The sequence below is a fragment of the Schistocerca cancellata genome, chromosome 5, assembly GCF_023864275.1.
Source record: "Schistocerca cancellata isolate TAMUIC-IGC-003103 chromosome 5, iqSchCanc2.1, whole genome shotgun sequence".
Taxonomy (NCBI): domain Eukaryota; kingdom Metazoa; phylum Arthropoda; class Insecta; order Orthoptera; family Acrididae; genus Schistocerca; species Schistocerca cancellata.
In genome coordinates, this window is record NC_064630.1 from 675,062,281 (window position 1) to 676,215,713 (window position 1,153,433).

The 1,153,433-nt window shown below is 42.5% G+C and overlaps 1 protein-coding gene and 1 pseudogene across 1 annotated transcript; both read left to right on the plus strand.

The window, feature by feature from the left end:
• Nucleotides 1-73,027: 73,027 nt before the first annotated feature.
• Nucleotides 73,028-718,088, plus strand: LOC126188758 (nephrin-like). Its single transcript, XM_049930368.1, has 16 exons — nucleotides 73,028-73,055; nucleotides 113,637-113,766; nucleotides 142,801-143,040; nucleotides 215,162-215,370; nucleotides 287,908-288,018; nucleotides 319,153-319,365; nucleotides 432,446-432,597; nucleotides 526,436-526,580; nucleotides 546,247-546,377; nucleotides 555,005-555,164; nucleotides 651,893-652,186; nucleotides 664,820-665,116; nucleotides 694,077-694,191; nucleotides 694,255-694,379; nucleotides 704,499-704,704; nucleotides 717,717-718,088. Exons 1-16 carry the CDS (start codon nucleotides 73,028-73,030, stop codon nucleotides 718,047-718,049), a joined length of 2,889 nt encoding a protein of 962 aa, XP_049786325.1. The 3' UTR covers nucleotides 718,050-718,088.
• A 349,505-nt stretch (nucleotides 718,089-1,067,593) lies between these two features.
• Nucleotides 1,067,594-1,067,711, plus strand: LOC126189773 (5S ribosomal RNA; annotated as a pseudogene).
• The last annotated feature ends 85,722 nt before the right edge of the window (nucleotides 1,067,712-1,153,433 follow it).

Here is a 1,153,433-nt window from a genome sequence, read left to right on the forward strand (position 1 = left end):
CAATTTTGACTTAATATTTGTGACCGAGGGCTTATTTGTTACAATATAATTCTGACACGGTCACTGAACGTTAGCAGCTATGTTCCAAGTTTTACGCATCTAAGTAGGTCTGGTGTCAGTGCTGTGGGTGTGGTGCGTGTATGGGACATGGCTTACTCGAAAGACGTTCAGTTGGGTTCTTCGTGTATTAATCGTAACTATACTCCTGAAACATGCGGAAGGCCCCAAGTTATTAGATTTCAATGTATCTGACAGGTTGTGAAATTTATGATTTCTTGAGGATTTGAAAGTACATTGAGCTCCAGATCCAACTTATTTTTTTTGTAATTTTAAAATGTTTCACTTCTCTGTGCCCATTAAATTTTAAGCTCTGAGGTATGATAGTACTGTTTTAAAGACATGTTCTCCAGCACATGTTAACTAGTTTATGAAATAATAATTCATAAAAGTCTGAGCCTGGAGTATTGTATTAAGATACGAACTATTTTAATAATGTGGTTAGGAACAACTTTCTTGTCACACGTGTGAAGGCTTGTCCAAAACTTAATGCGATATATTTTACAGATTAGCAGAGCATCAATTATATTGTGCATTCTGTTTTGTGAGTTTTTACGAACGATCCTAAGCATTGGCTCTGTGTAACCACCGAGGGAACGTTCTTTGAAAGGAGTGAAATAAACCATTCATTGAAATTGTCTAATGCTTCATTGCAGCGGCAGACAGTTACTTGTTTTGATTTTTTGCCATTGTAATATATTAAATTATTAAATGCCAAGCAACATTCTGAAATTCATCCCACTACCGACCTGTGGTACAGTCTCGCCTGTAGGACTTGCCCATATCCTAAGCTGCTTCGCTATTCGAGGATGCCTACTTCCAAAGTATTCTTGTTGGCAGCTGTTCTTGTTTCGAAGTCTTGAATACTTGGTGCATTTTACGAGAGGCGTTCAATAAGTAATGCAATAGCTTTCCCCTTTGGCCAATTTCGGTTAAAAATGCGGAATTTCTTATGGGACATCGTGGAATATTCCCTCTTCAGCCCCTACGGTTTCATGAATTTCGTACGGTTGCCAGCACTATACATATACTTGAAAATGGCGTCTGTAACGGAGGTTCGTTGCAAGCAAAGAGCCGTCATTCAGTTTCTTTTCGCGCAAAACCAGAGCGTCGCAGCTATTCATGGGCGTTTGTAGAATGTATACGGAGATCTTGCAGTAAACAAGGACGTGGTGAGTCTCTTGCGCGAGGAGTCTGTCATCATCGCAACAATGTGGCGCAAACCTGCCAGACTTCCAGCGTGCCAGCCGGCCAAGCAACTGTCACACTGAGTAGCGTTTCGTGATGCAAACACCCGTAAGTAATGTGCGACGGACTATTAATAGGACGATAAATGGAAAGTACTTGCGCGACAGATAAATACTCTGTGAATTTGGGCATATCTGCCCGAACTCGATAACAAAGATATACAGACTGTATTAAGCTACATTGGAAGAGAGATGTTCTATGTCGGACTGAGAGGAGATTGTTGGAAGCCGCCATTAAGGCAGTAATCTATATTTTATGGTATCGAAGAATATAAATACACAGGGTGTTACAGGAAGGTACGGCCAAACTTTCAGGAAACATTCCTCACACACAAAGAAAGAAAATTGTTATGTGGACGTGTGTCCGGAAACGCTTACTTTCCATGTTAGGGCTCATTTTATTACTTCTCTTCAAATCACATTAATCATGGAATGGAAACACACAGCAACAGAACGTACCAGCGTGACTTCAAACACATTGTTACAGGAAATGTTCAAAATGTCCTCCGTTAGCGAGGATACATGTATCCACCTCCGTCGCATGGAATCCCTGATGCGCTGATGCAGCCATGGAGAATGGCGTATTGTATCACAGCCGTCCACAATACGAGCACGAAGAGTCTGTACATTTGGTACCGGGATTGCGAAGACAAGAGCTTTCAAATGCCCCCATAAATGAAAGTCAAGAGGGTTGAGGTCAGGAGAGCGTGGAGGCCATGGAATTGGTCCGCCTCTACCAATGCATCGGTCACCGAATCTGTTCTTGAGAAGCGTACGAACACTTCGACTGAAATGTGCAGGAGCTCCATCGTGCATGGACCACATGTTGTGTCGTACTTGTAAAGGCACATGTTCTAGCTGCACAGGTAGATTATCCCGTATGAAATCATGATAACGTGCTCCATTGAGCGTAGGTGGAAGACCATGGGGCCCAATCAAGACGTCACCAACAATGCCTGCCCAAACGTTCACAGAAAATCTGTGTTGATGACGTGATTGCACAATTGCGTGCGGATTCTCGTCAGCCCACACATGTTGATTGTGAAAATTTACAATTTGATCACGTTGGAGTACATACTGACGAAACTAAAATGAGCTCTAACATGGAAATTAAGCGTTTCCGGACACATGTCCACATAACATCCTTTCTTTATTTGTGTGTGAGGAATGTTTCCTGAAAGTTTGGCCGTACCTTTTTGTAACACCCTGTATATAAAAGCACAAAAGGAGTATTAGGTGTGTAGAGTTCATAACCCTTTATCATTTCAAAAGAAATAATCAGTGATTATAAAGACCCAAGTCGTTCGGAAGTGTTGTGTGGTTTGGTGGTGCGAAACTGCAGTCTTACATGATTTTGGATTTCGTTGAGAATATTTCTCCGAAGACCTAAATAATTTCACAAAATAAAGTTGAAGCCACATTCCATACACATAACACAGCATAGCACTTGGCTGTACCGATCGATTTCCGTATAGCGATATATTATCATTAGCGATTTCAGGTGGAGAAGTTCCAGCAAGGAGACTTAACGAGATCTGCTGCTGCGAAACGCATATGGTATTACCATATTCTTTAACTTACGGAGAACAGTAAGCAATATACACTTCATAACTAACGCAAACATAATTAAAACGACTCAACTTCAATAAAAGGAGCAAACAGTAAAAATGAATCGCTAAACCAAACCTTAAATAAAAATCAATTAATAATAATACGCCATCACATTAATAAAATGCTCAGTAAATAAATAAGAACTTTAAATCCTCCAAGGTTGTAAATGAGAAAAAGACTGCAGCGTGTTGGTCACAACAAGAAAGAAAACGAACTTCTCCTTCTCCACGACAACTCAGGCCCTCATATAAGTCTCCGCACACGAGAGGAGCTTCCAAAGGTTGACGGGACTGTTCTACCTCATCCACCCCACAGTCTGGATCTCGCATCTTCGGACTTCCATCAGGCCCAAAAAAGGGTGCTCTCGGCCGGACGCAGTACGTGGATGATGAGGACGTTATTGATGCAGCAAGACGTTGACTTCGACGTCGACCAGTGGAGGAGTACAATCAGGGCATACTGGTCCTGACAGCAAGGTAGCGTATGGCCGGCGCTATGAACGAAGATTATGTTTAATTATCAGATTTCGTAGCTTAATGGAGGGGGGAATAATACGGTGTATTGGAGCTCCCTAGTAACTCCAACCTTCTTTCAGAAAAAGTATTACATATTTATTGAACGTCCCTCGTATTTCGTGGAAAAATTTCGGAAAGCCGTGTCCAGTGACTTTGATTCATTGACGCTTGAGACGCCCTGCTAAACCCGCTGGACAGGACAGGTAGTTTAAGTTGTGGAAAGGGGCCAAAATAATCGGCTCTCCGTTACACTCGAACATACAACCGTTTATTTGATCAAGCATTTTCAAGAGCCAAGAAATTTCTTTTTTTAATAAACCACAGCTTTAGTTTTGGAACTTAATTAGCGGCTGAATGCAGCGTACAATCGCATACCTTGAGGGCAAGACCACTGGCTGAAAGCCAATAACTTAAAGCTCAGCCAAAATCAGAAATTTAAAAGGAAAAGCCTTATCTTAAAACAGTTCCTTAATTAGGCTGAAGGCCCAAAGAATCTGACACTTTAAGAACCAACAAATTAAATTCAAAATCGGCTGAAGGCCCAACACTTAAGGCTCAATAACATTGATTTTAAAAATGCCAAAGGCTTTACGAAAAGCAGTTCTCAAATTAGGCTGAAGGCCCAAACCATCTGATGGCTTAAGGGTAAAACAACCTTAATCTACAAATCGGCTAGAAGCCATACAAATACAAAAAACAAGAACAAACAACAAAAGGCAGTATACCCAAGTGCGCTCAGAAGTTCCGAGGGTCGGCCTGGAATTCAAACACTAACGCTAGCTTAGGTGAGACAAAAAAATAGTTCAAATGGCTCTGAGCACTATGGTACTTAACTTCTGAGGTCATCAGTCCCCTAGAACTTAGAACTACTTAAACCTAACCAACCTGAGGACATCACACACATCCATGCCAGAGGCAGGATTCGAACCTGCGACCTTAGCGGTAACCCAGCCCCAGACTGTAGCGCCTAGAACCGCTCGGCCACTCCAGCCGGCTTGGTGAGACAGGCAGTCGGCCTAACAATTGTCGATCCGATGGCAACCCAACCGACCGACAGTCAACCGACCCACTGACAAGATAACTTCCACTTCACCCAACCAGCACACAGCAGGGAGTTAAATGGAACAACGTAGAAGATATTGGCGCCCACAAACAAATATACATTGAGCTATCAAACTACACACCGTGCGGGACTGCGACAACATGATGAGGAAAATACAGTGTGATTCAAAAAGAATACCACAACTTTAGGAATTTAAAACTGTGCAACGACAAAAGGCAGAGCTAAGCACTATCTGTCGGCGAATTAAGGGAGCTATAAAGTTTCATTTAGTTGTACATTTGTTCGCTTGAGGCGCTGTTGACTAGGTGTCAGTGTCAGTTGATGCTAAGATGGCGACCGCTCAACAGAAAGCTTTTTGTGTTATTGAGTACGGCAGAAATGAATCGACGACAGTTGTGCAGCGTGCATTTCGAGCGAAGTATGGTGTTAAACCTCCTGATAGGTGGTGTATTAAACGTTGGTATAAACAGTTTACAGAGAATGGGTGTTTGTGCAAAGGAAAAAGTTCTAGACGGCCGAGAACGTGTGATGAAAATGTAGCACGCATCCAGCAAGCATTTGTTCGCAGCCCAGGAAAATCGACTCGCAGAGCTAGCAGAGAGCTGCAAATTCCACAATCAACTGTATGGAGAGTCCTACGAAAAAGGTTAGTTATGAAACCTGAACGTCAACTACCCGAGGCGATGGATCGGCCGCCAGGCAGCCCGTGACAGAGCACTTCATCACTGGCCTCCAAGAAGCCCTGATCTTACCCCCTGTGATTTTTTTCTTATGGGGGTATGTTAAGGATATGGTGTTTCGGCCACCTCTCCCTGCCACCATTGATGATTTGAAACGAGAAATAACAGCAGCTATCCAAACTGTTACGCCTGATATGCTACAGAGAGTGTGGAACGAGTTGGAGTATCGGGTTGATATTGCTCGAGTGTCTGGAGGGGGCCATATTGAACATCTCTGAACTTGTTTTTGAGTGAAAAAAAACCTTTTTAAATACTCTTTGTAATGATGTATAACAGAAGGTTATATTATGTTTCTTTCATTAAATACACATTTTTAAAGTTGTGGTATTCTTTTTGAATCACCCTGTACTTTGCCTGCATTTACGTCAACGACCAAGACAGGTAACCGGAACGTTAACGGCCACAAGGCAGAAGATTCCGTTGATGAACTTCAGTTTAAATAATCAAGTACAGTTAAACTCCACCGGAGGGTGGCTAAAATTTGCCAACTTCAAAACACACGTTGTTGCTCGCAGGAATATGCCAACAGCGAACTATAAACGGCACAATGTGAACAGTGGTGACTTGCTCGTAGATTAAGTCAAAACTCAACTTTCATGTCCAGGATCGGTGAGCCACGAGCCTCGTAGCAATGGGAACAGCACCTCACACTCTGACACTGCATAGAGGCTGCCAGCGGGCCCGGCCAAACCACAGGCCGCGGAGATTTCCTCGCTGCTCGACGCCAACCGACCAACTGCCCTCACACAGCCCAGTCGGAAACCATAAGCGCCAGGCCTAAGATAGTCCAAGGTGCGAATATCGATGCACACCGCTGCTGTCACCCGCGGAAAGAGAGGATAGCAGCATAATCGCGATAACCGCGGGAGACTAAACACAGAATAGCCACCAAGTATTAATCCAACGCATAGCATAAGCCATCCACGGCTCAACGCTGTCATCAGTACGAACAAATTTTGAGTGTTCAGTTTTTGAATACGGACGTACAGTGACACGTGCCACAACGAGTGGTCAAAGGAAAATACGGGCTCCACAATGGATTTGCCTGGTCCGATATTTTTCGCTGTGTGGGGAGCCTGGTGCAAAATCAGTATTATGATGGAAATGTACCGTCTAAAATCCTTGACGTTATCATGGTTTATCAGGAACGTGAGTATATTTAAACGCACAGCTACGAAATATAAGACTGGTCTAAAATAATAACTTGTTCTCCTCCGGAGACGGTAGCTGAATCTCGTAAGACCTGCAGTGTCACGTGCTGTGACGCGCCACAAGGCTGTATGTCTCGGTGCCCCGACACATCGTCATTATGAGACGGGTAAACGCTGACGTCCGGCGCCGGCAGGTTTAAAGCTGCCCAGCCACCAGCGCCTCTAGCGCGCACGGACGCTGGCGCCCCGCTGGGAGGAGACCCAGCTGACGTCACGGGGCTTCACGGCACTGCCCGGCCCGCATTCACTGTGCGCCTGCGTTGCTTCTTGACGTTAATTGCTGCCACCTCCTCCGCCCGCGCCGACGTGTTCTCTAATTGCTCCCGAACGGAGCGACTCCCCAGCGGCCTGGCCAGCTCACGTATTTTGTTAATTAACGCTCCTTTCCAGAAAGAGGGGGAGGTGTCGAACGCCGCCAGTCTCCTCATAAACACGGCTTCCTGGACTTTCTTATGGGAAATGCGCCATTTTGTACACGTACAGACCACTGAATCCACGGGTCTGTTTTACTCACTGTCCCATTAGGTACATTTATGCCCATCATTCTTCTACATCTATATATAGAGGCTTACTCTACAAGAAACCTTTTGAACTGCAGCGAATGGTACTTATAAAATAAATAAAATAAAAATATTATTATTTGAATATTAATTATTCTATCTGTATGATGGTGATTGTGATTGTAATAAATATTTGCTTATCTGGAACGTGGACGTTTAATTATTCGGTATCAGACGCTTGACAATGGCTTTCTCGTAAAGGCAATGTTACTCGTAGCTGACCGTGAAATAAAACTGAAATAATCGGACTTCGTAAATAAATCGTTTCCAAAGACTGCTGTGGTAGGTGCGGACTCATAATCTAAATCTCAACATTTCAATAATTTGCCAGCCATGCCAATACGTCGTACAGAGGTGATTGTCTACTAAAGATAAAAAAGTTACACAGTTAGTTAAATCAGATATATTCAATGAATAAGCCTACAGTTCATAATCCTACTTACTTTTATAAATATAAATTCTTTACAGAATCGAGTGCCTAGTCTGGTTGCAACTCGCAGTATTCTTCTATAACATGAAATATGGCGGTGTGCCAGACAATAGAATAAAATACGTGCTTCTCGCACCACTTCTACCAGAGCTCTCTCCTTTCTTAAACAAACATAAGAGTAACGTAATTGTGCTTTTGTTTTATCAGCGACACAGCGCTGCAGTTGTGTGCCATAGGCTTTATTTATTTGTCACTGATTATTTATTTAATTAATATTTCGCGTTTCCGAGGAAACTCACGCTCGGCATGCAAATGTGCCTTTATATACTCCTAGTACCGATTGAAGCTTACGACATTGTTATTGCCATTTTCGAGCCAGTAAGTTTAGCCGACGAAATATAAGGTGTGACAGGACTATCGCATATCACTAGGCGATGTTGTTTCATTTCCGACGCTACTTCATGGTTATTTTATAGAGAAAACTAGGCATATTTGCTTGGTAGGAGGTTTTCCGTCTTTCTCGCTGGGATGGCGGTTTTTGCGTGTTTCTCGATGGGAAGGTGAGCAGACGGGCTGGTCTCAAGTTCGTGCTTGTTGCCAGAAGGCAGTCAGTTAGACAAAATGGCAGGGAGGAGCGTCCCCAGTGAGTCAGGCAGTTTCACAGACGTGTAGCCAAAGACTGTTGTATGCTTTTGTTGGTTAGAGCAGAAAACTGTCCGTCACTGCTGTTCCAGAGAGTAATTGAACTTTTCTGTACAGGCATCGAAGGACAAACGGCCTTGGCGCCTGCCAGACCAGTGTGTGAATATCGCTTTCTGTCACTCCTAAATTTTTGGTGCATCCAATCGAATGACTTGCTCGTGCTACTGTGCTTGGTGCGGCAAGGCTGACCAACCCGTGGGATGCTGCTCCATGCCAACTTCTTGATCGTTAATGTGCGTTTTACATGCCCATAATGGCAATTTTCAGCTGTGTTCCCGTAGCTGTACGTGATATAAGCAACGTTTTCGTTTGTCGCATTGACAACAACAATGGGTCGCCACCCACTTTCATGTGGAGTTTTCCCAAAGTTAGGCAGTGGAAACTTTTGAACTAATGTTCGAGGAGTTCCGTCTTCCGGCCGCTATCTTGTACTGACTGGTGCACACTAATCTATTTTGAGAAAATGTATCGCAATTGTGGTAGCGTAATCGCATTGACAACAACAATGAGTCGCCACCCACTTTCATGTGGAGTTTTCCCAAAGTTAGGCAGTGGAAACTTCTGAACTAATGTTCGAGGAGTTCCGTCTTCCGGCCGCTATCTTGTACTGACTGGTGCACACTAATCTATTTTGAGAAAATGTATCGCAATTGTGGTAGCGTAATCCATGATCTCAGCAGCTCACAACTAACTTGCTCTGCTGCGCAACTTGTCTAATTAATTATAAACTTTTTTCTTTCTTTAAGCACGAATTTTCGAGATGTCTTTATTACGATACCTAGTTGTGTCTCATCCATATTATTTGGTTCCCCCTCTTCGCTTTCACAGTAACTTTATGTAATTTAAATAGACATTTGACATAAGTTTGCTCCCTATCAATTTTATGTGAATTATGTCCATTCCTTAAACGAAATAAAATTTTATTGCACTCTGTCGTGACTTACATTTTGTAATCTGTTACTTATCCCTGAGAATTCCCATGGGTAGGTTACCCACGAATGATAAACATAACGTACAACATATGTAAGTCGTTATTCTCATTGGCTGACCTGTGTGGCCGAGCGGTTCTAGGCGCTACAGTCTGGAACCGCGTGACCGCTACGGTCACAGGTTCGAATCCTGCCTCGGGCATGGATGTGTGTGATGTCCTTAGGTTAGTTAGGTTTAAGTAGTTCTAAGTTCTAGGGGACTGATGAGCTGAGAAGTTAAGTCACATAGTGCTCAGAGCCATTTGGACCATATTCTCGTTGTGACACCTAATGTATTGTTCACAGTGGCCAAACATAATGAGTTATTTAACCTTTACAGAAGGTAACGAGAATTGCAGTTCTCGTCGAGTATGGCAATAAATTTTTGAGGTATCTGTCGATCTCACCTCGGTCAGAATCTTAGTTCGGTGTTTTTGAGTGGATATGTGGGCAACAACTTGGCAGCTTTGGGAGAATCAGCATACTGAATGAGAACTTGTAGGTGCCTATGTGGTTCTGACATCAAGAAAAGGCTGCGGGAGTTGGTGTGGAGCATCCATTTCTGGCCCAGAGGTTGACACCACTGGGACAGTGGAAGAAGGCACTAACCCATCTGGGGGGCCATCTTAGGGCTGACGCACTGTGGGTTCGGTGTTGTTTGGGTATGGTATGGGTTTCTTTCTTCTTTTTCAGTTTTCTGGTTTGTTTTAGGTGGTCCGCAGTGAATCACTCTGCTGCACTAAGCTGTGCACCTAAGAGTGGAACTTCTACCCTATGGTCTCAATTATATGTCGGTTATAATCAAATTTCTGTCTTACCCTCCAGTTATACGCTCTACAGATCCCTCTAGTACCATAGAGGTCATTACCTAATGTAACACGAGTTCTGTCGTCCTGTGCCTTCTTCGTGTCAGTGTTTTCCACATGTTCCTTTCTTCTCCGAGTCTGTGGAGAACATCCTCATTCCTTATCTTTAGAGTCCAACTAATTTTCAACAATCTTCCTTAGCAAGCACCACATCTCAAACCCTTCGAATCTCCTCTGTTACCCACCGTCCACGATTCACTACGAGTGCTGCAAACGCACTTTCTCACAAGTTTCTACCTCAGGTTACGGCCTGTGTTTGATACCATTAAATTTCTGTCATTGACATTCATACACCTAAATATACTAATCTGGGCCTTGAACCTTATTTTTGTTTTCGTCATTGCTTCTTCAATGTATAAACTGAACAGTAGGGGCTAGAGATATGAGAATCTCTTCTCGGTCTTCCAGATATAATGTGCCCTTTTTTATCCCACATTGTCTATGTTACTCGTCTGTCCCTACATCTTACACCTATTTTTCTCAGATATTCTAAGGTCTTGCATCATTCTGTACTATCGAAAACTTTTTCTAGGTCTTGAGTTTTCTTCAGCTTTGCTTCCATTATCAAGCTCAACTTGAGAAGTGACTTCCTGGTGCGTTAAACGCCAAACCGATGCCTTATCGCAGTCTGTATATTATTAGTGAACTTCAAAGGCGTCTCGTTATGTCTCAGTACTTCAGTATCCTACTTTCTTAGTTAGATTAAGCAGTGTGTAACCATACGGAGCGATGATCTCAACAGTTTGGTCCCGTAGGAATTAACAACAAATTTACCACCACCTGCCTTCCTATTGCTAAAGAGGCCTGTTCCCGTTATACCGGTTTCTGTTAAGAAAACCTAATTTTCTTTACACTTCACTTCACTGAGACCCACTACATCTAGATTGAGACTTAGCATTTCCTTTTTCAGATTGTATAGCTTTCCTACTACGTTCAAACTTCGGACATACCACGTCCCGACTGTAGAATATTATCCCATCGTTGGTTATACCCCTCTACCCCCTGAAAGAGAACAATGGTCGTCTTGGAGAGAATAGTTGGTGTAGAGCTGGTATCAGACATGTATACGTACCTGTCACTTGTATGGCATCAGTGAACTAAGATGGCTCTACGTGAAGATGTGACAGAAAACCAGAAATATCCGACCTCCTAGGACGATCCTATGTCCGCAGCGTGAATGAAGTTGGTCGATTTGACGTACGTCAACGCTGACTGTACAGTCATGCAATTCCCAGCCGCGGAAAAAGACCCAAGAAGAGATTTGGCACAAACTCTACAGTGAACACGGTACAAAAGTAAAAATGCGAAATATTTTTTTACTATGTGAACTACGTTTTTTGATTAAAACTCGCGTTTTCAGCAAATTCAACAGTACCAACTCCCTTCTAGTTACGCAGCAGCTGTTTTAGAACCACTCTTATGCAACAGCTATGTAGTTATCCGTAGTGGCTATGTAAATGCTGTTTAGCACTGTACGATGATAAAGCATTATTGACCTCTGCTGTGACCTTTATAAAATATGAATTATACGTATATAATCTGATGTAAAAGTTCATTGATGATGCATTTATGTTACAAATCTAAATGGTAGGAGATGAATTCGAAATATTGCAAGAAATAATAAGTGTATAGGGTATATGAATTGCGTTGTGGGTTAGGGGTTGTGAACTACAACCGTTTGTTGCTAGATTCGAAAACTGGCAGCCTTCGAACTGCCAACTGGGCTGGATGAAAATCTGTAACAACTTTACAGACTGCGTTTATGGGTCTCCGTTGATAGCTAAGGGGATACAGCTTCGCACACGCGGTTGTCGTGGAAGAATGGCTGTGCTCACTACACCCGTGTTTTATGAGTACTAGTTATATAACGACAATGTTACAGATATTGCTACCAGCACATTACATTTTATTACGTGCAAGAGGAAATAAATTTCTGGGAATGCACGTTTGGTGCACAGCATTGCATGATTGTGAAACATGGACTCTGCGAAAACCTGAACACAAGATAATCGAAGTGTTTCAGATGTGATGCTACAGACGAATGTTGAAAAGTAGGTGGTCTGATAAAATAAGGTCTGAGGAACTTCTCCGTATAATGGGAGGGTAAAGGAATGTATGGAAAACATTGACAAGAGAGAGGGACAGGCTGGTAGGACAATATTTTAAGATTTAGGCAATAACATCCATGATTTTAGGAGGATCTGTGGAGGGTGAAATCTGTAAAGTAAGACAGGGGTTGGAATAAATCCAGCAAATAACTTAGGAAATTGGTGGCAAGTGCTACTCTGAGATGAATAGGGTAGCACAGGAGAGGAAATCGTGGAGGGGCCGCATCAAACCAATAAAGACAGTTGAGAAAAAAAAGGCATGCAAGCTATTGTCGTAAAGTGAAATTTACTAGGGAAAGAAGACTTTTTGTTTGCAAAGAGCTGCAACCTTACAAATTCCTGTATTGATTACGACAATCATCCATCACACTGGAATTGTGTGACGCATTCCACTGAAACATCCCAACTTCTTAAATCTAACTTTACATTTGACAGTTTACTGTCGTGGCATAATGGAAATTATTCTTGTAACTTTGAGAATATTTGTGAGAAGAAAGAAAAATTGTCATACGTAGGGTAACTTGTAGGTTAGTACGTTATTTCAAAGTTACCAAATGAGCACCAACTGAAAAACAACAGGAGAGAAACATCTTCATAACGGTAATATGAAGTACTTGCTGTAATGAACACGTGTAGGAAGTACAAGGTGTTTACTACAGGTTACGAAGAATACTTGAAACATAAATGAATCGATTTATTTACCCTTACACTTTATTTTCTCTGAAGTGGTCAATGATCTGTGCAGTTTTCGGAAAGAAATGTCACAGTTTTATAGCATGCGACTGGGTAATTACGTAAGAATCGATGCGTTCTTCTCTGCAACTATTACTCTGACGAGCAAAATGTACTCGAAACTACACAATAACGAGATCAACGAATTAGATTTTCTCTACCGTGCAGAGCTATGTGACACAGATTTGGTGGACGAATGGGCCACGTGTGTACTTAAAGAAATGGCAACGCAGTTAACAGTTGCAGGATTCATCGAGAATAAGTATTTCGAAAAATTACACTGTAACGTTAAGAAATAATTTTTGTGTAGACGTTGGACACTCCCTGTAACCGCTGCACCAGGTCTAAAAACCCCTTGCAGCTGGAACATTGTCCATCGGCGAGAATTCGCGAAACTTTCGTACTGGACCTGTAACAAAATAATATCGTATTAGTCATTTACGGTATATTGTCTTTAGGCATACATAATCGAGAAATTTTAAGTTCTGACAAAATATTTACGTGTTCAAACAAATGTCAGTTTGTACGCCCACAGAGTCAAAACAAAGGCGTGCATCGGAAACACTTTTGAAGATAACGTGAAACAGTAACGCATGCTGACAAAGAATTCAATTTAGAAAGCGGTTATCAGATTCCAGTCAAAATCGTGCGTACTGTTCTCAAGTAACGTTATCCACCAATTTGAAAAACACGATTTCGAGAAAAACGGATTTAATGTTTAGGGTTCAATTTTTTGTAGTTAAATTACATTTATCTCGAGTCAGCGATCTCTTGACCATATGGCAATCCTTCCAGTTCCAAACGTAAGCCCTACTGCATCTGCGTGGTCCTGTGGGCCTCTTTGGCAGCTTCTGTTATCTGCTGTTCTGCTCGCTCGATGCACTTCCTGTCCGCTTTTGTGCAGAAGTTGTGACAAGCTGCCCCGATCTCAAATTCTGAAGCGCCTAGAACCGCTCGGCCACACCGGCCGGCATGCATTTAGGGCTGCAATAGAAAGTACTGCCCACTATATAGCAAGGTACTGTCATACCGGGACCGAATCATGGAGAACGATCGGACACTGTACTCATTCTCACTTTTATTATCTTCTGAAGCAGTGAATACCTCGTGTGGTCAGTATCCACAACAATCAACCTCTTAACAGGAGCCATTTCTGCCTCCCACCGGTCACAACTTTGTAGTGAATTTCAAAAAACACAAGATATTCATTTCGTACATTTTGAAAAAAGCTGATGTTTTCTTAGTCAGTGAAACGCTATGTCCATTTTTATTTTTATGGTGCTTTCTTTTTTTAATTATGTTCCTCAATTTTTTATGATTATGTAGCCTTCCTTCCTGTCGTTTTAGGCAAGGCATATTATAAACAAATTTGCATCGTCGAGCAAATGAATTTGGAAAAAGAAATCTCAATATTGGCTAATACTGTTCAGAAGACCTTGAATTGATTTAGTTATGTTTTGTATATTATTTGTCTTTCCTCATACTTGGACAGCTGGATATTATTAACAATTTATTATAAACTATCGATACTCAAAGTAAGCTCTGCAGAGTATTGGGGCGACACAAGGTCTCTGTTACGGCTTCGTCAAAATAATATTAACCTAAACACATCAGGTGTTGTCGCACACTGAGGAGAAGTATCCTATCAATGTTGATTTCATAAAAGCATCTTTTTTTTCTCTCAGCGCGTAACAGACAAAACTGAGGCGACAAACATAATAATGATTCAACAATGCTAATGTCGGAAACGATCTTGTACGAGTAGGTACGTTTTGACTCGATACCGTCACTACATACACACACTCAGCGGACGAGCTGACGCTTTCTCTCTCTCTCTCTCTCTCTCTCACACACTGCACGTTGTCTCATCTACATACTGCGTGAGCCGGCCGCGGTGGTCTAGCGGTTCTAGGCGCTCAGTCCGGAGCCCGCGACTGCTACGGTCGCAGGTTCGAATCCTGCCTCGGGCATGGGTGTGTGTGATGTCCTTAGGTTAGTTAGGTTTAAGTAGTTCTAAGTTCTAGGGGACTGATGACCATAGATGTTAAGTCCCATAGTGGTCAGAGCCATTTGAACCATTTGAACCACTGCGTGAACATTCCACTAAGCTCTCTCAATTTCTATCTCATCTACAAACACCCCTGCCGCCTCACCGCTTCGCTATCTATTTTTAACCGCCATGGTCTGTATACATCATGCCTCACAGCACAGAATACAATTCCTATTCATGTGTGTGCGACTTCAGTGTACGGCCCAATTCGGCACGAAGAACCCACGCCCGGCTCTCGGAACACGGTACATTTGATTCATGTTGGTTATTGACTACTGCTGTAAAATTCAGCATCTTGTAGCGATGTTAATCTGTGTTTGTCATACTGTCAAATTAGTAAGCTGATAAAAAAAAATAAAAAAGAGAGAATGTGGCGCTGCCTTAAAGGTGGTGCAGGATAATCTTGCATCGAAAGTTCACCCAGATGATGTGGAATCAACCTCAAAGGCTTCTGATGAAGATTGTGAGATTCGAGATGATGATGTAGCGACTTCAGGCACAATGGATTCAAGCAGCAACGACCCATTAAAAGTGAAAACCAAAAGTATGATGAATCTTATATCAACTTCGGATTCATTTATTCTAACGGCTCTTGATTTTGTATGATGTGTAGCAAGCTACTTCGAACAACTACACGGTACATTATAAGATGCCTCGATATTGAGAAACTATACACCCTGAGGTCTAAGACAAGGATGAAAAACTTATTGGTGTAAGACTGACGAAGAACTATATGTTACGGATGACAACCATGACGCCAAATAACTACCCATGAAGCTACTAAACTGCTCGTCCTAAATGATGAAAACAGGCTATTAGGGTGTGAAATACAGACAGAATCTAATGCAGTTAATGGGTTAGAAATAGAAACTCTGCAAAAGAAGGCTGAGAAATTAGAGGATGAAAATAGGGAACTTAGTGTAGCGAACCCCATGACTTGCAAAAACAAATTAGAAAAAGCTTAAACGCAACTGGCCACAACACTATATATCAAATCGACAGTAAACCAAGACGCCAAAGCTGTATGATAGACTGTCACCAAGAATGTAAACCCCAGAAAGAGAATCTACATACTAAGTTAATGAGAACTACTCAGGCTGCAGTTGTACCATAAACGGCAACACTGGAGGATAATCGAAAAATAATAGAGAAAACGAAAGACCTACACACCATTGTCTGGAGGGGCCGTGAAAATGTGAGCAACTAGTCACAGTATATCATGTGCCCAATACACTTACTGACGAGGAATTTCTAGAAAGCCTTTATAAGCAGAACGTAAGTGGTGACAACACGAAAGGAGACCCCGACAGAGAAGTCAGTATTTAAAAAAGGACCAGAGGAGAGGGCTTTCGATCATCAGGTACTTGAGATAAATCGCCAACTGTACAGAGTCCTAACACAAAGACAGTGAGTCTACACAGACTTCCAGTCACAAACTGTGAAATACTATACAACAGTAAATCAGTGTTTTAAATATTGTGGCCTACTAAATACGACTAAAAGCCGCAGATAGGCCTACGTTATGTGTATGAATGTGGTAACCAAGTACACAAGCGCAATGAGTGCATGTTCACCGCGGTTTACGTCTGCATACCCTGCAAATACAGACGCCGTGTCCGCGACGACACGGAAGGAGGTGATTGTCAAACTTACAAACAACCGCACGACCAACTCCTGGACAGCATAGACTAAGAAACCTAAACTCAACACACACACACACACACACACACACACACACACACACACACACAACAAACATGAGCACCCAAAGCAAGTCATCCAAAATACATTAGTTTCAACAATGCAGAGAAGCAACCAAAGAAGAGTTTCCTGGAAAAAGCTAATGAGTCTTCTCCCAGAGGATTACGACAAAATGAACTCATCCCGCCCCTAACACACTCAACGACGTTATGGGATAGCTGTCCTAATACGATAGCATATATAGCAACATCACAGCCGGTGGCTCCATCCACTATGAGGTGGCAAAGCAAATGAAAAGAGAAATACACCGCTGGATAAACCTCCAAATAACATTACCGCGGAGGATAGACTTAGAAGATGAGGTTACATATAATGCATCCAAGAAAAACCTGCAAACAAAAGCGATACACACAAACGCAGCTTCACCCAACCGAAGTACATCACATCATACATACACAAGATTCACACAATCCGGAATCATCATCACATGGAATACCCTGAGACACACATAAATACAAACAATACATCACACCAATCACGTCTGCCTCGGCGGGCACCTTTCACCCAGACTTACATAGAGTCTGAATCAATATACGACGAGACAATCACACCACAAACCAATGCAAAACCCATAACTACCGAGGCAAGGCATGTGAAAGTAGACAAATTAGATGACGACAGATTTAAGGGACACATATGTGACATTTTCTGCGAAGTCGACGTGGATCAAAAACAACCAGACAGACAGAAAATGTAAACATTGCAGCGTAATACAAGAAACAGTACAAAATTGTTAAGGCTTTCGTGGCCACTTGTTGACGAACTGCCTATTAGCTTGTCAAAGCTTCACCCTCCGGCAATGGAGGGTGAAGCTTTGCTAATGCCAGCTACTCGTTCTGGCGAAACGTCAGTAAAAACATTAGATGAATGTCGACCGAAGAACCCGAGACAGAAGCCAATAGACAGTTTGTCAACAAGAAAAAGTAATATAATTGCTGCGGAAATTCCGAAAGGAGCACAAGGCCTGAAGGCTGACTTCATGTGCTTACAAGAACCTTGCAATAGGAATTGGCAACTAATACGCCTAATAAAACATGCTACCATAATAACAGGCAGCAACAACTGTAAGGCTGCTATAGTAATTTCAAACGGAAACTACACGTAATTAAGATAACACAGTTATGCGAACAACATTTCGTTACCATTGAGATAACGATGAGAACGTTATTTGGGTGTCCTTATCCACATACGGTCAATACAGCCATCAAATACAACCTTACACAGACCACATCATAGAACTAGAACTGCATACCAGAGGCAATATATTAGTGGTAAGTGCTGACTTCAATTCAAGATCCATGTTCTGCTACACAGACATAACAGATGACAGAAGACGCATAATTACTGATCTAATACAAGAATCACAATGACATGTAATGACCACCGAAGGATCTATAGCTACACAAGTAGGGGTCGATGGTAAGACAAGTAATATCGACTTAACGCTAGCAAATGATACAGCAATTCCATCCATACCTAAGTGGACCGTACACGACAATATGACCAATACTGACTACAATGTCGTACATATGGACTAACACACTCTCTTAACACAACCACCAGAACACACACCAGACACTTATTGGTCCACAAAGCAGATTGGAATAAATTAACGGAAACTATCCAACAACACGAGCTAGAAACCTTGAATGACGGTACCGATTACAGAGCACACAAACTAATACAGGTAATACAACATGCACAAAACACATCAATACCAAAGCCAAAGAACACAAAACGCTCATCAATACCATGAACCAAAGAACTCACGAAACTCAAATAAAATTATAGACGCGAACGAATATTTTGTCAAAAGCGATACAATACAGAGGCATACAGGCATCCTCGAGACTTATACAGACAAATTCTACGCAACAAGCGTAAATAACGTTGAGAATGATTTGTAGCAACCCAAACAGATCAAAATCTCTGAGGAGAACCATTCAAATTACTAACAGTGAAGATAATAACCACACTAATTCTGGGAACGATAAGGCATGAAGACAACACGATAACGAAAGGATGGAGAAATATAGAGGGGTTTCTGCTGCATAAACTGCTCCCTACCGACGTCATCGATAGAGACCCAACACTAAGAGAAGACCTACAAACGCCTTACAATACGGCCACTGTCACCTGTTTCTTTGCGCCAGAAGAAGTCGCGCTAGCAAGTTCAGAGCTAAAAATCAAAAAGCACCTGGACCAGATGGTATCCACTAGGAAACATTGAAAAACTCAGCACCACAAATCACCCCGATCCTAACAAAGTTACTGAAATGAATGGTAGAGAAGGTAACATACCGATCGCAGGCGCGGTACGGTACCTTTCTTAGCTGGACGCGGACCTTACCGTGTGAATTTTAACCGAATGTGATTGAGACAGACACTTGCATGTACATGCCAGGATAGTGAAGAGGATAGTGATGAGGAGGAAGATGAGATGTAACAGTAAATAAGAAGCTACAATTATGATCCTGAAACAACACGCCAAAATACACTGACAAATTGTATATACCTGTCAAATGATAGTTAAGGGTAGCGAATATCAGAGTAAAATGTAGTGTGAAGTGCTAGCGATCTAACCAGTAAAGCACCCAATGTCGTACGCGGACAGGTATCTGAAGTTCCATTGCAGTACTACTAGGTATAAACTATTTTGTTGTGACTGGTTGTCAACAGCTCGAAGAAACCGTTCCGAGGTATTCATCGACAGTCACAGTCGGTGACAACACTAAGAAATCTCTCTTCTATCCTATCACCTTTCTACATTCTTCTAAGAAACATCAAAATTTTTGTTTATATTTCAACCTCGAACTACTGTCACTTTTTTAGAAAAAAAGTATCATTTTTTGTAAAATGTTGCAAATATAAAGAGAACGAAAAACCATAGAAAGATGACCAACGAAACTAAGATGTACGACCTGTTTAGAAACGTAAGGTAACGGGTCTTTAAATTTACTATAAATAACTGATAGGTGTTGAATCTGCCTAGTCTTCGGTTCATTTGTAGAATTTTGGGAAGATGTGGTTCATCTATAAAGGAGACCGCTTATAAAACACTAATACGACCTATTCTTGAGTACTGCTCGAGCGTTTGGGATCCCTATCATGTCGGATTGAGGGAGGACATAGAATAAATTCAGAGACGGGCTGCTAGATTTGTTACTGGTAGGTTTGATCATCACGCGAGTGTTACGGAAATGCTTCAGGAGCTCAGGTGAGAGTCTCTAGAGGAAAGGAGGCGTTCTTTTCGTGAATCGCTACTGAGGAAATTTAGAGAACCAGCATTTGAGCCTGACTGCAGTACAATTTTACTGCCGCCAAGTTACATTTCGCGGAAAGACCACAAAGATAAGATAAGAGATATTAGGGCTCGTACAGAGGCATATATGCAGTCATTTTTCCCTCGTTCTGTTTGGGAGTGCAACAGGGAGAGAAGATGCTAGTTGTTGTACGAGGTACCCTCCGCTACGCACCGTATGGTGGATTGCGGAGTATGTATGTAGATGTAGATGTAGTCGTCGAATATGGGGTGTCTAGGAATCCTTATTTCACGGATCGTTGGACAACAATTCAAGCAAATCGTATTAATGAGTTTTATTAGGAAAAATTAATGACAGTACTTCAAGAACTACATAGATGTGTCGCAAGCAAAGCGCAACATCCGAAATAAACAAGCTTCTTCAGTATATTAACAATTCTAATACAAGTGAAGTAATACAGTTGGCACTTGTATTCAGGTCGCTAGTCTTGAGGCTTCTGTAGAACTGGGCCGCGGCCAGTCGGGCGCGGCGCTTATGTTCTCTTCGCGCAGAGGCTGCTGCTGTCGCGTTGTCGTCCTGGAGAGGGGTCGGTCAGCGAGCGATTGGCTGACGTCTTCTTCACAGCCCTCTCCGCTCTCTCGTTCCCGACTGTTGGCCGGCGCTTTACTTTACGCCTTAACAGTAGGAATGAACGATGTCTGGATAAAACAACAGACATGTTCAGAGCTTTAACCATAGAGAGAATACCACAGACAACAATGGAGTAACGACTTCATGGTCATGGTAGTTATTCAGCTGAAATGTCCTTCTCTCTGTCATGGCGACAAAACCTCCTACTCTCCCGCCACCCTGACCAGAGAGCGCCGCCGTCGCTCCGCCGGGGACCGGGATCAGGAAATGGAGCAGTGTCCAGAGATGCAAGACGCTGATGTTATGTCACTGGTTAGCACCAACACAGAGTCGATAGGAAGCCATGACTGCGACAACTAGTATAGTAGGACTGTAGTCAGCCATAGAGGAAGCTCTGAAGTCATGCGAATCGATGTTGTTAGGATCACCAACAGATCCACCTCATTCTAATGTTGCAGGCTTATCGCTTGAATACCGTAAAAGTCTTTGATATTAGCAACTAAATAAGATTACAAGTGGTTAGATAGATGTTGCAGACAACGGACGAGGACACTTTGTTCCTACAGGAGGCTGAGAGCTCTGTGGGATACGACATTTATAGTTCCGCTGGTGACGAAGCTGATGGCGGCACAGCCATTGCGTTAGGGCAGAGAGTAGCGGCGGAAGGTGTGACCTACTTACTATCCACCCTCAGTGTTGCACTTACTGCACGGGACGTCCGCTTGGTGAAGGTGCCTTCTGGGTCTATGAAGAGACGTGAGAGGGAAGCCTTTTATAAGACCGATGTAACAAATCTCTTTGGAGGACGTATGGGGCATTACGTTGTTGGTGGTGAATTCAGTCTTGGTTCTTCCGGTGCTACACGTACTGGTCCCGGACTTTGCTCTTCACACGTGAGAACTGGAACACGTACATCACGAGCCATTCGTCTAGTGGCTTAGAGAGAATCTATTTGATGCGTGGGCTACGTGCAGAAACGTTTGGAGCTGAGGTGTGACCAATGGCCATTACAGTCCACCGAGCTTACATGTGCACCACCCCTGCACTAAATTAGAGGACACGACGCAGCAGAGGCCCACGGGCATCAATGCCCACGACATCACACAGTATACGATTCGACACTTATGCTGTGGCTCCTGTGTGTTAAGCAAGCTAAACGACGGGCTTTCCTCAGATAAGGCCGCGAAAAGTTAGAATGTCACCGGACGACTGCCGAATTTTCGAATTTTACTTCACAGCTCTGCAGCAGCTGGAACGTGAGACAGCTGTTCACCGTATAAAGAATCAACTGCTGCGACTCAGGACTAACAAGCTAGTAGGAGTCAAGGTATTTGAGAGAATGATCGATGGGTTACTCAACGAACGACCATGTTAGACTACGTCGTCAGAAAAATGCGGAACTGTCGTCGAGTACTCGTTAGGGAAGCAAACGGACGAAACTATAAGGATCACTTCGCAGACAGACATTGCATGTGCTTTTACCGAACATAATCTGGTTGAATAGGATTGGGGAGAAGAGAAGTTTGTGGCACAACTTGACTAGAAGAAGGGATCGGTTGGTAGGACATGTCCTGAGGCATCAAGGGATCACAAATTTAGCATTTGAGGGCAGCGTGGAGGGTAAAAATGGTAGAGGGAGACCAAGAGATGAATACACTAAGCAGATTCAGAAGGATGTACGTTGCAGTAGGTACTGGGAGATGAAAGAGCTTGCACAGGATAGATTATCATGGAGAGCTGCATCAAACCAGTCTCAGGACTGAAGACTCACAACAACAACAATCATAGTTTCGGTGCGGAGGGCCTATTGATCAGAAAAGGAGGAGGCGCACGTATTCCGCAACATGCCAGCGCATGACCGCTCACTGAAGCGGATGATCTGTTGGTAGAAATTAAGCATGAATATTTGGAGCTGACCAGAAGTGCGGTGCTTCCAACAAGTCACTCGGACGAGATGGGTTCCCGATTGACTTCCACCGAGCCTCCTCCTCTCTAGGCACCGACGATATACAACGGACATACAACGAACTGCTGACGCCTACGTTCTATACCCTGTGTCCGACTTCACGGTGAGTATGTAATGTGATACATATGATGGACGCAACCACATAACGACCCTTGACTAGGTTTAACACCGATTACAAGAACTTACACGGATCCTTCGGTTCCGCGTCCACTCTGTAATACCGGACAAGATGAACAAGATGTATTTCGGTCAAACGTTCGCGGCGGAAGCAGCAACGTACACACAGTGCTGGGGGCCTATAAGAATGGCATAACACTGATGTTAGCCAGCAGATTGCGAGGCGCTATGGTGGCAATATATTTCTACCAAGCCTTCGACCGGATGGACCACGTTTTTCTTGTTGTCGTCAAGGAACGGATGGAAATCCCCAGTGCATTGAAGTACTTTCATGTTTTTGTTTTTGGTGCTACCCTTGAACAGATCCAATTCGGCGTTCGGTGAGGCAGAATTGCCCCCTGTCTCCAATTCTGTCTACAAGCACTCTCGAGCCATCACTAAATGGACACCGACGGCGCCTCATTTTGATGTCGTGCATACGCCGACAGCGTCGATCTCCTCGCCAAATTCGTAGACGAAATCCGCGAGCCGCTGGGATGGTTTCAACAGTAGAGGGCAGCGGCAGAAAGCCTTATTAACTTGCGGAAGACCCGTTATATGGATGTGGTTAGGGGGCTGCGACCAGGTTCCCCATCTTCAACGTTTGCGAGTGGTTTTTCATGGGAACACAAGAAATGTACAGTGGCAGAGAATTATCGGAAGTTGCTACGACAGATTCGTGCTTTATACAGCAACATGTTCTGCGTGCCACTGACATGCTACATACACTGCGGTACGTTAAAGTCTATTGACATCTTAAGTTGTTTTACTGGCACACTTATTTCGATGTTGATTGGTTGATTTGGGGGCTGGGGGGGGGGGGGGGAGCAAACATCGTGGTCATCGGTCCCATCAGACTAGAGAACGATGGAGAAGGATGTCGGACGTGCCTTCAAAGGATCAAAGGAATCATCTCGGGGTTTGCCTGAAGAGATTTAGGGAAATCACATAAAACCTAAATCAGTATTTGCAGACGCAGGTTTGAACCGTCGTCCTTCCGAATGCGAGCCCAGTGTTCTGACCACTGCACCACCTTGCTCTGTGTGTGTTGATGATACAATCAGACTTCGGACATTTAGTGGGGCCTAGCCTCCTGTTCAAAATCCGATGTTATGCATTGACGCTGCCACTTAGGGAAGGAGGCACCGCACTTGTCCACGTGAGGAACAGGGCGTGGGCGATACATCTTAGTACAATGCTTCGGTTTTTGCGTCACTTTAATTGGCATGGTGACAGACGAAGTCGCCCCTTATAGATTGGCCCACCGGTTAACGTCGGTCACATTACGCAGCCGCTCGCTTAAGTCAGGGCCTTCCTTGTTGACTATACGCACATATGGAAAGAGCTGCCAGTGAACAGGCAGCTCAGAACGAAGGATGTTCACCACTGCTTTCTACGACACCACTCAAGTAACGTGGTTGAACAGAAATACCAGGCGATGAGGCGGATGAACGTCTCTTCCTATGGCGGTTCAGACTCCGTGGTACATCGTGGTGAAGGGTAAATTCCCCAACCGTTAACGAATGCAGGCCATTCATCTGGTAGAAACGCGCTATGCCCCCACTCTGCGGCCACCGTCTTCGCCGAATATCGTTTGGTTTGTGTCACAGCGACTGAGTGTTGGCTTTTAACGAGAAAAGTCTTAGCCCTGTTGTTAGCCACTGCGCACACAGCAATTACTGCCACCGCCCTACTCTTCGTGGAAAAAAGCTATCTGCCCGCTACCAGTACATGCGCAGTGAATTGGATAAAAGGCACGGCAACCCGTTATATTTATCGAGAAGGTCATAAGGTTGCCTTATGATTTTGGTATATACTACAATAGAGACCTACGATCCTACAGCGACACGAACAATACAGAACAAGTTTCGGTAATCATTTAAAAACGTTACTCACAGGCCCTCCGGTTAGATGGAGTGTTCTAGGTTCAATAGGTTCAAATGGCTCTGAGCACTATGGGACTCAACATCTTAGGTCCCCTAGCACTTAGAACTTCTTAAACCTAACTAACCTAAGGACATCACACACACCCATGCCCGACGCAGGATTCGAACCTGCGACCGTAGCAGTCCCGCGGTTCCGGAGAGTGTTCTAGGTGGAGACGAGGAGTATGAAGATAATGTTCAGTCAGAAGACTACATTCACGCATGAGGGAATCAGGGGACGATGTAATTGTTTGTCAAGAAGACAATGTGGATTGATCCACGGGCTCGGTGCAGGGCCGTGTGCATTCCGACTTAAGAAAGCAAAGGATGCCTCGTTTCCTCACCGTTTTGATTCTTGGAATATATGTTTGTAACTATGTAATTTATTATATGTAAAAGAAACTTAGACAAAAATGTGTAGAATAGCATTCCGTAGTCTCAATTTAAAAAAAAAAAGCGGTGTGTAACCTAGAGGAGGAATCAAAAGGTCCTGCGTCTCGGGTTAGAACGTGAGCACTCTTAAATTTTGAATAAAATTCATCAGCTCTGGTGACCGAAGACTTCCGGCATAAGAAGTCACCCTTGTTCTGCATTGTATAAGAGGTCGTAGGAACAGGTTCAGGGCACTCTCCTGCCCTTGAGGTGGTGAACGGATCCTAAAAGGCGCAAAAATCGGTAATAATCAAAGGCTGGATAGCCCAGAAAGTAATGGAAACTACTGCATTAAGGACACGTCATATCTGCAGGACATGTGGTCCAGAGCTGAAAAAGCGCCATGACAGTCTTTCAATTGGCAAAAGATTCCAGATTTCCGGGACGGGGTTTCTACGAGGAAGGTCACCAAGAGAAAAGGATGAAATAATCAACCACGTGATACATTTTTGGGAGCCGGGGTGTGGAATGTCGAAATCTGAAAATAGTAGGGAATCTAGAAAAACTGAGAAGAGAAATGCGAAGGGTTAATCGAGATACGGGGTTTGCTATGATAGCGTATTCTACTAATGCTGTAGTAATAGTACCACAGAGTACAGGTGTTTTGTTTGAACCACGATCAGACATAGTAGTTTCAACAACTAATGCAAAACTTGTCCTCAAGTACAATCTGAGTAAAATCCAGCAACAGTTCAATTCTGTAAAGAAGCAAATTGACCTAATTTGTTCTCTTAAGGGTAATGATACAATTTTGGAAATGGGTACATTTTGGTATAATAACTGGATCACAGCCAAAATGTAGGTACAGTACATTTGCTAATTATGAACAAGAGATTTGCGCGGGGATAATCACTGAAGTGAAATGGAAGAAATATAAGGATTTCTGGCCGAACGATCATAGAGTAATGTCAACAGTTGCGCGAAATGGTGTAACGAGAGTAGGATTCGTTATGAATAGGAAAGTGTAGGTGCTGTGAACTGTTCAGTGATAGGGTTGTTCTCATCAGATTAGACAGCAAACCAAACCACACAACTGTCGTTGAGGTTTACGTACCAACGTCGCAAGCTGAAGATGACGAGATAGAGAAAGTATATGATAATACTGACTGCGTAATGCAGTATGTAAAGAGAGATGATCCAGTAGTCTTGGTGAATGGAACGTGGTTACAAAACATGAAGTAGGGTAGAGGGTTACAGGAAAATATGAGCTTGGTACTGGGAACAACAGAGGAGAGGAAATTTCACGTGCTAACAGCGAATACCCAGTTTAAGAATTGTAAGGGGTTGAGGTATACTTGGAAAAGTGTATGAAGACATGGGGAAATTCCAGATGAATTACATAGTGGTCAGACAGACATTCAGAAATCAGCTATTTATCTGTAAGAAACACCAGGAGCATATGTAAGCTCAGATCAAAATTTGTAATGGTGAGGAGTAGACTACTGTATAAGAGAATCGCCCAGAGGAATCAGTGCGTAAGGAAATGGGATGCTGAAGTACTGAGGAATGATGAGACGCGTTTAAAGTTCGCCAACAATCTGAACACTGCGTTAAGGAGTACCAGAGCAGGCAGTTGAAGGGTAATGGATATCTCCAAAAAGGACTATCACATATATTGGACAGGCAGACATAAGTAGAAGGAAGGTACCTGCAAGAAGACGTTAGAAGTAAATTGATCGACGCAACAAGGAAATACAGAAAGGTTCTCGGAAATATAGAAACGCAGCAAAATTAATTAGGATTGGATAAATAAGGGATTAAATAAACAAGAAGTATAGAACAGCTAAGTCGAAATGGCCGCAGGGAAAAGTCGAAAAAATCAAAACGTAAGTGATCGTCGGGAGTTCTGATTCATTAGACAGAAAAGTCTAAACAACTTTCGCTGAAATTAAAAGCAAGGGTGATAACTTTAAGAGTCGACTGGGAATATAGATGCAGAGGAAACGCGAATAGCTAGAAAGAGTACATTGCAGGTCTGTATGAGAAGGAGGACTTGTCTGAAGACGCGACAGGAGAAGAAACTGCAGTCACATAGACGACGTAGTGTATCTAGTATTTGCGATAATTTAAGAGGTCTCTGGAAGGCATGAAATCAGAAGGGACAGACTTCATTCCATCGGAATTCCTGAAATCATTTTGAGGAGTGGCACCATAACAACTATTGAAGTTGGTGGGTATAATCTATGAGAATGACAACGTACCATCATACTTTCGGAAAAAAACTCATTGAAAAAATTCCAAAGATAGCAATGGCAGATATTGCGAGAACAACGGCCCAATCAGCTGAACAGCATATGCATGCATGCTGCTGAGTAGGACGATATACAGAAAACTGAGGATTTGTGTGATGACAACCAGTTTGGTTTCGAGAAGGGTAAGCTAATAACAGAGGCAGACCTCGTGCTTGATAAGGGAATCAAGAGTGAAGAAAAATCGAGACACATTCATTGGATGTCTATCAAGAAAATGCATTCGACAATGTAAAATGATGCAAGATTTGAGAAGTTTTGAGAAAATACGAGTCAACTCTAGGGAGACGTGATATATATATCACGCACAAGAATCTAGAGAGAACAATAAGATAAGAAGACCAATAACGAAGTTCTTGGATTAAAGAGTGTAAGACAGATTACTGTTTTTCACCCCTACAGTTCAATCTGTACCTCGAAGGAGCGATGACGGAGATAAAAGAAAGGCTCAAGAATGGGAAAAAAATTGTGGTGATAGGATATAAATGATTCACTACTGACATTCCTTTCGACAGTGAAAGTGAACAATTACAGTGTGTGTTGAATGGAATGAACAGTCTAACTGAAAAAAGTGTAATATGATGAGAAGAAGCATAAATAAGAGTAGCGTGAAGCCTCATATGAAAAAATGATGGTCACAAAATTAATGAGTGCTGCTACTTTAGAGGCAAAATAACCGATGACAGTCGATACCAGAAGGGCATAATGAGCAGATTAACAAAGGCAAAGAGTGAATTCTAAACCAAGGGAAGCTGAAAATTGGTTGGAGTAGAGATTTAAAGGAATGAGCAAATTCTCCACAGAGCTGGCGAAGAAAACAACATATCGAAAACACAGACAAGAAGAAGGGACAGGATTAAGACATCAGGGAATAACTTTCATGGTACTAGAGCGAACTAGAGGGAATTGTAGAGGGTAAAATCTGTAGAGGAATATAGAGATTGGAATACATGTAACAAATGGCTGACGACGTAGAGTGTGGTGTAGAGTGAAACTTCAACGTTGAGATGAAAATATTAGCGCGGGAGCGGAAATCATGGCGGGCTGAATCAAACCTGTCAGAAAACTGATAAAAAAAGACGTCTACTGTCGGCCGATTAGGTGAATGTAAGTTACCTGTTTATACGGAGTACTAGAACTTTCTGCCTTGTTTCCTCTTTTGGAAAAACTTTCTTTCAAATTTGATTCATAAATATGTTGCAGGAAGAAAAATAAAGTGGTAACACATACATTTCTTACTTCGAAGCCAGATTAAAATATTACTTTTCTTAAATAAGTCCAACGTTATGTACAGATACATTTCAATTATCGAATCACGTTCAGGCTTTTCCCCGTGCTGTGACTGTGGTGTGACACACAACCTTATGATTATTCAATGTACTAAGTGACTGGTTTACTACGTGACTGCTTTGGTCCCACACTTCCCGGATGATACGGAACAAAATCAGCCGGCCAGTGTGGCCGTGCGGTTAAAGGCGCTTCAGTCTGGAACCGCGTGACCGCTACGGTCGCAGGTTCGAATCCTGCCTCGGGCATGGATGTGTGTGGCCTCCTTAGGTTAGTTAGGTTTAATTAGTTCTAAGTTCTAGGCGACTGATGACCTCAGAAGTTAAGTCGCATAGTGCTCAGAGCCATTTGAACAAAATGTCTTTTGTCGGTTCCAATAGTTAGAGAGGCTGGTTACTTGCACCATCATAATTTGTTATTCCTTAACAGCTGTATTTACACAATAGCCAATGGCCTTGCTGCAGTGGTAACACCGGTTCCCAACAGATCACCGAAGCTATTGGCAAGCAAGGTGCACTCAGCCTTTGTGAGGCAAACTGAGGAGCTACTTGACTGAGAAGTAGCGGCTCCGGTCTGGAAAACTGGCATCGGCCGGGAGAGAGGTGTGGTGACTACACACTTCTCCGTATCCGCATCTAGTGATGCCTGTAGGATAAGGGTGACACGGTGGTCGGCCAGTACCGTTAAGGTCTTTATTGGCCTCTTCAGGCGGAGTTTACTCAATGACAAAAAAATATATATACCTAATGTGGCAGCAGTTAAGAGTGGAGACACATTTTAAATTAGCGTCTGAATAATCTCATTAAGGGTTTCAGTGGTATGCTGAAACGTTTCAGATGAAATGAAAGATAAATACTACTTTAAGCACATCGCAAATTTCCTTCACCTGAATGTGTGGTATCGGTCACTCTCTCCGGTTGCTTCCATATTTATGTAATTTCACTTAGAAAGATAAAAAAAAGTATCGGTGAAACGATTACGCTCTATGTTTTCGTTCGGAAAACTTTACACAGTTCCCTAACGTCGCATTTCTTTTCGGTGAAATAATGTTACTGCAGGTCGTGTACACCTTTCAGCGAAGACCACAGAAGGGTATTTTGTAGGCAGTCGTCCGTGCGTGCCCTGGGTCGGCCTTCATATCGGAAATACAGTCCGGAAACCTCTCCACGTGAGGCCATCCTTCATCCGTCTGAATAAATGTAAATCCGATATCGCCGAAACCGGGCGGTATCGCGGAATGGTCACAGCGGTACGACAACTTTTTGAAAGCGCTACTGTTGCTGAAACTTATTGATGCTTTTTCAGAGACTTAATATGGAACACTCGGGTGTAGAAAGACCCTGTATTTTACGTACTTTACGTAACAATTTCAGATATTCAGCTTCGATTACTCTTCTCACACAGATACATACCATCGTTGAACTTCTGCATTTTATCTCGCAAAAGACGTTCCGCCGCATTAAAATATTAGATCTTGTTTCTGTCCGTCGACGTTATAGTTCACATGTCACTGTACGTAGATTCACTACTCTAAGAATAAAAATAAATGGCTCTGAGCACTATGGGACTTAACATCTATGGTCATCAGTCCCCTGGAACTTAGAACCGCTTAAATCTAACTAATCTATGGACATCACACAACACCCAGTCATCACGAGGCAGAGAAAATCCCTGACCCCGCCGGGAATCGAACCCGGGAACCCGGGCGTGGCAAGCGAGAACGCTACCGCACGACCACGATCTGCGGACACTCTAAGAATAATGGTGTTGAAGGACAGGTAGGGGTGATGAATGAAGTAAGAAGAAATACTGTGTAGATAATGATCATCAAGGAATCGCCTTTGTGAACGTAAGTCGCTGAGTAAAGCAGCGATTTAAATTGTGTTGTCACAGGCCATCGGACGTTCTCGTGTAGCCCTTTTTTTATTTAAAAAAGTCTATTATAATATATTTAGATGTTTACTTTCTCGTGATAACAAGAGACAACAGACTCAACAAAATTTACCTTAGCAACAATAGCTTCATAGCGAATATTTTTCTGACTTCGAAGCTATAATTGGTTTATATGAAAGACACTACTGGCCGTTAAAATTGATACACCAAGAAGAAATGCAGATGATAAACGGGTGTTCATTGGAGAAATATATCACACTAGAACTGACATGTGATTATATTTTCACGCAATTTGGGTCCATAGACCCCGAGAAATCAGTACCCAGAACAACCACCTCTGACCGCAATAATGGCCTTGATACGCCTAGGCATTGAGTCAAACAGAGCTTGGATGGCGTGAACAGGTACAGCTGCCCATGCAGCTTCAACACGACACCACAGTTCATCAAGAGTAGTGACTGGCGTATTGTGACGAGCCAGTTGCTCGGCCACCATGGACCAGACGTTTTCAATTGGTGATCGATCAGGAAAACGTGCTGATCGAGGCAGCAGTCGAACATTTTCTGTATCCACGAAGGCCCGTACAGTACCTGCAACATGTGGTCGTGCATTATCCTGCTGAAATGTTGGCTTTCGCAGGGATCGAATGAAGGGTATAGCCACGGGTCGTAACACATCTGAAATGTAACGTCCACTGTTCAAAGTGCCGTCAATGCGAACAAGAGCTGGCCGAGACGTGTAACCAGTGGCACCCCATAGCTTCATGCCCGGTGATACGCCAGAATGACGAATACACGCTTCCAATGTGCGTTCACCACGATGTCGCCAAACACGGATGCGACCATCGTCATGCTGTAAGTAGAACCTGGATTCATCCGAAAAAGTGTTTTGCCATACCTGCACCCAGGTTCGTCGTTGAGTACACCATCGCAGGCGCTCCTGTCTGTGATGCAGCGTCAAGGGTAACTGCAGCCATGGTCTTCGAGCAGATAGTCCATGCTGCTGCAAACGTCGTCGAAATGTTCGTGCAGATGGTTGTTGTCTTGCAAACGTCCCCATATACTGACAGGGATCGAGACTGCCTGCACGATCCGTTACAGCCATGCGGATAAGATGCCAGTCATCTCGACTGCAAGTGATACGAGGCCGTTGGTATCCAGCACGGCGTTCCGTATTACCCTTCTGAACCCACCGATTCCATATTCTACTATCAGTCATTGGATCTTGACCAACGCGAGCAGCAATGTGGCTATACGATAAACCGCAATCGCGATAGGTTACAATCCGACCTTTATCAAAGTCGGAAACGTGATGGTACGCATTTCTCCTCCTTAAACGAGGCATCACAACAACGTTTCACCAGGCAACGCCCGTCAGCTGCTGTTTGTGTATGAGAAATTGGTTGGAAACTTTCCTCTTGTCAGCACGTTGTAGGTGTCGCCACCAGCGCCAACCTTATGTGAATGCTCTGAAAAGCTAATCATTTGAATATCACAGCATCTTCTTCCTGTCGGTTAAATTTCGCGTCTGTAGCACGTCATCTTCGTGAGTGTACTAATTTTAAGGCCAGTAGAGTAATTGAATCAAAAAATTGTAGAACTGAACAAATATTGTAACTAATTTTACTAAGTACCTTTAGCATATTTCCAAACGTATGACATGTTACACCATGCTATTCCGTTTAAGCATTTTATACGAGGACTATTCACAAAGTAGGGGACGTTTTGGCATTAAAAAAAGGTAAGTACAAACATACATTTTATTTTATACATCTGAAAGAGCGAGTGTCATACTACTTTTCCACATAGTCACCAAACACATTGATGCACTTATCATATAGATGGACAGGCTTTGAAAGACTTTCGTCGTAAAATTCTACCACCTCAGACTTCAGCCAGTGAGTCACGCCCGCCTGGAGTTCCGCGTCGTCATCAAAGCGCTACGTTGGATGCCAGTGCTTCATCTTGGGAAACAAGTGGAAATCGTTTGGTGCAAGATCGGAGTTGTAGGGCTGATGAGGGAAAATTTCCCATTTGAACGAATTAAGAAGTGCAGTTTGCCGTGTAAGGCCGGGCATTGCGTTCAAAAATAAAATTTTGGACGTCAGCTTTCCTATGCGTTTGTTCTGAACTGCTTTTTTAAGGTTGCTCAAAGTTTGTCAGTACCGGACAAAATTCGTGGTTGCTCCACGTTCGAGATAACCAATAGGAAGCACACCTTGCTTATCCCAAAACACTGTCGCCACCAACTTCCTTGATGACAAGGTTTGCAAACATTTTCTTTGTTTTTGGGGGGAACTTGTACTTCCCCACTCCATGGACTGTAATTTTGTCTCGCAATTGACGTGTTTCACCCAAGTCTCGTCACCGGTTACAATTCGATCCAGTAATGAATCACCATGCTTGTGGCAGGCCTTCAGAAATGTCAACGTTTCCCACATTCGCTGTTCTTTATGGTGTTCTGTAAGCGTTTTGGGCACCTATCGTCCACACAATTTGTGGTGACCTAGCTTTTGAGTGACAATTTCAAACAACAAAGTTCGTGAAACTTGTGGGAAAGCAAACGAAAGCTCCTTTATTGTGAAGCGACGGTTTTCACGAATCGTTTCATCAACTTTAACGACAAGATCGTCAGTCACAATGCTCGGGCGTCCATTCTTCTCTTCATCAATAACGTTGGTTCAGCTATTTTTAAACCGAATGTACCATTTCCGGACGGAACAATCACTCATTACGTTGTTTCCGTACACTTATCACAGTTCATGATAAATTTCTATAGGTTTTAGCTTTTTTGCCAACAAAAACCGAACCACAGACTACACCTCACAACTGGCGGGATTTTCGATTGTAGCTCACATTTCAAATTCGAATGTCGAAGAAACCAGACGCGCAGAGACTTTCCCGCTGTCACGGATGAATGTTGACTGAGCTGCGAGCACGAACATACCAAAATATACGCGAACAGCGCGCACCTTGCGGCGTCAGACGGAATCGCTCCCTACTTTCTGAACAGACCTCGTATGTTATCATGTACGTTGTAAACATATATTCAGTTTAGCAAAAATGATCGTTGCGCCACACATTTGCCACTCAATTAGTGAGAGTGAAGGAAGGTAGTAACTGCAAGACGAATGTTAAAATGTTGGAACGGACAAACATCAGAAACAATGATTTTCATAGTTTCGAATGTCGAATATTTTTGATAAAATTTCCTCACTGACAAAACCTTGCAGCTGCAGTCAAGCTAATATTACCATGCTGACTCAGAAGAATGCCACACTTTACATTTCGATGTATGCAGTTCAACGGAAAAGTTATTGCTGAATTCCAGGATGATAACGCGTGAAGAGCTTCTCGATCACAATAACATCAACAATTATTACAACAAAATATTTATGAAATTTTCTCTTCTGAGAGATACTGGTTATTTACTATATACTGAGGTGAACTTCGTACTTTTAAGCTTTCCTTATTGAAAGATTTTGCCTCGTAAGTTCGAATTCGGGACATAAATTCCGACTCGGGCAAGGAGCGGGTGCTTTAAACGTGAGATGCATCATTCGCGGTTAATGAACGACAGAATCGATCGAATTCAACTACGTATAGAGTGTTTTTCTTTATTATATGCTAATATGACCTCTCTAGATCTCTTGATTGAAGTAAATGAATCGGTTATTTGAGAAACCACGTCTGTCCACTACCAACAGTTTTTGAAATTAATACATAAGAAAGCAAATGTTAAACCAACAACTATACGTCGAGGAAGTCGTTCAACGAAGTTAGTTTTACGGGTCATGTCGAAAATACTTTCTTGTGTTCTTCTCCAGATTGTCTTTCTGCCTCGGCTTTTCCTTTGCAATTTTCATACTGTAAGCCTTTAACTCGAGCTCTCTTTAATTTATCACGCTTATGCTGCACTTTCTACTGCCCTCTTTTCCATTTTCTTAACTTCAGCATCCAGAAAAACATGCTCTTCCTCGAAGAGCAATTACGATAACACCTAACCTTCAGTGGGAAAACATTGTGAACAGCGCAATGGTTCATATAGTTGTCATCAAAATTTTTAATCGAGCAGTGATACATGTCCTGGACGTATGTGATTTCGGAAAATTCACAGCAGTATCAAGAGTCGGACAATACTGTTTAAAACGAGGCAGAGAAGCATTATTTCTCTCAACATTTTAACTCATCGGGACCGTCCGACCGCCGTTTCATCCTCAGATGAGGATGCGGATAGGAGGGGCGTGTGGTCAGCACACCGCTTACCCTATCGAAATGTTAAGGTATATCTATTATTATCGAATATAAAATGAGGTAACGACGTTACCGCTCAACTAATCAATACGGTCCCTGCACCTATACATACATTAAACTGTGTCTGAACCTTAATACGGTTAGAACGTTGTAACCCTGAACTAAAAAAGTTGTTAAGAAGCCGAAATCAAAACCCAATGAAAAGATAGCCGGCTAATAAATGCTACTGCTCACAGTTAACTAAGGAATCATTATTTCTTTTAAAGAGGATGTGTCGCTTATGACAGTAACGCTGTTCATCCTAATATTCCATGCATTTCTACCCTAATGCAGCTGATTCGGAAATATGAAATGTTATCGTCGATAAGTGCCTCATGTCATTGGTTTTTGGTATGAAACCAGTCCAAAAACTTCATACACCAAATATATTTTTTTAAGTTTTAAGATATAAGTTGGCATATCATCCTTTTGCGGCCTTCACAACGAATTTTTCACAAATACTATTGTTAACATTCTTATGTGAGATTCGTACTCATCTTTTGGTAAAAAGAAGTTACTCCAGTTTCCTAAAAACTACATTTTATTGAGGGGGAAAGGCCATCTCGAGATAGCAAGTTTCGCCTCCATGTGGCTTTTGATTTTCTATTACATATCCTACGAAGTATACTAATTGACATAGATGTTACGGATTTTTTGTGACATTAGGCCCCATTTTATGAACAGTAGACCGCTGTGACGTGAAGAACGAAAAGAAAACCTTCCGGCTAATTAGCGGCATTGATTGCTCATAACTGACACAAAAGGTAATTCGAGTTAGTTGCCACACGAATTACAGAAACTTCCCTCGGTTCGTCTGAGGAAAGCGAACAGTAATAATTAGTATGACGAGCGTATGTACGAATGAAACTGACGGACGGATGTGCTTACTCTGGCGTTTCGTCGAAATAAATGTCGGGGTAGAACAATAGTGCCGTCTGTAATTTGTTCGTCCATTACAGAGTGTGGAATTTCTGTACGGTGATTATTTCAGCCACTTAGTCGCCATTAACGAATTTCGTCCCAGGCGGCAACTGGCGGAGAATTACTCCGCCATCGCTCATGTGTGTGTAAGAGAGAGTGCGTGTGAGTTTGTGCGTCTGGATTCGAAGCTGTTTCCGGTCGACATTCGACCCTAAAAGGCGCGGCGTAGCGGTCGTGGCCCACTGCTGGCGCAACAACCAGGTGTCAATAATTACCCAGAACGTGAAATACGGCACGCCGGCATAAACATGGGGGATATTAAATTACAATGTAATCTCCAGCGCCTGCACAGAACACCCCCACTGCGTAAACACAAGGGCTGCCGTAATGCACGTTCGCCTGGTCGAAAATATATGGCTGTGTGTGGGTAGTAATTCTTCCTCCTGGACGTGATCCGAGGCTGTATTCTCTTTTTATCGCATACGTACCGTTGCTGTCTATTTCAAGATATCCATTCGAGAAAACATAGGCACCTCTCATTGTTATTACGTGTCGGTGTGTACAGACACCTAATGTTGACAACTTCACAAGAGAAGACCGTTAAAAAAGCACCCATACTTAAATATAATTTAGAATATTGTTCCCTCATGTATGTTATACACACGTTATCCTACAAAATTATCAAAGGTACATATACAGGGTGTCCCAAAATAATGTGTACACTTTCTGAAACTGAACATCGCTTTAATTAAAGGAAACAGAAATGCCATTTTTGTGGATAATTATTAAGAACGAAACCAAAACTTTCCTTTGTTCCAGGATTGCAAACGTATTGTTATTGTTAGCTCAACAGAACTGAGTGCTAAAATGTTACTGGAAAACAGAGAATGTGAGTGAGGTACGATGATAGAGGGCTGAATTTGGAACACCATCACCACCAAGGTTAACAACTGCAAGAATCTGAGACGTTTGACATCAGAGAAACAGTACAAAGATTTGAAGAAGGGACATTGAGGAAGGAAGAGACGTTCAGCAGACAATGAAAGGGTTCATGCCGTGATCCAGGCATACACAAAATCCCGAATAAATCAGCAAGGTAGTGCTCTCGTGAGATTGGGACCTGCAAACGCAGTGTTCATAGAATTCAGTGGACTCAGAAATTGAAGCCTTAAATTCAAACACTTTTCATTGCTCTTAAAGAGTGAATTTTGTGAGTGATTCATTAACAGATGCGAAGAAGAGCAACATTTCCATGGTCAGATGAAGTGACCTTTAAACTTAATGAAACAATTAACTGCAATAAGTGCATGTACTGGGCTAGTGAGAATCCCTACATAACAGAGGAAAGACATGTTAATCTACCAGGAGTATGAGTCTAAATGGCTCAAATGGTTCAAATGGCTCTGAGCACTATGCGACTTAACTTCTAAGGTCATCAGTCGCCTAGAACTTAGAACTAATTAAACCTAACTAACCTAAGGACAGCGCACACATCCATGACCGAGGCAGGATTCGAACCTGCGACCGTAGCGGTCGCGCGGTTCCAGACTGTAGCGCCTTTAACCGCTTGGCCACCACGGCCGGCAGTATGAGTCTAGTGTTGTCTGTCTTCTGGGAAGTTAAGTGGGCTGTACTACTTTGAAGACATTGTCACAGGTGACTCTTACTTAGAAATGTTGAATATGATATCTCCTGGTCTTAATGACTGTTTTGAAAATGAACATTATTGCTTCGCAGTGTGGTGCACCACATTACTTTCACACTGATGTGGGGGTATTCCTTAGTTGTACATTCCCTGCAAAATAGATAGGACAAAGAGAGAGAGCAGACTTTCCAGCTTGAGCCCCTAATTTAATTCCTCTAGACTTCTGTTTGTGGGGTGCTCTCAAGAACACAGTTTACACTGCAAGACCAGAAATATTGGATGATCTTACAGAGCAAATTGAGAAGGCCTGTGATGCTATTCCATTAGGAACAATACAGTTGGCATGTCACTCTGTTCTAAGTCATTTTCAATGGTGAATTGCAGCTGAAGGAGGCCACTTTCAATATTTGGCACCTTTAGTTGGGCCTTAAAATACATCACAAATATTGTACTGCATTCCTATTTCATTTAATTAAAGAGATATTCACTTTCAAAAAATGTATACATTATTTTGGTGCACCCTGTATTCATGAAAATTTCTATATTTCTCAGGTTTGGATTGTACAATAGCGTGAACACAAATGGTCCGTAATAACGTATTGCCACTAATTTGCAATTATGTACTTGTGTTGTATACCATACACAACATGATAATCCAGACAACCGCCATAGCGCCACGTCTTGGAAGTACATGGTAGTCGTTGTATTCGTAACAGCTGTGACAGTTGTCAGTTGGTGGTGAACATAAACACTTGTAATCGGCGCTCATAGTTTCATTAATCTTTGTACATAACATTTTCACACTTCACATGCCAATGGATAGTGAGCTTTATGGTAATGGCAAGTGCATAAGCAATGTGAAGAGACTTGCAACACTGATGGGCAATATACTGTAACAATTTTAAAGCATAATGTAGGTAATATCATGGTAGTAAAATATTTTTCTATTAAGTTCTGTTCACTCTCTTGAGGATCCGATGATAACAGCACAACTGTTTAGAAACTGGTCGTCATACATAACGCTTTTTCAGCGCTCCTGGTTTCTGTTATCATATACTGCAGACACTCCCCTCCCTTCCCCCCCCCCCCCCCTGACAATGCCAGGAATATGTAGGGTGAGTCACCTAACGCTACCGCTAGATATATTTATAAACCACATCAAATACTGACGAATCGATTCCACAGACCGAACGTGAGGAGAGGGGCTAGTGTAATTGGTTAATACAAACCATAAAAAAATGCACGGAAGTATGTTTTTTAACACAAACCTACGTTTTTTCAAATGGAACCACGTTAGTTTTGTTAGCACATCTGAACATATAAACAAATACGTAATCAGTGCCGTTTGTTGCATTGCAAAATGTTAATTACATTCGGAGATATTGTAACCTAAAGTTGACGCTTGAAACCTCCGACGTTCAGTTGCGTGTTGTAACAAACACGGGCCACGGTCGGCGAGCACTATCTGCAGGGACATGTTTACGATGACGACCGTGTTTACGTGTGTGGCTGTAGTGCACTGTTGTGGTTTAGTCTAGCTGTCGCAGTGTCCGCATGTAGTGCTTGCTGCTACTGTTATTCTGTATTCGTCTCCGCACGAAGACCAACTGTAGTACACCGTGTTACCAGACGTCTGTGATAGTGTAGTGTTGTAGGAACTGTGACCATGGTGTATTCGAACTCTGAAAAGGCGGAGATGATACTCGTCTATGGTGAGTGTCGACGAAATGCAGCTGAAGCCTGCAGGGTATATTCAGAACGGTACCCGGACAGAGAGCATCCAACGTGCCGCACATTGCAAAACATCTACCGCCAACTATATGCAACAGGTATGGTCGTAGCACGCAAACGGATCCGTAACAGGACCGTCACAGGAGAAGCGGGTGCAGTTGGTGTGTTAGCTGCTGTTGCCATGAACCCACACATGAGTACACGGGACATTGCGAGAGCCGGTGGACTGAGTCAAAGTAGTGTCATGCGCATACTGCATCGTCACCGCTTTCACCCGTTTCATGTGTCGCTACATCAGCAATTACATGGTGATGACTTTAATCATCGAGTGCAATTCTGTCAATGGGCATTAACAGAGATTGCGTTGCAATTCTACCTGTTTACCGATGAAGCGGGTTTCACTCCGTGGACAATCCTCGCTGGCTCAGACAGGTAGAGCGACAGCGACCGTGGACTGTAAATGTATGGTGCGGAATCATTGGTGACCACCTCATTGGTCCTCACATCATTGCAGGGGCCCAAACAGCTGCAACATACATCGCGTTTCTACAGAATGATCTGCCAACGTTTCTCGAAAATGTCCCACTGAAAACGCGTCGACGTATGTGGTATCAGCAAGATGGTGCACCTGCACATTCCGCAATTAACACTAGGCTGACCCTCGACAGGATGTTCGACGGGTGTTTCATAGGACGTGGAGGACGCATAAATTGGCCAGCCCGTTCTCCTGATCTTACACCTCTGGACTTCTTCTGTGGGGTACGTTAAAGGAGAATGTGTACCGTGATGTGCCTACAACCCCAGAGGATATGAAACAGCGTATTGTGGCAACCTGCGGCGACATTACACCAGATGTACTCCGGCGTGTACGACATTCATTACGCCAGAGACTGCAATTGTGTGCAGCAAATGATGGCCACCACATTGAACATCTATTGGCCTGACATGTCGGGACACACTCTATTCCACTCCGTAATTGAAAACGGAAACCACGTGTGTACGTGTACCTCACCTCTCATGGTAATGTACATGTGCGTCAGTGAAAAAGACCATTAAAAAGACGTTAACATGTGAACGTAATGTGCTGTTCCAGTCTCTTCTGTACCTAAGGTTCATCACCGTTCCCTTTGGATCCCTATGTAATTCGGTGCTCTCCGATACACACGAACGAACAGCGGAGGAGTGGTACTCAAGCGTCAACTTTAGGTTACAATATCTCCGGATGTAATTAACATTTTACAATGCAACAAACGGCACTGATTACGTATTTGTTTATATGTTCAGATGTGCTAACAAAACTAACGTGGTTCCATTTAAAAAAACGTACGTTTGTGTTAAAAAACATACTTCCGTGCATTTTTTTATGATTTATATTAATCAATTACACTAGCCCCTCTCCTGACGGTCGGTCTGTGGAATCGATTCGTCAGTATTTGATGTGGTTCACGAAATATATCCAGTGGTAATGTTAGGTGACTCACCCTGTATATATAGATACGAATCGGTCGTCACAATTGTGTTTTGCCCCGAAGTCATTTACGTATTACTAAGTTCATTGTGAGATTTTGAAATTTTAGAGAAAACAGCAAGTCGTTTAACACGTTTAATATAGCTATAATTATAGAGCAATATGTATCAGTTTCTTACTGACGAGTTATTCAGTTACATGCGCATCGATCTACATTTTCCTGCAGCGAATTTTGTTGTAACCTTGTGTGTGGGAACATTTGTTGGTAACTGTAATGTGGCCTTCCGCTTATGCTTTCATCCGGATGCTTGTTAGAATAGTGGCCGACTGACGTCTGTTTCCTGCATCTACATCAACACATTTCTTTCCTCAAGCTAGTTGACGTTGTATGTGCAACACTGCCCCTCTGCCCCTTCTGCCCCCTCTCACTACCCCAACCTCTGACGGTATTGTGTTGTCGAATACAGCGGTTCACGTCAGATCATCAAAGTAGTGAAACGCCGGGCCTGGCTAGTATTTGGGCGGGTAACCACTCGGGAGTATCCACCACCACATAAACAGAAGGCCGCGACGCGCTCTCTTATATTACTGTAAACCGATACAGGAGGCTTGGTCAATAATTTCTTTTTTCATAAGACATACTATTTCAAGATTTTGTCACAGTACCTTTTGAAAGGTTATTTTATGCAAATTATACTTTGCTTTGGCAAAACAAGCAAACTTTAACCCGTCAACAAAAGAAATGTAGACGTCGCTCATAACTGCTGACGCTTCTTCAGAGAAGAAAAGGTTAACATCTTGGACAAAAATAAAACCCCAATTCTTTTGCAGTTGGGGCAGAATCGTACAACCCATCGTATTTTTAATAATGAGCAGCTGCGACTGAAACTTATCTAGGTATTTTCTTTCTGTTCTTCATCAGATAAATATAATTAATTCACAGCAAATAATGTACCATCTTGTCGTTCCTATAGGCTTTCAGAGTGAAGTGCTTAACGTCTTCAACATAATTATCTCTGATGTGTTGAAAGTTAAATTATAGGTATGTGTATATATAGAAAGAAACTGGTATGGCCATGCCTATTGAAATAAAGTGTTTGAAATACAGTGTTTAAAACAGGCAGAATGGCGTTGCAGTCGGCAACGCCTATGTAGGACAACAAGTGTCTGGCACAGTTGTTAGATCGGTTAGTGCTGCTACAACGGCAAATTCTCAACATTTAACTGAGTTTGAACGTGGTGTTATAAATGGTGCACGGTAGATCGGACACAGCATCTCTGAAACAGCGATAAAGTGGGGATTTTCGAGTACCTTAATTTCGCGAGTGTACCGTGGATATCAGAAATCTGGCAAAACATCAAATTTCCGACATCGCCGCGACCTGAAAAAGATCCTGCAACACAGGGCCAAAGAAGAGAGTAGCTCAACGCAACAGAAGTGCAACCCTTCCGCAAATTGCTGCAGATCTCAATGCTGGGTCATCAACAAGTGTCAGTGTCCGATCCATTCAACGAAACGCAACGATATGGGCTTTCGGAGCCGGAGACCCAACCGTGTACCCTTGATGACTCCATGACACAAAGTTTTACGCCTCTCCTGGTCCGTCTACACCGACAATGGACAGCTGATGACTGGTAACACGTTGCCTGGTCGGACGACTCTCGTTTCAAATTAGATCGAGCGGATGGACGTGTACGGGTATGGAGACAACCTCATGAATCGATGTACCCAGCATGTCAGCTGGGAGCTGTTCAAGCTGGTTGTAATTCTAACATTTCCTGTTTAAATTTCCTATTTTCTTCTTCACTCTTTCTAAATATTCCTCTCTTTCTGTGCCAGATATTCATCTCTCCCTTTATCACGTGTCACCATTTCAAGTCTAAATGCCTTATCTCTTTCGGCTTGACGTGAATCACGTTCTTACATACGGGACATAAAATTTAACAACACGTTCATATCAAAGATCTGCATGGAAGAAACATTCACCAACCCAGAAGTCTCTCTTTGATCATTAATTACTGTCACTTGAGCTTCCTCGACATCCGGAATTTTTTCTCTCTCATATTCGGAAGTCGCGAACACTTTCGGGTCATCCATTATTTCTCTTGGTTCATTATCTGTGGAAGAGAAAGAATGTTCTCTATAGTTTGACTCATTTCCTCTACCGATTCTTTTCTGATTTCAGGTTTGTCGTTATCGTGTTCTAATTTACTCTCTCTTGTCCTCTTTGACATTTTTAAGCGTTATACCAATTAACAATTTAATAAATCTCTCTGCACACTCAGTACGAAATTGTCTTTCTGGGTGTACACACAATGTTACACATGTACATGTACATCTACATCTACATCTACATACATACTCCGCAATCCACCATACGGTGCGTGGCGCAGGGTACTTCGTACCACAACTATCATCTTTTCTCCCTGTTCCACTCCCAAACAGATCGAGGGAAAAATGACTGCCTATATGCCTCTGTACGAGCCCTAATCTCTCTTATCTTTGTGGTCTTTCCACGAAATATAAGTTGGCGGCAGTAAAATAGTACTGCAGTCAGCCTCAAATGCTGGTGCTCTAAATATCCTCAGTAGAGATTCACGAAAAGAACGCCTCCTTTCCTCCAGAGACTCCCACCCGAGTTCCTGAAGCATTTCCGTAACACTCGCGTGATGATCAAACCTACCAGTAACAAATCTAGCAGCCCGCCTCTGAATTGCTTCTATGTCCTCTCTCAATCCGACCTGATAGGGATCCCAAACGTTCCAGCAATACTCAACAATAGGTCGTATTAGTGTTTTATAAGCAGTCTCCTTTACAGATGAACCACATCTTCCCAAAATTCTACCAATGAACCGAAGACGACTATCCGCCCTCCCCACAACTGCCATTACATGCTTGTCCCACTTCATATGGCTCTGCAATATTACGCCCAAATATTTAAATGACGTGACTATGTCAAGCGCTACACTACTAATGAAGTATTCAAACATTACGGGGTTCTTTTTCCTATTCATCTGCATTAATTTACATTTATCTATGTTTAGAGTTAGCTGCCATTCTTTACACCAATCACAAGTCCTGTCCAAGTGATCTTGTATCCTCCTGCAGTCACTCAACGACGGCACCTTCCCGTACACCACAGCATCATCAGCAAACAGCCGCACATTGCTATCCACGCTATCCAAGAGATCTTTTATGTAGAAAACAACAGCGGACCTACCACACTTCCCTGGGGCACTCTAGATGATACCCTCACCTCCGATGAACATTCACCATCGAGGACAACGTACTGGGTTCTATTACTTAAGAAGTCTTCGAGCCACTCACATATTTGGGAACCAATCCCATATGCTCGTAACTTATTTAAGAGTCTGCAATGGGGCACCGAGCCAAACGCTTTACGAAAGTCAAGGAATATGGCATCCGTCTGATACCCTTCATCCATGCTTCGCAAGATATCATGTGAAAAAAGGGCGAGTTGCGTTTCGCAGGAGCGATGCTTTCTAAAGCCGTGCTGATGTATGGACAGCAACTTCTGTCTCAAGGAAATTCTATATATTCGAACTGAGAATATATTCGAGAATCCTGCAACAAACCGATGTTAAGGATCTTGGTCTTTAATTTTGAGGATCCGTTCTTCTGCCCTTCTTATATACAGGCGTCACCAGCGCTTTTTTCCAGTCGCTCGGGACTGTACATTGGGCAAGAGATTCGCGGTAAATGCAAGCTAAGTAAGGAGCCAATGCAGTAGAGTACTCTCTGTAAAACCGAAGCTGGAGATTTATTTATTTTCAACCCATTCAGCTGCTTCACAAACCCAGGGATGTCTGTCACTATGTCCTCCATGCGGGAATCTGTTCGAGACTCAAACGACGGTATGTTTGTACGATCCTCCTGCGTGAAAGATTTCTCAAATGCTAAATTTAAAATTTCAGCTTTCCTTTTGCTGTCTTCCGTTGCTCAGGCCAGACTGAATAGGGAGTGACTGGATGTAAGCCTTCGACCCGCTTACCGATTTTACGTGGGACCAGAATTTCCTCGGGTTTCCAGCAAAATCTTTTGCTAAGGTATGACGGTGGTAGTGGCTGTATGATTCGCGCATCGCGCTTTTTACAGCAGCACGAATCTCTACTAACTTTCGCCTGTCCTCATTCTCCCGATCTTTCTTGTACCGCGAGTGCAACTGCCTTTGCTTGCTGAGCATTCTCCGAATTGCGCTGCTAAACCACGGCGGGTCTTATCCGTCCGTAATCCACTTTTTTACACAAATAATGGTACAAGTTTTTCGGTGCTGGACCACGATGAAGAAAATTTAACTAGAACTCACTAGCCAGAGTTGTACAGTTTATTACTTGCTAGTGTTTTGTTGAGCTGAGGCGGTGGATGTGCAGTCAGCTTTGGCAACAACAACGCCCCCAGTCCTCATGGCGTCGGAAGTCGTCGCTCGCAGCAGTCGGCGGCTTCCGCGTTGTCGAAGTCGCGAGTCGTCGTAGCTCTGTCTCCACTGCGTTCCCCGACATCGACCCAAAGCTCTGCGTAGTCGTGTGTGTGCGTGTGGTTCAAGGTGGCACCTAGTTGAAGTCCTAATGGAATCTGATCCCGCTATACGTTTTGTAACTTACGTCCTAAACGTGGTGTCCTAGTTTCTCAGTGGAATCTGGCCCCACGTTGGGCGACATTTTTTTGTAACTGCTCCTTCTATTGAATATGTTCGTTTATGAAGTTCGTCCTCCAAACAGCTAGCAGTAGGATGTTTGGATACTGTCTGATAAGGAACGTTACAAAAGAAGTCTGTCCTGCTGCACTACATTCACGCCGACTGCGTATTAATTGTACCAGTCAGCTCAAATAACCACACGCACAGCTACCCGTAGATGCATACAAACAGCTATTATTGATTTAATCATGGTTACAATCTATATACAGCAATAGTTTCTCCACTTACGTTTTTAGTGTACTTAACTTAAAATAGTCTGAACCAGTACGATAACATTTTTAGAGCGGCAAAGAATACATGTATATAGCGCTCTGTTATCAATCTGTATCGTTGCACTGATAAAATGTTTCGTAAGCATGTAATATTATTTGGTTTGAAATAAATGTCAAACACGGTAAATTCACGTTATGCTGGTTTCTTGTAGTCTAAGCACATCCTATCATTGTCTTAAACAAGTAACCTTTCACTAAGCTGGGTGGAATTGGTTACGTAAATTTCAGTCAAAGGGTTTGCAATATGAACCAAATTTCACCAGTTGCTTTAACTAAATCTATTTTCCCACAAATAGATACTAATATTCACTTCCTTTTTCGTTAAATTATAAAAACCGTATCATTTTGGGACAAAATTCAGTCTTCCATCGATACTGATCAATTTAAGACAAATTTCGGTTCTTTTCCTATATTGACTTTACCTAATGATATACTCAAAGTTGCTTATCTACCTATTTGAAGCTTAATGATTTCTAGCAGATCGCAAATCTCCATTATGTAAAAACAATTTCGTATCGCCTACGTACAAGAGTACACGTTAAGTTACGACACGATCAGGCAAGTGCTAGAAGCACTTTATCAGTCTATAACTTTCTCTTCTGGATTCCGCAGTGTCCTGAAAGAGTACTCGCAAAGAGTATTCTTTGAGGTCACATGTTCGACTCCGTGATCTATAAGTACACTACTTTGCGATCTACTTTTACTTTAATCTGATACAAAAGGGATTCTATTTCACTTTCTTTTCTGTTTCGTTTTACATTGTTCTCTTCAATATACTTGCTACTATTCGAGTGATGCAGCCACAGTGCCACTTTGTTTTCTTTTTTTATGAAATTTGGGTCTTGGGTTTGGGTCTTGTATGGGGTTTTGGTTGCTATTTTTAAATTTCCATCTTTGCGTCCAAAGGAAGCGGCGTTACATGTTGGAGGCACAATAATGGTGTGGGGCGTGTGCAGCTGGAGTGATACGGAACCTCCGATACGTCTAGATTTGACTCTGACAGTTGTCACGTACGCAAGCATCCTGTCTTATCACTTGCATCAATTCATGTCCATTGTGTATTCCGACGGACTTGGCAATTCCAACAAGACAATGCGATACCCCACACGTCCAGAATTCCTACAGAGTGGTTCCAGGAGCACTCTTTTGAGTTTCCGCTGGCCGCCAGGCTCCCCAGACATGAAAATTATTGAGCATATATGATCAGAAGAGATCTCCACCTCCTCGTACTCTTCCGAATTTATGGACAGCACTGTAGGACTCATGGCGTCAGTTCCCTCCAGCACTACTTCAAATATTAGGAGAGTGAATGCCTCGTCGTGTTGCGGCACGTCTGCCTGCTCGAGTGGGCCCTACACGATATTAGGCAGGTCTACCAGTTTCCACCCCACCAACTGCAAACATATGTTGTGCTTTGTCTCGTATATCGCTGATGATCAAAGTGACAGATGCTGAATATTTCAACAAAATGTCTTCTCAAGTCGTAGTTGGTACTCGCAGTAGTCCAGAAACTGATTCATTACTCGCTTCGAAACAGACAAGTGAATTAATTGACAACACAACAGAGAATTAGCTACATACTGTTTTGCGCAATATTATTATTGATGTTACTGTTAGTGGTTGTTGTCAGACACAAAGTATTAACAGTCTGAAATCATTCAACTTCTGCCAGTTCAGAAGTAGGGAGTGCAGCAATAATATTATTTACGAACAGTAACTATAGTGCACACATTTTTACTTGGTTGATTTTAAATGGGGTTGCAGCGTGTAGTTTAAGCAAGTGCAGCAACGGAGAGGAGTAATGCTGGGGAAGTACATTTTGTAACTAGTGTCTACCCTCTCTGTGGATAGCTGGCTTTCTTATGTGAGAAGGAGTTGTGGGGAACACTTGCGATGCGCCACGATTTCCTTCATTCAGGCACACACACCCACACACACACACACACACACACACACACACACACACAGTTAAGAACTGTTGATCGTTTGTTACACAGTGCGACAGCAGCACACCAGGTGACTAGTAAGATACACTGATGAATACTGTATCTATTGAGTGCAGATAGTACAGTTTATTTGATTTGTAACATATTTTGTACGAAAGGGAGCCTACACTGCTCGAAACTTTACAGCGATAACAAAGGGAAGACAAGACATTGATCATTTTTCAGCTTCCCTAAGGACCATGAGAGGTAGGAAGCACATTACAGGACAACTTGTTTACGATTCTCTTCTAACCAGTATTGAATCCTTATCCAGTAATAAGGAACGGAAAGAAAATTTCAGACAATATGACGTATTCCAGAAAGACGTCAAATGTCAATACAATACGTTAATGTTTTGTTCACTACACTTCGAGACAAATCAGATTATGAACGCGTAAAAAGAAAACCGGCATGGAATGCAGTACAAATATTATTTAAGGTATTAAATGAGTCACCATATTTATAAATGAAGAGAACGCTACGATACACGCGTGATAATAAAACGCCGAAAGCAATAATACCACTTCCTGACTCAGACAAAACCAGTTCTACAGTTGTTGCTATATCAGAGGCACAAACATCAGTATTATTCAACACGGTCGTCCTTTGAAAAAGAAGTAATTATATTAAAGAAATATTTTTCTACTGGAAAGTCGAGTCTAGTCGAAGAAAGTGAAAAATTTTGAATGCCAAAGAAAGTGCGTATCGCAATAAAAACTTTAAGCAAAAGAGGTAATTGCTCCTTATGCAGGAAACATGGTATTTATTTTCCTTGCCGTCAGTGGGGTAACACGCAATTATAAGATGTTTCGCCAACGTTTCTTATCTCTTTTCATCCATGAGTTTAACTTGTTTACATTTATTTCGTGATCATTTATCTATCTTGATATTTTACTAAAGCTTGGAACGAAAAAATATAATAAATAATCCGCAAATTAAGTATAATTGGAGCTGAAAACAAACATTAATCTTACGGCACGGGAATATGGGAACCAGGCAAGTAATGTCTGGGAGATTGTTCTCTCTGCTAAAACAGAGGAAAATGTAGATAGCATATACTTATTGGAGAAAATGATGATGTAAGCAACCGGTGATTATCAGACAACTATGTGAGGATTCATAGCTGTAAAATTATTATTACTTCAGAAAACTTGGTTGCACTTCAATACCTTATGTAATCAAGACAAGATGTACAGACTGTTATTTGTAGATACTGACACATTCGTTTTTAGATTACCATCTTAGTAAAAACTATGTCAGTTTGCTAGTTTGGCGAGTTGTCCGTCAACTAACATGTCATTATGTTTCCATCACAAAATTTCTCCATCACAAAAAGCCTAAATGTCAATTAACATAATATACAGGGTGATTATAATTAAAGTTTCAAATTGCTATAGAAATAACGCCACTGGTCAGAATGACGTCAAATTCCAAAGGAATACTATCGGAGAAGGGGGAAAACGTACGGCAGAAGAAAATATAGTGTGAACATTGATCAGTAGACGGCGCTGCATGTGTCAGGATACGTAAATGAAAACATCTGTCTTGCGCACGACCCATTCAAGTTGGTATAAACACGCCGCGTATACGGCTTTTCCTCCTTTTGCGTCTGCGACTTCGCCGTGACTGTCTCAATGCAGGATGGAGCTCTGCTTGTAAAGCTGTATTACAAGAATGATGACTGTGCACACGTCGCTCTGCAGAAGTTCCTGACCTGGCAGTGTTTGAGAAAAGGCGTTGGTCCGATGACTGCAGTGGATCTGGAGGAAATGATTCGGAAATTCGAAACGACAGGTTATTTTGGTGTGTAACCGGGTAGATGGAGGAAACGAATTGATTCGACGTCAGGGGAAGCAGTGGCCACAACAGTGCAAGATGAGTCGAGTGTTGATGTGCAAAAGGTGTAGCGCACGGAGTATTGCCAGAACATTGGACATACCAGTGAGAATGGTGCGTAAAATCCCACCAAAAATTCTTATTTTGCTATCCTTTCAAAATTATCTATTTGTACGTCTTTCGTCATGTTGACCTGCCACCTAGAGAAAAGTTTGCTTTAGAATTTCTTGCTCGCATTGAAGTGGACAGTGATTGGCCGTGGAAGACGCAGCCTACTCCCATATGAAAGGACATGCCAATTCACAGAAGTCTCGAATATGGGAAACGGAAAATCTGCACACAAATCAACCAGTGCCATTTCATACTGAAAAGTCCACGGTGTGGTGAGGGTTTACTGCATGATTTATTATATGGCCATATTTACTCGAAAAGAGAGGTGCTTCCATTCCTGTTACCTGTACCGTCACTGGTAAGCGCTATGGGTGTCTTTTATGCAAGCACGTCATTCCAACTCTCCAACAGCGTGAATGTGTGGATGGGATAATTTTTATGCAAGATGCGCGCACCTCCGCACATTGCAAATCCAGTTAAGCAGCTGCTGAAGCGCCATTTCGGAAATGCTAGAGCTATTAGCCGGCATTTCCCTTACAGTCTGGCCTTCCCGATCTCCTGATCTTAATCCGTGTGACTTCTGGCTGTCGGGTTATCTGAAATATGTTGTGTTCAGTGTTCTGACTGCTAACTTAGCTGCATTAAAGGCACGCATTGCGCAACACATTCTGAACGCTACCCCGGAAACACTTCCATCTTTTGTGGAACATGATGTTTCTCGGTTTCAACTTGTTGCAGAAAACGTTGGGCAGCATATTAAACATGTTTTGCGCCAGGCACACGGAAATTAATAATCCGATTTGATTTTTTAAATGCTTTTTAAGCTATTTTTGGCCTCAGGACCATTAAAAACCGATTTTCCCCATCGGATGTGATACGACCTACCCGTGGTGGATGGGCTTACGTAACTAACAGTATCACACCTGTACACCCATGCACAATAAGTACTTACAGTTTGTTTAACGCCAAACGTACACGGTAGGCAATGTTGTATGATTCATTTGTCATTTGTAATCGACCACCATTAAATTAAGATGCTTACAGAGCCAACTATTGCTACATTTAGTAACTACGTAGTTTTCTTCTGCCATACGTTTTCCCCCTTCTCTGCTAATATTACAGTCAAATTTGACGGCATTCTGAATAGTGGTGTTATTTCTACAGCGGCTTGAAAGTTTAACTTTAATTATAATTACCCTGTACATTTTAATATTGACGTGTAACATGATTAGTTTAATAAATGACGCACTCCTGGGCTGGAACTCCTACTGTTTGGTCACGCTATGTGGCGAGATGATCCGTGGGTGCCGCGAGGCGCCAGTGGAACCAGATGAATTATTACTCTCGCAGCTGTAGCCTGGGCGACTACATGGGCTGAAGTGGAATCTGAAGGGTGCTGGAGGTCGCTGTGTCAGCCGAAGCATCGGCTAGCGACTCGTGATCTGCCCATATGCAAATATGTAGGCGCTTCCGAGCCGATCACTGCAAAGAGGGCGTGATTGTGGTCCGTCTCTGGTCACTACCTGTGTTGTCCCTTGAGATGGACTGTTATTCAGATCCTGTGAAGTCTGATGTCAAGGTGTGTGCTGAGCCTGGCCCATTGCTTAGGCAGGCCCTCTGATCCATATGCAGCTGAAATATCAGAGCAGTTGTTGCCCTGAACTGGAACGGTGATTGTGGACACACAGAAGCCACATCACTAGTGGCTGCAGTCCTGGACTCTCGTGTCACTCATCTGCAGTTACGAAACTGCTGTCATTATACCAGGCTGTGAGAGTCTGACTGGCACAGTGAAACAATACTGGAAGTAGCTGACTCAAGACGTTACAATAGAATGAGAGAATGGTATGTGAACGACTTGGATAGCATTCACCCCTACTGAAGAACTGAATATAAGTCGGCTGCTCAGAGTATTTGTATTGATCTGAGGAGAGGCTTTCCTGTGAGACTTCGTTCATAACGACTGAAACGGAGCCGTTTATTACGAGTGACCGACATTCTCAGACCTGCTACATCTGCTTAACAGGTTTATTTCAGTAGCGTAATTGTTCTGTCAGGTCACTGATATGCGTTGTTAAGTCCAACCTGGTACACCATAATGTTACGAGGGCAACGAGGACAATTCGGTGTGCACTTGTGTCACATTTTTACCAGCAAGAAAATTTTTAGTCACTCATTCCTGACTATGTTGGTGGGTAACTGTAATGTCGAAGTTGGGTGCGACTGGTTATATGAAATTACCATCATTGCTGTCAAGATTGTAAAAGTATTTGATAGTTAACTTTTGGCTAAAATATGAAAGAAAATAATACATGAAAACAACGGAAGGAGTAGATTGAAGGCCAACTAGCACAGTCAACAAGGGCATACCTGGCGAAACCGTCCGTGTATTGACCGACCAAGTGCTACAGGCAATCAACTCCACCCCACAAACTGACATCAAGCACCAGTACAAAACAGTACAAAACAATGCATGTACTTTTACATGCTTGCATTCAAAATTCTGTCGGTTACACCGGTTATTGACAAACCAGTACTTCACATACTGCTTATATCGCGCTTGCATTAACCTGTGATCTCGCAACGTTAATCACTTACGTATGTTTTCTGGACAAATGTATTTCCGAAATTTCTCTAGTCTACATTAATTATTAATTGCTGTTGCAATTTTCCTTCAGTATATACATATAACCCATCTCCCGCGCAACATTATGAAACAAACAACTTTTACTACACAAGTAACGAAAACACCCACATTACTATTGAGCAGAAAAATAAGAATTTAATATGCTGGCACCACAGTATAGATTAACACCTTTCAGCCAGATGCACCAGTGCGAAGCTAGTTCATTTTTCTAAAATGGAGCGTAACGAAGTTTAACGTCTGATAGAAGACGAGACGCATGGACTGCGCGGCTGGTCCCGGCGGAGGTTCCAGTAAGGTTAAGTAGTGTGTAAGCTTAGGTTCAAAATGGCTCTGAGCACAATGGAACTTAACTTATGAGGTCATCAGTCGCCTAGAACTTAGAACTACTTAAACCTAACTAACCTAAGGTCATCACACTCATCCACGCCCGAGGCAGGATTCGAACCTGCGAACGGTCGCGCCGTTCCAGACTGTAGCACCTAGAACCGCTCGGCCACCCCAGCCGGCTGCAAGTTTAGGGACTGATGATCTTAGCAGTTAAGTCCCATAAGATTCCACGCACATTTGAACATTTGAGAAGACGATATGGAGAATTCGTTGGGATTATGGAAGGTACCATCTCACTATTTTCCTTAAATGGTTTTACAGACCCATGGAAATCCAAACTGAGATGGTAGAACGAAAATTTAAATACGAATTTATTGTCTTAATCGATGAAGTTGGTGTACTAAAGCGTGCCGCGCTGGGGACCTACAGATGGTTTGCAGACCGCACAGAAAAATAAGAACCGAGAATTATTTTAAGAATCATACCATTTTGAACCGACTGACACATGGAAATCGTGACTAATAGATGGATATCGTTATTGTGTGTAACACCTGACAGTTAACTCGTAGTAAGTAGTTGCTTTGATCAAGACCTTCTGCGTGAGGTACCAGCTGAATTTTTCTTGTTGTTTCTGCTGCCACATATTATAGCGAACGGCAAACGGGAGGATGTTTTTCCCGTTTTCAGCCATCGCCGTTGAGTGAGACATCAAACCATGGCCGTAACTACAGGAAGCAATTTCTGAGAATGTGCATCAGGAACACAGCACTGTATGGAAGCGAGTCACGGACCACGGAGAAATCGGAAAAGAAGAAAACCGCGGGATCGGAGACGTGGTGCTACGGAACGACGTGGAAAATTTTGTGGACTGTTAAGGAATGGGAGAATCGGCGCAGATTCGGAAACAGGAAAGAGAAAGATGGAAAACATTGACAGTAAGAAGGACAAGAATATAAGACCTATGTTGGTAAATCAGTGAATAACATTCATGTTACTGGAGAAGGCAACTGAGCGTAAGAACAAGGAGGAAAAAAAAACCTCCTACAGAGATCATTTCGATAAGTATTTTATGTTATTGTCATTAATCCCTTTGAAAGTATACGATTATGTCAAACTTATTTAAGTAACACTCACTTTTTTCCTTATGGAATGGTTTCGTTCACCAACTACAATTTCGAATTTGCCTACCAGTAACGTACTAGAGGCTTCCACGTGAAGCTATAATGAAATGATTCGGTTATAGCATATTCAGCACTCAGTGTCACAAACAAGCTCGTACAAATTGCCGATTTACACTCCAAATTGTTGTGTAGTACTACGCAAAACAATATTAAGAGCTGCGGGGTACTCGACTAAATCCAAAGTAGTCCTCTCACTCATTTCTCTTTTTTTTTTCGTGTTCACCTGCAAAGCCTCCAAACATAATTACTGGACAAAATTGAGATAATTCGCCTGGTTCGTGCGTGCGGAGGAATGTAATTTAAATCCATTTTCGATGGCAATTTACGGATAATACGTAACCGCGCAATCCGCTTGCCATATTAAGTTATTTGATTCTATTAGCCACTGAAAAGCGAAAGCGTTGTAGCGATACGGAGGCACCAAATGTACTCGGTGATGGGCAGCTAATTTTTCCTTCCCTCCGGCACCCCTTTTCTGCTCTTATTATATGCTGTGCAAATAAAACATCAGTGGCAAGTATCATTTATTGAAACAGATATAGAGTGAGAGTATTTGTCTTTCGCTTAAAAAAAGAAAAAAATCTATTTCTTCTGGATGGAATATGCGTTGGCAACCGGCTTCGGACTGAAAAATGAAAGTACAAGCGGCACTATAGCCTCAATAGTTAACATACGCACGCTCATAATACAAAAACATGACAATGTGTACTGGAAAAAATGGTTCAAATGGCTCTGAGCACTATGGGACTTAACATCTGTGGTCATCAGTCCCCTAGAACATAGAACTACTTAGACCTAACTAACCTAAGGACATCACACACATCCATGCCCGAGGCAGGATTCGAACCTGCGACCGTAGCAGTCGCGCGGTTCCGGACTGAGCGCCTAGAACCGCTAGACCACCGCGGCCGGCGATGTGTACTGGAACTGGCATAGGTATTATGCTTAGTTTTTCCTCTTCGTTAGGAACTGAAAACCCATAAAGGCAAGATCGCACATGAAATATTCGTTATTTGGATTGATTACTAGTTTCGGCTAACAGTCTAGCCATCTTTAGATGATAAGATATTCCTGATTAGTGTTGCTGCCATTATGGCTTGACACACGATTAAAATCCTTCTTAAATCGACAGCATACGTACATAATGAAAAAGAGGTCTTGATCGTTCATGGACAGTGTAATTAAACGGTGGTCCAAAAAAAAAAAAAAAAAAGCGCTATGCCGTTACAACTTAGTAACTGACACAATCAGTATTTACATAATTTCGTAATAGAGACTGCGTATCTCTTGGTTGACAGTGGCAACAAACTTGATGGTATGTTTACGTTGCAGCCTACTTGTAGCATGAAAGTAATTAATGAGGCCACCAAGAAATACAGTCTCCCTCCTTAGCTCGGTGCGTCTGATAGCCATAAGGACTTCCCAGTTAGATTACCGGTAATGTCAAGGATTTTTCCGTGCGTGGAATGGATTTAGCGTCCTGATATCTCCTAGGGAACTATAGTCTGCCGGTAAACCCACGAGCGATTAGCGCATCTATGGAGAATATTACCCCCCCCCCCTCCCCCCGCCACCCTACCGAACAGAACGATTAACCGATTTACCATCTAGTAGTGCAATCCAGGGTGCGGTGATTTGAGTAGATTTTCCTTATGCAAGTTTATTCCGTTAGTTCTATTAGATACTCGTATCAGTGTAGCGTTATCATATTCAGTGAAAAACACTCTCAGCGTCTGAAAGCTGCGTAACCACTCTTTACAAAAGGCTCTGCGGAAGGAATGTATCAGCGTTGTGAAACAGCCTGTAGCAGCTATCTGAGACGTAGTTGGGTAGAGAGAAAGGAACCAGCCTGCTCGCCCCTCATTTTATCGACAGACTATACAAAACACTCAATGAAGACCAAAACAGGTCTATTAGAGGAAAAAAGTAGTCGTGTAGCAGCAAATTTTTGTAGAGTGGTAGAAGGGAGTGTCACGAACAATATACCGAACTTCCTGACCGATGGGGTCTGAAAGGAGGGATGGGCGATTCATTTAAAGGTCAGTTCTTATTGTTTTTATCGCTTGAATATCTCGACAACCGTGACTTATAGAGAAAATGTTTTCTAGACAAAATTAAACTACGTTAAATTAATGGTTATTGCTAAATTAAGTGTGTTACGAACGAATATTAAATACCATATTGCAGTGCCTGTGTTATTCCGAATGGTGGTGCAATGCGCCTTTTGGCATTATGAAATACGTTAAACATATTCGCAATTGCGAATACGGGCAACGATCAGCTGTAGAATAGAATAGAATGACTGCAATGAAACTTGAAATCGGATATCCCGCTTATCGCAAGCGGCCCGGCACAAATATTCATTTCTGTCATTCTATTCCACAGATGATGGTTATATTTAGTGCATTTCACAAAAAAATCGTATTTATCTGTCGACACTGGGCAGGCGACTTTCAAGTAAAATGTCCCACCCGTACCGGAATATACGTAATGGATGTACGAGTACTGGTTCTAGAAAGAGGGCTGGCGACATATGGAAGTTTGGGTCTCCCAGTGAGTCCTGCCCGGATAACCGAATGACAAGCCGAATACTAGGGATAAGCAGGGAATCTGGGTTCGCGTCCCGGACTAGCACAAATTTTAACTGTTGTCATTCCATTCTATAGTTGATAGGTGTACTTTTTTGCAGTTGTGAATGCATTTAATGTCAACAAATTTAATGTAATAAGTGAGTCACATCTAAGTGTGTTACAATCGTAGTATGGGATAAATTGGGATCTATCGGTGTGATGGGCTGTAGTGGACGTGGATGGGGACTGGATAGTTGACGCGTGAGTGAAAGCACTAGCAGTGCACTTCCCTAATTCGTAGGTCTGCAAACTGAAGAACAAGCCGGCGATTCCTACCCTCTCTTCCCCACTACGTCACGAGAAGCGAATGCAAAGTGTCCAACAAAGATAATACGACTCTTCCACAGCTGCACGCGCGCTTTGTGAATCAGTGACGACGCAGCGCGTACAAACGCTCATGGGGTGTGTATATTCCACAAAATACGTTAACATTACATGGAATAGATATAAAAGTTACTGATTTTAGTAATGCAAGAAGTGTAAATGGACAGATTTAAAAAAATAACTGGACACAGTATTACAGTGCTAGAGTGGAAATCGATTATTGTTAGTTTTGATGAGATAGGCACTGGATTGGTAAATGTGGACCTTCTTTCTGTTTATTACGAGTTCCTCTCCTGTGCAAACTCCTTCATCTCAGAGTGGTTCTTGGAACCTTCGTCCTCAATTATTTGCTGGATGTACTCTTGTCTCCTCTGCAACCATGGAGTTATTCCTTGATGTCTTAACAGACATCCTGTCATTCTGTACCCTCTTCTTGTCAGTGTTTTCCGCATATTCCTTGTTTCTCCGATTCTGCACAGAACCTCCACGTTCCTTACCTTATCAGTCCACCTAAAGCTAAAAAGTCATTTCTAGTATCACATCTCAAATGCCTCGATTCTCTTCTTTTTCCCGGTTTTACCAAGCTCCGTATTTCACTATCAGACAATGCTTTGCTCAAAACGTACATTCTCAGAATGTCTTCCTCAAATTAAGGCCTATGATACTAATAGACTTCTCTTGGACCTTTGCTGCCTGGGTAGCAGAATTTTTTAACTTCATCTACTTATTCAGCATCAATCCTCATGTTAATTACCTCGTTGTTTTCATTTCTGCTACTTCTCACTACTTTCATCTTTCTTCGATTTACTCACAATCCACGTTCTATACACATTAGACAGTTCCATTCAGCAGATAATACCATTCTTTTTCACTTTCATTGAGGATAGCAATGTCATCAGCGAATCGTATAATAGATACCCTTTCACCCTGAATTTTAATTCCACTCCATAAAACTTTCTTTAATTCCCGTCATTGCTACTTCGATGTACAGATTGAAGAGTACAGATGAAAGACTCGGGCCTGCCTTACATCCTGTTCAAAACGAGCAGTTCGTTCTTGGCCATCCATTCTTATTATTCTCTCGCGGCTCTTGTACGCGTTGTATATGATCAATCTCTCCCTGTGTGTTACCCCTACTTCACTCAGAATTTCGAACATCTAGCACCATTTTACACAGTCGAACGCATTCTCCAGGTCGACAAATACAGATGAACGTGTCTTGATTTTTCTTTTGTCTTGCTTCCATTATCAACCGTAACGTTAGAATTGCCTCTCTGGTGCCTTTACTTTTCCTAAAGCCAAACTGATCATCATCTAACACATTATCATTTTTCTTTTTCTTTCTTCCGTACACTATTCTGGTCAACAATTTGGATACATGTGCTTTTAAGCTGATTGTGTGGTGATTCTCTCACTTGTCAGTTCTTGCAATATTGGGAATTGTGTGGATGTTTTTTTTCCGAAAGGCAGATGGTATATCGCAAGACTTATAGAATCTACACCCTGAAGTGAATAGTCACTTTGTTGTCACTTCCCTCTATGATTTGAAAGATTCTGATCGAATGTTATCTATCCATCTTAAGTCTTCCAAAGTTCATTTAAATTTTGGTCCTAATGGTGGTTACCCTCTCTCTTCTAAATCGATTCTTGTTTCTTCTTCTTTCGCGTCAGACAAGTCGTCCAACATGTAGAAGCCTTCAGTGTTCCCTTTCCACTTATATGCTCTCTCGTCTACATTAAACAGTAGAATTCGCTTTGCTCTCTTAATGTTGCCACTCTTGCTTTTAATTTCACAGAAGGTTGTTTTGACTTTACTATATGTTGAGTGGGTCCTTTGGTCAATCATTTCTTTTCCGATTTCTTCACATTTTTCATGCAGATATTTGGTCTTAGCTTACCTGTACTTCCTGTTTATTTCATTTCTAATTGAATTGTATTTCTATATTCATGAATTTTCGTCAACTTTTTTGTACTTCTTTTTTTCATCGATAAACTCATGCATTTCTTTTGTTACCCGTGGTTCCTTTACAGTAAACTTCTTTATACCTATATTTTTCTTTCCAATTTCTGTGATTGCCCTTTTTAGAGATGTCCATTCCTCTTCAACTGTACTGCCCACTGAACTATTCCTTGTTGCATTGTCTATAGCCTTAGAGAACTTAAAGCATATCTCTTCATCCCTGAGTATTTCCGTATCCCTCATCTTTGCCTAACGATCACTCCTGAGTAATGTCTTAAACTTCAGCCTAATCTTTATCACTACTATATTGTGCTATGAGTATGTATCTGTTCCTGGGTAACCTCACAATCCAGTATCTGATTTCGAAACTTCTGTCTGACCATGATGTGATCTGACTGAAATCTTCCCAAATCGGTGGGCCTTTTCCATGTACATCTTTTCCTCTTGTGATTGTGGAACAGATTATTCGCTATTAAAAGCTGAAATTTATTACAGAACTCAGTTAATCTTCCTCTTCTCTCATCTCTAGGACCAAGCCCAAATTCTCCTATAACACTTTCTGCTTCCCCAGCAACTGTATTCCAGTTACCCATAATTATAAGACTTTCATCTCTCTTTAGGAACTGCACTACCCTTTCTGCATCCTCATACAATTTCGCTCTCTCTCCAATTCCAGCTTGCGACATCGGCATGTACATCTGATCTATAATTGTCGGTGTTGTTTTGCTGTTAGTTCCGATGAGAACAATTCTGCCATTGAAGTGTTCTGAGCAGAACACTCTTCTCACTCATAACGAATCCTACTCCTATTATAACATTTTCTGCTGCTGTTGATATTACTCTATGATCATCCGACCAGAAATGCTTTCCTGCTTTCCATTTCACTTCAGTGATGCTCATTTTATCTAGACCGAGCCTTTGAATTTCCCTTTCCAAGTTTCTTTAGGTTCCTTATCAAGTTCAAGCTTCTGAACCATGCCAGGCTCGTAGAACGTTACCCTTTTGTTGATTATTCAATCTTCCTCTCGTGGTCATCTCCCCCTTGGCAACCCTTTCTTGGAGATTCGAATGGAAATGCACGTTCCGTGACTTAAATGCAGTGGTTTCTATTATCTTTTGCGTTCTCATGCCGTTGATCTTTGCTGATTCTTCCCCCATTAGAGAATTTTGCCATCTCAAGGGCAAAAGAGAAGCCTGAAAGATTGTTCGTTGCTGTTCCCTCTTTGACAAGGCCGCTGTCAGAATGAGGGTGACTTCTTATTACCTTCTTCTATCGTACAAAAATCTGTGACTACACGAAAATTTCCCCTAGTTTTTCTTCGTTGACTGGACTAATACGTGAATGAGATGTAACGTTTCAAAGATCTGGACAACCATCAATACTTGGGGGACAGCTTTTCTCTATACATGCCAATTCACACAGCATGAACGACGTTACAGGCAAGAATGATACGGCAAACGGCCAGCATGGTATTGTCGTCTGGGTCAGGTGACTTAGGTAATTTGTCTTTTCTAAGATTTTTTGAGAGTTTATCCGATGGTGTTAAGTGGCTCCATCTCTGCGGCATTAAGGACAATTACATTTTAGTTACATTTTTTTTCTAATTTCATAGTAATAATTACTTTAACTAAGATTTCCTGTATGAGAAAACTGAAAAACTTCTTAAATATTCAGTTACTAAACTTGTGAGTCATTTATGCGTAGTAAATCCAAATGTGTAACAACGTACCATATCTTGCACCTTACATATTTTGTAAGTTATTTGTAACTTAATTATATACGGAAGATAGGAAGAACTTCTGGAGGTCCATATCACGTAACTAGTAGACTCATGAGGTAAGGCAAGGTAGACTACTACCGTATGGAATCATGAGGTTCGTCACAGAATCGAGGAGAAAAGGAGTATAAGGAAAACACTCATAAGGAAAAGTGTCAGGAACATCTGTTAAGTTGCGTGACTCAAAGAAAAAATAAGTCGCGTAAGATGATTTGAGTTCTGGAGAACTGTAATAATCATCGAGGAAATACTGAACTTACTAAGTATAACACAGCGTCGTAGAAAAGCAAATCTACGTTTGTAGCATATGTGGATTTAGAGATTTCGTTTCCTTTTTTTCCTAACGTTGGTTACAATTCTGATAGAAGCAGAGAGGTAACATAATAACCGAAATTTTATTTACGACTTGTACGGAAACCTGACTACAGTTGACGAAGGATGTGTAAGGGAAGCAGCTAAAAGAAGGAAGTGGGGCAGTGTTGTAGCCTTTACCGTACTCTATTTAGTTTGTACGTCGTACGCGTTGAAGGAAACCTAGGAAAACTAGGGGAATCGAATTAAAGTTCATGGAGAATACATAAATTCTTTGATGTTGGCCGATGACATTGTGGTCGTAATTCTGTGGCATACGACAAAGGATTTGGATGAGCCACAAGTGAACCAAAAAAGGCTATAAGATGTAGAATGACATTAGTAATACAAGAGAAATGCAATGTGTACGATTTAAAGTACATGGTGCTGAGGGAATATGAGTACGAAATGGTATATTGAAGAGTAGCAGATGAGTTTGCTGTTCGGGCAACAAAGTAACTGATGACGGCCGAAGCAGAGAGGATATAAAATGTGAACAGGAAAAATAAGAAACGCATTTCCGAAAAAGAAGAATTTGTTAACATCGAATATAAACTGAAGTGTTAGGAAGTCTTTGATACAGGTGCAGATATCAAAAAAGTTTTTCATCATCTCAGTTCCGAGAGTTCCGAAACTGATACAGAAAATTGGAATAGAGCCCCAAATAAATATAATTTCCGTCCTTTTTCTTTGTTCACGAAAACCACACATTGCATGTTGTACCACCACACAGCGAGACCTTCAGAGGTGGTGGTGCAGACAGCTGTACACACCGGTTCCTCTAATACTCGGCAACACGTCCTCTTGCATTGATGAATGTATGTATTCGTCGTGGCATACTATCCACAAGTTCATCAAGGCACTGTTCGTCCAGATTGTCCCACTCCTCAACGGTCATTCGACGTAGATCCCTTAGAGTCACGTCGCCCGTAAACAGCACTTTTAAATCTATTCCATGTATGTCCGATACGGTTCATGTCTGGAGAACATGCTGCCCACTCTAGTGGAGAGATGTCGAAAAGAAGTCATTCTCAAGATGTGCACTATGCGGGCGCGAATTGTCGTCCATGAAGACGAATGCCTCGCCAATATGCTGCCGATATGGTTGCACTATCGGTCGGAGGATGGCATTCAAGTGTCATACAGCTGTAACGGCGTACGTCGGCCCCACATAATGCCACCGCAGAACAGCACTGAACCTCAATCTTGCTGCACTCGTTGGACAGTGTGTCGCAGGCGTTCAGCCTGACCTGGTTGCCTCCAAACACGTCACCGACGATTGTCTGATTGAATGCACATGAGACACTGATCGGTGAAGAGAACGTGATGCCAATCCTGAGCGGTCCATGCGGCATGTTGGTGGGCCCATATTTACCACGCTGCATGGTGTCGTGGCTGCAAAGATAGACCTCACCATTAACGTCGGGAGTGAAGATGCGCATCATGCAGCCTTTTGCGCACCGTTTGAGCCGTAACACGAAGTCCTGTGGCTCCACGAAAAGCATTATTCAACATGGTGGCGTTGCTCCGAGCCATCATCCTTAGTTACCGGTCATCCGTTGCAGTAGTAGCCCTCGGGTGGCCTGAGCGAGGCATGTCATTGACAGTTCCTGTCTTTCTGTATCTCCTCAATATCTGAACAACATCGCTTTCTTTCCCTCACGCCTGGATTCTTCCCTTGTTGAGAGCCCATCCTGGCTTAAAGTAACAATGCGGTCGCGATCGAACAGAGGTACTGACCGTCTAGGCATGGTTGAACTGCAGACAACACGAGCCGTGTACCTCCTTCCTTGTGGAATGCCTGGAACTGATTGGCTGTCGGACCCCATCCGTGTAATAGGTGCTCCTCATGCATGGTTGTTTACATCTTTGGAAGTGTTTAGTGACTTCTCTGAACAGTCAAAGGGACTGTGTTTGTGATACAATATCCATAGTTAACGTCTGTCTTCAGGAGTTCAAGGAACCGGGCTGTTGCAAAACTTTTATTGATGTTCGTATTCGTCTTTTGTGTTAAGTCACGCAAGAGGAATGCCCTCATCTTTACATGATTGAAAGGTTGTATCAGCGCTATTGTGGAGGCTATAAAATATTTGGAAGCAACAGGTTGTATGGTGAGTACCTTTTTTTTAAGTACGCTTTCCGGTTTATACATAATCATCAGATTAATCATGCTTTGCACAAGTTTCACGTTGTGTTGTGTGATAGCGAGAGGAACCTATACATATGGCGGCAGGTTCCCGGCACTGCCAAGGAGTTTTCATTGTTTGGAGTACAGGAACGAGATGTAGCTTCGTGACATCAACAGAGAAGTAACTTGAATTACAACTAGCGGCTCCACAGTCTGATACGTCGGAAAAAGTACAGAGAATTGACGGGGTTGTCATTCATACTCAGATGATTAACTCAAAAATTTTCCGATATTATTATGGCCACACGGGAGGAAATAAAAGGACCGCGGAATGGTAGTTGCAGGTAGACACATTGTAGATCTCAGGCAGTAAACCGTTGGGATATGCATTATTACGAGTTCCACAGTATCAAGAGTGTTCCGAGAATACTAAATTTCAGGCATTACCTCTCACCGCAGACAACCCGGTGGTCGACGAACTTCACATAAGAACGGAGGGCAGCGTCGTTACCGTAGAGTTGTCTGTGCTAACACACAAGCAACACTGGTTGAAATAACCACAGTGATCATTGTGAAAAGTACGACGAACGTATCCGTTAGGACAGTGCGGCAAAATTTGACGTTAACTGGCTATGGCAGCAGGTGATAGACGCTAGTGCGTTTACCAACAGCACTACATCACCTGTAACGCCTCTCCTGGGTTCGTGATTATATCGCTTTGACCCTGGACGACTGGAAAACCATGGCCGTGTCAGACTATTCCTGGAAAGATGTTTAGAATAGACATCAGTTCTGAATGGAATGAGAGTTTAATCATTTACTTCTTGGTATGTTACAAATGTCTAGAGAAAGTAGAGTAAGTATGGGTAGGCGCTCGGTATTGTAACCTTTTCCACTGCTGTACAGTATTTACCAAAACCGTACACGTTTAGAAATAGGTAGACATCCGCACGTCTTTTAAATTTGTCAGTCTGTGTTTTACTGTCTGAAAATCAAGTTTCGGGCAGTAACATGTGATTTATGAAAGGAGCTGATAAATTCTGAAGTGCAAGACGTCATCCTCCATAGCTGTGAGGTCAGCTTAGATGGCTACCATGCGGAGGACCCACGTTCGATTCCTGGTACTGTCGCAAATTTTTCCTTCTTTGGAGGACTAGTAAGAGATTCAGCCTCGTGACATTAACTGAGAAGCTACTTGAATTAGTACTAGTGGTTTCACATTCTGGTAAGTGGGAGAGTGGTGTGCTGACTGTATGCCCTCGATGCAGTATCCGCATGACTTCCAATGGCAGAGGATGACAAGGCGGTCGGTTGACATTCATCGGGCCTTCAGTGCTTTACGAGAAGCTCTTTCTAGAACCACTACTGATCGTCAATCATGTAAAACTCCCAGGACAATTGAATGAAATGATTGTTTTCCACATTGTAGCTATTATTAAATTTTTGAAGATACGATTTAATGTTCATCAGCGCATAGTGTGTTGATGGTATGGGACACTATACCAGTCTTCTTGTATGGCTACCAATGGTGCAGTGGCAGCAACAAACTTGCCAAGATAGAAAAAAAGTATGGGTTGTACGCACTTCCTTCTTCTAAGCTTTAATCATAAATAAGAGAGGATACATCTTAAATAACTTTTAGTTTTCTCTTTAACAGCATGTGTTTGTTAGGATAAGAATCCGTCTATAAGGTTTTACGTTTAATGCTCTGTAATGTTTAATGTGCAAATTATTTCATGATTGTATTTTTGAATCTGATCCTACGCGTTTTTTATTCTTTACTTGTTGGTGGCACTCAGTAGCGTTATAGGCTTCATACACCTTCAGATTCTTTGGAATCTTAATGTAGTGTGACTGTGTACAAAATTGGCTTTAATATGGGACAGTGAAACTGACAGTGGTCACTCTGTAACTGCGAAAATAGTGTTTTCTTCTCTTTCTAATAATGTAAACAAGGGGCTGGAAGCCTACTGTTATTAAATTCGTTTTTAAAAGACTTGAAGATACGTCACACTCCCCGGAATTTGTAATTTTGCTGAGACGATAGCGATCGACAGGAAGGAGAAGTGTATTGTCGTGTTTGATGTTACCAATACAGATTCATCAACTTTTCTCATTATGGCAGTACATTGCGGAAGAAAGTTGCTAGTTACCACAAATGTATGCTCTCAGTCAGGCTGTCAGAGAATTCTACACAACGTGCTGCCTGGACACAAAGAAACAAGCACAGGGCGCCTGGACGCCAGGGCCAAGTCCCCGGAGGCGGCAAGAAGGGGCCGGCGCCTCCTCCTTCTTCCGGCTGCCGGCTGCTCGTGCATTAATTAGCCGCCGTTTTTGCAGTGCAGGGCGGAGCGGCTTGGAGACCCGTGTGCGCCCTTCGCCGTGTCCCCGGGGCACGGCCAGCTGTCCTTTATGCCCGCGCCGCCCGCCTAATGGCGAAGCGTTGCTACCAGCCAAGCGCCGAAGAAAACAGCGACGGGCACGGAGGGGCATGGGGGCGGCATCGGAGGCGGCCGGGACGGGAGGCCGTCGCGGCGCTGCGCCGCTTCATCCATCACGCCGCCTCCAGCGCCGGCGGGCGCGCCTTTGTGCCCGCCACCCAGCAGGCAGCGCTGTAGCATGGGCGGCCTACACGCTGCATACTCGACGCACGCTTCCAGCGCCGCAGGCCCTTGCCGGCGATTACCGCCGCCAATTGCATTGACCGCCGCGCTTTAAATGGCTGAAAGGCTAACGGGAACGGCAGCGGTGAAGAGGCGAATGCGCCACCATCACAAATATTCTGGTTCCCTGTTTGTCTGCAAACAGGATGCAGCGCTTCCTGTATGTCGGAGTTGTAAACACTTTTCACCAAGCGCGAAAATGTTTTACATTATAGATATTTGCATTGGCAAATATGTGCCTCCACTGCTTGAGTTACACAGTGGTTTCTAGGCAAGACCCTTGTCAATGAATGCTGTGACTGTTTGTCACTCATACTGCATCTGTATGGTGCTGACACAAGCGTGCAATTGTCACTATAAGAATTCCTATGGTATGAATTCCATAAAATATTGTCGGACAGGATAGACAATTGAGTGAATGAGACTTCGTCAATATCCTGCATCTTTACTGCCGAGTGTGGTTACAGGACATATCAATCATTTGTTCCTAATTGCTTGAATGATGAATGTAAATATACAGGTAGTAAATTTTAAGTTAACAAACTAGAATAACTCGAAAAATAAGCTTCACACAAAAAAGTGTGTAGAATCCAACGTTGATTATTTTCGAGGGGGACAGCTGCTGGTGCTAAAATTAGCCCGCCACCAAAGCCCCCTGGGGGTGGGGCGGGGTCAACTTTAAAATTTCAAATGGCAACCCCCATTTTTATTGCAGAATCAGATTCTACATAAAAAGTACGCACATTTAGTCTTAAACATTTGTTTTGATTGTTGGTAGTTGGCGCTATAATTCAAGCAAATCCATGTTCTCATTTTTGTGTTTAAAATGGTTACGGATGAATAAAAAACACTTATTTATTAAATTTTGATTCGCTAAAACTAAAACTCTCCCTCTCTCACCATTAAAACATGTGCGGCCTCATGACTACGAAACAAACAAAACTTATCCGAATCTGCGGAAAAAATTAATATTTGTGTCAACATTTGTAAATTTCTAATTCTTCACTCTCAAACCCCACCCCATGGGAAAAAAAGGGAGAGTTTTATTTTTAGCGAATCAAATTTAAGAAATAAATTAGTAATTTTTATTTATCCGTAACCATTTTCCACGCGAAAATAAAAACATGGGTTTTCTTGAATTACAGCGCCAACTACCAAGATTCAAAACAAAGTTTTAAGACAAAATGTACAAAGTTTTTCATGTAGAATCTGATTCTGCAATAATAAATGGGGGTTCCTATTTGAAATTTTAAAGTTGCCTCCAGTCCCACCGCCATGGGGCTGGGGTGGTGGGATGATTTTAGCACCAGCAGATGTTAACCTCGAAAATAATCAACTGTGGATAATATACATTTTTTCGAGTTATTCTGGTTTGTCAACTTAAAATTTACATCCTATATACATTCGTGAGAATTTGGGAGACCCCATTATTGTTGCGCTTGTGTCATCTGATGGTCCAGGTAATTTGCCGGTGCTGAAGCAACAGGCGTACAAAAGTAAGAAGTAACTGTAGGCAAAAGTATCGTATCACGGTTTGAATTTGTGAACCTGGCCAGTGAGGGGAATAGGGCTGGGACACATCTCGCGTCCTCGTAGTTCAGGCGGACACCTTACAGTCACCTCCTTACTTGTTTTATTCGCCCATACGTGTTATGGACATAGTTTGTTCCGTAGGAGTGACATACTGCGTGTGTGACAACGGGCAATCGATAAACAAGTAATAAAGTTATGCCCTTCTAAGAAGTATGTACACTCCTGGAAATGGAAAAAAGAACACATTGACACCGGTGTGTCAGACCCACCATACTTGCTCCGGACACTGCGAGAGGGCTGTACAAGCAATGATCACACGCACGGCACAGCGGACACACCAGGAACCGCGGTGTTGGCCGTCGAATGGCACTAGCTGCGCAGCATTTGTGCACCGCCGCCGTCAGTGTCAGCCAGTTTGCCGTGGCATACGGAGCTCCATCGCAGTCTTTAACACTGGTAGCATGCCGCGACAGCGTGGACGTGAACCGTATGTGCAGTTGACGGACTTTGAGCGAGGGCGTATAGTGGGCATGCGGGAGGCCGGGTGGACGTACCGCCGAATTGCTCAACACGTGGGGCGTGAGGTCTCCACAGTACATCGATGTTGTCGCCAGTGGTCGGCGGAAGGTGCACGTGCCCGTCGACCTGGGACCGGACCGCAGCGACGCACGGATGCACGCCAAGACCGTAGGATCCTACGCAGTGCCGTAGGGGACCGCACCGCCACTTCCCAGCAAATTAGGGACACTGTTGCTCCTGGGGTATCGGCGAGGACCATTCGCAACCGTCTCCATGAAGCTGGGCTACGGTCCCGCACACCGTTAGGCCGTCTTCCGCTCACACCCCAACATCGTGCAGCCCGCCTCCAGTGGTGTCGCGACAGGCGTGAATGGAGGGACGAATGGAGACGTGTCGTCTTCAGTGATGAGAGTCGCTTCTGCCTTGGTGCCAATGATGGTCGTATGCGTGTTTGGCGCCGTGCAGGTGAGCGCCACAATCAGGACTGCATACGACCGAGGCACACAGGGCCAACACCCGGCATTATGGTGTGGGGAGCGATCTCCTACACTGGCCGTACACCACTGGTGATCGTCGAGGGGACACTGAATAGTGCACGGTACATCCAAACCGTCATCGAACCCATCGTTCTACCATTCCTAGACCGGCAAGGGAACTTGCTGTTCCAACAGGACAATGCACGTCCGCATGTATCCCGTGCCACCCAACGTGCTCTAGAAGGTGTAAGTCAACTACCCTGGCCAGCAAGATCTCCGGATCTGTCCCCCATTGAGCATGTTTGGGACTGGATGAAGCGTCGTCTCACGCGGTCTCTACGTCCAGCACGAACGCTGGTCCAACTGAGGCGTCAGGTGGAAATGGCATGGCAAGCCGTTCCACAGGACTACATCCAGCATCTCTACGATCGTCTCCATGGGAGAATAGCAGCCTGCATTGCTGCGAAAGGTGGATATACACTGTACTAGTGCCAACATTGTGCATGCTCTGTTGCCTGTGTCTATGTGCCTGTGGTTCTGTCAGTGTGATCATGTGATGTATCTGACCCCAGGAATGTGTCAATAAAGTTTCCCTTTCCTGGGACAATGAATTCACGGTGTCTTATTTCAATTTCCAGGAGTGTACTTCTAGCAACAGAAGATGCAAGATCACCATGATTACCGGCATAGTGGATGTAACTACTGGGCCAAACTTGGTGTGTGGGACAGTTTTGAACCTGGAGGACAGTTTACCTGAGAAGACATAGTGTATCCTGGACAGTGTTTCAATCTCATGACTAATTTTGGAGTCACATGAAGGAATGCTCAGTATAAACCACCATAAGCAGATTCCGGCATTTTCTAATGTTTCTGTTGTTGTGAGACATGAGGTTGTGTATTGTGCAGTATTTATAAATATTACGAGTTTTACATATGTAAGTGACATATATTAAATTTATTTGAAGGTTACTGTAAATTCTTGAGTGACAAAATTATGTGGTGCGTAAAATTATGTATATTTTTTAAAACCAGTTACTTAAACATGTGAAGGTCTAAGCTGTGTTTCGTCGGTCGTGCGCGGTCCTGTGCCTTGGAACGGAACAACGTCCTCTGCCGTCGAAAATGTGTTATTAGCAAATGAACTGAGTTTACTTAATGTCTAACAATTTTTCCTGTCTAGAAATGGGAAATTTATATTTGTTGCCAAGAAAATGAGCTTCAAAATATTTTTAACTTATAACTCGTTTTCGATAGTATTTTTTCTAAATTTTATCCAGTTGCTGAGTACTGGTGCGTAGTTAGGTAATAACGGAACATAGGGGCTAAAATACAGCCATGACAAGATTATCTTGGTTGCAATACATCCAAATTTGAATGGTATGATAACGGAGAAAGACTGCAGCGTACATAAAGTCAACTGGCACCATTTCAAATCGTAGTAAAGAAATGTGTTAATATTTCACCACAGAACTGGCTAGAGGCGAAAGTCTGAAAAGTTTTCCAACGTACAATACTTTCTCTTACGCTACTGTAAGGAACACAGTCTGACAATGTAATATTTTAGTGGAAGACTGCAGAAACATCACTTCTGATATGCGGAAGAAGGCTTCTGTGGCCCTTGTCAAGGGCAATAAATACATCATCTTAATCAAGGCCACACCTAATAGAAGCTGACATGTTGATCTGTACACGAATATGACGACGTGTTTACATACCCATGAAACTTCCACTGAAGACAAGTGTAATTGCTTGGAGACATCTGCACGTATACACTGAACAGAACCTGACAAGCATGTGCTTTATCAGTGCATCAGTGCGATATGCTAGTTCTTCTTCAGACGTAGTACGTATTGTATTCAATATTACAATGTGTGGCATTACCCTCTGAGAAACGTGCAGTTGTTTTCGAATCAGTTACTAATACCATGTGTCCTTAGTACACTCCCATCGAAGACTGAACAAGGAGGCAGATGAGTATATTGGCTGACAATTTCTTCATCACTGTACGCATATTCCACAGTTAACGCATAAGGTGTTCACAGGGAAATTACTAGCAACACAGTCTCTGAGTCAGTTACAGTTCAGAAATGTAATTCTGTCGCGTACTGTCATCATCCCAACACTTCACGTAGACTGTGTCGTCATCAAAAGTATCCTGTTGGTGTTAAAATTGTCTCAAAAGTTATTTTCTCATTGATTCTGTAATAAATAGTGCTACATATTATATCCAATTAACTTCAAGTGGTATTCAATGTCGTCAAAAAACTTAACCACTAGCAGGTCATGAGTATATTAACAAATGTAATCAGCGCTTCATTAACATTATTCCAAACTGTAACAATGATTATGTTCTAAGACCAGCGGATTTAATTCATTTGGAAGAAAAGTGAAAGAAATTTTGGGTTTAAAATCCCGTCGATGATGAGGTCTTTAGAGACAGACCAGCAGTTCTGCTTGTCTAAATATGATGAGGGGATTCAGCTGTGCCTTTCAAGGGAGTCATCCAGGCAGCTGCGTTCAACAATACACGGAGAAACTAAATTTAGAAGTCTGGGTTAGAATATGTACCTCCGTCTTCCCGAACACGACTTCATTGCTGCTTTATCTCGTTCGGTTATCTTTAAGGAACAAAATTATTAGGTGAACTGATAAGTATACGACAAGGCTCCCTTCAGAATCGGCGAACAAAGAACCATGTGAAAAATACTGCATGAAGAACAGACAGGATTATAGGACACTTGTTAAGACAACAGGGCGTCCATTGTACTTCACTAGCAGGTATGATCTTTACTGGAAGGAGGTGAGTGGAATATATGCAACATATAATTGACTGAGGATGTTGGCTACAAGTGATTCCTGCAAGTGATACTCTGAGATGAAGAGATTGACAAAGGAGAGGAATTCGTGGCGGGGCACTTCAAACTAGTTGCATGAGAGACGTAAAAGAAAGAAAACAAGTTTTAATTTGTGGACTCTCAGTTCCAATGTTCGGCCACGCCACAACAAACATATTTCGGCACTACTCACACAGAAAAATTCTTTGCTAATCTGACGGGAAGTATAGTGGGAGAGAGCGATATCGTTAAAATCTGCTTCTGAAAAACGCTGAGACGAGCTCAGATCACGCAAAACTGTCTTATCACTACCCTTGTTAGCACATGCTGTAAAGAACTGTCAACGCCGTTCGCAGAGCAGTAGGGTCACTTATGTTGTCTTAACTGTCATTCATTTCCTTGTTGGAGCCACTAGGGGTAGCCTTGCGGTCAGGGGCTCCTTGCACGGTTCGCGCTGCTCTCCCCGTCGGAGGATCGAATCCTCCTTCGGGCATGGGTATATGTGTTGTCCTTAGCGTAAATTAGTTCAAGTTAGATTAAGTAGTTTGTAAACCTAGGGGCCGATGACCTCAGAGGTTTGGTCCCATAGTCCTTACCACAAATTTCCATTCCTTGTTGGAGATTACATACCACGTATTCGACTCGACCAGCATATGTGGCGACTGCAGTCTTGAAAAAGGTGTACCATCGTAAACAGGAACTAGCCGATAACATTGATAAGCAATGAGAAATGGGTATCTCCTGTCACGGTGTTCGACAGACAGAAAGCTCCACTGTTTCAAGAGACAGAAACGTAATTTCTCCTACAAGAAAACGTGTGTCCAGGACACATGTGCCGGCTTGCCCGTAACGAAGAATTGCCACAAGACTGAAGTAAACATATACCACACTCCAGAGATAACACAACCGGCCCATACAGATCGTCATTCCCATCTACCTGGTTAAAGTTGTGTGTTGAGAAATGGAAGGTACCATCTGTGACTTACATCTCTCTGATTTGTACCTTCGCAAAACAAGTTCTCTGAAAATAATGTCATTATTTTTTAAGCCATTATGCACTGTTGTCATCGACAGTTTCTGCACATACAGTAATCACGCGCCGGTGACACTTCATTTTGGAATAACCTTTCAGTCGGCCATCCCGCGTTTTCCAGTATGCGTAACGCTCGTATGCAAAGCGATACACAGTGATTAAACCAAAATGAAACGAGGAAATGTTCAATCCGGCAACAGCGTGCCACAAGCTGAAAGCTAAAATGAGGGTACTCGTACGTATGAATTCACTGACGACATGCTACACAATAATAAACGAAACTGAATATTCTGTGATTTCTTGTGAATTATTGAACATAAACCAGTCGACAACGTAATAATGAAAGGCTCATACTGAGAGCCAATTAAACGAGGAAATGAAATATAGTCCACTAGAAGTTGAAATTTAGGGAAAAAGTTTTCGACAGTCCTTTGTAAATCGAGTGTGAGGTTTTTTAGGTTTAAGGTTAGCGTTTTCATTTTGTATGAAATATCTTTTAGCCAAAATAAATGACATTTCAGGTTAAAATTACCCTGTTCAAATTACCATATCATAAGGTTTCTCATCCTCCGCAGATCCCACACTTTGCTAAAAAAATAATTTATTCTAAAGTATACCCACATTCCGTGAAATATATCGGCTACCACTACCACATTGTCCTCTTAAGGTGGAATCAGTATTGTAATCAACATTAACCGCCAATTAATTCAGACTTTACCAATTGAATAATTACGCAGTTGTTTTCTTCGCTTCATCCTTACAGTAAGTGCCACAAATTCTGTCACTAGTGGAATAAAAGTAAAAGTTGTGTCTCAAGCCCTTGATGGACTTTCCCTTCAAAGATCATTATAAGGGTTTCGATATATTCTTTTGTCAAACTTTTGCAGCTTGCAGAAACTAACTAGCCAACGGCGCAAACCATCATGCTAAATAGGTCACTCTCAGTAATGAAATGGTAGAATAGGAACTATTTTCTCTTACCGAGCGAGACTGGCACAATGGTTGAGCCTCAGGGCAGGCGTCCAAAAGGAGTGGTATTCAAATCCCCGGCCGGTGATCAAGAGTTTGGTGAATGCCGGAATGGTTCCTCCTGCTATCGTTCTCCTATACTTTACTGGGTTCTTTCCACGTTGACTTAGTTGTCAATGATACATTAAACAAAGTTTTCCTTCCGTTGTCCCTTCCCACAATTAATTCCGCAGCACAAGAGATATTTTATGTAATAATTCCCTGTACGTTAGCATGGCAAAAGATTATATGAGGGAGTTCAGTAAGTTTTGCAACACATCTTTTTTACCTGAAAGCAGGTTGATTGTATTTACGAGATCAATATATTACCATATCTTTTGGCAACGTCTGAGGTCATCAGTCCCCTACAATTTAGAACTACTTAAGTCTAACTAACCTAAGGACATCACACACATCCATGCCCTAGGCAGGATTCGAACCAGCGACCGTAGCAGTCGCGCGGTTCCGCACTAAAGCGCCTAGAACCGCTCGGCCACCGCGATCTGCTACAGACGGACGGTTTGCAATCAACAGTATCACAATGCCTCGCTGCATGAGACTTGGCGAAGAGGTTTGGAATTTAATCCAAGTTAACGAAGAAAAGTCTGGTGATCAGGAACTTTATGCTGCCACTTCTCCTTCCCACCGAGACGGGTATTGCTGACGAAAAATTTCCTCCACACCTGCATTCGAACCAGTTAAATCCGAGACCAGCCTACGGAGGAGACTACATTACTGGTAATTTCCTAATTGAACAAATAAGACAGAACAGTTTTTCAGATCGAGTATCATCCTGTAACACCTTCTTCTACCAACGGTACTAACCGAGCTCACCCCACGGACCTATTCAAAGTCTTAAGCCGCAACCAGTTTTCCACATACTTGGGATCCGAATCGTGATCACAGATTTTCACAACTTAAAGGACAGCACATTTGTTCTATTACACAGTTACAGCGTAATTCTTAGTGCAGTTTTTGTAATCGGAAAAATCGTGTCATTAAACCAGAATAAAGATGGTATTCAGAAGGAACTTTTAGGCAAATAGATGGGCTCTGTGGAACCCACATTGCCACCAACGGCAAAACCACCCCATAGGATCTATTAGACCAATACCGCAGAAATACAAACTATCTAAAAGTAAGAAATAAAACAAAGAAACGTTTAACTCGCCATGGGATGGTGTTCGATATCATGTAAAGTGGCTGATATGCTCGTACGTTATATACGAAGACCATTGTGTGAAATTCCACAAGACCAATATCCTCTAGCTCTCTTTTAAATTCCAAGATATTAAGTTAAATAATGAACTTCAGATTATCAATCAACTTTAAATTATCTCGGTCATCATTCACAGGTGCGCCAGATATTTCCCTATATCCTTATCTCGATAAGGATATAACCTGAAATAATGTATTAAAATATGGGACTTGGCCAGGGCTTGTACCCGAGTCCCCTGTTTACTAGGCAGATGTGCTATCCACTAACAATGACTAACATTGCTGCTCGTAATACTTTAGTCGAATGCCCTCCCGAACACATACCTCCGTTCATGTCTCAGCCCATGTTAATTTCCTCCTTCTTAAATCTACAGTAGTGTCAAGGCTCTCCGATAGTGGAATAGCACCCAAGCTTCGTATGTAACGAGGAAATTCTACCTGTACCTCAAGCACAGGTGATATATTGATCTAACGTAATACGTTTTCCTGGAGAGATACTGAAGCTTACATCAGCTTTTAACCTTATCGAAGATGAAGTTGAGACTCGGTATGTCTCCAGAAAAATATAATTACGTACTTTATTTCCGACTGTTAAACAATCATTTCACAAAAAGTTTGACCTTTTTTCTCTCATATTTTTTATTTTCAGTTTTTTTTCAGAAAGCATATAATATATCTTAAATATCGATCGGTATTCTGTTATTATTTCCCCTCAAACCACGAATTAAATTTTTCCTAAAAACGTTGATTACTTTCAAGCAATTAAAACATTTTTGAAAACTGCCGTTCACGTTGGACAATTTGATATCCCACTTGTCCATTTGGCACTCTTTGTTCTGTTACGAAAATTTGAACAAAAGTCCATTGTAGAACATTTTCCAATCCATGGCGGTGTGACAGAGAAACTAGGACTGTATGAAAAAAAAAAAAAAACAGTCTTGGTTGCAAAACTGGATTTTTTATTTTGTTTATTCTCCAAATTCACAAAATTCCAGTATGGTAAGATTTTCGCCCCTCTCAAATATTTGAACAAATATTCGGAGTCTGTGAATCTTTGTTTCACACAGAAGTCGAAATGCCTTAAGGAATCGCTCCTGGATATCTGATGACGGCTAAGTTACGAAACGCGTCGTGTGAGCATTAAATTCATTCTTTGCCTGATGTAAGATTTCAACCATTGATGGCCAGTCAGCCTGAATGCAGAACTTCTGATTATTACAACTGTGGTCTCATGCCTCCCACGTGTCTTTATGTCACGTGTGCATTAGTTCACCAAAGACTGTGTGATGATAACTCAAGGAAGTACTTACATACTGTACCACATACTAATAACGGACGTAAGCGAATCATGAAAATATAGAAATTTCTTCTGTTTCCTTCTCGTTACTGTGGCAGGATACGCTTAGAAAAAGGGCTGCGGCCAGGTGCCCAGAACACGTTGCTCTTACTGTAACGCAAATATCTAAACTTCCCTTTGGTCAGATTTCTTTCTGGAATATGCCACACCAGAAATTGTGACCTGATTTTTGGTAAATACGAGGTTTTCCTTTTGCAGCATATGCTCTCATGTGCTAAATAGTGTTTCGTCGAACTCTTTGGCGTCTGTATAGTTTGTCGCGTGTCTGTCTAAAATACACGCTACCTTTCGGCACAAATGAACAGTTAACGAACACACCGCGTCTGTGAAGCGCGTCTGGAATGTGTTAACGAGCGTTGCTAAATTTGCATGGGTGACCTCGGCAAGAATTTTATTCCAGATAGTGCTGCATAGTGTGAAGGATGCATATCAGGTGTGTTCTGCCGGTAAACAACAAAGCACGAAAACGCAGCAGTGCGACGAAATACAAAGAGCGAATGGACAAAGCATGTGGCGAAAAGCGCCGTTATGGAAGTACACAGAAGAGCTCTCGCTAAATAGGGGATCCTGCACAGTGTGTCATGTTGACAAAACGTATTTCTCTGGAAAATGTCACGCAACTGCTGGTTTCCAGTTCAATTGCGAAATTTGTTATGGTAGCCCGGAATTGAGAAAAATGACTTTATCATAATAAGTAACCAGGTTTTTTTTACTGAGTACGTGTCAGACTGCTAACCAGGGAATCATCAGTTCCATGTCCTGTCGAACTTGAGGTTTATAGAGAGGGAACATTAATGAAACCGACAAATTCCACTGACTGGAAATGAAGGAAAAAAGGCGCTGTGAACTTGTGTCTGGAAATTCATCGTTGCCAAGGTAGATGGCGCTGATAAATGAAGGTTCTTCTGGTCGCTTGTCGTGTGTTCTTTGCAGCAGAATCGTCCTGCATTCATGTCGGGAACAAGCCGAGAGGGTTTTCACGAACGGCCCAGCAGATGGGAGCAGATAGGAGGCTGCACGGGTGCACCAAAAACATTACCCCCTCACACATCAACCACGTGACGCAACTTTCAACCCCCTTTTTGGCATCTATGTCTTCAGAACGTGGAGGAAGGTGGCGGGCTATGCGTACGCCAGAGTTGGAGGGCAGCATTCTACATGATATTGAGACGAACCCTAGCAGAAGTTCCAGGCAAGTAGCCCGCCGACATGGTGTAGGCCAAAGTAAGATTATGAGTAACCTGGGATGACAACCGCTATTACCCCCTACCTCCTGCAAAAAGTGCAAGGATTTTCAGCAGCGGAGCCGGCTGCGGTGGCCGAGCGGATCTAGGCGCTGCAGTCTGGAACCGCGAGACCGCTCCGGTCGCAGGTTCGAATCCTGCCTCGGGCATGGATGTGTGTGATGTCCTTAGGTTAGTTAGGTTTGAGTAGTTCTACGTTCTAGGGGACTGATGACCTCAGATGTTAAGTCCCATAGTGCTGAGAGCCATTTGAACCATTTTTCTTTCAGCAGCGGATTTCCCTCTACAGGAAGGATTTTGTCTCTGGTTTTCGCACCAGACCATCACAATTATGGCCCTTCTGTCGCCAGTCCTCTTTACCGACGAAGCAGCTTTTACTAGTACTGGCATTAGCTATCTACATAGTCGTCATCTGTAGCCAATAGACAACCATCGACGAATGGTTGAGGCACATCCTCACCATGGATTCAGCATCGATTTGTGGGCAGGGATTCCTCGTTCGACGGAGGAACGTACCTGGATTTACTGCGGAATACTCTGCCTGGGCTACTTTAGAATGCACCTTTATCATTACTACAGGTTATATGGTTTGTGCATGACGGAGCAGCACTCCACTTACGCATTACAGTTCGCCAGCACCTCAACAACACCTTTGACGGACGTTGGATAGGAGGCGGAAGTCCTGTAGCATAGCCTGCTTGATCACCGGATTTTTACCTCTGGGGGCATCTGAAAACCGTTGTGTTTGCTAAACCAGTTCGTGGTGCGCTTACTCTTCAACAGATTGCTCCCGATTCGTGTGTCGCTATTCGGAGAGTGGGCGGAAAGTTCGAAAGAGTGCGGGAACCCATGATACAACGTGTGAAAGCGTGCACTGCATCTGACGAAAGCCACTTTCAACATAAATAGCTACGTGGATGCGATGCAGCTATGTACTGTTTTCCACGATGTTTTGTTGTCCATTTCCAGGCACATGTTCATAGCCGGCCGCGGTGGTCTAGCGGTTCTAGGCGCTCAGTCCGGAACCGCGCGACTGCTACTGTCGCGGGTTCGAATCCTGCCTCGGGCATGGATGTGTGTGATGTCCTTAGGTTAGTTAGGTTTAAGTAGTTCTAAGTTCTAGGGGACTGATGACCACAGATGTTAAGTCCCATAGCGCTCAGAGCCATTTGAACCAATTTCATGTGACGTTCTTTCCTCTGTTTCCAATCAGGAATCGGTCTTTGCGGTTAGGCGGTTTTATTAATGTTGACCCTGTATTTTTTACTGACAGTTCCTTTCACGTTTGGAAATTATTGATAACGGCGAAAGTTGCAGGTTTCCCCATAAATGGAAGTCAGTTCTGAAATTTGTATAAGAGAAGACGTACATCCACATTCACAAATAATGCATTTGCATTACTTTTATGTGTTCGCATCAACTTTCCGTTTGAGGGCAACTCTGCGTACGCTGAAAGTGAGTTTCAGTAACAGTGAAATCAAAAATGTCCTCCTCGTCCGCTCGAGCCAAGACAGGAGATACTTACTTTCACATAGGCAGGAACAATTTTTTGAGTAAATTTTGAGTAACGGTAATGGAGACAAGTGAGATGCCAAGTGGAAGATACACACACATACATAAACACAATAACACGTATAGAAAATATCAGATACGAAGTAATTAGCCTTAATCCTCATGCAAACTTTATAAAGCTTCTGGAAGCAGGCAAAGAAGTCTGTTGAAACTTCTTTATTTAAATGTATGCATCTGTACTTGCTGAATGACTGAGAAGATGAAACTTCTACGTTATTTCATTCTGAAACAGCTGAGCAAAACTGAACGTACTGAACCTACTTTCTCATTACTTTTTCTTATCATGTCAACACTGACCCACAATGTTGTAGCGTAATGCAATGTGACAGCTGAAACATAATTAATAGAAATAATTAATACGAAAGAATGGCCATGAATAAGAAGAAATCCTGACAATAACCTATATATTTCATGAAGCACTTACCTCACAAAAATCTTCATTACGCGAACTACTGCAATACAGAGAGCGTCAATACTGCCAGCTAAATAAAAGATTCTAACTAGTAAAGCCAGTAACTACTAATAGGCATGTGGTTAGCAAAGGAAAGATTTTGTTGCAAACCAAATAATTTATTTTTTACCTCAATAATGTGACATCCAGTTCAAACAAGAATATAAATCCTCATTGACATCCAGTACAAAGATATATAGTCATGAGTAAATTTCACTCTCGAAGTCGTTAGCCTACGCTAACACTACAGACCTCTACCCTCCATCAGTGCTAACTTCTCACATCTAACATCCATCAATGCTGGCTGTTCACCTCCAACGTCCAACAGTACTTCCATCACTGCTGGCGACTAACTTCCAAGTGCCCAACACTACTGGCGATTAACTTCCAACAACGAGTTCGAGCGAGTCTCTTACGAAGAAAGCGCAGTCAGAGATCCAATGCAAAGCGCTATACAGCGCAGCCAACACAGAAGCAGTCTACTTACACTGTCATCTATTTGTCTAACGTCCACTAGTGTCGTTCATTTTCTGTGACCAAGATTTTCTTTGTAGTGATCCTGCATCTATTTGGAACATAGCTGTTGACTTAAATGTATCATCATCGACGTTGCGAGACGAGAGATGACAGTGTAGTGAGATGACTAGTTGTGCTGACATTTACAGTTATTTCGTGTAATTGGCCAATTAATCTTTGATACTCCAAAATAAGTAATTAATTATTTCACATGAACGAATTCGTTATGCGGCACCCATTCAATCTTCCAATTAGCAATAAGCTAATAGTTTCTATGTTTATATTATGTCTTTTTTAAGGGAGAAGGGCAGCTGCTTCCCTTTAGGAAACGAAATGCTACAGATGTATTCAAGTTTCATGAATTGAGGCATTGTGTGAAACTGAGAGTTAATTCCATTTGTGTTTTACATAGTTTTAAGTAGTACAGACAATGACCATAAGTATCTTCGTCAATTTTAAGAATAGAAATAATAACGGCAACAAAGAGGAGTGACCATATAAAACAAGTCGTAGACAAAGCGTGTTCCAAACTGAGATGTGAGGATCCAGAAGAACTACAGTTCACCATCGAAAGAAGTGGCTTGAGTATTTCCAGTCAATCAGGGATCCTTGCCAGGTACGGTTAATAAAGGACGTAGAAAAGATCCATAGGAGAGAAATGTCTTTCATCACGGATTCGTATAATAGGTTCAAGAATGTTTCGGAGATATTCATCAAACTGCAGTATCAGCGCAAAAAGAAGCAATGTGCATCGCAGAGAGGTTTACTTTCAGTCTGCTAGCTGTTTTGATGCGGTGAGCCACGAATTCCTCTCTCGCGCTGACCTCATTTCAGGATATAACAGTCAGTCAACAAGTGATTTTCAGGTGGTTTTCCACGCTCATTTAGGCAAACTGTTTGGTCTCTTCCTTTGCTCCGCCTCAGTATGTATAGGATACCCAAATCCTGGAAATACAATAACAGACGGTGTAAATGTTTCACAATCCACAGAATTATTTTGGTCATCAGTATTCTGATCGTTTGATGCGGCTCACCATGACTTCCTCTTCTGTACCCAGAGGAGCACTTGCACTCAACGATCTCAGTTATTTGTTGGATATAGCATACTTCAATCTCTATCTTCACCTACAATTTTACACTACACAGGTCTTTCAAATACCATGGAAGTTATTTCCTGATGTCTTAACACGTGTCCTATTATTCTCCAGTTTCTCTCAGGGTTGTCCAAATAACGCTTTACCCACCATTTCTTAACTTACAGTCCACATATTTTAACACCCAGTTGCACCACAGTTTTTCAGGTTTTCCCCAGATTCCATGGTGCATTATTTCAGGTACATTCTCATAAATTTCTTCCTCATATTATGGACTAGGTTTGCTAGTGACAGACTTCTTTTGTAGAGAAGATCCCATTCTGTCTGAGCTAGTCTGTTTCTCACGCCCTACTTTCTTCGCCAGCCATGAGTAATTTTTATTCCACAATAACACAATTCCTTCCCCTCTGCTACTTAGTGATCACTAACTGTGATGTAAAAGTTATTGATGTCCTCATGCCCGCTGTTCGTCATTACTTCTGCCTGTCTTCAGTTTACTCTCTGTCCATATTTTCTTATCGTTAATCTGTGAATTCCTTTCAATACGTTATGATACAAACGTCAAAAGCAAATCTTATTACTAATATCGCAGTGCGACAGTGAGAAAACTTTTTTCGCAAATGTGGTTGTTCATTATGTATTTATGCCTCCTAAACTATAAAGTAGTTTTGAAAACATCACATCACCCACAGTTTTGGCACCAATGCGGTATTTTGCCAATACTAATATCATATTTTGAAGTAGTACGCATATATAGCTCACGAACCATGCTGAAGTAGAATATAAGCAAAAAAAGAACAAACTAAGATATGTACACAATGAGCAGATGCCTGCAGATAATGTGATACAAAAAATGCAGTGTTCTTGTTCATTCCCTGCTTTCTTAGTTGTCATGGCGTGGCCACTGCTTTTCCTCTTACGGGGACTTTCCATGTGCTCACGGTGAAGTCTCCAGCAGTAGCCACCCATTATCCGAACGTCCCAAGTTCTTTTGTGTTGTCGTTCCACGTCCTTGATATCCTATGGAATCTTTCTCTGTTTCCCACTTACAGAACCAAGATTTTGAGGAGAAAAGTCAAGATACGAATTTAGAAAAGAAAGTATAACTTCAAACTCATTGAACATCCCAATATTTTGCATTTCGTCAGCATGTTCTCAACTGTGTCGATGCACTCTGTGCTACGACTGTTTTCAATTAATTTTTCAACTACATGATTATAGGCAGTCGAGACTTTTTTCTCCAGGGCGTTCATTACATTATCTAAGTCTCCATCTAGCATTAGTTTCCGAATAACGGGGCTAGTGAATACACCCTCTTTCAACTTAACATCTGATAAGTTGCGGAACTTCTAAAATACACTCCTGGAAATTGAAATAAGAACACCGTGAATTCATTGTCCCAGGAAGGGAAAACTTTATTGACACATTCCTGGGGTCAGATACATCACATGATCACACTGACAGAACCACAGGCACATAGACACAGGCAACAGAGCATGCACAATGTCGGCACTAGTACAGTGTATATCCACCTTTCGCAGCAATGCAGGCTGCTATTCTCCCATGGAGACGATCGTAGAGATGCTGGATGTAGTCCTGTGGAACGGCTTGCCATACCATTTCCACCTGGCGCCTCAGATGGACCAGCGTTCGTGCTGGACGTGCAGACCGCGTGAGACGACGCTTCATCCAGTCCCAAACATGCTCAATGGGGGACAGATCCGGAGATCTTGCTGGCCAGGGTAGTTGACTTACATCTTCTAGAGCACGTTGGGTGGCACGCGATACATGCGGACGTGCATTGTCCTGTTGGAACAGCAAGTTCCCTTGCCGGTCTAGGAATGGTAGAACGATGAATTCGATGACGGTTTGGATGTACCGTGCACTGTTCAGTGTCCCCTCGACGATCACCAGTGGTGTACGGCCAGTGTAGGAGATCGCTCCCCACACCATGATGCCGGGTGTTGGCCTTGTGTGCCTCGGTCGTATGCAGTCCTGATTGTGGCGCTCACCTGCACGGCGCCAAATACGCATACGACCATCATTGGCACCAAGGCAGAAGCGACTCTCATTGCTGAAGACGACACGTCTCCATTCGTCCCTCCATTCACGCCTGTCGCGACACCACTGGAGGCGGGCTGCACGATGTTGGGGCGTGAGCGGAAGACGGCCTAACGGTGTGCGGGACCGTAGCCTAGCTTCATGGAGGCGGTTGCGAATGGTCCTCGCCGATACCCCAGGAGCAACAGTGTCCCTAACTTGCTGGGAAGTGGCGGTGCTGTCCCCTACGGCACTGCGTAGGATCCTACGGTCTTGGCGTGCATCCGTGCGTCGCTGCGGTCCGGTCCCAGGTCGACGGGCACGTGCACCTTCCGCCGACCACTGGCGACAACATCGATGTACTGTGGAGACCTCACGCCCCACGTGTTGAGCAATTCGGCGGTACGTCCACCAGGCCTCCCGCATTCCCACTGTACGCCCTCGCTCAAAGTCCGTCAACTGCACATACGGTTCACGTCCACGCTGTCGCGGCATGCTACCAGTGTTAAAGACTGCGATGGAGCTCCGTATGCCACGGCAAACTGGCTGACACTGACGGCGGCGGTGCACAAATGCTGCGCAGCTAGCGCCATTCGACGGCCAACACCGCGGTTCCTGGTGTGTCCGCTGTGCCGTGCGTGTGATCATTGCTTGTACAGCCCTCTCGCAGTGTCCGGAGCAAGTATGGTGGGTCTGACACACCGGTGTCAATGTGTTCTTTTTTCCATTTCCAGGAGTGTATAAAGGACGTTCGGGCTGCTGACAAATTTCATTCATGCAGTCTCGACCATAGGAGCTAAGCCTTATCCCTTGTCAGTCCCAGATAACGGATTAAATCATTTAGATCTAGCTGCGTGGGCAAAAGAGGACCCTCATCTATGCCTACTTCGAAGTCAGTATCGTTCGTCTCCTGCACGGTATTATCTCTGTCATCATTGCCGCCCGTATCTAATGACTGTGGAGGCTGTGCTATCGATATATCCTGATCATGTGGAACAGGGCGAATCGCTGGGCGAATGTCGTTCGGACACTCGGTAATCTTTTATTTATTTATCTATTTTTGAAACCAGTAATCTTACCAGAGAAGAAGTAAGAGGAGTTGGTGTAGTTATGTTGCTCCTGACAGACCATAGGGATGTTAAATCGTAGAGATTTCTTCTTTCCCACCTCCCACAGTCGTAAATCTTACTAGACACACGACATGTGGAGCACATTTTCTCTCCAAAATTGACGTGGCAGACCTTTCTCACGAAATGGGGAATGTCTTTTGTCAACCTAAGTCCACGGTAAAATAACAAAAACTGGAGAATTTACACAGCCTCGGGTACACATTGCACGTTAACCCTAACTTGTTCTTCCTTCTACAAAAACAACATCGTGACTGACAGGGAACGCCATTTTCAATGTGACAGCACGCTGTGCGCTGCAAGGTGCAAGTATTGAACCTAGGAAGGTGTGACGTCGGTGCCAAGTGTTACGTTATATACAAAAAATTACATTTATTTTTATTTTTAATTTATCAGCATGAATTTTTATTTTGTTAGTGCATGATTCTTTCTCTCAGGGATATTGTCTTTTCTTATCACTTTAACTTACGTGCATAAGTAAATATGAAACGGGTTCTTGAAGGGTCGCTGTTATTCATTTACCAACTTTAGATTTTGAACGTGACGATTAAAATGTAGTTGCCGTTAACTGAACTGAATGTAATTTTGTTAATTTCTATTTATTGATTGCAAAGCAAAGCTCGAGAGAATTTCGATTGTTGCCGCGCAGCGGCCAAGATAAAAGTTACTGAACTCATGGAATCTGTATAATTTAAAAAAACAACTTTAAGGTAAGTTAACTATCTGTTGCAATTTTAAAAGGTTCTTACAACGAAATCTCTCGCATTTACATTTACTGTTAACACTTTGAAAAATAAATTAATACTTCGGCGCGTAATGGCCGACCAGAGGCTGCATCGGAAGATGAGCTTCTCGCACCGCAAATTACTGAAAAAATGCTTCTTAAAATTAATTAGCCTCTGCGAGCATTTGAGGTGACAATTATTACACGGAAATTCATTTTTTTAAAACAATAATAAGTTTATTATTTAATAATACAGAACAACTTACATAAAATATGTGTAGCCGCTCAATGGCTGCCTTCCGCATAGCGACACAAAGCACGTGTGTGTACCATAAAATACGTCCTTCCTCCTCGGCCGTACAATCGCGTATCTTTCGATGGTTTTTTTTTTATTTTCATGGACATTAAATAAAGATGCTACTCTTAAATTATCGCTGCATATCAGTTGTTACAAGAACATTAACTATATCTTTTACACTAATTATATTCATAAAATATTTTAACTGCGGTTCACAACCGATAAGAATGGCAATATTTATGTGACGTACCGTCACAAAGGTATGCGCCGCTTCTGAGCTTCATCTGGTATTTTCGTGTACATTACCTTTGCTGGAAATGTATGCGATTTGTGCAACAACCGTGCGTGATATATTTCGAGTATCATTTTCGAATTCAGGAAGTTCAAATACATAAAGAATGCCTACATTTTCGAATAGTTGGAATCTGGAAGTTTTAAACCCATGTCGTACCGTCTTTTAGCCGTGTTATGTTTTGACAGATAACGAATGTTGGGAAAAAAGATTCCAAGTTTTTCCGCTCTAATCATATGTCACCTGAAGATGTGGCTTTAAGAGCCAGGAAACCGGTAGTGGTACAGTAATAGAGGCCAAATACACTTGAAGCAGATATTAATGCCGAAGATGAATACTCATAGCTGTGGTTGGCCCACCAATAGGATCGTCTGCAGTTTTCCGAAACTGTTTTTGTGACCTTGCAGTTTGCTACTTCGTCTGTCAAGTCAATATGAATCTCAGTCGTATCAATATTTGTTTTATTTTTCATTACTTCCTCGATGTCCGTATTGAACAGTGGTTGAAATTGCATTCCAGTCTTTGTTGTTGTTGTGGTCTTCAGTCCTGAGACTGGTTTGATGCAGCTCTCCTTGCTACCCTATCCTGTGCAAGCTTCTTCATCTCCAGTACTTACTGCAACCCACATCCTCCTGAATCTGCTTAGTGTATTCATCTCTTGGTCTCCCTCTACGATTTTTACCCTCCACGCTGCCCTCCAATGCTAAATTTGTGATCCCTTGATGCCTCAGAACGTGTCCTACTAACCAGTCCCTTCTTTTTGTCAAGTTGTGCCACATACTCCTCTTCTCCCCAATTCTATTCAATACTTCATCATTAGTTATGTGATCTACCAATCTAATCTTCAGCATTCTTCTGTAGCACCACATGTCGAAAGCTTCTGTTCTCTTCTTGTCTAAACTATTTATCGTCCATGTTTCACTTCCATACATGGCTACACTCCATACAAATACTTTCAGAAACGACTTCCTGACACTTAAATCTATACTCGATGTTAACAAATTTCTCTTCTTCAGAAACGCTTTCCTTGCCATTGCCAGTCTACATTTTGTATCTTCTCTACTTCGACCATCATCAGTTATTTTGCTCCCCAAATAGCAAAATTCCTTTACTACTTTAAGTGTCTCATTTCCTAATCTAAGTCCCTCAGCATGACCCGACTTAATTCGACCACATTCCATTATCCTCGTTTTGCTTTTGTTGATGTTCATCTTATATCCTCCTTTCAAGACACTGTCCATTCCGTTCAACTGCTCTTCCAAGTCCTTTGAGAATTACAATGTCATCGGCGAACCTCAAAGTTTTTATTTCTTCTCCATGGATTTTAATACCTACTCCGAATTTTTCTTTTGTTCGCTTACCGCTTGCTCAATATACAGATTGAATAACATCGGGGAGAGGCTACAACCCTGTCTCACTCCCTTCCCAACCACTGCCTCCCTTTCATGCCCCTCGACTCTTATAACTGCCATCTGGTTTCTGTACAAATTGTAAATAGCCTTTCGCTCCCTGTATTTTACCCCTGCCACCTTTAGAACTTGAAAGAGAGTATTCCAGTCAACATTGTCAAAAGCTTTCTCTACGCCTACAGATGCTAGAAACGTAGGTTTGCCTTTCCTTAATCTTTCTTCTAAGATAAGTCGTAAGGTCAGTATTGCCTCACGTGTTCCAACATTTCTACGGAATCCAAACTGATCTTCCCCGAGGTCAGCTTCCACCAGTTTTTCCATTCGTCTGTAAAGAATTCGTGTTAGTATTTTGCAGCTGTGTCTTATTAAACTGATAGTTCGGTAATTTTCACATCTGGCAACACCTGCTTTCTTTGGGATTGGAATTATTATATTCTTCTTGAAGTCTGAGAGTATTTCGCCTGTTTCATACATCTTGCTCACCAGATGGTAGAGTTGTGTCAGGACTGGCTCTCCCAAGGCCTTCAGCGGTTCTAATGGAATGTTGTCTACTCCCGGGGCCTTGTTTCGACTCAGGTCTTTCAGAGCTCTGTCAAACTCTTCACGCAGTATCTTACAGTACCAATCTTACATCCTTTTTAATATGAGAACTTTCTTCTTCTTCTTACATTCTTATTGTTCCCGAAGACAGATGGCAGTTCCGGCTACAAAATTAAGATAAAAACATTCTTAATCATGAAAACGCCAGTCGCAGTGACGGAATAAATTGAGGGGAAGGCAGTCTACAGCAGCTCTCCGCTGAGCTACATACACAGCGCGGTGCTGGAGGAACAGCAAGCGGCGAGTTATCCCCTCGTTAGCTGGTGCACGATGCAAGTAAGACGGTGCTCGTCCCCACTCGCATGCTAATAGACGCGCCGGCTGTCCCATTGTGGCAGTGCGGCGCGCTGCCGCTGGGAGTGGCTCTCTCCGGGCCGCCGTAAATACCGAGGGGGCCTCCCGAGCTCGCGGGCTGCCCCGAATAACAAGTGGCGAACCCCACTCAGTGCGCGACACTCGGTGTTATTCACGCGTGGCCGCCCACCTCGCTGCCCGACTGCATCAGCAGCGCACTGATGCTTGTTTTCTCACTGCCGCAGCTCTTCCCCTCCTAATGGCGAGTTTATGCAAACAACGTCTAGCTGTTCCTTCTCTGCTTCCCAGGAGTGACAGGGTGAAGAAAATAGTGACACCTCTCTATTTCCCGTGATCCTGTGTGGTACGGCCTACTTAACAGCTGTTTTATCTTTAAATCGAAAGGGGGTGGAAGGGCTCACCAAATAGAGTGAACATTTCAATTCCAATGAGTTTATTAATTAACTAAAACAATCACACTTAAAATTTGACAAGCGCCACTCGGGCAAGATTATTTAAGAGACATTCATTTCGTAAATCATGAGCAAGTTAATAAATATCTTTAACAAACAACACTAGTTGCCGGCCAGGGTGGCCGAGTGGTTCTAGGCGCTACAGTCTGGAACCGCGCGACCGCTAGGGTCGCAGGTTCGAATCCTGCCTCGGGCATGGATGTGTGTGATGTCCTTAGGTTAGTTAGGTATAAGTAGTTCTAAGTTCTAGGTGACTGATGACCTCAGAAGTTAAGTCCCATAGCGCTCAGAGCCATTTGAACCAACTCTAGTTAAGACACAATATTTAAGACCCTTTCAATTAACATTAAATGTAGCCCGCGATTTCCCACCAACATTGACAGAAGCCACTGAGGCTGAATTTAACTATAGCTTTTACAGACAATACTAGTTAAACCAAGTTATTTAAGACCCTTTGAATTAAAACCTTGTATTACTTGTAAAATAATATTTGACACACAGCCTCAACTTTAACACGAATACTTAAAACATATTTATAACTTGGTCAATTTTACAGATCAACCCTGAAAGTATTCAAATGCCCATTGACTTGTAAGATAGGCTTTTAGGGCATAGAAACTTACAACTTTGCACAACGATAAGTGTGCAATAACAGAAGCGAAGTCCAGGCTTGTAAGGCCGAAGTTTAAACATGAACGTTGGAACCGAATGAGAGAAGTAACACTTAACTTCGAACTAAGATGTTTGCAACCCCACGTCGAGTAGGCCACCAAAATGTGAACCAAGCAAATGCTACGGAAGAGGAACTCACGAGCTCAGGCGAAGTCCACCGCTCGTAAGTCAGACTTGTAATCTAAAGGGAAGCCCTGCGCTTCGGTTTCCCGCAGCCTCAGCTCACTGAAACACAGACCGCACACGACAACAGAAGGCAGAAAAACCTTTCGTAACCTTGATGACAATGAAGTCCCATGCTCCTTGACAGAGCGTCGGGGAACGATGCCGGAGACTCGCACCGCCGTACTAGGCAAGGTCCGAGTGGAGGTGGTTTGCCATTGCATTCCTCCGACCGTTCTTAACCTTAAGATTTACCAGTCAACGAACTCTATAAACTCGAGGCTAGATAACAACCAATTGGACTAGGAAGTGCTTTCTGTAATTGAAACAGTACTTGATAAACAATCTCTACAAGTGGGAAATGAACTGGCTCACGAGAACCGGCACTCACTTTAACTCATTGACACACAATATTATGCTGAAGTAGAGCACACGCTTAGTAGGAGGCCTCAAATGAAATGGAACAAACATAATATCACACGTCGTGCAACGTCTTACTATACCAAGAGCGATCACAATCTCAGTTACCTAAGCGCTCTTAATAATTGGCGCACTTACTTGCTGGGGCGATTTTGCGAACATGCAAAACCGTAATAGCGTGACCCTCCAAGGAATCGGCCACATCCACAGCTCACGAGGTTGTCGGAAAATGCACAGCGCCGGTCAACTCCCGCCGACTCCGTTACACAACGTGACAACCCCCGCCAGGCCTCAGTCACGCCGTCTTCGCTTCTGTCCGCTCGCCAATCGCCGACTCGCGCGCCGCCGCGTTCCGTTCTCATAGCGTTGTACTCCACTCCGTACTTGCGGTCGTCTCTCCCTTGTATCCCGAGCCCGCCCAAGAGAAACCGCTGTACTAGGAAATCAATCGTTCTCATGTCAGAGATACTACTGGCGCCAGTCCCGCCACGGCTTACTGAGTACATATATGGCATCCCGGCAAGAACACTGACACAATTCAAAAATGCAGCATCTCAGAAGAGCCTGTAATTCTTGTATTGACAAAATACTCTGAAGGGCCAAATAAACTGGTATAGGCATGCTTATTCAAATGTAGAGTCACGTAAACAAGTAGAACACGGCGCTGCTGTTAGCCTATGTAACACAACAAGTGTTAGGCGCAGTTGTCAGATCGGTTACAGCTGCTAAAATGGCATTTTCTCAAGATTTAAATGACTTTGAATGTGGTGTTATAGGCGGCGCATTAGCGATGGGCCACAGCATCCTCGAGGTGGCGATGTAATCTCAATGCAGACAAGTGTAATGTGCTGCGAATTCACAGAAAGATAGATCCTTTATCATTTAGCTACAAAATAGCAGGTCAGCAACTGGAAGCAGTTAATACCATAAATTATCTGGGAGTACGCATTAGGAGTGATTTAAAATGGAATGATCATATAATGTTGATTGTCGGTAAAGCAGATGCCACATTGAGATTCATTGGAAGAATCCTAAGGAAATGCAATCCGAAAACAAAGGAAGTAGGTTACAGTACGCTTGTTCGCCCACTGCTTGAATACTGCTCAGCAGTGTGGGATCCGTACCAGATAGGGTTGATACAAGACATAGAGAAGATCCAACGGAGAGCAGCGCGCTTCGTTACAGGATCATTTAGTAATCGCGAAAGCGTTACGGAGATGATAGATAAACTCCAGTGGAAGACTCTGCAGGAGAGACGCTCAGTAGCTCGGTACGGGCTTTTGTCAAAGTTTCGAGAACATACCTTCACCGAAGAGTCAAGCAGTATATTGCTCCCTCCTACGTATATCTCGCGAAGAGACCATGAGGATAAAATCAGAGAGATTAGAGCCCACACAGAGGCATACTGACAATCCTTCTTTCCACGAACAATACGAGACTGGAATAGAAGGGAGAACCGATAGAGGTACTGAAGGTACCCTCCGCCACACACCGTCAGGTGGCTTGCGGAGTATGGATGTAGATGTAGATGTAGATGTAGATGTAATGCTGATTTTCCCGTACCACCATTTCACGAGTCTCGTTTGGAATTCTATCGAGCGGATGGATGTGTATGGGTATGGAGACGACCTCATTAATCCATGGACCATGTATGTTGTGGTGTCACCGCCAGACACCACACTTGCTAGGTGGTAGCCTTTAAATCGGCCGCGGTCCGCTAGTATACGTCGGACCCGCGTGTCGCCACTGTCAGTGATTGCAGACCGAGCGCCGCCACACGGCAGGTCTAGAGAGACGTCCTAGCACTCGCCCCAGTTGTACAGCCGACTTTGCTAGCGAAGCTACACTGACAAATACGCTCTCATTTGCCGAGACGATAGTTAGCATAGCCTTCAGCTACGTCAATTGCTACGACCTAGCAAGGCGCCATTACCAGTTAATATTGAGATTGTAAAACCTGTACCGTCAAGAGCGATGTACACCCATTATGGATAAAAGTTAAGTATTCCAGCAACTACGTTCTTTTCTTCCTAGACTCAACTACTTTACATTGTTCCAGACCTCACGCCAGTCTGCGTGAGCTTAAAAGCGTGCATTTCGGCCTCCTCTAGCAACACGGTGTTGGCTCTTCTGCCAACACAATATATGTCAACAGGGGACTGCTCGAGCTGGAGAGTCCACGCCACGCAGTGTGGCCGCTCTTCTGCGTGCTCGCGGGGGCCTAGACGATATTACGCAGGTGTACCAGTCTCTTTGGCTCCTCAGTGTGTATATTTTAACTTAAAGGAAAATGAAAAGCGAATCTGAAATTTTTATGTTAGAAACATACAAAATCCGAAATTGTAATTTATGTACATGAATATAATTTAATAAGGACCTTCGCTTAAATACTGTTTAAGTAACACAGTTTACGAAAACGCAGAATCGCCGAGTAAAAAGAGATTCGGTGTGAACTCCGTTTACAGCAGAAATCTCCATTTCTTTCCCTTGTACCTGTTTTTGCCCCTTGTACCCTGCACACACGAAATTGTAATAATCCAACGCAGCAGAACACACAGAGGTAGTATGCTATAAACGTCCTACTGGTAACACAATAAGATATAATAAATCGCCATTGGTATACATTTGGGGTATCCCCAGGTTTATTCACAATAATGAGTATGCATCTAAATTAAAATAAAATTTTCTTTTCTATGCCCTGTAAGAACTGCTTCAGAAGCTTCGTAGATAGGCTTCATTATTTGTGCAGATCTAAAAGAATAATCTAGACAGAACAGTATACAAGAATCACGTTTGGGTTTTACAGCCATACGTGTGGATAAACCAGTATTCAGGTATGTGCAACTACATGTAGGAGGTACATAATGACATTACAGTTATAGCCTGAGCGTTCCACATCTTGCTGGGTATCACGTGTTGTAACACGCCCTGGAGTACAAATCGGTGGGGTACCTTAAACTGGTTGTCGTTTCTGCTTTCCTTAACCGTGCACCCTGTCCACACCACGTACCTGATAATCCCGCGGCGGTCTTATTGTTATGCTCCACACTGCTGCTGGCTTACCTGAAATTATCTATCGAAATCTGCAAGCGGGTTTAGGGGAGCCACTCAACGTTAAAACACAACACTGTTCTACGTCTGGTATGAACAACTATATTCCGAGATGATAAAAGAAAATCACAGGTTGCACTGTTTACATTCAGAGTGTTTATCCCAATTAATGGATGATTACCAGTCCACAATATCACTCAGACGAGAGTACACATAACCGACACGACGCGGGTGATTGCTGATGATGCGGAAGCCGAATGATCCCACGAAAGTTCTTACGCTGTCACGCATACACAGATATCTGGTACCAGTCCTCCTTCACACTAGTAATAAATTTTAACACTGTTCACAAAGTTAAAATTATAGTTCACAGTTCTCAATTGCACGAGCGTGCGCGTAATCGTCACGGCGCAGTTGATTGTTGATGATGCAGCACGCGATGACCGAACGCACGTTCTCACGCTCGCTATAGGACACTGGCACTTACATGCTCTCTTTTGTGGTAAATAGTATTACTGATACACATTAGTTCATTCTGGGAGACCGAACACGACGCGAATGATTGATGAACGGTGCGACACGCAACGAGAGGATACACAAATACGGTATTGGCGGCACTGGCCACTTTTGATTACATCATTACGCGCTTTCCTCTGATTCACTTCCAAATGTCATCACTTTACTGTAATAGCACTTGTAGCAACACTCGAACTTCTATAATAACAATGCCTTTCAATTGCAGAACTACCCACAACACAACATAACAATTCCGTGTCCCATGCTCGACTCTAAACGCGCTGCCCGCATAGATACTCCACAACCAAGCCAGCAATATGACAATACGCTTACAGTGTGAATATAGTCAGATAATTGTAATTTAGTCTTTCCCTGGCGTTCTGAGTACCAAGAGCACTGGATTATCAGCACAGGGGCTTATATCGGGATATCGGCACTATTGACGAACTCGTGTAGAATTTTGTACATTGCTATATCTTTGGATGCTAAAAAGGTTTGCAGACTGCTAGGAGGCTATTGGTGTAAAACCCGAAGATTACTTGCAAGGAAGTTCAGCTGATATAGGTTCGATGATGCTGCAGGAATATATGGTTTGGATCCTCTTCCTCTTCGCAAACACACAGAGGGTTGACAGTTAGGTTGGTTGGTTGGTTTGGGGAAGGAGACCAGACAGCGTGGTCATCGGTCTCATCGGATTAGGGAAGGATTGGGAAGGAAGTCGGCCGTGCCCTTTCAGAGGAACCATCCCGGCATTTGCCTGGAGTGATTTAGGGGAATCACGGAAAACCTAAATCAGGATGGCCGGACGCGGGATTGAACCGTCGTCCTCCCGAATGCGAGTCCAGTGTCTAACCACTGCGCCACCCCGCTCGGTTTTGACAGTTAGGTCGAGACGATAATGTTGTGAAGCTCCGTGATGTTTGTATCTTACTATACGATGGTACTCATGGATCGTGGGATGCATTAATTCGAAGTGGCAACCTTTGAATCTAGATGTCCTCGACCATTCCTCTTGCCAGTCCGATGACAACCCCTTTCTGAGTGTGGGTATCATATCTATGAGAGGGAGTTTATCATATGTAACAGCTCCGTGTAACGAGGATTGCATTGCTAGGACATCTACTAGTTCATTTTCAGGCATCTCGGAATGGCTTTTCATCCATACCATTACGGTGTTGCGATAGTCCCTCTGCTCCCGAGACTCTCCAACCACTCTTGGGCTGGTACAACTAGTATGTTGGTTTTTAATCAGTTGTAGGACAGGCATGCGAACAGATGTGATGACTATTGTGTCTACTGTAGTCGTATGTGCGAATAGCATGGCTTCCGGAATGATAACCACCTCGGCTGCCGTAATAGTTGAGTGTGAATCCAGCTTGTATAGGTCTTGACCTTTGCTTCAGTGCACTCTACGGAAACCACCAGCGCCGTCACTAGACGTGGACCCATCTGTATACTCCACGTACGACAGGAATTCTATTACCTTTGCGTTAGTAGCTTCCTAGTTTTGAAATGTTAAACTGGTCCTGGCATCGTACAAACTGATGTATTGTGATAGTAGAGAACTTTTCCGCACCTTGTGTCTTAATACCTGTATCACAATATATTTATCCCCGCTGGGTGTTAGTTGATTATTTGTCCAATATCTTCCGCGCACACATTACGCTATTAATTCCCGAATTTTTTTCGTCGAAATAGAGCCGCCAGAGGAATTTCCTGCAGAGTAATATTCGTCGCAACTGTAATGGCGTTTCATTCGTTTTAACCTATAGTGCGTTGTTTGGGGTTGACATGAACGAGCCAATAACTATACGCAAGGTTTTGTATTGCATGTGTCTTGTTTTAGAAATGTGCTGTCTGATTCTGATCCGTAGCACATGTGTGTGTGTAGTGAAAGTGTGTCCTTAGTACGGACCGACGTAGACAGCAGACTTCGTTCGTAACTAAAGGTATAAGAAGAGGCTTATATGGAAACATAGCGGAAGCGTGGCATGCATGACCAGACTACGACATGGTTCGGGTTAATGTACTGGTTGTAATGTCCCTCCACGGTCTCGATCGTTGTTATGCTGGCGAATTCGGTCGCTTTGTTCCATTTACAACAGTTGCAGGAAGCGTATGATTACGGTTTAACGTGGCTTCGTGCATGAGACTGTTAGAGGTGTAGTTCAGCTTCAGTTTTGGGAAAGATGTAGGATATTGACTGAGTCCTTTCCAAAGCAATCATCCCCTCGTTTGTATTAAGCGACTAATGAAGCCACAGAAAACCTAAATCAGGACAATTTCAGGAAGAGTAAGATTATGGTTCAACGTGCCTTCAAGGATGAGATTATTAAAAGGTGTCGTGTAACATCAGTTTCGGGAAAGATGCGTAAAGACATTGAGTAAGTCCTTTTCAAAGGGTGGCGGGAGGTGAATTTTAAGAGCCGTCCTCTGGAATAGAGTCTATTATACAATTTTGGTAAACATTTTTGGAAACAGTGATCAATTAATTATTATATTTTGACTAAAGTTCAGTCTTGATCACTCATGTATGTTTTAATGATACAGGTAACCGGTTTCGGTTCTTTCTACAGAACCATCATCAGACCTGTGGATAAATTTTAAGAAATACTAGATACCAATCTTTAAATAAAATGAAAGTGTCTAATGATGTGAAAATTTAACAAGATAAGATAAAATTAATTATACCCATAGCTCCCTTAGCATGGTAGGCGGAGCTCTCCTCGCTGCTACGCAGTCAGCTGATGGTTTGAGTGCTAAGCACGAGCTTAAATATACAGAGGCTCCGCCTACTTCCTATCACATTACTTCACAACTGCCAATCAACGTTCATAATATGACGCCATCGTCAAAGTATAAAAGTAGGAAGTACACTAATAACATAAAATAGATTCATTTAAATGTCTGATTAAAAGATAGTTAATATATCTACAGCTTATTTATATTTTGGATAAAATGATGAGTGATCAAGACTGAACTTTAGTCAAAATATAGAGTTTATTATATTGTCACAGAACCACTCGCTCGGTGCGGCAACTTGGAGACGGTCTGCAGTCACGGTCGGATAATTGTTCAGTGGCAAGCTGCATGTGTTAAGAGACTTTAGACTATAATTTAATACAAACTTCTGTTAATACACTTCGACAAATACTCCTCTGAAAAATGAGCCTCAGTTTACATACGCCATGTGTCTGAACTCGTCATGCTATGCACCTAGCTTCAATATCTTTGACCACAGTCATCTCAAACAATCAAAAATGTTCAAATGTGTGTGAAATCCTATGGGACTTAACAGCTAAAGTCATCAGTCCCTAAGCTTACACACTACTTAACCTAAATTATCGTAAGGACAAACACACACACCCATGCCCGAGGGAGGACTCGAACCTCCGCCGGGACCAGCTGCACAGTCCAGGACTGCAGCGCCTAAGACCGCTCGGCTAATCCCGCGCGGCATCTCAAACAATCAAATAAACGAGGGGCGTTCAATAAATAATGCAAAACATTTCTGTTATGAAAGTTTTTATCAAATGGTTCAAATGGCTCTGAGTACATGGGACTTAGGATTCGAACCTGCGACCGTAGTGGTATATTTTATTCAGGCTTTCAATACTCCATATTATTGCCTCACTCTCTTGAGTGCAGATATTAAGCATAATATCCAACCATTGCGACGATCTCATGCAGCCTTACTGGAAGGGCCTGTATACCCGCATGGTACCACTCTACTGATCAAAATCGGATCCAACATCTTGCTGCCGTCATCCACGTATTGCTTCCCACAGAGTACATCCTTCATTGGTCCAAACAGATGGAAGTCGGAATGTAAGAGATCAGGGCTCTAGGGCGGATAAGGAAAAATAGTCCAATGACATCTTGTAAGCTCCTCTCGAGTGTGCAGACTTGTGGGACGCCCTGTGTTGTCATGGGGAACGAGAGGTTCGTCTGCATTTTTGTGGCGACGAATACGCTGAAGTTATTTCTTCAGTTAGCTGGGTCACGTGTGTGTACGGGCGCGCGGCACGCAGGAGATAGGACAGGTTCATGCGACATTGTTGCGATGATGATAGACGCCTCGCCCAACGACTCAGAGCGCTTTTGTTCACTGACAGGTCTTCGTAGACATTCTGCAAGCACCTATGAATATCTACGAGTATCTGGTTTTCCACCAAAAGAACCTCGATGGCAGCTCTCTGCCTGGAACGCGCCTCGGGTTACACTCGCTACATATAGCCTTTCGCCTGTCGGAACTTCATGAAACTACAGGCGCTAAAGCTGGAAAATTCCGCTATGTACAACAAAAATACTACATTTTTCAGCCGAAATTGGCCCACAGAAAATCACGCTTGTTTTCTATCTTAATAAAATGCGAACTGAGGGTAAGGGAAGTCAACATAAACAGGAGATAATACGCCTTGTTGCCTATCCCTAGGTCAACAACAAACTATACTCAAAGTGTAACGACTTCAAACTGAATGTGTAAACACAGGATACAATAGAAAAACAGATTATAATCTAAAGGTCCCGTGATACGTTGACAGATTTTTTACGGCTGAAAAACGCCACAGATGCTGTCTGTCAGTGCACCACAGTCGGAGGTGCAAGTACTCGACATTGCGTCCACCTCAGTGTTTGCAAAAGAATATCATGTAGCACGTCACGCTGTCGTGTCAGTGAATTGGTGAGTTTAAAAAACACTTTAGTTCGATCCTCTAAAAGTTAAGGGGGAGTGACAAAAACTATACATCTTTTGAAAAGTGAGATCACAAACCAACTTTTTCGAATACACGAATTTCACGCATGAAAACTTTTAGGTCTTCAGAACGTCGTCTTCAGAACATGGTTTCTATTGCAGTTTCTACAAACGGAGAATCTAAGTTGCCTCCGCAATAAATGAATAAGACTAGGGTGACGAGAACAATTACACTTACAAAAGGTAGGTATTCTACACTGAAGAGCCATAGAAATTGGTTTACTTGCCTCATAACGCGTAAGGCCCCCGAAAGCACGCCGAAGTGCCGCAACACGACGCAGCATAGACTCGACTGATGTTTGATGTAGTACTGGAGGAAAGTGACACCGTGAATCTTGCAGGCCTATCCATAAATCAGTAAAAGTACTAGGGGCAAGACATCCCAGATATGCTCAGTAATGTTCATGTTTGGGGAATTTGGTGGCCAGCGAAAGAGTTTAAACTCAGAAGAGCGTTCCTGGAGCCACTCTCAGAGTCGTATCTAGACGTATGAGGGTCCCATATCACTCCAACTGCACACGCCCGACACCATTACAGAGCCTCCAACAGCTAGAACAGTCCACTGCTGACATGCAGGGTACATCGATTCATGAGGCTGTCTCCATACCCATGCACGTCCATCCACTCGATAGAATTTGAATCGAGTCTCGTCCGACCAAGCAACATGTTTCCTGTGATCAACAGTGCAGTGGCTGTGTTTTCGGCCCCAGGAAAGGCTTAAAGCTTTGTGTCGTGCAGTCATCAAGGGCACACGAATTGTTCGCACGCTGACACTTTTTGATGGCCCGGCACTGAAATCTGCAGCAATCTGCCGAAGGATTTCACTTCTGACACTTTGAACGACTTTCTTCAGTCGTCGTTGGTCCCGTTCTTGCATGACCCTTTTCCGGCCGCAGCGATGTCGGAGATTTGATAATATACCGCGAAACGGTCATACGGGAAAATCCCCTCATCGCTATGTCGGAGACGCTGTATCCCATCGCTCGAGCGCCATTTATAACACGTCATTCAAACTCATTTAAATATTGACAACCTGTCATTGTAGAAGCAGTAACCGATCTAATAACTGCGCCAGACACTTGCTATCTGATACAAGGGTTGCTAATCGTAGTGCCGTATTCTACTTGTTTACACGTCTCTGTGTTTGAATACGAATGCCTATACAAGTTTCTTTGGCACTTCAGTGATTAATCAACATAGATGAAACAGCAGATGAAAAATTAAGAACTGTAAGTACTACAAAGTACACGCCTTAATAAACATTTTTACTAAAACGCTTCGTATAAAAGAGATGTCATATAATGCGATGAACCGAAAATTTACAAGAGTAATTCAGATAAAACAAAACAATTATGTGAGAGTAAAAATTAAAAAGATACTCTAAGTATGTTGTGATATTCCTGGCTGTAGCCACCAGTATTTTATCTTGGTAGAAGCTCTCCTTGATGTAGCTTGATAAACGTGAAGTACCTCATGGTACAAAAGTGGAGTGAGTTATAAGCAGCAGACGGTACAGTATGTTCCATTTCCCGTTGGCGAGTCCGCAAATTGTGCTGAGCTTGCTTCTGATTGCTCGGCACATTCGGGTGTTAGGCGCCAAAACGCCTAATTTCTCTAATTACTTATTTATATATTTTTCATTGTATATAGCCCAGTTTTCAGTATGACAGTCTCACATGGTTACCCTACGAGTCTACCCTTTTTGTTTATTACATTTCACTAATTTTGAGAAACATAAGAGTTATGATATTAGAACCGAAGTGCTTCGAACACTTTCGGGTTGCTTTGGCGTGTCTGAGAGATGAAGTACTTCGACTGCGCTAGTCGCTCTGTTTCGGGCGTTCTGAAGGTCCGGTCACGCAACATGTTACGGTTGTTCTTCAGAGCTGGACGCGCATCTCTTTTTCGGACGCACATGTCGTACTCTATATATGAAGTTGTCAGATAAGCTACTGTGCTCTTAAGAAAGCTATATCGAGTGTATTACAAGACAGTGTAGAAAGTGATATTTTAAAATATAAACAAACAGGATACATAAATGAGAGGTGGTGCTTACCATCATTGTCTGTACTAAAAATCTTGCCCTCTGTAATTACAGAATCTAGATGGCGCAAGTGGCATCCCACAAAAGAAAGCACAAACACAGGTTCGAGTTCGAGATGACAACATAGCAGACTCCACCGAAGACGATCCCACGACTTACGAACTTTCTTCTGCCTGGGGATACAATTTTAGAAGACGATAGGTTGGTGGAAAGAGTGGTTAGGCATTCTTATTCAATCTCTACTGATCCCTCCAGCTTCCAGATCTGACTTTCAAAACGACAACGTATAGTTTATACTGTATTTTCGTTACGAGACTCCCTAGCTGGCGTACCTTTTGCGAACTTGGACTCTGACAAGTCCATTAACGCCATGACACTTGTTGTGAAAATTCCAGACTTAAGTGGTTTCTACAATAATGGATTCAGTTGCTCCGAGACCCTGATAGTCTACGTTACGGTACATTTCACGATATGCGTTGCGATCTGTATGCTGGAAAACAGTAGCCCTTAGAGAAGATCAGTTTATTGCCGTACGTAGCGCTCCGGCGGAAAATTCGTGTAAATCACGGCGCGGCAAGTCTCGCTGCCCCACTGGCAAGTTAGACCCTAGCGCCGGCCCGGTCGCTTCCTGTAAGTGATGGGCTCCAGCCTACCTGCGAGCAGGGGAGAATGCTCCGTGGGAGGCGTGAGACGCCGCACCTGCTGATATACGAGCCGCAATTTGCATAACAAAAAATGGGGGTGCCAGGCAGCGCCACTAATAATGACATTAATAGCGAGCGCTGCCGCGCAGAACACGGCGGGGGGCGTATCGGTCGCGGCGGGCAGACAAGAACGCTCGTGCGGAGGTTCTGTGCAGCCCAGGGCTGTCTGGAGGAGCTCGCAAAACAAGCCACTGTGCGACGTGTACACAGCGCCGCGGGTGGCAGAATGCGGAATGAGCGCTGCCGGTGGTGGGGAACCCAGTTCTCCGTGTCGCTTGCTCCGGCGGCGCGAACACGACACAAGGTACGGGGCGTTTTACACAGGCGAGAGACCCTACGTATACAGCTCTGTTCTGCACACCACAAACCACTGTGCAGAGTGCGGTCCAGAGTTCTTCCCATTGTAGCACCAGTTAAGCTTTCTTCTCGTTCCACTGGCATAGGGTATGCGGGAAGAGTGATCTTTTAAGCGCCTCTGTGCGCACTGTAATTAGTCTGAACTTGCAGCTGCGATGCTTACGGGAGCGTAGCGTTACGTAGGGACCTACAGTATACTTCTAGACCTATCACGTGAAGATAATTTTCAAATCAGGGCAGCCACAGCTACACAGTTGTTTACATACAGATGTTAATTTTTTTTAATCAGGAAACTAAATAAAAAGTATAATAGTCCGCAACACCTGTATTTATTGAAGACGGTTAGAGAGACTCACACAATCCGTTTCACAACTTTAAGTTGCATCTTCTGGTGTATACCTGCCTAGAAAGTAGTGCACCGCATTTTTTTTTCTTCTCAGCCGAAAACAATGCTAAGAATGCGAAACGTTACGTACGTATTATCTGAAGTCTTCTGAGTGAGGGCGCCAAGTTTCCGACACTTCCGACAGATAGCGTAGCTGCAGGACAGTTTCAAAATGGCGTCTGTAGGTGATGTACGTTACAAGCAACGAGGCGTCATTGAATTTCTCTCTGCATAGAAAGAAACTGCGCGGAATATTAACAAACGCTCGTGCAAAGTCGATGGAGCATCTGCTGTCGACAGAAGTGTAATTAGTCGCTGGGCACGGAGGGTGAGGTCATCAGAAGACAGTTCGGCGAAACTCCTCCGTAAATGTCATCCACTAAAATGCTGGAGTTTTTAATCCTTAAAGAATAAAAAAGTAAATAAAGTTGATGACGAAAAAGAGTAAAATTAATCTGTAAAATACACAGAATAAAATTATTTTTAACACTTTTCGGGGGCCACCAGTGAACGAAAGGAAGAAGATTGTGCTGAATGTCAAACTTACCGGAAGCCGATACGCTTATGTGCGTGTGTCACAAACATACAGTAATCCTACAAGCCGAAAACACAAGCTACATAATGTCCCATGCGTTGCCGGAGAGTGGTTTCTTAGTCAATGATCAATTTCTGATTCCTTATTACATTCCTAACTTTTACAGACTGGACATTCATCACTGTTGATGGTTTTACAACTGAAGAATGCTGAGAACTTTGTCTTGCTACGCCAAATATATCACAGAATTCTAAGTAACCATCTTATGGTATTTCCTAATTGTATGCATAATCCTTTCTCCCTTATTTAAATGTATTCAATCATTATTGTGAGAATCACAGATATCTTCGTTTCCCGTTACCAAAATATTAACTTTCAAAAATATCGATACAGATACACACCAGAAGATGAGACTTAAAAGTTGCTAGATGGTTGTGTGTCATTAATTGACAGTCGTAAGCACGGCTGTTGCGGAATATAGGAATTTCATTCAGTTTTCTGTTATTAAAATTTGTATATCTGTATGTAAATACCTTTTGTACTGTGTGAATGGTCAATCAGCTTTATATACTTACTTAAAGCTGGTCCTTGAATCTTTGCAAATAGACTTTCACGGGGTAGTTTATCTTCGAGCCTCTGCTAGGCCAGTTCTCTCCCTAGTACCGAACAAGTAGGTGATCATATATGCTACCCTTCTTTGAATACATCCAATATCCCTTGTTAGTCCTATCTAGAATAGGTCAATATACTTTGGTGGTTAATGTTACTAATAACCACCACAGCTACATTTAACATACGTTTTTTACGTCACAACCAGTTTCGTTGCAATGAGCATCATTCGTGACACTGAAAATTCAACAATATTCTGCCTGCTTAATTCTCTCAGAATTGTGGCGAAGACAACACAGTCACATTTATTGTATTATGGATCCCATATGTGTACTGTAGGCATTCTGTTTCGTAGATTGTGAATGCAGTTCCCTAGTATCCTTCTAATGCATCGACGTTTGTCACATGACTTACACAAGAGTGAAACTATGTGATCGTTCAATTTCATATCCCCAAAAACTATTACGCCCACTGATTGAATATACGTGCAGCTTTATTCAGTCAATGGTGCATCATCTGCAAAACAATAAATATTGCCTATTAAATTAATATACAATATGAACAGTAAGTGTCTCAAAAAATACTTCTTTAAGCCACGCGTGAATTTTTTTTCCACTTCTGTTGATGATGCTCCACTCAGCAAAACATGCTTTCGCTTTCTGCGCCATACTCTCGTACTTCCGGTAATAAGCGTAGATGTCGAATGCATTTCGGAAGCATCTACTACATCAGATTCAACTGATTGACTACCTAGGGCCATTGGGTTCAAGGTGTCGTGTGACAAAAGCTGAGGTTGTGTTTCATATGAACAATATTTTCCGAATTCATGTTCGTTATTATGAAGAAGGATATTCAGTACGACGTATCTCATTACTTTTGCCTTCAAAACGTGTTTTAATATTCTACAACAGATTGACGTGGTGGACACAGGCCGGTAGTTCTATTCATCCATTCTAAGAACCTTCTTGTAGAGAGATGTGACCTGTTCATTCTTCCAACAACTATACACATTGCCGGCCAGAGTGGCCGTGCGGTTCTAGGCGCTACAGTCTGGAGCCGCGTGACCGCTACGGTCGCAGGTTCGAATCCTGCCTCGGGCACGGATGTATGTGATGTCCTTAGGTTAGTTAGGTTTAAGTAGTTCTAAGTTCTAGGGGACTGATGACCACAGCAGTTAAGTCCCATAGTGCTCAGAGCCATTTGAACCATTTACTATATACATTTTCTGTTCGATGTATCAGTAGTATATTATGGTTGGAAGAGGAATGGACCATCTAGTATACAAGGTGTCAGGGAGTGTTGTGTTGCCCATTGACAAGCAGTGACAGCGGAGAAGGCTATCTAGAGAGCTCAGTGACTTCGAAGGTGGACTAGTCGTTAGATGTTAACTTAGCAATGAATCGATCAGCCCTTCTAAGGGTCTCCAAGTCGACAATTGGGGCTATGAAAAGTAAAAAACGAAAGAACAACCGTAGCTAAACAAAGACCAGGTACACTTCATTATATGGTGTCCCAAACCTTTTGGATTATATTGAAACAGGTGATAGTGCGTTCACAACCGACTATATTGAGATACGGAACCAATAGTCAGAAACGCATATTTATTGTGTTATGGGCACACACAGCGTACATCACCTTACAGCAACGTATTTGATAGTAATTGTTCAGTGCATGCCTGGCAGCGGTGCATGAAGTTCTGCGGCACTCTCTCGAAAGACCTTGGTATTTGTTGTTCCAGGAGACAGGCATCTTGGACGCTTGCAAGTAGATCTCCATCTGTTCTACAAAGGTTTTACACACTAACGATGTAATCCCAGAGGTGTGACATACGGCGATCGTGAAGGCCATTGGAAAGTACCTCCCTTTTCCAGTCCAGAGATGAGGGTATCTGTCATTCAGGTGCTCGCGAACATTAACATGGAAGTAGGATTGTGCCCTGTTGTATTAAAACCACATACTTTTGCGGACAACAAGAGGCACAGTTTCCAAGAACTGTGGCATTATAATTGGCAGGAACGGAATATAACGTGCACCAGTCAAACAAGGAGGTCTTAGATCTTAGGTGACACTGGACAACGCCCGCCCATAAGTCGACAGAGAATCTTTGCCGATGGCAACCGACTTCGGTGGCGTGGTGATTGTCCTCGAAACAGACATGGCTGTCACGGCTAATATCATCACAAATGAATAAGGTCTCATCAGTGAACAGTACAAATTTTACAAGGTTCGATACTACTGTACTGCAGTGGATAATACATTGACGTGAATGCGGAGCTCAAAATCCGTTGCTTCTAGTGCTTGCACTAATTCTTTTATGATAGGGGTATAATACCTGTTCCACCGGTGCTCTCCACCCCGTATCCTCCGAGTTGTATGTTTTACGGGCGAGTTGACGGGTGCTTATTGCTCTCTGTGATCGGCCACACGATCCAAAACCATCTCTTCAGAATCCATGTCCGGAGATACGAGGGGCGACAATAAAGTATTGAGACTGATGTGAAAAAAAATGTTGCTTACTGCTTTAGTCAATTTTAGTGTTGTCTCCTTCAAAGTAGTTCCCGTTTGATTGCACACACTTTTTCCAGCCCTTCTGCCATTGATGGTAACGTATATGGAACTCATCTTCTGTAATATCCTCCAAGACCCTCGTCACAGCTTTTTGGACATCTTGTGTTGTTTGAAAATGGTGTCCCTTGACCACCGTTTTAACTCTTGGAAACAGAAAAAAGTCGCATTGAGCGACATCTGGTCAATAAGGTAGCTGTGGTAGTACTGAAATTTGGTTTGAGGTTGAAAATTGCTGTACTGACAGAGCAGTATGGGATTTCGCATTATCGTGATGCAGAACCCAATTATCAGCAATGTTGGCGCGGACACGAAGAACTCTTTTACGAAGTCTTTCTAAAATTTCTTTGTAGTAATATTGGCTAACTGTTTGTCCAGGAGGCACCCACTGTTTATGAACAGTTCCCTTGGAATCAAAGAAGCGCACAAGCATGCATTTCACATTTTACTTTGAAATGCGAGCATTTTTGGTCAGGGTGATCCCTTTGAGCACCATTGCGAACTTTGGAGTTTTGTCTCTGGGTCTTAATGGAAAAAACCAACTTTCAACACCAGTGATAACACGGCTGAACCAGTCTGGATTGATTTCCGTTTGCTCTAACAGATCAGCTGCCACACATTTCCGTGTTTCTCGCTGTTGTGGTGTGAGATTTTTGGGGACCATTTTTGCACAAATCTTTCTCATACCAAGATCTTCAGTTCATATTAGACGAACCGTTTCTCGATTGATGTTCATTTCTTCTGCAATCATTTTCACGGATAATCTTCGGTCAAATCGTACGAGTTCATGTACCCTGGCCAAGTTGACATCCGTCCGTGAGGTTGATGGTCGTTCACTGCGGTCTTCATCTTCAACATTCATTCTGCCTTCACTAAACATTTTATGCCAACGAAAAACTTGGGCTCTTGACATAACCTCCTCTCCAAAAGCCTTCTGAAGCTTACCGTAAGTTGTCGTCACGTTTTCACCCAATTTAACGCAAAAAGAAATGACATACCGTTGCACAATATTATGCGGTTCCATTTCCGTGACGAGAGATACAAACACATGTTAACTTATTACAGCACAACTCACGACTGAGCAGTTGCATCGATGTTCTGCTTGGACTAGAATCAGCTTCTAAACCAAGGTCAAAGATGTTGTTCCTAGGCAAGCCTGCAGGGTTTCCACATCTTGCAAAGAAAAACAGTCTCATTACTTTATTGTCGCACCTCATATCTTCTTCAAGTTAGTATGATACCTGGTGGGAAAGCGTTTTCTGTTCATTCCTGCTGCACTGGCCTTACACATGCAGCACCGTATATTAAATGTATGTCTACCAAATCTCGTGATGAGTACGTTCCATGTTTGAGTATGCATCATTCACTGTAGGTAGTAACACACCTCACCACTGACACATCGCAAGCTGTCTGATGCAATGGGAAACTGGAACAAGAGATAGTGGTACAAGTGCTATGAGCTAAATTGTGTACAGTATGTCTGTTTGCTGCTCAGGGTGTATGCTGGTTATCTCCAGCTGCCAGTTCCAGGGTACAACACACATCCAGGATCTTCGCTAGAGTGCATCAGAACTGCCTTCGCCGATTCAATACTTGCATTGGGACTGGCGGTCGTCGCTGTGAACCATCACTATGAGCTACATTGTTGTTATGCGACGTACGCTTTGTATGCCCGTAACAAAAAATATCCATTTAACAGCATTGGTTCCCTACCACAATGTAATTGGTTGTGTACCGATTATCACCTCTTCCGATTTGACCGAAAAGAATCGAGACTCCATGAATAGTTCCGAATGGAACAGTGACCAACACAATTTGCTTTTGTTTTTTATTTTGCCTAATGGCTGTTTGTTTCAGTGCCCCAGAACCGTTCTCAGGACATCATATGATCAAAAACTCACAGTTCATAGTTAGACAGATAATGTAATAACGTAAGATACACCTTAAAGTTATCTCCTCTCTCTAATAGGAAACGTATGCGGCCGATCGGAGTCTTAAAACATATAGTTGGTGCCTTACAGTCCTCACGCTCTTTTCCCAAACAGATGTGTCAGAAACTAAAAGCAAAGGTTCAGATGGCTCTGAGCACTATGGGACTTAACTTCTGAAATCAGCAGTCCCCTAGAACTTAGAACTACTTAGACCTAACTAACCTAAGGACATCACACACATCCATGCCCGAGGCAGGATTCGAACCTGCGACCGTAGCGGTCGCGCGGTTGCAGAATGTAGCGCCTAGAACCGCTCCGCCACCCCGGCCGGCTAAAGAAAAGGTCAATGCTAAGCTTTAAATAAAAGCAAACTGCGGCCAGCAGTGACAATATTGCCCCCTATGTAAAGAGTAGCTTTTTCTTCTTAAGAAACGAGTTTCAGCTTCTGTACTGACGGACCGGTACCATCGAGCACTGCTGGAAGGGTGACGGTGTCCAAAGAGCTACCAAAAGTCCAACTACACAGAAGCGCAAAAGAAACTGGTCCAGCCATGCGTATTCAAATACAGAGATATCTAAACAGGCAGAATATGGCGCTGAGGTCGGCAACGCCTATATAAGACGAGTGCCCGGTGCAGTTGTTAGACCAGTTATTGCTGCTACAATGGCAGAATATCAAGATTTAAGTGAGTCTGAACGAGATGTTATTTACGGCGCAGGAGCGATAGGACACAGCATCTCCGGGATAGCGATGACGTGGATATTTTCCAATTAGACCGTTTGACGAGTGTACTATGAATATCAGGAATCTGGTGAAACATCAGTCTCGGAAATAGCTGCGCCCGGCAAAAAGATCCTGCAAGAATGGGACCAACGACCGCTGAAGAGAATCGTTCAGCGAGACGTAAGTCCATCCCTTCCTGAAACTGCTGCAGATTTCAATGTAAACCATCATCAATAAGTGTGGCCGTGTGAACCATTCAAAGGAACATCATCAATAAGGGCTTTCGCAGCCGGAGGCCCACTCGTGTACCCTTGATGACTGGATGACACAAAGCTTTAAACCTCGCCTGGGCCCATCAACACTGACATTAGACTGCTGCTGACTGGAAACATGTTGCCTGTCAGACGAGTCTCGTTTCAACTTGTATCGAGCGGCTGGACGTTTATGGGTATGGAGACAACCTCATGAATCCATATACCCTTCACTTCAGCAGGAACCTATCAAACTGGTGGAGGCTCTCTAATGGTGTCGGCGTATGCCGTTGGAGTGACACGGGACTCATGTTACGTCTAGATACAACTCTGACGCGTGACACGTACGGATGAATCCTGTCACTTCATTCACGTCCACTGAGTATTCCGGCAGACTTGAGCAATTTCAGCAGAACAATGCGACACCCCATACGTTCAGAATTGCTACATAGTGGCTCCAGGAACACCCTTAACACCCTTCTGAGTTTAAACAATTCCGGTGGCCACCAAGGTCCCCAGACATGAACATTATCGACCATATCTGGGATTCCTTGCAACATGCTGTTGAGAAGTGGTCTCCACTCCCTCGTACTCTTACGGATTTACGGACAGCCCTCCACGATTCATGGTGTCAACTCCCTCCAGTACTACTTGAGGCACTTGTCGAGTCCACGCCACGTCTTGGTGCTCTCGGGGACCCTACACATATTAGGCAGGTGTACCAGTTTCTTTTGTTCTCCATTGTAGTACAGTGACTGTGCTTAGGGAGTTGTAAGGAATGGGGAGCAATAGTTGAGTATCTCACATTTCTGCAGTCAGTGCAGAGGTAAGCTTCAAGTAGTGTAAAGTTCGACTGCATTGAAAAGTGAATTAATGAAACGAGTGCTGCTGGTTGATGAATCACGCTAAATCCTGATGTTTTGGTGAATTCCTGGAGTGCCAACAATGAAGCACGCAGGAGATTGTGTTACGCTATTGGAGCTATTTCTCGTAGTTAGTCCGTGGTCTGTTTTGCGTGCTGAAGAAAATGTTGAACGTGGAAGGATATAAATTGGTTTTACAGCTTTTTATGCTGCGTACAATAGAGGATCAGTTATAAAACGTTGATTATAACAGAATGACAGTGCACCCTGTCATAAAGCAACATCTGCGAGGCAGTGGTTTGTGGACAATTACATTCCTTGTCTGGCCTGCTAGAGTCCCAAAGTAAACCTTTGCGATGAGTTGCAAGGCCGACTTCACCTCAGCGTCCAATGTTGCAGCCTTCCTTGGTATCAGATCGGCTAGGAATAGGCTGTTATCCATCCAGAGACATTCAGACACCTCACCGAAACTATTCTCAGCGATGTTGAAGCCGTCATATAGGCTGAAGTTGGACACACCCAGATATCCACATAGTGTAGTCAGTGACCGGGATTTTATGGATCTCTTGAGCTTTGACCAGTTTTAAAGACTGTTTCTCAACGCCACAGGCACTAGTATCTGCATCACTCATCTCTGCAGTGGTGAGAGAATTATTCCAGGAAAATACTCCAGTAACTTCCTGCGTAAAAATAGATTCCAAAAAAGGACTTCAGCATTTCTCATTGCTAAGGTCTAATTTCGTCTCGTATGCTGCATACTTTTAATTTGCCGCCACTTTTATCAATGTTTAATTGAACTGATTAAATTACACACTGCTCTAAGAAGACGTACAATATATTGACTAGGTATACTGCCTAAAGATAAAACGTAGATCTTCTTGTGAAAAAAATGACCTATTCAGTTTTTCAGCCTAGGGTCACACAATTAGTGTCATGAAGATTCGACTTCGGTGTAGCTTGAGTGAGATTTTTCTTTTAATTTTTGATTATCCATTGGAAACCATGAGACTTTAGAAACAACGATTTTTTTTGTTTAGAGATATAATTCTCCTATCAAGCGCGTTTTTCACGTATTATTCATGGTGTTAGCGATATGAGAACTGCTCCAGTATTCTGGTTGATCACTTTTGCAGAAAATCCCACACACTGTGCACCACGTACGCTGTAGACAGTCCACAGTACATGTTAAAAGCAGTGCGCTGTAGACTGACTCCTGTATATCTCGTGTAAATACGCACCAGTTTGTCCATTGGAGGACAGGATGAAATCCTAAATGCATCAGAATAATGAATGAATCCACTCTTCGAGAGCATAACACCTGGAATATATCAATACACGAAAAATGCACTTGTCAGTGGAATTATCTCCAGAGGCGAGTCATGCGGAAGTAATGGCAAATCGTGAGTAGCAGCGGAACACTGACATCTGATCATGGCTTCAGGGTGCTTCACATTTTTTAAGCAGTGTACATATATTTTCCACACTACACATCAACTTTTACTTTTTATTTCATTAATTCGATCACATGTGCTTCGCCAATTTAACAAGGCATCGTCAGTGGCTGTTCTGGAATGTTTTATAATACAATGAAAAGGTTGTTAGAGAAAAAAATTTAATTCATTACTTGAATATAATTCACTTCTGCCTCATGTGGAAGATCAGTTCACAGTTTCCGTCTCCATATATTAGCTACAATTTCGTGATGAAGGGTTAATATTTCAAGTGTTTTCAATCTGAAATCGAATATATTAAAGAAAACATGATATATTCCACGACACACACTGAAGCTACCTTGTTAAAAAGGCGAAATGGGTCTGGCCGTACTCATAAAAAACAATAGAAACAGATATACGTATCTATGTATGTCCCATATCTCCTACTGAAGCACTGGACCGACTTTAACCAAACGTGGTAGACGTATTATTTACTGACTGGAATGAATCACTGGAAGAGTAACAACCACCCATCTGTCAGGAGGTTGGGGTGGTGATGAAAAAGCTGTGTAGCCCAAGACGTCAGAATACCCACACTTCAGTTACCTGGTATTTGAGATTGAGAGCACTTAAAAGACTTGCAACAAACTTTGCACATAATATCAAATCTTTACGAAATTCTTTGTCGCTGACGAACTCCACAAAATGGTCGAAGAAAAAGAGTTTGTCGCACACTACATTTTTGCTCTTCGTGTAGTAGCGTGACGGTTTAGTGTATTACTCCTTTACTGCTAACTGCATTCGTGACACATCATATAGACAGTATTCAGATACACCACTGAATATAGCAGAAAAGTTACATGACAGTACGAGTCTTAGCTCAGGAGATACATCATAAACACTGAATTCGTGGAACATTACCGCATCATGCAAGATGTTTATATTCATTACTTTGTTGCTACTAACTCTGTTCGTAGCAATTTTCGCAAACAGTATCCACATTTGCCGCTGAATGTACCTACAAACACATAACATTGTACAACATATAGTCCGTGAGATATGACGTCATGTACTGAAATGAGAGAAAAAACTGCCGAATGATGGATGACGTACTTGCTTCTATGCAACTAGCTCTATTCGCAATACGTTTAGTAGAAAGTATACACGTATGACGCTGAACGTAACTACAAGAATCTATCATTGTACGACACATAGTTCAGGAAATATGACGTCAGATACTGAGATGCGCAAAATTTCCACATCAGGCACGAAGTTATACTTATTACTTCTGTGTTAGTAACTCTATTAGCAACACATTTCGGAGACAGAATCAAAATACTTCCGATTAATGTATCTACAAAAATGTATCATTTTACGACTCATAGCTCAGGACATATGGCGTCATAAGCACTTAGCAGCGAGACAAACTGCTGCATCATGCGTGATGTTTTAATTTATTTCTTCTTCACTATTAAATCTATTCACAACACATTTAGCCATGTATACCACTGCACGTGCCTGCAAAATTGTATAATTGTACAGCACATATCTCAGGAAACATAACACAGTAAACATTAAGTTCCGTAAAATTTTCAACTCGCTGTTTGAGTTGAAACTCGGTAGACGAACAGCTAAATTATGCTAAATAGTTGTTAAATGTGTTTGACATGTGGTTTGGCGTGCATGATAGATTGGTGTAGTACAGTTTTGGGCAGGACTACAATAAAACCAGTTGCTAATTATTAGCGTAACATGAGGTTCTATTTAATCATTGCTTCTCCCGCCTAAGGACTGTTATTTTGTTAAAGAAATCTCCACCTGGGAACGTGTAGCAGAGTTGTCTGTCAAACAGTGTAAATGGTACTAAGTTCATGCGCAAAAGTGTTGTTATACAAGCTAAATGAATGTTGTGTAATCTCGACTATACAAGAGTAAGGTTTTTTTTCAATCTTCAATGTTGATGCATAATAGTGTCATTACTGGTTGCAGATCGTCTATCCAGTTTACCGATACTCTTATTCTGGGTGGCACCACTTTTCTTTAAGCAAAATGAACAGTTTTGACACACAATACTACACCCTCACAACACTAATGTATTGTTTCCTGTTAAACAAATTTCATAAATGTTTGCCGCGCGGGGTAGCCGCACGGTCTCTGGCGCCTTGTCACGACCGTGCGGCTTCCCCCGTCGGAGGTTCGAGTCCTCCCTCAGTCATGGGTATGTGTGTTGCCCTTAGCGTAAGTTAGTTTAAGTTAGATTAAGTAGTGTGTAAGCTTAGGGACGGATGACCTCAGCAGTTTGGTCCCATAAGACCTTACCACAAATTTCCAAATTTCCATAAAAGTTGTTATGAAATAACCAGGCTTCATACATCAGCAGAGATGCTAATTTGGTAAGATGCTGTTTGCGATATAATTAAAGACTGTTCACAATCTAAATGGAATTTATAACCTCTGAGTGGGTTCTGGGCCACCAATACACAGTTATTATTGCAATAATCACCACTTACATTTATATCTTTTTAAAAATTCAATTTAAAACTGCCGCTGCACTATTTCACCAAGATGGCGGCTAACGTAAGACAATCACTTACCGAATCTCCTTCAGACACTGTTTTACCACTATCACATAATATATTCATAATCTTTTCTGCACCTTTACAATATGCATTAACATTCAAAAGTAAATCTCAGTGTTAATCACTTATTATTCAGCATTTACCAATAAACCGCACCGTAGATCAATAGCGCTTATAGCTGCGAGATTCATAAGGAAATAAAGGTTCAAACAAAAGGGTTGATTTCAACGACAGAGAAACTCAATTTTTCAAATATTACTTAACAAAAATGGTTCAAATGGCTCTGAGCACTATGGGACTCAACATCTGAGGTCATCAGTCCCCTAGAACTTAGACCTACTTAAACCTAACTAACCTAAGGACATCACACACATCCATGCCCGAGGCAGGATTCTAACCGGCGGCCGTAGCAGTCACGCGGTTCCGGACTGAAGTGCCTAGAACCGCACGGCCACCGCGGCCGGCTATTACTTAACAGCATCATACAGTTTTCACAGACCTCTGTGATATGAGACATCAATCACATCCGATCAGTACAATAGTTCGAACAAGAAGAGGGATTATTCTAGAAGAATTCTACACAACAAAAGATTATCTTTTTCTATAGATATTGTTTGAGATACAGGTTTGTTACACAATATTTAATTATGTCATTGACAACAAATATTTATTATTTTAGTAACGATGAAGTCCTTTTTATTAATATCACGAGAATGTTCACTGAGATTCCACACACAATGATGTCGTAAATATGTTTCTGATAAAATATGTGCTTGGATATTAAAGTGGATATGAGAGCAAAAGATGCGTAAAATCTCATCCTGAACCCCTGAAACGATTTCAATCAGATTTGGTTTAGTTATAATCTGGAAAAACAATAGTGGTAAGAAGCACCTGCTTCCTCAGGGAGAGACGGTGATAACATGGAGAGACAAGGGAGGAGGAGGAGACAGCGAGAGGGAGACAGACAGAGGTAGGAGAGGGAATAAGGACAGAGTGATGGGAGAGTAGGAGATGGACCAAGAAACGAAAGAGGAGGTGACAGATAAAAGGAAAAGAGCAGATTGGCAGAGGCAGAAGGGAGGAGCATATGAACAAAGACGGGTTGGGATGAGGAGATAGACAGAAAGTGGGAAGTATTTGATAGAGTGAGGGAGGGGTGGAGGTGGTGGACAGGGGCCTTTGAGGTGATTAGAGAGAGGAGGAAGGAGAGCAGATAATGTCACAGGGAATAGGTAGAGAAATAGAGTATGAGGAGGTGGAGAAAGAGAGGACAGGAGGAAATGGATAGAAAGATTTGGCAAGAGGAGATCGACAGAAAGAGTAGGAGATGGCCTAATACATGACTGGAAGAAACACATACCTAGCAACGCCAGCTTTCTCAGCTAATAAATAAGATAAAAAATTCATTTGCAGCATGCATAAGCGCGTTACTTGTAAACTGATGCAATTTTTTGTTCTAGTGCATGTATGACTTCCAAAAAGGACGAGGAAAACATCCTGTTGTAATCAGTCTGCGGCTGCCTGAACTGCGTACGCTGGGTTCTGACGGCGCGTGGTTTGTGCGCGTGTTGCAGGCCCGCTGGTGGAGGTGCAGGCGATCGTGCGAGGCACGGCGCTGCTGCCCTGCGACATCGAGCCCCCCGCGCCCAACGACAGCGTCATCCTCGCCATCTGGTTCAAGAACGAGATGACGCCCTTCTACAGGTGAGGACGCCACACGCGACACGAGCCACAATGCCACGCACCCGTGTAAAAATTGTGAAATCGTGAGGAAACCGTCCGAAAGTACCACAAGGAGCGACACAAAGCAACGATAAAATCCACTAAGCAATATCAGTATCTCTTCTGTAATCTGGGGCAAATAAATGCTTTTACTGTTACTGTATTTACTGGATATCAAAAATCGTTAAATATAAATAGACGGATAGTTGTCTGGGAAAAAAGAGCGTGAGAAAATAATGACCCATGAATCGCTGGAGGGGTGTCTTGTGTGCCTCAACGATACATACCCGTACCTTAGGCGAAAATACAACGGTATGGTGGTGGAGAGGGCGGAGGAAACATGTGGTTCTTGCAGAGGGCAGCAGCCTTTTCAGCACTTGCAGTGCCAGCAGTCTGCACAAAAGATCAAGTTACACCAGCCAAAATGCCCATGCTATCATGGTATTGCAAACGCCGCAATTAAAGGGGAAATTATAGCCGGTATTTTTCACGAGAATATGCAGCTTTATTGTATGGTTAAATGGCGTTGCGATCCTCTACGGTAAAATATTCCGGAAGTGAAATAGCCCCCCCACTCGGATCTCCAGGTTGGGAGTACACAGGAGGATATAGTCAACAACAAAAATAAAACTGGCATTCTGTGGGTCAGTGTGTGTAATGTTAGAACCCTTAGTCATGTAGGTAGGTTTGAGATTTTAAAAAGATGAATAGATAGGCTGAAGTGAGAAGTAGGGACTTAGTGAAGTAAGATGGTAGGATCAAAAGGGCTTCTGGTCATGTGAGTACATGATTGTAAATACAAAATCAGATATAGATAACGCAGGAGTAGGTTAATAAAGAATAAGAACATAGGAATACATATAAGGTACTACGAGTGTCATAGTGTATGCATTATCGTAGCCAAATTAGACAGAAAGCCACCACTCTCCGATATAGTGCGAGTTTATATGCGAAACAGCGCCGCAAACGATGAAGAGATAGAAAGAATGTATGATGCAGTTCAATAAATTATTCACATAAATAACGGAGAGACAAATTTAATTGTGCTGAGTGACTAGAATTCGGTAGTAGGAAGAGGAATAGGAGGAAAAATAATAGCACGTATGGATTGGGGGCAACGAATGAAACAGATAGACGCCTGGAAGAATTTTGCAGAGAGCATAATTTAATCGTCGCTAACAATTGGTTTCAGAATTACGAAAGAAAGTTGTATTCGTCAACTGAAGGTTTCAGACTGATTCAGTAACGCTAAGACACCGACTTCGGAAACCGATTTAAAACTGTAAGACATTTCAAGTATTTAATCGGGCGTTAACTATAAGTTATTGGTTATGAACTGTAGATTAACACTGGATAAATTGCAAAAAGTTAGTGAATTAAGAATATGGGACTTGGATAAAGTGAAACAACCAGATGATATTGAGAATTTCAAAGTTAGCGTGAGGCAACGATTGAATGTACAGAGTAAAGAAATACAGTGGAAGATCAATGGGTGCCTTTGAGAAGTGAAATACAGAAGGTAGCAGATGATCAAATACCTAATAAGAGAGGTCCTATTAAAAATCCTTGGATATCACGGAAGATATTGAGTTTATTGGTGAAGCGAAAAGATTTCAAACTGTAGCAAGTGAAGCAATAGAAATGGAATATAAACCTCTAAAAATGAGACTGACAGAAAGTGCAAAATGGCTTAGCGGGAATGACTAGATGACAAATATGTATAGCAGTGTGTATAGATCGGGGAATACGACATAGGGAAAATTGAATAGGCCTTTGGAGAAAACGAATCTCGCCCATCTGAATATCAAGAGGACTAAGCAAACAAGGGAAAGCTGAAAAAAAATATTCAAAAGGCTGTGAGCATTATCGGACTTAACATCTGAGGTCATCAGTCCCCTAGAACTACTTAAACCTAACTAACCTAAGGATATCACACACATCCATACCAGAGGCAGGATTCGAACCTGCGACCGTAGCGGTCTCGCGGTTCCAGACTGAAGCGTCTAGAACTGCTCGGCCACGCAGGCCGGCGAAAGCTGAAAAGCAGAAGAAATATGTGGAGTGGCTATTCAAGAGAAACGAAAATAATATCATAAAAAGAGATGAGGAAATAAAAGGAGATGCGGAAATAGACGAAGATGAGATGGGAAATGTGATTAAGAAAAAATTGTGAAGGAAAACTGTAGGCAGGGCCAAATGAATGTGGCTTGCTGTACATATTTTGAGGTAAAGAGGCTTGCACAGAATAAGGTAGCTCGAAGAGATGCATCAGACAAAAACTACAACAAAAACAACAAGGAAATACCTGAATCAGAATGGAGGGTTGCATGGAATTCCAGAAATTGAGCCTCTGTAAAAGCGTGCACTCATTGACACTTGGTAATAACGTTTCCACATGACCGAGACCAAGTACCACAGATATCCTTATAAAATGCTGAGGATTTCTTACATGACGATCATTTTGGCTTTCGGAAAGTAAGGGGCGCCACAGAGGCTGTCAGACATTGCGAAGGATAAGGGGAAACGAGACATTTTAAAAAAACGAGACACTTTAGTAGGATTTATAGATCGAAAAGCGTCCAACAATTCAAAATGGTAGAACAAGTTCGAAATTCTGAGCAAATTTGGAGTAAACTATGGAGAGAAATGGGTAACGTGCAGTATGTACAACAGCTAAAGGGAAGATCAATGGCGAAGTGCTCGGATTAAAAAGGGTGTAAAAGCAAGAATGTAGTCTTTTACCACAGTGTTCAATATATGCATCTAGGAAATAATGAACAGACCAAAGGAACAAGAATGGGGTCAAAATTCAGAGTGAAACGATGTCAGTGATGAGATTCCATAACAATATTGTTATCCTCAATCAAAGTGAAGAAGAATTATAAGAGGTCTAATGAAAACAAATGTGAGTTGAAAGTAAACCGAAGAAGGTCGAAAATAATAAGGAGCAGTATGACTTCAGTGAACAACTTATCGGGCGGGTGTCGTGCCCATTTGTTCTAGATTACGTTAGCGTATGATTGTTGTAGATGTTGTTTTGTAATCTATGCCCTGAATAGGGGCAGTCTTGTATCAATCTCCTAATTGTAAGAGTAACACTTTATGCAATGAAATGAAAACGAGACAGATCGAAAAAAGCAGGTAAACTGTTTATTATTTCAAAGGCAATCGCCTAAACTGTTAATACGTATATGACACTGTGAGATAAGATGGCCGGTGCCCTCATGGAAAAACGTTTTTGGTTGCTTACGGAACCTCATTACACCCAGGTGTTCACCTCTTCGTCCGAAGCAAATAAACGCTTTTTTTTTTTTTTGAGTCATCAGTTTTCTGACTGGTTTGATGCTGCCCGCCACGGATTTCTCTCCTGTGTCAACCTCTTCACGCCAGAGAAACACTTGCAACGTACTTCATCAATTATTTTCTGGATTTATTCCAATATCTGTCTTTCTCTAAAGTTTTTACCCTCCACGGCTCCCTCTGGTACCATGGAATTTATTCCATGATACCTTAACAGATGTCCTATCATCCTGTCCCTTCTCCTTGACAGTGTTTTTCACATATTCCTTTCCTCTCCGATTCTGCGCAGAACCTTCTCATTCCTCACCTTATCAATCCACGTAATTTTCAACATTCGTCTGTAGCACCACATCTCAAATTCTTCGATTCTCTTCTGTTCCGGTTTCCCGCAGTCCACGTTTCACTACCATGCAGTGCTGTGCTCCAAACGTACATTCTCAGAACTTTCTTCCTCAAATTAAGGCCTATGTTTGATAATAGCACACTTCTCTTGGCCAGGAATGCCCTTTTTACGAATGCTCATCTGCTTTTGATGTTCTCCTTGCTCCGTCCGTCACTGCTTATTTTGCTGCCTAGATAGTAGAATTCCTTAACTTCATTTACAACGTGACCATCAATCCGAATGTTAAGTTTCTCGCTGTTCTCATTTCTGCTACTTCTCATTACTTTCGCCTTTCTTCGATTTTCTCTCATTCCACATTTTGTGCTCATTACACTGTTCATTTATTTCAGCATATCATGTAATTCTTCCTGACTTTAACTCAGGATACCAATCTCATCAACGAATCGTATCATTGATACCCTTTACCTTGATACTTAATCCCATTCTTAAACCTTTCTCTTAATTCCGTCATTGCTTCTTCAAAAATGGTTCAAATGGCTCTGAGCACTATGAGACTTAACATCTAAGGTCATCTGTCTCCTAGAACATAGAACTACTTAAACGTAACTAACCTAAGGAGATCATACACATCCATGTCCGAGGCAGGATTCGAACCTGCGATCGTAGCGGTCGCGCTGTTGCAGACCGAAGCGCCTAGAACCGCTCGGCCACACCGGCAGGCCATTGCTTGTTCGATGTACAGATTAAACAGTAAGAGCGAACGTCTGCACCCCTGTCTTACACCCTTTTCAATCCGAGCACTTCGTTATTGGTCGTCCACTCTTATTATTCCTTCGTGACGTACATATGATTCTGCAGGGTTCCAATGATATCTAAATCGTATGGGATGGACGTGAACTGTATAAGGGATATGCAGGTCTTCAAAGAAAACCTTCTGCATCGGATTCGAAAGAAACTTGGCAACGTGTTGGTGGATATTTTGTTGGTAGGGTGTTTCCACTACGCTGCAGAAATCTCGCTGGAAAGCTCTTAGTCATCATCCACACAGTTCCGGTCTCCTCCCATGTGATTTCCAAGATTTTGGATCCTTGAAGAAAGATATTCGTGGCCAGCAATTTACGTCGGACGAACAGGTGCGTCCTTTGGTGTAATCGTGGCTATGTAGGTAATCAAAAACTTTTTTTAGATTACGCACTGATTGTCTTGACTCACAGTGAGATAAATATATTTATAGTTTTGTCAATTACTTTTGAAATAATAAACGGTTAACTTGCTTTTTTCCGTCTCTCTCGTCATTATTTGACTGCCTCTTACAAGATATGCGGTGCTTTCAGTGTAACAAAGACAATCATCTTTAGAACATGTAGTTTCTGTATGTCAGAAGAGCCGCCACAGTACGCCCCAGATACGTCGTAAGCGACTTAATGGGAACTCTGAAACTTAAATCTTACTGGGAGACGATGCTGTGTTTATCCCAAGTACTTGTTAAGTGCTTTAAAACTTGATCCACCTAGTGTGGTATTCGTACTCAAAGTAGAGAGTTTTCCTAAAGATAGCGCACTACGCATCATGTATGAAAAGATCGTTTCATCAAACGTTCAGCTATAGGAACTCTTAAAAATACAAGGTGGATAAACTAAAACTGACCCATACAATATTTATGTACCCTAAAGTAGGCAATCCAGTATACATCAGCAACATGATCAGATGATGTAAGTTCAGTTGCCTATCTTAAATTCCATTTTTAAGGGTTGGTTTCATTCTCCCCACCCAGTATAAATCTGTCCCGTGCAGAGTCATGAAGCAGCACATGACTGGCTTATTGAACGAATCCTACGTAAACCACTCTCGGAACAGGTCGCTTACGAGAAATCCACGTTCTAATTATTCTTGTGTATTGGTCATGTGCCTGATATCAGTTGGAGAGAGGAAAGATACAATGAAAGGCTGGAGCATTCATCTCGCAATGATTGAGGAATTGAGAAAGTGTGAGAGAGCTTAAAAGAAACGCAAAATCGAACTGTACTGGGAGACACCACGGGAAAGACTCAGCGAACAACGGAAACCCTTATAAAATTCCAATAACCCAATTTTGAAACTGAGTCAATAAACATACCACTGCCTCCAGTAGATGTATTTCGCTGTGACCCAAACTTTAAGTGAAATTTGGGCTCGTATAGAAGGGTGACAATAATCTCTCATCCCCCATTCCATTCGTAAACAGAATAGAAAGGTGCAGGAGGGGCTGTGATGGGAGACCATTCCGTCACACGCCCTTCAATCTCTTTTGGAATACAGATGTTTAAATTTTTCCATGTGTCATGTTTCTCTTTTCTGATCATTGTTGAGCAGTGCAGCTAAATGTTACATCAGTAGTGTATTCAGCCTTTCTTCACCTCATTTCTATTATATGTCTGTCGCAGAACAGAATTCGAAATAGTAAGAGTTATAGACCTACATTCTCTCAACTTTTGTGAAAACCGTACGATTAATCTATATTAACTTCCAGTTTCTTAAATTTGGTATCGCTTTTAATGTATCTTCTATCCGTGTACGTTAAATGTATCGAATAGGGGTTCAGTGTCTGGACAACGTCCAACCTCGCTTAACTAAATAGCGTTCATCGAAAACATCTCACTTTCCTTGATGTAAATTTAGTAAAGAGAGACAGTTCACTTATTCGTAACAAATGCAAATGCTTCGTTTCATATCCTTCTAGGTTTGATTTTATTTTCGTATGGATCCATAGTTGCAGTAAATGTTTTGAGATTCACAACGCCATATTTTCCTTCCTGAAACCTGTAAAATTAATTTTACTTGTTTCATCATTAGCTTCTGCGTTATCTGCTGATTCCGGCGTGTAGTTCGCACCAAGTAACCAACATAAAGACAAATAAAAATAATTAGTTAGTGACAGAAGAATTTAGCACAAAATACCATTTCTGCGTCGTCAAACATTAAAAAAGATTCTATGCTACTATTACTTACTGCCGATAAAGTATTTTCTTGTGTACCCACACCGAAATATTCTTTAAACATTTGAAGATGCAGTTTTGATTAATTTGTATTAGTTTCCTTTTGTCACTACTACGGGTACGTTACTCCCGCTGGTGTTAGACATTTTAAGAAGTGTAAAATGTATATTCACTAATCTTCCTCCTAAATCACTATATCTATTGATTAGAGCAGTTTTAACGTCCCGCCAGCAATTTCTGGTATTTGCATTCACGTACGTACAGGAAAACACGTCGAGAGACTTTGTAAACTTGCTGCATTAATTTGTTCTGAAAGCGGTGCTGATATTCAAGACAATAAAAGCGGATTAAAAGCTGGGAGCTATCTGGGGAAGTTAACCTTGCATTACTGAGCAACTGTTTCACCAGGTATCCAGTCTAGCTTACCAAATTCCCAACCAGACTATCATTAATTATAATCTTTTAGTACTCATCTTACGATAACCGGTCATATACACATATGACAATTTAAATAAAAATAAGTAAATCAGTTTATATTTGGACATTTATTTTAAAACTGATCATTGTTCCGTTAAAATTTCAGCATATTAAACTTAATTCATAACTAAACTGGTGCCTTATTTAGGATTGTGAAAATGTGAGTTTGTAATCTTACGGAACACATCAAATATGGAGCCAAGTTTGGGAGACTGCATACAGTACTGCATTCATAAAATAACACACGAAGAACGTTGAAACATATGCAAGAGGAAATTAACCACAATCAACCGATTCAATTTTCACCCAAAGAAGTTATGTTCGTAGCGCAATCCTGTCCATGATGAAATTACCACACACCGGTATACTAAATTCATACTATCTGTGAAATCTTCCCGAAAAGAATACCTGAGGGCTTCTTTGATGATTACACTACATGCTTCACGTGGTCAACTTGGTTTACACAAGAGTGTAACTCCACAATAATTTTGATAATTAAAATAAATTACATCGAAACACAAATTACAAAATAAAAACCTCGAACTGGTTACTATCGTCTTACTATTAACCTGATGGGTCAAACAATTGTATAAGCACGTGGTACTGGTCTCACAAAGTACACCCCACGTGGGCTGAACATAAAGAAAAGTTGCTATATTGAAAAATATTGTTAAGACGAGACGTTATAATCTCACACACATTCGCATTTAAGGTTGATGATCTTAGTTAGAGTTACGGATCATCAACACGTAGTTCCACTTTACTCACAAAGTATTGACAAAGCAACTACTGGAAGATATTCTGAACTTCACACTCGAATTACACTGCGTTGCAATTTAAGATAACATAAGATATTTTAGATCTAAACGTGAAATTAAGGTGACTGAATTTTCAGTTAGGCTGAACTTAAGAAATCCATTGTCCTACGGACTTAGCAGAGAGGCGCTTAGCCGGAGATCTTACCACTTCAGACGCTCGCTGCAGACAGACTGCCTGGGTCCCTACCGAGGGTGCTTAACAAATACAAACGGAAGTGACCAGAGAGGCAACTTCCTATACCAACATGACAAGGGACGGACAGGAACATACTAAGAATAGAAACCTCTCTGCTTTTAGAAAGCGTAGCTACCTGTTCCGACGTTGGTCCTACCGTTCTCTAGCAGACAGGCTTGTCTGCTACCATCAAGCATGCAACTAGAAATACATTTGCCCATTCATCCTCTCACACAGACGGGAAAGGGGATGACAGTATCTTATCATATGCAGTACATAAAAGAAAGCGGATGTAGGTTCCGTATGAGACTGTGTGACATGAATTACATATAAACTGTGTTTTAATGTGTAGTAGTGTGACAGATCGTTCCTGTTCATGTGTAAAAGTAACACGTTCCACTGCTCAATCTCCTCCCAGGTAGTCAGAAACACCACAGTAAATTTAGAAGAGGAATTTATGCCATAAATGACAACAGATTTAAGAAAGTAACATGAAAGGAATCCAACAGAGACCTTTCAACTTTAATTTATAGTATCTACAGAGGAATGGTACTGCAGTTACACTAGACGGTTCGGAATCTCTTGTCTAATTATCGTCCTGCGGATTAGCTTTCCAGCCTCAGAAACGTTAAACTACATTACACTCAACTATGACGATTCGACTGGAATTGCCGCTCTTGAATGGTTTGTGTTAGCTCTCGTAGACAATTATTGTCCTACCAAACGCTGCCGTACCTAGCGGAGAATAGGTATTGGGGTCGTCGCCGTGTTTATTCTACTATCATCGAACGTGAAACCCTCTCTGGCAAGGAAAACGTATAGCCTGCCAGTTCATCCATTAGGGAGAAGGGAAAGAGAACTGACAGTCATCGCGCTGCACAAGTGGAAACGATGTTTACTTAGGATCCCCTTGCCTGCCTTTACGACCGGTAACGCTGTCCGACCGTCTCCCTTATGACAGGCCTCCATTGTCCTTGATAAACCATTGTTCCTAATGACACGTGTTTTTCTTTCTTATTTTGATCTTAATGTGCACGATTAATTATTTGAATTCGCACATATCTGGTAAATGCATCCTGATATCACATATTCTGTTATATTCTCTCGGTTCCCAATAAGTGGACTTCAAGTCATACAGCAATTTAATTTCATCTGTCGTCCATTAACTGTCTGAAACGCAAGTTTTCGTACTAAACTTGCAAGAAATATTCGTTCATAATAGGTCTTATTCTTTCACGCTTTTTTTTAGTGAAAATCACCCACTTTCATTTTTAAATATTTCAAAAAGTACTTATGATGTCTCACGTTTGCCTTCACTGTTAGCGTTAGAAAAGAATCGACTTATTTGTTCTGCCTGTCCTCTTTTTATAGGTTTATTAGTCAAAACGTATACGTCGTGTTGGATGTTCCGATGTCATTTCAGTTGTTAAGTGTACTGAATGCTGTCTTAGAAAAGTTTTCGGAACAAATGGTTAAAAAAAGTTAATGTACTGTATTCCGAGGGAATTAAAACCATTCCAGTATTCGGAGCACAACATCACCCATCGCGAATTAAGATGGACATAATACATCTTTCATTTTGGCATGAGCATTCTTAAAGAGAAATTTACTGGCAGATTAAAACTGTGTGCTGGACCGAGACTCGAACTCGGGACTTTGGCCTTTCGCGGGCAAGTGCTCCACCGATATTTTTTTTGTTTTTTTTTTCTTTTTTTTTTTTTTTTTTGGTACTCTCACTTTGTTCGTTGCATTTGATCGGGGTGGACGTCCCACGAAGCTTGTTCTAGTTCATTGTTGATCCATTCACTCAGTTTTTTTATTACGGAGGGCAGCTATCCCTCTGAAGGAAGACGCTGAGCAACGTGCCAGCTCTGATTTAGCTATCCAAGCACGACTCACACCCCTTCTTATCAGATAAGACTGAAGCAGTACATCGAAAAAGTTCAAAGTTCACGAAATATGGGAGAGTGTCTCACAGAAATGATACTGGATTTGGGCTGGAAATGTTTAAAAGAAAGGCGTTTTTCGTTGCGACGGAATCTTCTCACGAAATTCCAATCACCTACTTGCTCCTCAGAATGCGAAAATATTTTTTTGACACCGACCTACATAGGGAGAAACGATCAGCACCATAAAATGAGGGAAATCAGTGCTCTTACGGAAAGATATAGGTGTTCATTATTTCCTCGCGCTATACGAGATTGGAATAATAGGGAATTGTGAAGGTGCTTCGATGAACCCTCTGCCAGGCAGTTGAATGTGATTTTCAGAGTATCCACGTAGATGTAGATGTAGCATCAATTCCGCCAGTACCTTGTCCCCTACATTCCAAAATCTGGAATTGAAGCTGTGAGGAAGGGTCGTGAGTCGTACTTGAGTATCTGAGTCAGTAGAGCACTTGTCTGCGAAAGGCAAAGTTCCCGAGTTCGAGTCCCGGTCTGGCACATAGTTTTCATCTGCCAGGAAGTTCCATATCACTCCTCTGCAGAATAAATATTTCATTCTTAAAGAAGTTTCTACTGATTAGTTTCGTCATCGCTTCTCTGCATCATATTATTTGTATTATGACACAATTTGTTCTCCAATCTTGAGGTCGAAATAATGATACGGTGATGTTTACTTTTTTATTCGAGTGTGTCTGGATTCGCTACATTTCTGCAGCGTATATTGAGTTATCACCTTCATTTTACGCCGAAGTCCGTGAAGGTAGTTAACAAAAAGACAATGCCTGTGTTAAAGTTTAATCACTGCTCTTTAGAGACTGGCCGTTAAGGAGCTATGTTGACGGAAGAGCAGTATTATGTAGTTACGAGGGCCGTATTTTCTTGAAGCCCTGATCGGTTGCGAAATGTGAAGCAAAGAAGAAAATTATAAAAAATGTTTTATTTTGCAGCATTTATGTACACCTTTCACATTCTTATCCAGATAGTCACCGATCTGAGTTAGACATTTGTCGTAGTGTCGCAGCAACTTTCAGTTCCCTCGGTATAGAAGGCAGCCTCGTAGGCTTCCGACCGATTCTCTAAGCTGGTGTTCAAATCGTTGCCTGTCCCAAAATGCTTGCTTCATAACCTAAGGTTCATATGAACGAGAGTTGATAATCCGAGGGAACCCTGTCTGGTACGTATGGTGGGTGATCGAACACTCGTCTTCGACAAAGCTGCAGCTGAATTTTCGTTGAAGCTGGAGTGTGTTCCTATAACATGCGGAAATCATAAGCGAATGACAGCTCGTACTTCACATTTGGAGGCAGGCTCTGTTCCACAGGAAGCTTTATTTGGTCACCGTGTCATCAGGACTGAAAAGCTCGACGTGGTTCAATCGATGGGCATACTAGATGCTACGCTACACATTTGTGGCAATTCTCATCGGATTTTCACTGTTGTTTAAATTTCGTGACCGATCGGAGCTTACCGCGCGAGATTAGCCGAGCTGTCTTGGCGCTGCAGTCATGGACTGTGCGCCTGGTTCCGGCGGAGGTTCGAGTCCTCCCTCGGGCATGGGTGTGTGTGTTTGTCCTTTGGATAATTTAGATTAAGTAGTGTGTATGCTTAGGGACTGATGACCTTAGCAGTTAAGTCCCATACGATTTCACACACATTTGAACATTTTTTGATCGGAGCTTGAAAAAAAAATAGCCCTCATAATAAAGGAAATGACGATTGAGCGCTGAACGGATATGAGTGGAAATGTTGCCAGGTTTTGAAAGAATGGCAAGAAATAGTGCAGACCATATAAAATTGAGCAGTAGGTTTCGAGAATACCAACTGAATATGGTTGTAGCGCTACTTTAATCTCAAGCAAACAGCAAATAGCAAGACATTTTTAAAAGTACCCAACGAACTACGTTTACCATGAGCTTACAAAAAGTTATCTTAGCACGAACGGAAATCTGTCGAAACGGTGTAATGATGTATTTTTACGCTTCACACGTTAATTTTAGATGGTAGCTCAATTTGTGACACGCAGTCAACAACTGCATAAAGCAGTTACGAATTTATTGCCAATTATAACTGCAACAGAGCAATAATTTGGGAGGATGGTGTTTATGATTTATTCTGTATAACATGTTAGCCACTCATTCAATTCAGTGAGGAACTGGCAGGGCAGATAGCCAAAAGTCCAGAACCACAAATGCGCTACTCTACAGTTGTCTCTCTCTGTACCCCCCCCCCCTCTCTCTCTCTCACACACACACACACACACACACACACACACACACACACACACACAGACACACACACACACACAGTCACGACCACGTTCTTACTCTTGCTGACCCTCCGACTGTAATGCGATCTGATCCTGTACATTAGAAATTTTTACTTATTTTAGTTAACAGTGCCGATGTATTTGGGCTGCGTTGACGTATAGCAAGGTGCTGACGGATTTGTTTCCCATTCGCTGAATTATGGGTTCTGGTACATTAGTAACACATGCTTCCAGTTCATGTGTAGTTCAAAATGATTACAAGGAAGGAAGATTATTTATTAACATTCCTCAATAGATTATGGTGATGATGATTACAGAAAACTTACATTGCAACTTATTTTGCTACTTCATCTATTTTTATATGTGGTCACTGTGGAGACTAAAATATTTGTTGCAGCGCTCCACAAGTTTCAATACATGCTTTGCATACTCAGCTGCTGCCAAGTTTTTGCACGAGTCACTAACGACCTCTTTCAGTTCATTCAGTTCATTCTCTTTTCCATAGAGCTTTCCACCCTCGTCTTTCAGAAAAGAGATGGTAATGAGTCATGGCCAAGTACTGGCTTCCCATTTATACTGACGAATGAAGTACGTCGTTATCACAGCACACTTCAATCGAGAATCAGTGCGAAGAGTCACATTGTCACTGTAAAAGAATAAACACTTGGTTATGAACGAGGCAGCGAAGTCAGAGAACGGTCTGATATTAGGTCGTTTCATGTATAGTCTCTCCTCTAGGCATAAAGTTGATGAGTAGGACGCACTTTCCGTTCCGAAATACGGTTCCATTAACATTTTGGCTGCCTTTTCTTTCTTTTGTTGCAGATGCCATTCCGTTAACTGGCCGCTTGTTTGTAGACTTTTATGCGAAACCCAGGTCTCGTCGCCAACAACAGTGTGCCACAAAAGCTCCTCGTCATCGTCGTCGAGGGGGACAAGTTACGGTAGCTCCCATTAATTGTTGCTTGTTTTCATCCTTCGAAACTCGAAGAACCTACCAGAGACACACATTTTTATGTCCGGATCACCACTAACAGTTTGCTAAAGACTGATAGTGGAACTTCAGAACAGCACAAGCACGGACCTTCGATAGTTAAACTTCTATCCTGTTGAATTTTGTCCTTAATCCTAGAACTATTCAGTCATGATCATAGATCGGCCGGATCTTTCTTCATCTTGCACATTGTTTCGTCCGCCATTAATACTATGGAATACAGTGTACAATTTTCTAGCTGAAGCTTCATTCGGCCCCTCCCGCCGGAGGTTCGAGTCCTCCCTCGTGCGTGGGTATGTGTGTGTTCGTAGCATAAGTTACTTTAAGTAGTGTGTAAGTCTAGGGACCTATGACCTAAGCAGTTTGGTTCCTCAGAAATTCAAACACTTTTGAAGCTTCATTCACGACTTAGGTTACACTACAGTTTACAATTTTGGTGTTTTTTGTACTCAGAAACAGTATCACACTTCGAGAGATCTTTAATGTTGTCACACATTTGAAATGGCACAAATACACAGTAAACGACCGTTCCAGCTCGCTGTAAAGGTTTCACTAGCGCGAACGATTAGGAAGCCCTATGACACTGTGGTGGTGGTGGAAAGAAAATTACTTTGTCTGTTTCGCTGCTCGACAGATTAAAAAGTTCTTTATTTTTAGAATGACTCTAAGTAGCAAGATAACGGTCAGAGAGCCACATTTCCGCCGCAAACAAACACGTAAATCATATATGGTTCGTGTGTTTATCTGCGGGCTTGAGGTCCACCAGTCTGTACCCAGTTGTTGTACTAATAAGATAATTTGCTCGTGAAGATAATCAGAGTTTTACAGTGTATACGTCAGTTGTAAAAGTGGATAAGGTTTGCGTCTATGGTGAATGTTATAACGCTCTTAGAGCATGAGAAGGGCTCACGATGTGATTTTTCAGTCATTATAAAAATACTTACAAAAAGGGGAAGTGTGAATAACATTAACAGTAATGAGTCAAATACTAATGATGACATGCTTTCTAGCGTTTTCAAGAAGGGTCGCTGGTAAGATGCACGTAATGATGGATCTATGTCGTTGACGTTAATCTGTTATAGCATTATGGAACATGTTTTTATGTTAAAAAATTATGACTTTTTGGAAAACTGAAAACTCCTCTATAAAAATCAACACTGATTCCGCAAACAGAACTCAGCTAGCTCTGTTCCTCCATGAGATCCATAGCGCTGTGCACAACAAAGCTCAGTTCGATGCCGTGTTCTTTGACTTCAGGAAGGCATTTTACACCTCCTGCGTTACCGTTTAGTTGAAAAGAAAACTACGCGCTCTCAGAGTATCGAACGGTATCTACTACTGTATTGAAGTCTTCTTTGCAGAAATTACTCAACACATCGCAACAAAATCGAGAGATGTGAAAGTAATTTACGGAGCACCCCTAGGACCGTTGCTGTACATAAATGATATAAAGGGTCGAAGCTCTTTAAGACTGTTCGCAGACGATGAGGTTGTCTATAAGCATATCGCAAGGCCAGAAGATAATACTGATTTTCACAAAGACATAGAGAAGATGGATGAATGGCGCAGGACCTGACAATTGACCCTGAACATAAATAAATGTAACATATTGCGGATACAAAGGAAAAAAATAACATTGCTAGTATACAGTTACACTATTGATGACACACCGCTGGAGTTTCTGCCGTAAAATATCAAGGAGTAACTATCACAGCGACCTTAAGAGGAATGACAGCATAAATCATATAGTAGGAAAATCAGCTGTAAGACTGAGATTCATAGAAAGAATCTTAAGAAAATATAACTGACCCGCGAAGGAAGTGGTTTATGAGGCGCTTTTTCGACCGATTCTTTAGTACTGTTCATCAGTATGAGATCCTTACCAGATGGGACTGGTGGAACAGATACAGAGGATCCAATGAAGAGTGGCGCGTTTCGCCACGGGATCGTTTTGTCGTGAGAGAATTACAGGGATTGTCAACAAACCCCAGTGGCATGATGTGCTACAAGAGAGGCGTTGTGCATCGCGGAGAGGAGTACCACTGAAATTTCGAGAGAACACTTTCCGGGAAGAGTTGGAGAATATATTTCTCCCCCCCCCCCCCACCCTTCAACCGCACTCCGCCACGACCGCCCACAAACATACATCTCGTGAAACAACTTCGACGAGAAAATTCGAGAAATTAGGGCTAATACAGAGGCTTACCGACAATCATTCTGCAGACGCCATTCACAAGTGGAGCAAGGTAGGGAGGTACCAGAAGGACCCTACGCCACAAATCGTTAGGTGGCTCGCGGGGTATAATGCAGTTTGAAGTGCAGTATTTTACGCCACTGGAATTCAATACAGCGTTGACGCAGTATTGCATGTATTCGACAATTTCTCAACATGTTTCAGGAAGTAAGTAGCACCTGACGTCTACCCACAGGTTTCTCATTTCCCCTAAATTATTCTTCTGTGCTGTCTCAACGAAGAGTTGACGTCAGCCGCTTCTCAGATGTATTCAATCATGTTCAGGTGAGAGAAATTTGGGTGACGACATTAACATGGATTCACTATAATGCTCCTCAAACCATTGTACCACTAATATAGCCGAGTGGTTCAAACAGTTACCCTGATGAAAGACGCCATCGCCATATGCACTCCGTCTTCAGGCCACAAGTGGCCCATCGCGACCATCCGACCGCCGTGTCATCCCGCCATCGCCATAGGGGTAGACAACATCTACATCTACATTTAATTCCGTAAAGCACCCAACGGTGTGTGGCGGAGGGCACTTTACGTGCCACTGTCATTACCTCCCTTTCCTGTTCCAGTCGCGTATTGTTCGCGGGAAGAACGACTGCCGGAAAGCCTCCGCGAGCGCTCGAATGTCTCTAATTTTACATTCGTGATCTTCTCGGGAGGTATAAGTAGGGGGAAGCAATATATTCGATACCTCATCCAGAAACGGACCCTCTCGAAACGTGGACAGGAAGTTACACCGCGATGCAGAGCGCCTCTCTTGCAGTCTGCCACTTGAGTTTGCTAAACACCTCCGTAACGCTATCACGCTCACCAAATAACCCTGTCACGAAACTCGCCGCTCTTCTTTGGATCTTCTCTATCTCCTCTGTCAGCCCGACCTGGTACGGATCCCACAGTGATGAGCAATATTCAAGTGTAGGTCGAACGAGTGTTTTGTAAGCCACCTGCTTTGTTGATGGACTACATTTTCTCTCCCAATGAATCTCAACCTGGCACCCGCCTTACCAACAATTAATTTCATATGATCATTCCACTGCAAATATTTCCGCACGCATACTACCAGATATTTTACAGAAGTAACTGCTACCAGTGTTTGACAAAAACCAAAACAGGTGAGCGTGCTCCGCAATAACGTTCACGCCGTCCAGAACTTTCGTAGTGGATTCGATTCTAACCACATGTCACATTTAAGCCCAGATGTACAACTGGCGTTCAATAAAAAATGCAACTTTTCTTTTATAGGCCAGTTTTAGTTGAAAAATGGGGAATTTGTTGCAGGACATCGAGGAATATTTCCACTGCAGCCGCCATTGTTTCATGAAGTTCCTATAGGCGTCGGCGCTATACACAGCCCTCAAAATGGTGTGTCTATCGGAGATGCGTTCCAAGCAGAGAGAGCTGTCATTGAGTTTCCTTCGTCAGAGAACCAGAGCGTCGCAGATGTAGTAATGGGAACTTGCAGGTAGTCTGCGGAGACTTGGCAGTGAACAAAAGCTAGGCGAATCGTTGGGCCGTACATAGTTGTGTCACGTGCAGCTTTGTAACGTGTGAATACTCATTCGAGGTGTCCGACGGATCACAATCAAACATCTCACTGCTGAGCTGGACGTCTCTGCTGGCAGTGCTGACACGTTTGTCCACCGGTTGTATCACTGAAAGGTGTTTGCTCGCTGGGTTCCTCGACGCGTAAGAGAAGACCATTGTAAAAAAGAGGAACGAGTCTGCGCGCCACAATAAGTTGGCGTAACGCCGCGGCATTGAACAGAGTGTATATTGGAAACTGGGGTTTTGTAGCCAAAAGAGTGGGACAAATTTGTTGTATTGGAAGCCTGAATAAAACCAACCTGCTTTCAGAAAAAAAATTTGTGTTGTTTATCGAACACCCTTCGTATGATGCCCACAGCAGAATACTGCTCCCAATGTGCTGCGTCCGTGGCGTAGTGTATGTTTCGAGCAGCCTTTCTCCCGGCTGTTGTCTTATCTGGACACGACCATCGTCGTAGAATGATAAGGAACGTGGTTCATTCAACCATTAGACAGGTTTTCATTGTTCCAAGGCCTAATTTTGAAGATTCATTGCCCACTGCAATCGTATTGACGATGCTGTCCAGTCAACATGGTGTCGTCTGTCCCATGTCCAACAAGTGCACGGGACGGTTAGCTCAACACACATGTGCCGGCACCACAAGTGTACTGTGCCGTGAAAACTACCAGACATCGACGCCTATCCGGGTTTCTAAAGCGGCCTAGTATCCGAATTACACGTTCCGTGATAAGGCAGGAACCTCCAACACTCTTTGTCACGTACTGTTAATTTTATCTCAAACAACTTGCCATAAATGTTTCCGGCTGTAACACGTGATCAGCGAAGAGCTTCGCTGTTCTCGAAATGCACTCTTCCAGGTGCCGGCCACAATGCTCTGCTCTTTGTCAAAGTCGAGTATGTCAGTGGATTCCCTCATTCGCAGCACTACTGTCGTTAGAATGATGTCGTCTGCGATCCATTTATCTACTCTCCTTACCGCATAACGAGTATGCAGTGCCATGAAGATGCATTCAATCTTGTTATGAGAAGCAGCCATAAAGTTTTGCTTAATCAGTATATGTAGATGAATGTGTAGGTGTAGATGCAGATGTGAGTAGTGTCACAAATAATTTGTTTGCGATAACATAAATCCACAAGACGCTACTTGGCAGACTGAATGCTAGTGGGGTCAGCGTAGTACTGTTAAACTTATACAACATTCCACTCATTTCATTGTTTTCTACATTTCGTGGTATTAGTAGTTTCATCTCATTGATCTCCCAAATTTATAGTGCAGTTTAGCTGTGGAATATCAGTTACAAACCATGGGCAAATTAATTTTTTGGAATATGCGCTATTGCTCAGCTGAAAATCAACTCTGGCTGAAAGAAGTATATTAATAGTGACTTTGGTCTGTTAACGATTAGCGAGGGTTCAAAAGTAGCATTACCTGTCCCCGTTCTTTTTTTTTGGGGGGGGGGGGGTGAGAGACACTAAATAGTCAAAAGTACATCAGCTTCCTAACAGATAAGCTGCCGCAATTATTAGAGGACATCTCACAGGAAATATGACATTACATTTAGTACAAACTTGATGACGAATCTGATGCACACTCACGCAGATAAAACCGGAACTTAAGGCGATTGTTGAATGCGTCATTCGGAGTAAACAAAAACGCCTAAACGCTCACCAGCCTCACTTCCAGACCATTGTCTGCGTGAAAAGTAAGAAGAAGGCGTCCACAACTATTGGTGAATAAATAAAAATAATATAACAGCATATCTGCACATACGCTCTCTCTCTCTCTGACACACACACACACACACACACACACACACACACACACACATACACAGAAATCCACACACAAACACACCCACACCCACACATACAGGTAGAGAGAGAGAGATAATCTACTCAAACGTTTTCGACGAACTGAAAGGTATTTCCATGCATAATGATTTTTCAGAGACTGAAGCGTTTCTGAGTGGCCATCTTGAAACACAAGTGTGGACACGAGGAACATCTGAGGCGACAACACCATGGCATATTACAAAATCAGATTAACTGATAATAGCAACAGGGAGCCTTCACATGTATAGAAGAGTCGTACCCAAGAGTTTTTCAGTCTTGCTTTCTTAAGTCACGTCATCTGAAAACTGGAGTGAGAAACGATACAGAGCGCAAATCAGCTCAAAAAAATGGCTCTGAGCACTATGGGACTCAACTGCTGTGGTCATAAGTCCCCTAGAACTTAGAACTACTTAAACCTAACTAACCTAAGGACAGCACACAACACCCAGCCATCACGCGGCAGAGAAAATCCCTGACCCCGCCGGGAATCGAACCCGGGAACGGGAAGCGAGAACGCTACCGCACGACCACGAGATGCGGGCAAATCAGCTCAGCGCGAGCTGGTGTTTAACCAGTTAAGCTATCCGAGTACATTTCCGAAGACGTTCACAAAATATATTTCATATTGTGATTGCTATTGGCATGCATTGACATTAATTTTCTATTAGCGTGATAGATTTAACAACATTGCGAAAGGTAAGTTATTAAACAGATTTCTTTAATTCACTGTGGCAATTAATGAATTAATAAATGAATGTTATTCAGACTTGAAGATATAGACTCTACCTATATTTATTTCAACACAAAAGTAGCCACATACTTTTGTGAAAGTGTAATATGTCCTTTTCTGCGTTAGTTCAAGCCGGTGGTTCGAGTCCTCCTTCAGGCATGGGTGTGTGCGTGTGTGAGTTCTTCTTAGCATAAGTTAGTGTAAGTTAGTTTAAGTAGTGTGTAAGTCTAGCGACCGATGACCTCAGCAGTTTGGTCCCTTAGGAAATCACCCACTCACACATGATTAACTTATTAACTTCAGTAACCATAGTCGCTTCGGTGACATCACGGGCACTAATCCCTGTCTCTGTATTCACGCTGTCGATAAAACAGCCTTGTTTGAAGCTACAACATCTAAAATATTTCCATTACGTGAGGGCTATCTAACTAGCTCCTCGAGACAATTAGTTGTATGCACCTCCTGCAATGAATCCAAGGACGTCAAAGTCTATAATCGGTTGGTTAAAGTCACATCCAACTAATATTGCGTGATCTGGGTTTTTCCACGCTGTTGACCGTAGACGTTATCTCAACGACTCCAAAAGTGTCACAGCGGGATCGGGTGTCCCGTAAAAACATCCAATAATTAACTTGATTTCAGCTAGATCTGTAATACGCCACCGTATAAGTTGACTCACACTCATATTTGAACTCAATAGAGACCATATTTCTGTCTGCCACCCAAGGCGTCTAATCTGTATTCTCCATAACCACCATGACTCGCTAAACGACTCAGTCTTCTACTTCGTGTTTCAGTCGGCTCTCAGCACGGAGAATAATTTGAGCGGGAGAAATTTACTGAAGAGGAGTAAATTTGGGGAATTTCTTACGTGTACTTCGACAAATTATTGATAATGTTGAGCCGGCCGGAGTAGCCGAGCGGTTCTACGCGCTACAGTCTGGAACCGCGCGACCACTACGGTCGCAGGTTCGAATCCTGCCACGGGCATGGATGTGTGTGATGTCCTTAGGTTAGTTAGGTTTAAGTATTTCTAAGTTCTAGGGGACTGATGACCACAGCAGTTAAGTCCCATAGTGTTCAGAGCCATTTGAACCATTTTTTGATAATGTTGACGGTTGAAGAGTCAGTCTTCCTAATTTAGGTCTGGTTTCGCTGTCTACCTGTCGTCTAGTGACCATTTGTCAGAGTATATCAGTCTACCGAATAACCTAATGCCCCCTACGTGCACTCCACAAGTACTCTGCTACCCGAGTTTTCTTTGTCTTGTGCAACCCTGACCTACCAATGGGGGATCCACATCCCTTCCGATGATGGAGGTCCTGAAAACTGCAGCCCAGACAGTCACCAAGCATACAAAGTCTTTGGTTGGAATACGAAATGGTCCCTTTCAACTATGGAGATAATTCTGCAAAATACTAGTTCTTCTTGCACCCAACATGCGATACCAGCAGTTTACACCCCTTCCGCCAACTGCCCTTACGAACTGAAGGAAGCTTAGAATCCAAGCCATAGGCGATTTACTAGGTGTCAAAGAGAGGCAGAATTAGCAGATGTATGCATCCCGCATGCACGACAGCCGCACTGGAAAGGCCTCCTCTACGTCTCGGATGAGGCTCCCGGGCCGAAATACCGAGTGCACCCTAGCTCTCGTTCCACCTCTGCACGTTGTATCTCTAAATGGCACCGAAAAGTGCTAAGGTTGGAGCTCCAGATAATTACCCATGTATGACTGCTGAAGGAACCGCCACCTGCCCACTGATAGGGCGAATAGGCAATGCCAGACGGCCAGTCGACACATTGGTTCTCTGCCTCGAGCGACGCGAACGTATTACAAACCGCCGCTGACTGTGCTGTGAGGGCACATCTCCCGCATTACGCATATCAGGAGCTGCAACAGCAGCAGAGCCCGTGGGCGAAACAAGCGACACCTGAGGTACCACGTGCGATGCGCCAGATGGTCCGCCACCACCACTACCCGAGGCAGCAGCCTGAAGATGACTGACCATCGGCAAAACACATTCCGCTCTTCGCAAACTGCGGCCAGCTCCTTCTGCGTCCACCCACAGTAAGCACACATTCCAGTATTACTAACTTAAGAATTGACTGTAACAGCACAAACTGGAACCCAGATATGGAACTTGCTATTCTCCTGACATGTCCTGACATGCTACCAAAAGGTTAATACCTTATGAGCTGTGTATTAGCCGTTCAGAAGCTGCTTGACTGTACACATTTACAGTCAAAAGACGCGAGACTCCACCAGTTCAGTAGAACAACGCGCACGGAATGTAATTAGTATACTACCAGCAAAACAGAGGAAAAGCTAAGAATGTAAAATTTGTGGATGTCCATCCTACTGCATGGACGAGGGCTTCAGCTGATGATATATATCAGAAAAAGTTCTACCACCGCTTTAACTTTACAATGTCATCATTGTCTCACACGACTAATTTCGGCGGGACATTACCGCTATCCTCAGGCCCCACCACTGCCAAAAGAGTATTACATTTCCTTGGTACATTTATTATGGCGTCCTTATTACTAGTACACGTTGGCTAGCTTTCCTCGACATGGTGTCGAGTAGAGACTCCTGATGAAAGCTAGCCCAAGGAAATCTAATACTCTTTTGTTAATGGTGGGGCCTCATGGAAGCGGTAATGAGCCACCGAAGCTACTCGTATGACACAATAAAGATATTCTCAAGCTACAGGTGTGATGGTACTTTTTGTCGTATCTAACTATGTAACATGCCACTCTGCAAGTGTGCCCCAGGCGACAGTTTTGGTCCTGTACGACAACAGCTCGTGTAGTACATTTCTAGCATTCTTGAAAATTATTGAAATACGTAAATGAATGCCTGGACTGGGAATGCATACCAAACTGGAGTTATCGTGTAGGCTGTTGTAACTGCAAATGGTGTTACTGTTATTGTTAGCAAATCTTTATACGAACTGATTGGGCAATGCAACTCCCAATACCAATACAGAAATACAGTGACTGCAAAACACATTCAGGCCCTTAGGTACTGAATCCTCTATCCCTGATCATAACTGATAACTTTGGTTCCCGTGCACGTAACAAATAAATAAAGTAGTCTTACCTCTAAAGCAGCAAAGATGGATCGCGATGTATTCTGCTCTCTCATGAAGAAGAATAAAATATGCTAGCTACCGACACAGCATTGTGCAATGCTGGTGGTAATACTTTGAAATACACATGAAATTCTTTTGACTGATGAATTAAAACATTTAAGAAAAATTGAATGTCTTTAAAAAACAAATGACCCAGCCAGCGGGGTGGTAGTTATTTGGTTGAGTTACTAACACTAACTTTTTCCACTATGAATTTGTATTCAATAATTGAAATTACATTACTCAGGAAACTTACATCCTATTGACTAAATGAAACCTTTTCTTTGTTGACGCAGTCACAAACAATGAGATTTGTACAGCAAGTGTTTCCTAACATCACTAAAGAGCGTAAAGACAAATCTTCAAATTACGCATACCTGTGTTAATAAATCTTAGAAACATTGCAAAAGGGAAATACCAGACAAGCCTATACATCAAATCCGTTTACGTACGTTCTGGGGTTACTCAACACGGAACTCGCTCTTACCAGTTGTCGGCCAACTCAATTACACTAGCACGCTGGCAAAGGGAAACTAATAAAAAATTAAGTTCTTTACCTTAACAGCGAGAAGACTTCTCCGCTTAAATTTCTTGTTGTTTTTGCTGTGGTCTTCAGTCCTGAGACTGGTTTGATGCAGCTCTCCATGCTATTCTATCCCGCGCAAGCTTCTTCATCTCCCAGTACTTACCGCAACCTACATCCTTCTGAATCTGCTTAGTGTATTCATCTCTTGGTCTCCCTCTACGAATTTTACCCTCCACGCTGCCCTCCAATACTAAATTGGTGATCCCTTGATGCCTCAGAACATGTCCTACCAACCGACCCCTTCTTCTAGTCAAGTTGTGCCACAAACTTCTCTTCTCCGCAATGCTATTCAGTACCTCCTCGTTAGTTATATGATGTACCCATCTAATCTTCAGCATTCTTCTGTAGCACCACATTTCAAAAGCTTCTATTCTCTTCTTATCCAAACTGTTTACCGTCCATGTTTCACTTTCATACGGGGCTACACTCCATTCAAATACTTAAATCCATACTCTATGTTAACAAATTTCTCTTCTTCAGAAACGCTTTCCTTACCATTGCCAGTCTACATTTTATATCCTCTCTACTTCGACCATCATCAGTTATTTTGCTCCCAAAATAGCAAAAATCCTTTACTACTTTAAGTGTTTTAGTTCCTAATCTAATACCCTCAGCATCACTCGACTGAATTCGACTACATTCCCTTATCCTCGTTTTGCTTTTGTTGATGTTCATCTTATATCCTCCTTTCACGACACTATCCATTCCGTTCAACTGCTCTTCCAAGTCCTTTGCTGTCTCTGACAGAATTACAATGTCATCGGAGAACCTCAAAGTTTTTATTTCTTCTCCATGGATTTTAATGCGTACTCCGAATTTTTCTTTTATATCCTTCACTGCTTGCTCAACATACAGATTGAATAACTCGGGGAGATACTACAACCCTGTCTCACTCCCTTCCCAACCACTGCTTTCCTATCATGTCCCTCGACTCTTATAACTGCCATCTGGTTTCTGTACAAATTGTAAATAGCCTTTCGCTCCCTGTATTTTACCCCTGCCACCTTCAGAATTTGAAAGAGAGTATTCCAGTCAACATTGTCAAAAGCTTTCTCTAAGTCTACAAATTCTAGAAACGTAGGTTTGCCCTTCCTTAATCTAGCTTCTAAGGTAAGTCGTAGGGTCAGTATTGCCTCACGTGTTCCAACGTTTCTACGGAATCCAAACTCATCTATCCCGAGGTCGGCTTCTACTAGTTCTTCCATTCGTCTGTAAGGAATTCGCGTTATTATTTTGCAGCCGTGACTTATTAAACTGATATTTCGGTAATTTTCACATCTCTCAACACCTGCTTTCTTGGGGCTTGGAAGTCTGAGGGGATTTCGCCTGTTTCACACATCTTGCTCACCAGACGGTAGAGTTTTGTCAGGATTGACTCTCCAATGGCCGACAGTAGCTCCAGTGGATTGTTGTCTATTCCGGGGGCATTGTTTCGACTCAGGTCTTTCAGTGCTCTGTCAAACTCTTCTCGCAGTATCGTATCTCCCATTTCATCTTCATCTACATTCTCTTCCGTTTCCATAATATTGACCTCAAGTACATCGCTCTTGTCCGCTTACATTTATATTTCCAATAATAAATGTATTCTTAAACTTCGTTTGTAATATCAATCCGGTAATCCTTTCTACTCACAATTAAATTTACATTACGTCATTTCACTTTGAATTCCATTATAAAATCACTAATCTTTTTAACGTGCGGTGTAACGCAAAATATTGGTACGAGAAAACGCCTTTATAGAGAACATAACAAAAACTGCCTACTGCGTCCTCTGTCGTGCAAAGTTGGGTTGGCTTGTTTGGGGGAGGAGACCAGACAGCGAGGTCATCGGTCTCATCGGATTAGGGAAGGACGGGGAAGTGCGTCGGCCGTGCCCTTTCAAATAACCATCCCGGCATTTGCCTGGAGCGATTTAGGGAAATCACGGGGAACCTAAATCAGGATTGCCAGGCGCGGGATTGAACCGTCATCCTCCCGAATGCGAGTCTAATGTGGTAGCCACTGTTCCACGTCGCTCTGTCGTGCAAAGTCAGCGAACCATATTACAGAGCCCATCACAGATATCGTTTACAATATAGTAGCTTCACTTTAGTTTACGTAAATATCATTACAACATTCGGGTGCCACATGTAAGTGTACCCCAGTAGATTCCTTTCACGTTGCTGCTTTACGTAATCCATTTCCGAATAATGAATTAGACGCCTTAGCTGGGTGATTTTTTTACACTCCATAACATAACAATCATTTCTATCTGTACTAAACACGTTGTCTCCGATAGGCTCCTGTCGATTAAAAAGCAGCCATCATCGCACGTTAGTCATTCACAATGAAAAATTTGTCCGCCAGTTCAGAGCCTCGCAGCACTTCGGATCGTGGAACGATTACCACGACATGCGAGGCGAACACGTTAATGAATTCCTGTCAGCGCGTCCGTGTCCCTCAACGAGGCGGAACCAATTCATATGAGCTCATTCTGCAGGATAATGTGGGAGTATTCTCATTTCAGGCAGAGTGGAACTGGTAATTACAGACGTAATTAGGAAGCAATATTGGGACGTTCTCGACTATACACAGACATAGCCTCTTTCGTTTTAGTCATACTCACTATTTTCCATCAGAGACAGAACTAATTTACCAACGCATTTTTAATCAAATGCCTGTATCTGTTTTCAAATATAAATCATGTACCTTATTTTACTAGTTATGTACAGAGTGATTATCCGCTGTTTAGTAGCGGTTTTCGCAGTACCTACCTTTTGTAGCTGTATTTGCCATCGGATTACTTATAGAAACTAGCGGGTGGTCAAAAAGTCAGTATAAATTTGAAACCTGAATAAATCACAGAATAATAAAGATAGAGAGGTAAAAATTGACACACATGCTTGGAATGACATGGGGTTTTATTAGAACAAAAAAAAAGACAAAAGTTCAAAAATCGTCCGACAGAGGGCGCTTCATCTGATCGGAATATCAATAATTAGCATAACAAAGTAAGACAAAGCAAAGATGATGTTCTTTACAGGAAATGCTCAATATGTCCACCATCATTCCTCAAAACTAGCTGTACTCGAGGATTAACGTTGTTAACAGCACTGTAAAGCATGTCCGGAGTTATGGTAAGGCATTGGCGTCGGATGTTGTCTTTCAGCATCCCTAGAGATGTCGGTCGATCACGATGCACTTGCGACTTCAGGTAACCCCACAACAATCGCACGGACTGAGGTCTGAGAACGTGGGAGGCCAAGCATGACAAAAGTGGCGGCTGAGCACACGATCATCACCAAACGACGCGCGCGAGAGATCTTTCACGCTTCTAGCCATATGGGGTATTTTTGTTTGTTCTAATAAAACCCCATGTCATTCCAAGCATGTGTGTCAATTTTTAACTCTCTATCTACATTATTCTGTGGTTTATTAAGATTTCAAATTTATACTGACTTTTTGATCACCCGGTATAATGCGTGAGAGTTCAGGTATTTCTATCAATTACTGATCACAGTGTAATGAGCAACATTATATAAATATTTTGGTCATTTGCAGTAGCTATTACATGACACTGCTTTTAGGTTAGGTAGTACCTTCAAGTACCTGTGGCAAGAACATGCCATTAATGGTTATTTTCCCCTGAGAAGCAAGTCAGATGTTGGATGCGTGGGTAGTGTATACTGTCAAGGCTTCGTCCACTTAGCGATCACTTACGACCATGCAAGAAACATCATGTCGTGAAGTTTTTAACATTATCGTGGGGAGAGAGTTCGATACAGAAAAAACAATCATTAAACTCTATTAAGGCATCATATATAAGAAAATTATTGCACTTATACTCGTTAGATCCTGTGAATTTAAATGTTTGGTTGAGGTTGCTGCAGGTTTCTCCGGTTGTGCATTACATACCAGATTCACCCGATTTATCAACAGAAAATACGGAAAATTTCAATATAATTTACAGTACTGGCCATTTAAATTGCTACACCAAGAAGAAATGCAGATGATAAACGGGTATTCATTGGACAAATATATTATACTAGATCTGACATGTGATAACATTTTCACGCAGTTTGGGTGCATACATCCTGAGAAATCAGTACCCAGAACAGCCACCTCTGGCCGTAAGAACAGCCTTGATACGCCTGGGCATTGAGTCAAACAGAGCTTGGCTGGCGTGTACAGGTACAGCTGCCCATGCAGCTTCAACACAATACCACAGTTCATCAAGAGTAGTGACTGGCGTATTGTGACCAGCCAGTTGCTCGGCCACCATTGACCAGATGTTTTCAATTGTTGAGAGATCTGGATAATGTGCTGGCTAGGGCAGCAATCCAACAGTTTCTATATCCAGAAAGGCCCGTACAGGACCTGCAACATGCGGTCGTGTATTATACTGCTGAAGTGCAGGGTTTCGCAGAAATCGAATGGAGGATAGAGCCACGGGTCGTAACACATCTGAAATGTAACGTCCACTGTTCAAAGTGCCGTCAATGCGAACAAGAGTAGACCGAGACGTGTAACCAGTGGCACCCCATACCATCACGCCGGGTGATACGCCAGTATGGCGATGACGAATACACGCTTCCAATGTGCGTTCACCGCGATGTCACCAAACACTGATGCGACCATCATGACGCTGTAAACAGAACCTTAATTCGTACGAAAAAATGACGTTTTGCCATTCGTGCACCGAAGTTCGTCGTTGAGTAGACCTTCGCAGGCGCTCATGTCTGTGATGCAGCGTCAAGGGTAACCGCAGCCATGGTCTCCGAGCTGATAGTCCATGCTGCTGCTAACGTCGTCGAACTGTTCGTGCAAATAGTTGCTGTCTTGCAAACGTCCCCATCTGTTGACTCAGGGATCGAGACGTGGCTGCACGATCCGTTACAGCCATGCGGATAAGAAGCCTGTCATCTCGACTGGTAGTGATACGAGGCCGTTGGGATCCAGCGCAGCGTTCCGTGTTACCCTCCTGAACCCACCGATTCCATATTCTGCTATCAGCCATTGGATCTCGACCATCGCGAGCAGCAATGACGCGATACGATAAACCGCAATCGCGATAGGCTACAATCCGACCTTTATCAAAGTCGGAAACGTGATGGTACGCATTTCTCCTCCTTACACGAGGCATCAGAACTACGTTTTAGCAGGCAACGCCGGTCGAGTGCTGTTTGTGCATGAGATATCGGTCTGAACCATTCCTCATGTCAGCACGTTTTAGATGTCGCCACCGGTGCCAACCTTGTGTGAATGCTCAGAAAAGCTAATCATTTGCATATCACAGCATTTTCTTCCTGTCGGTTAAATTTCGCGTCTGTAGCACGTCATCTTCGTGGTGTAGCAATTTTAATGTACTGTAGTGTATAAAAGGAACGATTTAGTATATGATAGACTGAAGTAAGGCAAACCTACGTCTACAGCATTAATAGGCTTCGAGAAAACTTTTGATTGGAGCACCCTCTTTCACTTTCTGAAGGTAGCAGGGACACAGCACAGGGACCTGTAAGTCACATACAGCTGGTACAGAAACAAGATGCAGTTATCAGAGTCGAACGGCGTGAAAGAGAAGCAGTTGTGCCGCTTCAAACGGCACGGCTGTGCTCCACGGCGCTGCCGATCTTGTTCTTGACTGCATGGTACTGGTCCCTCCAGAGGGTGGCCGCTACGAGAAATGCGACGGACGGACGCGCCGGCGTGGCCGCGCTGGGGAGAGGTGGAGGCGGTGCGGGCAGTCAGGTGGACTCAAGTGGAATGGACGCATCTCGCGGAAGCGGGCGTCGGCGGGTCTGGTGGCGCGCCGTCGACGTTTACGGAGGGGTGCGGGTGGATGTGGCGGCGCTCGAGGATGGAGGCTCGGCTCGTGCTTGGACATTCATTGCTGGACAGACTCCAAAGTAAGCAGTTCCGCGGATAGCCGAGACCTTTTCCGAGGTATCGCTCACATCGACAGCGGACGGTCACGGTCAGCATAGGTGGCGCTGGCTTGTGGAGAAAAATATTTTGGGGTTGGTGTTCCCCATTATCAGAACGACTGAATATTTTATGTTAAATTGAAAATTGGAAAATCTTGCGGCCAAGCAGCTTGGAAGCTCTTACCTTCAAGAAGAAAGTCTTTGCAATTTGGCGAGGAAATCGTAATTCTATTATAGATGATAAAGGATTTGGAAGAGCAATTGAATGGAATGCATAGTGTGCTGATAAGAGGTTATTAGATGCAAAAATCAACAAAAGTCAAGGAACATAATGATATGTAGTTTTCTTTAATCAGTCAACGACGAGTATACTGATAGTGGGAGTGTATGCACCTATTGAAGACTTGTCATTGAAGGTAAAAGAAGATTTAGAACAGATGCTGACACAGACAGTAGAAGCAGTTCCAACTGTCCATAAACTTATACTGACATAAATATTTTAATAACAGAGTAGCGAAAGAAAGGAATGCGCACGGCAAAAATTTTATGGATGTATTACACTAGTGTGAATTATGAGTAGAAAGTACAGTCCTTGAATACCAGGACAAACAAAATTTCACGTGGTAAAACAGTACAAACGGTTGAAATCAATTATTGACTGTCTAAACCTGAGAAAAAAGGCATTTTTAAAAATACAGGGTGGAGACTGCGGAAGTGACCATCATCTGGTTAATATAAAATTTATATATCCCATACAAGATCTTAAGATGTAACTTGGAAGATGCTAGGTACTTATACCAACAGCTACTGGCAAAGATATTGGAAAGTACAGAAAGACCAGTAGATACCTGAGGATATAAAGGAGGCCACAGATCAGTCTACGAACGAAGCCCTTGCAGAATGTGAAGAGCAGACAAAACCGGTTTGAGGGGATGTAGAAATAGCAGTGATCATGAGAAGGAGAAAAGGTACTTATTAGACGTTTTTGAATCAGAATGACTGTCAAAATAGAGATGGGGGAAGGTGACTAAATAGGAAAGTAAAAAGAGAAGTGTTGAAAGCCAGAGGTTAATCAGCGAAAGAAGCCCTTCGATGATATGTAGAGCAGATAACACGAGTTTGGCGTGATGTACAAATGGCAAAGATCATGAGAAAGAAAAAAAGTGATTATTTGATGGTTCTGAACCTGAATGACTGTCAAAATAGGGATAGAGATAGGTGACTAAATAGCACAATAAAAGGAGAAGTGTTGAAAGCAAAATCGAGCCGTGGGAAGAAAGATGTGAACATGTGGAGAATATGATTGATGGGGAACGTAGGGCTGAGCCCCGATGATCAGCTAAGGTTTTCTACTGCTTGTCTTCATGCTTGCCAAACCTTGCCTTTGCTGTAGAGGTCGCTGGATCTCTCTCCAACTGAGAACTTACGGAGCATTGTGGGCAAGGTCCTCAAGCAGCTCGGGACTCTGAAGACCTAAAGCACTAATTGGACACATTTTGGCTCTATGTGCCTCACGACATCTAACCACTCTATGCTCAATGTCAACCAAATAACCGCTTGCATAAGGGTCATATGTGGACCAACGTATTAGGGAGTTGCTCAATCTGTGAAGCACTTTCTCTGGAATAAATCATCCAGTTGTTCTGAAACTGAAACTTTTTAAGCTGCGCACGTAGATCACATCTACCGCATCTCGGTCCCATTCGGATAATTCCTTCGTGGCACACCGTTCTTTCTGTTAGAGTGAATTTCGTTATATTTCACATGATCATCCTATGTTACAGTTTGTCCATAACTTAATCACTGTTAGCTCTATGGTGTATGAATGTGTGGTTAATTGGGGGAAATGTGTGTTGAAAATAAGCAATGATTTGTAGAAATGTGTGTTGTGCAATCAGTATGGGTTTCTCAGTTGTCGTTGTAGAAGCGTTGTTTAGTTGTTAAATGTGGCTTGTTACGTGACAAAACCGGAATCATCAGTTTGTCCCAATCTTTTTAAAAGTTCGCCTTCGTCTCGATAAATTAAACGAATGCGCAATCTGTAGAATTTTCCAGCGAACTTTTGCTCGAATCTTTGAGTAATGGGCGATGGCATACATTTTAGTGAATGAAGCGCTTGGCGCCGTGAGGTCGTTTCTCATAAGTTCTAGCAAAATTTTATCGACAATCACTCGTGGTCGGATGTTGGTGATCCTCATGATGGTGACTAAAACGTCCTCCTTTCGAGTGCACTTAGAATGAAATTTTTTGGGTGGGACTCCAGTTTGTTGATTCGTTTCGTAGTGTGAGTAACCCGTGCAATAATGAAATTCGGTTCAGGTATATACCTAAATATTGCTTGTTTAAATTTCATCTGTTTTCAACTTAGCTTTCGAAGCGCAGCCTAATTTCATTATCTACGCCTGTAGCGCTGTATATATTTCCTTCCAGTCAGCTTTGAAGGCATCTGCTAGCGTTCCGTAGGAATTATTAGTGGACTTGTCTTTCAGTGCCTTCCTTTCTGTGATGTGATGAATGCTCGAGTTTTAATGAATTCCAAAGAGTAACCGTGTCCTACCTCTTCGTTGGCACACTGCCTCTTTGCTGACAGAATAATAACTATGGATTAGTTAAGAAACCAACCTCCACAAGAAACCGTAATACTAATATGATTTTTGATTTGTTAAGTTATTACTTAAATACGAGGAGAGTACTTAGTGTTAATAAATGTCGTTTTTTCGTGCAGTGTACTTCGCTAGGCTTTTTGCAGTCGTGCATTCCACCGATACCACACCATTCCTTGACATGAATGACAATAGCTTTCTTGCATGAGAAATGTCTTTTAAAATTATCAGCAAAATTCATTCCCTGATAAGTCGTGTTATAGTCGCTTAGCGAGATTATGTTGAGCGTTCTCGATAAATTATAATTTCAAATGTCACTATCTTCCCTAACCTACTTAAGGCGACATTCCACTCACTAGAAGTTACTGACAGAGGCATTATGTCTCCTGATAGAACGAACAGTGTCTTCCCAAAGTTAATTGCATATGGCATCAGACAAATCCCATATTTTCAGTAGTGAAGAAGTTCAGAATTGAACAGAATGACACTGTCAATAGGATCAATACGTAAGGATAAATGTAATTTAAAAAAACAAAGGGGATTTTTTCATTTGAAGGCTAGATAATCAACTTAAACGTTCGTTTTTCTGAATTATTTTAACCCACAAACTTCGCAAAATAAACCATCATCGCAGTTCTACGTCATCATAAGTGTGTCAAAATGAGTAGCGATTCCGAAACTGCGACTGTGATACGTCATTGTTTCGATTACTTTTGGATCTTACCTCCGTCCCACGCTGACTGCCTCTCCTGGGGGTCTTAGATGCTCAGTATTTTGTCGTTGTTAGAAAGCCATTCCCTGCAATGCTCCTACTACCATCCTTAGGAGTACTTGGAGTGTTACAGTACCACAGTTTTTTATTTTGAGATAAGACTTGTATGTGTACTAATCTCCAGAGGTAACCCTCTCGTGTTATCCGTTAATAATAGAAGAATCATTTTAATTCGCTGAATGTTATTAGAGCCGTCACTGATAATTACTGGATAAACTCTGAAATCAATGGTTCGATGCTAATATTTGCCGTTTTTATCATTATTATTCCTCGAGGAAGCAGGTGTTAGTCTCATAAAAAATGTTTGGAGGGAGACATAGCGCGTTTCGTTGAAATACCTTGCGGCGGGCCAGATATACCCCCCCCCCCCCCACACACACATATATCACGTCGTATGCTATGCATTATCTCCTGCGCCAATCTCTTCATCTCAGAGTGTCACTGGAACGCTTCTCAGTCATTTGTTTGATACATTCTAATCTCTGACATTCGCCTGCAGTTTTTATCCTCTACAACTCCCTCTGCTAAACTGGAAGTATTCCATGATGTCTTTTGCATGTCCTATCATCCCATTCAATCTTGTTGCCACTGTTTTCCATATGTTTCTTTCCGTCCCTAATCTGCGGAGCATCTCCTCATTTCTGATCCTCATAGTCCAGCTTATTTTCACTGTCATTCTACTGCACCACATTCCAAACTCTTCGATTCTCCTCTTTTCCGATTTTTCACAGTCCAATGGTGCGCTGGAAACATATATTCTCAGAAATTACTCCCTCAAATTATAACTTATTTTTTATACTTGTAAGGACTTATTCTCCCCAGGAATGCCTTCTTTTCGTGTGATAGTCTGCTTTTTAGGTCCTTCTTGCTTCATTCATCATGAATTATTTTGCTTCCAAGGTACCAGAATTTCTTAACATCGTCTACTTCTTCGTCCAATACCATCATTTTAATTTTGACGCTAATCTCATTTCTGCCGCTCTTTATTACTTTCATCTTACTTCAGTTTACCATCATTACATTGTGGGTGCTCATTACACTATTCTTTTCGTTCAAGGTGTCCTACAATTCTTACCCACTTTCACGGTGATTAGCAACATCACAGGGAATACTATCATTGATAAACATTTGCTCTGAATGTCTGCCCTACTTTTCAATGTCTGCTTCTTGCCGTTACTGTTTCTTCGATGTATGGATCAAAATTAGCGGCAAAAGTCTTATAGTTCCCTCTTGGCTCTTATTCATATTGTATATTACCCATCTTTACCTACAGTTTACTCCTACTTTTTCTAATAATTACTAAGATCTTACACCATTGTCTATTCTCAAACTCTATTCTCAGGTCGACAAATCCTACGTACAGGTACCTGTCACCATTTTTCTTAATTAATGCTTCCAATACTAAGTGAAGTGCCAGAACAACCTTTCTGGTGCCTTTAACTTATCACCATCCAAGAGTTCGTCAACTGACTTTTCGATCCTTCTGTATATCATTCCTGTCAGTAGCATGGTTGGATGAGATGTTAAGCTGATTTTGCGGTGTTTCTCCCACATATCTGCCCTTACCATCTTCAGAACAGTGTGGATGGTATTTCTTCTAGAGGCTGACGAGATGCCTCCAGACTCTTAGATTCTGCATGCCGACTTGAATAGTCGTTTGGCTGCTAGTTTCTCCAACGATTTTAGAATTTCCAAAGGAATGTTATCTATCCCTTTTTCCTCTTTTGACATCAGTACTTATTAAGAACAGTTGAACTCAGACTCTAATACTGGATCGCTTACGTGTTCTATGTTGGCATCCCTTACTTCTTCAATTACGTCATCAGGCAAATCCAGTAGGACAAGTCCGAATTTGACATCCATCCACAGAAGAACTTCATTCTCCCTTCGTTCTTAAGCTGCATTGCTCGTGGGTTCTCACAACTGTATTATTAGCTTTCTGATGAAATACAATACAGATCATGTTAATGTTTACGTGTTATTTCACAACTGGACTGATGGGCTAATTTGTATGTCACATCCGTTGCGACATGTTGCTTAGAGATATTCTGTATGCTGTACAGTCGTAATTGGCCAGTAGCAAATAAACGGAAATACTTTCCAGCCTTTATCCGACAATGTTTTCTAATGAAAAATATGTCGAGGCTGTGGACCCCGTAACAAAAAATAAAATAAAATAAATAAAAAATAAAAAAAATATAAATCAATATTGGTATAATTACAGACTTTCTAAGAATCTCTCGATGGATGAAAGTAAACTAACAACGTTGTCAGTAAACCCTTAAACAAATAATGATCATGCCTAAATGATGTATTATCCTTTAAAACCATTAGTTAACCGCTTTAGGAATGATTGCAGCAAGAAAAGATACAAAGTAATGTATTTCTGTGAAACTATTAAAGATAACTTGGTGTCTGCAACTACTAAAAGAGAGAAAAAGGAAATCACTTGTGCTACATATTGAAAGACTTCAGAATAGTCGACTGCAATATTTTTGTATTCGCTTCACATCGGTTGCGGCTGATTCACTCTGGCAGCGGCTCTCGCGCATTATCTTCCTTGCCATTTATACGGCGGCGTTTTCCCTTTCTCTACGGTCCCCCTACATCCAATTCCGGCGTAATGGTCTGCTATCACGCCACTCGCTACATTGTCTGATGTGCACTATAAGCTCTGCGCCCAAGCCATTTTCACAGTTTTTTCCCTTGGACAGTAGATCCGCTTCAAGTCGAAAGTAATTCACCGTAAATGTGCTTGTAAATTCTTTCTGTATAGTAACTGAACTGCCCTTCAGTGGAATTGACGGTGACAGCTGGCTTCAGACCACGTCACATGGTTCAAGCCATAAGCGAGCGACGTGCCTGGAGAAATAATTTGTCGCATTACTATTTAACAAGTTGAGACAGTGTGTCGCTCAACTGATAAACTCCTTTAGGGTATAATTAATTGTATAAGCAATCTGAAAGAATTTATTCTGTTTCTACACGCGATGGATTTTAAGAAGATTTGTCACCGACGCTTCAATGAGAAGAAACACTAAAAAGTAGTGTACTTCGAGCTCCGATGGCTGCATGGCGCGATAGGTAACAATGCTAGAGAATGCTGTCTCTTTTGCACAGGACTTTGACAATTCTTTCTCCACCATAGTTTACTAATGTACCTCTCGGAGGGCTCTGAGCACTATGGGACGTAACATCTATGGTCATCAGTCCCCTAGAACTTAGAACTACTTAAACCTAACTAACCTAAGGACATCACACAACACCCAGCCATCACGAGGCAGAGAAAATCCCTGACCCCGCCGGGAATCGAACCCGGGAACCCGGGCGTGGGAAGCGAGAACGCTACGGCACGACCACGAGATGCGGGCTACCTCTCGGAGACAACTATGGTAGGTATCAGTAAGTGTAAATTATCGTACGACATTCTAGGATGTAAGCCTCTCGTTCTTCTTGCCAATGTAGGTGTAGATCATATCTTAAACATTAGACAACTTACTCTATCATCATTGTCAAACGGTGTAGAATCATTGAGTTCCTGACGATCACGTAAGCGGAGGTCGTCGAGAGCTTCATACATCAAGTAACCCAATATTTTAGGACACGGGAGAGCCAGTTAAGCAATGTGTCCAAGTATTGCCGAAATGCAAGTTTTTAGCCCAAAATATGCCTAAATGATGCATTTTCTTTTCAAAATATTAGTTCATATCTTTCGGAATGATCGCTGCTTGGAAAGTTCAACAGTCACATACAGGAAATCGGAGATTCTGTGCATTGCACACACACACACACACACACACACACACACACACACACACACACACACACACACGCAAGGCGACCCTCCCAAAAGCCGTCAGACGTATTACCTCTGGTGCGTTGGCAAATTTCGTTTCCACGATGTGGGGCTACACCCTTTAATGCGATGCGCAGTATCGACGGAAAGTATCGTTTTATTTTCCGTTAGGAAAAATTAGAATTTTAAAGTTGTATTTTTACGTGCGCATTAGATAGAGCAGCCCCAGATTAGTGCGATATTACTTTTATAGATATGTAAATACAATACTCTAGCAGCGACTGAGCACCAGTGCTCTTGGCGGGAGAAATCATCGCGAGATGTGAGATGATGTCGCTGCTGGATTTTCTTTGTGTTTTAATGTTCCTTTTCTACATATCAATAACACAAATGCAGTACTAGACTAATTTAGGACCGTTAAAATTCACTACAAAAGTTTTTATGATTGTAACGGGAAACATACCGACGCTCTAACTCAACACCCGGCAGCGCATTCATGAGGTGGTTAGCATCATTTGTTTTGGTAACTCCAGCTACACAGGACGAAAAAAACACTCTTAACTTCTGTCGAAACAGCAGAGAAAGTGTGAACTATGTCTCTTAGGAGGCACTCCTGGTAAATACATACAAGAATTTTTCTATAACTGTAAATAACATGATATCGCAAACATTTGAAAAATAGTTCCACTTCCCCAGTTACGTTCAATACTTTCGTGTGGTTTACCTTAGTAATTGAGGCCAATGCTGGAACCGCAGTTCCCCTCCTACATGTTCCCGATTTGGAACCGCTTGGCTTAAGCGAACGAAGTTCTGTACCAGACCTCCATATTGTAATGAATAGGAAATAACAGGTAAGGAAAAAAAACATAGTGCATTACGTAAAGGGGTATCGCTGCCATCAACCCAAATGTTGCCTTGAACATCACTGCTCTTCTCACTGTTGGAGTTGATAGGCCTTGCCTTCCTTCCATCTGTGATCTGACTTTCTTGCATAATAATAGAGGGACTTCGTGTGTAGAGTAGACTCCAAACGACGGTCTAGATTTGTATTTTTGACATACGTTAATTATTATCATTCTTAAATGAAACTTTGGAAATTTGTGGCAAGTTCCAATGGAACCAAACTGCTGTGGTCATCGGTTCCTAACCTTATACACTACTTAATCTAACTTAAACTAACTTACGCTAAGGACAACACACACATCCATGCCCGAGAGAGGACTCGAACTTCCGACGGGGAGCCGCGTGAACCGTGGCAAGGCGCCTTACAACGCGCAGCTACACCGGTGGCCTTGAATGAAATACACTCCTGGAAATGGAAAAAAGAACACATTGACACCGGTGTGTCAGACCCACCATACTTGCTCCGGACACTGCGAGAGGGCTGTACAAGCAATGATCACACGCACGGCACAGCGGACACACCAGGAACCGCGGTGTTGGCCGTCGAATGGCGCTAGCTGCGCAGCATTTGTGCACCGCCGCCGTCAGTGTCAGCCAGTTTGCCGTGGCATGCGGAGCTCCATCGCAGTCTTTAACACTGGTAGCATGCCGCGACAGCGTGGACGTGAACCGTATGTGCAGCTGACGGACTTTGAGCGAGGGCGTATAGTGGGCATGCGGGAGGCCGGGTGGACGTACCGCCGAATTGCTCAACACATGGGGCGTGAGGTCTCCACAGTACATCGATGTTGTCGCCAGTGGTCGGCGGAAGGTGCACGTGCCCGTCGACCTGGGACCGGACCCCCAGCGACGCACGGATGCACGCCAAGACCGTAGGATCCTACGCAGTGCCGTAGGGGACCGCACCGCCACTTCCCAGCAAATTAGGGACACTGTTGCTCCTGGGATATCGGCGAGGACCATTCGCAACCGTCTCCATGAAGCTGGGCTACGGTCCCGCACACCGTTAGGCCGTCTTCCGCTCACGCCCCAACATCGTGCAGCCCGCCTCCAGTGGTGTCGCGACAGGCGTGAATGGAGGGACGAATGGAGACGTGTCGTCTTCAGCGATGAGAGTCGCTTCTGCCTTGGTGCCAATGATGGTCGTATGCGTGTTTGGCGCCGTGCAGGTGAGCGCCACAATCAGGACTGCATACGACCGAGGCACACAGGGCCAACACCCGGCATCATGGTGTGGGGAGCGATCTCCTACACTGGCCGTACACCACTGGTGATCGTCGAGGGGACACTGAATAGTGCACGGTACATCCAAACCGTCATCGAACCCATCGTTCTACCATTCCTAGACCGGCAAGGGAACTTGCTGTTCCAACAGGACAATGCACGTCCGCATGTATCCCGTGCCACCCAACGTGCTCTAGAAGGTGTAAGTCAACTACCCTGGCCAGCAAGATCTCCGGATCTGTCCCCCATTGAGCGTGTTTGGGACTGGATGAAGCGTCGTCTCACGCGGTCTGCACGTCCAGCACGAACGCTGATCCAGCTGAGGCGCCAGGTGGAAATGGCATGGCAAGCCGTTCCACAGGACTACATCCAGCATCTCTACGATCGTCTCCATGGGAGAATAGCAGCCTGCATTGCTGCGAAAGGTGGATATACACTGTACTAGTGCCGACATTGTGCATGCTGTGTTGCCTGTGTCTATGTGCTTGTGGTTCTGTCAGTGTGATCATGTGATGTATCTGACCCCAGGAATGTGTCAATAAAGTTTCCCCTTCCTGGGACAATGAATTCACGGTGTTCTTATTTCAATTTCCAGGAGTGTAGTATGTGGCAGAAAAGTAAATTCAACTAATGATTGCGTTATAGTCTCACGCTTACATATTTGTCCACCGACCCATACTCACATGGTGTATGTTTCATTTTTTTATTTCTGGCCTTTCTCTCATCCCATGAATTTTTTTCTAAATTAGCAATATAATGGCTATGATATACCATGTTAACCATATATAGAATGAAACCTTCTATGCGTAGTACCAATAGTGTTCTAATCCGATTGCATTTATGCCACACGAACTACACTCTTGTCAGTAAAGTCCATAAACGAATCGTTGTGAGCTTTGTAAAATATATCGTTATTTATAAAACAGGAAGTATTTTTAAACTAGCAATGACCGTGATAATGATGCTAATGTTTCAGCTTATGACAAAGGCATAGTGCTGGAAGAAGTCATGTAGTTTTATGAATGACCGAATGCTGGTGCGACAATTTATGCTATAGGTAGTAAGAAGATCGTCTCACATCATTAAAGCCGCAATGAAGTAATTTCCTTTTACACTAGTTAGATAATAATGGAAGTTTTGAAACAACTGAACGATTCAGGCAGTGTTAAAGGACTATCTTAGAATGATGTATCAGATGGAAAATAATCGATACAACATCGTGTGTTAGAAAGGACTGTACAGTTTTGAAAATTGATTTAAGTTAATTCATAGTACCCACAGAGGTGATTGTAGCGTCAATTTATAGGGAAAAACATCAACTAGCGTACTTTGCTAGTGCCGAGTAGCACCGTAAGGAGTGCTGGCTGCAGTTGCGTTAAAGGATGAGTGCTTTCACTGGACCCGAGCGTGCTAGCAGTGTGTTCTCGTTTGAAGAATCGAAGTGAGCGGCAACAGGTCAGCGTAATTTCCGTACCAAGTACGCTAAATATCCTCCAAGTAGGTCTAAAATTTATTAGTGGCGTATGTTTTGTAGGAACAAGGTGCTCGGTAAGACATGTGAAATCATCAGGTAGTCGAAGCACATCCGACGACGTCGTTGAGTGAGTGAAACGTTTTCTCAACAGCCCTACGAAATCGACCAGGTGTCAATTACGCGAACTGCAAATCCCACATATATTATGTGATCAAAAGTATCCGGACACTTGTCTGAAAATTATTTACATGTTCATGGTGCCCTCCATCGGTAACGCTAGTATTCAATATGGTGTTGGCCAACCCTTAGCCTCGATGACAGCATCCACTCTAGGAGGCAAACATTCATTCAGGTGCTGGAAGGTTTCTTGGGGAATGGCAGCACTTTCTTCAGGGAGTGCTGCTCTGAGGAGAGGCATCGATGTCGGGCGATGAGGCCTGGTACGAAGTCGGCGTTCCGAAACATACCAAAGGTGTTCTATAGGATTCAGGTCAGGACTCGGTGCAGGTCAGTCCATTACAGGTCGCAGTTCGTAGTAAAGGACGGCAAATCATCGAGTAAAACTGAAGTGGTATCAGGTGTTCCCCAGGGAAGCATCCTGGGACCTCTGCTGTATTGATCTATATAAATGACCTGGGTGACAATCTGAGCAGTTCTCTTTGGTTGTTCGCAGATGATGCTGTAATTTACCGTCTAGTAAGGTCATCCGAAGACCAGTATCAGTTGCAAAGAGATTTAGAGAAGATTGCTATATGGTGTGGCAGGTGGCAGTTGACGCTAAATAACGAAAAGTGTGAGGTGATCTACATGAGTTCCAAAAGAAATCCGTTGGAATTCGATTACTCGATAAATAGTACAATTCTCAAGGCTGTCAATTCAACTAAGTACCTGGGTGTTAAAATCACGAACAACTTGAGTTGGAAAGACCACATAGATAATATTGTGGGGAAGGCGAGCCAAAGGTTCCGTTTTATTGGAGGGACACTTAGAAGATGCAACAAGTCCACTAAAGAGACTGCTTACACTACACTCGTTCGTCCTCTGTTAAAATATTGCTGCGCAGTGTGGGATCCTTACCAGGTAGGATTGACGGAGGACATCGAAAGGGTGCAAAAAAGGGCAGCTCGTTTTGTATTATCACGTAATAGGGGAGTGATTGTGGCAGATATGATACGCGAGTTGGGATGAAAGTCATTAAAGCAAAGACGTTTTTCGTCGCGGCGAGATCTTTACGAAATTTCAGTCACCAGCTTTCTCTTCCGAATGCGAAAATATTTTGTTGAGCCCATCCTACATAGGTAGGAATGATCACCAAAGTAAAATAAGAGAAATCAGAGCTCGAACAGAAAGGTTTAGGTGTTCGTTTTTCCCGCGCGCTGTTCGAGAGTGGAATGGTAGAGAGATAGTATGATTGTGGTTCGATGAACCCTCTGCCAGGCACTTAAATGTGAATTGCAGAGTAGTCATGTAGAAGTAGATGTAGATGTAGATGTTACTGTCGTGTAAGCACTCCATCACAGGCCGTGGAACAGGTGCTTGATCGTGTTGAAAGATGCAATCACCATCCCCGAAATGCTCTTCAACATTGGGAAGCAAGTAGGTGCTTAAAACATCAATGTAGGCCTCTCCTGTGATTGTGCCACTCAAACCAACAACGGGTGCAAGCCCTCTCCATGAAAAATACGACCACACCATAACGCCGAAATTTACTGTTAGCACTACAAACGCTGGCAGATGAAGTTCACCGGGCATTCGCCATACCCACACCCTGTCATTGCATCACCACATTGTGAACCGTGATTCGTTACTCCACACAACGTTCTTCCACTGTTCAATCGAGCAATGATTACGCTCCTTACACCAAGCGAGGCGTCGTTTGGCATATACCGGCGTGATGTGTGGCTTCTGAGCAGCCACTCGACCATGAAATCCAAGTTCTCTCACCTCCCGCCTAACTGTCATAGGAGTTGCAGTGGATAGTGTTGCAGTTTTGGATTCGTTTGTGATGGTCTGCATGGATGTCTGCTTTACACATTACGACCCTCTTCAACTGCCGACGGTCTCTGTCAACAAATGATGTTGGCCTGTACGCTTTCGTGCTATAAGTGTCCTTTCAAGTTTTTACTTCAGTATCACATCGGAAACAGAGGACCTAGGGATGTTTAGGAGTGTGGAAATCTAGTGTACAGACGTATGACGCAAGTGACACCGAATCACCTGACCATTTTGAAGTCCGTGAGTTCCGCGGAGCACCCCATTTTGCTGTCTCACGGTGTATAATGAGTACTTTGATCGCTAATATGGATTACCTGGTATTAGGTGGCATCACAATGCACCTAATACGAAAAACGTAAGTTTTTGGAGGTGTCCGGATACCTTTGATCACATAGTGTACGACTTTTGGCGTGTGTTAAGAAACCATTTGTATTTGAAACCGTGCAACTTGACGATCGTACCAGCAATAAAAGACACTGGTAAAACGGCTCGCAAGAACTTCTGGCCGGATATGTTAAATCGATTACATGAGGACGAACATTTCTTGGAATAAATAATCCTTCCTGACGATTCGACTTGTCATTTAAGTGGCAAGGTTAACATACGTAACTGTAGGATTTGGGGCAGTGAAAATAAGTATCAAACATTGCAACATGTTCATGATATCCCTAAACTGAACTTTTTTTTTGCAATAAGCAAGAATGAAGTGCACCGACAGTTTTTATCCGTGAGAGAACCAGCAAAGCCGACAACGTTCATATGTTACAACAGTTTTTGACATCACAGATCGATGAGTATGACCAAGAACGAAATGTTTACTTCATGCAAGATGATGTACCACCCCACTACCTGGCTGACATCAGGGATTTTCTCAGTGCCGCTTTCCAGGTCAATGGATTGGCCGTGATGGGCCAATTACATGCCCCCACGTTCCGCAGACCTGACATCACTTGATTTTTTGCATGGGGACTCATGATATCATGTTTGTATCTCCTGTGCCAGCTTCTCCACCTGAACTTAGAGCAAGAATTTACGACGCCACTGAGCAAGTTACACCTGACATGCTACAGTGAGTTTGGGACGAAATTGACTTCTTATGTGATGTGTGCAGGTTAAACGACGGAAGCCACATACAACATTTACAGTTTAAGGTAATAAAGAAAAACTTTATGTGTTTCCCTACAAATTAACACTAACCCCTGCTCTGTATCTTCTTTCAGTAATTGTATATGGATTTTTAAAGTTGTAAGGTCCTTTTGAAACGCCCTGTATACTATCTTTTGTTAACTCTCTCTCTGTGTCCATATCTACAGGAAGCATTGATCGGAAGCTGCAAAATTTTTATCAACAAATGACTACCCTTGGACATTTTCTACATAGAGAAATGAATGGAGATGTGTGGGTAAAATTTTTGCGCTTATTGCAGTTTACCAAAACCGTTCAGAAGAAGCTCCAGATGAGCTGAGCAGTCTAGGTCAGTACAGTCTTCGTAGGCTAACAGAAATTCGACCTTGGAATATTCCAAGAATGACTAATACGCACCACAAGTATTAATACCATAAATAAACCGTAAATGGGAACAGAAACCAACACCATAGTCAAGTTCTGATAAAGTGATGTAGTGTGAAGGTACGCATGAGACATTCACTAGTTCAAGCTGCAGTACCGGCTTATTTATTTACAGATCATAGCCACACGCGACGGGTAATTTGCTAGTAGTGGCATACAATGTCGCACTGGAGGCACTCTAGGCAGCGTGCGAGTAGCTTCGCACTGACGGTGATACCACAAGAAGGATATGAGGTGATGCAGTAAGTAAGGTGGGGATTTGGATGAGGAGTAACTCATAACAACCCTCCAACTGGAGTCGCGAGTGGCTGCTTTTGTGACGCATGTGATATGCAGGCTTTGACACTACAACGTCGCAACATTATTTTATGCACGCTTCGATATCACTTCTACTAAGAACCGGAAGTAAAAGAAAGAGCAGATCTCCAACATCAGCTCTTTCTATGGACAGAAGCAGCAATGAGATATAGTTATTTCCTTTGTGTTGCAGTAATGAGCGAGGTGTCGTACTGGTTAGCTCACTTGACTCGCAGTCGGAAGGATTACGGTAGCCATGCGCGTCCTGCCTTATAGAATTAGGTTTTCCGTGATTTATCTTAACAAGTCCAGAGAAGTACCAAGATGGTTCCTTTGATTGGCCACGTCAGACATTTTTTCCCATCCTTGAAACAATCAGAGTTTGTACTTCGTCTCAAATTACCTTAATGTCGCAAAAGACACATTATTCATCCCTCGCAGGACAAAAGGAATGGTTGGCATTGGTTACAAGTCATCTGATGGTGCTCAGTGAAAGAAGGACTAATCTTCACTTGGCACTTTTTGTGGCTATGTTAATATATTTCAACGGTATACAACGGTCTTGATCACTTGTTTTTCATCACTCAGATAATGCACAAGATGAATGACGCGCGTCCGTATGGACTGAAGTGCTCAGAAGGCCGATGGTCTCCTAGAACGCAGCGAACGCTCACATGAAAGTAACTTTCATTGAAACTGCAAAATCATCTTGAGGCGCATGCTCCAAGCGTAGTCTTCCTGCAGACCGCACAAGTACTTCGACCGACCTTCAATGGATTACTATCTGAATTGAAAAGGAAAATAAGTTGCAGATCTTAGTTTTAATTTACAGCGGACATAGACCCATGTTTAATCACAATACAGAACATTTCTGTATATCTGAGTAATTCGATATGCATGTAGCGAACAGTATCCTATTAACGCGCTGCTGTGGTAATCGACGAACTAACTTCGGCATCAGATTCGTGGGTCCATTGCGTCATAAGCGATAGGACAAATATCCTGTAGATAATTAAAGTCTGCCGGCCGGAGTGGCCGTGCGGTTCTGGGCGCTACAGTCTAGAACCGAGCGACCTCTACGGTCGCAGGTTAGAATCCTGCCTCGGGCATGGATGTGTCTGATGTCCTTACGTTAGTTAGGTTTAATTAGTTCTAGGCGACTGATGACCTCAGAAGTTAAGTCGCATAGTGCTCAGAGCCAATTAAAGTCTCAGTAGCGTCTTAGTGCTTAGATACTAACTAAACAATCTGATCAGGCACACAAAACGTCAATGTAGGTCAAACATTCGTTTGCTCATATGTTTTCACACTTGACACAGAGCCACAGCAAGCGATAATCTATCACGATAACGTTTATCTCTGCAAAATAAACAATGAATATGCATGCTAAGTTGATGTAATTATGATACGCATCACGATGAAACCAACGAGACATTGTAAGCGAAACACGCGATCCATCACACATCATGTTATCATGCATCACGAAATAAAAAATAACGATTATATGAAGGATAAGTGCAGAGTAATGACGTTAACTTGCGAAGTTCAGAGGAGCAAAATTTCAGTGGCATTATTATACGGTTTTACGCTGCTGTAGGATGGATAGTGCCCGTGAATTTACTGACCAGCATTGTGAGGCAGCACGTTTTTATTTTACAGGCTGACACTTATAGAACTATATGAAAATCGTAATAACTTCTGAACGGTTTGCGTTAGGACGTTCAAACTGCAGGCTGGCCGCGGGGCTTCATGGGAATTAGTATGCGCATGCGCATTTGGGTTAGCGACAAAGCCCAGTTCCATTTGGATGTGTCCGTCAATAAACAAAATTGGCGCATTTAAGGGACTGAGTATCCGCATTTCGCGATCGAGAAGTCTCTTCACTCTCAGGTGGTGACTGTAGTATGTGCAATGTTCAGTCACAGAATAATCAGTGCGTTATTCTTTGATGGCTTGGTGACTACCGAACGGTGCTTGAAGGTTTTCGAAGATGATTTCGTCATCCAGAGTAACCCTGATTTCGACAGGATGCGCTTCACGCAAGACGGAGCTTGTCCTCATGAAGCAGGAGAGATTTTGACGTCCTGGAGGAGCACTTTCGGTACCTTATTCTGCCTCTGGTGGTACCCAGAGGGCACTGGCATGGGCCTCGATTGGTCGCCATATTCTCCGAATCTGAACACATGCGGCTAATTGGTTCAAATGGTTCAAATGGCTCTGAGCACTATGGGACTCAACTGCTGTGGTCATAAGTCCCCTAGAACTTAGAACTACTTAAACCTAACTAACCTAAGGACAGCACACACATCCATGCCCGAGGCAGGATTCGAACCTGCGACCGTAGCGGTCGTGCGGTTCCAGACTGTAGCGCCTAGAACCGCTCGGCCACACCGGCCACCTTGCGATTAATTTTTGTGTGACTATATGTCAAGACAAGGTGTACAGTAATAGCCCCAAAAGCATTTCTGAGGTGAAAACATCCATTCAGGAGGTCACCGACAGCATCGAGGTTGCAACACTTCAGCGGGTCATGCAGAATTTCGCTATTCGTCTGCGCCATATCATCGCCAATGGAGGCTGGCATATCGAAAATGACATAGCTTATACTGAAATATCTGTAGTGAGGTTTACACGTTGAATAAAGTGCGTGCACACCGTAGTTTGTGGCTGATTTACGTTTTTTTCATATAGTTTAATAATTGTCAACCTGTACATACATGAACAGAAAATACATCGTTCCTCGCCGTGAAGGAAAAACGTATCCTCATTTGGATATTAGCTCACAAGCTTCAGCGCTCGTGCTACATACTCGAAGTCGCCTATCTACTTATCCAAGGTGGTTAACCGATGTCCCTTCTTCAACCCTTCACCAAAAATTAGGTATCAAGCTACTTTTAGATAAGTAAGGGTGAATTTCATTAAAGCAATTCAAATTTGGTCTCCTGTATTTCGTAACAAACTCAAGTGAAAGTGCTTCAGCACATCGGGCCATCAGGTACCAAGAGAAACAGTACAAAAGCGTACATTCCCATTACAAGATTTAACATTCGTCACCTACTTAAATACCGAATTTCTTTCACAAATTATTTATCGAAATCCCTTTGTTAAACTCATTGAGAGATGGACATTTGACAGTATTCCAGCCTGTTGACCCACACGGATTTCTTCGCCATATTCTGTCCACACCATATGAAGTGGCCACATTTATTTGTACATGGAAAAGTCAGCAGCAAATTTTCACAAAGGAAAGGCGAAAATCTGCTTGTAGATAACCTTTACAATTAAGCGCCTCAGCAGAGTATTTGCACAATTAAGGTTTCAACGGAGGTGTTTACTTCAGTTGAAACTTGCGCCCTGATTGTCTGGGAGGTATGGGATTGTCTGGGAGGAACTCTTCACTGACGTTTAGTCTCCTACTACGAAAGACGTCTTCAGAGATTAATTGGCAACAGATCCGAAAAGCTTGAGGGCGCCCCGAAGTTAAAGACCACATCGCGTGCTGCTATATGCTGAAGCGCTTCTGGCTGGTAACATCAATGTCGATTAAAAGCGATCGATCGTTGCTGTCTGGGCGCAATGTCAGCATGCATATTTTATTTTATTTAACCTGTTTTTACGACGGTCAGACCACGAGAAGTAGTATTAACACTCGCTTAGTCGAACGACAAAGAAACTATCGATTTGGATGCACAGGTGGGTTGGCCGTAGAGGAACATACTTTTCAAATTGGAGACCATGAAATAAAATTTAGTGACACTAGTGTTTTAACCTAGACAACCTTTTATTATTAGCACTTGCACAGAGAAGCAATATAAATTTATGAACATCATGATTATTTTAAAAGAAAAAAAGTGAAATAAAATGCCGTTTTCGACTTTGCTACGGGGTAATAACGAACGATAGCTTCTAATCAACAAATCGACAGTATGATTCGTAGTGCCTTCCACACACCTCAGAATGCACCTATAAATTCGGGTGCACTTAAGTTTTCGATGCACTTGCCGATTTATCGCTGAAGATGTCTGCCACAGATGGGGACGAAACTTGGGTGAGTGATACTATAAATCAGAAAAGCCTCCCAGTTCGAAGTTTTAAGTGAAGTGTTCTTCGACGTTTGCAGCCCATTACGCCCTACGCTTTTCCCTTACCTACTAACGGGACCAGCTTTAGAGAAATTCCAGAAAACTGCTATCGTAGTAGTATCTAACTCACGAAAGAGAGGCGGATAGAACTGCATTATCGTCTTATGTACAATGATTATTAGTTGAGAGTAGCGGAATTTGCATAACTGAAAGTTTTCACTAGCAATTTCCGTTGCAACTAGCTACCCGTTGGATAACGAAAATTTTCAAAATATTCCCCACTTCCATAATGCAGTGATGTTCCCATTTTTTGCGGTGACTAGTGTTCTAACTGGCTTTATGCGGTTCGCCTCGATTTCCTGTTGTCTGCCAACCTCTTTACTCCACAGCAGCTCTTGCACCGAACTTTCTCTATTTTCTTGCTGAGCATATTCCAGTCTTCATCTTCCCCTGCAGATTTTACCCTCTACATCTCCCTCTAGTACCAAGAAACCTGTTCCCTGTGAAACGTCCCCTTAGAAAAATTATACATGACTGTGCTTCCAATCTGACTTTCAATAATCCCTACAAAAGAATGGTCCAGACTAACATTAACACATACCTCTAACAAATCACTTACCTCACAAAAATCTTCGTTACTCAAGCTACTGCAATACAGCGAGCGCCACTACTGCCAGCTAAATAAAAGATTCAAACTACTGAAGGCACTAACTACTGACAGGCATAGTTAGCAAATGAAAGATTTTGATAGAGAACAAACAATGTGTTTACCTTAATAGTGTTCAAAAGTCATTTTCATGATATCCAGTCTTACAAACTTACTGTCTGTGTCCAGATCATCCGCTATCCAAACTCCGCCATCTCACTCCCCACATTCACCACTGCTGGCGGCTCACCTCCAACTGCGCAACGCTACGCGCTGTTAACAGCCATCTGCCCAACACTACAATAGCCAAGAACAATGCAAACCAGCCACAGACTGCACACAGCACAGCCAGTGATTTTCATACAGAGCGCTACGTGGCGTTACCAATATAAAAACCTAAACAGCCTACTGATGTCTTAACACGTGTAGGACTTTTATTATCCTGTCTCTCTTAATGTCAGTGTTCTCCAAATGTTGCTTTCATCTTCGGTTCTCTGGAGAAACAGCTCATTCTTCACCCATCCGTCTATTTTTCAAAGACCTTCTATAGCACCACATTCCAAATACATCGATTCCCTTATTTTATGTTTTTCCAACAAGCCGTAATTAACTACCACAAAAATCTGTGCTCCTAAAGTACAGTTTCTGATTTCTTCCTCAAATTAAGCCTAATATTTAATAGTAGGAGGCCGCTTTTGGCCATGAATGCTTTCTTCGCCTGTGCTACTCGCCTTTTTACGTCATCTTTGTTTGATGTTACCCAGAAATATTAATATATCAAGCAAAATTGTAAAACAGATCTGTGTGTTAAAATCGTCTAAGGAAATATAGCTAGTTTTTTTCTTTTCATTTGCTTAAACCACTGTGGAAGACGGAATGCTCATTCTGCTCTCCATGGATATTACTTGGACTAACTGAGAAAATTAGATATTCTCACCATTTTACGTTTAATGTACGTGTGTCATTCAAAGAGACCTGAACAACGTAGCCAACAATACCGAGCTAGAAATTCACTTCTATAATTTCAAGGAACAATTTTGAGTACTAAATGTCGTGACGTTCGGTTTTCTACAACATGAAATATAAGTGGTACAGAGATCACATCATCATTGTTTTCAGTGATTTATTGTTGTGTATTTTTGCAATGTGTCTCAAACACACGGAGCCTAAGTTTTACAAGCTCCGTACGATGGTAAACAAGGTACTTTAAAATAATGATAGAAAAACTTTTCATGAGCTTTCGAGATTGAAGCCTGATGATGCCGATTTCATATAGTGGCATTCCGGCTGATGAACTCTCATCCACCTTCACTTTAGCTTGACAACAGCAAATTGCATCTCTAATACAAAAACTGGCTCGGTGGCGCATGGGCATAGAACTTGACTGCCTGAACGCCCTCTTTCCTGTTTAGCGCCCGCTATTTGGTGTTACTCCATCTGTGGCACGCAGGTCCATGCTTAAAGGTGTTATTTCAAGCACGGAGATCGCGACTAGTTGAATGTGCCATTAAAAAGTAAAATGTTTCCTTGTTCAACAGAAATCACAGGATCCCAAGGATTATTCAGATGAAAGTCATCATCTGTCAACATATTTCTTTAAAATTCATGTGATTAGCAGGCCTTTCGTGTCGCAGTTATCCATGCAACGTCCAGTGGAGATGCAGAACTCAGTTATGACCGAATATCTGGCCGCGACATGTGAGTACGGCGATCAAGTTCCACACAGTTTTCATAGATTGTGCGTGTGGTGTGGTCAATGTAGGCTTTGCCACAGTGGCGTGGTACTCTGTAGACCGGAACCATCAGCTAACCCATATTATTTCTTACCGAGCCGAGAACAGCACAGGATGTGAACAGCTTCTTACCGTGTTTATCATCTGACTGGATGTTTATATTCCTCAATGAAGCTGTATAAAGCATCCGTGAGAACTGTCCATTTTCTTGATCATAGACAGCAGGTGTTCCAACGTTTTTTCATGGCTTTCCCTATCAGTATGTCAACTATAGTTGAACATTCTGCTTCCACAGGACAATCCATGTATTACTCTGTCACGTATTGCTTAGTCCTCGACGAGATCATCGTGGGAAATAACTACGTATGGATATACCTTTCGCAGCTGCTCTTACTTATAGTAATGATGATTCTCAACTGTTCGTTGTACTGGTCATTCTTCTACACAACGACAAAATTGTACGCTTGTGCCATATTTAAAAACATTTAATTTTGCCAGTATCTAAGTATCCTAGAAATCCACAATGAGACCAGAAAAAAATTCTTCGAAAACTACGCTTGAAACGCAGCTCAGATGATGTGAAGACCGTGGAAGATGAGAGGGATTCATCGAATGGGCAGTGATGGTATCCTACAACAAATCCACAAGGAAGAAATTCAGAATGACTGGAAGTGATAGAGTAGTTGGTCACATCTTACAACACAAGTGTCTGTTAAAAGCTGTAGGCGAAGGGGTGTGGAAGGAATGTTGTAACGGTAACATGCCTAGAAACGAATAGGATAATTTACATCGTTGACTGTGTGGGATTCTGTTGATATGTAGTTGACACTTTGGTGTGAGAACATGTCAGCGGTGACTTGAGCGCCTGTTGTAAATATTTCTGCGACACACACACACACACATACACACAAGAAGAAAACGATAATTTTGTAATCTTATATATTACGCTAAATAATTACTGTATACTAATGTTTCCCTCGTTTCTCTGATGTCATAGTTAACGTTATTATGAGGTTGGCTTTCATGTTACTGAAAATCCACCAGTAATGTAAATTTCACCTACTTGTTAGCAACAGTCCTTGACAAAAATCCTATAGTTTCCTTTACAATGCCAGAAAATACTAGATAATTTATTCCAGATTTATATATCAAACAAAAGGCTAACTAGGAGGGGGCAACGAATCAGTACGATTCTTCTTAATTTTATAGAATGATATATCACCTTAAGTTGTGTAAACAAACAATTTTAAGAAAATTCCACAGGTCAAAACAGAGAGTCAAAGATCTTCGGCGAATTGCAGTCCATAGTAGCTCTCACATACCGCGTAAATGAGTTCATGAGCATTAGGAGGATTACACTCTTGACAGACAGTGTAAGACGTTAAGTCTAGGTGTGCATCCTAGAAAATTAACACTGACTGGACTACATTCAGCAGTTGAGAACAAAGTAGTGAAATTAAGGTGTACTTGGCTTTTTGGCTGTGGATTATTAAAGAAAATTATAGACAATTGAGAAATTCTTTTAATAGAAAATAATTCGTAAACATTTTTTTGCCATTTGGACTAATAATTTTTGTCGAAACTTTTTTTATCCAGTTCGTAATTGGCGATATAAAAATTTCCGAAACATCTACCTTGGTACAAATAATCAATTTTTGTTTTCGGAAATTGTCCGTCTTATTGGACCTGTCCAATTGAGTTTTTCAGTTGTGATATTGTATTCGTTGGAAGAAACGTCAGAACACCACTACGCCGGTTTATGGGTATACTGGATTTTTCCCACTGTGTGGCGACTTGTCATTAAGTGTCAGCTACGTAAATATGCGGGAGGGGTCAATTGAGCACTGAGAGACTGCGGAGACAGCTGCCGATAAACTGTTCGGACGAGCAAGTGCAGGCTGCGAGGCAAATTACGCGTTGTCAAAGCTTTCGCATGGACGAGTATGGTAACAGTTGACGTCATTACTGGAACGACAGGTTGTTTACTGACCCAGGGGGTTGTGGTATTACTTCACTAAGGACAGAGATCTCTCAGTAGCGTCGTGGTAGATGACATTTGCAAGCTAATTAAATCATCAATTACGGCGACAACATCGTATATTTGATATTGAATGATCGGATTCCGAGAAGTGTGGTCGTATAGGAATATGAACCATGCTCCTACAACTTTCCAATTGCTATTAGATGTCTTACTACAGTTACCGGCGCCCCGAACCTCAGCGACAGGAATGAGAACCCCATTTGTGCTAAGAGGCTGCAGCTTTAGAAGAAAGAAGCGAGAAAGAATTCCATGAAATTCAATCGGAAACCACACTGACAGATGATACCCGAAATTACTGAGCTACTAATTTTAATCTGCTGAATCATCATCTACACTGTCACTTGAATGTGACTACCTGTCAGAAGGGTGGACATGACCCTCGAGAATAGCTGCAACATTCTGTTGATTCATTGTGCCTTCCAGAACGAAGACGTCACCCAGGGAATTCCACAAAAGAATTCCCCGTAAAATAACGCTCTCTTATCCGTCCTGGACCCTTCCGACGATTGTCACAGGATGTCTGCTTTCAGACGTTTCACTCCGTACATGGAACAGTCTTCCGTCCGATGGAGCGTGAAACATGAATCTGAACAGACCACCTGCCGCCAGTCAGTGGATCTCCTGTTCGGTACTGGCGTAAACGGTCGTTGAGGAGGGACTATTGGTAGCTCCTTGGTTCATCTATTCAGTTACTCAACCGCTGCATGTCGCCCGAGCGCATCTCAATAACAGTCATTCACCTGTCATCTACGGCCCGTGGTGCAACGAAGTTGCTTTACCACCGGTTTTGGCTAGCGTCGTTTTGCCATGCGTGATATTTGGTTGATTTTATATAGAAATGAAGGATATGGGTGAAGTCTCTATGGAGAGGAGTGCGACAGTGAGAACATATTTTGTAACAAGTGTCTACCCTCAGCGCACACAGTTTGCTTTCATTTCTGAAGATTAGGATCAATTCATAAAGAAAATTTATTAGAGATAATCAGTACCAGTTTTCTCATTACTAATTAATTTGTGGTTTCATAAAACGCCTACAAAGCTAAGCATTATGTATCATCTGTGCTTTCGAAAATAAAGTTGTTCATACCTGCCTGCACTAAAGGGTAATGCCCTCAGAAAGGTTCACTACGTGGACGAAACAATATATTGATCGATTCTGCCAGGAACTTACGCTCTCTCAGTTTTTACAGTAAACCGCACCGTGATGCACAGTGTCTTGCCAGTAGCTTCTGGCGCTGGATCTCGCTGAGCACCTCCGTGACATTTTCGCTCTTCATAATGAACCTGTAAGGAAACCTGCTCCTCTTCGTTGGCTCATCTCTATTTCTTCTATCAATCCTACCCTGTTCCGAGTGACAAGTAATTAAGTACCGGTCGCAGGTTTGCGTGGTACCTCTTTTTCAGACAGACTACACCTCCTGTAGTTTCTTCTAGTGAATCTCAGTCTGGCATATGGCTTGCGGGTGACCAGTTTTAGCTGGTCGTTGCAGTTTAAGTCCCTCAGAAGGCATACTCCCGGATATTTAATGGATGTGGCTGCTTCCAGTGATTCTTATGCAGTGGCGTAATCATAGTGTAAAGGTTTTCCTACCTCTTTATGTTCGATACGCCACATTTGCTTGTGTTCAGGATCAACTCCAATCTCTCAATCCATGCTCCAGGCGTACATCCCCTGCAGTCTTCCTGCATTTCGCTGCAGTTTTCAAGCGTTGCAAAGTCTCTGTAGAAAACTGCATCACTTATAAATTTTCGCTGTTAACCGCTAGATCAGTTATGTGCATCGTGTAAAGTAATAATCTATAATACTACCTTGCCGGAAGTTACTTTTACGTCTGAGTGTACTCTCCGTTGAGAATGATGCGATGTGTCCTGTTTGATAATACCTCTTCGGTCCAGTCACACAGTCGATATGACATTCTGGACACACGTATTTTGTGCGGAACTGTGTCAAACCCATTTCAGATGCCAAGGATCACGGCGTCAACATGAATGGCTGTATCTATTGCTGTCTGGATCTCGTTGACGAACATAACAAGCTTGGTTTCACATGATCGTTGTTTTTTGATTCCATGTCGATTCCTACAAAAGAAATATGTCGTAAACTGCGAGTAGAACACATTTGCCTAATTTCAAAGCAGATCGACCTCAGAGATATAAGGCTATAGTTTACTATAGTTTACTGCGTCTGTTCGACGGTAATTTCCTCAAGCATTAGTAACAGTTTGCTCCTCCAACTATCTATGAAACACTTTTGTTGGAAGAACAGCAAGTTCTTTCGTATACTCTATGTACAATCCTACTTGTATCCCAACATGTGCTATAGCTTTCACCTGATTCATTTGAATTTCTGTTCCGTTGTCACCTTCATTTTAATTTCGTGCACAGGTTTATACAAGGAAACCCTGTACGATCTTCCTGATCAAAACAGTTTTGGAAAAATGAGAATCTCGGCTTTCTCTTTGCCATTCTCTATTTCGATGCCATTATGATCACAGTCTCAGAGCAGATGGAAGATGGCTTCAGTTCAGTAGAAGACTATAAAATTTTCTATTAGAACGATAGACAGAATTTTACTTTCGAGTTCCTTGAATCCTCCATGATTGTCTCCCCTCACCTTAATACAGACTTCGTTCACTTTTTGTTTGTATGTGAGGATCTGGCTACGCCTAAATTTGCTGTGAATTTCACCTACCTTTCGAAGCAGCTTTCTGACACAACAATCTAATTGCTGTGGACCTTTCTTGTACCTCACAAATGTTTTTCACATTATTAATATTTCATGTTGACCGCTGGGAAGAAATCTGTTTTAAGAGATCTACTTCGCGAAATTTTGACTGTGAATTAATATAAACATGTAAGCTGTAAAAATAATGTATTCTGTATCAGAATTTCGAAAGCAAACCTCGTAAACAGTAGCAGAACAGTGTGTAATGAATGTTCCTCAATTAAAACTATGACAACCAAGTAAATTCACACTTTATGATATGCTGTTATATCAAAATCTAATGAATGTAAACATAATCAGCGTTCCCAAAATGACATTTTCACTCGGCAGCAGGGTGTGCGAGGATATGAAACTTCCTGGCAGTTTCAAACTGTCTGCCGGACCGAGTCTCGAACTCGGGACTTTCACCTGTCACCGGTAAATGCTCTACCAATCACACAGTTTAATCTGCCAGGAAGTTTCATAATCTGCGTTATAAAGTCTTCTTTGGCTCTGAGTCACATCAGGTGGTTAAAACCCCACGAGCTTTTGACCGAACTCTTCACAGCCATCGTGAAGTGGTAAACGGCTGCCGTGTCGCCGTGGATCGCAGTTGCGTAGCCGCGCTACTGGCTTTGACGTCACTGATGCTCTCTTTTTCGCCAAGTGTGGTGATGTTTTCGTCCTGCGTCCGTCGCTCCCGCTTCAACCTAGCAATAGTCGGCCGCAGGAGTGGCTGCGAGTTAGAGGCGCCATGTCACGGACTGCTCGGCCCCTCCCGCTGGAGGTTCGAGTCCTCCCTCAGGCATGGGTGTGTGGGTCTGTGAGTTCTTCTTAGCATAAGTTAGTATAAGTTAGTTTAAGTAGTGTGTAAGTCTAGAGACAGATAACGTTAACAGTTTGGTCCCTTAGGAATTCACCCACATACACATGATTAACTTATTAACTTCAGTAACCATAGACGCCACGATGACGTCAAGGGCAGTAATCCCTGTCTCTATATTCACGCCGTCGATAAGCCAGCCCTGTTTGTAGCTACAACATCTAAAATATTTCCATTTCGTATGGGCTATCTAACTAGATGATCGAGACAGTTTGTTGTATGCATCCCCCCAAGCAATGAATCCAAAGACGTTAAAGTCGATAATCGGTTGGTTAAAGTCACATCCAACTAATATTACGTGACCTGGGTTTTTCCACGCTGCTGACCGTAGACTTTTTTTGAACGACTCCAAAAGTGTCACAGCAGAATCAGGTGTCCCGTGAAATCATCCAACAATGAATTTGATTTCACCTAGATCTGTAATAAGCGACCGTATAACTTGAATTTCACACTCAAATTTGAACTCAATATAGGCCATATTTTTGCCTGCGACCCAAGTCGTCTAACCTGTCTTATCCATCACCACTAAACTATTCAGAGTCTTCCACTTCGTGTTTCAGCCGGCTCTAAGCTTGGGGACTAATTTGAGTTCGAGAAATTTCCTGAAGAGCAGTAAATTCGGGGAATTTCTTACGTGTACTTCGACAAATTATTGATAACGTTGACCGTCCAAGAGTCATCGTTCTGAACGCAGGTCTGGTCTCGCTGTCTACCTGTCGTCTGGTGACTACTCGTCAGAGTATATCAGACTACCGAATAACCTAATGCCTCCTATGTGCACTCCACAAGTACTCTGCTACCCGAGTTTCCTTTGTCTAGTGCAACCCTGACTTACCAATGTGCGATCCACATTCCTACCCGATAATGGAGGTCCAGAAAACTGCGGCCACGATAGTCACCGAGCCGACGAAGTCTTTGGTTGGAATACGAAATGGTCCCTTTCAACTATGGAGAAAATTCTGCAAATTACTAGATCTTCTTGCACCCAACATGCGAGACCAGCAGTCTATACCCCTTCCGCCAACTGCCCTTACGAACTGAAGAAAGCTTAGAATCCAAGCCATAGGCGATTTACTAGGTGTCAAAGAGAGGCACAATTAGCAGACGAACGCACCCGACATGCACGATAGCCGCAGGAAAGGCCTCCTCTACGTCTCGGATGAGGCTCCCAGGCCGAAATACCGAGTGCACCCTGGCTTTCTTTCCGTCTCTGCACGATGTATCCCCAAGGGCACCGAAAAGTGCTAAGGTTGGAGCTGGAGCTCCAGATAACTACCCACGTATGACTGCTGAAGGAACCGCCACCTGTCCACTCACAGGGCGAAGAGGCAATGCCAGACGGCCAGTGAACACATTGGTCCTCTACCTCGAGCGACGCGAACATGTTATGACCCGCCGCTCACTGTGCTATAAAGGCACAACCCCCACTTAGCAGCAGAGCCCGTGGGCTAAACAAGCGACTCCTGTGGTAGCACATGTGACACGCCAGATATTCTGCCACCACCACAACCCAAGGCAGCAACCTGAAGATGACTGACCACCGCGAGTCCTCCCTCGTGCGCGCACGCGCGCGCGTGTGTGTGTGTGTGTGTGTGTGTGTGTGTGTGTGTGTTGCGTAAGTTAGGTTAAGTTAGTTTAAGTCGTGTGTAAGTCTAGTACCGATGTCCAGCAGTTTCGTCCTATAGAAATCTACACACATTTAAACATTCGCAATGGTCGGGTCATAGGCTGTGCTGAGTCGTCTCGTCCTTGTTGGTGGTGTTTTTAAATATTTCTATTTCTATAGCTGCTTTTATAACGCTATCCCTAAATCTCTTTATCCTCGTAACGACAGATGTTTCGTCCAACACAGTCCGGTGTCGATTCTCTAAAGCGCGTTCTGCCACAGCTGATTTTTCAGTACAGCATGGGCATCAGCACTTCATGTAGCTCCACAGTGCGTTCTGTTTGGCCAACTTAGTAGCAACAACACTGACATTGTATCGTGTATACTCTAGGCGCTCTGAGCACTAGATAACTTCTCGTATTCCTCATAAGTTGAATTATACACTCATGGAAATTGAAATACGAACACCATGAATTCATTGTCCCAGGAAGGGGAAACTTTATTGACACATTCCTGGGGTCAGATACATCACATAATCACACTGACAGAACCACAGGCACATAGACACAGGCAACAGAGCATACACACTACCTCTGATGTAAACCACGAAAGATATTTGTACAGAGCGAAAAAAGGCGGAAGAAATGAAAGAGGAGATAAAAACATCACTCATAATTAGCAATGCCCTCCACACCGAACAGGTGAAGTAGTTTTCGGATAAGGCGCTTGGAATAATTTCTCACGAGTCCCTGTTCCTGCTACCGTTCCTACACACTTGAATCTGCCAGTGTATAGCTGGTAGATTGAAACCGCTTGCTAATGCTATAACACTACCACTAATTTAACTTAAAATCTTCTCCCAGTTTTCCCTCGAAAGTTACGCCTCTACGGCTTCTGCGACAATGAGTCAACAGAAATATCCGAGTACGATGTTTGACCCACGTTCATCACTTCTGTTCACCAAATATTACACTCCTGGAAATGGAAAAAAGAACACATTGACACCGGTGTGTCAGACCCACAATACTTGCTCCGGACACTGCGAGAGGGCTGTACAAGCAATGATCACACGCACGGCACAGCGGACACACCAGGAACCGCGGTGTTGGCCGTCGAATGGCGCTAGCTGCGCAGCATTTGTGCACCGCCGCCGTCAGTGTCAGCCAGTTTGCCGTGGCATACGGAGCTCCATCGCAGTCTTTAACACTGGTAGCATTCCGCGACAGCGTGGACGTGAACCGTATGTGCAGTTGACGGACTTTGAGCGAGGGCGTATAGTGGGCATGCGGGAGGCCGGGTGGACGTACCGCCGAATTGCTCAAAACGTGAGGCGTGAGGTCTCCACAGTACATGTTGTCGCCAGTGGTCGGCGGAAGGTGCACGTGCCCGTCGACCTGGGACCGGACCGCAGCGACGCACGGATGCACGCCAAGACCGTAGGATCCTACGCAGTGCCGTAGGGGACCGCACCGCCACTTCCCAGCAAATTAGGGACACTGTTGCTCCTGGGGTATCGGCGAGGATCATTCGCAACCGTCTCCATGAATCTGGGCTACGGTCCCGCACACCGTTAGGCCGTCTTCCGCTCACGCCCCAACATCGTGCAGCCCGCCTCCAGTGGTGTCGCGACAGGCGTGAATGGAGGGACGAATGGAGACGTGTCGTCTTCAGCGATGAGAGTCGCTTCTGCCTTGGTGCCAATGATGGTCGTATGCGTGTTTGGCGCCGTGCAGGTGAGCGCCACAATCAGGACTGCATACGACCGAGGCACACAGGGCCAACACCCGGCATCATGGTGTGGGGAGCGATCTCCTACACTGGCCGTACATCACTGGTGATCGTCGAGGGGACACTGAATAGTGCACGGTACATCCAAACCGTCATCGAACCCATCGTTCTACCATTCCTAGACTGGCAAGGGAACTTGCTGTTCCAACAGGACAATGCACGTCCGCATGTATCCCGTGCCACCCAACGTGCTCTAGAAGGTGTAAGTCAACTACCCTGGCCAGCAAGATCTCCGGATCTGTCCCCCATTGAGCATGTTTGGGACTGGATGAAGCGTCGTCTCACGCGGTCTGCACGTCCAGCACGAACGCTGGTCCAACTGAGGCGCCAGGTGGAAATGGCATGGCAAGCCGTTCCACAGGACTACATCCAGCATCTCTACGATCGTCTCCATGGGAGAATAGCAGCCTGCATTGCTGCGAAAGGTGGATATACACTGTACTAGTGCCGACATTGTGCATGCTCTGTTGCCTGTGTCTATGTGCCTGTGGTTCTGTCAGTGTGATCATGTGATGTATCTGACCCCAGGAATGTGTCAATAAAGTTTCCCCTTCCTGGGACAATGAATTCACGGTGTTCTTATTTCAATTTCCAGGAGTGTAGGATTCAAACAAGAGCATCAGGATGCATTACCGTTGCAGCCGTGTCTTCCAAGGTGCATCTCCACGTAGTCGTCAAAATATAAAAAACTTTAAAATGGTTTCGCCTATGGTGTTCAAGATCTAACCACATGGCTCTCTCCTCTATCGTCGTAAACCGCCGGTGCGTCGTCGATATCACACACCACGTAGCCAAACATGACACAGGAGAGAGCCATGTGGTTAGATGCTGAACACCATAGGTGACACCATTTTAGAGTTTTTTATATTTTGATGACTATGTGGAGATGCACCTTGAAAGACACGGCTGCAACAATGAAAGTAGACACTATGTTTTAATTTTATTATCAGTTTTATTGTGCCTGGTGCATGTTCCATTTTACCGAGTTTTAACAGGTTCTTTTACTTTTTATTATTCTGATGATGGAAGCTTGACTTCCGAAACGCGTCAATCTTAGTGTTTTACACTATAAACAAGTGGTTGAGCCGATATATTTCTTAACTTTGACATTCACAACCACGGCCTCTGATCCAGTACGGATATAATCAAAGCTATACTACCGCCGGCATAACTCTCGACTTCACGCAAACCCTCCCGCCCGTCACTGAAGGTGCCTGCTATAAGGCGGTGTCCCCTGGGAAGGTTTAACAGTACAGTGGTTTACCAATAATTACGTAATCAGGTATGGTAAGATCTTGCTTTTGTAACACAGTCACTTGCAGGAAGATCTACAGTTTGGAAAGGACTACAGTCCCTGAGAGTTGTGGAGATTATGACAAGTACACTGGTGTCCAAAATTAAAGTAACAAACGGCTGTTCCCCATCCTGTGTCTAATTCACGATATAATCATACTAACTGTCAACCAACGTCTGTACGGTAATGTCCTGTGCGGAGGACGGATATTTCGCTCAACGGTTGCCCATGCCAACGATTACGTCTTTATTTCCAAATCTTATTAATTATACAATCTAGCCCACTGCCTTATGTGATTAGTGGGCCGAAGATCTTATACATTTTTACAATTGCAGCTTTTCTAAGTGTAAGTTAGTAACTAGTTAGTAGCAAAGCAGCAACGTACATGGATACTACAATGGGCAAATTAGTACGTTAATTGAGAACTAAGTGGTAACATAACTAACTAACTATAAACTAATCACTAAAGCCTGCAGCGTTACAAATGTGTCAGCTGATAGTATAAACCTACTATTAAGCCTTGCTCATTGAGCTAACCCCAATGAGCGTGCCCCTGACACTGGGCAGGCCATGGAGTTGGTCGCTGCAGGTTCCTAAGAAAAGTATCTATAAACTAGGTCCCACAACTAAACTTATCCTAAGGTCACAATTGCGTGCGTTGTCTAGATCGGTGAGGTTACACCCCACTCCCCCTAATCCAGAGGCACGGCGGATTCTAGACTGAAGAGTCGACCTTTCCGCGCCTGGGCGGTTTGGGAATAGGGTGCTGGCTTTATCAGTATTTCAGTAGGTCTCTGATCATGTGCTAATTTGGTTCTCTCAGGTAGTCCCTTAAGACTTTCTGTGATACCGCGTTAGCTAGTTTGTTAATGGTCTGAAAGGTGTCATGATGTCTTAGCAGTCTATGTGTGTCATTATGAGGTAGTTGTTCACATAACTCTGAGGCCACATCATTGAAAAAGGTGAACTCGTAGACCACATGGTCAAGAGTACCTTCCGGAACACCACAGTCACACGTAGGTGTCGCCTTTTTCCCAAATCGACATAGGTATGTCGGATAGGGTCCATGTCCAGTGAGAAAGTGGATAAGTCCCCTGGTTGGTTCGAAATATGTCATTCCCATTCTTTCCCTGACATAGTTTGTCAAGTAGCCCCACATTGACAATTACTGTGTACACGTTCACAGACGGTGCAGTATCTACAGAGAAGATGGCTACCAGACTCTCTGCGGTGGAGATCCATAGCAAGAAAGGAAGCAGGACAGTCGCAAACAGATTTCACCCGATGGCTTAATGTGAATCGTTCTGTTGTTTCCCGGAAGTGGCGACAGTTTATATAGACCGGAACTATATCCCAAAGACCAGACTTCAGAAGAAAGGATCGTTATTTAACTGTAAGGGCACCACATTACCACCTTAGTACTGCATGGTAATTGGCCTATGATCTCGCAGCATCCACTGGACGTGCTGTATCTAGGAAACCGATGTGCAGAAGGTTTCGGCAGAGTCGCCTTTATTGTCAAAGACGTGCTGCATGTCAACCTCTGAAGCGTTTTCACAGTTCTGGAGAACCCAATATTTTAGTTGTGTGTTTTCACCACTAATCTTTGTTACCAGTCGTATGTGGCTAAGATTGGATAAAAAGAGCGTATCCATGCACGTTTCATTACATTTTCATGGAGATCTCTTGATTTTGACTAAATAAGTGCCACACTTGAACCCATGGCCTGAGTCAGTTAGCATTAAGGTTTTTATGCATATGGAACCAGCGCATGTTATAGAATAACAGTGAACGACGCTTCGCTCACGGTTGTTGTGGCCTTCTTCTGAGACTATCGTTGTACTGTGTTGACGGGGGTCCAATTACACTTCGTAATGATGACATAATTTTAAAAATTAAGATTTTTGCTCCTAGGGTAGAAGTAGCGGAAAACTTCTTTAGATTGGCTTCGTATTAACTAAACGAATGACGTTTTTAGCTTGTTTCACAAATAGTTGTTTAGTAGCATAAAGGTCAATAAGGAGTTACGTTAGTCGATTAATTTAATTTCCTGGATATCAAATTACAGATAGAAAATGGCTACCATAAACTTGAAATTTACCGGAAAGACTCTCCTAAAGATATAGTCATCCAAGGTTCCCCAAACCGACAACCTGAAAAGTTCCGCCTTCTATACCGAAGCGCCTATGAAGTTGGTATAGGCAAACGTATTTAATTACAGTGACGTGTAAACAGGCAGAATACGGCGCTCCGATCAGCAACGCCTACTAAAGACAGCAAGTGTCTGGCGCAGTTGTTACTATGGTTAATGCTGATACAATGGCAGGTTATCAAGATTTAAGTGATTTTGAACGTGGTGCTATAATCGGCGCCCGAGCAATGGGACGCAGCATCTCCGAGATAGCGATGAAGTGAGGATGTTCCCATACGACCATTTAACGATTGTAGCGTGAGTATCAGGAATCCGGTAAAACATCAAATCTCCTACTTCGCTGCGGCCGGAGAAAGATCCTGAAGGAACAGGACCAACGACGATACGTTCAAAGTGACAGAAGTGCGACACTTACGCAAACTGCTGCAGATTTCAGTGCTGGGTCATCAACAAGTGTCAACGTGCTAACCATTCAACGAAGCATCATCGGTATGGTCTTCCGGAGCCGAAGGCCCACTCGTGTGATGACTGCACGATACAAAACTTTACGCCTCGCCTGCACCCATCAACACCGGCATTGGACTGTCAATGACTGGAAACATGTTGCCTCATCGGACAAGTCTCGTTTCAAATTGTATCGAGAGGATGGACATGTACTGGTATGGAGGCAACTTCATGAATCCATGGCCCCTCATGTCAGAAGGGGTCTGTTCAAGCTGGTGGAGCTCCTGTAACGGTGTGGGGCGTGTGCGGTTGGAGTAATATGTGACCCCTGATACGTGTGGATATGAAAGTGACATGTGCCTAAGCATCCTGCCTGATCACCTTCATCCATTCATGTCCATTGTGTATTCCGACAGACTTGGACAATTCCAGCAGAACAATGCGACACCCCACACCTCCATTGCTAAAGTGTGGCTGCAGGAGATCCCTTGTGAGTTTCAGCACTTCCACTGGCCACCAAACTCCCCAGATATAGTAATCTCCTCCTTTTTCCTTCTTCCATCTATTGTCCACGGCCGGCCAGAGTGGCCGTGCGGTTCTAGGCGCTACCGTCAGGAACCGCGTGACCGCTACGGCCGCAGGTTCGAATCCTGCCTCGGGCATGAATGTGTGTGATGTCCTTAGGTTAGTTAGGTTTAAGTAGTTCTAAGTTCTAGGGGACTGATGACCACAGCAGTTAAGTCCCATAGTGCTCAGAGCCATTTTAACCATTTTTTTAATTGTCCACGTTAAACAACACCTAGTACAAGTAATTAATCAATAAAGTCTTTTATGAAAATTCGAGAGAAGCGAAGATTACAATAAACTTTAAAGTTTACTTAGCTTTTCATATTGAGGTGGCTCAAGTTCTTGTTGTCTACCGGTCTCATTCTTGAAGCTGAAAATGTAACATCAGGTCCTCACGGTTAGTTTGAACTAAATAAAATGGAAGATTGTTGTTGCAGAACTTTCTTACGTAAATATATTTAGCACCGATTCTCTCACGTTTTAATAAATCTCACAGTATGCCGTGCGGTATAACGCACTGCTTTCCGGGTGGAAAGGCGTGCCGGTCCCCGGCACGAATCCGTCCAGCGGATTAGTGTCGAGGTCCGGTGTGCCGGTCAGTCTGTGGATGGTTTTTAAGGCGGTTTTCCATCTACCTCGGCGAATGGAGCTGATTCCTCTTATTTTACCTCAGTCACACTATGTCGGCGATTGCTGCACAAACACTGTCATCACGTACACACATACCATCATTAATTTAACACGCAAATATTTGGGCTTACAATAGTCTGGTGAGAGACGTTACAGATGGTGTCCACTTGGGGCCGAACCGCGCAATAACCGGTTTGGGGCTTCGGTGGGGTAGTGGACTGTTGTACCCTGTTGTGGCTTTGTGAACCAATGGGAGCTTCGGCGGGGACGAAGCCTCCTCGCCGTTTCTAGGTCTACAGTTCAATACAATACAATACAAAATCTTACAGTATTTTGATCTTTCACATTACAAAGCCGAAATTACACTGTTCGCAGCTATTATACAAAAAGACGTCTGATCACATCAGAGGCAAGCGTACGAATCTGTAGCTCTGCGGAAATAACAATATTCCACATGATTTACAATTTTATGAACAAATGAATTCCTACTCGTTTTCGTTACATTATTCATTTCGATTATTATTTCATAAATGAATCCGGAAATAAACGTAGTATACCATACAGGATTGCGTAATTAATAATAGAAATTTTAAGTTTGCAAATAATTCGTAATTTCAAATGTTTCTAAAAAAATAATTTTATCTGTACATTCAGAACCGGTGCTTATGGATTATAACATCTAACCTATTTTATAAAGTAATTCCTATTCATAAATTTTAGCTTGAAGTATAACATACTCTACATAAAATGAAACGATAGTTTTTAGAAAAGCAACTGAGATAATACTGACGTGTCCAAACATCGAAAAATGATATTAGTATAGACAAATACTGTTAAGGAAAATTAATGCTAGAGGAGGATGTCCCGTTACAATATGAATATTATTGAGCACATTGTGGATGCCTTGCAACGTGCTGTTGAGAAGAGATCCCCAACCCGTCGTACTCTTACCGATCTATGGACAGCCCAGCAGGATTCATGGGGTCAGTTCCGTCCAGCAGCCCTTCAGACATTACTCGAGTCCAACTCACGTCGTGATGCGGCACTTCTGCATGTTCGCGGAGGTCCTCCACTATATTAGGCAGGTGTATCAGTTTCTTTGACTCTTCAGTGTATTACACGACGCACCGTGTCGTAGGTATTCCCGTATCTCAAGAGCTCTATGACCAAGACCCCTATACACTAAAATTAGTACCCACAAATAAAGAATTTGACTCCAACATTAGTGATAAAAAATTCCCAATGAGAAACTTAAGAAATAAGCCAGGACGCTACTATGCTCAGTTTACAACGTAGATGGTGTAGCTTACTTTTTACAGGTGAAATGTCAAATAGGTATCAAAATTTGAAAGATGTCTCACAGAGGTCAGGTAGATGTTCATTCAGTTCAAAAGAGAAGCAACCAGCCAACCAGCAATACTAAAAGTGGATTTTATAAGATCATCAGTCAGGAGTGTCAGTCCTGCTGGTATATTGGTCAGACTGAGAAGTCAATGTGTACTAGGCTCAGAGAACACCAAAGAAGCTGGAGATTAAAGACGCTTGATTCATCCTTTGTCACCGGCCACGGTAAATGAAAACCAAAAGTACACAATAGACAAAGATGCCTAATACATAAAAAAGGGTGCAAAACACGCTCAGAAGTATTTGAGTTTAAAAACCCGAACATTATATCCCTTCATTTACTGTTGCATGAGCAGTATCAGTTCAATTATTCAACCGTTTCAGGCAGTATTACAATCTCTAGAAATGAGAAGAAAGTTGGTGCTTTCATTCACAAGCAGATAATTGTACAAATTCTCCGGTTATTTGGAAATTTGTGGTAAGCTCTGTGTTACCAAACTACTGTGGTCATCGGTCTCTATGCTTACACACTATTTAATCTAACGTAAAGCAATTTACGCTAAGGACAACGCGTACACCCATGCCCAAGAGAGGACTCGAACCTCCGACTGGCGGAGCAGCGCGAACAGTGGCAAGGCGCCCTAGACCGCACGGCTACCCCGCACGGCAAATGCTTCAGTTGATCGTTGAAAGAAGGAAGCACAAAATGTTCAGGCAAACGCGGAAATACAGAAAAAAAAACTCTCTTCGGAACTAAATAAATGTGAGGTTCAGGGATACTAAGGTGAAATTGTTGCATGAAAAACATGAAGAAATCAAAACAGAAATGACTGTCAGAAATCGTGCCTCAGAATACAAATAAGCCAAAGCAACCGTCAGTGAAATTAAAAGCAAGAGTGTAATGGAATTCCTGCCTTAAATGCAGAGGAGAGAACATGCAGGTGGAAAAAGTACACTGTAGGCCTTTCTGAGGAGAAGACTTCTCTGATGACGTGATACAAGAAAAAACAGGAGTCGATGTAGAAAAGATGGGGGATCTAGTATTAGAATAAGAATTTAGAAGAACTTCGGAAGACTTAAAATCAAATAAGATAGAAGGGACAGATAACATTCCATCAGAATTTCTAAAATCGTTGGGGGAAGTGGCAACAAAACGAGTATTCACGTTGGTGTTGAGAATGTGTGAGTCTAGCGATACATCATTCCGAGAACTTCTGAGAAAAATAGGAGTAAGCTATAAGGAAACTTGGCTAATATACAATATGCACAAGAACGAAGGAGGAACAATAATAGTGGAAGACTAAGTTCGAAGTCCGAAGTACGGATTAAAAAGGGTGGAGGGAAGGGATGCAATCTTTCGCCCGTACTGTTCAGTCTATGCATCGAAAAAATAATGACGGTAATAAAAGAAAGGTTCACTAGTTGAATTAAAGTTCAAGGTGAAATATATCAATTACACTATTTGTTCATGACATTACTATCCACAGTAAAAATGAAAAAGAATTACAGAAGCTGCTAAATGGAATGAAGCGCCGAACGAGAGCAGTAGGTGGATTAAGGGTTAATCGAAGAAATACCAAAGTAATGAAAGTAGTAGAAATGAGAAATGCGAGAAATTTAACATCATGATTGATAGTCAAGACGTAGATGGAGTTTTGAATGACCATCGGAGCAATACATCAAAAGCAGACTAGCAGAGACAAAAATGGCATTCCTGGCCAAAAGAAATGTACTAGGACCAAACATAGGCTTCATCGTGAAGGAGAAATTTATGAGAATTTACGTTTGAATCACAGCATTGTACGGAGAAACATGGTGGCAATTCCATTCGGAGACGTGCCTTTAGATGGGACACTAGTACAAGATATTTGCACGCCGAATGCGACCACTATCCAGTGTAGAAATATTCAGTCATTCACGTTACTTGTGGTTGTAACACGTGAACTTGAAAAGTTGCAGACAATGTTCCTGACCCAACGATGTAATCCAAAATAGATACACAGACCAATGATGACCAATAAAAAAAAAAAGGCCGAAGGACAGGTAGGACATAAATTGTAGGACACAGATACTACAGCAATCAACAGTGTGCTACCTTTTGTGAAGGTCGTGAGTGATCTAAAATGAAAATATCTTCGCCGGTATGTTGTCCAGAATGTCTTCTAGAGTATACGTGAGATCTTGGACGTTAGCTTTCTCTAACGATGAGACAGATGTTCTGCATATTGCGACAATGGACAAGATAGACAGTGAGTGTGAGACAGCCAGTAGCGTAACACCTCTGTGACAACGAGCGCCACATATTAAGGTTATTACACACGAAATAAATTTAACATTAAAAACAGAAACTAATAAGAAGAATTAAATTGTAACAATAATATAGAACGTTGTTGTTGTTGTTGTGGTCTTCAGTCCTGAGACTGGTTTGATGCAGCTCTCCATGCTACTCTATCCTGTGCAAGCTTCTTCATCTCCCAGTACCTACTGCAACCTACATCCTTCTGAATCTGCTTAGTGTATTCGTCTCTTGGTCTCCCCCTACGATTTTTACCCTCCACGCTGCCCTCCAATACTAAATTGGTGATCCCTTGATGCCTCAGAACATGTCCTACCAAACGATCCCTTCTTCTGGTCAAGTTGTGCCACAAACTCCTCTTCTCCCCAATCCTATTCAGTACCTCCTCATTAGTTATGCGATCTACCCATCTAATCTTCAGCATTCTTCTGTAGCACCACATTTCGAAAGCTTCTATTCTATTCTTGTCCAAACTATTTATCGTCCATGTTTCACTTCCATACATGGCTACACTCCATACAAATACCTTTCAGAAATGACTTCCTGACACTTAAATCTATACTCGATGTTAACAAATTTCTCTTCTTCAGAAACGCTTTCCTTGCCATTGCCAGTCTACATTTTATATCCTCTCTACTTCGACCATCAACAGTTATTTTGCTCTCCAAATAGCAAAACTCCTTTACTACTTTAAGTGTCTCATTTCCTAATCTAATACCCTTTACATCACCCGACTTAATTCGACTACATTCCATTATCCTCGTTTTGCTTTTGTTGATGTTCATCTTATATCCTCCCTTCAAGACACCATCCATTCCGTTCAACTGTTCTTCCAAGTCCTTTGCTGTCTCTGACAGAATTACAATGTCATCGGCGAACCTCAAAGTTTTTATTTCTTCTCCATGGATTTTAATACCTACTCCGAATTTTTCTTTTGTTTCCTTTGCTGCTTGCTCAATATACAGATTGAATAACATCGGGGAGAGGCTACAACCCTGTCTTACTCCCTTCCCAACCACTGCTTCCCTTTCATGTCCCTTGACTCTTATAACTGCCATCTGCTTTCTGTACAAATTGTAAATAGCCTTTCGCTCCCTGTATTTTACCCCTGCCACCTTTAGAATTTGAAAGAGAGTATTCCAGTCAACATTGTCAAAAGCTTTCTCTAAGTCTACAAATTCTAGAAACGTGGGTTTGCCTTTCCTTAATCTTTCTTCTAAGATAAGTCGTAAGGTCAGTATTGCCTCACGTGTTCCAGTGTTTCTACGGAATCCAAACTGATCTTCCCCGAGGTTGGCTTCTACTAGTTTTTCCATTCGTCTGTAATGAATTCGTGTTAGTATTTTGCAGCTGTGGCTTATTAAGCTGATTGTTCGGTAATTCTCACATCTGTCAACACCTGCTTTCTTTGGGATTGGAATTGTTATATTCTTCTTGAAGTCTGAGGGTATTTCGCCTGTTTCATACATCTTGCTCACCAGATGGTAGAGTTTTGTCAGGACTGGCTCTCCCAAGGCCGTCAGTAGTTCCAATGGAATGTTGTCAACTCCGGGGGCCTTGTTTCGACTCAGGTCTTTCAGTGCTCTGTCAAACTCTTCACGCAGTATCGTATCTCCCATTTCATCTTCATCTACATCCTCTTCCATTTCCATAATATTGTCCTCAAGAACATCACCCTTGTATAGACCCTCTATATACTCCTTCCACCTTTCTGCCTTCCCTTCTTTGCTTAGAACTGGGTTTCCATCTGAGCTCTTGATGTTCATACAAGTGGTTCTCTTATCTCCCAAGGTCTCTTTAATTTTCCTGTAGGCAGTATCTATCTTACCCCTAGTGAGATAAGCCTCTACATCCTTACATTTGTCCTCTATCCATTCCTGCTTAGCCATTATGCACTTCCTGTCGATCTCATTTTTGAGACGTTTGTATTGATTTTTGCATGCTTCATTTACTGCATTTTTATATTTTCTCCTTTCATCAATTAAATTCAATATTTCTTCTGTTACCCAAGGATTTCTACTAGCCCTCGTCTTTTTACCTACTTGATCCTCTGCTGCCTTCACTACTTCATCCCTCAAAGCTACCCACTCTACTTCTACTGTATTTCTTTCCCCCATTCCTGTCAATTGTTCCCTTATGCTCTCCCTGAAACTCTGTAAAACCTCTGGTTCTTTCAGTTTATCCAGGTCCCATCTCCTTAAATTCTCACCTTTTTGCAGTTTCTTCCGTTTTAATCTACAGGTTATAACCAATAGATTGTGGTCAGAGTCCACATCTGCCCCTGGAAATGTCTTACAATTTAAAACCTGGTTCCTAAATCTCTGTCTTACCATTATATAATCTATCTGATACCTTTTAGTATCTCCAGGGTTCTTCCATGTATACAACCTTTTATCATGATTCTTAAACCAAGTGTTAGCTATGATTAAGTTGTGCTCTGTGCAAAATTCTACCAGGCGGCTTCCTCTTTCATTTCTTAGTCCAAATCCATATTCACCTACTACGTTTCCTTCTCTCCCTTTTCCTACACTCGAATTCCAGTCACCCATGACTATCAAATTTTCGTCTCCCTTCACTATCTGAATAATTTCTTTTATTTCATCATACATTTCTTCAATTTCTTCGTCATCTGCAGAGCTAGTTGGCATATAAACTTGTACTACTGTAGTAGTGTGGGCTTCGTATCTATCTTGGCCACAATAATGCGTTCACTACGCTGTTTATAGTAGCTTACCCGCGTTCCTATTTTCCTATTCATTATTAAACTTACTCCTGCATTACCCTTATTTGACTTTGTGTTTATAACCCTGTAGTCACCTGACCAGAAGTCTTGTTCCTCCTGCCACCGAACTTCACTAATTCCCATTATATCTAACTTTAACCTATCCATTTCCCTTTTCAAATTTTCTAACCTACCTGCCCGATTAAGGGATCCGACATTCCACGCTCCGATCCGTAGAACGCCAGTTTTCTTTCTCCTGATAATGACATCCTCTTGAGTAGTCCCCGCCCGGAGGTCCGAATGGGGGACTATTTTACCTCCGGAATATTTTACCCAAGAGGACGCCATCATCATTTAATCATACAGTAAAGCTGCATGCCCTCGGGAATAATTACGGCCGTAGTTTCCCCTTGCTTTCAGCCGTTCGCAGTACCAGCACGGCAAGGCCGTTTTGGTTATTGTTACAAGGCCAGATCAGTCAATCATCCAGACTGTTGTCCTCGCAACTACTGAAAAGGCTGCTGCCCCTCTTCTGGAACCACGCGTTTGTCTGGCCTCTCAACAGATACCCCTCCGTTGTGGTTGTACCTACGGTACGGCTATCTGTATCGCTGACGCACGCAAGCCTCCCCACCAACGGCAAGGTCTATGGTTCATGGGGGGATAGAACGTTAATGAAGAAAAACTATTACGCCGGCAACTTAAGGAATTAGATATGAGCATGATATCGTGCTCTTAATTTATTGCATGTATGTTACACACAAACAAGTTATTGGCGTTTATTATGCCTGTGAACTTTATTTTGATATGTGAAGAGGGAAACTTTAAGGTATCGTAACAATAGCTGTTAATACGTGTTTCAGACGAATTAGCTTCAGAAACACAATTCCGGACATGTTTTAGCACTACTAGATAAGAAATGGTAACAAGAATTTGGCATGAAATATACGGCAGCGTGATTCACATAGATTGTGAAATGCTAGCACTCCCCAGTTTTGGTGTCGTCCGCCTCTGTAACTCAATGGAATTTGGTATTCGCGCACCTGGGCAGCTGGTTGTTCTAGTTCCGTCTCTAACCGTTAGCGCCGCGTGTCTTACTTGTTTACGTTCCGTGACGTGTTAGTTCTCGTGCGCCTCGTATCGCTGTTTGCAATCTAGTCTCTAGTGTTTGCGCAGCCTTTCCTGATGCGGCGTTTTCTCCCGCCGTGATGGCCTTCATGGTTCCCACTTGTATTCCACGTAGAGTTTTCGTCAGCTTCAGTTTCGATAAATCCACGAGGCATGTGCAGTCCGGCTGTTTAGAGACAGACTACTGGTTGGTGGCCAAGATCAAAATTAAAGCAGATCAAATGCATCCTGAGTATTATGATTCGGAATGATGGGCATTTTGTGTGAAACTTCTTGACCCACTTCAAAAAACGGCTCTGAGCACTATGGGACTTGACATCTGAGGTCATCAGTCCCCTAGAACATACTAGAACATAGAACTACTTAAACCTAACTAACCTAAGGACATCACACACATCAATGCCCGAGGCAGGATTTGAACTTGCAACTGTAGCGGTAGCGCGGTTCCAGACTGAAGCGCCTAGAACCGCTCGGCCACAACGGCCGGCGACCCACTTCAAGTTAACAGGATATTATCACCTCACGGTACTCAGCAGATCTAAACACGTCATGACGGTTCCACTATTTGGCGAATGCAGTAGTGTTATACTCATATGTTGGGATTTTTAAACTTCCGCCCGAGGTAGATGAGACTTTTTGAGATCCAACGTGCTCTCTTGTGGGGATGTACAACACATTCGAAGGGGATGCTATCAGCTCAGCACCGCTTACAGGCATGTACTGGTGTTCAGTCGGTAGAAGAGCTGATTAAAAATAGAAGCGCTGATTAAAAAAATATTCCCTCTTACTAGCACGTATGTGGTTAACGGTTTCATACTACTCATACCTACCGGAAAGGAACCTGCTTTTTTGTAATCACACACGCCACCTCCGTACCAACTCTCCACGACGTTTGGTTGTATTCAAACCTGCTTACGAACAGAAAAATTTTTTTTTTGCAGATATCCTCCCACAGGTTTATGAAGCGCAACACGGAAGCCCTACCACCTCGGCTGTATGGATTACCCAAGATCCATAAGAACAAAGTTCCACTGAGACCGATCGTTTGCGCTCCTGGCTCACCGACATGTAAACTGGCAAAACATTTGGCCTCTCTCCTCCAGCCACACGTGGGGAAGACCGACACATACATTAAGGACTCAGGACATTTCACTGAGAAGCTGAAAAATCTGAAACTTGTGAAAGGGTCCTGTAGCCACCTTTCATTGCCAACTCTCGTAGTGGTCAAGTCGGCAAAGAGGTTTCCGCTACTTGGGAGAAATCCACCTGCGTTAGGTTGGTGGCGGAAATGGCATCCTGGGGTTTTCCGGTCCACGCGGAGCGTGGAAGAGGCTGGAGAAGCGGGAGGCAGTCGGCCGCCGGTACGGGAAGCGTACACAGCTGTGCTCCAGTTGAAGAAGGGTGAGTTGGACTGACCGCGTGGCGCGTTGTCACATAGAGAGGGGAGCTTTTAGCTTCTGGTCACGAATTTCGTCTTATAAAGATTTACTTGCTGGGTTGCAGCAGGGAATGCAAGGCTTTTGTAGACTTTCAGTTTGATTCCCAATGCAGTCTTGACTTTGATCCGTGAGAGGAACGCAGCACAAGGGAGTTGCATATGTTGAAGTGCCCTCGGTTCAGTGTGAATGTTTATGTGCCTACAACTGTGTGTGTATGCTTCTAATCTTTTCCAGATCTTGGTAATTTTTGTGTATTTGTGAATTTTCTTCGTCTCATGTGATTAAAATTTGGCCACGGTCCATAGAAATTGTCTCCGCGGACCGAGTGGACACGCGAGTCTGTTATGAAACGTGTAGTATTTCACAAGCAATTGTACACAGTTAGCATGCAACAGCAGTCTATAGATGCACTACATCAATGTTTTAAGGAATAAATAATTTTGCATTCAATCTTATCTTGTGTACCGATGTTACGTCGCCGTTACCTTCGCCATTTACCTCGTAGTTTTCCTTGTTGGCCCACCTATAGCGTTTCCATGTGCACAGGTGTAGTGATTAGTGTCCCTTTTTTTATCTGAAACAAATGCTCTGGAATAGATCGTGTTTTCACGAATCTTGCTGCAGGCTGCACTTACGCATGGTGTTCACGCCCTTTTTACTTTACTCAATATTTGATTCACGGGAAGAATGCCTGGATCATATTAATAACTACATCCCATTCTTTATCAATGACTTTACAATGAATGTTCTTTTGTGAGTTTTTCTTATTAATAAATTAAGTAATTTTCCGACTCAGTGCTACTTCTTCTTTGTCGTGTGGCTAGAGTTGGTGGCGACCCTATCTTTTATATTGATTTCAGTGTCAAGTAGCATTTTCTTATTCAAAGTGCGCGTGGCTCTTTTAGCTATCAGGATACATTCAAAGGGCGCTTCATGCTTCTTGCACATAGCGTCCTTATATTCACGCTACTTATATTCACGCCACTTACACTTGTACCAAACGACATCCTGGTCAGCTTTGATGTTGTTTCGTTATTTACGAAAGTGCCACTCAGTGAAGCTCTTGAGCACATCGCTTCCATTTTCCCGCAAGACATCAGAAATCTCCTCCATGCGTGTCTCACCAGGAGCTATTTCACGTGGAATGGCGATTTCTACGAACACCTGGAAGGCGTCGCTATGGGTAGTCCTCTCAGTCCAGTGGTGGCCAACTTCTTCATGGAACAATTCGAAGCACAGGCACTGGACTCGGTGACTTGCAAACCTAAGGTGTGGTACAGGTACGTCGATGATACTTTCGTGGTGTGGAGCCATGGTGAAGAACAGCTCGGTGACTTTCTAAGACACTTGAACAGCCTCCATGCCAACATAACATTTACCATGGAAGTAGAAAAGGACAAGAAACTGCCATTTCTAGATGTGCTGGTCACAAGGGACGGCGAAAACCTGTGACACAGCGTGTACCGAAAACCGACACACACAGACCGATACCTGCACAAACTGTCAAACCACTACCCGAGCCAGAAAAGAGGCATGATTAGTACGCTCGTAACGAGAGCAGGACGAATATGTGAGCCGCAACAACTCAAACGAGAAATGCAACACCTCAAACGAGAAATGCAACACCTGGAATCTGTCCTGAGGACCAATGAGTACTCCACAAATTATATTAGAAGTGTAACAGAGCCAAACAATCGGCGAAGTAAGGAACCAGAAAAAGAAATGTCGGGTACGGCCTTTCTGCCATACATTCCCAGAGTGACGGACAGAGTCGGCCGTATATTGCGCAAACATGGCGTAAAGACGATTTTCAAACCGACAAGGAAGATCAAAGAGTGTGTTAGATAGGCGCAGGAGAAAAGAAACCCACTTGCAATGTCAGGAATATACCGTATACCATGCACATACGGAAAAGTTTATGTCGGAATGACTGGACGATCCATTAATACCAGGATCAAAGAGCATAAGCGACATTGCAGGATGGGGCAGGTGGAGAAATCGGCCGTGGCAGAGCACGCACTGAATGAGACCGACCACGTAATAAAATTCGCCGACACGGAAGTTCTGGTTTTTTTTTTTTTTTTTGTTTTTGGTTTTAGGGCGCAAAAACTTCTATGGTCATTAGCGCCCACGGGGGAAGTTCTGGTTGTAGAGAAGCACTATCACACGCGCTCGTTCAGAGAAGCTGTAGAAATACAAAAACACGCGAACAGTTTGAACAAGAAAGAGGAAAGCCTTAAGGTAAACGGATCATGGCTTCCCGTACTGCAGCGAACGACCGTCGCAGGTAGCAAGAGGAGAACCGCACCGGAAATGACCGCGGAGAAGCCCTCGGACGTTGGCGCGTCAGGTACATATAGTCTGCGGCCGCGAGCTCGGCTCCAGTTCACCACCGGCAATGGAGGGTGAAGCTTTGACAATACCAGCCACTCGTGCTGGCGAAACGTCAGAAAAATCTTTAGATGAACGTCGGCCGAAGACCCCGAGACAGAAGCCAATAGGCAGTTTGTTATGAAGCTGAGCCAGCACCGGTTATTGGGGATCAAAGTGGATATTTGAGAGATATTATTCGTGATTTCTCCTCGCTGCCCACGCGTGAGGACATTAACGCCGTCATTCCAGAGGTGCCAGCTACGGTTTCTCCAAACAACCGTCATAGAGCAATGGACTATCATGCAGTTAAGGAGCCTTTTCCTTTGGCTCGCTCTTCGGATACCACTCCATCGAAGTTCCCTCTTCTCTGAGCTGAGTTTGTGGACGAGGAGCCCATGAATGTTTCTGCACCAGATCAGGTCGTTACCGATAAGTCTACTGACGATTCTCCCATCATCCAGGCCGCCCTGTCGGCGCCGCCTCTTAAGGAATCGGTTTCAGGACCCCACCTGTCTCCCTTGACTCCATCGGGTACCTCTGCAATGGACTCAGCTTTCCAAAGTACTTCTTCACCTTCTGGAGCGGACTGAACGTCAGAACTTCTTGATGAGCATAACTTGATTGATTCTGAAGGGCAGGAAGACCCTGTCTTTAGTAAGCAAATGTCCATGTCTGTCAGCGAGTGCCGTATGGAGGTCTTTCCCTCTCAATCTGACACAGATTTTCTGCTTAATCCACCTACACAACCTCATGAGGTAGCGACAATTCTCAGGAGCCGCAGTAAACAACGTATGCAGCCTGGAAGAGACGCATCACGGAAGAAGAAAAAACAGTTAGAAGATGGGGGAGATGTTCTCCCTCCGTTTAGTATACTGGAGACAGCTCGGTTCGAAGATACTGTTATAAATTTGTATTTTTTGTTACAGTTCAACCGTCTATCCAGGCATATACTTTCCTCACCTTGAATACCAACAGTCTTGGTCTGAACTCCTGCTCGCCGCTTTGTGACGTTTATATATGACTCTGGTTCAGACGTAATTTTTTTACAGGAAGTATTATTCGACCAGTTTTCAATTCCTGGTTTGTCGACCTTTTATAATGTGGGTTCCGAATTTTCTACGGACACTGCCTTGTTTTATAGGGAAGGAATTCCCTTACGAAATTTCTAAATTCTCGACGATGGTAGGGGTATAGCATTCACCTTTTGCGGTTTCACTTTACTTCCGCTTCTGGCCATGGAAAGTTCGCGCTTCTACAAAGAGGAAATCATTTACCACTTCGTAAATCCTTTTCAAAGATTCTTTTGGGTGTTGACTGTAATTTTGTTCTCGAACCATTCGATCAGTCTCCTAATTTTAGTTTTAGTAAAGAACTCGATAAAATGGTACGCTCGTGGCACGAAAGTCACCCATAGGTTTATCGGTATCCTACATTTGTCCGTTGTACCTATTTCACTGTCACTTCTAGCACTCGATATTTTACATTTTGATACCTTGTTCGGGCAGCTTTCGGACATTGTCCTGTTAACCGTCGGTTTTACTGATCATTGCGCCATAACCGTCACATTTAATTACCTGCAGCCGACGGTAAAATTGTATCGTCGTCCCTGGATGCTCAGTATAGGCTCTCAACAAGACCATTCCTTTGGTGTTGTCATTCAGGAAGTTCGTTGCTCGCGTGCTGCAGGACTGTACTTGGCTACTGCGGACTGGTAGACATTGCATACCAAGCCAAAAAATCGCGAAGATCTCATGCGTTTTGGTGCCGGCCGCGGTGGTCTAGCGGTTCTGGCGCTGCAGTCCGGAACCGCGGGACTGCTGCGGTCGCAGGTTCGAATCCTGCCTCGGGCATGGGTGTGTGTGATGTCCTTAGGTTAGGTTAGGTTTATGTAGTTCTACGTTCCAGTGGACTTATGACCTAAGATGTTGAGTCCCATAGTGCTCAGAGCCATTTGAACCATTTTTTGCGTTTTGGTGCCCTAAGGGCGGCGGACGTCCGGAAGTCACAAGAATTTTATTACTCCGTATTATGTCAACTTTACGACAGCGCTAGACAAGCTCCTTTGCAGATTAGGGATGCACTGAGAATTAAAGCCAAGCTACTACAGTTAAAACAATTTCAGATGGAAGGATTTCTGACAAAATCTCAACCACGTTCTATTTTACAAGGTGAATTGACTTCAGTATGGGTCTTGTCCGTATGCTTGCGCACCGGAAACGCGTTTGCATTGCATCCCTCGCTAACGCTGATGGTCTAGTGTAAATGTCTCGCGGTGACCTTTCCAGTTAAACTTTTAGCTACTTTACTGAACCGTACGATGCCCTCGTTGCAGCTGAAAATTATCCTGTCGACTTTTCACCTTTGCTGGACTGTGTCATCAACCCTAAACTGAATGACTTTTTTTTTAGTGACGATACATTGTTGTTATCCATTCTTAATCACGCAAGTCACCAGGAATGGATAGTATTCCTAAATAATTGTATGATCATTTTTGGCCTCTTATAGATGAAAACACAGTAACGTTGGTCGCCAATAAAGTGATACGGTGGGTCTCGCTGCTGGCTCCTTTCAAAAGAGGTAAAACGGTCCTCAGTCTGAAAACGAATTGTCGACCTGACCTTGACTCGCTTCTTCCGGTTCCTCTAAGTTCTCCGACAAAATTGTACCGTTCACCAGAGTTGTTTGCCTGGACGCACAATACTGACTTCTGTTATCGAACGCCCGCATCTCGTGGTCGTGCGGTAGCGTTCTCGCTTCCCACGCCCGGGTTCCCGGGTTCGATTCCCGGCGGGGTCAGGGATTTTCTCTGCCTCGTGATGGCTGGGTGTTGTGTGATGTCCTTAGGTTAGTTAGGTTTAATTAGTTCTAAGTTCTAGGGGACTGATGGCCATAGATGTTAAGTCCCATAGTGCTCAGAGCCATTTGAACCATTTTGAATCTGTTATCGAAAGTTGTGACATTGTTTCGGTGGCCGCGGCCCTAGTGGCCTTCCTTTCCTTAACTTCCGCCGGCCGCGGTGGTCTAGCGGTTCTAGGCGCTCAGTCCGGAACCGCGTGACTGCTACGGTCGCAGGTTCGAATCCTGCCTCGGGCATGGATGTGTGTGATGTCCTTAGGTTAGTTAGGTTTAAGTAGTTCTAAGTTCTAGGGGACTGATGACCACAGCAGTTAAGTCCCATACTGCTTAGAGCCATTTTTTATCAAAGGTATATCCACGATTGTACTGTTTCGAAAGTATTTCTATCTTTACGTCTCAGACTGACTCTTAATTATTATGATAAATAATTTTTTTTATTTTGGAGTCGTCTTGTTGTGTTTTTATTTGGAGTTACTTCAAGCAGAGCAACTCACCTTTCCCTGCACTGTACTCGCGCCAGAAACAAATTTGCAGCTTCTCGATGAATTGTAATAAACTCTCAAGCACTGGAATACATTCTTAAGCCATGAGCCGTAGGACTGAAGTTCAATTCGTGTCAACGGCACTGCCGCTCTGCCTATAGCGTGTTTCCCACGGCCCTCCAGGGCTTTCCGCATAATGAAGCAGAACAGCTCCCTAGCGCCAGTCGTGCGGGTTAATATAGCGTAATGTCAACAACATTCCCATTCATACCTAATTACGAACGTATTGTGTTTCTGTACCACGTAATCTATTATTAAAGTATTCACGGTTAATCAGTTCATTAGTGGAAGCGTGGAGAATAATGAAGTGGCGCTCAACTCGTTGGCCGATGCCGTGGTTGGACGTTGAATAAAGGTTCTTAAACATGTACAGCCGACCTTTGCTCTTTACACATTGTAATTAGATGGTCTAATTTGGAAGGGAATTTTTTCTCATTACAGGCATGTAGTAAGTGTAGCTTGGGACTAGGTAATGGTCGCTGTAGTGTGACTAGGGCCTCCCTTCGGGTAGACCGTTCGCCGGGTGCAAGTCTTCCGAGTTGACGCCACTTCGGCGACTTGAGCGTCTATGGGGATGAAATGATAATGATTAGGACAACACAACACCCAGTACCTGAGCGGAGAAAATCTCCGACCCAGCCGAGAATCGAAGCCGGGCCCTTTGGATTGACATTCTGTCCCGCTGACCTCTCAGCATCCGGGAATGGACTAGGTAATGGTAAGCCACACCCTTAGCAATTCTGAAATTTGTACGCTGTACAAGAAGGCGTCTTGCTGAGGAAACAGGGCAAGTTGTGCGGGTGAAAAAGAAAATGCGTTGTGGAACCGATACACAAGCTGATTGTTTTGAGAGTGCTTCCTCGAGCTTTGGTAATGTGAAGATGTATATTATCAGCAAAATCCGTGTAATGCACCAACGGAGTTAAATTATATGTCATGCCACGTTACATTATATGAGTAGGCAACTTATCAAGACTGTAGTATTCTTGAATAATATTGATATTTAATGGAACCTAGAACTATGAGACACTTTCTAAGATTATTATCTGGAGCCGTTAACCGTAAAAGACTGTTGTCCTTCGATGGATATTACTGAGTGCCTAACTCTAAGATTTATAGTGGCTTCCCATTATATAGGTGTTAAATTCCTGTATTGCTCACTGTAGTTTCATAAGTTCATATTACTGGTCATTTCGGCACTTTTTTCTTCCGTAAGGAGGAAGACTTGACTAAGATCACAGCAAAAAGGAATACAGCGGCGGTTGGGCATCCCATTAACTTCCCAGAAACTACAGTGTTTTTGACCTCGTTTTCTGAATCAAATTTTCTGAAGCACACTCTTCACGAAAGCGTCCGTAAAATTAATGCCGTCCTCCAAAGACAGCATGGACTAAGACCTTAAAACCAAAATTCGAAAGCCTATTCCTGTACAATATAGGAAATTGTGGAATATCATATGCCTGCTTCCCTGCATATACGTGCGGTGTATCACGCATATTATGTATCGCATACTGAATACTAAGCCACAGAGCAGATTGATGGACCTGAACTATTTGAAGGCAGTATCTTACATTACACAGAAACCTACGAGAATTGTGATCAGTGAAACAAAATGTTGGTATCCAAACTTCAGCGATAATAAGTCTCAAATTTATACGTAGTCTTTGTAGTTAATATTGTTTAACACAACATCCAGTAGTTAACCATGTTAGGTCCACGTGACAAACATATTTTAATGTATGCAGTACCTTGTAAAAGAATATACTTACCTGTTAAGTTCATTAACTGATTTTGAACGGTTCTGAAACTTCATATGTCTCTCCTGTAAAATTTACGGACTGTGACGTACCATTATCTAGCCCCAAGCGCCTTATATGCATAGTCTTACAAACTTATAACAACAGATTTCAGTGGGTTGTAGACGGCGTCACGGGGAAATAACTGAGGACGGGAATGAGCGTGCAGAAACGTCATCCAACGGCGCTACACTATGTCGAATTTATAAGCACTGGTGCCTGCCGCTAGCCCATTCCTTAGGCAGCAAACGTGACTTGTACGCTGGCGGACCGTAGGCGGAAGTCCTCTGAGTGCTGTCTGTTATTCAATGATAACGACTGATTGATATGATCGCCAGTGGAGAAGATGGAGCTAGCTGCTGCGTAGAGCCCTTTTCGTTTATGAATGCGATGCTTGTCGCCTTGGTGGATGATGGTTTCGGACATGAATTTCCATCCGCAGTTTTTATCGCTTTACACCCAAAAACATTGGAGACTTTAGGTTACATGGCAAAAGTGAACTGCAGATGGAAACGATAGGAGGCTGTCTACGCAGCGGGCTAGCTCCTCCACTGAGACAGCAGCAATCAGTCGCGGTCACTGTGTAACAAACAAATCTGTGTTCAGGTTTATAATTTATAAAAAACAGCTACCAGCCACATGTCTGGTTTAAAAAGGTTTATTATCTTCAGACCATGACCGGTTTCGGATTTTTCTTTACAAATCCATCTTCAGATGGCAGTTACAAGCATTCTAAGTTGGACCTAGTTTTGTTTTTGTTATTCGTTTGCTGCACTGGGAAAGAAAAGAAATATTTTTGTTGTCATTTCGGTAATGGTATTTTTACAAAAGATTTACTTCTTTACAAAACCTAATTGCTCATGAGATAGTTTTCTGTTTTAAACTTAGTAAACGTGCAGGTTATTGTACTTACGAGCTATGTAGTTCTGCCTGACGAAATATTCGTGCGTTTATGTTTTCGAGCGCAAGCTTAATACACTTTTCAATATGCACTATGTGAGTGCTATTCCTGTCAATGGACTTCACTTTCAACCTCATCATCTTAATTACACACGCAGCACACACGAATAACGTTTACAAAACGTGGCCCAGCTTATATTACAAACGAGAACAATATTTGCAAAGAGCTTACAGTCACAACGATGTTAACTTACAGTTGCTGTATAGTCGATATGGGTACAGTAAAATATCTCTTTGCTATTGTATGAGATTAATCTAAAACGGAGTAAATAAAATTACATGCAAATAAGATTACAAACATTATATGTAGTACAGAAATACTGTGTTACTAATTAGTTGTTACAATTTCAGGAGATAAATTCTAATAAATGACATGATAAGCAATGCACATGTTTTCATTATGCAATGTTTCAATGACATATAAGCAGTTTTTGGGGGCCTGTATACTAAATGTTTTTAATGGAATATTAGGCTTCAGTTATTTTAAAAAAGTGAAAGCTTCTTCAAAGTTATTTAGGAAGGGGGTGTTAACTGACTCTGTCGGTTCATTCAGAATGAGATCAGGGAACCTGTTTTTATGTGTATGAATCTCAATCTCCTCTAAGAGATCCAATGTGAAACCCTTGTCTTTGAGGTGTAATATCTGCAGGTAGTTTTCTATATTGTCAGCTGTATGATTTTTTTCTGCAAGATGGGTGGCAAAAGCAGATTTGCTTAGGTTTTTCAGACGTAGTGCATCAAGGTGTTCCTTGAATCTTGTTTCAAAAGCTCTACCTGTTTGGCCAATGTAGAATTTAGGACAGTTGTTACACTTAAGTTTATAAATTCCAGATCTTTTATGGGGTATGCTATTGTGTGGAAGTGAGTGTATGACTCTTTGTTGGAGTTTATTATTGGTAGAGAAACTGATTTTGACATTCTTCTTCTTGATTAGGTTGGAAATTTTGTATGAAAGTGGGCCTATATATGGTAGGGCTACATATTTTACTGATTTTTTGTCTTTCATAGTTATTGTGGCTGTTGCTTGTTGCAAAGACTTATTGCTAGCTATTTTTTCTTTTATTTTTTGAGAGAGTGTGTCTATGAATGAAGCTTAATAGCCATTATTTTGGGCAATTGATTTGATTATGTTGATTTCTTTGTGCTGTTCAGTGGGGGTGAGGGGGACTTTATGCATACGATGTAGCATTGACCGGAAATTAGCCATCTTATGTTGGTTCGGGTGGCAGGATGTGTTATTGATCGTAACATCTGTGGTTGTTGGTTTTCGAAAGATATCAAAATGGTGTTTGTTACACCTACGCTCAGCCAGTGTACTAAATTTGCTGCCGAAGGAGCGGCGTAGTGGTAGGCGTCGGCGACTTTAACTTCGACCTTCATGAGCATCTTTGGACGATGTTTCCGGACACGAGTTCCTATCCTCAACTTGTTCCAGAAGGCACCTTTTTCTACCCCTCGTACTTTGGAGATTTACAGTACAGGGTAAACATTTATCAAACAGACAAATTGCAAGGACGGAGTCCTGAATGGAAATGAAAGAAGAAAGATCATTTGAAAATGTGTTCGGTATTGGATGGCGTGCGTGCAACGACAACAAATCCTCCCGGAACACAGTTCAGATCTGCATCGCATCCACGTCACAACTGATGTTCAAAGTGGCTTCCTTGGAATTGCAGGTGATAGGGCTAGCAGCGACTGTCAGGCAGTCGTACGATCTAGGCTTGTTCCCGACATGAATACCAGACCATTCTGCTGCTTACAATACGCTGCGTCAATTACAAAGCGTGCAACACACAAGGAACACACGGCACTTGATCATGGGAACTGTCATTCTTCAGCGCCATCTACCACTGCAGCGATGCATTTCCCGACACACTGCGCATACACCACATTTTGAGAACCAGGTTCTACAGGATATTAAGAGGAACCCTAGTACAAGCTCCAAGCAAGCGGTGCGCCAACATGGTGTAAGCGAAAGCAGGATTATGCGTATTTTGCACAACAACCGCTACTACTCCTATCACCTACAAGGAGTGCAAGGATTATCATCAGCGGATTTTTCTCTAGGGGAAGGATTTTGTCGATGTATTTGCACCAGACTGTCGCAACTATGGGATTCCTATCATCAGTGTTCTTTACCGACGAAACAGCGTTTACCAGAATTGGCATCCTCAAGCAGCATAATCGTAATCTGTGACTACAGATATTCCTCAGGGAATGGTTTAGGCGTCCCATCGGTATCGGTTCGGAATCAATGTGTGGAGAGGGATTATCGAACACATACGTGGACTGCTTCCCCATGGAGTAACGTACCTGGACTTCCTGCACAATACTCTGCCTGGGCTGCTTCAGAATGTGCCTGAAATCTGGTTTCGCAGGACAGAGCGGATCTGGTTATGGTTGTGGTGAGGGGCTGTAATTAGTTACTCTTAGTTCAATAAAACAGACCACTTACTTAATTACACATTGCCTTAAAAGGATCAAATTAAAACAATACGGCTGAAGGCCTAGTTAAGAAAACTTTCGATGCCTCCTGGGCTGAAGGCCCAAAACCACACCAAAAACGAGAACAGCTGAAGACCTGAACACAAGTTATAAAAATTGGTTTAAAGAATCACACGCCTGAAGGCCTTACCTCAAAATTAAAAAAAAATAATAATAAAAAAAGATATTTCACGCAAATACTCAGCTGGACGCCACACACTGGACATTAAACAACTCAGGACTTAATGTCTGGATAACAAGAATTTCAGATATAACAAAGTTTTAAAATTGTAGTTATTAAACGAATCAATCTTCAAACTGTAATTTAAGTCAGCTGAAGGCCTTATCTTAAAATGGTTCACATGGCTCTTAGCACTATGGGACTTAACTTCTGAGGTCATCAATCCCCTAGAACTTAGAACTACTTAAACCTAACTAACCTAAGGAGATCACACACATCCATGCCCGAGGCAGGATTCGAACCTACGACCGTTACAGTCGCGCAGTTCCAGACTGTAGCGCCTAGAACCGCTCGGCCACACCGGCCGGCCCTTATCTTAAAATTAGAACAAACTAAATTATTAGGCAGCTGAAGGCCTCGCACAGTACAGCAGATTAAAATGAAAATCACAATCTAAAACCAACAATGGTGCTCAGAAGTGTTCCAAGGGTCGGCCTGAGGAGTTAGCTCTAACGTAAGGTGAGGTGAGACGGGCAGCCAAGAGTAAGGTTTAATAATCGGAAGGCAACCCAGCGCAGGGACGGCTGAGGGACCGACCAACAACCTAATCAATTCCCTTCCTCCTGACCAACGGTATGACAACTGAAAATATCAGCGGAGCACGAAGATACCAGCCACAATACATCTACAAAATTGGCGTTTAAAAACAGCCAAGGCATAATAACCGCTCTAAAACAGGTAGGAACAAACAACTAAAAGGCTGTCAGACTCTATGCCGCGCCGGACAGCATCATCATGGCGAGGAAAAACACACTGCTGGAAGACTATGCTAACGACCAGGGCAAGTAACAGGGGCGTTAACGGCCACAAGGTTGAAAATACTGCTGATGCACTTCACTGATGAGGATCACCCAATTTAATAGTTGAAGACCATACAGGAAAATGGCTCCAAAATTTCGATGACTCCAGCACACCATATGTTGCTGCTAGCGGAAACGGCCCAGGAAGCAACCACCGGCAATAAATGAAGAGGTCACAGCAGTTGAGGTTTCATAACAGGTTAGCTGATCCCCTAACTTCAGTGTCCAGGTTCGGTGGGCATCGAATTTTGCAGCTCTTACAGCTAGCGCCTTACAATCCGACTGCACGCGCACACTGCCAGCTGTCCCGGCCAGACCCCGCGCCATGGAAACTTCCTTGCTGCTCTGTCCCAACTGACCGACTCAATTTAGCAACACAGAAGCACTAAAATACCTACTCAGTCAAAGCACACAAGCTACACACGAAAACACTTCCACAAACAACTTGAACAGCACCAGAACCAGTGACTGCGGAACAACAAGGACAAATCACAAGATGACACAGAAGGAGAAACCATAAGTGGTCGGCGATCAAATACACGTCGTCCGATGAGACGACCGACCGAACGACCAACCAAGGTCGTCCCCATTCAAGTGATGTGTGTCGGCAACGGTCGGGCGAATCATGGCTGTCCAGGCCTCACTGCTGCCCCGTCCCGACTCATCTCACGGCAAACGAAGACCCGGAAATACACTCCTGGAAATGGAAAAAAGAACACATTGACACGGGTGTGTCAGACCCACCATACTTGCTCCGGACACTGCGAGAGGGCTGTACAAGCAATGATCACACGCACGGCACAGCGGACACACCAGGAACCGCCGTGTTGGCCGTCGAATGGCGCTAGCTGCGCAGCATTTGTGCACCGCCGCCGTCAGTGTCAGCCAGTTTGCCGTGGCATACGGAGCTCCATCGCAGTCTTTAACACTAGTAGCATGCCGCGACAGCGTGGACGTGAACCGTATGTGCAGTTGACGGACTTTGAGCGAGGGCGTATAGTGGGCATGCGGGAGGAATTGCTCAACACGTGGGGCGTGAGGTCTCCACAGTACATCGATGTTGTCGCCAGTGGTCGGCGGAAGGTGCACGTGCCCGTCGACCTGGGACCGGACCGCAGCGACGCACGGATGCACGCCAAGACCGTAGGATCCTACGCAGTGCCGTAGGGGACCGCACCGCCACTTCCCAGCCAATTAGGGACACTGTTGCTCCTGGGGTATCGGCGAGGACCATTCGCAACCGTCTCCATGAAGCTGGGCTACGGTCCCGCACACCATTAGGCCGTCTTCCGCACACGCCCCAACATCGTGCAGCCCGCCTCCAGTGGTGTCGCGACAGGCGTGAATGGAGGGACGAATGAAGACGTGTCGTCTTCAGCGATGAGAGTCGCTTCTGCCTTGGTGCCAATGATGGTCGTATGCGTGTTTGGCGCCGTGCAGGTGTGCGCCACAATCAGGACTGCATACGACCGAGGCACACAGGGCCAACACCTGGCATCATGGTGTGGGGAGCGATCTCCTACACTGGCCATACACCACTGGTGATCGTCGAGGGGACACTGAATAGTGCACGGTACATCCAAACCGTCATCGAACCCATCGTTCTACCATTCCTAGACCGGCAAGGGAACTTGCTGTTCCAACAGGACAATGCACGTCCGCATGTATCCCGTGCCACCCAACGTGCTCTAGAAGGTGTAAGTGAACTACCTTGGCCAGCAAGATCTCCGGATCTGTTCCCCATTGAGCATGTTTGGGACTGGATGAAGCGTCGTCTCACGCGGTCTGCACGTCCAGCACGAACGCTGGTGCAACTGAGGCGCCAGGTGGAAATGGCATGGCAAGCCGTTCCACAGGACTACATCCAGCATCTCTACGATCGTCTCCATGGGAGAATAGCAGCCTGCATTGCTGCGAAAGGTGGATATACACTGTACTAGTTCCGACATTGTACATGCCCTGTTGCCTGTGTCTATGTGCCTGTGGTTCTGTCAGTGTGATCATGTGATGTATCTGACCCCAGGAATGTGTCAATAAAGTTTCCCCTTCCTGGGACAATGAGTTCACGGTGTTCTTATTTCAATTTCCAGGAGTGTACTAGCGGTCGCCCCAAATATAGCATGACAGTGCTCTGATCGATAAACGTTGCTGTTGCCACTCACGGGCAGGCAAGCCAGCAACTTAGTCACGCCAGTAAATCGAATAAGAAACGGGACGGCAGTACCGCAAAGACAAGATGTCATTCAATAAACGGCAGGAATACAAGCCGCGCACGGCTCAGTGCTTTTGGCAATAAGACAAGTTATGTGGGTCCGTATGACGCAGATCAACTCACTTCCGCATTACAATTCGTTTTACCTCTGTGGACGTCTGAAGAGCGGTTACCGTGCTGAACCAGTTCCTGACGTGCACATCCTTCAGCATAATGATTACGACGTCTGTGGTGTTCTTCAGAGAAAGGTCGGAACATGTGAAAGAGTGTGGCAGTCCATGATGCGACACGTGAAGGCGTGCACTGTATGCTACGGAGGGCATTTTAACATTTGTTCTGACGTTGCTGTGATGCTGCTCTGTACTGACTTATGGGCCGATTTGTTGTCGTTGCACGGACACCGTCCATGTCCGGACACATGCTCGTAGGACCTTTTATCCTCCTCTTCCAGTCAGAATTCCGTCCCTTTAGTTTGTCGATCTTATTAATGTTCACCCTTTCTATCTATACAGGATGTAAGAAAAATGAACCGCACACGCTCCAGGACAAATTACTCACACGTAGACGAAAAAATCATGTAATATACAAGGGTCTGGACATGCCACTATTTCTCACATGAGGTGCTCAACAAGCCCTCCGTGGGCAATAATACGTGCATCAGCCCTCACATTGAATCTCGAATGCGCTGATGTATCCCTGAAGTATTGTGTATAGTTTCGTAGGCTTCCATAATACGGGCACGGAAACTCTGAACATCTTGTACTGGGGTTCCATGCGCTAGAGCTTTCAAATGCTCCCACCAATAAAAGCCGAGTGCGTTTAGGGCCTGGGAACTTGGACGCCAGGTAATTGTTCCATCTGTACCTATCCAAACGATGAGCGCTAGCGCCACTGCCGTCAGCTAATCCATACATCAGCTGGGGATCTGCATTTGTGTACACTGCCACTGCACGAGCCGGGTCTGTGATTAACTCTACGTAGTAACCTGTGTGTTTGCAACGGTCTCACTGATCACTGGAACAGTTGATGTTACCTATAAACAAACAGTGACGTACGTAGCATGGCAACAAGGACATGTACAACAAAACACTGGCGGTGCACAATGTAACCAGACGTTACCAAGAGTGTATGTTCCCCATGATTTTAATGCTCTGTCCTTGTGCGTTTCCCATAATCAGTGAGTTGGGGAAAATGAGCTGTAATCTGGAAACAAAGTGTTTCCATACCCATGTTCATATAACATTATTTCTTCCCCTACGTGTGAAGAATATGTCTCGCAATGCGTGCCGTACACTTTCGTTACGCCCTGTACACAGTCTGTAGACTAATTCAAGCATGTTACGGAAAAGGAGGGTAGATCTTTCAATCCACAACCAGAAACGAATGGTTAAGAAGCAGTCAGTAGTGAATACCTATTTTTATTGTCTATTACATTAAATTTTACTGCTCGGAATATAACGTTTTTTCCATCATTTCCTCATTATTTGTATGAAGCCTCAAATCCACAAATTAGTTTTTACTTAATTTATGCCACTGTAAAGAGCCCTCAAATGGACAGCTTTTGCAAGTTACAAGTCAGACAATCTAAAACAATAATTACTTTCGTCCAGTTTGTTTCCAAACATAAAAATTTCTAACAACAAAGATATTATTGTAAAGGAACTAGAAACTACAGACATACATGGAAATATTATTGAGCAAAACCACTGTAGATGAATTCATTTAAAAAAGCCTTGACAAGTAATATGTGTAACTGTATAAAAAGCATGCCCGCAAAAGCTGGGAACGACAGACAGTTGCTCGTTCTGGCTATGCTTTGTGCATTCGACAGTGTTATAACATTCGATGACAAACGCTTCTGCAGAAAGTTTCACAGACACCACCAAAAGGTTTTCAACTTTAACCATGCAAACTGGAAAACCTCGATATCTTCATACAGTTTCTCGTCCCACAAACAACAGTAACTGAGCATCATAGCCGTGAATGTAAACATTTATCTGAATACAATAAACGGCAACATTTTTTGGATATGTACCGATAATTCCTATAAAGTCCTTTTGAGTATTAGGCAGTGTCACAATGAAACACTAAAAACTAATTTAATACCGACGTTTCTATAGTACTGCCATCGTTCCATTTCAGGTCAACTGAACTTTTATTTTTGAGACTTGTCGACCCAAACCGTATTTCCTCATGACATAGTCTAATACACGAAATGTTTTTATACGTGTTGACGCTGGCTGTGGAAGCCTATGAAAGTTAATGAATAAAGAACCACAGACTCGACATCCGCCATAGTCACTAATTTACAGCAACATTCATCACAAAAGTCGGACATGAGAGGGATTAATTTGTCTCTGTACTTTATTTCCAGAGTGCACTTTAGAATTACGATACTGCACTTCTATGCCACATCTACAATAATTCCTGGTGCCTCTGTGACTGGAGATTATTAAGACTTTCGGTGATGCTGTCGCGGAGATTAAATATACCTGCAGGTGCTTACATACCTTCTACTTCATTATTAAAATCTTCCTTCAAGGTGATAACAATCATGCAGACCGTATAGATAAACTAACTTCACGTCCTTCATAAGCAACCAAGTAAAACGACGTTCATCAAGTTGATAAATTGTGTCAGTTACTAAGATTTAAGAGCATAATGCCTGAGTTTTTTACCTCGATTCTAGATTGGTTATGAACGACGTAAAGTTATTTTACCTTTACGTTCTGTGTGGATGTTATTAGTTTTAAGAAAGGTTTTAACGATACGTGAGCCATCATGGCAGCTACATTGACCAAGAAGGCTTTTATGTTCTAAAGATGGGTCGTGCGTAGCTGAAACTAGTAATGAAAATAAAAATACTTGGAGTATTTTCAGCCCTTAACATATAAATTTGAGGAAGAAATTCCTGAGAATGCGCGCTTGCAGGACAGAACTGTGTGGTAATAGATCATAGACTGGGGGAAAACCGAAGAAGACGGGTTTGTAATGGGTTGCAGAAGGATGCCTTTGGTGAATCGTAGAACGCCATGCCGCAGTGATGGTGCAGTGGTCAACACACCGACGTCACGTTCGAGAGGACGATGGATCTAATCCCATGATATCAATAATAGGGAAAATAACTGGATTTCCTTCTTGTCTTACCTTATTGTTGACGAGATTTTAAGCCATACTATAGTACCTCTCATTATATAGCTTTCAGTCTTATCTTACATGTTTATTATTGCCTGCCTATCGGAACTTTTGGTGTAGATAGTGCTGTATTTCAGTTCTGTAGATATTTCTTTAACTCCAAAATATGCAGGATCATCCCATAGCGATTTCATGACTCTATAGATTTCCGTTTCTCATCTAGGCGCTAATTCTGTGTCACTTTGTACGTTATAGTTACCGCATTTCTAAACGTCACCATTTTCTATCCCTGCAATCTCTGCTGCGTTATTTCTCTCCTGTCACCATTTACGTGTTTAGTGTGTTATTCAAGTCCTTAACCCAGGTCTTGTCCGTATTATATAATTAATTAATTATGACTGGATTTCACCAGAGGTCCTGCACACGTTTTCCAATTTAAAATCTAGTTTAGAAATCTCTTTGTTGCCATGGTATAACTTTTTTTATTTTTATTTCTTTTAATTGTTTCAGTTTCAACAGTAATCTTCACAAGAGAAAAACAGTGCACATCAATGGATCAAAAATATGTTTCCATCATATATGACCCAACTCTTATGAGAGCTATGAATGTTCTACACTTTGCTGGATCATATTTGACGAAAATGATGTTATGATTCATTTATGTGCACTGAATTTCTCTTGTGAATACGGCTGTTAAAACTGAAACTGGTAGAGAATTAACATACAGTAGTACAGCTGGTGGGACAAATATGCCTTCTTTCAAAATATTTAACAGTCACAGCAGACAGTCACTTACGAAAAATTTTATTGGTATTATAGGTCTGAGACAAATAGGTCAGGACCACATAAATGTGCTCCACTTACTAGTCTCAAACCTAATGCTTGCAATTATTATATTGTGAAACTTCCTGGCAGATTAAAACTGTGTGCCCGACCGAGACTCGCACTCGGGACCTTTGCCTTTTAATCTGCCAGGAAGTTTCATATCAGCGCACACTCCGCTGCAGAGTGAAAATCTCATTCTGGAAACATCCCCCAGGCTGTGGCTAAGCCATGTCTCCGCTATATCCTTTCTTTCAGGAGTGCTAGTTCTGCATGGTTCGCAGGAGAGCTTCTGTAAAGTTTGGAAGGTAGGAGACGAGATACTGGCAGAAGTAAGGCTGTGCGTACCGGGCGTGAGTCGTGCTTCGGTAGCTCAGATGGTAGAGCCCTTGCCCGCGAAAGGCAAAGGTCCCGAGTTCGAGTCTCGGTCGGGCACACAGTTTTAATCTGCCAGGAAGTTTCATATCAGCGCACACTCCGCTGCAGAGTGAAAATCTCATTCTGGTATTATATTGTGGTCTGTGCAAACTTCAAGCAGATGATGTCGTTCAGTTCTTCCCTCGCATGTCCACTTATTTTTCCCAATATTGACTTCCTAATTTACGACTACACTATTGAAGTTACTATAATAGAGGATGGAGCACTAATCTGTCTACATTCCAAAGCGCACAAAGGATGTGTTTTCTTAGCACTGTTAAGTAAGGAGCACAACTCACGAAGGAGCACGTTTTAGATAAAATAAATATAAAAATGAAAATTGCTGAAGTCAGTGGATCAAGCTAGTGATAGAGATATAGTTCTAATGTAGGTAGAATATCGCCTTCCTTCACCGCGGCACTGGAGGGGGCGGGTAGCGAGCGCAGTACCCCAGACGCGTTACCTCATCAAGAAAAATTCCTAGTACTCATATAACAACAGGCTGAATGGGTCTGTGCAGTCCTGGAGTGACGGAACCTAGGCAAAATCACCGACCCTATCCGGAACTGAACCCTTTACGTCCCAGGCTGGAGTCCAGCGCTCCGACTGACAGATCAGCATGGCCATATTTCAGATATCTATTTTGTCAGTATAGTTTGCCAATAATCTAGTAAAAAAGCAAGAAATCGGTCAAAAAAAATCACGCTGTTGATTCTGAAAGAATTCGTCCCTGAATCCGTATCTAATTTCAGAATCTATGTGTCAGTCTTAGTTTCCATGTGATACTGTACTGGTTTCTGTAAAAGCCTACGTCAGTTTGTGTATCATAGCATTATATGTCTAGTACAAAAGGAGGAAAGAAATCTGTGTCAGTACACAAATTAATAAATGAAATGAGCAACTTCAGATCAAAGAAAAGTAAATAAAGAGACCAAAATAAAAATTCTTCCCGATTTTTTCCGATACTTTTCCTCAGGAATGTCTCTTCGTAAGATCCAACAGTAGTCGGAAAACATTGCAGTAATCCAATTGCCTTCATAATGCTTTTCCAATGTTCAGGTGGAAACGTTCTCCACGTTCGTCACTAACCGCACCGAGGTTTTCTGGGAAGAAGTCCAAATGGTCGTTAAAGAACTGTGTTTTAAGTGACATATTAAGTTCACATCTACTATGGCGTTTTTGGTGTCACTAATTTTTGTACAATATAGCGATATTTTTCTGCCTTATGATTGCCTTAAAGTTCTTACTAACACTAATGAAAGGCAGCCATCCCATTTTTTCAAAATCGTTCAACAAATCAAGGAAATGTTCATCATCCATTAATTCCCTTATTTGTGGTCCTACAAATATTCCCTCCGTAATTTTTGCTTCACTCGTCCTTGGGAACGTATCTCGCAAATACTCGTACATGAATCCATGTCAAGTTTTGCCTAAGGCTTTCATAAAGCTTTTGGTAAGACTGAATATGCGGCAGATACATATTTTTTTGGGTCAACGAGAGGAGTCTCCACCACATTATTCTCTTCAGGCAGCAGTTGTTTCCGAGTCGTCATCTTTCTCCCAGAATAGTGATTTCTTCCTGTCTCTCCTGTACGACTCGCATATAAAGCAGCGGTTCTAAGAGTACTCTAGCTTAATGTTAACTGCATGAGAAATTGGAACAGACAAAATTTTTCTGCCGTACAGAATGGATACTAAGTTTGCTAGAATCTATTAACAAACGCCAACAACATACACTGAAATCATTCTGAAGAGATGCAGGACTACATTGGTCTTGCAGTATGATTTGTAAGGATACAGTCTACTATGAGTTCGCGCTCTGACAGTGATCACTTAAATCTGGTCCATTTTATTAGAATCTAAATAAGCTCGAATGCTGAAATAAATTAATGTAATGGTAGCTCCGTCACTATTGTAGTCAATTATTGATGCGTGATTAATATATAAACATGAAAATAATCTTTTATAAACGATAATGCAAAAGTTTATTTGTCATAAAATAGGACAAACAACACAAGTTAAGCGAGATGACAAATAAACCATGAACTGTTGACAACACAAATAGACGCAACAAACAGTTAACGTTCCACTGGGTGGCGATTCGTTGGCAAAGACTAATACTAGTTTGATTACTCTGGCTCAAAACATGGATAACGCAATCTGAAATTATCTAACGCTGAATAGACTGTGATCGATTTATTTCACGCAGAAGAATTAATTAAGTAACATTAGAGTAACCAATAAGCAACAAGTTCGAGTTATTTTAGAGACAGAGGGTACCATATCACGAAAACTGCTCACGATGAGCAAAAAGGGATTTCATTCCCGAATTCAGTAACTACAACTTAACTAAGAACACCATTCATATTCTTTGTGACAAAAAGTCTGTTGATCAGTGTAATTTTACTAACTGAGCATCACAGACGTTAATAATGTAGGTAATGGAAGTGGTGAACCACAGCCATAGTTTCGAAGTATTTATCATTCGTACGAGTAGTTTCAATGCTATGTTTGCGTTATCTTTAGGTTCTGCTATTAACCAAGTATGTACATCCTGTCATTGGCTCATGAGTCATAGGACCCATAAAATAACTAGGTGCTGCGGATCTCTATTCATCAGATGTTTATATACCTAACGTGTAGTCACCACTGTGACATCATGGACATAATGTGACATAGCAGATGCTAGTACACAACGAGAAAAACGCTTGTGCTAAAATGGAACGAAAAACCGACGCAATACAGCAGGAAATTTCAGAAGAGTAAAAGCTACAGTCGGGGTGCGGTGGAAGTTTACATCGTGAAATACGGATATTGACACTCAATGCACACAGTGGTTGCTAAGACGAAACGCACCAAACAACAAGGCGTTTTACGATTTCTATCAGTCATTTTTCTTTTGTAGTGTGACGACTGTACATGGGGAGTAGTGTTCGCAACAGTAATATTGCGATAATACTCTATGGGAGACGCGCGCTCTCTATGGTTGACTCTTCAATGGAATATTCGTTGTCGTGTATTAACGCAAATGTGTCCACTTCTGTGTTTTGTGGGAGAAACACCAGAAATTCAAATGAAATGTAAATTAATTAATTTTTAATCGAATGTGTAGCATTATGTGTGGCAGTTTCAATGGAATATTTAAATGGGATGAAGTTTGCAGCTGCAGGAATGGAATAGTGATACTCCCTAATTGTTTTTTTGTTTACTTAAAGCAACAAGATTTTATATTCGTTGCCCATATCAAGAAACCTCTATTTCGACACGTTCTGTTTTTTAAATATCTCTCGATTTACGATTTTTTTATTATAATTTTTGTATATCATAAAATTATTGGCCATTCAGTTTACAATTACAGTGTCGATTTTTATAGGTATCGAATCAAGACCAATTCGGAAATGTTGCTCTCCCGACTTCTGTTCAAGTATGCAAGTATACGGTCGGCAGTAATTTGCTTAAGTTTCTTTTTAGTCATCGTCCATCACCATCGGCACTGTTTGAAAGTCATATGCACAGCCTCACAAACAAATGTAGTTTTAGATAAACTGACGAAGTCTGGTGTAATTGTACAGGATCGTCTCAGACAAAGTTTATCTCTGCCTTGAAGAATCAATGTGGCGCTCTCTCTCAACCGGCAGAGGATCGCAATACGCAAAAGTACAACCTCATAGCAGTATGGCACTAGGGTTCTGTCTATATTAGCCAAAAGCCATGCACTTCCAATAAAACCATCAGACTGACACAAAAATATAATCAGTCTCTTCTGTGCTACGATACTCACCTAGAGAAACCTATGGTTGTCTGTTATGTGATACTGGAATATTCAAATTTGAAAGCGTTCAGTACATACTTTATATAATATACTCTATTCAGGATTAACTCTACTCATAAAAATTAGGCAAAATACTTGCAAGTAAGCCCGTTGATATCGATTAAATTTGTGGGAACCGCGAATATTCAACTCTAAAAAAACTGTAGGAATGTTAAGAATGCCTACCGTACAAAATACCTCCTGACTTATCTATTCTTGCAGTCATATTTGATATTTACTCTCTGTAGTTTCACGTTACCTTTACATCTTACATATGAATGTGTGAAGACGTTCAAATGTGGGAAAATTATTAGACTATAGCAAACATTTTAGTAACTGCTATTTTCCTTCACTCCCGATCTAAATAAGATATTAAACAGATTTTCCAAAGAAAAATTTTTATCACATATTTCAGCTTTACAGCTTTAATGAATTTATTATCTCTGTATTGAAACAGGATCGGTAACACTGCTTTAACGATTGTTTATCATGTAACCTCTGGCTGATTTAAACAACTTCTCGAGTAAGTTCTGTTAACAAAAATGTTATCTGGATACGTTGTAAGAGTGACGTGCGGTTAGTCAACAATTAAAAATGTTGATGTCTTTATATTGTACAGATATTATAATTCTATGGACTATTTTGGATTGATTTACAGTTTTGAAGTTATTGCAGATAAAGTGTCGTTTCGTTTTTAAATGTGCTATCAGGAGGGTCCTACTGTAAGAAAACAGTTTACACAATAAAATACATAAATTAATATAAACTGTACAATAATCCGTAATCTGAATAATTCAAGAATTAAATACTGGTTTCGACAAGGAAAATGCGTACGACAGTGTACGTAGAATCAAAGAAATTAAAGCAAACCTAGCCAAGTCGCTAAAGCCAAAATAGGTTTTACCAGTCAACGTAAAGAAGCCCTTGGGAGAGGATCAATTATAAATTTGTTCTTCCAGAAAGAAAAGAGTTTCCTCGAGATCCTCTACGACTCCAGGCATGAAAGAAACCCGAATTAACTTCTGCAGTGGCTCAAAAGAGAAGCTGTAACACCCATACACCCATATCGGTTAAAACGGAAGGACCGTATGATGGTAAGTGTGACAGTACGGAAACAAAGATATCGGTTCAGAAGCACAACAGAAATGACTTAGAAAACTGTACATAAGCTTCCTAAAATGACAGTCCTCTCTTCTACTCAATTTCATACAATTTTGATGAATGCACTGGAAATATGAGCTAGTGTTAATCGGCCAAGTTGTCACTAATCACCAAAGTAGAAACAGAAAAATATTAAAGAACCATATTGGCGACTATGAACAGTTTCACTGCATAGCTACTCCTAGTTATCACAACACTGACTGTCGTAATTTGTACATACACGACACTAAACTAAATGCGCCCTTTTCGATTCATAATTTAAGCAGAGACGCTTTGTACCAAATTTTGAAGAAAGGTTAATACCAAAATCTTTGCTGGAATTACTGTTACTCAAATAACAACTAGACAACACTGGAACTGGGTAGCACGCACTACCGCTCACTGATACTGACTTTCACTGACTGTTTTGACAAATTATTTCAAGCTAATTTTGCAAATAACACAGTTACAGTGTCTAAACTGATCACATACATTTTCTGAATGACACATAAAATATAATGCACTTCATATGACAAGCCACAACAAGGTAAATTCAGTAAAAGCCCTGACACATTAATCAGTTTAAAAGTATGACAGAATTTTTGCCAGATTAATTCCCAGGAGAGTAATTTATTCTACTGACGCATATTATAAGTTTAAGACCTAACAAATGTTGGGGCTCATTTATATAACATTTATACATATACATGCAAGTTATTTCATTATCCCAGTGAAACCAGTTTTAAAAGATGAATGGGTGTCGAATGTTATCCCAGGTAGTAATGGCAAGTGAACAGTGGCAGAAATTACCTACTAAATGTTAACTGGAACAACATCGATATGCTGTTATTGTTTGAATAGAAAAAACATAGACTGCCTTTTACTTGTTAACCAATATTTATCGCCGCCATGATCGTTTTAGGATCGGACAATCCACAGGTATTGTGTACACATCCGCCAAGCTCGTATCCAGGAAGTTTTTCCAGATACAACCTGGCTAGCTGCAGCTCACATAGATGGTTGTAATTTATTTCCTTTTTTTCATTTCGATCCTGTATGCCCTTACAGTTTTTACTTATTACTCCTCGCTCTCGTATCTGATGTCTTGTACATACCCAGTCAACCTGTCCCATTTTCTCGCCAGTGCTCTCCATACGGTTCCTTCCTCGCTGATTCTGAGAAGAAACTCCTCATTCCCTATCAGTCCACCTAATTTTCAACATCCTTCGGTAACACATCATCTCAGATGCTTCGATTTCTGTCTTTGTTCTCTCGGTTATCCCATACTCCATGATTCGCGTTTGTAAAATGCTGTGTCACAAATATACAATTCAGCTTCGTCTGTCATGTGCTATTTTGTTCCCAAAGCAGCAGAATTCCTACAGAAATTGCGGTTTACGTCAGGATCGGCAGTTGATATTAAGTGTGTAATTTCCTTTCTGCCGTTCTGCTTTTCTTTCATCTTGCTTCGATTTATATTCAGTCCATATTCTCTACTTATGAGACTGTTTATTCCATTCAAGAAAACGTGTAATTCCTCTTCATTTTCACTGAAGACAGCAATGTCACCTTCGAATCTTATCAGTGATGCCGTTTCACTTAGAATTTTTATCCTAGTGGTGAGTTCTCCGATTGTTACCGTCATTACTTCATCGACGTACAGATTCAACAGTGGAGGAAAAATACTACATCTCTCTATTACACCCGAGCTTCGTGCTTTGTCTTATGTTCTTGTTATTCCCTTTTAGTTCTTGTGCCTTTTCTATATTACCAGTATTTCTCAACAGGTTACTCCCACTTCTCTGAAAATTTCGGACATATTGTGCCAATTTATACTGTAGAACGCTTTTCTTGGTTGACAAATCATATGAAGTTGTTTTGTTTTTCTCGAGTCGTTCTTCTTTAGTAAGGGCAAGATGCCTTATTACGCGACAACTGCCCCACTCACAAGTGTTACAGCGTGGCTTTCGTCAAGTACTGAGCGCTTTGTGTGTCCAGACAACTTCTCATAAGAGAAGGGCGTCAGAGCGGGTACTGAGTAGCTCTTTATATCTGTTTACAAGGAACTCTGGAAGACCACTTACTTCTAACAGTTACCATTTACAGTTCTGTCCCCCAATGATTTACACAATATTGACAAATAAATTTTAACTGTTGGCAGTACTGTATGATTTGATTTAAGGATCAGTTTTACAACGATCTCGTAGAACCTTTTGCACATATAGCAGAGATTTTACATTATTAAAACATTCACTTGTGTTTCCATGAGCGACGATTCGTTACAGCAAGACTTGACCAGTGATACTATAAATCTATTTGGAAATGACTGGAGCATGGCCCATGAACTTAGTTTACAGCTTCTTAACACGCTCTAAATTAATGTTAAACAAATAAGTGGTTTCTTTAAAACAACCAACTAAAGAAGGTGCAACTTCCGGCATATGTTCAAACAGTCGTCGAAACTCTGAAATGTTTATGTTTCTTTACCAGTCAGTCTTTTTATTCTTACTGTTTGGCATTGTAGATGAATCCATTTCCTCCATATATGAAGAAAGCAGCCAATATTTCAAAGCAGCTTAGAATGAATTCTGTATATTAACTGTGGCTCAGACTGTGAAGCAAGTCGTGTGGGGCTTCATTTGCTTGCACAGCACGTGTAATGTCTCCACTGTTGAATGAAGTTTATATGTATCGTCTGAAAAATAAAAAAAATGATCCGGACATAAGATTTTCCACCACGGTTGAAGGAGGGGTTTCAAGGCGGTGGGTCTCTTCTCAAGAGCTATAATCAGTCTACAGATGAACGTAGTACAGTATTTATGAGACACTGTAATGCAAATTTTTAATAAAACCACACTTAGAGGGCTGGTACAACACATCAAGGAACTTACAGACATATGGACTTCTGCTGAAGAATGCAAAAATGTCAACCCAGTTGTAATAGCAAGCATGTCAATTAAACTGAATCGAAAATAAGTCATGGAAAGAAAACACCATTGTGTTACGCGTTTATTCAACAGTTAAATGTTACGTAATTTTTCAAGAAATAACGATGTAATACAAAGTTTTTTTTTTTTTTTTTTTTTTTTTTTGCAAAACATAAACGTTGGTATGTTATATTGTGAAGTCTGTTGAAGATTCTGGAAGGTGTCTCCTCCACATGGAGCTGAACAATACATGCGTTGGAGGCATGTACAAGAATTTCTGTAAATTTTATAGTTTCTGTAGCTCTTTTCCTAGATCAGTGTGCTTGAGTCGAGATTTGTGGGTTCTGTATAACACTGCTTTCCTGAGATTGATGGTAAGCATACAAGAGTTTGGTATAGTTGTGTCTGTATCAGGATGTTTCCTGTTAACATAGACTCACACCTGCTGGTATGTTTCGGTATCTTGAAGTCAAGAAACGGACGTGTTGTTGAACTCGACCAGGGCGAGAGATTTCTTCCTGAGTACAACAACAAAATAATCACAGCTACAGATACCATTGTATGTCGAATGTCGAATTCTGGTCATCCCTCCTCTCCCCCTCTGCGCCCCCCCCCTCCCCCGCGTCCACAAGTACTCCCTACATCCCCCAACTACAACTCCATCAGTGGAATAGTGGTTTTAGTATTTTTGTCTTAATATGGATTAGTTAAGACATTTTATCATTTGTAATACATTTTTCTAGACAGAGTGATTTCATCTACCTATGGGTCTTATGCAATCTGCAGTATCTTCAAATATCATGTGCAAAATTTTCGTAATTTCTCGCTCACTACCCAAAAACTGTGAATCCTACATAAAAAATGAGAACCTTATTGTATGAAATTTATTGTAGTTAAATTCAGTACTGTGTTACGTTTTCGCTAGAGGCCGCAGCTTGGAATCAACAAAATCGTACAAAACTCACTTTAAAATATATTTTTCTTGAAAAACCTGAAAACTATGGTCTCCAACGAAATCGTATTCTGGTACAAAATAAACTACATAAACTTTCTACACAAAAGTCGTGTCCATATTTTTTTGTAGGGCCGATAGTTCGCACTTAACAAGAGGAAGAATGTGAAAATTTCGTGTGTGATTTTTGACGGCGTTACGGGTTGCATAAAACTTACAGGTAGGGGCAGCCGAATCACCGTCTATTTATGCTCTCCTGAAGATGGTCAGAATAGAATCGAAACGCGCAGTGTCATTTTGAGTCCAAATAACTATAAGTGTGACTGGTAGTAAATAATTATAAATTAGCCTAATTAGAAGTATTCAGGTGTCCATTTCTCCCCAAAAGCAACTTTAAAATACCTCCTGCCCTCTTGCTTTGGATTTGATATCTGGAATGTGCATAACAACCCGATGCGAGTGCCGTAGTGGTATCTGTAGACAGACGCCGGTGCTGTTGGCAGCTACGACGCGCGTGGCCGCGCCTCGGAGTCGGCCTCGCACTGGCGCGACAAGGCGATCCTGGGCGAGCGCGGCTACTTCCGCACCGTCACCACGCCGGCCACGCTGTCGCTCAGCGAGATCTCGGAGCGCGACGAGGGCGTCTACCGCTGCCGCGTCGACTTCCGCCAGTCGCCGTCCCGCAACACCCGCCTCAACCTCACCGTCGTAGGTGCGTACACAGCACAGCCGGCTAGTTGCCTGCCTGCCTCTGCGCCACGCAATGCCCTGATTCACCACCTGCTTCTAAAACCCTCTCCGCTGCTGCAAGTTATTCCTAAGATCCCGATCCGTCAGTCAAATCCGTGCTGATTTAGGTCACCCAATCAACTACTAAAACATGAAATTGTTTAAAAAACAGTCTTGATCATAGCCGATGTTAACTTTGTGACGGGTTTTGGCCTTTTAATTGCGGGCCATCATCAGAGTTTGCACCACCTTGATAACAGCGATGGCACCTGACCCGCTGTGGAGTCCTCAGTCACTGTAATTGATCATTGAGTGACTGAGGACTCCATAGCGGGTCAGGCACCATCCCCACCATCGGTTGTCGGTTGTCGGTTGTCAACCGACTCTGCAAGATCCATGTACTAATTTATATTTACGTGACAAACCCTATTTTCAGGGCTATATTTTAATTCTGACAAATGGATCTATGCCGACATTTGTAAAAATGGCGATGGTACATTAGTCCTTACTAATGTAAAATTGCCACTTTCTGAAGAAGACAAATTTACATTTGTTGAAACCTAGGTAAAGAAGTCTTTATCCATTGCAAGTGGTCGGCTGTTTATAATTTTATTACGTGGAACCGTTGCTGTATTGCAGCTATGTTTAAAATACTTTATTTTTAATTTATTTTTCTGATTGATTATCAAAACAGTGACTACACTTGAGTGTTCAAATAATTATCAAATCATCAAGAGAAACGGATGATCAAGAAACGTAAAGCAGCCCAATCTCACAGATTCACTGGCAAAACCTACATCATATTCATGTGACATAGTTTCAAATATGCATGCATTTATTCCTTTCTCCACAGAAATCAAGAGAAAGTAAGTTGTGTCCAGACAGAACTACTTTCTTCTGGCCACAACCATGTGTTCTTTCATTGCTCTGGGAGAAGGTTCATCAAATTGGACCACATGAAATATTCGATAAGAATAGAAGCTGAAGTAATGAATTAATATCTACGCCACAGCTGGGATGTGAACCCAGCTCTCCTGATTACAAGGCAGATGTGTTATCCACTACTGAAGCTATGAACTGAAGTTTGTGTTAGGAAAGGCAATGGACTGGGGCAGTCTGTGGAGAGTGGGCACTCACAGTGGTCCAGCCGTGAGGAGGATTGCACCTTTGCTTAATAACCGGAGGACCAGGGTTCAAGTCCCAGGTGCTGCACGAATTTTATTTGAATTCTTCAGCTTATAATTTTATTCAAGATTAAGTTGAGACCCATATGTCTCCAGGAAAATGTAATTCCATTGGAACCCAGCTCGTCCTTTCCTCACATAGTTCACTTTATTACATAAATTAATAAAAGATTTACTCAACTTTTACACACTCCTTTGCCAGAAGGGCACTGGATACTGTACATCATGTCCTAGCAAAGCAACACTGGATGCACTAATTAACCGTCTCTCCTCTTGAGGGACAACGGACGACATTTAAGACAGTAGAGGTTCATCTGAAACTTCAACAACTCATTTGTCCCAGAAGATGATGCCGACTCCTGTAGCTGAGATCACGAACTGGGGCTGAGATTTTGCATGCTCGACACTATACTGACCTCAGTGCGATGGTGCTGCTGTTACTGAGAGGGACGTGTGGTCTTCTGGAGTGCCTCTCACACGTTGTTGCCGATTGCAGTGAAGCCTTGCTAATGTCTGTGGAGTCGATTCTTGTTGCCGACTTTGGTGTGGCACCGCGATCTCTGGACAGCACCACAACATAAACAAATATTTAATTCATGAGTAACACTTACTTCTGGTGTTGTCCATTTTTCTAATAATAGATCCTTTTCTTGACATGTAAAAATTTTGTAAGCCATCTAATAATCACCTCATTTGTACACGTCATTCGAAATTCCAATGCACGAGTATTTTTGTAAATAAAATTATTTCTGCTTCAAAAGTGAATGTGTTCAAGATATCTGACGTTTGTGGCCGGGATGTAGCAACAATTGTAGAACGGCTTGCTTCTGTGTTAGGAAGCACTTTTATTGCTTTTGATGTTTCATTAACGCGTCTGTCTGATTTTGCCTTCACCTAGCAACGGCTTATTTGATTCGCTGGGCAATGTAGGTACTGCATTCCACGCAAGTTACCTACGTTCCGCATTTACTGATCTGAAAGGCAGTGTAGTGAAAAGAATTTCACACTGCTGAGCAGACATACCTTTATCTCCAAAAGGCCAGGTCCTCTGCTGTTAAATAACAACTTTTTGTTCCAAAAATAAAATGAGATTACGAAATATTTCATTAAATGCTGATAGTTACGATAGAGTCGTAAACAAAATTGTTTGTAGTGAGATACTTCAGTGCCTGTATAGTTAAGGAGAACGATGCAATGTTCCTTCGGATACCGTTCTGCTCAACAACACAGACACTGCAACATTGTATTTATCGACCGACACCAGGCAGCGACTTTCCACTTAAAACGTTCTCCCCTGCGTGCACGACTACAGGTGGCGACGCAGGAAGGACGAGATACGGAATTTTGGGCCTGGCCATGAGTAGTTAACGAAGAGACAATCCAGTTAAAGTGACCACTCACGTAAAGCGAGATATCCGGGTTCGAGTCCCAGTATAAAGCAATTTTTTTCTGTCGTCATTCCCTTGTACATTTCATGGTCTACAGCGCACCGTTTAATTCCTCCCTGGGCCCGTAGGATACGAAAGAAAAACAAATGTGGTGTAATTATTTAGTTGCTGCCAATTTAAATGGCACTATCTACCTGTCCGCGGCTCGTGGTCGTGCGGTAGCGTTCTCGCTTCCCACGCCCGGGTTCCCGGGTTCGATTCCCGGCGGGTTCAGGGATTTTCTCTGCTTCGTGATGACTGGGTGTTGTGTGATGTCCTTAGGTTAGTTAGGTTTAAGTAGTTCTACGTTCTAGGGGACTCATGACCATAGATGTTAAGTCCCATAGTGCTCAGAGCCATTTGAACCATTTGGCACTATCTACCCTCCATACTGTAAAAATTGTGTTACAAATAAACGATACCTTTTGCTGCCATCCGAAGTGTAGCTTTCTGTATGCTTGTAGTCGTCTTGTCGCATTGTATAACAGAAATGAGCAGGAATGTCATGCCCGTATGTAACAGACCTTGGTGATACTACAACAGCGCTATTGGAGTCAATCGAAATTTGTTCCAGCATTGACGATTTCGTGGTAGGAAGTACAAAACATGTTATCTTTGATGGAGAGACATCGACATACATAGAGTTTTTCACGATTCCTATTACCTGCTTGTCGTGGCTGTAAATGTGCCTTAGTAGATAAAGTTTAGATAAAAAAGCTAAGTCCAACACTGAAACATTTCTGAGCAAAATAAGTTTTGATGTTCGTGTAACATTCAGATCTCCTGTTTTCGTGCAAGGCAGTCAATCCTCCTACTTGCGAAAATTAGAAAGGGACTGGCAATGGAGCTTTATCTCAGTTTGTCTGCACACTATGAAGCGGAAGATTTTAAACTGATCTGAACATTATATTTCTGGAGTTGGGTTCCTTATTAAAACATTCTCTACTGACTCCTATTGCAACACCTAGAAGCCTTTAATAGGAGATGTGAAACACCCAATAAAGACGCCACTGCAGGAGCGCCTCACGGAAGTGTACAGGGACGTTAGGAGTTAGTACTAATTACGTAGAGTATGAAAATCAAATGGAATGGCCTTATGCAGGACGTCAAAACAAAGGAGGGAACAAAATTATTGACACAAGAAAAAAGGTGTAACTATAATTATTTGCATTATATCCATGTAATGCATAAAATATAAACTAAAATATCTCAAGGCGATTTTGACTCGGCGTAGGCACAACTCAGTAATTTGGCACTTGTGGAGTAATTAATAATTTAATATCACCATAAGACCGAATTGCAGTGCGTATCGGTCTTCAGAAGAGCTGGCATTGTCTCAAGTGGCTGTTGTTTGACAACTAGTGGCTTTCTATCATTATGTCTCCATTTCCTAGCAAGTTTACAGGCGATATTCAGAGCAGCTTACCTACAGCCTGTCCACTGCTTTGTTCTTAATCGCTCGCCATCAGCAAGCCGCTGGTCAGTGCGTCGAAACATTCCAGCCGCATTGGCTGTTCACTGTCTCCCAGTGCTCATGAGGCGTCTTTCGTCTGCTGTAGGAAAACTGCAGTATTGTTCAAGGCATCGAGATGTAGGCCTGGTAGTGGCTGTAGCCACTGGGGCAAAAGGAAAACCATTCGACACGGAATGGATTTTGAGGATGTAACAAAATGACAGTAGACACTGGGATGAATACAGGAATCAGATTCAAAATCTGAAAACTAACAAAAACAGCCAGCTATGGGTTTCCTTTGCGAAGCACCGTGCAAATCGAAATAACGTCAATTGAATCGAATCCACTGAATCAACCTTCTCGTCGAAATCCCAGAATGCTCCTGCACTCCCCCAACTCTTGTCCTTCAGAGCATTGAATTTCCTGTTCGGTTGTCTTGTGACTAGTGGATTCAATTTGCAATGTCTACCAAATGAACGATCGATGTTGAGTAACTCCATTCTCCAAGATTTTGTTGCAAGATGCGAACTTTTTGCTATCGTTTCAAAAAGCCTATGGACGGCAGCTGGTGTAAACTCAGCTAGCATGCGCACAGCAGTCTCATGGCTCCTCGAGTCACATCGTCAGTCGCTGTCAGTGGGAACTTCCTCTGGGGTTTTTCTTGAGAAACGTCTTGCACTAGGTTCAGATGTCAGTTCTTAGCATTTATGATCTGTCAAGAAGACTGGATCCTAGCAGCAGGTATGTAATAGACTGGATCCTAGCAGCTGGTATGTAATATATAACCTCTTAAGTCCCTTTAAATATCTCAGTTACTCAGGAACTTGGTGGTGTTCCTCAGTGTCAGTAAATCTGTAAACCACTTTCAGAGTGGAGCCAAGACTCTGAACTGCAGTGCGTGCTTTCTGTGCCCCCATATCGGAAAAATCATGCTATAAGAAGACACAGCTTAAATGGAGCCCGGTTTTTAGGGCGTCGAGCTGGAGCGTCGAGTTGGAGCAGATGATAGTTATCTACAATGAAGTACAGTCTGAAAAAAAGCTGCAGAAATATCCAGCCAGATCTTGGAAAGCTACCAAGATTGGCAGTGTCTTTACAAGTAAGACGAATCAGAGATTTTTATTCTGTGAATACATACAAAAACCTGCGAATACATACAAAAACCTGAGTGTGCCAATTTGAGTGGATGTAAAACGGAATAGTCATGTAACCTCAGTTACAGATGAATTGGGAGTAGTGGAGCAGAATGGATTTTAGCCTAGGCAGCGGAAGAACAGGCAACATGCGCTATACAATATATGACCCTCATGTAAGCAAATGCACCAGTTACCTCTTTACTCCCACATATCCCTCTTACCTTTCCCACTACAATACTTGGGTGTTATTTTGTTTTTATTGTGGACCTAATTTATGGCACTAGGTGTTATCCCAGGCGTTGGAGGGTAGACGTCAGTATTTATATAATTTACATAATTTATGACACTGAATGTAGGGCAGATAAGTATTTAGTTAAGTTTTAATTTATTACCTAATAAATTATCTTCGTCGCTACCAAGATGGCTGCCTGTGTACTTAAGACATCTTCATGTCAAGGACAATAAATTACGATGCAATATTGAGACTGACTCATAAATCAAATGCTTTACTCCAACATATCATTGTATGATTTCTGGTGGAGGGTACAACCGTCATTTAAGCACCCCATCCTTACTTCATTCGTCAATGGAGTATGGAATGGATGATTGTCGGCAAGCCTTGGTGTTGGCTCTAAATCGCACTGCGTTCATTTCAGAAGACGTATACTGGAAGAAGTAATATGTTGCCCAGAACGTACTCTCTTGGATTTACAATGCATTCATTGTATAATCTGTTACAGGCGTTTGTCAAGCATCTCTTACGTTCTGGCGCAGAGTAAACAAGCGCGCGTATGCCACATTTCATCAGGTCTTGTTAGTCGCTAGGATTAGTGTGACCTGATACGGCCACAAGCTGACGAGAAATACTAAAAAAATTTCAAAAATCGGTCGAACAAGTGTTTTGTTAGGCACTTCTTTCATGGATGAGATTACAGATAGCCTTTCAGTGAATCTGATATCTGAGCTGGTGCACGCTTCTTATTTGCTTTATATAGGTCAATAGGATGTTTATATAACAGTCATAATTTTCTTTCACTATTCCTGCTGTTAATTGATTAATTACCATGCCTCTGGCTTCATCACCTTGTACATCTACTTGGCTACTCTGTAAATCATACTTAAGTGCCTGGCTGAGGGTTCGTCGAACCACCTACACATTAATTTTCTGTTATTCCACTCTTGAACAACGCGCTGAGAGATAGAACATCGATGTCTTTCCGTGTGAGCTCCGATGTCCATTATTTTATAGTGGCAATCGTTTCTCTCGATGTAAGTCCGCATCGACAAAATGTTTTCGCATTCAGAGGAGAAAGTCAACGATAAACGCCTTTGTTTGAATTATTTCCACCTCAAATAGAGTATCATGTGAGTGACACTCTCTACTCTGTATCTCGATAACACAAAACGTGCTGGCCTTCTTTGAAGATCCTTGATGTACTCCATTAATCATATCTCACAGCGCAGTAGCACTCCCAAAGAGGACGGAAAAGCACAGTATAGGCAGTCTGTTTAGCAGATCTGTTGCATCTTCGAAGTGTTTTGCCAATGAAACACACGCAGTCTATGGTTCTCCTACCCCACAGCATTTTCTAGGTGGTCCTCCCAATTTAAGTTGTTCGTAAATCTAATTCTTAGGTATTTAGTTGAATTTACGGCCTTCAGATTTGATTGATTTATTGAGTAACCGATGTTTAACAGATTCCTTCTAGCACGTATATGGATGACCTCACACTTGTCATCATTAAAGGTCAACTGCCCATTTTCACACCATACATATATCTTATCTAGATCGTTTTGCGGTTGGTTTTGATTTTCTGATGACTTTACTGGACGATGAACGACAGAATCATCTGAAAACAATCTTAGATGGCTTCTCAGATATTCTCCTAAATCGTTTATAAATGTAAGCAACAGCAGAGGGCTTATAACACCATCTTGGGGAACACCAGAAATCATTTCCCTTTTACTCGATGACTTCCAGGTAATTACTACGAACTGTGACATACCTGACAGGAAATCACGAATCCCGTAGCATAACTAAAATGATATTCCATAAGCACGCGATGTGATTTTAAGCCAGCTGTGAGTTATGGTGTCAAAAGCTTTAAAGAAATCTAGGACTAAGGAATCAATCTGAAATAACTTGTCATTATCACTCAACAAGTAGTGTGAGTAAAGAGCTACTTGTGCTTCACAAGACAATGTTTTCTAAATCCGTGTTGACTGTGTGCAAGTGCACCGTTCTTTTCGAGGTAATTCATAATGTTCGAACAGAATATATGTTCCAAAATCCTGCTGCATTTCGACGTTAATATACAGGTCTGCAGTTTAGCGGAGTACTCCTATTGCTTTTCATGAATATTGGTTTGCCCTGTGCAGCTTTCGAGCCTTTGGGTACAAATCTTGGGTTGATAAAGCGGTTGTATATCATTGCTAATTATGGAGCTATTGCGTCAGCATGCCCTGAAAGCAACGTAACTGGTTTACAATCTGGACGGGAAGACTTGCTGTTATTATTGAGTGACTTACGCAGCTTCACTACTCCGAGACTATCGCCAGTCTTGAGGTTTCGGCATGCTTTCTTCGTTGTTTCTGCAGCGGTGTTCGGACCTGCTTTGTACACCAAGGGAGATCAGCTCCGTCGTTTGTAATTCATTTGGTACCAATCTCTCAATTGCTGTCGATACTTTTTATTTGAATTCAAGACATATCTGCTCCACACTTACGTTATTAATATGGAAGGAGTGGAGGTGCTCTCTGACACAGCTTAAGAAAGTTTTAAGAAATTTACTGCAGCTTGGGAAGAGCTATGTCATTAACAATATCTTCCCATTGTAATGAAGGTACGTGTACGTTGCCTGTACTCTTCCCACACTAAATATAAATTTGAATTCCCAGAGTACACTACACTGCACAAACATACAGCAGCTCAGCACAGAATGTATACAGCACAACACTAGGATGACTAAATATTTCTTGAGCTATCACAGAGCCGTCCGCTGTGGACGAGCGATTCTAGGTGCTTCAATTCGGAACCGCGCTGCTGCTATGGTCGCAGGTTCGAATCCTGCCTCGGGCATGGATGTGTGTGATGTCCTTAGGTTGGTTAGGCTTAAGTAGTTCTAAGGGACTGATGATCTCAGTTGTTAAGTCCCATAGTGCTCAGAGCCAGTTTAACCATTTTGAGCTGTCATACCCCCGTCTGCCAAAATCAATTAAGTGCATAAAGCTTCCAACCTGTGTACATCTGCCAGTACCTGGAAGCTTGCTTTTCTCCTTATACCTGCCTGTACTGATCCTTGCGACACATTGACACTGCCACGGTCACACATACAATCATTGCATGCATTTATATATACAGGGTGAGTCACCTAACATTACCGCTGCGGTAACGTTAGGTGACTCACCCTGTATGGAACTAGATATGACTATGCTTCTCCCGTAAGTGCTGCTGCAGTGGTGATAATTTATAAGTTCAAATGGCTCTGAGCACCATGGGACTCAACTGCTGAGGTCATTAGTCCCCTAGAACTTAGAACTAGTTAAACCTAACTAACCTAAGGACATCACACTCATCCATGCCCGAGGCAGGATTCGAACCTGCGACCGTAGCGGTCTCGCGGTTCCAGACTGCAGCGCCAGAACCGCGCGGCCACTTCGGCCGGCTAATTTATAAGTAACTGTTAGCTACCTATGTCCATATGTGGAATGTTAATGGAAATACGCTTTAGGAAAATGTTGTTCAGAGTATAAGGGAACAGAATGTTTGTATTTCTGACGTGTGTTAGCAGATTCATGTCGTAAGAATCCAGACCATTGATCGGTCACTGAACTTGTGCAATTTGCTAAGCGTTTGTAGAAATACACAGATGAACATCTTTAATGAGATTAGTACTGATTTAATTGCTATTTGGTTTGAAAGGATGTAGCAACATAAACCGTAACAGGAATTAAATGATTCGTAAAACAGACAAACACATGTATAAAATGAAGAATAAACATCTACAGTACTCAGTTTAATTTGAAACTGCTGACAGCTGAGCGCAATGGTATGTTATGTTCCACCAACAACTGTGTTTTAAACCCAGGAATTCCGGTAAATTGGTTTCATTAACTATCACCTCAACGAGTATATCTACTGTTTTACTGTATAGTACTCTTTAGCCTGATGTTAGGCAAATAGATTTAGGTTTGTATGACTCAGCAACAGAAATGGCTGCGGATTGTAGGTAACTGAATTCAGAAATGTCACCTCAGGTACCTTCTACCTCGTGATGACTGCCGCGTAGTCTCTGGAATCGACCATAAGCTGTTGCGGGAATATCTCCGAGCTGCTACTACAATGCAAAGGAGGTTCCATCGACTTCCAAAATCTTCATCAAAGCTGAATATAATAATATTGCGATGGCTCTGAAGCGACACGCTATGAATCAAGCACTGTAAACAAATTCTTAGATGATTTCTGAGTAGGTGGATTCTGCAGATGTCGGTTTAAGATCACGAACACAGAGATCCACTTCTACCATTGGTCGACTTAACGGCACTTTTGTATGGAAGATCGTCTGTTTAATACACAGTTCAGATTGACACTCGGAAGCTGGGCCCTTAGACATTTGCTATACAATTTAAAACAAAACCCACAGCTCAAGTCACAGAAGCTATCATTCTACTTCTACTTGAAGAGTGGTATAACAATGAAATTCGTGCCGTCCTTTTGGACACAGCGACCACGTAAATCGCTGGGATTTGCTGCTGGAGGGTCCTGTATCTCGCAACCTGATGGCTATCGGTTCCGGAAGATGTGACGTCTCGTTGTCGTTCTTCCAGCTTGGATGATGAATCTACTTTGTATTTCTTCTCAATTCCCCTGTTGCCTTCTATTCCTGAGCGTCTTTTTCTACGATGGATTAGGGTCCAGTTCTTCCTCTCGGAGTATCACAAATACTAGAAACCAGAAGAAAACCTTCGAATCCTACCACTCATCACTTGTCTCCCCTTTCCGCTCGATAAGAGTTTTTACACAGATTACACCTTACCGGGTTGAGTGTCTAGAAGTACGAAGAGTAGATACAAAAATTACCTTGTGATGATGTTGCAATGCAGAAAACGATACCAATTTACGTAACAACTTTTCGTTACATTTTCATACATGGGATCAAATAATGACTCGATACAGCTCAAAGAAAAGAATTAATAAGGATATATTTAATTTTATATTGCTTCCTATGACATACTGAAGTAGTGAAAACTTTCACCAGGATGTAAAATGGTCGTCATTTTAAGTTACTTCCAGGTATTTTGCGGTAGTTGCTGTTTTAGTAATTTATGAATGACAGTGTGATCATACAGTACTTGATTTCTTGGTCTATTAACATTTACTTCAATCTAGATCAGCTTATGAGTCACTGTCCCTCTGAATTCGCTATGCGTTTACAGAAATAAAATATATGTACATTTTAACGTAATTAGGTACTGGTCCAGAACGCGAAATAATGTGGGTGCAGATAAGTGGTGGTCATTGCGTGCTGCTACAGCTCCCCTACCTCAGCAGCAGGACTGGCGAAACAATAGAGGGGAAACTCGGAGAATATTTCTCATAAATTTACTGGTCATGTTGTGGTTTTAGGTGGAAAGCTCAACCTACCAACTACGGACTGGAACACTCAAGTGAATTTGACGGACAGCAGGAACAGGAAATTCTTCTAAGTGTCTGACATGAAAATTGCCTTGAGCATTTAATCAGAGAACCGAAGCGCCAAGGTAATATCTTACCCCAGCTGGTGACGAACGTGTCCGAAAAATTTGCCTCAGTTGGCGTGCAACAAGGAATCACTGTTCATAAAGTGGTCACAGCATCAGTGAATACAGCTATAAACAAGAATGCAAAGAAATGTAGGAATATCTTTCTGTACAGCAAGAGCGACATGAAACAAGTTTCAGTTACCGGACGGGTCAATACGAAATTTGATCTTCAGCATTCAGAACGCTGAGCGTCAACGGACAAAGTTCAAGAGCGCTGTACAACACGCTTTTGACTGGTATGAACCTCACAAAGTTGTGAGTGATGGAGAAAGTCCGCCATAGTACAACAATAGTGTTATACAGCTGCTAAGGAAGGAAAGGGAGCTTCACTGCATCATTAACTGTAACTACACAGATAAACAAAATTTAAACGAAGCCAAAATTAGTGTAAATGGGCCATGCGTAAGCGTTCAACGAGTTCTAAAGTAAAATTCTGTTTATCATCTTGCCAGAAAATCGTCTTATGTCGAATCCGTGAACTGATAGATGCCATCGACTCAGCCACCCCACGAGAGTAATGACATGTAAACGAAAGATGGAAAGGTCGCAATACTAAAAATACTTACCCAAAACGGTTTCATGGAGGAATATCTCACCTTCGTACCTATTTTAAATCGCCACACGAACTAGGAAATGGCCATTGTCGAAATGTGACATTCGGACAGAAAAGCTACTGAAAACACTCCAAGATAGGAAAGCGACTGCACCAGATAGGGTACCAATAATATTCCACGTAGAGTAAGCGGAAGAACTTGCCATCACCTAGCAGCAGTGTATCGCAGGTCCCTGGAGAACCGAAGTGTTCCTAATGATTAGGAAAATGCACAAATTTCCTTTTTCAAAAGGAATCCTTGAAAAGACGCACAGCTATAAGCCTTTATCTCTGACGTCGTTCTGTTGTAGCATTTGGAACAGGTTTTATCCTCGCGTATAATCCTGGCGACAGAATATCTACTGTGTAGGAATCAATATGGGTTCTGAAAACAGGTCATTCTGTTAGTTAACGAAGCCCAGAAAGCGGTAGGAACAGAGGCCTAGGTTGATGTCCTTTTCCTTGACTTCCAGAAGACATTCGATATATATCAGCATTGTCGCCTAAGGAACAAAACACGAACTTCCGGACTATCACATCAGTTGCGTGACCGGACTGAAGAGTTTCTAGCAAACACAACACAGCAAGTCATCAGGCATTATAGTAGCTTCGAGTGTGCCGGAAGGGAGCGTCATAGGACAACTTACTTTTCACAGAATATGTAAATGAGATAGTAGGTAACGTCGGAAGTCCCATGAGGCGTTTCGCGGATGATGCTGTTGTATATAGAGAAGTCGCGACGCTAGAAAATTGTCGTGACATGCAGAAAGGCTTGCAGAGGATCGTTGCTCGGTGCAGAGAGTTGCAGTTGAGCCTCAGCATAAAGAAATGTAACGTATTACACATAAATAGACAGGAAGACCAATTATTGTATGATTACACAATTGCAGGTTAACGTCTATAGAATATCCAGAAGTATGCGCGCGGACGATCTGACGTGGAATGGTCACATAAAATGAAGCAGGTGAAAAGCAGATGGCAGACACATTCATTGGAAGAAGCATCAGAAATGTAGTTCGTCAACGAAGGAGGTAGCTTACAAAACCCTCGTTCCACCAAAAATTGAATACTGCTCGTCAAATGGTTTAAATGGCTCTAGGCACTATGGGACTTAACATCTGGGGTCATCAGTCCCCTAGACTTAGAACTACTTAAATATAACTAACCTAAGGACATCACACACATCCATGTCCGAGGCAGGATTCGAACCAACGACCGTAGCAGCAGCGCAGTTCCGGACTGAAGCGCCTAGAGCCGCTCGGCCACAGCGGCCAGCACTGCTCGTCAGTACAGAATATTTACCGGATAGGAAAGATAGAAGAAAAAAGAGATTCAACGAAGATCAGCGCGCTTCGGCACAGTTTCATTTAGTAAGCACGAAAGCGTCACGGAGATGATGAGTCCATGAGTGGCAGACGCTGCAAGAGAGGCTTTCTCCATCACAGAGTTCTAGAGGAGTCAGAGACATTGCTTTCTCCTACGTATATCTCGGGAAAGCACAGCGCACATAAAATTTGTGATATTCGTGCCAACTTTAGAGAAAGAGGAAAACCGAACGGTTAAAATCGATATTGGTATTTTTGTCTACTCAGACTAAAATACCTGTACCGGGTTTAACCGTTCGGCTTTTCCCTAACTGAACCGTTATTTTCGTTATTGGTCTGGTATCTGTTTTAACAGGCTTTTCTTAATTTTTTTATTAATAACGTGACAAAAAAAAAAAACAAAATAGAAATTAGCCGTAGCAGCAGCGATAAAATTCTTCGTTTTAAAATTAACCTTTTTAAAAAGCGAGTAATATTTATTCGCAAAATTTCCATTCCTTTGAAATACTGCGTTACTGTAGAAAATGAGAAAAGCAACCAGTACTATTATGATAGCAATGCCGCCAAAAACGATTAACAAACACATGGCACAAGAATTAGTACAGAATTCCTGAGTCAATAATGAACCTGTTACCACGTGGGTGGGGACTATTGAATGGTACGCGGGTACTTGCAATGTGTGAGACTTGCTTCATCTTGTCGACATGGAAGTTTCACTCATTGTCGTCGAGGGACATTGGTAGTATTACGAAATGACACCATCCCTTGTCTGGAAGATTTAACGAAGTGCAGCACCAGTGAAGTACAGGGCCACATTTTTTAAAAGATTAAGAACAGGAGGGTCCACAACAAACTTCCAAAATCAAGTAAGGAGAAAACATAAAACTTAAATGTTCGTTCGTGGGTTACAATAAAAACTGAAAGTAGTTGATCTCTTTGCTGTGTCTATGAAATACGCCTTTATCTGCTCGTAGCCCTCAAAAACGGGCTAATTAACACGAAAACTGTAGTACGTCAGTTTACACCCTTTGGCACTGAAATTCAAATGATCGTATGGCATTGATGGCCGGGTATCCCAGACCGGGGAATTTCGGCAGCCAAGTAGCACTCTTTTCAGAGGATGCCACACTGAGCGACTGGCGTGTCGGTGATGATTGAATGATGAGGACAACACAACATCAAATCCCCCAGATGAGAAAATCTCACATCCGGCCGGGAATCGAACGAGGTCCTGCTGCATGGCAGTCAGACGTCCTGATACCTCAGCTAAGGGGACGACCACCTTTTAACACTGACTATTACTAAACGCGAAATAAGGGTATGATCCTGAATTGCAACATGATATTTGAGCAGAGTTACAGAAAATTAGAATCATTGACTACTGGTATTTTTTTTATTAAAGGCTTCAATTTTAGTTTTAACTATTTATGTGAATTCTCTAGCAGATATTGTCGGAAGAAAAAGCAGCCAACTGAAGACTGAGTAAGTTTTCTTTTGTTTGTCTATTTAATTTAGTATTTTGATTCTGTGTATCTTGAAACTGAGGAAGTCAAATTTTTTCAATTTTTAATCGATTTTTACATTTATTACAGGCAAGAATAGGGATTAAAAACCTAAAATCGGTTGTTTCAATGAACATTTGTTTTGAGAGGTTTTAAACTGACGTTAAAGAAATCCGATGTGCGCAAAAAATTGCTGTTTCAGCGGTAATCGCTATTCCCTAGCCCACGTGGAATCTTTCCGGCAATTCTTTTCTCCGTAAACCATTCGCGAATGGAACAGGAGAAATGTGACAGTGGTACACAGTATACACTACTGTACACTCAGGAAGGTGTCTTGCGAAGTATTCGTGAAGATGGAAGTGTCAGATATCACATGACCAGTATTCTTGTACAAGAGAGCAACGTTTGAGTGAAACGACTGTTACAATTACTACTCTTCCTCACCTTCACCTTGCTTACATGGTACGTTTCGTACGTTGTTCAGAAAACATCCTCACCAACGACTGAACAACTGAACAACGTTGTGCTCTGTTCTACTTGTCTTACTCAGTCTTCAGCCTGTTGGATAGGCGCCCTACATTCGCACCGTTCCATCCTCCTGGGAACCCCTGTTGGCGTGTGCGCACCTATGCGGAGTCCATGTTGCGGTGAGCGCCCGCCAGGTGCTGGGCATAGTCTGCTCCACCCCTCTTCCCCCGTCACCCGCCACGTCCCCGCCGTCACGACCGACCTCAACTATAAGAGGCGGGGGGGGGGGGGAGGGGGCGGAGGAAGGTCTACCCTCGTGGGAAGGCCCTGCAGCTGCCTTGTTAATTGCTGCCCAAACAGTGTTCCTTTTTTTCCCCACTAGTTGGCACCTGAGCTGCTGACGTAAGGGTGCTATCACAAGCCTTCCCATTTACACGTCTGCTGTCAGCGTGGCTCGCTTGTCACAGTGATCGATTCCTCGGCCATTGCGGCAACACAAGACTGCGGGCAGCTTTTAGGTGCGTGTCTCGGGTTACTTCAAGCGCATTCCTGCTTTCCTTGTTTCCCTTCACTCAGCTTCTAATGGACAGCGCATGCGTTAGTTTTGTGCTTTTTACATTTTCAGAAAACATATTCATCAGAAAATATATGCCGAAGAAAAAAAAAACAAAAACAGGCAGCACCAAGAAGGAGTTGTGCAATCTAAGCGAAAGCTGGTAGGCGTGCTTCCACATCTGGAAGATGATGCCAATTTAGTTTTCGGGACAGTCGCGTAAAAGTTTACTTTAAATTCCCATTTTAACGGTCGTTAGCGTTAGTTACCCTTGTCACTGGACGTGCTGGATGTATTTTAGCCGAGAATGCCTTTAACGCGACAAAGAAGTCATTATCATCATCTTATTCAGTTTGAACGAGTTCGTGTGATAGAGCTACGAGAAGCTAAAGGTTCTTTCTGCGTTACAGCTCCAAGACAGGAATATAACCACTGTACACGACTGCTGACAGGGATGCTGACGAGAATTTACTGTCGCAAGGAGACTGGCCCGCTGGTGGCCAACGCCGTTCGGCGTATGGCTCTGATGCATCGTACTTCATTTGCAGCAGCAGTATGGGCAGTAGCTGGTACCACAGTGACACGACGAGCTGTTACAAATCGTTTACTTCAGGGACAGCTCCGAGACAGACCACATGGAATGCATTCAACTGACCCCAAACCACCGCCATTTGAGACTTCAGTGGTGTCAAACGAGAGCTCATTGGAGGGCAGGCTTGATTCTGTTGCGTTTTCACAGAAAAGCTGGCTCTGCCTCTCAACCAGTGATGTCTGTGTGTTGGAGAGGAGCAGGTGTTTGAGGACTTGCAACCAGCCTGTCGGTGTGTAGACAGAATGGATCTACATCTGGAATAATGGACTGGGGAGCTATTTCATATGACTGCAGAAGCGCTCTCGTGTTTATCCCACTCGCTCTGACTGCAAATTTGTACGTCACTCTGGTGATTCGGCCTGTTGTGCTGCCATGAACAGCATTCCAGGAGTTGTTTCCCAACAGGGTAACTCTCGCCCACATACCGTTGTTGGCCTCCTCGATTAGCAAAGACCGTGCCTGTATTGACCGAACAAGTACAACAGGCATGAAGCTCCAACCCACAAACCGATATCCGGCACCTGAATAACATAATGCATACTTGCTTTCAACATTCTGGCAGTAACGATGGTTATTAATGTACCAGTACCTCACATTTCCAATAGCTTATGTCGCGCTTACATTAAAGTGTGATCTTGTAATGTTAATACTTACCTATGTTACTTAGACATATCTGTTCTCGAACTTTCATTAGTCTATGTAAATTATTATCTGATGTTGCGATTTTCTTCTGTCATGTATATCAATATTAGAATACAGACTTCTCTGCTTTTAGAGCGAGATTTTAGCTCTGCAGCGAAATGTGCGATGATACTAAGCTTTTTGGCAGATTAAAACTTATTTACTGTTCTGAGTTCGAGTGTCGGTCGAGCACGTTGTTTTAAACTGTTAGAAACTTTCATATCACGCAATTCTCAGCATGAGAGTGAAAATTTCATTCTGGAAACATCCCTTAGACTGTAGATAAGCCATTTCTCCTCAATTTCCTTTGTTCCGGGAGTACTAGTCTTGTAAGTTCCCAAGGTGAACTGCTGTGCTGCACAGATGACAGAAGACGTCTTATTGGTTGAACTAAAGCTGTGACAACGAAGTATGACTAGTGCTTTGGTAGCTCAAGTAGTACAGCACTTGCTCGCGAAAAGCAGAGGTATCGAGTTCGAGTCTCGGACTGGCCCACAGTTTAACGTCCCAGGAAACTTCTCTGCCTTTGTTTATTTGTTTATTTATATTTTATCAGCAATGCGGTGGGTATTCCACAAAAAGCTGTAGTCTTGCTTTTGTTCAAAAGTGTTGGTGTTTCTGTGACAACTGCAAAGTGATGTAGGTGCTACAAAGACTTTCATTATGTAGTTGCCGTCTTGATATACACAGTACATAACACTTTATAGTTCCAATGATAGCGTCTGACGACCGAAAACTGTTTCGCAAAGGTGATTGCGAGTAAACAGCAGCCATAACTCGTAAGTTACTTTATTTCTTATAGATATTATGTCTGGCTTTACAAGCTTTTCCAGAACGTTATGATGCTGATGTTGGTTCAGATGTACTTACGGCTTGCTTAAGATGGATCTGACGTTTTTTTGGGTCATCTGATTTGTACAACATCCTCTTCCGTGACAGCCTCCTCACATCATAGTGGCAGTTATTTGTCGCATGTATCTGAATAACTGTCTTAATCAACAACTTTTTCTCTCCCGCCGGTATGGAAGTTATTCCCCGATGTCTTAACAGGTACATTTCCATTTTGTGCATCTTTCAGTCAGTGTTTTAAACGTACCCCTTTCCTCGTGGATGCTGGAAGCAACCTATTTCTAATGAATACAGCTAATTTATAACATCCTTCTATGGTACTAAATTTCAAACACTTAGACTCCTCCATTTACTTTTTCCAAACACCCCACGAGTATCTTCCATACAATGTTGTGCCCTAATGTTATATTTTCAGAAATTTCTTCCAAAAAATTAAGGCACATCTCTGATATTAGTGGACATCTTCCGGCCTAGAATGTCCTGTTAGATTGTTCTAGTTTTCATGTTAGATCCTCCTTGCTTTGTTTTCCCTATTTGGCTTCCAGGCACCTGATACACATGATAACTCAAAGACCATTATGACGACTGTATGACCGAATATTTCTCTAGCAAATAAATGCAACAAGATGTCCTTTTTGAAATATATACAAGCTCCAGAGAAGAAAAAACTCAATATTTACTTTTAATACCTCGGTTTTTCCTTTGAGAAACAGGTGGAGCAATAGAGGAGACATTCTGTCCTTGGCATATGTCCGTTTTGTTCCCAGACATCTCGCTGTCTCTCATACTTATTCTTCTGTTTCTTGTTCATCCTGCATTTTACCTGTCTTTCCCTATAACTTAGACTTTTTTCTGAGAACCTCGAACAATATTTTACGCTTTCTCTAGGGAAACAGATTTACTGAAAGTGAGTTTATTTTCACAAGCCACACTTTCGTTACCAAGTGCTGTGTCTTAACACCTCCATAAACATTTGTTGAGAAATCTACACGAGCAGTTACGCAGGTTCATTCAGTTAAAATTAAGATATTACTCTCTGCATAGCCACCTCTTTCGCGAATGATAGTCATTTCGCGCCTGACACTGTCGTGTTAATCTGCGAGAGATTTCCTTTTGAGCTTTATCAACTCGTAGATATTTACGCCAGTGCCAGGAAATGGAACCGGTGTACGCGTCGCTGTCCCTGTAACGACGCGGGGAATGTCACACGCGCCTGCATTACGCGGAGTCGTGCTCGTTATCATTCACGTTAATTAGCGGTAATTGAAGCAATAATCCGTAATAGACGCCCCGACAAGGCGCAGGAGGACCCACGCATTGCGGAGAACGCCGGGGAAAATCTGGTCGGTGACAGGTGGCGCCGTCGGCAACTACGGTAAATGGCGTGTCCTTTCAGGATGAGCGTCGGCTCAGAAAACCTTGCCCCGGCCCGGTAATGAAGACTGACGCCGCCAGGCGGCTACGAAATTAATGGTAAGTTTAGGTAATTAAATTATGTTAATGTTAAAGTTAACAGCGGCGATTACAGCGCGATTTACATAATAACTCTGTTTCGGCCGGGAATTAATTTTCCGTCACTGTCAGTGTCCGTAGAGGCTCCCAGCATTTGAATGAAACTCGCCGCGTAACTTTAGCGGTCCGCCGACGAGGTGAAAGCGTCGTTGCGTTTATTAATTATCTCCGTGAAGGACTACAATTAATTTAACAATCAAAGGGATTCTCTTTTTATTGTGCCTGTTCGCTTTGTTGTCGTATGGTGTCCATTCAGTCCGCTCAGTGACGTAATTTTGCAACTGATTGCTGTACTGTGAAAGGGCTTCTCCCTGCATTCCTCTGTACTGCTGAGGAACAGCATCAACTCGGAATGAGTGAGATGCAGGTGGAACGCGTGCAACGACAACATTCGGAAGCCTCTGTAATCGTAGCATTGTATAGTTATTTCACAGGAAACTTAACTGGAAGAAGGTGTGCGTAAACTCGCTTAGAGCAAAATGGATCTTCGTGGCAATGATCAAAACGCCTTCTCAAATTCTTACGATTGACGTCCAACAAGTAATGAAAAACTTTTTTTCTTGGCCAATTTCGGTTGAAAAAAAAAATGCGGAATTTGTTGTGGGACGTCGTGGAATATTCCCGATTGAATCCCTATAGTTTGTTGAAGTTCCGACAGGTGGCAGCGCTATATGTAGTCTTCATAATGGCGTCTGTAGCGGGGTTGCAATCCAAGCAGAGAGCTGTCATTGAGTTTCTCTTGGCGGAAGACCAGAGTATCTCAGATATTCAGAGGCACCTGCAGAATCTCTACGGAGACCTGGCAGTGAAGAAAGGCACGGTGAGCCGTTGGACGATTCTTCTGCCACCACTGCAACAAAGTCGCGCAGACCTGTCCGGTCTCCCGCCTGACTGCCGACCGCATGCAGATGCGACTCATGCAGCGTTGGAAAGTGCGGAAACTATTATTCGAACTTGTCTACGGATCCCAATCCATCACCTCGCTGTTCAACTGGACGTCTCTTTAGGTAGCTCTGACACACTCGTCCACCAGTTGCACTACTCAAAGTTGTGTCTGCACTGGGTTCCTCTCCTCCTAACAGAAGACGATACGAGGCCGACGCATTATTCGCAGATTACATTAGAAAACAGGGGTTTTTTTTTTTTTTTAGCCATAAGAGTAGTAAGTAAGATAGTGTATTGGAATATTGAGTAAAACCAAACTTAATTCTGAAAAAAAGTATTGCATTACTTATTCAACGCTCGTCGTATACAAACAAAGTTGGAAACGTAAGTACTGGTATGATCTCCACTTACTCCAGCCGAAAACATGTATATTTTTCGAGTTATCCCAAAGACTCTTTTATTAAACATAGCTAATAAGCGACAAAATTTTTGTTATTTATAATGCGATGAAGCGATGCTCCTGTAGTATGTCTCTGTCATATGATATGAAGTACTGGATAACGATATTTCGAAAATTTTATGAGTGAGAAAAAAAAATAAATGCTGTGTTGGGATTACTTTCATAGTAAAACAGTGACTAATTTTCCTCATCTGGGATTAACAGTGATACAAAACATTTTCAGAAGACTCAGAGTCGCTCTTCTACAAGAAATTCACTTTAGCATTTTCGGTCACTTAGCATTTTTCAAGGCAAAGTTGGAGCTTCAGCATGCGTCAAATTTTTAACAGCATCATACATATACAGGGTGTTATTTTTTGAAAGGTGATAGTATTGTCCCAAAAAAGGAAAAGGTTCAATAAACATTGGACCTGAAATGCATACCTTAAGGCGTAAGTGCTGTGACCAGTTGCTCATATTTGCTAATTCAAAAGACATCTCTTCTCCTGTAAGATCTCGGTATTATTAACGACCCACAGAATGCAGTAAATAAATGAATAAACAAATGAAAGCACATTTTTCTGTCACTGTGAAGCAGAAGAACTTCTAATGTAATCCTCTTGTTATTACATATGACCTGCAATCGTGAAAACTCGCTAAAAGAGGTCTTCGATATGGTGTCCGTCCTTAGTAAGGCATGGCATAACAGGCTTCTATTAGGCTTGTAGGTGCAAAGAAAAAACTGCAGTGTAAATACCTTTCTCAAACTTATCAAAACACAAACTGGTTCCATCAGAATTGATGTGTGTAATGCAATTATCCGGAACTTCGAATAGCGTTTACAGTAACGATACTAAATAATAGTATTGGATGCTGTGTCCGTAGAAAATAGCAGAGGAACGTGTTCTCATTTGTTTACTGCATTCTTTTGATCGTTCGTAATAGTAAAGTGCTTGCAGTAGAAAACATGTCTTTCAGATTAGTGAGGATGAAAAAGTGCTCGTAGTTCCTAACGTATGCGTTTTTACATCCCACGTCTACTGGACACTTTATCTTCGTTCACTGTTTTTCAGGAATGCAAAACATTAAATCCCAGCACTAATTTAAAGTAAAAGTACTTTATTACGTACCAAGTCTGTTTCTTCTTCTGTGTCTCAAAACTGGCTAAGACAGTCATGTTACCTCATCACTGTAGGGCTGTTGTGTTGATTATAACCATCAATTAAACAGTTTTGATTCCTTTCATCGTCTGCATTTACGATTGAAATATCGGAGTAGCAGCATTAACGATAGTGGTTAAGTAACATCTTTGACTTACCGAAAGCTGCTCTGTTGCAAGGCTATATTTGAACTATTCGCTGGGGCCAGTCTCGAAAACGGACTTGCACTCTGTGCCTTTGGAACCATTCGGCGAGCGAATTTGAACAAGCAGTGGCGGACTTCTACTTTGGCAAGCATCTGTCTGAATGATAACGTATTCAGTTACCTAAGTCCGATGGTTTTTCATACTAGCATAGCGCCAGTTATTTCGCTCGTGTAGACTGTATAGTCTTCACAGACTTTTGGTTTTTGTTCAATCGAATTCTTATGTTGTTCACAAATTACAATATCTTCTGAATCTTTTACTCTATCAAGTGAAGAGCACATCAATCAGTCGTTCTTTCAGGTTTTATTAGGCAAATCTAGATTTCGGCTAGTGCGTATCCGAAGCCTATATTTACCTAATCAAACCGGAAAGAAAAGGACGACTAATTACTGTTCTCTATCGCTTGAAGGTTATATAACAGTCGTTGAGTGAACCCACATTCCCAATGAATTGTAACTTTATGAAGCTTTCTACACTAGTTAAGGACATAGGACAATGGTCTTGTCCTAATGTACTTCTGACCAAAAAGACTTTCTAGTAGCTTTTGATAATCCTCCTTTTTGAGTTCCTGGGGTGATATTTCCATAAAAACTTTCATCCCCTACCACATGTTCCTTTAGATGTCAAATACCAATTTTCATAGACTTTGCTTTATATAAGTTTTAATATAACGAACTAATTTCATAGAATATCATCCTTTATTTGACTCCCTTAGCGGCTGAATATCCAAAAACGATGAGGCATGTATTTTTTTTTATTTTCGACCGAGATAAAAATATAGAAACTTTCGTAGATTTATTTGAAAACTGCCTTAGCAGTAAAATGCTTTCAAATATATTTCATCCTGTACTTTAGTCGCTTTGGGATGGAATGTCGAGATATCCCGTACTAAACGATACATACAGACTAAGATCAACACTCTCTTCAATTTTCACGTTTGTGTCATAGGTTTGGACTGGGTGATGATGAGTCAGTGAATCAGTAAGGCCCTATTTCATCCCATTAGGGTTTGAACATACAAATAATGAAACACGTAAGCTTTCCTTTCCAACTGAGAATCCAAGTTCAAATGTTCGTAACTTTAGTTTTAAAAATGATTTCATAATGAAATATTTTGATATAACATTTCATCCCCATTTCACCCCCGTAGGGTTTGAATTTCCAAAAATGCTGAGAAAAGTGTTCATTTATTTCTGACCGATAATTAAGTACTAGTTTTCGTAGTTCCAGCTTCAAAATTGCCTTAATAGCAACTTATTATCGAAATACCTTTCATCCCGCACTATTTCGAAAAATCTCTTCTTAAACAACGCCTACAGTATAAGATCAACACCATCTCCAGATTTCATGATTGTTTCCTTTGCGGTTTGGGCTGTGCCTTGATGTGTCAGTCAGTCAGGACATTTTGTTTTGTGTGTAGAAATTAATTCAGATTCTTGAACATGTACGAGTATTTACGTGAGATAGCTGATTGCTATCTGCTCGCATGTGATACGATTCCTTTGTGATATGGCAGCGAAGCATAAAGGTATAGGTCCGTGGTCTAGTGGCTAGAGTTGTTGCCTCTGGATCACGGGGTCCCGGGTTCGATTCCCAGCCGGGTTGGGGATTTTCTCTTCCCGGGGATTGGTCTTTGTGCCGTTCTCATCGTTTCATTATCATCGTCATTATTGTCAGTGGCTAGATTGGACTGCGAAAAAATTGGACTGCGTAGAAATTGGGAATTTATACGGGTGCTGATGACCGCCCCCCTAATCAAACACCATCATCATCACAAAGGTATGGGATACCAGGCTTTCTCTCGGTGTATACAACAACTTATGGAATTGCCACGAGGTGTCGTGTTCGACAGTTACCGCTGTTTCGACAGGTGCACGCCCTGTGATTTTCAAGCTACAAATGCAGTGAGATAGCGGTTTGCAAGAGTATTTAATGCCTCTGTACATGTGTAAGTAGGCTGTTTGCGTTTTCTTATTGGCAACGTTACGTAGCGCTCTGTATGAAAATCACTGGCTGTGCTGTGTAAAGTCTGTGGTTAGTTTGCATTGTTGTCTGCCATTGTAGTGTTGGGCAGCTGGATGTTAACAGCGCATAGCGTTGCGCAGTTGGAGGTGAGCCGCCAGCAGTAGTGGATGTGGGGAGAGAGATGGCGGAGTTTTGAAATTTGTTATACTGGATATTATGAACTGCTATGTATATTATGGTTTTTCAACACTATTAAGGTAAATACATTGTTTGTTCTCTATTAAAATCTTTCATTTGCTAACTATGCCTATCAGTAGTTAGTGCCTTCAGTAGTTTGAATCTTTTATTTAGCTGGCAGTAGTGGCGCTCGCTGTATTGTTGTAGTTCGAGTAACGAAGATTTTTGGTGAGGTAAGTGATTTGTGAAAGTTATAGGTCAATGTTAGTCAGGGCCATTCTTTTGTAGGGATTTCTGAAAGTCAGATTGCGTTGCGCTAAAAAATATTGTGTGTCAGTTTAAGCACAGTCTTGTATGAATGTTCAAAAGGGGACGTTTCACATGGAGCGTGTGTAGAAACACAATACACACACCGTAAACAAGCATCGTCATCATACGACCAAAGGCCACCGTCATAAGTTAGTGATAGTGAACATTGTCCGCCGGCTTAGTTGAATGGTAACGTGTTTGCCTTCCATGTAGCGGGCCCGGTTTCGAGTGTCGGCCGGGATGGAGATTCTCTCCGCTCGTGAACTGGGTGCTGTGTTGTCATCATCATCATCATCTGAATACCACCGACGCCCAAATAGCCCAATGTGGAGTCACCTGAAATAAGACTTGCATCCAGTAACCGAACTTCCGCGGATGGGGCCTCCCGTCCATCAGTGCCGTACGATTATTTCATTTTTTCATAATGAACACTAATTGCCAAAGGATAAGCAAGTAGTAGTAACACATTTACACTGTTGTTTGACCAGGAAGAAGCAGGATTCAAAGCTAATTTAAAGCAAACATCTCCGTCTCTACTTGTAAGCCCACTTGCTAATTTAATCTGAACTGCTTCCTTGATAACACTATTCAAATAACCGAAAGGGCAAGTCAGAGCTTCTGTCCTCCAGAGGAAGGTCGGCACCCCGACAAGCGTCTGCAATAGCAGATTTTCCATAGATACGTTAGAACTTTCAGGCCTTTTTTGTGAAATTTTACGAATATTTTGCAGTTTCCAGTAAGTAATCTAACATTTTCGTGATTTTATTCCAATGTTCTGTTGTTGAACATATTCTGTACTGTGTTCTATAAATTTTGATGCGTTTTAGTATACATAAGCACTATCCAACAATAAATAACGAATATAGAAGTCAGTGTCAAGGGAAAGCAGAAGACTTCACGAATAAATGAAAGGGTACAATGCTCTGTTGTATAAGTTTCTGTTTTCGAATGCACAGAAGATGGTACCATGCTATGTTACGTTAATTTCAAGTGAAAGCCAAAGCGAATATATCGGCCAGAATTAGAAAAGAGTGGCGAAATTCGTAAAGAATGATTTATATCACAATTGACAAAGAACACTCCAGTAAACATCAATTTCCTCTGTTTCCACACTAAAAGAAATATGTATTTGGTGAAGGGCTCCTACTGCTTATAACAATAATAATAATAATAATAATGAAAGAGCAGAGAGTGTGGCAATGAGGGACAGTTCTTAGTTCAGCATTTATTATCAACAGACCAAATGTACACATTACACGTACCTATTAGAGGGACTTCACCCTGGCTAATCACAAGAGTTTGATCTGTAAGTACAGTTTAGCACATTTACATAGAACAGAGAATGTCCACAGCTTCAAGTCGAAACATAGTTAATGAGTTAATGAGATTTAATTGCAAGAGAACGAATATTTGGTCTTACAGATAGAAGAAAAATATGTCTGCCTCTAATGTCAGATGTACATTATATGGCTAACATAACGAAACTGCTCTTCAGACGCGTTAATTCACCAAATGTGATGAAAAACTGAAAGCAAATGATTAAAATGAAAACAAAGACTACCATGTTAAATATTTAAATCTACAGTTACTGCAACTTCGCAACTATTGATATCTTCCGCTTGTGAATAGTGAAAGACGTTTAGAAGTAATCATCAAATTCTAACTCACGTACATCAGTTACATTACCCTTAGCGCAAATGTTGGATTACAATTTACAGAATCCAACGATAGCAACCTTATTATCAAGAGACCAAATGTACATTGTGAAAATGTGTATTGGAGCCACAGCTCCAAAACACAAGCTGGGTGCTTCACATATGTGCAACCAGCTAATATAAGACTTCAGCGCTACCAGAACAATAAATATTTAATCTTACTGGAATGGCTGGGAACTTCGCAATAAAAGGTGACTGGCCTTTGCACCAAGTAACAGACACTGATACAGATAGCGATACAAAAACGACAAGCAAAACCAAACACAAAACTCAACCGACAGGAGCAACCAGAACATAACACCGAATGAACCACAATGGACGACAAAACCACTTCGCTAACATACATGGTCGACCTATTATAGCCTCATTTGAACCCTTTGGTGTTCTGATGGTGTTACTTTTGCATCCACACCAAAAGAGTCGTGACAGGCGTAACATGTAACCGGGCGCCGAACTCAACACATAGGAGAGATAAAGTGGTAAGTCGACCCCTTACACTCGTTGGAGGTGTATCAAATGGTTCAAATGGCTCTGAGCACTATGGAACTTAACTTCTGAGGTCATCAGTCCCCTATAACTTAGAACTACTTAAACCTAACTAACCTAAGGACATCACACACATCCATGCCCGAGGCAGGATTCGAACCTACGACCGTAGCGGTCGCGCTGTTCCAGACTGTAGCGCCTAGAACCGCTCGGCCACTTTGGCCGGCGGAGGTGTATCCTCGGCGTCCACACCAGCGTCGTATTCGGTTCATGGCACCGAAGTAATGACAGGCAGACTGCCTGCATTCATTGCTGGTTACGACATAACGCTAATATTGGCGCCTCGAAGCGGCAAACAAACGAATTGCCAGCACTCGGCAGGGCGACACGGGGCTTCTCTCAACGCTCATGGTCGCGACCACAGCTCCAATACACAAGCTGGGTGCTACCCAAGGCACACCAGCGCACCATGTCTTCGTTTCCTGTTTCCTATTCGTAGGCAGACTCTAGACCGAGAGACAGCACCAGCCTATGCTGCTTTATTTCCGCCTCTACCACAGGTAACAAGTCCCACGGTGCACTCCCGGTAAGGCTCTTTGATATCGATACCCAGAGACCTAATGGCAGGACTCAAATAATAACAGTAATAAGAATAGTAATGAAGCAGTTATTCGAAAACCTGACAGTGTGGTGCAAAAATTCAGTAGCTTCATTAAAAATGCATTCACCCGAAGATCTCTCTCTCTCTCTCTCTCTCTCTCTCTCTCTCTCGCCCTCTCGATCGGAAAGTATAAACGTAGCCACGAACGCAGCTAATTTCAGGTGTTTGAAAATGATGCTTCTCTCTCTCTCTCTCTCTCTCTCTCTCTCTCTCTCCCTCTCGATCGGAAAGTATAAACGTAGCCACGAACGCAGCTAATTTCAGGTGTTTGAAAATGATGTTACATTTCACATAATCTTAGATCACGGTCTCCACATTTCCGGAGAAACATAATGTACGACAGTTCTCTGTTTCCGAATCATATTTCCACACGCTCCTTGCGCCGTCTTCAGGATTTTTACATGATGCTAAGTTTAGAATGCTCTAACAGGTATGCGATGCTGATTCAAAGGTTTTGAGGCACATGTTGTACAGATGCTAGATGAACATTTGCAAAGTGGTACCTGTAGAACATTGATTCCGTCCACTATAAGTCTACGCGGTTTTTTCATGCTTTCTTTAAGCTGTAGTCAGTCCTTCTTGCTTCTACCTGTGTATCTCACAAGCAGTGTGTGAACTCAGTCTTTCGTCTGCCCCCTCCCTCTGTCCGTCTTTCTCCACCCTTCCTCTCTCTCTATTGTCACTTACACACACACATACATGAGGATGAGAGAGAGAGAGAGAGAGAGAGAGAGAGAAAGGAGAGTGATACACGCGTATTAACGCGACACAAAAAAACAGATTTAATGTTTTTCATATTATGCTCCTATCCTTCCATACATATTACCGGCAAATTACTATCTGATCAGCCTCTAAAGTGCCTATACATCGTAATATAACGGTAAATTAATTGTAGCACACAGTAGATCAAAGTACATACTCGTTTTATACTGTTCTCTGAATTTAAAGACGACATTTATTACGTTACTCACAGTGTTTATTGATAGATAATAAGGAGGTCTAAACGCCAATACCAAAAAGATATACTGCTCATGACAGAAACAATTAGCGAGAAATACTCAAAGAACTACTACAAAATATTTTTCAGATGGCTACTAAGACATGGCCCTCTAACTTTAATGTTAGAAGATAAAAATAATAGGATGGCCCATAGCAACAGAGGAATACCGAAATTTTAGCAGAAACATTTGACAGATTTCTAGATTGTGATGATCCCCCAGCAATATTTCAAATAAAAGCAGATACCCCTATTAAAACGCCAGCAGAAAATATAAACCTACCCGCAACTCATTAAGACTAAAAAGCTTTGAAAGAGCTCAAAAACTAGAAAGAGAGTGGAGAGATCAAACATTTGCGGAACTTTGGAAATATACACCAAAAGCAGTGAAGATATCTGGAGTACTATTATGAGGGAATGGCACAGCACTAATCCTAATGAAACAATAATTAGAACCAAGATAGATCATTTAAATTGCTTGGAATTCACAGAAGCCAGAAATCAAATAGCAAGGCTAAAAATACGGAATGAAAAAATATCACTCCAGATATCATTCGCAAAGACTGAAATAATGATAGCAGATCCACTGATAATCACTCGCTTAACAGTAAATAACAAGAAAATAAAAACATCAAAAAAGGTTAAATGCGTAGCAGAAATTGTAACATTCAACTTGGACAGGAACATTCATGGCAAGAGGTGACTAATAAAAATTGTCAAAAGCTAAAAAATTATAAAAGATAAAAAATCGTCACGACTACGTTCAATAAGAAAGTCTGTCAATCAAAATCTAACTTAAAACGTTAGAAGACGGTGTTTCAACCGGAGGTGACATACGGAAGTGAAGCTCTATTCAAGGTCATCCAGAAAAACAGAATCGACAAAATCCTAAAAACAGAGATGAGAATGGCTAGAACACGCATTAATAAGAAATATGAAAAACTTGGACAATGGCGGATAGTCTAAAATGATGTGGTGCACAGTGAATTGCAGCTCGTTACAGAAACTGTACGGAAGAAAAGGATATCTTTTCTCGGTCACATTGTGTATAAACAATAAACAGTATTATAAAGAGAAGTTTATCGAGAAATTTTGGAACGTGAAACAATTAGGATGGGTAAAGAAAAATCATGGTGATTTTGAAGCAGCTAGAATAAACGCTGGACGATTTGCGAAACATAATAGGAAATGTAAAGAAACCGAAAAACATTGAAATAACATTTGAACCAAAGATAGACAACGACATAGTATAAAGAAGGTGTTTACAGATGAGGAACGACAAAAGAGATCAGAACAAATGAAAAGGTAGTGGACAATTCGGAAGATGACCAGAAAATAACTGACTGAAGTGTTCCAATGAGGCGGTGAAAGCAAGCGAAGAAGCAGAAAGTAAAAATAACAATCCCCGATGGCAGCAAACATAAAACTGAAATTAGGGTACTGATTTCGAGAGCTGACATATGTTGCTGTAATGAATATGAATAATATAAGTCTCTCGTCTACTGAATTTTTCTCGCGACGAGATCTACAGTTTAGCAATACGCAGAAACTATACAAGCAATGTTGTAGATTTACTTATGAAATAATCCTACGGTCTCTAAAAACTAAAGAGGTCTGTGGTAGACAAGTAAAAAAAATTCAGATGAAATGTATTTCGAAAAACAAAACCAAATTCATGTAAAAAGTACTTTATGACCACATAGAGTCGCCAAGAGAACTTGACAATTTTATGACCAAGGCACCGATTTACCCCGAAGTATGCCATCATTATCTCTAAAATACGGTGAGAGATTGCAGCTGTCTGCGGCATCAACTGCTGCGCGTTGTCGTTAAGTGAAGTAAATACTAAACCGTCCTTCTGCTAGACGAAGGGCTGGCCTAATTTGTCAACAAAACCACAACTCCAGTAAAAGATCTGTGTTGTAGACTGTGATTTGTTAATAAATGAAAGATGATTAAATGTACGCCAATTTGAGATGTCACTAAACGCCGATTGTGCCACTGTTTCTAAGGGAAAATTTCTTATGTGGTACATCATGTGAATTGGGAAAATTTCAACAGGTACAGACAGTGCAGGACTGAAATTAACATCACTATTACAATGTCTTCTTGGTTATAGAGCTCCATTTCGTTCGTTGATCTACTGGGAGCATAACGCTCTTCCTCTGAAATCAGCAGTGGCGACCTGTCACAAACGCCTCTGGCTCTTCTCCCGCTATTTACAGCTGGATCGCCTCGGTACAGTCGCTAAATAATCCACGACACGCCGAGCAGTAGCGTCATCCCGAGATACCGACTGCACCTCTCGTCTTTTGCAGCCTGAATAAAATATAGCCAGCTGAGTTCAGTTCTTAAAGCGGGAAGCTAACTTCACGTCGAGGACGATGAAAGTTTCAGCGCGCCAGGGAAAAGAAGTTAGCGGAAATGCTGTCAGGAAGGTGCCGTGTCGAAGATGGAAGTTTTATGCCTATAAAAGACGACCCGGGGGCCTTGCAGGGGGATCGGCGCGCAGCCTCACCAGAGCCGGCTCCGAGTGAGATGTCTGACGCTCCAGCCCTACATACGACCACTAGGGAAAACGGGCCGACGTACACATGACAGTCTATGCGTGTTCAGTTTACGTTTTGTGACATTAACGACCATAGGTATGAGACGTTTACCGTAATTCAGCACCACACTTGTCTCGACTGACGCTGTATACCGCACCACTTGCGCTTTATGTACGAGAAAAAGGAAAACATGGATAGGCTACTATATCTAGCGTCATATGTAAATTAATTACTTGTTACTGCTTAATGAATAAACATTGTGAACCTGAACAAGTCCGACAAAATTTCGAAGGTTGTTCGGGGATTTGGGGGATATTTTCTAACAATTTTTAAATGGGACTAGTAGCATCCTGCACCTCATTACAGAGTAATAGTGTAAGACATATTTCTTTTATTTACTGTCCCAGTTCTTTTTGTTTCTGAGGAAATACTTTCACAAACAGTATAAAAGATACTAAAACGTGCAGTGACGAAAATATACAACAAATAACACCGATTAATGCAACAACTAGCAGACGAACCCCATTGGTTCAGTCTGTTCAATCAGTTTCAATGATATAAGCATTGGCATGTGGGATTTAAAATGCCGTTGTTGTCGTGCTCTTCAATCCGCTGAAGCCAGCGGACCGACATATGCTTTGTGTGCTGAAGCATAATACATCGTTACTTACACCTTGACCTCTGTGCCCGTCACGCAGCAGAAGCACCCAACACATCGGGTGCATATGAAACAGCATCAGCAGAAATTAATTAGAATAAAAAGGCCGCCCCTCAGTTCTTTTCATTTATTTATGTACTTCTTCAGGGATTTCTGTATTTACTTATTTATTTATTTATTAACCTATCATAGACCACTTTCATCATTCATTTCCTTCGTTTCCCCAGTGGACTTACATAAAGAATATGCGTTAGTGAATTCACATGACAAAATACTTATTTCTTGCCACTTTTTTTTGCTCTGAACATGAATTAAATTTACTTTGTCTGTAATGTTGTATTACCCGGATGTCAAATACCATCAGTAATGTCCAAGAAATTGCCAGATATACATGTGTAATACCGCATTGTATTTAGTACAAAACTGAAACAGAAATAGTGATGGAAGCTGAAGAAATTAATTAAAATTTGTACCATGGCCTGCAATTGAACTCGTGTCTTCTTGCTTACTATGCAGAAATTCTAACCTTTTTCTTTTTTTTTGCGTTTTGTTCGTTACGTCACATGATATCCGTTGTATTTCGTTTTCGACCCCTTCACTCACTTTCCAAGTCGAGTGCTCTCCCCAACACAAACTTGAGTTCATATCTTCAGCTTCTTTTCCCCCTAAATTGTCACCATTGCCAGGGCTGTCCGGCATTGGAATAGCACCCCTGCGTTGGACGTACTGGGGAAGACTTGTACCACGCGTAATCTGCGGTGGTGTAACGGCCAGCATTTCTATCTAGTGAGCAAAAAGACGCGGGTTCGAGTCCCTGCTGTGGCATGAATTCTGATTTATTTCTTCAGCTTCCATCTTTGTCGTAGATAAAGATGAGGCTTAAATGTCTCGGGGAAGATTTAATTAAAAGATGAAGTAGAAGTTATCCCTTGTTTCTGTATCAAGCATCCCAAAAATACATGTACAGATTTTATGTGGTACGTGATATTTTGTACCTTCTATTTCTCATCAGTTTTTTTCATGTGACATTCGAAGACTTTTTTCTTCATTGATTTTAGTGATTGTACCATACACAAAAGCATGAAGCAGGAAAAAAGGAATACAAACGTCTCAAAAATTAGATCGACAGGAAGTGCAAAATGGCTAAGCAGGGATGGCTAGAGGACAAATGTAAGGATGTAGAGGCTTATCTCACTAGGGGTAAGATAGATACTGCCTACGGGAAAATTAAAGAGACCTTTGGAGATAACAGAACCACTTGTATGAACTTCAAGAGCTCAGATGGAAACTCAGTTCTAAGCAAAGAAGGGAAAGCAGAACGGTGGAAGGAGTATATAGAGGGTCTATACAAGGGCGATGTACTTGAGGACAATATTATGGAAATGGAAGAGGATGTAGATGAAGATGAAATGGGGGATATGATACTGCGTGAAGAGTTTGACAGAGCACTGAAAGACCCGAGTCGAAACAAGGCCCCCGGAGTAGACAACATTCCATTGGAACTACTGACAGCCTTGGGAGAGCCAGACTTGACAAAACTCTACCATCTGGAGAGCAAGATGAAACAGGCGAACTACCCTCAGACTTCAAGAAGAATATATAGATTTCCAAAGAAAGCAGGTGTTGACAGATGTGAAAATTACCGAACAATCAGTTTAATTAGCCACAGTTGCAAAATACTAACACGTATTCTTTACAGACGAATGGAAAAACTAGTAGAAGCCGACCTCGGGGAAGATCTTTTTGGATTCCGTAGAAATACTGGAACACGTGAGGCAATACTGATCTTACGACTTATCTTAGAAGAAAGATTAAGGAAAGGCAAACCTCCTTTTCTAGCATTTGTAGACTTAGAGAAAGCTTTTGACAATGTTGACTGGAATACTCTCTTTCAGATTCTAAAGGTAGCAGGGGTAAAATATAGGGAGCGAAAGGCTATTTACAATTTGTACAGAAACCAGATGGCAGTTATAAGAGGCGAGGGACATGAAAGGGAAGCAGTGGTTGGGAAGGGAGTAAGACAGGGTTGTAGCCTCTCCCCGATGTTATTCAATCTGTATATTGAGCAAGCAGTAAAGGAAACAAAAGAAAAGTTCGGAGTAGGTATTAAAATCCATGGAGAAGAAATAAAAACTTTGAGGTTCGCCGGTGACATTGTAATTCTGGCAGAGACAGCAAAGGACTTGGAAGAGCAGTTGAACGGAATGGATGGTGTCTTGAAGGGAGGATATAAGATGAACATCAACAAAAGCAAAACGAGAACAATGGAATGTAGTCGAATTAAGTCGGGTGATGTTGAGGGTATTAGATTAGGAAATGAGACACTTAAAGTAGTAAAGGAGTTTTGCTATTTGGGGAGCAAAATAACTGATGATGGTCGAAGTAGAGAGGATATAAAATGTAGACTGGCAATGGCAAGGAAAGCGTTTCTGAAGAAGAGAAATTTGTTAACATCGAGTATAGATTTAAGAGTCGGGAAGTAATTTCTGCAAGTATTTGTATGGAGTGTAGCCATGTATGGAAGTGAAACATGGACGGTAAATAGTTTGGACAAGAAGAGAATAGAAGCTTTCGAAATGTGGTGCTACAGAAGAATGCTGAAGATTAGATGGGTAGATCACATAACTAATGAGGAAGTATTGAACAGGATTGGGGAGAAGAGAGGTTTGTGGCACAACTTGACCAGAAGAAGGGATCGGTTAGTAGGATATGTTCCGAGGCATCAAGGGATCACCAATTTAGTATTGGAGGGCAGCGTGGAGGGTAAAAATCGTAGAGGGAGACCAAGAGATGAATACACTAAGCAGATTCAGAAGGATGTAGGTTTGCAGTAGGTACTGGGAGATGAAGAAGCTTGCACAGGATAGAGTAGCATGGAGAGCTGCATCAAACCAGTCTCAGGACTGAAGACCACAACAACAACAACCATACACAAGAAAAAAACAATTTTAGTTTCATACAAAACTGGGGTATTTCACTCTTTAAGTAATTACGAGTATGTGATCCTCAGAGATTTACTTCAGATTTATACTCAATATAAATAGGTTCCACATGTATATGTAGTACTTTCTAGGACATAGATGCTGATACTAAACTGACGTTACTGATGTTATTTTCTATTCTGGTGCAAAGTAGATGTGAAATTGCGAATATGTTGTATCCAAAAATTTTGCGTTATACATTAGATATTTTAATAATGAACGATTGTAAATCATGTTCACTACTCTGATCTTAATATCTTTGACAGATAGCCTCATTGGTGTGGGGCCACATATTTTCTGTGGATCTACTAGTATCCTTCACGCTCAGACTCTGTATCTAACTTGAATCAGTCACGATAATTCACCGATAACTGTTGACGGCTATCATAACGTGCCCTGGGATATGGTATTCGTCTGTAGGATGATATATGAAATATATAAGTTGTATTGTTTTTTGCTTTGAAAGTAATTCTTTCTGTTATCTTTATACAATATGTTCAGTTCTTCACTACTGTGAGATGTGTATTTTTCGTCAGTAACATGTATTCGTTATTTCTGACTATTTAGTATAGTCCGTGAGTAGTGGTTGAAAACCGAAACCGGTTGAAATAAAAGTGTAAAATTCAATACTAAAAAATTAAAATGCATTTTCTAACATAAAATCGCGCTGCAAACTGTCGCCAAAAAATGTGTAATGAATGAGGCTGCAGTACAAAAAGGACCGGCGCCTTGTATGGAATCACGATTATCACGGAACTTACCGCATCACTCCACAGTGGTAGCTTTCGGCAGACGTGCTGCCCCATACAGTCATCATTTTCCGATTGATTCCTACTGGTGGTAGTTCGACAGCCATGAAGAGAATAAAAGCACTTGGTAATAACATCGTCATTCAGAATGAAATTTTCACTCTGCAGCGGAGTGTGCCTGATATGAAACTTCCTGGCAGATTAAAACTGTGTGCCGGACCGAGACTCGAACTCGGGATCTTTGCCTTTCGCGGGCAAGTAGAGCAGGCAAGTAGAGCACCTGAGCTCGAAAGGGAAAGATCCCGAGTTCGAGTCTCGGTACGGCACACAGTTTTAATCTGCCAGGTGGTTTTATCATGGTCATTGTTCACGCTTCCACATTTATCCCGCCTCACGCACGTTGAATGACACATTAATCCCTTGTGTCAATATTGGTGCTTATATACATTCGTCGTAGTCAGGCTGCGTTGCATAGACGCTGCAGCAAAGGCCTCAAACGGAAACTTTTTGTTCTCCCGCATATATAAAACTTCTTCCAAAAGTTCTACAGATACTTATACCTATAGAGTGCAACCGAACGTTTTGTTTAATATTGTATTTTCTTGGTTAGTAAAACAAAGACTCAGACTTATGCTTTCATATATATGTTGACGAAATGACGTAGAAACGCGACAACACCACAAAACAAGTGAATATAATGTCGATTAATTGCCGTCTTAAAGCTCTCGAAGTGACGTACCTTACCAGAGACCCCAAAAAAATTACTAATGCAAAATATTGTTTTCTGTGACCACCTGCTACGAGCAGAAGTGGTTTCCCCATTTAAAAACTGAACTGGAGTAGATCCAAAAATTTTTAGTACTTCCACACAGTACAATAATCCATCTTTCAGGTACCTCTAATCTGTGCAGCTTCTACGAGTAGTTCATCATTAGGTATTCGTATCCATGCAAACGTTCTGGTATTAGTATTTTAGTTTTGTTTCTCTATATGTGCTTCTACATTCTTTGACAAACCATATGCTCTATCCACTTTATTGACTCTTAGATACACTGCAACTTTTTTCTACTGCAAACTGTTGTGTATCTTCCCCAAAGATATTTAAAGTTAATTACTCGCTTTATTTTACCTATTCGCGTTTCTATGAAATACGAATCCTCTTTTTATATTTGTCATAAACTTTTTTCAGCTTAAATTTTGAGACCAGGTCAATTCGATTCTTTTTTTTTGTTTGAATAAATGTTTCCGTTAGGTCTTCTGAAAGTACTGTAAAATCGTCTGCAAAAACTTGGCAGTTACCTTAATTTCATTCCTTTTCCTTTCCAAATTATTGGTTAAATTTTTTGATATTTTAGTTCCCAATTCCAGATCCTTACAATTTTTTACGGAAGTCAGTGAAACAGTAAAGGTGATCAATCATCCTTTTGTATAACAGAAGTTTTTCTCCAAGTGACTAAGTTATATCTCCCAAAAATTTTAGATTTCGTGTTTGTTACGGTTCTATGAATTATATTTGTTAATTTTACTTCACAATAAATTTTGTAATAATTTATCTATAGTTCCTTAGTCTACTGAAACAAGTTGGCTGGTTGGTTTGTGGGATTAAAGTGAACAGACTGACTGGAACAAGTGCTTCCTTGATAGCAATAAATCATACTATTGTAGGTTTGCTGGTTAAAATTCTATGGCGAAATAGAAGTCAAAACCTGTTATATGAAGGCGCTTCCCTTTTGAAAACCACCGTGAAATTCCATAACTGTGTCCAAGAGAATTTTGGATAGTACTTTGTATGCTGCTGGCCAAAGTAACATTTCCCAGCATTTTTGACACTTTCCTGTAACTTTTCACACATAGATTGTCTCTCAGTTTCTTTTTGAATCAGGTGCATTAATATTATATTTAACGCTCTTTTCAGTTTTGTAAATGTTCTCATAAAGCAGTTACAGATCATTTATAACCTTTTGTTCTGATCCTTTTAATAATTCTGCTTTAATGGAGCAATCTTCCCTTACTTTTTTGTCGATGAGTGTTTTGATGGATTCATGAATTTCTAGTTTTCTTCCTCGAGATTTTGTGGTGTAGCTGGAATTTCCAATTTAAGTGTTGCAACCATACAGTTTAAGAGCTTGTCAAAACATTTTGCTAATAATGCACAATTCTCCTTGTTGTGTAATCCAGTTTTTCCATTTTCGTCTCTCAAACAAATGGTGTTCTGATTTTCTGGACTATTTCCGTTGTTTCTTTTGCTTGTTGTAATTTATGCCAGGAGATCACACCAACCTTCTTTTTCTGCTCTTACAATTCTGTCTTTAATTCTTTATATATTTTTTATTGTAATATTAGCTATAGTGGAGTTACGTCTCATTATGTTCTCCGTTTTCTTTTTTGTTTTAGCTGGGAGGAATCGTATTTTAATCATAGAGGGACAATGATCTGGACACAGTTTCCCATTTATAATTACTGTAACATCCATAATTTCCATGATATTCCTGTTACACAGCTAAAACAAAATTGCGTCACCTCGGTTCCGATAGTTCCGATAGTTACGGAACCTGTACAGAAAATTGGATTACAGATCAACATTCATTTCCGCTCTTTTTATTGCTTGTGAAAACCACACATTGCATTTGTACCACCATACAGCGAGACCTTCAGATGTGGTGGTCCAGATTGCTGTACACACCGGAATCTCTAATACCCTGTAGCACGTCCTCCTGCATTGATGCATGCGTGTATTCGTCGTAACATACTATTCACAAGTTCATCAAATCACTGTTGGACCAGAATGTCCCACACCTCAACGGCGATTCGGCGTAGATCCAAGTGGTTGGTGGGTCATTCGTCCATAAACAGATTTTTCAGTCAATCCAGGCATGTAGGGTAGAGTTCATGTTTGGAGAACATGATGGCCGCTTTAGTCGAGCGATGTCGTTATCCTGAACGAAGTCATTCATAAGGACCGAGCGAGGTGGCGCAGTGGTTAACACACTGGACTCGCATTCGGGAGGACAACGGTTCAATCCCGTCTCCAGCCATCCTGTTTTAGGTTTTCCGTGATTTCCCTAAATCGCATCAGGCAAATGCCGGGATGGTTCCTTTGAAAGGGCACGGCCGATTTCCTTCCCCATCCTTCCCTAACCCGAGCTTGTGCTCCGTCTCTAATGACCTCGTTGTCGACGGGACGTTAAACAACACTCACCACCAACATTCATAATGTGTGCACGATGAGGGCGCAAATTGTCATCCAGGAAGACAAATGCCTCACCAGTATGCCACCGATATGGTTGCACTATCGATCGCAGGACGGCATTCATGTATCGTACAGCCGTTACGTCGGCCCCACATAATGCCACACCAAAACAGCAGGGAACATCCACCTTGCTGCACTCGCTGAACAGTGTGTCTAAGGCGTTCAGCCTAACCGGGTTGCCTCCAAAGACGTCTCCGACGATTCCCTAGTTGAAGGCATAGGCGACACTCTTCGGTGAAGAAAACCGGATGCCAAACCTGAGCAGTCCATTCGGCATGTTCTTGGGTCCATCTGTACTGCACTGTTTGGTGCTTGCAAAAAATGACATCGCCGTGGACGTCGGGAGTGAAGTTGCGCGTCATGGAACCTATTTTGCACAGGTTTGAGTCGTAACACGACGTCCTGTGGCTGTACGAAAAGCAATATTCAACTTGGTGGCGTTGCTGTCAGGGTTCCTGCGAGTCATAACCAGTAGTTAGCGGTCTTCCACTGCAATAATAGCCCTTGGGCGGCCTGAACGAGGCATTTCATTGACAGTTCCTGTCTCTCTATATCTCCTCCATGGCCGAACAACATCGCTTTGGTTCATACCGAGACACCTGGACACTTCCCATGTTGAGAACCCTTCCTGGCAGAAAGTAACACAATGCGGACGCCATTGTCAGACAAAGTCCACAGTCAACGCCTGTCTTCTGGAGTTCTGTTAACTAGGGTGATGCAAACCTTTTTTTTATGTGTGTAGATATCGATACTGTATCCAGCTGAAGTTCTCGTAGTTTTGGATATCGAAATATCAAATTTTCGGATTTTTCTTAGTATTTGTGAAAATGTGGGGACACCGGTTTGGCCACGTAGTCATCTATCTCAATTTGTAATCTCATTTAAATGGAACCTGGATACTGTTGTGGGTTGGGTAGCTGACAAGTAGCCCATCACCTCAATGTGACTGCGTCACTGTAATGTCAGAAACAACGACATGAGGAGCCCAAATTATGACACACTTATTCGAACACTCGAACTCGTAAGAATCTAATATAAAGAAAGTTACAAGCAGACTTCCGGGCAGATGACCAGAAACCTCGGTGTAGACTTTTATTGAACTCTGGCTACAGGTTCGCTGAAGACTGCTGCATAGCCGCTTCAGGGCTGGTTGTAATATCACGGAGATTGGCTGGCACCGGTCGTGATGACGAGCTGCTTGCTAGTTGGCGAGATGTCGTTCAGTGTTTAATTGGCCTCTGAGGAGGGAGGGGAAAAGTAGATTATCCAGGCTGTAGTGCCATATCTCTGCCTTCTTGAATGGCTACGCCTGCGGAGTAGGCCGCACGTGGCATCGTACTGTGCAGAGGGTTGTCGTCCGCGGAGTCACCGCGAATGTAACATGTTCAAAACGACATGGCGACTGTTTCAGGAAAACATCTTGCTATTTTCTTCTGATATGTTTCGTCTACACGCAAGCATTATTTTAAAGTCATTTGCTTCTGTCACTTGCATGAGGATTCGTATTCGGTCAAGGCCTGTTTTAAAAAGCTCTGTTTCTTTGTTGTGTAGCGTGCTATGAATTCTCGTTCACGTTATGCAAACATATCTGTTTACTTTGTATTTTGAATATGTGTCCTCTGTTATTTTATGAGATGGTAATTTCTGAAAGCTTATAGCTTTATTTTCTTCATGTTTAGCTGTGAAGCTGATTGCTGAATGTTGTTTGTTGAATGTAGCTGTTAGGCACCCCATATCCCAATTCCCTCCTTTAAGAAGTATGACCGCAGGGACAGCTAGTCTAGCGGCAAAGTGCTTGTCTGGAAGCCGAACGGTCATGGGACCGTATCACAGCTGGATCACAGGTTTCAGTTCTGCGTTTCAATCTTTCATTCATCTTTTCATGATGTAGATGTTCGTCAGAAACAACCGTTGATTAGGATTCCACGTTAAACAGGAGATCTGCTTTCCCTGGTTGGATAAATGGGTTAGAACAGTGACACGCAAGGCGCTGAAGTGACGTCTAATTGAAAATATTGCAACACGCCGTTAAATCGCACGAAAACATTACCGATGTATCTTTTATGCTTGCGACATGCGCTTAATAACCGAAAAAAGTAATAGGTTAGGAAATTAATTACAAGATTCCCTTTGTGATGCTGTCGCCCTTACTCTTATACCTTCATGGTGTGTATGCTGTGATTTCTCCTGCCTTTCAGTGTGACGGCAGCCTTGTTAAGAAGGCTGCACGAGTAATTTCATGGTACAACTAAAATTGAGACACCTTATCGCACCTCCATTGGCCCACTACTTCTCTTGATCTTAATCCTGTAGAAAATCTCTAAGACTATTTGCAGCAGCAGCTGAAACGGATGTCATAATCCTCTCAGTCATCAATGGATGTTGTCGAAGCGCCCTTGAGGGCATAAAGCCGATTTTTCACTGTACTTCTCTTTTCTGTAAGTGTTAGGAAAAGTAATTGTGAATCCTTGTGTACGGTTATTACTAACACTATAGTTACTCAAAAATTCATGGAGCTCTAATGTCGATAACAGTATTATTACTGCCTCCAAGATTTCACCTGTAAACCTGTAGACCTTCCATGAATCGTGATTTGAAGAGACCAGGGGTGTATACTACATCACCAATAACTCCTGTCTTGATTAAAGGGAGCGATGTTTCGTCACTCCAAAGTGCATTACCATCGAAGACTTTTTTGTGGATTGTGCCTGGAGCTGGGCATATTGGGCTTGCAAAAGGGCTATATCTGTGGACAGTTAACACACCTGTGATTTTATGTGACTTAATGGAACCATGAGAGCTAACGATCGCAAATTTGCCACATATGTATATCCGAGGTGTACGCTGCCTACGTTAGCCAACACGCTATTTATACAAGTTGAGGACCTGCATACCTTCCAGTAAACCTCGTGTCAGGCGTGTTTCAACCCAAATAGTTCAGCAAGATAGCTGAGGTCACAAAGGAGAGACTAAAGAGAATTTTAATTGAGAAATCAACATTTCTAAACATTCGTACAACATGGACTTCACGCTTGTTAAACGTTGAAGATCAACATGGCGATAAAGAGTTTCTCAGCATCAAATGGACCGGATTAAAGAGAATACAGTTTTTACCGCCAATTGTCTTTTTATTGAGATGAGAGTCTTTCCCATCCAAATATCGTTCAAAGCAGACGATAGAAGCCAGTTACGCTGCACCAAAATGTTTTAATCAGTTTCATCTACTTGAAAGGTTATACACATTTCTCTATAAAGGAAAAATGACTATTTTTTACTAACTTCCAAACTGTAAAACAATAAATCGCAAATACTTCATCAGCCTTCTGGAAGAACTCAATGAAAAAACACTGGAGACGAGAGCTGCCAAATAAAATAAAAAATAAAATAAAAGTTGTTTGATCGCATAGTCCATATAGATGTACGCAGTGGGAACAGTCATAAACTAAGCTGAGAAGAGGATTTTTTGAGTGAAAACAGTATATCTCTGCTAGAAGTAGCACTCATCCTATTCGTGCTTTGTGGCAAAGCTGCACAAAATACTATCACTAGAATAATACAGATAATAGACAGGTGTAAACAACACTTCATAGTGCAGCTCTTCAATAATCCTCTATAGTCTGCAGATAACTCCAACATTTTCGTACAGAGTGCACTACGGTGTTTATACAGTTTTAAATCCTCGCAAATTCCGATCTGATTTCTATTTTTAATTGGTGTTCCTGCGTTAGAGTTTCACAAATGTTATATAAAAACAGAAATGCGAATATGTACAAAGTAATCTCTACATCAGTATGGAAACAAAAACACATAAAAGAAAATACTATAACTTCTTTTCATCCTCGATGAATGTTGTAGAGTCACGACTATTCTTAATAGTAGCTTCACATATAAATCCCTCAAGATATGTCGATCACAGATTGTTATTCTGCACCACTGCTCTGGTTTCACGTAACTGATATGAATGATAAGCGATTTCGCTCGATAAGGAGTCACAGTTACCGTACAGAATTTTACGATTTATTTATTTCGCTTGAAGTTCAGATTGTTAGTAGCCTGTGAATTCACGACAGAAACCTCAGCTAGGTTGTGCAGCCATGGACGTTTACATCCGTACGAGTTCAGGTCGGAAGCACGTGACCAGCCGGGCCATCCCAGTGCCTTTAGACACAATGCGCGCCCCGGAAGACAAGAGGAACCACTCTCAACTGAAGTTAAAACTCGCTTTCCTAGATTACTGATAGGAAAAACCGTAGCGGAAGGACTTTCAAACTTATACACCTGACGCCTCTTGAGAGAGCAGGTTGAACTCAAAGCATAGAATTTTCCTCTTTCAGCCACGCGTAAAGGAAACATATATCAGGGGATTGACTTGCAACCTTCCCACTTGTTAAGAGCAAGAAAACTGTCGAATACAGGGCGATGGAGATAGAGGGAGGCGGAAAATAGTTGTAATTGAGAGGACTGGTGGTGGAAACTAAATGTTAGAACTTGAAATGAACCCCACCAATGTCTGTAGACAGCGAAGTGGTTGTCTAGAGCACGTTTCTGCCCCCTGAAAAAATAATGGCTAACCAAATGGTTCAAATGGCTCTGAGCACAATGGGACTTAATTGCTAAGGTCATCAGTCCCCTAGAACTTAGAACTACTTAAACCTAACTAACCTAAGGACATCACACACATCCATGCCCAAGGCAGGATTCGAACCTGCGACCGTAGCGGTCACGTGGTTCCAGACTGTAATGCCTAGAACCACTCGGCCACTCCGGCCGGCAGTGGCTAACCACAGTAAACTACTGTATATTACAGGAGGGAGAAGTTTATGAATGTAATAACAGCTGTGATTCGCTAAAGTCCATCGCAACTAAACTGAGAGGCAACTCGCCCCACATAAGCTGAACTCAAAAGATAAATCTCATAACTTCAGAAATGACTCTTTTTGGTGCCGTCGAGTAAGACTGTCCTCGCCGACCTCGTCCGAGGAGCGGAGCTTCCCGGCATCTGCCGTAGCTGTCTGCCAACATAATCCAGTGCAGTCCTCGCGAGATTGTAAATTCACAACAGATGGCCTTTCAGCCACATCACTCTTCTGCCTCTCAGTAGATAACTTTGTCAGACCGAACAAGCAGCAGACACGGTGTAGGGAATTTTATTGGACCAGAGACGCTCAATAAGCTTCACTTATTCCTCTTTAGAATCCAGATTGAGGCTTGAATTTGCTAATAGCTTGACTTAAGCTACAGTTTGTTTGATAGTTTTTTGTCTGTGAGTTGTGCATTGGATTGAATAAGTTGCTTCCCACTGTTTTCACAATCAATCACAGGTGCCAATTTAACATTACAGTGACATGGTGTTTTTAAGCATTTCCTTTACTTTGAAGTCAAATTGCACTTCGGGGATCTTACTCCCTTCAATGTTACATTGCATATCAGAAGCTATTAATTCTAATTTAAGGTCAGACTGCGTATTAGATGCCCTGACCCTTACTCCAAGCACATCTGAATACTTCGGTAGTAAGATTTTATGCAGTAAGATTCTCGAGTGTGATTAATGAATAAATTATATTACATATGAATTTAAATCCATTCTCCCTATTCATTTACTTACAGATCCCCCAAAAATTTATAAACACATAAATAGGAGTCCCATCACCAGTTATCACTACAAACCAAATATCTCACTTAAGAATGGCCGTATTTGACTATTAAAAGTTTAATCCAGAAAAGATGAAGAAAACAAAAATAGTAATTTGAACGGAATGTTTGATAAAACTTTTTAAATACAATTCGTAACTCATCATGACATTCGCGAGTCTCACAAAAGCTCTTGAGAATGTACTTCACGAAAGAGCACAATGAATATTGACGGAAACAACGCTAAAGTATATTTCGTATTTTAGAGAAAACCTTACATATTTCCCTCCAGACTTAAATCCGTATATCAGTGAGATAATTCTGACGGAGAAGGGAAGCTCTACAGCGTACGAGGAATAGGACGTGAAATTACAAAAATTTTAAGTTTTAAAGTTATCATTGATGTTCTGACTGAATACACAGATCACTAATAAAAGCAACTTCCACGACACGGAAAAAATAATGTGTGCTTCGGATACTTTCAATCACCTAGTGTAGGTCATTAACGGACCAGGATTTCACATTTGCAGTGGATTGTCTCTCGCTTTCATTAACCTGTGATCTCGCAGTGTTTGTCACTTACATGTGTTACCTATACAAGTGTATTCGAGAAATTTCATTACCCTGCATTCATTATTTTCTGATCTTGGAATTCTTTTTCTGTTATTGCATATTTGACGGAGACTCTTTAGCCTTCGACAAAGAACCATCCTGATCAGCAATTAATATATTAAAACAAAGCAACGGAACCGTGAAAGACCATGGTTCGCACCGTATACCTAACTATCACAGAGGAATTCTAAAAAAGGTGGACGCCATAAACATTGCTCAACGATGTCTTCAGCTGAGGAGAGGCAATGGCGCCCGACAGTAAAGGCCTCTGGAAACGACCGCAGCGTTCCGCAAAGTGGACGTCACTCAAGGCGGCCTTCGCGAACGCAATGGCGCTCCAGCACGAACTGTCGCGTGGACAGCCTGGAATGTTCCCACGGCCCACGCCTGGGCTAAAGTAGCAGGCGCCATAGCCGAAGATAAGCAGTCACTGTTCGCAAAAGACTGCGTGGTCGCTCTAAGCACAGTGCTAAAGCTAGGCATCTGAGATAATGTGTCGCCAGATTACCGAATTGCATTACTTTTTTTTCGATTCTCCGCTCACATCATGCACAATATAAAAACAAGCGTGAGCCGAAGTATGTAATAAGAATGAAATCAGAAAGGCTAATTATATTTTTGATTGTCAAACGACGAAGTAACTCGTCATCTCTGTGCTTGTCCCGTCTTTCGGTCCATCACGATCGGACTGTCAGGGCACGATATCTGCATGAATTTGTGCTGAATGCTGCTAAGCGAAGTACGCCTACACGGAAAGCTGACATGTCTCCGACAATCATTGGAAGACGCACTGAACTGAGAGTTAAGACGATAATTGTGCATTATGTATTACTTTTGACAAAAAGTCTCCAAGGAGATCAGCGACCATATTGGCACTTAATGATATAATACCTCCGTCGTCTAAATAATTTTATTCGTTATCGCATTGTACGGTTAGGAAAAGCCCTGTCGTAATATCTGTTGCACGGAATATGAGATATTACAGTAGATATTTAAAAGACTAAATAGCAAGAACGTAATAAGAGCTGACAGCACATAGTGTGTTCTTTTGATATGTGGTGCTATAGACGCATGCTCAAAATAAAATGTATCGACAAGGTCACAAACGAAGTGGTTCTGGAAAGAGCAAGTGAGAAGAGAAGCTTCTGGAGTTTAATTGTTAAAAGAAGAGTGCCATTTACAGGCCATCTATTAAGACATAAAGGACTCCTGAACACAATCATAGAGGGATATATCGAGGGAAAAAGACAAAGAGGGAGGCCACGGCTGAGGTACATGTGTCAAATCGTGAAAGATGTGGGATGTAACACCTATAAAGAAATGAAGAGAAAAGCTGAAAGAAGCACAGAATGGAAACAACCTGCCGTTGTAGCTGTTGCAAATCAATCCTTGGATTGACCACTACAGAAAAAAAGAGTGTATATAACGGGCAGTATGTTGAAAGCAAGTATGCAAACGTGCATGAACTGTGTTATGTGTTGTAGAGGAGCTCTATGTCAGTTTGTGGGTGACGTTCCATTCCTGTCGCACTACGTCGCTCAAAGAAGGGACAGTTAATGATGGTAGTGAATGCCGCTGCAGTTTTTGTCCAGCGATGTCCCTTATGTACTCGACTGGAGACACATTTGGTGACTGAGCATACCAAGGAAACGCGTCAACTCTCTGTAGAGCGTCTTGGGGTATTACAGCGGTATGTGGGCGACCGTTATCCTGTTGGAAAACACACTCTTGAATGTTGTTCATTAATGGGAGCACAACAGGCCAAATCACCAGCTCGACGTACAGATTTTCAATCATGGTGCAAGGGACAACCACGAGAGAGCACCTGTTGCCATATGAAATCACACCAGAGACCATAGATCAAGTGAGTCTAGCAAGCCCACGGGGTGGTAGCAGGCCCCCAGCTGACCTTCTTCTAACCAACATACGGCCATCGCTGGCTCAGAGGCAGAACCAACTTTCATTAGAAAACACAACAGACCTCCACCCTGCCTTTCAATGTGCTCTGGCTTGACACCACTGGACTCGCAAATGGCGGTGGTTTGGTGTCAGTGGAATGCACGCTACAGGCTATCTGTATAGGAGCGAAGTAACCGACCTGAAACAGGTCACTGTGTCACTGTGGTGTCAAGTGGTGCTCAGATTGTTGCTGCGGATGCAGTAAAGTAGCGCCAGAGCCATACGCCGAACACGATGGTCTTCCCTCTCGGTGGCGCCACGTCCCCTTCCGGAGCCCGTCTTCTTCCGATCGTTCCTCCTCATGACAACCGCTCCCAGCAGTCATGTGCAGTGACTACATTCCTGACCATTCTTTCTGCAGTATCGCAGAAGGAATCCAGCTTCTAGTATCCCCATTACACGAATTCTCTCAAACTCGGTGAAGTGTTGACAGTGTCTTCTCTGTCGCTTTAGAGGCATCAACATTTACTCATCACGTTCAGTCTCAAAGGCATCTAACGCTCACGACCTTTATATCGCGTATTTAAAGCAAACCTAAACTGCGTCCTAACTGTGGCGTTAGTACAAAATGGTTCAAATGGCTCTGAGCACTATGCGACTTAACTTCTGAGGTCATGAGTCGCCTAGAACTTAGAACTAATTGAACCTAACTAATCTAAGGGCATCAGACACATCCATGCCCGAGGCAGGATTCGAACCTGCGACCGTAGCGGTGGCTCAGTTCCAGACTGTAGCGCCTAGAACCGCACGGCCATGGGTTAGTAATGCCACCATGATGCGACTAGTGAAAATTAGAATAAACATTACTTTTCTGATGTAGAAAGACGCCTACCAACTTCCGTTACTTTTGTTGCTGTTGTGAATTTTTTGATTCGTCAGTGTACTTGTCAAAAGATGTAAATTGCTTCTTCCGCATACTGTATAAATTCTGGAGACAATAAATTAGAATAAAAAAACCAAAACAGAGTAGGTATAGAAATCAGATCTCTCGATGGGTTTTAGTTCCAAGAGATAGAAGTGTAATAGTGTATGAAAATCGAGGTCGTCTGTTGGTGTATGGAAAATGTATCAAAGATGAAGGTTCCCCAAATGAAAACATTGAGAAACCATGTATTTCTGGAAAATACAGCTTTATTATTGATAAGATATACTCCGCATTCCTCAGAATAAATTCCTACCAAGATGCACTACTGAAATTAGATAGAGCTTTTGTAATATTTTAACATAGTCCAATGTAGCAGATGTAAGTTAATCATTATACTGCCAAAGACATACTGATGTAACCTGCATGTACGTGAAAAAAAGAGTTGTAACGTGTCACACACTAATACAAGTTTTGTAAAGTAGTGGAAGTAATTTAATTGAAAGCTTAGTGACACCAATAATAGTGCGGAGCATGTGGAATGCATGGTGGTGGAAATTTGTGTTAAGTTCATATGGGATCAAACCGCTGAGGTCGTCGGTCCCTAGGCTTACGCACTACTTAGTCTTACTTAAAGTAACTTACGTTAAGAACAACACACACCCATGCCCGAAGGAGGACTCAAACCTCCGACGGGAGGAGCCGTGCGACCCGTGGCAAGGCGCCTCAGAACGCGCGGCTACCCCGCGGGACTGCAGCGCATGTATAAAGTGTTCCGATTCTGCTGTAGCATCTTATTCCCCAGGAGTGTCAATTCTTAAATATAATTCCACTTCAGATTACAGTCAGATTCGAACTGATTAATATGGATCACAAAAAGAGGAGTAAAGCAATCACTGGCGCGGCAAAACGAAAACAATAATTGAGTTATGTACTTCATTAAATTGTTGTACTTGTGACCGCAATAACCATATGGTGACTTCATTTGAAGTGTTTCCAGTGGTAAGCCACTGGATTTGTGTTAAGGTGGGAGACGTTTGAAGTCTCTGTCAAACCATCCACTTTGCCGGCCGAAGTGGCCGCGCGGTTCTGGCGCTGCAGTCTGGAACCGCGAGACCGCTACGGTCGCAGGTTCGAATCCTGCCTCGGGCATGGATGTGTGTGATGTCCTTAGGTTAGTTAGGTTTAACTAGTTCTAAGTTCTAGGGGACTAATGACCTCAGCAGTTGAGTCACATAGTGCTCAGAGCCATTCGAACCATTTTTGAAACCATCCACTTTTGTTAATCACGGTTTCCATGAGTACCGAGATGTCTCCTTTAAAGGGTATGGCCAGTTTCCTTCCACATCCTTCCCCAATTCAAAATTGTGCTCTATTTCTAATGATCTAGTCGTAGACGGGCGGAAACTCTAATCTTACTGATATAGTTACGCTGTTAATCTAATTGTCTGTCAAAGGAAACTGCTAGTTAATGAGATACCTAATGATGAATGCTGTTATTTGGTGACTAATGAAAATATGGTCGTTAGACAGATTATAAGCCAACTGAATTACTTTGTACTTTTAAAGAGGAGTGAAAACGGTAACAGAACGGAAACCGCCTTTGAGACACGTTCCTTACTAGAATGTAGCATTCCCTAACTTACCTAAGGGCATCACACACATCCATGCCCGAGGGAGGATTAGAACCTGCGACCGTAGCGGTCGCGCAATTCCAGACTGTAGAACCTAGAACCCCATGGTCACCCCGGCCGGCGACCCATCTGTCATGTGTGACATCTCAGGATTTTATGTCAGAGCAATGGCTGACAGAGAACAGAGGTATTTGAAAATGGAGAAGTGTATTCGTGTGAAGCTTAAAACTACACTTAATGACAAAAGATGCGATGCTCCCAGGAGACGTTGTCGAATGTCACTGTAACTTCGTTCGCTTACACATCAGCATATATGTAAATTTTTGGAATTGCATTTCTCCGTAACCGATAAACAGCCAGTGCTTTAGTGCCATTGCATATTTATCCTCGTTACCAGACGTGGTAGGTTGTGTAAGTGGCTTGAACAGCGTAAGACGCTGAGTGATCGCTGTGATAGACATGGGGGTTCCGTGTAAGCTAGTGACACAGCGTTATCAGAATTTGACAGTTTGAAAGCGGCATCATTGTGGTGTCCACTTGGCCGATTGATGGCATTGTTCAATATCCATATTAATAGGGCATTCAGGTGAGAAAGTAATCTGACGTTGGGCGTCATGGAAACACATGAGCAGGTTCACACGTCCAGTCGACCACGCGTGACCACTAGAAGGTTCAAATGGCTCTGAGTACTACGGGACGTAACTTCTGACGTCATCAGTCCCCTAGAACTTAGTACTACTTAAACCTAACTAACCTAAGGACATCACACACGTCCATGCCCGAGGCAGGATTCGAACCTGCGACCGGAGCGGTCGCTCGGCTCCAGACTGTAGCGCCTAGAACCTCACGACCGCACCGGCCGGCTACGAAATGTCGGCTCCCTAACATGTTGTACAGACACTATTGTGAATGAATTCTGAAACAGTGGTTCATGAAGTTTATTAAGTGAGGAACTGAGCGAAAGTAAGGTCAATAGCTTATGAAAAAGCACATCCTTGGTACAAAATAAACGTATAATGTCTTCAGTTGTGTTGTTCTCAAAGTTATAACATTTCTCGTTTCACCAGCTATCGGTGGCCCTTAAAAATTAAATTCTTTCATTAAAAAAGTCTGTAGTTAGTGAAATAACATTGTAGTCAGTGAAGTTTTGCTTAATAGACATATCGCAAATTACTTTTCCCTTTGTGTGCTATGATTTGCCAAAAACTCTTTTCGATATCTCAAACTCTTTATGAATTATGAGTAATGTTGTGAGTTTTCACTCTGGTTTTATCACTGGCGCGGTGCGATCGCAAGTGAGTGTGCTACATCACATCAATTTTCTCGATATTGGGGACAGATTAAGACCTGCACTCAAGTCTAAAGAAAATATCGATAAATTAAATAAATTTCATATGCAGCAACATATTATGTAAAATGCACCAAACACAAAACATAGCGACCCCTATTTTACATTGCTAACATTTTCGAATTCCTCGGAATACCTTAGTTCCATGTAAATATCGCAATAAATGGTTCAAATGGCTCTGAGCACTATGCGACTTAACTTCTGTGGTCATCAGTCGCCTAGAACTTAGAACTAATTAAACCTAACTAACCTAAGGACATCACACACATCCATGCCCGAGGCAGGATTCGAACCTGCGACCGTAGCGGTCCCGCGGTTCCAGACTGTAGCGCCTAGAACCGCTCGGCCACTTCGGCCGGCAAATATCGCAATAACTTTGACCATTAACAAAATGATGGTTATATCTTCATGAACCTGACAAACAAACTATAAGCAACGCAAGGATGAAGTTTATGTACCGAAAAGTTTTTGAAATTTCTTTTGAAAAAGTTAGCAAGGCGTATGCCTCGATTCCGCCATCGCCGACCGCCCGGAAGGCGGCAAACGCTGTCGATCTCCCTTACTGAACAAACAAATGAACTCGACCAGTACTCTGGACGAAACCTGATCACTGTCCATCGGCCATTGTATCCTGCGCAGACTCTACTTACTGGTTGAGCGTTATTAGGTGGAAAAGTTGTGGGAACACAGACTCTAATGCGTAGAATTACAGATATTTTTAATAGGGACTGAGAACCATTTGCTGAGAACATTACTTCTTTTGAGGTTAATACTTATAGCTGCTTGGAGTAGTATGTTTTCAGCTTGGTTATTACCTGGAACCAAATGTGGCAGGAGCAAGCCAGTAACGCTTATTTTCGCCTGGGCAGCAGATCGTGTGTTAAAATGTAGACACATGGTCGCAAAACAGTCAGCCTATAGTGACAGGTGTCGTCCACGTAGTTATACAGTTACCATCATGCAGAAAACAGAGGTGACGTGTTTCTCCGACGACTTAGTCTCAAAGAAATGTGTACATTTTAAGGTACCACATATAAAAATATCTACACTTACATCCGCTATAGCCTGTACAAACCACTACGGTCGCAAGTTCGAATCCTGCCTCGGGCATGGATGTGTGTGATGTCCTCAGGTTAGTTAGGTTTAAGTAGTTCTACGTTCTAGGGGACTGATGACCTGAGATGTTAAGTCCCATAGTGATAAGAGCCATTTTGCCCTGTATAAACCGATCGACATGCCTTTTAACCAGAGAAGGTATTAATAACTAGAGCCATATGTAAATTCTGCCACTCACTTTTTAACTGTCGGGAACTGTCTCCTTTAAATCTCTCGCTATAAATGTGTACATTTTAAGGTACCACATATAAAAATATCTGCACTTACATCCGCTATAGCCTGTACAAACCACTACGGTCGCAAGTTCGAATCCTGCCTCGGGCATGGATGTGTGTGATGTCCTTAGGTTAGTTAGGTTTAAGTAGTTCTACGTTCTAGGGGACTGATGACCTGAGATGTTAAGTCCCATAGTCTTAAGAGCCATTTTGCCCTGTATAAACCGATCGACATGCCTTTTAACCAGAGTAGGTATTAATAACTAGAGCCACATGTAAATTCTGCCACTCACTTTTTAACTGTCGGGAATTGTCTCCTTTAAATCTCTCGCTATCTTTCCATGAGCTTCAATGAAAACTCACAAGAGAAAAAGAGACTTAAGTCTACACGTTGTTACAGTACACACAACACTACTTTAAACCATTATAAGGTAAACTATTCCACCGAACATATTATGTCTTATACAGAGAGACGAGAGGAGAAACCTAAGCGGAAGTCAGCATGGTGAAGTGTCAACGACGCTTGTAAAACACTGTCAGATTTCAGTTATTTGTTCACGATGTTTACAAGCCGTCGTTCTTCCGCACCAGCCTCGGGTGTTCCTCGTCCAGATGGGTCTGGATTCTAGCTGATGTCCATCGAGAGAGCTCAGCGTTTGCAAGCCCAGGAGAAGAAGTCACCGACACTGGCGTCGCGGCGAAGTGCCGGCGAGCCGGAGAGACTATTTCGAGCTGGCTGCTGTAGTGTACTCGGTCACACCCTCAATTCTACAACGACTCATCGTTACCCATTCCAGATGTACCTGGTGTTGGTATTGGTGTGGTCAGTTGATCTCCTCCCTACCCGCGGTAGGTGTCAGCATCCGAAGTCAGCTGACTGCTGAAAAGGAAACTTGGACCCTAGGGGATCTTTTACTGGCTTCCATGTTGATGTCCGGTATTGGCAGCACTCTGTGATGTGGTGTTGTCAGCCGGCCGCAGTGGCCGTGCGGTTAAAGGCGCTGCAGTCTGGAACCGCAAGTCCGCTACGGTCGCAGGTTCGAATCCTGCCTCGAGCATGGATGTTTGTGCTGTCCTTAGGTTAGTTAGGCTTAACTAGTTCTAAGTTCTAGGGGACTAATGACCTCAGCAGTTGAGTCCCATAGTGCTCAGAGCCATTTGAACCATTTTGTGGTGTTTTCAACGGAAAATGGCAGGTGGCAAACAGTTCTTCGGACGAAACCGACCATATTGAATACATTTCCGGCTAGTTCGTAGATTGTGCTGGAGTACCTAGGACATAGATTCAATATAGCATCATATTCGTGGAATCGGTGCTATTGTGCTATTACTGTGAATGTCATCATTGCGATATCTAGATGGTTCAAATGGCTCTGAGCAGTATGGGACTTAACATCTGCGGTCATCAGTCGCCTAGAACTTAGAACTACTTAAACCTAACTAACCTAAAGACATCGCACACATCCATGCCCGAGGCCGGGTTCGAACCTGCAACCGTAGCAGTCGCACGGTTCCGGACTGAAGCGCCTAGAACCGCTCGACCACCGTGGCCGGCACGATAGCTACAGAGCTGGTGTATGCGAAGAGAACTAGCGTGAAACTATGACGCAGAGGTCTGTTCAGAATGACCGAATGTGTCCTCCTTTCCCTTATGAGAGAGATAGTCTCTCTCGCTACATGTCTCACGCGTTAAGGAATATACTTGTGTCACTTCCTTTGGTTTTCTGCCGCAGTCTATTATATGCCGAATGTATGTCCTTACTCGGCAGCCAGTGTCGTCGACCTGACCCACATGTGACTAAGGATCGCTTCCTGCTTTCCGCCTCTGTCTGTGGCATGACTCGAATTTGTTTAGGACGGACCGATTAGACTACGTTACTGCAATGTAACGAACTGCAATGTAACTGAAGTCAATGTTGTTTCTGTTGTCAGTTGGAGATCTGTTCATGAAACTGTTGTAATGTCTGGGTAGCTGAATGCCAAAAAAAAAAAAAAAACCAAGTTGATTTATTTATAAATTTTCCTCGGAACAACAGTAAGCTACGCCAGTGTACAGTATCTGTGCAAAGCTTTTTAAGACAGTTCACACTAAAAGCACTGCCCTCTAATCATCAAGTTCGTTATTAATATTGTCAGCGTCTCTTCTTCTGATGCGTCTTCAGCGCTAGTATTTTTCTTTTGCAATTTGATTTTATTTGTACCTATTGGTTTTAGGGGTCTTCAGTGGTCATTATTAACGGTGGAGCTCCTCCAGCCCACACCAACGTGGTGACCATCTCTAAAGATCTGCAGCCACCTCCGTATTTGTTAGTTGCTAAGCGAGGACATTACGGGATGTGGAGCCGTGATATGTCTGTGCTTCTGGGTACGATTACCCACTAACACAGTCGCATAAAGGTTATAGAAGTGAACGAAAAATGAAAGAAGGGTAGCAGTTTTAAGGGCAGAGCGAAAGAAATGACGAGGTAAGTGTCAAGGGAAAAAGGTCTCTTCGGTAGTGTGGACGGGGTAATAAGAGCAGTAGCGGGTTACTTGGTTGGTAGGTTGGTTGTTTGGGGGAAGAGACCAAACTGCGAGGTCATCGGTCTCATCAGATTACGGAAGGACGGGGAAGAAAGTCAGCCGTGCCCTTTCAAAGAGATCCATCCCGGCATTTGCCTAGAGCGATTTAGGGAAATCACGGATAACCTAAATCAGGATGGCCGGACAGTCGTCCTCCCGAATGCGAGTCCAGTGTGCTAACCACTGCGCCACATCGCTGGGTGGGTTACTTGCTGCCTTCTACAGTTCATGCAAGTGTAGGTTATGTTTGTGTCATGCATCGATACTGTGTCAGAACTGAAGGTCGTAAAAGCAATCCAGTACGACAGTGCATTGCACTACTATGAGCCATTTTCTGTGCCTTGTCTGTGGTTCAAAAACGGCTCTAGTCACTATGGGACTTAACATTTGAGGTCATCAGTCCCCTGGACTTAGAACTACTTAAACCTAACTAACCTAAGGACATCACACACATCCATGCCCGAGGCAGGATTCGAACCTGCGAACGTAGCAACAGCGTGGTTCCGGACTGAAGAGCCTAGAACCACTCGGCCACAGTGGATGGCCTTGTCTGTGATGATTTGGCGCAGCATTAGGCTGTTGTTGGCCGGCGGCAGAGCGCTGATGTTGGGCGACTTCCGTTTACTGCTTGGCGCACTTCTGCTGCAGTTGTTGCTTGAGCAGGGCCGCCTGTTTGACGGTATCTACGAGGGTGTTTAAGCCGGGCATAAGCGCAGCCTTCCTATCTTCAGCCTTGGCGCTGGCTATCCGTGTAGTTTTCGGTGTCGCCGCCGTTGCTGCGGAGACGACAGACGTATTCTTGGCGTTGTTCTCCCGCGGCGCTGCTGGGGCGGTCGCAGGAGCAAGCATCCTGGGAATGTTCTGCTTGTCGGCTACGCTGTTATGGGTGGTACAAAAGCGGTCGTCAGGAGTGGCTCCCCGGTTGCTGAGGGTAGGGCTTGGGAGAACACTGTTCGCAGCGGCCTCAAACCTCCTCTTTTTCTGTAGCCAGGACGTCTGCGAAGGCTGCCGTCTCAGCCTCCATGACAGCGTTGAGGGCCGCTGTGGCTTCCTCCACGCCGGTGCGGAAGTAGACGCCGCTGTTCTTCTCAGGGGCTCGAGATACACCTTGGCGGTCCGCCTCTGTGCGGTCGTCGCAGCGGTTGGCGAATGGAGCTGCTGCTGCGCTGTCCCTCAACTGTGCCGCGCTGGTCTGCGCCCGACGTCGTCGCTGTTTTCGTCTTCTTCTCCGCTGCGACGGTGCGGCCGGCTATGGCTTGAAAAAGCTGGGCTGCCGCGCTAGATGGCGACGTGCGGTCCGTGCCACAGGGGACAAGTCAGCAGAACTCCTCTGACGCGGTCGCAGGCGTGGCTGTCGTATTCGCCAGAGCACTTGACGCACTGCGCCGCGTTGCGGCATTACATGGCGAAATAGCCCACGCCCTGGCACTTGAACCACTGAGGCTCATGGTCCTTGCCAGACCGGAAAGCATCTGCCATGCCCAGCAGCTTTCGCAACGCACAGATGTCGCCCACGCCGTCTTTCGTTTGCACGGTCACGGCATAGAGCGGCTGCCTCCTCTAATTCGTCCGTTTATGCAACCCTGCGGCCGCGATACTGAAACCGGCACACAGCAGCTCTTCTCGGACCGCCGCTTCATCACAGCACGAAGGCAGCCCCCTTAGGAATGCATTGGTCGTGCTCATTCTTCCGGGGAAATGTGTCTCCTCAGGCTAAAAAAATGGTTCAAATGGCTCTGAGCACTATGGGACTAAACTGCTTTGGTCATCAGTCCCCTAGAACTTCGAACTACTTAAACCTAAGTAACCTAAGGACATCACACACATCCATGCCCGAGGCCGGATTCGAACCTGCGACCGTAGCGGTCGCGCGGTTCCAGACTGTAGCGCCTATAACTGCTCGGCCACTACGGCCGGCTCACCTCAGGCGGCCACGCTCATATGACGCTTCGACTATATGGGCGGAAACAATGGTTTGATCACCATGTGGACCCCCATGTTCACTGCCAGAACGCAGATCAGCGAGTCTGAATCGTCAGACTCGTAGACCACCTTGTTTATGGCACGGCTCGTCATTAAGTCGAACAGCGCTGCCAACCCTTCTCTGCACTTGTACAAAGGGGGGACAGGCTGCGACTCGCCTTCGCGATTATTCTTTCCCTGGTCTGCAGCTCAGTGAGCCGCATGACCGTTGGTCACCCCTGGCAGCAGGTTTCTTCTGAGCAATCTTCTTTCCTTTGCTGTGGCGCGGAGAACACAAGCCGGCCGGTGTGGCCGTGCGGTTCTAGGCGCATCAGTCTGGAGCCGCGTGACCGCTATAGTCGCAGGTTTGAATCCTGCCTCGGGCATGGTTGTGGGTGATGTCCTTAGGTTAGTTAGGTTTAAGTACTTCTAAGTTCTAGGGGACTGATGACCACAAGTTTTAAGTCCCATAGTGCTCAGAGCCATTTGAACCATTTTTTGGGGAACACAATCTGCTTGCGTTGAGAGAACAACGAAGGACAATTTGTTCCTCGCCGCGGCCACAGCACAGAACTTCTCCCCAAGTTCTCTTCGGCCCGCAGCACGCAGAGCTTCTTCAGTGCTCACCATATCAAATCATTTTTATAATCGTCATTTGTTTAATTATATAAATTATTTGGCTTGAATCACTTGAATTTTGACTCTTGAAGTTAAGAAGTTGAATTGAGAGGATTATTATATATATTAACCAAAAGCAAAGTAGTGTATATAAGTAAAAGTAACTTCTGTAGCTTTTTTGTTTTAAAAATGATCATTTACCTTCCCGTCCACACTTTTAGACTCATACCAGATTGCACGTAAGTGTGCACTGAAGTGAATTTCACGGTACCACTGCAATCGTATTGCATTTCTGCCTGCCGTTACGTCCAGTGGATATTCTAGGAGGAGGAGATGTGTGTGTGTGTGTGTGTAATTTTTATTTATTTATGTTTTTTATCCATTACATTTCTTGATTTATATAGGCATTGATATGCTGCTATAGCTTTTTTTTTTAATACTCGGAAATGCGTCACTGAGAATATCGTTGTCTTATTTGTGACGTTTATTTAACATATTTTCGTTTCTCCTTCTTGAACACTGTACGAAATTCTCTTCCTTGATAGCGAGCGTGCACTTTGTTGCACTATTTTTGCATAAGACTGGTCGGAAAAATATTCGCTTGAGAAAAAAACGAAAACTTATTACGAAATATTAACTGTCAGATAAGAAATGTCAGCCTGATATTTTACACATATTAATGTATATATACAATGCTAAATAACTAAGTCTTTCTGGAAAAGTGGTCACTGTCTGATGATTTGAAGGGGACCAATATTACTCTCTGTGTGTATGCTACTGCCTGGGAGGCCCGATGGATGGGAGCTGGTGGCGGTGACAGGGATAGCAAAATCCGCGAGGCCCTAGCCCATTAAGAGTTCCGGTGTCCCAGGGTGCCCAGTTGGCAAATATGAAATTGCCATTGTAAAATAACTATTGTTTCATATAAAAAATGAACTACATTACTACTGTACCAGCATAATCAATCTAGCTCTTGCTTTCCACTTCATTCCTTCACTTTCATTATTCTTATAGGCCGGTTGCATACAGCTGTATTTCATGTTTAATCTTAAATATTTTCTTTCGACATCACACACTAATACTACCTTTTGATGGAGTCGAAAACGCGATTTCCTCATCTTTTGTGGGGAATCTTACCAAAAAATGTCCCAACAATTGTACACAACATAAATTGTGAAAAGATTTTACAATTTGGTTGGTTTTTGCAACAACATTCAAAGATGTACACTACTTATTCCACCACAAAGTTTTTTTACACGAAATATACAGAAAATATTTTACACACTCGGAAATAAAGAGAAAATGTTCTTCCTTTGTCGTCCATAGAACAACCGACTTACATGGGAAGTCTGGCATTACTTAATGTGAGATTTGTAGACTGTAATCGGAAAACTGGAATACGTACTGCATATTTAATTCGATCAACTATTGTAAAACCTCCAGTTTCTGTCAGGCAATGCTGCGGACATAGTTACGATATTGAGAATATCTTATAAAGGACCTCAGACACAATTATCTTTTTCATGGAAAGCTCTTCAAAATTTTTCTCTGTGTGTCTGTCATACCCTCATGTGAAGTACACGGAGTAAGAGCTGTCACGAAACAGACACTTTTTTGGGAGTGATTCCAATTTAATAAAACCTGTTCAGTTTCAGTCAGTAATGATGGACTGTTATGAAACAGCGTGTTGAAGCTTCCATGGATGACGTCTATTGGGGTACTCGGGTTGAAGCTGTAAGTCGAAGTACAACGGTCTCGAATAAGGCAGCAATAGCTGTTGAAACTCTCAGTAAGTTAAATTTATCAGCTAAAAGGAGTTTCGTGGTATGGCGTGTTCTGGATTACATGACGTCTTTCAAATGTTTGATCATGGCATCAGTTTGGCTAAAGATGTCGTTACAGATTGTCTAATAAAGCAGATTACTGCACTGATGTTGAGGTAAGACTTTGAGAGATTATTAATAATCTTCACAAAAACTGAGACTCAATTCATCCTGAATCTAAATGTGTTTCCAGTGCAATGAATATACATCGTGTATTTCCTGAGGCGCGAACTAGGAACAGGAGATCAGCTAATAGGGCAACTGGTTAATTAAGTGAGAAATGTGAATTCGGAAAATTTAGTCAGGGTAAGTATTTTTGCCTCATTACTGAAATCTAGTGTCAAATTTGAAAACCCGGTTTGAAGCAGTGAATATTTTGCTAGTGATATTTGGGTTATTATGCAAATGCTCAAAGATCAATGATAATCAGATCGCTGAGGAATGCAGATTTTCACTGAATACAATTATGATATCAACCAATTTAGAAGAAGAAATTAAATATTTGAAATCAATTCACACTTCAAACTTCGAATAAATTATTTCTTAATCATTAGACCTTTTGCATAAAATGCATGTGTAGCTACGTGCCTATTTTCAGTCTTCCAGTGGTTCTAGCTGAAGCAGAAAGACGAGAAATTGAGGTCCCCAAGCCATCGCTTTCCGACAGTCCGTTGAACCTGGACGGCTGCCATAGATATTCCAAGTTTACCGTGGACCGGACGCTATCGAAGTAGCCGTCAAGTGGTTTCATCCCTTTGCCTGCCGAGTTTTAGGGAAGCCCTAGGCCTTCGAGACAGATTCAGAGTAACATTTCACCAGCAGTGATCTTAACTGGGGAGGCTGTGGTGAGGTCTAGCTGTATCCACAGTTTAGACCTCAGTCATCTCGGATAACTCGCTTTGCAGATGACAATCTTATTCGCGTCAGGTCTGCCGCCTTGACATTTGATCTCGTTGTGCACTCTGCCTTATGAGTCAAATTGGTCCATGGTATGACCGGCGAACATGAGTGTCACCCGCTAGAATCTGCTGAGATTTCAAGGCTTCATTGGAGAGTAATGGCCATCTGTCTAACAGACGCGACTTTGCGTATTTTGTGCCAACGATAGTGTCTGCAGACACTTGAACAGTGATCGTCACCTTAGACAGCGCTACAAATGGAGAAAGGTCTGTATTGCTGCTCCAGATTGTTAGGGGAAACAGAATCACAGTCCCGCCACTTGTTCTCAGCTGCACCAACGTAATATGACTTCTGTGTTGAATAAATCCATAAAAGTCTGTTCGGCGTTAGATAATTTCAGATTTCGTTATCCATGTATTGAGCCACAGTAAACAGTTTAATAAGACATACCTTAGTCTTTGCCAAGCAGTCACCACCCAGTGGACTGTTTACTACTTGTTGCTTCTAGTTGTGTTGCTAACATATCATGATTTTATTTGTCATCACGCTTAACTTCTATATTTTTTCCTATTTTATGATGAATGAAACTGTGCCATAATTTTTATGAAAGCTCAATCCCATGATGATGTAATAATCACCCATCAACAATTGAGTACAATACTGACAGAACCAGCATTTCATTAAGTTATTTCGTCATTCAAGTTCATCTAGATTCTGATAAAAGTGACAACCTCTAATGCAGACTTACAACAACAACCACAGTCACAGGGCAAAATCAATTTAACAGTCACTAGGGCCAGGTAGTCAAGTGGAAGGCTTACTAGTTAAACTGACTGCTCTCAGGCCGTAAACTCATATCACCTATAGCCTTTCAAATCCTACTCCACGTACAGTGAAGTCTTGCAGTGTATCGAGTCATAGTAAGTTGATCTCGGTCCAACTACCTAATTATGTTAGCAACCATTTCTGCAGTTGGTGAAACTCATAACTATGTGACTGTTGTTCCAATACAGTTTGCAATGCATGAAGGAATCTTTTCAGAAAATAAAATTACAAATAACAGTTCTTCCAGTCCTAAAACTCAATGCACCATAACTACATTTTGATAACACATATGTAGGAATATTTTCAATTTGGATTATTCTGTCAATGGATACATAAGTGAGGGAAAGAAATGTATACCACCATTTGTCGATATGAAATAGAATATAAAAATACTGCTAGAAAAAGCTGTAGAATACATTTTGCTGTCTCATCATAAATCGGGTTAGTAAAAATCTTAAACCCAGATTGCTGACCATTTGGTATGCAGGAGCTAATTTCTTGAGTTCAGTTTTTAGTTAGTTGCTGCTTTTTGTTGGGATACTCGCTGATATCGGATCTTGTTAAGAGTAATCTTCTCAGGATGGTTGGGTATTACTGATCTAAACGAATATTCCGCTCTGCTAGAAAAAGCTGTAGAATACATTTTGCTGTCTCATCATAAATCGGGTTAGTAAAAATCTTAAACCCAGATTGCTGACCATTTGGTATGCAGGAGCTAATTTCTTCAGTTCAGTTTTTAGTTAGTTGCTGCTTTTTGTTGGGATACTCGCTGATATCGGATCTTGTTAAGAGTAATCGTCTCAGGATGGTTGGGTATTACTGATCTAAACGAATATTCCGCTGGTGAGAACTAGGGCAGGTTCGGGGGCAGGATGTGTGATTGTGCTCCAAGTGCAAATACAACAATTTAATTTTATTGTTACATTGAAAAAAAATCGCATGATTTAAACATAACATAATTTGGAGCAGAGGATCACAAAAAAATACTCATTGGGATGTAATACACAATAAACATAATTTCTTATTAAACACTATGTTCACAGCTGTAAGTTACAGTAGGCCACTATACGTTGCACAGAAAGTTACTGTCTGTATTCAAGTAAACTAAAATATATTCTAAGCCTCTTACACCTTTACTGTCATATGCTACAGATGATGTGAAACTACCATAATTTGCATTTCTCTGTATAAAGTGCTTTGTAATGTTAAATTGTCTTGGTTTATTTTTTACATTTTATTACATTTTTTTTACATTTCTTCACGTTACGCAGTTTTAGCATTTTTCATACAACTGAAGTGGTTTTTCTTACACCTGTCGTTCTACCTCCCCCCCCCCCCCAGCAATCATCCCCTTTTCCAATACCAAAAGCAAGAGATAATTACCTCCACTTCAGGGCAGATTTACGCAGTCAGTACTACACCGAAATAAGGCAAACAATTACCTGAAAGTATCTCTTTGTACTCCACCGGAAGCGTGTGGAACGACCGCACTGAGGAAGGGAACACCGACTTGGAATGAGACGTCCCACTTCCAGCCACCTGCTCCTGAATGCTGAATCTGCGGGAATGTGTTCGTGTCTGTGTGTGTGTGTGTGTGTGTGTTTGGCTGATGGGAGGGAGGGGGGGGTCGCTGTGAGTCGACGGTGTGGAGAGAGTTGTCGCGTGTCCCGGATCGACTCTCCCGGCGGCCATTGAAATGTCCCAGCGGCGCGCAACATGGCGCCGAAATGACGTCATTAAGGTGCGCGAACACGTGCGCGCGGTCCCAAATGTGTCCCGAGCGGGACCGGCACACGCACGGCCCTAAGCGATGGACTGGCCGTTATGTGATTGCAATTTAACTGGGTATTCAGCACCGGTGCGCGTTTACTCCCCGACAAAAGAACAGTTGCTCCGCTGAAAAAGGAATAAAAAAAAAGGAAAAAAGATAAATCGCCTACCCCTCTTTTTTCCTCGTCTTTCTTTCGGCTGACGCGACCATCGAAATCCGCAGCCGGCGTCAGTGGCAGCTGCGTGGCAGGGCGGAGGGAGAAAGGGAGGCGTACAGCTGACGCACGTTGTCAGAGGCAGTATTCGTCTGAAACGCACAGCCTGCCGGAAAGAGAGGACGGGACAGAGACGCCACCTGTCCATTTGAAAGAGAGGTCCAGGCGATCGGAGGCTTTTCGTCAGGTATTACGCAGCAGGATAATTAAAACTGCCTCCACGAAACGAGAACAGTGGGTCCGTGCAGAACGGAAAGTAATTGCAGAGTAATGAAAGCAGTCGTATAGACACGAGTCTCACTTGGGTCTCACGTGCCCTTGGGCGGTTGTACACAAACAGCAAACACTTGTCATTTACCAACGTGAAAGAACTGTGCCACCGAAAAGCCTACCTGTGTGATTAGGAGTAATCGAACCTTTTGAAAACTGCGTAGGGAGAGGACTTACCTGAACTGCGAGCTATATCGCAATCAGTCAGCAACTGAATTTTCTCATCTAGTTACCCCTCTGAAGAAGCATTCTCTGCGGATTCACACAAGCGAAAGCATGTGCAGCAATTCCAAGCCAGCATGCAGTTTATCACATACAGCCCAGGCCCATGCTATCTGTTTACAAAGGAAAGAGTGACAATGTTTGGGCTCTGCTACAATTTAGATGTTTTGCGTTTCTCCTGCCACTGCAGCTGCTCTTATTGGTCAATTCTAATCCTGTTTTTGTTGCATTAAATATATATCCCTTTAAATCTATTCCATATTCCCTAAATGTCTCCCCTCCTCCTCTGGGAACACCTTTCATGACTGTTATCAGCTATTTTACAATCTAATGGTAATCTGGGAAGTCTAGTGTTGTCAACTTTCATTATCTGTGTAAGTCAGTAGCAAGTTGCTGCTTTCACGCCGTTCCGCTTTCACTTTTCGCTGTCTTGTCTGGTTTCATATTTATTCTACTATCAAGTCATTTACGGCTACATTCAGAAAAACGTTGTTGTACTTCGTATTTTGTATAACACATACAGGATCCAGTGTAAAAAGTACGGAAGAAATGCATACTCTCGCATCAGAAACTTGTTGTATATTGTCATATGTACGTTGGGAAGGCATTCATACCAACCATGGAGATTTTGCTGTCAAAGTTTACACCTATGTAGCCAGAAATCTAGACGGCCGCGGTAGCCGAGTGTTTCTAGGCGCTTCAGTCAGGAACCGCGTGACTGCTACGATCGCAGGTTCGAATCCTGCCTCGGGCATGGATGTGTGTGGTGTTCTAAGGTTAGTTAGGTTTAAGTAGATCTAAGTTCTAGTGGACTGATGACCTCAGCAGTTAAGTCCCATAGTACTCAGAGCCATTTGAACCATTTTAGCAAAAAATCTCACACATCTAGATATATTAGACAACAGGAGCTAAGCAAGTTCTGACACAGTTTGCATTGTTCAGAGATTTCTGACGACGTAATCTAAGATACCATTGTGAACTGATGCTAGATTCCTACTCCTATCCCCCCCCCCCCCCCCCCCCCCCGGGCTCTGAAGTCACAGTGGTGCAACGCAAATAGCCCTAGGTATAAAATGGCATGATATTAAAAACTATTAGGCAATTGAAACTAGCCCAACTGTGCAACAAAGATTTCTCTATCACTATAACACCAATGACTGTTATGCTAAGTATGAAATGATGGGAAATTCAAAACTACAGGATGGGTGTTGCCTTATTAGCGAAAATACAAAACCGCGGACTTGGGGATACTAGCACTGATTGCATGGTTGCGAAATTTCCTGGGTTGTTCTCAGCTCTATTACAACAGGATTGAAAACGGTGTACCTGAGAGTACTGGCACAACTAAAAAGGTTGCTAACACTGCTTGGTTTATCCTAGGACTATAATGTCAGAATAAAAGACAATGCGTCAGGGAATACTGGTGCAGTGTGCGTGTTTGTCAGATCAGCTGTGCTAAGTTTAGAATCCAAAATGATCGATCTGTAGATACCGGTGCTGTTTGCATAATTCTTAGGTTTCTCAGAGAACTGATTCCGCCTGCATGGTTATCAGGTCACTTCATCTAATAAGAGAAAATACCCATCGCACTCCCCCTCAGATTTAGTAGTAAACTGTGCTGTGGATACTCCGCCAAAAAGCTGAACACAAATGAAACATGAAAACAGGAAGAACGTGTACTGAATTGTGAAGAAATAAGCAAAATAGAAACACTGGACTGTCCAAGCTCAAACTTTCCACGTGCCACCTTTCTTTCACAAAATTATGAACTTGCCGTCTGGTCAGTGACATATGTGTTTTCCTTCTGTAGTCTTGGCAGTTCTCATACTTACAATGTTTACAGATGGTGAGTCACGTGGTAAGAATATATTACCGTCGCAAGTGAATGTGATGAATAGTGAGAGCAGGCGAGATGCCGCATAGACCACTCACAGAAGTGAAAACAACAAATGAACGGGTATGAACTATTTTAAATCAAAGAAATTCAAGAGCCAAAACTTTCAAAACGGAATGGAAGAGTCATACCATGTGGTACTTGTGTAGAAGATACAGGATTTATGTACATCTGGAAGTCCCCTTACTACACCTCGCTGTTGCAAACGGACGTTACATCACTACACACACACAAATTTGAATACGGTGAACAGGCATGTCATTGGCCAGACGGACAGTTCACAATTTTGTGAAAAAAATGTTGCACTAGGGAGGTTTCAAAAAAGATCTCCCACTTCGCAGTCCAGCACAGTGACAACGTAATTCGCTCGTTGTGATAAACCTAAAACTTGGGCCGTTCAATGCTTCTTTTTTCACAGTTCAGTACATCTTGTTCCTGTTTTCTTGCATGATCGGTGTTGGTGTTCAGTTTTTGACGGACTACTCCCTGGGCCCTATTACCACTAAATCTTGGGGTGGGAGGATGGGGGTCGGAACGCGGGAGGGGGGGGGGTTTCGACGAGAATGGGTGCGATGGGGAGTTTCCCCTGTAAGTATGAAATGACAGGAATTTAAATATTCCACCTTGCCCTAACTTTAAAACTCACAAATCTTTAATGTTAAAGTGAGTTTCCGTAGGTACAACACTGTATAAGTGTATTGTGTGTAGTTTTCGCTCCATTTTAACAAAAGCTAAGTTTTCATACACTTCAGTGTTTATCACAATGTATGTTCCGTACTATGTGCTGCACAACGATAGAATACAATTATGCAGGTGTATTGTCCACCTGCTTAGCTGGGTGGTAACGTGTTTGCGTCCCATGCTGCGGGCACATATTCGATTCCTGGCTGGTTTGCAGATTTTCTCCGCTCGCTGACTGGGTGTTATGTTGTCCTTCTCATTACTGACGCGCAAGGCACCCACTGTAGCGTCCCCTGAAATGAGAGTTACAACCCTGCTTCCCTAGTTCCCCTGATGGGGCCTCCGAGCCCACAATGCCACACGACCATGCTTTTCTTTTCTTTTTTTTAGGTTCATTCAGTTGGTATTGGCTGTTGTGTTCAACATGTTATGCGGATAGTAATAAACAAGTAAAAAGTTAAAACTTCATGCTTGATGGTGAAGTCACTGCATCAACAGTGTCAAATATTTTCCTATCATTATTTTGTTGGGGTCATCAGCGAGAAAAAACTTAGAGAAAAGTTGTTAAATTAAACTACATGTCAAGAAAAGTTCCAGAAGACACGATCAGTTGTCAATGAAATTTAGTGCACCTACACAACATCGGCTGAGGTTTGAAAGATGGATGTTGCCATTTTCCAAGATAGAGTATTCATGGTCTGTATTTTTGTCATGTCTTGACGCGCGAGCTGTCACTGTGATATACAAGGGGTGTCACGTACTCGTCTGCGACAGCCGCGTGAAAGAGTTTGAAAGGAGCCTTTTTGTGGGCTTCCATTGACTGGCTGGTCGAATCGGGGAATGTACAGGATAAGAAAAAGACGCGATATTGTACTGTATGGGAACCTCGGGGCAGACATACTAAATAGTCATCTAGGTTTATGTCGACCATATCTGACCACCAATAACAAAGCTTGTAACTTATTTATATCCCTATCTGCCATACGAAGGTTGCCGTTGCCACCAGGACACGAACGGCAGCGTTTGTAGTTGTGCTGTGGCTGGGAAGCATTCGCTACTGATGAATGATGTTGCATTGTGTTCAACGATGAATCGAGGTTCTGCGTTATCCGAGTGCCGTCTTTGACGACTATGTTGACGACTTGAGGAGAGGTCCTACTCTTATAATGTTTCGAAATCGCACAGAGGTGATACACCTGACGTCGTGGAGTGATTAACAGTACAATGGCACGTCATGAAGAACTTGTGTCCTCATGTTTTTACCTGTCATGGGATATTGTTGTTGTGCCATTTCTCAACACGACAATAATCCTACATAGGACGGTTCTCTACCAACTGTGTTCGTGATGCCATGGTACTGCCGTGGCCAGAAAGTTCCCCAGATCTGTCTCCGATTGAACACATATTGGACCAGTCCGACGTCATCTCTGTCCCGGTAGTAGTATCCTGGATATCAAGGAATAGTTACAACAGTTGTGGGCTTATTTGTCCCATGACAAACACACAAATTCACAATATACATAAATGACCTTGTCGATAACATCGGAAGTTCACTGAGGCTTTTTGAGGATGATGCTGTGGTATATGGAGAGGTTGTAACAATGGAAAATTGTACTGAAATGCAGGAACATCTGCAACGAATTGAAGAATGGTGCAGGGAATGGATATTGAATCTCAATGTAGACAAGTGTAATGTGCTGCGAAAACACAGAAAGAATTATCGTTTTTCATTTAGTTACAGTATAGCAGGTCAGCAACTGGAAGCAGTTAATTCCATAATTTATCTGGGAGTAGGCATTAGGAGTGATTTAAAATGGAATGATCATATAAAATTGATCGTCGGTAAAGCAGATGCCACACTGAGAATCACTGGAAGAATCCTAAGGAAATGCTATCCGAAATCAAAGGAAGTAGGTTACAGTACACTTGTTCGCCCACTGCTTGAATATTGCTCACCAGTGTGGGATCCGTACCAGATAGGGTTGATAGAAGAGATAGAAAAGATCCAACGGAGAGCAGCGCGCTTCGTTACAGGATCATTGAGTAATCGCGAAATGATAGATAAACTGAAGTGGAAAACTTTGCAGGAGAGACGCTCAGTAGCTCGGTACGGGCTTTTGTTTTTCGAGAACATACCTGCACCGAGGAGTCAAGCAGTATATTGCTCCCTCCTACGAATATATCGCGAAGAGACCACGAGGATGAAATCAGAGAGATTATAGCCCACACAGAGGCATACCGGCAACCTTTCTTTCCACGAACAATACGAGACTGGAATAGAAGGGAGAACCGATAGAGGTACTCAAAGTACCCTCCGCCAAACGCGTCAGGTGGCTTGCGGCGTATGGATGTAGATGTAGATTTAGATGAGTGAGTTCAATTAGTTTATGACCCCTTTCGCCAGTGAATAAGTACACGCATCCAGGACAGACGTGGAGCAACATTATATGGGAAAGTGATCTCATACGCCATATTCACTGAAACAGCGAAACATATGTTCTGAATCCGTAAACTTTCATTTCGTTGGTTTTTTTTCGTCTACATGTGCATGCTTCACATTTTTGTCAGAAAGCGTAATTGTGTAATTCGTTGGAAGTCAACAATTGCTCCCCTTCTCAAATACTGGCTGAATGTAGCCTGGATAATTTGCATGCTGTAAGTTACACTACTTCAAAGTATATACAGAGACTTATCTTTTACAGTTGACATATTGTGCTAAACCTTCAACTCAACATTCTAAACTCTTAATGAGTAGGCAGTTACAGAATTTTAAATTTTTTAATGTCGTTGATAGTCATGTGAAACACTGAATGTCAACTTTTCATTTTGCTGGAAGCCGCTAGATAGACTGCTTTCCACAGAGACTCGGTGAACAGGTGACCATTTTGAACGGTTCAGATTCTTAGATAAGCAAATCCGCCAGAGATGAGTGCACATAGGCTCGGTAACATCTATTAATTTACTAAACTATTAGTCTTCCTTATTCCCTGTTTTTATACATTTCAGAATATATTTGTTCCGTAATTTTTTTCTAGACCGAAAAACTTTGAAAATTGATTATAACAGTCTTGACCTGAATGAAATATTTATTTTACATCAGTTACGTCAAGATGATAGGTAGTGGCTGTGATCGGGTTAGGGCATAAATGGTACAAAGGTTGCCAAACCGATAATCACTGTAAATAAATATTTTAATGCAGGCCACTGTTGTTCTGCACGATAAATGTTCCCGAAAATTACAGAGAACTTTGTGATGTATTTTAACTTGATAAGCAGTACGTGTGCACCCTACTCCCTCTACTCTCAGTGCAAAATGTTACTTTACTTGGGTTAAAGTAAATTTAAGATGTATATTACAATTAAGTTATCGAATGGAATTTTGGCTCTGCCGTTTTCTCCGACTCATCCGATGAGTAATTAGTGTGAGAAATGGGCTGCCTGATTCGCACCTGTATGTGGGATCGACTATGATTCTTCCAAGCCACATTGGCGGGTAGGGTAATGTTGCTCAAATGGTTTCTCTTAAGGTTCAAAAATGTCTCTGAGCACTATGGGACTTAACTTCTAAGGTCATCACACCCCTAGAACTTAGAACCACTTAAACGTAACTAAGCTAACGACATCACACACATCCATGCACGAGGCAGGATTCGAACCTGCGACCGTAGCGTTCGTGGGGTTCCAGACTGTAGCGCCTAGAACCGCTCTGCCACCCCGGCCGGCACCTCTAAAGGGAGAACTGTTGTACGTGTTAGGGTAATTTAAATAACACAGTTTTGTAAGTGCACGCCGAATCTTTATTTTTCAAGATTTCAACCAGCTTCCACAAAACTATAAAAATTTTTTCTCAAAATGAATTTTCAGTCTTTTTCAAATTCGTACTCCCAACGCCCTAAGGTCATACTTAGGATAAGAAGTCAGCGACGACATATTAAATCCATGGAATAATCTAGCAAAACGTCACAATAACAAATTACAAACCATAAAAGTAATGTTACTTCCATAGTTACACGTAACGAAATTACACATAGGAAACAAAATATAAATTCTAAACAAATCAAATAGCTTAAGTTGGCATATCGATCAATGGGTTTTGACGCAGTTATCACAGAAATATTCCTAATGTTACTTTCCAGCCAGCGCATAGATCATGTACCCAAACTTAATATAACGCACTAGACATAACCAAGTCACTCTATCCTTAACTTCATATTCTTAAAGTTTTCATCTGTCTGTCTCTCTTTTATAGGTCTGTGCTCAGGTTTCTTCTTTTTATTTGTCTTTTTTTTGGCTTCTGTTTCCTCTCTGTAAGGACTTGATCTTAATTTCATTGTTAGTTAGGTTATTTCGTATTATCTTAACAACTATTGTTCTTCACGAGTTAAGAGGTGGAGACTTTATTTGTTGACTGTTAATTTCGGCAGCTGTTGCAGATATTGTTTTCGAGTTCACGTTCTTGAGACATTGTAGAAGATCAAGACTGTTCACCAGCTCATCCTTTGTGTGACTGATGAACCATATATGCAGTAGTAGCTGCAAAGTCCTCTTCTCTAGTGACATTTCTATCACATGGCCACACTCCTCTTGCCTTAAAACCATTTAGAGCCAGCCAGTTAATCTAGGGTACGTATTACCCAAGAGTTCTACAATGTTAGCTTGTTTTACGACACTGCCAAGACTTGAACGTAACCGAGAAGATCCAGCTTCATCGCAGCTGCTTTTATGTGCTTTAAAGAACTGTCTGTCCAATAGCTGTAGATGACGAGTCGTGATAGTAGGAAACGATAGCGTGCTTACGCCATAACCACGAGTCAGCCGAAATACCTCTAAATTGTTGGGGAGTCTTCTATAACGACCAGTAAAGGCAAAATTTGTTTGTGGTCCCTTTTTTTTCTTTTGTGCATTTTATGCACTGCCCTAACCATCGGAAAAACGGTTCTGATGTTATCCATCCGTTTGTCCAGCATCCAAATCCTGTGTTTGTTGGAGCTCTCTCTTTTAGGCTCCGCTTAAATATTTATGTCGGAGGTATGACTTTGCCTGTTGCATTCATTGCACATACACATGTCGTGTTAAGGCTCCTTCCTCCGCTTGTGATTGCGCCCACTTGGTTTTGCCTTTTCGGGCAATTACTTTAAGCGGTTTGTGAACTGTGGATATTGCGATGTCGTCCACGTTATGTTCTTGGTCTCCAGTAAACTAATGTTCATACAGTACTTTCTCATATTTATCGAAAAACTCATTAACTTGCTCTTTGTTAAACCCATTTCTTTGTGGCACCGATATTGTTTCTGGAACTCGCAAGGACAAAGTTGGATAATCTTTGGTGAACCTGTTATACCATTTTTACTGGCTAACACTATTTCTTTATTGAAGCACGGTGCTAGATGCTATTTCTCAACAAGTTGGTAGGCTAGTTTCCTTAAGTCAGCAATAGCTACTCCGAAGAATCTAGACCCTAGGTTAATTACATGCTGTGGTAATTCACCTTCCATCACTGTTGTTGTATCATTAGGTCTTTCAAATTTTGTTAATGTAGTTATTCAGATCCTAAGGCTTTGGTTTGTTACATCTCCTACATGTTTCATTAAGTCCAATTGCACCATTCCGATGTTTCAGTAAAGCTTCGTCCTCATCCCCCTCCTTCCACTTATAGTACGCTCTTTTCGTCAGATTGGTTAGCTGCAACAGTTTTTAATTAGTATGTATTTTCGATCAACGTCTAAGTCGTACCCGTACGATTGATGAATTCTCCACATGTATAACTCAAGCAGTGAGATCTCTACCGTTTAAAACTAAAACTAGGACATAACCGTTACGTTCTCTGCTATTTGATTATGCTTAAATGAATGGCAGATTATCACGAAAATAGCCATGATACAGAACAGTTACTTTATCATCATCTGAAATTGCTTACAAATGAGCGAGAGACTCTCAGAAAGACAGTCAAACAAACTTACTTGCTAATCATTTTTCTGTTACGACAGTCAGCGGACCGATTACTTGTTTTTGCTTACTCACACGACTATTTACTTCAATTTTACAACATATGCTGTCGCATTTTGTGAAGATAGGACCAGATATTACTAAAATACGATTTGGGCTGTGGTATGTCTGTATTCCCTTCTTTGGGGTCTGCGTGTAACGGGAACATTGGGTGCGTCAGGTGTAATGAAACAATTTGCTGGGATGGCAGCTGTTTCAGTCTATAAGACAAGTACCCTTTAAGCGAACTACAATTCAGGATGACAGTCGACACGTGAATCTCCAAAATGACACGCATACACTCTATAATTGTCTTCGAACAAGACTTAAGAAACATATTTAGTATATGAAGTAATAAGGCCTGGACGTCACTTCGAGAAATGAGATTGAATCTGAACTGAAGAAGAGATTGCGGACGGGAAATGCGTGCTACTTCTCACTGAATAGATGAATTTCATCATGGATACTGTCTAGGAATTTAAAGATTAGAATATACAAAACTATTATTCTACCAGTTATGCTGTATGGGTGTGAGACGTGGTCTCTCACTGAGCAAAATTAAAAGCCGTTTCGAACAATTGAAAACAAAATTTTGAGGAAAATTTTCGGAGCAAAAAGGGATGGCATTAGCGGAGAGTGGCGAAAACTGCGTAACGAAGAGTTCCACGAACTCTATTCAAGCCCTGACATAATCAGTATTATAAAATCACGTAGGCTACGTTAGGCGGGTCACGTAGCTCAAATGGATGAGGACAGGGCAGCGCGCAGAGTACCGGTAGGGCACTTAAAGAGAAAACGTCGTGTGGGGAGACCGAGGCGTAGATGGGAGGACAATGTGAAGGCTGATTTGAGGAGCCTAGGTATTGAAGGTGAATGGAAGGAAATAGCCCAAGACAGGGACAGATGGCGATAATACGTGCTGCGGTAATGGACTCTCGAGTCCGGTATGACCAGTGAGTGAGTAAGAGTGAGTATGTGATGTAATAAAACTGTTCCCCCAGAGTGTGCAATGGTGTATGACCGACTAATTATGATGAAGTCCATAGGACAATAGATGCTACACATGAACAGAACTCTATTCACATGGGTTATTTGGGGTAGCGTGCCTTCCTTACACCTGCTGCATTTTTGACATGGTTTTCTCTTGTTACAGTTCCTCCACAGCGGCCGACCATCTTTGACGAACTCGGCCGTGAGCTGGTGGACCGCGCAGGACCGTACGAGGAGGGGGGCCAGATGCGGCTCACTTGCATCGTCACTGGAGGTACTTGTTTATCAGTGGTAATTTCTTAGCAAAATTGTGTACGCATTGTGACTGGAGACACGTGTCAATCACTGACGTTCCTTTCTGATACTGTGTACACTTCGTTAGTTGAGGTATGTGACAATCACAACAATTTCCTCAACGGATATTCTATTATATTTGTTCCTAGGTTAAGTTATCTTCTCTGAGATCATCTTTTTATTCTATAGATGCACTGTTGGACATTAAAAATAAACGAAGCTGAGGTATATCAGATATATTCCCACTAACACAGGGCGAGTCAAGAGTCCTTGAACACCTTCATAAGGTGGAAAATTAAAGGGAAAATTGAAGTGTGATGATGGGAACATAGATTTGATGTGCGGCTGCAATGTCATTCATGACCGCCATCTTGAAGTCCGACATTTTCGATTCAAGTCATTTTTTTTAAATGGGAAGGCGGGGTGTATGACACATCAAATAACACACGCTTGAGCTCTAGAATTTAGTGGTGTAATTTCTTTTTGTCTATCTTGTATAGTTTAGCGGTTATTAATGTTCAAAGTTGGGAAATTACCTTCATACCGACTGCTACAACACATGTTCTACGTGTTGCCCATCCCGAGACATGAGTCGGTATCAAGGTAACTTTGAACATCAATAACTTCTAAATTGTACAAGATAGACAAAAACAAATTACACCACTCAATTCCAGAGCTCAAGCGAGTGTCATTTCATGTGTCATATTCTCCCCTTCCCATAAAAAAAAGATTTGAATCCAAAATGGCGGATTTCAAGATGGCGGCGAGTAATGACATTAACTCCAAAAGTTGCGACCCCACGTCAAACCTATGTTAACATCATCACATTTCAATTTTCCCTTTAATCCAAGGACTTTTGACCCTGTGTTATATACGCGAAAGGCTGAACCGATTTTGAAAAAAATTGGTGTGGAGCTAGCTTCAACACTGAGGAAGACCATAGTCTACCTTAGAAGGTATGTAGTACAACATGTTTATTGTTCTGAAGAATATAACGTGAAATATGGAACAATAATTACTCTTTGAAAAAACTACTCTTCAACTTATGGACTTCATCATATTTGAGCAAATGCTTCAATTGTTTAATAGGTTCTACATAATACGATTCAACGTAATGGAATGCAACTTTTATACAATCCTCTAAATGTTTAACAATACTTCCAGTCCAATCAGTTACAAACCCGTCACATTTTAGCATCTGAGTGTCTTGAGTCTCTGATAACTTCTTTGCTGCGTTTAGACTTGAGTAAACAGCTCGTGGTCATACGGGCTGCCGTTTCACGATTATGCGTTCCCGGCTTCTATTCCTGCTCAGGTTGGTTTTTTTCTGCTCGCTTATGGATATCTATTTTGTCTTCATAAGCTTTTTATCATGATTGGCGTGCAAGTCACCGATATGGCGTCAAATAAAAAGATTTGCACCAAGCTTCAGAGCATTCCAACTGGCGTCCAGCGGCCAATGAAGCCATACGCACACTTTATTTCATTTCACTGATACCCAAGCGCAAGCGTGTGTAACATCTAGACTACAATGCTTATCCAGTCCTCAACGTGTTTAATCCATGCCAATGTGTAGTGAAATTTCAGTAATGAAATTATAAATGCTAAAATTACTCTGTCTGATACGTTTTCATGACTAAACAACAGAACCCATACCATGAAACTTGTGATGATGTTTGGTTTGTGGGCCGCTCAACTGCGCGGCCATCAGCGCCCGTACGAAGTCCCAATTATTACACAGTCCAGTGTTTTCACACAGTCCAGTCTAGTCACTGTCACAATTGATGATGATTAAATGATAAGGACAACACAAACACCCAGTCCCCAGGCAGAGAAAATCTCCAACCCGACCGGGAATTCAACCCAGGACCCGGCGATCCAGAGGCAGCAACGCTAGCCACTAGACCACGAGCTGCGGACTCCATGAAACTTGGCGTGAGATAACTCGGACCCTGATGAAGAAGGTAGGCCACTCTGCAAAGTATATAGTACAAGATATTTATTTATGTGAAGAATATTACGCAAATTAAGGAAATATATTTACTCTTTGAAGAAGCTATTTACTCTCACTTTTGAAATTTATCGTACTTATGAGATTTTTTCCTACCTACTATGAGTCAAGATAATCAATACAATGTTTATTCTATTCTCAACGTGTTCAATCAATACTAATACAAAAGTTATTAATTGCGAAAGCAGCTTACTCTGTTACATTTTCACGACTCTACCGCTGAACCCATTACTTTGGTGTTTGGTATGGAGAGAACTTCAGTGCTGTCGACAGGATACCTTAGAAAGTTGTATCTTTTTGAGTAGTATTAACATTTCTAAATATGGTACACGTGAGAGGCATGCAGACGACGCTGGCGTGATGGTTGGAGACTCTTTGTGTCTGTAGATTATTCCATGACAGTGCAAATCCAAAGTTATTGCGGGCGTGGTTTGTGATATCGTGCTACTACATCACCTGGCATAGCTAGAGAGTTTTGATGGAGATACAACAATAAAATCGGAAGGTAAGACAGAGAACCATGCTTGAAACTATTGCTATAAGGCTCGCAAACCTTAAGTCTGAATTAACATTTTGTTCTAAGAGGACTTAAGCTGGGGAAGTCACTCGAATTCAACAAACCTCCGTGTCAAGTACGGTGGGAGTTGGATGCAGAACGTCAGGCGCTCCTAAGAGTTACAGAGACTGTAGAACCGTCACAATCCTGTCACACTTTAAGCACTGAGCGTCTTTTACAGCTTCCGAAACGACTGAAGACTCACAGCGACGGCTGTACGACAAGCATATCGAGTTGTACCTTTCTCTACATGTGTGACGTAGGAGTGTCTTATGTGGAACGTAGCAGTGTCTTAGTGAGGCTGTATTTGAATATGACTGTCAACTATCCGTGTCAATCATAAATTTTTCATCACGGGGGTGGGGGGAGGGGCGAAGAATGAAAAATGTAAACACTACAATACATTAGAATGGAAGGGAGAAACGGTTGATAAGAGTCACCCTAGTAGCAAAATCTCACATCCAGTACTAGGTCAGTCAAAGGAACCCCTAAAAGCTCAACTTCTCCACGAATGTAATAACTGAAGCATTTTTAAATATAATTACAAATTATAATGCGTGTTCGCAGATTCGATATACATCAAAATAATAGAAACACATTCATCATATACCTACATACCGGCAAAAATGGTTCAAATGGCTCTGAGCACTATGAGACTCAACTGCTGTGGTCATAAGTCCCCTAGAACTAAGATCTACTTAAACCTAACTAACCTAAGGTCATCACACACATCGATGCCCGAGGCAGGATTCGAACCTGCGACCGTAGCGGTCGTGCGGTACATACCGGCACTGCATAAATTTTGTACATACGTCTTTAAATTATAAACACAGTAAACCTCGAAAAATTTCTGGCTTACTTACCGGCCATCACTCATCGTACCAATACTATTGACATGCGTGCGACGCTGTGTTATTATTTTTTTTTTTTTTGGTCATCAGTCTTCTGACTGGTTTGATGCGGCCCGCCACGAATTCCTCTCCTGTGCCAACCTCTTCATCTCAGAGTAGCACTTGCAACCTACGTCCTCAATTATTTGCTGGATGTATTCCAATCTCTGTCTTCCTCTACTGTTTTAGCCCTCTACAGCCCCCTCTAGTACCGTGGAAGTATTCCCTCACGTCTTAACAGATGTCCTATCATCCTGTCCCTTCTCCCTGTCAGTGGTTTCCACATGTTCCTTTCCTATCCGATTCTGCGCAGAACCTCCTCATTCCTTACCTTATCAGTCCACCTAATGATCAACATTTGTCTATAGCACCACATCTCAAATGCTTCGATTCTCTTTTGTTCCAGTTTTCCCACAGTCCATGTTTCACTACCATACAATGCTGTACTCCAGACGTACATCCTCACAAATTTCTTCCTCAAATTAAGGCCGATATTTGATATTACTAGACTTCTCTTGGCCAGAAATGCCTTTTTTGCCATAGCGAGTCTGCTTTCGATGTCCTCCTTGCTCCGTCCGTCATTGGTTATTTTACTGCCTAGGTAGCAGAATTCCTTAACTTCATTGACTTCGTGACCATCAATCCTGATGTTAAGTTTCTTGCTGTTATCATTTCTACTATTCCTCATTACCTTCGTCTTTCTCCGATTTACTCTCAAATCATACTGTGTACTCATTAGACTGTTCATTCCGTTCAGCAGATCATTTAATTCTTCTTCACTTTCACTCAGGATAGCAATGTCATCAGCGAATCGTATCATTGATATCCTTTCACCTTGTATTTTAATTCCACTCCTGAACCTTTCTTTTATTTCCATCATTGCTTCCTCGATGTACAGATTGAACAGTAGGGGCGAAAGGTTACATCCTTGTCTTACACCCTTTTTAATATGAGCACTTCGTTCTTGGTCGTCCACTCTCATTATTCCCTCTTGGCTGTTGTACATATTGTCTATCGCCAGTCACTCCCTGTAGCTTACCCCCACTATTTTCAGAATTTCGAACATCTTCCGCCATTTTACATTGTGGAACGCTTTTTCAAGATCGACAAATCCTATGGACGTGTCTTTATTTTTCTTTAGTCTTGCTTCCATTATTAACCGTAACGTCAAAATTGCCTCTCTCGAGCCTTTACCTTTCCTAAATTCAAACTGATCAGCTGTGGGTAACAGCCAGTAAATACACAAATCCGCTGCGCGGGATTAGCCGATCGGTTTCAGGCGCTGCAGTCATGGACTGTGCGGCTGATCCCGGCGGAGGTTCGAGTCCTTCCTCGGGCATGGGTGTGTGTGTTTGTCCTTAGGATAATTTAGGTTAAGTAGTGTGTAAGCGTAGGGACTGATGACCTTAGCAGTTAAGTCCCATAAGATTTCACACACATTTGAACATTTGGAACTACACAAATCCCTCGGAACCGCTACTCTGCAATGCTGCTATGAGTTGATAAAAGACCCTTTGGATATCTCGATATTGAACAGTCATACTTTAGTGTTTATCCCTCTTGCCCTTTATTAAGGAAAACTATTTAGTGATTTGATTCTCTGCGTCATAGACAGGGAGACATTTCTGTAGTGACTCTGTAGAACTATCAATCGCTTTAAAGAATTATTCAATAAATTTATGGGTGTTGGATATCTGTGTTCTGCAATGAAAGTAATAGGTTTGATTCAGTAGTGTTAAGACTTCAAGTAACTTCCATAATATGAATTTGACCCTCACTACCCCAACAGAAATAATGTCCATCATAAAATCTTCAAAATCAAAAACATCTAGTGGGTATGATGAAATATCAACAAAGTTAATTAAAGAATGTGATTCTGAGCTAAGTAACATATTAAGCTATCTGTGTAACCAGTCGTTTATCAGTGGAATATTTCCTGAATGGCTGAAATATGCTGAAGTTAAGCCACTGTTTAAGAAGGAAGATAAAGAAATAGCATCAAATTTCCGTCCAATTTCACTGTTGCCAGCATTCTCAAAAATTTTCGAAAAAGTAATGTACAGTCGTCTTTATAACCATCTTATCTCAAATAACATACTGTCAAAGTCACAGTTTGGATTTCTAAAAGGTTCTGATATTGAGAAGGCTATCTTCACTTACAGTGAAAATGTGCTTAATTCATTAGACAAAAAATTGGAGGCAACTGGTATTTTTGTGATCTGTCAAAGGCATTTGACTGCGTAAATCACAATATCCTTTTAAGTAAACTAGAATATTATAGTGTAACAGGAAATGCTGCAAAATGGTTCAAATCTTATATCTCTGGCGGGAAACAAAGGGTGTTATTAGGAAAGAGACATGTATTAAGCTATCAGGCATCATCCAACTGGGAACTAATTACATGTGGGGTCCCACAAGGTTCCATTTTGGGGCCCTTACTTTTCCTTGTGTATATCAATGACCTTTCATCAGTAACATTACCAGATGCCAAGTTTGTTTTGTTTGCCGATGATACAAACATTGCAATAAATAGCAAATCAAGTGTAGTCTTAGAAAGATCAGCCAATAAAATATTCGTGGACATTAATCACTGGTTCCTAGCCAATTCTTTGTCACTAAACTTTGAAAAAACACACTACATGCAGTTCAGAACTTGTAAGGGGTGTCCCAAGAGTATATGTCTAACATACGATGACAAGAAGATAGAAGAAGTGGACAGTGTTAAATTCTTGGGATTACAGCTTGATAATAAATTCAACTGGGAGGAGCACACCACAGAACTGCTGAAGCGTCTTAACAAATCTCTGTTTGCAATGCGAAATTTGTCAGACATAGGGGATATAAAAATGAAAAAGCTGGCATACTATGCTTACTTTCATTCCATAATGTCATATGGGATTATTTTTTGGGGTAATTCATCAAGCCAAGCTAAAGTTTTCCGGGCACAAAAACGTGCAGTAAGAATTGTATGTGGTGTGAACTCAAGAACATCCCGCAGAAGCCTGTTTAGGGAACTAGGGATACTAACTATGGCTTCCCAATATATTTATTCCTTAATGAAATTTGTCATTAAAAATATATCACTTTTTCAAACCAACAGCTCAATTCATAGAATCAATACTAGAAATAAGAATAATCTTCACAAGGATTTAAAGTCACTTAGTCTTGTACAAAAAGGTGTGCATTATTCAGGAACACACATTTTCAATAACTTGCCAGCAGCCATAAAAAGCTTAACAACCAATGAAATTCAGTTTATGAGAAGCCTAAAGGATTTATTGGTGGCCAACTCCTTCTACTCCATTGATGAATTTCTTAGTAAAACCAACTGATTTGTATATAAGTACAACATAACTTCTGCACAATTTCAGTGCAGTAATGTGTTCACTGAAAATTTGTGTGTGTGTGTGTGTGTGTGTGTGTGTGCGTGTGTGTGTGTGTGTGTGTGTGTGTGTGTGTGTATAAGTATAATCTAACTTCTGCACCATTTCAGTGCAGTAATGTGTTCAATGTAAATAAGTATTACAGTAGTTGTATTACATGTTTATTACCTTATAAATAAGTAAAAAACTTTTTTATTTTAAATTCAGTGCATTAGTATTTGTAAAATGACTCTTAGTGTTCATTAAAAAATGACGATCATTCCACTTGGGACCTGTGGAATGGTACATTAGCTTATTTGTTGTAAATATTTGTCATGTATTGTGGTTTTTCTGACATGTTCCACATCCTGGAGGACCTCCTCACTACGGATCAATTGGAATGAAAGTAAATCTAATCTAATCTAAAAAAGAACAACTGTTGCTAAAGTTGCGAAGTGCGTTTTGTAATTTGACTTTTATGTGAATTACGACTTCTCACATTCTGCAGGATTTATGACTAGTTTATGAGTTCACAGGGATTTGTGAAGGAAAAGCTACACAATGGGGCTGAGTCTTTAAATGTAAATGATGATGAGAAGCAGACTCCTTATTCAGACTGCTGAAATCGTTCAACAAGTGGACTATAATCTGCAATCGAATAGACGATTGACGTTTTGTGCTCTCCCAGCATAAAGTTTCAATTGTACAGCTGTAATTTTCAGTAGCGTATGCGATTGTCCTTGTAACTGAGGCAGAAGAAGGATCGATTCATTGAACAGGGCACTCTGGGAAGTGTTTGAGAACAAAACAGGACACTCTGAGATGTGTTTGAGGACAAAACAGGAATGTGGGATTTTGAGGATAAACTGGGGAGTTGGAGATGGTGGGCCCAAAAGGATGAAGTGAATGGAACGTTAAAGTGGTTTTGCAGAGTGGCTTCCAACTTACGATTTCCATCCCCGTTAGTGCGGAGGTAGTCTTGCGGGTATTTGTATGGGGTTAAATGTATTTCTTCCGCCGGGTGTGATACGAGTGATAATGAATTATTCTGGGGAATGTACAGCCATGCGACCAGTGATGCAATGATGCAACTGCTCCAGCTTGGGAGTGGCTAAGGAGACAGAGGGCTGCAGCATTAATGTATATGCAGACTGTCTGCTTAGTAGTAATGGAATTTCAAAAGTAGACGGGGGGGACAGTTAAATGTTGGCAAGGATTACGTTTAGATTCTGAAGGTAAATGGTAAGGATGAGAAGCACAACAGAACGATTGTATAGAGGACAGTTTTATCGTGTGGTTAAGTGGAGAATAAAGGCGTTAGCACTCTGTTGGGTAAGGGCTGAGGGTGAAAAAATGGTTAGAGCTAAGGGGAACACATACAACGGGATGTTGCCTTCCTGTGGTGCCATGACGAATGATGGCGTGAGGTTAGTGAAGCTAGTTAAATAAGGCATGAGTAGGCGATGTGGACGCTGATGTGAAAGGCATGTCAGGAAACTGGGGTGGGAGGATAAAAGAACTTTAAAAAAGATATACTGAGGTGACGAATGTCATTAGATAGTGATACGCACTCACAAAGATGGCGGTAGTATAGTGTAAACTAGATATACATAAGCAGTGCGTTGGCGGAGCTCTCATTTGTACTGAGGTGAATCACGTGAAAAGATTTCCGACGTTATTATGCCACAGGACGGGAGTAAACAGACTTTGAACATGGAATGGAAGCTGGATCTAGAGGTGTGGGACATTCCATTTCGGAAATCGTTAGGGAATTCAGTATTCCGCGATCCACAGATTCAAGAGTGGGCCAAGAATACAACATTTCACGCAGTACGTCTCACCACGGACAATGCAGAGCCGTGCGGGATTAGCCGAGCGGTCTGAGGCGCTGCAGTCATGGACTGTACGGCTGGTCCCGGCGGAGGTTAGAGTCCTCCCTCGGGCATGGGTGTGTGTGTTTGTCCTTAGGATAATTTAGGTTAAGTAGTGTGTAAGCTTCGGGATTCATGACCTTAGCAGTTATGTCCCATAAGATTTCACACACATTTGAACATTTTTGGACAATGCAGTGGTCGATGGCTTTCACTGAACGACCGAGAGCAGCGGTGCTTGTGCATTGTTTTCAGTGCTAAAAGACAAGCAACACTGTGTCAAATAACTGCAGAAATCAGTGTGGAACGTATCCATTAGGACAGTGCGGAGAAATATGCTGTAAATGGGCTTTGTTTGCAGATGACCGACGCAAGCACTTTTTCTAACAGCATGATATGGCGTGCAGAGCATTTCCTGGCCTCGTGACCATGTCGGTTGGACCCTATACGACTGGAAAACCGCGACCTGGTCAAATGAGTCCCGATTTCAGTTGGTAAGAACTGACGGTAGGGTTCGAGTATGGTGCAGACCACCGAAGCCATGGACTGAAGTAGGATGTGAACAAGTAGCTATGCAAGCCGGTGGTGCCTTCATAATGGGGTGGGCTGTGTTGGACTGGATGGGATCCTCTGGATGTTCGGTTACTTGGAGACCACTTGTAGCCATTGCTGTACTTCATGTTCCCAAACAACTATGGAATTCTTATGGATGACAGTGCGCCATCTCACCTGGCCACAATTATTCACGATTTTAATTCCATCGAACATTTGTGGGACATAATGCGGACGTGAGTTCGTGCATCAAAATCCTGCACCAGCAACACTTCCCTATTTATGGACGGCTGTAGCGGCACCATGGTTCAATATTTCTGCAGAATGCTTCCATAGACCAACGCCACGTCAAGTTGCAGCACTACGCCGTAAAGAAAGAGGCCCGACACGATACTAGCAGATATCCCATGACTTTTGTCACCTCAGTGTACATCTTGCTGGGTACAGTAGTAGACTAATGGACGTGTTGGGGTGGGGTGAAAGGATTCCTTGGGAAAAGGGTGTGTGTGGATACAGACTGACGTTCCCGGCCCAGTTGGTAGTGTGTGTGGTTTGTATTGATGGGAATATGAGGAATAGGACCTGTTATAAGTTCCTGCCGAAGGTGGGCGTTGTAGGCTGCCCTCTGATCATAGTCATACGGTGCTTTATTAGTAACTGAAGCAGAATGGTGGTGCGGTTTGGGTGTAGGTGCATTATCAGGAGTGGCAACGCCAAGTTGCTGTCTGGTATCCTGCCTTCCGCATCATCGTCAAGTCGAGTTACGTTTCACTGCCAGGGCATTTTCTTATAATGCTATAGGTTATAGCCTCACCACCGGCTTACTGACATAGACGGCCTTTCAAATCCAGAAATACTGTAATTTATAATACATTATTACCAAAAGTGGAAGTTAAATACGTCGCTTGTTTACGAGCTCAGATATTATATCTGAATTAGTTAGCTTGGGTAACGTAACCACACAAACACTGAATCATGTTTCATTCCATTTGAAAACAACGCATTAATACTGAATCACTTACGGTGTAGTATGAAATCGGCAAAAATCTTTACATTGTTTTTTAGTTATTGTTGCCTCCATGCACTGATAAAAATGGAATCTTTTCTTAGAGACAATTTCTTCGCTGATGCTTCCAGCCGACGCTAGAGTCATTTATGATTGGTGGTGCCTCAGACAGGCGGAGGGGCAATGATTGCTCTGCGGCGTCCGTGTGCAACATGTGCTGCCTATCATCCAGTCATCTGCTGCGAATCATAGGCGGTAGGCCGCGCTGAATATAAGTTCCTCACCCCATTTTAAATTATCTTTTCGCGCTCTGAGGTACCCATTCTTACGGTTTTCTAGTTGAAAATCACTTTATCAGTTTACTGGGGTAGGCAGCATGCTGCACATCTGGTTAGTCGGCATAGCTCGGTCGGGTAATTTGCTATCATCTCACTACTGTTAGTGCTAAAAGGAATCCGTTAAACTTCGCTTACACGATAAATCAGTGAAATATAAAGGCCATAAAATCAACTAAATACTTAGGAATTACAACTATGAAAAACTTAAATTGGAAGGAACGCATAGAAAATGTTGTGGGGTAGCCTAACCAAAGACTGCGTTTTATTGGCTGGACACTTAGAAAATGTGACAGATCTAGTAAAGAGACTGCTTCCACTACGCATAGCCGTCCTCTTTTAGAATACTGCTGCTCGGTGTGGGATCTCTACCTGATAGCATTAACGGAGTACATCGAAAAAGTTCAAATAAGGACAACTCGTTTTGTGTTATCGCGAAACAGTGGAGAGAGTGTCACTGAAATGATACAGGATTTGGGATGGACATAAAATGGAAATGTCGTGTGGCTAGGGCCTCCGCGGGTAGACCGTTCACCTGGTGCAGGTCTTTCGATTTGACGCCACTTCGGCGACCTGCGCGTCGATGGGGATGAAATGATGATGATTAGGACAACACAACACCCAGTCCCTGAGCGGAGAAAATCTCCGACCCAGCCGGGAATCGAATCCGGGCCCTTAGGATTGACAGTCTGTCACGCTGACCACTCAGCTACCGGGGCGGACGGGATGGACATAATGAAGAGAAACGCCTTTTTCGATGCGGAGGACTCTTCTCACGAAATTCCAATCACCAACTTGCTCCTCCGAATGGGAAAATATTTTGTTGACGCCGACCTATATAGGGCGAAACGATCACCATGGTAAAATAAGGGAAATCAGAGCCCGCACGGAAAGGTATAGGTGTTCGTTCTTCTCGCACGCTATACGAGATTGGAATAACAGAGAATTCTCAAGGTGATTCGACGAATCCTCTGCCAGACACTGAAGTATGTATATGTTAGAAATCAGTCGTTCTGAAGTTCAGCAATTAAAATGAGTTGTACAGATTTCTCTCTATGGCAGAAATTAGAGCTAATAATAAAATGAAAATTCATGGGGCTTTAGACTTTTGGCACTTAGGTCCGAATAAATAACGTCAATCCTGTTTTTATAAACAGTGACCGCAGCTACCCAAAGTGCTTGTTATAAAGCGAAGTGGCCCGCTGGGAGAAAAAGCACAATAGCGAGATATCAGCATCAGCAAACGCTCCCTCGCGAGAATTTGGCGGGCAATTCTTACAGGACTCAGTTACAGCTTTCTGCAAATACAACTTTTAAACTTTCGCGCGCACCGCTTGTTCGCCACTCAGCCCACCCCACTGGAGCCGCCTATTGTCCGACTGCCAAGCTCTGTACGATGGAATGAGTAAGAGGTTAAAGAAGTAGCGCAGCAGACTTTAACACTAACATCGCCGTTCAACGCTATTTTCTTTGGATTTTACACCCTGTCCTATTAAAGAGATGTACAGGAGATATGCCATTCATCAGTGTCATTGGCGTGATTAAATTGTAAATCGAAAAATCATTAATTTCATTTCATGATTATTCTTCAGGTGCTTACATTTATTAATTTTGATTTGAGGCTTGCATATGGCTGCAGAATGTTAGTACCGGAATATCTTTAAATTAATATTGCTTGTATATTTGTGCGAAGTTGACCTGTTACAGACTTATATCAGCTAAATTTAAATCTGTCCGAACAGGCCCCGGAAGGCCCAACAGTAGCTTCCAACCACTGTTTCATCCTCAGGCGAGGGATGTTACTGGATATAAATATGGAGGGGCATGTGGTCAGAACACTGCTCTCCCGGCTGCTGTCAGTTTTTGTGTCCGGAGGTGCAACTTGCCAGTCAAGTAGCTCCTCAATTGGCCTCTAAGGGAGTGAATGCACGCCGCTTGTATAGAGCGCTTAGCAGACTAGGACAGTCACCCATCCAAGTGCTGGCGAACTCAAGCAGTGCTTAACTTAGTTAGATGTATTACTTACTATTTTTAACGTAAAATAAACTCACTGATCTCGAAAAAGTTTTCATAATACGTTTGGCAGCCTTCAGTATCCCGCGAATAGGAGGGCTCGGATTGTCACTCTGCTGCACAGTGCTTCATACGGGGCCTTTGCCTGCTGAGAGGACCGAGCGAGGTGGCGCTGTGGTTAGCACACTGGACTCGCATTCGGGAGGACGACGGTTCGATCTCGCGTCCGGCCATCCTGATTTAGGTTTCCCGTGATTTCCCTAAATCGCTCCAGGCAAATGCCGGGATGGCTCCTTTGAAAGGGCACGGCCGACTTCCTTCACTGTCCTTCCCCTTATCCGATGAGACCGATGACCTCGCTCTTTGGTCTCTTCCCCCAAACAACCCAACCCTGCTGAGTGGGACGGAAAGAGCGACAATCAACCGGTGCCCGTGAGGTTTAAAAGCTTAACTTTCAGAAATTCATGATTGCCTACTACCTGAATTATGGCCCAAATTTTCGAGCGGGATCGGTTACTGGGTCTGATGTCTTAGATGTGATCTCTCGCTTCCGTAAAATATGATGATTTGGTGCTGTTTCCTTGTGCGATGAAGAGATTGGCACAGGAGACGAATTCGTTGCAGACCACATCGAACGTCAGGAGACGGATAAGAAGAAAAATAAATCCGTTGACCAACGAAAAGCCAACAGTATACGAGATATCCAAGACTTTATATCATTTGCACGAAGGAAAGGAGAATCCTTAGCGTTTCCAAGAAAGACAGCTACAGCTATCAGAGTCAGAGGTCACGACTCCGCCCTGCGATATGGCGCCTCGCCTAATAGCGAGGGAAGATAGGGGAGGTGGGGCGGCTGCTGCCCCCAGGGTCTTATCAGTCCATGCAAATCCAGAGCCGCCTGCACGTCCCTACCACTGCTTCCCTCCACCTCTTCGTCTGTCTTGTCTGTCTCTCTCTCCCCCGCTCTCCCTCCCTCCATCCCTCTCTCATTTCTCCTTCCGTCCTTACGTTTCCGTGCCTGCGGCGAGGCCGCCACTTCCTTCCAGATAAAATATTGACATTCTGCGGCCAGCGCTATGTCGCAACCGGTCGCGACACCCTTGGCCACTGCGCATGGCGTGGGGAGGGAAATCCATTCACGTCCCACCCGTTACCTGACGTGTTGTCTCTGAACATTCTGAGTCACATACTCGAATACATACGATCACCCCACCACAAAAAGAAAATATCGAAGTTTCTGTGGATACCAAGATCAGCAGCAGCAGGTGATCTCCTTCAGACACCGTGGTCTAGGGGTAGAGTATTTCACTAAAGTTTCTGTCCCAGACTCTGTCCTAGGCACAATGATGGCCAAAGACGTCTGAGATAAGATGTGACCAACATTCTGATAACGATCTTGTCAAAGCGGACGAAGATCGTAAAGAGGGTCAATACATCAACTTGCCAGTTAGGGTGCGGAACTGCCCCTAAAAATCGGATGAAACAGCAATGATCAATGGTATGAAGATGCAGTATGCCATGGAAACTACTGCATGAAATGCACTTAACGTGAAGCCACAGAACGTAGTGCCTGTAATTCAAAAAGTGTACTGAAGTTCGCTCCATTTACGAAAGATTCTCGATTAGTACCCTATTCAGATACCTAGGAGGTGTAACATCACAGATTAAGGGTCGACCTGCGACAGCAATCGCACAACTTGCGTACGGGTCGCTAGACGCCGCCGCGAGCGCTAAGAGTGCGTTGCGGTCGCAGGCGCGCGTGTTAGGTACGGGCCGCCATGTGCCGCCACGTGCGCAACCGTATATAAGTACCGAAGGAGTTCGGCCAGCTCTCACTTTATTTGGCATCTCATTTTTGCCTGTTCTCTTATTTGCTTAGTTGCTTAGCTCTTATTCGTTTGTGGCTCATGTTATTGTGCTTTCTTTCAGCCATTATTGTTTTGATTTACTCCCAATGGAGAAGTGCTCATTTTGGCATTTCACTTTTGCATATTTCTCATTTTGCTAATAATATGCTCCTTAGCTTTTTACAGTTGAATTTATTAACATAGTCTCATGTTCTGTTTGTTCATTTGAGCCTGTTCATATTTTGATGTTCTTTAAATACTGTAAGAATTATCGGAAGCATTTCTTCCCTTAAACTTGTGCAAAGTATTCTCGATGTAGGATTTGTTCTGTGACACAGGTGTAAGGTTTTGAATATAAATCATATACAAAACTGTGCTTTAAAAGGATTTATTTTTGAAGTTTATATTACATCAGACGACAATATTGTGATATGAGGGAGAAATTTGAGGGGCAGGGGCGAACCCATGGAAATAGTGTTAAGTGATCCCCTTTAAAAATAAAAATTTGTGTGACACTGAAAGACGTGACACTGTAGGCACCGAAAATTTATATATATAAAATTATACGTCCCAGATGGTATTGTCAAGAGTGGGTGACAACCTGAATAAAATTTCAGTAATCAATAAAGGCCTACCATTCTACGAGGCAGAGCATGCAATGTCGTATTTAAACATCGTAGGGAGAGATGAAAATCTGAAATGCAAGGCTCGATTCAGATATAGTGTAATGAATACAGAAGGTAGGTATAGTGAAGTGGATTAAAAAGAAAACAATTGTCTGATCACTGTACAGTAAAACCTACAGAAGAGGGATAAGATGTAACTGGAACACAGTTCTGTACAAACAAGAAGACAGGACAGAGAGGTAGTTACTTCGCAACATTCAGTGCCTAGATCATTCTCATCAGAATCGACGGCAAACTAACACTAAGAATAAGAGCACAAGTATATACTGTATGCCAACGTCAAAAGCAGGTGATCAAAAGAATGTCGCAAATATTGCTGGACGTGATCTGATCTTTAGTGATAAATATGAATTTTTGCAGCCAATTTCCTCTATTAGCCGTTTCGATAGGTGCAACTGTCATCTTCGGATCTTCTGGATATATATGCAGAAGACCCGATATAGGCCCCTAGGCTTGTTGAAACCGGTCACTGAGGAAATAAAAATATTTCAGCATGGGATTTTGACAGCAAACATTCGTAGTTATAGCTAGAGAAAGTATATTAGGATGCTGGAAGGGAAACTCATTAGGTAAAAGTAGACGAAATTACAGTTATCATGGGTGATTTGAAAACGTGGTAGTATGGGAAGGAACAGAAGACAGGATTGAGAGAGAATTGAGATAGGTTGTAGGAATGAGAGAGGATGAAGGCTAATAGAACTCTGCATTAAACTTCTTCTATTAGAAACCAGTGCACTGTTCAGAAATCACAATAAGAGGAGGTGTGGAGTTATTCTTGGTAACGGCCTAGAGACACGGGAAGAATCCAGCTGGATTACATTATGGCCCGAGCTAGATTACAAAGTCAGATTTTCAGTTCTAATTGTAAGACGTACTTAGTAACAGGTATAGATTCAAGCCACAAAATAATAGTGACAAAGAACAGGCTGAAGTTTAAGAGAATCGTCAGCAACGATGAGGAATGATGATGCACGTTTGAATTTCTCTAAGGCAATAGGTACTGAGATTATGAATACCACTGCAGGCTGTTCAGCTGAAATGGAATGATCGGTTTTACGAAGGGCATTCACAGAAGTGTGATAGCCAAATATAGGTGCAAGGAAGATAACTGCGAGGAAACCTTGATAGGAGAAATACTTCAATTTATCGACAAAAGTAGGAAGCTGAAAAATTTTCAGGAAAATCCTACACATGTACGTACGTGAACATCAGAACATAATTTGGCGTTTATTTTGTTTAACATGTCCTGTCGGGATTTAAAAATCACAAATATCCCTCATACTTTACCCAGCTTTGCTAAATATTGCACACTGTAACACTAACAAGGCACCATATACACGCTGAACATGCAGTCTTGTTCATCCATATTCAGTACAGTATCCCACACGAATACTAATCAATCAATACTGCACCTATGTTTAAACCACGACACAGTCAAGCCCTGCAGTAATTAATTATTATGATGTAATGTGACATGACCCTCATGTTTTATGGACTCTAAAACCGCGCAGAGCAAGGGAAATGCATTCACACCGGAATCTGCACTATGTGGGCAATAAAGAGAAGCAATCTTCTCTGGAGAGGAGCGCCTTTTTCCGACGAGTAACCTGATGGAGGGAAGCGTGTGGTGCTGTGGGACAAGCAAGACGAATATGGAGTCGAGAGGGAGGGCTCTTGCGAAATAAACCAGCGCCGTGAATGGAGACCCCAGCTGACACCTGCCATATAACATGCGAGCGCTTCAAGTGCGGCGTAGAGTCTCAGGCAAGAATGCCGGGACAGCCACGCATAAGTTGCGTCTGTGCGCGTAAAACACTGTACTGGCAAGTATAAGAAATAAACTATAGAAAGGCTTCTGCTTCCCTAAGCAGAACACACAACTAAAAGGAAATTAAAGATGCACTACACAGTACAGCACAAAAGGTTGTTTGTGATTGCAGTGTTCTTTATTTTCAGCAGCATGAGATAATTTATCAGATGTAAAAGTGTGTGAAAACTACACATAGATACGACAATTTCAAATTCAGTTTTAGAGAATATACGAAATTATTAAATAGCTCTGACGAAAAAATATAATCGTAATTCTTCACATTTCTCTATATCTTGTTCAGATGATGTTTGTTAGTTACGGCTGTCAAAATGACAGCTGCTATCGTAGAGGTCTTCCGCTATGTATCTAATTACAGAAGTTCTGATATACAGAGAGGGAAAAATAAAAATGGCCTGGAAAATATTTTGTGCACCTTAAGATAGCAACCCAACCTGTATCTTCCACATTTTGGGTGGATGATATTAGTAGGTTCCAAGCCAGTAATACTTCGTCCGCTAAGTACCTCAAAATAAACTGATGAATTGTTAATATTAGTATTATGTTTGTGGCACGGTACACCAACGATAATAAATAAAGATTCAGATAAATAAGTCCATATACAAAAATAAACATCAATCCCCAAGAGCTGTTGTTAAAATATAGGATAACGTAAAAAAGGGCAAATTGTACTCCGAAGCCATCAAGTTTTACTAACTTTGAAATATCTTCCAAACAATAAAGTTTATTTGCTTAAAACCAGATACATAGAGATACGAATTGTCGCCCACTAGCCCATACGAATAAGCCATAGATAACTAAACATTTACTTCATATGTGTCACTCAGGTAAAGTCATGGTCTAGTATAAGGGTGTCCAACGTCTTAGATTACTTGGGGCACACTAGTAGAAGACGAGTATTATTGTACCACACATAATATACTTTAAAAAAATGGGTCGGGGTGTACCAATGAGAGTAGCATCGTTTGGCGAGAGTTTCGTATTCAATACCTTCAATATATCATAAGTTCATATTAAAGAAATTTCACGAATTTTTTTTTATTTTTTTAAAATCGGTCGTGTGATACACGCTCTCACTCAACCTTTTTATATTTTATCGCCTAATTCATGTATTAATGTTTGAATGAGTTTTCCGCCATTTAACAGTACAAGCGTTTTTATATTATGTTACCATTATGGTTTCGGCCTTAAGCCATTATCAGTTATAACGATGTTGGGTATAAAGAGATCCTGTTGAGTGAAGTCATCGCCAAGATCTATTTAGCTGGGCGTCCCAGTGTGTAGATAAGTACAGGGCTATTACAAATGATTGAAGCGATTTCATAAATTCACTGTAGCTCCATTCATTGACATATGGTCACGACACACTACAGATACGTAGAAAAACTCATAGAGTTTTGTTCGGCTGAAGCCGCACTTCAGGTTTCTGCCGCCAGAGCGCAGTGAGACAAAATGGCGACAGGAGCCGAGAAAGCGTATGTCGTGCTTGAAATGCACTCACATCAGTCAGTCATAACAGTGCAACGACACTTCAGGACGAAGTTCAACAAAGATCCATCAACTGCTAACTCCATTCGGCGATCATATGCGCAGTTTAAAGCTTCTGGATGCCTCTGTAAGGGTAAATCAACGGGTCGGCCTGCAGTGAGTGAAGAAACGGTTGAACGCATGCGGGCAAGTTTCACGCGTAGCCCGCGGAAGTCGACGAATAAAGCAAGCAGGGAGCTAAACGTACCACAGCTGACGTTTTGGAAAACCTTACGGAAAAGGCTACAGCAGAAGCCTTACCGTTTTCAATTGCTACAAGCCCTGACACCCGATGACAAAGTCAATCGCTTTGAATTTTCGGCGCGGTTGCAACAGCTCATGGAAGAAGATGCGTTCAGTGCGAAACTTGTTTTCAGTGATGAAGCAACATTTTTTCTTAATGGTGAAGTGAACAGACACAATGTGCGAATCTGGGCGGTAGAGAATCCTCACGCATTCGTGCAGCAAATTCGCAGTTCACCAAAAGTTAGCGTGTTTTGTGCAATCTCCCTGTTTAAAGTTTATGGCCCCTTTTTCTTCTGCGAAGAAAACGATACAGGACACGTGTATCTGGACATGCTGGAAAATTGGCTCATGCCACAACTGGAGACCTACAGCGCCGACTTCATCTTTCAACAGGATGGTGCTCCACCGCACTTCCATCATGATGTTCGGCATTTCTTAAACAGGAGATTGGAAAACCGATGGATTGGTCGTGGTGGAGATAATTATCAGCAATTCATGTCATGGCCTCGATGCTCTCCCGACTTAACCCCATGCGATTTCTTTCTGTGGGGTTATGTGAAAGATTCAGTGTTTAAATCTCCTCTACCAAGAAACGCGCCAGAACTGCGAGCTCGCATCAACGATGCTTTCGAACTCATTGATGGGGACATGCTGCGCCGAGTGTGGGAGGAACTTGATTATCGGCTTGATATCTGCCGAATCACTAAAGGGGCACATATCGAACATTTGTGAATGCCTAAAGAAACTTTTTGAGTTTTTGTAAGTGTGTGCAAAGCATTGTGAAAATATCTCAAATAATAAAGTTATTGTAGAGCTGTGAAATCGCTTCAATCATTTGTAATAACCCTGTACACACCGAAGTGGAGATACCAAACATGATTTCCAGCCATAAACCATTGAGCCACTTTGTAGCTCAATCGATTTTTGACTAGAAAACATGTTTGGTACCATTCTGGAAGTTACGGGTCAATCAGTAACTTTCGCAGTAAATTTTCAGACCATATTTTCTGCACATGTAGCTGTTGTATTGATGTTCATTCTGTAGTTCGATTATTTTATGGCTGGAAAACATGTTTGCTGCCTGTCTGTCATACATTTCGGTGGTTTCGTACTTATCTACACGCTGGACACCCAGTTCAATAAATCATCGTGATGGCTTCACTTAACGGAGCCTAATTACACCCAACATGGTTGTACTTGATAATGGCTTAAGGCCGAAATCTGACAGTAATGTAAAATAAAATTGTTTGTACAGTCAAATGGTGTAAATGCCATTCACATAATAGGTGCTCATTTGTTGGGCCGATCTGATACTTGCTTGGGGGTAGAATACCTCTGATATAGTAGTTAGCATCGCTTCCTCTGTATTACGGGGTCACACGTTCGATTCCTGGCTGGGTTACAAGTTTCCTTTACTCTGGGACTGCGTGTTTGTGTTGTTATGATCATTTATTCTCATCTTAATTACAAAGACATGAAACTCGGCGACGTGACGTAGAAAAGAATCATTAGCTCTAGGCCAGCGAATAGCTCCACATGGAGTCTTCTGGTTAGTAATTCGATCTTTTCCATTTCACGAACAGCGTATATAATACACGGAAAGTCCCGTGCTAAATTGCGGACAGTTATCTCATTAGCAAGCTCAGGCTTATTCCAAACTATGGAATACAGACAATGCTATGGCCAACAACGTCAACTGACTGATACTTTGACCAAAGCAGGAATCCATACACTACGCAGAAATACCCTACTCGGAGGCTAGTGAGCAGGGCCATTTCGTCTTATATCAGGAATCAAATGCGCCTCAGCTGAGTAGCAGATTGTATGAACTGTATCTGGCCGTCACTTCTAAGTAATTCTCGTTACGTTTAAGGAACCGCATCATTTTAGCATAAGAACCTGTTGTAGCTGATAAGATACAGACATAGACTTGAGCGGAGCGCAGCGAACTAGTGGTATAATGAGAGCTAAAAAGGAACTTTAACAAATTGTTGACACTCAGTAACCCTACAAACAAAACAGTATTGGTTGAACAGTCACAACATGCTCTGTCACGATAACTCATAATCATAATTTAGAAAATAAAGCTATTTCAACTACGTGATTTCTGAATACTTTTGAAAATTAATTGAACTGTACATTACAAAAAGCCTCTTCTGCCTGGTCTCAACGTGAAATTAGCAGTACATCAACTCACTGTATCTCAAAGTGTCATTAAACTGAAAGGTGTGGAAATGAAAGCACTTATTTCTTGAACATATTTTTCCCGAAAGCTTTCTGTCAACGGTGTTTTCAGTACCCCATCACGCTTCTAAAAGAATCACTTTCGTAACACAGTCCTACCGTTCTCTTTAACATGACCACTTCCTTAGGCGCGATCAGCAGTTCGAATAGCTGCAAACCTAAAACTTCCAGAAGTTCCACATACCGTACATCAGTCCACTATAGCCGACAACCACTTCCCATCTTTTCATTCACGGCGGCGGCACTAAATCCATTTTCCTTCCTTGACACACTATTTCCCTACTGTCGACACCCACACATAGTCCAAACATTGTTTTGACCACCTCGTCTGCATGTCTCTTCTCTCATTGGGCGCGCAGCGGTACTCACCTTCGATGACCAGAGGCCACACTTCAACCAATGTCGACTGTTGTCTCTTTGATTTCGAATCTTAACAAAGCAATAATATCGCGCGTAGAACAGTAACTTTCCTTTCAAACACACACAAGGGACTCGAGTATAACAAAAATTAATTGACCTTATCTATAACACGGTTCAGTACTGTATTTTTATTCACAGGAATAGACCGGCCGTTGTGGCCGTGCGGCTAAAGGCGCTTCAGTCTGGAACCGCGTGACCGCTACGGTCGCAGGTTCGAATCCTGCCTCGGGCATGGATGTTTGTGGTGTCCTTAGGTTAGTTAGGTTTAATTAGTTCTAAGTTCTAGGCGACTGATGACCTCAGAAGTTAAGTCGCATAGTGCTCAGAGCCATTTGAAGCCAGGAATAGGTTTTGGCTAAAAGGCCATCTTCGTCTCGGATTAGATTTACTTCAAGTAAAAGAAAGATTCTTTGGTGTCGAATGATAAACTGTCTTTTGTTGCAACATCTCTCACGTATACGTCGGCCGGTGTGACCGTGAGGTTCTAGGCGCTTCAGTCTGGAACCGCGTGACCGCTACGGTCGCAGGTTCGAATCCTGCCTCGGGCATGGTTGTGTGTGATGTCCTTAGGTTAGTTAGGTTTAAGTAGTTCTAAGTTCTAGGGGACTGATGACCACAGATGTTAAGTCCCATAGTGCTCAGAGCCATTTGAACCATCTCACGTATACACTGTGCAAATAGCAACGCACTCACGCCAAGGAACATTCCTTCACTTCAACTAATGTTAATCAGTGACTTGAAAATGGCCGTTTGTCCGCAACTGCTTGTCTGTAAACAAATATACATTGCAGCAGCTTTTGGTGGTTCCATGTTTCCATTCTTGAAGGTGCACTGCACTATTTGCAGAAAATATCCGTGTGCAGTGACGTTATCACATATAGGATGGCTTCATATTTTGCAGCAGTAGGCAGTGTGTGGGCATTACTTTATGTCACGTATGCACTTTCGCTGCACAAAATTCTTACATGATCTGCAATGCCATGGTGGTCAGGAGATATTCAGCACTTTGGCTAGTTGAGAGTTCCTGGAACTGCTTCTGTGTGGTATACGTACACACACACACACACACACACTCACACACACACACACACACACACACACACACACACACACACACACACCTCTTGCTATCGGGAAAATTTAAAAACATTACATGCAGCAAACTACTCCTTTGATGTCAGTTTGAAACATAACAGCAGAGTACTGGACCGAACTGTTTCATAAGATGAGAGATATTAAATCACCATTTGCTATAAAAGAGTAAAATATAAGAGATAATCAGAGAAATTACACCTGTAATTCGGTGTAAAGGATGATTAGCCTTTCTTCTCTGAGTTTAATTTTTTTTAAATAGTACTTTACGTAATTTCCCATCTGCCGCTATTACCAATTCCTTAAATTAGTCGTAGTCTCTGTCCGGCCCTGATCATGTGTAGCCGGCCGGTATGGCCGAGAGGCTCTAGGCGCTTCAGTCTGGAATCGCGCGACCGCTACAGTCGCAGGTTCGAATCCTGCCTCGGGCATGGATGTGTGTGATGTCCTTAGGTTAGTTAGGTTTAAGTAGTTCTAAGTTCTAGGGGACTGATGACCTCAGATGTTGTGTCATATAGTGCTAAGAGCCATTTGAACCATTTCTTTGATCATGTGTAGTGAGATGGATATTTCTTATGTCCTCTGGTTTCAGACTGATTTTTCTTCGATATTCTTCTTTCTTCTTTTCCTGGTGTCTTGTCCCGCGGTTTCGCAGGGTCAGCAAGGTTAGAGTGGATCTGGCAAGGTTAATTTTGAAGGGGTGGCCAGATGCCCTTCCCCCTGGGATGGAATTTGTGTATTCCAGCTGTCTGCGGCTAGTGTAATCCATGGAACAGTGCTAACGTGTTCAGATGTCTGCGAGTCGTGTAACTGAAGCAGAACGTGGGTACCAGCTTGGTATTCACCTATCAGGATGTGGAAAACCGCCTAAAAGCCACATCCAGGCTGACCAGCACACCGACGGATTCGATCCAGGGCCGGTGCGCAAACCTCAGTCTAGCAAGCAGTGCATTAGCGCTTTTGGCCAGCCTGGCGGGTCTGATTTTACGTCGATATATCTCTTTAAATAATGTTTCTCCATCTTTTCCAATAATTCAAAAGTGTAATTTTTATAACCAAACGTAGGTTTCCTTGTGATTGCCTGCACGTAGTACGCTACAATGTTTCATGACTCTCATGGTATTTTAGTTCCCACAGTGTTTTGTTCTTAGCGTAGATTGGTTAGGTACTGATCTAAAATCATTCCCGTCAATTTCTGTTGTAATTCGTCAGTCTTTGTCAAGATTTATTTGCAGCTGACGCAAGTGGTGCTAGGTAGAGTTTTAATTTCTGCGTGGCTTTTAAAAATGTGGTTTACTGTGCTCAATTTTTGATGAGATTTGTTTCGATATTGCTGTAATATCAGTGCTGACTTTTCGATACCAGAGCTGACACGATTCATCTGGCACTTCTTTGTTAGTTCACCCAAGTGGAGACATTCTTGTAAGTTGGTAGTAAATCCTATACTATTATCGCACTCCCATTTCTCTTGCGTGTTGTCCTTATCCTCGTAGTACAACAAAACCAGTCATTTCTCCACAAATACCTTTCACTATTCGGCATGCATCGATCATTTTAGTATCCGATTCCTCCTGTCGCCACAGGGGTTATGCTTGAGTTATTATAAAGGTATGTTCCCTCGTGTTCAGTGGTGAGCGGGGCTGGGGGGGGGGGGGAGGGGCGTAAGATTTAAGAACTATGATCCGTTGAATAAGATAAGTGTGTAAGTTATTGATACGAATAAATTTTAACATGATTTCACTTCCATTCTTTTAATCAAAGGTTATTTTTAACGCTCCCCTTCCATAGGTAATCCTAGTGAATTAACTGAATGTCCGCGAGGGCCGACCCACTATTCTTGTACGTCAGGGACCATAATCAAAATAAGTTTCCTGTGTAGCTTCATTCAGTTGTAACGATCGAGCGGATATTCTCTTGGGCTCTTGCACAAAATGGAGTCCAGTTCAAACATTTTCACACGCCTCTTACAGGATGCAGCTTGCCTTTGTTTTTGAGGAGTAGTAAATCGACTGCTCACAAATGAGGAGCAGTGTACCACCTTCCTCACTATGAACGTTACGCTATTGATGTCAGTGGCAAAGACAGTGAGATTCACAGCACTTCTTTGGGACATTTCTTTCTTCTGTACGAGCCAGTCCCCTAGAATTTCACCTGCCTACCGTTGAGAAAGGAAGAACTCTGCTGGTGGGGCTTCTGAAAGTATTATACCCATGAAATGTCATTTTAAGATTTCACCTTAACGAAAAAGGCGCCTTTTTTTGTGCCGCTACTTCCAGCAAGATAAAGTTAGAAAAACAAATTAATAATATGCCTTGAAGTCGCGCTACTATCTGTTAAATGCAGTCAGGATTCAAAATGCCACACAAAAATTGACCATTTACTCAATGATCTTTTTTATGCGGCCCGCTAGGGAAATGCTGTAATATGTTTGGTCAAGTACGGTATTTCCTTAGCTTCAGATGAGAGATGGCCATAGCCTGCTGCTATGAGTGGTTTCCTGATCCAGTTGAAATATGAGGGAAAGATTTCTCTTGCTGCCTTTGTGAGGCGTTGCAGTATGAAGTAATTCACCTTACAATCACCAGGTAAAATTTAGGATGAGGAGATAAAGCCTAATGCAGATCCCATGTTAAGAAGAGCCCCTTGGAGAGTTCCATATTGTTGAATCAAAAGTCCAAATTGTCATTCTCAGCGATGGCTTCGCACTGCTAGAAAGACGGATTCTAAGTGGCGATGGCTCCAATTCCAATAATAATGATAATAATAATAATAATAATAATAATAGTTTGAGATGTGTGTGGCAGTGATATTTTTGATGTCTGGTGCAAAGTGAGATCAAAAGTGAGCGAGAGTTTTTTTTGGTCATGTGTTGTTTTTTATCTTCGCCGTAAGACTATAGGATCTCCTAGTTTTTGCTACTTCTCTGTTGTTTTTAGTTTCTTCTCATTGTGAGTTTTCACGAATAAATATTTTTTTCGTTAACTCATTATACCGGACGGCTATGCAATTATTTGTTGTAGGCGAGTCGCCTACATGATTGGTGACCCCGACGTGATCACAGACTATTCTTTGTTGTAGAAACATATTTTCCATTACCGCGAACCATGTGTGTGGCTGAGAAGGCATGAATGGGGCACCCGTAATTGCAACCGTTGAGTTAGTGAAGCGTTGAAACCAGCGGGTACTTCCGTTGCTGTTACTTGCTGTGGTTGTGCTGCCATGGTTGTTGAACCAACGTCATTCCTTTGGTCCGGTATATGCTTTAAGTTCATATCTTTCGAAATATGCAACTATAAAGTTTCTATCTCATTCTGAAGCCTATGAATTTCTTCCGTTATCGAACCGTATCGTCTAACGTCGTCGTTCATTGCTTTTGCAGTTAATGTTCGACGTAGCTAACGAAAGATTTAAAGTTCCTTAATCGACGAGGTGATAAAGGGATTAACATTTTGCTTTGCTTATCTTGATTACATTTTGGTTTTCTCTTCGGATAGTCAAACACGTGAACAGCATCTGTGTCAACTTCGCAAGCGTGTATCTGACTACGGAGTCGTTTTAAACGAAAATAAATGCGTCATGCACAAGAACCAAGTCACTTTCCTCGGCCATACTGTGTCATCAGAAGGTATATTGCCTCTGCCAGAGAAGATCGCGGCGATACAGGCCCTTCCGAAACCGACAAACTACCAAGAGCTACGACGATACATGGGATTAATAAATTTTTATAGACGTCACCTACCAGCAACGGCTGCGGTGCAAGCACCACTCGCTGATGCACTCAAGGGACACGACGCCAAAGGTCGACGAATAGTTAAGTGGACACAAGAGATGGACAAAGCATTTAATGATCTTCAAGCAAGCCTCAGCAAAGCAGTGTTGCTCGCTCACCCAGTTCACTACGCACAGCTAGCTGTTGTTGTACACGCGAGCAGTCAGCAATAGGGGCGGCGCTGCACGAGCGTGTAGAAGGGCAATGGCAACCACTTCGGTTTTTCTCTAAAAAGTTACAGACTGCACAACAGAAGTGTAGCGCGTATGACAGAGAATTGTTCGCGATCTACGAAGCAATTCCATACTTCCGCCCACAAATAGAGGCTAGACCAGTGACTGTGTTTACAGACCACAAACCCATAACATCGGCTTTTAAAAACATCAGTGATATATGCTCACCAAGACAGTTCCGTTATATTGAGTTCATAAGTCAGTTCACGACAGATATACGCCATTTAAGAGGCGCAGAAAATTTAGTGGCTGACTATTTTTCACGTATTTGCGGGATTTCAGAAATTATAGACTGTGATAAACTTGCAGTGGAACAGACCAAGGATGCAGAGCTACGACAGCTGTTAAACGACCCGTCTACAGGTCTGAAGTTCGAGAAAATTCTGGTGCCTAACTCCAAGCGGAAGCTGTGGTGCGACTTTTCTCAAGGCAGACCAAGACCATTCATTTCAGAAATATTGCGCAAGACGGCATTCGACAGCGTCCACATACTATGGCACACAGGAGCCAACGCTACAATAAAGCTCCTGACAGACCGCTATGTGTGGCCTTCTATGAAAAGAGACGCGCGCCTTTGGGTACGTTCCTGCATTCCTTGTCAACAGAGTAAAGTAGGACGACATGTGCGTGCTGATATTGGAGATTTTCAAAGTACCTCTGCTAGATTCGCACACGTTCACGTGGACCTGGTTGGACCTCTCCCAAAGTCAGAGGGTTACAGATATATGTTTACGGCCATAGATAGGTGCACAAGATGGGCAGAAGCAACTCCAGTAGTCGATATTTCAGCTGAAACTACTGCTAAGACGTTTCTGTGTACGTGGGTTACCCGTTTTGGATGCCCCCTTCATGTCACAACAGACCAAGGACGTCAGTTCGAATCTACGTTGTTCCTCGAGCTATCCAAATTGTGCGGTTTCCAACACCACCACACGACTGCCTATCACCCTGCCAGTAATGGTATGGTCGAACGATGGCACAGAACACTCAAAGCAGCATTGATGTGTCATCAAGAGAGATGGACGGAAGCATTACCATTAGTGTTGTAAGGCCTGCGGACAGCTCACAAACCCGATATTGGTGCATCAGTTGCCGAGATGGTTTACGGCGAGCCGCTACGGATTCCTGCAGATTATTTAGTACCAACCTTACTACCTGGATCAGAGGGCCTCGCACACTGGGTGCAGCAGCTAAAACGTCACTGCACAAATATACGTTGCCAGCCACCTTCTCCCCATGGTAACCGTAAGGTGTTTGTACACAAAGACTTGTACAATTGCTCTCACGTAATGTTGCGAACAGACTTAGTCAAATCGCCTTTACAACCACCATATACGCGCCCATTTCAGGTGCTGAGTAGAAATAAGCATACCGTGGACATAAGGTACAATGCTGTTCCGACAAAGGTATCGATTGAACGTGTCAAGGCAGCATGGGTTTTACCCTCTCCGACCTCTGCCACCACGTCCGTGCATCAACACATGATGGACGCAGAGCATACCAAAATACCGCTCACTACCTCGTCCGAGACAGGTGAATCACCACCACAAACAACAACGTCACCGCCCCCGAGACACCCGACGCACACCAGAGGTGGACGTCGAATAAAATTCAAGTATCAAGATATCCCTGGGGCTCCACACTTTAAGGGGGAGGGGGGCTGTGTGGCAGTGATATTTTTCGTGTCTGGTGCAAAGTGAGATCAAAAGTGCGCGAGAGTTTTTTTGGTCATGTGTTGTTTTTTATCTTTGCCGTAAGACTATAGGATCTCCTAGTTTTTGTTACTTCTCTGTTGTTTTTAGATTCTTCTCATTGTGAGTTTTCACGAATAAATATTTTTTTCGTTAACTCATTATACCGGACGGCTATGCAATTATTTGTTGTAGGCAAGTCGCCTACGTAAGTATCTTTTGCAATTCAGTAATTCACGTTACGATCCCTTTCTGCTTTCTTTGATGAAAACACAACACTCTGCTTACGATGATGCACCATTACACGTTTTCAGCAGTCGGCCGTCATCTAAAGCGTTACAGAGTAGCACTTCTGCCTCTGATTAGAGAACGTCACATCTCAGTCCATCCTGGGACGTGCATGACTACTTTGGAGATGATACGTCAGATGTAATGTGATACACCTACTTCTGGACGTTGTTACACTGTTCATATCTATCTGCGTAGCATATTGTTAGCTGTGTTGATCATTCATACTAGTGGCGACAGTCTTATCGTTCAATTCGTGGACCACCACCAGTTCGGCAGCGCCCGTAAGGGCTGCAAATATATTGCTAGACTAATGACCGAGTTATACTCTGCAGTAATCCTAAATTGCACGCTACGTCCAAGTCCTGCGCTTCCTCTCTTCTGTCAGTCTGCCTATCTTAGTCCCAGAGTAACAACTACGCACTGAATTCAATATTATTTTTTGTTGTATGAACTTCAACCTTCGTTTTCCCATATAGTGTTTGTCCTATCCATATGTGTCTTCACCCACTAGTCGAAGCGCTTCGAACCTGTTCTCTTCAATGTCCTATCATGCTTTATTAATATTATTTCAATTTTATTACTTTAAATACTAATGGTTATATGGGGCATCCGTGTGTCATAGTATGTATAAATAACTTTGTCACAATGAACGATTAAATATTTATGGTTTTTCTTTTATATAATTTCTGTTCAGTTTGATATCTGTCTCAAAATATAACCAGATATTTTTAAACAAAGATCAGAATAATAAATCGTTGAAGGAGGATAATAATAATAATAAACGTACGTGTACTGTGTGTATTATACATAAACATAGAGAAAAAAATCATAATTTTCTCACAGCTATAGACTGTTTACTTTCGTCAAATGAAACCAAAACATTTGGCTACTGTGGAATGAGTCCATCTTACATATCTTGATGAAAACAAGTTGAAACATTGGCCGAAAGTTGGTACATCATTGTACAGCATGGCATTTTCTATAGCTCAAAATAATGCCACTAATGGCTATGAGCTGACAGACAGCATAATAAATACCTGCAGCACAGAAATGTTAGTTGGTGAGCAAGCCCCACACGATGCCTAGAAACGTAAAACATAAAAAACGAAGAAACGTAACATCCGATGATACCATCAGTGACTCATAACTGCAGTTAGTCACCACATACAATAACCCAACTGTAACTTTTCGTAATAACATGAAATTGAATGATCACATTGGCTCAGTTGTAAACAGACGTTTGATTGTTAGCAACCTGAGAAAACACCATCAGTCTACAAAAGAGACTGTCCAGACTCCTAGAATATTGCTCACCTGTAGGTCTGATAGCTATTAGGGGATCCTGACCATATACAAATAACTGTGGCATGAATGTTTACGGCTGTGTCTCTTGGGAGAGCGTCACAGAGAAGCTGAAATACCTGGCTTGGCGCGAACTTTAAGCTAGATGTCAGCTATCTAATGAAAGACTAAATTAAATGATTCAAGAGTCCAAGTTAATATACAACAATCCCTATGTATCACTCTTATAGGGGCTGCAAATACAAGATTAGAATATTTACAACACATTGAGAATTACCCTCTACTATTTAACAGTGGTTTACATTATACAGACGCATGAACGAAAATGTGATGCCCACAGGCTATTAGTAGTAACGATTTTGGTACTCCGCTGCTTTAAAAGGTTTAGGGGATGAAGTGGTGGCAGCTGCTCCCCCCGTTGCTGCTAAAGAGGGGTCAAGAAGCAGCTGGTGATGTGCTGTGTGATATTGCAGACCAGCTGTCGTCCACGGTTCTGTGGTGGCACGATAGGTGGCTGGTACATACCGTGGTTCTGCCCAACTCCTCTTCCTTCTTCCAATTGAATGACACTTACTTTCTTCTTGCTTCTGGACACCTGTCATGAGCCGTCTTTCTTGTGTCACTGGTCGGACACCACCCACAGTCTTTGGTTGCACAATTAACGACTGCTGGGCACCATGGACCTGCCCACCCATCCTCCTCCCACTGTCTGAATGACAGCCGCTTTCCTGTGGGACACGTATAATTAGCCAGCTATGTTGTTTAATGGGTCAGCCACCTATGGTGTTGCTGTTTCGCAGCGAGCAGCTGTTGGACACTCTGCATCAGCGCAGCTCGCCCTTCTCCCGCCATTCGAATGATAGCTGCTTTATTCTTGCTACTGGACATCTTTTGTGAGCGACGTCTGTTGTTCCGTAGGTTGCCCATCACCAAAGGTGCTATGGTAGCGCAGTGAACAGCTGCTGGGTACTCTGGATCTGTATGGCTTCCTTTCTACCACTGTTTGAATGACATCAGCTTTCCTTCTGCCACTTGACATATTGTAGTGAGCCAGCTTTGATGTTTCACAGTCCAACCATGCTGTGGTGGCACACATAGCTGCTGCTAGAGGCCCTAGATCTGTCCACACTGTCCCCTCCCACCCTTTGAATCACAGCTGCTATCATCTTGCTACTGGATACCTGTCGTGATCTACCTTCCATATACCGGCCATTATTCAAGGTGCTGTAGTGGTGTGATGAGTGGTTGCTGGATGCCCTAGATGAGACCAGTACGTCCTCCTCCCAACATCTGAATGATAGCTGCTTTCCTGTCACTATGAGCCAGCTTTGTTGTTCCATAGGGCGGCCACCACCCACGGTGCTGTGGTGGCGTGGAGAGCGGCTGCTGGATGCGCTGGAGCTGCCCAGCTCTTCGTCCTTCCCAAACGTCCGCAAGAGCCAGCTAGTGGTACCGAGGTTGCGGCGTGCAGACCTAGGCGCCATCTTCACCTGCCAAGCGGCCAACAACAACATTAGCCAGCCCGCACAGGCCAGCGTCTCCCTGGACCTCAACTGTGAGTAGCGACAGCGCATCTGCCTCTCTGTAGGCTCACTGGAATCATTTATTAGTTGTGATTTCATACCTTGTCATTCCGGTCCTCTGTTATAACCTAACTAAGTAATCTATCATTTACAGTATTTACTAACCATCAAAAATTATTCGAACTTGAATTGCTAGATCTTTGTACCAGGGGAAAACAAAGATCTACAATAAAATAAACAAAATAAAATACCAAGTTTTATCACAGGATGTAAGTTGTGTCATCCTATAGTAACATCAGCAAATGCGGAGGCCATAGTCGCACAGATATACAGAGAAAATGTTTCTGTCCAAGCAATACTGACAAAGCCTCACATCACAACAGCAAGGAAAGATGTCAATTCGGCAGTGCGGCAGAGCGATAGAGTGTTCTTCTGAGCATTCAACGTCAGTGTCGGTTAGAAGATGGTGTAGTAATGCTGGTGATGATCTCCTGAAAACGACTTCCACCTACTCTGTAGCTCATTATACTGACTGCCATCGTCATAGTCCTCTAGACGACCGGCATGCAAGTCCAGTGGTCACGTGGTGTCACTACTGCCGCTTGTGGTGGCAGTTCTACACCGCTAACGTTCGTGACCTCTACTAGCGGTTCATCTTTCTTCAACTTTATTCTTTAGAAATGAGATGTACTTGGAAAGAAATATAAAAACAGAAATTAAATTACTAATATTTTTATCACAATCACAGCGCACAAAGTCACACCTCAAATGTCTCTTGTTGTTATGTCAGTTGAAAAAAAATCAGTAATTTGATATTGTCGTAAACTATTTTAATGTGGCTAACCACAGCGAACAAAAACACACTCTACCTGTGGTGGCAGTCCTCCCACTGTTCTCTTAATCATAGCTGAGGCGCACCTGACACCCACTGTGCCAACACTGAAGCGCCAAGTGACAAACGTCAAATAAGAAGTAGTCAGAGTGTCATAATTCCCGAATTTTGTGTCCACATTATGAAGGTTGCTTCTGGGATATTATACAGTAATAAGTTGCAGTACCTATGCTTTCCTCTTTCTTGTGGTGTGTCAACAGTGTACCAATGTGGATAGTGGTAACAAGTCCCTGTAGTCGTGTAGAGTATAAATAATTGTGAAAAAGGACCTTCATCCACTTAGTTTCGCCCATGACATTGACACTATTGTATAATCGCCCACTGGACACAGACATGGAAATGGAGGCCCTTTTGTTAGTAGAGTCTTAGTACCCTCCCTCCATCATGCACTGTACCGCCACTTGCTGAGTGGTATATGTAGATACGTAAATGTAGGGCTTTCCATAAAAGCTCTTCCTTTTGGGAAGTCACGGTAGTAAGCTCCGCAGAGTAGGCTCCTTTGTAGACAACAACTGAGAATCAGTGATAACCTCAACCGTTAAACGCCGTATTGTTGTTTAACTATTGACATTGTGTTTGTTTCGGATAATCATTAGGATTCGAAAAGGATTTCCAGTATTTCGTTCACAAGTATTTTGGCTTTCACAGCTACCTCCGCGCAGTAATTTGTCTCTACAGGGGGGCTTGTATCAACTCCGAGCGTCACACTAACTGTGTTGTACCTCCCGGTCATATACACTCCTGGAAATGGAAAAAAGAACACATTGACACCGGTGTGTCAGACCCACCATACTTGCTCCGGACACTGCAAGAGGGCTGTACAAGCAATGATCACACGCACGGCACAGCGAACACACCAGGAACCGCGGTGTTGGCCGTCGAATGGCGCTAGCTGCGCAGCATTTGTGCACCGCCGCCGTCAGTGTCAGCCAGTTTGCCGTGGCATACGGAGCTCCATCGCAGTCTTTAACACTGGTAGCATGCCGCGACAGCGTGGACGTGAACCGTATGTGCAGTTGACGGACTTTGAGCGAGGGCGTATAGTGGGCATGCGGGAGGCCGGGTGGACGTACCGCCGAATTGCTCAACACGTGGGGCGTGAGGTCTCCACAGTACATCGATGTTGTCGCCAGTGGTCGGCGGAAGGTGCACGTGCCCGTCGACCTGGAACCGGACCGCAGCGACGCACGGATGCACGCCAAGACCGTAGGATCCTACGCAGTGCCGTAGGGGACCGCACCGCCACTTCCCAGCAAATTAGGGACACTGTTGCTCCTGGGGTATCGGCGAGGACCATTCGCAACCGTCTCCATGAAGCTGGGCTACGGTCCCGCACACCGTTAGGCCGTCTTCCGCTCACGCCCCAACATCGTGCAGCCCGCCTCCAGTGGTGTCGCGACAGGCGTGAATGGAGGGACGAATGGAAACGTGTCGTCTTCAGCGATGAGAGTCGCTTCTGCCTTGGTGCCAATGATGGTCGTATGCGTGTTTGGCGCCGTGCAGGTGAGCGCCACAATCAGGACTGCATACGACCGAGGCACACAGGGCCAACACCCGGCATCATGGTGTGGGGAGCGACCTCCTACACTGGCCGTACACCACTGGTGATCGTCGAGGGGACACTGAATAGTGCACGGTACATCCAAACCGTCATCGAACCCATCGTTCTACCATTCCTAGACCGGCAAGGGAACTTGCTGTTCCAACAGGACAATGCACGTCCGCATGCATCCCGTGCCACCCAACGTGCTCTAGAAGGTGTAAGTCAACTACCCTGGCCAGCAAGATCTCCGGATCTGTCCCCCATTGAGCATGTTTGGGACTGGATGAAGCGTCGTCTCACGCGGTCTGCACGTCCAGCACGAACGCTGGTCCAACTGAGGCGCCAGGTGGAAATGGCATGGCAAGCCGTTGCACAGGACTACATCCAGCATCTCTACGATCGTCTCCATGGGAGAATAGCAGCCTGCATTGCTGCGAAAGGTGGATATACACTGTACTAGTGCCGACATTGTGCATGCTCTGTTGCCTGTGTCTATGTGCCTGTGGTTCTGTCAGTGTGATCATGTGATGTATCTGACCCCAGGAATGTGTCAATAAAGTTTCCCCTTCCTGGGACAATGAATTCACGGTGTTCTTATTTCAATTTCCAGGAGTGTACATATAACACAGTGTTTATAGATTGTTAGTGGTTAGACACTGGACCCGCATTCGGGAGGATGACGGTTGAATCCCGCGTCCGGCCATCCAGATTTAGGTTTTCCGTGATTTCCCTAAATCGGTCCAGGCAAATGCCTGGATGGTTCCTCTGAAAGGGCACGGCCGACTTTCTTCCCCATCCTTCCATAATCCGATGAGACCGATGACCTCGCTGTCTGGTCTCCTTCCCCAAAGCAACCCAACCCAACCCAACAGATTGGTAAACTAAACTGACTGTGAATAACGGATAATTAGGAAAGAACACAAGCCAATCTATTGAGATGGGTTGTTACAGAAGAATGCTGAAACTTAAAACAAGAAACTATGTTCTCCATGTTATCGGAGAGCAAAGGACAATAATGTAAGCTCAGTCTGAAAGAAGAATGATGAAAATCATGATAAGACGCCAAGGAGTAACTTCCATGATAACTGAGGAACTTATTGAGGGAAATACTGTAGGAGAAGAGAGAACTTGATATATGTCCCAGGTGTTTCTAATTAAAGTGCAGCTTCTCACAGAAGTCCATTGAGGACTATAATTACCGTACAACAGCGAAACTTGGTGAATAAGCTAATGCGTTCATACGGAACCGAAATACGCTGGAAAAAAGTAACTGTAATTTTGGCCACGCTGTAGAGCATCTCGTCGTCGTCTCCGGTTCTCAAACTGTGCAAGCGGCAGTTAATAATAAAATCAACATTATTCGTTTCTCTCTTGTTTGACCTTTTATGTCCTCTTCCTAATGCATAAGATAGTGAAACATTTCTTTAGGTCTTCCTTGCATTCACAGCGTCGGATTTGCACCTGGTAGCCAAGACTGCACCTAATTTCTTTTTCCGTGTAAATCGGTTCCGTGATTTTCACGAATTAGAATATCTACCACCTTTCGCTACCATACGACAACTACAGCCCAAACTGCACCTTTGTGAGTAGATGCTCTTTAATTACAACCACCCGGTTCAAGAAATAATTGATGACTCCGTGTGTAAGTGATATTCAGAGGACATGAGATGGTCACGGGAGCGAAAATCGTTGCGACCCATGTAAGCCCAGTGAAATCAGAAATGACCGCAACAAAGCGATGTTGATAATAACAGTGTTGTGTATATTTTCAGTTAGCAATAAGAAGCTTTATTGCCTAGGTGTTCTCCAGTTGAGTTGAAGAAAAGGGAATAATACGAACACAAGTGAAACGATATAGTTATTAAATATTACAGTGTTCATTGTCCTTGCTGGCCACGGAAAAATAGCCGAATCCGCTTTTCAGTCAACTTGCTTTTGAATTCGTACATATCGGTACTAACAAACGAGTTCAGTCGACCGGTACACAGATAATTAGCGGAACTTAAGGTTTTCCGAACATATTAAAATGGTAGATTATTCAGTCTGATCTTTGGTACCAGGGTACTTTGTACTGACGAGTCTGTGACGTGAATGGGAACAACATGAGCCTTCCTAGCTTACACAAAGACGTCGATGCTCTACTAGTATGGCGGATGTTAGTAAGTTCCGACGGATGCGCTTTATCTACACAGATTTATGAGTGGTTCAGCGAATTTGGAATTAGTAGCACCGAGTACCTTATCTTGATGGCGACTGTTCAACAAACTGCGCCCAATGAAGCGAAGTATGACATCAAATTCTCTCAGGATACAGCCACATCATAACATTGCTCGCTTAATTGGTCGTTGCCTACGGAAATGTATTGTCGTTTAACGACCGTAATGAACTGAAGAATGACTTAGGCAAAACATTTACACAGGAAAAAATACAAGGTGATTATGAATGACTGAAGCGAATTTATAGGTTTACTGTAGCAATTTTATTTGACATGTTTTACAGGGCACTGCACACACATAGGTAAATGAAAAAAAGTTTTTTGACATATTAGAAGTGCTCTGTAGTGGACCCTACAGATTCCGCAGACATCTTAGCTGAGGCGCACCTGACACCCACTGTGCCAACTCAGAAGCACCAAGTGACAAATATCAAATAGGAAGGAATCAGAGTGAAATCATTCGCAAATTATTCTGTCCAAATTATCAACGCTGTATCTAGGATACTATGAAATAATAAGTTTCAGTACCTCTGCTCTCCACTTCGTTGTGTTTCAGCAGCGTACTGATGTGTATAGTGGTAATGGGTCCTCGTAGTTCCGGTAGGTTTGTTGGCATAGGAGGCGTAAGCACTGAGTTTTTCAAATAACCTCAAGCACAACAAATATCGTGGAGTGGGATGAGATCCCGGAGACTATGACATATATTGATGATCGTCAATCCCAACATGACCGATCCACCGGTTTCTCAATTCCCTGTTTAAGGATTCACAAACATCATAACGTAAATGTGATGGAGCGCCATCCTGTCGGTAGATGGAGTCCAGGCTGTCGATCTCCAGATGTGACATACTCCGGTATTCCATCATGTCCAGACACACGTGTCCTGTAACGGTCTTTTCGCTGAAGATAAAAGATTTGCAAACTTCAAACCGTTAGACTGCACACTACACATTATCTTCTGGTGAATCTCGAAAGTGCTGCAGGATAACGTGTCCCCAGATGTGCACGTTGTGCCTTTTTGACTGCACCATTCACAAAAATTGTTGCATCATCACTGAAGGTGAGTTCTCAAATAACCTATACTTCCAATAAGCTGTTGCAACTCTGCCGAAAATTCAAAGCGTCTGACTTTGTAATTGGCAATCTAGGCTTTTCTCAATTTCAAGCAATAAGCTTTCTGCTTCTACCGTTGCCTTAATATCTTCCTAAAATTCAGATGGGGTATGTTCAGTTCTCTACTTTTTGTGTTTGTCGACTTCTGCATGGTACGTACAAAACGCGCATGTACTTGGTCGATCGCTTCTTCACTCATTGCCATTTGTCCCGCCAACATGCCCTTGCAGAGGCGTCTTGAAATCGGGACCTGGGAATAATATCGCCTAATGGAGTTGGCAGCTGGTGGATACTAGTTCAATTCCATTCTGAAGTCCCGTTGGTGACAGACGGATGCGAAAGCAGTACAAGCACGAAACATAGGCTTCCCTGGCGCCTGGCGCCATCTTGGCTAATATCTCACTACTGCACTCTTGTGACGGAGTGCGGCTGCAAACCAAAAAAAATTTTAATCCTTTTTACATGTGTGTTGAGTTTTATGACAATATGTAATTTTAAGTTGCTACAGTGAATTTATGAAATTTCTTCAACCATTTATAGTAACCTAGTCCCACAGAGAATGCTACAACGAACAATGTTAAGAGTATTGTTCAAGCTTTCGGAATTCTTATAATGAAAACATGATAACGGAAATCAAATTCAGAGGGATACCACTAGCATCGTATAGATCGGTATTGTCCACACAAAAATGAAACAGAAGTGCCCAAGAACTGAAAACGAGAATCCTTAGAAGAAAGGCAGCATCGTCGTCGCTAAATCGTGTTGAGCGACTTAGAGAACCGATATTGGAAGAAGAATATGTGAAACAGTCTTCTGTTGCTGTCCTGTATATCACATAGTTGTCATGAAACTACGATAAGAGGTTAGAAAGCCTGCAGAGACAAACAGACATTACTTTTTTGCTCGCTCGGTTTCCGACGAAATAGTACAGGAAGTTGCTGATACTGCTATGAAATACTCTCCACTACGCCTCATACATTGGCCTTGGGAGTAATATGTAGATTTAATCGTAGCACCTCGGAAACTCTCGTACAGAATTATATTTGTGTACGCTCCAGAAAATTTCAGTCGATTATTCTTTACTGAGTTCCACACGTATTCTCCAAAGTAATTGTACTTCACACAACATAGAATGTATTCCTCAGAATCATCTAAACTTTTGATATCGAAAAGAGAATACATCGGCTGAAATAGTCTGTATTTATAGCTCAACGAGCAGAAAATACAGCGAGACATCATCAAAAGTTGCGTTTTGTTCTAGTGCATTCCTTTAACAACTCTTATGAAGCGCTTTCTCTATTTTTAGATGTACGTGAAGTTTCACTAAGAAAGCGCTTTTTTTTTACCGCGTTTACGAGCAATGTACGTAATGCAGTGTGTATTGTGACTGCACTGGCAGGCAGCTGGAGAATTTTTATGGAAAGCTTTTACTGCGAATCGAAACGATAACGTTTTCTCGGACTCTCTACTTCATAAAAACCTCGAAACAACTCCATTTAGCAGCTTTCACGTTAATGGCTTCCTCTGAAAAATGAATCCCTTTCGTGTATGGAACTGAACTGTTCACACCAGAACGTGGATTTTGGAGCCCCTCGTGACTTTCGTTAAAAATGCCATCATCACAGTCATGTAAATGACAACAGACGCGTTTTTAATAATACGTAATACCACATTCGACCCTTAATTCAAAGACCAGTGTGCTGTAGTAGACAGGACTCTACTTTAACTTTTCATATATTACCTGACGATAACGATTCGTGAACTCAAGTTTCAACATTATGGAATACAAGCGATCCGTTCAAAAACTGACACAGAAAGAAATTTGAACACAGACTAAAAATGTACAGTCGTATTGGGCGTTACGCTATTGTGAGTGTTCATATTATGAAACAGGTTTTTCAGAGAAACTTAATGTTGTGACGGCATAATACTTGATCCATAAAATTGTGGAAACTCAGCAACAACCAAACATCGTCTGCTGCAAATATTTCGCCCGTTAACCGTTCGGGCATCTCTGATGATGGCTGAACGGTTTACAGCCGAAGTTTTGATGGCAGGTAAAGTTTTGTTACGACTTTATTTTCGCATTTTAAGTGGATTAGGTTTAGTAGAGATGGATGTCATTCCCTATTCCACGTATTTCATTAAGTTATTTTATTTCAGCAAAATTATGGGAGGTATGACGTCACCAGGTAGAAATATAAAGGAAAAAGCTTTTAACGTATATTTACATAAATTGTACTCTATTATTCCCAGTATGTGGTGCAGACAGCCTGTTTCGACATAGAAATCTATCACGTTTGAGACAGCGATAGCTTAACTTGCTGATCTGTTGATACAGCAATTTACGTAATTACGTAGCCTTCTAATCACAATTAGCTGTGTTGTTGTGGCATATTCTCCTTTACCGTTACTGTGGACACCCAAATTCGTAGAGGCTTACTATGTCGGGAAAAGGTCAGTATGCATCAAGAAGACAGGTAATTATGATAAACAAAATGAGTAGTACAAAGCAGGACTTACAAACTTTACATTATAGTCTGTGTATTTTTGTGCACACATCTAACTCAAAGGAGTTAGCTATTCCTTAAGACCTCTCGATGTTTTCTATCAACGTAACACTTATTTTCACCTAGTTGTACCATAATATCAGTCATTCCACATTTAATTGTGTTCCTCTTCATTAAGTATCGAAACTAACAATCTAATCTTGACAGTTCAGCTGTAACAATACGTCTCCATTGCTTCTATTCCGTTCTTGTCTGTATTCTACATCGTGCTCGTCCTGTTTCCATGTCGGTCGTCACTACAGACTAACACTTCCATCAGTATCCGAGTTGACACCCATTCCCGATAGAAACTTTCCTTACCTGTATGAAAAATGTATTCCTTTCACTTTTGTCGACGTAAGCCATTTTGCTGCTCAAATCGTAGAATTTTTCCGCCTATTGTTGTGTCTCGTTTGTTAATCTAACGCCTCCAGCAACACCTGGTTTAATGCATCAATTATATGTAGACTTTTTCCTAATACTCTCTAATCAAATTGTGTGTGTCTGGAATAACGTCTCAGATGTGCGATTCGATTAGTAATTTGCTGTCGGAAAAGTCAGAATTTGTAGTAACTGACAGCATGTCACAGAGTGGCTGTCCTCAAGGAAATGTCGTAGGTCCACTGCTATTCCTGGCTACATAAAAGGTGTAGTGACAATCTGACCACCTGTCTTACGTTTTATGTAGATGTTTCAAATGGCACTGAGCGCTATAGGACTTAACTTCTGTGGTCATCAGTCCCCTAGAACTTAGAATTATTTAAACCTAACTAACCTAAGGACATCACACACATCCATGCCCGAGGCAGAATTAGAACCTGCAACCGTAGCGGTCGCGCGGTTCCAGACTGAAGCGCCTAGAACCGATTGGCCACTTCCGCCGGCTTTATGTAGATGGGTCAAATGGTTCAAATGGCTCTGAGCAGTATAGGACTCAACTGCTGTGGTCATCAGTCCCCTAGAACTTAGAACTACTTAAACCTAACTAACCTAAGGACAACACACACCCATGCCTGAGGCAGGATTCGAACCTGCGACCGTAGCAGCAGCGCGGCTCCGGACTGGAGCGCCTAGAACCGCACGGCCATCACGGCCGGCTTATGTAGATGATGCTGTCGTTTAGCGTCTAGTAAAAGTCGTCAGCTCATCAATAAGAATCACCCAATGATGCTGACAAGACATTTCTATGGTTCAAAAGTGATAATTGATCGTAAACAATATAAAGTGTGAGGTCCTCCACAAGGGTACTAACAAGGATTTCTTTAAATTTAAAGAAATTTGGGGTCCACTATAAATAAGACAGATTCAAAAGTTGTGGATTCAACTAATTAGCTTGAGATTACGAAAGCGAATAATTGAAATTGGAACTGTCACACAGAAAATGTTGTGGGGAAGGTGAGCCTTAGGCTGTCGGTCTTGGTCGGTAGAAAACTTACAAGATGCAAGAAATCTACTGAAGACGGTGGCTACACTACGCTTATCCGTTCTCTTCTGGCGTATCGCAGGGGCGAACGGGATAATTACCAGGCAGAATTGACGGAGGACGCTGGAAAAGCTGAAAAAAAGGGCAGATCGTTTAGTATTAACGAGTAACACAGGACAGAGTGCCACGGTTATGGGGTGACAATCATTAAAACAAATTGTGTTTTCCTTGCGGCGAAACCTAGTCACGAAATTTCAGTGAGCAGCTTTTCCTCCGAATCCGAAAATATAATAATGACCCAATGGACAGAACGAGAAATGACCATTGCAATAAACTAAATCAGAGATCACACGGAAAGGTCAGGGTGTTCATTTTCAAACGTGCCCTTCGAAATTGGAACGGTCGAAACATTGTTGTAAAGTGTTTCTGTGAAGGACTTATATGAGAATTACAAGGTAGCCATGTAGATGTAGTATGTAGGTACAGAACGTATGAGCCGCAAAAATGTACCAAGGGAAACAGGCGACACAGTTGTTTCACTCAGCGGGACACACATTGGCTCACAATCGGAGGACACACCCACTGGGCAAGTGTGCGGGTTCAACTGTCAAAATAGTGGATGCGGTGCCGTGGTTGTGGACTGCACAGACGGGAGCTGACGCGGCTCGTGTGTCCTTAGAGACTGCCTTTGTCCGCCGCTGCCGCTGCCGCCGCCGTCTTCCCTGGCACACACGTAGATGCAGCGCTGTTGGTGCAGCAGGCAGTGCAGCGTGCAGCTGCTGCGGTGGGGGCCACCCTCCGGGGTTTGCAGTCTGCCCCTGTGTGGTGTCAGAAGCGCAGGCCCCTCTGACGTGCTCTATCTGCTTCGAAGCAAAAGGGTCGAGTCAAGTGCATTCAAATGAAGAGAGATGACTTGACAGAATTGCGTGTGGCGGTTGCTGAAGGACCCCTGTGTTTTGCAAAAGCTGACAACGTTTTCGCTCTCGAGCCTATCACTATTAATTTTCCTCTGGATATACCAATACGACCAACTCGAACACAGAATGCAGCGTTTCATTTATTAATCGCTTTAAGTTTCCACAAACCGATATATATATATATATATATATATATATATATATATATATTACAAAAATGTATCTACGTATACGTATGTACGAGGCGTGTTAAAAAACCGTACCGCTTTGAAATTTAAAAAAAAGACGTGCTAAGATATCTCAATAATTTTATTTTTACATGAAAGCCTGTACCTTAATCTACTTTTCTACATAATTTCCGTCAATATTGAGACACTTGTCATAACGTTGTACCAGTTTTTGAATACTCTCCTCATATAAGTCTGCCGCCTGACTTGTTAACCAATGCATCACCACTGTATTGACTTCGTCATCGTCTTGAAGACGCTGACCGCCCAGGTGTTTCTTCAAGTGCCGGAACAGATGGTAGTCACTGGGCGCAAGATCGGGGCTGTACGGAGGATGGTCTAGAGTTTCCTATTGAAAAGATGTGATGAGATCTTTGGTCTGATTCGTCACATGCGGACGGGCATTGTCTTGCACCAAAACGATGCCCTTGCTCAACTTCCATGGACCGTTGCTTTGATTCTGGTGTGACGTAGGCCGCCCATGTTTCGTCGCCCGTAACAATTTGGCATAAGAAATCATCACCGTCGTCGTGGTACCACTCAAGGAAAGTCAATCCACTGTCTAAACGATTGGTTTTGTGCACATCTGTCAACAATTTCGGTACCCAACGTGCGCACAATTTTCGGGCATTCAAGTGCTCGGTCATAATGCCATACAAAACACTACGAGAAACATTAGGAAATTCATTCCGCAAGGAAGAAATCGTAAAGCGTCTGTTTTCTCTCAACATATTGTCCACTTCCTGTACCAAAATTTCATTAACGACCGAAGGACGCCCACTCCGTTGTTCATCATGCACATTTATGCGGCCCTCTTTAAATGCTCTGTCCCACTTTCTTACCATTCCATCACTCACAATGTTTTCTCCGTAAACTGCACAGATCTCACGATGAATATCGATCCCTTTTAGGCCTTAGAACTAAGAAATCTTATAGCAGCCCGTACTTCGCAGTCGGCGGGACTCACCATTATCGGAGGCATCTTAAACAGTACACAACGTAAACAAGGAAGAATCAGACTGTAATGACGTCAGTGCGCAGATTAAGGTACAGGCTTTCATGTAAAGATAAAATTATTGAGATATCTTAGCACGTCTTTTTTTAATTTCGAAACGGTACTTAATTAAAAAAACACGCCTCGTATTCTTCCGTAGCACCATGTCTGAAATGCTTTGATTCTTTCCTGCTCTATTTCCAAAAGTCCATTTTTCACTACCACCCAATGCTGTTCTACAAACGTACATTCTCAGAAATTTCTTCCACGCATTTAAGTCTACGTTATAATTTAGTAGACTTCTCAAAATGCCATTTTGCCAGAGCTAGTCTGCTTTTGATGTCCTCCTTGCTCCGACCGTCATGGGTTATTTTGCTGTTTAGGTAGCAGAATTCCTTAACTTCATGTACTCCATTATCACCAATCCTGATGTTAAGTTTCTCGCTTTTCTCATTTCTGCAACTTCTCATTACTTTTGTCTTTCTTCGATTTATTCCCAAACAATATTCTGTACTCACTGGACTGTTCATTCCATTCAAAATATCCTTTAATTCTTCTCCGCTTTCACTGAGGACAGCAATGTCATCAGCGAATCTTATTGATACCCTTTCACCTTGAATTTTAAGTCCACTCTTGAACCAAACGCTTATTTCAATAATTGCTTCTTCGATGTATAGACTGAACAGTAGTGGCGAAAGACCACATCACTGTCTTAGGAAATTTTTAGTCCGTGCATTTGGTTCTTAGCCTTCCACTCTTGTTGTTCCCTCTTCGCTCTTTAACATATTGTATACCTCCAACTTTCCCTATATCTCACAACAACGTTTCTCAGGATTTCGAACATGTTGCACCATTTTGTATTGTTGAACTGTTTTTCCAGGTCGACAGATCCTACGAACATGTCTTGAAATTTTGGCCTTCCTTCTATTATCAACAGCAACGTCAGATCTGCCTCTCTCGCGTATTTACTTTCCTAAAGCGAAACTAACGCTCATCTAATACATCCTCAGTTTTCTTATCCATTCGTCTGTATATTATACTTGTCAGCAGCTTCGATGCATGAGCTGTTAAACTCATTGTGGGATTCTATTCGCACTTGTCGGAGCTTGCTACCTTACGAATTGTATGGAAGATGTTTTTCCAAAAGTCAAACGGTATATCGCCAGACTCATACATTCAACACACCATGGTGAATAGCTATTTTGTTGCTACTTCTCCCAATTTAGTGTCATATATCTCTTGTGCCTTATTCCATTTTAAGTGCTCCAAACTTCTTTAAATTGCGATTTCAATACCGCACCCACTTTCTCTTTTATGTCTGCTTCTGTTTCTGCTTCTGTCACGTCATCAGACGTCTTCACTCTCTTAGACGTCTTGAGTGTACTCTTTCCATCTACACTCCTGGAAATGGAAAAAAGAACACATTGACACCGGTGTGTCAGACCCACCATACTTGCTCCGGACACTGCGAGGGGCTGTACAAGCAATGATCACACGCACGGCACAGCGGACACACCAGGAACCGCGATGTTGGCCGTCGAATGGCGCTAGCTGCGCAGCATTTGTGCACCGCCGCCGTCAGTGTCAGCCAGTTTGCCGTGGCATACGGAGCTCCATCGCAGTCTTTAACACTGGTAGCATGCCGCGACAGCGTGGACGTGAACCGTATGTGCAGTTGACGGACTTTGAGCGAGGGCGTATAGTGGGCATGCGGGAGGCCGGGTGGACGTACCGCCGAATTGCTCAACACGTGGGGCGTGAGGTCTCCACAGTACATCGATGCTGTCGCCAGTGGTCGGCGGAAGGTGCACGTGCCCGTCGACCTGGGATCGGACCGCAGCGACGCACGGATGCACGCCAAGACCGTAGGATCCTACGCAGTGCCGTAGGGGACCGCACCGCCACTTCCCAGCAAATTAGGGACACTGTTGCTCCTGGGGTATCGGCGAGGACCATTCGCAACCGTCTCCATGAAGCTGGGCTACGGTCCCGCACACCGTTAGGCCGTCTTCCGCTCACGCCCCAACATCGTGCAGCCCGCCTCCAGTGGTGTCGCGACAGGCGTGAATGGAGGGACGAATGGAGACGTGTCGTCTTCAGCGATGAGAGTCGCTTCTGCCTTGGTGCCAATGATGGTCGTATGCGTGTTTGGCGCCGTGCAGGTGAGCGCCACAATCAGGACTGCATACGACCGAGGCACACAGGGCCAACACCCGGCATCATGGTGTGGGGAGCGATCTCCTACACTGGCCGTACACCACTGGTGATCGTCGAGGGGACACTGAATAGTGCACGGTACATCCAAACCGTCATCGAACCCATCGTTCTACCATTCCTAGACCGGCAAGGGAACTTGCTGTTCCAACAGGACAATGCACGTCCGCATGTATCCCGTGCCACCCAACGTGCTCTAGAAGGTGTAAGTCAACTACCCTGGCCAGCAAGATCTCCGGATCTGTCCCCCATTGAGCATGTTTGGGACTGGATGAAGCGTCGTCTCACGCGGTCTGCACGTCCAGCACGAACGCTGGTCCAACTGAGGCGCCAGGTGGAAATGGCATGGCAAGCCGTTCCACAGGACTACATCCAGCATCTCTACGATCGTCTCCATGGGAGAATAGCAGCCTGCATTGCTGCGAAAGGTGGATATACACTGTACTAGTGCCGACATTGTGCATGCTCTGTTGCCTGTGTCTATGTGCCTGTGGTTCTATCAGTGTGATCATGTGATGTATCTGACCCCAGGAATGTGTCAATAAAGTTTCCCCTTCCTGGGACAATGAATTCACGGTGTTCTTATTTCAATTTCCAGGAGTGTATTTGGTCTAACCTCTGTATTTAACAGTGGAATTCCCATTGCAGTCTTAATGTTACCACCCTTGCTTTTAACTTCACCGGAGGTTGTTTAGAATTTTCTACACGGTGTTCACAATTCTTGTTACATAATTCTAGAGGTAGTAGAGGGGACATAGGGATCGAGTTTTAAACAGGAGCCCATCTCCGGAAATCGTCCGTTTCTATGTTACATGAAAAACAATAGCTAATCAGTTGCGTGCGACAAGTTTCTTTCGCATTTCGCGTTTTATGATAGGCTACTAACATTAATGAATGGTACGACGACTTGGAACTTCCTGGCAGATTAAAACTGTGTGCCGGACCGAAACTCGAACTCTGCAACTTTGCCTTTCGCGGGCAAGTGCTCTACCATCTGAGCTACCCAAGCACGACTCACGCCGCGTCCTCGCAGCTTTACTACCGCCAGTACCTCGTCTCCTACCTTCCAAACCTTACAGAAGCTCTCCTGCGAAGCTTACAGGACTAGCAACCCTGAAAGAAAAGATACTGCGGAGACATGCCTTAGCTACAGCCTGCGGAATGTTTCCAGTATGAGATTTTCCCTCTGCAGCTAAGTGTACACTGATATGAAACTTCCTGGCAGATGAAAACTGTGTACCAGACCGGCACTCTAAAGGCAAAAGTCCCGAGTTCGAGTCTCGGTGCGGCACACAGTTTTAATCTGCCAGTAAGTTTCATATCAGTGCACACTCCGCTGCAAAGTGATAATCTCATTCTGGTACGACGGACGACTTGTTGTTACGTGATGTCCTCCGTTTACATCTGCCTTGCTTTCAAGCTACTTGGTGATACGTCAGTTGACGTTACGGTGACTATCACTGCAGTAACAGGATGCTTGCATATAAGTTAGCAGAGTACACCGATATGCTGTTAATTTACAGTGAAACTCGCCGTAATGGCAGAGAAGTTCAACGTATGTACGATGATTTCTTTCCAAGTCATGTGACTCCCACTCATCCCGTGTCTGCCAGAGTAGAACAACGGTTCGGAAAAGCGGAACAGTCACAAGGGATAGAGCAAGCTGTGGTGCCCCAAAGAGGCGGCTCACTTCCTATCGGAAGAGGAAGTGCTTCATGAAGTTGAAGAGAACCGAGCGACGAGTACTTGAGCACTGCACGTGACTTGAATCTGTCTCACTCGTGTGTATGACGTGTTCTGCATGAACAGCAACCCAACACGTATCATCCTCAGAAGGTACTCACCATATTCCCGGAAGATTTTTTTTTTTTTTTTTTTTTTTTGTGCGACGTCTCAATTGCAGTACTTACATTTTACAGCGTCTTGTGCATTTTCCTCGGGTTTCAAGGCGAATTTTGTTCACCGTCGAAAAGTGTTTCGACACTGAAATAGCCACATTTCGGATGAAGGAAAGCTGAAACCCACTTGTACACTAAAATTCCAGCACAGATTCGGCGTTAAAGGCTGTGAAGGTATCGGCGTTGGTCATATAGTTGGATCGTACATACTTTCTCCACACCAAACGGGTACCAGGTACTTAACATTCCTGCAACAAGAGCTGTCGCAGTTTTTAGAAGATGTGTCACTGTTCACTAGCCACGAATTGTGTTTCTACCAGAGTGGCAATACATTTTGCAGTTCGTGTCTGAAACAATATGAGCGGAGTCGGCAGGGATAGGGGATCCGTCAACGTGGGTCACATGATTTGTCACTAATATCCACAAATGTAACTCCTTTGGACTTCTACATAAGGGTATACTTGAAGAGTCTTGTTTACGAGACGTGTCAATTCGGAGAAAGGTCTGTTGCACGGACCATGGCTGTGGAAGAGGTGATTAACCATAAATAACGCATATTGGAAAGAGTTTAGGCAAATTTACTGCGTACATACACATTGTGCACCGAACTTGGCGGTCGTCATAACAAACAGCTGTTGTAATATCGCAGTAAATAGGATTGAAATCTGCACAACTTGATTTCCTTGTAACATGGAAACGAATCGTTTACAAAAATGGGTTCCTAAGTAAAAATTGGTCTACTAAGTCCTCTCCACAATCTGTAGAAGTGTATAACATGAACTGTGAAGTAAATGCTCTGTCAGTCCTCCCGACGGTCATTTCATTTCCTATTTCTTCACATTTTTCATGCAGCGACTTCGCCTTAGCTTCCCTGGACTTTGAATTTATTTCAGTTCTAAGTGACGTACATTTCTGTATTCCTGTATTTCCCTTAACAGTTTTGTTCTTCTTTCTTTCACCGATCAACTGAAGTATTTCTTCTGTTAGCCATGGTATCTCCGCAGTTACATTCATTGTACCTTTTTCTTGCTTTCGAACCTCTGTGACTGCCCTTGTTAGTGACGTCCATTCCTCTTTGACTAAACTGCCTCGTTAGCTATTCATTATCACAGTATCTATAGTCTCAGTGAACTTCAAGCGTACTTCATTCATTAGCACTTCCGTATCCAAATTCTTTGTGGAATGATTGCCCGTGACGAGTAACCTGAACTTCAACCTACACTTCATCACAAGTAAATTGTGACATGTGTCTATATATGCTTCTGGGTACGCCCTACAGTCCAGTACCTGATTTCGGAATCTGCCTAACCATGGTGTAATATAACTGAAATCTTCCGTATCTTCCTGTCTTTTAGAAGTACACCTTCTCGTGATCCTTGAACAGAGTATTCGCTATTACTAGATGAAGTGGGGGCCGAAGACTTCCGTCGTAAGAAGTCACCCTCATTTGGCAAGGGTGTTGTCAAAATGGCGGAGAAACGGACAGAGATTCAGGCACTTTGTTTCTCTTAGGGTGGGGAACTGCCCACTGATCTTGGAAGAATCAGAAGTGATCAACGGTATGAGAAAGCAGAAGGCAATGGAAACCACTACATTAAAGACACATAACTTGTAAAATCTGGAAACGGAAATGATAAGCCTCAATGTAGATATACTGGGTGTCAGTGAAGGGAAAGGGAAAGAAGACAAGAGTTTTCGGTTAGATGAGTATAGGATAATATCATCGAAAAATGGTATAACAGGAGTAGAATTCGTTATGAATCGGGAGGTAGGACAGAGAGTAAGTTTCTGTGAACAGTTGACTGATGCGTTTGTTCTCTTCAGAGTTGACAGCAAAACAACATCGACAATATTAGTCCAAGCCGGCCGGGGTGGCCCAACGGTTCTAGGCGCTACAGTCTGGAACCGCGCGACCGCTGCGGTTGCAGGTTCGAATACTGCCACGGGCATGGATGTGTATGATGTCCTTAGGTTAGTTAGGTTTCAGTAGTTCTAAGTTCTAGGGAACTGATGACCTCAGATGTTAAGTCCCATAGTGCTCAGAGCCATTTGAACCATTTGAACATTAGTTCAGGAAAACTTGCGCAAGTCGCAAGCAGAACACTAAGAGACAGAGAAAGGATATGAGGGTACTGAACGGGCAATTCAGTACGTAGAGGAAAATGAAAATCTAAAAGGTATTGGGGATCTGAATGTGATTATTGGGGAAGAAATAGATGAAGTAGCTAAGGGAGAACATGGGCTTGGTTGTAGGAATCGCTTTTCGTGTCACTTATCACATTTTCCATCTGTGGCAGGGACTTACTTACACTAAATCTTATGTCACACTATAACTGACTGCATAAGTAAATCATAAATTTAAGAAAACAAGTGCACACTAGCTACAGTAGGAGCATACCTAATACGACACTGGCTTGCTGAAAGCAACATTCAAGTTGAGGGCAACTTTATTTACGTTTTGCGATCGTAAGTCTTACATTGCTCTTGGGTGCTGAAATATTAAATAAACAAGGTCAGTTAAAGTTAAAATCTTCTGGCTTATTAGGCCGCTTCATATTTCCTCTAAATTAATCGACTTTTCGATACCTCTGCTGGGATCTTCCTCAAGATCTTCCGGTGTCCATTACTGCTAGTGTTCTAGCAGTAGCGGACACCGGAAGATCCTGAGGAAGATCCCAGCAGAGGAATGGAAACGTCGATTATTTTAGAGGAAATTTGACGCAGCCTATTAGCCCAGAAGATTTTAACTTCAGTGAAAATGGTCACGACAGCCTGCAGACTTACATACAAGGTGTAACTTTCTCATGTCACAATTGTCATTAGAAACTTCGTGGTAAGATTTAGCTTTTTGCGAGGAGCTGGTCATTCAGTCTGTATTACATGACTAGAATGATTTGTTGGAAGAAAATATGATCTGTTGATTGTTACTGAGTGTTCGTTTCCAATGGGAAACAAAGTTAAAATTTACTGTCAGTTTGAATGTTTATGGCATCCTTAAACAGCCTTCATATTTCTGCGGCTCTTGATAGTCTGACAATTGACCTTCAGTAATCTTCTGTAGCTGAAATTTCAGCTGCAGAAGTTAAAATCATCAAAGAATCAGACAAGCGGTCGGAAATTTATAGAAGAGGAACCTTTTGATCCAGTGATTTGGGGGGTACTTGGGAAAAGTTAACGCCTGTACATCTGAATAGGACTTTAACACCACTCCTTCCGACGCCATATCCCACAGTTCTTTCGATGAGTGTGTTACTGTTATCTGTATTCAGTAAAAAGGATGAAACATCTTTTTAATGATTTTGACTCTGGAGTCAGCATATGTTCATGCTAACTAGTGCGTATCAAGTAAACTAGTCTTGTTTATGAGACTCCTGGAAAATTAAAACTCTGTGACGACCGAGACTCAAACTCGGAACCTTTGCCTTTCTCGGACTAAAAGTGAGGCTGTGAGGGCGGGCCGTGAGTCGTGCTTTGGTAGCAGAGCGAGATACCGTACGCTCTTCGCAATTTATTTACGCAGTGTTTTCGTTAACCCCCCCCCCCCTCAGCTGGGGAGTGCCAATCTGCAGTTAATGTTCTGTGCCGCATCATACTTACGGCTCAATGTGCTGCCTTGTCAGCGATGAGAGAAGGAAGAGACAGGCTACTTCAAGGATTGCTGTTTTCCTTGAGGCACTAGAGAAGCAGAATGCGTCCGTTGCAGATACCCTTCAAACGCACTGTTGTAAATATCAGATAACGATGGCGAAGTACCAAATCGAACGAGTTACGTTTATTGAAGAACGTTTATAGCTGGAATTGCGTTAGTGACTTACGTTTTCATTTTATCTTATTTTATTCTATTTTTTGTTTACTCTTTGAATGCGATCTTTGTTGTTGACACACTCAGTTACTAAAACTATCATTTGTACACGTTTCCTAAATGTAATCTTGTAAAATAAATAAATAAAATATACAAAATTAAAAAAGGATGGTAGAGCACATACCATTGAAAGGGAAAAGTACCGAGTTCGAGCCACGGTCCGGCACACAGTTTTAATCTGCCAGGAAGTTCCATATCAGCGCGCACTCCGTTGCAGAGTGAAAATCTCATTCTAGTCTAGTTCATGATTTTTTTTGTTACTCCCATTATTTAATGCCGTCATAGCATGAGGAACTAGTTTGCTTTTTGATATCATTTAAGAGTAGGATGCTTGTTTCCTCTACTCTGGACGTTGCTTTGAGTCTCACTCTAGAACAGCCGTCAGAAACATCTTCAGATACTAGCTAGGATCAAAACAAAAATATAACACAGCTATGTTGCTGTTTATGCAAAAAAATGCCACGAACAAAAATCAACCTCTACGAGAGAATTGGCAACTTGGAGGTTTATTATTACATTATATTCTATTAAAGGACGAAATTTATGAACGCCTTCGGATGTTGCGTCAGCTAAAAATAATAGTATGACGTCGACAGAAATGTTCTTAATATCTATAATGACGATTTTTTAGGTGAAGCCATACAGACGCATACTTATTGCGCATGTTCAAAACTGCAAGGTAATATGGTGAACATATATACTACTGGAAATGGAAACAACAAATACAGAAGAAAATTTCCACAACACGAGTATGTGATAGGATATTTTTAGAAAATTCAGGCTTCAGATGCCAGATAATGCGTGGAATAATCCGTACAATGAATTTAGTAAAATACGTCGTCTTCAACAATCTCGGTGCAGTTTACACGTTGATATCATGTTCTAGGTACATTTCGATCTTTTAACTTCGTTAACTAATCTTGTCAATAAAAATAAAAATGTGTGTCTTATAAGACTGCATCTGCTGCAGACATTGAATGAATGAAAGCTGTAATACCTCACAAATATTTTTCTTGTACGTAACCCGGATCCTATAAGTAGAAATAAATTTGTAAAATATATCTTTCATGGTTCGTGTCATGTGTTTCGAGTGGCTTCATTTAAACAGCAAACTGCGCACTATATTGGCAGCATCCGGTGACAGATCGGCAATTGATGGTTGCCATTCCATCACGCCGAAACTCTCATTAATATTCATTATGATTCCCCATGCAACACATGCTGGAAAATTTAGTTTATATGATGTCATGGAGAGCTTCAGTAGAAAGTATGAAGCAACTCAGATTTGAAGAAAAACTGACAATCCCTTTGAGAACAAATCCACATTCACTGGTGTTCAAAATGTGTTATTATCCGTATTGATTGCATTAATTTTTCAAATGACTGTCTCGATTCAATATGAACCATTCTCGGATCTGCAGACAACAGTGAAGTAACTAATTCGCAAACACTCTATGAATCTCAAAGTGTCACCATTTCATGACAACATCAAACGTCTGATGCAGCTAACCTGAACCGTTGACAAGAGTAAGCCATCTAACTATCAGCAAATTTATATGCTACGTCACATAATGGAACAATGGTTTTCTCGAATCCATGTCATTAATATAACCCATATGGATTTTACCGACAGGTGGCGTCTCTTACATACGTCATATTTTAATAAAACTCATTCGGGCAGTTTGAGCTAGGAAAATTTTTTGTTTATAATGGAGGTACTTCATAAAAATCTATGCTTTGTCAGTTTTAAAGGCCATTATAGAAAATTATAAATTATTTGCGATCGGAAAGAAGGACGGTGTCCATATCAGTGGCGTTGCTGTAGGCCTGTAAGCATCGTGGTTGCTTCCTCATGTGATCGGCTCGCGGCACAACACCAAACTAGTCATCATACGAGGATGCGAGCCATGACAACGACAGAAGCATTTTACGAGTACAGTACGAGGGTTGAAACTTTAATAGTGGCAACTATTTATTTACAGTTCGTACAAAATAGATACGTGTTTCAAAGTTTTATTGACTATCAAAGTAGTCAACAGCATTGTGTATAACCCGTTGCCATAGGCGTGGAAGTCGTAAGATACTCTTAGCAGTGCCAGGTGTGTTGACAGTTCGACTGGTGCGGGCTATTGCCCGCCGAATTTGTGGCAGTTCTGAATAAAATGCAGTCAAGTGTTTCCTTCAGTTTAAAAACCGAGTTGAAGTCGCGAGGGCTTAAGTCAGGGGAGTGCAGTATGTGGTATAGCACTTAGCAGCTCCATCAGTCAAACAAATCAGTAACAGCTTGCACTGTACGTGCTTGAGCATTGTCCTGAAAGATGATGGTCAGGTTTAACAGAAAGTGTCATCACTTCTGTCTCTATACTGTTTATTTTTGGAACTCAACCTACGACCAGCATAGAGACAGAAGTGATGACACTTTCTGCATGACCTCACCATGATTTTGCAGGACAATGCTCAAGCACGTACAGTGCAAGGTGTTGCTGACTAGTTTGTCTGATGGGGCTGCTAAGTGCTATACCATATACTGCACTCCCTTGACTTAAGCCCTCATGAGTTCAACTCGATATCTAAATTGAAGAAAACACTTCAAGGTATTCGCTTCAGAACTGCTACAAATTCGTCGGACAATACACCGCCCCCTCGAACTGTCAACACAACTAGCACTGCTAAGAGTATCCTACGACTTTCACATCGCTGGCAACGTGTTATTCATAATGCTGGTGATTACTTTGAAGATCACTAAAACTTTAAAACACGTATATAGTTTGTACGAGCTCTAAATAAATATTTGCCACCATTAAAGTTCCAACCCTCGTATTTTGATATGTCTTTTTAACCTTGCCGAAGCACATATGATACAAAAGTAATTAATAATTCAGTGAGGGTATATATGTTTTATTAAGATTTCACAAACGTACCAGATGTCACCTGTCGGCAATACGCTTACGGGCTACTTTAATGACTTGGATTGTAGTTAGCCAATAATTTATTGTGTGAAACTTTCTCTAAATTGGCTGATAGCTGGACGGTATACTCTCTAACCCATACATTCAGGCAGTTGCAGTCGCATTGGATCTTTCACGTTGGCATAGTACTGTTCTACTTGATAGTAGAATGTTCCCTAATTAGTTATTTTACAGATGTCTTCAGTTCTGAGGGTGGTACATGTAGAACCGATACCAGTCATTTAACAAATTAATGCAGTCCTGACGTATAGCTAATAAACCTGCCTAAAATTTAGTTGAAAAGAAACAGTACTGGCAGTTTGCGGTTAACCAAACCATTGTTTCGTGCTTAATTAAATGCAGAGACGTCTAGGAAAAAGATAAAGAAGGTCGTTCTTATCATGTGCCTGATATGCAATGGCGCAAGTCAGATTAAACCGTGCAGAAACTTCAGCAAGTGAAGGTTTTTCTCAGAGAGTCCATATAATACAGCCTCTTCGTCAGTGAATAACAAAAGAGACCGCAGTCCTCAAAACGTTTATCGTACCTTGTAGATTAACGCAGTTGCTATCAACTAAAAGGTACTGTGTCAAGAACACAACACTCAAAAAGTATTATGAAGCTTGGAAGGCAAACTAAATTGTACTTTGTCGAAAGATATACGGGGTGTTACAAAAAGGTACGGCCAAACTTTCAGGAAACATTCCTCACACACAAAGAAAGAAAATATGTTATGTGGACATGTGCCCGGAAACGCTTACTTTCCATGTTAGAGCACATTTTATTACTTCTCTTCAAATCACATTAATCATGGAATGGAAACACACACCAACAGAAAGTACCAGCGTGACTTCAAACACTTTGTTACAGGAATAGTTCAAAATGTTCTCCGTTAGCGAGGATACATGCATCCACCCGCCGTCGCATGGACTCCCTGATGCGCTGATGCAGCCCTGGAGAATGGCGTATTGTATCACAGTCGTCCACAATACGAGCACGAAGAGTCTCTTCATTTGGTACTGGGGTTGCGTAGACAAGAGCTCTCAAATGAAACTGTTGTTGAGAAGCGTACGAACACTTCGACCGAAATGTGCATGAGCTCCATCGTGCATGAACCACATGTTGTGTCGTACTTGTAAAGGCACATGTTCTAGCTGCACAGGTAGAGTATCCCGTATGAAATCATGATAACGTGCTCCATTGAGCGTAGGTGGAAGAACATGGGGCCCAATCAAGACATCACCAACAATGCCTGCCCAAACGTTCACAGAAAATCTGTGTTGATGACGTGATTGCACAATTGTGTGCGGATTCTCGTCAGCCCACACATGTTGATTGTGAAAATGTAGAATTTGATCACGTTGGAATGAAGCCTCATCCGTAAAGAGAACATCTGCACTGAAATGAGGATTGACACATTGCTGGATAAACCATTCGCAGAAGTGTACCGGTGGAGGCCAATCAGCTGCTGATAGTGCCTGCACACGCTGTACATGGTACGGAAACAACTGGTTCTCCCGTAGCACTCTCCATACAGTGGCGTGGTCAACGTTACCTTGTACAGCAGCAACTTCTCTGACGCTGACATTAGGGTTATCGTCAACTGCACGAAGAATTGCCTCGTCCATTACAGGTGTCCTCGTCGTTCTAGGTATTCCCCAGTCGCGAGTCATAGGCTGGAATGTTCCGTGCTCCCTAAGACGCCGACCAATTGCTTCGAACGTGTTCCTGTCGGGACACGTTCGTTCTGGAAATCTGTCTCGATACAAACGTACCGCGCCACGGCTATTGCCCCGAGCTAATCCATACATCAAATGGGCATCTGTCAACTCCGCATTTGTAAACATTGCACTGACTGCAAAACCACGTTCGTGATGAACACTAACCTGTTGATGCCACGTACTGATGTGCTTGACGCTAGTACTGTAGAGCAATGAGTCGCATGTCAACACAAGCACCGAAGTCAACATTACCTTCCTTCAATTGGGCCAACTGGCGGTGAATCGAGGAAGTACAGTACATACTGACGAAACTAAAATGAGCTCTAACATGGAAATTAAGCGTTTCCGGACACATGTCCACATAACATCTTTTCTTTATTTGTGTGTGAGGAATGTTTCCTGAAAGTTTGGCTGTACCATTTTGTAACACCCTGTAGTTATTCCCATGAAGGCTCTTCGAAAGGAAAATAATAGTGGTGAGAAAATGACGTCGTTGTTAAGTATATGCCTCATTGAGATTTAGATGAAGTGCATTTTTTTTTACGCGTGAGATTTCTGAAACTCCCCAAAGTGGACCTTCAATTCGGACTGGACGGTATATAATTTGGTTACCTTCCTTTCTCAGACGATATTAATATATTGTAACTAGCTTCATAACAGTAACTACTAAGAGACCGATCTGATCTCACGAAACAAATTTCTTTCTTGAATGATCCTTATAGGTATTATCAAAATATCCTTCCTTTATTGTATGACTTTAACTGTCAGTAAAAGTATAATTTAAAAAAATAAAAATTCAACACATTTATGAAAAACCCTTACGCATTTTTTTTCTTTTTACGGGCCACAAACAATATTACAAATATTTAACAACATTTTTCTGTTGAAGTCGCCATTTTGTTACACAGACCAAGTTTTCGCTCCTGTCCCTGCAGACAGTTACCCGCCTGACGTATTTGTGTGACCTCGGTCTATAAAAGTTGGTGGAGATTTTGTTATTGAAAGCGACAACGACCACGAAGGCGGAAGATTGCACAAATATTTATACACATTGAGGCCGATAGTGGAAGATTGCTATGAATAATAGCATCATAGCTATAAAGCAGCTGAATTACACATATGCCAGGGAATACCGTTTCACACAAAAGGTTTCTAACAAACAGAAACGTTTGAAGATGTAATATTTTATGGACTCTGACTTATCCAAAAGTTGCGGGGGATGGGATGAGAAGATACGCTGGAGGCATTGAGGATATATTAGCCTGTAAATGACTTTTCCCTCCTAAGTTCAGTTTTTGTCCTCAATATAGTCTCATTTCACTTAGTAAGTACTAAATTTAATGAGTCTCGTTGACAAACACAGATTCTGTGCAAGTTTTGGATGGTGCCGAGTCACAGACATATAATACATTTTTGAAAGAATACGCCTCCATTTGACTATATATTACCATATTTTTCTACTGTACGACTAGATTTTCGGCTTCCACATCATTATCGAGTACAATGTTCTTAGACCATTACATCATTTTGCTGTGCATTGTGCAGGATGAGGAATACGTATATAAAAACATATTTTTTATCATTGATGTAAAAATTTGGTACCATTTGTATTATTGTTGATCAGACGTGGTGGACTGTGTATTTGTCATCCTGCACAGTACAAAGTATACAAAGATCTAAGAACATTTACTTGATAATGACGTGAAGGCCGAAATCTGCATTGTACAGAAGAAAAATACGGTAATACAGTCTAATTTCGGTGCATTCTTAAAAAAAAATCTATAGCTTCGCATAATGCTGCAGAAAGGTGAGGGATGAACATACGTAGATGAGATACTGGGGTGAAATAGTTCGAAGCATGATTCCAAAGGTTTCCCAATAGCGACGTTATGCGAAAGTATTTTTCGCCTCCGCGAAATACATTATGATCTTTCCCCGATAATAGTAATGAACGTTTCATCAGTATATAAACCAAAAATTAACTACGTCCAAGCTATTTGGTACCTATGTTATGGCAGAGGCGTTTGCATCCGGCTCTTTCAACGTGGAACCGCTATTCATTGTTCATATGACTCCGCTTGGAGTCCGAAAACAAATATTAGGTTTGTTGTATCCATCCTAAAGTTACATCTGAATATTCTAGATGTACCCTCATATGGCAACAGGTGGGAACACATACTGCATCCAGGAACAAACATGATCGATTCGGTGTCCAAATGTTACGGTGTTGGCGTCCATAATACTTCATTGGCGTACTGACCTCCAAATCTTTGAACACGGTTTACTCATCCGTCATCGTTAATGTGATACTGTACTCTGCCCTCATGTGCGTCGTTTCAGGGGTGCATTAAGCCCTGACTTCATTTTTATGGATGAAATTCTGTGATCACGAGGAACGACGGAGGTAGAGGACCTTTTAGAGCAGTTGGAGAAACGTAAAATAAATTTCGCAAAAATTAATTTCCATTAATGCAAAAGGGAACTTCCCACTACCGCAAAAGTTAAATTATCAGTATCGTTAAATTAAATTGATATTTACAGATTATATAAATTTTGTAAACCCGCGTTCATTCTATCCCATCCTGTGCACATAAGTATTACAGTTTGTAGATGACACTAGATTGAAGATTGTTTGCTGACTCTATGGTTGCAGGTGAAAGTTACGGTAGATGGTGTTGACCAAGGTAGAACGCTGTATGCTGTGTTCGGTATTGTGTTGGGTACCTCCATGTACACAATCAGAAGTTATTGCGTTACATGGGTAGTGGGAACGAAATCTCGAGAGTTATAGCGAAGTAAGTTTGTCTCTCTGTTGTCATTTGAAATGATTAAGCAGTCGACGTCATAAAAATATTACGAAGTGTGCAGTTGATTTTATTATTAGTAAGGACAAATTCAAATGCTGAAAGCAACGTAAAATGAAGTCGTGTGAGACTTAGTGGAGGTGCAAGGAGAAGAATTCTGTCAGACTAACGTGGAAGTGAGTGAAATAGAGTACTTAACAGACAGCCATAATCATGGAAACAAAAGCGTTAGGCTGATTGAATTTTCATCGTCGGAGTTCATATTCACTTAGAATTTTTTAAAAGGTCATCGTATTCGCCACTGTTTGTAGAAATTATTTATTTCACAATTGGAATTTCGGCCGTTGGGTTATTTTCAAATGGTGCTGCAAAAGATTTAGCTTCAGTATATTTATGCATGCAGGACGATTGTAAAGTCTGACATGTATTGAAGCTAAATCTTTTGCAATAACACTTGAAAATGATCCAAAAGCCGAAACTGCAGTTCTAAAATAAATAATGTTCACAGTCAACAGCGAATATGTAGTCTTTTAAAAAAGCATTACTGAATCACATTAATTGCAGTTCTAAAATACATAAATTCCACAGTCGTAGACGAATATGGTAGCTGTTTAAAATAGCATTTTTGAATCAAATGTTACGCAGAATAATTGCAAGAGCAAAGCGTGTGAAGAACTAACGTTACAACCTAGTAAAATAATACGAGCAAAATTATCCAGGTCAGCTAGCAATGAAATACAGAAAAAGGAGATAATTAATTTTCGTTTATATTTGTATAGAACCCATAGAAAACAGCTGCCCCACATCCTTGTACTGCATAAGAAGAATTAAAGTAGTCAAACACCTTACATATTTTAACAAATCGAATCGAAAATTTCTGCTTCATACGATTGGAAAATAACCTAGTATTTAACAATTACGAAAAAAATCTTCATTTCTATGAATAATGTACGTACTGTATTTGAAGACGGGACATTTTGCGTCTCACCAAAACAGTTTCATCAGCTTTACACGTTACATACGGATGTTGCCTCGGCGTGTGTCCCAGTAAGCTTTTGTTAAATGTTATCAAAAACCTATATCAGCCTGCCAATGCTATTGGAAAAGTATTCTTAGTTTATGCACTAAAAATTTTAATCCTGAGTTGTGTGGTGGCATAGAAATAGCTGTCAAGTGTTAACATTAAAGGCTGCAATTTTGAATTAGGTCATGGATGGTTTTGATAGATACTCGAACTTAGACTTCGTTCTGAGTATACCAATTCTGAATCAGAAGTCGGAAACTTAGTGAAATATGTTTGGCCCCAGATTTCTACCCCCAAGCACAGTCGGGAATGTGTTATTAGCGTTGTGTATTGCTGCTCCCAATGAAAATCAGTTAAATTATTTTCTAGGCTACATACTTGAAAACTGTGTAAGTGGAGATGCTATATTTCCCCCTAATTTAAGGCCCAGTATACCATCAGATGAAATCGGAACTACAAATAGTGCGGAGTCGTTTCACCGAAATTTAAAACAAGTATTTTTCAAACCCAAGTTGACCGAAGTCTTAAAGAAATTTCAAAGTGAATTTTAGCACAGTACATTATAAAAGAAAAATAAATAGACGTGGCCGTGAAAATTACCGTGTTACTGCTGAATTGTGGGACAAATATAGCATGTTGAACTATCGTTACTCGAATTCGTAAAAAGAATTATGCATCGTTTCCAGCCCTATACCACTCTATACGGCAAGTGTTTCACCGGGGCGAGCGGGGCAAGCAGGGTGCTGCCCTGCCATTTTTAAAAGTAAGATGTTGCAGTCGTAATTTCTCATATTTTGCGGTAAATACACTCCTGGAAATTGAAATAAGAACACCGTGAATTCATTGTCCCAGGAAGGGGAAACTTTATTGACACATTCCTGGGGTCAGATACATCACATGATCACCCTGACAGAACCACAGGCACATAGACACAGGCAACAGAGCATGCACAATGTCGGCACTAGTACAGTGTATATCCACCTTTCGCAGCAATGCAGGCTGCTATTCTCCCATGGAGACGATCGTAGAGATGCTGGATGTAGTCCTGTGGAACGGCTTGCCATGCCATTTCCACCTGGCGCCTCAGTTGGACCAGCGTTCGTGCTGGACGTGCAGACCGCGTGAGACGACGCTTCATCCAGTCCCAAACATGCTCAATGGGGGGACAGATCCGGAGATCTTGCTGGCCAGGGTAGTTGACTTACACCTTCTAGAGCACGTTGGGTGGCACGGGATACATGTGGACGTGCATTGTCCTGTTGGAACAGCAAGTTCCCTTGCCGGTCTAGGGATGGTAGAACGATGGGTTCGATGACGGTTTGGATGTACCGTGCACTATTCAGTGTCCCCTCGACGATCACCAGTGGTGTACGGCCAGTGTAGGAGATCGCTCCCCACACCATGATGCCGGGTGTTGGCCCTGTGTGCCTCGGTCGTATGCAGTCCTGATTGTGGCGCTCACCTGCACGGCGCCAAACACGCATACGACCATCATTAGCACCAAGGCAGAAGCGACTCTCATCGCTGAAGACGACACGTCTCCATTCGTCCCTACATTCACGCCTGTCGCGACACCACTGGAGGCGGGCTGCACGATGTTGGGGCGTGAGCGGAAGACGGCCTAACGGTGTGCGGGACCGTAGCCCAGCTTCATGGAGACGGTTGCGAATGGTCCTCGCCGATACCCCAGGAGCAACAGTGTCCCTAATTTGCTGGGAAGTGGCGGTGCGGTCCCCTACGGCACTGCGTAGGATCCTACGGTCCTGGCGTGCATCCGTGCGTCGCTGCGGTCCGGTCCCAGGTCGACGGGCACGTGCACCTTCCGCCGACCACTGGCGACAACATCGATGTACTGTGGAGACCTCACGCCCCACGTGTTGAGCAATTCGGCGGTACGTCCACCCGGCCTCCCGCATGCCCACTATACGCCCTCGCTCAAAGTCCGTCAACTGCACATACGGTTCACGTCAACGCTGTCGCGGCATGCTACCAGTGTTAAAGACTGCGATGGAGCTCCGTATGCCACGGCAAACTGGCTGACACTGACGGCGGCGGTGCACAAATGCTGCGCAGCTAGCGCCATTCGACGGCCAACACCGCGGTTCCTGGTGTGTCCGCTGTGCCGTGCGTGTGATCATTGCTTGTACAGCCCTCTCGCAGTGTCCGGAGCAAGTATGGTGGGTCTGACACACCGGTGTCAATGTGTTCTTTTTTCCATTTCCAGGAGTGTATATGTGAAACTTCGGAGTAATGAAAATATGAAGTTCTGCTGTAGAGCTAGACTGTCTTACGGCAATGCAATCCGCACTTACAACGAGAGGATATTTGGCGAATGGACTGGTCTGCCCCTTCTTTCGTCTTAAATCTCAACAATCATCCACCAGTAGGCAACCGCATTGTTGAAGGAAGATAACTGTTGACCACAACTACTCCATAGCAACCTTGTAGCCAGCATGGCAGCACGTAGTAGAGCATTAATTTTCGCCCGTGACGACCACACTCCTATTAATAACACTATTCCGCCTTATGTAATGTCCAGGGGACCATCATAAATAGCGTCGACTTCAGTCTAATTGCTGTATTTGGATAAATGTGTCATTTCTGTTCGTGTAACTGAGCACTTCTTTAAAGTTATCTTCTTTACTACCCTTACTAAAGAGTAAGTAGCATATAAAAACAATTTGGAAAGTAGTGTATATCAGATCATAAGCAAACTCTCCGATAAAGTAGGCTGGTCTGTGGCAGGTAGCGCGTCTGAACATGAGAGAAGATGGAGATAAGGATAGACAGATTCATCCTTGACAAGCACCTTTTAACAGGAAACACCCGTATGATGTAGAGTGTGAAGTTTCACATTCTGTTAAAAAAAGCAGAACGATGACGCTATAGAAAATACTGCAAATGTAACGCAGAATTCCAGCTTAGTATTTAATGACCATCGTCAGGTGCCCCATTTCCACTCTGTTCAATAAAGTTTTACTTATACAGAGAGTGGAATATATTTGTAATTTGAACTTTCATTTTCACCTTAAATGTAACTCCAGTTGCAGTCGTAATTTCTCATATTTTGCGGTAAATATATGTGAAACTTTGCAGTAATGAAAATGTGAAGAACAGAATAACGGAAAAAAACTTTAATTTCTTGTTTTGGTTAAATGAAACCGTTTCTGCTTGACGTGGAAACAATTCTTTTTTACGTAAACACTCCACGTGTTACTTTTTTTCTTGTTTCTTCTGTATATAATAATATCTCTCTAAGACGTGCGTCATTTTATCTGTGTTTGCGGAATTCTGTTGTCATTTGACGATGGCCTACGAAGCCGAAATCATGTTAATGACCCAAAAAATTCATTTCTAATAATGAATTATGGCTAGGTCCACCTTTTTCCAAGTACACTATTTATTGATTTATATTAACACCCAAACATCTTTCACCACAGTTGTGGCATACTCAGTGACCTATTCGTTTTACTTTTTCCATTATTTTAGATTTTGTATGTTCTGTGGCAGCCAACCGAAATCAGCCACATGTCTAAATTAGTACACCAAGTCATCATTATAGTATTTGATAAGTCCAGATGTGTGACAAGTTTGTTTTCATGTGCCGAAAAGTGTTTTTGCGTAGCTGTGCTCACGTTTCTTTCCATTAATTTGTCATTATGGAATCTTGCTATGTTACAGTAGCGTTGATGCACATTTCACTGCGCAAATTAATGTTTCTGACAGCCTTCCGAGTGCAGACTATTAGGAAGGTGTTTCTTATGTTATTCTAACTTGCTATTATTGTAAAAAAAACAGGCAAGTCAGAATGCGGGCATGACATTCGTAAATATGTTGATTGTAACCTAAGTAAATGTCCGACCTCTGGTTGTTCGCGCACCGCGTATGGAAAAGCCATGTGTTAAAAGTCTCCCAGCGAGAGCCGTGGCTGCGTGTCTGTTCTAACGTTTACAGCCATTGTATGCTGCAGCAGCCACAGATGTATTTCAAGAGAACAATAAAATCCAGCAACAAGTGGGATATCTCTTTCACGTGGACAATGTGGCTTTTTGTAACAAAAGGTTGTATAGGGCAATGCTCGTAAAGAAAACCGCAGTCTGCCTAATTCAGCCGCCAGACAATTGGGAAGCAGCCTTTATTCTTGATAGAACGACACATTGTTAACCCACATAAAGGTCTCTGAACATACGCAAGATGATGTCTCGCTGTGCGAGATACAATAACGCTCATCCGCCAGCAGACGCGTTCATATTTTGTGCAGCCATTTGCAAGCCGTAGTTTACGCTAGTGCAAACTGAAGCCTTCCTGCGCCTCGACATTACATGTCTAGTGTGACAAACTACGTCTGCCTCTCCCTAACACCACTGTCCACCTGTGTCAGTCTCGGCGCCCGTAGGACGTAAAACACTATTTTCCCCCTCTACTTTACCTGACCTCACTTCTATATACTTTAATTCCCTGCACGATGGTAACAAAAGTGACATATGAATTAATTTTAAAATACCACGTTAAGTAGCCCCAGGCCGTAACATAAAGCACATGTCCTCGAGTCATTTCTGTAAATACGTTTTATGGAAGTCATGTACGAAAAAAAAGTAACTGCTCATTGAACCTCTTTCCTGTACGACCAGCATACATCAGTGAGAATGGTAAACATGCGAGAGCGTGCTGTTCTCAATATCGGTTCAGGTTTTACATATCGCGCATATAATTAAGATTACATTCACTCTTCGTCGATGACGTTGCAGCCTTCTGCTGATAGAACGTTCGGAGTCGTACCGTGTAATACACTGAAGCACCAAAAAGACTGGTATAGGTATGCGTATTCAAATACAGAGATATGTAAACAGGCATAATACGGCACTGCGGTCGGCAACGTCTATATAAGACAACAAGCGTCTGGCGTAATTGTTAGATCGGTTAATGCAGCTACATGGGCATGTTACAGAGATTTAAGTGACTTTGAACATGGTGCTATAGTCGGCGCATGTGTGATGGGACACAGCATCAAATGGTTCAAATGGCTCTGAGCACTTATGCGACTTAACTTCTGAGGTCATCAGTCGCCTAGAACTTAGAACTAATTAAACCTAACTAACCGAAGGACATCACACACATCCATGCCCGAGGCAGACACAGCATCTGTGAGGCAGTGAAGAAGTGGGGATTTTTCTGTACGACCATTTGACGAGAATACCGTGAGTATCAGGAAAATGGTAAAACATCAAACGTCCGTCATCACCGGAAAAAGAGCCTTAAGAACGGGACAAACGACGACTGAAGAGAATCGTTCAACATGACAGAAGCGCAACCCTTCCGCAAACAGCTGCAGATTTCAATGCCGGGCATTCAGCGCGTGTCAGCGAAACATCATCGATATATGCTTCCGGAGCCGAGGGCCCACACGTATATCCTTGATGACTGCACGACACAAAGCCTTAAGCCTCTCCTGGGCCCGTCACCAGCGATATTTGATAGTTGTCTGGAAACGTGTTCCTTGGTCGGACGAGTCTCATTTCAGATGGTATCGAGCGGATGGACGTGTGCGGGTATGGAGAGAACCTCGTGAATCTATGGACCCTGTACGTCAGCAAGGGGACTTTTCAAGCTGGTGGAGGCTCTGTAATGGTGTGGGCCGTTTGCAGTTAAAGTCATATGGATCCCTGATACTTCTATATACAACTGTGACAGGTGACATGTACTTAACCATCCGGTCTGATCACCTGCACCCATTCATGTCTACTGTGCATTCCAGCGGACTTGGATAGTTCCAGGAGGACAATGAGACACCCCACACGACTAGAATTGCTAGAGTTGTTCCAGGAACACTGAGGTCATCAGTCCCCTAGAACTTAGAACTACTTAAAACTAACTAACCTAAGGACACCACACACATCCATGCCCAAGGCAGGATTCGAACCTGCGACCGTAGCAGTCGCGTGGTAACAGAATGAAGTGCCTAGAACCTCTCGGCCACCGTGGCCGGCCCAGAATCCACAGACATTAACTTTATTGAGCATATCTCGTATACCTTGCAACGTGCTGTTCAGAAGAGATCTCCACCCGCCGTACTCTTACGAACTTATGGACAGCCCTGCATGATTCATGGTGTCAGTTCCCTCCAGTATCAGTCGAGTCCATGCTACGTCGTGTTGCGACACTTCTGCGTGTTCGCGTCGGCCCTACACTTTATTAGGCAGATGTAATAGTTTCTATGGCTCTCCTGTGTATATATGTTTTAACTTAACTGTGACGCTGCGTGAGAAAGAGCGTGCTGCAGTCGAGTTCGCAACCGCAAAAATCATGCCTTTTATTGAAATCCGTAGAAGAATGAAAACTGTGCTCGGTGATGATTGTATCGGCATCAGTAATGCATCATGGTGTGTTGTTCGTGCTCGTAATGAAGGAGATGGTGTCGCTAATCTAAACATGTGCCAAACAAGCTACCGTCGCAATTTACTGATGTCGATACAATCACCACCGTAAACAGCTTTCATTCTCCGATAGATTTTAATTGGAGGCACATTTTCTGTGGCTAGAAGAAGATTTCAGGGCTGTTTTCCACGTGTCGACATAGTTACGTAACACACCGCCTTGTTACACGCTACAATTCGGAGCCTTCTAGCGACAGAGCGAAGTGGGTGAGCGAAGTGGAAAAGTCGACTGGACAATACGCACGACATGTAGTAACTCATCTTATATTGAGTGCAGATTTAAAATGTAGGAGGAACTACTTTTTGCATGTCCTCGTGTGTTTTATTCGTGTCTAAATACGACGACTCCTGATAAGTAATTGTGAAATTCCCCTCGTTTCCCACAGTTAATATGAAACTTTAATAGCTTCAGATGTGAACATACACTCCTGGAAATGGAAAAAAGAACACATTGACACCGGTGTGTCAGACCCACCATACTTGCTCCGGACACTGCGAGAGGGCTGTACAAGCAATGATCACACGCACGGCACAGCGGACACACCAGGAACCGCGGTGTTGGCCGTCGAATGGCCAGGACAATGCACGTCCGCATGTATCCCGTGCCACCCAACGTGCTCTAGAAGGTGTAAGTCAACTACCCTGGCCAGCAAGATCTCCGGATCTGTCCCCCATTGAGCATGTTTGGGACTGGATGAAGCGTCGTCTCACGCGGTCTGCACGTCCAGCACGAACGCAGGTCCAACTGAGGCGCCAGGTGGAAATGGCATGGCAAGCCGTTCCACAGGACTACATCCAGCATCTCTACGATCGTCTCCATGGGAGAATAGCAGCCTGCATTGCTGCGAAAGGTGGATATACACTGTACTAGTGCCGATATTTTGCATGCTCTGTTGCCTGTGTCTATGTGCCTGTGGTTCTGTCAGTGTGATCATGTGATGTATCTGACCCCAGGAATGTGTCAATAAAGTTTCCCCTTCCTGGGACAATGAATTCACGGTGTTCTTATTTCAATTTCCAGGAGTGTATATCAGGTTGTAGTTCCTCGGTGGCAGCGATAACGGCGCAAATTGGCTGTAAATATGGATGGGTACCTCTATCCACATTCAGTTGTGTAGTAGACAAACACGCATTTGTTTTCACAAGTTTCACCTCCATATTAAACGTCAGACCCCTCTCACAGAGCCATTTATGGCCAGCCAATGTTTTATTTACGTAATTATGTCTCATTTATCAGGTATGTATATACTGCACCTTCTAATTGTACGTTAATAGTCACTGTGCGGTATCAACTAACAAAGCAGCTAACAGTCTTACACAAATGAACAATACGCGTTGCACCTTTGTATTACTCAGTAGTCATTGGTAACTGTCCCACTTCACTATCTGTCTTATTCACGCCAACACATCATTGTACCATTACATTATTGCTGTTTTGACTCGCAAGGGTTCCACGCTCGAAACCTCGGAACTGACTGACTTGAAAATTGCTTCAGGAGCAGTGCTTATATGGCTTTGCAAAAATGACTACTGAAGTTTCACATAGTTAAATACGTAATTTAGATAATTTAAAATTAGAATTTTACACCTCAAATTAATTGAATTGTGCAGAAAAGTTGGTTTTGGTCTGAACACTATGTTACGATAAGAATTTTAACTGAAGTAAACCTTCTTAAAGACAAAAACTTCCAAAATAAGTAAATAAGCAATACCATACATAAAATGTTTAATCAACCGGGAAGTAATTAAGAGCTGATGTTCCTACTATGTTTTGGAAATCAGCTTCACGAATAATTTGAGGATATCTGTAAGTTATTCTCGTAACTTTATCATTAATATAGTAATTAAACCAGTTTACGTGTCAACAATGTGACTGGAATAAGAAATAATTAAAATAATTACTGTTACTTAATTGAACTGAGCTTTAACGAAACTAGATTCTTGAAATAGTTCAAATTAATTAGAAAATCATTCAGACTAATATAATGAAGCAAATTTGGGCCTGCCCTTATACTCGGAATAACAAAATGTTAGGTTTATCATTTGACACAACTCTTTCTAACGCTAAGGCTAAGTAAAAATTTAAAAAAGTTCAGTAGGAAGGTTAACGACAAAACAAAACGTGAATGGGTCACAGTTTGGTTTCCTACTAGTGGGTTTGATTTAAGCCTGCTAGTAGGAACAGGAACCGGTTGCTTTGGTATCACGACACCGACTTGTAGAACGTCAGACAGTTACCTACTCTTAGAAGAATTTTACAGTCGCACCCGGAGTATATGGAGAACTTTTGCAGTAGGTGCGAAAAATTTCTTTCCTTCTAATTTGGTGGGTTAGGAGCAATCTTTGCGTCAAACGTGCCATCGACATCAATGTCATTAGCTACCGAGAACCGTCTACATTACGCAACATTGGCTCTGGATACAGATGCGGGGCTTAAAAAAGCCACGGCGTATGCAAAGCAGGATGGCCAGATTAGGAAACGAATCCCGAGTTAGAGCCCAAAGTCGTGGCTACAGAATTATTTGAATAGCACTATTGCTTGGTCTCACTTTTAATCTGAACTAAAGTAATGGAATACTGGACAGTCAATTTCTCCCCATCCGTTAGCAGAAACTCAGCAAAACCGAATTCCTGCTAACCGACACGTGTTAGAATGCAGCAAGTATAAATCGGTTATCCAGTGTTGCAGCGCTCACACACTGCACTCGACACGCCTAAAACGCTGTTCGTAGCTAGTGTACTGAGACGAGGAAATGATTAGCGGAACCGTTAATGTTAATAATTTGAGCATTATTCATCTGTTGTTCGTTTTTGGCCCACATTTTATATACACTAAAACTGTAATTAAATGTTAGTGGCTCAAAACTTTCGGATTTTTTTTTCATTACATGGCAATATACTAATAAGTGCATAACATGGCTTTGTACTTGTTTACGATAAAACTGCGGCCCATTTCCTCCTAGATCCATCATTGTGATGATAGACACTGATTCATAAATATTGCAAAGAGATTGTGAGGGTAAAATTAAGTCTCTGTGACAGAGTGTCACTAGGTTAATGGGACTTCGCCCTGTCACTCTTGAAAGAAGTCAAGAGCTCTGATTTATTAGTCCATTCTTACTGTTTCTTTTTATACGTAAAGAAGGTGATTCATATAAGACTAGAACTCAAATATTTTCAAATTTGCCACTGATAGTCTCCTGTTTCATGTAACTGAATCTCACACAGGAACTCCAAATACAAAAATATTTTCAAAGTGTCATAGGATGGGTATTTCATGGCACCGCACGTACATATTCCGCTTACAGGTGCGTATTTACGCTGAGAAACTGAAAACAGTGGTGTTATATACATCCGTACACGACAGTACAAAGGTTCTTCAAAACGTGAGTAGCTGCTGCTGAGTAATTCGTATATGAACAAATATATGTTATGATGGTTTTATTTCCCATTCGGTTACGTTCACCCAACAGTTTTCAGCGTATGTCGTAATAGAAACACACGTCATGGCGCAACAGAAAAAATATTCGTCATATGGTATTACGAGGTACCCGTAGCAGCTTAAGACGATCATGTGAACCTAGCGTGTAATGGAAATTAAATTAATTATCAGATGTTGTGACTAGAATGACTTTATTTTTCACTTAATGACACACCTTTGTTCTGATGGAACTGATGACAGTCGTATATTTCCATGTTACACATGTTACGCATTTCATGTCTTAAGGATGATGACTGATAAATGGTGGAAGGACTCAGACATTTTTCTATCCTGTCTTACTCAAAGGCTATACTTTTCAGAGCTGCCGGTCTCAAAATGTTCAAATCTGTGTGTATTTCTAAGGGACCAGGCTGCTGTGGTAATCGGTCCATAGACTTAAACACTACTTAAACTAACGTATGCTAAGAACAATACGCACACCCATGACCGCGGGAGGACTCGAACCTCCGGCTGGAAGGGCAGAGCAGTAAGTGGCATGGCGCCTCTAACCGCGCGGCCACTCGGTGCGGCAGAAGCTGTAGGTCTAGAAAACTGATCATTTCAAAGGAAACTAAAGTTCTTTAGTGAAATTCATTATATTTAGAATAGTTGTCATATTTTCCTTTACTCGCTCTAACGGGAATTGTGTACAAACGTGCTTGTTCAAGTATTTGAGTGAAGTGAAAAAAAGACTCTGTATAAATTACGGGATGGGCTTTCGTCCGAATTTTCGTAACCAAACGAAGAGTGCGAAATGGACAAATTGGATCCAAGGAAAATAAGGAAAAAACTTACCAGAGTGAGGTTTAGTTTTGAATAATAAGGTCAGTTGCTTGAAAGCAGTCAGGTTAATTCAGACAGACGTAATTAGTGATTTGAGGGAAGAGTATTGTCCGAATTTCCGTAGCCAAGTAACAAGTGGGAAACGGGTTTTCAAATTGACCAGGGTAAGGTGTAGTTTTGTAGAAACTCATTTATTTGCTGTAAAATAATCAGGTTAATTCAGAAAACTCGTGAACTGAGGGAAAATTGAAATACTTCACGAGCAGCTGCTCTGTAAGGGGCTGTCAGATGAAAATAAGACGCATGGGAAAAAAGTAGACTGTTTATCATTTCAAGAGAAATCGCTATAACTGTGAGATAAGACGGTAAATGCCTTCACGGAAAAACGAAGTTGTTTATGGAACCACGATTCTACGCAGACGTGCACTTCTTCGTATGAAGGAAATCGACACCCTGAACGTCTTTCTTAAGGACTCCAACAACTTGTAAATCACATGGAAACAGATCGCGACTGTGTGGAGGATTTGTATGGAATTCCCAGCGAAACTTCTGCAGTAGGGTTGATACAGCCTTGGCAACGTGTGGGCGGACGAAGAGGTGCACCCCTGGATATAATCTGTGTTCCGTAGGCGACAGCAAAAATGTTTCCATGAAGGTACTGACTATGTTATCTAACTATGGAATAAGGGTATTAAGATTTATGGCCACTTCGAGAACAGAAGACACCAGGAAGGCAAATGAGATGTTATAAAGATTATGCTCTCTTAACAAAAGTTGAAAAATTAAATTGAAAACGTTTCAAAACTTTTGTAAAATTATTTGTCTGAAGATAAGAAATAAAACAGTTTAGAAAAAAATTTGATGCTGCACTCAATGATGCTCGAAAGTATGTAAAGCCAATGAGGTGCGACTGAGAACTTAAATTTCAATGTTCAACTTACCATTTTCAAGAGTTGGGGTTAGGGGTTGGGTTGTTTGAGGGGGGAGACCAGACAGTGAAGTCATCGGTCTCATCGGATTACGGAAGGACGGGGAAGAAAGTCGGGCGTCTCAAAGGACACCTGGAGCTATTTAGGGAAATCACGGAAAACCTGAATCTGGAAGGCCGGACGCGGGATTGAACCGTCGTCCTCCCGAATGCCAGTTCAGTGTGCTAGCCACTGCGCCGCCTCGCTCGGTTTTTAAAGTGTTCAGGAGGATATTTATCAGGTGGATTACGTAGACCGTGCAGTCTGCTACTGTGTGATCTTGACATAATTCTGTCACCTATGACCGCTGGTGTAAAACAGTTCCGTCAGTTCTTCAGTCTAAAGATTTTCGTTAGAGATTCATAGAAATATCAGGAAAGAGAACGGTGTATTCCTAGTCGGTGCCTAATTTGCTGTACATGATTCAAAGATGAAGCAAATGATTCTCTGATCTATTTTACTTTTAGTTTTAGATAAATGATTTTAGAAAACACTTGTCTTATTTTTCTCTAAAACTTTTAATGAGTCATTGAAGAGTTAAAATATCATTATGAGTCTATTAACAACATTTGCTTCATTACGGATAATCAGAATATGTATGAGAGTAACATTATGCAGAGTGAATTATAATTTATTGTATAGACGAACCTTATACAAAGTTGTAGGCTGATTTTACGTCGTATTACAGTATCATCTAATGTTTATTTTAAAGAAGCAGTTGTGTTATGTCATGTTCAAAAATCACTTCCATCTAGTTAAACGCTCTTAGGTACATTTTATGATCTTATGTAGCAGGATTATGTTAACGTTTCGCTTCATGAGTTCCTTTCCTGTCTTTATATAAATTTCGTTTCGGAAATAATTCCAGAGGTAGTTTTGATGTCAACGTTAGTAGTCTGCATATGGTTAGCGAGCGAAACAGCTCTTTGGTTGAGGGATTATACTCGAGTTGCGAGGATCATAATTCAAACTACCACTCTATCCGTTACCAAATTCAATATAGATTTACATTTTCCGTAAGTTTTGTTCGATTGGACCTCCAATAACACTTCCTTTGCTAGGAGGCTCATACAACATTCCATCTACACCTACTGCGACGACCATAGCATACTTTCATTATTATTGTGCTATATCTTAATTTATCTTTCCGTAACACTGAAAGCTGTAAATTGAGAAAACTGGTAGCTTTAGAAACTGAGTATCAGCTGATACTATAGTAACCCTGTCTTCATCATCCTAACTGGGAGCATTTTACAGGGAATTTCAGGATATTCTGAGACTTTTATCGGAACGTGACGTCTGCAAATACCCTACAATAATTTTCAGGTGGTAATAGCCGTCATTAATCCAGCTTGCAGTAAAAATCAGTTATTATCTCTTGTACGTATAGATCCAAAAGTGAAAACAACCTGGAATTTATCTATCTTCCCCTCTTATAATCGATGTGCCCCCAAGATCAACATTGAGTGTATTTGATGTCCTACACTCGAGGTACCCACATGCAGAACCGGAACTTGCTTTATCCGTATTTGAATTTGCTTCATCTGTTTCGAAACTCGGACTTGTAAATGAAACGATGTTTTTAAGTATCGTGATGTGCTCTCAATACCATTTGTTTTATATAATTCTCAGTCTGAAAATGGTTATACCCCATATCATATCGAAATATGATATTGCATTCACTGTCATTCTGTCGACACTGAGTAAGACATTTACATTCTTAAAAATCCGTAGCTGTATTCGCACCAAACGAGATTTTTTCATGTAATTTGTTACAAAGGCTGTAGCTTACAGAACCCTATTTTGTAAAAATATCGCACAGCCCGCAAAAAGAACTTTCACGTCAATGTTTTGCATTTCCGAACAGTATCGTTTTTCGAATTATATACGAAATATTTACAGACTCATTGAAACTACAAATATTTCTCAGCACAACATATTAATTGTTGTCAAAGAAGTTAGAATATTTGTAAGGAACATTGGAAAAGATATTAGTAATCTGGACTGAAGAACGAACAAACAGTAAATGTCATCTTCGACAGCATAGTGCTAATCTACATCTACATCTACATTTATACTCCGCAAACCACCCAACGGTGTGTGGCGGAGGGCACGTTACGTGCCACTGTCATTACCTCCCTTTCCTGTTCCAGTCGCGTATGGTTCGCGGGAAGAACGAGTGTCTGAAAGCCTCCGTGCGCGCTCTAATCTCTCTAATTTTACATTCGTGATCTCCTCGGGAGGTATAAGTAGGGGGAAGCAATATATTCGATACCTCATCCAGAAACCAAATAACCCTGTGACGAAACGCGCCGCTCTTCTTTGGATCTTCTCTATCTCCTCCGTCAACCCGATCTGGTACGGATCCCACACTGATGAGCAATACTCAAGTATAGGTCGAACGAGTGTTTTGTAAGCCACCTCCTTTGTTGATGGACTACATTTTCTAAGGACTCTCCCAATGAATCTCAACCTGGTACCCGCCTTACCAACAATTAATTTTATATGATCATTTCACTTCAAATCGTTCCGCACGCATACTCCCAGATATTTTACAGAAGTAACTGCTACCAGAGTTTCTTCCGCTATCATATAATCATACAATAAAGGATCCTTCTTTCTATGTATTCGCAATACATTACATTTGTCTATGTTAAGGGTCAGTTGCCACTCCCTGCACCAAGTGCCTATCCGCTCCAGATCTTCCTGCATTTCGCTACAATTTTCTAATGCAGCAACTTCTCTGTATACTACAGCATCATCTGCGAAAAGCCGCATGGAACTTCTGACACTATCTACTAGGTCATTTATATATAGTGTGAAAAGCAATGGTCCCATAACACTCCCCTGTGGCACGCCAGAGGTTACTTTAACGTCTGTAGACGTCTCTCCATTGATAACAACATGCAGTTAAAAACATAAAAAGTTGGGCAATAAATAAATGTAAAGAGGACACCTTTTTTCCTGATTTTCACCTAGCCTTTCACAATTTAGTAAATCAGTCTTCTAACCGCTTCGAAGCGGCCCCGCATGATTATCTCTTCTATAACAACCTCTTCATTTCAAAGTACTTCTTCTCAATGTTCTCAATTATTTCTTAGATTTAGTACCGAGCGAAATGGCGCAGTGGTTAGCACACTGGACTCGCATTCGGGAGAACGGCGGTTCAAACCTGCGTCCGGCCATCTTGATTTATGTTTCTGTGATTTCCCTAAATCGCCTCAGGCAAATGCCGGCATGGTTCCTTTGGAAGGGCACGGCCGATTTCCTTCCACATGCTTCCTTAACTCGATGGGACCGATGACTTCCTTGTTTGGTCCCCCCTCCAAACAAACCAACCAACCAACCAGATTTAGTGCTGATGAGGAGTGAATTGTTTAAGAGAAATGTCCGGAAGGATCAAACTGGCAAGCAGCGGGATGATGAAGTAGTAAGGAATATTGCGTTCCGTTTGAAGTTTGCCGTAGACAGAAGACAATGAATGACGCAATAGGCAGTTCAGTTGAAGAGGAATGGACATCTACAAAAGGGGAAACAGAGAAGTTGGACAGACAGACACAGGTACAGCGAAAGTAGTTGCGAAAAACCGAAGTATGCTTCAGCTGATCGACAAAAAAAGAATGTACAAAAACGTACAACGAGAGAGAGAGAGGGTAATACCGCAATGTTAGTCACTTACGAATGAAATAATTAGGAACTACAGAGAATCAAAAGCAAAGTAGCTCTAGGAAAAAAGTCGAAAAAGAAATTGTATTTGGAATGACTGGTGCAATTTTTTTTCTCGAATCACCAGTCTCTACGCTGATTCGATGCGGCCCGGCACGATTTCCTGCTCTCTACCAACGTCTTATTCTCAGAGTAGCATTCTAACCAAACGTCCTCAATTAACAGTTTGGGCGGTGTCGTCTCAATCGCGGTAGCGCATCATCGCTGGTACTCGCAGCCGGAATATTACAAAAATATTACTTAATCGCTCCTCTGAATTATAAAGTTGTTCATGTCGTTTCCTAGACGGAGTAATAACTTTTCTGTCCTACTCTACGATTACTTGCTCTACGATTACGGTAGGGTTCCTCCACATCCACCTGTGGCTATGAGACATACGAGGTAGATATGGATGAACACTCACGAAATATCACCTCAGAATGGATAGTTCTACCAAGCGCTTTTCCACACAATTTGCACAGTAATGGTGCGGGTCGAATCTTCACAACTTTCTTTACGTTTAAAATAAACTGGAAAATAGGTTACGAAATTTGTAACTAACGGTAAACTGGATCATTTTTGAGGTATTGTTACAGCTGGTTAAATTATATTCAGTGTGGACAATCTGTATTCAAAGAGTATCCCTGTGCCTCCATTTATTTATTGTAGACAATAATAACAGTATTTGGTGGAAACGAACCACTCTTTTGTCGTCAGAGGATGTAGAGAACATCGTTTTCGCTTAGCTGTGCAGGTAATCCATTCAGCTAGCGACGCGAAAACTAAAGGCTCCCAGAGAGCAACGATGTTTCAAAAGCGAACTATGATGTTTCAAAAGCGAGAAACGAGGTGCTAGCACCGAGGCTGCTGCTTAAATGTGTCCCAACAAGAGCTTTATTGTACTGGTCGTAATAACGGTGAAACACAGCACTGCGTCGCACTGACTAATTAGAAACTTTGGCATCGTAGGTTATGTGTGGTAATCGACGATGGAGCAGCCGCTAGAGGTGTCAGCGGCGGCGCCGACATCTGCGTCAAGTCTGCTCCTACTGCCACGGCGCCCGACGCCAGCCACAGTCTCTACTCATTACTGGGTGGCTGGGAGCTCGTCGGCTGTGAAACAGTTTGACACAAGGAGCGCCAGAAATCGCTAACGAGACCGCCGCGGCGGCGAAACTGCCTGAGCGCCCTCCCACCAGAGCTTCGCCGTTCCTTCGCACTTACCCAAACACCATACGTCCCGTCACGAGTGTCTCGCCGACGGAGGAGGCAGCTGTTTCCGTCACTCTCAGCCTCACTCCGTTCTTGTAGCGTCTCTCTCTCTCTCTCTCTCTCTCTCTCTCTCTCTCACTCTCTGACTTTCTCCATCCCTTTCTCCGTCTCTCTCTCTTCCTCTCTCCTTCTCTCGCACTTGGTGGTTTTCGCTCTCTGCATTGCGATGCTTCGTGCACCTTGCAGCGCCAACTGTTTAGCTACTCATAGTTAGTACTATTACTTGCTCTATAGAGATTATTTATGAGTCATCAGTCTTCACCTTGGTTCTGTATTCTTCTCGTGTAACAACTTCTTCGTGTCAGAGTAGCTCTTGGAACCTACATCCCCAGTCATTTGTTAGATATACTAAAATCCCTGGCTTCATCTGCAGTTTTCACCTTCTACAGCTTCAGCTACACTGTTGTTGTTGTGGTCTTCAGTCCTGAGACTGGTTTGATGCAGCTCTCCATGCTACTCTATCCTGTGCAAGCTTCTTCATCTCCCAGTACCTACTGCAACCTACATCCTTCAGAATCTGCTTAGTGTATTCATCTCTTGGTCTCCCTCTACGATTTTTACCCTCCACGCTGCCCTCCAATACTAAATTGGTGATCCGTTGATGCCTCAGAACATGTCCTACCAACCGATCCCTTCTTCTGGTCAAGGTGTGCCACAAACTTCTCTTCTCCCCAATCCTATTCAATACTTCCTCATTAGTTATGTGATCTACCCATCTAATCTTCAGCATTCTTCTGTAGCACCACATTTCGAAAGCTTCTATTCTCTTCTTGTCCAAACTATTTACCGTCCATGTTTCACTTCCATACATGGCTACACTCCATACAAATACTTTCAGAAATGACTTCCTGATACTTAAATCCATACTCGATGTTAACAAATTTTTCTTCTTCAGAAACGCTTTCCTTGCCATTGCCAGTCTACATTTTATATCCTCTCTACTTCGACCATCATCAGTTATTTTGCTCCCCAAATAGCAAAACTCCTTTACTACTTCAAGTGTCTCATTTCCTAATCTAATTCCCTCAGCATCAGCCGACTTAATTAGACTACATTCCATTATCCTCGTTTTGCTTTTGTTGATGTTCATCTTATATCCCCCCTTCAAGATACCATCCATTCCGTTCAACTGCTCTTCTAAGTCCTTTGCTGTCTCTGACAGAATTACAATGTCATCGGCGAACCTCAAAGTTTTTATTTCTACTCCATGGATTTTAATACCTACTCCCAATTTTTCTTTTGTTTCCTGTACTGCTTGCTCAATATACAGATTGAATAACATCGGGGAGAGGCTACAACCCTGTCTTACTCCCTTCCCCACCGCTGCATCTCTTTCATGTCCCTCGACTCTTATAACTGCCATCTGGTTTCTGTACAAATTGGAAATAGCTTTTCGCTCCCTGTATTTTACCCCTGCGACCTTTAGAATTTGAAAGAGAGTATTCCAGTCAACATTGTCAAAAGCTTTCTCTAAGTCTACAAATGCTAGAAACGTAGGTTTGCCTTTCCTTAATCTTTCTTCTAAGATAAGCCGTAAGGTCAGTATTGCCTCACGTGTTCCAACATTTCTACGGAATCCAAACTGATCTTCCCCGAGGTCGGCTTCTATCAGTTTTTCCATTCGTCTGTAAATAATTCGCGTTAGTATTTTGCAGCTGTGGCTTATTAAACTGATAGTTTTTCAACACCTGCTTTCTTTGGGATTGGAATTATTATATTCTTCTTGAAGTCTGAGGGTATTTCACCTGTCTCATACATCTTGCTCACCAGATGGTAGAGTTTTGTCGGGACTGGCTCTCCCAAGGCCGTCAGAAGTTCCAGTGGAATGTTGTCTACTCCGGGGGCCTTGTTTCGACTCAGGTCATTCAGTGCTCTGTCAAACTCATCACGCAGTATCGTATCTCCCATTTCATCTTCATCTACATCCTCATCCATTTCCATAATATTGTCCTCAAGTACATCGCCCTTGTATAGACCCTCTACATACTCCTTCCACCTTTCTGCTTTCCCTTCTTTGCTTAGAACTGGGTTTCCATCTGAGCTCTTGATGTTCATACAAGTGGTTCTCTTATCTCCAAAGGTCTCTTTAATTTTCCTGTAGGCAGTATCTATCTTACCCCTAGTGAGATAAGCCTCTACATCCTTGCATTTGTCCTCTAGCCATGCCTGCTTAGCCATTTTGCACTTCCTGTCGATCTCATTTTTGAGACGTTTGTATTCCTTTTTGCCTGCTTCATTTACTCCATTTTTATGTTTTCTCCTTTCATCAATTAAATTCAATATTTCTTCTGTTACCCAAGTATTTCTACTACCCCTCGTCTTTTTACCTACTTGATCCTCTGCTGCCTTCACTACTACATCCCTCAAAGCTACCCATTCTTCTTCTACTGTATTTCTTTCCCCCATTCCTGTCAATTGTTCCCTTATGCTCTCCCTGAAACTCTGTACAACCTCTGGTTCTTTCAGTTTATCCAGGTCCCATCTCCTTAAATTGCCACCTTTTTGCAGTTTCTTCAGTTTTTATTTACAGTTCATAACCAATAGATTGCGGTCAGAGTCCACATCTGCCCCTGGAAATGTCTTACAATTTAAAACCTGGTTCCTAAATCTCTGTCTTACCATTATATAATCTATCTGATACCTTTTAGTATCTGCAGGGTTCTTCCATGTATACAACCTTCTATCATGATTCTTAAACCAAGTGTTAGCTATGATTAAGTTGTGCTCTGTGCAAAATTCTACCAGGCGGCTTCCTCTTTCATTTCGTAGCCCCAATCCATATTCACCTACTACATTTCCTTCTCTCCCTTTTCCTACACTCGAATTCCAGTCACCCATGACGATTAAATTTTCGTCTCCCTTCACTATCTGAATAATTTCTTTTATCTCATCATACATTTCATCAATTTCTTCGTCATCTGCAGAGCTAGTTGGCATATAAACTTGTACTACTGTAGTAGGTGTGGGCTTCGTATCTATCTTGGCCACAATAATGCGTTCACTGTACTGTTTGTAGTAGCTTACCCGCATTCCTATTTTACTATTCATTATTAAACCTACTCCTGCATTAGCCCTATTTGACTTTGTGTTTATAACCCTGTAGTCACCTGACCAGAAGTCTTGTTCCTCCTGCCACCGAACTTCACTAATTCCCACTATATCTAACTTTAACCTAACCATTTCCCTTTTTAAATTTTCTAACCTACCTGCCCGATTAAGGGATCTGACATTCCACGCTCCGATCCGTAGAACGCCAGTTTTCTTTCTCCTGATAACGACATCCTCTTGAGTAGTCCCCGCCCGGAGATCCGAATGGGGGACTATTTTACCTCCGGAATATTTTACCCAAGAGGACGCCATCATCGTTTAATCATACAGTAAAGCTGCATGTCCTCGGGAAAAATTACGGCCGTAGTTTCCCCTTGCTTTCAGCCGTTCGCAGTACCAGCACAGCAAGGCCGTTTTGGTTATTATTACAAGGCCAGATCAGTCAATCATCCAGACTGTTGCCCTTGCAACTACTGAAAAGGCTGCTGCCCCTCAGCTACACTACTGGTCATTAAAAGTGCTACACCACGAAGATGACCTGCTACAGACGCGAAATTTAACCGACAGGAAGAAGAAGCTGTGATATGCAAAAGATTACCTTTTCAGAGCATTCACATAAGGTTGGCGCCGGTGGCGACACCTACAACGTGCTGACATGAGGAAAGTTTCCAACTGATTTCTCATACAGAAACAGCAGTTCATCGGCGTTGCCTGGTGAAACGTTGTTGTGATGCGTCGTGTCAGGAGGAGAAATGCGTACCATCACGTTTCCGACTTTGATAAAGGTCGGATTGTAGCCTATCACGATTGCGGTTTGTCGTATGGCGACATTGCTGCTCGCGTTGGTCGAGATCCAATGACTGTTAGCAGAATATGGAATCGGTGGGTTCAGGAGGGTAATACGGAACGCCGTGCTGGATCCCAACGGCCTCGTATCACTAGCAGTCGAGATGCAGGCATCTTATCCGCATGGCTGTAACGGATCGTGCAGCCACGTCTCGATCCCTGAGTCAACATACGGGGACGTTTGCAAGACAACAACCATCTACACGAACAGTTTGACGACGTTTGCAGCAGCATGGACTATCAGCAAGGAGACCATCGCTGCGGTTACCCTTGACGCTGCATCACTGACAGGAGCGCCTGCGATGGTCTACTCAACGACAAACCTGGGTGCACGAATGGCAAAACGTAATTTTCTCTTATGAATCCAGGTTCTGTTTACAGCATCATGATGGTCGCATCCCTGTTTGGCAACATCGCGGTGAACGCACATTGGAAGCGCATATTCGTCATCACCATACTGGCGTATCACCCAGCGTGATGGTATGGGGTGTATCGTCATCGCTATACTGGCGTACCACCCAGCGTGATGGTAGGGAGTGTCAGTGGTTACGCATGTTGCAGGACCTGTACGAGCTTTTCTGGATACATAAAATGTTCGACTGCTGCCCTGGCCAGCACATTCTCCAGAACTCTCACCAACTGAAAATATCTGGTCAATGGTGGCCGAGCCAGTGGCTCGTCACAATACGCCAGTCACTTCTCTTGATGAACTGTGGTATCGTGTTGAAGCTGCATGGGCAGCTGCAACTGTACACATCATCCAAGCTCTGCTTGATTCGATGCCTTAGCGTATCAAGGCCGTTATTACGGCCAGAGGTGGTTGTTCTGGGTACTGATTTTACAGGATCTATGCACCCAAACTGCGTGAAAATTTAATCACATGTCAGTTCTAGTATAATATGTTTGTCGAGTGAATACCCGATTATCATCTGCATTTCTTCTTGGTGTAGCAATTTTAATAGCCAGTAGTGTAGTACCATATAACTTATTTCAGTCATTTCTTGCCATCTTAATAGATCTCTTACCATTAGGCCCTTCCTCTTGACAGTGTTTCCCATTTATTCCTTTCCTCGCCGATTCTGATGATAAGCTCTTCATTTCTTACCTTACCACATTGCGTAATTTTCAACATTTTTTTGTTACACCACATCTGAAATTCTTAGATTTCCTCCTGTTCCGGTTTTCCGACAGCCCACGTTTCACAACGATACAATTCTGTGCTACAAACGTTCGTTCTCAGCTTTGACAGCTGTAGACCTCTCTTGCTGAGGAATGTAATTTCTGCCAGTTGATTGGTTGTTTGTGAGGGAGGAGACCAAACAGCGAGGTCATGGGTCTCCTCGCATAGGGAAGAACAGGGAAAGAAGTCGGCCGTGCCCTTTCAAAGGAACCACCCCGTCATTAGCCTGGAACGAGTTAGGGAAATCACGGAAAACCTAAATCAGGATGGTCGGACACGGGATTTCGTCCTCCCGAAAGCGAGTCCACTGCGCCACCTCGCTCTGTTTTCTGCCAGTGTTACTCTGCATTTTATATCCTCCTTGATCCGTCCGTCACGGGTTATTTAGCTTCAAAGGTAACAGATGTAGACAACTACTTCGTTGTCACCTATTTTGATGTTAAGTTAATCGCTAACATCATTCCTGCTGCTTCATATTATTTTGGTGTTTCTTTGAATTACTCTCAATCCCTTTTCTGTACCCCTTGACTGGTTCTTTCTTTCAAGACGTCGTGTAAATTTGTTTCAGTTTTACTGAGGCTCGCAGTGTCACAAACGAACCTCATGACTGACATTCTTTCACGCAGAATTTTAATCACACTCATGGACCTTTCTATTTTCCCGTCATTGCTCCTTTGACGTATAGATTCAACATTACGGGCGAATTATAACATCCATGACCTACACCCTTTTTAATCCGAGCACTTCGTACTTGGTCTTCCATTCCTATTTTTCCCTCTTGCTTTTTCTACATATTTTATGTTACCGATCTTGCCAAAAAATGCCATCTTCCGTAGATCATACCTAGAAAGCACAATGTGATACGAAACTTCGAAAATATCCGCTCCTAAGTAAGTTATTTCGTTTATCAACAGTGTTCTTGACGTATGACGTGATAAGTTTCATACTGTTTCCCGAATGGAAAAATTTCATCAGTTACAAAAAACTTACCTAACTTTGCTCCTAATAAAATCAATAATGAAATATCATATGCATAGAGAGACGCGATATTATTCCAAACATGCTGATTACTATGTTTCACCGGCTGTTCCCAATAGTTCTGTATATTAACAAGGGATAAAGATCGAGGGGTTTGGCAGGCCAGTCAGTGTCGGACAGAATTCCTGAGTGTTCTTTAGATCACCAACTTATGTGCGTAGCTATGTGAAAACGGCTGTCATCTTCGAAGACAGAAGTGTCTAGAGGGAACTCATAATAAAGACGCAGAAAAAGACAATACTCGTATTTCGTCATATTGAGAAACACTACGAAGTTCATATTCAGATTAACTTGATGAGTGAACCAAACTCAAGGTATGGAAAACATCCCCAAAATATCAGAAAAACAGCTATGGCCTGAAATACTCCTCTCGCACACTGACGGTTGGACTGTTTTGCATGCGTCAACTGACATTATTGAAAAGATGGAAAACAGCGACCCATCTGACCAACTTGCACACTCTAGTCACTTACTGCACAGTTAGTGAAACTTGAATTTCTCCCGGTGTGTAAAACGTTCAAATAACAATACGGAAATTTAGCCGACTGACGTCTTCGACAACAGCTGATATTTCAACAGGTGCAAACGTTGTCGTTTTAAAGGCATAAATGCAGCAAAAGACTTATGTACAAAAGAATTTCTCTTGCCCAGTGCTTCCTTGCTACATTTGTCCCTTGCATTCGTGGGGATGCACGGCAAATGCTGGTTTAACCCTCTGGCAATGGGAGACTGCCCAAGAAATTTTTATTAATACTTCCGAATAAGACACAGTCTCGCCTTCAAGTTACGATCCGACCAATATAGGTCACGGGTGAATCGGCCCATTAGCTTAAAAATCAATTTGATTAAATGCTGATTAAATGATATCAAACAAATATTCCCTGGTAATCAGGGACATCTGTAGGCCTGCCTAACCACGGGACTCCTGACTCGTGAAGGTATTATAAATTTCTGACGACTAGTTTAATTAAAATCGAATTTGTACAATATGACGTAGTCCTGAAAAGCCAAGGTAGCCGTCAGTTTGAATTTCAGTCCTTCTTCATCAGCGTTGGAGGGATACACATCGTCCGCCGTTTTCGAAGGAAACCCACTACTGCAGGTCTCCAAACTTGTGGACCACAGGCAGTGCCTTCACAGGATGGAACAAATTCACAAGAGGCCCACTTGTTATGTTGGCCTCGGGGCCCTGCTCTTGCCGGTGAAGGCATACAGTGTCGTTGCGTCTTTGTAAACAAAAGTGACGAGAGACACCATCGACGGCAGTTCTCCGCTGGAGCAGGTTCGTGACCAACGTCAGTCGGTGAGTTGCCACCATTATGCACGGGTACGTATGCTTGTTGCTTCGTTAGCGGTCATTGATCGCGAACTGGCTATAGTATTGCCAGCAATCAGTTTCCGCGTGCTGATCAGTAATAACAAAGAAGCAATGCAGTAGGGTGCTTACCCAACCGTAGACGCCGAGAGGCATCATCTTTCCAGAACAGCAATGAACTAAACCTGGACCCGTCTCCACAATTCTCGTGACTATTAGTACGTAATGTATCTCTCGGTGCACTCTCTCTTAATTCAGGGGTTAGACCATTCATCAATATGTCCGTAATTTGTTTCCTGGTTTATTTATTGTTCTTGTGTCTTAACGTGCAACAAACTACTGGTCAGTTTCTTAGCTTAATTTTGTGCAGTAACCCTTAATCACTTCTAACAGGATACCTCTCATTTTATATTTTCTTATGGGACAATATAAGCTAGATTATACAAGATCTGTCTTTTTTTCCTTGGTATGTGGCTTCCCCCTGTTGTCTCTTTTTATTATCAGTTGGAATAGTGAAACCAACAAGAACCCCTAACTTGTAGTAAAACTCCAGAAATATCTCACTATAATCAGTGAGTCCGCAGAGGCCAATATAACAGTCTGTCAAGGTTCCTGTCCCTTGTAGAAGCAATATCGGCGCCGTCGGGTTCTCTCCAAACTGCAGTTCTACTTCATGTGACTCTGAGTGATGAAGCATGAAGCTATATTATTGGAAATAACGTTCCAAAGGGATGCCATTATGATGTTTTTATTTACTAAACGCCATAAATTGATAATATAGCCACAGTTAATAGTGATTAACTGAAAGCTAAAAATTTCGTGAGAGTCTATGCTAGATCGGAAGGTATTCTGTCGACATTTTGCGATTACGGAGCGCAGCCTGTATCTCGTACTTCCACTCGTGATATTTCGTAGCCGTTTCTACATTTTCGTTAGCTTGTATATTATTCACTTATTTATTAAATTGATCGATTTCTGGCATTGCAACATGTTATAAAGAAATACTTATGATTCGCAGGCTCTCCTAATATTTGTATTGGAAAAAGGGGCTTTAATTAACAACTGATTATTAAGCCAGATTAGTTAGATTACTTGCTTCGCGCAAGAATAACTGTGCTTTCCCTACGTTCCTCGCTGCTAACGTAACGGGCTTCTTATGTCTAGCCGCAGCGCCTCGGACCACAGTCCACTGAGAACGCCATATGGTCTACCTGCTTCTTCATCCAGCGTGGGAACTGAAATTTTACTCCCGACTGTGTTCACTCTGCAGCACCCCTGTACTAACTGAATGCTGGGTGGTACCCGCAGACGCGATACAAAATTGTAAAACTGGCATATAAGGAAATAATATACGGCTTGAAGAGAAGGGGTAGCTCACAAACCCCAGCTAGACGTGATGGAAGCCCGCCCCCGCCGCCGTCGGGACATCGTAAGAGTCGCAAATTAGATTTAACATCGCCAGCTCATTAGAAAAACAAGGAACACTGACTGCTAATTTAATCACTGCCATCATACTTTCAATTAAACTCATCATCTCACGCCATCTCAAGAAGCTGCAGCCTCAGGCGACTGTAGAAGACGTCACCTAACTGTATTCCCGTGAGTTAGTTGAATAGTGTCTGTTCTGATTTGCCATTGTCAGCAACTACTTCTTCCGAAATTTTAGGTCATTTCCCTAAATCGCTTACGGCAAAAGTTGGGATAACTAGAGAAAGCGAACCACCATAGCCGTATCATCAATAAAATTTATTCCAAACAACACCCACGTCATCTTCAGGTGCACTACAGACCAAGAGAGTATTTTCGTTCCTATTCTGGTTTATAGTGGTTGGGCCGAAACTAGTCGTTTGAAATAAATTTCTTTGGTACTACGTTTTCTTTATTTACATCATCAGCCGCAGTGCCACGTCCACGAGAACGATGGCCCTCCACGAATGTCGAGATGGTAACATATAAAACAACACTGAAGATTACCTTCTCCATCCTTTCCCCACCCGAGCTTGCGCAATCACCTGGTGTCTGACTGGATGCTAAACCCTAATCTTAATTTTAATTTTAGTTTCTCAGAAGTGGTGTGACCGTTGTGGAGACGGCAGGTATTCTCCAACCTCTCCTATGCTTTAAAGAAAAAGAAAAGAAGAATGCGGGAATTCGCGAGAGGGTTTCGTAGTATCTTAATTACGTAAGAATGTAGTTCATCTATAGGTTCTGATGCGTGAGTTTTAGAACATCAAAATACACTATTGGCTATTAAAATTGCTACACCAAGAAGAAATGCAGATGACAAACGGAACTCATTGGACAAATATATTATACTAGAGCTGACATGTGATTACATTTTCACGCAATTTGGGTGCTTAGATCCTGAGGAATCAGTACCCAGAACCACCACCTCTGGCCGTAATAAAGGCCTTGATACGCCTGGGCATTGAGTCAAACAGTGCTTGGATGGCATGTACAGGTATAGCTGCTCATGCAGCTTCAACACGATACCACTGTTCATTATGAGTAGTAACTGGCGTATTGTGATGAGCCAGTTGCTCGGCCATCATTGACCAGACGTTTTCATTTGGTGAGAGATCTGGAGAATGTGCTCGCCAAGGCAGCAGTCTAACATTTTCTGTATCCAGAAAGGCCCGTACAGGACCTGCAACAAGCGGTCGTGCATTATCCTGCTGAAATGTAGGGTTTGGCTGGGATCGAATGAAGGGTGGAAGCACGGGTCGTAAATGCGACCATCATGATGCTGTAAATAGAACCCGAATTCATTCGAAAAAAGGACGTTTTGCCATTCGTGTAACCAGGTTCATCGTTGAGTACACCATCGCAGGCGCTCCTGTCAGTGATGCAGCATCAAGGGTAACCGCAGCCATGTTCACCGAGTTGATAGGCCTTGCTGCTGCAAACGTCGTCGAACTGTTCGTGTAGATGGTTGTTGTCTTGCAAACGTCCCCATCTGTTGACACAGGGTTCGAGACGTGGCTGGGCGATCCGTTACAGCCATGCGGATAAGATGCCTGCATCTCGACTGCTAGTGATACGAGGCCGTTGGGATCCAGCACGGCGTTCCGTATTACCCTCCTGAACCCACCGAGTCCATATTCTGCTAACAGTCATTGGATCTGGCCAACGCGAGCAGCAGTGTGGCGATACGATAAACCGCAATCACGATAGGCTACAATCTGACCTTTATCAAAGTCGGAAACGTGATGGTACGCTTCTCTCCTCCTTACGCGAGGCATCACAGCAACGTTTCACCAGGCAACGCCGATCAACTGCTGTTTGTGTATGAGATATCGGTTGGAAACTTTCTTCATGTCAGCACGTTGTAGGTGTCGACCGGAGCCAACCTTGTGTGAATGTTCTGAAAAGCTAATCATTTGAATTATTTGCATATCAGAGCATCTTCTTCCTGTCGGTTAAATTTCGCGTCTGTAGCACGTCATCTTCGTGGTGTAGCAATTTTAAAAGCCAGTAGTGTATGTATATTAATGGCCGTATATTTTGACAGCACTGACTCAGAAGCTTCAATATTTTATTCCACCAAAAGACCGTCGGTTTTATAATTTGACATAAGACCGTGATACTTCTACCTGTTCCTGAGAGAATGTGAGTTCGTAATTGCCGATCGGGCAGACGAATAACAAAGTGACCTTATAAGGGTTTCGATATTTCCGATTGAGGTGCAGAAACATAAAAAAATCACAATATCTAGAATATCAGCACAAACATCGTTCGATTGTAAAACGATGGTAGCGTAATATTATTTAACAACAATTCTCCTAATTGCACATTATATACAATCCTAAGTTATTTACAAAATGGTGAAAGTGTAGTGGGCTTTAAATCTGGCTTGTCATACTGATCCTTACGTAACACGGGTACAGGGTATTTCACAGTGTTTGAAAATTTCAAATTTGAATAACAGGCACTAAAAGCAAGACACAGCGACAGTGGAGTCATTTGTTAGCAGTTCGGAGTGTCAAGTTTCATCCCGTGTAAAGGTTAGTAATTATGTCATATTGGTCATATCCGATTCCTGCGCGCGGAACAATATTGAATTGGGTAAGAAACTTTCGTGCAACTGCCTGTACATCGAATCGAAAGTCAATCATTCCTCGGAAAACCAGCCCAACTCCCGAGAACATGAAAGGTGTGCATAGCGGTTTACAGGCAAGGCGACGTCGTTCGATACGAAAACTTGGTTCCAACAAGACGGTGCGGCGTGCCACACATCCAGCAAGACCTCGAGAAAGTTCTCCGTGAAGCGTTTCGTAACCGCATGATTTCCGAACGCGCATGTGTCGAATGGCCGGCTCGCTCGTCTGATTTAACCGTGTCATACTTTTACCTATAGTGTTATTTGATGGCGAGAGCGTACTCCGTCGGGCACAGAAGTTTGAGACAGTTAAAAGGACGAATTCTCGGTGGTATTTCCAGAATTGCTCCATCAGATACGAAAGATGTATTCAAAAACTGGACGAAACGGTCCGGGTATTGTGTAGCCGAGAATTATCGTCATTTGCTCGATGAAATATTTCATAAATAAACTTGATTAGATATTGTGCCTTGTGTAAAATGTTCAACTTTGTTTCGCTATTATTTTGTGTTTTATTCAACTCTGAAGACGTTGAAACACTGTGAAACATCATGTACAAGGTGTCTCAAATACTGGTACACATTGCGAAAGCGTATTCCTTACATCAAAGCTGGAACAAATTTAATTGGTAACAGATCCTAAAGTTCTGCGTTTTCGTGCTACTAATGAAATATAACGTTCAGCGCTTTTCAGTAACTAGGAATACGAAATCTGCTTTTGATGGAACGCAATCCGTACCACCACGAAAAATGTTTTGGACCGTATGATTCACGGTTACGATTCGCGATTACTCTTAACCAAGATGAATGCATTCTGAATTACCAGTTGGCTAAGTATTCTCTGTTCCCAGTTACACGTAGTTCGATGTCGCTTGTTCTTAGTTTTCAACGCTCTCAATCATTATTGATACAATTGAAAATGTTTTCAAATGGGTGCACAGGATTTGCTTGAGCAATTATGAAGTGAGGACATGCGTTCTCTGTCACTTCGCATGCCCTCGATCAATTTCAATGATGAATCACGTCCATGCTGTTTGTCTGTAAATGTATATGACCGTCGTAAGGGTGGGTTGTTATCATATTTATCTTTTGTATTTCCTTTTCACTAACATTTATCTAAATTTTCGACTCACAACAATTTATTTATATCAGTCTTTACTGTGCTACACTCTTAACGTAACACGTAAATTATTTGTGAACTATGTAACTCAGAACATTTAGTATTAGTTTCTTAGTTCGGATGCAATAACAACTCCCTTAATATAAATAACTCAGAACATTTAGTATTAGTTTCTTAGTTCGGATGCAATAACAACTCCCTTTATATAAATATCTCTTAATTGTTTATGAATCATATTACTCAAAACTGTTCGTTTATGTTACTTAATTCGCATTCTGTAACAGAGTATAGCTACAAATCACCATCACTGAAACCCAATATTTCGGTAGGTGAGTTAAGACTATGAGAATATCAATTTCTATGAAATATAGCGCTTACCATTCGGATCGTTCAATACTGCTTTTATGCGGATGGACTGTGTAATTACTGATTACAAAATAGACAGTGGAACTGATTAAGCCGGCCGCTGTACAAAAAAATGGCTCTGAGCACTATGGGACTTAAAAGTTGAGGTCATCAGTCCCCTAGAACTTAGAACTACTTAAACCTAACAAACCTAAGGACATCACACACATCCATGCCCAAGGCAGGATTCGAACCTGCGACCGTAGCGGTCGCGCGGTTCCGGACTGAAGCGTCTAACCGGCCGATGTGGCCGAGCTGTTCTAGGCGCTTCAGTTCTGAACCGCGCTGCTTCTCCGGTCGCACGTTCGAATCCTGCCTCGGCCATGGATGTGTGTGATGTCCTTACATTAGTTAGGTGTAAGTAGTTCTAAGTCTATGGGACTGATGACCTCAGATGTTAAGCCCCATAGTGCTCGGAGCCATTTGAACCATTTGGTACTAATTATGGATAACATTAGTGATGAGAGCAATATAAGACCTGTCGTCAATGAAATTCTTCCCGACTGTTGACCGCATTGTCAATAAATAAAATGGTCCGACGTTTCGGCCACTATTGCAAGTGGCCTTCCTCAGGGCTTTATGGTGGGCTGACTGCTGAACGAGACAGACTTCAGGTCTTGTATAGTAGCGGAGGAAGTTGTTTACGTAATCTGATCGTTTACTTTAGGATAGGAGGGCGGGTGCTAGGCGTTCCTTATTGTTCTGTATATTATTCATTGTCATTGTTGGACAAACACTTGCTTCACTGATGTTTTCATTAGGTCTTGCCATTGGTGGAAACAGGCGCCGGCCGGTGTGGCCGAGCGGTTCTAGGCGCTACAGTCTGGAACCGCGCGACTGCTGCGGTCGCAGGTTCGAATCCTGCTTCGGGCATGGATGTGTGTGATGTCCTTAGGTTAGTTAGGTTTAAGTAGTTCTAAGTTCTTGGGGACTGATGACCTCAGCAGTTAAGTCCCATAGTGCTCAGAGCCATTTGAACCATTTTTGAAACAGGCGGTGGCTGTTACGTAGCGCTGTTTACTTGTTGCCAGGTGCGCGCTGCGAGGTGCCTGCGCTCGGCGGACATACGGTCATCTCGGTCTCCCCTCCCTCGTGCCAGTGTGAGTTGTCCTCCCATAGCTTTGTCACAGCTGGCAGCCAGAACGCCGCAAGCCTACGAAAATGGTTCAAATGGCTCTGCGCACTATGGGACTTAACATGTGAGGTCATCAGTCCCCTAGAACTTAGAACTACTTAAACATAACTAACTTAAGGACATCACACACATCCATGCCCGAGGCAGGACTCGTACCTGCTACCGTATCGGTCGCGCGGTTCCAGACTGAAGCGCTTAGAATTCGTGACGGCGGGTCGCTTGGCTGTTTCTGTCGCCTCTCTAATCTTCCTCCTCAATGTAAATGGCTGTTCGCCAGTACGCGGGTTTCACGGAATATGATGTCTTTAACGCACAGGTGTTCCGCCACCGCTGACCTGGTGCGTTGTCCCCGACCGCGGAATCCTAGGCTGACATACCCTATTGTCACGGCACAAATAACCCACCCAGATTGTCGCTCACGTTAACACACCATTCCCGGGTTTCAAGGAGCGCGCCAGCCTCGAATCGAAACTTCCCGGAGGGTTAACAGTGAAATCCGCTGGGCCGGCCAGCCCAGATGCGCTTTCAAGCGATTTCCTTCATTCGGCTAGGTGAATACCGGTCTGGTATCCAAGTCCCGCTCCAATTACACATTGCGGAAACTTTCTCACCTACTCACGTGAGATAATACTGGACGTACACATACCAGACACTAAAACTACGACACCAGGATGGAAAAGATGACGACAGAAATGACATCCGGTCCTCCCTTCAACATTATCATTGCCAGAAACCAGATTAACACGCCGACCCTGTGAAGCTACGGGAATAAGAACAGGAAAAAGGAAGTCATGAAGCCACAGCAAGTGGTCCGAAAATAATAGAATTTGCACGCTAACGTCCTTAATTTCAGATTTTTTCCTTATCCTAAGAACATTTACATCTACCTCATAGCTCTGCAAGCCATCGGATGGTGAGTGGTGGAGGGTACTTCTGGTACCAGTAACTGATCTCCCCTCCCTGTTCCACTCGCGAATGGTGCGTAGGAAGAATGACTCCAATTTTCTCGTAGTAGTCATTATGTGAGAGCTACGTCGGAGGAAGTAATACTTTGTCCGATACTGCCCAGAATGGACTGTCTAGAAATTTTAGTAGTTGACATCTGTGTGACGCACAACGCCTGTCATGTAGCTTCGGCTACTGACATATTTTGAGTATTTCTGCAACGCTCCCGCACCGACTAAATGATCCCGTGCGAAACACATTGCTCTTCGTTGGATCTTCTCTATCTCCTCTATCAGTCCCCGGTAAGGGTCTCAAACCGATCAGAAGTAGTCAAGAATCAAACTAGCGCCTTATAAGCCAATTCTTTCGTGGGTGACTTACATTTATTTAACACCCTTCCTGCTGATCTAAGCATGACATCTGCTGTCCCTGCTACTAGTTTTATGTGGTCATTTCAGTAAAGGTGCTGCGGGTAATTAATCTGAGATATTTTATGGTACATACCCCTTCCAGCATTTTTCGTCAATAATGTAGGTGTGGAGTAGACCGTTTCTCGTCCTATGTACGCCAAATGCTACATTTATTCACGGTCTGGGTCAGCTGCTAGAGTCTGCAGCATTCATCAGTCCTCTGTAGGTAATTTTGCAAATTGAGGCTGTCTTCTGTCGTTGCCAATTTATAATAGGCAACAGCATCATCTGCGAAAATCTTAAAGAGCTCCTGACTCTCTCTGCTAGATCATTAATATACACTGTAATATACGGTCTTATTTCACTTTCTTGGTGTTCCCCAGAAATAACCTTTACATGTGTCGATTTTATTCCGGTAAGAGCGACATGTTGAATTCAGCCTGCAAGGAAGTCCTGAATCAACTCGAAAATCTGGTCCGATACTAAGTAAGCTCGTATTCGTTTCAAAAAACGGTAATTTGGGACGGTATCAAATGCATTCCCGAAGTCAAGCAACACGGCATCAACTTGAGCGCTGTCATCTACGGAGATATTGACCTCATGGAGGAACATAGCGAGTTGAGGAATCCATGTTGATCTTTATACGGGAGATTTTCCTTCTCCAAAGACGTATATTTCTTGAGCGTAAAAGATATCCCATAACTCTAATTCACGTCAACAACACCAGTCTATAATTCTGTGCATGTCTCCTACAACTCTTCTTGAAAACGAGAATGATCTAAGCTCTTACCTAGTCGCTATGTACCCTTCGCTGCTCCAGCGAACTATGTGAAACTGCTGGGAGAAGCGGAGCAAGTTCTTTTCCGAAATCTTTCGTCTGGTCCTGATGCCTCCCTACTACTAAGCGATTGTAGTTTATTTTGTATTACGCTATCGGTTATCTGAAATCTGTCATTTCGAAGTTCGTATGATGATTGAACGGAGGGACCGTATTACGATCTTCCACGGTGAAACGTTTACATGGGACCGAATTCAGTGTTTCGGCTATCTTATGTAATCTTCCGTTCCAGTTCCTATGTCTACACCTAGTAACTGAATAGGTGATTCCGAACGGGGTATTGATTTTACTTAAGATCTCTTACGGTTTTTAGTGATATCGGTCGACAGACTTCTACTTTCAGAGTTGTAGAATGCTACTCTCATGGCTCTCCTTACGCTCATTTTCCCTCCGTTCAGCTATTATTTGTCTGCTTGGTTTTGACTTATCTTGAATCTGTGTTGAATCTCTCTTTGTTTAAGTAGCAGTTTTCTCACACTGCAATTAAATCACTTGAGTCTCTTCCACCCCATAGGACCTCGCTCGGAGCACACTCGTATAAGGCATATTGAACAATGCTATTGAATTTCTTTCAGTTGTGTTCCAGATATGCTTAATTTACGTTCTGCACTACCTATTTATTGGTAACTAACGAAATCATGAGTGGTCAGTCACATATTTTTACGAGCAGATTTACGATCAAACTGTATGTTTCGAAGTTGTGGTCGCGATACAGTGATGCACTCATCCACTGCTTCTGTCACATCGGTCAAGGAGCACAGACAAGCAAATACGAACAGGCCGTCTCTACCAGAGCACCGACTGCTTGCTGACCTGCCTCCTTATTTTGGCGCAGTGGTTGTTTATACGAGACGTCTCCGCAAATGGGCCCGCCACCGGTGAACAGTTACAATAACAAACAGTACGCCTTTGCCAGTTGCTTCCTTCTGCCAATACAAGTCCGCAAGTGCGCTTCATCGTCAGCATCCTATAATCCCGTCAGCAAGAGTGATTGCGTGGCGTTCTTTTCTTAGTATATAGTTTAATAAACTCCCTTCCTCCCACCATTTCATCCAACCTCCCTCTCCCTCCCTCCCCCCCCCACTCTCTTACAAACACACACACAGACACAGACACAGACACACACACACACACACATACACACACACACACACACGCAGCCACATACATACACACGCACACCTTCAAAGACACATACAAGGAAAATTTCCGAATGTCTGAGGTTGGTGTTTTCTCTTTCTTTGTATTTAATAAACTATCTTCATCCCATCCTTTCATCCTACCATGACCCTCCCCTCTCTCTCTCTCTCTCTCTCTCTCTCTCTCTCTCTCTCTCTCTCTCTTACACACACACACACACACACACACACACACACACACACACATATATATATATATATATATATATATATATATATATATATATGTGTGTGTGTGTGTGTGTGTGTAAGAGGGACAGAGAGAGAGAGAGGGGAGGGTCATGGTAGGATGAAAGGATGGGATGAAGATAGTTTATTAAATACAAAGAAAGAGAAAACACCAACCTCAGACATTTGGAAATTTTCCTTGTATGTGTCTTTGAAGGTGTGCGTGTGTATGTATGTGGCTGCGTGTGTGTGTGTGTGTGTGTGTGTGTGTGTGTGTGTCTGTATCTGTGTCTGTGTGTGTGTTTGTAAGAGAGTGGGGGGGGGGGAGGGAGGGAGAGGGAGGTTGGATGAAATGGTGGGAGGAAGGGAGTTTATTAAACACAGACAAAGAGACCGTTCTGCAATCACGCGAACGTCAGATATTCGGACACTTTCCTTTTTATGTATCTTTGACGGGCTTTCACAGCATGATGGATTACCTGAATGTATTTGACATTCTAGAATGTTAATTTCTGACATTAGCTTATCCAGCTGTTTCTTGCTTTGCGACGGTGGCCGGTGTTGTACTGTGGCTGTGAAGCCACATGGAACTAGGAAACACTAAGACGCGAATGAGTAAGAACACGGCAGTGAGAAGGTTAAACTCTCGAAACAGCAAAGGTTTCTACTTTTCCTTTTCATTCCAATTAAAGTTATTTGAATGTGTTTGTTGCAGCGATAACTCGTGTAGCTATCCTTAACATCGAGAACTTTTTGTCCAATATTTAGGATCACCTTAACTCATGTGTTACGTTTATGTCTAGATCGGCAGGAAAAAAGCGTTGCATAGTGTGATAAATCCCGAACTTTCTTCATCGGGCCGATGAGAGGGAGCGAATCCGTCGTCTTCCAGCGGAACAGCTGCTTGATACCTGTACCGCGGGACCGAGACAACCTGGCGGTGGCTTCGATTAGCTCCGGAGATTATTCACAAGGGCATCCTTCCGTCCACTGGTGCTTGTGCAAGGCAACATGACGGCCAAGGCGGATCATGCACTGGTTGCAAACCATGTACACCCCTTCATGACGATCATGTTTCCCGATAGCAGTGGCATTTTTCAGAAAGATAATGCGTCATATCGCACGGCCAGTAGTGTCATGGAGAAATTCGAGGAATAAAGAAGCTAGTTATGACTGATGTGCTGGCCATGCAATTCGTAAGATCTGAATCCGATCGAACACATATGGAATGTGATTAAGTGTAGCGTCAGAGCTCATATCCCCTCACTGGAATTTGCGAGCATTTGGTGACTTCAAGCGACGTACAATGGCCTCATTTCTTCCATGCCACGACTCGTCCCCGTTGTTATCCGTGACAAAGATCACCGTACCATCGGTTAGGTATGTGGTCTTAGTGCTCTAGCTGATTAGTGTACAGTACAGTCGGTCGCTGTGGCCGAGCGGTTCTAGGCGCTTCAATCTGGAACCGCGCTGCTGCTACGGTCTCAGGTTCGAATCTTCCCTCGGGCATGGATGTGTGTGCTATCCTTTGGTTAGTTAGGTTTAAGTAGTTCTAAGTCTACGGTATAGACTTGGCCACTGTTTTGATACAGTGTATCGATACATGGAACTGTTTCATTGTTTCGGAACGGCTGTGGTTCACTGTTTCGAAACAGTGGTGTTTCATTCCGCACTTGTTTCGGATAACCGCACCAGATTCGATCTCGAGCCAGACACAGAAACTGTATCGTTGTTTCAAAATAAGGCTGTTTCAGTCCACCTGCGCCTGGAAAGGACTAATTGTATCGAAACAGTGATGTTTCATTCCGCTCTGTGTCGTACGAGATTCGGGCTCGGCACAGATACTGAAACACAACGTAACACTTCATGAAACACTTTCAAGAGTGTCGAATTCTTTTTGACAAGCAATAGAATGAAGCTTAAGACATCCGAAAATAAAGCTTCGTTTCTAGCTGACTGTCCTATTACGAAATGGCGTAACATCTGCTTTATAAACACTAACCAAACAATGAAACAACGCATACTATTCCCATTCAAAATAATAAATATGTGAAAATCATTCGATGAAATTAAACTTTTTTTTATAACGTACGCGTCTCTTTTCATGTACAGTAATCGTATTAAGAAACGCAAGTAAGCCTACAACATTTTGAATAAAATAGGCTTAGAGTGACAGTTATTAGACATATACATAAATTTGATCTAGGTATAGTTGCAAGCAATCTGTTTGACGTATCACTGATAGTGTAATGGTGAACGGGAAGGGCTGGGAAACATGGTGACTTTATAGTAAAGGTTCGAAACACCTTGAAAGACAAAATTTTTTTCTGTTATATTTTGTTATTTATTCGAATTATTTGGCGTTATTTGTGAGTCTATAGTCACTGTGCCTATTATCCACAATGATTCCCTTTGTGTGCATGGAAATTAGCAGGATGGGTATATTACCCATACTAACGGAATGTGGGAATCCCAGTAGCCGTTGTTTCTGCAGTTTGCTCCTACCTCCAGTTCCGTTCGTGGTGGTTCTTCTGTCTTCAGCTATGGCTGTCCTCAGCGAATTGAAAAGTATGAAAGTCACACAACACGAAAGCAGCGTATTTGCTGCAGGAAATACGAAACTGCCAAGACGCCCAGGTGATAGTCTCATACTTTCTGCGAAATGATTAGCGCTCCCGCACCTCATTTGTGTTTATATGGACATACTTATACAGTAGACATTCAAGATAATTAAATGTGTACGTTCATTAGATTACAAAACACAAACTGTTTCGAAACAGCGTATCGAAACATAACATTGTACTGTTCCACTGCGGGACGAACCGCACAAAGGGACGAAGCCTCTCCATCGTTTCTAGGTACCCAGTTCAATACACACAACACACAATACACCACTATGTACATAAAGCTGGCGAATGAAGAGCTGTGCGTCGACATTGTGCGGCTCCATGATATTGATAAGATATTTTTACAGCCGTATGGTGACTGTCATGGTTGATCACGCAGTTTTTCGTGTCTGAACTTTGATTGTCAGACGTTGAAGTGGCCAACTTTAAATCTTATGGAAACATCATCACTCACATTGCTGGAACGTGAAAGGCGTTCGAAACCTACTGTTTCCTCAATGATGTCTGTCAGACATCAGCTGAATTGAGGAAACACATGCCTTTTTACTTCGTTATTGCCAGCTGTGGGGCTGTCGTCATGTACGATGGCCAGCCACACACTTGTTCAGGTTGTGGCGATGAAGGCCATGTCCACGTTCTCCCTGTGGTGTCTAATGTGTTACCTCTATCTTACAACTCTGCAGCAAGGCTTTCTGCTTCACACACTGTGAATCAGTTAGCACTGGCGTCGACGATGGGACGCAAGCCGTATGTCCCGAATCCATAGTTGTTGATCATGTAGTGGTACCGATCTCTGCTTTTCTGTTTTCTGCCCACATGTTGGACGATGTAACTGTACTGGTCTCTACTTTTCTGTCATCTGGCCACATGTCAGAGGATAGCCAATCGTCATCCAGAATAAACTGATAGGACGTAACACTTGCCTAGAAAACGCAAGAGACTGCACCGTACCACTTCTGATAAGTGTCTCCATGGGATATGTGCACAGGATGATGACCTTCATACTAATGACGCGCTGTCCTCCGCACTCTGGGACCGGATGAAGTGACATTCCTCCGCACCTCCACCTCTGGTCATCGGTGGACACCGATCTTCCACCGTCTGTGTCTGATGCAGTTCTCCCCTTTCCGTGTCCGACGCTTTCTGTAAGCGCACTTCTGGTCGTGCTCCCCTGCAGTGGCCCAGTGAGATGCCTCCTGAGCAGATAATGTCGATGCTGCGGATGGACGTCATGGAGATGTACAAAACAATCAAACCCCATTGGTGGCATGAGCTCCCTTCCCATCAAAGTAACATGCCCTTTCATGGGGACTTAGACCCTATGCTTCGTCTGTGTTTGCATTGTCCATCCTCCCATCATTACTCCATGAAAAGCTATGTGCTGCAGAAGTTGACGTTGCCCTTATTTAGGAGGTACATGTTGCTAACTTTTCCACTTGCCATGGCTTTACAGCAAAAGTCTCCCATGCCTATGCATGGGGCGGCGATCCTCTAATGTGATGGTATCTTAGATGAAGCTGTTCCTGATTCCAGAGGTATTATTCTCACGTTTAGCAGGATCATCAACGTGTACTGCACCAAATGGTTCAGGTCACCGCCATGGTCGTTCGCCTTTTATCTTCCAGGCAGTCATGACTCTCTTCCAGGATTGGCAGGATGCCTTAATCACGGCAGGCCGCTGAAGTTGGGCCCTTTGCGTTGTTTGACCAGATGCATAAATCTGTGCCATCAGTCTCTCCTGCTAATGGACGTAGCACAGATAGGGACCATGGAAACTGTCCATCTTACATCACACGACTGCTGGCAGCGCATTGAGACACACGGACAGCTTGTCATCGACGATGTGATGCATATGAGTCCACCTCTCATTGTGGGTCCTCTGTGCAAAGCCTGCCCTCTAAAAGGCATTGGTTGGTTACGAAAGGGAGTTCGCGGCTTGGCGACGAGTAATCCATGATTTCTATTTCACTACACTCCAGGAACATACTATGAATTCGTATTCACGAGAGCGTTAGGCGATGGTGAAATGTGCTAAGGCACAGATCACTGCCCTCTCTCAGTGTCACCTTGAAAAAGCTATGATCAGGCTGCACACACAGGACAGGTTAGTTCAGGAGCATCCATCTGTGTACTATGTGTCAGTGATACTTCCATTAACGATTTTACGACTGATGGTGGGCTCTGCTTGGATTCTTTTCGTGATATAGGGTCTGCCCTCCATTAACTTTATGTTAAGCTGTACTCTGCACAATGTCACCACCATGCGAACACTACGGCAGTTGGGTATCCAACGATGGATCTACTTGCCGACATCACGGAGGACGAAGTCTATGATGTTAATCAGGCGGGTTCTATGAACAAGTCGCCCGACCATGACGGTCCCCTACCAGATTTTATCGGATATTTAGTCCCTTACTGGCGCTGGAGGTGACGGGGCTTTAAATCGCGTATCGTGAAGATCGTAGTTGGTTTCCTTGACGACCAACCCATTCTCATTCTCAAGCCTTTGGGTACACTAAGGGTATGTAGTTAACGTCCCATGGCGTTGTTCAACAGCTACACGAAGATCTTTACCCAGCTGTTGGCTACACAGCTTAAGCGGATGGCCTGGTAATTGGTTTCCTGTGATCAAACCTCATTGGGAAAAGCGAGTGTATCAGCAATTGCTTCTGTCGCTATCGAGACAAAATCGCTCTTGGCCTTGGACTTTTGGCCTCGCTTGACTTCAGCCAGGCGTTCGACTGGGTCGATCATGAATATCGGGAAGGGGTGCTCCACAATATTGAGTACCCTAATACTACCAACGACATAGTAATGCGTCTCCTTCTTGGAGCGATGTCGCACATACTCGACAATGGCCCTCCCAGTCCCCTCACCTTGATCCATTGTTCGGTGCATCAGGTCTGTCTGCTCTTTGCACAGCTGTATGCGATTTATGACCCTGTCAGCGTTTGCCTGGGATATCTCTCAGTGGCTATGTAATCAGCTGTACTGCTTATGCAGACGACCTCTTCTTCATTCCTCCTAGCGGAGCTGAGGCCAGTGAGTCATTGGCAAGGGAGCCCAACTATGGTGAGGCTCATGGTAGCTGTCATAACGTCCTCAAATCGATATGGGGCTTCTTGTGGACAGCGCTGCTTCACTGCTTGTAGCTGTTGCTATCCGATGCTTAGGACTCAATTTCGCAAGCGATCTGCGGCGCACGATTGCCCTCAGTGGCCGGCACCTACAGCAACACTACGAGCTGGTCTCCTAGATCGTCATTTACGAGCTCTCGATCTTCTGGAAGAGACACAATATGTAAATTTATATTTCATGTCATGTATCCCTCACATGACACACACACTCCCCATTCCACTGCCCATGGCCCGCCGCTTGCTAGCTGTTCATAATACGGCCCGAGACCCTCAACCTTCAACGGTGCAGCGGCGGTTTAGGCCTGTATCATGTCCGTGACAGGTCGGTAGCCGTTTTCGTCAGCTCTGAAATGCTGATGTGGCGTCGTTGTCACACATGCCTTACCGCCCTGTTGCTGGAGGTGCTCGCTTGCATCATGCTCTCTCTCAGCCCCTATCCAGCTATCGAATTTCCTTGAGCCCTTCTTTTACTTCCACCTGTTTTCGTCGAACTGATCTGTGTCCATCCTGCTTGACTGCAAATGCTCTTGATGTCCACGAAGGTGATCAATAACTTACCTCAGCAGGACGGGTCACCGAATGGGGTTAAAGGGAAGCGTCCCTACATCGACTGACGTGCTGTCTGGCAATCGGCTTGCGCTGCTTCTCTTGCCACTGATGTCAAGTCTACATGGTACCTTATGGTTAATGGGACGCAAGTATGTCAGCCACGCCTTCACGGAATTCTCCTTGCAGATACCCAGTTGTAAGTCACCTGTGATGTTACTCTTAGATACATCCTCGCCTGCTGCTCTTTCCATACCTGGGATGCTTCCCGTAGATGAAGGCGAACTCCGTGAAGTAGATTTGTGGACACGCAGTTCACTTCTTGTTCACTGACGGTGAGAAAGTGTCCCTGATTTTTGGCCCTTCCTTAATGAAAGACAGTGTGCAGTTGTTCACAATTCCGAATTACAGTTTCCTTTGTCTTGCTTTGTCGTTTCTTTCTTAACCCACACTTGAATTGGGGTGGTACTGCGATGAGGAGTCCGTCCTCCTTCCCAACCCCCCCCCCTTTAGTACCTATTGTCCTCTAATGATTGGAATGTTCTTCTACGAATTGCACAATTACAAACTAAGTAAATAAGTAAACAAAGAGTGAATAAAAAATAAAAAAGCAAGAAATAATTGTTGTGCTTTGTACCTCTACTCCACGTTCCCTACGCCTACCTTTGTTCCTGATGGAAGGAACGGGACATGGTGACCAAACCTCGGGTTGTCACGCCTGACCACTTCCCATCCACCCTTTTCTTTTGACACCAGAAAGATTCCTTTAGAAAAAAGGGGGAATAGTGTGCAACTTGTAATCAAAACGTCCGCAGTCCCGGGTTAGAATATCGCCACTGCTTAAATTTTGAATAAAAATCGTCAGCAATAACGGCCCATGGCTTTCGGCATAAAAAGTCATCCTCGTTCTGCCAACCGCCTTGTGAAAGACGGAGGAGAGACGAACACATGTTGGGGGCACTTTCTTGTCATTGTGATTTGAAGCTGTTCGTAAAAGGTGGAAGAATTTGCAATGAACAACGGCAAGAGGCTGCAGAAGGAAATGGAAACCACTGCATGAAAGACAACATGTATCCACCCACAGGTAGCACGTAACTGAAAAAGTATCATTATGATCTCCCCATTGGTAAAAGATTCAGATATAATCCCCCCCCCCCCCTATCAGATCTGCGGAGGGGCTACCAAAGGGAAAGTGACCATGAGAAAAAGGCTGAATAACCAACGAAAGGGTAACGTTCGACAAATCGAGCCGTGGAATATCAGAAGTCTTAACGTGACAGGGATGCTAGAAAATATGAAAAGGGGGATGCTAAGGCTCCATCTTGATACAGTGTGAGTCAGTGAAGTGAAATGTAAAAGAGACACGGATCTCTTGTCACAAGCTGTGTTCCACCATCTACGTTTTCGTTTCCTAGGACGTTGACAACAATGCATTGCATTCTGAATTGTCTTTACAAGGTGTGTCTAATTTTCTGTTGAATTTTGATTATTTTATACTGTAATTTTGTTTTTGTTAATATTTTAGTATTCTGGGTCCGATCTTATATTTTTTCTGTGATGTCTTTCTGTTTCTTGGGTACGGCCTAATTTTTCCTATTACCAAGTGATGGTCGAACTCGAGGAATCCGTTGCGCGTTCTTATATTCTGAATTTCACTTGTATTTTTGCTTGTTAGGGCTACGTGATCTATTTGCAATTCACCCCATATGTTTTGGGTGTTTTCCAAGTTATGACTTTTCATTTTGGCTTTCGAAATTGCGTTGACATAACTATTAAAGTAAAATTATGACATTGAAGTATGAGATGGTCCCCATTCCTGTTGGCGCGTTTGTGTGCCATGTATGGATTTGTGATTTGCTTGTCCTTCTTCCCCTTACCTACAATTTTAACATGTCTTTCAAGTACTTTATTTGTTATTTCTTTTATGTCTTTCCAAAAGTCTTTGACTTCTTGTGGTTTCTTTCTGTTGTGGTCATTTGTCAGGGTCTGTGTATTGATGATGGTGTATCTTTTGTTTCCTGATTTGAAGGTTATAGTAGTGATTCTTTCTAATATGGATATGAAGTCTAGGATGTTGTTTTGTTAGATTCCCGGCGGGGTCAGGGATTTTCTCTGCCTCGTGATGGCTGGGTGTTGTGTGCTGTCCTTAGGTTAGTTAGGTTTAAGTAGTTCTAAGTTCTAGGGGACTGATGACCATAGCTGTTAAGTCCCATAGTGCTCAGAGCCATTTGAACCATTTTTGACCCCGTGTGCAGAGGTCCATCGCTAGGAGTGTTCGGTGCACTGTGTCTTCAGACATACCTGTACTCTGCCCATCGTTAAAGTCTGATGTTAGCTGCCACGTAGTTCGCCATCTGTCCTGTTAAATAAATTTGCCCAGCTTACGACGTCCGACTCTTGTAGTGAGGACTGGCCGACAGACTCCACAACGTCTGGACGTCTTTCACCCCGGTTTCGCCACGTGTTGAAGACACTGACCACAGCGCTCCTCGCACGCCCGACAAGTCCTGCAGTTTCCGAAATGCTGGTGCTGAGCCTGTGGGCCATCACAGTCTGCCCTCGGTCAAACGCAGATAGATCGCGCGCGCCTTCCTCATTCTCGTACACACGGACATCAGGCTCCCTGATACTGCATGCATTGTGCTTGTGTCTAACTAGCAGTCATTCCTCGCCAGGTGACGTTGCTACCGCCTGGATGGGTGTATACCGATAGCAGGTCGGTGGACATAAGGTTGTAGCTGATCAGTGTATTTGGCATAAAATTCAAGCTGGTACGTCAATCTATTCCTGACAAGAAGGGTTTTTAAGAGGCTAACAGATAGAGAGACAGACTGACAACGAGTTGACCCTATACGGTTTCTGTTTTTGCTAACTGAGGTACGGAATCTTAAAAATAACTAATATAGCATGTACAGGCATGGAAAGGGTAATTGGTCATAGTTTAATTGGAAAGAGTCGTCGACCATGCTCCTACGATTGAACGTAGTCTTTTTCAGCCCCAGCCGGTTTCCATAACAATAAGTCAATCATCCGTGCACTTTCAGAAGCACGAGTACAACAAAACGATACGTTCAAAACACCCACAGAAGTTTGCCAAAACTAAGTTAGGTGGACAAAGGCCCAGAAATCGAGACTTAGGTCTGGTATGTGCAATTTGCACCGGCCGATGAATACGATAACACTCTACTGAGAAATTTCTCTCGGCGAATATGTCAAAACTTTCAGCTCGCAAACCCGTTTAGCCCCGGTAAATGAAGAGTTCATCATCCCGCGGTTGCTCCCTGGCAGTGGGGATGTCTCGTCCGGATGTTAAACCTAAACCGAATCTGTTTCAGACAGAGAATGAAATAAATTGCGTACGCGATTGGAGAGGATTTCCCTTAATAGATGAGCAAAGTTCCCTACAAAAGCGTTTAATTAACTAAATATCTTTGCAGCTATCAAAGAAAAGCGCGGCTTTGCTGGCGCCGCTGCGGGGAATTGCACTGGAACAGCGTGTAATTAGTTTCACACTAAGTTGGTAGGGAGAATCCAATTAACCCGAAACTTGCTAAATAAGACTAGCGACGGCGGCGGGCACTTTTGAGTGGACGCGCTCCGCCGGCGCTTCGGCTGAAAGCGTCGCAGCCCAGAATCCGCAATTAGCGCAGAGGCGACTGCAACGCGTCTCCGGCGGGCGTGTCTCGCTCTCCTCTGCCAGGTGGAGTGGAGCCCTCCCTCCTGCCGTCCCTCACCAGACTGCCGCAGTGGGTAAGGCAGAGCATTCAGACCGTCTGAGAGGCAGCAACAGGCTCGCCCCTAGAAGTAAAAGGAAAGAATATGCTCGTCGCCGTTTAATGGCAGAACAGCAAACTCTAAAGCACCTGGAGAGTAAGAGGACTCTGTCTCTCTTGTGTTCACAGTGTCTCACAGGTTTACGAGCTAGATGCACTACCTCATCGTGGAATAAGGGTGGATGGATCTTCAAAATCTTCTCTAACATTTGGGGAGGACCAAATTTACATCATGTCTTAGCCTGTCGAGGCAATGTTCACCACTTGATTGAGGGCGGCCCTTTCCCAGAGCACCTGTCTACATCAACAGGGCATGGAGGAAATTATGGAAACACCAAAAACATACACTCCTGGAATGGAAAAAAGAACACATTGACACCGGTGTGTCAGACCCACCATACTTGCTCCGGACACTGCGAGAGGGCTGTACAAGCAATGATCACACGCACGGCACAGCGGACACACCAGGAACCGCGGTGTTGGCCGTCGAATGGCGCTAGCTGCGCAGCATTTGTGCACCGCCGCTGTCAGTGTCAGCCAGTTTGCCGTGGCATACGGAGCTCCATCGCAGTCTTTAACACTGGTAGCATGCCGCGACAGCGTGGACGTGAACCGTATGTGCAGTTGACGGACTTTGAGCGAGGGCGTATAGTGGGCATGCGGGAGGCCGGATGGACGTACCGCCGAATTGCTCAACACGTGGGGCGTGAGGTCTCCACAGTACATCGATGTTGTCGCCAGTGGTCGGCGGAAGGTGCACGTGCCCGTCGACCTGGGACCGGACCGCAGCGACGCACGGATGCACGCCAAGACCGTAGGATCCTACGCAGTGCCGTAGGACCGCACCGCCACTTCCCAGCAAATTAGGGACACTGTTGCTCCTGGGGTATCGGCGAGGACCATTCGCAACCGTCTCCATGAAGCTGGGCTACGGTCCCGCACACCGTTAGGCCGTCTTCCGCTCACGCCCCAACATCGTGCAGCCCCCCTCCAGTGGTGTCGCGACAGGCGTGAATGGAGGGACGAATGGAGACGTGTCGTCTTCAGCGATGAGAGTCGCTTCTGCCTTGGTGCCAATGATGGTCGTATGCGTGTTTGGCGCCGTGCAGGTGAGCGCCACAATCAGGTCTGCATACGACCGAGGCACACAGGGCCAACACCCGGCATCATGGTGTGGGGAGCGATCTCCTACACTGGCCGTACACCACTGGTGATCGTCGAGGGGACACTGAATAGTGCACGGTACATCCAAACCGTCATCGAACCCATCGTTCTACCATTCCTAGACCGGCAAGGGAACTTGCTGTTCCAACAGGACAATGCACGTCCGCATGTATCCCGTGCCACCCAACGTGCTCTAGAAGGTGTAAGTCAACTACCCTGGCCAGCAAGATCTCCGGATCTGTCCCCCATTGAGCATGTTTGGGACTGGATGAAGCGTCGTCTCACGCGGTCTGCACGTCCAGCACGAACGCTGGTCCAACTGAGGCGCCAGGTGGAAATGGCATGGCAAGCCGTTCCACAGGACTACATCCAGCATCTCTACGATCGTCTCCATGGGAGAATAGCAGCCTGCATTGCTGCGAAGGGTGGATATACACTGTACTAGTGCCGACATTGTGCATTCTCTGTTGCCTGTGTCTATGTGCCTGTGGTTCTGTCAGTGTGATCATGTGATGTATCTGACCCCAGGAATGTGTCAATAAAGTTTCCCCTTCCTGGGACAATGAATTCACGGTGTTCTTATTTCAATTTCCAGGAGTGTATTACCATCCCTAACCCTCGGCATTCCAAACATTTTCCAGTCAACTCGGAATGGGTAAATGAGCGTCCTGTTGGAAGTTCAGGTAATCGTCAAGAAAGTGCACAGCAATCACGCAATCTTCTCTCCAAAGTAGACCACAAAGTGTCAATAATATTGAGATCTGGTGACTTAGGCGTGCTCGCAAAACCAGTCCAGGACGATGCGAGCTGTGAGAACAGGGACCCTGTCGCCTTGAAACCCTACCATGGGAAGGACCTGATCAATCAAAACGGGCCGGCCGTTGTGGCCGAGCGGTTTTAGGCGCTTCAGTCCGGAACCGCGCTGCTGCTACGGTCGCAGGTTCGAATCCTGCCTCGGGCATGGATGTGTGTGATGTCCTTAAGTTTAAGTAGTTCTAAGTTCTAGGGGACTGATGACCTCAGATGTTAAGTCCCATAGCGCTCAGAGCCATTTGAACCATTTTTTGATCAAAACGGATCACATAATTCTTGGCAGTAATGCGACCCTGACAAGGGGCCCAAGGAATACCACGATATGACAGCCAAAGTCATCACCGAACCCATGCCGTGTTTCACTCTTGGCAGCAAGTAGTTTGCAGCATGGGCTTGGGACGGCATATGCCAGACGTCAACTCAGCTGGAAGTTCGAAAGTGTGGGACAAGACTCATCGAACCAAATTACTTTTTTTTCCAGTGCACCATAGTCGAGGCTTTGAGGCTACAGCATCCCATTTTCCACTTAAGGGTGTTTCCATCACTGATGTATTATTCTGGAATTCCTGTTCGATCTGCAGTCCGCCGCTTGTGGTCTCGCGGTAGCGTTCTCGCTTCCCGAGCACGGGGTCCCGGGTTCGATTCCCGGCGGGGTCAGGGATTTTCACCTCCCTCGAGATGACTGGGTGTTTGTGTTGTCCTCATCATTTCATCATCATCGAGGAAAGTAGCGAAATTGGACTGCGCAAAGGTTGGGAAATTGTACGGGCGCTGATAACCGCGCTGTTGAGCGCCCCACAAACCAAACATCATCATCATCATCATCATCATCGATCTGCAGTTCCGGCTCATGGAGCTCCCTAAGGGTTGTTTTGCTGATGACAGGGTTCGCGAGTTCGACATTCAGTTCTGCAGTGATTCTTGTTGCTGTTTTTCTCTTGTTTATCGTCACAATCCACTGATAGTCTGTCTCGATCACTCTACACACATTTTTGTCTGCATAGTGAGTCAGTGGATGATGTTTCACCGCTTTTCCTGTATGCAGTATAAATCTTTCGAATTACCAGACACTTTGGTTACCTTGTTTACGGAAACACCCACCATACGAGTGACCATAATTTACCCTCGTTCGAATTCAGTTACCTCCGAGCTAATGCACGAACAAGTACACAGGGACGTGTTCTGACCGCTCCATACACTTGAAATGTATTGAGGGTATTGCACAGGTACCGTCTGTAATCAAATGCTCGTACAACAGCACCATCTGCAGCACCATATGGCCTTAGGTTTAGTATACATTTCTGGCGGTGGTTTAATATTTTTGTCCAACTTCTGTATAGAATTTCTGTGCATTTCACACGTAAGTGTTTGGCATTGGGTCCTTAGATGCATTTCAGACTGTTTCTCGATCGTTTCGCCCTCGAATAGCACATGATGAAAATGAATATGTATTTTGATACGATGGTCGACTCTCCTTACGAAGGAGGTACACAACAAATATTTCAGGATTTGGTGAGACGGTTGGTGACTGAAATATCATGAAAAGACGTCGCGCAAGGAAAAACGCTGTTTTTCTTTTTTTAACTGCTGCTATCCCAAAACGACTATCACGTCCATGACGCTGTTTTCCCTACTTATTAATAATACAAATCGAAGTGACCTTTCTAATTTTTCGATATCCTCCGTTAATCCTATTTGGCAACGATCCCATTCTGCGCCGAAGACGACGGAAAGTGTGACATAGGCAATCTCTTTAGTAGAGCCGTTGCATTATATAAATGTTATACCAGTAAGACAAAAAAATGGTTCAAATGGCTCTGAACACTATGGCACTTAACATCTGTCATCAGTCCCCTAGAACTTAGAACTACTTAAACCTAAGTAACCTAAGGACATCACACCCATGCATGCCCGAGGCAGGATTCGAACGTGCGACCGTATTGGTCTCGCGGTTCCTGACTGAAACGCCTAGAACCGCATGGCCACACCGGCCGGCTTACCAGTAAGACACATTCTTGGTTTGGCTACCTCACAAAATTTTCTAAGCCATGGATTCCTTTTCAGTTGTTTGTCATTTTATTTCCTAAGTAATTAGTTGAAAACTACAACTTCGAATTTGTGTTATTTATACTGCAGCTGAAATTGAATGGCACCGTCTTAGTAATCATGTAGAGGGTCTCAAGCTCTGTATTTTTTAGCACCAATTGCTACTTTTCTCACCATGAAGATGTCTTGTATAAATTATTTTGCAACTGATTGATTTACTGATGGCATTACCAGGTAATAAGCGATAGCATCATCTGCAAACAGCTTAACAAAGCTGCTCAGATTGTCTTCTAAATCCTTTACATACATTGAGACCAGCAGAGGGCCTTTAACACTTCCTTAGTCCAACCGATATACCATTTCACTTTCACTAGATGATTGTCTGCCAATTACTACCAATTGTGACCTTTCTGACAGGAAATCACGACCGAGACGATAATCTGAGGGCACGCTTCTTAGAAAGGGTGGCAAAAGCTTTCAAGATCTCTAGAAATAAGAGGTTGTGAACAGTATGCATTTTCTTTTGAGCTGTAATATGAATACTACAAGCGTCAGAGAGATCTGAATAACAGTGCTTACAGCACGCAATACCCGCAGTGCATGGAGGAGGGTTCCCTGTACCGACACCAGTCATTTCCTTTCCTGTTCCACTCGCAAATACAGCGTGGGGGAAACAACTGCCTATATGTCTCAGTACAAATCCCGATTTCTCTTACCTTCATGGTCCTTACGCGAAACGTATGTTGTCGGCTGTAGAATCTTTCTGCTGTCAGCTTCAAATACTGGTTCTCTAAATTGTCTCTATATTGCTCCTCGGAAAGAACAACCAGTGACAGCTCTCGTTACTTCGTGGGAATAAAGAGCCACTTGTGTTTCCTGAATCTGTGTTTTTGATCTGTGAATGAACCGTTTTCTTCGAGGTATATCATAGTGATTGGAAGACAGTATATCTCCCAGAACCACGCAAATAATCGATGTCAGAGATATAGCTCTGTAAATTAGTGGATTACTTCTGTTTCCTTTCTTGTGTGTTGATGTGACTTGTGCAACTTTCCACTCTAACGTAGGAATCTTCCGTCAAGCGAGTGGTTGGATATAAACGTTAAAATAAAAGACATTTCATAAGCATACTCCGACAGGAAACAAACCACCATGTGGTAGTCCAGAGAGGATAATTTGTCTTCATCAAATTACTTTGCTTCTCCATGCCACGGGTGTCAAGTTCAAATTAATTAGGTTGGTAGCTGTTCTTGATTTGAATTCTGGAACATTTATTGCATCTTCCTTCATAAAGGAATTCCAGAAATCAGTCTTTTTAACGCTGCTTTAGAGGCGCTGTCGACGGTTAATATTACCATAACAATCACACAGTGAAAGTACTTATTGTGTCTTTTCAATGGTATTTACATTGGACCAGAATTTCTTTGGAGATTCCAGTTGCGACAGACAAGAGCATGCGATTACGAGCAGCTTTGTTTCGCAGAAAACAGTATAATCTAATTCCCACTGCACATCCTACAGAGACGTGAGATGTTGGATGAAAACCGAGTAAACGCTATTGTTTGAAGAGACAGAGTGATGTGAGGTTACGAATTTCCTTTTGTGCTGTTATATGAATACTACAAGCGTCAGAGAGGTCTGAATAACCGGCTTACAGCACGCAATACCCACAGTGTAAGTGATATTGTAAGTTGAAGAGCGAGAAACGAAGCAATTAGCGAAGCATTACGTGAAGCAACTTGAATGGGTTGGTGTAGACTGTGAAATTCCCCGTCACCCAAATGGTCGTAATCTCACCCTAGAGCCACAGATGTATGAGCAGCTGATAACACCTGAACGTTACTTAAATGTTAATCAGTGATTAAGGAGCAGTATTTTTTTAATGCAACAGTAGTGTTATTGTGTTGCAGAGTTTTCGTTTTCTTGAAAAACAAAAGCAGTGTGTAACATTTAGAACATTAGTTTCCCTTCTTAAATTCCGTACATTACGTGGAATACGCCATGACAGCAGACGTATTTATACGAAAGCGATGTCTTCCGCGATGGCTACCATATAAATGCATTGCCTTTTACGCCTTGGTCCTTAGGCATATCTTGTAGCTATTGAGACTCTTGAAGATTCACAACAACGGTGAGGCTTGATTTTAAAACGATATACATGTGTATCCGCTGATAAGAAACACGCACGTGAGGGCATAGGCCGTTGCTCGTACAAATATTATAAAATCTGCACTGCTAAGAACTAGAAATTGTTTATTCTGTTTCCTCGTCGAGTTCGAATGATTGTTACTTCTTCACACTTAATCAGCTGGATGAGTTTCGGAATGAAGATAGCCTACACCCGTGACCAAGTCATAGACTACCTTTAACCCTAAAAAAAAAAAAAAATACGGTTTGCGGGGAATGGTCAATGTGACTGCTGCTCCCTTGGGATGGATAACGTGACTAAAAGATCATCAAGGAAAATTAACCATCAAATTAATGCATTAAGTTTGGCGTGGGGACTAGTTTTTAACTGTCTGGACAAATGAAACAAGTACGTAAATAAATCTAAGCCAGCAGAAATATTCCTGTAAAAAACAATCACTAAACTCTGTAACGATAAATATTCATGAAAATATTGGGCAGCATTTAGAGTATTTTGGATGTGTATTGCACTGTGATATTATCGATTTCTTAACAATGACTTGACTTTTCTGTTTGGATTTGAATTATTTACTATTTTTTGTAGACATCGTTTGCTTCTAGCGTATCTATAATTCAGAAGAATGAATGTTGAGAACTTGGACTTCGGAAGGGTATTGATTGTGAGATTTTGTGTTTTTTGAACGTTGACTTAGTTTTCTCTTTGTATATCAATTAACCTTGATACACTAATATTGTTAAATGACACCAGGTTACACATCTCCATCATCATCAGCAGAGCCAGAAGAGAGACGGTACTGGTACCACTAATGCTTATCACCCCATGAAACGTGCCTTTCGAGTTCAAACGTTTACGTTTCCCATTGGGAAAGACCTCTCGATCACTATAAATAAGAGTCAAGGTCAAACGTTAGAAGTGCAAGGTGTTCATCTGGCCACACCATGTTTTATGGGCGGACCACCCTACGTTGGCTGCTCGTGTGTATCGAGAGACTGGAATCTCTACATAATCTTACACGCAGAGAACAAGAAATTTCCGAAAGTTGCTTACAGAAACGTATTGTAGTAGATTTCTGTATCTCCGTGTAATCCAAGATAATTATGATCTTTTCGGTGCTAAGCATGTTCCTTTGCTGACTCATTTTATAACTCGCTACTCGGTCGCTTAAATTTTATTTCCTCACGTAAACAAGTGAGTTGTCAGCGACATAATACACTTTCTACTTCTACCATCGTCTCATGATATTTTTTCCCCTGATGTCGCTCGGATGGGCCGCAAGTTGGTCGCGCCTCAGTACATTCAAGAGAGAACATTTGTGATGGCGCATACGCATGGTTAATGAGTTTGGGCACTAAAATTTCTTTGTAAATAAACTATTCGTCCGCTGGCGACACCTTAGAGTGCAGCAATGAAGTTACAAATGAAATTCCGCTCGGGTAGCAAATGAATGATTCACGAGACTTGCAGCCAGAATAAAAAGGTGTGTACAATCAGAACTCGAACCCATAACTCTGCCATTCACAGGCAGTGCTCCTACCGACTAAACAACTGGTGACCCTCCCTTACAGCCTTAGTTTTGCAGCTGCATCTCGAAAGTATAGAGCAGGCAAAGGAATCAGTTAATTGTAGATTAAATTCAGAATTGGGTGCGCGTGGTAGACGAAGGGAAGTAATTCAGCAAGCTTGGAAACAAAATAAAGCATAGCGCAGGATGCATGGAGACTGCACGAAGCAGACTACCAAATGCAAAGAGAACATTCCACGGGAAAGAACAGTGTATTAGTATCAGACACAACCCTTAATTTAAGAAAAAAATCCTGGGAATTCAGGATTTGGGTACAGCGCTGTATGAATGTTAACTAAGGTCTGTACAATCGCGGAAAACAAGAGAATCGAAAGGTTTTTGGTATGATGTCACTGAAGGAGGACAATGTTACATGGACAGCTAACACAAGAAATGAGGAGCTTCTCTGCAGAATTGGCAAGGAAATGAAGACATGAAGAATCAAGAAATTCTTCTAGATAAGCTTGAGTACTGTGATAAGAGTGGGACTGTGCACAAATAGTTCAATTCATACTTAACTGGAAGAAAGCGGAAGGTTAAAATTAACAGTACAGATAGTCTGCAAAAAACACGGAGTCCTCTAACTGGGGAGGTATCAAGAATGGTGTCCCGCAGCGTTCAGTCTTGGGTCCATTATTGTTCTTAATATATATTAAAGACTTGCCACTCTATATTCATGATACAAGTATAGTAATCACACCCAACAAGCAAAAATTAACTGAGGAAATTGCAAATAATGTCTTCCAGAAAACGATTAAGTGGTTCTCTGCAAAAGGACTCTCACAAAATTTTGAGGAAACACAGTTTATACAATTCAGTACAGTAAATGGCATAACACCATTGATAAATATAGACTCTGAACTGAAGTCTGTTGCTAAGGGAGAATACTCAAAATTTATGGGTGTGTGGATTGATGAGAAATTTGAATTGAAAGAGACACATCGATGATCTGCTGAAACGGTTAGGTTCAGATACTTATGCCATTAGGGCTATTGCAAATTTTGGTGATAAACATATCAGTAAACTAGCCTACTATGCCTATGTTCATACACTGCTTTCATATGTCATCACATTTTGGGGCAATTCGTCATTAAGAGAGAAAGTATTCATTGCACAAAAGCTTGTATTCAGGATAACTGCTGGAGCACACCTAAGGTCACCTTGCAGACATTTGTTTAAAGACCTCGGGATATTCACAGTACCTTCACAATACATATATTCACTTTACGAAATGTCCTCCCCCCAGTAGCTGAATGGTCAGCGTGAAGGATTGTCAATCCTCTGGGTCTGGGTTCGATTCCCGGCTGGGTCGGGGAATTTTCTCCGCCCAGAGACTGAGTGTTGTTCTGTCATCATCATCATCCTATCATCCTCACCGACTGCAGGTCGCCGAAGTGGCGTCAAATTGAAAGACCGGAACCCAGTGAACGGTCTGCCCGGCAGGGGGTCCTAGACATAGACTTACAGAAAAAAAATTACGAAATTTGTCATTAATAACCCACCACAATTCAAAAATAACACCGAAGTGCATAGCTACAACACTAGAAGAAAGGATGATCTTCACTATTAATGATTAAATCTCACTATGGCACAGAATGGGTGAAATATACTGCCTCAAAAATATTTGGTCATTTGCCAAATAGTATGAAGAGTCTGACCAATATTAAGAAGCAAATTAAAAGAATTTCTAATTGACAACTCCTTCTACTCAATAGATGAATTCTTAGTTTCATATAAGTAAACTATCTAAATTTTACTGACCAATACATTTAATTAACATCAGTTGCATGCCCTGCTGCAGCAGGAAAAAGAAGAGACCCACCGAAAAGTGCTTATATCGGAGCAGCAAGATATGTTCCTGTTTACTTAAAAGACTCTGACTAAAAAGTGTGGTACTAGCTGCCGCATCCTATCACCGTCAGCACCTTTAAAAATTTTCGAAAAATATTCGGCATGCGACCAAATTCCTGCTTTCTTATGATGAGGGAGAAGAAGACAGTGGCAGAGACAGAAAACAGTAGACAGTGTTTGTGTTATAGAAAGAGCGAAGGAGACAATGGTGTTGTGAGAGAAAGAGAGGAACACAGTGGCAGTGGAACATAATGAGAGGGACAGTAGTAGGAAAAGTATGAAGGAGACAGTACCAAGGGGTGGGGTGGGGTAAGAATAAAGAGAAAGTAAAAGGGGAAATGGGTGAGAGCCAGTGATAATGACAGACACAGTATACGACAATGACAACGAAGAAGAGAGTAATAGTTACAATGAGAAGAGACAGCAGCAGTAGGGAGGAAGGGATGAGGTATTAGCAGTAAGAGAAAGCAAGAGGGAGACCGCGAGAGGGAGAGGAGGCTGTGCTGTTGATAGGAAAGAGCGGAGGGGACTATGACTCTGATAAGGGAGACAGCTACAAAGGAATACAAAGAGTTAAGGAGGACGAGTGGGCTGAATGAGTCAGTGAGAAAGCTCAACCGGAAGTGGATGAGTGTGAGAAACTTACAGGAATGAACTAGTGGGTGTGAGTGACTTACAGTTAGGGGAGCTTATGGGAGTTTGAGGTGAGTTGCATGTTGAAAAAAGTGCGAATAGGTTTACGTGTCAAAAATTTTGGGAACATTGTTAAAGATGTTGAGGAATATAGAATGAAACAGCTGGTACAGAACTTCTCAGTATAAGTCTTTTAAGGGGAGTAGGACGTCAAACGGGCCGACTTGGAGCAGGAGAGTCACCACAGGACATTTTAATTTCTACTGTCTATACTTTCACAAATAAATTCATAAAACTTTGGCACCATGACCAGGAAGGATTGTGGACTCACAGTCATCGCAGTGGAAGTTCAAAAACGTAGCAAAATACATTTTTTTACATGTGAAATTCCATCAATTTCTCACTCATTACTGGCTGCATTTGTTGCTATAGGTACACTTTACTTCCTAAGTAAGAGAGATTCTTCGATGAATTTTTCATAGTATACAAACAGTAGTTACAGGTGTATGAAACTCTACAATCTTCCATATATATTAAAAAACTGTGGAAAAAATTGAGGTACTTAACTATAAAACTTGAATTTTTTCTAAACATGAAGTTTAAAATCTAACAGTTCATTCACTTTTTCATAAATTTAAATAACTTCTAGAGTTTCATACACCTGTAACTATGGTTTGTATGCTGCGCAAAAGTCATCGAAGAATCTCTCTTACTTAGGAAGAAATGTGTACCTATAGCAACAAATGCAACCAGTAGTAAGTGAAAAAATGATGAAATTTCACATGTAAAAAAAATGTGTTTAGTTACGTTTTTGAGCTTCCACTGCTATGAGTATGAATCATGAATCCTTTCTGGGCATGCTGTTAAAGTTTTATGAATTTATTTGTAAAAGTATAGACAGTGGAAATTAAAATGTCCTGTGGTGCCTCTCCTGCTCCAAGTCGGCCCGTTTGACGTCCTACCCCCCTTAAATAAAGAGGAACATAATCACTTTTTTGCACCCATAGGAGAATTCTTTTTACGCTAGTTAAATTGCATTTAATCGACAATTTATCAAGCTGTGAGACAGTGTACAGAAGAATACGAAGTGTCAACATAATACAGGAGCTAGTAATACGGAAGCGAATAAGTGACACGTAAAACTCACGTGAATCGACGGCTTGCTTTTCAAGAGCTAAGGGCTGGAGCTGAGAACGCAGTACAGTGTTGACGCTGTTGCTTTGAGTTGGCGATCCGCGTCAGCTGGTCAGGACTTAGACAGTGTACACCCAGCTCCTCTATCGGCCCGAGCCTTGTCTCGCGAAGGCGTCCTGTGCCCTGGGCGACTTGCTTCAAGATGAAGGAGCCAATTACGCGCTGCGGGCGGACGGCGGGGGAGGCCGCTTCCTGGGAGGCCATCAGAGCGGCCGCCGGCCTCAGAGGCGCACACAGGTCCGGGGCCGTACTGTGCGCTGCATTGTGGTGCCCCGGGCAGCTCGCACTACTGTGCGGTGCTCCTCCCACTCCTCCCCGCCTCTTTGCGGCCAAAGCCTGTGCGCGGCACAGGAATTCTGCCGCAGGGTCGCCGACACGTTGAAAGCGCTCGCCGGGCGCACGGCTTTGCTCCGCATCCTGCCGTGCTGCACTCTGTAGCCTCTATACCTCCTCGTGTTGCTGCTGCTGGGGTGTAACCGCGAAGAAGCGGAGGGCTAAGAACCTCGGCCGAGCGCCGAACGTTGGACGTGCCTCTCACTGAACAGCCAGCGCAACAGTTCTTTCCGTATTTACGGTCGACTACCAAATGCGGAACTCACGGATGTGAGATGGAGGCGTTCACTCAAGCCGTCGACGGAGTGGTTTCTCGGGAATAATGTTCTGATCTTGACGTTGCCTACGTGATGTTGGCGTCGTCTGCTAACATTCATACTACAATACTGGCCATTAAAATTGCTACACCAAGAAGAAATGCAGATGATAAACCGGTATTCATTGGACGAATATATTATACTAGAACTGACGTGTGATTACATTTCCACGCAATTTGGGTGGATAGATCCTGAGAAATCAGTACCCAGAACAACCAAATCTGGCCGTATTAACGGCCTTAATACGCCTGGGCATTGAGTAAAACAGAGCTTGGATGGCGTGTACAGGTACAGCTGCCCATGCAGCTTCAACGCGATACCACAGTTCATCAAGAATAGTGACTGGCGTATTGTGACGAGCTAGTTGCTCGGCCACCATTGACCAGACGTTTTCAATTGGTGAGAGATCTGGAGAATGTGCTGGCCAGGGCAGCAGTCGAACATTTTCGGTATCCAGAAAGGCCCGTACAGGACCTGCAACATGTGGTCGTGCATTATCCTGCTGAAATGAAAGGTTTCGCAGGGATCGAATGAAGGGTAGAGCCACGGGTCGTAACACGCCTGAAATGGAACGTCCACTGTTCAAAGTGCCGTCAGTGCGAACAAGAGGAGACCGAGACGTGTAACCAATGGCTCCCCATACCATCACGGCGGGTGATACGCCAGTATGGCGATGGCGAATATACCCTTCCGATGTGCGTTCACCGCGATGTCGCCAAACACGGATGCGACCATCATGATGATGTAAACAGAACCTGGATTCATCCGAAAAAATGCCGTTTTGGCATTCGTGCACCCAGGTTCGTCGTTGAGTAGACCATCGCAGGTGCTCCTTTCTGGGATGCAGCGTCAAGGGTAACCGCAGCCAGGGTCTCCGAGCTGATAGTCCATGCTGCTGCAAACGTCGTAGAACTGTTCTTGCAGATGGTTGCTGTCTTGCAAACGTCCCCATCCGTTGACTCAGGGATCGAGACGTGGCTGCACGATCCGTTATAGCCATGCGGATAAGATGCCTGTCATCTCGATTGCTAGTGATACGAGGCCGTTGGGATACAGCACGGCGTTCCGTATTACCCTCCTGAACCCACCGATTCCATATTCTACTATCAGTCATTGGATCTCGACCAACGCGAGCAGCAATGTGGCTATACGATAAACCGCAATCGTGATAGGCTACAATCCGACCTTTATCAAAGTCGGAAACGTGATGGTACGCATCTCTCCTCCTTACACGACGCATCACGACAATGTTTCACCAGGCAACGCCGGTCAACTGCTGTTTGTGTATGAGGAATCGGTTGGAACCTTTCCTCATGTCAGCTCGATGTAGGTGTCGCCACCAGCACCAACCTTGTGTGAATGCTCTGAAAAGCTAATCATTTGCATATCACAGCATCGTCTTCCTGTCGGTTCAATTTCGCGTATGTAGCACGTCATCTTCGTGGTGTAGGAATTTTAATGGCCAGTAGCGTAATACAAGGGCTCTCCAAGAAATACAAAATTTTTATTCCTAAAGTCACTTTTTACTCACATACAATTCTGTGACATTAGTCACTTTCAAAGTGGTCCCCTTCACCTTCTACACACCTCTCCCAAAGCTGGCGCCATTGCAGGAAGCATCGCTGGAAAGCAACTTTTGGTACGGTGCGCAGCTGCTGCGTCAAAATCGGTCCGTTTCATACTCCTTTTAAGTTTAGAGAAAAGCCACGAAGCAAACGGTGCTACGTCAGGCGAATAGGGAGGCTCAAAAGCCACAGTTGTGTTGTGTTTTGCCAGAAGTCTCTCAATTTATGGAGGAAGATGAGCGGGTGCGTTGCCGCGGTGAAGTTTCCAACTGCATGCTGTCCACAAATCCCGCTGTTTGCGTCTCACAGTTTCACGAAGGTGACCCACAACCTTTTGGTAATACTCCTTACTGACGTTAATACCTTCTGAGGATGGACCACGACATTCGAATTGAGAATGACTGTCAGGATGACTTTCACATGCTGTGGACCTACCTTGCTTGGTTCGTTTCCAGAGATGATGAACGCTTCCGTTGAGATGATTGTAACTTTGTTTATATATAGTATCCATACAGACAGGACACATCACCGGTCATCGCTGCGTTAAATAGTCTGGACTTTCTGTCCACACTATCCAGTGGGGAACAGTGAAGTGAAATGGGAATAAGACAAGGATTTCTGGTCAGACGAGTATATGGTAATATAAGCAGCAGCAGGAAAGTGTGATACGGGAGTAGAATACGTTATGAATAGGAACGCAGGACATAGAGTGAGCTGTTGCGAACAGTTTAGTGATAGAATTGTTTTCGTCAGAATCGACAGCCAACCAACACAGGCAGCAGTAGTTCAAGTATAAATGCTGATTTCCCAAGACGAAGATGAAGAAATAGAGAAAGTATATGAGGAGACTGAACGGGTAACTCTGTATGCAAAGGGAGATCAAAATCTATGAGTCGTGGGGGATTCGAATGTTATTGTAGGGAGGGAGTAGAAGAAAATATTACGGAAGAACATGAGTTTGGTTGTAGGAACGACAGAGGAGAAAAAGTAATTGAGTTCAGCCATAAATATCACTTAATAACGTCCGACCCGATAGCTGACAGGTCAGCGTGACAGATTGCCGTCGTACTGGCCCGGGTTCGATTCCCGACTGGGTCGGAGATCTTCTCCGCTTAGGGACTTGGTGTTGTGTTGCCTTCATCATCATTTCATCCCCATCCGCCGCGCCGGACTCTCAATGTGACGTCGAATGTAATAAGACCTGCACCAAGGTGGCCGGACCTGTTCCGCAAGGGGCCTCCCGGCCAATGACGCCAATTGCTCATTTCATTTCAGTTAATAACAGCGAATAGTCTGTTCGAGAATCTCAAGAGGAAGGGGTATACTTGGAAAAGGTCTGGAAATACAGGAATATTTGGGTTAGATTAGACCATGGTCAGGCAGATATCGGCTGTAAGGGGTACCCAGGAGCAGATAGCGACTCAGCTCACAATTTATTAATGATGAAGAGGAAGCTGAGGTTTATGAGACTATTCAGGACGAGTGAGTGCGCAAAGAAGTGGGATGTGGAAGTTCTAAAGAATGAAGAGAGACGCTTTAAGTTCTCTGAGGCGTTTATGGACAGCTCAGTAGGCAGTCATTTGAAGAGAAATGGACGTCTTTATTGAGGGCAATAACAGAAGTTCGAAAGAAAACAGTAGGTAGGGCAATTAAGGCAACTGTGAAGAAACCGTGAATAACATATGAAATACTTAAGCTGACCGACGAAAGAAGGAAGTACAAAAATGTTCAGTGAAACTCAGATGTACAGAAATACTTAGGAACGAAATAAAGACGAAGTGCATGGAAGCTGAGGAAAAATGGCTGGATGAAAAATCTGAAGAAATCGTAAAGAAAGGACGAATTCAGCATATACACTGATGTAAAAAAAAATCCTAATCATAAAATAATTAATTTAGAGTAATGAAATTTTTAGAATACTTCAACCTAGGTAACATACTTGATTGTTTAACACTGCAATGTAACAGTTTACTTTCAGCATAAAATAAGTCACGGCAAATATATAATGCTGGTTCATTAATAACAGTGTAACCGCCAGAATGCTGATTGCAAGCGTGCAAACGCGCATGTGTTGTGTTCTACAGGTGCCGTATGTCAGATTGTGGGATGGAGTTCCATGCCTGTTACACTTGTTCGGTCAATACACGGACTGTTAATGCTGTCCGAGGGTGGTTCTCGTCGTCGGATGATGTTCCGTACGTACTCGTTTAGACACAGACCTGGTATTCGAGCAGGCCAAAGTAACATGTACATGCTCTGTAGAGAAAGCTAGGTTTCAACAGCGGTATGTGAGACAGCGTTATCCTGTTGGAAAACACCTCCTGGAATTCTGTTGATGAATGGCAGCACAACAGATCGAATCAGCAGTTTGAAGAACAATCTCGCTGTCAGGTTGCATTGGATAACCACGAGAGTGCTCCTGCTGTCATACGAAGCCCTCCCGCCAGACAATAAGTCGAGTAGTAGGCTAGTGTCCCTAGTACGCAAAAAGGTTGAGTGTAGGTCCTCAGCGGGGCCCCTTCTAAACTACAAACGGCCGCCACTGGCACCGAGGCAGAACCAGCTTCCTTCAGAGAACAGCGCATTCCTCCGCACTGCTCTCCAATGAGCTCTCGCTTGACACCACTGAAGAAGCTGAAGTTCGTACTTTGCGGTCACAGTGCGTCTGACACGGAGCAGCCCTTGAAGTAACCAATTCGTAGCCAAGCGGAGCCCGGTCTTGTTACGACCGTATATTCTCTTGACCGCCGTTACCTTCAGTCATATACAGTCGCTACATTTCTCGCAAGTCTGTCTGTAGTACGGCACAAGGGACTTCTAGCGTCTCGTAGCCCTGCTACACGACCTCGTTAAAATTCAGTGAGGTGTTACGAGGATCAGTCCAAAAGAAATGCACACTATTTTTGTAAAAATGTAGTTTCAATTCTGCATGTGTGAAAGGTTTACAGTGTGTAGATACATCCTTCCCGCTTGTTTTCAAACTTAGTTCAACCTGTTACTGTGTGTGGCGCCGTCACAGCATGTCTTCAAGATGGCTGCTTCACTTGACGCTCGTCAGAAGCAACGTGCTGTCATAGAATTCCTGTGCTGTGAAAACGAGACAGTGGGAAACATCCAAAAGTGGTTGAAAAAGGTGTATGGAGATGCTGCTGTCGATCGCAGTACAGTTAGTCGGTGGGCAAGCAGGCTACGTGATGGAAGCGGGCACGGCAATATTGAGGATTGTCCCAGCGGCAGGCCTCGTACTGCACACACTCTAGCCAATGTGCAGAGAGTTAACGAATTGGTGACTGCTGACAGACGCATCACAGTGATCGAATTGTCACGCTACGTTGGGATAGGTGAAGGAAGTGTTTGCAGAATACTGGTTTGTGCCAGGTGAGTTCCGAGGATGTTGACAGTGGCTCACAAAGAAACTCGGATGGACAACTCTGAAACACTCGCCTTACAGTCCTGACCTGGCTCCATGTGACTATCATCTCTTTGGGAAAGTGAAAGACCATCTTCGTGGAACAAGGTTTGAAGATGATGACTACCTTGTACACGCTGCCAAACAGTGGCTCCAACACGTTGGTCCAGAATTTTACCGTGCGAGTATACAGACACTGGTTCCAAGATGGCGTAAGGCAGTTGAAAGGGATGGAAATTATATGGAGAAATAAAATATTGTTCCTAAAGGATGTATCTACGCACTGTATAACTTTCAAACATGTTGAATAAAAGATGGATTTAAAAAAAAATAGTGTGCATTTCTTTTGGAGTGACCCTCGTAGTAATGTCGACTTCGTCACCTTAAAGGGATTCTTGACTAACATCATTCATCACAGCCATTCTCAAAGGTAACTAACGCTCACGACAGTTCCAGCATGTATTTAAAGCAAACAGATTTGCGTCCTCATAGTGGCGCCACTAGCGGCACTCTTATGTGACATACGCGAAATACGTACAGTCAACGCCTTGTAGTTGCGGACACACACCTATCAACGTTCGTCTACTCCTTTTTGGCGTTGCGAAGTTTCCTATGTCAGTGTAGAAAAAGTCCAAACAACCTTCGGTGAAATTAAACCAAATGCGGTAACTTTAAGAGTACAGTCAAAATTCCACTGTTAAATGCATAGGAGTGAACGGAAAAGGGGAAAGAGTATATTGAGGCCGTCTGTGAGTTGGGAAACAGGGGAGACAGGGGATCCAGTGTTAGAACATGTCTCGATTTTTCTCCAGTCTTGTTTCCATTATCAATCGCAACCTCAGAGCTGCCGCTATGGTGCCTTTATCTTTCCTAAAGCAAAAATGATCATAATCTAACACAACCTCAGTTCTTTCTTCCTTTTTTCTGTGTCTCAAAGGAACGTTGGAAGACTTAAGATAAAATAAGGAAAAAGGAATAGATAAAATTTATCGGAATTTCTAAAATCACTGGGGGCAGTGGCAGAAAAAGACTATTCTCGTTGGTGTGTAGAATGTATTATTCTGGTGATACATCGTTAGACTTTCGAGAAAACAACATCTACACAATTTTGATAATATAAAGAGTCAACAAGTGCGGGAATTATCGCACAGCCAGCGTAACAGCTGATGCACCCAAGTTGCTGACAAAAATAATACGGAGAAAAACGGAAAAAAGAACTGAGGATGTGTTAGATGACGATCTTTTTCTGCTTTAGGAAACATAAAGGCCCCATATAGGAAGTTCTGAGGTTGTTATTGATAACGGAAACAAAACTGAAGAAAAATCGAGACATGTTCATTATATTTGTGGACCAGGAAAAAGTGTTCGACAATATTAAATGATGCAAGGTGTTGGATATTCTGAGCAAAACACAAAGAGTGCTTGAAGTGTGTCCATATCCTTAAGCATTAAACGTTTTCCTAAGTGCAATTTGGGGACGACATCCTAACCATGAAAAACACTCCGATAACGGTCCACCATCTCCGTACTTCTCTGTTAACGTTATAGATGACGGCATGTAACCGTTCCCCAGGCAAACCCTTCCATCGGATTGTCACAAGATCAAGCGTGATTCATCACTCTAAATCACTTTTTCCTGTCATCCACCTCAAGCACCATATAGCACTGACTACCGAAATGACGGGCTCATGAGGAGCTGCTCCCCCGTTGTAACCCGTTGTTCATTATTCCCTATCACAATCACTGTACTAGCTGGAATTCTGTTAGTAGTTTGGAAATCACGAATGATTCCTTCGGCTGATTGCATGCAATTTTTTATAATCACCCTCCGCAAAGCTCGAAGGTCCCTGTCCAACCTATCATGAAGTCTGCCACGTAGTGTTTAAGCTGCAGTTGTTCCTTCGCGTTTTTACCTCACAGTTACATGAACAACCCTCGACTTCGGGAGCTTTAGAAGGGCTGGAATGTCTTTGGTGTATTCGGTTCTTAGTTGACGTCCAGTGACGAGTCCACTTTAAAAGTCACTGAGCTTTCCTAAAGAACCAAATCTGCTATTATTGTTTCTCTTTTCTATTCATAATTTTATCCCTGTGTCTCGTTTTATGTTGGCTGGTGACGTCTAGAGATCAATTTCGTTTAACGCTTGTGGAAGTTTTGAATAACTCGCTAGGGGGAGTTACATTCAGGTATTTATTAAAAAATATTACGAAATAAATTTACGTTTTCTTTCCTTATGCAGGGTGATCCAAAACAGCACCCACAAGCTCTCACAGGAGGTAATATGTACCAAACAAGTAAAATATCGCTAATAAACTTGGTCACTAAAACACATTCCTAAGATCTATGAGCGCTTGTTCAGCTCCACTTTGAATCACGTCTATTCTATAGCAAGACCTTTGATTTCCCGGTTTTGGGAGGAGGTAGTATGTGCCAAAACAAGAAAGAATATCAGTAAACATGGGCTTTAAAATGCATGCCACGAGAGCTAAGAGTACATAGAGGAGATATTTATCTCGCTACCGAAGATGAGCAAGTGCGCTGTACAGTCGATGTTTTGGTCCATGTTTTGGTCCATACTACAACAGCGCAAAATACGGAAAAGAAGGAGCTTGCAGTTAAAGAGATATTTCCCACAGTAGGAAAGATGAACACGTGCTCATAGCTGTGAAGGTATGCATTGTGGGGCTCACGTTTACCCCAACTTTCTTTCTTGTTTTGGCCCATACTATCACTTTCAATGATTGTCACTGGAGTTCTGGTTGACCCCGTACAATTCACTCCTATCTATTGCTTGTATAGGAATTCTTCCAATTCATCTGTGGCATGACACAGCAAGCCAGTGTTTAATAGTATTAGTTGAAAACAGTCTTGGTTGCAATTTTAGTTGATAATTTAAAAAACTACAATTGCAACCAAGACTGTTTTCAACTAATACTGTTGAAGGTATCATAGTTTTAAGAACCAGGTATCATAAATAATCATTAAAGAAGTGTGTAATTAGATCGCAGGACAGCAGGATCACTTCAAAAATCATGAATAACAATTTCAGGAACCTCTTAGAACTTGCACCATAATTTGGTACACAGAAGAGGTACGTGCGTTTCTCGACTTCTTGCTTCGAAAAGAGCTAAAAAGTTGAAGGAAGATGCCACATCTAATATCAGAATGGCTGAGAAATTCGGCCTCATTCCTTTTCCTCCTCTGCGCCCCCTTAATCTAGTCGGAGGCTGGCTCTGAGATGGTCTGCGTGGATGTCGGCGTCTATTCGGGGCAAGACGTCCGCGCAACCCGTTGGCAAGTTGTTCGCCGCCTCTCCAAATTTCTACAGCGGGCGAACTCTTGCCGAAGTTTGCGCATTCTCTAGTGCCGCGTAGAAGTGGTACTCTGTCTGCGCCGCTCTTCAAACAGCAGCCCTCGCTACCCCTCCCTAGCCTCCGTCAGCGCTGTTCCGCTTCTCACTCAGGCGTTATCGGTGTCACGGACAGAATGCACCTTCTCAGCGTTAGGACGCTGCAGCAGACAATACGCGTTCGTTTTTTCGCTTATATCTTCTATGATACGTTGCGTATCTGTTCGTCAGACGCTGCCGAGGAATGTGCTGGATTAATGAAGCGTATTACGAGTGTAGGCTCACAATTCCGTGAAATTTTCACGAGGGCACATCTCATCCTTACATCCATAAAGGGCCAGCCCGTGTGGCCAAGCGGTTCTAGGCGCTTCAGTCTGGAACCGTGTGACCGCTACGGTCGCAGGTTCGAATCCTGCCTCGGGCATGGATGTGTGTGATGTCCTTAGGTTAGTTAGGTTTAAGTAGTTCTAAGTTCTAGGGGACTGATGACCTCAAATATTAAGTCCCATAGTGCTCAGAGCCATTTGAACCCATCCATAAAGGTGATAAAAGAAGAAAGAGAATGTAATGTTTCATGTTATCGATAACCCTGCTAAAGACGACCGATATCAGAAATTCGTTGCTGGTGGTTGAATACGTAGCTAGAGATTTCGCGCGAAAGTTGGGAAATTTTGTATGTTTATCAAAAATGGTTCAAATGGCTCTGAACAGTATGGGACTTAACTTCTGAGGTCATCCGTCCAATGGAACTTAGAGCTAGTTAAACCTAACTAACCTACGGTCATCACACATCCATGCCCGAGGCAGGATTCGAACCTGCGACCGTAGCGGTCGCGCTGTATTTCTGTCCTTCCGATCAGAGGTCTGAGGGACTTCGGCCGTTGTCTTATGTAAGAAAATTAACCACCTACAGCCGTCCTTCTAAAGTCATTTATCGTATGGCTATCAGTTTCGGTGCTTGAGGGCACCGTCTTCAGGCCTTTGCTGATGTCGAAAGGGTCCACCCTTATACATGGTGTGTATGGATGGCGGTAACACTATCTACAACAGCTAAGGCCTCAAGATGGTGCCCTGAAGCACCGAAACTGGTAGACATACAGTAAATGAGATCATAAATACTGCTGTAGGTGTCTCATTTTCTTACAAAAGTTGGAGAATGTCGTGTAATGTCCGAGCACTTACGAGAAGAAGCGCAGATAAAAGATTAATCTTGAAGAATTATTATTCTGAATGTGAAAAGAAGAAATAATTCAGTCGTGATGGTAATTCGGAATGTATGGAAATCATTCTTGTTTTCCATAAACACCGAAATATCCACGAGATAATGAGAGAAACTCGACGTGTTTTTGGAGAAAAGCAAGTCGAGTGTTCTCAGGAAGATGCAGTAAATATCACGAACAGAGTTATGAACATGTTAATACAAGTCAGACATCATTTTCCATACCTGAAATGGGATGATGTGATTAACAGCCGGCCGATGTGGCCGTGTGGTTCTACGCGCTTCAGTCTGGAAACGCCTGACCGCTAAGGTCGCAGGTTCGAATCCTGCCTCGGGCATGGATGTGTGTGATGTCCTTAGGTTAGTTATGTTTAAGTAGTTCAAAGCTCTAGGGGACTGATGACCACAGATGTAAGTCCCTTAGTGCTCAGAGCCATCTGAACCATTTTCTTGTGATTAGCATGTTTATTCATTTGGTTATATCTTTTGAAAAACTGAAGTTCATAATTTGATATATCGAAACTTATGCGCTTCGTAGTGGCTGGAGATTTGACCTCTAATGTGCCGGAGGAAACAGCTGTTCAAAGGTCGGGAATTAACTCACCTTTCTTTGATGGGAGCTGGGTTGAGAGAGGTGGAGCTTACTGGAATCTAGCAGTGGACCGCTTGCGAGATATATCTGTTTGAATTACACTTTTATTCATGTTAAGTAAAAAGATATGGTTGCGACTGGAAGAGAAGTTATCAACCTGTAGATGACACAGTGGGCTATAGAGTTCGGTAAGCCGCTGTCAGCAGGTACACTGGGCAGCGGCGTGCGTAACTAGCGCAACCTGTAGCAGTGACTAGGACGCTCGTAGATGACAGCGACCGCACATCACCGACGACGTACGACAGCCACGACCAGCGAAATGCAGGAAGATCTGCAGCTGATAGGCACTTGGTGCAGGGAGTGGCAACTGACCCTTAACATAGACAAATGTAATGTATTGCGAATACATAGAAAGAAGGATCCTTTATTGTGTGATTATATGATAGCGGAACAAACACTGGTAGCAGTTACTTCTGTAAAATATCTGGGAGTATGCGTGCGGAACGATTTGAAGTGGAATGATCATATAAAATTAATTGTTGGTAAGGCGGGTACCAGGTTGAGATTCATTGGGAGAGTCCTTAGAAAATGTAGTCCATCAACAAAGGAGGTGGCTTACAAAACACTCGTTCGACCTATACTTGAGTATTGCTCATCAGTGTGGGATCCGTACCAGATCGGGTTGACGGAGGAGATAGAGAAGATCCAAAGAAGAGCGGCGCGTTTCGTCACAGGGTTATTTGGTAACCGTGATAGCGTTACGGAGATGTTTAACAAACTCAAGTGGCAGACTCTGCAAGAGAGGCGCTCTGCATCGCGGTGTAGCTTGCTGTCCAGGATTCGAGAGGGTGCGTTTCTGGATGAGGTATCGAATATATTGCTTCCCCCTACTTATACCTCCCGAGGAGATCACGAATGTAAAATTAGAGAGATTAGAGCGCGCACAGAGGCTTTCAGACAGTCGTTCTTCCCGCGAACCATACGCGACTGGAACAGGAAAGGGAGGTAATGACAGTGGCACGTAAAGTGCCCTCCGCCAAACACCGTTGGGTGGCTTGCGGAGTATAAATGTAGATGTAGATGTAGATGTAGACTGATGTAGCGCCTGTGAGCTGCAACATTCAGTACAGGGAGGAACTGTACTCTAAATGTAGCCTCCAGCGGGACCGACGTCGAAGGTGTGCGCATATCCTGGGCTGTGATCAGTGTCAGTGGAAACCTCCACAGAACCTCTGCGAAGCGACAGATGGATAGGGCCGCCAACAGTCCAGGACGTAACAGGCGTCCTACTAGAGATATAAATGAAAGGAAATGATCGTATGGATTTTAGACCAGAAGTCAACATCTGGGATATACAGACCGCTGGTGCAAGACTTTTTACTTGACGCCACTACACCGACTTGTGTGTTGTTGAAGATAACATGAAACGATGAGAAACACGAATATTCTTCCATCAGACAAAGAAAATCTTCAGTTCAGCTGGGAATCGAACATGTGACCTTGCGAACCAGAGGTAACAACGCTAACCATTAGACCATGAGCTGCGGGAATTAGAGAGAATCAGTGCTTTGGCACTATGGAGATCCAGTGGTATGGCACTAGTGAGATCCATTGTTGCAGCTCTAGAGGGGTCCAGTGGAGCAGAGAGGTCCAATGGTGTCGCACTAAGTAGGACCAGTGGTGCAGCACCAGACAGATCCAGTGGTGCAGAACTAGAGAGGTATAGCGTTTTCGTACTAGAGAGGTCCAGGGGTGAAGGGAGAGGAAAGAGAATGAATTAATCACGTCAGCCGCGTCGCCTGTATGCGGTGCAGAAACAGTGGTGACGAATGTGAATGTGTGCTTGACCAAGAACCCAGATTCTCCTACTTATTAGGAGCTTGTTTAAATAATTGCAACACCCGGACACACTGTTTATTGCAAATGCGTGGCCTATCTCAGCTCGCTTTGCACTGATCCACAACTGCCAACTATCCACAATCCCCGACGACCATCTTTTCCAGTGTCGCTAATTTTAGATTGACGATGGAGGTTGAGCGCAAATGGGCATCTGCATTGATAGCTTTGGATTCATTGCCCATCGAAGCAAATCAGTTATACGAACGTGTGGTGTCTGTACTCTCGGAAACGTCCAAAAGAGTACACACCACGTATTCATTTCCTCCTTTTTTTTTGTTCATTCATTTTGTTCTTTACTGTTCGTTCAATTTGTTCGGGGCGGACGTCTCATGACACTCGTTCAAATTCGTCGTTGATTCACAAACTCAATTTCTTTTTATTACAGACCGCAGCTAACCCTCTGACAGAATACGCTGAGCTACCGTACCGGGTGCCCTCAGGCGTAGTAATACACAAGTGCATGAATACACAGTACATAGCACACACTTCTATAATTCATTCGCCTCGATGGGCAATGAATCCACAACCTTCAGTGCAGTTTCACATCTACGTTCAACGTTGCCGAGAATGGAGGACAAGGACAGGCACTACGAGTAAGTTAGGTCGGAATGTGGGTCGTCTAGGAGGTGTGCAGAGATGTTGTGTCCAGATGGCTCAATGTGTACCGCAATTGCCTATTAATCAGGCGATCGCAGGTTCAATTCCCGGTCTGGCGGAGATTTTAACTCGTCGCTGCTCATTCGGAATGAACTCCCGATGAAGCTATTATCATTAGTTCCTTCCCTTACCTTTCCACCCTCCACTCTCCACTCCTTCAGTTTGCATACCACTGATATAGTCAATACCTTGTAGCAGAAGACGGTACGTAAATGTCGTTCCGCTTCTATCGCAAACACGTCAAGAACTTTTTGTCGTATTGCTGTGGAATGTTTAGACTCAGAATGAATGTCAGTACACTCAGATTCGTAACGACGGAGAACCAGTATATCATTTTTGGCATCCCTGATTTCAACCAGCAATTGGAACATGGGTGCTATAATAGGTGAAGGCACTTATTCGAATGAGTAGTTACTTGCCACTGCATTGCGAAGTTCCTAGCGTATATGCAGAAAAAAACGTTACAATGAATAACCTTCCCCATACGCTATTAATAGACCACATCGATCTAGATTTATTTGAGAATGAATAGTCGTACACATTTACATTCTGTTATATTACGATTTACCCGCGTCAGGTACTATGGCGGATTTTGGCTTTCATGGATTTTTCTGGTTTTCTTATTTATTACTTCAAAATTGTGGCTTGCTCTTCTTTAATAAAAGTTGCAATACTCCCGTAAAATTATTTATCAGAATTTGACGATATTCGTTTTTCCCAGGTCTTTAAACAATTGAGGTCACTCTTCATAACGTGTAGAATCACCGAAAGAATTATTACATGAAAGAAGAAAAATGCCCTTACGTGTCAGGGGTGTCACTAAGTGTTACACTGACGAGCCAAAGACACTGGTACACCTGCCTAATATCGTATAGGGCCCACACGAGCAACACGACGTGTCATGGACTCGACTAATGTCTGAAGTAGCGCTGGAGGGAACTGACACCATGCATCCCGCAGGACTGTCCATAAATCCCTAAGAATACGAGGCAATGAAGATCTCTTCTGAACACCACGTTGCAAGACATCCCAGATATGCTCAATAATGTTCATGTCCGGGTATTTTGGTGGCCATCGGAAGTGTTTAAAATGGGAAGAGAGTTCCTGGAGCCACTCTGTAGTAATTATGGAAATTTTGGGTGTCGCATTATACTGTTGGAATTGCCCAAGCCCGTTGGACTGCATAATGGATATGAATGGATGCAGGTGTTCGGATAGGATGCTTACGTACGTGTTACCTGTCAGAGTCGCATCTAGACGTATCAGGGGTCAAATATCACTCCAACTGCACACGACCCGTACCATTACAGAGCCTGCTGACATGCAAGTCCATGGATTCATGACGTTGTCTCCATACCTGTACATGTCTATCAGCTCGACACAATTTGAAACGAAACTGTTTCCAGTCACCAACATTACAATGTCGGTATTGACGGGCCACGGCGAGGCGTAAGGCCTTGTGTCGTGCAGTCATTAAGGGGACACGAGTGGGCCTTCGACTCCGAAAGCCCATATTGATGATGTTTCGTTGAATGGTTCGCACGCTGCGGCTTGTTTATTGCCCAGCATTGAAATATGCAGAAATTTGCGGAAGCGTTTCACTTCTATCACATTGAACGATTCTCTTCAGTCGTCGTTGATCCCGTTCTTGCAGGATCTTCTTCTGGCCGCAGCGATGTCGGGGATTTGATGTTTTACCGGAATCCTGATATTCACGGTACACTCGCGAAATGGTCGTACGGGAAAATCCCCGCTTCATCGCTACCTCTGAGATTCCGAGTGCCATCGCTCGTGCGCCGACTATAACACCATGTTCAGACTCACTTAAATCTTTATAACCTGTCATTGTAGCAGCAGTAACCGATCTAACAACTGTAAAATACACTTGTTGTCGTATATAGGCGTTGCCGACCATAGCACCGTATTCTGCCTCTTTAAATGTCTCTGTATTTGAATACGTATGCCTATAGGAATTTCTTTGGATCTTCAGTGTAAATGACTTTACTATTATTCTACAAAATAAAAACTCATAGATTTCCTGTATTTCCAATACACACTCCCTCGTATCCAAAATTCTATGTCATGATTCCACTTTTCATTACCATTCAGAAGGACAGAGCGCGGCTAAGACCGATCTGAATCGATTTCCTTTGATGTAATGCAGGACGCTGCAGCGCTGCACTGTTCGACACGCTCTGGGATCGTACCTCCGACGCGGGGCATGTACTCGTATTAGTGGCTACACATAGTTGCATCTCAGTCCGGCACGATTACTGGCTCATCATAGATGTTATGCCGTTTCTCAGTATTGCAAGCAGATATGTAATAAGAAGAAAAGCACTGATTGTCCCTAGTTGTATAACATTTCATATAAATGTATTCATGGATATATTCTTGTCCATTGTATTGGCAATAGAAAATAAGCTTTCATGTGTAGCCACGCAACTGTGTATTTGTGCTATACGAGAGGGGCCGGGGGGGGGGGGGGGGGATAGCAAAACAATGACTGCATCAAGTGTACCATGATTCGGTGAAATTATGACCCACAATGTGGTGTACGGTGTGTGTGTTTGTGTGTGTGTGTGTGTGTGTGTGTGTGTGTGTGTGAGAAAGAGAGAGAGAGAGAGAGATGAGAGGGGGGGGGGGCGGGGGAGGGTTGGAAGAACACTTACACATTGAATACATTCTATATACTGCACTAGATAATTAAAGAACGAACTTTAAAAAAAAAAGATAATTCTCTCTCCGTTGCGACTCAGAAGTGCGAAATGTGTCTCTCAGCAAGGTGTCCGCACATGCGGAAAAATGGCCACAGCTCAGAAGATGATGCGCGGTGTAAGGTTGGTTAACGATGTCGCAATGACACCATGTTTCCCCACAACTGAGGCCATCGCCACCCTGGATATGTCACACAATGGTAGTTTGAAGATTATCCAAAGCTGCAAAGGCTGTTTATGCTTTTTGAGCCCTCCCAGTGTGATACTTATATGGTAGCGTCGGATAGAGTTTATGTAGCAATGTGACATCAGTAACCTTCTTTGTACCCACATTAGCTACTGAGCTTTGGCCTTTTTCTCCGAGAGTGGCGACTCCTTGCTGTTTTGAAGTATCTCCGAGCGCGAGCTGACGTTTCAGGACTCCACGCCTTTGCCCCTTGCAAGGGAACGTTTTAGTCACCGTGACACCTTCGAGTCAAATTTCAAACTGCTGCCCCTCAAAAAGGGAAAATTATGGGGTTTCAAAGAAGTGATCTGTTAATTTTTTTACACAGTGTATTCATGTTCTCCGGCGCTATTAGTTATTTGTTTCTCAGTTTTAAGTATTTCCTTAAAGTAATTCCCATGTTGCAAGCAGCATATTTCCACTGTCACTACTGTTAGCGCGAAATTCTCTTTAGTTAACTGCAATTTAGTAGCTCTATTATCGCGGAAGGGTATGGAGATAGTGACACATGGGCTACATGTGAAGTTTACGGCTCGGAAGTGGCGCACTCTTTATTAGAGTCATGAAGATTCGTGGAACTGTGGCGTTAATCGATGAACCCATGAGTGAATGTAAAGTTGGACTTTCGTGACGATCTATGACTGGACCATTTCCGTTCATTATTTACTGACATAAGTTATCTACAAGGTTTAGATACTGTGCCGAGGTAATCATCGAATAACTTTCGATATTATCTTGGACATCATTACGTGGAACTGTGTCATAAACCCCAAACAGTTATTTCTCAGAAGGTCTACATTCAAGGACAGAGGAAGCATTTTGTTAGGACTACATCGCGTAGTCCTTATCCCAGGCGTGTTTGTGGGGGTCTTGCCAAAGATAATACGGGCATAGGTCGAGAGTCCACCACAAATAAGTCATTTTCACTGTCTCAGACGTCTAAAGACAGGTCAGAACTTAGATATACATTTTGTTCATGAAGGGGCCACGGAGTGGCAATTGATACTAATAGTGGATTGCCAATAACCCAACATCGATGCTTAAGAAGTGTCTTACAAAATGTGTTGAGGACAGCACAGTACTGAACAACATTTTGAGCTATGTTTGGATGCTCAGTAGGGGAAAACAACACTTCGGTTTCAAGTGCAGTCACGTGACGCGAATTGAATACTGCTCAAGTAACAATTCGGTCATTTCTGTAGTGATATTCTGTTTTCTAACATTGTTTGTATTTAAATATGTTGTCCCTATTGCTTTATCAGTGCAGAAAACTATATGAAGACCGCCTTTGCAGGATTTAAATTTAGAAACGACAAAGAAAACATTCCGCGGAAAGATGATTCTGCATTGGGTGAAATAATGCGGATACTTTTCATAAAAATTACACAGCACAATGTCCCAATCCCTGCTAGACGACGACTTACCTGCATCATTTTCCTCCATGTTTTCTTGAACATTTTGCATTTTCGCTTCTATAAAGGCGTCCTAAATTCAGGCATCCTTTCTGCATATTTAACTCTTCCTTTAAAGGAAGCGAGAAGATCCAAAGTGGAAGACTTCTTGTAAAATTCTGCTCACGAAGAATTATTGGGACTCCCAACCACTTCTATTCTCTTGTGTTTAACTGAATACTAACTCAGTTCCTCTTTCAGCAGAGAGTGAGATTATCATTTAGCCACACTAGACTACATGATAGTAACACTTATTTGAAAGATTTTCATGCACAATTGGGATTATAATTGAAATTTGAAATGCAATGCAAATATTTCAGCTATCCACGCTAGATGGTATAGTCCATATCTTCGTCTTCACAAGCACGGCCGTATGCAGTTCTGTCTACAGATTTAATACAACCAGTTTCGAACTGTACTACGCAGGCTTTTGGGTATTGCCGAAACTCTGTATGAAGACCGTCTTTGCAGTGTTTAAATCTAGAAACGACAAACAAAACCTTTCTCGAAAAGATGATGTCTATATTGGGTGAAATAATGCGGATAGTTTTCATGAAAAGTAGACAGCACATTGTCCAACCCCTATTAGACTACCAATTACCTGCATCATTTTCTACAATGTTTTTAGAGCTTTCCGCCTTTTCGCTTTCATAAAGGTGTCCGAAATTCAGGCAACCTTTCTGCATGTTTAACTCTTCCATTAAACGAAGCAAGCATAACCTAAACTGTTTTGGGTATTGCTGTAAATCATATTGCTCGTCTACTATAGCCACCAGATTCGATTGTCACATATCATCAACATAGACAGGAAGTTTTTCAGTCACAATATCAGTATTAATGAAAAATTTTAGTTCCATGATGATATGAGACTATTAACACCAGTAGCAATGATGGTTTCCATAGCAGATGTTTGAAATAGAATATCATTTTAGATAAGTACTACAAGCTTTGCGACACCACCTACTCAAAATATTATAGTATAGAGTCACGTGACTGAGGTGTAGTGTTTTAATTAGGAACTGAACTTCCTACTTCTCGTGGATTTGTAAATAAGACATAGTGAATGAAAACTCAAGTGAAATATATGCCACTGTCTAAGTGCATGTGGCTCTCCTTTTCTTCTTGATGACACACGAGACGTATCATGGTACGGGCGCCATGGAATGTCATAAACATTGGGATCCTTCCTATTCCCAGAGCCCTCAACCGCCACCCACAATTCAATGAGAATTGGCGTAGGTGAGTCCAAGGCGCGCACGTCTCTCTTAATGGCATCTCAGAAGTACTCATAGTGTTTGAACCTAGGTGACCTGTGGGACCAGGAGATCACCCTAACCTTCGTACAGTGGTACTTAAACTGTACTTTTTTGTAAAATTTGAGGCGGAAAGTAATCTTCGCACGTTTTTTCACCAGCAACTAACATAGATCGATGATACTTGAATGATACGTAGAACGAGCTGCTATAATGCTCCACAAAAGGTAAATAAAAGATATACGCAATGACACAGACAGAAGTGACACTATCATGCCAAGACAGTAGTTACATTGAAGTCACTGCGATTTACGATGGTCCCCCGGACATTTCAAAAGGCGTGACTTCTTACTTAATAGGGCGCGTAATCACCACAGACAGTACTGAATGCTCCAATGCTGCCAGCGAGATTAGTAAGGAGGGTAGACGGTTCCATTCACTCACCAGTGCGGCTGACAGCTGATGGGCAGTCTTTGGTGCGTGTGGACGTGCTGCAGTCCGTCCTCCCAACGCATCCCAAAAGTGTTAGATGCTATGCGAGTCCGATGAAGAAACAGGCCACTCCAGTCACCAAACATCCTCTCGTTCCAACAGCTCCTCCACCAGTGCTGTTCGATGTGGTCGAGCATTGTCATAAAAAATGAAGTCAGGGCCGAATGCAACCGTGAAAATCCGCACATAGGCAAGGAGAACAGACTCACCATGTATGTGTATATAGTTCAAGGATTTGGAGGTAAGTACGACCATGCAGAATCAAGCTTCCATACACAGTAATACCAGGACCACCAAAACGATCATGCTATACTAACTCCGTGGATGCATTACGTGTTCTCACGTCTCGCCATACGAGGGCTAAGTGCAGAATCACTACTCAGACAGAAATTGACTTCATCCGAGAAGAGCGCGAGACACCACTCCTTGCTGGTGCCGCCGACGTCCAGGTGCCAACAGAACACAACATACCGGTCGTCTGCCAAAGATACTACCTCCATGTAGCCGCCGTTCCGTTTTGGAGGGCGAGATTGCGTTCCATGCAGTGCTGTTAAATGTGTAGTAACTGCACTCAGTGCCTGAACGGGTCCTTGCCTATTGCACAATGCAGCAGTTATCTGCTTCTGTAGCTGCTTTGGGTAGCAGCGTGTGTGTTTCTGAACGCTTCTGTACAAGTGTAACAATGCTGTGAGCAATACCAAACGCCTGGGTTACACCTGTCACACTTCACCCTTATGAAGTTTCCACATGATTCTTCCTCGTGTCATGTCATCTAGATGTTGTCACCAGCAGTGGTGTGATCAAGAACACTCCCACAGTGAACCATGACTACCGGTTTCCTCAGCCGCCTCTTGTTGCAATGCCATCCCCATTTGACGCTATAGTCACGCTGACCTCACGCCATGTGACTGCCAGCTTTCTGTGAACAAGTAGGAAACTTCTGTAACCATGTTCAGGCACTTTCATTCATTTTGACAGAGTGATTAATATGCAATCTTACTTTGTCTATAAAGTCCTCAAGTCTTGCAATGGAGGGCTATTCACTAGAAAGTGATACATCGGTTGGGCACCTGACTATTAGACGGTGGAAAATGGTAACAGAACAAAGTGATGTGCATGTTTGGACAGAACGTTCCTATGTGCTTTAGTAGATGGCTGACGTGGGAGACGATCATGGACGTCCTATGCATTCAAACCACACAATATTACACGTCTACCTTGCCGAAGCATTTTCATGTTGGTTGGTGACATGTGTTGCCTCATTTTGTTATCAACTTATTTGACCATTCCATCTAATTCATCCACCACAGTCACTACTGAGTACTTCACGGCCCCTTTTCTGATACTTACGGCGTACAATGACGATTTGCCTCTCCCCGTGCTATTCTGCACCCACATTCATGCACTTTTGTACTATGTCAAGAGCATACCTGTTGGTAACTCTCACTGTACCATGTTTTAGAGTTTCTTCCCGTTTTATTCTCGTACTAAGTGCGGGCAGAATAACTTTACAATGCCTCTTCGTGCGCACTAATCAATTTAATCTAGCCATTGTGGTCTCACAAGAGCGACACTTAGCAGCTGCCAGTAGAATATTCCCATACTCCTCAATACCGGTTCTTGAAATTTGACACGTGAATTTTTGCGGGATGGAAATCTGTCTTCAAGCCATTAAAATTCTATTCATAGATCCAGCACTCCTGGGTAATATTCAAGGATGAGTCGTACCGTTGTTTTGCAAGCGGTTGCCTTCGACGTGCAAGTCGCCGAAGTGGCGTCACATCAAAAGACTTGCAGCAGGTGATGAAATCTACCCGCCGGTAGGCCCTCGCCACACGACATCTCATTTCAGTAGTTGCCGTAGTAGCCTGACTGCACATTTCCAGTACACTAATAATTAATCTAACTCTACCATCTGCTTTGCTTAACCGAGGTGTTCATTCCATTTAACATCCCAATAATTTGATTCACTTGAGTATTCTTAGGAGTTGACTGATTTCAGCTGTAATTCGTTGACATTTCAGTCGTAGGATACTAGTATTTACAATTTCTGAAATCCTCAAACTTTCATTTATGGAATGGCAAGTAACTTTTATCTGAGGGTAGTAAGGTTCTGGGAATTAGATAGATATTCCTTTTCAACATAGTGTTTTATCCTCCGAGGCCAAGTTTATCATAAACTGTCGGACGATAAAGTTCCAGGAACCGCCACAAATAGTTCTCATCGTTATTACCAGATAGGGACCCGCCGAGAATCACTATCCAAACCAAATCGTGACTCATCTGTGAAAAGAACAATAGCCCACTGTTCGACCATCTAGGTGGCATGTGGGTGTCTTCACGGTATACGATTTCTCCTGTGAAGAAGCGAAGGAGGTACATATACAGCAGTTTTACGACAGTAAAGGCCACTCCGTTGAAGCCTTCTGTACACCGTCTACATCGATAAAACACGTCCAGTGGATGCTGCGAGGTTCAAAAACGTTGCTCTTTGCACTATGGGACTCAACATCTGAGGTCATCAGTCCTCTAGAACATAGAACTACTTGAACCTAACTAACCTAAGGACATCACATACATCCATGCCCGAGCAGGATTCTAATCTGCGACCGAAGCAGCAGGGCGGTTCCGGAATGAAGCGCCTAGAACCGCTGCAAGGTCAGATGCCAGTTGCCGTGCAGTACTGAGGCGGTACCACCGTGCCCTTACTGCCAGATAAGGTCCTCTCTTTCTGGTGCCACACGTGGCCCTGGCCCGGTCTTTGAGCTACAGTTACGGTCTCTATAACCTGTCACCACATCAAAGAAACAAGAGAACGATTCATATTAAACCATCGGGTCACATCAGTTTGCGACTCTCCTGCTTCTATTCTTCGTACGACCCTCCGCCGGAGGAGTCTGGTATGTGTCTTCTCTGTGCCATGCTGCACCGTCAGTGTCTATGCACACAGCGGCTGTGGATGTGGGACTACCTGTCATACACTACAGCTTTTCACAGGTGCCGTGACTTCATTGTTGGTGTGGTCGTCCGTTGACAGGAGTGCCATCTTCCGTGTAGAGCACGATCGTACGGACGTCTGTTGACAGTATGTATGATTATATCTTGAATTAGACAGAAATTAGAACATACCAGTAATGCTAGCAAAGGATAATCATTCTAGATCAGGTACTCACAAAACAGGACTACGTAAAATGCAAACCATCTTATAGAATCAGGCATACTGGAAGGACACCCAACGAACTCTCCAGCAATGCACAGTGGTTTTTACTAACCGTGGCAAGATAATGTAGTCACCTTTATTCCTGGGTTGGGCCTTTGAGAATTATGGACGATGTATTCAGGTTCGCCCACAAACCAAGGCGAAAGGAAACAGGCGTAGTCGAACTTTTGGTTACTGCTCACTACCGCCAAGACAGAGGGAAGCGTCAACTCCACTGTATTTGAAGGCGCTCTCCTCAAAGTAGACATCCGCCATCCACACGTAGCGTGCAGAGCTGCACGCCTAACCACTTCAGTTTACGATCCAAATAGATTCTTTCTCTGACAGAGAACCCATTGCAGACCGGAGTGTGAACTACGCATAATCTTAAACCGCCGTAAGGCACTAAAACGGCCACCTATCGAGACTGGAGGAAAGCCATAGCTTGGTAAGGGAACTCAAAGAAATTACACAAGCAAATGAATCGAATTCAGCATGTGCTCACAGCTCAATCTTTTGCAATACTCTTGAGTGTGTCCAGAGTCCTGGCTAACAGTCAGTGCTCTCATTTGTCCCTTCTACTAACTAAAAGCAGCTGAGCTTAGTGATGACCACCTTCTGTGATATCTCAGTGTTCATACCAGTATTTCCATGATCCCCTAAACTTCATGGATGCAAAGTGTTTTGTAAATACCTTTCAAAAAGTCCATGTAGAGCTTCAAAGCGTTACATTAATGAAGGCGTTTACAAGATATAAACAGAGACTTTTTCCGCAACGTAGCAATGCACAAATTTTTCGGTCACCTTGCAATCGGCCAAATACTGCACTAGTCGGGCCAGTAATTGGAGGTATTATAAAGGAGAGATAACACTACACCGATAATCCAAGACATTATGTACACTGCTCACCGCGACGTTGGATGCCGCGTGGTGGCTTTGCAGTCATCTGACGCGGTAACGGAAGAATGTAAACGGAGCAGACACGGAAAAGGGATCGCCCTAGCGAAGATATGTGATGAAAATGGGGACATCCATTTACATAAACGACTTTGACAAAGGACAGATTATTATGACGCAGGGCCTGTGAACGAGTATCTCGAAGATGGCGAAACTGGTCGAATGCTCACGTGCTATTATCATGAACATCTACGGAAAGAGATAGGACTGTGAAACTACAACGACGCGCTAATCGGTTGGACGTCCACGACTCTTCACAGACCGTGGGATTCGGAGGCTTGTCTGCTCTGCAAAGTAGTAGTACAGATGGTGATCTGCGGCATCTCTACTGAAAGAGCAGAATGCTGGTGCACGCCCAAGTGTATCGGAGCACATCGCTCATCGTACATTGTTGAACATGGAGGTCCGCAGCAGACCATCCCGACGTGTTCGAAAATTGACCCAACGACATCCTTAATTACGATTGCAATGGGCAGGGGACCATCGGGATTTGACCGTCGATCGATGGGCACCTGTCGCCTCTACAGGTGAATCACATTTTTGCTACACTAAGTCGATGGTCGTCGCCACAAACGCCGTCATCGCGATGAACGGCGGCTGCAAACGTGAAGCGTGCCACGGACGCTGGCTGGTGGGAGCAGTTTCCTGCGTTTCTATATCTCGACGACCAAAGTCGCCTGATGTAAGTCCTATGGATTCCGTCTGGGTTGCTATCGGGTGCCATCAACGCAGATCAGCGACCCTTTATTTATGCGAATTACATGACCTGTGCGTAAACATCTAAGGCCATATAGCTCCGCAAACCTACCAACAAACTGTTGATCCCTGATAAGCAGAATCAGTAATTTATTTCGCTCTATTGACGGACAAACAAGCTATTCAGAATGTGGTCGTAATGTTTTGGCTCATGAGTGTGTTTCACAATTAACCCAAACACAAGTGAGACCTGCTATACACGGCGTTATTACACTCCTGGAAATGGAAAAAAGAACACATTGACACCGGTGTGTCAGACCCACCATACTTGCTCCGGACACTGCGAGAGGGCTGTACAAGCAATGGTCACACGCACGGCACAGCGGATACACCAGGAACCGCGGTGTTGGCCGTCGAATGGCGCTAGCTGCGCAGCATTTGTGCACCGCCGCCGTCAGTGTCAGCCAGTTTGCCGTGGCATACGGAGCTCCATCGCAGTCTTTAACACTGGTAGCATGCCGCGACAGCGTGGACGTGAACCGTATGTGCAGTTGACGGACTTTGAGCGAGGGCGTATAGTGGGCATACGGGAGGCCGGGTGGACGTACCGCCGAATTGCTCAACACGTGGGGCGTGAGGTCTCCACAGTACATCGATGTTGTCGCCAGTGGTCGGCGGAAGGTGCACGTGCCCGTCGACCTGGGACCGGACCGCAGCGACGCACGGATGCACGCCAAGACCGTAGGATCCTACGCAGTGCCGTAGGGGACCGCACCGCCACTTCCCAGCAAATTAGGGACACTGTTGCTCCTGGGGTATCGGCGAGGACCATTCGCAACCGTCTCCATGAAGCTGGGCTACGGTCCCGCACACCGTTAGGCCGTCTTCCGCTCACGTCCCAACATCGTGCAGCCCGCCTCCAGTGGTGTCGCGACAGGCGTGAATTGAGGGACGAATGGAGACGTGTCGTCTTCAGCGATGAGAGTCGCTTCTGCCTTGGTGCCAATGATGGTCGTATGCGTGTTTGGCGCCGTGCAGGTGAGCGCCACAATCAGGACTGCATACGACCGAGGCACACAGTGCCATCACCCGGCATCATGGTGTGGGGAGCGATCTCCTACACTGGCCGTACACCACTGGTGATCGTCGAGGGGACACTGAATAGTGCACGGTACATCCAAACCGTCATCGAACCCATCGTTCTACCATTCCTAGACCGGCAAGGGAACTTGCTGTTCCAACAGGACAATGCACGTCCGCATGTATCCCGTGCCACCCAACGTGCTCTAGAAGGTGTAAGTCAACTACCCTGGCCAGCAAGATCTCCGGATCTGTCCCCCATTGAGCATGTTTGGGACTGGATGAAGCGTCGTCTCACGCGGTCTGCACGTCCAGCACGAACGCTGGTCCAACTGAGGCGCCAGGTGGAAATGGCATGGCAAGCCGTTCCACAGGACTACATCCAGCATCTCTACGATCGTCTCCATGGGAGAATAGCAGCCTGCATTGCTGCGAAAGGTGGATATACACTGTACTAGTGCCGACATTGTGGATGCTCTGTTGCCTGTGTCTATGTGCCTGTGGTTCTGTCAGTGTGATCATGTGATGTATCTGACCCCAGGAATGTGTCAATAAAGTTTCCCCTTCCTGGGACAATGAATTCACGGTGTTCTTATTTCAATTTCCAGGAGTGTATTTTTCATCACTATTCTGGCCACAGGTTTACTTTGTACAAAAATATTGTTGTTAACAGAAACCCATACGCAGAGACAAACGGTTTCTGCTGAGGAATTGTTATAATCAAAGCCACATGCGGCACGAAAGTACGATAATAACACTGCTAACTGCACAATTGCAGTAGCATCTTACTGTACTAATACGTAAATACTAAATGAACAAGACAGAGTTAGCAAGACACTAAATTAATTATATAATCAATTATAATGTTATTCAGTTTAGCTTTGTGTTTGTGAACTGTTGTGATTTATAATGATACTTTGAGTTTACAGTGACTAGCACCTTTACGCTCAGGTGAACTAGTTAAATATATGTAATGATATATGCTCATTAGTTCTGCTTAAAAAATAGTTAATGTCACGACAGCTAGACATTTAAATAGGTGATTTATAATAAACATTTAGTAATTTTAGGTGATGTATTCTCAGACTGTGAATACAACTGTTTGGATTACTGTTAAAGCAATCGTATTATCCTAAAGGTTCAGTTGGACAGTACCTATGCCGTAGTAGCTCTGCTCAAAAAAGCCGGTTGGAGATATCGGTGAATCTCTCGATGTTATAGGAGCGATGCCAGTACTCAGCGATGTTTGCAGGAACTGGTGGACTATGGTCGAGATTAGCGTCAAGAAAGGAGCGATCGACCTAGAGAGACGACCGAAGGTGAAGACTGAGCAGCTGTCAAACAGGCGCTCAGAGCACCGGATTCATCATTATCAGCAATCCAAGGTGCAACTGGCGTGTCAGTGACCACAACAATGTCAATAGGTGACTCACAGAAAGTGGGTTGAGCTCACGGTGCCCCTTACGCCGACTACTGTCAACATCTCTGCAGTGGCTTCGGGTACATTCAGCTTGTAATCTCATGAGCTGAAATATAATTACCTTCAGTGATGAGTCCTACTTCGAAATGAGACCTGATGACCACCGAAGACATGTCTAGAGACACCCCAGACCGCAGTGGGACACCAAACTGACTTCACCCACCACGCAGCACATCTGGGAGTGATGGTCTAGGTGGTACTTCATCAGACGGCAAGATACCCTTTGACTGTCATCCGCAGCAGCCTTGCAGCGATATTCTAGACCACGGTTTGTTGCCCTTCATGGCAAGCAATCCTGGGCTTACATTTCAGCAAGATAAAGGCGAGCGTTTCTACTGCTTGTCTTCGTGCTCACCAAACTCTGACTTGGTCAGCAAGGTCAGCGGATCTCAGGCCAACTGTGGAAGTTCGGAGCATTACGGCCAGGGCTCTCCAATCATCGGGGAAATTTGAGAATCAAAGGTGATAACTGGACATAATTTGACAAGGTATCTATCAGGTGGACATCTAACAATTCAGTCAGTCAGTGTCAAACCGAATCTACATCTACATGTACATGGTTCCTCTGCAATTCACACTTAAGAGCCTGGCAGACGGTTCATCGAACCATTTTCATACTATTTCTCTACCATTCCAATCTCGATTGGCGCGTGGGAAAAAGGAACACCTATCTGTTTCCGTTCGTGCTCTGATTATCTCTTATTTTATTATGATGATCATTTCTCCCTACGTTGGTGGGTGTCAACAAAATATTTTCGCATTTGGAAGAGAAAGTTGGTGATTGAAAATTCGTATATAGATCTCGCCACAAAAAAAACCGCCTTTGTTTCAGTGGCTGCCAGCCCAACTCGCGTATCAAATCAGTGTAACTCTCACCCCTATTGCGCTATAACACGAAACGAGCTGCCCTTCTTTGCACTTTTTCGATGTCCTCCGTCAATACTACCTGGTAAGGATCCCAAATGGCTGGTTCAAATGGCTCTGAGCGCTAAGGGACCTAACATCTTAGGTCATCAGTCCCCTAGAACTTAGAACTACTTAAACCTAACTAACTTAAGGACATCACACACATCCATGCCCGAGGCAGGATTCGAACCTACGACCGTAGCAGTCCCGCGGTTCTGGACTGCAGCGCCTAGAACCGCACGGCCACCGCGGCTGGCGGTACGGATCCCATACCGCGCAGCAATATTCCAGCAGAGAACGGACAAGAGTAATGTAGGCTGTCTCTATAGTGGGTTTGTCGCATCTTCTAAGTGATCTGCCAACAAAGCGCAGTCTTAGTTTCGTCTTCCCCACAATATTATCTATGTGGTCTTTCCCATTTAAGTTGCTCGTCATTGTAATTCCTAGGTATTTGGTCGAAAAAACAGCCCTTACATTTGTGCGATTTATCGTATACCAAAAATTAATCGGATTTCTTTTAGTACCCATGTGGATGAACTCGCACTTTTCTTTGTTTAGTGATAATTGGCACTTTTCGCTCCATACAGAAATTCTCACTAGATCGTTTTGTAATTGGAATAATTGCTTGCATGAGAGCCAGAGATGCACCAAGGTGTTATTGACTTTCCCACTCTATGGAACTCTTTGTTCTGTATAATTGTTCAGATTTTTTTCTGAGATTGTAATGATTTGTTTGTCTGTGCATGCATATGATATCTATTGATTTCCGTCACATTCGGATAACTTCTTCGAGGTGCGTGGTTTTTGTCTCTTTCTCTCTCTTTAATGTGCGTGCGTGTGTGTGTGTGTGTGTGTGTGTGTGTGTGTGTGTGTGAGTGCGTTTGTTTGTTTGTTTGTAGTGTGTACCGGCTTATTACGAAAATATGCAGTTTCAATGACACACTGCATTAAAGATCTGTCCAAAAATTTTTAGTATCGATTGTTGTGCTAAACCATCGGGAAATGTGACGCGGGCGTCCTTTCTGCGTCGCGCACGGTGCCGGTGGAGTGTGGGTACGGTGCCTGTACGCGGCACGCGTGGTGTTGCAGTCAGGCCGCTGTCGGCGAGCATCCTGAGCAGCGAGCAGCCGCTGTCGGCCGGCCGCAGCTACGAGCTCACCTGCCGCTCCGTGGGGTCGCGGCCGCCCGCCCGCATCTCCTGGTGGCTGGACAGCACCATGCTGCAGGGGGCCGCCGAGTCGGTGAGTGCTGCTGACGCAGAAGTACTAGTAGTAGCCGTAATACATTTATTCGGCGGTAGATCACTGTTACAATGATGTTCACTTTAAGCACAGGTAACAGAACACATACATGCAGACATTTACTGCACTCGTTAACAACACTACGGTCTGTGAAAACTGGAACACGCAAAACGAATGGTCTGAATCACTCCAAAACAGGACAATGTGTAGAATAGTGGAACTACTGGCTGGTTATATTCAAACTGATGGTGTTCTGAATGATGTACTGCGGGCTGTATACGCTGCAGGATGCTGAAACATCGTAGGTATATTCATTAATTGATCCACTAACGTAGTGTGTTGAAAAGATAATTCCACTTCCAGCCACCAGCTGAAAATGTGGCGCTGTCAACAGTCAGGATGTGAAATGTTCCCTGTTTTGACATCTGTAAGCTGTTTATCACTTGGCGACAGATGTTGATTTAGCTTCTGACGTGACTGTTAACATAAGCTTTCACAATGTTGAAGTTTTATGTACGATATTCAATGTCTGCGCACAAGAAACTCTGTGCCCTGCTGATGAAGTTGATTTACCAGTTTGGCAACAACAGCAGCGTTGCCTTACGGGAGTACCAGTGAAAGAAGCCTCTTCTCAATAAATGGGATGAAGAATATGACACAGAAATTTGAAGAATCATGTGAGTTAGGTGGTGTTGTGGGAACTGTCTTTTTCCTGGTCAACAGTTGAAGAGGTTTTGCACTCCTTTTTACGCTGGTCACTCCGCAAGATTCAAAATATGTACCAAACGAACCACCAAAGTAACCTAAATAGCCCTTCTTTCACGGGTATGGAAATGGATGACACGTGGTTGGGGAAAATTCTGTCGATCGACGAGGCACGCCTTACTCTGCGCAGTACAGTGAATGCACAGACCTACTTCCTATATATGGTGTTCTACTCCACTAACCTTGTGCAGAAAGATCGAACGCACTCAGCATTTGTGACTGTGTGTTTTTTCCAAAAGCTCATTTTTCTTCGAGAAGATGAAACGTCATGCGCCTGTTACATGCTCAGTAACATCTGCACGTGTGAAGGACCTCCTTGTCCAACACGTGATTCCAGCTTCGCAACAACGTAACTGTGTCCTTACCACTATTTTCATGCAACAAGGTGTGATACCACATGTCACTTTGCATCAAGAAACCTTCGGTAACGACCACATCATATCTAGGCAGTTTCAAAATGTGAGACGTTCGAGGTGCACCGACTGAATGATTAGCTCCATGTAACTTCTGCTTGTTGGGGGGTATCTGAAAGACCACATCTATCACGGATATATCGGGAATCTTCTTCACCTGAAGGATGGCATACCATGACACATCACTTTGCTTACACTGGATATACTCTGATCAACTGTAGACCATGCCACGTTATAGATGCAGATTGTTGCTGAGTCGGGAGACCATACTGAGCACGTGTTGTAACCTGTGACCGTGTCGTAATAAACGTATCAGATCCACCGTTATCATATGTTCGATCATTATTACCCTCTTACTATACCCACATCCTGACTGCTAAGAGCGCCATATTTTCACCTGGTGGCAGACAGTGGATCTATATTTTTTCAGCATACTGTGCAAGCACAACCAACAATGAACATATCCGCGATGTTTCAGCGTCCTGCTATGTATACAGCCTGCACTGGAACACTCAGAATATTATAGTCATCTGGTATAATAAATGTATAAGACCGCAGGAAAGTAGTGTTAATGTAGACCAAACAGCACCCTCTTCTCTGTGACCGGGCAGGTAAGTGTTACGGCACACTCAGTCGCCATCGAACTGCCAGACAAAGTGGAAACGTGAAAGCATGTGCCAGCGTGCTCCATCTACGTCAAAGGGCGCAATACCAGCATGTTAGTGAGTTCGAACAGGCAGAATGGTTAGTATTTTCTTTCTTTCTTTTTCTTTCTTTCTTTCTTTCTTTGGGCCTTGTCCAACTCCAACGCGGGGTCGGCCTTGTTATGGCGGATTTGGTAGTGTTAGTGACAGAGGGTGGCCAGATGCCCTTCATGCCGCCACCCCAAACCCTCGGGACGGAAGTAGTAGTGTACAACAGCTGTTTGCATCTAGTGTAAGTCATGAAATAGTGCGACCGTGTTCAAACGTCTGTGAGTCGTGTAACAGGCGGAACGTGGAAACCAGCCCGGTATTCGCCCAGCGGGATGTGGAAAACCACCTAAAGAGCACCTAAAAACCACCTTACAAACCACACCCAGGCTGGCGGCAAATCGGGCTTCGTCGTTAATCCACTGGGCGGATTCGATTCGGGGCTGATGCGTCTACCTGAGTCCAGGAAGCAGCGTATTAGCGCTTTCGGCTACCCTGGCGGGTATACAGAATGATTAGTATCTGGGAATCGTATTTGTTCTACCTGGACACTGCGGTTTACACATGGCGTGGAACCACGACAGTAGTATGTGTATGTAACCGGTGGAGGGGAGACTGTCATACACTGCCATGAGCAGGTAGTGGACCACACAGCTGCGTGATCGTCACCTTGTCTCAATGGACGTAAAGGCAGGAAAAGTCTGACCACAGTGTTTATTCGATTTTGGAGCATTCAAATGACTTAAGACGTACTAACAAGGGAACCTCCCCATCACCCACCCCCTCAGATTAAGTTATAATTTGGAACAGTGGATAGGCCTTGAAAAACTGAACACAGATCAATCGAGAAAACAGGAAGAAGTTGTGTGGAACTACGAAATAATAAGCAAAATGTACAAACTGAGTAGTCCTTGCTCAACATAGGCAACAACATGGAGGACGGAAGTTCAGGAGCGCCGTGGTCCCGTGGTTAGCGTGTGGAACCAGAGGTCCTTGGTTCAAGTCCCCCCTCGAGTGAGAAATTTACTTCCTTTATTTTCGCAAAGTTATGATCTGTCCGTTCGTTCATTGACGTCTCTGTTCACTGTAATAAGTTTAGTGTCTGAGTTTTGCAATTAGTAGACGAAAGGACGCGCCCCTCCAATGGGAACCGAAAACATTTGATCGCAAGTTAATAGGTCAACCGATTCCTCCACAGGAAAACACGTCTGATATATTCTATACTATACTGGTGACGGCATGTGCGTCATATGACAGTAATATGTTGGCGACCCACCTAACTTGTACACTTGGCGAATGGATAAAAAGATTCTTCTACCTTGCCCGATTTAGGTTTTCTTGTGGATGTGATTATCACTCCCAAGAAAGTGATCGCATCGGACGGACAGACGGACAGATATAATTGTCTGAAAACAAAAAATTAAAATTTTCAGTCGAGAGAAGACTTGAACCAAGAACCTCTCGTTTCACAGCTGCTCACGCTAACCACGGGACCACGGCGCTCCTGCGCTCAAATACTCCTTGAAGTTGCTTATCTCACATGGACTACTCAGTTTGTGTATTTTGCTTATTTTTTTCATAGTTCCACATAACTTCTTCCTGTTTTCTCGATTGATCTGTGTTCAGTTCTTCAAGGCCTATCCACTCTGCCAACTTATAACTAAATCTGAGGGGGGTGCAATGGGGAAGTTCCCTTGTAAGACTGGTCTTGTGGCACGCAAGCGATTGTTTAGACTTCCATTCACAAGAAACCGCCTGCGTTTCAGACTGCAGTGGGCGGATGTACTCAATCACTAGGGTTCCGAGTGTCAAAATATACTGTTTTCGGACAAGTTCTGCTTAAATTTATACTATAGTCATAGTCGCAAACGTATTAGACGCTACAGTAGCGAATGCAGATTTGCAGATTGCATCGCCGACCGGCACAGCGAGAAAACATTGGATACGATGCGTAGGGGCGCCACTGTCCATTATATGCGACCTCGCCTCCTAGGTAATAAGGCCAATCTGAATAGCAGCCGCTATGTCATGGACGTTTTACAGCCCGTGACTACAATCCTCCTGCAGGCAATTGCACATGCCCGATTTCGGCTGAGCAGTGGACCACATGCGACAGAGACGTGAAAAACTTCTTCGAAGAAATGCAGGTACCGACACTTCCCTGGTTTGCACGTTCGTCTGAGAAGATCATGACACATATCTGGATTGTAATACGTCGGCAAATTGTTTTGTTCCTCCTGCAACCACTGTCGATGGTTTGCGGATGTACCTGCAAATGTTCCCAGCAACATATCCAGGTCCTCTTGGATTCAATGGCGCAACGTATGGAGTCTTGCTGCATGTGGTACCGTTGTGTGTACCTGAAACCTACAGTGCCACTTGCAGAAGCGGTGCTGGATTGAGACCCCACTTTCTATTTTTAAATCAACCGTCTTGTGACTGGTTTGACGCGGTTCCCCACGAATGCCTCTCCTGCGCCAACGTTTTCGTCTCAGAGTAGCCGCTGTCGTCGGCCGGTGTGGCCGAGCAGTTCTAGGCGCTTCACTCTGGAAACGCGCGACCGCTACGGTCGCAGGTTCTAATCCTGCCTCGGGCACGGATGTGTGTGATGTCCCAGGTTAGGTTAGGTTTAAGTAGTTCCAAGTTCTAGGGGACTGATGACCTCAGATGTTGAGTCCCACAGTGCTCAGAGCCATTTAGCCGCTGTCACTACGTCCTCAATTATTTGATGGATGTATTTAAATCTTTGTCTTTCTCTACAGTTTTTAAACTTTACAATTCCGTCTAGTACCATTGGAGGTATTATTCGATGTCTTAAAAAATTTCGTATCATCCTGTCCCTTCTTCCTGTCATTGTTTCCATTATGTTCCTTCTATTGCCTATTCTGCAAAGACCCTCATTAATTACCTTATCAGTCCAAATAATTTCCAAAATTCTTCCCTAGTATGACATCTGAAATTCTTCAATTCTCTCCTGTTCTGGTTATCCCCACAGTTTCTATATAACTACCTGTTATGTCCGCACTATAACACAACAAATATTCCGTGATAACCAAATTTATTTGACCTTCTGTCACTCAAAACAAAACTTAAGTTCGACTACACAACACTTCGCTGGCTGTAGCGCCAAGGAGAAATCGGAGTCACTAGTAGAGACCCGTGGTCTAGGGGTAGCGTCTTTGATTCATAATCAAAACGTGTTCGGTCCCGAAACTGCCTGAATTTTGATAAATAATCAGCATTGGCGGCCGAAGATTTCCGGCATAAGAAGTCAGCCCCATTCTGGCAACGGCCTTGTCAAAAGAGGGCGGAGGAGCGGATAGAGGTTCAGGGCACTCTCTTGTCCTAGGGGTGGGAAATTGCCCCTAAACGCGAAATAATCAGCAATGATCAACGACATGAGAATGCAGAAGGCAATGGAAACCACTGCATTAAAGACACGTAACGTGTATCCACAGGACATGTGGCCTGTAATTGAAGAAGTGTCATGATGATCTCTCCATTGGCAAAAGATTCCGGAATAGTCCCCCATTCGGATCTCCGGGAGGGGACTGCCAAGGGGGAGGTTACCATGAGAAAAAGATTGAATATTCAACGAAAGGATAACGTTCTACGAGTCGGGGCGTGGAATATCAGATGCTTGAACGTGATAGGGAAACTAGAACATCTGAAAAGGGAAATGCAAAGGCTCAATCTAGATATAGTAGGGGTCAGTGAAGTGAAGTGGAAGGAAGACAAGGATTTCTGGTCAGATGAGTATCGGGTAATATCAACAGCAGCACAAAATGGTATAACAGGTGTAGGATTCGTTATGAATAGGAAGGTAGGGCAGAGGGTGTGTTACTGTGAACAGTTCAGTGACCGGGTTGTTCTAATCAGAATCGACAGCAGACCAACACCGACAACGATAGTTCAGGTATACATGCCGACGTCGCAAGCTGAAGATGAACAGATAGAGAAAGTGTATGAGGATATTGAAAGGGTAATGCAGTATGTAAAGGGGGACGAAAATCTAATAGTCATGGGCGACGGGAATGCAGTTGTAGGGGAAGGAGTAGAAGAAAAGCTTACAGGAGAATATGGGCTTGGGACAAGGAATGAAAGAGGAGAAAGAGTAATTGAGTTCTGTAACAAGTTTCAGCTAGTAATAGCGAATACCCTGTTCAAGAATCACATGAGGAGGAGGTATACTTGGAAAAGGCCGGGAGATACGGGAAGATTTCAATTAGGTTACATCATGGTCAGACAGAGATTCCGAAATCTGATACTGGATTGTAAGGCGTACCCAGGAGCAGATATAGACTCAGATGACAAAACAGTAGTGATGAAGAGTAGGCTGAAGTTCAAGACATTAGTCAGGATGAATCAATACGCAAAGAAGTGGGATACGGAAGTACTAAGGAAGAACGAGATACGTTTGAAGTTCTCTAACCCTATAGATATAGCAATAAGGAATAGCGCAGTAGGCAGTACAGTTGAAGAGGAATGGACATCTCTAAAAAGGGTCATCACAGATGTTGGGAAGGAAGACATAGGTACAAAGAAGGTAGCTGCGAAGAGACCATGGGTAACAGGAGAAATACTTCAATTGACTGATGAAAGGAGGAAGTACAAACATGATCCGGGAAAATAAGGAATACAGAAATACAAGTCGCTGAGGAATGAAATAAATAGGAAGTGCAGGGAAGCTAAGACGAAATGCCTGCAGGAAAAATGTGAAGACATCGAAAAAGATATGATTGTCGGAAGGACAGACTCAGCATACAGGAAAGTCAAAACAACCTTTGGTGACATTAAAAGCAACCGTGGTAACATTAAGAGTGCAACGGGAATTCCACTGTTAAATGCAGACGAGAGAGCAGATAGGTGGAAAGAATACATTGAAAGCCTCTATGAGGGTGAAGATTTGTCTGATGTGATAGAAGAAGAAACAGGAGTCGATTTAAAAGAGACAGGGGATCCATTATTAGAATCGGAATTTAAAAGAGGCAGAAGGGATAGATAACATTCCATCAGAATTTCTAAAATCATTGGGGGAAGTGGCAACAAAACGACTATTCACGTTGGTGTGTAGAAGTGTAGAATATATGAGTCTGGCGGTATACCATCTGACTTTCGGAAAAGCATCATTCACACAATTCCGAAGATGGCAAGAGTTGACAAGTGCGAGAATCATCGCACAATCAGCTTAACAGCTCATGCATCGATGCTGCTTACAAGAATAATATACAGAAGAATGGAAAAGAAAATTGAGAATGCGCTAGGTGACGATCAGTTTGGCTTTAGGAAAAGTAAAGGGACGAGAGAGGCAATTCTGACGTTACGGCTAATAATGGAAGCAAGGCTAAAGAAAAATCAAGACACTTTCATAGGATTTGTCGACCTGGAAAAAGCGTTCGACAATTTAAAATGATGCAAGCTGTTCGAGATTCTTAAAAAAGTTGGGGTAAGCTATAGGGAGAGACGGGTCATATACAATATGTACAACAACCAAGAGGGAATAATAAGAGTGGACGATGAAGAACGAAATGCTCGTATTAAGAAGAGTGTAAAACAAGGGTGTAGCCTTTCGCCCCAACTCTTCAATCTGTACATCGAGGAAGCAATTATGGAAATAAAAGAAAGGTTCAGGAGTTGAATTAAAATACAGGGTGAAAGGATATCAATGATACGATTCGCTGATGACATTGCTATCCTGAGTGATAGTGAAGAAGAATTAAATGATCTGCTGAACGGAATGAACAGTCTAATGAGTACACAGTATGGTTTGAGAGTAAATTTGAGAAAGACGAAGGTAATGAGAAGTAGTAGAAATGAGAACAGCGAGAAACTTAACATCAGGATTGATGGTCACGAAGTCAATGAAGTTAAGGAATTCTGCTACCTAGGCAGTAAAATAACCAATGACGGACGGAGCAAGGAGGACATCAAAAGCAGACTCGCTATGGCAAAAAAGGCATTTCTGGCCAAGAGAAGTCTACTAATATCAAATACCGGCCTTAATTTGAGGAAGAAATTTCTGAGGATGTACGTCTGGAGTACAGCATTGTATGGTAGTGAAACATGGACTGTGGGAAAACCGGAACAGAATAGAATCGAAGCATTTGAGATGTGGTGCTATAGACGAATGTTGAAAATTAGGTGGACTGATAAGGTAAGGAATGAGGAGGCTCTACGCAGAATCGGAGAGGAAAGGAATATGTGGAAAACACTGATAAGGAGAAGGGACAGGATGATAGGACATCTGCTAAGACATGAGGGAATGACTTCCATGGTACTAGAGGGAGCTGTAGAGGGCAAAAACTATAGAGGAAGACAGAGATTGGAATACGTCAAGCAAATAATTGAGGACGTAGGTTGCAAGTGCTACTCTGGGATGAAGAGGTTAGCAGAGTAAAGAAATTCGTCGATACCGATGTGTCGCAAGTTTCCAGCCAGGGAGGCCACAGTACGGTTCGTTCGTCGTGAATCCAGCAGCCGGATAGTAACACAGTCATCGGCGAAGATTGAACTGGTTAAACGGGCTCAGGGAGCTCGCTTAAATCCGAATGTCCGGCCAATCGGAGTGTTGGTAGATGGCTTCCTTATACCGTTGCTCACTCTGTTGGCAAGGGCAGCGCCGCCAGGGTAATCCGTATCGATAGTGGTGTGTACGCTGCCGCTAACCCCACGACGACGCCTTCACTTACGCCAGTTGTTCACATCGTGTGCGGCGCCAGCGGTACTCGCTATGTGCCGCGTGTATTGTAGCACGCCGCGCCGAGTTGACGGCTGCTGTGCGGCGGCTGGTACGACACTTCCATATAGTGCTGTGCTGAAAACGTACGTTCTCAGAAATTTCTTCTTCGAATTAAGACCTATGTCTGATTCTAGTGTATTTATCTTGGCCAGGAATGCCCCTTTCTCCAGTGCTAGTCTGCTTTTTACGTCCCCCTTGCCCCGTCAAACTTGGGTTATTTTGTTACATAGGTAGCAAAATTCCTTAACTTCATCTACTTGAGAGATCGATAGGTCGTACCACGGTCTCTAGTAGAACATCTTTGCCTTGGGAGGTCGTGGTTCGTGTGGAGATTGGAGGTGCGAGATCAGAGACGGTGAGACCGGTAAGGTGAAACAGTTCGCTCCGAGTGAGGTGGCTGAGCTGGAAACTGACGGCGAAGTGAGTGATGTGCCGGCAGTTAACTGTCACAGGCTCTGAGTGTTGCAGCGGTACCGTGAAGAGACACTCAGGGGGGTTCCTGCATTGCGAACCATTATTACCCCAGTTGCGGTTGGCTGCAGACCTTAGGACGTGTATGGCGTGTGCTGAGGGAAGGAGAATGTTGTGTGCTTCAGCGGACGATCGGCTCCAAGCTGTTCTTTCTCTACCGTTGCACGGGTATGTTTCGTGAGCTTCCTATTTCGTTTAAAGCATGCAAGCGAATCGGGCATCGGCAGTAGCCTCAACTGTAATTTCCATTTCCTGTACCAGTATTTTGACTATTTAGCTCGGTAGTTTTATGGTCGTTTATTCGAGGTTCACGTCCGGTTCCGTATCATACTTGTGTTTATTGATCCTGCTTCTGTCTCTTGGCAGAATAGTTTCGCCTGCACTCCTATAAACTTACTGAACTTGTTTCTTTAATTCTCCAATCTGAGTGTTAATTACGAAGTTCGGTCTCAACTTCCTAGCTGGCTGCTGTAAGGCGTCGGAATTGTGGCGGCGCGTATTATAAATTAAGTGGGTTCATTTCATGTGCCACACCCTGAATGTACTATTATTGGAGAACACACTTTAATTTATTGTGTTATTGAGTGTTTGCGCTACCAAGTTTCACGGTACATTTTTTTTTCTCCAGTGAATACTATATTTTGCGATTGTTACTAGTACATTACACGTGATTGTATTGCTATTCAAAGGGATATGCACTGTCTGCTGTTCGGCACTGTATGGCAGTAACTTGATTACCCCTCGCCCACGTGGTGCGAGTGTGGTAGAATTTGTGGTTGGCAGTCGAGCTTCTTGTTCGATAACCGTACTCGGAACTGTGTTTAGATATTCGCCGCCTTACAAGTTTCACTGATTTGACTCCAAAAAATGGTTCTGAGCACTGTGGGACTTAACATGTGAGGTCATCAATCCCCTAGAATTTAGAACTACTTAAACCTAACTAACCTGAGGACATCACACACATCCATGTCCGAGGCAGGATTCGAACCTCCGACCGTAGCGGTCGCCCGGTTCCAGACTGAAGCGCCTAGAACCTCTCGGCCACACCGGCCTGCGATTTCACTCCATTAACTTATAGAAAAATTATGTACTTGTTTTTCTTGTTGTAGTTTGACTGTCGTGCGTGGCGTTCGGTCTATAGCAGACGCCTGGCACAATTGCTTTATTAAATTCCGTACTCCTGTGTTGATTAGGCTGCAATTTGTGTCTCTTTAATGTTTACTGTCGTGCGTTGCGTTGGGTCTATAGAGACTCTTGGCACAATTGCTGGATTAAATTCCGTACTCCTGTGTTGATTAGGTTGAAATTTGTACTTCTTTAATTTTTACTGTCGTGCGTGGCGTTCGGTGTATAGCAGACTCCTGGCACAATTGCTGGATTAAATTCCGTACTCTTCTGTTGATTAGGCAACAATTTGTGTTCCTTTTGGTGGGAATTGGCTGAAATATGCCTGGCTGATAGAGCAGGCGCAGTGTCCAGATGCGGAGCAAAGTCCGCGCTCGAACGAACGGCCAGCCGGGAGCAGGTGGTTCTGCATCACTTCATGCCTCCGAGTCCACTACGCCTTGCCAAGGCAAGGTTGTATAACACGTGGACGTGTTTGTTTATGTCTTAATCATTCCGTGCCTACTCGAACTCTCCTTTTATTTTATTTTTATTTTTAGCTCATATAAATTGTGGAAGTGTTAAAGGCCCAATTTACCAATTGAGTAATTACTAGATTTATTTAGTTAAAGGTGTTTATGCAAGTATGTCTAGGCCAAGTGAATCGTTATTAATCTTATTCTTTGTATGTAATGTGTGTTTTTAAACTGGCCAAACAGAGGATATTTTAGATCCGTTAATGTGATGAAGGTTCTCACTGACCCTTTGTACCATTCTGGACGTAATTGTTAACAACAATTGTGCCTGGATATTTTTCTTGTGAGCCTTGCGCACCTTTCCTATCTGGAGGTATAGTTATTTTCACAAATGAAGCTTATTTGCGGAGTATGCTTCTACTTTAGATTGTAAATCTTACTTTCTTTCGAGAAAGAATTTTGGCTCTTTTATTGTACTGCTATAATTTTTATTATTATACATTAGCTGTTTGTTATTAGCCTGACGGGTATAGTTTCCTGATTGTAAATTATTCTGTTTCTTAGTAGTCAGTACCACTGTAGGTTTTTTCCCAAGAGATGTTTAGTGAATATAACTTAGTGTGTTCTGTTAAAATAAAGTTCACAACACGCATCTTGTTCAGCCTCTTCGGCCCCATCCTTGCTGCCACAGACAGCCTGAAACGGATATTGGGTGCCAGTGATCTCCAATACTGATGATTAGCTTGTGGCTGTTCTCGTCTCTGATACTTTTCATTGCTTTAGACTTACTTCGATTTACTATCAGATCATACTCATGATTTTTGTGCCATAAGCAATTCTAATGGAGGGCAATCGGACTTTTCTATCTTGTTTTCTTCTATTCCGTTACTGAATATTCTGGTATTCAAACAATTCAAGAACACAATATTTGACTTCTTGAATTATATTTCAGTAAAATATAAAAAAAATGGTCATGAGATATTAAAACAAACACTATATAACTTGCAGTTCACGCGAGAGCACGCAATACGTGTAGAAGATAAGAGATGATAAGAAATGTTCATTTAAATTATTTCTTAATGATATCTTTATAAAACGTAATTGTAGACTATCAATAAAGTTTGTTTTAATCGTCTTTGTTTCATCTGTAATTAAAAATTACCATCTCATATTGTCCGTACATACGTTGCACCACAAAATGTAAATTCAGAATTGTTCTCTGGTGCCTCTGCCTTCCCTAAAGCCAAACTGATCATCTTCTAACAGAATCTCAATTTTCTTTTCCATTCTTCTGTGTATTATTCTTGTCAGCAACTTGAATAAATGAGCTGTTAAGATGATTGGGTGATTACTATCCCACTTTTCGCCTCTCGCTATGTTCAGAAATGTGTGGATGATGTTCCTCCGAATGTCTGATGGCATATCGCCAGTCTTATACATTTTACACACCACCATGAATAGTCGTTTTTTATACACTTCTCAATGATTTTAGAAATCTCGATGGAATATTGTCTGTGTCTTCTGACTTATTTGATATTAAGTTGTCCAAAGCTCTTTTAAATTCTGATTCTAATACTGGATGCCCTGTTTCTTCCCTGTTGCCTCCTGTTTCTCACATGACGTTATATAACAAGTGCTCTCCTTCACAAAGGCCGTCAACGTAGTCTTTCCATGCATCCGCTCTCTCTCCTCTACTTTTAGCAGTGGCATTACCGTTGCACACTTAATGATACCACTCTCGCTTTTAAATTCACCTAAGGTTGTTTAGACTTTCCTGTAAACTGAGTAAGTTTTTCCAACAATCATTTCCTATTCGATTTTTCACATTTTTCATGCAGCTATTTTCTTTTACCTTCCTTACATTTCCTATTTTTTCTTTCAGAAATATCTTGGATTTCTGTATTCCTGAGTTTCCATAAATATATCTGTACTCCCTTTTTTCGTCCTTCAGCGGAGGTACTTATTCTTTTACACATGGCTTCTTCACAGATTCCTTCCTTGAATGTATGTTTTTCCTTCCGAACTTACGTGATTTCCGTTTTTAGAGATGTCCATTCCGCTTCAGCGGATCTGCCTGGAGAGCTATTCTTTATCGCAGTGTCTATAGCTTCAGAGAACTCCTAGCTCACACTTTCAGTCCTTAGACTTTCCTTATCCCACTTCATTTCACATTGATACTTCCTGAGTTGTCTCTTATACTTCAGCCTACTCTTCATCACTACTAAGTTATGAAATGGGTTTATATCTGCATCTGGGTACGACTTAAAATCCAATATCTGATTTCGGAATCTCTAACTGACGATGAAGTAATGTAACTCAGATACTTCCCCTATCGACCAGCCGGCTTCTGTGGTCGAGCGGTTCTAGGCGCTTCAGTCCGAAAACGCGCTGTTGCTAGGGTCGCAGGTTCGAATCCTGCGTCGGGCATGGATGTGTGTGATGTCCTTAGGTTAGTTAGGTTTACGTAGTTCTATGTCTAGGGGACTCATGACCTCAGTTGTTAAGTCCCATAGTGCTTAGAGCCATTTGAAAATATCGCCCAGCCTTTTCCAAGTACACTTGCTTTTCGTATGATTCTTGAACAGAATATTGGTTGTTACCAGCTGAAATTTATTGCAGAACTCAGTTTTTCTCCTCTCTCATTATTAGTACTGAGCCCATATTATGCTGTAACCCCTGCTCTCCTTTCCCTACAACCAGATACAGATCCGCCATGACGATTAGATTTTCATCTCCCTTTGCGTACTGGATACTAGTTGAATATCCTCATATACTTTCTATGTCCCTTCATCTTCTACTTGTGACATTGGAATATACACCTGAACTAATGTTGTCGCTGTTGGTTTGTTGTTATTTCTGATGAGAACAACCCTGTTCACAGTGACTCCCCCACTGCTACAGTTTCCTATTAATAACGAATCCTAATCCCTCTATACTATTTTCTGCCGCTTCTAACATCGCAGCTATTTACACGGCTGCAGAGTTTTGCAGTAAGTTCTATTCCATTAGGTCAAGCTGTATTGGAGGCCGGCAATGAAGCCTCCAGCCCAGGCCGTTGTGTAGTCGGCAGCTGGCGTTGTAATGCCATCTGTCACGGTGTGCGGACCGTGATAACTGCTCTGTGTGGAGCGTGCTAAGGTCACTTACTCATCTCACCTAAGAAACTAAATAACTATAATAAATAAGATCTTTTTGTATTCAAATTTGGTATAGGAATTTAGAAGAACAGTATGTAAAATGTTCATGTTCATAACTTTAATAGTTTTGGAAATATAAAAAAAAAACCTACTAACATACTTAACCGACACTTAGTAAAGCAAATTCAGATAGGAATCATGATAGTTTAAGTTTCTTTGTAGTCTGAAAACAATAACAGCACTCTCAGTGCGCACAAGTAATTTTTAAGGTGGTGGTGGTGGTGGGTAGTGTTTAACGTCCCTTCGGCAACGAGGTCATTCGAGACGGAGCGCAAGCTCGGGTTAGGGAAGGATTGGGAAGGAAATCGGCCATGCCCTTTCAAAGGAACCATCCCGGCATTTGCCTGAAACGATTTAGGGAAATCACGGAAAACCTAAATCAGGATGGCTGGAGACGGGATTGAACCGTCGTCCTCCCGAATGCGAGTCCATATTTTTAAGGAATTTTGATTCTAAACGTGTAATAATTTTGCTTTCGTCATGGAAATAACAGTGTAAAAGTTGATATTTATATTTTATGTTTAGGTGGGAGTAGATGGGAGTAAATGTGCTTTATAATGTACTGCACCATCCGTAACTAGAAAGTGTTATGTAATCAGGATGTCATGAAAACGGTGAATCCCTCTAATTGGTGGATGACGTATGTCTACGAGCGCTAGCTTTTGTATTAAGGCAGCCAGGTAGATAGTAAGATGATACTTAGTTCTAAAGTATATTTCAAGCAAAGTTTTCTTTTAATTTTCGTTTGGTTTGGTTTTGTGGAACATTTGTGAATTTTTCCAATATGAAATGACGTAGATGCATCTGCGAATGTCGATTGGCGTAAAGCGGTTTGCCCGCGAAATTGACCGCTTTCAGGGAGTCGTGAACTCGCTGTCGGACGAGAAGGTCATGTTAAATGTGTCCGAAAAAATTATGTGTAAGATGAAGAATTGACGGTTAAATCACCCTCGGCCTATATCGCCGTGCTAGCAGACGCACTTACGGACATTTCGGTGAAGTTAGGAGAGGTTTTGGAATGTTGGTTGCAGAATAAACCGCCAGTGAAACTATCGGCCTTCGTGAATATTGTGCGTGGTGTGTTCCGTATACATGTACAGAACATTTTTGCGAGCATCTTTTTTCGAAGAATCCACTGAAAAGGACAGAATGTGAATTCGTTTTGTAACAGAGCATGGTCTGAGTGAATCTCGCAATATTTCGGGTTGGACGTAGAACAGTTGTGGTTGTCTTAACTGTGATATAAGCTGCACGAATTAGTAGTAGATGTACTACCAACGTAAATGTGGGCTTGGTGACACCATAAATGAAAAGGACCGTAATAAAGCCTCAGTATCTACAAACAAACAATATCAATGAAGGGAGGGAGCACATATTTTGCCCGTTATTAATAGAGATTTACAGGTTTATCTTCTTACGTGAGTCACACGGACTTTGTAATTTAAGTATGGACGGTGGTTTTCTTCAACGCTGCTTTCCTCATCGTCTACATAGTACCTACGAATGCACAGCAATGGGTGGTGAATGAACGCTATACTGAGGTAGGTGGACATCAATAAATAAATTGCAAAATGAGATCCGCCAATCCCGCCCCGCTGCACGATGTTGATACTACCTTATATTCGTCTGACCAGAAATCCTTATCTCACTTTTCACTTTAGTGACCGCCAGTATATCTATATTGAGTCTTATTGTTTCCTTTTCAGATTTTATAGCGTCCTTTAATTGGTTATTCAGTCTTTTTCTCATGGTGACCTCCACGTTGGCAGTCCCTACCGTGAGATCCAATTGAGGGCCAAGTCGGGAATCTTTTGCCAATTGAGAGGTCATGACGACTCTTACAGGTTTTGAAAGTTCGTTGCACAACCTGTACACCAAACAATAACTAATTCGAATGTGATGTACGAGTGCTGAGCTCGCAGATGTTGACCAGTGCTTGGTTTTCAGCATCATTACCTGTGTTATGCCTGTGCCGCTACACGTTAATCAATATTTGTATTTAGAGGAGGTGAACATAACGACTGAGAAATATTTTGTGTGTTACTACCAGCTTTGACTTAGTCGATGAATAATTAGCACCTATTCATCAACAGATGCACGCTGAGCGATCCAAGGAGATGTGCATGTCAATAATACGACAAGAAAGAAGCAAACAAATTGATCACTTATCAGGAAGAACTGGAATGGAAAACGTAATTGCGAGCATAATGAAAATGAAATGGAAGCGGTTCTGTAATGCACCTAATGATTCTTTGGGAGACGGCTCAATAAAATTTATGGTGAATACCATGCTAGCGACGAAGATGATGATCTAATAAAAGGTGACTGGATGATATTAAAAAACGTTTATCATCAACATGTGTGCAGATAGCTGGAGGCTGTAATGGATTGAATGGACTAATGGAGGCCCTTTACCCTCATTGGATGTTGAATGGATGGCGACGCTGAATGCAGTCTTCGTTCTGTAGTTTCGAGTCGCTTTGCTAACGGTGACGGATAGTCCAAGAACTCACTTGGGGTGTTTTGAAGTTGTTGTCCCAGTTTCAGAGTGAAAAAGGTCCCCAGTTCGTTGCAAACTGTTGCAACAGCCAACGCTGATACGTTTCCTCTCCAGGAAAGTATAAACTTCAGACTGGTGGTTGGTGATGGGAGAACGGTGGCATGTGGCGATAATTTCTTTTAATAACTTTTCTAAAAAAAGCTATTTTTCATATCGCATTCTGAACCCGAATAATGGGGGAGGGGGGCGATAGCGATTGAGATTAGGGATTCATACTACTAAATGACTAATCCGATTCATAGTGCGCTGTCCCAATACATGATTTCTTCTTTGTCGGTTTCCAGGGGCAACAGAAATTTGATTTTCATTATTTCACACTTCACTCTTTAGGGAGGTATATTTTAAAGTTTTGTGTTAACAATTACTACAAGGTAAATATTACCTGCTAATGACTCACCATGTACACAAGGAACGCGGCAGAAAACGATTACCCGTAAGGTGCAGAGATGAACCTTCAATGGCATGTATGTTTACACTTCACTATATGGACATCGCCGACATTCAAGAAATGATCAAAACACACCATCAGCTTTCACCATGAACACTGAATGAAAAATGGTGCGCCACAGTGAAGTCAGATTTGCACCATTAAGCTCGAAGGCGAACTCCTTGGGAGGTAAAAACCATGCAGGACCTCTAGTTGGGTATCCACTCTCGAAGAATGTATACCGTTTCACATTGGCGTAACGGGGTGACGAGAACTGATGGAGAGCGATTGCATGCAAGCGAATGCGAAATGGTCTGTCGTGTAGCTTATTGTGAAACTGGCTACAATTGAAGGCGTAGCTGCAGATGGTTCTATAATATGTTTTATAGGCATGGTGAAAATAAACATCCAGAGGCTGAATTTGTCTATTGCTTCCAGGTGGTATGAACTGCAATGTCACATACATTTCAGAAGGAATAGTTTGCTCTAAATGAGTACGCTTTTTATACGCAGATCAGAAATCAAGCAAAAGCAAGCTGTTTTGACCAACTTTTGGCCAAAAACAGCGCTCATATCATAGCTATAGTTCTGTTATGTCCATTTTGCCACTCTTGCTTGCTATGAAGTGAATAATCCTTAAAGCCCCTGCATGATAACACACACAATAAAGAATCGCAGGTGGCAAAGCCCTTCAAAGTCCTCTCACCAAAATAAATAAATTTCCAGGAAATTTGCCATCCAGATTCACAGTCAGCATAATTATATACGACTGCGTTAAGGCATTAATTTTAGTCGATGTTGATGCAGCTCTATTGGTTTCTCCAATTTCTAGTGTTTCTTTCGTATGCCTTTCTTCTTCAAATCCAAACTGGTGGGAATTGAAGACAAACTCGTTACTGAACGATGGGAAAGGATTTTATTTTATCTACAAATTATCGGGCTGATTCCGCAGTTTGCTGTGCCTGGTCGAGTTGACTCTTTGTTTGAAATTTCGTCATCTTAGGTTTTCTAATTCTGTAGCACTGTTTGAAGTTACACAGCCTTTCATTACTTCCCTTGAAACCACTGTAATCTATGTCGTGCTCAATCTTATTTCCATAATATAGTAGGTCACTATCATCCATTTTGTTTATTTTATCAAACATACATGAAACGCGCAAACACCAGTTTTTGTAACAACTGCTCCTTGTCCTCCCTTGAATATCCACGGTTTTTCTGAAGCTCTCCACGGTCATGTTGCTGCGGACTTATTCGAAATATGTTCTTTTTTCTCTTTTTATTTACTATGTACGAGATTAAGTTTAAAACCCGCACCTTTGACAACGACTTTCGTTTACTGTGTTTCACTGGAGAAGCGATTTATTTATGTCTGTCCGACAAGGTTAACGAACAACATAACTCGACACCTATTTTAAAATCCCTTTCACTTGTTCAGCACGTACCATCATCATTGTACACTTGATGTAGATTGTGCGCACAGTCGAACGTATACGTCACCAGATATTCCACTGACTCGCCTTGCAGAAATGCTAATGCTTCATATGCCAGTTCTCTCTCACTCTGTAAAATTCCTTAGGTTCATTCCTGACGAAATGTCAACTGCTGCAATTGTTGCAGTAGTTATAACGCTATGTTTACTTTGTTTATCGTCTCCATTGCTCAGCTTTGTACCAACACCACTAGCACTTATACGATGTTATGAGTGACTAGTCGACTAACAGTTCAGCTATGTGCTGTAGCCTTATACTGTCCTCGCCACTGGATACCACCTGTCTCGCGCCCTGTTCCCACTAGTAGCCAATATTGTGGTTGCATGATGGACAATATGCAAGGTGTCGCATACTATACATATTATTGGTGCCTTGCATCATCGCACTTGTGAAACAGTCGTTAATGCTACATTTTGTCAGGTAGTATTCCTCGGAGTTGAGCTACGCACTGAGTGCGAAACATTATTCAGACAGAATCTTGTTCTAGGACCTTTCACAATTTTTATGCTGGTTGACTGGTTCTCTAATAGCGGCGGCTCACCCGAGTCAGGCTATGTAAATATTTCAGTCTACAGATTTTACCTCGAGTTAGAAACCTGATTCATTTCGTTAGAACAAGGGGCCACCACAGCAACAAAGCCAATTACTGCGAAGATCAAGCCAGTGGCGCCGTAAATACATTAAATAACAGTCACTGGAAGTTTTTTTCTATTATTGAATATTCTAAGCAAAAATAATGATTGCACATAACATGCTTCTCGATGTCACAGAATAAAACTCTTCACAAAGCTCATGTGTAGTCTGTAAACCGACAGTCGCAACATTCCGAACACCAAAATTTTTTTCAATTAAGTGGAATTATCATTTAGAAGATACTGTGCTACTCACATTACAAAAACGTCTGCAGTTATTTCAGGGATATGAAATCTTACGAGGCGTAACACTGACTGTGAGTTTGAAGTCAGTTGTGCCGAGATGCAGGAGTTCGTAAAACATCATCAAATTCCGAAAATGTTTGTATATCATTCAGCTACTCCGTTTTATACCATACTAACTAAGCGCCTACTGCATCACTCGCGTAGGATGTATGGCCTGCACAGATTTCGTACTTCTTTTTGTTTTTCTATAATCGATTTGGTGTAGTTTTCCCGCCCACTCACGAGTGTAAATTTAAACGCCATAAAACAGTTAATGACCGTTTATATGGCTGCCAATCTTCGCGTAACTAAAATGTTCCAACGGGTATAATTGAACATCATGTACTGAATTTAAAAAATGAATAAGAAAATCTGTTAATTAGTTCTGTACTTATTAACATCAGAATTACACGCAACACAGAATTCTCTCATCTCAAACGGATATTCCTGGAGAGTCACCAGTGGTGATCAGTCTGCTTCGTAATTACAACAAGAATAGTTATATAAACCAATATTATTCCTGCTGAAAAATTAATGTAGTGAAAAATTTTTTGTAGGAATTTCTAACAAAGACGAATTCTGGTGGTAACTGTTCAGTAGCTTTCTATCATTTAGTTCACCAATTGCCACACTTTCGAAACTTTTCATACTAATGAGTCATAGAAGCATGGTCTTTTCCGAATGCATTTCTGACCAAGAAATCATTCTGCTTCCATAATCAAATATTTTCATAAAACGTTTCATTTCCTTTTTGACCCTCTTAGGGATTGAATACCCAGAAAGCATGAAACACGTATCTTATATTTCCAAACGACAACTCAAACACCAAGTTTTATTTTAAAAATGCGCAAGCAGTTCCTTAATAAGTTATGATCCAAGAAACTTTCACCCGCTGTTTTACCTTAACACGGGATTTATTTCCAAAAACTCTCAAACACGTAGTTTCTTAATCCTCACCAAGAGAATAAATACCAGTTTTCGTAGTTTTGACTTCAAAATAACCTTAATACTGGCACATTATCAAAAAACCTTTCACCTCTATTTCACTCCCTTATTGATGGATTTTGGAAGAATCGCTTCAACGACGCCTGTATTTTGACCACAATACCCTCTGTGTTTCAATATAATAAAATAATCTCATAAAAATTTTCATCCTCTTTTTCCCCCTCATTTCCCCATCCCCTCACTCCCCTTAGTGGCTGTATTCCCAAAAACTATGAAAGAGGTATGAAATATTTCCATGCAAACTTCCATCCCCATTTCATTCTCTTGGTGGTTGAATTTCCAAAAATTTTGGAACTTTTTTTCATTTCCAATCGAGAAGCCAAATGCAAATTTTTATGGATTCAACGTTTCGTCCCTTAGTTCACCCGCTTAGGAGGTTAACTTCTCCAAAAACAGCGGAACACGAATTTTTTACTTCTAACCCAGAAGTTAATTTCAATTTTTAATTTAAAAATGCTTTAATAGTTCTTTAACTATGAATTATTTTCAAAAAGTTCACCCTGTATTTCACGTCCTTACGTGTTTCATTTCCACAAATGTTGAATAACGATTTCTTCTGTTTCTTACAGATAAATCATATACGAAGTTTCATTGTTCTAGCTTCAAAAAACTTTTCATCCCCAATATCACCCCTTTAGGGGTGGAATTTCGAAAATACCTACTTTAACGATACCTACAGTTCAAGACAAATATCAGGTTGCTGTAATTAGCGGTTTGACGTGAGTGATGTTGAGCCAGTGAATCAGACAGGATATTTGTTTTTATGTAGAGAGATGAGCCAATTAAATGATACATAAATTGTATTTTATTAACAATGCAGTCCATAAAAATTAACGTAAATTGTAACAGTTAATTAAAAATAAATTTCTGATTGCTTCACATAGAAGAAGAAGGGCTTCGTCTTTTTAACATTATATCGTTAGTGGGTGCCGTGGAATACTAGATGATACTTCGTTTTCGCATATTGGTTTTTAGATTTAAAATAGTACATGGATATATTTTGTATCAAAATGGAAAGTTATAGTACAACATACAGTTTCTCCACATGCGGAAACCCACATGAAAGCCATCCTTCTTCGTTTAGAGTCACTGTAATCTCCTAACTTAACATTAATTAAACTTCTATTTATGGTGTCTAGTGCGTCATTTTTTCTGTAAGCGATTAAGTGAAGCCAACATCCACAATACATTTTCATTACTTCCTTTCTGTTCCTCTGTATGTGTGTTTTTCTGTATACAGGTCAGGGGTACCGCCTTTGATCAGTAATCAGAGAGCACTCGGCCACAGTTCGAACCCACCACTGCTTAATTTTTGAATAAAAACTATCAGCCGAAAACTTCTAGAATAACAAATCATTCCTCACTCAGTGAACGGCCGTGCCAAAAAGGGTGGAGGAGCGGATAGCGGCTCTGGGCACTCTGTTGCCCTTGAGGTGGGATACTGCCCATAAAGGCAGAAGAATCAGCAATGGTCAACGGCATGAGGATGCAGAAGGTATTCAAAACCACAGTATTAAAGACACATAACGTGTTTCCACAGGGCATGAGGCCTGTAATTGAAAAGTGTCGTGATGATCTCTCCATTGGAAAGAGATTTCGGAGTAGGAACCCATTCGGACCATGAGAAAAAGATTCATTAACCAACGAAAGGATAGCTTTCTACGAGTTGAGGTGTGGAATGTCAGAAGCTTGAAAGCGGTAGGGAAGGTAGAAAATCTAAAAAGAGATATGCTAAGGCTCAGTCGAGACAGAGTGGGAGTCTATGATGCGTAATGGAAGAAAGACAAGGATTTCCGATCGGATGAGTACAGGGTAATATCAGCAATAGCAGAAAATGATAAAACGGGAGTAGCGTTCATTATGAATATGAAGGTAGGGCAGCGTGTGAGCTACTGTGAACAGTTCAGTGATAGGGTGATTCTCATTAGAATCGACAGTGAACTATAGATACAAAAAGTATATGAGCATACTGATCGGGTAATTCAGCACGTAACTGGGAAGATGAAAATCTACTTGTCATAGAGGGTTGGAATGCATATGTAACAGAAGGGGTAGAATAAAGGGTTATGGGATAATATTGGCTTGGTACAAGGAATGAGAAAGGGAAAGATTTTCAACTAGTAATAGTGAATACTAAGTTCAACAATAACGAGAGGTGGAGACACAGGAAGACTTCAGTTAGATTGCATTATGGCCACGCGGAGATTCCGAAATCCGATATTCGATTATAAAGTGTACACAGGGTCAGAGATAGATTCAGGTCACAATTTAGTAGTGTTGAAGAGTGGGCTGAAGTTCAACAACTAGTGAGGAAGAATCAATGATCAAAGAAGTGAAATACGAACGGACTAAGGAATGAAGAGGCAAAGAGTTCTCTGCGACTGTAGATACTCCGATGCCGAATAGCTCAGCTAGCAGTGCAATTGATGAGCAATAGTAATCTTTGAATAGGGTAATAACAGTAGTATTAAAGCAGACCGCCAGTGCCCGCCCGGCTGGCCACGCGGTCTAACGCGCTGCTTCCCGAGCGGGAAGGCGGGTGGGTCAGCAGCGCGAATCCACCCGGCGGATTAGTGTCGAGGTCTGGTGTGCCGGCCCGCCTATGGATGGTTTTCAATGCGGTTTTCCATCTGATTCGATGAATGCAGGCTGGTTCCCCCTATTCCGACTCAGTTACACTATGCCGGCGATTGTTGCGCAGACATTGTCTCCACGTTTGTGTACACCTTAGTTAGTCTACCACGCAAACATTTGATATACACTCGTCTGGTATGAGTTCGGTCTGAGGCGGCGGTGGGGTGGGTGGAATGCTGTGGTCTGTTGTGGGGTTATGAAGCCCTGAGTACTATTGCGAGACGAAGCCTCTCCGTCGTTTCTAGGTCCCTGGTTTAATACACAATACACACAATACCGCTGGTACAATGAAAACTGTTCAGCCGATCGATGAAAGAGGGAAGTACGAAAGTATTCAGGAAAATGCAGAAATATTGAAACACAAGTCACTTAGGAATGAAATACATAGGAAGTTCAGGATAGCTAAAGTGAAATGGCTTAACGGAAAATGTGAAGAAGTCGAAAACGAAATGATTGTAGGAAGGATTGACTCAGCATATAGCAAAGTCGAAAACAATCTTCGCTGAAACTAAAAGCAAGAGCGATAACATTAAGAGCGCAATGGAATACCACTGTTAAATATAGAGGAGAGAACCAATAGACGGAGATAGTACACTAAAGGCCTGAAAGAGTGGGAGGACATGTCTGAAGATGTAATAGAAGAAGAAACAGGAGTCGATGTGGATGAGCTAGGTTATTCAGTGTTAGAAGTAGCATTTAAAAGAGCTGCTTACAACTTAAAACTAAACAAGGCAGAAGGGATAGATTACATTCCATCAAACTCCCTAAAAACATTCGGGGAAGTGACAACAAAACGACTTTTCGCGTTTGCATGGAGAATGTAGGAGAGTAGCGACTACCACCTGACTTTCGGAAAAATATCATCCACACAATTCCGAAGACTGCAACAGCCGCTTATTCCGAGAGTTTTCGCACTGTCATTTTAACACCTCAAGGACTGAATTTGCTGACAAGTATATTACACAGACGAGTTTGTGTTTGGTGACGATCACTTAGTCTTTGTGGAATGTAAAGGCACCAGAGAGTCAGTTCTGACGTTGCGGTTGTTAACGGAAAGGAGACTGAGGAAAAATCAAGACACATTCTTAGGATTTGACAACCTGGGAGAAGCGTTTGACAGTGTCAAATGGTGCTAGATGTTCGAAATTGTGAGAAAAATAGGGGTAAGCTATGGGAAAATACAGGTAATATGCAGCACATAGAAGAACTAGGAGGAAACAATTACAGTGGACGACCAAGAACGAAGTGTTCGCGGAATAAAAAGGATTGAAGGCAGGGTTGTAGATTTTCGCCCATGCTGTTCAATCTCAACATTGAAGAAGAAGCGGGGATATAAATGAATGGGATTTAAGTTCAAGGTACAAGGATATCAGTGACAAGATTAGCTGATGATATTTTTGAATCGAATGAACAGTCTGATGAGTACAAAATATGGATTGGGAGAAAATCGAATAAAGACGAAAATGATAAGTTGCAGAAATGAGAGCTGCGAGAAATTTAACAAAATGATTGATGGGCATGAAGTAGATGTTGTTAAGGAATTCTGATATGTAGACATCAAAATAACAAACGACAGACGGAGGAAGGAGGGCATGAAAATCAGATTAGTGCTGGCATAAACGACATTCCTGTCAAAGAGATATCTACTAGTATAAACATAGGCATTAATTTGAGGAAGATATTTCTGAGAATATACGTTTGGAGCACAGGATTGTATGGTAGTAAATAATGGACTGTGAGAAAATCGGAACAGAAGAAAATGAAAGTATCTCAGCTGTGGTGCTATTGAATGTCGACAATTAAATGAACTGATAGGGTATGGAATGAGAAGGCACACAGAAGAAGCGGCTAGGAAAGGAATATATGGAAAACGGTGACCAGAAGAAGGTACAGGGTGATAGGGCATTTGTTAAGTCATCAGAGAGTAACTTCCAGGGTACTAGAGGGAGCTGTAGAGGGTAAAAACAGCAGAGGAAGGCAGAGATGGAATACATTCAGCAAATAATTGAGGATGTAGGTTGCAAGAGCTACTCTCAGATGAAGAAGTCCATGGCGAGCCGCATCAAACCAGTCAGGTGACGGACGACACAAAAAATCATAACTAATAAAACTGAAATTATAATAATTTTTAAAAAATAATTATTATTCTAAAAATGTCGGAAGTACACCGTATTACTAATAGTTTCTTGCGGAGCACATTTTCACTTTCTTCCGGAGTACTAGTGTTCCCTGGAACACGTCTGGGAAGTCCAGCTGTAATGAACTAGTTGAGGGCGGGACAGTAAGCTACAATTATTTTCCCTTCCTGTTTCAGTTTCAGAAGTTACTTGGTATCACATATAATTAATAACCGCTGTTCGTGGTCTCGAGACTGAGTTCATTCTACTCAAGTGCTTTACAAATTTTCTAAAGCCTTCAAATTATGATAGAAAAGATAAAGATAGTGTTGTTTCTTACGTGATTTTTATGATTTCCCCTACGAATCAAATGTACGAAGAAATTTCTGGCTTGTCGAAGTGTTCGATTGCTCAGTCGAATATCGTACGGTGCATTTGAAAAAGACCAGTTGCCACCTCGAAATTTCTTCGAATGCTCTTATTCCTGTCTCACTTTTGTAAGGAATTTTACATGCGTCTTGGGATAAAGCATTTCATGGGGGACGTATAGGATTAGAGCGATGATTTGAGATAAATTCGGGACAGAAAGATCAGAAAAGATAGATGGAGATATTTGCTCGGTGACAGTTGTGAAAGCTTACGATCATATAGCAAAATAAAAGCGTGATTGTAACAAGAAAAAGCAAGCTAAATAGAACGCCACGGGAAAGAAACGGAATATCAATATATGTAACATCGCAAGTGTAGATCGTGCGTGCCGCTAAGACTTCCCCCTGCGGTCCTGGGAGTTAGAATAGGCCCGAGGTAATCCTGCCTATCGTAGGAGGCTACTAAAAGGAGTCTCACATTTTTCGGTCCTGTGAGTTCAAGTCCAATTCTGTGGTTTGACCTACCACTTTCAAAATCCTACAGAAGTGCAGGCCGTATGGGGAAGGACGCCTTACGTGGTGCACGAGTTGCCCGTAGTGCCATTAGATTCTATCTCCTGAATTTATTGTCATGCCTTTGCATCTCCACCTGCGATTCAACTATTTGGGAGAGAACACATTCCTGGGTATGTCACCTTCATCCGTTGTAACCTGTTGCCTTTCGCCCCCATGACAATATTGGATTTCTCTTCGCCCAATATCCAGCATGGTAGCCAGTCCTTTGTGTTTCATGTACCGTTTTGGTCGTAGCCCACTGATAGTACAGGGATCGCACTGCTGATCTCTGAGCCATAAAATACCCACGTATGCCAAGAAGAAGATGCTTGTCTTCCTGATGCATCAGGACTCCCGGCAACGTCCATCATGCCAGCTGGCCTTTGCTGTTGCTGGGTGGCACCCGTTGGGAGCGCGCCTGATCAGAGTGGGTGGCATCAGGGAGGATAACCCACAATGAAGCGAACTAAGTCATCCCTTGCTGGTGATCGTACGGCATCAGCAGTTTCTAAGAAGGGGAAGATCGAATACAATGCCGACAGGTATGACCCTAAATCGTTTCCCTCCCTAACTACACCATGGGTGAAATGTAGGGCTACAGAATAGTGAGAGCCATTTTCGCCTCGGTTTTTAGTCGGTAGCACAACTGATAGGGACTCCTTTCTACCTACGAAGCCCCAAGTTTTCGTTGAACACTTTGAGGATAAGTTTGGAGAAGTGACAGCGCTGTCAAAGATGCGAAACGGCCTTGTCTTGATTGAGACAGCATCCCTGTTCCGATCCCGAACGTTACTCGCCTGTGACAAGCTGTGTGATATTCCTGTTTCCGTCACTCCACATACAAGCCTCAACATGATCCAGGGGATCATTTTCCATCGCGATCTCCTCTTGTAGTATGATGTCGAGCTTTTCGCCAATTTAGAATGGCGGGGTTTAATTTCATCCAGTGCCTTTACAGGGAACTTAACGACAATTGGGTGGCTACCGGTGCCTTCATCTTGGTCTTTGAGGCTGATTCATTACCTGAAAAGGTCAAGGTGATGGTTTACCGCTGTGGCGTCAAACCATACATCTCTACCCCTATGTAGTGCTTTAAGTGCTGGAAGTTCAGGGACAGGACTTCCTGCTGCACTTACAGCGCCACACGTCGAGACTGCGGACGTCCATTGCAGATACTCCATGTGCGCCACCTCCCACTTGCATCAGCTGGGGAGAGCACCACTCTCTCTGCTCTACAAACTGTCCATTACTCCAAAAGGAGCGGAAAATCATGGTGTACAAGTCCCTGGACCGGTTGACTTACACAGTGGCCAAATGTAAATTTGAAAGATTACACTCCCTTCAATTGACGTCGACATGTGCTGCAGCTACATTACCATCACCGTCCCAAGTGCCAGTGGGTCCTAACTCTGTGCCAAGAACAACAGGCCCTCCAGGCCACCAGAATACATCCGCCCCCTTCGTGATTGGAGGCAAATCTTCCTCCATTGCTCCCAAAGTACCTACTTAGGGATTAAGGCCCCCAAAACGCAGGGAACATCGATCCCCTCCCTACTTCCGGAGAAGCAACAGCCTCCTCTGACTCCTCCTGTGCTGAAGGGGTCCTTTGGGGCTCTCTCTTCGAAGGTCTCCACTAATGCCCCGGTGGCCACTCATCAGTGGCTCAAGGAGCAAATAGCTGCTGGACAAAGAACTTCATCGTCTTCCTCTGTGTCTGAAGCTGCTTTGGAGAAATCTTCCCAGAAAGCCCCTAAAGAGAAGTTAGAGAGCGAGCAAACTGATAAGTAGTCTGCTATGAAGCAGGACCCTCTGGTGGCCCCAGCACCACTACTATCTATCAAATCTGCATCTGGAGATGTGGTAGAGATCGTAGCATCCCCTATGGACATGGATCTCACTGATGCCTCGTCCACCGTATAAATGGCTACAAATACTCCATCAGTCGCAGCAGATGACGCTGATTCATAACCTGCCTCCTTGTGCGCTTCATGCCTTCCAAACCTCACGAATACGTTACCTCCAGTGGGAATGCGGCGGTTTTTTCCCACACCTTGCTGAGATAAGGCAGCTCTGAAGCTTTACAAATGCTTTCTAGATTGCCCTTCAGGAAATCTGGTTTCCAGAAATGCGTGCCCGTGCCCTTATTGGATAAAGGGGATATTACTAGAACTGTAGTGACTCTAGTGGAGTGTCAGGTGTCTATGTCTTGAACTCAGTATGCGGTGAACCTGTGATCTTTCAAGCTCTCTTGAAGCTGTGGCTGTCAGGATAAGAACGATGAAGGGAATAACTGTCTGCACCTTATATCATCCTCCAGATGGTGCAGTACCTCTGAATGCATTGGCTGCACTGATTGATCAACTCCCTAAACCTTTTCTAATTTTTGGAGATTTTAACACTTATAATGCTTTGTGGGGTGGCACCATGCTTACTGGCTCAGGCAGACATGTCGAAAATTTACTGTCACAACTGGACCTCTGCCTCTTAAATAAATGTGCCCCCACACATTTCAGTGTGGCACATGGCACACATTCGGCCATTGATCTCTCAGTTTGCAGTTCTGGCCTTCACCCACCTATCCACTGAAGAGCACATGACGACCTGTGGTAGTGACCACTTCCGCACCTTCCTGTCACTGCCCCGGCGTCAGGTCCATGGATGCCTGCACAGATGGACTTTAAACAAGGCAGACTGGGAAGCCTTCACCTCTGCTGTCACCACAGAATCTCCCCCGCATGGTAACATCGATGTTTCTGTGGAGGAAAACGCGGTCCCTAGTTCTTTAGGGTGTCCCCGGCCAAAGACAGTCCCTTGGCGGTCGCCGGAAGTCGCTGAGGCAATTAAGGAGCGTCGGCGAGCACCCCTCCATGGAGCACCTAATAGCCTTTAAACAGCTCCATGCCTGCGACGGAAACAGTATTGTTGGGAGAGACACGCCTCGACCATTGGGTACCATAGGTCACCTGCCCAATTCTGGGCAAATACCAAACGAGTTTCTGGGTACCAGACCCCAACACCCCTGCCTTTCGAACTCTCAAATAGAGGATGGAAGGGAAAGTTCTCTCGTTCACTACACGCCACAGTGAACCCTGTCCGCCTCATTTATAGAGTGGGATCTCCTCAGTGCTCTTGCACATTGCCCCGACACAGCTCCAGGGCCAGATCGGATCCACAGTCAGATGATTAAACATCTCTCGTCTGACTACAAGCGACCAAGAGTATCTCCTCACGCTCTTCAACCGGATCTGCTGCGATGGCGTCTTTCCATCGTACTGACTGGAGAGTACCATCATGTCAGTGCTCACGAACGTCCTTTGTAAGCGGCTGGAACACATGGCCTGTCGGTAGTTGGGTTCGGTCCTGGATTCATGTGGCCTACCTGTTCTGTGCCAGGGTGGTTTCCGCCTGGGTCACTCTGCTGCTGATAATCTTGTGTCCTTCGAGTCTGCCAACCAAACAGCCTTTTGCAGACGCCAACACCTTGTTGCTGTCTTTTTCTTGTTTAAGAAAAGCGTGTGACACCACCTGGCGACATCATATCCTTGCCGTATTACAAAAGTGGGATCTCCGAGGTCTGCTCCCGATTTTTATCCAGAATCTCCTGTCGCTTCATACTTGAGTTGGTTCCTTCCATAGTTTCCCCATATCTAGGAGAACGGGATCCCTCAGAGCTGTGTATTGAGTGTATCTCTGTTTTTAGTGTCCATTAACGGTCTAGCAGCAGCTGTAGGGCTGCCCGTTTCATCTTCTCAATATGCAGACGGCTTCTGCATTTCGTATTGCTACACCAGTACTGGTGTTGCCGAGCGGCGCCTACAGGGAGCCATCTACAAGGTGCTGTCGTGAGCTCTAGGCCACGGCTTCCAGTTTTTGGCTCCAAAGTCATGTTTTATGCACTTCTGTCGGCATAGTACCGTTCATTCGGAACCGGAACTATACGTTACTGACGATCCCCTCACTGTAGTCGAGACATATCGATTTTTAGGACTGGTTTCCGACGCCCGATTGACTTGGCTTCCTCACCTTCGCCAGCTTAATCGGAAGTGCTGGCAGCACCTCAATGCCCTCTGCTGTCTGAGCGACACCAGCTGGGGAGCAGATCGCTCTACGCTGCTGCAGCTCTACAGAGCCCTCGTTCTATCCCGTCTTGACTATGGGAGTCTGTTTTATGGTTCGGTGGCGCCCTCAGCGATGCATTTACTGGCCCCAGTGCACCACTGTGGCATTCGACTAGCGATGGAAGCTTTTAGGATGAGTCTCGTGACCAGCGTCCTGGCAGAGGCTGGAGTCCCTCTATCGCAGGTCAGGCGTGCACAACTGCTCGCCAGTTACGTTGCACACGTTCGTAGATCTCCTGCGCGTCCGAATTACCATCTCCTTTTCCCACCCACGGCAGTTCATCTCATGCATTGGCGGCCCAGATCAGGGCCCCCGACTGCAGTTTGCGTCCGATCCCTTCTGTCTGAACTGGAGTCCTTGCCTTTACCACCTATACTCGAAGTCCATTAGCGTACACCTCTATGGTCTACAACTAGGCCGCGGCTACGCCTCGACCTTTCACATGGCTCAAAGGACTCAGTTCACCCCGCGGCTGTCTGCTGTCACTTCCTCTCTATTCTTGACATATACCGAGGCCATAAAGTGGTTTACACCGACGGCTCGGTGGCCGATGGTCACGTCGGCTTCACGTATGTCCATGGAGGACATATTGAACAGCATTCCTTGCCTGATGGCAGCAGTGCTTTCTCGGCGGAGCTGGTGGCTATATCTCGTGCGCTTATGCGCATCCTTTCATGCCTTTGGGAGTCGTTTCTTCTGTGTACTGACTCCTTGAGCAGCCTACAAGCTATCAACCAGTACTACCCTCGTCATACTTGGTAGCGACCATCTAGGTGTCCATCTATGCCCTGGAATGATCCGGTCGTTCAGTGGTGTTTGTGTGGACCCCAGGAGACGTTGGAATGCCAGGCAACGATCTTGCTGACAGGCTACACGGAAACCGCTTATGGAGATCGGCATTCCAATAACTAACCTGCATTTGTTTTTATGCTGCCACGTTTTTCCGTTTTGGGATACGGAATGGCACAGTCTCAGTAAGCACAGCAGACTACGTGCTACTAAGGAGACTACGAATGTGTGGCAGTCCTCCATGCGGGACTCTCTCAGGGACTCTGTGGCTGTTTGCCGCCTCCGCGTTTGTCACGCTTGGGCGACCCATGGCTACCTCCTGCGCCGTGAAAACCCGCCCCGCCTCTGTGTCGGTGCGACGGCCGGTTGACAGTGGACCATATTCTCTCGCACTGCCCCCGCTTTGACTCCCATGCGATAAAATCTTCGGTTACTGGACTCGTTGCCGCTAAATTTATCTGACAACGCCTCATGGGCTAATTTAATTTTACGTTTCATTCGCGAGGGTCGGTTTCACGATTTGATCAAAGTTGTAGCGCATGTCCTTTGTCCCTCTGTGTCCTCCACCCTAGCGTTTTTAGGGTGGAGGCCTTAATGGGTTGCAGGGTGGCTGGCTTCTCCTTTCTTATTCTCATGGTCAGCCAGCCATGGTGATCTATTTTGTCGTTTTAATCTCTTCTACCTGTTTCTTGCGTTTCTGTGGTTTTCTTCCCGCCTTTTGTCCATTGAAGTGTTTGTTGCCATTCCGTTGTTCTTGTCGTTTTTTCTTTCTCTCCGTTATGTTGTCAGTCTCGCTTGTTTTATTCTCAACCTTGTGGCATTGTTTTATTCGTAACAAGGGACTGATGACCTAGCAGTTTGGTCCCTTCCACCCTCTTTTAAACCAACGAACCAGCCAACCAACCGCTAAGGCTCAGAAACGAGTCCGGTTATGATGAAGGGCGTTACATGGAGGGCGTTACATGGCGTGGTAATCCTCTAGCCCCCATCCATGAAGAAGGGTCCCGTTTTCACCTGATACATGCTTTTGAAGATATAAAGACTGGGAATTTTCGCCCTCTTATAGAAATTCGAGGGTATTCGAAAACATTCGAAAACCTCCCACAATGTTCCGGAATGTTCAACAATATTCGGTAAGTTCTAGCACGTTCAGGAATAGTCTGAAACATTCATGAAAACTCCAGAAATTTCAGGAACTTCCCGGAACATACAAAATCATTGTGGAATATTCCAGAATAATCTTAAACGTTATGGAATATTCAGGAACATTGTGGGCCTTTCGAAGCCTTTTTGGTATGTTCTGGAACTAGCCACTGATGAGGCAACCCATTGGTAGTTGTATATAAAGTCATACCCATCGTGGGTTACAACGCCACTTTCTTACCAGTGACGAAGAGAGGAACCGAAAAAGTTGTGCAATGAATGAATAAAAACAAGCAGTGAAGTGTGAGTAGTCAAAGTGATACAGGACTGATTATAAATCGAAAATTAAGTATGAAATGTGTAGAAAAGGTACTTAGTATATTTCTTAGTAAAAAGTTGATTTGTTTTATATTTTATAAAACGCCCAAACGTAAAAAAGAGCTCTTGTCAGTTCTGAAGCGAACCGGTAAAAACAAAAAGAACAACGTAAAAACGAAATAGACCAAGAGTTCGGAGCACTGACGAGGATGAGCTCCGTGAGAAGCAGAGAAACCGAAGAACAACTAAATGAACGGTTTGAAGAATCAAGAATGTCAACACAAACTTATCATTTAATAATAATAATAAAATAAACGTGTCGAAAAACATCATCGAAGCCGAAAATATGACTGTAAAGTACAATTGAACTCTACTGAACTGCCATTCCAATTTAAGAGACGGCAATTTCCAATGAAATTAGCCCAAAGTTCTACAATTAACAAATCGCAAGGACAGACTTCAAAATATTACGGCATCAGTCTCAAACACCCCTGCTTCTCTCACGATCAACCATAGGGAGCTTGCTCTCGAGTAGGATTTTCCAAAAAATTGTGTATGTACACTACGGATTACAAAATGAAAAATGTTGTTTATGAACAAGTACTGTAAATAGTTAGAATATGTTTTCAATATTTTTTTTACCTCTTATAGTTTAAAGTCTGTCCTTTTATTCCAACTACCACACAGTCTACTATCAACTGACTGAGAGAAGCCAGGTACCCCAGCTGTTTACGACATAATTTAGAAACTGAATCGCTTAAACAGCAATGTAGCTGTAGTATCTTTTCTTATTAGTGGAAATAATGGTACTGTTTGTTGGACATAGGTAAAAACGATAGAAAATTAGCTCTGTAAGATACTTCGATGGCAGTTATAATTAAAATGGGCAGGGAGTCCTTTCGTTTGTACTTGGACAGGTTCCTTCAGAGTTCTTGTTATGGCATTTCGGTGCCTCAGATCGTACTACTGTTCAACCGCGTGCTGCATAATGAAGTTACGAAGATTAAAATATTCGATCCTGACCAGGATAAAATCGTACACGGAAAAAAATTCGAAGTATTTAAAAATAATGAAGGGCTTCATCCATCTCCTTTACAAAATGACTATCACTATGATCACCTCGAATAAAGCAGAAGAAAAAAATAAAGGAAAATAAAAATCGCTTGAGCCGATGGAAATATGCAACTCTAGAATGCTCTTTGCAGAAATCCACAACTGAATTTACATAGTATGCCAACACATGTGAGAAAGTGACTGTCATGATAGAAAGCATGTTTCGAAGCAAGTTTAATGACCAAGTGAGTCTTAGAAGATTCAGCACTATGGCGAATTTCATTTAGAAGTCGATATAAGGGAAGGCGATAGCAAGGTGAACACAATCCGTTTTCTGTCGGTTAGGCCATTTCAGGTGAATACTTTTATGTGCATTGAACTAGCACATTGCAACTGAATACGTTTCTTATGCAATTGCTCAATAGCAGTAAACTGCTATATTTGGTCAGGTAATTATCTAAAAGATTATGGTACGCTTTTGTCAACGTTGACTCCATTACATTACAGTAAGGCTGTTAGTGCTTGTACACAGTCAAAAGCAGACAAGAACAAATGAGTGAAAGTAATGTACAAGCACGTAAAATACGGTTTCGAATCATTCTGGTGAATAATGAGATTACTTTCGCTGTAGCTCATTTCCTGGTGCCAACCAAACAGCAGGACGCAAATTCAGCGGTTTTGGCATCTAGTTTATGCTACGCATCAGTGTGACTGATTATGATAAGTACGTATAGAGTGTAGTGTGAATGAGCTGTTGATACTGATGAGAGGGAAAAGTGACAGGGATCCGGTGTTGCCACTCAGACAACTCCTCTTGGCATGTAACAGTATTCTGCAGAGTTCTGAGTAGCAATCCAGCGGTCGGATCACAATTAATAGTATCAAGTTCTCATGCTATGGGACACCGCTGAGAGGTCTGGAATTCAACCCAGGTCAATACGACGTAATGAGAAGATCCAACAACAAGTAATTGAAGACTTAAGTTCATTGCGCTACTAGAGGACAGACTAGCGCGTTAAATAAACCAGTCAGAAAATAAAATAAATGACGAACTTAACATTTACTTCTTGCTTCTCACCTTGTATGGTAAAACAAATACCCGTGGAAATTTACCCCAGCATCGGAATAACAACTGCAGTCATCGGCGCAATGTGTCAGGGCACTGGTAAGCATTTTTCCGTCTCTGCTTCGGAACCAGTCACGTGCTTAGAGCAATTCAAAATCAGTCCTCCATGGAGGTCTACATGAAAAGTGCTTATTGCTGTATATTTGTGGGTAAACCATAGAGATAACTCTCCTCTGGATAAAAGTTTTACGAAAATACACGTTATAAGTTTCTGACATATAAGAACTTGGTAATCCACATCTCCATGCTTACTCTTGAATTCACATTTAAGTGGTTGGCAGAGCGTTCATCGAGCCACTTTAGAACTATTTGTCGACCATTCCATTCCCCAAGGGAGCGTGGAAAGAAAATAACACCTTAATATTCCCGTACGAGATCGAATTTCTCTGTAGTAAGTGGGAGCCAAGAAAATATTTCGGCATTTGGAGAAAAAAGAGGATAATCATCTCTTATGATGTCTTCTGCCACAAACAACTTCTCATCGCCTTGAAACGATTTAACGATAATAAAAAATGAGCTGCCATTACTTTTTTTTTTTTTTTCGGTGTCCTCCGTCAATCGTATGTGGTAAGGATCCCACACCACGCAGCAATAATCAAGAAGAGAACGGACAAGCATAGTGCAGGCAGTCTCTTTAGACTGATACATCTTCTAAGTGTTCTGCCAATAAAACGCAGTCTTAGGTTCACCTTTCCGTCTATATTTTCAACATGATCGTTTCATTAGTTTGTAATCGCAACCCCTAGGTAATTATCTGAATGTAAAACCTTTAAATTTGTGTTATTTATCACTTAGCTGAAATGTAGTTGAATTATTTTGTGCACAGGTGAAGGATCGCAAAATTTTATTGTTTAGGGTCAACTGCAACTTTTCGTCCAATGTAGATATCTTGTACAAAACACTTTGCAATACGTTTTGGTCTTCTGATAACTTTAGTGGATGATAAACGACAGCATCATCTACAACATAAAGGACTTCTAAAATGGTTCTCCTAACAAACTGCGCATATTTAGAATAGTGGCGGGCATATAACACTTCACTGAGGAACCACAGATATCATTTCGATTCCACTAACATCTTTCCGTCAGGCACCTCCATGAACCCAGGACTTTCTGGAAGAAACTGGAACCTGACTCCGTCGTAGGCTCTTTCCTTCGAATGTACATTGTCCTGCCAACTTTCGGAACATGTCCCAGGCACCAATCTTGCGTCTCATAAAACCACACCTATTATATTGTATTCTCGGGTACACCATGTTGGATTAATAGCTATGAGGGAAAGTACGTGGGACTCACGCACATCAAAAGCGTTAGTTAGAGGGCCTGCACTTCAGTAGGTGTTCAGCGTTCCGTTAGCAATATTGACAATAAACGACTGTCTTGTTTGTTCTTGTTTTACTTATGTTTTTATTAACTAGGTGAGCACTCGTTGTTGCCAGGATACGTATTTATTTCATCTGCTAGTCCATCTCCTCTTTTTCCCCTCTCTTCATTTCTTCTTCCCTATTTCCTCGTTGCTCTCATCTGCTCCTCCCTGTCTTACTGTCGATCACATCCTTCCCTCCCCCTCTCTTCCTCACTCTTTCCTCTCGTCTTCGTCCTCTTTCTTCTCCTCAAAACCCGTTAAGTCAGCCTCCTCCCCATCTCTCTCTCTCTTTCTCTGTCCGTCCCCTCCTCTCCATCTCATTGTCAATGTCATCTTATTATTCTATTGTACATCTCCTCCTCCCCTTTTTTCTGTGCCCCTCCGTCTTCCCCTCTCTCTATCTCGCTCTCTTCCCTTCCTATGTCCACCTCACACTCTACCTTACCTGTTGCCTTCTTCTATCTCCTTCTTCCCCCTCTTTGTCCATCTTCGCCTTCAGTCCTGGTCTCAGAATCATCAAGTTATCCCCCACCCCCTCCCTGCCTCAATAGCAGGCCGGCAGTTTGTTACCCCCAGAGTATTTCTTTCCAGATAATAACTAATACACACACCAAAAAAAGGTTTTGCATCACACCATTTCCCAGAACTTCTGAAGTTAGACGTTGACTGTGGATACTGTATCACAAACATAGTTCCTTTGACTGTACAGAGATGTCACTAAACTGGCCTAAAGATGTAAACAACCACGCATGACCAGCGCCTATTGGACGGAGGGCGTCAGACAGTCGATCAGTTCCAGTCATTCCACCAGGAAGGAAGTACACGGCTTGTGTTGTCTGCAATTCAACCATGCCTAGACGGTCAATCTCGCGGTTCGATAGCGTCCGCATTGTAACTTTGTAACAGGAAGGGATCTCAACAAGGGAAGTGTCCACGGGTGTGGGAGTGAACCAAAGCGATGTTGTTCGGATATGGAGGAGATACAGAGAGATAGGAACTGTCGATGACATACCTCGCTGAGGCCGCCCAAGGGCTACTACTGCAGTGGATGACCGCTACCTACGGATTCTGGCTCGGAGGAAACCTGGCATCAACCCCACCATGTTGAATAATTCTTTTGTGCAGCCACAGGACGTCGTGCTACGACTCAAACTCTGCACAATAGGCTCCATGATGCGCAAATTCACTCCAGATGTCCGTGGCGAGGTCCATCTATGCAACCACGACACCATGCAGCGCGGTACAGATGGGCCTAACAACATGACGAATGGACCGCTCAGAATGGACATCAAGTTCTCTTTATCGATGAGTGTCGCATATGCCTTCAACCAGACAATCGTCGGAGACGTGTTTGGAGGGGCAACCCAGTCCGGCTGAACGCCTTAGACACACTGTCCAGCGAGTGCAGCAACGTGGAGGTTCCCTACTGTTTTGGGGTGGCATTATGTGTGGCCGACGTACACAGCTGGTGGTCATGGAAGGCACCGTAACGGCTGTACGGTATGTGAATGCTATCCTCCGACCGATAGTGCAACCATAACGGTAGCATAGGCATTCGTCTTTATGGACGACAATTCGCGCCCTGTCCGTGGACATCTTGTGGATGACTTCCTTCAGGTTAACGACACCGCACAACTAGAGTGGCCATCATGATCTCCAGACATGAACCACGTGGAATATGCCTGGGATAGATTGAAAATAGCTGTTTATGGACGACGTGACCGATCAAACACTCTGAGGGATCTACACCGAACCGCCGACGAGGAGTGTGACAATCTGTAACAACAGTGCCTTGACGAACTTCTGGATAGTATGCCACGAGGAATACAAACACGCATCAATACAAGAGAACGTGCTACTGGGTATTAGAGGCACCAGTTTGCACAGCAATATGGACCACCACCTCTGAAGGTCTCGCTGTATGGTGGTACAACATGCTGTGTGTGGTTTTCATGAGCAGTAGAAAGGGCAAATATGATGTGTATGTTGATCTCTATTCCAATTTTCTGTTCAGTTTCCGGAACTCTCGCAACCGAGATGAAGCAAAACGTTTTTTGATGTATGTATATCATGTACCAAATTTGGTCGAAATCGATCCATGGGCTTAGGACGAGGTTTATACCCATGCTTTTCCCAGAGTACGCATATGTCACGTATATTTCACGTTTATTTAACGTATTTCATACATATCTGTACCTCTACCGAACTTTGCCCTCCAATTTCGTTATCACCTAGTTCAATCCTTACGACGTCGTGTACCCTGAACACTGTATTGTACTATGATATAATTTTGGAGTGTATTGAGTAGTACATTAGGATATTGTACGCAAAATGTGTTGCCATTTGTTACTCGTAATAAATTACGTCATGCATTACTCACCGGTTTACAAATGGTTCAAATGGCTCTGAGCACTATGGGCCTTAACAACTGAGGTCATCAGTCCCCTAGAACTTAGAACTACTTAAACCTAACTAACCTAAGGACATCACACACATCCATGCCCGAGGCAGGATTCCAACCTGCAACCGTAGCGGTCGCGCGGTTCCAGACTGAAGCGCATAGAACCGCTCGGCCACTCCGGCCGGCACCGGTTTACAAAGTAGGAGGTAATGGAGCTAACGTCTTAGAGTTAGCTAACTTTCAACAAGAACATGTTATTATAATCGAAAGAGCACAGTAAATTACGATGTTTCTGGAAAGAAATTGAAGATAATATGAACGTCAATATCTAACATTCTGCGTGGTGTCTGTTGTTCTATATCGTGTCTCCCTACCACTTTCGCGCAACGACGCTCTGAGCGTGTTTTTTAGGGAATTGGCTAGTTTGAACCTGGGACCTGTTGCTGGTAAGGAGACGTCAGACCACACATGACATGTAGAGTTCAGAAGATTTCAGTGAGACTAGCGATGATATAAACACCAAATACGTAATGATTTCAGCGTCAGCTCCACTGCACTCCCTGTAAAAGAATCGTAATACTAACTAAATTTGGTGAAAGGGGTTCAAGGCTTTCCTATTTTTAGTTAGGTGGTAAAATAACGTCGAAAAAGCAGTAAAGCTTACCATTGGAAATTTTATTCTACTCACAAAGCATTGTTTATAAATTGCACTATTGATAAAAGGAAATGTTTTAATACAGGATGGTAAAAAGCAAATGCGTTCAACAAAAATGTGAACGAATATTCCCTGAATAGGTTTCCAAGTTCTACAATGGATCGAAGGATGACCTATGCCATATCACATCTATAATCTAGGTTTAAATTAAGTTTCACAAAAGAGAAAACTATCAAAATGGTCTACAGTGACCCTCAATTATCTTTAATTACTTATATAACTTGTCGTAAATTACAGTGGCTGATGTGGCTTCTCAATAACTATATAACAGAAAAATCATCGCGTTTCAGATTTTTACTTCAAGTGGCAAATGTGAACACCATGAGCTTTAATTGACGATCGACACTAGTACTACCCAAAAGGGGGTGTAACAGATGAGACTTCTGCAGTTCTGAGTGAAGCTTTATGCGCATGCGCGTGCATTCATTACCTTGTGGGTGTTCGTCAGGGGGCGGCGGGCAGCACAGCTCCACTCACCTCGCCGTCTCGGAAGCAACTCTCTCCTAACTTCCCCTTACAACAATTTACCGAAGTTGGTTTAAAAAAAAACTATCTGGCTGTGTTTTCATCTGACCAATCTGGGTCTCAATGTTAACCTTAAGCTACAATAATTCTGTCTATCCAATGAGAAACATTATGCTTTTCATGGTGGGGCAATGTTTTTAAGGTTTGCAACGTAACAGAGACGCGAAAAAGTCTCTCGCTAAAACTTGCAGCTGGTGTGGTCCTTTTAGTGTTACCGTAAGATCTATACTGTCCTCTGGAGGGCTCTATCTTTTAACATGGGCCGGGGGGGGGGGTGGTCCTGAAGTAACAGAGATGCGAAAAAGTCTCACGCTAAAACTTGCGGCTGGGTTGGCCCTTTTAGTGTTATCGTAAGATCTATACTGTTCTTCTGGAGGGCTCTAGCTTTTAACATGGGCTGGGGGGTGGTGGTCCTAGCGGTTAGCTGGCGACGTGGGTGTCCGTCCCTTATCGTAGGGCCTTCAGCTTAACACGGTTCTGCTCACAGCTTATGTTCTCGTTTCTCCCCTCGGAACTGCGTCTGTCTCACGGTGGGAAGGTATGACATGCATTTAGGCATTCTTGTGTTAGTCTGTGGTATTCAATTTGCTTACTCGTTACTCGTATTACTTTGGTTAATTTAATGTCACGATTTATTGGGAGCTATGTGACATACTACTGGATTTGCTTATCATGTCAGGGTTTTCGTGGAAGGTGTTGGATTTGCCTGACACCTTACAAATAGATGACGCTATTCTAGCTCTCTACACATAAACCGATTTTTTGGTCTAAAATTATTTCGCAAGCTGATCTACCGATACGCTTATTTCACGTTTAATGTATTTTATCGTTGAAAGTGCTTTCTGTTGTAAGAATCGCATAAACTGGAGAAGACACATTAATAACTAATTTATTCCTAGAGACACTGTTACAGTTCGTACTTTTTGACGAGATTGATTGATTCAGATTACAGATGTAGAGCAAGAGAGTTACTTGTCTGATTTGTGTAATGTTGATAAGATTGATTTGTCTTAATGATTGACTTCGCGATTGAAATTCAGATTTACAGAAAATAAGTGTTTGAATTTGATTGTGAAACTGGAGACTCTCAAAAGGGAGAAGAGTAAGCCACATTTAACAGGGATACCTGATGTTCAGGAATTCTGCTACCTAGGTAGTAAAATAACCAATGTCGGACGGAGCAAGGAGGACATCGAAAGCAGACTAGCTATGACGAAACAGGCGTTACTGGCGAAGAGAAGTCTACTAATATCAAGTATTGGCCTTAATTTGAGGAAGAAATTTCTGAGATTGTACGTCTGGAGTACAGAATTGCATGGTAGTGAAACATGGACTATGGGAAAACCGGGACAGGAGAAAATCGACGTATTGGAGATGTGGTGCTACAGACGAATGTTGAAAATTAGGTAGGCTGATAAGGTAAGGAATGAGGAGGTTCTACGCAGAATCGGAGAGGAAAGGAATATGTGGAAAACACTGATAAGGAAAAGGGACAGGATGATAGGACATCTGTTAAGACATGAGGGAATGGTTTCCACGGTACTAGAGGCAGCTGTAGAGGGCTAAAACTGCAGAGGAAGACAGAGATTGGAATACATCTTGCAAATAATTAAGGTCGTAGGTTGCAAGTGCTGCTCTGAGATGAAGAGGTTAGCACAGGAGAGGAATTCGTGGCGATCCGCATCAAACCAGTAAGAACATTGATGACAAAAAAAAAGAACCTGTTCAGATGATTCTGGGATAACAACAACAGAATTAGTGAATTGAATAACAGCTGTTGTTATAGTTAAGAAATAGACTTGGCCACAGCATCTCTCCTCTCAGAGACCGCCGTTAGGGTGACCTGGGGGTCATGAGGGCCCAAAAAATGGGAATTATTTTCATTTAATAAAATTTTGTCGTTCCTCCTTCTTCAATAATATATACTTTATATGACAATATCACAGTATTTTCGTTTTTAAATGCTTTTCTGAAGCAATGCCTAGCTGTCGCACTAGTGAGAAACAAAACTCTGCCTACAATGTCTCGTTATTTAATTTTGGCGCCGCTGTTTCCATAGCATCTCGTTTGAGTTAATATCATTGAAGAGCATATCCACTGTACTGTGAGTATGGATTTATAGCAATCGATCTCTCTGTCAATACAAGTAAATTATTTGAGTTTACTTACGTTCTTCGCGTGCGTTCATGCCGTCAACGTATTCTTGTGACTGCATATTTCAACCATTTTACATCATAAAATACCAGTTACGTCGTTAAAGTTTCAATCCAGTATCCAATAAAGTTTTGAGTTATTGAATTTCAGAATACTAGTAAAAACCTCAGGCCATGACGTACGGGTTCCCATAAGGCTAAGGTTAGCGTACATGTCCTTATAAATAGGGGAAACTAACTGAGATGTTAAATATTTGACACATTGTATGATGGTGTAATGTGCACCTTCAAAAGTTGTCCAATGATTTGTCCTCAGACTCGGTGTCATTCTTTATTTTGAAGTGAGCTGCAGCGAAGGACACTTATATATAAAAAACATGAAGTTCTGCTTATTTCATGTTCGTTTCGTTGTGTTCTGTAGTTGCATGTAACGTCCGCAAGCTCTCATCTACAAGGGAGAAAGTTACCTGATGAAAGGATTGTGAAACTCAGGTAATTCTGTAAATATAAATGAAGCAATCTGAACTTTTAAACGTTTGTATTCTTCAACATTTCATATATTCTGATGGCACAAATTGAACAAACAAAGAGAAAAATACATCTGCTTTCTGCAGCCTCACATAATAAATCGAATTCCATTTACAGTCACCGCCCGCCATGTTTCTACACAATGAAGAAAAACAGAGGTTTTATAGAAAGCAAAATATTTACATCTTTGTCAGAGAGAATCGTGGTGCATGTTTCGTAAAATTAACATTAATTAATTTATGAAATGTATGTTAAAACTTGTTTTTAAATTAGTGTTTAGTTGCGAAGCCGTTGATTTTTACGAACATAGCTTTTCAAAGAGAGTTATTCTTTCTGTAAACGAAGATATCGCTACCCCTGGTGTCGTAAGATTCCTAATTTACCATCGCTTTATTAGAGCTGGATGAAAAAAAGGTGACACGTCGAGACAAGTTATCACGAAATGTTGGTAGACGTCCTGGAAACAACAGAAAAAAGTAAATTGAAAAGGAGAGTCATTGACCTGGCTGCGTAACATTTTGGATTAAACAAAAAGAATAAGATTCTATAATCAGGTTGGGGTCTACTGAACCCACAAAAACACGAATCTTTCGTAACCGCTCCCGCAATTCACAGAACGTGAAGACGATAGTGGAATGTGACTGAAGGATACGAACACCACACCAATGGTTTAACAGAAAACCTTGCTTATAACAACCACTTCGAATAACCGCCGTTAATTAAAATTTCTCGCTAGTACTGCAGACCCGCTGCAAATCCAGTCAGGCCGTCTAGCCATATCACGCGCCCACAAATAAGTGCGTATTCTGAAGCTTTTACAGGCCTGATGCCACAATCACTCGCATGCTCACTGGCGAGTGGCCCAGAAACTCCTGACCGAAAGCTTCCGCGCACCGTTTCTGAGAGACAACTCAGAGATCTACAAAGATTATATCGATACCGATTACAGGAACATTATGAAAGAGATGTATGCAAGTTAATGAAGGCATATCATTGAAAAATCGAAAGTGGCCTTTTATCATCCTACTTTCATTGGAAATATCAAAATTTAAATCATTTGCAAGTTCATCATCCGTTCCTACGTCAAAGAAATCTGTCAGGAAAGCAGAGGAATGATTCGAGTAGTATACATTCTCAATGACGCACCGCACTGTGGGTTGTGGAAAATAATCAAGTGTTTAAAATACCTATTAGGGATAGGTAGACTTAGAATCATATTTTACAGGACGGAAACGTGTAGTATATCAGCAGATAAATGACCTATGAAATGCTTAGCAATGGGTAAGCATGTTCACAAAGTAGTAGCGTCAACCAAAGTTTTTTACGGTATAGAATGCTACAGTAAAACGCGGAAGTCAACTGGGACCTAACTAGAGGAAACTCAGACTTCACATAACATTGGTCGGCAAGGCACTGTATGCTATGTCGAATACGTAGTGTTTCCAACGAGAGTCAGACTCCATGAAATATGAGATGGCAGATTACTTCCTTACTAGACGTTACTGTGATACCTTTGCCATTTCATGACCGCTTCACTTAGTCTGCGATAATGCACGACACGGAACGGGGAATGTTCGGAGGAACCCACGACTGTGTATCAAACAACATTATCGGAGTCCTGAACAGGTATCTGTGGCATTACTCTGACGACATCTGTCTTGGGTTTGGCTGGGGATATGCCGCCAGAGTTAGCGTGACACGTGAGCGATGGACTGATTAGGGTCCTGAGCTCAGAGACGTAGCCGTTGTGGCTAATCTGCCTAGATGCTGTAACGCATTACAGGATTGATTCCGAGTCGGGGGTGATCCGGACGCGCGCTGTGCGTGCCCCCGGCGTCTATCAGACGCTGTGTTACCTGTCCAGCTGCCGGGTCGTTGCCGGGTGCATTTTGCGAGTGCAGAACTGCGGACTCGTTCCACGTCTTCGACAAGATTATCTGAGGGCAAATTATTCTACACGATACACCTGTGTAGCTTACACAGTATTCGAAAACTATTTCTGCCACTAATTAATGTTCTGTAATTCACATAAGTGCATGCATAGCAATATAAATACGACTAGGAGAGTTACTTGCTTCGACGTAACTGAATATAGCCGTACTAACTGTCCAGTGTGCACCCGTCGTCTAGAAGTACCGCCTTCCATTACCAATAAAATAAAGTCTTCTCTTCTGGGTTCGACACCCGATACTGCTTAAATTGCGATTAATAGTCAGCATTGGCAGAGAATGGCTTCCGGCATAAGAAGTCACTCTCACTCTGCCAACGGCCTTGTCAAAGAGGGCGGGGGAGCGGACGCAGTTCCAGGGCACTGTATTGTCCTTGGGGTGGGAAACTGCCCACAAAGGCCGAAGAATCAGCCATGACAACAGCGTGACGATGCAGAAGGCAATGAAAACCACTGCATTACACATAACTTGTATCCACAGGATGTGGCTTGTAATTGAAAAAGTATCATGATGATCTCTCAATTAGTAAGAGATTCCTGAATAGTGCCCCATTAGGATCTCTGGGAGGTGTTTGCCAAGGGGGAGGTGATCGTGAGAGATAGACTGAGTACTCAACGAAAGGATAACGTTCTACGAGTCGAGGCTTGGAGAGTAAGAAGCTACAACGTGCCAGGAAGACTAGAAAATCTGAAAAAGGAAATGCAAAGACTCAATCTAGATATAGTAGGGGTCAGTGAAGTGAAATGGAAGGAAGACAAAACTTTTTGGTCAGATGACTATAGGGTGTTATCAACAGCAACAGAAAACGGTATAAAATGAGTAGGATTCGTTGTTAGTAGGAAGGTAGGCCAGAGAGTGTGTTACTGTGAACAGTTCAGTGATAGGTTTGTTCTTATCAGAATCGACAACAAACCAACACCGACAACGGTAGTTCAGGTACTGTATACATGCCGACGTTGCAAGCTGATGATGAAGAGATAAAGAATACGATGATATTGAAAGGGTATTACAGTACCTAAATGAGAGACGAAAATCTAATATTCATGGGGGACTGGAATGCTGCTGTAGGGGAAAGAGTAGAAGAAAAGGTTACAGGAGAATATGGACTTGGGACAAGGAATGAGAGAGGAGAAAGACTAATTGAGTTCCGTAATAAATTTCAGCTACTAATAGTAAATACTCTGTTCAAAAGTCAAAAGAAGAGGAGCCATGTCTGGAAAAGGCCAGGAGAGAGGGAGATATCAGTTAGATTACATTGTGGCCAGGCAGAGATTCCGAAATTAGATACTGGATTGTAAGGCGTGCCTAGGAGCAGACATAGACTCAGATCAAAATATAGTGGTGGTGAAGAGTACGCTGAAGTTCAGGAGATTAGTCAGGAAGAATCAATACGCAAGGATGTGGTATATGGATGTACTAAGGAATCACGAGATACGTTTGAAGTTCTCTATAAGGAATAGCCTGGTAGGCAGAACAGTTGAAGGGGAATCGACATCTCTGAAAAGGGCAATCACAGAAAATTTAAAGAAAAACATAGGCACAAAGAAGGTAACGGCCAAAAAACCATGGGTAACAAAAGAAAATACTTCAGTTGATCGATGAAGGAATGAAGTTCAAAAATGTTAAGCGGAATTCAGGAATACAAGTTGCTGAAGAATCAAATAAATAGAAGCTAAGAAAATGCCTGCATGAAAATTGTGAAGAAATCCAAAAGAAATGATTGTTGGAAGGATTGACTTAGCATATAGGAAAGTCAAAACAACCTCCGGTGAAATTAAAAACAAGGGCGGTAACATTAAGGGTGCTACTGCAATTACACTGTTAAATGCAGAGGAGAGAGTGGATATATGGAAAAAGTACAGTGAAGGCAGCTATGAGGCTTAAATTTGTCTGATATGATAGAGAAAGAAACAGGAAGCGATTAAGAAGGGATGGGGGATCCAGCATTAGAATCAGAATTTAAAAGAGTTTTGGAGGACAAAATATCATATAAGGCAGAGGGGACAGAATAGTACACCAGAATTTCTAAAATAATTTGGGGAAGTGGCAACAAAACAGCTATTCACGTTGGTGTGTAAAATGTATGAGTCTGGCGACATACCATCTCACTTCTGGAAAATAATCAACACAATTCTGAAGACTGCAAGAGCTGTAAAGTGCGAGGATTATTATTAACAACTCAATCATTCCAAGTTTCTAACAAAAATAGTATACAGAAGAATGGAACAGAAAATTGAGGATGTGTTGGTTCACGATTAGTTTGGCTTTAGAAAATGTAAAGTCGCCAGATAGGTAATTCTGACGTTGCGGTTCATAATGGAAGCAAAACAAAAGAAAAATCAAGACACGTTCACAGGATTTGCCTACCTGGAAAAAGCGTTCGACAATGTAAAATGGTTGAAGATACTCGGAATTCTGAGAAAAATAAGAGTATGCTGTTAGGACAGACGGATGATATATATATATATATATATATATATATATATATATATATATATATATATATATATATATATATACAAGAGCCAAGAGGGAATAGTATGAGTGGACGACCAAGAACGAAGTGCTCGGATTAAAAGTGTCTAAGACAGGGATGTCGTCTTTCACCCCTACTGTTCCATCTGTATATCGAAGAAGCAATGATGGAAATAAAGCAAAGGTTCAGGAGTGTGATTAAAATTGAAGGAGAAAGGATGTCAGCGATAAGATTCGCTGCTGACATTGCTATCCTGAGTGAAACTGAAGAATTACGTGAGCTACTGAATTTCCTGGACAGAACGTTAAATGGGAGTAAGATTGAAGGAAGAAGAAAATAATGAGAAGTGGCAGAACTGAGAACAGCGTGAGACTTAAGATGAAGATTGATGATCAAGAAGTAGATGAAGTTAAGGAATTCTACTATCTACGCAACAAAATAACCAATGACGGACAGTCCAAGGAGGACATGAATAGCTGGCTAGCACTGGCAAAAAGCCATTCATGGCCAAGGGCAGTCTAGTAGTATCAAACATAGTCCTTAATTTGAGGAAGAAATTCCTGAGACTGTGCGTTTGGAGCACAGCGTTGTAAGGCAGTGAAACAAGGAGTGTGCGTAACACTGCACAGAAGAGAATCGAAGCACTGGAGATGTGGCGCTACTGACGAATGTTGAAAATGGGATGGACTGATAAGGTAAGGAATGAGGAGATTTAGCGCGCAATCGGAGAAGGAAGGAATATGTGGAAACCACTGACAAGAAGGAGGGACTGGATGATTGGACTTCTGTTAATACATCAGGTAATGACTTCTTTGATGCTAGAAGGAGCTATAGAGAGCAAAACTGTAGAGACAAATATTGGAATACCTCCTGCAAAAAATTGAGGACGTACATTGCAAGTGCTACTCTGAGATGAACAGGCTGACACAGTAGAATTCGTGGCGGACCGCATCAAACCACTCAGAAGCCTGATGACTCACAAAAAAAAAGAACTGCCCAGTAACATTGAAGTGACCGGCTGTCAAAAACTTGAATAACGGACAGGGAGTAAGCTGACCGCTGACTGCTACGAGAGGTGCAGGAAAAGAGTCAGTGAGTTTGTGGAAGGTATCGACAGGGATGTTCAGTTATGCCAGTTCCCCTACCGTGGCCAGCAGCGGCCAGCTTTCTCCGTCGAGGATCCATTGCACCTACAGCCCTAATTATTTTGTCCCATAGATTCTCGACTGGATTTAAATCCGGGGAGTCTGGTGTACGGAAGAGTACGGTAAACTCATCCTGGCTTCTTCGTACCACACATGTACATCGAGAGCTGTGTGACTTTTGCATTGTGCTGCTGGTACACGCCACCATGCCGAGGATAACCAAACTGCGTGTACTGGTAGAAATGGTGCATAGGCATAGATGCATACTAGTAGTGATCCATTGCACCTTCCAGGACAACGAAATCACCCAGGGAATGCCCTAGAGCTTGGACGCTTACCACGATTGTTGCACGGTGTTTGCTTTCAGACGTTTCACGTTGTACGTGCTAACGGCCATCTGTCTGATGGAGTGTCAAACTTGATTAATCTCGAAGAACCATCTGTTACCCCTCAGCGGATGTCCATTTTCGGTATTGGCACGCAAATTCCTGCCTTCGTCGCTGATGAATAGCAGTCAGAATGGCTGCAAGAAACAGGCGCCTGGTGCGGCAATGTTCGGTGAAAGGACGTTGAGATGACACTGTTGGTAGGCTGTTGGTTCAACTAAGCGTTCAGTTGCTCAGCAGTTGCACGTCAGTTCGCATGTACACATCTCCATAGCCATGGTTCACCCCTGTGACATATGGCCCATGGTGCACTTCAGTTGCTTCGGAGCGGGCTTTGGATAGTGCTGTTTTGCCATGCGTGGTGTATTTTATCCCCAACGTGACGTGAAGAGTTTACTAAGTTAGTCGTTTCGGAAATGCTTGGCCGGAAACCAAATGATCATGCTCTTTTGACCGTCTGATAAATTGCTCCGTTTCCGCATTACGAAGATGACTGCACTGTTCTTCTACCATTGACTGATAGTGTTGCCACTTGCTGTCCGTGAGTGGCTACTGCACGTCGACGTCGAACATTCGTAGTGGCCACATTAATGTGAAGCTTCATCCTAGGCAAAAGTAGTCGTTCCTCCAGTTGTCACAGTTGATAGAAATCTGTGACATTGGTACGGCTACTGTAACGCCGCCCACAGTCATTGCAAGGAATATTTTGACGGCTGCCGTACTCCGATATGAAAGCTTCGCGAAATGACTTGCTTCTATGTCAAATATTCTTGTGGTAATAGAGCTGCCACGTTTCATCTCTTGGCAACAGTCTCGGGAGGCTGTATCAGACGAAAAGACCCTGCTAATTAGACTGTATACTTCTAATGATACAACACAGACAGTGCGGGAAAATAGAATGGCTGCTGGATTAACTACTGCCGACCACTAGCACGAAACTTGTGTATGGACTCCAATAGAAAGGGCTATCGATTCCACCCTGTGAGTCTTATTGCTTATTGCCTTGTCTCATACGCCTCAAAAACTATAGTGATCTTCGTGGTAACTCTGGCAACAGACCTGTACGAGGTTTTGCTAGCAGCAGTCAATGAGCTGGTCAGTAATTCAAATCATCTAGATAGATGAGCTAGAAATCAGCAACAGTTTCATACAAAATTTGGATTTTTTTGTAGTAGAAATCACAGTCAAATTGTGCTCTGGGAGTATGTCATTGTCTCATAAAACTACTACTTGACGTATTGCAGATGATTGTAATTAATAACATTAACTGGCCAGTATTGTTTTAAACTATGCACACTCTGTTATCTGCACACTCTGTTATCTACATTTAAATGTAGACGTCTATTTTTTGCGGTATAGATCCCATTAACGTTAATTTGGAGACTACACGCGAATAGTGCTAGAAATAAGGGTGGGATTAAGTGTGTCTGGTCCTGCCCTCTGATATCAGTGACGAACCATCACTGATAACTTACAAGGAACCTCCCTAGTGCAAGGTCGCAAAAGGCTAATAATGTTTACGGCATTCAACGCCCCAGGTACTGTCTGCCACGCAGCCATAATATTGGCTGCTAATGCCAACATTGGGTGGAACTGGGGGCATCCAATGGCGAGCACAGCGTGAGGGGTTACGAAGTGTAGTTGAACTGCTGTATTGACGAGTAACTCACAACAGTGCTAGTGGTGCTGATGCAAAGCAGAACAATGGCAAATATAAACAAAGCAAACACTGCATTACATCTATAACAGCAGTTGACGAAATTGACATTTCGTCAGAAGCAACCCAAGGAACTTCGCAGAGTGAGAAAGAAGTCGCAGATGAAATGTTAGCGTTTCTGCAAGATGACTCAGTGCAACGCACATCTACATCTACATCTACATTTATACTCCGCAAGCCACCCAACGGTGTGTGGCGGAGGGCACTTTACGTGCCACTGTCATTACCTCCCTTTCCTGTTCCAGTCGCGTATGGTTCGTGGGAAGAACGACTGTCTGAAGGCCTCTGTGCGCGCTCTAATCTCTCTAATTTTACATTCGTGATCTCCTCGGGAGGTATAAGTAGGGGGAAGCAATATATTCGATACCTCATCCAGAAACGCACCCTCTCGAAACCTGGCGAGCAAGCTACACCGCGATGCAGAGCGCCTCTCTTGCAGAGTCTGCTACTTGAGTTTGTTAAACATCTCCGTAACGCTATCACGGTTACCAAATAACCCTGTGACGAAACGCGCCGCTCTTCTTTGAATCTTCTCTATCTCCTCCGTCAACCCGATCTGGTACGGATCCCACACTGATGAGCAATACTCAAGTATAGGTCGAACGAGTGCTTTGTAAGCCACCTCCTTTGTTGATGGACTACATTTTCTAAGGACTCTCCCAATGAATCTCAACCTGGTACCCGCCTTACCAACAGTTAATTTTATATGATCATTCCACTTCAAATCGTTCCGCACGCATACTCCCAGATATTTTACAGAAGTAACTGTTACCAGTGTTTGTTCCGCTATCATATAATCATACAATAAAGGATCCTTCTTTCTATGTATTCGCAATACATTACATTTGTCTATGTTAAGGGTCAGTTGCCACTCCCTGCACCAAGTGCCTATCCGCTGCAGATCTTCCTGCATTTCGCTACAATTTTCTAATGCTGCAACTTCTCTGTATACTACAGCATCATCCGCGAAAAGCCGCATGGAACTTCCGACACTATCTACTAGGTCATTTATATATATTGTGAAAAGCAATGGTCCCATAACACTCCCCTGTGGCACACCAGAGGTTACTTTAAAGTCTGTAGACGTCTCTCCGTGTGTTCTGTTTGCTAAAAACTCTTCAATCCAGCCACACAGCTGGTCTGATATTCCGTAGGCTCTTACTTTGTTTATCAGGCGACAGTGCGGAACTGTACACGCTCGACTGTGCAAACCACGATGACTATACGTGGTTAAGAAGTGGAAGTGTTATTGAAACAACTATTGAGCGATGTAGTTAATCATCCTTATCGGACATGGAGTCATAAATTCCGTCCCCAGTGAATCATAGTAAGAGACAATCGTTGTCGAAAGAGCGATCACTAAACAGAATTACGTACATGGAAGATCATCCGCAGCGCAGAAAAAAACAATTATGAACAGATTTAGAATAAGTCTGCAGGCATGATCATGTGGTGCATGAAAAATAAGACGGATATTCAAGGAAGAAAAAGGCGCACTTGTTACAAAAGCTTGTACCACGTGGCCGTCCGTACCCCAGTCTTCCTGCGACCGTACAGTTTCGTCACCATTGCTACCTGGATTCATGTACAGTGGCTACATTCCTGCCCAGTGTTTCAGCAGTACAGACGAGGAAACATCCACCTTCTCGCCGCCGTATTACACGATCTCGTTCAAACATAGTGAGGTGTTGATAATGGTGTCTCCGTCGCCTTACAGAGATTCTTGACTAAAATCAACTCACCACATCCAATCTGAAAGGTAAATAACGCTCACTAGAGGTAGAGTGTGTATTTAAAGCAAACCGTATTTGCGTCCTCATAGTGGTGCTACTAGCGCCATTCTTATGCGACTGGCGTCAAATGTGAATAGACTTAATCAGTCAGACGTAGAAACAGTCCTACAACTTTCGTTTATGTCGCACTACTCTTCCATGGTGCTGCGATTTTTTTTCCGTCTCTGTATTATAGTCAGGTCAGCCAAAATTAAATTTGTTAGTTTGGAACTTCTACCGATTTAGGAATACCATTAAGCAGTCACGGGTACTGCGAAACCTGTTTTCATACGTACTGGAAGACAATGGATTCGCGCCCTCCCAATGGCATGACGAAACAGTTTCCGAGATTCATCAGAGCACCCAACGCTTTGCCACTACACCAACGTCCAGTGCCAGTGTATAACCTCCCCCTCACTTATCGACCTTAATGACAGTGAAAAATTAAACCGCGTGTACCTAATGGAAATTTGGGAAAAGCAATCGTCACCGAGGTTAATTTGTCGGTAAAGATGGAGGAAAGGGTTAAATCTAAATCAAAGGAAAAATGCTAATGAAACTGGTGGAAATTAATTTTGAAAGAGGGGTAAAGTTAATAAAGAAAGTAAATGTGCGGCCGTTACGTTAACAATCAACTAGCGGTAATTAGATATTTGAGATTTGGGGGAAATTACGGTCGCCAGTCCTAAGGAAAATTACTATAGTAACAGAAAAAGAAAGATTATTACACATATATTTAGCACTAGAAGCGTGGCAACTGAAGGTTGACACGTGTAGTGTGAAAACTGAAAGTTTGTCAGAAGTAATAAATTTCGCTACACTCTGACTTAATTTAGCAAAACAATTAATAAAACCGAAAAATCGAAAGTTAATTTAGTGACTGAAGTTAATAGTGAGCTTTCTTTCTGAAGCACATCGAAATTCAGTAAAATACGGTTAGTCTTGGACTACCTCAACAATCATTTCAGCTACTTGAATCTACGCAATTTTGAAATAAGAGATTTAACTCTGAACTTGAATTAAATGATTCTGAACAATTAACAATAGTAAAATTTAGTACGTACCAAGCTGAGCTGCAGTCACAGGTAAGCTAAAATATGGTAACAAAACTAGCACTCTTAATTTGTGCTTGTGTAATCTAAATATTGTAGCCAGCTACGAATACTTTAACTAAACTTTGAAATTTAAGCAGTGGAATGCTATAACATTACTTTAATGCTGGCGTTTGAATTTCAACGACACTCGGGTTCATTCCGGAAAAGGAAGGGACCCTGCTTGGTAATGCAAGTGGGACAATGAGCAACAAATGTTCATACTAAGTTGCTGTAATTATAGTTACGAAAATGGTACAGTTTGAAAAGCTGAGGTCTGCCATACAGTTCTAAAACTTTACGTGCTTCCAGTCTTCCTTGTTGGTTGATTGAAGGTTTGCAGTCGTCGATCGAGGAAGTGACGACAGTCACTCATTGTCGGCCGTCGCTGTTGCAGAAGCTGGATGTTGGAGCGTCTTCTTCTCGAGACGGTCACCAGGCGAAACGGGCTCTTGATGTGCGCCAGCTAATGCTTCCCGTCCGCGACACCATGTCAGAAACTATCATCGCAAGTCGAGGGCAATTACATGCTGCCAAAGCCCGAAAGCGCGGCAACTCGCGGGAGCTTCACACAACACACCTGGTCCACTCGCTACTCCAGCCAGACTCCCCCTGCCCGCGCTCCACGCGACAGAGTTAACACTACCAAAGATCCTCAACACTTTGGTTCTCCACACGACCTATCGATGTATCCGTTCGATAGCATAGTTTTCCCTAGGCCAGACCCAGCGTATAAATACAAATAATATTCACAAAACAAACAAACATAAATGCATAAATATATATATATATACAAACAGTAAAACAATTACAATATATAAAGAGACAGAAATGTCATATCTTGAGGTAACAAAGCAAGGAAAAAAAATTATAGTACAATAGATGGAAGTAGGAGGATATACATTTCCGGCGTTACAAGTGGTCATGTGCCCATTTCAGCCGTATTGCTGATATCGCGTTGTAAACGTTGGCACGTGCATAGGTCGTCGGCTGCAGAGGCGCATCATGAGAGTGTTTGGTGCACTGTGTGTTCAGACACGCTTGTACTCTACCCAGCATTAAAGTGTGATGTTAGTTCCGCAATAGTTGGGCGCCTGTCGTGTTTGACCAGTCTGCCGACCCTACGATGTCGGAGATCTGTGATGAGGGGTGCCCGCCCAAGCCCACGACGTCCGGACGTGTTTCACCTTCGTCTCGCCACGTGTTGAAGGCACTCACCCCAGCACTCATCGAACACCCGGCAAATCGTGCTGTTTCCGATATGCTCGTGTCGAGCCTCTGGTCAAACACAATCCGCTCTCCGTCAGACTCAGATAGATCGAGTGACTTCCCCATTCTTCACATGGACACCACACTCACTGACACTACATGCACCGTGCGTGTGTCCGACTAGCAGTAACTATTGCCAGGTGACGCTCCTCTCTCCTGGACAGGTTTATATCGATAGCAGGTCGGTGGTCATAATGTCCTGGCTGATCAGAGGGGACTGCTGACAAAACGTGAAGCATCGAGAAGGGAAGGAGGAAACGAAAGGAAAGTTCACGGGATGAGAGGGTAAATGATGTTATTTCAGTAATTTCCAAATCGAGTTAAATTTATAAGAACTTGGAAATATGGGACCTTTATCACACGCTCGGGCCTGGGTAGATGCACTTATTCCATTGGAAAGGGTATTACATAACCGTTATATCCTTTGTCGTGGCAAGCTGGCCTACAACTGTTGTAACGGGTTCTTGTTATACCCGTTACTTGGCAGTGGACCAGAGCTGACATCCGAGGTGCTGCCACATATATTTTATTGAGGACACATCTCGGTACGGTGTTGGTCAGAAGAATATCTCAACATCACGCAGGCACGTTATAGACGCACGTGACATGGTAGCCAGGCATTGTCCATTTGAGAACTGGCACCATGATACTGTCGCATGAGAGGTTATACATGAGGACGCACGATGACAGAGACGTACTGTTCTGCCATCAGAGATCCCTCAACCACAAGGATCTGTGATCTGTAGTCACACCCGATTGGTTCCCCTTACCATGACGCCACTGCTCTTCTTCTTCAAAACATTGAAAGAATGAGACCTCTTCCCTGGTCGCCACCATTCTCGGCGACGTTGGTCACCCGGTGTGGTGCAGAACCACGATTCATCACTGAACACAGTACGACACCACTCATCCGTAGTCCATGCATTCTGGTCTTAGCAGCACTCCAAATGCGGCCTGCGCCAGGAACAGTAATGCCCCAGTCTCCAACGAAAGATGTGGGATGGCACAGAATGTCGTAGGTCACGATACGCTTTCTGTACTACACAGTGCTCCTGCCTTGCGGTGGTCTGACGCGGTCGACCTTGACGACGAGTATACCTGCTCTCACGGTCCGCAGCGTCCAACATCGGGGCGATATCACATTCCAATACCATGCAAAACAGGATATTGCACCATTCGATCAGCCAGCCAAACAGAGAACACAATTACGCTCCTTTCAAACTTTGTCAGGTGTCTATAACTACAGTACGCTGCAGCTCCATGCCTTTTGCAGTCATCAATCAAAATCTGATGCTCTCTACACTACTTATATACCCTACTAGACCTGGTAACAACACCGTAATACTAACGTAAGCTTGTGATCAATCTAAATGCCAAAGAGAACTTCAGCACTAATCATTTACATACATGCTGATACTGTGGACATACACATACATTTTGACACAGTAGAATGTCTTCTGGATGCTTCACCTTTTTGTCAGGCAGTGTAATTTTAGTGTTCTGTCAATGAATCTTGTTGGCATGGCGGTAGTGTTTCCTATTGCATCTCGATAACTCTATGCAATACTGCCTGTTGTAATACAAATGAAAACCACAGTCCACCGTCTTCCTACGATACTAACATTCTACGCGTTTCTTTATTTTTGAACCTGAAGTATTAATTGATTATATTCCGTTCCACATTAATCTCACACAATTCCCACATACAAAATCCGTCGCCATGAGCCCTTCCAATATCCGCTTCTTCATATCCATATCCATAAGTATTATTAAAATGTATGTGTATGGATGGATGTATTTTCAACATCTCCTCCAAGGGTACTGGACCGACTAGTCACTCTCGGTACACATATCACTTAATATTCAGAAGGAATCAATGTAGGGGTAAGAATCAGCTGCATATCACAGGGATAGGGGTAGTAATACCCTGACTTTAGTTAGTGAGAGCACTTTATGACTTGCAAAAAAATTTACACAAAGTACCTTAAGAAACTTTTGCTGACAATCCCTAAAAATGATGGCAGGAAAAGAGTCTATCGCTCGCTACATCTTTGCTGTTCACACAGAAAACCGGTCGCATCAGGCATGGCGTTTAAATGTATTACTTCTTTACTTCTAATTGTATTCGATACACATTTTGCAGAGAATATTCACGTACATCACTAGGTGTCACTGCAAAATTAATTCATTGTACGACAAAGAGTTCAGAAGATACGACATAATAGAGGTTGAGCTGCATGAGAGTGAAACTGAAGGAATAAATTCGATAGTGATACAGATGAAATATGTGTACATTTATGGGTAAAATACTTTAAATATGTGTGAAATATATTTGACATGTGCGTTAACGGGAAATACGTGCCTAGCAAGCTCATCCTAAATCCCTGGAACGATTTCAACCAAATTTGGTACACATATCGATTAAGATTTAGGAAGAAGTGCTGTAGCAGCAAGAACCACCAGCTCCCTGTTGTGGCGGAGATTATAATGTGGAGAGTGAAGAAGGAAGGGGAAGATGGAGAGAAACTGGCAAAGAGGAGATGGACACATGTAGGGGGAGGAGAAGATGAGCAGATATATAGAAGGGTAAAATGGAGAGAGAGAAGGAGAGAAGGAGATGCATAGAGAAAGGAAGGAGGACAAAATGGACATGGAGGAAGAAGAGAAGGGCAGAGGGTAGGTGGATGGACCAACAGAGTGGAGAGGAGGAGATGTACAGAGAAATGAAAGAGGAGATGGAGAGAGAGGAGGGAGGAAACAGCAAGAAGGCAGGAATTGGAGATGGAGAGGACGAGATGGATAGAGAAAGGTGTGAGGTAGTGATGGACAGCAAGAAGGAGTAGGAGAGGAACACAGGGAAGGAAGAAGGGAGAGATGGACAGAGAGAGGTGGGAGGACGAAATGGACCATAAGAGGGATAGCAAATGGAGGTAGGCAGAGAAAGGGGGAAGGTGAACATGGGCACAGATTCGGGGAGGCGCAGATGGATCGAGAGTAGGGAGAGAGGTAGATGGAGAGAAAGAAGGGTGGAAGAGTTGGGTAGAGCAGGAGGAGACGGACAGAGTGAGGGAGGTGGAGGAGATGCAGACAGAGGGGGAGGAGCAGATGGACAGAGAATGGCGGGAGTAGTAGATTGATAGAGAGAGCGGGGTTGGAGGGAATTAACAGAGAGAGGGAGGAGGAGCTGGGCACACAATGGGAGAAGAGCAGATGAACATGGAGTGGGAGGAGAAGTAAGTGACAAACAGAGGGGTAGAACGGGTTGGACTGAGGGCAGGGAAGGATGAAATGGACTAGTGGAAGACTGAATAAATAAACACCCAGGAAACGCCAGGTACTCAGCTATCATTCATATATTTCGACACCTCACTAGCCACTATATGCTGTGTGGTTGAAGGTTTCTTAGTGTCACTATCATTTCTTGCTTGCCTGAGTAATTCACGAATCCTGAGAGGAGAAAACTATAGCTGAAGCTAGAAGTGAACTCAAATTCTTCTTGTATTTTCGGCTCATACACGTGAGTGTAGGTAATACGTAGTCCGACTTTTCATGGAAAGCACGGTTTCGAAATTTTACGGTGATATTCTCCTCGGTCCACTACACTTCCATTGTAGACTCTGCCTCTAGAATATCCTCAACATCCCCGTAATGCTCTCCAGTGCACATAACGAAACAGCAGAAAACGGCCGCTCAAGTCAGATGGCCTCAGCCTTTCTGTTAATCGAACCTGGTAAGAGTGCAGACTGTCCAGCAGTACTCAAGGATCGTTTAAATAATTTTTTGTGATCCAATTCTTTTATTGATCTATCACATTTTCTGGCCATCCTCTGAATGATCCTCAGCTTAGCATTTGCCCTTCTATGACTCCTCTTATGTGGCCTTTATTGATCTATTCGCTCAGGTCGTTTACTTGTGGATTAGTACCATCAGAGACCACATTGCGTAGGAAAACCTATACAACTTCACCAACATTACGTCTTGTTTATAGTTACCGTTTAGCCTATTAAAAGTTATTTTATAATCCTTTTGTTTCTTTGAAACAAATATTTCAAGTCAATTATTGGTAAGTGCCACTCCTTCACTAATGGGACCGATGTATAAAATATAAACGAAAAGAATTTCATCATCCAATGGACATAAACATATAGAAATAAACGTTAGCATATATATTCCGCAAGGCACCGTATGATGCGTGGTGTACGGTCCCTGCACCATCACTAATCATTTCCTTTCCTGTTCCACTGACTGTCTGCCTCCGTACGAATTCTAATGTTCCCAATCTTATCGTTGTGATCCTTACAAGAAACGTATGTTGGCAGCAGTAGAATAGTTCTGCACTCAGCCTCAAACGCCGGTTCTCCAAACTTGCTCAATAGTGCTCCTGGAAAAGAGTGTCGCCTTCCCTCCATTGACTCCCATGTGAGTTCCTGAACCATTTACGCAATATGTGCGTGTTGCTCGAACCTGCCGGTAAAAAGTCTATTACCTCGCCTCTGTACTGCTTCGAGGTGCCCCTTTAATCCTACCTGGTGCGGATTCCAAAAACCCGAAGAGTATTCAACAATGGGTGACATTAGTGTCCTGTACGCAGTCTCATTTAAAGATGAACCAGTTTCCGAAAATTGTCGTAATAAGGTAAAGTTAACCATTTGCTATGCCTACTACAATACCTTCATGGTGGTTCAGTTTCCCATTGCTTTGCAGTGTTACTCTTAAATATTTAATCGACATTACTGTGTCAAGGTGAACACTATTGGTGCTGTACTCGAATGTCATGGTTTTGTGTTTGCTACTCATCTACGTAAACTTCCATTTTTCTACATTTAGAGCTAGCTGCCATTCATCAGACTAACTATAAATTTTGTCTAAACCATCGTCATCCTCTTACCACCACTTACTTACAACACTTTCCCATAATCTATAAGATTCTAATGCTCGACTGGACGATAATATTATTGAAGTTTAGCACCCTAAGCTCAAACCATTAGTCTGATGCAGTGAGTTATCTGCTTTCGTTGTGCTTACTGCTTATGCGTGAATTTAGTAATTTTTTACAGCCTGCGATGTGTCATTTATATAACATCTGCGTCCGTGTTTGTCTCTGGAAGAACAGACGACACGCAATCACCAAAGCTTTATTTATTGCATTTCGCTGCAGTGATGCATTAAATTACTAGCGGTCAGTTCTTTGTTGCTGGTGAACTCATTTCGTATTTAATTAATAGTTTTACAAGGTGGCTAGGTATTTATGGTGAGTAGCCACTTGTAAAATTGCTTGTAACATTTCAATTTAAGCTTGTAGGTTTTACATAGAATTTCCGGAAATGTTAACGAAATTTTATTGGGAAGCTACCCACGGGCACAGCGTGTATCTAAGCAAAGGACACGAGCTAATTTTCTCGTGTAGCCGCTTTCATGTAACGAAATTACATTTGCCGCATTTTTAGAACGCAGAATTAATGCTGTATATACTCTGGATGTTTCTTTCGCTTGTTTATTTATGTATTTCCGAGAATCGCAATTGAGACCGTACACACAACAGAAAAAGCAGCTCTCAGTACGATTATTGAGTATACTATTACAAAAAGCAAAATTGGACCAAACGTCAGCTAATTAGACCACGCTTGCAAGGACGGGCCTTGTAAATCCGTGTCATCCATGGGAGGTCTGTGTGTGTGTGTGTGTGTGTGTGTGTGTGTGTGTGCGTATGCGTATGTTTGTGAGTGTGTCGGTCCGCTACAGAAAGCAATTCCCGTACGGTACTTGCACTGTGCGTATGCGCGTGGGAGCGGCAGTTCAGAATTTCCGGAAGGGGTAGTTGAATTCCGCGCTGTCCGGTGGCGGTCCCTTTCTTTCTCCCTTTTTCCCTCTCACTCCTTTCATTAATTTTTTGTGCGTTACGCAGCGGCGCTCATATGCTCCCGAGGACTGGAGCGAAGGGAAGATAAGGGCGCAGCGCAGAATGCGCATCTCTGCCGACTCGTCGGACGGACGCCAGCTCTGTTCCCTCGCAAATGGCGTCCCGACGCGTCACGAAGCGACGCGACGCGCCTGTCCTTTGTCACCGGCCAGTGAGTGTGCGTCCCGAATGGTCCCGGGATTACAATCTGGCAGCAGTATCTGGCGCGCCCGCGCCTCGCGCTGAAACGTAATAACGCTCTGAAACTGCAGCCTCCGTGCGCGTACCTGGTGCGTATCACGCGGAGACGGCCAGAGAAAATTTCGGCCGATAAAACGGGATATTTGTAGCATCCATAACTTGCCGTTAAAGTGGCGCAGTGTGTTCCGAAGTGATGCTTTCGACAGCGTATCTCCTCCGTGTATCTGCCGTGTTTTATGCGTGCAGTTACTTAGTGCGCGGAGTGAGGGCAAAAAAGTGTTTGATGTGAATTATCCGTCTGGGTCTGTAAAGATAGCAAAAACAGCAGGTGACGAACATATCGTGTCATAAAACTAACGTGCATCGAGAGAAAGCGCCCAAAAGAATACGAAGACTGAAAAAGAGATTGAAAGAAGACCGAATCAGCACTCTGCGAATCTTTTATCTATATTACAAATCTGTAACGATCAAAAAAGCATCCATGGAAGAGAATTGTCAATATACTTCGCTCGTCATTGACATTGCGAGCAATACCATGAAGGATACCAGCCTCCTCGTACCCGAGGTCGACTGGGAAGTAAGCCGGTTCGAATCGTTTGATGTTGGACGTTTTCGCCCGCAAGTGTTTGGCGGCTAGGGGAGGAGAGCTAGTGGCTTTAACTTTTTAATCATCTGTCTTTGCGCCAGTATCTGTCATTAAATCACAAACTTATCCGCAGTGTGTCATGATGGTTCAAATGGCTCTGAGCACTATGCGACTTAACGTCTGACGTCATCAGTCGCCTAGAACTTAGAACTGATTAAACCTAACTAACCTAAGGACACCACACACATCCATGCCCGAGGCAGGATTCGAACCTGCGACCGGAGCGGTCGCTCGGCTCCAGACTGTAGCGCTGAGAACCGCACGGCCACTCCGGCCGGCAGTGTGTCATGAGATGAGGCTATGTGACACTGTTGATGATGATCTGTCTTTCAGATGGGAAAGATAAGTTCGACGTCATCCATGATTCTGTTTGCGAGGAGTGCACTACGTGATGGCACCGGCTTACAATCTCTCCCTTCTGCCATCATCATCATCGTCATCATCATCATACAACCCAAGAGCAACACTGCATTGTACACGCATCCATTAAACTCACTTTGGTTTTTAGTTGTCGGGCTTTTGACAGGTATGATGCGGTTCGCCACGAATTCTTCTCCTGCACCGACCCCTTCAGCCCAGAGCAGCGCTTGCATCCTTCACTTTAGTCCCCAAACATTTGTTGGATGTGTCTCTCTTCCTCTACAATTTCACCTTCTAAAGCTCTCTCTAGTACCATGGAGATTACTCCCTGATGTTTTAAAACGTGTGCTATCTTCCAGTCCATTCTTGTTCTAAAGATCTTTCATTTGTTCCTTCACTCATCAGATGTGTGGAGAAAGTCCACATTCCTTATCAGTCCAACTACTTACTTTGTACCTACAGTGTAATTTGACTCCGATACCTACTTGAGAATATTTTATGATCTGACGATGACAGTATCCGAAACCGGTAATAGTGAAATGAGAAAGATTGTGTTAATGCATGGCTACAGTTGCCTTGCGCAGTGATTTGAAAGGTTACAGGTGACTAAGGGCTTACACCCTGACAGCAATCTCTTTAACTTGTAAGCCTTTGATCTGTCTATCTGGTCTATGCGTCAGCTGAATTGTTTCTGCCCTTTGATAGCGGTTGTTGTTTGCATTGGCGATTATCACTTTTGCCAGAATCTGAATAAAACTTGAATGCTGAAATATTTTAATGAAATGGTGGCTTGTCATTATTTTAATCATTGATGGATGAGTAAAATATCACATGGGATTAATCTTTTATACAATATAATGGCAGAAATGTGTTGCTCATAAAACACGACAAACAAATTAAGCTGGATGACAAATAAATCATGAACTTTTGGCAAAAGAAATAGAGTAACAAAAAATGGTTCAAATGGCTCTGAGCACTATGGGACTCAACTGCTGTGGTCATAAGTCCCCTAGAACTTAGAACTACTTAAACCTAACTAACCTAAGGACAGCACACAACACCCAGCCATCACGAGGCAGAGAAAATCCCTGACCCCGCCGGGAATCGAACCCGGAAATCCGGGCGTGGGAAGCGAGAACGCTACCGCACGACCACGAGATGCGGGCTAGACGTAACAGATAGTTAACAGGGCACTGTGTGGCGATTGGTTGGCAAAGAGTAGAGTTTGCCTGATTAATCTACTTACTCTGGCTCAAAATATGGATAGCACAATCCGAAATTACCTAACGCTGAATAAACTTTGATATATTTATTCTGCACATACGTTATACTGCGTTGGTGCAGATATGAACAAGTGGCAAGACTGTGATTCTATTTGTCCTGACAAGCTGGGAACGGCATCACTATATCCCTCTCTCTATGTGTAATGCTGTCTGCGGTGACGGTTGTGGTGCAAGCGTCTGTAGAGTAGCTATGTGCGGCGCCTGCAATTCGTTATCACGGGCAGGAAATATACAAAGCAGCAAGCTAGCAATCTGTTAAACAGATTAAAATTAATATCTAATGGTGCCCTGGAATCTTGTAAGATTCCAGCGAGTGACACCATACCATGGACCAGTTTGATTCACGTATACGGCAGTGCACATATGGAGATCAAACATCAAGGTGGCAGATCTGATGTGAATAAGATAGCCCTCAACTTTGTGAGTTGTCTGATATGACTGAGGTCTAAACTGTCGGTGCAACTAAGTATTCACGACAGACTGCCCAGTCAAGACCGGCACAAGGCAAAATCATGCTCAGGACGATTGTCTCACGTGCAACAAGCTCATAAAAAAATTCAAGACCAGAATTCTCTCGAGATTGGAGTCTGAATCAGAGGAATAAATTTCCCCACTCCTCCCTTTCCATACCCGCTCCCACTAGGGTTTAACACCAATCAAAAGACTCCATGAGCTCCATGTCTTCTTTCTAATTTGTTTTCTCTATCCACCGGCTGGTCTTATTCAAAGTTTATAACATTTTTTTTTTCTAGAGAAGCAGCAAAACTCTGACTCTTAAATTCCCACTCAGGAAGAATAGGACATTATGTTCCCAGTTTGTTTTTTCCCCTGGCCATCTTAGGTAGCATGTTTTCAGTATCTGTTTAGGCCTAAAGTGAACAACACCTTTATCACAGAGGTCATTATCTGGATGGGCTGAACATTACAGTGTGTCCGACCAGGGGCCTGAGCTAAGCTAAGGGAAGGACCTTCTTTGTCCCAGTATGGACCATTTCAAAGCCACCATAAATGATACATTTTATTCTAAAATTCTTCTAAAGGCTTGAGACTTCTCAAGAAACTCAGCAGGCAGAGGGTCGCCACCACCTGACAGCTCCCTCAATAGTGCGTGGTCCAAGTCAACATGAGAACTCACGAATTTTCTTGGCCGACATCCCTTTGCCCAGTGGGTGTTTGCGACATTGTCGAAACACCTTGGCTGGGCGACCTACTCTCTTGGTCTCTGATCCTGCGATGGCTAGAGGCACCTAACAAGTAGACTCAGGTAGGCAGTATTTCACCATTTATGCTGAAAGCATTGTCTGCACACCGGTGCGAGAAACTCTTGGGGCCAGCATTCTGTCTCTGGTAAGTTTTTTGAGATGTTCGTTTCCCTTATAACTGCATGAGGCTTCCAAGCCCCAAACGTCCACTGACAGATTTTTGGCTAAATGACCAAACAGCCTACTTGCCTGACGGCCATAAAATACTACTCGAAGGAGAGCCGCCATAAATATCCTGCATGCGTTAACAACATGTTAATGTCTGCTCATGCTGATAAAATAGTGTTGTCTCACAAAAAATGTTTACTGGGGTGTTATACAACTACTTTAAACAGCAACCTTGAATATGGAAAGTAGTGGGAGTATGACTCATCCTCTCTCTTGATCAAAAAGGACTTTTAAAATACAGTGCCAAAATATGGTCATGAACTAGTTTTCAGACTTTGCCTTCAACTGATACACCTAAAAGACTCAAACAATTTTCTTATGTTCCCGTTTTCCCACTGTTTATGATTCAGTACCGTACAATTCTGTTCTTCAAACGTACATTCTCAGAAATTTCTTCCTCAAATTAAAGACTACATTTGGTACTTGAAAAAAATTCATGGCCAGGAATGCGCTCATTGCCTCTACTAGTCTGCTTGTTACGTCGTTCTTGCTTCGTCTGTCATCAGTTATTTTACTTCCAAGGTAGCAGGATTCCTCAACTTCTTCGATTTTGCGATCACCAACTCTAATGCTCTCGCTGTTTCTATTTTTGCTACTTCTCGTAACTTTCGGCTTCCTTCTATCTACTCTCAATCCATATTCTGTACTCTTTATACTGTTCATTGCATTCAACAGATCCTGTAAGTTTTCATTCTCGCTGAGGATAGCAATGTCGTCAGAAAATCTTACTGTTTATATCCTTTCACCTTGCATTTTTATCTCACTCTTAATCTGTTTTATTTCATTCATTGCTTTCTTCGATTTATAGATTGAAAACTAGACTGCTTACACCCTTCTGAATTTTAGCACTTCTATCTCGGCCATTCCGATTTACTTCTTCATCTTGGTCCTTGTACATATTGTATATTACCAGTGTTTCCCTATAGCTTAATCTTATTTTTCTCAGAATTTAGAAAAAGCTGCACCTTTTTACATTGCTGAAGGCTTTTTCCAGCTCGACAGATCGTTTAAACGCGACTTATTTTTCTTCAGTCTCATTCCCATTAACAAGCGCATCTTCAGAACTGTCTTTCTGGTGAGATTATCTTTCCTAAAGTGAAAGTGATAGATCCTCAGTTTTCTCTTTGTTTCTTCTGTATGTCATAGTTATCAGCAGCTTAGATGCATGATCTGATCTGAGTGTGCTATAGTTCTCGCACTTATCTGACTTCACCTTTGGAATTGTGCGGATGATATTTTTTCCGAAAGTCTAATGGTACCGTACGTCTCCAGACTCATACATCGTAAGCATCAATCCAGTCTCATACACTGTAAACACCAACCTGAATCCCGGGCTTGTTAAATGTAACCACGTACACCCTGCAAATACACAAACAACCCAATAATCACGTGTCCGTAAGCACCTCGATCGGACTATTCGCTCCAGGGAGCCGCAACCGAGAAACCTAGCACAGCCGACCACCGCACTGGAGTCGACATCGCTGCATATAATACCTGTCGGCACCTTCCAGAACCCCCATAGAAATGTTGCGCACATAAAAAGTTGTAAACGTTAGTAAGTACTGAAATAAAAACAAATGTTTTGTGTACCTCGAGCTCGGACACTCTGTATTTTGGTGTGTAGAAACAGAATTTACCTTTTAAAATATTCTAGCATGTAATATTTCTTATTTTCGTATTATTTATTGCTTATTTTGAATTTCGCTTTTTACTGTCCTGATTAGTCTTTTTTTCAATTTTTTTGGTACAGGCCTGGTAGAAGATCTACAGCTCGTCACAACATGGTAGACGTGAGAAATAAGATAAACTTTACGCACAAGGAATGGCAACTTCTTTATGATTTAAAAGTTTTTGCACTCATTACATGTTATCTGGGTGGGTTCACGAAATAGGCCTGTATTTTGTGCCTGAGGGACAGCCTTGACACCAAGAACCACCATACAGTCAAGTATTTTCCTATAAGGAAACCATAATTAAGTTACTGGAATGGAAAATGTGAAGAGCACTCCCTTTATAAAGCCCAAAAGACATTTCACCTCCTTTTCATCTCAATTTCGATCTTAGGAGGAACTTTGTAAAAGCTGTGGATAAAGACGTTGGGCTTTCAGTGCTTTGAAAGAATTGTTTCCTAAACTGAAAGAAGATATATTCCGTAGACCATCACCAAGAAAATTTATGAAAGATCTAACCCTTCACACGAAAATGGCAATTTCGAATAAGCTGATTGGTCTTCTTACAAAGCAACTGTGAAGGGCTTCTGGACCAACACAAGTGATGCTAAGTGTATTTCCTTGGTGAGTGAAATATGTCGTTGGGATGCAGTATGGCGCTTACAATTCATTTTTTCACATTATCACTTTCATTTCATTCGGAAAATATGACAGCCGTAAGCGATGAGCAGCATGAACACTTTCACCAAGACATCCGTACGATGGAAAACCGTTATCAAGGTCACTGAAATCCTTCAAAGATGGACGACTACTGTTGGGGTCCTGTTATGGAGAGTGATGAAACCCAAACAAAAGATGAGCATCATTGTCAAATTTTTCAAATGCCAAAGAATATGGAGGTTGAAAATATTTTGTGAACAGACATACTATTGGCATCGTTTCCATATTGACATATTAAATAGCAATGAGTTCTAAAGCTCTCAGTTTTGTCAATGTACACCAGTACCGTTTTTGATTATACTGTGTGGATACGAAATGTAAGGTGATAGAGGAAAACATTTTCACAGTGAATTCAGAGCGCCAAAACGTTTAATTTTGTCATCTAGTGTACTGTTACTAACAATTCTTAGACCCTTTGTCGAAGAGGACAAGGTAAGTATGCTGCCATAAATTATGTCAAAATGTGAGCTGGTGGTGCTACTGCTCTCGAAGGAACGTAAACAATTCAACGCATTTTTCCTTCACTACATTACTTGAAACATCTTTTTAAGTTCAGAAACGGTTGACATAAATGCACTTATGCCCAAGAATTTGCTTTTGACGAACGGTTAACAGCGTATTACCGACAGAATTTCCACATATTCAACCGAAATTAGAATGAAGAGGGAACTGACACATTATATCCGCCATACAGGGCATTGCCCAACTAAATACGATACTGCTACCCACCCATTGCCATCAGTTTTCAAAATCACACTAACACAGTTCACCGGCATATGTAGCTTCTTCTTCAGTGGCATAATTTTATAAGTATGAAGTTAGAAGCTCTTTGTAGTTTTCAAGTGTGACGTGGTTCAACAATGGAACTGTTTTGCGTTCTATTCTCTGGTGAATTCAGTCTGTTTTGAATCTTTGTACCGAACCCTACGAACAAGATGTGGCAAAAGAACAAGCACAATTCTCGTGATACAAGTTTTGTAATTTCTGTTACCGTCTACTTATTCTTCCATTACGCTCGTGAATCACGATGCTGTAGTCAGGCAATGAACGACTCACTTTCTTCCCCTCACTGAATGCATCTAACCAAAGTTCACCAGATTTATTTGTATCCATTTGGCAGAATATCGTGTGTAGTTAGTTTTCGGGGTTGATCCGTCTTTGGATATTTTCACCATTACACTGACTGCTGTCACAAAGTTCTAACATATTTTCTCGTCTGGAAACGTACCGATTCCCATCTAGATCATACCTGTTGAAGCCCATTTTATATTATCTTCAAGTTTATATTCATATATGGCAAAAAGTGCAAATGAAATGTCTTTGATGTCTGTAATCCCATCTATTTGACATTCTAACTATGTGTTTTTCAGACTCTGACCGCCCCTATATGTGGAGTTCTCGCATACCTTTTTGGAACCTTCAACCACTTCGATGGTCTTCCAGTAAGCCTTTCCACCATCCCCGTATTTCCACATAAGAAAGTTCAGTGTTTTGACTAAGATCCTCGAATTTCTCAGGTTTGAGTTCGCTGTTTTATTTTCCCAGAATCTACAGGTATGTTGAAAAAAAAATTACTCCGCTACTGCCACCTACATCTCCGCACTCTACACAGAGACGCAAGTGTACGAGTGTACGAATTTTCAAGTATCTTATCCGCAAGCTACACTACAGGACTAATGGGTTACCTGGTGACGCCTCCGCGCCTCACTGAAGCCCTTTATGGCACCGATGGTTCCACCAACGATTTCGGAACATTACTCTCAGGGCTAGTCCCAAAGGGTATTTGCCAAAAGCGGACAAATTTGGCTTACAGTTCTTTTCTCAAAAAAATTCCAATTTCTACAATATATTCATAACTTGTAGGTTCCGCGTAGGCTATCAGTCTGGTTTTCACTGTTCTTATTTCATGTTATTGCATCTTCTTTCACACCAGCTGTTCATTTTGTTCACTGAATTTCAGTGAATGTAGCTGAACTGACATTGTACATCATTGTACAGGGCGACTCCGCTTTTATCGGTACAGACTGTGTCTACGTCATTTTCGGTGGCTGCTCACATAACTGTACCCTATGGCCGTACTTGTTATTTATTTATTAATTTCTGCAAACCAACAGTCCTGTATGTCTAAATCAGGTAATACATTTTGTACAAACAATGTTTTTCTTGTTATTCTTAGCTCTAATAACGCTAGTAAAGATGTTAATTTTTACAATGCTATCCAACAATAATTACATGTATAAAATCATAATTAAAAATAATGTGACATACAAATTAGTGAGGTTCAAGACAATGAACCTATTTATATACTTGCTCTTAATGTTTTGAACTATGTGGATTTCTCTTTCTTCCCTACGGTTTGGGGTTACCTCGGTACGTCTTCGCGTTTCGCCTGCACTGAGAGAGTGAACAACCTACCCATATAGATATCTGTGCAGTTTCTGCCCTACAAAGGCTATATGTATTCTACAGCGGGAGTAACTCTCCGGTTACTGCATAGGCCAGACAATGTGAAGCAAGGAGTATGGTTTTCATAAACAGTTTCTTTGTTACTACTAAATGAAATTTATGTTTAACTTTGCTATTATGATAAATTGTCCAGTTACTGAGTGACGCTGTAAAACATTGAGCCATCGCAATTCTTTGTAGATGAACTTACTACCCTGTTCCTTGTCGTTAGTGTATTTGTATTAAACTGTCTACATAATACTGTAATGTGTACATAATACTGTACAACACATACTTCACTGATCACACAGTGTTTTTCAACGCTTGCGAGTATATATTCATGTATTTCGTGGCAGTCACTTTCATTTCCGTATCGCATCACGACATTGTTTTCCTCCTTGAATTTACTTCGTTTCGGAGAACACTAATTCGACCACGAACATTTACTCGACACTTTTGGAGTTTTGCCCGCAGTTTGGGGAGAGCACCTTCGTTTACATCAATGGCTCTACAGATGACCGCGGTACGGGATGCGCAGTTGTCCTAGTTGCAGACGTTTTTCGATAATGCTTTTCAGAACAGGGCTTGTTTCTTGCTATTGGGCTGTTTGTCGTTCAATAGGCCAAGTCGTAGGCCTGGTGACGCGGCATCTCTCAATCTATCGCATGCTCCGATACCCCCAATCCTCTCCGTAGCATCTGTGCGTTATACGTATACCACCCTTCAGTACAATGGGTGTGGAAGCTCTATCACTCGCTGGTGTTGTTGTCACCAGTGTGTCGTTCGCACAGAGTTTCTGGATGAATTGGTTTCTGGATGAATTGGTTTCTGGTAAATTGGGAACGAGAGCGGTGAAGCATCTACCAACCGTGCAACACCTCTGCTCAGGACTTTCGGTAGTTCTGCCCCCTCGGATGATCTCAGCGTTGCTACACTCAGTAACATGGTGTCTCTCTAGACCAGCAGTGAGCGTCTGCCTGTGGGAACAGGTACAGGGGATTAAACTCCTCGCTGCTATTTCCGTCACCCATTTCCTCGTGAAGAGATAATTTCAGCTAGACGGTGTGTAGGGCACTGTATTTTCAGCCATTGTCGTCTGTAAACCGGCGACTTTGTATCAGTTTTGTTTCATTGTAACAGACAACTGACACTGCGGGACTTTTAAAATGGAGTTTTATTTTGTAATATATTTTGCTGTAGCGTGTGTTTATCATCTGAGCTACACTATTTTTTTGCAGATACAGTACGGGCTGTAGAACGCGTTGTAGTCTTTACTCGCCGCAACAACATCGACTTGCTGCGAGCGGCAGAGAGGGTGTTGCGCGACAGAAGACACAAAATAGAATCCAGTGGAAGAGGAGCTTTGAAACTCCGTGCGGTCTTCTGTAAAATAACAACATGGCGAAGAAAATTTAATTTTCGACGCCTCGTATGCGACTGTTACCGAACGTTGTTGTGTTTGTTCATATAACAGGGCGTTCTAAAACCATTAGTTCAAATTAAAATAAGAGGTAAAGAACATCAAAACAAACGAATTTCGATAAGGAACATGATGATCACTGAAGTCTAATTGTAATGTTAGTAGTCATTTTGTTACTAGTGCTACTTGTGCTGCCGCGCGGGAGTAGCCGAGCGGTTTAAGGCGCTGCAGTCATGGACTGTGAGGCTGATCCGGGTAGAGGTGAGAGTCCTCCCTCGGGCATGGGTGTGTGTGTTTGTCCTTAGGGCAATTTAGATTTAGTAATGTGTAAGCTTAGGGACTGGTGACCTTAGCAGTTAAGTCCGCTAAGATTTCACCCACATTTTTCTTAATAGTGCTGCCGTAAGCTGATGCGTCAGTGTCGCAGAGTGGGAATGTGTACCAACGTTGAGACTACTCTGCGTACGAATGGTTGGCCCTAAGGTCTGCTTGGAAACACGCGGATTCATCCGCGTGCATCACCGCCTTCTGACAACAACGGTGACTTAATTGTAAATACACCGACTCGAACCCAACCATGACCGCTAGTCAACAACAACAATAAAGACGAAGTAGTTCACGTATACTGACATGGCTTGCATTAACTGGAATGGACGATCTGCAGTGTAAGAATCTCGACAGCGCTTTCCGAAGCGAGGGGGTCCACAGCATCAGACAATCGGTCGGCTGCTTCAACTTCTACTGAAACAGGTACTTTCCGTGTAAGTACGCATGAAACAGGTCGGCATCGAACAGTACGAATTCGCGTAATTGAAGGCATTCTGCGACGTGTTGAAGACATTCCATTTACAAGTATACGACGCATTGCACTGACTTTTGGCATCAGACATAGCTTTGTGTGGAATGTGTTACATGACCAGCAGCTTAATCTTCTCCACCTCCAGCGCGTGGCAGCATTAGCACGTGAATATTTTTTCCCATCTCGTGCAGTTCGCACCAAGAGACCGCGCTACAACTCTTATTTCCGGCCGAGACCCCGTACAACGACGAGGCTGTGTTTAGTCGTGAAGGTTGGTCAATATCCACAATTCTCATTTTCGGCCACATGCGAGTCCATGAGGTACTAGACTTGGAGTTCATCAACATTCATTCGGTGTTAACCTGTACGCCGGCGTTCTCGGTGACAGGCTGACTGCCCCATAAATTCTTTCATTCCACCTCAACTGACGAGGATAGCGCACCTTAACTACGGTTCTTTGGAATCCGCAGTGAAAAATGTGTCCTCTAATGACATGATTATTATGAATATCAGCCCTTTAAATGTTTTTATTTTATAAATCACTTGCGATGAGCCCATTTCGGAATAATCCCATCATCTGGTGCTCCTACTTGAAGTATCGTTGCTGCGATGTCCCGTCTTTTTATACGTTGGAGACATATGTGTGGCTGCGGTCGGTTTGACGTACATCTAAGGAGAAACTAATTATTACAAAAAGGCCGGACATGGCAGCAACGATATTTCATGTATGTGCACCTGATGATAGCAGTATGTCGCAGAGCTCATCGTGAGTGATTTATAAAATAAAAACATTTAAGGTGAGCGTGCAACAAAACAAAGCAAATTGCACATATAGTATTTCGTAGGCCTACAACAGTTAAATTATTATAAATTTCATATTTTACTTTACAGAAATAAAAACTTTACCAACAGAAAGTGACATACAGGTGTCGAAGCATGTCTGGGTAAATATAAAAATAAACAAGTTGTGTTTGCGTTAGGCTGATTTTCAAAAAAAACAATTTTAAATCGCAAACACCGAAGAACATCAAGAGGATTTTCAGACCTTAGTAAAATCAGTATATTAAAGAGCACTGTAGCTGGCTGATATTAATGATAAACATATCGCACCTTCGTGTAACATGAGTTGGCAGAACTGCTGGAGGATGTACCTCTGAATTTTAGACAAAGGACGTACTTCCAGCAAGATGGGGCGCCGGCGCATTTCTGAAATTCTGCGAGGAGTCATCTGAGAGCCGTCTTTGGGAAACGATAGGTCGGCCGAGTTGGCCCTGTGGCTTAGCCACACAGTACACCTGACCTCACGTGTATGGATATCTTCCTCTGAGGTCATATGAAGCCGCTGGTGTATGAAACCGTTGGGGAAACGGAGACCACCTCATCGCTACAATTGTCGTCACTGTCGGTACCGCTGCGGACATGCCAGGAATGTTCGAACGGACAAGACAATCAATTGTTCGACGATGTAACTCCGTGCATACAGGCCAATGGTCGCGCAATGGAGCGGTTCCTGTGAAAGCCACTGCTCTAATTAGCATGCTAGACGCATCATATGAAAATCGTTCCTAGCACCATAAATCGGCGTCAGAGACCATATGTGCCGTAACTAAACTAAATATGTATTTTTCTCCCGTATTAATCTGAACTAATAGCTTCGGAACACCCTGTATACTGCAGTGCAGTGTGCGAGACGCTGCTTTGACGATCAGCAGCTGGAATCAATTACTATGAACTCGCAAATTGCGAATACGGCTCCGCATCAACTGTAGAATATATCAGAACGTATGAAACTTTGTTCGAGTCCCAGTCCAGCATATTTTTTTATTCGTTCTGAAACATTCTACAGCTGATAAGGAACCATAATCACAATTTGCAGGTTAATTCTTGTTCATTTAATCTTTCCCTTACCTTGTTTTTAAAAAGCGTCCGTGGTTCATTGTCAGTATCCATTACAGTTTTTCCAGCGTAGTAAGACTTTCCCTTGGAAACGGTCCACTCTACGTCATCATATCGGTGCTTATGACCTTAACTGTTTTACGGCCTTAAGTCCCCAGAAACACACCGATCACCAGCACTACGGACTTCGGTTCAATCCTCCACCGTCAGTTGCATCTTCCCTCTCACTTACCCTCTTTCCACTGATAACATCTCTCGCACTTACATAATCCGATCAAAGGTTCAAATGGCTCTGAGCACTATCGGTCTTAGCTTCTGAGGTCATCAGTCCCCTAGAACTTAGAACTACTTAAACCTAACTAACCTAAGGACATCACACACATCCATGACCGAGAGAGGACTGGAACCTGCGACAGTAGTGGTCGCGCGGTTCCAGACTGTAGCGCTTAGAACTGCTCGGCCACTCTGGTCGGCCCGATCTAAGGTACCTGGGTCTCTATCAGTGGGCAGTTGTAAGGGATAAGTCCACCCTTCACCATTCTGGAGACTTGATCCATCTGGGGACACTTCCAATGAAGTATTTGAATGTCAGTGGAGAGATAGCAACCCATTTGTGCTGTAACCAGAGAGGGTAATCATTTTGGACGCTGGGTCTGGAGCGATGTTCTAATCATGTGAAAGGTGTCCTGCTGGATTCAAGTCGGGATTCTGGCTAGGCTAGCCTGTTGAAATGGTGTTTCTCACGAACTATTGAGTTACAGACTCTGCTTTATGACAGAGTAATTATCTAGCTGATTCAAACAATGATCGTCTCCGAATTGTTCCTTTACTGTAAGAAGTTGGCACAACGATGCAAAATGTATGTTCATATCCAGCATTTAGCGTTTTCTTAATCGCCGTAGGGAGACCGTACCTTGCCGACTCCCTCATACTGTGACGCTACATACTCTGCAGGTACTTCACCGCTGCCAAATCTAAAGTCTTCTATCCGATAGGCACAGCTATAACAAGATTCATCACTCCAAATTACTCGTTTACACCACTTCAGGTATCGCTTAGCACTGCTCTTGGGTTTATAAGCAGCTGTTCGAGCAGTGTCTCCCATTCTTTCGAACTCTTACGCACAGTCATTGTGGTACTTGGACTGTAGGTAGAACTTTGTAACTCACCACCTTTTCATTCTGATGCTTTAATGAGACTTTTTTCAGCCACTCTCAACAATGCTTGAACGCCCCTCTCCGTTAGTACGTAAGATCTTCCTGGTCTTGGTTTAGCTGTGGTTGTTCCTTACGATTCCTCTCCGAAATCTCAGCAACAGACGGGCAGATATAGAAGCATTGAAATGCCCCTGAGTGATCTGTTACTTGGATGATATTAAGTGACAAGTCCACATTATAAGCCACTGGCCGGCCCAAGATGCTGTTATTTCTCTACAAGCAACTCATTACTCATCACCTATTTTTGTAGTGGCATCTAGTGGTCAGCTCTGCATTGTGTAGGAGTGTTCGCGTTCTTCTGATCAGCTAGTATTTGTGCGAAGTGTGTTCTCCATGCTTGGAAGAACACTTACGGTACTGGACGAAGCCTCTTAGTTGTAGGAAGAGTTATGCCACTGAGCAGGTAGGCGGCTCCTTGCCGCTACATAATGCAGGAGGCAGGCTGTCGCTCGCCTGCTTACACACGTGGTGGCCACGTGTCCGGTGGTGGCATTAGCGGCGTGGCTCCCCACGGCGCACGTGCATTATGCACCGCCCCTAAATTTTGCAGCGCGCCTCGCGCGGCTTTTGTTTTGCGGACCTGCTGGGAGAAGCTCCCCGCGGTAGAATAAATAATTCAGTCACTTCAGCGGAAAAATTCCGGATTTTTAGCAAGCCGTTCCCATTCCAGACAAATGACCACGGCGCGGCGGAAATAAAAAAAATAAATTAATGCGGCCACGGGACATTGCGCAGCACCCCGTTCCGCGGGCGTTATTAATGCGCTTGTTTGTTCTTGGCAATTCGGCACTTGTAATTTTAGCGCTGAAGGTGCTAAATTTTCCTTCTACTGCGCGCGCGGACATTCGAGGAATTCCCGCTGTAAAACAGCGCCCTACAACACCGCCAGTGCACCGCGTTATTAAGTGGCTGGTGGGGGTGCAAGGGTGCGTCCCCCTACACGTGTTTTGTCTCCATGTGAAACACGGAGCTTTCAACAAGGAAATTTCTTACTTTACTACGTAAATCTGCGGAGAAACGTAGGAAATCGCAAGGCCCTGTAATTTGTCTTGTGTTGAAGAAAGGCAAACTTACGTGTATAGCATTTGTAGATTTGACCTTGGAACACTAAAGGGGCAAAATGTTACAGTGTTACTACACCATCATAAATTTTAGTAATCCACACTTTATTCACAAGAAGTCGTAATTTAAAGTTTTTACATCAGTTAATTACAATGATAAGCTCGCCAGTTGTATGTCACATACAACACAAGTATAAAATGTATTCAGCAAGATTCTCAACTTCGCAGTGACCTTCAGAAACATGCCCGTGCCGCGCTTGATCATTTCAGTCGCGCAAGCTGTCAACACTCTTCTAACGGCCGAAGAGGTCTCCGTCGGATTTCTGCAGCGTATTAACCAGGACCAAGCTGTCCAAATTCAACGTCTTAGGTCATTAAGCAACTCCGGGACAATGACAGCATTGTGATGATGCTAGCAGATAGGGAGAACTCTTCGGTCATCCTGCAGAAGGCAGTCTATGACAGAAGAGCGCGACAACTTGTGAAGGATCCAGCATATGGACCAATAGGGACTGACCCCATGGACAAAGTGGACCAAAGACCAGTGCTTCTCTGAAGGAGACTGGCCTTCGTGAAGAATATCTATGGAAGCAGTGGTCAAAAGTGCCAGTGCTATCCACACCGTATGAATGGCCCAAAGTTTACAAAGATGAGGTACCTCTGCTATCCATTGCCAGCAACATGTGCGCAACTGCCTACCTCACAGCTGCTTATCCGAAGAAGATGATTTCATCATATGTGGGTAAATGTGTACCCCATATTCGGGACTCAGAGGACTTCTTACAACCCCGTAGACAGCTACATGTCGCGAAATCTGACATTATAGTCAAGTTTGCGGTAGTCTCCCTGTACATTCGGGTTGCACTGAATGACTCATTCTATCTTATTGGAGAAAAGATCGAAGGGGCTCTCCCAAACTCGGTCAGTCACCATGTAATTCCTATGTGGGGTTAACATTTGGAGTAAACAGAATGGGAGGAGATGGGCAACCTATTCCGGAAAGATTTAAAGAAGAGGCACTTCCATCAGTAGCATTTCAATCCAAACGCATTCTTGGGTGCGTGGATGACATATTTGCTATCTGGCCCAAGGCGTGGAAAATTTGAATTTATGCCACCATAATATAAAATTCTTCGTGGAAGTGGATAAGGATAGACCACTCACATCCCACAACAGATGGCCCCTTTTCGACCTAGTGTGCACCGCAAACCTGCACACACCGACTTATATGTGCAAGCTAACAGTTGCCACCATCTGCCATAGAGGAAAGGAGTACTCAAAACTCTAATCGGTCAGGCACAGACCCTTTTAGATCCCCACAGTTTGGCGGCGGGAATGGAACACTTACAATCGCTATTCTGCGAAAATGAATATTCTTCCAGAGATGTTCACAAGGTACTTTTTCTTGCTACTCATCCAGAGCGACTAGAAAAGGACTAAAAGGAGACGAGGAAGATGGCATATCTGGCATACTCTGTACCGATCTCGGCCAAAATCAGCAGAATGCTCTTAAAACACAGCATCAAAAATGTATTTTGCGCACCAAATAAAATTGTGGCACTGCTGGGATGATATGGGGCTGCAGAAGCAAGGTATTTACTAATTACTATACCAGTGTGGGGTGTCATAAATCGGCCAGAACACTAGGACGGTGGACATTAGGTGTAAAGAACACAGAGACGTACCAGACTTACACACCCAATCAAATCAGTAATAGCGGAGCACTGCATAGAAATCGTTTTACTCGATGGAATTTAGTGATACCAAGATAGTGACACACAACACGAGATATTGGGACAGTGTGATAAATGAATCCTTCGAGATGAAGGTCACGGTGAATCAACTGCGACTCTGGATACCAGCTCAGGATCGCCCAGAATCCAGCACTTGTGTTTCTGAGAACATGACGGAGACCACATCGAGATTTTGTGAGAAACATAAATGGGAGTGGATACCGAGGAAACAGCTCTTGGACAGAGCGCCAGGCGATACAGATAGGAGGTGGCAGGTCAACAGACAGGCTCAACAATAGTCGACAGCCTTCTGACTGGTTTGATGCAGCCCGCTTATGCCAATCCCTTCATCTCGGAGTAGCTCTTGTAACCAGTTTCCTCAATTACTTGCCGGATTTATTCCAGTCCCTCTTTACCTCTACAGTCTTCACGGGCTACAGCTTCCTCTAATAACACGGACGTTACTCCGTCTTGACTTAACTGATGTCCTACCAACAAGTCCCTTCTTCTTGTCAGTGTTTTCCTTTCCTCGCCGATTCTCCGGAGAACCTCCTCATTCCTTACGTTATCAGTCCACTTAATTTTCAACATCATTCTGTAGCATCACATTTAAAATCCTTCGATTCTCCTCTTTTCCGGTTTTCCTACAGTCCACATTTCACTGCAGAACAAAGCTGTGCTCTGAACGTCAATTCTCAGAATTCTTTTCCTCATATTAAGGTTTATGTCTGACACTAGTATACTTCTCTTGGCCAGGAATGCTCTTTTTGCCACTGCTACTCTGATTTTTTAGTTATTCTTCCTTCGTCACGGGTTATTTTCTTGCCTAGGTAGCAAAATACCTTACCTTCATTTACTTTGTGATCACAAATTCACGAATTACGATGTAAAATTTTTCGTTGCTCTTATTTCTGTTACTTCTCATTAGTTTCATCTTTTCTCGATTTACCCTCTGTCCACATTCCCCACTCATTAGACTGGTCGTTATATTGATCAGATCCCGTAGTCGTTAAACACTTCCACTGAGGATAAACCGCGCGACTGCTACGGACGCATGTTCGAATCCTGCCTCGGGCATGGATGTGTGTGATGTCCTTAGGTTAGTTAGGTTTAAGTAGTTCTAAGTTCTAGGGAACCGATGACCACAGCAGTTAAGTCCCATACTGCTCAGAGCCATTTGAACCATTTTTTTTTTATCCTCCACTCTTACAGTCCGCTCTTGGCTGTTGTACATAATGGTTGTAAAACGTTTTTTCCTGTAGCTTACCATATTTTTCTGAGAACTTGAAATATCTTGCCCCGTTGTACATTGTCGAACGCTTTCTCCATTTCGACAAAACTTATCAACGTGCCTTGACTACTCTTTAGTCTTGCTTCGACTATCATCAGCGACGTCAGAATTGCCTACCAGGTGTATTTTACTTTTCCGACAGCTAAACTGCTCATCGTCTAACACATCCTCAATTTTCTTTTACATATTGTTGTTGTCAGCAGTTTTGGTGCGTGAGATTTTAAGCTGACTGTGTGTTTATTCCCCGAACTTATCGGTTCTTAAGATCTTTAGAATTTTGCGGATGATGTTGTTTTCCGTAATTCAGGTGGTATATCGCTAGAATCATACATACATACCAACATAAATAGTCGTTTAGTAGCCATTCCCTCACGCCCCCCCTCCCAATGGGGTTACAAATTCGGACGGAATGTTATCCAGCTTTTAAATTTTGATTTTAAAACTGGACCACTTATCTCTTCTATATCGACACCTTTTTTCCTTCCCTCATTTCACCAGCCAAGAATGCAAATTATAGAGGCCTTCAGTGTACTCTTTCCACCTATCTCCTCTATCCTCTCTATTTAATAGTGGAATTGCCATTGTGCTCTTAATGTTACAACTTCTGCTTTTAATATTACCGAAGATTGTTTCGACTTTCCTATATGCTCAATCAATCCTTCCGAGAATCATAATTTTTGGACGACTTCACAGTTTTCAAGTAGCCATTTTACCTTAGCTTCCCTGCACTTCCCATCTATTTTGTTCCTCAGTTTCCATAGTTCATTCTCAGTTGCCTCTTTGTTCTTACGTTTTTATTTGCAACTTCTATGACTGCTCTTTTTAGAGATGTCCATTCCTCTTCAACTAGAGATCCTACTGAGCTTTTCCTTACCGCAGTGTCTACAATCTCCGAGAACTTCAAGCCTATCTCTTCATTCTTTATTACTTCAGTAACACTCTTTTTCCGCATTGATTCTTATGACTAGTGACTTAAAATTCAGCCTACTCTTCATAACTACTAAATTGTAATCTGAGTCTATATCTGCTTGTGAATATGCCTTACAATCCATTACATTTTCGGGATTTCTGCCTGACCATGATTTAATCTAATTGTAATCTTCCCGTATCTCTCGGCCTTTTCCAAGTATAGCTCCCCTCCATAAGTTTTTGAACAGATCATTCGCTATTACTAGCTGTAATTTATTGCAAAACTCAATTAGTCTTTCTTCTCTCTCATTTCTACTACTGGGTCCATATTGTCCCGCAAATCTTTCTTCTACTCCTTCCCCTTAATATCATTCCAATACCCGATGACTAATAGCTCTTCCTTTTCTCTTTACTTGCTGAACTTCCCATTCATTATCCTCAATAGTTTTTCTACCTCTTGTGCTTGCGACGTCGACATATACACTGATCAGCCAGAACATTATGACCACCGTCCTACTGTCGATATAAACCAATCCAGCCAATAGCAGCCTTACCTGACGAGGAATGAGTACTAGTCAGACAAGTGCACGGTGCATGTTGTATCAGTGAGAGTGTTGTTGATGATGATGATTGGTCTGTAAGGCGCTCAACTGAGCGGCCATTAGCGCCACACGAAGTCTCAATTTTTACACAATCCAACTTTTTATGCGGTACAATCTATTCACTATAGCGATTCATGATGATGATGATGAAATGATGAGGGCAACACAATCACCAGTCCCCGGGCAGAGTAAATCCACAACCCAGTGAGAGTGTTGTCTGTATGTAGAAATGGTAATGCGTGCGATCTACCTGAGTTTGACCAAGGGTAGATTTTGACGGTCCAGAGGCTCGGCATGAGCATTTCAGAAACAGCACGACTAGTCGCTTGTTCGAGGAGTGCTGTGGTGAGAGTATTCAACACGTAGCAAAACATAGGTGAAACAAATCCTGATGTCCATTATAATTATCCAGGCTGTTATGCCGTGGTCGGTTGATGAATTCTGTGGTGATTCCCAACGTTTCGTCTCCGACTGCGGGAGACATCTTCAAGGGGGTCCATAGCTTGATGGAAGGTCCAACACACACACTGACAGTAGCGAGCCAGATGTCTCCCGCAGTCGGAGACGAAACGTTGGGAATCACCACAGAATTCATCAACCGACCACTGCATAACAGTCCGGACAATTATAATGGACATGATATTTCCGGCCGTGAAAGTTTACATTTTAGTAACAAATCCTGATGTTGTGGGGTTGGGCGGCACCCCTTCATTATAGGTACAGAACGCAGTAGGCTGGGCAAACTGGTAAAACAGGACATGTCGTGAATGCTGGCGTAACTAACATCAGCTTTAATGCTGGGCAGAGAACAAACGTGTCTGATCACACAGTGCACGGAACACTCCCGTTCATGTGGCATTGTTAACACCATTACATCGGCATGTAACCCTGGAATGGGCACGTGACCATCGGTACTGTACGTCGCGCGGTGGCAGGAAGTTGCACGGTCTAATGCATCTAGATAACTTTTTCAACACTCCGATTGGAGGTTGTAGACCGTCGTCCCCCAGGGAGCAGCTCCCTACCACCCGTACTCCAGGAAGGAGAAAAGTTTGCGGCGTTTCGAGTATGCTCTGGGGAACAAGCACGCTGTCATCCGTGGGCCAGTTGGAGATCGTGCAGGGCATCACGATGGCCAAGGAATATTGTACACTGGTCGCAGACCAAGTGCAACCGTTCTTGAATACCATGCTACCCGACAACAGTGATATTTTTGATAAGGTAATACACCGTATCACAAGGCTAGAGTGTGACTGAGTTGTTCGCGGGACACAGCGACGAGTTCCAGTTGATGTGCTGGGCCTCCAACTCGCCATATCTGAACCCAATCGAACACATCTTGGATGTGATTGAAAGTGATGGGACAGCTCGTTGCCTCCTTCCCAGAATTTCTGGGATTAGGTGATTTTTTTGTGAAAATGTTGGGCCAACTCCCTCCAGCTACCTACCAACACCTCATTACTTCCACGCCACAACGCGTTACCGCTGTTATCCGTGGAAAGGTTGAGATCTAGGCTACTAGGCAGGTGGTCATAACGTTCTGTCTGAAAGGTATATACCTGAACTATGGCTGTCGGTGTTGGTTTGCTGTCGATTCTGTTGGGAACAATCATATCACTGAACTACTCACAGTTACCCACTCCCTGCCATACCTTTCTATTCATAAGGAATCTTACTCTGGTTACACCATTTGCTGCTGCTGTTGATATTACCTTACACTCATCTGACCAGATACTCTTATGTTCTTTCCCTTTCACTTCACTGACTCCCACTACATGCAAATTTAGACTTGTCAAGTCCCTTTTCAGATTTTCTTACTTCCCTACTGTGTTCACACTTCTCATGTTCCACTCCACGACACTTAGAACGTTACTCCATCGTTGGTTATTCAGTCCTTTCCTTGTACTCACTTATCCATTGGGAGTCCCCTTCTGAAGAGCCAAATGTAGCCTAGTTTGGCATCTTTTGTCAATGGAGAGGTTATCAAGACCTTTTTCCGTATCGTCTACCACTAGTAGTCACGTCCTTTTGTGTTCCACTCGCAAATAGAATGAGAGAAGCCTCTGTACGAGCCCCCGTACCTCTCATCTTATATAGTCGTCCGTGCGCGAAATGTACGGTGGTGTCAGAAGAATCGATCTACAGCGATCGAATCTATGGTTAACAAATGTACAGCACGTCTGTGAATAGCTTCGATGACTTACTTTAATCCGACCCCGAGGGGATCCCGAACACTCCTGCAGTACTCAATAACGAATCGCCATAGCTTTTTATACGCCTTGTACCGTAATAGGTGAAATACATAAAGCTATTAGCCTATGTCTGGGTCATTTGTGCTGGTATGAAATTTTCTATGTTCATTTAATAACAAATTTATCTCATAAGAATTATAGAGGCATTTGAATGATGGAACGCAAAACGGGCAAGAAAGGACTGACGAGCGATTGCTGTTCCGTTTCGTGCAATGTATTAAAGTAAAAATAATTGTAACAAAAAATATACCATAATGTGATAGAAATAATTGTCACGTGACAAAGCCCTGGACATAATCACTGCCCTTTGGGCGGTGGAAGCCTTACAGGTAGGGTGGGCAATAAAGGTCTGGAGTCCGCACGCGTTTGAGTTCTGAGGTAACAATATGCCTTCAGAACTATTTGGCATTTAGTCTCCGGTTTATCACTTGGCGAGTTGAGAATCTGAACCGTGAACGTAGTGCAGCATACAGTGGCTGTGGTGTAGTGAACTATGTATTTGCATGGAACTCCTCTGTTAGAACTACTCCAGATGCTGATTGAACCACTTCGTATTGTAACTGTTTAATTTCCTTTTGTCTTATGAATCATTATCTCCGACGAAGATTTCTTAGGCCACCTTAATAACCGTTATTGATAAATCCAGCCTAGTTGTCAAATCTGAGGTATATAGGAAACCTCCTTTCTCGGATCGCTAGACAACATTCAAACAAATCGTATTAATGAGTTTTATTACATAAGGTTAAGATTACAATACTTAACTTCGACTATTAAACAGGAGTTTCCCAAGCAAAGGGAGACATGCAAAGTAAGCAATGTTCTTCAGTATAAACAAGTACAGGCGAATTAACTGGAGTTGACGCTTCTATGCAAGTCGCTAGTCCAGAAACTACTCTTCAACTGGGCCGCGACCAGTCGGGAGCGGCGCTGATGTCATCTTCACTTACGGGCCGGTCAGTGTGCGACTGGCTAACTTCTTCTCACAGCCGTCTCTTCTCTGCCGTTCCCGACTGGTGTGCTGGCGCTGACTTTACGCCATAACATTTCTCCCTCCCCAAACCGACGGATCGTCATCGTATATGAAGCACCGCAAACGAAAGACAAGGAGTATTAAAGCTCCAGCCAAATACAAAACCCCACAAAAAACTGTGGCAGCCAGGCACTGAGTTTCCGTTATGAGATCTATTGACCTCTTGTCGCCAAATGTTGAATCCAGCCCAGTCGTCAAAGTGGGGTGTAGGAAGCCTCCTTTCTTGGATCGCTAGACCACATTCAAGAGAATCGTATTAATGAGTTTTATTAAAAAAGAAAAAGATTACAATACTTAAGTCTGACTATTACACAGAAGTGTCGCAACCAAAGGGCGACATGCAAATAAGTAATATTCTTCAGCACAAACAAGTACAAGCGAATTAACTGGAGTTGGCGCCTCTACGCAGGTCGCTAGTCTTGAAGATACTCTTAAACTGGGTCCCGACCAGTCGGGCGCGGCGCTTATGTCCTCTTCACCCAGGTATAGCTGCTGTCGCGTTGTCGTCCTGGAGAGGGGTCGGTCAGCGTGTGACTGGCTGACGTCGTCTCACAGCCTATCTTTCGTTCCCGACTGGCGTGCCAGCTCTTGACTTCAAGCCGTAACAGTTATTCCGTTATGTTAGTAAGGACATAAAGGAACGCTGTGCAACGAAACCCCTGTTCAGACGAGCCGTTTAACAGGTTGTACACTCGTCCACTGCTGGATTCATAGCAACAGTTGTTACTGCTAGTCAAGGTAACGTTACAGCCGTCTCCTCTTTACACTTTCCCAAAATTCCCCCCAACCCATGTAAGCCAAAGTACGACTATGTGTATAGTATGTGACCACCGCTATAATGGATGCTATTTTGAACATCTCTTGTGACGTGGATGCGATGCAGCTCTGTACTGTGTTCGGAACGATTTCTTGCTGTTTCACGCACACCGTCCATTTTCGGACCTTTTTGTCCCAATTTCAATCAGGAATCCGTCCTTGCAGTTCGTCGGTTTTCTTTATATTCACCCTATATACCAGTGCACAAACTTATGGCTTGTTCATTTTATACACGTGTATAGAAGAGACTAGAGTCTGTGTCTGAAACTTGTGCTTCAGCATGTCAGACATTGCCAATGTGGCACATATCATTCAACATTTCTGGAGTGATTTGCTGAAAGGCGGGTGTAGTCTGCATCCATGGAAGTGTCCTGTGACTAGGGCCTCACGTCAGGTAGACCGTTCTTCGGGTGCAAGTCTTTCGATTTGACGCCACTTCGGAGACTTGCGGCTCGATGGGGATGAAATGATGGTGATGAGAACAGCACAACACCCAGTCCCTCAGTGGAGAAAATCTCCGACCCAGCCGGGAATCGAACCCAGGCTCTTAGGATTGAGATTCTGTCGCGCTGACCACTCAGCTACCGGGGGCGGACGTCTGCCTCCATAGATCGGGCGGACTGTGTGGTCTTTGTGCGTACACTGTTGACCTGACGTAGTCCCGCCCCCCCCCCCACCACACACACACGCACACACACACACACACACACACACACACACAAATCAGTAGACGTTAGGTTGGGGTTTTTAGGAGACAGTGGGATAGATCTACCACGATCACACCAGCCATCGTTGAATATCTGGTTTATTTACCATTCTGTAAGAACCCGGAGTGGTGGAGCGTCGTCTTATTGACAGATAATGGTGTCCAGTATCCTATCTTGCTGTAACTGAGGGACTACCACCTACTGACGGTAGAAACAGTCTCCTCCTAGTGTAAAAATGGCCTGAAGACTTTCCACTGGGTTACTCCACACTATACATTCACTTCGGGGCTGGCTGTTACTACTTTGTGTGAGGCATGTGAATTTTCGGTTCCAAAAAATAATGCAGTTATTCTTGTCTTGGCCGCTCACACAAAATGTGGCTTCTACCGTGAAAATCCATCGAGTTGACAATCGATCTTAAGCTTGTTGCCTCTCACATGTCTTCATAAGATATTGGACCCGAGGTGCGTAATTCAACTGCATCAGTGCTTTCGTTCGCTGAATACGGTGAGGATACGTAATAGTGTACCATACGACACGTTGAGCACGTTGTTGTGGCGTAACGACCATTTTCACGTAAGAGTCGAGACACACTGAACGTGCGCTAACTTCTTCCACCGCCGTACAGTGTGTTTCTGACTACTAAGCGCTGTTGGCTTGCCTCACTCATTGTTAACTGCCATCATTTTCACGTATATTACAGAAAATTGCTCAGAGGTATATACATTTGATCAATGAGTATAACGTTACACTTTTCTGACATCTCAAACGGACCGCACTATATTTTAGTAAATGGTAAACTATATTTTCTAGGGACCACAAAAAATGCCACGTGGTAAACTGTTTGTTCACTTGTACTGCTTCTTTTGTCGTAGAAAATAGAGTTAAATGGACTGGATAAAGACACAACTACACAGTCTACTTTTGCTGCAAGGATGGGGATCGGCTGGAGGATTAAGTTAATCAAGTGTTTTATTACTAGATCTACAGACCTTCCAAACATCTTCGGTGTTAGGTATTTTTCACAACCGTTCATGTGGTATGTTATAGTTTAAATTCGGAACTCTCCCGCCCACTAAACACTTGCTTTTCAAAGGACAAGTAATAACATCAGTAGAATGTATGCCCAAGGTGATACATGTGCAGTAATCGTAAGAGCATTCGAATGATACTTATCTTAAAATTGTGGTTTTTCTTTGGTGCTGCACAAGTAGCTATACGAAAAGAACAAACTCCATAAACTGACGTAAGAACTGATACAATTACTTGGAAACATGCCCAGCAGTTGCATTTGTCACCTTTTTGACAGCGCATATCTGAGCATTATAAACAGTAAAAATAAGTTTTTATTTTGCACTGCCGTGAAATATGGACAGGTAACAATATACCTTTAATCCATCTATATGTACAAAATATAGGTGTGGGAGCCCGAAGATAATGTATTAAACAGAATTAACAGTCGACCTATCACTTACTTGACCTGATGTGTTTTGGTGGGAGGCCATGCATTCCGAGAAATTCTTACTTTCTCCAGCTGAAATACTGCGTTGACAGTAAATGCCAAGTAGCAGCATAGCAACTGGGTAAGACGTTTCTGTTTTTGTCGAAATATATAGCATAATTTCACGTAATCTGGCTTTTATATAAGCCATGAACTGCAAAATATGGACAGCTGAAGGACGCCGTTCTGTGGCACCCAGAAAAAGGTCATGTTTACGTTGAAATAAACTGTACGTGCCGGGTGATCAAAAAGTCAGTATAAATTGGAAAACTGAATAAATCACAGGATAATGTACATAGAGAGGTACTAATTGACACACATGCTTGGAATGACATGGGGTTTTATTAGAATAAAAGAAAAAACTAAAGTTCAAAAAATGTCCGACAGATGGCGCTTCATCTGATCAGAATAGTAATAATTAGCATAACAAAGTAAGGCAAAGCAAAGATGATGTTCTTTACAGGAAATGCTAAATATGTCCACCATCATTCCCCAAAAATAGCTGTAGTCGAGGAATAATGTTGTGAACAGCACTGTAAAGCATGTCCGGAGTTATGGTGAGGCATTGGCGTCGGATGTTGTCTTTCAGCATCCCTAGAGATGTCGGTCGATCACGATACACTTGCGACTTTAGGTAACCCCAAAGCCAAGAATCGCACGGACTGAGATCTGGGAACCTGGGAGGCCAAGCATGAGAAAGTGGCGGCTGAGCATACGATCATCACCAAACGCCGCGCACAAGAGACCTTTTACGCGTCTAGCAATCAGGGGTGGAGCGCCATCCTGCATAAACATGGTACGTTCCAGCAGATGTTTATCTGCCAGGCTGGGGATGATGCGATTCTGTAACATATCGGCGTACCTCTCACCCGTCACGGTAGCATTTACAATACCAGAACACGTATATCCTCGAAGAAAAAAGGCCCGATATCGGTAGACGTGGTAAATCCATCTCGTACCGTGACTTTCTCGTCGTGCAATGGAGTTTCCACGACAGTTCTAGGATTTTCGGTAGCCCAAATTCTGCAGTTGTGGGCGTTGACAGACCCTCTGAGCGTGAAATGAGCTTCGTCGGTCCACAATACGTTACTCAACCAATCGTCATCTTCCGCCATCTGTTGAAGCACCCACACCACAAATGCCCTCCGCTTCACTATATCGCCAGGTAACAGTTCATGATGCCATTGGATTGTACGTATAGCATCGGAGGGTACGCCTCAGTGCCAACCAAACTGTAGTGTATGGAATGCCGGTGCGACTGGACGAGCGCTGACTTCCCCGTGCACAGACGAACCCGCTACCGTCTCCATTTCTTCCTGAACTGTCTCAGCAGCATTACGCCTTGTGCTCGATCGCCCACTACGGGGTCTATCGTCTAAACAACTCGAAATCATTCTCCCCACAACTGCATTTGTCAGCGGATCTTTACCCGTTCGAATCCCCTTCCTATGGCGACAGGATCGTAACGCTGAACTAGCACATTCCCCATTCTGATAATACAGCTTCACTAAAAGCGCCTTTTCAGGTAACGTTAGCATGCTGCGACGGCCGGCGCATCTGATTCTCTCTTTCATTACAGCTCCTTATCTACACAATTGTCATGCGCAGTCACTGACGTTTTGCTGTTCGGAAGCATGTGTCGGATATTTTGTGAAATTTGTTTTTTTTGTTCTAATAAAACCCCACGCCATTTCAAGCATGTGTGTCAATTTTTACCTCTCTATCTGCATTATTCCGTCGTTTATTAAGTTTTCAAATTTATACTAACTTTTTGATCACCCGGTACATTAATATGGGAAGCGAAGTTTGCGAAATTTACTCAAAGCTGAGAAACAGGGATTTTGCACATTTCAACGGTTAACTGATAAAGTAAGCAAGAGATACTGATGCCACTAACGAGGCGGTCTCAGTACAAGCTTGTTTTCTGTATCTTCCTCACATCCAGCTTCCATAGAAGGTCTCCTTTATCGTCTGAAGAAATTTACAAATCGTTGTCCCTCGCTGAAGTCCTTGCTTCTATCTGCTAACAAAGTGTTGCATGTTTTTTCTTGTGAAATTACTGCGTTACTGTGCCAATTATCCCCTGCAATTAGTCGAACCAACGTAAATACCTCGGTGCTGTTGTGCCCCAGCTTCTTGATGTTTACGTTGCAGCAGTGTGCTGTTTGTTGATAAAAGAGGCGCGCCGTTTCTAGGTACCGGTCGTGCAGTGAGAGAGGGAAAAGACGGGCGGGGATTTGGCGGTGGGGTGGGGTGGGGAATGAGGGGAGATTCGGCCGAGATGTTTTCATCCAGCGAGTATAGTTGCTCATTCGCCGTAACCTTCGTTTAAAACTGCCCACACTTACTGTCCTCCGGGTCGGATGTCGTGCTCAAATTACCCTCTGAACCGAGCGAGAACTGGTTGAAATCCGAAGGAGAAAGCTGCGAAATATTTATATACATATGTGCCACAGGTCTATTCTTTCGGACATGTCCGAAGGAACAGATACCACAGCTACATAATTAAGACGAGGACGGCCAATGATCTCTTCAGTCCCGAAGCACACCAGGCTTGTAGTCTTACTGGAATCGGCAAAATGCCGCGAGTAATGAGATTAACGGACAATGGCATTACGCTAGAAGTGTGTGGGTAAGTTGCGAATGTGTGTCTCACGGTAGGCGTGCTAGAATAGTCTGTGCAGTTGCGATACGAAGTGGTTACATAATTCGCCTAGGATGCACGAGTCCGAGGTTATAGTGAAATTTTCAACTTATCCAATGAATTAAATCTCTTCTCACTCACAACCAATGTTTGTACCGAAATCTAAACTGGGTCTGGTTGTGAATTTATCTGATCACAATTAGGAGGCTTTAGGTGAATTTACATTAATTATGCGATGTTTTTACTGGTAACTTGATTCCGCCGTAACACTTTTAGAATCATTCAAAGAACGTCAAGGTTCGGTAATGCAAAAATTCCCAGGTCATGCAGTATTGGTTGGAGGTGACTTCACTGAGTACATACTGTGACGTCTATGGATTCGGCGCAGGTAGTACCAATCTTGTAGACAGTTTTAGAATAGAGACAGGTATCAGCAATCACGCTATCAACAAATGGTAGACAGTTTTAGAATAGAGACAGGTATCAGCAATCACGCTATCAACAAAGCGACGATGGTTAGGCCAAGAGAGTATTTATGCTAAAAATCCCAGAGAAGCAATTATTAGAATCTCATTCAAACAATAAACAGACACCATTTAGTTCCAGTACGACGGACGTAGAGAAATTATTGGCAAAGGTTAAACTGATTTTAAATCGCACTGTGGAAACGTATGTTTCCAGTAAGTGGATTAAGTATGGAAAAGAACGTTGGTGGTTTCCTAAACAGATTCGACAGATGATGAGGAAACAGATTTTGTTGTACTGTCAGATAAGAACGCTCAAATGTCGGTAGGCAAACGTTAATAGAAGTTCATGCGTGCGTACGACGCTCCGTGCGCAAAGCGTATAAGTTCCACTGTCATCTTAGCGAAAGATCTTGCTGAGAACCTGGTCAATTCTGGTCGTACGAAAAATCGCTAAAAATTGCCTTCTATACAGTCACCTGTTGACCAGTCTAGTGCGGCAACTGACTCCTGCATGGAGGACTTGTTAGCAATAGTTATCCTTGGCATACGAAAGCAACTCAAAGAGTTGAAAAAAATAATGCCCCATACCCCGATGGAACCACACTTCGGTTTTACAGGAAGTACTCTTTGGCATTGGCCCCTTACATAGCTAGTTTTTATCGCGAATCTTTCGACCAGTGCAAAGTCCCAAGCGACTGAAAATAAGCGCTGATGCCTCCTGTATCCAAAAGGGCAAAACAACGGACCTGCTAAATTACAGACTAATGTCCTTAACATTGTTTTGCTGGAGAGTTCTTGAACACATTCTGAGAACGAATATAATAAATATCCTCGTCAGAAAAGCTAATGCCCACAAATCAGCAAGGGTTTAGGAAGCGTCACTCGTGAGGACATGCTTGCTTGTTTATCGCAGGATTTCCTATAAACGATGGGTAGAAGGGTAACAGGCAGATTCCATATTCCTAGATTTCCGAGACCCACTGCAGATTGCTCATGAAGGTCCGAGCACGCGGAATACGTTCCCAGACATGTCAGTGGCTCGAGGACTTCTTAAGCAATAGGTGTATGTTCAACAGCGACAAGGGTGCCATCAGGAGCGCAACACAGAATTACGATGAGATCCCTCTTTTTCTGTATACACACAAATGATCTGGCGGCAAGGATAAACAACAATTTACGGCTGTTTGCTGATGACGCTGCGCTGTACGAGAAGGTGTCGTGCTTGAGAGACTGTAGGGTGACGTAGACAAAGTTTCTAGGTGGTGTTGTGAATAGCAGCTTGTTCCAAATTTAGAGAAACGAAGGGAAATTTAGGAGAAACAATCCTTTAATGATCTAATACAATAATGAGCTGCTTGACACAGTCACATGGATTAAATATCGATGCGTAACTTTGCGAAGCGATATTAAATGGAGTGAGCACGTCTGGTTGATAATCAGGAATAATCTTTTTCTGAGGGTGGAGGAGAATTTTGGTGTAGAGTAACTCATCTACAGAGGAGACGACAGGAACTCTAGTTTCAACTAGCGGTATCTTTTTCTGAAACTAATCCAGCATGGGGAGAGTGTAGAAGCTGTTAAAAGGCTGGCATGCACAGGCGTTTCGTTGCACACCGTTGCTTTATGCTGTTACATAAGTGAATAACGATTATTAAGGTGGCCTAAGAGATCTATTACGGAAGTAATGATACACAAGACAAAAGTAAATTGAGTATTGAAATCGCGAATTAAGGCTATGATCCTTCGTGCTGTTGATGTACGTTTAGCAATCGTTTGAATTACACTGTTGCTTTATTAACAGAAAATTGCTTTGCTGTGAATGGGGTCCTACACATAATATACACAATGGTACAATCAGCATCTCAAAGGGGTAGTTGTAGCAGAGCAGTTGCAAGCGAATAAACAGTTCACTACATAGCGGTCGCTGTAAGTTACACTACGTTCACACTTCAGATTCTCAGCTCGCAAGCTCAGAAACCGAAGACTAACTTCCGAATAATGCTATAGGCATATTGCTACCTCGAAATCGTCCGCCGCTCGTGGTCTCGCGGTAGCGTTCTCGCTTCCCGAGCTATACCATAATGCCGTTACTCTGTTATTTTCAAAGTTAGAATTTTGTCTCGAAAAAGCCCAGTTCTGAAAAAAAATCTCCGAAGGAGATGATCGAGGTTCCTCCGTTTTGGAATGTATCTAATTTCCCAAGTTTTACGGTTACCTGACAACGGCAGATAGTATTAGTAATTCTCTGTCTTAAGCAGCACTGCATAATACGATGGCAGCGAGAACGAGGGTGGTTTCCATGCAAGTGATGGTGACGGATGGACCATACGGAGCTGTAGTGAATCTCAGGAGTGGGGAGAAATACGCAAGCCTAGAGTGTGACTTTTGTTTGGCAGTGGATGCGGAGGGAAACCAAAAGTATTCTGGTGCGAAACTCAGAACTTCTTTATTGCTAATTTTTATGTTTACAAAAGAACGCTTCGTTATAGCATTCCTCAAATTATTTCAAGGAAATTGGGTATCTGCATGTCCATTTATAATCAAAGGCAGCCTGCTTACATCTTCTGACGAACCCAGTGCACTAAGAGAACTTCTTCGAGGGTCAACATCCCGGGGTCCCGGGTTCGATTCCCGGCGGGGTCAGGGATTTTCACCTGCCTCGAGATGACTGGGTGTTTGTGTTGTCCTCATCATTTCATCACCATCCAGGAAAGTGGCGAAATTGGACTGAGCAAAGGTTGGGAAATTGTACGGGCGCTGATAACCACGCAGTTGAGCGCCTCACAAACCAAACATCATCATCACCTCTACCTCGAAATCCAAACGCTTGCGGGCCGCAGACTGTTCCAGCCAACCTTACCCGCACGTCTCCCTCTAGCAAAACGACCGCGACTATCTGCCTTGCATCTCTGTCCAGCGTTCTGTCACGTGACACACTTGTGTAGTCAAATTAATATCCATATACCTGACCATCATTCGTTTACAAACAACCTTCAAGATATTCAAATACGTCTACGAAGCACATTACACATTATTTCTATCGCATACTATTATATTTGCATGTCACAATTATTTTTATTTTAACATATTGTACGAACCGGAACAGCAATCGCTCGTCAAAACAACTACTTTGCTCTTTCTTGCTCGTTTCGCATTACATTAATGAAATTCCTCTTCAGTTGTAAATACATATATTTATTATTAAATAAACAAGAAAGTTAATATCAGTATAAATTACCCACGCATAGGCTAATAGCTTTCTATTTGTGGATAACTCCGTTTTAGGTACACCGTTTCACCTTTTTTGTTACACGGCGTATAGGACGATGGGGCAACACATTATTGAGTACTGCTCGAGTGTTCGGGATCCCCAAAAAGTCAGAGTAAAGGAAGACATCGAAGCTATTCAGAGCCGCGCTGCTAGATTTGTTACCGATAGGTTCGATCACTGTAGATCGGCTCTACTGAGGCCAACGTACACTTCGCGCACGGACCACGAGATAAGATGTGAGATATGATGACTCGTACAGTGACTTCTCTCGGTCTGTGTGAGGGTGGAACAAGAAAGGAAGTGACTAGGAGTGGTAAACAGTACTGAAAAAGGTTTTTATGATATCATCATTCAGAGAAGGTGCTGATTAGCCCACATTTGAGTCTTGGGAATCGACTCCCAATGGGGAGGTGAACATAAGGAAAAGATTGAATAACTAACGCAAGGACACCGTTCTATGAAACGGGGAGAGGAATGTCAGAGGTTTAAACATGATAGGGAAGTAAGAAAATCTGAAAAGGGGAATGTCAAGTCGGAATATAGAAGAAGTGGGAGTAAATGAAGTGAAATAGAAAAGACAAGACTTTCTGATCAGATGAGTATAGGATAATATCAACAGATGCAGAAATGGTGTAACGGGAGTAGGATTCGTTATGAATAGATAGGTAGGGCAAAGAGTGAGTTACTGAGAATAGAGTCTGAGAGTCTATATGATATAAACAGAGCTATCAGATGGTGCAATGAAATAATGAATTACCACATATTACCGAAATTAGTTTCATCAGTTTCTTAACGATTTTGTCTCTGGTTGTATCTAATAGTTCCCATCTAATTCGACATTTTTCATAGTACATGTAAAATAATTTCATCCTACTTAAAGCATTTCGATTTGCTACATCGAAAGATAAGATTTTATGGTAAGAAGTGCCTCAGTAAAGTGTCAGATTTTTCCATCTATTTTTTTCAGATTACGTTTGTTAGTACTTCATTTTCCTGAAGAAGTTGTAGTAAGAAAATGTTTTTTTTAGATGATAAATTGTAAGATTAGGTTTTTTTAATTTCTTGTAATAAGTTGGTAAGATATTTCCTTCAGGTAAAGATAATTCATATCATACACAAAGCTATTGGCATCTGGTTTTGTTTGGGAATTTTTAAATCAGAATTCGGTTCACAGAGCACATCACGAGACATCAAGTAAACGTCAGTTTGGTATGGAAGGTAGTGTGTGTGTATGTGCGGAGTAGGGATGGTAAAAATGGAAAGAATGACGAATTCTTGATCACAGTAAGGAGGTTCGGATGGATCTACGCTTTAGCAGTCACACAGAGACGAAGTGTCTTGCACAGGCTGGACTAGCTTCAAGAGCTGCTTTGTTCTTCAAACTGAAGACCACGACATCATCATTTCAAATTATCGCACATCGGCAGAAGTATTAGTAAGAGATGTGATACCAACTGGTATGCTCTCCAGAAGACCCCATAAAATAAAGTAGGAACTGTGTCACCGCACAAGGCTTCCCCAGATGTCGTATCCCCTTGGTGTCAGCACGACCCAGGACACAACACGGCCCTGTGAGTTACGTTGTCCTGTCGTTGCAGGTGACGTCCGACGGCAACGAGACCATCTCTCGGCTGCAGCTGACGCCGGCGCCGGCTGACCACGACAAGATGCTCACCTGCCGCGCCGAGAACCCGCAGCTGCCCGCCGCCGTCGAGGAGGATTCCTGGCGCCTCAACATCTTCTGTGAGTCACCTCGCATTGTCTCCTCAACCAAATCTCGTTTCACATGTGTTTCAAAGAGGCATTTTGTGCGAAACACACACCTGAGCGTCATTGTGCCATTGTAGAGTGGGAATCAATTACGGCCTAAGTGGCAAAAAATATTTATTTTTCGTTAGACGCGAAAAAACAAGCTAAGTGCCGTTGCCAACATCCTGAAAAGTGACCTAAACGCAATAATCGTTTTTAGTAGTGCGTATAAGGCTGGAAAGATAGCATGAAGGGGATGTGCCGGCCTATTGGTGAAGCTAAAGCGGGATAATTGCCGCAAAGCTTTTGTAATTCTTTGCGGAGTGTGACAGAGAGATATTGCCCAGACTGAAAAACTTAAGAGGCTGGATGAAAGTCAAGTAGCTAGCAACCTTCCAAATTTATGGAGAACACTACACGTAACAAGTTATTTGTGGTCACTATCTCCTGCATGAGCACTTTTTGGTTTTAAACAAGCAGCCGATATACATATTAACACAACGAAAATAAATATTTCCAAACGTAATTGCATTCAAGTGAAAAAAATGCACCTAGTGTCGTCAAAATGAGAACAGTGTTTAACGAACTTGAAAACTGGAGATTTTCAAGCAAGGGACCACCACTGACATAATAAAGAACTTTGTTTTACAGCCACACCAATGCAAAAATAAATTGTCACTTGAAAAGAAAAGGGATTTGGAACAGATGACGCCGTACTTGAAAGTAGCTGAAAGAACATTTTTCGAACACTTAATCACTTAAAATTGCTTTGTGCTCTACAAAATTAAAAGGAGGATTAAAAATAATTTTATCGCAGGAAAGCGTATGAGTAAAACATGTCTGTAAAATAATTATTGTTAACGACAGTGATTAATGTTTGAAATTTCTTTCACTGGTGCTTATGTCGTTTTTGCCGATACCTGTACGACATGTAGCTTGTTCTGAGTTTTCCAGAATAAATTATTTATTTCACTGGTAAAAGGAAGGTAGCGTAAAAAATTAAACAAAAAAAAATTGAGGCTTTTTCCTTAAAACATTTTCTTAACAAAACCTGCGTAACTCGGAATCAGTCTTTTGGTACTGAGCCCGTTATTGATATCCACTCTACAATTACGTCTACATATGAATACACTGCTCTGCAAAACTTCAGGACAAAATATATAAAGTATCGTAACACATTAATAACACTGATAATTGATATCCTCTCACGCTGAATTTTAATCCAACTGTTGAACGTTTCTTTTATTTTAGTCATTGCTTGTTCGATGTATAGGGTGAACATGAGTGACAAAAGACTGCGTCCTTTTCTTACCTCCGCCTTCATCCTCGCACGTCGTACTTTATCTTTAAGTCACACTGGTCCCTCTCGACTATTGTGCATATGGTTTATTACTCGTCTTCCCCTACAGCTTCTTCTATTTTCCTCACTATGCAAAATCCCCTCGCTATACGAAACCAATTTAAAAGTTTGTCGCTTTAGCCAAGATTCAGTAGAAAGTGGCGTACAGTATAGCTGGCCATACGTTTACATCCTGAACTGAGCTAGTTGAGCTAATCCTTTCATGGATTATCTTGATAGGCCAGCGGGTAGGATTTCCTTTTACCGCTTTTCTAACAGTCACTTGTAGATGTTGACCCTCGAAGAAGTTCTCTTAGTGCACTGGGTTCGTCAGAAGATGTAAGCAGGCTGCCTTTGATTATAAATGGACTTGCAGATACCCAATTTCCTTGAAATAATTTGAGGAATGCTATAACGAAGCGTTCTTTTGTAAACATAAAAATTAGCCATAAAGAAGTTCTGAGTTTCGCACCAGAATACTTCTGGTTTCCCTCCGCATCCACTGCCAAACAAAAGTCTCTCTCTAGGCTTGCGTATTTCTCCCCACTCCTGAGATTCACTACAGCTCCGTATGGTCCATCCGTCACCATCACTTCCATGGAAACCACCTTCCTTCTCGCTGTCATCGTATTATGCAGTGCTGCTTAAGACAGAGAATTACTAATACTATCTGCCGTGGTCAGGAAACCGTAAAATTTGGGAAATAAGATACATTCCAAAACGGAGGAACCTCAATCATCTCCTTCGGAGATTTTTTTTCAGAACTGGGCTGTTTCGAGACAAAATTCTAACTTTGAAAATAACAGAGTAACGGCATTATGGTATAGCCTGTACAAATGGTCGTGAAGTCTTCCTATGCCGTAAACTTAGTTTTTCTATAAACTTCAATAAAAGTTATCGAATCTCTTCATGATATCCCTTAAACAATTTTTATCATTAAGTGATCTCGCTGTAGATATACCAATAAACATACATATAATACAAATTTATGCAAACATCAAAAGTAAACTATTTTTCCGTTTCTTAATATGCATGCATTTTTCGGCAGGTTGTTTAACATCCATAGACGTCCACAAGGGCTTCTTTCTTTAACATTTTAGCTTTACGTTAACACAAATGCAAAGGTACATGCCTTTATCAGGGAATCATTAACACTCCATGTACTTAATTACATTGTACACGAGATATGTATTTATGCTCCTTGTACTCTATAACAGCACCTGGGCGTCCGCCACAACACTCTTATCAAGTGCTTACGATCTGACAGTGGTTATTTTGTAGCATACGCGGATGGGACAATATCCTTAGTTCTAACATGTCTCTCTCGTTTATCAAATCTGCCAGTCCTGGTTCCAACGACGTCTTTTTTCTTAGTGACTGCGGCTCTGTCATATTGTTATCATGGCTCCACATTTCCGGTAATTCCAAGCATCATCAATTTTACTACAGTCACATATAGCAAGGAAATGTATTTCAGACACCACATACTACAGAGTTCTTACGCACTCCATACTGACTGTATAATTTTATTAATTGATTTATGTGTCTACCTTTATGGCATACAAATGTTTAGCAACTTACCAAATAATTAATTAATGAATAACGTCTCTTTAGACATTAAACCATATTTTGTATTTTATCCGTCGTCAGCTACTGTAGTCGTATACAATGAAGTAATAAACAACCAGCTGCATAAAAGATATTTAATTTCTTTAACAGTTTCGGGTATTTAGTGAACTTCTTCAGAAGGTTATAGGATATGCATAACCTTCTCAAGAAGAGCACTAAGATCCCGAAACCCTTAAAGGAATTAAATGCCTTCTATACCACTGGTTGGTTTTTATTTCATTACATTAAATCATATTCTTCACATAAGCTAAGTATCATTTTAAAACAAAAATGACACATTTAAACTTATCTTGGCAATTTTATTTTTAAATGGAAACCCGTATTTTAATCTACGTTTCTGTATAATTCCCACCAAATCTGCGGCACTTACCCTATCGCACGACTACCGTTTGAATACCATCCTCGCATCAGTCTTCTGTGTGACTGGGGAACGATTGCATACAGAACTATTCTTGAAATTTGTGGAAACTCATCACATAACGTTTTAATCGGAAAAGCTTCTGTTTTCTCTCACTGTTTCGTCAACTTTCTGCATCAAATTATCAGTAATGACTGAAGGTTGCCCACTCTGTTCCTCATCATTCACATTTGCACAGCCATCTTTAATCGATCTCACAGATATCCGGATCATCCCATCGGTCATAATGGTTTCTCCATACACTTAACTAACACCGAGCGGGGTGGCGCAGTGGTTAGACACTGGACTCGCATTCGGGAGGACGACGGTTCAATCCCGCGTCCGGCCATCCTGATTTAGGTTTTCCGTGATTTCCCTAAATCACTTCTGGCAAATGCCGGGATGGTTCCTCTGAAAGGGCACGGCCGACTTCCTTCCCAATCCTTCCCTAATCCGATGAGACCGATGACCACGCTGTCTGGTCTTCTTCCCCAAACCAACCAACCATACACTTAACTGCTGTGACGATGGATTTCAGCCGCTTCAAGTTTTTAGCACTTAGGAAACGAATTGCAGAGCGTATTTCATAGTCAGTGGGATTCCCAATTGGAGAGGGTGTTTCAGATACTGACACAAAACGTAAACACGCACAATAATGCTGGGAATGATGTAGAAAAGTAGATTAAAGTACTGCTGAGAAAAGTCTACTTTTTTAGTTCAGAATGGTACTTACTTAAAAAAAACACGCTTTGTATTTCATAAAAAAGCAGGAAACGTTATAAAACTTACGTAGAATATGTTTATAAACAACATTTGACAGTACTAATGTTTCCAGTTTCTGTTTACAAACAGCTTGTACAATGGCGCGTCCCTGGTTATATGATCTTAGCACTCCTCTGCTTGTTTGTCTTTACATCTGGACGCCATTCTCCGAGAGGCAGTTAGAATCCGTCGTGTTTCCACTCAGTTTAAATGTCACATCAGTTGATATCTTCCGCCTAATTTCTTACCTACAATGCCATTCACCTTCGGTGACCTCGTATATATTGAAAAACATCTGATAAAACAAACTGTGCACCATTTCTTAACATCAATTGTCTCTTCTGCATGTCTATCCTTTCTACAAGACATATTCAAATCCATTTAATACTTGCTTCCTTAATCATCCTCCACTTATTCTTAAAGGAAGTGCTTCTTTCTGTACGTGTTATTCCTGCTGGATATAATTACCAAACTACCGCTGTTTCTTTCTTTCTTTTTTTTTTAACATGATCCACATTGTATATGCCTTTTACTGACTGGCATTCAGGATGTCACACTTTTACTGAAGTTTAATTAGATACTATGCTCATAATATAATTCTTTTCCAAATTCTCCTTATATATCTTTACTTTGTTCTTAAAACTGAACGATTTTCCTTCATTTTTCAACGAATGTTTACTGCTCGAAAACACTTTCTGGCATTCTAAAATCAGTTCTTTAACCCTCCTTTTACTTCTACTTTGTCAGTAATATTGCATGGGTTTTCATCACATTTCATTATGTTTGCATTGTTTGAAATCACTTCCTATTACTTAAAAAAAAGTTATTTAACCCAGTTTTCATAGTTTCGTTATTCATTTTAATTTTATGTAATTGAACTCTTATTGCAAAGTTTCTAGTTGTGTTTAGTTATTGCTCAGAGCAGTCTTTTCTTTCTGCGTGGTTATTTCACCCTTACAGCATTCGCATTGAAAACATTATCTCATCGTCGTCACGTAGCATGAATTTACCGCTTTTCTGAAGTGATCATTTGTTTTTCCAAATTTTGTATTATTTTCCTTACCGTTCACCTTAACGCTCATTCTGCCCTTCTCAAAATTCCAGGCGTCAGCGTGGGGGGATCACAGACTCCTCCCTACTACAGCACTTATATGTTGATCTGGTACCATCGCTACTGATCAGTGACCATAATGTTTCAGTATCATCAACTTCAACCCTCATACTAAACTGTTAATTCTCTTTAGTCTCATTCTTTGTTCCTTTTCTTTTTTTACCCATACTTTTTCTGCCAAGATCATTACATCTTGTATTACAGTGAATATTTCAACACCTATCAAGTTCCTTTGTGTCAAAATCGTCATATTGTCTCTTATCATGCAAATGTAAACCCTCACAATGTTTCTTCTGCCACGGTTATTACTTTGTTTGCAGCCATGCAAATGTGAACCCATTTATTCCCCACCCATATCTTTCCTCGGGAAACCGTCGCGGTGTCTTTCATTCTCATTTGTAGGATCATTGCTTATTTTGTCATGATTTTGGTTTTATCTTTCCATCATTTGCAACTTACGCCCTTCCAACCTTCATTTTAGTTGCTTCCTTTTGGCAGAGCAGTCACCTGACACAAAGCCTTCAAACATTCACATGCTTATTCTATGATGCCTGATACGGTGAACTTTTCTCTTAGTAGAAAAACCGCGGAAAGCACCTGTTTTACATAGGAGGAACCTCACAAGTTCAAAATGGTTCAAATGGTTCTGAGCACTATGGGACATAACTTCTGAGGTCAGCAATCCCCTACAACTTAGAACTACTTAAACCTAACCAACCTAAGGACATCACACACAAGTATTTCGAACATCTTGCCCCATATTGTCGAATGCTTTTTACAGTTCGACAAATCCTACGAACGTGTCTTGACTTCTGTGCATTCTTACTTCCACTATCAGTCGTAGCGTCGGACTGGTTATGTTCGTCACAACTGTCCATCAGTATTAAGAAAGTATTTTCGAGCCTTCTACGGCGTATAGATTCCTGACAAAGTATAACAGAAGATAACAGAGCTATGTTAAGCATATTAGATTAGATTTGGAGATATCAATACCCTTCTTTACTTCGTAAAATACAAGTAAAATCGCTCTCTTGATAGTTTGACAAATAGGATGAATGTGGGAGAGATCCATAATGTGACAGTAGGCAGTAGTTGAAGAAAAAGTATCTGGCATTGTTGCTCATAAACCAGAAATCCACAATTACAAAACATTTCAAAAAATAGTCAGTGTCCAAGTGATAGACTCGACACTGCTGAACACCTTCACTTTCAGCTATCAGTAACAGCACATTTCGTAATGATTTTAGAAAAGATGTACAGCAAATCACATTTAAACACGTAAGATTGTCACGTTCTCAGTATGTACAATAAACAACATAACTAAATAGTACTATCTCTGGGTAATCGTTATACTATCTCTGATCAAGGACGGAAGCAAACACTGAATGCCTTGAGGTGATACTAATTGAAGAGCCAAAGCATTTTTGTTACTGAGACTACTATGACCACGGAAGTTACTCGTTTGTCGGATGCAACTATCACAAAACTTTACAGACCAAATGCGAAACAGAACTAAAAAATTAATTAAATAGAAGTAAATTTTTAATATCACAAATATTTATATTAAATTTTTTACAGTCATCAGTCTTCTGATTGGTTTGATGTGGCGTGCCACTTATTCCATTTGTGCCAATCTCTTCATCTCAAAGTAGCACTTGCAACCTACGTGCTCAATTACTTGTTGACGGTATTCCAATATATGTTTTGCTCCATAGTTTTTACTCTATACAGATGTCCTACCATCTTGTCCCTCTTGTCAGTGTTTTCCATATATTTCTTTCATCGCCGATTTTTTGGAAAAGCTCCTCATCCCTTACCCCGACTGTCCATCTAGTTTTCGACATGCTTCTGTAACACCATATCTCAAATGATTTGACTCTCCTCTTTTCCAGTTCTTCTAACGTTAACGTTTCACAACCATACACTGAGCGAGGTGGCGCAGTGGTTAGCACACTGGACTCGCATTCGGGAGGACGACGGCTCAAACTTGCGTCCGGCCATCCTGATTTAGGTTTTCCTTGATTTCCCTTAATAGATTCAGGCAGATGCCGGGATGGTTGGTTCCTTTGAAAGGGCCGGCCGACTTCCTATCCCACCCTGCCCTAATCCGATGGGACCGATGACATAGCTGTTTCGTCCCTTCCCCCGAATAAACCAACCAACCAAGAACCGTACAATAATGTGTTCAAAACGTACGCCCTCAGAAATTTTTTCCTCATATCAAGGCGTATGTTTGATAATAATAGACTTCTCTTGGCCGCGAATGCCCTTTTGGTAGTGATAGTGTACTTCTTATGTCATACTTCGTCTCTATCTCGTGGTTTATTTTGTTGCCTAGGTAACGAAGTTCCATAACATCGTTTATTCGTGATGACCAATTATGATTTTTCGTTGTTCTTATTTTTGTTACTTGACGTCACTTCACCTGTCTTCAGTTCACTCTCAGTCGTGTTCTGTACTCTTAAGACTGTTCATTCCATTTACCAGATCGTGTAATCCTTCTTCACTTTCACTGAGGATAGCAATGTCATCAGCGATTGTTATTATCGATATCCTTTCACGCTGAATTTTAATTCCGCTCTTGAACTTTCCTTTCGCTTTCGTCAGTGCTTCTTCGATGTATAAATTGAACAGTAGAGGTGAAAAACTCCGTCCCTATCTTACTCCCTTTTTAATCCGAGTACTTCGTTCTTGGTCTTTTATTCTTCCCTTTGTCCCTTGTACATATTGTATATTACCCCTCTTTCCCTGTAGCATACCCCCTGTTTTTCTCAAAATTTCGAACGTTTTGCACCATCTGACACTGTCTAACGCTCTTCCCAGGCCGAAAAATTCTATGAATACGCTTAATTTTTCTTTAGTCTTGCTTCATTATCGACGCAACATGGGACTGCCTCTCTGTTACTTTTACGGCTCATAAAGCGAAATTGATCGTCGTCTGACAACAACTTTCTTTTAAATTCTTTTGTATATTATTCTTGTCAGTAACATGGACGTAGGAGCTGTTAGGCTGATTATGCGATAGTTCTCACACTTGTCGGCTCCTGCAATCTTCGAAAATTTGTGGATGATATTTTTAAAGTCCAGTGGTACACCGCCAGACTCACACATTCTACACACCAACGTGAATCTATCTGATTTCTCCTCTGCATTAAACAGTGGAATTCCCAATGCACTCTTAATGTTACCACCATTACTTTTTACTTCACCAATGGTAGATGGACTTTTTTGTTTGCTAAGGTAGTCCATCAGTCATTTCTCTTTCGAATCCTTCACATAGGTCATCCAGCCATTTTACCTTAGCTTTCCCGGCTTTCTATTTATTTCATCCCTAAGTGATTTGTAGTTTCTTTGCAGTTACGTTCCTTGTACATACATTTTGCATGCCAATTTCGATGATTGCTCTTTTTTAAGATGTTCTCTTCAAATTAAATGCCCACTGAGCTATTCCTTGTCGCAGTATCTACAAGCTCAGATAACTTTAACCATGTTTCTTCAGTCCTTAACACTTACGTATTCCATTCCTTTGTCAATTGATTATTTCTGACTAGTCTCAAACTTCAACCTACTCTTCATCAGTTCCCAACTGTGATCTGAGTATACAGCAACTCCTGGGTATTGCTTACAGTTCTGTATCTGGTTTCAGAATCTCTGCCTGACGAAAATGTAATCTAAATGGAATCTTCCAGTATCTCCTGGACTTTTCCAGATACACCTGCTCCTCTTGTGATTCTTGAACAGAGTATTCTTTACTCCTTCTGCTATAATCACATTCCCATCTCCTATGAAAGTTAAAGATTCATCTCGATTTACATAAAGAATTACCCATTCAGTAATATTGTATACTTCCTCTATCCCTTCATCTTCTGCTTGTGACGTCAGCATGTACTGCAGACTAAAAATCATAAAATAATTTCTCTTAGCCTCCCATACAGGTAGTTCTGACAGTGTGTGGTTGTGAACTTTTAATAGCTATGAAAGTAACTGTAAGACCTACAACGAAAAACATGGGGTGTATGCAAAAGTTAAGAGGCGAACTACAAATGCATCAGTTATTTACTGCATAGCCCTCAAGTTTTTCATTATGAATCTAGCAAGTCTTTTGTGTGTATTACAAATTCACAATCACAAATTTTCATAACTATGTTTAATGGTTTGGGAATCTGCATTGGCCTAAGAGAAATCAATTTATGCTTTCCAGTATAAAATAAAACATCTTATATTATAAGTTATTTTTATTCACCTAAGTATTTGATGATATTTAGTCTCATTTATGCGAAATTTTTGATTCGAGTTCAAATGTCCTAATCATATTATGCAAGAAACATGAAAATGTCAGGTTTATTTCATTTTATCTTCGTCTGAGTCAACCTATACACTCTTTCATCCAAAGCATACCTTGCATAAAGATGGTTAAAATAAATATTGAAGATATTAAAACTGACTTAGAGGCTCAGGAGCAAGTATCATTTATGACATTAATTGTAAAAGGGCGAAGTAGTAACGGCACACGAAGTACCCTCCATCACACAGCGCACAAGAAAGCAAGTTAATATTGGATTGCCATCCAGTTCTGACTGACACTGAAAATTTTAAGTCTCTAGCTGATCGGGAAAAAATAATAGTAAATAAGAATTACTCTCTACCACACACCAAACAAGAAAGCGAGCACATTAGTAAGTTGTTTAAGATAATTCACGCAATTTCTGCCAAACCGCTAAACAGACATACAACAGCGCTGGATAATGAAAACATAACGAAATAAGTCATGTATATACCACATTTGGTCAAAATTGCTCCAGGTGTCCCTCAGTTATGTTTTTATATTGCCTCATGTCACCCTTGCTCTCAGCTCTACGTGTTCTAAGGGCTATAGTGCCACAGTAACTTTTTTTCAGGTTGTAGCTGATATGTGTTTTCACCTGCATAGAAACCACTTCAGGCCTTACACGTGTGCATATATAAGTGGAATAAGTTGTTGCACATGACTTCTGCAACAGGTAATTAGGCACTCTGATCCCGTGGGGGCTTTGACACTACCTTCCAAGCAGTCATGGAGCACAAACTCTAATTGAACAGGTGGTGTTCTGTGTTACGCCCTTTGTTAACCTGTTTTCAGCCCCACCTTTTCTTTATCACAGAATCATCCTGTTCCAAACTATGTTTAAATTACAAGTATCTAGTTTATGGGAAAGTTAATTTAAAATCAACTGTAAATTTTGTACCGAACAGATAGGTAGTGAAGAAAGAGACCTACTAGAGACCTTTTAAAGTAAGTCTGATATCTTACATTAGTTTAATCACTAGAATGATAATGTCACTTCGTTCAGTAATTGCTCTAAATTTCTTTTCCGTGTAACACAACGTAACTAACAATGCAATCATAGGTAATATTTTTCTTTATGTGATATGTCACTGAAGATGTACAATGAAGGGCAAGAATAAATATAAATGTTACCGTTAAGCGGTCGCCAATAGCTGACCAGGTAAACTCAGAGATGAGTAATTCTTCAGTGCCCCGAAACCTGAATCGGCGCAGTTTGTGTTTCCCCCCAGTATCTTCTGTCTACAGTGACTGTGGCGTCTGGCGTACTGCCATTCCACGGCCTTCTGCGGGAGCCAAAATAAACCCCAGAGCACGCAGCGGCACTAAGCGGAACTTCTGGTAAATAGACAGAAGTCGCGGCGCGGTGCGCAGGATGTCCCGACTTAGAGCCGTGTATAAGCAAAGAACGACACAAAGCCCTGCAAAGAGGTCTGAAGTGAGAGAGGTCCCCGGCGCGGAGAAGCCGGCAGAACAAAGGCGCGACGGGTCTCCCGCCCGGAACAAATGCTGGCCGCCGGAAGCTCCTCACCACCACTCTCCTGCAGGCAGCAGCACTGTCGCGGAACAGCCTCCGGGGAAGTCCCGCGCTCGCAGCTGTTGCTTCTTCCTTACGTGGCGCATCGTTTAGCGTGTTCGTCTGGTCCTCACGTAAGCTCCCTACCAAGAACATCGACTTTTGTAATTCAAGTAACACAAATTGTATTGCCTGAGGTATTTATGAAAATAACTGCCTCTGTGTTCTGCACTGTTTATTCTTTGAAGGACAATATTTTAATTCTTTTCCGATGCCAACAATTGCAGTTTCAGCCATAAAGTCATTTTAAGTGGAAATTACATGTCTAAACACAGAGATAAGCTTAACCAACGAGAAAGAGAGAGAAGGCTCACATTAATGAACAATTATCGAGAACAATATGAAATGGGTATCCAGATTGATATCCAAGTCTAATTTCCACAAGAAATTAACAACGAATGCTAACTCCAAAAAGTGTTAGGGATACAAAACATAGGAGATACGAAGGCAGTAGAAATTATCTTTTTCAGAATATAAATCGAAGTTAGGTCATGAAAACCTCGTAACTCCACCTGCCTGTGAAAACCTCTTAAGTCCATTAACAAGTAACACCATTATCAGAAATTTGAAAGTGCATGAATTTCTCCAGTCTGTCAATAGTCAATAACTATACTTCTAATATATATAGTGCATTTAAAATTACTAGAAACTTTTGACATTTGGCTGATTGGAGAGAGATGTGACACCATTGCCCAGGTAACACCAATGGCGAGCCGGCTTTTCGTGCGATGCCACCAGGGGTTCGGCTGGTAAAGCACGCCTGTTGCAACATTATGAATAAACAGCAAAATGTAGTGCTACGCATTAGATCCATCAGGTTCGCCAGATCGCTGAAAGTTGTATTTTCTGGCGTTCAAGTGTTCTGTGATCGTCAGATATTGTGAACAAGTGTTTCGTATTGGTGTCCGATTAATAACAACAGTGCAGTACATCTGAATGCAAGATTTTCAGTAAAAGTGTCGTCCAAGAACACATTCACTGGCTGGGAAGATAACGTTCTGCTGCCAAACATTCTTCGGAATTCGACAGTACTTACGGACAAAACGTCATACCACTCTGTTGTGATGCGTAAAGCTTCAACAATTCAATGTAGGAAAGCGGATAATTTTGCTCTGGGTACAAAGAAAGTTTCCATGAGATAAAGATGAACCTGTTTAAGACGCAGTTAATGGAACCTGTAGTGCTGTGCATGCCAAAACTTCACGCTACCAGGTCAACGAACTGGCTAATGCCAAAGGAAGTGTTTGGGTGTTCCCGACGAAAGAAGCCATGTAAATGTTACACGACAGGACTGATCTTGAGTTGTCAGCCATAACAAGAAGGTAGTTACCGAAAAATTGATTCATGAAGGACATATTCCTCGAAATGAGGAATATGTAACTTCTCTTGTTGCCATGTTAAAATCAGCTTTTTTTGTCAAAACACAGCAGAGTTTGAAATATTCGTGTTACTAACATTCTAAGCCAATTTTAATTATGACAGAATCCTCAAATGCGTAATATTAAACTAACAACTGAATGCAAGTCAGGTAAATAGTTTATGAAACAGTCGATTGGCAGTATGAAAATAAACTTGTAACTTCTTCACTTATATTACTACAAAACCCACAGCAGTTCTCGTTTCAGCAGCTATCGATGGCCATCAATAATTACATTATTTCACTGAAAAAATTTGTAGTCGCTTGAATATCGCGACAGATATGGAACTTTTGCATATTAACCATTTGGCAAAACACTATCGTCTTTGGGCGATGTCATTTGCCAAAATAAATACATTACATTTCCTCGTGATTGCAAACAGGCGGCGATATCCTTCCACGTCAAAAGAATAATTTAATATATTATCTACATTTCATACCCAATAACACGTAACCTAATACGCACCAAACACAAATTCATGTCGATACCTATCCTTCACTGCAAGCTACGAACTTTCTGCAGTAGTTTACCTTCTATCGAAACATCACAATAACTATGACCATTAACGAAATGATATTGGGTTCATCATGAAGCTGACAAATTAAACTACAGGATGTGCGAGAAGGACAGTAGATTACCGAACAGTTTCTTTAAAATCGTTTGAGAAAGATCGCTGATCTACCGACTTGCTCTTCACACAGTCAAGTTGCGCGCCGAGTAGACCTGGCATTATGCTGTGGTCATCGGCTGGCAACTACGCTACCCTCCACCCGCTGCGTACTGAACTGTCAAAAGTCGCAACTTGGTTTAAACACACTATAGTTATGCATGTAGCTTCTTTATGTGTACCACTTTATACAATTTTAAGAAACCGTCTTCACTTCTCCTGTAAAATTTAACAAAATGGAATTACGAGGTTTCCGTCGCGTACCGTCTGCCTTTGATAGCTGAGTGGTCAGCGCGATGGAATGTCATACCTAACGGCCCGGGTTAGATTCCCAGCTGGGTCGCAGATTTTCTCTGCTCAGGGACCGGGTGTTGTGTTCTCCTTATCATCATCATTTCATCCCCAACGACGCGCAAGTCGCCGAAGTGGCACAAGGCGAACGGTCTAACCGACGGGAGGCCCTTAGCCACACAGCAGTTCCATTTCCATCGCCTACCATAGAGATGTTAAAATTAGAAAGAAACCAAAGCAAAAGAGGTGAGACAATATTTATGAAATTTGAAGAAAGGGAAAGATACGTAGTGGAAACACATTGGAGTGTAACTCGAGTGACCTTCAAGGAGAAGGAGTTTAAACACCCAAATAGTCGCTTGCAACCATCAATCAATATTTCTTGAAATTAATAATGTGGACTATGCCTGAAATTTTATATATACCACACGGTGCGTAAATTTGTTCAGTCTGCTTACGCGCTATGATTTCCGCTTCGGAAAGGACCTGAAGTAGATATTGCAGTGGTAGCGCTGAGAAATAAGTCCAACAACGAAAAGAGAAAATATTTTCCATCAAATCATATTACACGACGGTGAACCCACGACGGAAAATAAGATTCAGTAGCACGTTTTTTCGCTCTGCCGGAGCTGAATGAAAAACAAGAAAAAAATGTTCGTTGAATAAACATCTCAGTCGCATACGTTTGTAATCATTGGTCATCTGTTACAACACCTAAACTTGAATACACTGCATGCTTGAAGACGTTAATTTCCTCCCAAATACAGAGATCGAGGCAATGACTATGTCCTAATCATATCATTCTTTTCTAACACAAGCATAATAGGTAGACTTTTTAATCGCTGCCGAAGACACGTGTTGCCGGTAGGACAACAGCACAAAGAAGAATATCGTTTTCGAAGCTCTTCATTTCAGTGAAAAACCAGAAAATTGTTTATCGTTATACATATAATGGTTGAATCATGGCGTTTTAATTCTACAAATGTAACTGAACTTAAGCTTCAAGACGAATCTCATCGACCATAAAACTTCTTTTACGAATAGGCCTAGTAATTGTTAAGAAGTAAGTACACCTGTAATATTACCCCTTCTTCACGGCACAAGCTCCGAATGTCAGGGGAATGTTCAGCAGACTAATAACGTTGCAAAAATTGAGTTTTTCATTCTAAATTTTAACACTGTTACATTTCTTACCTTGTCAATTAGGAAAATGTTTCGACAGCATGGATCCAGATCGTAACATTATTCCATAACAACAAGTATTCCACGATGATAGCAGAGCATTTCCAACTCATTCGCCCTTCTAATATAAAAGTAGCTGTTATGAAGGCCAGTATCTATGAATATTGAAATGTTGCTGTGGGCAAATACTTGTGATGCTTAGTGTCAAAACTGACTACTCAGTGGCAAGACACAAGCTGAACGACTTTTTATGTGAGGATAAATTGGCCGGTACAATCCCTTATTACAGAAAATGTGGCCGTCAAATTATCAGAACCCGGCAGAGCTAGTCACCATCAGATTATGGACATAGTAACAAAGTTGAGCCACTTACTTTTTCTTAATCAGAAAGCTCTTTTTGCACAGCTTAACACGTGAACTTGCCAGAAACAATGCGCAAAGGAACTAAAGACGGAGACGGGTGGGACTCAATAGGAAATGTAAGTACTGAGCACGACTCCATTTAAAAATTTGTGCTGTGGCTGAAACTAGATTGTAAATTGTGAACAGTAAAGATTTACAAGTTCATAAATGAGCTGATCCTGGTATTAAAATACCAGTGATTCCTTGCACTCAGATCGTTTTTTCTTAAAATGGTAATTATGTCATTAAGGGTGATTTATTGCCGTAACATATTTATTTCTTAAACTTATGTTTTGCCTAAAGAGACGCCTATTGAAGAAGGTTAATTGTTTGCTATTGAGACTGTGTTTTCTAAGAAAGATTTTCTCAACACAAGGAAGCCCTCAGCGCCATCAGAAGAATGATTGAACAGCTCACCGATGGCTAAACAGTCATTAATAGCATGAAAAGCATACTAAATCAAATCACCTTTATTTTTGCGGCGACTAAGTCTTCCCTCTTTCCATTTGTAATACACACTTCATTTGAAGATGAGATTGGTGTCACCTTCTTAGAGGGCCACTGTAGTAATTTAGTTTCGCTCAACTAGAGCTCTTGTAACTATAATACATAGCGCTCATTGCTAATCCCATTTAATCCCTTCACAACTGTACCTGAAATCTCCCATTTATGGGACTATTTGGCACCTCGGTTAGGTGTCACATAGAAATATATGGTAAGGTGGGGTAAATCCGACCTAGTAATTTCTTGTTGCTATAAAATGCATATCCGAAGTCGGATCCTAACGTTATATACATTAATTTATACGTAATATAAAGGAGCAACTCTTTGCAAGTTATTTTTGATATACCATCAATAGTTCTTGAGATATCCGTATTTTAAGAAACATCCATTTTTTGCCATTTGCAAAAGTGGTGGGGTAAATGCGACCCACTATTTGTTTGGCCGATATTGCACAGAAATTGTTCTAAATGAATGGTTTTTTTGGGAAATAATTATAAGCAATTATTTTTTTACTTAAACGAAGAAAATGTATTCAGAAAATAACAATAATTGGAGTAATAAATGTGCTGAAAGTTAAATGAATGTAAATTTTAATAGAAAAAAGATAATTTACTTGCACTGTGGTGCAACATCAATGTCGATCTCTGAATGTTAAAATCACGAGCGACATTCCAGTTTCCATTGCAGCAGCTGCTCGGCAAATATCGTTTTGATTGCGTTTTTCCGTTTTTCGTTTGTAATTTCATACCATTTTCCTAAAAATAAACAAAAATCCACTCTGTTAACACAAATAAATAATTCCATACACATAAATGATAAATATGCGGTCGGATTTACCCCACCATTTAGCGGTCGGATTTACACCACTATGCCATGTTTCATTTAACACACAAAGAAACACTTTACACATTTCCAACAAAAACGATAAATATACTGAATAGGTCACCAATTGCACTACAAAAATCACTTACCGTTTGTTTTGCGAATTTTTATATTTAATAAGGTAAATCTAGCGATGCAATTCGCACAAAAATTTAATTGAAACAATCGAAAACACATTTGTTGTCTTTTGGGTGTCTAAATGTCAAATGCGGCAAAACTGTCAAGGTGACGTTTTCGATATTTCGAATGGTCTATATGGTAACACTAATGCGAAATCACTCTGCTTTGCCGTTTTTCACAAATAGAGGGAGGTCGGGTTTACCCACCAGGTCGGATTTACCTCACCTAACCTTCCCCTACTCTGCTCTAAATCACTCAACTTCTCTTCTACTTACGCCACATTACAACAGCACAATGATTTCTCTGTTATCTGTCCTGAAGTATGTCACATCGCTTGCCATCGGCAGATTTCGTAACCAACGTAGCGCAGATTTAACATCGTGTAGTATTTGGAAACAACTGTGTATGAAGATGTTTGACAAGAGAAGTAAGAGAGTACGTATCGAAGCCAGATGTGTACAAGATACAGTTTCTTGAAGACTCCGTCCGAGCGTGTAACAAACATATCCTGTAATGTCTGTCAGATCGCTGTGTCTGATAAGATATAAGTGCACCAGAAGCAGGGAAAAATAAGATTCAAAATTCCGTCCGGCCAATCCGAGTTAGGTTACCCGTGCGTCCGACAAAATTATAGAGGCCAAGGTCAAGAGATGTTTCCTTAGAGGGATCGACAAGAGATTTAGTTCCCCAGTCTTGCCGAATAACGCTTGAACTTCGTTTCTAATGACCTGTTGCTCAACTGGACGTTAAACTTCAGTTTCCCATCCTTTGCTAACGTATCACCAGGTATGAAGCGTCGTCTCTACGTAAGCCATGAACAAAACTAATTTTTCAATGTTTCACAGAAAAACCTTGGCTTTATCATGCAGGAGTATTAGTGTTGATTTCTCAACCTATACCCGTTGCATTGCTAACGAGATAAAAGAACACATGCTAACTGAAGAATTATGGAGTTATGGGCCGTCACCTCTCGCACCTAGAACTTTTCCACCTTTTCACATTACTCTCGAATCCCTTATTAGAGATTTTCTCTCTGGCCTAGGTCCCTGGCATTTGTATGAAATATTTCAAACTAGAAAGACCAAAGTTATTACAATTAGATGAAACAATTTATTTACATTAAGCTCCTCCATGATCTCATAGAAAGCCACAAATTTCTGCTTTCATCGACAACAGTGACTGAAATATACTGTTTCTGAATAACGGCAGACAGAAAATCAGATCAATTTCTCTGTCAGTAGTACAACTACAGCGTGTAATACGCTTGGATGTCGATACTCTGCTTCCAAAAAATATCTCAGTTTCATTAAGAGTTGTATGTTGTCACTGAGGAATGCTTTTAGATAGAAGAACCAGTGCTTTTACTTCTGAGGAAAAAGTGCTTAAGTGCTATCACTGTTCTTTTAAATGTAGCGGCAGAGAGAGAGAGAGAGAGAGAGAGAGAGAGAGAGAGAGAGATAAACGGAATGAGACGGTTATTACTATGTTTAGATGTGAACAGGTGTTACCTGAGTACCTGCATGTTATAAAATGCAGCATGTCGCAATAACTTCGCCAATAAGGTATTGAAGCAGGAACCCCAATTGCGAAGAATTATTTGAGGAAGTGAAACATGCTGCGAAGGAATGGAGACAAACTGATAAACGATCTGAATTAATAATGATTGCATAATAGTACCTTCACATATTTCTTGCATATAAAGAACCTTTATTTATTTAAAAGGTACTGAACTTGTATATGTTCTTCCTCACGTCACTCATAAAGTCTACGTGGAAACTACTCTCTCTCAAACACAAACAGCACAAATTACAGAGCAAACACTCTACACATCCGCTTTTGTACCCAACCAGTCGCAATTCTATGTCATTCCCTGTCTGACTGAACAAATATTTGAAATTTGGTGTTGGTACAATATTTTACGGAAGCCATCTGAAGAACAAACGGTTAAATTTTTTCAGTTGCAGTGTCATTGCCTGTAAGTTATTGTATCACAGGATATAACCGCTTCATCAAATAATTAACATGTGCCTTGGATATTGTGTCACTGTACTGTACGTCTAATAAAGTCCTTATATAAGCAAGCGTAGATCACATTAGCACTGAAATTTGTTCACTAGTAAAAATTATATTCAGGACGTATTGTGTTAGAGACGGTATTGTATAACCTCACACTGTTTTCCCCTATTTGGCAGTCATGATGGCCCAGACCCTCATGTGCTTGCTAATCGTGTCAGCTACCTCTCCTTCAACTTACAATGAAGCATAAATAATTTGTCAAAGCCATTGGCAAAACACACATACTGTTCTGTTGATATCATAACTAATAGATACTGACATGTTTGTGTTCTTAAAGCAAAATGAAGTCACGTTTATGGTGATTATGTGGTGGATTGAAAAGGTTCTTTTTGTTTTGTTGCGCCACTCTGACACGAATATTCACAACGTCGCAACCGATTCTACCAGCCGGTGGTCGTATGCAGACTATCAACAGATACAAAGAGGAGACGAAGAATTCCTACACAAATTGTAAGATCAGCCAACTAATAAATAATAAAACAGAATATAACCGTATCCAAACGAACGTTATGCAAACTGTTTTCGTTGCGTTTTAAATACTGAATATGACAGTTGACAGATTTCGAGATTTTGTAGGGGAAGTGAAATTCTATCTTTGTCTAATCATAGATGTCTATATTTGTGAAGGTAACTATTGCTTCTGCAGATCATACAGTTATTTTCTTTAGAATAATGTGAGATTATTGTTTATAGAATGTGTAAAGGTTTTTAAACAATTTTTTAATTTTTGCGTTTACAAGAATGGGAAGATGGATGCTGGGGTGGGGAGTGGGTCATACGCACAAGATCCTATGCAGTAATTACCTTGTTTAAAATATAAACATACATATAAAGTTGTAATAATTTATGGAAATTCATTTCTCTGATTAGTAAGTGTTGCAATAGTTCGCTACCCGATCTGCAATGCATTGCGTTCTCTCTCATTTGCAATAGTTCGCTGTTCGATTTGCAATGCATTGCGTTCTGTCTCTTGTTGACAGATGTTCCTCAGACTGAGCTTCGCTTAGGAGCAAACCTGAATCCTAACGACATCGAGGAAGGGGACGATGTGTACTTCGAATGCGAGGTCAACGCCAATCCCAGTGCCTACAAAGTGATGTGGAAGCACAACGTAAGTACTTTCCGATTATTTTCAACGTCTTCTTTTTCAAGCGTCTTCTAACCAAACTGAAGGTCTGTGGACTATCACCTCAGTTGTGCGACAGGATTCGTGATTTCCTGTCAGAAAGGTCACAGTTCGTAGTACTAGAAGGCAAGTCATCGAGTAAGACAGAAGTAAATCCGGCGTTCCCCAAGGAAGTAATATAGGCCCTCTATTGTACTTGCTCTATATGAACGACCTAGGAGACAATATGAGTAGTCCTCTTCGCTTATTTGCCGATGATGCTGCCATTTACCGTCTTTTAAAGTCACCAGATGACCAAAACCAATTGCAAAATGATTTAGATAAGATATCTGTATGGTGGGGAAAGTGGCAATCGACAATGAATAAAGAAAAGTGTGAAGTTATTCACATGAGTACTAAAAGAAATCCGCAAAGTTTCGATTACACTATGCCACACAAATCTGAAGGCTATAGGTTCAACTAAATACTTAGTGATTACAGTTATAAATAACTTAAATTACAACGACCACACAGAAAATGTTGTGGGTAGAGCAAACCAAAGACTGCGGTTCATTGGCAGAACATGTGGAAGGTGAAACAGTTTTACAAAAGAGACTGCGTACACTACACTTGTCCGCCATATTCTGGAGTATTGCTGAGCGGTGTGGGATCTGCATCAGGTGGGACTAACGGATGACATCGAAAAAGTTCAGAGAAGGGTGGCTCGTTTTATATTATCGCGAAATAGGGGAGACAGTGTCACATACATGATACGTGAATTGGAATGGCAGTCATTAAAACAAAATCGTTTTTGTAGCGACGAGATCTTCTCATGAAATTTCAATCACCAATTTTCTCCTCGGATTGCGATAACATTCTGTTCGCACCCACCTACATAGGGAGGAATGATCATCACAATAAAATAAGAGAAATCAGTGCTCGCACAGAATAATTTACGTGTTGGTTTTTCCCGAGCACCGTTCGTGAGTGGAACGGTAGAGCGACAGCTGGAAGGTGGTTCATTGAACCCTTTGCCAGGCACTTAATTGTGAATAGCAGAGTAATCACGTAGATGTAGATGTAGATACATGTTTGGTACATGATGTGTGGTTGGGTGATATGCTGGTCTCAAGTTGGGCACCAGTCATGCTGGAAACTTCCGGTTTTTTTGTCTTTTAATAATTGTTGGACACGAGACAGCAACGATAGGTTTTATCACGGACATGTTGCACAAAGGGAATAACGGTTAATAGGAAGCCTCACACAACTAAAAAAATTACGTCAATAATTTATGTTTTGAAGTATTCTTTTGAGATAATTTCAAATTGTCCAATCGTCTCTCTTCTGTGACACCTTCGACACGATAGATCGTTCATTTTTAAACTTGTGGTCTGCAGTACTGTGTTATTCGGCCTGTGGGGGAGGCTGTTACTTGCCGTCAAGTCTTCGTAATTGCTCCTAGTATATCGATGCGTCTTTCCCGCTACGACAGTTGATTAGACTACATTCTGATGTATAAAAGTATCCTTGACAATTTCTGTCAGCTCATAGACCTCATTTACACTGAAGAGCCAAATAAATTGGTACACCAGGCTAATACTGTGTAGGGCCCCTGCGAGCACGCAGAAGCGCCACAACACGACGTCACATGGACTCGACTAATGTCTGAAGTACTGCTGGAGGGAACTGACACCATGAATCCTGCATTGCTGTCCATAAATCCCTAAGAGTGCGAAGGGGTGAAGATATATTCTGGACAGCACGTTGCAAGGCATCCCAGATAAACTTTATAATATTCATGTCAGGCGAGTTTGGTGGCCAGCGAATGTTTTTAAACTCAAATGAGTGTTCCTACAGCGACCCTGTAGCAATCCTAGACTTGCTGGGTATCGCATTGTCCTGATGTAACTGCCCACGTCCGACGGAATGATCAATGGACTTGAATGGATGCTGGTGGTCAGACAGGATGCTTACGCACGGTTCCGAAAGACCATATCGATAATGATTCGTTGAATGCTTCTCACGCTGACACTTGTTGATGGTCCAGCATTCAAATCTGCAGTAGTTTGCGGAAGGGCTGCAGTTCTGCCACGCTGAACGATTCTCTTCAGTCGTCGTTGGTCCCATTCTTGAAGGATCTTTTTCCGGCCGCGGCAGTATCGGATATGTGGTGATTTACCGGATTCCTGACATTCACTTGTGAAACGGGCGTACGAGAAAATCCCCTCTTCATCGCTACCTCGGAGATGCTGTGTCCCATCGCTCATGCGCCGACTGTAACACCACGTTCAAACTCACTTAAATCTTGGTAACCTGGAAATGTACAACCGGTACCCGATCTAACAAATGCACCAGACATTTGCTGTCCTTCATGGGCGTTGCCGACGGCAGCGGCGTATTTTGCCTGTTTAAATATCTCTAAATTTGAATACACCTTCCCTTACCAGTTTCTTTGGCGCTTCATTGTATATCTCTGTATTTGAATACGCATGCCTATACTAGTTTCTTTGGCGCTTCGGCGTATATTCTAATTCAGTGGACATAGTCTTCGTGGTGCACCGTTTGCACCCACAGGCCTGGTGTACTGATACCTGCCCACACTAGTTATTTTAAGAGGATGATTAGATTAGCTGAGACAAACCTTTTTTTCTATCGATCTGTAGTAAAGAAATGTGATAAAACTTGAATAATTATGACACGTTTACAAAAGAAGTCATATGCTTGTGTTCCACCGAGATTCTGAGTGGAAAGATCCTCAAGGATGTGGGAGAACTAAAATTAAATCTTAAACCTAATTTCATTTGACAGATAACAAAGACATGTCACAAAACATGTAATGGTATAATACACTGAAATGCAGATGATAATTCTTCGGCTGTTGTAACCGAACGTTACACAACAGAAAAGATATTTGCGACAAGTCTTTCGTTTACTATGGAGGAGAAAATAAATGTTAGTTGTTATTTCCTGGATTTGCTAGTCTGCAAGAAAGAAGATCGTCGCTTTCGGCACACGGTATTCAGAAAGTAGCTGAAGAAAGCAGGAAGTTATGGGATTTCATGTGCTTGTGGAAACGTCTACGTGGATACTACGAAAAGAACAACAGAAAAATACCAGAAGAACATAAGAGCAACTCTACAAATGTGAAACGTGCAGATAAGCTGTTGCGCAACACCTGTTTGCAGCAGAACATCACCAGATTCGGTTTGATAGGACTCAGGTACTCGCAGCCGTAAGCCAATATATCGATAGGTTGTATAGAGTTTCATTAGCGATATTAATGTGGTAGAGGGAAAGCAATGGTATCTTGATTCAGGAGACAGAAAAGTTATGTACCAGCGTTCGAAGCTGTGGCGTTAGTTATAGCGGATGAAGGGAACCGAAAACTGCCAAACATGCACGAGCTTTTGAAAATACGGCTATGTGACGCGATCCGCCGGCGTGGGAATACGCGGGAACGAATTTATATTTCTATTTGTTAAAATAATCAGCAACCAGTTGCTCAAGAGGAGTTTTATTTTTTATTGGTTTCAGGCGCCTACTGCCCTTCTTCAGAATATTATAATTATCGCAATATTACCTAGGTGTATTTTTGACGCTCGCGGATAAAGCGATAATTATAATGTTCTGAAGAAGAGTCGTAGGCTCCTGAAAGGTAAAGGAATAAAATTTCTTTTGTGTTTGTTTGTTGATTACTTCAATAAATCACACAGGTCTATCACCGCATGCCCTCTAAATCATTCTCTCATTAAAACGTATCAGTAATGCAGCAGCTAATATAAGTGTGCAACATTTTCCCACAAATGGCTAAAATGGTACTACAGCTAGCTGTCTACCTTTCATACGAGGTATCTCAAGAGTAGTATAATGCTTTGTTGTTGCTCTATCAGTAATATTCTTACTTTAGTGCAAATTAGAGCAGTGGTTTAGCATGAACGGAACTGCTCGAGCGGTTTTCGGCGCAGCTCAAGAAATCTCGAGCTCTGCTCGATCTTTGGATGTGTCTGCGATTAGTGACTTTTGTTGGTACTATCTCGACGACCTGCCTTAGGGTCTTTAATGCACTATTGATTTTAACTGTAACAGTAGCTGTGAAACATAGCGTAGAGGCCACATATTACAACGGCAGCTTGTAAGTAAATAAAAAATTACAGTAATAATTCTGCCCAGTTCTCAATCTTTGGTGCGTTCCTCGATCTGGTGGAACAATCGCCAAGACAGGTCTTATTTTCTCTACAGCATTTATAGTCGTTTTATAGCGATAGATTTTGTTTTTTAAATATTTAATTGTTGATTAACTGAGTTCCTTGTTTCACCTGAAAGTTGACATCTTGCTGTCAAAGTGATTAAAATCTGGTATCTTTTTTGCTTGATACTGTAATATGTGATCAGGGATTGAGATTCTCATTTGCAACTGACTTGGTGGTAAATCACTGCACTCTACATAAACCTTTCTCTTTGAGGACGACATTTTCACCTAGGACTGTTACATTTGTTTAAAAACCAGTATAAATATTTTAAAATCCATATATACTAGTACAGTACGAGAAAATCACATATACTAGTACAGTACGAGAGCTCCTGTAGAAAATTTGTTCTGATACATCATATGTTTGTGTAATGGTAGGATTAGATGCTACTTCTTCCTGTATTCCACGAAATTGTCCAATTTTAAGCAGAAATATAACTTCTTGTTGTGGCTATTTCATAGTTCAACGCGTATCGTTTCACTCGCACCGCACTTGCCAAATGTCACATGATTGTTCGAACGGCATCGATACTACACTCCTGGAAATTGAAATAAGAGCACCGTGAATTCATTGTCCCAGGAAGGGGAAACTTTATTGACACATTCCTGGGGTCAGATACATCACATGATCACACTGACAGAACCACAGGCACATAGACACAGGCAACAGAGCATGCACAATGTCGGCACTAGTACAGTGTATATCCACCTTTCGCAGCAATGCAGGCTGCTATTCTCCCATGGAGACGATCGTAGAGATGCTGGATGTAGTCCTGTGGAACGGCTTGCCATGCCATTTCCACCTGGCGCCTCAGTTGGACCAGCGTTCGTGCTGGACGTGCAGACCGCGTGAGACGACGCTTCATCCAGTCCCAAACATGCTCAATGGGGGACAGATCCGGAGATCTTGCTGGCCAGGGTAGTTGACTTACACCTTCTAGAGCACGTTGGGTGGCACGGGATACATGCGGACGTGCATTGTCCTGTTGGAACGGCAAGTTCCCTTGCCGGTCTAGGAATGGTAGAACGATGGGTTCGATGATGGTTTGGATGTACCGTGCACTATTCAGTGTCCCCTCGACGATCACCAGTGGTGTACGGCCAGTGTAGGAGATCGCTCCCCACACCATGATGCCGGGTGTTGGCCCTGTGTGCCTCGGTCGCATGCAGTCCTGATTGTGCCGCTCACCTGCACGGCGCCAAACACTCATACGACCATCATTGGCACCAAGTCAGAAGCGACTCTCATCGCTGAAGACGACACGTCTCCATTCGTCCCTCCATTCACGCCTGTCGCGACACCACTGGAGGCGGGCTGCACGATGTTGGGGCGTGAGCGGAAGACGGCCTAACGGTGTGCGGGACCGTAGCCCAGCTTCATGGAGACGGTTGCGAATGGTCCTCGCCGATACCCCAGGAGCAACAGTGTCCCTAATTTGCTGGGAAGTGGCGGTGCGGTCCCCTACGGCACTGCGTAGGATCCTACGGTCTTGGCGTGCATCCGTGCGTCGCTGCGGTCCGGTCCCAGGTCGACGGGCACGTGCACCTTCCGCCGACCACTGGCGACAACATCGATGTACTGTGGAGACCTCACGCCCCACGTGTTGAGCAATTCGGCGGTACGTCCACCCGGCCTCCCGCATGCCCACTATACGCCCTCGCTCGAAGTCCGTCAACTGCACATACGGTTCACGTCCACGCTGTCGCGGCATGCTACCAGTGTTAAAGACTGCGATGGAGCTCCGTATGCCACAGCAAACTGGCTGACACTGACGGCGGCGGTGCACAAATGCTGCGCAGCTAGCGCCATTCGACGGCCAACACCGCGGTTCCTGGTGTGTCCGCTGTGCCGTGCGTGTGATCATTGCTTGTACAGCCCTCTCGCAGTGTCCGGAGCAAGTATGGTGGGTCTGACACACCGGTGTCAATGTGTACTTTTTTCCATTTCCGGGAGTGTAAACACTGGAGACATGTGTACTCCCTCGCTAATCTGGGGTTAATTGTACCTAGTTCAAAGCATAGGACTTCGTTATTTTGGCTCTTTACAGATTTCTGGGGAGCCTACTACCATTCTCATTACATAGATTTATGCCTTCTTCAAAGTTTTAAGAAGGAAATGCGATACAAAAGCAACATATTTTTGAAAAATCAATTTTTTTAAATTTTTGACCTTCTATCTCAAACGCTCGAGTGGGAACGGGAGGGGGCGCCACAATCAAGTTTTTGCCCCTCTTCGGAAATATCATATACCCGGGGCTAGCAAACTATAAAGGTTAAGTTCTGTATTAAGCTCGAGAAAACCTCTAGGGAAACGTGGGCAACGATTAAGCAAACGTGTGCAGGCGAGGCACATTCAGGAAGTGGTATTTTCAAGTAACATAAAAGTTCACGTGAAGACAGACACATTCAGTGCAAGACAATCCCAGAGCTTGTCGCCCTACTGGAGCACATAACGATGGAAACGTGGAGTGTGTAATGCAGTTAGTTCAAACACACTGTTCCATCACACACTAACAGACGAAGAGAAAGAGGAAAGACGAAGAGTTTCTACTGGACTACTGGATTGAGCCAGACGTGATTTCGCATTTCTGCCAAAGATTATTTGCCGGGGATGAAAGTTGGTGCTATCAGTACGACGAGCTTCATGGTGATGAATTGTGGAGTCCCGGGTCACCAGCCTCGAAAAAGTCAAACGACAACCTTTGAGAACAAAGACAATATTGATCGCATTCTTTAATAGTAAGGGATTAGTTCGCCATGAATATATTCCTCCAGGTCGAACCGTGTATTTCACTCCTTACATCAAAGTCTTGAAACATTTGCGACAAGCAATTCGACGTCGCAACCCTGATTTGTGGCATTCTCAGGTCTGGGGCTTAATGCATGACAATGCAGAACTCCATACTGCTTTATCTGTTACTGAGTTCCCGGACTGCTTCCAGGACCTGTATCAATGTTGCACTAGTGTATAGGTAGCCATAGAAACTACTTCGATAGAAGCTGGGATCATTACTTGCTAAGTGCAATTTTCTGCTTAAAAAAAAAATCTGTCCTGGAACTTTTCTGAGAAAGGGAGTGTGTGTACACATGCTCCTATTCTTTCATCTATTATCTGACACCAAGTGTCTGATCTCTTTGATTGTACTCCATGTAGATTTTCAATAGCTCTTCACTGTAGTTTATATCATCTTACTGCAAAATCTTAAAAAAAAACATATTGTTAACTGTCAGGTGCTCTGGAAAATATATGATGAGACCTATGACATCCACAGACAGTGAGGCGAAGAGGAAAGGCAATGGGGTAGGATTTGGAATAAAAGCTAGACGAGGGACGAAAACTGCTAAAAGAAGCCAAGGTGAAGTGTCTTCTGCTGATTCATAAGACCCTTCTTACAGAGCGGGTTAAAACTGAAAAGTTGTTAAAATTTAAGCCACGGTCTGCTACATATTTAAAATTTCCTTTTCTGCCAAGTGCAAAACATTTTCAAGTGAAGTGTTAGAGATAAGGAACCAAATTATCAGTCTTTGTACTCCATATCATAGTTTTCTCATAGTATTTCAAGAAGTAAATGATCAGTACTAACAGCAGTTGTTGAAAAACTCTTTTTAATATTTTCATGTATAAAAAACGAGTTTTGGGATAATTACTTCCATTATTTTGTACACCCTTTGGCAATATATCATATAAAACATAACCATTATGCTTTGTAGTGCATTGCTTTAGAACTATCTCTTCATAAAACAGTCAATGGACAACTGTAACAAAATGCAGTCAGTTCCACAAGAAAGTATACACCGTTACCTCTATGAAATGAAAGACGCTACTATAAATATATGTTAACGTGAAAACACATGTTATTACTAATTGCACAATTACTCCAATCACCGCCATTATCCATTATAGATTGGTACTTTAGCCCTCTCTCCAGTAAATCATAAGTGTTTCCAACCTCTAAATATCGTTTGATCTACTTCGCAACGAACGTCTTTGACTTCCTAAGAATTTTGGCAGCAGCTTCATATGAAAGCTTTGGTTCCTTTGGATGATTTCAACACTGCCTGGTGACGCTTCAGTTGTTCTGCTCTCATTTTAAACTGCAACAGACTAAACAAAACATTCGACTTTGAGACTGTTTATCTATACACTGTGCAAAAAGCGTATTGATTACAGATTCGAGACCACTACCGGAGATGTCACTGTGGACGTTACTTTTAGAATAATGGCATACTCTTTCTTGGGGAACTGACTGTACGTACTATCGACGAGCAAGCAGAGGATTCTGCAGTCTCGTTGAGCTGCCACCCCAAAGATGAGCCAAACGGAGAAGGATACCAGACGTTTCGTATACAGGATGGTGCTTCATATGAGGCGCAAATGTTGCAGGGGGCGCCGCTGCATCATAGCACGTCAGACGGCATCATCGTGAGTACGCACAACCTGGCGCTGCAGATGGTGAGCAAGCACCAGGCTGGCAACTACACCTGTTCCGCCTCCAACATCGAAGGCGACGGCGCCAGCAACACCGTCCAGCTCAGGGTCATGTGTGAGTACGCGGCATGGCACACGCGTGGCACGAAACCCAGCACTTAAATCTACACTCTGCAAGCATCATTACAGAGTGCGGTGGAAGGTACTTCTGGTACTTGAGTTCCCTCCTCCCGTCTTCCATTCGCAAATGGTGCATGGGGTGAACGACTATCGATAAATCTCCGTCTGACATTAATATGTCTGATTTTTCTCATCGAGATCATTGAGGGAGACGTACGTTGGAGGAAATAATGTGTTTCCCGATTCTTCTCCGAACATACGCTTTCGAAGTTTTAAAGAAAACTTCACTGTGTGATATACAATGCCTGTCTTGCAGCGTCTGCCACTAGTGTTTTATGAACACTAATGCAAAGCTCTCGAATTAATTAAGTAATTACATAATTAAATGTGCCACTCTTCATTAGATCTCTGTCCCGCTTGCTAATCTAGTTTAGTACTTTTCTTTCTGTTACAATATTTCTCCCATTTAGTGGCGATATTCCTCAAATCTTCTTTGAAACTGCTTTTTTTTTGGAGAAGAAAATATTTTCTCTTTTTCTTACACAGCCGTTGAAAGGAATCAAGGTAGCTGTAGCATGTTTAAGAACAAAGCATGTTCCTCTGCAGAGCCTCCTACCACCAATGAAATATTGCCATGAACCCAACCATGACAGAAACATTCTACTGGAACACGTTCTTTTTAGCCTCTGCGTTGATGATAAAGCTACTGTCGTTGTAGGACGTGCTTTTACCATTGAGAAGTTGTGTCATGCAAGCATGGGCTATGTTTTCATATCTAGAGCATGGCATCAGTTTACGAAGGTGAAGTGTAAAGCCATGCTGTTCTCACTATACTGGCTGATGCTCTTTCTTCAGTCATTAAGAACTGCAATAATGAAACTAGAATCAATAGGATTGGGGATGATGGAGCTAGCAGCCTACGATTCTTGAAAAAAACATATAATATTTTTATGACCTACCTTGTGTAAAAATAAATTCGTCCTGTGCAGTCTTCCACAGACTGCCCACTCTACTATTCTGCCGATACTCTTCACTTTATAAAGTGCATCTGCGAAAACCGTTTAATTAAGATGACACATGGAAGCCATGCTTTTCACCATGTTAACCAACATTCACACACCTCCATTACCAATGCATTATACTGTACTCTCAGTTTCTGGTGACAAACAAAAAATTCATCCTCTTGTATAATTTCATACCACTTTCACACTCGGTACCATGTAATGATAAGCATTAATAAAATTAGGCACTCAAATTTATATCCTGTGCTAAACTATGTCAGCTACTATATGACAGTTCTCATACCATGTCACACATGCAGGCAAAGAAAAAGGTATTACTCACATAGAAAACTGTGTCTCCAAAGTAATAACCATCAGCACAATAAAATATGCGTAATACTTGGGAAACCCCACTCTCAATCACTAGGAAGGGCCAGCCATCATTTGAAAACCACTACACACCTTCACCTGATATGTGCCACCCACTATAGAAAATTTAGCAATAAATTGGAGACTGGTGCCTGATTCTTCCAGGACCTATTACTACTAGGGAGAATAAACATTGATGCTGCATGGTTTCTTGCACATACATGTGAATATTGAAGTAAGACATCAAATAAGAATATTGAGTACTCCATTTTGATCCCAATAAAACTACATGGCTGAAAATTCCTACAGATATGAAAATAAATTTTCTTTCACATCATTGGGTTTGTATCTGATCTTAATTCAGTTCTAATCCAATTCTTTCATCTGTGATACAACACAACTTAAAGCCTCATGTAACACCTGCTCAAATTCTCTTACAGAAAACTCACTAAGTCCCAGACATACGAGACTTTAACATCTCGTGGTATCAATACCATAAAGAAAATCAGACATTGTTCCACATATGCATATTAGTTCTCAGAAAAGGCGTGATGTATATTGAAGCTTTCCCCTCATAGGCATATAGTCACTGTTTACATTCCCAATTGAACTCTTAACTGTTGTTCAGTTTGTAAGAGGTGATCAGAATGTTCGACATAAGTCTCCATTAAGTCACAAACACTGGCTGGTATTGTGCCATATGAGGAAGGCTTATTAGTAAGTCTGCTGTGGTGTAGTAGTAGCAGGATCAGTTTATGTTACAGTTTCATTTACTTTCAATTCCTCTGGTTTCTCTACTGTTCTTCCTGTGCTACTCACTGAAGACATTACTTTCTCGTACCAAACATCTAACATTTCGCCTAACATCTTGAAGTGTTCTCTGTTCGCCTGATCTAAGACGAGTAGTAATTCCAAGAGTGTGTGATCAAAATCCTGCTTTGTCGCTGGCGTAACACTCTACTGTTCAACCTCGATAAACTGCAGAAGGAGAAGAGGGATTTGCTGATGCATCACGTCTATTAACATATTTAGGTGGCCGAAGTACATCAAAAATTGTTTAATTTTCACTCATGACAACACTCTCCATTACATACTAGTTACTAATGCCCCCAAAAAGCGAAACAAAAAGCAATGTCAAAACCACTTTATGAAAACGTAAATTATAAAGTGATATATAAGCTCCAAATGGTGCAGCAAGTAAAGAGGGAGAAAAACAGTTTTCAGTTCACAAAACAACTATAGTCTCTCCTTGCAAGAAAATTTGCATGACACCAACAAAGAAATTTTCAACAAATTGAACACTGTTTTATTAATTTAAACACAGAAATATATCTGGTAAACAGATTTTAGAAATTGCAACATCTGTGCAATTTAATCTTGGGAGAAAAGTTGACAGATGTGCCACATCTGTTAAATTAGATGAGACTTTGCTAGTATCAGTGCACATTATGGTTCCACTTGCAGTTGTCCTGATTGAAGATGCCATCTTTGTATGTGAATGAAGCTTGAAGGAAGTAATATTATTATACAGCCTGACTATCCACAGGAACAATTCATTACAGACAGGCATACATACCAGAGGCGAAATTCTGTTGGGATCTATAATGGTTGTCGTTGACTAGAAATATAACATCTTTAGGGAGCACAATAACAAGATGACAGAACACCTGCCGCCCTCCTAGATGTCTAGAGGCAAATATATCTCTCATGATCTCAATATGATTTTCAAATGCTCGGAAATGCTTCATACTTGAATAACTTTCTCAGAGCAGAAGGGGTTCCAGTTGAAATGCCGATCAAATTAATGCTCAAGAATACTTCTGAAAGTACCTCTGCGTAAGGTATCAGTGCAAGCCTCATGCCTATTCAGTGCTACTGTCTTGATAAAGTATGTCAGCAGTTTTTAATTGAACTGATGAAAGGAACGAATTAGGAATAAAGATATGAAATGAGGAATACCCAGAAAAATAGCAGCGAAGTCCATATTTCACAAAAATGAGTTATTGGCCTTATTATATAATTCAGCAGACATACTTTCAGCTGGGTCAACTGAATTGTATGTAATGAGTTAAGTCTAAGTGTTCTAGTCAGATAAGAATTTGGCATACACTGAGAGAACGGGACAAGTCCATCCAATAAACTGACAGAAACAATGATGTTCTGCAGGAGTCGGTTTCTGAGCTATATTGATTTTTTTGTCTAGTTTTATGAAAGTTCCAACTTTGGCTTCATAAATTCAATGTTTTTGTGGGTTTTTCTGTTGTACTGTCAAATTTCGGGACTTATGCTGACACAGAGCAGACTTGACATTAACTTCTTTGATTTGTCAAGTGGTGGGATTGAATTTTGTGTAATTTCCTACTATAGTGTGTATTGTAATTCCTAATGGAATATCCAGAGTTGAGCAGCATTGGTGAATGTAGAAACAGACAAAGTTATGGTAGACTGTCTGAAGTATCTATAAAACTAAGAACAGTGTCACAATATAGGAGAGCATTGTAACTGCAACATTGTACTGATATACTAATTGATGTAGAAAAGTCTTAACTCATGTCCAATTTCAGTCATCTGAAGGAATGGAAGGAGAAAAGTTGTCATCACATAGAGCTGATTTCTACTGATAATATTCAACGTCGAGGGTCTCACAAAGATGAAACAGTAGCTACTTTTCGTGATTATACATTTTACTATAAGAGAGGATTAATGAGAGATAATACTATGACCGAATTGACTGCGTGTCAAAAAGGGCTTATATCAGTATATGGGGTTTTAAAGAAGGGACTAGAGATAGTTACCAGAAACAGAGCATAACATCTACATTCTCATCATATCAATTTAATGGAAGATCCAGTCATTTCATCACGTATAAAAGAAACTGTAGTTGCCTGAAGAATTAACTGTTAGCTGACGAATTAACTGTCAATTAACTATCAATTGAAAGAGAAACAGCATAACTTTCCAGCAACATATGACACTTATCGTAAAATATTTAACACAGAATTTAATGTCTCGTTCAGTTTCTCTAGAAATTATATATGCAGTACTTGTAATAAGTTTTCTGTAAGTTTCAAAGCTGTATAGGAGAGGCATAACTAACACGTGCAATGAATGAAAAGAAAGAGTAGACATTGAAAATAGTATGAAGAGAGAGGCTATTGAATACCAATTACACCACCCTGAACCTCACGCATTCTAAGTCATAAAGGCAGTCTCGACAGTGGAGCAGACAGTTTACAAGATGCATATGGACTGTCAGCAGAACCTCCCATGTACAAACATTAGCACCAACATTGTTTATAACAAATGCCAGCTTTTTCTATAACTATGTAACATATACAGACTCTTAGACAGTAATGCAGTCTTTTAATTTTATTCTGAAACAATAGGGAAGAAAGGTTCTAGTGGGTTAGTTTTTTTCCTGCATCATTATGTCACTATAATGCTTAACTAGAGGCTAAAAATTTGTGACTCATGTAAGGTCAAAACAAAAACTACAGCCTTTTCAGGCGCATCCACTACCTTGTTCGTGATGCAAAGAATTTTTAATCAGTTCATGTAACATTTCCAGTTAGAGGACATTCATATCTAGAAACTGACAAAGACTAATTTATTGATTGATCAGTTGATTTATTCATAGAGGGAAGTTATTTAAAAGGTGATTTAATAAAGATACAAAAGTTGAAACACTTAAGTATCATGCTGACCTATTAATCATTGTAATTTACTCAAGTTCATTCAGAATAAAAACGGAAAATTGTTAAACAATATTATTCCTAAAACACAATTAGTTATGAACACTCTGTATGATAGATGATTAGACTGACTCATGAAAAGAATTTTGTCGTGACATCTGCATGGAGGTTATACAATGAAATATGATCTAAATATCACGTTAGATTATGACTTTGTCAATCTTATTTGAGGGTTGTATGGAGAAATTGATTATTAGACACTCTTACAGAGTCCAGTTTAAAAAAATATTTTAATACTTTTAAAAACTACTAGCGAATAGTTATTGAGAGCATTACAGAAGCATATTTCAATAAACACTGAAACTGTATTATTTGAGGCATCAAAACTGCTTTCCTAAGAGATCTATTAAAGGACTTATCCCTTTCCTCGTGTGAAGTTTCCAAATTTCCATCTTTTAATTTAAGGGATATTATTTGATTCGAAAAGCAAAGGATTCAACACAGAATAGCAAGATTAATATTAAACGAATTAGGTTGTGCTCTCAGCGGAATCATACAAAGCCCTTCTCCATAATGGATCTAAAAAGAAAATGTAAAAACCTTTTGGTGAATGAAACATAAGCTACTTCAGCCTGATAGCGAATTAGAAACAACACATAAACACAACAGATTCTGTGCAACGTTGATCGTAACTACGACTTTCACGAAGCTACTGATTCCAAAACATTATCTAAGCAACCACACTGTTCCAATGCAGCTTGACACATCGTAATGTAAGGAAACACATTACCGTGTTTCGCAGAGTAGGTACATAGCGAGGAGCTTGTTGTAAACACTTATGCCTGTTATAAGAGCCTTTTTCTGCTTTCATGCTTGGCTTTCTCTCTTACAATATATATTAACGCAGCCACGAGTGTTTGCAAACGTTATCACATACCAGAAAAACAACTTCACACCAGAGCAGCCCAAATGGAACGGACAGTGGCAGAACGCTTTGTTTTTCTTATAAACTGGCAGGCTATGTGTGGCGACCACGCACACACTAAACATTGGCCGAAGCCACTCTCCCCTCAAAAAACTAAGGCAGATACACTCGTCGTAACTGAAGCATCCGTGAATATGCAGTAGTCGACCATTGTGCCACAGATATAATAGCAAATACTGCTCGTGACACGAAGCAACGACGAAATAGCGTGCATGAAGGTCACTGATTATAAGTAACAAGTTTCAAGATCAAAACATAATATAATTTAACTGAGCAATGAGCTGCTCAGAGACTGAGTTTGCTGACGGCTATTTACATTGCCTCCATAAAGTATTGCGACTTGACACGAATAAGCTGCCAGCACTTTTAGAAAGTCTATAAGCATGTAGAGTCATGAACTATACTAATGGCCACAGCGTCACTGAATCACTTCCATACCTAAACTGTATTGAACCTATTTCACCTCGGAAATAGAATTAGTTCTTCCACATATTTAATTTTGTCTTCAGTTCCAAATAACTTTCTGAGGGACTGTATAAATGTCTTCATTATAAAAAAAAACTTGTTTCAGTAGGAGCCCTAGCTACATCGCTCATCAGATGCACTTTCTTCAGAGTGTTACTTACTGGATGAGTGTCACTTGTCGGCCGCTGTGCCAGAGCGATTCTAGGCGCTTCAGTCCTGAACAGCGCTGCTGCAACGGTCGCAGGTTGGAATCCTGCCTCGGGCATGGATGTGTGTGATGTCCTCAGGTTAGTTAGGTTTAAGTAGTTCTAAGTCTAGGTGACTGATGACCTGAGACATTAAGTCCCATAGTGCTTAGAGCCATCTGGACCATCTGAATGTCACTTACCTTCAGGGATATCTACATCTTTCCAGCATGCATTAACGTAGCAGGAACTTAGGAATAAATCGCCATTTATGATAACTTAACACAAAACCTTGGATAAGGATCATACTTCACAAAACCAAGTACTGACTGTTCGTTTGTTCATCACGACCCAGTCAATGTGCTTTTCATAACTGCATAAAACACTCAGGTGACAAAAGCCATGGGACAACGATACACACACATACAGATAGCGGTAGTATAAAAGGCATTGCATTGGAGGAGTTGTCATTTGCGCTCAAGAGCTTCATGTGAAAAGATTTGCGATGTGATTAAGCCGCACGACGGGAATTAACAGACTTTGAACGCAGAATGGTAGAGCGAGCTAGAATTCCGTTTCTAAAATCGTTAGGGAATTCAGTTTTCCGAGATTCAGGACTGTGCCGAGAATACCACATTTTAGGAATTACCTGTTACTAGGGACAATGCAGGGCCCAACGGGCTTCAGTTAACGACTGAGAACAGCGGCGCTTGCTTAGAGTGGTCAATGCTGACAGACAAGCAGCACTGAGTGAGATTACATCATAAATCAATGTAGCAAGTGCGACGAACGTATTCGTGTGCATAGTGTGGCGCAATTTGACGTTAATGAGCTATGGCAGCAGACGAACGACGCGGCGGCCCTTGCTAACAGCACGGCATCAGCTGCACCGCCTCTCCTGATCTCGAGGCCATATCGGTTGCGCCTAGACCATTGGAAAACCTTTCCAAGGCCACATGAGACATGAGCTGGTGGTAGGGTTCGAGTGTTGCGTAGACCCCGCGAAGCTATGGACTCAAGTTGCCAGAAGTCACAGTGCAGGCTGGTGGTTGTTCTACACTCCTGGAAATGGAAAAAAGAACACATTGACACCGGTGTGTCAGACCCACCATACTTACTCCGGACACTGCGAGAGGGCTGTACAAGCAATGATCACACGCACGGCACAGCGGACACACCAGGAACCGCGGTGTTGGCCGTCGAATGGCGCTAGCTGCGCAGCATTTGTGCACCGCCGCCGTCAGTGTCAGCCAGTTTGCCGTGGCATACGGAGCTCCATCGCAGTCTTTAACACTGGTAGCATGCCGCGACAGCGTGGACGTGAACCGTATGTGCAGTTGACGGACTTTGAGCGAGGGCCTATAGTGGGCATGCGGGAGGCCGGATGGACGTACCGCCGAATTGCTCAACACGTGGGGCGTGAGGTCTCCACAGTACATCGATGTTGTCGCCAGTGGTCGGCGGAAGGTGCAAGTGCCCGTCGACCTGGGACCGGACCGCGGCGACGCACGGATGCACGCCAAGACCGTAGGATCCTACGCAGTGCCGTAGGGGACCGCACCGCCACTTCCCAGCAAATTAGGGACACTGTTGCTCCTGGGGTATCGGCGAGGACCATTCGCAATCGTCTCCATGAAGCTGGGCTACGGTCCCGCACACCGTTAGGCCGTCTTCCGCTCACGCCCCAACATCGTGCAGCCCGCCTCCAGTGGTGTCGCGACAGGCGTGAATGGAGGGACGAATGGAGACGTGTCGTCTTCAGCGATGAGAGTCGCTTCTGCCTTGGTGCCAATGATGGTCGTATGCGTGTTTGGCGCCGTGCAGGTGAGCGCCACAATCAGGACTGCATACGACCGAGGCACACAGGGCCAACACCCGGCATCATGGTGTGGGGAGCGATCTCCTACACTGGCCGTACACCACTGGTGATCGTCGAGGGGACACTGAATAGTGCACGGTACATCCAAACCGTCATCGAACCCATCGTTCTACCATTCCTAGACCGGCAAGGGAACTTGCTGTTCCAACAGGACAATGCACGTCCGCATGTATCCCGTGCCACCCAACGTGCTCTAGAAGGTGTAAGTCAACTACCCTGGCCAGCAAGATCTCCGCATCTGTCCCCCACTGAGCATGTTTGGGACTGGATGAAGCGTCGTCTCACGCGGTCTGCACGTCCAGCACGAACGCTGGTCCAACTGAGGCGCCAGGTGGAAATGGCATGGCAAGCCGTTCCACAAGACTACATCCAGCATCTCTACGATCGTCTCCATGGGCGAATAGCAGCCTGCATTGCTGCGAAAGGTGGATATACACTGTACTAGTGCCGACATTGTGCATGCTCTGTTGCCTGTGTCTATGTGCCTGTGGTTCTGTCAGTGTGATCATGTGATGTATCTGACCCCAGGAATGTGTCAATAAAGTTTCCCCTTCCTGGGACAATGAATTCACGGTGTTCTTATTTCAATTTCCAGGAGTGTATAATGGTATGGGTGTGTTTACGTGGAACAGATTGGGTCCACTGGTTCAGCTGAACCAGTAATTGACTGCCAATGATTAGTTTCGCTACTTGGAGACCGTTTGTACCCGTTTGTGGATTTCATGTAATCAAACAACGATAAAATTTTTATGGATGACAATGCGCCATGTCACTTGCCCACACTTGTTCGCAATTGGCTTTAAGAACACAGTGGACAGTTCGAATGAACGATTCGCCTCCCAGATCCCATCGAACATTTGTAGGAAATAATCGAGAGGTCAGTTTGTGCTTCAGAGCCTGCACCGGCAACAATTTCGCAAATGTGGGCGGCATGACTCGGTACGCATGCAGAGGACTTCCAATGACTTGTTGAGTCAGTACCACGTCGAATTGCTGTTGTACGCCAGAGAAAAGGAGGACTGACACGATATTAGTAGGTGTTTCATGACTTTGTCACCTCTGTGTGTACCGGCTGAAGCACCTAATTTTTGTACCGTAAATATTGAGGAAATGAAATGTGCTGTTGATGAGCGCTGTCACAGAATGCGCTGGTAGGCAGGAGCTCCTGTTGTCAGCCAATTAATAGAGTGTAATAATACTTAGAAAGTGCATTATTATGCAAACATACACTTTTTAAATGGAACAGTGCCCATTTACATTAACAAACGAAACGCAAGGTAATTTAGAATATCAGTCTTGTTCGTTGCTGGATTCTAGTGCTTACCGTTTACTAGATATAGTACTTAGAAAAATTTCCACATCGTCACTTGTTTATGCCTTTCAACGTGCATAGATGCTAGGTACTGTGTTGTTATGTTTGCTTACAGTGTACAGTGTACAGTGTAGTGTATGTTCCTTGAGTGCAGTGTGCCTTGCTAGTCTGTTAGTGTTTGACAGTCAAACGTTAGGTCGTCAGTAGAAGATGTGGTTCACTAACGCAGGAAATGCAGACGTGTTCGTGGTGTATGGAGAGTACAGAAAGAATGTAATCGTCTATTACGGTGTATGCGGCAAAATACCCCAATGGGAGTCAACCAAGTCGGCAGTTATTTCTCAGTCTCTTCAACCAGTTACATAAAAGTGGCAGTGTAACACCTAGACAACGCAACAAAAGGAAACAAGGGACGACAGAAGAGAAGAAAATTAATGTTGTTTTTGCTGTTGCAAGTGATCCGCACTTTAGCTCCCGCGCAATCGCACGAGGAAGCGAGATGAGTCAGGCAAGTCTCCTACGCGTTCTCTATCGACCTAGGTTCCATCCCTATCACATCTCTCATCTCTCTCCATCAACAGCAGCGTGGAAACGATTATGAGGATCGTCTTAACCTCTCTAAATGGGCATTCAGACAGGAGAGCCAAGATCTACCATGTATCCTATTTAATGATGAAAACACATTTACCAGTCACGGCCAGGTAAACCAACGAAACATGCACTATTGGTCTGCTGACAACCCCCATTCAAACGTGAGTGCCCACTGTGTGTAAAAGTGTGATGTGGGATAGTGAACCACCGGCTCATAGGCCCGTTTTCGATAGGCGGAACGCCGCACACACACAATAATCTCAGCCTCCTAACAGACCATCTTCCACGGAAGCTGGAAGACATTCCTCTAAAGACTACGAGAAGCCTACGGTACCAACATGACGGATGCCCAGTCAATAGAGGACGACGTATTACAACATATTCTTAGGAGTTGTTGCCAGTTCGTTTGATTGGACGCAGCGGACATGTAGTTTGGGCGTCCCGTTCCCTGGATTTGACGCCTGTATAATTTTTTCTGCGGGAAAGCTGAAAAATGCTGTCTACAAGGACATACCAACTACATCCCATAATATGCAATGACTCATTACAGCAGTGTGCTCGGAAATATCCGCTGAAATTCTTGCTCGTGCGCGGTCGTTCCATACCAGACCGGAAGCGTGTACTGCCGCTGCCGGTTTTAATTCTGAACACAATCTGTGATGGTCAGTTGTCTCATTATTAGTCGGAATCCACGTAAGTAGTATACGAACTTACGTTGTTCTATAGCGTGTGTTACCACAGGTATTGTACAAGTTTCGGAGTGGGAACTTTTCCAAGTATGATATCTCTTAAACGACTCGCGCTCGAAACCTAAAACAAAAACCACTGACATTCTAATTTGCCCTACTTTTAGACTGTTAGTGACATTAGGCACTCTTTCATTTAAAAAGTGTTTGTTTATAGAAAAAATACCTTTTATAAATATTACTACGAAATTTTGACTGGATAACAACACGAGCCATTGACTACCAATCCATTCTGTGAAAACAGCTCATAAACAGCAACCTACGGGACAGTCAAAAACGTACAAGTAGAAAGAAGTAAGTAAACTTATTATCATTTCAGAAGTAATCATCACAACTGTTGGCACATTTATCCCACTGTGCTACAAGATGGCCAATCCATGCATGGAAAAATATTGCTGTTACATATGGAACGATAATTGTACCGTGCACCTCTTAGTTCGAAGCGAACTGACGGCCCAAAACATCTTTCTACAGCACTCCAAAAAAAGGAAATTGCATGGGGAGAGATCGGGTGTGTATTGAAGATGTCTAAGGGCTTCACGGCGAAGCTTCTCCTGGCAGTCGAAACAACCTTGATGAACTTACGGGTGATATTGCCAGCCAACAGAATGATGTCGTCCGTCAAATATTATATTCGTTTGCACTATATGCCACGCTTCAATTTGTACAGTGTCCACATGGATACTTTGAAAATAAATGAGGCACGCTATCAAGTTCGAACGCCGAGCGATTCCATAGTTTTGGAGCCTTGAAGAAACACATTCGAGGTCGTCGATTTGCTTCGGAAGAACAGGTGCACGCCTGGGTACAATTATAGTTCCATGAAAGTAATGGAAGATTGGTCTCACAGTGGGAGAAATGTATTAACAGGTATGGCGATATCTCTTGAAAGAATATAGAGTTTACTTGCTTTTCCATGGATATCGTTTTGATTTGACAGCCCCTTATAGTTTTAAAGTCTTTGAACTGCTCAATGAAATACTCTGAACCGTTTCTCCGTGTGGTGCATCGCTCAATAGCCATTTCGGGTACGATACTTTCTAAATACTTTTGACGACTAACTGGATCTTGTCGAGCAGATGTCAGGTTTGAAGGCAAATCAGTAGGTCATTCTGGCATATTCGAGGAAACAGCATCTGGAAATAAAATCCAAACATGACGTAGACATAGTACGAGTTCTTTGGTCATTACATGGTGGTACTTCTTAACACGTCTCCCGTATTTAAATGCAATTCTCATATCTTAAACGAAGCAACATCTGTTTAAGATGTGAAGCAAACCGAACACTGTGAAATTGCCACAAGAGTTTGCACAGAGAGAGGTTGCATATTGCTTTGTTACAGTTAATGGTTTTAATTTGCAATGTCGTTGCGTTATGTTACTAAGAAACGTACTGCTCAAAATAAATGAGCAGATACAGCGGACTGTTTAATGGGGACGCAGTCTTTCCTGTTACCTACCGAGGTCATTTTCGTCGTAACACAGGAATATGAAATCATTAACTTCAGAACCGTTATCACAATTTCCCCTAACAATGCATGCCAGGAATTTAAAATAGGCTAAGTTGTACACTACCTGACGAAGAGATTGAAGCAGCCAGAAAGTCTGGTTGGGTGTTGTGTATATTCGTACACGTGCACACCATTTGCATGTGTGAGAATGGTTTGAGTTGCGATTCTCCGTCACAAGGATAGTGGCCACCAAATTGCATTAGGGTATTTAGTGATAATTTTTGTTACGGGCCCTGGTAGGCAATATTAGGGGCGAGAACAGGGTCAGATGTTGAGTGAGCCCTTTCAAGGACGCGGAGATACTACGAACCCCTGAGAGACAGTGATGTCTCTAACTCACAGAATTTGCAAGCTGCCTCATTTTGTGTCTCCATTTGGCCAGCTGGTCGAAAGGTGCAGTAACATTCTGTGTCATCCTCCACCACTGGCCAGAGATGGTGAAGATGACGACGGTGTTTGGTTTGTAGGGCGCTCAACTGCGTGTTTATCAGTGCCCGTACGAATTCCCAATCTGTTCACTGTCTAGTCTCGCCACTTTCCCCGAATGATGGTGAAACGATGAGAACAACACAAACACTCAGTCCCCGCCCGGAGAAAATCCCGGACCAGGCCGGGAATCGAACCCGGGACACCATGATCCAGACGCCGTTGGCCAGACACTAGCAGGAGCCGAGCTAGGGAATTACCGTGACATTCTTAGGCTGTCATAAACACCACAACATTAACGGCTGCCTCAGTGTGGAGCATCGAGTACTGGTGAAAGGCGTTTACATTCCCATCTACACACATATGCTGCAAGCAGCCGTATGCTGCCTGCCAGTTGTTACCTTTTCTGTTCCACTGGCAGACAGAGCGAGGGAAAAAGGACTGTCTGTATTCCTCTCGATGAACCCTAATTCACAGTATCTCATCTTCGTCCTTACATAAAATGTATGTTGGCGGCAGTAGGATCGTTCTGCAGTCAGCTTCAAATTCGGTTCTCTCAATTTTTCTGTAGTGTTCCTCAAAAAGAACGACGCCTTCCCTCAGCTATTTCCATTTGAGTTTGCGAAGCATCATTGTAACACTTCCGTGTTGTTCGAAACTGCCGGTAACAAATCTTAATCCGACCTCGTGTGGATCCCAAATACGCGAGCGGTACTCAAGAATAGATCTCACTAGCCTCTCTATGAGCTGTCTCCACGACAGTTGAATCACACTCTCCTAAAATTCTCCAGGAAACCGAAATAGACCATTCGCCTTACTGCCTCAACCATCATACTCTCGTTCCGTTTCATATCGCTTTGCAACGTTACGTCTAGATATTTGAACGGCGTGACTGTGTCAAGAAGGTCACTACTAATGGAGTACCGAAAAGTACGGATTTGTTCCTCCACTTATCCGCATTAGCTTACAGTTTTCTACATTTACACTCAGTTGCTATTCATCACACCAACTAGACAGTTTGTCTAAGTTATCTTGTATCACATTAGAGTTACTCATCTTCGACACTTTCCCGCACCCCACAACATCATCGCGAAACAACCGGAGATTGCTGCCCATCCTGCCCGCCAGATCATTTTTGTGTATAGAGAACAACAGCCGTCCTGTCACACTTTCCTGAGGCACTTCCGCCGATGCCCTTGTCTCTAATGAACGCTCGCCATCGACGAGAACATACTGGGCTCTATTACTTAAGAAGTCTTTGAGCCACACACATTTCTGGGAACCCAATCCGTGTGCTCATGCCTTCGTTACCAGTCTGCAGTGGGACACTGCTTCAAGTGCTTTTCGGAAATCTGCCCTCTGTCCATAGTTTGTAGGACATCATGTGAGGAAAAAATCAAACTGACTTTCACACGAGCGATGGTTTGTGAAACCTTACTGATTTGTAACAAAAATTTTCGGTCTCTTCCAGAATTTTGCTGCAAATCGATGTTAAGGATACTGATCTGAGTCACCTGAGTATTTTTTTTTTCAGTCGATTGGGACTCTACCCTTTGCGAGAGACTCGCGATAAATGCAAGCTTAATAAAGGGCCAATGCCGTAGAGTACTCTTTCAATTGTTTCTCTATGCCAGGGATGCTTATTACTATCGTCATCCAAATGGAACTCTGTGCGATGACCAAACGACGGTATGTTTGAACGAATCCACTGAGTTAATGATGTCTTAAACGCGGAATCTAAAACCTCGGCTTTCGTTTGGCTATATTCTACAGTCACACCAGACTTGTCAGTGAGTGACTCAATAGTATTCCCGCTTACCGGTTTTACATAGCACCAAAATTTTCTTAGTTCTCGGCCAGATCTTACGCTAATATATGTCAGTGTTAGTTGTTGTATCCTTGGCGCGTAGATCTTATCGCAGACGCACGGATCTCTACTTACTTTCGCGTGTCGAGAGTGCAACAGCTTTTGCTTCCACAGAATTATCAATATTTCTTTGCTAAACGGCGGTGGATCCTTTACTTCCTTAATCCACAACTAGGCGCATACTTTTCCAAAGCTCGATTTACAGTCTGTTTAAACTATTCACATAATTATTTCTACGTCCATGATACTGGAACTAAATGGTTCAAATGGCTCTGAGCACTATGGGACTCAACTGCTGCGGTCATAAGTCCCCTAGAACTTAGAACTACTTAAACCTAACTAACCTAAGGACATCACACACATCCATGCCCGAGGCAGGATTCGAACCTGCGACCGTAGCGGTCGTGCGGTTCCAGACTGTAGCGCCTAGAACCGCTAGGCCACTCCGGCCGGCCAACTAAATGATTGCAATTCATTGTCTATGTGAGATGCTAACAGCTGCCTATCCGCCGTTTCTAGCAGGAATGCTCTCCTAACCTTCGTGACTGATTTGTTAAATTTCGTAACCATAGTCGCAATGATGACGTCATGATCACTAATCACCATCTCTATACTAATGCCATCGACAAGCTCCGGTCAGTTTGTAGCTACAAGTTCTAAGAAATTTCTATTCCGTGTGGGCTGCTGAACTTGCTGCCGGGACAGTCTTCGGAAAACGCGTTCAAACATTCTTCACAGGACTATCTGCACCTCTTGCAACAAATCCATAGATGTTCCAATGCACAGTCATGCTCAAAAGTATCCGAACGACCTGAATTGCATTTCGCCTGATTCGCAATCAACCCTCATAACGCAGCTGTCTAGCAGGTCCTCTAATCGCTACTTGGTACAGTCGTTTGACTATTGAAAATGGTTCCAACAAGTCACCACTGGAAAACACTGCTCTGTATCGCAATAACTCAAGATGTAAAATAATACCACGAAACTAGAAATATCAGGAAACACCTCACCACAGATAGGACTGTCCCTAAGGCTTGTAAGCTCACGTTTATTGCAATAAATGACATAACTGAAATGTTACCACTCACATTATTGCGTCAGATAGGTAATGCACGTAGTAAGTTCGTCGTATTCATGATTTCCCCTTCAAAGTAACATACCGTACTTGTCATTTAACACAAAATGACATTAAAAATTTAAGTTATTCACGAGCAGCTAGTTGTATGGACTTCAAATGACACGACGAACCGTCTCGTTCTGCATATGAATTCAAACCCAGGTCATGCAGACTAAGCAAAGATTTCGTGACTGACGGAAACTAACAGGCATTCCTGATTAGGCATACAGAGAGTGATATACCTCAATTTTATACAGTATGAATTAGCAAATACCAACCTTAAATTACATAACGTAAACATTTTTGACGGACGCGAATTCCTACCCAGCATCTATTGTCCCTGTTAACGAACTACGAGAGATGTTAAATATTGCTTCTTCACAAGTAACTTACTTGAAATGCCGTGAGGTAAAGCTCTGTGTTGGACAGGGATTGGAACCCAGGCCTAATAAGGTAGATATCGAAGCACAATCAACTGTGACATATCGCATTTCCCCGGCAGTAGCTAGATGTTTTAACTGAAATGACGAGACGAAACATTAATTTTTTCCTTCCCATGACTCCAATCCGGCACCTATCGCTGTTATATTCTAGAGAAAACGAACGTTAAATGTGTTTTTTTTTTTACACCAGCAGCAGCATGTGAGCATGTTTGAACTAGAAATAATATGACGAAGAGTTCAGAGCTGACTGGGAATCGAACCCCACACATATCGCTGTTGACTACACACAAACAGACGTCAGCTACCGAATTTTTCTCCACCGGCATCTCGGAATAACATCCTAGAACTTACAGTGATCTCGCAATTAGTTCTGTGTCTCACTGGGAGTCAAAAACGTCATATATCGTTAGTGTTGACAACGAATGAAAATGCATTAAAAACAAATTATTATCCACCAGCAGATAGGTGTTCTCATGCTAGAGCTTGACAATTTATAAAGGAAACCTTAGTGCCCGGCCAGAATTCGAACTTATTCACGCGCAATATGTGGAGATGTTGAGGAATCTGCAGTTCTGAACAACCAACAAATTGTAGTCGAGCTGTATTGTCACGAAGGGATCAAATTCCGCGTTAAGTGCGGTCTGAGTTGCATTCCCAGTTCAGAACCAATTTTATCGGCATACAGAAGCTCAAATAAAAGATGGAATAACTGTCCTGTGACCCTACATAGCGTTTGTTTCGTCATTAGAAATAAGTAACTAGTATACGAAAGAATACTGGTGATAGAGTTTCTACATGTCGCCACTCCTGACTTAATTGTGGTTCCATCTAACGTTTACTTGGTAGAGAAGGAATATCATGTTTAATGTGAATTGCAGACCTTCTTCACTTTGCGTAGTCAGCAGCGAATAGAATCTGTCTCTCCCTATCAAAAAAGCATCGGCAGAAGTTGGAATAGAACCAAGGCCGTCAGTATACGAACCTACCATCAATCCAACAGACAACCAAATCCACTTCTCCGGTACTGATTTTTCTATTATAACATCGATGCGGCACACTCGATGAGAATTCTGACACACAGGCTCCCTGTAGTGGTTTGCAGCATGTTCAGTACAGTCATTTACTTGGTTGACCGAATCGGCATGAACTAGCTGCCTCGGCTATTTTGTAATCACCGAAATAAATTCACGTAACTGCCTCCTACACAGAACTACCAACAGTTCAGGATGCAGAAATTTAAATAGGAAGTGTTCCTTTCCACTTGAGCTACTCTATTGCGCCATCTGTTTGTTGAAACCGCCGTGCAGTACAAAAGAAAAGCTGTAACTGTCTGTCTCTCAGAAGTCTAGATCCGGCACTGTGGAATGCGGAATTTCTGGAGGAACTTTTGTCGGCTTTTGGAGCTGCTAGCTACTAGCGTAACGGTAACCGTCGCGCACTATCGATAAGGAGTCGCGAGTTTTATTACATCCGCTGCTACATTTTTTTAAAACGCAATTCTGCTGTCTGCTGAAGTTATCAGTATAATGGAACTTTGAACATAATTCCCTTCACTTCTCAACCTAAAACAGTAGCATGTGGAAAAAAGGGCTAACTTCTGCGACATTTTGTTCTTTTCAGGTTTAATAGACGGCCAGGCAGCAGATGCATCTCGAAGCTTTTGTGTTATGTCTGGGGAGAGCGCATCGTGCCAAAATAGTCAGAAAAGTATTTTCTACATTAGCTGTCGTCTGGTAGTGGCATTTTATTCTTCTTCAAACCTTGTTTGACAGCTTTTACTCAGAACAGGTTTTCTATATGCATGTAGTCAATAAACTGCATGTGCATTGTCAGACTGTTATAGATAACAACAGAAAATTCGTATGTATCGCTGATGATTAATTTCTCTCTCATGTTTAGTATTGTTTTAACAACACTAAACGAATCCTTACGTAAATTGTGCACTGTATTATAAGAAATGAATAAAACTACCCATGACAACCTTATGACGAAAGTCTATTTTAATAAAACTGCGGCCGGCCGCGGTGGCCGTGCGGTTGTAGGCGCTCCAGTCCGGAGCCACCGTGCTGCTACGGTCGCAGGTTCAAATCCTGCCTCGGGCATGGATGTGTGTGAGGTCCTTAGGTTAGGTAGGTTTAAGTAGTTCTAAGTTCTAGGGGACAGATGACCACAGCAGTTGAGTCCCATAGTGCTCAGACCCATTTGAACCATTTGAATAAAACTGCGAATCTGTACACCTGCGTGCCTCTATCGGCACGAATCAGTAATATACTACTCACTTAGATTTCGATTGGGTCTGTGTTTAATTGGTGTACTGTGTCATACTCAACAGGTATGCAAATGTGGCATTTCATAAATAAAGTTATGTATTCCTAGAAAGCCAAAATTTACTTGTTACGGTCTAAGGCGCTGCAGTCGTGGACTGTGCGGCTGGTCCCGGCTGAGGTTCGAGTCCTCCCTCGGGCATGGGTGTGTGCGTTTGTCCTTAGGATAATTTAGGTTAATTAGTGTGTAAGCTTAGGGACTCATGACCTTAGCAGTTAAGTCCCATAAGATTTCACACACATTTTTTTTTACTTGTCAGCAGCGGAAAGAGGCGTTGCTTGTTGCGCAGCATTGTAAATATTTCACGGTTGCGCATTATGAGCTGAAAGTATTTATTGCGATTTGCTTATCGATGTTTGATCTCACTGCTTGTCGCTCTTTTACAGATGGGATAAAAACGTTAGAGTCAGCGAGACTGGAACCTCGAACCATAACAGACGCTTTTCCATATGTCAGCATGTTACCACACCAGCAGCGAAGAGATATGTGTTGTGACTTCCTCTTACAAGGCGAATAATGACTAGAACTCGTAAACCGCTATTTAAAGGACGAGACTAGTTGCAATTTCCACGTGCAATGACTTTCCTGGGCTGAAAACCGTAATTTTATAATCTTCTGTTACTGAACTCTTCGTCATATTATTTCTAGTTCAAGCATGCTCACATGTCGCTGCTGGTGTAAAAAAACCACATTTAACGTTCGTTTTCTCTAGAATATAACAGCGATAGGTGCCGGATTGGAGTCATGGGAAGGAAAAAATTAATGTTTCGTCTCGTCATTTCAGTTAAAACATCTAGCTACTGCCGGGGAAATGCGATATGTCACAGTTGATTGTGCTTCGATATCTACCTTATTAGGCCTGGGTTCGAATCCCTGTCCAACACAGAGCTTTACCTCATGGCATTTCAAGTAAGTTACTTGTGAAGAAGCAATATTTAACATCTCTCGTAGTTCGTTAACAGGGACAATAGATGCTGGGTAGGAATTCGCGTCCGTCAAAAATGTTTACGTTATGTAATTTAAGGTTGGTATTTGCTAATTCATACTGTATAAATCGAGGTATATCACTCTCTGTATGCCTAATCAGGAATGCCTGTTAGTTTCCGTCAGTCACGAAATCTTTGCTTAGTCTGCATGACCTGGGTTTGAATTCATATGCAGAACGAGACGGTTCGTCGTGTCATTTGAAGTCCATACAACTAGCTGCTCGTGAATAACTTAAATTTTTAATGTCATTTTGTGTTAAATGACAAGTACGGTATGTTACTTTGAAGGGGAAATCATGAATACGACGAACTTACTACGTGCATTACCTATCTGACGTAATAATGAGAGTGGTAACATTTCAGTTATGTCATTTATTGCAATAAATGTGAGCTTACAAGCCTTAGGGACAGTCCTATCTGTGGTGAGGTGTTTCCTGATATTTCTAGTTTCGTGGTATTATCTTACATCTTGAGTTATTGCGATACAGAGCAGTGTTTTCCAGTGGTGACTTGTTGGAACCATTTTCAATAGTCAAACGACTGTACCAAGTAGCGATTAGAGGACCTGCTAGACAGCTGCGTTATGTGGGTTGATTGCGAATCAGGCGAAATGCAATTCAGGTCGTTCGGATACTTTTGAGCTCGACTGTATATTCGGCAGGGTGAAGTCGCGCCCAACTAGTACTGCATGATCTGAGTAGCTACGCGGTACCAACCGTAGAATTTCTTTGAATAACTCTGTAACTGTCACGACGGAATCGGGTTACCGGTAAAAGGGTTCAACAATTGCCTTCATTTAACCTAGACCTGTTATACGCGACCAGGTAATTTCGCTGTCACACTCAGTTTTAACCTCAGCGGTGAATGATTGTTCTTCGCAATCCCAGACACCGTCGTTGGTGAGTATGGCGACGGTGTGGGGAGAGGTCGCATTCTTTCAGTGTTTTGGAGAGGTACAGTGCTTTTATTCCTGAAGTCATGATGTGAGAGCCATCGTATAGGACTCCAGGTGATCGCTGCTAGAGACTGAGACATCGTCCTTCCTCATGTGTTATCTGTCATGCGACTGTTTCACGGTGCCACTTTTCAACAGGACAGTGCTTGCACATACATGATACGTGACGACGCTGAGGTACTTCAATGGCCAGAAAGATACCCAGAACTGCCACTGTTGTGTGTGGTGGTGGGGGGGGGGGGGGTGTGGTGGGGTGCGGGGGACAGTTTTGATGTCAAGGAGGACGTTACACCAGTTTTGTCATGTAGCAGGAGAGTAAGCAGCCGCTTTATGAGACTCTTCTCAACCGAATCTGAGCATGTATCCAAGCCAGAAGTGTTGCTAATGCTGCCAAGTTGTTTGTGACTTTGACTGGATTTAGCAGTCACTGGAATAACATCACATATCCTATCAACCGTGAACCTTCATTTCTTTCTTCCTTCCCTTCTGGGTTCCCCGCTTCTCTTTTTTTTTCTGTCACTGTAGTCTATATCACACCTGAAAAGAGCGAGATTTCCGCAAAACATGTAACGAGCGCAGTGACTAAACACAAATGTTTCGGCTACCTGTAGCCTCACTTGTGATGTTACAGATCTCTCAGATGTAAGAGTAGAGGCTTTCTTTCTAGGTGGTGTTGTATGTACGGAGAGAGCACGTAGTTGAATATTGTAGAAAAAGTAAACTGATGCGCATCACAAGTCGCTTACACTACCCTCTTATTCTGTTAATGCATAACTTCGTAGCGTTTCTTCATAAGTTATTTGAACACAAAGATAGGCACAAAAAAAGAATTTAATCACAAAAATATGTTCCTTCACTGTATACAACAGTCTGCGAACTTGTCGATCCCGCGACTGTAGAAATCACATGGGTTTGAGGTGAAGAACTCATCGAAACATGTTGGGAGAGGATTTTCTTCCGGGAAGGAAGTCCCTTGGAAGTTGTTCGACAAAGAGCGGAAATTATGAAAATCTGAAAGCAAGATCAGATGATTGAGGTGGAAGAGGGAAGTCTTTCCAACCCAGTCCAGCAGAATTCGGACCTGCGTTATCGTGAAGCAGCATCACTTCACGCGGATTTCGTGGTCGTTGTTCTAAGACTGCATCTTAGTTGTTGACAATAAATCTCAGCAGTGATGGTTATATCTTAGCTAAGCAATTCGTAGTACATCACCCCGTCACTGTTCCACTAGATGCGTAACATTATCTTTCGAGAATGATCGCAGGTCTTTCTACAGGAAGTTCCTGCTTTCTTTGGGCTCAAATTTCGTTTAATTTTCGTCTGTAAACGTGATGACACCATTTCTCGTCACCAGAAACGAAACGAGATGGGAGTGGTCGGTGTCGTTCAAGTACCGATTGATGACAAGTAAGCAGAAATCCACATATGGTCACCGGCTGATTTTTGTGATTTTTTCTTGGGGCATGCCTTAGCCGTACATCAGATATTTTAAACTCGTCCACTACAATGCAGATGTCGCACGATGGTAGAATGATCACAGATCATCATATCTGCTAATTCTCGAGTAGACTGACGTAGATAATTGTGGATTAACGTATTTAATCTATCCTCATTAAAACCTCAAGGTCTGCCTGAACATGGAAAGTAACTGTTGCCAAACCGACCCTTCTAAAACGAGGAAACAATTTTCGTGCGTGTCTCTGTCCACTCGGCGCAAATGTTTCTGACTGCCTCCGCTGCAGTCACTCCTGTATAGAACTCAAACAGATAAATACGGCTTCTCCATCTGGCACTCCAGTTTCTAGAACTACAGCTCTCCTCACTGTTCCCATATCACAAAACCATTAAATGGAAAGGCAAATAATACACTAATGGCCATTAAAATTGCTATACCACGAAGATGACGTGCTACAGACGCGAAATTTAACCGACAGGAAGAAGATGCTGTGATATGCAAATGATTAGCTTTTCAGAGCATTCACTCAAGGTTGGCGCCGGTGGCGACACATACAAAGTGCTGACATGAGGAAACTTTCCAACCTATTTCTCATACACAAACAGCAGTTGACCGGCGTTGCCTGGTGGAACGTTGTTGTGACGCCTTGTGTAAGGAGGAGAAATGCGTACCATCACGTTTCCGACTTTGATAAAGATCGGATTGTAGCCTATCACGATTGCGGTTTGTCGTATGGCGACATTGCTGCTCGCGTTGGTCGAGATCCAATGACTGTTAGCAGAATATGGAATCGGTGGGTTCAGGGGGGTATTACGGAACGCCGTGCTGGATCCCAACGGTCTCGTATCACTAGTAGTGGAGATGACAGACATCTTATCCACATGACTGTAACGGATCGTGCAGCCACGTCTTGATCCCTGAGTCAACAGATGGAGACGTTGGCAAGACAACAACCATCTGCACGAACAGTTCGACGACGTATGCAACAGCATGGACTCTCAGTTCGGAGACCATGGCTGCGGTTACCCTTGACGCTGCATCACAGACAGGAGCGCGTGCGATGGTGTACTCAACGACGAACCTTGGTGCACGAATGGCAAAACGTCATCTTTTCGGACGAATCCAGGTTGTGTTTACAGCATCATGATGGTCGCATCCGTGTTTGGCGACATCGCGTTGAACGCACATTGCAAGCGTGTATTCGTCATCGCCATACTGGCGTATGACCCGGCGTGATGGTATGGGGTGTCATTGGTTACACGTCTCGGTCACCTCTTGTTGGCATTGACGGCATTTTGAACAGTGGACGTTACATTTCAGGTGTGTTACGACCCGTGGATCTACCCTTAATTCTATCCCTGCGAAACCCAATATTTCAGCGGGATAATGCACGACATCGTGTTGCAGGCCCTGTACGGGCCTTTCTGGATACAGAAAATGTTCGACTGCTGCCATGGCCAGCACATTCTCCAGATCTCTCACCAATTGAAAACGTCTGGTCAATGGTGGCCGAGCAACTGACTCGTCACAATACGCCAGTCACTACTCTTGATGAACTGTGGTATCGTATTGAAGCTGCATGGGCAGCTGTACCTGTACACGCCATCCAAGCTCTGTTTCACTCAATGCCCAAGCGTATCAATGCCGTTATTACGGCCAGAGGTGGTTGTTCTGGGTACTGATTTCTCCGGATCTATCCACCCAAACTGCGTGAAAATGTAGTCACGTGTCATTTCTAGTGTAATATATTTGTCCAATGAATACCTTTTTATTATTTGCATTAATTCTTGGTGTAGCAGTTTTAATGGTGAGTAGTGTCAAAGTGAGCTACAAATAACAAATGACAATCGGTAAATGATTTTTTTTTGTCATCAATCTACTGACTGGTTTGATGCGGCCCGCCACGAATTCCTTTCCTGTGCTAACCTCTTCATCTCAGAGTAGCACTTGCAACCTACGTCCTCAATTATTTGCTTGACGTATTCCAATCTCTGTCTTCCTCTACAGTTTTTGCCCTCTACAGCTCCCTCTAGTACCGTGGAAGTCATTCCCTCATGTCTTAGCAGATGTCCTATCATCCTGTCCTTTCTCCTTATCAGTGTTTTCCACATATTCCTTTCCTCTCCGATTCTGCGTAGAGCCTCCACATTCCTTACCTTATCAGTCCACCTAATTTTCAACATTCGTCTATAGCACCACATCTCAAATGCTTCGATTCTCTTCTGTTCCGGTATTCCCACAGTCCATGTTTCACTACCATACAATGCTGTACTCCAGACGTACATCCTCAGAAATTTCTTCCTCAAATTAAGGCCAGTATTTGATATTAGTAGACTTCTCTTGGCCAGAAATGCCTTTTTTGCCATAGCGAGTCTGCTTTTGATGTCCTCCTTGCTCCGTCCGTCGTTGGGTATTTTACTGCCTAGGTAGCAGAATTCCTTAACTTCATTGACTTCGTGACCATCAATCCGGATGGTAAGTTTCTCGCTGTTCTCATTTCTACTACTTCTCATTACCTTCGTCTTTCTCCGATTTACTCTCAAACCATACTGTGTACTCATTAGACTGTTCATTCCGTTCAGCAGGTCATTTAATCCTTCTTCACTTTCACTCAGGATAGCAATGTCATCAGCGAATCGTATCATTGATATCCTTTCACCTTGTATTTTCATTCCACTCCTGATCCTTTCTTTTATTTCCATCATTGCTTCCTCGATGTACAGATTGAAGAGTAGGGGCGAAAGGCTACTGCCTTGTCTTACACCCTTCTTAATACGAGCACTTTGTTCTTGATCGTCCACTCTTATTATTCCCTCTTGGTTGTTGTACATATTGTATATGACTCGTCTCTCCCTATAGCTTACCTCTACATTTTTCATAATCTCGAATAGCTTGCACCATTTTATATTGTCGAACGCTTTTTCCAGGTCGACAAATCCTATGAATGTGTCTTGATTTTTCTTTAGCCTTGCTTCCATTATTAGCCGTAACGTCAGAATTGCCTCTCTCGTCCCTTTACTTTTCCTAAAGCCAAACTGATCGTCACCTAGGGCATTCTCAATTTTCTTTTCCATTCTTCTGTATATTATTCTTGTAAGCAGCTTCGATGCATGAGCTGTTAAGCTGATTGTGCAATAATTCTCGTACTTGTCAGCTCTTGACAACTCACAGCAACCGGAATACCAGCATGAGAAACAAAATGCGGTATGAACTTGTATACTAACCTGATGCAAATGTAATGGAGTTTATTATTTATCATTCAGCTAAGATACAGTATTTTTTGACGTGTTCGTTAAATATCAGGCATCCCTCCTGCCAACTGTATGTAGCGAATGGATTGCAGACAACAATACGGGTAAAACGTTTTTGGACCCTTAATGAGTGTACGATTGCTATTGGAAATCGGTGTTTCTTGTGAACAACATCGTCAGTAAGAGGTGTTAGTGTCGGGGAGGTGCAGCTGAAACTCTCTCTCCTCGTGTTTATTCCTGTGGACGAGACCGTAGGACGACACGCTAATTCCCGCGGGAACGACATCCTTTTGTGGGCGGAGCCCGCGCTTTGAGCCGCAGGATTTGGGTAGCATGCACGCACGTGTCGGCAGTTATTCGTGTCGGCGTTCTGCGGTCAGGATGGACGTCCGCGGTGACAGCGGTTGGCAAACCGCGGGAAGCCGCAGCCCGACACGTCCCGATCAGCGGCGGCCGGGCAACACGCGCCGACGCCTCGTGCGGCCGCAACGACAGCTGTTCCGTCCTCGCTCCAGTGATCGCGTCGTTTACGCTGGTCGTTACATGGAGAGCTGCCGCTGGCCACGGACAGGATACTACTGTGCACCAACCATCCGCGTATGGGGGGAAAATCATTTAAGCCGACAATCTCTAGAAGACTGTGTAACCTCCCCCTCACTTATCGACATTAATGACAGTGAAAAATTAAACAGCGTGTACCTAATGGAAATTTGGGAAAAGTAATCGTCACCGAAGTTAATCTGCCGGTAAAGAGGGAAGAAAGGGTTACGTCTAATGCAAATGAATCTCGTAAAAATTAATTTTGGAAAGGGATAAAGTTAATAAAGAAAATAAATGTGCGGGCGTTACGTTAACAATTAACTGGCGTTAGTTAGATGTTTGAGATTTGGGGAAGATTACGGTCGCCAGTTCTATGGAAAACTACTTAAATAACTGAAAAAGTAAGGTTAATGCACGTATAATTAGCATTTAAAGCGTGGCAACTGAAGGTTGACACGTGCTTTGTGAAAACTGAATAAATGATGAATAACTGACAACCTCAGCTGTCGACAGGTGTTGTTGATATACCTCGATGTGGAGAGCTGAAAATGTGTGCCCCGACCTGGACTCGAACCCGGGATCTCCTGCTTATATGGCAGACGCTCTACCCATCTTTTTTTTTTTAAGGTATTGGCAGTCAGGGGGCAGAGCGGGCAGGGGTCGTACTTGGGGGCCTGGCCACGGTGTCCCCATCTCCTGACAGGATAAATAAGGGAGAGGCAACAGGAAGGAAACATTGTACACTGTAATTTTTTTTGTTAATAACAATAATATTTAATTTTAATGCCCCAAAAGAAAAATCATATATAAAAAAGAAGGGCAAGAAATATAGGGCTGAAGTGACATCCTCGTCACTTCACTGGGTGTACATCCTATCCCTCGAAACAACGTAAACCTGGGACTCCCCACCGCTTCGGGGGGTTATGAAACATGCTGCCTAGAAAGTTCGCAAAATGCGTTTTATATTTAGAGTGGCGTCGGATGATTTCGTGTTGTTCTAGTAGATAATGCCAATAGTCCATGCCCGATATAAAGGTCCGCGAGAGCACGTAGTGCGATGCGTGTCCTCCAATCCATCGGATTGCCGAAGTTCTTTTGTGAGGGGAAAAATACAGCGTCAGGGAAAAATAAAGCGTCCGTCGTGATCGTTGATTCGTCGGTGTGTCGGAGGAGGGCCATGATGCGTTGCGTCAGCCGCCAAACATCCTTTGCGTCACCGCACTGCAGAGAATGTTCGTCGGTGTCCTGCACGCCACATATAAGGCAGAGCGGGGAATCTACGATGCGAATGTCGTACAATCGTTGGCGGTTGACTGTCTTGCGGTTGATTAGTGTATACCATGACGATCGCGCTGCTGTGGTGAGGAGAGGTGTATGGACAGCTCGCCAAATCTGTGGCCAGTTTCGTGTTGGGTATTTAAGTTCGACAAAATTGCTGCCATGATGACGCAGCAAGTATCGATATATCTCACGGGTAGTGGGGATTCTTGTAGAAGGTATCTGTAACTGAACATAACTAAAATCAACAAAAATTCGCGCGACGTGAGAAAAAGAGGGCGAGATTGTGCCTACCGCCACCGGTGGCTCAAATGACGTGGGAAGAAGCACATCCAGGATGGCCGACGTGATGGCGCGTTGCCGTTGGTTCCAAGTGCGTAGCGTCGCTCGCAGGTATAGAGCTAGAGCCTTGTTCCACACATCCGTGAGGTTAAGTCCTCCAGCATGGTGTGGGCGAGTTAAAGTCTTGTATTTGACCTTAAACTACATTCCTTGGCTGACATAGTATCCAAAGGCGGCCATTAATCTGTCAGCAATACCATGTGGCATTGGCAGTACCTGTGCCAGGTGCGGCAGTCGCGAGGCCAGGTGAACATTAGTGTAGTCCACCCTTTGTAGCAGGTCGTGCGTTCGGAGTGAATTGTTGCGTATGTGCAGTCGGACGTTCTGGAGGAGACGTCGATAGCTCGCCGCCGCTGATTGCCGTAGCGATCGGGTGAACAATACACCTAAGCATCGCAAGAAGTCCACCGTCGTAAACGGACTGTGCAGAGCGTCCAGCCCTCGACCGATGTGATTGATCTTGGTTTTATTCATGTTGACCCTGCTTCCCGCAGCTACTCAGTACGTAGTAAGAAGGGTAACCACCTGACTTACTTCGTTCTCCGACCGGACGAGTATCATCAAGTCGTCGGCATATGCACGACACGTGAAGGAGCTCGCACGGAGTCGGACGCCTGTTAGAGTCCGTCTAAGAGTCTGCATCAATGGTTCGAGCGCTATTGTAAACAGTATCATCGACAAGGGAAATCCTTGACTAACTGAGCTGCAAACAGGAATCATTCCTACCTCCCTGCCATTGACTCTCACCGTCGAAGAAGCGCCGCGAAGGAGGCGCATGAGGACGGTAATAAAATCCTGTGGTATCGCCATGCGTCGCATTGTCGAGTCAATGAAATCATGGTTGATCCTGTCAAAGGCACGATCAAAATCCACCGATATGAACGCCGCTCGCATGCGACATGCTTCCGTCAGGGAAATTACGTCACGGTATTCGCCGAGGATAGAATGTAGCTTGCTCCGAACCCCTAGACAAGCCTGGTCTGGTGGTATTGTCTTGGATATTACAGTCTTGAGCCTTGCCGCCAACATTCGCGCAAAGATCGTATAGTCAGTATTGAGCATCGTGAGCGGTCTAAATTGATGGGCGATGACACTCGCTGTCGATTTCGGTATTGGTATAAGCAGTCCCGCCATGAACTGCGACGGAACGTCCGTGTCAGGGCTCAATAACTCATTATACATCAATACCAACTGGGACATCATTAAATCCGCAAATGCCCGGAAGATTCGAGTGTCAACCTATCTGGCCCAAGGGATTTATGCACCGCACCCTTCGCGAGTGCGTCCCGGATGTCATCTTCCGTTAGGGGTTCCAATAGCGCCTCTGCATCCGGACCATCCACCTCCGTTTGCATCTGTCGCAAAATTTCTTCTCCTGTCCGATTGTCCGTCGGCATCCCAGTGAAAAGGAGGCGGTAATGCTCCAGAAACTCAGCAGCAATGTCCTGTTGTGACGTCAAGGGCCGACCATCGTCATAATGGAGGACTGTGATTAGGGATCGGCGATTACGCGCCTGTCCCTTGGACACATTATGCATGCCAATATGCTCTCCATCGACGTTGTCCAAGAACCGAGCACGGATCGAAAATCCCTCCAGTCGACGTCTCGTGATCGACAAAATGCAGGCCTGAATGCGATGGACTTCCGCTTGACGCTCGGGCGATGGGGCCCTGGAGGACAGGTCGCGGAGCACGATGTAGTAATAATCAAGTGTATCTCGGAGCCATTTCGCTTTTTCCTTGCCATACGTTATGAGAGCTCTTCGTATCGCCGGTTTTGCACACTGCAGCCACCACGAAAGAACCGTACGGTGCAGCGGCAGATGCCAAGTTCAAGTCTGTCATGTGTCTTCGATCCGCTGGCGACATTCGAGATCCACCAATAAGGATGAATTAAGTTTCCTGGAACTACGACTCCACCAGATCCGCTGCCGTGGGAGGGTTAACGTGCATAAATATGCAAGGTGATCCGTAAAAGCTGTGGCCAACGTTCAGCAGCCAACACGTGATCTCTTAATTCGTCAGAAACATAAATTCGATCCAGCCTGCTCGCCGAGTGGCTAGTAAAATACGTGTAGCCCTCTTACTGCCCATGGATCTTTTCCCACGTGTCCATAAGGGCCATGTCCTGGCAGATCGTGTTCAATGCATGGCAGGAGCTGAAATTAGAAGTTTGATCCTACGGTGTGAGTACACAGTGAGACCCCCCCCCCCCTACCAAGATGTGGTCTGACCTCCCATGGAATAGGGGGGCAATCTCCTCCGAGTAGAATCGTGTACGCGCCTGTCGATTGTCAGATCCTGAGAATGCATAGATGTTGACGATACGAATGCCGTCCACGGTCATAGCCAAACCCCGAGCCGAAGGAAGGTAATCGAGGTCACACATCGGAATCCCTTCCCGGACTAGTATCGCTGTGCCACGTCCTCCATCTGGAGTCGGCGCTAGGTAAGTGTTGTATCCATGCACGTCGGGAAAAGCAGCATTGCAGGTTTCCTGCATCAGCAGAATATCAACGTCTGTGGCGTAAATCATGTCCCGGAGAAGTTGCATCTTTGCAAGCGAACGTGCGGTGTTAATGTTCACTGTGCCCACCTTATATGCTTGGTTCGTTGTCGTTGTCATACTCGTGTCATGTCATTGAGAACTCCAAGGGCTTTAGTCCACTATTCGTGCTCAGAGGGGTGCCCGCCAACGGACTGCCCTCCTTTGTTGTCGTTCCGTGGTGTGCACCGTTTAGGTGAGTGGTCATCATTTGGGGGTGGCAATTCCTGTATGTCTTCGATTGGTTCCACCCAGTCGCAGTGGTCATCCATTCGAAAAAACGTCCTGTGATGTATTTCGACGTGGCTGACGGGACATTGGTGTGTCCCTGACTCCTTCGTCGGCAGCGCTGGATCAGTCGGTGTCAAGGAAGAGGGACCATCTGAAAGGCAGGACATCCGGTCACCATCTGACGGAATCCTATCAGCGTCCTCTAAAGGCACGTGTTCTGTGTCAGACAGTTCTTCGGCTAGGATACCTTCCGTGTCCCCTAGGCTAGGGGGAGACGTGTCACCCGAACTATGGCGACGCTTTTTGCGACGCTTCGTCGATCGCTGTTTGCGTGCCCTGCCCTCTGCTGCCTCACTGTGTTCGTCGAGCATTCGTTGGTCCGTTGCCGGCGCCACTGTCTCGACGTGTACTCCCACGCCGCGTGCTACGTGTGAGTTTTCGGAAGGTTCCTCCCTCAACTGACGTGACGTGGGTGTAGGGACATTCGCCGAGTCACCTCGATGCTCCCGTAACTCGGTCTGCTCTTGCATAAACACGTCCTTGTCACGCTCCGAACTTGGAAACACTTCCCGGCGGGCCACCGACACTTACGTCATCGGCAGTTGCGTGGGAACTTCTCGCTGTGACGCTTCTCCATGTGGAAGTTGCACGACGCGGCGTTGTATGCACTCCGAGCGGATATGTCCTTCTCCACCACAGCCAGAACAGGTGCGTGGCTGGCCATCGTAGATCACAATAGCTCGACATCCGCCAATGTATAAATAAGACGGGATATGTTTAGTAAGGACGATCCGCACCTGTCGCACGCCGTTTAGCATAGGATAGGTACTAAAACTTGCCCAGCGTTCAGGCGTATGAGTAAGTACCGTTCCATATGGTCGCAGCGATTCAGTAACCATCGATTCTGGCACCTCAAACGGCAATTCAAAGATCCGAATGACCCTCACACCCAATCCTGAAGGGGCTACTGTTACATCGCTGATATGGCCATCAGAGTGTCGAAATTTAAATCCTCTTTGAGCAGCGGAGAGATTTCTTTCACACACAGCTTCATCGGTCATCTTTACGTACATTGTACTGCTTACAATGGACAGGTGTATTCCAATTATGTCTGCAGCAGGTAAACGAACTTCTTCCCTCAAAAAACGCTCTATTTCGAAAGCTTTTGGTCTGGCAAATTCGTTGTCGAACGTAAATTGGAGCGTAGTCTTTCGAAAATTGTCTGCCATAGCGATCGAGTCAGACAACAACACGCGCGAGTATCGGCGGTGTAAACACTTCCTCGTCCACGCGTGCCCGCGGCCGGGACCAGGTCCGTGCCGCGCCACTGCCTAAAGCAGACTGCTCCATCTGAGCCACCGAGGACACAGAAGAATAGCGCGACTGCAGGGACTTATCCCTTGCACGCTTCCCGTGAGACTCACATTCCCAACTGTCCACAATTCTACATATATATTGTACCTTATAGACATTTGGTACAATACATATGTAGAATTGTGGGCAGTTGGGAATGTGAGTCTCACGGGAAGCGTGCAAGGGATAAGTCCCTGCAGTCGCGCTATGCATCTGTGTCCGCGGTGGCTCAGATGGATAGAGCGTCTGCCATGTAAGCAGGAGATCCCGAGTTCGAGTCCCGGTCGGGACACACATTTTAAGCTCTCGAGGTATATCAACAACACCGGTCGGCAGCTGAGGTTGTCAGTTAGTAGTCATTTATTCCAGGGAAAAGCTGCACGGTCATCAACATTAACTGTTCTTTCGAGAACAAGTTACTGTCTTCGTATATGAAAACTGAATATTTGTCAGAAGTAATAAATTTCGCTATGCTCTGACTTCATTTAGCAAAAGAATTAATAAAACCGGAAAATTGAAAGTTAATTTAGTGCCTGAAATTAATAGTGACTTCTGAAGCACTACTAAATTCAATAAAATAAGATTGGTCTTGAGCTACCTCAACAATCAATTCAATAGCTACTTGAATCCACGCAATTTAGAAAGAAGAGGTTTAACTTTGAACTTGAATGAAATGATTCTGAACAATTAACAATAGTAAAATTTAGTACGTACCAGGCTCAGCTGCAGTCACAGGTAAGCTAAAATATGGTAACAAAACTCACACTCTTAATTTGTGCTTGTGTAATCTAAATATTGTAGCCAGCTATGAATACCTTAACTGAACTTTAAATTAAAGCAGTGAAATCGAATGATATTACTTTAAAGCTGGCGTTTGAATTTCAACGACACTCGAGTTCATTTCGTAAAAGGAAGGGACCCTGCTTGGTAATGCAATTGGGACAATGAGCAACAAAGTTTCATGCTAAGTTGTTGTATTTTAGTGATGCTAATGGAATAGTTTGAAAAGCTGAGGTCTGCCATAGAGTTATAAAACTTTCAGTCTTCCTTGTGGGTTGATTGGAGGTTTGAAGTCGTCGATCGAGGAGGTGTCAACAATCACTTTTTGTCGGCCGCAGCTGTTGCAGAAGCTGGATGTTGGCGCGCCTTCTTCTCGACACGGTCACCAGGCGAAAGGTGCTCTTGATGTGTGCTTGCTAATGTTTCCCTTCCGCGACACCGTGCCAGAAACTATAATAGCAAGTCGAGCGCAATTACATGCTGCCAACCCCTGGAAGCGCGGCAACTCGCAGGAGCGTCGCTCAGCACACCTGCTCCACCGCCCTGCTCCAGCCAGACTCTACTCTGCCCGCGCTCCGCGCGGGGGAGTTAACACTACCGATGATCCTAAACACTTTGGTTCTCCACACGACCTATCGATGTAATCGTTCGATAGCATAGTTTTCTCTAGGCAAGACCGAGCATAAAAATACAAATAATATTTACAAAACAAACCAATTATATATAAATGCATAAATATATACATATATACAAATAGTAAAACAATTACAATATATAAAGACACAGAAATGTCTTATCTTCAGGTAACAAAATGAGGAAAAACTTTATAGTACAACAGATGGAAATAGGAGGATATGCATTTCCGGCATTACAACTGCAATGGACACAAAAACCAACATATTTCTCTAAAGTCATAATTACCTATGAAAATTTGTTATTCCGGTATGGGACGTAATAGGAGATCACCGAAGTTAAGCGCTGTCGGGCGTGGTCGGCAATTGGATGGGTGACCGTCCAAGCCGCCATGCGCTGTCGCCATTTTTCGGGGTTCACTCAGCCTCGTTGTGGCAATTGAGGAGCTACTCGACCGAACTGTAGCGGCTTCGCCGGCCGCGGTGGTCTAGCGGTTCTGGCGCTCAGTTCGAAATTGCGCGACTGCTACAGTCGCAGGTTCGAATCCTGCCTCGGGCATGGATGTGTGTGCTGTCCTTAGGTTAATTAGGTTTAAGTAGTTCTGAGTTCTAGGGGAATGATGACCACAGATGTTCAGTCCCATAGTGCTCAGGGCCATTTTTGTAGCGGCTTCGGTCAAGAATACCATCTTACGACCGGGAGAGCGGTTTGCAGACCCCACGTCCCTCCTATCCGCATCCTCCACCGAGGATGACACGGCGGTCGGATGGCTCCGGTAGGCCATTCGTGGCCTGAAGACGGAGTGCTAGGGGACGTAATAGGTTTCAGCACTCGTGCAATGTCGCATAACATGGGGACGAATCAGACGTATGTAGGACACGTTCAAAATGATTCAAATGGCTCTGAGCACTATGCGACTTAACTTCTGAGGTCATCAGTCGCCTAGAACTTTGAACTAATTAAACCTAACTAACCTAAGGACATCACACACAACCACGCCCGACGCAGGATTCGAACCTGCGACCGTAGCGGTCGCTCTGTTCCAGACTGTAGCGCCTAGACCCGCACGGCCACTCCGGCCGGCGTAGGACACGTCCTTCGTAAGCAATTGTTAATACATTTCACATATAGCGTGTAATTCAACATGTTTACTGTTACCATTCACTGTTTATCCATCTCCACGATGCATTTCATAGGTTTAAATCTCCATCATCAGGTGGATTTGCGTATGTCAGTATATCATAAGTGTGTGCGCTGTGTAACGATTTTGGAGGAAATTGTGGCACTGTCTCCAGCGATCACAGGTTCCTTTCACTGTCGTAATACATCACATGTACACTGCCATATTTTGTAAACAAAGATGGCGTCTTTGTTTACAAAATGACAGTATGTTAGTGATTGTTACGACAATAAACGAACCTGTGACCACTGGAGACAGTGACACAAATTACCCCAAAAATTGTAGCACCCACATATATCAAACTAACAAATGGTAATAATCCACAGAAGCCGACAGGTGTTGTTGATATACCTCGATGCGGACGGCTGAAAATGTGCGCCCAAACCGTGACTCGAACCCGGAGTCTTTTGCTTACATGGCAGACGCTCTATTCATCTGAGCCACAGAGGACACAGATGAATAGCGCGACTGCAGGGACTTATCCCTTGCTCGCTTCCCGTGAAACCCAGATTCCCAACTGTCAACAATCTACATACGTAATGTACCTAATAGATGTTTGCCCATCCACTCATTACTCGCGCACACTGAGGTGACGATTTCCTTAAGAGTTCTGGCAACGTGTGTGCATTCGCACAGACGAAGGTCAATGGCCGGGTAGCCTTTAACTATATATATGAAGAAAGTAACTGTTCTCGAAAGAACGGATACCATTGATGACCGTTCAGCTTCTCTACAATAAATGATAATTAATCATCAATGGTATCTGTTCTTTCGAGAACAGTTACTTTCTTCATATATATAGTTAAAGGCTACCCGGCCATTGACCTTCACCTGTGCGAATGCACACACGTTGCCAGAACTCTTACGGAAATCGTCACCTCAGTGTGCGCGAGTAATGAGTGGATGGGCAAATATCTATTAGGTACATTAAGTATATAGATTGTGGACAGTTGGGAATGTGGGTCTCACGGGAAGCGCGCAAGGGATAAGTCCCTGCAGTCGCGCTATTCATCTGTGCCCTCTGTGGCTCAGTTGAATAGAGCGTCTGCCATGTAAGCAGGAGACTCCGGGTTCGAGTCACGGTCGGGGCGCTCATTTTCAGCTGTTCCCATAAAGGTATATCAACAGCACCTGTCAGTAGCTGAGGGTTTCAATTAATTATCATTTATTCTAGAGAAGCTGCACGGTCATCAATGGTATCTGTTCTTCCGAGAACAGTTGCAATCATCATAAACTAACAAACGTAAATCGACCTGATGATGGTTTAAACCCTTGAAAGGCGCCGTGGACATAAATAAACAGTGACAGGTAGCAAAAAACGTGTTGTTTCATCCGATGTCAGCAACAGTCGCGGTAATGCCTAACGTAAAATTTCGCATTTAAAGTTACAGCTTGTGCACAACCTTGAACAAAATCATTATCTGCTCACGTACAGTATTCGTAGTGGTAGCTGGAACAGTGTCAAATGCATCCTATATATCCATCCTCTGTGCTGTTTTCAAATGAAGCAACGTTCGGGCATGTTGGGGTCTTCAACTTCCACATTTCACATATTTTAGTGAAGTTGATCCATATGTACATTTCCTCTCGTTAATCAATCGCTGTTCTACGTGTTGGCAGATGTTGTTGGTCACTCTTTAAGTCGGCCATGTCTCCTACCTACGGCATTAAATGACAGTCATTATTGCAATTTCCTCGCTAGAGCAATCTCAAAGTTGATGTATGAAGTATCACTCGCTACAAGTCAGCGCATGTGGTTCCAGTACGACGAGGCATCGGCACATTTCAGTCGTCCCGCGCGTCGATTCTTGAACCGACGGTTTCCTGGAAAGTAGATTGACAGTGGTGATCCTGTACCATGACCTACTCGATTCCCTGATATGAACCCTCTGGTCTTCTCTGTGTGACGAGAGAGCCGGCAGGGGTGGCTGAGCGGTTCTAGGCGCTACAGTGTGGAACCGCGCGACTACTACGGTCGCAGGTTCAAATCCTGCCTCGGGCATGGATGTGTGTGATGTCTTTAGATTAATTAGGTTTAAGTAGTTCTAAGTTCTAGGGGACTGATGACCTCAGAAGTTAGGTCCCATAGTGTTCAGAGCCATTTGAACCATCTTTTTTTTTTTTGTTGTTGTGACGAGAGACATACAACCTTGTTTATAGAAACCCTGCTGAATCAGAAGAGGATTTGTTTGCCCGAATAGTATCGGCAGCAATAGGAAAGAAGCACACGCCTATAATCTTTGACAGTATTGTAAAGAACATGACCCATCAGTATAACCTCTGTTTACAAGTGATTGAGGCATTCTTGAAGCTCTTATGCAATTCAAGTAACTGTGTTCCTTTACTGTTGTTGTCTGTTGGTAACAAAGAAGTATGACTTGTTTGTGTTATTGTTTGTCATCACAGGACAAAACATTAGAGAAAAAAGTGTTTTCATTGTCATTTACACATCCCAGAGTTTGTTAGTTTAAGTAATTCTCAGCCAGAGAAAAAATTGTGTACCGGTCTAGAGGAGCCTCACAAAAAACATGACATTAGAGAAAAATATTTGTTTCGGAGCCCCATCCAACCTACCAGAATTGATCGGTTTAAATAATTGTCGCCTTGTATAAATAAAACGGAAAAGAGTCATTCGTCATCTTTAAAACAGTACTACTTACGAAATAGTTTATGCAAACACCACAGCTTTAAAAAATTGCCTTTTTGCCTATTAGGAATAACCTGCTTAATATTTCGGATATTTTCTGGGCTTTGTCAGAGCAATGCAACATTTCCTCCAAAACGCATTTTCTTTCTAAATAAGTATTTCATGCTGGTGAAGGAGTGATGGAAGACTGACAATATCTTATAATTCTGTTGTTTTTTTATTTAATTTTCTTTCATTTCTTTGCTAATGCTCTCCCACTTTGAGTATTTATTTCAGTGGTAAAATTGCATTCACAAAATACAATGTGTCTCTCAGTTGGTCACGTATGTGGATACGTCTAACGTACTTGTGACTCTCAGTATCTCTAAGACAAAGAACCACCCCTTCAATGACACTACAGTGAAAATTATACGCAGTGAATTCTAAACATGACAATACATGTGGCCGTTTGTAGAGAAACTGAAGACGACCAGTTATATTTTTACTCCAAACCATTTGCTGGTATTTCGCACATTACTAACTAAAATTAATAAGGGAATCTTGTCTATTTCAATGATAGATAGAATTCAATACCATGACAGATTTATTTCTAAAAAACATGAATTAAATTGGGCACGTGGTGTTAGTAGGAGACAAAGCATGGGACGGTAAGTACGTAGTCTGGCTGCTGCCAGTCTCTGGTCAGTGGTGCGAGATTAAAATTTTTTTTCAAAAGTCCACTACTCGTTCCTGGATGGCAGGCGTAAGAGTGAAGAGGCTGTGATGCGCTTGATGTTCAGTACGACAATCTCTCATTGTGGTGGTCAGACGCTGTCTACCGGAATCTTGACTACGAATATGTCGGCCCTCACTTTCGCATGCCGTCTAACAGTTAACCACTGTCACATCTGAATGCCCCACAACTGGACAATGCACGATTTGACCAGCCGGCCAAATGGGGGCCCCTTCATACTGTACTTCACACGGTATTTCACGTTGATAATTCAAAATCTGACGAATTTAGGACTTCTTATATGCCTTGCCAAGCCTAACTCTAAACACGAACTATACTGATGCACTCTGGTGGTCATTTTACACGTCCCAGAGAATTACAAGTATAATAATTTATGTACTTTCTTCTGAATGCTTCACTTTTGTTGTCAGGCAGTGTACTTTCTCTTTCAAGAAACAGCTGGCTACAGGTATATTCTGAATTATGATGGTTACCTTTTAAACAGCTGTTCTCATTTATTTTGTAACGTTACGGTATCTACTCGAATCAGCACAGCGAGTTTTTCATATCCTGCCTCTTTTAACAAAACCAAATAAATATCTAGAATGTTTGGTGCACCGCAGCTCGTCAGTGTTTGTTAACGGACTTCTTGTGAACACCGTGAACCGCATCTAAAATGTTTAACAGGCGAACCGGTATTTCGTCAGTAGCGTCTCATACAGACAACATCAAACATTTCTATACATATAAATATGTATAACGTAATAGTTGTATACATAATAGTAGAAACGTAAGCTTACTTACACACTGTGTATATCTCCATCAATGACATGCGTGTTAGTAATATGGTCTTTGCGACCTTCAAATCGATATTCACCTGGAAGGCATACTACAATGTCAATAGTTAAAATATTATTACACCAATGTTTATGTCACTGTTCAAATGGTTCAAATGGCTCTGAGCACTATGGGACTCAACTGCTGAGGTCATAAGTCCCCTAGAACTTAGAACTACTTAAACCTAACTAACCTAAGGAAAACACACACATCCATACCCGAGGCAGGGTTCGAACCTGCGACCGTAGCGGTCGTGCGGTTCCAGACTGTAGCGCCTAGAAACGCTCGGCCACCAGCGGCCGGCTATGTCACTGTTATAGGATATCAGATCTGTCCCACTTCACAGTACTATGGTCATCGAATATGTTACAGCTGTCAGATCTTAAACTGTGGTACATGAGTGACATAAAAATAAATATCTTAGGTGTTGCGAATCAACTCAAATCACTTAAAAAAGGCAAGTCTTCCGGTCCATATGGTATACCGATCAGGTCCCTCTCAGAGTATGCAGACATAATAGCGCCTTTCTTGGCAATCATATACAACCGCTCACTTGACGAAAGGTCTGTTCTTAAGGACTGGAAAGTAGCACAGGTCACATCAATATTCAGGAAAGGAAATAGGAGTAACGCATTGAATTACAGACCCAGATCACTGACCTCAATTTGCAGTAGGATTTTGGAGCACATACTGTACTCGAACATTATGAATCACCTTGAAGAAAATTACTTATTGTTACATAACCAACACGGATTCAGAAAATATAGTTCTTGTGCAACACAGCTAGCTCTTTATTCCCATGAAGTAATGACAAGGGATCTCAGATCGATTCCATATTCCTAGATTTCCAGAAGGCTTTCGATACCGTTCCTCACAAGCGGCTATTAATCAAATTGCGTGCATGTGGAGTATCGTCTTAGTTGCGTGACTGGATTCGTGATTTCCTCTCAAAGAGGTCACAGTTGGTAGTGATAAACGCCAATTCATCGAGTAGTACAGAAGTGATATCTGGTGTTCCGCAAGGTGTTGTCATAGGCCCTCTGCTGTTACTGATTTACATAAATGATCTAGGTGATAATCTGAGCAGCCCCCTTAGATTGTTCGCAGATAATTCTGTAATTTACCGTCTAGCAAAATCATCAGACGATCAATTCCAATTACAAAACTATCTAGAGAGAATTTCTGTATGGTGAGAAAAGTGGCCATTGGAACTAAACAAAGAAAAGTGTGAGGTCATCCACAAGGGTTCTAAAAGAAATCCGATAAATTTAGGGCATACGATAAATCCCCCAAATCTAAGGGCTGTCAATTCGACTAAATACCTAGGAATTACAATTACGAGCAACTTAAATTGGAAAGACCACGTAGTTAATAATGTGGGGAAGGCGAAACAAAGACTGCGCTTTGTTGGCAGAACACTTAGAAGATACGACGAACCCACTAAAGAGACAGCCTCTATTACACTTGTCCGTCCTCTGCTCGAATATTGCTGCGCGGCATTAAATCCTTACCAGGTAGGATTGACGGTGGACATCAAAAAGTGCAAAGAAGGGCAGCTCGTTTCGTGTTACCGCGCAATAGGGGTGAGAGTACCACTGATATGTTACGCGACTTGAGCTGGCAGTCACTGAAGCAAAGGCGGTTTCCTTTGCGGCGAAATCTATTTACGAAATTTTAATCACCAACTTCCTCTTCCGAATGTGTAAATATTTTGAAGACACCCACCTACGTAGGGAGAAGTGATCATCATAGTAAAATAAGAGAAATCAGAGCTCGAACGAAAAGATTTAGTTGTTCCTTTTTGGTTCAAATGGCTCTGAGCACTATGGGACTTAATATCTGAGGTCATCAGTCCCCTAGAACTTAGAACTACTTAAACCTAACTAACCTAAGGACATCCCGAGGCAGGATTCGAACCTGCGACCGTCGCAGCCGCGCGGATCCGGACTGAAGCGCCTAGAACTACTTGGCCACCGCGGCCGGCTGTTCCTTTTTCCCACGCGCCATTCGAGAGTGGAATGGTAGAGAAGTAGTATGAAAATGGTTCGATGAACCCTCTGCCAGGCACTTGTGAATTGCAGATGTAGATTTAGACAACTATAATATAGTGTAAACGTGGAGCTGACAGGTAGTCCAAAGAATCTTTATTAAAAGTCTCCAGTTATTCCTGAGATCATATTTATGTACAGCTGAGAGATGCTTTCACATGCGTAAAATATCGTACTTGGACTACTATTATATGAGGTAGAATGTTTAAAGTACGAAAGTGTAAACTACATCAAAAATATAAGGCACATTCAAATGAAAACCTACCACCTCCGCAACGGGACTATGGAATGGTCCCATTCAAAAGTAATCACCACATCCATTAAGACATTAATCCGCTGGCAGACGAGATAATCAATTCCTATCCCGTAGAACATGGTCGGCTGCTGATTGAACCAAAACCGCATTTACTCTTGTGCTACGTCTTCCGACTAAAACCAACGTCCACGTATGTCTTTCATCAGATCTCCAAAGATATGAGAATCACAAAGTGACAGATCTGGTCTGTACGGAGGATCTTACAGTGTTTCCCAACCAAATCGCTGAAGCGCAGCCTTCATCCGATTGGCAGCGTGGGGGTGAGCGTTATAGTGCAACATGATGATTCCGTTCGACAGCATTCCCAGACGTTTTCATCTGACGGCGCGTTGCAGTTTCTGGACAGTTTGTCCGCGATGCTGCGAATTGATTGCGGTTCCACACTCGTGGAGCTCAACCAGCAGATGACCTCCGCAATCGAAGAAGAAAATCATCACGACCTTACTGGAACTTATGTGAACGCTTTTGGATTCCTTTCGTGAGGGAGATGTGGGGTGTTTCCACTGCTGACTTCGCCGCTTGTCCTCGAGCTGTCGGGAAAGATGGCGGACAGAGTTATAATGCTGCACGACAACGCTCCCCACCATAATGCAAATCGGACGCTGGCTATGCTTCAGTGATTTGGTTGGGAGACACAGCAACATTCTCGGTAGAGTCAGAATCTTTCACTATGTGATTTTCACATCTTCGGAGACGTGAAGAAAGACATCTACCGTCGACATTTTCAGTCAGACGAGGGAGTGCAATAGCGGGTGCGATTATGGATCCGTCGGCGGCCGACCGCCGAATACAAAAAACAGCATTTCGTTGTCCCGTCCGCCCTCGGGAAAAACGTCTTAAAGCGTGTGGTTACTACTTTTGGATGGAACAATTCCATAGTCCCACTAATTCCATAATCCCACTATTGCGGGTGTTTGGTTTTCATTTGACTGCCACTCATAGATAAAATCTGATGTTAACTGTCACTGACAAATATTGAGTAAGATGGTTATAACGCAAAGTCTGTATGTACCATATAATGAGGTTGTGAATTCAAACACATGATGTGAAATCAGTCAGTGTTATTTCAGGAGATAAAAGGAATTCTGAAGTGAACTTATTCGGAAGTTCTGTACATGCATCTTATTCTACAACCAGGTCAATTCATTAGAATTTTGTCACAGTGTTTCGTCGTATTAGTGTGTATCTCAGTTATTTCTAAGATGTTTAATAATCAACCTCTTTCTCCCTTTGAGAGAATGGTGATATTTTTAGTGATGCCATTAGCATAATGTTTTTATTTTCTTAAAACGGCGGTGAATACTGACGGACTGTCTTAACTAACATTAACACATGTTCTAAATCCGGTTTAGAAGTTTTTCCCTGTTTGCTCAACATTTATCACATTCACCATACGTTATTTTATATACTCTTCACATGTTTCATGTCTGGCTCTTACCTGTGTTATGTAGAATTCGTGTTTTTACAGTGTTCTTTCTTTTGTACCGCTCCACAACTTCCCATAGGTCGAATCCATTGTTATGCGATACCCTTTTCAGTGTATGTAATTCATTATTAACACTCGCCTCATTTAATGGGTATTTGTTCATCCTGTCAGAAATACGCCTCTTTATTATGGGACGGTGGATGGTACGAGCTGTAGTGAATTATGCATAGTGGGCTTCCGAAATACGTTGAAAGGTTTGATATCGCCTCTCTTTTGACATACAGGTCAAAACAAATGAACCCTCCCGTTTTCTCCGTGCTCTGCCGTAAAGATAATAGTCTTATGTAAATTATAAAATCGTTGGTAACATTTATTAACTTCATCAACATTGCCATCGAACAAGACAAGTGTATCATCTACATAACGGAGATAGTGTACGACATTTCAAGGAATTTGCTGTCAACATGATCCAAAAATATATTTGCGACCATTCCTAGAAAAGAGTTCCAAATACTCTAGGCCTTCTTTTTTATCATATAAGTAAACACTGAATATAAAATTCTCGACTAGGACTAGGACACGTGATTCATTAACTTCTATTAAACTCGATTCGTTAAACATAGTTTTAGTTCTTGCCGATAATGATTACAATTCCATATTTTCTCTCTTTCACAATCGAATTAAAAGTATTCGTAACGGAAATTTCTTCGACGACTATCGACGATATGCTATAGAGCTACGAAATAATTAGATAATTTTTTCTGCAGTTCAAGAAACAAAGTAAATATATGAAATGTAAACTATTTTTCCGCTGCAAGTTTGCTGCTAGATAACTGCAGTGATTATTATTCCATATTCTACACATGAAAGGAACTTTTTTATTTGTTCATTGGTTCAAAATATAAATTCTTGTTACACGTTGAATTCTCTTGGTACCCAGTTCTTTTTTGGTTCTCTTCTACTGTCGTTTTTCTGTGATCAAAGATGTATGTAATCAAGTTACGTCTATCTCGTGATATATGAAGTCGTAGAATAATGCTCCAATCTATGAAGCTATATCCAGTATTGCGACTCCTCATTGAATACTGCGTGATTCACTCTTGGAATTATTCATGCAGGTAAATGACTACAACGGATTGCTGTAATATGATACTGTCTTGAAATCAGATTTCTTAAGAATAGTTTATGGTGGGAATGGAGATTAAATGCTCACACAGATCGGTTTCTTTCATATAACATCACACAGTCTATATTGTGTGTGTGTGTGTGTGTGTTGGGGCTTATGGGCGCTCAACGTCGAGGTCATCAGCGCCCTGACACACATTAAACACAGTCTATATTTAAGCGGGCGATCGTTATACATTATTAACCACAACTAATTCGTCGTACTATGCCTACACCATTAGCGTATGATAGCTTTGTAAGTAGGCTGTTTATATTTTCTTATTGGCAACGTTACGTAGCGCTCTGTATGAAAATCACTGGCTGTGCTGTGTGCAGTCTGTGGCTAGTTTGCATTGTTGTCTGCCATTGTAGTGTTGGGCAGCGGCAGCTGGATGTGAACAGCGCGTAGCGTTGCGCAGTTGGAGGTGAGCCGCCAGCAGTGGTGGATGTGGGGAGAGAGATGGCGGAGTTTTGAAATTTGTAACACTGGATGTCATGAACTACTATATATATTATGACTGTAAAGGTAAATACATTCTTTGTTGCCTATTAAAATCTTTCAATTGCTAACTATGCCTATCAGTAGTTAGTGCCTTCTGTAGTTTCAATCTTTGATTTAGCTGGCAGTAGTGGCGCTCGCTGTATTGCAGTAGTTCGAGTAACGAAGATTTTTGTGAGGTAAGTGATTTGTGAAAGGTACAGGTTAATGTTAGTCAGGGCCATTCCTTTGTAGGGATTTCTGAAAGTGAGATTGCGTTGCGCTAAAAAAAATATTGTGTGTCAGTTTAAGCATAGTCTTGTATAATTTTTCTAAGGGGACGTTTCAACTTTTTTTTGAATAAATGTAGAGCACCATAAAATACGCTCCCTACAGTTACAATCAAACATTACAATTTGACCCCCGACAGTCTACTCACACTTTCCAGGCCTTTCCAAACGAGTAGTTATTTTTTTGTGTCCTTTATATATATCTTCTTGGGTTTCTCGCGCATTGTACTGCTTACTAGTCCAACGAACGTCATTTGTTTTTTCTTTCCGAGCAAATGTCAAAGGACTGCCCGTTTCTCCGACACACTATTGCACTTACTTATGTGATATTGTATATACAATATTAATTAAATTAATATTAGCTGAAACGTTGTAAAAAAACTTTCATCATAACTGACTGTAATAGGTTTTCTCATGAATAACTGCTGGCGGGGAATGCGAGCACAAGGCATCTGGTGAGGAATAACAATCGTTAGAATAACACAGCAATACAGGAACACGGAAATAAAACTTCTGCAGGCCTCATTGGCATTCTCCAAAACGATGAAGCCTTTGTGGGGAAAACGACGAAGGTGCTTCTGCGACCTATGCAGAGGGCTCTGCTAGTCTTTGCGGTTGGTGACATGGTGATCTGGACACCGATATGAGGGCACTGACTTACGCTATCTCTGACAGTTTCCACCGACGCATCGGACGATCACGCAGCTAGCTGGGCACCCCAAAGTGAGCTTTTGTCTCACAACGAGGAAAGAAAGTCACCGATCTCACAACGACCAAAAATGCCTTTAACTATTTTAGGGACCATATACCATGACCAGACAGCAAAGGACTTGGAGGAGCAGTTGAATGGAATGGATAGCGTCTTGAAAGGAGGATATAAGATGAACATCAACAAAAGCAAAACGAGGATAATGGAATGTAGTCGAATTAAGTCGGGTGATGCTGAGGGAATTAGATTGGGAAATGAGACACTTAAAGTACTAAAGAAGTTTTGCTATTTGGGGAGCAAAATAACTGATGATGGTCGAAGTAGAGAGGATATAAAATGTAGACTGGCAATGGCAAGGAAAGCGTTTCTGAAGAAGAGAAATTTGTCAACATCGAGTATAGATTTAAGTGTCAGGAAATCGTTTATGAAAGTATTTGTATGGAGCGTAACCATGTATGGAAGTGAAACATGGACGATAAATAGTTTGGGCAATAAGAGAATAGAAGCTTTCGAAATGTGGTGCTACAGAAGAATGCTGAAGATTAGATGGGTAGATCACTTAACTAATGAGGAGGTATTGAACAGGTTTGGGGAGAAGAGAAGTTTGTAGCATAACTTGACTAGAAGAAGGGATGGATTGGTAGGACATGTTCTGAGGCATCAAGGGATCACCAATTTAGTATTGGAGGGCAGCGTGGAGGGTAAAAATCGTAGAGGGAGACCAAGAGATGAATACACTAAACAGATTCAGAAGGATGTAGGTTGCAGTAGGTACTGGGAGATGAAGAAGCTTGCACAGGATAGAGTAGCATCAAGAGCTGCATCAAGCCAGTCTCAGGACTGAAGACCACAACAACAACAACATGAGATCCCTCAGATGACAAGGTACTCCATCATGGATCCGTCGTACCCTACAGGGTGTTCAAGGAGGAATGCCCAACATTCAGAGATGTGACAGGAATGATCATTCGAAGCAAAAAAGTTCAGTAAACTCACGCTGTAAGGTGCATACCTCAAAAGCTATATGGGTACTGCTCGTCTTCGCTACTGCGAAACACATCTCTTCTTCTGAACAAGAGTTCATAGCTCTTCTGGTAAACATCTTAGAGCGTATGTTTATTAGACAATTTTGTTCTTGTTTCAGGCCATACTACCTCGTCCCAAAATATTGCAAGCAAAGAGCTTGCAGTAGAAGAGATTTCACAGTATTGAAGATAAAAAGTTAGTTGTAGCTCTTAAGGTATGCATTTTAGAGTCTGTGTTTTTACTTTTCTTCGAATGACCGTCCCTGTCATACACCTGAATACTGATCATTCCTCAAGGAAACTCTGTATATAACGCACCGTACTATTTCGATGTGTATGGTTACGCGAGGGCAAAAGGGCTGTCTTAATCTCCATATTTGCTGAAGCATTCACAGTAGATCTAATGTCTGTATTATACGAACTATAGGTTTATGTTTGCTGATCTGACATGGATTACAAGCAGTGAAAATTACGTAATAAATGTTAGGTAGTGAACAGCCATACCTTTGACTGCAGAGCATGAGGGACAGTGAAGAATCTGTATCCGCGTAACCAGATAATGAAGTGGTTTTTCAGATTCTTAAAAGACCTAATTAAATCTTAAATCTGAATGCTGGTATTATATAAAAATAACACAGAAGTACTGAATTTGCTACCAGTTATTTAAATGAATCACTGTTGCGTCCTTTCCCGCTTTTTCTGTTATCGCCTTCTGTCTTTCGTATTGTTTTATTTGCCTCACCTACATTATACAGCTGTCCACTATGTGGATTCTCACTTGCAATACTATAAATAAAAATACGTAGATGGTCCTCTGTGAATATAATTATTTCGTATCAATAACACACAGAAGACACTGAATAATTTTTCAAATTAAATTCCAGATTTTATTTTTATTGGTTCCGTGCATTATTCCATGTACGCACTTGCATTTAAGCATATTTCTTCTCTTATAATAATGTCAAGTGCGCCGCTGTTTCTATGTCTCGCTCTTGTAATTGCTAATATCTGAAAATGATGGGCCTATTCGAAAACGGATTATTACTTTTAATGTCGAACTGGAACTAACTTTCTGACTTAGTCTGCATCCTCTAAAAGAGGGAGACCAAAGAATGCACGGAGAATAATGCGACACTTTCTCCTCTGTAACGTAGTTGGTAAGGTTATTTAGCATTTAGATTACTGATATGATTTATTGCTACGCTGTAAGCAGGAAATGCAGAATACTGCACTATCAACAGAGGGGTATCGCTGTGGGATGTAATATCTTGTTGATAACGTAACAACTTTGTTTATGAGCGAGACCGGATAGTAATTATTAAAACTACTTTGTTATATTTGATTTGAAAAAGAGTACCTTTACAATAGTATGATGTAGTTGGAGCAATTGCAAATGTTATTGAAATCTCTGTTCATAACATTTGAGAGGCACATGTCATCGAATACCTTTCTTGATGTTGTAAGCTTTAGGAAATTGGTAAACATATCTTAACAAGAGGTGTATCGGTAAATCTAAAATTATTCAACACAGTTATAACGGAATTTTATGCTGTCTTACAATAATAACTGTCTAACATTTCATATTACTACAAAACAGAAGTCCATCTTAAATATACCAGATTACGCGGTCAGTTGCCTATCCACTCGGCAGTGCACGCTTGGGATTATTCTGTCGCTAATGTACGTCTTTTTTTTAGGATAAGAGAATAGCAATGTCTGTTCTAAGTATTAATGTATTTAATTTTATTTTCATATTTCTGTTAGTTGTGAGAAATGCCTCCCTTTATTACGATACTTTCTTTGTACGCAAGTCAGTATTAATTCCGAGAGAGAAATCATCGGATACCCACGCAACGTTCGATGTTTTTCAGTTAGTATAGCTTCTCCCGCTTGTTGATGAATTCCTCACGAACGGTCGCAGTTACTGTAAGTCGAGTCGAGCTGCTACTCGGGTGGTTATGTCTAAAACGATATTAATATTTCTAGAATGCTGTAGCTATCCCTGGAAGTGCTATTACACTGAACTTGGTAATCAACAAGTTAATGTCAGAAATTAAGTGAAACAACAAGTTTACTGTTTCTAATTAGTGTATCTTTACCTCCACGAAGCGTTTCAAAGGTTTGAACCTTTGAAACGCGTCGTGGAGATAAATAAACCGTTACTGGTAGCAGTTAAAGTGTTGTTTCATTTAATGTCAGTAACAGTTACGATAAAGCCTAACATAAAATGTTCGCATTTAAAGTTAATGTCAGAAAATTTGAAAGAGCAGCTCATCTCTAATGGTAAGTCTTTGAAAGTTGACTTTTACTTGTATTTCGTAATTACTTGAACCATCATCATCATCATCATCATCACGCGATCAGGCCCAGAGGACCGCGCGCCACCACAGTTAGAGCTCTCCATCCGTCTCTGTCTTCTGCTTTCTGTCTCCAGTTTTCCGTGACTCCCAGGTGCAACAGGTCTTCTCTCACTCCATCGATCCACCTCTTTCTAGGTCTTCCCAGTGGTCTGCTGCCTGACGGGATCCAGTCCATTGTGATTTTGGGCCATCTTGTTGCCTCCATTCTAACAACATGTCCAGCCCATTGCAGTCTTTTGCTTCTCATCACTCCCAAGATGTTAGGCTTCTTGTACAGCTCTTCTAATTCAGTGTTATGGCGTCTTCTCCATTCTCCAGTAGTCTGATCTCTGACTGGTCCAAATATTTTCCTGAGGACTTTCCTTTCAAATGTTAGCAGTCGCTTAAGGTCTCGTTTTCGAGTGCTCCTGGTTTGAGAACCATAAAGTACTACTGGCATTATTAATGTCTTATACAACCGTAACTTTAGTTGTTGCGAGACATTTCTACATTTTAATATAGGGTCTAGAGAGTGATAGTATCTGTTTCCCGCCTGCAGTCGTGCTTTTATCTCTGCTTCAGTTGATGTTACTTCTGTAAAAAATGATCCAAGGTATTTGAGCTCTTTCACATGTTTATACCTGGTGTTGTTCACAATTAAATCTTGAGAGTTCTGGATCTTTCTTCCTATGGTCATATACTCTGTCTTTTCAGAGCTAATTTGTAGACCGATCCTAGCTGCCAATAATTCCAAGGTCTGGATACTTCTCTTCAGATCTTCTTGTGTGCATGCTAATAGTGCAATGTCGTCTGCATAGGCCAGATATGTAATGTGTTCATTACCAATTTGAATGCCCTTGATGTTTTCTTTGTTGAAATCCCGCATTACCTTCTCAAGTGCCAGGTTGAAGAGGACAGGTGATAGCCCATCTCCTTGGCGTAACCCTGTTACAACTTGCAAGCTTTCTGTCATTTGATTGCCTACCTTAACCTTAAGTTTTGTGTCATTTAGGCATATCTCCACCAGTTTCACCAACATCTTTGGTATACAAAACTCTGTCATAGTTCTAATCAGGCTAGGTCTATGTATACTGTCGTAAGCCTTCTTGAAGTCTACAAACAGGAGATGTATCTCTCGTCCGTATTCGTACATTTTTTCACAGACCTGTTTTAGGACAAAAATCTGGTCCGTGGTTGATCGCCCTGCCTGGAAACCTCCTTGGTATTCTCCAATTATGTCTGTTGCTATAGGTTTTATTCGTTCCAATAGGCAGTTGGAGAAGATCTTATAACAGGTGTTGAGTAGCGCTATGCCCCTGTAGTTGTCACATACGGATTTGTCTTTCTTTTTAAATATGGAGCATATCACAGCTACCTTCCATTCCTCTGGTATTTCATGTTTTACCCAAATTTGCTCCATTAGCTTGTGGATTTTGAAACAGAGGATTTCGTCTGCAGCCTTGAGAAGTTCAGCAGGAATACCGTCCTCACCTGGACTTTTACTATTCTTAAGGTTTTTAATCTGGTTCCTTATCTCTTCAATGATGGGTGGAGGATATTCTGGGTCTACTGTTACTGGTTCATCAAACTCAAGTAGTTCGGTTGGTTCATCAGAGTTTAGTAATTCTCTGAAGTATTCCATCCACCTTCTTCCAATTTTTTGATCTTCTGTTAACATTCTTCCATTGGTATCTTTTATGAATCTGTGTTGATGGTATGTCCCTCCTTTAAAACTTTTCACTTTTCTATAAAGTTCTTTATACCTATTTCCATGAAAGTCTTGTTCAGCTTCCTCCATGATACTTTTAACATATTTTCTCTTTGCTTTCCTCAATGTGGCTTGGGTCTGCCGTGGTGTTTCTCCAAACTTCTATTTTTTTTCTTCTTGCATATTGCTTAGTATCCACAGTAATTTGGCCCGTTGTCTCTCCCTGATAGCTCCCTCACACTCCTCATTGAACCACACTCTTTTTCCCATAGTTCGCTTTGGGATTACTTCTTGGGCTGTTTCTTTAATGGTCTCTGCAATCGCCTTCCTGTTCTGATCTACCACAGTATCTCCTTCCTCTTCATTCGAAGCCTCAAAACGGTTTGTTAGTGCTATCTTTGAAGTTCTACTTATATTATCTTCAGTCAGACTCTCATGGTCATATCGAGTGATCTTTGCATTCTTTTGTGCTTCCTGGCTCTCCATATTGTTTTCATCCTTCCTCTGACAAGGAAGTGGTCTGATCCACATTCCGCACCTCTTGCCGTTCTAACATTTTGTATCCACTTCTTTATTCTCTTCTCTACAATTAGGTGGTCAATTTGGTTCACTGTTTTCCCATCTGGAGACACCCAGGTTCCTTTATATATTCTCTTCCTGTCGAAATCAGTGCTACTTATAAACAAGCCTTTTGCAGTCGCAAAGCTAACCAGTCTAGTGCCGTTATCACTGCTCACATCATGTAAACTGTGCTTTCCAATGGTCCCCATGAAGGCTGCTTCTTTCCCTATTTTCGCATTAAAATCTCCAAGGATAATTTTGTAATGTTCACTTGGTACATTGTCTAAAACCGTTTCTAATTCCTCGTAGAAAATATCTTTTTTGATGTCATCGCTTTCTTCGGTTGGGGCATGACAATTTATATATGTGAGTTTGTGTTTTCCCGTGTCTATGGTTAGGAGTGAGATTCTGGGGTTGATTGATTTAAAATCTATGGGAGTGGTACAGAGTGATTTCTTTACTGCAAAACCAGTTCCTAGTGAGTGGTTTGTTTCTGAGGCTCCATGGAATATGACATAGTTTTCCATTTCTGTAGCTCCGGTTTCTGTCCACCTTGTTTCTTGCAGGGCCAATAGATCAATTTGAAACTTATCTGCCTCCCTTACTACACATTTTGCTGCCCCAGGTTGGTATAGGCTTCTGACATTCCAGGTCCCTAGTTGTATTTCCTTCCGTAGTCCTTGTTCTTGCTTAGGTGGTTTTACAGAGATCAGTCCTATCCGAGGCTCTTCTGTGATGCTAGTACCGGTGATTATTTTTTTTCAGGACGGGTTGGTAGTCCGTCGCCAACCCCCAACCTGGAGGACCAGGATTTTTCATTCGGGGTTTTCTCCCGTAGAAAGATTGGCTTCTCCACGCCTATAGATGTCTTTCTGCCCTTTTGTACATTTACTAGGGAATGACAGGAAAAGGAAATGGTGAGGACAGGTTTGGGATAGGACGGGGGGCGATAGATCGTTGTGGGACACACTTTGTCTGGCTCCTCCCCTTTGGCCTGTCCGGCATGGGTGACCCTGCTGGTAGCTACGCTACCGCCGGCATAGCCCTCCGGATCCGGAGCACGCAAACCTCTTCGCCCGCACGGACAGTGCTACGTTAAGGCGATGAACCATTAAACAAATTTTTTCCCTGTAGTGAAGAACTTTTATTGTGTAGCCTACTGGCATTATTCAACCTTACTCGAAGAGCTGTTAATATTAATCATTTAGTGAGGCCATAAAATTGCAATTTGATGTTATTAATCGTCCAGTGAGGTGCAGTTTGTGCTACTGCCACTATTAGTTGCCTTGTAATATTATTTAATTCATTGATTTTCAATGTTCCGAGTAAGATGTCAACATACAACTGGAGTTTAATCATGTAGTATACATCTTAAATAATTACGTCCAACGGAAGAAAGTGATGTAATCTACTAAAATATTACTGAGGGATAATCAAGTTATTCTTTTGATAGAGCTCACCAGATAAGCGGCTATTACGAGAGCTTATAATGCGTGTGTCACACTGGTTTTCCGTGAATAACAAAACGTATTTTGCACCATTGTGCCAGCGAAAAAATCTCAAGGGAAATTAAAAAGCCAAACTAAACAATACGCGGAGTGCGTCATTCGTACGTTTATGTGTGGCTGTGGGACTATTTCTCACAGTTGTAAAATATTTCCATTGCCAAAATACAGTTTGAGGGTAATGAGCCCTATTCTGATGTTAAATCCGTTAATAACGTTCCGTGGAAAATCAATGAAACGAAATAAAAGTCTAATATTACGAATTCACAAAAACGATGTACGACTCTCACATATTTTATTACCAACAGCTATGAATAAGCACCAACTTTATGGGGAGACTAGCAAGATTTAACGCCTGCGCTGCACTGTTAGCTTCCATAATATTCTCGATTCAGCTAATAATTGCTTTCTGTAAGGCACCAACTTAACATTCACATACTGTTTGCAGAGGCTACTGAGGCTGAACTTCTTTATTCATTAAGCCCGTTCTGTAAAGGTAATTTATAAGATTTATTACACCACACGGTTTAAGAGGCTAATTTGATTTCATTATCTTTAAGAAATCTTTAAACCCTTAATTTTTAAGAAATATGATTTAACTTGGTACATACTGACGGGAAAAAAAGGCAGCACCAAGGATTTGTGTAACATAGAAGAAAGTTGGTAGGCGTGTTTCTGTATCTGAAAGACGATGGCTGTTCAGATTTCGTTCCAGTCCCATAACAGTGGCTCTGTTAGGGCCACTATGAGTATGCAGATTAATTTTCCTTTAAATACACGCTGCAACGGTCGTGAGCGTTAGTTACCATTGACACTGGCCGTGATGAGTTGTTTTTAGTCAAGAATGCCTTGAAGGCGACAAGGAGGCCATTATCAATTCCTCAGTGAGTTTGAATTGTTAACCCACGAGAAGTTGAATGTTCCTTTTGCCATGGCAGCAAGTCTTTGCAAGCGTGTAGCCACTGTAATGATTGCTGGCAGCGGTGGTCGCGAGAATGTGCTGTCACAAGAAGACCGTGCTCCGGACAGCCACATGGCACCATCGAGAGGTGAGACCTCGTGTTGGCGCTTGGCTGTGTCGCATAGTACTGCATCTGCAGCAGCAATATGACCAGCAGCTGGTGTTGTGGGTTGGCAAGAGAGCCAACCCGGTACTACCAGAGGAAGCCGAAAGGCACGCGTTTAGCTCACGCAGGCTGGCGTGAGGTCTGGAACAGGACAAGGAAATTAGACTTAGAAAAAGTGACGTAGCTGGTGGAATACTTAACTTTAATCCATAAATGGTGAACGTCGCTCTTGACGGTACATGTTTTACAGTATCAATAGTAACTGGTAATGGCGCCTTGCTAGGTCGTAGCAAATGACGTAGCTGAAGGCTATGCTAACTATCGTCTCGGCAAATGAGAGCGTATTTGGTCAGTGAACCATCGCTAGCAAAGTCGGCTGTACAACTGGGCGAGTGCTAGGAAGTCTCTCTTGACCTGCCGTGTGGCGACGCTCGGTCTGCAATCACTGATAGTGGCGACACGCGGGACCGACGTATACCAACGGACCGCGGCCGATTTAAAGGCTACCACCTAGGAAGTGTGGTGTCTGGCGGTGACACCACAGCTGGCACCACAGTGACACAATGGTTACAAATCGATTACTTCACGGACAGCTCCGAGCCAGACGTACTTTAGTGTGCATTCCACTGACCCCTGACCACAACCATTTGCGATTTCACTGGCGTCGATCAAGAGTTCACTGGAGCGTCGGTAGGATGTCTGCTGTGTTTTCTGATGAAAACTGGTTCTGCCTCGTTGCCACTGATGGCCGTATGTTGGTTAGAAGGAAGTCAGTTGAGGAACTACACCCAACCTGACTGCGTGCTAGAAAACCTGGACCTACACCAGGAGTTTTGGTGAGGGGTGCGATTTCGTAAGACAGCAGGAGCACTTAGTGGTTGTCCAACGCACCCTGGCGGCAAATTTTTACGTCACTCTGGTGATTCGACCTGTGTAGTGTTATTCACGAACAGCATTCCACGGGGTGTTTTTCAGTGGGATAACACTCGTCTGCATACCACTGCTGTAACCCAGCATGCTCTGAAGAGTGTCGACATGTTGCCTCGGTCTGTTTGATTACCAGATCTGTCACCAGTCGCGCACGTATGGCACATCATCGAACGACAACCCCAGCGTCATCCCAAACAGCCTTGAACGTCCCCGTACTAGTCAACCAAGTGCAACAGGCATGTAATTCCATCCCACAAACTGACATCTGGCACCCGTACAATACAATGCATGCCCAACATGCCTCTTTGTATGCCTGCATTCAGCATTGTAGTTGTTAAATATGTTATTAATGTACCAGAATTTCACATTTGCAATGAGTTATATTGCTCTTAGATTAATCTGTGATCTTGCAATGTTAAAGACTTTAAGATTTTAATATAAAAATATATTCAAGATATTTCATTACCTTCTATTACTTATTTTTTGATTTTGCTATTTTTTCGGTCATTGCATTCTGTGAGTAAAGGTCCGTCGACAGTCTGTAGTTGGGGTTTTACATGTTTTTCTCTACGCTACGTAATTCTAAGCGAAAATCGTAATCGCGATTCCTGAGATTAACATGAGGCTTCTCGTGAGTACCTGATGTGGTCATGCGTTCTAACTATTACACTGTTACGTGTATTGAAAAGTATGTGAACATTGCTCAAACACAAACTACTGCGCTATAAAAAATCAGCTTTTTTTCAGATTGTTTTCCACTGCTCATGGCTTAACTCCAGGTAAGGTTGACTGTGAAGGCACCGGAGTCCCCCATACTTTCAAGAAACTTTGCCTAAAACACAAACAGTTGACGGATCATTATTTGTAAGTTATATATCCAGTTGTGCAGCAATTGCGCCCAGTATCAATGAAAAGGTTTTATCTGCGACAGCGAAAGGAATTTAATTACAGTATATTTCCATTATTCTGATTAAACTCATCTTTTTCTGTGTAAAATGTTTTTTCTCTACAAGACTTCTTCTTAAGCAATTAACAACACTACATCATATATTAAGATTAAAAAGACAAAATACTATATGACCATTCTACTAACAATTATGGGGCGTCATGATCACCTTTGACCGTGAAATTATTTATTTATAAAATCCACTATTGAATTTCAGTCATGTAGGAATTATGAAGCAGAATACAACAAAATTATGCTCCTACTGATAATGGAAAAGGGCGGCAACTGCAATGGTGACATTTAAGAAACAAACGTTTTTTCAGCCAAAGGATACAATGATTTCCTCTAAAAATATTGCATGCCTAGTAACGCCGGTGAAGAGAAGTTAATCAGTATCAAGTTACTTTCCATTAAGAATATGGAATGCACTCAAAGACTGTGATACGGCTTTCAAAATGATTGAGCACATCAATCAGTCGTCCTTTCCTTTCAGGCTTTGTTAAAGCAAATATAGATATCGGCTAGTGCCTAGCGATTATCGATGAGCTATTAGTCTCGAGAGAACTGTGGCAGAAGCCCGAACAACAGAGGACTGACGTACTAGGACGTGTATTGAAGCTGTGAAATAGTGCATTGACAACGGCTAGGCATTATCCTAAATCTAGATTTGCTTTAATAAAGCCTGAAATGAAAGGGTGACTGATTGCTGAGCTCAATCATTTTGAAAGTTAATCAATAATTACAGGGCCACTGTCCTGGGCGTTGTATGGTATTTTGAGACATACAGGATGTAAACGGACTCTTTCTGGGACAGCCTAGTGCATATCATAAGCAGGCAGTGTTGAATGATGTGGTGACACAGACCGGCGGCACATGTTGCACATGAGAGAGAGAGAATAACGTAAGGTCTTGTTAGAACTGTTAGACTATGCTGTTTTACGCAGTGAAGTCAGAGAATAATAAAAATTGAAGGGGAATGAGAGAAGGTCAGCACAGGACCGAAACATGATTTAGGGATTAATAGTGGATCTTCATCGTTAACCACTGAGGTGTTTTGCACCACAGTGAGTAGAAAAACCACTTATTTTTGGGTTAAGGAGATGGTAATTAATAAACAGCAACAGTGTTTTCCTGGAGATACCTAAACTGGAAAGATTATATGATAGTAGTCGTAGGAAAAGCACCAGATTCATTGGAAGAATACTTTGGAAATATAATTCACCTTCAAAAGAAGTAGCTCATGGAACCCACGTTAAAACGATTACTGAGAACTGTGGGTCTGTAGATTCAAATTACTGGGAATAATAATAATTAGGGTCTTCACCTACACAATCATTAGCTTCATGGATTAGAAGCTTTTCTAGGACGTCCCAGACTACATTTTTGACGGGATGTATAAAGCATAGTTAACGATCATTACTTCACACTATAATTATCGATCTACATCTACTTATGCATCTTTACATACGCATCTACATTTACATGGCTACTGTGCAATTCACACTTAAGTGTTTGGTAGATGGAACCACTTGCTCACTATTTCTCTATCGTTCCCCTCTCTAACAGGGCGAGGGAAAGCGAACACTTAAATCGTCTCGTGCGATCTCTGCGTTCTCTTATTTTATTACGATTATCATTTCTCAACAGAATATTTTCGCATACTGAGGAAAAAGTCGGTATTTTTAATTTCGGAGAAAAGATCTGGCCTCAAGGAAAAATGATTTTGTTTTGATGATTGCCACTCCGGATCGCTTATCATATCCGTGACATTCTCTCCCCTATTTCACGGTAAAACAAAACGATCTGCCCTTCTCTGAACTTCTTCGACGTCCTCCGTCAATCATATCTATAAAATATTCCACCCAGCACAGTAATATTCTAGTAGAGGATGGACCAATGGTAGTTTACGCGGTCTCCTTAGTGGATTCGTTGCATCTTCTAATTGTTCTACCGAAAAGATGCAATTTTTGGTGCGCCTTAGCTTGAATATTATATATATGATCGTTCCAGTCTAAGTTGTTCGTAATTGTAATCGATAACTACTAAATCGAACTGATGACCATCAGATATGTGCTATGTATCGTGTAACCGAAGTTTAACGGATGATGTGACACATTTTAGTATACTAGAGTCAACTCTTCGTTTCCCGTCGAACAGATTTCTCGACCAAATTGTTTGGCAATTGGTCCTGATACTCTGGTGACCTTACTAGATGGTAAATGACAGCATCATCTGCAACCTACCTCACAGGGCTGCTGAGATTGTCTCCTATACCATTTATAGAAATTAGGAAAGCAGTTTTACTTGATCACATTCAGTCGGGAAATCACAGATCCAGTCGCGCCACTGAGACGATGCTCGATAGGTACATTGGTTAACGGATTAACACCAGATGACCTTTTAGTCTGTGAGACTGTGATTACATTACACAAAGCGCTGGTACCTGTGTTCGGAATAAGTCGTCACCTTTGCGAGCCGTGACGACTTGGCAAGGTGGGAAACATACATAGCTCAAGTAATTCTGCTAAAAGTAAGAGACTTGTAAAATAAATGAGTTCGCACTGGTAATTTTCGTGCTTGGATACAAAGAGTTTATTACGTCTTTGTCACTACAAAAATGTAAAAATCTTTTAACACTGTGTTTGCAACATTTAGGATGTCACTATCTATATCCTAGTAAAACTACTTACCACCTACGAGTGTACTGTAGCGAGAAAATGCGTAGAGTAACAAGTCTGGAAGTTAGAAACAGGGAACCTTAAGTTAGACAAAACATGGTAAAGTTGATTCCAGAGTAACCAGGAGCTGTCGCTTAGTGCTAAGGCGGATCGCACGGTAATCGGTTGCAGTCACGCAAGACAATTACGTTGCATGGTACTGCGACGCTGTTACGCACGACAATGATGTTAGACGGTGGTCCGATGCTGTTAACAGGAGACAATTGCGACGCATTCGCCGTGTGATGACGTTTGCTGGAGGATTGCTAAACTGCATCAGTGGCATGCCCCTTCAACGCCTTGGCCCCAAATAGGTAACGCAATGAGATTACCTGTGCGTACTACCCATCTTCATATTTCTATACACGGATCATGGATTGCTATTTCCATGCCTCCTATGGGCGATAGTAATATTAGGTAACAAAGAGAATCGAAAAAAGGAAGATATAGGATTAATAAGGTCATTAAAGACGGAGTGTTAGCTCTGGCTTGGAAGGGATGCCACAGGAAATCGGAAGCACTATTTTAAAGAATCGTCCGTGTATTATTCTTAAGTGATTCCGTGTAATTACGGCAAACACAAATTATCTTGGCCGAACGAGGATTTGACTCAGGTTTCTCTCAAATACGGGTCCCATGTGTTATCAGTGAGCCGTCTCGTTCATTAGAAAGACAACGGACATATCAGTAGCTTCCAGGCCTTTTCAGGTTAATCTTCCGTGCGTGACGATGCCTGGACCTGATACGGAGAACTATAACGATTAGGACCTGACCAAACTGATGCCACTCGGGTAACCTAGAGAGCATCGTTACAATGATCCTTGGAAGGAATCCAAAATGATCTGTACATAACATTATCAAATTATTAGAACAAATTGTTTTTACAGTGGGAAGAAACATAGCATAACTACTCATTACAGTGTGGCCTTCTGTGCCTCCTACACGCAATTACACTACTGGCCATTAAAATTGCTACACCACGAAGATGACAGAAAGAAGATGCTGTGACATGCAAATGATAAGCTTTTCAGAGCATTCACACAAGGTTCGCGCCAGTGGCGACACCTACAACGTGCTCAGATGAGGAAAGTTTCCAACCGATTTCTCATACACAAACAGCAGTTGACCGGCGTGCTTGGTGAAACGTCGTGGTGATGCCTCGTGTAAGGATGAGAAATGCGTACGATCACGTTTCCGACTTTGATAAAGGTCGGATTGTAGCATATCGCGATTGCAGTTTATTGTATCGCGACATTGCTGCTCGCGTTGGTCGAGATCCAATGACTGTTAGCAGACTATGGAATCGATAGCTTCAGGAGGGTAATACGGAACGCCGTCAGGATCCCAAAGCCTCCTATCACTAGCAGTCAAGATGACATGCATCTTATCCGCAAGGCTCTAACGGATCGTGCAGCCACGTCTCGATCCCTGAGTCAACAGATGGGGACGTTTGCAAGACAACAACCATCTGCACGAACAGTTCGACGACGTTTTCAGCAGCATGGACTATCAGCTCGGAGACCGTGGCTGCGGTTATCCTTGACACTGCATCACAGACAGGAGCACCTGCGATGTTGTACACCTCGGTGCACTAATGGCAAAACGTCTATTTTTCGGATGAATCCAGGTTCTGTTTACAGCATCATGATGGTGGCATCCGTGTTTGGCGACATCGCAGTGATCGTACATTGGAAGCGTGTATTCGTCATCGCCATACTGGGGTATCACCCGGCGTGATGGTATGGGGTGCCATTGGTTACACGTCTCGCTCACCTCTTGTTCGCATTGACGTCCTGTAGGTGCACGAAAAGCATTATTCAACACGATGGAGTTATTTTCAGGGTCTTCCGAGCCATAATCAGTAGGAAGTGGTCATCCACTGTAGCAGTAACCCTTGGGCGGCCCGAGGGAGGCATGTCATCGACTGTTCCTGTCTCTCTGTATCTCCTTCATGTCCGAACAACATCTGTTTGATTCTCTCCGAGACGCCTGGACACTATCCTTGTTGAGATCCCTTCCTGGTACAAAGTGACAATGAGGACGCGATCGAACAGCAGTATTGACCTTTCAGGCATGGTTGAACTACAGACAACACGAGCCGTGTACCTCCTTCCTGGTGGAATGACTGGAACTGATGGGCTGTCGGACCCCCTGTGTCTAATTGGCGGTGCTCATGAATGGTTGTTTACATCTTTGGGCAGGTTTAGTGAAATATCTGATCAGTCAAAAGGATGGATTGTATCTGTGATACAATATCCACTATAAACGTCTATCTTCAGGAGTTCTGGGAACCAAGGTGATGCTAAACTTTTTTGATGTGCATTATCAGCAGTAAATTACTGGTTGCTTTTAAAGATTGACGATAATGTAAATAAGGTTTGTAACATACAATAAAATGCTCGTCATGAACTTACTAAATCGGAAATTATTAACTCTTTCTTAGTAATAACGCAAAGGAAATCCATTTTGTTATAAGTAGGTTTCCGAAAAAAATAAAATATTATGGGTAACAATCACTATTATGTAAATAGGAATATGATTTTTGTTCGAAAGTAATCAAAAAAATTAAAAAACTAATGGTTACTATAACAGTTAACAAATAACGTTCGGAAATACAGTACCAGTAATTAAGGTTCGAAAGTGATATTCAGTTACAGTTAACTTCCTTAGAAAACATAACCACACGTAAAACCAAATAATGACATGGAACACATCAAATATCACATCTTATTCCCCACAACAATGTGTTTCAAGTTACAAACAACAATTTTGCCCTTTCTTGTCTCTTGACTCGTTCAATCACCCTACCGACGTCTCAGTAGCAACCAACCAACGGTTTCCTTTCGTCTTTCAGTTCTGCCCACCAGCAGCAAAGAGAGTCATCCGCAAGACGAACGAGTATCTCCTTCCGTTTGAAGTTAATTGATAGTTTGAAAATTAATGTAACTCTTTCCAAATTATAAATATTATCTTCTATGTCATGAATAATATTATTTATTTCCATTTTCTCCTCATCTCTAGTCTCGGAAATAAATAGTGTGCTGCGGAAATTCAGCTTCTCAAATGAAACTCGAAAAGTGAGTTCAAAGTGACATGTGTAAAACATCAATATTAGACTTATCCAGTATGTTACAAAAGACATCACAACAAAATCTTTATAAAATAGCGGACAGGAACGAGCAATAACCCATTAGAGAAAGAAAGAGTTCATGATGCGTCACCTTCACTTGTATTCGAAACTAACACCACACGGGTTCCCTAATACTTATTTCCTTACTTACAAATTGTCCCACATTTCAAAGTGATAACAACCTCGAAATACTAGCAGAACATATGTGGCTCCAAAACGAGAATTATTCTAACACAGACTTTAGAGTGAGTATTTCATCTACTCCTAGTCGTTCTAGACACATCAAAAAAAGTTTTGCATCATCCCAGTTCCCAAAACTCCTAAAGACCGGCGTTGACTGTGGATCTTTGACTGTTCAGAGATGAGCCGGCGGAAGTGGCCGTGCGGTTAAAGGCGCTGCAGTCTGGAACCGCAAGACCGCTACGGTCGCAGGTTCGAATCCTGCCTCGGGCATGGATGTTTGTGATGTCCTTAAGTTAGTTAGGTTTAACTAGTTCTAAGTTCTAGGGGACTAATGACCTCAGTAGTTGAGTCCCATAGTGCTAAGAGCCATTTGAACCATTTCTTCAGAGATGTTAAAGATGTAAACAACCATGCATGAGCAGCGCCTGTTAGACAGAGGGGGTCCGACAGTCCATTAGTTCCAGTCATTCCATCAGGAAGGAAGTACACGGCTCGTGTTGTCTGTAGTTCAACCATGCCTGAAAGGTCAATACTGTGGTACGATCGCGTCCTCATTGTTACTTTGTTCCAGGAAGGGCTCTCAACAAGGCAAGCGTCCAGGCGTCTCGGACTGAACCAAAGCGATGTTGGTCGAACATGGAGGAGATACAGAGAGACAGGAACGGTCTATGACATGCTTCGCTCAGGGCTGCTACTGCAGTGGATGACCGCCACCTACGGATTATGACTCGGAGGAACCCTGACAGCAACACCACCATGTTGAATAATGCTTCTCGTGCAGCCACAGGACGTCGTGTTACGACTCAAACTGTGCGCATTAGGCTGCATAATGCGCAACTTCACTCACGACGTTCATGGCGAGGTCCATCTTCGAAACCACAACACCATGCAGCGCGGTACAATTGGGCCCAACAACGACACAACAACCTCTAGCCAAAGTCTGTATTAAGAATGTGGACCACTAGCATCTTGAAACGCTACAAAACAGACAAATGTGATCTCATAAGTAGAGACCAAACATTGCGACCCACCTTCTTCTAGGAAGTTCAGCATACGTCCTTGAGAAGTATTTGGGACATTGTGCTTGCCATTTACAAAAATATCATGATGATGAAAGCCTATTGATAGGTAGCAGGTATAGGACGAGGAAAGTGGCTTCGAATGGGTACCTTCTTTTGCAACTACATTATTTTCTAAAGACTACATTAGTACACTAAACAATACTATGGTAAGTTACTTTGCAGAAGTACAAAACTCAATGTCAAAGAATGTACGTTCGTTTACTTCCTCGTTTATTTTTTAGTATTTCTTCCACCCTCTGTGTTTTGGTAGTTTGAATTTATGGAATGTTGTATTATACAAGAAGTTATAATTTCTAAAGAAATAATTTTTGTCCCAAAAAGATTTTAATTAGGTCGTAAATGGATATAAATATGAAACAGTGCGTCAGCTCATGTAGTTAGTCATCTTTCATCTTTTTCCTTCCTGAAACCTCCTGCAGACACTGTCCTCAGATTTAAGTCTTTATGTCTTTTCATAAAATCACAGTAAAATTCTTTAGGCGCTTTCATTTGGCCTCATTGAACGGGTGCTATATATTTAACTGCTCTGCGTATTTGTACAATTGATTTAAGAACTCTTCTTCACTCAGAGGCACAACGTGGCTAAATATTAACATCATCGGGAAATATTGTTTCCTGTTCATGATGTGAATGACCTAGGAAGAAAATTTATCCCATTAAGCTTTAGATCCACCACCTAGTACACTCCTTAAGATTGAATATTTCTCACTCGGTTCCTTGCTTGTCGTTCCAGAAGTCTAAATTTTTCTGGGGCTTCCTTCATGTTATTCTCATCTCATTTATGTCCTTACTTGTCTACATACACCTGTTAGGAGAAAAAGGAAAAATTTGAGCTTATACATCCGGACTGATTTGAAACGGCTAAGCCCGCTACGACACAAATGTACCACTGTGACAGTTTAACATTCCCACTGTCATTAATACTGGGACTGAAACTATGGAAGCCTACAACATAGAAAATTATATAATTTGTGTCCAAACATACACTTAACGTGTATGTTGCTTATTTGCAAACAAAACGAAACACTCCTAAGATAAACACGCTACGAACAGTAACGAACTGCCACTCTAAACGCACCATAGTTATGTTCTAGAATCGCGTGAGTGCCCTCCCTCGTTCCTCCGTAACTCACATTGCAATAGCACTTTCGGCGCTTCCAGCAGCACTAGAGTTGATAAACAGATCTTGTCCGTTATAATCCGGTGTCCGCTTTTACCTCCACTTCCCGTGCTTCTGGAGAGAAACTGTTGCTAATTGGAGCGGTGGTCGAGAGGTGTTTAAAGGGTTTGCTTAGAATACAGTCAGTTTCCGTGCTCGTGGATTCTACTTGAATTTGTGAAATGTTTTTTACTGTTTCCAAAAGGGGAAACGTCTTCACGAAATGTGTATATTATTGTTTGAAATGAAATAAATTTGACTATCATTGAGAAAAAATGTTCCGGCCGCTGTGGGAGAGCGGTTCTAGGCGCTTCAGTCTGGAACCGTGCGACTGCTACGGTCGCAGTTTCGAATCCTGCCTCGGGCATGGATATGTGTGATGTTCTTAGGTTAGTTAGGTTTAAGCAGTTCTAAGTTCTATGGGACTGATGACCTCAGATGTTAAAGTCCCCTAGTGCTCAGAGCCATTTGAACAATTTGAGAAAAAATGTGATCAACATACATGTCCTCAAACTTTGACTACATATTTTCTATGCTCTTAGCACAAATTGTGTATGATATTTTTGCTTTTTTCCTGACAAAATATACAATCAATTTTAGGTAATGTGAAGGAAGAAAAAAACAGTGTTTCATATTCTTTTTTACAATGAAGTTTGTTTCATTTTGAAACAACAATGGACATATTTTGTGACAGCTTTCATTTTCCTACCAAAGAGTGAAAAATACAGCAACCGAACCAAAGCACAGGAACGTTCCTAATTACAGAGAACTTTCTTCTTCAAATACAACTCGAACGGATTCTAAACGATTCTTCCATATTTCCTACATTTCTCTATGATGAACACTCGCTGTCTGTGGACTGGGTTCTATCATTGAAGCCAGTCATAATTTGGTAAACTATTTCATAAACCATTTCACATTCTCGAACCTTTGGGAACACCATACAGTGTGCAACACTTTGGCATCATAATAGAAGCAGCATTATCTGTAAGAGCGCCAATTCCCACGATATGACAAAATCCATACTCCGGAGCCCAATTGAAGTGTCCACTACCACTTCACCCTAATACTGTCGCTGCACATATTGACAAGCATCACATCACTCATCAGTGCGTAAGTATTCCTCAGTACGTCATTACAGGTGAAAGATAGGTGGATACTACAGGGCTAAATACGTATTGCAGGAATGCGCGCCAGCTCGTGCCGCATTCGTGTACTAATGAGCTGCGATTTAGAGTGTGACAGTGATATGGAGCTGTACACTGCACAGCATCGTGTCTTTGCTGTTATTTCAAGAATAACTAATAAGTTTTTGCTACCCAGCGCTTATTTCGGCAACATTTCAACTTGGGACGTCATGGGAAAGTTCCAGATGGACGGACCATTGTGAGGTAGTTACGTGCATTTCGAACAACCGGTTCTGTTTGCAATGGCAAACCGGAAAGAAGTGAAAGAACTGTGCGGACACCAGACGCCGTGGAAAATTTTCGTGCTGCACTATTGCGTAGCCCAAAAAGATCTGCTCGTCTCCATGCGCAAACTATGCGTATGTCTGATCAGTCATTCAGGAGAATATTGCACGAAGATCTCCCTTTTCACCCATATAAGCTGCAGATTGTTCAAGGAAATTAGGCCTCGCATTTGGGTTTCACGCTAAACATCCTGTATAACCATGCGTGATCTCGTTCGCCAAAATCCACAAATGTTGCACACCATCCTGATGTCAGATGAAGCTCATTTCGAGTTATGTGATTCATTGAATAAACAGAATATGCGTTATTGGAGTGATGTAAACCCGCATGAACTGCACATCAAGCCCTTGCACAGTTCTCGTGTCATAGTGTGGTGTGGAGTTGCTTCCTTTGGGATTATTGGCCCTTACTTCTTCGAGGATAACAGCGGTGTGGCTGTAACTGTCACCAGTGAACGCTACCTAAAGATGCTGCAAGACTTCGTTCTTCCCCAATTACGTATGGTCGATGTGGATGTGGAACAATTAAGGTTTCAACAAGACGGAGCGACCTCGCATACAGCCAAAATTTGCATGGACTTCTTGCGACAAACATTTCCCCGTAATTTCCCTTTTCGATGACATTTCCAGGCCGCCTCGGTCACCTGATCTTTCATGTGCAGACTTTTTCCTTTGGGGTTACCTCAAGCATGAAGTGTTTCGAACACGTTGTGCCACCATTCCTGAGTTGAAGGGTCGCATCAGAACTGGCGTCGGCAGTGTCCCAGGGAATACGTTACGCCCATTTATGGAAAGCTTCCAACGCCGCCTAGATGAATGTGTTGTGCAGAGGGGGCATCATTTGACAGGAGTCATATTCAAAAAGTAATCCACGCAATGGACAATGACTTAAACAATAGTAAATGGCATACCTGTCACCATCAATTGACATAATAGGTAATAAATAAATTACAGTTTCTTCCTGATGGTTTGTTTTGTAATATCCTACTATGAACGCTGCCGCACTCTGTGTAATCAGGAAGTTAACAGTAATTCGGGTCGCATGTTTCTGTGCACTGCTGTTTTCGATGAGTGGTTTAACAGTGCGGTGTCAACTACATATGTAGTACAGAGGAGGCCAAGAACTCAACAAACATGAGGTGTTCGTGCACACGTGCTAATCTCTCTCATTCGAGCATACTCTTCCCCTTCTACCAAACCTCGCTGTCTACGACATGAGAGGAGGGAAATTGCGAAAGAGCCTCATATTTCTCAACAACGTAGACCACAAGCAAAACTAGTTCTTTGTATTATTTAATTATTTGTGGCCCACTGAAGACATAATAGGACTTGTATCTGGCACAAACTGTCCTCATACGAACAGATGCAGACAGGTTTGCAGGTTGTTCGTCACTCGGGCTGCCACATATTCGTGACTTATTCAGTTTTATAATCAAAAACAGCTTTCGTCCACATGCGTAGATTGAAACACAGATGTCAAATTTGTAACCTCACAGTGGAGAATTGGAAACTGTTCCTGAGTATTACAAAGTAGAATTCCTGGACAGTTTTAAAGTTATGAAATTTGCCTTTTAAACGGGAATTGCGCTGCAGATAGACCAGGACCATTTGCAAATACCCAAGGGCGCTTTCAGCTGAAACGGCGTACGGTCTCGATCACAGATCTAAACTAGATGAAAGACAGGCAGTGTCCTCAAAAGTTATAAAGCTGTTACTGGAATTCTTTCAAGGTAACAGCGGATTCCTCAGAATTCGCGTAGGGAATTGGAGGGTGTTAACTGTGAGAGGTGCTCCCTTCCCAATGCCATTTTCTTTTTAAATTCATACGCTTTTACCATCAAATTAGAAATAAGTTGCTGCTCTCCTTACGATGTCTTACTGAGGGTAGTCTGCAGTCAACCCTGATTAAAATGCAAGGTCTTCAATTCATTCCACAACTTCTAATTTTCGTTCTTGCTTTCCTATTTCCAGCGAAAATTCAACAACAGACGTTCTTAAAATGAAAACTCATTCCAGGCATGTCATTTGATGTAACCAAACTTGGCAGTAAAATATAAAGTCTCCATGCTCTTTGTTCACTTCTATAAAACAAAGTTGCAAGTGACGATGCAATAATTCGTACGACTACGGAAAATTTGCTTTTCGCACCGCCAATTCCATCACGTATTCCATGCATTCTTATTTAGCACAGTGTGCTTCTTGATGTACAAAACAATGAATGCCGTACACGTCGCCTGCCGGTCGTTATAATTTTTAGCTCTTTCGTCGTCAACTAAATCATTAAGTCTTCCTTCATGGTGTTGTAACGCTGTTTCGTAGTTAATTTGCGGTACCATCGATTATGCTGCTATATAGCAATATAGCAATATCGAGAGTTCTCTTCCTTCTCCGCTGTAATTACCATTCGTTTTTAAACGACTGCGACGAAAGATCGCTGAACTGACACCTTTTGCGCAAACAGCCACTGGTCTTGTGAACTTCCATTATACCACGAACAAATAGTGAAGATTAAACAGGGATCGCTCCATGATTATGGCGACTTGCAGAAGTTCGTGCTGACCCAAAATAAGCCGCACCAAATTGTGGCAGAAAATGACACATCGCACTGCTGAACTAGTGGTCGCGCTATACCGAAGAGGGCCGAGAAAAACCGAGGCACGCCGAGGGGTGGGTTGTTCTGAGAAAGGAGCCCAAACAGCGAGGTCATCGGTCTCATTGGATTAGGGAAGGACGGGGATGGAAGTCGGCCGTGCCCTTTTCGATGGAACCATACCGGCATTTGCCTTGAGGGATTTAGGGAAATCACGGAAAACCTAAATCAGAATGGCCGGACGGCGGATTGAACCGTCGTCCTCCCGAATGCGAGTCCCGTGTACTAACCACTCCGCCACTTCGTCCGGTCGAGCATGCCGAGACTCCTATCGCACGCAGACAATGAATTTTGAAGTTTTGCACGCTGTGGATTACACTGACGTAGATAAGAACGGTACCTTTTCTTTTACTCAAAAGTCTTCTGATTGGTTTGTTGCAGCCCCCCACAAATAACCTCTTCATCTGAGAATAGCACTTGCAACCTAAGTCCTCAATTATTTGCTGTATGTATTCCAACCTCTGTATTCCTCAACAGTTTCCGGTCTCTACAGCTCCCTCTAGTACCATCAAAACAATTTCCTGATTTCTTAACACATGTCCTCTCATTCTGTCCCTTCTTCTTGTTACTGTTTTCCACTTATCTCTTTCCTCCCCGATTCTGCGAAGAACCTCGACATTCCTTACCTGATTAGTCCGCCTAATTTTCAACATTTTTCTATGGCACCACATCTCAAATGCTTCGATTATCTTCTGTTCCGGTGTTCCCACATTCCACGTTTCAGTACCATAAAATGCAGTGCTCCAAAAGTACCTTCTAAGATTTTTCTTACTCAAATGAAAGCCTGTGTTTGATACGAGCAAACTTCTCTTGGCCAGGAATGCTCTTTTTGACCGTGCTAGTCTGCTCTGTATGTCATTGGTAATTTTGCTACCTAGGTAGCAGAATTCCTTAACTTCACCTGCTTCGTAATCATCAGTGCTGATGTTAAATTTCTCGATTTTCTCACTCATGCTACTTCTCATTACTTTCGCCTTTCTTTGATTTCCTCTCAGTTCATATTTTGTACTCATTAGACTCGTCATCCCATTCGGCAGAACGTGTAATTCTTCCTCACTTTCACTCAGGATAACAATGTCATCAGGTAATCATATCATTGCCGACCGCGGTGGTCTAGCGGTTCTAGGCGCTCAGTCCGGAGCCGCGCAACTGCTACGGTCGCAGGTTCGAATCCTGCCTCGGGCATGGATGTGTGTGATGTCCTTAGGTTAGTTAGGTTTAAGTAGTTCTAAGTTCTTGGGGACTGATGACCATAGATGTTAAGTACCATAGTGCTCAGAGCCATTTGAACCATTTAATCATATCATTGATATCCTTTTGCCTTGAATTTTAATCCCACTACTGAACCTTCCTTTTGTTACATCATTGTTTTCCCAGTGTACAGATTGAACAGTAGGGGTGAGAGACTACGCCCCTGTCTTACACCGATTTTAATCCGAGCACTTCGTTCTTGGTCGTCCACTCTTATTATTCCGTCTTGGCTCTTGTACATATTGCACATTAGCCGTCTCTCCGCATAACTTACCCCTAGCGCGTTGAAAACCTGTTTCACTTCTCAACTGTGGCTCGGAAGGTGTACCCACAGATTTTTCCTGCTCAAAGAACCATTATCTATCAGCAATTACGTTCGCCTAATTTGACAGCAATAGTCTCATCCCCATGTAAACTCAAAGTGTAAGTATATGCAGACGGTTTCCAGGACTGAGAAGATTTAAGACATTGCACTGCTGCAGCGTGTAAATGATAATAAGGGATTCTCTTCGATTTGTCCACCTTACGCAGAATACAATATAAGTACTTATAATAAGATCCTGTTGTGATTCCTCTGTTTTACATTTTAAATGCTTCTCTAAATTCAGTTCATGTCAATATTCTCTTCGGGCGAAACTGTTAGTTAGCAATCTAACTTCCCCGTCACCACAGATCATAAAAGATTCTGTGAGCACGGCCATCCAGCCTCAGGTTTTCTGAAGTCTCCCAAAATATTATCGTTCTTTTAGGTAGAAATACAGTATTGATTCACATTTTATATGTTTTTTAAAGGGAGTTGGAACACCCTATCCCGACAATGTTAAATTTATTGATTTGGCTTCCCTGTATTTCAGGAACCACTGTTGCCATTGACATGAAACTTTTACAGGATATTAAACTGTATGTTCTGAGTCTATTGAACTACAATAACTATATTTCAGCAACTGCTTTGGGAAATTTTTCAATTACACAGTTAAAATTTTGTGAACCTTTTTGTACGTTATCCCAAATTATTTTAATTATACATAACATCATGTTATTCTTTTAGTTCAGTAGACTCAGGACATGTATGTTATTACTCTCTGAAAAATTGAATACTTTACTCGAAGTGATTTCTGAGATTTATGGAAAAGTGCAATAGAAAATATAAATTTTGAGGAACGGCTTCTAAAGTTTCAAAAGACTTTAACTCACTTTATATGTGGTTAATTTTTTTAATTTTTAGTCACTCAGAAGCACCCTGCACCATACTGTATATCATCCTCTTGATCTTTTTCCAAGTTTTTTCTATTTTCCTTCTTTCTGGATTTCTTAGTGGCCAACTGTGCTGCATACTCTGCTATATCAATCCGAAAGTTGTCCATCCATTCAAGTTCTCTGATGCAGTTTGCTCCAGGATTCATTCCTACAAAAACATTTTTTGGTAAGCAAGTCCATGTAACATTATTGAACGACTCATTGCGCTTTTGAGTCTGACCACGCAGACAATTCTTCAGTAATTCAGGACTTGCGGAGGTCTCTGTAAATAGATTTTATGATATCCATGACTGCTGCTGGGATGGAATGGTTATGGCTGTATGAACAGTTCGAGTACTGGGCATTGCGGTAATTGCAGAGTGAATCAGCTCCAGGAGGGCAGAGGAGGTGTACTGATTTTTCATCAGTTGACAGTCTGTGGAAGAAGGTAGACCATACTGCCTGTTTCATTTTGAACAAATCCTCAATATTATTTCTAATGGTCCTCCATAATACTGCTGTCGTTCATCAATCATTTTGTCTGTCAGCCTGCCTCTTATAGTTTTACCATGAGAAAGTTTCTTTTCTCTCAAACTTTGTTTCAGCTTCCTCAGCCTGATGCCCATCGTCTTCTGAATATGACCTTCATAACACAGCAATCCACAGCTTTCTATATAAAAAAGTACCGATTTTATTAGATCCTGAAGTAATGGACGTAATAATTTTAACATTTTCAACTGATGTAGATTATATTTATAAAATAAAATACTTCTAATGTGAGTTTATAAATGATATATCATTTTATTCGGAAAATTGCGAATTTTATGATCAGATAAAAATCCGAAAAAGTGAAAAAAATATTTTCCGTTCTAACTTGCCATAAATTACCTGGCAAAAAGAGAAAAATGCTCTCGCGGCTGCACGCTTTTGTCATTTATAATGAAAATTTCCGATCACCAATGTTGATTTTAAATACAAATTACATGCATTCCGTAATTTCGTTTTATGTTGCTGTTACACCAACACAGAAATGATGTTTAGCCACCTGGCAGTTTCATTAACGGGGAAAATATTGGTTAACTGCGAAATGGCGTTGAGAAGGGTCGAGGAACACGTATAAGATTTGTCGACCCAGTAAAAGGGTTCGACAATGAAAAAATGGTGCTAGATATTCTAACTTCTCAGTAAAATTTGTATAATCTACAAGGAAATTCGGGTAACATATATTATATACTAGTAGTGAGAGAGAAGAAAAATGGAATGGGAGGCAAGGGAAGAGGTGCTCAGATTAGAGAGGACGTGAAACAGGAGTGCAGTGTCATACCTATTGTTCAATTTATACATAGAAAAAGCAATAACGGAAATAAAAGAACGATGAATGGTTGGGATTAAAATTCAGCGTGATATGATATTAGTAACATTCGTTGATGAAATTGCTATCCTCAGTGAAAATGAGGAATAGCTGCAGGAGCTATTGAATAAAATGAAAAGAGTAATGATTGCAGAACACGAAATGACAGTAAACTGCAGAAAGGCGACATTAATGAAGAGTAGCCGAAATGAGGTTAATGATACACTTGACATCTGAATTGGGGAGTAATAAGTAACTGAGTAGAGGAATTCTTTTAGCTTGGCAGCAAAGTAACATATCGCACATTAACTAAGAAAGACTAAAAGAAGTAAAGTAGGAATTTCTGGTGGAAAGGATACCGTTGTCATATACCAGCCTTACTCTGAGGCAGTAATTTGTGAGAACGTACATGCTGAGAACACCACCATACAGAAATGAGATTGTGGGAAAACAGGAACGGAAGAGAACTGAAGCGGTTGAAATGTGATGGTATGGAAAGATGTGAAAACTATGAGGGCTGATAATGAATGAGAAGGTTCTCTGCAGAACTGGCGACGGGGCGAAATGTAGAAAGCATTGACACGAAGGAGGGACGGGTTTTATAGGAAATGTATTAAGACCGGAAGTGTTAACTTCCTTGATAATTGAGGGAGATACAGATGGTAAAAGCTGTAGGGGGAGATAGAGACTGGAATGTAGTTGCCAGAATGTAGTTGCCAATTACTTCAGGTAGGCGTATGTGATACAAATGAAGAGGTCAGCGCAGGAGTACAATTCTTTAAGGTAAGCGCCGCATCAGATTAGTGAGGAAGCTGATAAAAAATCAAAGGTAAACTTTTTGTCTTGGGGGTATGATTGTGTGACATGTTTGATTTTCTCTGCTTACCACAGGGTATACTCTTGACAATCTCCTTCCCCATTCTTTCATCGGATCTAAGATTTAGATCTTCTTCTCGAATCGCTGTCGATTGGACGCTAATCCCCAGTTTTCATTTTGGTTTTCCTATCTCCTGTTTTACAAATGAATTCAGACCGAGGCTTTCTCCTTTGTGTAGTAAGTCCAGCTGAAAAAAGAGCAGACCTGTTACCGTATACAACTAATGAAAATTCTTTGCTTTCTAGTTGTTGTACCAATCAATAGCCACGTAGTGTTAGTTTCAGTTCTAAACTCAATTTTTCCATTTACTCTGAACATAAAACTTCCTGGCAGCTTAAAACTGTGTGCCCGACGGAGACTCGAACTCGGGACCTTTGCCTTTCGCGGGCAAGTGCTCTACCATCCGAGCTACCGAAGCACGACTCACGGTATAAAATAAATAAAATAAAAAATATTATTTTAAATATTAATTTTTCTATCTGTATGATGGTGATTGTGATTGTAATTGTAATAAATATTTGCTTATCTGGAACGTGGACGTTTAATTATTCGGTATCAGACGCTTGACAATGGCTTTCTCATAAAGGCAATGTTACTCGTAGTTGACCGTGAAATAAAACTGAAATAATCGGACTTCGTAAATAAATCGTTTCCAAAGACTGCTGCGGTAGGTGCGGACTCATAATCTAAATCTCAATATTTCAATAATTTGCCAGCCATGCCAATACGTCGTACAGAGGTGATTGTCTACTAAACATAAAAAGTTACACAGTTAGTTAAATCAGATATATTCAATGAATAAGCCTACAGTTCATAATCCTACTTACTTTTAGAAATATAAATTCTTTACAGAATCGAGTGCCTAGTCTGGTTGCAACTCGCAGTATTCTTCTATAACATGAAATATGGCGGTGTGCCAGACAATAGAATAAAATACGTGCTTCTCGCACCACTTCTACCAGAGCTCTCTCATTTCTTAATCAAACATAAGAGTAACGTAATTGTGCTTTTGTTTTATCAGCGACACAGCGCTGCAGTTGTGTGCCATAGGCTTTATTTATTTGTCACTGATTATTCATTTAATTAATATTTCGCGTTTCCGAGGAAACTCACGCTCGGCATGCAAATGTGCCTTTATATTGCCCCCTGAATTGCGAGGCGAAAGGACACACCTGCAGGCGAGCAATTCACCTAAAGGCACAAGAAAATCTAAGTTATCTACAACTATTTACATGACTTACATTATACACATTATATACAAAATTTGAATGACGCCGGTGTGCCGTAAAAGTTCTTATGTTGGCAGATAGAGTGCGCGCATGCGCAGAAGCGTCTGTGTGACTCTGGCACTGCCGTTATATCGTACAGTTAGATCACGCGGCACAGTATTGCAGTTCATATTGTTCGTGTGCGCGCGTTTCTCAGTCGTTGCACAAAGAAAATATTCAACCAAGATTACATATGAAGTCTACATTCTATGACAGGTAACTTAGTTTTAAATTTACAATATTTGTTATAACACAATACACCTTAGATTGTTGAATGTTCTTAGTTACATAGTATTGTTTTGAAATACTTCAAAGAAAAATGTCCGTATGTTTCAGGTGCATTGACCTATACACATCGTGTCGTATTTACAGTTCATATTCATCTGCTGCACAATAATTTTTTTTATAGGTTAGTATCGTCGTGGTAAAGTTTTTTTGATCACAGTAACATCGTTGTATAACAACGTGATTAATACATAAGCGTGTCCATTTCCCATTTCCATTATAGTCGTTGTGATGCAGTTCGTTGTGACTAAAGGCATTGCTCATTACAGATCAGACGTGACCCGTCGAGTAATTGGTCCACGTGCAGTTCGTTTTTTTTTTTTTTTTACATTCCGTGGAAGCTTGGTTGCAGAACCTCGGACGGCACATAGCTGGCGTCGATCCTTGGACAGTCCAGGTAAGAGTGTCCGTCACATTTCGAGAACATTTCATTCCCTGAAGTTCCAACCAAAATTCTTCCACCCGTCGTGTTGTTTTCTGGACAGGCACTTTGTGTCCATTTAATCCAGTTAACATCTTGAAGTTAGGTACTGTAGTAATGTCACTAGACGATGCAGGAATTATGCACTTCACATTTTCAGTTTTTTTTTTTTGCTGAATATAGCTCACCTAAATGTTCGTAGTTATTAATCAAAGAAATCATTCATCGCGTTTACATAGATACGCTGCATAATGAATGGCATTAACCGTTTCTTTCACATAGGTTTCTGCGTAGTTGCAGAGTTAGTAATGTTCGTTAATGTCCGTGAACAGAGGTTCACTATGCAATGTCTTTTTGGCACTCGTTTTGTTCAAATTTTTTTTTACATAGTAACAGTTACATGATACATCAGTTAAAAAAATAAGTAATTATACATACACACGTCACATATTTTCTTAGCATAAACATAATACAGTTGCACATAAACATGTTTGCATCATCATTACATAGCTATAGGTTATTACATTGTGTCACGTGATGTCATCTGAAATTAAGATAGGTTAGACACAACATTCATTACATCAGTAGGCAAGACCAGGCGTTTTCACTACTCAATAAACATTCAAAATAGTAAGAGAGAGAAAATGTTCGATTCCTCGCGTTTTGTGCGTGTGTGTAGAGTGTCTGTGTGGCCTTGACTACTGATAGATGCTTTTCGTGTTGAGAGATGTGCGTCTAATCTATTTCTCAAAGTAAAAGATCGCTTCATAGATGACGTCTGTCGGTTCGTCAGGTGTCATACCAAGTCAGTGGTACCTACAATAACAAATGTTCCGTGAAAAATTAATATATCATTCACTGCTACGTAATCATAAATTTTATTTTGATATTCCGTCTTCCAGGTGGTGGCGCGCGCTGAAAGAAGAGTTCTTCTGCCTTCAACTGCGACTCAGGAACCGCTGAAATGAAAATTTCTACACCACTTATTATCTGTGTTGTAACAACAGAGTTTTTCGAGTTGCTTAGCAATATTTCGATGGGTATGACTTTGACATTATTCAGCATGAAATGCTCTAAGATCTCGGTGTGCGTATTTTTCTAAAATTCTTTGAAGTGTGCCAACGTGTTCCTTCCAAAACTGTGTAGCTATCAGTATATCATCTACATAGTGTGTGACTGTCTCAACTAAATCGTCGCCAAGCACGGTATCCAGGGCTGTAATGAATACCCCAGAGCTGACATTCAGTCCGAAAGGTAGAACACAAAACTGATAGGTTCGCCCCCCGAACATAAATGCAGAATATTTCCGTGAATCAGGAGTGATACCCACCTGCCAAAACGAATTAGCGAGATCTATTGTGGAAAAATATTTTGCATCTAGAAATTTCTCTAATTGCTCTTCTAAATTTTCGGGTTTTGTGTGAACCGGTAAAATTATTTCATTAATTGCTCGTGCGTCTAACACTATCCTAATGCTTCCATTTGATTTTTTGACAACAAGTAGAGGACTACAATAAGGTGAAGTGGATGGTTCAATGACCTTCCAGTCTAACATTTGTTTTAATTCTTGCCACACAGCAGGTCGTTGAGATAACGGTACGTTATATGTCTTGTGGTAGAATATCTTGTGAGGCTTAACTTCAATCTTGTATACATACGTGTTGATAACACCTAATCGTTTGGTAAAAACTTGTAAATATTTGGATAACACTTCCTGTATTTTTATACGTTCATGTACACTGAGAGCTGTAGCTTCACTTATCTTATGATCAAGCAATGTTTTCAAGTCCATTAGCTCTGTGTCAGATGAGTGTGTTTGCATATCTTGAATGTCATTGTCAAGTACTAACTGAACCTTGTACCCTGTACAGTGTTTGTCATGCTTTAGAGTTCTCCTGTCCAAATCAATAATAATTACACTGCCTTTATCATTTAAAATACATTTACCTTTGGAGAAGTCTATAATAGAGTCCTTCTCGCTCATAATATCTATTCCTAATATGCAATTTGTCACAAGGTTTTGTACAACCAGGAATGGCCATTGTACGGTTCCATTACCTATTTTAATGTTTACAAAAACTTGCTTCGTAACCCTACATGACTTATTACCTAGTGCAGTAGTTATTTTACAGTTTTGGGCAGGAAACTCAGGCACAGGTTCCAATTCACACATCTTTTTATAGAAATTAAAAGACAAAACGCTCACAGCTGCACCTGTATCTAGGATAATAGTAGTTGGAATCCCACCTACTACACCAGTAGTAGATGCTAAAACAATTTCATTTGTGTTTGAACGACATTGTGTACTGTCTTGTAAAAGTTCATCTGATATATTCTCATTGTGGTTGTATCTTATAAATAAAACAGGTAGTTTTTGTTTAGTATTATTAGGCATATCAATATTTTGTTGTTCAATTGTGGTGTCAAATAACTGATTAACATTGCAGTCGCCCCGCAAGAATTCTTCAGCCACGACCTGGGGCATAGAAGTGACTGTTTCTAGTTTGTCGGATTAGCATTTGTACTAGGTACTGACACAGATTGAGGTTGTGCATCAGGTGTCATTTCTATTATATTCACATTCGGATATTGCCTATTATGATCTCCAAACTTTTGCGGTTGTTGTTGCTGTTGCGCATTATAGCTTACCTGTCGGTCGTAAGGTATGCTCCAATTTTGTCCTGGTGGCTGCTGTGGTAAAGCAGAGTTTGAATGGAAGTACTGATCGTTACGAGTCCAACCTTGATGCTGTCTTGGCTCGTAGTTATTATTATTTCTATTTCTGTTTGTGTTTTTGTTGTTGCCTTTGTATCCGTTGTTACCGTTGTAGTTATTACCGCGGTGCCTTTTGTATGGATTGCCGCATGAAGTGTTATTACTGTTGTAACTATTGTTTGTATTGGAATACGCGTGTTGATTTTGATTTTCGTATTGAAACGGCATGTGAGTTTGCTGTTTTTGCTGTACCGCGTATCCAACTGTGGGCACGCCAGAATTGAGTTGGCAAGCCTGCATGTTTTGCATACCACTAGTGTAAACATTGTGGCTGCTGTTTTGCCGCGCGAAGCGCTGATCTTCAAGTAACATGTCAACCGAATCTAAGGCTGTTAAAAAATAATCTGAATCGTCATCCGGGATATGTAGGAGTTTTTCTTTAATGTTGAAAGGCAATTTGGCCTTCAACGCACGGAGTATATCACGCGTTGCGACTGGTTCGTCTAAAAAGTGTCCCATGTTCAAGTATTTTTCAAAATATCTGCGTAAGTTGCCATTTTTACTGTTAAAAGTTTCAGGTTCTAAAATTTGTCTTCTGAGTCGCTCCTGGACGGATTGCGACCAGAATTTGTTCAGAAAAGCACGCTCAAACTCACTGTACGTGGTACATACGTCAGCTTGACTGTATGCCCAGACAGCTGCATCGCCTTGGATGTAACCGACAATATATGAAATCTTTTTCCGGTCACTCCAAGTGCGTGGAAATGCGTTACTAAAAGATTTAAGAAAAATCACCGGATGAATGGTTCGTTTTTCTGGGATAAAAATCTGAAATTGCCTGTGTTTCATTAAGCTTTCTTCTTCCTTCGCATTGTGATATGGATTTATTCCACTGTAATTACTGGTATGTTCAGCTGGCGAGTAATTACGATAATGTTGCTGTGGTTTACCATGATAATAGCTTGTGTTTGTGTTTGCACATCGTGGTATGTGTTGTAGTCGTGGTGTGTTTTGTTCTTGTGTGTTTGTCGTGTGCGGTATGTGTGTGTCATACTCGAATGTATATTGGTTCCTGAACTGTGCATTTTGACTGATATTTTCGTTACATTCAGACTGTGGTCGATCGGTGAATTGTCTCATGGGTGCAGTGACGGATTGTACTGCGTCACTGATCAGCTGTTTGTTATTAGTAATGTATTGCGCTACGGAGTCGTGCACAATTGTTGGTAAATTTTCACGTAAGCATCTATCAAAATGTTTGTCTTTGTTCACTACCCAATCATGAAATTCTTTATTAATATTTTGAAAATGAGCTGTAGCATCAGATTGTAAGATGTCAGTCAGGTGTTGTTCAACATTGTCAAATTTATTCTGTACGTCAGTAATTCGTTTTTCAAGGTTGTCATGTACTGAAGGATATGTTTGAATTTGTTCAGTAAGAACTTCACACGTGACATTAAGGTTTTTTACTTGTGTCTGTAAAAGTGCTACGTCAGTTGTAGTCTTTTCTTGTCTCGTATTAAGCTGGGAAAATTTAGTACTGAGTTCAGTCATCTGTTTGGTCAGTGTGGCGTCTATAAGTTCCACACGTTTACATAAAGTGTCATTACCTGTCTTGAGTGCTATGAGGTCAGATTTAATTGCGTCATTTTGTGTCTGTAAGGTTGCCATGTTTTCGGCGTTTTGTTTCATTAGCATTTGTAACATGTCGGCAATGTTTACTGTTTGCAAGGTCTGTGCCCCCGTCGCGTCATTGCACGTGACGTCATGCATCAACATGGGCTCTGACTGAGACTTTGAAATTTTTGTAGTGGACGGCCTATTGCCAAAATTTCCGTCAACACTTGCGTCAATGTTTGATAAATCGTCACTACCGGTTGCTGTCGTAAACTCATTTTCTAACATTTGTCTCTCGTCCGAGTCGGATTGCGTCTGAATAGTACGTCTTTGCTGTTCCATTTTTGCGTATTGATTTCTAGTTATTACCATGCCACACGTGATATATGTTTCAAGAAAATATTTGACACTGATTTTAAAATAAAATGCAGTTGAGCATGAATCGCTCGTAGCAACAATGGCTGTCTGTTAATTTAAAAATATAAACTGAATTTGAGATTATTGGTAATGGCTGCTGTCCATGTTACTACGTATCGTACAGAAGTCGGCCATATTGTACACTCGTGTATTGGTATTGTTGCATACGTTATTGTTTAAGGAAAAGTACTGAGAATGAAATTTAGCACTGAAAACTGTTATGCACGAAAGAAACACTACAGAATCTACTGAAAAGCTAATACACTGAATTATACGTCTGGTCAAGCCTGCTAATGCAAAGATGCTGCGTCTTACCTTATTTTGCTGGAAGTTTCATTGTGTCTTCCCGCAAAATTTTAGAATTGGAAAATATCTTCAGATTTTTTGTTATCTCTCATACATTCACGTCCAGGTCCAGAAAGTTGATTTTTCACATGAAACAAAGAGAACAATGTAACAAATGACAAAATAACAAGTCCGACACGCAGTCGCCAATATAAAATAAATAAAATAAAAAATATTATTTTAAATATTAATTTTTCTATCTGTATGATGGTGATTGTGATTGTAATTGTAATAAATATTTGCTTATCTGGAACGTGGACGTTTAATTATTCGGTATCAGACGCTTGACAATGGCTTTCTCATAAAGGCAATGTTACTCGTAGCTGACCGTGAAATAAAACTGAAATAATCGGACTTCGTAAATAAATCGTTTCCAAAGACTGCTGCGGTAGGTGCGGACTCATAATCTAAATCTCAATATTTCAATAATTTGCCAGCCATGCCAATACGTCGTACAGAGGTGATTGTCTACTAAACATAAAAAGTTACACAGTTAGTTAAATCAGATATATTCAATGAATAAGCCTACAGTTCATAATCCTACTTACTTTTAGAAATATAAATTCTTTACAGAATCGAGTGCCTAGTCTGGTTGCAACTCGCAGTATTCTTCTATAACATGAAATATGGCGGTGTGCCAGACAATAGAATAAAATACGTGCTTCTCGCACCACTTCTACCAGAGCTCTCTCATTTCTTAATCAAACATAAGAGTAACGTAATTGTGCTTTTGTTTTATCAGCGACACAGCGCTGCAGTTGTGTGCCATAGGCTTTATTTATTTGTCACTGATTATTTATTTAATTAATATTTCGCGTTTCCGAGGAAACTCACGCTCGGCATGCAAATGTGCCTTTATAACGGCCGACTCACGGTAAGGTTCACAGGAGAGCTTCTGTAAAGTTTGGAAGGTAGGAGACGAGATACTGGCAGAAGTAAAGCTGTGAGTACCGGCCGTGAGTCTGCTTCGGTAGCTCAGATGGTAGAGCACTTGCCCGCGAAAGGCAAAGGTCCCGAGTTCGAGTCTCGGTCGGGCACACAGTTTTAATCTGCCAGGAAGTTTCATATCAGCGCACACTCCGCTGCAGAGTGAAAATCTCATTCTGGATACTCTGAACATGTAACCAAACGGTTTTAGCTACATTAAGCTGGTGAGCCCTTTCAGTCGCAGTTGTGAGCCCCGTTATACTAATTTTCCACGTAAGACAGCAGTTGATCCGATACTGAAAATAAATTAATCTTCAATTCTTAATGCCGTTCTACCCACTTGAAGATGTATCAAAAAGAGAAGAGGTTTAATTCATCTCATTCATATCCAAAGTACCAGCAGCATAATTTACATGGTGCATACGATCTCTCTGAATAATGTGCTGCGGCTGAATCAAGGGTACACTCTTATACATTATGGATGATGTACTGTGACTGTGATTTAAATTGTCGGCTGACGTAGGTATGAAATTTAACGAGCGCTTTTAGAATTTAAGTCGATTTGTTGTGTCATTAACAAGTTTTAGAACCACTACAGGCTCGCCATCAGATGCAGGTGCAACAGTAACATTTTATTCTGGACCATATTGTGCTGGATGCTGGGGTCGTGGTGCTCGAATATATATAGAAAATTGTTTTTCCAGTAAGCAGACTCTCAACTGAATGGAAGAAACGTGATGGTTTTATGGATTAAACTTGCCCGTAATAATACGAATAAGTTAAAAGTATGTGGAAGACGTGAATGGACATGGAAACCAGTTGAGGCGTTTGTGCATGTAGCTTTTGTTTCTGGAGACAAGGAAACAGAAAATAACAAAGAGCGAACTGGATACAGGTACAGCAGCAGAACGAAATAACAGTTACGTGAATTAATGGTCATCAAACTACAAACATACATGACAGGCACGACTGTATTTGGAAAGCTTTTACATGAGATGGTTCAAATTACTGAATAAAATATTTACGAGCGTACATAATTGGCAAAGTGAACATTGGAAGTTGTAGATGTGCCCATGTTTTACCAAAGTGCATGAAACATGGATCAAAAGGTAATAGATAAACGAATAGGGTTTAATATTTTGTGGTGTGTATGGTTTGATTGTGTATTGTACAGTTTCAGCAAGATTACAATAAAACTAGTTACTTATTATTATTGTAACATTAAGTTTTATTTAATCACTGCTTTTCCCGGCTAATGATCATTATTTTGTTAAACAAATCTCCACCTGGGCTGGTGTACAAAGGTTGTCTGTCAGTCAGTGTAACTGACTCTAAGTTCATGCAGAAAAGTAATCATATATAACCAGCAAACAAGCTAAATGTATGATAAGTAATCTGAACTAAACAAGAGTAATGATTTTTATTGATTTTCAGTGCTGTTGTATAATAGTCTCTTTACTAGTTGTAGATCGTTTATCGAATTTATCGCTACTGTTATTCGAGGTGGCAACACTTTTATTTAAGCAAAATGAACAGTTTTGTCACACAATACCACACACATAGAACACTAGTGTATTTTTTCCTGTCAAAATAATTTGATAAAATTTGTTACGAAGTAGCCAGACTCCATACATCAGTAGATAAGAATTTATGTCATGTAAGACGCTGTTTGCATTCATAGAAGTTCACTGTATTCACAGTCTGACTGGAAGTTAATACCTCAGATTGGGTTCTAGGCCAGCAATATACAACTATTATCGCAATTATGACCATATGTCTGTATAGAAAATTAGTTTAAAACTGTCGCTGCAATATTTCACTAAGATGGCGGTTAACATGAGACAGTAACTTATCGATTTTGCTTCAGGCCCTGTTTTACGACTAACAAATAATATATATTAAATGTTTTTGTGCCATCACTATATGCATTAACATTCGAAAATATATCTCAATGTTAATCGCTTATTATTCAGCATTTACCAATAAACTGCGCTGTAGATCAGTAGCGCTAATGGCTGCGCTCTTCTGTAGCTGAGCAGAAAACTTAACATTTATATAGGACGTGAATTAGTATGAAATAAAGCTCCAAAGAGAGAAGATTCATTTCAGTGACACATAAACTCTATTTTTTAAATATTAGGTTAGCAACGTAATACAGTTTTTCACAGGCTTCTGTGTTACGAGATATCAATCTCATCCTATCGGTACAACAGTTCGGACAATAATAATAAGGATTTTTCTAGAAGATTCATAAATAACAAAAGATTGACATGTTCATTATCTTTCTCCACGGGTATTGTCTGAGATAGAACTTTTTAGAAATTATTAAAGTGTGTCATTGACAATAATTATCTATTGTTTTACTAACGGTGCAGACCTTTTCATCAACGTCATGAGAATATGATTAATGTCATTCACATTCCACACTCAATGCTGTCGTGAATATTATTCTGAATAAAATATAGGCATGGGTATTATAGTTTATTACATAAATAAAAGGGTGTAGAAATTTTATTTCGTAATTTATTGTTTATACATTGTTGGTTCTTGGCTCTAATAAGGTGAAACTGAAAAAAAAATGTTAAGAGTAAAAATATAACATAAATGTCCCAGTTAATATACGCCAACATATTTTTCTGTAGAAAATGTACCTTCGATGATGTTTGTACAACAGATCTGGGCGAAGAAAGTAGCTTCCTTTATAAGATCCTCATAATCCTTTATGTCGATGTTTTATTATATTTTCGCCTATGAATCACATCACGGTTTCATATAAACTGAGAATATGAAAAAACGCTTAATGAAGTTCTACCGGAAAATATAAAGCTTTTTATAGTAGGACCAAAGGTAGTTTTCATAATATTAGAGGCCTACAGACTTCCTATGTTGCTTCGTAGTTGTATTATATTGTTCCTTTCTCTTCTGTCGTATAGTTGGCATTCACATCTCGTTCGAATTCAGTGTTTCAATGGTTCCGATGGCAGCGGAGCAAATAAGGTGTGGGATGGGCACGATGTTCTTCCTCTTCTCCGGGCCCCCAGGGCTCTCCACTCCATTCATGGCATGTATCAAGTAGGAGTAGCTGGCGTAATCCCTAAGGACACCTTTACGCCTTTCGAAAGACAACGAAAGGAGGTAGGCTATCATTCCTCTGAAACATTGACTCCTTCCTGCTCCGAGGGGACCTCCAATCATTGTTTCGAGCCGTGTGACGTCACGTCACGTGTTACGTAGAATGTACTTCATTCTAAGCTGTGAAGCGACTTTGGTCTACCTGGGGTTATCCTACAATAAATTGTCATGGCTCGAGTAACATATGAAACCGTATTGTAGTATTCAAACAAATTGCCTTATAACCGGTATGCGTTCACTTCCCCGAGAACGTATGAATACATCACGCAGACATTGTCCTTAACAAGTTTTAGCATTCTTCAGGTACTGTAGTTATTTCTCCTCCTGATGGTAATTGATTACTAACACAGGACTGCTAGTTTTGATATTTGTAAAAGGCTGAATATGGAAGACGAACCATTGGCCCAACGGCAGGAGCAAATATACTACCAACAATTATAACGACAAAAATTGGCCGAAACTTAGGTAACTTGCAAAAGAGTAAACAGTTCAACAGTTTAATGTACTGCTCAACTCCTCAAATTCATATATAAGGTTGAACAGCAGACCGCTTGCTTTAAGTTGCACTAATGTTTGTTTGGTAGGAACCAGACTTCTTTATTAGGCCATCTTAAGATAAAACAACTTTAGTTATCTCTGAAGAACTATTTTTCAATTTTTCTGTTCAGTTATGAGCATGAATGGTAGTATCTCACATTGTTGCAGAAGTGATCTGTCGAAGAAGGATTATTGCCATTACGCATGGAGAGGCAAGCTGCAGCATTTGTTTGATGATTTTGGTTTGTAGGGCGCTCAATTGCGCGATCATGAACGCCCGTACAAAGTCTCGTTTGTTACACAGTCCAATCTTACAACGGTGCAACTAGCCACCGTCACGAATGATGATGATGAGCGCAACACAAACACACAGTCCCTGGGCAGAGAAAATCCTCAATCCTACCGGAAATCGAACCCGCGAGCCCATGCTCCAGAGGCATGCCCCTAGACGACGAGTTGCGGACTGGAGAATTTGTAAGCCATCCTCGAATTTGGTGACGAGGACTTTATTACAAAATTCTATCACATTTCTATCAAAGACGGTCAGCAATCCTACGAAACTGAGGATTGTCATTTGGAGTGGGAAGTACTGGAATATTTTACAGTTTATATCTGTTAAGCGCCTATGAGAAATGTTAATTTGCAGTTTTTTGATAGTTTTTGTTGGAATCCAACAGGATGTTTGAGTCAGTCCAGTTTTAATTTCTATTTCAGATCTGTAATTTACAGAGCCACCATAACTTTCTTGCTATATGACTAAAAATATATGTTGCGAATAACTCGTGGAATAACCTGTAAATAATCATGAGAAGTCTGTAATATCAGATTGTTGACTACAAATTGTGATATTCTTCTCATATTAATAATGTAGATGTACAAATATAGCATGTACTAGTGAAATATGCTTACTATTTCATTATCGAAACCACTGAGTGGATAGCTATCCGTGGTTTAAAATACCGTAAGATTTGTGCAGCTCCTGTGAAATGTTCACGAACTGCCTCCTGTAAATTCGTTGCCTTAGTTATCTACAACCTCAGAAACTTCCAACACAACCCATTATTTCTCAGTACTTCTGTACACCACTTCTTTCCACGTTTATTCTTCCGTGCAGTTCTCATAATATTCAATTTACTCTTCACCATCATTGAATTGCAATCCGATTCTATTAGCGTCCCGATATAAACCTTCAAATCCAATAACTGATTTCCGAATCTTTGTCTAACCATGCTGTAAGCTAGCTGGAATCTTCACCTGTCTCATTTTTCAGGTATATCTCCTCTTCTTGAGATTTTTGGGCAGTTTATTACTGGCTAAAATGCAGAACTGAGTTAACGTTTCGAGCGGTTCTAGGTGCTTCAGTCTAGAACCGCGCTACTACTTCGGTCGCAGGTCCGAATCCTGCCTCGGGAAAGGATGTGTGTGATGTCCATATGTTAGTTAGGTTTAATTAGTTCTAAGGAGACTGATGACCTCAGATGTTAAATCCCATAGTGCTTAGAGCCATTTGAATGATTCTGAGTTAACCTTTCTCTCTTCCTACTACCAAGTACATATTTTCTTGTAACCTTGGCTTTTATTCCTTCCCCTACTCGCACGTTTCAGTGTCGCATGATTATTAGATAATTATTTTACGTTACGTGTTAAATAAATTATCCAGTGCTCTCGTATACTTCTTCTATCTATTAATCTTATGCCTGTGAAGTCAACGTATATGCCAGAACTATTCATGTTGACGTTGGCGTTTTATCTATTCCACTGAGAAGCGGCTTATCACAGCAATGCACACACTAACACACTGCCTGACCTGCCTTCCTAATCATCAACATGCCTGGACTGGGTCGTAGAATTTCATTTTTTATTTTCTTTAGCATCCTAGCAGTTGTAAACTTCTGACATTCCACGCCCCTTGTCGTAGTTCGTTACCTCCTCGTTACTTATTAAATTTGCATCTCACAGTTACCCTTCATTTTTCAGTGCCCCCGCAGGGATTCGGAATCTTTTGCCTATGAAGAGATCATTACTATTTCCTGTTACAGCCCACATGTCCTTGGATACGCAATAAGTTTCTTTCAAACTGTGGTGTTAATTACCTTCTGCATCACCATGACATTGATCATCGCAGACTCTTCAGCCTTTTATGGTCATTTTCTTACCCCAATGGCAAGAGGGTGTCTTGTTACCATCTCAGTTCCTCCGTCCAGTTGGACAAGTCCACCGGCAGGTCAAGGGTTAGCCGGCCGGAGTGGCTGTGCGTTTCTAGGAGCTGCAGTCTGGAACCGCGCGACCGCTACGGTCGCAGGTTCGAATCCTGCCTCGGGCATGGATGTATGTGGTGTCCTTAGGTTAGTTAGGATTAATTAGTTCTAAGTTCTAGGCGACTGATGACCTCAGAAGTTAAGTCGCATAGTGCTCAGAGCCATTTGAACCATTTGAGCCAGGACAAGGGTTACGTGTTCTAGTGGAATTCTTCGTTCACCATTGCTAATGATTTTTGTTTAGAACATAAGCAGTGGCTGTGTTAGCCCGAAGAGGCAGGAAGTTTTGGTTACCAGTGAAGGTTTAAATTCCTAGGCCACTGACTGCTTTTTGATATGTACACAATTTCAACTCGTTTACACCCGTAAACGCTTTCGCACACTTAGACAGCCACGTGGCACTCTAGGCGTTTAATGAGGTTCATAAATGGTCACAAATGAGACGATAGCCTAGATGACCTCCGATTATGACGCTCTATAATAGAAGCACTGTCGACAACCTTTGCGACATGCATGAGCTCACTGCGTCAGCTTTGTTAACGATTTGCGACGAACAGCAGGAGGAAAATCTCGACGGAAATTGTAGAGGCGTCTATGAAATTATTGCACTTAATATGTTAAAAAGAAAGTAATAAAACGGACGTGATCATATGGCTTAACGCACAGCACTCTAGCTTGCGAGACCTGGAGGTGAGGCAGGCACAGACGAAACTCTCGTGGAGAATATCGTTTTTGGCAATGCGCAAGGTATCCTACGGTACGAGCCTGATAATATTCCTTGTATCACTGTCTTTCCCCCCGTCCCTGTTCCACTCATGCATACGCTACGGAAAAGGACAGTTCGTAAGTGTGGTGTCACCGCCAGACACCACACTTGCTAGGTGGTAGCCTTTAAATCGGCCGGGGTCCGTTAGTATACGTCGGTCCCGCGTGTCGCCACTATCAGTGATTGCAGACCGAGCGCCGCCACACGGCAGGTCTAGAGAGTCTTCCTAGCACTCGCCCCAGTCGTACAGCCGACTTTGCTAGCGATGGTTCACTGACAAATTACGCTCCCATTTGCCGAGACGATAGTTAGCATAGCCTTCAGCTACGTCATTTGCTACGACCTAGCAAGGCGCCATTATCATTTGCTATTTATCTTGTGGTGCATGTACCGTCAGACCGATGTTCACCAATTATGGATTAAAGTTAAGTATTCCAGAAGCTACGTACTTTTCTTGCTACTATAAAGTCCTATAACTGTTCCAGACCTCACGCCAGCCTGCGTGAGCTTAAACGCGTGCCTTTCGGCTTCTCAGAGTGGCTTAGTTGTCTTGCCAAGTCACAACAGTAAGTTTCTGAGTAAGCTCCAATCTTCCCCATTCTACATTCATGATCTATTTGTGACTAAAAGGAAGGTCGAAGCAATCTGTTAGTCAATTCTTATACGGATGTAAGCCTTCGAGTAGACAACGGCACTCTCGTAGCGTGTGGCACTGGGCCTGTTTGAGATGCTATGTGGCATTTTTGCCCTTACTCTCTTTTCTTCTGATCGATTAATCCAATCTGGGAAATGTCCGACACTGAGGAGTAATACCCTATAAATGGTCGAACAACGGTTTTGTAAGCTATCTCTTCCGTGGAAAGACCACATTTGCATTCTTCCAATAAATCTCAGTCTGGCATCTGCCTTTCCTGCGATTAGTTATCTATTTAAAATTTCAGATTGTGACTAAGCTAACACACTGTGGATATGTGAAAGCTCCATCGCAGCTAAAGACATGATAATGGCTGCTAGCCATCTGAAACCTGTGATGAACAAATTGTAATGTGCAGTGGGAGATTTAGTACTACATAATGTACTCAGACTACTGACTATTGCTCCATGCGACCGTGGAAAATATTTCCAATAAAATTGGTAGCTCATTGAGCTGAGTGATATATTTGCATCTGCTAAAGCATGAGAACATTGGTTGTTCGACACTTAATAAAACATTATGTTTCGCAGGGCCAAGGATGGGAGGGGTTCTGCCATGGCAGGAAAGACGAAGAGAAGTTACGTTCTGGAGGACTAAATTTACTGTTTTCCAATTATTTATGGCCAATAACTTACATTTGTATAAGTTTATGACCAATCTTCACACCAAGAATTACGCTAGTTTTGTAGCATTGAGACATTCTGTGCACACAGTCATCGTTATGAAACTTCGAACCTTCACTGGCTCATTTATATAATTTCCAAATAATAATGGTTATTTCGATACGATAAAATAAAACTGCATCGATATATATTGCATGCACCTTAAAATAGGCAACCCCACTTACATCACATGCCTTGAGTGTAGATGTTGTAAGCTGGGTTGACTATCTGTTTTATTTCCAACGAATTGTTACACAAATTAAAAAGCTGGATGAACTTGGTGTATGTTACTGAACCTAAGCGCTGGAATGTACTTCCTTCTGGCTTACTCCACGTCTTCCAAGCCAGAATATTAGTATCAGGAAAAGCTTCAAGGCCACCGTAGTCTGCATGATTCTCCCATAGAACAGCCAAGGTCAGCCACGTACTGCCTCCAAACACAGCTGGAACACCATTCGTGAACTGCATTCTAAGTCCACGACAGACATTGGGTCCACCATTAAGCTGCTGCATATTAAATTGCCCAGTAAGGTCAATGTTTGTTGCTTTTACCTATACAATGGTACAAAGTTCGGCAAACGCCGACGATAATAACATTGTCTATGCATTGCAGAGATACGTTAACACACTATGATGAAGAGAGAAAATTATGGGTTGAATCTTATGCAGAAGATTCTTCGGTCACCAGAAAGTTCCCAATAAACGTGATAATGTGCTGACGTTGGTGTGGGTGCATAGCAGTAAAGGATTTAGCACCCGTACTAAGAATATGTGATGTGAGTGTGGATGCAAACACTCGAGGAACCACGAAAATCATATATTTAGTCACTTCATAAAATGACACTAAAAAAGAAAGAGCAGAGAAAAAATTAAAATATTATTTTATTTAGTAGTGGCTGGATGATGGATGGAATGCGAAGGATGAGCCAAACACTGTGCAATACACTGAAGCCAAATTCAAGTTCATCCAAAGCCACCGTGAACATGGCACAACATAGGAAGGTCGTCACACCCTCTCTGACCTACACTTCACGCTTTCTGTAACTACTCGCAACGCAAGCGTCCCAATCACACACTTTTCTTATAATTCATTCTTTGTTTTTTGAGTTATCACTGTTTTCATGCGGCCCTCCATGAATTTCTCTCCTGTGTCAACTTCTTAATCTCGGAGTACCACTTACAACCTACATCCTCAGTTATTTCCCGGATATATTCCACTCTCTGTCTTCCTCTGCAACTTTCACCCTCTGCTGCTTCGTATAGCACCATGGAAGCTATTCCATGATGTCTTAACGGATGTCCTACCATCCTGCCACTCCTTCTTGTCAGTGTTTTCCTTATATTCCTTTCATAGCCGATTCTCCAGAGAACCTCCTAATTTCTTACCATACCAGTCTACCTAATTTCGCACATTTTTCTGTAATACCACTTCTCAAATGATTCGATTCTGCTCTTTTTTGGTTTTCACACTGTCCATATCTCACTTCTCCAAACGTATATTCTCAAAAATTTCTTCCTCAGATTAAGACCTATGCTTGATACTAGTAGACATATCTTTGCCAGGAATGCTCTTTTTGCCAGTTTCTTGCGACCTTCTTGCTCCGGCCGTTTCGGGTGATTTTGCTGCCTTGTTAGAAGAATTCCTCAACTTCATCTATTTCGTGATCACCAAGTATGGTGTTAAATTTCTCGCTTTTCGTGTTTCTGCTACTTCTCATTACTTCGATGTACTCTCAATCCATATATTGTACTGACCAGGCTGTTCATAACATTCAGCAGAGACTGTAATTTTTCTTTGCTTTCACAGAGGATACGAATGTCATCAGCGAATCATATGATTGATATCCGTTTTCTTTTATTTCCTTAATTGCTTCTTTGATAGATGAATTGTACAGTAGAGGCATGACACTACACCCCTGTCTTAGACCCTACTTAATACGAGCACTTAATTCTATGTCTCCTACTCTCATTTTCACTCTCGATTCTTGTGCATGATGTATACCTCTACGTTTCTCAGAATTTGGATCATCCTGCACCATTTGACATTTCTGCACACTTTTCCATGTCGGGAGATCCTATGAACGTGTCTTGATTTTTCTTTAATCTTGCTTCCCTTATCAAAATTGCCTCTCTGGTGCCTTTGCCTTTGCTAAAGCCAAACTGATCGTTATCGAACAAATCCTCAAAGTTTTTTCATTCTCCTCTGTATTATTGTGGTCAGCAAGATGGGTGAATGACATTATAAGCTGGTTGTGAGCTAATCCTCGCAGTTGCTGACTCTTGCAATCGGAATTGTGTGAATGACGTTTTTCCGGAAGTCAGATGGTACATCGCAAGACTCATACATTCTACACACCAACATGAATAACCGTTTGTTGCCACTTCCACACATCAACATGAAAAATCGTTTTGTTGAGACTTCCCCCAGCGATTTTATAAATTCTGGTGGAATGTTAACTATCCCATCTGTCTTCTCTCACCTTAAGTATTCCAAAGATCTTTTCAATTCTGATTCTTATATTGCATTCTCTATCCCTTCTATATCAGTTCGTGTTTCTTCATTACATCAAATGAAACTTTAGCCTCATAGATGCCTTCAGCGTATTATTTCCATCTATCCGCTCTCTCCTCTGGATTTAACAGCTGAATTCCCATTTTACTCTTAATGTTACCACTCTCGCATTTAATTTCACCGAAGGTGGCGGAGGAAAACATTTGAGATACACCACCACCCAGAATCGACATCAAACGGCCTTAGTGACAGCATAAAGGGCGTCGATGAAACTACCCCTTTCCTTAGATCGATGATTCACACACGTTTCGTGGTCGAAAAAGACAGTACACAATGTTACGAGCAACAGAACGACATTCTTGACCATGTTTGATACCCGTAAAGACCCTCTCCCCAATTCAGTAATTCATAGCTTGTCTAAGGAGATCGTGAGGCAGCGCATCCACTGAATGTTATCGCACCCCTTTTGAGTCCAGATAAACGCAGTCCACTTCAACAAAGGGTGCTTATTCGTTTTCAGCCCTCCTGCGTCACGCCCTACTGTGGAGTGATCACAGAGGTGTGTGACATTGACACAAGCATGAATAAAGCGGCGAATATGCCCAATTTTGGCATCGCCCTTGGCGCCACCTCTATGTGCTTGTTGAGCAGAACCTGTGACGAAAGTCCTAAGCGCCTGCAGGCTACAGTGCTGCTCTTGTGCCTGCTAGTATGAACTTAGAATTGAAGGGGCTCAAGGAGCTGATTCTCTTCAAGCGCCTAGGGCTCTGTCACAGTTTGTTTAAGTACAGGTGGATTTTTAAAGTTCTCAACAAAGGTGGGTAGAAGGTACCTATATTCGCGTCTGCCACCTCGTCATAATACATAGTGCCCTCCTCCTGCCATAGCATGAAGCTATATGCTAGGTGACAGTGCACTGTTCAAAGATGGGTTTGTGTCACTTGATAATTGGCTTCACTATACACAGCTTACTCCCCCTCCCTGCCAGCGACCTGTGCTGTGACAGTTGCGTAGCTCTGTAACACAACAGCGAAATGACACCCTCCAGCGGAATGTCACATGTTCTCAGCAGTCGTCCCATTAGAACACATTTCAGCATTTAACTACAGTTTGTCAGCGGTATGGGTCTACTGTTCTAGTCACCTAGACAGTGGAAAAGAAAGTGATCAATGGCGCTGAGCACTATGCGACTTAACTTCTGAGGTCATCAGTCGCCTAGAACTTAGAACTAATTAAACCTAACTAACCTAAGGACATCACACACATCCATGCCCGAGGCAGGATTCGGACCTGCGACCGTAGGGGCCGCTCGGTTCCAGACTACAGCGCCTAGAACCGCACGGACAAAAGAAAGTGATCCATCACCTAAATATACTGGTGTCTTGCTATTGCTAATGTTCTTGTGCTAATCGGAAAGTCACCCCTGACGTTATATGTAAACATAAACACATTTATCATGAGCTCTTCTTGCGGGTGTCGTAATCTGTGACTTCTAAGTCAAAGGAACCGTGGACAGAGTGCTCCAGAACCGAATTCGGCGTTCTACGTAGCTACAAGCCGTCAAGTATCGCATCGGATTGGTAGGAGGTGACGGTACGATAGGAACATTCATCCCTGAAGACTACGGTGAGCACCACATAACACAGCGCTACAATGTGGACTGCATTACAGATGGGCAAGAAATCACGCAAAGTGGATACTCCAGGATTAGAGTAATCCATTGTTCACGTACGAAATTCGGGTCTGTCTGTACCCTAATGCCCTGATAATCGGAAACAACACCTCTGGAGGCCAACCAGTAACAGCGGACACCTCCAACACAGTGTCACACATGTCCAAAAAGGAGGTTGTAGACTGATGTTCTGGGGTGGCGTTACATGGGGCCACAGTACATCTCATTGAGGGAAATCCCACTTCCTTACAATGCAGGAACGAGATTCTTCAAACATATCGCCTACATGATGGGTGAAGACTTGCGTGGTCATCGTGCTATTCTCGCGAACACGTCCTTTCAGCATGCTGTGAATGGAGCGGATTGCGTGCTCTCTGACATGAACCCAATCGAGAATGTGTTGCATCGATTGAAACGAGAAGTTTTTGGACGTCGAAAACGACAGAGTACTTCGTGCGAGTTACAAGGAATCGCCATTGAATAGTGCGGCAATTTGAATCAGGGCTGAGTTGATGATTTCATCGATGGTATGCCCCAACTGATTAGAAGTGCATCATAACAAAGGGGTCGTCTCAGCAGCCATCTGAAACAAACGATTTTGTGGTTACAAAATGTCTTTAGTGACCTGTACACATTGAAAATGAATAAATACGCATGCCTCAGAGTGAGTTTTGGTTTTATGTGCTATACATTTCTATTTAAAGCCGTGACGATGCTGTGTGTATTTCACGCCACTGCTTGGAAACGCGAGTGACGGTTACATACATCCAAACCGCTTGCAACAGCTCTTGGCCCGCCTTATAGTGCGTATTTGTTTGATATTTTCTATGGCGAGATACGCAGTCTGTTTATTTAAAACACGTGTGGATAAAAATCCTACATCGAGGTCGCTAATTTTCTTTATTGACTATCGGTTTCAACTCACGATCCACCTTCAGATCAATCTGAAATTTTGTTCAGTGTATGATAATCATCACACATGATCGTATTCGTAGAGCAAAGACGCCCTAAAATAGAAAAAAAAGTAAGTGGATATTTAAATTAATAATGTTAATCACTAATCACATATACGACCGACGGTGCAACTATCATTGCTGGCGATCGTTTGTATACATGTGTTGCATTATGGACACTATAATAATATTTGATTAGTGATCAATGTTTAAATTTACATTCGTTTCTTTTCCTTGCATTTCTATTAGTTTTCCACAACTTCGCGCATGTACATATTAGTGTCAATTTGAAGCTATGCTCTCTCAGTGTACTATATAAACTCTCGAGTGACAATGCAAGAATTATGCAAATTTAGTTTGGTTTGACCCAACTGGTTGGTTTGCAATGTATTCACGTGCAAACGTAGTAATCTGTGATCACTGCCTCGCTGTTACATGAGAGAAGTGAGCTGTCACAGAAATGGGTGACAGTTTTAGGCCACTGGACTCGCATTCCGGAGGACGACGTTTCAATTCCGCGTCCTGCCATCCTGATTTAGGTCTTCGGTGATTTCCCTAAATCGCTCCAGGCAAATGCCGAGATGGTTTCTTAAAGTACACGGCCGACTTCCTTCCGTAATCCCATGAGACCGATTACCTCGCTGTCTGGTCTCCTCCCCCAGAACAAACAAACAAACAGAAATAAAAAAAAGTTTTTGGTTTCTTAGACCTGTTGTTGTCGGGTACATTAATCTAAATTTTGACCGTGAGATGGCATTAGCAGTCCACTCGCTAACGTCACGGATTCACGGCAGCTCACGCCGGCATTTAAGCTATTGGTTGTGTTTCGTACTGGTCTGATGGGTATCTACGAAGCATGGGTGGCACGCAAATATTACTCAGAGGGTTATATTATTTTCTTGACACAACCGCAGGTGCGCAGACTATATGACAAATTTTGGTTTGACGTTTTAGTGTTTGACAGATTGCTCATCTGTTTTCATAAGGATATATATGAGGCACGCCCCTAAGCCTGAACCGTTGTAAATTTTATAATGAGGCATTTTAGTTATGGAGCCGTTAATTCTTTATATTTTTATGCCATTTAACGGTGATTTCCGCTCTACTAATTGGGGATCTTTATCCTTTTATGCAGGTCCTCCTCTGCAAGACGCTTGCTGACAGAACTAGCATTGAAGAGGCTGTTCTCTTGTGTGTCACGTACCAGGGCTCAATTATTTAAACATATTTTAACTTGTAAACTTAGTTATTCATCCTTAGTGAACTCATATTTTAATGTACGTATAGGTTTTTTTCCGAAGAATTTCTGTTGTTTCTCTTCAGCGTTAGCTATCTTCACCATGGAGATAGGTATTACTGATGATGATGAGGTCCGCACCGACGTACTACGCAAGGTCCTAGCGTAGGTGGTTTGCCATTACCTTCCTCCTATTGTAATTGGAATGAATGATGATGATAAAGACGACACAACAGCAACCAGTCATCTCGAGGCAGGAAAAATCCCTGACCCCGCCGGGAATGGAAGCTGGGACCCCGTGCGCGGGAAGCGAGAACGCTACCGCAAGACCACGAGCTAGGTATTACTATTAATTTAAAAATTTTGCAGATGCGTCTGAAGGGGGGACATACGACCTGAAAGACGAGATATGAAAGAATAAATATTTTTTTTCCGACCGTAGAGGATTTTATCACTGACCTTGCCAGTTTACGTACCCAACTAACTACGGTTTTTCATTTTAGAGCGACTTAGCTCTAAGAATACGATGATTATAATGATTGTCACACACTGAACAACATTAAGCCGAAACCGGTAATCAGTAAAGAAAATTCGCGATCTTGAAGCAGGATTTTTATACATATACGAGGTGCATTCAAGTTCTAAGGCCTCCGATTTTTTTTCTAATTAACTACTCACCCGAAATCGATGAAACTGGCGATACATCTCGACGTAATCGCCCTGCAGACGTACACATTCTTCACAACGCTGACGCCATGATTCCATGGCAGCGGCGAAGGCTTCTTTAGGAGTTTATTTTGACCACTGGAAAATCGCTGAGGCAATAGCAGCACGTCTGGTGAATGTGCGGCCACGGAGAGTGTCTTTGATTGTTGCAAAAAGCCAAAAGTCACTAGGAGCCAGATCAGGTGAGTAGTGAACATGAGGAATAACTTCAAAGTTGTAATCACGAAGAAACTCGTGCGTAACGTTAGCTCGATGTGCGGGTGCGTTGTCTTGGTGAAGCAGCACACGTGCAGCCCTTCCCGGACGTTTTTGTTGCAGTGCAGGAAGGAATTTGTTCTTCAAAACATTTTCGTAGGATGCGCCTGTTACCGTAGTGCCCTTTGGAACGCAATGTGTAAGGATTACGCCCTCGCTGTCCCAGAACATGGACACCATCATTTTTTCAGCATTGGCGGTTACCCGAAATATTTTTGGTGGCGGTGAATCTGTGTGCTTCCATTGAGCTGACTGGCGCTTTGTTTATGGATTGAAAAATGGCATCCACGTCTCATCCATTGTCACAACCGACGAAAAGAAAGTCCCATTCATGCTATCGTTGCGCGTGAACATTGCTTCGCAACATGCCACACGGGCAGCCATGTGGTCGTCCGTCAGCATTCGTGGCACCCACCTGGATGACACTTTTCGCATTCCAGGTCGTCATGCAGGATTGTGTGCACAGAATCCACAGAAATGCCAACTCTGGAGGCGATCTGTTCAACAGTCATTCGGCGATCCCCCAAAACAATTCTCTCCACTTTCTCGATCATGTCGTCAGACCGGCTTGTGCGAGCCCGAGGTTGTTTCGGTTTGTTGTCACACGACGTTCTGCTTTCATTAAACTGTCGCACCCACGAACGCACTTTCGACACATCCATAACTCCATCACCACATGTCTCCTTCAACTGTCGATTAATTTCAATTGGTTTCACACCACGCAAATTCACAAAACGAATGATTGCACGCTGTTCAAGTACGGAAAACGTCGCCATTTTAAGTATTTAAAAAAGTTCTCATTCTTGCCGCTGGCGGTAAAATTCCATCTGCCGTACGGTGCTGCCATCTATTGGACGTATTGACAATGAACGCGGCCTCATTTTAAAACAATGCGCATGTTTCTATCTCTTTCCAGTCTGGAGAAAAAAAATCGGAGGCCTTAGAACTTGATGCACCTCGTTTGTTTCAAATTAACAGGCTGCGTAGTTTGCCGTATGTGTTGTAGGTGTCGTTACAGTCTGTCGTGACAGAGGACCTTTGCTGAGTGGTATGTCCGTGTTGCAGACAAGCCGGTGTGCCGGCCCGGGCTGCAGCGTGTGTATGCGGTTGCGCGGCACGAGGTGGCGCGCGTGCAGTGCCGCGTGGACGCCTTCCCGCTGCCCGACGCCTTCCGCTGGTCCTTCAACAACTCGGCGGAGAGCGTCGAGGTGCCGCCGCACCGCTTCAACTCGTCCGCCACCGCCTCCGTGCTGGCCTACACGCCCGTCGCCGAGATGGACTACGGCACCGTGCTCTGCTGGGCCGACAACACGGCGGGCCGCCAGCCGCACCCCTGCGTCTTCCACGTCATACCTGCTGGCAAGTACTAAGGCGAGCGTTTCACTGTACCGACAGGGAGGTCACATCCGTATCATCTGATCACGTTATCAAGAACATCTCAGGTACTCGCAGAGGTTAGGGAAGTCCTGTACGTTTAGAAAATAATTATAGCAGGTAAATATAACAATATCCATTTCGGATACAATTCAGGCTTTCTCATTTCGCATTACAGTCTAAAACTGAGTTACTGTCCCACCATTCGCAGCAAGCTGGAATTATGCAAATACACCAAAACTGTCACACCATAAGCTTTAGAGATTATGCATCGAAAGTTCTGGCAACCATAATACAGGATGAGTCACTTAACATTACCGCTGGATATACAGGGTGATTCAAAAAGAATACCACAACTTTAGGAATTTAAAACTCTGCAACGACAAAAGGCAGAGTTAAGCACTATCTGTCGGCGAATTAAGGGAGCTATAAAGTTTCATTTAGTTGTACATTTGTTCGCTTGAGGCGCTGTTGACTAGGCGTCACCGTCAGTTGATGCTAAGATGGCGACCGCTCAACAGAAAGCTTTTTGTGTTATTGAGTACGGCAGAAGTGAATCGACGACAGTTGTTCAGCGTGCATTTCGAACGAAGTATGGTGTTAAACCTCCTGATAGGTGGTGTATTAAACGTTGGTATAAAAAGTTTACAGAGAATGGGTGTTTGTGCAAAGGGAAAAGTTCTGGACGGCCGAGAACGAGTGATGAAAACGTAGCACGCATCCAGCAAGCATTTGTTCGCAGCCCATGAAAATCGACTCGCAGAGCTAGCAGAGAGCTGCAAATTCCATAATCAACTGTATGGAGAGTCCTACGAAAAAGGTTAGTTATGAAACCTGAACGTCAACTACCCAAGGCGATGGATCGGCCGCCAGGCAGCCCGTGACAGAGCACTTCATCACTGGCCTCCAAGAAGCCCTGATCTTACCCCTGCGATTTTTTCTTATGGGGGTATGTTAAGGATATTGTGTTTCGGCCACCTCTCCCAGCCACCATTGATGATATGAAACGAGAAATAACAGCAGCTATCCAATCTGTTACGCCTGATATGCTACAGAGAGTGTGGAACGAGTTGGAGTATCGGGTTGATATTGCTCGAGTGTCTGGAGGGGGCCATATTGAACATCTCTGAACTTGTTTTTGAGTGAAAAAAAACCTTTTTAAATACTCTTTGTAATGATTTATAACAGAAAGTTATATTATGTTTCTTTCATTAAATACACATTTCTAAAGTTGTGGTATTCTTTTTGAATCACACTGTATTTCGTAAACCACATGAAATACTGACGAATCGATTCCACAGACCGAACGTGAGGAAAGGGGCTAGTGTAATTGGTTAACGCAAACCATAAAAAATGCACGGAAGTATGTTTTTTAACACAAACCTACGATTTTTTTAAATGGAACCACGTTAGTTTTGCTAGCACATCTGAACATATAAACAAATACGTAATCAGTGCCGTTTGTTGCATTGTAAAATGTTAATTACATTCGGAGATATTGTAAGCTAAAGTTGAACTTGAGTACCACTCCTCCGCTGTTCGATCGTGTGTATCGGAGAGCACCGAATTACGTAGGGATCCAAAGGGAACGGTGATGGGCCTTAGGTACAGAAGAGACTGGAACAGCACATTACGTCCATATGCTAACACCTTTTTATTGGTCTTTTTCACTGACGCACATGTACATTACCATGAGGGGTGAGGAACACGTACGCAAATGGTTTCCGTTTTCAAGAGAATAGAGTGTGTCCCGACATGTCAGGCCAATAGATGTTCATTGTGGTAGCCATCATTTGCTGCACACAATTGCAATCTCTGGCGTAATGAATGTCGTACACGCCGCAGTACATCTGGTGTAATGTCGCCGCAGGCTGTCACAATACGTTGTTTCATATCCTCTGGGGTTGTAGGCACATCACAGTACACATTCTCCTTTAACGTACCCCACAGAAAGAAGTCCAGAGGTGTAAGATCAGGAGAAACACGGTCGTCATCGTAAACATGTCCCTGCAGATGCTGCTCGCCGACCGGGGCCCGTGTTTCTTACAACACGCAACTGAACGTCGTAGCTTTCAAGCGTCAACTTTAGGTTACAATATCTCCGGATGTAATTAACATTTTACAATGCAACAAACGGCCCTGATTACGTATTTGTTTATAAGTTCAGATGTGCTAACAAAACTAACGTGGTTCCATTTCAAAAAAACGTAGGTTTGTGTTAAAAAACATAATTCCGTGCATTTTTGTATGGTTTGTATTAAACAATTACACTACCCCTCTGCTCACGTTCGGTCTGTGGAATGGGTTCGTCAGTATTTGATGTGGTTTACGAAATACATCCAGCGGTAACGTTAGGTGACTCACCCTGTATATTGAAGAATGGAAAATAATATCGAGGAGCCTTTAAGTGACGACTAGTGCAACATACTGAAAGGTGCGCGTAATAGAAAAACAGCAGTTACTAATGGGAACATGACATCCTTTTTTGTCATAGATCCTCTGACTCGTTTTGTGCCACAGTTTCCTCTCCTTTGCAATACATCTCGGAGTTGCACTTACGCACAACGTCGTCTATTATTTGTTAGATGTATTCCACTCTCTGCTACCCTTACAGATTTTAACCTCTATAGACATCTCTAGTACCACCAAAGTTACTCCGTCATGTCGTAACACATGCCCCATTCTTCTTGCCAGTGTTTTCCGCATATTCCTCTCATCGCCGGTCCTGCCTAGAGCGTCTTCATTTCTTACAAATTCACCCAAATTTCAAAGTCCTCAGCAGATCTCAAACGCTCTCATTCTCTACTTTTCTGGCTTTCCCATAGTCTGCAACTGACAACCATACATTAATGTCCTCCAGAAGCATATTCTTAGGAATTTCTTCGGTAAATTTTGGTCATAATTGTCCCCTTTGCATGTGGTAGTTTGCTTCTCATTTCCTCCTTGATTCGTGTTTAACGTTTTATTTATTTATTCTCAGGGCAGCATAATTTATTAACTACATTTACTTCATGATCACAAAATTTGATGTTAATTTTCTCACTATTCTCAGTACTGGTTTATCTCCTTACTTTCGTCTTTCCTCGCTTTACTCCCAATCCACATTCTGTAATCATTAGACCGATCATTGCACTATCAACGAAACTTAACACTAATATCCTTTCAACCTGAATTTAAATCCAACTCTGATTTTTTTTATATCCATTATTGCATTTTCGATGTATGGATTGAACAACGAGTGAAAAGCAATACATCCTTGTCTTACACTCTTTTAGTCCAAGCACTTTGCTTTCTCCTTTCATTATTTTTGTTTAATCTTGGTTCTTGCACATGCTGTGGAATACCAGTTATTCCCTACAGGCTACACACATTTTTCTGAGAATTTCTAACATGTTGCATCGTTTTAAGTTTTAAGGCGCCTATTCTGGATTGGCAAAGATTGTCTATTTTTTTTATTTTTATTTATTTATTTTCTATACGCCTTTCGTCCATTAGCAAGTGCAACGACGTAACTGCCTCTCTGCTCCCTTTAACTTTCCCTAATCTAAATTAAATGTCACTTAAGAGATCTTCGAAACTATGAGACAAATAGGGATAATCCACAGGGGAAGACAAATAATATACAATTTATACTAGAACCAAGAGGCCACAATAAGAATGGAAGAACAAGAAGAAGTGTCAGGTTTAAGAAGTAGTTAAGACAGGTATGTAGCCTTTTTCCCCCACTGTTCAGTACATATATCGAAGAACGAATGTCGGAAATAAAAGAAAGACTCAAGCGTGGAATTACAATCTAAGATGAAAGGATATAATGATAAAATTTGCTGATGGCATTGCTATCCTCAGTGAAAGTGAAGAAGAATTACAGGAGCTGCTGAATGAAATGAAGAATCTAATGCTCACACAATGTGGGTTGAGAGTAACAGGTGTGAGAGTAACAGTCTAATGAGCCCTGAATATGGACTGAGAGTAAATCGTCGAAGGAGGACACTAATGAGAAGTAGCAGAAATGTGAACAGCGAGAAACTTCAGGTTTGATGGTCACAAAGTAGACGAAGTGAAGGAATTCTGCTACCTAGGCAACAGAATAACCCATAAGGGACGAAGTAATGAGGGCATCAAAAGCATACTAATACTGCAAAAAGAACATTCATGGCCAAGAGAAGACTATTAGTATCAAAGATAGGTCTTAAATTGTGGAATAAGTTTCTAAGAAACATGGACTGTGGGAAAATCGGGAAGCATTTGAGAGGTAATGCTGCAGAAGGTGGACTGTTAACGTGAGGAATGACGAGGTTCTCCCCAGAATTATTATCGAAGGAATATACAGAAAACACAGGCAAGAAGAAGTAACAGGTGGTAGGACATCTGTTAAGACATCAGGGAATAACTTCCGTTGTACCAGAGGGAGTTGAAGAGAGTAAAAACTGTAGAGAAAGACAGAGATTGGAACATATACAGCAAATACGGGCGGACGTAGATTCCAAGTGCTACTCAAGGATGAAAAGATTGGCACAGGAGTGGGATTCACGGCGTGCCGCAGCAGATCACTCAGAAGATTGATGACCCACAAGAAATACAAAAGAGATCTACAGTTTTCTTTTCCGTTCTTCCGCATATTTTATCTCTTCACTAACTTACTGCATGGGAATTAGGCTGATTGTGCTGTAGTTCTCGTAGTTATCTGCTTGTTACCTGCAGTATTGTGTGCGTGCTATTTTTCGGAAAATGTGTTTATAGGGTATGACTTCAGGCCTATATATTCTACACACCAGCTTGGTCGCTTGATTTCCAATCCTCTCCTCCCACCAACCTCCCCCCCCCTCCACCCTGTCACACCGAAGGGATGTTTTCCATACCTAATGCCATATCTAATCGCAAGTCCTCGAAAACTCTGTCAAACTCTGTAATTCGATACTCTATGTCTTCGAAGTTGGCTTCCATTTATTCTTCTATCACGTCAGCAGACGGTTCCTTCCTCTCGTAGAGGGCTTCAACGTACTGTTTTCCACCTGTCCGCTCTCTCCTCTGTGTCAAAAAGCGGAAATTCCTGTGCTATCTTAACTCTGAGTTCTACCATTGTATGCCTGTTTTATCATGTGTACATTTGTAGTTCTTTGTTTCGTTGATGAATCGAAGAATTTCTTCTTTTACGCATGGGTACTGTACAGCTACCTTCTTAGAACATATCTGCTGGTCCTACTTTTCTGACTATCCTTACAGTGATGTCTATCAACACTTACGCATTAGTAAACTTGCAAGGGATTTGATGGCCTACAGTGTTCGGTAGGTTTAAGTGAATGAGGTTGTTTGAGATATTCAAAAGAAGGATAGTACAGGAATGATACGGCTGAAAATATCAACATTTATATTGGGGACTATAGTAAATATGATTTCTGCTGCCTTGGAGCAAGTTATAACAAACGAAGCAAGTACGGCATGCGGAGGAGATTAGCAAAATCAAAGACTGAATTGTTTGGGAAAAGAGGGACACTATTATCAAACATACGCCTTCATTAGAGAAGGAAGTTTCTGAGGGTATATATATTGAGTGCAGCATGATATCGAAGTGAATCTAGCACTGTGCAAACACAGGAGAAGAAGAGAATCAAAGTGTTTGAGATACGGTGTTACACGAGAATACTGAAGCATACTGAAAACCGAATGATCTAATTGGGTAAGAGTACGATCCCTGAGGAATCGTTGATGAGCGGAACACGTGTTAAACACTGAGTGTATGGACTGAATGTCAGGACATACATAGGGAATAATCTCTACTGTATTAGGTGGATGAGTATAAGGCTTAATGTTAGGGGACGACTAACATATACAACAAATAATTACGACCTTAAGAATATAGATACCGGTCTGAGATGGGGAGTCTGTCACAGGAGATAAAATTGTCAGAAGACGAATGTAAAAAAGAAAACAAAGGGTTAGTTGTGTATGATATATCCGTGCGTGCCGATGGTATCAATAGTCGTTTTGTGTTGTGATGCGAGTGTGACTTTTTTGATGAGAGGGATTGGGCTTGTGTGGTAACATATTAAGAAAGAAAAGTTAGCAGCTCTTCATGCTGTTCGCTGCAGAGATTGAACAGTGGGATAAATGTAAAGAATTTCGTTATTTTCCCTTCTTGCCTTCTTTCGTGTGCTCACTACGACGACTTAACAGCACACCATTTTCCTAGAGATTAAGTGTATGTCTAATAAGCACGTGGTTATAGAAGCAGTGCGCTACCCTCTCTCTACATTAACACAAAGGGGGTATTATCTTCATTTCTACAGAGGCAGTAGAACGTATAAGCGGCCTTGTTTTACCTGCCGCATCAGAACAAGATGCTGAAGTTCTAATAGCTCCACTAATCTGACATCGTACGTGTTTTCGTTGCCCCAGCATATATATATTATAATGTGTATGGATATTCCATTGGAAAAAGTAGGGAACGTACTTCTACGATGTTAGATAATCGTGTGTAATTTAGACAGTAAATTATTTCGTAGTCTCACTAGTCGAAATCCAATACTGTACATCTTTCTATGTCACAAAGAAATTTAGACATTCATAATGACTTAATACATTGAGGTGACAAAAGTCATGCGATACCTCGTAATATCAAATCTGACCTCTCACTGAGGTGACGAATGTCGTTCGATACCTCCTAATATTGCGTCGGACCTCATTTTGGCAGGTGTAGTGCAGCAACGTGACGAGGCATGGACTCAACAGATTGTTCTAAGTCTCCTGCAGAATACTGAGCCTTGTAGCCTCTATAGTCTTCCATAACTGCGAAAGCGTTTCTAGTGCAGGATTTAGTACACGAACTGACCTCTGGATTGTGTCCCTTCCATGTTCGAGGGGATTAATATAGGGTGATATGGGTGGTCAAATCAATAGCTCGAACTGTCCAGAAAGTTCTTCAAACCAATCGCAAAAAAAATTGCACCTTGTAACATTCTGCATTGGCATCCATAAAAATTCCATCTTTGTTTGGGGACGTGACGCCCGTGAATAGTTTCAAATGATCTCCGAATAGCCGATCATCGAGAGCACCCAGGCCATACCATTGTGGAGCCACCACCAGCCTGCACTGTGCCTTGTTGAAAACTTGGGTCCATGGCGTCGTGGGGTCTACGCCACAATCGAACCGTACCATCAGCTCTTACCAACTGAAGTCGTGACTCACCTGACTAGTCGTCTAGAGTACAACCGATATGGTCACGAGCAACAGGAGAGGCGCTGCAGGTGATGTGCTGTTAGCACAGGCACTCGCGTCGATCGTCTGCTGTCATAGTCCATCAATGCCAAATTTCGCTGCATTGTCCACATTGACCGCGGATGTTTCACGCTCCTCGGTTGTTAGGTGTAGGCTGTCGGCCACTGGGTTGTCCTTGGAGAGAAATAATACCTGAAATTTTGTATTCTCGGCACACCCTTGACACTGTGGACGTAGGAATATTGAATTCCCTAACAGTTTCCGAAATGGAATGTCCGATGCTCCAACTACCGTTCCGCATTCAAAGTCTTTTAATTCCCATTGTGCGGCCATAATCACGTCGGAAGCCTTTCCACATTAATCGGCTGAGAACAAATAACAGCTCCGACAGTGAAGAGCTCTTTTGTATCCTATGTCCGCGATACTAATGCCATCTGTACATGTGCATATCGCTATCCCATGATTTGCTATCGGGTTGTCGAAAGGCATTTCCCTGGACTTTCATCCGTTAGACAGATGACAGACGATGTGAATCATACCTGCTTAGTATTATCAGCAGATTTATAATTAAGTATAAAACGATGGTCTGAACACACCGTCCCCCCTACCCACCACCACCACACCCATCATCTGTCCGCCGCTCGTGGTCTCGCGGTAGCGTTCTCGCTTCCCGAGCACGGGGTCCCGGGTTCGATTCCCGGCGGGGTCAGGGATTTTCACCTGCCTCGAGATGACTGGGTGTTTGTGTTGTCCTCATCATTTCATCATCATCCAGGACAGTGGCGAAATTGGACTGAGCAAAGATTGGGTAATTGTACGGGCGCTGATAACCACGCAGTTGAGCGCCCCACAAACCAAACATCATCATCACACCCATCATCTCCTTTCCCAATGTGGCTTCCATCAACTCCCCATCCAGAATTATGCCCCCTCTCCCTCCATTTATCCCTCCTATCAACTGTGATTATCACCTCCCCCTCCCTACATCTGTCTTTTCCCCAGGATCCCTCTTCTACCCTTCCATCCTGATTTTCCCCGCCTACCATCTCTTTGATTCGATTCTTTCCCACGAGTCCTTTTGCTTTCCCCTCCCCAGTCCTCCCCACTCCTTCCTACGTCCACCCTACCCCCCCCTTTTATGGGGCCACTTCCTCCATCGGCTTCCCCCTTTTGCTTTTCTTCCCCCTCCCCTTTTCCCCCTCAACTGTCTGGCTCTTCCTCCCCCCCCCCCCATCTGCCTTCGTGTCTACTCTATTGTGCAGTGTTTAAGTGGGTGTTCAGTGTTGTGCGCCCCCTCTTTTTAAGTGTTGCGAACAGACACCATGCTGTCGCTAGGCGTGTTTTTTAACTCTTGCGTGCAGAAACCAGAGTGTCACCATGCTTTCAATTGTGCTTGTCTAATTACTATGTGTCTTAGTCAGCGTCACCAACCCTTTGTTTTCATATTTTGAATTGCGCAACCTTTCACTTTGTTACAGTTTGTAAAGTCACTGCTTCTATAGCCCCCAGGGGGGGGGGGGGGTGGAGTCTACATTGAATAAAGAAAGAAAATTGGAATATGTTATAACAGCAAGAACTTCTGCCGTTATCACTTGGTTCAAGGGTGGTATACTCCGTAGGATGAAGTAATGACTCCAAGAGTTGTGATTGCAGGAACAAATAAATACCTGTACACGTGATGAATACCACCTTGTTTCCGATAGGACATTGTCACTCATGGATACACTGATTTTGACTGTTAAAAGACGATTCAAAGCTAGGAGGGCAAATGAAAAATTAAATTCTGGTTCCAAGAAATGTAGGAAACAAAGTTATTGATTGTGATCTTGTAAAGTTTGACACTTAGCGAGTTAGTTCCGGTTTTCCGGATTTCTTCTTTCATATATGACCGTTGTGTATATGAAATGTTCATGTGACTGCGTAGACAAAATAATGACAGAAAATATCCGTATAAAATTAACCTTTGTCACTCGCGTACGATTTGATTTCCTGTTTCTTCCTAGCAGCAATATGGTGGATCATTTAAAGAGCACGAATCTAATGTCGCACGGTCAATCACGAGTGTTTTCAACGCGCCTGGTACGCAGCACATTGGGTACACCACACACTGTGCATGCCCTCGAAAAGTGCGTATACGGAAATGTGACGACATTTCTAATAGTGGAACAGAATCATCTAAAACCCTGTCTCTAAAGCTTAATACACAGCGCTAACATTCGAAACAAAGAGGTGCGCTACACCCAGACAGAATACGTTCGCAAATTAACGAGCATTGGTCTGGTACAACGGTCATCCTGAGTAGTTTAGGGCGATTTTCCGCGCCTGTTTAGGTAACCGCATTGACGCATTGCTGGGGTCTAATATCCGCCCCAGAAACCAGGACAGTGACGTAGTGAAAATACGGTAATAAAAAGAACAGAGTTTTCACAGTTAATAGACTGATGGTGGATGGGATTCCTACTCCTTTCCATCGCAACTCTCACCACGCGATTCTACATTTACTGAGGAAAGTAGCAACAAGCTACAAAAACAAACTAAAATTATCAAGTTATGGAAATAGCCAACCCCGTATGACAAAGGAAAGGGAGGAAGTAATGAATGGAAAGAGAGAATAACCAGGGTTCATAAGCTCCCTCTTATGGAAAACATGTTCTGTCGCTCCTCTCCCTCTGCCGCTGCCTCTGCCTCTGCCTCTGCCTCTTCCTCTCCCTCACACACACACACACATACATATACAATAATTTCTACCCTAGTAGATAAACCAAAAAATGTTTCACCATACAATCAATATATAGCGCCACACTGGATAGAAACATAACGATGAACAAGTGAGCAGTGACAATAGCAGAACGGCTGTCAGTGAGTATGGTGGCATAAGTTTTTTCTCAAATCTCGTTATTGAGTAAAAACTGTGTAAAAACAGTTAAGAGAGACGTATGAAAGGTTTTGGAAAACCGTGAATATCATTACAATAAAAATAAAACACACGAACAATTTTCGAAATTTTTTGGTAAGTTCCTATAGGTCCAAACTGCTGAGGTCATCGGTCCCTAGGCTTACAAGCTACATAATCTCACTTAAACTAACTTACGCTAAGCACAACACACACACCCATGCCCGAGAGAGGACTCGAACCTCCGACGGGGGCAGCCGCGCAAACTGTGGCAAGGCACCTCACACCACGCGGCTACACCGCGCGGCTAACGCACGAAAATGTACAACTCCACATAAAACGTAAATACAGGAAAGACGCAACTACTATCTCGGATATTTCTAAATTAATAATTCTTTAAGCACATTCTTCTGACTACTTTGCTGACGACATCCTCTCAGACAATAATAATGCATAATAGTAAGCCGATCTGTAATAATCCTCTTTCAAAAACTAACTTAGTTTCAAGCGAGCATCCGAAACGAAATAAAGAAATGCACACCTTGTATTATTAAAAAAAACACCTTGTACTTTCTCTAATACTTTAACAGAAATAAATCAAGACCTATAGAAGTTCGAACATCGACATCGTAAAATGTCTGAGTCCACAGGGAAAATCTTTGTTTTTTGTACAAATCAGAGTTTAGAAATCCAACTTTAATTCATAAAGACAGCAAAAGTCTCAGGAAAGGAACTTCGGACTGCAGCAAGAAGAGAAATAACTGAAAAACGTATGCTATTTTAGAATTCCTTTGACTTGTACTAATTGGTAATACCTAGTATACGAGGGACTTACTCTATTCGTGATTAGAATCCTATACAGAAGGTGGACAGAAATATGGCTTTACCACAAACATAAAACATTGTCATCTCTAATACGGTATAGGAAAACAGTTAGCATTGAAAATAGCTTCCAGTCGTATAACAGTGAATAAATCAAAAATGGTTCAAATGGCTCTGAGCACTATGGGACTTAACATCTGAGGTGATCAGTCCCCTAGAACTTAGAACTACTTAAGCCTAGCTAACCCAAGGACATCACACACATCCATGCCCGAGGCAGGATTCGAACCTGTTACCGTAGCAGTCGCGCGGTTCCGGACTGAAGTACCTAGAACCGCTCGGCCACCATGGCCGTCAGTGGATAAATACATGTCCTGTATGGTTTGCAAGCGAATTTTATATCTTTCTTCTTGCAAAATAAAAAATAATAGCTGGCAAGCTCAGGTAACAATGATGGAGGTGGACAACAATCACGTTCATTTCTCACCGAAGTAAACCACTAAGTCTCAGCAGTACTGAGATCTGCTGAATGTGGTGGCCAGGGCAGATGGGACAATTCGTCATCGTACTCACCAAACCAGTCCTGGACGATGCAAGCTTTGTGAACTTGAAGTCCAGCATCACAGTTAGGGAGCAAATATTGTATCATGGGATGGACCTAATCACCCAAAATGGCCACATACTGCTTGGCAGTAACGCTAGTTTTCATAGTTACTATGGGTCCATGAAACACCATGACATGGCTTCCCAAATCCATGTCATAATTCTTTTTTGGGACGTAAACCCGGTTAGAATTTGGATACAGTGTGAAACGAGACACAGCCTTCCTACTGACTTTTTCTTTGCTCCACAGTCCAAGTTTTATGGCTTCTACACCACGTTTCCGTGTTACGGGCATTTGAATTACTTATGATTAGTCTCGGAATTCCAGTTCGCCTTGAATTCACTGCTTGTGGAGTTCTCTTGGTATGGGTTTGGTGTTGGTTGGTTGGTTGTTTTGGGGGAAGAGACCAAACAGCGAGGTCATCGGTCTCATCGGATTAGGGTAGGACGCGAAAGGAAGTCGGCCGTGCCCTTTCAAAGGAAGCATCCCGGCATTTGCCTGCAGCGATTTAGGGAAATCTCGGAAAACCTAAATCAGGATGGCCAGACGCGGGACTGAACCGTCGCCCTCCCGAATGCGAGTTCAGTGTGCTAACCACTGCGCCACCTGGCTCGGTTGGGTTAGGTGTTAACAGGGTTCAAGGGTGCGACAGTTAGATCTGTGCTGAAGCTGTCGACCTGTTACTTTTCATTGCAATAATTTTACATGATGTGTGTCACTTTCACTCAACACAAATGTTGTGACTTGGCGGATGACGCTACTTCGCTTCAATAGGATACCACTTGAAAAACCAAACACTTCAGCTACCTCGGTTACGGAAGCATCAACTATACGAAACCAACAATTTGCCCGAGTTCGAATACTCTTCGCTACGACAAAACGCACTCACGACGACACAAGAAACTGTTCTGGCCGTGACTGACACTTGCAACAAATTGAGGACATTGCACAAGTTCCGTTCATGGTAAAATACAACAGCTCAACCTGAAAGCTCGATGAAGCGTGCATTTCTCGCAGGGTTGCAATATTTTCGTCCATTCCCTGTGTGTGGTACTGCTCGCCAAGCTGACTTTGTCTTCGCAGGCATCCCGGAACCGCCGTTCAACTGCTCGGTGGCGAACCAGACGTCCGACACGGTGCACGTGCGCTGCCTGGAGGGCTTCGACGGCGGGCAGCCGCAGCTGTTCGTGCTGGAGGTGGCGGACGTGGCGGGCGGCCTCGTGCTGGCCAACCTGTCGTCGCGGGCGCCGCTCTTCACGGTGGACGGGCTGGCGCCGGGGCAGGCGCTGCGGCTCTCCGTGTACGCCGCCAACTCCAAGGGCCGCAGCGACGCCGTCCACTTCGAGGGCGCCACGCTCAAGGCGGCCGAGAAGCAGACAGGTACAGACCAGCGCAGTCCACTTCCTTCCCTTCGCACGGACCATCACGAAACGTGGGGTGGAACACGGCTTCCACAAACGCTGATACACTGAGATAATGCTCCTTTTATAGGTTTACAACATAAAATGGGCTTCAGTTATCACTTATGTGAAGTTTGCCTTGCTTTTCGGAAAGCCTGAAAGAGCATTTCTGTATTCCATTGTTAGAGATATAGTTTCCTGGCACGGTCGCCACGTCTAAGATGTTGTGAGCTGGCTTCCGCTCCCTAAGTATATGCCCCAATGCTGCACGATGTAGTTGTCCCAGACTGTTACTGGGAGCAGCGCGGCACAATATATAAACGGAGGGGATTTTGAAATGTAAATTGCATATCGCGATCTGGTAATCGCTCTATGCTGGATAATTAGATAAAATTCTCGGACTTCTTCCCCGAATAATTCCAGGTTCATGCTGCACGTTAAGGTAAGAAAATGACATTGAAAATTAGCAACATAGTTTCGCCAATGGCGGTTCGATGCTATGTCGGAATGTTGCGCATCTCCCACGAGAAAGAAAAAAAGAAAACCAAGATGGCTGCGCCTTCGGTTATGAGTGTAGATAATGCAGATGTTAACATATGGACTCTTTGGTCCAGAATCGTTACACAATATTTTACACAAAAAGGAATTTTTAGAAAGGGCTATTATAGAGGGGACCTGACAGACTCACCGTCGTCGATATTCTTCAAATGACATTTGAAACACAGTAAATTTCGAAAACACTGCAATTCACTTCCAAGAAAAATATCAAATAAATCGCCTTTCAAAATGAAAGAAATAGAGTTGTTAAGTACAATAAATTTGTAATTCGTTAACCAATTATTCAGTAACAGACTGCATATAGCGAAAGTCTCAAAATCGGGAAGTTGCTGGTCTGAATGACATTAGTAGCATTTCTGTTGCTTAGTTTCACTAGAAGTCCGCATCTGTTAACAACTGTACCTGTTAATTAATATTGAACCATAAATCCTTAGTAAAACCAATTTATTTTCAATTACTAATCTCATGAAAGTTCTAGTATTTACAATTTAGATCTGGTACAAAAATGTTAACCATTAGATTAATAGCAATATTTTTAGAGACTAGACGGTGTCATTGATGTGGCGTCTGAGGTTTTCCACTGCCTCAGTGTTCACGGACATCTCATCGAATATCCGACGCAATGCCTCTGAACCACTGAGGGAGCATTATTGATGTATACAATTCTTTCATCTAACAATAACTCATTTCGCATATCTATATCAAATTTTAATCCATGTTGATCCATTAAATGTTTGAAAACTGAACTACGTTACTTTTGTTAAAAAATTTAATTCACTGTTTGTTAAGTAATAGCTACCCTTGGTACTAAACATGTAATTTAAATTAAATGAAATAAACTTACTACCAGTGACTTACATACCAAGGGCTTTTCAGGTAAAAATTTTACATGTTACGCACTCATTCTAGCAGGCAAACCTGTCTGCAGCTGGAAACGATTTGTATTCAACAGCGCTCTGAAATTTCCAGATTTTCCGAGGCGATTTTTTCAAGACTTTTTTTCCCTAAGGGTATGGATATTTACGTCATACTGCAGTAGGAGACTGATATACCTGCACTCATTTTCAGTATTGGAAATATGGCGAAATTGCCCTTCTAAGACTACAATATGCTTCAGTCGATTCGTCACATTTTTAAATCATGGATGAGGGGATGACACGGCATGTGTTAAGACATTAGGGAATAATTTCCATGATATTAGGGGAAACTGTGGAGGTTAAAAACTGTAGGGCAAATAAATATTTACCGTACATATTACTACACTGTGTTTGTATTTTATTTTGAGATGAAAAAGGACCCCGATCTTACTTTTCAGATGAGTGATAACCCAAAAAGCTCATGAATCTTTCAGCTAACTTGATGTTGCCCATCATATTTTCCTGGCTTGAGCAAGTCTTTCCATCTATAGTGTTAAAGCGAATATCTTCTATTTTACGAACTCTAGTTCTGACCCGCCCCTAGCATTTTCTTCCCTACTGCTCCTTCCAGTATCAGGTGTATTATACCTGTATGCTGTAGCAGATGCCCCGTTAACATTTGCTTCCCTAAGCAAGTCACTCACTGAGTAAGGTCTTCATCTATTCAGTTTAGTTGTTCTACACTTCATATTTCATATAGCCACTAAACTGTACATTCTTAGATAGGATTCCATTATAAATGCTTCCGTTTCTTCGCCAGCTTTCGAATATTGAAAATTTATCTTCTGTATAAGGCTGTACTCCCGATTTTTCATCCTTCGCTTTTCGTAGGCTGTTCCCTATTTCAATATGAATGTAGGCCAGTAGAACTCTTTTGCTGCAACAGTTGTTCGTAGTCTGTCACTACTTTTCATTTTTTCCTTACTTCGCCTAAGCAGAGAATTTTTCATTTATTCCACTATCTAGTTTTTCCCAGTTATGATGTTAAAGTCTAACATACAGTTTCTATATTGCTGTATGAGATTACGATGTACCGTCTTGGTTGCAACGTTTGGGACTATAGTATGCTGTCTCAGCGTTGTCAATAACTAAAATGAACCATCCATAGAAACAAACCATAACTAAGATTTATACAATGATTTCATTGGCCTTTTCTTAGAGATTTAATCATCATTGCTCCAGAAACACGACGAAAAGCAAATGTCACTACTCGCTAGTTCATCATCCAGTACAGAAATAATCTGACCTGACAAAACAAAGATGTCAATACTCATTTGTTCTCGTACTCTGTAGACTGCTAGTAGCAACTCTAGCTAGGAGTATTGTTACTAGTTTCCCACTGTCGACTGATAAACAGAAACATACTTCCTGGCAATGGCAGGAGTATCATTTCTCTAGCAGACATAACAAATTGCGTTCATAACAGTGAGAAGCGAATGCGAAATCTAACTACAAGGGAAATTCGTAATCATGAACGAAGGCTCAGAACGGTACGGTAATGTGCTTAAAATATAAATCACTCATCCCGAAAAACAGTGGTATGAGTTATTCCACATCAAAACTGCCTGTATTACCACGAAACACAAATGAATGATAACCTATTCATGCTCTAAGTGAGGAATACTGGTAACACGAAGGAACAGGATATCGATATAATAGAACCAAGAAACACGCATACTTGAATGTCGTGACTAAATGCTGTATTACCTTCTGCTTAAAATAATTGCAAGATCTAATCAATAAACTTTGTCTACTGAATTTATAGCATTGCACAGCTAATCAAAGTACATGTGGGTTTTGAATGGTCAAAGTGAAGTGGAACAGAGCATTACGCAAATCTAATGAAAGCCACTTTTTCACATGTATCCAACATTTATTCCGCATTAAACCAGCACTGTGTCAAAAGGCACGCTAATTTCATTTCCAAACATTAATATTGATATGTCAACGTAATAACCTGCTTTGCTTTTGTCAATCATATTGCAACATAGGCTTGTATGAGAGCGTTCAGGACGCAATGCAGCACATTCTTTTTAGTCGGTAAGTTTCGGTTGAGAAATTGCGACATTTGTTGTAGGACATCGTGCATGTTTCCGCATTACCCCATCTACTTTCATGAAATTCCGACAACTGGCGGCGCAATACGTATCGTTCAAAGTGGTGTCTGTAATGATTGTGCGTTCCAAGAAGAGAGCTGTCAATAAGTTTCTTTTGGCAGATAACCCAGGCATAGCAGATATTCGTAGGCGCTTGCAAGAAGTCTCATACGAGGTGATCGATGGATCACTATCAAACATCTCGTTGCCCAACCGGCCATCTTTTCCGTAGTGTTGACACACTCGTCCATCGGCTGGGGCACTCAAGGTTGTGTGCCACTGGGTTCCTCGCCTCCTAACAAAAACCACAAGGAGCAACGAATAATCATCTACGCGTAATTGACTGCGCGTTACGAGGCTGATGGTGAAAGCTTATTGTCGAAAATCGTCCCAGGCGATCGAACATAGGTTCATCACTTCGAATCGGAAACAAAACGGCAATCCATGAAGTGCGGCCACATCACATTGTAAGTAGGCTGTTTATGTTTTCTTATTGGCAACGTTACGTAGCGCTCTGTACGAAAATCACTGGCTGTGCTGTGTGCAGTCTGTGGCTAGTTTGCATTGTTGTCTGCCATTGTAGTGTTGGGCAGCTGGACGTGAACAGCGCGTAGCATTGCGCTGTTGGAGGTGAGCCGCCAGCAGTGGTGGATGTGGTGAGAGAGATGGCGGAGTTTTTAAAATTTGTAAGAATGGATGTCATGAACTGCTATATATATTATGACTATTAAGGTAAATACAATGTTTGTTCTCTATTAAAATCTTTCATTTGCTAACTATGCCTACTAGTAGTTAGTGCCTTCCGTAGTTTGAATCTGTTATTTAGCTGGCAGTAGTGGCGCTCGCTGTATTGCAGTAGTTCGAGTAATGAGGATTTTTGTGAGGTAAGTGATCTGTGAAAGGTATAGTTTAATGTTAGTCAGGGCCATTCTTTTGTAGGGATTTTTGATAGTCAGATTGCGTTGCGCTAAAAATATTGTGTGTCAGTTTAAGCTCAGTCCTGTACAATTGTTCTAAGGGGACGTTTCAACATCTCTTCGGAAGAAAAAGTTCAAAGTTGCTCCGTCAGCCGGTGAAATCATGGCGACGATAATGTTAAAAAATCGGTTTTTGTAGCCAGAAGAGTGAGGAAAAAATGTGGTGTATTGGAATCTAAATAAAACCAACCTGCTCTCAGAAAAAAGTGCGCTGCGTTACTTGCTGAACACCCCTCGTACTTCAGTGCAGAAAATTGATTGTATAGAACAGTAAAGTCTGATGAAATTACGATCGCGTAACGTCACTTCTGATTTTTCACACTACAGTTTTGCAAGACCAACGATTCTTATAGCGCACAGAATATAGTATGTAAAGTAGTTCACATGAAGTGGTTGATAGTATTTCATTGTCTACGGTGGCGGTATCTTAAGCGTAACGTCCTTGTACTGCAAACTTTCATCTACATAGTTCGATTTTGACACAGTTTTGTCACCGTCCAATGGCACTAGCAGAGAACAGCTCCGTTCTGCATACGAATGAATCATACCACTGGATGAGCGATTTATATTCAAAGCACATTCCGGTTCTGACCGTTTGGGTCCACGCACTTCCCTTCCTATAGGAAGTCAAACCATTACAGTCCAAGATACCTGTATATGAACTTGCACGTAACACTTCTATCACTTTGAGTCTATTAGAGACCACATAATTTTATACAAGGAGCATACGGCCTTATGAAACCGTAACGATACTTAAAAAGATGGGCAGGCGGGAGAACTAATAGTTTACATCAAGAAATAGAATCGGCATTCAATAACTGTCTAGGACGCGTATTCAGAGGTGTGTGACTGGAATAATTCAAGGCGAACGACCATAGAAACATAGTCATAGAAATGATCGATGAAAGACAGAGGCTCCTCGGAAGGATCCAAGAAAGTGCATTTCACCGACGAACGATGTTAGTAAAAGAAGTTTCCTTCGAGTTGTTGAATACTGCTGATCAATCATTTGGAATAACGATATGGGTAAATGTGATTTGAGACTTTCTCGGCGTATTCCATTCGTGAAATCTTCTCGGGTGATCAGCCGAGTAAAGGCGTCGTCTTCTCGCAACGTTTCGAAGGGTTTCGTACCCATCATCTTCAAGCGAAGTGTCGAGATGCTGTGTTGCGCGGTCCTATGAAGGCTCCTGGACCAGTGACTGATTCCGGGCGCCGACCAATCAGGTACCTGCGGAATCGGCCGCCGCGCCAGTGGTGGGGGGTTCGCGGCGCGGACCGGGCGTCGAGTCCCTGCCGGTTCCTACTACGTCTATGACCGCTACCGTCTTCGTGCCGGAGCGTTCTCTTCTAATTTTAGTTATTGCGGGATTCCAAGCTGTACTAAGTTGGAAACCAGTGTCTCGATTGATCAGGTTGCTGTTCAACCGAATTTTACAGCCTCTTTGAAAACCGAATCCCAAAATCCTTTAGCGTCACATAGCTTCTTCGTACCCTCAAAGAGGAAGGTGTGTCCTTCGTTAAGGCTATGTTCCGCTACCGCGGATTTTTCTGTCTGACCAAGGCGTACATGTCTGATGTGTTCCGAGCGCCTCTGCGTGATGCAGCGCTGCGTTTGTCCGATGTATTTCGTACCACATTCACATTCAATACTGTATACGCCCGGAGTCTGCAGTCCCAGGTGGTCTTTGACTGAGCCAAGTATGTCCTTAATTTTACTTGGGGCATGAAAAATTGTCTTGATGTTGTGTTTCTCCAGAATGCGGGCAATCTTGGCTGTTGGCGGTCCCGCGTATGGTAGAAATGCCAGGCATCTGGTCTCATCTTCTTCTTCCGGTGTGTCTACCTTCCTGCTCTTGTGTAGGGCGCGCGAGATTTGCGTCTCATTATAACCATTGCTGCGGAAGGTCTTCCTTAGGTGTTGTAACTCTGCAGGTAGGCTGTCATCATCACAGATAGACTTGGCCCTGTGCACAAGTGTGTTAAGCACTGAGTTGCGTTGTGCCGGGTGGTGGCAACTCTGTGCATGAAGGTATAAATCCGTATGTGTCTTCTTCCTATACACAGCGTGACCCAAGGTGCCATCAGGGTGCTTCTTGATTAGAATGTCAAGGAAGGGCAAGCTTCCGTTTTCTTCCACCTCCATGGTGAATTGTATGTTGCTGTGTATGCTGTTCAGATGTCGCAGGAAGTCTTGCAGGTTCTCTCTGCCATGTGGCCACACGACCAAAGTGTCATCCACATATCTGTGGAAGGCTTTAGGTTTCAATGGGGCGGTGTCCAGGGCTATGTCTTCAAAATGCTCCATGTAGAGATTGGCGATGCCTGGAGCTAAGGGGGACCCCATGGCTACACCATCCACTTGTTCATAAAATTTGCCTCCACACTTGAAGTGGGTGTTTGTTAACACATGCCGGAACAGCTTTATTGTGTCCTCACTAAAGCGTGTTTCGAGCAGCGCTAGGGAGTCTTCCAGCGGTACTCGTGTGAAGAGGGAGGTGACGTCAAAGCTGACAAGAAGATCTTCTTTATCCAGGCGAAAGCCTTGTAGTACCTTCACAAACTCCGCCGAGTTCTTGACATGGTGCTCACAGTGACCCACGATCGGTTTGAGCAGTTGTGCTAGGTACTTGGCTAAACCATATGTCGGTGAGTTGATGGTGCTCACTATGGGTCGCAATGGAACTCCGTCTTTGTGGATCTTAGGGAGCCCATATAGCCGTGGTGGTGCTGGTGCTCTGGGTACAGCTTCCTGATGACGTCCTTTTCCAGTCCAGAGTCATTGAGCAAGGCGATGGTCTTGCGAGTCACGGAAGCTGTCGTGTCCTTGTCCAGTTGCTTGTAGGCAGTATCTTGTAGCAGTGAGTTTATCTTCTGCCAATAATCTTCTTTCCTCAGTATCACCGTGGCATTGCCTTTGTCAGCAGCTGGAACGACAGTGTCCTCATCCTCACGTAGGGCCTTAAGAGTCTTCCGTTCAGCAGACGTTATGTTGTTCTTAGGCATTTTTGCCTTCTCCAGGACCCTGCACGTTTCTCTCCTAACTTCCTCAGCTGCCTCCGTAGGGAGGCCGCGCACGGCTTGCTCGATGCTGCTGATAATGTCTCGCTTAGGTAGTGTCCTGGGTACTGGAGCAAAGTTAAGTCCTCTCGACAGCACTGATATTGTGGTCTCGTCCAGTTCTTTGCCTGCCAGATTGATGACAGTCTTGGCATTGGTTGTGTGGTCGGCATGTTGCCGGGCTCCAGACAGTCTGGTGAACTTGCGACATTGTTTTTCCGTGGCTTTTCTCTTGTGGATCTCACTGCTTGCATATGTGTTTCCGTCGATCCACTCCCATGTGTGTGGTGGGAGATAGGAGGCCAATCGAAGGTGTTGAGTAAGCAGCATCCTTGCGTTCTTATCTAACTCCTGCCTGGTGACCCGTATGTGTTCGCGCACCAGGGCCGCACCGGCCCGTTGTAGTATGCGTCTGGATCTTGTCGTGCTAACAGGGTGCCGCAAGTTGGCAAATTTCGGCAACACTTCTTTATCTCGACACCGTTGTAAGAAGGCCAGTCTGCTAAGCAGCTTGCCCGCCTTGAGTCGTAGTTTCTGTAGCATCTGGTAGCTGCGATGGATATCCTACAGATACTGCCTACAAGCAACTGGACAAGGACACGACAGCTTCCGTGACTCGCAAGACCATCGCCTTGCTCAATGACTCTGGACTGGAAAAGGACGTCATCAGGAAGCTGTACCCCAGAGCACCGGCACCACCACGGCTATATGGGCTCCCTAAGATCCACAAAGACGGAGTTCCATTGCGACCCATAGTGAGCACCATCAACTCACCGACATATGGTTTAGCCAAGTACCTAGCACAACTGCTCAAACCGATCGTGGGTCACTGTGAGCACCATGTCAAGAACTCGGCGGAGTTTGTGAAGGTACTACAAGGCTTTCGCCTGGATAAAGAAGATCTTCTTGTCAGCTTTGACGTCACCTCCCTCTTCACACGAGTACCGCTGGAAGACTCCCTAGCGCTGCTCGAAACACGCTTTAGTGAGGACACAATAAAGCTGTTCCGGCATGTGTTAACAAACACCCACTTCAAGTGTGGAGGCAAATTTTATGAACAAGTGGATGGTGTAGCCATGGGGTCCCCCTTAGCTCCAGGCATCGCCAATCTTTACATGGAGCATTTTGAAGACATAGCCCTGGACACCGCCCCATTGAAACCTAAAGCCTTCCACAGATATGTGGATGACACTTTGGTCGTGTGGCCACATGGCAGAGAGAACCTGCAAGACTTCCTGCGACATCTGAACAGCATACACAGCAACATACAATTCACCATGGAGGTGGAAGAAAACGGAAGCTTGCCCTTCCTTGACATTCTAATCAAGAAGCACCCTGATGGCACCTTGGGTCACGCTGTGTATAGGAAGAAGACACATACGGATTTATACCTTCATGCACAGAGTTGCCACCACCCGGCACAACGCAACTCAGTGCTTAACACACTTGTGCACAGGGCCAAGTCTATCTGTGATGATGACAGCCTACCTACAGAGTTACAACACCTAAGGAAGACCTTCCGCAGCAATGGTTATAATGAGACGCAAATATCGCGCGCCCTACACAAGAGCAGGAAGGTAGACACACCGGAAGAAGAAGATGAGACCAGATGCCTGGCATTTCTACCATACGCGGGACCGCCAACAGCCAAGATTGCCCGCATTCTGGAGAAACAAAACATCAAGACAATTTTTCATGCCCCAAGTAAAATTAAGGACATACTTGGCTCAGTCAAAGACCACCTGGGACTGCAGACTCCGGGCGTATACAGTATTGAATGTGAATGTGGTACGAAATACATCGGACAAACGCAGCGCTGCATCACGCAGAGGCGCTCGGAACACATCAGACATGTACGCCTTGGTCAGACAGAAAAATCCGCGGTAGCGGAACATAGCCTTAACGAAGGACACACCTTCCTCTTTGAGGGTACGAAGAAGCTATGTGACGCTAAAGGATTTTGGGATTCGGTTTTCAAAGAGGCTGTAAAATTCGGTTGAACAGCAACCTGATCAATCGAGACACTGGTTTCCAACTTAGTACAGCTTGGAATCCCGCAATAACTAAAATTAGAAGAGAACGCTCCGGCACGAAGACGGTAGCGGTCATAGACGTAGTAGGAACCGGCAGGGACTCGACGCCCGGTCCGCGCCGCGAACCCCCCACCACTGGCGCGGCGGCCGATTCCGCAGGTACCTGATTGGTCGGCGCCCGGAATCAGTCACTGGTCCAGGAGCCTTCATAGGACCGCGCAACACAGCATCTCGACACTTCGCTTGAAGATGATGGGTACGAAACCCTTCTAAACGTTGCGAGAAGACGACGCCTTTACTCGGCTGATCACCCGAAAAGATTTCACGAAACGATATAGGTAGTGTGAAAACAACTAACATTTTGTCACGCGCTTTTATAGCGATACTGGTATGTGGGGATGCGTAAGGGAAATTACACATTTACTTTTCTTCTATGGAATTGCTTTTGGTCATATTCTCCGCCTAGTGATTTCCGTAGGCATTGAATTCTCCTGCCACGAGAATAACTTTGTTTGCCGTTCTACAGTGGGAGCGCAGACGGCTGTAACAATTGAAAAACAATGGAGGAAACAGTAAATAAAAATAAATGTCGTGTGGCTCTACAATCTGGTGCAAGTCTTTCAGCTGGACACTACTTCGGCTACTTGTGTAACAGTGACCTTTCAATACTCGAACCTGTAGGTTTCTTTTCAGATGTCTTGCTTGAAACTTTCGTACTCTCCGTCTTAGTACATCTGTAATACAAGTTAATACTAGGAAGAGACTACTACTATTTACCAATATATTCCACATACATTTTTGTAAGAAAAAGATTATATTTTTGAATTAATTTCAAGGAACTACGACCAGTTCGTCTGCAGTCTGTGACTTAAAAGCGTAGTCGCCAGTGATATAAATTTTTTCTTCCTAACAGCTGCCTTTCAGAGATAGCAAACCTACTGCTTCTGTTTTCGTAACATGGAAAAGTCAGGCGGCCGGGGTGGCCGAGAGGTTCTAGGCGCTACAGTCTGGAACCGCGCGACCGCTACGGTCGCAGGTTCGAATCCTACCTCGGGCATGTATGTGTGTGATGGGACTGATGACCGCAGAGATTAAGTCCCATAGTGCTCAGAGCCATTTGAACCATTTTTATGGAAAAGTCGCTAGGTGGTTGCCGTCGGTAAATTTGCTGTACTTAACTGGAGAACAATGATCAACAATCGTAGTATAATTCACCTCATGAGATCCAAAACACCAGACTTGCTACACACTTTTTAACATGGGCTACATTAGAGAAGACAGCCACTAAAAAGTACGCACAGACCGCTTCATCGCTCTCATTTCGAAGTTCCCAATAACACAGTCCTAAAATTTATCAAAGTGTAACACACCCGAGGGAGAATGTGGAGAGGCGTGGATAGAGCGCCTCGTCGTCTGCGGTCCACAGTAGCACATGTCGTGGACGTCGTTTACATCACCCTGCACTGACCCGTGAGCAACTTGTTATAGCAGCTACCTCCGTCACCCAACACTTTCCGATCATTATGATCGATCCTGGCATTATCATTTGCTGTTCACTGAACGGTGATCTTTCCCTGAGTAAAGCACGACAAAAAAATGTGTCTGTTTATCAAGGTGAAACTAGTAGAACTTTTCAAAAATATGGCGTGAAAGATAGTGTGCTCTGAGCGGTCGCTTCAGAAACAGACTGTAGCTAAAATATTACACATACAATGGTTAAAAGCCACAGCACACCATTAGCATCTTGATTCCAAAACGTACAAAAATTTCGAAATTCTCACTTCGAATAAAAAGTAGTTACACTAGACAGATTACACCGAACTCTACGTAACAGGAGCTTTTATTGAATTAACATGGTTGTAATTGTATACATGGAGGATAAAACTATTGAAAGTTATTCTGTTACATCAGATTAAACGTTTTTACCAACGGTGAAATTACTGTCTTACTTTCCTGGGTGCCGTAAAAACATCGAAAAATGCATAACGGGCGAAAAAAGTTAAGCACCCAAATGACAAGGTCTGTTGTCAATGAAACTCCCTGTTTGTGGACACCATCCATATGTGTGTAAGTGATTAGAGCTGCAGTTTTCTGTGACAACTAGAGCAGCAAACAGAATGCGTTAGATTTGTTGGTATTTAGTGTTGTTACTCCCCCATGAACCATGGACCTTGCCGTTGGTGGGGAGGCTTGCGTGCCTCACCGATACAGATGGCCGTACCGTAGGTGCAACCACAACGGAGGGGTATCTGTTGAGAGGCCAGACAAACATGTGGTTCCTGAAGAGGGGCAGCAGCCTTTTCAGTATGTGCAGGGGCAACAGTCTGGATGATTGACTGATCTGGCCTTGTAACATTAACCAAAACGGCCTTGCTGTGCTGGTACTGCGAACGGCTGAAAGCAAGGGGAAACTACAGCCGTAATTTTTCCCGAGGACATGCAGCTCTACTGTATGATTAAATGATGATGGCGTCCTCTTGGGTAAAATATTCCGGAGGTAAAATAGTCCCCCATTCGGATCTCCGGGCGGGGACTACTCAAGAGGACGTCGTTATCAGGAGAAAGAAAACTGGTGTTCTACGGATCGGAGCGTGGAATGTCAGATCACTTAATCGGGCAGGTAGGTTAGAAAATTTAAAAAGGGAGATGGATAGGTTAAAGTTAGATATAGTGGGAATTAGTGAAGTTCGGTGGCAGGAGGAACAAGACTTTTGGTCAGGTGATTACAGGGTTATAAATACAAAATCAAATAGGGGTAATGTAGGAGTAGATTTAATAATGAATAAAAAAATAGGAGTGCGGGTTAGCTACTACAAACAGCATAGTGAACGCATTATTGTGGCCAAGATAGACACAAAGCCCATGCCTACTACAGTAGTACAAGTTTATATGCCAACTAGCTCTGCAGATGATGAAGAAATAGATGAAATGTATGACGAGATAAAAGAAATTATTCAGGTAGTGAAGGGAGACGAAAATTTAATAGTGATGGATGACTGGAATTCGTCAGTAGGAAAAGGGAGAGAAGGAAACATAGTAGGTGAATATGGACTGGGGGGAAGGAATGAAAGAGGAAGCCGCCTTGTAGAATTTTGCACAGAACATAACTTAATCGTAGTTAACACTTGGTTCAAGAATCATGAAAGGAGGCTGTATACATGGAAGAAGCCTGGAGATACTGACAGGTTTCAGATAGATTATATAATGGTAAGACAGAGATTTAGGAACCAGGTTTTAAATTGTAAGACATTTCCTGGGGCAGATGTAGTTTCTGACCACAATCTATTGGTTATGAACTGCAGATTGAAACTGAAGAAACTGCGAAAAGGTGGTAATTTAAGGAGATGGGACCTGGATAAACTGAAAGAACCAGAGGTTGTAGAGAGTTTCAGGGAGAGCATTAGGGAACAATTGACAGGAATGGGGGAAAGAAATACAGTAGAAGAAGAGTGGGTAGCTCTGAGGGATGAAGTGGTGAAGGCAGCAGACGATCAAGTAGGTAAAAAGACGCGGGCTAATAGAAATCCTTGGGTAACAGAAGAAATATTGAATTTAATTGATGAAAGGAGAAAATATAAAAATGCAGTAAATGAAGCAGGCAAAAAGGAATACAAACGTCTCAAAAATGAGATCGACAGGAAGTGCAAAATGGCTAAGCAGGGATGGCTAGAGGACAAATGTAAGGATGTAGAGGCTTGTCTCACTAGGGGTAAGATAGATACTGCCTACAGGAAAATTAAAGAGACCTTTGGAGAGAAGAGAACCACTAGTATGAATATCAAGAGCTCAGATGGCAACCCAGTTCTAAGCAAAGAAGGGAAAGCAGAAAGGTGGAAGGAGTATATAGAGGGTTTATACAAGGGCGATGTACTTGAGGACAATATTATGGAAATGGAAGAGGATGTAGATGAAGATGAAATGGGAGATACGATACTGCGTGAAGAGTTTGACAGAGCACTGAAAGACCTGAGTCGAAACAAGGCCCCGGGAATAGACAACAATCCATTAGAACTACTGATGGCCTTGGGAGAGCCAGTCCTGACAATACTCTACCATCTGGTGAGCAAGATGTATGAGACAGGCGAAATTCCCTCAGACTTCAAGAAGAATATAATAATTCCAATCCAAGGAAAGCAGGTGTTGACAGATATGAAAATTACCGAACTGTCAGTTTAATAAGTCACAGCTGCAAAATACTAACGCGAATTCTTTACAGACCAATGGAAAAACTGGTAGAAGCCGACCTCGGGGAAGATCAGTTTGGATTCCGTAGAAATATTGGAACACGTGGGGCAATACTGACCTTACGACTTATCTTAGAAGAAAGATTAAGGAAGGGCTAACCTACGTTTCTAGCATTTGTAGACTTAGAGGGAGCTTTTGACAATGTTGACTGGAATACCCTCTTTCAAATTCTACAGGTGGCAGGGTTAAAATACAGGGTGCGAAAGGCTATTTACAATTTGTACAGAAACCAGATGGCAGTTGTAAGAGTCGAGGGGCATGGAAGGGTTGCAGTGGTTGGGAAGGGAGAGAGACAGGCTTGTAGCCTCTCCCCGATGTTATTCTATCAGTATATTGAGCAAGCAGTAAAGGAAACAAAAGAAAAATTCGGATTACGAATTAAAATCCATGGAGAAGAAATAAAAACTTTGAGGTTCACCGATGACATTGTAATTCTATCAGAGACAGCAAAGGACTTGGAAGAGCAGTTGAACGGAATGGACAGTGTCTTGAAAGGAGGATATAAGATGAACATCAACAAAAGTAAAACGAGGATAATTGAATGTAGTCGAATTACGTCGGGTGATGTTGAGGGAATTAGACTAGGAAATGAGACACTTAAAGTAGTAAAGGAGTTTTGCTATTTGGGGAGCAAAGTAACTGATGATGGTGAAAGTAGAGACGATATAAAATGTAGACTGGCAATGGCTAGGAAAGCGTTTCTCAAGAAGAGAAATTTGTTAACATCGAGAATAGATTTAAGTGTCAGAAAGCTGTTTCTGAAAGTACTTGTATGGAGTGTAGCCATGCATGGAAGTGAAACGCGGACGATAAATAGTTTGGACAAGAAGAGAATAGATGCTTTCGAAATGTTGTGCTACAGAAGAATGCTGAAAATTAGGTGGGTGGATCACATAACTAATGGTGAAGTATTGAATAGAATTGGGGAGAAGAGGAGAATGTGGCACAACTTGACAAAAAGAAGGGACCGGTTAGTAGGACATGTTCTGAGGCATCAAGGGATCACAAATTTAGCATTGGAGGGCAGCGTGTAGGGAAAAAATCGTAGAGGGAGACCAAGAGATGAATACACTAAGCAGATTCAAAAGGTTGTCGGTTGCAGTAAGTACTGGGAGATGAAGAAGCTTGCACAGGGTAGGGTAGCATGGAGAGCTGCAACAAACCAGTCTCAGGAATGAATACCACAACAACAACAACAACATATGGGGTGCCTGGCAACGTGCTGTTCAGAGCAGATCAGGACCCCGTCACACCCTTATGGATCTGTGGACAGCCCTGCACCATTTATGGTGTCAATTCCCTTCAGCAGCACTTCAGACACTAATCAGACTCATGCCAAGTCGTGTTGCGGCACTTCTGCATGCTCGCGTGTGCCCTACACGATATTAGGCTGGTGTACTAGTTTGTTTGGCTGTTCAGTGTAGTAAAAAGTAATTTTTCATTATATTCCGTAACTTATTGGTTGGTATATTTTACTTACAAGTGTTGTTACTGATATGTAAAGACTGGATAAGAATCGTAACGTCATACAATTGTGGTAGGAGGCAAGGCAATAGACAGTAAGTGTTCTCGTAACAATAACCATTCCACGAAGTGCTCCGAATATAGAGCGTCTTATATACAGGATGGTCAGAAACAGTCTGGATGGCTTGTTATGTTGCTACTAGATAAGTCGAGCAGATAAATGAAGTTTAAGAAAAAAAAACATACGTTACGCCGTTGCCAAGTTAACTACGATTAGCACTGGTATTAGACAGTCAGGCTACTGCGCGCAAAATCCCAGAGGCTCTCTAGAAAAGGAGCCGCCGAACGTATTATTCGTTTGGTTTGCTAAAATCAGACAAGGCAGCGAAGCAAGAACTGGACTTGGGACGGTAGTTAGGATAGAACCCGAGCCAAACGCCGGGCAGTCTCTTGCGCTGTCACCTCCGCTACCAGTACACCTGACACTAATTATATCTGGCGCGTTGCATGAATTTGAGCATGTGACGGCCTGATTGGCTAATTAACTCGGAAACGGCGCAAAGTATCGAATTTTTTTTCTAAAATAATTTCTCGGCGCATCCTACATTGCAACACCCTTACAAGATTTTCTGTCTACTTCTGTCCACCCTGTGTATCAGACGATAAGGCAAGGAAGGCCAAGATGACCTACGCAGGTAGTCACAACCGAGCTGATAAGAGACATGTGGGAATAACATCACAGTGAGACTTTTTCTCAAAATTCAGAGACTGCACATTCGAGTACGACTCTCAAAGCTAACTACACCAACATCTCTTGGCCATAAATGCCCCATTTTCTATTAATAGTCAGCTTATATCCTCCTTGTTCCGTCCATCAATAGTTCTTTCGTTGCCACCGTAGCAGAATTGGTAATATAGGCGCTTTTTCGACATTTCCTCATCTTCGTCTGTGTATTTTACACCACTCAAACAACACTACGGAGGCCAGACCTTACTGACTTTTAAAATGCTCGTCATGTTATAAAACCCATGATAACACATACAAGCAAAAATTCTATCAGCCTACGTTATAGATATTATAGTTTAAATGTACTGGAGCGCTTACGTCTCTTTAAACAAACAATTTTTAGCGCTGCAGTAAGACCATGCTTTAGAAGAATTCGTCCACCCTATGCCCTATTTCTGGGATAATCCACTACATTGTAAAATTATCTTTCTCTGACTACAGTTCCATTCAACATATAAACCGTGCTGTTGATATTTCCTGGTATGTCAATATTCCCGTGGTATCCCATAACACAGCTTATCAGGGTTTTAAAAAGATAGCGAACGTCGCACAAGCGTCCAGTTTAAAAAGTGATGACGTGACTACAGAACAGCGAATTATCACCAAGTTGAAACACTAAAAGCTTATAACACATTAACTAAATGGTAGAACATTAACTATGCCATCTATAATACCATAGTTGTGGTGTATACTTTTGCGGCGCGAAGCGTTTGCATTCATGTTTCCCTTCAGCGCCATGTGAATTTTTTCACGATAATTACGTAAATAAAACAGTTACGTGCTTAACATTATTTAATATTCTGTGCTGTAAGACGAAGTACAGCGATCAGTCAATACCAAACGTAATTGCTGGCAACTACGTAACAGGACGATTTTCGGTTATGTTATTAATCACTCACGAAATTCGGCAGTAATTAATAATCTGGTCTGTGTACAGTAGTCGCTGTTATGATTAGACAGTATGTGGGTTAAGATCGTCCCAGGAGAGAGTGTTGTGGTAATTTGGTCCGAGCGCTGCTTGTTGCACTTTATCGCTCTGTGGAACAGAAATTTTGTTGTCCTAATTACCATGTTTTGACAGTGGCCCACAGAATCTGTGTACTCACTCAGCAGTATGTACAGTCAGATCAGTGTTGAAGACAGTGAAATTGCTGTCACTTGGAATCTGTCTAGTGGCAGTGGTGAACAGTCACGAAAATCGTATGAAGATGGAACGGTGAACGAAACATTACCTGAATTCCCGTTTTCTCCAGAAATTATTTTTCACTAATGCGTATATTTGTGTAGTTCCATTTTCTGCAACACTAAAGGCTCATAAATTGACACAAACACGTTTTGGCGACTTCATCAATTATTGATGTGAAGGTACAATTTTTTAAATTGAATCGTGATTCGCAAATGATGTTTTCAAATGTAAAAATGCCAGATGTCCGAAGAAGCAAAGTTGGCTTCTATTTCTCGATGATTAATAACTTGCAAAAATGTATAAGTCTTTATTTCATGAGTCCATGTTCTCTAAGCCGTGTAACAGCGTAAGTTTTCGCGGCTGTTTTCATCTTCAGTCTTCTGTTTCTGGATTTGTGAACTTGTTACCATTTTGTCTTGTAGAACAATGCTTCTGTCACTGTATATGCAACATCCTCATGAAGGCCATTTGCAACAATGGCCGCAACACATTTTTGTAAAAGAGCATCAGAACCCGGTGATGTACGCGGTAACGTGTTACTGAATACTGCAAATACCTTTAACGAGGCAGAAGTTGCGTCTAGCCGCAGACGTTTTTCTGATTTCCCTATACATTTCGATGTTTTTCAAGATGGTTTCTTTAGATCTGATACGGGCAGTTTATGTCACTGTTCTGGTCCAGCCCCAGTTTATGTTTCAACCCGAGTGATCTCCATGTCGATTGATGGAAGGAAAGTTAAAGTTGAGTATTCTGTTCCCTTTCTTCGCAGAACCAAAAAGGAAGCGACCTCTCCGTAATTGCACATTTGTGTAATTAAGACGTTGTATAATATTCCGTATCGTCTTCCTCCACACTGTTCACTGTAACACATTTGAATTCTTATTTCGACGCTATCTACGAAGTTTCGGAGACTTGAAGAGACGCCACTTATCTTATATTCCCTTTCTACGATTGCTGGTCTTTAGAGTGTGATAAGAGTTCCTGCGACGATACACTTTAAGATTCAACCGATCCCAGGCTAGGCCAGATTCAAGGCAATAGTTCAGCCCACCATTCCATTCGGGAGATTCCTGCATATCGGGAGAGGGTCTGTGATACGCCGTCGCTAAATATTGACTGTGAGGCCGACCAGAGTTGCCGTATCAGTCGAACAGAGGAGTCGGCGTCTGGGTTGAAATACTCTCCCAGGTTTTTCCAAACGGAAGCGAGTAGTTTCGGGGTAACCATGTGCCACCATCTGTTGATGTATGAATCATATCTGTATTTTGTGTCTCACGATAGCCGTTATTTGTTCGAATAACCAAACCACTTTACCTGCCAGCTTTAATTTTCGCAATCCTTCTTGCAAACAAGTAACAACGTGTTTACGTAGTCCTCGCTGTCTTGTTTACGACCGGAAACACAGCGCGGTTTGCTGAAATGTACTACAATGACGATTTAATTTTTCCCGATTTGTGTAGTTGTCGGTTGGCAGGAATTTTCTGTGTACTAAAGAGTACTGATATCAATCAAGGATTCCGCAAAGCTTTTCTTTTTGATCAGCATATGTGATCTTCATGACAAGGCTTTGGACGTAAACGAACTTCGTAGTTTGAAAACTTGTCTCCTTTATTCTATTTCCTCATGTAACAGTGGTCAGACTCATGAAAGTTAAAAACTTTAACGTGCTCTCTGGATATTCGAAGATCACTCCATGTTACAAATTAAGGGTCAATATGTGTTCGCTTTTAGCTTCATAATTCGGAAAGCTGAATTTCTCGGCATTTTGCACTATATCCTTCACCATCCTATAGAAAACATGTTCGTGCTGGTTTAATGTCTATGTTCCATGGACACCAACCTTTTCTATTCAGAGTTTTGTATCAACTGTTACAACTTTATGGAAAACATACCAATTTTCTCCATGTATTACAAGTACCCATTTCTAACTACCGCCAGGAGAACACATTTATACTACCGAAAATATGAAAGTTTAAAAGTTTAACAATTACCATACTGTATGATTTAAACAAATACACTGATATCCAAAATGTTTAATGCTCACACATTAACACAGTGTAACAAATACGCTCTTCCTACGTACCAAGTCTATGTTTCACTATAACGAACTTCTCCTTGTCTTATTAGAAGGTTAAAAACAGTCACTGACACACCACGACATCACTCTTACGATTCCTGAGACCACTCTAACACTACGACATTGCTGTGGACGTGTAAAAGCAGCTATGAATTAAAGTCCATGTGGGGTGGGTATATTTTGGGGGAAGAGACCAAACAGCGAGGTCATCGGTATCATCGGATTAGGGAAGGATGGGGAAGGAAGTCAGCCTTGCCCTGTCGAAGGAACTATCCTGTCATTTGCCTGAAGCAATTTGGGAAAATCACGGAATACCTACATCAAGATGGCTGGACGCGGGATTGAACCGACGTCCTCCCGAATTCGAGTCCAGTGTGCTAACCACTACGCCACCTCTCTCGGTAAAAGTCCATGTAGCAACATATATATAGACATATATCTACCCACACATGACGTCTCAAAAGTACACTGTAACAATTTACCATTCATATGCAGCAACAGCTGGGATACCGCGAGGATGATAATGTCTCCATTTAGAAACGAGCAAGATGCGGGATGTCTCCATCACGATCGACGCATAGTCCAGCCCAACACTGCCCTCGGGCGGATGCTACCCATACTCTGCACTGCATACGACACCAGCCACCGCATTTCCAGTCCCTCCTTCAGGTGATTCACATGTGAAGGATGAAGCCACCATCACTATGGGATCATTTTAACAGCATCGTGATCTGCGGGGGAGGGGAAGAGGTCCGTCCAAGTGTTACCAGTAGGCACGCACATACGCAAGCAGCAGAGTGGACATACAGCACTTTGATCCACAAACCGCGCTGGATGCCACACCGACCACCTGCCTTTTAGTGGATACTAGTACTGTTAAGAATGTTATATATAAAGCACTTAAAAATCCCACATCTAATTACAAAACGTATTTGAGAAGTTAGCAAAGTGCAGCCGACGATCTTCACATGTGATTCAGAGTATCTGGATAGAAACTAGTAATACTGCCTCTGTTGTACCACTAGAAATATAGGTTCTTCCCCTGTAGTGTGAGGTATTAACATTGCTTCAACCTGACGTATTGTTATCTGTAGCAAGACTTGTACTGTAATCAGTTTTGCATCCGCTGTAATCTATATTCCAATGTAAAGATGTCTGTGCCAGTGTGATTGTGCTAATGCACTGCTGCTGTCAGGGATGTTCTGGCTTCAATCACTGTCATGTGTCACAAACTATTTTATAATCCGTGCAACCGCAGCTGTTCAAGGGCATGATGTTAGGAAGACCCCGCTTACAGATGGTAAAATTGTTGTGTATTAAAATACGACCGGTTTCCCAGCTTCATTTTGTCTAGGAACGACGGGTATGCATATAATCTCTTAACGTTATTCATCTGAAGATGCTGCTTGAAGCCACGAAACAGGTTGTGTTTTTAACCATTTTACCGGCTGTAAGAGGAATTCTCGTAACATCATGACTGTCATGTGTATTCATCTTTCTTCATCATACGTAACGCGCAATATGTGTTACACAAGTGCTTATTACATAGTTCCTGTCACACATTATTTTCAGATACAGAGCAATTGTACCACTTTACCTTAGCACTGCGTACAAGTTGGCTAAACCTTTACTAATCTTCAGATGCACAATACAGTATACACAGTTGAGTCTATAGCAATTGATGCAAAAGCCTCGATTTTACAACTAGTGCTGCCGCCTCGCTTTTAATATGCAGCTAGTAACAGATTTTACTCCAGGTGCAACAGAATATATATATATTTGTTCGTCAGTCTTCTGAGTGGTATGATGCGGTCCACCACGAATTCCTCTCCTGTGCTAAGCTCTTCATCTCAGAGTAGCTATTGCAACCTACGTCATCAATTATTTCCTGGATGTATTTGAATCTCTGACTTCCTCTACAATTTTTGCCTTCTACAGCTCCCTCTAGTACAGTGGAGGTCATCCCCTCATGTCTTAACACATGTCCTATCATCTTCTCCCTTCTCCGTGTATAGTGTTTTCTACATATTCATTTCCTCTCAGAACATCCTCATTTTTTTACCTTACCAGTCCACCTAATTTTCAGCATTCGTCTGTAGTACCACATCTCAAATGCTACGATTATCTTCTGTTCCGGTTGCCCCACAGACCATGTCACTACCACACAATGCAGTGCACCAGACGTACATTCTCTGAACTTTCTTCCTCAAATTAAGTCCGATATTCGATGTTAGTAGACTTCTCTTGGCCATCAATCCTCTTTTTGCCATTGCTAGTCTGCTTTTGACGTCCTCTTTGCTCCGTCCGTCATTAGTTATTTTACTAGCTAGGTAGCAAAATTCCTTAACTTCATTTACTTCATGACTATCAATCCTGATGTTAAGTTTCTCGCTGTTCTAATTTCTGCTGTTTCGCATTACTTTTGTCTTTCTTCGATTTACTTTCAATCCACACTCTGCACTCATTAGACTGTTCATTCCGTTAAGTAGATCATGGAATTTTTCTTCACTTTCACTCAGGATAACAATGTCATCAGCGAATCGTATCATTGATTTCCTTTCACGTTGAATTTTTATTCCACTCCTGAAACTTTCTTTTATTTGCATCACTGTTTCCTCGATGTACAGATTGAACATAGGGGCGAAAGTGCACATCCCTTTCTTCCACCCTTTTTAATACGAGCACTTCGTTCTTGGTCGTCCACTCTAATTATTCACTCTTGGCCGTTGTACATATTGTAAATGACACGTCTCTTCCTATAGCTTACACCTACTTTTTCAGAATTTCGAACATCTTGCACCATTTTACATTGTCGAACGCTTTGTCCAGGTCGACAAATCCTATGAACGTGTCTTGATTTTTCTTTAGTCTTGCTTCCATTATTAACCGCAGCGTCATAATTGCCTCTCTCGTGCCAAACAGATCGTCATCTACCGCATCCTCAATTTTCTTTTCCATTCTGTGTATTATTCTTAGCAGTAACTTGGATGCATTAGCTGTTCAGCTGATTGTGCGAGTATTCTCACAATAGTCAGCTCCTGCCGTCTTCGGAATTGTGTGGATGATGCTTTTCCGAAAGTCAGGTAGTATGTCGCCAGACTCATACATTCTATACACCAACGTGAATAGTCGTTTTGGTGCCACTTCTCCTGCGATTTTAGAAATTCTGATGGATTGTTATATATACCTTCTGTCTTATTTGATCTTAAGTTCTCCAAAGCTCTTTTAAATTCTGATTCTAATACTGGATCCCCTAAATCGACTCCTTTTTCTTCTATCATATCAGCCAAACTTTCCCCCTCGCTGAGGCTTTCAGTGTATTCTTTCCAGCTATTCGCTCTCTCCTTTGCATTTAACAGTGGAATTCCCGTTGCACTCTTATAGTTATCATCCTTGCTTTTAATGTCATTGAAGGTTGTTTTGACTTTCCAGTATGCAGAGTCTGTCCTCCCGACAATCGTTTCTTTTTCGGTGTCTTCACATTTTTCCTGCAGACGTTTCGTCTTAGCTTCCCTGCACTTCCTATTATTTCATTCCGCAACGATTTGCATTTCTGCATTCCTGAGTTTTCCCGAACATTTTGTACTTTCTCCTTTCATCAACCAATTATAGTATATCTTCTGTTACCCATGGTTTTATTCGCAGTTATCTTCTTTGTACGTATGTATTTCTTCACAACTTGTGTGACGGCCCTTTTTAGAGATGCCCATACCTCTTCGACTGTACTGCCTACTGAGCTATTCCTTATTGCTGTATCTATAACCTTAGAGAACTTCCACCGTATCCCGTCATTCCTTAGTACTTCCTATCCCATCTCTTTACGTATGATTCTTCCTGACTAATGTCTTAAACTTCGGCATACTCTTCGTTACTACTGTATTGTGATCTGAGTCTATATCTTATACTGGGTACGCCTTACAATCCAGTATCTGATTTCGGAATCTTCGTCTGATCATGATGTAATCTAACTGAAATCTTCTCGTATCACCCGACCTTTTGCAAGTATACCTCCCCCTCTTGTGATTCCTGAACTGAGTATTCGCTATTGCTAGCTGACACTTGTACAGAACTAAATTAGTCTTTCTCCTCTCTCATTCATTCTTTATACTCCTTTCCCCTACAACTACATTTCACTCTCCCATGACTATTAAATTCTCATCTCCCTTTACGTACTGTGTTATCCTTTCAATATCCTCATACACTTTCTCTATCTCTTCATCATCAGCTTGTGACGTCGGCATGTATACCTGAACTATCGTTGTTGGAGTTGGTTTGCTGTCGATACTGATAAGAACAACCCTATCAGTGAACTTTTCACAGCAACACATCCCATTAATAACGAATTGCCGGCCGCGGTGGTCTAGCGGTTCTAGGCGCTCAGTCCGGAGCCGCGCGACTGCTACGGACGCCGGTTCGAATCCTGCCTCGGGCATGGATGTGTGTGATGTCCTTAGGTTAGTTAGGTTTAAGTAGTTCTAAGATCTAGGGGACTGATGACCATAGATGTTAAGTCCCATAGTGTTCAGAGCCATTTGAACCATAACGAATTCTACTCCCGTTATACCATTTCCTACTGCTGTTGATATTACCCTATATTCATCAGACCAGGAATCCTTGTCTTCTTTCCACTTCACTTCTCTGACCTCTACTGTATCTAGATTAATCCTTTGCATTTCCGTTTTCAGATTTTCTACTTTCCTTACTGCGTTCCAGCTTCTAACATTCCATCCCCGATTCGTAGAACGTTATCATATCGCTGATTATTCAATCTTTTTCTTATGGTAAACTCCCTCTTGGCAATCTCTTTCTGGAGATCCGAATGGGGGACTACTCTGGAATCTTTTGCCAATGGAGAGGTCATCATGACAGTTCTTGGATTACAGGCCAATGTCCTTTGGATACACATTACATGTCTCTAATGCAGTGGTTTCCATTTCCTTCTGCATCCTCATGCCGTTGGTCAATGCTAATTCTTCCGCCTTTAGGGGTAGTTTCCCACCCATAGGACGAGAGAGTGCCCTAAACCACTGTCCACTCCTCCGCCCTGTTTGACAAGGCCATTTTCAGAATGAGAGGTGACTGCTTTGCCGGAAGTCTTTGGCCCCTCAATGCTGAATATTAATAAAAATTTAAGCAGCAGCAGAATTCGAACCAAGGACGGAAGACGTTTAAATTAGGATTATAAGACGTTACATCTAGACAACGGTATTCCAAGTGTTGCGTCTCGTGTAGCCGAATTTTCTTTAATGAATATATGGAAAGTGATTTTTTATTGACTGGATGGCTTCTATATTACGCATCAGACCTCATTTTGTGTTTAGGGGACAGGGATAGATTATTGATGTGTTGGACTTTGCAGTGTTGGAGTACTGGCTGTTCTTCATGTTTTAACGCACATGTTAATGCATTTCGATTAAGTGAATTTCGAAAAACTCTTACTTGGGACGCTCCGTCGTATGTACACTACTGGACATTAAAATTGCTACACCACGAAGATGACGTGCTACAGACGCGAAATTTAGCCGACAGGAAGTAGATGCTATGATATGCAAATGATTAGCTTTTCAGAGCATTCACACAAGGTTGCTGCCGGTGGCGACACCTACAACGTGCTGACATGAGGAAAGTTTCCAACCGATTTCTCATACACAAACAGTAGTTGACCGGCGTTGCCTGGTGAAACGTTGTTGTGATGCCTCGTTAAGGAGCAGAAATGTGTACCATCACGTTATATTACTTAATCGTGTACATGAAGTGGTAAAGATGCCACTGTGCTTAAATTATGTGCAGTATTGTGCAACCGTATGTTTCTATATACATTTTGGTCAACTGCTATGTAGTACGCTCCTCTAAGGTAAAGTCGTAGAATTCTTCTGCAGATCAGTATTATGTTTTTTTATGCTCTCTGCAATTTTTTTTGTTTAACACGTACTGCACATTAGGTGTGTTGAGAAAAGGTGAACTATACACATCAGTGACAATACAGACCTGGCTGGCTAGCTATGTGCAGTGCCTACTACAGCGACATTGGCATAGCCATCCTTACTCGTCTAAATATAGTGTATCCAAAATATGAGGGTTTACTGTACAGGTGTCTTGTTACAGGAAAGAAATAAATCAGGGAAATGGAATCTTCACACACCACTCTCCCAAGGGAGAGCACATATTTCTAATCGCTACAATAATGGTAATAATGTAGTTGCTTTCAGATGGTTTTGATCAGCTCGTGTATGCATGATGTATTTTGAACAGATAGTGCCAGTTACAGTTTTGGAACTAGATACGGATTTGTTAAGTGTTTTATATATTAGTATTTCTTTCAAGACTACGGATCTCTTCCTCTTCAGGAACCTGCGTGGGTTGTAACGCAAATGTCTCTCTGTCTGCACTGCCGCTTGCTTATGGACGTACCGTTGGTAGCAGTTGGCCAGTCCCCCCTGCCATCTCTGCACTAGTAAAATCATCGTACGTTTCATCTCAGAGACATTGCCTGCGTCTCTCAAATGAGAATCGGCTGTGGGAGTGAAAGTGCGGTGCAGGGGTACTGGTGGTGGTGAAGAGTGACATTTGTAGCGCAGAGACAGGGTGGTCCAAGGCTGAAAACAGTGATAAGGCGGCCTTTGTGCAGACTCTGGAGGAGACATCCTGCATTTTACATGTTTTAAAATAAACACGTAATCGTGACCACGAAAATCTATTGATAGTGCAACAAGTGTAACAAATTGCTTACATTGTACTTTATCAATGTCTTGTGTGGTTTGATACATGTCTCTATAAATGTTTCTGCATGAACTTTCCGATGCTTGCACTCTTTCAAAATAATGTCATATTGTGGCACTTCTCTAAGGTATCCTGATATTAATGTCATAGAGACATTTTTTTATCTCTCTAAGGATGCAAGGACGAATTACTTACAGTGAAATGTAGACCTAGTTTATAGCAAGAGCGTATTTGTTGAGCTGAAGTAATTTTCAAACATTTAACTATTTACATATAATTTTGTTTTGATAATGCGCTGCAGTAATTGTTATACGTTGGACGTATTGGACGTCTTGTACTTATTTTAATCTATGTGTGTCTTCTTGAGAAGAGGTTAAATGTGGGTACTTGGAATAATGGGAGAAATACAACAAGATTTCAGCAAAGTTGCGACAAATTCCTATAAATCTGTATGTAGCAATGAAAGGTGGTCATATACTGGAGTGATAGCACAAAATGCCGTTGGGCACAATACTCTGCTGCAGACTGCAGAAAACAAAGTTGCAGATATTACTTGAAAGTCACACATAATCTGGATATGGTTTGACGTGGCTCTTGCGTTATACCTTACATTAATTCTGCCTGATCTGGCATTTATACATCATTCAATTGGCATAGAGGAGTAGAGGCAGAGGAGGGAGAGGCATTTTTAGTTATACACTATTGTAATTTACATAAATCTGAAAGCATGTCATAAATTATACTTTCATAAATATAAGAGCGCAAGTGCGGTCCTTGGAGAGAAATGACACCCATTTTGGGTTATAAATTTGGTAAATAAGATCAGGCTAAAAGCATTTGACCATAACTGTATTTTCCTGCCCCCTACTAAGATCACAAATGAACAGTATTTTACATTAAAGTCATTATTACGCCAGACTGTTTACGTGAAGTCGATTGGTCAAATGTCCGATTTCTTATCATCAGGAGAGCAATAAACCCTTTCACTTGAATGGTTACCATTCTAGTAACTTCTATTTCATAATAACGCACGCTTTAGTGGTTATTTTTTATTTGTTCCTCCTTAGCGTTTTGTTCTTTTTTTTTGTGGGATTGTGCTGGACATTAAACTGATAAGTATAAAAAAGTCTATTAGTAGCACCCTAGCTTTTAGAAATCTGGTAGCATGTTTCTTGCTGAAACATGTTGACAGATTTCTAAAAGATTGGGTGCAGCTAATAAACTCAACTCGTTTATTCAGCCGTTCTTAGTCGCAGGTATTAATGCCTCTTCATAGAAAATACTTTATCCGCTCCAGTTCTTGTCTTATTCAACCAATAACAATTATTTATCCGCAGCTCCACTGCATATTTCTATATGGGTTCAAGAAGCTGTCTTTCTCATCTAAATTTTTAAAATTGCCCCACAGTATTGTTTCCTGTTCGTCTTTGAATTTTTCGGATAATACTTGTTATTTCGTAAAACACGTTTCATGACATCTTTATTATCCCAGAAAGCTTTGTCAGTCACCGAGAGAACTTCCTGTAACTGAATACTTGTCATTTGCTTCCGTCGTATTAATTTCAAGAAGTCACATTAGTCTACGAGTTGATATTATTTCCATCACATTTTTAACGTGACTTCTTATTATTTTCCTGCCTAAATATCCTTAAAATTTTAGTATTTATACCCATATGCTCAAATATAATACTAAATTGTTTTGTCCGAGACAACCAAAAAGTACGACTGTGGTGTTTTAAGTAGCCATAGGTATCCCATCGTTATAACGTGGCTAAACTTTGTCGCATCCTACAATACAGGGAATAATGTCAATTCCATCTAAAGATAAAAAAGAAATGTACTAACACTTCCCAGAAAACGAAACACAACACTACAGCCTCACTTTCGTGCGTCGAAAAACCCACTAGGAATAGATAACTGATTGCTCTCGTCAAACACACAGTTATTTTATTTGAAACCGCATGCGTAGTCTTGTTCCTTCGCAATTCACACTGCCGTTGTGTGATATGTGCTGTCACTAGCGTCAGATTTTCGAACGAAATCTCCTCCGATAAAACCCGTTGTCGGAAAGGCCAACTACCCAACCTTGCCAAGCCTCTTTTTTCTTACAACGCTGCGTCAGGTTAGCTATCAATTCTGCATTGTAGCATGAGGGTGTATGGACCTACCGTATGCTGCATTGCAGACGTTTCCGAAATATAACTATTGCTAATGTAAGTATTCGGGCTTTTTGACTGTTGTCATTGAAGCTAAAATGTTCGAGGTTGTTAGACTTCATTATGTTAAATTTCTTCTACACAAACGATTGCACTCCCATTCCCTGATTCACCCCCCCCCCCATTCTTCAAGATGCTCTGGTGCTCAAGGGTATTATTGTATTATATTGTACTTTTGTTTATGTCCCTTCCGTATTTTCCACATTACCTCCAAAATAAACTGTTAATAATGTAAGTCTGAAGGCTTTTGTAATCATTGTCATTGTTGGCAAAATCTTTGAGGTTGTTAGGCTTCATCAGGTTCAATTTCTTCAATTTCTTCAATTTCTTCTCCCCCCTGCTGTGATTTTCTTCATGATCTTATGGTGCACAAAGTTGGCTCACCATGAACATCAAGAGATCCTGAAGAAGATGTAGGTTATGTGGTCGAAACGTCGATCGCTCAGAAGAAATATAACGGGATTTTTTCAGCCTAGAGTTATCTCTAATCAGTTGCTTGTATGAACTGCATTCATTGTCAGTTACGTATGGCTCACTTTATTAAACAAAGTGGCGTTGTGAGGAGACTGGCTACATTACAGCGCTTTTGGTCACACTGTTTTAGGCCCTCCCGACCAGCTGGAGATGTCGCCGCTGTTGGGCGTGCTGCTCGGCTTGGTGCTGGTGTTGGTGGTGGTGACGGCCGTGGTGGTGGGCACGCTGAGAGCGCGCTTCAAGCGGCATCCTCGCAGGGGCGCGGCCGACGGCGGCGCCGGGGGCGGCGGGGGCGGCGACGGCCGCAGGCGGCGCATTCCGCGGCCCGGCGACCTCGCCTTCAAAGAGAAGGCCGCCGCGCTGTTCGCGCCTGCGCGCCACGACCGGCACGACAAGGACGAGATCAACCCGGACGTCATACCCTCCAACTCCGGTGCGGGCGCCTGCCGCTCTAATGCTCATCGTGTATTCAGCTGCAGCTCACACAGTAGAATTTGGTCAATGCACGGAGACGCATCCTCTTCCTGACTTGTGGGCTAGTCCGTCACTTTGATCGGCAGTGCCGCCATCTCAATTACATCAGCCGTACAATTCCTTCCTCCAATAGCAGTAGCCACCTCAGTTGTTCCTATGAAACTGGATTTCGGCAATCTACTCAGACAATGAACGTGTTTACTTATTGAAATCTTGCCGGTACTGACTTGACTTCTTAGAATAATTACTTGTAGACACGTCACCTCTTAGCTTAAAAATTCTAAGAGCTAAATTTTCGTATCTGAGGTCCGTTCACAACGAAAACCCCCATTACAACATTTTCCTTTCCTCAGATTTTCCATCTTCACAGGTATGGAGACTGGATTTCAGCAATCTACTCAGACAGTGAACGTGTTTATTAAAAAACGTACGTCTGAAGGATTTTGTGACCATTGTCATATCAGTGCACACTCCGCCGCGGAGTCAAATATCTCATTCTGGAAACATCCCCCCGGCTTTGGCTAAGCCATGTATCCGCATTGTCCTTTCTTACAGGAGTACTAGTTCTGCAAGGTTCGCAGGAGAACTTTTTTGAAGTTTGGAAGGTAGGAGACGAGATTCTGGTAGAAGTAAAGATGTGAGGACGGGGCGTGAGTCGTGCTTGGGTAGCTCAGTTGGTAGTTGCACATCCCCGCGAAATGCAAAGGTCCCGAGTTCAAGTCTCGGTCCGGCACACACTTTTAATCTGCCAGGAAGTTTCGTATCAGCGCACGCTCCGCTGCAGAGTGAAAATCTCATTCTTCAGACGTGTTTATTTATTTAATTCTTGCCGGTACTGACTCGAAATCTTAGAATAATTACTTGCAGACACGCTACCTGTTCGAATGTGTGAAATTTATGGGACTTAAATGCTAAGGTCATCAGTCCCTAAACTTACACACTACTTAAACTAAATTATCTTAAGGACGAACACCCATGCCCGAGGGAGGACTCGAACCTCCGCCGGGACCAGCCGCACAGTCCATGACTGCAACGCCTTAGACCGCGCGGCACACGCTACCTTTTACCTTAAAAATTCTAAGAGATAAATGTTTTGTGTGTGAGGTCCGTTCGCAACGGAAGCCCCACCAAGTTATTATGAGCGCACCGTATCAGCTAAAGCTGTAACAAATCACAGGTATTTCTTTGCGTAGTAAACGAAAGTGCCATAATTTGACGCCCGTAAGGTATTTTGTCTATAATCTTTATGCTGTAAAACGTGGAGGCTCAAATATTCGTGTAGCGTTAGCCACGCGTGTTTATTGCACCTAATCTTAAAATTCACCAGTCGTCCAAAAACTCTGTTATATATGTGTACGTTCTCCACATCTGAACAGATAAACCCATTCTTATAAAAATGAAACAAAATGATGTTTTTATTTTCATCAAATATGCATTAACGTATTTCATTTAGCTACCTACATTTATTAGTGTGAAACTCAACTGGGCTAAAATGACGCACTCGGCCTCCGTGTGTCAAAATACCCCTACAATCATGGCTCATATGAAACTATTGTTCCTCTCTCGGGCTTTCCTTATGGCCAATAACACTTATATAATCCTGTGTTTTAATGTGCAGAGGTAGCCATAACAACAAAAACTTGTATTTTAACATAAATGGAAATGGTTTATTTCACATAATCTAGACATCAAATACTAGAAGAAATTAGGACCTAATACCCTCTTGCTTTTTGCACCGACGACTGGAAAGTACTGGTTCCTGCGTTCTACGTGCTTGTTTGTATTACTTAACACCAGGCAACAGCACATATGAGATAAGACGTCCGCCCCCGGTAGCTGAGTGGTCAGCGCGACAGACTGTCAATCCAAAGGGCCCGGGTTCGATTCCCGGCTGGGTCGGAGATTTTCTCCGCTCAGGGACTGAGTGTTGTGCTGTCCTAATTATCATCATTTCATCCCCATCGACGCGCAAGTCGCCGAAGTACGGCCGGCACGGTAGCTCAGCGTGTTCGGTCAGAGGGTTAGCTGCCCTCTGTAATAAAAAAAAAAAAAAAAAAAATTGAGTTAACCGATCAACAACGAACTTAAATGGATTTCTTACGACGTCCGCCCCGAGCAGATGCAACGAAAAAAATGAGATTCAGTCTGCTTTCGGCTGCGTTGGGGCGAGGACGTCCGCCGTGCGCGACCGTGAGCGCTTGCTTGTGTTTACTTTCGCGCGGCGCGAGTTGTATTTGTTCCACGTTCAGTGCGGCTATGGAACACACATGGCGCCACGATACGATCAAAATTACTTTTCAACCAGATCAGCGCGTCCTCGAGCCTATGAAATAGAACAGTTCATACGCGACGATCTACGTTTAGATCCGGCGACTGTCGTCGGAATACATTTTTCTATAACGGCGAGCGTGGTTTATGTGAAAATGACCAGTGAAGAGGTCTGCGCGACAGTTGTGTCTAAATACTCGAACTCACTCAGATTCAGACATTCTGACGGGCATATCGGTGCCGTGACGGTGGATCATGCAGGCATAGGCCTAAGGACTCTTCGGGTTTTGGAGCTCCCCTTCGAGGTCCCAGAGGAAGTTGTCAAGGACGCCTTCCGACCATATGGCAATGTTATCAGCCACGTTGCAGAAAAGTGGCAAACTTTCTCGACGTACAAGTTCTACAATGGTGTGCGCCAAATTAATTGAGCTCAAGAAACATGTGCCGTCCTATTTGAACATCGGTGGCTGTCGTGCAATCATCACGTACGACGGTCAAATGCGTACCTGTTCCGGATGTGGGCAGGAAGGCCATGTTCGATCGAGCTGCTTACAACGTAGAATTACGCAGACACCGGTTGGAGACTCTGCTTCCCCGACGTGGACGACAATCCTGCCCCTCACGTACGCTCAGACGACGATGCGCACCATAGATGAGGACGAAACGGGCGATCAGACACTTCCATCGACGTCAGAAGCACCAAGGAAGGAAGAGGAAGGACCCCCTATGCCAACCCATATGTCGCCCCCTCCACAGCAACAACAGCAGCAACAGTCCCACGGAATCCAGACTCAACATAACATTCAGAACGCGATGGACGTGGACGCGAACATTGTCCCGACCGCGGCTTTCCTAGCGGAAGGTGATACGACGCTTGATTGCCTCCCAGATTCGGATACGGATGTCCACGTTCGAAAGCAACATTCGCCTCGACGACGTAAGCGACGATTGCCTCCTCCACACGGCCGGTCAAGAAGGTGACATCTCATCAGACGGCATGGATAATGCGCCTGCTGAGGATCTAAGTGGTGTAGACGGTTCACTTGCCCATACTACGAGTGCCCAGTTACAACCTGCACCACAGAAGCAGCAGGTCGCGTCGGTGGATGGCGCTCCGTCTACCTCTACCAAAGACGACGTACGTGAGAGAGACTTGGGTGCCGATCAGCTACACAGCATCGTGTTGCACCCACTGAGATCGGACGATGTTGAGGAACTTCCAGGAGAGGGCACGGTGACAGAGGAGGGGGTGGCATTGGGGATGCCACTCCTAGTGTGAAAGACTCATAATTTGTAACGGGTTTGGTGGGTCCGGCATCTCTTGCGGTTATTTTTGATTGCCATGGCGTCTACCCTAGGTGAAGAGACTAGGCAGCACACGTTTCGCCTTGCCACCATCAATATCAATGCGATAAGGGCACCACACAAACTGACAGTGCTACAACGCATGCTCGATGCGGCGGACATCGACGTGGCCCTCTTACGAGAAGTATGTGTCGCTAGTTTCCTTGACTTCTACGGATATACCGCCCACATCTCCCACGCCTCTTCTACCGATTGTGGCGTGGCTATCCTGCTACGGGACGGCTTGGCGGCTACGGACGTACTGTACTTACCGAGTGCAAGAGCCATGGCAGTAACTGTCAACGGTGTCCGACTCATCAACGTATATGCCCCTTCAGGATCAGGGAGGCGGAGAGATCGGGCCCGCTTTTTTTCGGAAGACATTACGCGTCTATTTATGGGCCGCATAGACGATATCGTGATCGGAGGAGATTTCAACTGTACATTATCTCCGTCTGATCAGCAGCCACATCACGTCCCGTGTGCGGAATTGGAAATGCTAGTGCGTGACCTCCACCTGATCGATACGTGGCGCCATATCCAAGGCCCAGCTCCTGGTTACACCCATTATACAGATAATTCATCAAGTCGGTTGGACAGGATTTACGTCACAAGCACCCTTTCGACGGCGACGAGAGGAGCAGAGCTCTGGCCCACTGCATTCACCGACCACACAGCCTATATTTCCACCATTGCCCTCCCACCAGCACGTGTGTGGCGCAGTAGGCCCTCCTGGAAACTGAACGTCGCCCATCTGGACGAGCCGGCATGTAAAGGTGCTATCGAAGAGTCGTGGAACGCGTCCTTACAGCGTCGTGGTCGTTACCGATCGACCGTCAGTTGGTGGATTAAATGTGCGAAGCCTGCTCTTTGGCGCACCATCATGGCTTACGGCCGGGAAGCGGCGGCATCGAGGAGGAGCACGGAAAACTTTTATTACACCGTCCTACGGGAATGTCTTGCTATGGAGCCCTCACCTGACAGGCAGATCATAGTCAATCGCGCGAAAGCGCAGCTCGTCTCCTTAGCACGCCATCATTTACAAGGCGCTGCTATACGGTCGCGTGCTCCAGACATGATACAATAAGAATGGCCATCTATGCACCACGTGCTCCTAGATCGCAGGAGGCGCCGTAGGGCACTGGTAATCGGCATAATAACGGACGACGGACGACACGTGGCAGAACAAGCAGATATAGCAGAAGCCTTCTATGGGCACTACGCTCAACTTTATTCAGCAGTGCTCCCTGATATGGCGACGGTAGACACCGTTTCAGCACATGTCCACGGTACAGTTCCACCAGACATGGTACCGACTTTACTGGGAGAAGTGACAGAAGAGGAAGAGCTCGACGCCATTGGTAAAGGTGCTCCCCATAAATCACCAGAAATCGATGGATTACCATTAGAGTTCTATCGAGCATTTAAACAATTGTTGGTACCGTGTTGGGTTGAAATTTGTCAGGAATTTATGTCCCCGGATATACCGTTGCCTGCATCGTTCTTGGAAGGACTGATTGTCCCCATCAATAAGCCGAAGGGACGGAATCATGTCCGCGATTATCGCCCCTTAACGTTACTGAACAGCGACTTCAAGATCTTTTCGAGGCTGCTATCAGAACGTCTTCGCGCCACACTATTGCAAGTCCTGTCCAGCGATCAGATGTCCTTGGGGGGACCCAACAACATCAGAACTGCATTATGTCGTTACAGAGATCTCACCCCCCTGCACGGGTGAGACGTTTGCCGGCAGCCCTGGCGTCTATCGACTTTAGCCAGGCTTTTGACCATGTGGGCCACATTTTCCTCACGACCATTCTACGGCGCATGGAATACCCCGACCTTCTGCATGGGGCAACTTCTCGAGTTCTTGCTAATGGAAGACTGACGGCACCCTTGCCGATCCGCCGATCAGTACGACAGGGATGTCCATTATCAACATTGTTATTTGCATTGGCCTTAGGACCCTTGTTGTGTGGTCTCCGAGACAGGCTCACTGGGATACAGTTCGGCGGATGATTTGATGATCGTCATACGTGGAGCTGACGATATGGCCGCGGCGTTGGACTGGATTGCCACCTACGGTACGGCTTCTGGTAGCCAAATCAACGTCTGTCGCCTTGAGCATCGGGATTGGGCTACCGCAGGAACACATTGCCCCCTTAAGCTTCAGTGATACTGTCCGCTGCTTGGGCTTAGATTTCATGAACGACATGCGACGCGCGACGACGCTCAATCATCGACGCCTTCTTAACCAAATTAGGGCCGGAATTGCAAATCAGCGCTTGCGATCCCTCAACATCGTTCAGCGGTCGTATTATGCTAATGTATACCTTGCGTCCCGCATACCGCATGTCGCCCAAACGCTACCCATTCCGAAACCCTTGGCTCGTAGCATGATGGCAGTGCTGGGGTACTGGGTACTGGGGAACTTCGTCACCGCTGGTATGTTACTGAAGATCAGATACCTATCTCTTACCCTCCCCAAGGAAAAAGGTGGTCTCGGCCTAGTTAACGTCTATGATAGGGCCATTGCCCTCTATGTTAGCTCACATTTATGTCTGCTGCGCCGTTGTCCTACGAGCCTCACGAGTCTGCTTCTGACGGCGCTACGACCTGCTTCACTAAGAGCGCCGGTGCCACTACAGGACATCCCAGCTCCCTCTATTATATAGGACGTTTCTATTTAGAACAAAGTTATTGCAGTGTGGCGCTCACGACACTACAAATGGCCACAACTCGACGCCTATATCATGACATGCTGTAACGCTGCCCCATAAATGTGGTCGAACTAAAATATCCTGACATACGGCGGCGCGTGGTGTGGAAGACTGTACACGATGCCATGCTTGATTTCGATGTTGTTTCCCAATGGTACGTAGTCGTTAATGGGAAGATGGTGACCCAAGAACGTCTCTACAATATCCACATGGCCGAATCTCCCAATTGTGTGGATTGTAATACAGTAGATTCTGACGAGCACCACCTCAGCTGTGGAGAGGCGGAACCGGTTTGGCACCTAGTGCGGCAGATGCTGGCTTATCTCTTGCGCGTTAGGCCGGAGCATATATCTGAACGCACGTTGTTTCCGGATGAGACATTTTACCCCAAGACTCGAACAAACTCCGTCACCTGGATACGTGGACATGCGGTCCATTACCTCTGTCGTGACGGACACAAGAATTTCCTTGACTTCTGGCTCTATTTGCATGAAAACATCATGGTATTTCCGGGCATACCAGATATCGACAGTGCTTCGCAAACTAGCTATGGAGTGCCTTTCACAGCCCGCCGTGCAGCTGGAATGTTCCAGGCAGTGGCAGATGAGGTCAGAACGAACTACAAACGAGCATTTATTGAACAATATTTATCAATGGGCGCAGTCGCTGGGAAGCCTAACTACGACGTGGTAGCTTTCTTTTCATGTTATTTACGTTTCATATCTTCGATGGTGTCTTGATTCTGTTTTAGTTTTCCAGGCTTGATTAACTATGACTGTTCGCACATTGATATCTATATAAATAAAAAAGATTTTAAAAAAAGTGGGCAGGAGACCTGCGTTCGAATCCAGATAAATACACAAGAACAAAATAAGAACAAAATGAACAACAAATAAAATATAATAAAGTATTATACCCTTTCCTTTCTCCTTTTATTTTTATAAAAAGTTCAGAGGCATATTTCATTTTTGTTCGTTGGCGGAACCTGAAGTGGTGCCGAACGGACGTCCTAGTTAGCTTCAGGATGAAAGTGGCGGTGGCACTAGCTTTGTTTTTGTTTTTAGGCTAGATAGGTTTTTGGGGGTAGTATGGGTGATAGGGGCCAGTGCCTGAGGTTGACGAGGTAATTTTCTTTCTTTACATAAAAAAATGGTTTGTATGATTCATGTTATATCACGACAAAAAATTTTATTTTCTGTTTATATAAAAAAAATGGTTAAGGCGTATTAAAAAAAGAAACAAAAAAAGGAAAAAAAGAAAAAAAAGTGGCGTGAAATCGAAAGACTTGCACCAGGCCAACGGTCTACCCGACGGGAGGCCCACGACATTTCATTTCATCAGATGAGACTAAATCTCTTAGTTAAAGATACACTGACGTGCGTCATTTTACCCGCTGCGCGAAATTCCCCCACTTTCCCCTAATAGGCACTCCACGAGACTCGACGTACAGGGTGAGCAAAATAAACTGAATTATTTCATGAACCTTACAATAGGAAACCCATCTTACTTTTGTCCGCAGCTCGTGGTCGTGCGGTAGCATTCTCGCTTCCCACGCCCGGGTTCCCGGGTTCGATTCCCGGCGGGGTCAGGGATTTTCTCTGCCTCGTGATGACTGGGTGTTGTGTGATGTCCTTAGGTTAGTTAGGTTTAAGTAGTTCTAAGTTATAGGGGACTGATGACCGTAGATGTTAAGTACCATAGTGCTCAGAGCCATTTGAACCATCTTACTTTATCTACAACCGGGATGGGCGAAGTAAGTTTGATGAACTTTCCTATGAGGTACGAAATATCGGTAGGTCGATTAGCATTTTGTACAAACTGTATAAAAGTGGAAACCGAAACATAAGGAGCACCGAGGAATCTAATAGCTACATTTATAATAAATGGGAACATGTGAAGGCAGTACCTGAATCTAATTTTAAAACTGTACTTCAAGGGAAACTCCACATGGCAGCCCACTCAGAAAAGGTAGTAAGATGGCCCAGTGAACGCCATGACAGCTGAAGTATGACAACTGCCAAGACTACAGATGGAGTACAGGCAAGTCAATGACCCGACCGAAAGATCATAATTTTGTGGGAAAAAGGGCACTAGGGAAGTTTCAACCGGGATCTCCCGGTTTTGCAGTTCACCGTCGTGACCAAACAAGCATGACACTGTGGTCCTTGCTATTCACTAATTGTTGTACATCTAGAGCTGAAAGCATTCACTGGTTCTATTTTGCATCTTTTTACACAAATCAATACTCCTCCTTCCCATTTTCGTATTTGATCTGTGTTCAGTTTTGACGGTCTGTCCACTGGGCAATTTTACCATTAAATCTGACTGGGGTGCGATGGGAGCTCCCTTGTTAGAAGTGAACACGGATCAAGTATGAAAACAGGAAGAAGGTATACTGAACTGAGAAAAACGAAGCAAGATAGAAACAATGAACGGTCCAAGTTAAAGTTATGCAACAGAGCGAATTTGAACAGTCAAGGCGTTGTGGTTATGTAGACACGCAGTTGGACAGCGGACGGGGAGCTCCGTGTTCAAATCTCCCTCGTGTTTTTGTGCTACACAAATACCACTTGTTATGACTCTTGCGATACGTTTCGGAAATTTTGACTCTTGAATTCCTTTGTTGTAAGTCAGTTCACACCCGTTTATATGTTCCTTTCATTTCTGTGAGAGGTCTATATGGCATCTCACCTGCTCTCGCTATTCATAAGATTTACTTGCGGCTGTGATACATTGTTGCCACATGACTCACAATCTGTAACCGTATATAGTATGACAACTGACAAGACTACAGAAGGAGTAGAGGCAAGTCATTAAACGAACCAAAGGTTCATAATTTTGTGGAAAATAAGCCCACTAGGGAAGTTTCAACCTGGATCTCCCAGTTTGGAGTTGAACGTCGTGACCAAACAAGCACGACGCCGTGGTCCTTGCAATTCACTCATTGTTGCACACCTAGAGCTTGGATCGTTCACTGTTTCTATTTTGCGCCTTTTTATACAACTGAATACACGTCCTTTCCATTTTCGTACTTGTCTGTGTTCAGTTTTTGACCGGCTGTCCACTGGGTAATTTTACCATCAAATGTGAAGGGGGTGCCACGGGGAGGTTCCCTTTTGAGAGGTCACAATATGAACCCAAATGGCCATGAATCTTTGTTATCAGTCTTTTCGTTAGAACATTTCCGAGACTGAAACTTCCTGGCATATTAAAACTGTGTGCCCGACCGAGACTCGAACTCGGGATCTTTGCCTTTCGCGGGCAAGTGCTCTACCATCTGAGCTACCGAAGCACGATTCACGCCCGGTCCTCACAGCTCTACCTCTGCCAGTATATCATCTCCTACCTTCCAAACTTTACAGAAGCTCTCCTGCGAACCTTGCAGAACTAGCACTCCTGAAAGAAACGATACTGCGGAGACATGGCTTAGCCAACTAGCACTCCTGAAAGAAAGGATACTGCGGAGACATGGCTTAGCCACAGCCTACCTTTGTCGTCTGAACACTGCCAGTGAGCATCTCATCCACCATTAGAAATATAAATGTCCATGTCCAAATAAATATGTGTTGCCAACTTGAATGTTGAAACGGGTATGAAACTGCTTCTATATTATTATTTACTAATTGCAAAATTTTGTATCTTAATGCCGGACTGCCATATGTAGATTGATCCTGAAGTGATTTATGTATGTGCGGCGCTTTGAGGTGAACTACAGGTCGGTAGATAAACGTGTGCGGTTGTTACAGTGGCGGAGACGGCGCAGGACTCGTGCGCTCAGACGCCTGCAGCGGACGCCGAGACGGAGGAGGCGGGGCTGTTGCCCGCAACACCGGCTCAACCGCCGCCCCCTGGTGGCCCCGTCGCTCACGCCGCCCTCGTTGCAGAGCAGCGGATGCAACTTACTTCGAACGGACAGCCGCCTCCCACGAGAAGGGACGTTTGGGACTGTCAAGTAAGTCCACTCACGAGATAACTCGTCTATTTTTAGGGTTGGTCCTATACCAATATACAGACTGCTGCCAAGTGCACAAACAACTATTAACTATGTAAATTTTTTTTCTTTTTTGTCATCACTCTTCTGATCGGTTGCATTTGGCCCTCCACGAATCCTTTCCCCTGCCAAACTTTTCATCTCACAGCAGCACTTTCAAACTACATCTTAATTTATTTTCTCGATGTATACAACTCTCTATCTTCCTCTACAGTTTTTACCATCTACATCATGCTCTAGTACCAAGGAAGTCATTCCTTGATGTCTTAACATATGTGCTATCATCCATTTCGTGATTATTTTTAGTGTTTTCATACATTCTTACCTTCTAGATTCTACGGAGAACCTTCTCATTTCCTACTTTATCAGCCCACTTAATTTTCAACATGCTTCTTTACGGAAACGTCTCAACAGCGTCGAATCTCCTCTTTTCAGTTTTTCCGTAGTCCATGTCTCATTACCATACAATGTTGTGCTCCAAAAGTACGTTCTCAAAGATTTCTTCCTCGAATTAAGACCTATGTTTGATATTAGCAGGATTCTCTCGGCCAGGAACGCCTTCTTTACTAGTGCTAGCCCGCTTTTTGTGTCCTCTTTGCTCCTTCCGTCATTGGTTATTTTGCTGTCTTGCAACGCGAATATAATGTTCTTCTCAGCAACTGTAATGTATTATCTCTTAATATGACTGTATGATCACTTCCGCACTTGTCACTCTTGCTGTCTTCCAAATTATGCGGATGATGTTTTCCGAAAGACGGATGGTATATCACGAGACACATTAATTCTACACTCCAACGTGAATAGCTGTCTTTTGCCACTTCCACCAAATATTTTAGAAATTCTAATGGAGTGTTGTCTATCTCTTGTACTTTATTTGATCTTCAATCGCCTAGAGCTGTTTTAAATTCTGATTCTAATACTGATTCCCGATCTCTTCCTGTCGACTCCTGTTTATTTTGTTGTCACGTCATCAGACAAGTCCACCCCCTAATAGAGGCCTTCAGTGTAGTCCTTCCACCTCTACGATGTCTCCTCTGCGTTTAACAGTGAAATTCGTATTGCACTCTTTACGTTAATGCCCATGCGTTTAACTTCATTGGAGGATGTTTTAACGAATCTCTTCCGTATTTTGAGTCGATCCTTTCAACAGTCGTCCCTTTTTGGAGTTCTTCATGTTTTTCATGTATCCATTTTGCATTCGGTTTCCTGTATTTCATTCCTAAGGGACGTATATTTTCCTGAGTTTCTCTGAACATTTTTGTACGTCCTTCTTCCAACAGTTAAAATTACGCAAATAATGTACAGCACATAGTTGAAGCCGATGTGTTACATTGTTGATTTTAACCTGTTTCGCCTGTAAAATACTAGCATCCTCAGATATACACTCCTGGAAATGGAAAAAAGAACACATTGACACCGGTGTGTCAGACCCACCATACTTGCTCCGGACACTGCGAGAGGGCTGTACAAGCAATGATCACACGCACGGCACAGCGGACACACCAGGAACCGCGGTGTTGGCCGTCGAATGGCGCTAGCTGCGCAGCATTTGTGCACCGCCGCCGTCAGTGTCAGCCAGTTTGCCGTGGCATACGGAGCTCCATCGCAGTCTTTAACACTGGTAGCATGCCGCGACAGCGTGAACGTGAACCGTATGTGCAGTTGACGGACTTTGAGCGAGGGCGTATAGTGGGCATGCGGGAGGCCGGGTGGACGTACCGCCGAATTGCTCAACACGTGGGGCGTGAGGTCTCCACAGTACATCGATGTTGTCGCCAGTGGTCGGTGGAAGGTGCACGTGCCCGTCGACCTGGGACTGGACCGCAGCGACGCACGGATGCACGCCAAGACCGTAGGATCCTACGCAGTGCCGTAGGGGACCGCACCGCCACTTCCCAGCAAATTAGGGACACTGTTGCTCCTGGGGTATCGGCGAGGACCATTCGCAACCGTCTCCATGAAGCTGGGCTACGGTCCCGCACACCGTTAGGCCGTCTTCCGCTCACGCCCCAACATCGTGCAGCCCGCCTCCAGTGGTGTCGCGACAGGCGTGAATGGAGGGACGAATGGAGACGTGTCGTCTTCAGCGATGAGAGTCGCTTCTGCCTTGGTGCCAATGATGGTCGTATGCGTGTTTGGCGCCATGCAGGTGAGCGCCACAATCAGGACTGCATACGACCGAGGCACACAGGGCCAACACCCGGCATCATGGTGTGGGGAGCGATCTCCTACACTGGCCGTACACCACTGGTGATCGTCGAGGGGACACTGAATAGTGCACGGTACATCCAAACCGTCATCGAACCCATCGTTCTACCATTCCTAGACCGGCAAGGGAACTTGCTGTTCCAACAGGACAATGCACGTCCGCATGTATCCCGTGCCACCCAACGTGCTCTAGAAGGTGTAAGTCAACTACCCTGGCCAGCAAGATCTCCGGATCTGTCCCCCATTGAGCATGTTTGGGACTGGATGAAGCGTCGTCTCACGCGGTCTGCACGTCCAGCACGAACGCTGGTCCAACTGAGGCGCCAGGTGGAAATGGCATGGCAAGCCGTTCCACAGGACTACATCCAGCATCTCTACGATCGTCTCCATGGGGGAATAGCAGCCGGCATTCTGCGAAAGGTGGATATACACTGTACTAGTGCCGACATTGTGCATGCTGTGTTGCCTGTGTCTATGTGCCTGTGGTTCTGTCAGTGTGATCATGTGATGTATCTGACCCCAGGAATGTGTCAATAAAGTTTCCCCTTCCTGGGACAATGAATTCACGGTGTTCTTATTTCAATTTCCAGGAGTGTATTTCCCTAGTGCCAACCCATTACAAATTAAATGCTTTTGTATATTCATCGTTTCGTATTGAAACTCTTGCAGTATCCGTGTTTGCATACAAAAATTGGTGGGTTTCAGTCCCGCCTGTTCAGCATTGTTGTGCCATCGTCAGTGCGTACACAGTTATCAGTTCTTAATTTTTTCTCCTTCCATTTAAGAAATGAACAAAGAGTACTCACCAACGATTGCATGAAGTGACTGATAAGGATTCGGGTTTATATCAAGAGAAGTTGTCTGTATAGCAGGGGGAAGTCCAGTAATAAAAGATTTCAGTTCGAACTGGACTGGCACTAGAGCGGTGAATACCTGTTCTCGTATCTGATAAACGAAACAGAGCAAAATAAATTCAATAATTCACGACATGCGGTTATGTTCGCTAGTTAATTACAACGGTCCCTGTGTCCCCTGTAAGCGATTCCTCAGTTAGATAGAATTTGTGCTAGTTTGTGGGTACTTGACAGTAAGTCAAATCCCTGCTCCAAGATACCATAGCACGCCGCCAGTGGAGAAGTGAAGGCCTCTTATAATGTGGAGATGAGCTGCCACATTTAGTCTTGCCTGCTCTAACAGCGTCCTATGATACTTTGGCGCGTGGAGTCGAACGTGTTCCAAGACTGCTGACATACCTGTACAACCGCAATGAAAATAAAATTTTATCATATCAGTTCAATTTTTCGAGGCGACGATTACAACTTATGACTAATCCTAGTGAAAGTGATGACACAACAACTGCACTCACTGTTGTGGATCAGAGGTCGAAGGTGTCATAATAAATGTCACATGAACGAGTACTATTTAATTACAGATGAAGTAAAAACTAATTTCGATTTTTATTTTTGTGTGTATCATTCTCTGTGCTAAATCTACAGAGCATGAACAAACTTGTTATACCAACTTATTTATTATGGAAACTATAATAAATCAGGAAGAGTAACGTACTCTTAAAAAAGAAAAAAAAATTAGGACCCCTTATAACTAATAATTCCTATTATCAGATTGCCCTTCGCCTCTGTACCACTGCAACTATTCCACTTCAAAGTCGGCTGTTTGCAGCTGGTATATGGCGTACCACGACGGAAGCGACATAGCACAATCGTTTTGTGGAACAGAGGTGGTCGAGGATGGTTCTGGAGGAAGGGTATTTCCCCGGGATCGCCAGGAAATAGTTAGTTGATCGTAGCGCCCTCTTCCTCTGTTAGTGGTTGATGGCCTCTGATGGACGTGGGCCGCACCTACGTTTTTGTAGTCAACTGTGGTACTTGGTTGTGCACACTATTTCGTCGGGAAGACTTCTCAGCAGATTCGGCAACCCGCATCGCAGGTCTGTCTGCTGTGTTGCCACTGCAGTAGGCGTCTGTTGTGACTGCAGTAGTCCTCTCCACCACTCATCGCAGGGGCGAGGCGAAGGCACATCTGGACATTGGTCTCAGGTTGCGCTGGTGGAACGGAATCACAGGGGTGGCGGAATTGCCGATGGTGTGGGGCACCACATTAACATCCATAGGCGAGGGACTCGTCCACAGGGACTCTGCGAAATCTGGTGTTGGCGGTAGCAGCGCGGCGGCGATGATGGCTGCGACGTCGGCTGCTGCGATGGCAGCGGCGGCGATGGTGGCAACTTCGACGGCGGTGGTGAAGGGACGTCCGATGAGCCTCCGTCCTCCCGGAAGACCCCAGACCAAAGGTGCAGCTCCAGAGACAATGGCAGTGCCGGGCCCGGCCTACGATAGTCGAAATGCTTCCGACAGAGGGAACCATCATTGAGGACTACAATTGCCATGGTGCAGCCGAGAATTGTGGAGACGTTGGCAGGAACCCTGCAGGGGCGGTCCTTGGGTAATACCAACGCCCAGACAAGATCCTGCAGAGAGAACTGCAGCTGGGCCGAGACAGGAGCAGCCGGATGAGAGGAAGCGGGAAAGAGGAGAGACCAGGTTGTCCGATGAGGGTGGCTGTGCAGCTTCTCCACCTTAAAGTACCCTGCGGGACCACAAGAACAATAAGTAGACAGAGACAGGAAGAGGTTGAGGGCAGCTGCCTGGGAGTGAGGCTGACACAGTTTGGCCATTTCCGATTCAAATGGGCAGACTAAATATTCAGCCAAGCCATTGGATGGGATGGAACAGGACAGAATAGGCTGTAACCGCGCGACCACTACGGTCGCAGGTTCGAATACTGCCTCAGGCATGGATGTATGTGATGTCCTTAGGTTAGTTAGGTTTAAGTAGTTCTAAGTTCTAGGGGGCTGATGACCTCAGATGTTAAGTCCCATAGTGCTCAGAGCCAGTTGAACCATTTGAAGCATGGTATGGAGGAGCTGTATGTCTGACATAGCACAGAAAGATGTAAATTATGCCAATGTGAACGGCAGGTTGTTGTCCATCACAATCGCCTGTGGTAGACCCTCATGGCATATATATGAGAGACGGCTCAAATATTGTGAGCAGTGGTCCTCACAGGCAATGTGGGCAATGTATGGGAAACCACTGTCGGCGTCTTCCAAAACGAAACAGTAGGACCCTAAGCATGGGCCTGCAAAATTCAGAGGGAGCTTGGACCGCATGGAGGCAGTCAGAGGCCACGGAAGCAGACATCGTTGTGGTGCTAACTACTGACACTGACAGGAGCTGCTGGAACACATCATGTGGGTAACGTCGCCATTCCCCTCCAATAGGTATGTTGGCGGGCGAGGTGCTTTGTCAGGATAGTTTCCAGTCCCCGATATGAAGGTACGAGGACTCGCTGATGAAGGGACGACGATATAATGACACCCAAACGATCAGCGTCCTCTAAGAGCAGAAGAATTCTGATGTGGATGGAAAAGTCGTTGCAGCGGGGTCAGTTAGCCCAAACGTCTCGATCTGGCACCTTGTGGCAATCAGAAGGACACCAGAGTAGAACATGATGCCGAATCATCTGGAGAACTGGGTCCAAGGCTGTGTGCTGTGTGACGAGGCAGGTGTCCAGTGACAATGCAGTGATGGTGGGGGAGGGCATGGCATCCAAATGGAAACAAGCAACAGGATCAGCAAGGAAGGCGGAATCTGTCCCCACAGGAAGTCAAGAAAGCGTTCGCATGGAGAGCCGTGGCCTGAATGTCGTAGGTGTATCTTGCAAGGAACAACGCCCAGTGCAGCAGGCGGCAATCTGTGCCAGTAGGGATGGTGGATGTGTGGACCGTGTATATCGTGAACCGGCAGCCACAAATGAAGTCGTGGAACTTTTTGAATCCAAATACAATGGCTATAGCCACCTTCTCGATGTGGCTATAGTTTCGCTGTGTTTGTGATAAGGCTTTCGAGGGGAAAGCCACTGAATGCCAAACACCATCAACAATATGAGACAACACAGCTCCCAGCTCATAATGTGGCGCCTCAGCGGCCAAAATAAGAGTCTTGACGTGGTCGTTTGGGACATGGCATGGTGGAGTGAGAAGAGCAGATTTGTGATACTCAAAAGCCCAATCACATTCTGACGACCAGGTCCAGAAAACATTCTTGTGAAGGAGGTGATGAAGAGGCTCTGCCAAAGCCACAGGTTTTGGGATGAAACACCGTTAATAGATTAGTTGACCGAAGATGGATTCGAACTGACAGACGTTTTGTAAGTAGGCTGATTGCGTTGCGCTAAATAATATTGTGTGTCAGGTTAAGCACAGTCTCGTGTACAATTGTTCTAAGGGAACGTTTCAGTTTGTCATTGTTGGGTACCACTGAATGACCTCTAAATATTACAGAATGGAGCGAATGCCAGCAAAGCTCAAGACATGACCGAGATAGTTCAATTGTCGCACCAAAAATTGGCATTTGGCCTTGTTACACCTGCAGAACATGAAAATGTCGCCAGCGATTCCACACAAGTTCGGGGCCGAGATTCCTGTGACTCAGTTGTCATCTAAGTAAATGGTGGTGCCAGGTACCTCGTTAGTCACTGACTTAGGGAAGTGTTGAAAGATGACTGAAGCGCTGGTGATCCCAAAGGGCAGGCGGTTGTACTGGAAGAGCCCAAAGGGAATACTGATGATGAGGACCTCTTTAGAGGGAATGTCGACTGGCAACTGAAGGTATGGTACCTAAGGATCAATCTTGGCGAAGATCTTTCCACCCGCCAACTTGGACAGAATGTCATCGACCTTTGGAATAGGGGATGAGTCAGTGACAGCCTGGGCATTGACAGTGGACTTAAAATCACCATATACCTGAGGGACTCATTCGAGTTATCGAGGATGACAATGATCAAAGCCCAGGGACTGTGGTGAACTGGTACCAGAACTCTGACCTCCTCGAGGCGACTCAGTTCCTTGGGGAGGGCGTCCCACAGGGCGAAAGGCACCAGATGAGCCTTGTGAAACTTTGGAACTGCCAAGGGAAGTAGTTCTATATGCACTTCAAAACCAGATGCCCATGGAGAAGAATCAGAGAAGATGTCAATTGAGGAATCGAAAAGTTCCTGTAGAAGAGTGTCTGGGGAAAGTGTGAACCACTGGGGCTGAATCATGGGTGTGAAGGCCAAGAGAATGAAAAAGATCCATCCCAAACGGATTAGTGGTCGTGGGGGCAGCTAGGACCAAACCTCAAGCATTGACATCATGAGAAACATACTGCACCCAGAGCAGGAACCAGCCCTGCACACAGATAATATCATTACTGTAGCTCTTGGAGGAGGTCAGGAATGGACAGCGCATCAGAGCACCCAAGCAAAGGTGAGAGTCGCCGTCAAGAATAGTCGCTGAGGACTCTGTGTCCAACTGGAAACAGAGAGGAGTCTCGTTCATCAGGACCGTCAGAGTGATGGAGCCTGCCATGTGTGGGAGGACCATCTGGACAAAGGAGACGCTCGGCAGCAGCTCAGAATTCTCTAAGACAGAGTCTGGAGAATTCAATGCCGTGAGGTCCAGCTCCATTGACGAAGAAGAGCGGCAAACGTCGGTCCGATGAGCCTTCATCCCACAGGTGGAAAAGACCACCCGCCAGAAACGAGAATCACGGCGCTGGTGCGTAACAAAGCATTGACGACAGGAGGGCAACCTCTGACTTTGTTGATCCCAAGAACCTCTAACCTGGGCTGGAGGAGACGGCAGCAGGGCGCCCAACGCGGGCCATTGGCAGAGCCTCTGCTCCGGCAACTGTGGCTCCAAGCAACGACAGGGCGGCCATGCGGCAAAGACCTGTCACGAGGCTTGGAGCGCTAGAGATCAATGAGAAACCTGTTCATGGGCATGAATGACTGACAGAGACGTGTTCAAGGAGGGATCCTTAAGCTTCCACGGATCTGTTCACAGGGCATCGTCAGGAGCGTGGACCAGAACCATGTCGCAAACGAGGGCCGAACCATACGGCTGCTTACACCCAGACTGGCATAAGAGAACCGGCAATCCCATGAGAGCCCTTGAAGGCGAGCGATCCTTTCCCTATAAGACTGTGATGGAAGATTCCAACAGCTGAAGAACTTGTGGCGTGCTGCTGCGACATGGACCAGGGCATCAAAATCCTCTGCTAAACTGGCGGTCAGCTGTTAGTAATGGAGGGCATGAGGTTCTACCTATGGATACAACAGCTGCACTAAGCGATAAATGTCAGGACCCACATAGGCAAGAAAAAACGCACGACGCTGGCCAGTATCGATGATTCCATGGGCAAGGAACTGTTGTTACAAGTGAGCCACATAATTACTCTACGATTTAACATATTTGTCGAACGGTGGAAACGCGGCAGAAGGGGCAGACATTGGAATCCCCAGGGGACCACTAGTCAATTACTGCAGACTCTATCAGAACTTCAATTGTGTGTTGCAGAAGATTCAACAGCTCAAGGACTTGAGCCGATGGCGTATCTAAGCCTGGATGACATTCACCCATGTCGTCAAACAATGAGCAAAGCAGAAATTCGAATAAACTCGTCGCCACTGCTAAATATACAGAACAAGAACCAACTTGTATTACCAGCTTATTTATTATGGAAACTACTATAGACCACCAACATTAACACACTCTTCACATCATAAAAAACTTTAAGGTCCCTTTCTGCAGATCAATATTTACTAACTTCTACAATCATAGTGCTCTTCGACTCTGTACCCATACAACTGTTTCATGTCGAAGTTGGCTATTTGCAGCTGGTAGGGAGCATACGACGATGGATGCGACATACCACAATCGTTGCGGAAGAGAGGATGGGCGAGGTGCCACATTGCAATCTTCTTCACACTCGACCAGTCGAGAACTGCCCACTGAACGGCTGGGAACCGGCTTATGTAGCCCCAGGCAGAAGGATATTTCCAGGACTATTTGCACACTCGGGTTCGCCAGGAAACAGTTCGTTTATCGTCGCTCCCCTTTCCTCTGCTGATGGTTGATGGCCTCTGATGGACGTTGGCCGCACCTACGTGTCTGATGTCAACTGTGGTACTTAGTTGTAAACATTCTCTAGTCTGCCCGACTTCGCAACGGAATCGGCAACCCACATCGCTGGTCTGTCTGCTGTGTTGCTCCTGCAGTAGGCGTCTGCGGTGACACCAGCACTTTGCAGAGAGCAAATATTTATGGAATCACGCTTTCTGAGTAATACTTCATGAATGTTTTTTGTAGCTACTTCAAACGGAAACAACTGTTTCAGGCTTTCCATCAGCTATTAACTGTCTTACATAAAATGTGAAAGACACATTAAAGAGAAACAGAGTGTGTATTTCAATATTGTGTAGTGGTCCTCAAATAATTTGTACGGGAGACCGATGTGGACTTCAATATATCTTAGTAGTCCAAGCGAAATTTATTGTACAGGTCTAACGTGGGCTGTTTTAATAGATGTTATTTTGTTGAGATAATGTTCCTTAAGTCTTCCTTTTTCATTTATATATGGGCTAATCAGCAGGTAGATAGCAATTTCCTCACAATACAATAACGATGCCTCTTTGCAATGCTTTAGATACAAGGTGTAGTCAAGTGAAAATGAGGCAGATGGATATAAGTAAGTAATCTGTTTTTTTCTTTTTAAAAGTGTTAGCCAGAACTGTTAACAATAACGGTCAGTGCTTTAGTGGAAAAATGTTTGCGGTGGCCTAGAGAACAATGATTATAACCAACGTGCAATTCTTCACCCGAAGCAAATCGTCAAGCGCGGATATCTTTCTTCAGGGCTGCAAACATACTTAAGTCGCATGGGGATAGATAAGAACTCTATGAAGGATGTGTAATAGTTTTTCAGCTAAACTTCAGAAGCGTAATCGAAACACTTTTGGTAAAATGTGGACCCGCTTGTTGCCATGGTCCTTTTGACAACGTTGCGAAGCCCTTACACGTCCTCTATATAGTCCCGCTACCTCCTAACGCGATTTACATATTTTTGGAGCCGTGAAGAAAGACATTCTTGGGCGTCGTTTTGTTTCGGAAGAAGAGGTGCCCACCTGGGCACGATCATAGATCTGTAGTAACCACAAACATTTTTCCATGACGGCACTCATTGTTGGATATATTTAACAACAGTTATGGCGATAACTTTTCAACGAATAAACTGTTAAGTTACGTATTTTTCCGTCCGTCTGGTATTCATTTGACTTATCGTTACAGAGAATGTCAAAGAAGGAATTTGGGTCAGATTTATGATATTTAAAGGGTGCATAATCGTGAGTGGGGGCTGTGTTGTGAAACAGGTGTTTCAAGTATGGTCCATGCCAAAGGTACATGAAGATTTGTGATCATAACCAATTATTGTTAATTACATATACGGGTTCAGAAATAAAAACAACACAATGTTTTTTGGCATCGTATCTGCATCGTATCTGCTCTTATTTGTAAATAATTTTCTTAATTCCTAGCAGCAGAGCTTTTTATTCAGCCAAAGGGTTCACTTATTTTAGATGTTCCTGGCATGCTGGTTGCAATAGCGACCAACACAACAAAAATAAAATAAGTGTTTTAGTCACCTTTATGTTTTGCCTCTTGACTACCAGTCTCCATATCAAGTACCCAGTACCATCATGAGGCCATGACCTGTAATGCAGTCATGCAGTTCCCTTCCCAGATAGGTATGTATACTTAAGTACATGGTACATGTATTGGGGAAGGGAACTTGACGACTTTGCTCCAGGTACTTGAAGACAGTACTTGATACCGAAACCAGTGGCAAGTAACAAAATACAAAATGTGACTGTAGAGGAGAACAATTGCTTTTTCTTCCAATTCATGCCTCCACAAATTATTATTATCTGTCGAATTTATAACTGAGGAGCTGAGAGTACAAGTGGTTGAAGAGCTTGAATGACTGGCAAAGTGAAATGACTGTTTATAAATTACGTAAGTTTATATCTAAACATCATATGTTTTTCGCTAATGGTCAGTTAGCTGGTGAATATCTGTTTGTGTATAGCTGTGGGTATGGGTAGAGACAAAAATGCTTCTGCATCATTTTCTATATTTTACTAAAAATACTTACAATTCTTATGTCTTAATCTATGTGGGTAAAAAACGTAATAGTGCAGAAAAGTTTTCTTCACAGTGTTTATTTCTGAATATTTTTAGTAAGGCATACATAATACAGTGCAATATATATTCGTTATAAAACAAGGACGTGTGTGTAAGTAACGAGTAGTAAGTAACAAGCTAAAAAATAAAGGCAAATAGGAAATAAAATGAAAATACCAAAACGAAAATACATTGGTGTGCTTCCAACGGATATGACAGATTATCATTGTCACATTCTATAATTCCCTCACAGCCATTGCCTTAATTAAGGAACATCATTATCTCCTTCTGTGGTGTCTCTCGAAGAATGTCCTTCCTGGAGAAACACTCGTCGTGCTGTACCATCGTCTTGTGCATGTTTCAGCATTTTTGCCCCTCCTTTGACCTGTGGTCTTTCTTAACTCCCTCTTCCTACAACCATGGTTACTGCTGTCTGGGAATCGGATATGTTGTTATAAAAGTGATGATACATTGGAGGGATTCGGATCTTTATTTGAAAAATGTTTTTTCACTTTTCTAATTTCATACTCATCTTGATTCAAAATCTGCTGAATGGTTGCTGATGGGCGACCAATATTGTGCATCCCAAAATACGCTTCAGTGAACTTAAGATCAAATTTTAGTGAATATGTGAACTGAAAGTCTTTGCTGTTGTGATCTTACTAAAAGTCTTTTATTACCTTTTGTGTCCTTGACTGTCTATAGCAACTTTGTCCTTTGGTATGGAATCCATGGTTTTAATTAAAAGAAAGTTTTCTCTCTTTATTTTCAGTACAGAAACCTTTAGGCTGACCCCCTTCACTTCTTCCATCCTATCTTAGTGAATATATACATATTTCAAATGCTGCTTTGTGTTCTCTTTGCATGTATGTACGGCGAGGTTCAGGGAACTTTTGATCTATTGTGTGAATATGTTGATTTTGCCTCAAGATATACATTCACTATGTATATATGTCTATTTAAACATGCATTAAAAGAATACACACTATGATACCGCACTCTTTTCAGAACTGGGTCGTGGGTTCGATTCCCGGTGGGGTCAGGGATTTTCACCTGCCTCGAGATGACTGGCTGTTTGTTTTGTCGTCATCATTTCATCATCATTCATGAAATGTGTCGAGATTGGAATGAGTAAAAGTCGGGAACTTCTATAGGCGCTGATAACCGCGCAGTTGAGCGCCCCACAAACCAAACATCACCATCATCATCATCATCTTCATCTTTTCAGAAAAATGCATATCTTAAACCTCGTTAAAGATAACAGCAATTCTCCTTTTATTTCACATTTCCTTTTATTTCACATCTACTAGGTATATTCCAAATACAATCCAGGCACTCGGTTATAGCTTAAACTTTGTCATCGGAGAGCAGAACTATGCAGGAAATGGCTTGTGCTTCTTTTATACTGAAGAGATACTTGTTGTCGCTGGACAAATGTGCGCTTAGATTCTTTTCTTGTGAAATGTACCGCGTGCTCTCTAAGCTTCTCATTTGTCGGTTTTGTGCTAAGGACTCATTGTTGATTCATTAACTTGTTATACATTATTGCTGTCTCTGTCATTTCTTTACTTATATTGCAAATGTTTCTTTAGGGACTCTCAAGACTGCGCTATCGTTATCATTCAATTGTACAATTCTAATTCTAATTCATATTCTGAGAGAACGACGACGCTGTCGCAGGGGCCCGGTGTAGATAGCCCCACAGAGCCGGCGCTGCCGGTTGCGGCCTTCGCGCCTGAGCGGCCGTCGGCGCTGCCCAGCAGACTGCCGCCCCTGGTGGGCTCCGCCACGCTGCCGCGGCGCACCCCCGCCGCCGCCCCCGCGCCGACGCCCCCGCTGTCACCGCCGGCCCCCGCCCCCGCGCTGCCACCTCGCCAGGTTCCGGCACCGCCCTCCGTCGCGTCGGTGCTGGCGTCTCCTGTCACGCCCACGGGCTGCGGTCACCCACTGCGGGAGATCGTCACCGTGCGTACGCCGCTCATGGCCGCCGCCCACCAGGAGAGCTGCGTCTAGCGTGTGGGGCTGACTACAGACTGACACACCTCGTGTCCCTGTATCTTGCGACAATACTGCAAAATACGAGTCGAATGTCCTGTTGGGGAAGGGTTATGAACTGTGGGAACACATTTCCTACATCTCAGTATTACTTCTGTACCAGGAAACGTACTCTCGCATCACTCGCCTGCAGATTTGCTTAAGTTCTGCTGTGCTTCTGAAGGTTAAAGACATAACGTGTTTGCTCGGAAGCTTCCAGTGGATGATACTACGGCGCTCAAACGTATACCTGCTACTCGTGCCCCCAAATCCAGTGTGACATGGTGCATTATTATAGTACACTGAAAACAGGATTATCAACAGTATTGATCACTTACATAGGGCATTCATCATAGTCGTATTAGGTTGATTCGATATTTAATCATAACTGCCGGGTGGTTTTCCATTGGCACTTAATGAGTAAATATATTCGAATGACCAGAGCAGCATCTTGTGTTCCCTCTCCTCTTTACAAATGACTCGTTATGCTACTGACTTTGTGGTTTGTCTCGTCTATCCTCCACTGAAAAATGGTTCACTTTCTGCCCTTCACAAATTGTTTATTATGTGACTGAGATTCCTTGGTGTTGCATTAAAATTCACAGAAAAATATCAGCACTTCGATGGTCAGAAAATATTTCTCAGCTTGTCATATTTTCCTGTTAAAAGGAAAGATAAGTGCTCAGGAACTGTGACAGTTCTTTCCTTTACTCTTTAGTGTCTCTTATTTATCAAAAGTTTCATTGACTGTTATTATCTACTGAAGTGCATACTATACTCGTTTACATATGTAATGAGTAGTAAAACTGTAACCTACAAAATTTTGCAACTATCCTCTTTGTCCACGAAATTACATTCAAATTTTCTGAGTTGATCTCATTTGCTAGATACAATAACAACACCTTAGAAAAGGAAGGGTGTGTCACCGATTTTGTAAGTTGATGGTGTTGTTTCCGACATAACACTCACGTTCCCTTCTAAGGATCTTTTCTACACCATACTAATAACACATGGAATAACATGAGTATATTTTATGCTGTTTCAAACTATACATTATTAAGAGACTTTCTCAGTATCACTAATATATGTATACAGTAAATATACGGGATTGAAGTAACCCTGGAGATCAGATGTACAGCCAGAATGTAATAATTCAAAAAGTGAATGTTCATGTGCAAGCTATGATCGTTTTGAAAATGTAGTATTTATATGTGATGTGATTGTTGATGAATACTGATGTTTATACATGTGTTACCATGCGCTTGGAAAATTTTTATGAAGGAACATTGATCGCAAAGAATATAAATGTCTATATAAAAACCGTTGGGCGTTAAACATTTATGAAGACTGTTTGTTGAAGAAAATGCATATCGATGACATGTTTATTCTTCGAATGTACGAGCGAAGAGTGTTTATAACAAATTCTACTCAATACTGTTCAGCGTTCTATGAAGAACTGTTGTGCGGCGACATTTTAGCTTATATATGCCTATTCCTAAAGACCAATGTGAAATTACATACAAAATGTGGGAACTGATGTGACTGTGAGATGTGAGATAAAAGTTTATTAAGTTTTGTACTTCTTTCCCAAACTTCACATGTCATATGATTTTGGTATTTTTGTATTTGTCGAGATAGATCTCTAATTAGTCAGAAGTGTAATCCCAAATTAGCTCAGCTGAATGAAATTGCAGTTATTACTGATGTATGTGTCATGATTTCCTAACAATGCAATAACGTTGTAATTTTATGTGTAAGAGATTTCATTTGTGTGTCTACAATACTATACCGACAAACATGTTTACACTTCTCTTTTACTTTTCTGAAGTTACTAATAATATTCTAACGTTAACAAAATGGATTGTATACTTGGTGTGAAAAGAAGCTGCTCGAAACTGTAAGAGCCATAAAATTCTGTAAATCTTCCATATATGTAATTACGTGAAATAAATATATTTTGATATGTTATTCTGCAGTGAATTCGTCATAGCTTAGAATCCATTCGATAAAATAATATTTGAAAAGAAAAAACAACTGAGTGAAGTATTACCTCAACCTCTTTCAGATACATTGTGGAGAATTAGTGACTGGAATACCTATGCATTTACTATTGTAGTTGTGACGTGCTTTTAAGCTCACGTGGTAGAATGAAGAAGCACAGATCTGCTTACTATTTTGTTATTTCTAACTCTGAGTAGTGGAAAAGTGTGGTGGTTGTATGGGTATTAATCGCAACACGGTATGTGATGTAAACACATTACCGTGTTTCACATAATTTCACTCTCATGAGGGAGGCACGGTACTATAGCGTAGATTCCACGAAACACTGCATTCGGAACCTACCTTCAGCTATAACAAATCGCTGTTCACAGCAGGTCAGGTATGCCTAGGAGACTCAATCAATGCTGGATAGCTGCCAAAATGTGATTGTACCTGTGTAGTGGGTGTGTAAGTGTGATTAGACGGAAGATGGTTCATCTTGATGAGACACAAGCAAGTCGTTGTCAGTAGAAGCCTTTTACTTATTTTCCAATCGTATTAATAACGCAGGCTCCCATCTGGCGCGCTGTGGGCGATGGACGTTATTACACTCTTGTACCCTGCGGAGAAATGTTCAAATGTTTAAATGTGCGTGAAATCTTATGGGACTTAGCCGTTAAGGTCATCAGTCCCTAAGCTTACACACTACTTAACCTAAATTATCCTAAGGACAAACACACACACCCATGCCCGAGGGAGGACTCGAATCTCCGCCGGGATCAGCTGCACAGTCCACGACTGCAGCGCTTCTGACCCTCGGCTAATCCCGCGCTGCACTGGCGGAGAAGCACTGCCGGAATTAAGTCAGTAGCTGTTACGCTCAGCTCAGGACAGCAGTGGATAGCTCTCAGGACATGAGCATTCCTGTATGAGCTGTTCAGCTGCCAAGTAAAGGACATCCAGCCAACACTACCATATTATCTAATAAATGTATTTCAAACAACTAGTTTCGTCGCGAACCTTTTGCCATCATTTGGTTCATGTGTAGTGGAGCCCATATAATACTAGTGGTCGTGGATTCCCTACGTCACGTGGGTATGTTCAACAACGCGTTGTTAGCACCTGTTGTCTCATGATCTCGAGAATGATGGACTTCCTCAAAATGTCTCAGTTGTGGCAACTCACAGGAGGTTGGAAGTCTACTGTGCGAGCCCTTGTTCGGTGGATGCCCTGTGGCCCAGTGGCTTGGAGGTCCCAGTTTGATCCCCGGCCCAACAGTTCTGTGGATTTACACTCATGGCAGATAGTCCTATGAGGGTGGAGGTGGAATCATGGTAGCCTCAAGGGAAAGCCAAAAGTAGGGTAGATGCTGGTTGATTACACTCTGATTCGATGAAGTGCCTCTCTGGAGGCTAGTACTTAGACATGTGTCACACAAGATTTGCTGTAGTGTGGCTGCTGCCAGCGATATGTGCACTGTGTGCTGCAATGTCCATTATTTCAGTAACGCAATGGCTACTGAACGATTTGGCGGCGTTTCCTGTAAGGGTGCCATTGTGAAGTCCCCTGCCAGCGTATTGTAGCAAGAGGCAGCTTGCAGCAGTGAGCCCACTTGCATTAGACTTGCACGATTCCATGAACAACATTTAATGAACAAATCATGGAAATGCCCAATAGATAACGTGTTTCATTGAAGTCGCGAAATAACACAACATCAAGTTAAAGGTATGTTCCCTGATATCAAATAAATAATTGTTTTTAGCTGCAGTATCTATCACACATATGAGTACACGGAAAATAACTATGTATTTTGGACCAAGAAATCATCATTTAACCTCATGTAATGTTAATCCTTGACTTGAAAACTGTCGTTTTACTGAAACTGGTAGGCTGTGAATATACATTAAAAAGCTTTTAGTGGTTCCATGATATCATTCTTTGAAAATATATTAAGTATGCAACACCGTTAACTAAAAATATGGTGACCTTTAATATATTGTAGCCAACGTATCATCAGAAGACCAATACTTTACTGGTTTTGAATTGTTCTTCAAACCGTCCTGAAAAGATGATCCATTGTCTTGCTAGAAGCACATCTCAGCTGCGAGACACTTTGGCAACAAATGGATGCATATGAATGAATAGCGGTAGACAGTAGTAGATATATTGAGGGACTAGTTCATCTCAGGTAACGCCACACAAGATTACCTTCACCACCGTTGCGACCAGTGCCCTGGCGGGATGCATCCGTATTACGATTTTTCGACAACCTCGTGTCCGATGTCCGTCGTGTTTCATGGTGTACCATGCCGCTTGTAGGGCAAAAGGCAGTATTGCTACTGGCATGCTAATTTTGATAACCTGCTACTTTCAGTAAAGAGAGGCACACGTGTGTGAAATCAGTTTCTATACGCCATGGTGAGTTGGTAAATCTCAGCTTTATGGCTCCTGACTGATGTTGATATAGCAGATGATTGATTACACAATATCCCGTTCATCGGTGTTGTATTCTCCAAGGAACTATTTAAGGTATGGTACCACAATTCTTGCAGACCGTACACTGGTCTGTTACGTTAATGGACAGTATAAGATCTGACAGAATTCGAGTATCATGATATGCAAAGTTAGGCCTTTCATAATGGCGCCAGTGCAGCTCACTCACACAGCAGTCACCTCTAATCAAGTTTCTCTTACGTCCACTGGCGAGACAATAATGTATTCATATAAAATGACTAAATATGGCCGGGCGGAGTGGCCGTGCGGTTCTAGGCGCTACAGTCTGGAGCCGAGCGACCGCTACGGTCGCAGGTTCGAATCCTGCCTCGGGCATGGATGTGTGTGATGTCCTTAGGTTAGTTAGGTTTAATTAGTTCTAAGTTCTAGGCGACTGATGACCTCAGAAGTTAAGTCGCATAGTGCTCAGAGCCATTTGAACTAAAGATGCATTCATATTTTGAAGTAGAATAATCGTTTATTTTTCTGACAGGATTGATGCAATATTTGTCTTGCTATGTACAGTGACTTTATCGCAGTGGTAACACCGGTTCCCGTCAGATCACCGAAGTTAAGGGGCTCCGGAAAGGCTCAAAATCATGAAAAGTTCAATTTTTACTTTTTTGCGTTTTCTGAATCTGCAGACTATTACCTTTTAATAGATATATAATTTATTCAATTCCGAAGACTACAACTATTTTTAAATTTTTTTTTGAAATGTGTTTTACATGGGTGTGACCCACTGTGGCGCTATTAAACTGCTGTCAAATGGTGTTATTATTAACGTCCGTGTTCATCAGGTACATTGTAGTGATGTGAGATAAAGTATGTGTTGTGGCTAACCTGTGATGGTTCAATATATATCGCTGGTGTGATTGTCGATTGTTTCATGTTTATTTACTCCGTCGTTATCTCGAAAATATTCGTAATTAATTCGGTTTCTTGAGTCTCTGTTTTGTTGAAGTATAATAATTGGAATAGAAACACTTCACTTTGGTGTGTATGATGCTGTTGCGACTTTCAATGATGGCAACATTGTAAGGTGCAAGGTATTTAGAAATATGGGAATGAAGATAGGTTCTAACATGGTACGAGCGATGCTTGCTTTAGACAAGGAACACCTTCGGGCTGCAGACAGGGCTGTAAAGAGTCTAGAAATAGAAGCAAGAGTAAACAGGAGGAGGAACAAGAGGAAACTGGAGGAGGAGTTTGCAGAGGATGAAGATAATCCATCCTATGGACCTGGAAAGCACTAAAAAGTTAATCCAATCTTTGTCCCTCGATTCCCAAAACTTTTATTTTCTCATACTAATTACATGTTTTCTAAGGATCTTCCAAACATATTTGTTTCAAACTTTCAGTAAATGTTACACAGTACCTTCTTCATGATTTAACACAGCCTTTTTCCAAAAAACTGTATATTTTTGAATATATAAATAAAAAATTGCAAAAAAATGTTGTGAATTTTCATTACAATTGAAAAAAATCATTTTTAATAACTAAACTAAAATTTTGTAAAATCCCTGTGTTAAGTTGTAGCCCATATTCCAATAAATAATCTGTAAAAAGTTCAACTTCCTACCTCAAATACTTTGTGAGGAAAGATGTAATTTATAAGCGTTATTTTAACATTACAAGTATAGGGCGTTCCGGAGCCCCTTAAGCGCTGTCGGGCTGGGCTATCACTTGGATGGTGACCATCCGCTCTGCCGAGCACTGTTAGCAAGGGGAGTGCACTCAACTCTTGTGAAGCGAACTGAGGAGCTTCTCGATTGAGAAGTAGTGGCTCCGGTCTTGTAAACTACATACGGCCGGGAGAGTGGTGTGCTGACCACATGCCCCTCCAAATCTGCATCCTGTGATGCCTGTGGGCTGAGGATGACACGGCTGCCGGTCTGTATCGTTGGGCCTTACAAGGCCTGTTTGGAGGGATGTACAACGATATGTATCGAATATTTATGTCGGGGTACGACGTAATTCATTACGTTCTGCAAAGCATCATTACTCCTGTACAGTGAGCGTATTGGTTTCTGTCAGCCAATACGCTATGGAAATGTTGAGCAGAACTGCAGTTAGATTACGTTTCAGTATTAGGCGGAATATCTATATTAACGACTTTTCCCAAAACTTTTTTTGTAATCACTTACTCACATACCATATATATGTAGTTTTGACAGTTAAAGTTCTTTGCACTGTTGTGCAAACTACAAAAAAACTTTACGCCACATTAACAATTTAGTACTCAATTTAAAACTACGCTCTCTGTTCCAGTAGAATTACTAACAGTAAAAAATACATTTAAGCCAGAGCTTTACGTGCGTACGAAATCAATTACTTTAATAACAATTCTGTAGTAACGATTTGATGAAGGGCTGCTGCCAATCTGGTATTATTCTGGACAATGTATCCATACTGGTGAAGTTGATTTTAATTAGATTACTTAGTTGTTTATGGAAGTAGGGTCTCAGAGGCAGTCATTTATGCTGGTGACACTTATTTCATCTTGAGAGGGAGAAAGCAAAACTTTCCTCACTGCACTCTTGTCTGGAAACACAACACTGATTTCATGTGTGCGGCAGAGTTGAGGGCGGTGTACATTGACGTCTGTTTAACGGACATGCCCAGCTGGTTACACGGAGAATTAAGGAGTCCCAATTCTCAAGCAACTTATTTAGCACTCATTGAAAGCACTTTCAGAAGTGAAAAACGATCCTCCTCACTCCATTAAGGCGTTGTTGTCGAGCGAATTTTTCTAAGTCGCCTTAGAAAATACAGTATGCTCCTAATGTATGTAGATAGTTAACACTCCAATCGAAAACAAGAAAGGAGATACAGACATTACTTACATACGTAACAAGGATGAACCTAATCCTTATGATAACGCTTACTGTAGTAAAGCCGTTGTGTCGGCCTCCTTCCACTACCAAGATTACTTGAAGCCTCAGGATGTTTGTTATCAAGTGATCTGTCTTTATAAATCAAGTTGCGTCATAAGTGTATTTTCTCCTCATTTAGATGTAGGACACCTCCACCTATCTTCATCTATACCCACACACATATGACTACTCTGTAGCTCACTTTTAAGTGTTTGGTAGAGGATCCATAGAACCACTTTCAGTCTATTTCCTGACCATTCCTCACTCGAATAGCTTAATCTTTCATTGGACCTCTGATTTTACTTATTTTATTACGACGGTCAATGCTCAGTATGTAGGCAGGAGACAACAAAATAATTTCCAATTAGGAAAAGAAATTTGCTCATTGAAATTTCGTAAAAGAATCTCTCCTCAACGAAGAACGCCTTTGTTTTAGTTACTGTCACCCCAAGCATAATATCCATATCTATCACACCTGCTCCCCTACTTCCAGGTAATACATTGATACGAAACGCCGCTCATAAAAACTGGATTTCTCCAGGACTCATACCTATGCTTCTATCTGTGATAGAAAGGTACGATCAAGTGTTCTGCATAGCGCTTGGGCTTCGAACTATTTGTATAGGCAGCAGAAAGACCAGTTTACTGTAACTATCGTACAGTACGGCGGCAAAAAACTTAAATGTTACGCATTTCCTCCTGCTTAGGCAAATGGAGAAATTCGGTTGGTTCTTTCTGCATTAGATGTGATCTACGGTTTAGCTTAAGGAGCTTATGGAGGTACCGTTTAGTTCAAGGGCGGTTCCTGAGAAAACCAGAAAAACTTATTCCGAGTACCAAAACCATGGACAGATTCCAAGGCGGCTTTTCACAATAAACAGCTGTGATTTTAACGATATGTTCCTAAGATCATGATGTTGAACAACCCAAAAATATTTTTCACATCTTAATCCGTTACCGAGATACAAAGATTCAAAGTTAGCCTACCTGTACACCTAAAATATGCACTCAGAAAGTGACGTACCACGGAAAAATGTGCTGTAAATTGTATTCGTTATCATCAGAATAGTTCTGAAAACCGCATGTAGTAGTAGCAAATGCAAAATCCAGCTTGTAGGATCCACTATGAGGTGTAAAATCACTTAGTTCTTGTTATTTCAAATTCTCTTAAATAAAATATCCAATCAATGTTGACCCATAAAGTTGTTTTCCTATGAGTCATATGACTAAAGGAACCAGTGGAAGAATGCTTCCTTCAGAGCACAGAAAAGGCATACGCACCTGTTCATTGAAAAACTCTGACTGAAAAGTAGGGTACCAGCTGTCGCATTCTACCTTCCTCAACACCTTTAAAATTTTTCCCAAAAGCGTTTTCATGCGAAAGTATGTGTCCTTTTTTATGCTAAGGGAGAAGGAGACAGAGGCAATTGGAAAGAGACGGAAAAGTAGTAAGTACTGGAAGAAAGTGGACAGTCATTGTGGTATAGAAAGAGTGAAGAAGTCAACGGAAATGTGAGAGAAAGAGAGGGCCGCAGTGGCAGCAGAAAATAGTGACAGACTAGTGTTAGGAGAAGAGTGAGAGCCACCCACTGTGGCCGAGCGGTTCTAGGCGCTTAGTCTGGAACCGCGCGATCTCTATGGTCGCTCGTTCTTATCCTGCCTCGAGCATGGATGTATGTGGTGTCCTTCGGTTAGTTAGGTTTTAGTAGTTCTAAGTTCTAGGGGACTGATGACCTCAGATGCTACCAGACGTTACCAGACTGTAAACTATACCACCACATTCAAGAGTCTAACAGTGCTGTTCAAACAGTATAGTGAATGAGCTCGTCGAACTTAAATTAGTCACCCCAGTGCGCACACGTAGACGAATCGTTACGCCTTTACAGATGGCGCAATGGAGGAGTCACGTATTTATTCGCACTCGCACTTCCTCTGTGTGAGCATAAGGCAGTAGCGATCAGTGACACATTCATGTTTCAAACGGACATCATACGTAAGCATGGGTAAACGTAACGACGTGTCAGAATCAGAAAAAGAGCAAACATTTTTGGCCGTGCCCATCGTCAAACGGCGTGTGAAGTTGCCGGATTCGTTGATGTGTAGCGTTGGACTGTTGCTTGTGCCTACAAGCAGTGGTATAACACAAGTGGTAGCGAAACACGATGGCCGAATTTTGGACGGAAACAGTCCTGACAGAGGGATCAGAGACACAATTCGCGGCTTATGAATCGAATGGCTTCCAAACCCAACCGGAATTCCTGAAAGCAGTGAATTAAGGTCCATCCTAACCCGTTAGTGAGAGACTATTGCGACGGGAGCTGCATGCAATGGCATATGGAGTTTGTCACCTCGCAAGCCGTAGCTGACACACACTTTTTTTTTTTTTTTTTTCACGACGAAAACATCAAATGTCATCGGGCAGGAAGAATATGTGACAGGCTTGCTGAACATTCCCCTATCCTTTTACGGCTTGCTGAACATTCCCCTATCCTTTTACATTCCGATTGGCCTTCCAGATAAATTCACTTGAAACGCATACAAAATTCTATGGGAAATGTTTGAACAGTGATTAATACGCCGACGTCAGAATCGCCTGAATTTGGTGGAACTGCGCGATCAGAAGCTGAGTGTATGACACACCCTCTGTGCGACCTACCTGCACAACCACATGGACTGGCCACCAAACCGAGTCCTGGCGGTTATATGGTCCAATGGATGAACAACATGGTATTAAATAATGCTTTAAATGATATCTCAATGGGTTACCGAAATTTATGTCGGGTGAGCTTAATTTTTAAAGTGAAACATCCCCTTAGAACAATTGTACATGACTGTGCTTAATCTGACACACAATATTTTTAGCGCAACGCAATCTGACTTTCAAAAATCCCTACAAAAGAATGGCCCTGACTAACATTAACCTATACCTTTCACAAATCACTTACCTCACAAAAATCTTAGTTACTCGAACTACTGCAATAGAGCGAGCGCCACTACTGCCAGCTAAATAAAAGATTCAAACTACGGAAGGCACTAACTACTGATAGGCATAGTTAGCAAATGAAAGATTTTAATAGAGAACAAACAATGTATTTACCTTAATAGTGTTGAAAAATCATAATATACATAGCAGTTCATGACATCCAGTATTAGAAATTTCAAAACTCCGCCATTTCTCTCCCCACATCCACCACTGATGGTGGCTCACCTCCTACTGCGCAACGGTACGCGCTGTTCACATCCAGCTGCCCAACACTACAATGGCAGACAACAATGCAAACTAGCCACAGACTGCACACAGCACAGCCCGTGATTTTCATACAGAGCGCTAGGTGGCGTTACCAATATAAAAACCCAAAGTTATATCTAAACATGACATAGCTCAAGCAGAAAAAAATATTACACTAAAGACAATAATGCAGACAAGAGAAATGTATATTCACATCTTAATGTCAAACTACGGAAGGCACTAACTACTGATAAGCATAGTTAGCAGATGAAAGATTTTAATAGAGAACAAACAATGTATTTTCCTTAATAGTGTTGAAAAATCATAATATACATAGCAGTTCATGACATCCAGTATTAGAAATTTCAAAACTCCGCCATTTCTCTCCCCACATCCACCACTGCTGGCGTTTCACCTCCTACTGCGCAACGCTACGCGCTGTTCACATCCAGCTGTCCAACACTACAATGGCAGACAACAATGCAACCTAGCCATAGACTGCACACAGCACAGCCAGTGATTTTCATACAGAGCGTTACGTGGCGTTACCAATATAAAAACCTAAACAGCCTACTTACAAAAGATGTTACTCCATTTTCAATTAATGATTTTCCGTCCGTTAGTACGATTGTGGCCTTTCTGACAGGAAACAGCGAAACCTGGCAATTCACAATCGGACTCGATGCTTGTTGTGAGGGATCTTCTGAAAATCTAGAAACATGCAATCAACGTCAGATCCCCGTTCACTAGCACTCTTTATTTCGGTTTAATAGGGGAACATTTTTATTTCACAAAAACGGTAAGTTCTGAATCCTTGCTGGTTATATATCAGTGGATTGTTTTCTTCGAGGTACGTGATAACGTTCGAACACTAAATATGTTTCGAAATGTTACCGCAAATCGACTTCAAATATATGGGTATATAATTCAGCGGATTACTTCTAATTACTTTCTAGAGTATGGGTGTGACCTCTGCAACTCTCCAGCCTCTAGACACGAATGTTTTGTAGCGCCGGTGGTAATATGTTTTGGCGGAAAATGGAGCTAATTCGTCAGCATACTCCGCAAGGAGCCTAATTGGCGAACAGTACAAACCGCAACGATTGCGTTTACAGACTTTTAGCTGCTTCACGAAACGAAGCGCATCTGCTTCTACGTTATTCACGTTTCCAGCTGTTTTTAATTCAAATTCTGATATGTTTTCTGAATCTTCTTTGCTGCATTTCTTGCGAAAAACCTTGTGTGGGAATCCGCTTTAGCGGCGCTGTCAATGGTAACATTATGATTGGTATAGCAGGATGGATATCTTGATACCGTCTCACTGTGGTATAGGTATCTCTACGGATTTTCTTCCAGATTTTGAGACTGAGTTTCATTGTGGAAACTATTAAAACATCTGCCACTGATGTCCGGGCTATGTTTAGAGTTCTTCTTCATATCTAATATTCAGCGTTCTGCTGAGCACCACAGTTTAAAAGCTTCTCTTCTTGTGCGAACTGTTTAGCATGCACTTTATTCTTGTGTACGAGGCTACACTCAAGACGAATAAGTTCAAACATTTTTTTCTAGCTCATAAATTATACCCAGTCTTAATAATTATCAATTTTTTAGAAACTACTTTATTTCTGTTGAGTCTCTGTTTTTGAGTTCGACTCTAACCATCTTCAGTTATTTTTGTGCTCGAGCAGCAAAGCTCACCTACCTCACTATAATAATCTAATTCCTTTAGCATCGTATGATCTATTTCAGGTACACTTGTTTAACTTTCGTTGATACTTTTAATCTCTTCTCGAGAAGACACTATACATCCCACTCAACTGATTTTCTAAGCCCTCAGCCGTCATTCACATACTTCTCATCGAATCGGTAAAGCCTGAAGCCTTTACTTCCATTCCTTCTCCCTGAATTGATGTGTTGTATCATGCCCCCATGAACCATGGACCTTGCCGCTGGTGGGGAGGCTTGCGTGCCTCAGCGATACAGATGGCCGTACCGTAGGTGCAACCACAACGGAGGGGTATCTGTTGAGAGGCCAGACAAACATGTGGTTCCTGAAGAGGGGCAGCAGCCTTTTCAGTAGTTGCAGGGGCAACAGTCTGGATGATTGACTGATCTGGCCTTGTAACATTAACCAAAACGGCCTTGCTGTGCTGGTACTGCGAACGGCTGAAAGCAAGGGGAAACTACAGCCGTAATTTTTCCCGAGGACATGCAGCTCTACTGTATGATTAAATGATGATGGCGTCCTCTTGGGTAAAATATTCCGGAGGTAAAATAGTCCCCCATTCGGATCTCCGGGCGGGGACTACTCAGGAGGACGTCGTTATCAGGAGAAAGAAAACTGGCGATCTACGGATCGGAGCGTGGAATGTCAGATCCCTTAATCGGGCAGGTAGGTTAGAAAATTTAAAAATGGAAATGGATAGGTTAAAGTTAGATATAGTGGGAATTAGTGAAGTTCGGTGGCAGGAGGAACAAGACTTTTGGTCAGGTGATTACAGGGTTATAAATACAAAATCAAATAGGGGTAATGCAGGAGTAGGTTTAATAATGAATAAAAAAATAGGAGTGCGGGTTAGCTACTACAAACAGCATTGTGAACGCATTATTGTGGCCAAGATAGACACAAAGCCCATGCCTACTACAGTAGTACAAGTTTATATGCCAACTACCTCTGCAGATGATGAAGAAATAGATGAAATGTATGACGAGATAAAAGAAATTATTCAGGTAGTGAAAGGAGACGAAAATTTAATAGTCATGGGTGACTGGAATTCGTCAGTAGGAAAAGGGAGAGAAGGAAACATAGTAGGTGAATATGGATTGGGGGGAAGGAATGAAAGAGGAAGCCGCCTTGTAGAATTTTGCACAGAGCATATCTTAATCATAGCCAACACTTGGTTCAAGAATCATAAAAGGAGGTTGTATACGTGGAAGAATCCTGGAGATACTAGTAGGTATCAGATAGATTATGTAATGGTAAGACAGAGATTTAGGAACCAGGTTTTAAATTGTAAGACATTTCCTGGGGCAGATGTGGATTCTGACCACAATCTATTGGTTATGAACTGCAGATTGAAACTGAAGAAACTGCAAAAAGGTGGGAATTTAAGGAGATGGGACCTGGATAAACTGAAAGAACCAGAGGTTGTAGAGAGTTTCAGGGAGAGCATAAGGGAACAATTGACAGGAATGGGGGAAAGAAATACAGTAGAAGAAGAATGGGTAGCTCTGAGAGATGAAGTAGTGAACGCAGCAGAGGATCAAGTAGGTAAAAAGACGAGGGCTAATAGAAATCCTTGGGTAACAGAAGAAATATTGAATTTAATTGATGAAAGGAGAAAATACAAAAATGCAGTAAATGAAGCAGGCAAAAAGGAATACAGACGTCTCAAAAATGAGATCGACAGGAAGTGCAAAATGGCTAAGCAGGGATGGCTAGAGGACAAATGTAAGGATGTAGAGGCTTGTCTCACTAGGGGTAAGATAGATACTGCCTACAGGAAAATTAAAGAGACCTTTGGAGAGAAGAGAACCACTTGTATGAATATCAAGAGCTCAGATGGCAACCCAGTTCTAAGCAAAGAAGGGAAGGCAGAAAGGTGGAAGGAGTATATAGAGGGTTTATACAAGGGCGATGTACTTGAGGACAATATTATGGAAATGGAAGAGGATGTAGATGAAGACGAAATGGGAGATAAGATACTGCGTGAAGAGTTTGACAGAGCACTGAAAGACCTGAGTCGAAACAAGGCCCCGGGAGTAGACAACATTCCATTTGAACTACTGATGGCCTCGGGAGAGCCAGTCATGACAAAACTCTACCATCTGGTGAGCGCGATGTATGAGACAGGCGAAATACCCTCAGACTTCAAGAAGAATATAATAATTCCAATCCCAAAGAAAGCAGGTGTTGACAGATGTGAAAATTACCGAACTATCAGTTTAATAAGTCACAGCTGCAAAATACTAACGCGAATTCTTTACAGACGAATGGAAAAACTGGTAGAAGCCGACCTCGGGGAAGATCAGTTCGGATTCCGTAGAAATGTTGGAACACGTGAGGCAATACTGACCTTACGACTTATCTTGGAAGAAAGATTAAGAAAAGGCAAACCTACGTTTCTAGCATTTGTAGACTTAGAGAAAGCTTTTGACAATGTTAACTGGAATACTCTCTTTCAAATTCTGAAGGTGGCAGGGGTAAAATACAGGGAGCGAAAGACTATTTACAGTTTGTACAGAAACCAGATGGCAGTTATAAGAGTCGAGGGACATGAAAGGGAAGCAGTGGTTGGGAAAGGAGTAAGACAGGGTTGTAGCCTATCCCCGATGTTATTCAATCTGTATATTGAGCAAGCAGTAAAGGAAACAAAAGAAAAATTCGGAGTAGGTATTAAAATTCATGGAGAAGAAGTAAAAACTTTGAGGTTCGCCGATGACATTGTAATTCTGTCAGAGACAGCAAAGGACTTGGAAGAGCAGTTGAACGGAATGGACAGTGTCTTGAAAGGAGGATATAAGATGAACATCAACAAAAGCAAAACGAGGATAATGGAATGTAGTCAAATTAAGTCGGGTGATGCTGAGGGAATTAGATTAGGAAATGAGACACTTAAAGTAGTAAAGGAGTTTTGCTATTTAGGGAGTAAAATAACCGATGATGGTCGAAGTAGAGAGGATATCAAATGTAGACTGACAATGGCAAGGAAAGCGTTTCTCAAGAAGAGGAATTTGTTAACATCGAGTATAGATTTAAGTGTCAGGAAGTCGTTTCTGAAAGTATTTGTGTGGAGTGTGGCCATGTATGGAAGTGAAACATGGACGATAACTAGTTTGGACAAGAAGAGAATAGAAGCTTTCGAAATGTGGTGCTACAGAAGAATGCTGAAGATAAGGTGGGTAGATCACGTAACTAATGAGGAGGTATTGAATAGGATTGGGGAGAAGAGAGGTTTGTGGCACAACTTGACTAGAAGAAGGGATCGGTTGGTAGGACATGTTTTGAGGCATCAAGGGATCACAAATTTAGCATTGGAGGGCAGTGTGGAGGGTAAAAATCGTAGAGGGAGACCAAGAGATGAATACACTAAGCAGATTCAGAAGGATGCAGGTTGCAGTAGATACTGGGAGATGAAGAAGCTTGCACAGGATAGAGTAGCATGGAGAGCTGCATCAAACCAGTCTCAGGACTGAAGACCACAACAACAACAACATCATGCTACGATGTACTAGCTTAGACCTTATCACATAGTTTCTAGGATTTTTTTGTTATCAGTCTGAATATTACCCAAATAAACCCTTCGAAAATAAGTCTCAATAAAACCGCAAATTCTCTGGGCAAAATAAGAATTAATTTTGAAGGAGATTGTTCATTCTAACACTCAGGATTGAATTGCGCACAAAGGCGAAATGAGATGAAAAAATGTAAGATATTTTGATTTAAACACATATTAGCTAGGTAAAGAACAGGGAAATAAAAACACATTTTCCTCAAATTCCAGATTTAGACTGAAATTATGTTTGGATAAACACAAAAATGTTTAAATTATCACATATAAAATGCATAGCACATCAGGGAAGAGGTATTGATGAACAAAGAAATTCTCAAGATTGAAACAAAATTCTATTTCCATATAATATAAACATAACAAAATAATGGCTACGAATGGATTACATGAACCTCGTAGCACTTAAATGCTTCCTGTGCTCATGACTGACATACAGGTTTCACTTGCACACATTTAATAAAATCGTCTAGGGATACCAGGGAGAACTAGTATTTATTACATGATATGAGAGAGAGTACTCCTTTTTCACAAAAAGTGTCCGCCGCTCGTGGTCTCGCGGTAGCGTTCTCGCTTCCCGAGCATGGGGTCCCGGGTTCGATTCCCGGCAGGGTCAGGGATTTTCACCTGCCTCGAGATGACTGGGTGTTTGTGTTGTCCTCATCATTTCATCATCATCCAGGAAAGTGGCGAAATTGGACTGAGCAAAGATTGGGTAATTGTACGGGCGCTGATAACCACGCAGTTGAGCGCCCCACAAACCAAACATCATCATCTTCATCATTCACAAAAAAAAGGTCTCGCTAATCTACATGGTCACTAACAGTCAAGTGGTGTAGAAGATCTTATTAAAATGACAAATTACTCTCCAAAATGCTACGATCATATCACATAGTTCAATGTCATAAATTCATAACTTTTTGCGAAACAAGTTTACTTTCCAAATAAGCTTCATGAACTATTTATATTTCTTTCCTAAGCAACCATTATTGCAATATATTGTTGTCACTGGGAAGCATAGTTTACAAACTCTAATAGAGTTACTTACCGTTTCATCACGGTCGGGTAAAACAGTAGTAGAAGACCATTGGCATTTGTGGGACAGGTTTTCACACTTAAAATTGAAACACTCGTTTGTACATTCCCTTGTTATTTATTATCTTCCATTATGACATATTGACAATCACAGCTTAAGAAGAAAGATTTTAATTAGCAACTATTTAAGAGAATTTATAACATTTGAAAGAATGAACTCATTTTTACATCCTGACAAGTGAATATCTGAGATTAATTAGAAGAAGTGCGGTACTGAACATCCAGTTGGTATAAATCATCTGTATTTATAAACCAAATTTTATCATATGAATGTTCTTGAAACAAAACTATTGTACTTACAATAATTTTATAATTGAAACTAGGATTTTAACATACTTATATATTTTCCTAAAAAGGAAACTGAGCGATGTCAGAAGTGTGATCAAAAATTTTCAAAGAGATAACGTTTTGAAACTAGAAATTTCTACAACATAAGAATACTGCATACCAATAACTTTAGAACCATACTTTTTCAGTGAAAATAAGACATTTGTTCAAAAAGATCATAACAAGGTCTGACAAACTTAATTCATGCAATTTACATTTTCGTAGAAGTTTTACATAACATCTTTTGTCTTTTACACTTCAATTACATGTTTCCAACAAAAGAAATTATTTAATTAGAACCAAGACATATGTAATTAAATACTGCATAATTGTGATTACAATTTTCAGATATTTTGAAAATCTGCATGTTCCTATTTACTTATTTAATGAATGTTCAGAGCCCGGGTGGTAACTTAATGAATTTCTTTCCTGATTTCTTTTAAGATATTTTACTCATAAATGACAGTATAACTAACCTTCTTTGGTAAATATTCTATTTACAAACTGTAGTTAATAAAGAACGAAGCGAAATCCTTCTGTCAGTTATAGCCCACAATGAATACTAATATTATCTACACGTGGTCATTAGTGTCGTGCTATACCTATACAGAAATGTGTTGTAACGCATATCAAAAGATACAGGTAGCCCACATCACTAAAGGAAGCCAGCCGACCCTATGATAAACTTAAGTGACAGAATTGATAGAAATAATTTGTGGTTATTTTCTGTTCCACAAATGTGTGAAAGTAAAACACATAAAATGTACTGGGTTAATTATTCTAATTAAAGTCTAAAATTTAAAATACTTTCATCGATGAGTGTGTGTGACATCACATCCTTCACTGAACTTTAGTTTCATGTAAGTACTTGCCCACACAGTTCTTAAAAAATTGTCTCGAAAATCATGATTACACCACAGAAATTAAGTTGTAGCACTTGCAGCAACACATGTCATACATGTAATAGTGGAATTCATACTAGGAAGAACTCTAAAAGTAACTTTAATGCACTTAATAATAAACAATTCCAAGATTTACACATGTCTACCACTGCAGGCGAACTTCCACAATTATCGCTCTTTGTATGCAGCTTCTGTTCCATGTCAGACCACAACCCATTTCATCTAAATACAAATAATAACAATGAACACAGAAAAGACGAAGCAATCTACCACGAAAATATATTAATGCGCTAGAGAAATCACCCAACTGCTGGAATCTGCACACGAGTTTTCATTGCTTAGGTCGTCTGATAACCAGTAAGTTATCTCATCTTAATACTTGATGCAGAAAGCAAAACCCTAATTTCATTATTTGCATTTATTGAGAAAACATGAAATGGTAAAACAACAGAAGAAAGTAACAGTAAATTTCGCTGACATCAATGTGGCACATGAGAGTGTGATTCATGTTCAAGAACATAGCCATTTAATTGAATGTCAGTTTTAATCCTTTCAGTTTGCTCATAAAGTACTTTGGGGGCACTTGCAAGTAACTCAGGTCGTAGATAGAAATGAAGTTACATACATGAAATACAGAAGACCGACTTAAAGTGCTGTGAAGTACGTCATTCATAATAGAAGTACAGTGCTTGCCAGAAAGTGCTTAATGGCCGGCAAGATAAATATGCGGTATTTTTACTGGGAGACTGCAGCTGGATGAAAGAGTGCTGTGGATGTTGAATTGAGTCTGGGTGAAAGCAGCTGTTCCACATATTCCTTCTTGAAGCACCGTAAAACTTGCCGAAGATGCGAGACACTTTATTGTATGATCTATATAAAAAAAAAGTGTAGAGTCATTTCGGTTTTTTATTATAAGCTTCCTTATTCAAAGGCAGTATAATCTGTCTCGTTATGATGCCTATTAAAAAGTTTTAAGTAACCTCTTTTCTCCGTTCAGGTTAAACGTAAAGCAAGGGGAGAGTTGTAAAGGTAGGCGGATCTCGCGGAAGGAGAGAACAATAGCAGATTATTTACGAGCAAGTGGAAGTTTATTACAATCTAATTTTGATAACTTTGCAAAAACACCCGAAGCGATATGGGTACGATATTCATTATGAACGAACCTGTAACATACACTGCGAATTTATGCACAGTCTTGAGCATAAATACACTGCTCCCCAAATAAATGGACAAAATTATTGATATATTTTTTTATGATTCCTCCTCAATGTATGCGATGCAGCGCAAGTCAGTGTTAGCCTCTTTCTTATCAAGCCCAGAATATTATAAAATTTATCTTTTTGAATTGCGCAAGTGTGTCGCCATTGCCTCGCCACAACTAAAACATGCACAATTTACGCATTGGAATTATTATATTACACATCAGAATAGTCTTTCCTTTTCTAGAAAACTGAGTGACGTAAATAACCTCCTCAAGATTTGGAATACTTTGTTTTATAATCTATTTGTGAGTTGTGAAGGTAGGCAGATCACGTGCAGGATAAGAACACTAGCAGATCATATACGAGGTAGGGGGAAGTTATAGTGAATGGAAGTGAAATAGAGAACATTCTAACGAAAACACATTTAGTCTGACAGAGTTTCATTATTGAAAAGACCTCCACACCTAAAAGGGTTGGTTCACGTAGAGCAATCTGCTCTATCGAATTGAATTACCCTCCAACAGAAAATAAATGCTGTCAACAAACAGGGTAGTCGCTCGTCACAAATGGCCGGTTGAAAAATCGGGGGAAAATGGCTACGAAACCGCTGCAAAATGAATGAATGGCACACACAATTACTACTAGTAAATCACAGAAAGCGAATGAATAACTGAATAAGGCTTTACATAATTTTAACAAAGAACCTGAGATGGTTACTCAAGTCACATGAATGTGATTATATTACGAGAATTCAATTGAAATCACTGTCTCAAACGAGTTTAATACCGGTATATATTAATTATTAGGCTTTGGGTGAATTAGTACAATTAACAAGCAGAACGGCTGAAGGCACATGATCAGGTATGGACCAGAAACAAAGGAAAATTACAAATCAACACACATCCTTGAGATTTAACCACATAATAGCGCAGGAAACATTTCTGAGGACGTAATTGTGATAAACGAGTGATTTGCTAAAAGAGGGCAACATTTTACTTCACAAAGCAACATGAACTCAACAGAACTGCTGCGAAGAACAGTAATACGCAGTTGTTGCTGGCGCACACAAGAGTGTCGCAGAAAGTGCGAACGGTCGGCCGTTGGAGACCGGGCCCAGTTTTTTTTTATCGTGGTATGGATAGTTTCCGTAGCTGGACCTAGCTGACCACGCTAACTGAAAACGTGGGAAACTTTTGGATCGACAGCGAACTAGAAATAGAAAAGTCGATCCAATGTGTTGTTTTCCCACTTTCTTAACGAGAAAAAAAAAACAGATTTTCTGCGTCATTTTAATACGATAGCAAGACATGAGAACTGAACGAAATATAAAAGGAGGCCATGACAGGCCCCCTTCATAGGTTCTGGATTCTTATGTACTTCGTTTAGTATGCTGTTGACAACTAATCTAATTTCCTATGAAGTACGAGAAACACCTAGGGAAAAGAGGCCGCCCATTGCATAATCAATAGTGAAAACTGTAAAGGTTTAGGAGCAAGTGTCTCATCAACTGTTCTCAATTTGTTGATCATTGTTGATTCTTACTCCTTTTAGGGACAAATAGCCTAAAAGTCCTCCGCTCTCTTCAACAAAGCCGTCATATTGTTGCTCATGATCTTTCATTAAAATTATAAGCAGCAGCTATGGTCGTACCCAGTATCCCTGACGCTTTCATTGCTACTGGAAGAAATTATCGCCGTAGCAAGGTGACGCTTTTGGGAACACTGATGTTATGCTATCTATAAGATAATGATAGAAACATTTAGGGAGTAGACAACCAGCTGTATGAACAGCAACAATTGTAAATGAACTCAGAAACAGACAATAACCTTAGAACTGAAAACCACAAGGAGTGTCATGAACAACAGATAGAGAGCAAGTAAATAAAATTACATAGTAGAATTAGAGCTGCGAGAAGAAAGTGACTGAGCGCTGCGCGTCTTTAGTCGAAGCGGAGCACCTTGAGTAGACGATACACCCTCAGAATTACTGAGATCTTATGGAAGAAATACTACAAAAATATTATTCTGCTTAGTGTGAAAGATATATGAGACAAGAAAGACAGACGACACAACCTCAGAATTACTGAGATCTTATGCAAGAAATACTACAATAACACTATTCTGCTTAGTGTGAAAGATATATGAGACAAGAAAGGCAAAATACAGTCAGAATTCAGGAATGTAACGATTCAGTGCTATGGAAGGCAGGTGCTGACAGATGAAAGTATTATAGAACTATTAATTTAATACGTAAATCTGAAAAAATACTAACACAGATTATACGTAGAGGAATAGCAAGTCGGGTAAAAGTTTTCGACAGAGTAGATCGGTGCGGGTTCCGGAAAAATCCGGGAATCGGCGTGGTATAGTGCTCCAAATTGGTGAGCAGCATTGCCTTATTTTCTCATTGAGAGACGTGAGGTAAGCCGCAACATTATAAGAGTGCAACGTTAACCATGTCCTGAATATGCCGTTAAGTCACTGCGAGAAGCAATTTAATTATTAAGATTTTATTCAAGAAGAGAGAACGTAACCGGTGGAAGACAGTATCGCAAGTAGTAATAGGACGGACCATCTGAGAGAAATACTGACCCTACGACTCATGTTACAAGATTGGTGAAAGAAATCAAATCCCATGATCGAAGCAATCGTATGTCTTCAGAAGACTTTTAACAGTTTTGATTCGTATACATGTTTAGATACGTTGCATCGGAATGAGGGAAGAAGCTTTTAACGTTCCGTCGACATGGAAGTCATTAGAAACGGAGAACAAGGTTGGAATCTGTCAGGGATCGGGAAGGAAACAGGCCATACCCTTTTCAAAGTAACCATCCCGGTATTTGCCTGGAGAGATTTGGGGAGCTGACACCGTCCGGGGTTAGATACAAGCAGTGAGAGTTTATCTAAAACTCATACAGAAACAAGACTGCAGTTAACAGAGTCAAAGGAAGAGTATGATTCAGAGTTGTAGCCTATTCACGATATTATTCAATCTGTACATTGAACATGCAATAAATGAAACCAAGGACACACTAGGAAAGGAGATGAAAGATCAGAAGAAGAAAATACAAAGTTTGACGTTTGCCGATAACGTTGTTTTGGGAGGACTAATGATCTGAAAGTGCCGTTGCACAGAATGGTCAGTGTCTAGAAAAGAAATTACTAGGTGAAAAATTAAAAAAAAACTAAAACAAGAATAATAGAATGTAATTACATCAAGTGATTCGGAAGGAGTTAGATTCGCTAATCTACTATGCTATCAAAACAAGTTTCCCGAAGTACAGTGAAGATAAAACGTAGTGTAGCAATAGTAATTAGCGCGAATATAAACTTAAATGTTAGGAAATTTTTCAAGATATTTTTCATGATGTAGCCTTGTACAGAAGTGAAACATGGACATTAAAAATTTCAGGCAAGAACAGTATAGGACGTTTCGATTTGTGGTGCTGCAGAAGAGCGCTGAAAATTACACTGATAGAACAGATATTTAATGAATAGGTACTAAATCGAATTAGAGAGTACTGAAATTGCATGTTGATTCTTTCAAAGAAACAACAGCAACCAGTCGCTACTGATAATGCTGTTTGTTTACACAAATAGCGCCGTTACCAGGTTTCAAACCGACACGTTCATTTACAGACTGCTGTTCACGTCTCAATACACATTTTTTGATGATTACCAAAATTTTTCACTCTTCTTATTTCCTTTTGTGTGTATGTACTTAGGGTGGCGGGGTCGTCGAAAATTCCGCGTCGTTTTCATGTACATCTACATGGATACTCTGCAAATCACACTTAAGTGCGTGGCAGGAGATTCATCCAACCACCTTCACAATATTTCTCTATTATTACACTCTCGAACAGCGATCGGAAAAAATCCAACACCTGTATCTTTCAGTGCGAGCTCTGATTTGCCTTATTTTATTATGATGATCGTTTCTCCTTATGTAGGTAGGCGTCAACAAAACGCATTCGGAGGAGAAAGCTGGTGACTGAAATTTCGTGAGAAGATCCCGCCATAAGGAGAAACGGCTCTGTTGTAATGATGTTCACCCCAAATAATGATATCCGTGACACTCTCTCCCATATTTCTTGATAATACTAAACATTCTGCTCTTCTCTGAACTTTCACGATGTACTCCGTTAATCCAATCTTGCAAGGATGCCACAGTGCGGAGCATTTCCCCAAAAAAGGACGGACAAGCGTAGTGTAAGGAGTCTCTTTATTAGATCTGTTGCATCTTCTAAGTGCTCTGCCAATAAATCTCAGTCTTTGTTTCACCTTCCACACAACATTCTCTATGTGTTCTTCCCAATTTACGTTGTTCGCAATTGTAATTCCTTGGTATTTATTTGAATTTACGGCCTTTATATTTAATTGATTTATCGTGTAACCAAGGTTTAACGGTTTCCCTTTATCTCTCATGTGTATGAGCACACACTTTTCATTTTTTAGGGCCAAAGGCCAAATTTCGCACCATGCACGTATCATTTTTTTGTTTTCATCTTTTGCTGACTTTACTAGAAGATAAACTACTGAATCATCTGCAAACAACCTAACACAGCTACTCAGATTGTCTCCTAAATCTTTTACATAGTCAAGGACCCTGGGGACCGCCAGAAATCAGTTGTTTTAGTCGACGACTTTCCGTCAATTATTACGGACTGTGACCTCACTGACAGGAAATGGCGAACCCAGTCGTATAACTGTTTTGTTGTAGTGTTGTTTGCTTGTGTTCACGATATAGTGCAGAGCATATAAAAGTTGATTTCTTGTGTGTATATCCACATAGCGTAAAGCACCGCAGCAGTAACACACACACACACACACACACACACACACACACACACACACACGGAGCACACACACACACACACACACACACACACACACACACGGAGCACACACACACACACACACACACACACACACACACACACACACACACACTGCCTTGTTCCCCTTGCTTCAGATTTTTAGTGTTCCAAGACAAGCCCTATTTGGCACTATAATCACGCTGACATCACGCGATAGTCTTCCAACTCTCTGTGCAGGACTAGGAGATCTATGCCAACATGCTTCCGCACTCTCATTCATTTCCGCCAACTGGTTTATATGCTACGTTACTTTGTCTCTCTCATCCTCAAGGTGTACGCCAGAGGGGCAGTTCTGACAGTGCGGCTGATAATGGAAGCAAGACTAAAGGAAAATCAGGACAGGTTCACACGATTTGTCAACCTGCAAAAAGAGTTTGAAAAGGTAAAATGGAGTAAGATGTTCGAAATTCCGAGAAAAAAAGGTGGTAAACGATATGGCACGACGGGTAATATGCAATGTGTACAAGAGCCAAGAGGGAACAATAGGAATGGAAGACCAAGAACGAAGTTTTTGTATTAAAAAGGGTGTAAGGCTGGGATGTAGTCTTTCGCCTCTCCTGTTCAATCTATACTTCAAAGAAGCAATGCCCTAGATGAAAGGAAGATTCAAGAGTGGAGTTAAAATTCGAAGTCAAAGTGTATCAATGACAAGATTAGCTGACAACATGCTATCCTCATTGATATTAGAGAAGTATTACAAGATCTGCTGAGTGGAATGTACAGTTTAACGAGTACAGAATATGAATTGAAAGTAACTCGGAGAAAGACAAAAGTAATTAGAGCTAGCAGAAATTGTAAGAGTGATAAACATAGCATCAGGACTGGTGATAACGTGGCCGATAACGAATGTAATTATGCTATCTAGGCAGCAAAATAACCCTGACGGACGGAACAAGGACGACATGAAAAGCAGACTAGCACAGGTGAAAAGGGCATTCCTGACCAATAGAACTCCACTAGTATCAAACATAGACGTTAATTTGAGGAATGAATTTGTGAGAACGTATGTTTGGAGCACAGCATTGTGTGGTGGTGAAAGATGGAGTGCATGAAAACCGGAAAAGAAGAGAACTGAAGCATTTCAGATGTGGTGCTATGGTTCATATTGGTCTAAGCACTATGTGACTTAACATTTGAGGTCATCAGTACCCTAGACTTAGAACTACTTAAACCTAGCTTAACCTAAGCACATCACACACATCCATGCCTGAGGCAGCATTCGAACCTGCGACTGTAGTAGCAGCGCGGTTCCGGACTGAAGGGCCTAGAACCGCTCGGCCACAACGACCGGCTTGTGGTGCTATAGAAGAATGTTGAAAATTATTTGTACTGGTAAGATACGGACTGGGCAGGTTCTCCGAAGATTCTGCGAGGAAAGGAATGTATGGAAAAACACTGACGAGAAGACGGGACAGGATGGTATGACACCTGTTAAGACATGGCGGAGTAACTTCTATAGTACTACAGGGAGCTGTCAAGGGTAAAACCTGCAAAGAAAGACAGAGATTGGAATACGTCCAGCAAATAATTCAGGACGTAGGTTGTAACTGCTACTCTGATATGAAGAATTTGGCACAAGGTAGGAATGCGTGGCGAGCCGCATCAAACTAGTCACAATACTGATACCTCAAGAAAAAAGTTTTGCAAAGCAGCGTCCATTACTCAATCACGGCAGAGAGGGTGCAGATGAAAAGAGCCGACAGGAAACCACTACAAGAGCAGAATACACCCGACTCACGTGGTGCCGTTCAAACGGCCATGTCTGAGTGAAAGACGCTGTCACTGTCACTGCACATTATCTAGGTCAATCGCTCACCAAAGTAATGCACATGAAACATCCCTTTAAATTCGCCAACGACTTCTATATTGTAATGATCGATTATCTGATACACAAGCGTCTTTGCAGTACACGGCTATTACAAATTATTGAAGCGATTTCATAAATTCACTGTAGCTCCATTCATTGACATATGGTCACGACACACTACAGATACGTAGAAAAACTCATAAAGTTTTGTTCGGCTGAGGCCGCACTTCAGGTTTCTGCCGCCAGAGCGCTCGAGAGCGCAGTCAGACAAAATGGCGACAGGAGCCGAGAAATCGTATGTCGTGCTTGAAATGCACTCACATCAGTCAGTCATAACAGTGCAACGACACTTCACTATGAAGTTCAACAAAGATCCACCAATTGGTAACTCCATTCGGCGATGGTATGCGCAGTTTAAAGCTTCTGGATGCCTCTGTAAGGGGAAATCAACGGGTCGGCCTGCAGTCAGCGAAGAAACGGTTGAACACGTGCGGGCAAGTTCCACGCGTAGCCCGCGGAAAATTGGCTCATGCCACAACTGGAGACCGACAGCACCGACTTCATCTTTCAACAGGATGGTGCCCCACCGCACTTCCATCATGATGTTCGGCATTTCTTAAACAGGAGATTGAAAAACCGATGGATCGGTCGTGGTGGAGATCATGATCAGCAATTCATATCATGTCTCCCGACTTAACCCCATGCGATTTCTTTCTGTGGGTTTATGTGAAAGATTCAGTGTTTAAACCTCCTCTACCAAGAAACGTGCCAGAACTGCGAGCTCGCATCAACGATGCTTTCGAACTCATTGATGGGGACATGCTGCGCCGAGTGTGGGAGGAACTTGATTATCGGCTTGATGTCTGCCGAATCACTAAAGGGGCACATATCGAACATTTGTGAATGCCTAAAAGAACTTTTTGAGTTTTTGTATGTGTGTGCAAAGCATTGTGAAAATATCTCAAATAATAAAGTTATTGTAGAGCTGTGAAATCGCTTCAATCATTTGTAATAACCCTGTATATGTCCAATTTTAGAATATGCGGGAAGACGTCGGTTTCAAGGATTCTCGTTATAACAGGCAGTTCTGAATTGGCTGAAGCCAAATTCCTGTGGTGACCACGACGTCGTTCCAGCTCGGTACTCGCGTGCCTGTGCTCCAGAGGTATGGTTATTACAGCGGCTCAGGGGAAGGGAACAACGCATGCAAGCGGCCTGAAGCGGCCTCGTGGGCCGTTTAATCTGGTTGAGTGACCTCGCGAGGATAGGCTGCCCGCATCGCATCGCCTGAGCGCGGCTCACGCCACGCCACGCCACGTCACGGCTTCAGCTGCTGCTCCTGCTCCACGTCACATCACGTCGCGTCATGCCATCAGCAATCGATCTTCATAGCGGCGCTCAGCCGGCCGGAGCCCTGCCACTGCAGGCAGCTCAGCGATAGGTCGCGCAAGGGCCGACAGACTGCCCTTCTCCTTCTATTAGCCTCAAAGGAGCGGGGCGTCGCTTACGCTCTGTGATGGCAATCCCATTATTGCTACGTCGAACAGTTAGTCGGCAACGTACACTGCTGTGCTTGAAACGGAAAGCAATAAATACGAGGGCAGTTCAATAAGTAATGCAACACATTTTTTTTCTCGGCCAATTTTGGTTGAAAAAACCGGAAATTTCTTGTGGAATATTTTCAAACATTCCCGCTTCGTCTCGTATAGTTTCATTGACTTCCGACAGGTGGCAGCGCTGTACGGAGCTGTTAAAATGGCGTCTGTAACGGATGTGCGTTGCAAACAATGGGCAGTGATCGAGTTTCTTTTGGCAGAAAACTAGGGCATCTCAGATATTCATACGTGCTTGCAGAATGTCTACAGTGATCTGGCAGTGGACAAAAGCACGGTGAGTCGTTGGGCAAAGCGAGTGTCATCATCGCCGCAAGGTCAAGCAAGACTGTCTGATCTCCCGCGTGCGGGCCGGCCGTGCACAGCTGTGACTCCTGCAATGGCGGAGCGTGCGAACACACTCGTTCGAGATGATCGACGGATCACCATCAAACAACTCAGTGCTCAACTTCACATCTCTGTTGGTAGTGCTGTCACAATTGTTCACCAGTTGGGATATTCAAAGGTTTGTTCCCGCTGGGTCCCTCGTTGTCTAACCGAACACCATAAAGAGCAAAGGAGAACCATCTGTGCGGAATTGCTTGCTCGTCATGTGGCTGAGGGTGACAATTTCTTGTCAAAGATTGTTACAGGCGATGAAACATGGGTTCACCACTTCGAACCTGAAACAAAACGGCAATCAATGGAGTGGCGCCACACCCATGCCCCTACCAAGAAATAGTTTAAAGCCATACCCTCAGCCGGTAAAGTCATGGTTACAGTCTTCTGGGACGCTGAAGGGGTTATTCTGTTCGATGTCCTTCCCCATGGTCAAACGATCAACTCTGAAGTGTATTGTGCTACTCTTCAGAAATTGAAGAAACGACTTCAGCGTGTTCGTAGGCACAAAAATCTGAACGAACTTCTCCTTCTTCATGACAACGCAAGTCCTCACACAAGTCTTCGCACCCGAGAGGAGCTCACAAAACTTCAGTGGACTGTTCTTCCTCATGCACCCTACAGCCCCGATATCGCACCGTCGGATTTCCATATGTTTGGCCCAATGAAGGACGCAATCCGTGGGAGGCACTACGCGGATGATGAAGAAGTTATTGATGCAGTACGACGTTGGCTCCGACATCGACCAGTGGAATGGTACCGTGCAGGCATACAGGCCCTCATTTCAAGGTGGCGTAAGGCCGTAGCGTTGAATGGAGATTACGTTGAAAAATAGTGTTGTGTAGCTAAAAGATTAGGGAATAACCTGGTGTATTTCAATGCTGAATAAAACAACCCCTGTTTCAGAAAAAAAATGTGTTGCATTACTTATTGAACTGCCCTCGTACTAACATACAGGATGGTCAGAAACAGCCTCAAAAGTTTCTAAGGGTGCTGCAGGGAGGCTGTGTTGAGAAAAAATTAATACGAAACAAATTCGATGCGTTTTGTCGTTTCCGATGTATTGAGGTGATGCATAGGTTATAACATTTCTCTCCGTAAGTTTAATAAACACGACAAACAAACATAAGAGGGACCTTAGTTATCAATAATATTCCGTCAACGCTGGGGTAACATTTCGAATCTGCGGCTGCAGGCGAAGATCTAGTGTAGCCATGTTCGGAGTGTATTTTCATCCGGAAGGGAAGTTCCTTGAAGGCTGTTCGATAGAGAGCGGAAAAGGTAAAAATAAGATGGCGCGAGATCAGGTGAATGAGGTGGGTGCGGAATGACTTCTCAGCCGGTCTAGCAGAATGCAGGCGGGCGCTATAGAGGAGTATCTCCACGCAGTCTTCCTGGTCGTTGTTTTTGGATTGAGTCTGCAAAATGTCTCAGTTCTTGACAACAAACGTCGGTACTGATGGTTACAACTCGAGGAAGCAACTGGTAGTACACAATACCGCGCTGTTCCACTAGATACATAACGTCACATTTTTTGAACGCTGACAGGTCTTTAGACGGGGGGGGGGGGGGGGGTAGAGCTGCTGTTTTACATGGGGCGTACGATCCCTCTCATTTACTTATATTAGTATAAAGACACGATTTCTCGCCACCAGTAACGCTACATGACAGGAATGATAGGTGTTGTTCAAGAGGCAATTGATGACATGCAAGCAAAGATGGTAATATAACCCCCCACTGATTTTTGGGATTTTGGCTTAGAGCATGCTGTACCTATACTCAATTTCTGAACGTCTCCCCAATGCATGCAAATGTTACACGATGGTGGAATGACGACAGTTCATCACATTTGCTAGGTCTAGAATTCACTGAGGCGGATAATTATGGATAATGTGTTTAATCGATCTTCCTCAAACGACGAAAGTTGTCCTGAACATGGAGTGTCACTAACGTCAAAATGTTTGTCCTTAAAACGAGAAAACCAATATCTTGCCGTGATCTATCCAGTGACGTTATCTCCATAAACGGCACAAATGAGGTGACTAGTTAAGAGAAATAGACTGGAGTTTGCACCATGTTTACCGGAAGTAAACCTGTGTGAACGGGTCGTGTGTCGTGCTGTGGTGAGTCAGTTGATAGAGCACTTGCCCGTGAAAGGCAAAGGTCCTGAGTTCGAGACTCGATACTGCACACGGTTTTAATCTGCCGGTTACACGCGGCACCAATGTTTCCGGCTGCCTCTGACGCTGTCAACCTTCTGTTGAACTGAACAAGCGACAAAACAGCAACAGTGAATCACAAAGAAAAATCCGAGAGTCGATAAATACACTCCTGGAAATGGAAAAAAGAACACATTGACACCGGCGTGTCAGACCCACCATACTTGCTCCGGACACTGCGAGAGGGCTGTACAAGCAATGATCACACGCACGGCACAGCGGACACGCCAGGAACCGCGGTGTTGGCCGTCGAATGGCGCTAGCTGCGCAGCATTTGTGCACCGCCGCCGTCAGTGTCAGCCAGTTTGCCGTGGCATACGGAGCTCCATCGCAGTCTTTAACACTGGTAGCATGCCGCGACAGCGTGGACGTGAACCGTATGTGCAGTTGACGGACTTTGAGCGAGGGCGTATAGTGGGCATGCGGGAGGCCGGGTGGACGTACCGTCGAATTGCTCAACACGTGGGGCGTGAGGTCTCCACAGTACATCGATGTTGTTGCCAGTGGTCGGCGGAAGGTGCACGTGCCCGTCGACCTGGGACCGGACCGCAGCGACGCACGGATGCACGCCAAGACCGTAGGATCCTACGCAGTGCCGTAGGGGACCGCACCGCCACTTCCCAGCAAATTAGGGACACTGTTGCTCCTGGGGTATCGGCGAGGACCATTCGCAACCGTCTCCATGAAGCTGGGCTACGGTCCCGCACACCGTTAGGCCGTCTTCCGCTCACGCCCCAACATCGTGCAGCCCGCCTCCAGTGGTGTCGCGACAGGCGTGAATGGAGGGACGAATGGAGACGTGTCGTCTTCAGCGATGAGAGTCGCTTCTGCCTTGGTGCCAATGATGGTCGTATGCGTGTTTGGCGCCGTGCAGGTGAGCGCCACAATCAGGACTGCATACGACCGAGGCACACAAGGCCAACACCCGGCATCATGGTGTGGGGAGCGATCTCCTACACTGGCCGTACACCACTGGTGATCGTCGAGGGGACACTGAATAGTGCACGGTACATCCAAACCGTCATCGAACCCATCGTTGTACCATTCCTAGACCGGCAAGGGAACTTGCTGTTCCAACAGGACAATGCACGTCCGCATGTATCCCGTGCCACCCAACGTGCTCTAGAAGGTATAAGTCAACTACCCTGGCCAGCAAGATCTCCGGATCTGTCCCCCATTGAGCATGTTTGGGACTGGATGAAGCGTCGTCTCACGCGGCCTGCACGTCCAGCACGAACGCTGGTCCAACTGAGGCGCCAGGTGGAAATGGCATGGCAAGCCGTTCCACAGGACTACATCCAGCATCTCTACGATCGTCTCCATGGGAGAATAGCAGCCTGCATTGCTGCGAAAGGTGGATATACACTGTACTAGTGCCGACATTGTGCATGCTCTGTTGCCTGTGTCTATGTGCCTGTGGTTCTGTCAGTGTGATCATGTGATGTATCTGACCCCAGGAATGTGTCAATAAAGTTTCCCCTTCCTGGGACAATGAATTCACGGTGTTCTTATTTCAATTTCCAGGAGTGTAAATCCATAGAAAGCAGAATGCCACCATGCGAAACAGAAACGCTGAGCAACTTACGCAACAGCCTAATAATTATCATTGTAGTTAGCCAATAACGTAGTTACCGTCGCTAATTGAAGCAGCCGGCCAGAGATAGCGCCGCCTAACGTATTCTTCGTTTGGTTTCCTCAAACCAAACAAACGTAGCCTTTACTCACCTATCATAAATTTATCACTTCCGAAAAAGGCACATTGTAACTGGTCATGAGCATATCAAGAAGTGGTACCTCACAGACCTACTGATCTTTGTCCATTACCACATACTAGGGCACGAAAGTGTTTTAATCCTCTCTCGCAAACACCTGATTGGTTAACGTGAATTCCAGTTAAATCGGAAACGGCGCAAGGTACCGTGTTTATTTCTTAACAATTGTATGTCAGCACAACAAACACTCCAAAACGGTTACGTGCTTTCCATGCTGATACTCTAAAAAACAGTAGGACGAATATAGGGTATATATATTTTTTAAGACAGCTATGCTCTTGAAACCGACAAAACAATGATTTGCCACGAATATCTGCGGTTTCGTTTTATTTCTAGCAGTCGGTTTGAAGTATGAAAGTAGGATATTTATACCACTAGAAAAACTGTTATTCCTACTGATATTGTTTCACTGTTTTAAAAAATAATGAATGCACAATATACAATACACAATAATGAATACACAACAATGTACTGTTTTGTTTTCTCCCTCGCCGACACATTTTACAGAAGACCAGAATGTTTTATAACGGTTCGTATGTAATATCTACATAATAAATATGTAACCAAAATTAGTGAAACACGGAAATAAATACTTAACGATTTAATTACACATAAATCAAAAATTTTGTTTGTTTCCTGGAAAATTTAAGTTCACTGATTGGCTGGTCTGGCATCTATGTTAATTCTTAATCAGTTCACTTCTGCTAGAAAGTTTTCAAGTTTAACTGTCTCCTGTTCATGCACTTAAGTCACAACGGAACTGGATGCATAACAAATTATAGTATACTTTTCCAAATGTTCTTTTCTCACACACAATCATCCGTCTGACAACATGTTTTTAGAAATAGAGCGCTCATCTTCGGAAGAAGTCAACGGTGGATGTTTGTACATAGGAAGGGAGATAGTATCAATAATCTCAGGGGTCCTACAATTTCACCATTAAATAAGCATGACAAAATAACAAGATTTCATGGGCCAGGGTTCTTATTCAGCACAGATTGCAGTTTATTGGAAACTACACTACCCGTATCATTAGTAAAACACGACCTTCAGAAATGCGTATTCCATTTCTCTCACAAGCTCTTGGAGAGGCATATTTCAAGTTTACAATTACTTGATACTGTCGGTAATCCACTTGAAGTGACGTGCGGTGTATGGAACTCAAATCAGCACATTAGAACTGTTGAATGTTGAGAAGATTCACTCACAGACACTGCAGGATCATAAGAAAAGTTTACATCATTGACTTCATAGTGTCAAACAGCTTACTGTAGAAAATCGCAACTTCAAACCATGCTGTCCACCTCGTTATCACTGGCTCTGGAGGCAGTTACATCAGGTAGCTACTGCTTATAGCGTTGTATACGGTAAGGAAGTTTCAACAAAACTTCCTTGTTTGCCTCTGGGAGTTGATGTGCAACCGTCTCTACCACTCGTTTCAATGCATGATCAACACGAGTAACATGCACTGGATAAAATATATTAAACGACTTTCCCGCTGCATATGTGTACATCTATAGGGCCCTCTCTTCTTTTGCTCCATCTGGCCACAGTGCCTGCAATCCTCCATTAATGAATCTAGCAAATCTTCAACTATTTATAACTTCTAAATGTTCACAATAAATTAAACAGCGTTTAGATGCAGCCTCAGAGTCCTGCCGTCCAACAATTACATCACCAATGGAACGGGCTACGGCATCTATCGTCTCATCAGCAGAAATCCATGTAGTTGAAATGGCAAATTCAGCATTGAGTTTTTCCTAACATGTCAACATAAAAATAATCCAGGTAAATTTACATGATGGTGGACGCGCCGGGAATGGTTCAAATGGCTCTGAGCACTATGGGACTTAACTTCTGAAGTCCTCAGTCCCCTAGGACTTAGAACTACTTAAACCTAAGGACATCACACACGTCCATGCCCGAGGCAGGATTCGAACCTGCGACCGTAGCGGTCGCGCGGTTCCACACTGTAGCACCTAGAACCGCTCGGCCACACACGCCGGCTCGTCGGGAATGTTGTGGTTTTAATATTCCTGATACAAACGTTTAAATTCAGTTATCTGAAGTTTGTTCGAGGGTATGGTCCCTGCAATCTGTGCAAGACTGAGTTCTTTGTAAAAGTCATCGTTAGATGACGTAGGTTGTCCCTGCAACTATGTAAGTGTTAGGTGTTCCTTTGAAGAAATCCGTTACTTATACCTGATATATAGGTTACTTTGTAAATTTTGTTTAGTTTGAGATTTCACCGTACATGTTATACGTTTATCACAATTTGGCAGAGTATAATTTTACTATCAGTGGTTAAAACACTGTCAATAAGAACCCATGTTTTCAGCTTTGAAGACAACGAGGACGCAACTGGTGCCATGGTTAACTTAAACGCAGCCGACTGTTACACAGTTTTTTTTTTTTTTTTTGGTTTGTGGTTTTAGGGCGCAAAACTTCTATGGTCATTAGCGCCCAACTGTTACACAGTGTGAAGCTCTTGAGAACTAGAAGTCTTTAGGATGGAGCTGATGCTGATGATGACGATTTTGATTTGTGGAGCACTCAACGCCGTGGTTATCAGCACCCGTACCAATCCCCCATTCTTTCACTTTCCAGTCTCGCCATTTTCCAGTATGATGATGAAACGATGAGGACAACATCAACACCCAATCCCTAGGCCGAGAATATCCCCGAACAAGTCGGAAATCGAACAAGGGACGCCGTGATCGACAGACAACAACGCAATGCAGAGAAAGCGAAACTACTCATTGTTGTCTAAATCAAATTTGTGTAATCTAGTTTCGAGTGTAAGTGGACTGACGACAGTATGAAAAACACAATAGTAAAACAGTTTTTCCCTTTCTTGGATGTAACGAAAATCTGTGGGACTCAAGAAAACGTATAATAATTCAGCAATAACATTAAAATATGAAAACGTATGCAGTTTAGTGTGAAACACGTATTATACCACAAAATATATAATAAAAACATGTAATTTTAATCTTTGAAATAAGTGTCCTTTCAATGTAATTCGATAACATTTTACGTTTTCTTATAAAGCATATAACGGAACAGAATATGTAATTACATAAAGTGCAGGCTCTACTCTTGAGCTCATAATTACAACACTACTGCGCAATCTTAATCGTCCGAAACTGTAACGCTACCCGCTCACAGATTTAAAATAGCAGAAATAATGCCATTCAGGCTGCACTCTTAACAGATCCAACAGCTGCGGAAATCTGCCTCATACCCATTTTACCAATTATTCCATCCGATTTACCATTTCAGTTTACGGAAATTAACGTTTTGTGTCCAATAACAACATAGAAGGCTTTAGGTCAGACATTGAAATATGTTGCAATTGATTTACGATCAGAGTGTTTTTACCATGGTCAACCAACTGTAAGTGGCCTTTCAAAATTGGTAGTTCAGTAACCCAGTTCATACGCTTACCGTAAAGTAACCGAACATGGTGTGTATTCTGAAGTTCTGGAACTGCACTAAATACAAAAAAATTCTCAGAAACCATATAAACCAAAAACGGAAACCAAGTAGCCTTTTTCATTCATATGATTTGTTACAATTTTAGGTCACATGGTTACATGCAACAATATTCCTTTGGTTTTACTGGGTCAGATTTTTAGTTGGTCCTGGAAATCACATGTTGTATTGTTGACGAATGGGTAATATAAGACAAGTGGAGCCAAAGAATATAATATTACATGAGGATTTTCACTTGAGAATCTTGTGAGGACTATTGGCTACATAGTCATTTCTGTTTTGTGCTCGGTTCCTCCAGGTGTCTTTAATCCTCTGGGCTGCCAGGTCCTTCGCCAGGACATTGAGACGGAGCTGTCTGTGTGGTCCTGTAGAGCGTCTGGTGTCTGATTTCCTGTCTTTCTTCTGGCATGCGGGCTACATGGCCTGCCTGCTGGATTCTTTTGCTGTTCACCTCCTGTAGTATTGTTAGTTGTTGCATTACGAGATAGATTTCCTCATTATGTCTCTTTCTCAGTTCACCTTTATCTAAGATCGATCTCCATATCTTCCTCATTAATCTTCTTTCAAATATTAATAGTTTCTACATTTCGAGTTTTGTCATCCTCCAGGTTTCTGAACTGTAAATGACTGCAGGGTATATCACTCTGTCATACATTGTCAATTAGTATTCGCTGATATTGATTTTGTTCTAAGTGTCCCTCTGAGGGTGTACATTCACTTCATTCCCATTGCTGTGCTTTTCTTGATGTCGATTTATAAGCTGTTGTTGCTGGTAAACCATGATCCCGAATACTTGAACTCAAGACATTCTCGCTGCTTGTCCTCTTCCCAATTGCATAAACTCCGTCTCATCTTGATTCACCTTTAGTCCAACATTCTGTGCATAGTTGCCCATTGCTTAGTACATGTCTTTCAACTCGTAGCTTCATTTGCTTGGCAGTAGTATATCACCTGCATAAGGAGACAACTGAAATTACCATTCATCTGTACTTCAGTTTATTTCTGCTACCTACATTCCATCATTATTTTCTCTAAGATGACGATGAACGGAACACGTGAGAGAGCATTCCCTTGTCTTAGACCTGTCTCACTCTCGAACGGTTCTGACGTAATGCCTGATAAACGCACTGCTGCCCTTGACCCATCCATACAAGTTAGCCCTATTCTCACTAGCTTCTCAAGGGTTCTGCTGTCGAACAAACTACAGATATTTGTATCATATTGCCAGCGGTTGTCAACCAATTCTCTTAGGGTGAAAATGTAGCCTGCTATCGATCGGTTTGGTCGAAAGCCAGCCTGGTATTCCTGTAGGTTGTTCATTGTGAATTGTTGTAATTTTCTGAGGATGACGATAGACAATACCTTGTACATTACATTCAGCAAGCTGATTCATCTGTACTTAACACATTCCATTTCGCTCCCCTTCTTGTATATCTGGCATGATAAGGGCAACTTCCGTTGCTCTGACAATGTCTCATCTTCCGTAACAACTCTGTCTGTTTTGTCGCGCAGGGTAGCCGTGCAGTCTAAGGCGTCTTGTCACGGTTCGTACGGCTCCCCCAGTCGGAGGTTCGACTACTCCCTCGAGCATGGATGTTTGTGTGTCTTTAGCATAAATTAGCTTAAGTTAGTTTACTTAGCGTGTAAGCCGAGGGACCGATGAACTCAGCAGTTTGGTCTCATAATCTTTACCACAAAATTCCAAATTTCTGTCTGTTTATATGTCTTCAAGTGCAAGCTCTCGACACCTTCTTTGATTAATTCTCTTGTTAACCTGGGCTCATCTTGGGCTTTGTTTTTCTGAGTCATTTCACTCCACTTCCACATTTTCCTCAGGCATTTCCCGTTGTTCTTCATCCTTCCTTTCCTGCGTGATATCTATATGTAGTAGACAGTGGATAGGGAGATCCAAGAGTTCTGAGAATTATTCTCTCAAATTATTTCCTTATCATTTATCAAATTTCCATTCTTCTCTCCAGCGCGATAGGTCGGGCTCTTAAAGCCACGTCAGTGATTTTGTATTGGGAAGTTGGTCCTCAGTTCTTGCTGTGGCTCAATGCTTCAGCTTGTACTCAGGATTCGATTTGACCCCTTCTGCTCATTCTCTCTGTCAGCCAGCCATCTCTCCCTTTTCCTTCACTTCTCTGTAGCCCTCTGACATGTCTCGTTGAACCATACTTTCTTCATCCTTCTTCCTAACTTATGGTGTGCTACACTTAGTGGGGTTTCAAAACGGTTTTTGATTTCTATAACACATTATTTTCCTAAGATTGAAAGTATATTCTAGAATCTCCTGCTTCTTCTTATGAGTGTAGCTGAACATCATTTTAAATTTACACACAACTAGAAAGTGGTCTGATGCGTTGTCAGCTTCTCTATACGACCTGATTTTCGTGACCCTGTGGCTACAGCGCTGGTCCACCAATAAGTGAACTGTTTGGTTGAGAGTTCCTCCTTTCGGTGAGCATTATATTAACTTATGTATTCTCTTATGTTCAAAGTAAACAGAACTTTCTCACAGGTTCTTTGAGATAGCAAAGTTGATCATCCTGTGGCCATTCTTATTGGTCTAGTCATGTAAACTCGCCCTTCCTATAGTTGGTATATAGAATTTCTCTTTTCCTGGATTTGCATTAAAATGTCCCAGCATTATCTTGGTATTTTTAGCTGGTGTTCCGTCCACTGTTTGTCCTAGTTAGTTATAGGACTGTATCTTCTTCTTACCTGACTGTCTTCTCACATTTTTGTGTATGCGTACTATCTATGATATTCTATTGTTAACAGCTTTGAATTCCTTAACCGAATTTGCTACTTTGTTATGTAACACTAAACCAGTTCCGAATTCATGTTTATCTATACATTCTCCATAAAATAGCATCTATCCATCTTGCTTGCTGGTATCCTCACCCAGCCATCTCCTCTTTTGTGCTGCCACAATGTCCAGTTTATATCACTTAATTTCTGAGGCCATGGCCTGGATGGTTCCTGGTCTACACAGGATTTGAACATTTCAGGACCCAAAATGGAGATCTCAAAATCTTAGGCCATGTTTATTTAGAGCTTTTCGTCTTCCATTGTATCCATCGGCACTTGAAGGCAGTTTGCGTTTCGTAAAAAGACCTCTTTGTGGAATTGGGTTGTTAGCCCAATGCCCAACCCTCCTTCCTCAGCCGGTCAGGGAACTAGCAATGGCTGTTGCAACATAACTTACTCCAAGGATGAATATTACATTAAAATAAAATATTTTAGTCTTTATGAGATAAGTTAAATCAATTTTTATGGAAGTGGTTTACTCTATTCACCCACTGTAGTCTGTTTTATGATTCAAAGAATTCATTAATTTCATGAAAGTTAGGTATATAATAATTTTTGTTTTGTTTTTAGCTTTCTTTCATGTAACTGTCCATCATCCTTTCTTACGTTCATGCGACTTTTTTTTATTATATGACTGCATGGAGTCTCTTCTTTCGGACATTTCCAAAAGAACAGACACCATGCGGAATCCGCAGCTGTGATACATATTATGTAAATTGAAGATGGATTGAGGAGAAAGGTAAGGAAGGGGAAGATACTATTGATGTCAGCTGCATTGGGACTTTATGCGGGAAACAGAGGCGAGTGAACATGTATGCTCTGGTCACTAAGCAGTTGTTAACGGGAGGTAGAACGTAATTGTGCAATCAAAGAACAGACACTACGCATTCATATACCTGATTCGCCTCAGTGGGCAATGACTCCACCACCTTCAATGTACACTCCTGGAAATGGAAAAAAGAACACATTGACACCGGTGTGTCAGACCCACCACACTTGCTCCGGACACTGCGAGAGGGCTGTACAAGCAATGATCACACGCACGGCACAGCGGACACACCAGGAACCGCGATGTTGGCCGTCGAATGGCGCTAGCTGCGCAGCATTTGTGCACCGCCGCCGTCAGTGTCAGCCAGTTTGCCGTGGCATACGGAGCTCCATCGCAGTCTTTAACACTGGTAGCATGCCGCGACAGCGTGGACGTGAACCGTATGTGCAGATGACGGACTTTGAGCGAGGGCGTATAGTGGGCATGCGGGAGGCCGGGTGGACGTACCGCCGAATTGCTCAACACGTGGGGCGTGAGGTCTCCACAGTACATCGATGTTGTCGCCAGTGGTCGGCGGAAGGTGCACGTGTCCGTCGACCTGGGACCGGACCGCAGCGACGCACGGATGCACGCCAAGACCGTAGGATCCTACGCAGTGCCGTAGGGGACCGCACCGCCACTTCCCAGCAAATTAGGGACACTGTTGCTCCTGGGGTATCGGCGAGGACCATTCGCAACCGTCTCCATGAAGCTGGGCTACGGTCCCGCACACCGTTAGGCCGTCTTCCGCTCACGCCCCAACATCGTGCAGCCCGCCTTCAGTGGTGTCGCGACAGGCGTGAATGGAGGGACGAATGGAGACGTGTCGTCTTCAGCGATGAGAGTCGCTTCTGCCTTGGTGCCAATGATGGTCGTATGCGTGTTTGGCGCCGTGCAGGTGAGCGCCACAATCAGGACTGCATACGACCGAGGCACACAGGGCCAACACCCGGCATCATGGTGTGGGGAGCGATCTCCTACACTGGCCGCACACTACTGGTGATCGTCGAGGGGACACTGAATAGTGCACGGTACATCCAAACCGTCATCGAACCCATCGTTCTACCATTCCTAGACCGGCTAGGGAACTTGCTGTTCCAACAGGACAATGCACGTCCGCATGTATCCCGTGCCACCCAACGTGCTCTAGAAGGTGTAAGTCAACTACCCTGGCCAGCAAGATCTCCGGATCTGTCCCCCATTGAGCATGTTTGGGACTGGATGAAGCGTCGTCTCACGCGGTCTGCACGTCCAGCACGAACGCTGGTCCAACTGAGGCGCCAGGTGGAAATGGCATGGCAAGCCGTTCCACAGGACTACATCCAGCATCTCTACGATCGTCTCCATGGGAGAATAGCATCCTGCATTGCTGCGAAAGGTGGATATACACTGTACTAGTGCCGACATTGTGCATGCTCTGTTGCCTGTGTCTATGTGCCTGTGGTTCTGTCAGTGTGATCATGTGATGTATCTGACCCCAGGAATGTGTCAATAAAGTTTCCCCTTCCTGGGACAATGAATTCACGGTGTTCTTATTTCAATTTCCAGGAGTGTAGATCCATTACGTTCGACGTCCTGCACGATTTGAAAGTAGCGAACTCGGAGGACACGGACAGGGACTAGGGATAGGTGGCGGCTGGCCGGTGTGGCCGAGCGGTTCTAGGCACTTCAGTCTGGAACCGCGCGACCGCTGCGGTCGCTGGTTGGAATCCTGCCTCGGGCATGGATGTGTGTGATACCCTTAGGTTAATTAGGTTTAAATAGTTCTAAGTTCTAGTGGATTGATGACCTTAGATATTAAGTCCCATAGCACTCAGAGCTATTTGAACAATTTTTGTATAGGTGGAACTGGATGGGAACTTGGGACGGCTGAGAGGTGTGCCGAGATAGTCCGCGAAATTACTGTCGGCTGAGTGTTGAGGTGGCACAATGGTTGAAACAAATGCGTAATGAGCAGGAGGTCACGTGTTCGAACCCCAGTCCAACACACGTTTCCTCTCGTCACTGATGATTCCGTGTAAGGTCCTGATGCATCTGACATTAACATTTCCTTCTCTTTCCTTTCCTTTCTCTCACCTCCCACTTCGATTTACATAACTTGTTGCATTCCATTATTCCTGTTCCGTTTCACGGTTTGTCAATCTTTCTTTTTTCTTAAATTTTTTTTATGTGTAGTATCCAATTTTGTCCTAGTATAAAACAATAAATAAGCTCTATAAATAATAATTTGAATCTATCATTTTTCCGCGTGAGAGTGAAAATCCTGTTTAGAACATTAACTGTCTGTTTCAGCTGCTACTATCTGCTGTCAATCATTAAGCTCTAAAAGTGTCCTTCGAAGATTTAGAATGTCTTTATATGTGTGCGTGTGTGTGCCTGTGTGTGTGTGTGTGTGTGTGTGTGTGTGTGTGTATGCGTGTGTGTGTGTGTGTGTGTGTGTGTGTTTATGCATTTGTTTGTGTGTGTAGAGGTACAGTTAAGGATGATGGCAGTAGGCAGAGGGAGGAAGTACAAACGGAGGGAATTATTAAACAATTACCTCAGAATACCTGTATGATGTCCATAATCTGTACGTAATTACGAAGTTACGCCATGTAAATACTAATACAACGCCATGTAATTACTAATACAAATTGCCCACCCGCTTGTTGGTAAACAGTTCTGTCTCGGTGGGAAAAATTCGCGCCCATATTGTAGTGGTCACTCATTATACCAATGCACCGCGCAGTCCGGTCCTATTGTGTTTCGCGCTCAATGGGTGCGTATTCCACTTCGCCATTAGCGCTACGACATTTACGTGAATTGTGTTGGCCGCCGACAATGGGGGAACGTCAGGTATTAACCTGCCGGGAGAGTGTGGGCGGCCCGCGCAGGTCCGTTTGCATAAGTCGTGTTTGAGTACAACAGGCGTGAGCGCTCAAATATTAGTCGTGGCACCTGCGAGGGATGAGTTATCTCTCGCGCTTGCCTTCCAAAGCGCTCACCGCGCGCGAGCTGAACAATGTAATCGCTGAATGCGTCGCTTTCTCCCTCTGTGTAGCTCAAACGGTAGCAAAAAGGGGTGATGGGGTGATGTACACTCCATTAACGGACAGCTTTAAATATCTACATTACAAAGGGCAAGCGTGTGAGTGTGGATCAAATATTTCAACAGTGGGGGGAGGTCTCATAATGTTTCATGTTGTTTTCGAAATAAACTAACGTCGAAAATCTGAAAAATGTAGGACGTACCACACCCATTAAACTAGTTTAGTAGCGTAATGGATGTTACTGACACATTCGTACTATCTCTTCTAATGCTAGCATCGTGGTACTATGGCTATTAGAATTTCTAATGTTATATTTGTTTCACAGACTGTTGGGAAAAAAATTCGTACACTTAGTACACCTGGAAAGAAGACGTCGATTTTCATCTGATGACGACGAATGCAATCTGGAACATAATAGAAGTACTGATAATGGTTTCAATGTCGTAGGTAAACAGATAGCGTAGTTGCATAGATATCACAGTGCCATCTGTGTCCATCCTTTAGTAAGGAATGTTGACAGTCAGATGACTCCACACTGCTCATTGCTCCTGGTACTCCACTACGCCTCTACCACCACATTCCCTCAACACTACACCAAAATACCCTCCGCACTCTCTACCAACGAAACTTTAATTACCTTCCCTACCCGACCATGCAATCGGTACAGATATACATATTTTCTACCTGATGTAAGAGATCCCTACCTTCCAACTCTCATGAGTGCTCCCTTACCCCTCCAATCCACTCCACTCACTATCTAAGACTTGATTCGGAACGGCATAGGTCTCGACTCCTCCCCCGTCTCGTCAACCATCCATCTACAAACACCATCTTTAAAATGCTACGTTCCCCTTATATCTTTCTCCCTGGCAGTCTATTCCCACGCATCTCTTCACCATGCATTTCTTTTAATAAGTCACACATCAGCCTTTCCGTTTTACTTTACACAACTGTCTATCTGTTGATAAGTGACTCGTATGACTTGTCAACCAAACACTCCTATTCGAAAAAAGGTCGAATCAAAACATATTCAGCCATCTAAATATCCAGTTTTTATTCTATTTGAGCAACGAGATTCTGCGCTACGTCATGCCTTCGTCAGGCTCACTTACCGACGCTTGGGAAGAAACCCACTTCCGTTCCAGTCAAAATGGGGCTTGGTATCCATAGAGTTCTTCTTAACTCAAGAATTCCTCCGATCATCATTTACTTCAGTCGGCAAGTGACGTTAATCACGCATTCGTACCAACTCTTCTAATGCTAGCATTGCGATACTGTGGTAGCATGAAAGTACGGATAATTGCTAATGCAATATTTGTTTCATAAATTGCCAAAAAAGTTAGTACACCTTTCGATTTTTACCTGATGACGGCGTACGGCATTTGGGGCGTACTAGATGTACTGAAAATTGCTTCAACCTCGTCCGCCAATAGATAGCGTTGTGGCATAGCTACGAGATGGCCATGTATGTCTGCCCTTTGATAGTGAATGTTCAGAGCCAGAAGGTTCAGTGTAGTGCAAAGGTGTGAAGCAAGCAGGCAATCACTCTACGGAGATACACTCGCGCTGTGTACAGCCAATTGAGTGAGTTTCAGAGGGATCAAATTATGGTCGTCCGAGTGACTGGATGGTCGTTTTTCTGAGATTTGACACACAAGTTTTACGTGCCACATCAGTTTTGAAACGAACACCTTTGGTGATTCTGGAGGGGACTCTAACCATAGCGCGGTACGTGCCAAAAATTGTTAGATCCGTTCCCTTATTATTCTTGCAACAGGAAAATGATTTATTGTTCCAACAGGAAAACCACAAACTGCCCTTGAAACTCATTGTGCTCTGCAAGACGTTCAGCAACTTCCTTGACCAGCACGAACTTTTGGTTAGTCTAGAGTTGAGAACGTTTGAGATGTGATGGGTCGAGAATTGACTCGTGCGACACGTCAACAAATATCTCTTATAGAACTACGTGAGCAGTTCGAGCAGGCGTGGCATAACGGAACCCAGGACCGTATTCGCCGGCCGTATGATCGACCGGATGCTAAAGTCATTGCCCTCGAGAAGCTGCAGTATCGGTCGATACCCAATGACTCAGAACCACTTGTGCTGTTGATCTGTAAATGTAATCATTTCGTGTACTCCATATGTATTGCACCAACAATAAGTACTGAGTGAATTAGAAACCTCTAAAGTGTGTACTAATATTTTCTTGCATGTTTAAGGTACACTCGAGAAGTTAAATAAAAAATATCTATTATTCTACAAGAATCGTGATGAAATGTGCCGATATTGTGCGATTTTGACAACCTCTTCTCGACTGTAACGCTCATAGGGGAGGAAAGAATTTCGACGAGGGATGGCTAAAAATGAGTTCTCGTCTGAAGGAGATCAGCAGTAAACGAACATTTGTTGCGAATCCATAGTATGGTGACATCAGAGTCTAGTTATTTCTTCTATTTTGTTTGTGTGATACCTCAAACTTCAGCAGAATACAGATAGGCAGTTCAAGAAAGCCAACTGGTCTGCATTAGCATGATAAAGCAGTCAGATTTCACCTGTAACTAGAAGGAAAGACGCATGAGAAAATAAAAGAGTCAACAGTCTGTATCAACTGATTCTATAGAACAGACTCCTTCCACAGTCACGAGAGAAATTCAAGTAATGTAGGCCTACTGGATGTGTGGAGATTGCTGCTCACCCTTTTTGTCAGATGGTTTATGTATATACAGAATTAGAGTGCTTCTATCATACTTCCGGGTGACACTCCTCACGTTACCCTTTTCTGGGGATGAACACTCGCCATACAGGACAACGCACTGGGTTCTATTACTCAGAACGTCTTTGAGCCACTTACATATCGGAGATTCTATTCCATATACTCTAACCTTCAGTCTGCGGTGGAGCACTGTGTCAAATCTTTCCCAAAAATCTGGGTATATGGAAACTACCTTTTGCCCATTGCCCATGGTTCTCGGGATACCACGCGAGAAGAAGGGAAGCGACATTTTGCAAGAGCGATGCTTTATAAATTCTTGCTGCTTCGTGTGCCAGAAGCGTTTCTGCATCAGGGAAATTTACTTGAGGCTTTCGAGAACGATTAGCACTATATTTTTCTGTTCGTATTAAGCAATACAGATTATATTACAGATATTTCCTGCCATTATCTATTCCCTTTGGCAACGTTCTGACAACTTCCATATTAGGGCAGCAAATAATTCTTTGGGGGCATTTCCAGTGCCAGTGGTGAGCAACTGCATGAGGCTCGTCATAGATTGTGAACTTGTTACTATTATGACCTCTTTCATTGAGTCAAGTAGCACACACTGGCTAGGAGCCGGATTCGAGGAGTATGGAATGTCGTGGAAGAACCATGAGTCATCCATCCTGAGGCAAGACTCAAAGAACTCTATTGATTGGCGACTCCATGTTGTCTTGTGCACTACGACCAGATAACAGGTATACTTGAAAAAAGAGACAGCATTGGTCGTATATTTTTTACTATCGCAAAATCGATTTTCTGTCACTGAGTGACCATCTTCAGTGCTATATTGTATAACTTAAATTAGGATGCACTGTTGTCACTAAGCTTACGGCAATCACAAAGAACTCCTATACATTTTCACTGTACTCTTACATCAACTGTTGGGCTTATCTCGAGACGCTTCAGTTCATGCACAATGGTGCGGGAACCAGGCACCCTTTCTGTGCACAGCCCGTTCCTCTTCAGATCCTCATGGACGATGGAGTTGAGGGTTCCCCGTGACAGACATTTTGCTTTCTTTGTTTCATCAAACGGGGTTCGCCTTTGCCCCATTATAAGTCATTGACACGTTAGTACTGTTTCGTTTGGGGCGCCCAGTGTTTCTGCATTTTCAGTTGAGCCCCTGCCACATCTGAACTCTGATACCCAACGTAACAAATGGTTGAAATGGCTCTGAGCACTATGGGTCTTAACATCTATGGTCATCAGTCCCCTAGAACTTAGAACTACTTAAACCTAACTAACCTAAGGACAGCACACAACACCCAGTCATCACGAGGCAGAGAAAATCCCTGACCCCGCCGGGAATCGAACCCAACGTAACACAGATCTCTGACTTGGGTCTGCTTTCTTAGATACCTTACTAACCTCTTGTGGATATCTGAAACAACCGCTCCTTCCCCTCAGAGAAACCACACTGTCCACCGTTTCCCATTCTTGTCAGCGTCCATATTGTCTTATCGATATCCTATCGACAAACCGCAACAAGTGTCTCTGCGATGCGCCTCCCACGAGAAGCAGCAACACCATCTTGTGGTGGTAGACAGTACTATAGTCTGTCTCCACCCATACATCAACACACATTTAAACTGCTACTTCGCGCGAGTTATAGGGATGGAGCCATTAAATACTGTACGAAGCAAATATTACGTTTGATCGTGGAATATGCGCAGAAATTCTGCAGCAGAGCAACGTTAAGGCTATTTGTCAGTAATTTTGCAGATTCATCCTTTTACTCTTCTTACGTACCGAAGGTTAACTGTGCATTTCTCCAGTCGCTTGGGACTATATAATGGGTGGTAGATTCGCGATAAGTGCAAGCTAAATACAGTGCCAGTGCCAAAAAGTGCTCTCTGTAAAATCAAATTGGGATTTCACCCGGTCCTGGCGATTTATTTCTCTTTGGTGTAGGTTTGCCTTCTGCACATCCGTTTAGTATCATGGAAGCTATTCCCTGATTACCCTGGTGCCTTATCGCGTGACCCATCATTGTGTCCATTCCTCTCGTTAGTGTTTTCCATGTACCCATTTTCGCACCGACTGTCTGAAGAGCCTTCTCATTTTCTGTCAGTTCACTTAATTTTTGGCATCGAGCTGAAATATCACATTTCAAATGCTTCGTTTCTTTTATTTTGTGATATTTCTGTAGTCCAGTGCTGTTCAGATAACATGCATTATTGTAAATGCCTTCCTCAAAATGATACATGTGTTTGACATTGGTCGACTTCTCTTAGTGAGGAATGCCTTGCAAAGTAACAATACCCCTTCACTTCTTGTACTTCGTCGGCTCCAGTTCTTTCAAGTTTATCGATAATCTCATTTCCGCAACTGGTTGTTACTATCGCCTTTCTTTCGTTTCCTCGCAGTCCATAAACTGTGATAATTTTTGTAAAACAAATTCTTTTATTACCTGGGAATAAATCTTACAGATTGAAACCGCATGTGTCTGAGATTTACTTGGTTTTTGTTGTTGTGCTGGTAACTGTTGCTGTATTGAGGTTCACTTACTACTAACTATTCGGCGCGTTACATTAGAATTCTGTGTGTTCTTCCTATCCTGTTAACGCTGCATTAACAGCCGTCTCCAAGATGCAATTCTCCCTTCAGTTCTGCTTAGTTTGCCAGTAAACGGTGTGTATATGAGATTGTGTTCAGCGAAGGGCGACTGTGAAGGAATACAGTTTAGGAACTGCTCCACACGATCATAGTGTTTCCGCTCATTTGAAGATACAAAACCCTTTAGATTACACCACTTATTATGTCATATCATTTACGATGTGTACAAAATACGGTTATAAGGAAAGCCTATTACAAGTTCAATTTTTAAGCGTTAGTAAAAAAAGAAGAACAAATTGGTGCAGAAATACACATGCAATGCAGAGGTTCAAACACTAGTCCCCAGTCGTTGAACAATCGACCTGAAAATCAAACTTACTAAGGTTATTGTGAGGAATTAAATTCGCAAGAATGTCACTGGTCACCAGTAGAACGTGAGAAATTTTGCGCTTTCACTTATAACTGAGGAGTTATTCCATGAGGCAGTGACGGAAGAATCAGTTAATAAAATTAATCAAGTAGTGTTTTGTCACTGATAAATATGTTCGGGAGGCACAGCCAACAAAATAAAATCCAGCGAAGAACCTACTTGATCGAATAAGATGTTCTTGGGCTTTCAGCAGCTTCGTGTGGCTGAAATGCCACGAGCCTCGGAGCAAGCACAGCGCTCCAAATTTTGGGAGGAGGTAATATGGCACAAAACTAGGAAAAACTATGTAGTAAATACCGACCTATAATGCTTACCTTAGCAGCTATGAGCAACATGTGTTTCACACTAACAGAGATGACCAAGTGCTCATAGCTCTTACGGTATGTACTTCACATTGGACTCTTTTCGATTATTTTCGTCCATACTACCAACTCTCAAACTATGCTAAGCAATGAACCTGCAGTAGGAGAAGCCCAGTGTTAGAGGTATAGGAATGATTTTCGCTTATGTCTTTCTACTCGGTTGTTTCTGGACCAGGGTCCCTTACTTTAAGTTGACGATTTACCCTACTCCATCATCCCTGAATGTTTGTAACATTGTCGTGGAATCACTCTGTATGCTCAACCTGCCGGCTGTGATGTCACCGGTGCTCACGGCATCGCTGTGGATGGGCAGGCTATACGTTGACCCGCATTCGATTTGCCCGCTTCAACCTCACGGTCGCTTGGTACCACGTCGCACTAAGCTGTCGATCGTCATCTCAGTTATTGTTGTCGTGTGTGATTTTTATTGTTATGGATCCTTTGATTAAGTAGCCCCAGGAGGAGCCCGAGCAGATGAGCAAAGCACTAAAGGAGGCTGCCAGCAAATTTGGGCTAAACATAAACGAAGCCAAGACAGAGTACCTCGTTAAGACGCGTGGTCATTGTCAGACTGCTGATCATCTTCAATCACTGCAGGTTGGGGACCAGTCCTACAAGAGAGTGCAAGAATTCAAATACCTAGTGCCACTTTTCATGTGAAGCAGAGATCAATGCCAGAATACAGGCACAACTGCTCCGGTCCAGATATCTCTCCAGACAGTTCAAGATTCGACTGCAAAAAACCCTGATCCAGCCTATTGTTCTATATGGCTCTGAGACATGGAGTGTCCGGAAACAGGACTTCCATAAGCTCCTTGTTTCAGAGAGAAAAGTGCTTCGGAAGATCTTCGGTCCGGTTCTGGATGCAGACACAGGGGAATGGAGGATCAGATACAACCAAGAGCTTGAGGAACTATACCAGCAGCCCAACATAGCAGGAACTGTCAAAGCCAAATGAATGCAGTGGGCCAGCCATGTGTCCCGGATGCAGGATCACAGATGGCCTCGGAAACTCCGTGATTTCATACCTACAAGAAAGAGACCGCCAGGGACACCCAAGAAGCGTTGGAGGGATGGACTCCATGAAGATTTAAACCAAGTGTCAATAGATGTGAACGGATGGCGGGTAGCAGCAATGGACAGAATACAGTGGAGGAGGAAATTGTAGATGCGTGCGGTCCACTGGGCCTGATCACGTAGTAGTAGTAGTAGTAGTAGTAGTAGAAGGCTCCTAGCAACAGAGTGTCTGCCGGCCGCGGTGGTCTAGTGGTTCTAGGCGCGCAGTCCGGAACCGCGGGACTGCTACGGTCGCAGGTTCGAATCCTGCCTCGGGCATGGATGTGTGTGATGTCCTTAGGTTTAAGTAGTTCTAAGTTCTAGGGGACTGATGACCACAGAAGTTAAGTCCCATAGTGCTCAGAGCCATTTGAACCATTGTGAACAGAGTGTCTGTACTAAGAAAAACATTTCCTTACTCTTCTCTATCCACTCGCTAATTGCCAGTCCGCCCAACTGCTAGTCCGCCCAACCAGCGATATTAACACAGTCTATAGCGCTGCCAACATACAAACGGGCTGCTTATATCTTTGAGTAAAAACATCTTAATTCGTAACCGTATGATACTGATACTGATAGAGGCAAGCCGATATGCTCGTCTTCGTTCCATCGCATGTGCATCGGCCATGGGAGCTTATGCCATTTGTTGTACTGACGCATTATCTGACTCCGTCCTGTAAGCCGCCGTTGGTTATAAGCCTAACTTTAGGGGGACGCCGCCCCGCCACGTTTCCTGTTGCGACCGTCAGTGGGTTCCCTTCACAATCATCACCCTACTTTCTTTGGGACAAGTTTGCGTGATACCGAACTTTCCAGCCCCATCTGTCTGTGTCGCCTCTTCGACTACCTGGCATTGGCAGCGGACTGCTGGTAGCTCATCGTTGTCATACTTTTCAAGACGCTCTTTTCGTATGCTGCTGTCACGACGGTGGGGTTTTGGATCTGAAGTCTCGGTACCCTCTGTAAGGTGGCCGTTTTTGTCGGTATTTTATTGATCGTCGCCCTGAGTACATTTGAGCAGTCGTTAGACGCGATGAGACGTCGTACCTTAGGTCGTTCCGGGGAGCATTGCTTACGCGTGTGCGCTTCTGTGTCCGAATCTGTGTGCATTTGTAGCATACCATTAAGGACCGGATACGTGGGAAAGTTTTTCCACTTTTCTGCCATGTGGCTAAGTTCTCGACCAGTGGGTTGTAGCACGGCAACCTCAATGTCAAGCCAACCGGAATTTCAAATGCTAGCTCAAATAATCTGACAGTTCTTAAACCAAGCCCGACATGATCCGTAACCACCGCCCCAACATGGAAGATAGATTGTTAAAATTTAAGTCCGTGTTTGTGGTCACGTAACCTCTTGTCAAATATCGTGCCTTTGATGAGTTTGACGTAGACCACAGTGCATGTAATAGAGAAGTGGATTCCAATCGGTTTAATATTAATTTCTTCACGTATAAATCGTGCGACTTCAAATGCCTTCGGTCATGCAGATTCATTATTAAGCTTGATCTCGATGGTAGACTGTCAGTGCGAATGAGCCATTTTGGTTCCTATGTGGTAGCTCTAGCGAAAGCTTACACTTAGTGAACAACCACGTGCGCATGAAGCTCCGCAGCAGGGACGTAAACAGACGTCGGATCCACGCGAATACGGTAAGCAAATGTTTACTAGGCAGTTGCGTTATCCACTGCACTTCCCCACACTTTCTGCCCCACCGCCTTCATTTTACACAGTACGTATCACAGCTGCGATTCAGTGCGATGTCTGTTCTCTCAGACATATGCGAAAGAAGAAACACCATACATTCGTGTAACTGATTGGCCTCTGTGAGCAAAGAAACCACAGGCTCCAGTGTGGATGCACTTCGGGCGGCAGTCTGAAATTAACGAGCGGTGAGAATATGGAAGGGGGACTGCGAGTAGGTGGCGATAGATAGGAATGTGGGTTGGCAGAGAGAATTCCAAGGAGTCCCGACATTTCTGGTAATACTGTGTCCGTGGGGCGAGAGGTTAACGCAACCGCGTAGTAAACACGAGATCCCAGGATCGAATCCCGGTCTGGTACAGTCTGAAATTAACGAGCGGTGAGAATATGGAAGGGGGACTGCGAGTAGGTGGCGATAGATAGGAATGTGGGTTGGCAGAGAGAATTCCAAGGAGTCCCGACATTTCTGGTAATACTGTGTCCGTGGGGCGAGAGGTTAACGCAACCGCGTAGTAAACACGAGATCCCAGGATCGAATCCCGGTCTGGTACAGTCTGAAATTAACGAGCGGTGAGAATATGGAAGGGGGACTGCGAGTAGGTGGCGATAGATAGGAATGTGGGTTGGCAGAGAGAATTCCAAGGAGTCCCGACATTTCTGGTAATACTGTGTCCGTGGGGCGAGAGGTTAACGCAACCGCGTAGTAAACACGAGATCCCAGGATCGAATCCCGGTCTGGTACAGTCTGAAATTAACGAGCGGTGAGAATATGGAAGGGGGACTGCGAGTAGGTGGCGATAGATAGGAATGTGGGTTGGCAGAGAGAATTCCAAGGAGTCCCGACATTTCTGGTAATACTGTGTCCGTGGGGCGAGAGGTTAACGCAACCGCGTAGTAAACACGAGATCCCAGGATCGAATCCCGGTCTGGTACAGTCTGAAATTAACGAGCGGTGAGAATATGGAAGGGGGACTGCGAGTAGGTGGCGATAGATAGGAATGTGGGTTGGCAGAGAGAATTCCAAGGAGTCCCGACATTTCTGGTAATACTGTGTCCGTGGGGCGAGAGGTTAACGCAACCGCGTAGTAAACACGAGATCCCAGGATCGAATCCCGGTCTGGTACAGTCTGAAATTAACGAGAGGTGAGAATATGGAAGGGGGACTGCGAGTAGGTGGCGATAGATAGGAATGTGGGTTGGCAGAGAGAATTCCAAGGAGTCCCGACATTTCTGGTAATACTGTGTCCGTGGGGCGAGAGGTTAACGCAACCGCGTAGTAAACACGAGATCCCAGGATCGAATCCCGGTCTGGCTTTCGTTTTCACCCGTCGGGGTTGATTCCGCACAATGTCGATGCAATTGATATCAATATTCCCCTCCCGTCCTTCTCCTTTCCTTTCTCCCCCCCCCTCCACCATCAATTTACATGATTACTAAGGAGTTTATGATGCAGATTACAGTACGGACAAATGCCCCCTCCCCTTGCCCTCCTCCCTCTCCTCTTGCGAACGCTTAAGTTTGTTTGTGTGTGTGTGTGTGTGTTTGTGTGTGTGTGTGTGTCTAAGCGTTGATTAATTAACAGCAGAAACTAGTTGGGAATTTGTGAATCGGTCATGTTCAGTAATTTCGTGCTTAAACTCGAGGCCAGCGTTTCCACGATTTCGGATGGCAGAACTTGTGTCACGGTTTCCTATCGACCACGGCGGATCCAGTGTGGCCGTGTTTGCAGTGGTACCTGGAAGCAGCGAGTGGGCTCCACCACTAGTGACCGACCCTCGCTTGGGGTTGGGCCATTAGTCGGCTTTGCGGTTCGCACCGCGTATCGAACGCAATACGCATGCCACGCACCGGAGCGCGGAGGCCCACATGCCCCGTTAGCTGTCGCCGTAATTCTCCGTCCCCAGTCTCTCTCCTGCCATGCTAGTACAAGGCTAGCTGACGCAACTGCTGTGTGTCCGGGTACAGATACTTAGGTTTAAATTGCAAAAAGTCGCTAAGCTTCAGCTGATACCGATTAAAAATGTCACTAACAAGGGAACCTCCCCATCGCACCCCCCTCAGATTTAGTTATAAGTTGGCACAGTGGATAGGCCTTGAAAAACTGAACACATATCAATCGAGAAAACAGGAAGAAGTTAAGGAACTATGAAAAAAATAAGCAGAATATACAAACTGAGAAGATAGGAAACATCAGGGGTAAAGTGGGCTCAGGAGCGCCGTGGTCCCGTGGTTAGCGTGAGCAGCTCCGGAACGAGAGGTCCTTGGTTCAAGTCTTCCCTCGAGTGAAGAGTTTTAATTTTTTATTTTCAGACAATTATTATCTGTCCGTCCGATGCGATCACTTTTTTGGGAGTGATTATCACATCGACAAGAAAACCTAAATACGGCAAGGTAGAAGAATCCTTTTACCCATTCGCCAAGTGTACAAGTTAGGTGGGTCGACAACATATTCCTGTCATGTAACGCACATGCCGTCACCAGTGTCGTGTAGAATATATCAGACGTGTTTTCCTGTGGAGGAATCGGTTGACCTATGACCTTGCGATCAAATGTTTTCGGTTCCCATTGGAGAGGCACGACCTTTCGTCTACTAATCGCACGGTTTTGCGGTGCGGTCGCAAAACACCGACACTAAACTTATTACAGTGAACAGAGACGTCAATGAACGAACGGACAGATCATAACTTTGCGAAAGTGAAGAAAGTAAAATTTTCACTCGAGGGAAGACTTGAGCCAAGGAACTCTTGTTTCGCAGCTGTTCACGCTAACCACGTGACCACGGCACTCCTGATCTGACATTATCCTTGTATTGCTTATGTTCCACATGGACTACTCAGTTTGCATATTTTTCTGTTTTTACATAGTTCCACACAACTTCTTCCTGTTTTCTCGATTGATCTGTGTTCAGTTTTTCAAGGCCTATCCGCTGTGCCAACTTATAACTAAAACTGAGGGGGGGGGGGGGCGCGAAGGGGAGGTTCCCTTGTAAGACTTGGATTTCTTTGCTCGCAGTAAAACGTACTTTACTTTCCATCCATTACTGCGAATTTCGATTCTGTATCCATTTTCGAGTGGCTGTCTGCGAAAGTTACCAAGCGGAGCACAGTTGAAATAAAAGCTGACATTTACACTGTACAGGAAAGAATAAAAAGAGAATTTGAGATAGGAATGCACGTGAGAGCTAGTCTCTGTCAGAGAGCTTTTTCGAGTAAGTCGTGTCGTGTAAACAGCCTCGTCAGTCAATTAGCCGCCACTAGCCGCGATTGGGAAGAGATCGCCTATAGTCGTACTCCAGCGACAATCTCCACCTCTCGACAGCTGCTCGCCGTAGCTCTCATACCAGAGAAATTACCGGGGCTTTGCCTGTAGAGTAGAGGGTACTCTGAGAGAGATGCTTAGCCATATTGCGACCTGGATATGTGCCGTATTTCACAGTTTGTACACTACCGCATCTTGGTAATGTATTTTGCTAAACCTATGCACAAAATAAATCAATGTACCCATGAATCTGCGGGTTTTTTAGGCATAAGATGTGGCCCTAGCGTATAACTTAGTGAAGATATCGCCAGTTTTACCTGATAAACATACAACGCGGTTAGCCCTTTTCGAAATTCTGGCCGGCCGCGGTGGCCGAACGGTTCTAGGCGCTTCAGTTCGGAACCGCGCGGCTGCTACGGTCGCAGGTTCGAATTCTGCCTCGGGCACGGATGTGTGTGATGTTCTTAGGTTACTTAGGTTTAAGTAGTTGTAAGTTCTAGGGGACTGATGACCTCTGATGTTACGTCCCATAATGCTGAGAGATATTTGAACTGTTTTTTCTAAAGTTCTGCACTTCAATAATACTACGCAGGAAGTAACATGTGAAAACGTCATAGACATATTATATAGAATTAACAGACGAAATCAACAAAATTGTCATTGAAGAAACTCGATACCATGTTCATATGAGTGAAGAGTACCTTGCTACCCACTACGTCACATCAACACTACAACAAGCCGTCCTATATAAACTGAAACTTCTTAATAAAAATTTTGCTTAAACTGCTGATTGCTTAGTCAATGTTCTTAAGCTGCTGAGTGAAACGGGCTAAACTGTCTCTTTGCTATTTTGTCTGACCTACAGATTCTGCCCTGACTAACAGAACTCAAACTTTTCCTATTCATTAATTACCCACAATATTCAAGGTAACGAGATCTAACTGCTTTAAAATTAACACAAAACGAATGGCCCTGAATTAGAAGAAATCGTAACAATAACCCATACATATTATAAGTCACTTACCTCACAGAAAAAGCTTCATGACACGAACTACAGCGATACAAGCGCCAAAACTGCCAGCCAAATAAGAGATTCTAATTACTGAGGACTCTAACTACTAATAGGCCAGGGGTTATCCAAGGAAAGATTTTGCAGAAAAGCAAATGTATTTAGAAGATTTTACCTTAATCAAGTGACAACCAGTTTAAAAAACTACTAATAGGCCAGGGGTTATCCAAGGAAAGATTTTGCAGAAAAGCAAATGTATTTAGAAGATTTTACCTTAATCAAGTGACAACCGGTTTAAAAGAATTATATAATCATCAGTAATAAATCTCCATGACGGATACACATTCAGACAGTCCGCTCGCGCTAATACTGCAAACCTCCAACACTGTTAATGATTAACCTCTGAACTCCATCATTGCTGACTACTCACTCCCAGCTTCCATCACTGCTGGCTGTTCACCTCCAACTACTAGTGCGACTAGCCACAGAGTCTCTTACAGAGTGCGCACAGCGCTACATAGCGCTGCCAAAATACAAACACATAAACAGCCAACTTACAAAGTGTAGCTGTATTGTCGGCGCAGTTCAGACCACACTCACGCAGGATGCGCTCTGTGAAGGAACGTCAACGATGTGTTGGCAAAAAGGAGTTGTCAAGAAGTGGAACCAGGACGGGTTTGTGCATTTAATTAGTTGGTATGAGGGAAGTACAGCATTATGAAATGTACAGTTACTGGACTACAGGGATGCAGGTAAGAAGAAAAGCTTGTTGGCTGAAATGGCTACAGTTCTTAACACCTACACAGAAGAAATTTACCAGAAAATCCACAGTTAAAGAAATTACGAAAACTAGTTTTATAACATTGATTAGCATAGTGATACAAGTGAAGTTTTACTTGAAAGTAATTGTTTTGGAACTCGAAAAACTGTTAATTAACTTCAAGTAATACAGCTTTATCTACAATTGATGTTATTATTGTTATTATTATTATCATTATTGTTATAGGTGTTGAATTAAGGAATTTGCAAAAGATTCCTTAAGTAAATACAAGTAAAAACGTTCGTATAAATGTGTGGCCGGAAATGTTTCATCTATCAGATATACGCAATGTCTGGCTTTTGAAAGTCTGTAGGTACCCAGATGAAATTGGTGTAGTTTTATTTTATTGTAATCGTTACTTAACCAAATGTTAAAGAGAAATATTAGATGCCATTGCTGATGCTAGAAATATTAGTGTCAGTAGCAGTCCGTCCTTAATACTAATGGAGTTACACATAATATCATCTAGGTTGTCGATTTTGTGTCCTGTTAAAAAGGGTATTTCTTCCCTTTCTATAACTGCGATTGTAGTAAAATTTCAATATGGTTTTTGATTTTCCATCACAAGCTCTGTACTGAGATTCTTGCGTGCTGTAAAATCATCCCACAATCTAATCTGCTCTCTTACCCAACACCAAGACGGTCGTTAAGGTTTCCTGTTTGCCACTCAAAGTATTTAAAGTGCAGCTGCAGCCCGACGCTCTTCATTGGCAACCTGTTCCTTCACGCACAGAACTACGAAAGAAAAATCTCATGGAGACTGATGTCTCAGCGCTCAAAGACACTTCATTTTGCTGTGTGTGGAACTATTGTCAGCGAAAATACTCCCCTGATGTGTACAGGTCTGCTAAGAATGTGTATGGGTACCAAACTGTCGGAGAGCATAGAAGGTCTCACATGTATCTCAGCCTTCACGTAGTATAACCCTTCAATAGTAACATATGAGCAACAACCAAGAATTCATCAAGTCACATAATGCTTATTTTAATAAACAGCAGGTAGTCAGTGTAGTTGCAGTGCCACGGAAGTAGGCAAATATTGTTGGTCTACAATAATATTATTACTAAACAGTAAGGGGCCGAGCGGAGATACATCTGCGTGAATCAACGACACCCGTGAAACACTATCAGAGTTCAGTTATTTATTCACAATATTTACAGCGGAGTGCGGGCTGATATGAAACTGAAGAGTGAACATTTCATTCTGAAAATATTCCCCAGTTGTGGCTAAGCCATATATCCACAGTATCCTTTCTTCAAGGAGTGATAGTTCTGCAAGGTTCGCAGGAGCGCTTCTGTGAAATTTGGAGGGTAGGATACGAGGTACTGGTGGAAGTAAAGCTGCGAGGACGATTCGTGTGTCATGTTTGGGTAACTGAGTAAGTAGAGCAATTGCCCGCAAAAGGCAAAGATCACGAGATCGAGTCTCTGTCTGCCGGGGAGTTTCATATCAGCGCACACTCCGCTCCAGAGTCAAAATTTCATTCTGTAAACGTAATTGTTGATAACGAAGTAGATGAAGTTAAAGGTTTCAACTACCTAGGCTGTAAAATAGCTCATTTGGGACGGTGCAAGGAAGACATTAAAAGCGAGTGCATTCTTGGCCAAGAACAATTTACTAACATCGCTCTTAGATCGTAATTTGAGGAAGAAATTTGTCTGTTTACCAACAGCTGAGACTCTGAGGGACATAAAATAGACATTGTGAATATTTTAAAAATTTGATGACTCTAGAGGACAATCGGAATAGTTTATCCTGACTGGAAACTGCGAGTAGTGACAGAAGAAAAATACAATTTAGAATATCGCAAATGAAACTAGGAATTCTAGCGCATTCGATAAAGGCTGCAAAGTAAAACTGGTTTAAACAACTGTGTGATAACTTTCAGCCAATACTGAGCAGTGGGGAAAATGCGGGAAACTTGAAATTCTACCAGAAACTTTGACGTACGAAAAAGAAGGAAATAACTATTGATGAAGTGACAATTGCTAGGCCAAATATGAAAATGAAAAGCACTCATGGGCAGTGTAGTTGGACTAGCGGATAGAAACATCTACGGAATAACCCCGAATGAAATGGTGAAGGGATGTAGATCCCGATAAAAATTACACATTCAATGACAACATGTACAAACTGAATGCAGGCCAGCAATGGTACGGAATTAATGAAGGAACAGAAACTCTGTCAAACCAGTTCAATAACTTGCAGAGTAGCATACATTTCACCATAGAACACCAGAGAAAACACAAAGTAAATTTTTAGACTTGATTATACCCAACACAAAACAGACCCTGAACATCAACGTTCACAGTAAACAAATACACACAGAGACTGTCATTAACAAATCTTCCACACACCGAAATTCGTATAAACAAACTGCTTTCAGATTCTTCTTAAACAGAGCACTGGAATTCCCATTTAATTCTAACTATAAATAAACGCTATCATATACACTGCACGCAGCAATGGCTATCGTCAACATGAAATAGATGCACTTTCACAACGCATCACCCAAAACAAAAAGAGACAAATGATCATGGCTGGGGGCATGTTAGTTTGTTTCCTTTTGTTTTCAGTTAGGCGTAGTGAAAGAGCATTACGATACCATGTGTAGAAGTGATCTCAGACAAAATAGCCAGGTCGTTTGAAAAGACATTCATCTGGATCACTGTAGACACCAGGAACAACTTAAGAAAGAAACCTGTCCATGACATTGTACAACCTACAGTCAGACTGAGCAACCAGGAATTTATAAAATTATCTGAAGTCATTGCAACAAATGTTATATTAGCCAAACGGGAAGAAACTTTAAAACCCGTTTTAGGGAACACGTAAACGATTTCAGACTGAGTAAAGCTAATAAGTCAGCTACAGCAAAATATTGACCTCGAAGCATTAAATGCTTTGGAAGAAAGTTGGAGAACCGACATCATGGATGAAATATAAATATTCATCTAAGGCCCTAAATCGAAAAACGAGATCGTAAATGAAACAACAGAGTTCACACTTATTTACGATTTTCATATATATTACAGGTTCCAGAAATATCTTCGTATTTCTGAAATAAAAATATATTTATGCTACCATTTTTGTTACAAAATTGTCACAGTCGCTTATGTTGTAACATATTATGCCAACCAACATCAGTGATAAGACAGGAATACATGCAGAAGACATTGCCACCGACTAGAATCGACATATCGATAGTCAAATAGGAAATAGCCTTATTTTGACAGCTATCTGCACTGTTGATTTGTTTTGTGCGTCATGTTTTAAACACACTGTTGTTAAGTTCGTGAACAATGGTGATGAAGTGCAAAGGAGCCATGGTAATAGCGATGCGCCAACACATCACAATCAGTTGCCACGCTAGAAGGATTAACTGACCTACTGGTTTACAAAATGTTCATGTGAACAGAAGACCAATGCTCAAAGTGGCATCGCCCCTTGCTAGATTATCCTTCTCTCTCCACAGGATGATCACAAAAGTAATGTAAAGAAGTTTAATATCTGTATTAAAGGGTGTTAAATGTTTTTGTAACTCCATAATGGCCTCGAAATATATCGGTAAATAAATAATTTAAATGTGAACAAATTTTGGAGATCAGATAAGTCACTCCGTTTCCACGGTGTGACAACGAGTTCACTGTTTTCCGTGTCCCCCACCCCACTCCCCCACCCATCATGCTTTAGATATTCTCCACTGCTAGTGTTAACGAGCCGTCTGTGAATAGCTACTGCACATTGACGATGAACAGTCGAATTTCGGCGGTGCTCACATTAATTAGACTGGACCATGTATTAGAGCTATGTGGCTAGTTGTCATCTCCCAAACTTAACCAACTCTTGCTATGAAATATAAAGTCAGACCTCCTCCCTCCGCCTTATGCGAAGTGTTCAGTGTTAATTCGAACATGGAACACATATATTCATCGAAGTAATCGATTACTGTTTGGAGTATGAGGAGGGATATCTGTCTATTATCACGAAAATCGTCAGACATAAGACAAAAGTCGACCAAGTTTTGCGTCTAGATAACATTTTTTATGAAGCGATACAAAGTAACACGCATGAATTGTTGGATACTTGACCCCCTTTTCCCCATCAAACTGAAGGGCACTGATATTCAGGAATGTAGCGACTGTTTGTTTGTATTCAACTAGAGCCTTAAGGATTCAGATATGGACGGCCAGTGCACAAATAGTTGCATATGCTTCTTGAGTCCATTTAAGAAAGGCTGATGACAATAAAGAGTACGTATTAGCTAGTAACGTAATCGCGTGACGAAATAAGACGTCTGACAAAATCATTTTAAGTTGCAAAGAAAGAGATATAAAGACAGTTAGTTTTGAAACTACATAAGAGAGAGCCACAGAGACAAATCGACGTTCGATTAACTGTGTGCTCAATTTTTAACTTTTTAATTTTAATTTTTGTTATTATTAAGTTTGCGTTTTTTTTTTTCGCTTATGCGTAAACGGGCATATAATTTTTAAACCTTGGACTTATTAAGTATTATAACTGAAACAGGAACCAGTCACAAGTACAGTTTAAAAAGATTTGCCTGAATCAAGCTATGACTGGTATGGGCTCCATTACTAAACATTATTCAGGGTGTTCTTACTGGTTTCCTTTTTTTCTTACCATTTCATAAATGTTTTAATGGACTCAAAAGAACTAAATCTCTAGTAAATTTTATCAAATTGCAAGCAGAACATTTTCTGCCCATTCTGTTGCAGCAAATCAATAACAAATACGAGGCCCCAGCAAGGAAACAAGGAAACCTGTAACAACCCTCAGGAGATGGAGTTGTAAGATTCAAACAAACAGTTTTAAACCGGTTCTGAAAATGTCTGTTTCCTACAAAATACCACTTGCACATCATATTTCGGTTCAATAAAAATGTACATGCGTTACAACTTTATATCTAACATTATCAGTCTGTTGAGTAACGAATGCATGGACTGTTACATATTCCATCATTCGATTTCAATATGACATATTCAGTTATACGGATGACACTTGGAATCGATATAGTGCATACACATTGGCTGCATAGTTCAAAGACCTTACATTGATGAGCCAAAACATTGTGACCACCTGCTTAACAGCTTGTTTGTCCGCTTTGTAACGAAATACATGACTGATTCTGCGTATCAGGGATCCGTCAGGTCGATGGTAGGTTTGTGGAGGTATGTGGCAGTAGGTGTCTACGCAACGGTCACGTAATTCGCGTAAATACGAAGTGAATGCGTCCGATAGCGACTAAGGTGGGTTCCACAGGATTTACAGCAAATGAATTTGGTCACTGAGACATCAACGTGAGTTCACTATAATACTACTCAAACTACTGCAACACGGTTCTGGCTTCAAGACGCGGACAATTAAAATGCTGAAAGATGACAACGCCGTCGGGGAAGACATAAGCATTAACGGATGCAGGCGGTTCGCAACTGTCAGGGTGTCTTCGATTACTACCATAGGTCCCATGCAACTGCAGGAGAATGTCTTCCGAAGCACAATATCACTCTCACCAGCCTGCGTCCGTTGTTCGCTGCACGTTTCGAACCGCCGTTAACCTAGATGTCAGAGTTTGTGGAGAAGACCAGCGAACTAGTGTAACAAAAATGTGATTCACCAGAAGAGCTGACATGTTTCCATTGATCGACGTTCGAATCCCGATGGTCGGATGCCCACTGCAGTCTCAATTGTTGATATCGCTGGGTCGACATGTGAACATTTAGGGGTGGTCTACTGCGGAGGGCAATGTTCAAGAATGTCCCATGAACAGTGCGCTCCAAAATACTGAGCTTGTATCAGCGTTCTGCTCTTTCAGCTGAGATGCCACAAAGCACCGTCTACCCTACATAACACAGCAGACAAGTGTCTAAATCCCACATTCTGTGAAGAATCCAACAATTCAGCGCCTAGTGGTAGTTCCACTGTCCTCTTACCCCTTTCCGTCGATGCTCACAACTGTAGCAGGTGAACATGCGACCAGCTTCGCCGTTTTCGAAGTACTCATTCACAGGCTCTGCGCAGTATTAATATGCCCGTAGTCAAACTCTCTTATCAGAATATACACTCCTGGAAATGGAAAAAAGAACACATTGACACCGGTGTGTCAGACCCACCATACTTGCTCCGGACACTGCGAGAGGGCTGTACAAGCAATGATCACACGCACGGCACAGCGAACACACCAGGAACCGCGGTGTTGGCCGTCGAATGGCGCTAGCTGCGCAGCATTTATGCACCGCCGCCGTCAGTGTCAGCCAGTTTGCCGTGGAATACGGAGCTCCATCGCAGTCGTTAACACTGGTAGCATGCCGCGACAGCGTGGACGTGAACTGTATGTGCAGTTGACGGACTTTGAGCGAGGGCGTATAGTGGGCATGCGGGAGGACGGGTAGACGTACCGCCGAATTGCTCAACACGTGGGGCGTGAGGTCTCCACAGTACATCGATGTTGTCGCCAGTGGTCGGCGGAAGGTGCACGTGTCCGTCGACCTGGGACCGGACCGCAGCGACGCACGGATGCACGCCAAGACCGTAGGATCCTACGCAGTGCCGTAGGGGACCGCACCGCCACTTCCCAGCAAATTAGGGACACTGTTGCTCCTGGGGTATCGGCGAGGACCATTCGCAACCGTCTCCATGAAGCTGGGCTACGGTCCCGCACACCGTTATGCCGTCATCCGCTCACGCCCCAACATCGTGCAGCCCGCCTCCAGTGCTGTCGCGACAGGCGTGAATGGAGGGACGAATGGAGACGTGTCGTCTTCAGCGATGAGAGTCGCTTCTGCCTTGGTGCCAATGATGGTCGTATGCGTGTTTGGCGCCGTGCAGGTGAGCGCCACAATCAGGACTGCATACGACCGAGGCACACAGGGCCAACACCCGGCGTCATGGTGTGGGGAGCTATCTCCTACACTGGCCGTACACCACTGGTGATCGTCGAGGGGACACTGAATAGTGCACGGTACATCCAAACCGTCATCGAACCCATCGTTCTACCATTCCTAGACCGGCTAGGGAACTTGCTGTTCCAACAGGACAATGCACGTCCGCATGTATCCCGTGCCACCCAACGTGCTCTAGAAGGTGTAAGTCAACTACCCTGGCCAGCAAGATCTCCGGATCTGTCCCCCATTGAGCATGTTTGGGACTGGATGAAGCGTCGTCTCACGCGGTCTGCACGTCCAGCACGAACGCTGGTCCAACTGAGGCGCCAGGTGGAAATGGCATGGCAAGCCGTTCCACAGGACTACATCCAGCATCTCTACGATCGTCTCCATGGGAGAATAGCAGCCTGCATTGCTGCGAAAGTTGGATATACACTGTACTAGTGCCGACATTGTGCATGCTGTGTTGCCTGTGTGTATGTGCCTGTGGTTCTGTCAGTGTGATCATGTGATGTATCTGACCCCAGGAATGTGTCAATAAAGTTTCCCCTTCCTGGGACAATGAATTCACGGTGTTCTTATTTCCATTTCCAGGAGTGTATTTCCCCATTTTCAGCCAATATCTTCAGTATGGTGATCCCCTTGCCTGCTCTGCTTACATATTTTTGCTAGCGCGTCACGTGCCTGAAACGCCACCAGCGTCATTCAGTGTCTCCGTGGGCAGTGGTCACAATATTTCGGCTAATGAGTGTATATGAGCGTAGCAGTGAGAGCCTGAGCAGTGTACTGCAGCAGCGCTGATGGCAGTCGCGCACAGGATGTATGTCTCTGTAACCAGCAAATCCAACGTGATGTCGATAGGAGGGTTAGCTTCCTGAAACAGTGAACTTAGCGGTATTGCACTGACCAATGCAGCATGAGACAAGGTAGGAGACAGCAGAGTTTTAAGATAAAAAAATGAAATGATCGTGTGGCATTGTTGGCCCGAGGCTCCATCCGAGGAAGTTGGTCTGTCGAGTGCAAGTCTTATTTCAGTTGACGCCACATTGGTGGACTTTCGTGCCATGTTTTAAGATACGTGGTTAGTAGTGGTGCATATACACGACAAGCGTGCTGCTGCCGACTGTAAGTGCCAGTCATTTTTGTAATAGTTTTAGTGTTGCAACCCAGTTAGAATGATTGGTCTTTGGCAGACGAGGACGCCATATGTACTCGTACAAGCAAGAATCGGTCACCGATTTGAGGTCATGGCAGGGCAAAGGGTCTGCACGCTAAGTCCCTCCTTGAACCTAATGGCATGGTGTGGCAAGCCACACCAGGTCGTCCCGAGCAGCACAGCCGACTCCTGCCCAGGAGGTAGTGGGTCGATTCCCATGCGCCACTTCCGGATGCGCATCTCAGCACAGTGGACTTCCCTCACTGTGGCACCACTGGATGAAGCCATGGGCAGTAGCGGCCACAGAATCGTCGAGTCCCAAGAGCTGGTTAACGTAACGAGGCTGCTGGCGTGAGCTGTACCATATCAACAACATGGAGTGTGCCACAACCAGCCGAGTAGTATTCAGTGCCGAGCCCACCACAGACCCAGTGCATAAAGCAGTGCAGGTGTGTCAGTAAAAGAAAATGTAACATATGCAGCTGCCTTTCCCTGGAGCCACGTGGGCATCCACTCCCCCTCCACCACTCGCTCGCATCATCCTGACTCAGAGCCGCACCAGCCTTCACCAGAGAGCGCTAATGATGTTTAGGTATTCCACATACACCACAAGCTAAATTGGCGAAAGATATTTAAAACTGAAAGACGCAAGAACTGAAAAGCAGTGGTAGAGTAAATTTTAAAGTTTAAAAAAAGAATGCAGTGAACGCTGCTCACAGCTCCACTGTATTTCAGGTATGGCGAGAACTGGATAAATTTCTAAATAGTTACTACTGTTGCCTTCATTCGTTTATTGATTGGTAGGTTTTAATTGGTTGGTTGGTTTGTGGGAGTTGAAGGGACCAGACTACAAAGGCCATCGGTCCCAGATTTTAATTATTCACACGAATTAATATTATTTTCTTAGTACCCAAGTAGAATGCTAACAATGCGAAGGCTGTTAAAAATATTTTCATACACCTCACGTATGTGTTGTGTTAATATGTGTGAAATCATGTTAAACCTCAAATCCCTCGTGGCACTGCACATTAGTACATTCTCCACGCTACTGTGCCAACACCTTTACAGAGACCACTTTTTATTTCTACTGCACGTTATAACGCAATTCCATAAGTAAATGAATTCTCCGAGACATTTCTTGCTGTCGAATTCGGAATCAAATCAGTGAAGTTCATGCAGAGCGTTTTGTTCCTTATACCGCTTATAGCACTGCATTCATCGATGTCTAATAGTACATTTATCCTTATTGTTGACATAGTTGTTGCACACACTTAGCTTCCTCATCTGCAGTTCCCCAGCTTATCTTTAGCATGATCTCTATTGATAAAAGTATGTTGTGTGTGTATGCTGAGAGAAGGAAAGAGAGAATGTACATTATTAATGTTTGTTTAAACGTATGTATGTTGGTGACTGATTCAGTATCTACTCAAATTGTAAATAGTAATAAAAGTTAGTTCTGCTAGACATCACATTTCATTTTCTTTACGTTACATGCCTTTGACTTCTAATTCTACAAATACATTGACTGTCTACTCTGTCAACACATTTTGCTCGGCTCCTCTTCTCGTGACTAGCACACTTTTTTATATCAGTGGCATGATGGCATTCCTCACGAACACCTCCTTGTTGGATTCCCAGGCGAGAGTGGGATTTACAATGAATTGGGGCAAGACTGTATATCCGTGCAGACATGTTCACGCGGCAACCGACCGAGTGAGTAAACACATGAGGGATATGACTGTTAACGGGACAGGAGTGTTCCAGGGGTATAGGCCCCGTCTTCTCTCGCAGGGCTGTCAGCTTTAACCAGTGTTTTGTCCCTCTGAGACAGTCGAACTACCTCATGCTGGATGCGATCGCCGAACCTTTCTAGGCTCATGAAAGTCGTACTCCAACATTGTAATGGTACGGCGATAGTATGTTCACCCATATCAAAATTATTAAACAACATGCAACACAAAACGAACCAACGCACAAAGAGTATTCACCATTGGTTACCTAATTTGATTGCTGATGTAGGTAACGTCGCATACAAGATAGTACTAATCGAACCTGTACCGGTAATCTGTGCAACAGTACTTCGTAATACCCATGAACCATAAGCTGTTAGCCGGCTGGAATGGCCGAGCGGTTCTAGGCGCTACAGTCTGGAACCGAGCGACCGCTGCGGTCGCAGGTTGGAATCCTGCTCCGGGCATGGATGTGTGTGATGTCCTTAGATTAGTTAGGTTTAAGTAGTTCTAAGTTCTAGGGGACTGATGACCTCAGCAGTTAAGTCCCATAGTGCTCAGAGCCATTTGAACCATAAACTGTTACTGTAAAGTTCCCACACAATAGTTAATGTCTTCCTGCCCCAATGATTTCCTCCCTAGGGTTGTTGTACGTGATTACACTGTCTTCAGAGGATCAGCTGTAATAGGTCTGTGTCCCTTACTTTAATGTTCTTTCGACGTAGTATCGCTGAACATTTGCGATGGTTGAATGCAGCTGACTCGTCGGTCGTAGTATTGTTGAAAATTTGAGATCGTTTGCTGCAGCTCACCAGCGCTTATTTCATTTATGGCACTGTCGACTTCTTTGGCATCGCAGAATTTTTTTGCTCCGATATGTATATGTTATCAGTAAACTGTGGAAACCAGAATGATATGAAAAGCCTAGGCATTAAGTAGAATACCAAAAATTTTTACACAGTATGTGAAATGAGTCTCAGTTAATACTTCGCCTATGCATGTAAATTAATGCCGGTTACATTTAAGGCAAGGAGGATGAAGTAAATATTTTCAGTGCTACAAGATCTTAGAACTCTTGTTTCTGAAGCTAATAAAGATCGTGGGGACTCACGAAACATTTTGGCTATCGTGGTTGATGTGACGAAAGTTGTTTTTTTTTTATAAAGTGGACACAAATCAAGAAATTCTAAAGCAATTTTGCACAAGTTTACAGTTCACAGTGTGCAAGAAATGTCTCCGAAACTCCGAAAATGTTTCAGTAGACAAAGAAGTGTGTCTTAGATCAGGTAAAAATCAGGTGTCTACCGGAATTAGACAAGGATCTGTGAAGCGTATGCGCGAAAAGAAATGACAGAACCTGAGGTGTTGGTGTGTAAAAAGGAAAGTTATTTGCAAATTAAAATGTCGTTCAGTTATGCCTTCTGCTGCAAATAAAGCGAAAGAAGTAAAGCTTCGAACTATATAAAAATTGAAAGTTCCCATTCAGTTATTGTTAGTTATACATGTGTGATAACTGTACAAAAACTAATTGTTACCTTATATTTACGCCAGTGACTGTAACACTTCCTTTATTTCACGATTGCAATTTCGGCCTTAGGCCATTTTCAAGTGAAGATGCTGTGGCTGTTAGTTAATTGATTGTTACTCGGTTATTGGGGTGTAAGGTATGTGATGCGTCTCAAACAGCCTCTCCATACAAATGCCAACCTCACCTTCACGAGTTGCAGCCAAGGATTGCTGCACGGTACACCCTGTTACCACTAACGAGGATATGGCGACCGAATATCTCCCGGAGTAAGGAGACACCCTCTACCAAGCGAAACGGCCTCCTAGGAGGGCAGATGAGCAGGTAGAGGCAGGGCACTCTCTTGTCCTTGGGATGGGAAACTGTCCCTAAAGGCGGAAGAGCCACATGATGGCCAACGGCATAGAATGAAGAAGGCAAGGAGAAACCACTTCATTAAAGATCTAATTAGATTTCTCAAGTATCAGCAGCCATAATATGAATATGAAACAAGCTCTAGTAAAAATGCAATCCGGAGTAATAGCCCCTCATTCGGATCTCCGGGAGGGGACTACCAGAGATCTCGTTTCAACAGTTCATAGGAAGAAAGGAAATAAAAAGAGCTATAGTAGAATTGGAACGTGGAACGTCCGCACCTTACTGCAGATGGGGAAGCTCGAAAACCTTAAGCAAGAAATGAAGAAAATGAAGTTGGATATACTAGGAGTGTCTGAAATGAGATGGCCTAACTGCGGAGATTTCTGGAGTGATGAGTACAGGATAATTCACACAGGAACGATAGAAGATAGACCTGGAGCAGGTGGGGTTGGAGTAGTTATGAGTCGAAAATTGGGGCAGAGAGTAAGGGATATATACAATATGGAGGAAGGATAATACTTGTCAGTCTGGATACCAAACCTACAGAGACGGTTGTGATACAGGTCTATATGCCTACCACAAACCAGGAGGATGAGGAAGTTGAAGCTGTATATGGAGAGTTAAATGGAGCCATGAGAGGAATCAAAGGAGAAACAAATTTAATAATTATGGGAGACTGGAACGCAATAGTAGGAGATAAAGAGGTACAGCCAGCTGTTGGACGCTGCGGCCTTGGTAAAAGGAATGATAGAGGAGGCCGACTTATAGAATTTTGTAACAGGAATCAACTGATAATATCGAACACGTGGTTTCAACATCACCCCCGTAGAAGATACACCTGGAAGTCACCAGGGGATAAAGAACGATACCAAATTGATTACATTCTAGTGAAAAATAGATTTAGAAATCAACTAAAAGACTCTAGAGCATACGCAAGCCCAGATATTGTGAGTGATCACAACATGGTTGTTGCGGAATGCCGACTCAAGTTCAAATGCATAAGGAAGAAAATAGGAAATGGAAAACTGGATATAGGGAAGCTTGGAAACCGTGAGACGCAGAAGGAGTTCCAAGAAAGGGCTAAGGATCTAATTCAACAGCACCCTATAGAGAATGTAGAACAACATTGGGAAAATATGAGAGATGGCCTAATAAAAGCAGCTGAAGAGATAATTGGAAAACAAAAATCTGAAAAGAGGAAGGAGTGGATAACTGATGAAATAATACTTATGTTTGAGGAAAGAAGGAAGCTCAAAAATAATGAAACGGAAGAAGGGAAAACGGCATACCGAGTGCTTAGGAACAAAATCAACAGGAAGTTGAAGCAAGTAAAAGAAAGATTCCTTGAAGACAGATGCAAAGAAGTTGAAGACCTTCTGAAGAAAGGGAACCTTGAATTAGCATACGAAACAGTGTAACGCTTCTTCTCAGGAGGACAAAGGTTTAGATGTAATGCCCTAATAAGAGAGGATAATAAGGTGGTGTATAATCATGAAGATATAGCACTTACGTGGAAGGAATACCTAGAGAAATTATATGGAGGCAACGTACAAGATGACATGATTGAAAGTGAGGACGAAGTAGATAAAGATGAACTAGGAGACAGCATGCTAAGGTCTGAATTTGATCAGGCACTACAGGCACTTAAGCACGGAAAAGCACCAGGAATTGACTCATTGCCTGCAGAAATCATCAAAGCAGCTGGAACAGAAATAAAAGATAAATTGTATAAATTAATCTGCCAAATATATGATACTGGAGAGCTTCAAAAAGTGTATTATTGTTCCATTACCAAAGAAAATGCCAGCAAAATCGTGTGCACAATACAGAACCCTCAGCCTAACATCACATGCATCAAAAATTTTGACGACCATCCTCCTCAGAAGAATTGAAGGGAACGTTGAATGCATGCTCACAGAAGACCAGTTTGGCTTTAGAAGAGGGAGAGGTACGCGAGAAGCCATTATGGTCCTAAGGCTCATAATAGAAAAAAGAATGGAAAAAGGAAAGGACACCTACATAGCATTTATTGACCTCGAAAAAGCATTTGATAAGGTTGAATGGAAAAAGCTATTCCAGATATTGAGGGAAACTGGAGCTAAGTATAAGGACAGGAGAACGATATGGAACATATACAAAGAAGAGGTGGCAATAGTGAGATGTGGGGAACATCAACAACAAGCAAAAATTAAACAGGGTGTGAGACAGGGATGTGCACTCTCCCCTGTCCTCTTTAATATGTACATACAGAAAGCAATGGACGAGGTCAGAGAAAAGTTAGGACAAGCTAATGGAATCAGGATCCAGGGAAAAATAGTTGATATGCTGCGTTTTGCGGATGACATTGCTGTCCTAGCGGAAAATGAGGAAGAATTACAAGTAGTGTTGGAGGAAATGGAAAACACTCTTGCTACACGGTACAACATGAAAATTAATAAGTCAAAAACAAAAATCTTAGTTGCAAGCAAACAAAATAATCAAGCAATTACGAATATAAGGCTGAATGGAGAGAAGCTGAAAGAAATACAAGACTTTGTCTACTTGGGAAGCAGAATAACATCAGATGGTCGTAGTAGGGAAGATGTAATAAGTAGAATAAATCAGGCAAAGATTGCATTCTATAAAAGGAAAGGACTCCTCACATCAAATATGATAAGTCTGTCGTTAAGGAAGCGGTTAATAAAGACCTTTGTTGGGAGTGTGCTTCTCTACGGCAGCGAAACCTGGACACTTGGAGAGGACGAAAGAAGAAGGATTGAAGGATTCGAAATATGGTGTCTGCGAATGTTGTTAAAAATTCCATGGACGGCCAGGATGACAAATGAAGAAGTCCTGCAGAGAGCGGAGGAAGTTCCAGTTCTTTGGAAGACGGTCAAGAAGAGGAGAGATATATGGATGGGACACATTCTGAGACATGAAAGTCTTCTCCACACTATAACGGAAGGCCTTGTGGAGGGCAAAAGCGCAAGAGGCAGACCTAGAAGAAAGTACATAAGCCTGATAATGCAGGACCTAGGATGCGGAAGTTTCACGGAATTGAAGAGGCTGGCCGACAATCGCACTGAATGGAGAGCTGCTGCAAATCAATCTTAGGATTGGCAACTTAAGAAGAAGACTCGGTTATTAAAAACAGATCTATTTCCGGATAAGCCGATTTTAAGACATAAATTTTCAAGTTTTAATTTAAATTTCTTAAATACATAAATTTATAGTTTCATCACGTTATGGTCCGCCACTGTAGATGAGTGGACAGCGCACCTGCTTGTCACGCTGGGGGGACCGGTTTCCATTACGGGCAGACTGTAGATTTTCACCGCTCAGGGACTGGCTGTTAGTGTCGTCTTTACCATCATCATCTCATCCTCACCGATGCCCAGGTGGCTGAAGTAGCGTCCCCTCAAAAGACTTGCACCAGGCGATCAGGTCTACCCGCCGGGAGAGCCTCGCCACATTATTTTGTTGTAATTTTATATGTTCACTATGTCCATTTCGCATTTTATACAGTATCTATGATATTGTATATCTCGTAGGAAAAGAATTAGATTAAAATTAAATACTTTCCTTTGGATATGAAGGTTTTTTTTATTTTTCTTTTTTGTTTTTTGCATCTAGACGCGTTTTGCCTTAGTTACAAGGCATCTTCAATGGGTGTCGTAATACACTATATGACTTTTTCGTCCGTACATTTAGGTTGCCGTTTGTACATTTAGTACGTTGGTTTTAAAGGGTTCGTTGAGGTTTTTATAATAACATGGAAAGGTAGTTACGGATCAGCGTCTTATTCGCTATTCGCAAGCCAATCAGCTTTCTGTTGGCTGAAAGTTTGTAGTTTTCCTTGTGGTTACTGTTCTCTAAAGATAGCACTATATAACTGCCACTTCTGTGTCTGAAGTGTCATGAAGTCACGTTTTCTGACATGAAATAGATTAGCAAATGTACGAATGTTGTGGATTTGCCGATCTCAAATACTTGCTATTAAAAGTTTTCTATATTTCAAAATGCTTGGCTATCAACACAAATTTAACTTTACACACTCCTATGCTACTTAGGTGAACGTCGAAGATTAGCGCATGGGGACAAGGTGAAATATGATGGTTTCAGAAACTGGTGACGTGTAAGTGGCTTTCTCGGGTGCCCTGACAAAGTGCTGTAAGTGTCTACCCACACCATGAGAGACGTCCTAGTCTTCTGGCTATCCTCTGACGGACTCATAGTTTCCAACCAATTCCAAAATTCCTGTGGACTGAGCAGCTCGGAAAATCAATTGTGCCCTGACTAACCTGCCAACTCGGTCGGAACGTGTCTGGTGTTTGAACGTTTCTCATGAGCAGACGGCTTTCCAGAGCGTCTCGCCGCCTTGCGAACATAACCACTAAGATTCAGATCTAACAACTCCAACTTGTGATGTTGTTCACGCAAATATGTAGGAATATCCACTTTTGCTTTATCTGATATTATTTGCTTTTAAAAATTCAGTTTTGAATCCAGACGATGCACGTGATGCAGTTTTGTCTAAGTTAGTGTCATAGAGTACATATTAAAGGCTCGTAGATTATATCTCACTTCACAACCAAAATATTTTATGGAACGTGTTTCAGCCATTTAGTTTCTGTTTTATTCCCAAACTACCTAAACCTTCCATCACTTTTTCCACACCTTTTGCAGTAGGACTATTTTAAATCTTTGTCTATTATTTTTAGTAGGGCGTCACGAAGTAAATCGCAACTGATTTGGAAACTTCATTGCTTATGTGAGTCGAAGATGTGAAATTATTCAGTATGCCCCGTTTATCCATGACACTTCCGTCCAGTATATCATATTTTTATGGTTAAAAAAAAACAGAAAGTTTTTGGCATTGGACATATGTTTGTATGGCTCCCACGATATTATATAACATTAACAGAAAGATGCACACAACTTAATAAACAAATTACCGTTGGTCGCATTCTAATTTGCTTCTTACCCTGTTCCACATATCCTCAAACATATTATGTTAAATATGCTACCGCTACAGAGCAACTCACTTTTAATACAAATCTACCAGCTTTTTTTTTTTTAATTTTCCCCCAATGACAGAGGTTTCAGTTGAGAGGTACGATCAAAATGACAGTACAATCAATAACGATTACAAAGTATTATGTAGAGTAATCATTGCCTGCACCGTGTAGTACAATAAAAGTTGAAAATAGTGGATACGTACGTTTAACAGAAGATAAATGGTTTTGCTGAAAAGTCATAACTAAGAGTCTTTTATAACCACATGGAGGACTAAACGCAAAATTATCGATTGGTGTTAAATCATGCAAATTGGCGCGTCACCGACACAAAATGTTCTTCTGCTCAATCCCGTATTTAAATACCCCTGATTCATTTCATAGACGTCACATTGTATGGCAGAATACCTTTTAGCAGTGCAATGTGTATCATTTACAAAATGTTTAGATGTTCTGTCCATTTCCCCAAGAAATTTCCTGATGATTATGACACTGAATGAAAAAAATATTCATGTACTTCAACATGTGGCAGCAATAATACTATTATTCCGAAAACCAAATGAAGTAGACTTGGAAAAATAATGTACTGTTTCTCATCGCTCGAGCGCTGACTATAACAACAGTTTCAAAGGCACTTAAGTCTTGATAACCTGCCATTTCAGCCGCAGTAACCATCTAACAACTGCGTCAGACACTTTTTGTCTTATATAGGCTTTGCCGATTGCAGCGCCGTTTTCTGCCTGTTTACATACCTCTGTATTTGAATACGTATGACTATACCAGTTTCTTTGGCGCTCCAGTATAGTTATTTAAGGATTTTAATGTCATATACCGTTAACACTAGTGTTATTGTAATCATCCTAATATCATCCTCATTGTAATAGCCTGGAAATAATAGTTAGCTCAGGAAAACATGAGGTGACAACAGACAACCATTTGGTCAAGGCCAGCAGGAAAAACCACACCGGTTACTAAAAACCCTGTGGCTGGACTCTTCAGACTATTACATCTCAGGAATGTTACATACGAGTAACTTAAATGGGTAGCAAGTCACATATATGTCAAAGAATGAATGATAAGCATTGGTTCTGTTAACAGTTGACTTTGAAAAAATTTCGGTACAATAAAATACCGTTTTATGAAGCATTGCAACAGCACATATATTCACATAAGCGAATAATCCAAATTCTTTTCACCATCCGTAACCAAACCAAAAATTTGATGACGGATGATGTAATCCGTAAACGATAAATAAGTGTACAACATTATTGCATGCATTATACTTCGGCATGCTGCGCTGTAATTAATGTGAATGACCGCAGTCACTCAACACGTTTTCAAACATCCTATCACTTCTTCTTCGCCGGCCGCTGTGGAAGATCGGTTCTAGGCGCTTCAGTCCGGAACCGCGCCGCTGCTACGGTCGCAGGTTCGAATCCTGCCTCGGGCATGGATGCCTGTGATAGGGTTAGTTAAGTTTAAGTAGTTCTAATTCTAGGGGACTGATGACCTCTGATGTTAACTCCCATAGTGCTTCGAGCTATTTGAACCATTTTAATCTTCTTCTTCTCAGTGTTTTCCGGATATTCCTTTCCTCGTCGATTTCGCAGAGAACCTCCTCATACCTTACCTTATCCATGGACCAAATTCTCAACATTCTTCTGTACCACCACATCTGAAACGCTTCGATTCTCTTTTGTTTCGTATTTAACACTGTTCTTGTTTCACTACCATAGAATACTGAACTCCAAACGAACATTTTCTGAAATTCCTTCCTCAGATTAATGCCCATGTTTGATAATAATACACATCTCCTATCCTGGAACCCTCTTTTTGCCATGACAGTCTGCTTTTTGTACTCTCCCTGCTCCGTCCTTCATGGGTTCTTTTGTTGCCTAGGTAGCGCAATTACTTAATTTCATCTACTTCGTGAAAAACAGTTTTGATGTTTACGTTTATCACTGTACTCATTCACGCTAAGTCTCAGTATTCTCATCTTCCTTCGATTTATTCTCAATCTATATTCTGTACTCATTACAGAGTCCGATCCGCTCAACAGGTCCTGTAACGCTTTTTCAATTTAAATGGAGATGGCAATACCGTTAGCAAATCTTACAATTTATATCCTTTCAACTTGAATTTTAATGCCACGTCGAATTTACAGAAGGTTAGTTCCAACAAGATGGAGCAACGTGTTATGCATCTAACGTTTCCATGTAACTTGCAACCAGTTCCTCTGGTGACAGAATAATCTCAAAGAGGCCTCCGGATATTTTCTTGTGGGCGTATTTCAAAAGGCAAGTGAACAAGAATAAACGACGGACAACTTCCAAACTCAGTGCGGCCATTACATTCGAAATAAGAAACATTGGCGAGGATGCACTTCACAGAACGTCGCGGTATATGGTGAATTAAGTACAGTTGTGTATCGATGGTGGAGGTGTTCACTTCTGTGAGGACTTTGTGTGTATGTACGTAATGTCCCAATTGCAAATGTGTCCTATTTCGCGTTCAAATGCTGTGACACATGAAGTCATTCAGGTTTACATGTATCGCACTGTACATTTGAAAAGTGCTCTACAAGAAATGTATTGAAATTCAGGAAACGAAATCCGTCCCCAGGGGTGACTGTAATTCTTTCTCGACTCACCAGGGATTCTGCTGCTGTAGCTGATCATCCTTACAATCGTTGTATAAAAGACGTTCTGCGGTGCTCGGGGAAGGATAAAATGGTGGGGGGGGGGGGGCTGTCTTGTCATTGAATGCAGTATTTTAGAAAATTACAAAAATAAATTACCGCCGACACTTTGGCCCATCGTCTCGCAGTGTACAGTTCAATAATGTAAACCTTCTAAATTCTAGTATGAAAGTATCTGGGCCAGGGATGTGCTGGGATTGAAAAATGGTCATTGTTTTATTCCTACACCAGTACGTGGCCGGCCGCAGTGATCTAGCGTTTCTAGGCGCTCAGTCTGGAACCGTGGGACTGCTACGGTCGCAGGTTCGAATCCTGTCTCGGGCATGGACGTGTGTGATGTCCTTAGGTTACTTAGGTTTAAGTAGTTCTAAGTTCTAGGGGACTGATGACCACAGCTGTTAAGTCCCATAGTGCTCAGAGCCATTAGAACCAACCAGTACGTGGCCACATAATGATACAGTGTATTGGAATCTTGCCTTGTTACCAATATGTCACTTTTTGGTCGTCACTTCAGATAACTTAACGATACAACTCTGTACATCTGATATAGTTAAATTTTCCTTGAATCATATCAGTCTCTATCTACGATAATGGTATAAGCTGAAGAAATGAATTTTGATTCATTTTTTTTCAGATTCTGTCATTATCGTGGATAGCATAATGGGTAATCGACAGCAGTCGCAGTCAGTACTAGTGCTGTAGTTCACCTAAGCCGGTAAGTATTCAGTACACCATCTCAGGGAATTAGACGTATACTTTCATTTTTTATAACGACTTGTTTTTCTCGTATATGCGAAATCTTGGCAATCCTATGATCTTATGCATCGTTGCACAACTATATAGTACATTCTAGTAATTTTGCCTCTTGTGTCTAGTTTTGTGGTAATCTTCCCCTTTTGCAACTCTTCTTATTCGTTGAAAGTATTAAAATCATTTTAGTTCTCGAAACTTCGCCATTTACTGCAACATTACGGCTATAATAGTCTGTTGGAAATTGCAGTAGTCCGCTCATTTGTGTATATTTAAAGTGTTTCCCCGGGCTCATTCAACCTTCTGACTTGCAACACAAAAGCAGCTGCCTCCTCTTCCTCGTAACTACCACTCTGTTCCCGTCAGCCTATTAATAACAAGTCAGCATACCAATTACTTCTCTTCACTTGTCACATCCTCGGCAGCTAAATTTAGCTCAGATAAAACATCACTACCGGATCCAAACATATTCCTCACATACATCCACGTCAACTAAAGCTTTGCCTATCAGGCCAAAGCATATTCCTAACATACAAACTGCATGTAATTACAGGTACATGAAACATTAAAACAAATTTGTATGCTACATTAAATTTCATTGACGATTAACTACAAAACTGTTAAAAAGGAATTAAGGATGTACAACAGATACACGATTATCATTTCATTTGATATTAATCGTTGAAAAAGGCCTAAGTTGTTTGTGGTAGGGAACGTACCCAGTATATTACCAACCAGTATTGATACTTGTATCTAATCTAGACATACGTGCTGCACAATGCTTCATGATATACTAATGTTGATAGTCGCTGTATGTAGCCGAACTGCTCACCATCCCTTACTGCTAATACTGTGGTGAGTCAAGCCCTAGTCTCCCTCCAAAACGTATAATTTTTGTCAAAAAGACCGTCACATGTCTGTATTGATTATAGATTCAACATCGCACCGCTGTCCTACAACAGACCAAACGCCATGACACCTCTACTTGCATTTTGGGAACGGTTTGAGGACGTCAACAAACGCAGTCTCAATCGTCCAGCAGTAGAGGAAATATACATGAAGAGTCCACAATGATGTTAGAAACTTTTAGGGATGATAGACAAGGGTAAATTTATGTAACAATAGTAAACATAGATCCACTTATTGACTCAAAATTAAGCTAAGGAGTTGAATAAAGAGTAAATACAATCACTCATATAATACATTCAGTCTCACAACGACTGAAGCTCAGTTAAGCTTCGAACTGTTAGTTTACCTATTATGAGTGATGTTCTACGATACAAAGTCAGCATTTGGAGGGCAGGGCTGCTATAGGACTTATCTGGGCACATCCACGACAACTACGGACAGTCATTCCTTACTAAGCTCTGACTCAACTCACTCACTATTCTAGATGCGTGTTTCACCAACCGTCCGGCGTTTATATCCACACATAAAAAAAAAAGTTTTCACCCCGGTTCCAAGAGATCCGGAACCTGTACAGAACATTGGAATAGAGATCAACATAATCATTTTCGCCCTTTTTATTGCTCGTGAAAACCACACATTGCATGTGGTACTTGTATACAGCGAGACCTACAGAGGTGGTGGTTCAGATTGCTGTACACACCGGTACACTAATACCCAGTAGCACCTCCTCTTGCGTAGACACATACGCAATCATTGTGGCATACTGTCCACAATTTCATCAAGAAACTGTTGCTCCAGATTGTCCACTAATCAACTGCGATTCGGCGTGGAACCCTGAGAGTGGTTGGTGGGTCACGTCGTCCATAAGCTGCCCTTTAAAAGCAATCCCAGGCATATTCCAGAGGGTTCATGTCTGGAGAACATGCTGGCCATTCTTGTCAAGCGATGTCGTTATCCTGAAGGAAGTCATTCACAAGATGTGCACAATGGGGTTGCGAATTGTCGTCCATGAAGATGAATGCCTCGCCTATGCACTGCCGATATGGTTGCACTATCGGTCAGAGGTTGGCATTCACGTATTGTACAGCTATTGCGGCTCCTGCCATGACCACCAGCGGCGTACGTAGGCCCCACATAATGCCACCCCACAACAGCCGGGAACCTTCAGCGTGCTGCACTCGCTGGACAGTGCGTTTAAGGCGTTCAACCTGACCTGGTTGCCTTCAAACACGTCTCCGACGATTGCCTGGTTGAAGGCATAGGCGACACTCATCGATGAAGAGAACGTGATGCTAATCCTGAGTGGTCCATTCGGCATGCTGTTGGTCCCATCTGTTCCGCTCTGTATGGGGACGTGGTTGCAAAGATGGACTTCGCCATTGACGTCGGGTGTGAAGTTGCGCATCATGTAGTCTATTGCGCACATTTTGAGTCGTAACACGACGTCCTGTGGCTGCACGAAAAGCATTATTCAATATGGTGGCGTTTCTGTCAGGGTTCCTCCGAGCCATAACCTGTATAGGTATTGGTCATTCAGTGCAGCAGTAGCCCTTGGGTGTCCTGAGAGAGACATGTCGTCGACAATTCCTGTCTCTCTGTATCTCCTCCATGTTCGAGCAACATGGCTTTGGTGCACTCCGAGACGCCTGGTCACTTCCCTTGTTGAGAGCCCTTCCTGGAACAAAGTAACAATGCGGACGCCATCGAACAGCGGTGTTGACCGTCTAGGCATGGTTGAACTACAGACAACACGAACCGTGTACGTCCTTCCTGGTGGAATGACTGGAACTGATCGGCTGTCGCACCCCCTCCGTCTAACAGGCGCTGCCGCTATGTGGTTGAGTGGATTTAGTGACAACCCTGAACAGTCAAAGGGACAGTATCTGTGATACAATATTCCCAGTTAACGTTTATATTTAGGAGTTCTGGAAACCGGGGTGTTGCAAAACTGCAGCTGCAGCTGCTATGCAGCTTAGCGTGACTCTTTTGCGGGTATATAAGCACCGATACGTAGGCAAGGGATTGGTTTAGAATTCGTGTAATTTCTACGAGCATGCTGTAAATACGGTAATATGAACTATGATGACATCATTATCGTATGGATTTAAACAATACCAACATCTTGTTATTGTTTTATTGGATGCCGAACGACGAATACCGGCAGACATCCATCAGAGAATGATAAATGTGTATGGGGCAGCACGTTTGTCGATAACTATCATTGTGGAATGGTGCCCTAAGTGAGTGACACTCTAAGCACGCCCTGTAGACCTAGTATCTCCCCAGGCGATTATCACGACTTCCGTCCCTTAAAAAGGGCCGCTTGGACGAGGAGGTGCATCAGGCAACTGCAGACTTCACGCAGCAGACACGATGTATTACGAAATGGATTTCATTAACATGGTGCGTCGATGGGATGATCGCCTCAATGCTCACTGCGATGTTGTCTGATTGGGATACAGATTTTGGACTGTACGGCCTTCAAACGAGAACTTTTTGATCGGCCCTTGTACTAGAATCCTTGAGACGTCTACCTGTTCCTCAGGGACCGTTTTTGCAGTTTCGGGGTGACAGACAGTTATGCGGACAGAGGGACAACAGAATGACAACATTTCTAAAGTAGCGGAGTTCACAGGGGAATTGGATAAGAAAATTTAAAACAATATTACAGGTACTGAACGAACCTCGGATACAATGAATCAGTTTCACTTAAAATTAAATGCTTGTAGGAAGGGAATGGCAGATGAACTTCACGATAAGCAAATGCAAACTACTACTCATAGGTGGACTGGAAGGCGCGTCATAGTTTGATTACATGATCAACACAAATCATCGTGCAAAGAAAGAACAAAATTCCGTGTAAGGGTGCACATGGTGCCCAATATTAATGAATACGTGTGCTGATCGTCTGTATCTTCGAGAATAACGAGATCAACTAGGGAAAGCCGAGACCAAAACGCTTCCTCCTTCAGCCTGAATGACTGCCTTCAGAAGTTACACGCAATACATGCCAACTGCCACCTGTACAATGGAGCACAAAACATGACTCACCTAAGAATACCATCTGTCACCCATCGGTGTAAGTCCAGTAGCGGTTGTGCGTTTTCAAGCCTTTGTCCCAGACGAACAGCAGCTACCGTGGGTGCATGGAACCGGCGCCTGCTTCGGAGGACTATTCGAGGCAACGTTCACTGAACGTGCGGTGAAGGGGCACTGGTGGTACCCCTTGGGTCATTTGGATGGTCAGTTGCTCAATAGTTACACGTCTGTTCCCTCCTACACATATTCCCACCAGTCGCTCACCCTTTCACGTACGGCCTGTGGTGCTTCACAGTTGCCTCAGTATCAGTCTAGGGTAGCACCATGTTGCCATGCGCCGTATAATTTAACCTCAGCGGCACGTGAACAGCCTACAGACACTGCCGTTTCGGAAATCTTTCCACTCCTGGTCCGAGAGTCAATGATCTTGCCCTTTCGGTCGCACATAAATCGCCCTGTTACCACATTATGACAACGGCAGCACTGTTTTCCGACACGCCTCATATGCACTCCTCTGCTACTGCTACCAACAGCTGTCTGTGAGTAGCTTCTGTATGTTGACGTTGAACATAGGCGCTGATCACATTAACGTGACTGGTTCGTGTGTAGGCTACATCGGAACCATCCGTACCAATAGTGCAGCAGTAGTCTGCCAAGTTGTAGGCTACGACTTCCTTGCCGACCTCGATGGCTGCCATATTTTAACTAAAATCTCTCCTAGTTCCTCAAAAGCTGACCCCCAGTTTCCAGGGCGCAAATTCACATAGATATGAAGGAAATGTGAGCCGTGCTACGGCTCGTGTTGTTGCTGTTGTAGGCTTCCGTCCTGTGTTGGAGGCCAGAGTGTATCGTTTAGTTTACATGGTTGCCTTTGTTTGTCTTCTTCTTGTGTTGACTGACGCCACTTGGTTTCGCAAACGTTGCATGTCCGCTAGTGGCAGCATCGGCCCTTTCGATATCTAGTATCTTTGGGGTGACGTCGTTGTTGTTCTGGACCGTGTGAGTGAGCAGTTCGGTTGGGGACTCTGTAGGAGCCAGGAATGCGGTGCGAAAAAACACGCTTGGACCGCTGGCGGCACGCATGCACACGAATGCACTGCCGGATGAATCCGTTGTCGTCAATTGGACCTAACAAACCTTAAGTTGAGTAGATTTTAATTCGAGTAGTGAAACCTCCATCATTGTGAGATCTCGCGATTCTGCAGTGACTTGAGTTCGTGTAGTTGCTCGCATTGTCGCCAAGACGAAGAGCAGCGAGTGGAGTTCTTGGGGAAGGCGGATGTAATTAGCTTTCCTCGACTTCTTGTTACTAATTGCTGCATGCTAGCCGGCCGCTGTGGTCGAGCGGTTCTAGGAGCTTCAGTCCGGAACCGCGCTACTGCTATGGTCGCAGGTTCGAATCCTGCCTCAGGTATGGATATCTGTGATGTCTTTAGGTTAGTTAGGTTCAAGTAGTTGGGGACTGATGACCTCAAATGTTAAGTACCATAATGCTTAGAGCCATTTGAACAATTTTTTGATGCATGCTATGTGTTACTGTTTTTTATGTTCAACCAGCGATATTTTTCCTGCCTGGTGGCCGCTAACGCCCCAGTCACCTGCCCTGGAGGTTAGTGTATGTACGTTTCCTCTGTCCGGTAAGGCATGTAGCTTGACAATGTCCAAGATTTGTAGGTCGATTGGTGTTTCTTCTACTCTGGTATTAGTGTTTCCCTTCTCCTTTCGGACGCTCTAAACACAGCATTCTGAAGACGTAGTGCTGGCGGCTGGTTCCGGTCTTCGCGTGTTGTTCCATCGTTGCATTGGTTATCGGACGTTAGGTAGCTACAGTAGATTATCATTAGTCATTCGTTAGATTGCCACTAGTCTGAGTTACCATCTTGTGATGTGAATGCAACTCTTGGCTGTCTTTCTCATCGTTCGCGAAAGAGTTCTTGGCCTGATTTACTCTGAGGTGATTCCTGGAGTACCGACTGTGACTGGCCCTTGTGTTTTATTATTGTGTTATTATTTTATTATTGTATTAGCAAGTTACCATCATTTGTCTTACCGGTTTGGGGATCAATTGTTTGTGTTTTTTAATGAACATTGTTATTATATTTGCTGTTTTATTGTATACTATAAATTATATTTTTAATATAATTGCCACGCTTGGCGTTACAGCAAGTTAAACGGTTGTTATACCAAGTTAATTATCATTTTGTCTCACTTGTTTGGTAATCAGTTGCCTGTCTTTGAATATACTTTTGCTATTGCATTTCTGTTTGACAGTATGTTTGTTAAATTCATTTAATAATTGCCATTCTTGGAGTTTAAGGCATTCAGCCATGCAACAATTCTTAATTTATGCCCATTAAGGCTTTCAGCTGTGAAATAATTCTTAAATTATTGCCATTATTTTTATTTGTTGTTGATTTTAAATAAATTGTGTTATAAAGAAGCCAATCTATAGTAACAAATTACAGCCCCGTCCACATTCGTAACCGAATCCTGGCTTCCTTGACTACAAGATTTCAAAATGTATTTCAGGGATATTTTCTTGACAAGTCTTAGCATGACTTATATCTACATCTCCATCTACATACATACTCCGAAATCCACCATACGGTGCGTGGCGGAGGGTATCTCGTGCCACAACTAGCATCTTCTTTCCCTGTTCCACTCTCAAACAGAACGAGGGAAAACTGACTGCCTATATGCCTCTGTACGAGCCCTAATCTCTCTTATCTTATCTTTGTGGTCTGTCCGCGAATTGTAAGTTGGCGGCAGTAAAATTGTACTGCAGTCAGCCTCAAATGCTGGTTCTCTAAATTTCCTCAGTAGCGATTCACGAAAAGAACGGCTCCTTTCCTCTAGAGACTCCCACCCGAGTTCCTGAAGCATTTCCGTAACACTCGCGTGATGGTCAAACCTACCAGTAACAAATATAGCAGCCCACCTCTGAATTGCTTCTATGTCCTCCCTCAATCCGACCTGATAGGGATCCCAAATGCTCGAGCAGTACTCAAGAAAAGGTCGTATTAGTGTTTTATAAGCGGTCTCCTTTACAGATGAACCACATCTTCCCAAAATTCAACCAATGAACCGAAGACGACTATCCGCCTTCCCCATAACTGCCATTACATGCTTGTCCCACTTCATATCGCTCCGCAATGTTACGCCCAGATATTTAATCGACGTGACTGTGTCAAGCGTTACACTACTAATGGAGTATTCAAACATTACAGGATTCTTTTTCCTATTCATCTGCATTAATATTTAGAGTTAGCTGCCATTCTTTACACCAATTACAAATCCTGTCCAAGTCATCTTGTATCCTCCTACAGTCACTCAACGACGACACCTTCCCGTACACCACAGCATCATCAGCAAACAGCCGCACATTGCTATCCACCCTATCCAAAAGATCATTTATGTAGATAGAAAACAACAACGGAACTACTACACCAGCCGCGGTGGCCGAGCGGTTCTAGGCGCTACAGTCCGGAACTGCGTGACTGCTACGGTCGCAGGTTCGAATCCTGCCTCGGGCATGGATGTGTGTGATGTCCTTAGGTTAGTTAGGTTTAAGTAGTTCTAAGTTCTAGGGGACTGATGACCTCAGATGTTAAGTCCCATAGTGCTCAGAGCCATTTGAACCAAGCCATTTGAACTACTACACTTCTCTGGGACACTCCAGATGATACCCTCACCTCCGATGAACACTCGCCATCGAGGACAACGTACTGGGTTCTATTACTTAAGAAGTCTTCGAGCCATTCACATACTTGGGAACTAATCCCATATGCTCGTACCTTAGTTAGGAGTCTGCAGTGGGGCACCGAGTCAAACGCTTTCCGGAAGTCAAGGAACATGGCATCCGTCTGATACCCTTCATCCATGGTTCGTAAGATATCATGTGAAAAAAGGACGAGTTGCGTTTCGCAGGAGCGATGCTTTCTAAAGCCGTATGTATGGACAGCAACTTCTCTGTCTCGAGGAAATTCATTATATTCGACTGAGAATATGTTCGAGAATCCTGCAACAAACCGATGTTAAGGATATTGGTCCGTAATTTTAAGGATCCGTCCTTCTACCCTTCTTATATATAGGGGTCAACTGCGCTTTTTTCTAGTCTCTCGGGACTTTACGTTGGGCAAGAGATTCACGATAATTGCAAGATAAGTAAGGAGCCAATGAAGTTGAGTACTCTCTGTAAAACCGAATTGTAATCGCATCAGGATCTGGTGATTTATTTATTTGTATATAAATCGCTTTAGACCAAATCACAATGACGAGTTACAAAAATTGCCATCTACAACACAAACTGAAGCAAAATACTGAACTGGTAAGTTCTGAAAAATGAATATTACTTAAATTACATTATTTCATTCTTATTATATGTAACTATTGTACTGCCGGCTGGTGTGGCCTAGCGGTTCTAGGCGCTTCAGTCTGGAACCGTGCGACCGCTACGGTCGCAGGTTCGAGTCCTGCCTCGGGCATGGATGTGTGTGATGTCCTTAGGTTAGTTGGGTTTAAGTAGTTCTAAGTCTACGGGACTGACGACCTCTGATGTAAACTCCCGTATTGCTCAGAGCCATTTGAACTATCATACCCACACTGGAAAAATTCTTCAGTTTTCGTGTATGGATGAAAATCTCTGAAAAAGCAAATACTGGATCTTTGTTTCAGTTTTATTTGTGATATCACTTCCAGGAAAATGGAGCTGATAAGGATTAAATAGTTTCATGCTATTTACAATTTCTGTGTTGCACGGTCGCCTTGAGATCCAGAACCAGTCGTCGTAACTAAATGTTTAGTGAGTTACTGGCATGAATAGCTTGCTCCTTAGAGCAACAATTTAACCTAAGTAAACTTTCCAAGCAGCTGCCTACAAACATTATTGCAAGCACTATCACGTAATTTATTTCGAAAACACCGAGTTCAGAGTTTTGTGCTCAGTGCATTATCTATGATAGGGATGTAATTGCTGCCCACCAGTAAAATCACTTTGTATTTTGGTTTACACACTTCACGAATAAATTGACAGGTGCTCGCCTCAAATCCTGTTTTGAAAACAGTCTTTCTGTTGAGATCTATGGCTAGTTATTGTACACCCAACACAATACATTTCTTGTCAATGTTCATTCGTTAGACTTTCCAGGCACTAAATCCTACAGCACCGTACGTCAAACACAAGTCAGCAATTCCTTTTTGCGAGTAATACTTCATCACCCATGTCATGAACTGCAACACTACTAAACTCCATGGTGGACACAACAGAGACTAATGTGTAATTATTTACGATTACAGTTTTACAATCACTGAATAGACAAATCAGAGGACTGAGTATTGTTGAGTACTGGAATTTGATTAAACAGCAAAGTGCAAGATTATTTAGTTACGACTACTATTTAATAGAGGTTATTGCTCTTTGCTAATAAGGCTTGAATTTGAATGACCGTGATAAGTATTATAAGAGTTATCTAACGTGTTCTCTCTAATGCTATCAGTGAAAGGTGGATTCCTTCCAAGTTGTAACAACAATGCTAGTTCCGAAGTGCAGATTAGTTCCGCGAGTTCACTGCACACTGTTTCTTTCGATCCACAAACAGAAAATGATGTGGTTGAATACAGAATCATGAATATTGAAGAATAACACATTGAAGTTACCTGTTAACACATGTGAGTTTTATTCTTATGGTTCTCAAACACTTTTCCTTACTACTGATTGTAGTATTAATACTCAATTTCGTCCACAGTTCGGAGAGTACGTTGCCAATTACAAAATTGCTCTAAGGTGTCTCTCAACAAAACAAGTCATCCATCCAAACCCCTTTCCATCCAGAATCTTCAGGTACCATATTGTTCCTCCATTAACATTCCAGAATTAATGCCTTAGCTCAGTGTATAGACCATATTTAGCATTATTTCTCAGTGACTACAGCCTTCAAATACTATTTCGTTGGTGGTCGTCACATGGCGTCGCTGTTGTAATGTATCAGTACTACTCTATACGGACAGCATGCGGAGTTTTTTTTCTGATAAATGTAAACATGTAACATTTAAGTGTTTCTACAAACAAATGTGCTCAAGTGATAAATCGATGTCTCGTTTGGATTCCTTTCGAATTGTCCTCTCACAACTGTACTGCACCACGTGTAATTCAGTTCCTCAAGCAGAAATTGACGAGCTATGCGCCTGAACTGACACCGTAGTACAAGGGCACGTTTCGGGACATGGATTCCTATTGAAAAAAATGTGCTTACTTTCCTCTACAAGTCCTACCAGTTTGTGGCAGGAATTCCCGTAAATCCTGTATAATTTGCGTTTTGAGATAACTTTCAAGGTATGCACAGTTTTAACAATTATCAAAATTTCTTTGCATACGAGAATTGAGCCAACAGAAACTACAGCGAATCTGCACAATATTTGTACTGGCCAAATAACATTGGCAGTCGAGACATCTTCGATTTCCACGCATCTGCATTCGTTCTTGCCTCAGATTGAGCTCCTCCATGTTTTCACTTACGGAGCGTCTGATCACATCCGCACTGGTTTGCTTATCTACTGCTACTGACGCGGATCATATGTTGAATCTTGAGATTCGATGTTGACATACAGTCCCGTACTAAGACGTTACGATTATAGTTCATTTCAATTGCGAGTAACTTCTCTTCCTTTATTAGGATGCAGTCTGACGTAGCTTTTAGGAAAAAACACTTAGGGTAGAGAGGAAAGATTCTGTAGCACTTATTATTACTGACATAAATTTTCTGCTGCGTTGCTGAGATTCTCCCTAATGTCCTGTGAGCTGCTGAGTATCTTTTTCTCTCCTGTATCTCTTACAGTGCTGTTACGTGTGATCCCACTTCTTCGTATACCTTGTCTGATGGTGATTCACATTTATATTAACACGAAATTATTGAACCTGTTTAAATACGAGTAAACGCGGCAGTAAAACCAACGGTACTCAGCGTCATTTATTTAGCAATAACCTGATACATCATTTCATGTGCCTATTTGGTCTATCCAGCTAATTTGTCAAATTTTAGCAAACGAGGTCGCAACGTGTGGCTACACTTTCGTCCATTGTAAACAATTTTACGGACAGAGTACATAATTTTTATTAATTGCTCTGAGCATCGAATACAGTAAACATTTCCGTTTGCGAGCGATTTCGTAAACAGCGCTGCTCCACGCCTACAGCTAATATTTCTTCTACATCGCCAGTGACGTTGATCACCGTTTACACCGAAAAATAAGTCTTTCTAGTCGTTTCCGTTCCGTAATTATATGATGTCCAAATATAAGCTTATTTACATTTATTACTGAAGTTGGCTCTTGATAAATTATCTCTTTGAGTGACGAGTAGAATATGTGTAATATTTTTTTATAGAAACGGCAGCAATATGTTTTCCTTATTTGGACGTCGTTCCAGAATTACAAAGCGTTTCTAAGAGAGCAGGAGCAAACTTTAAATCTGCAGGATTAATTATTATTGTGGACGGAGTATATGCGTGTAATCTCTCTATTATATGTGATTAACAATATGACACGCATTATATGCAACACGCTGGACACCAGTAATATTTCGGTGTATTAATCTTCTGCAGAACTGTGAGGCCTCTGCTGGCAACGAATCGCTACACAGTAGGATTGAATCAGCTGAAAATTGCACCAATGCGTTACTATACACGTGTTAAATAAAGGCAAAACGTGAATTAAATACACGAGTTGCTACAGCCAACGCCATGAGCATCGTAAATTGTTACAGGTTCTGCGAAGGAAACGTACTGACAACAGTTTGGAACTTGAGTGGGGACGACACGTTTTCTTTAATAGTACCTGGTGAAGGAAGCTTGAGAAATAGCTATAACTGACAAAGACAAATGACACTGAAGTGAATGCATGGGTCGTTAAAGTGCTTAAATTCCCCTCCGCGCTACTCTGTTACAAATAAGGGCTACTAGTTTGTTAGTACCGTCTTTGTTGGGTCCAGGTTAGAGAAACAAGTCTCTTTGTCGAATATGCTCTTGGACATAATACGCTTCCCTGCCTCGGTACGATTCCGCAAAGGAGTGCTCTCCAGTCACAGATCGGCTGCCCCTACCCCCTCCTCTCCCCCCCTCCACCCCCGTTACCATGCATGTCTTTGAATCCTTTTTTCATATCGATTGAAGAATCAGTTCACCACTGTCATAGGTCAGTCAGAAATGTTTTAAGTTGCCATTAGCAGTTCATTCCCATTTAGTACAGGAGCTACGTGCTGCCTGCTTCATGATTTTGTGCATCGATTTTGATGTAAAAACCTTCCCTTCTTCTTACTTGCCTTGCAGAGCGTTCTCACGCTGAAGACTTGTCGGACTCAAGAGTCTTGTATCTTGGTTTGCCTCCTCACGGTACTGGAGATGGTATTTGCTGCTTCTGGACTTTTAGGGCTCCGAGATTTGCAATATTTTCTTCTGATAATTTGCCATTACAGAATCACATACAATTCCCCTTTAAAATCTATAATTCCTTAGAAATACATAGGAAATATGCCTAATTACCACTAATAATGTTGTTACAGGTACCAGAGCTCAGAAGAAGGCTTGCGACAGGAACACGGCAGCTAGCTGAGTACTCTTTGCGAGATTCTGCACAGCAGAACAATATGCGCCACTCTAGAAACATTGTAAGTAGGCTGTTTATGTTTTCTTTATGTAAGTAGGCTGTTTATGTTTTCTTTATGTAAGTAGGCTGTTTATGTTTTCTTATTGGCAACGTTACGTAGCGCTCTGTATGAAAATCACTGGCTGTGCTGTGTGCAGTCTGTGGCTAGTTTGCGTTGTTGTCTGCCATTGTAGAGGGGCAGCTGGATGTTAACAGCGCGTAGCGTTGCGCAGTTGGAGGTGAGCCGCCAGCAGTGGTGGATGTGGGGAGAGAGATGGTGGAGTTTTGAAAAATGTCATGAACTGCTGTATATATTATGAATATTGAGGTAAATACATTGTTTGTTCTCTATTAGAATCTTTCATTTGCTAAGACTATCAGTAGTTAGTGCCTTCAGTAGTTTGAATCTTTTATTTAGCTGGCAGTAGTGGCACTCGCTGTATTGCAGTAGCTTGAGTAACGAAGATTTTTGTGAGGTAAGTGATTTGTGAAACGTATAGTTTAATGTTAGTCAGGGCCATTCTTTTGTAGGGATTTTTGATAGTCAGATTGCGTTGCGCTAAAATTATTGTGTGTCAGTTTAAGCACAGTCTCGTATACAATTGTTGAAAGGGGACGTTTCATATGTCGACCCTTAGCCTAGGATACCTCACTGGAATCTTCTGATTTTTTCTTGTAGTTTGTGTAATTAGTGTAGCTTTTGTTTATTGCTAGTGCGTAATTATAGAGAGAATTTCCTTGGTAGTTGTGGTTTTTCATTGCTGCACAGTAAAACAGTTGTGGCATGCATGTAGATTTGCACCAAGTATTTCGCAGCTGCAATTAACTAGATATTATTTTCAGTGCTATGTTAATGTGTTCTCTTATTTTTGCTATTCAAATTGTGCTTTTCTGTGTTATCGTGTGAAATATTGTGACAATAATGGCGTGTGAAAAACGTAACACTCGGCTCCAAAGTAAACTGAGAAATAATAGTGACGACGAGCGTAGCTTATCAGCACCACTGGGTAGTGAATTAACAGACATTCGAAGTAGTAATTTGGTAATTGTGCCTAGGGAGATGGAGCGGGCGGCAAATAATGGTGTAGACAGTCAAAAAGGTAGTGAACAGGGAAGCATTATCGATCGATCGGTCGGCAACAGCTCGCCTCAGGAATCCGAAATGATAGGACACAATTTTGCAAATACTGTAGATTCAGGTTTTGCGTCCTCACCGTTTTCTTAAATGAGTCAAGACACATTTTCTGCTTGTCAAAATGTGAATGTTGCCGGTGAAAATGCACTGCCAAAAAGCATAGAGAAACAGATTCCAGACACTAATACATTAATATTGCAATTAATGCAATAAATGGAACAAAATCAGAGACAAATGGGACAGAATCTTCTAAAGTTATACACAATGGAACAAAATCAGAAACAAACACAGCAACAGTTAGACACAATGGAACAACATCAGAGACAAACACAGCAAAAGCTTCAAAAGTTAGACACAATGGAACAATACCAGAGACAAACACAGCAACAGTTAGACACAGTGGAACCAAATCTTAAAAAGTTAGAAACAGTGGAACAAAATATTCAAAAGTTAGACACCACACTTGAACAAACACGTGAAGATTTAACTACTGAGTTACATAACATCGAATCGAAATGTCAAAAAGTCTGTAATGACGTAAAAACATAAATTTGTGAGCATTTCCAACCTATTTTTTCGCGTCATGAAAATGCATTACAGAATCACGAAGCAGCCATAAAAGAACTGCAAACTGTTGTTCATGAAAATCATGAGACCTTGCAAGCTAAAATTGACTCAGTTGCATCTACCGATTCGGTTATGCAACTTGCAAAAACTCAGGAAAATTTAAAGGACACAGTAGATACCCTGAAAATTGGTTCAGAAAGACACATGGAGGAAATAAGTACATTATCAGAGAAAGTAGTTGAACTTTCGGATCAGCTAAATAATTTATCTACGAAGGTAGATGATAATCTGAATGACGCAAAACCGGTAGTCTTTAATGACACAGAAGAGGGCGAACAAATTAGGAAACTGAAACAAAATCTGAATCAAATTGATACGCAACATCAAAGAGAAATCCGGGAAGTACAAGATCAGCTGACACAGGTAATGCAAGAATTACGTATTTCAGAGGACACTCGCTCTCCAATACGGGAAGAGGGACATAGAAATACGCAACAGCCACAAATTAATAACACAGGGCACTTCAGAAGTTATGAAAGAAATTGGCAAGGTACACCGAATTTTGAGATGGAACCGCCGAAACGACGTAACAATGACCAACATGCGACTCGCCGACATGATGATTTTGATTATAAGCTGTTCATTACTACACGTAAATTCAAAACGTTTAAGAATTCTGCCAACGACATTCATCCACAAGCGTGGCTCCATCAATTCTCTCATTGTTTCCCTCCCAAGTGGTCATTGGAGCACAGGTTAGAATTTATGTGTGGCTACTTAGAGAATGAACCAGCTGTAAGAATGCTATCGGTCATTCACGATTGCCACAGTGAAGGAGAATTTTACCATGCCTTCCTCTCAGCATATTTGTCTCAAGACACACAAGACCGAGTAAAACATGGCATCATAATGATGAAACATTTCGAACAATCTGAATTTTCCAGTCTTGTCAAATATTTTGAAGACATGTTGCATAAGAATCAGTATCTTTCAAACCCATACAGCCCCTCAGAACTCATCCGCATTTGCTTAATCAAACTACCTGAACATTTACGACATATTATTTTGGCAGGAAGTTGCAAAGACGACATTGAAGCTTTTCAGGGACTCTTACAAGAACTAGAAATTGACACAGACAGTCGCGGGATGCGAAAGCAGGAAAGCAATCACTACAGATCACATCTGTCACAATTCCGCGATGACATAAATAATACACGACAAGGCTCTTCTTATAACGTAAATCGTGACCAAAATAGACACCACCCGTATGATAACCGTTGGCAGAGTAGTAATAATTACAGGGAAAGATCACCTCTCCGCGGTAATGACTATTACAGAGACAATCAGAGAAACAGACAATATGGGAACCAAAACAATTATTATCAAGGGAGACAGAATAACTTTAGACGCAACGGTCCAGTGCGCAGTTACGACTCAGGGAGAAATTCTCCACCATGTGACCGACAAGAAAGAAACTATGGAATCTACCGACATGACGACAGACGATATGATCGTAACGGCAGACCTGAATTGTATCAGAACTGGTGGGGTTTAAACAGGGCTGGGCCCTCTGGGCAACGTGAATTTGTAGAAGTTAGGTCTCCAAATCCCAATAACGACACGCGCCAACAAAGAGACAATAGGCAATGACTCACATCGCTGGCAGGCACAAAACGTACTTATGAAACTGAAGACACAACTGCCGTAGCTAGTAATTACGTAAAAATGGAAGACATTAGGGACATCTTACTCCAGGAACACGACGTAAAACATAACAACATTGCATATCCTGTGATTCACATTACAGTAAATGACGTAAAATTTACGGCAGTACTTGACTCTGGCAGTCCCATTTCAGTAATTAGTGAAACAGCTTTTAGCAAGTGCAACAAATCGAACGATTGCCCCACACTTCCATTACCTAAGATTAAATTACAAGGTGCAATCTTTGGAAAAAGTGTAGATGTACGCCAACAAACCAACTTAGAATTCTTTTGCCAAAGCCACAGCTTCTCTATGAACTTTCTTATTGTTCCATTATTGTCGACGGAAATTATACTGGGAGTAGACTTTTTGAATGAATACAAAGCAATCTTAAGCTTTCACGATGCTGAAATAAGTTTAGAGAAAGAAGGTAAGTCAACAGCTTTGAAATTTGAAGACTGGCTCTCAAACCTTCTGTTAGACAACAGTTCGGAATTTTCTATGGAACTAGACACTAACAATCACTCTGCAAGTACTGACAGGGATGATATCGACGGCATGTTTGAAATTAATGAGTTAATTCAGAATAAAATTCAAACAATTGAGAATTGTAATGACACTGATAGGCAGGACCTTTTTGAGATTTTACAAGCACATTCCACAGTTTTTACTCACAAAACAGGAACAATCAAGGGATTTCAATACCAATTTCGTGTTCGTGAGCATACTAAATTTTGTGTTAGACCATACGTAATTCCAGCACATTATAGGGACCGTGTTAGAACAGAAATACAATCTATGCTTGACGAGGGCATTATTGAGCCTGCAGTAAGCTCATACAACAATCCGTTACATGTTGCTGAGAAGAAAAATTGATCGATCAGGCTTGTCTTAGATTCGAGACAAATCAATACTATCATTATTCCTGAAACAGACAGGCCGCAGACGATGGAAGAACTTCTTCAAAATTTTAATGGTGTAAAAGTGTTGTCTTCCATTGATCTCAGATCCAGCTTTTATCAGATCGAACTTTATCCAGAATGTAGAAAATACACAGCTTTTCTTTGTTTCGGCGTTTGTTATCAGTTTCGGAAACTTCCTCTTGGTTTGAACATTTCTTCGGCAGCATTCATTCCCGGGCTAAATTCTATATTACCTGAGTTCTTAAAACGTCACATCACCTTATATGTGGACGATATTCTGATAGCAGAAGCCTCATGGGAACAACACAATCGCATCCTCAACAGCGTGTTACGTATTTTTGCAGAATCTGGAATTACAGTTAACTTGGAAAAGTCTGAATTCGGTGGGTCAAAGGTGAAGTTTTTGGGACATACTATTTCTTCTGAAGGCATTCAGCCGGATCCTGAAAAGTTAGAAGCAATCAGAGCCATTCCAGTTCCATCCACAAAAAAACAAGTCCGCAGTTTTCTAGGTCTCGTAAATTTTTACCGTCGTTTTCTGAATATGCGAATTCTAGTTACACCAAAACTTTGTTCTCTCACTGGAAAAAATACTATTTGGAACTGGGACGAACAAGCACAGTTGGAATTCAATTCTTTGAAAGAAGCGTTACTCCATGCGCCAATACTAGCTCATCCAGACCTGTCACAAGATTTCTGCCTTAGCACGGATTCTTCTAAAGTCGGTCTTGGTGCCCACTTATTTCAAGAAGCCATAGAAAATGACACTACTGTTCAGAAAACCATTGCTTTTGCTAGACAAGTGCTAACAAAATCTGAAAAAAATTATTCCGTTACTGAATTAGAAGCTTTAGCTATCGTTTGGGCATTTAACAAATTCCGTTTCTTTCTTTCTGGTAAGCACGTAAAAGTATACAGTGATCATCGTGAATTACAATTTCTTATGTCTTCAAAATTACATCATGACAGGTTAAAACGTTGGGCATTGTTTCTGCAAGAATTCCGCTTCACAATAGTCTACATTCCCGGCAAGGAGAACATTGTTGCGGACGCACTGTCACGCGCACCGGCTGGGCTTGAGAAAAGTAACACAGAAGGCAACCTCGAGAAAAATTTCAGTATTCTTTACATTCAGAAAGTCGCCTTTGAAAACTTCATCACCACATTTTGAAGGACATTGCTCATGAACAAGATAAAGATCCGATTTGGAAAGATATCAAAAGTAAATGGCATGAAAAGACACACACTCAGATTCGGCATTATTATCTGGTTAGAAACAACATACTCTTCAAACGCTGCACTGTTGATGACAAGCTATGGGTACTTTGCATTCCTGACGATTTTGTTAATAAGCTCATTTGGTACATTGATTTCGGCTATGCACATTTTGGCCCACGAAAATGTTATCTAATTCTTCGAACGACTTGTTATTTTTAACAATATGGAAAAGCGAATTCGAAGAGTCTTGTCTATTTGTAAACTTTGTCAAAAGGCGAAACCGTCTACTATCTCACATCGTGCTCCGTTGTTTCCAATTATTCCTTCTAAATTAAAAGAATTTGCTGCTGTTGATCTCTTGGGACCCCCTGTCAGAACATCGAATGGATTTTCGTACGTTCTAGTCGCTGTTGAACTTACTTCAAAATTTGTTTCTTTCACTCCATTACGTAAAGCCACTGGACGGTCTGTATCCAACGCCTTTGTTAAAAATTTCTTACGTGAAGTTGGCCACGTTGCTAAAGTCATTTCAGATAACGGACCTCAATTCAGATCTGCTGTTTGGTCACGCATGCTTCGGAATCATAAAATCAAACCTGTTTTTATTTCATTGTATTCACCACATTGTAACCCGTCTGAAAGGATTATGAAAGAAATCAATAAGCTTTGCAGACTATATTGTCACAGAAAGCATTAGAATTGGGACAGATATTTACACTTATTTCAAAATGTGCTGAATGAAATGCCTCATGATTCCACTGCTTTACCACCTACTCTTGTACTAAAGAATGAAGAACCACCGAACAGAATCAGAGAGCTTGTACCATTCCCGAATACACGTAAACTTCGACACAAAGACATAATTGATTTGGCTCTTAAAAATATAAAATCTGCAGCAGACAAAAGGAGAAAACTACAGGGTAAAGCAAATGCAAAGAAATTATATATTGGTCAGAAAGTTCTCATTAAAGCTCATTCATTGTCACATAAGAAGAAACACTTGAGTCACAAATTCTTTCTAGTTTACAATGGACCTTACAGAATCCGACGTATACCACATGATAATTGCGTTGAAGTTGAAACTCTGCGTACTAGGAAGAGTAAAGGTTTACACCATATTTCACATGTAAAACCGTTTATTGAAAGATAATCTGCTTTTTAACTTTGTCGTTGCCATAAAATTTTTCACTTCACGTTACTAGTACTCTTTGTCACACTTACAAACTGTTAACATGCAACTATGTTTTAAAGCTAACTAACTATCCAGTCAAGAACATAGGTAACTTAGCCAAGTAATTGCGAATGCATTGTTATTGCGAACAGACGACACAGTGTTGTTATTTATACATTCCTCCTTGTTAGTTGCACGATTACGTAACGAATATACAGCTTACATACTTAGAACATATACCAGCACTGCTAATGAGATTTCCATGCAACATTTTGGTTTGCTTGAGAGTGGATTCTGGATGTGAGGTGCTTTCTGTGAAATGCCAGATGACACAGTGGTTAGTTTATGTGACAGCTACACGATTTTATCACGACGCTGCTAATGCGTGACAATTTACAATGTTGCTTTTGCGGTGTACCTGTTTCATATCTGCACAGTTTTTTCTGAATTCTTCTATAAAGTGAGACATGTTTTAGTGGTGACTTTTGTGGTATGGCTACAAGGAGACAGCCTTTTCTGTAGGACAACAATACGTTACAGCACAGTACTTTCCTCATCACGGCAATAAGCGTAATAAGTAAGATATCTGTACGCAAAGCATTTCACTTTTGTTTATCATGAGGTAAGTACATTGGCTTCTGCAGAACTTAGCTTTTGGAGGACGATAATTACGACACTTCCACAGAGATTATCTTACAACAAGATGCACATTTAGCGCTACAGGACACGCATTTGAGTGCTTAATTTTGTACTTAAACCATTTATTTTTCAAGATTTTTGAAATACAAAGAAAGTTTTCTGTGATACATTTCATTCCATTGCTGTAATCTGTAACACCTGAGGGTATAATTACATTAATCCTCAGGGGGGTACACGCCTACTTTGTGTACCATGTGTGTGGCAAGCACAAGGAGCCCTAGCTAATATGGTATTTGCTTATACAACTTTACACATCGGTACCATATTTCTCTAATACATAAATTACACAGCTATCTGACCATTTAACTGAGAGAGACAAACCTTTTTACTACGTCAGTGACAGATGTTTACGCAATTACACAGTTGGGTAACTTCACACTTATGAAATTGTATTTTGTCTGTACTTTGTGAACTGTTCATATTTTTTCAGAACCATTGTGATACTATGAGAATTTGTATGATGTATTTGGTATGGTATCACGATTTTAAAGTACGTTTGAGGCAGATGATACTTTTGACATGAGCAGAGAATTTTTTATGGTTTGAAATTATTGCAGAAAGCTACGACTTTTTTGAGATTTGACTGAGGTGTTATGATGTTATTTTTACGACGATGATGTGTATTATGATGTTGAGGTATGTTTATGTCAATAAGATGATGCTACCATATATGAGGAATGTGATTACGTGTTTATATGTATATGAATAATGAATAGAAGTTAGGGAGTCTTGACTTGTGAAAAAGGATGTTGGAAACCAAGAATCGTACTTTAAGAGTTATGAAATGTGTGTAAATGCATGAACGTATCACAATGCCGGCAAAAATTTTTTTGGACACTGTTATATTCATGGGATTTTTTTTCTACACATTTGTAACGTAAATTTTCGACCTGTGAAATTTTTATATGAGACTGTCACTGTAGCGGAATCTGCTGTTGTAAATATTTCCGTAAGAAAGTTAAGTGACCACCTGCACGTGCATCGTGGGCACACAGCTGTGTCAGACACCTGGAGAACAAGCCATTAGGGCGTGCCTTTCCGGAAGCACAGGTAGAAAAAAAAGAGGGAGGCGATCATCCTCGCCATTGACATTCCTTTAGAGGAAACATTGCAAATGCGACACCCTCATTACTTGGAAAGATACTTACATCTGCACACCTGATTATGACAAGCGTCTTTTTACGAGAGTTGAGAGAATTTCTACTAACTTATGAAATGTCACATGACTATTGAATGATATTTTTATGCTTTGCTTTTCGTAGTTGCTTATTTCATTTGATGCCTGTTTTCCAGCTGTGTTGCAGCATTGGTTTTGTAAAATAAACTTAGATGCATTTGCTAATGTGAACACTTTCTGTCAACAGATCTATTAAATGATAATTTTGTAATCCACATTCTTTAAAAAAGGAGCACTTGGAAAGGAAAGAACAATAAGAAGGGACTAGTAACAGTAACTGGACACATAATTTTCTTTTCAAGTACATGGTAATACTTTTTTTACAATAAGTTGTTATGGTGCACCACTTTAATTACATAGACATTAAGATGTGAATATACATTTCCCTTATCTGCATTGTTGTTTTTAGTGTAATGTTTTTTCTGCTTGAGCTATGTCATGTTTAGATATAAGTTATTTCTGCTGCTGTTTGCCAGGCATAGTGCTACTAAATTTCACTTTGTATTACTCTGTTAAGCTAGTTTTACTATTGATTTATTTTTATTGTTGCTGCACATTGGCTCATATTATTTGTAATGGTGCATTGCTTGGTAATTTAGATTTACTGTAGCTTGCTTTGCAATTTTCCATTTCTTTTGCATTGCTGTTTGTGTTAATTTGTTATGTGCTGCTGCATTGCCTCGTCCCTTATTTTAGCATCTGAGCTCAGTAGATTTAAGTTAGCTTAAGAGGGGGTAGCCTATAAGAGAATGAGTTGCAATGAATTGGAAGAAATGTATTGAGAAGTTATACGAAAAAAGTACAGAAAGCAGGCTTAGATAGGACTTTTGGGATTAATTATGAACGAAAGGAGATCTCCATCCAAAATACTGCAGTAAAACAAACCCTGTCCTTTCCTTTTGTGTTATCCCACTATGTGTTTGTGTACCCATGTGTATTTGTTTTCTTCCTGTCTCTGTGTAGTTTCACAGAATTTTTTCTTCTTCTAATACTAAGCTATATTCACTATGATGAGGAATACTGTTATCCTCAAATATAATTGGCATTAATTATATGTTATTTACTTTGTAAAGATGTTAGACATTATTTATTCTGTTTTGTTGCTCATGTGTGAAGTTGATGTTTCGAAAGTTATTCTGATCTTTTATGTATGTACTCATGTCATAATTCCTGTAACACTGATGTATATGTTATTTCGATTCTTTTGTAAAGCCTGTATTACTACAAATGTTATCTGTATTGTTATGTTCTTTAATGATGTATTTTGTACCTTTGTAATTGTATTCTCATATTATAAAATTGTAATTGATACCAGTTCATCAAATTAAGTAACTTGTACGTTACATTTCACTGCACACATTTCTGTTGGTCATACTATATGGACAATATGTGAGAAGTTGGGACTGTTAAGTGTTTGCACGTGTGTTAATAATTCAGCAAGGGACTGGAAAACAGCATTGCTGGTTTTAAGGACAATTCCAAAAACTTTGTGAGTGCACAAGTGGTGGTTATGGACTTGCTATATTAACTGCAAGACTCTTCAATGGTGATTGTGCAACCGCACAGTCACAACAGATGGCTGCTGGCCATCTCTACAAGGACTGCAGTGGGTCTGCATCTTTGATGACTCACCAATACCATTATTTCTACAAGGACTGCAGTGGGTCTGCACCTCTGGTGGCCCACCAATACCACAATCTCTACCAGAACTACAGTGGGTCTACTCTGTGATGACCTACCTACCAATATTCATCAACTTCGACTGACTCTGCTGTGGGTTTGCTCCATTGTGGCCCATTACCTGTCAGCATGTCAAGAGTCAGCACTGTCTTTCCGTTGGAAGGACACCACTACTTCTTCAAGACTGCATGGAAATCCACTACTACTGTGTGCAATTTTTTTACTAATGAGATTTTGTAAATAAAACTGTAATTACTATTATGATGAATGATCAGGACTGTCTTTATGGACTGTGAGAAAATTTTAGCTTTTGACCAACATTGTATCAATAAGTGTGTGCATTGGATATCTTTGTTAGTGTCGAAGGTCGAAATCTGCACCGCCACGCGGGATTAGCCGAGCGGTCTAGGGCGCTGCAGTCATGGACTGTGCGGCTGGTCCTGGCGGAGGTTCGAGTCTGCCCTCGGGCATGGGTGTGTGTGTTTGACCTTAGGATAATTTAGGTTAAGTAGTGTGTAAACTTAGGGACTGATGACCTTAGCAGTTAAGCCCCATAAGATTTCACACACATTCGAACATTTTTTTATATCAGCACCTCCAGCAGCGGTGGCGTCGTGCAGGATGCGGAACCGGAGGTCTGCACACGTTGTTCGCCCAGCCGGGACGCAGGCAACGTGATGCGCTACCTTACCAAATTACTCTCGAAAACATCGGAGTTCGCTCCCAGGTTAGCGGACAACAGCTCTTCATACAGTGACAGGAGCCATGCCTGAGTATGCTCAGGGCTGCCGGTAAGAAGGTCGAAGAATCCGGTAGCTGCTCACAGGTACAGCTATGGGCCAAGGCGAGTGAGCCTCTCCCAGACACTGTGTGTAACCCTTAGGTAGTAGATGTAACGCTACGGATTTGGTAAAAAGATGTGAAAAAGGAAAGCGTACTTTTTGGAAACCAACGAGAAAAGAACAATAAATTTATTGATGTACCAGAAGTTTATCTGTGGTGCTATCAGACCTTTTCTCGTAAGAACGTTGAGATTTCTGTATTTGCCATAGGTTGTAGCTGACAAATAATAAGGTTCGTAACGCCTGACAGTTAATTGCTACCATTAATGTACAAAGTCAGCTTTGCACATAAACAACAACAATAATCGCATTTCGTTAAAATGTCCAACCTGCAGATTCCAACGATTTAAGTTGAAAAAAATGTATCAGAAAATGGCTATCCATGGGCAGAAACTTGGGCTAAAGTTGAAACAAGACACAGAGGAGTTCATGCAGTCAGGAAGAAGATAAGAGCAGGAGGAATTTCTTGAGACAGATAGCATGAGGTTCATGTAAGTTCACCGGTTCAAATACTTACGATCTTTGTTGACGACTGGATAACCAAGAAATGCAGTGGGAATGAAATGCGTCTATTCCCTCAGGGATACACTCAGTATAAAATCAATATCATCGAATACTAAGATGAAAAGTTGTAATACCCATCATTCATGTACAGTTCAGGAACCTGGAGGATGACTACAGAAAATAAGGAAGAGCTATTAACGTTTGAAAGAAGAGTAATGAGGGAGATATGGAGAGCTAAGATAGATAAAGGTGAATAGAACAGGAGAAAGAACGAGGAAATGTAACATTTGATGTAACAGCAAAAAGTCCTACAAAACCTAAAGAACAAAATAATCGAGTGGGCGGGCCATTTAAACCGTATAGCAGAAGAAAGACAGGCAAAAAAGCTCTTCAGAGGAACTAAACAGTAAACCCCCTCATAAGACGATCAAGGCAGCGATGGATGGACGACCTGGCGAAGGACCTGGCAACACTGGGGATTGAACACACGTGAAGGAATCTAGCACACAACAGAAAATGAAACAGAAGCAGGGTGTGGAAGCAGTGCGTAACAAGCAAGGCCTGCGACCGCTGGAGGTGACGTATGATATGGGGCACAATCGTTGCGTCGCCGAACTACACTACTGGCTATTAAAATTGCTACACCAGACAGAAATGCAGTTGATAAACGGCTATTCATTGCACAAATATATTATACCAGACCTGACATGTGATTTCATTTTCACGCAGTTTGGGTACATACATCCTGAGGAATCAGTACCCAGAACAACCACTTCGGGCCATACTACCGGCCTTGATACGATTGGGCATTGAGTCAAATAGAGCTTGGATGGCGTGTACAGGTACAGCTACGCATGCAGCTTCAACACGATACCACGGTTCATCAAGAGTAGTGTTGTGACGAGCAAGTTGCTCGTCAACCATTGACAGACGCTTTCAATTGGTGAGAGATCTGGAGAATGTGCTGGCCAGGGCAGCAGTCAAACATTTTCTGTATCCAGAAAGGCCCGTACAGGACCTGCAATATGCTATCGTGCATTATCCTGCTGCAATGTAGGGTAGCGCAGGGATCGAATCAAGGGTAGAGCCACGGGTCGTAACACATCTGAAATGTTACGTTCTCTGTTCAAAGTGCCGTCAGTGCGAACAAGAGGCGACCGAGACGTGTAACCAATGGCACCCCATACCATCACGCAGGGTGATACGCCAGAATGGCGATGACGAATACACGCTTCCAATGTGCGTTCACCGCGATGTCGCCAAACACGGATGCGCCCATCATGATTCTGTAAACAGAACCTGGATTCATCCGAAAAAATGACGTTTTGCCATTCGTGCACCCGGGTTCGTCGTTGAGTACACCACCGCAGGCGCTCCTCTCTGTGATGCAGCGTAAAGGGTAATCGCAGCCATGTCTCCGAGCTGATAGTCCAAGCTGCTGCAAATGTAGAACTGTTCGTGCTGATGGTTATTGTCTTGCAAATGTCCCCATCTGTAGACGCAGGGATCGAGACGTGGCTGCACGATCCGTTACAGCCATGAGGATAAGATGCCTGTCATCTCAACTGCTAGTGATACGAGGCCGTTGGGACCCATCACGGCGTTCCGTATTACCCTCCTGAACCCACGGATTCCATATTCCGGTAACAGTCATTGGCTCTCGACCAAAGCGAGCAGCAATGTCGCGATACGACAAACCGCAATCGCGATAGGCTACAATCCGAACTTTATCAAAGTCGGAAAGGTGATGGTACGCATTACTCCTCCTTACACGAGGCATCACAACAACGTTTCACCAGGCAACGCCGGTCAACTGCTGTTTGTGTATGAGAAATTGGTTGGAAACTTTCCTCATGTCAGCACGTTGTAGGTGTCGCCACCGGCGTCAACCTTGTGTGAATGCTCTGAAAAGCTAATCATTTGCATTTCACTGCATCTTCTTCCTGTCGGTTACATTTCGCGTCTGCAGGACGTCATCTCCGTGGTGTAGCAATTTTAATGGCCCGTAGTGTATCTCTTCCAAATAGTTTATTATTCTGAAAAATTACACTATAGATTTTAACATTTAGAGAATAGTAGGTTATATATGCATCACATTCGAATGAAATGCAAGTAGGTCAGAATTAATAATTTTTCAGTCAACAATTCACTAATTACATATCCTGATCGACCAGCGATTGCGGCTAGAAACGTGAAGGAGACTACAACCCATCACTCACATTGTTTGAAAAACTACAAGCAAAAGGTTAAATTATTCTAGTTTGTTACATAAATACAAACTCACTTTCAAGTACAAAATTTTATAGCTGTTTTTAACGAAATCTAGCAGTTCTTTATATTGCCCCTAGAACGGTGGAGACTGTGTTGGTCACAGATTTTTGGAGCGAGATTCAATCTTGATGCACTCAACGCTCATCATAGAGATATAGTAGTAGAAATTACATAGTAATGGTTGATGAACTATGAAGTCCTTAGATAAACAAGCGTCTGATGGATCTCCTTGTCTTGACATTCAAGTAAGACGGTTCATCACAACAAATTCCTCAAAAGGTTGCACTAAATGACAATGTGAATGAATTTGCCTCCCTCACGCCCCCCCCCCCTCCCCATTTGGGCGTAGCCAACAGAAAACCTGAAAAAACTGCGACATGTCCTTCAATCGTAGACTCATTGCAAAGTTACAGAACAGATTTCATGAAAGAATGAACTTAAATGAATTACAGATGCTAATTTAGTTAAGAAAGCTTCCTGATGAAACATTTTATCGGAATGTAATGTTCTGAAACATTATCGATTAGTATGCATTCTACAACCTCTGCTCAGACAACTCATAATCGTCAGAAGAAGCTTTCAGTTGATTAACATACACCCGGACATAACATACGTACACACATCCACATCCACATCACTGGCTCTTATTCTTATGGCAGGTCATCGAATAAAATGCTTGGCCTTTGAAGTTTTCTTCAGTTATCACAAATCGCATATCGCCCCCAGGGTGACAACGTCAAGAGTAAAATACGGTCATATCTGGGGCATTACCTCTTGATACCATCAGATAGTCCATCGTTATCATGCTTCAAGACTGCATGGAAATCCACTACTTCCGTGTGCATTGCCTTTTACTGCTCAGACTTTGAAAAAAAAAAAAACACTGAAATTTTACTGTGATGAACAGTCTGGACTGTCTTCATGGACTGTGAGAAAATTTTAGCTTTTGACCAACATTGTATAAATAAGTGTGTGCATTTGATATCTTTGTTATTGTAATAATGAAAAATTTTATCAAATCATTATTGGCCACTGCCCAAAACAATTTTTAAAATTTTTTGTGGGGAGCATGGGGGCTATGTAAGTAGGCTGTTTATGTTTTCTTATTGGCAACGTTACGTAGCGCTCTGTATGAAAATCACTGGCTGTGCTGTGTGCAGTCTGTGGCTAGTTTGCATTGTTGTCTGCCATTGTAGTGTTTGGCAGCGACAGCTGGATGTGAACAACGCGTAGCGTTGCGCAGTTAGAGGCGAGCCGCCAGCAGTGGTGGATGTGTGGAAGGAAATGGCGGAGTTTTGAAATTACATATATTATTACTCTTGATGATATTAAGGTAAATACATTGATTGTTCTCTATTAAAATCTTTCATTTGCTAACTATCCCTATCAGTAGTTAGTGCCTTTCGTAGTTTGAATCTTTTATTTAGCTGGCAGTAGTGGCGCTCGCTGTATTGCAGTAGTTCGAGTAACGGAGATTTTTGTGAGGTAAGTGATTTGTGAAAGGTATAGATTAATGTTAGTCAGGGCCATTCTTTTGTAGGGATTTTTGAAAGTCAGATTGCGTTGCGCTAAAAATATTGTGTGTCAGTTTAAGCACAGTCGTGTACAATTGTTCTAAGGGATGGGTTTGAAATATACTGTTTCTTGTGCAACATGTCTTCAAAATATTTCACAAGACTAGAAAATTCAGATTGCTCGAAATGTTTCATCATTATGATGCTATGCTTTACTCGGTCTCGTGTAGCTTGAGACCAATATGCTGAGAGGAAGGCATGATAAAATTCTCCTTCACTGTGACAATCGTGAATGACCGATCGCATTCTTACAGCTGGTTCATTCTCCAAGTAGCCACACATAAATTCTAACCTGTGCTCCAATGACCAGTTGGGGGGAAAACAATGAGAAAATTGATGAAGCCATGCTTGTGGATGAATGTCGTTGGCAGAATTCTTAAATGTTTTGAATTTACGTGTAGTAATGAACAGCTTATAGTCGAAATCATCGTGTCGGCGAGTCGCACATCGCTCATTGTTACTTCGTTTCAGCGGTTCCATCTCAAAATCCAATGAGCCTTGCCACTTTCTTTCATAATTTCCGAAGTGTCCTGTGTTAATATTTTCTGGTTGTTCCGTATTTCTATGTCCCTCTTCCTGTACTGGAGCGCGAGTGTCCTCTAAAATATGTAATTCTTGTATTACCTGCGTCAACTGATCTTGTACTTCCCGGATTTCTCTTTTGTACTGTGTATTGATTTGATTTTGATTTTGTTTGAATTTTCTGATTTGTTCATACTCTTCTGTGTCAGTGAAGGCTACAGGTCTTGTGTCATTCAGATCATCATCTACCTTTGTAGATAAGTTAGTGACCTGATCCGAAAGTTCTGCTACTTTCTCCAATAGTGAACACATTTCCTCAGTGAGTTTTTCTGAACCAAGTTTCAGAGTGCCCATTTGTGTTGAAATCGAATCTACTGTGTCCTTTAAGTTTTCCTGAGTTTTTGCAAGTTGCGTAACCGAATCGGTAGATGCAACTGAGTCAATTTTAGCCCACAAGGTCTCATGATTTTCATGAACAATGGTTTGCAGTTCTTTTATGGCTGCTTCGTGATTCTGTAATGCATTCTCGTGCCGCGAAAAAATAGATTGAAAATGCTCACAAATTTGTGTTTTTACGTCAGTACAGACTTTTTGACATTTCGATTCAATGTTATGTAACTCAGAAGATAAATCTTCACGTGTTTGTTCGAGCTTATGTTCCACTGAGTCTAACTTTTGAAGCTTTTGTTCCATTGCGTCTAACTGTTGCGGTGTTTGCCTCTGGTGTTGTTCCATTGTGTCTAAATTTTGAAACTTTTGCTGTGTTTATCTCTGATTTTGTTCCATTGTGTCTAACTTTTGAAGATTTTGTCCCATTTGTTGCATTAATTGTAATAACAATGCATTAGTGTCTGGAATCTGTTCCTCTACGCTTTTCGGCAGTGCATTTGCACCAGCAACATTCACATTTTGACAAGCAGAAAATGTATCTTGACTTATTTGAGAAAACGGTGAGGACGCAAAACCTGAATGTACAGTATTTGTAAAATTGTGTCCTATCATTTCGGATTCCTGAGGCGAGCTGTTGCCGAGCGATCGATCGATAAAGCTTCCCTGTTCACTAATTGTTTCACTGCCTACGCCATTGTTTGTCGCCCGCTCCATTTCCCTATGCTCAGCTACCAAATTACTATGTTGAACATTAGTTAATTCATTACATGGTGGCGCTAACACACTACTTTCGTCTTCACTGTCATTTCTCAGTTTACTTTGGAGCCTAGTATTACGTTTTTCACACGCTATTATTGTCACAATATTTCACACAATAACACAGAAAAACACAATTTGAAGAGCAAAAATAAGAGAACACATTAACATAGAACTGAAAATAATATCTCGTTAATTGTAAGCGCAGCTGCGAAATACTTGGTGCAAATCTACATGCATGCCACAACTGTTTTACTGTACAACAATGAAAGGCTGCAACTACAAAGGAGATTCTCTCTACAATTACGCGCTAGCAATAAACAAAATCTACACTAATTACACAAACTACAAGAAAAAATCCGAAGATTCCAGTGAGGTATCCTCGGCTAAGGGTCGACATATGGAACGTCCCCTTAGAACAATTGTACACGACTGTGCTTAAACTGACACACAATATTTTTAGCGCAACGCAATCTGACTTTCAAAAATCCCTACAAAAGAATGGCCCTGACTAACATTAATCTATATCTTTCACAAATCACTTACCTCACCAAAAATCTCCGTTACTCGAACTACTGCAATACAGCGTGCGCCACTACTGCCAGCTAAATAAAAGATTCAAACTACGAAAGGCACTAACTACTGATAGGGATAGTTAGCAAATGAAAGATTTTAATAGAGAACAATCAATGTATTTACCTTAATATCATCAAGAGTAATAATATATGTAATTTCAAAACTCCGCCATTTCCTTCCACACATCCGCCACTGCTGGCGGCTCACCTCTAACTGCGCAACGCTACGCGCTGTTCACATCCAGCTGCCGCTGCCAAACACTACAATGGCAGACAACAATGCAAACTAACCACAGACTGCACACAGCACAGCCAGTGATTTTCATACAGAGCGCTACGTAACGTTGCCAATAAGAAAACATAAACAGCCTACTTACAAATTTTGTAATTAATGTCCATAACATTCACTTGTAAGTGTCTCTGTAGCGCAGTTTATCACTATTTTTAATATGCAATTCAATGGCACGCACCACATTTCACATCCAGAGGTGCATGATATGCAGAACAGTTAGTCATGCCAACGATTCGCTATCCTGGTTGTGCTTCGAACACCTGAGTTCCTTAACGGGTGTGATAGTGCCGGTTTATACTGCTAGTAATAATATTTACATGGCTTTGAGCTATGTTGTTGTTGTTGTGGTCTTCAGTCCTGAGACTGGTTTGATGCAGCTCTCCATGCTAATCTATCCTGTGCAAGCTCCTTCATCTCCCAGTACCTACTGCAACCTACATCCTTCTGAATCTCCTTAGTGTATTCATCTCTTGGTCTCCCTCTACGATTTTTACCCTCCACGCGGCCCTCCAATGTTAAATTTGTGATTCCTTGATGCCTCAGGAGATGTCCTACCAACCGATCCCTTCCTCTAGTCACGTTGTGCCACAAACTTCTCTTCTCCCCAATCCTATTCAATACCTCCTCATTAGTTACGTGATCTACTCACCTTATCTTCAACATTTTTCTGTAGCACCCCATTTCGAAAGCTTCTATTCTCTTCTTTTCCAAACTATTTATTGTCCATGTTTCATTTCCATACATGGCTACACTCCATACAAATACTTTCTGAAACGAATTCCTGACACTTAAATCTACACTCGATGTTAACAATTATCTCTTCTTCAGAAACGCTTTCGTTGCCATTGCCAGTCTACATTTTATATCCTCTCTACTTCGACCATCATCAGTTATTTTGCTCCCCGAATAGCAAAGCTCCTTCACTACTTTAAGTGTTTCATTTCCTAATCTAATTTCCTCAGCATCACCCAACTTATATCGACTACATTCCATTATGCTCGTTTTACTTTTGTTGATGTTCATCTTATGTTCTCCTTTCAAGACACTGTCCATTCCGTTCAACTGATCTTCCAAGTCCTTTGCTGTCTCTGACAGAATTACAATGTCATCGGCGAACCTCAAAGTATTTATTTCTTCTCCCTGGATTTTAATACCTACTCCAAATTTTTCTTTTGTTTCCTTTACTGCTTGCTCAATATACAGATTGATAACATAGGGGATAGGCTACAACCCTGTCTCACTCCCTTCCCAACAACTGCTTCCCTATCACGCCCCTCGACTCTTATAATTGCCATCTGGTTTCTGTACAAGTTGTAAATAGACTTTCGCTCCCTGTATTTTACCCCTACCACCTTTAGAATTTGAAAGAGACTATTCCAGTCAACATTGTCAAAAGCTTTCTCTAAGTCTACAAATGCTAGAAACGTAGGTTTACCTTTCCTTAATCTTTCTTCTAAGATAAGTCGTAAGGTCAGTATTGCCTCACGTGTTCCAACATTTCTACGGAATCCAAACTGATCTTCCCCGAGGTTGGCTTCTACCAGTTTTTCCATTCGTCTATAAATAATTTGCGTTAGTATTTTGCAGCTGTGGCTAATTAAACTGATAGTTCGGTAATTTTCACAGCTGTCAACACCTGATTTCTTTGGGATTGGAATTATTATATTCTTCTGGAAGTCTGAGGGTATTTCGCCTGCCTCATACATCTTGCTCACCAGATAGTAGAGTTTTGTCAGGACTGGCTGTCCCAAGGCCATCAGTAGTTCTAATGGAATGTTGTCTACTCCCGGGGCCTTGTTTCGACTCAGGCCTTTCAGTGCTCTATCAAACTCTTCACGCAGTATCGTATCTCCCATTTTATCTTCATCTACATCCTCTTCCATTTCCATAATATTGTCCTCAAGTACATCGCCCTTGTATAGACGCTCTATATACTCCTTCCACCTTTCTGCTATCCCCTCTTTGCTTGGAATTGGGTTTCCATCTGAGCTCTTGATATTCATACAAGTGGCTCTCCTTTCTCCAAAGGTCCCTAGTGAGATAAGGCTCTACATCCTTACATTTGTCCTCTAGCCATGCCTGCTTAGCCATTTTGCACTTCCTGTCGATCCCATTTTTGAGACGTTTGTATTCCATTTTGTCTGCTTCATTTACTGCATTTTTATATTTTCTCCTTTCATCGATTACATTCAATACTTCTTCTGTTACCCAAGCATTTCTACTATCCCTCATCTTTTTACCTACATGATCCTCTGCTGCCTTCACCACTTCATCCCTCAGAGCTACCCATTCGTCTTCTACTGTATTTCTTTCCCCCATTGCTGTCAATTGTTCCCTTATGGTGTTCCTGAAACTCGGTACAACCTCTGGTCTCGTCAGTTTATTTAGGTACCATCACCTTAAATTACCACCTTTTGCAACTTCTTTAGTTTTAATCTACATTTCATAACCAATAGATTGTGGTCAGAGTCCACATATGCCCCTGGAAATGTCCTACAATTTAAAACCTGGTTCCTAAATCTCTGTCTTACCATTATATAATCCATCTGATACCTTCTAGTATCTCCAGGATTCTTCCATGTATAAAACCTTCTTTTATGATTCTTGAACCAAGCGTTAGCTATGATTAAGTTATGCTCTGTGCAAGATTCTACCAGATGGCTTCCTCTTTCATTTCTTAGCCCCAATCCATATTCACCTACTATGTTTCCTTGTCTCCCTTTTCCTACTGTCAATTCCAGTCACCCATGACTATTAAATTTTCGTCTCCCTTCACTACCTGAATAATTTCTATTATCTCATCATACATTTCATCAATTTCTTCGCCATCTGCAGAGCTAGTTGCCATATAAACTAGTACTACTGTAGCAGGCATGTGCTTCGTGTCTATCTTGGCCACTATAATACGCTCATTATGCTGTTTGTAGTAGCTTACCCCCACTCCTATTTTCTTATTCATTATTAAACCTACTCCTGCACTACCCCTATTTGATTTTGTATTTATAACCCTGTATTCACTTGACCAGACGTCTTGTTCCTCCTGGCACCGATCTTCTCTAATTCCAACTACATCTAACTTTAACCTATTCATTTCCCTTTTTAAATTTTCTTACCTACCTGCCCGATTAAGGGATCTGACATTCCACGCTCCGATCCGTAGAATGCCAGTTTTCTTTCTCCTGATAACGACGTCCTCTTGAGTAGCCCCCGCCCGGAGTTGCGAAAGGTGGACTATTTTACCTCCGGAATATTTTACCCAAGAGGACGCCATCATCATTTAACCATACAGTAAAGCTGCATGCCCTCGGGAAAAATTATGGCTGTAGTTTCCCCTTGCTTTCAGCCATTCGCAGTACCACAACAGCAATGCCGTTTTGGTTAGTGTTACAAGGCCAGATCAGTCAATCATCCAGACTGTTGCCGCTGCAACTACTGAAAAGGCTGCTGCTCCTCTTCAGGAACCACACGTTTGTCTGGCCTCTCAACAGATACCCCTGCATTGTGGTTGCGCCTACGGTACGGCTATCTGTATCGCTGAGGCACGCAAGCCTCCCCACCAACGGCAAGGTCCATGGTTCATGGGGGGAGGCTTTGAGCTGTATTAATAGTAAATCATCTTTCCATTCTTAGCAAATAGTATAGCGACATGTTGTGTAATTGCAAACATTTGGTAATGAGGGCATGTATTTCATGTTTCAGTGTTTCATATTATTTGGTCCAAGAATACTGAAGAAATATTAAAGAAATCCTCCTTACTATTGCATGCCTAGTTATCAAACGATATAATAAACCATCCAGACACTGAAGAGTCTGTACCTATACATCTGTACAGTTGTTTCCTCTTTTTCCATTGTACACAAACATACTAATCTTCAATATTACACAGATTGGGGCATTAATTATGCAACAATTTCACGTCCAATCACATACATTCGTGCAGGCAACTTTTATTAGTGGCCCTGACGACAGATACTTTCAACCCAAGGAGCAACTGTCTATACAGTCAGCCAAATCTTGAAGCGTATTTATACAATCTTCTCGCCTGAAAATATTGTTAGTAGAGGTCAATCTGGTTGCCGCCCTAGCTGGCCACCTAGGCCACCTGATCTGTCATTGTGCGACTACTCTGAGTGGGGAGCCCTTAAGTCTAACGTGTACGACAACAACCTTCATAGTCTTCAAGAACTGGAGCGGAACATTTCGGATGAGATTTTAGCAATTCGAGCAGTTCAGCTTCCATCCACCTTCAGCAGTTTGCTGACCAGGGGCTACAAGTGCCACGAGATGAACAGTGGTCATTTTCAACATGTGATATAATTAGGTTATTGCTGAATTTCCTGCCCTCTTCTGTGTTTTATTTGCCCCACTCTGTAACATAATACCATTTTTGACCAGACTACCAAAAGTAGTCAAGATTATTCTCCAGCTTACGAGTCTGTGAAAGGATCTTGTGGAGCAACATGTTGTCTAATGTTTATCCTAGTGTTCTGTCCATGTAGTATAGATAACATTATTAAAAAGACTTCTGATTTTGCGTTTATAATAACTACTATTTACATACATATCAACTAGTGCTAATAACACAGGCATTGCCAACTGTAACTTTTACAATGTGTCTGTCAAAGCTTTCCTATCCTATATACTAATTTTTTTCCTGTAATAGATGTCTAAGTTTTCATGAAACACAGAAATAAGATACATCATCTATGCAGATATTTCTTAAGGTCATTTTGCGCATATAATACATGATTTTTTTTTTATTTTTGGATAGCTAGCAATTACCATTCCTCATGTGGAGTCCTGGCTATAGTGTACGGACCTGCAAATGGCAGCTGTCATTTACAGCTCCTTTGTCACAGTAGTGGAGGTTTTAGGAGGGTTTACAAAATAATACGTTTCTCTACCTGATACCCTTGTAGCCATTGAAAATTCCTGTCATAAATGGCCTTCCTTAAGTGTCCTGTTCTGTGGGTCAAAATAATTTTGTCCTTGTTTTTTCCTACTGTGAACACTGCCCCCTCTGGAGACATGGAAGAGGATCGTTTCTTTTCATCTTCTCGTTCGTCTTACATACTAATTCAGCTAGAGTGTGTGGTGTTATATACACAGGGAAATTATTTACTATTGGTGCGAATAATTCTAGTTATTCGTTCTACTGTGTTGCCTGGTTCAGTTTTTATGTATCTACGAACATATTGAATTCATTGATAATTCTCACCATGAGATTACTTTCTGGGAGATATTAGAATTTCTTTTAATTCGGTGATCATGCAGAAATTTTTTCCATGCTTTGCTGGTGAAGACTGATGCGTTGTCAGAGAGCAAGCCTACAGCAGGTTTGTCAGTTGGAGGTATACAATGAACCAAAATTATTTTAGTACTTGGCTCTTGTGTGGTTAACCTCGTAGCTTCTAGCTTCACATATGTGAGAAAATATCATAAACGAGACCTACATATTTAACTTTGCCACTTGCTGAGGGAAAAAGTCCTGCAAGATTTGTAGCGGTTTTGTTGGTACTGTGCGATGTAATTCCATGTGACAACTTTCGCTCACAGGTTTTGTTCTCTCATATAAGAGATGTTATATCGGTCCCCTCATATTAGCGAAATAGCAAAACGAATTAATCTTCCTTCTAGGTTTTGCTGCATCGCAGTTCTCCCATGCATGGTATGTGTACCATATTAAGACATCCTACCATGGAGCTAGAATGCTAACACACCATGTGTCAGATCCTATATCATTTCTGCAGATTAGACCATCATTATGTATTTTGTAATATCGTTTTACCTTTTTAGTAAGATTTTGCGGAAGTTGAGCTTTAACCTTACACCAGTGTTTGTATGCATTTTGCGCATCAGCCATACTTTTACAAACGCCTTGAACATCTTGCCTGTAATTACTATCCTTCATTAACTGTTCATGGTAATCAGTGGTTTGCTCTATACTTTTTCTGTACTCAGGTAAACTTTGTGATAGACAACACAGATCGTCTGCACATATATTATCTTTCCCAGAAACATGCCTGGGTCCCAAAATACACTTCTGAAAAAATGGTTTACCAGCGCAGTGTGTGGAGTTATTTGCATGACATAAGAAGACTCAATGTCTGATGATCAATGTCTAATGAATCACTGGCATTTTTTTTGATCGTAGTAACAGAACTTGGCGAGAGCGCAAAATACAGCTAGAAGTCACAAACATTAGCAGAGTGGACCTACTCACATTCCTTCAGTTGACAGCTAGCGACACTTAGAACACGAACATCAAGATTACCATCTTCTTCATTATTTGAAATAAACATGCTCCAAAAGCACTGGCTGAGACATTAGCAACAACACAAACGTTTACGGACATATTTGAATAATGTAAAAGATCAGAGTTGAAGGATGCCTTGTCCAATCAAAATATTTGTGGAGCTCACGTGTCCATACCGACAGTGCATTCCTCTTTAACATGTTCAACAAATATTTACTATTCAAATTTTATTACGTATAAAATTCTTGAAAAATGAAATTAACCCAAAAAATGCCTTAATTCCCACTTACTTCTTGGCTAAGGAAAATTATTAATATCATTGACTTTTTCTGGGTCTGGTGTTAAATTTGTGGAAGTAATGATACAACCCAGAAAGTTTGTCTTCTCTTACAGTTCTACAGTTGCATAGATATGCTGTAAGTCTTGCTTCTGAAAATTTGTTTAATGTTCTTTCTAATAAATCTAAATGCTCTTCCCATGGAGGGGCGCGGGGGTATGGGTTAAATGATCATCAAGTAAATCAGGCTCTAACTCTGTGACCACAGCAGTAATAAATACACATTAAAACACCAAAATTACAGAAAGCCTAATAAACAACCCTTTGTTGTAAAAGAAGTACGAAAATTAGTCATCCTGACAGTGACGGTAGCTTCTGACGACAAAATTTATACTTGTGATAATTTGATCAACAGGAATGTTATATGAATAATAATATTTGTCATGAAATAGAGACTGAATGAAAGAATATGATAGGATACGCAACAAAAACATCAAAGAAAGAATTGCAAAATAATTAATAACGAAGGTTAAAGCCCATATGGTAAACTGTGCAAAGATAACATTTACCATAGAAGAGAGTTGTAGCATCGAAAAGGAAGTTCGATGTGACTGCAATGTAACTCGGAAATGGAAATGTTAGCTTCAGTTGCTATCTAGTCACTCTCTAGTACTATTGAGATAGTAGCATGCATGTAAGCGCTACTAGATTGTTTTAAGCTAAGCGAAAGTTTGAAAGTTTTGCGATGTAGACTGAAGTATTATACAGAAGTCATACTAATGCAAAGTCATCCTTACCGTTAGCAAGGTAACGGGATACGGAGATTCACGACGAATTTAAATCTCGTGAGATTTGTGATGGGGCTTAGCCTTTGTGATAATAAGCACGAACATTCAAGGACATTGAAAAAGATAGATCGCCGACAGAAATACAATTATTAGTCTCGAGTAGGTAACAGACAAACGCATACACGAAGAACCTACTGTTGCGCCGAGTTGTCAGAAGTTGTTGTCAACGACAGGATTACTGATGCAAACTGAAGCAATTCCCTGAGTGAGAAATCGGTGTGCGTGCTCAGCGTAGGAACAATTAATTCCAAGGAACAATAAAATTGGCTTCTAAATTAATTCTTCGTGTGGTTATTGAAAACGTGACGTAGCGACGTCTTGACGACGGAATAACAATTTATCAACTTAACATCGTCGCAATTCCATAATGTGGCCAGCAAAAGAATGACAGCAAAAGAAAACTGGTGGTCATTATTTCAGGTCAAAGGAGTCATCGCGTCATCGAGTGGAGCAATTGCCGCGTTTATCAGTGAAGAAGCAAGAGCGGCTTATACACTCTGACGCGCTGCTCTATCGAAATATTGACATTAATCACGAAAGACGGTATCTGAAATATGACCAAACCACGCGAGGAGACTGTGTTTTTCTACTAATTACAGGGTGGCGTTGTCATGAGCGACGGACGCCGTTCCACGGCATACCGACTGGGAAAACAACCACCACTGAGTCGTGTCTGCCCTAAGCTGACGCAGACGCCAAGCATTAACTTACATTTAATCGAAATGGTAATAAATAAAATTGGTAACCTCTTTCCTCCAAAGATGAAAGAAGTCAATTTTCTGGAATCTTTGGACAGGCTTACCTGCCAATAGGAATATCTTAAACCGATCCTGATATGATATTTAATTCCATGAAACTTCTGCAATTGTTCATCTAAATTATCTGGTCTAGATTGTAAGAAAAAAATGTTGTTTACAGCCTTTGCATCTAGTGTTAGACAAAATTCTTTATTGGGCTTTGTCATAGCTAATAAGGGGCTGCAACACAATGACACCAAGGGTTCTATGATTATTCATTTGAACATTTGACATAGTTTGCAAATAACCACCACTCACCTGATCCATGGAATAGAGTATGTATTCTGACTGGATATCATGGGGTTGAACATCCACGTGATTTTGGTATGTCCTAATAGCACCTTTGTTTCTGAAAAATCTTGTGCGTACTTAAAAGCAAATCCTTTAATTCCGTATGTTGCAAGTAGTCAATATTCATAGAGAACATCTTTATCCTTTATTAGTCCTTATTATTCTCAACTGAACTACGGTGAGGAGGTATATTATAAAAATGTGAAATAGTATTGTAAGTAGCTTCAGTTTTAAGTCTTGCCAACATTTACCATCCTTATTCCGTTTCTTTACTATGTTAATTGTAATATCTTAGCCACTGATGTACAGAAAAGTTTACCTATGGAAAAGTTGGTCGTTAAATCCTTCTCCCTTGGAATTCAATGACGATATACATTGTATAACAAACCACTTCCATTTAGGTACTGGCATTTTATAGTTCCATTTCCTAGTACAACTACCAGTTGAATCCGTATTTTCACGTTTCATGGCTTCATACTGATTGCACCAATACCCTTACGGTTCTGTACAGGAAACATGGGTAATCTTGTGACATCACAAGTATGGCTAAATAAATTGGCTGACATATTCACCATAGCAACTGTATCCGGAACAGTTGTAGTTGGGAGCTTTTCTTCAATAAGTTAAGCAGTAGCTTGAACTATTTCTTTGCTATGATCATGCGATTGTTAGTAGCCATTACTAAATGTTTCTCTAATATCTGTCATTGTTGTATCACATGGGGGCAGACAAACCAATGGTACCTGCAAGTGGGTAAATCTTCTCGATGGATTTAACTGACATTATTCGAAATGTGCTTCACTTATAAATAACTCCTGTAAGTAATGAGCAGAAACAATGTCTCAGCAACAACATAGAAGTTACATCACAGTGAACATCCTATAATTACAGCATGTCATATGAATTGTTAAGCGATTTTCTAGGATATTCATTTTATATTCTCGTTCTCAAGCTTATCCAAAGTAACTACTACATATGAACGTTATTAAAACAAAAGAAAAATCGATGATCAAGGACAACTAACCTCTGCTGAAAGAGTAAATGCAGTTGAGCATTACACAAATCAATTTTAAGTCAGAACTCATTTAAATCGAGATGAAACCATGACATAATCGTACAACAAACATAGAAAACAAAATAAAAGTCACTATAATCTAATACTATTGTTCACATCATGTAAGAAAATGGCCCAATTTTCAGCGGTTCTGCGCATCCGCCTCCACTAGCCACTGTCAGCCAGTAATATTCATTCATTTTCCGATCGGCTAGCTAGTGGGCGAGAATCTCGATCATGAATGCTGCACTGTTGCCGTATTTCGCGACATCCGAATTATTCATTCAACTATTAGTATTTTCTTTCATTTTCTTTCTTGCAGCAGTATAGCTGTGAATGTGTATCTGTAAACGTTTAAGTGCGATTAAAAGCAAAGCCAGGTAACGGCAATAAATCTGAAGTGCTTCACAAGCAGGCGGGTGGTATTGTTTATCGCATTTGTAACTTTGCAAACATGAATTTGAAAGCAGGCCTCCTACTGTTGATATTTCAAAACACAAGAACTGATTCCAGAACTATGTAGTGTCGAAAAGAGAACTGTAAACGAAAATGTCAGAGATGTATTAATCGTAGAAAAAGTTGATTTCGTGTCACCTAGAAAGCATCGACATCGCAAGGAAACTGTAACATAAATGGATAGTTTTAACAACTATGTTTTAAAGTGCTCCATGTGAATGATGAATGCCCACCACCACAAAAACCTGTTTCAGTTATGCAGGATTCAATGGTAAGCACTTCGACAACGTAGATATTGTTAAAAGACGTTGGTTAAGAAAAGAGTTTTTAGTTCAGAGAGGTGGCATATCTGCAGTACGAACTATATCCCATATAAAGATTAACGATACAAGAGGAGGAGACGGTTCAGCAGTGTATTACCTTGAAGAACATGAGTCAGTTAAAATGATTCCAGGAAGTTCTGCTAGAAAATTAGTGATGTACTGGCCTTTTTAAAGTTCTCATAGGAATAGGTTCTCGTATAATTATTCTGCATGTTGAATCTTCCTATGGTTTTGTTTCTGAGAATAAACGTCTATTTACATGTAAAAAAAAACCAGTGACTACCATTCGGAAATAAACGCTGTCAATTTCGTGAGGTGATTCACAATTCTTTTCACACGTTGCTTCGAAGTCGGTCATCACCAGTTATAATTCAACTGTTACAGAGTTACACCAAGTGCTAACACCAGGAAGGCGGATAATTTTACACGGCTTAAAGATAAAAATATTAAGCACAGTATAATCCAGACGCGTGCAGATATCCTGCAGGTCGTTAATTTACACAAGTCACGTGACAGAACGTACAAACTTGACTTCATTGCACGTGAATAGGGGTCACACAGTTTTACGTTTACCTACTTGGCACTGTCAGTGTAGCCCGATGGAATTAATTTGTTCAAAGGGTTTTGAGGCTATGTTGGAGAAGGAAACAAAACATTGAAGGTACCTTACACTGAATCGCTTGTGCATGAGGCAACAGACATCGCAACTGTTGCGAGGGCACAGTCTGTGCAACATGCTGACAATCTTCAGAAAGAACAACTTGACAGGGAAGTGGTAATGGATATAAGCCTTGAACCTATCATCGTGAATTTACACATTGTTCGGAAACAGACGCAAATAGAAGTGACGATGGTCTTACGATGTAGACTTTGGAACAAGTTAATAATATTACTTAGTTTTAAACAGTTCTGGTATAAAAAAATGTGTTTTTCAACATTTCGGCTGCATACATAATAATGAGAACTTCCTGGCCTTTTTGATTATGACTTCGTATTGTTTTAATTATGTTGACTATAATGTTCAACGGGTTGCCCAATGAGGAGTTAATTTTCTCCTACTATGTTGTATGCTCTAATAATACATGAGAATGCAGCCAGATCAATTCGTCGTAAGTCCGATATTTCCACATGTAAACCTCTGTCATTTTCAAGGCACGAACTGGATAAGGCCCTAAAATGGCAGTAACTGTTACTTGTCGAAATATCGGTGGTTTTCGGTGTTTTCGGTCAGCATTCTCTGAAGTTATTCGCAGCTCATCGTCAATTGTTTGCTTGTTCAATGGAGTATAGATGCTGTATCTCACTATAATGTCGAACGCGTTTGTTTACACTCATAATGCCCGTTAACAGTGAAAAATATTACAACTTACGGACTATTTTTGTGATCGTCTTTTACATTAGTTTTTTCTACCACTAATTCTTTTAATACATGCAGTAATTACACGTAACTATAATAAAACACAGCCACATACACACCGACATATTTTTAAAAATTCTATTGACTAGAAGCAGTTGTCAAGCAAAAAAAGTATTTCGATTTGTGCTTGAAGTTAATTTTGTTGTGTATCAAATTTTTACCTGCAATGCAGTTCAAATCGCAATAGATGATAATTGCTGCAAGCAGTTTCAATGATCTTGTCGTTAGACAACTGTCATATTGAGAGAAATTTGTGCTTCACATCTTCACAAAGTTGCGTCAGATGTTCTCGCCTCCCGACGTCACGCAGAGCAAATCTGTGGAGGGGTGGACGCAACGTCATCAAAATATCAATTAATATTTCTCTTATAACGATTGACCAAAATTGGTTTTAATACTCATTATTCCCCTCTTATATTTGAACATATAATACGAAGTACCGTAGGAAAACGAGCTCGGCTGTTGTCCGCAAGCAGCACAGTTGGACAATGTGGCAATGTGGACTCTGTGTTCTCGCTCTGTGCTGCCGCGAATGCTGCCTCCCTCCCCCTCAACCTTTCCCACCAACCGCTTCTCTTCTGCTCCACCTCTATGCGCGGAAGCGCCTTCCTAAGCGACGCCAGTTTTAGAAAACAAATGCCTAGTTCTGCCCTGCTTTTTAGATTCGTGGTCTGTGAAATGAAGTCCGCCTCTGTAGCGCAGTGGTAGCGTTACCGCCTACCACGCTGGGGGGCCCGGGTTCCATTACGGCAGCGGACTGTGTGGTGTGTGTCCTTCATCATCATTTACATCATAACTCACAAGCAAGTCGACGAAGTGGCGTAAACTAAAAAGACTTGCAATACGGTGGCCGAAACCCGAAGGGATATCCCGGTCATTAAACACCATACAATCATTCCATTTTGTGAAATAAAATACGAAATGACTGACATCACCTCAGCACAAAAATCTATAAGAAACTACTTCTAAACAATTAGTGTGAAACCTCAGTGGAGATAAAACACCTAAACACAGCAATTTTAATTTTTATAGCCTTAAAATGCTAGCGTGGTTCATGGTGTGGGTTCCTGTAGTCATGTCCTAGTTCATGAACCACGGGCAACGTATGAGTGGCCAAGTAAGTGGTCCCGACAGTCGGGATACCAGTTACTTTGGAATAAGGCTGGGCATCTCGGACATATTCTGAGTCGTGGTCAGGAATGGACAAGGTACAGGGACACAGTACTAGAAGTGGCTAAAGAATGTCTTGGAACAGTAGTGTGTAAAAGTAGGATGAAGCAAAGAGCTTGGTGGAATGATACAGTCAAGGCAGCCTGTAAAAGGAAAAAGAAGGCGTATCAAAAATGGCTACATACCAGAACCCAGGTAGACAGAGAAAGTTATGTTGAAGAAAGAAACAAAGTCAAACAGATAATTGCAGCATCCAAGAAGAAATCGTGGGAAGACTTTGGAAACAGGTTGGAGACTATGGGTCAAGCTGCTGGAAAACCATTCTGGAGTGTAATTAACAGTCTTCGAAAGGGAGGTAAGAAGGAAATGACAAGTATTTTGGACAGGTCAGGAAAACTGCTGGTGAATCCTGTGGATGCCTTGGGCAGATGGAGGGAGTATTTTGAAGAGTTGCTCAATGTAGGTGAAAATGCGATCAGTAATGTTTCAGATTAAGAGATAGAATGGGATAGGAATGATGATGGAAATAGGATCACATTTGAGGAAGTGGAAAAAATGGTCAATAGATTGCAGTGCAATAAAGCGGCTGGGGTGGATGAAATTAAGTCGGAACTCATCAAATACAGTGGAATGTCAGGTCTTAAATGGCTACACAGGATAATTGAAATGGCCTGGGAGTGGGGACAGGTTCCATCAGACTGGACAAAAGCAGTAATCACATCAATCTTTAAACATGGAAACAGAAAAGATTGTAACAACTAGAGAGGTATCTCTTTAATCAGCGTTGTGGGTAAAATCTTCTCAGGTATTGTTGAAGGGAAAGTGCGAGTATTAGTTGAGGACCAATTGGATGAAAATCAGTGTGGGTTTAGGCCTCTTAGAGGTTGTCAGGACCAGATCTTTTGCTTACGGCAAATAATGGAGAAGTGTTATGAGTGGAACAGGGAATTGTATCTATGCTTTATAGATCTAGAAAAGGCATATGACCGGGTTCCTAGGAGGAAGTTATTGTCTGTTCTACAATATTATGGAATAGGAGGCAAACTTTTGCAAGCAATTAAAGGTCTTTACATGGATAGTCAGGCAGCAGTTAGAGTTGACGGTAAATTGAGTTCATGGTTCAGAGTAGTTTCAGGGGTAAGACAAGGCTGCAACCTGTCTCCACTGTTGTTCACATTATTTATGGATCATATGTTGAAAACAATAGACTGGCTGGGTGAGATTAAGATATGTGAACACAAAATAAGCAGTCTTGCATATGCGGATGACTTAGTTGTGATGGCGGATTCGATTGAAAGTTTGCAAAGTAATATTTCAGAGCTAGATCAGAAATGTAAGGACTATGGTATGAAGATTAGCATCTCCAAAACGAAAGTAATGTCAGAGGGAAAGAAATATAAACGGATTGAGTGCCAAATAGGAGGAACAAAGTTAGAACAGGTGGACGGTTTCAAGTACTTAGGGTGCATATTCTCACAGGATGGCAACATAGTGAAAGAACTGGAAGCGAGGTGTAGCAAAGCTAATGCCGTGAGCGCTCAGCTACGATCTACTCTCTTCTGCAAGAAGGAAGTCAGTACCAAGACTAAGTTATCAGTGCACCGTTCAATCTTTCGACCAACTTTGTTGTATGGGAGCGAAAGCTGGGTGGATTCAGGTTACCTTATCAACAAGGTTGAGGTATCAGATATGAAAGTAGCTAGGATGATTGCAGGTACTAGTAGATGGGAACAATTGCAGGAGGGTGTCCACAATGAGGAAATCAAAGAAAAACTGCGAATGAACTCTATAGATGTAGCAGTCAGGGCGAACAGGCTTAGATGGTGGGGTCATGTTACACGCATGTGAGAAGCAAGGTTACCCAAGAGACTCATGGATTCAGCAGTAGAGGGTAGGAGGAGCCGGGGCAGACCGAGGAGAAGGTACCTGGATTCGGTTAAGAATGATTTTGAAGTAGTAGGTTTAACATCAGAAGAGGCACCAATGTTAGCACTGAATAGGGAATCATGGAGGAACTGTATAAGGGAGGCTATGCTCCAGACTGAACGCTGAAAGGCATTATCAGTCTTAAATGATGATGATGATGATGATGATAAAATGCTAGCATGAACCACAATATCACGGTGAATAGAGCGTGGTGGTGAAAAGGAGTGATGATTCTCAAAGAAATGTACGACGCTGGAAAGATGCAACCCTTCAGAATATTCTGATTGCTACAATAAAAGATTTTGGACGGTTGAAGTCTACAAACTACTAAATCTGGGTACAGTATTGTAGCTCCTGTGCAGACGACAGACGAGAGACGAGAGACGTGAACTACAAGCCTCAACTGAGAAATTCTTCTCGACTTCAGAGTACAACAAAAGAGGTGCTCTTACTGTCCCTATATCTGCGTAACAGACGAGAACTGCCCTCTATAAAGGCGATTTTCAGAATTGTCTAATTTTACCACAAATACAATGGCCTAACTGCTCGCTAAAATATAGTACTGCCTGTGAACAAAAGACAATAAATCCCACCGTTGTCAATAGGAACAGACACGAAATAAACTGGTTCCTCACTGGCGACGAGATGGAAGACCTTCTGTCAATTTCTCTCTCCCTCTCCAGCAAACCTCTCAATCGCAATCACACAATTCCCTGCACATTCTCCTCCTCTGTTCTTTCTTCTGAACGGCACTTAATTTAGTTTAATATTTGGCACCGAAACTTCTAGAATTTATCACTACTTTGCTGTCTAAACAACCTTTCAGCTATTGGAGACCACTCAGTGATAAAGCCTGGCGTATGTGACTGCCGAGCAAATGGCTGCGGGCGCCGCCGTGTCGCTTAGGAAATTACAAATTTCCTCTCCCCTGTTCAGCAAGATTTTCGGGTGCGACTGCAAGGCACCAACCGACTTCGAGAACACACTATGTCCGCGCTTTTGCCATACGGTCTGTGAGGTCGCTGACTGTTCTAACATGAAAGAACCCTGAGCCGCCCCCTGTCCCTCTGGAGACTAGCGTTGTAAGTTGGACTGGGAAACAGCCATTGAAAGCTGTGCTGCTAAGTCCCCACACTACTCGCTGCTGTTGAGCTGGAGAGGGCTGCCCGCACACACCCCGTGAGATCAATGTCCCGTTTCGGTGTCTTATTAAACAGAGCTCATAGTCTTTGGTAATGAAAATCAAACATCCTTCACGCAATGAACGTTAAAAATTAGTGGAGGAAGTGTACCTGGCGATGTCAGTCACATTCATATATCCTCATTACGATACAGAAACTGTCGAATATTTCCAAATTTCAGACTGATCACGTGACAAGGTTTGGAGATGGAATTATTGTAAGATGCAAAATACTGCCACTGATGTGTACAGGTCATATGGATAGAATGGTTGTCACAGATCTCCTTAGGCTTAGGGGCTTCGAGGTCAATGGGTGAAGTGAGACACTGAGTTGGGTTGAGTTGTTTTGAGGAAGGAGACCAAACTGAGAGGTCATCGGTCTCATCGGATTAGGGAAGGACGGGGAAGGAAGTCGGCCATGCCCTTTGAAAGGAACCATCCCGGCATTTGCCTGGAGCGATTTAGGGAAATCACGGAAAACCTAAATCAGGATGACCGGATGCGGGATTGAACCGCCGTTCTCCCGAATGCGAGTCCAGTGTGACAGTGCAAACGAATTAGTGACACGAAAATAAACACTTTATTGTGCTGCGATATTAAACTTCACTTGAACAGCAACTCGCTGCATTTGCTTGCGGACAGAAACAACTAAGCACTGGCCTGTCAGGGAGTGCCTTACTGAACGGAATGTCAACAAGACTATCTCTGTAGTGGCAACACACTGTCGAGCACTGCAGTAAACACTTATCCCTGTGCGAAGGCCGTAGGCGACCCCACTTGTAGATTTTATCTCATAGGCTGACCTCTACTACGAAGTGTAACTACGAACAGCAGTCCTGGAAATCCATACTAGAACTGCCGCACACCAATGCCGAACACGAACTGTCCGTTGCTGTCTGTGGCCGCCGCTTATCACAGCGCGGAAGTCCATCTCATTGGCGGCAGTGTGGAGGTTTCTGGCTGGTCCGCGCTTGTGGTTAGTGCCGAGCATCAAAGCGTCGCCCATGGCGCCGGTCGGAAATTGTCTCAGCGCTCCAGCACCGGTTGCGTCCACTGGGGAGGACTCTTCAGCCACATCACAAATTATTGTGTAGCAAAGAGAGTCATATTCACGAATAAGGTCAAAGACATCCAGCTTACTGGCAACGTGGTGATGGCGTCTTTGGACATCGTCAATCCACATTGAGAATGTGCTCCAAATCATGAAAAAGAACCTCATTAAGAGCAACTACATAAATAAAGGTGAGCTTATGGAAGTTCTTGACCTGTTACTTTTCAGTGTTAGCTACACCTATTTTGAATTCGGAAACAATTGCCAATTGGAAACTGAGTATCAGGCTTACTAGCTGGCATTTTTATTAATGATTTAGAATCTGATCTTCAGCAATAACCCAGAATTTCTGGATGCAATTGTCTTTTATAAGCCCTACGTATATCATACTCTTTTATTGGTCGAATTAAAAGTTAAACAGATAAATGCTGTACGAGTATACAATTTATTTAACCGACAGCACTCGAACATTAAGTGTAATCCAGAATTTGAGGAGGAACGAAGATCAAGCTATATAGACCAACTGTTGACATGTAAAGACAATAGGCTGAAGATTTCATTCTTTCACAAACCAACACATACACATTTCATTATCAGCAACGACTCCAGTCACCCTGCACAACATAGGAACCCAATGGTTACAGAGATTAATAAACTCACCTTAGATAAAGTGGAAATTGGTAGGGAATTAGATATACTCAGAGTGCGGTGGCAAGTAGCTACGAGAGCGGTCTGGTCTCACAAATATACCAAAAACACACACGGGGTAGACACACACGAACTGATTATGATAGAAAATTCTTAACTTTGCAATGTCATGTTTGCATGTGAAGAAAGTTAGTGAACAGCTTTCCGAAAAGATTCTTCATGAACTTCTGTACAGAGGCTACTTTAAGTACAAATTTTGTCAAAGGCTGAGAATGGGGACATAGTGCAAAATCCAAATATGTCTGACACCTCACGTGTATACTAATTTCGATGCAGATCAAGTGACTAATATTATACAGGACAAAAGGACAGGTCATTTCACAACCAGTCCAAGGAAAATATAAGCCTGGCAAATAACACAGCCTCCAGCCAACATGTGCATAGGTAGGGACATTGGGTGGGTAACATAAATGATATATTTGAAGTACTACATGTTGCATCAAAAGAACTACTGTTTGTTATCTTCAAAGAATTAAAAAATTTTAAATGAATGTTAAGGAGCCTGACAAAATATTTAAAGAACAAGTTGATTTCAGATGTAGTCAGGTATTTTCTTTATTCAGGCAAGAACTATAATGGATAAAACCTACTGTACTGTAGGATATCCGACATGTGGCGGAACTGCATATATAACTTTACACATATAGCAAAACAGTTTATTTCACACGTATAGGAATAGTTAAAGGGTATCTCCTTAGCTACCTCTTCATTCATGTTTCGCTGGTAGGAGTACACCTATCGTCATCCCACCTTCCCCATTGTCGTCCCCCTCCCTCCCCTCTCACCCCAAACTTCTTGATAACAGATCCATATTAGCTTGTTTCTCAGGTAAAAATGACCCACTCTCTTATTATGCCACTATAGTTTTGGTGAATATGTTACACTGTTTATAAATTGGTATGAAAAACTCACGTTGTTTTACGTTACACTGGTCCTGTATGGAAAGGAGCTCTTTACATCTTTAGACCACCTTGTTGCATTTAGGATTCTAGAAATAAATTTCATCTCTTCTCCTCCCTTTCACCTACCACCTCGCCTCACACTCTTCCCCTAACACGAAACTCACCTGACCACTCCCCCTATCTACCCTCTTCCCTAACCCATCTAGTGTATTGAATATTTAGACTTTACCTAATATTTCACAGACCTAATTTGATATAGACATGAAAGTTAGAAAGATCAGCGATCTAGTGTACTCCCAAAAGTAACACCCAGACTCTCCATTCTTTATTTCCTCCGCTGCTTCCTTGACATAATGTGTATCTGTCAATAATTATACTCCATGTATATGTACATGGTTGAAATACTTTGAAACACAGATATTGCTATGGTTACACATTTGCAGCTCCATTTTATGACTGAGTGTTTCTTCTTAACAACATGTGTTGTTGATGAATATCGTCATTATAACCCTTCATTCATTATGTTACTTCTCTACATATGAGTGGACACACAGAAGTTTTACACTATGTAACATAATTATACCATTCTATTATGTAGAGTTTTGTAAAATATGAGAATGTCATAGTCTGGAGTTATACTCCTGTGAAACTCCCACTAATTTTTGTAGTTTTGCTTCAACAGTAGTTCGGCAATTTTATGTCTTTATGCTTTGTAGTGTTAGCACAACACTTCTACCAAGGTGACTTGTTGTCTTTGAAAACATACAAAAGAACAGACACAGTTGTACAATGGTTACCATAAGCCTTCAGTTTTATCACTTTGTATATCTACTTCTGATTTAGGATGGTCTGCACGTAATGTAGAAGAACATAACTACAACTACAGTATGCCCTTTTGTATAACATAGGACATCATGTCCACACTTTACAGACACATTATATCAAGCTATTTTTTGTTAATCAATTTGAATTGTAGATAATATGCTATATAGCTTTTCCTTTCCCCACAGTATGATAATTTTAAAGCATTTATTTTTATATAATGTTTCATCAGTCTAGCCTGTGTGTAACTTGTTAAGATTCTATTTTACTAGTGATTTAATAAACTGAATTTGTATTAAAATAAACAGCCCCAACCCTTTCACACACGTCGCCAGTGATGGCTTCTGGGCCTGGCTCGTATGGTCACAGGAGATACTCTCAGAATATGTTTTCGCAGTAGGAGGAAGGGCAGCATCGGTTGTAAATTTTTAATCTTTTTATTGCAGATCCGTTTCAGCTAGTATATAACTATTTTGAGTGCTCCATAAATACGAGGAAATATTGATAATCAGGCATTAAAATACCAATCAAAACCGTATCACCAATATATCAGCTTGCAAAACGTAAATTTACATAGCATTATGTCCAAGTGGTAATGACTCATCCTAAATATAATTACGGATGACTGGAAATCACAGATAACAAACATCACTTGAACTGAGCATACTGCTTACCGTTAAATGCAGCTAACCTTGGCATTTTACATCGATAATAACTACCGCCCTCTTCATTACTATCATATGTGACTTTCATAGAAAATAATTGAAAACTTGAATTGTAATAAAAATACTTAAAGTTACAATGATATCCTTATAACTAAATTACATTCAGTATCAGTAATTCTGTTATAAAAAGAAGGAAGAATGAATATATAAATGGTGCAAATTAAAATAATAATATTTTTTTAAATATAGCTAATAACAATATTAAAAAACAATTTATAATTAATGACTATATATCGCACCTTGAGTGCATAATTACCTCTTCTAAGCAAATTTACATTATGAAAAGTACGTAATATGTTTGTCAAGCATAAATACAAAGAAAATACAACATAGAGATTAATTTACAATACTATCGCTGTTTCTTATAGAAACGGATATAACTTAGTTTGGCATTAAAAATAATACAGACACATGTGTTGTCTGCGGCTGGAAAAGCGGCTTGGTTCATGAGCTGTGATCTTCGTTTTTGCTTAGTGAGCCATTTCACCTAACTACATAGAGGCTTACTTCTGATGTGTTACTGAATGTAATTTAGTATTTAAGAATAATATTGTAATTTCATGTATTTTCATTACACGTAACTTCCTAAGAAAATTTATAAAAAGTGCTGAGCACAAATAACACCAATAGAGGGGGCGCTAATTACTGTGACTTCTTATGGGTTGTAGCTGCATAGATATGTCGTCAGCAAGCCCAGTACAACTGATATTCGTTATCTGTAACGTGAAGTGGTATCACGTGCTATTACATTTACTATGAGTCATCATGACTTGTATATAAGGTACACAACTATACATTTTATAAGCTGATACGTATTCAATTGCATTTTAATGCCGTATTCCCATTATGTTCATGTATTCAAGTAGTTCTGAAGGTATAGACATAGCAGCTGAAACACATCTGCAAGAAAAAGATTAATAATTTACACCTGATACTGCCTTTCCTCTTATCGGGAATCTCACTAAAGCAGTCATGAAGCATGCTGTTCCTGATAGAAACAAATCCAAAGTTTGCCTCTTAGCATTCAGTGAGACACATGTACGATGATACGTTGTATAGTGCCACGTTTACATTTTTTGTGGCCTGTAATGCACGTCCAGTTGTAATGCAAGTCCTATGTACATGGTCTGTTATCTACCGGCGGACAGTATTGGAATTTTGTTATTGCTTTATTTGTGTGTACTGTAATGTCACCTGTAGTTTGTTCGTCTGGATGATTTGAAACTGGATGAGCTATCTGAAACTTGTCATCAGTGGATGAATAAAACTTCCTACGCAACCTGAGACAGTTCCTTTAGCAGTTACTGCAGTTATAGAAAAGTAACAGACCTGCTCAGCTCAAACATGATGGAGATACATGAACAGAAAAGAATAGACGTGTAGTTCAGAAGTTCCAGTGATTTCGCTAGTTGTCTGGTGCTGATGATGGTATTCAGCTGCGGTGATAGCAAATTTGCTCTGTATTCTAAAGATGTCAGCAGTTTATGCTGCTTTGCGGTGTTGCAACTATGGCACTTCACCTTGTTTTGCAGTATGATATCGAAGGAATTTATTTATTTTCCAGTCCACAGGATCGTTAGAAATTGAATCACCATCATCGGTCAACTTATATGCGCAATTTGCGTCCACTGGAATTATTATTACCGTGCCGTTATTGTTCATCTTAATCTTGGAAACGTTTGACTCATATACACCATGCGAAGGAATGTTTTCGATACTGTACACCACAATTTACACTTACATGTTTCTAGACTCGAGCTTGGGTTGCAACTATCTCGCTGTATTTGATTTTTAAACAGCACATCGAGTTTTCCACTCATACAAACCATTTCCTCTTGCCTTATCTTACGTGAGTTCCCCGTAGTGTTTTTCTTTTTTCTAGTCATCAGTCTTCAGACTGGTATGATGCGGCTGGCGACGAATTCGTCTCCTGCTTGTAACTTTTCCTATCAGGGTAGCAATTGGAACCTACTTCCTGAATTATTTGCTGGGTGAATTCCAATATTTTCTACCTCAACCTTTTTACACTGTAAAGCGCCTTCTAGTACCATGAAAGTTATTCCCTGAAGTCTTAAAGGATGTTCTATCATCGTGTCCCTTTTTCTTCTCACTGTTTTTCATTTGTTCCTCTCCTTGCCGATTCTGAGCAGAAGCTGCTCATTCCTTACCTTATCAGTCCACCTAATTTTCAACGTTCTCCTGTAGCACCACACCTCAAATGCTTCAATTCTCTTCCGTTTCGGTTTTCATGAACTCCATGTTTCACCAGCAGACAATTCTGGGCTCCAAACGTACATTCGCAAATATTTCTTCCACAAATTAAGACCTATGTTTGTTACTACTAGACTTCGCTAGGCCAGGAATGCTCTTCTTGCAAGTGCTAGTCTGCTTTTTATATCATCCTTGCTGCGTCCGTAATTGGTCATTATGCAGCCAAGGTAGCAGATTTCCTTAACTTTGTCTACTTTGCGATTCTGATATTAATTTCCTCGTTGATCTCATTAATGCTACTTGTCATTTCTTTCGTCTTTTTTCGATTTACTCTAAATCAATATTCTGTACTCATCCATTTAACAAATCGTGTAATTCTTCTTCCGTTATTGAGATCCACTTAATCATTTTCAACTGTGCCTCATTTTAATTAATACTATTGAGATCCACTTAACCATTTTCAACTGTGCCTCATTTTAATTAATACTGAAATATAAATCACAGTCTAACCACTGAAGGACTGCACTCTTTCACCGGCCGGAGTGGCCGAGCGGTTCTAGTTGCTTAAGTCTGGAACCGCGCGACCGCTACGGTCACTGGTTCGAATCCTGCCTGGGGCATGGCTTTGTGTGATGTCCTTAGGTTAGTTAGGTTTAAGTAGTTCTAAGTTCTAGGGGACTGATGAACCCCAGATGTTCAGTCCTATAGTGCTCAGAGCCATTTGAACCATTTTTTTGCACTCTTTACAGTTTCAAATTAAACTGAACTACATGACAAGCGGCCTTCTGCTCGAATAACTGGCGGAATACGTTTGAATTTTTAAGGGGAATTGTTGGGTGATGAAATTGGGTACTCCGATGGCAGTGTTACGGCGTCTCCCATCACAAACTTCATTGTGAGCATCAAGACTTGGGTTCCTATCGTATATCAAATGAGCTGGCGCGATACTGAATATAGTGAATTGTGGTCACACTGTGACGACGTAACGTCATTGCTAATACCATACCGTTGACGAAATTTAGGGTGATGGTTACCACTGTCATTCATATCCGTTTCATCGTGAGACAAGTTACCATTCTCTTTCGAAGAGCTGTGAATCAAATGCTTTACAAAACAGCGACACCTTCAGCCGCGTACACACCGCTCCGCGCAGCGCAAAGCAGCACAGTACGTCGCGGAGGACGGTTTAAAAATGGCTCTGAGCACTATGGGACTTAACTTCTGAGGTCATCAGTGACCTAGATATTACAAATACTTACATCTAAGTAGCCTAAGGACATCACACACATCCAAGCCTGAGGCAGGATTCGAACCTGCGATCGTAGTGGTCACGCGGTTCCAGACTGTAGCGTCTAGAACAGCTCGGCCACCCCGGCCGGCGTCGCGGAGGAGTGCAGAGCTACATAAAATGGAGCCGAGTGTTCGCAGATGCTCCACAATGCTCCAGTGTGTCCGCGCACCCATCAATAAAAACGGGAAACGAGAAACGCCGTCCGGAGCTGCACACGAACCAGATATTTCCTTTTGATGTACCAGACACTGCGCGGACCTTGTTCGATGTTGCGGAAAGCGGCGCGCTGCGACGTCCTCATGCGCCGCACCACGCTACGCCGCAGTTCATTTCCTGGTTTTAGTAGGCGCGCCGCAGCATGGTCGGCCGATGTGGACGCGGTTTGTAAGCCGCCTCTTAAAATCAGCCACCTAGGCAGCCGCCTAGTCTACCAAGTCTTAAATACGCATCTGGCCTCAAAATCGCTCTTCTTGCAGTTTTCCGATAACTCTTCGCCGTGTGAAGTCATCCAGTGTTGTCTACGGGCAGTGTTGTACTGAAGAAACACACCACAGTACACCGTAACTGCTCGCTGATCGACTCACACTGTCTTTTTCCGTTGCTGCAGCTGCCTCGTTACGCGGACCACTCCCATTTTTCTCTGTAGTCACGCTGTCCTCATATCATGTGACGTCCAACATTCTGTGTACGACCAACCCCTGCCAAAATGTTCTAGAACTTGATTCGTTTCCACAGAGTAGCTAATGTGTTATGTTACTTGACACATCTCGTCATTACGTGCTGCAAAGCAGTCTAATTTCTTTGTCGCTGACATTATGTATGCAGCTACTGAGGTGTTGTTTTCCGTCACAATACATGGTTTAGAAAGACAATGGGAGATCATAAACGGCGAGCAACGAAACACAACAAGGCTGACAATGACGTCTAGCAGTAATGTAATATTTTTGTGTCACTTAAAAAGACAGACACAGGGCTACTACGAGGCGGAAGCGAGGGAGGGGATAAACTGTTTCCCCGTTATACTACGCCACTCCCTCGACAGAATTGTTCTCAATTGACTGCAGTATAGTTTTCATTGTTATGACTCAATGAGTCTCAGGCGATGTATCCTGGAATGCATTTCTGCAAAAGGATTTCTTGAATGGGGGGGGGGGGTCTACGTGGCTCGATTATTAAACATCGGAAAAAATATCATAGTGTCTGCTAACTTAGGAATTTATCAGATTTATTAATTACCTATATGAGTGTGCAGTAAATGCCAAAATTTTAGTACTTAAGTACTAAAAACCTTTACCACCAGTTGCGCTCGTTAGTAATGGTCATAAGGCACAAGTTTTTCAGCTTCCAGTACCTATTGGATACATTAACATTCCCGGAGCACAGACGAATGGAGAATAATTCCAGTGACGATACAGGCCGCAAATGGGGAAATCCGCTAACACTGAGCATTTTGGCAAAGGACGGATTGTTATGTACTGGCAGCAGGAAACGGGCATCACGGAAAGAGAATAGCTGACCGACTGTTTGCATACTTGTGTCGTGAGCATCTATTGAAAGTGATCGTAGAGCAGTTAGACCATGAGTTTGTGAAAATATGTTGGGCCTCCACACCACGTGGTAGGAAGTGAAGGTCGACTGATTTAGCTCTCTGTACATCAGGACAGGCTGCGGCTGACTGTGGCAGATTATCACTCCTGATTTCAATGTTGCTGTAGATACCAGTATTTCGGAGCATACGGCTAAGCTGCGCTGTAGATGACGTTTAAGTGTTATCATACTGACTCAATTTCGGGGTGTACTCAGGATCGTGATGCCAATTGACAAGCTACTCGACCGAATAGTAGCGGCTTCGGTCAAGAATACCGTCATAACGACCGGGAGAGCAGTGTGCTGACCCCACGCCCTTCGTATCGGCATCCTCCTCTGAGGGTGACACGGCGGTCGGATGGTCCCGCTAGGCCACTCGTGGCCGGAAGAAGGAGTGCTTTACTGACTCAACGACAAGGTCAACAACGATTGCATTGTGTACGGTTCCAGTAGTCGACTTCCGCGAACTTCCCTGCGGTCGGAGCAAAGACTCACAAATAGAGGCATCTTCCACTATAAGGCCTGGTGTGCGGCCAATGTTTCTTGGACGACTACTCTACGAGACAGCACTCGCCAGATCTGAATCGTATGTGCAAATGACCATCACTTGCGTGCAGGCAGAATGTGCTTTCATCGCTGAAGACCATGAGGCGCCATTCCGTCTTCCCATTGATCCTCAATCGAGCCGTGCACGTCGATACTGGTGTGTCAGTGGAAGATTGACAAGAGGTGTGCGTTCCTGTAATCTCACTGTCAATAACCGGTTCGTATGAGTCCATGTTTCAATGTCTGGGCTCTACGATCGGCCACTGCTGCTCCTACAATACGATGATTCTGGCAAGCATCTCTGCTGATGGATACTCAGAACCTCGCCAATGATTTTGAGTATATTCACGTGACTACTGATACCAGCATCATTGCAGAACTGATGCTTCACGTCCAGCTACTGTGGCAGTACTCTCAAATGAGCAACCCGCCAGTAGAAAGGGCGTTCTCTGACCATTTTAAACCTCACTCACTTGACTGTGTAAAGCACGAGTGAGTCTCTGTGATACAGTTGCCTGCTTGCTTCTGTTGAGTGGTACTTAAGATAGGCAAATCAATGGGAAGTGAAGTAGAAATTAGAAAATAAATGAAATACTTGTTTAGTTTAGAAGAATTACACACTGGCGAACAGCGGGCAGAGCAGAAGAGGCAATGACCATGAAGTCAGCACGTTCAGGAGAAGCCATCGCCCTCCCCACATAAGCGGACGCTGTCGATTCAGCCGTCAGGGCATCGCTCGACCGGCTCACGTGTTTCTCAGTTGTCACATGTGATCAAAGGCCCTCGCCTACATTCCAAGAGCCAATGACCGACGTTAAAAAGAATCTCCGAGACGCTTTTCAACGTGACAGTAGAGGTAATGACCGTGAAGACGTTCACCTCCAGTGAACTGAAGTGAATAAATACGCGAGACGCAGTGGGCCCGACAGGAGTAGTTTTCAGTTCCAGCACAGTTCAGTCTGTGCTGAAGACCGTCATGCAGGAAGAGACTACATCGTACACAGAAGCATCAAGTCGGCCGCTGTAATGGAATAGCAAGCAGCAACCTCGCCGCCAGAAGCTAGAACGTATTTGAAGACTGATTTTTACGCACCCGGGTGACTCGTGAGGACGGGAAGGAGACGGCCTCACATCAGCAGTCACCTGTGAGCTGGGATGAAGATGTGACAGCCGAAGACTGGCAAGCTGGAGTCCGTTGTTCGAGTCCGGGACACTCGCCTTCCCCCGCCGCGCCGCCCTTCTGGCCGAAGCACAACACTGTCACTCGCGGCCGCATAGAGAGAGAAACACTGGGACGCCACATCCAAGGTATCACCATTCGATTCACGACTTCGCTCTCAATAATTAAACGGGCCACCTCACGAGGCGCGTCTCCAGTCAACTGGGTGAGACGGCGACACGAGATACACACCGTCACGCGTAATCAGACGCCGCCGCTCACGCAAGCACAAGGCTTTGCAAACAACACAGCTGCCGCTCTCCCAGCCAGAACAATCCAGTAAGGAAACCGTTGTACAAAACTTTTAATAAAAGCTATCTTATGTAAAAATTTTGTTTCATTCTACCTCATACCCGAGCGAAGGCCGAACCCACCCTGCCCACATGTTGTTAAGAGAGAAAAAGCAATTTATTTAGTGTTTTTCACCCTGACATAATGCTTTCAGAATCAAATGCCCTTGCAGTAATGCTCATCCTGACAATTGATTAGCATCCACCAGTTACACTTCTAACATTTACTTCACACTGAGTCTTTTCCGTTAAGAAGTGGACACAGATGGCGATATGGTAGCTATGCCACTACGCTATTTGTTATCGGACGACACTGAAACAATTATTACATCTACTATCCTCCATGTGGCATACGCCGTCAGCGACTGTGAAGTGAATTCGTCTTTCCAGCTGTACCAACTCTTTTTTCCGTTAGCGTATTATCACGCTTATTGGTACATTCGATCTGCGTGATAGGCTAGAGCAAATGGTGATGTCAGGCTGCTTGCTCATTCGCCCTCCACGTAGCGAGATATCCTCTGGCGCTTAATTGGCGTCTATAGATGGCGCAGCAATGCAGTTCCATCAGCTGTGATGCCCTCTGAATTCATCCGGTGCTATCAGCTTTGTCCAACGACCGCAGTTGCTGATTATGCAATTGTGGACACCACACCGTTTCATAAGATAGTTTCTGCCCAGCGTAGTAGGACGTAACGGTTCCCAAGATTGTGATCTTACTTTTCTGTACTTAGTTGGCCTGCTTATACCAGGATCTTCGAGGACAATTAACCTTCACTGTGCGTTGGTTTCGTGTGTTTACTGTGTGTACGGTACTGTCGCGAACCGCTGCTGTGTATTTTCGGTATGTCGATTTTTTTTGGTGTGATGTCTGTATGTAATTTTATATTCGTCTGTTTGTTATCTGTATGCGTGCGTTGTTGCAAATGGTGGAACCTGCATTGCGGGAGAGAGGAAATATGGTTGGAGGCAGTCCCCAATAAATTGTTTTAAGTACATGTGGTGGGACAGTAAATCATTATTTAGCCTGGTTAAGTTCTACATTTCTATTATTGTTTTAGTGGCTAACTAATCACAACAGCCCAGAAAAAAGACGAACGGAAAATACACAGTGACACTTGGCTGCACACACTGTCAACGACGCGAACGGGGAAGGTCCAGGTGAAATATATGTACACAGGCAGGCAAAGTAGAGTTCCAATACCACACATAAATATAAAGAGATCACAGAATCGAAAGTAGAACCTAGTAACAAATTAGTCTCACGAAACGTGCGTCCTGAAAAGTTGTTTCTTACATGACAACAAGAGAATAACAATAACTGTGATCTAATAACGTGTGCGGAAAAGTTATGTAACACATTTATCATACGTATAAGTCAAACACGCATTAGAGTCCACTCAAGGTTGTTCACAAATAATAATAGGCGGAAAGCGTGCGCCGCAGAAGAAACTGACTTTCGTTTAGTTGCATAAGTAGAGCAAACAAAAATAAATGCATAATTTAATTTTTTTAGTCTTATCATTGTTATGGTTATCGAGAAATAATACTAAAGCAGTAAATTACTCCACGAATTGCCCAATCTTAGAGGCGATTAAATAAATGATGCTGAAGCCCGGGGAGAGCGAAGACTCGGCAGAACCCCCGTCCTGTCCACGGGTCATCGACCGCAGGAGGGTCGCGGCAGGTAATGCAGCGAAGCGAACTGACAGCCGCTGACGTCTCCGGGGATCAGCCTAGAGATGTGTGCGCGGCGATCCGGCCCCACAGAGGACGCAGTCAGCAGAGGGAAAGACGGGAGACGTGATATGAAAAACGTCGAACAGAATGTGGCCCTCATTTCGCACAGGTAATACTCTAATATAGCGCTTCGTTTCCCGGAGCCATGGATCGATCTAAGTGACAGAATTCGTGCGACATTATTAACGTCATGGAAGTAATAATGCAATATGAAATGACTGCTACTGTACGCTGCTTGCGGCACTGTTCCAACCAAAAAAGAAAACTAAAAAAAAAAGAAGACTGAAATAAAAACATGATACACTTGTTAGTGTCACTTAAGACGGAGCTGTGTGACGTTAAAATGTTATTTGAACTAAATCGATGTTGAATATCTTTTTAAAGTCAAATGTTTACTTCAGGCAACTGTCAGTAGCTGATACGTATTTCAGGAATTTCATGAGATCTAGCTCTATTAGAACAATTTATTAATTTGCTACCGGATTCGGTCAACGATTATCATCTTGGCAACCTGAATGAAAGTATACAAACGGAAATGACAACCTCAATGTACAAAACCTTTTAACGATACAAAACACAAAAACTTAACTTGTGGAAGATTGGTTGGTTTAAGTCATATGTCAATCCTATTGAACCGTACAATATTCACACATCAGCAATCTTCCTCACGCACACTGAACAGGTGACTGGGATCATCACAAAGAATATAACATGAGTACCGAAAGCACTTGTGGTCTCAAAGACGACACCAAGAAGATGATAAGTCAATATGAATAATAACGCACAAAGATAATCTTAAGATAAATGACAACCATAATTGCAACAAAAATAGTACGGTCGTCAGTAAAAAATGTACAAAAATCAGAAGCATCAATTAACAAAACCAGTCTTTTCTCTGTCTGTTTAATAAGCATTACGTATCAGTAATGTAGCCTGTAGCAAAAAGAGTTAAAATATGAGTAAAACAAGAGATCCAAACTCTAAATACAATTTATAATTCAATGTATCACATGTCCCAACAGACATGCCCACAGGAAGAAATAACTAAGATTAAGGCCCACACTATATTACTGAGAAGCCATATCAGCATGGATATAAGAAAACGTACAAGGGATATAGTGTTACAACGGATGTAGTGTTACCACTCAGTAACTTAATAAAGGGTATCTTAGTGAGTGTACACAGAAGAACCGTCAAGAAAAGCACTATTTCATATCCATATGTGTGGCGAGAATAATGGACTACCCAACATCTAAGATGAAGTCAAATAGGAGTTGTATGGAATTCATTTCCCCAGACGGATCAATACACAATATCTAAATGTGTGAGGCCAATGTGGAACATCAGACAAATAGAAAATGAGTTATAAAAGTTAATCAGACCAAGTAAGAATCAGGGTCGTCAGGTTTTGGTAATTAAACGTGGGACAAAGCGTGTGATCAAAAATGGGAGAAACTAAAATATAAAACTTGTATGTGTGAGAACAGTTTTCAACTGTACAACTCATTATCGTTATTAAACAGCAAATAGATAAATTTGTACATTGTTTGCCGGCCGGGGTGTCCCGCGCGGTTCTAGTCACTTCAGTCTGGAACCGCGCGACCGCTACGGTCGCAGGTTCGAATCCTGCCTCGGGCATGGATGTGTGTGATGTCCTTAGGTTAGTTAGGTTTAAGTAGTTCTAAGTTCTATGGGACTGATGACCTCAGATGTTAAGTCCCATGCTGCTCAGAGCCATTTGAACCATTTTTTTGTACATTGTTTGAAATTGGTAGCAGATGAAATGTGAAAGCATTAAACTTTTCGCTATTTGAAACAAGTGAGTTTTCAGCTATCGACAGGAAGAACCCTTACAGTCAGTATAGATAGAGTGTCACCTTAAAGCCGCAAATAAACGCTATCAAATGGTGCTATTAAATATACACTACGTTTGTACTGTAGTCGTAATGTAGGTGGTACCATATAAATTACACAAAGCAGTTCCTTCTCTACTGGTTATATTTTAAATGTGAATTTATGAAATGACTTCGATTTTGCGTTTTAAGACATCTACTGTATTTCCGTAAAACCTTGTACTCAGTTATATTGTTACTTCACATTTTTCTGAGTACTCTCACAAGAACTGTTTGTAGCCTTCTTTTCTCACCGGCGTGAAGTCCCAGTACTTCAGGTTCATAAATTTCTGTCATATTTAACTTTCGGGCTGACACTAGTGTCTACAAAACAATCATCATCTAAAATATTAACTTTAGGTCGTTTTAAGCATGACGCAAACTAATTGTGTCGAAACTGTTTAGTACAGCTTGATGAAATTTTTGTTGGTACGTATTATAACTAAACTTTATGACCGCCTTTTGTACAAATTCGGCACTTGTTACGCTAATCCTAACTCCAAAGAATAGCCAGAAAGTGGAAAAAAGAGGTTCACGTAAGTTCTCCATGTACAAGGAGTAATTCAACATACTGTCCCTAGTGTACGAAGATGAAATAATACATAGACGGAAAAAAAATCTAAACCCCATGAAGGAATTGTGCGATATAAACGAAAGTTAGTACGAGCATTTCTGCGTCTGAAAGATGATGCCTATTCAAATTTCACGCTAGTCGCTTAGGAGCGACGTTAGTAGCACCACTATGAGGACGCAAATGAGGTTTGCTTCAAATACACGCTGTAAGGGTTGTGAGCATTAGTTACCTTTGAGATTGGACGTGATGAGTTGATGTTAGCCAGAAATGCCTTTAAGGAGGGATGTAACGGAAAATATAAACATTTACATAAAAAATCATTACAGCCATATTTACAAATACACAAATCTAAAATTTGGCGTGTGTAAAGCAAAAGAGCTGTGTTTTAACGGGAAAAAAATATAATAAAATATGCAGGATTTTTCCATAAATTTGAATTTTTTAATTTTTTTGTCTTTTTTTAATAAAAAGTCATATCTCAAATCTAATCATGCAATTAATCTGAAAATTTTATTGTAGTGTCCTGAGAAGGTAGCAAGACCACTGAACTACAATTATCTATTTATGGCCCAAATTGTCATTACCAGAGTTTTTAATTTTGCACATCCAAAATTAACTTTTTCCTACATAAATTCATCTAAAAATCCGAGTGTAATTGAAGGGTCTCCTATATTTTAGTTCCAGGGAGACGCACGCTGCGAACAGTTCCTTAATATTTTATAGCATTAGCGCATATACTTTTTGAAAAAAAGCTACTAGTAACGTAAAAATGTAAAACAGAGAAAATGAGGTTCAAAGAATTTTTCTCATACTTCTACATGTAATAAGATTACCTCAATTTTAAAATCCTCCACACTGATACTCCTAATCCTCCAGGTTTCTCTTCTTTCCTCTACGCATCTGCGTAGCCTGTATTTGCGGGTAAGACACTGATCTGTTAGCTTTCTTGATCCTGTTCTCGTCGATGGTGTGAAATGCTTTTGTTGTAAACACACGATGATTTATACCAGCTCTCATCAGTACTTCAGTTCTGCCATTATTTCCGTTACTGTAACATAAAACAGCTTCATAAACACCTACTTTGCGTACGAGTACTTGAAATCCACAGAATATCCTCTTTGAGCATCTAATCCAAATTAAATTATAGAGGCTTTCATTTGCATTTTGTGTCTTTCCGTGAAGATACTTCCTCATTAATTCAGGTTTTACAAGAAACCTGAATATAGGCTTAAGTGCAGTAACAACAGGTTCTGGTAATGACTGTTTATGTGAATACGTCTCATTTCTGTTGTTGAACTTACACCAATCGCCTTTCGGACACAGACTGTGCGTCGGCGTTTGGTCAGTGGCTGGTTTGTGGAAAACATTTCCCACACACCACACCTCATACCCTTTAAATACCCTTTAAATTAGGCCTATGTGTGGTTTTCGTCATAGCTCTTCCATAAAATAACTGAAGAGAATCAAAATGAAAATTTACAGGCACACGAATTACAAATTAATTTAAAATCACAAGCTGTTCCCACTATTCTTTCTGCAACAACAATCAAGTATTCCGTATTTTTAATGCTAACATATTAACATGAAAACTTTATAACCTGCAGAGAAGCTCTAAATCAATAAGTCTGAATCGAGTAGAATCCATATCAAAATCATTCACCCACCTGTACAATGCTCCTGTCCCAGGTTTCGATGCAGAAGCTGATAGATAATATTCTTCATTTCGAGCTGCTTCCCCTTTTTTTCTTGGTAAATAAATTTCCAGGAAACCTTCGTTTCTTAAACACAGTTTTTCTACCACCCATTGCGCATAAATCTTGACTTCCACCTAAAGTATTGCGGATACTACCTTCCATCCACTAATACGTGTTAGTATTGTCAAAACGTAAATAAACCACATGCAACAAAGTTTTCACTCAATGACACAGATGTCATACAGAGATATAGATGGCAGCCAAAGATATCGAAAGAAATTAGCCTTCGCACTGACAAAAATTCCGCTCAAGGAAGCAGTTTCCCAAATGTCGGCAATGGTGGGAGTAGCCGCCAATGCATAGATAATCACTTGAGCAATTCAAAGGCATTTCTAAAGCTGGTATCACGAAAAAACTCACACACTGCTTAGATTAAACTCTGTAGATTAAGAAAATAATATTCTTGAAAAATCAATTTTTTGGTCCACAATCCATTACATCCCCCCTTCAGGCGACGAAGACACCATTATCAACACGACACAGAGTTCCTAAGATGTCATGTAATACGGCTACGTGAATCTGGATGGTCCTTCTGCGATATGCGGAAAGACTTGACAGGAAAGTTGCCACAGTAGATGTTTGCTGACAGCCGTGGTCACGAGAATGTACGATCGCAAGAAGACCGGATTCCGGAAGACCACGTGGCACTACCGACAGAGAAGATTATCGTATTCGGGCTGCGGCTCTGCCGCATCGTACTGCATCTGCAACAGCAATTTGAGCAGTAGTTGACAGTACAGAGACACTGTTACACACAGTACAGAGACACTGTTACAAATCTGTTACTTCAAGGGCAGCTCCGAGCCAGACGCCGTGCAGCGAGTGTTTCACTGACTCAAAACCACCATAGTCTGCGGCTTCAGTGGTGTCAAGTGAGAATTCGTTGGAGAGCAGGGTGGAGGTTTGTCGTTTTCTCTGATGGAAGCTGGTTCTGCCTCGGAGCCACTGACGGCCGTGTTTTGGCTACAGGGGGACCAGTTAATAGCCTGAAAACCACTTGTCTTCTTGCTGGACGCACTGGACCTACACCTGGAGTTATGGTCTGGCTTGCGATTTCGTACGACAGCAGGAGCACTCTCGTGGAGGTCTCACGCACCCTGACTGCCAACTTGTACGTCAGTGTGGTAATTCGACCCGTAATACTGCCAGGCCAACATCAGTGCAGGTTGTGTTTTCCAACAGGATAACGCTCGCCCACATACCGATTTGGTTTGCTCGATCACCAGATCTCTTTCGAGTCGATCACATTTGGGACATCATCGGACGATAACTCCAACGTCACCTACAAACAGCGTTAACCGTTCGTATATTGTCCGTCCGAGTGCAACAGGCATGGAATTACATCCTACAAACTGACATCTGGCACCTGTACAACGCAATGAATGCATGTTTACGTGCTTGCAGACAACATTATAGAGTTTACAATGGTTATTAATGTACCAGTAGTTCACGTTTACAATGACTTATCTCGCTCTTACATTAACTTGTGATGCTGCAATCTTAACCGCTTAATTATGGCTCGTGGGCTAATATATTCCCGAAATTTCATTGTTGTATTTCAACTATGTTTTGGTACTGCGATATCTTTCCGCCGGTGTACATTCACACAATTAAATTAATCAAAAATTTAGAATTGGCTCAGTTACATGAATAATAACAATAGAGATGCAAGCAGCATCACAAAAATATATTAGTAAAACTTCAGGAATACATTTCACATAAATTTTCTCAGCATGTTATAGTCTTAGGTGGAGATTTCAATTTACCAGATATAGACTGGGACACTCAGATGTTTAGGACGGGTGGTAGGGACAGAGCATCGAGTGACATTATACTGAGTGCACTATCCGAAAATTACCTCGAGCAATTAAACAGAGAACCGACTCGTGGAGACAATATCTTGGACCTACTGGTAACAAACAGACCCGAACTTTTCGACTCTGTAAGTGCAGAACAGGGAATCAGTGATCATAAGGCCGTTGCAGCATCCCTGAATTTGGAAGTTAATAGGAATATAAAAAAAGGGCGGAAGGTTTATCTGTTTAGCAAGAGTAATAGAAGGCAGATTTCAGACTACCTAACAGATCAAAACGAAAATTTCTGTTCCGACACTGACAATGTTGAGTGTTTATGGAAAAAGTTCAAGGAAATCGTAAAATGCGTTTTAGACAGGTACGTGCCGAGTAAAACTGTGAGGGACGGGAAAAACCCACCGTGGTACAACAACAAAGTTAGGAAACTACTGCGAAAGCAAAGAGAGCTTCACTGCAAGTTTAAACGCAGCCAAAACCTCTCAGACAAACAGAAGCTAAACGATGTCAAAGTTAGCGTAAGGAGGGCTATGCGTGAAACGTTCGGTGAATTCGAAAGTAAAATTCTATGTACCGACTTGACAGAAAATCCTAGGAAGTTCTGGTCTTACGTTAAATCAGTAAGTGGCTCGAAACAGCATATCCAGACACTCCGGGATGATGATGGCATTGAAACAGAGGATGACAAGCGTAAAGCTGAAATACTAAACACCTTTTTCCAAAGCTGTTTCACAGAGGAAGACCGCACTGCAGTGCCTTCTCTAAATCCTCGCACAAACGAAAAAATGGCTGACATCGAAATAAGTGTCCAAGGAATAGAAAAGCAACTGGAATCACTCAACAGAGGAAAGTCCACTGGACCTGACGGGATACCAATTCGATTCTACACAGAGTACGCGAAAGAACTTGCCCCCCTTCTAACAGCCGTGTACCGCAAGTCTCTAGAGGAACGGAAGGTTCCAAATGATTGGAAAAGAGCACAGGTAGTCCCAGTCTTCAAGAAGGGTCGTCGAGCAGATGCGCAAAACTATAGACCTATATCTCTGACGTCGATCTGTTGTAGAATTTTAGAACATGTTTTTTGCTCGAATATCATGTCGTTTTTGGAAACTCAGAATCTACTATGTAGGAATCAACATGGATTCCGGAAACAGTGATCGTGTGAGACCCAACTCGCTTTATTTGTTCATGAGACCCAGAAAATATTAGATACAGGCTCCCAGGTAGATGCTATTTTTCTTGACTTCCGGAAGGCGTTCGATACAGTTCCGCACTGTCGCCTGATAAACAAAGTAAGAGCCTACGGAATATCAGACCAGCTGTGTGGCTGGATTGAAGAGTTTTTAGCAAACAGAACGCAGCATGTTGTTATCAACGGAGAGACGTCTACAGACGTTAAAGTAACCTCTGGTGTGCCACAGAGGCGCACAGAGGCTTTCAGACAGTCGTTCTTCCCGCGATCCATACGCGACTGGAACAGGAAAGGGAGGTAATGACAGTGGCACGTAAAGTGCCCTCCGCCACACACCGTTGGGTGGCTTGCGGAGTATAAATGTAGAATGTAGAATGTAGAACCAGACATTAAATGGTTCAGAGTGTTTCTGACAGTGCGCCACACCTTATTTCATTGGAAAGGAAACGTGGCCAACATTACAATTCAATCAACGTCATGATCATTTATGACAAACTACTATACCTGAAACAAAGTGCTTAACGGAAGGGGTAAAACAGTCTGTTAGCGTTTGAGAACGTGTACCTTAAAGAGGCGTCATATACAGCTGCGTGAATCCGTACTCCATTCATTGACAGTTTCCACTTTCCCTTTCGGTAGTGCGTTAACTTTACAGGATCGTAACAAGCTCAACACCATCGGTGGCAACTTCTTGATTTTCTTTACGTAAAATAAACACTCTGAACATAAGAACAAAGTACGCAACGAAAGCGAATCAGAGCTACTACAAAAATGGAAATGAAAGTTGCTGTCAACATATTTTTGTAGCTGGCAGCGAAAGAAGGAAAACCATGTGGTGACTATGAACACAACTGCAGGCACTACCAAGTGCTGTTTGAGATTACTTGTTGCTATGGTCTCTGCCGTGCGACAGCTAGTCGTCACTCACGTCGTCATTCTGATTTAGGTATAACCCGATTCGGTTAAACGCCGGGAGATGTACTACGACCTATTTAAGAAACACACTGCAAATTAACTTTCATGATAATCGATTAATAACTAGATTTTTTTGTGCTATAACATTGCTCGTTCTCGAATGAATTTTGTACATGTGTTACTGAACACGGTTGTTTTAGAAGGCCAACAATATTGTTTATTGACAATCAGTTTTCAAATCCGCTATTAGTTGCACAATATATTTTTGAAAACAAGTTTTTCAAAATTCGAAAATCATGTTGTATTTCCAAAGAAAGGTGGAATTGTGCATTAACGTAACAAATAGTTTTCTGTCAGAGTAAGAAAGACTCCAGTAATGTTTGGTAGATGGTAAGTCTTTATTTACGAAGTAGCATATTTTTAATGTCATACTGTAAATCTTCGTAAATGGACTCCTGTCGCACTGAAATATTGACTGGCCACAAGTATTAGATATGAACTATTAGAAGTGAAAAATCGAGTTTTCCAAACTATTATTCCCCGTTCTTTTTTGAAGAACCTTTATATCAGGAATGCCTGGAGGTATAAATCATTTAAATGGTACATAAAACAGATGAGCGAGACGCTTCAAGTGCTTTGGGTATGTTACCGAAAGAAAAAAAAAGGGATCCACATCTTATCGAATGTGTAGAGTAGTATTTTTCAAAATGAGTTGGCAAGTACTAGAAAGACTGCCAAAACAGATATCTCGCTGATCTGCTATTTACAGCGAGGGATATGTACAGAGGTGAGACACATAGGATTCAATTTCACTGATGAGCAATTCTGTGGGGTACCAACTCACCAAACAATCAACTAGACGTACCACAGTCAGGGCAGCAAGTTCATTCAAAATTTAATTGTAGGTCATTCGGTGAACTACGCGTATTTACACAACATTTTCTGTGCGGCTTCATTTGCGGGAAATGTAGACATTGGCGTCAGCTGTCTGATCACGAGAAATACGTGTTCGGCGAAGGAGAAAGAGCAACAGCTCTCTGCTGTAATGCTAACATGACCTCTAACGACGTGACTTTGAAACAGAATTATTTACTGATACTTGCTTACACATACTACTATGTTACCGTAGTATCAAACAACTCTACTGTCTTCTATTAGTGGTGTTAGCAATGAGTTAACATACCTGATTTACTTTTATTATCCACTAGTGTACTGGTTTATGATGTGCCAAACCGACGTTTTTACAATATGGTAATGGGACTGAGTACCACATGATTTCCCGAAATTTAAATTCATTTTACTCCTTGTCTTGAACTCAACAGGTTTAATGTTACAGTATCTGGTCTGTATCGTTGTAAGACAGTTATTATTTTAATACCTTGGTAATTATTTTATTTAATTCAAAGAACACTAATCCACTTTAGTTGAGCAGCTGATTAAGGCTCTTTTCCACACGTTACTATCCTAAGCACATGTTTGTCACTTAAAGACGAAGACAGCAATGCACTGAAGTAAAACCCAATGTCCACCTTTATATTCGAAGTTTATCAAAGTAAAATAGTATGAAGTTTGAAAGAAAATATTAGAGGTATTTTTTAAATTTATACTGTCCATAACACGTTATTTAAATTCAGCTTCTCAACCAAGTACATCAAGAGCGCTATTTACTGTCTAGTATAAAGAAACACTCTGTTATATGCAGGCATTCCAGACTTAAAGACGAAAGTAAAGACCATATATAGAAAAGGCTCCTACAGTATAGTAGAGAAGGTAACCGAAGGAGATACGCAACGAAATCAACATAACTGACACTTTTCTTCAACCAACATAATTACATGAAAGACACCACTGTTTATGATGGCTATCTGGATATATATTTAAAAAAGGAGGGATTTTAATAAAATGTGTGATCAGCAATGACGGTAACCCATGTTCTCAAACGTGCTATGAGGTTGGTACGGAGTTTTTGTGGATGGGTTTTCCATTCCTCCACCACTGAGGGAGGCAACTGCTTGATGGTTGTTGGTGCATGTGGACAGAGATAACCACTGAGACAAACCGCAGGCGGTCGCCGATGGCCAGGACCTTGGGCAGTGTGGACACGTCTTTCGCCTAGCGCCTGCGCAGACACTGATTCACGTGCATGCACTGACACACTACACGCACACACACACACACACACACACACACACACACACACACACACTCACGCACGGTCACGTACAACCCGCTGCTGCCAACGTCGCTCCTTATCGATCTCCACCTGTCTAAAGGACGCACCGACCTAGAACAGTGTTTATAAAGTCAAGGCTGTCCTCCTCCTCCTCTTTCATCTCCTCCTGTTCCTCCTGGGAACCTAGAGAAGAAATTCTCCTTCCTTGCGAAAGAACGTGTCTCAGAGGTGAGTTCCCTATTTTAACATTTTAGGACACAATCACATGACCATACCAGCCCATCCACAACATGCAGAAGTTACAGGAACGTGTGGCCAATGCGTGTGACGCTGTACAAATGGCGGCAGGCGTATACGAAAGAGTGCATGATTCTCTGCGAAGAAGGGCTGAAGGTTTTGTCAGGATACGTGGTAAGCACATGCTCCTACTTCTGCGGTGAATGAAAGGACAGATTGGCCCCTATCTTGTCAGATATTTCTTTCCGGACCTATTATTGTAGGGCGTTTTTTTTCTATAGTGTCTAGTTTTCAGTTGTAATATCTGACTGCTGTGGGCCATCCTCAGCAGCCTGAGATGCTGCTAAGAAATTATGACGTAACGGACATCCAACTAGGCGTAGGTGTGCACGTCAGATTAATTTTTTATTAATCTCGTCAAACCCTCGGGCTACAGTTGTGTACATTACCGTTTGCCGTGTATCAGCTGCAACATAAATATTTTTCCTCAATGGAAACCTCATATACACATTTGTGAGTGTTCACTCTTTTTACCATGCACACAAGTGCTGCCGCCTGTTGGACATAACTACAAAAATATCCACAAGTGAATGAAGTCCTACGTAGGAGCTTGTGGTCGACAGAACACACCGAAGTTTTGGTTAGTTATATTCCACTGTATAACTATATATTATTAGTGTTCATTTCTGTGGTAATTATTAAACCATCAGTTTATTTATTTTTAAATGAATATTTCAAAATCAATTATTTTAGTCCATATAAAGGAGGCCAAGTGTACAAAGTATGTTTTGCAAACATATACAAATGTTTGTACAAATCTTACGTCTAAAACCATTTTAAAAAATCACCTCTGAGCAGTTGAGCATAAATAAAAATATTCCTTCCTTCAGAAAAAACTAGGGTCTGAAAGGGATAATGTACAAAAACGCAACCAATTACTTCTCTATTTATTTACATAACTTCGTTGAAATTCAACCAATGTTTTCAAATTTTTTGTCTTTAACAGTTTTTAAGGAATCGTACAATACTGGGATAATGAATGTAACGACGCCATCTGGCGAAGTAGATGTTTCTTCTCCGAATGAAGACAAATGGAAGATTTTGCTCCGCCTATAAAACGTCGAACTTTACCTATAGGCCTTCAGTGTTGTTGACAAGGCAATAGAAGCAGCTGTTAAAAGGCAGGGCGTTAGGAAGAACTCCGCTTAGAGCTGGTAAAATTGTTGTTTACTAAAACATAGCCGGATTCGCAACTTAAAGCCACATTTTCAGGTGCAGCCTAAACGACAAAAAGCAAAATACATTGTCATCAAATTTTGTAGATTAATAAATCCTACATTTTGTTGATTAATAATTAATAAAGGAATATCTAAAATATGCTCACAATGTTAAATGATCATAGGTATACCCTGTGCTCTTTGTCAAAATTTACTGTTCAGAGACTATCGTCAATACTACGTCGAGCGAAAGGTAAAGAGGAGATATTCCGTTCTTTAAAATTTGCCTGCATCTAGGTCTTATGATGCTACTTTAAGCCGCGAAACCTGCTATGTTTTAATAAACAACAATTTTATCAGCTCTTCCTAACATAATGCTGCAGAAGCAGCTTTCAGCGTTTGCATATAGGAACGGAATTATTTTATTCCGTATCATTATCAAATACATCACTGCTTGACTCTATATATACTCTTGACTCTATATGTACACTGAAGAGCCAAAGAAACCGATACTCCTACCTAATACCGTACAGGGCCCCGTGAGCACGCAGAAGTGCCGCAACACGACGTTGCACGGACTCGATTGACGTCAGAAGTAGTTACGGAGTGAATAGACACCATGAGTCCTGCAGGGTTGTCCATAAATCCGTAAGAGCACTGAGGGGTAGAGATCTTTTCTGAAGAGCATTTTGCAGGGCCTCTCAGATATGGTCAATAATGTTCACCTCTGAGGAGTTTGGTGACCAGAGGAGGTGTTTAAACACAGAAGAGTGTCCTTGGAGCAACTCTGCAGCAGTTCTAGATTGATGGGGTGTCGCATTGTCCTGCTGGAATTCCCCGAGTCCGTCGGAATGCACAGTGGACATGACTGTATGCATGTGGTCAGATAGTATGCTTAATTGCGTGTCACCTGTCAAGAGTCGCATCTAGACGTATCAGGGGTCCCACATCACTCCAACTGCACACGCCCCACATAATTACAGAACCTCCACCAGCTTGACCATACCTCGCTCGATATTAGATGAGGCTCGTCCAACTAGACAACAAGTTTCCAGTCATCAACAGTCCAGTGTCGGTATTGACGGGTCCAGGCGAGGCGTAAATGTTGTATAGGCATCAAGAGTTGACGAGTAGGCCTCCGGCTCCGAGAGCCCATATCGATCATGTTTCGTTGAATGGTTCGAACGCTGACAGTTTTTGAGGGTCCAGCATTGAAATCTGCAGTAATTCTTACACTTCTGTAACGTTGAACAATTCTCTTCAATCGTCGTTGGTCTTGCTCTTGCATATGCGACCGCAGCGATGTCGGAGATTTGATGTTTTATCGGATTCCTGATATTCATGGTACTCAGGAAATGGACGCACGAGAAAATCACCATATCATAGCTATCCCGGAGATGGGGATGGGGCTCGTGCGCCGCCTATAACACCACGTTCACACTCACTTAAATCTTGATAATCTTCCATTGCGTTGCCGACCGCAGCGCCGTATTCTCTGTTCAAAATGGTTCAAATGGCTCTGAGCACTATGGGACTCAACATCTTAGGTCATCAGTCCCCTAGAACTTAGAACTACTTAAACCTAACTAACCTAAGGACATCACACAACACCCAGCCATCACGAGGCAGAGAAAATCCCTGACCCCGCCGGGAATCGAACCCGGGAACCTGAGCGTGGAAAGCGAGAACGCTACCGCACGACCACGAGATGCGGGCGTATTCTCTGTAATTCAATCCGCATGCCTGTGTCACTTTATTTGGCGCATCAGTGTATTACACAATGATTCTTTGTATCCTCTTTTCATCTATCGGCTGTCTGAAAAATTTCATTGGCTGGTCGATGACATCATGAAATGCTCATGTGACTATATCCAAAAGTATAAACATAACTGGAATTCTCTCTTTAGGGGTGTTTCGTTTCGTTTCGTCGGTTCACTGCGGCTTCCCAAAATTTTTCATCACAAAGCAAAAAGCTTCATAATAGTCGCTTCCCATCCGTGGCTGTAAGATTGTAGGACAGAAGGAACGACATACTACGCACAATATCCAACTGTTAACACAAGCCGGAGATTACAAAATCGACTGTAACGCTATTGGTAAATTTCACACATGACATATGGGGTGAAACTCCAGCTTAATAGTGAGGGAACACCTTAACGGCAACGAAAGAAGGAACTCTACTGCGAGTGCCCGTCATCGTGAGAACAATCTTTTAACTTGCTACATTAGGAATGCTCTAATAATTTTGCACAGAACCGAGAGGGAATGTTTAATGGGATAACTGGAGACTACGGAAAAACTCCTTATATTTTTAACATATATTTTCTTATCAAAAAAATTAAGAAATAAAAGTTACCGTCACGCACATATTATAAACTTTCATTTGTGCTCTAACCTGGATTTGTGTAATTTCCTAGATCAATTACATATTTTGGAAAACTGTATCTTGACTTCTTGAGTACATTTTAGGGGAAGGGAACATCAAGGAAATTAGCGGCAGGAAGATGTTACTACGGTGCCGCCAGTTACAACGTATGGGTGACAATAGGTGACCAAGGAAGAGATGAATGTATGACAAAAATGAATTAGTTTGTGGGCTCTTGAAAATGGCAAGTGGACTTGGAAGGTTTATGGAAGTTCGTATTAGAACTTTTTTGCGTTTCTTCGCATGAATTCCTTTCCTGAACAAATTTACTTATTTTTTGAAGGCTGAGATCAATGATTATTTACTTCTTAGCACTTATTTTTACTTAATGTAAACGACATCTAGTTGTTTATTCCATGTGTGGAAGCAAAGACTCGACTCAGAGGGAGTTAATGCTCAAGGATACGTGGAAGTTCACATTTCCCGGTTAAGAAATTTTAGTCTTCAGTTGGAAGACAGTTTTTAATCATGTGACCACACATGTCGATAATGTACAAGTCACTATGTTTGTGACTTAGTACTGCAGCCGAAATCCATTTTTACATCCTTGATGTATTCAATCCTTAATCTCTTTCAAAAACACTATTACTTCACTCCCCTCTCTATTACCAAATCAGACATTGTACGCATCCTACCAAGTGAAAAGACCCCTTAAAAAAATTTAATATTACTGTGCTGGTGAACTTCTACGTCATTTGATGCAAAGACAGCTGAGTAAAACTGAACGTTCTCAGTTCTCTCTTTACTTATTCTGATCATAACTAAACTGTCACATAATATTTTTTTTAGCGTAACGCAATCTGACTTTCAGTAATCTCTACAAAAGAGTGGATCTGACTAAAAATAACCTATACCTTTCATGAGTCACTTACCTCACAAAAATCTTCGTTACTAGAACTACTGCAATACAGCGAGCGCCTATACTGCCAGCTAAACGAAAGATTCTAACTACTGAAGGCATTAACTACTGATAGGCATAGTTAGCAACTGTGGCATCTCTCTCTCCACGTCCACCAGTGCTGGCGGCTCACCTCCAATTGCACAACGCTATGCGTTGTTCACATCCAACTGCCCAACACTACACAAGTGAATATTCCAACAGTGAGTCCAACCAGGCACAGACTGCACACAGCACAGTCAGCGGTTTTCATACAGATCGCTACGTGGCGTTACCAATGTGAAAACCTAAACAGCCTACTTACATAGCTCCCTCGCTCCCCACAAAAAAGTTTACAAAATGTTTTGGGCAGTAGTTACTTAAAATCAAATAGAAATGTCAAAAAGTCTGTAATGACGTAAAAACACAAATTTGTGTGCATTTTCAACCTCTTTCTTCGCGGCATGAAAATGCATTACAGAATCACAAAGCCGCCATAAAAGAACTGCAAACTATTCCTCATGATAATCACGACACCTTTCAAGGTAAAATTGACTCAGTTGCATCTACCGATTCGGTTACGAAACTTGCAAAAACTCAGAAAAACTTAAAGGACACAGTAGAGACTCTGAAACTTGGATCAGAAAGACACATTGAGGAAATCAGTTCATTATCAGAGAAAGTAGTCGAACTTTCGGATCACCTAAATAATTTATCTACGAAGGTAGATGAGAATTTGAATGACTCAAGACCAGTAGTCTTTACTGACACAGAAGAGTACGACCACATTAGGAAATTCAAACAAAATCATAATCAAATTAATACGGAACACAAAAGAGAAATCTGGGAAGTACACGATCAGTTGGCACTAGTAATACAAGAATAACATATTTCAGAGGACACTCGGCCTTCGATACGGGAAGAGGGACTAAGAAATACGGAAAAGCCACAAAATACCAAAACAGGGCATTTCGGAAATTATGAAAGAAGTTGGTAAGGAGCACCGAATTTTTAGATGGAACCGCCGACACAACGTAACAATGAACGATATGCGACTCGCAGACATGATGATTTTGACTATAAGCTGTTTATTACTACACGTAAATACAAAACATTTAAGAATTCTGGCAACGACATTCATCCACAAGTGTGGCTCCATCAGTTCTCTCAGTGTTTTCCTCCCAACTGCTCATTAGAGCACAGATTAGAAATTATGTGTGGCTACTTAGAGAATGAACCAGCTGTAAGAATGCGTTCGGTCTTTCACGATTGTCACAGTGAAGGAGAATTTGATCATGCCTTCCTTTCAGCATATTGGTCTCAAGCTACTCAAGATCGCTTAAAACATAGGATCATAATGATGAAACACTTTGAACAGTATGAATTCTCCAGTCTTGTAAAATATTTTGAAGACATGTTGTACAAGAATCGGTATCTGTAAAACCCATACAGGCCCTTAAAACTCTGGCGTGTCTCTCTCCACATCCACCACAGCTGGCGGCTCACCTCCAACTGCGCAACGCTACGCGCTGTTCACATCCAACTGCCCAAAACTACACAAGCGAATATTCCAATAATGAGTCCAACCAGACGCAGACTGCACATAGTGATTTTCATACAGAGCACTACGTGGCGTTACCAACATAAAAACCTAAACAGCCTACTTACACAAGTTTTCCCAGTTTCCAGATATCGTAGTACTGACAATGTCCCCTTTTGCGACGTTGTCCGGATCTACATCTACAGCTACATGGATACACTGCAAATCACATTTAAGTGCCTGGCAGAGGGTTCATCGAAACACATTCACATTCCAATCCCGTATAGCACGGAAAGAACGAACACCTACATCTTTCTGTAAGAGCTCTGATTTCCCTTATTGTAGGGTGGTAATCGTTTCTTCCTATGTAGGTCGGTGTCAACAAAATATTTTTGCATTCGGAGGAGAAAGTTGGTGACTGGAATTTTGTGAGAAGATTCCGTCGCAACGAAATACGCCTTTCTTCTAATGATGTCCAGCCCAAATGATGTATCATTTCAGTGACACTCTCTCCCATATTTCGCGATAATACAAAACGTGCTGCCCTTCTTTGAATTTTTTTGAAGTCCTCCGTCGGTTGGTTGGTTGGTTCGTTGGGCAAGGAGACCAGAAAGCGTGGTCATCGGTCTCAACGGATTAGGGAAGGATGGGGAAGGAAGTCGGCCGTGCCCTTTCAGAGGAACCATCCCGGCATTTGCCTGGAGTGATTTAGGGAAATCACTCCTCCGTCAGTCCTATAGGGTAAGGAACCCACACCGCGCAGCAGTATTCCAAAAGAGGATGGACGTGCTTAGGGTAGGCAGTCTCCTTAGTACATCTGTTACATTTTCTAAGTGCCCTGCCAATAAAACGCAGTCTTTGGTTTGACTTCCCCACAACATTTTTCTATATGTTCCTTCCAATTTCAGTTGTTCGTAATTGTAAATCCTAGGTATTTAGCTGAATTCACGGCGTTTGTACTTGAGTGATTTATCTTGTAAGCGAAGTTTAACGGACTCCTTTTAGCACTCATGTGGCTCACCTCAAACTTATCGTCATTTAGGGTCCACTGCCAATTTTCGAACCATTCAGATATATTCTCTAAATAGTTTTGCAATTTGTTTTGACCTTCTGATGACTTCATTAGTCGACAAACGACAGCATCATCTGCAAACAACCTAAGACGGCTGCTCAGGTTGTCTCCCAAATCGTTTATATAGATAAGGAACGGCTAAGGGCCTATAACACTGCCGGCCGGTGTGGCCGAGTGGCTCTAGGCGCTTCAGTCTGGAACCCCACTACCGCTACGGTCGCAGTTCGAATTCTGCCTCGGGCATGGATGTGTGTGATGTTTTTAGGTTAGTTAGGTTTAAGTAGTTCTAAGTTCTAGGGGACTGATGACCTCAGATGTTAAGTCCCATAGTGCTCAGAGCCATTTGAACCATTTGACTGTCTGTCAATAGACCGTTTTCTTCGAGGTAATTCATAATGTTTGAACACAATATATGTTCCAAAATACTGCTGCATATCGACGTTAATGATATGGGCCTGTAATTTAGTGGAATAATACTACTACATTTCTTGAATATTGGTGTGACCTGTGCAACTTTCCAGTCTTTGGGTACTGATATTTCATCTAGTGAACGATTGTATATGCAGGTGAAGTATAGAGCTAATGCATCAGCACATTCTGAAAGGGACTTAATTGGTATACAGTCTGGACCAGAAGATATGCTTATATTAAGTGATTTAAGTTGTTTCACTACTCCGAGGATATTTTCTTCCATGTTACTCATGCAGGCAGCAGTTCTTGATTCGAATTCTGGAATATTTACTTCGTCTTCTTTTGTGAAAGCATTTCGGAAGGCTGTGTTTAGTAACTCTGCTTTTGCAGCACTGTATTCGATAGTAACTCCATTGCTATCGCGCAGAGAAGGTATTGGTTATTTCTTGCCGCTGACATACTTCACATACGACCAGAATCTCTTTGGATTTTCTGCCAGGCTTCGAGACAAAGTTTCGTTGTAGAAACTGTTACAAGCATCTCCCATTTGAAGTCCGCGCTAAATTTCGAGCTTCAGGAAAAGATCGCCAATGTTGGGGATTTTGCGTCTGTTTAAATATGGCATGTTTGTTTCGTTGTTTTTGCAACAATGTTCTGACCCGTTTTGTGTACAAAGGAGGATCAGCTCCGTCGTTTGTTAATTAATTTAGTATAAATCTCTCAATTGATGTCGATACTATTTCTCTGAATTCAAGCCACATCTGGTCTACACCTATATCATTAATTTGGAAGGAGTGGAGATTGTGTCTCAGTAAGCCGTCGAGTGAATTTTTATCTGCTTTTTTTGAATAGGTATATTTTCGTTTAATTTTATAGGATTTATGGATTACAATATTCAGTCTCGCTAAGATAACCCTGTGTTCACTAATTCCTGTATCCGTTTTGATGCTTGTTATTAACTCAGCATTATTTGTTGCCAAGAGGTCAACTGTGCTTTCACAACCGTTTACTATTCGCGTGGGCTCATGAACTAACTGCTCGAAATAATTATCAGAGAATGCGTTTAACACAACTTCCGATAATGTTTTATGATCACCTCCGGAATTAAACATGTATTATCGCCAACATATGGAGGGTAAATTAAAGACACCAGCAACTGTAATCGCATGAGTCGGATATGTGTTTGAAATCAAACTCAATTTCTTTTAACCTTTCAGCAACTGTATCATCCGAATTGAAAGGTAGGTAAAAGGATCCAATTACTATTTTATTCCGGTTGCTAGTGTTTTTATAGTATTTCAGTCGGCGCGTATACATTTTCAAGTGTATATTTCGATGATATTATGTTGATTACGTTACTAGGCGGTTAACGAAATGCGTTCTGCTCGTGTATACACATTTAGGCATACTATAAGTAAGCGCTTTTTCACATTACAGACACTCAACTGATACAGCTTGCAGATTGTATGTGATTCACACAAATCTACAGTTTTATCCCGGACTTGTTGAAAATTTCCACACTTTATCTTCAACACAAGATACATATGACTTCTTAATCTGACTTGAAACATATGTATGTAACATATAAAGGGGAATTGTTACCAAACATCTCTAAGAGTTCTTGTCCGATTGACGTCAAATTTCCTCACGATCGCCTTCTCAAAATTTTGGTAGACACAGACAAGTTTGTTACCAAAGATCCCCAAATTTTGGCTGATTTAATTTCAATATTCAGATGAAACAATGAAGAAGATTAATGACAAATTAAATTCCTGGCAGATGAAACATATCTTAAAAAACTAACTGTAGTTCTTATTGCGCGAATGAATCGTGGCGGCAATACCTGTCTTGGATAAGAGTCACTAGAACATTGGACGAGCGAAAGCCTTACAAATTAACAGAAACGTGACTGGAAACTCTCATTTACAGGTTAATTGTCGTTGTTAGTTATGCAGTGGAACAAGGATGGCGGCGAATAAACAGTTGCCTAACGTAATAGCGACCACGATCATCAACATGTGAAGACGCCTTCATTACTGGCATTACTTTGTCACCTAGCGATTTAAAAATGCTCTTAAATTTAAAGCGTTTGCAGTTTCCCTTTCGCCTTGCATTCGTTGTGATTCTGAGGGACAGCCATTAGTTAATGCAGGAAATAGAAACGGGTGCATTAAGCAGTACAAGTACTCTCTTTGAGGATATTCCACGTGAAAATGTGGGGGCGGAGGCACAGGAAGTGGTGCTGTGCTGAAGCAAATGTAGATAAAGAAATTGTACCACCCCCAGAAAAGCAGGAGCCAGAGAGTGGTAATTCGCCTGGTGGGTGTTCCCTTCAGGCGATATTAGAGCGTGTTCTGGATTACCAGTCAAAATTTGCGCAACAACAAGCTGAAATGGACGAAAAAATTGAGAGCTTTCTCGCACAGCAAACTGGGCGAGATCGCCAGCTAGCGGAAAATTTCCTTGCCCAGCAAGCTGAGCGGGATCGCCAGCAAGCTGAGCCTGACCAGCAACTTATGCAATCGTTACAAATTATGAAAAGAGAGATTGCCTCTATGAAACAGAATTATGAGTGGATACCTAAGGCCGTGCAGGAGTTGACTGTACACGTCAACAACCAGCAAGTGGCAAACACTAACATTGTAGACGAGATATGTGTTTTGGCTAACCGATTAGAAAAGCTAGAAATAGATTCCATAGAGCTTGCAGAGCAGAAGTTGAACGAACAAGCAACTAAAATTGAAGTCGAATTCAACTCATGGCTAGAAGCGAAGGAGAATGATATCGACAAAAATATTGATTCTAAGGTACAAGCAGCCATGGCAGATAGAGATTCCGAATCGTTCAGTACTGCAGAAAATAGGCAAGTACAGAACGACGTGCAAACCACCAAACTAATACTCAATGAGAATATTCCGCAGCGGCAAATGAATGGTATGAGCCTATTTCTATAGTTGTTGTTGTGGTCTTCAGTCCTGAGACTGGTTTGATGCAGCTCTCCATGCTACTCTATCCTGTGCAAGCTTCTTCATCTCCCAGTATCTACTGCAACCCACATCCTTCTGAATCTGCTTAGTGTATTCATCTCTTGGTCTCCCTCTACGATTTTTACCCTCCACACTGCCCTCCAATGCTAAATTTGTGATCCCTTGATGCCTCAAAACATGCCCTACCAACCGATCCCTTCTTCTAGTCAAGTTGTGCCACAAACTTCTCTTCTCCCCAATCCTATTCAATACCTCCTCATTAGTTACGTGATCTACCCACCTTATCTTCAGCATTCTTCTGTAGCACCACATTTCAAAAGCTTCTATTCTCTTCTTGTCCAAACTAGTTATCGTCCATGTTTCACTTCCATACATGGCTACACTCCATACAAATACTTTCAGAAACGACTTCCTGACACTTAAATCTATACTCGATGTTAACAAACTCCTCTTCTTGAGAAACGCTTTCCTTGCCATTGCCAGTCTACATTTTATATCCTCTCTACTTCGACCATCATCGGTTATTTTACTCCCTAAATAGCAAAACTCCTTTACTACTTTAAGTGTCTCATTTCCTAATCTAATTCCCTCAGCATCACCCGACTTAATTTGACTACATTCCATTATCCTCGTTTTGCTTTTGTTGATGTTCATCTTATATCCTCCTTTCAAGACACTGTCCATTCCGTTCAACTGCTCTTCCAAGTCCTTTGCTGTCTCTGACAGAATTACAATGTCATCGGCGAACCTCAAAGTTTTTACTTCTTCTCCATGAATTTTAATACCTACTCCGAATTTTTCTTTTGTTTCCTTTACTGCTTGCTCAATATACAGATTGAATAACATCGGGGAGAGGCTACAACCCTGTCTCACTCCCTTCCCAACCACTGCTTCCCTTTCATGCCCCTCGACTCTTATAACTGCCATCTGGTTTCTGTACAAACTGTAAATAGCCTTTCGCTCCCTGTATTTTACCCCTGCCACCTTCAGAATTTGAAAGAGAGTATTCCAGTTAACATTGTCAAAAGCTTTCTCTAAGTCTACAAATGCTAGAAACGTTGGTTTGCCTTTTCTTAATCTTTCTTCCAAGATAAGTCGTAAGGTCAGTATTGCCTCACGTGTTCCAACATTTCTACGGAATCCAAACTGATCTTCCCCGAGGTCGGCTTCTACCAGTTTTTCCATTCGTCTGTAAAGAATTCGCGTTAGTATTTTGCAGCTGTGACTTATTAAACTGATAGTTCGGTAATTTTCACATCTGTCAACACCTGCTTTCTTTGGGATTGGAATTATTATATTCTTCTTGAAGTCTGAGGGGATTTCGCCTGTCTCATACATCGTGCTCACCAGATGGTAGAGTTTTGTCATGACTGGCTCTCCCGAGGCCATCAGTAGTTCAAATGGAATGTTGTCTACTCCCGGGGCCTTGTTTCGACTCAGGTCTTTCAGTGCTCTGTCAAACTCTTCACGCAGTATCTTATCTCCCATTTCGTCTTCATCTACATCCTCTTCCATTTCCATAATATTGTCCTCAAGTACATCGCCCTTGTATAAACCCTCTATATACTCCTTCCACCTTTCTGCCTTCCCTTCTTTGCTTAGAACTGGGTTTCCATCTGAGCTCTTGATATTCATACAAGTGGTTCTCTTCTCTCCAAAGGTCTCTTTAATTTTCCTGTAGGCAGTATCTATCTTACCCCTAGTGAGACAAGCCTCTACATCCTTACATTTGTCCTCTAGCCATCCCTGCTTAGCCATTTTGCACTTCCTGTCGATATCATTTTTGAGACGTCTGTATTCCTTTTTGCCTGCTTCATTTACTGCATTTTTGTATTTTCTCCTTTCATCAATTAAATTCAATATTTCTTCTGTTACCCAAGGATTTCTATTAGCCCTCGTCTTTTTACCTACTTGATCCTCTGCTGCCTTCACTACTTCATCTCTCAGAGCTACCCATTCTTCTTCTACTGTATTTCTTTCCCCCATTCCTGTCAATTGTTCCCTTATGCTCTCCCTGAAACTCTCTACAACCTCTGGTTCTTTCAGTTTATCCAGGTCCCATCTCCTTAAATTCCCACCTTTTTGCAGTTTCTTCAGTTTCAATCTGCAGTTCATAACCAATAGATTGTGGTCAGAATCCACATCTGCCCCAGGAAATGTCTTACAATTTAAAACCTGGTTCCTAAATCTCTGTCTTACCATTATATAATCTATCTGATACCTACTAGTATCTCCAGGATTCTTCCACGTATACAACCTTCTTTTATGATTCTTGAACCAAGTGTTGGCTATGATTAAGTTATGCTCTGTGCAAAATTCTACAAGGCGGCTTCCTCTTTCATTCCTTCCCCCCAATCCATATTCACCTACTATGTTTCCTTCTCTCCCTTTTCCTACTGACGAATTCCAGTCACCCATGACTATTAAATTTTCGTCTCCTTTCACTACCTGAATAATTTCTTTTATCTCGTCATACATTTCATCTATTTCTTCATCATCTGCAGAGGTAGTTGGCATATAAACTTGTACTACTGTAGTAGGCATGGGCTTTGTGTCTATCTTGGCCACAATAATGCGTTCACTATGCTGTTTGTAGTAGCTAACCCGCACTCCTATTTTTTTATTCATTATTAAACCTACTCCTGCATTACCCCTATTTGATTTTGTATTTATAACCCTGTAATCACCTGACCAAAAGTCTTGTTCCTCCTGCCACCGAACTTCACTAATTCCCACTATATCTAACTTTAACCTATCCATTTCCCTTTTTAAATTTTCTAACCTACCTGCCCGATTAAGGGATCTGACATTCCACGCTCCGATCCGCAGAACGCCAGTTTTCTTTCTCCTGATAACGACGTCCTCCTGAGTAGTCCCCGCCCGGAGATCCGAATGGGGGACTATTTTACCTCCGGAATATTTTACCCAAGAGGATGCCATCATCATTTAATCATACAGTAGAGCTGCATGTCCTCGGGAAAAATTACGGCTGTAGTTTCCCCTTGCTTTCAGCCGTTCGCAGTACCAGTACAGCAAGGCCGTTTTGGTTAATGTTACAAGGCCAGATCAGTCAATCATCCAGACTGTTGCCCCTGCAACTACTGAAAAGGCTGCTGCCCCTCTTCAGGAACCACATGTTTGTCTGGCCTCTCAACAGATACCCCTCCGTTGTGGTTGCACCTACGGTACGGCCATCTGTATCGCTGAGGCACGCAAGCCTCCCCACCAGCGGCAAGGTCCATGGTTCATGGGGGGGACAGAAAATGACTGTTGCATCTGCACCAAAATATACGTCGGTAAAAGTCAAGTGTTGAGTGGCTGTCAGAGTGCAGTGTTCAACGAATAATAAATTTACTATGTATAAAAATGGTGGATAATGATCCGCTCGGAGTCGATTAAAACAAACATCTCTCGACGGAAATATTTAGTGTGTGTGATCCGAAACATTTTCGCGTGTTGAGAGACGCTCTGGTAGCGCGTCGACCGTGAGAACAAATGAAAGTGTGTAGTACAATGTGCGTATGAATGACCCTAAATAGCAGCGTCACAGAGCGATTCAGTTGTGAAACCACAAGAAACCGTTATCACGCCACAACATTCTGCGCAGACCAGCGAAACGACGGCTTACTGAACAGTAAACTCGTTTAACTAAGCTGCATTTTCTCCCTCAGCTAATAACCTGTACCCTTAAAGACAGTACACCATTGTGGAATATTTGTTTCATGCATTTTGACGGGGAGCCATGCGGAGAAGGAGAGATGGGTGCCGTGCCGCCCGCCAGCCGGTCGCGGGAAACAACTGCAAGACGCCAACATTGGTGAATAGTTCGCTGCAGTTCGCGACTGCGCGGATGAACACGCCGTCGCTGTTACGGTGGACAGGATGTCGACCCCAGCGGTCGTTGACACGCCGCGTTGAAGACGCGAAGCAACAATTGCTTCGCGCTGCCCACACCGTACGACATTGTGGACATTCAGCCGAACATTGAATTACGTGACAAACATTTTTTCTTTAGTTTATTGTGTATAAACTCAAAATATTAATTTGTTAGATGATATATGTTATACAGAGTGTTACAAAATGGTACGGCCAAACTTTCAGGAAACATTCCTCACACACAAAGAAAGAAATTATGTTATGTGGACATGTGTCCGGAAACGCTGACTTCCCATGTTAGAGCTCATTTTATTACTTCTCTTCAAATCACATTAATCGTGGAAACACACAGCAACAGAACGTACCAGCGTGACTTCAAACACTTTGTTACAGGAAATGTTCAAAATGTCCTCCGTTAGCGAGGATACATGCATCCACGCTCCGTCGCATAGAATCCCTGATGCGCTGATGCAGCCCTGGAGAATGGGGTATTGTATCACAGACGTCCACATTACGAGCACGAAGAGTCTCTACATTTGGCACCGGACTTGCATAGACAAGAGCTTTGAAATGCCCCAATAAATGAGAGTCAAGAGGGTTGAGGTCAGGAGAGGGTGGAGGCCATGGAATTGGTCCGCCTCTACCAATCCATCGGTCACCGAAGCTGTTGTTGCGAAGCATACGAACACTTCGACTGAAATGTGCAGGAGCTCCATCGTGCATGAACCACATGTTGTGTCGTACTTGTAAAGGTACAGTGATGTGGTCAATGCTACCTTTTACAGCAGCAACTTCTCTGACGCTGACATTAGGGTTATCGTCAACTGCACGAAGAATTGCCTCGTCCATTGCAGTTGTCCACGTCGTTCTAGGTCTTCCCCAGTCGCGATTCATAGGCTGGAATGTTCAGTGCACCCTAAGACGCCGATCAATTGCTTCGAACGTCTTCCTGTCTGGACACCTTCGTTCTGGAAATCTGTCTCGATACAAACGTACCGTGCCACGGCTATTGTCCCGTGCTAATCCATACATCAAATGGGCATCTGCCAACTCCGCATTTGTAAACATTGCACTGACTGCAAAACCACATTCGTGATGAACACTAACCCGTTGATGCCACGTACTGATGTGCTTGATGCTAGTACTGTACAGCAATGAGTCGCATGTCAACACAAGCACCGAAGTCAACATTACCTTCCTTCAATTGGGCCAACTGGCGGTAAATCGAGGAAGTACAGTACATACAGACGAAACTAAAATGAGCTCTATCATGGAAAATAAGCGTTTCCGGACACATGTCCACAGAACATCTTTTCTTTATTTGTGTGGGAAGAATGTTTCCTGAAAGTTTGGCCGTACCTTTTTGTAACACCCTGTATATTTTCCTCACATTAGTGAAGCAAACTAACATGAATGCCATACCATGGTAGGACGTTTGTAGTGAATAATTGTAGAGACAAGTCATTATACGACTGTAAAACTATTTAATGATTCACTTTCTATGTTACACTGAATATAAACTCAATCATTACTACGGATGTGGAAGAGTGTAGAAGGTACATTTTCAACAAGGAGACTAAAAGTTAAAGTTTTTTCATAAACAACTCTCGTGTGTGACACTTTATCTATGGTCATTTGATAAAAGCCAATCTTATTTGATGAACAATCAGACTGCGTTTTACTGCAAACCAAGCGAGATGACCATGGCTCCGTCGCAGTTTTCCCAGGTTTGCCGTCCTCACATAGCCATGGAGGAGCCAGAAAACTGTAATGACCCTGGGTCATTCATGAATAGTATTCAGTGGCTTCTTTTCCAAAACGCTGACATTCCTCCACAGACCGCTGCTGTAATGACGCATGCTCTACAGTGTGTCGGCATCCGGCCTTATCCTGCTGAATCGCCAGATCTGTCTACCGTCGAACACATATGAGACATCATCGGAGACAATTCCAGCATCCAGAATGAGATTTTCACTCTGCAGCGGAGTGTGCGCTGATATGAAACTTCCTGGCAGATTAAAACTGTGTGCCCTACCGAGACTCGAACTCGGGACCCTTGCCTTTCGCGGGCAAGTGCTCTACCATCAGAGCTACCGAAGCACGACTCACGCCCGGTACTCACAGCTTCACTTCTGCCACTATCTCGTCTCCTACCTTCCAAACTTTACAGAAGCCCTCCTGCGAAACTTGAGGAACTAGCACTCCTGAAAGGAGTGGCTAAGCCATGTCTCCGCAATATCCTTTCTTTCAGGAGTGCTAGTTCTGCAAGTTTCGCAGGAGAGCTTCTGTAAAGTTTGGAAGGTAGGAGACGAGATACTGGCAGAAGTGAAGCTGTGAGTACCGGGCGTGAGTCGTGCTTCGGTAGCTCAGATGGTAGAGCACTTGTCCGCGAAAGGCAAAGGTCCCGAGTTCGAGTCTCGGTCGGGCACACAGTTTTAATCTGCCAGGAAGTTTCATTTCCAGCATTTTCCACGAACAACATTAACCATCCCTGAACTGACCGACCAAGTGCAACAGTCATGGAAATATCGCACAAACTGACATCCGGCACCTGTACGGCCCCGTGCTTGCAGGTTCGCATGCTTGCATTCAAGATTCTGTCTGTTACACGGGTTATTAATATACGAGGATTTCACAGTTGCAATGGCTTGTCTCGCGGTTTCATTAACCCGTGATCTTGCAATTTTTTCAATTAAATATGAGACTTGACACATGTATACCAGAAATTTAATTACTCTTCCACAGTTATAGTTTGATGCTTTAACTGTTGTGCCACATCTGTGTTACATCTTTAATCTTTCCCACATCCATCACATATTTCAAAAGACGCAGTTTTTAAGAATTTTTTCTCCCTGTCAAGATGCAGTGCTCTTTCATTTTCATTTAGGTTGCGCAAGGCGGTAAGGTCCGGCGCACCAAATGAAAACAGGAGCCGCGTTTTACCAACACCGACTCAAAGGAAGGCCTCGGCGCTTGTTGGTGACGTCACGTCAGCTAGGCACGGCGAACGCCCGGTCTGTTGCAGGCAGAAACGCCTGGGTGTGCTTATCACTATAAATCTCTTAAATTTGGACAGAATGTTTGGTATTGTTTTGGATTCTACAGTTTTATTTAGATGAAAGATTTTCTTACTACCGTAAAGCTACAAATGAAGATCATAGTTCTGTATTACTGAATCCTGTCGAAACAAACGTAGGTCAATATGAGAAGATGCTTTGCCCCATTGCAAGCTTCGGAAATTTTACATTCGAGTAACTATATTTACTTGATCCATTTTGTTACCCCAACCCCCTTACAATTAACTAATTTCTTTTATTTACTTATTTATTTTCGTTTGACATCGTCACTGGAAATGTGAATTAATTTACATGTGTAAATGTCCAACTGTTGCCAGTCATTTGATTACAGTCGTTTTCAACGAAAGGAATTCTAAACAGGAAACAACATAGCTTCATACATCGAAAATACTGCTGAGCTTAAACTTTTTTAAACATGCACAAATAGTCCCCTCTTGCAACTGAACGGAGAAACTTTATAAGATAAAAAAATTATTTTATAAAACAAGTATCTCTCTTTTGCCTCTTCTTCTGTCCCCCACCCCCTCCGCCAACGTGTACAACCGCAAGATATTTCATTAACATTCAGTGCTCCTCACCCCATAGTCAACCAAGATACCTAAAGAAGAGCACCAATATCTTCACAGTTTCTTGTAAAAGCAACCCAGTACAAACGTAACTTCATCAGATTTACAAATAAGGTAAACAAGCACGAATTCTGTTGCTGCTGGACCATGAAATTGTTTTTGTATATCAATCCTTAAAACAGGTGGAAATTTAAGTTCAGGAGTACACTATTTGTTAAGAAGTGTAATGAACTGCACAATTAATTAATTGCAGAAATCTCTCAGAACAATGTGTGTTGGTCAACTACCGCAAATAATTTCACATTTTCCTGTGTCAGAGAGGGAGACACCACCATTATGAGTATGCCTGCAACAGACCTGGCGTTCGCCGTGACTAGCTGACGTGACGTCACGAACAAGCGCCGGGGCCTTCCATTGAGTCGGTGTTCGTTTTACCCTTGTCTCTAGAGTATTCAGCGCTGTTTACATTCGGTAGTGCCACTGCCATAAAGTAGGCTGTTCTAAGGGGTTAACAACATTTAACTGGCCTTTTAGACGAGTTGAAATGTCCCTGACTTTTCATTACGGAACATTATCACCGTGCAGCGGATATAGCGGGGCAGCGACGAGGCCAAGAGTGATCGCAAATAGCTGCCGCTGCAGAGGAGGAGGAATGCTACTTAGAAAACACTTTGCTTTCACGCGAGCAAGGCGGGGCAGGGCAGGGCTCCCGCTAAGCAGTCTCTTTATATGTAAAGCGCGCCTGGGCGGCCTGGATGGGGCCTCAAAGCGTCCGGCAGCAGCAGCAGCGGCCTAATCTCGTTAGACGGCCGTCTCCGGTCGGCTGACCTCGGCAGAGCATAGCGCAGGGCGAACGTCGCTGGGCGGAGCGTGCCGGCACAACAGTCGTGGCCACCGGGGTGAAAGCAGGCTCGAGGTACTACAGTTCCGATAGGCACTGAACTAAATACATACAAGTTAGCGGAATACATGTCTAACACCTACAATCCATACCTTATTTGAACCATTACGAGCATGTCTACAGGGTGTTACAAAAAGGTACCGCCAAACTTTCAGGAAACATTCCTCACACACAAAGAAAGAAAATATGTTACGTGGACATGTGTCCGGAAACGCTTATTTTCCATGTTAGAGCTCATTTTATTATGGAATGGCAACACACATCAACAGAACGTACCAGCGTGACTTCAAACACTTTGTTACAGGAAATGTTCAAAATGTCCTCCGTTAGCGAGGATACATGCATCCACGCTCCGTCGCATGGAATCCCTGATGCTCTGATGCAGCCCTGGAGAATGGGGTATTGTATCACAACCGTCCAAAATACGAGCACGAAGAGTCTATACATGTGGTACCGGGGTTGCGTAGACAAGAGCTTTCAAATGCGCCCATAAATGAAAGTCAAGAGTGTTTGGTCAGGAGAGCGTGGAGGCCATGGAATTGGTCAGCCTCTACCATTCCATCGGTCACCGAATCTGTTGGTGAGGAGCGTACGAACTCTTCGACTGAAATGTGCAGGAGCTCCATGGTGCATGAACCACATGTTGTGTCATACTTGTAAAGGCACATGCTCTAGCAGCACAGGTAGGGTATTCCGAAGGAATCATGATAACGTGTTCCACTGAGCGTAGGTGGAAGAACATGGGGCCCAATCAAGACATCACCAACAATGGCTGCCCAAACGGATTCTCGTCAGCCCACACAAGTTGATTGTGAAAATTTGCAATCTGATAAGGTTGGAATGAAGCGTCATGCGTAAAGAATACATTTGCACTGAAATGAGGATTGACACATTGTTGGATGAACCATTCGCAGAAGTGTATCCGTGGAGGCCAATCAGCTGCTGATAGTGCCTGCACACGCTGTACATGGTACGGAAACAACTGGTTCTCTCGTTACTGTCCATACAGTGACGAGGTCAACGCTATCTTGTACAGCAGCAACTTTCCGGACGCTGACATTAGGGTTATCGTCAACTGCAAGAAGAATTGCTTCGTCCATTGCAGGTGTCCTCGTCGTTCTAGGTCTTCCCCAGTCGCGAGTCATAGGCTGGAATGTTCCGTGCTCCCTAAGACGCCGATCAATTGCTTCGAACGTCTTCCTGTCGGGACACCTTCGTTCTGGAAATCTGTCTCGATACAAACATACTGCGCCACGGCTATTGCCCCGTGCTAATCCATACATCAAATGGGCATCTGCCAACTCCGCATTTGTAAACATTGCATTGACTGCAAAACCACGTTCGTGATGAACACTAACCTGTTGATGCTACGTACTGATGTGCTTGATGCTAGTACTGTAGAGCGATGAGTCGCATGTCAACACAAGCACCGAAGTCAACATTACCTTCCTTCAATTGGGGCATCTGGCGGTGAATCGAGGAAGTACAGTACATACTGACGAAACTAAAATGAGCTCTAACATGGAAATTAAGTGTTTCTGGACACATGTCCACATAACATCTTTTCTTTATTTGTGTGTGAGAAATGTTTCCTGAAAGTTTGGCCATACCTTTTTGTAACACCCTGTATATCTTGAAACAGTACCATCAAACAACGCAGGCTTGCGAAGATACAGCGAGGGAGATCCCAAATCTTCTGTCAGCGCTATCCAATGTCTAACCTTAAACGCTCTCCTATAGCCATTTATAGCGAAAAAATGGTACTTACATTAAAGAGTCTTGTCAATTTATCGAAACATTAAGTTACTTCAAGGTGTTTCACAGAAATATTTTTGTCGGATTTGATGTTTTTTTGTACGTTACTTTGGTTTCTCGTAAGGCGATATTACAGTTCCATAGCAATTTTGCGACCGAAATTTGAACTCTCTCGAAAAATTGTCTCACATCAACGTACTTTCCGTTCAGCAAAAAGTTCCATGGAGCAAAGTTCTGTATGGAGCAAACTACAAATGCAGACTATGAAGAAAAAACCCTCATGTACGCTTCGGTGTGTTATTGATACTTTTGTTATATTGCCACATAGAAAAGAGAACTCCTCGAATTTTAAATTTTCAGAATGATTCTCAGATGAGGTTTACTATCGGAAAAGGGAAAGAGAAAGAATATTAAATTTCTGTTTTCAACGTACGGGTATTTGAAAAACACAGCAGAAGTTTATGACAAAACGTCCGTAGTAAGCCCATTCATAGACAGGTAGATAACTCCACAGTATTTATAATCACCACCCCAAGCAGAACGAAATAATCGTATTGAATTGATGGCTGGGTGTCCCCAACTGGAGAAGTTCGACCGCCGAGTCGCAGCCGGCACGGTAACTGAGCGTGTTCGGTCAGAGGGTTAGCTGCCCTCTGTAATAAAAAAAAACAGAGTTAATGGATCAACAACGAACTGAAACGGGTGTCTTGCGACGTCCGTACCGAGCAGATACAACGAAAAGAAAGAAAGAAAAAAAAACATGAACAAAATGAGATTAAAAAAAAGTGTCAAGTCTTCTCAGTTTACGTTACAGTGAGCGACTTGCGTATCGATGATGAAACGATGATGAGCACAACATTACACCCAGTCCAAAAGTGCAGAATATCCCCGACCAGCCAGTAATTCAACCCAATCCCACTGCTTCGCAGCTGACCATTCAGCTAAGGAGGTAGACTCCAAGCACAAAAGAGGAGTCATCAAGACATTGCTGGAAAAAAATAATAGAATTCGTGAACAATAATACTTTTAGGATGAGATTAATATTAAAAACAGTTATTGATTGCATAATGTTCTTTACCGATTCGAAATCGTCACGTTTCACCCGGGTAGGGCATCTTCATACTATCTCCTGCAGTGTGTGTTATCAGTTATTTTGGAGTAGAATAAGACAGTACTGATAAACCGTAAACATGACCCCAGGGCGATGACGTCGCCTTTACAATTTATCAGCGTGGTGTTATTCTACGCAGCTGTGACTGATGGCTACATTGCCCGATACAAAATGATGATGCCCTACCAGGGTAAAATGCGTCGCATTTGAACCAGTGAAGAAGATTGTGCAACCTAGGACGGTTTTTTATTGTTAATCACAATATAGGACTTCTGCACTACGGCGCTACTGTGGAATGGAATAAATTTTAATATGGGGTCGCTCATTTAAGAACTCTTTTCAGCTGAAACGGCTACACTGCCAGAGAGATGAATCAGAGACTAATCAGAGACTACACCGCAGAAGATCTGGAATTTCTGCTGGAAAAAACAATTAATATTAAAGATTCCCTCCCATTCTTAAATACACGAATAACTCGGCAATAGTAGAGTATTTATTGGGAATTACAAAATTATTTTCTCAGGTACTATAGTTTTATCAATACGAAATCACTACTGTGCTGGGGTGTGGAGGGAAGCCACAGAAAATCAAAAGCACAAGAACATCTTCAACAGGAATGAAGGACGACTGTAATTAGGCAAGTTGTGGCCCTAGTGCTAAATGAAGCAAACAGTGTCAACTGTTATCCACTGCAAGCTCGGTAACACATGTTAACGTGGCTCTGAGATTTTGGAGAATTGTCTGTTGAGGTCACAAACCACTGCGGCGTGGGTACTTGATCAGCTAAATTTGCAGACTTTATTTAAATTTATATTTCTGTCTGTGTCTTTATAATCTTGGATGATGTGTCCAGTACGAAACGTTAAGCAGAGAAATATGCCATGGGACCATGGCCTAAAGCCCATGACAGAAAAATCATTAAGAATGCTAAAGCTATAGACTCCAGTAACATCAATAACATTCCTATTACGTGAGGCTGACTCAGTTACAATGTATAGCTATATTTATATGTGGTAATTTAGAATTGGCATCTATTTTAATACAAGTCGCATATGTATGAGGCACCTGCGAGCAGTAACAAGCTCTCTGTGAAGCGTGAAGAGTTCTCGCGCGTGCTATGGCTTTCGTGTTGATCAAAGGTATCGCCGTAACTGTGATTCAGTAAAGTAAATAGCTGCTGGACTGAGGCATTAGCTTTTCAGGTTAACAACATCGTCGAAAAGCATGAATGAAGTTCCGCTGGCACTCACAGTCAAGAAGAGACACAGTCATAGAAATAAATCTGTCGGAGACTCAGCCTGGGATAAACCTTTCCGCCATCATTACTAGAGTACTATGGTTTACTATTGTCCTCCATGTTTAATTATTTCAGTTATATTTCGGAATGTCGTTCATGAAACTGATAAATAAAATTTTGTCTTGAGGGGTCTTCTACAAAGTCAATGTGATCCTCACCTAGCTAATCAGTTATAATTCGGTACATGAATGCATTGATTTGCGCTGTTTTATTATCGGTTTAATGCATATAGTATTTTGAAAATTATTTTATTAATACATGGTTTTCATTGTCATATTACTTGGTGCGAATTCACGTGCTCTTCTTGTGGTAGCTTCTTTGCTGAGTATTTTGTAACTGTTCAACAATTTCTAACAAAGAAAGGCTAGGTAAATTCGAATGTTTATATTCTACATGGTGGCGTTCAGCACGTAGTCTTTTGTCTTACCAGGTATTGCACACTAAGGCTACAATTTATGCGGCTCTTACGAAGTAAGAATGTTCTCTCATACTGCCTACACACTTACAGTTACTTTAGTTGGTTTCAGTGTGCGCTTAAATAATCAGTCTGAGTGAGACGAACGCAGATACCAACGTTAATCAGTTGTACTTAAGTGTTCGCATTGTTTAAATTATATCAATCAGAAGGTACCTTGAAAAGGAAGAACATATTAAATTTCTATTTATTTGTAATTAGGATGGTTTGAAGCATGCTTTATGCTAATGCAAAAGTATTTTGGATCAAATCCTTAGTTAAATGTTCGAAATGTCAGTTTAAATGGCAGATTCCAGTGTTAGACATGTCCACTTGTCGCTCTGGACCTCTCTTCTTTGAATTCATTTTTTCTGTTGATTTGAGGTTTCAGCTATTGGCTAAACAGTCTGTTGCCTTGCAGTCAGCATTTTTCTACAGTAATAACGTAAACGCAAAGAAGTGCCCAGACTGACTTACAAACTCGTCAAGCTAAAGTCTGTAGGACCAGGAAGAAATAAAACTGCGAACGTAATGAAAACAATATTAGGTTTGTATACCTGCTTGCGTACTATTGGACATGGTTTAATAGCGGGGAAAACCTCATCTGTCCTTACGAACGCACCAAGGTCTCATACAAAAGTTGAGAAACGGTATTTTTTTACTGAATTGTACTTGAAAACCAGTACAGGGTAATTTATGACACAAGCAGTGTAGGAAGATGTGAATTTAAATAATGAGAGCAGAGCAGGAAGTGCTGAAGGCACTGTGCATGCCATAAAACTTCAATCTCAATTTCGCGAAAATTTTCTTTCTTTTTCTAACCTGATCTATCATTTTTCTTAAGCCAGTTGTCCCAGAGCCATGAAATTCTAACACACAGTTTTCATAGTGCATGTGCATGAAGTACATTGTTATACGTTGTTAGTTATGTTACAGAGGTACTTACGACCATTTCGATTTTAAAAAGTTTCCCAAAAAACAGACCATTATTGAAACTTTTACAAAGTACTATTTTAATATATTTCCCATCTTTCGCCTTAATTATTCACAGTAATTTGCAGCGATGCACAGTACCGCACCTCACCGACAGACACGCCAGCTCCTTTGAAATCAATATGCAATTGCCCTCAGTAATCAAAGAACAGAGCGACCATCACCCTTTAGCAGATGCCTGGCATTTAAACTTCTTGAGACTAAGGGACGATTGATGACGCTCCTGTATCGTCGGTGCTTTTGATTCCAGTTCGTAATGGTGGCACCTGCCTTCTTCGCCTGCAGCAATTCGCTCAAGCAACGTGTAGCCTTCATCATTGAAATGCATCAGGTACTTCAAACAGCCATCCGTTTTGCTCTTCGTTCGGCATTCAACGCCCGGTTCATCCACGGGCTGCATTCCTTACGGTAGCCTATTTCCTGACGGAAATATGTATAACGATACCGAAGCTTAAGTGGAGCCCGTTTGCTAGCACGCAAATAGTTGTGTGCCCGTGGGCCCTAATCGTATCATTAACGGTCCACTTGTTGTTTACCATATGGATGAGGCTGACCTTTGTAATCTACCGGCGTCTTGTATCGAATCGGTAATAGCACAAAACTTGGCGCACCATTCCATTCGATAGACTTTCTGCCCCATAAAACTCATTCATTCTCCGATGAATGTCTACCCGTTCAGCAGCCAAGGAAAGAATAATAGTACTTTGGTCCTGTTCAGACGCATGTGGTGTAAGCATCAATTTAATTCACGTTTCCTCATTTGCAGTAAGCATGTCGAAAAGACACGGACGCCAAACGTATCCCTAGATAACATGTCGGTGCTTATATACCCGCATCGTAGTCACCCTACACTACATAAATGCTGCAGCAACGCCCTCAAATGGAGACTTTTTCGACTCCATTATACACCAAAAGAATTAATAAAATACGAAAAGCCTACGATACGAATATTCAATAAGCATATAAAACATATAGGCCATACGAAAAGAAAATAATAGATATAGAAAATAAATGATATAAAAAAATAAAAGATATATACACCACCAAATATACAAAATTGTCGATATACTCTATAGCTTTTTCGGTATTGTGCAGGAACTGAGAGTGATTTGTCAGTGTAAGCTGCCAATCTTCAAGAATATGTTTAACGTTTCGCTAGCAGCTCCACAATTGGACTTTTCACAAGTTATTTACCTCCACTTACACGAGTCCGACTTGTTTGGTCCACTGACGTGTAAATTTATATGCTGCTGTGAGCTATGGCGTTTTGCTTGATACCCGACCGCAACTATCAATTTCATGCAGTTTTCTTCGCTAAGTTCCCGCAGAAATTGTTTGCGATAGACTTCTATTCGCAGACATAAGAAATTCCTATCGCGTTTCAAAACGACTGTTAGGGACAAATCATGACTGCTGACTCTGTTAATTACGATCTTAAGGTGGCCATGTTTCCTAAGGCGTTTTATATGACTTCGAATGGAACACTATTACTGGCAGGCACGATGGATGGTTCAAACTGACTGGGCAACTCCATTCCTGGTTGTTTCATGTGCATGTGCAAACACGTTATATCTTTGCTACCATTGCCATGCACCTACGTTGACTGATCTTAAAGTTGTGATTCCATACAACCGGCTGGCAGTTCCGCACCACTAAATGACATCAATTATGCGAGTGGAGTAGGGTCACATGACCCTTCAGTGCTCCCAGTCGACCAGGTTACAATTGTAGGGTGACTAACGTCTCTTTTGGTGTGATTATTTAGTATCAGTCACTATCAATCCAGGAGATATCTTACAGACGGTGCCAAAAGATTCAATGAAAATTAAAATAATTGAAAATAATAATATAACGCAGGAATGTAATTAAAATTAGGCTTTGTAATATGTTTAAGAAATAGAAATTTGTTTATATAGTCATCAGTCTGTTCATTCTATAGCACTTCTTGGTACTTCTAACTTCAGTTTATCGAACTCATATGCAAAATTGAGACAAAATCACTAGAGATTTACTTTTGGACTAAATATAAATAGTGCATGTGATACTGTCTCATCAACGAAACCTGCTATTATTAAATTTTTATCGACATTTCCTAATCAAATTACAGGATAAAAAACATTTAAAGATGATTAATGCATTCCAAAAAAAGTATTCATAACTTTATTTATTATAATTAAAATAATTACTACCTTTCAACTTACATAAATATTATTTATCTATGTATTTGGAATGTGGTGAAGGTTTTACCTTGACATAATGATGTATATAACTCAGTTCAAGCATGACAAGCAATAAAAGTATCTGTTCACTGACATATATGTTACGACAAGAAGTGTTTATGGTTGTGACTGTGCATGCAGAAATGAAATTTGTGTTTAAAATGTTGTATTTACAATGGAAAACCCAGCAAACACTAACACTGCGTGTTCAACGTAGTTTTAACAACATCTGTTCCACGTGATGTATTCAAAATATTTATGAAAGTAATGGAATAAATACAGTCAATGACCATCGATAACATCGAAACAGACATATAAGGTTAGTTAATTTTCACTTCCTGCTCTTGAATAATTTCAAATAGATTTCAATTAACTCGTAATTTACTAGTAAACTGGAACTACAGCTCCACCTAAACGATGTCAGTCTTCGACAATAATCATAGGAGTGTTACAATTAGTGTAGCTGTACTGGGACCTCATATAGATTTCCTGTAATTGCGTCCAATTTTTAAGCGTTCACTTAAATGAATAAATAATTTATTCACAGAAATATTTTAGGCTACAACATTCACGACATACTACCGATTGAGCTCGGTGTAGGAGACTGCACGGTATGCCAGTACACATTAAGCTGAAAATATGAGTTTTAATAAGTACTACATATTTTTTGCTTTCTTCTGAGTGAATTTTTGCTTTTGAGGAATTATTGCGTAGTTGTTTTATCCTTGACACTGAAAATACATAAGACGGAATAGAGAAATAAAAATGGACTAGGAAACAGTCATGGGTGTTGAATCAGGCATAGACCAATGTGACAGAAATTCCTTTTTGGTAGGCATTATTTTCTTGAAACTCTGCTGTGGAAGGTAAAGAACTTAGACCTGTGAAAAGACTAAAATGTGAACTGACTTGTGAACCAATGGAAAAAAAAGAAAAAAGTGAAGACCAAAATATAAACTATCTACTCATATAGAGACATAATTTGAACTCCGTTGTCATAAGAAACAAACTAAAAGGCGGAAGAAACAAATTTCAAGCTTGGAGAATCAGAAAACGAACTTAAGTGTTAACTGGAGAGAGAAATACGTAAAATAAACGGAAAGTTAGTGCGGAAAAAAATTAATTAAAAACGAACTGAGCAGTCAAATTTTGACAGTGCGTGAAGTGTGTATGGACTGCCTATCACAGTAAATTATGTGAATAATATATAATCATTGATGAACCAAATCCAAAAGCCGTAAATCAAAGTGTTTCAAAACTCGAAAGTAAGTACAGGTAATTTTATAGGCCTTCGTGTAGCTAATGTTGTTGGATTGATGACGATGTAGGTGATTTAATTAATTTGTAGAATACGGTAGTGTTCTAAGTGGACCAGATGATGCTGTGGGACGGATAATAAACTTTACTATTTTTTTATTTCATTGTTTTTCAGAGGTAAGTGAAACAGTTGCATCTGAGCTGTTAAACAGAAATTGAGTTTCAACACTGGGATCAAAAAATAATTTAAAACTGTTTCAGATTAACTGTAAAGGATGTAGTTGTAAGGTAGTAAATGTCGCTGTGTGTTTAAAACGTTTGATTCAGATGAGAGAATTCTCAATTTCGACCTGTCAGTTACATAAAGCTAAAATGTAAATTACGTCCTTAAAAATTATGCAATTTTTATTTGACGTTTCATTCAAGAGAGGTATTGGCTGTAAACTGAGACTGAATGGAGAACCATTGAAGCTGCCTGCCCATGATAGCTGGAACATATGCTGTCGTATCTTAATATGCTGTTATTTTGACCGTGTCTGATGCCTAAAATGAATATTTGTAGGAAACAGCTAGAGAATTTTACATAACAGAAGACAGAAAAATCTGTTAAAAATTAAATATGTTGTACCACAAATACAACGAAAACGTTGGTACACTGTTACAATACAAGAACGATTACTCTACCAATGATTAAATTAACTGGCATGGAACTCACTTGCTGTAGCTCAAGACAGATAAAACAAGTAACAGAAACATAAAGGAGTGTATGAGTAACTCGTGTAGAACCTGCTTAGAGAGAGAGTACTCTAATAGTTACGTTAAAATGATTAGTAGCCAAGAGAAATGAGATGAGTAAAGTCTAAGCACGGACAGCATAATTTACGTGCACAGAAAGCATGTTCAGCTTTACTGCTTTATTACTCCTACCAATCAGGATACTAAGGTTGCATCACTATGGCGTCCCAACTGAAGTACATGAGGCGATACTTCTGATCTAAGCTGCTCACACACGAGCTGCGTGATCCATGGCTACTACCGAGATAGGAAGCGTACTTACAGACATAGAAATTACGGCAACACTCGTATTAATAAGGTACCAAACTGCTCCCCAAGATCTGCGATTAAGCTGCGATTACCTATCTCGAGCCGGCTGCTGTGGGTGAGCGGTTCTAGGAACTTCAGTCTCGAACCACGTGACCGCTACTGTCGCTGGTTCGAATCCTGCCTCAGGCATGGATGTGTGTGATGTCCTTAGGTTCGTTAGGTTTAAGTAGTTCCAAGTTCTAGGGGAATGATGACCTCAGATGTTAAGTCCCATAGTGTTCAGAGCCATTTGAACCATTTGAAACTATCTCGAAATTTTGGTTAAGTTGGACGCCGCAGTACAGTAAGCATCCACCAGCAGCAAGGGAACCCCGCGGCGAACCAACGCAGGTGGGCCATTACGATTTACTTCGGCCAGCTGTGTCATACCTCGTAGCTCAGAGGTTTTGGGATTCTGGGATGGTGGCAATTCTCAGATGGGCTGGGTATTATGTCTCTCTGCCACGAAGTAGCCATGCTATGAATTTCAAACTAACAGTTCGTCGAGCCTTTGCGAATCTTCGACATCCTGCAAAATATCAAGAATAATTAATCCGCTGTACGCAAAATTACTTCGACCCCACGATACGACAGTGTCCTCGTTAGACAAGCTTGCGATGATGTGTTTTTGCCACGAAAAACTACCTTGATAGCATTTGCTTAAAAATAAATTCAACCGACTTTCGAAATTGTAATCGGATCAACCAGTGCCCTGTGTCAATCGATTCATTATTTTAAGGACAATCCGAATCAGCGACTGGAAATGTAAATTAAATTTTATTTACTAAGTCTCGCTGTGTCAGGGAACTGAACATGAACCCAGGCGTTTCTTCTGCACACGTTTGGTAGCTTAGAGAAAAGTCTATGCTGTACATGGACACATTAGTTAATACAATGTAAAAAACTGGCAAATTAGTGAGAGAGATAAAAAACAACAGTGATGTACACAGATATGTAGACCTTATCTTTATTTCATGTTAGCAAATGATCACGCGTTGCGGTAGCTTACAGAAAAATCTTTGCTTTACACGGACGTTTTAGTTAAGACAATGTAAAAAAACGGGCAGATTAGTCAGAGAGACAAAAAACAGCAGTGATGTACACAGATATGTAGACCATATACTTATTTCATGTTAGGAAATGACCTCTATGTTTTACTGTGTTGTGCTTCATGTTCGATGCATGTTTTCCATACTTGAAGATTTACTACTGATTCTATTATTGTGTTAAGTAAGATGCTATGCTTAACCTGATGCTTTTGCGTATGTTTTCTCTTCACTATGAATGATGTTACATAATACTGACCCAATTTACTTATTCTGGTATGTACTTACTGTTTTAGGGATTCACTGTCATTATTAGCATGACTATTGTTTATTAGCTTATGCCAATTTTTGTGATGTACCGTATTTTATTGGTGTGTACACCTACATATTTGGAATTTGTCGAGAGTTTTGGCGGGAAATGTTGTTATAATTTAGTGAGTATTTTCCATTGGGTAGTATAGGATATATATATATATATATATATATATATATATATATATATATATATATATATATATATATATATATATAGTAAATCTACTACTGATGGAAATCTAATGTGAACGTTAAAACGAATAATACGCAACATATGGTCAAGGAATGACGTGAGAGTGGACCCCCTATCAATTCATTCCTTGCCCAGAAAGGATCTAAAACGAATGCTAACAATTATCGAAGAATATCATCTGACAATTATATACAAAATACTTCCACAAACGGTACTCCTTACTCCAGAAAGGCAAATAGACAAGATCTTGCAGTATCAAGGCGTAAGTGGTCTTCAAAAAGGCATAGTAATCCGCTGATAAAACTTCTCAGTTTTCGATATTGGAAGAGATTAGCGTGAACGATTAAAAAAAAATAATAATTCGGCGCATATTGGTGAACACAACACCTAAAGTTAAATTTTAAGGAGAGGTATCCTAAGCTTTCTAGATGCGGATAGGTCTTAGACAAGGCCATGATCTATCCCACACTTCGTTCAATGCTGTCCTTGAAAAGGAGGAGCTGAGAGCGAAAGGAAAGGAACTGTGTAGTCGGTGACCATGAAGGCGAGGCGAATAAACTCAGGGCAAGGACCAGAATGTTTATACGCAGCCCAATTCCTCTACTGGTCTGAGACGGGAGAAAGAGAAAATAGTAAAAAAAGAGATTAAAATCCTAAGAAAATATTGGAACTAATATAACACAATGGTAAATAAAGAAATAGGAGCAATGGAGATCTGTACTAGAAAACTGAACAACTAAATGTAACTACGAGGAAACAGAATGGTATTTTACGGCCATCTGGTTTGGATGATTCAAAACAAAATCCGGAACAGAATTACTGCACTTGTCAGCCAGAAGAAATGTATTCGGTGTAAGTGTCTCCTAGAAATGGTTCAAATGGCTCTGAGCACGATGGGACTTAACATCTATGGTCATCAGTTCCCTAAATCTTAGAACTACTTAAACCTAACTAACCTAAGGCCATCACACAACACCCAGTCATCACGAGGCAGAGAAAGTCCCTGACCCCGCCGGGAATCGAACCCGGGATCCCGGGCGCAGGAAGGGAGAACGCTACCGCACGACCACGAGCGGCGGACTTTCCTAGAAATGAGAAGTGACACGAAGGAGATTGAGGAACATGAAATTCTGAACAGAGATACCTTTCGAGAAAAAGTTTTTGGTCCACACATGCAGGGAAAACCAAAGAAGAAATCTGGAGCAAAGTGATAAGAAGTTAGGAAACAACAGCACTTAGATAGAATGAAAAATCATTGGTAAAGCGGTACGTTCCATCAAAATTCATTATTTACGACGTTTCTAGGAGGCCCATGTCCACATTCTCTTGATTACCTTCGAGCGTTATGTTTTCACAGTTCCTCTGCAGTCGGCAGTTACTCTCTGGGAAACACTGACCGTGTCTGACGGGTTACAAAATGTTATTTGAAACAATTTGCGCTGTACGAGCTATCACACAGTACGTAATGAGCTACCATGCACTTGATAATGAATGCGGGTGATTAACGGAACTTAACTGACTACTGCTGCATAAATAACGAACAAACACAGAATACAGAAAAGGGCGGCAATTGGCCGCCTAATGTTACTAATTTCTAGTTTTACATCTACGCTCACTGAATACATTCTTCAAAGTGATTTTCTGATCTGTTATGCTTAGAAGTCTGACTTCTAAAGGAAGATCGTTATAATATTGAGCACGTTCACACGTATCTAGCGTTGTAGGCGATTTCATTCTGAAGAAGATACCTTTAGCGTATCAAAACCTGGTGAAGGTTTTTTCATTAAACTTATGCAACCGATTGACTTTATACATAGAAAATTTATTTACCGTTGCCGCTGGCAGCCATGTTTAAAACTGGTAGACGTATCAGTAATTTGGGAACTACCATGTAACGTCATCCGACCATCTACACACAGACGGTTAGATATCTGGAAAACCACGAGAATTTTCAGTAATACGCTAAAAGTACGTCAGGGGAGCAACCTCTGACTATGTAGAGGCACACAGTGTGGGACTGTTCCGTGTACAGTATCTCTCCCCGTCTAGTGATGTGAAGGAAGAGTAACACAGTTTGCGAAGCTGCACAGATTACTACAGACACAAATGTGACTGATTGTAGAAACTGAGGTAGAAAAGAGATACAGTCATAGTGCCTAAAATTTTGTCATATCAAACGATTTTCTTAGAAGTAATCTACTGGAGTTGACGGAATTTTCTCTTAAATGCAGAGAAGAGTTCGAGGCAGTGAACGCCAGTAATTTAAACTCTGCAGTCTGAACTGTGTAAGACTGTCACTGTTGAAATTGGTTTCATTAGCAATAAGGCAGTTGTAGCAACTATGGTTACTAAAGCACAAAGAATATCTACAGATTTAATCAATGAGGCAGTCGAACCACATCTCAAAGAGAAACTGAAGGCATTTTTATCCCGTCACAAGTCCGTAGGAGAATTGTTGGTGAAGTTCAAAAGAATAGTTGGCCACACACTGGATGGATATGTGGCTAACTGAAGAGCATCGAGCATAGTAGTCGTAAACAACTCGTAGGGCCACTGACAGAGAAACGCTGAATGAAAAGCATTTGGTTGTCTGTAGGGCAATGCCAATGCATGAAACTTTCAGTGACTGCCATACGCAAATATTTGCAAATTCTCTCTCACAGGAATCCAAGAACTTCATGAAATTTTTAAACTGAGTGTTCAGAAGCTCATGTATGACAAAGGAAGTAAAATATAAACTCTGTATTCCGTTTTCAAACCTTACCTTGCTAAGGGGGGAACAGAGATATCTCTGTATTTTATGATACAGACCTTAATGCCAGTTATGTACACAAGCAGCTAAAATTGATAAAAATAAACAGTGTTCTAGGGCCCGATGTAATTCTGTACAGAATTTATGGACGAGTTAACTCAAATACAAACAGTACCATCCCTAACTCCCTTGCCCTTTTCCTCCTCACTTGCCTCTCTGCCCAACACTTCCTCCCCCATCCCACCCCATAGCCTCTCTGCACATCTCCTCCTCTCAACCGCCTCTCTCTCAGTCTCATCCTCCCCTCACCCTCTGTTCATCTCCTTCTGCTCCCATTTTTGTGTCAAAGCGCTCTTTGTCTCCCACCACAAACTTAGATCTCTTCAAATGGTTCAAATGGCTCTGAGCACTGTGGGACTTAACATCGGAGGTCATCAGTCCCGTAGACTTAGATCTACTTTAACCTAACTAACTTAAAGACATCACAGATATCACAGACATCCGCTGGGCCACAGCATCCATCCCCTCGATCTCTTCCACCTGCGTTTCCTCATCATCTCCCTTCTTCCCCTGCCTGCTATCCCTCTCCATTTTCCACGTGCCTCCCGCACCTTCCTCTCCTCCTCCTTACCTCTGTCCATCTTCTGTCTTCATTTCCTGTTCCCCCAACACTTTCCGGAACTCCTCTTTCTCCCTACCTATCTCTTCCTTCCCCTGACCTCTTTCTATTGCCTCCCTCCCAGGATCTTTGTCCATCTGCACCTGCCACATCTCACAATCCTTCACTTCCTGCGACCATTTTCATTCATCTCCACCTTCCACACCTTCCCTTCACCACTCCATACTCATCTCACTGCCAGTCCTCTGCTACCCTAAATTCCGTCCTGACTAACGCTCTCTGCTCCCACCCTCATTTACACTTCACAATCTCCTCCTAGCCATGTTTATATACAATTGCAGCCCTTGAAAAATGGATGACGAAGGAGGCCTACTTCCACTAAACACATTCTTACAGGGAGGCTTACACCTTAGGGGATTGAAATCTATTGCTTGCTCCTAACGTGTAAGCTGTCACTAAAGCATGTCAATATCAGTAATGCACTCCTGGAAATTGAAATAAGAACACCGTGAATACATTGTCCCAGAAAGGGGAAACTTTACTGACACATTCCTGGGGTCAGATACATCACATGATCACACTGACAGAGCCACAGGCACATAGACACAGGCAACAGAGCATGCACAATGTCGGCACTAGTACAGTGTATATCCACCTTTCGCAGCAATGCAGGCTGCTATTCTCCCATGGAGACGATCGTAGAGATGCTGGATGTAGTCCTGTGGAACGGCTTGCCATGCCATTTCCACCTGGCGCCTCAGTTGGACCAGCGTTCGTGCTGGACGTACAGACCGCGTGAGACGACGCTTCATCCAGTCCCAAACATGCTCAATGGGGGACAGATCCGGAGATCTTGCTGGCCAGGGTAGTTGACTTACACCTTCTAGAGCACGTTGGGTGGCACGGGATACATGCGGACGTGCATTGTCCTGTTGGAATAGCAAGTTCCCTTGCCGGTCTAGGAATGGTAGAACGATGGGTTCGATGACGGTTTGGATGTACCGTGCACTATTCAGTGTCCCCTCGACGATCACCAGTGGTGTACGGCCAGTGTAGGAGATCGCTCCCCACACCATGATGCCGGGTGTTGGCCCTGTGTGGCTCGGTCGTATGCAGTCCTGATTGTGGCGCTCACCTGCACGGCGCCAAACACGCATACGACCATCATTGGCACCAAGGCAGAAGCGACTCTCATCGCTGAAGACGACACGTCTCCATTCGTCCCTCCATTCACGCCTGTCGCGACACCACTGGAGGCGGGCTGCACGATGTTGGGGCGTGAGCGGAAGACGGCCTAACGGTGTGCGGGACCGTAGCCCAGCTTCATGGAGACGGTTGCGAATGGTCCTCGCCGATACCCCAGGAGCAACAGTGTCCCTAATTTGCTGGGAAGTGGCGGTGCGGTCCCCTACGGCACTGCGTAGGATCCTACGGTCTTGGCGTGCATCCGTGCGTCGCTGTGGTCCGGTCCCAGGTCGACGGGCACGTGCACCTTCCGCCGACCACTGGCGACAACATCGATGTACTGTGGAGACCTCACGCCCCACGTGTTGAACAATTCGGCAGTACGTCCACCTGGCCTCCCGCATGCCCACTATACGCCCTCGCTCAAAGTCCGTCAACTGCACATACGGTTCACGTCCACGCTGTCACGGCATGCTACCAGTGTTAAAGACTGCGATGGAGCTCCGTATGCCACGGCAAACTGGCTGACACTGACGGCGGCGGTGCACAAATGCTGCGCAGCTAGCGCCATTCGACGGCCAACACCGCGGTTCCTGGTGTGTCCGCTGTGCCGTGCGTGTGATCATTGCTTGTACAGCCCTCTCGCAGTGTCCGGAGCAAGTATGGTGGGTCTGACACACCGGTGTCAATGTGTTCTTTTTTCCATTTCCAGGAGTGTAAATAACGCTCCACTCGTGCATGGTAGCTTACATGTCTGGTCCAGAAAACAGTTTTGTGTCTCTGACATGCAGGCAGCCTCGATAAGTGTTTGAATAACGCAGGTAAATTCTATTCCCAAACAACACACCTGTCACACACGGCAGTGTGGAAGTCATGTACAGAAAAAACAAGTTTATGCCAGTATATAAGCTCTTATGGAAGATAGGAAGTTCCAACCAGCACAGCACTAATACTAGTGAAAATTGCTTTGTTCTACACCAAATCTACCTGAAAACGATCCATGGTTTTTGGAGGAGATGCTGTACTTAACTACACGCGAACTGCTTTATACATAATGAAATTTCCATTCCACTGCGGAGTGTGCGCTGATATGAAACCTCATGGCAGCTTGAAACTGTGTGGCGCACTGATTCAAGAAACTGGGACCTTTGCCTTTCACGGGCAAGTGCTGTACCAACTTTTTTTTAAAACTGTTATTTAAGGAACAATGTTACACATTTCAAATACGTACTAAGTACGTGTACTAATCATGCACACATGTTATACATGAAGCGATTTAAACGAAAATAGTTTGATCATTCCAATAACGCTGATGTTAAATAAATACAACAGAAGATTGTGTTACTTAGTAAATTACCAGAAAGAATTAATTTGAACACCAAGAAAAGTTTTTAAAGACATTCTAACTTCTTCAAACATGAATAAATAAAAAACACACTTTGAATTACATGTGCTCTCAACTTCACAGAAGCATAAATAGCACTTTAGGAAGGATATCAGAAAGTTTTTGGAATAATTTTAATATATTAATGTACACAAGGAAATCCACATCTACAGCTACATCCATACTCCGCAAGCCACCTGACGGTGTGTGGCGCAGGGTACCTTGAGTACCTCTATCGGTTCTCCCTTCTATTCCAGTCTCGTATTGTTCGTGGAAAGAAGGATTGTCGGTATGCCTCTGTGTGGGCTCTAATCTCTCTGATATTATCCTCATGGTCTCTTCGCGAGATATACGGAGGAGGGAGCAATATACTGCTTGACTCTTCGGTGAAGGTATGTTCTCGAAACTTTGACAAAAGCCCGTACCGAGCTACTGAGCGTCTCTCCTGCAGAGTCTTCCACTGGAGTTTATCATCTCCGTAACGCTTTCGCGATTACTAAATGATCCTGTAACGAAGCGCGCTGCTCTCCGTTGGATCTTCTCTATATCTTCTATCAACCCTATCTGGTACGGATCCCACACTGCTGAGCAGTATTCAAGCAGTGGGCGAACAAGCGTACTGTAACCTACTTCCTTTGTTTTCGGATTGCATTTCCTTAGGATTCTTCCAATGAATCTCAGTGTGGCATCTGCTTTACCGACGATCAACATTATATGATCATTCCATTTTAAATCACTCCTAATGCGTAGTCCCAGATAATTTATGGTATTAACTGCTTTCAGTTGCTGACCTGCTATTTTGTAGCTAAATGATTTCTGTGTATTCACAGCACATTACACTTGTCTACATTGAGATTCAATTGCCATTCCCTGCACCATGCGTCAATTCGCTGTAGATCCTCCTGCATTTCAGTACAATTTTCCATTGTTACAACCTCTCGATACACCACAGCATCATCTGCAAAATGCCTCAGTGAACTTCCGATGTCATCCACCAGGTCATTTATGTATATTGTGATTAGCAACGGTCCTATGACACTCCCCTGCGGCACACCTGAAATCACTCTTACTTCGGAAGACTTCTCTCCATTGAGAATGACATGCTGCGTCCTGTTATCTAGGAACTCCTCAATCCAATCACACAATTGGTCTGATAGTCCATATGCTCTTACTTTGTTCATTAAACGACTGTGGGGAACTGTATCGAACGCCTTGCGGAAGTCAAGAAACACGGCATATACCTGGGAACCCGTGTCTATGGCCCTCTGGGTCTCGTGGACGAATAGCGCGAGCTGGATTTCACATGACCGTCTTTTTCGAAACCCATGCTGATTCCTACAGAGTAAATTTCTAGTCTCCAGAAAAGTCATTATACTCGAACACAATACGTGTTACAAAATTCTACAACTGATCGACGTTAGAGATATAGGTCTATAGTTCTGCACATCTGTTCGACGTCCCTTCTTAAAAACGGGGATGACCTGTGCCCTTTTCCAATCCTTTGGAACGCTACGCTCTTCTAGAGACCTACGGTACACCCCTGCCAGAAGGGGGGCAAGTTCCTTCGCGTACTCTGTGTAAAATTGAACTGGATCCCATCAGGTCCAGAGTCCTATCCCTCTGTCGTCTATTTCGATATCTACCATTTTGTCATCTGTGCGACAATCTAGAGAAAGAACTACAGTGCAATCTTCCTCTGTGAAACAACTTTGGAAAAAGACATTTAGTATTTCGGCCTTTAGTCTCTCATCCTCTGTTTCAGTACCATTTTGGTCACAGAGTGTCTGGACATTTTGTTTTGATCCACCTACCGCTTTGACATAAGACCAAAATTTCTTAGGATTTTCTGCCAAGTCAGTACATAGAACTTTACTTTCGAATTCATTGAACGCCTCTCGCATAGCCCTCCTCACACTACATTTCGCTTCGCGTAATTTTTGTTTGTCTGCAAGGCTTTGGCTATGTTTATGTTTGCTGTGAAGTTCCTTTTGCTTCCGCAGCAGTTTTCTAACTCGGTTGTTGTACCACGGTGGCTCTTTTCCATCTCTTACGATCTTGCTTGGCACATACTCATCTAACGCATAATGTACGACGGTTTTGAACTTTGTCCACTGATCCTCAACACTATCTGTACTTGAGACAAATCTTTTGTGTTGAGCCAACAGGTACTCTGAAATCTGCTTTTTGTCACTTTTTCTAAACAGAAAAATCTTCCTACCCTTTTTAATATTCCTATTTACGGCTGAAATCATCGATGCCGTAACCGCTTTATGATCGCTGATTCCCTGTTCTGCGTTAACTTTTTCAAATAGTTCGGGTCTGTTTGTCACCAGAAGGTCTAATATGTTATCGCCACGAGTCGGTTCTCTGTTTAACTGCTCAAGGTAGTTTTCAGATAAAGCACTTAAAAAAATTTCACTGGATTCTTTGTCCCTGCCACCCGTTATGAACGTTTGAGTCTCCCAGTCTATATCCGGCAAATTAAAATCTCCACCCATAACTATAACATGGTGGGGATATCTACTCAAAATATTTTCCAAATTATCCTTCAGGTGCTCAGCCACAACAGCTGCTGAGCCAGGGGGCCTATAGAGACATCCAATTACGATGTCTGAGCCTGCTTTAACCGTGAACTTCACCCAAATCATTTCACATTTCGGATCTCCGTCGATTTCCTTCGATACTATTGCACTTCTTATCGCTATAAACACGCCTCCCCCCTTCACTGTCCAGCCTGTCTCTGCGCTATACATTCCAATCCGAGTTTAGGATTTCATTACTATTTACGTCTGGTTTCAGCCAACTTTCTGTCCCTAGTACTATATGGGCGTTGTGAAAGACAGGTTAAGGAAAGAAACCGATCTTTAACCTTCTCAGGTCATTCAGACTAGCTATGAAAGTTTCACACAATTGTATGGTAGTCACTAAAGCTTATATAGAATATGGAAGAGTTGTGCCCATCGCACATAAAAACTATTTTATAATCATATTAGACAATCTCTTAAATAACTGAGAATAGCGGAATAGAGATGTTATAGAGTTGACTAGTCTTCCGACTACACTTTCTCGAAGTGAATGGAATGTTAATTATCTCAAGTGATCAGACCTATATAACAGATCTTTCATTGGAAAGCTGGCTTACACATCACAGAGCAAAAATGAACATTGCAATTTGCCAGTCATTAAACATTACTTTATATCAAATAAAATCTTATGGTTTTAACGAATCGATAAAGATTAATGTTTTGAACATGGCTGTGTTCAGCAACCGTAATTAATTACGATGTTACAAACTTCCAGCCAACTGGTTGCAAACAGAATTTAAAATTCTTTAACTAGTTTTCAACGCCAACTAAGGCTCCTTCTTCGCAAGAAACTGTTACCTTACCTAACAATATCACAGGAAGACACATTAATAACAGGTAGGCATAGAACAAATACTTAATTTTTACCAGTTAAATTGCATAAAAATACTCACATTTGGTTAAAAGGGAAATGTGAGCGGCATCGCTCTAGTCAAGACGTTAATACCACAAACAAAACATTTTCCATCTGGATTCAAAACATATATAGTCAAAATTTTAAAACAATGTGTAAACATACCTCTAAGGGCATTACAGTGGTGTAGGCCACGAGTAAGTAACAGCAACTGTGCCAGCAGTCCGTGTCAAATAACGATGTGCACATGATACAGATCGCGCCCTCTGGTAGCAGAATTTATAAAAACTTAACAACATCTACACGAAATTAGTGTAATAGTGGTTAACAGATTAATAAGATGCGAATTTACAAGCAAGGAAGAGGAAAACAGTATTTAAGGGCTTACAGGGAAACGGATAAGCAACTTTAGCTGTCAAACATCTTTAGTAGCTGCTTTAAGCTAATTAAAGAAATTATATTACGTGACTGCATTTGTTCATTTAATGTGAGGCCACCCTTCAGAGAAAAATGTTTGAAGATATGTAGCTCTTCCACAATATTTAGTCTAAGACCTTTTCATTCGCAGTGCAAAATTCCGACGTCGTGAATTTACATAGGTTTGTGGCCTGTGATCAACAGGTGTCTGGCAAAGGTTGAGTTATGAATGTTAGAACCATTTTTCCCTACAAAAATACTCCTAGTATCTGGTACAGAAAGCACGACCTGTTTGGCCTATGTAATAGGCTTAACATGTCTCACAACTGATTTTATAAATTCTGGAATTCTGGAGGGGAGACCGTTCTGATTCTAAATTACATATAAAGTTACTATGTAAGCTGTTGTTAGTAGAAAAGGCTACATTGCAGGTATATTTGTTCCTGAGTAATCGCTGTATCCTATAATATACTGGCCCTACATACGGAGTGGAAAAATATTTTTTCTTTTCGTCAACGTCACTGTTAAGAGAAGTGCTGAGAGTTGTGATTCTGGCTTTGGTCTTATTTCTGAGAATTTCATCTGGTGTAGTCGTTTTATATTCGTTATTAACTGCAATGGTTTTTAAAAGATTTATCTCAGGTGCAAGATTTTCGGCGGACAGTGGCGTGGAAACAGCTCTATAGATGGCTGAGTGAAATAAGGCTTTTTTATCAGATTCAGGATGCGTTGAAGAGTCTTGTATAATCTGGTCAGTGTATGTTTCTTTGCGAAAAATGTTGAAGGCTATTCTACCGTCCGATACCGTTAATGTTAAATCGAAGTAGCCCAACTGACGATGTTTATTTCCGCGCTCATATGTGAATGTAAACTTTTCGTGCAGTTCATTAAGGATTTTAAACAGATTGTCAATACAAGACTCAGGGCCTTTGTAAGTAATCAAAATGTCATCAGCGTATCGGCAATAAGATAAAATACCTAATGCTGTAGCTGAAAAATCTTTTTTTGGGCTCGGGTCACCCTTTACGGATTTTCCCTTCGCTTGGTTACCGGCTACATTCACATTTGGTTGCGCTTTTAGTTTACTTCGTGGCTCATCTGGAGCAGCAGCAGACGCTTTCGCAAATTCTGTTGCTGGCGCCTCTCCTGCGCTGTTCAGCGAAATCTCATTTTGGCCACTACTTCCTTGTTCTTTATTAATATCACTTACTTCCTGAGAAGTGCGTGGCTCGTCTTCGTGCCATCTCTTTTTTAACATACTATTTATGCCGCACTGCCACCCCGTTATGTTAGTTTCAATTACTTGCGTCACTGAGTTGCTGCTTTTCCTCCCCGTGAGTGGCAGAAGCAGCTTTTGTCTATATAAAACCTGCCGTATTATCTTTGCTGGACTGGTATTACTTCCCGGTCGTCGTGTGTCAAGGAGTCAGTTGGAACGTGCCAGTAGTTAGTTCGGACCTGGCAGTGTTTGAGTTGTCATGCGGCACAAGTTCAGTCGGGGCGCGGCAGCAGTGAGGGCCGGACCGCCATGACTCGCCCGAAGGTTTCCGACACATATGATGGGAGTGGCGACGATTTTGGTTGGTCGTCGGTCGATCGTCTCGCCGGACGACGCCGATTTGGCCGGCGATCACTTAGGCTGTGTGCGCCGACTCGTGATTCGTCCCTGTTACTGTACAGTCAATGCCGTTAGCATTCTCTGGTTCTTCGTGCAAGTGTTCGTGAAACTGAGTGTAGTTTGTGTGATTTTGATTGACAAGTTATTTTAAATGTTGTCGGCGTACTGGCTCTGAGGAGTCGGGCGGTTGGCGTGGAGCAGTGAGGAATTCTCGGCGGGGCGTGTTTTGGCCGGGGCACGCTGGCGGTCTCCACGAGGTGTCGGAGAGTGTGGCGCTGTTCCCATTGCTACGAGGTCCGTGGCTCACCGACCCTGGACACGAAGGTTGGGTTTTGATTTAACCTACCCGTTGTGGACTGGCAAGACAGCCAATCCACTAGGAGGAAGCCGATAGGCACGCGTTTAAGCTCACGCAGGCTGGCGTGAGGTCTGGAACAGGACAAGGTAATTATAATAGCAAATAACGTACGTAGCTGCTGGAATACTTAACTTTAATCCATAATTGGTGAACATTGCTCTTGACGGTACATGTTTTACAGCATCAATAGTTACTGGTAATGGCGCCTTGCTAGGTCGTAGCAAATGACGTAGCTGAAGGCTATGCTAACTATCGTCTCGGCAAATGAGAGCGTAATTTGTCAGTGAACCATCGCTAGCAAAGTCGGCTGTACAACTGGGGCGAGTGCTAGGAAGTCTCTCTAGACCTGCAGTGTGGCGGCGCTCGGTCTGCAATCACTGATAGTGGCGACACGCGGGTCCGACGTATACTAACGGACCGCGGCCGATTTAAAGGCTACCACCTAGCAAGTGTGGTGTCTGGCGGTGACACCACATTACTCCCCCGCAAATCGGCGGACGATTGTGGCGTAAGGCTTCCGCCCGCCGTGGGGAGGATCCCATGGTGACATATGCGACGAGGTGGGGAGAGTAACCACAGGCGAGGCTGTGCCACCCGCACCCTGCCATTTGGACCGAGGGGAGCTAGGAAACGCCTGAAAATGTGCTTCAGGGTGCACGCCAACATGAGGTGTATGCGCCCGTAGAGAGACAGGAGTGGCCGAAGGGTCGACCTCCATCGGGCCGGGGCACCCGACGGGCGAAGACGACATATGGTCCGGAGCGGGCAAGAGTTCCATGGCGGAGGACAACTGGTCACTGGAAGCGATCGGCAGCGCGTGACCCAGGGAGGCGCCCGGCGGTTGCAGCGACCCGTCCACTGCGGGCGTCGCCGGTGGGAGAACAGGCGGCGGTGGTGCGTCGCCATGGAGCAAAATGGAAGGCAGCGTCGGTAACACCTGGGGCTGAGGCGAGCCAGTAGATGGGTCCCCAGGGCGCTGACCGGACGGCACCGTCGCTGAAAGCAGACGGGGAGCGGCAGATCCCGTGCGACGACAGAGGCGCAGCTCATTGAGATGCCAACGCACCTCACCAGAGGACCCCAAAACCAAATACATCGCGCGGCCGAAGAATGCGCCCATCGAGCCAACGCCGTGAACCTCGATAATTGCGATAGTAGACAACGTCGCCTGGAGCAAAAGCAGGTGTCTTCCGCTGCACAGGAACCTGATGCGGCGGATGTAGCAAAGACATCAAGATTCGATGAGGGCGACCGTGAAGCAACTCAGCCGGCGAGCGACCATCTCGGGGCTGAGAGCGATACGAGGACAAAAAGAGCAATAACGCGTCCTCCCGAGAATGCGACTCTTGCAACTTCAACATCTGTGACTTGAAAGTCCGGTCCAAACGTTCAGCGGCACCGTTTGACTGTGGCGAAAACGGCGCGGACGTCAGATGTTGAATACCATTGGCCTTGCAGAATGACAAATTCTGCGGACATGAATTGTGGGCCATTGTCTGTGGAAGACCTTCAGTGCAAAAGATAGCGGATAACGCTTGGATGGTGGCAGATGACGTCGTGGAAGACATCCGGACAACAAAAGGAAAATTACTGAAGGAATCGACCAGAACCAACCATCGAGCATTCCAGAAGGGACCAGCAAAATCGATGTGTAGGCGTTGCCACGGAGAAGTGGCTTTAGGCCACGCAAAGAATTTCCGCGGTGGTGCTGAGTGTTGTTCGGCACACACCATGCAAGAAGAGCACATTTGTGTAATCGCAGCATCGATTCCGAACCAAGTACAGTGCTGACGAGCAAGTTGTTTCGTTCTCACTATACCCCAATGTCCTTGGTGGAGAAGCTTTAAGACAGAGGACTGTAACAAACGTGGGACCACGACCCTGGACTGATCATTATCAGAACGCAACAGCAAAACACCACGTCGTCCAAAAAGTCTCTCCTTGTGAGCAAAAAATCGGCGAACCAACGAATCCCCGATCCGTGATTTTGACAGGGGCCAGTGCGTAGCAACGAAACGCAGAACGTTAGCAAGGACAGGGTCGGAAGCTGTGGCTGTAGCTACACGACGAAAATCAATCGGAAACGATTCGACCACGTCAACATGCAATTAAGTTCGGAGGAATCGAATGCTCTATCCTCAGCAACAGGCAAACGGTACATCGCATCGGCGTTTCCGTGCTTAGCAGTGGACCGATACAATATATCGTAGCGGTACTGTGAGAGGAAAATAGACCAGCGAATGAATTTCTGCGCTGTACGTGGAGGTACAGGCTTGGTCGGATGAAAAAGCGATGTCAAGGGTTTGTGGTCTGTGATGATGGTAAAGTGACGACCATACAAGAAATCATGAAACTTGGTAACACCAAATACGAGAGCCAATGCTTCTTTCTCGATCTGTGAATAATGTCTTTGCGCAGACGGGAGCAATTTGGACGCAAAGGCAATAGGACGATCGTGCGAACCATCTTTGTGCGCAAGCACAGCACCGATTCCGAAATCCGATGCATCCACCATCAACAAAAGGGGTTTCTGGGGATCGAATGGCGTAAGGCAAGTATTGGAAAGCAACGCCGATTTCAACTGGCGAAAGGCGCGTTCGCATTCCGTCGTCCAGACGAACGGAACAGCCTTACGGCGTAAGCCATGAAACGGAGCTGAAATGGAAGAGGCATGGCGCACATAGCAATGATAATAATTAATTTTTCCCAGCACACTCTGTAGCTGCTTTAAATTCTGCGGCGAAGGCAAGTCTTGTATTTCACGGAGGTGCTCGGGAGTGGGATGTATGCCTTGGACATTGAGTACATGTCCCAGGTAGGGTAAGTCACGAGCAAAAAACACACATTTCCCCTTCCGCAAGCGAAGAACATTTTGTCGCAAGACCGCAAGACCTGAAATAATGTTCTGAGATTGGCTAAATGTTCTTCTTCCGTCTTTCCGGAGATCACAATATCGTCCAGATAGTTTGCTGCAGTAGGGACCGACGCACAAACAGTTTGTAGATATTGCTGAAACAATGCAGGGGCGGATGCGCACCCGAATGGCAGTCGTTTGAATCGATACAAACCAAAATGCGTGTTAACCACCAAAACGCGCTGGGATTCTTCGTCAACCGGTATTTGCAAGTACGCATCTGCTAGGTCCAACTTCGAAAAATACACTCCTGGAAATTGAAATAAGAACACCGTGAATTCATTGTCCCAGGAAGGGGAAACTTTATTGACATTCCTGGGGTCAGATACATCACATGATCACACTGACAGAACCACAGGCACATAGACACAGGCAACAGAGCATGCACAATGTCGGCACTAGTACAGTGTATTTCCACCTTTCGCAGCAATGCAGGCTGCTATTCTCCCATGGAGACGATAGTAGAGATTCTGGATGTAGTCCTGTGGAACGGATTGCCATGCCATTTCCACCTGGCGCCTCAGTTGGACCAGCGTTCGTGCTGGACGTGCAGACCGCGTGAGACGACGCGTCATCCAGTCCCAAACATGCTCAATGGGGGACAGATCCGGAGATCTTGCTGGCCAGGGTAGTTGACTTACACCTTCTAGAGCACGTTGGGTGGCACGGGATACATGCGGACGTGCATTGTCCTGTTGGAACAGCAAGTTCCCTTGCCGGTCTAGGAATGGTAGAACGATGGGTTCGATGACGGTTTGGATGTACCGTGCACTATTCAGTGTCCCCTCGACGATCACCAGTGGTGTACGGCCAGTGTAGGAGATCGCTCCCCACACCATGATGCCGGGTGTTGGCCCTGTGTGCCTCGGTCGTATGCAGTCCTGATTGTGGCGCTCACCTGCACGGCGTCAAACACGCATACGAGCATCATTGGCACCAAGGCAGAAGCGACTCTCATCGCTGAAGACGACACGTCTCCATTCGTCCGTCCATTCACGCCTGTCGCGACACCACTGGAGGCGGGCTGCACGATGTTGGGGCGTGAGCGGAAGACGGCCTAACGGTGTGCGGGACCGTAGCCCAGCTTCATGGAGACGGTTGCGAATGGTCCTCGCCGATAACCCCAGGAGCAACAGTGTCCCTAATTTGCTGGGAAGTGCGGTCCCGTACGGCACTGCGTAGGATCCTACGGTCTTGGCGTGCATCCGTGCGTCGCTGCGGTCCGGTCCCAGGTCGACGGGCACGTGCACCTTCCGCCCACCACTGCCGACAACATCGATGTACTGTGGAGACCTCACGCCCCACGTGTTGAGCAATTCGGCGGTACGTCCACCCGGCCTCCCGCATGCCCACTATACGCCCTCGCTCAAAGTCCGTCAACTGCACATACGGTTCACGTCCACGCTGTCGCGGCATGCTACCAGTGTTTAAGACTGCGATGGAGCTCCGTATGCCACGGAAAACTGGCTGACACTGACGGCGGCGGTGCTCAAATGCTGCGCAGCTAGCGCCATTCGACGGCCAACACCGCGGTTCCTGGTGTGTCCGCTGTGCCGTGCGTGTGATCATTGCTTGTACAGCCCTCTCGCAGTGTCCGGAGCAAGTATGGTGGGTCTGACACACCGGTGTCAATGTGTTCTTTTTTCCATTTCCAGGAGTGTATTTACCCGGGCACAGTTTGTCAAAAAGATCTTCTGGACGGGGTAAAGGAAAGGTAGCAGTCACTAGTTGTGGATTCACTGTTGCCTTGAAGTCCACACAATTTTCCGGAAGGTTTTTGCAAAATTACTGAGGGTGATGCCCAGAGAGAAGCCTGCACACGTTCAATTACACCTTGTGATTCCAAATCGTGTAATGTTTTTGCGACCGCATCACGCAATCCGTGGGGAACATTGCGCGCTCTGAAAAAATTCGGTTGGGCATTGACTTTCAGTTCCAAATGTGCTTTATAGTTCTTAGCGCAACCAAGGCCCGGTGCAAAAATGTCTGCAAATTCTTCACATAGACGAGAAACACTGTCTGAAGGCACAGTCTGGTTCAAGGATAGGACCTGATTTACTATAGACAAGTTAAACAACTGAAATAAATCGAAACCAAACAAGTTCACTGCAGAAGAAGAACGAAGGACGTCAAATGACACAAGTTGTGTTTGTCCTTTGTATGTTGCAAGAAGGCTGCACTGTCCTAACACATGGATCGCTTGTCCTGAATAACTAGTTAGCTTAACATTTGCAGCATGCAACGGAGGTGTGCCCAGCTGTTTGTGCGTGTCGTGATTGATCAGTGAAACAGCAGCTCCGGTATCGAGCTGGAACAGTATCACTTTGCTGTTAATGTCCAAATCTACTAAAAGTTTATCGTCCTGCTGACGACAAGAGCGACTGGCTCGTGCAACGTGAACTGACACGGGTACAGAATCACTTGCGACTTGATGGGATTTCCGGCGATTTCGACGCACACTATTTGTGGGATGTACACAGTCACTGTTAGAGAGAGTAGCGCTGGGCGGAGTGAACTACATGAATATCCATAGGCGAAGTTTCGCAGGCCGGAGTATCCTTGGTTCGATTACTGTGTGAAGCAAAGGGTCTGGAATGGTTTTGAGCTTCCGATCGGAGCTTTTTCTGGCAAACACTTTGAACATATCCTTTTTTATTACAGGAAAAGCAAATAGCCTGGCATGATGGGCAACTCTCTTGCAAATGTCTAGTAGCACACCGCGGGCATGATTTCACTGCATTTGCTTGCTGGCACGGGCCATGTGGCTGAGAGCCAGGCGGCTTTGGCACGGCCGGGCGCGAGGAGTGTTTACTGTTCCGTGCAGCTCGCCCGGCGGGCCGGTTTACCTGACACACAGGTGGCGAAGTTTCAAATGATTCCTGAGCATAGTCAAGTGTGTCCTGCCGATCCAATATGTCCATCACTTGTTGAAGGGAGGGATAAGGGAGGGATTGACTAGTTTCAAAATCTGTTCTCTTATACGAACATCAGAAACGTTCAGTGCAATTGCATCACGCGCCATAGTATCTGAATAAGGGAGTCCACATTGACACTCAAAAGCACAATCCCAAGTAAGGCCTTGTAAGATTGCAACCCACTCCCTATTAGTCTGACCTGCCATACGTTTTGTACGAAAGAATGTATACCGTTTGGCAACTACATTGACTGTTTCTTTGAAATATGCATCTAATGCAGACAAAATTTCGTCGTAGGACAAAGTTGCTATGTCGCGTCGGGGAAATAATTTGCCTATCACACGGTACGTTGTCACTCCGACGCAAGAAAGGAGAAAAGGCTGCCGCTCATTACCTTGAATTCTGTAGGCGGCGAGATGGAATCCAAATTGGCGTGACCACTCCGTCCAGCTTTCCAGTGCAGCATCAAAAGGACGAAAAGGTGGTGCAACTGCGTGTTGTGGCTGCGGTAGTGGTGGAGCGGCGGCTGCCGCATCGTTTTGCAGTTCACGTTGACCCTGGACGAGCTGTCCAAGGGCATCCAGTAAAGCCTGCGTGTGCTGATTCTGTAAGGGATAAAATTCGGACAGTACTTCTGGAGAGTGTGGCGAAACCATTACACAAGTAAATCAGGGCAGTATAGTTACGAACGCGAGTTGGCCTCGTCGCCAACTGTTGTGGACTGCCAAGACAGCCAATCCACTAGGAGAAAGCCGAAAGGCACGGATTTAAGCTCACGCAGGCTGGCGTGAGGTCTGGAACAGGACAAGGTAATTATAATAGCAAATAACGTACGTAGCTGCTGGAATACTTAACTTTAATCCATTATTGGTGAACATTGCTCTTGACGGTACATGTTTTACAGCATCAATAGTTACTGGTAATGGCGCCTTGCTCGGTAGTAGCAAATGACGTAGCTGAAGGCTATGCTAACTATCGTCACGGCAATTTGTCAGTGAACCATCGCTAGCAAAGTCGGCTGTACAACTGGGGCGAGTGCTAGGAAGTCTCTCTAGACCTGCCGTGTGGCGGCGCTCGGTCTGAAATCACTGATAGTGGCGACACGCTTGTCCGACGTATACTAACGGACCGCGGCCGATTTAAAGGCTACCACCTAGCAAGTGTGATGTCTGGCGGTGACACAACACTACCAGCAAGTCAAGACTGTTCACATTGTGTCATTTGGAGTTCATTGTCGGCTGTTAGGAGATTCCCGCGAGCAACAACGTGGTTCTCAAGTTGGAACATTCTACCCACCTTCCGGTGGAGTTTCACTGTATTTGGGTATTTGAATTTAAGTGCACCAGCGTAATATTCTGCCATGTGGCGGTTAACGTTCCGGTTACCTGCCCTGGCCGTTGACGTAACTTTCAGGCAGTGCAGTTTCGTCATCCTGTTTTTGCTGTCCAGCACCGTGTGTAGTTTGACAGCTCCGTGTATGATTGGTTGTTGGCGCCACTATCTTCTATGTTGTTCCGTTGAACTCCTTATTGTGCCCTGGTCGGGTTAAGTGGAAGTTATCTTGTCGATGGGTCCGCTGACTGTCGGTCGGTTGGGTTGTCGTCGAATGGATGGCCCGACTGCCTGTCTCACCTAAGCGAACGTTAGTGTTTGAATTACAGGCTGACCCTCGAACATCTGGGCGCCATTGTGTGTACTTTTTAAATTTGTTCTTGTTGTTGGTACTTGTATGGCTTCTAGACGGTTTGTTTTAAATTACAGTTGTTTTATTCTTAAGGCCTTCAGCGTTGTTTATAGTGCTGTTTCAAGTAACACTTCGGCATTTCAAAAATTTTTAAATTTTTAAGTCTCCAGCCTTCAGCCGATTAGAATTTAACTCAGTATTTCTTAAATACTGAAGTCATTGCGTGACATAGTTCTTTAATAATGTTTTGGAGTCTTAAGTGTTCGGCCTTCAGCTGATTTGAATTTAACTTGTTTCCTTCAGCCTAACTAAAGAACTGTTTTAAGATAAGGCCTGCCTTTTAAATTTCTGATTATGTTTGCGTTTTAGGTTATTGGCTTTCAGCCGTTTGTAAATTAAAGTGGCTTTTAGCCGGTAATTAAGTCCCAAAGCTTAAAACTGTGTGTTTAAAAAAAATTTCCGCTCTTGTAATGTTAATCAGATAATAAAGTTGTATGTTCGAGTCTAACTGACAGACCCTTGTTTTGGCACCTTTCCACAATTTATTCTATCGGTCCTGTCCTACGGGTTAAGCTGGGCATTTCACTTCCTGATCGAGGGAAACAAATGGAGACGGCAGTTTTGCACCATCTCCTTGAATTTGTTTACTAACAGATAGTTGCTGATCACTGCAATCAGCTACTTCACCTGTCGTTCCTTGTTAATTAATACTGACCACAAACCTCTCATTTTCTGGTATCGTATGGTTATTATCTTTGTGTTCATCAGTTCCCATTTGCATTCTGCCTAGATGAGTTGTACAGGACAGCTCGTCCTCTGAACAACTATCAGTTGTCTCAAGAGGTCGTTCTTTCAGTTGTATCTCAGTTTTACGAGTAGTGGTAACAGGGGTTCCATTTCTTATTAACGGAAGAAATTAACTGTTATCGTGAAGAGGGACATCAGCTTGGCCCGCTGCTTTAACATCCTCAGCCAGTTGCTTTGGACTATTCTTTTGTAACAGAAGTTTCATTTGCAATTGATTTGAGGTCCCCGCCGATTGAAAGAGCTTCCTTAATCATATCACTTTCAATTTCAATGTTAAAATTCTAGACACGAACGGTTTTGTAATCAGTGTCAGCTCTATAGATGGAATCTTCACTTTTAAAACCCTTTCTATGCCCAAAATCGACTTCATAGCCCCACTTTCGTATCACTTTATCAACAGTCTCAGCACTGAATAACTTGACAAAAACACAGAATTTTCCTGATTCAGTTGACAGGTATGGACGATTTCAGAATTGCGACTAGTTACCTGTGTAATCCAGTCATTTATTTACAGGGATGTCGGCTGAACAGGACTGGATTCCTTGTCAAAAGCAAATACCAGAGTATTCTTCCTGAGGTTTGTAGCCATGGTTAATCCAGAGACGAAATTTCCGTTAAACAACCGAAATTCCAATGAGCAGCAGCACGACCAGAAGGAGTGATCAGATCAAAAGGAATATGAACGAACACGGAGATTAAAGGATGGACAGCACTCGGCGAAGCACAAGTATAGCGATGTAAACACGGAAGTGCAGCGCAGCAGTAAAAACGTCCACTCGCTAGCGCGGCTGAAACGGAACTGAGCTACCCAAGCACGACTCACCACCTGACCTCACAGCTTTAGTTCTTCCAGTACCCTGTCTCCTACTTTCCAAATTTCACAGAAGAACTTCTGTGCAGTCTGGAAGGTAAAAGACGAGGTACTGGTAGAAATGAAGCTGTGAGGGCGGGACCTGAGTCGTGCTCTGGCAGCTCAGTTGATAGAGCACTTGTTCGCGGAAGGCAAGGGTCCTGAGTTCGAGCCTCGGTGCCGCTCACGGCTGTAGTTTGCTTTATACACATGTATATTACAAACAAAATCTTAAGACATGGCTGCTACACATACGGGAGATAATTTAAAACTGATTATGCCCGTGAGGTAGCAGGGCACAGGCACTCTGCAACATTTCTACGCAACGTTTGTTGCCTACAATCATCTCATCTCTACTGCATGAAATTTGGTAGACTTGGCAAAAGTGAAATTCTTGCTTTACTTCTAAAATAGTTTTCACCATTTTCGGACAGTCATTTTTATGTTTTTGTTGTTGAAATTAGCTCTATCAATTTAATGGGGTAGGTAGTATGTCACATACTTGTTCAATAGGCCCTGCTATTTCAATAAAATCTTGTCGCTTAACGTCTAGCAAATACTAAAGGATTCTTAGTGCCACTGCAAACTGTCATTGTACATAGTGTCTCTAACAAAAGTCGGAGGCATTCGTCATACGGCTTTGAAACGCAAAACACACACACACACACACACACACACACACACACACACACAACTGGAATTTCCCTATAGATGGTGCTTGCCGGTAGTGTAGGGCCCGTGAGACCGCGACTGCAGCGCCATCCCTTTCCTGTAACGGCTGACGACGAATGCCAACACACAGTAACCCAAATTCCATACGTCGGTATCTGTTTCAAACCCGTAAGCATAAAGCATATTGAGTTTTATGCCTACGAACTACGATTTGCGGACGGCATTGTTTTTCTGCTATCATTTGAAAAAAACTGCTGTCGAATTGTATCGAATTCTAGTCGAAGCTTCCGGCGAACATCCTCTTGAGAAAATACAGTGTTTCGAGTGGTTCAAAAAATTCAAAAGTGGTAATTCTGACGTGAGAAACGACGAGTGCAGGAAACCACCGATAAGTTTGAAGATAACGAATTGAATGCCTTATTGCATGAAGATGATACTCACACTCAACAGGCACTCGCAGAACAACTGAATTTGACGCATAAAGCCTTATCTCTTAGGTTGAAAGCTATGGGAAAGCTACGGAAAGCGGTAAAATGGGTTCCGTATGGACCAAATGAAAGACAGCAACCAAATCGAAAGACCACTTGTGAAATGGTGCCCGCCATATACAAAAGAAAATCTTTTCTCCATCTAATAGTGACAGGTGATGGAAAATGGATCCTAAGCGTCGTGAGTCATGGGGAATCCAAGTAAACTATCGACATCCACTGCAAGATCAATTTGCTTTGGAAAGAAGACAATGTACTGTCTCTGGTAGGATCGGAAGGGTGTTATCTATTATGAGCTGCTGAAACATGGTGAAACAGTTAACACTGATCGCTACCAACAGCAAATGATCGATTTAAATCCATTATTTGAAAAACGACTGGAATATGGAAGAAGACAGCACAAAGTCATATTGCTTCATGATAACGCCCCATCACACATAGCAAAACGGGTCAGGGAAATGCTAGAGGTGTTCACTTGGGGAATACTAGGGCATGCGGCTTATTCTCCGGACGTGACTCCATCTGATTGTCATCTATTTGCATCACTGGGAAACGTTCTCGCTGAACAACGCTTCAATTCGTACGAAAATGGCTCGCTGACTAATTCGCTTCAAAAGAATAACCGATTTTTTGGCGTGGCATTCATAGCCTGCCAGAGAGCTGGAAGAAATGTATAAATAGCAATGAATAGCAATGGAGATCATTTTGAATAAAATATTGTTTATCAGTTTCAAGCAACAGAAGTGTAATTACGTAAACCGAAGAAAGATGTTCAAATGGCTCTAAGCACTATGGGACTTAACATCTGAGGTCATCAGTCCCCTAGACTTAGAATTACTTAAACATAAAGACATCGCACACATCCTTGCCCGAGGCAGGATTCGAACCTGCGACCGTAGCAGCAGCGCGGTTCCGGACTTGAGCACCTAGAACCGCTCGCCACCAAGGCCAGCTCGGCAACCGAAGTCGGGGTTCATACTCTATGTCTGTTTCGTGTGTGTGTGTGAGCGTGGGTGGGTGTGTGTGTTTGTGTGTTTGAATACAGATGTCTCCAGAGGTGACAGATCATACCGTGAGGAATCACTTTTGTTACTGGCTCTGACGTCTCCTATTGATGCCTACTGCCGCTTCCACGATCAGCGGAGATGTATGTCCTTTTTATATGCCTAGCCAGTATTCTACAGCTCTTCGAGAAACGTCAAAGCGAGGCGACACAACACTACAGGGCTATTACAAATGATTGAAGCGATTTCATAAATTCACAGTAGCTCCATTCATTGATGGTCACGACACACTACAGATGCGTAGAAAAACTCACAAAGTTTTGTTCGGCTGAAGCCGCACTTCAGGTTTCTTCCGCCAGAGCGCTCGAGAGCGCAGTAAGACAAAATGGCGACAGGAGCCGAGAAAGCGTATGTCGTGCTTGAAATGCACTCACATCAGTGAGTCATAAAGGTGCAACGACACTTCAGGACGAAGTTCAACAAAGATCCACCAACTGCTAACTCCTTTCGGCGATGTTGTGCGCAGTTTAAAGCTTCTGGATGCCTCTGTAAGGGGAGATCAACGGGTCGGCCTGCAGTGAGCGTAGAAACGGTTGAACGCGTGCGGTCAAGTTTCACGCGTAGCCCGCGGAAGTCGACGAATAAAGCAAGCAGGGAGCTAAACGTACCACAGCCGACGGTTTGGAAAATCTTACGGAAAAGGCTAAAGCAGAAGCCTTACCGTTTACAATTGCTACAAGCCCTGACACCCGATGACAAAGTTGAAATGTCCCCTTTGAAAAATTATACATGACTGTGCTTAAACTGACACACAATATTTTTAGCGCAACGCAATCTGACTTTCAGAAATCCCTACATAAGAATGGCCCTGACTAACATTAACCTATACCTTTCACAAATCACTTACCTCACCAAAAATCTTCGTTACTCGAACTACTACAATACAGCGAGTGCCACTACTGCCAGCTAAATAAAAGATTCAAACTACTGAAGGCACTAACCACTGATAGGCATAGTTAGCAAATGAAAGATTTTAATAGAGAACAAACAATGTATTTACCTTAATATTCTTAATTGACATCCAGTCTTACAAATTTCAAAACTCCTCCATCTCATTTCCCACATCCACCACTTCTGGCGGCTCACCTCCAACTGCGCAACGCTACGCGCTTTTCACATCCAGCTGCCGCTGCCCAACACTACAATGGCAGACAACAATGCAAACTAGCCACAGACTGCACACAGTACAGCCAGTGATTTTCATACAGAGCGCTACGTGGCGTTACCAATAAGAAAACATAAACAGCCTACTTACATAGCCCCCATGCTCCCCACAAAAAATTTTACAAATTGTTTTAGGCAGTGGCCAATAATGATTTGATAAAATTTTTCATAATTACAATAACAAAGATACGAAATGCACACACTTATTGATACAATGTTGGTCAAAATCTAAAATGTTCTCACAGTCTATAAAGACAGTCCAGATTGTTCATCACAGTAAAATTTCAGTGTTTTTCTCAACGTCTGAGCAGTAAAAGAAAATGCACACGGAAGTAGTGGATTTCCATGCAGTCTTGAAAAAGTAGTATTGTCCTTCCAACGGAAAGACAGTGCTGACTCTTGACATGCTGACAGGTAATGGGCCACAACAGAGCAAACCCACAGCAGAGTCATTCGACGTTTTGAAGAAGATTGGTAGGTAGGTAGGTAGCGCTACGTGGCGTTACCAATAAGAAAACATAAACAGCCTACTTACAAAGTCAAACGCTTTGAATTTTCGGCGCGGTTGCAAAAGCTCATGGAAGAGGATGTGTTCAGTGCGAAACTTGTTTTCAGTGATGAAGCAACATTTTTTCCTAATGGTGAAGTGAACAGACACAATGTGCGAATCTGGGCGGTAGAGAATCCTCACGCATTCGTGCAGCAAATTCGCAATTCACCAAAAGATAACGTGTTTTGTGCAATCTCACGGTTTAAAGTTTACGGCCCCTTTTTCTTCTGCGAAAAAAAACGTTGCAGGACACGTGTATCTGGACATGCTGGAAAATTGGCTCGTGCCACAACTGGAGACCGACAGCGCCGACTTCATCTTTCGACAGGATGGTGCTCCACCGCACTTCCATCATGATGTTCGGCATTTCTTAAACAGGAGATTGGAAAACCGATGGATCGGTCGTGGTGGAGATCATGATCAGCAATTCATGTCATGGCCTCCACGCTCTCCCGACTTAACCCCATGCGATATCTTTCTGTGGGGTTATGTGAAAGAGTCAGTGTTTAAACCTCCTCTACCAAGAAACGTGCCAGAACTACGAGCTCGCATCAACGATGCTTTCGAACTCATTGATGGGGACATGCTGCGCCGAGTGTGGGAGGAACTTGATTATCGGCTTGCTGTCTGCCGAATCACTAAAGGGGCACATATCGAACATTTGTGAATGCCTAAAAAAACTTTTTGAGTTTTTGTATGTGTGTGCAAAGCATTGTGAAGATATCTAAAATAATAAAGTTATTTTAGAGCTGTGAAATCGCTTCAATCATTTGTAATAACCTTGTATCTGTCATTTCAGTTGATGTTTGTTGATCAACAAGTTTAAATTAAATTACTGGAATTACTGAAGAAGGGGAACAGAAGTTTCCAGAGACGATGTATTGTACATATTTAACAGCAAAGACGAATGTTGAGAAAACAAGTAATACAGGATAGAAAAACAGATAGTAGACGTACATCATGTAAATTCATATTTGGAATATAGTGTTAAGTACATCGCTTCTTTAAGTCATGAACCATGGACCTTGCCGTTGGTGGGGAGGCTTGCGTGCTTCGACGATACAGATAGCCGTACCGTAGGTGCAAACAAAACGGAGGGGTATCTGTTGAGAGGCCAGACAAACGTGTGGTTCCTGAAGAAGGGCAGCAGCCTTTTCAGTAGTTGCAGGTGCAACAGTCTGGATGATTGACTGATCTGGCCTTGTAACACTAACCTAAATGGCCTTGCTGTTCTGGTACTGCGAACGGCTGAATGCAAGGAGAAACTACAGCCGTAATTTTTCCCGAGGGCAAGCAGGTTTAGTGTATAATTAAATGATGATGGCGTCCTCTTGGAAAAAATATTCCGGAGGTAAAATAGTCCCCCATTCGGATCTCCGGGCGGGGACTACTCAAGAGGACGTCGTTGTCAGGAGAAAGAAAACTAGCGTTCTACAGATCGGAGCGTGGAATGTCAGATCACTCAATCGGACAGGTAGGTTAGAAAATTTAAAAAGGGAAATGGATAGGTTAAAGTTAGATATAGTGGGAATTAGTGAAGTACTTTTGGTCAGGTGAATATAGGGTTATAAATACAAAATGAAATAGGGGTAATGCAGGAGTCGTTTTAATAATGAATAAAAAATAGGAGTACGGGTAAGCTACTACAAACAGCGTAGTAAACGCATTATTGTGGCCAAGTTAGAGAAGAAAGCCCACGCCTACTACAGTAGTACAAGTTTATATGCCAACTAGTTCTGCAGAAGCTGAAGAAATTGATGATATGTGTGATGAGATAAAAGAAATTATTCAGGTAGTGAAGAGGGACGAATATTTAATAGTCATGGGTGACTGGAATTCGGGAGTAGGAAAAGGGAGAGAAGTAAACATATTAGGTGAATATGGATTGGGGCTAAGAAATGAAAGAGGAAGCCGTCAGGTAGAATATTGTGCAGAGCATAACTTAATCATAGCTAACACTTGGTTCAAGAGTCATGAAAGAAGGTTGTATACATGGAAGAACCCTGGAAAAACTAAAAGGTATCAGTTTATATAATGGTTAGACAGAGATTTAGGAACCAGGTTTTAAATTGTAACACATTTCCAGGGGCAGATGTGGAATCTGACCACAATCTATTGGTTATGAACTGTAGATTAAAACTGAAGAATCTGCAAAAAGGTGAGAATTTAAGGAGATGGAACCTGGATAAACTGAAAGAACCAGAGGTTGTACAGAGTTTCAGGGAGACCCTAAGGGAACAATTTACAGCAATAGGGGAAAGAAATACAGTGCAAGAAGAATGGGCAGCTTTGAGGGATGAAATAGTGAAGGCAGCAGAGGATCAAATAGGTAAAAAGAGGAGGGCTAGTAGAAACCCTTTGGTTACAGAAGAAATATTGAACTGACGAAAGGAGAAAATATAAAAATGCATTATATGAAGCAAGCAAAAAGGAATACAAACGTCTCAAAAATGAGATAGGCAGGAAGTGCAAAATGGCTAAGCAGGGATGGCTAGAGGACAAATGTATGGATGTAGAGGCTTATCTCACTAGGAGTAAGATAATACTGCCTATAGGAAAATTAAAGAGACCTTTGGAAAAAAGAGAACAACTTGTGTGAATATCAAGAGCTCAGATGGAAACCCAGATCTATGCAAAGAAGTGAAAGCAGAAAGGTGGAACGAGTATACAGAGGGTCTATACAAGGGCGATGTACTTGAGGACAATATTATGGAAATGGAAGAGGATGTAGATGAAGATGAAATGGGAGATACGATACTGCGTGAAGAGTTTGACATAGCATAGAAAGACCTGAGACGAAACAAGGCATCCGTAGTAGACAACATTCCATTAGAACTACTGACAGCCTTGGAAGAGCCAGTCCTGACAAAACTCTACCGACTGGTGAGCAAGATGTATGAGACAGGCGAAATACCCTCAGACTTAAAGAAGAATATAATAATTCCAATCCCAAAGAAAGCAGGTGTTGACAGATGTGGAAATTACCGAACTATCAGTTTAATAAGTCACAGCTGCAAAATACTGACGCGAATTTTTTACAGACGAATGGAAAAACTGGTAGGAGCCGACCTCGGGGAACATCAGTTTGGATTCCGTAGAAATGTTGGAACACGTGAGGCAATACTGACCCTACGACTTATCTTAGAAGAAAGATTAAGGAAAGGCAAACCTACGTTTCTAGCATTTGTAGACTTAGAGAAAGCTTTTGACAATGTTGATTGGAATACTCTCTTTCAAATCCAGAAGGTCTCAGGGCTAAAATACAATGAGCGAAAGGCTATTTACAATTTGTACAGAAACCAGATGGCAGTTACAAGAGTCGAGGGGTATGAAAGGGAAGCAGTGGTTGGGAAGGGAGTGAGACAGGGTTGTAGCCTATCCCCCATGTTATTCAATCTGTATGTTGAGCAATCTATAAAGGAAACAAAAGAAATGTTCGGAGTAGGTATTAAAATCAATGGAGATGACCGAGCGAGGTGGCGCAGTGGTTAGCACACTGGACTCGCATTCGGGAGGACGACGGTTCAATCCCGTCTCCGGCCATCCTGATTTAGGTTTTCCGTGATTTCCCTAAATCGTTTCAGGCAAATGCCGGGATGGTTCCTTTGAAAGGGCACGGCCGATTTCCTTCTCAATCCTTCCCTAACCCGAGCTTGCGCTCCGTCTCTAATGACCTCGTTGTCGACGGGACGTTAAACACTAACCACCACCACCACCACCAATGGAGATGATATAAAATCTTTGAGGTTCGCTGATGACATTATAATTCTGTAAGAGACAGCAAGGGACTTGGAAGAGCAGTTGAATGGAATGGACTATATCTTGAAAGGAGGGTATAAGATGATAATCAACGAAAGCAAAACGAGGATAATGGAATGTAGTCGAACTTAGTCGGGTGATGCTGAGGGAATTAGATTAGGGAATAAGACACTTAAAGTAGTAAAGGTGTTTTGCTATTTGTGGAGCAAAATAACTGATGATGGTCGAAGTACAGAGGATATAAAATGTAGACTGGCAATGCCAAGGAAAGCGTTTCTGAAGAAGAAAAATTTGTTACCATCGAGTATAGATTTAAATGTCCGGATGTCGTTTCTTAAATAATTTGTACGGAGTGTAGCCATGTATGGAAGTGAAACGTGGATGATAAATAGTTTAGACAAGAAGAGAACAGAAGCTTTCGAAATGTGGTGCTACAGAAGAATGCTGAAGATTGGATGGATAGATCACATAACTAATGAGGAGGTATTGAATAGAATTGGGGAGAAGAGGATCTTGTGGCACAACTTGACTAGAAGAAGGGATCGGTTGGTAGGACATGTTCTGAGGCATCGAGGGATCACCATTTAGTATTGGATGGCAGCGTGGAGGGTAAAAATCGTAGAGGGAGACCACGAGATGAATACACTAAGTAGTTTCAGAAGGATGTGGGCTGCAGTAGGTAGTGGGAGATGAAGAAGCTTGCACAGGATAGAGTAGCATGGAGAGCTGCATCAAACCAGCCTCAGGACTGAAGACCACAACAATAACAACATGCTATTCTTCAGTTCACCTGCATAGCTCAAGTGAAGAATGGGATACTAGTGCAAAAAAGGAAAAAAAAGGGATAGGAGTTAGCACTGAGCACCTCAGTTGATATGTATGAGTTTTAACCGGAACTTCAGTTGATCATAGGTTAACTGGGAAAGGGATACAAATTGAGCATATGTCGACATTTTCGTCTTCGCCGGCACTAGTATCTTACTCTTCAGTTGACCAATGTAAGTCAACTGAAGTACACGATAATTTTACAGGTGTCTCTTTTCTCGCTTCCGCTAGTACTAGTATCCTATTCTTCAACTGGTATTAGCGAAGGTGAAATGAACGGTATACGTAAAATTTGTATCTCATAAAAACGGGGCGTGAGTCGTATCTCTTCTCTTGAATATGGGAAAGCTGCAGAAAGCTCAGTTGGTAGAGAACTTGCCAGCGAACTGCAAAGGTTCTGAGCTCGACTCTCGGTCCGGAGTACAGTTTTAATCTGCCAGGAAGTTTCATAACAGCGCACACTCCGGTGCAGAGTGAAAATTTCATTTTGTATCCCATTCTTCAGATGATCTATATAGGTCAAATGAAGAAAAGGATACTAATGTCAGCGAAGATGGGATACAATTTTTTTCGTCTTAGATACTAGCAGTATCGACTGAAAGTTATCGTAGTAACCACTAGCGATAGCGAAGAAACTTCAATATTAAAGTCTGTATCCCAAACTTGGGTTGACCTATGTAGGTCAGCTGAAGAATAGGATAATAGTGTTAACGAAGGCGAGAGATTCGACATGGGTATCATTTTTTACCCTGAATTTCAATTGAACTATAGTGGTCAACTGAAGAATATGATACTAGTAATAGCGCAGGTGAATAGTAGCAACATACATATGATTTGTATCCCGTGCTTCAGTTCACCTATTTAGGTCAACTGAAGAACACCTTACTACCTTGGTATTTCAACTGAGGTACAGGATGCCAATGTTACGTACAGTATGTCGCTTTTTTCGTCTTTGCTAGAACTAGTATCCGGTATTTCAGTTGACCTATATAGGTGAACTGAAGTACGTGATGCAAAATTTTCATGAGTCTGTCTTTTCGCCTTAGATTGTTCTAGTATGGAGTGAAACATATCATAGCAATACTACCGCTGGTGAAAGAGAAAAATGCTGCAACTTGACAGTTTGTATTCCGTATTGTTGACGAATCCGGCTTCAAGTCTTACATGTTCATAGGAATAGATAAATCCATACCTACAAACGAAAATCAAAAAGTAAAAATTGCCCAGAACGAAAAACACATGTTCCAAAATTTCTCAGCCTCACTAAGAATTAAAATAAATAACGAACGAATTGGAATGAAGAAATGATTTAAATTAATACAAGGGATTTTCACTCGATAGTAGTACCATCGAAGGCGAAAACACAGACGTAATGAAAATTTCTACACTTTATTGTCAAGCACTGTCTTTGAAAACACATTCATTCATTTCAATTTACAACGCTCACGCCTCGAGACAGTAGATAACAAATTTATGGTCCACGGCTCTAAAATAAAGGCATTAATGTCTACGAATAAAGTATGACGTCATTTGTCAAAGCCGACGTATTGTATCCCGTTCGGCCGTCCGCGGTGGTCTAGCGGTTCCGGCGCTGCAGTCTGGAACCGCGGGACTGCTACGGTCGCAGGTTCGAATCCTGCCTCGGGCATGGGTGTGTGTGATGTCCTTAGGTTAGTTAGGTTTAAGTAGTTCTAAGTTCTAGGGGACTTATGACCTAAGATGTTGAGTCCCATAGTGCTCAGAGCCATTTTTTTGTATCCCGTTCTTCAGTTGACCCAAATTATTACCACCAGCTAGCGTCGTTGCTTAGCGGTTGCCGCCAATGAATATTATTAACAGTTACTAGGCGTCCGATTCGTGTTCCAAAATGAATTGATAACTTTGATCTTGCGCAGCATATGTAAACCCAATTAATTCCTTCAAACGTCACAGGATTCAATTAAAACACTCTATTTCATATGATCTGCTACGAAGGGTATTCATTATCAACAGTTGCTAGTCGGCCGATTCGTGTTTCAAAATGAGATGATATCTTTGATCTTGGCAGCACATGTACACCGAATTAATTCGTTCGAAAGTCATAGGACTCATTTAATACAGTTTATTTCACATGATTTTCTATGAAGAGTATTCATCCTTGACCTGATAGTAAATGTTCACAATTGAAAGTCAAAGAAATTTACTTTTAATTATGCCGGCTTCTAGTAAGATTAACTATCGCACGCAGTCGCGCATCGACTTAAGAGTCGAGAATATTCAGAACTACAACGCTAAAAGCTCGGACACAATAATCTCCAACAGAAAGACTCGAAGAAGCTAAAGACTCACAAACGCTAGGGATTAACAGGCGCGGAAGACGTTAACAATAAGTGCATTGTGTTTATATAATAGTTATGAAACAAAAGGGCCTTTCAGTAGAAACTCTTTGAATAAAGCCCCATGCTAGCTTGAATATAATTCACTATTCCATTAGCTCTTAGTATTCATTTAATAAATTTTTCTGGTTTTACACAGAATTCATTATTTTACATGAAATAAGGGAATTGTTCATGACCAATTCGAATAAATTTCAGTTTCACAACAAAAAAATAACAGATTATTAACGATTTTTTACAAGAAAGACTTCTCGGTGACGTATTACAGTCACACTAGACATCCTTTAGTATTCGCTGGACCTGACGGGACAAGATTTTACTGAACAAGCAACGTCTGCTAAAGAGGTGTGTGGCAGTCTGCCTACCTGTCTGCCTACCTTTGTAGATAGATAGGTTGTTTTTCAGCAAGTAAAACATAAGACTGAGTGTCTACAAACGGAAAATGCTGCTATAAAAGTAAATCAGGAATTTCACTTTTCCATGTCCATCATCATTCATTCACTAGACTGGATGGAAGACAACACCCTTGCATATGAATTGGGCAGAGTGCCTCAGCCTTGTTACCTCTCAGGGGTACAATGAGATCACCAACCCTCGCACTCTTAAGGGTTTATCGACAGCCCTGCGGGATTCATGGTGTCAGTTACCTCAAGCACAACTTCGGACATTAGTTTAGCCCATGCCGCGTCGTGTTGCGCACTTCTGCGAGCTCGGGGGGCCCTACACGATATTAGGGAGGTGTGCCAGTTTCTTAGGCTCCACGTGTAAATGTCGTCCAATATCTACACACATTTGTTACAAAGGCTATGAAACATCATATACAGGGTGGTCCATTGATCGTGACCGGGCCAAATATCTCGCGAAATAAGCGTCAAACGAGAAAACTACAAATAACGAAATTTGTCTAGCTTGAAGGGGGAAACCAGATGGCGCCATGGTTGGCCCCCTAGGTGGCGCTGCCATAGGTCAAACGGATAGTAACAGCGTTTTTTTTTTAATAGGAACCCCCATTTTATTACATATTCGTGTATTACGTAAAGAAATATGAGTGTTTTAATTGGACCACTTTTTTCACTTTGTGATAGATGGCGGTGTAATAGTCACAAACATGTGGCTCACAATTTTAGACGAACATTTGGTAACAGGTAGGTTTTTTAAATTAAAATACAGAACTTAGTACGTTTGAACGTTTTATTTCGGTTGTTCCAATGTCATACATGTACCTTTGTGAACTTATCATTTCTGAGAACGCATGCTGTTACAGCGTGATTACCTGTAAATAACACATTAATGCAATATATGCTCAAAATGATGTCCGTCAACCTCAATGCATTTGGCAATACGTGTATCGACATTCCTCTCAACAGCGAGTAGTTCGCATTCCGTAATGTTGGCACATGCATTAACAATGCGCTGACGCATGTTGTCAGGCGTTGTCGGTGGATCACGATAGCAAATATCCTACCAATCCAACTGCCATAAAATATGCTATTCAATACCGCTTCAACCGAACGCGTGCTACATGCCGGACATCTATCATGTTGGAAGTACATCGCCATTCTGTCATGCAGTGAAACATCTTGTAGTAACATCGGTAGGACATTACGTAGAAAATCAGCATTCATTGCGCCATTTAGATTGCCTTCGACAAAATGGGGCCAATTATCCTTCCTCCCATATTTCCGTACCATGCATTAACCCGACAAGGTCGCTGATGTTCCACTTATCACAGCCATGGTGGATTTTCCGTTGCCCAATAGCGCATATTATGCCGGTTTACGTTACCGCTGTTGGTGAATGACGCTTCGTCGCTAAATAGAACGCGTGAAAAAAAATCTGTCATCGTCCTGTAATTTCTCTTGTTCTCAGTGGCCATGCAATTCCTGGTGCATAGAAATATGGTACGGGTGCAATCGATGTTGATATAGCTTTCTCAAAACCGACGTTTTTGATATTCCCGATTCTCGCGCAATTTGTCTGCTACTGATGTGCGGATTATCCGCCATAGCAGCTAAAACACCAACTTTGGCAGCATCATTTGTTGCAGGTCGTGGTTGACGTTTCACATGTGGCTGAACACTTCCTCTTTCCTTAAATAACGTAACTATCCGCGAACGGTCCGGACACTTGGATGATGTCGTCCAGGATACCGAGCAGCATACATAGCACACGCCCGTTGGGCATTTTGATCACAATAGCAAAACATCAACACGATATCGACTTTTTCCGCAATTACTAAACGGTCCATTTTAACACGGGTAATGTATCACGATGCAAATACCGTCCGCACTGGCGGAACGTTACGTGATACCACGTACTTATGCGTTTATGACTATTACAGCGCCATCTACCACAAAGCGAAAAAAGTGGTCCAACTAGAACAATCATATTTCTTTACGTACGACACGAATATTTAATAACAAAATGGGGGCTCAAGTGACTTTAGATGACATGTTACCTCGTAATTTTTCATTTTCTGTTCTTCGGACTTCCTTACATCTATTGAATTTTAGAAAAATATTTTCTAATTCTATATCAGGAATATAATTTTATAAAGAACACGAATATTTTAACAGGAATAAATCATGTGATGTGTAAAAATAATTACATTATTTTTGTTAAATATATTACAAGTAATAACCTTTCAAAATCGAAGTGAGATACATTTGACTGCCAACTACTGCCCATCTTTGTTAACTGAAATGAATGCTACATGACTACGTTATCTTGGAGTCCACAATAAACATCAGATTTCACATTTGGCACTCCAAGTGGCAGATGATAAAAATAAGTGTCAGTCGTCGCTGCCGTTGTAGCAGTAAAAGGTCATAAACGACCCCACTTCCGCTCCTCTCTACTGGTCCGTGGTAGGTGCCGGCACAATTTATTAAGGTTTTTGGTCTTAACTTTACACAGTTTTCGTATACGTGATATAGGCAATCTAACTTCTGTTTCGTTTTCATTCTGCTGCCTTCAGACAGTTTGATGTGGCCCATCACGAAATCCTCACCAACGGCACCCTCTTTTGCTTTATGCATTCCAACCGCTATTTTCCTCTACATTAACACCCTCTACAATTACCTTTAAATCACGAAAGTTACTCCCTGATGCCTTAACGTATGTCCTACCATCCTATCCCTTCATCTTGTCCCTTTCCATATTTTCCGTATTTCACCGATTCTGCGGAAATCCTCCTTATTCCTTATTTTATCAGTTCACTTGATTAAAACATTGTTCTGTACCTCTAACTGTACGATACTCTTCCATACCGTCTCTTTTTGTAGCGCATTCCTATTTTCCTGATAATTTCAAAGAGCTTGCACCTGGTATGCGAAGGCTTCGTGGCCATTGTCACAATCAATAAAATTCTTTTGGGCCTGTGACAGCATTGTCAATGTGTAAAACATTGTACCTTTGCGCCACTGTCGAACGCTTTGTCTAGATCGACGTATGCTGTGACCGTATGTTAATTTTTGTTCAGCCAGGCTTCCATTCAGGAGCGCAAAGTCTGAACTACCTTTCTGTTGCCCCTTACTTTACCTGAAGCAAAACTGATCCTCATCTGACAGATCTTCAGTTTCCTGTTCCGTTCTTCTGTAAATCTATAGCTAGGATACATGAGATGTTAATACTTCGGAGGCCAGTGCCATGCGTAGACCGGGATACAACATTGTGTCAAAAAAGACCGCCTCCGAGTGTAGGTCGGACCGCGTTTTTCCCGACGTGCGTGCCACTTGTCGCTCAAAGACTACGCTCATTTCGTTTGAGAACAATGTACAGACGTCTCGCCACATGTCCCTTGAAAGATGCTACCTTCTGTTGTGCTACCTTCTGTTATGAACTTTTAGAATTATTTCAAAAGAAACAGTAGCAAACGTAACAGCTGGTGCCGCTAATTGCTAAGCCAATATTATTGCACTGACGTAATTCAGTTGCGTACCCAACAGATTTCATTGTATGTTGTAATTCTACTGCAACTACGCCATGTTTGTTGAGTGATTAGAAATTTTGGAAACTCAAGATGAAGAAATTGCTGAATAACTCATCTACTAATTTTTTAAAGGATAGTTATTCTTCATTTCATCATTATTTTAAAATTTTTAATCTCTCTAAGATCTGAAATAAATAAGAAAATAAAAGTTTGCGCCTGTTAGTTTTTGGTACGTATTACTCTTGAAGAGACACCAATTACGTATGTGATGGTAACTCCTTAAATAACAGTATAAATGGCTGGTTTCCAAGACCCAGTATTCTTCTACGTTCTTGGTATCTAAGATGTTAAGCTGACTGAGCCGTAAATCTCGTGCTTGTATACCCTTGCTATTTTCGGGACCGTGTGGATAATATCATTCCGAAAATGTGATGCTACGTAGCCACTCTCACAAATTCTACACACAAAGTTGAAGAGTCTTGTTAGGGATTTCGAGTAAATGTTATCTATCCCCTCTACCTTATTTGATCTCAGGTCTTCCAGAGCCTTTTTAAATTCCGGCTCTAACACTGGATCTCCTATCCAGTTTCCTCTTCTATAAAGTCAACACACAAGTCGTCCCCCTAACGGAGGCTTTCTGTGTCCTCTTCCCATCCATCTGGTCTAGCAGTGGAATTCCCGTTGCTTTCGTAATGTTACCACCCTTGCTTTAAATTTTCACATTTCTGTACGCTGACTTAGTCCTCCCGACCATAATAGCTTTTGATCCCTTCACATTTTTACTGCAGCCATTTAAACCTGCACATCCTAATTATTTCATTCCTGAGTGACTTTATAACTGTATTCCCTTCTTTCACTGAACATTTTTGTTCAACTTTCTTACGTAGATCACCGGCCGCTGTGGCCAAGCGGTTATAAGTGCTTCAGTCCGGAACCGCGCTGCTGCCACTGCCACAGGTTCGAATCCTGCCTCGGGCATGGATGTATATGATGACATTAGGTTAGTTAGGTTTAAGTAGTTCTAATTCTAGAGAACTAATTACCTCAAATGTTAAGTCCCATAGTGCTTGGAGCCATTTTTTTCCCTTTCGTAGATCAACTTAAGTACTTGCTCTGTTACCCAAGTTTTCTTCGAAGTCACATTCCTTGTATCTAAGTCTGACAATTCAACACATGTGACTGCCACTTTTATTTTACCACATTAATTAAGATAACAAAGACCTACCAACTTGTTGGTCAGAGGTAAAATGTGTATGAGAATGTTCAACTGTTTTAAATACGTCTCTGATATATCGAAAAACGTAATTTTATTTTACTTGGCTCTGTATTTTCTTTTCATCAACAAAACGAAAACATAGTTCAAACTTTCATAAATTTATCCGTTCAGTACATTTTAACTGTACACGTCTTTTCATTTCTTTTGAGTAAACAATTAAACAACACTTGAGCTATTGGTTTCTAGCTAATTATTACATCCCAGTACTTTGCTAGAAATATGATGGAATCTTAATTCAACTTATAATACAGTAACACCTATCGCTGTGCGCCGTTCCTTTTAATGGTTCCTTATAACCTCACCAGTTTGATAAAGGATTCGATCGAATACAATTTTAATTTAATGATAGATCTAGACCATTCACAACCCAAACTCCCAAGAGATTCTACAGTAATTCCTGCTACAACAATGACGCCACCGCCTCCCCCTCCCCCTCCCCCAAAAAAGAATAAGAAAAGAAACTTATAAAAAGAAATAAATACCTCTACATTTGCAAACTCCATAGTCACTGGGGTGATTTTTTTACACTCTTGAGAGAGTGTTGTGAGCTCAGTGGGTCTAACTGTAAGATGAATATTCTTACTGTGGTGTCACCGCCAGACACCACACTTGCTAGGTGGTAGCTTTAAATCGGCCGCCGTCCATTAGTACATGTCGGCCCCGCGTGTCGCCACTGTCAGTAATTGCAGACCGAGCGCCACCACACGGCAGGTCTAGAGAGACGTACGAGCACTCGCCCCAGTTGTACGACGACTTTGCTAGCAACTACACTGACGAAGCCTTTCTCTCATTTGCCGAGAGATAGTTAGAATAGCCTTCAGATAAGGCCATGGCTACGACCTAGCAAGGCGCCATTAACCATTTCTATAGAGAGTCTCACTTGTATCATCAAGAATGCTGTATACAAATGATGGATTAAAGTTAAGTATAACCGCAGCTACGTACTTTTCTTTATAGCATTCATAACGTATCCTGTTTCAGACCTCACGCCCGTCTGCGTTAGATTATAGCGTGCATTTAGGCCTCCTCTATCTACAAGGTGTTGGCACATTTGCCAACACATCATTGGCGACGAGGATGGGATGACGCGCCCACGTTGCATTAATTTTGATAGTAACTTGCTCTGATTTGCTTGTGTCATGGCTTCGCCACAATCTCCAGATGTACTGGCCGAATTTTATCACTTGCATAATCAGCAAACGCAGGCGTTATTGGATGCCCTTGGACAGCCTAGTCCAGGGTCAACGTGCGCTGCAAAACGATGCGGCCGCCGCCGCTTCATCGCTACCGCAGCCACAACACGCAGTAGCATCCCAGTTCCGGCCCTTTGCCCCGGATGTAGAAAGTTGGACGGAGTGGTCACGCCAATTTGGATTCCATCTCGCCGCCTACAGAATTCAAGGTCACGAGCGGCAGCCTTTTTTGTTAGCATCCGTCGGGGTGCAGACGTACCGTGTAATAGTGAAATTGTTTCCCCGACGCGACGTAGCAACTCTGTCATACGAAGAAATTTTTTCTGCTTTAGATAGATATTTCAAAGAAACAGTCAATGTCGTTGCAAAAAGGTATACGTTCTTTCGTACAAAACGTACGGCCGGTCAAACTAATAGGGAGTGGGTTGCAACATTGCAAGGCCTTACAAGGGATTGTGCGATGCAATTGCACAGAACGTTTCTGATGTTCGCATACGGGGACAGATTTTGAAACTCGTCAATCCCTCCCTTCAACAAGTGATAGATATATTGGATAGGCAAGACACACTTGACTTTGCTCAGGAATCATTTGCAACTTCGCCAGCAGTGTGTCGCATTAACCGGCCAGCCGGGTGCGCTGCACAGCCTTCGCGCACGTCCGCGCCTCCTCGTGTGCCGCGCAAACCAGCAAATGCAGTGCTGAAATCATGCCCGCGGTGTGCAACTAGACATTCGCATGAGAATTGCCCGTCACGCCAAGCTATTTGCTTTTTCTGTAATAAAAAAGGACATGTTCAAAGTGTTTGCCAGAAAAAGCTTAGAACGAACACTAACAACCATTCCAGGCCCTTTGCTTCGCGCCGGAATCGAACCAAGGACACTCAGGATCGTGAACCTTCGCCCATGGACATTCATGTAGTTAATGCCACTCCGCCCTGTGCTACTCTCTCTATCTGTGACTCTGTTTGTCCCACAAAAAGTGTGCGTCGAAGTCGACGGACATCCCATCACGTCGCAAGTGATTTGGTACCAGTGTCTGTTCAAGTTGCACAAAACAGTCGCTCTTGTCGTCAGCAGGACAATAAACTTTTTGTAGATTTGGACTTTGCCAGACAAGTGATACCGTTCCAGCTCGATACCGGAGCTGCAGTTTCATTGCTCAATAAAGATACGTACAAACAACTGGGCGCACCACCGTTGCGTGCCGCAAATGTTCAGCTCACTAGTTATTCAGGACAGCTTATCCCTGTGTTAGGACAGTGCAGCCTTCTTGCAACATACAAGGGACAAACAAAACTTGTGTCATTTTACGTCCTTCATTCTTCTTCGGCAGTGAACTTGTTCGGTTTAGATTTATTTCAGTTGTTTAACTTGTCAATAGTCAATCAGGTCCTATCAGTGAACCAGACTGTGCCTTCCGCCAGTGTTTCTCGTCTATGTGAGGAATTTGCAGACATTTTTGCACCAGGCCTTGGTTGCGCTAAGAACTATGAAGCACATTTGGAACTAAAAGTCAACGCGCAACCGAAATTTTTCAGAGCGCGCAATGTTCCCCACGCATTGCGTGACGAGGTCGCAAGAACATTAAACGATTTAGAATCACAGGGTGTAATTGAACGTGTGCAGGCTTCTCTCTGGGCTTCACCCTTCGTAATTTTGCCAAAACCTTCCGGAAAACTGAGACTTTGTGTGGACTTCAAGGCAACAGTGAATCCCCAACTTGTGACTGCAACTTTTCCTTTACCCCGCCCGGAAGATCTTTTTGACAAACTGTGCCCGGGACAATATTTTTCAAAGTTGGACCTAGCAGATGCGTACTTGCAAATACCGGTGGACGAAGAATCCCAGCGAGTATTGGTGGTTAACACGCATCTTGGATTGTATCGATTCAAAAGACTGCCATTCGGGTGTGCATCCGCCCCTGCATTGTTTCAGCAATATTTACAAACTGTTTGTGCGTCGGTCCCTACTGCAGCAAACGATCTGGACGATATAGTGATCTCCGGAAAGACAGAAGACGAACATTTTGCAAACCTACGAACATTATTTCAGGTCTTGCGACAAAATGGTCTTCGCTTGAGGAAGGACAAATGTGTGTTTTTTGCTCGTGACTTGCCATATCTGGGACATGTAATCAATGCCCAAGGCACACATCCGAGCCCAGAGCACCTCCGTGCCATACAGGACTTGCCTTCGCCGCAGAATTTGAAGCAGCTACAGAGTGTGTTGGGAAAAATTCACTATTACAACAACTTTACCCCCATGCTTCTTCCATTTCAGCTCCGCTTCATCGCTTACGCCGTAAAGGTGTTCCATTCGTCTGGTCGATTCGATACCCAGAAACCCCTTTTGTTGATGGTAGATGCATCGGATTTCGGGATCGGTGCTGTGCTTGCGCACAAAGATGGTTCGCATGATCGCCCTATTGCCTTTGCGTCCAAATTGCTCTCGTCTGCGCAAAGAAATTATTCCCAGATAGACAAAGAAGCTTTGGCTCTCGTGTTTGGTGTTACAAAGTTTCATGGTTTCTTGTATGGTCGTCACTTTACCATCATCACAGACCACAAACCTTTGACATCGCTTTTTCATCCGAACAAGCCTTTACCTCCACGTACAGCGCAGAAATTCATTCGCTGGTCTATTTTCCTATCGCAGTACCGCTACGATATTTTGTATCGGTCCACTGCTAAGCACGGAAACGCCAATGCGTTGTCCCGTTTGCCTGATGCTGAGGATAGTGCATTCGATTCCTCCGAACTTGCTTGCATGTTCATTGATTCGGAAACCGATGACGTGGTCGAATCGTTCCAATTGATTTTCGTCGTGTAGCTACAGCTACAGCTGCCGACCCTGTCCTTGCTACCGTTCTGCGTTTTGTTGCTACGCAATGGCCCGTGTCAAAGTCACGGATCGAGGATCCGTTGGTTCGCCGATTTTTTGCTCACAAGGAGAGACTTTTTGTACGGCGTGGTGTTTTGTTGTTGCGTTCTGATAACGATCAGTCTAGGGTCGTGGTCCCACGTTCGTTACAGTCCTCTGTCTTAAAGCTTCTCCACCAAGGAGATTGGGGTATAGTGCGTACGAAACAACTTGCTCGTCAGCACGGTACTTGGTTCGGAATCGATGCTGCGATTACGAATATGTGCTCTTCTTGCATTGGGTGTGCCGAACAACAATCCGCACCGCCGCGGAAATTCTTTGCTTGGCCAAAAGCCACTTCCCCTTGGCAACGCTTACATATCGATTTTGCTGGTCCATTCTGGAATGCTCGATGGTTGGTTGTTGTCGATTCATTCAGTAAATTTCATTCAGTAATTTTCCTTTTGTTGTCCGGATGTCTTCCACGACGTCATCTGCCACCATCCAAGCGTTGTCTGCTATCTTTTGCATTGAAGGTCTTCCACAGACAATTGTTTCCGACAATGGCCCACAATTCATGTCCGCAGAAGTTCAGTCATTCTATACGGCCAATGGTATTCAACATCTGACATCCGCGCCGTTTTCGCTACAGTCAAACGGTGCTGCTGAACGATTGGTCCGGACTTTCAAGTCACAGATGTTGAAATTGAAAGAGTCGCATTCTCGGGAGGACGCGTTTTTGCTCTTTTTGTCTTCGTATCGCTCTCAGCCCCGAGATGGTCGCTCGCCGGCTGAGTTGCTCCATGGTCGTCCTCATCGAATCTTGATGTCTTTGCTGCATCCGCCGCATCAGGTTCCTGTGCAGCGGCAGACTCCTGCTTTTGCTCCAGGCGACGTTGTATTCTATCGCAACTATCGCGGTTCACGGCGTTGGCTCTCAGGGCGCATTCTTCGCTGCCTCGACCGCGCGAAGTATTCGGTTTTGGGGGCCTCTGGTGAGGTGCGTCGGCATCTCAATCAGCTGCGCCTCTGTCGTCGCACGGCATCTGCCGCTTCCCGTCTGCTTTCAGCGACGGTGCCGTCCGGTCAGCGCCCTGGGGACCCATCTACTGGCTCGCCTCATCCCCAGGTGTTACCGACGATGCCTTCCATTTTGCCCCATGGCGACGCGCCGCCGCCGCCGCCGCCGCCGCCGCCAGTAGTGGACGCTTCGCTGCAGCCGCCAAGCGCCTCCCTGGGTCACTCGCCGCCGATCGCGTCCCGTGACCAGCTGTCCTCCGCCATGGAACTCTAGCCCGCTCCGGACCACATGGCGTCATCGCGCGTCGGATATCCCGACGCAATGGAGGTCGACCCTTCGGCCCCTCCACACTCATTACGGGCGCATACACCGCATGTTGACGTGCACCCTGGTCTAGGTTTTCAGGCGTTTCCTAGCTCACTCGGACCGAATGGCCGGGTGCGGGTGGCACAGCCTCGCCTGTTGTTAGGCTCCCCACCTCATCGCATACGTCAACATGGGGCCCTCCCCGCGGCGGGCGGAAGCCTTATGACACGACCGATCGCCGATTTGCGGGGGAGGAATGTGGTGTCACCGCCAGACACCACACTTGCTAGGTGGTAGCTTTAAATCGGCCGCGGTCCATTAGTACATGTCGGACCCGCGTGTCGCCACTGTCAGTAATTGCAGACCGAGCGCCATCACACAGCAGGTCTAGAGAGACGTACGAGCACTCGCCCCAGTTGTACGACGACTTTGCTAGCGACTACACTGACGAAGCCTTTCTCTCATTTGCCGAGAGATAGTTAGAATAGCCTTCAGCTAAGTCCATGGCTACGACCTAGCAAGGCGCCATTAACCATTTCTATAGAGAGTCTCACTTGTATCATCAAGAATGCTGTATACAAATGATGGATTAAAGTATAACCGCAGCTACGTACTTTTCTTTATAGCATTCATAACGTATCCTGTTTCAGACCTCACGCCCGTCTGCGTTAGATTATAGCGTGCATTTAGGCCTCCTCTATCTACAAGGTGTTGGCACATTTGCCAACACATCACTTACAGTGGCGAAAAAATATTCGTTACTGTAAGATATTTTTATTTCTTCATATTTTTGTTAAACTGGGTGTCTGGACAGTGACTGTGAAATAATTCTAATTTCTTCAATAAACTTTAAGTCTAAGATCCTTTTCATTAGGGTTCTCATTACCTTCGCGTTGTAGAACTTACGTAAATCTCTGGTTTAAGTTTCGTCGAGAACTCTTTTATGTGCAGGATTAGCTCCAGCAGCTTATCCATTATGTGATGTATAGACTGTTGGAACGCTCCAGAAAATGTTCAAACGAACCCCTCTGGCAGTGGGCCAGCATCCTGTTAATCACCCTGGACCGATTTTCATATTTGACACTTGGCAGCTCTTTTCACATTCAAATTACACTGGAAATAAATTCTTTCATAAAAACTGTAACTTACCATATCATGAATAAGCTAACTTAAGCAGAAAGAGAACCCATACATGATGGTTAAGGTTATGTATTTGTTTTATTGCTGAGCTTCACATCGATCTAAGCTGTGCTCTGTGTGAAAGCAATAGAACTATAAACCTATGAGTTATTTGCTTCACTGTAAAATTATTCATGTAAAGGTAAATGAATAAAGAAAGTGAGTAGATGCATTATTATAACTTGAAACGTCCCCTTAGAACAATTTATACACGACTGTGCTTAACCTGACACACAATAATTTTAGCGCAACGCAATCTGACTATCAAAAATCCCTGCAAAAGAATGGCCCTGAGTAACATTACACTATACCTTTCACAAATAACTTACCTCACAAAAATCTTCATTACTGGAACTACTGCAATACAGCGAGCGCCACTACTGCCAGCTAAATAAAAGATTCAAACTACAGAAGGCACTAACTACTGATAGGGATAGTTAGCAAATGAAAGATATTAATAGAGAACAAACAATGTATTTACCTTAATATTCATAATTGACATCCAGTATTACAAAACTCCGCCATCTCTCTCCCCACATCCACCACTGCTGGCGGCTCACCTCCAAGTGCGCAACGCTACGCGCTGTTAACATCCAGTTGCCCCTCTACAATGGCAGACAACAATGCAAACTAGCCACAGACTGAACACAGCACAGCCAGTGATTTTCATATAGAGCGCTACGTGGCATTACCCATATAAAAATCTAAACAGCCTACTTACATAGCCCCCATGCTCCCCACAAAAAATTTTATAAAATATTTTTGGGCAGTGGCCAATAAAGATTTGATAAAATTTTTCATAATTACAATAACAAAGATATCAAATGCACACACTTATTGATACAATGTTGGTCAACAGCTAAAATTTTTTCACAGTCAATAAAGACAGTCCCGATCATTCATCATAAGAGTAAACCTGCAGTTTGTTTGCTCAAAGTCTGAGCAGTAGAATACAATGCACACGGAAGTAGTGGATTTCCATGCAGTCTTGAAGAAGTAGTATTGTCCTTCCAACAGTAATACAGTGCTGACTCTTGACATGCTGACAGGTAATGGGCCACAACAGAGCAAACCCACAGCAGAGTCAGTCGACGTTTCGAAGAATATTGGTAGGTAGGTCATCACAGAGTAGACCCACTGTAGTCCTGGTAGAGATTGTGGTATTGGTGGGCCACCAGAGGTGCAGACCCACTGTTGTCCTTGTAGAAATTGTGGACAGGCCCACTGTAGTCCTGGTAGAGAGTATGGTATTGGTGGGCCACCAGAGGTGCAGACCCACTGCAGTCCTTGTAGAAATAATGGTATTGGTGGGTCATCAGAGATGCAGACCCACTGTAGTCCTTGTAGAGATGGCCAGCAGCCATCTGTTGCGACTGTGCAGGTGCACAATCACCATTGAAGAGTCTTGCGGATAATAGAGCAAGTCCATAACCACCACTTGTGCACTCACAAAGTTTTTGGAATTGTCCTTAGAACCAGCAATGCTGTTATCCAGTCCCTTGCTGAATTATTAACACACGTGCAAACACTAACAGTCCCTACTTCTCACATATTGTCCATTTGTGTTGAAATCGAATCTACTGTGTTCTTTAAGTTTTCCTGAGTTTTTGCCAGTTGCGTAACCGAATCGGTAGATGCAACTGAGTCAATTTTAGCCCACAAGGTCTCATGATTTTCATGAACAATGGTTTGCAGCTCTTTTATGGCTGCTTCGTGATTCTGTAATGCATTTTCATGCCGCGAAAAAATAGGCTGAAAATGCTCACAAATTTGTGTTTTTACGTCATTACAGACCTTTTGACATTTCGATTCAATGTTATGTAACTCAGCAGTTAAATCTTCACGTGTTTGTTCGAGAGTTTGTTCCAATGAGTCTAACTTTTGAAGATTTTGTTCCATCGTGTCTAACTTTTTAAGATTTTGTTCCACTGCGTCTAACTGTTGCTGTGTTTGTCTCTGGTGTTGTTCCATTGTGTCTAACTTCTGAAGCTTTTCTCCCATTTGTTGCATTAATTGTAATAACAATGCATTGGTGTCTGAAACATTTTCCTCAGTGCTTTTCGGCAGTGAATTTGCACCGGCAACATTCACATTTTGACAAGCTGAAAATGTGTCTTGACTTACTTGAGAAAACGGTGAGGACGCAAAACCTGAATCTACAGTATTTGCAAAATTGTGTCCTATCATTTCGGATTCCTGAGGCGAGCTGTTGCCGACCGATCGATCGATAATGCTTCCCTGTTCACTACCTGTTTCACTGCCTACGCCATTGTTTGACGCCCGCTCCATTTCCCTATGCACAGTTACCAAATTACTACTTTGAACATTAGTAAATTCATTACTCGGCGGCGCTGATAAGCTACGCTCGTCGTCACTATTATTTCTCAATTTAGCTTGGAGCCTAGTGTTACGTTTTTCACACGCCATTATTGTCACAATATTTCACACGATAACACAGAAAAGCACAATTTGAATAGCAAAAATAAGAGAACACATTAACATAGCACTGAAAATAATATCTAGTTAATTGCAAGAGTAGCTGCGAAATACTTGGTGCAAATCTATATGCATGCCACAACTGTTTTACTGTACAACAATGAAAGACTGCAACTACCAAGGAGATTCTCTCTACAATTACGCGCTAAAGCTACACTAAATACACAAACTACAAGAAAAAATCAGAAGATTCCAGGTTCGAATCCTGGCAGGGTCGCCATATGAAACGTCCCCTTAGAACAATTTATACACGACTGTGCTTAACCTGACACACAATAATTTTAGCGCAACGCAATCTGACTATCAAAAATCCCTGCAAAAGAATGGCCCTGAGTAACATTACACTATACCTTTCACAAATAACTTACCTCACAAAAATCTTCATTACTGGAACTACTGCAATACAGCGAGCGCCACTACTGCCAGCTAAATAAAAGATTCAAACTACAGAAGGCACTAACTACTGATAGGGATAGTTAGCAAATGAAAGATATTAATAGAGAACAAACAATGTATTTACCTTAATATTCATAATTGACATCCAGTATTACAAAACTCCGCCATCTCTCTCCCCACATCCACCACTGCTGGCGGCTCACCTCCAAGTGCGCAACGCTACGCGCTGTTAACATCCAGTTGCCCCTCTACAATGGCAGACAACAATGCAAACTAGCCACAGACTGAACACAGCACAGCCAGTGATTTTCATATAGAGCGCTACGTGGCATTACCCATATAAAAATCTAAACAGCCTACTTACAAACTGATAATAAAAGAATGGTTCGGAAGTGGAATTAGAATTAGGAGAGAAAAGGTAACTCTAATACAATTCATCGAGGACTCCTAGCCTGTATGAAAATGAAGACTAATTGCAGGAAATGCTGAATGGAACGAATAATCTCTTGAACTCAAGTCATGGACTGAGGGTTAAACAAAGGAAGGCAGACGTACTGAGGGGTAGCAAATATGATAGCAGTGTTAAACGTAGAATGAAAATAGGAGACTAGGTAGTAGAGAAGTCACTGAATTTCGCAACACTGGGAGAAAAATAACACATGACGGAGGCAGCAAGGAGGACATAAGAAAAAGCTGACAAAAGGTAAAGAATGCATTCCTGTATAAATGAATAAACACTACTTATCTCAAATCATTCCATAATTTGAGGCAGGAAGTTCTGAGAACATACATGTGGAACACGGGCTTGTATGGATATGAATCATGGGTTGAGGGAAATCCGAAAGAGAAAAGAATGGAAACATTTCAGACGTAGCACCATAGAGGGATGACTAAACCTATGCGGATGTGATGATGCTCGTTAAAGAAACCACGAGGGCAGGAACATTTGGAAATAACTGACAACAAGAAGGGACTCTGTTCCAGATAATACATGTGGCATAGAAATAGAGTTTTACGATGCTTCTTTGTAACAAGACTATCATTTCGTTAATTAAGTAGAACACAAATACCTAATTTTTATCTCCCTGTTGGCAAAAGATTCCCGATTAATCCCACATTCGGATCTCCAGGCGGGTACTACCAAGGGGAGGTGATAATGAGAAATACACAACCGACGAAAGGATAACATATTATGAGCCGGCATATGTAGGTTTGAATGTGGCAGGAAAGATAGGGTAAATATACACATATTTGGGGGGTCAGTGAAGTGAAATGAAAAGAAAATAAGGGTTTCTGGCAAGACGAATATAGGATAATATCAACAGCAGCAGCAAATGTAATAACCGGTGTTGGATTCGTAATCAGTACTAAAGTTTGGCAGGGAGTGATCTACTGTAAACAATTCAGTCGTAGGACTGTTTTCATCAGAATTGCCAACAAACAAACACTGAGAACGACAGTTCATGTACGTTACTGAAAAATAATTTTTTTGTTATCAGTTAAAAGTGCTTTCTCTTTCAGAATATGTCCGATTTACTGTTCAAGTCGTACTGATGTAAGCTGCTGTTACTTTCTTCATTTTTGAGTTTCATCGGAGGAAATAAAAGTCTCCTTTAGTACACGCACATTTATTATACTTCATAGCTATTTTCAACATTGGCCCTTTCTCGTTAAGTTAATTTCCGGATTTATCAGGCGTATCTGTGCACTCCAAATAAGCTAGGTTTATATACACTTGAAAACGGCCTTGGTGAAGGAAATCGCTCATGGTATTAGGAAACGAAATTGCTACTGGTGATGTGATTTGTTTCCTATTAGTCACCAAAGTTGCGATTTCGTTGAAACACCGTGTTCAACGCGATAGAGGAAGAAGAAAAGATACAAACATCATTCACTGCCAAGCAGATACAGTTGTGAGGAATATGTCAATTATGTACTTCTAATTCACTATGTACTGTATATATTCCAACAATTTCCTGCGAGTAGCAATTAGCAGTAACGAACAGAGTAAATGTGTTTCCTCTGCCACACAGTTTCGCATATTAACTGAGTTACGTTGTCACTGAACCGTGAATTTTGTATTGCTTACTACGCCACCTACTGCAAATAATATTAGTTAGCAATGCATCAGCTCTAAATCGATTATGACGCTGCGTTTGCTCAAAGCCACTGCTGATCAGAAGAAAATAAACATGCTACTCGAAAACGAAATTACTTTCTAGCAATTACATGCTGAGTAAGTCGCAGTACACAGACGAATATAAATTGCTTAAATACTCAAACACTACTTTGGCAGCTTTGAGAAGGGGTATTAATCCATAGTACATCGAGGAAACACTTCAGACGTTAGTGACCTTTCTTTAATGGTCGAAGTAAAGTAGGGAAAACAAGTGTACTCAGTAAAATAACACTTACAGGCAAAACAAATGTGAATGCTCGCATTATCTAGGAATACTACCTTGAAGTACCACTAAGAGATTTTTCGCCAGTCATGGACCTTTGTCCTTATCCTCTGATGAGTTTAATGAATGTCGCTCAGTTTAATGGGACAGGACAAGCATGTCATTGACATCTCTCTCCTTATCTTCTGTTGGTAATGGTTTAACACTATTCACCGTTTTGGTTTAATTAACTGTCGATTAAATTCCGTACATTCATTATCTTCAGAATATGTCACTGAAATCTTTCTTCTTACCTTGTGTAATAATGGTTTAATGTTATTCAATGTTTTGGTTGAATTAACTGCCCATTCATTTTTCCACATCCATTATCTTCACAAGTGAAAGTTGTGCCCTTCGAACGTGTCGCTCCTGGGCTAGATTTCATTTTGGGGCTTCCTGCAGCGTTTTGAGTGAATGATGTTTGGTATGAAATATGTGCCATGTTTTAAGTAAAATTTCAGTTATGGCACTTGGGCAAATGGGATAAACTGAACATTATAATCCTTCTATATCTATCGTAAGTCATAAAAATTTGAATTACCGAGTTACTTTCAGCAAACGCATTTTCTGGATTCAATGATCTGCCAAAATCTTCTTATAATTCAGCTACCCAATTATTATTTCCATTCGTTGTTATTTATTATGAACACAACAGAAACAGTAAAGAAGAACAGCTATGTCTCTTCTATTTTGTCAGTTGCTGTCCTGTCATTCCAGAGGGTCGATGTACCACACTGTCCACATCCTTATGTGTTACTCTATGTTTCTGTATGTCACTGATATGTATATCTATACCTAACACAGTTGATGCCAAGGAATTATGTTATTCCAGCAGTTGTGGGTCGTCACCATTGCAAGTTTGACAAGCCTATTTATTTATTTATTTATTTGGTGCTGAGGATTCCAATGCGAGAAGGTTCTTGGTGTCCACAGGTGGGGCACGGATACACTACAACAAAATGAGTGGTTCGTCGGAGGCGCTTGTCTACACGCTCGTTCCGCAGTTAAATTACTGCGCCAGACGCCGACGCGGAACTTTCTGCCGTACTTGACAAGCTCCCTGCATCAGCTTTTGTTTTCTGCAAGTTCGCTCCCTTTGTCACAGGCGATACTAAACGCGGTAATACTGCGCCCCTGATGCAGTCTCTAAATTGCAAATCAGGTCTTCCAGGCAGATCTCTTGGCACATGTCATCTTACTAAGTAGTGTGTATTGGTGTACACGGAGAGGTCCATACGATGTAAGTGTTTCTGCCTCTGCCTCAGCCTCTGCTCGGTACATTCTCAGCATTCAGCACCAACTCATTTGTAACATGGGCTCGTCATATTACGGCTAGAATGTTTCGTAAGCACCGCACATGAAAGCTTATCATGTAAGGCATAAGATGTCCAGGTTTCATCTGCATGCAAGCGGTGCTCGGGTGCTCAGCAGTCACGCTTCATTCACGAGCATTTTTGTGGTCAATGTAAAGTGTTTGCTGTGGCGTACTCTGCTGTGGAGCTACCCGGAAGTGTTCGCTGCTGTGCCAATTCTCGCGTTTATTTCGGCATCTAGAGAAAGACGTTCTGACTTCAGCCAACCAAGATAGCAGAATTTGTCGACTACATTCAACAAGGAGCCATCTAACATTATGTCAGATCTAACTGTGTATCCTTGTGCCAAAAGTGCAGTCTTGTTCACGTTAACAGACTTGAAGAAGAGGTTGCATTCAATAGAAAATTTGTCCATAAGTCTTTCTGAAGTCGTCTCGGGTGTTGCGTCGTCAGGGAATAAAATGTTATTTATCAAAAATTCCCGAAGACAGCGCATGGATCACGATAACGTGATGTAAAGTTTCCGTCCGCCCTGGTATGTAGATGGATGCTAAGGTCTGTGCCAGCGAAAGCAACAATGAGGAGTGACGAGAAGTATATAACAAAGATGAAAAGGATCTGGTGTGCTTCCTCCAAACATCACCACACCCTCCATATTTTCGTGAAAAGTCCTGTTCATGTTCAAGAATTATGTACGACTGCCCTACTGACAGTATCAAAAGCCTTATTTAGGTAGACAAAAGCAATGAACAATCGGGTTATCTACTCACTCCTGGTCAGAGTGTGAAGATCACATCAACTGAAGATCGCTGAGCTGGAAACCCACTTTGAGACTCAGGATACACATAGTCAGCAGGTTTCTCCAGTCTGCCCTGTAACCCACGAGTAAACGATTTTCCTACGATCTCTTGGTATATATATATATACATATGTATAATGCACCGAGTGATGATAGCTTTGCTCATATCTTATGGCACAGTACCCTTAGCCCAACATTTGAATCAAACGTTCTGCACCACTGGGAGAAGATGAGTCCTGTGTGGATGTTGTCTTTACCAATGCATTTCCTACATTTAAGCTGCAAAACAGCTCTCTGAAGCACCACCTCAGTAGGCATGGCCTCCCATTCGTGGTAAGTTGTCAACTAAGATATTTGCCCTATTTCTTTTGGAATGATGTTGACCGAATGTGAGTAGAGTTTGGAGTAGCGTTCCGCACATTGTTGCAATCGTAAAGACAATTTGTAATGACTGCTCCATCGATCTCCTTAAGTTAGGTGAGCTTTTTAGGAGTCATCCCAGTGACAATTTTGATATCCGAATATACATCGCCGATGTTTCAGATGTCAACACACTAATGTATAATGTACAAAGTTTCTCCTAGTATGTGGCAATGCAATTATGGAATGTGTAGTGAACAATTGCCTTTGCTTTACTTAGTTGTCTGTAGGTAGCTTTACAGGAGTTTGAATGCCACTTGATAGTTTCCTGACGCTTAGAATCAAGGAAGAACCGATCCTGGTATTTCACTTTCAAAATACCAAATGTAGATCCGGCCGTAATGGTAAGAAGTGACTTCAGCGGAGGGTGCGTCTTTGTCCCAGGTGTCCGATACGTGCATTCCGAGCACGAAGTTCTCGTATGACTGACCAGATGATCTACCTTTCTGTCATTTACCTGTCAGGGGGCTGTCTGGTGTAGTGGGGTGTTATGGGGACTTTGCTGAAAAGTAGGGATAGTCGGGAAAGGGAGCTGGCGAACAACGGGTGTTAGAAAGCGACATGGAGGGCAGTGCCGCTTTCCAGCGGAACAGTCGCGTGCGAGAATCAGCTGAGTGTATTGGCGGGACGTGCGGTCAAGGCGCGCGGACTGGCGGGGGTGGTGACTTTGGAGCTGCTAGTTGTTGCCGGAACGCTTCACAGGAGCAGTGCGTCATATGGCAGAAGTTTTTTCGCCTGGGTACCGTGGACCGTCTCACGAAACTGCTTGCAGTACTGAGTCCGTGTCAGCTGCGCTGCTGGCTACTGTCTTTGTTGTTGACACGCTTTGTGGTTTGGAAGTTATTCTCCAGTTCTCAGCATTCATTGTTGCTCTTAAAGTTGCCCAGCCAGCAATACAGTGGGTTCTCCTACAGCATATCGGCGTAACGATTTTCTGATTTGGCTCAGTTCTGGCCGCGTTCTCAGTCCATTCCCGCATGACAATTTCAACGGAAATTACCGTTTGTTAATAAACTGTGGGTAGTTGTAATTTTGGAACTTCTGCCCATAAACTGGGCGGGATCTGAAAGCTAAAGAGCTCACCGTTTCAGGATGGCTCAGTTTAAATTCACTATTGTGATGTTTTCTTTTTAAATTTGAATAATTTGTTTTAAGTCGTCAGTCTTCTGACTAGTTTGATGTTGCCCATCACGAATTTCTCTCCTGTCCAAATCTCATCATCTCAGATTAGCTCTTGCAATCTATGTCAATTTTTTGTTGGATTTATTCCAATCTCTGTCTTCCTCTACAGTTTTTTACCCTCTACAGCTCCCTATAGTACCATGAAAGTGATTTCTGATGTCTGAACAGGTGTCCTATCATGCTGCTCCTTCCTCTTGTCTAGGCGCGCAGTCCGGAACCGCGAGATTGCTACGGTCGCAGGTTCGAATCCTGCCTCGGGCGTGGATGTGTGTGATGTCCTTAGGTTAGCTAGTTTTAAGTAGTTCTAAGTTCTAGGGGACTGATGACCACAGCTGTTAAGTCCCATAGTGCTCAGAGCCATTTGAACCATTTTGAACCTTCCTCTTGTTTGTGTTTTCCTCTCCGATTCTGCGGAGAACTGTTCATTCCTTATCTTATAAGTCTAGCAAATTTTCGGCATTTATCTGGAATACCGCATCTTAGATGCTTCGATTCTCCTCTGTACCGGTTTTCTCACAGTCATTTTTCACTGCCATACAATTCTGTGCTCCAAAGGAACATTATCAGAAACTTCTTCCTCAAATTAAGGCCCATGTTTGGTATTAGCAGACTTCTCTTGGCCATAAATGCGCTTTCTGCCAGGGATAGACTCCTTTTTATGTCACTGGCTATTTTTTTGCCTAGGAAGCAGAATTCCTTGACTTCATCTACAGCATGACTATAAATCCTGATTTTAAGTTTCTCGCTGTTATCACTTCTGCTATTTCTCTTTACTTCCATCTTTTCTTGAATCATATCATTCCATATTCTGTACTCTTTAGGCTGTTCATTCCATTCAGCAGATCCTGTAATTCTTCTTCACTTTCACTAAGGATAGCAATGTCTTCAGCGAATCGTATCGTTATCACTGATATCCTTTCACTTGAAATTTTAATTCAGCTCTTGAACCTTTCTTTCATTTCCATCATTGTTTCTTAGATGCATACAGTGAACAGTAGGGGCGGAAGACCACATCCCTGCGTCACACCCTTTTTAATCCGGGCACTTCGTTCTTGGTCTTCCACCCTTATAATTCCTTCGTGGCTCTTGTGCATGTTGTTTCTCTCCCTGTAGCTTACCCCTATTTTCCTTAGAATTTCGAACATCTCGCACCATTTGACATTGTCGAACGCTTTTTCCAGGTAGGCAAAGCCTACGAAAGAATATTGATTTTTCTTTAGTCTTGCTTCCATTATCAGCTGCAGCGTCGGAACTGCCTCTCTGGTGCCTTTACCTTTCCTAAAACTAAACACACAGCCACCTACTACAGTTTCTCATTCTTATGTATCTAATTGTTTTCAGCAACTTCGATGCTTGAGCTGTTATCCGACTGTACAACTATTGTCGCAATTCTCAGTTCTTGCAGTCTTCGAAATTGTGTGGATGATATTCTTTCGAAGGTCAAATGGTATATCGCCAGACATACATTCTACACACCACAATGAAAAGTCGTTTTGTTGCCACTTCCCCAGTGATTGTAGAGATTATCATGGGATGTTGTTTATCCTTTCTCCCTTATTTGATCTTAGGTCCTAGAAAGCTCTCTTAAATTCTGTTTGTAAAACTGGGTCCTCTATATCTCCTATGTCAGTTCCTGATTCTTCTTCTGTTACGTCAGTCTTCCCTCTCATAGAGGCCTTCAGTGTACTCTTTCGACCTCCCTTGCTTCTAAATTCACCAAAAGTTGTTTTCGCTTTTCTATGTGCTGAGCCAGTTCTTTCGACAATCATTTATTCTTCGACGTCACCACATTTTTATGCAGCCACTACGTCTTAACTTCACTACATTTCCTATTTATTTCATTCCTAAGTACTGAAACTCTCGATATCCGTCTTCATACCTATCGGTTTTGCACTTCCGAACAACTATAGGTGCCGAACTTATGACACATCATTGGCATACAACGAAGAGAGTATAGGACCTAACACCGAGGCCTATATGATGCCTGATACCACCTTCGCTAAAGTGAACTTATGGTGTCGGCTTGGAGCGTTGCAGACGACATTTCAGGTATCGGCGCTATTGCACTGCGGTTACAGAGAAAATTATGGATGGGAAGAAGGTTTATTTCTTTTTTTATCAGCTTTCTGACTTACTTGATGTGGCACACCACACATTCCTCCTCTGTGGCAACCATTTCATCTCAGAGTAACATTTGTAGTCTACGTCCTCAGTTATTTTCTGGATGTATTTCAATCTCTGTCGTCCTCTACATTCCCAGCATGTTAAGCAGGTGAAATATCGAAATCGACAGCGGCTTTCGTAAAGTCTACCAACGACAGGCTTCAGGTCGTCCACTACTTCTATTATAATAGCGCATGTTGTGCTGTGATGTTTTGGATACCTGACAGGTAAGTGTCTATAAGATTTCCTGTAGAGATATAGTTGGTAACCTGGTCGTGATCTATACAGGGTTTTCAGAGAGAATCTGAAGAGCTTGTGTGGGTGTTGAAGGGTAGATTGTACTGAGAAGTAGTCGTTAAGAGAATAATGCGATACGTTGCGTCCATTCAGAGGTAATAGTATTGAAATTAGCCAATCATATCGCTACGCTTGCAAAATCAAGAGGGCCGCAGATAGATTAGGGTAGGTTATTCTCATTACATAGATGACAGCTGTGCCGGTAGTGCTCTAAGCACTGTGTTTTTACGTGTTCATTTCTTTGTAGTGTAGGTTGTGAGCACTGGCAACTCTGTTAGTGCGGAAAATACTCATGCAAAGTGTAATGGTATCCCTGGAAAAGACCAGTAGAAAATGGGAGACGTTAACAACATCATGGTATCAAATACATTGAAGAGCCAAAGAAACTTGTACGCTTGCCTAATATCGTGTAGGGCCCCACGAACAGGCAGAAGTGCCGCAATACTAATTGGTATGGACTCGGCTAGTGTCTGAAGAAATTTCTTGTTTTTTTTTTTTTTGTCATCAGTCTACTGACTGGTTTGATGCACCCCACCACGAATTCCTTTCCTGTGCTAACCTCTTCACCTGAGAGTATTACTTGCAACCTACGTCCTCAATTATTTGCTTGACGTATTCCAATCTCTGTCTTCCTCTACAGTTTTTGCCCTCTACAGCTCCCTCTAGTACCATGGAAGTCATTCCCTCATGTCTTAGCAGATGTCCTATCATCCTGTCCCTTCTCCTTATCAGTGTTTTTCACATATTCCGTTCCTCTCCGATTCTGCGTAGAACCTCCTCATTCCTTACCTTATCAGTCCACCTAATTTTCAACATTCGTCTATAGCACCACATCTCAAATGCTTCGATCCTCTTCTGTTCCAGTTTTCCCACAGTCCATGTCTCACTACCATACAATGCTGTACTCCAGACGTACATCCTCAAAAATTTCGTCCTCAAATTAAGGCCGGTATTTGATATTAATAGACTTCTCTTGGCCAGAAATGCCTTTTTTGCCATAGCGAGTCTGCTTTTGATGTCCTCCTTGCTCCGTCCGTCATTGGTTATTTTACTGCCTAGGTAGCAGGATTTCTTAACTTCATTGACTTCGTGACCATCAATCCTGATGTTAAGTTTCTCGCTGTTCTCATTTCTACTACTTCTCATAACGTTCGTCTTTCTCCGATTTACTCTCAAACCACACTGTGTACTCATTAGACTGTTCATTCCGTTCAGCATATCATTTAATTCTTCTTCGCTTTCACACAGGATAGCAATGTCATCAGCGAATCGTATCATTCATATCCTTTCACCTTGTATTTTAATTCCACTCCTGAACCTTTCTTTTATTTCCATCATTGCTTCCTCGATGTACAGATTGAAGAGTAGGGTTGAAAGGCTACAGCCTTGTCTTACATCCTTCTTAATACGAGCACTTCGTTCTTGATCGTCCACTCTTATTATTCCCTCTTGGTTGTTGTACATATTGTATATGACCCCTCTCTCCCTATAGCATGTATACCTGAACTATCGTTGTCGGTGTTGGTTTGCTGTCGATTCTGATTAGAACAACCCGGTCACTCAACTGTTCACAGTAACACACCGTCTGCCCTAGCTTCCTATTCATAACGAATCCTACACCTGTTATACCATTTTCTGCTGATGTAGATATTACCCGATACTCATCTGACCAGAAATCCTTGTCTTCCTTCCACTTCACTTCACTGGAGGGAATTGTCGCCATGAACCCTGCAGAGGTTAGGAACATAAATCCGTAAGAGTACGAGCGGTGGAGATCTCTTCTGAACAGCGCGTTGCAAGGCCTCCCAGGTATGTTAAGTAATGTTCATATCTGCGGGGTTTGGTGGCCAGAGGGAGTGTTTAAATTCAGAAGAGTGTTCATAGAGACACACTGTTCAAATTCGGATGTGTGGGTTGTCAGACTGTCGTCCTGGAATTGCTCAAATCCGTCGGAATGCAAAATGAACATGAATGGCTGCATTGTGATCAGACATGATTCTTACGTACATGTCACCTGTCAGAGTCGTATCTAGGCGTACCAAGGGGCCCATATCACTCAAACCGCACACGCCACACATCTTTGCAGACCCTCCACCAGCTTGTACAGTCACCTGCTGACATGCAGGGTCCATGGATTCGTGAGGTTGCCTCCGTACCCGTACACGCCCCTTCGCTCGATACAATTTGAAACGAGACTCGTCGGACCAGACAGCATGTTTCCAGTCATCAACAGTTCATTGTCGGTGTCGACGGACCCAGGCGAGGGGTAAATCTTTGTATCGAGCAGTCATCAAGGGCACAAGAGTGGGAAGTCGGTTCCGAAAGCCAATATCTATGATGTTTCGTTGAACTGTTCGCTTGCTGACACTTGTTCATGGCCCAGCATGGAAATATGTAGCAATTTTCGGAAGGGTTGTACTTCTACCACGCTGAACGATGCTCTTCACTCGTCGTTGGTCCCGTTCTTTCAGGATCTTTTCCCGACCGCAGCGATGTCGGAGATTTCATGTCTTACCGGATTTCTGATATTCACGGTACACAGTTCACAAGATGTAAGTCTAGCGATTGGCGGCTGACGCTACAGATTAGACTTTATTAATAATTATAGTATAGGGTTACATCACCAGTTACAGTTTCATTCACAGTGCAACGTCCCCTTAGAAAAGTTATACAAGACTGTGCTTAAACTGACACACAATATTTTTATAGCGCAACGCAATGTGACTTTCAAATATCCCTACAAAAGAATGGCCCTGACTAACATTAACCTGTACCTTTCACAAATCACTTACCTCACCAAAAATCTTCGTTACTTGAACTACTGCAATACAGCGAGCGCCACTACTGCCAGCTAAATAAAGGATTCAAACTACGGAAGGCACTAACTACTGATAGGCATAGTTAGCAAATGAAAGATTTTAATAGAGAGCAAACAATGTATTTACCTTAATAGTCATAATATATATAGCAGTTCATGACATCCATTCTTACAAATGTACTGTTTCTGGTGGACACACTTCCAGATCATCCATTCTCAAAAATCCGCTATCTCACTTCCCCACATCCACCACTGCTGGCGGCTCGCCTCCAACTGCGCAACGCTACGCGCTATTAACATCCAGCTGCCCAACACTACAATGGCAGACAACTATGCAAACTAGCCACAGACTGCACACAGCACAGCCAGTGATTTTCATACAGAGCGCTACGTGGCGTTACCAATATAAAAACCTAAACAGTCTACTTACAACAGCAAGTACGCCAAGACCTTTCATCCATAGATGTATTTTTTCATCATTACTAACTTTACGACAGGATCGGGTATACAATGTAAAAGGCATATTACTATAAACATAACTAGGTCTAGGTTGGGTTTTAGCATCTATTCCACAATGCCAGGTCTTGTAAGCAATGACATCTCGGTCAGCGAATGATTCCAATCCAGGTAGAGAGGCATTCTCACGTCGGACGATAGCAAGAGTAAACCATCCACTTCCACTACTCCCCGTGGCAACGTCAATACTGAAATTAACTCGACATCCACGGAAAGAAAATCGGTCCATTCAATATGACACTTTGTGTAGTTCCATTTGTGCCAAGTTTATTCTTCAGGCGATAACACCTACTTCTTCGTTGCCTCGGAGATGCTGTGTCCCATCGCTCGTGCGTGAACCACAACACCACGTTCACACTTACTTAAATCTTGATAACTTGCCATTGTAACAACAGTAACGGATGTAACAAGTGCGCCTGACCCTTGTTGCCTTATATAGGCGTTGCCGACCGCAGCACCGCATGCTGCCTGTTTACATATCTGTATATTTCGATTCGCATGTCTATACCAGTTTCTTTGGCACTTGTTTTGTGGATTCAGAAGTCAAATCCTGGACTTCTATGCTGATACAAGTACTGTAGATTCCTACCTCAACGTAGTAGCGATGAATAGCGGGCTGAAACAGTATTCAATAAGGAAAACGGATTTACGTTGAGATTTAATATAGAAAATTTAGGAAAAAAAGAGACGAATGAAAATTCAGTAAGGCAGTGAGCAGTGGGCTACGTAATAGTGTGGACAGTATTTCAGTAGATGGTTTGTGGAATATAATAAAGAAGGAAATAATGAAGTCGAGACAGGGCAACAAATATACACAAAAAGTGGAGATGACACAGGCATGGAAGATGCACGAAATTCTAGAACTAACTGGAAAACGTATGAATGTTAGGTACGAGATATAAAGTAAACAGTTTAGATTGCTTATAAAGTGCAAACAGTCAAAACCGTACTGCCTCTTTATAGGAAGAACAAGAGGGTGGTTGTTGGATAAGATGACAAGACGTACACCAAGAGTTGGTGTGATTTCGTATGAGTGCAATTGAAAAGTGTTAGACTACAAGGTGCAGATGGAAAACATTTATTAAATGCTCAAGAAAGATCAAACTGTTGGCAGGAGTACATCGAAGACATGACCGCGATGGATTATAACTACTCTTATTTGTGGAACAAGAGGTAGACAAAGCTCATGTTGAAGAAGCAGGTCAGCTGGTAACGCAATAAAAGAAAAAATATTTAAGGGAGAATTAAACCTTTAAACAAACACAAATTGAAAATGGTGGGCTTACACTGAGCCGTCTTTAGTGACTGGTATACACCCAGAAAAGAATTGAGGACATACGAGTATGTTGCAGGTGCTACTCAGAGATGAAAGGCTGACATACAAGAGGAATTTCTGGTGCGCTGTATCTAACCAGAAGAAGAAAGGAAAAGCCCCTACTGGCCTAAATTTCTCTCCAGGAGCAGTGCAGTAGTGTGGAGGCCTGAAGTGTCGCCTGCAATTATCCATGTGCGTCATCATAGCACCAGGCGTCCCCGAGAGGTCTGGTCTGTGTATCACAATGATGAGTCATCGGTTTTTAACTACTGTAAATATCACAGGTATTCTGCTGACCTCTAGTTTTTCGGAAGTGTAAAAGCAGTAATTCTGAAGACATGTGTCGAGACTTTCAACAGTGATCTATGTGAACTATTAAAACTGGCACGGAAAATAGCGCTAAGGAATCCAACCATAACCCAAGCGGTCATCGTAGACCATACTAGGCTCATTATCTCATATCGATAAACCACATCAGTCTTAATCTTAAGTGGTACTAATATCAAATTGTCTCCCGCAACAAAGAGTCTAGGTGTACCAATAGATAAAAAGCTGAACTGGGATGAGAATACAGCAGCAATGTGCTAGAAAGCATCGCAGTCTCTCCATGCCCGTGCCCCCCGAAATAATAAAAAGCTCTCCCCTTTCGACCTGAAAAAGAATCCAGAAGAAATTCTTATGCTTACAGTTGTAGATTACAACTATGTTACCCTGAAAACTCTTTCTCAGGAAAGCTGACAGCGCCTGGAACTACTGATGAACGCTTGCGTTAGATATATCTGTGACTTTCGGTTCTTTGATCATATTTCAGCATCTCATACACAGCTAATGGCTACGTGCAGACAAGCACAGAGTTTCCCATACGTCCTGCCTTATCAACGTACACGGTCCCTGATATCTATCATCGAACTAAACGCTCTTCTCTTAACCACAAAAGTATAATCATTTCTGTACCACTCCACCATTAAACCTTTTTCTCGAAGTTCTTTTCCGTAGTAGGACTGAGATTAAAAAACGTTCAAATGTGTGTGAAATATTATGGGATTTAACTGCTAAGGTCATCAGTCCATAAGCTTACACACTACTTTATCTAAATTATCCTAAGTACAAACACATACACCCATGCCCGAGAGAGGACTCGAACCTCCGCCGGGATCAGCCGCACAGTCCATGACTGCAGAGCCCAGACCGCTCGGCTAATCCCGCGCTCTGAGGTTAACTCCCTCATTATGTCAGAGAACTGAATAACGTCTTCAAAAGACAGCTGAAGACATATCTATTGAAGCAGCAATAATAGCTGCCATCCCCTACGTCGGCACTCGTTAGCCCTCCACACCTCTCTTTACAACCATTTAGTCCTAAATTCCCAGTGCTATTACCTGGTCCAGTCTTACTGATTTTTCTTTTCCCTCGGGTCTCGCTCTGTGAGAAATAACACATGTATAGCCATAACTACGTTTCGTATATGCCACTATCACTGTCATTATTATTATTATTATTATTATTATCACAGCGGCACCAGGAGAAGCAGTACGAGTAGTACTGCTGGTATTAATTTTATTAGTTCTTAGTCAGCACTATTTATATTGTTTCTACATACAGTCAGATCATGTTTAAGTACATTAATACCATTTTATTACTCGTTGTCATTTTAAAGTAGTCCATGTTTCTTATCTAAATATAATGTAAAGAAAAGTATAGTATGCGTAAAAACCTGCTCCGTTGTAAGAAATGGTCTGAAGATTTAATCAGATCAGGTTAAACAGTTGGATAAATATTCAAAATGGTGCTTCCTGTTGTCTTACATGCACTTCTCATAGAAGAATTTTGGTAACTGTAACGCAACCATCTGTGTGGCGTGCTCATAATTATGTATTAGTTATATTTTCGAAAATTAATCAATAAAAAACTCACCACAAGTTTTAATGAAGGCATGGAAACAGTCTGACGACGAATTGTAATGATCCGAAACCGGTAATGGCACCTTTTGAATAAAGGAACTTAAAATAAATTTCTGGCTGGTTGCTGTCCCAACACCATCAACATTTGTTTTCAAGTAACAGCCACGGTCTCCAACCATGTCATCATATGACAAAATTGCATTGAACTATGTTACTTTTTTCTCATATATCGATCGTCTGCTGTTCCACAATTTACCGATTTTGTTACCATCCTATAATAAATCTGATGAAACGAAAGAGTTTTGGGTAAGGAGTCTTTAGGGTAGTTAGGGGATGGGAATTGTGTGTACTATTTCAATCACCTTCTCACTGTATGTTATTCAACACTTTTTCCTTTTAAAATAAATACTGAGTTCTTTGCTGTACTCTGCTGGTCTTTGAAAATGGTTTTCTGTTGTGGTTTGTTTCATGAAATTTGAACAACGAAGGGAAAGTAGACTCGAGGTTCTCCCACTCTGAAACTTCCTGGCAGATTAAAACTGTGTGCCCGACCGAGACTCGAACTTGGGACCTTTGCCTTTCGCGGGCAACTGCTCTACCATCTGAGCTACCGAAGCACGACTCACGCCCGGTACTCACAGCTTTACTTCTGCCAGTATCTCGTCTCGGTCGGGCGCACAGTTTTAATCTGCCAGGAAGTTTCATATCAGCGCACACTCTGCTGCAGAGTGAAAATCTCATTCTGGAAACATTCTCCCACTCTGCTGTAAAGGATTTCATTCAGAGGACTCACCTGATGTGATACAACTGTTGAGTCATCATGTCTTCTCCGTTCTGGGCCATAGCTAGCTTTCCGTCAGTTACCTAACATTCACTGTTCTTACAGCAACTTCATCCTGTGGTTTATCAAAAGAAACTTTCACCTGACGAAAGACTTTTCTGTTTGTTAACTGCTCTGGTAAGTGAATTTGGATCCAGAAAATAAATTTTCTTATGTTGTCTATTGAGAATGGAATCCACCACAGATTTGAAGCTGTCGGACGAAAATATTTTTTCTGTGCTTCTGCCTCGTAATTGTGGAACTATATTGGATTTGGACTTGGTTCGAATGTTAATAAAATTCATCCATACCTTTCCTTCTCATTTATGCTTTGATTCTCATATTGTCACAGACATTTCTGATGTACATCGTTTTCACTGTGACGTTTAACAAAAGAATGTCATCTACGAATAACCCTTTCTCTGTTGACGGCAAATAGTTTCTCACATCACTTATAAATCTCGAGAATAACATTGGACCTTACACAGAGCCTTGACGTAAGTCACTTTCCAGTACTCTGAAAAGTATTTTCTGTTTTCATGACGTATTTCTACAATCTGATATCTGCAAGATACAACTTATACCTGTTGTAGTTTACTCCACGGGTAACACATTTATATTCAGTTTTCATGCTTTCCCTTACATTACCCCAGGCTTGTTCTCTGAAGGAAATTGTAATCTGATTTCCTTCCCATTCTCTTCTGATGCCTTGATCCCGTGCAATCCTCCTATGAGAGTATTACCAGAGATGTCAGAAGAACAGACTGTCGAGTACGTTGGCAAGACAGTACCGAGGGAAGCTTGTTACATGCAAATGCCGCACGCTCAGCTGATCACTTGCCGTCTGATAATAGCGAGAACTGCGGAGGGTCGGAAGTGCAGGCTGGGGAGTCAGCAGTTTTGGGGCGCGCCCGGATTACGGGCAGTAATCTGCAGACACTCCCACAGCCGCCGCTAGCCCCTCCCTCTCCCCCCCCCCCCAGCCCTTCGTTGGCCCCTGGGGCAGGTGCGATACAATATTCAGCCGCACCCAGGCGCTCTACACGAGCACTTGCTGCCGTCTCGCGATTATTGCCCCACAGCGAGCGGCCGTAATACAGGGAGAGCCGCTCTGCTCGCTTATCGACCCCGCCGCGCAAACTGCCTGACCGTCTCCTCCTGATAACACTACTGTGCTTCTGTAGGCTCGGAGCCGCCCAGTCTGCGTGCGTTTGCGTCCGAACTATTACAGTGTAACCTAGGCGCTACTCATCTTCTGCAGCAGATATCCCTTGTAATACTGTTCCAACTACAGAACGTTGAATTTTCTGTATTGATAGAATTTCCATTCCATATTTGTCTAGGAAAGTCTGCCAGATACTCTACTGTAATCGACGAACACTGTTCTAAGCAAGTCAGAGATGACACTTGCGCCATTCTGGTAATATGCTTCATAACAGAAGAAAAATGCAAGAAAAAACAAGACTCTTTTGTTGACTTGGAGAAAGCACTCGAAAGTATAAAGTGTTGTACACCACTGGCCATTAAAATTGCTACACCAAGAAGACATGCAGATGATAAACGGGTATTCTTTGGACAAATATATTATACTAGAAATGACGTGTGGTTACATTTTCACGCAATTTGGTTGCATAGATCCTGAGAAATCAGTACCCAGAACAACCACCTCTGGCCGTAATAACGGTCTTAATACGCCTGGGCATTGAGTCAAACAGAGCTTGGATGGAGTGTACAGGTACAGATGCCCATGCAGCTTCAACACGATACCACAGTTCATCAAGAGTAGTGACTGGCGTATTGTGACGAGCCAGTTGCTCGGCCACCATTGACCAGACGTTTTCAGTTGGTGAGAGATCTGGATAATGTGCTGGCGAGGGCAGCAGTCGAACATTTTCTGTATCCGTAAAGGCCCGTACAGGAACTGCAACATGCGGTCGTGCATTATCCTGCTGAAATGTAGGGTTTCACAGGGCTCGAATGGAGATTAGAGCCACAGGTCGTAACACATCTGAAATGTAACGTCCACTGTTCAAAGTGCCGTCAATGCGAACAAGAGTTGACCGAGACGTGTAACCAATGGCACCCCATACAATGACGCCGGGTGATATGCAAGTATGGCGATGACAAATACACGCTTCCAATGTGCGTTCACCGCGATGTCGCCAAACACGGATGTGACGATCATGATGCTGTAAACAGTGGATTCATCCGAAAAAATGACGTTTTGCCATTCGTGCACCCAGATTCTTCGTTGAGTACACCATCTCAGGCGCTCCTGTGTGTGATGCAGCGTCAAGGGTAACCGCAGCCGTGGTCTCCGAGCTGATAATCCATGCTGCTGCAAATGTCGTCGAACTGTTCGTGCAGATATTTGTTGTCTTGCAAACGTCCCCATCTGTTGACTCAGGGATCGAGACGTGGCTGCACGATCCGTTACAGACATGCGGATAAGGTGCCTGTCATCTCGACTGCTAGTGATACGAGGCCGTTTGGATCCAGCACGGCGTTCCGTATTACTCTCCTGAACCAACCGATTCCAAATTCTGCTAACATCCATTGGATCTCGACCAAGGCAAGCAGCAATGTCGCGATACGATAAACAGCAATCGCGATAGGCTACAATCAAAGTCGGAAACGTGATGGTACGCATTTCTCCTCCTTACACGAGGCATCATAACAACGTTTCACCAGGCAACGCCGGTCAGCTGCTGTTTGTGTATGCGAAATTGGTTGGAAACTTTCCTCATGTCAGCACGTTGTAGGTGTCGCCACTTGCGCAAACCTTGTGTGAATGCTGTGAAGATCACAGCATCTTCTTCCTGTAGGTTAAATTTCGCGTCTGTAGCATGTGATCTTCGTGGTGTAGCAATTTTAATGGCCAGTAGTGTATAATACACTGCTCAAAAGTAATAGGGGAAACATAAGTTTGGCCATCTGCCATATGCCACTGAGCAGTCTTTCTAAAATTAAGTAGACAGCAAGACAACATTACATCCTCAGTCGCTTACATAAAAAGAAAGGTGTGACAGGTGTCGAAAACAATGTGCAAACAATCGTACATCTCGTCAGCCTGGGTGCTTTTCACTGGACTTCGAGACCGTCAGTAAAGTGTATGCCCCCGTTAGTATTTATCACTGCCTGCCACCTACGCAGCATGATCCCTTAAGTCTACACCCTGTTGCATTCGTTCCTATTATGAAGTTCAGAGTTCTTGGAAAGTCTCTGGCAGAACAGGACAACCACGAATGCGTCTGTAGAGGATGTCCCACATAAACAAGCATGATCCCTTAAGTCTACACCCTGTTGCATTCGTTCCTATTATGAAGTTCAGAGTTCTTGGAAAGTCTCTGGCAGAACAGGACAACCACGAATGCGTCTGTAGAGGATGTCCCACATAAACACGATTGGGTTTTGGTCGAGCTCCACACCGGCCGACACAGTACTTCAATGTCCAAGCTTCGCAAACATCCCTGCTTACACGCGCCACATGGACACTGGCATTAGAAGGAATTCGACACCGTCCGATGCAACAGCCGCCGCATGGTCTAACAGGATGTCAGGTTTCACCAACTGCCACATGGTTGCGTAAACAAACAGTGATCCAATATTGTCAAATGTTTTTTATTCCAGTCTTTGGTCACAATGTCAATTTTTTAGACGATGACCGGTTTCCGTCCGTAATGACCGTCGTCAGATGGTGTGAAAAAGATCTGAAAATGGTCATTACGGACTGTAACCGGCCATCGGCTAAAGAATTGATATTGTGATCAAAGACTTGAATTAAAAAACAGGATGTTAGGTAATGCGTGGCGGTAAGGCGATTGTGGACAGCGACACGATCCGATGTCTGCCGACACTGACCCTCCACGCAACATCACAGAATCCTGGAAATCAGTCGATTTCGTGGACTGCTCACCGCGGGTCCCCGCACACGAACTCGATTATCACCTTGAGTTAGAGGATGTCTGGTTTCGTCTGTGATTAGCTCGTTACGATAGTGACGAAATTTCAAATTGAGATGGGAATGGCAGAACAGAATGTAAGCTGCTATATGTTGTTGCGTCAAGCGAGATACGTCGTAATGTTCTTTCTCGTAAACTGTTAATTACAGTCTGATCTGAAACAACGCCCCCATATCGGATCAAGTGGCCCACTTGGCACCATCTTGCTATACTCTGGCGATATCCGTATGATGTCACAATATAGAGATGGCCAGCTATCGGTATCAAAATAAATTTAACTACCTGTGGTTGATACACGTGTGAATCGCAGCGCGATCGATAGGTAGCGCTGTGCTTTCTACCAGAACATTTTTCCCTTAGTAGGATGTGGTTCGCGGGGAGATAGGAGCCACGAAGGTGGCGACAGTGAGACTGGAAAGATGAAACTGTTTCCTCGGGGTGAGGCGGCCTAGTTGGAGCATGGCAGCAAGGCGGGTAGTGGTTCAAATTGTTCAAATGGCTCTGAGCACTATGGGACTTAACATCTATGGTCATCAGTCCCCTAGAACTTAGAACTACTTAAACCTAACTAACCTAAGGACAGCACACAACACCCAGCCATCACGTGGCAGAGAAAATCCCTGACCCCGCCGAGAATCGAACCCGGGAACCCGGGCGTGGGAAGCGAGAACGCTAACGCACGACCACGAGATGCGGGCAAGGCGGGTAGTGTGCCGGCAGTTGATGGCTGGTACAAGTTCGACACCTTCAGAATCAGCGGCTCTGACCGGCGATACCAGGAAGAGACACTCAGGCGTGCTCCAGAATTGGGAACCGTTATTGCCTCGGCTACGTCTCGCTGCAGACCTTTGGGCGTGCGAGCCCCTACCGAGGGAAGGAGTGCGTTGTGTGCGTTAGCGATGGACCAGACGTGAAGGCGGGCAGCGGATCCCCTCTGTGTCGAAGCTACACTATGTGATCTAAAGTATCGGGACATCCACAAAAACATACGTTTACCATATTAGGTGCATTTAGCTGCCAGCAACTGCCAGGTACTCCATATCAGCGACCTCAGTAAACATTTACACATCGTGAGAGAGGAGAATGGGGCGCTCCGCGGACTTCATGGGCTTCGAATGTGGTCGGGTGATTAGGTATCACTTGTGTCATACGTCTGTACGCGAGATTTCCCCCGAAAATCCTAAGCATCGCTACTTCCACTGCCTCCGATGAGAGAGTGAAGTCGAATCGTGAAGAGACACGTACAGCACAAAAGCGTACAGACCGACCTCGTCTGTTGACTGACAGTGACCGCCAACAGTTGAAGAGGGTCGTAAAGTGTAATAGGCAGACATCTGACCAGACAGGAATTCCAAACTGCATCAGGATCCACAGCAAGTACTATGACAGTTAGGCGGGAGGTGAGAAAACTTGGATTTCATGGTCGAGAGGCTGCTCATAAGAAACCCATCACGCCGGTAAATGTCAAACGATGCCTCGCTTGGTGCAAGGAGCGTAAACATTGGACTATTGAACAGTGGATAAACGTTTTGTGGAGTGACGAATTACGGTACACAACGTGGCGATCCGATGGCAGTGTGTGGATGTGGCGAATGCCTGGTGAATGTCATCTGCCAGCGTGTGTAGTGCCAACAGTAAAATTCGAAGGCGGTGGTGTTACGGTGTGATCGTGTTTTTCATGGAGGGGGATTGCACCCCTTGATGTTTGGCGTGGCACTATCACAGCACAGGCCTAAACTGACGTTTTAAGCACCGTCTTGTTTTCTACTCTTGAAGAGCAATTCGGGGATGGTGATTGCATCTTTCAATGGGATCGAGCACCTGTTCATAACGCACGGCCTGTGGCGGAGTGGTTACACGATTTGGACTGGCCTGCACAGAGTTTTGACCTGAATCATACAGAACACCTTGGGGATGTTTTGGAACGCCGACTATGTGCGAGGCCTCACCGATCGACATCGATACCTCTCCTCAGTGCAGCACTCCGTGAAGAGCTTTACCAATGGAGGGTGCCACGAACTTGTAAGTCATTTTCAGCAAGGTGTCGGGATACTTTTGATCACATTGTGTAGACGGCGGCTTCAGGCTGTCCTTCCTCTATAGTTTCAAGGATATGTCTCGTGAGCTTCCGGTTTGGTTTTAACCGAAAGCGAGTGAGCCGAGCATCGGCACTAAGCATAGCTATAATTGCCATTTTCTGTACTCGTAATCTGACTCTTTAGCTCAGGGTTCATTTCCGGTTTCCTATCAAACTTCTGGTTACTGATTCCGTTTGTGTCTCTAGGCAGATAAGTTGCGCGTGCACTCTATAAAACTACTGCATTTTCGTTTCTTTATTTAATGCTCCTATCTGAGTGTTATTTGCGAAGATCGATGTCAGCTTCCTAGTTGGCTGCTGTAAGGTGTCGGATTTGTGACGGCTTGCATTTATTATTAAGTGGGTTCATTTCATGTGCAGTGCCTGTATGTATTATAACTAGAGCGCATCATTTCATTTATTGCCTTTTGGGTGTTTATACTAACAAGCTTGATTCGTTTTTTTTATATTGTTTGCAATGGTTGTGCCTCTTTATCTTAATTATTAAGTCTCTCAGTGAGGACTTCATATTGCGTTTGTTTCTACTCTGTTGTAAGTGGCTGTAATGTTATTCAAAAGTTACGTTCTGTGAGCTGTTATTCATGTGTTCGTCAGCCAGCTCGCTGATAACCGCGCCGTTGAGGACCCATAAGTCCTGTTTTTGGAACTGTGATCAAATTTGTACCTTGTTATAATTTTGATTGATTTGACTCCAGTAACACATTGAAAAATTATTTACTTGTTTTTCTTCTTGATGTAATTTTGACTGTGCTGTGGCGTCGTTCGCTCCATAGTAGACGCCTGGCCAAATTCCTGTAGTGAATTCTGTATTCCTCTGTCAGGTCGGCTACCTTTTACGTTTCTTTCGGTGAGACTCCCGTGAAATCTGCCTCGTTAAAAGAGCAGGCGTAGCGTCCGAAAGAGGAGCCAAGCCCACACTCAACCGACGGCCAGCCAGGTGCTGGTATTCCTGCTTTACTTCATCTTTCCAACCACACTATGCCCTGCCAAGACACGGTTGTATAGAATGCCGAAGTATTTATTTGTGTCTTAATCAGTGCGCCCATTCTGCAGATTTTCTTTTATTTTTTTTTAATTTCTAGCTCACGTAAATAGTTGAAGTGTTAACTGGCTAATTTGCCATTTGAGTAATTACTAGATTTATTTACGTAAATGTGTTTATGTAAATGTGGGCCGACCAACTGAATGGTTATTAATTTCTCTCCATGTGTGCTTTGTTCTTTTTTTAATTAGCCAAACACTAGCAGGTCTAGGATATGTTAGTATCATGAAGCTTCTCATTGATTATTCGTGCCATTCAGCATGCAATATTTAACATCAATTTGCTCTGGATGTTTGTCCTGCGTGCCCTGCGCACGTTTACTAACCGGCGGTATAGTTATTTCTTGTAAGGTGCTTGTTTGCCGAGTATAATTCCATTTCAAATTGTTAATCTTAAAGTTACTTCCGAAGAAGTTGTAGCTCTTTTTTTGTACTGCTAAAGTTTTTAGTACTTTATTTAATCTGCTTGGTGTTAACTAATCTGGTACAGCTTTATGCTAGTAAATTATACTTTTTCTTTGTAGTTCACATCACTAGAGGTGTTTTTCCTATAGTTGTGTAATAAATCTAACTTAGTATGTTTTGTTGAAATAAGGAGAAAGCTCATATCACAAACAATCTCCGTTTGCCTATGTCCTTCCTACCACAGACATCCCTAATTTTTTTCAAAAGTGTGTTTGAGATCCGCACAAAAATCAGACAGATTGGTAATTTACAGTATGTACGAGAAACATGGGTAAATAAAAACGTTTGAATGTTCTGGAACAGACAGATGTGACCGGATTAAAAAGAGCGTAAGGGAAGCATGTGTTCTATAACCTCTGCTGTTCAACTTGTCTAAAGAATCAAATATAAGGAGCGTTTAGAAGTAGGAAAATTTTAAGGGTAACGATGCATCAATATTAGCATTACAATCCGCTGCTGCCATTGCCATCCTGTTGTGAAAATGGATCCTGCATTGTTTATCGGCCTCGCTCAAAAGTAAAGCAACCGACTCTGCCAGCTCGCTTTCCAGTCCAATACCGAAAGCATCTGACTAGTCTCCTACTGCACACTTAATTCGCCTTGACGCCACTGTTAATAACAGTGATAGTGGTCAATTGTGGTTAAAATTAAGTTCAGGACGGCCCCAGTGCAACAGATACATGGGTTGGGCTAAAATATGGAAACACCGCAAGAAACGCATCCTTGTATATCATGACAGATGCTACATATTGTGATAGGTTGCCACAAACGAACTAGTTTCTAAACAGGTGATAACTGTCGTAACGATTGCATAGATTAAATGTAAGAACCGAAATAATTTTACGGTCAGAATCAATCACTTGTCATTTGTTATACAACTTGTTGTTTCATGGGGCTTTTGTTCAGAACATAGGCACTTTTATATACAGAGATAGGATCAGCGTAAAACGTGTGCTGAAACAGACGCACTGTTCGATACAAACTCATTCTGGTAGCACTGTTCAAAGGCAGAGTTCACAAATATGTGCAAGTACTTGCAGATTAACTTGAAGAGTGCAACTGAATGTAACTCTGTTGTCCCCAGACACGGTACTCTTGTCGACGCTTACTGTGGACTACGCGTTGACTGGAACGTAACCTGTCGTAGAACTGACGTCGTGACCCTATGTAGGTCTGTTTCAAGACAGGCTGCCGACGGTGGCGCAGAGAACCAGCTTGGGCGTGTCTCGCTACTTCCGTCTCATTGGTGTGGCCACTGATGTTTCTTTAGTAAGTATTATTTTTGTGGTGTCGAAAGCAGGTGCCAGTGGTACACCTATCGATTGCACCTAGCTATCCAAATATAAAGGTTTGTGCTGTCGTACCTGACCACGAATGGCACCTGTGCAACGTCTTCAGTACGTTACGTTGAAACTCACAGCACGTGGTCAGAACAGCGTTCTCCGTACTTGTGAGTGAATCAGGTCGGAGCTAGCTAAATGTGAGCGTGGGAAATTTGTTGGCGCTTATGTGGTGGATGCTTCCTTAGTCGAAGTGTTTGGTGTTTCAAGAGTCACAGTATCGAAGATTCATACCGTATATGGGGAAAGAAGAAAAACATCATCTGCTACGTTACAACGCGGACGAATGTGTGGGTCGAGTGGTCGTAACGGACGGCCATTGAAGAGGACTGTGACGAAAAATAAGAGGCCGACAACTGCAAATATCACTGCAGAACATAATGCCACTCTCGTGAATCCTTTCAGCACGCAAACAACATGGTCTGAGCACCAGAAGGAGGTAACTGCAAAGCCAGGTGGAATTCCAAAACTGTACCTCAGTGATGCATATGCCCTTAACAGAAAACGTGGTGCCGTGACCATAAAATGTGGTATATGGAGCAACGGAAGAATGATGTTTGGTAGACTAAGACTTTTTCCACAGTTTTTCCAATTTCTAGAAGAGTTTATGTCCCAGGAGTGAAACATCGTGGCAACTGGCCGATGATTTTGGCATCCATATCGTGGGGTTCCATCAGCCCCTTGGCTACTCTGTGACACCGCATTACTGCCAAAAATTATATGACCATTATGGCAGATAATGTTTATCCATAATGTCAATGCTGTTTTCCAAGTTGACGGGGCCCCTGGTCACACAGCTGGCATCGTTCACGACTTGCTTTGTGAGTACGAGGATGAACTCCCCTGGCCATCACAGTTACTATCTCATTGCTACTGAGTGTTTGTAGTCTGCTTGTCGAGAAGGGTGCGTTATCGCTATCCACATCGTCGTTCCTAGAACTTTTGTCTATATTTTCCTGAAAGAATAATGTAAGGCTCGCCTTAAAACCATACCTGACCTGTATTCATACATTTCGAGACGACTGGAAGATGTTTTGAACGCCAATGGTTTTCCTATAGAGTATCAGGTATGGTATTTGAAGAGCCATGGCACCATTGAGTTAGTAGACTGTTCTGTCTTGCGCCACTGGCTGAAGTGTAGTGTCGACTCTCCCTCTTGCGTGCCCATTGCCTGTATCTATGACGAAGAGTGAAGGTCTTTGCTTGCTGATATACAGTATGTGGACATGTGTCCGGAAATGCTTACTTTCCATGTTAGAGCTCATTTTATTACTTCTCTTCAAATCATATTAATCATGGAATGGAAACACACAGCCACAGAACGTACCAGCGTGACTTCAAATACTTTGTTACAGGAAATGTCCTCCGTTAGCGGGGATACATGCATCCACCCTCCGTCGCATGGAATCCCTGATGCGCTGATGCAACCCTGGAGAATGGCGTATTGTATCACAGCCGTCCACTATACGAGCACGAAGAGTTGGTTGGTACCGGGCTTGCGTAGACAAGAGCTTTCAAATGCCCCCATAAATGAAAGTCAAGAGGGTTGAGGTCAGGAGAGCGTGGAGGCCATGGAATTGGTCCGCCTCTACCAATCGATCGGACACCGAATCTGTTGTTGAGAAGCGTACGAACACTTCGACTGAAATGTGCAGGAGCTCCATCGTTCATGAACCACATGTTGTGTCACACTTGTAAAGGCACATGTTCTAGCAGCACAGGTAGAGTATCCCGTATGAAATCATGTACATACTGACGAAACTAAAATGAGCTCTAACATGGAAATTAAGCGTTTCCGGACACATGTCCACATAACATCTTTTCTTTATTTGTGTGTGAGGAATGTTTCCTGAAAGTTTGGCCGTACCTTTTTGTAACACCCTGTATATATACGAGGTTCGCCGGCCCGCGAGAGAGGACGATGTTTGGTGCTTGGCGGTGGCGTCGCGACAAGAGGTGGTCACGAGGTCCGAGCGGCCGAAGCCTCGAGCAAACTCAAGGAGGGTCTGCGCAGAACGAAGATACCGGAGTACTTCACCAGAGTCAGCGTCGACTCCAAGCAGCAGGCCGACATTCGGTCGGTTGGTTGGCAACATTAGTGTCGGACGACCGCTCGTGGCCTGGCTGCCCTCTTCTACTACGGCAACACTCACTAACCGTTGCGATGCACTGTGGATCCATGGAACTGCTTACTGACAAAGGGGAATAACATTCTGTAATCCTCGTGTTGATTTGTGCCATTGTCTACCTCCACTCTTTATTATTTTCTGGTTTGTACCCGACCCTTAGAGTTTTACTCGGTCGGCTCTTTGGTCGTAAATATATGCCGTAGTGTTGTACTAAGACGCTAGTTGTCGTTTCAGAAGCTATCCCGTTGTTATATTGTCTTTCATATCTGGTTTGTACCCGACCGTTAATGTTCTAACTAATCAGCTCCTGATCGTAAATACAGCAGAAACAATTTTACTAAGGCACAGGTTGCCGATTAAAAAAAAAAAATGGTTCAAATGGCTCTGAACACTATGGGACTCAACTGCTGTGGTCATAAGTCCCCTAGAACTTAGAACTACGTAAACCTAACTAACCTAAGGACAGCACACAACACCCAGCCATCACGAGGCAGAGAAAATCCCTGACCCCGCCGGGAATCGAACCCGGGAACCCGGGCGTCTTGTCCATAAACAAAAGACGGACCTTGTGGTTAGATTTAGATGTTAACCGGTTCAATTCTTTGATTGTAATTGCATTTCTCAGTCATTAATTATAAGCTGAACAACCTGTTGTACTTTTTCGTTTCTGTGTTTGAAAGACCGGGTCATTATTGGTGTATTTCAGCTGGATCTTGTGGTTCCGCCGATTGAGTTCTCTTGTAATAAGTGTTCACAAGTAATGTTTTAAGACGTTCCTATAGAGCGGTCTTAATAACTGACAATATTAACAGGCAACTATGCCCAGGGCTTGAGTCAAACAAAGTTGTCAGAGGGAAGGAGTTGTGATTCAGTCGCACCTTGGTTCCCGACTGAAATGGAAGTGTTTGTTGCTTTGAGGTAAGCCGAATCATTGTCATAATTTTTCCTAATCTGTTTAACCTTTCGACATACAGCTTTGAAATTAAAAGTTATGTCAGCTGTTTTGAGTAACTGAATCACTCTTGTCATCAGTGGTGCTTATATAGTTTTCATATGTCGCAGAAGGGCAGTTAATCAGACAGACTGTGCCCAGTGCGGTAGTAAAGACCGCTGTTTCACCCGGTAATGGGGCGGGCTGCAGGTCCTGCCGTTTTGTAATCATTGCCAAATTGTTTGCGGTTTTGCAATACAGCACTTCAGCTTATTCAACTTAAGTTTCAAAGTCAAAATAATTTTGCAAAGTTGTTCATTTCGACAAAGAAAATTTTATGGTTCTCGTTGTTAAATAAACAGGTTGCGTGAAAAGAAAGTTATATTAATGGTTCCTCCCTTCCACGTTTTCCTTAATCCCAAAAAGTACCAGGTATCGTTGGTGGCACTGTGTGGTTGTCGACCCGTTGGCGGGAGGTTGTCACGAGTTTCATTTCACGCAACGTGCTTGAGTTTAAATTTTGTGCTTTATTCTTTTGGGACATTGTCTAACTATTCTCTTTTGTCCATAGCAACATAGGGCAAACAGGCCAAGCCATTTCGATGAGATTCAAGGAACACCTTCTAGGTAAAAATGGCTCCAATGTTCACAATTCAACTTTCACTGACCTTTTGTTAATCACAGGACATTAACATACACATGTAAAAGACGTTCAGACCTCGCACTCGGAGAAAAACGGCTGTAGGATTAACATCTTAGAAGAGCTAGAGATCTTTAAACACTATATGTGAAGGGCTGTCCCATTGTTAACGTACAGTTACAATTACCCAACAAAAACTTTTTTTCAAGGTATAGAGCCACTAATTAAAAGTGGTCTGAATGGCGATACTCTACTCAATACATCTCCCCCCCCCATTTTCGTGTATTCTCTGTACACAATGGGAAATATATTATAGTTTGTAAAAAAGACTGTTACGTTATGTTGTAACTTTATTCTCTGGTTCCTGTTTCTCACCTGTAACGTTTAAAATAGTCTTTTCAACGCCTCATTTGCTACTGTCTGTAATTCACTTACTTCTTGCGTGAATCTGTTTTCGTGTCCACCTCGTGGCTGTCTTGTCCTGTGAACCGTTTAGTCTGACGTAGCGGCTGTGTTGCTGCAGTTCCTGGCCCTAAGCGACCTCGCGGGTACTAATCCATTTCCATGGAATATTTTATACAGCTGACAAACATGTTACATTTTTACATTTTTGTTTTTATTCTTGTGACATTTTCTATTTGACGAGAGCACTTTTGCTCAACGTTTTCACACATGGTGTGATAACATGTAAGTACACTCTGTTTGTACAATTTATGGAAGTAATCCTATTAAGTATACTGTATTTCAAGCCATGTCGTTCTATTTTCTAGGTAATCCTATGTAATTTTTTATTCTGATGAAGACTGCCTTAGTGCAGTCGAAACCATGGTCAATTTGACAATAATTTTGTGCAGCCGAGGTGGCTATACATACATTCTGTAAAAAAATCTAAATGTTACAATGGCTGCATAAATAAAAAGAAGGGTGATTAAGCGGTTAATCGTTTAATAGTAATGAACAAACAAGATAATTAATTTGATAAAACAGCCAGCTGTGAACAAAACCCAGTAGAAAAAAAAGAAAAACAAATTCACGTAAGTAAACTTAAAAGCAGTAAGAAATGCGGAGTCAGAGTACCTAAGCACGAGACAAGAGTAATAACAACACATACAGTAGTAAACAATACATGCCTTTTTGTGACGCAAGATCTCACCAACGAGAGTACAGAAAACGAGCCAATTGCTCTTCAACAGTGGGAAGCAAGAAGGTGCTTAAAACATCAATGTATGCCTGTGCTGTGGTAGTGCTACGTTAAACAACAAAGGGTGCAAGACACCCTCCCCTACTCGTGAAAAACACGACCGCACCATAACACCACCACCTCCGAATTTTACTGTTGGCAATACACTGGCAGATGACGGTCAGGAAAACGTGAACAAATAAAAAGTGCAGATAATGCAGAAGATGAGGTACCTGTAGTTGGTTATCGCAAAGGTAAAACACTGTCGTCAGATGTTACACGCTGCCATGTCAAATCTCTTTCAATTTCTATAAGAGAGTCGTCATATTGTGTGTCACAGCGATCGTCCTCAAGGAATTGCAACGCTAATTGCTGGACCATGGGGCAACTCATTATTCATGTCAGAAGTAACATTGTTTCGTTCGTCTTAACAACACAGGTACTGTAACATCTTATGTATCCGCAGATATCAAGCAGCGACTTTGGTTCAAATGGTTCAAATGGCTCTGAGCACTATGGGACTTAACATCTGTGGTCATCAGTCCCCTAGAACTTAGAACTACTTAAGCCTAACTAACCTAAGGACATCACACACATCGATGCCCGAGGCAGGATTCGAACCTGCGACCGTAGCAGCAGCGACTTTGAATTAAAATGTTTTCTCCTGTACTGAAAATATATCAAGTGTGTACAAGTACAGCTTGCGACACAATAATGACGACATACGGAAGTTTGGGTGTCGCTATGAGTCGTGCATACATAGCCAAAGCGGTAAGAAGACCACTCATGTAAAGCGAGAAATTTGGATTCAAATTCTGCTTCGGCACATATTTTCACTATCGTCATTCCTTGTACATACAGCTGATGGTTGTCCGTATTCGAAACTGCGAATGCTTTTCATATGGTACCCCTATATTTGGGCTTTGCCTTAACTAATGCTCTCCCAGTAAGTTTGAGAACGTTACGAAGTGAGCAGCACTACCCGAGGAGAACGAGTGGGTCAAAAATTTGTCACGTTTCAGCAACACTGTCCGACAGATATCAAAAGAGTTGGCATGTGTTCAGTTTCTTTTACTGATCAGCTCTTGACATGATCGTATTTTTACTGGGTACACCTATTATCGCGGTTCAACAGTGTTGCTGAATTTTGAATCAAAAGTACTTTGACCGACTACACCCATTTAATTGCGTCTCACAGAATTGTTGAATGGTGTAACATATATATATATATATATATATATATATATATATATATATATATAATCTGTATATGGGTGTGTAAATGTGAATGAATGAATGATTTGCATGTAGTGTAATCGTATCATTTTGCATGATAGTGTCTTATAACAGATAATGGTTTACTATTCTTATTACAGCCGGCCGATGTCGCCGAGTGCTTCTAGGCGCTTCAGTCTGGAACCGCGCGACCGCTACGACCGCAGGTTCGAATCCTGCCTCGGGCGTAGATATGTGTGATGTCCTTAGGGTTAAGTAGTTCTAAGTTCTCAGTTGTTAAGTCCCATAATGCTCAAAGCCATTTCAGCCATTTATTCTTATCACAGATATTCTAACAAGGAGTAAAAGTGTTAACACATATTTATTACACCCAACTTCTGTGCGCTAAATAAATGTTTACGGTTATTTGCTTTTACTGAAGTTACGTTATCGTTAAGATACATTATTGCACACCAAAGCATGATCTATTTTCGTCTCATGGCTTGAAACTTCAGGGTTCGTATGTATGTATATTTATTAGTAGCAAACTGGTTTGGCGAGTTTAATTGCATGAAGCATGTTTACTTATAACGTGAAAAATAATTTACTCGACATTTGTGGCCCAGTACAGCAAAATTAGCATCAGAAAATGAAATTAATGATTGAGATGCTTTAATTCTTTGATAAATGCATCAACTAAGTTATCAAAATAGTATCTGGGCTGTAATAACCCTGATTACCAAAAATAGTTTTACCGACCGTAATGGCGGACAACGATATGTAAGATTGTGACTAATAAAGCTTTTAATAATTGCAGGAAAGGAGCCAATTCATCTATGTATAAAAATGGTTACAGTGTAGCAAATAACATTTTGCACCCTGAAAACCATTGAGATAAATTAACAATTATTACACTTATTATATAACTCTTAATATGGAACGTAGGAAGAGTGCGTCCTGCTAGGTCAGCGGCAGTACTCGAAAAGGAACAATGTCTTCTATTTCATCCAGAAAATGAAAATTAACATAGTATATATTGCCTTCTTTAATCATTGTCTACAGAGGAAATTAATCGTGCTTATTTTACATGAAAAAAATGTCAGTGTTTTTCACATATTACAGAAAAATATTAAATCTTTTTTTACTGTATTCACAGGCTAAAATGCGACAGGAGACGATAGGCTGGTAGATACGATTGTATTTCTAATGACGATCGGCGCTTAACTATGATCGCATGTTTGACTGATCAGTTCAGTTAGAAACTTCCTGGCAGATCAAAACTGTGTGCCGGACCGAGACTCGAACTCAGAACCTTTGCCTTTCGTGGGCAAGTGCTCTACCATGTGAGCTACCCAAGCATGACTCACGCCCCCTCCTCACAGCTTTACTTCCGCCAGTACCTCGTCTCCTACTTTCCAAACTTCATAGGAGCCCTCCTGTGAATCTTGCAGAACTAGCACTCAGGGAAGAAAGGATACTGCGGAGACACGGCTTAGCCACAGCCTGTGGGTTCCTGCGAAGGAGAGCTTCTGTGAAGTTTGGAAAATAGGAGAGGAGGTACTGGCGGAAGTGAAGCCGTGAGGACGGGGCGTGAGTCGTGCTTGGGAAGCTCAGATGGTAGAGCACTTGCCCGCGAAAGGCTAAGGTCCCGAGTTAGAGTCTCGGTCCGGCACACAGTTTTAATCTGCCAGGAAGTTCATATAAGCGCACACTCCACTGCAGAGTGAAAATCTTAGTCTGGAGTTCAGTCAGGATGACACAAACACTGTTTTTGGTCGCCAGTGTGAACTGATAGTATCGTTCACTGCTGACAGTAACCGTCCCATTCAGTTGTCCAAAACATCCTATGCTACCTTGGACGGTTTTGTATATCACTTATCGCTCTAGTTACTCATACGAGATAATAAGCTCTGCACAATACGTGGAAGCTACATAGCAAGTGGGGCCAGTACTGTGTAACTGCCGCAGCTGCAGCCAGCTGTCAGATGTACTGCATTCCTAGGGCGGTGCTGGGGACTTGTTGGGCGCCCGCCCGCCCGTCGCCAGACGCCGTCGCCGGCCCAGTACAGGGCAGACTGCAGTGACGCCGCGGCCCGCCTTGGCCTCCTGCATGCAATATGCATGCCAGCGGCGCCGCGCCGCAGCCAGCAACCAGCAGGCAGCAGCCAGTAGCTGGCCCGCATAACGCGCCAGGCTGCATTACTCGCGACCCGGCCAGCCAAATACACCTTTTTTCTCCCAGAGCGTGGAACGTGCGGGCTTTCCAGATGCATGACTGCTGTGCGCTCCGGAGAATGTTTTAGCAGCAGTGTCCAGCATCCTCGGTGTAAGCTATTTGCGGCAGCTTCTCGCACTGAAATAAGTCCACATATTGAGATTACACAATCATTGTCAATGCAACACACAATCGGTAAATGTAGATACACTACTGGCCATTAAAATTGCTACACCAAGAACAAATGCAGATGATAAACGGGTATTCATTGGACAAAAATATTATACTAGAACTGACATGTGATTACATTTCCACACAATTTGGGTGTATAGATCCTGAGAAATCAGTACTCAGAACAACCACCTCTGGCCCTAATAACGGCCTTGATATGCCTGGACGTTGAGTCAAACAGAGCTTGGATGGCGTGTACAGGTACAGCTGCCCATGTAGCTTCAACACGATACCACAGTTCATCAAGAGTAGTGACTGGCGTATTGTGACGAGCCAGCTGCTCGGCCACCATTGACCAGACGTTTTTAATTGGTGAGAGATCTAGAGAATGTGCTGGCCAGGGCAGCAGTCGAACATATTCTGTATCCAGAAAGGCCCGTACAGGACCTGCAACATGCGGTCGTGCATTATCCTGCTGAAATGTAGGACTTCGCAGGGATCGAATGAAAGGTAGTGCCACGGGTCGTAACACATCTAAAATGTAACGTCCACTGTTCAAAGTGCTGTCAATGCGAACAAGAGATGACCGAGACGTGTTACCAATGGCACCCCATACCATCACGCCGGGTGATACGCCAGTGTGGCGATGAGGAATACACGCTTCCAATGTGCGTTCTCCGCGATGTCGTCAAACACGGATGCGACCATCAAGATGCTGATGATAGAACCTGGATTCATCCAAAAATGTCGTTTTGCCATTCGTGCACCCAGGTTCGTCGTTGAGTACACCATCGCAGGCTCTCCTGACTGTGACGCAGCGTCAAGGGTAACCGCAGCCATGGTCTCCGACCTGATAGTCCATGCTGCAGCAAACCTCGTCGAACTGTTCGTGCAGATGGTTGTTGTCTTGCAAACGACCCCATATGTTGATTCAGGGATCGAGACGTGGCTGCACGATCCGTTACAGCCATGCGGATAAGGTGCCGGTCATCTCGACTGCTAGTGATACGAGGCCGTTGGGATCCAGCACGGCGTTCCGTATTACCCTCCTGAACCCACCGATTCCATATTCTGATATTCTGCTAACAGTCATTGGATCTCGACCAACGCGAGCAGCAATGTCGCGATACGATAAACCGCAATCGCGATAGGCTACTATCCGACCTTTATCAAAGTCGGAAACGTGATGGTACGCATTTTACCTCCTTACACGAGGAATCACAACGTTTCACCAGGAAACGCCTGTCAAGTGCTGTTTGTGTATGAGAAATCGGTTGGAAACTTTCCTCATGTCAGCGAGTTGTAGGTGTCGAAATCGGCGCCAACCTTTTGTGAATGCTCTGAAAAGCTAATCATTTGCATATCACAGCATCTTCTTCGTGTCAGTTAAATTTCGCGTCCGTAGCACGTCATCTTTGTGGTGTAGCCATTTTAATGGCCAGTAGTATATTTTTGGCACATGCTGTACAAAAGCAATGAACACTTAAAACCGAGTGTCCTCTTACAAATTTGCTGATTTAGGCTATAACGCAAAGAAACATGCAAGTGATTAAACAATTGCTGCACCAAAAAATTATCTGTATAGAATAATGAAATTTCGGGACTACTTTCGTCTAGGTGACATAAGCATGTGACTAACGTTGCAAAATCACAGCTTAACGTAAGCACGAGAAAAGCCATTGCAATACTGGTACATTAATAACTGTTGTAACTAGAGGGTTGAATGCAAGCATGTAAACGTGAATACAATGTTTTCTCCACGTGCTAGATGTCAGTTTGTGGGATGCATCCTACACCTGTTGCACTCGTTAGGCCCAGGAACGGTTAATGTTGGTTGTGACCGACACTGAAGTTGTTGTCCTATGGTGTCCCATACACGCTCTCCTGGAGACCGATCTGGTGATCGAACAGCTCAAAGCAACAAATCGACACGTGGGGGTAGATTTATCAGATTGCAAAAGCGATATTGCGCGATCGTAGGGAAAAACCTCTGGAATAATCTTCATGTGTAGCTGCAGAACAGGTCGAATTACCGTACTGACGTATAGGGTGCTTGGGATAACCGCGAGAGTGTTCCTGCTGTCATAGGAAATCGCAGCCCAGACCATAACTCCAGGGGCAGATCCAGTGTGTATAACACGCAAACAGGTTGATTCTAAACAACACAAGCCGTTACTGGTAGCGAGACAGAACCAGCTATCATTAGGAAACACAGCGTACCTCCACCGTGCCCTGCAATGAGATCTGGCTTGGAACCACTGACGTCGGAACTGGAGGTGGTCTGGAGGCATTGGAAAGTACTCCACACGTCGTCTGGCCCTGAACTGCCCTTGGCCTGACCAATTTATAACAGTTCGTTCTGTCACTGGGGTACCAACTAGTGCTCAGATTGCTAGTACAGTCGTCCATCGAACAAGATGATCTTCCCTTTCCTCTCATTAGTGCCACGTGGCCGTGTGGAGCCCAGGGTTCTTGGGACCGTACATTCTCGTGAACACCGCTGCCGGCAATCATGTACAGCGGCTACATTCCTGCCAAGCCTGTCTGCAATATCCCAGAAGGATCATCCAGCTTCTCATAGCCCTATTACACGCAGACTCTCTAATTTTTTTCGATATTTTCGTCGACTCGGGCAGTTGATGGACGTCCAGAACGATGTTGGCCCTCAGTTGACATGTCGCCATTTCCAAATCGAGCAAGGCACTCGTACACTTGAGTTTATCGCATAGCATCATCTTGGTGTTATGTTTCCCACATTAAAACAGTTTCAGCAGCATTATTACCCAGTAGAAAACTAAATTTCACAGCTTAGCGTTGTACACTTAAATTTGCCATCATGAAAAACGAAACAAGAACAAAACACCGCTAGCAAAACCAATCACTGCAGATGCACTGAACAAGCCAGGTCGACAACACAGGCGGCACTGAAGTGGCAAAAAGTGCGCTATACACACCTAGCGGCAGAAATGCGTACTACTCAAGCTCCACCCACGGCAATGTCGTTCGGGTTTCTTCCCCCCCCCCCCCCCCCGCCCCCTCGTACTTTCGAATTGTGGATGTCGGGGTTTTAGGCTAGGCAGTGGTTTCAGGTACTCTGATCAGCACTCGCCAGTCGATATGCAGCAAAGGAATCAGACAGTGTTTCGAGTGAAGACTCTTCGATTGGCAAAATTTTATCTGTGCATCGTCCAAGTATTCTTAACAAAGTTCCTGAGTTTACCGCTCTCCACGGAAGTTTCGCTAAAATTCTCATGGCCGAGTGTGATTGAAACCCGAAGTGGAAAATTCTGCGATGTTTAGCGAGTCGAGGAACGTGTATCAGAAAGACAGATTAGAGGCCATAGGACGTCGAGTATTCACAGCAACCCGATTCTGCAACGACAGTTCTAGAGTCGTTCAAAAAATGTCTGTGGTCAGAAGCTCTTAAATAGCCAGACCATGCATTACTAGTTGAAGGCGACTTCAGCATACCGCGTATAGACTGGGATGTCCTTGGATTCATTGAAGGAGGTACAGACAGACAGTCAGTCATAGCTCACGTTTTCTGGACACTGTCTTGAACAGCCAGTTCGGCGGCCCTCAAAAATGGAAATACCTTAGACCTTGTAGCTACAAATACACCGGACCTTATCGACAGCGACAGTACAGAATCGAAGATAAGTGATCATGATGTCATTATAGCAACTACAGTTAAGAAAATTAAAAGGGCTACGAGATTGTTTCTTCTAGAAGGAGCAGACAAGCAGTTGTTAGCATCTCACTTCAACAGTGAACTGACATTTCTCAGTTACAGATAGATGGACGTGGAGGAATTATGGGCAAAGTGTAAGCAGATTGTACAAAATTGGTGTGGAGAATTAAGTGCCTAGCAAGTGGATTATGGACGGAAAAGACCCACCATGGTTTAATAACGAGGTTCGGAAAATTACTTACGAAGCAGTAGCTGTCGCACACTTAGTACGTATGAGAACGCACAAATGACGACAAGCAAAGATTAGTTGAGATTCGTGTGTGTGTTTGTGTTTGTGCGTGTGTGTGTATGTGTGTGTGTATGTGTGTGTGTGTGTGTGTGTTTGTGTGTGACACGATCTATGCGAGAAGTATTTTACCGCCGTCATACCTTAGCAAAAGATCTGGCAGAGAACCCGAGAAAATTCTGGTCCTACGTAAAACCACTAAGTGGGTCTAAGGCTTCCATCTGGTCACTTATTGACCAGCCTGGAATCGCAGTTGAAATAGCAAAACGGAAGCCCAATTTTTAAACTTCACTTTCAAAAAATCGTTTACGCAGGAAAATCGTACAAACATACCGTCGTTTGACCATTGAACACACCGCCTGAATATGGCATATGTTCGCAGGTATGTGAGCGGCTCGAAGACTTCTTAAGTTACAGAATCCAGTATACTGTCCTGTAAGTCGAGTGTTGATCAACGGAAAGAGTATCTTCTGAGTGCTCCGCGTAAGTGTGATAGGACCGCTAGTGTTCTCTATATACCTAAATGATTTGGCCGATAGGGTAGGCAGCAATCTGCGGTTGCTTGTTGATGATTCTGTGGTATACGCTAAGTGTAAATAAATGTGGATTAGTAGGAAAAACAAACCCCCATGTTCGGATACAGTATTAGTATTGTCATGCTTGACACAGTAACGTCATTTAAACATCTGGGAGTAATGTTACAAAGCGATATGAAATGGAAGGAGCTTATTGGGAGAGTTCATCTCTAAAGGAAACCGCGTACATTACGCTAGTGCGACCCATTCTTGAGTACTGCTCGAGTGTTTGATACCCGTAATAGATCGGATTAAAGGAAGACGTCGAAGCAGTTCAGAGGCGGGCTGCTAGATTTGTTAGTTGTAGGTTCGAAGAACACACAAGTGTCACTGAAATGCTTCGGGAACCCTTAGGGGAGTCCCTGGAGGGAAGGCTGCAATCTTTTAGAGCAACACTATTGAGAAAAATTTAGAGAGCCGACATTTTAAGCTGATTGCAGAACGATACTGTTGCCTCCAACATACACCGCGCATAAGATCCATGAATATAAGATAGGGAAATAGGGCTCGTTTGGAGGCGCTTTTTTTTTTTTAAGTCGTCCCCCCCCTCCACTTTCTATTTGCGAGTGGAACAGGAAAATAAATAACTAATAGTGGTACCCTCCCCTTCCCGGAATCTACAGGAACTAAGAGAGCTGTGTGTTCAGCTGTGATGCTTTCTCCCTCCAGCAGCCTACCAAGATCTCATTGCTTCCATGCCACAACGTGTCGCCTTTGTTATCCCAGTCAGAAATGGACATGCCGGCTTATTAGGTAGATAGCCATAATGTTCCAGTTGATCACTGTAGCGTACTGTAACCACTGTGACATAGGATGGGGACAGAACCGTTGGTGCAGCCTTGGCCTAGTAGAACTGCGTGGTCCTTCCGCTCTGTGTTTGGACACCTGTATATGAACCTTTTGTCTGAATGAAGAAGGAATTAATGGTCTTTCGGCACCGTGTGGCGTCTAGTTAGATTTTAAAGATAAGTATCCTAGAATTCTACAGAATATTGCGACCTTATATACTTTCTAAATTAATTAAACTGTGAATCTAGAAGTTACTTCATTTCATCCAGTCGGTGATTCTTCAAGCTGGCGAGCCATCAGTGGTATCCATTGTCTGGGACAAGTTGATATAATCACGTAAATTGAGTGAGTCTCGTTATGACCTCTTAGTTTATGATCTGTGCTGTGTCACATTACTGTCATTGACGTCAGAATTTTGCAGGCTACCTAGTGCTGCGATTAAAATTACTAAATCAATATCATTAGACCATTATCTTTGACAGCGACCAGTCTGACACGGCTGAGGTCACACGACGTGTGCTGTACTAACCTGACCATGATATTACTATATTTATGTTCCTGTAGCCATTATCAGAAACAAGCGGTGACGTTACAGTAAACAATCACTGTGGTGACTAAGGAAAATGGACCACATTGTGAATGATTTCAAGACATTTATGAACATACTATTAAGTGGTTCAGCGTGTCTTCTTTGAATATCACGGTAAAACTGGCGATAAGCCATCAAAGCGCCCTCAGTTCCCAGTGTAATAATAACGTGGTCGACTAGTAACTCCAAGCAACGGCACAGTAGACAGGTTATGCTTCACGGGGTGATGGGCTATCCAGAATAACATGGAGCACTTCCCAAGCGATGTCGGTACCTCAGAGCTCCAGGGGCCACAATAGTCACTTAGTGTGTCATGGCCATTATTTCCGGCTCTGCCCTCCATCTGTGGAGTGACATAGATGTGTCTAGAAGCACAAGGAATAGCGTCTAGATGACTCAGTCAATCGCGTAAATGGTTTTCTTCCTGACGTAATACTTAAGATCGAGAGCGAACAGGAAAGTTTCTCAATGTATTGGTCATGCAGATAGACTGTGGGATTCACAACACATAGAAAGCCGCCCGTACATTGAGATATTCGCACAGTAGTCATAAGCACCAAAAGAGCCGAAATGCGAGTATTCGTACTCGTAAAGAACGTGAAAATCGAGTATAAGAGTTTAAATACACCGAAGAGTTAAAACAGTGTTATCACTGCTAGCCAAGGGACGTAATGGCTCTCCGAGGTGGTACTTGGACGAGCCGCTGTACAGGAAGTACACAAGCGCGGCAGAGACATATGACGAATCATTATGTGACTTCGACAACGGGATTATTGCTGTTGCTCGGCATCTGGGGACGAGCATTGCACAAACGGCGATCCGGTCGGGTGTTGGCATGCTGCTGTCGTGAGCATCTAATTTAAGTGGTAGGAGGAGGGTGGAACTAAGAATACATGGTAGAACGTCGAGATCGGAGGCTTGCACGCTGTAAGGCAATGTGAAGCCAGGCTTTAATGCGTAAGTGTTTCGAAGCAGAAAATTCAGTGCTAATTTTCGAACATAGGGCAGAAGATCCCTACTTGTTCCCATGTTGACCCAAGGCTATCGTCAGTTACAATTGCGGTGATCACTTGGTCATCGAGACTGGATCATGGATCAGTGCAAAAGTGACGTCCGGTCAAACGAATCACGTTCCTTCTTACGCCAGATTGATCCTCATGTCCGGATGTGGTGTCATCGAAGTGAACGGCTGCTAGAGAGAGCAACACTGATGGAGACTGATAAGAGCTGGGAATACTGAGATTGACTTCCGTGAATCCTGTGGTAGTAACCAAAGAACCCACGACAACTATGACTAACAGCTGCACGACATGACCCTTTAAAACTAGCATTAGTGAACCTATAGCACTCCGTCTTCTGGCCACAAGTGCCCCATCGGGACCATCTGACCGCCGTGTCATCCTCAGGTGAGGATGCGGTTAGGAGGGGCGTGTGGTCAGCACACAGCACTCCCGGTCGTTATCATGGTTTTCTTTGACCGGAGCCGCTACTATTCGGTCGAGTAGCTCCTCAGTTGGTATCACGAGGCTGAGTGCACCCCGAAAAATGGCAACACCCATCCAAGTGCCGGCCAAGCCCGACAGCGCTTAACTTCGGTGATCTGACGGGAACTGGTGTCTCCACTGCGGCAAGGCCGTTGCCAGGGAACCTATAGAAAACAAAGTAAAAGTTGAATGTCGAATGCTGTAAGCGACATTCGTGTTATGTATCACTACGAGGGTGCCAAAACATTCGTGTGAATCAAAGCCTCTCGAGTAAATGTTTTTATCTGCTAGTACAAGTGTGGTTGTGTAGTTAAAGACACGACTAGTCGGCATTTACAAGTGGAACCTTGCCGACCAATCATGTAACGTTGCACTGAGAGAGGTCGGTTGAGCCACATGAGCTGCGTGAGATTCTCTCCCATTTTATTCTCCTTTCTGAATTTCCACCTGATGCAGTGAAAATCGTTGTGCCAATGCCAATTTACAAAGTACACACATTAATCTTGTGATCTACATATAATGTCTACTCTGTTATTGACAATAAAGAGCCTGGCAGAGGGTTTAATGAACCCCCTTGAAGCTGTCTCTCTACCGGTACATCCTAGAACGGCGCGCAGGAAAAACCAGCACGTAAATTTTTCTGCGCGAGCCCTGATTTCTCTTATTTTATCGTGACGATAATTTCTCCCAATCGGAGGAGACAACTGGCGATTGTAATTTCACGTGAAGATCCCGACGCAACGAAAAACACCTTCGTTTTAATGACTGCTGCTCCAATTCACGTATCATGTCTGTGGCTCTATCTCCCCTATTTCGCGATAGTACAAAACGAGCTTCCCTTGTTTCAACTTTTTCAATGTCATCCGTCCGTCCCACGTGATGCGGGTCCCACACTGCACAGCACTACTCCAGAACAGGGTGGACAAGAGTGGTGTAATCAGTCTCTTTAGTAGACCTGTTGCAACTTCTAAGTGTTCTGCCAATGAATCGCAGTCTTTGGTTGGCTCTACCCACAACATTATCTATGTAATCGTTCCATTTTATTTTATTTGTAATTGCAATCAAGGTGATGCTGACTGTCTTCTTTGATGTCCGTGGAACTGTGCATCACGAATACGCACTAGAAGAACAAACAGTGACAAAGAGGTAACATCAAGTTGTGATACATGTACTGTATTTACGGCTATCTACGAATGTTTCTGGATAATATACGATCGTCGACTTATTACAGGTCAATATGGACACTGCACCCAAATATGATCTCAATAATCCTGACATCGAAAACATGCCCGAATTCCTATTTGACGAATGTGACAGGAGTCAGCGTTGGTGGCCGAGCGGTTCTAGGCGCTTCAGTCTGGAATCGCTACGGTCGCAGGTTCGAATCCTGACTCGGGCATGAATGTGTGTGATGTCCATAGGTTAGTTTGGTTTAAGTAGTTCTAAGTTCTAGGGGACTGATGAACTCAGAAGTTAAGTCCCATAGTGCTCAGAACCATTTGAAGCAAGGAAATCGGTCTTGCCAAAATCTAAGGATCCATCTCGGCAATTTCCTGCAGTGATTTAGAAAAATCACGAAAAACATTAATTTGGATGGCTGGACGGGGGTTCGAACCGTCGTCCTTCCAAGCTCGTTCGAACGTGGCACAACACGGAGTGAAACGAGTCGATAAGTTCGCTATGTCTGTGACAGTTTTTTATATCATTTTTCACAAGTTAGAAAGGTTGTCCCCACTGACTTAGCACAGCGCATCCTAGTAAGTCTTCTACATTGGTTCGTCATAGGTACATAAAAAAATAACAATTTATAAAATAAATAAATAAAATAAAACACACTTGTTTCTGTACGGCTATAAACTGCTATGCGTGTCGTGGTGTTTGGCTTGCAAACATACTCCATTCTGTCCCTTTTCCTCAAGGTATGACGGGGACACCATGGCCAGGACTCGGATTGTTACCCCTGCCCTTTTTGCCTCTGTCAGCCCCCCCCCCCCCTCCCTCCTATTACAATCCATATTGACCAAAAGAGAAGGGTAAGCATAATTCCGTGAATGGCAAAGTTCCGAGTTCGAGTCTCTGTCCAGCACACAGTTTTAATCTGAATGCAATTTTGTCATATGGTGACATGTTGGAGACCGTGGCTGTTTTTGAAGACAAATGTTGATGGTGTAATGACAGCAACCAGCCACAAATTTACTTTGAGTTCCTTTATTCAAAGGAAACCGTTTCTTTTGAATAAAGGAACTCAAAGTAAATTTGTGGCTGGTTGCTGTCATTACACCATCAACAGTTTTAATCTGCCAAGAAGTTGAAACTTCCTGGCAGATTAAATCTGTCTGCCAAGAAGTTTCTTATTCACTGTCACTTTCTACAATCCTCTCACACACAGTGCCATAATGCGGAGTCACTCTCATTTCCACTGTGGTATCTCTTAAAGAATGCCCTTCCTGGGGCAATATTCGTCATGCTCTACCGTTGTGTACTGCAGTATTCAACCTTACCTGTCTCTTTCTCTGACAGCGACTCTTCTTTCTTCACTCCCTCTCCTTAAATCCGTTGTACCCGATGTCTGAGTACTGGATATATTGAAACTCATAAAAAACAGGAAGAAGGCATTTCCTGAAAATTTTTCCTCTTCTCACTTATTATTTCATACGGATCTTAATGCGCAGAATGCGGAAGAAGTATTGATGGGCAACAAACTATTGTGTCTCGCAAAATCCGTAACAGTGAACTCAAGATCACTATTTACCGAATACTTGAAATGTTTTTTTTTAGAAGATTCTGATACTTCATTGTATTTTGTCGCCTTCAGTGTCTAACAGTAACGTGGTGCCGTATGGAGTAGCCGCGTGCTCTAGGGTACCTTGTCACGGCTGCCCCCGTCGGATATTTAAGTGCTCCCTCAAGCATGGTGTGCGTGTTGTCCACAGTGTAAGTTAGTTTACGTTAGTTTAAGTAGTTTGTAAACCTGGAGACCGATGATCACAGCAGTTTGGTCCCATAGGTACTTACGACCACCAAGTTACGTGGTGCGGACGGGCTCGACACGATGAGCAGCCCTCTGCAGGAGTGCATGTTCACCCACTAGCGCGAGGTACTGCCTGCGTCGTTGAATTGACTTGTAGTAGGACTCCCCCCCCCCCCCCCCTATGGAACTATCGTATCGACGAGCTACGATCAAACTAACGTTCAACGCATCGTACACAATACCGAACGCCCAAGAAATAGAATTTCTTCGAGACGTGATGCACATAGACCAATAAGAGCCCATCGGAATCCATTGGTTTATTGTATCCAGCACAGCAAACCTCAACCTGATTGCCCTCAACGTCTGTGACAGATTCCTACAACAATCTACCAACAGCTTCCTTTCCTGTCGCGCTGACGACAATTTCAGCTTGGTAGCAGGCAACCATGTTGATCCTGGGGTGCGTGCAGTAGGAATCTCTGAACAGCAATTCCAAGTTACCGCCAACCTCGTTGATGAGGCTCTGCAGTCATATGGAACAGTTTTGAGCCATGCAGAGGAGAAATGGAATACCCTTGAAACGTACCCTTTACGTAAAGGGGTATGCCAAGCGTGCGTTGAATTCAAGAAGCAAGTTCCAGTATACGTTTTTGTTAGAGGCTGCTGCACAGTTATTGCATATGACCTACTACCAAGGACTTGCTCTGGCTGCAGTCAGGAGAGCGATGTTCCATTTGAGTGTTTGCAGAGACGCCTCATCAAAGTGCCCTGAGCTGATCTTCGCCACGATGACCTCCCTTATTGTAACGTATGTGGAGGTGGCACCACATGATGTGATGGACGATCAAAATCTGATATCACTTCAAGCCACTAAGAGTTCCACTGCAGACCCAGCACCGACTCCACCATGGCCACACAATGCAAAGGTTCTTGCTACCACTGCACATCACAGCAACAGGAGGATGCAGCGCCATCACTGTAGGGATCAGAAACAGAGATTCACAATGACAATGCCGAGCCCTGCCCACCTGTGGATCCACAAGCAAAAATCACGTAAGATGCAAAAGAAGAAATGATTGTCAGCTGAAGAACGGGACAGAGACGTGTTGTTGGACGATAACGACAGCATCGCAGCATCTACAGCTGCAACCGTTTCCAGCAGCCTTATCCACCAGCAGGCACGAGACGGTATGGAACACTTGCTACCTTCTGGCGGCCTTGAAAACAAGATGCGTAATGGAACATGGTCTCCTATGAAATCAGCTGGCCACCATTGATCTCCCAATACTCTCTCGGCCATTGTGCAGACCATGGAGGCAAATGACATGCACCAGTGTCGACAGGTCCTCTGATGTTCATGGTGATTGTTGAGTCTGAAGTGCCCTCTATTTCTGTGAACCAAATGGCACAGCAACGCACATCATGCACCTGTGCAGATGTATGAGCTTGCACACGCCCATTGCCTCCAGCACTTCAAATACCTCAACCCTGCTGTCAATGTCAACAGTATCCAACTACACTGTCAACCGCTGCATGTTCCACGAGCGTGAGACTAGGACATTGCCCTTATCCAGGAAGTGCATTCAGAGCTCCAGTTATAGCTTTATGGCTACACCACCTACGTGCACCACCTGGTGATTGTGCAGGGTACTGCCATCCTTCTCCAAGACAACATAGAAGCGACGGACATGATGTACTTGTCGAATTGACGAGTCATTGTGTCTGTAGTGATCTGACTCTTTAATGTCTATATGCCCTCCGGTACTTCAGGGAACCGCACTTTTGCAGAGAAACACAGAGATTTTAACAGTGTCCTGCAGCAAAAGGACCACACACCACATCCCATCCCATGCCCAGATCTACACATGACCTGGATCTCCATGGCACATGACTCTTTCATCTTGGGAACCAGTGTGGATGTATACAGTTTACAGCCATTCTGCCAGTCAAATGGACGAGATATGTCTCATATGGCACCCACAAAGAGATCAATGATGCAAAAATGTGGCTGATAACCTTCACAAATCAGTTCGTGTATAACCGCACTGCCACCCTACCCTTTCATCACATCTCTCTATCCCTCAGGTCACTTGATGTCGCAGAGACCCAAGCACGCTACACGTCATGCGCCTTCGAGAGCAAGCTTGTCAGCAAGCAGTTGCAGACATGTGGCGTCATTGTCTCAGGCGGCTGCCCAAGTGCATTTACATATTACTGTGGTGGCTGGGATGTGTGAAACCTATGAAAGGCCCCGATGGCATGCGGACGTGAGAGATCGAGCTGATAAAGGACGACACTAGAGTTTTATTATACAACGTCACGTGAGCAGGGGAAGCAACCACCGTCATCCCGATGTCTGATGGCCGTACAAAGCGTTAAAGCCAGTCTACTCTGCATCAGGGTGGAGAAACTGGAAGACGTCCGCGACTGTGTGGGATTGCAAGACGGTATCCCCAACAAAATGGCGACAGTGCAACACATTGTGCGCGAATTGTGCCACCGCAAACGTCTGGTCATCATAGCGACAAACGCGGAACAGGGCGGGCGTGCTGTGCCACGAACAGACATAATGCGCATGTTCGCCCATTGCTATGGGAATTTGTACATGGAACACCCGTTGTATGTCTGTGATTGTGGTGCTGAACAATTTTCTAGCGTCTAAGGACGTAGTACTCGGTAATACCCTGCTGTCCCCCGTCACATGCCCTTGGTGCGTGGAAAACTGAACAAACCACCAGGGCTGGATAGTTTACCCCAGCAATTCTACCACAATTTTTGTGATCTTATGGGCGAAAAGTGACTTCAGATCTTTCAAGAACTAATATATCCTGATTCCTCTGTCCCCACTTAATTCACTGACGGCATCCTGACCCCAGTGCTGAAACCAAGTGGTGGTTGTAGGTGGCAGGACTTTCGCTAACTCACACTACTTAACACCAGCTACAAGATCTTACCCTGCATCCTAAGACCCCTCTCCATGCTACTAAGGGGCAAACAGTCTACACTGGCCAGACCTGCCTGGATGGTGTTGGAAAAAGTTGTACACCATTAAGAGCGTTCCACAACATAATAGCATTGATGGAGACCTGCAAAATACAGGAGCCATTGCCGCTATCGATTTCGACCATAAATTCCACTGAGTCGACCACAGATTCCCATGAGCAGTTTTGGACTGCTTGGGCCTCTCTCCAGTTACTGCAGGGGTGGCCCTTTGACTGACCTACAGGATGTGATACTGCCTCATGGTGAACGGTTACCAGTTCAGTCACGTTGTTATCAAATGGGAAGTGAGACAAACATGCCCCTTGTTTGCAGCAGTGCTTGAACGAGCTTTGCATCTTCCATGGCAATGATTATAAGGCATCTGGTTATGGTGCATTCGACTATGATGTGGTATTCGTGGCCAGCTCAGGGGATGAAATACACACAGCGCTTCAGTAGGCACACTAGTATAGGGCGATTGCTGGTAGCATCATCAACATGAAGGAAACAAAATACACCAATGTCTGTGGAAGGTCTCCCCCAAACAACAGTTGTGCCTTTTAACATGGGGATGCCTTAAAATATTCGCAGGTGCTGTTCTCTACCAATGTTCAATACATAGTGGCAGCTATGTACCAGTGACTACTACACTAGACATGAGCAACAAACTGTATCGAATGGACATGCTCTTCACACGCATCTTGTCTCAAAACTGAATATTTCACCTACGTCTTTCCCTTGATGGTTTCGATGGCCGACATGTTACAAGCAGAAAAAGGACATTCTGTGAGCAGTGGTCTCGGTTTTAAAGTGCGGTACAAGACCCTGACATTGCAGCATTGGGGATGGGGAGAGGGGTTGGGTGGTATTGGTTTAATTCATGTCTATTATCGCACTCGAATGTTCTGTCTCAACACTGCGCATTGAACATGGACCTGTGCCCATGCGAATCTGGCAGGCAACCTTCGATTGCCGAAGTCTGTCTCCTCTGGCAGAGTATATTTTCCAACAACCAGGGCGAATGCGAGCCATGCCCCTTTACTACATATTTCGTGATGCACACCAAAGCACACTCGACTTTTGTTCCTACTGATGATGACATATGCAGTTTCAGCTGCCACCCAAAATACAGAACCCATTTCGCTAATTATTTAGGTTCTCTATTTGAGGACCCTCCTGATCATTGGTATGTTCTGGGTATGAGATGCTGTTGCTGAAGAAGATTCCTTGAGCTAATTGATACTGTATGGATTGAATAGGGGAGTACTCCCGCCAAGAGATAAGGAAATCGTAGGATTAAAATAAATAAATAAATAAATAAGAGCATAGATAAACCTCCTTAATCCCTTCCCTTATCGTGAATCATATAGCGTGGGCGTGGAGAAGGGATGGCCAGACCTCTCTTGACGACCCCTGTTCTTCCTGCCGTCCTGCTCTTACAGCAACTCTTTGACAAAAGTTAGTAGACCGCTAGACCATGAAAGGTGAAGGTTGAGTTTAAGTCTCGTTCTGGCACAGTAAAAATCTCCAAGAAGCTTATTTTTTATTGTCACTTCCTACAACCCTCTCACAGACAATGCCTAAATATAGAATGATAATTATTTCCTTCTGTTGTGTCTCTTAAAACGATGCCCTTCCTTGTCCTCTTCGTCTTTTTCTTGACAATATCTCTTCTTTCTGTACTCCCAAATCTTACACCATGTAATAATAAACAATTAATTGATTTTATCAAAAAATCTGAGAACAATATTAACAATAACAATAGTGAATTGAATAAAAAGACTTGAGAAGAACTTCATGAAATCTGCAAAACGAAAAATTTAAAAACTCGTTCTAAACTTAATAAACAACAGTTAAGTGAACTTATCAGTAGACCTGAGGACAATATTAATGACATCGAAATGAGTTTTATTTTCATAAGCTTCTAGTAGATAAATGTTAAGCAATTAAATAAGAAACATTCAGAAAAAATTTTCATGTTTTAATTTTCTAGATTATGTCACTTTTTAAAAATCACCTCAGTGAATTAACAGAAAACATTCCACTTTGAAATCTACAATGAAATGAACAATGTTGGTAATATAGCTTTTAATTGAAATTAAAGAAGAAGCATTCACTAATTTTATGTATATTTTAATACAAAAAATAGCAATTGAAGCTAATATTAAATATTATTGTAATTTTAAAAGAATTTGGCCTGGGTTAGTTTAGTTATGACGTGTTCTGTAGATAATTTTCTCGATTATTTTATCTAAATGACGTGGAACAAGTCAGATTACCAGATATATATACACACACGAAAAGTACTAATATTAATATTACTGAAATTTTTACTTCTACACATGAAGCTGCATTTAGTGATATTATTTTTTTATTTTTTCTACCAGTTCTGAAACAGAAACTCGTCCATGGAATAGAAGGAGGTGTCCAAAGTAAATGATTTTCAGCTACATCTAAAACTTGATCTGCTACCTGCCAGACAATTTAAGTTGTTGGGAAAATGATCAAAGATTTTTGTTGCTCAATAATGTACTCCTTATTGAGCAACTGACAGCCTCAATAATGGATAGGAAAGGTCATTTGTTCCTCTAGTGTTGTACATATGAACATCACTGTTCCTTGCTGAATGAGGTGGATTATTTATAACGAATTTCATTAGAAAATATATGTACTCTGATGGTGCAGTTAAAATACCTAACACCTTGAATAGGTGCCTACATGATGTCCATGGGTGAACACCACAAATTATTCTCACTTCCCTCTTTTGTGCAATCAATACTTTATGTCAAAGTTGTGAGTTACCCCAGAAAACAATTCCATAAGACATTATTGAGATGAAATATGCTAAATACATTAGGAGACTGATCTGTTTATTACCAAGACTAGCGATAATATGAAGAGTGAAAGAAGCTGAACTTAATTGTTTGAGAAGCTCAGTAATATACTTCTTCCAGTTCAAATTGTCATCAATGTGAACCCCCAAAATATGAAGAAATCTATCATGTTAACAGAGCCTGTTCTAACGCTACATGAATTGCTGGTATGACTCTATTCAGTGTACAGAACTGGATTCAGTGAGTTTTTTTTCCAAATTAAAATGGAGTCCTTTTTTTAAAAACCACTTAATAATTATTTGAAAGATATCCTTCACAATATCTTCAGCTGCTTTTTCAGGAGTAGGATTTATTATAACACTCGTGTCATCTGCAAAAAGTACTAGTTCCACTTGTTAAGTGAGAGGTCATTCACATGAATAAGGAACAGCAAAGGACCCAAAATTGAACGGTGTGGGACTCCCTTTGTGATATCTCCCCATTCAATAGACTTGACCACCCTTCCAATATTATTTTTGTTATTCAGCACAACTTTCACTTTACAGCTTACTATTTCCTACAGTAGCTTTCATTACATTACAACCTAAAGCTTCAATTCCTCATTTAACTTGTTTAGTTTCATTGATAACTGGTTGATCTCCTTTTTAATACTTTTTATGATTTTTTCTTCAATTTTTCCTTTTTAAACTCTGTTTCTAATCTGTGTATATCTTTCTGTTTCGTTTTTCTTTTAATAAACAACTTCCGTATTGTATTTTGAGAACATTTATGATTTATTTTATGTTACATTCATTATTTATGTATAACAGTTTATCAAAATATCCACGGGTGTGCTGCCGGTCTATAGTGTCCAACGTTGGACGCTATAGACCGGCAGCACACCCGTGGATATTTTGATTATGAAATACACCGGGAGAAACTCAAGAATCATATAACAGTTTATGTTTGTGTTTAACACTTATTTTCTATAAATTGTTACTCCCTTCTTTGTATTTAACATTATTAATTTTTCTTTTGATATCAGGCATCATAAAAACAAATTCATCTTTATTCCAAAATTTACTACACAATTCAGTGAAAATGTCAAATTTTCAATTATCTCCATCTCATATCTCATGATAAATATAATTTAAATGTTTATCATTTTGTTGAAACTGTTTGAAAAATTAAGATTATATCTAACTATTTGTTTTCCTACTTTTGAACAGTTTGATATAAGTAAGACCAAATATTCTTTAACTATATCTTGATTTTCAAGACTGAAATCATCAAAAAGAACAATGCAATTATTTTCACTTTCATCTAATGTTATAATTTCATCATCAGTTCCAATGAAAGTAGTAACTTTTCCATTAAATTTATATTCAGTTTTTGTACACCTTTTTATAAATTCTTGATATTTTGGTTGATCTGAACTTTTAATATAAATTACAAATGATATAGTTTCTTCCAAGTTTACCATCCAGGAGCCAGAATATATCTATCACACATAAATGTACTTTTTCCACAATCACTTAGTCCTATTAATGAACATCATATATAAGTCTGTTAAAGTTTACTACATTTCTATTTTTCTCTTCTTTTCATGTTTTCTTATTTTTGGTTCCCTATCTGTTATTGATTTGCATAATTGTTATTAATACAAATGCATGGATTATTTGAATTGAGTGATAATTCATCAATTCTGAAAAAAATGAACTTTAGCAATAAAATAAACTTTTAGAAAATATTCAGATGTGGATTGATTCAACTTTTTTAATTCCAAATGTTAAAATGAAACATAATAAATTATATACCAAGAATAAATGACAGAAATTACGGTTTGTCTATATAGTTTGTAAAACTTTTCAAATTATTCAATAAAAGAGTCTTATACACATGAAAGGTAAAGAATATTTTTAATTAACAGTGGTATTAAATTGTTTATAAATGAATCAGATTGTGCCTGACAAATTTTTGAACCTATTAAAGAACAATTACTTGTAATATTACTCAAACCATCATATTTGAATTAATAATTATAAATTTTACTCTAACTGATGTTATGTCTGTTAAACATAATGATCATATTTACTAAGTAACTAATACTCTTTCTTCCTTTAAACCAAATGATGTGTTTTGTGGACTTTTAATTTATAATCCAAATTAACCCATAAATATTCCAAATTTTGATATGACTTACAACTTCAGTGATGAAGACGATAATTTTATTGACTCAAATTGTGCATGTGTAACAGTAATTTTAAAAACGAATTAAGAATTTTTTCCTTACTAAATCATGAACAAAATCGAGAGTTAATAATTTTAATTGTTTCCTGGCAATGCGAAAAAGCAATTTAAATATTCTCAAGAAATAAACAGAATCTGAAGTTAATGGATACATCCTAGTTGTTCACAAGTTCAAATGACATTTGATGTTATTTACACAGATGGAACAGTTTTTTCAGCATATGATAGTAAATCGAATATTAAAGTAAGTAATAATTATATCTTAAAATTGTTTGATGTTGTTACAGTTAAAAAAAGGAAGCAATATTTTATATAGAATAGAAGATTCATTTATTTCTTCATTCTTTATTTATATCAAGTAAATTAATTATGGAAGGATATATTTTAAACAAAATTAAAATTAAAAAAACCAAATCCAAGTACTTTATCTAGTACTGATACTTGGTGGATTTTTAAAGCATTTTGAATAAAAAATTTGGCAAAGAGATTTAACAGAAATTTCCAATTGAATTTCAAGGAAAGATCAAGAATATTCTTTTCTTCAATCGACTACTAATAATGTTAACAGCATACATTCAAAAGAATGCGATATTGTTGTAGAATGTATAAAGATTTATATTCCTGGTGTTAAATATGAAACAGAGTACCACTTGAGCTAGAACAAGAAACACTGAAAATTCTAAATATAATATTTTCTTTTTTCAAACTTTAAATAGTGGAATTTGCTGAAGTAAATGAAAAAAGAACATTTGAACTATATATCACTAATTATGGTATTTCTGTGGAATTTAATATACAATAGTTTATTTTTGTTGTTTTCCAAAGTAATAAAAAATCATAAGTTGCAAGATTCTGCTTAGTTGGTCATGTTAAATTACAATATATTTATATAAAAATGGAAGAAATGAAGTTTTTCCCCAAGACATAAGCAATATTCACTGTCCAAATAACATTGAAATGCCCTGATGTTTTTAAAGGTTTTGAAAGAGTAGCACAATTAAGTAAAGATTTAAATGTAAACCCATCCAATTTTATTCAAAATAGTCTATTATTTAAAATTATCTATGTAACAAATGTGTTTAGCAGAATGAAAGTTTCAACTGCAGTTAGAAATATGTCAATTGTGTATGAAAATATAATGTAATTTACAATTGCAAATATTAGTTATGTGTGGTAAAAAGAGTTTAACATACAATTCAAAACATAGAATCCAATTGAAATTTTTAATTACATAATTGAATAAAAGATGACAAAGTTTTGAAAATGTTATATTCATTTTTACATTTCATTCTGAAATATTTTCAAAAGCAGAGAAGATGGAAACAGACAAAAATTCATTTTCCAAAACTAAAACTTTTGATAAGTGTTTTAATGTTTGAAAAACTAAATTTTTCTGTTTAAATAAGAATAAAACAAATGAATGTGAATGGTAGTATTGAAAATCTACGAAGTGAACTCTACAGTTATATTAATGGTTTTGTGGAACTGTTCACTAAATTATTGGAGCTCAAAATAATGAAATCTTACAGTATTTCAAAACTTGAAACTTTAAAACTAAAGATAGTGACAGAGTTTTATTACTCTTAGATGATAAATGTAAAATTACTCTTCCAGATCATTATACTACAATCTTTTCAAATGAGAATTTTGAATTAGAGAAAATTGTTGGAGGATAATTTATTTATTGACATGAAAAACAAAATAAAGATAAATTAGTTCATGTGACTGAATTTGAAGATATTTTAGATTCTTTGAATTTTGTTACTTTTCAATTAAATCAAAATTTTGTTTGTCATCATAAACAAATGTTTGACTGTGAAATACAGTGAAACTGAAATCTAGGTTTTAAATCTGGAAATTTTAGAAAATATTCAATTTGCTCCAGAAACGGCATAAATAAGCTACTACTATTCCAATATGCATTAAATATTAATGTAAGTAATGTTAAAAACACAAACAGACTATTGCACTACTTTGAAAAAGAAATTAAACTTGAAGCTTCTTTAAAGACAGCAGCAACTCTCTTTTTGTCTCATTTCTGCTATAGTAGTTTTATTCAAAACGCCTAAACTTTGCAATGAGAGAGCACAAAACTATGCAAGAAATCGCTTGTACTTACTTCATTTGAAGAAATCGGTACTTGAACTTTTTAAGGACATTTTCTTGTGATGTCGCTGTTACCATTTATACTCTCAGCCCCTCAACTGACGACGACATGTTAACTCTTTCCGTGACAATGTCGTTTACGGCAAAATAAAATTCCTTCCCTTCATAGAAGGCCCTTAAATCAAATACCTGAAATACCTCATGTCGAAACGAACGGTTTTTCAGTATAAAGGCGACAGAAACGGAAGCCTCCCACCGTCGAATATTTGGAGGTGCTCCTGAATTCCACTACATGACAAAAGTTAGAAGGTTTCCATGACTGTGCTCAGGACTTCTTTGACGTAAATCTCCGTTTGTAGCGTAGGAATGCGTGGCATTTCCTTTTCCAGGTTCCTTACGTCGCTCCTCAGACGTTCTTCGCAAGACGTGCGACCTACTGGGCGATGAAGCTGTGCGCACAACACAGCCGGTAAGGGGCTGCCTTCCCTCCAGCTGCTCCATAGTCGAAGTTTCAGTATGAAAATCTCCTTTCGCACGCTGAGCCTCAGAAACACAGCACGCGGCAGGCCGATCGTCGTGTATGTGAAGAGTCTCTGTCCTCTATATGGCTTCTCTGCTCTTAGAAAGGATGAAGCCAAGTCTGTTTATAACAAAAAACAGTTATTCTGAAACAAGATATCGTCTGTATCTCTCTTGCGTCATTCATTCAGAAAGATGCTTTGGAGGAGAAAGGCTTCGAAAGCCAAGCGTTTTCATTACTATAATTTCAAAATAGACTATCCAAATAAGTAACAACAAACACTGTGAAACTTCTTTTGTCTTACGTTTAAACAAAATTTAGCGTAATGTAATCACTATTCGATTACAACCATGAACAAGTAGTTAGTAAAACTTTATGTTACATAAAACGGCACACTGAGAGCTACAATGTGTAATAAACTCTGCTCACATTTAGTAAATCTTGCGAGTTAAGACCATAAATGAAGTAAATATATACTTAACATCATCAGCCGATTCAAATTTCAGTAATAGACATTTACTACACCAAACTCCTACCCATAAAATGACTGAGTCGAAAAGACAAGCTGAATAAAGTATCATTTGAACGGCAACTAGATCTCAACGCATACACAACTGATATTATGAGCAATTACAACTTTCGTTACAATACATTCGGGTGAAGTATGCAGTCAGTGGAAGAATATTAGAATAGGGCGTGTCGTCGACGCCAATGACTATAAAAATGTGCAAACCTGCAGGAATACAGCTAGATGTTGGCGGTCATCAAAAGCTACAGTCATGTAAGCCAACAAACAACTTAATCATTAGAAATTATTTCAAATAACTGTAGTCGGACTAGTAGGCAGCCCATGGGCCGGAGTCGTGGAACACGCTGGTACACGCCGAATAAATCCTGGGCGCTGGCCACAAAGAAATGCTTACTCACAGTCTTAAAGTTTTTGGCCTTGACGCTATATTCCAGCTGTAAATTAACAGTAGTTCCAAATCCTCGTTTCCAGTCAAGTATTTCGGGATGTTTCTTATGATTGTAAAGCAAATGACGTAACTGAAAGTCACTCCCAGTTTTCCCCAGTTGCAAAGTGAATTTTCTAAATACTATAACACTGTAATTGAAAAAAAAAACGAGCTACTACAGATACCAACTTACGAAATGGCAATATCTTTCTAACTGCTTTGGTAATTAAACGTCCGATATTAAAATTTTAAGTCACAAGTAACTCATTATCTTTTCATATACCTCGTAAATTACAGTGAGTGTAAGAAAGCATAGTAGGGTCTTCTTCGTAACAGTTTCCATACCTTGTCGGCTAGTTGAGAGCAGTTATCGAAAAGAACATCAAACTGCTACATAAGCAGGTTAAAAAAATGACTGTTTCATTCATCATATATGAAAGGAGATAAACTGCGTGCAATATTTTCGACACAATTTTACCTTTGTTTATGCACGTATGATAACGATAGGCTTATCTATTGTTGATCACTGACTTAAGTGTTTTGTTCTTCTAACGTAGACAATCAGTGTACTCCGATTGCTTGAGGCTTAACCGACGCTTCATTCCTAGGATTTTCTAGTATGCATCGCCTTCAAATATTTGTGGTACAATGTTGGGAAGTGTGCTCGAAAAAACAACGGGAATTTTTGTTTCGTGATAAGAATTTAATTTATTCGCCTGCATTCGTGATATCCTCTGCCCATTAGATATCATACAATTACGTTGGCGGTGTATACAACCCCGAAATATAGATTCTATGTTTGGGATAGCGTTTAGCACTTGCAGCAATACGCTTTTGTCTCAGTTAGCCCTTAATAACGGTGACCCTCTGATTAATTTTGGAACCTCGAGAAAGCTACATATGGTCATGTCTTAAACATACTGGGGCAAGCATTACAATCTTATTTTTGCTGAAAACTTCGCGAACAAACAACGAAGTGCGACAAGATGTATTATCACTGTGCAAAAGCCATCAATTCTTTCGCCACAGATCCGATTTCTTCATGCAAATGTCGTTGAATTTGTAAGTAGTTCTCCTTATTGATCGGTGGACTTTGTGTGAAGAACTCATGGTGCACTATCTTGTCAAAACCAAAGAACACAGTTCGCAGAACCTTTCTAATTTATCGCAGTTGTAGAGCTTATTTCGTCTTTACTGTCCGAAATGCATTCACTGGGATGAGTGAACCTGAGTTTCGACGTCGTATCCGTAAAGTCATGTTTCGTCACCTATTACAATACGTTTCAGTAGTTCTCCATCTAACAAATGATGAGAAATATGCATCCACCGCTGTTTTTGTTCAATGTAAACAGTTTTTGAACTAATTTTTCAGTTACACGTTTCAAACGCAGCGTAAAGAAAATCGTGTAATGAGCTAAATAATATGCTAACATAAACAGCGTCTACTCCGACTGTGATTCGGTAATCATTCATAATCAATTAATTTTGCACACAATTTCATGAGTTGATGATGACGTCATGGGTCGTCCAGGGCCATTCTCAAAGTCTTCACTGTCGTACTGGAAACGCTTATACCACTGACGGCAGACTAAAAAAAAATTTAGATTTCTAAAACTTTGTTACGCTCTATGACGCTGTTACAGGAAATTACGAGTATAGTATAAAACGTTTATTCATTTTTACACAAATAACAGTCACTTTAATTACCGAAACAAGTGTAAGCTTTCTGAGATCCTAAAATGTGGCTAATTCTGTGACAATACTCTTCAAGTATATTGTCAACACTATAACGAAAGAATAGTGTGAAACGGACTAATAAAAAATTCTATATCATAAAATTCTACTAACGTTCTGAACGCACCATGTACATTAAACTAAGTGACTACACGTCCCTATCCTGTTATTTACCTTCTACCCATGCTTGTTCGTGGCTAAGAAACACCCCTATGTAAATTACAGTTATATACTGTATTCTCTTTCTTCCATCTCATCTGCTAACTTTATTGTACTGTATTTCGTTTTTCTGCAGACCTGGCAACATCATCTCCAGATTTATTTTATTTTGTCTACTGCTGCCAGATATTCCTGTGACATGTAGCTCAACACATTCAATAAAAGTAGCAAGCGTATTATTCAACAGAATATTAATTATACTGACATTCCTTAAATACTGATGATTATATATTGAATTAATAATAATAGTAATAATAATAGTGACAGTAATAGTTATTGCAATTTTGTTATTATTGTTATTGGTTATTCTTGTCATATACTACACAAATTGTAATGGCAACTCACTAAGATGTCACTTAGATGTAAAAAATAACTTGAGCGTCCTAATATTTCCTGTTGGAATAAATTCAGAACTAAACAAAATTTGAATCAACGGTGATCCTATCTAACTGCCATTATCCTAGCCATCATCAATATCTGTCGTCTTCAACTATTTTCTCCTCCTTTTCACACTCATTTCTATGTATAATGCCGTTACAGACATCACTTTCCTATGGCATATGTTCTCTTTGGTTAGAAAACCATCTGTGAAATTAGTTAAATAACTATAAGCTTCCAGAGAAATGGTTTGTTGATGAGGTAATTTCTTAAAGCAGTTTCAAATTTCTCCACATTCCCACGCCCATGTGTACCTTTCTTGGATGAAACCTCCAAAGTATTTCCACAGTTTCATTTTTCAGCTCACTTCTAAGAGTATTACCAGTTTATTCTTTAACAAAAAAAATGTTGAAATGTGTGTGACATCTTATGGGACTTAACTGCTAAGGTCATCAGTCCCTATGACATTACTTAACCTAAATTATCCTAAGGACAAACACACACAACCATGTTCGAGGTAGAGCTCGAACCTCCGCCGGGATCAGCCGCATGGTCCATGACTGTAGCGCCCTAGACCGCTCGGCTAATCCCGTGCGGCTTATTCTTTAACAATATTTTATCGTAGATAGTGTAATAAGTATGTACTAACGTTTAGTGAAGTGGCTCACAGAGTTTCAGAGCTTTATTGTTTTCATCCACATAGGTACATCAGTTTATTTATGTAAATGGACAAATAAAGCTCTTTACTACAAGCTACTGACCCTCTAATTTCCTCATGCCTGTATAAATCACAGCTTTTATACAGTATATCGGATTTAACGTGTGCTCAAAAGGATGCGTAATTTCTCAAAAATACAGGTACGGAAGATGATACTCACTTATATTTAGTTTTACGAAAGTGTCTTTCAAAGATCTGTTTCTTAACAAGGATGACTGTAGTAGGTTCTTGTATGGCCTTTCGTTTGTTCGACTACTAGGACACAATGGAGTTCAATATTGTCACAAATCAGCCCAGCTACTTCCGGCACTTGGTTTATTCTATTACATCTACGGTTTTTTACTAATTGTAAATGTCGTCTCTTTGTCAATACGACAGTTAAATTGGTACTCACATCGAGCAAAATTAATTAATCAAATACTACGCAACAAGTTCAATAAAAATAGAAAAAGAACATAAAACCACTTACCCACAAGAGAAATATCGTTCTTCGAGTCTTAATTACTTCACTTAAGATGGGTGGCAGAATGGTACCTTGAAGAAGATTCCAAGAAATTATTTTGTGTTATCAACTCAATGATCCATCGATGATTCTATTTGCTGTAGTAAGGTAATCCTGCAAAACGACACTAACGCTCATTCTAAATGTAGCTTTATTTCATTATCATCAGTATTTCCCGTATTTCTGAGTTTTCCGTGATCTCAACGATGTCAACGAACGTATAGAAGGAATTTGGTAAAGCAAATCTCAATATCCTCTTACAATCGTCGAGTGATTGAAGTGTGGGAAAATTTCGAATCATTTTAAATTCCACCTCTTGCATTGACGTCAAAACCACCCATGCGGATGGGACACTGGCGATGCGACCGTGTATAAGGGGCTTTCAAAAACAAACGAGTTGAAACGATAATTACAGAAACTAATACCCATGTGTTAGAAGTATTGACCCTGGATGTTGAGACACTTGCCCTACTTTGACACAAGGCGGTGAATGCCTGTCACATAAAATTCCGTACGCACAGCTGGACGTCGTCGTCCAAGGTGAATCGTTTGCTCATCAGATCGTTTGCCGTAGATGGCCCCCTTCTGATTGCAGCCTGGGATAACAGTGAATGCCCAGCGTTAATCGCAAATCTTGACCTCTCTTCGCCAAGCGATCAAATCAAAACGACCGGAAAATCTCACCTGTGAGGTCATTCTGCTCCACGACAAAGCAAATTCTCATACGGCAAACACACTCGCGACCCTCCTGCAGAAATTCTAATCGGAGGTTCTCGGCCACCGTCCATACAGTCCGGATCTCTCTCCCTGTGATTACGCCATTCTTAGTCCCCTTAAAAAGGTTCTGAGGGGCAAACGATTCACCACGGACGACGGCGTCCAGCTGTACGTGTGGAACTAGCTAACATCGCAGCCCCGAAAATTTTATGTGACAGCTATTCACCCCCTTGTACCACAGTGGAACAATGTCTCAACATCGGCTCGATCTTCTTAAACGCCCCTTATAAAATACTGAATCAGTACTGACACAAAGCTTCTAAGGAACAGTGTGCCTTCTTAGCTGAGTGGGAACGTGCTTCCCTGCTATGCAGTGGGCCGGGTGCCGGGCCTATGGCCAACAATGCCAAACGATTAATTTATTTTCTTTTCTCAGGAATAAAAATCGATGTTGGTAAGCAGTATTGAGGGACTACATGGTGATGTACATCAAGATCAATGCATAAAGTATTAGTCACAGCGTTGAAAGATGACACAGGTCACTTACGAGCATTATAGATGGCGTAAAACGCCTTTCAGACTCTCATGTGACACTTCAACGCTGACGCAAGCTGTGGCAGTGAAGTGGACTGTTTGCGTGCGCGCGTTTGTGTGTGTGTGTTACTCGAAGTATGCTGTACAACTTGAATCATACGAGAGGCCTTAAGAACAGCGGTAGTAGAAATATGCTAACCTACAGGCTTTTAACAGTCAATGTTAGCCTGACAGATATTGCTACAATCAGTGAATTCAAGTCTATCTTAATCAGTATTCGCACCCTGCTAAGAAAATTTTATTTAATGGACATTTTCAGTCACGTATCTCATTCAGGTATCTCACAAAGGCGCACAACGATGAATCTTTTTAAAGGGCCAATAAACACCAAAACCGGTTGGTTGCTGACTGGAAGAGTCACGATTTTTGCCTCTTTACAAATAATACAAGACGTCGAGGACACCGGCAACCAAATTTGGCCAGAGATTGGCTGGTTGATGTGGGGGAAGAGACCAAACTGCGAGGTCATCGGGATCATCGGATTAGGGAAGGATGGGAAGGAAGACAGCCGTGCCCTTTCCAAAGGATCCACCCCGGCATTTGCCTGAAGCGATTAAGAGAAATCATGGAAAACCTAAATCAGGATGACCGGACGCGGAATTGAACCGTCGTCCTCCGGAATGCGAGTCCAGTGTGCTAACCACTGTGCCACCTCGCTCGGTAGTGTCCGGAGGTGACTCTACGACTGTTGTGGGCTTGAGGCGTCCACTTTGACGAAAATCTTGCTGCCGCTGAGAAAGGCTAACACAGGTTACTGATATGACGGATGCATGGGTTCTGAGGCAGTAGACACACAATGATAGTAACACAGAACAGTAACTAGTAAAACGTATTAATAAACATTGACTGGTAACACTGCTTAATCAATTGTAAAATGCAGGTTTAGCCTATACGTCCTGCGTTGGCTACCGGTCCATGAACAAAAACTAGCAAATTTTCTCTGACCTATCATGTGATGAATGGAGATGATATAATATCAGACATACAGAAAATGATATCAGACTTCGTCTACAAAATATATACAATGAGCCCTGGCTACGTTCCGTACATCTTCGGACGTGCGAAGCTCGATAAATTCACGGCGTAAATTGCATTTACTTTATTGTGTGACCTCAAAGAACAGTGCTACGAAAGATTTTATGAAACATTGAAAAACAAACTTAATTCTCTCAATTACTTATCCAAACAATTTTTATTATTACAATTTATTATTATTATTATTATTATATTATTAATTAATTTTATTTTTATTTGTTAAAGAAATCACACACATCCATGCCCGAGGCAGGATTCGAACCTGCGACCGGAGCAGCAGCGCGTTTCCGGACTAAAGCGCCTAAAACCACGCGGCCACAGCTGCCAGATACGCACTGTGGAACAACGCGGCAAGCGCCATGACAGATTACGTCGCCTACGCTAGCCCGAGAAATACTCTGTAACGGAGCAAACTTAAAAAAAAAAAGAAACGGCCACAGGATGAAATTTGACGAAACTCTTTTCGTGAGCTACACTAACAGCTTCTCATAGTCTGTAATTAAAGAAGCCGTTGGAATATAAGATCTGTGGTAACACACGAAACAGACGGTGGCCTGCCGCTCAGCGAAGCGTGAGAACATAGAACGCTCAATCAACGTCGTCATCACTTCCGTTGGGTCTTTGCCCCACGTCAGCGCGAGGTCGGCCTTATTACTATGGACTTGGTGGTTTTAGTAGCAGAGGATGACCGAATGGCCATCCTGTCGCCACCCTGAATCCCCCGGGACGGAAGTAGTGTACCCCAGCTGTCCGTGTTTAGTGTAAGCCATGAAATTGTAGGAACGTATTCAAATGTCTGTGAGTCATGTAACTGAGGCAGAAAGTGCAGACCAGCCCGCTATTCACCTATCGGGATGTGTAAAACCGCCTAAAAACCACATGCAGGCCCTCGTTTCGAATCCGTCGTGCGGATTCGATCTGGGGCCGGTGCGCCTATCCGAGTCCAGGAAGAAGTGCATTAGTGCTCTCGGCTACCCCAGCGGGTTATACGGTCAACGTATACACACATATAACGATGCCCCGAGCCTTAGAGACGTCACAGCTGGCAGCTGCTGTGTATCAGGACGCACCAGCAACCCACTGGAAGTCCTATGAGTTGACAATAGCCAACGAATGCTTGGCCCCGAGCTCGTGTAATTTTAATTACATGACGCTGCTGGAAACATGAGATCTTTTTATTGAAGCAATAAAGGACTTCTAACATCCCTCCTCCTCATCCTAAGTACCCTATCAGAGTACGATGACAGCCTCTTCCGCGAACATACGTATAAGAACCAAAACATTTCCCATTCAGTAGATATCAGAAACGCCCTGATGAAGGGCATTTGCAAGTGACCGACTTGTCGGAGTATTTTACACATTGAAAATGCAGACACACATCCAGGTGAATTTTATTGACTGTGACAACTTCCGCGGAAACCTACGGTTACAAAAATATTCGTTAGTTGGAAAGTCAAGTGAAGTGCAACGATGATCACATCTTTTACACTTCGTGCAAAATGTCCGACAAAGTGCGAATCGTAAGAACAGTCAGCAACAGGAATATATGCTTCATATAGATGGAGGACTCTGGCTGTATTCTCTTGTATCCGTGAGATAAGTTCAGTTACATGCAACTTCCAGAGAAATAATTCATGCGGGCATTGCAACTCACGTCGTTTCATTCATGTATTTTAAAGTTGCTAACTTGTTTTCTTTGGTATTCAATGGAACTTGCCTGCCTGACACAGAGACACAAATAGGCCAGCTAATCGGTGGTTTTATTGTGTTTCTTCCTCCAAATCACTTCATTTTTGGCTACAGTGTGAATGGTACAGCCAATCAGCTGCAATCATCCATAACTCTAAGTTGCTAACTACTGCCATATTCAACATATCACAGTTCGCTTTTTTGATGAGGGCATATCGAACACCGAGTCAAAAGGACAGATCAACAAGAGTGGTAAGGTATATTCTCTCTCGCACAGAAACCTCAGGAATGACAAATATTGGTCCAAAGTACACCATCTCGTCTTTTCAGCGTCAGCGTCAGCAACATATGCCAATATATGGTGATGCCATGAGCATTAGTGACGATGCAGCCGGCAGGCAGTGTATATAAGGTCGTGCCAAGAGGCCTCTGGCAGGCATACCATTCAACATTTCCCAGATGTGCTTGGCCGCAAGCTCGAGTAATTTTAATCACTTGACGCGTCTGGAAACCCGAGAATTTTTTATTCAGTGTTACCGCCGCAAGACTTAGCTCTCGTATGTTCATTATAGGTGTTTTCATTATTATAAAGCGCTAAGGTACAACTGCAGCTCGTTTCCCATTGCACTATCTCCATCAACTTCCGCCCCTAGTAGCTGAGTAGTCAGCGCGATGGAATGTCATACCCAACGGCGTGGGTTCGATTCCTAGGTGGCTTGGAGATTTTCCCCGCTCACGGACTCGGTGTCGTGTTCTCCTTATCATCATCATTTCAACTCCATCGACACGCAAATCGCCGAAGTGGCGTCAACTTGATAGACTTGCACCAGGCTACCAGTCTACCAGACGGGAGGCCCTAACCACACGGGACTCTGATTTCCATCTCCGCCAATGGTAAGCAGCTCAGCAAACAGGAACTTGTAATTCCACTAACGAAGACAAATAATTTCTTCCGCGATGAAGGCCTTGTAACATCCCTCCAATATCCGACCGGAGCACGATAACAGCCTCTTCAACCAGTATATAAGAAATGAAACTTTTCTCATTCAACTGTTAGCAAATACACCGTGAAGAAGGTCATCTGTGACTGTGAGCAAAACATCGGAGAAAATTACACGTTGACAATCCAGTTACATACCCAGACGAATTTTTTTTTTAACAGAATCGAATATTTGTTCAAGATAAGCAGTTCTTCTTCAAAAGACGATTGTGTTGAACTACTTTGATTTTTTGACCAGGCTGTAACAGCAGTTTCGTGGCTGATTTCTTTTGAGTCGTGAAACAGTTTTATTCTTTCTGTCGTTATATTATCACGCGTATGTGGTAGACTTTCTCCTACGTTACACTCATTGTGAATGGTATGGTATGTTAAGTATTGTGGGTACCACATTCCACACCACTTTCGTATTTTATGTAAACATGAACTGGTTCGTTTCGAAGTGTAGTCAACAAAAATTCACCTTATTGTATAGGGCCTTATCTACGACGTGTTGCTGTAATTGGTAACCTCTTCTGCTATTAATCATTTCTTGTGCTGAAAAAGAAACTTTATTGTTTAATAAATATATGTAGTTACAAGAGGACTGTATGTAGGCAGGATTGTGATGTATTACTTCATAACTCTCACACTCAATAAGAAACCTAAAGAAAGATAAATTTTATGTGTTTCTCCTTTTCACCGCTAAAATTTAGTGCTCTACATATGCTCCCTTCTGTAGAGATCTGTACAGATTATACAATCCGTATTCTTCGTATACCGTAGTTGACAGTGTAGCTTATTATCAGCCTGGCGCTGTGCACTGTATAACAAACGTGAGGGGCAATGTTGCAGCTATACATACACGTCGCAGTGTAGTTCTATCCCTAAATCGTTATACGATGTGCCCAAGGTGTTCACCACTAATCATATGGTCACATGCAGTGCTATTCTTTCTTTTCCTTTTAGGCATTATCTTACTGCTAACGACATGTAAGAGTGCTGCCATTCATTAAGTCAGGAGGCAATTTTGTCCAACTCTTTCTTCAGCTCTTTAGCATCGTTAGACAACTATTCTTCCCTGCAAACGCTGCATCGTCAGTAAACAATGTTGTATATCTGCTAACCCAGTTTGAAAAAAGTTTATTTGAAACCTCAGAAGTCCCGTTACGCTTACTTCGGGCAAGCGAGATGTGACTTTAGTACCTGTAAAATTGCCACCGGCCGGTGTAACATACTGGGTTACATTGTAAAAGGAGTCCGTATCTTGTTTAAACCCTTCTGCTTCTATTCCTGATTTTTATTCACCTTTGACTTCTTGTTTTTCAGATCACACTTTTTGCCACATGCCCTAGAGCTTTCGAAAAACAACTATGACTCTTATTAACAGAATGGAAAGGCTTACTGTATTCCCGTTTTTAGTGTCATGCGAAGTCTCTATGAATGTTTACTAATACCTGACGCAATGAGTTATCCGAAAAAAGCGCCCCGGAAATTAATATTGAGACTTCAGCGCGAAGATGCATGGAATGGGTTTTATTAAATGTTCATTATGCATTTCTCAGGGAAGGCTCTTTTCATGATTGACTTCACAGGGGATACAGATAATGGTGGAATGAAAAAAGGGGGGGGGGGAGGAAGAAATTATATTTCATGTAACAGATATATGTTAGCTAGATATTTCTTCATTCCCGACTCACGCATTATTTACAACGAACAGTCTCTTTACCACCATTCCTTAATTAGCGTGTGGATTTACCATTTACATCTACCTTTACAGTCAATATCAGCAAGGGGATCTTGGTCAAAGATGACAAGGCAACACAACACTCGTGCGAGCCAGTTTAAATCCAATTCCAGGAGGTTTCAAGGAATTTACACACTAGCATGCACTACCGTGACACATGGATCTGAAAATATACTAGAAGGAAAGCGCACGATGCTGATTAAAGATCTAATAATTCAAATAACTAGTAACCTGTAAACATATTCTGACTTGTAAATAATAGATTTCAGCTATCAGTCGTCCTTTTTAAATTTTATTGGCAGATCTAGATTTCAGCTGGCAACTATCCATTCTTAATGCATTGTCATTTTTGATCAATGCTTGTAATGCCTGTTGGTCGGGCTTTATCGATAGTACAATGGACTGTGGATAAAGCCCTACCAACAGGCATTATAACACTCGCTGAGCCTAACAGCCTTCTGATTGGAAGATAACCTGATACTCTGACTTGTGAGTATAGCCTCTGGTCTGAAAACTGAAAAGGATACTATGATCCTATTGCGAGTGGACACTAACTTAAATGTAACCCGTCAAGAGTATATTAAGAGTGCTAAAATTCAGCACAAGCAGTTTTGGAAATATATATCCAGGTATTTGTTCCACCCAGTGAGAAAAACGGTTGTTGGGACGATAATCTGATGCAGAGATCACACTCTTGGTTCGCTGTAATGGAAACAACGAATGTAAATATTACTGTACTACATATGAAATAAATAACATTAAAGTTTTGGTTGTTAATTTAAGTAAATGAGATGATAACTTACATCGAGAAATGGAATGTTTAACAGCTCCCAACCTGAACTGAAACATATAAAAAGCGTACTTCAAAGATCCCGATCCGCTCACAACGCTATCACTAGGAACGCTGTTTTCGCAAAACCTTCCAGCTTCCTTCGCTGCGCGCATGTTGAGAGTTCTTGTGACGGGGCACGAAACAATCCCCAAAACGCTAAACAAGCGCCAAGCGTTTACCCAGTCGGCAGGACGCTAAAAAAAGTCGGGAGGCCATCGTTCTGGACCCACAAAATTTACAGGACAAAATATAGAACAGAAATGACTAGGCAGTCTCCAAAAATTTGCGCGTTTGTTTGCTTGACTAACTGCAAAATTTAAAAAAAAAAAAAGGCGGGACGTTAACTGTCCTCGGCCGCATTATGCCACATGCTAGGGTTGAACAACATTCAGTGGAAGGTTTCCTAGACTGTTCAACGATAACTAAGATAATGTTCCTTGACGACTACTGTTACATGTCTACTCCCAGTTACTCGCATATCTCCAATTACTCGTACATTCACACATTGCAGGGCGTACTGATGATGGAGCTTACGGAAAGAGTGTAAAACAAGTTGCCGATGTGAAACTCTAATAATAATAATGAAAAACCGGACAAGTGGAAGTAGGAGTCGCATTGTAAGGCTCTGGTACAAACGTATAAATGTGTGTAGATAATAATAATTATTTTGCTGGGCACAGTAGCCTGATGCAGGTTGTTCTACTGGACACCGTTTTGGCGACTTGCGTGTCGATAACCTACACCAGTTATCAGACCACGGAATGGGTCGTAAGTATAATGTGGAATTCCAACCACGTGTTGTTTCTGACGACTCCTTGCATCGTTAAGAGGTTAATGCTAGGTTACAAGGAGGACTGAAAACTCAGCCATCCGACCGCGAATCGATCCCAAGACCTACACATTTTCAGGCACGCACATTAGCGCTAGACCATCAGGACCGATATTATAGAAGCTGTTCATCCATAGATTATTACGAGTGAGTTTCTGGGTATCAAAATATGTTATATACATACGTTTGTTTACGTTGGTTTTGAAGCTTAATTTTTTTACGCAGCCAAGGGACCGTAGGCCTTAGTACGTCCACCCGTTCCTGACAAAAAGGTGCCTCAACAAACCGACAGACAGGCGGACAACCAACGGCCAAGAAATATTTTTATGTGATATAATTATGTTCGAAATTTTCCCTTTTCTTGTACTATGAAACCGGACTTCTTGTCAAATTTCACGCTTCAAGGTCAACGGGAAGTAACCTACAGGTTTTGATGAGTCAAATGGTTCAAATGAGTCTGAGCACCATGAGACTTTCATCTGAGGTCATCAGTCCCCTAGAACGTAGAACTACTTAAACATAACTAACCTGAGGACATCACACACATCCATACCCGAGGCAGGATTCGAACCTTCGACCGTAGCTGTCGCGCAGTTCCAGACTGAAGCGCTTTTGATGAGTCTGTCTGTGAACATAGAAATATGTGACACAAATGAGCATATATTTTGATTGCTTTGACTTATAACGTGATTCCAGACTTTTCTTAGATAATTACCTCTAAGTGCAATGAGACATCAGCAAGCAAGTACATCCGCCCTCCCCACCGCCCCTGTCATCGTTTTGCCCCTCCTCACCCACATTATCACCAACCTTACCACGTAACGAACACATGGAATTTTTTAAACTGATGGAAGATGAATGATATTTAGGTTGTGATTGTGTGTGTATATGTTTGTGTGGGTGTGTTTGTGTTAGAATGACTGACAAAGGAATTCTTTGAGCGACGCAAGTGTTACCCACAACGGCCCCTGCATTACTCCTCTCCCTTGCGGCACTTGATCGACCTGCACACTGCAACCCCATTTAAAATCAAACAAGTGCAGATGTGTGCACTGTACTTACTGTCAGCAAATGACTTCATTGCTACATTCCTTATCTCCGAACTGACAGAAATTGTTCGACTTCACGCTGTTAACGCTTTGTATCTAACCATAATAATAATAATAATAACACTGTGTACAGTCGTTATGTACAGTAGTTATTGCTTCCAGAAGACACTTGCTTGACATATTTACCATTTGTTACGTGTATGTCTCACTTTTATCATCAGCAATGTACGGGTCAAAGCACAACATATATGTGAAAGGAGTGAGGTGTGTGAGGAACCTGTAACCTCTACCGTATTAATGCTAATGAAGAGATGAAGTAATTATTCATAAGTTATGTAATCAACATTTGAGTCTTAAAAAACTGTGATAATAGTAATGATCTTTTGAGAATAATTTAACTTTGTGACTGAAACAGAATCGACACGTTTAGTTTTTACCACTCAAAAAATTGCCCCCTGGCTGGGAACTTCCAACTTACAAGCTTAACTTTTCACGTTGCCAAGGGGCCGTAGACTTTGTATTTCAAGGTGATACCTCTACCCTTTACTGAGAAAAAGGGGTCGTAATAGTCGGACAGACCGACAACAATGTAAATTTATAGGTGTTCTGTTTTGATAGATTGTTGTAAGGAAACCTAATATAAAATCGGTGTCTATGCAGTCTATGCAGCGTAGAAACATTACAAAAAATAACAGAGCAATATTCTACTGGACTCATTCCGTGTAAGATAGGTATTACAAAGGACAGTTAGATGAAAGGTTGCTGAAACAGACCGTGCGCTCAGCGATTATCTTGGAAGACTAAATCCACCCGTTCACCTGCACTATTGTTTACGAGATCTCGGGTCTGAATAAAGCAACCAGTGTTTAAATCGAAAGCTTTTTGTTCTCGCGCGGGACTGCCACGGTCGCAGGTTCGAATCCTGCCTCGGGCATGGGTGTGTGTGATGTCCTTAGGTTAGTTAGGTTTAAGTAGTTCGAAGTTCTAGGGGACTTATGACCTAAAATGTTGAGTCCCATAGTGCTCAGAGCCATTTTTTTTTTCTCGATTTCAGCTGAGGTTCAGACAGACACGTCATAGCTTTTGAGCTAAGAATTTGCAACGCACCTACGAGAGTGGCGCTGGTCTGTAATTCTCTGCGTCCGATGCGTTATCCTTTTTGTACACAGGAGTCCTTCCCATGCACACGGCACTGTTCGTTGCACAAGCGATGCACATTAGATCTGAACTGGCAAAGGAAATAATTTCTCTACGTAAAATCTAAATAAATTTCTTTCAGAGCCTCGTGCCCTTTCGGTAAACTTCACTTTTGTAGTCCACTCTCGGACAAAATTTATGAACAATTTCGTATTTCCAATACAGCCCTTGGCTTTACTACAACTAATACTCTACTCTCTAAACTGAGTCATACAACAGGACGATACGCATAGAAATGCTGGAGTTCGCAAACTGCGCTGCAATGAGTGGGATTATCTTAAATCCACCCGTTCACCTACACCTGGGCAGACCGGAAGATTTTTTTCACTCGCTTTAAAGGACACTCAAGTATACACAACAGAACTACTTGTGGGAACGATCTCCGCACGTCTAAGCGTAAAGTAGTAGACACACGCCATATATGAAAAGCTCCCGAAGATAAAAGGCTTAACATATTGGAAATCACACAAATTTATAGAAATAAAAAGAGATGCCTAGATCACTTTCTGAATGATCAATTATAAGAAGCTGGCCATAATTTTGTAGCATTTATAACGGTTTATTAAAAGTCTAGGTAAGCCAGAGGAAGACACTGTTGTTTGGTAAGTTGTTTGGTTACCAAACTTGTTTGTGTGTGTTGACATATAGGCGCTTATAGTAGAGGTTCGAAATGTAACAGATATCGTCTCATCACTTAGCCATAATATTAATTGTAGACTGCGGACTCAGCCTAGCTACTTCATTTTCGTTTTGATTTTTGCTTAAATGCCACCATTCACAGTAGATCATGACACACAGTATGGATTACAGATATCCTCTGCGCGCTGTACAACGTATTCGAATACGCGCTATTAGGATCTACTAACACCTTTAATTTTATTGTTGTTGTCTAAATTGTTTTTGACATTATATGTACGTAAAAATTTGATTGATTCTGAAGTAGACACGTCGCACCCAGTAAGGGCTGCACCTGCATCTGGATTAGATGACTGTTGAAGTAAGTTGAGCCCCGTATGGATTTTGCTAAGGTCCGCTCCCTTTCTCCAGTGGCTGATACTTTGCGGGACCCTTCCAGGCCCGGCCGGTTCAACATTCAGGTTTTCATTTTACTTCATTTTACTTAGATAGTTAAAGACATGGGTTTTTAAAATGTTTTGATTAATTATTACTGTTGTTTTCTCACTGTCAATTACCACACAGCTTGTAATTACTACAGATTTTATATGGAGAATAATCCCATGGCTATATCATATGTGTGGCCAGGTGGCATTCCTAATCGTTGTATTGGGCACTTTGAAAAATCTACCTTTCTTTCTAGCGCATCGCTGTTCATTGCATGTAACTACAGCATGTGATCGTTTAGCATGTACTACACAAGTCATCCAGCGGCGAGATAAGTAACTTCGTAGCGCGTGTTTCGCCCATATGTTAACACCCCACCGGCATCGTGGTACTGGGCGGCGAGCTTGTGAGAATCGTGATAGCCAACCACATGCATCGCCGAAATAAGGATTTTATTATGTGTGTGATTTTTATCAACTGTGTGCATTTCACCAACTGGAGTTTTATCAAGACATGTGTAGATGGGGAGTCCCTCTTACACTAAGATTTGATGTAATGTAACTTGGCAGTTTTGTAACAAGTTCCGTAAAGTACGCGGAATTTTATACATTTTATGTAATCCGTGATATGAGTAACAGTTTCCCTCCAACTCCCTCCCCGTCCTTATTGTCTTTGTTTTCACCCTAGACTAGATGATGGCAGGATAAAAATTTTGACACCGGTCTTGATGGAACAACAAAAGTATCTCTACTGAGATCACACCTTACGAAGTAAGTTCTTAAGAAAGAGGGTGCAAATAATACGTTTACGACCTTTGTTCGCCACCAAAGCATTAACGTCTGCTGGGAACCAGATCTAAGCGGTGTTCGAGAGAGTCTATTCACCCATTTTCGGAAGACTGCGATGTTAATAATCAGAAGCCACCGCTGTCGCTGTAGTCTGTCAGGAACCCAGCGGTATTATCCCTTGCTCTAATCGTGATTGTTGTCTGGCAACAGGCGCAGATTTGTGTATGAGTGTGAGCTGGAAAGTAGTGCCTGCGAACTTTGTACTGTGTTTTGAATATCGGATGAAGTAGTACATGTCGTCTGTATCACACAGTCGACCTCGACGTTTCGCTGACGGGTGTTACAACACTCTGCGTCTATGGGTTCCGAACTGTGGCGTGTAACATAGGGGTGTGCAACGTAATTAGGTCGATGCGCGAGGCTTACGAGAAAGACAGGACGAGGAGTGTACGTCACGCAGGTAGACTACGTTTCTACACCTGTTAACTCGTAAATGAGTGTGTTTGTACAAGTACAAACGAGAACTAATCTTCTACTGGAATCCGCTACTATGGAGTCTTACTGTTATTAGTTCCACAATGATCGTAATTCCATAGGCATACCTATAGTTTGTTACGGCTAACTTGGGTGCAATAAAATTAAAATCATGCCAAAATTAATATCAGTCGCATGGGGCACCACTCGTTGCATGAAAAGAGGACTGTTAATCAGAAGAGACTAAATGCTAACACATCAAAAAAAAGTTTGCGTCACCTCGGTTTCGAGAGTTCCGGAATTGGAATAGAGATCAACATAAATATAATTTCGGCCTTTTTATTGCTTATGAAAACCACACATTGCATGTTGTACCACCATACAGTAGGACCTTCAGAGGTGGTGGTCCAGACTGCTGTACACACCGGTACATCTAATACCCAGGAGGACGTCCCCTTGCATTGATGCATGCCTGTATTCGCCGTGACATACTATCCACAATTTCATCAAGGCACTGGTTGCCCAATTGTCCCACTCCTCAACGGCGATTCGGCGTAGATCCCTCAGAGTGGTTGGCGGGTGACTTCTTCTATAAACAGCCCTTTTCAACCTATCCCAGACATATTCGATAGGGTTCATGTCTGGAGAACATGCTGGCCAGTCTAGTTGAGCAATGTCGTTATCCTGAAGGAAGTGAATCACAAGATGTACACGTTGGGGGTGCGAATTGTCGTCCATGAAGGCGAATGCCTCTTAATATGCTTCCGATATGGTTGCACCATCGGTCGGAGGAGGGCATTCACTTATAGTACAGCCGTTACGGCGCCTTCCATGACCGCCAGCGGCGTACGTTGGCCCCACATAATGCCACCCAAAAACAGCAGGGAACCTCCACCTTGCTCCACTCGCTGGACGGTGTGTCTAAGGCGTTCCGCCTGACCGGGTCGCATCCAAACACGTCTCCGACGATCGTCTGGTTGAAGGCATACGCGACACTCATCGCTGAAGAGACGTGATGCCAATCCTGAGCGGTCCATTCGGCATGTTGCTGGGCCCATATGTACCGCGCTGCATGGTGTCGTGATTGGAAAGGTGTGGACATCGCCATGGACGTCGGGAGTGAAGTTGCGCGTTATGCAGCCTATTTCTCACAGTTTGAGTCATGACACGATGTCCTGTGGCTGCACGAAAAGCATTACTCAACATGGTGGCGTTCTTGTCAAGCCATAATCCGTAGGTAGCGGTCACCCACTGCAGTGGTAGCCATTGGGCGGCCTGAGCGAGGCATATCATCGACAGTTCCTGTCTCTCTGTATCTTCTGCATGTCCGAACAACATCGCTTTGGTTCACTCCGAGACGCCTGGACTCTTCCTTTGTTGAGAGCCCTTCCTGGTACAAAGTAACAATGCGGACGCTATCGAACCGCGGTATTGACCGTCTCGGATTGGTTGAACTACGGACAACACGAGCCATGTATCTACTTCCTGGTGGAATGCCTGTAACTGATCGGCTGTCGGACCCTCTCAGTCTAATAGGCGCTTTTCATGCATTGTTGTTTATATCCTTGGGTGGGTATAGTGGCATCTCTCATCAGTCAAAGGGACTGTGTCTGTCATAAAACATCCAGAGTCAAAGTCTGTCTTCAGGAGTTCTGGGAACCAGGGTGATTCAAAACTGATTTTGATATGTGTATAAGCAAGCCGTTCTATCATTTATATCGAGTATTGATCTTAAATTAAAGTATGTTGTTGTGTAGACTTCTTAATAGCTTTTTCCAGTAGAAGATGCAATTCTCGTTAGTACGTACACGCCCATTTGCGAGTTATAAGGCCAAGATTGGTTGGTTGGTTGGTTGGTTGTGACATCTCAGGAAAGTCAGAAAAATAAAAGGTAAAAGGCTAAAGATGTAAAAGGGTAGCCATGTTGTCAATGGTAAAAACAAAATGAGGGAAGTCAGCACGAGAACGAACCCAACGCTATGCTGAAGCAGCAGAAGCGAGACCACCGGCGACTTAAAAGGTACAACTGCTAGAATGTAGAAGTATGTATGGGAAAAAGGTAAAAACAGAGTAAAAGGGGAAGAAAAGAAGATCTCGGTCAGGGAGGTGAGACGGGAATCTCCAAACACGGCTTACAGTGGGAGATACCCCAACACTTACCACCCTGCCCCATCACCAGAGAGAGATTAAAATCCTTAAAACTGAGAAGAAAAACCACTTTCCCGGAGGAAACCGAGAACCAGGTCGACCATCAGGGAATCGTCGGCCAACATCAAAGGTAAAGTGTGGGGGAGTCTGTACTTAGCACGCTGAGCCAAAAGAAGGGGGCATTCAACCAAAATGTGGTCTACTGACTGGAAGGCTCCACAACCACATAGTGGGGGTGGCTCATCACGCAAAAGAAAACCATGGGTCAGCCTGGTATGGCCAATGCGGAGACGACACAGTGTGGTCGAGTCCTTTCAGGAGAGGCGAGAGGAAGAACGTCACAGGCCTGGTGTCACCTTAATCGTACGAAGTTTATTAGACAGGGGAGTAGCCGCCCAAGAATTGGCCCACGACTGTGCGAAGTGGGATTTGATGTGAAGCCGTAAATCCACAGCAGGAGGGGTTACAGAAAACGGGGGTAAGTGACTGCTCCCCCAGCCAAACGATCAGCGAGCTAATTACCCAGGATACCCCCATGGCCAGGGACCCAAAGGAAATCAATGGAAAAGCAGCATGGTGAATATCAGCGAGATGGTCATGGATGGCAGAGATCAAGGTATGGTGCGAAAAACACCGGTCAATAGCCAGGAGGCCACTCATTGAGTCCGTACATAACAAAACGCGGTTGTGTTAGGACTGTTTAATAAATATAAGGGCCTGGGAAATCGCCATCAATTCCGCAGTAAACACCCCACATGTAGGTGGCAGCAGATGATTTTCCATTCCAGCAGAGGACGTGAAGGCATATCCCACATGATCAGCAGTGTAAAAACAACAGCATCCCGAAACTCCCGTAAAATTTGACGGAAAAAGGAACGGAACATCATCGGGGGGATGGCATCTTTCGGACCTCGGCGGAGATCCATCCGGATTCGAGGCCGAGGAACTAACCAAGGGGTGTGGAGGGGAGGGAGCGAGAAAGACAGGACAAAAAAGGAAGCTGAAAATCACGGCAAAGAGAAGCAAGGCGGAGCCCAACCGGTAAACCCGCCCGAGGGCGGGAACGGGTGGGCGACGTCCACGGTCTGGGAACAGGACAGAATAGGAAGGATGAGTGGGAGAGGAACGGATAGCGAGTGCATAAGACACCAGAAGCTGTGAACGCCCAACAGAAAGAGCTCTGGATCAGGGTGTATCGTAGTACGGCGACAGAAGGGGACCACCCGCGATTTTAGAGGAGAGAACTGAAACCCGTGTGAGAGGGTCCATGCAGAGGCACGCTATATAGCTCCCTGGAGCTGCCGCTCTGCAGAGGCCATCGAAGAGGAACTAACCCAAATGCACAAATCATCCACATACAGGGCAGGAGCCACCAAAAGACCGACAGAGGCCACAAGTCCATCGATAGCAATGAGGAAAAGAAGGACACTCAAGACAGAACCCTGTGGGATGCCCGTCTCCTGGGTCCATGGAGAACTAAAAACAGTACCAACACAAACCCTGAATGACCGATGGGACAGGAACTGGCGGATAAAAATCGGGAGTGGGCCCCGAAAACCCCACTGATGAAGGGTAAGTAAGATGTGATGGCGCCAGGCCGTGTCATATGCCTTGCGAAGGTCAAAAAATACTGCAACCAAACGGCGGCGCAGGGAAAAAGCCTGCCGAACTGCGGATTCCAAGCGAAGTAAATGTTAGATTGGAGACCGTCCCTCTCGGAAGCCACACTGGTAAGGGGACAATAGATCCCGAGATTCGAGGACCCAATTGAGCCGATGGGCTACCATCCATTCAAGTAACTTACAAACAACAATTGTCAGACTAATTGGCCGATAGCTGTCAACAGATAGGGTGTTCTTACCAGGCTTAAGGACAGGAACCACGATGCTATCCCTCCAGCGAGAAGAGAAGTCACCCTAGAGCTAGATACCGTTAAACACCCAAAGAAGGTGTTGCCGTTGTGGAGCTCTGACATGTTGAAGCAGTTGGTTATGAATGGAGTCTGGGCCAGGGGCCGTATCATGAGAAGAAGAAAGTGCAGGAAGAAATTCCCATTGTTCGTTGTAGGATTCTGACTCACAAGGGGTTAAACATAAGGTGGGAGCTTTGGCCCGCTGTTTCCGGTGAAGGAAAGCAGCTGGATAGGAGGCTGATGCTGATGCCATTGCAAAATGGGTCGCAAGATGTTCCGCAAGAACTAACGGGTCCGTACAAAGGCCATCTGGGAGGTGAAGGCTTTGGAGGGTGGACTGCCGAGGCCAACTTTGGAAAGAGCGAAGTGTAGCCCATACCCGTGACATAGGGACAGTAAAACCGAGGGAAGAAACAAATCGTTCCCAACATATCCGCTTCCTCTGTTTGATTAAATAACGGGCTTTAGCGCGAAGGCGTTTAAAGGTAGTAAGGCTGGCTACGGATGGGTGCCTCTTAAAGTGTTACTAAGCTCGACCGCGATCACGGATGGCAATGGAAATGGCCGTACTCCACCACGGGACTTGCCGGCGACGAAATGGTCCAGATCAGCCCGGGACAGCAAGGCTAGCAGCGTGAACAATCACGTCAGACACGTCACGTAGGACGTCATCAATACAACCCGACAAAGATGGAGAAAACACGACCTGTGCAGTGTGTAGAGGCCAATCGGTGCGTTGGAAAGACCAATGAGGTAACCTGTCCATCAGGGAGCGGGAAGGGAGAGAGAGAGAATCAACGGGAAATGGTCACTATCACAAAGGTCGTCGTGTGGTGACCAGTGTAATGAAGGGAGGAGAGAGGGAGAAGAAAGAGAAAGATCAATGACAGAAAAGGTACCATGACCGGCACTGAAATGAGTAGGGGAGCCATCATTAAGAAGGCACAGGTCGTGGTCTGCAATAAACTGGTCTATGAGAAGACCTCGTCTAGATGGAAATGCACTGCCCCACAAGGGATGATGAGCATTAAAATCCCCAAGGAGGAGGAAGGGAGGAGGAAATTGCTGAAAAAGGGCAGTTAAGGCAGCAGGTGTAAGAGTCCTGTTAGGAGGGAGATAAAGATTGTAAACCGTGACCTCAGAGTCCAGGTGGACCCTAACAGCAGCCGCTTCCAATGTAGTTTGAAGAGGAATCCACATGCTAGCAATGTCTGTACGGACCAACGTACAAACGCCACCAGAAGCCCGCAGGGGTCTGACCCCATTTCGACAGAAAACACGGAACCCATGGAGGGTCAGTGAGTGAGCATCAGTAAAATGAGATTCCTGTAGAACCACACAAGCTGCAGAGTAAGACGAAATAAGGGATTTCAATTCCGGCAAGGTCACGATAGTATCCATTACAATTCCATTGGATAACCACAGAACAATGATTCAAATGGGGGTGGAACATGCTAAAGCCAGTGATGCCGCCAGGTCACCATCAGTCACCGACAAGGAGGGGGCGACATTCATGAATGACAGGTCACAATCTGGTTGTGAAGCCGGGTATGGGACCTCTGGTGACACCAGAGGCTCTTTGTCCCAGGACTTATGTTTCTTCTTCTTTTGAGGCTGAGAGCCGGCCGCGGTGGTCTAGCAGTTCTGGCCCTGCCGTCCGGAACCGCGGGACTGCTACGGTCGCAGGTTCGAATCCTGCCTCGGGCATGGGTGTGTGTGATGTCCTTAGGTTAGTTAGGTTTAAGTAGATCTAAGTTCTAGGGGACTTATGACCTAAGATGTTGAGTCCCATAGTGCTCTGAGCCATTTGAACCATTTTTTTGAGGCTGAGATCAGGGAGCGCTGTATGGCATAAAGGAGCCAGCCACAGCAAGATCGGGAACAGAAAGAGACAGGGTGACTTGGGGGCCGACAGACTGCAGCTCTCGCGGTCGTCGCATGGCAGCAGACCTTTGGCCTGGAAGGTGCTGGGAAGGGGCATACCGGGAGAGGCGCCCTTGACTGGCAGACCCCGAAGGAGTGGGACACTTCTCCACCTGGGGAGGGGGAGCAGCACCCAGAGGAGAAGGTCTGGGAGCCACAGGGGAGGTGGGGAGGAGGGAGGGTAGTCCGGGATTTGGGTAAGGAAGGGGGAGGAATGGGTGAAAATGTAGCTAAAGCATAACTAGATGTCATGGACACAGGGTGAAGACGTGTATACTTCTAACGAGCCTCTGTGTAGGTTAAATGATCGAGGGACTTATACTCCTGTATCTTCTTTTCCTTTTTATATACCGGGCAATCTGGTGGACGTGGAGAATGATTGCTATGACAATTGACACACACAGGAGGGGGAACACAGGGACTCCCCTCATGGTGTAGACGTCCACAGTCACTGCAGAGAGGCGCCTGTGAACAGCAGGAAGACATGTGTCCAAAACGCAAGCACTTAAAACACCTCATAGGAGGTGGGATGTACGGCTTCACATCACATCGATATGATAATCTTTACTTTGTCAGGGAGGGTATTCCCTTCAAAGGCCAAGATATAGGCACCAGTATCGATGCAGTTGTCCTTAGGACCCTTCTGAACACGCCAAACAAAGTGAACACCCTGCCGTCCGAGATTGACCCTAAGTTCCTCATTAGTTTGAAGGATGAGGTCCCTGTGAAAAATAACATCTTGAACCATATTTAGAGACTGGTGGGGGTTAATACACAGGAATTGTGCCAAGATGGGTACAGGCATGAAGGGCTGCAGATTGGGCAGCTGAAGCAGTTTTGATCAGAAACGAACCCAACCGCATCTTGCTCAGGGACTCCACTTCGCCAAACTTGTCTTCAGTGGGGTTCACACAGAATAACGGTTTGGTATTGGTGAAAGTATCCCCATCAGTCCTGGTGCAAACCAGATAACGGGGGAAAGGTTTCGCCCCTAGCCGACGGGCCTGACCCTCTTCCCAGGGAGTACCCATGGAAGGGAAGGCCAAAGGGGCAAGAGAAACAGCACTAGAAGAATCAGTTCCACACAGAGAGATGGACGCAGAAGAACGGCCAGAGTTCTGGACCCGCATCCGTTTCATTTCCATAGCGTCCGCCCTGATACCACCCACTCCGATCAGGGGCTCTCCTCACAGGCGCCACCCAGCCACAGCAAGGGCCGTCTGGCAAGGTGGCCATTGCCAGGAGTTCTGATGCTCCAGGATGACGAGCAACAACTCCAAGGCTTGCATGATGAGGTCACAGCTCAGGTATCAGAAGTGTGATCCCTGTGTTTTCAGGGGGCTCAACAAAAAGTGTACATAGCGACCCCACCACATGGGCTGGCTATCGCACTGGCTATGCACCCTAGCATCAAACAACATGAAAGGAAAGGTGGAATGTCCTAGGAGGGCACATGTCGGAGACACTAGGTAAGGTGCTCTTCCCCAAATGGCTCACACTACAGAAGAGAAATTTAGTAATGGAGGTCAAACCCCAGAGGGGGACCAGGGAGTGCCAAAAAGAGGAGGTGGTTACGCAACAAAGCCCAATTGTAAAACTAACAGAACCAGGAGGATAGCGGGGGCCAACATAAGCAAGGACACCAAGACAGGGAGAGGAGAGGGCGAGGGGAAAGGAGCAAGGAGGGGAAAGGAGGGGAAGGAGAAGGAAATTCAGTCCTGGAAAGAAGGAAGGCTGCAATAGCTCGGGGCCCCATGCTCGCCACGCACGTATCCACAAAAGAGTTGTGGACCCCCTGGGGGAAAAGCCCAAGAAACGCATTTTCTCTGCTGAGCCGCATGAACGAGCAAGTTCAGACCTATCTTCGTGACGTACGCGCCACGGCCTGTCTTTCTCGTGGGCCTCAGTCGATGTGTGAGTAACGGCGTGCTGTGTTTTCCGAATTTCTAACAGCAGAGAACGTGCCTCCAACTGAGATGCATAGAAGAACGAAAACTGTGTCCACTGGTGGTTGTGACGACATCAGCTGTGGGTAGCATTGGGTTGTTCGTGCTGGTAATGAAGAATACGGTGGTTGAAACCCCAGCTTGTGCAGGCAGAGATCGAAGTCGACGACTGCTTACGGCAGCCGATGAGACTCGTCACAATCAGGTAGATGAGCTCATCAGAGATAATCGTCGGATAACACAGACAAAGCTGGCAGACATGTGTGGCATATCACAAGAGTGTGAACAGGCCATCACTGTAGAACTGCGGTGCAGAAATATATGTACTCGGTGAGTAATTCGAATGCTCACTCCAGACATGAAACGGGAGATATGGAACATCTGTCAATAACTTCTTCTTAGTTGCGTGCGTGGGGGTGATGGACATCTTAACAACATTGTGACATGTTACGAAAGCTAGGTTCACCACGGTGACCCAGAAAACATGTGTTCCACCATGAAGGATCATCAATGCCAACAAGTTCAAGACTTTGCTATCAGCAGGCAAAGTCATGCTCACAGTGTTCTTGGATGGTCAAATTTTGGTGCGTTTGTAATTGATGCCTAAAGATTCAAGCATAATGTCTTTAATGTACTGCGGGAGCCACAGAGGAGTATAACCGTGAATTCAAAGTGCCATTCTACACCATTTCGTTCAGCATAACAATGCCAGATCAAACACGAACTGTGTGACACCCGTAGCAATCCGATTCCTTTGGCTTACTGTCATCGATCTTCCTTCATACAGTCCCGACTCGGCACCTCCGATTTTCATATGTTTCCAAAACTTACAACACATCTTAGAGGTCTTAACTTTGGTGATGATGAGGCGATGCAAGCAGAGGTGAGTTTAAGGCTCCGTCAAAAATATCTAACTGTGCAGTGACGGTATCAACAAACATGTGTGTCGCGGGGAGAAATGTCTTCGTCCCCTGGGTGACTGTTGTTGTTGTTGTGGTCTTCAGTCCTGAGACTGGTTTGATCCAGCTCTCCATGCTACTCTATCCTGTGCAAGCTTCTTCATCTCCCAGTACCTACTGCAACCTACATCCTTCTGAATCTGCTTGGTGTATTCAACTCTTGGTCTCCGTCTCTGATTTTTACCCTCCACGCTGCCCTCCAATACTAAATTGGTGATCCCTTGTTGCCCCAGAACATGTCCTACCAACCGATCCCTTCTTCTAGTCAAGTTGTGCCAGAAGCTCCTCTTCTCCCCAATTCTATTCAATACCTCCTCATTAGTTATGTGATCTACCCATCCAATCTTCAGCATTCTTCAGTAGCACCACATTTCGAAAGCTTCTCTTCTTGTCTAAACTATTTATCATCCACGTTTCACTTCCATACATGGCTACACTCCATACAAATACTTTCAGAAACGACTTGCTGACAAATCTATACTCGATTTCAAAAAATTTCTCTTCTTCAGCAACGCTTTCCTTCCCATTGCCAGTCTTCATTTTATATCCTCTCTACTTCGACCATCATCAGTTATTTTGCTCCCCAATTAGCGAAACTCCTTTACTACTTTAAGTGTCTCATTTCCTAATCTAATTCTCTCAGCATCACCCGACTTAATTCGACTACATTCCATTATCCTCGTTTTGCTTTTGTTGATGTTCATCTTATATCCTTCTTTCAAGACACTGTCCATTCGGTTCAACTGCTCTTATAAGTCCTTTGCTGTCTCTAACAGAAGTACAACGTCATCGGCAAACCTCAAAGTTTTTATTTCTTCTCCATGGATTTTAATACCTAATCCGAATTTTTCTTTTGTTTCCTTCACTGCTTGCTCAATATACAGATTGAATAACATTGGGGAGAAGCTACAACCCTGTCTCACTCCCTTCCCAACCACTGCTTCCCTTTCATGCCCCTTAACTCTTATAACTGCCATTTGGTTTCTATACAAATTGTAAATAGCTTTTCGCTCCCTATATTTTATCCCTGCCACCTTCAGAATTTGAAAGAGAGTATTCCAGTCAACATTGTCAAAAGCTTTCTCTAAGTCTACAAATGCTGGAAACGTAGGTTTGCGTTTCCTTAATCTAGCTTCTAAGATAAGACGTAGGCTCAGTATTTCCTCACGTGTTCCAATATTTCTACGGAACTCAAACTGATCTTCCGCTAGGTCGGCTTGTACCAGTTTTTCCATTCGTCTGTAAAGAATTTGCGTTAGTATTTTGCAGCTGTGACTTATTAAACTGATAGTTCGGTAATTTTCACATCTGTCAACACCTGCTTTCTTTGGGATTGGAATTATTATACTGTTCTTGAATTCTGAGGGTTTTTCGCCTGTCTCATACATCTTGCTCACCAGATGGCAGAGTTTTGTCAGGACTGGCTCTCCCAAGGCAGACAGTAGTTCTAATGGAATGTTGTCTACTCCTGGGGCCTTGTTTCGACTCAGGCTTTCAGTGCTCTGTCAAACTCTTCACGCAGTATCATATTTCCCATTTCATCTTCATCTACATCCTCTTCCATTTCCATAATATTGTTCTCAAGTACATCGCCCTTGTATAGACCCTCTATACACTCCTTCCACCTTTCTGCTTTCCCTTCTTTGCTTAGAACTTGGTTTCCATCTGAGCCTTTAATATTCATACAAGTGGTTCTCTTTTCTCCAAAGGTCTCTGTAATTTTCCTGAAGGCAGTATCTATCTTACCCCTAGTGAGATAAGCGTCTACATCCTTATATTTATCCTCTAGCCATCCCTGCTTAGCCACGTTGCACTTCCTGTCGATCTCATTTTTGAGACGTTTGTATTCCTTTTTGCCTACTTCATTTACTGCATTTTCATATTTTCTCCTTTCATCAATTAAATTGAATATTTCTTCTGTTACCCAAGGATTTCTACTAGCCCTCGTCTATTTACCTACTTGATCCTCTGCTGCCTTCACTACTTCATTTCTCAAAGCTACCCATTCTTCTTCTACTGTATTTCTTTCCCCCATTCCTGCCATTTGTTCCCTTACGCTCTCCCTGAAACTCTGTACAACCTATGGTTTAGTCAGTTTATCCAGGTCCCATCTCCTTAAATTCCCACCTTTCTGCAGTTTCTTCAATTTTAATCTATTGTTGAAACCAATAGATTGTGGTCAGAGTCCACATCTGCCCCTGTAAATGTCTTACAATTTAAAACCTGGTTCCCAAATCTCTGTCTTACCATTATATAATCTATCTGAAATCTGTCAGTATCTCCAGGCTTTTTCCATGTATACAACCTTCTTTTATGATTCATGAACCAAGTGTCAGCTATGATTAAGTTGTGGTCTGTGCAAAATTCTACCAGGCAGCTTCCTCTTTCATTTCTTAGCCCCAATCCATATTCACCCACTACGTTTCCTTCTCTCATGACTATTAAATTTTCGTCTCCCTTCACTATCTGAATAATTATTATTTCGTCGTACATTTCTTCAGTTTCTTCGATTGATTGGGTGACTATGTTTAATAATGAACATGTGGGAAAGAAGCGGAAAGCCATAAAATGTTATTAAAGTTGATTTATTTAAAAACCTTCAAGATATTTCACATAACAAAGTCGGAGATTCTACTTTTTAGCGCGATCTCTTATTTGCTGTTCCAGCAATAGGTCATTCGTCGATCTGTGCTCTCAATGAAACCCCGATTTGCACATCATCAATCTATGGACACACTAAAAATCTGATAGTACTGTATAAACTACGTATGCATCTTATCTGCCTCTGTGGATATGAAGTCTTACTAGGGCTTAAACACCCGCTCGGAAAGAATAATTCGTTTTTTACTCTCACAAGATTGAAAGCACTGGTAACAATCAGAAATATAAGTTGTTACCGAACTCTAAGTCAAGTATGGTTGCTAATATTTATTTATCCTCTTTGCTGGTTACTGAAATCCATTGTTGTGTATTATATCATTTAATAAGTTCAACAACCATTTCAACAAACCAAGGTTTTATGTATTTTTATTTATATCAATGCATGTTTCGTTTATTCACCCATCTTCAGTTGACATATTCATCTTCAAATACCATGTTACAGACATTAATTACCCATTGGACGCTGAAGCTTTGCTGTACTACATAATAATTTTGTTCATCCTCTACACTTAGTGAAATGTTTATTTACGATGTGTAACTCGTTACATGAAACTACTTTCTGTTTTGCTTGTTGTTGTTCCTATTTATAGCGCTTATAATCGTGGCAGAAACGCTTCTTGCTTGTTTCATGCATTAATCATTTTAAAAGTTGCTCCAATATGTCAGATTCGTTTAACTTCATGTAAAATATGGTGTATTAATTATTTTGTATGAAATATATTTATTACATCTGTAAGACTGAAAATAGTTTGTTAACCAGTCGCTACTTGTTATATAACCTAGCACAGAGGTTACTAAGGTCATTAAGAAAACTAACAATAAATTTGACTCGCAGTACACTGTATGGTAAGCGCTTTTAATTTTGAGACAATCAGAAGCTTAAAAATGTTCGATGTACCTACTCAACTGGTTTCAGCAGTCCTTTCAGAAAATGTAAGCAAATATATAATTTTGACTGTAGACGTAATTTTTCCTTGTAAACCATTACGTCAGTCGGCAACATGGCGAATGCTGTGATGTTTTTGTGCTTGTGTAATATAGGGGAAACTTTAAACGGAACTGTAATCATGTGCCTCTAATGAGTAATATATAGTGAAAGGTCTCTGCTGGATTCCTTTCATGTTAATTTCTTAAATATGTTGTCATTTACGGTATAAATTCCTCGTCTAAATTTACTGTGGCGTTTCTGACTGTCTGGGAGGAGACTGAGTAGTGGAACGTGTTACTTTTAAACATAAACAAGAACGATCTGTCACACTACTACACTTTAAAACACAGTTTATATGTAATTCATGTCACACAGTCTCATACGGAACCTACTTCCGCTTTCTTTTATATACTGTATATGATAAGATACTGTTATCCCCCTTCCCTTCTATGTGAGAGGATGAATGAGCAAATGTATTTCTAGTTGCATGCTTGAGATTAGCAGACAAGCCTGTCTGCTAGAGAACAGTAGGACCAACGTCGGAACAGGTAGCTACGCTTTCTAAAAGCAAAGAGGCTTCTATCCTTAGTATGGTCCTGTCCGTCCCTTGTCATGTTAGTATAGGAAGCTGCCCCTCTGGCCACTTCCGTTTGTATTTGTGAGCCACCCCTCAGGAAGGGACCAGGTCAGTCTGTCCGTGGCGAGCGTCTGAAGTGGTAAGATCTCCGGCTAAGCGCGTGTCTGCTAAGTCCGTAGGACAATGGATTTCTTAAGTTCAGCCTAACTGAAAATTTAATCATGTTTATTTCAGGTTTAGCTCTAAAATATCTAATGTTATCTTAAATTGCAATGCAGTGTATTTCGAGTGTGAAGTTCAGAATATTTTCCAGTAGTTGCTTTGTCACTACTTTGTGAGTAAAGTGGAACCACGTGTTGATCAGTAAATCTAACTAAGATCATCAATCTTAAATGCGAGTGTGTGTGAGATTATAACATCTAGTCTTGACAATATTTTTCTATATAGCAAGTTTTCTTTATGTTCAACCCTCGTGGGGTGTACTTTGTGAGACCACTACCACGTGCTTATATAATTGTTTGACCCATCAGGTTAATAGTGAGACGTTAGTAACCAGTTTGAGGTTTTTCTTTTGTAAATTGCTTTCCGATCTAATTTATTTTAACTGTCAAAATTACTGTGGAGTTACACGCTTTGTGTAAACCAAGTTGACCACGTGAAGCATGTGGTGTAATCATCAAAGTAGCTCTCAGCTATTCTTTTTGGGAAGATTTCACAGAGAGTTAGTATGAATTTAGTATACCAGTGTGTGTTAATTACATGATGGACAGGATTGTGCTACGAACGTAACTTCTTTGGGTGAAAATTGAATCGGTTGGTTGTGGTTAATTTCCTCTTGCATATGTTTCAACGTTCTTCGTGTGTTATTTTATGAATGCAGTGTTGTATGCAGTCTCCCAATCTTGGCTCCATATTTGATGTGTTCCGTAAGATTACAAACTCGCATTTTCCACAATCCTAAATAAGGCACCAGTTTATGTATGAATCAAATTTAATATGCTGAAATTTCAATGATCAATGTTAAAATAAATATCCAAATATAAACTGATTTATTTCTTTTTATTTAAATTCTCTTTTATATATATATATATATATCACCGGTTGTCATATGACTATTAAAAGATTATAATTAATGTTAGTCTGGTTGGGAATTTGGTAAGCTAGACTGGATATCTGGTGAAACAGTTGCGCAGTAATGCAAGGTTAACTTCCCCAGACAGCTCACAGCTTTTAACCTGCTGTTATTGTCTATCAGTTCCGCTTACACCACAAAACAAAGCATCAACGTTATACTTGGCGACCCTGTTCTGTGATTACGCTAGACTCTGGAATCTCTGAAACGTTAGATTGCGAGAGTTGTATAATCTTAATTTTTTTCCCTGCAGCGTTCAAACAACTTCTGCGTTGTTTCTGAGCAGACTTTCAAAAGATTCACGGCGGTGTTGAGCGGCGTTGTGTTGTTTGTCTTGTTTTGTTTTCTATATTTGTGTGTTTATATGTTTGCGTTTTTTTTCTCGCTTGTAAATTCTACTGACATCGATCAAAGATATAAATTTGATGTGCGTGTGAAAAAGTGCGTACTAAGTTGGGTACCTTTCGTGTGACTGTCGTAAATTTTGCGGGATACATTTATTCTCATTAGTGTGTTGCGTACCGGGCATAAATTGAACTAATGCAGACTCGTAACCAAGCTAAAAGTAGGCGGTCCAACAACTTAAGCAACATGGACAATGGGGATAATTTGATTTCGAATATTAACACGCCGGACGGTTCCGGAAATGCAATGGGGAATACTTCAGAGGAAATGCAAAACAGGACAAATGGGCTCACATCAGAGCCACAAATTAGTTTGCCTCCAACTAACCAAATTGATTTGGCAGAACTCATGAAAGCCTTATTGCAACAAAATAAAGAAAACGCAGAGAAATCTGAAAAATCGATCCGTGAGCTAGGCGAACAAATGACGCAGAAATCAGAAATATCGTTCCGAGAACAAAAAGAATCATCCGAAAAATCGGTCCGCGAGCTAGGCGAACAAATGACGCAGAAATGAGAAATATCGTTCCGAGAACAAAAAGAATCATCCGAAAAATTGATCCACGAGCTAGGCGAACAAATGACGGAGAAATCAGAAAAATCGATCCAAAAGCTAGGCGAAAAAAATAGATGAAAAACTAATCCAGCAGACAAATAAAGTTGACAGGTCGATGCAGAGAGTGTCCGATGATATCTAACAAAGAATAAACAATCTGGCAAGTGAAATAAAAAGTGATATTATGAAAGAATTAGGCCGTACGTTTGAACAAATCGATGATCGTCTGCAGGCCTTAGAACAGGGCAAGCGGAGTCGCGATGCGGAATCGAAAGAGAGCGAAGAACAGCTACTTAGGAATTTACAAGCGCTGAGAGAAGAATGCCAAAGAGAACACCAGCAGGTACTCTCGAGGGTTCAGGAGGTGGAAACGCATTGTCCAGCGTCCATTAGCAACACAGTAGCGGACAACAGTCAAGCAATTCACGCACTTGAACAGCAAGTAGAACAATTGAAGCAGACTGGGGCGGAGGACAACAGACAAATACATGATAAGATTGCAGCATTAGCGGACATCGTAGGCACGATGAAGGTGACGGAAAGCGAGAACAATAGTACACCGGTAGCGGCCGCAGAGACCGAAGAAGTGCGTTCGCTTCTTAGATTTCAGAAGGGACAGTTCGAAGTGAACAGGCGGCACAAAGCTGTAACAGGCGAATTACAAGAACGCGTGGCGCATCTGGAAAACCGCATGGCGTGTGATTCTGAACTCGCCAATAGCACTAAAAATAGCCGTACGGACAGTGCAGAGAGGGACTCCGGCCACGAGGGAGATTTTGACGACAGGGAAGAATGTATTTTGAGGGGCAGACATGAGAAAAATAGAAACATTCAAGGGCCTCGCCGGGAGGAAATGCGGGGATTTGATTTCAAACATTTCCTTACGGTGAGAAAGTTTGAGATATTTCGAAATTCGCGAAAAGGAATACATCCACGAGCATGGCTCGAGCAATTTGAGTTTTGTCTTCCCCCCGACTGGGCAAGTTCACGTAAGACAGAATATATGTGTGGCTATTTGGAAGGCGAACCGGCGATTCGCATGAGGTCGGCAGTGCGTCACTGCAACTCCACTCGTGAGTTTCGACAAGCCTTTCTGTCCGGCTATTGGTCGGACGCGGTACAAGATAGGGTCAAACATGGCATAATTATGCTGCCAAATTTGAACCAGTCTTGTTTCGGCTGCCCAGCACGCCTATTCGACCACATGCTGCAGGCAAATCAATTTTTATACGACCCATACGGGCCTGCGGAACTAATTAGGATATGCATCACCAAATTGCCGATGCACTTGCGCCACGTCATTCTTGCGGGACAATGCAAAGAGGACGTGGAAACGTTTAAGACACTTCTCCAAGAGTTGGAATACAATACAGGAGAATGCCCGCCTAATCAAGCACAAAGCTATTACGGGGCACAGCAGCGCGATCGCAGTCGTGGCCGTAGTACTAATCAACGGCGTGACTGGTCGTCGCGACGCGAAGGGAACAATAATCGGGTCCGGCGGTATAGAAACTGGGGTAACAGTCGCGAACACAGGTGGGACATCGGAAATATCGAAACGTGGACAGAATCGTGAACGTAACAGTTACGGTAACCAGAATCGATACTACGGTGAACACAGTGGGAATAGGACTATAGGCGGAGCACCTCATGACGTTGAAATTCGGCCAGCTAACCCTAGACATAATCCAGCAAATGGAAATGAACAAAACCGGCAATGACAAACGATCAGCGCATAAGGCGCCTAATCGGAACAAATGAACGACATGGCAAAGGAGTGCATACAGTATGTTTCTTTTTCCTTTATTGTAATTTTAGCACCTCATACAGGCGGGCTGTCAGCAGCATAGTACGCCGCTCTTCAGCCTTAAGTGGTACAATCATATGAGAAGGAGGCGACATAGACAGTACAATGAAAATGGCGGGCAAAAAAGTAGAGACAAAACACAATAAACATGAACTCGTTCACGCTGGACGATAAAAACACTAACACTTGTTGACACGGCGCACAGAACACGGAGGACGGCGACGGCACATGTGAACAGTGGAGTTGTAACTGTGAAAGAACGCGAAACACAAAACGAAGCACACACACGAGACACTGATGGCGATGAACACCGGCGCGCGAATGTTCACTATGCGTGTGCGAGTCCGGGGACCTGCCAAGAGAGGAGGAGGAGGAAGGGGAGGGGGAGAGCGAGAGGGGGGGACAGAGATGCCACGGGCAGGGGAGATAGGGGGGAGGGAGAAAGGGGGAGCGGAAGCCCGGGAGAAGAGAGGTGGAGAGAGGGGACGGGGGAAAAGGAAAGAGAAGGGAAGAGAAGAGAGGAAGGGTGCCTAAAGGGAAGGACACCGGAAGTGGGGGTTGGGGCAGGGTCAAAGTTGATAGGAGGGGTAGACGGAGGGGAGGAGGACATCATCAGGGAGGGGGAGCTGGCGGAAGCCACCTTGGGAGAGGGTAAGGAGGGTGGAGAGATGGAGACCGGGTGGGACGTGGGAATACAGGCGTATATATATTTCACCCCAGCTCGAACCCCAGTGAGCGTATTAAGCGTGAATTAGGAAAATTATGTAGGTTATACTGCAGTCGTGATCACCGATCGTGGGACATACACCTAAAATGATTTCAGAACATAATTAATGAGTTGCCTAATACGTCAATAAGGCTTCCGCCAATCACTGTGCTAAAAAACAAGGAGCCCCCGAGCAAAATCAAAGAGGTGGTGCCTAGGCCACTAGAGCCGAGACTACGCCGGAACGCAATTGTTGACTTAGCTTTACGCAACATCAAGCGTGCAGCAGAAGCCAGAGTCAAGGCGTATAAGAAAAACGTGAGAAAATCAGTGTTTCATGTAGGACAAAAAGTTCTTATCAGATCACACAAGCTGTCTAACAAACGGTCAGGTGTCTGCAAGAAATTTTTTAATCTCTTTAACGGCCCGTATCGGATAAGGAAGGTTCCCCATGAAAACGCCATAGAAGTGGAAACTCTTCGATCGAAGAAATCAAAAGGGCTACACCATGTGTCAAACGTAAAACCATACATTGAGTAGATAGGGCAGTGAGGAGTAGAGAGGACGGTGAAGAGAAACAATTGATTAGTTTACATTTGTGATAAATGCATTTTGAATAATATGTTGGTAAAAATAGTGATAAAGATGTTTCTATGTGATTGATTGAAGTGATGTTTGTAGTTTTTTTTTCTTTCCTTGTGCAATTAGGATTTAGGTTGGTTCAAATGTGAACATAAAAGGTTTCTTTGTGAACGAGTGAAATGCTATTTCTGTTTTTTTTTGTGGAAATTGAAACGAGTCGGTCCTGAGGGAAGCAAGATCTGTGTTAAATTAATGCAAAACTCAGGGGAATATCCGATCTGTGGGTATTATGGGTCTGGCAAACCCAGGTCCCCAGCTGTTAGTAACCTTGTTTCCGATTTTCTGCTTTCAGTGCTACTATTTATCCATTACTATTCTATATCTGTCAGTGTAAATGAGGATCTCTTACTATAGTATGTGTGCTGTATGAATATTTTAAGATAGGAGAACTCTGAGAAAGGAATCAGTAAGTTTAGAATCTTGAAAACAGGATGCGATAATACGATTGTTTTACCATTGGCTTCCCAATATGCGATGATATGTTAATATTGATGATATATGTCTTTTTTGTTCTTTATAGCTGAATATGTAAAGTGCTGTCTGAGGATTTCGTCAGTATATTGATTCCCTTCAAGGTGAAAGAAGAATTGTGGTTTGTGTAATTAACGTGGCCCTGAAATATTATTGTGGTAGTCAAATACGAGCAGTTTTTCAGCAAATGGAGAATGGAACAGAAATATGGATCCTTTCTGTAGTCTTGATTGATGTTGAGCCGAAGCCTGAAAAATTATTCTGCGTTAATACTTGTCCTAGAAACGCGACGTTTATGTGTTTTTCTGATGCTGTGAGCATTACAGCTTACTGTTTTCGCTGGTGCGGGATGCACTGCAGCCTATATGATTTGTACTGAGGAAATTTCCCTCTTGAAGGTAGAGGAAGATTAAATAATTTTGATTATGGGACCGAAGGAAAGCTTGGTTTAAGGTAATAAGGATGAAGCAAAACATTTGTCATTTAAACTACAGGAGGATTCGGATCTTTTGTGTCTGTTGTAAGTTCAATATGTTAAGATGATACTGTTTTACAGAATAGAGGTGACCACAATTTTGCCATTCATGAGAAATGAATCCAGAATAACCACCACAGGCGAAATAACTGATTTGGAAGCGAAAGGTAACGTAAAGAAGGAACGAAATCGCAGCAAAATGGGTAAGAAAATGTAATATAACCTGTATAATGCAAATATTTTTAACCTTCTCAGAGTCATCTGCGTGATTAATTGTTGTGATAACGTAATTTTAGGTGAAATTTTCTTACTGTTTTATGTGTGAATATATGAGTATGATAAATGTATAATTGCGAGTCTCTTATCAGGTGTGTCAACTGGTATAAATGTTTTGACGTGTAAATAACCATTGTTCTTTTTACTGTGTATGTTTAAGGAAAGTTTCTCCATATTTATCATGTGACAAGACGTATGCCGCGAGCGTCAGGAAGAGGACGAATTAGAACAATGCCGCGAGCGTCAGGAAGAGGACGAACTAGAACAATGTTGTAGTGGTGTAAACACTTTGTTGAAGTAGCAGTGAAGTAGCTTGTTGGATTAACTAGTAGTGGATAGAAGTAGAATTTTGAGTAATGCATGTCTATGGGTAGTTAGTTTGTAGAATAGACAACAGGTGTGCATGTGTGTGTGTGTAAATAACATGTGAACCCTATGCTGTCCTGACCTATACTTCCACAAGGCATAATCCTATTCATTTTAGTGAATTCATAAGTAGCATTTGATTTTTTAAAACGCAAGTGAACCACATTAGTGATGTGGATTTAGAAATTATATTGTCAGTTCATTTAATTTTTATTTTTATACTGTCAAGTCATTTCACTTTTACTTTTTATACTGTCAAGTCATTTAACTTTTATTTTTATGTTGTCGATTCATTTAACTTTTTTTTATAAAAAAAATTAAGTCTCACTTTTGTTGTTAAAAATTGTGAAAGGCAATACTAAGTTTTATTATGTACGACATTTTGTAATCACATAACTATGATGAACAATTTCTGTGAATGCAGACGAGAACGTGAAAGCGAACCGGCTAAACTGTTACGAGACAGCGGGAGCAGCGAGGAGGAGGGCTAGTTGTAAACTAGCGGGTTTCCCAGCAGGACACGCTGTCAACCGGGCCACTTCGGGAGCGCGGTCGACAACAAAAGAAGGGCACGCGACAAACACTTTCCCTTGCACCTGGAGCTAATTGGCGGCCGCCCCAGTCGTGGAGGCGATGACCGGAGATGGGCGAGCGGTCCACCGCGCGGAAATCCATCTGCTGGCAACGCACCACACGCACGCGACCGTGGCGAGACGGCCGCGGTGAAACGACAAAAGACAGGGGAGAAAGGGACGTGGAGCCTTTTGACACGTACTGTCCAGAGAAAATGGCACACTTCAATGACGCCTATCAACATTTCCTCACGGATGCCCACTGTCAAGCGACAGTAAATCATGGTTCAATGTTCTCTGGTCGCTAAGGGTGACACAAAGAAGAGCCATTAAGTGTCATCCTTGCCCAGGAATATCAACCTGGCGTGTCAAACGAGGATACCGCACGAATTTGACAACACAAACATGGAAACAAATCGAGATGTACGTGACACGGGCCACCAAGAGAAACTTCATGAGAGGGTAGAGACGACGGATTGCACGCAACAGATGGACAAAAATCCCTACTGACAGCTGTGGCGACGAACCCCCCCCCCCCTCTTATATTGTGCCTTGGAACAGTGGAACTACTGAGTTTGTCAGTGAACAGTGATTATACGGTTCTTAGTCCAATGCATATACGTGTGTTTCTGTCACAGAAAATTTGACTCGTGTGTTTTGCAGGGGTTCGATTTATTGGTGTTTATTAGACTGAGTCTTGTATTTTGCAAGTGTTCTATTTATTGTTTTTTTTAGACTTTGACTCTTGCATTTTGCAGGTGTTTTATTTATTGGTGTTTTTTTTTAGATGTTGACTATTGTACTTTCAGAGCTGTTTTATTGATCAATGTTTGTTCTTGTGTGATGTATTAGATATGTGATATTTTGTTTCGTAAATTCATTCCTGTGGCATTGCTTCGTTTATCAGTCATATAGCTATTCATTCACATTGGACTGTGATCGATTAGCCTTTGCATGGGGCATTATAGTGAAAACCCCATAAGGGTAACAATCACATAATTATTGTAGTATCAGTATAATGATGCAGTGCTCATTGTTTGCTAACTAACTGAAATACAGTAGAGTGATTAAATTAGTGCCACACAGTAATTTTAATTCTACAAATTATTAGTTTTATAAGATATAGAATTTTTTTTTCGATAACCACTTTGTAAAACATGTTTTTTTTTCTCTTATCATATTTTTTTTTTTTTTTTTTTTTTGCTTTTGCGTATTGTGCATTGGAATGTTCTGCTTTATAATACTGATGTTATTTTCATGTTCTTTTTTTAATTGCTGTTGCATCTTTGCTATGTTCATAAATTTTGCTTGTTAATAAACAGTCATAAATTTTCCTGTGATCAGTTGCCTCTTGCAATGAGCAAATACTGGTGAACTCCATAAGGGTAACAACCAGAAATTGTTTTCATATTAATGACACAGGAACCATTGTTTTACTTGCTGACCGAATTAGGTCTACACATCTTTTAAATAGGTGTCACAGATTGTTTTTCGTTTTTTTCTCTTAGAAACTGGTAGATTCTATAGATGTGTTGAAATTATTGTGTTTTAGCAAGTAGCTGGTGACCTTTTGCCTTTTCTTTACATTTTGGTTTAAGTTGGGTGTGAGAAGCCTGCTTGGGAATGTCCTAGCACGGCCAAGAAATTCCCTGCACAGTCTTTACCCGGAGCGTTGGGGTTATGAAAGGTCTCTGCTGGATTCCTTTCATGTTAATTTCTTAAATCTGTTGTCATTTACGGCATAGATTCCTCGTCTAAATTTACTGTGGCGTTTCTGACTGTCTGGGAGGAGACTGAGTAGTGGAACATGTTACTTTTAGACATAAACAAGAACGATCTGTCACACTACTACACATTAAAACACAGTTTATATGTAATTCATGTCACACAGTCTCATACGGAACCTACATCTGCTTTCTTTTATATACTGTATTTGATAAGATACTGTCATCCCCCTTCCCTTCTGTGTGAGAGGATGAATGAGCAAATGTATTTCTAGTTGCATGCTTGAGGTTAGCAGACAAGCCTGTCTGCTAGAGAACAGTAGGACCATCGTCGGAACAGGTAGCTACGCTTTCTAAAAGCAAAGAGGCTTCTATCCTTAGTATGGTCCTGTCCGTCCCTTGTCATGTTGGTATAGGAAGCTGCCCCTCTGGCCACTTCCGTTTGTATTTGTGAGCCACCCCTCAGGAAGGGACCAGGTCAGTCTGTCCGTGGCGAGCGTCTGAAGTGGTAAGATCTCCGGCTAAGCGCGTGTCTGCTAAGTCCGTAGGACAATGGATTTCTTAAGTTCAACCTAACTGAAAATTTAATCACGTTTATTTCAGGTTTAGCTCTAAAATATCTAATGTTATCTTAAATTGCAATGCAGTGTATTTCGAGTGTGACGTTCAGAATATTTTCCAGTAGTTGCTTTGTCACTACTTTGTGAGTAAAGTAGAACCACGTGTTGATCAGTAAATCTAACTAAGATCATCAATCTTAAATGCGAGTGTGTGTGAGATTATAACAACTCGTCTTGACAATATTTTTTAATATAGCAACTTTTCTTTATGTTCAACCCTCGTGGGGTGTACTTTGTGAGACCACTACCACGTGCTTATATAATTGTTTGACCCATCAGGTTAATAGTGAGACGTTAGTAACCAGTTTGAGGTTTTTCTTTTGTAAATTGCTTTCCGATCTAATTTATTTTAATTATCAAAATTACTGTGGAGTTACACGCTTTGTGTAAACCAAGTTGACCACGTGAAGCATGTGGTGTAATCATCAAAGTAGCTCTCAGCTATTCTTTTTGGGAAGATTTCACAGAGAGTTAGTATAAATTTAGTATACCAGTGTGTGTTAATTACATGACGGACAGGATTGTGCTACGAACGTAACTTCTTTGGGTGAAAATTGAATCGGTTGGTTGTGGTTAATTTCCTCTTGCATATGTTCCTACGTTCTTCGTGTGTTATTTTATGAATGCAGTGTTGTATGCAGTCTCCCAATCTTGGCTCCATATTCGATGTGTTCCGTAAGATTACAAACCCACATTTTCCACAATCCTAAATAAGGCACCAGTTTAGGTATGAATCAAATTTAATATGCTGAAATTTCAGTGATCAATGTTAAAATAAATTTCCAAATATAAACTGATTTATTTCTTTTTATTTAAATTCTCTTTTTTATATGTATATCACCGGTTGTGGTATGACTATTAAAAGATTGTAATTAATGTTAGTCTGGTTGGGAATTTGGTAAGCTAGACTGGATACCTGGTGAAACAGTTGCGCAGTAATGCAAGAATAACCTCCTCACACAGCTCACAGCTTTTAACCCGCTTTTATTGTCTATCAGTTCCGCTTGCACCACAAAACAAAGCAACAACGTTATAATAGCATAAAAATGGATGTCCGTGTGTATGTGTGTGTTCTCCACATCTAGTTTCAAACAAACTTAGCACACATATCCGTTAAGGTTAGGCAACAATCGCTGTGTGGTTAAGTATTATCTACCTATCACAGATAAGAAAATATGACGTCATAAACACAGACGCGTGAAAAAACGCCGCATCGTTCATGAGGTTTTATTAATTTATTCTTTACTGCTAAGGCGCTCCTTCAGTTGAGTGAAGGAAATCCCTGACATCTGGATGTGCTTTTGACGGAATCTGACTGTGAAGCACAAATGGCTGTAGGCGGAAACTACAGTCGTCTACAGAGCTAAGATGAGGCGTTACCATAGCGACGTTTATAAAATAGTGTTCTAGGCGAAGATGCTGAGTACCATGTAAAAAACTGTTTAATAATTTAATCGGTGTTTCCACGAATACAATACATGAAAATGAATTTTTCTGTACTTCACACACAGTTAATTTTTTTGTTTTTGTTCCTAACAGAAAATTAGCAAAGTGAATACCCGGACAATCCCGTGTTCATGAGATAGTTGTAAATAGCGATCTCACAAACTGTAGTAGGTAAGCGAAACCTATTTTGTACACGGTCGCTTTTAAAGATGTGCTAATCGAAGGTGTACATATGTATTATTCCAGTTGAAGATGCGCAAAAGCTCGAAGCCTGAAAAGGTAAAAATAGAAACAGATGAAAAGAAGATGGTTACTGTATCTTAAAGTAAAAATGTAAGCATATTTCTTACACAGGGTGCTAATAGAGTGTCTACCTCTGTGTGTCACGAATTGAAGGTTTGAGCTTAAGGTGAAACTTGAAATCATAGTCGAATACGTTGATTTGCTCATGTATAGGTATTACTCACGTTTCCTAGTTCTTCATTTTCTTTTTGTATCAGCTACACTGACAATTTGGGGTAATGTAGTTTCGAATTTTTCTGTTCATTATTGAGAACTGTAACTTCTTCTTTTGCTTGTGCCTTGTCCCACGTCGATTCAGGTTCGGCATGGTCACTTACCAAACTGGCGTCGTTAGTGTAAGAGTACAGGGTACTTATAAATTGTGGAAAAATTGGAATTTTTTATGAGTTTATTAAATTCTATAGTCTTTCCTAATTACATTGATATATACATTATAGCGTTTCAAATAAAAAATGACCTATGTATACCAAATTATAAAGTTAAGGTCATATAGGCCTCCACGCACCCTTTATTTCTGTTACAGAAACCAGTATTATTTCGAAAAGAACAGTGAACTTTCTGTTCCCAGGGGCTATACGTATGATACACTGTGCAGCTTTATAGTGCCTGTAAATGATTATCTTGTCTAGTATTTGCTTTTGTTTCGCTCAAGCACTTTGTTCACGTGTTACTGAATGTTCGTTGCCAAAGCGCTACATATATTTGTAGAAGTACATATCCTTTAGTGTGCAATAAATAAAAACTATGCCACTCATCAAGAAATTCAATAAAAGAAAATTCCGAGGTAACCAGTTCACAAACAAAGCAAGCCACACTGTTGAAAATAACCTATGTATCAGTTCTTAAGGGAAGAAACTCCCACATTGGACACCTCCTGATGACTCACATTTTTGTGTTAACAATGACGCTGTCTGTAGCGTATTTGTTGTTGTTGATGTGGGCATCTTGTCTTCTTTGATAAAGGAAGTGGCGAAATGTAACCAATGTGATGGTGTAGGCGGTTTGGAAATAATTGAACAACAAAGTAGCAGGAAGGGTTTAGTGTCGAAATTAGTTGTCCTGTGTAGATCCTACAATAAATCTACCTCGAAAATGACTTCGGACATTGTGCATAATTCATATGATGTGAATTTGAAGTTAGTGTATACAATAGGAGAAGGAAAAATGCAGCTCAAACGTTTTATGGTGTAAATATTAGTGGAACCAGGGACATTGCTGTTGTACTTGATGGGACATGGCAACATCAAGGACATCGTTCCTTGAATGGTGTTGTAAGTGCTACTTGTAAGTTGTTGATGTTGAGTGCTTATCTAAGTACGGCCACACGTGCCATGGTAACATTTTAGGACATATTGTACATCAGTGTTCTAAGAATTATGATGGTTACAGTGGAGGTATGGAGTTTGATGGAGCCCTAAAATATTTCATAAGTCGGCGCCCGTTTATAACGTAGAATATACGAAGTACCTAGGCGACGGGGACTCTTAAGCTTTCAATAAAAGTTACGAGTTCATTGTTTATGGTGATACCTTGGTAACAAAACTGGAGTGTTGTGGACATGGGCAAAAGGGGATGGATGCTAGATTAAGCAAGCTACGATGAGAAATGGAAGGAAAGTCGTTATCTGATGGAAAGTGGCCGAGTCAGACTGACATAAACTGAAATAGACCTCGTTCAGAGTTACTATGGACTTTCCATTAGTCGAACTGCACCTCTGAATGATGTTACAGCAATAGGAAAAGCTATATGGGCTACCTACTTTCATAAGTTGTCTACAGATCACCACCCTGTTCACGGACTTTTCCCTACAGGAGAAGATCCTTGGTGTGGTTACCAAAAAGCCAAAGGAAGTGGTCAAGTATACCATCATAAGCATTCTCTTTCTGAGCCTATTATGAATGAAATAAAACCAAGTTTTAGACACCTGAGTGACCAAGTTTTGCTTGGTAAATGTCTTCATGTGGGCACTCAGAAAGCAAATGACAGTTTCAACCATTGCCTATGGGAAACATTATCCAAGAATATTTTTGTAGGACTAAATACATTAAAAGTTGGTGTACTAGATTCAGTGATATGTTTCAGTGATGGACTGATAGGAAGGTTGGAAGTCCTGAGAAATTTAGGCATAAAATATGGCTCTAATACGGAAGATCAATTGTTTGTGTGTGACAGACAACGGGTGCATGAAGCTGAAAGATCCGCTCTTCAAGTTACCAAAGAAGCAAGAAGTGCTAAAAGGAATGCCAAGAGGGAATGTAAAGATGAAGAAATGCTGCAGGATGAAGATTATGGTTCAGGAATGTTCTGAGGCAATTCGCAATTTCTCACAAGTTGTATTTTTCAGAATTCAGGTACAAATATTGCGTAAAGTTTATAAAACAATTCTCTAATTTTTTTCTGTAACTTGCAAAAGTCTATACCTATGTAGTAGACCTAAGCTTTATCGCAGAATCAGCTAAATTGTAGAAAAAGTAACATTTTTATTAGGAAAAAAATGTCACACGCGAACCTATATATCCCTGAAGAGGTGCACGGCTATCCGGCTTGTCCTGAGAAGTTCGTACAAAAAACATGGTTCAAATGGCTCTGAGCACTATGGGACTTAACATCTGTGGTCATCAGTCCCCTAGAACTTAGAACTACTTAAACCTAACCAACCTAAGGACAGCACACACATCCATGTCCGAGGCAGGATTCGAACCTGCGACTGTAGCAGTCGCGCGGTTCCGGACTGAGCGCCTACAACCGCTAGACCACCGCGGCCGACGGCATTCGTACATTTTGAGATGTAAATAACTGTTTAGTTCCTAAAATTCCGAACCTTGGTGTAAGTACCTACTTCACAGTAAGTCCTCTTGTTTGCTTAACTAAAGAGTATATCGTTCTAAATTGATAACACAGGCCAACGATGGAAAAACTTTTTTGCTAAAAATAGCTTATTCTTATGTTTTTAGAGTGGGAAATCTATATATGATACTTAAAAACAGTTTCACCCACAATTAATTCATATTTTACAGTTAAGTTCATTAAATTAAGCGATGTTTTGAAGAATTTAACAGCTTTTATGTAGTAAAAATAATTTAAAAAAGAGGTGTAATGAATGTAGATGATGTTGGTAGCACTGCTGAAAAACAATTGCTGGCAATAAAACGTCGATTCTACTTTTGTGTTAACACATGGTGTTTCGTTTACTGTCAACCTAACCTCAGTTTCCTGTTTCCTGTACATGTGCTCAGTACAATGTCGAGATGTGGTTTTAAGATCTCTGCTCACAGTTTTTGCTATATTTGTGGTGAATTTGTGATCAAAAAACACCAATGGAACATTACAGACTTTGTGGAAAAGGTTTATCTAACATACTTTGGATCTAACCTTCGTTATCAAGATAAATCTGGGACGCGGCATAAGGTATGTTACGTGTGTGTTGAAGTTCTGATAAAATGGTCCAAAAAGGAGAAAAGAGCCTTTAGATTTGCTGTTCCTATGATTTGGAGGGAGCCAAGAAATCTTTGTGATGATCGCTACTTTTGTAGTGTTGATATTACTGGTCATAATTCGAAAAACAAGAAGGTAATAAGCTATCCTAACCTTCCGTTCGCCATCCGACCAGTAGGGCATTGTGTAGATTAGCCGGTTCCTGAACCACCATATGATATAAATTCTATTCCAACATAAGTATTTTCTGATGTACAATGTAATTAAGATTAACCAGATGATGATGAATTCCATTGTAATAAAGAAAGTCTAGAGCCCAAATTGTTTACTCAGACCGAGCTTAACGATTTCACGAAAGAAGAAGCTGACTGCTAGGCTGTAATTTAAAAGGAAAGAACTTATTGGCAGTTGGAACCAGCTTATGCATGTATAGAAAGAGAGAACAGCAGTTTTCCAAGTTTTTCAATAAGAAGGTGATTTAGTGTACTGCTCACACATTTCCGGTCTGATTAATGAGTTTTGTATGAATACGAAAAGGAAGACTGGAAGCTGTTTATTAATTCATCCAAAACTAGTTTAAAGGCTGTTTTATAACACAGTGGTAATATGTATGCATCTATACTTGTTGGACGCTCTGTACATATGGAGCAATGCTATGAAAACCTAGAAATAGTGCTAAATAAAATAGGCTATTCAGCTCATGTGGCGATCTGAAAATAACATGCATGCTCCTTGGCTAGGAGCGTGGCTTTACCAAATTTCCGTGTTTCTTGTGTGAATGGGACAGTAGGGCTAGGGATCAACATTGGTACCAAAAGAACTGGCCTGTGAGGGAGTCTTTGAAACCTGGTGAAAAGAACATTCTATGCAAAAACCTTGTAATCCAAGAAACGTACTCCTACCACCTCTACATATAAAGTTACACCTAATGAAACGGTTTGGAAACGCTTTACTTACGATGGACCATCTCTTACGTATCTATGCCAAAAGTTTCCACACCTTTCAGGTGCTAAACTACAAGAAGACGTCTTAGGCTTACCTGACATTAGAAAATTTATGTTTGATGTTAACTTTGAATCCACAATGACCTTAAATGAGAAAGAAGCGGCGTATCATTGAAGCAAGTCGTTACAAAGTTCTTAGGACATGAAGAAGACCCAGAATGTGTTTTTATTATAGATACAATGTTAGAGAAGTTTAAAACTTTTGGAGCGTCAGACTTCACTTTTTGAGCAGTCACCTTGAATACTTCCCGGAAATATGGGAGATGTTAGTGAGGAGCAAGGTGAGCTTTTTCACCAGGACATTTAAGTTGTGGAAAAATGCTACCAAGGCCGCTGGAACATCAACATGATGGGGGACTACTGTTGGTGAAGTTCAGCAAGCGACTCATTGTAGAAAAATCTGCACAAGAAACTTCAAAGAAAGACGAAAAAGAAAATACAAACCAATTCCAGCTGACAAGTGAAACATCTATTAACACATATCGCTGCTTTAAGTAGTTTACTGTAAATACAGACGATGCTTAAGTTGTAACATAGCGTTTCATTAATTTCTCCATTTATCGTATAGCGTAGGATTTTTATACTATACAATTAAAATCGAATTGCTCGAAAACTATGGATGATACAAAAAAACTAAGGCTAGATTTGGATCTCTAAGGATCAGCTATCAAGGTAATCAAACAAGTTTTTCAAAAACAATTTTTCATTGGCCTATGTAATTTACTTGTTGATCAAAATGTACGAATGTTACTACTAGTGGTTTTAGTATCTATAAGATAATGCTTCGCCCTTGAGCGTAAAACTTGGAAACTAGTCTCCATGTACCAAAACTGCCAATGCAACTGAGAGACAAAAACAAAATGATTAATAAAATTGACTACCGGACTGGATGGTTTTAGCAAAGCAATGTGGAAATGAAAGAATATTATCCTTGTAATCCCGTTTCTTTGACGTCTGTATCGTTAACTTGTCTACTCGTAATTTATCCTGCAATGTACACGCACTGTAAACAAAGCGCAGAACATTGCTTTTAAAAGTGTACGAGATAAACAGGATTTGTTGTTAAAATCGCTAGGGGATCAGAGGGATATTTCCCTACAACTGCTGGAGCATAAGCCGAAGCCTCTGTGGCACAAAGCCCTGAGCGAAATAACACGTGTAAACATACCGAGCTTACATTTCTCAAATAAGGTGATGCACTTGCCGTGCTATATCGTTGCGACATATGAAGCAACTGATGCAATGGACAATTCCACAGATTACGCTTGTAAAAACTGTTCGTAGTATGGAGGTCTCGCTGCAGTAGCAATACTGGATAAGACCTAGCCATAGACGAGACTGAAAAATGTCACCGAGAACTGTGAACACGAAATAAGTCTCAGAACGAACAACAGAAAGAGATAAAAACCATTAATCGGAGTAGGTTCCTCACAAGCTGCTGCATTGGAATGGGAATGTTACTCACACGATTTGCTTTTCGTACTAGTGTTTGTCGGTCAACTGTGCTTGTATAGCGGCCGCAACCCACATATAAGTGTTTAGACATACGTATGCCAATAATCTGAATGGATTATAGCTATGATGTGGCTGAAGAACATTTAGCTATACGACCTACATGGAGTACCCTTAAGGAACCATTTAATACGGGTGCTACATCCCGAGTGGTCAGCGATCGAGTGCGTGATGGTCCTCAATTTATTTGTCCACAAATCGATGGGCGTAGTGCACTCATAGTAGTAACCAACGAACATTAATGATTGACTTAAATCTGCTCTTGTTGGACCAGAATTATTGCACGGCTGTGAAAATGATTTCAATCGTGATAGTGATGGTCAATGACAGAACTAGAAGGTCAACCACGAGCGTTATCTTCCTCGAAGTGGCGAAAAACGTCAAAACAACGTGACGTATGCCCCTCCTAAGGACGTCGCAACAAGATCTGACCGACCTTCTTCCCAACAGAAGTTCTTTGCTTTGACAAAGGAGCCATCCCGGTACTTGCCTGAAGCAGTTTAGGAAAATTACGAAACATCTAAATCAGAATGGTCGCACTTGGCGTTGAACCGTCGTTCTTCAGAGTGCGAGTTTAGTGTGCTAACCACTGCGTCGTCCCACTCGGTAAGAACAATAGAGTGCAAATCATCATTGTTGCGATGGTCCTTCAATAAACGGAAAATTATGAAAATAAAAAGGAATAAAAAACCATTCGCGGAAGTCCGAATAAATTGATCAAAACAGCCGAATCTAGAAATTTTATTCTACTTTGTTTGAAATATTCATTAGTTACTCTAGCATCCTTGCATCTTTCCGAAAACTGAATAACAATGAGAAATGGTTTCCTAGTTATTATTGTTTCTCATGGTGGTAACGACATTTCGTTTTTCATTGTAGTCAACAATATAAAATGATGCCGACTACCATGACTAATTTATTAGCTCTGCTTACTTACATTCAACAGCCTCAATAACAATTTTCTGTCTAATCCCTTCCAGTACCATTAACTTACTCATTCGGCCGTGCCATCCAGGCGTAACGTTTTCTGAACGCCACGACGAAAGAGCCATAAAGTTCTCCTTGTTCGTGGTAGGTCTTGTAACCTCTACGACTCTTTCTAGTGCCTAATCACACTGTTCTTATTTTCTCTTAAAAATCAATAAGAATAATCTTAGAAGAAAGATTAAGGAACGGCATACCTACGTTTCTAGCATTTGTAGACTTAGAGAAAGCTTTTGACAATGTTGACTGGAATACTCTCTTTCAAATTCTGAAGGTGGCAGGGGTAAAATACAGGGAGCGAATGGCTATTTACAACTTGTACGGAAACCAGATGGCAGTTATAAGAGTTAAGGGGCATGAAAGGGAAGCAGTGGTTGGGAAGGGAGTGAGACTGGGTTGTAGCCTCTCCCCAATGTTATTCACTCTGTATTTTGAGCAAGCAGTAAAGGAAAGAAAAAAAAATTCGGAGTAGGTATTAAAATCCATGGAGAAGAAATAAAAATTTCGAGGTTCGCTGATGACATTGTACTTCTGTTAGAGACAGCAAAGGACTTGGAAGAGCAGTTGAACGGACATTTGTTAACATCAAGTATGGATTTAAATGTCAGGAAGTCGTTTCAGAAAGTATTTGTATGGAGTGTAGCCATGTATGGAAGTGAAATAAATAGTCTGGACAAGAAGAGAATAGAAGCTTTTGAAATGTGGTGCTATAGAAGAATGCTGAAGATTAGATGGGTAGATCACATGAGTAATGAGGAGGTATTGAATAGAATTGGGGAGAAGAGAAATTTGTGGCACAACTTGACTAGTAGAAGGGATCGGTTGGTAGGACATGTTCTGAGGCATCAAGGGATCACCAATTTAGTATTGGAGGGCAGCGTGGAGGATAAAAATCGTAGAGGGAGACCAAGAGATGTATACACTAAGCAAATTCAGAAGGATGTAGGCTGCAGTAGGTACTGGGAGGTGAAGAAGCTTGCACAGGATAGAGTAGCATGGAGAGCTGCATCAAACCAGTCTCAGGACTGAAGACTACAACAACAAGAACAACAATCAACAATATGTTTTACCTTTACAATTCGTGTCTTTCCAATATTTTCTTCGTTGAGTTTCTTGTGGCTCACAGGTTCTTTCACACAATTCTCTGCTCCAGATAAGCAGTTTCAGGAACTCATTCCCACTTCATATAGTTTCTCTGTAACAGCTAAATCTCGAGGAATGTTTCCCATACATATGGCGATCTACATCTCCACTCTTCTTGCAGCTACGACCTTATGCCCACTGCTTATTAATGGGGATACATCATTCACCTCTTCTATTGTATAATTAACTATTCCCTTTCCTCATACATCAAACAACCTTCCTTCCTTGCAGTCCTTTTCTACATTTCAACCACTCGTTATCGGTCTCATTTTTGTTCAAGAAAAAGTATCCTGTTCATAACTGATGAAAAAAGAAGAATAACTGTACCCAATTACATCACTTCGTAGGCCTACATAGGTCTGAAAACCAACTGTTTTCCCGTTAGGACGTGTTACGAAGGAGTACTTTAACATCTTAAAACATAGTTGCTGAGGTTCTACACTGCAGATACACCCTTTAAGACAAACACTTTACAACAGGTTTTCCACATGGTCATCGTTCATTTGAATGCAGCAGTTATCCGCACAATACCAGTATACGTTCAGATACCCAAGGCATGTTCCACATGCGTGGAGAACAACACACAATTCGATATTCTTAGTTTCCACAAAAAAAAAAAAAAAAAAAAAACGGAAAAACCGATTCCAGCATATAGAAATCGGAGGACCTCGAACTCCACAACGACACAGTTTTGGTTCAAATGGCTCTGAGCACTATGGGACTTAACAGCTGAGGTCATCAGTCCCCTAGAACTCAGAACTACTTAAACCTAACTAACCTACGAACACTACACACATCCATGCCCGAGGCAGGATTCGAACCTGCGACCGTAGCGGTCGCGCGGTTCCAGACTGAAGCGCCTGAACCGCTCGGCCACTCCGGCCGGCGCCACAGTTTAGATGAACCGTGACCAACATCCTTGCTGTCGAAGATTCGTGTTTCGTATTGCCGAACAGCCAAATGAAGTTATGTCAAGTGCACCTTCAGAAGCATCGCTTCAGCCATAAGCTGCAGCGCAAACGTCATCCCTTAGACATGAGCAGTGTTAAAATTTGCATGGGTGCACTTGTGTATAAGTCGTATCGGGTCCCTACGTTTCTTATGATTATTTGCTTATTTTAATGTCCTCTACTCTGCAATTTCGTCTGTACTTGCTTTATGAGATCGATGTGAGATGCACAGAAATACTGACGTAACTTTTTGACAATACTGACGATATGTTATCATGAGGGTTCATGTCGAGAGAGTTTGCTGGCCACCACAATCTCTGGAAACTGAGTTTATTCAGAGATAGCTCTGCAGCCCATAACTGGTGGCAGCTGGCACAGTCATCTTGAAAAATAAGTGGTTCAAGGTTTGTACCACTGAAATGGCACCTAGCTATGTTCGTTGCCTCCTTTTCTCTGATTTTGTAGTACGCCGTACCATTGAGTATTTCTGTACATATTTTTATCCTTCCAACCCCTTTGGAACAAAAGACAAACCAGACAATACATATTTCAGTTCCTCTCTTCTCTCAGTCCAGAGTTCAAGCTAGTATCCCTATCATATACATTAAACTAACTTTTGCCAGACAAAAATACGTTATACCAGTTTTCCACTACCTTGTCTTCATACATATTGGAACGTCCCCTTAGAACAATTATACATGACTGTGCTTATGTAAGTAGGCTGTTTAGGTTTTTATATTGGTAACGCCGCCACCACGTAGCGCTCTCTGTATGAAAATCGCTTGCTGTGCTGTGTGCAGTCTGTGGCCAGTTTGCATTGTTGTCTGCCATTGTAGTGTTGGGCAGCGGCAGCTGGATGTGAACAGCACGTAGCGTTGCGCAGTTGGAGGTGAGCCGCCAGCAGTGGAGGATGTGGGAAACGAGATGGCGGATTTTTTAGTACAAAATGGATGTCTGAACTGCTATATATATTATGACTATTAAGGTAAATACAATGTTTGTTCTCTATTAAAATCTTTCATTTTCTAACTATACCTACTAGTATTTAGTGCCTTCCGTAGTTTGAATCTTTTATTTAGCTGGCAGTAGTGGCGCTCGCTGTAGTGCAGTAGTTCGAGTAACGAAGATTTTTGGTGAGGTAAGTGATTTGTGAAAGGTACAGGTTAATGTTAGTCAGGGCCATTCCTTTGTAGGGATTTCTGAAAGTCAGATTGCGTTGCGCTAAAAATATTGTGTGTCAGTTTAAGCACAGTCATGTACAATTCTTCAAAGGGGACGTTTCATATGTCGACCCTTAGCCGAGGATACCTCACTGGAATCTTCTGATTTTTTCTTGTAGTTTGTGTAATTAGTGTAGATTTTGTTTATTGCTATTGAGTAATTGTAGAGAGAATCTCCTTTGTAGTTGCAGTCTTTCATTGTTGTACAGTAAAACAGTTGTGGCATGCATGTAGATTTGCACCAAGTATTTCGCAGCTGCGCTTGCAATTAACTAGATATTATTTTCAGTGCTATGTTAATGTGTTCCCCTATTTTTGCTCTTCAAATTGTGTTTTTCTGTGTTGTCGTGTGAAATATTGTGACAATAATGGCGTGTGAAAAACGTAACACTAGGCTCCAAAGTAAACTGAGAAACGACACTAAAGACGAAAGCAGTGTGTTAACGCCACCATGTAATGAATTAACTAATATTCAAAGTAGTAATTTGGTAACGGTGCATAGGGAAATGGAGCAGGCGTCAAATAATGGTGAAGACAGTGAAACAGGTAGTAAACAGGGAAGCATTATCGATCGATCGGTCGGCAACATCTCGCCTCAGGAATCGGGAATGACAGAACACAATATTGCAAACACTGTAGACTCAGGTTTTGGGTTCTCACCGTTTTCTCAAATGAGTCAAGACACATTTTCCGCTTGTCAAAATGTGAATGTTGCCGGTGCAAATTCACTGCCGAAAAGCACTGAGGAACATGTTTCAGACACCAGTGCGTTTTTATTACAGTTAATGCAACAAATGGGACAAAGGCTACAAAAGTTAGACACAACGCTTGAACAAAAACAGAAACAAATGGGACAAAATCTTCAAACGTTAGACGCAATGGAACAAAATCTTCAAAAGTTAGACACAATGGAACAAAAGCTTCAAAAGTTAGACTCAGTGGAACATAAACTTGAACAAACACGTGAAGATTTAACTACTGAGTTACATAACATTGAATCGAAATGTCAAAAAGTCTGTAATGATGTAAAAACACAAATTTGTGAGCATTTTCAACCTATTTTTTCGCGGCATGAAAATGCATTACAGAATCACAAAGCAGCCATAAAAGAACTCCAAACTATTGTTCATGAAAATCACGACACCTTGCAAGCTAAAATTGACTCAGTTGCATCTGCCGATTCAGTTACGCAACTTGCAAAAACCCAAGAAAACTGAAAGGACACAGTACATTCGATTTCAACACAAATGGTCACTCTGAAACTTGGTTCAGAAAAACACACTGAAAAAATGTGTTCACTCTCGGAGAAACTAGCCGAACTTTCGGATCAGGTCACTAACTTATCTACAAAGGTAGATGATGATCTGAATGACACAAGACCTGTGGCCTTCACTGACACAGAAGAGTATGAACCAATTAGAAAATTAAAACAAAATCAAAATCAAATCAATACACAGTACAAAAGAGAAATCCGGGAAGTACAAGATCAGCTGACACAGGTAATACAAGAATTACGTGTTTCAGAGGCCACTCGCGCTCCAATACGGGAAGAGGGACATAGAAATACGGAACAGCCACAAAATAATAACTCAGGGCACTTCGGAAATTATGAAAGAAATTGGCAAGATACACCGAATTTTGAGATGGAACCGCCGACACGACGTAACAATGACCGATATGCGACTTGCCGACATGATGATTTTGACTATAAGCTGTTCATTACTACATGTAAATTCAAAACGTTTAAGAATTCTGCCAACGACATTCATCCACAAGCGTGGCTCCATCAATTCTCTCATTGTTTTCCTCCCAACTGGTCATTGGAGCACAGGTTAGAATTTATGTGTGGCTACTTGGAGAATGAACCAGCTGTAAGAATGAGATCGGTCATTCACGATTGTCACAGTGAAGGAGAATTTTATCACGTGTTCCTCTCAGCATATTAGTCTCAAGCTACACAAGACCGAGTAAAACATAGCATCATAATGATGAAACATTTCGAACAATCTGAATTTTCCAGTGTTGTGAAATATTTTGAAGACATGTTGCACAAGAATCAGTACCTGTCAAACCCATACAGCCCCTCAGAACTCATACGCATTTGCTTAATCAAATTACCTGAACATATATGACATATTATTTTGGCAGGACGTTGTATAGACGACATTGAAGCTTTTCAGGGACTGTTACAAGAACTGGAAATTGACACTGACAATCGCGGAACACGAAAGCAGGAGCAAAACAATTACAGATCACATCCGTCACAATTCCGCGATGACAGAAATAATATACGACAAGGTTATTCAGACCCACTGTAGTCCTTGTAGAAATAATGGTATTGGTGGTTCATCAAAGGTGTAGACCCACTGTAGTCCTTGTAGAGATAGCTAGCAGCCATTTGTTGCGACTGTGCAGGTCCACAATCACCATCGAAGAGTCTTGCAGACAATATAGCAAGTCCATAATCCACCACTTGTGCACTCAAAAAGTTTTTGGAATTGTCCTTAGAACCAGCAATGCTGTTATCCAGTCCTTTGCTGAGTTGTTAACACACATGCAAACACTAAACGTCCCTACTTCTCACATATTGTCCATTACTATGACCAACAGAAATGTGTGCAGTGAAATGAATGCTTACAAGTTACTTAATTTGATTAACTGGTGTCAATTACAAATTTATAACATGAGAATACAATTACAAAGGTACAAAATACATCATTAAAGAACATAACAAAACAGATAACATTAGTAGTACAGGCTTTACAACAGAATAGAAATAAACATATACATCAGTGTTATAGGAATTATGACATAAGTACATACATAAATGATCAGAATAACTTTTGAAAGATCAACTTCACACATGAGCATTAAAACAAAACAGAATAAATAATGTCTAAGCATATTTACAAGGTAAATAATATATTATTAATGCCAATTATATTTGAGGATAACAGTATTCCTCATCATAGTGAATGTAGCTTAGTATTAGAAGAGAAAAAAATTCTATGAAACTACACAGAGACAGGAAGAAAACAAATACACAAGGGTACACAAACACATAGTGGGATAACACAATAGGAATGGACAGGGTTTGTTTTCAGTGTAACATTTGGTACTGCAGTCCAACCCAAAACTTCATTCCATAGATCTTTCGTCTTTTTCGATATTTGTTCCAGCCAAAAAAATCCTATCCAAGCATGCTGTCTGTATTTTTCTCGTATATCCTCTCAGTGCATTTCTTCAGATTCATCGCAACTCATTCTCTTATCGGCTACCCCCTCTTAAGCTAACTTAAATCTACTGAGCTCAGATGCTAAACTAAGGGACGAGGCAATTCAGCAGCACAAAACAATTAACACAAACAGCAATGCCAAAAAAATGGAAAATTGCAAAGCAAGCTACAATTACAAGCTAAAATTACCAAGCAATGCAACATTACAACTAATATGAGCCAATATGCAGCAACAAGAAAAATAAATCAGTAGTAAAACTAGCTTCACAGAGTAACACAAAGTCATATTCAGTAACACTATGCCTGGCAAACAGCAGTAACTTATACCAAAACATGACATAGCTCATGCAGAAAAAATATTACAGTAAAAATGGCCATGGTTAATACCTATGTCACATCTTAACACTAGAGTGATGCATCACAAAAACTTACTCTACCAAAAAAATTACCAAGTAGTTGAAAATAAAATTCCATATGCAATTCCTCTGAAGGGAAATGTCTTTGTGCTCCCCCATTTTTGGGAAATGTATTACAAAATTAGTATTTACTGGATCTGTAGACAGAAAATATTTATATTAGTACATCTATAAAATTCTATTGTAACCAATGCTGCAGTGCAGCTAGAAACTAGATATCAAATGAAATAAGCAACTATGAAAAGTAAAGCATAAAAAGATCATTCAATAATCATGTGACATTTCATAGTTTCATAGTTAGTAGAAATTCTCTCAACTCTCGTAGAAAGACGCTTGTCATAATCAGGTGTGCAGATGTAAGTATCTTTCCAAGTAATGAGCGTGTCGTATTTGCGATGCTTTCTCTAAAGGAATGTCAATGGCGAGGATAATGGCCTCTTTTTTTCTCTACCTAATGGCTTTCTTTTGTCAGACGACTACCTCTCAGCTGGGCGCCCAAACGCATTACGTCAAAGTCACTTACCTTTCTTACTGAAATATTTACGACAGCAGTTTCTGCTACAGTGGCAGTCTCATATACAAATTTTCACGAGTCGAGAATTTGCGTTGCAAATGTGTAGAAACAAAATCTTATGAATATAACAGTGTCCAAAAAATTTTCGCCGGCATTGTGATACATTCACGCATTTACACGCATTTCATAACTCTTGAAGTACGATTCTTGGTTTCCAACATCCTTTTCATAAATCAGAGTCCCTAACCACTACTCATTATTCATATACATATTCGTCGACACTTTTTCAATATATCATCATAATAAATATGTAGCATAATCAAATTTCCCATATACAGTAGCATCATCTTATTGATCATAAACATACCTCAAAGGCATAATATACATCGTCGTCGTAAAAATAACATCATAACTCCTCAGTCAAATCTCAAAATCGTCGTACCTTCCTCCAATAATTTCAAAACCTAAAAAAATTCTCTGCTCATGTCAAAAGTGTCATCTGTCTCAAACGTACTTTAAAATCACTCTCCCTTACCAAATACATCATTCAAAGCTCTCATAGTATCACAATGGTTCCGAAAAATATGAAGGGTTCAGAATGAGATTTTCACTCTGCAGCGGAGTGTGCGCTGATATGAAACTTCCTGGCAGATTAAAACTGTGTGCCCGACCGAGACTCAAACTCGGGAACTTTGCCTTTCGCGGGCAAGTGCTCTACCAACTGAGCTACCGAAGCACGACTCACGCCCGGTACTCACAACAGACAAAATACAATTTCATAAGTGTGAAGTTATCCAGCTGTGTAATTACGTAAACATCTGTCACTGCTGTAGTAAAAAAGTTTGTCTTTCTCAGTTAAATGATCAGATACCTGTGTAATTTGTGTGTTAAAGAAATATGGTACCGATGTGTAAAGTTGTATAAGCAAATACCATATTAGCTAGGGCTCCTTGTGCTTGCCAAACACATGGTACACAAAGTAAGCGTGTACCCCCCTGAGGATTATTGTAATTATACCCTCAGGTGTTACAGATTACAGCAATGGAATGAAATGTATCACGGAAAACTTTCTTTGTGATTCAAAAATCTTTAAAAATAAATGTTTTAAGAACAAAATTAATCACTGAAATGCGTGTCCTGTAGCGCTAAATGTGCATCTTGTTGTAAGATAATCTCTGTGGAAGTGTCGTAGTTATTTTCCTCCGAAAGCTAAGTTCTGCAGAAGCCAATGTACTTACCTCATGATAAACCAAAGTGAAATGCTTTGCGTATAGATATCTTAGTTATTACACTTATTGTTGTGATGAAGAAATTACTGTGCTGTAACATATTGTTGTGCTACGGAAAAGGCTGTCTCATTGTAGCTATACCACAAAAGTTACTATTAAACATGTTTTACTTTCCAGAAGAATTCAGAAAAACTGTGCAGATATAAAACAGATACACCGCAAAAGCAACATTGTAAATTGTCACTCAGTAGCAACGTCGTGATATAATCTTGTAGCTGTCCCCTAAACTAACCGCTGTGTCATCTGGTATCTCTCATAAAGTACTTTAATTCAGAATGTATTTTCAAGTACACCAAAATGTTACATTAAAATCTCATTAGCAGTACTGGTAAATGTTCTAAGTATGTGAGCCTTATAGTCGTTACGTAATCGTGCAACTAACAAGCAAAAATGTACACACACAATAACACTGTGTCGTCTGTTCGCAATAACAATGCATTCGTAATTTCTGTTTAAAGAAGTTCTCTTGGTTCTTGAGTGGATATTGAACTTCAAAACATTGTTGCATGTTAACAGTTTTTCATTGTGACAAATTGTACAAGTAGCGTGAAGTGAAAAATTTTATAGCAAAGACTAAATTAAAAAGCCGATTATCTGTCAATAAATGGTTTTACATATGAAATGTGGTGTAAACCTTTACTCTTCCTAGTACGCAGAGTTTCAACTTCAACGCAATTATCATGTGGTATACGTCGGATTCTGTAAGGTCCATTGTAAACTAGAAAGAATTTGTGACTCAAGTGTTTCTTCTTATGTGACAATGAATGAGCTTTAATGAGAACTTTCTGACCAATATATAATTTCATTGCATTTGCTTTACCGTGTAGTTTTCTCCTTTTGTCTGCTGCAGATTTTATATTTTTAAGAGCCATATCAATTATGTCTTTGTGTCGAAGTTTACGTGTATTCGGGAAAGGTACAAGCTGTCTGATTCTGTTTGGTGGTTCTTCATTCTTTAGTACAAGAGTAGGTGGTAAAGCAGTGGAATCATGAGGCCTTTCATTCAGCACATTTTGAAATAAGTGTAAATATCAGTAAATGCTGATGATTTCTGTGACAATAAAGTCTGCAAAGCTTATTGATTTCTTTCATAATCCGTTCAGATGGGTTACGATGTGGTAAGTACAATGAAATAAAAAGAGGTTTGATTTTATGATTCCGAAGCATGCGTGACCAAACAGCAGATCTGAATTGCGGTCCGTTATCTGAAATGACTTTACTAACGTGTCCAACTTCACGTAAGAAATTTTTAACAAAGGCGTTGCATACAGACCGTCCAGTGGCTTTACGTAACGCAGTGAAAGAAACAGATTTTGAAGTAAGTTCAAAAGCGACTAGAACGTACGAAAATCCATTCGTTGTTCTGACAAGGGGTCCCAAGAGATCAACAGCAGCAAATTCTTTTAATTTAGAAGGAATAATAGGAAACAACGGAGCACGATGTGAGATAGTAGATGGTTTCGCCTTTTGACAAAGTTTACAAATAGACAAGACTCTTCGAATTCACTTTTCCATATTGTTAAAATAACAAGACGTTCGAAGAATATGATATTTTCGTGGGCCAAAATGTGCGTAGCTGAAATGAATGTACCAAATGAGCTTATTAACAAAATCGTCTGGAATGCAAAGTACCCATAGCTTGTCATCAACAGTGCAGCGTTTGAAGAATATGTTGTTTCTAACCAGGTAATAATGCCGAATCTGAGTGTGTGTCTTTTCATGCCATTTACTTTTGATGTCTTTCCAAATCGGATCTTTATCTTGTTCATGAGCAATGTCCTTTAAAGATGTGGTGATGAAGTTTTCAAAGGCGACTTTCTGAATGTAAAGAATACTGAAATTTTTCTCAAGGTTGCCTTCTGTGTTACTTTTCTTAAGCCCAGCCGGTGCGCGTGACAGCGCGTCCGCAACAATGTTCTCCTTGCCGGGAATGTAGACTATTGTGAAGCGGAATTCTTGCAGAAACAATGCCCAACGTTTTAACCTGTCATGATTTAATTTTGAAGACATAAGAAATTGTAATGCACGATGATCACTAGCTACTTTTACGTGCTTACCAGAAAGAAAGAAACGGAATTTGTTAAATACCCAAACGATAGCTAAAGCTTCTAATTCAGTAACGGAATAATTTTTTTCAGATTTTGTTAGTACTCAGCTAGCAAAAGCAATGGTTTTCTGGACAGTAGTGTCATTTTCTATGGCTTCTTGAAATAAGTAGGCACCAAGACCGACTTTAGAAGAATCCGTGCTAAGGCAGAAATCTTGTGACAGATCTGGATGAGCTAGTATTTGCGCGTGAAGTAACGCTTCTTTCAAAGAATTGAATTCCAACTGTGCTTGTTCGTCCCAGTTCCAAATAGTATTTTTTTCCAGTGAGAGAACAAAGTTTTGGTGTAACTAGAATTTGCATATTCAGAAAACGACGGTAAAAATTTACGAGACCTAGAAAACTGCGGACTTGTCTTTTTGTGGATGGAACTGGAATGGCTCTGATTGCTTCTAACTTTTCAGGATCCGGCTGAATTCCTTCAGAAGAAATAATATGTCCCAAAAACCTCACCTTTGACCTACCGAATTCAGACTTTCCCAAGTAAACTGTAATTCCAGATTCTGCAAAAATACGTAACAAACTGTTGAGGATGCGATTGTGTTGTTCCCATGAAGGTTCTGCTATCAGAATATCGTCCACATATAAGGTGATGTGACGTTTTAAGAACTCAGGTAATATGGAATTTAACCCGCGAATGAATGCTGCCGAAGAAATGTTCAAACCAAAAGGAAGTTTCCGAAACTGATAACAAACGCCGAAACAAAGGAAAGCTGTGTATTTTCTACATTCTGGATGAAGTTCGATCTGATAAAAGCTGGATCTGAGATCAATGGAAGACAACACTTTTACACCATTAAAATTTTGAAGAAGTTCTTTCATTGTCTGCGGCCTGTCTGTTTCAGGAATGATGATAGTATTGATTTGTCTCGAATCTAGGACAAGCCTGATCGATCCATTTTTCTTCTCAACAACATGTAACGGATTGTTGTATGAGCTTACTGCAGCCTCAATAATGCCCTCGTCAAGCATAGATTGTATTTCTGTTCTAACACGGTCCCTATAATGTGCTGGAATTACGTATGGTCTAACACAAAATTTAGTATGCTCACGAACACGAAATTGGTATTGAAATCCCTTGATTGTTCCTGTTTTGTGAGTAAAAACTGTGGAATGTGCTTGTAAAATCTCAAAAAGGTCCTGCCTATCAGTGTCATTACAATTCTCAATAGTTTGAGTTTTAATCTGAATTAACTCATTAATTTCACATATGCCGTCGATATCACCCCTGTCAGTACTTGCAGATTGATTGTTAGTGTCTAGTTCCGTAGAAAATTCCGAACTGTTGTCTAACAGAAGGTAAAGCCGATTAATTTCCTCGTCATGGTTTGAGAGCCAGTCTTCAAATTTCAAAGCTATTGACTTACCTTCTTTCTCTAAACTTATCTCAGCATCGTGGAAGCTTAAGATTGCTTTGTATTCATTCAAAAAGTCTACTCCCAGTATAATTTCCGTCGACAATAATGGAACAATAAGTAAGTTCATAGAGAAGCTGTAGCTTTGACAAAAGAATTCTAAGTTGGTTTGTTGGCGTACATCTACACTTTTTCCAAAGATTGCACCTTGTAATTTAATCTTACGTAACGGAAGTGTGGGGCAATCGTTCGATTTGTTGCATTTGCTAAAAGCTGTTTCACTAATTACTGAAATGGGACTGCCAGAGTCAAGTACTGCCGTAAATTTTACGTCGTTTACAGTAATGTGAATCACAGGATATGCAATGTTGTTATGTTTTACGTCGTGTTCCTGGAGTATGGTGTCCCTAATGTCTTCCATTTTTACGTAATTACTAGCTACGGCAGCTGTGTCGTCAGTTTCATAAGTATGTTTTGTGGCTGCCAGCGGTGTGAGTCATTGCCTATTGTCTCTTTTTTGGCGCACGTCATTATTGGGATTAGGAGACCTAACTTCTACAAATTCACTGTGACGAGAGGGCCCTGCCCTGTTTAAATCCCGCCAGTTCTGATGCAGTTCAGGTCTGTCGTTACGATCATATCGTCTGTCGTCATGTCGGTAGATTCCTTAGTTTCTTTCTTGTCGGTCACGTGGTGGAGAATTTCTCCCTGAGTCGTAACTGCGCGCTGGACCGTTGCGTCTAAAGTAATTCTGTCTCCCTTGATAATAATTATTTTGGTTCCCATAATGTCTGTTTCTCTGATTGTCTCTGTGATAGTCATTACCGCAGAGAGGTGATCTTTCCCTGTAATTATTACTACTCTGTCAACGGTTGTCATACGGGTGGTGTCTGTTTTGGTCAAGATTTACGTTGTAAGAATAGCCTTGTCGTGTCCATTTATTACTTCTGTCATCGCGGAATTGTGACAGATGTGACCTGTAATGTTTGTACTCCTGTTTTCGCGTTCCGCGATTGTCAGTGTCAATTTCCAGTTCTTGTAACAGTCCCTGAAAAGCTTCAATGTCGTCTTTGCAACGTCCTGCCAAAATAATATGTCGTACATGTTCAGGTAATTTGATTAAGCAAATGCGTATGAGTTCTGAGGGGCTGTATGGGTTTGACAGGTACTGATTCTTGTGCAACATGTCTTCAAAATATTTCACAAGACTGGAAAATTCAGATTGTTCGAAATGTTTCATCATTATGATGCTATGTTTTACTTGGTCTTGTGTAGCTTGAGACCAATATACTGAGAGGAACGTATGATAAAATTCTCCTTCACTGTGACAATCGTGAATCACCGATCGCATTCTTACAGCTGGTTCATTCTCTAAATATCCGCACATAAATTCTAACCTGTGCTCCAATGACCAGTTGGGAGGAAAATAATGAGAAAATTGATGGAGCCACGCTTGTGGATGAATGTCGTTGGCAGAATTCTTAAACGTTTTGAATTTACATGTAGTAATGAACAGCTTATAGTCAAAATCATCGTGTCGGCGAGTAGCATATCGGTCATTGTTACGTCGTGTCGGCGGTTCCATCTCAAAATTCGGTGTATCTTGCCAATTTCTTTCATAATTTCCGAAGTGCCCTGAGTTATTATTTTGTGGCTGTTCCGTATTTCTATGTCCCTCTTCCCGTATTGGAGCGCGAGTGGCCTCTGAAATACGTAATTCTTGTATTACCTGTGTCAGCTGATCTTGTACTTCCCGGATTTTTCTTTGGTGTTGTGTATTAATTTGATTCTGATTTTGTTTGAATTTCCTAATTTGTTCACACTCTTCTGTGTCAGTGATGGCTACAGGTCTTGTGTCATTCAGATCATCATCTACCTTTGCAGATAAGTTAGTGAACTGATCCGAAAGTTCGGGTACTTTCTCCGATAGTGTACTTATTTCCTCAGTGTGTTTTTCTGAACAAAGTTTCAGAGTGTCCATTTGTGTTGAAATCGTATCTACTGTGTCCTTTAAGTTTTCTTGAGTTTTTGCAAGCTGCGTAACCGAATCGGTAGATGCAACTGAGTCAATTTTAGCTTGCAAGGTGTCGTGATTTTCATGAACAATAGTTTGCAGTTCTTTTATGGCTGCTTCATGATTCTGTAATGCATTTTCATGACGCGAAAAAATAGGTTGGAAATGCTCACAAATTTGTGTTTTTACGTCATTACAGACTTTCTGACATTTCGATTCAATGTTATGTAACTCAGCAGTTAAATCTTCACGTTTTGTTGAATTAATTGTAATAACAATGCATTAGTGTCTGGAATCTGTTCCCCTACGCTTTTCGTCAGTGCATTTGCACCAGCAACATTCACATTTTGACAAGCAGAAAATGTGTCTTGACTCATTTGAGAAAACGGTGAGAACCCAAAACCTGAGTCTACAGTATTTGCCAAATTGTGTCCTATTATTTCGGATTCCTGAGGCGAGCTGTTACCGAGCGATCGATCGATAGTGCTTCCCTGTTCACTAATTGTTTCACTGCCTACGCCATTGTTTGCCGCCCGCTCCATTTCCCTACACACAGTTACCAAATTACTACTTTGAATATTAGTTAATTCATTACATGGTGGCGTTAACACACTGCTTTCGTCTTCACTGTCATTTCTCAGTTTACTTTGGAGCCTAGTGTTACGTTTTTGACACGCCATTATTGTCACAATATTTCACACGACAACACATTAACATAGCACTGAAAATAATATCTAGTTAATTGCAAGCGCAGCTGCGAAATACTTGGTGCAAATCTACATGCATGCCACAACTGTTTCACTGTACAACAATGAAAGGCCGCAACTACAAAGGAGATTCTCTCTACAATTACACGCTAGCAATAAACAAAATCTACACTAATTACACAAACAACAAGAAAAAATCGGAAGGTTCCTGTGAGGTATCGTCGGCTAAGGGTCGACATATGGAACGTCCCCTTAGAACAACTATACATGACTGTGCTTAAACTGACACACAATATGTTTAGCGCATCGCAATCTGACTTTCAAAAATCTCTATTAAAGAATGGCCCTGACTAACATTAACCTATACCTTTCACAAATCACTTACCTCACAAAAATCTTCGTTACTCGAACTACTGCAATACAGCGAGCGCCACTACTGCCAGCTAAATAAAAGATTCAAACTACGGAAGGCACTAACTACTGACAAGCATAGTTAGAAAATGAAAGATTTTAATATATAACAAACAATGTATTTACCTTAATAGTCATAATATATATAGCAGTTCATAATATCCAGTATAACAAATTTCAAAACTCCGCCATCTCTCTCCCCACATCCACCACTGCTGGCGGCTCACCTCCAACTGCGCAATGCTACGCGCTGTTCACCTCCAGCTGCCGCTGCCCAACACTACAATGGCAGACACAATGCAAACTAGCCACAGACTGCACACAGCACAACCAGTGATTTTCGTACAGAGCGCTACATAACGTTGCCAATAAGAAAACATAAACAGCCTACTTACAATATTTAGAAAGTGAACCATGTCTGTGATATGTTTATTGGCTGAGGAATCTACTTGAGAGTATTTCTCTTGACAGTCACCTCTCAAAGTCATCTAAGCACTGATACAAGTAAAATATTGTTCTTACAATCTTGTTACTTTCTCACTTTGCTAGCATTTTTGTTGACATGCACAGTCCAGAGATTACGTTCTTCCTAGGCAACAGACTTTTCGCAAGCTTGATTTTAAAATCTCTCTGCTTTTTTAAAATATTTCACACTGATTTTGGCCAATGTACACTTTTTCTTTCAGTTTCGCAACTTGTTACATTTTCTGGGGCTACAAACATTCCTTGCGTCTCTCTTTGTATCTAGGGTGGAATTCCATCTTCCTTATCGCAACCTAAAACGAAAATTATAATTTACAACTTCTCCAGGGTCATTTTTAAATATTTAAACAACAGTAAGGTCATAGGATACGTGTTTAACAAGAATGAATATACAAAGTATCATGATGAAACTCATTGTGACTTTCTTCACACCATAAGCAAGGAAACAAACCTTTTCACACGTTACCTGATCTCAGGAGGCACAACGTGCTGCAAGGGAATGCTATTACGCCATCTAGAGGCATAACTGGAAATTATTGCTTCTTTTCAAATCATATAGTAAATAATGAATATTAAACAGCGCTTTAACAAGATTTTCCATTAGAAACGAAATGAACGAAATGAAGGGACGGGATTGATGGCTGGGAGTTCCCACATGGGGAAATTACAAGTGTTTTCAGCTGATGCCATATTGGGCGACTTGTCTGTCAATGCTAATGAAATTATGGTGATGAGAACAACGGAACAACCAGTCCATCGAGCGGAGAAAATCTCCTACACGGCAGACAATCGAACCCCGGTTCACTACCTGACATTCAGACGCGCTGTCCACTCCGCTAATGGGGCGGACAATTTCCACTCGTGTTGACCTCATTCTACATCTATTTTAAAATCCGATACAGATATTATGTTAAATCTTGATAAATGATTCTAACGGCTGTACAGCTCTAAAAGTTACCAACATTCGACAAGGCATAGGGTGCCATGAAGAGAAGGAAGAAACTATTCCAATTATTTTCAAACTTGATGAATAATTTTAACTGATGTAGGGTTCTATTAATATCAACTTTCGAACAGAACGTGGGATGATGTATCCCAGGCGAATACGAAAAATTCGTTAAAGTTCTCCACTGTGCCGACTACCTTACTCAGTGTCCAGCAGACTGCCAGATAGGAGCCAATGCTGAGCAGGTCACAGTAGCCTAGAAGCTACTGCGACATTCGAGACCGTCCGGGTGTCCAAGTACAATGACATCATAGCAACAGAAATGCCGGCCGGTGTGGCCGTGCGGTTCTAGGCGCTTTAGTCTGGAACCGCTTGACCGCTACGGTCGCAGGTTCGCATCCTGCCTCGGGCATGGATGTTTGTGATGTCCTTGGGTTAGTTAGGTTTAACTAGTTCTAAGTTCTAGGGGACTAATGACCTCAGCAGTTGAGTCCCATAGTGCTCAGAGCCAGAGTGTACTTTATGTCATTGCTACCCCCTACTACAGTACAGCGCCACACTATGTTTTTCGTAATCAATGTTCTGTTGCTGTTCTGTGGAAAGGAACTGCTCTGTCAGTCAGCTCTTCGCACGCCTAATCATCGACAATCATCTATGGAGCCACAAATCACGCTCGGGAGAAACTCCGACACAGCGCGCAGCATCGCTTTGATGCTCATCATTGATGGGGTGTAGAGACCGCCATCATCCTACTGATCCACTGGATGCTTGACCAACGGGGTGAAGGACCTGTTCGCCATCTAACTTTGTGAGGGGAGCCACTGTTGCTGACCTCCTTGATGCTTCCGGCCTTAATTGGAGGCTGTGGATCGAACGCAGTATGGAAGTGTGTCCTTCAGGCAGGGATGAAGGGAGCGTCACCTGGTCACACTTCTTCGACGTCAACAAGTATTCCTTGGACGTCAGCTCGCAGAACTGGTGTCCACTATGTACCGCGCCGCCTACGATGCCAAGGGAACCAATCAGCCATGACGTAATGGCTGTCGGACCAACCAACTTCTCCACAGCAGTACTGCTGGCTGGATGCGCGTATGCTTCTGCTGAAGGCGGTTCGCACACCACTCCCCTACTGAGCTGCCAGCGTCGTCAGAAGACACATACGTTTTATTCAGTAATAAAACAGTATGAATAATCTTTTCTTCTCGCTCTTGTTTGTACGCCGATCTTTGTCAACACACACTGCTCGGCACAATCCTGACGACTGTGAGAGTTTTGCACCTGATCCCTATATCTGCCTACCGAGCGAGGTGGCGCAGTGGTTAGACACTGGACTCGCATTCGGGAGGACGACGGTTCAATCCCGCGTCCGGCCATCCTGATTTAGGTTTTCCGTCATTTTCGTAAATCGCTCCAGGCAAATGCCGGGATGGTACCTTTCAAAGGGCACGGCCGACTTCCTTCCCCGTCCTTCCCTAATCCGTTGAGACCGATGACCTCGCTGTCTGGTCTCCTTCCCCAAACCAATCAACCAACCAACCCTATATCTGCTGTCAGCAAGTGACGGCCTTCGGTAGAGACGACTACGCCCAAGGCCAAAACCAAACTTCTACAGAAGCAGCAGCGGCCGACATCGTCTACACAGCTCCACTGAGAGGTCAACGCTATGGACTGCAGCTCGCTACGCTGTAGTGCAATGAGTAGCTGATATTTGTTGTGTAACACCACAGCTCTTATGCTGTATGGATTTATTTTGTTTTTTTGCTTTATTTAATGTTACATTGTTGATCGTCTGTAAATGTGTTTGAATCGATAACATAAAATTTTGTACTCTTTTCTTTGTCAAACCTTTGATGTCGTGATTTGATTCTATGCAAAGTAGTGTATCTGTAATTTAAAATTCTTTGTCCCATTTGGAGGGAACAAAACTTACTGTATATAATTGTAATTTGTGTGAAGAATTTTTTGTAGAAGTGTCAATATGTGAAAATGTTCTGTTTTATTTAATGTATTAGTTTGCTGTTATGTAAACTGCTGACCTTCACTTAGGGTTCTTAGTTAATTTGTATGTAAAAGGTGTAGTGGTTCCCCTCGGGAACAGAACTGTGTAGCGCGCGCAAATTGTGGTTGGCCTAGGTAGAAAAGGTGGAACTGATAGTCAGTCGGAGACGAGCTACGAGTCGGAGACGAGCTACGAGTCCGTGCACTGCCATGTAAAAGATGCATATTGTGCTGATTCCGAGAGAGGCTTTTCCTGCTTCTTTCCAAGGCCTCGGATGGATGGATAAATAGCTGGAACTATTCTGGTGTTTGTATCTATCATCGCCAACAAGAAATGACAGAGTCCAGCAATTCTGCCTACAATTCCACCTACCAACATGCAGTTGCCACCACATTGCGCAATCATTGCAACGTAATACTATAATGATGTACAGTGAAAGATCAGCTTAATGGATGTGCTAATGTGCTCAAATATAAGGTAATTTATATCTGAATTTATGTACCTACCCTGATTTTTCTCCTCATCATAACACCTCTCAGGTTCCTCTCCGTTTGAACTAAAGTGATATCCGAGTGTCCTTACTAAAAGAACATTAAAGCCCAGTATTTTGCTCATTAATGCCTCTTCAACATAGTAAAAAGAAAGTTAAAGTTAATATGGCAAGAGAGTGAGTTAAAGTAAATGTTGTTTGCTAAAAATATTCTTATTAAAACTGCTTATGAAAGTGCTGTTGCCAACTTCAAAATTAAAAGTTCTTAAGACTGAGGCTTATAAAGTAAATGATCAAATTGTTGTCTGTAGTAAATTCTAAAAGGTGAGTCAGTTTCTTGCAATTTTGTCAACATTGTGTTTCGCTGTAGTAAAAGTGGGAAACTGCAATAGTAAAAAACTATATGTTCATGATTGCTAAGTGTTTGTCTCTCGTGTGTATTAGAAGTGCATATTAATAGTAATGTTATAAAGACCATTCACTTTGTGTAAGCCGTGAAAGTAATAGTGTGTTTCGCTATCTCTTATAATTTTGCAAATAATTTGTGCTGCTCCAGTTGTTAGCTTCAATCTTAAAACATGTGTGTCAGAGTTCATTGCACTCGCGTGTGGCTAAGTCTAGGTTGTGTTTGTCCGTTATAGTTACTTATACCTACTTTCATAAACGAGAACGTTAATCTTTCTCTTGCCTAATTAGGCTGGCGACCTTTTCCCTTATTCTATAAACAGTATAGCTAGGCAAAATTTTGTTTGTTACTATTCAAATATTTACGTAATTCTGATTTTCATTTCCGATAAGCCACCTCCGTTAGGAACAACACGGTCAACTTAACAAAATTCCTCTCAGAGGGTAAGACTGTTCTGTTGCTTTATACCATTATTAATCCAATAAAATAATTCTGTTTTACAAATTGCCTTCAGTTTTGTGGTTAAGGTATAGCAGTAGCAGTTAGGGAGTGTTATACGTGGCGCCGCGTGACAGGACGTTGTTCAATTTGCACCTACAGACGGAAAAAATTATAAGTAGTTAGCATTTTACAAACACAGAGTGAACATAAAACGTCCAGCGGCACGAACCTGTGCATCATTTGGCAGACCGGATAGTGAAAGTTCAGTTTAAATTGAAAGTAAAAGGTATCAGTACTTAATAATAGCTAAAATGGACAGGAAACTAGAAATAAACCCAGACGAGCAGGAACAGATTGTAGCCGGTAGCAAGTTGGACTGCTTAACAATAGATGGCACAACACGCGACGTGCGAGTACAGGCGGACGTAAACAAACCGATCCAAGCTACGAACATTGTACACACTAAGCAAGATGAAACAGACGATGTTGCTAAAGACAATGGCTATGCTAACGAATCGAGGGATATGTTCGAATCACCGGAAACAGCAAGGGAAGTAGTAGGTGAACACGAAAATGCAGTAAAAACCAAAAGTGAAAAGACACCAGATATGACTGATTTGATTAGGATGCTGTCTGCGCAATTTGCAGTGCAGAATGACTATATATCTACACAATTGGCAGCGCGCTATGACGATATTTCTACACAATTGGCAGCGTGTTTTGATGATATTTCTGCACAAATGGCAGCACAAAGTAAACAAATCGAAATGCAATGCAACAGAATTACCGAAAAAATTGATATGTCATTCAATGATGATCTTTCAAGGTCAGAATCGTGTGAAAAGGTATTATTAAAAAATGAAATTGAGCCAGAAAATGCGAGTGAAAAGGGGAATATTTGTACTGTTAATGATGTGTATGAGGTCGAAGACGTAGATGTGGGGGAGGTTATGATGAAATATGCCACGCAAAAGACGTGTGCACAACTAATAATAGGTGAAAGTGATTTAAAGAAGGACGTTAGTAAACATGACATTATAAACAGTGCAGGTGAAATTATTGTTGTTAGAAAGGTATTATGTGGCTCTGATGCAGAAGGGTCTGGTAGGGATTTCGCACGATTATCTGAAACTGATAGTAATTGGATCAGTGAAACAGATGTTATCAATGTATGTGACGAGTATACTATGTACGAAACTAACTCAGAAATCGTACAAAGCGCTACTACTGAAGTGCCTACGTGTCCAAATGATGTGCACTGTGTAGAAAATGAGTCGAAAAATGAAGTGACTGAAACATCTAGCGATAATCTGATCCACTGTTTAAAAGTTGCTTTCCTGCTCGAATCTGATGACGAAAATGAAATCAGTGATAGTTCAGATGATGAAGGGCATATGAATACAGATAAGAATGAATATACTAACTTTCCCTATTGTTCAAAAGTCACATACTTCAGTAAATCTGATGGTGAGGCAGGAAGTAGTAATGACTCCAGTGATGATGAATTCTCAGGTGTAAACGAAAGTGAATATACTTTTACCGAAAGAGGGTATGAGAAAATTAGTGACATTTTTCCAAACCAAGATACAGAAAGTAGAACTGGGCCAAACCCGAATGAATTATTCAGTAATGTAACACAGGTGCATAATTTGCAGGAACCTCCAGATGACACTATACTGGGGCAAGCCTTAACAAATGTTTTGAAAGAGTGTAAATTACAGGAACAAAAAGAACCACCTGGTAAAATAATAGCAGGACAGGAGATGTTGTATCTTGCTAAAGACCTTGAAATTCCAAAACCTAAAAAGCCACCTGATGAAACAAAACGTTGGCAAGATCTGAATAGCACAGTGAAAGATGTAGAAGATAGGAGGCCTAAAAAGCCACTGGACTTAAGTGACTCTTTTATGAACCATAAAAGACTGCCTTGTTAATAAAGAGACTGGGGGCAGGACATTGTATTTGAATATATTGTTAATGTAATGTATGTCATTATTATTATTGTATCTGAGTGTTACCTGAAAGTGGATTATTGTTTTGTTGATCTTGAGGCCTGTGGCAGGTTGTTGCTTATTTATTGTAGTGTACTGTTTACGTTTGCTTAGAAACTGTTTATTTTCAATTGAATACTTATTGTTGCCAGTCTAATTATGAAGATAGGGGCATGTAGTGTGAGAAATTGAAAATATGAATAATGATGACTCATGGTAACTTAAATGAAAGTGCAAAGAAATCCTCAAGATAATAATTAATTTCTAATATACTTGAAGACTAGAAAGGGCTTATGTTTGTAGTATGTGGTTTATTTATACATGTCCTCAGATGAGGGTTGGGGCAACGGCCTTGCCGCAGTGGATACACCGGTTCCCGTCAGATCACCGAAGTTAAGCGCTGTCGGGCGTGGCCAGCACTTGGATGGGTGACCATCCGGGCCGTCATGCGCTGCTGCCATTTTTCGGGGTGCACTCAGCCTCGTGATGCCAATTGAGGAGCTACTCGACCGAATAGTAGCGGCTCCGGTCAAAGAAAACCATCATAACAACTGGGAGAGCGGTGTGCTGACCACTCGCCCCTCCTATCCGCGTCCTCGGCTGAGGATGACGCGGCAGTCGGATGGTCCCGATGGGCACTTGTGGCCTGACGACGGAGTGCTTGTGTGCTTCAGATGAGGGTTGTTAAGCCTCAGGGGACATGCACTCTTTGCATTGTCAGGTGCCTGACGAGCACCAGGGACCCGAGTCGTTGCCAGCACTACTCCCGTTTCTTTTCGTGCTGTCAACCTTCCTCTTCATCATTCAGAACTTTTACTATCTTCTTTCCTTCTTCTCTATCAGAATAGACTGAAAAGTGTAGAAATAATGTAAGATACTGTGTATCGTTTGAGGACAAGTAAATGAATAATTAAATTGGGTACACTAGAAAATGACCAAATGAAAGTAAAGTGGGTATTGTAAAGGAAAAATGTAATGGAAAAGTTATTGGAAAGAGAAATATGGATGAGAGAAGGTAAGAATACTGAAAACAAGGTAAATGAATACTACAATGTGATTAATGTAAATGTTTCTTGAAAAAAAGGGAGAATATGGTGTTGAAAAACTGTATGTGTGTTTAAAATTGAGGAGATAAACCTGGCTAATGTATGTGAAATAGGTGTGTGAGGTATGTGTCTAGTGCCAGCAAAAGGGTTGGCAGAAATCACTTGCAATAGGATATGAAATTATTGTCCTGATCTTGATGTATGTAATGACCTAACTGTGTGTGGAAAAGCAATGGTAAAGCAGTAGTAAGAAATTCTTAATCCTGACTTGATCCCAAGTATGACATTTAATTTTTTCTTGATTAATGTATATGTTACCTGATGTTGTCATTTGAAAAATAATGGTTTTGTTACCAGTGTCTAATTGCTGTTTCAAAGTTGCAAGGTTTTATGTTTTATACCATTAAAGCAAATTTTACCAAAGATGTGACATAAAGATGAAAAAACCTAAAGATGATGACAATAAACTGCTCAAAAATATGTTGTTGGGCAGCAAAACAAGGCAAAACAATGAAAATGCTGTGGTCCTAAAGCTAAGGACTACAAAATATGCTATGTGAGCAGGAGCCAAAGGACTTGCCATTGTGGGGCAAGAAGTTGATAAGTGGTCATGAACTGCCAAACCTAGAGGATGAGGCAGTGTATTAATTTAAAAATGTGTCTTTTAGTGTTCTTAATCTAAATTGTGTATTTGTGCCTAAATGTTTGCATACAAAAACTGCCAAACTAATAATAGGCAGAATGTGTAATATGGACTGCTAGTGCTGAGGCAAGCAGTGAACTAAGTTAGGTTTTTTGAGCAATGTGTTATGAACTGACTATTCTTATTGAAGTCAGTGAAAAATTATTATAAAATATATATGCATTCTTATTTAAATGGATGTAGATAGTTTTTGATACTAGGTTTTTTTAAATAACTTAAAGTTTTGGACAGCCCTGTTTTAAAATACAGCAGTGATGATTAAAGATAGGCTCTGAATATGTAAGTGTGTTTATGTGCAACAAATATTTTAGACTGCTATTAATGAAGAGCAGCTTTAAAGTTAAAGATTTGAAACAAAAACCTTGAAAAGCTACTTTGGTATTTAAAGAGTCAAAGGCTGGCTCTGAGCACTATGGGACTCAACATCTTAGGTCATAAGTCCCCTAGAACTTAGAACTACTTAAACCTAACTAACCTAAGGACATCACACACACCCATGCCCGAGGCAGGATTCGAACCTGCGACCGTAGCAGTCCCGCGGTTCCGGACTGCAGCGCCAGAACCGCTAGACCACCGCGGCCGGCTTTAAAGAGTCAGTAGGAAAAGGTTTCCATAGCTGTTTGTTTAAATATTGGTACATATGTGGTTGCAAACTGAAATTTTCAACATTTCATTAATTGCTGAACCTTGTAAAATCTACTGTGATCATGACTATACTTGTGTGTCTGAAACTTACATTCCTTTAAAAATATTGAAAGACAAATTTCTGCTTTGTTGAATTAGAATGTTCTGTGTCGTTGTATGTGTGTATTTTCTTTATTTTATTTAAAGGCTTCACCTATTATACTAATATGTAGATTAGTTTGTGTACTGTTTGTCAATTATTTGAACTGTGTGTGTATGAAATGAACATGCTTAAAGATATCTAGTGTAATGATGAAAATTAGTTTCCTTAAACCAGTGTGAATATGAAAAGTTCTGTAAATGTCTTATTTTGAAAATCTTTTGGAAGAAATGTATGCAATTTCTTAGTGTATATACTGTATATTTGTAATGTGTGTTCTTTTTTTTTGTCCCAACTAAAGTTGGATGGAATAAATAATTTTTTTGCAGCCAACACCACTTAGGTGTTATAAATGTTTCCTTGAAGTATCCCTTAGAGGAAACTTCAACGAAACATGGGGCATGTGTAACACCACAGCTCTTAATCTGTATGGATTTATTTTGTTTTTTTGCTTTATTTAATGTTACATTGTTGATCGTCTGTAAATGTGTTTGAATCGATAACATAAAATTGTGTACTCTTTTCTTTGTCAAACCTTTGATGTCGTGATTTGATTCTATGCAAAGTAGTGTATCTGTAATTTAAAATTCTTTGTCCCATTTGGAGGTAACAAAACTTACTGTATATAATTGTAATTTTGTGTGAATAATTGTTTGTAGAAGTGTCAATATGTGAAAATGTTCTGTTTTATTTAATGTATTTGTTTGCTGTTATGTAAACTGCTGACCTTCACTTAGGGTTCTTAGTTAATTTGTATGTAAAAGGTGTAGTGGTTCCCCTCGGGAACGGAACTGTGTAGCGCGCGCAAATTGTGGTTGGCCTAGGTAGAAAAGGTGGAACTGATAGTCAGTCGGAGACGAGCTACGAGTCCGTGCACTGCCATGTAAAAGATGCATATTGTGCTGATTCCGAGAGAGGCTTTTCCTGCTTCTTTCCAAGGCCTCGGATGGATGGATAAATAGCTGGAACTATTCTGGTGTTTGTATCTATCATCGCCAACAAGAAATGACAGAGTCCAGCAATTCTGCCTACAATTCCACCTACCAACATGCAGTTGCCACCACATTGCGCAATCATTGCAACGTAATACTATAATGATGTACAGTGAAAGATCAGCTTAATGGATGTGCTAATGTGCTCAAATATAAGGTAATTTATATCTGAATTTATGTACCTACCCTGATTTTTCTCCTCATCATAACACCTCTCAGGTTCCTCTCCGTTTGAACTAAAGTGATATCCGAGTGTCCTTACTAAAAGAACATTAAAGCCCAGTATTTTGCTCATTAATGCCTCTTCAACATAGTAAAAAGAAAGTTAAAGTTAATATGGCAAGAGAGTGAGTTAAAGTAAATGTTGTTTGCTAAAAATATTCTTATTAAAACTGCTTATGAAAGTGCTGTTGCCAACTTCAAAATTAAAAGTTCTTAAGACTGAGGCTTATAAAGTAAATGATCAAATTGTTGTCTGTAGTAAATTCTAAAAGGTGAGTCAGTTTCTTGCAATTTTGTCAACATTGTGTTTCGCTGTAGTAAAAGTGGGATACTGCAATAGTAAAAAACTATATGTTCATGATTGTTAAATGTTTGTCTCTCGTGTGTATTAGAAGTGCATATTAATAGTAATGTTATAAAGACCATTCACTTTGTGTAAGCCGTGAAAGTAATAGTGTGTTTCGCTATCTCTTATAATTTTGCAAATAGTTTGTGCTGCTCCAGTTGTTAACTTCCATCTTAAAACATATGTGTGTCAGAGTTCATTGCACTCGCGTGTGGCTAAGTCTAGGTTGTGTTTGTCCGTTATATTTACTTATACCTACTTTAATAAACGAGAACGTTAATCTTTCTCTTGCCTAATTAGGCTGGCGACCTTTTCCCTTATTCTATAAACAGTATAGCTAGGCAAAATTTTGTTTGTTACTATTCAAATATTTACGTAATTCTGATTTTCATTTCCGATAAGCCACCTCCGTTAGGAACAACACGGTCAACTTAACAAAATTCCTCTCAGAGGGTAAGACTGTTCTGTTGCTTTATACCATTATTAATCCAATAAAATAATTCTGTTTTACAAATTGCCTTCAGTTTTGTGGTTAAGGTATAGCAGTAGCAGTTAGGGAGTGTTATAGTTGGTCTGTCTCTTTTGTCATTTGCAGTGAATTTGTTTAGTCATGGAGACCTCCACAGTATGGTACGTTAAAAGTGTCGTTTCTTAGGCCTCAAGAATCTCTGGATTTCTCTTTCTTCCATAGGTCTACAAGGGACTTTTATCTGCCACTCGTGAGATGTCCGTATTGCATTTTGTCCAGGGGAGACTTCCTATGTGTTCAGGCTGTGCCAGATAAAAGAATCACTTGCGAAAGATTTGGACACGAAGCACAACTGTTCACAGACTCCTGTTGGACCATGCTACGACGTAAATATAAAGTGCAGTTTCGTTATTGTTCGTCTACAGCGTGTACTGTTTCCCTATATATATAAAAAGAATCCCAGGCACACGGGAGGCAATTCTGAATGAAGTGCAAGCCTTGAGGTGCGTTGTTGGAGACTACATCTCAGCATAAGCAGAACGACACAGCACGTTGGAGGGTACAGGAATAGCAAGCCACTGGTGGACAAAGTAAATTATGGTTAAGGAAAGACCAAAACTGTATTGAGTGTAATCACCCCTTCCATTGATGGCGCAGCAGTTAGCCTTATAGTGCCATTTTGTCGAAATGCGACTGAGGATGCACCTCATTTTATTGTTGACGTCAAAGTTGCCGCCGAATTGGCAAAATCGTCGGAGGGAACGGTGTTGTATACGGGTAAATTGCGGATAGTACCTGATGTAAAAATGTACGTTGTGTACCACGAGACTCTTAGTAAGGTTGAACCGTTTGATGAGCTGGCTCACGGTCTCATCCAGCGCTATCGAAAGCAGAATAGCGCAAGCATTCTCAGAGAGAAACTCAATGTACCGTCGCAGAAACGCGGCGAATCAGAGGAATCTTTTCTTTTTTGGCAAAATTAGGAACTTAATGCTCAAACGAAAAATAATAATAATAGGTTCTTTTTATAGACTCCGTGACTCATACAGTTGCTGAACGGTTCAAAGATGATGATGATATTTGGTTTGTGGGGCGATCAATTGCACGTTCTTCAGGGCCCTTACAAAGTCCGAATCTTCACACAGTTCAATCTATCCACTTTCGCGAATGATGATATAGTAATGATGAGGACAACACAAACACCCAGTCCCCGGGCAGCCACCGGGAATCGAACCTGGGACCACGTGATCCAAAGGTAGCAACGCTAGCCACTAGATCACGAGCTGTGAACTGAACAGTTCAAATAAGTATCACACAAATACAATTATAGTTGGTGGTGACTGGAATCGACCCTCGATTTATTGACAAAAATACGTATATAAGGTCGGTGATAGGCATAAAACGTAGTCCGAAATGGTACTGAATGCCTTCTCAGAAAATTATATTCAACGACTAGTTCAGGACGCCTTTCGAAGTGTAAGTAGTTACAACAGCATACTTGATCTCTTAGCAACAAATAATCCTGTCCAAATAGGGATCATCATGAGAGATGCAGGAGTTGGTGAACACAACCGTGCTGTAGCTAGACTGAATACAGTAACACCCAAACCGACTGAAGATATACACAAAATTCATCTATTAAAAGAAGCAGATAAAATATCGCTTGTCACTTTCCAAAGAGACAGTTCTTACTCCTTCCAATCTGGCTATTTAAGCGTAGATCAGAAGTCGTTTAAATTCAAAGAAATAGTGTCAACGGCAATTGAGAGAAATGTACCAAATAAAGATGGCGCTGATCCCCCATGATACACCAAAGAGGATAAAAAGCTATTGCAGAGGCAACAAAAGAAGCATGCCACATTTAAAAGAACGCAAAATTTCCAATATCAGCTTCCACAGAGAATCTCTGTCTCGAAATCTCGCAGAGAACCAAAAGAGATTCTCGTCGTGTGTAAAGTACTCCAGCTGCTAGATGCAATCGACATCTTCATTCCCCCATTACAATGGTGATGCTGTTGATACTAGCGCCACTAAAGCAGAGTTACTAAACACGGTTTTCCGAAATTCCTTCACAAAAGAAGACTAAGGAAATCTCCACAATTCGAACCAATGTAAATTGTCGACATATCTTAGAATTATCTGTCCTCGGTGTAGAGAAGCAGCTTTTAACACTTCGGAAATGCAAGAATTCCGGTCCAGATGGAGAGAAGTGATCATCAAAATAAAATAAGAAAAATCATTGCTCGCAAGGAAATATTTAAGTGTTCGTTTTTACAGCGCGCTGTTCGAGAAAGGAATGGCAGAGAAGTAACTTAAAGATAATCAAAATATCCACGGGTATGCTGCCGGTCTATAGTGTCCAACGGGCACAATATTTCGGCGATCAAACATGTCGCCATCATCAGGTGAACTGACGGACTGAGCTCCTGTGAACGTGCCGGCACGGAGATCCGTACGCTATGGCTGCTCAGAGGGAACTGGGTTCGGTCGCGGCGGCGGCCGATCTAAATACCCTCCGCCCGCGGCGCGCTCCCTCCGCCGTCCGCGCCCAGCGCCACGGTCGCGCGGTGGAACAGATTGCGACGGCGTCTGAGATGACGTCGGTGTGATGGCTCTGTCCGCCGTGGTCGTCACAACTATACGTCTGCTCGATTTACTCTTGATTAACCCGATCGCTGGTTCCCAAGCCTTGCTAAGATTATAGCCACAGTCCCGGTTTATGAGGTCGTCATTGGTGCGAATTTCGATGGCCTCTCTAACAACGCTGTCCCAGTATCTCGACGTCTGAACCAGAATCCTCGTGCGGTCATACTCCATGGCGTGATTTTCCGACAAACAATGTTCAGCGACCGCCGACTTGCTCGGATACATCAGTCGAGTGTGCCTCTGGTGTTCACGGCATCGATCCTCGACGGTACGCATCGTCTGACCAATATACGACTTGCCACATTGACACGGAATCTGGTACACGCCGGCCTTCCTCAAACCGAGGTCATCTTTGGCGCTCCCCACTAGTGCACGAGTTTTATTTGGAGGACAAAACACAGTTCCGACCCGGTGTTTCTTCAGAATGCGGGCGATTTTCCCCGAGAGTGCGCCTGTGTATGGAATAAATGCAGTGCCTACCTCCTCCCTCGTGACTTCATCCATCTCAACAGGTTGTGCTGCAGTGGTTGGGCGGAGAGCACGTTGAATCTGCCACTCTGAGTACCCATTTTTTCGAAATACAGTTCTCAGATGTTCCAATTCCTGGGGTAGACTCTCTGCGTCAGATATAGAAACACCGGGTCGGAACTGTGTTTTGTCCTCCAAATAAAACTCGTGCACTAGTGGGGAGCGCCAAAGATGACCTCGGTTTGAGGAAGGCCGGCGTGTACCAGATTCCGTGTCAATGTGGCAAGTCGTATATTGGTCAGACGATGCGTACCGTCGAGGATCGATGCCGTGAACACCAGAGGCACACTCGACTGATGTATCCGAGCAAGTCGGCGGTCGCTGAACATTGTTTGTCGGAAAATCACGCCATGGAGTATGACCGCACGAGGATTCTGGTACAGACGTCGAGATACTGGGACAGCGTTGTTAGAGAGGCCATCGAAATTCGCACCAATGACGACCTCATAAACCGGGACTGTGGCTATAATCTTAGCAAGGCTTGGGAACCAGCGATCGGGTTAATCAAGAGTAAATCGAGCAGACGTATAGTTGTGACGACCACGGCGGACAGAACCATCACACCGACGTCATCTCAGACGCCGTCGCAATCTGTTCCACCGCGCGACCGTGGCGCTGGGCGCGGACGGCGGAGGGAGCGCGCCGCGGGCGGAGGGTATTTAGATCGGCCGCCGCCGCGACCGAACCCAGTTCCCTCTGAGCAGCCATAGCGTACGGATCTCCGTGCCGGCACGTTCACAGGAGCTCAGTCCGTCAGTTCACCTGATGATGGCGACATGTTTGATCGCCGAAATATTGTGCCCGTTGGACACTATAGACCGGCAGCATACCCGTGGATATTTTGATTATCAAATACGCCGGGAGAAACTCAAGAATCACAACTTATAGATAGTTCGAAGAAGCCTCTTCCAGGCACTTAATTGTGAATTGCACAGTAATCCTGTAGATGCAGTTGTAGGAACGTATGAGCTAACGTGCAATAAGGAGGCCGACAGTGTAATCCTTCGTAAGGCAGAGAATAGGGCTCTAGGTGTGATTGTAAGTAGTATTTCTGCTAATCAGTAGCTCTGTATGAGGCTGACTGAGTCGCGATGGTAGAAGTCTAATATAAGGCAAGGAATTACTTTATTGTTCATATGATGCGTTTCGGAATTCTTCCATCAACTTATATCCTTTAGCGAAAGCTGCACGTAGAAATGTTGTTTCAAGTTGCATATGAAACAAATGTTCGCAGAAGCGGAGAGCATCTACGTTTTATCTTGACTTATCATAGTGTTTTCAATGGAAATAGATGAGCGATGGCAGGAGGAAGTGTTCAAAAGACTGAGACTAAGCACTGGTAAATGTCATTTTGCAGCAGCGGAGGTTAATTATCTAGAGTACGAGATTAGTCAGGAAAATGTGAGAATAGATCCATGTTTAACCTCAGCATTGCGGAACATCTCGCCACTGCAGACAGCTAAACAATTGCACCTCTTTTCGGCTCCTGTAATTACTATCGTAAATTTTTAAAGAACTTTGCAGAAATTACGAACTTTTAACATTTTGGTATGTAAAGGACCAAAATTTGTTTGGTCTGCCGAACGTCAGACATTGTTCAGTACTCTGAAACATGAGTTTCCATCAGGTCGACTTTTGATATTTCCAAGCTTTGAAAAACAATTCATTCGTGGTGTCTTGTGATGCAAACAGTATGGCTACTGGTTGTGTTCTTACTCAGAGTATAGGTAGTAAAGAACATCCTGTAGCATATGTCTCCCGACAGCTGAAGAGAGCTGAGCGACATTATTCGATGATTGAGAAGGAAATATTGACAGTCGGATGCGGTATTTCTTTCTTCCGCTTTCATTTATATCGTCAAATGTTTCATGCAGTGATGTATCACGCTGCGTTAAAATGGTTACTAGGACTGAAGAAACCTTGTAGCTAAAGAACGCGATGTGCCTACGATTAAACCTATTTAAGAAGTAATGTACAAGCCAGTCATAGCCGGCCGGAGTGGCCGAGCGGTTCTAGGTGCTGCAGTCTGGAACCGCGCGACCGCTACGGTCGCAGGTTCGAATCCTGCCTCGGGCATGGATGTGTGTGTTCTCCTTAGGCTAGTTAGGTTTCAGTAGTTTTAAGTTCTAGGGGACTGATGACCTCAGAAGTTAAGTCCCACAGTGCTCAGAGCCATTTGAACCATCTGAAGCCAGTCATACAACCGCACCTTATTTTAAAAGGAAAATTCCACTTATACAAGCAGTTGTCAGTAGCACAGCTGATTGACAAGACACCCAGAAACTGATGCTCACTGTCGGATATTCTAGACACAACCACGGTTTGTCATGCGTGTCGGCTAATTCAGCAGAACGACAAAATGCGGATTGCGGGTGTAACTATCTGCAAAGATCCAGAACCAGGTTTTGAGAGAAGCACATCAACTTCCGTTGACAGGGCACGGTAGGTATAAAGCAAATGATAGATGGGTTGTCGAGATATTTTGGTCGAGAGCGAGGAAACGAATTGTGGAACGATAGACCAGGAAATGGCTTTTCTTTAGCCAACAACCGATTCCAAAACAAAGGCCACGGGAATCCCATCAAACCAATTACAAGGTTTTTATTTTGAGTCATCAGTCATTTGACTGGGTTGATGTGGGCCGCGACCAATTCCTCTCTTCATCTCAGAGTAGCGCTTGCAACGCTGGGTATACTCCAATCTCCGTCTCCCTCCACAGTTTTTGTCCTTTACAGCTTCCTCTAATACCATGGAATTTACTCAGTTACGTCTTAACAGATGTCCTATCATCCTATCCCTTCTCCGTGTCAGTGTTTTCCATGTATTTCTTTCCTCGCCGATTCTGCGCAGAACATTCTCATTCCTTACCTTATCAGTCCACCTAATTTTAACAATCGTCTGTAGGACCACATCCGAAATGCTTCAATTCTCTTCTGTTCCGGTTTTCCCACAGGCTATGTTTTACTTCCATACAATGCTGTGGTTTAAACGTATACTCTCACAAATTTCTTCCTCAAATTAAGTGCTATGTTTGATACTAGCAGACTTATCATGGCCAGGAATGCCCTTTTTGCCAGTGCTAGTCTACTTTTGGTGTCCTTCTTGTTCCGTCCGTCATTGGCTGTTTCTCTGCCTAGAAGAAGAATTCCTTAACTCACTCTACTACGTGACCACCAATCCTGACGTTTAGTTTCTCGCTCTTCCCATTTCTGTTGCTTCTAATTACTTTCGTATTTCTTCGATTTACTATCAGTCCATATTCTGTACTCATTACGTTCAGCAGATCATGTACTTCTCTTCACATTAACTCAGAATAGTAATGTCATCAGAGAACCGTGTTTTTGATATCTTTTCACCTAGAATTTTAATTCCACTCCTGAACCTTTCTTCTATTTCCATTATTTTTTCTTCGATGGATGTACTGACTGAACAGTAGGGGTGAAAGACTGCATCCCTGCCTTACACCCTTTCTAATCCGACCAATTCCTTCTTGGTCGTCCAATCTTGTTATTCCCTCTTGGCTCTTGTACATATTGTATGTTACCCGTCTCTCTCAATAACTTACCCATATTTTTCTCACAATTTCGAACATCTTGTACCATTGTCTTGTACATTGTCGAGCGCTATTTCCAGGTCGACAAATCCTGATATTTATTTAGTCTTGCTTCCATTATCAACTGCAACGTCAGAATTACCTCTGTGGTTCCTTTACGTTACCTAAATCCCAATTGATCGTCATTTAACACATCTTCAATTTTCTTTTCCATTCTTCTGTGTGTTATGCTTGTCTAGAACTTCGACGGATGAGCTGTTAAGCTGCAAATGCGATAATTCTCGCACATCCCCGCCCTTGCGGTGTTCTGAACTGTGTGGATGCTATTTTTCCGAAACTCAGATATGTAGCCAGACTCACACATTCTACACACCAACGTGAATATTTCTTTTGATCCCAATTCCCCCAATAATTTTAGAAATTCTGATGGAATATCGTCTATCCCTTCTGCCTTATTCATTTAAGTCTTCCAAAGCTCTCTTAAATTCTGATTCTAATACTGGATCCAATATCAATTGTAAATCGACTCCTGTTTCATCCTCTATCATATCAGTCAAATCTTCACGCTCATAGAGGTCTTCAGTGTATTCTTTCCACCTCTCCACTCTCTCTGCTGCATTTATCGGTGGAATTCCGGTTGCCCTCTTAATGTTACTACCCTTACTTTTAATTTCACAGAAGTTTGTTTTCACGTTCCTATATGCTGAGTCAGTCCTATCGACAATCATTTCTTTTTCTATTTTGTGCAGACATTTCGTCTTATCTCCTAGCACTTTCGATTTATTTCATTCTCAGCGACTTGTATATATGTATTCTCTGAACGTTGTTCTACTTTCTTCTTTCACCGATGAGCTGAAGTATTTATTATGTTACCTCCGATTCCTTCGCTGTTACCTTCTTTGTACCTATGTTTTTCTTTCCATTTTCTGTGATTGCCCTTTATAGAGATGTCAATTCCTCTTCAACTGTACTGACTACTGAGCTATCCATTGTTGCTGTATCCATAGCCTTAGAGAACTTCAAGCGTATCTCGTTATTCCTTTGTACTTCGTTTCCCACTTCTTTGCATACTGATTCTTCCTGATTAATCTCAAACTGCAGCCTACTCTTCACTAGTACTACATTGTGATCTGAGTCTATATCTGCTCCTGGGTACGCCTTACAATCCTGTGTCTGATTTCGGGATCTCTGTCTGACTATGATGTAATCTAACAGAATTGTTGCCGTATCATCCGGCCTTTTCCCAGTATACCTCCTCCTCTTGTGGTTCTTGAGCAGAGAATTCGCTATTAGTAGCTGAAATATGGAACTCAGTTCGTTTTTCTTCCCGCTCATTCCTTCTCCCATGCCCATGTCCTCCCATAACTTTTTCTTTTTCCTCTGCAACTGCATTCCAGTCTCCCATGACTGTTAGATTCCCATCTCTCTTTATGTACTGTGTTATCCTTTCAGATTCCTCACATACGTTCCCTGTCTCTTCATCTTCAGATTGCGACGGTGGCATGTACACCTGAACTATCGCTGGCGGTGTTCGTTTGCTGTCGATTCTGATAAGAACAACCCTGTCACTTTAGTGTTCACAGCAATGCACTCTCTCCCCTTCCTTTACGCTCATAATGAATCCTACTCCGGTTATACCATTTTCTGCTGCTGTTAATATTACCCCATACTCATCCGATCAGAAATCCTTGCCTCCTTTCCATTTCACCTCTGTTATATCTAGATTGTGTTTTTGCATTTCCCTTTTTAGATTCTGGGTCTTCTCTATTACGTTAAATCCTCAGAACTTTCATGCGCTGACTCGGGAACGTTATTCGTTCGTCAGTCCCTTTCTCATAGTCACCTCCCCCTTGGCAGGCCCCTTCCGGAATCTTTTGCCAATGGAGAATTAATCATGTCACTTCTTGAATTACAGGCCACATGTCCTGTGGATACACGTCATGTGTCTTTAATGCAGTGGTTTCTATTTCCTTCAGCATCTTCATGCCGTCGAATATTGCTGATTATTCCGCCTTTAGTGGCAGTTTCGCACCGTAAGGACAAGAGAATGTAGAATGTCTGGAATCTCTGTCCGTTCCTCCGTCTTCTTTGACAAGGCCGCTGACAGAATGAGGGCGATTTCTTATTCAGGAAGTCTTCGGCCACCGAAGCTGAAAATTAAAATAAATTGAAGCGGTGGCGAGTTCTAACCAGCTAACGAAAATGTTTTCATTATTAATCAAGCTGTTACCCCCAGGCCACGGGGGTCGTATTTAATAGGATAACAGCAGGGGTAAGTCCATACTGACCCCAATCGACCATCTATGACGATATATCGCGATGATTGCTATCCCTGTCCAACAAGTGAGTACATTTGCCTAACCAACGGTGCAGGATTGGTTCCTAACTTTTGTTCTATATCGTGTAACCACAGATCAGGGCACAAATTTTATGCAGGAAGTGATGATGCTATTGTGTCGTCTGTTCTGCACTTGCAAGCGGAGGTCCCTTTCAGTCTCAAGGCAGATGGAGAACAGAGAGATTTCGTCACACGAGTTCAAGTGTACATAGCTGTTTTGTACACTATGACAGGGGCCCTTTTTACCAATCTGATGCTGTATTACACTAACGTTTACGAAACAAATCGTGAAGGCCTGAATCGCCATGTGTAGGTGGGAGATTGAACTTTCGTTGGAAGATATCGCCGCAACGAAAAAAAACACCTGTGAAGAACCATTCCTTGGTGCCCAGCCATCTCTTCCACCCACCGTGCAGCAAGTCTTTGTTATTAGTTTGATAGGATAATTAATAAAGTGGATCATGAGAGTCAGTCTGCATCGCGAGTATCTTTTTTTCAGTAGTCGGATTACACACACCAGGTAGATCAAATGGGAATCCGTGGAGGGAAGACGAAGTTCCTTTCGAGGAACACTATTGACATCCGAAATTTTAAGCTGCCCGCAGAGGGATTCAACAGCCCACACCATATATTTCATGTAAAAACTGCGCTATTAAAAACACGATCATAGCGACTGTATTACCGTCACCTTGCATAAAAAACTGGAGTCTTCAGGCACACACACGAGACGCTGATAGTGTTATGCTTTCGGGTAGAAATGCGATCTGCGATTTGGAATCAAAGCTATCCATTCCACCACGTACTTGCGTTGTATCTTGCGGAGACATCTTTTAATGGCTCTGGCTCTGTGCACTATGGGACTTAACATATATGGTCATCAGTCCCCTAGAACTTAGAACTACTTAAACCTAACTAACCTAAGGACATCACACAACACCCAGTCATCACGAGGCAGAGAAAATCCCTGACCCCGCCGGGAATCGAACCCGGGAACCCGGGCGTGGCATCTTTTAATGATTGTAACCACTGTTGAATCATACTCGTGCCACTCTGTAAGCGTATTGCCATATCGCTGGCTTAGTTGTGGAGTATCTTTGCGGGCAGCCGCGTCTGTAGTGAGTCGAGCGCGGGACACGGTACTGTTATGTTGCGTAGTGTGTAGCTCTGCATGTAAGAGGCTTTTTTAGTATTCAGGTTGAAGTGTTGGCACAAGTGTTGTTACAGTAAAGTGATGTAATATGGAAGTGATTCAGAGGAAAGTGTGTGAAGAAGTAATGAAAAAATGAACAGTGCCGTCGGTATCGTATTTATGTATCCTCTCGTTGCGTGTCGCACAGCATCGATCATCCGCGCCGTGTTCGATCTCCCAGAATGAGCCAATGTGAATCAGTAAAAATTAGTTACCATAAAAGAGTGCAGCCAAGTGTCTGTGTCTTGTAGGGAGCGTGAGGACGTGCGTTCCATCATCGCGTTTCCACATTATCAACAATCAGCCGCGCCGCGAAGGTTACGCGCACGCTCGTACAAATGAGAACTGAAAAATTAACTTTGCGAACAGTGTTATATCATTACTAGTGACAAGGAGGACTATTACCAGGTATCTGTATGTGTGACGAGCGTAGACGCTTTCGTTAGATCATTCGGCTTCCGCATCATCAACACTCACCCGCGTCGTGTCGGTTACGCGTATGCTCGTCTAAATGATATTTCGTGGACTGTTAATCATCCATTAATTGGGATAACACCTCTGAATTAGAATGTAAACAGTGCAAACTGCGATTTTCCTTTAATCGTCTCAGAATATAGTAGTTCATACCAGTGGTCGAACAGTGTTGTGTTTTAACGTTGAGTGGATCCCCTTATTCTCTTGCATATTTCGATAAATAATTTCAGGCAAGCCTGCAGCAGTGTGGAGCAGAGCAGTACTACCGCCGCGGGATTAGCAGGTGCGTGGTGTGGACAGGGCGCACGGTCAAGAAAAGCAACAGTCCGAAACGACAAACAGTTTAAGGGACCTCTACCCCCATTTGTACTCCCGGGCGCGTTACAACTCTCATATCTCGAAACGAGTCACCTTTTTCGAACCTATTTGCTAAGGATCCCATACAGCAAAAACGCCAGCGCTATTTTTTAGGCAGTCCTTTTGCATATTGGTCGTGATAGAACTCGCTTCCACACACCGGTGTAAAGTTCCGTCACTTGTATTGTAGGAAGACAATATCCAACAGACTTTCAATCACACGAGACGGTTCCTGTATTGTTCCTTCATAAGAAGTTTAATACATTGTTTTTTCGGATGTAACACAACCAATCAGCGTACATCCTCGCACACTTTGTTTTTTCTAACATGACTAAGAGATTCGTGTCATCTCCTGCTAAACTGACGTTGTTTCGATTCTCTGGCTCTCGCAGAAAGCTGAACACTGCATGGCATAAACTGTACCGCTATCACCACACAGGCTGGTACAAATGAACGCAGAGGCGATGTTTCTCATTGACTAAAATGTGGAAGACAATGCAACATATGGAAAGTGGAAGAGTTTGCAGTATTGTAGAGCGCCTCCAACAGCTATTCGAAAGTTATGACCTGCACAGTTAATCACCTCTTCCCCGTTGACACGGTAGCGGATGTCTCGGTGTACCATTTCGAAAAGCATTGTTTCTTCATTTTGCAGTAATGCATGTGATGACTGTTCCGGTGCTCACCATCACCAGAAGGTGCTGTTCACTACATGCATGGGGTATCATAAATAAAGATGTACTGTCACGTTACTGGTGATAAAAAAATTAAAACATGTCGAATTCATTGCAGCATAGGGAAATAGGACCAGTCTACAGCACTGAGGAACGCTACCAAACACCTCTATGGAGGTGATATCCTCTACATTTAATCCCATGCTCCACATCGACAAGAAGCAGATATCTGATGTAAAATCAGCTGAGAGGTGTCAGTCGATTATTATGAGCTAATCATCAGCATACCTCGTGGACGCTCGGGATGAGAAAGATTCCGTTTATATGGATCGATGTACTGTAATACACACTGCAGTTTAGAGCGAGATCAATTTTATCCACAAGTCGGAGAGAGCTATATCTACGTCATTCTGCAACCCATGTAGAAACAGAGTGAGCTGAGTTAATGCTATAGCACCATGTTTCGACCACTGAGTGGAAATGGGAACATGTTGTCGTAGCTCAGCCAAGCAAGTACGTTGTATAAGGTCAGCGCCAAACGAAGTCTGCTCCTGCAACAAGACGTAGTGTAAAAGACAGAACGAACAGTTACACTGGTGTTTCTAATCGGGAAAATTAGGAAGAATCGACGTCATACAGGTACTGCAGTCCAAAGCAGATCCGCTTCCCTCAGCGTCCATTCTATCATCTTTATTCTGTACTATCAAACAGAGAAAAATTACAAACTATAAGAGCTCCACTAACGGCATCCAATAGACTTTTACCACATCCCTCTCTTCCAGTATATCGAAAACGAGTACCATCTACGAGCCACCATCGAGCTTATGCGGTGATCCAATGGAGCAAGTGGCCGGTGATCGACGTCGCTTGCGCAGACTGGTGTAAAGTTTCATCTGTTGTACTGTACAAGAAGCATCTCCCACAAGTTATCAGCTGCAGGAGAGCGTCCCTGTTGCATTGTTTGATACACATATTTTTCGGCTGTAACACGCTTTGTAAACTTTTGTAACATTTTGTTTCTTTTTTCTGCTACGACTTCGACGTCTATGTCAGATTGTAAACTGACATTAACACGTTTTGGTCCATTGGCTCCCCCAAAAGACTAGACATATCACTGCATACATCATGTTGGTGCTGCTGATCCCATAGCACACCCACAAACTGAATGATTGAAATAAGAGATAGTCAACATAAGGAATCTGTAAGGGATCTGAGGCTTTGTGGAGCGTTTCAAAACTGCTGCCCATGTGATTGACGACCTCTGCGTTTATACTCATCATTCACATGGACAGGATAGTTGATGGCGTTGTGTTCCATTTGTTTCCTCATAGTGCTGCCATGCACTCTATCACTGTTTCGGTGTTACCCATCCCCGGAAGGTGTTGCCTACTCCACCAATTCTCTTTCTCCATGTCAAACAAGCGAGTCAGTCGATCATTATGTGGTTATCAACTGCGTACCAGTGGTCTGTTGGGATCGAAGAGACACTGTCGATGTACTGTAATAATAAGCATCATAGTTGATAGTGCGATCAATGTTAGTAATATTATCGCAGTTTCAACATCGACCATAGAAGCGGCAGCATGTGTACCAATATCTGTATTATGGCTAATCAGCCGCTTCCCTACTTTCCGACTACCATCGCGAATGTAAAGAAATGAATATGTGGTACATTCATTCATTGTTAGATCTCGAACATACACACCAAACTATACCAGATAGCGACCTACGTATCTCCAGCACTTCGGTCATAGTACATAAATTACGATCTTTCTCTATGGGAATGGAAGTTACAGGGCATTCTTGCATTCTTAGGACAAAGTTAGAGACCAAAAGATCTCTTCGCATTGTCTTTGATCAAATCTCCCTGCAGCACTGGCGCCGACTTAATCTGCAGCTGTCCCGAAGAAGACCGCTACATTCCACGTTTCATGTAGGAACAGTGCGAACTTAGGCCATAACTGCTATCCTGCACCCATCCAAGAGCTCAAGATTTTTTCAGATGCGCGAATGTCAAAGACGTTATCGACACTTATCAGTGTATAGTAGATACGAATCTGTGGTTATGATATAACGGACGGTCAGGAACAAGAAAAGGATGGATGGTTTTCATGCATGATGGAGCTCCACACGGATGGAATTTGCTGCATTTTACGTAAATCAACTGCGCTATCAATTCTAAAGTGTTCTTGTAGAGTTTGGGGTCATTACGAAGAAGCTCTTGGTAAGAGAGAACATAAACACATGCACTCCTAAGGCTTCAAGGTTCTAAACTTAAAACATTCTGTAATGTTAGATCGTTGTGGTTTCCAACCTATTAGTCGTATGGAATGCAACGCTGTTACTATCCCAATGTTAGAAATATATTTCCAATGCATGACATACAATCTCCTGGTTGGTTTCTCCATGGTAAACGATGGTGATAAACTGTATAACGAAAAACTACTTCCTTAAATTATCGATTCCTTGTGATACATGTATAATACAGCTTTCCAGAGGTGTACATCCCCCGCTATTCACATGCTATGCTCGCACCAGCCCTATATAAAATGATCGTTAGTAACGGTGAATGCGTCTCACAAAGAAAGAAACAAACATAGCATCGGTGTTTGACATGTGAAATTATACGTCATGCCAACACTAGCTCCGTAAACAGGATATCTGTCAAGCAGATGTACATACGGGGACTGTAGTACCTCACAAACACCTGTCGCTAACTTAGAATCACTGCCTTAATGAAAGTGAAGACTCGATTTTATGCCCAAGAAGAGGCAGGCGGATTGAGTTGTTGTTGTTGTTGTTGTTGTTGTGGTCTTCAGTCCTGAGACTTGTTTGATGCAGCTCTCCATGCTACTCTATCCTGTGCAAGCTTCTTCATCTCCCAGTACCTACTGCAACCTACATCCTTCTGAATCTGCTTAGTGTATTCATCTCTTGGTCTCCCTCTACGATTTTTACCTTCCACGCTGCCCTCCAATGCTAAATTTGAGATCCCTTGATGCCTCAAAATATGTCAAAACGGATTGAGTATGTCGCATAAATCTTCGTTCGTTTAGAGGAGTGTGTCGAAACTGGGTGGAAGTCCTCTGATGACTGAGGGGCTTGCTGTTAACGACTGCAAGTAATCAGTGCTCTAAGTCACACACAGAAAACGCGGTTGTATGTGATTCGAAGGCAGGTTATGCCATACAACTGATGTTGTCTCGACGAAAAATAAAAACTGTGTCCCCAGTTCCCGGTGCTTCCATCTCAGCATTTTCCCATATTCCTCTTGATGTCGTGTAGTTGTTACCATGTACAAGAATTGTTCTGCACCAATCAGATCACAAACAAGTACTCCCTCAATGTCCCTGAATTTCGGCGTATTTTCGCAACTTTCTGCTGTATGTCTATTGAAGTAATAGTGACACGCGCAAGTTGACTGCTGTCTTTGATGCTTTCTGGGAAAAAGAGAACCATCTGTCTCTAAACTTACTTGCATATGCGTTAAAGGATGACAGAGTGTGGATGGAGTGATCGGTTGAGATGGAGTTGTAACGAGATAGGATTTAATGGTAGATGATGATGCATTGTAGAGAGAGAGGGACATGTCACTGTAGGTCATTTGACCATTTTCTCCGTTGTTCTGTCGGGCTGCATCAGTTGTGTGACATAAACTGCATTCGACTTGGGTGACCCACCCACGTGCTAACCGTGCCCGACAGCGCTTAACTTCAGTGATATGATGCGAACCTCTGTTACCATCCTGGTAATATACGAGGGGGGACCCAAAAGGAACCGGATTGTTGTCATAAAAAATTTATTGATGAACCTTTTTACAAAATTACTTCAGTCACCTTCAAAATACTCTCCACTACATGCGATGCACTTGTCAAGTCTCCTTTCCCACTGTTGGAAGCACGTTTGGAACTCTTCAAGTTTGATATTGTCCAGTGCACTTTGCGAAGCTGTTTTTACCGCCTCCACATCGTCATAACGCTCCCTTTTTAGCGTTTTTTTTCATTCATGGAAATAGGAAAAAGGCGCACGGGGCTAAGTCCGGCGAATACTGAGCGTGGGGAACGACAGACCACCTCTGAGATGCAAAATAGTGGCTCACTCGTAAAGCCGTGTGTGCTGGAGCGTTGTCGTGATGCAGAAACCAGTCACCAGATCGCCAAAGTTCCTTGCGTTTCCTCCTCACATCCTCTAGCAGACGCCTTAAAACATCCAAGTGAAAGTGCTGGTTAACAGGCTTGCCAGAGGGTACGAATTCTCGATGCACAATTCCACGATCATCAAAAAGACAATGATCATCGTCTTCATATTTGACCTCACTTGCCTTGTTTATTTGGTCTGGGAGAGTTGGGAGTCCGGCACTGGCTTGACGCTTGCTTGGTTTCTGGGTCATACTCGTAACACCAACTCTCATACCCTGTAATGACTTTGTTGAAGAAGTTTGGATCACGTGCAATCTCTTTTTTTCAAGTCCTGACACACATGCATGCGGATGGTTTTTTGCGCCTGTGTGAGAAGGCGCGGAACAAATTTAGCAGCAACAAGTCTCATGTGCAAATCCGCACTCAAAATCCGCTGGCACGAGCTCCACAAGATTCCTGTCTCTGCTGAAATTTGGTCGATTATTTGTCGACGATCCTCGTTGATCTTTTGGCGGACCTTTTTAATGTTCTCCTCATTTCGCGATGTTGAAGGGCGTCCAGAACGAGCTTGGTCTTCAACACACATCTCACCACGTTTAAAGCGCCCAAACCACTCAAAAACCTGTGCGGCTCATAGCGTCCTACTGGAAAGCTTCTTGAAGCATTTGGTGTGTCTCCATTGCAGTTTTTTTAAGCAGGAAACAAAATTTCACACACGCACTTTGTTCTTTTAAAGTTGCCATAACGACTTCGCAGAGGTAAGCCGCCAACAGTCAGAGAAACACAATACCACATTTGCACGTTCAGCTCTACACTGACGCCGACTGCACAGCTGTTTCATGAAAGTCTCTACTAACACCTTCTAGCGGGAGAACCCTGCCCTACGTCTACGAGTGGCAGCGCCCTCGGAGTCCGGTTTCTTTTGGGTCCCCCCTCGTACATATAAGTAAAACAGGGTTTTGTAATTTCCATTAAACTGTTCTGCTTATATTTATGCTGGTCCTCCTGTTGTTCTGTGTATTTGAGATGAAAGTTTCCGGTGACTTCTACAAACATGGTGACTCAGCTGCCCTTAACGCTGTTCTTTTGTGCATCCCGCAATCTTATAGCTAGCCTCATTAGGCAAGCGCGAGATTTTCTTATACTCTGACAAGCTTCAAGCCAACTGGTAGTGCTACAGAGAAAGTTAGCTCGACCCTTTTGTAGGAAATTTAAAGTAGTTAAATTTTGTATTGGGATACGTTCTCTCTAGAGGCCATGGTTTCTGAGGAGCTGCCAGGATTTCTAGTATGTTGCTCGTGGCACTGCCTCCTACCACTGAACTAAAATTTTCGACTACATGAACTGTTCCCGATGTTCGACCTTCTTTGGTCTCTATTGATTGGGCTACTATGCCAGCAATATTCGGCTAATTCTTAAACGTTATTAATATACACGTACCTGTGAGGTTAATGGACGAAAAACGACTTTTGTAAATATTACGCTGCAACTATTTATGTTGACAATTCGATCCAAACTAAATGATAAGCACAGTAGTTTCGTAGCCAGAATGCCTGAGGAATACAGCACTGTATATGTTTCTGTTACACTGCTAAAATTCACAAAACTGTTACTTAAAATTTACATGAACGTCAATTTTACGATTTGTAAGAGCTCAACAAACCTGGTAGCGTAATTCGGCTAGCCAATGAAGGCCTTAACAGGTAGAATGTATGAAATAATTAATGCTATCGCAAATATTTGTACAGTGGTACGGAGTTCCATGAACACCGTACTAGAAACAGTGACCAATGAGGGCTGAGTGTGGGAGTAGAGGTGCGTTTTAAGGTCACTTTCGTACATTTAGCTTTAATAACTCGGAAACTACAGCGTCTAGCGAAAACATATTCCAGTACGAAATTACCTAACTTAAATTTCCTACAAAATGGCCTTGTTCTTCGATGTATGTTCCCCGGTTTTGGCTGACGCCAGCGATTAGTTTTTATTAACTTTTTTATAAATATAGGAAAAGGTAAGGTACAATTTATTTATAATATTATAAAATAAGAGCTACAAATTTTATTTTATAAACGTTTCCAGATCCTTTGACCCAGACACATGCAGATTCTTGCTCATTTATTTTCTGTTGATTCCTTGTCCTGAGTAGAAATGGCATATTTCCATTAAGTATGACTTCCCGAGACCACGAATATAGTTACGGTTGGGTAACTGTTGCTGTTGTGCGGTATAACGGTGATAGTGTTAAAGGTGTAGCTGCACTTGAAACTATCAATAGCAGGAATGTGATTGCTTTTCGCACATTTCAAGTCTGTGAGAACTATAATCATGATCTTGGGAAGTCATACTTCAGTGGAAATATGCCATTTCCACTCAGGACAAGGAATCAACAAAATAAATGAGCAAGAATCTGCATGTGTCTGGGTCAAAGGATCTGGAAACGGTTATAAAATAAAATTTGTAGCTGTTATTATATATTACTACAAATAAATTGTTCCTTACCTTTACCTATATTTATAAAAAAATTAATAAAAACTGATTACTGGCGTCAGCCAAGAACCGGGGAACGTACATCGAGAACCGAGGGCTCAAGGAAGCAACAACATGTTTTGCGTGCGACGAAGTTTCGCGATAGTGAGACGCCAGCCAATGAAGCCTTAGCAGGTAGAACGTGTGAAGTAATTAATACTTTAGCAAATATTTATACAGTGGTACGAGGGAGTTCTATGAACAACTTACTAGAAACCGTGATCAATAAGGGCTGAGTGTGGGAGCAGAGGTGCGTTTTAAGGTCACTTTCGTACATTTTTCGTGAATAATTCGGAAACTATGGTGTCTAGCGAAAACGTATTCGAATACGGAATTACTTAAATTAAATTTCCTACAAAAAGGCCTTGTTCATTTTTTTCTGTAAGACTGTAGCGATCGAGAGAGATAATTTAGAAATCTCTCGCTGGTTTTTGAAAGCCAGATACAACACTACGAGTTGCATAAAACGACAGCGGTAGGGGCAGCTGAATCATCCTGTATGGAAGGACTTGTAGAGTTGCGGAGTTAATTAATTGATCTGCGCAGGTGGACGTGCAGCATTACTTTCCCAGCCGAAAACTTGAAATGTGTTTTACGAGCGATTGCACCCATCTGCCAGTGAAGAGAGCTACCGGTGATGCCAGGAGGCGGCGCTGAGGCCGCTGCCAGCAGACTACAATCTAGAAGATGGTCGGCTCTGGACCGACTCCGCCGGCCCGGCGTGTGTGGGCCGGGCGGAGGCGGCCCCGGCGGCCGAACGTAAAAACTTTGTTGCTTGGCAGTAAAAGTTTTATACGACTGCCCGGCCGGCGAGGGGCGCGCCCGCCTGTACTGTACACACACGCACACACACATAGAGGGACCGCCCAGACGTACCGTGGCACGCGCAGACGCTTCTGCTACAACTGTGGACTCGCCGGCTAGCGGCTACCTGCTGCCTCTTACCTGCCGCCCGGCTGGCGGGTAAATAATCCCACTGTGCGTGACCGCGTTCCCTCGCGACGGCTCACGGCGGTCACCACCCGACAAAGGCGCCTTCTCAACCCACCACTTCCACTTATATATTCTACAATAGATCCGCCCACAGAAGGCATAGCCCGGTCACCAGCGAGTTTTATTTCTCTCATCTCTTCAACAACGTAATGCGAGCACTCTGTGTAATCAGCTGCTATAGTTCCTTCTTGACTGCTACAGCATCCTGAACTTGCATTGTTCACAGTTTATCGCCTAGAAGGATTCCAGTGATGAAGAAATGGGCACAGCAATGATTCTCATGTATTCTTGATATCAACAGATCCGGCAGTACTATAGGTAAATTCGTCCAAACGTAAGATAAGACCACCTAGATTTGCACCATTTAAGAACGTTGGGAACGCCGAAAAAAATTGCAGTGACGAATTAGGAAATAAAATAATTAGTGAAACCCATTTATCAAGACTCAGACCGTGCAATTTATTAATTAATTTGAATATATTTCTTACTTTCTTCCACTGGTTCCATGTCACGCACTGATGCAGAGTCAACATTGTTAGGAACGGATTTGGTAAGGTTAGTATGAAGGGGTGCCCGGAAGCCCTTCCTGCCACCACCCCATACCTCCAGGGATGGAATTAGTGTATCCCAGCTGTCTGTGTCTAGTGTAATTCATAGATTGTGCGAACGTGTTCAGGTGTCGGCGAGTCGTGTAACTAAGGCGGAACATGGGGATCAGCCCGGTATTCACCTACCGGGATGTGGAAAACCGCCTAAAAACCACATCCAGGCTGGCCAGCACTCCGGCCCTCGTCGTTAGTCCGCCGGGCGGATTCCAACCGGGGCCGGCGCGCGTACCGGAATGCAGGAAGCAGCGTGTTAGCACTCTCGGCTATCCTGGTGGGTCATAATCTGAACATCTTTGTGGGTTCTAAAAAGTATTTGTTTTTGGACCGACGTCAAACCATTTCAGGAATGCACAGTCATAATATGTACTTCGTGACAGAAATAAGCTTTTCTATGAGATGAGACTGGCATCCCATCCCTGTATGGAGCGAATTGGTACCCAGTGATATCAAAAGTAAAGGACTAAAAGGCTACGACATCTAACGGCAAGAAATGAAAATGCCTCAGATTTAAGAGGAGGGTGCTGAAAAGTAATGTCTCCGACTTTCTTAAGTGAAAACATTTAAGACATCTTTAAAAAAATACAGATTTTATTAACACTCCACATCTTTATTTCTCACGTCTACGTATTTATCAGACCTCTGCCCCTAGATGGCCCGACTTGTATCATGTAAACTGGTGGTGTCTAACGTAACTATGCCGATACACCTGTGTAAGAACGCGCTGTAATCGGGTTTCGATTTCGAGGGTTCGTCTACACATGGAGCACCCTCTCCTTTAGTATGACAACGCCAGGCCGCACTCGAGCGATGTGACATTTGCAACAGTCCCACGCCTTGGGTTCACTGTCATCGATCATCTTCCATACAGTCCCGACTCGGCCCCATTCCAAAACTACCGGGTGATCAAAAAGTCAGCATAAATTTGAAAACTGAATAAATCACGGAATAATGTAGATAGAGAGGTACAAATTGACACACATGCTTGGAATGACATGGGGTTTTACTAGAACCAAAAAAATACAAAAGTTCAAAAAATATCCGACAGATGGAGCTTCATCTGATCACAATAGCAATAGTTAGCATAACAGAGCAAGACAAAGCAAAGATGATGTTCTTTACAGGAAATGCTGAATCTGTCCACTATCACTCCTCAACAATTTCTGTAGTCGAGGAATAATGTTATGAACAGCACTGTAAAGCATGTCCGGAGTTATGGTGAGGCATTGGCATCGGATGTTGTCTTTCAGCATCCCTACAGATGTCGGTCGATCACGATACACTTGCGACTTCAGGTAACCCCAAAGCCAAAAATTGCACGGACTGAGGTCTGAGGACCTGGGAGGCCAATCATAACGAAAGTGGCGGCTGAGCACACGATCACCACCAAACGACGCGCGCTAGAGATCTTTCATGCGTCTAGCATTATGGGGTGGAGCGCCATCCTGCGTCAGCATCGTACGTTACAGCAGGTGTTTATCAGCCAGGCTAGGGATGATGCGATTCTGTAACATATCGGCGTACCTCTCACCCGTCACGGTGGCACTTACAAAACCAGAATCACGCATTTCCTCGAAGAAAAAAGGCCCGTTAACGGTAGATGTGGTAAATCTAACCCATACCGTGTCTTTCTGGTCGTGAAATGGAGTTTCCACGACAGTTCTAGGATTTTCGGTAGCCCAAATTCTGAAATTGTGGGCGTTGACAGACCCTCGGAGCGTGAAATGAGCTTCGTCGGTACACAACACGTTACTCAACCAATCGTCATCTTCCGCCATCTTTTGAAACGCCCACACCGCAAATTCCCTCCGCTTCACTAAGTCGCCAGATAACATTCATGATGCCGATGGATTTTGTACGGACAGCATCAGAGGGTACGCCTCAGTGCCAACCAAACAGTAGTGTATGGAATGCCGGTGCGACGTGCGACTGCACCAGCGCTGACTTCCCGGTGCATAGACGAGCCCGCTACAGTCTCCATTTCTTCCTGAACTGTCTCAGCAGCATTACGCCTTGTGCTCGGCCGGCCACTACGGGGTCTATCATCTAAACATCCCGTGGCTTCGAACTTCGAAATCATCCTCGCCACAGCTTGCATTTGTCAACGGACCTTTACCCGTTCGAATCCCCTTCCTATGGCGATACGATCGTAACGCTGAACTAGCACATTCGTCATTCTGATAATACAGCTTCACTAAAAGTGCCTTTTCAAGTAACGTCAACAGGCTGCGACTGCTGGCGCATTTGATTCTCTCTCTCATTACAGCTCCTTTTGTACACGATTGTCATGCGCAGTCCAGCTGTCCAGCGCCATTTGTCAGATATTTTGTGAACTTTGCTTTTTTTTGTTCTAATAAAAACCCCATGTCATTCAAAGCATGTGTGTCATTTTTTACCTCTCTCTCTACATTATTCCGTGGTTTATTCAGTTTTCAAATTTATATTGACTTTTTCAACACTCTGTGTAATAGCTCCTCCGAGGGCTTCACTTTCATAGTGACGAGGCGGTGCCAGCAGAGGCGAGGTTGTGGCTCCGTCAAGGAAGTCAAACATTCTACACTTTACCAACAAACTAATACCTTGTTTAGAAAAATGTGTTCATCGCCAGAGTGACTATGTTTATAAAAACACTCCTGGAAATTGAAATAAGAACACCGTGAATTCATTGTCCCAGGAAGGGGAAACTTTATTGACACATTCCTGGGGTCAGAAACATCACATGATCACACTGACAGAACCACAGGCACATAGAGACAGGCAACAGAGCATGCACAATGTCGGCACTAGTACAGTGTATATCCACCTTTCGCAGCAATGCAGGCTGCTATTCTCCAATGGAGACGATCGTAGAGATGCTGGATGTAGTCCTGTGGAACGGCTTGCCATGCCATTTCCACCTGGCGCCTCAGTTGGACCAGCGTTCGTGCTGGACGTGCAGACCGCGTGAGACGACGCTTCATCCAGTCCCAAACATCCTCAATGGGGGACAGATCCGGAGATCTTGCTGGCCAGGGTAGTTGACTTACACCTTCTAGAGCACGTTGGGTGGCACGGGATACATGCGGACGTGCATTGTCCTGTTGGAACAGCAAGTTCCCTTGCCGGTCTAGGAATGGTAGAACGATGGGTTCGATGACGGTTTGGATGTACCGTGCACTATTCAGTGTCCCCTCGACGATCACCAGTGGTGTACGGCCAGTGTAGGAGATCGCTCCCCACACCATGATGCCGGGTGTTGGCCCTGTATGCCTCGGTCGTATGCAGTCCTGATTGTGGCGCTCACCTGCACGGCGCCAAACACGCATACGACCATCATTGGCACCAAGGCAGAAGCGACTCTCATCGCTGAAGACGACACGTCTCCATTCGTCCCTCCATTCACGCCTGTCGCGACACCACTGGAGGCGGGCTGCACGATGTTGGGGCGTGAGTGGAAGACGGCCTAACGGTGTGCGGGACCGTAGCCCAGCTTCATGGAGACGGTTGCCAATGGTCCTCGCCGATACCCCAGGAGCAACAGTGTCCCTAATTTGCTGGGAAGTGGCGGTGCGGTCCCCTACGGCAATGCGTAGGATCCTACGGTCTTGGCGTGCATCCGTGCGTCGCTGCGGTCCGGTCCCAGGTCGACGGGCACGTGCACCTTCCGCCGACCACTGGCGACAACATCGATGTACTGTGGAGACCTCACGCCCCACGTGTTGAGCAATTCGGCGGTACGTCCACCCGGCCTCCCGCATGCCCACTATACGCCCTCGCTCAAAGTCCGTCAACTGCACATACGGTTCACGTCCACGCTGTCGCGGCATGCTACCAGTGTTAAAGACTGCGATGGAGCTCCGTATGCCACGGCAAACTGGCTGACACTGATGGCGGCGGTGCACAAATGCTGCGCAGCTAGCGCCATTCGACGGCCAACACCGCGGTTCCTGGTGTGTCCGCTGTGCCGTGCGTGTGATCATTGCTTGTACAGCCCTCTCGCAGTGTCCGGAGCAAGTATGGTGGGTCTGACACACCGGTGTCAATGTGTTCTTTTTTCCATTTCCAGGAGTGTATATATGTAGATATGACGAATGAAGATGTAGAATGTGAATAACATTTGTTTTATTTAAAATCTTTTAAGAGTTTTCAATTAAAAACTTCGGAGGCATTATTATTCAGTACGCTCTCGTAAAGTGGAACTTTCAAATTGGCAATGCTTTCTGATGTATATACCTGTACGTAAACGAGGGTACACCAAATAAAGTAACTGAATTAATAAATATAAATTGAATTTCTTTAAAGGGATTTTCTTTCCTAGTAAGTTTTGAGAACATTTTTCGTAGATAACAGCGGCTTCCTGTAGTAGTTTAAAATGAACATAAACAGCCTCGACCGCAAGAAATCTTTATTTCTCAGTTCACCGGTTTTTGGTCAGTTTTAGACCATCTTCAGACCTCACACCATGATTGTAGGCGTTGTTGGTGAACGGAGAAGGCGTTACGACTCCACAAAAATTACCTTTAACATTAAAGTTAGTAATCTATAAAAATGTTAACGATGTTGCAGTTCCTAGGGCGGGCAACCACTTGATTTAAGACTGTTTTTGTTGAAGTTTTATTGAGTGTATGGAGTCATGGATGACTGAAAAGTGAAGGAGAATGTTTGTGACGTAATGAATTATTTAGCGAAATATTATCGAAAATTTGCGAGGGGTAGTGAACAGTGTTAATGACGACAAAATTATTTTCATCTGGTATTGTGTTCCAGAGAAATGATTGGACTCTTGTGACATTTGTTAATGAGAAACAAGAGTACATAAATTGCATCAAGATATGCAACATGTGAACAGTAGATCAGTCGTTTTCTAACTGTGGGTTTTGGACGGCAATGAAGCCACAAAGTGTTCTGTAACACACTGTTTGGCAAATGCTGAAGAACAGAGACTCTTTTGGACAGAAATACTCACAGGCTGTGACGGACGACATGAGACATAGTACATATGTAACATAGGAGGAGTGATTATGCATAACGAAAAATGTTACAAATTTCACAATATGGGAAAGGATGATTACAGACACAAAGAACGTATATCTTTGGCAAAGGTCAGACTCCCAAATGTACGTCGATATAAGACTCAAAGTAAGGAATATGCTCTCCTCGGGCTCTAATACACATTTTGCAGCTGTTATTCATGCTGACTACCAAGCTGTTGAAAAGTCCTTGGGCAATATTGTCTCACCCCTCGTTGTAGGAGTGTTTCGTTGAGAAACATGCCTGCCAAGAGCATCCCATGCATGCCCTGTAGGGTTTAGGTTTGGGGAGCACGCACGCCATACCACACGCTCAGTGTCTTCACTTTCCTGTGAGTCAGAGACCTGAGCGGTTCTGTGCGGGTGCGCATTGTCGACCATGAGCAGAAGGTCATGATCTACCGTAACCCTAAATAGATCCCGAATAATCTAGCTGTAATACAGCTATGCTGTTATGATACCTCGAGCAATGATTTGAATCGGTTTTCGGCCATTGTGCATAATGCCTTCTCACACCACAACGCTTAGGCCACACAGATGAGGTTCATGAACATTATATGGCGTGAAACGTGTTCCCCACTCTCCCCGCACTAACTGGTGGCCAGAACCACTTGCCACGGTGAAGTGGGATTCATCGCAGAACATATCTCTGGAATGCTGTTGCTGACCACAACCACCATGCAACAACGAACTCTTTCTCGACGATACCGTGCTCGAAGTGGGATACATTTAACAGGTTTCCGAGGATACAAACCAATCTGAATTAACCGCCGCGAAATGTTTCTGGCAGAGGCAAGATTACCGACGGCGGTTGCAACGTCTACAGCGATCTGCCCAGGAGTGAGATGTCTGCTCCATTCCGCCACTAGGGCTTGCGGTGTGGTGGTCCGTCTAGAATCACCGATATACTTTCCCACAGCAATGCCACGTTCAGTGGCCTTTTTGATGACGGGAGACACTTTTGGACACTCCCAGTACAGTGACCACAGTAGTGATACAGTTGCCGGCTCCGAGTCATCCAACTGCTCGTCTACGGTTGTTAACTCTCAAATGATGTCTTGTAGAAATGCTTCCGTATCATAAGGAATGTTGCTTTAATTGGTTCTACACCGACCGTCGTCAAACCCTGTTCTGCATGAAATGTCAAATGCATAGAGAGCGTTCGTGCCCAGACTTCGCTGGAATAAACGCATCCTTTTCTCTTCATTTCCTTTTACTATCACTGGGCAGGCGTTCCGTAGCAAGTGCTCCTTGTTCCATAGCAACCGGAAATTTTTCTTGAGCAAGTGACACTTTTTCTTAGCAACTGACATGAATTGTTGGCGCAACAGATGAAGAGTATTGCTGTACGAGATTATTAATTTACTGTGAATTAGGGACAACATTGAGATGTCTGTTAGGAAATAAGTGTATGCAGTGGCGGGATTGTCGTCTTGAAAGTAGGTTTAACTAGATTTCTGACGAACAATTTTCATAGAAAGAAAATACATGCAACAGATAAAACGTCGAAATTCTGCTGGCGTGCGCTGCTGCGTGATGACGGAATGGACAGCGAGGGTGGCCGCTTTCCAGTATTGTACCTTGTCTGCTTAACAGCACTGGTGGATCTCAAAGTAGCTCCAGCTCTCCGAGAATTATCTCCGTATGGTGCAGCATTGATCTGGTGAGCGATGGGACCATTGATAATCTACAACAACTTGGCTAACGGACAATTGGGCGTAAAAGTCAAGTTGAGTGCCGCCGTAGCTTGTTCACACTCCTCATGGGCTCCAAAACCAAAAGTAAAAGGACAATAATGGCCTTATCAGAAACCATAAACAGGTTACTAAATATGCGCTATACTGCCAGATAACCAGTTTTCAACTTGCGAAGATACCCACATATACAATGTTAGTCTGCTCTATTGGTGATTGCATTACACTGGATGCCAGTAAACCTTAGAGAGTGTTCGTCGCCGGCTTACTCGTCACACAGACCTAACACGCTTCGACGAACGTTTGAAACGTATCTGGTTAGATACTGATGTCGGAAAATGTGGGAGTGGAGGATAGATCAGTTAGTTACTTCAGCTCCGTGCCTTAAAAATCGAAGTACAACTCGGCTCGTTGCTTGCATCTGATAATCATTTAAGGAGAACGCACAACGGACAGTTATTTTTTTAAATTTAACATGTTGATCAAGTAGACAGAGTACGAAATCTAGTTTCATAAATGAGGCTTTTAACTCCCTCTTCGACAAATACACTAGGGATTGCAGTACTGAAATTACGAAGTATTTTTCAACATATGATACGAATAGTTTACTGAACAGTTTGACTGAACATAGACGCAGTACAGACGAAACACGGCTTTCGAAGAACAATAGGTTATTGTGGTCCCCTACTTTACACGAAGGTTCAGTGGAATACCTAAAAGCACAATCGAAGTTGGGATAACCAAAGGAAACATCAATTCCGAATACGAACTTTCGCCTGTACACTCATAAGTACCACAACAAACCGAAATAAAATCATGTAGTTGCTACTAGAGCTACCACAAACCTAATGGCTGTTCAGCAAAGGGTACCTTGGCTACAGATGTGAGAAGGACCGTGGACTGATCAACACGCGGTCGCACATGGCACTACCCGGTTATAGCTTCGACAAAATTTACAGAAGTACGGTAAAGTGTACAAGCGATCTACAAACGCCGAAACGAGAGTATGTCCGGAAGTTAAAGGAAGGACGAACTAAATGTGATCAGCTAAATAAACAGCGAAAGTACTCTAAGCTATACAATCAAGAAAATAATATCGCTGTGTAAATACTTATTCTCTACTACAAATTGGGTTTAATCTACTGACTGGTTGAAGATGTCAATACTCTTTAGGCTGTTGGAATGTGGTTGAAAACCCAGATCTCCATAATGAAAAAGTGTAAATTTAATACGGAAGAATTCAATAGAAATTTGTAATACGTTTCAAATAGTATAATTCACGACATGGAGGAGTACGCATTTACTGTAGATCAACAACGAATAGTGTTAGGCTCTACCATTGGCCACAGGAGCGAGTTCCGAAAACTTATGGACAATCTAAATCGCGCCTGAGACAATATCGTTTAATAAATTAATCCTACATGTTGAGAATGGATCCACTGCAACGGATATGAATGGCAAACCTTTTTTTCTATCCTATCCCAACTGACTCTTACACACAGTATCAACATGAGCAGGCATTGATACGAGCGTGAATATTGTTAATGCACATGGTATCTTAATGATTGCTCTCCTTCGGATAATATACGGATTTTCTGGAGAACAAGCAGGCACTTTGGTTATTTAACAATAAATCTATAACCGGACGGTATCATGGCGCTGTCAGGTAGTGTCAGCCCTCTGTCTGCCGAGTTTTTCGGAAAGCCTCAGTCTTTTGGAAGAATTTTAAGGATTGAACTAAACACTTACGGCAGCTCTGAAGTGGTGTATGTCGAGCGTTAAAAGCACTTGTATTAGTTTAGCCGAGGCATGTGGTTGGCCATAATGTAAGGTACAGGTTGTCTAGATATTTTTCTTTGTGATAAAGATGTTGTTCACTTTAAGTCTAAATGGACATTCAAAATACGCTGCCCATAGCGGTCGTGGGAAAAACAGTTGGGAGCATAACACCTTCCCTACCCTGCTTGAGAATTTATGAGTAAGGGATGGGCTGCTTCTCCAGCAGGGAAAAGTGTATTATTAACTTTGCTTAGGACTGGACGGAGGTTAGAGCAGACGAGTAAGAGGGAAGACATGGTGCTAATATTGTGTGTCAGTTTAAGCTCAGTCCTGTATAATTTTTCAAAGGGGACGTTTCATATGTCGACCCTTAGCCGAGGATACCTCACTGGAATCTTCTGATTTTTTCTTGTCGTTTGTATAATTAGTGTAGCTTTTGTTTATTGCTAGCGCGTAATTATAGAGAGAATTTCCTTGGTAGTTGTGGTTTTTCATTGTTGCACAGTAAAACAGTTGTGGCATGCATGTAGATTTGCACCAAGTATTTCGCAGCTGCGCTTGCAATTAACTAGATATTATTATCAGTTCTATGTTAATGTGTTCTCTTATTTTTGCTCTTCAAATTGTGTTTTTTTGTGTTGTTGTGTGAAATATTGTGACAATAATGGCGTGTGAAAAACGTAATACTAGGCTCCAAAGTAAACTGAGAAATGACAGTGAGGACGAAAGCAGTGTGTTAGCGCCACCGAGTAATGAATTAACTAATGTTCAACATAGTAATTTGGTAATTGTGCATAGGGAAATGGAGCGGGCGGCCAACAATGGCGTAGGCAGTGAAACAATTAGTGAACTGGGAAGCATTATCGATCGATCGGTCGGCAACAGCTTGCCTCAGGAATCCGAAATGACAGGACACAATCTTGCAAATACTGTAGATTCAGGTTTTGCGTCCTCACCCTTTTCTCAAATAAGTCAAGACACATTTTCTGCTTTTCAAACTGCGAATATTGCCGGTTCAAATGCATTGCCGAATAGCACTAAGGAACATGTTTCAGACACCAGTGCATTGTTATTACAAGTAATGCAACAAATGGGACAAAAGCTTCAAAAGTTAGACACAATGGAAGAAAATCAGAGACAAACACAGCAAAAACTTCAAAAGTTAGACTCAATGGAACAAAATCAGAGACAAACACAGCAAAAGCTTCAAACGTTAGACACAATGGAACAAAATATTCAAAAGTTAGAGACAATGGAACAACACCAGAGACAAACACAGCAACAGTTAGACACAATGGAACAAAATCTTCAAAAGTTAGACACAATGGAACAAAAGCTTCAAAAGTTAGACTCAGTGGGACATAAGCTTGAACAAACACGTGAAGGTTTAACTACTGAGTTACATAACATTGAATCGAAATGTCAAAAAGTCTGTAACGATGTAAAAACACAAATTTGTGAGCATTTTCAACCTATTTTTTCGCGCCATGAAAATGCATTACAGAATCACGAAGCAGCCATAAAAGAACTGCAAACCATTGTTCATGAAAATCATGAGACCTTGTGGGCTAAAATTGACTCGGTTGCATCTACCGATTCGGTTACGCAACTTGCAAAAACTCAGGAAAACTTAAAGGATACGGTAGATTCGATTTCAACACAAATGCACACTCTGAAACTTGGTTCAGAAAAACACACTGAGGAAATGTGTTCACTATCGGAGAAAGTGCCGAACTTTCGGATCAGGTCACTAACTTATCTACAAAGGTAGATGATGATCTGAATGACACAAGACCGGTAGCCATCACTGACACAGAAGAGTGCGAACAAATTAGGAAATTCAAACAAAATCAGAATCAAATTAATACGCAACACCAAAGAGAAATCCGGGAAGTACAAGATCAGCTGACACTGGTAATACAAGAATTACGTATTTCGCGCTCCAATACGGGAAGAGGGACATAGAAATACCGAACAGCCACAAAATAATAACTCAGGGCACTTCGGAAATTAGATGGCAGTAGTGGCGCTCGCTGTATTGCGGTAGTTCGAGTAACGTAGATTTTTGGTGAGGTAAGTGATTTGTGAAAGGTACAGATTAATGTTAGTCAGGGCCATTCTTTTGTAGGGATTTTTGATAGTCAGATTGCGTTGCGCTAAAAATATTGTGTGTCAGTTTAAGCTCAGTCCTGTATAATTTTTCAAAGGGGTCGTTTCAGTATGACCTGTGAACGGGAGTTGCACACGCTGAAACACGCTGAAACATTTCAGGGCTTTATTAGAGAGTAATTGTAATCCATCTAACAGGTTGCTAGCCCGCCACTCTGCATATTTTGTGCTCACGATAACGAATTACATGCGCCGAACAACACTGCTCAGCAGACGCTTGCACCATGTCCGTCACCTGAGATAGCGCTACTCATCGAGAAAAGGGTATAGTACAGCTGCTCCGACTTGTTAGGCAAACAGAATAATAATCTCGCCACTTGTTCTCAAGTGCACCAATGTAGTATAAAATCAAAGTCTATTCAACGTTAGATAATTTTAGATTACGTTATCCAGTTTTCAGCCAGAGTAAACAGATAAAAGTTTTTTTTCCAAGCAAAAGACACCCTGTTGAGTGCTAATTACTTGTGGTGTCTATTTGTGTTGTCAACTCGCTTAACTTGTGTTATTTGTCCTATTTTATGATCAATAAACTTTTCCCATTTTTTAAATAAAAGTTTAATCTTGTTTTGATATATTAATCACCCATCAATAATTGACTACAGTAATGACAGGACCACCATTTCGTTAAATTGTTTCAGCCCTGAAGCTTTATTTAAGATTCTGACAAAAGTGATAACCTCCACTTCAGTCCATCAACAGCAACCGCTCTCAGAGGGTAGAATCAGTTTAGCAGACATATGACCATGTAAACGCTGGGAAGGCTTCCAAGATAAAAGTGATAGCTGTCAGAGTGTAAAGTTGCAGTAACCTGCAGCCTTTCGAACCAAACCACAAGACCAGTGTAGACTTACAACATTTTGTGAAAGAAAAGGAAATACATAATTTTTTGTACTGAAATAAAGCAGACATAACGCAGAGCAGAATGATATCATATGGCCGAGTGTGTTGACTTAACTCTTTGGTTGTCTCTAGTTTTAGTAAGCAACATTATATATATATGCCTGGCTTTTGCAGACGATTTGGCGATTGTCGCGAAAGGTATAAAAGAAACAAAGGACGCTATTGAAAAACTACACGAAATCGCTTCCAAAACTGGACTACAGATCTGTTACGAAAAGACACAGTTTATGAGCACAAAGAAACTCTCATCTCTGAACACAAAGTATGGTACAATTTACAAAACGGCAAACTTCAAATGCCTCGGTGAAACACTACAAATGAGCGGACATAACAGAAACTCAAACGAAGAAAGAAAAACTAAACTGGACAAGGAATACAAAGTAGTGTGTAATCATTACAACAAGAAGTGTATCTCACAAAAAGCCAAATTACGCCACTACGACACGGCGGTGCTCCCCGAGGCACTATATGCAGCAGAGACCACACTAATCCTAGGGCATACACGTATGAGACAACTAGAAAAAGTAGAACGGAAAATACGTAGGAAAATATTTGGCGCAACTAACAACAATGGAATATGGATCAAGAAACCTACAGAGGAACTATACAAACATACGGAGACAATCACAGAAAATATTAGAAAACGCAGACTACAATTCTATGGACACCTATACAGAATGCCATCACACAGGCTGACCAAACAGATCTTTGACTGGGTAACCACTAGAGACAACAAATGGGTGGCAGAGGTAAAAAACGACCTGTACCAACTCAACATAACAGCAGACACAATAAACGACAGAATAAAATTCAGAAACATCATTAAGAAAAGTAAACTACGTGAGATACAATGTGACAAACGAATAGGCGTAAAATGGACCGAAGAACGCAAGCAAGATCACAGTCGGAAGACGAAAGAAATATGGGCAACCAAAAAGGCAATCAAGATGAAGCCGAAGACACAAAGCCGACAAGAAGCATGGACAGAGGAACGGAAACAGAAACAGAGCAAGCGAATGAGGAAAGTTTGGGCAGCAAGGAAGGCAGCAAAAGGAACTGGCCAAGTAGTTTAGTCCAAATGCGCTCTTTAAGGGCAAAACTGTACAGAATACGTCCCATGAACTGCCCACCTGTCGAGAATGAAATGAGATGTTAGGACGACAGTAGATCTGTTTCATCAACTTGTTTAAACCCCACCCTTAGCTGTAGTAAGTAAGGGACAGCGTAATGGAGGTGTCTAGTTGCCTCTGATGCAAAGCAATAGACGGCCGACATTTCTGACTACAAAGGAAGGAGGGGGGGCGGTGGATGTGACGGAGTTGCTCGAATGTTGCTTTCAGGGATGTCTTCACCTGTGACCGTGATGACAGCACGGCAGCGCAGGTGACAATAACGCAGAGGTGGCCATGACCTCCCTCCAGCGAGCTGGAGGCTCTCTGCTCCAGCAGAGACACTCTCATGACTCAGGACAGGTTGCCCTGACCCGTGGTCGAACAGTAGAATGTGTACTGCTTTCCAGAATGTCGCTCCAGGTGGGAGAGGCGAGAATACTTTAGTACATGAATGGCTGAGTGGATATGTGGTCCAGTCTATGTTCCTTTAGGGCTTAAGTCATATACTCTAAATACATCTGTGGTGGCAAGTGAGGAAAGGCTTCCAATAGCGTATTGCAGTCTCGGCTGTAGCTGTACCATGCCTAGTTGGTTCTGTTTCGCTACAGTGGTTGGTATGACTTTAATCTTTCTCTGTTACTGATTATCCTGATGTAGATTCACATCTACATCACGAGACACAATCCTCTCGCCGATTCAGAAGCGTGTTCATAGACAGCATTAATTCCTGCCCTAGAGCTTGATTTAAGCTGGTTAGATTTGCAGCAAGTAGCATATCCATGGGCTCCTCTGGTCAACACAAACGAGGCTGCGAAATCTTCCGGTGAGTTATCACTGATATGGCGGCGGGCAGATGTGAACTAGTCTCCATTATCTCTGACGCTGTTCCATTTAATAACAAACCAGTCCCGTTTAATTCTAGCCCCTTTATTGACGTAAGATCCCACTGCTCGAAACAACTAGCCGTTACTATCATCTCGTCAATAGTATAGTGCAACCGTTAATCCTCGACCTGCTTAAATTACAATTCCAGCTCGATAACTTCATTATTGGATTCCCTTACCTCCTTTTGTGCCACTAATAATTTCACTGTGCAGGAAACTTGCCCCTCTCTGATCATCATATTTGGACAGACTATGATTATCTCAGGAGCATTTTTGTGTCTCCTTCCTCCATTTTTACATCTCTTACCTAGTCTTTAGCAGTTAATAACAGTCTCTGAGGTTTTACTCTTCCCCAATTCTTGACTATTATCTAACTGACATGATACGTAATAAGCACAGCAGTGACAGGCTCGTTTTCTTGCTTCTGGTTTAGAAACGGAAATGAGAAATTTCACTCCATCAGTTCTCACTGATACTGTAGCTATGTTGAAATAAAAAGCTAAGTTTTTGTGCTTAGGTTCTAAAAGCAACCCCAACTCCGGTGGTAATTCCCTTAAACCCTCTAAATACTGCTCTGGTAAAAGGAAGTTAACTCCTAGCTGACCTCTTATAACCTACTACATATCCTTCAGTAGTTGTGTTTCTTCCCTACATGTTTGCCAAACATTGTCTTCTACGGACTGCAACCATTTTGTCGTTACTAACACTTCTACATCGGTCTGTAGTTACCTGTTATTCTGATTAACTGCCTCTTTTGTAACTCTGGTTTACCACATTACTTCTCCAGTCAGTTATCGTAACGGTCATGTGTTACTCAATCTGTCCTTCTCTAAACTTGCAATCTTGCGTAGTGTGCCAACCTTATTACTCACTGCCTAACCTATTCTACGGTGTCGTTCAACCTCCGAAAGTGTTCCTCATCAAAAGTGCCAAATATTGTTTCCATAAGCCGACCTCCAATTTCGATCCAATCTCCCTTCCTCCGCGTTGTGGAGTAACCCTCAGTGGCTCGTTCATCTCACTCCTTAATTTCTCGTACGCCCCATGCTCTCTGTCACATGTCCTGACATTTCCTTCGAATTTATCGAATCCTTCTTCCTGCCTTCTCACCCTGTTACGCATCACCCATGCGTTGAAAACCACCTAAATACCCAGGGATGACGGGTGATCACTCCGTCTTTCTACCTGGCGAACAGCGCTACACCTTCCACGTGCTGATCCCATAATACTTCCACCCCGACGAAGATCAGTAGTCCCTCTACGAACCGCATTATCTCGCCTTCTCTGCACCTCACCTACGGGCAGGAATACCTATTGCATTCTCCCTTAAATCCATTGCTTCTCCTCATTCGCTTATACTAATTACATAAATCTATATCTAACCTAAAAAATATTAAATGACTATCTCTTACGCCCTAAGCCACACGGATTCCTCGTTACTGTTTCACTCACAGCGTCTTGTTTATCTTCTGATACCTTCCTCCTCACTATCTCTTTATGGCCCACATCTCCTATCCCTAGAATAAGTTCCAGACTCCCTTCATAATGTTTCAACTGCTCTAAATGCACAATTGTCGTTCTCGTTTGCAACTGAATCTTGAAATTTACTGGCGATTTAGCCTTTACCACTTGGTATGAGCCCTGATACTTTGCAGAAACACTTATTTGTCTTTCCCTTTGGGGTGTACGAAGTTGATAGCACCACCCACTAACCAACCTTACACTGTCGCAGTCTTGTTTCTCAAGCGCTCATGGATTTGTTCTTTGTACTCTATTCCACATTTCCCAGATAACTCTGGCAAATTTTATAGCAGACTCTGAAGAATTTCCTTTCTTTCTTTTCAATGTGTCGAACGGTATTGACATTTTACGACGATTGACTACTCCATATGGCGATAATCCAACACTCGTACGCTGTGTTGTAGGAGGAAACGACATACTTCGAAGAGGCGTCCTAGTTGGTCTGATGTAAGTCAACGTAGTATCCAAACATCTTCCCGATTGTTCTGTGCACTCTTTCAGTTTGTCCATTGGCTTGTGGATGGAGTGGACTCGTTCTTAACTTCTCCACAGTCAATAACTTACACAATTCCTTAAATAGACCTGACTGAAGTTCTTTGCCTGGTCTGCAAGTACTGTTTCAGGCACTCCAAACTTCAGTGTCCAATTATTCCATAGTGCTTGTGCCACTCTTTCTGCCTCTGGTTTGCCATGGCGACCATTCCCACGTATCTTGAAAATTGATCTATGATTGTAAGTACTTTCTCCCTGCTGGTGTTTTATTCAATTGACGTAAAACATCAGTCCCCAGAAATTCGAATGGTGCTAATGCTTCTGGTAACCTCTGCAATGGTACTCTTATTCGACACAAATTCGCTGTTTGTGATCACTGTATGCAATTCCGCGCATAATGCTTTACGCCCGTCTGCCTATTCCTTCACCAGCACGTTTCTGCTACTCTTCTGCTGGTAGTTCTACAACCTCCACGACCCGCTAATATATGATCAAAAGCTTCTAGTAGCACTCTGTATCTTAGCTCTGCTGGTACCAATACCAGTGGTCCGACATTGGTTTCTTTGGATAGCAACGCATTCTGCATACAAAACTGTGACTGTCTAAAAATCTGCTCACGTTCATCACCTGCGCTCTGTACATTTTATCGTTCCTTAGGCTCATTATCACCAATATGTAATAGTTCTATTTTTCTGCTTAAGCCATCCATATTTTGCGTACATCTTCCCAGGTTTATGCGCGGCTTCTAAATGAAATTCACTTAGTCTTACTGCCCCTCGTGTCAGCCTACTAGAAGGATCCTTTAACCCCAACAACCACTTTAATGCCACATGATCGGTTATCACCCTAACCGTTTACCGTACAGATATCATTTGAAATGTGTGATTCCATAAATAAGGCCTACCAACAATTCTCCATTGCGGAATAATTGATTTCTGCAGAATTTAGTTGTCCTGATGCGTACGTGTGATACCGGACGTTCTGCGCCTTCTACTTCATGTGTCAACACACAACCAAGAGTATGGTTTGATTTATCACATAGTGGGACAAATTCTCTAATAGAATCCGGAAATACCAATATCGAACTCGATGTTAAAGCTTCTTTTAGCTCCTCAAAATCGTAGCGACACTCTTCTGACCACACAAATTTCGTACCATTTTCTAACGACTGTGTCAACCGTCTTGCAAGGTCCGCAAATCCTTTTACAAACCGGTGGTAACAGCTCGCGACTCCTAAGAACGATTGCAACTACTATACAGATCTGGTAGAGTATATTCACGTAAAGCTCTAATTAATCTTGGATTTATCTTAACCCCATCTTTATTTACCATATCACCTAGCTATGCCACCTCTTCAGTCACAGAATAACATTTTTCTTTACTCAATGTCACCTTCGCTGCCTTTAACCTTAGGAATACTTCCCTTAGTCGTTGCATATTTTGTTCTATATCACTCCTTCCATATCACTCCCATACCCCACCGTATTATCAAGATACACTAATCATTTCCATGGTTTTAAACCTCTGGATGTCTTTCCAACAATCGCTGGAACGTTGCAGGTGCATTTTTTAAATCCGAATGGCGTTCGTCTGAATTGGTTGTATCCCCAGGTTTCAGAAAACGCTGTTTCTTGTCAATCCTGCGGTGCAGTCTCTATCTGGTGGTAACCACTCTTCAAATCAATCGTTGAAAAATATTTTCATTGCCCTAAATGATCCGAAGTTACTTTCATGTTTAGCAAAGGATAGGCATCCATTATGGTTTTCGCATTTAGACGTCTCTAATCACAGCTAAACCTACATTTTCATGTTCCATCCGTTTACGCTTTTGGCATGACGACTATTACTGCTCCCAATGCACTCTTACATTCTTCATTTACTTCCTTTTCAGCTGTTGATCGATAAATTCCTCCAAAATTGGTTGCAAGTACATAGGTATTCTGTATGGTTTGCTGTAGACTGGCGATTCATTTCCTATTGGTATGTGGCGCTGTGTAGGTGGTAACGGCTCGTTGGGAAAATATAAATCCTTCGATTCGAAAAGTAATTTTCCCATCTGCTTCCCGCTGCTTCCTTCTAGGTGCTTCATTTTTCTTTGTAATGCATTTTCAATGACGTCCGGCAACTGTCTGTGGTTAACACTCCTTGTGTCCCTGCCTGCTCTCTCCATGATACACACATAAGCGATTAACAACCCCTTCGTTAATCTTATGTCCCTGCGCTCAAATTATCTGTAGAAACAGGTATCTTCTTTTCATCCTGTACTTCTTGTAAGTATACAATACCTCTTTTAACTAAGCAATCTGCATGGTATAATACTTCAATGTTTTCAAACGGTTCGACTACACACAAAATTTCTGCCGGGAAGTTAGACTCAGACCTGACCGAAAGTGATATCACAGAACCCATAGGTACACAACCGTGCGAATCAAGTTTCTGTGTGATCGTTCGAAGATTAATCGGTTGTCTTTCAAGACAGAATCCCCTTGCAACATACAACAAGCGAAATGGCGCACTGGCTGGCACACTGGACTCGCATTGGGGAGGACGACGGTTCAATCCCGCATCCGGCCATCCAGTTCTAGGTTTTCCGTGATTTCCCTAAATCGCTCCAGGCAAATGCCGGGATGGTTCCTTTGAAAGGGCACGATCGACTTCCCTCCCCGTCCTTCGCTAATCCGATGAGACTGATGACCTCGCTGTCTGGTCTCCTTCCCCCCCCCCCCCCCCCCCCCCCACAGTTGCAACATAGCTACACTGGCAATGGCTGCACCTAACTGAAACATTTTTCCATTACGTTCCACCGTATATTTCCCAAGATCGAATATGGCATAGGGCTGATATAAGACACCCAACCCTAGAATCATGTCGTAGCCCACACTCAAGTGTGGCATAGTCTCTGCACATTGTTTCAGTTCAAAAGTCTATGTCCACTGATCCCAATGATGTGACACCTTTATCTCCCACTCCATGCAATCTGTAACGTGGTGGGTATGTTTCACTAGTTCACTACTGTCCATCGACACATGAAACCGTGTGTTCTACAATATCCTGCTACCCTTCCTTCCTATTATTCCTCTCCATACATTTTCGTAGCATACCATCTTACTGGGAATGACAGTAGGTGGACCTGGGGTTTCGGATGGCGTTCAACATCTTATTCTTCGCCAGTCCTCTTCTTTTAGAACTATAGCTATCATAAAAAGGCACGAGCGCCCTCAGCTCAGCTTGTTGCAGAATAATATTATTAACTCCTAATTCATACGTACATTCGTCAATTTCCCTTGTCCTATCCGCAAATTGTTCCACAGTTTCCATATTTTACTTAGTTATTACCCCTTATTGTTCCCTCTAGTATCTGGTACTATTTCGTTTGGTATACCTCTGAATTAAACCTTTTTTAAATTCTTCGAATGTTGTGGCTCTATCAAGAGCTTCTGTGTACCCTACGCAAGTTTTAGGTTTCCTTTTAGTATAAATTTTGCAACACTCAATAAGTCCTTATCAGACCAAACTTTCAGCTCAGCCATATTTCCAGGGACTTTACCAGTGGCTTGCATATCGTCAGCTGGCTCACCAGAAAAAGGAGCAGTTTAACTTGTGACTGACAAATCTACACCCCATTGTGAAAATTGCGCCTACCAACCTGCGCAGTTCTGTATTATATGCTGTTAACTGTGCCACCTTTTCTAACAATATGCATACTACCCCCAGCTCTGACACACCATGCATCTGTGGTTCTGTCGAAATTTTATATTCGACACCATTTTGAGAACCAAAACTCACTTTAGCATCTGGACAACCAACATCTTGAGTTGAGTCTTGCAGAGTACTGAAACACAGTAACGAGGATACCTAACAGGTACGTGATGGACTAATGGAATTTTGTACGCTCCTTGACTGGTCATCCCCACTTATATATAGACAAGGAGTCAGAATACGCCCGCTACTGGGTAGCTTCCTACGGAAAGAAGTGATCATTCTCAAACACTCCGAAATGACCACTGTTAAAAATAATTATGCTGGGCGCTCAACAAATCCCCATGCTGGGAATATTATGTGGCTTTCCCTGAAAAATCCAGAAGGTAAATTACCCCTGCCAGCAATCCGGTACAAAGCCAATGTCTATACTAAAAGTAAAACTAGAAAGCCGTTGTGTTTGTGTGTTTGAACAAGCATATCTCCACAACTTCTAGACGTATGTCCATATGGTTTTCTAACGTAACCTGAGTGAAGCTTGCGGGAACGTACGGGCATTATTTCATCAAAATCAAATCACGAAAAAAGGGCATTGCGACTTCAAATTTTAAACACGATAATCTCCAAGGCAACTAGGCGAATTTTGGTGGTGTTTTCAGAGGTTACTTGAGCATAGCTGCGGGCAACATATAGGCTTTATTTCTCCAAAATCGAAGCCTTAAAGAACGATAACTTTATTTTAAGTGAAAATCATCTGCTAAGCTCAGTAGTTTTGATGTTTAGTCATCACGATGTTGTACAGCAAAGAACCAATAGGTGGTGTTATTAGTTTCGTTGTACACCAAAGAACAAATAGACGGCGCTCTTTGCCATAGGAAGTTTGCGTCAGTGGCCAGAATTAATTAATATTGGAATGGTGTCTGTTCTTTCGGACATGCATATTCGAAAAAATAGAGACGGTAGCATGATTTTGCTTCGGTAATCCGAGCACGTGTGCCGTCTGACCCTAATCTCCACACGCCTCACATTGGTTTGTTTCTTAGGATGATTTTATTTATATTCAGCTCTCGCAAATAACAATGATTTTGTTTTGCTTACGAATAAGAATGTCTAGTAAACGGTCGAGAAGATTACACGTTGTGCCGTCTCATGAATCCAATGAAGATCGTGAAGCTGCAGGTGGAGAACACCAGGCTTCAACTCGCGCACTGGAAAGAACTCCGGAAAGCGATTCTCTTGCAATATCTCGATCATAAGAACCTTTCACTCACAGAGGCTTAAAGTTACTCTCTCCAATGTAAGATAATAGAAGCGGAAACTGTGATGGGAAGTGACGCAGGCGGGCGATTTTGTTATACCCCAAAACCCTATTATTTCTAGCAGTTTAACATTTCGCTTTAAAAATGTGCAATATCAGTGAGCTTATGTTGTGCCCTGACCATAAATATGGCACAAGGAGAGACAGCACATGTTACAGGTGTGTTCTGTAGTGTAAGCTGCTTTTCGCAAAGCCGACTTTAAAAGGCTCTCTCCAGCGTGAAGCAAACAAGCTCTTCGTTCCCAATTTACACTACTTCAAAAGTCGTATACAAAGAACCTTTAAGAGTAAAAAATAAACTCCACGCTGACCAGTTGTTGTGTTCAGCTAGAACTAAGTACACTGGCAATGCTGTGTTTCTCAGCTAAAGCTGAATAAAATCGGATACAAGGACAACTTTAATGGCGAAATTATGGGACAAGAACTTAAAAGTGATCTTCCAAGTGAAATCCGCAATACGAAATTCACACAATAATTCACCAGTTAAATTTGTTTATTGGTGACTGGCGATTTTACAAATGCTATCAACTTGGCTCAGTGGAGGAAATTAAAAAGCATCACAAATGGCAGAATACCAAACATGAATAGTCAACGAGACAGAACAGGTCGAATCCAGGAGAGGAGAAACAGGTTCTTCAGTAATAAACATACAAATTAAGGGCACAGGTTGGTTTTAAACGTTAACTTTTCTATGGGGCAACACAGGACATACTCCAGTTAACTCTCCTTAGCATCTGGCTAGCAGTCGTCCAAACCTGGAAGATTTATACGAAGAGATTATGAACACCCCCACCCAAATGACTTGAACTACCACACCCAAAACATTTCCAAGTCAAATGGGAGCTTAATTTACTCACAGACATTTCATCAAGCAATAAACCTGCCTTACATCGCATTTAACAGCACGCTACGCACCAGTGTGTCTGATATTTTCAAATGACGGAAGATGTGCCTCGAACGATTATTTGGAAATTACATAGAAGTAAACAGCACGCCTGATTTGTCGTGCGGGGTGACGATTTCCAATATGTTGTAGACAATATCAGATCTTTTATGTACTAAACACGATGTTTGTGCAGCATGTTGAATGCTTCTAACGTACTTGGAAATTACCTCTTATTCACCTTGTACGCGAATTCACTAAATTCTAATCAGGGTCGAGACTTCAACAGATCCTCAGCGAAATTACTGGTAAATTGAGCTGCACCGTTCATGGCGGAGGTTCACAGCATCCTTATGTTATGGCTGTTCCTATGATTTTAGGAAGTTAAAACTAAGGTTGAATGTAATTTTAGTTCCATTCTCCATAGGTTTCAATAGCATTCTTCCGCTACTTTTTAATAAAAAATTAATATTGCTTTAGCTGCAGAGGACAACTACTAGAAGCTCAATGAGGTTTTGTATAAGTTGTTAGGTGTCCTAGTGGAATTTGGTACAACAGTAAAGTCTGAAAAATTAGAATTCGGATGGAAACAACTGAAACATCTGGGGCTCATTTCGACAGCATCAAGTATTTGGCCTCATACAGAGAAGTTAGTGAATTCAGACTCACTTGTGTCTGTTATACGTGAGCTGGATCGTAGGTTTCTCTGGTCGGTTAATTTTTACAAAAGCTTCATGAATTTAACTGTTCTATAAACACTATTTTGTGTGCATTGATGGGTAATGGGGAAGAAGACTGATTTGACGTGGACAGTCAGACACCAACGGAATTTAAAATTATGAAACGAGTTCCTTTGCTTGTGACCCCTATTTCACATCTAAACTTGAATGGGGATATGTTCAGATAGTTCAGAGATAGGTCTTGATGTTTAGTTATTCCTGGAATTTGAGGTAGATTAAGTGATAAAGCATCATACTACACAAGAGACAGGCGATCATGAGGTGGGAACGCAACTATAAGTGCTACTTGTCTCGTGGGGTCGTACATGATTATCCTGATCATATGGCAATGATAATGCGTGAATAGTTTGACAGAGCACTGAGAGACCTGAGTCGAAACAAGGCCCCAGGAGTAGACAACATTCCATTAGAACTACTGACAGCCTCGGAAGAGCCAGTTCTGACAAAACTCTACCATCTGGTGAGAAAGATGTATTAAACAGGCGAAATACCCTCAGACTTCAAGAAGAATATAATAATTCCAATCCCAAAGAAAGCAGGTGTTGACAGATGTGAAAATTACCGAACTATCAGTTTAATAAGTCACGGCTGCAAAATACTAACACGAATTCTTTACAGACGAATGGAAAAACTAGTAGAAGCCGATCTTGGGGAAGATCAGTTTGGATTCCGTAGAAATATAGGAACACGTGAGGCAATATTGACGCTACAACTTATCTTAGAAGCTAGATTAAGGAAAGGCAAACCTACGTTTCTAGCATTTGTAGACTTAGAGAAAGCTTTTGACAATGTTGACTGGAATACTCTCTTTCAAATTCTGAAGGTGGCAGGGGTAAAATACAGGGAGCGAAAGGCTATTTACAACTTGTACAGAAACCAGATGGCAGTTATAAGAGTCAAGGGACATGAAAGGGAAGCAGTGATTGGGAAGGGAGTGAGACAGGGTTGTAGCCTCTCCCCAATGTTATTCAATCTGTATATTGAGCAAGCAGTAAAGGAAACAAAAGAAAAATTCGGAGTAGGTATTAAAATCCATGGAGAAGAAATAAAAACTTTGAGGTTTGCCGATGACAATGTAATTCTGTCAGAGACAGCAAAGGACTTGGAAGAGCAGTTGAACGAAATGGATAGTGTCTTGAAAGGAGGATATAAGATGAACATCAACAAAAGTAAAACGAGGATATTGGAATGTAGTCGAATTAAGTCGGGTGATGCTGAGGGAATTAGATTAGGAAATGAGACACTTAAAGTAGTAAAGGAGTTTTGCTATTTGGGGAGAAAAATAACTGATGGTGGTCGAATTAGAGAGGATATAAAATGTAGACTGGCAATGGGAAGGAAATCGTTTCTGAAGAAGAGAAATTTGTTAACATCAAGTATAGATTTAAATGTCAGGAAGTCGTTTCTGAAAGTATTTGTATGGAGTGTAGCCATGTATGGAAGTGAAACATGGACGAAAAATAGTTTGGACAAGAAGAGAATAGAAGGTTTTGAAATGTGGTGCTACAGAAGAATGCTGAAGATTGGATGGGTAGATCACATAACTAATGAGGAGGTATTGAATAGGATTGGGGAGAAGAGAAATTTGTGGCACAACTAGACTAGTAGAATGGATCGGTTGGTAGGACATGTTCTGAGGCATCAGGGGATCACCAATTTAGTATAGGAGGGCAGAGTGGAGAGTAAAAATCGTAGAGGGAGACCAAGAGATGAATACACTAAGCAGATTCAGAAGGATGTAGGTTCCAGTAGTTACTGGGAGATGAAGCAGGTTGCACAGGATAGAGTAGCATGGAGAGGTGCATCAAACCAGTCTCAGGACTGAAGACCACAACAACAACAACATGGCAATGAAATTCTTAACGAGTGCAAAACTTATTCATGGTTACTAACCAGGTGAGCACTAAATCTTCAAGAATTTATTTCTCAAGATCTCTATATTGTCAGTCAAGATTATGTCATTGCTGATGGGTTTTTTGAGGTTGATCATTATAACAAGGATGTTCTCATGGTAAAAATTTGAATATTATGAACAAATGTCGTGTGGAGCGACAGTATCGCTTATACGAGGTATAAAAGAGTGGCGCATAAGCGAAGCTGTCATTAGTACTCAGACGATTCATGTGCAAAGGTGTCACACGTGATTATGGCAGCACGTCGGGAATTCTTATGCTTTGAACACAGAATGGCTGTTGGACCTAGATGCATGGGAAACTCCATTTCAGAAGTCGTTAAGGAATTCAATATTCCTACATCCAAATCGTTATCGAATTCAATGTTCCGAGATACACAGTGTCAACAGTGTCCCTAGAGTACCAAATTCTGGCATTACCTGTCACTATCAAAGATGTGGTCGACGGTCTTCTCTTAACGAATAAGAGCACCGATGACTGTGCGGAGCTGTCATTGCTACCAGACAAGCAACAATGCATGAAATAACCACATAATCAATGTGGAACATACGATGAACGTATCAGTTGGGACAGTGGCGTCATTGAGCTGTGGCAGCAGATGACGGACGCGAGTGACTTCCTTAACAGTTTCAAATCTCCCCCAGCACGTCTCCTGGTCTCGTGACCATATTGATTGCACCCTAGGCTACTGGTACAGATGAGTCATGATTTTACTTATTAAGAGCTGATGATAGGGTTCGAGTGGTGGAGACCACATGAAGTCATGGACACAAGATGTCAACAAAGCACTGTGCAAGCTGGTGGTGGCTTGATAATGGTGTGGGCTGTATTTTCGCGGAATGGATTGGGTCCTATGGTCTAACTGAACCGATCATTGGCTAGTACTGATTATGTTTGGCTACAGGGAGATCATTCACAGCCATTCAAGGACTTAATGCTCCCAAATAACGATGAAATTCTTTTGATAGACGGTGCACATTGTCTACGGGCCAATGTTGTTCGTGATTGGTTTGTAGAACATTCTGGACACTTTCAGCGAATGATTTGGCCACCCAGATCACCTGATATATATCCCATAGAACATTTTTGGGACATACTCCAGAGGTCGGTTAGCCCACAACATCCTCCAAAGGCAACACTTTCGTAATTATGGACATTTATTAAGGCAATAAGGGTAAATACACTGAAACGCCAAGGCAACGTATAGTCATGTGTATTCAAATGGTTCAAATGGCTCTGAGCACTATGCAACTTAACTTCTGAGGTCATCAGTCCCCTAGAACTTAGAACTACTTAAACCTAACTAACCTAAGGACATCACACACATCCATGCCCGAGGCAGGATTCGAACCTGCGACCGTAGCGGTTGCGCGGTTCCAGACTGTAGCGCCTAGAACCGCTGGGCCACTCCGGCCGGCATGCGTATTCCGATACAGAGACATGTAAACAGGCAGAATACGGCGCTATGGTCGACAACGCCTATACGAGGCTTGGAACTTTAATAGTGGCAACTATTTATTTGCAGCTAGTACAAAACAGATACGTTCTTCAAAGTTTTACTGAACTTCAAAGTAGTCACCAACATTGTGTATAACCCGTTGCCAGCGATGTGGAAGTCGCAGGATGCTCTTAGCAGTGCCAGTTGTGTTGACAGTTCGCGCGCGCGGTCCTGCCGAAAGTGTCATCACTTCTGTCTCTAAGCTCGTCACAGGTTGCGTACCAAAAATGAACAGCTTAGTGACAGAGGTGATGACACTTTCTGCAAGATCTGACCAACATTTTGCAGGACAATGCTCAAACCCGTACAGTGCAAGCTGTTACTGATTTGTTTCACTCATGGGGCTGCTAAGTGCTATACCACCTACTGCACACCCTTGACTTAAGCCCTCGCAAGTTCAACTCGATTTCCAAACTGAAGGAACACCTCACGGCATTCGCTTCAGAACTGCTATGAATTCGTTGTGCATTAGACCGCGCCGCTCGAACTGTCAACACAACTGGCACTGCTAAGAATATCCTACAACTTCCACATCGCTGGCAACGGGTGGCTACATTGAAGGTCAGTAAAACTTTGGAACACGTATCTATTTTGAACGAGTTGTTAATAAATAGTTGCCACTATTAATGTTCCAACCGTCGTATAAGACAACAAGTGTCCGGTACAGTTTTTAGATCAGTTACTGCTGCTACAATGTCAGGTTATCAAGATTTAGGTGAGTTTGGACGTGGTGTTATAGTCGGCGCACGAGCAATGGGACACACCATCTCCGAGGTAGCAATGAAGTTGCGATTTTCCCGTACCACCATTCCACGAGTTTACCGTGAATATCAGGAATCCGGTAGAACATCAAATCCACGACATCGCTGCGGCCGGAAAAAGATCCTGCAGGAACGGGACCAGAGACCACTGAAGAGCATCGTTCAACGTGACAGAAATGCAACCCTTCCGCAAATTGCCCCAGACTTCAATGCTGAGCCATTAACAAGTATCAGCGTGCGAACCATTCAACGAATCATTAGCGATATAGGTTTTTGGAGCCGAAGGTCCACTCGTGTACCCCTGATGACTGTACGACACAAAGCTTTTCGGCTCATCTGAGTCAGTCAGCACCGACATTAGACTGTTGATGACTAGAAGTATGTTGCCTGGTCGGACGAGTTTCGTTTCAAATTGCATCGATCGGATGGACGTGTAAGGATATGGAGAGACCCTCAAGTATCCATGGACCCTTCATGTCCGCAGGGGACTATTCAAGTTGTTGGAGGCTCTGTAATGGTGTGGGGCGTGTGTAGTTTACTGATATGGGACCCCTGACACGTCTAGAAACGACTCTCACAGGTTAGACGTACGTAATTATCCTGTCTGATTACCTGTATCTATTCGTGTCCATTGGGCATTCCAGCGGACAACTGCAGCGGGACAATGCGACACCCCACACGTTCAGGATTGCTACAGAGTGGCTCCAGTAACATCTTCTGAGTTTAAAAACTTCCGCTGGCCACCAAACTCCCCAGACAAGAACATTATTGAGCACATCTGTGATGCCTTGCAACGTGATGTTCAGAGGAGATCCCCACCACCTCGTATTCTTACGGATTTATGGACAGCCCAGCAGTATTCATGGTATCAATTGACTCCAGCACAACTTCAGACATTAATGAAGTGCATGTTATGTCGTGTGGCGGCATTTCTGCGAGCTCACGGGGGGCCTGCACGATATTAGGCAGGTGTACAAGTTTCTTTGGTTCTTCTGTGTACTTCTTCAGTGAACCTCCAAAGACTTGTTGAGTCCATGATACGTCTAGATGCTGCACTACGCTGGGAAAAAGGGGATCCCACACGATATTAGTAGGTAACCCATGACTTTTCTCACCTCAGAGTACTTACAAAATGTTTCATTTAGGAATTTATGGCCATCTCACTTGGAAATATTGCTCATCAGTAAGATTAACATTCAACAGTTAAGGAAGTAAAGGCTAAGTGGAGAGATTATAAGATACAATTTGACAGTACTATTTGTTATAAATCATATCTTGTTCGAAAAAAGGGGTGGAGATAATTCACAGTGGGTTGTCTGTATTTCCGACGAAATGGTGAGGAAGTATTTTATATATTCTTTTACACTATGTACACTTTGATGCCAGGTAGGATTCTCACAAGCTTCATGAAATTTGCTACTTTTTGAAATTGGGGAACACCTAAGGCGTTAGCCACACGTACTCCCTGACAAGAGGCGAAACCACAGACAATACCTCAACTTGCACCACTATTTCCGATTATTCCAATGCGATTAAACGAGTTTGCACTTTGTTCAGTCCTCTCCCAAAAACTAATCAGGGGTTCCCATTTGTTGACTGCAGTTTAGCTGACTCACAACTTTGTGTCATTCGTACCGATCAGGACAGCTACTGATTGGGTAGTTGTTGGCACATTCATCACTCACTCTCTACGGAAAGTCGGATTTCTGGAAAAATATATATCTGGCAATGGCCCACAACTCTAATTATAGTTTGAAATGGTCTACGTGTCACAACACCATCCAATCTGCATTCCTTTACATCACTTGGCTTCCATTCCTTTAGAACGTGTGATGAAAGAGACAGGAAAATTATGGAGACATTACTGTCATAAGTGACACATTCACCGACCGGCCGTTGTGGCTGAGCGGTTCTAGGCGCTTCAGTCCGGAACCACGCGGCTGCTACGGTCGCAGGTTCGAATCCTTCCTCTGTCATGGATGTGTGTGATGTCCTTAGGTTAGTTAGGTTTAAGTAGTTCTAAGTCTAGGGGACTGATGACCTCAGATGTTAAGTCCCATAGTGCTTAGAGCCATTTGAACCATTTTTGACACATTCAACGGTATTCCTACATTCAACAGTTTCAAGAAGTCATCAGTAAGTTTCCTGCAGTACAGTTCCCTACAATCATTGAGAAATAACGTAATTTCAGACAACCACCAAGTTGAGATACAGTGATCTGAAAGTCCATTAAAGGAATATCAGGAAGCCTGCCAACCAAAGTAAAAGAAATTATGAGCACAGGGTGGCAGCAAAGTCTGTAACACTGGGGCGAATAGGGCTAAGACCATATAAACTATCCAGTAAATGAGATTAATTTATAAACAACTTTTTCCCTGTTTATTTAGGACAAGACAATATCTACCTTGAACCACTATTTCCAGTTACTCCATCGAGATTAAATGAGACATTGTGAGACACGTGCATAAAAATTTGATGTAGATGGACACACTTTTAGGAGAGTGAACTTGGATTTAGTGAAGGGAACGTTAAACAGTAGGCAATACTACAATATATCAGCGGTTAAACAAAATGTTTTATTATGGTGTTTAAGTATCCGTATCTGAGAAACCATAACTGAGAAAAGTGTGTTTGTAGCCGTCATTTCATTTGGGCATTGCCATATTTTGAAGGAAGGGCAATTTTTATGTGGGACTTAGTGACTATTAAGTGTTGCAGTTTAGAATAAGTGGAGCACTCGTTCCATTTTAGACACGATACAAAATCAGATGGTAAAAGAAAACAGTTTAGGACAATTTTTTTCATTCAGGTCTAAGTGAATACCAAGGGACACGTGGCCACAAGCGACACAGCCACATTCTGTTACAAATGTACACAAGGCTCACAGGGTTATAAAAAATATTTGCCAATACTTAACATGCCAACTAGACACACTTGTGAAATATTAGACGACTTAACTTACAAAACAAATTTCAGGAACACGTCACACATCTAGGGATGCAAACAATTTAAGTATGACCTCATAAAAGAACAATCCGAGTAAATAATCCTCATTAACACACTGCCCAACAATTGTGAAGCAACCCAAATATAAGTAGGAAGAAACGAAACTTAATATGCTGACGTTGTTATAGTGTTCCAAAAATGTGTTCAGATTCGAAAAGAACTTGACAATATGAGCCTATTTATCAGTATGACACTGTATCCCTATACCCCAGGTAACTGGGCTCGGAAGTGTGTCAAAAGACCATTCAACCTTCTCTTGAAGCAAGCTGATCCACAGTTGCTCTGATTCTTGAGATCCATGTTACTGACAGATGGATGAAGCTGATAACCGATCTCCTCCCATCTATTTTCTACTGGTGTTAGGTCTGGGAATCTAACCAGACGTGGGAGTACTTCAACATCATACAGACAATGAGACACATACTATGGTGGCAGAGCACTCTCCTGTTGAAAAATTACACCACAATACTGTTACACAACACATAAAGGTGCAGGATGTGACATACCATTACGATATCAGAGCCATTCAACGACTTCCACCTGTGTCCTGAAGTAATACCCGATAGCTCACCACGCCAGGACTCCAGGACTAACACTGTTGTACCTCACCAGATGCAGGAAGTCTGGGACATCTCCCATGTCACCGCCATATGCGCTGAAGATGGTCGTGCAGGGTGGTGTAGAACCACGATTCATCACTGAAAGCAATTCGACGCTGTTTATCAGCAGTCCATACTTCTTGGTCATGGCATCACTCGACACGCAGCTGCTTGTGTTGTGTTGTTGAAGTCATCCAACACACGTGAGCATAACTGCCTAGAACCGTATATCCGAGGTCGTTGACAAATGGTGCAGGAGTCATTACCTCTCCTTAGACGCAGTCACCGGTGTAAAAGAGTGGTATCGTGCATTGTGTACAGTAGAGCTGTTATCCCTTGTGGTGATCAGATGTGGTCGACCAGTACCTTGACAAATACGGATACTGGACAATTCGAACAGCTGCCCAAATAAAGACGCACTATGAGTCCCCTATGAAAGTCTATCAGGTACTGATAACACAGTCTCAAGTGTGTTTTCAGCCTCTCTGTGTTCTTGACAGTGACGCTGTTCACGACTCTTATACATCCTACCAAGCCTGGTAAGAATACTAACAGAGACAACGCAAATTACTTACATAATCGTTGATGGTGTGCACGTTCACGAATGTCTATTGACCTCTGACCCAGTTTTGTGGGTGCTTCACTTCTTTGTTAGGCATTGTACCTGCCAAACGTTAAGCTTACCAATACCTGAGGTGACGATAAGGTGGGTCCATTCCTTCAATGCCAACTACAGCTACTATGAGGGCCAGGAATGGTCTTCAAAGAACACGAATAACCAAGACATAAAACGGTCAACATTGTAATGTTACCATGCGAATGATAGCTACTATCAGTCACACGTAATTAACGGCCGAATTTACTCTCCCGGCCAGTGGCTGTTCAAATGCATTCTGCACACCTATCCACCTGAAGAACCAGATGTCCCAGTCACTTGTTGCATCATTGCTGCTTATCGTGCCCAGTCGAAGAAAACAACCCAACTCCATGTTCTTGTTGTCCAGACCAAAACATACTCCTCCATTCGCTAGCGCATTGTTCCCAGTTGACTATCACTCCTAAGAGGAGGAGTGGCACAATAAACGTGAACAGTTGTGGACACGTTATTCTGGCACCAAGATTGCTAGGGACTTCTCACAATGGTAATATATACTGACTTAGGAAATCCCAGTACCAAGAAATAATTGTTGCAGAGTAACGAAAATTTTGAACTATATCCGTCCAGATAGCATGTTTAAGATATTGACGTTGCAGGCGCACAGGCTATTGTAAACGCGAGAAAATCCGTGGCAAATCCGGTATGCCGGTAAATTAATAAATGGTGAATGAGCATAGTTGAATGCAGGCACAGGCGAACGTAAGCGCGAGAAAAGCCGTGGCAAATGCGACATCCCAGTACATTAATAACACTGGTCAACACTCATTTTCTTGCCAAGGATATTTGAGTGGCTTTAGGATGGGTTAGTGGTGCTGAGGACGAATATAGCAACCATTTATGCAGTTCGGCTCTAGTTTTTGAGATAATGCGTGATTTATTCAAAAAATTAGAAAAAATTGCTAATACTGAACTCGAGCGCTACAAACTACAATGAAAAAAGAAAATAATCTTTATAAATAGCTTCTGTGAAAACCTGATAGGCATTTGTCCACGTATAAAACATAATTGAAAAGTTTCTCTATAAGTATATCATTTTCCGTCCATGACGAACCGCTTCCTGCACGCTTTCCTTTTATAGGTCTCTTCAGAACAGTCACGTTGCAGATTCCAGCAATAATCTGCCATCATATGCCTGTCCCATCTTCCTTTATATCTTTCCTCTATTCCTTTCATATCTTGATGGAACCGCTCTCCTTATTCCTCACTGAAATCACCTAGATTACGAGGAAATCGATCCAAGTGGCTGTGAAGGAAGTGCAATTTTATGCTCATGTTAGCTCCTAAGTTTTGAAAGTTAGTGAGCATGTTTTTGACCAGTTCCTCGTAATTGGGAGCTTTATGATTGCCCAAAAAACATTTTACAACAGCGACAAAACTGTTCCAGGCCGATGCTTCAGTGACAGTCATAAGACTTGTAAAATTGGTATCGTTGATGAGCCTGCGAATTTGAGGACCATCAAATATTCCTGCCTTAAGTTTTTCACTACTGAGTCCAGGGAACGTATTGCAGATGTATGTGAAGCAATTACCATTTCTGTCTAAAGCTTTGGTGAATTGCTTCATTAGTCCTAACTTAATATGTAATGGTGGAAGAACAATCTTGTCCCTACTAACCAGAGGTTCATTAATGATGTTTGCTTCACCAACAGCCATATGTTCCCTTGGAGGCCATGTTTTCTGCTTCCAATGTTCGTGCTTTGCCCTACTATCCCACATGCAGATAAAACATGGATGCTTTGTGTATGCACTTTGTTGTCCAAGCAAGAAGTTCACCATTTTCAAATCAACACAAATCAACCACTGGTGCTGCATATACTGAATTTTCTGCAGAACCATCTTGATGTTAGCATATGCTTCACAAAGTTTTGTTGAGTGGGCAATTGGAATAGATGCGTAACGATTGCCATTGTGTAGGAGAACACATTTTAAACTTCTAGTGGAACTGTCTATGAAGAGACGCCAGTCCTCTGGTCTATATTCCGGCAGCCCCAATTCAAGTAAAAGTCCAGGTATATTGCTGCAATACACTATAACCTCTTCTTGGTTGAAGTATGGAAGAAGGTTTTCTTCTCTCGTCCGGTAAGCTGTTATTTTAACACTTGGATGAAGACAGTTCTTTTCCTTAAGCCTGGATGCTAAGAGTTCTGATGCTTGCTTTGAAAGATTGAGTTCTCGTATCAAGTCACTGAGCTCCTTCTGGTCGAACTGCTGGGGTTGTGTCTCACGTCCTTCGTATTCCGAACCACTACTGAGTCCAGGGAACGTATTGCAGATGTATGTGAAGCAATTACCATTTCTGTCTAAAGCTTTGGTGAATTGCTTCATTAGTCCTAACTTAATATGTAATGGTGGAAGAACAACAGGTATATTGCTGCAATACACTATAACCTCTTCTTGGTTGAAGTATGGAAGAAGGTTTTCTTCTCTCGTCCGGTAAGCTGTTATTTTAACACTTGGATGAAGACAGTTCTTTTCCTTAAGCCTGGATGCTAAGAGTTCTGATGCTTGCTTTGAAAGATTGAGTTCTCGTATCAAGTCACTGAGCTCCTTCTGGTCGAACTGCTGGGGTTGTGTCTCACGTCCTTCGTATTCCGAACCACTACTTGTACATTCCTCGCCGTGCACCTCGTCATCTGATGATGTTAGCGTGGGTAATGTTGTGAAGGTTGGTACAGGAACATCGTTGCTGTGCACCACCGGTCTTCTTGCTGACTCCAAATCGGGATATTCCCACTTTCGTTTTTTGAACCTATTAAAACCTTTCACATTAACAATGCAAAAATAGCAATCATCTGTATGGTTCTTCTGCTCTCGCCATACCATAGGCACTCCGAAGTTTAAGCTTTTCCTTTTTCGTTTTGTCCACTACCGTAAGCACTCCACACAGCATTTACAAACTTTATGGGGTGCCCACGTCTTGTCTTGATCTCCAAGTTTAATTCCTAAATATACCAGATACGCTTCCTTCACAAAAGGAGTGATATTCTTCCTGTTCTTTTGAAGAACGTATTCACCACAAATGTAGCAGAACTCATCTGGATGGTTCACGCAAAGACGGCGTGAAGAACTCATGTTTTCCTAAAACAAAATTGCACAAATACTACATATAATGCAGAACTTTCTTGTATTTGCATGTCAATCACATCCAACAAACATCATTAATTGTTTTGTGTGAAATGAATACTCACCTCTTATTTGCTACATCACGATGAAAAGGTTCTATCTCCTTGAAGCTGCACTGCACATGTGTGTGACTTTCGACCATCGCCATTTTTCTTGTTTACACTGAACGCTACCTATCGGCTGTTGGGGGGATTACCTCGGCCAACAAATGAATGTCGAGTACCGCCGAATTCAAATCTGCACAACCCTCAATATCTTCAACACACGCACCGCACAACAGGACTGAACACATGCTGACAGTGTGATGTTTGCATGATGTAATCCTCAACCACACAGATCCACTCCCTGAGCACAATTGTTTAATAAAGATAGTACAATATCACTAATTAAAAAACAGGTAGCAAATACATTACACCATATATGGACCCTGCAGTCGATATTATCCACATGAAACTCTCATTTCCACAAATAACCTATATCTCAAAAACCAGAGCCAATTTGGAAAAAGTACAAATATACTCGGAATGAGTATCATAACAATATCCCATTTTCGTTCAAACTTCCCTGGCAACGAAAAAAAAAATTTATTTTGTAGAGCTGTGTAATAGGTGCAATGGCCGTAAAGTTAAATGCAAGCCTGTAAACATGCATGCGTAGTGTCGAACAGGTGCCAGATGTCAGCTGTTATACTGGACTTCCATGACAGTTGCACTTGTGGTCGGTCAGTACAGTGACGGTTAACGATCGGTGTGGATAACGCTGATAGTGTCGTCCAATGATGTCCCATATGTGCTCCACTGGATTCCGATCTGCTTATCGAGGAGGTCAAGGCAACATGTCAACACTCTGTAGAGCATGTTGGATTACAACATCAGCATGTGAGCGAGCGTTATCCTGTTGGAAAACAACCACTGGAACGCTGTTCGTGAATGGCAGCACAATAAGTCGAATTTCCACACTGACGTACAAATTTGCAGGCCGAATGCGTGGGATAACCACGAGAATGCTCCTGCTGTCATAAAGTCGCACCGCAGGTGATGTCCCGTGTGTTTAGGTGGCGGACAGGTTCCTTAGAGGTCCTCAGGTGACCTTCTTTGAAACAACACAGAGCCATCATTGGCACCGAGGCAGAACCGGAACAGACCTCCACTCCGACCTCTATTGAAATCTTGCTAGACACCAATGAAGTCACAAACGGCTGTGATTTCAGGTCAGTCAGTGGAATGCACGCTACAGGCCGTGTGGCTCGGAGCTGCCCTTGAACTAACCGATTTGTAAAAGTTCGTTGTGTGACTATGGTGCCAACTCCTGCCACTGCAATATGCCGAACACGGCTGTCTTCCCTTTCGATAGTGACACTCAGCGATCTAGAGCCCGGTCTTATTGTGACCATACTTTCGCAGTACCTCTGCTGCAAGTATCATGTACAGTGGCTACATTCCTGTTAAATCTTTCTGCAGTATTGTGGCGGGAAAATCCTGCTTCTCATAGCCCTACTACATGACCTCGTTCAGACAGAGTCAGCTGTTGATAATGGCGTCTTCATCATCGTAGAGGCATTCTTGTCTACTATCAACTCACTGTGTCCAGTCCCAAAGGTAACCAACGATCACGATCGCTATAGCTCGTGTTTAAAGTAAACCTGATTTGCATCCTCATAGTGACACGGCTACCAATTTTCATTTACCTTGCACAACTCCTTCTTGGTGATCGGGACTTTTCTTACAACAGTGTGTTATGGATGTTAAGGGGTAGTCATGGCACAATCATTTGGTTTTCAAAACTGGACTGCTATGATAATGAATTTAACAGCGTCCCAAGATGTCTAGCTCGAAGGTGCCATCGTCATAATGTAAGATATCACACATAAAGTAATGCAGGTGGTCCATAGCTGTCATAGAGCCTTAGATTAGAACTACAGGTCTGATGGAAGCACGTGTTGAATGTCCCCCACAGTGTTACATAGCCATTGACGCCTGCGTCCATGGTGCAGATAATGTATCGTGTAACCATGATCCCACCAGCCGTCACGTTTGCGTTCGTCTACGGTCCAACCTATCCTGCGTACACTACAATCGTACTTGAACACTGTCGTTTGGTCGACATGAAAATACAGGGTTTAATGTTGAAAAGCCACACGTTCAAAAAATGCACTGAATGCTGTGTTCCGAAATACTCGTACCAACGCCAGAACTTTACTGTATCACCAGCTCTGCGAAGAGTACTCACCCCCTGCTACACAGGACGTCCGACTTTCACGTTCTGTGATGGCACGTGGACGTCGTACATCTCATCGCTCACTCTGTGTTTCACCGTCGTTCAACGGTTTTCCACTGATTCTCTCGGTAATAACATTACAGCAGCCGACTAGCTTCGCCGTTTCAAAGCTGCTCGTTCCCAGCTGCCGAGCAGTAACAATTTGTCTTTCCCAAAGTCAGCGGGATTCCCCATAGGCGACCCATAGAGCATTACGTACCCGCAACACCAACAATCTCAGGTCGGATGATGGTTACACTACTTTGCTACATCAAGGTAGTTTCATAACCAGCAGTTGCATACATGTAGTTGTTATTGTGGTCTTCAGTATTGAAACTGGTTTGATGCAGCTCTCCATTCTACTCTACCATGCGCAAGCTGCTTCATCTCCCAGTACCTACTGCAACCTACATCCTCCTGAATCTGCTTAGAGTATTCATCTCTTGGTCTCCCTCTACGATTTTTACCCTCCACGCTGCCCTCCAACGCTAAATTTGTGATCCCTTGACGCCTCAGAACATGTCCTAGCAAACGGTCCCTTCTTCTGGTCAAGTTGTGCCACAAACTCCTCTTCTCCCCAATTCTATTCAATACCTCATCATTAGTTATGTGATCTACCCATCTAATCTTCTGCATTCTTCTTTAACACCACATTTCGAAAGCTTCTATTCTCTTCCTGTCCAAACTATGTATCGTCCATGTTTCACTTCCATACATGGCTACACTCCATACAAATACTTTCAGAAACGACTTCCTGACACTTAAATCTATACTCGATGTTAACAAATTTCTCTTCTTCTGAAACGTTTTCGTTGCCATCGCCAGTCTACATTTTATTTCTTCTCTACTTCGACCATCATCAGTTATGTTGCTTCCCAAATAGCAAAACTCCTTTACTACTTTAAGTGTCTCATTTCCTAATCTAATCCCCTCAGCATCACCCGACTTAATTCGACTACATTCCATTATCCTCGTTTTGCTTTTGTTGATGTTCATCTTATATCCTTCTTTCAAGACACTGTCTATTCGGTTCAACTGCACCTCCAAGTCCTTTCCTGTCTCTAACAGAAGTACAATGTCAATGGTGAACGTCAAAGTTTTTATTTCTTCTCCATGGATTTTAATACCTACTCTGAATTTTTCTTTTTTGTTTCCTTTACTGCTTGCTCAATATACAGAGTGAATAACATTGGGGAGAGGCTACAACCCAGTCTCACTCCCGTCCCAACCACTGCTTCCCTTTCATGCCCCTCGACTCTTATAACTGCCATCTGGTTTTTGTACAAATTGTAAATAGCCTTTCGCTCCCTGTATTTTACCCTTGCCACCTTTAGAATTTGAGAGAGAGAATTCCAGTCAACATTGTCAAAAGCTTTCTCTAAGTCTACTAATGCTGGAAACGTAGGTTTGCCTTTCCTTAATCTTTCTTCTAAGATAAGTCGTAAGGTCAGTATTGCCTCACGTGTTCCAATATTTCCACGGAATCCGAAATGATCTTCCCCCAGGTCGGCTTCTACCAGTTTTTCCATTCGTCTGTAAAGAATTCGTGTTAGTATTTTGCAGCTGTGACTTATTAAACTGATAGTTCGGTAATTTTCACTCTGTCGACACCTGCTTTCTTTGGAATTGGAATTATTATATTCTTCTTGAAGTCTGAAGGTATTTCGCCTGTCTCATACATCTTGCCCACCAGATGGTAGGGCTTTGTCAGGAATGGCTCTCCCAAGGCCGTGAGTAGTTCTAATGGAATGTTGTCTATTCCCAGGCCCTTGTTTCGACTTAGGTCTTTCAGTGCTCTGTCAAACTCTTCACGCAGTATCGTATCTCCCATTTCATCTTCATCTAGATTCTCTTCCATTTCCATAATATTGTCCTCAAGTACATCGCCCTTGTATAGACCCTCTATATATCCCATCCACCTTTCTGTTTTCTCCTCTTTGCTTAGAACTGGGTTTCCATCTGAGCTCTTGATATTCATACAAGTGTCTCTCCTTTCTCCAAAGGACCTTCAAATTTCCTGTAGGCAGTATCTATTTTACCCCTAGTGAGATAAGCGTCTACATCCTTACATTTGTCCTCTAGCCATCCCGGCTTAGCCTTTTTGCACTTCCTGTCGATCTCATTTTTGAGACGTTTGTATTCCTTTTTGCTTCCTTCATTTACTGCGTTTTTATATTTTCTCCTTTCGTCAATTAAATTCAATATTTCTTCTGTTACCCAAGGATTTCTGCTAGCCCTCGTCTTTTTACCTACTTGATCCTCTGCTGCCTTCACTACTTCATCCCTCAGAGCTACCCATTCTTCTTCTACTATACGTCTTTCCCCCAGTGCTGTCAATTATTCCATTATCCTCTCCCTGAAACCCTGTACAGCCTCTGGTTTAGTCAGTTTATCCAGGTCCCACCTTTTTGCAGTTTCTTCAGTTTTAATCTACAGATTGTGGTCAGAGTCCACATCTGTCTCTGGAAATGTCGTACAATTTAAAACCTGGTTCCTAAATCTCTGCCTTACCATTATTTAATCTATCTGATATCTTCTAGTATCTCCAGGGTTCTTCCATGTATACAACCTTCTTCTATGATTCTTGAACCAAGTGTTAGCTATGATTAAGTTATGCTCCCCGGAAAATTCTACCAGGCGGCTTCCTCTTTCAGTTCTTATCCCAAATCCATATTCACCTACTAGCTTTCCTTCTCTCCCTTTTGCTACTCTCAAATTCCAGTCACCCATGACTATTAAATTTTCGTCTCCCTTCACTACCTGAATAATTTCTTTTATGTCATCATACATTTCATCAATTTCTTCATCATCTGCAGAGCTAGTTGCCATATAAACTTGTACTACTGTAGTAGGTGTGGGCTTCATGTCTATCTTGGCCACAATAATGCGTTCACTATGCTGTTTGTAGTAGCTTACCCGCACTCCTATTTTTTATTCATTATTAAACCTACTCCTGCATTACCCCTCTTTGATTTTGTATTTATAACCCTGTATTCACCTGACCAAATGTCTTGTTCCTCCTGCCACCGAACTTCACTAATTTCCAATATATCTAACTTTAACCTATCCATTTCCCTTTTTAAATTTTCTAACCTACCTGCTCGATTAAGGGATCTGACATTCCACGCTCCGATCCGTAGAACGCCAGTTTTCTTTCCCCTGATAACGACGTCCTGTTGAGTAGTCTCCGCCCGGATATCCGAATGGGGGACTATTTTACCTCCGGAATATTTTACCCAAGAGGACGCCATCATCATTTAACCATACAGTAAAGCTGCATGCCCTCGGGAGAAATTACGGCTGTAGTTTCCCCTTGCTTTCAGCCGTTCGCAGTACCAGCACAGCAAGGCCGTTTTGGTTATTGTTACAGGGCCAGATCAGTCAATCATCCAGACTTTTGCCCCTGCTACTACTGAAAAGGCTGCTGCCCCTCTTCAGGAACCACACTTTTGTCTAGCCTCTCAATAGATACCCCTCCGTTGTGGTTGCACCTACGGTACGGCTATTTGTATCGTTGAGGCACGCAAGCCTCCACACCAACGGCAAGGTCCATGGTTTATGGAGGGTGCATACATATTCTTTTAAAATTTAGTACATACATTTTCGTCAAATCTTTGACATTGTTTGATGTAGTATTTTTTCGTGCTTATCTTTGTTAGGTTAGCGAACACGGTGTCGAATGTTTGGCGCTACGTGCTCTCTGAAGAATTTCTTTGAAGTGCAGTTGACAGCTAATGTAATTCACTGTTGTGAGATGAGAGTGGTTTTGATCAGGCGATGTTTCATTACTAAATGCCATATGCGTGTTAGGAAAAAATATGTTTTACTGCATTAGGTGCAGACGATGGTGGGCTGTTGTAAGAGGTCCATGATTAAGGAATTTGTTGCTAGCGGACTCGAGCAGATGTAATTTCGATGGATTTCTCACGCGCTACCTGCGATATGTAAGCTATAAGAGAATCTGAGACCAAAGAGCAGTGTTGACTGCAGTAGGAACTGTGTAGCAGTAGCAGTAAGTAGTAGCTAGCGAGCAGTCGTGTGTATCGAGTTGGTTGGGCCGGTCGTGGTGGAGCGATGGCGGAGCGTGAGCGTTATAATATAAGGTAAAAGCAGCCTCGCGCATGTGTACTATTGTTATGTCAAGCCCCATGTAAATGTTTTTAAAAAATCCCTTAATAATAATCTTTCTTATAAAAAATTAACTTTTGATAATCATTCATCTCAATTTAAAGAACTTACTAATTTCTCCAAACCATGGTCATCCCGATTATTCTAAAGAAAAATCAGTTGTTTCTTTTTATACATGACAAATCTATGTATTTAATGTTAAATACTATTGTATAATGTGAAAATTGTAATTTAAACACTTGGTCCATACGTAGTTAATGCATTAGGATATGTGTAGTAGAAAACCTGTGGTGAATACCCTACCTGTAGGGGCGCGGGAAAAGGTGGATGCAGGCGAGCGCGGGAAAACGCACACTGGCGCGGTTCGGCACAACGGGCTCAGTAACACAGTCGGAGTTGAGTATCGGTCAGAGGAACATGTACTGTACCGAGGAGGCTATCTAGGAAAAGTGGATTCCATTGAGCCTCGGATGGGCCGATTCCGACGACTATTTGGCATGGCTATATTCTCAGGCACAAAACTGGAAAGATTACGACGCTAAGAAGAATGAAAGTGCCGATACTGTGAGAGCCTTAGCCGTGCTTGTATGTGTGCTGTGCTGCCCGCTATCTCGCTGCCCGCCATCCGCCGTACCGACGTGCACAGGTCAAACATTTATTTCATCTTTAGAAGTGTATCTGTGTGGACCAGTGTTGAAACTGTTCTAACTGTTCAATAATAACGTGACTTTTACCAGAATTGCCTTAGCCATCATTTATCCTTATCATTGACCTAGACAGGGTCCTTACCGCATATTGTGCAACCCGAGTATCCCGAACTGAAAGTTACAGTTAGTACTAAATTATCTGCAGACCGATCTATACTATAAAGACGTTCAAGGATAGGAGTGCAAATGTAAATGTTAGTAAAGAATATCAGTGTGATCAAATTGAAAGATAAACTTTGAATTGAGCTAGCAATGTTATTTAATTCATTTGAGACTGAAAAAATGTTAGGCTATTAATCCAGAATCGTGACAAAAGAATAGTAATCCATAGGTTGATAATTTTGAGTGTTAATGTACCTTCAGGACTTACTAGTTTCAGCATAACGACCGTAACAGTTTTAGGCCCCCCCCTTTCTCTTGCCTATTCTTGCACATTTTGAAGTGTACTGATCAGAATTGAACAGTAAAATTAATTTCTATATTAAACCTAAGTGTATTAGTGTTTTTTTCAATTTTAATAGTGACATTGTATGTGTGTTTTCAAAATTACTGATTCTAGGGTAATCTATGCCCGATTTCAGTCTGATCAATATACAAAGTGCAGCCCGTAGTAATCATTGCTGTGTGGTGTTGTGTAAGTTTAGCTCATCCAAACTAATACAAAAGAAGAAAACCTTAGTTCAGTAGATTCTTTCTGGTTCTAAATTTTGCTATAAAACGCAACATTACTACGTGTCATTATGCTTGTACATGCTACCACTTGTACAGGGAAAAACTCACTAAATGCCTAATTAGGCTGGCGACCGTATTATTAATCATTGGTAGTATCTGCTGTGTGTACTTCTTGTCCATGCGAACGCGTAATTGTACTTTACATTTACTTGACGCATCACTGTAGTTACTTACTGAATAAGTCCGAATTGCTTCCATTAGGTACACTCGGTCAACTTATGTACTAAATCCTTGTTTACAAGGTGAAGCCCGTGAACTCATTACAGTACAGGCTTTATTGAGCTAACGCACGTCCGGCAGGGCGGTAGTGTTACAACCTCTTACACTGTGTCCGAAACCAGTATGGCGATAATGGAGGGATGTGATTTGCAACTTCGTCTTGTACTTGTGGCACGTTCTTCGTTGGGTACCAGTTAATGCTTTAATCACGATCTCAATAAACATTCTTAGTAAAAGGAAAATGAAATTCTCAATGGAACAACTATTTTTCGGCGTCCTTGCGTACTTGTGCGGAGTAGATAGCACGTGTATTTGCCTTTATGCGCCGAATCGTCGGCAATGTCAACGTTATATACCATTAGTCTCTTTTGTACATCGTTCCTACACTTCGTCTTTGGAATGGTCATCCATAAATAAAATTTGATGTTAAGTAGTCTCCCCGTTTCAGTTTGATTTATTGTCGCCAAAGTGCTCATACGTTTGCCCAACATGATGAACGTTCGATTTACCTTCATACTACTGAAATATTTTTCTACGATACTACTTTCACTATCTTTGCTTAATTTTCATAGATATTACAGCTTACTCAAATGGCGTTGAACATTATGGCCGTGTTCTCAGCATTTCTTATTTACGTTCCCACACTTCATAGTTAAAAGCTTTCTCTCAATTCAACGGAATGTCCAAGCTGTAGAGTGGGTTAGCGAAGCAGTTACATCGAGTTTATATCGAAACCATACTTTGCGTGATCTTCAGACAGTATGTAAAGACATTTTACCCGACTTCACTCCAGAAAATAGTTTATTAAGAAAGGTAAATCCTGTTCACATATGTTTACTTAATCGAAACTGTTTACAAATTTCGGTAAAGATAAGGGATTTAATTTACTACATGTTCAATAACTGCTAATTTCCGTTTTGTGCTATATACCTCTGTCTCTAGAACAGACAGAGACCACAATCCGTGACGCAGTAGTTTATTGAGAAACGTGACACCTGTTACATCACGTTTTACAACCAAAAGTCTTCCACGTCGCTCGGCACTAGTGTTATCGTCTTGTCATACTTCCACTTCCCCTATTTGCCTTTATAATTTTACTTCACCAGGGCTATATCCTCAACGTTTTATGACGCATACCAAGTTCCTCTGTTTTCTTCGCTCTCTAGTTATCATGCTAAAGAAGAGACGTTAGACGAGGAGGAGACTGAGCAGTTACGACTGCACCGGCGGTTTTGCAGGCAGCTATCGTTGTGGGCAGCGTTCGATCTAATTTGCTGGATTGATTCTTCCGTATCAGACGATTTTATCGTGCATTATTACTCTAAAGCCCATACATAAAAAGACTGCCAAAATAATGATTAATGATGTTGACGAATCGAGAGCGTTATATTTTCAACTAAATACATTTTTATTAATTGATGTTCATACATACGTGAATGGTGGTCAGAGATGAATTGCAACTTCAAATGAAAAATGATTGAACAATAAGTGGTGAAAGCGTGCAGTGCAATTAGAGCATTGAATACAAAAACGTATGTAAGGAATCATCATGTAACTGAACGGCAGTTTACCCCAAGTTCAACAACAAGCACTAAGAGACCAGAAGTGCTATTTTCCACCGACAGTCGTGATTTTATGTGAGGTTCGTTAACCAGAACAAGTACGAAAGTAAGTATAGACTGCAGCAAATAACTACAGTTCATAGCTGCCTTACAAAATACCGTACACATTGTTCGTATTGCTGTGCAAAACCATTCACAGAAATCACAGTCAAATAATCGGCACACTGAAAAGTTAACAGTCTGTAACTCAAGCTCACGTACTTGTTACAAGTACAGTGAAAAGTTTAAGATTTACCCTGCGTTCACAAAATTGCTCCAAGTTAATGTAGCCTATGCATCTTCTTGGCTTCATAGATTCTCGCCTACTTACTGATTATGACCGACCGATTCACGAGGACACTGACAAAAGACAATGTGTGCCCTCCAAATACCCCTTAAGTGCTTTCTGTGACGTCACACCCTACCGAAATCTAGTTATACGCTAAAATAAGTGTTACCATTCCAATTTAAACTAAATTATAGTGCTCTTTTTATGACCTTTCATTAAAATGACAACGAAATTTCGGACAAGTTATTTACAAAGATAGCTTACACCTGATCTTACAACGTAACAGAACTCTACATAAAACCCTAAATCGATACCAAATAATAAATCGTGGTTACTTATTCACTATAAATGTTAAATACAGATAGAGGAAACTCAGGCTTCATTTATACTAAGTGTATCCGTGTGATGATATGGCAGCTTACAGGCCATTTCAGTGATAATGTTTCGCGATGCGTGGCTAGTGAGTATTATAAATTTTGTCAAATTGTCGTAATTTATAATTATATGTTTCAATATGAATGTACGATAATTTAAAAATATGTTTTAATTCTTATGTGTCGTGCTCCCAGCGAGGGCGCAGGCGAAAGTACCAATCTTTGTTACCGACTCAGCAGCCACGCCCCGAGGACATTTACAAAATCATGAAAGCTATTCAGGTCATGTTCATCCTTCACCGCACACTGATTAAAGCTGTTGAACAACTGGAATCATGTTTTAGATTCTCACTTTTATAGTTGCCTAAAGAAGTCAAGTAACAATCATTTTAAAAAGTATGAAAAGTTATTCGCAACATGCAATATCCGCTTGAAGAGCACTTTCGTGAACAATTGTGAATACATCATGATATAGGATATATTGAAGCTGCCTACTCTGAAGTGAAGTTTGAAATATAAGGCGAAAGAACTGCAGTTATTGAATACAGGCTTCGGATTCTTATGTGATATTATGTCTTAAATGGTAATCAAGTTATGTTCCAAAATGTAAGTTGATTTTCTATTACTTTTGAACCAAGTGATTCTCCAGTAACTGTGGGAGACGTATTGAAGTGACAGCTGTGATTCAGAAGAACAGAGATTATCATTTTGTTAGCGCTGAGGTGAAGTCTACGGGGCTACTTATATCGCTGTATGCTATACGCTACGTTTAGCAAGTTATTAATGAGGGGTATTGTAGTGCGTGCGGGAGGACGGTAATACTTTCCTAACTTAATAAAGTATAATATGGTTTACTGTACTGGGTAAAGTGTGTTTATATTTCGCCGATGGATTGTCTTTAACTTAAGACTGCTAGTTGAAGAGAGTGTAGATTACTTCAGGTCCACACGAAGTAAATGTCTGTGGATCGCAATAACAATGAGTCAACAATAATAAGACATTTAAAATCTTGATGTTACTCACTGCGGTTAACAAGAAGAGAGCTTAAACGCTCCAAGTTCGAATACGAAAACAGAACCAGACACATTAATGAAAAATTTCTTCGGATCGTTACGGTGGTATGCACCTCGATTTCGAATTACTTAAAACGAAAGCAGAGCTTCGGACGTATAAGTGTATTACATCCTGGCGCGGCTTATGAAGACTCATCATACCAGTGTGGCTGGTCTGACTTTTAATAAACTTGCCTGTAATTCTGCGAGTTTAGACTTTCACGGCGAATCTCGAAGGTGAAATCTTCTCGGGTTGTCAGCCGAGTCAAGGCGTCGTTCTGAGGCTCTACTTGGTTGATAACCCGAGAAAATTTCATCATTGTATATAACACTTTATACACATACAAGATTACAAAAAAATTTGTTATGATGTTTAGCGATATTTCCAGCTTTCGTTTTATATTTCACCTGATTATATTATTCCCGTGGTACAGTTGAAATTGATTTTATAATCCACTGTTAATTAAATAATTTCAACTCTCTTAATATTATGCCTAGAGTAATGCTTGACCACAGTTTTTCGGTTTTACTTGGTTTTTATTTGTCATTTTGGTAGAGTCAGTAAAACATTGCTGTCGATATTATATTATTTATCCATGAGTATCTTAGCCGCTATAGTGTTTTCTCCGCCGTTCAATAAAATGTGCGCGCTATGGTTGTGGGAAAAACCCACATCCGGCGCCCATTTAAATGCATTCCTTGCCGAATGGGCTAGCTGCACCGAACTGCCGGCACACTTCCGCTCAACGAGTTGGATTCTCGTAACGTCACACACCCATTTCAGGTTTCAGCTATCCAGTTAAGTGCAATCTGAAGCATCGTCCAGATTTCCTTGCTGTGATTCAGTTTGTATCATAGACAGATACTACACAGTAGGCACACGTAAACTAACGTGAACACAATAAATACACCTTGTGAGAGGTCCATGACTAAGGAATTTATTGCTAGCGCACTCGAGCACATGTAATTTCGATGGATTGCTCACGCGCTGTCTGCGATATGTAAGCTATAAGAGAATCTCACACCAGAGAGTAGTAGTAGTTGTGGCTGCGGCAGTAGGAGTAAGTAATAGCTAAAAATCGTGTGTATGGAGTTGGCTGGGCCGGCCGTGGGGAACGATTGGCGGTGCGTGAGCGATGTAATATAAGGTAAAAGAAGCCGCGAGCATATGTAGTTCGTTACAACCAAATTTTTACCATTGTTATATGAAGTCCCATGTAAATGTTTAAAAAATCCTTTAATAACATTCCTTTTTATAAAATTAACTTTTTGACAGTGATTCATCTGAATTTAAAGAATTTACTAATTTCTGCAATCCATGGTCATCCCGGTTATCGTAAAGAAAAATCTGTCGTTTAATTTTATACATGACAAATCTAGTGGCCAGCACTGCACTGGGCTGTGCCAAAAAAGTTTCTTATAGCAGCAGATACATACGCGTTATCCGGCGAGTTCATTGATGTAAGAATTTCCAATTTATTCAGAATGGTCTTTCAGGGCCATGACGCAGCACTGCTGACGTCCAAATTTACCAGTTTACATTCATAGTCAGTTAATTATTGAAAGGTTATATATCAGTCACATTTTTTATTGGGAGGTTGGTCACATTTTTATTGCGATATTACAGAAGTAAACTGTTCGGAGGTTACACTCAGTGTGAATGGTATACATATTTTTTCTGATTATTACTATCTTTAAATAAACCTCTAAAATGAAAAACAGTTTCATTTCTGGTCTTATTAAGATCAATTAACTTTAGCAACTACGATTTTTATACCTGCCAATGGAATTTAACTAACGGCAATTTCACCTTCCAAGAGAACCTTTTACGTTTTAGCTCGTTGCAGGCGATCTCAGACACAGCACGGCACCATCGACTGATTTTGATGACTGGTGTTCTCCTGTGATGACGCCAGTGCTTTGTCACTGCCACTAGTACCCCTCATCCATTAGCCTCTGTGTCCAGTAATCAGAGCTCTGTGCCACCTCTTACCAGCCAAATAATGTTTTTTGTTTGAGCCATCAGTCTTCTGACTGGTTTGATTCGCCCCACCACGAATTCATCTCCTGTACCAACCTCTTCATCTGAGAATAGCACTTGCAACCGACGTCCTCAATTATTTGCTGAATGTATTCCAACCCCTGTCTTCCTCTACACTTTTTGCCCTCTACCTCTTTCTCTAGTACAATACAAATCATTCCCTGATGTCGTAACAGGTGTCCTATCATCCTGTTCCGACCCCTTGTCAGTATTTTCACACATATTCCTGTCCTCTCCGATTCTGTTCAGAATCTCCTCATTCCTTACCTTATGTAGTCCACTTAATTTTATACATTCGTCTGCAGCACCACATTTCAAATGCTTCGATTCTCTTCTGTTCCGGTTTTCTCACAGTCAACGCTTCATATGCTAATGAATGTTCAACTACCCCAGATAGTGACTCATTATTCCATTAACCTCATGAGTACCCAGTAATATTTCACCTGATTATATTATCCCCGTGGTACAGTTGACACTGGTTTTATAATCCACTGCTAGCCCCTCTCTGTATGAACAGGTGTCCACTATTGTTAGTACTCTAAAGAGATGTATGAAGGCGAGATGACAAAGTGCAAATTTTAGTTAATGGATGTAAGGTCAGCATGCTTTTATATAGACACAAACATGTTTCACCATCTTTGTGCCATCGTGAGTGAGTTTTCTTTATCCACAGATTCGTCTTATATTACAGGTTTCGAAAAACAGTAGGACCTTACCATTTATCTAGTAATTTTGTCACCAAAGACGGCCAAAGCAAGATCTGCAAAACCAAATAATGATTTTGTAAATTTTGAATTTAAATAAGCTACACATACCTATCACATCCAAAATGTAAATATTTCAACATACTGGATTTGAGTTCCGATAATTATTAACCAGCATCTGGCCTGTGTTTATGATATTTCACAACGAAATTTACAAGTAAATAAATTAATTGCATCTTCTCTGATCCTCAGGTAAGCAACTGCAAACATTGTTGGGGATTAAGACAAAAGGTCAAGATCGTCTTTAAGGGAGATTTCTAACGATCATAGATGGGTCGTAGGACAGGATGCATTGTACAGGACTGTTGATTCTTTGGGTTATTTAGATTACAGAAATAAGTGCGCTGACCAGGGTGTCAGTGTTGGATTTGCATACAAATGGTATTAATACCACGTTATTGGCAGTTGCATGAGCAAAAACTGCGTCTCGTCAACATCAGTAGCCACACAAGGATACTATTACGAAAAGGCACATTAGAATACCTTGTAATATCACGTGGGATCTCCGTTATAATCGTGGAATATATTAGTTAAAGAGATTATCTGAACACTGTACGATTCGCAATGTCCCTTGCTTCACGTGTACGAGATTCACAAAGGAAACTCATGGAAGTACACAAAATAAATTGCAGAAAGACTTCTAGAACTCAATAAATTTAAAATATTAACTACTTCACAACCAATAAACACTTTAGAAGTTTACGGAGTCGCTGATGATTGCAAATAATTTTTCAGTGCTACGTTGACCAAGTCTTACAAAGAGAACTAGCGTAAATTTGGAAAAATTGCGTTGTGAAGTTAGAAGAGACCAATTGAGATGGGACGGTTAAGCTCAGGTGAAACTTTGCCTGCCACCTCTCACACGTGGCACACACCACACTAAGAAAAACCAGACACTGAGTAAAATTTTTTAACACGGATTAAAGGAAAAATAAGATCAAACGATAAATCAACGAAAGAGTTTGTGTGTGAAGCATTTCAAATATGTTACTGAGGCAAACAGTCTCCACAAGCCAAATCAACAACACGGAAGCAAACACAAACAAACATAACGAGAACCTAGGAAAGAAATCAAATTTCGAGTCACCAAAAATTAATATTGCAAATAAGCTCCTAGAGAACTTGGAAAATCTTCCGATCCGTAACTGGACGGACATTTTACTCAGCTCAAAACAGGGTAGTATCTGGACCAAAGAAACTACGTCCCAGAGTTGGTATGGGCCCCACAACACCAAAAGCAAGAGTGATGAGTTGTTCCTCTGCTAGAACTAGCTCCAATGCTATCCAACCAAAGTCCTAAATTTGGTCAGTTGGACCACGTGATCAGTGTAGCGCCAGCTTCTGCATATAAGAGAGGGCACCTTCTGTAATTCCCATGCCCATTCAAATTGACTGACTTAACCAAACATGAACTAGCCTCTCTACACTCTAATTAGCAAGATTATTTTCAAAAGTGCTCAAACATTTTCGTAGCAAGTCGTTCATCTAACCACACTGAAAAGAGGCGGTATAAGGGTGCTAACTTCTTGTGAGTTCACAATTATTTCTGTTATTTCTTATATATTTTTGTTCTCAGATGAAAATACTGTCTTAATTAATCTTAAAAGATAGGAGAATTAATCTTGAAGCAAACGAATCAGCCATGAAACTGGCGGGCACGTTTCAATCTCGCAAGATTTTAAAATATTGTGGCTACGAGCTCGTTGAACACAGTTGCAGAATGGACTAGTGAATTCAATGACTGTCAGTGTTTTATGGACTAGCCTTTTTCTGGAGACTATGTGGGATCGCACAGAAAGTAGAGCATGAAGCAATGGGTGGACTTCGTAGAAAGAGGACTAAACATGAACAGATGGACAGAAATAACTATCGGAGTCGAAGTGTAGAAACGTATCTGCTACGTGTTCACAATGTATGCATTTAGTTATGGAATCAGTCACTGACTGACACTATTCAAACTATACACTGATCGTTCCTAAATGTGTTTATTTATTCCAGCCTTAAGGCTTTTTAAATAAAAGAAACTGTATTAAGATTCTACATTTTCATTGTTTATGAAAATAGTCACCCATGGCGGCGAACACATTTCTCTCAAATGGACACCAATTTGTTGATACCGTCACTACAGATGACTCTGTTGACGGAGTCACAAACTCATCGCTGCTTGCACCTCTTCATTACTGTCAAAGTGAAGACCTGGAAGCAGTTTCCTATGTTTTGAAACATGAAAATCGAATGGTACCCTGTCGGCGCCGATGACATTTAACCTACGGCAACGGATAGCTGCAGATGTCGCAGCTCTCGTATGTGGTCTGGCATTGTCATGCTAAAGGAGAGGATGTTCCATGTGTGGACGAACTCTTGAAATTTGTGCTCTTAGTTTTCTCAGTACCTTGCAGAGTTTATGGTGGTGCTTTTACGCATCAACTCCACATCTTGAACATCCCAACACAGTGTGAGCATGACTTTGCCTGCTATGACATAGTCTCAGACTTATTTTAGCTTCGGTGATCCTTTGTAGCCGAATTCCTTGACTTTGTCTTGGTTCTTGGGTCGAAATGGTTTATACAGCTTTCACCACCTGTCACAGAGTTGTTCCGGTTCTAGGCGCTCAGTCCGGAGCCGCGCGACTGCTACGGTCGCAGGTTCGAATCCTGCCTCGGGCGTGGATGTGTGTGATGTCCTTAGTTTAGTTAGGTTTAAGTAGTTCTAAGTTCTAGGGAACTGATGACCATAGATGTTAAGTCCCATAGGGCTCAGAGCCATTTTTTTTTTGTTAAAGATCCCACCAGTCTCACGAGGAAAACTGAAAAGAAATTGTTGGAAGATGTTCAGTTTCCTCTGTATCATATCAGGAGTGAGCATTCGACCTATCCACTGCGTACACAGTTTTCTGTACCGCAGTTCTTTAGTTATAGCCTCTACACGCTGTCGCTATTCGCCACACTTCCTTGACAGCTGTGTCAGTGGTCGATTTTCTCAAATGAGTTCATTAGCCAGATTCCGATGCGTGTGGTCAGTTACCGTACGCTGTCCTTTACTCCTGTCGTCTCACACATTATAGCATTTTTTTATGTGTAACTACATTACGACGAACAAGAACTTAAATTCAGAACGGATTACATATGTAACACACTTATTATCAACTACTCTGTATTCATTAGTAAATAATATATGTGTTTTTAACGCCTTGCTATGGATACCAAACAAGTGGAACAACAATACAATACCAACCAGCTTTCGTGTAAATTATGTCTTTGACAAGCGTCGATGCTCCGAGACTGTTTTGTAATTGTCCTTCCTCTCTTTCTGGATGCCGAACTGAATAGACGTCAGTGCTCTGTAGTCTGTCGTTATCTGAAACAATGATATTTGTGTAAATTAAATTACTTTATTTCAGCCTCGATGTTTCCAACATTCCTTTCCTCATAAAGGGAATACTAAATCACAATATTTGACCTTTCAAACTGAGTTGGAGACAGCATTTTTGATGACGTCAGGGTCAGGCGCTTTCGAAAAAGGACAGGTATACACTCGCACACACACACATATCCATCCGCATATACACAGACACAAGCAGTCATTTGTAAAGGCCAAATGTCTGCTTGTGTCTGTGTATATGCGGATGGATATGTGTGTGTGTGCGAGTGTATACCTGTCCTTTCTTCCCCCTAAGGTAAGTCTTTCCGCTCCCGGGATTGGAATGACTCCTTACCCTCTCCCTTAAAACCCAAATCCTTTCGTCTTTCCCTCTCCTTCCCTCTTTCCTGATGAGGCAACCGTTGGTTGGGAAAGCTTGAATTTTGTGTGTATGTATGTGTTTGTTTGTGTGTCTATCGACCTGCCAGCGCTTTTGTTTGGTAAGTCTCATCATCTTTCATTTTATATATATATATATATATATATATATATATATATATATATATATATATATATATATACTCATTTCATACCAGTTCCCTCCCACGATATCTTCAGAAGTACTGCTAAAGAGAAGCGACAAAAATAATGAATGTTCGCCAGTTCGCTGGTGTCATAGCCCTCCCCGTTTAAACTCTACACTTGTGGGAAGCGCTCCACCAACACAGTGTACTCTGTGTGTTCGGACAGTCGACAGCGGGCACGCCGCTATCTTACTTCGGATCGTGAAAGGTGCGCCGTTCATAAGTCGTCACAAACAGCAAACGAGCGACAGAGCGGCGTGATGCGGCGGCACCTGTTGCTCCGCCGCAGCCGGTTCCATTTAGCGGCGCGTCCGGCGCCAAACACTTGGCGATTTTCACGCGGCGCTGGCCGCTAGCTCGGTAGCGCTCGCTCCCGCTGTCCGGACACCTCGCACAGCCGGGGACCGGGCTTTGTCGCGTCGCGGAATTACGTGCCGCCCGGCCCCGCAGCCGTGCTGTAAACTCGTTTCCGCGTCCCCCCACCGAAGTTAAATTCCGCGAGGGAAAATTGCTCGCAATTGAGTTAGCCCGGTTTTATCGGATTACGTCTCGGAGGCCCCCCCTCACAAAACTCCGCCTACGCTACACTGTTCGCCCACCGCCCTTAATGAGGCGTACTGAATACGACCCGGCGGTTTCATGAACGTGGACCCGTGCGTAGCTAATGCGATTCTAGGGTTATTTTTTGTCCGCGGAGTTCCTAATAGAAATTCGCTCGTTTGCAACGCGTTTCCCAAAATGTATGTCTATTATAAAGTTATAACTAAAAAAAGAACGGACCTCGAGGAAAGTGCCTTGCGACGTTGCTGCTTTGGCACTAACGTGTTAACATTTTTATGAGATAAAAGCAAACAAAAGCAACACTCTTGTTGATTTTCACAGCATAAAGAGAACGATAATATTCCAAAAAACGTGCAGAGGCAATGTCCAACTATTTCTACATTTACCACTCTACGACAAAGAAAAATGTACGCAGAGATGTGGCTTGGCATTGATAGATTGAGATTTGGTCGCCCTCCGGAGAATACAGTGCCAAATTCCGCCCAGTTGGCGCTTTACGTCGTCAGAATCCCGACATGGATGGAGAGCTCTGCCCGTAATGCCCCAAACGTTCTCAATCTGGCGTAAATTTGGCCACCTTGCTGCCAACGTAGAGTTTGGCAAGGACGAAGACAAGCAGCGGAAACTCTGGCCGTGTGCGGGCGGCCATTACGTAGCTGAGATGTAGGCCCAGGATGGATTGCTACGAATGGCAACAAAACGGGAATAGAATATCATCGACGTAACGGTGCGACAGGGAGCCTACTGTGCAATGAAATAGCACCCCAGACCATCATTCCCGGGTGTCGGGCTGTATTACAGACGATAGTGAGGTTGACATCCTACCGCCGTCCATGGCGTGTTCAGACACGTCTTCGCTAATAATCCGAGCTCTTTTCGAAGCGCAACTCATCGCTGAAGACAATTATAAACCTGTCAATGAGATTCCAGGCCGACACCACAGCAAACGAGGTTGTTGATCTACAGACGGCGCAAGGGACACAGTGAGTACAATACCATTCTCTGACCCACCTGTTATTAGTCCTTGTGGTCACTAAAGCACCACTGAACGTCGAGGCGATGATAATGATAAATCCGGGGCTCTGAACGCCTGTCTGACGGTTGCTCGGTCCTCTAGTTCGGTCTCCTCTCTAGGTCGACCGCTGTTTCTTAATCTGTATTCGACCATGGATGACCCATTCGCGCCAACACCGTCGAATATTCCTTGGCCGAGCGGTTCTAGACGCTACAGTCTGGAACCGAGCGACCGCTACGGTCGCAGTTTCGAATCCTGCCTCGGGCATGGATGTGTGTGATGTCCTTAGGTTAGTTAGGTTTAATTAGTTATAAGTTCTAGGGGACTGATGACCTCAGAAGTTAAGTCGCATAGTGCTCAGAGCCATTTCAACCATTTTGAACCGTCGAATAGTCGCATCGCTCGTATTTAAACGACGAGCGATTTGCCAATTACTTGAACCGGCTTCTGTGAGCTCGATTACACGTCCTCTCTCGAATACTGAAATCTGTGTATACTGTTCACTCGCCTGCCTGCGAGACATAGATACTGTTTAACTCAATACACGGTATGAAATTCGCAAAGATTTTACACCCTGGTACAGAAGTATTCCTTGCTTACTAGCCTTCTCAGCTGCGAGGTGAAATTTCGCTGCAGCGTTATTCATTTATTCATCGTCCGCCAAAGTTTCCATTTTTGCGTTTTCCATCGATATCTGTATACATATCAATTTCTCACCAGTTTGCATAACCTCGTTCCTGTATGCTCTTGCCGTGTTAAGGTGTGTATTTCGTGTGTCACTGTCACTTCCTGATTTGCGGTTACAGTAGCTGATCGAGCGAGTGAGGAGCAAGTGCCCTGAAGTCTCCAGCTGTGGTCGAATCTATTATCGAGAAATACACAGATGTTAGACGAAAACATAGAAACACCGCGAGAAAACCAAGCTTGAACATAAATACAGATGCTAGCCAGGCCTGCAGGTTGCGCTACGGTGTTTAGACACGAACGGCAAAGCTCCGACTCCCTCTGTATTTCACATGTGTCGGTCGTGATCAGAACAGATTTCTGCGTATTTATGAGCTCGTTATTTCGCAGCTAAGTAATTCGAGCGTGGGTAAATTGTTGGTGTTGGTACTGTGGGTGCTTCCGTAAACAAGGCAGTCGAAGTGTTTGGTGTCTCAAGAGGCACAAATCCAAGATTTATACTGCATACAGGGAAAGTGGAAAAACTTAATCCGGTGAACTCTGAAAAGAAATAAAGCTTCTGTTGAACGGTCGCGGCCCGCCGCTGTGGCCGAGCAGTTCTAGGCGCTTCAGTCCGGAACCACGCTACTGCTACAGTCACAGGTTCGAGTCCTGCCTTGGGCATGGATGTGTGTGATGTCCTTAGGTTAGTTAGGTTTAAGTAGTTCTAACTCTAGGGCACTGATAACCTCAGATGTTAAGTCCCGTAGTGCTTAGAGCCATTTTTTTGAACGGTCGTGACGGACGATCATTGAAGAGTGTTGTAACGAAAGGCAAGAGGACTATCGCCGCGAAAGTCACTGCAGAGCTGAAAGTAGCATTCGCGAACCCTGCCAGCACCAAAACAACAAGATGTAGAAGCACGGAAACGCAGGGCGTTCTGGTATTCGAAAGTCGCTCATCAGTGATGCAAATGATCGTAACAGATAAACTTGGTGCTGAAGCTATGAAACTTGGACTACCAAGCAATGGAATAAAGTCGTTTGCTCGTATGATTCTTGTTTCACACTAACGTCTGTCTGACTTTACGCCCCAAGAGTGCTAAGAGGGGTGAAGGTTCGACGATGGTATGGGCAGCCATACATTGCTGCTCCAAGTTCCCGTAGTTGCTCTGCATGGTCGCATAACTGCCGAGGATTATGTATCTCAAGGCACAGCGCTTAGTCCTCAGTGAGGCTGCGTTCTGAGACGACAGGGCACTTGTTCACCCAGCTCGCATCGTCCATTACTGATTTTGTGGGCACAGAATGAAGTGTCGCATCTCCTCTGGTTACCAGTCATCAGATCACAGTATTACTGAGAGTTTGTTGTCTGAATTGGAGAGAAGGGTGCTTGAACGCTAACTACATCCATCATACTTACTTGAACTTTCTACTACTTTGGAGGAAGGATACCGTAAGATTCACTTGTAAAGAATATAGGACCTGTATTTATACATTCAGAGACGGCTGGAAGTTATTTTGGATGCCAACAGCCTTCTTACACTGTACTGGGCATGGTAATGTGTTTATGTTCGTGGTGCATCCCTACTTTTGTCCACCTCCCTGTATACAACAACTACAAATTTTCTGATTGACGTATCAGAGATGTACGCCCTCGGAAATTTAGAGGTAAAGCACACGAAGATGCTCAACACCTCTCTTCTTGCGTATTCCAGTGTGACATTATATCGGGTGCTAACGTCTGTTCTTCTTTATACAACAATAGCACTTCTGTGAAAATGACCATACTAGTAACTGTATTGCGTTTTTCATTCAGCTAGCTTGGAACTGAATAACTGTGATCCCCACCGGAACATGAACTAGTGGATCACATCTTCCATAAGGAATACTACAATAACGCCAGTGAGTGGTCTACTTATTTTTAGTATGTCCCTGGGGGCATCGTGGTGTTCACTGTTGGTTTCAAATGGTTCAAATGGCACTGAGCACCATGGGACTTAACATCTGAGGTCATCAGTCCCCTAGAACTTAGAACTACTTAAACCTAACCAACCTGAAGACATCCCACACATCCATGCCCGAGGCAGGATTCGAACCAGCGACCGTAGCGGTCGCACGGTTCCAGACTGAAGCGCGTAGAATCGCTCGGCCACAGCGGCCGACTCACTATAGGGGAACTCTGCTAAGGAGCAATGCCGAGTGAAACTTGAGATGTTTCACTACTCTGAACTCTAAGAATTTAGGTAAAATAAAACACTTCTCTTCTCAAAGTGGTTGTTGAAATACGGTGCCCTCTTAACTGTAAATAAGAAGAGAGGTGTCAGGCGGCAAAGACAATTCAGAATTATTGAAGTTATTTGCGTGTAGGCCTACATACATGTAACAGAGGTCGCTCTTTGCTGACTTTCGGAAACCCATAGACCTGCTGAACGTTGTGGGATAAGCAAACTGCTACTGCTGACGACTCCTCTGTGTCGGCGACGTTGTCTGAGCGTCCGAACGTGGTCGGTTTTGGCGGCACTGCGTCTTTCATGCTCGTTTTCAAACGTCAAACGCTTAATTTTCAGTATTGGTTACATTGTTGAATTCATGATATGTACGAACTAAGACGTAGGGCAGTGTAGTTGCAGAAAGAGGAAAGATACCACAGAATTCCTGAGTTGAGCCTATGACTGGAAGTAAGACTGAGAGAAACGTCAGGTGTGATGGCGTCTTCGAAGCTTCTATGAAAGTAGCGACAGCATTCGATAAGTTTAAAAAGAGGCTCACTATGTTGAAGACAGAGAGATGAAATCCTGAGGCAGGCTAATAACCCGTAATATTTACGTAAAATGCAAGGGAATGAAGTAAGTTGCTGCTTAGAACAGAAACGTTAACGTTGAGAAGAGGAAAGCATAGGTTCCAGACGTTGATCTACTTCTAAGTCGAAGTAGCAATAAAGCAAGTTAAAAATAATTATGGAAGGAGAATCAAAGAGTAAAGGGGAATAGATATGACTACTGATCTTAGCTGAAATTATAGTCCCCTACCCAACGATCTACCATATAGGTACAGGCTAGAGGGTTTGCGCTGTCCCAAAAGCAGCGGAGTGGAAATCCCCGCTTTTAGATCGCGAGCAGCGATAAAAGACAGGAACGTGCGCTCGGTACAACTTAGGGTTACGTGGCACTAAACAGTTTCTTCAGAGTCGGAATAAAGGAACCAACACGCCTAGCAGAGGACAACTTGCTTGCTGTTCTCCTTCAGTGCTCAGACGCTGTGGTCCGGCTGTTACTCAAGCGACGACCACTGTGATGGCCCAGAACAGTGCAAGGTATATTTTGCTGCTTTAATGAAAGCTACAGCACATAGGAAGCTACACATGGGATATTGTAACGGGCGAGGCAGAGGAAACGCATGTTTCTTATACCGCTAGTAATCAGAGGGGGATACTGATCTTTGGCGACCTATAGTCGAAAGCTAAGAAACCCCCGTTAGTCACTGAGAAGAGTGGGAGTGTAGAGCGTCCAGTGTTTTCTGAACAGTATATAATTATTCAGTAGCCACAGATGTAATTTTAATGTCAAAGGTCGAGATGGTGTCCCTGATCGGAACGCCTTTCTCCGATGGATTGAGAGTTTAGAGGTATTGCATCTATTGCGAAGAAAAAACTACATGGGCTTCTCCGATCAGTATGAACTCTGAAAAACGTAGTGTGAAAAGGACAGTTCATGCTAGTCCGAAACAGTCCGCTTCGCGACAAGCTGCAGTGCTCGGTATGTCAAGTCGTTCGCTTAATCGCATCTTACATGATGATCTCAAATTTTACCCACATAAATTAACGATCGCCATAGGTAAGTGAGAGGATTTGGAGCTACGTAAGTAGTTTTGTAGCACGATGGACGACATTCTAAGATAAGAATGTCCTAATATTGGTGAATGACGAAGCCCATTTCCATCTGGCTTACTCTGTAATTGTATAGAGTCTTCGGTAGTGTGCATTGAAGAACCGACGTGAACTGCACCAAAAACTTCCCCACAGCTCAAAAGTAACAGTGTGGTGTCTACAAAATGTCAATTGCTAGTCCATACTTTTGCGGCAAGGGAGGACGTCAGCCCGCTACATCGAATTACTAAACAACTATTTGCATCCGGTACCGGAAATACATAGGACGAAAATGAGAGAGATGTGGTTCCAACAGGATGGTGTCACAGCTCACATGGTTAGAGTATCCATGGAAATGGTACGACAGATGTTTCTTGGACACGTCACTTCACAATTTAGCAACTTATCTAGCCGCCCGTTCTCTCGATCTCTTGAATTGTGTCTTAGTTTGTGGGGCTACCAGAAATAAAAGAGCATTTGACAAAATTGCAATCAATGACCCGATAATTTCCATTCGTCAAAAAATTTGTGTGTCGAATGATATGCTGAACCAAGTCGTGAAGTGCTTTTGAGGAGAGGCTCAGATTTTGTGTCCGACAAGAAGGATGCCACTTTCATGACATTATTTTCGTAACGTATTTAATGTAAGTCGATTTTAAAAATGCAATAGTAATATTACTATTTAACGGAAAAGACAGTGCTGTCAAGGCAGAGCTACTAGATATAGAGTTCCGAAATTCCTTCACCAAAGAAGACGAAATAAATGTTCCACAATTTGAATCAAGAACAGCTGCGAACATGAGTAACATAGAAGTACATATCCTCGGAGTATGGAAGCCGCGGGCCGCTATGACCGAGCGCTTGTAGGCCCTTCAGTCTGGAACCGCGCGACCGCTACGGTCGCAGGTTCGAATCCTGCCATGGGCATGGATGTCTGCTCTATCCTTAGGTTAGTTAGGTTTAAGTAGTTCTAAGTTCTAGGGGACTGATGTTATCAGATCTTAAGTCCCGTAGTGCTCAGAGCGATTTAAACCATTTTTAAGTAGTGAAGCAACTTAAATCACTTAATAAAAGAAAGTCTTCTGGTCCAGGCTGTATACCAATTAGGTTCTTTTCAGAGTATGCTGATGCAATAGCTCCATACCTAAGAATCGCATACAACCGTTCGCTCGACGAAAGATCCGTACCCAAAGATTGCAAAGTTGCCAAGGTCACATCAATATACAAGAAGGGTAGTAGGAGTAATCCACTAAATCACAGGCCCATATCATTAACGTAGATATGCAGCACGTTTTTGGAACACAAATTGTGTTCAAACAAATGGCTGTGAGCACTATGCGACTTAACTTCTGAGGTCATCAGTCGCCTAGGACTTAGAACTAATTAAACCTAACCAACCTAAAGAGATAAGACACATCCATGCCCGAGGCAGGATTCGAACCTGCGACCGTAGCGGTCTCTCGGTTCCAGACTGTAGCGCCCAGAACCGCCCGGCCACTCCTGCCGGCTGTGTTCAAACATTGTGAATTACCTCGAAGAGAGCGGACTATTGACACACAGCCCAGACGGATTGAGGAAATATCGTTCGTATGAAACACAACTAGCTGTTCACTCGCACGAAGTGTTGAGTGCTATTGACAAGGGATTTCAAAGGGATTCCGTAATTATGGATTTCCCGAAAGCTTTTGAAATTGTACCACACAAGCGGCTTGTAGTGAAATTGCGGGCTTGTGGAATATTGTCTCAGTTATGTGACAGGTTTCGTGATTTCCTCTCAGAGAGGTAACAGTTCATAGTATATGACGGAAAGCCATCGAGTAAAACAGAAGTGATTTCTGGCGTTCCCCAAAGTACTGTTATAGGCCCGTTGCTGTTCCTTATTTACATAAACAATTTGGGAGAAAATCTGAATAGCCATCTTAGGTCGTTTGAAGATGACGCTGTTGTTTATCGACTAGTAAAGTCATTAGAAGATGAAGAAAAATTGCAAAACGATTTAGAAAAGATATCTGAATGATGCGAAAATCGCCAATTGAATCTAAAGAATGAAAAGTGTGAGGTCACCCATAGGAGGGCTAAAAGGAATCCGTTAAACTTCGGCTACGCGATAAATCAGATAAATCTAAATATGATGAAATAAGGGAGAGAGATCGGTGTTCGTCCTTTCCGCGCGCTGTACGAGATTGGAGTAATAGAAAATTGTGAAGGTAATTCGATGAAACCTATATCAGGCACTTAAATGTGATTTACAGAGTATCCATGTAGATGTAGATTAAAAGTTGTTTCAGGAAATGGAACAGTGGAAATTATTCAGAAGTGAAAATGATGCATCTCCTCTGCTTCACGCCCTACTTATTTTCTATATAATCTGTGATCTTTGCTTAATACACGAGCAGTGCACAACGACTCAACTGTGTTGACAGGATGGTGCGAGCTCTTAGTGCTACGAGGTGGATACCACATTAATTGATCTCTTTATATCCCAGCAGCAACGTATAGTGTCTTAAGAGGAACAAAATCAGTAACATATGGCCATGTAGGAATAACAGATTGTATTGATGGCCGCAGGTATAGCTGCAAAATCTGCAGTAACACCATTTCTGTCATTTCAATATGGAGCAGATGACTGGAAAGAATACCTGCAGCAACTATATTATCATTTCTCCCTTGTGAAGGTAAAGGATCCTGAACTATAGATATCCTTTATTGCGCCTTCTTCAGCTCAAGAAATAGTGTGCCTTCTCATAAGAGTAAATTCCTCTGTAGATATTGACAGTTGTCGTTCGCTAGGATTTGTGAAGTGCTCTCAGGATATAACGAACCTGGATCGTATATGAAGCTATAGCGGAGGGAATGCCATCACTTTCGAAAATTACAAATAGAATCATTCCGTGGCAGCGTAGCTGAACTTAAAGGGAGCGTCGTCAGCTGTTTTATGCGTATTCTGTATTTGGGGACTCGATTATTCCACATGCGCCATACAATGAAGTTCAAAGTTAAGCACTGAAGTCCCCATATCATTCGTAGGAAGGCTAGCTCAGAATTATAGTAAGTTTAGAGTTCACAAAACTAAAGATCGTTGATAAACATACTCGTAAGTTTCCGCCTTGTGTACCGCTAAGAGAGACAAACATTCGGTATGGCCTATGAAGAAGCAGGCTACATAGAAAGACAGCTCTTGGGAACAAAATGGTTCAAATGGCTCTGAGCACTAGGGGACTCAACTGCTGTGGTCATAAGTCCCCTAGAACTTAGAACTACTTAAACCTAACTAATCTAAGGACATCACACACATCCATGCCCGAGGCAGGATTCGAACCTGCGACCGTAGCGGTCGTGGGGTTCCAGATTGTAGCGCCTTTAACCGCTCGGCCACTTGTGCCGGCTCTTGGGAACATCCAAGTCCAAGTATGTGCTTCTCTGTGGAGTGAAGGATACAAGCAATTTCGTCAAGTCATCATTTGTATGCAGAATTTTCATCAAGTTACTGTAACCACAACTCAGTGCCACATGATTTGCCCTGAGTATTTGGTTCGGCAACGATTCATTAGCAGTGTTTTCGCTTCTTGCGCTTCTTGGACGGCAGAGGTGACCTGTGATACTGTGTCAGTGAATAAAATTCAAACA

What these genes read in the sequence shown, in the direction of transcription:
- LOC126188758 (XM_049930368.1), top strand. Translation starts at nt 73,028, where the DNA reads ATGGCAAAAGATTATATGAGGGAGTTCA. An exon ending in ATTGCTGGACAGACTCCAAA is followed by an intron (nt 143,041 to 215,161) that starts GTAAGCAGTTCC and finishes TGCTGTTGGCAG; the next exon opens with CTACGACGCGCGTGGCCGCG. An exon ending in AAGTGATGTGGAAGCACAAC is followed by an intron (nt 546,378 to 555,004) that starts GTAAGTACTTTC and finishes CAAATGTTGCAG; the next exon opens with GGGGCGCCGCTGCATCATAG.